The sequence below is a fragment of the Aspergillus campestris genome (assembly GCF_002847485.1).
Source record: "Aspergillus campestris IBT 28561 chromosome Unknown P168scaffold_8, whole genome shotgun sequence".
NCBI lineage: Eukaryota > Fungi > Ascomycota > Eurotiomycetes > Eurotiales > Aspergillaceae > Aspergillus > Aspergillus campestris.
Genome location: NW_020194343.1, coordinates 1 through 1,014,303, shown reverse-complemented (window position 1 = coordinate 1,014,303; position 1,014,303 = coordinate 1). Strand labels below are relative to the sequence as shown.

Below are 1,014,303 nucleotides of genomic sequence, written 5' to 3'. Positions count from 1 at the left end.
ACAGCGCGATATCCGCCCAGCAAATCCATCTCCTCTGCAGCCAACTGACTAACTAACTAACTTTGCTCGGAGTAGCATCGACAATGTGACATGCGACACCGGATTAATTCATTTTGATTTGATCCCATGCACAAAGACAAGACCTTGGATCGAGCTGATTCCTCTCATCTACCATCTCACGTGTGTTCCGAGTTCTCTGCCTCGGGTGGACTGTCCCTTACCATGACCTACACCAGCAAAGAGGGGTTTTAACCGGTCAAAAACGGACAACTCCAAGACCCTTAACAGTACTATCCTCTAATAATGAAGTTGGAACGCAAGGTGAGCTCGGCCTTGCAGATGCTGTGCTCGTCTCGTGGTATGCTTGGTGCTTCCCCACGAAAAGGCCCGGCTGAGATCGGCCTGGTCTGATACCGTTGCTGTCAGTATCATGTGGTATTTAGTGTATTGTGGTGTATGGTATGGTACGGTATTGTCGGAGTTTGCGACAGCTGCGGCAACAGCTTAAATCAAGACAAGAAAAGAAACAAACAATATGCGTTCATGGTGGATAGAAAATATTCCAAAATATTACTACATGTGTCTCCTATATATCTATTTCTGATTCAAAAAAAAAAAAAAAAGAGAGAAAGGAAAAAGAAAAGACAGAGCAAAAAGAAGAGAAAAATCCAAGGTGGGATGCCCCTCCTCCAGCTCTCCGCAGCTCCCGCGTAGCTTGCATGCAACCCTATTTAGTTCTATTGGAGCTCCCGAGCTTCGAGCTTTCACCTTTTCTCTGGCCACTGCCTCCCACTAGGCCTGTTGGGGTTTAGCTAGTGGCGAATTCGTTCCTTATGTCCGTGCCAGAGTCATCCTTCTATGAGACTTTTGAAACAGCTGGTTGTCGCAAACAGAGACGAGGAAATTTTTATTTCCGCTTAAAGGCCATCTTAGCCTGTATTTTACAATATTAGATAAACCTAGGATTAAATAATTTCAAACACAAAGAATCAACCAATATAAGGGGGGGGGAGAGAGAGAGAGAGAGAGAGAGAGAGAGAGAGAGAGAGAGAATATATATGGGTCTGGGTGTGTGCCTCCCAGAGTGAGAGATTTTCTACTCCGTAAACCTATCTTAGGTAGAAGTCAGGAACAGCACACCGAGCCCCATCATCCACGCCACCAAGACCGTATTTCAGATGAAAAAGCCCTCACCGAAGCTTCCATTCTTCGGTGCGGGGGAACAATCACCTTGATCCATGTTAACTGCCGGTTTCGTTCTGGTCACAGGCAGGGGTAGACCGTAGGACCTAGGCAGGTTACTACTCACTACCAGTATCTAAACAAGTATCCAGGTGCCTAGGTACTAGGTCCAGACTATGTACTAGTTATATGCAACCAATGCAACCCCGTGCTCTTCGCTGCATGTCGCTTGAAACCAGGCTCTCTAGCTCAGGGAATCTGTTTCTGTTTCCTGGTAGGGTGGATCATAATCGCTGACCGTACCAGGCTACTACTAGGTACTACTGCACTGGCTACATTAGTAGAGCGTCTTTCAACCACTTGAATGGACAAACGATGAATCTCGAGCCATCCTGATCAGATGGAGACAATGCCGGCGGGCGCGGTGGTTTTGTTTCCTGTTCAGGGCAGATGCAGACGAGTCCAAAGCAGTGTGATTGGAGAGTGATGCCGCTGGGGTGGCTGCTGGTACCCAATTAGAGCTGTGGTTGTTATACTCTGGACTGGTTAGTACCGGTATTGCTGGAGGAGTGGGTAAGTACCTCCGGTGGGCAGCAATACTTCTGGGCATAGAAAGAGAACCAACTGGATAGATAGCATTAATCCGTTTCGCCTGGGTGGCGTCTACAAATACTAGATTCAGGCAGTGTATCAAATTAGCCAAGCTCCCGAATAGATCCTATTAGCCTGCAGTCAAATAGGTAGCAAAGTTCTGATGTATAGCCGAGACCTAGTGCACAACCTCCTTATACGAAAGATAACAAAAACATACACTATCAACCAAAAACAATAGAAGCAAAAAAACCTCCAGCTTACTCTCACCCTAGCAACAGCTATGCGAAGCAGACGAAGCAAAAGCAAAAAAATTCGACAAGGGCCGGATTCGAACCGACGACCCCGAAGGGATAAGATTTCGAGTCTTACGGATTAACCACTCTCCCACCTTGCCGTCTTGTTGAATATTTGTTTTTGCTTTGAAACTGTAAGGGGAGGGTAATTTTAGTGACAGTGTAACCCTAACTTGCTGTGTTCACGGTACTACCTAATATTTCCGACAATCGTGTTGGAATGTGTGGATTGGGATTGATAGTATCATTGTTTGTTTAGATTAGCTGCTAATAGGTTATTATCTGGGTTTAATCATAGATACAGGGTACTCTGTGTGGGTTATATCGAGGTTTTCTCGAAGTTGTGTCAGTTATATATTTATTGACATGATTAAAGAAATTGCTATATATCCAAGGCCAGATTTCTAAACAACACAAACCAAGTTGAATTAGTACCACCCTATAAGAAGAGAAACATAATTCCAACTAGCGTGTAATTTCGTAAACCTTCATAAATTCAGGAGTTTTATCAGAACACCGCTGCAGGTCTAGCAACGTCCAGACGGGACACAAAAAGGCCGAATTGAGGCCTAGCAGGATTCCTCGAGCTGACCACGATCCATAGTTTCCAGAGCAGGACAAGATAGCTGGAAAAGCTAACAGCCTGATTGAACATAGGCGTCGCAGTTGAAAACCAGATAAATCGGGTTGCAGAGCTCGTATAGTGTGGTTAAAGGATGATGCCAGGTTTTTGACAAAACGTCCCTCATCGCGTATTAGAACAGTTCGACGATTACCCGGTTCAATCGACCAGAACGTTTATTAATAGGCTAATTGAGCCCGTTTCCAAACCGGTAGTATCGCACTTTGCACCAGATCGAGAGACATGTCCCGGAACACAACCTCGAGTTGGCATAGGTATAGTCCACCACAGTCACGGCAATATTGCCTCGACGTGGGATCCCGTTGACACAGATTTTGCTGCTGCTGGAAAACTAAGTCTCTACCTAATGCGAAACAGCAAATTAGCGGATTCTGTCAATATATCTTGTCTGGATCTTCTGACTATTCATACCTCCAGGCTTCAATCCCAGGTTTTTTTATCATTCAGGGAAAAAGTGCTTTATTTCAAAGCCTATCATAATGATCCGTCACAAGTCTCTCACCACCCTGGACTCTCATCTCATGGGCAACGCTCTCCACATTGTCGACCTCCCTTACAATTACGAATATGGAGATCGATGCCATAGTGTGTGGCCCGCAGACGGCCCCCTTTTGTAAAATCCTGGTAGTAGGCCTTGCGATCCTTGCGTTTTGCGGTGAAGAGACTGACCAGCTCAGCCTCCTGCAAGACAATCCTTTCGGCACCCTGGGGCACCTGCAGCAAGGACAGGGGGATTTCTCTGGGGTTCAGACGCAAAGGTTCTATTGTATTCAATAGGCCTTGTTAGAATTGGGCTGTCTTCGTGTGTGGGTTGTATAATGCTGAGAGACTTACACTGAGAGCGAGACCCATATAATCAATTAAATTATTACTGATGTAGCTTGGTACTCTCGTATATGGTTTTTTTGTTCAGGAATTGGCGGTAAGTCATTGGAGTGATGAACGTGAATTATCTCGTCAAAGTCTTTTTCAAGGACCAGGGACACGATGTGGAGAAGCCTCGGATATCAAGACTTATAGAGCCTGACGGACTCCTTATTGTTGCAATAAATAAGGGGACTGTCAGGATGGCATGGATATATGACGATTTTGGCCTTCTTGAGTAACCCTATATTCAGGGCTACACCTGTAGATCGAACGGCAGAATAACTTGTCGAGCGATAGATGTATCTGGAGCATCCATGCAAAACGCAAAAAGTGTCGATGCGTGGCACACCGAGGGACAGACAGCATGTCTAGGGAGCTAATCAGTATGGGCTGGCAACCTATTTTGATGGATTGGATTCTATTACCTGTAAGGGACTCGTGCCATGGGATAATAGATACTGAAGTCCAAGGAACTGAGCCTCGGCAGACGGTATGATATTCCGTATCTCGGAAGGAGGGATTTTATCCACAGGTCCCTTTCGACGAGTAATAACGACCACCTCAACCATCCCTGATAGCCGTACCCTGAGCCAGAGCCGCTAGATGGGCTACTAGGTAATGCTGTCCTTTTTTTGAATTGGGACTTGGGCCTTGAAGCTTCTTGGAGACGAGATAACAACAAGTTGGTCATTCTCTGTGGGCTATGCGACACCTGATGCAATACTTTGAAGCACCAATCTATTCTCTTCAGTGATCTCGAATTCGGGTGCCTCTGCCACCGTTTATGCGCAGCTTTAGCGGCTTTTGCTTCCACACGATGTGTGGCTTTAGGTGAGTGAAAGTCGGGGTAGCTATCTGGTCCATATGAGGCTAATATCTGCCACTGGGTGACTTTGAAGATTCAGGATTTCTGTTCTTCGGAGATGGCACGCCTCTCGTGACCGATCAGTAGCCTCATGTTAGGGCATGGGTGGCCAGGCTTGACTGACTGAACATATCTACTTAGCCACCTCGCTCCCAATCAGTTTGGCTGGCACAATAATTAGATTCATTCCGTCGTGATCACTAGCTTGTGTTTTATCAAGCGGTCATCTGTGTAGTAGCACCCTATAGGGAACGACCTAGCCGAGGGGTAGCTGGTAGCATTGGACACTTCTAAAGGTGACGCCCTGTGCCCGTGAGGCTTGCACATTTGCGCGGCTCGGATTGAGAAACAAGGATATATATATATGTATATCTATATATTGATTTGGAGGTTTTAAAGTAGATGTGGGAAAAGAAAGATGGAAAGAGGAGGAGAAGAGGATGAAGAGAGAAAGATGGGCATATTAGGTAGAAGAAAGACTGACACCATGAAAGGCCCATAACCATACATTTGATTCTCTTCTTACTAGAAAAGTCGAAACGATGAATGATAACAGCATCGTCTGAAGGATTTAGTACCTAGTGGATAGGGCAGGCTACTGTTTGACCAGTTACTGCTGCACAAAGCAGCTGATGATTGTACATGGTTATTTGGTATGATAGAGCTTAAAGAACAGAAACCAAGTTACTGAAATAAGTACTAAGATATTGAGCTCAATGAATTGATTGGAAAGAGAGTGATGTGAGTGGTGAAGGGTGGACAAGAGTTGAGGGTATGGATGTGGATATTCCTGTCCAGGTTTGGTCTACGAATAGGTGCTGCTAGTTTACACAACTGTCTTTTCTCTTTATCTTGGTATCCATTGTGGTATCCGCACTTTCTTTATTTTGGGATATATACTTTGACATATAATAGAGTGGTACCATGATGCCCTAGTCGGCAAGTAGGGTACTTGCATATAGCACGTTTTCTACGGTCCTCCATTAAGGTGTAGAGCCACCATTTGAAACACATTGTTCGCCGTCTGCGACATGAGCTTACAGCTACTTCTATTGTGGGATGTTGACAATGCCAGGCCAATTGTAAACCCTACTACGTCAAATGCAAGAACTCATGCATGATCGACAGTGCGGCATTAGCGCCTCAGGCAGCAGACGGCGAAGAATCTGGAAGAAACAACGCGAATTGATCTTTGTTCGCTTGTAATGGAGACTATTCTGCTTGAATTGAGATTTCCGAGCCATTTGGACCCATTGTTGTCCGCAAGGACAGTAGATTGAAGACGGTTGAGAAATGCAGACAGCCAGCTCGACCGTGTTTGTCTACACGGCTGAAGAATGGCCGATAGTAGATACCGGTATGTCCAAATTTTCAGGTGGACCCCGAGACTGAGCTGCGTGTCTGCCGTGTCAATAGAATCGTTGTCTGGATCCAAGTCCACCCCTATCCCGTGCGAGAGGGTAAGAATTCTGTCGCGAGTGGATACTATTTGCAAAACAACAACAGTGGAAAACGCGGTTGTTGAGGGATAAATTGGTATAATTGGTATAACTGCCTTGATCCGCACGTGAGGCGGGCCGCTAGAGACCGAAAGGGGAAACTAAACAGCCCACTTTTTTTTTTTTTTTTCTTCTGTCTTCTTCCCCTCCGCGTCGAAACTTTTTTTTTCTCTTTGCTCTTCATCTCTTTTATTCTTCTTCTCCTCCTCCCCCCTTCTTCCTCTCTCTCTCTTCCTTTCTCTTTCTTCCTCTCAAACTCTCCTTTTTTCTCTTCCTTTTTCTTTCCTTTTCTTTTGTTCCATATTTTTGTGATACCCCTTGAGCTGCCTGTCATTGTGCAGACAGCTCTTTTTTGTCCCTGTACAGGAGCCTGTGCAGAGATTTTCTTCTCTTGAGGACCTGGGACTATCCCCTTAATTCATCAGTACATAAAAATTTGGTTACAAAAGCATTGGGTTTTTCTTTCACAATGGATCAGCAACGCTTTCTCCAGCAGTTGCAGATTGTCCTGAACCGTGAGTTTTCCCAGGTGACGCCGATGTGACAGATCATACTGACATGTCTTTTTTCAGCCTCTCAGGGCAATGTCAAGGAAGCAACTGGGGTGCTCCAACGCGAGTACTATAACAAGCCCCAGTCCCTGGTTCTTCTGATCCAGGTGGCTACCGGCCATGAAGACCCCAACCTGAGACAGCTGGCCGCTGTGGAGGCCCGCTCGTTGGTGAACAAGCACTGGGTTAAGATCCAGCCCAACGAGAAGCCTCAGATCCGCGAGCAGCTGCTCCGCTCCTCCATGGGCGAGAGCGAGCCTCTGGTCCGTCACTCGATTGCGCGCATCATCTCCGCCGTCGCCAAGGTTGACCTGAACGACGGCGAGTGGGCCGAGCTGCCCAACTTCCTGATCCAGGCCGGTGGCAGCGGCAACAAGGATGAGCGTGGCGTGGGTATCTACATCCTCTTCACCATCCTGGAGACGCTGGGTGAGGGCTTCGAGGAGAAGTTCCAGGACCTGTTCAACCTCTTCGGCAAGACCATCTGTGATCCCGAGAGCGAGGAGGTCCGTGTCAACACCCTCCTTGCTCTGAGCAAGCTGGCCATGCACCTGGACTCCGATGAGGACGAGGCCCCCGTCAAGGCCTTCCAGCAGCTCGTGCCCCCTATGGTGGCCGTGCTTAAGGATTCCATCGACCAGCAGAACGAGGACCGCGTCATGCAGGCTTTTGAGGTGTTCCAGACCCTGCTGGGCTGTGACCCCGCCCTGCTGACCGTCCACCTCAAGGACCTGGTGGTCTTCATGAACGAGATTGCCGCCAACACCAACGGGGATGAGGACACCCGCACCCAGGCCATCAGCTTCTTGATGCAGTGTGTCCAATACCGCAAGCTCAAGATCCAGGGCATGCGTATGGGCGAGCAGCTCACTCTCACTGCTCTGCACATCGTGACCGAGCTGGGTGATGATGAAGAAGACGACGACATCACGCCCGCCCGGTCCGCCCTTGGTATGCTGGACATGCTCTCCCAGAGCCTCCCCCCCAGCCAGGTCGTGGTGCCGCTGCTGCAGGCCCTGGGCCAGTACTTCAACAACAGCAACCCCGACTACCGTCGTGCGGGTATCATGGCCCTGGGCATGTGTGTCGAGGGCGCCCCCGACTTCATCAGCACCCAGATGAAGGAGATCTTCCCCATGGTCCTGCAGCTGCTCGCCGACCCGGAGCCCAAGGTCCGCCAGGCTTCTCTGCACACCGTTGCTCGTCTGGCCGACGATCTCGTCGAGGACCTCAGCCAGGAGCACGCCAGACTCATGCCCCTGCTCTTCCAGAACCTGGCGAGTGCCATGCAGGAGTACAAGGGCGAGGAGGATGGCCCCAACGTTGACATCATGAAGGCCGGCATCAGCGCCATCGATGCCGTCGTTGACGGTCTGGACGAGAAGGATGTTGCCCCCTACCAGGGTGAATTGGTTCCGATCCTGCACAAGCTTTTCCAGCACCCCGATTTCAGAATCAAGGGTCTGGCCGCCGGTGCCATTGGCTCTCTGGCCTCGTCTGCCGGCGAGGCGTTCCTGCCGTTCTTTGATGAGACCATGCATCTCCTCCAGGAGTTCGCCACCGTCAAGGACAGCGAGGAGGAGCTGGATCTGCGCGCTAGCGTGACCGATGCTATGGGTGAGATGGCCATGGCCGCCGGCCCTGAGCGCTATCAGCCCTACGTTGAGCCGCTTATGCGTGCCACCGAAGAGGCCCTTCACCTGGGACATTCGCGCCTGAAGGAGAGCACCTATATCTTCTGGGGTGCCATGTCCAAGGTGTACGTTGAGCACTTCTCTCCCTTCCTTGATGGCGTCGTCAACGGTCTGTTTGCCTGTATCGACCAGGACGAGACCGATCTCGACGTCTCCCTGGGTGAGCATGGCAAGGACCTGGTTGGCCAGGAAGTCACCATCGGTGGCCGCAAGGTTCGCGTTGCCAGCGCCGATGACGACGAGCCTGTCGGCGAGGATGGTGAAATCGAGGACGTTGATATTGATGAGGATGAGGACGCCTGGGATGACATCACCGCCACCACTCCGCTGTCTCTTGAGAAGGAGATCGCTGTGGAGGTGATTGGCGACCTGGTTACCCACACCAAGGCTGCCTTCCTGCCGTACTTCGAGAAGACCATCGAGGTTGTGCTGCCGCTGGCGGAGCACCCTTACGAGGGTGTGCGCAAGAGCACCATCAGCACCCTTCACCGCTCGTACGCCATGCTCTTCGGCATCGCCGAGGAGACTGGCCAGATGGAGAAGTGGAAGCCGGGTCTGCCTCTGCAGGTCCAGCCTGCCAAGGAAGTCAAGAAGTTCGGTGAGATCCTCATGACGTGCACCGTCCGTATGTGGACTGAGGAAGATGATCGGTATGTCAACCTTTTTCTTTTCTGTTATTATTACTCTTCCCGCTCGATTGAAATCGAAGAGGATCTTTTCCCACTTCATTTTCACCCTGCCTGGAAGAGTCTCGCGAAGGATCTCTATCCTTCCGAGGCGATTACCATGATGAACACCTTCGTTTACCCAGCTCACTCGGAGTCGCAAAGCGACGTTGACGTGAACGACGATTTATCTACTCCTGACTCAAATCCCCTAAACCGTGCCTGTTTTTGAATTGCTTGGAGAGATTGATATCTAACCTCTTCGATGCTAGTGCTACTGTCGCCGACATCAACCGCAACATGGCTGAGAACCTGCGCTACTGCGGTCCTGCCCTGATCGCCAACGAGACGACCCTTCACAACGTCATCCAGATGATCACCGACATCATCACCAAGCAGCACCCCTGCCAGATCGAGTTCGGTCCGGAGGAGGAGTCCGCCGAGGCTGGCGAGGAGACCTCCGAGTTCGACTGGATTGTCGTTGACACCGGTCTCGACGTTGTGTCTGGTCTCGCCGCTGCCCTGGGTGAGAGCTTCGCCGAGCTGTGGAAGGTCTTTGAGAAGACCATCCTCCGCTATGCCAGCAGCAACGAGTCCCTCGAGCGTGCTACCGCCGTCGGTGTCCTTGCTGAATGCATCAACGGCATGGGCGCTTCGTGCACCCAGTTCACTTCCTCGTTCCTCAAGCTGCTGCTCCACCGTCTTGGCGAGGAGGACTCCCAGACTAAGTCCAACGCTGCCTATGCCATTGGCCGTCTGGTCGAGCACTCCAACGCCGACGCTGAGATCATCAAGGAGTACCCTGCGATCCTCAGCCGTCTGGAGTCCTGCCTGCACCAGGATGTGTCCCGTCTCCAGGACAATGCGACCGGGTGTCTTAGCCGCATGATCCTCCGTCACCGCGAGAACGTGCCCCTCAAGGATGTCCTCCCGGCCCTGATCAAGCTTCTGCCCCTCAAGAACGACTATGAGGAGAATGATCCTTTGTTCCGCATGATCTGCCAACTGTGTATGTCCCACTCACCCGGAACTCTAGTTTTTTGAATGACCGCTAACGTACCAATAGACAAGTGGGAGGACGCCACCATCCGTGAGCTCACCCCCCAGCTGCTGCCCATCTTCCAGTCGGTCCTGACTGGCGATGCGGAGCAGCTGGAGGATGAGCGCCGGGCCGAGCTCGTCGAGCTGGTCAAGTGGCTCAACCAGATGCAGCCTGGAGCGGCTCCCTGGGCGGAGCAGCTTTGAGTGCACAGCCATATTTGAAAGATGATGGCTTGATGATTCCATGAATACGACATGATGGATAGACTGGATCCTTCAAAAGGAGCTGTGACGATTTAGAACACGATACCCTAGCACGCGGAACTTGGCCGTCCGCACAAGTGCAATGACCCATGCCAAATCTATAGAAGATGGACTGGAAGGAATGATTTATGACGCCAAAAGTTGATTAATAGTTGTACATATGGTTAGCCTTTAATGAGGATAGCAATTCTTTCCATCATATTAATCATCGCTCATTGTAAACGACCACAGTAGTATCTATATATAGACAGCAAGGCTGGAATTGGGATCTCCACCTGCAAGAACATCGTGGCCTCTGATTAGCGGCCGCATCACTTAGTCTAGGGCACGACCCGACCCCGGACTGGGCGTTTTCACAGCTGCCTGATCGACTTCTTCATCCACCACCGTCGCATCACCATAAGGTAGGTCGTTAACTGCATACAATTACTTCATAATAACGACCACGAAAAGCTGACCATTAAGCATATTGAAGTGATCCCTCCATCCACCCACTACTACCTCCGCAGTCAGTCAGCCAGTCAATCGCAGACCACCCGCTATCGCAAGCCACCTACCTCACCTCTCAACCTCAAAATCGAACATCAACTCAAATAAACCTAAATCAATAAAATAAAATGGCAACCGGATCCACCCCCTCGCTGGTGAACTTCACCCTCCCGTCGTCAGGGTCCTCCGGATCATCAATCAGCAAACCGATCAAGACGGTGTCGAAGCCTTGCTTTGGGTGTGATTGTGGGGATGAGGAGTGTGATTGTTGTATTTGTACTGTTATGTAGGGGGTTCCCTGCATAGATTTTTACTCATGTGTGTATATTGGGGTAGATTTGGGGGATGGGGTTGGGAGGGATGAGATGGTTTGGGGTTAAGTGGGTGAGTGGGTGATTGATGATGATGATGATGTTGTTGTTGTTTGTGATATCCGTCTGGTGGACTTGATCGGTCAGACTTGTTAGGAATTTTTACGTTTTTATTGATTTATTTGATTTATTGAGGGATTGGATTGGTGTGACTTGATTTTGGATGGTATTTGATTGTTGTTCGCTTTTTACTTGCTGTTATGGTGTCTTTTGATGAGTGGTTACGGATGTACTATGTCCGGGTTGAGCGTGTGTATCCTAGCAAAGCTTGACTTGTCATTCCAGTAATTGGCTTGTTGGTTGGGTTGGGTTGGGCTTAAACAATGACATTATACGTGCTAGTCGTCTATAACCACAGAAAAAGAAAGCCATCCGGTCGTATTCACGGCCATCCCCATTCCTACCCATCGGAGATACCCGAACACGTCTTCAACATACTAGCCTCGTGTGATTTTCGCCCTCGTATGTGATTTAATCAAAGACCGGCATACACACGATAGTATGCACGCTGTTCGTCTGACTCGACAAGCGCGGTAGGGACCTCCTTGGTAGAAAGAGCAGATATCAGCATCGATCTCGCTCACTGCTTGCTGCACAGTTGAGATCTTGCTTGCGTGCGCCAGTAGCAATGCGCCGATCTCGGTAGCCACCGATCTGGCTGCATGGGGTGCTCATGTTGTGTTATGGGTCTCGTGGGGGTGGGATTACAGGTGATGCACCTGGACTGGAGGGGGATGATATCATGTCCGGGTTTGAGGGGTGCTGTCTTCGTATCTTGATGGTCTTGAGGTGGAGGGAGCTTGACTGTGCTTGATGAGTAGATCGTATTGACCCACTCGGGGAGATACTTGAACACGATGAGTGTATACTAGTATGAGTTGATAGTGGTACCCCGACGAGAGATGGGAAATGAGCGGTAGTCAAAACCAGGATCCATCCAAGGAACATCCCGCATACCCCGACCAACCTAGCCTGTAAACCTTAACCGACCAGCTGGAGGCTCGACCCAAGTGAAACAGACCGCAGCTTGTGTGGCGATCCAGTCTTACCTCTGTGGACGTTGGGACACATTACCTAATTATATCGGGTCGGGGAGAAGTTGCCCGACGCCGTCAGTGCTGCGTCGTCTTCACTGGCTCCATGGCTTATGACAAAGGTTGCACAGCTGCAACATCTTCTTTGTCTGAGATTGTGGAATGAGCGGTGTTCGTGTCAGAATCAGGGGGCCATGTGGTCCTGGTATGGATCGACGTGATGCTTATGATATCAGCCTCCGATATCGTCTGGTTCCATTCAGCTTTTCCCACTGCTCTGGAATCTGTCTGCCTAGCATTCCAAAGAACAACACAAAGGGATCTCCAAGAATCCCAGAAAAGCAAAAAAAAAAAAAAAAAAAAAACCATGCGCATGCTGACCGGAGCAGCAGTGAAGCTGCAAGTGAATCCACAGCCTTTATGGATCGAGGATGATCTCCGCTGACTAAGTGGCTGATTTCGCCCCCTCTGTTTGTCAGCGGCCTCGGAGTGGAATTTGATGTAATTAAGCATCCTTCGATCCCCGCCGTCGTCTCCGATTTGGTTCTATACTGTGTAGATGGCCGTTGCGACTTTTCCATACTAATCCTTAGCTCTTACTGAGGAGGGGTTGGCTGATTCCGCACTAAAACGCCAGGTTTCCCGTCTCGGCTTGTCGCAGATCTATCATGTATCCGTCCCCAACTTCCGGGGAGAATCCCGAAGACGACTCGCACTCATCCAGGAAGCGCATCGCGAGAGCATGTGATTCTTGCTACAAGAGAAAGGTACGGACAAATTGGTCTCTTTCGATAGAGAAGCGCACTGGAGTTCTGATTAGATCTAGATCAAATGCGACGCGGCTGTACCACAATGTAATTGGTGTAGCCACCACAATATCCCGTGTACCTTCACGAGAACAACCCATAGAAGACGCAAGGAGAAGATCCATGCCAATCCGTATGACCCACATTCCACGCGTTGATAATTGTGGATCTGCCGAGTATGATTGAACTGAACGGCTCTTTTAGCCAGCAGAAAACTTCGCGTTTGGCGGAGCGCATCGATCGCATAGAAAAGCTCCTGACCGATAATTTGCTGCGAGACTCCGGTATGTCACTAACCCCGAAACCTAATAACCCAGTACTCAATGACTCAATGGATGCAGTGCCTCGCGAGTCTCCAAATAGCTCGAACACCGAAAGCCCAGGCTTCGATCACCCGCCGAGTATCACCCCCATCGGCCCGTCTTCCGTCTCCTCGTCCGTGCCCCTTCACTTCGCCGGTCGAGAGCTGGGAGTCGTCAGTCTGATCACGGGAATTCCGTTCCTACTTCCTGAGGGCCAGCAATGGATCCAATCGAGAACCGGACAGCACATCGCCTTCGACAAGCTCAGTCCCGCCCGGCCACCATGGGAAAAGCAGCGAGCGATGAGCTCTAGTGCTCTGCTCATGGATCTCCACAAGGTGTTCGAGCTCCCAGAGCGGCACATCGTCGAGATCAATTTCGAAGCGTACTGCGGCTCCCTGATGATGCGGATCTTCCCCATCATCGACACGGCGTTGTTCCAGAAAACCATCACTACTGCGTACCGTCATCAGAATACCCCCTCGCCTATTGGCCAGGCCGCGACCAGGGCGTGTATCTTTGCTTTCCTTGCCTTTACCTCTCTCACACGCATTCCGGAATTCGACTCAATCCGCCAGCAGATATCCCCGGTGGACCCGGAAACTTTTGCCTTGAAGGCTCAGTATCTCATACCGCAGGTTCTGCAGGAGTCGGCGACGCTGGAAGGGTTACAGACGGTGGCGATGCTGGTAAGTTTACTCCATTTGCTCCATTTTGGGTGACTTTGATGCCCCGTAGGTGTAACATACTGACGTCTTCAGGCACTGTACGAACTCGTTTCTGGGAATCTGCAATCGGCCAACTATTACGGGTCACTCTCTGCCCGCATGATCTTCATGCTGGGCGCGCATACAACCACTTCCCAACAGAGTGTACTCTACCAAGACTCGGTCACGGATACGGACCCACGCGCACAACATCATCTTCGAAACATCTTCTGGCTGTGCTACACGATCGAGAAAGACGTGTCTCTGCGAACGGGCCAACCGCAGCTGTTCGTCCACGATAACTGCGACCTAACTCTACCACCCGGCTACGTGGAAAAACTCTACACCAGCTTGGAATACCACCACCACTCCCAAGAACTGCCCGAAAACCCCCTTTTCCCCGTCGATCTCCGCCTCAGCATCATCAAGGCGCGAGCGTGCAGTGCGCTATACTCGTTCAAGGCGCTCCAGAAGACGGACGCGGAGCTGCTGAAAGAGATCCGCGAGCTGGACGACGAGCTCGAGAAGTGGAGGGTCTCGGTGCCGTCCGAGTGGAGACCGACCCTGTCATTCTCGCACGAGACGCCGGATCCCAACGTCAGCATGCATTCCGTGATGCTCCGCTTGAACTACCATCTTTGCATGACCATCATCCACCAGGCCAGCAGTCGCTGCAAATCGTGGGCCAATGGACAGGGCGGCATGATGGAGGGGGTGAGCTCGAGCCTGGCCCTGTCGGTCGAAGCGAGTCGCTCCACGCTACTGTACCTCGAAGCGGCCGAACATGTCCTGGTTGATGGAATTTTCTGGTTTGCCGACCTCACCTACGTTTTGTGTGCAAAATGATTGACATAACTCTTCCCAGGACCCTCATTTTCTACCCCATGTCGGCGTTCCTCGCCATCTTCTGCAACATCCTCCAGAACCCGATCGACCCGCAAGCCACCAAAGACCTGGGTCTTTTGAGAACCGCGACCAGCATGATGGAACGGGTGTTCCTACGGCAAACGTGTTCCACGAACGAGGTTGTCCACATCAAGCTCGTGGCCGATTTCGTCACCGAGCTGTACAGACTGGCGAAGTGTGCCATTGAGAAGGCATGGCGCGAGCGTGCAGTTTGAAGCAGAGGTGCAATTGGTTGGGATGGAGACGAGAAGGGGGTTGTGATTTCCGGTGTTATGGGATAGTTTAATGAGATATGACGGGATGGATTCTTAGGCGCACGGCGTTGGAGTTTTTTTCAAAAAGGATGAGGGGTCGTCTGCATGGTCGATTGGGGCGTCAGATGTTTGACCATTGATTCCTTGGAGATACCACCACCTTTAGAAGTGAAGAAAAGCTATATAGAATATTCAATAACACTCATCTTTCTTTTACGTGGTAAGTTATGTTACTCGAAGGTCAGTAGTCTGATTTGGTCCTGCAGTACTATATATAGCAAACCTGCATGCGACCGTCCAAAACAAACAACCTTTACAGCCTTTCAAAAGCTCCCGAGGATCATCTCTAATCACCACCTTGTTCAGGGGAATTATTTGACCAGGCGGATGCAGGTGTCATATTCTGACAGAGACTTGACTCGTACACAGGAACTATCAATCTGACATATCGTCACTCATAGCCCTCCCCATCAAAAGAATGAATTGAATCTCCGATCGAAAAACAACAGACACCCCCTCGCACGCGCACTCCACACAAGCCGACCTTCATATCTGCCCTACTGTCCATGCGGAGACGAACGGCCCTTGCGTGTGTCATTGGAGCAAGGATCTGCGGAGAAGCCAGACTAACCCGGGGGCGGATTGACGCCTATTGGATCGTGAGGTCTCGTATCTGGGCTATCAATTGGGCTTCCCCACGGCGGTCTTTTATCCGCTCTGGCGAGTTGGGGTTGATCATAAAGATAGCAGTTTAGCTCTTCCGGGGGTGTTTTAAAGGGGACGGTTCTTGTCGGGGTGGATTGTCACTACGACCGCTACAGTTCACGAAAAAGGAATACGAAGAAAACAGTGCTAAACGGTGAAGGATGGAGCGCGATAACTCCCCAGACCAGGACGTCATTTCCTGTGCCCCAGGAACTGTGCTACTGGAGGATAGTAAGTGTATACTCGGCGTTTTCAATGTGGAAAAAGGAATGCGATAACTAAGTCTTGTCTAGGGACACGAGGAGACGAAATAGTCCTCTTCCCCACGCCATCCGAAGACCCCAACGACCCACTCAACTGGTCCTCAGGTCGCAAGTCCGTGAACCTAGGCCTCGTGTGCTTTTTCGTCCTCTGGACCTTCGTCGAGCTCGACATCGCCTTCACAGCCTGGGGCCCCTTGCAAAGCGAGCTAGGCTTCACAATCGACCAGCTCAACGCCGGAGCAGCAGTCAACTACGGCGGCCTAGCCATCGGGTGTATCTTCTTCGTGCCGTTGGTGCACAAGTACGGTCGTCGCCCGGTGTACATCGCGAGCACCACGCTGCAGTTCGCGTCTTGTATCTGGCAGGCGCGGACTAAGACGGTGGGGGACTTTATTGGGTGTAATCTTGTCTCGGGCGTGGGGAGCGCTATCAGTGAGATTATTGTGCAGATCACTATCGCTGATTTGTACTTTGTGCATCAGCATGCGACGATGAATGCGTATTTTGTGCTTTTTCAGTGCATTGGGACTTTTCTTGGCCCTGTTGCGGCTGGGTATATTATTATGTCGCAGGGATGGCGGTGGATGTGGTGGTGGTGTGTTATCTTCCTAGGTGTTACTCTGGTCTGCGTGATCCTCTTCTTCGAAGAGTCGAAATACGTCCCTGTTCTGAACAGCCAGGAAGTGACCCCATCTTCATCACGCGCACAAAACCACATCTCCGCAGGAAAAGACGGAGCAGAAATCCCACCAAAACTCACAGAAGACAACAGCACAGCCAACCCCAAAGAACCACCACCCCAAAACCACATCCCACGCCCCAACTCCTACCGCCAGCGCCTCGCCCTCTACACAAAAACCGACGAGTCCCTACTCCCCTACTTCCGACAACCCATCATCGCGCTCTTCGCCTTCCCCGCGGTGACCTACACGGCCATCACATACGGCACGACGCTCGCCTGGTTCGCCATTTTCACCTCCATCCAAGCCACGTATCTCATCGAGCCGCCATACAGCTTCGACGCGACAGGCGTGGGCCTCATGAACGTGGCCCCTTTCATCGGGGCCGTCGTGGGCTTCTTCCTCGGCGGGTATCTCAGCGATAGGATGATTGTGGTCTTGTCGAAGCGGAATGGGGGGATCTATGAGCCGGAGATGCGTCTTTGGTTGGCGCTGCCGGTGGCGGTTACCAATCCGGCGAGTTTGTTGATGTTGGGGCTTGGGCTTGCTTATGTATGTCTTTCCCCCCCCAGCAGCATCTTTGAAAGACGACGTTGCCCCTGTTGTAATGGGTCCGGCTAATACGGAAATAGGAATCACACTGGAGTGTCATAGCCGTAGGATACGGCATCTTCGGCTTCGGCTTCGCTGTGATCGGCGAGACGACGCTCTCCTACCTAATGGATAGCTACCAGGACGTGAGTTTCTCTTTCCTCCCTCATTTACTTCCCCTCCACCATTCAACAAACTAACCCAAAACCTTAAAACGAACAGATAATCGGCGACGCCCTCGTAGGCGTAATCTTCACGCGCAACATCCTCTCCGTAATCGTCCTCTTCGTGCTCACACCCTGGGTAAACGGCATGCACATGCAGAACACGCACATCCTGGTCGCAGTGCTATGCTTCGTGGTCCTGCTGCTGCCCGTGCCGCTGCTGCTGTGGGGGAAGAAGGCGCGTGTGTCGACGGCGAGCCGGTATAGGCGGATGGCGGCGAATCAGCCTACGCATCGGGCTGCTTGAGTGGTATTTTGTGAGTTGAATGTTGTTGTCTTTGGTTTTAGTAGGCGTTGGATGGCTTGTTGATAGTACAGTATATTTTACTTTGGTGGTTACTGCTTGGTAGTTTGGTTGAGTATACTGGTATTTGTATTTGCCCGAGTTGCTACGAAGATTTAAGAGCGTCGTAGATGACTAGGGTATGTATGTGGCAGGTCGGGACTCGGGTGTTTTGTGGGTTTTTTGTGGGTGTGGTGGATATTGGTAGCTCGGAGCCGGGAGTTGGTGGATTTTTGTGGGCTCGGGATGCAAGGATCAACAATATTGTTGACATGCTTCTGTAGTTGAATTTCGCGATTTTTATAGAGGGCAGGGGTTGGAATGTTCTTGTCGAGGTTCTTTGCGGCTTCTGGTTTCTGTTGACTGCTACATAGTGTCCATGTCCCCAGGGATAGTACGATACGAATGGAGGGAAGGTCTTTCGGGACTGCCATGTAGGCATTGATTGGATGGATCAACGAGCTTTGGACAATGTGTTCCATGAGATTATATTGCATCTTGCTAATTGATAATGGTTCATCTTGCAATTCCTGTAACTTTCAAGCCATTATTAGTAGACAATTCATCTTCCGATTAGACAAAACCACAAGAACAAGAATTGACATTGGATCAGATATATAGAGGTAAGAATGCATAAATATCACCACGGAGCACTGGTAGATGCTCTCAGATGGGGTTGAAACAAAGATAAAAGCAAATCATCATTGAATTGCAGGTAGGAAACCATATCAAAACACACGTACCATTTATTAGTAGGGGGGATTGGATTGGAATGTTAGCACCATGACCACTGTGCTCATGGATGACAAGCCATTGGCAGCGCCATCAAGCTGCGAGGGTCGAGAAGACCAGCTTCTCTGTCCTTTGGAGAAACAAGAGGGAAAGATTCCAGGGGAGCAGTTGGTGGGATTTTAAGCGCGGCGGATTAGCGCGTCATGTGACCCAACCGGAGAAACGGAAATTCCATAGTGCCGATTCCATTAACAAATGGAAATTATGCCGGGATTGAGACGGTTGATTGGATGGAAGACCGTCTGTTCTGTGTCCAGGCACTGCGTGGAGTGCAGATTCGAGTCGAATAGTGACCCGCGTGGAGTTGCAATCCAAACCCGGCCATATGGCACGTCTCGATGTAGGGTAAGAGGCTTTGCATGCAGTGTCTCAATTGGCGTCGTCCAACAGATCCCAGATTAGCTTCGAGTTGTCCTGCGGTGGCTTGGCGGCTGCTGTGGCCTTCCTGGTCTCTTCGTCGACAGTAGCATCCACGTCGATTCCTTGGGCCTTGAGTCGGTCCAGCGCACTCGTGACCTCGGCCTTGAGCTTGTCCATCTCTTGAATCTCCTCCCGGGTGCGACTCAGTTGTTCTTCCATCATTGTAATCAGGGACTCCCGGGCTTGGTGCGGCCGGTAAAGGTTCAACAGGTGATGCGCATTGACGAACAAGTTGCGCAGGTCCTCCACTTTGGACTCGTATTGCTCAGGCGTGACCGAGAGTACGCCGACAAACTCGAGGAAGTTGAGAAGGAGGGACTTGCTGATTTTGAGGAGGTAGTGGGCGTGGTTCAACGGTCGCGCTGGTTCGGAAGACGGTTCGCGGTCGGCTTCCCCGCCGGAAGAGGGGTAAAGCTGGGTGATGCCTTGGTCTTTTAACTCGGGGAGGGCGGTTGAAAGCTGCAGCGCTCGGTTGTAAGCAAACGTGGGGAGGAGTGTAGCAGTGCGAGATCTTGAGTACTCACATTTTGGACCTCTCCGAAAACACTGTATTGTCCTGACGTAGGAATGTCGGGAGGCACGAGGAGACGCAGCTCTGGGGGGAGGTCCAGCGAGCGCAATTCCGTAGCGGTCCACTTATTCTTCTGTGGTTTCCCATCCTCGCCCTTAGACGCTTCTTTCTTGATCTGTTCCAGCTTTTTGAGGTTGTCTGGCGTGAAATGTTTCCATAACGGAGGTGGTGGAGCAAAGGCCGTGGTCAGCGCTCGCTGCTGTCCGTCGGCCATGGCGTTGGCCGGTAGATTGGAAAACGAATGGAGTTTTTACCGGACCGGATACCCTCTCTGACGGTATACGACGGAATGACGCGTTGTCAGGAGAAAGATTGCATATGGTCAGGTACGACAGTGCACATCAGAATGAGCAGATCCATGGTGTTGAACTGGACCGTGCGCCAAGGCGGCGAGAGAGTCGGGATTGGTCTGGAATGTTTTCGAGCTTTGCCCGTCTGGGAATTCCGCTTCGTGACCAGTTCGTCTGATCCCAACCTAGTGATTCTTGCGCCTCGTCCAGTCTGTCCTCTTTCTCCTCTTTGCATGATGTCGCGTTGTGTCTGATTTCATTTCGGACTTCTTTTTATTATTTATTTTTGTCCTCGGCTTAATACAGTTACGATATGCGATCCAGCCAGCCCGGAGTTCCTGGGGTGTTGGCCCGCTTCTACCAGCGGGCCTCCCCGGTAATGGACTTTGTGGCCTTAGCGGTCATCTGGGGGAGTTCAGTTCTGGTAAGCAACTTGGTATATGTTAGTGGTCGAGATGAGAATCTGACAACCGCCATATGGGTGTAGGTCCAAAAAACGTTGAAACCTTCTCCTCGCTTGTTCATGCTAGACGACAAGGATATTCAACACCCTTTAACTTCCCATGAAAGGGTGACCGTACGTAAGTGGTTCTTCCTTCTATACTGTTCAGGATCAGAAACTGATATTGAGCGTTTGTAGAACTATCCATGATCTACGCCGGCCTGATTCCTCTCCTCACTATCATCGCCTGGGCCGCCCTGACCCGCCCCAGTCGCTATCAGATCCAAGTGACGCTGCTTGGCCTTTTCACGTCGCTGATGCTGTCCTCGCTCCTCACGGATATCATCAAGAACTCGGTTGGACGCCCTCGTCCGGATTTGATCGCGCGCTGTCTCCCTCAAAAAGGCACCCCGGGGGATGTCTGGGTCTCGTTGTCTGTGTGCACCCAGGAGAATAAGGGCATGTTACTGGATGGTTTCAGAAGTTTCCCCAGTGGCCATAGCAGTTTCTCGTTTAGCGGACTGGGGTACTTTTCGTTGTGAGTTTCATAGTCGCAGCAGTGCTTGTATAGACCAGGTCGCTGACTGCTGCTTTCAGCTTCCTCGCCGGTCAAATGCGCGTTTTCCGGCCGAGATCCGACCTCTGCCGCTGTCTGCTGGCCTTCATGCCACTGTTTGGCGCGTTCTTGATTGGACTTTCCCGCCTGGCTGATTACAGACATGACATATACGACGTGACCACCGGCTCCCTTCTGGGACTGGGCGTCGCCTATTTCACCTACCGGCGGTTCTATCCCTCTCTGGGATCCGTCATGTGCGATGTGACCAAAGACCGCGATGAGGACCTGAGCACATCCGGCTTTTCGAAACTTCCCGATGACGAGGAGCAGCAGATCCGCGACGTGGAGGAGTATCAACTGGACGAGACGTCTTCGTCTCACTCGCCGTAAATGGCCGCTCTTTCCCCCGGCTTTATGATACCCTTTTTGCGGTTCTCATTTGGCATTCATTCGATTCTCTCTTGGCCTAGCTTACCGTTTATCATGTATTGGTGGCTCCGATGCCTGGCTATTTCTTCAACTATAGCTTTTTTTGTCTATTTGTATATATAATGTCGTTTCGCCTTCCGGTCTCTCATTTGACATGGAGTCACGAGCTCAATTCTGACATATACTGTTTCTATAATTATCTATTGAGAATCTTCGCGAAGCCATGGGAAGCCGGTGCACTCATTTCGCTGTGTGGTCTACGCTGTCTTTTCCTGCTCTTTGCCGCGATAATATCATGAATTTTCGCCCCGTAGTTGATTGCATGCCTGAGGCACGAATAATGACAGGCGGCGATTGGCGGGCACGATGGAGACGAGACTTTGGGCGATTCTCCACCGGCCTCCCTTATCGATTGACCCCGTCCGCAAAGACAGTAGGTTCAAGAGCCCAGAGGGTTTGCATAACCGACGCTCTCTGACCTACCTTCTGGGGATTCACTAGTCTTGCTACTTTACCGCAAACATTCACCGGCTCCGCTTTTCTATACCCCAGCCATTGCTGGCAGTCTCGCCCTCGATCCAGACCCGGTTACTGATATTGGCCGCGCCACCAGCAATTCCCACGTCAGAAGAGCAAACAATGTAAGAAAAACCAGCGGAAATGCCGCGCAAAAAACCCACAGAAAACACCAAGCCCATCAAAACCCGCAGCCGCGGCAGCTGCAAGGAATGCCGCGCGAGCCGGGTGCGCTGCGACACTAAGAAACCGGCGTGCACGCGGTGTCGCGAGCGGGGGCTGACATGCTCGACGGATCTTGTCCTCAAGTGGGAGTCGGACTTTGCGAGCCGCGGGTTGGCATTTGGTAGAGCGGGTGTTTGGAGGAAGGATGGCTCGAAGCTCTCCCCACCGGCTTCTTCTTCTACCTTGGGCGGGGACGAGCATGCGTGGTGTGCTTTGCCGCCTATAGAGAAGTGGGGGTTCGTGAATAGTGGAGTGGGGACGTTTGAGAGGCCGGATTGGGTCGATGTTGTTGCTTGTGAGGATGAGGATGAAGAGATCTTGACTGATATCCCAGATGCTATCGGGTTGGACCGACAGCCGCGGGGAGCTGTGCTTACACGGCTTCCTTCGCCGGCGCCTTCGTTGGCCTTGTTCCCCCAAGTTTCGGAGTCTTCTGGCCATCTTTTCGAGTACTATGTCCAGCAGGTGTGTCCGCGGACTACAGCCAGCTCAAAGCAACCGTCCCCGTTTGCGTCTATCATCCTGCCCTTCTCTCTATCTGCATCGTCGACGCTATTCTCGGCGATACAGGCCTTGGGTGCATGTCATCGCTCGCGGTTTGATGGCTCGTACAGAATGGTCGGGCTACGGCACAAGGCAGCCGCGCTGAAGGGTCTACGGCAGCGGCTCGCGACAGCGTCTACAGCAAGCTGGGCTACGGATCCGGAATTACTCGCTGTCATGGTGATGCTATGTCTGTATGAAATCGTGGACGACTGTTCCCAACAGTGGACGGTTCACCTAAAAGGCGCCAAGGATTTCATTCGCCTGCGGCGACGGCAGCAGCAAAAGACCTTGACGAAGACGCCTGATGCCCAAGACTCCGTGTCTACCTTTGCGGAGCTCTTCTTCGCCTTCCAGGACGTCATGGGCCGGACTGCGTGCGGGGAGGAAGTCCTCTTCGGAAGTGACTACTGGGCGGAGAGCGAGCGCACAATCGACCTGTGGATGGGGTGCAGTCCCGAACTAGCATCCATCTTATCCTACATAACAGAGCTCAGTCGTACACGACGACACCTAGACTCTGATTCAGCACGCGCGCAATTTTCCCTCCGAGCCGCCTCCCTGGGAACCAAACTAGAAACCCTAGTCCAGGAGGTCCCGAACGGCGAAGACCATACCCTCCAGTCCGCCGCGGAGATGAAACGCCTCGCAGCAGTCCTGTACCTACACTGCGCGCTCTGCGGTGCATCACCGACTACGCCACTAGTCGCCAGCTACGTTCGCCGCATCCTGAGACTCGTCTTCGACCTTCTCGACTCCGGATCGTTCGTCAGCATTACCTGGCCTGTTTTCGTCGCTGCCGTGGAGCTGGACCCCGCGCAGGACGAACTCTGGCCCGAAACTCCCCATCATGCCGCTGCGTACGGGCGTCCGCTCGTACTGCGTGCTTTGGCGGCTATGGCGGAGTCCAGTGTGTCTAATGTAGCACGCACTCGCGCCGTAGTTGCTAAGGTGTGGCAGGCTCGCGATGGGGATATGACCAAGGGCCCTCCACTGGATGCGTCGGGGGTGAGTGCGAACTGTAATGATTGGGAGTGGTATGTGGCGCCGATTAGCACGGCGATGAGTTTGGCATGATCATTTATGGGAGAGCGTTTGATTCTGGTTCACAGCCATCATATTGGTTTTATTGGTTACTGTTTCGGGAGTTATGGAATTGGGTTCAGCGTGTGTTTTACATGATTTCTAATATAGTGTCTTTGAGAGACCAGACTTTAATGCCCATTGAATTTTATAAGTTCTCACACAAACTGAGTCGAGATATACGTTGAGGACTCGATGGTGTACATGACGTTGTCTGCACACCACGTGATCTGAACAGCCACTAAACCCGAATTAGAAAGAGGTGGTGCATCTGACCAATCAGCAGCGCAGGCGGGGCACGGCGGGCGTGATTTGCCGAATCCGACGTCAGTGACGATCGGCCTCACATCCATTTCTTATCAACTCGATCCTCTTCATTCTTCCTTCATTCTTGTCATTATCTTGATACCTTTGTTTTTTCCCATCTTCAAAGAGATCTCAACCCCTGTTCCGAAACAATAATTCCGTTCTGGTACTATCAATTGTCTGATTCGGTTTCTATCTTGAGCACAAATTGCAACCCTTCTCGGGACTTTCCCATACTACGTCCGGCCTCAGCGCGTATCCACTCCCCATCACGACACGAACATTTTCCATCAACGGCCCTGCAGGATCAGGTGTCATCATGTTGTGAACTTGTCTGTTTCATATATTGACACGTCAGATTGGTCATTAATCTTACAATTATGTCGCCATTTACTACTTCTTCCAGCGTGTCGCACAGCCTCCCCAGCGTGCCACTCGCCAGCAAGTTGAGCGAGCAGCTATCGCAGCGGAGGGACCTAAATGACTCGGGAACCACTTATAATAATGTGACCGGGAAGAACAGTTTACTCGGACCTCCATTGCGCCCGTCACCCAAGTCACGATCTCTATCCGACGCTTCAAAACCCACTTCCCGCTCCACCTCCAAATCCGACGACAGTCGGCCTTCCAGCAAAGATGACATCTCCCTGTCATCCGTCCCCGAGACCCCGCGACGGCCATCCCTAAACCAAGAATTACAACTCCACCTACCCGCGAAGCCCACAACGCCATCCTCGGTGTCCAGCCAAGCCCCCTTATCCCCGAAGCTCGACTCTTCTCAGATCTACGGCTCGCCAGGATCAGTCCTTCCCCGTCGCTCGCGGGGATTGGATTTTTCGCGTGCCTGCACCAACCTCCATCACTCGACTCTTGCAGAGTCCTCTCCAGATTCTTCTCCGATCATCGGCGGGCGCGGTGTGCAGATCCCACAACGCCGCGGCTCCATCGGCTCCACCTCAGTTCATCCGTTCTCTACCTCCGGACCCGCGGATCGGGCCACGGTATCCAGTTCCGTCTCGAGCGTCAATATGATAGAATCCGACACCAGTAGCAGTGAGGACGAAGAGGACGAGGCTATGATGGGAGATAGGGACGACATGATGATCACCAATACCCCGCAGGCAAACAAAATGAGTCACGGAATGAGTCCTTTTGCGCCTGGTGGGGTCTCTAGCCCTGGAAATGACTGGATGGGGGGATACTCCCAAGCGGCGACCAGTCTGATGAGCTTTCAGCGAGCCCGAATTCGCAGCAAAGGGGCCCGTAGTAGGCACAGCTCCAGCAGCGCCAGTGGCAATAGCTCGAAGCCTAGTCCTGGCCCGCTGTCCCCGCCGGTGATGAAGAGCATTGAAAACCCGGGTAATGGGTATTTTGGAAGCCGAACTGGGGCGGCCGCTACGCGGAGGGAAAGTTTGAGCTTCGGTGCGCGGGAACTTCGCTTGTCGGACTTTAGTGACGAGGGTGAGGGCCGCGCTGGGCGTGGTCACAGCCCAACTACCTCCAACTCCGAGGGCGGGTACCTTGGGGTCATTCGCCGCGCTGTGACGCGACGTGGGAGTTTATTGGTATGCTCCATCCTATTTACTTTCGTCTCTTAGTCGTCTTGGCCTGAACCGGTCTCTAACCCTTTATACAGCCAAAGACAAAGACGTTCGCGCGGATACGAGCTGCATTAATGGAGGAAAGCGCTCCCGTTGACAGCGACTCCAAGCGTGAAGCCGAGGTTATTCGACAAGTCCGCGAGAGCGAACCGGGCATTCCGCAGACGTCGCCGGAGATGACAGCCCACGATTATGTATCGCCTGGCGGGAGCGTGGCTCACCCCGTCGATCTGCCCGGAAAGGCTCCTTCCCACGACGAGCCGAATTTCAGCGAGCAAGCGCATCGAAACTCCGCCGGGGCTGATTTCTGGAACAATTTCGACGAACGTTACCGCACGCCACCGCCCTCGTTCCGGCAAGCCGCCGCATCGTCTGTGTCGGAAGACGAGCTGGCGATGGACTTCACGCCGTCTGCCAGAGCCGGATCCTCCGCTGGAGAGTTTGCCAAACCCGGAGAGAGACCGTACTCACGGGGTTCTACGCCCCTGCAGAGCCATTCCGCCGCCGTTGCGGAGATCAAGCGAAAGCGACGACGGGAAGACGACTTCGACCCCAACCTATTTAAACGTCGCGCGGTGTCGCCAAGCATGAGCGCGCAGAGCAGTCCCATCATGCCGAACTCGCCCGCGGTGAAAGATTACAGCTCCAACATTTGGGGACCGCCGCCCAAATCAAACCTGGGATCGCTATTCGCGGATCATCCACAGCCAGACCACGGGTCTCGGAACGCGCCGACCACACCTCACACGGGGACCTTGAAGCGCGTGGGATTGCAGGGGATGACGGAGACCAATGACGGCCTGATGAATATGAGTATTGAGTAGGCATTGCATGGGTGGTAGGATTTCAGTTTGTCACCGCTTTTCGATGTTGTTCTTTTTTTAGCGTGCACATTCATGGATAGGGTATATTGATGGTGTTTGTCACTTGGCGTCTGGGAGATGCTTGAGCGTTGTGGGATATCTGTATTCGAACTAGCTAAGCGTATGATATGAACCTGCTACATCACAGATTTATACAGAAATGTAGTCTACAATGCAATTGGATGTACAATCTACATACAGATGGCCGGACACGTGCCGCGCTTATCGCGCTAGGCGGGCGCTGTTGACACCGGGGAAGCCATCCGTTTCAGGCATCATCCCCCACTTCTCCAAGTTGAACCTATTCATTCTCTAATCTATTCACAAGCGGCACATCCTACTTATTTAAATAATCTATCTAAATCCGTTCCCACCGATCGCATCGCCCCCATGGACCACACCGTTGAGATCGCATCCTCGTTCATCGAGGGTGCCCCGCCCGGCGAGGTACGTATAGCTTGCTCTCAGGGGATCATCCTAGCTCGACCGTACTGACCTTGTCCAGCTCGGCGATGTCGTTGCTGGTATGTTTATTTCTATCTCAACTCTCTCAAAGCTCCAACATTCCTTATAGAATGCTAACATGTAACGATTACGACAGACATCAAAGCCCTGACCGAAAGCGACGACATCATCCCCTCCCTGGCCCCCGCTTTCGAACGATACAACCACAAACAGCTGACGACTGTCCGACTGCCCGGTGCGAGTCAGGAGGTACTTACCTACACAACTACATGATTCTGGAAGACAATGGTGGATGGTGATGCTGACGAGTGGAAGGTCATTGTGAGCGAATTCAACCGGCTGGAAGACGGTCGGTACTTTGACGTTGAGAGTCAGACGTCTTTTGAGGTGGACCATGTTACGCAGGTGAGAGAAACAATCAGGAATGAGTATTGTGGAGTGAAATGGGATGGGATGGGCTGATAAAGGTATTGTTGGATAGGAAGCGACTGGATCGCAGACGTACGGGCTGGAATCGCAGAATGCCGATTTGATGTGAGTTGGCCCAAGCTACGACGATACAGGAGGAACGGAATGTGTGCTGATAGATGGACAGTAAATCCCTCCTCAAAGCGATGGGTAACCATGCGCGCGAGCACTACCGGAGTTGCTCGTACGGGGTGTACCCGATCGAGAACGACTCCGCCATTGCCATTGTCCTTGTCGCGAACCGCTACTCTCCGAACAACTTCTGGTAGGCTCACAGTTGTCAAAACCCTTTTGCAACTACATACTGATGAATGGGGTAGGAACGGACGATTCCGCTCCGTCTACACCGTGCCCGTGTCCGAGCCGACAACCGTGACGGGCCAGATCCAGGTGGACGTGCACTACTACGAGGACGGCAACGTATCGCTCAACACGCACAAGCCGGTGCATGCGTCCGTGCCGTCGTTGTCGGCGGAGGGCATCATGTCGCGGATTGGGGCGGCGGAGCGCGACTACCAGGAGCAGCTGAACCGGGCGTTTGTGCAGATGGCGGAGGGGGCGTTCAAGGGACTGCGACGACAGCTGCCGGTTACGCGACAGAAGGTCGAGTGGGAGAAGGTTGGGGGTACCGACTGGGACAGGATATTGCCGGGGGGCGGTGATTTTAGTTCTCCTTGGGATATTACACTGTCAACGTCTGCGAGGTCAGGCGATAGATATACATACTAGTATGGATACGGGGTACTCCGTAACGAAGCCCTTGCAGGGGAAGCGTGCAGACTGCAGACTGCAGAACCTCGGGAGTGAGGCTGATCCTAATCTAGTACATACACGAAACGGGGGGTCCACACCGCTCCTTAATCAACACCTTTCATCCGTAACTACAGGGTACTCCGGATCCTAGTATTTGCACTCCCATCAGCATATTAACTCCTTCTATCAACCCAACCAAGGAAAAAACGAAGACAGACAAACAGAAAGCAAGTCAATCAATCAACCCCACGAAAATGGCCACAGCCACAGCACCCAAACCCACCAGTCCCAAAGTCCACCAGGGGCGACCGCCCCTGATCCAGAAATTCTCCACCTTCACACGCACAGCCGCAGGGCTCGAAAAGACCCTCCGTCTCATCAACGCCACCTGCCAGATCGCGGGTGCTTTATCGGGTGATGTCGTGACTGCTTCGCGGTGGGGGGCTGCGAGGGGGCAGTTGGCTTTGAGTTAGTATTTTCCTCCGTCTTACGTGTATTGATTATGTATTGGGATAATGTATAGTTATTTATATAAGATTAATATATTAATGTGTGATGTAGCAAGACGATACTTCCGCTTCTTCAACGTCATTGACTGTTTCGCTCGCGTGGCGGGTCTTCTCTCGGGAGACGGTGAGGCTGGGTCAGTGATGGCCTTGTTGGAGCTGGCGCGATGGACTTGTTTGGGGATGTATTTGTTGTTGGAGGATATCACTATTGTATGTGTTTTCCCCATCCTTTTCTTATTAATCTCCTTTTGTATTACTTATATTACTTTTATTATCATGGATAAAAGTATGATGGTAACTAACCTGACACAGCTCCACGCAACCAACATCTACCCGGTCTCATGGAACGCGCGCGTCACAACCGAGGCCTACCGGTTCTGGTTCTGCGGGCTCGCATTGTCTGTGTTAGGGTGTGTATGGGGTGTCTTACTTGGAATGATTACTTCTCCCTCCTCGTCTTCGTCTTCTAATAATAAGGTATCCTCCAATGGAGGGTCCGAGAAGAAGCCCGAAAAGGAAAAAGGGCCTGTGGCGCAGTTGCCAAGATCGGTGCTTGTCAAGAGGATTATCGTCGATGGATGCGATTTGTTGATTCCGGGGGCGTTTCTGGGGTGGATTGGCGTTGGGGAGTTGGGCGTGGGCGTTGCGATGTTGGTGAGTACGCTTGTTGCGGGGGGGGATTTGTGGGTTAGTGTTACTTCTACTTAGTATCTCTATATTTATAGAGATAGATGTTTATACTGTGAGTGGGTATAGACTTGCAAGTGAAATGAGTCTGGTCAGTACACATTGTTCAAGATCAGTGCTGTCTACTCCGTAGCATCCCTCCATATTAGTACAGCCTTGTGCGGGGATGAGGATGACACCCTTGACTGTTGAATCCGAGAGTCTGAGAGCAGCGTCCGAGAGCAGCACAGACTCAACCCTAGCCTTGTCCTGGTCAATGAGTTATATAGTGTAGGAATCATCGTATGACTTCCAGACTCAGAACAGAGATAGATGACATCATGACATCCCCATCCATGGTAACCCCCCAACCCATGGTAACCACCAAACCAAACCACAGCCCCCAACCACCAATCCTAAACAGTAAATTAAATGTGTTAAAAAAAGCCAGAAAATTTGGAAACCGAACCCACGAGCTGACGTCGCTTTGCCCCCCTGCAGGCCCAATCATGGGTCTTCAATCCTTGCCGATCGCTTTAGCGCTGATGTATCCAGCAGGGCGATGATGCCGATCGATTTTCTTCTCTCACGAGACTTTTGGCTGGGACTGCGCCTTGCTTTCTTTCTTTTCTTTCTTGCTGTGATCCTTTTGGACGTTGGATACTATAGAGGAGATTCTTACAATATTCTTTTTGGGGCTCAAGTTGAGTATATACACTGCATTGCATTCCTGCGGATACTCGGCAGGTTTTAGACGACTTACTTTGCATTACCTCCCTACGCTGTTACGATATTACCTCACGACTTAATCTTTATTTACTACCTATTTGCTGAGCCCAGCTCACTCGACTACATATACACCTACATACACATACAGCATACAGACAGACAGATTACATACTGATGCCCCCAAGCTATCTATAAATTGAAACAACAAAATGCGCACCCGAGCCTGGACCGCCAGCGCCGGCGCCGCCCTCTTCGTCACAACCGCCATCTCCTTCTACCTCTACTTCTCGCACCTCCTCGTCCCCCGCCGCTGGCGCAAACAAAACCGACCAGGATCCATCTACCGCCCGGTAGAATGGGCCCCGCCGATCAAAAACAGCTACTCGCGGACGCTGGTCGTCGCGACGACGCACGACGTCGACACGAGCTGGGTGCAGCGGCTCGTCGACGAGGAGGACGATTTCTCCAGCGCGGTTTACACGGTTGATGCTGGTGATGGGCTGTATGCGCGGAGTTTCAAGCGCGCTGTTCCTCCTTCCACATTTTCCTCTTCTTCATCCTCATCCTCTCAATCCTCTTCTTCATCCACCGCAGCTGGAAATGCGACAACGACAACAACACCACCACCCCCGAAACACACCCTCACCATCGAGCGAAGCAAATCTTCCCTCCCACACAACAAAGGCCGCGAAGTCATGGCCTACCTAACCTACATCATCGACCACTACTTCTCCCTCAGCGACGTGAACATCTTCCTGCGCGCAGACCGCACCGACAGCGCCGTCCACGACGACCTCTTCGCCGGCGACGCAGCGCTCATGAGCCGCCGCCTGCAACCGGCCTACGTCCTCGACAGGGGGTACGTCAACCTGCGATGCCAGCACGCGCCAGGCTGTCCCGGGATGTCCGTCTCCAGCAGCGCCGTCAATCTCTCCTCCACGAAGCGAAACGCAGCCGAAGACAGCGCCTCCGACCAACTCGGCAGCAGTCTCAGCGACGCGTGGGACGCGCTCTTCCCGTTCGACTCGATGCCGACGGAGCTGGCGCAGCCCGGCGGCGGGCAGTTTGCCGTCAGCGGGCGGCAGATTCGGCGGGTGCCGCTGCTGGATTATGTGTCGTATCGCGGGTGGTTGGTGGACACGGCGCTGGATGATGAGCTGGCGGGGTCGATGTGGGAGCTGCTGTGGCAGTTTGTGTTTACGGGGCAGGCGGCGCTTTGTCCGGATGAGCGGAGCTGCTACTGTGAGGCTTATGGGGTTTGTCTTGGGGAGGGGCAGTATCGGGTTTTTGCGGATGCGCGGGATCGGTTGGTGAGTTTGCGGGGGGAGGACGGGGGGTTGATGGTGGGGTGGATGGGGAGGAGATGGCGGGGTTGGAGAGGGAGATGGAGCGGGTGAGAGGGAGGGTGCTGAATCGGTATGATTATGATTATGTGACTGATGAACTTTATTGAATATATTTTCATTATTTATTTCTTACATTTACGTGGGTTATGAATGTAATGTAGAGTAATGTCTATCCAATGCGACTCTATCATGCAAGTATATACACATTCGACATGATACTACATCCCCATACTCTAGTAAAGACAGCCCCCATATTCTAAGAAGAAGAAGAAGAAGCCTGAGCACCCCCCCACCGCTCCGCAACCATCTCCTCAATATGCGGATTCAACCAGTATCCCTTAATCGCATCCTGACCCATCTGTCCAGCCCCCGCGATCCAACCCCGACAGACGCCCTCCCCAGCACCACACGAGCACTGGAACGGCTGGTCCATCTCCCACTCGGAGCTGGGGTAGAAGAAAGTCAGAGCATCGCCCTTGTTCAGCGGCCGGTGGTCGACGACGCGGACCTCCATGCGGGACATGTCGAAGACGAGGGACGGGTCGCAGGAGTGGTTGCAGTAGACGAGGTCGGAGTTGAGCTCGATGTGGGAGTCGCGGCCGGTTTGGACGCTCGTGTAGGCCTTTTTGGCCGGGGTGGCCGTGGCGATTTTGGCGAAGAGGGCGCCGGCGGGCAGGGAGACGAGCGAGATGGCGCCGCTGGTGAAGGCGCCGGGTTGGCGGTCGACGTGGAGGATGGTGGGGTGGGTTGGTGGGGTGATTTTGCTGGTGGGGAGGGTGGAGGGGTCTTCTGTTGGGGGAGGGATGGCGATGGGAGACATTTTGGGTGGGTTGGAGAGGAATTGAGTGTATAGAGGAGAGTTTAGAGTAAAGTATAGAGTAGTGTATATAGTAGAGAAGAGAGTAGAGGAAAGAGGATGTGGGGGAGAGGAAGACAGAAGGGAATGGAGGGGTTATATGACGATGTATAATAGAGTAAATAAGATTTACTATTAGTTAGTATACCATGAAAGATCCCTTGCACCGAGGTCACGCTGACGATCCTCAGGCCGAATCATCCGGATGAGTGATTGGCCGACTTTAGACCGAGGTTCATCTTTTCACACGGAGTACGGAGTACTCAATTCCTGTTGACGGATGCAGATTGTCTCAATGGATAATATACCTCAGGGCCTATTATCCCGTAGCGGATAATGTCAATACTACCTAACCGACTACAGTATGGTCGATTGACACGCTCGATGTCACATGCATGTCCTGCATAGATTGATAATGCGATTAGTTATGTCGGCCAGGTCACATGCCCCACATGCCCTAACTCCCTTGGGCACCGGTATACCGTCAGTATAGTAAATCATACTCTGTAAACGTGCTCAGTAAATACTCAGTAAATAGTAGGTATCAATTCAACCGCGTTGTCAACTCCTCCCCATCCCTCCATCGAGCCAAATTTTGCGCAACCTCCTCATACCAAGCGTGGATCTGCTCATCCCCATACCCCATATGCGGCGTCAACACAACCTCACTCCGTCCCTCCGTCCCCCAAGCCGTCGTCCGCCACGGACTATCCGCCGGCAACGGCTCCAAATCAAACACATCGAGCGCTGCCCCACGAATCCCGCCCTTTGACAACGTCTCCAACAATGCTTTCTCATCCACCAACGGTCCCCTCGACGTATTCACCAACAGCGCCCCCTCCTTCATCCTCTCCAACTCCTCCCGTCCGACCACCCCGCGACTCCGTTCCGACAACACATAATGCAAACTCACCACATCAGCCACCTCAAAGAGCTCCGCCTTGCTCTCCGCGCACCGCATCTTCCCCCCCTCCACCCCCACATCCCTCGAAACAACGTCCACCTTCCCAGGTGTCAAATTCTCCGACCACGCCACAACGCGCATATCAAACGCCAACACAGCAACCCTAGCCACCTCCGCCCCCAACTTCCCCAACCCCACCAACCCCAGCGTCTTCCCCGCAAGATTCATCCCCAGCGTCTCCCCCTGCCATGTTTCTCCGCCGGGACGCTTCAGGGCGGCATCATCCCGGACAACATGTCTCGCCAGCGCCAGGATAAGCGCCCACGTGTGCTGCGCCGTGCTGTGTGCAGTTGTGGTTGTGCGAGGGCCACTCGTCCCCGCAACGGGAATGCCGCGCTGGGCGCAATATGCGGTGTCGATTGCGCGGTTGCGCGCGCCGGTCGTGAGGATGAGTTTGAGGTTGGGGAGGGCGGAGAGGATGGATGCGGGGAGGGGGGTGCGTTCGCGTTGGGCGATGATTATGTCGTAGGGGTGGAGGCGGGCGATGAGGGCTGCGTGGGAGGTTGGGTCCGCGGGGTTGAGGGTTTGGGCGTAGTGGTGGATTGTGAAGTGGGGGGTTAGGGGGTGAGATGGGGGGTGGAGATGGATTGGTAGTCGTCTAGGACGGCGATGGTTGGGTTGGGCATGGTTGTAGGTTGTAGTATGTAGTAGGTTGTAGGTTGTAAGGAGGTAGTAGATACTCTGTAGATCAGAATAGTGTAGATGATTGTGATTCATAAGTAATGATAGCGGAAGAGGATATAGCCGTGCCCCGCACGACCCAGTCTAGCGATATAGAGCATATTCCAACCCTCATGTATATATATACAGGGCATGATAACCAACCAGTCCTCCTAATCATACTGGTGATAGTAAGACCACGTACGATTCAGCCTCCCTTCCTCGAAATCCTTCGGCTGTCCACAGTCAGTCAGCGAAAGCCCGCCTTTCCCAAGAAAGAAACCAAGGTACCAACCAAAGCATCCACAAAATAATCCACCAACTCAACCTCATCCCCAACCCACTGCCTCTGTCTTGACGAAAGCGAATCCCCCTCAGCAAACGTTTGCGCAGAATCAAAGTCGATCCACAACACCCGATCGCGTTCCCCTGGAGATAGCGATACCATCATATTACGCGGATAAGCATCACCATGTAAAACACCCGCGTTGTGTATCTCGTCAAGGATGTCACGGAGTGTCTCCAAACGGCGCTCTGTATAATTGGACAGATCGATCTGCTGCAGGTTGGGAATGTATTCGATGACGGTGGCGTTGGGGGGGAGTTCGTCGTCTAGGAACATGGTGAGAGAGGGCCATGAAGCCGGTTGGATCTTTCTGATCGTCCCGTAGAAATCAGGAATAACGCCTCTATGGCACAGGCCTTTTGCTTTTAGTCTGCTATATGTGGTGGATTCTGAGATGAATAGGTTAATTTCGCGGTCGGGGGGGGGTCCCATTCGGATTTGCCTCTGTCGTGATACTTGCATTTATTATACCTCAGCACACAGTAAGAGGCAGTAAACGAAGAGAATGGTTCATTTGTTTACCACTGTCATGACGCATATCTTGTCTCGGAAATGGACTTTGAAGACTACTGAGTTCTTGCTCTCTTTTAGCGTTGCGAGGAATTTGACCTCGGATGGGTTGACATCAAGATCGTCGGACATTGGGCTGGTTAGAGTTTGCAAGCTATGAAGAAGAGGTTGAATGTGGATTGTGTGTCGGCTTTGTAAGTTTAGGTAGGTAGGTGATGGTACAAACAGACATAGGTGCCTGACGAACTGAATGATACCCGGCTTTTATTTCTTTGAAAGAAACGAGATCATGTTCATTGGCTGCGACTTGCTCACTTAAGCTCCCCGTATCTTCTCATTTGACAGAAACCAAGCCTGTGCCCTGAGACCTTCAGTTACTTCATACATATGTGCTACTTGGGATGGCATTTAGGATGTTCATGACGAACGTCAGAACTGGTGACTTTTTCAATGGCTGCGGTGCTTTCCTTCCACCCTCTACCTCAGGTCTCAAGCTAGGTACTTCTTTCCCACCATCTCACCAAATAAGCCAGACGCAGCAGCATCAACCAAGCCACCTACTCAGCATCACGCAAATACGGCTTCAGCCTCACCAACAGCTCCCCCTTCTCATAAACAATGTAAACCCGCTGACGATCCGCCCAATCCATCTGCCCGTCAACCAGCTCGATATCGAAATTCCACAGCAGCCGAGACACCACCATGCGCATCTCCGCATAAGCAAGGTACTTACCGAGACAGTCGCGCGGGCCCGTCGTAAACGGATTCGACGCCTCGCGGTTGTCGTCTGCGTAGCGCGCGTCGTACAAAGGATCATCGGCTGGGAGCCAGCGCTGCGGGGCGAAGAGGTCTGGGTCGGTGAAGTTGTGCGGGGAGTGCGTGGTGGCCCATTGGAAGATGGAGATTGGGGTCTATGTTATTTATCAATTTTCTAGTTCTGTTTGTATGGTAGGTTAAGTTATAGAGAGGTGGATTGGGAAAACTCACTCCCTTTGGAATGTATCGGTCGTTGACGACCCATCCGGGCGAGATGCGAGGCGGAGTCTCTGCCAGAGGCGGGTGGATGCGCAGGGTTTCCACGAGACAGGCGTGCAGGAAGGGCAGCGCGGCGGTGGCCTTGATGGTGATTTCGTCCTGGGAGGTGAAGGCAGAGCGGATCTCGGAGGCCAAACGGGCGTACACGTCGGAGGTCTGCGTCAGGTAGAAGACGAAGGCGGCGAGGGCAGAGGCGGTAGTGTGGCTGCCTGCGCCGATGAGGGTGCGGGCGTTAGCGACCATCTCGTCGTGGGACATACCGCGCGAGCCATCCTTGCTGTTACCGAGCACGTAGGCCATGAAGTCGCGGCGGGGGTGGTCGACGCCTTGCGCGATGCGCTTTTCAGCCTTGGCGCGCGCCATGACGTAGTACTGGCGGCGGGTGTGCATGTCGCGGTTGAACAGAAGCGCGAGAGGTCGAAGGAGGGGGTAGTGCTGGAAGAAGGAGAGGCGAGCGCTGGCGCGCATGCTGTTGAAGATCATTGTGGCGAGTGGGTGGAAGTCGGTGCGGTCGAGGCAGGAGAAGGAGTCTGCGAAGGCGAGCTCGCTGATGATGTCGATCGTGAGGTAGTTGAGCCAGCGCGTGATGTCGACGGGGGAGCCGGACGCGGTCTGCTTGCGCAGTTGCTGGATGAGGAGATCGGTGTAGTGGGCGAGGTGAAATTCCTGCTCGGAGAGGGCGCCGGCGGAGAAGGCGTAGGCCATGAGGCGGCGTTGGCGGCGGTGGTCGTCGTGCTGGGCGGGGAGGATGCCGATTCCGTCGCGGGCTCCGTAGAAGGTCGGGATCTTTTCGAATTCGGGGACGTTGGGGCGGCGGGAGAAGACCTCGGGCCATCCGATGGATCCTTCGATTGCGAGCTGCGTGGGAGAGATGCGGACGATGGGGCCGTATCTTTCGTGCATGTGGAGCATGTCTTTAGCCAGGGTACCGGTGATCTTGTTCTGGTACAGATAGGGGAGGTATGAGGCTGCGTAGAGCTTCGGACCGGGGAAGTGGGCCAGAGGGTGGAAGAAGATGCGATACAGGATCAGGCCGACGCGATGGAGGAGGCACTGTATATACTTAGTAGCGTTTCCCTTCATGAAAGAAAGTATCTACTTACTGCTCCCATCAGCAGCACGATGGCTGACCAGATTGTGATCATGCTGTGTACGAGAATCGAATCTCACAGGGATTGAATCTTATAGGAATCTGGGTGAGTTGCAGAGAGGAGAGAAGAGAGTTTTATAAGATCGATCTTTGAATTTAAGCTGGCAACCACAGACAGCCACTGGCAACCACAGACAGCCACTGGCATTCACTGACACCCACTGATATCTACCTGGGGCTGTTAGTGTGACCTGTAGTATCCTTGTCAAGCCCTGTGTTGCAAGTGAAAGTTACTAGATAGACTGTGCAATTATCCTGAATAATATGAGTGATAGTATATATAAGCTTCATATAGGAAGGAATACATAGAAACTCAACAGTAGGTAACAGTTATGAGTTATAATCAATATCAATCATAAGTAATTAGATTGACATCAACTGCAGCACTCTAGTATACACTGGGCTACAGTGACTGTAGATATTTGCCTGATCATGCTGGCCAACTCAATTCAATGCGTTGTGTGACATAGACTTGGATAGTGTCATACTCCTGGCTAATAACAGCAGAGTAAGATGATCGAACTGTGTATAGTAGACACTGTCTAGAAACAACCTGACATGAATAGAGAAAAAGATATAGATCGACATGACATCATATACCTGCCTCAGGCTGCACACTCACCGCCCCGTGGACCGGCAGAACGTGACCCTCTCATCACGGACGGGATCGGTTCATTGAATCTCTCCATCTCCATCTCCATCTTACTTATTGGTTCTTCTGCTTCTCCTCTTTCTCCCCCTGCAGATTTCCATACTTGGCATCTCTTCTGGACCATTTGCTGCTTGAGACAATCCCAAGCCACTAGTCGCTTTTCTTTTTCCTGCTCTTTTGTCTCTTTTTTCTCTTTTTCTTTCTTTCTTTGATGTGAGAAATTTCTTCTCCAGTCCCACACCTTTCAGCCGCGCCCGTGTCAATCATTGAGGGACCCGTCATTATCTACCCTATCATCGAGCTACTTCGCTGCAGTTCTGGTCTCCACTGCCTTCACTAGCCCGGTCCGGCGCTCGACCTTACTTCCAACCGTTCCTTCTCGTGCCATGCCCACAAAACCTCCAAACTCCAACCCACGCATATATTAAACATGTCCTAGTCCCCCCACGGCCCCCGATTTTCAATCTTTTTGTTTTGTTGTTTTTTCTCTTTCCTTTCTCTCTCGCTTCTCACCCCAATGGTGATGGCGACATCCCCACCTTATAGATCACTGGCCCTCCGGCCTGTTGTTTTCGGTCTGGCAAAACTGCTGGTACTGGCCTTCCTTCAGTTACCTCTCATCTCGGCCGCTCCCACCTCTTATGTCATCTCCGCGGAAGAGGAACCGAAACCACCCAACGACCCCGGGCTATGGCTGTACTTGAGTGTCGCCGCAGCCCTCGTGCTGAGCGGTGGTGCGTTTGCGGGGTTGACAATCGCTCTGATGGGCCAGGTATATTCCCTCATCGATGCGGGTGGGGTTGTGGTTCTGCGGCTAACCCGGTCACAATCTATAGGATGAGGTCTATCTGCAGGTGATCCAATCCTCCGGCGAGGTGCACGAACGGAAAAACGCAGCGAGTGTGTTGAACTTGCTGAAGAAGGGGAAACACTGGGTTTTGGTGACGCTGTTGTTGAGCAATGTCATCACCAACGAGACGCTTCCCATCGTCTTGGACCGGTCGCTCGGAGGCGGATGGCCCGCCGTCCTGGGCAGTACGGTCTTGATTGGTACAGAAACCCCTCACCCTGCTTATCGGTCATGGGGACTAATTGCGGTGACTAGTCATCTTCGGTGAGGTCGTCCCTCAATCGATCTGTGTCCGCTACGGCCTTCCCATCGGGGCCTGGATGGCCCCGTGCGTCTTGACCCTCATGTACATCATGTCCCCGGTCGCTTGGCCCATCGCCAAGCTGCTCGATCGGCTCCTCGGCGAGGATCATGGCACGATCTACAAAAAGGCCGGATTGAAAACGCTAGTGACCCTCCACAAGACCCTAGGAGAAGCCGGGGAACAGCTCAACTCCGACGAGGTCACCATCATCAGCGCCGTCTTGGACCTCAAGGACAAGGCGGTGGGCAGCATCATGACCCCCATGGAGGATGTCTTTACCATGTCCGCCGAGACCGTTCTCGATGAACCCACCATGGACCTGATCCTGTCGCAAGGGTACTCCCGCATCCCGATCCATGCGCCCGACAACGACAGGAACTTTGTCGGCATGCTCCTCGTCAAGATGTTGATCACCTATGACCCGGAAGATGGCAAGCGCGTGCGTGACTTTGCCCTGGCCACTTTGCCCGAGACGCGCCCGGAGACCAGCTGCCTCGACATCGTGAACTTCTTCCAGGAGGGCAAGTCGCACATGGTCCTGGCCTCGGAGTACCCGGGCGAAGACCGCGGCGCTCTCGGTGTGGTGACCCTGGAGGATGTGATCGAGGAGCTGATTGGCGAGGAGATCATCGACGAGTCGGATGTCTTCATCGACGTCCACAAGGCCATCCGACGCATGACGCCGGCCCCCAAGTCCCGCGTGCCCAAGGGGAAGATCGTCGAAGAGCCTCCCATGCTGCCGCCGCCGCCGCCGCAGAACGGCACGGTCGACCAGGAACATGAGATCCACGTCCCGAACGGGCGGTCCAGCGACCGCCGCCGCAGCTCCGTGGAAGCGCCGCTGCAGCGATTCCAACTCCGCCGACAGGGCAACTCAGACACGGCCGACCACATGGTGACCCAGCGCGGGGCCACCGATCAGATCCTCGAACACCTCAAACACTTGGGCCCGTCCAACCTGGCCAGCCGGCCCCGGCAGACGCGGTACCAGAACGTGAAGATCAAGCGTACCAGCGTCTCCCCCAGCCACTCCGGCCGGACGGACCTCGACTCCGGCCCTAGTACCACCGACTTGTCCCGCCGCGAGATGCCCCCGCCCGCATTGGCCGGCGGGATCGGAGCGGGCCTCCTGGCGTCCGCCGGACTGGATGCCCGCGATGGCGCCCACGCCGTCCAGCTGGGCTACGATACCATGGCCCACACCCGATCCTCCGAGAACAGCACCCCGGCCGGGAGGACGGGGAACCACGTGTCTATCCCGGAGCCCGTCAGCGAGGAGCAAGACGACCATGGTCCGGCCGGCGACAGCGCCGCCGTCAGCGACCGGTCCTCGGAGCCGCACTCGCCCGACGCGGACCGCCCCCGCGGCAAAGACTACCTGCACCGGGGCCCGGCCCGCAGCGGGAGCATCACGGAGCAGGTGTTTGACGTCAACGGCATCCGGAAGGTCGTCCTCCACACGACCAGCACCAGCTCCTCCGACGTCGATCGGCCCGACACGCCGCGGAAGACCGGTACTTCCCCTGTGCGGCCGGCCAGCCCGCTGATTGACATCGGCGACGAGAACGCGCACCCCGACAGCGGGTCGAACAAGGCGAAGAAGCGGCGTCGTCGCCGCAAGCGTGGCACCGGCAAGTCCGACGAGCCCGCCGACGAGACGTCGCCTCTTCTGGAGCGATAAGACGGTCGTCCGCCCGGACGAATGATATCCATTGAATTGTTCTGCGGGCTATAGGCCTACTGGATGAGGGTATACATGCCTCATTCTTCATGATTCCTCTCTCATTTTCATGTTTGCGTTACAAGATCGTTGAGCGGCTTCTTTCCTGTATCTATTACATTGACCGCCGCACTTATGTATTTAAATAGCCAATGGGTGTTTATGCTCTACTTTTTGGGGTGTTGATTATGGTGCATCTAGTCATCGCATTGATTACACAACTACTGCCATTATCATACTCTTGTATTATTCAATCTCAACCATTATCAAAGAATCATACCCATTCCAAAGATAAACCGTAAGTGTATATAGACAAAGGAATGGCAACAGTCTTGACCGGTTGGGAGAACAAGTAAGTAGGTAAAGAAGGAATAGTAGGTACAGTACGGTACTCCTTGCAGCAGGCCTTACTTCTGTATACTACCTAGACAGGTAACCTCACTCTTATTCACAAAGCCTGTTTTAGTGAGGTAGGTTATTAGTAGGTAGATAGACATGCAATGTAATGTTACACAGGACTATCACCATCAAGCCTTTTACCCAGTGATTGGAAACCTCTTACCTGCCAGACCAACAGGACTGTTACTATCATTATTTCTGGTCAGAACTTACTGGTTTTTGTTCCATATTTCTGAGCTAAAAACATGCAACCTTTCTTTCTTCCAAGACAAGGAGCACGTCCTCCTTTCGAACTCTTGCGGTGGAGCCCAAGTGGAGCGAGAGTTGAAGATCAAGAGTCTTTATGCTAATATGGCTCTAGTACTACTGGACAGCAAAGCCCTACCAGATCTGCCATTATCATGCAACGAACAAAGCTGCAAGGAGGCCACCATATCAGTATTATCGAGATTCCTTGCGTGAGACCGACATGGCACAGCACGACACGGCACGCCTAGAATAAATATACCAAAACGTGGTTACATTGAAGCCGTTCTACCTTCGTCAGTGTTTCACATACTTGCTACCAAGAGATTATGCTGACTGTCTCCTACACCCGTCTTATCACTTGAGTAGGCAATGGCTAGCATTCTGCCGGACGGGGGTCTTTGGGGCGGTGCTGTTAGCTTAATGCTTGCTCTGCCTATGTATGTTGGACAGGCTGTTTTCTAGGGGTATGTTTATGACTGCATATTCTGTAGATCTTCTAGCGTCCATTATACATATACTACAAGGCTGATAGAGATAACCCATACAAGGGCAAGTCGAAGTAGACCTGACGAACATCATATGGCGCGGACAGAGTATCGATAAGCTGAAAGGCGATCATGGTGCAAGAGAGCCGTCGATCAGACGTCAGAAGTAGACAATGAGCTTGTATTACCTTAGTAGAGGAAACATTTTAACTGAAACGTGTGATGTTTTGCCATTTGTATATGAAGACTGTAGCGAAACCGACAGCGCCGCAGATTCAGCTTACTATACTTCCCATCCCCGATTACCTAGATAAACACATACTTATTTATCAATGAGCCAGGCGATGCACAATTCTAGCAAAGACACAATTGATCCTGGATAAGTACTCAGCCTAATACTAGAGGCTGAAGTTGAACTCGGTGCTATCCCAGCACGCTTACTACACGTCCAGGATCATCCATGTTCGACATGGGAAAGGTTAGGGTTAGCCGCATATGCCTGTGACAGTGGTGTGACTGCGACATCCCAATTAACGTATTGCGAGCGAAATCACACATGTACATGTTGCTTGGGCAATTGACCCAAAGCCACCCCCACGTGTAATAATCAACTTAACCAACCAACCTAGCCGTAAGTTCATAGCCTTCTGGTCCTGGTTCATGGGTTGCGGGGGGATGACGGGAGTGTTCCAGTGTGACCGGTTTCCGGTGCTTCCGGTGAGACCACGGGATGGAAGGGCAGGAACTATATAATAGATGGGGTAGGAGCCGTTTTCCAGGAGAGTGATCTTGCTGTTCATGGTTTATACCTTTCGTGTGATAGATGTATTGACATTAGTTGTGTCACTTGAGTAATATCGCTTGGTTCTTTCAAATATCCTGACCCCTACGCGTTGCACAAGATTCGGGTGCTCCGGTTCGTTCGTCATGGGACTGACGCGGGCTAAGGTGCCCCTGGATGTTATCGTTGTTGGGTAAGTCGCACACTGATAGGTTCTAGGCCTAGATGCTGATTGTTCTTGAACAGTGGGGGTATGCGTGCACTATCCATGGCGCAGATAGCTCGTTGCTAACGGCAGTAGGGCTCGGGGGCGTGGCTGCGGCCCTGACTTTGGGGTTGCGGGGACATAATGTTATAGTGCTAGAGTCAGCCCCAAAAGTATGCGCGTAAACCTATAGAGGTACTGAGTATTAACCAAGACAACAGCTTATGGAAGTTGGAGCCGGTATCCAGGTGTCTCCTAACATGCTAACCCTGCTGGACCGTAAGTATCACACCAACTTCCCACCCAGAGAAACAAACTGATTGACATCCAGGATGGGGCGTGTCTCCCTCAATACACGCTCGAGATGTCTCCCTAGAACGCATCCACATCCGCCGCTGGCAAAACGGACAACTCCTCGGGACTATGCCCGTCAACAAGACACACGGACAGCAAGTCGTCATCCACCGCGCAGACCTGCACAAATCACTAGCCGACAGCGCATTAGCACTACCCAACGTAGAGCTTCGCATCAATTCAACCGTGTCGGGGGTTACGTTCAGCCCGGTATCGGTAAGTCTAACCACCGGCACAGTCATCACAGGAGACGTGGTCATCGCCGCCGACGGCATCAAATCTACCGTCCGGGGTCATCTGCTAGGCGACGGATCCAGCAGCCCCATCCCAACAGGAGACGCCGCTTACCGGATTACCTTGCCTCGAAGCACAATGGAGAGAGACCCCGACCTGAAGCGCTTGATCGACGAACCGGCGGCGACGCGGTGGATTGGCCCTGCGCGGCATATTGTCGCTTACCCACTCCGTAAACACGAGCTGTTTAATGTGGTTTTGGTGCATCCGGATCGGCGCGGGGTGGGGGAGTGTTGGACGACACGGAGCCCGAAGCAGAGTATGGTCGATGACTATTGCGGTTGGGACCCTGTTGTGACCAAGCTTATTGGTTTGGTTTCTGAGGAGGAAGTCCCCGAGTGGAAGCTGTGTTTGCATAGACCGTTGAAGACATGGACTAGGGGGTGTGTTGCTTTGATGGGCGATGCTTGTCATCCTATGCTGTAGGTTTCTCCTTTCTCCTTTGGTTTGATGGATAAGAACGACCGAGCTAAGAATCGCACACAGCCCCTACATCGCCCAAGGCACCGCCCAAGCAGTCGAAGACGCCGCCGCCCTTGGTATCCTCCTATCCAGCATATCCACCCGCTCAGAGATCCCCCTCGCCCTCAAAGTGTACGAAAAATCCCGCAAGCGGCGCGCAGAGACCGTCCAGCAGTCTGGATCCGACAACCGGATCACATTGCACCTCCCGGATGGTCCTCAGCAAGAAGCTCGCGACAAACAGTTCCGAGCTTGCAGGTTGGGCGGAACGAACCCTGATCGGTGGTCTGACCCTGAGATGCAGCAGTATCTGTGGGGGTGGGATGCGGAGAAAGCGGCTTTGCAGGCTTGGGATGGTGAGTTTGATTTTTCTTGCACTTTGGAAAGGGTGTATGCTGATATTGGATGTTGTTATAGAGAGGAGGGGACGTGTGTTAAGGGAGATGCGGCATCGTTTATAACATGTCATCTGTGAGTAGCGATATAGGCATATATGCGTGTGTTTGTAGTTACATAGACAATTCGATGCATTACCGATGCACAAGACTAGGGGAGAAGTATAGCTGCACAAGCCTGTAGAAGATTAGTTAATAGTCACGGATATTTGCATTATAATTGAAGAATACATTACTGCAGGCTCCAGAGTGCGAAGGCTCGTGGCCCCGGAAAGTCATGGAGATCTTATAACAAGGATCAGCTAGATTATCTGTATGCATTCTTTGTTCTGTCCTATTGATATCTATTTATAACCTGGATTGCTGTAGGTCCAGCGGTGACCAAGTAACAAGGTGATTGATCCTTCGGGGCTATGCAACTCGTATGAATCTAAAGCCATGTCTGGCTGATCTTGGATCCTATATAACATTGCCAGAACATAAATCCTTGTGTTGAAGTAAGTAAAACTAGTATGAGCATCTTTTCCACAGCCAAATACATATACTAATCATGACTGTGGATGGTTTAGTTAAGATACGATTCTAGATCTTTAACTTCCTTTGGAGTAAGCCTTATAAGAGCTAACTAAACTGATATAAGTCCGTCCGCTGCCAATAAACAAGTATCACAATAATTGACTCTACAGTGATTAGGTAGATAGATTCCAGTGAATAACAACACGTGCACCAACCAACTGCCTGTTATCATGATTTCTATATTCACTCTTTGTCTCTTTTCACTGTCACTCAGGTCAAGCCAGCAAATATAAATTGAATCAATTCTGACAGAAAAAGCTTGACTCCAACAACGTCTTCCTTCTTCAACTCCTCGTATCCTTGGCCCCCACTAAGCAGCCCCTCCCATCGGATTTGATCTATCAATAATCCTCCAAGATGATCGAGATCCCCCTGTCAGCGGTTTATGTCGCGCTGGCTGCCTATGCGTACTACTTCTCGTCTCTAACCCAGTTCCTCCTGTTGTCCTTCGCAGCGACCATCCTCAAGACCTTCTACGGCACCGTCCTGTACCCCGAGTACTTCACCCCGCTGAAGCAGGTCCCTACTCCGCCGGTAAGCACCTCTAATACTCTTAATCTGTCAGCGACACATGCTGAAATCCACATAGAACCGCTCATGGATCACCGGCAACTCAAGATCGCTGCTCGACAATTTCCCCTTCAATACATGGGGCACATGGGCGAAGGAGTTGCCCAATAATGGACTCCTGCGAATCTATATGCCGGCAGGGATGGAGCGATTGACCGTGACAAACACCAAGGCTTTGAGCGAGATGCTGGTTCAGCGCGTCTACGACTTCCAGAAGCCCGAACTGTCTCGTATGAGTCTTGCGCGCGCCGCGGGGGATACGGGGCTCCTTCTTCTTGAGGGGGATGAACATAAGGTGAATCTTACTCTCTGCTTATTCCACGTCCAATACTAACTGCATAGCGACAACGGCGAAATCTGATGCCGGCATTTTCCTACCGCCACATCAAAGACCTGTACCCGATCTTCTGGTCCAAGAGCATCGAAATGGTGAACCTGATGAAAGAGGACCTCCAGAAGCGCCCCGACCCCTCGAACAACGTCGTTAAAATCGGCGCGTGGGCCACCCGCGCGGCCCTAGACATCATCGGAGTAGCCGGCATGGACCACGATTTCGAGGCCCTACGCGACCCAGACAACGATCTCGCCAAGGCCTACGAAGCCATCGTCAGCTCCGCCCCGCCCTTGACACAGATCTGCTTCATCCTCTTCGTCGTCCTCGGCCTCGGAAAGCTCGCCATCAAAGCGCCCCTCAAACACAACCGCGACATCAGCACCAGCGCCGACCTAGTCCGCACCGTTGTCCGCAACGTGATCACCGAAGGGAAAAAAAAGAGAGACTCAAGCAGCAGCGACAGCATCACCCCCAAAGTCGACATCCTCTCCGTCGCCCTCCAAAGCGGCGCCTTCACCGACGACGAGCTCGTCGACCAGATGATGACCTTCCTCGCCGCGGGCCACGAAACAACCGCCACAGCCCTCCAATGGGCCATGTACGCGCTCTGCAAGCACCCCGACGTGCAGACCCGCCTCCGCGAGGAAGTCCGCGCCCGCCTCTCCCCCTCGGCTCCCATCGCCGCACCCACCCTCGACAGCCTGCACTACCTCCACGCCGTATGCAACGAGGTCCTCCGCTTCTATCCCTCCGTTCCGGCCACCATCCGTGTCGCCACGCGCAACACTACCCTCGTAGGCCAACACATCCCTAAAGACACCATCCTCATCGTCTCCCCCCAGATCATCAACCATCTCCCCGAGCTGTGGGGCGACGACGCCGACGAGTTCAACCCCGAGCGCTGGATGGGGCCTGGCAGGGCTAATACCGGCGGCGCGACCAGTAACTACGCTTTCATGACTTTCTTGCATGGCCCGCGTGGCTGCATCGGTCAGGGTTTTGCTAGGGCTGAGATCGCTTGTATGGTTGCGGCTATTGTGGCTCGCTTCCATATGGAGCTGGTGGATCCTGATGCGGAGGTGAAGGTGCGCACGGGAGCCACGGTGTGTCCGGTGGATGGGGTGATGGCGAAGTTGACTCCGGTGGCGGGGTGGTAGTGATGATCTTACTGGTGGTCTTTACTGATGGGTTTTATTCTTACTGGTGATTCTTACTGGTGATTGTGACTGGGGTTCTTTACTAGCGATCTTTACTGGTCATCATTTACGGATGTATTTCCCAAGGAGCGGATGAGACTGATCATGGAAAGTACCTGCGTGATTTGATTTACAATGGATGATGTGACTAAGTTCAAAGAACACGAACTCTAGTGAAATAATGATACATGCTTGCACTACTGCTTATGAACCATTCGTATTCGGATATAGTCTACTAGTCTCTATAATCTCAGGACAGTCCCAGGACAGTCCCAGGACAGTCCCAGGACAGTTGCAACAATATTAAAGCCCACACTGATGGATAGAAATCTACATCAACAAGACCATTCAACAAGACCACCATGCTCTTCCTAAGGTAGTATATACTATATACAAAAAGTACACACCCCTACTACTACCCCCCACCCCCAACAACAAAAGACAATAGGGCGAATAAAAAAAAAAGGGAAGAAAATCAACAATTCTCCCCACAAGACCAATGGTGCGACCCACAGTCCCCAAACCCCTTCGTCTTCTTACACTTCACCCCATTAGTCGACACCGCGTTGCACGAATGGCCCGCGGACTGCAGGTTCGCGAGGAAGTCATCGCGGGCGTCCTTGGTCGGGTAGGAATCGCACGCGTTGGTGCACTTGTAGGAGCATGATGAAATGCCTTTGCTGGAGACTTTGCAGGTCTGTTTGCAGGCTTGCACGCTGGTGGTTGCTGCTGCGAGGAGGGTGAGGAGGGGGAGGATTTGAACCATTTTGGTTTCTTTTTTGCTGATTGTTCTTTGGTAGGTTAGTGGATGTTTGAGTGGAAGAGATTCGAGAAGGAGGGAATTCACCTTTAGTTGTGGATAGGTTTGGGTTTCTTGAGAGGGGATATGTTTGGAATGAGGATGGCTGAAGGGTGTGTACCGTTTATGTATGTTTGAGATTGGACTCTGTCAGACGGATTGCGCCTCGCAGTCTTGTTCTTGTCGTCTTCAAGGCTGTCGACAGGTAGTTGGACTCCCACCTTTACCTATTATCTCGCTACTATACTACGAACAACTCCATGCCCACCCGTCTGATGAAGAAGCCCGCCAAGAACGCCAATACGAAGCCCCCATTCTTAGGAACGCCTCTCGTATCTGCACGACAAGGGTACCAAAATAGTCTGAACTTGCCTATTCTTGGCAATGCCCCGAGATCTCATTTGGCAAACGATGAGATTGTTCAACGCGGCTGCACAGTCCGTCCAATCAATGCTGCAAGATTCTCGTGTCGAGGCTGGATAATGTTCTTGATGAAGCCACTTGGCGAACCCCGGACTAAACCTCCTAGCCCTGAGCTTGCGATCTACCACCCGCTAAGGGGATGAATCCGAGCCCTAGTTTAGTGGATAATATATGGGGATGCTACCTTGGTGGGTCTGCCTGCTCCGGGTAAATCGTATTCCTGATTTAGGGCTGGAACTGCAGGATCTAGGTTTGGGTTGTGAGTATATAGACATTGTTGATTCTATTTATATGTGCCATTGGTGATTTCTATATGTTTTAAGTATACATAGAGACCCGATGACTAGGTATTAGTGATATTCACCCAAGGCTGGCCAAACAACTATCACCCCCCACCTCCACCTCGGCCATATCACCCAACTCCAGCAATCAGCGAACCATTCCCAGTCAGTAAGCAACAGCCTCTCCCTCGTATCTCTTTGTATCTTCACATGTATGAGAAAACCACGTTTGCCCATCTACACAGCGCCACCGCCCTTGGCAGGGCGAAGCTGGTGCAATGTAACTCCGTATACAATATTCCTCACAATGTACTTCACGGATCCTCCTCGTTTTGCCCCAGATTTCAATTACCTGTTTGGGGTGTCAGTGGGGAGAAGGCTTCGGAATCCTCGATTGGGATGTCCCGTTGTTGACTGAGGTGGGGGCCTGGTGGGCATCGAGGATTCAGACCATGTAATGGCTTCACGGTGTGTCCCGTTGGTAGCTGTAGGTGGTTGGAGGATTGGATAGGGCAGATCCACTGTGTTCGTATACCTGTAAGCGAGGTTGAACACGAGGTTACTTCGCCTAGCATCTATAGTTAACTTGGATGTTGAATGCACTCTTCATTCAAGCCTTCAGGTCCAAATCTCAGGTATATAAACCCTCATCTTTCCCAGATCATAACTGACAATCATCCACTCATCAGTATCCAAATCATCACTTCAAACCAAACCAAACCAAACCAAACCACTTCACCCCAAACCACCAAAGTGCGTCCCATCCCCTTCCCCCCAAACCAACCATCTAACCAGAACCACCAGAACCACCAAAATGGTCAAAGCCACCTTCCTCCTGACCGTCCTGGCCGCTCTCGCCAGCGTCGAAGCCTGCAAGCGCACCTGCACCCCCACCTCCGACAAGGCCGGCGTCTGCACCTACAGCTGCACGAAGATGTGCTCAAGCTTGGGCGCCAAGGAAGCTCGCGACGAGTTCCTCTCCAACCTGCAGTCCGCGGGTCACAGTTGCAAAGCTAGTGGCTCTTCGGGCGTGAAGTGCACTAAGAATTCTTCGTTTGGGAGCTGCTATGATCATCACTGGTCTTGTGGCGGTGGGTGCTAGATTGGGTGAGGTTTTTACCTACCTATCAACCTAGTAGGACGGACTAGCTTGTGGAAGGATTCGTGGATGGGATGTTGTCGGTTGAGTCTGGAGGAGATTAGGGATTAGGTAGAGAGTGAGAGTGTGTGGCTGTTTTTATGGGGAGATATGGTGCTCATGTATATGAATAGTCAATACTTATAGCTAGAACTCGCTTTGTTGTTATTCATGACACTGGATATCTGTAGAAGTACACTTATCAACTCTCAGTCTCGACTCTTGGTTTCTTGGTGGTCTCAGTCAAGACCCACCTGTTGGAGTCCAAGCACTGGCTTCACTGGCTGAGGGTATCTCAATGTGTGTAGTTGGATGCCTTGGTTCGGCTGGGTATGCTGTGTATAGAACATTTGATAGAGTTCCCTGGTTGACTGTTGAAGGTAACCTACTAGCGTCTACAGGTGGGACCTGCAAGGAAGATGAGGGAAGTAGTCCTAGGACGTCTTGCGTCTTGTGGCCGAATGCCCCGTGCCACGTGCCTCAGGCAACATTATACAATATATATTTATGCCTCATTTTGCATGAACCATACTGTTATCTTAGGAACGTATCAATCATTGAATACCCTACGACCAGTAACAGTCAGAATATTGCCCTCAACGATACTCCTCTCTAAACACCATCACCCTCTCAACCTCATAGCCATCATCCCCAGTCTCAATCCAAGCCCTCCACATGCCCCCGCAATTGAAATCAAACACCACTGTACCGCGCAAGGTCTGGCCATCCTCTGCGCTATCTTCCACCCGAGCCTCGATCCCAATGATCCCACCCTCGCCCTCTCCAGTCTTACGCCATCGCGGGCCTGCAGAGCGCTGCAGCTCACCTCCGGGTCCCGCAATAGCGGTGACAGCTGCTGCGGCTGACATTTCATGGGGTGAAAATCGAGTAATGGCGCATGCTGTACGGGCTGCAGCGACGCGGAGGAACGAGTCTCCATTGCCGGTCCCTGAGAGAGCCATTGCTCGTTTTCTGGTAGAGGAGACGCGGGGGGCGCGATCAATAAGAGCGTGCTGCTCTTCGGGAATGTCCGTTGATGAACATGTTATGGTGCATATGTTAGTGGAACACATGAAAGAAGGAGGAGAAGGAACATGCGGGACTGTTTCGCGAGAGGGCGGAGATGTCCGATTCCCGAATATATCGTCCCATATGCTTCGTAGCGAGTATGTTGTCGTTAAATCTGCGCAATCACGTTGGGCTGGAGACGACGGAGCCCGGTACACCATTTCCTTCATGCCCCCCAAGTCTTGCCCATCCCCTCCAACCTCCCCATCCCAGCTCTCTGCCCAAAACCCCGCCCCCAGGGTCGGAGTATCCCCAATACGGCCAGGGAGTTTGTTCGTCATGCCCCCCGTACTCGTCGCCACAGCAAGACCACCCCATCGATCCAGACACACGCAGCCAACAGTCCCCTGGCTCATCGACACCGGCTCCTCCTTCCCCTCCAGTCCCCGACGATGTTCATCCCAGCGCCGCTGCGTAAAAAACCACTCATCAGGTTTAAACTCCAATCCCCATTCGCGAGCTAGCTCCTCCACATACGGCGCCGCAAGCTGCGAATGCATACTACCTCCATCCGAGGTAGGTTTCCCATTCGCGTCATGGCCGGTACGAAGGAGGCTTTCCCGCGCGAGTCGGATGGGGTGCCGGACGTTTTTCAAACCCATTACCCCAGCGGCGCGTTTGAAGGCACCTCCTCCCCCTTCATTCTCCAAGACGCTGGACACCATCACTGAGGCTTCCATCTCGATTGTCCCTGCCTTTGTGAATACGCTGCCGCGGCCGCAGTTGAAGAGTTCGTCGTCTTCCATGAGGGAGACGGCGTGGACGGCTGCGTCGAGGGCGGGGGTACCCTTGTCTAGGAGGTCTTTGGTGGAGCGGAGGTAGGAGAGGAGGGAGGCGTGGTAGCGTGAGTAGAGGTCTGGAGGGAGGGTTGAGCGCTGGATTGCTCCGGCGCCGCCGTGGATGATTAACGTTGGTTGGAACATGGTGTGGGGGATTGGGATCGGATCTTTGGGACTGTGGGAAGATGTCACGGCTTTGGTGGGATATGACTGTTAGCATCACAAACAAATAATATAGGGTAGATAGAAGCAAAGTAACCTGAGATGAGTATTTGATCGTTGGAATTAGAGTTGCGTGGAGATAAGTCTGAAGATGCGAGTTAAGTGCGGAGAAGGCGACATTTGAAAGGGCAACTTAACACCTCAGCTGCAGGTGCCTTGCCTATTCGAGTAAGTGTTTCACCAAGTAATCAAGATTGTTAGAACGTGTACACAATGTCACATTAGAACTGATTCTCTCCTTGTTAATGTACATAGTTTCATCCCCGGTCGACTCTGAAATCCACCTGCCAGGGAACTCCTCTTTTTTTTTTAGCACCCAGGTAATATAACAAAACACACGGATGCAAGGCTGTGCAATCCAACCGCCGACAAAACCCAGTGCTTAAGAACAATTAAGAGCAGGGATAGAATAGAAGCAAGCATTCTAAACGATGGCCCTGGAAAACGACATGACCCAGACCAACACCTGAGAAGAGAGATATAATAATATACGATGCGAACGGGGAATTGGTGAGAAAGGAAGACGATAGCTCCCGTTGAGATTGGTGTGATGGGAGCGAGTTTTTTAGGCAAGGGCCTTTTGCTCGGACGGGGGCGGAGGAGGAAGCTGTGTTCGACACATGTTAGTTTCGAATGATTGCAAGAGACGATGGCTATCGGGAAGATCTCACCTCCAGCTTTGTGTTGTCCGCCATCATCCGCTGGAAACCAATACCGACACCCTCAATGACAGCCAGGAAGACAGCGCACATAATGGCCGAGTTCCGCGCAGCCTTGACACCACCACGAACAGCCAACGAACCACCAGTGAAGAAACCAGCGATGACTATAGGGAGATTTTGTTAGCGAACCCAAAATGTGTCATCAACGGGTGTTTTAAACGGAAGACAGCGAGACGTACTGGCATTGTAGGGGTCCTCCTTCTTTCGGATGCCCTTGATCGCGCAATCGTATGTCGAGAACAGACCACCCCAAACACCAAAGTTACCGCCGAGAACCGGTGCTCGTGCCTTGATGGCAGTGATGGCACCTATCCGTCGCTCTCCGTAGGGGCTGTTTCTGAATCCCTTGACACCGTGCCAGACGGCACCACCGATCGCCTATATTCACGAAATTCATGTCAGTTCTGTTTCGCCAAAAGAATAAACACAACCTGAACCCGGTGATAGACGTACACCCATGCAGAAAGCACCGCCGAAATCGCTCAGGGCGACCCAGGGGCAGGGATCTCTCGAATGATCCATGGCGAATGTATGACGCGAATGTGTAAGAAGTGATTGAGCAAAACTCCTCCACTAATGGAGTCGCAATGTGCACGCAGGAGACGAAAAGATCGATGAACGTAGGTCGAGGAGAATCGGGTCCTGGATAGATCGAACGAGGTTCAAATCGCTGGAAATAGAGAAGGTGTGAGTAAATTGACGATCACAGAATAATAATATACAGAAAATAGATGTAGATTAGATAAACTGACAGTGGAGGCAAGGACGCCGTCTTAAAAAGTGGATGGCGAAGGAGTCTCGAACGGAGCAGAGATGACGACGGAGCCAACTCGGGAACTTTTGGCTTTTTTTCGCCCGGCAAAAACGTGACTTGGATGGGGAGCAGGTCACGTGCCGATAACCGCCCCCCGAACTCCGCCCGCACTGGTTAAACCTCTCCGGGATTTTACCTACGGCTACGGCGTGCTGCGTCCTGGTTCTACTCGTCCGCGCCCTGGTGGCGAACCCCCCTGCACCTACTCGGGCAAACTAGGAACAATGATGGACAAATGATCCATGTCAATGGTGAAAACTTTGCGCAAATCTAATTTTAGGCTAGAATGCAAACTGAAAATTTCTGGGTATATTATTAACTTCAGCGAATCTATAGAATTAGGGCTATATGTTTGAACAAAGAGTACGCTCATGATGGCAGATTCCAGATGAAGTTCAATGCGCCGCCCTCATATGCTGGAAACTGCCCTCCGCTGCTGATACCAAAGGGAGCCATAGACGGATCGAATGGCAGGGAAAGCCAGTCGTCCGCGGAAATATCGTTCAACGATGGGATGAAGCCCATCTCTGGCATGTTTTGCGGGATGGATGTCTCCATGGTCGAGGGATAATGTCCATGGTCTACATATGGGACCGGCCCCGCAGACGGACGGTTCGCGGTTCCATGGTTACTCTTCTTCATGAATTTGGAGGACGCCAACAAGTTGCGCCGGAGACGCGACACGTGCATGTCGAGCAGCGTGGCATACCGAGTGCTCAGGTGTATATCGTCTAATGCATTCGATCGCAGGGCCTGTATGCTCTGTTCGAGAATATCGAGCGATTCGCGGAGCGTCGCTTGGCGAGTTCCGAGACTAAGCGCTTTCATGAGGAATATCGATGAACTGGTAATCCGAAGGAATATCCGCACGGGACAAAATCGCAGTGCTTCCATTTGCGCGAGCTGCACGACTTTCTGGAGGATCTGACAGCACCCGTCGATCACCTCCTGGATGTACTCGTAATCGGTCGGGTCGATGTTCATGGCGCGAACTTCTTCTACGTTGTGATCGTTGTCTTCCAGAACGCGCTCAACGACTGCCTGCATTCCGACCGAATGGGTATAGACGCGGACAAAATGGTATTCAATGAACAAGATGTCAAAGAAGTGTTTGTTCAGTGCTTCGAGCGGTCAGTTTAACTTCACGACGAGAACAATTGGTTGGTTCCTTACATCGCGGCTGGAGGTGTTTCTCCTCCCACTTCGAGAGCAGTGGTCGGAAGTGGTCCAGTAAATCAATATACCGGCCACTGTGCAGATGCTGCCTCGCGAAGGGCACCGACGGGAAGAACATATCCGTCACGGATTTCGCCAGCTTGGTGAGATCCATCCAGGAATCCATAAAGGTCAACCATTCATCTCCCGACTGGCTCAGCTCTTTGGCCGACTGCCGACCCAAGATGGCATGGTTCAGGCTCTGTGGAATAAGCGACACGCACCCAATGCGCCAGGCCAGCTGGTTAATGTACACGTATAGCAGCCGTTGAACTCGCAGTCTCCGAAGCTTCAGCTGTTCGGTGGATATGTAATCTTCGTAACCCGCGGAGTAGTTCCACTTTTTATCGTCGACCTCAAAAATCCCAAGCTCGTGTGCCAGAGACAAGGCAGAACCAAGCAGCATCCACGACATCTGGTCAGATCTCCGCGCCGGCTCGATCATATCCTCCAGCCACCGGTTTGTCGAGGGGTTGTCGCCAGGTTCCCGAGGTTCCGGGGGCACAGTGATCAAATCGAAGTCCCAACCATCACTCTCTGGTGGGAAGTGCAGAGACCGCGGGTGCCACTCTGACATTAAAAGCAAAGCCTCGATCGTTCCAATGCTCCGGATTTTCGGCTGAGACGACTTCTCTTGGCCGAACATGAGTCGCATGACAAGCTGCTGGCAATGCTGCCACAGCCGATGGTGTATAAAAAAGTTCCTCGATTCGCCGCCAGCCCCTGGCAGCAAGTGATAGCGTGACGATATCATCAAGATGGTGCAGCATAACACAGGGTCTCGAGAGACCAACCAGCGGTGGTTGGCGTGATCCGCGTATATGTTGGTCAGAATTGGAGAGAGCGGCGACATGTTTTTGAAGAAGCTGGCCAAGGGAAGTCAGCTCTACAACTACCCGAAGAACAGCAACCAGGGCAAACAGACAGATCAATAAACGTGACCGCTTCCCTCGAAGTAAACCACCCCATTTTAACCAACCGGCACGCTTCCCAGACATCCAGAACCTCTCTGGACGCATGAGAAAGCTCTACCGGCCGCATAGCTTTTGCGAGAACCTCCGGGGCGACGCCAGATTGCACCCGGTTGATTGAGGATCGGTGATTGCCGGAGTCGCCCATCATATCATTGGCATTCTCCGATCGTACCTCTGGTTCATTTGCACCTTGCTCTCGACTATGCGCCGCCGCGGCCTCAAAGAGGATATTAAGTGCGTCGTTACCGCTAGACACCACAGTGCGCATCATGGAATTGGCCAGCGTCGAGGTGGACTGATGTCGGGTTTGGCAACTCCCTGATATATCCGAGGGTGGGCTGTTCCCGTCGCCTTCGTGAGGACTATCATAATGCAGCGACGTGCGAGCGCTACCAAACGGTTGGTATGCATCGTCTGTGTCACGTCGAACGCTGCTCCCTGTCCGTCGACGCATCCGTGGCACCGACGAGGACGCAGCTTCCGGAGCGTCTATCGCAGTCCCGAGTTAGAACAACCCAACGGACCAGCATCGTAGTAACAACAATAGTAAAAACCAACCACCCACATACATACCTCTCTTCCTCCTCCTCTCCCAAGCGCGCTTCTCCGGAAACACACAATCCCTCTGCTCCCTGCGACACTTCGCACAAGGCGGGCCAGCCATCCCATCCGGCCCGGGGTCAATCTCGCATTTCGCCTTGCGCTCCCGGCAGGGGATGCAGGCCTTGTACGTGCGCTGGTAGGTTCGGTTGAGATTGCCTCCAGTGCGCGGGAGGGTTCTAGTTTCCATTATCACCTACCGGGGAAACACCCGCTGACCAATCACGCGTGAGACAGTTTAATGACGTTGGGATACGGGTGTGAGCTGCATGGAGGTCGCATGGTACCTTGCGCGACTGTGGTAGGATTGAGCCGGATGTTTAGTTGTAGTAGGGTTGTTGTGGGAGCTAGGGTAGATGTGGGTTTGCGGAGGGTGAAATAGCCGGTGGTTGCCGCTCGGAGGGGGAAAATATCCGGGGGGTTGATAGCTGCTTTATCGGGGCGCTTGAGCTCTCAGTTTGCATTTTTATTGATATGCTGATGTGGGGGTATCTCTTTTACTTCAATCCTGATGAGTTAGTTCTTAGAGGTTACAAAATAAACTGAAGAATCAATAGAATTAGTCCAGATTACAATAGGACGTCTAATATTAGACGGGACAGGGTTACGGCAACATATCATCACCCGTTCAACTATCAACTAGTTATTCACATGATCCTACGTAAGCATGATTCAACAGCGCCTCCATCAAATCATGGACTTCCAGGGGTCATAGCAATTCTAACTTCAACCCAGGAGTACGACTGAGCTACTACTGGTTACCAATCTGCGGCAAGGAGCGGAAAGCGATGCGCTCAGACTCGGGTATGCGAGTGGCGGAAGTGTTCCGCTCGGATGTGGAGACATCAATGGTGGAAGTATATCGCTTTGTAGAGCTTCTGTATACGGTGATATTGAAGAGGTATATACGAAGATGTACAGTAGATAGCTGTAGTCAGAGGGCAAAGAGAAAATAGATGTAGACTGAATCAAACAGACATGGATGCGTAGGTTGCTGTATATCTACTCCCATCGACTATGTACTCCGTCTCTCCGCCGTCAACCGCGTTCTATACGGGAGTTTCTAGTACATGAAGTATTTAGCAGGCCTGAATACTTAATATCTATAACACACCCCTCTTCTCCCTTTCTCACAAACCAGAACTACATCGCTCCACTACTAGCTCAAACATACCACTCCATCCAAAACCACCAAACAAGATGACCGACTCAACCCCCAAAATAACCCTCTACACCTACTTCCGCTCCTCCTGCTCCGCGCGCCTCCGCATCGCCCTCAACCTCAAAAACATCCCCTACACCCCCATCCCCATCAACCTCCTCAAAGGCGAGCAACGCACCGCAACAAACACCACCCTCAACCCCTCCGCCACAGTCCCCACCCTCATCGCCGAATACCCCACCCCAGCCAAAACAGTAACCATCACCCAGTCCCTCCCAGCCCTGGAGTACCTCGAAGAGATCACCCCCTCAACAACACCCTCTCTCCTCCCACCCGCATCCAGCCCCGAGCTCCGCGCCGTCGCCCGCACCCTCGCGAACATCATCGCCTGCGACGTCCAGCCCGTCACCAACCTGCGGATCCTCAAGCGCGTCGAGGCCTACGGCGTCGACCGCACCGCCTGGGCTAAGGAGCTCACGGAGGACGGGCTTCGCGCTTACGAGGCTGTTGCTGCTTCTGTGGCCGGAGAGTTCAGCGTTGGGGATAGTATCACTATTGCGGATGTGTGCTTGTTGCCGGCTGTGTGGAATGCGCAGCGGGTGGGGGTGGATCTAGAGCCATTTCCTGTTATTCGGCGGGTAGTGGAGAGGTTGGAGGAGGTGGATGCTGTTAAGAGGGGGCATTGGAGGGCGCAGGCTGATACGCCGGAGGAGTTTCGGGTTTAGATGGTTTGGTGGGAGAGGGGGGTTTGTATGTTTGAATGGTGTGATGGGCTGGTAGGTGGGTTATAGTATGTATGGGTAGTGTTTTCGCGAGTGTGCTACTTCAATATTGGATTGGACTTTGAATAAATAAGAATGAATTTGGAAGTAATGTTCATAGCTAGGTCATAACATGTCGAATCCTTTTAATCACACAATACAAACACAAGATACTAATATTTAAAAGTTCAGCTTAACAGCGGGAAGGATGGTCCCCACGCAGTCCCCAAACCCGACATAGCTACCTTCCGAGCCGGCCTTACCGCGCAAGACGACAGTGTCGCCGTCTTCAAGGAACGTCCGTTCCAAGCCATCAGCCAGCTTGATGGGGTTCTTGCCGTTCGTCTGCTCGAGCAGACTACCCTGGGACTGGGGGTCCGTGCCGGAGATAGTGCCGCTACCGAGCAGATCACCGGGGCTCATGTTGCAGCCGGTGATAGTGTGGTGGGCGAGCATCTGCGGGAACGAGAACAAAAGGTTCTTCGCATTGGTGCGCGCGATCGTCGTAGGCTTACCGCCGTCATTGGTAACCTCGACCTCGAGCGCGATGTCATAGATGTTCTTGGCTTGCTTCTCGCGCAGGTACGGCAGCAGCGAGTCGCGGTTCTGGGGCTCCAGGCCCGCGGTGCGGAACGGTTCCAGGGCGTCCATGAGGACGACCCAGGGGGTGATTGTCGTGGCGAAGTTCTTGGCGTTGAAGGGGCCGAGGGGGACGTATTCCCAGGCTTGAATATCGCGCGCGGACCAGTCGTTCATGAGGACCAGGCCGAAGATGTGGTCTTCGGCTTCGTCGATGGAGACGGGCGTGCCGAGGTTGTTGGGTCGGCTGACGAAGGCGGCGAGCTCGAGCTCGATGTCGAGACGCTTGCAGGGGGAGAAGGTCGGGACCTTAGGGTTGGCGGCTGGGTTGGCGAGGATTTGGCCGTTCGGGCGGTGGATGGCGGTGCCGGATGCGACGACTGACGACGCACGGCCGTGGTATCCCACGGGAAGGTGCTTGTAGTTGGGCTGCAGGGCGTTGTCTGGCCCGCGGAAGAGCACGCCGACGTTGTAGGCGTGGTTGAGACCGGCGTAGAAATCCGTGTAGTCGCCGATCTGCATGGGGACGTGGTTGGTGACCTCTGACAGGGGCAGAAGCGCCTCCTTCTGCAGAGTGGCATTTTCTTTGAGAACCTGGGGGAACGAAGTGTCTGCACGGAACACATTCTGGATGAATTCACGGACTTGACGGTGCACAGGGCGACCCAGAGCAGCGAATGCGTTCAGCGTGGGTTGGCTGAACACGTTGAGATGAGGCTGGATGACCGGCAGCTGAGAGAAACCTCCCGCAGCGGCAAAGGCACTCAAATTCAAGGCATAGTCGCCAATCGCAATCGCCGCGACACGCGAGGGGATATTGGCCGAAGAGATGACACCAAAGGGGATGTTTGCCAACGAAAAGGGCGAGTTCTTGGGGATCTGAAGCCACGAAGCCATGATTGCGATAGTTGAGCGACAACACAGGGAACGACACAAGAAATCAACAACAAGGACAGAAACTAGATACTAGTGATAGTGATCAGACTTGGTTTCGAGAGAAGACAGATGTTAAAAGTCAACGACCCCTCCAACTCCTCCTCTTCCACAGCCCGATGATTGATGCGCATATTGCGTGGGGTTCCGTCAGCGGAATGGCCCCGCGTCCGCTTACCACCGGCAATTCCCGCCAGTCAATTCCGCCATTTGTCTCCCCCGCAATCGCCATGTCTCCCCACCGTCACGTCGCGCGATGCGGATTTCCGACTTCACCTCCGTCTTGGGTGCTACTTTAAAGACCCTGTCGATCTCATCCTCCATTGTTCCTCCTATGAGGTCTGGTTTGTCTTGTAGTCGTATCAGATTGATAATCCCCGGTCCACGTTGAGAAGTGATACAATAGGAAACCATAACAGAGAAAAGATGCCGGTCACTAACTTTTCACACCCCGACCCTTATTCTTACAATACTGGGTTTGACTCCTATCATGAGTATGTTATCATCTTCATCTGATATGTGGGCCTTAGGCTAATCTCCTCGCAGGACCGAAGCGGTCAAAGGGGCTCTCCCCGTAGGACACAACTCCCCGCAGAAGGTGCCTCTCGGTCTGTACGCGGAGAAGCTCTCGGGGACGGCGTTTACTGCTCCTCGACACGAAAACAAACAGACATGGGTCTACCGGATCTTGCCCGCGGCGGCCCATGAAAACTTTACGGCCGAAGATGCCGAGTCCTACCACACCAGCATGACGACTGAGACGCACAAGTTACATCATATCCCCAATCAATTGCGGTGGGATCCGTTCGACCTGGATGAGAAGGTGGACTGGGTGCACGGTATGCATCTGGTCGCCGGATCTGGGGATCCAACTCTAAAGCATGGTCTGGGCATCTTGCTATATGCGGCTGGAAAGGACATGGGGAAGGAGGCCTTCTACTCGGCCGACGGCGACTTTCTGATTGTTCCGCAGCACGGTGTTTTGGATATCCAGACCGAGTTGGGGAGACTGATGGTCCGTCCCAATGAGATTTGTGTTATCCCTCGTGGTATCAGGTAAGAAAATCGCACGAAGTAAGACCTCTCAACAACCACCCGCTAACAACATCTTCAACGACAGATACCGTGTTACTCTGCCGGCAGGTCCAGTGAGAGGCTACATCTGCGAGCTCTACCAAGGCCACTACCAGCTTCCCGAGCTGGGCCCCATCGGATCCAACGGCCTCGCCAACCCCCGAGACTTCCAAGCCCCAGTAGCCGACTTCGACGACAGCGAGGAAGAGCACAAGCTGTACAGCAAATTCAACAACACTCTATTCTCCGCGCGCCAGCATCACAGCCCCTTCGACGTTGTCTCCTGGCACGGCAACTACTACCCGTTCAAGTACGATCTCGGACGCTTCAACACCATCGGTTCGGTCTCCTTCGACCACCCCGACCCCTCCATTTACACCGTGCTGACGGGGCCCTCCGACCACGCCGGTACCGCCATTGCCGACTTCGTCATCTTCCCGCCCCGCTGGCTCGTGGCTGAGAACACCTTCCGGCCGCCGTGGTACCACCGCAACACCATGTCCGAGTTCATGGGCCTGATATGCGGTGGCTACGACGCGAAGACCGGCGGTGGCTTCCAGCCGGCGGGTGCGAGTCTGCACAACGTCATGAGTGCCCACGGTCCCGACTCGGATGCTTTCGAGGGAGCTAGTAACGCGGAGTTGAAACCGCAGAAGGTTGGCGACAATAGCATGGCGTTCATGTTTGAAAGGTAAGCCATTCCACGTCATATTAGCTATTCCCAGTCAATGACCAACTAACACTCCTTGTAGCTGCCTCATGGTTGGTGTGTCCGAGTGGGGCTTGAAGACCTGTAACAAAGTCCAGGAGGAGTACAACGAGCATAGCTGGCGTCCTCTGAAGAGACACTTTAAGAACCCCAACAAGGCTTGAGGGCTAATTCGTTGATGTATGGTACATGAGTCATGCGGTATACTATGATTTAAGATATATCAAGATTACAAATGTACTTGATTTTCTAGACAGCTTAATGGTTTTCCCTTCCTGTTAGTGCTTCCTTTGCCACTTTTTGCTCACCGAGTAAATCCGAGCACCCCCTAGGCTTATAATGCGGCATGGTGTGCTTGGGTCACCACGCATGTAGCCCTTATAAATGCATTAGGAATACTAGGTCATTTCTCACGTTTGTTTTCTTTGATTTTCTGTTTACCTAAATTAGGTTTATTTTTACTTATAGTTACTTTTTCCTCCTCATCTGAGTCTATTCAACTACTTATCATGGTGGGGCCGATTTCTCAGTTACATTCAATGCTATAGAGCGTTTTTTGACTTCAGGATGAAAGAATGCTAATTATAAACACTTGAAAACCCCCTCAAGGTAACCCCAGGCGATATGGGAATGCTAGGGGGAATACTTCGATACCACCATCTCATCTCAAAATATTCTAGGCCCCGCGCTATCGTTGCAAAGAACTCAAGCTATCTGTGATTCTATTTATTTACTTCTCGCTTGTTAACTACAACATGCGGCTCCTTGGCAGACACAGCTTTGTGCTTTGGAACGAAGGTATCTTTTTGAGGTAAGCATGCCGTAGCCACTTTGAGGAACCCTTTGTGCGCCAAGATACATGTTGATAGCACTGAAGGTTGATCTTGGGTTTGAATCTTAAATCAAGTCGACATTTTACAAATCACAGAGTCACTCATCACCAAAGGCCAGGATCTAACCCCCCTCCATCCGCTTTTTCATCAGATCGACCAAGAACTCTCAACCCAATTTCTCCTTATCGTATTGTCTTGGTTCCAAAGAGCCATGGACCTATCGATTATAGCGACGAGCAGGTCATGTGAATATTGAGGGAGAGACTCGAGAAGACTGTTTTGCAAAGCGGCAGTAGTTGTTTCAGTCGAATTCCTCAATGTCGTCATGTGTTTCATGGTAGTCCTTATCGCCAAGTCCCGAAGACCTCGGTCATGCGGGGGAGTGGAGAGATATATTTCTGAAATTGCCTTAGGGAAGGAATTCGCATCCAATTGCTGGACTAGTTCGAGTTCAACATACTCCGTGGCGAGAGCTTTTAAACCATCTATGAACAGACGATCTGCAAGCGAATACATCAATATGTGAAACGAAAGAGCGTTATATTTAGCAATTGGGTTTATGGATGGATTCAGCGAACCGAAAGGTTCGGTTATGTTGGCTGGTGATCTTTCTCTTTCCGTTTCGCTAGGCAGGTTCGTGTTTTCCGAGATGATTGGCAGTTCAGAAGTCTCAGTCACCGTATCTTCGTGGCTAATGCAGTTGTCAGATGAAGCAGTAGGCTCGACATCATAATCCAGGGTGTAAAGATATTCAATCATCATTTTCACTAAAGCCGGATCCTCGTTCAACGTAATGACGCCCGTGGAAGCTTCCTGTCATCAATTATTAGCGGAGGATTTCGAGGGGCATTGAACCCTCAGAATCTCACCTTGAAGTCCCCATCACAAGCTCTGGCAAAAAAAGCGGACCGCGTGCAAACAATACACCGATGAACAGGGTAAGTCTCATTGTCGCACGAAATAGTCAAGTCGCTATACTTTGGCTCAGAACGCAAGCTAAAGCGAAGTTAGGTACAACTTGCAGTGGCCGAGTAGCAGCAGAAATACCTAGCTAGAGCACCGAGCAGTTCTTCACCGGGGATAGTATCTTGGCATCCCACAGATGTTGGATTCTCTTGCTGACCCTTAGTCCGCGGAGCGGACGGGAGCTTCTGGCTCTTTTTCTTTGCCATTGGTAAAGACCAGGTTTCCTTGACTGGGCAAGATATTCTCAGTGACACACGAGGAACTGGAAGCAAGTAACATCAAGAAGGTACGGAAAAAGGGGCAACCGCTCGCGTTTTCTTGTGGCACCTGGCTAGCTATGTGTTGGCGGGTCACCTTTCAAGTAATGCCTCCTTACATCAAGTAGGGATTCCAGTTGGGCATTGCGCTGGGGAAGCATGACACCTGCTATTGATTCACATATAATTTCGAACAGCTTTGACACGGATAAGTTCCATCTAGAAAGAATGGGGGCCAAAATAATAAGGGGGCTGGGCGTAACTTTCTAAACATGTTAGATGTATGTAGCATCGGCCACTCGTTCCTTACGCATCATTCGTTACTGTACTTGTCGAACAACTCAAGTCATGAGATCATCTATTCCTTCATTCTGTTTATGCCTCTTTCTTACCATTTTGACCAAGAGTATCGCTCTGTTCAAGGTAGTAGTTGCGATATTCCTTGGATGACTCTCCATGTCTCATTGACAGACTAGGATGCATCTCAACCCTATCCAGGAGCAGTCATATAAAACCCCAGGAAAATCTCACTACCTGTCTGAGCAGGCTTGTCTCGTACAAGTCTTAATAAATTCCTTACGGACTTGATACCGGCTCATGTTGGCATGGCTGCGCCAAGAATCCACATATGAAGCCCCCAGGCCCATAGTTGTGGCCATGGGACGAATTTTACTCTGATAGCACTTTTCATATCGACGATCCAGACTTTTGCTCCAACAAACCGCCAAACGGTCCAAAATAATGCGAATTCAGTAGAGAATACCTGCGAAGCCTTCTGGTTTGAAAGCACTATACTTGGACTCCGAGCAGACATGCTCTCCCTGGGGACCAGCAGTTGACCCTAATTTTGTGCGAGCGTTGGGACTCAGCAGATTGGAGATCAAAGAGTAATTTCCCAAGGCGTGGCCGCAGTACCTGGAAAGAAGAACAAGATCAAGGGTTTGGGAAGAGGAAGGACAAGAGCAGCAATGTTTACAAAGCCTTTTTACGGTATATTGGGACCTAGTGATGGCGCATCTTACTCTTGAGTTCCTTGTTTGGTTTGGTGAGATAAAGGTATTACCACAGGCGGAACCCCGTGTAACTCTCCAGTTAGCCCTGAGATATTTGATGATTGCCAGCGTTCAATTGGACCCCAGAAAGGCATGTAACATCTGTATCTTTGCTCCTAGTTTGTATCAATCAGATCAGCGGTCAGAAGGAAAGTTACATTCAGAACCCTGCCTCCTTGCAGCTCTGCTGTGTAGACGCCCACACCGCAAGAACTCAGTTGGCCAAAAGTGTAAGCTAAAAAGCCAACATAGTATTTATTTTGCTTCAAAGTTCCGCGCAGGGAAATCTAGCAAAAGTTTCTTGTAACAACAACTTTTGGTCGTCAAATCTGCAAGAGGAATCAACAGGTTCTGTGGTCCGCCTCACTCTCTTTACAGTCATTTGCGAACTTTTAGCTGTGAATAAGATTGCTTTTCAGTATTAAGGGACCTACTTTGTGCTGACCTTGTACAACCACGACCACCTGCTTATCATGGCGTTGTCCAATGGAAACCAGAAGAAAAAGAACCATGGTCAGGGTTTTCTCGGTGCACTTCAAAATCTTGAGTCGTCAGTCAAAAACATTGTTCCTTTTATGGAAATGATAACAAACTGCGAGGATTTAGCAAAACAGAAGAAAGACCTTGAAAGCCAGCTTGAAAAGGCAAAAGCTGAAAGCACAGAGTCACACGTGAACTCAAAAAACTGTGAAGAACAGATGAAGAAAACCTTGAGCTTATTCGAAGAACGTATCTCAATCTGGAAGCAGCGAGAGAGTCTACTAGAGTCACAACTTTCGGAAATCAAGAATATCACGGAGCAGAGTCAGCAAAAAAAGATCAACGAGTTGACCCAAAAAATAAAGTTTCAGGGGAAAAAAATTGAATCCCTTGAAAGCAAGCTCGCAGATCAAAAAGACATTTCATCTGGGTTAGAGGCTCGGCTGAAACAGAGCCAGGACGAGCACAGAGCCTTTCATCGAGATATTGGAGTTGAAAAGATGGATTTTGATTAGTATACCTCATATTTCGCAGTGAACCTACAGATGACTGATATTTGATAGTTTTGAAGGCTTTAGGTCTCTGGAAAATGCTCTTAGAAGCTTGGCTGAAAAGTTCTTCATGGAATCTCCGTTGGCCTTGGATGAAGTAAGAGAGACAGTCACCCTCGAATACGCCACATATAGGTCTGCTGACTCAAAGCACCACTTAGGGGAGCTCCGCAATAAGTGACTGGCGTGTAAGGCAAACCGAGGTAATACAAAATTGCGCACATTCATTGCCATCGCTGGCATCTGCAACATACTCCCATAGCCTGTCAGTAGAGTCGACGATCGCAGCTCGACTCTGTCAAGACATATTTACGCCACTTTGTCTAGCATCACCAACAAGCCGCATGAGTATGGGAGCATCAATCGAGAGAGCTGATACTGTTGAACCCGCTCAAAAGGCCATCCTTCGCACGCTCCTTTTGAAGGCTTTTGGTCAGGAAGAAGAAGATGCACGGAGACATATCATCAAGACATTTGTCTCTGATATCACAGAGGAGTTCTTACCAAATTCTCAAGAACAGGACGTAGAAGATTTCCGAAAGGAACTTCGTTCACTGCTCACATCAGCAACATCTCTGTGGAGTGAATTGCAGAGAGGTCCATGTTGGATTACAGCAACTTCCCGGACATCTGTTCATACGGAAAGCTGGAGGCCCAGGCAGTACGCTGGGGGCCCCGCCAAAGCACAAAGCCCAAGCCACCCACTCGTGGCTCTATTCCCCCACATAATCAGTCACGGTGCTGAAGCTCCTTTATATGCTGGATCTGCACTGTGGACCGAAAACTTGCGGCATGCAACGATTGCAGCGCAACAGCCGATTAAGCGTATCAGCCTACCAGAAGACTCGTCTAACAATGTCGAATCTTCAGACGGACGGGTCGTTCCTTGGGCTGAAAAATCGACAAATGGAGGGTTAGGGGATAATAGCTCCCATGGCAACTGCGTGAAGGTAAATCCATTGGATGGGCACCACTACGGGAAAAAGCGTGTCAATGGCAAGTCGCCATCTCGGTAATTTCAGAGGGTCTTAGGGGCGATAAATTCCAAAAGTTTTCTTTCAATCTACTCGTTACAGTTTGCCTGGACGTAGGCTGAGGTCTCTGGAGAAGATGCCCAAGACGGTGACACATGGAGCGGATTGGGGCGGTCCGGGGCCGGGTTTCCGGGGGCAGTCCTGCCACTCTAGAATAGGCTCAGTTGCTAAGACTAGTTAACTGCTGGTTGTAACCTGATAGTTGAAATCTAGGCCTTAACCTACCTGTTGACCAGCGGTCCAGCAGTTAAGTTATAAAGGGGGTCCTTGCTTAACCTGGCCTACCCTGCCTATGCACTACTCTCATTAGAACTAAATCATGATCTATTAAGTATATAGGATACTGTAGTTATATTACAAGCACACAACATACAGAGGGAAAAACTGTCTAGACATATTTTGTAGCCGAGCGGTATTCTTTTCCACATATTGCGTATCCGCCTTCGACCGGATCCAATATGGACCAAATTGCTGAACCTGAACAAACTAGTTCTTCCTGATGGGAGCCTTTCATTCATCCTTCATATGCTTGATGTATTATGCGCTAATAGTCGCCTCGGACACGTATAACTGGTCGCCATCCTGCGAGGAAAGGATGACCTTAATAATCGTCTTAGTACATGGTGTCGTGAAGCAAATAGGGCTCATAGACTTACCGGCCGAGGTGAAGGTGCTTAGGGTTTCCCCTATCACTGAGGGCGACGGTTACCATCTCAGCTGTCTCGTGCCAACTTACTTTCAGCTCGTGCCTCAAGTGCGCTCTAGCTTTGGCTTCGAGAATCGCATACATCCAACCAGTAGTTCTTGACTTGAGCAGTCCGTATGTTGTACAAGACAGGCTATGAACCTTCGAATCAATTCCCTTGGCCTGCTTTTTGTCCTTGCTCTGCTTGAAATCGAAGGCCAAGTGCACCCTGGCGGGACTGCAATTAATCCCTAGGCCAGGGTGACAGACACAGACTGCCTAAAGGAAGTTAACGCGAGACATGTTGACAAGTTCTTCGTTCTAGCCATAGAGTTTCTTCGCCTCGCTCCTCCATATCGACTGTCGGGGTAGCTAGGATGTCTTGGCTCTTAGGGTCCAGCGAATCGGGCTCTTCTTTTGGTATTCGCGTCGCGGTCTGAGTTCCGGCTGTGATGAGAGCATATTGCCAGAAAGGATTATCCTTGTCATATTGCTCGGATCGACGTTTGAGGATAACTTTCTGATACGGCTGCACGAATTCTTTCTTCCAGTTCTAATCTGGCGCGACCTAAAACTGCTGCTTGTACGCAGCCCAGAACATTGATACCAGAGCTAGGCGCATCTCTCCGCTCAAGTGCGCTAAGGTACAGGTTGAACTCCGGAGTATTGTCCAGATCTTGGCTAGTTTTGTTGAGCGAGGCACCTAGCCTAAGGTAGATATGTGTCTGGTCTATGTTCGTGGTCTGTACCTTCAGCCAAACAGCTTTGAAGTGTAGGAAGTCGCCTTCCTTCATCTGGGAGCCATACTTGAGCTTGTACTACTTGTGATAGCTAGCGTTGATGTCAACAGTGAGTGTTCCATTCTTCTGCGCTGCTTCTTCCCAATTCTCGACAGTTGCAGGCACTGTCGTCGCCTTTTCCGGCCGCATCTCGACACGCGTTTTGATAGGCGTATGGCGGTTGTGGATAAAGGCGGATATGTGTTGACCGGAGAAGAATGATAGAAAAAGAGAATCCTGGCAGTGATCATAAGTGTATAGAAGACGGTGAACATGGGGTAAATGAGGCGAGAGTGGGAGTGGGAGAAAGAGAAGAGTTGTGTGTCTTTTTGTTCGCTGTTCACTTTCACTCCATGCATTTCAACGCTACCTTTTCCTTTGATATTCACTACATACCTACCTAGGTACTGGTATATTCTACATGGGCCTGGAAAATCACTGGTAAACATCTATTTACTCATATTTTGATCATCCTGGTGATCGTCAGTTCAATCACAATCGTTCTCATCAATCCGGTTAGAACCATCCACCATATATACAATTTGTTTCCACAATAAAGAAGAACAAGAGTACAGTTTACACATAGCTCCCAAGAGACTCGAATGACAAATTACACGCTATGCATGCTCAAATACAACAAGAAAACACTATAAAACACACACATCACCCCTCCACCTCCTTCCTCAACGCCTCCTTCACAATAGCCCCACACATCTTCGCATAAGGATTCGTCGGCACAGCCATCTGCTGCGCAACCTTATTCCCAAACCGCCCACCCAAAAAAAAGTCCCGACTAGCCATCTCCTCAATCTCCTCCGGCGTGCAACCCTTCAGCTTCTCCGGGCCCCCATCACTCCCGTCCTGTCTAGCCCTCTTCAGCTTCAGCAGCAGGTACGCGCGGTGCGTGTGCGCGTCGGCCAAAACCCGCGCTTGCACGGTCGACACTGCATCTGCAGGCGACGTGGGCGTAGCGTAGGCGATTGTGCGGCCCAGGTCGTCGAAAAGCGCTGATGCCGCGCTGGTGTTGGCTAGGATGAAGATCTGCTCGTCTGAATCTTCGGTGGTGGACTGCGTTGTGGCTGGTGTAGTTGTGGTGATGAGCAGGCGCTGGGCCTGGGCGCGGTTCATGTAGGCTGGTGGGTATGTTGGATGTTCGGCGATGAGTACGTCCAGGTCTTGGAGCGCTGAGCGGACGGTTTCTGGGCTGACATCACTGGGTTGTAATGTATGGATGATGGCGAGTTCGCGCGCTTTGAGGCTCTCGTAGGTTTCGGGGGTGATGTGGAGGTGCGGTGGGAAAGGTGGGAGAGATGGGTCGATTGTGACGCCTGATGATGGGGAGGATTCGGCGTCGAAGAGGGCTTGGAGGACGGCCGAGTCGTTGGTTGTGAGGGAGGGGCGAGAGAGGTGGATGTCTGTCATTTTGTTGATCTTCTTCTTCTTCTCCTTCTATTTACTTATGTTGTAGTATGAGATGGATATGTAATGGTGTTGAAGACAGTAATACTAGCAGTATTTAGAGTGAAGGTGTCGCAATGTCCACGCGACAACAGTTAGGTCAAAAGAACCAGATATAGCCGACCACTACACTGCATCCTGTCTAGATCCATGGGTAGACGTGGATGATTTCATGGTGTCGATGAGGCGCGATTGCCGGATAGATCCAAGATCCAAAACATCCGCCGGGCTATCATTGGGTCTTTCCAAAATACCCGTCGCCATCCGCCACCCATCCCCTGCGATATCCGCTCCAAACCGACGCAATCCCCAATTTGCCTCCAGTTTCTTTCTATCAATCAGGGGGCTGTGAGGCGGATGGATGCCATCATAGCTGTTCAGCTGGGTCGCGGTTTCCGGGGGAGAGCCTGGGATATCCGCCCAGGCGTCCCACTGGGACATAAAACAGTTCGTGTCGCCGGGTTGGATGTTGGAGGGACAAGAGATTTGTAACTATTACACATATCTGTATTCTACATCTTTTATACTACTCCTTCGTTTTACAGGATCATTCTACCCTTAACATATCACAAACATGGCTCCTTCTGCTATGGCGGGTAGCCCGCCGCCCTCGAACCGAGTGGCGTCCTCCGACTTGGCCAGCTACAAAGGCTATGACCATGTGCACTGGTACGTCGGCAACGCAAAGCAAGCCGCGACATACTATATCACTCGCATGGGTTTCAAGAAGGTCGCCTACTGTGGTCTCGAGACCGGCAACCGAGCCATTTGCTCTCACGTCGTGCGCAACGGCGATATTACCTTCGTCCTTACCTCTCCCCTCCGATCCCTTGACCAGATGGATCGTGTGAGTCCCGAGCACCGAGAAGTACTCCAGGAAATCCACCACCACCTGGAAAAGCACGGTGACGGTGTCAAGGATGTCGCTTTCGAGGTGGACTCTGTGGACTCGGTGTTCCAAGCTGCAGTGCGCAACGGAGCCAAGGTCGTCTCGGAGCCGCACACCCTGCGCGATGCCGACGGCGAGATCCGAGTGGCGACCATCCAGACCTATGGCGAGACCACGCACACTCTGGTCGAGAAGCGCTCGTACAGCGGGGCCTTTATGCCGGGGTACCGGACGGAATCGGGAGCTGAGGATCCCATCTCGGCCTTGCTGCCGGGTGTGCATCTCAGCCACATTGACCACTGCGTGGGAAATCAAGACTGGGATGAAATGGATAAGATTTGCGAATAGTATGTCTTTGCCTTATCTTTTACGTTGCACACAGCTAACAGTTCTTAGTTACGAGAAGGCTCTTGGGTTCCATCGCTTCTGGTCTGTCGACGACAAGGATATTTGCACGTAAGTTTCGGACGGTATTTCCAGTCTCTATCAAATACTGACAGGAACAAGTGAATTCTCCGCTCTGAAGAGTATCGTGATGGCTTCCCCGAACGAAGTCGTAAAAATGCCCATCAACGAGCCAGCCAAGGGCAAGAAGCAGAGCCAAATCGAAGAATACGTCGACTTCTACAACGGTGCCGGTGTTCAGCACATCGCTCTCCGCACAGATAACATCATCCGGGATATCACCAACCTCAAGGCTCGCGGCGTGGAATTCATCAAGGTCCCCGACACATACTATGAAAGCTTGAAGGTGCGAATGAAGAAGACGGGATTGGTCCTGCACGAAGACTTCGACACCATTCGTAGCTTGGATATTTTGATCGATTTTGACGAGGGCGGCTACCTCCTGCAGCTGTTCACCAAACACCTGTTGGATCGTCCCACCGTGTTCATCGAGATCATCCAGCGACATAACTTCTCTGGGTTCGGCGCCGGGAACTTCAAGTCTCTGTTTGAGGCGATTGAACGTGAGCAGGAGCTCCGTGGGAACCTGATTTAAGCTGTTTGGGAGCATGAGACGATTTACGACTGTATTGAATATTTCTTACCTTGCTTAGTGTTCAGCTTGTCTCTGTTGTACATAGTTAGCCAGACAGCTCAATTATTTTGACCATCCATGACGTTTCGAATTATCCATTGTAGCAGGCCTCAAAACGAAGGCAGAAGGAGAAGATTTATGCTTGTCCCGTGATCCCATGTGACTTATCTTATATAAAGGACCAACGGGGAAATACCTCGACGACTGCTTCCTTCGCACGTACAACCTCACTGCTCACTTCTCAACTTCTTCTCATTTAGACCATGTTCCACTTCCACTCATGTGGGTACTACGGCTGTTCGTTAACATCTACTAAACGGAGCGACGAATGCATACTTTGTTAATTATGAATATCTATGTCAGGCGTGGTCATCGACTTCAGCCGTCGGATACTTTGCTCCATGGGTATCCACGATCCATTGACAAAAAATCTCCCACTGCGCATTCCAGCTCTGCAAATGACGGGCCTTGATACCTTGTCCGCGCTCTCCAAGCTGAATATCACGTATCCAGTCAGAATGAGGCTGATCCTGGAAATTAGCCCAGCGGATACTATTCTGTGCGAGAGCGCCCTGTTGTGAAGGAACTTCGTCAGTTTTGTCCAAGCAAGTAAAAGGTGTGAAAAGCAGATGGGAAAAGAATCACTGACCAGTCCAGCCAATCCAGTATTGTCAAATCCTTGAATAGTCTGATAGAAATCATAACTCAGACCTGCAATATCTTGGCCAAGAATGGATGGATCATCGTTGCTGATTGCTGTGGGTACACCGTGCGCCACCATCGCGGGCAGAGGATGGTGCAGGATATCCGTCGCCAAACGAAGGACTTCGTTCGATATGGGGCACACTTCCACCAGGACCGTCTTTTGGATTACCTCGTGTGTCAGCTTGGGGTGCTTGTACAGGGAGAATCCGTGTCCGATACGACGTGTTTGGAAGAGCAACGCGTCGAAGAGATTAAGGTCGGTAGAGTTCCCATCACCCAGCGTCTCTCCCGCATGGAAGAAGAATGGAATTGTGACGTTGAGGATCTCCGTCTGCTTTCTGAACCAGACGAGCTCCGGGGCCAGCTCGAAAAGAGAGTGCCCGAGGTCTTCCTGTCCAACTAGGTCGTATCCGCTAACGAGATAGGGGAATTTTTGCTTTTGCCCAAGAGCAAGCTTCATGTCTAGATTGGCAATCAGTAAGACGACGCATTCGGTGGATGGGAACCATATTGCTACAATGAAGGAGTATCACATACTCTCAGCGATCAGCGTTCGATTGGAGCCCCGCAAGTCCGTCCAAATGACCCTCGCGCCCCAGAAGCCCCTCCCTTTTGATGTCTTTTGGAAAGACTCGATCTCCTCATGCAAGACGTGCCACCAAGCATCCGGATTAGGGTCAGTCGCTTCATTGCCGTTGTGAACAATCTCGCCAGGTGCGGTGCGTATCTCCACCCAGTTGATACCATCATCGACCAATCTCTCAAAAAGCTTGCGATAGAATGTGCGCACGATAGGCTCATAGGTTAGGATCTCAGTGAGTGGACCAAAGCATTTCTGGAACTTGCGCCATATCTCATCCACGCCTAGATCATGTCGCACGGAGTCTCCGGGCAGGATAGTTATCTTGGTCTTGACGAACTCCAAGAACGCCGGGCGGCCTCCCGGAAAGGTATCGGCCGCCTGGTTGATAGGGATCTGCGAGTTGGGCACATAGTCTGTGTCATGAATGGACCTATGTATCTCGTTCAATGTGTGGTTGACATGGGCAAACATGATGGTCGCATTCTCGCGCTTGAGCGGGGTCGAGACGTCCTGCGACGCGGATATCACCATACCCTCTGTATGGAGTACCGCATCCAGCAGCACGTCAGCAGGCAGCATGGCCTGCAGATGGGCGTGCAGCAGCGCCCCCTTTGGCATGCGCTTCACAATCGACCATAGAGTGGTGTTCCCGATATGCGGACGCGCTTTGGGGAACATCTCACCTGCGAACCTTTCGCGCTCCTCGTCGCCGACGACGCCGGGCACGCGCCAGAATTGATCAATCTCCTCTTGTCGGATGGCTCTGACGATCGCGTCGGCGCGTCGCGCCACCGGCGAAAGACTCTGACGGAAGGCATGGTCTACGATGGTGATTAGTACGCGTGTATGGATCACCAATTCCCTAGATTGTCCTTTTCGCACCTTGTCGCTGTCCCATCTCCTGCGTGATCATCTCAGATCGGGAGCGGAGATGGTGCTGCACCACTTTGTCATTGATAGACGGTTCGCCCACGAAGTCCAAATCAACTTCAGCCGACGCAACCGACGACACGCACCAAGCGACGACCCCAAGCAAAAACAGGAAGTTCATAGTGGGCGGTAGCAGCTTCCTGTCGGGTCTGTCGAACAAACAAACCACTTCTCCAGGGACCCGTTCCTCGTATATATAATACTGCTTTGCGACAGGAAAACGAAGTCTCCGATCGACTGGACCGAGCTGAGGGTCGCAGCTGCATTTCAAGCCACCGCGGCCCCTGTTATTCACAATTTCACATTGCTTACGGACCCACAGGGGTGAGATAAGTAGAGAGATAGTGTCGAGACTAGCAAGGTTTGCAGTTGCATCGGACTATTGGGTCCACACATTCCAGTGACTAGCGTTTGCTGATCAGGAACAAAATAGGTGATGTGAGCCAGTGATGGAAGGCCTCATTCGTCCAGAGTACATATTTGTGACCCTACAGCTGAGAAAACAACGTCCTGAATGAAGCTAGTCCCTCCTATGCAACCTTCTGATCAGGAAAGTCCAGAATCCTGATACAGAAAAGGCAGTGGTAGGCAAAAACTGTCGGTCTGCTGATTATGTAGGTACGTGTACTCCAAACTCATTCCGGACTCCGACTCCGTACATATGCATAATTCGTTGTCACATCTATCTATTCAGCCCCGCTTGTTTTGGATTCATCTGGGCTCAGCTACGATTTATTTGGTCTTCTTCCACGGCATTGGTGCACGTGTCAGTTATTACGAGAGGGATCATTGTTTGGCGCATTCTATTAACATACCATCATAGGACTGGGTAGTTTTTACGAGGTTGACCTAGAAATGGCTCTAGTATCCAGTCTTGGAATGATCAGCATCCGGTGTCTGCACTGGTATATGTGCATTGTTTTGACAGGCTAATTCTTTGGTAGTGATGTGCCCTTCGGATTGATATGGAATTTGACCCACACTGCCCACATTGACAGTACAACCATCATATTCTCAATCACATTGTCTAAGAATAGCGGTATGTATGTCTTCATGCCTTCGTGCAACATGCCTCAGAATTCCAACCCAACCACCAAAGAAAGACACAGATCACTTCTTCTTCGAAGACCCAGCACCACCAGGCGTAGTCCCACCCCGTCGCTTAAACTTGCGCGGATCTAAAAATCGAGCACAAGAATCAGTATAACCGAACCAGAACCAACAAATACCACGTATAAAATGAGAACATACCCTTCCTGCTCATAAGCGCCCTATTTCTCGTCCCCTTTCCGCCCTCCCAGAAGCCACTCCCGGCTTTGCCTACGAGGACTGCGCGGCAGACGCCGCAGTTTTCGGGTCGGTAGATTTGCTCTCTTGAGCAGAAGCCGCTGGAGATTATGTTAGCGCTGCGCTGGTTTGAGGGGGTTGGGCTGAGGGAGGTGGTGGTTACCAGATCATGCGGTTGGCGTGTTCGTTGGGATGGTCTGTTTCTGCGTCGTGGCATCTGGGGATTGAGGTTAGGTTTTGATTTGTTGATTTTGGGGGTGTGTATGCTGTGTTTGTTGAGGGGAAATGGATGATAATATGGTCATGGGGTTGTTTGTGAACGTACTTGTCGCAGGGGAAGACCTTCGCACAACAGCTGAATCTGGAGAATAGTGAGTAGGCGTCTATCGACGTGATGAGTAGTAGGAGTGTACCTGAACCAGCGGTAGCTTTTCCCGTAGTGCGAGCAGCGGCCCCGACGGGGTAATTCTTGTCCGGCGACGATGCCGAGGACTTCCTTGGGCTGATTGTCATACTGTCAGGACATATCTTGCAATATGTTTATGTTTCGGTGAGACTTACCTTCTTTCGCTGGGGGCCACGATCTCTCGCTGAGACTGTAGATGATCTATGTAAGCGTGGACTGGGCGATGGGAGTTACTTGGATGAGGGTGGACACTTACAGGCTGCTGATCCTACTTTCAAGAATTTGACCTCGGGGATTTTGAAGACTATATGCGTTAGTGTACTATACTCTTTGGGGTCGGTTTGAACGTACCCATTTTCCGATGGCACTGGCGACAGTTCGCCATTGCGCTCTCTCCACGGACGGCGACGACCCCGGGCTCGGGGAAGGATGTCGAGCATTCAGCGCATGTCGGGATAAAGCTACTGTGAGGTTGTCAGTATCTGTCCAGAGTAGCAAAGGTAAACAGTATGTACCTAGGAAGAAGATCGACGATTGTACATCCGTCTAGGTCTAGATAACCAGCGCGACTAGAATTAGCATGGATCAATTGCCGCCGGAAGCCTGCATAGCAATTAGCATAAATATGCATGAAAACCAACCAATATGACTGGAAGCAGGTCTTATCGGTAGTCACATAGACACTAGGGCGATCCTTACCAACGCTCATGGCATTCGAGCACTTTTTGCACGTTTCCACCTTGGGTACCAGTAACCCAGTCTTGTCGTTTGTGTGTGGAACTTTCTTCACATCCATCATTTCCTTGCACCGCTCACATTTGATTGTGATGTTGAGACCAATCAGCTCCATGAGTTCGATCCCATACAGCTCCAGGAACGGGAATGAAAGAGCGACGCCGCTTTCTTTCGTTGGCTCGGGAAGACCGGGAATAGGAGCACCACCGTCTTCATCCCCTTCGTCAGAAAAGTCGTCTTCGTCGTCAGTCTCGTCTGTGGCATCGCTGCCACTACCGCCTCCGCCGACGGTCCACTCAGGTGGACGGGGTACAACATGCAGATGGGGCTTGTCTCCCTGTGGTACCGGCTGAGGTAGCGTAGACTCGGGCAGTTCCTGTTCCAATGCAACGGGTTCCTCGACAACACCGACATCAGGGGCTTTTTCGAGGGGCGTCTTAGCGAGATTGTGCATGTTGCTGGTCAGATAGTTGACCTGCGACACGAGGTTCAGCTGACTGTTTCCTTCGAGCCACTTCAAAAATCCGAGTTCTACTGCCTGCGCCTCGTCACCGGTAACGCCCTGCATATGAACCCTGCTAGGCTCAAGTGGGTACAAGCGCGGTACCATCAATTTCACCGTCTTGATTGACCGCAGTGGAATGGGCAGTCTATCGACCTTAGTCGGGTTGACAGGGATCGTAAAGGAGAGCCCGTCCGACGACTTCTGGAACATAGGAAGTCGGCCAAGGCGCGCCTCGATTTGCTTCGTCTCTAGCGCCCTGCGCTTCTCTGCTTGCGCCTTCTCCGCCGGCGAGTAGACAGGCGCCGGTGCCACTGGAGGAGGAGGTCGTGGCGGCGGGGCGGACACGCGCATTTGCGCAAGCTTTTGCTGAAGAAGCTGTGTATTTCGCTCGGGCTCTCTCGGCTTGTCCTTACCGGTGGTGATGTTAGGGACAAACTTCAAGGTTGGCCCTCGCTCTGTGGTCGTCAGGAACCGTTCCAGATTCCGATCAAGCGTATTCATCCAGGTCAATAGTGATCCTCTGGAGCCAGTCCGAATCGTAGTGTCGACGATATCGTCAAATCCCCTTTCGACATTGGCCTGAAATGAGGGGCCCATGTCCGCATTGGTCACCTTCAGCGTGGGTCTTATTCGTCCCGGGTACGATGCTGGGACATGCAGCACACACTGCAGCTTATCCATTTCGAATGGAAAATCCGGATCTGAAGGGGCCATGCCAAAGGTGAGGGATGTGCCCGCATCGTCTGTCTTCTCCGTTGGGCTGTACCGGCGTCTGAGCTGGTTCAGCTGGAATTCTCGGGGATTGGAGCTCTCCGCTTTGGAGATTGGCCTTTGGCCAGGAATGGAAGTTGGATTTGTCGCCATGGTTCCGGATTGAGTAAGGATTGTGACAATAATGAAGGACTCCTCGAGATGTGGAGAGGGTAAGCAAGAAGTATATCAAGCTCTGGTCACGGGAAGTTGTTGACGTCGGTTGGTCCGTGCGTTGGTAAGGTAACGCTAGTCCGAAAAGGGAGCTGGTGGGGATGACTCGACGTGACTCATTCTATCGCATCCACTTTGCATAACAGATTGACTCGAATGAATCACGGTGGCAAGAGTGCCTCTCCACCTATGGGGAAACCCTGAAGTTGGTCAACAGGGGCAGAAATGATCTACATATCGAAGGGTGGCAACAGTCCAGTATTCAAGCGGTTCGCGCTTAAGATTTCTGCACCAGATTGATTGCTTCGGTAATGTAAAAAAGTTGATGACTAGGGAAAGGGGGAGACAAGTTTATACAGATCACGATTCGACATAGGGCATTTCGAGAGAATCTACGTTGTCGAACATGTCGAGTATCATCAGAATAGCTCGTCCACTGCACCTCCGCAATGCACTCAGTAAAGATATGAGATGAGTGGAAAGTCCGTCTTCGGCCAACTCTCAACAGTGTGGCTTGTATGTCCGATCATGGGTCTTACTTCCAGCATACAGTCCTGTCAAAGAAACTACCATCATTCCAACGACAGGTTGCACGAAGACCATGAAACCCGATGCTTCAACAATTGACAAACGAATCTATGCTTTTATATTTGTCAGTCCCAGCCTAGATAGTCCCGGAAAGGATATATCCTCGTGTTATGGATTTTCATGGAGCACAATAAACGACGTGACACAAACTTGTGTCAGACGTTGGCAAGAGAAACAATAGCTTTTCGCAGAATACCACTTCAAGCAGTCTACATGGGATTTATGATCAGAAACACTACTGGGATTGACTTCTTTTTACGCTCAGCTTATCGAGTGCTACTACAGCGATCCAGGTATCAAATTGGCAGTCTCCTGAGTAATTCAGATATAGAACTTGCAGATATCATATTCCAGTGATTGGGTTCGTCCAGGACGAACTAAAGTTGCAGCTCCGGAGTCTAGTCCTTTGGATGGCTAGATGACATGAGTACAGATGAAAGCGCCCTAGAATATTCAATATCTAGTCAGGGATGGGCCAATGAGATGTTTTAGATCATTCCACGCTTCTGGCTAATATTGGTGATCTTAACGAAGATATGGCACATTCAATGATAGTATTTACACGCAGCACACTAAAGGTCTCATCCGTTGAAATACCTGAGATACAGGCATACATGTCCGGGCTTTGGTCTGTTGGTTCAGCCCCTATCTCCAACCTCGGTACTCCTATATAACCTATGCAGCGACGTTTGACTTAGCAATAAGGAGCTATATTCCCTTTGGGACGGTGGACACTCATCTGAACAGACTAACAAGAGCAGGTCTACAATACTATCCAGCTCTTTGGTCACAGTACTCATATATGTGAGACCTCAAAAACATCTAACCGCCTGAATTTGATACCGAGAATACTCAGCTTCTGGCGTCTTCCCTCAGGTCTATATTACGGCAAGCCTTTGGAACCTCTAATTGTGAATGAGAAATTTAGTCTGAATCAATCACCTTTATTTATTTTCTTATTTTCAATTGCTTATTGCCATTGTCATTTGCTGCAAAAAGCCCGACAAGAACCACACTCCATATTAGACCAAATCGATCGGTTCAATTAGTTCCATAGTTATAAAGAAAACATCCAGCCACAAAAGATAGCTGCCATGGAGATGAAATGTTCACTCACAAAAAAATGACAAATACCTCTCAGTGGAATGGCTGAGACGTCGTTTCGGAATCGTCAAGCATCCAGATGTGGTCCGACTCGGATCACCAGCGGTCCGTCCCAGCAGCGCCTACAATGCGCCCCCGCCAAGATATAGCAAACCAACGGTGGTGTCAGCAAAATTGGCTTGATTCCGATTCCCTGAAGTGGGCCATGTAATGGATCTACACGCTGAACTCGGAACGGTAGGCAAGGACTTGAACCTTCGTACCAAAGTAGCCAGCTAATCATGAGGTACGGGTATACTACAGGAGTTAGGGTTAGGTACCAGCAGAAGGGGATGAATGGGGAGAGCAGGGGTTGTTTCTCTCCTATTCGATTCCCCATATATAATCTTTGTGGGACTTTTCATTCCTCTGTCTGCTTTTCCCTTTTCTATATCGTTCGCATGGCATAGTTGGTGCTTATCGATCATGCCATCTCTCCTCGTCCCGACGTACGCCGCGATTGGTGCGCTGGTGCTTGTTGTCTTGAATGTCGCGCGTCAGCTGCTGTTTCGCAATCCCAAGGAGCCACCCGTGGTCTTCCACTGGGTGCCTTTCCTAGGAAATACGATTGCGTATGGGATCGATCCGTATGCGTTCTTCTTCTCGTGCAGAGAGAAGGTGAGTCTCAACGTGACATGATCCAATCCGCCATCACTAATCAGAATCATGTACAGTACGGAGACATCTTCACCTTCATCCTCCTAGGCCAAAAAACCACCGTCTACCTCGGCATCCAAGGCAACGAATTCATCCTCAACGGCAAGCTCAAAGATGTCAACGCAGAGCAAGTCTACCGACCCCTCACAGCACCCGTCTTCGGCTCCGACGTGATCTACGACTGCCCAAACTCCAAACTCATGGAGCAAAAGAAGTTCGTCAAGTACGGGCTCACCCAAGCAGCGCTCGAATCGCACGTGCCGCTCATCGAAAAAGAAGTCCTCGACTACCTCAACACCTCTCCCAAATTCCACGGCCCCTCCGGCACCGTCGACGTCTGCGCCGCCATGGCCGAGATAACCATCTTCACAGCCGCGCGCGCCCTCCAAGGCGAAGAAGTCCGCAGCAAGCTCACCGCCGAATTCGCCGACCTCTACCACGACCTCGACAACGGCTTCAAGCCCATCAACTTCATGCTACCCTGGGCGCCCCTCCCAGGGAACCGGAAGCGCGACGCCGCGCACGCGCGCATGCGCGAGATCTACATGGACATCATCCGGGAGCGGCGGCGCGCGCAGCGCGCAGGAACCCAACCACCCGAGAGCGAGCAGACAGACATGATCTGGAACCTCATGCGGTGCACGTACAAGGACGGCGGGCCGCGGCCGGTGCCGGACAAGGAGATCGCGCACATGATGATCACGCTGCTGATGGCCGGGCAGCACTCGTCTGCGTCGATCGGCGCGTGGATCATGCTGCGTCTGGCGTCGGAGCCGCACGTCCTCGAGGAGCTGTACCAGGAGCAGGTGGATAACCTGGGTCGTGCCGGCGCAGGCAGAGACGACGACGGTCTGCCGCCGCTGCAGTTTAGGGACCTTGAGAAACTCCCGCTTCATAATAATGTCATTAGGGAGACGCTGCGGCTGCATCTCTCGATTCACTCGCTTATGCGCAAGGTCATGAACCCGCTTCCTGTCCCTGGGACGCCGTACGTCGTCCCGACCAGCCATGTGTTGCTTGCGTCCCCCGGGGCGACGGGCCTCATCGATGAATACTTCCCTGATGCCAAACGGTGGGACCCGCGTCGCTGGAACAGTCGGACGGAGAAGGAAGACGAAGGCGGCGAGGACGAGATGGTCGACTACGGCTACGGGCGCGTCAGTAAGGGCACCAGCAGCCCTTATCTGCCGTTTGGGGCCGGGCGCCACCGCTGCATCGGGGAGAAGTTCGCCTACGTCAACTTGGGTGTCATCGTCGCGACCATCGTGCGGAATATGAAGCTCGTTTCTGCGGATGGTAGCAGGGGAGTGGTCCCTGCGACGGATTACTCGTCTCTGTTCTCGGGGCCGATCAAGCCCGCTGTTGTTGCCTGGGAGCGGCGGTTTCCAGGGGCGGAAATGGAGAAGTTGTAGTTCTGCGTAGCCAGGATTGTTGGCAGATACTGGTTTGGAGGCGATATTGGATGGAAGTGATGCTCTCTCATATGTACTTAATCAATGTAATATCACCATTATATTAATCTATCCAAGTAGTAACTTACTTACTGTAAGCTTCCAAAGCCCTAACCTTGAATCTGACATTTTCATCTGGCCCACGGCAGTCCACAACCGTACTATTCCATCCATGTCAGCTACTCCTTGCCAAACTCCAGTCCAACCTGACTGCGCAGGCATTACATTTCCCAAGCAATTCTCTACCGTAGCAATCATGCTCACCCGATGGCGACTGCACCCCAACTGCTACTACCAGGTAGGTAGGTATCTACAAGTAACCGTACCCCCAACCAACCCTCACCTGTCACAGCCCCATGTAACCAAATCCGAGATCAGATCACATCATGCACAACCACTAAAGAAGCGACAAAGGCTGCGATGGACCCATAGGTCGCGAGCAGCAAGGGCACCAACTGGAAAGTACCTGCATCGGACACGGCAGCCCCGTCACGCACAAAGCCTCGTACAGAAGAAATCATAATCACCATCCATCCGTCACAGACCCGACCAGGGGCGGGCCCGTCAGACGGAAGAAAGCAGCATCATCTCGCGACAAGACGGCGAAAACCGAATGACAGACAGCCTATGCACAGCAGTTGTCACATTCGAGGTGCGAAAGGGGGAACGGACCTACAAAGTTTGACTGGTGCGTGCGCGTTCAGCCCGTCCCCTCCCCTCCCCGCTGACAGCATCCAATGCGGTGTCGAGGTGCCTTTTTGAGGCTGAGACGCTGCCAGATCAGCAGCACCCTCCATGTAACACCCCCTGTCCCTTTGTTAAAAAGGGGCGGCTGTATAGGGTGGCGTGTGACCAGGAATCGAAATAAGGAAATGGCCCGCGGGCCGTCCGTCCCGCCGGGCCACCATCGTCATGGAGGGGGAGAGCAGATAACTATTCTATATAGCAAACGTAGTTAACCACACACCACACATGTATCCACTTACAATACTTTATGGATAGACAGACGTGCATGGCGGCGTCGATCGACAAGGGGCTAGACTGTCGAACACGAAGAGCGGGGCTGTAGGTAGCGACGGAGCAGTTCCCAGTTCCCAAGGAGTATCCTCCGGGGTAGAGAGGCGTGATCTCACGGAGGGCCGTTGCTGGAAATTGTCCGGTCCCTGGGTGACTGATGCGGTCAAGCGTTTCATTTTCATTACATTTTGCTTTCTTTTATTTCCTCGTTCTTTTTTCTGTGATTTTTGTCGATTTGAGGCGCCTTAGGTGGACGCGTCGCCCCTCCCGCGGGGATTAATCCATCATGCATGGGAGAAGAGGAGACCGACAGGGTTCGCTGATGTGATAATCCACGGCATAGATCGGCGCATAGATCGCTAAATCATATAATTATGAAAGGGAAGGGGACACAATGCGAGGAGGGGGGAAGGGGGGGCGCATGGAAGAGGATGACCCTGCGCAGTCGAACTGCCAACGCAGCGATCTGGTGACCCCGAGATATCGATTTATTTATTATTTATTATTGATTTTTATTCATCTTCTTTCTTCGGGTTGAACGAACAACACGCAGTCTTGTATCGATCGTGGTGACCTACCTGCAGCCACTAAGACAAGGACAATGCTGGGAGCTGGGAGGCAGTCTGATTGGGAAGGTCGAATCCCAAAATATCTCTCATGCACGGTACTTTTTGTTTATTCATTTTCAATTTCATTTTCATATTCATGTTCTGTCCAAGATTTGATATCCTCAGATGACGCCGACGTGGGACGGATGAGGTGGATGCTGGAAGTTGAGGGATCCTTCGATGAGGGGCCAGACCACCACGTGATGGCCATGTTGCAGGCGCCATGGCGTTTATTGGACTGGATGGACTCTGTTCGATGCCATTCGACCTGGTCGGTCATGGAGAGTGGATGCTATATGATCTCACGACGGGGAAAGAATCCGGGGAGCTGGCCCATCCCCTTGGCCCAAATATGGAAATGATGAGAGGGTGCGGCGGGCCAACAGTCCGGTCGATAGGTGGCTGGCCAGTGGTCGAGTGATGTTAAACGTCTGGAGCTTGCTTCCCTACCTTCGATCTCGAAGTCCACCCTCCTTCACCGAAATCCAAAGCTCTAGACGGTCCGACAGAAATACCTATGATCTATGTGGGTGATGGGCACTCGCAATCCGACGCCTTGTTATCACATTCAACAGCATGATCATGTTAGACTCCGACGGTCTGAGGGTCTGTCCTGTTGACGACCTGTGGTCTGGACGCCGCCCCAGAGACGCCCGTTGAAGCTTGTTGCGTCTGTCGTGCCCAACCGGCTGGCGGTGAAGGAGTCAGTCATCGAACAAAGAGGCGATCGAGAAAACCCAGAGGAGGACAATGCCATCATAATTACACGGCGGGATAGCAAAGCTCCTGCAGCACGATCCTGATTGCCTGCAGCAGCTACCGAGGCCTCCGAGATACATGTAGAGAGAACGCCCACCTGCATCATTTGCCTTGTACGACACGAGTCTAATCGACGTGAGTTTGAGAGCGAAATTTGTTGTAGGACATTGACACCATGATTTCCGAACTTTTTCACCGTGCGGATTATGATTATGAAGCCGAGACCGAAGTAATCATCTGGTATGTAATCGCCGTGTCGGGTAACGCATCATACATACCTACTATACACCAGCAAAGCTGCATTGATTACCCCGAACAAACTGGCTTTTGATCGCCCAATGAATCGGCGGATCTCAATATCTCTTCCCCCCTTTCCATTAATCTCGATAAGCCTTCACCCCTCCATCAACCACCACCCCTCGAGCCACACAACCAGATAAAGGAAGAAGCTATTAAAAGGGCAACACGAATCATCCACACATCATCAAGGGGCTTGGGGAGGAATTAACTCAGGGACGGTCTTTCCACTTCCCCGCCAAATCATGACGCCGTCTGGGCCTCCCCCCCGCGCGCACAGAGCTCCAACCAAACTTGATGCAACGTCGCTCTCCACTCCACGAAAATAATCAGGAACTGTTCGACCCACTCTTCAATCAGGATTTTCCTACCGTCCGACCTGGACCATTCCTTCTATCGTTCGATTTGTATTATTTGGGATTTTTCAAATCCCTATTGGGTTTGGTTGTTTTTAACAGGCTTATGATCTGCGGGTGCAGCTTAGTTCGACGGACTATACACTATCGAGCTAGATCCGACCGGGTCGGTCAACTTTTTCAAGTCACCGGACGGTCAGAATTTTCAGGCCGCCAGAGTCATGAGCACGGATTGCCGTTGGTTATACTCAGTACTAACTATGGATGAGGAGCGAGATACGTAGACTATCAACCCTTCAAGACCAACCACTACACAGTACAGACAGGTAACCGACCATAGTCAGTTGATCCTCCTCCTATCGCAAAATCCAAGAGCGAGGTCCCCTCTTTTTCAAAACTCCATATAATAGTCTCAACATAACACTCCCGAACTACTCCTGGTAAATTGATAGTGCGTGATACCTAAACCAGCCAGACGCACTAGCCCGCGACCCCGAGGCAAGGGTCAAGAATTCCTTCGACCTTCGATACTTTCCATCGAAACTCTAGCTGCTTGTCTATACAGTTTTAGCACGAACCTAGCCCGTTCCCTTCATCTCCGGGCTATAATCCATGTCACAAGAGCATGCCACCAAAAAGCGGAGATATCTCGGCCATTTAGTACATGAAGTACAGATATAGACTCGCAGAGGCGAGAGACCAAATACGGGATAGCATAGCATACAGAAGAAGTACGGACTAGGGAGTAAGCGTGTAAAACGACCATAAAAAACCGATCAAGATACGCCTGCATGCAAGAATCACTCACTCACTGACCAACTACTACGGGGCCGCTGTCACGAGCCACTAGTTACTATCGTCGCAGTCGGGGCCAAATCCTTATCAAGTAAAAAAAAAGAAAATAGTAAATAACTAGAAAGCCACCATTGGGCACCGATCAAGCTGCAACTCATACTTGCTTTTCTCCTCTCTAGCCTAGCCTGTAAACCTCTTTACATATCTCCAATTCTCCATCAAACCCACTATCCAAGTGGGTCAGAACGAGTTCAAATGCACAAGTGAAGCTGAAGAGGGGTATGAGTAGCGTACGATACAAGCCGAAACCACCACTCCACCGTGTATTATACTAGACTAAGTATTTTATGTAAGAATACTGACTAAGTAGTACCCACCACCAACCACACCGCCATCCAAATCAGGACAGGCGCATTCTCCGCCTTCTAGAACCTTTCTTGAAACCGCACTAGAACCGAGTTTCTATTTTTCTATTATTATATTTTTTGGCTTTAGAGTAGGTTTTTTAGAAATTTTTTAATCTTTTTTATTTTTTTTATTTTAATTTTTCGCCTCTGAATTATCATCCGACCATGGAAATCTTTACACTCAAGGAAGTAATCCCGCACTTGACATATCTGTGGCGTCAAGGCACAATCAATCCATATCCTAGGGTCTGGTAAGTTCAGGAGCATACTTTGATGTGACTTTGGCTAGCTGTGGCGTCGATGACAACCGGTTGATATTTGGCTATTCACGTGGCCTGTCAAAATCCGATCGACCGAATCAGATGAGTGGGATCTGTGCATCTGATCTTGGATAACATCATAGTTGGGATGTCAGTAGGTATCATTACGTACGTGGGACCTCTTGGCTGTCTTTTCAGTGTGGATGCCGTATGTACAGTAGTATGTCTAGCCAAGCCGTTTCTGGTCTCAATGCCGGTTCTCAATTACAATCATTTATCAGTGACTCATTCTGGGGCAAATAATACTACCAGCTAGATATTGCTGCCCAACAGTCCTCCTCCTCATCGGCATAGTCTTTCGGAAGACAAGGATGCGAGGCATATCCCGCAAGCCAAGACGGAGATAAAACCGGCTAGGATTCCATTCGCTTGTATATCCTAGCCTGGAAGCAATCCGGGCGGTCTATGGGTGTTCTAGATTTGGCAGATGCGCTGTTAAGTCGACACGGCTTTGCTAGTGCCGCGCCGTCGGAGGGTATCAGCGCGTGGCAGTGGCGGTAGCGTCGGCATGCCGAGTGCCTTGAAATATACGTTAGTTAGTGCCGGGCCGGTGATCATTCACGAGATCATATCCAATGGTATGGAATATTTGATTGGCATTTATTTGGTCTTTGGATTTTCTATTCCTTTCTCGTGATCTCTATGGTATTTCACGTAGTAGTTAGTAGTTACTAGGGTAGACAACCCTGCCTCGCTACTCATCCTAGACACTACAAGTATAACTCTATACAGAGTACTACAGTAGGAGTACAGCTTATCAACAAAAGCTCACAATCATACTCAAAATACCAACCATCCCCGTCATCCTCATACACTGTATCTGTATAACAAATCCACCCAATACACAGCAAAATTCTAGTCTCACACAGCGGACAAATCACCCTCCTGCCCAGCTTCATCCCAGCTCCACTACAGACCCGCACCGCACCACAAATTCCCTCCTGCCCCAATCATCAGCTGACAGTGTACATTATCGAGTATCCACAGAAAAAAGAAAAGAAAAGCAAAGAAACTGAAAAAGTAAAGAACAGAACAGGAAAAAAGAGTCACATTAATAATACCCCCAACATATCTCCCATCTAATTGGGCTTTCTTTTACAAACCCCACATGCACTTGTCACCAGCCACAAGTCCATCGACCCTTGGCCTTGGCTTTCTCCACGCTTTTTTCCTCGCTCGGAAAACGCCGGACGTTGCAGTCGGATGGGGTGTGGGGCGGACTTGTTCTGAGTTTGGCTGGTGCTCGGGAGTTTTAGGGATGAAAAGGCTGCTGTGGTGGATAGAGAACAGAGAATTATAGAGGCTCAAGTAGGGATTGTGAAGCTAACTGGTTAGTTGTATTGTTGAAGATTTGCGTCGGAGCACATTGGCCCTGCGCTAATAGTAAACTTTTTTTCTTTGAAAGTCAATCAGTTGGGGGAGAGAGAAACAAGAAGAGGAGTCAGTCAGTCATTGTTTGAGTCAGTCAGTCTTGGACAGTACTTTCTTACGTCATATTCATTTACATCCCCCAGGCCATTCCCGGTCCTTGGTAACTTTATACCCATGGGACAATAGTCATGGCCTGGTCATCAGTCATTCGAGACAATGGCCTTGTTCAAGCTCTCAGTGAATAGTCACTCCCTACATCCTAGTAAAACCCGGTAGAATTCCCAACCACGCTGCATCGTGCGTCAGTCAGTCAGTTGTCACGAGGTAGGATCGATCGGCGAACGATCGGGATCCTCAGTCTAGACCAGTCGTTGATGATCTTCGAGACCTACCTTGATGTCTAGTAAAGCACAGAAAGGGTGTTGATGATGATATCTAGCGTTTCAGTATTGGATTCCGATATCGTACTCTAGAAGGCTGCTTGCTTGTTCCGAAGGTTTTACTCGGTAGTGATCCCTCTCCTCTCCATCGGGCCGTTCTACTAGCTGTCTACCGTACCTATAGCGGTGAAAGTCACTAAATACTATCCATCCATCCGCCCGTATACAGCCCTCATAACCTAGGTTATCAATCGGTAAGATCAACCCATCAAAAGTAACCTCCAATTCGTAAAGTAAGGTAAAATAGAATGACGGAAAAGAACTGGAAGTGCAAAAAAAAACATAACCGACCTAACCGTCCGATAAATCAACAGATCCTCCACTCCACACAAGATAAAGACGATGCGTACGTTACACCTGTCAGCCACGAGCTGTTCATCAGCAATAAGTAAATACGAGGGCCGATGATCAAGATGACAATGACAGACAATGGAATTATTGTATGTAGGACAATCAACGAGTTGTGATTAGGTTGGTTAAGACTTTGTTTTTGGTTGGCGAGTCCGGGGGTCCGTTGTCATACCTATCCTATCCTATCTACCTATACCTTCAAGTTTCTTTAGGTACTTGCTAACTACCTATACTATTATATTGCTATCTCCCTACCTATCTACAGAACTTACGTAGGTGATATACATTCTGCATAGTATACAACGACTGCTTGTGATCCAGATCAAATACAGATAAAATAAATCAACCGAATGAACAGAATCAAACCCAACACGTGAACCACATCAACCCACCAATATACTATATACTGTCCATTCAAAACAGGCACATATAACGATAAAACATAATAAAATACCAACACAGACCCATGGCTTGCATCAAGCCAGTCAGTCAGCCAGTCAGCCCAATCTGCAGCCAGTCCGGGGTCAACACTCAGGATTGAAGACCGCATATATCGCCGTTGCCGCCGCTTTTCTCGGCCTCTTATTCTGCTTATTTTATTTACAATATCAATACCTACTTATAGTTTAATTATGATAACGGTAATAATAAGAATAATGATAATAATAATATATCAGTGGTAATACGATGCGATATTATACTTGATGTTTTTGTTTATTGTTTAACCAAATAAATGGTGTATTTAAGAATATGATCTGTGCCGGTCTAGATCTTTGACATGGTGAGCTCTTTCTGCAGGCTTTATCCTTGTTCGATAGGAGGGTCAATTTATACTACCATCTGACTTCCAAAAAAAAAAAAAGCATTAATGAGATTTACTCATAAAGATAATGGTATGTCCAATGTTTCTTTTGTTTATGTAGTATCTTAATATAAAAGACAATGGCGTACATAGCATGTGCAGGCTCCGGTATCGACCTATGGACAAGACAAAAATCACAAGTATTTGGTATCTGGTATCAGAAAAAAAGGAAGAGAGACAGTAGGAAAAAAAGTTGATCAAGACAGGGTTAATAAAGACATGTTTTTTGTTGGCTGTCGTCAATAAACAAGCAGTCCCTAAGCACAGTGGTAATTCCCGTTGACCTTTCCTGTGGCTCCGGCTCCGTCCTGACAAAATGAAATAATTCAAAACCAATAATCAAAAACAAACCCCATGTCCATGCCAGCCAGTAAGCCATGTCCCGTCGCCGTGCAGTACCAAGGAATCGTCTGTACAAGAAGATTAATCGTCCAAGGGAGGTTCCGTGCTCCCCAAGACGACTCGGATAGTTAACAAACAGAACAGAGATAGCCACGCAATGTTATGACCAATGGATGAATGAGAAGACCCGAAAAGGATATTAGGTCGGAAGTAAGATGAAAAAGATAGGAAAAAAAAAAAAAAAAAAAAAAACCATATGATCCCGAAGTGCGCCAAAATGCAATGCAGAGTCGTGATCGGACGTGTCACAAGGTTATTCAATCGGGTGGTCGTATAGACACACGTGCAAATGTGAAAAACGTTTGTTCTTTTTTTGGTTGAGGCTGGGGTTTCGTAGTCAATAGACATTATTACCCTTCGTATAATATTCTGTCGATGTAGAAAGATGCAAATACATGACGACGGTTGTTGTCAATCCGTCTACCACCCCTTCGCATGATATTCCCAGGGCCCAAAGTCGGTGTAGTTGTTGAAGGATCCCATCTTGGTGTCCTTGTCCGCGCTCTGGTTAGAGGCGCCAGGGCCGGCTCCTCTTGGTCCCGGATATTGTTTCAGGTTCGCCACGTCATGTGCAGTGTGTCGACGTTTCATAACCGCATTGGCAGTGGCGCTCTTCTGCTGGCGCTCCCAGAGCAGATGACGGCGGAGAGACTCGGTGAGTTCGGTCGCAAGCATGTTGCGCCTCGTCGTCCGGGGAGAGTGCGCCACGGACTGCGGCGCAGTCTTCATTCCAATCGGATTCGACCGAGGTACATCGGGGCCCCGCATCATCAGGTTCTCACCGTCATGCTCCGGGGGGGAAGCGGGGATAGACGGTCCATTAGGTGATGTCAAACGCGCGCGTTGCAAGGCTGGGCTGGATCGTGTCGGACCCTGCATCATCTTGATGGGCTGGTGCATCATCATGGTGAGGAGAGAGCGGCGGGAAACCAGGTTCGGCCGGGAATCCACCCGCTGGAACATGCCACGCTCTTCGGCGATACTCGAGCGACCGCTCTCGGTCACGGAATCCTCCCAGTCAGAATCCTCATCATCCTCAATGGCGCTCTCAGAGACTTCGTCCTCCGTCTCAATAGCATCCTCGTCCATGTCACCGCGCTCCTTGATCGGCTTGACATTCACTTGGTCTTTGAAGGACGTCTTCTTTTTCTTCCCACTGGCATCGTTGTTGGTCTTGCCCAACGCCGACTTTGCCAACGCTGACTTGCCGAGTTCGTCGGAGAGCGAGCTGCGCTGGGGCGATCTCTGAATAGCCATACGGTCCTCAAACGAGCTTTCGTCATCATCGCCGGAAGACCCGCCCAGAGTAAACATGCCGCCCTTCTTCTTGAACGGCGACGGTTTCAGATGTGTGGGTGGTTTGGCGGGGCTAGGTTCCGCAGCCAGTCGTGCCTGCGACCGATAGGACGAAGAGATGAGCGAAGGGGAAAAGCCACGGATAACACTAGGAGATTTGACTAAATCGGGACGCGACGGTAGAATGCCGGACGACGAAACACTCGTGTCGGAGGCAGCCGGGTTGGCGGCATCGCTATCGCAGCCCTCGGGGGCGGTAGTCGAGCAAGACTCGGTCGACTCATTCTTTTGTTGACTCATGGGGTATGTCGGTGGCGTTCGCCTGACCGTGGACACGGACGGAGGGGTGGGAGTGGGAGTCGACGGGCGGGGAGTGATGTCGACAACGGGGGGAGAGACGGCCGTCATGGCGGTCGAGAGCGGCTCCAGGTTCTTCTTTTCCTTGATGTTCAGTACCATCCGCTCCAAGCCGAGAGAGGTGATATGCTTCTCCTTTCCTCGGCCGAGGTTAACGAGCGAGTCCTCCCGAACAACGGCGGGTTTGTAGTCGCATTTGGGACGCTTGATGTGGCTCTCGATTCTCTCCGCCTGATCGGAGGCGGCAGATTCGACACTGGCCGACAGTTCGGGCAAATCCCCTTCCTCTGAACGGAGAAGCGGCAGAACCGAGGTATCACTGGACGTTTCCGGCTCGACACAAAACGTCTCGCGAGTCCATAGTCGCCAGCTCAAATTTTCCAACCGACGTCCCTCTTCCATATAGTCGGCACATTTGGAAAATACTAGGCAAAGTCAGCCACGTAAAAAACACTAAAATAAAGAAATTAAGAAAATTTCCACTTACCCATCCACATGCCATGAAGACTCTGAGTGTTCGCCGTGTCGACCTTGTGGATCTTGGCCGTGTCCACGGTCAGGACGGGGGTGGATAACCGAGAAGGCATTCTAACGATGCCAGTTTGTAGATTGCTGAAAGGGAGAAAAGACACAGATTCGGGGTCGCCGCCTGCCCCGAGCGTGGTCGTACGGCGCGTGTAAACCTGGGTGAAAAGCTCTAATCCTGCGCTGGTGGCCGAAGACGATATTTCCATATGATCCGCGATTTGCTGCGAGAAACTGATTGAGCAGCAAGTGGCACCCCAGCTGCCGTAGATGCAGCCGGTTTAACGGTAAGACCTTGGTGCTTGGATTGTCGCGTCGAGGGTCGTCCGGGTGGAGATGTCGGGTTCTTGCCGGATCAATGTCGTAACCGTCGGTCGAGGGAAATGACGAGGGGGGTATCAATCGACCGAAAGCGAAGGAGGTCGAATGGAAGCGAGGGTTGATGGAGTTGAGCGAAGGTGGCGAAGTCGAGTGTCGAGATTGATCGGTATAGGAAGTATGTTGGAGGAGTGGAGGAGAGGTGTGAGGTGAAGAGGAGAAGGGAAGTCCAGGGAATAAAAGTGGAATATGGAGGAAGGAAAGGAACTAGTCGTCGGTTCGACGAAGTGGAGCGGACGAGAGGGAGTAAAAAAAAAGAAAAAAGAAAAAAGAGAAAAAGAAAAAGAAAAAGATACTAGTAAGTAAGTAAGAGTGGTGAATTACGAGATAAGTGGAGAACCAGGAGGGGGCAGGATGAAAGATAGTATTGGTCTGGTAAGTAACGGTACCAGGGGAGAGAGTCAGAGAGAGGGAGAGAGGGAGAGAGAGAGTACCGAGGAACAGGATCCAATTCCACGGTGACGATGAATGATGAAGATGAACTGATGGGATTCCTGCCAGGTAATAAGAAATACTTTGAGAACAGGATCATAAATAATTCCAGAATGACCAGAATGATCAGAAAATGATTATTCTTGTAATTATAATATTCAAGAATCAATAAATCAAATCAAATAAAGAAGAAAATGTAGGTTGGATGTATGGGATGGCGGTAAGAGGACAGCCAGGATCCTCGTTGCGCCTCCTCCACGGTCGGGACCTGTATTATTATTTTTGATTTAATCTTTCTTTTCATCTTTTATTTTTATTCTATTTAATGTTCTCCATTATAATGGTTATAATTATAATTATTATTTCTATGATTATTATTATGTTACTCTTAGTGTTACGTTCCGGAGACCTCCCGTGGGTCTGGCAGTATTTCTTACCTTGTCATAACCATCGGTAACTTTACCGGTCTGTTTCCGGAGTCCCACCCAAGAAAAAAGTACGGAAGATGATTCAGGCGTTCAGTGGAAACCATATTCCTGGTCTGTTATTCGGATATTCAATCTCAACTACGGAGTACAGAGTATATCTACACTGCTTTACTTCTTGATAGATGAGAATTAACAATTTGGAATCATGGACTTATCTATCAACCATATACAGGGAGTCAACAGGTTGAAAAAAATGAATGATCACAATCTGTACTATCGAATATGTAGGATGAAAAATTGGAATAAAAAGAACAGAGTCTAGACAACGGGTCAACAAAGATCGGCTTGTCCTGTGACCTCCTGGGGGTTAGTCAGCCACTCCAGGAGGCTGACAGTTCACCTCGGTCGGGTCACTTGACTGGCCCCAGATGGGTCCGCCTGTTGCATTACTTGCACATCGGTTGCGATCACTGCATTAAAGTACCAACAGGCGAGGCGTTCTCTTGGGGCTGGAATGATTGACAGACTCAGATTCATTCTCATTTTACTGGTTTCTCTCCCATCGAAGGAGGCAATGCTACCTAGTAATGTCAGTCTCCTCCGCCACTGCTGCCGCCCTGCCGCCGTCCGTCCTCCTGACTGTTTACCTGTCTTGATGCGGGTCGACTGCATTCGCCACGGACTCGCTTTCGGCGACATTCTGCGGGGAGAACGGAGCAAGATGGGATGGAATCCTTATCAAGTATGTAGGAACCTACCCAGGAACCTGTATATCTTCTACATGTTTGGATTTTGGATTCTTGAAGCCACTGAATCATTTCCACTGTAAATAATTATCCCATGAATATCATCTCAATACCAATCAAGCATACCCCACGATATCCTACCCTCTTTAGCCTTCACCCCATGCTCAGTTGATCAGGTATCGATCGTGTTTATCCGCCTTTTACCCTCCCCCATCCTTTGTCCTCACATTGGACACGTCCATATCCAGTAGTTGACCTATCCCGGCTGAACTGTTATTAACCGGGAGGGCGTCCCCCTCCCCAGACAGAGGCGCATGCCGGGGAAGCGTCCAGTGGTTTCCGATCTGGCTGATCCTCTTAGCTCTGGAATTCGTCTGGAAACTGGATACACTGGGTAGAGGCCTTCTCCGTGTTTTGACCCTGATCGAACTTCCTTGATTAGGGACGGGGGTCACTGCGCTTCCTGTCCCTGAAACCCGAAGCCATAGTGATGCTCAGGCCATCTGCCGGTTCGTTCGTTTCATCTTGGATTGGGTATTTGATATGATTGATTTTTGATTCGATTGATTATTGATCGAGGTGGATTAATCGTAGTGTATTGTCATGATCAGCATTATTTATCTTATTTTCTTATATTTTCTTTTACTTGCTTATTTAGTATAACAAATAAGTAAATCAATCCCTGATATAACCCGTGTTCGTCTCCCGGGATATCTGCCAGTCTTCGGCAGAAGTGTCACAGCCGCACTCATTCTGATCTCAACAGTCGTCAGAAGTCACAAGGTGCCTGTCTTGCCAGCTGTCACCACTAAATCATATCTAATGAGATCATGAGTATCATCTATACATCATCTATATTCATCATTCATCATCCATCATCCATCGTCAGGTTTATGTGCTGTCGCTGTCAACCTTGACCTCCGTACAGAATGGCAAACAAATAACTACTGGAGTAGACAGCTTCTATAATGCAAGAGACATGGTCTGTTGACCAATTCTTCGGATACAATCTCCCAAATCTCTTCCCCGGCGCTAAGCATGTAAAACAACCAAACCAAAATATCATATAAGATCAAATAACAAAATAGGCAAAATAAATAATACGCCACAGCTGATCAACTCCCCAGTTTCCCAGGCAGGCGGTTCGGGGAACCCAGGTTCCTCGACAGACACTTACACTATACATACTGGTATACTTACTTACTTCCAAGTATGATGACCACTCTTCCTCCCCAGCACGTCAAGCATAGCATTGCATACAGACAGCCTCTGCTTTCCTCCCCTGTTCACAGTCCCGTCAGCCTCAAGTCACACAGTCTCGCACGTTTTGTCAATCAGGTGATGTTCCACGTCGAGGGCCAGGACCGGGGAAGGAGACCGGGGGTTTGTACACCTGATGGATGAGTTGTAAGATTTTTCCATGCTACTAGGTGATAATTTTTTCGATCCGCATGATGATGCTCGCCTTGTTTTTTTTTTTTTCTTTCTTTTTGCTTGACCTCTATTTTTTGTTGGTCTTTGCTTTTTACTTTCCGGGTGTTTGTCTAGGCTGAATGAATATCTACTAAATAAAAAGAAAAGAAAGAAAATGAGATCAATAAATAGAAAAGGGGCTAATCTCCGAGAGGGACAGAGATCCCGAAAGTCAACAAGATAAAAATAAATAAAAATAAAAAATATACAAAGAAAAAAGAAAAAAGAAAGAAAAAAGAAAGAAAAAAAAAGAATATAGAATATAATCTTAGTTAAGCTCGGCTTATTGTGAGAGACCCTAATCTCCACGAGTAACGGTGCCTCGATGCGCGGCGATTATCTACCGGCGACTACTACCACTACTGCTACATACTACTCGCCGTGACTGAACTACCTCGCCTAGACATAATCCTAGGGTAGTATTCGTTATACGAGATACTACAAGGGATGGAGTCTTTCTCAGCTCTGTACGAGTCTATTCAGTTGTCAGCCAGTCAGTCAGTCAGGTAAGGATGGATAGGATAGGAACTCCATAATGAGTCAATCATTGTCTAGTACTGAAGTATATGTCTGTCATCAGTAACAATCTTCACGATAGTAACAACAATGTAACTGGCTAGCGTTCCCGCAAGAAAAGAAAAACAAAATAATTCCCCCCCGCATTCTTTCATGCATCCACCGGGTACCCACCACGATGCACACAATTTATCATCTTATATCATATCAGCGGAAGCATACGGACAGGACCAACAACCCACCTAGGCATCTCAACCCCCATCATCAAACAGATCACGAAAACTAATCCAAGCGAGTGACGTCCATCTCCTACTTCGCCCTTCCCGCCCCTCCCCCTCCTCAAGTAAAACAGGAAACGAAAAAGAGAATAATATCGTGCCGCGGCTGTAGACCCATCTCAGCTCACGATCACATTGCTCAGCTGCCCATCATACCTGCAGCCCGTTGTTCCACAGCGACGACAGAGAGAGAACCACGTAGCCGCGGATCGTCGCCCTGGGGGCGCCGTCTTCCCGGCATCGTCAGGCGTACTGCAGCTGTATTTTCCGGTAGATGATCTGCTAGTTAGTACGCAGATGGGAGGGAGGGGGGGGGATGGGAAATGGCCCGCAAGGCGCATTCAGGTGTCTCTCTTTCTCTAACTCCTTCCCCGTCAATCCGCGGAGGTTGTGACTCTTGATTCATTCTTACGTATGTCCCCCGTTGTGGGCCTGGTGGGAGGCGGAGGAGGAGGGGGAGGGGCGGCTTATGGGCTACGGTCATTACCGGCCTTGATTGATTGATGATTGACCCGGCCCCAGACTGACAGTAAGGCCTCCTCCCTCTCCCCCACTGATCGACACCCGTGTTTGGACTTGAACGTGAGTTGTGTTCTTAACATAGTAACTCACTGCCTACATTACACGATCTTGGACTGACAGTCTCCAGATGTGGGATGGATCTCAACCGGTTGGCGCAGCGCACACCTAATCCCATCATCCATCCCATGGTACCTACCCTTCCTTCCTATCCATCCATCTCGTGGTGAACAAGTCAAACGTCCATACCGTCCAGAAACTCGTCGACCAGCTGTCAACCTTCAATTGGCCTTTCCTCCGACGGTGCAAGGGACGGGGCTCCTCATCTGAGGTAATTAATCCCGTGGACCGGATGTAAGGTTCCATGGTGTGCCAGTCCAATTCCTGGTAGAAAGCAGGGCGCTGCGCGTCAGTTACTTCAGTTACATCAATGTAGCATTCCATCTGGCGAGAGTAAAGTAAAAGAAAGTCAAAAAAATCAAGGACTGAAAAGAATGAATGGAAAATCGCCGTTGCCGAAGAAGAATCATCGCGTGGCTGGGATTGCGCCTTTCTAAATGCGTTCCGTTCGTTTCATCTAATCTGGTAATCCCCACGACAGGACCAAATCTGGCCTTCTCCCTTTTAGGAATCCTCGTCCGTGGGCAGTAGCAGCAGCAACAAGCAGTAACTATTGAAGTGGCGAAAGCGGTCACAAGAACAGGCGACTTGCTTGTCACATGATGTGGGGTCGGTCGATCCCGCGGCTGTCGGCCATGTCGTATCAGCGAGTTATAGGCGGGTATTTGCGGAGTACTCCCTCCCGGGGTTCAGTATGCAGTGGTACTTACTGCGACTCTTGTCAACCTACGTGGTACCTAACTAAGTATAGGTGTGTATCTTCCGTAAACGGAGTACCCCGATGATCAGGTGTTCATCTAGAATTCCCCCCCCTGTCACTTTCGTGTTTTCTTTTTTCTGTGCCTGTTCTTTATGGAGTTCTTGCGATGATGGCATTGCAGGGGAGAGCGTTCACTCATTGTTCCCCTTAGATTATCTGTGATCCGCGGCTTATGAGAACTCTTTCCCCCCCAAAGCCACAACTGAAAGCCACCAAGGCGGATGACAACCCGGTAGCAGCATTCATCTCACCGACCATCGTAACGAGTATCGCGCTGTACACCCCGCCATCCCGTGTCCGGAAGTCGTCATGGTATGACCACTGGACAGCACAGTCCATCAACTAGACAAACGATCGAGAACTGATCGCCGGACAGCTCGGATTTAGCTGTATCGGGTGGGATCAGAGTATGTGGCTTGTGGAGCGGACAAAGAGATCACCTTCAATATATCCATCTATGGTGTCTCCGTACTCCGGCAATGATAGAATACTTGACTAACCCGACGGTGTCTTACGAAACCCTTACACCCTCCGTGCGCCCTGAGTTCATTATTATGCATAACCTAAAAAGCTTGAAAGCTTGGACGATGGTTGCGCACAGATCCCAGGACTGACTTTCTCCCTTGTCGGCCGTTCCATGTTAAGGGACCGGTTTGTGTCCAGGGAGACATTTTTTCTTTCACTTCCCAGCCCTAGCCCTCTCAACGGTAGGTACTCAATCTATCCGTCTTCCGATTGAGGCGTGTTCCCCCCTGTTTCGAGAAAATAGGCTTTGGCCTTCTAGCGACACGGAAGTTAATTGATTAGCCGCCGATGTTGACTTCTTTGTTCCTTTTTGATGAGCGTGTGTGTTTATTTGTTCCTTTCACTTCAACCCAAACGCATCCATCAAACGATTGAGGGGTCCTTGCCCATGCCCACGGACATTTTGTTCTTTCTGAGCAGTCATACTCACATCATACACATAAATACATAGGTACAGAAATACAAACATTACAGTACATACTTTTTCACCATCTATCTTTTCATATCTCTGATTTAGATAATGATCTCCAACCCTTCCGGCCCGCCCTCCCCGACCAACCCTGGAAGAATCTGGAAGGAGGGGGGATCTTCGTCACGCAGCTCCATCAAGAATGTCTGTACCTGGATCGGGGGGAGGGGAGGGGAGGGAAGGGGAACTCCATCTCTCTCAGCGCACAAGCATTGTCCTACATACCATACCTTAGTACAGATAGTTCCTCTCCAGAAGGTATCAAGGTACACGATTAGCAAATAGCCCGGTTTGCAATTGCGTGGCGCGCAGACCCTGGTTGGACGGGGATGGATGGGCTTCGCTTTCTGCAATCTTGCTGTTTGGACGGGGGTCCCAGGGCGTTGTGTCCCCTGGGATTAGCAATGGAAAAGAGAGGAGAGGAGAAGGAGAGTGAATGGGTGATGACTTCGGACGCAAGGGTTACGCGGATTCAAGTTCCCCGTTTTCCATCTCCACTTCCACCTACCACTCCCAACCAGCGCGGTCGGTCGAATGGATCTATAGGTAAATAGGTAGGTAGCTGACTACCTAGTTGTATACTGGGGAACCTTCTTCCGAGGAGAGAGGGAAAAAGTCAATTCATCGAAAACGGGATACAATTACGACACCAAAATCTTCAAACAGGGACAGAGCGAACGCCTCTGTTGTTCAGACTGACACAATTAGTACTACCTACACCTGTCCCTCTCCTCCTCTCTCCTTGCTGCAGTATCCAATGTCAACGTCCCTTTGACGCGGTCGTCATCATCGCCCGCCACGTTCGGTCTTCCACGGGGAATTACATTCCCGTCCCCAGATTGGTTTTCCCGTCGAGAAAAAAAAATTAGAAAGAAATAAGAAAAAAAAAAAAAAAGAAAAAGAAAAAGAAAACAGGACACACGGGCCCTCGAAGTAGCGGTGGATAGATGATGAATCACCCGCCGTGATGTTGACGGCACCATGCCACTGATACATATGTAGGGACAAAGACTGGACCTGGTAGGTAGGTAGTACAAATGGGTTGATTGTTTGGGTAATCGTTAAAGCTCTGCTATTCCAGTCAGTCCCAGGCCCCAGCGTCAACGGATGTGAATGAATAAATGATGGATGGATGGATAAATTGAATGCGATAGATTAATGACGCATGTTGGACACTTCCATCCCGGTTTGTACTGCTCCTTGTAGTGGTCCTTGCACAAACCAGGAACAAAAATAATAGCTATATCAAAACAAGCCCACCCGGACCCCATCACTCCATGAGTCCATCCGTCTCCGCGCACAGATCGCAAGGTACATACATACATACATACGTACTCCATACCTACGTAGGCACATACATACCTGAGGGGTGTTCCGCATAGCGCAGCGAGATGAGCATCATGCATACATACATACATAATTGTGATACCGGAACTAGCCATAGCCAGCTAATCCACTCTGTCTTAGGCGATCCTGGATCGACCAGCAGATAGTCAGTTACAAGACAGGGCAGGCTGTTGCAGCCAGCGTGTCCAGGTATCTGGGATCACAGGGCCTAGGCTGGTGTTTGTTGATTCAGTCTTTTGCTGGGAGACCCACTCGGTGATCGGCGCTAGGGGTGGGAAATTACTGGGGTGGATTCTTTCTTTTGGTCTATTCTATTCTCTGTCTGTCTTTCTGAGGAAGAGAGGGTATGTATTTTGTAGATCGGGGTGATCGTAGTATAGATGATATGGTACTTGTGTTGGCTTCTTTATATTAATTAAGTGATTAATTCCATTTGATGTCCAATTTCTTGGTTTCTGGTCAAAAGCAGGGTCTGAGTGTCAACAGGGTATATAATATCATGTATCTATATTATAGCATGATCTATATTCTCCTCGTTTTACAGAACACATCATAATATTTTTGTATGGATGTGCACATAAGCGTGTGTGTACTCCGTACACAACCTAAGATATGTAACTGTATACAACACATGTAGCGCGAGAAGTCACTCACCCACCCCTTACCTCGCCTCCCCTCCCCTAATCAACGGATATCATCGCCACAACGGATATCATCGCCACAAGGCAGCTCCCAAGCTGTCCATATTGCCGCCCAACGTCGTAGAACGTGTCGGCGTAGCAGTGACGGCGGTGGTCATTTGATGATGCGGAATTTTCACCCAATACTTTACCACCATTGACTACGGAGTACTCCGTACCTACTATCACTGTTTCTTCTGGAGTAGGAATGAACATGCCTATCGAGGAACCGGAACAAAGCGCGCGTTCCGGCGCAGGATCCCAGTTTTGGTGGATGTCATGTGGATGGTTGGTTCCTTTGCGGCTTGCCATTCTGTCAGGGTCGGGGGGATGAAATCGGATGTGTCCAAGGTTTATTTTTCTTTGGTGTTTCTGGAAGGTGATGGTTTGGGGGATCCTTGTCTTTTTCTTCGTCTTTTTTTCTTTTTTTTTGACTCCTTTTTTGGGTTGGGGGTTCATTGGTTTTTCTTTATTGGATTTTTATATTGTATTTGTTATTTTGTTGATTTGATTATTGTTCACTCAGATGGTATTTTACACTTCTATATTAACTTCTTTTTTACTATGAATCCTTTACCTTGTTTCATCCTTAACTTGGCCGTTATCGATCACGCCGTTGTTCTGGTTGAGTGGTAGCCGCTGTAAGGCACCAGTCGATCTGCAGTTATCCGCTTTGGAGTGCACATGACCTGATTATAATAATATAATTGACATAGTATTATACTATTAGGTATTGATAATATTATTTTCTTCCTTCTCACTAAAAAATCAGAAGCACCAATAGACAAACCCACCGGAATAACTTAGCTGAGTCCGACCCCAGCAGGAGAGACAGTCAAGATGCCCGACGACATGTCAACCCCAACCCGCCCTGGTGGTTTGTTGTCCCCATGTGACCCTGTGTTGCCAAGAGGGGGCCTTATTTCTGTTCCTGAGATGACTGTGTTTCATATCTAGCTGGGGGGAGAGGATGGGGATTGGAGAGGTGATTGGGTGTGTTGGTGTTGTGGGATGGGCCAATTGTGTTGGAGTATGCGGCCTTCTATACATAGATACTTAGGTAGGCATCTGTCTGTGTCTATCACTTCGTAGGTATTCAAGTACTGCTAGTGATAGGTGATCGTGACTATGGGGTAGTTTACTTCATGGAGGCGAGTATTCCGGAGGGCCATGAATCGTACGTCTTATGCTGCAAAATTATGTACTGCTGGTTGGTTGTGCTGCATAGAGTGATCTATTGGGAGCCTCTTTGTTGGATCACTCGCAGTAGATAATTTTGCAGTCCATAATATTGCGGGTGATAGATTCCAATGATCAACTCAAGATGTAAGGATGATCATCAAGTCTATCCTATGTATAGATCCAGCCTGTCAAGATATATACCAGCGTCATGGTGAAAACACTAGAAATTACCATCAACAATACCATACGAAACACAGCCCCATCCCAGCTCTGAGAAAAGGAAAAGAGAAAAAGAATCAAAACCCCGTCCGCAAATTCCTCTCATCAGATGTTCTTTCTTTCCCCGACATCCCCCATCCTCACCGCAGTCAGTCAGTCGTGTGATGGGATCCATCAAAGTAGCGGTATAGCTCTTGGTAGAGTCATGGCACCTCGGAAAGGAGACAAGACACCCATCTGATAACTATGACTACCCAAGCCGCTTCCCCCGCCCAACAAACAGAAAGAACAGAGCTGTCACGAGTGACGGGGTTAATAAAGAGGCCCCCAGAATTGTCATCACCCGCGGGGATGGGGGGAGTGCATCGCGAACAGACTCGGGCCACGTCAATGATGGGGCCGGGCCATGTGATGAGGGCTCTTATTCATGACCTTCATCTGCGGGCGGATGGATCGTTGACAGAGAGTGAGGGAGGAGTTGCCCAGGCTGACCTGCAGTTGGATATTATCATCTGTACTTCTTTTTGATGTACGGAGTAATTATCCACGATATCGAACACCTTCAAGAGGGTAACGATTATGACGCAGACAAGAAGAATAGTGGTCTAGAATCTATAGATGAGTCGTTTCTATTTCGGTCGCTTTCTCCAGTATAGTGACAGTCATAGTTCTCCTAATTCTTACTTTTGTTCGCGTCATCTGAACATCAAATTCAATCCCCTCTCAGGCTGAAGTCTCCTGCTTCTAGACCCAAGGATCGGAGGCTGTCCACCTGGAAATCGAATCCGTTGAACCTCACTAGCATGCCTTGTGATAAATCACCTTCATCACACACTGACAGCATGTACTTTGAGCATTCATACGGTAGGATTTAGTATCTACCATCCACACGTCGTAACCTACCTAGGAACTATACCCGATCATCAGATCCCCGACACACACGGCTGAGCTGTCAACTTCATCCACCCCCTGAATCCTTCCCTCCATCCGAGGCCGATGACCCCTCTCCTCTCTTCTGCTCTCCACCCGGCGTTCGTCGCAGCATAGTGGATCCATCCATCCTTCTACAGTGCAGATTCAGCTAACTAGTTAGTCGCGATGCGATCAACCCACGATTCACATGTCACTCACGATTCACCCTAGTCCTCCTCCTACATCTGCCGTGGATTGAATCTCATCTCCCCTCTCGGCCACGAGCCCGCGGAACTGGGATGTTGTTTCCACGCGTCGCGAGACCCATCGGCGGGTTGATCCGTCTTAATTTAGTAGAATCGATGGATGGTCGTGATGAGGTGTTTTATCTCCATGTGAATTAACTGCCTATCTGACTACCCCTGATCAAGAAGGATTTGGTCCAACTTCGTACTTTTTCACTTCCTCAACAATAAATGAATAAATAATAAGGGATAACCAGATACGAGAAACCGATAATCTCACAAAAGAAGCCATATTAAACTTTTATCCAACCATCATGGGATCTCGACCCGACCCGGGCCTTCCCCGGTTTGAGACCATTTATATATACCTAAAGTACTCCATATAGACACCCTCATCCCGTGAAGCGATCGACACAACAAATGCCAGCTGGATCAAGACATGAACCTCGGGACCACGGATGTGGATGGTACCTACCTACCTACCTGAATAACTAACCGACCGATTTCATGTCTCGAAATGGGTCATACTGAATCCAACACATTGGTTCCTGCACACCACCACCTTGCTCGCCCCATCGTCATCTGACAGTTAGTTACCAACGACCTAATCCCTGCCTGGCGCCCCCGCCGGAGGATTTCACATTTCACCCTCCTTGATGAGTGAGTATACTTTGATTTATCCACCAACTCCATTTACTTATTCTAATATACTGCTTGAGGGATCTAGGTAGGTAGTACTTCTTACGATGGAGGATGTATCCATAGACAATCAAAGGAGTAGATAGGATAGTTCTACCGTAGTATTTATCAAATTATGACACCTTACTCTCTACAGTCTACACCGTGCCCACAGCAAATACCCACCAGTCTAAACCCCTATGTAATAACTTCGTCTCATCGGATGACACGACACGGCACAATACAATGCCGTCCACACAAATAGAACAAGTGAGGTACATACTGGACACACTGCATTAAATCAGGAGACTTCCCCCTCCCCCCATTACTCCGCCTTCATTCATCGCAGGGACGATCGGCAGTCCGCGTCTTTCGGGTGTTTTATATCCTGTTAGGGTGGGCGCTGGTTAGTGGGCGAGTTATATATATTATATATATCTATATATAGACTATCTTATCTTATTGTGGGGGTGAGAATGCATGGGGGCCATTTTATAATCGATGGACTTGAGTCGGTAAGGTAATCGAGGGTGAATGTCGTAAGATATATACATATATGGGCTGGGATCGGACATTGGCCGGAGGAGATACATGAGTAAGGTCAGTGTGATATGGCTGTGTCTGGAGTTATATTTACCGGTTAGTGGAACCTTATGGATATAGTATGTTTTTGTGAATGGGGATGTTTCCAAATCATATATATTTCTATGATGACCCATCACTGGCTGCTACTACGTTCTCATGAAATAGATATTAAGACGATTGTTGTCATTTCTTTCATTGCACCGGACTTTTCTATGTATCCCGCCATGATTTTGTAGACACCGACCAAATGATTACCTATGGCAAAAGTTTATATGTACCACACAACAGGCCACGCCACAGTCGCCGTTGAAAGGATTAGACTGGATTCAAGAAATCTAGAACTCTTGGTCATCGTCACCCGAGATGATGATGTTGTTGATCTGTTTGTTTGTTAGTAATGTGACTTTGCTGGGGTTGGGGAGATGGCTTGACTTGCCTTCAGGACCATGCGGCACAGCTGGGTCGCGAGCAGAAGCTGCTGGCGCTTGCCGATCAGGGGATCAATGGCGAAGTGCTCTCTCATGTCTGTAGATGTTACATCCGTTAGCGATAGGAGAGAAAAACTACACGATATATAACATACCGTTGGAGCCGGTGAGCATGCAGTCAACACCCAGGCGGGAGTTGTTCTCCTTGACCTGGCGCGACTTGATCGAGGCAAGCGTCTCGATCGGGCTCAGACCGGAGTTCTCGGCCAGAGCCAAGGGCACGGAATCCAGGGCATCCGCAAACGCGCGCATGGCATACTGTTCAATGCCGGGGCTCTGTAATTACGTTAGCCTAGAACTGGAATTGGAGAGGGCATCCCACGTACCTTGACAGCGGCATCTTCCACCGCAATGGAGCAAGCAATCTCCGCAGCGCCACCACCGTACACAACCCGGTTGTCCGTGACCAGGTTACGGACGACGCAGAGCGCGTCGTGCAGCGACCGTTTCGCTTCGTCAATGATCTAAACAAAATTAGTTATCGCATATACCAGTGTGGAAAATAGACGGACCATCTTGTTGCTGCCTCGTACGAATACCGTCACGGCACGGCTGTTGGCACATTCTTCGATAACGAGCATCTTCTCCCGGGTGGTGCCGAAGGTCATCTCGCGCACTTTACCGGCGGAACCCAGCTTGTCCGCGCTCAGGTCCTCGAATCGAGGGACAATGCGACCGTTCGTCGCAATGGCGATCAGCTCGATCTCGGGACCGCCGACCCAACGGACAGCGGGGAGCTTGTTCTGGAGGAGCAGATGGTTGGCTTCGTCGTCAAAGCCCCACTGGCAGATTGCCAGGTTGGCACCGGAGTTCTTCAAGTGCTGGATCATCTCGGTGAACTTTTCGCGCTCGTAGTCCTGCAGTCGCTTGTATTCTTCGACCGACGTGATGTCGAGCTTGTGCTTGGTCTTCGGCTTCGGGGGCTCAAACGGACAGGTGAGGATGGCCAGCTTGGCGTCCGAGATCTCACTGGGCATCTGAGGGTGCGAGAAATCCTTATCCACGATCACACCCTTGACAAGAAGCGAGTCCTCCAGGGCACCGCCGACCTTCCCATCAACCTTGATCAGCTCGAAATCGACATCCTTGCGCTCGAGGTCTGCGACGGAGAGAACGGCATCGACGGCGATCTTGGCGAACTGGTCATGGGACTTGGAAACACTGTACCTATGTTAGTCGCACGGAAAATATAACCCGGCAAATAGATACCAACGCACATCTTGCTACCCAGACTGGTCTTGGCGACCTTCATCAGGTTCGAGGTGTCATCCCTGCTGAAAGGGATGGTGTCGCTGATCTTATCAAGCTGCTCAACGGCAATCTCACAAGCCTGGTCGAAGCCATCGGCAATTCGGATGGGATGGATTCCCTTATCGATAAGATCGGAGGCTTGCTCCAACATGGACGCAGCGAGGACGACGACACCGGTTGTTCCATCACCAATCTCTTCATCTTGGGATTTCGAAAGCTCAACCAGGAGCCTCGCAACGTTGTTCGTGATGTCCATCTGAAACCCGACATATTAGCGGTTGTCCCGGAGGGCGTTGCGGTGTTCTTTGGTGGGGTCGAACCTGGCCCAGGATAGTAGCACCATCGTTGGTGACCGTAATATCTCCATCGGGGGAGATCAGAATCTTGTCGAGACCACGGGGCCCCTATAATACTCCTTAGCATGCTGCCATTGTGCCACCATTCGCATGATTCGCCGTCACATGATCGTACCAGAGAACTCTTCACGATGTTCGCAACAGTCTTAGCGGCGACAATGTGTGATTTGATGGCGTCGTTGCCATGTTGTCTCTTCTTCTTTCCTTGACTGTAGTGAGGGAGAAAAAAAAAATCCGTCAGTGACATGTTGTGCTGAAAGTCATCCCCCACCGTGACCCCTAGTAGGATAGCGCAACGTACTCGCGAACGACAATGAACGGCCGGCCCTGCTCATCTTTCATAACAGAAGCTGTGACGTGGGTTAGAATCGAAATTCGAAGGAGGTCATCGGTATAAAAAATGTCTAACCTTGAGATAGATCAAGCTCTGCGAGAGGTCAAGAATGTTAGCACGGGGGGGGGGTCACGGATGAGGGGCATTGAAAACGTACGCATCGCCATCTTGACGGGCTGCCACGAGGCAGGGGACTTGTATTGACACTTGAAAGAGTTGACAAGTAAAAAGAGAATTTAATCCGAGGAATCAACCCCTGAAACGTAGTAATAGGGTGACGTGGTGGTATGAAAGACGGTAGATGGAGCCGGGCTTGCGGTGGTGAGTTCAACACTTAGAAATTCTGGAGATTTCCCAGTTGGGGCTAGTGAGCTGGTTGCCCAAGGCGGTATGGCGCCCTTTCCCAACTACGCGCCATGCGCGAGGTCGGCATCCAGGAACCTTTGTTTCGTCACTTCGAGCGCATCGTTTATTCCCCAATGCTCGTCCTGGTACTTTCATCTTAACTGTGCTTATAGTGTGCTTTGTGCTTTAATCCGCCAAGTTGTTTTCAAAGCTGTTGAGCCTCGTCTCTCCTTCCCGGACAATGCCTCGTAAGTGATCGCTTGTTTGGTGCGGCTATGCTATGAGTTCATAGCGGTTAACCAAGAACACAGCACCGTTGGAAGACGTTTCGGACAGCGAGTCCACCGGCGACTCGATCCCTTTCAACAGCGCCGCGGAGAGCAAGGATCGCGACGTGGCAATGGAGGACAATGATGAGGACGGCGACGGAGAGGAGGAGGAGGAGGAGGAGGAGGAGGACATGTAGGCTGAGCCGCGAGTCGCTTTGCGATCGAGAGCCGCGCTGATGCGACTAGGTTCATCGTGGACAAGATTGAGGGACATGAGTTTGCGAAAAACGTGCGCTTTCCGGCTTGTTTCCTGCGGATGAAGTACTCGGCTTTGGCTAATCGAGTTGATCGCATTAGGGCGCTCTCTTGCTTCTAGTCAAGTGGAAAGACTACGAAGACCCCGCCGACCGAACATACGAACCGGAGGAAAACCTGTTAGTTTGACGTTCCTCGGAATCGACCTTCATTGACACCCTGGGTCTTAGGGAGGGCGCGAAAGATGCCGTCGACGAGTACTATCGCAAACTGGGGGGCCGACCCCAGAAACCCGAGCCGAAGAAGCGAAAATCTATGGGAGGACGGCCGCCGAAGTCTGCAGCAGTGAAGCAAGAGAAGCCAGAGCCTAAGCGACAAAGAAAGTCGCGGGGCGCCGTCGAGGACGAACCCGCCGAAAACAACGACACACCCAACTGGATGCCCAAGTCCAAGAACTGGGAGAAAGAGGTCAAGAGCGTCGAAACGATTCTTCGCGACGCTGAAACAGACGGCTTAGTCGCGTTCTTACTTTGGGAGAATGGGAAGAAGTCCAAGGTGTCCATCGAGATGTGTTATGATCGGTGCCCGAGGAAGGCAAGTTGCGACCCCCGCGGTATCCCACCTCCATGCTAACCTACAACCAGATGCTCCAATTCTATGAATCACACCTGTAAGTTGATTGTTTTTCGCGGTCTGGAATCGCGAATCTTTCTAACATAGTGGCAGTGTTTTCAAGGACGAGTCTTAGCGACGTGCGCCTGCGGAATCTATGCTGAGTTGGTTTTTATAGCGACCTAGGACCAATTCTTTATTCATTTATTGGCAAGGTAGTCATTGCATTTACAACATAATGTCCGAAGGCCTTAGCGCTTGAAGGGTGTTCTTGACGGAGTTTTAGGCTAATAGGTCGCGTTATATGATCTGTAAGATTATACACCCAGGAATGGGGTTCCAGCCATGGTGGCTGTGTGGCATTGCTCGACGGGAAAGTGCAGAAAAACCACAGAAAACAGGCCTCAGACACAAGGATGGAGGCTTACATCCTTAGTGATCGTGGGGCCATATTCTTATCTTTCATCATTACCAGGTCTTCTCTATCTCCCTATTTCATTTCTGACTGCTGGCAATGTTGATTTTTCCGGGTTTCTACGCTATCTTTATGTATTTTGATTTTGATACTCCTGTTGTTGTACATCCTCAACGTCGTATTTGATATTATTATTATTATGGTCAACTATGTGCATCCTTGCCGCGACTAGTTCCCTTCTAGGCCAGTGGCCCTTGCCATGTTGAGGTATTCCCACCGATTGTCAAATGCCTCGGAGCCATGCTTTTGTATGACGCGATTGACTCTTCGGCCATCCGCCGATTCCATGTCTCTGTCGTCGTCAGGTGTCCACACACCGGGCATATTATCAGGAATGCCTCGCCCGGCAGCCAAGCTCTCCAAGACCCGATCTGCCAGGACAGGATCCATACTAGCCCGGCGGAGCGCCTCAACGATCTGATCTTCGTCTTTCGCTTTGCCCGTCCGCAGGCGCTCATCGATCCAGGTATCGATATCCTGCGGGGGAGCTTCTTCGGGCTCGGGGCTCCCTGGGAAAAAGGGTAACTGTAATAGGGTGGTATCGAAGTCGTTATCAACGACGGGTGGGGGCGGAATTTGCGCATTCTGGGCTTGCGCGGCGGCATTTGCATTGCTTTTGTTTGGAATCGGCGTTGACGGTGCTTCGCTTGTCTGTGGCCTCGTTTCTTGTGTTCGTGTTACACGCTCTTCTGGGGCTTTCGCTGTAGGCTTTGGTCTTCGTTTGTGGCTTGGGCTGGGCGTCGTTTCTGCGTTGCGATGCTCGGGATTAGCTTGAGGCGAGCGCTTCCGCTTCTTATCTTCGGGATTGGCGGGTGCCTCCTGTTGCGAATTGTCTCGAACAGGCGGCCTCTGTTCTTCGGTGTTACTCGAGGCGAGGGCGCCTGGAGCCAGATAGGTTTTACCACCTGGTCGGTCTTTGCCTCGAAGTCGCTTCAAGTACCGATCCCGCCATGACTGGAATGTGTGCTGGGGGTACTGTGACAGAAGAACTTAATGTACGGCTTCTTGGAGTTAAGAACGGACGTGCTTACCCTTGCGGCCAGATCTTGGTAGATCAGGTTGCCTGATATAGGCGCAGTCCCTTGTTCTTCATACGGCTGCATCCAGTCCCAAAGAATCTGGTCGTCCTCGATGGTATAAGCTCGCTTGTGATTCCTACTTGGGATGTTGGTCGCCCCGACAGGTCGCGGTGCAGAAGGGCCAGCTTCATATTTCCGCAAGTCTTGCATTTTTCCCTGCTTGACGGAGTCCTCGACGAACTTGTAAGAGTGCCTGATGATTGATGAGTGTCTATGCGTGCAAAGATGTAGAATAGAATCAGGGTGTAACCCTACGTGTCTGGTGGAAGGTTCTTCCTTAAATGGTCAACCAGCCTGATGTCTGCATCCTTTTCATACAGTCTGAGAATGCCACCGTTGTTCTGCACGTTGGTCAGCGCGATGTCGCAATGTCCAAGGTATGAGAGGTCGTACCTTGATCAAGTCCTTGAACCGCCCTCTTTGAGGAACGTTGTGAGATAACCAGAACTGTTTTCCCTTGAACAGGCCATCATGCCCATCCCCAACCTCTTCTACCATTTCCGGTCCGAAACCGACAGAATTCGGGATATTATTGACGATTTCAGAGCTTCGTGTCCAAAGGCTGCTGACGCGCGATCACGTGCTGAATGCCGAATTTAAATTGCGCGTGGTCCTGGAGAAGATGGTTCGCAATAGAACTATCACTAGAGGAATATATCTCTTTTCTACCGCTTCCTTCTTTCGAGAATAAGGTGAACGAATCTAGACGTTGAGTCGTGTCGATAAAGGATTGCAAGTATGCTGTCAGTTGGTTCAATTGGTCGCGTTCCGCTGTATCGGGAAGGCCGGTCACGTGGCGAGATCGTCGCCCGCAAATCCGGGGAGAATGATAGGTGGACAATGTGTTGATGCAATGCGACAAGTGAAGAAGCTGGAATCCTCCGACCTGTCCTTTGATAAAGCCAAACGATATAATGACTTTATAGAAGCTGGATATCACACAATAACGCTCACCCACTTCGCCTTTATCGATTACTGAAGCGGGGCTGAGCTGACCACGCGTCAGAGCACGACCAGCATGGGTGTGGTGAGAACCATAGCCCTCGTCATTTTGGGGATTTCTGGATTTGTCTTCGTTGCTCTTTTTGGGAGACTGCCTGCATTTCGGTATGGCGAGGCTCCTGATCTCATATAGATACTAAGGATAGGGCCATGACTGACGATGTTGATCTATAGAAAGACTCCCATTGGCTTCTTGCATAGAGTTTTATGCATATCTATTCCCCGCCGACTAGCTTCTATTGACAGTGTTCTCTTTGGTGGCCGACTTGAATACTGCTGCAGTCGATCTGGCAGATACGTATTGCATGAAAACCACCCTCTTGTCCTTGTCAGTCCTGCCACTGAAAGTAACAGGTCATTGGAGTTGCTGACATCCTGTCTAGATCTTCTTTCTCGTTATTCTCATAATAGGCCAATGCATATTCATCCCGGCCGCATGGTCAAGGGTGTCTCTCGTGCATCGAGTCTGCATACTCTTTCTAATATGCTTGCCCTATGGGTTCCTGTACGCCAGCATTGCCACCAAATCCTACATCACCACCAGGAACCACGGAGAGGAACTGGAACGGTACCCCTATGACAGAGTTCTGTTCCATCCTGGGCGTTACTGTAAGACATGCCAGATGCTGAAACCTGCACGAAGTAAGCACTGCAGTATATGCAATGCCTGCGTTTCCCGACATGACCACCACTGCGTTTGGCTGATGAACTGCGTTGGGCTGAACAACTACGGCTACTTCCTGTCCATGATCTTGTCACTCAGCGTCATGTTGCTGTATGGGTCCTGGCTGGGCCACTCGCTCCTCACGCAAACGCTGGACAAGCATCTGCCACCAAGTTCCCACATTCGGACGACCCGGCAGAGTTGGGTCACCTTTTTCAATATCTGGGCCGGCGTCGTGGCCATCGATATCCGCGTCGGGTCGGTGACCATGTTGATGCTCATGACGGCTCCGCTCGCGATGGCCTTTCTCGTGTACCATACGTATCTCATTTGGGCGGGCATGACTACAAATGAGAGCTCGAAATGGTCGGAATGGAAGGAAGATGTAATCGATGGGTTTGTTTTCAAAGCTTCCAAGGCCGAGATCTATGATTCTTCTCCTCTACTGGGAGAATACCAGAGGCCTGAAAATTCCTGGCCCGTGAGCAGTGATAAAGTCCTTGTGGTCACTGATGAGCCACCGAAAGAAGGGTGCCTTCTGTCACCAGAATCAAATGAAATCACTCAGCCAAGCGATCGGAATGCGCCCATTGATCAGAGGTGGACTCCAGTGCGCGGTATGGACGAGATCGATAACATCTATGATCTTGGTTTTTGGAACAACTTGCGCCATGCATTCAAAACCCCGGCCAGAGCGAAGACATCTTGATAGATAGCATTTTATTTACACCGGAATCACTCTCATCAGTACAATGATAAATTTAGTTGGTGAATAAGATGTCAGCCATGAATGTCATTCATTCATCGTTTCTAGCTGTATTACCTAAAGAGGAAATTGGCGGGACTGTCTCGGAACCGGAAAAATTCCCATGATTGTCTGCCTTTCTTTCTTCCCCGCCGAACCCTGCGGACCATGATTAAAGCAACCATCTTGTCAACAGCAGTGTTTGACTTGAAACCCCCGCCAGATCGATCACAATGGCGGACCGGGCTGCAGCAGAGATGAAGCCAAAATGTACACCCGCCGAGCTCATGTTAAAGGTCATCCTGACGGGAACCTTGAGCCACTACGAGACGCGCGGGATGATTGACGACAAGCGTTTAGAGCACATGCTGTCGGCAGGGAAACAAATCCTGTACAAAACTCATCAGGAAAGCGATGTGCGGTATGGAATTATTCGATCTTCTTGCTTTTGTTTTGCGCGCGCGGAATCCTCGAAAGCTGACCCTGTTCTCCGATTCTAGACACAATTTGGGACTGTCTCCCGACATCTGGCAAGGGTTCACGGACGTATTGACGAAAGCGATCCCGGTGCTAGAATCGCAGTCCTTTGCCTGGAAATGCCCCCCGACCGCGAACTACGATCACTCGTCCTCGAACCTCATCGCCTACAACTACTTTTCGCTAGTTAAGGACATCGAGCGTTTAAATGACCTATGTACCATCGCACGCAATCTCCTCGCGACCACGAAAAAAGCGCAAAACATGGCCGCGGAAAAAGGGTTCGATCAGAGGATCTTGGCGCTGGTGGATACATGTGTGAGAGTTACGGCGCGCGGCTTCGACGGGGAAACAAATGCGAGGAACGAGGAACGCTGGCAGAAGGTGGTCAACCTTTACAAGCGCCTTTTGATCACCTGTCTCCAGTTCCTGCATAATTTTATCATGCACAATGAACAGCGGAAGATGGTCCTCTGGCTGGATCTGTTCGGGTATCATTCAACGGGGGATTCGAATATCATCCAGCCCAGGGAGCCGCTCGATCAAGTCAGCAGTCAACCCGAAGGCGTGGCGCCCATTGTGAAAACCGGAGAAAGAATTGTCAACCCCCCGATTCGCGCACTTTACGATCAGACTGCGGAGGATCTACTACTGGAGACGATCTCCAACTTCCCCAGAGAACCCGCGACGATCAAGGAAGAAGCGGCCATGCTCTTACTCGCGAACATCAAAGATCACATGGAGAAGCTTCTTGGACGCGATCTAACTGCCATACAGGAGATGGGAAAAGACCCTGAGCAGGTCAAGGAGATCAGGGCGGCTCTGACCGCGATTCTGGGCGCTAAGGTGGACGGTTGGTCTGATCTTCAAGACCGGGCCAAGGACCTTCCGCCTGCGTTGCCGGAAGATGAACCGCCGCGCAAGAAGTCCATTCTTACAATCGATCGCAGCTCTACGGCGGGGTTCCCGCGCATCTGCTGGGCCGATCTTCCCGACCTCAGCGAATACGGTGCCCTCGCATCGGGCGACGCCCCTATCATAGAGGAAGATACTAGCATGCCCCGGTCCGCGCAATCAGCCGCAGAGACGCTCCAAGAGGCTAAGGACGAGCTCATGGCAAGATTGCAGGAGACTTCGCAGATCGGCGGCGATGGCGATCATGATTACGATACAGGAGATGCCGGGACGGTGGGCGACGAGGATTCTCGCAGTCTGGAGGCCGTTGCAGATGGCAGCATAGAGGAGGAAGAGGAAGAAGATGACGAGGACGATGACGACTATAGAGGCCGCCCGGGCGATCAACAGCGAGGTTTATTAACCGACATCCCTCTCGTGCTGGGACCGGCGGAGATCGAAGCTCTCCCGATGATCATCCAAGCGGGCATAGTCGACAGTTTCGGGCTGAAGGGTGGCGAGCGGACTGGATCTAGGAACATGCAGTCCCTCAGATGTCACGTTCTCCTCACCCAAGAGACAGGACGGAATCTCCTCCGGGAGCTTCTGATCTTCATCGCCGCGTGGGATCTCCCCGACGACGAGCTCTACTTCAAGATGATGGTTCAGATCATGGACGCAGTGCTCAAGAACGGCCTCATGTCCCACGCGTATTCCGACTTCGGCCAACCAAAGGACATCATTTCACCAGCGCAGGCCGTTGTGGTCAAAATCCTCACGCACATCTTCCGCACCAAGTACTCGCCCGCCTCCGTCACAGGCTCAACGCCAGCCAGCGCAGCGAAGAACCCAGCGCCGCTTCTACGCGTCGACGTCCTCACCGTGCGATACATATTCACCATCTTCCGCGGGAACATCATCCCCGAGACGTGCGCGTTAATCTACCTGCAAGGCCAGATCCGCGCGGGGCGCGCCCTACCCGAAGACTTCCCGCTGAACCTGTGGGACATGGAACGCGTCTACGAAGGCGTCTACCAGTTCCTCGAATTCTTCGCCGTCCTGACCGAAAACAACGACTGGAAGAACTTGCTCTTCAAGTGGGAGATCGTCTACGACCTAGTAACCCTCATCAAGGAACTCGAGGCCAGCATTCCCAAGGGCCAGCTCAGCGCGCTGTCCTTCGGCCGCCACAGCCCGCCCAGAGAGCCTCCGCAACAACAACAACAACCAGGCTCCACGCCCGGACCCGTCGCCGTCGAGCGACCCTACGACCCCAGCGATCCGGACCCCATCGACGCAGGCGCCGGATCCCGAGCGGAGTCCCCGCCAATCACAGAAGACCCGTCGGAGTTCGAGTGGCGCAATCTCAAGAAACTAGTCGTGCTAGTCCTGTCCTCGCTGGTGTGGAAGTGCCCTGAAGTGCAAGATCAGATCCGGCGGTACGGCGGCGTCGAGACCATCCTATCGTGCACGAACTTCGACGCGCATAACCCGTACATCAAGGAACACGCCGTCATGTGTCTCAAGTTCTTGCTGGAGGGGAACCGTGAGAATCAGAAGCTCGTTGAGGATTTGGAGGCGAGGGAGGTGGTTAAGGATGATGGAGGATTGCTGGAGAGGAGTGGGTTCAAGGCTGTGATTGAGGATGGGAAATTGGCTATTCGACCAAAGGATGAGGGGAGGTTCAGCTTTTAGAGCATATGCATGGATGGATGGATGGATGGATAGACGGACAGAGGCGTCATATTGTGTAAAACAGAACAAAACTTTCACGAGAGGATATGTCGGAATGAATAAAGAAGAATAAAAAAAAGATATCATCATCATCCAGTCATCACTGTAAACCAACCAACCAACCACATCCTGTAAAGGCGCTCGTGTTTTTCAGTCCCCGCAACGCTCATCAAAACAGTCCAGTATAGCAAGTAGCGTGAAAGATAAGAATCAATCGACCCGGTATCATCATACTTCAACCGTACATTCCATCCCACTCTTCCTCGTCATCCTCAACAGGCTTCTTCTTCCGCGCTTCGGCCTTCTCTCTCTCCTCCTTTGCAAAGTCCCTGCGGTCAAGCGGACACGTTCCGCGGAGGCGGAGCCACGGCCGCACGCACTCTAGATCGAACAGGTGGGTGGGGTGGCAGGGCAGTCGCACGACGAGAGGGTACTGATCTTCCAGGAAGGGGTTATTGCAGATGGGACACGATTGGGAGGGTTTGAGGCTGGTTTTGGGGACACGATCGAGGACTGTACGGATTGATCAGTCAGTATGCAGTGAACCACCCGCATGTAGCAAGCCACCATGTAATTTCCGCAAAGAGAAAAGGAAGAAAGCAAACATACCATCACAAAACTCCTCACTCACCCCCTCAATCTCCTTCGGCGGCGTCTCCGCCTCACTAAGCAGCGTCTGAATCATCTGCGCCAGCAGATCATCCCCATGAACACTAGCGGCGGCACCGCCGCTGTGAAACGCAGCCCCGAGGTCAGGCACGCCGTTACCAGTCGGGATTCCCCCGCCTTCGCCCTCCCTGCGCATGACGTTGAGCGCGTCGGCGAGGGAGTAGAAGGCGGCGCTTATGTCGCCGGGGACGGGCACGGCATGGGGGCGCGAGCGGGCTTCGTCGGAGCTGATTTCGGAGAGCTTGGCGAAGAAGGTGGATAGGTCGGGGCGGCGGCGGCGTTGGCTGGATTGGGAGGGGGTGGAGAGGTCCGGGGTGCTGTGTTCGACTTTTTTATAGAAGTGGTGGGTTAGTGGGGTTGTTCTGCGGGGATGTAGAGACTGAGTCGGAGAGGATGTAGTTTGTACCTTCGTAGGTGGACATTATGATGGTGGGGTGTGAGATTATGGAAGGGTTTGGGTTAGGTCGAGACGCGAGTAGAGCTTGTGCTCTCGCGCTTGATATCAGCTGGGCTTGTGGTCTCCCTTTGGTTTAATAGAGTGGTCGATGGGAGAGTCTGGTGGAATGACGAGACGGCGGGGAGGGGAGGATATAAGCTTGAAGCTGGAGTGGAAGAGGTGGGGAGGCGACCAGCCAGCAGCGGGACGCGTTTTCCTTCTCCGCCTTAGTCAGGCTATCATGCTTTCTCTCTATCAACCACTTGTTAGATCCAGGCACGTTTTACTTTATGATATTCTTTGACAGGTATATACTGCCGTCTCTTCAGCAGAATATCCACTATATGCAATTGTCAGCACACTAAACCACTGAGCTGGTCGCAGCACCACAATGTGATTTCTCACCGTCCACAACTCCACTGTCTCGTGTCTAGTATACAAGGGACAGATTCAAAGCTGAGAGCCCTCTGACAGACAATTTTGTCTTATCTCAAAACCAGCCTTAACCCCAAAGAAGTAATCATGCCGAACTTGCTCCATTGTTCGCATCTTCTCCTCGGCCACATGTCATAACTATAAAGTCACATGACACGGATTTTATATCCGCTTATGTAATACAATCTTTCGGCCGCGGAAAAAATAAATAACAATAAAAGGGACAACGGTCGATCCAGCATCAGCCGGTTGTACTTTGCGCGCTTATTCGCTGTCCCCTACATATATGGAAGAGATGTTGCGCGAGTTGAGAAGGTGATGATCAGGTATGTATATGTATTTGGAGTTGTGGGTGTGATGGGTTGATTTTTCGATCTTCTTGTTGATGAGACTTGTATTGAGATATATAACGGATTGATGAAAGTAAACTGATTCTTGTATAGCTACTGCATATATAATAGCCTATGCATGTAATAGCAGCAGCATTTGACTGATCTTAGCAACTCAGTCGCATCCAATCTCATATTGGAATTTGGAAGTGAAGGTCAAGGGAATGTTTCCAAGCCTAAGGCCCAGACCAACAGCGGCCCGCGTGCTGCTAAACTCCGGCGGGCGCTCCAACCGGCCCCGCTGTTTTCGGCCAACAATCTTTGCCTCGTCTTGGTTTTGCACCGCCAAACAACACCCCGCATCTACATCTGCATCTGCATACACTGTACGTTTGCCATACAACTTGAAGAGACGACTACCGTCTTGATCGCATAAAGCAAAGGACTATACTAATCATCTGTGTGATAGTCCCCATCCATCATGACCCCCCCCACCGACCGCCGCCCCATCATCATCTCCGGCCCCAGCGGGGTCGGAAAGGGCACGCTGTTCAACATGCTCTTCGAGAAACACCCGGATACGTATACGCTATCCATCTCGCACACGACGCGCAGTCCGCGCCCGGGCGAGAAGCATGGCGTGAACTATTACTATGTGACGAAGGATGAGTTCCGGGACTTGATTGCGCAGGATAAGTTTGTGGAGAAGTTAGTCCTTTTCCTTTTTCTTAGTTTGTCTGGCGAGTGGATTCGTGTTTGTTGTGAGGGGTATGCTAATGGTGATTTACTGATAGTGCCCAATTCGGAGACAACTTCTACGGAACGAGCAAAATGACCATCGAAGAGCAGACCGCCAAGGGCAAGGTCGTCGTGCTGGACATCGAGATGGAGGGCGTGAAGCAGGTGCGGAACTCGTCGATTGGGGCGCGCTACGTCTTTATTGCGCCGCCGAGTGAGGAGGAGCTGGAGAGGAGACTGCGCGGGCGGGGCACTGAGACGGAAGATAGTGTGCTGAAGCGGTTGGCGCAGGCGAAGAAGGAGTTGGAATTTGGGCGGCAGGGGGGTTTGATAAGGTTATTGTGAATGAGGATTTGGACAAGGCGTATAAGGAGTTGGAGGAGTGGGTTTATGTTTAGGATTATCCATCATGGGGTTGGGGGTTGTGTGTGTGTGTTTTGGATTGCGTTATACACCGTTGTCGTAATTTTGTTTTAATATAGGGGCTTTGAATAGATCGTGTTTGGTTGTACATTGTGGTCTGGATGATGGGTCTACTGGTATCCCTACACTATTTTATATTAGCGTATTGGTAAGGAGTGCCAAGCAGATAGCCACTGGGTAATACTCAAGCTTTTTGATTATCCCCTAGGCTCAACCGCACGGTTCGACTCGGAAACATTGCCCATTTAGATGCTGTCATACTATAGTCATCATCAAACCTTGCTAACCTCGGCTGCGTATACTGTGCACGCAAGCCACCAATTTCCGGAATATACTCCCAGGCCATTATGACTTGCTTGTCCAAGGCCTAGCCAGCCCGTGGGCGTTGACGCTAGAGCGTGTCGTCCTCGAAGCAGTCTCATTGTAAGACAAGTTTAATTGCCAAGCATCAGGCAACATAGTCCTTCATTTTGGGATCAATGGGACAGAGACCACTTTTCCTTTCTCTCAAGGTTGCAGTGGCTTGAAACTCATTCATGTCTTTGGTTTGAGGGAGCAACTATCCGTAGGACAGTCCATCCTGGGCCGGAAACTAGATCGTTCTACTCCGTACCTGTGCCTGGTTCCTGATCTGACAGGGCCGCTAGATCCGGCTAGGGATCCTCCCGGGTGCGGGGCGTAGACTTCGATGACGATATTCAACCTAGCCATTTTGACTCCTGGTGTTCTGCAGGAATGGCATGCTACTTGATCTAGTCATCATATCGAGTAGGTCTTACCGAGGGAGAATCAAGCGCAAGGTACTGTCGCGTGGGACCACGCTCATCCCCAGATCCGCCGGTGCAACATTGCCGCTTAGCGACTTGGCAGTTTTGGCTTAGTTTCAAGGAGACGGAGCCGCTATTAAGGAGCTGATACCATTGCTGGGTAGTGATTGGAGCTTAAATAGAGGGGTTCCCTGACGAAAACCGTGAGTCTGACGATCAAGTACAGTTTTCTTCGTGCAGACCTTCTAGTCAGTGTTCTTGTTATATGATCATGGCGATGAAGTTTACTAGGAACCTGGCCCTTTCGGTGGCCTTCAGCGCATCTGTGCTGGGCCAGCAGGTTAATGGCCCCGATTACAATAGCCCTACCGGCGGTCCTCCGGCCAAATTCTTTGAAGCTGCTGCCTCGATCCCAGTCGCCGGCCTTCAAACCGCCGCTGCGAAGGCGAGCAAGGTCCCGGATGTGGCAACGTATCCTGTGAGCCTTGAAAAGAACGCAGCCAAGTCCACGATCCACAGTGACTGGCTGTCGTTCAGTGAGGTGGGTTCTTCCCTCTGGTTCTTGCTCGACATCTAATGTGGTCACCAGGGAGCGGCCTTGTCATGGGTGGCAGACATGGATGTTGACTGCGACGGCATTGATTATAAATGCGTGGTAAGGCTGAGAATAAACACAGCGAAGGGATCTCTCCTCTGATGTGAAATCAACAGGGAAACCCTGATGGGCAAGACCAGACCAACTGGGGTGCTCTGGCGGCGTACGAGGTGCCGTTTATCGTCATTCCGCAGAAGTTCCTGTCAGCAAATGGAAACCTCCTATCGGGAAACAACATTGCTGCTGTGATCTGGTAGGATCTTGAGCCTTCGGCGTCGAATGAATCCCTAAATGACTGCTACTGACCGCATTGCACATAGCAACGGCAAGATGTACTACGGTATCCTCGGGGATTCCAATGGCGATAGCCCGCAGGTTACCGGCGAGGCTTCATGGTTGATGGCCCGTACTTGTTTCCCCCAGGACGATCTGAGCGGAAACAAGGGACACACCGCTGCCGATGTCACCTGTAAGTACCGGGCCCGGATGGGAGCTGATGGCTTTGCATGGTTTCTGATGACCCACGATGTAGATATTCTGTTCACCGGCAAGGACTCGGTCCTGCCAAGCAGCGCCCTGAACGAAAACTATATCACCAACTTCAGCACCTTGCGGTCGATGGGTGACAAGCTGGTCAACGCCCTGGCCTCGAATCTGGGGCTCGGCGGTTCCACGCCCCCCACGACTACCTCCGCTACGATGACCACGACAGCCAAGCCGACCACGACAGCCGAGCCGAGCCCGACCGACTGTTCCTGGCCCGGTCATTGCCAAGGTGGGTTGCATCTGAGATATTGCTCTATTTGATAAGCTGACGGGAGCTACTGCAGGCGCTGCATGCTCGAGCTGCGACGATTGCGCGGACGACCTTGTCTGCACTAGCGGCATCTGTTCTGCCGATGAAGCGCAGACATGCTCGTGGGAGGGTCACTGCGAGGGTACGTTGCATGTGCATGGGGATGTGAGATGAACACTAACCCCGGACTAGGTGACTCTTGCTCTTCCGACGATGACTGTTCAGATGAGCTGGCCTGTGTTAGTGGCGTTTGCTCTGCTGATGAGGATACAGAAACGACGTGTTCCTGGGAGGATCACTGCGAGGGTATGTCGACAGTGGCCCCTGATACTGTTTTGAGGTCGATACTGAATTGACATTTTCAACTAGGATCCTCTTGTACGAGTCATGACGACTGTGCGGATGAGCTGTCCTGCAGTGATGGAGAGTGTACCTCCTCGTGAGGGCTATGTGAGTAAGAAGAGTGTGTTGTATGGGTTGACGATGGACGGATGAAATGTCAGTCGAGAGGGATATCTAAGAATGAGCGAAATGAGTAATGTGTAACTATCTCTACAGTCGTGATGAGAATGGAATGGAAGCGTGGTTAGTCAGCAAATAAAAGTCCCAAAGGGGATAACCTAGTGTAGATGCACTGGTTAGTAAGAAACATAGCACAACGCATACACTTAATCAATCCAGGGTTCAACATTCGGAACGAGAAAGTCTAGAACGATTTCAGATAAATGACTTGATCCTTTTTATTTCCATATTCATTCTTCTGATCATGTTATTTCAATAGGAATTTGTCTGCTGAACTCACTCATTCCTCACATTGTTCAGTTTAAGACACTGTTACCAGGCAACTGCAATCCATCTGGTCTTGATCGACAGATAAACACGGCAACAGACCAACACGAGCCTGCGCTAGGCTGGGTTCTTTCTTTAGCAACACCCGTGGTGGAGCCAAGATCAGCCGAAGGAGGCGCGGCATTGCGACAGCATCAGACGTGTTTCCTCTCTCTGTCTCTCTGTCTCTCTTTTTATTTTTCTGTCCTTTCTACCTACTCACATCATATCATCTACTCTCGCTCTTGCTGGCTCAAGGCGAATAAACACAGACCAGCCCCCACGAAGACGTCCCATCTCTCCTCATCCAACCATCCATCTGAGTTCACTCACATCTCTCCACATTGATAGCCCCAGGCTGTCTACACATCTGTCGTCATGCGATCGAAATCCGTCCAACCGTCTCTCTACCGTCCTCTCCCCTTCCATATCATTCGCACTGTCGGGTTCATTTCTTCCCTGGTCGTAGCCATCATCTTGGCGGTGTTCGTCTACCGCCTCCATTCCGACAATTTCAAGCTCCCTTGGGCGTTCCTGGTGGTACGTATTCACTTACCTTAAAACACCACCAATCCAAATGCTAACCACCCAGATACTCATCACCTCCATCTTATCCCTCCTCAACTATGTCCTCACAACCATCGTCCACTGCGGCTACGGCCTCGCCCCCCGCCTCTCCCTAACCTTCAACTCCATCATGCTCTTCCTCTGGCTCCTCTCCTTCGGCCTCCTCTGCTACGGCATGTCGCACACAATCCTCACAACCTGCAACGCAACCTACTGGGGCAACTCCACCGGCATCAACGTCTGCCGCGCCTACAAAGCCCTCTTCGCATTCACCATCCTCTCCATCCTCGCCCACATCGCAGCCGCCGTCCTCGACGTGATCACCCGCAATCGCCAGACCCGTCTCGGCGCCTACGACCCCATGGCCAGCAATCAGGCCCTCTCCACCGCAGACTACAAGATGCACAACCGCGGTAGCAGCGTCATGTCCACCACTGCCGCCGCCGGCCCCTACGAGGACCACTACCCGCTTTACTCCCACTCCCGCGATAACTCCACCCACGATGACCCCTTCCACGACGGCCCTGACCCCCACAACCACCTCCTCCCCGACGAGCGCCACCCGCTGCCCCCTGTTTACGGCGCCCGCTCCACAGAACAGTACCATCAAGGCGACGCCCACGACTACTATGACTCGGCTCCCGCCGCGCTCAGCCAGCGCAGGGCGCCCCGCGCGCGGTATAACGGGTACGAACCGGCTGATGTACACGGCCATCAGGGGGAGTACACTGCCTATGACGCGGGCGCGTATCGGTGAGAGCCAGTCACGTCTACAGTACTGGTAGATGTAGAAGGAGAAATGAGATGTGGAAGCTTGTGTGTGCATTTGTGCGGCGTGATGTGTGTACAGCATTTTTTATATTCTATATCTTTTGGAATGACCACATCACCCGTGCTGTATTTGTCTGATGCGTTACGAATTGCGTTTTGTTTGTTGGTATAGGCGTGGCGTGTCTTTTTGGGATTGATCTCCCTTTTTTATTTTATTTTATTTTATTTTTGTTTTGTTGTGTAGTCTGCCGGTGTCGGAGGTTGTGTCTAGATTCGATCAAAATGATGTTTTACGTGATGTTGAGCGGATTCTTTTGTGTGGCTATAAGTGTGACCCATACATCATATGTCAACCATATACGGGAAAATAGTTATGAATACAAGCACTACGAAAAGAAAACTAGACTCAGCTCGAGAATGGAAGAAAATGAAAGATAATGTGGTCTAGGACGCTCAATATAGATCGACAGGAAAGCTTAGATCGGCAGGATACATCAATCACAACAGTTGGAATTAGAAAAGGCAGGTCATATGCACTCCTAGGGCAGAAATCCCACATCGACGGCTGGGCTCTACATGATAACCTCGTTGGAGACGTCCTGTGGCATTGTCAGTTTTCGAATTCCCTTTCTCTGAAATGGCCCACCGGTTGGGGGGAAGGGAACGTACACGCTTGAGTTCCTTGAACGGCAGACACACGCAGTTTTGTACCCGGACTTCATCACCCACGCCGCACTCCTTGCCGAGGATGGTGATGCTCTGGACCTTGACGCCCTGCTTGACGATGCTGGTCGAGTGGCTGCCCATTGGGATCGGGGTGCCCTCTACGCGCGCCCAGGCGCCGACGCGGCTGCTCCACCCGATGATGGAGTGCATGACGCAGGCGTCGTGCTTGATCTCGGCGTCTTCCAGGACGATGGAGTCCTTGACGCGGGCGCCAGCGCCCACGACCACGCGCGGGCCGATCGACACGTTGGGGCCGAGCTTCGCGGTGGGGTCGACCTCGGCGGAGGGGTGGATGTAGACGGGGGGTACGATGGTGGCGGACGGGGCCATGAGCTCGTCCGATTGCGCCTGGAAGGCCTTTTGCAGGTACAGGGCGTTGGCGGGCACGGCGGACCCGGCGGTCTTGATCTGGCGCCAGAAGTCCTTGGTCTCGTGCACGAAGAAGCGGTTGCTGTCGGCGAGGTCGGAGAGGATGTCTTGTTCCAGACGGAGGACTTCGCTTGGCTCCGACTCGTCGGCGGCGATGAAGGAGGTATCGAGGTTTTCGGAGGAGGGGTAGGAGACGAGGCGGGGGCGGGTGGTGCGGCGCTTGATGGCGCTGCGGATGGAGGGGAAGATGCACTCGGTGGCAAAGAGGTAGACGCCGCAGTTGATCAGGTTGGAGATGTGCGACTCGGGCTTCTCGACGTAGTGCAGCACTCGCTTCGTGTGCGAGTCGGACACGATGCACCCGAAGTTGGTGGCCGTGTCGTTGCTGACGCGGGTTCCTAGGATGACCGCCTCTGCGTCTTTCTCCTCGAACAGTTTCAGCATCTCCACGAGCGGGAACGAGCAGCAGACGTCAGCGTTCAGGACGAAGATGCGCTCCGGCTTGCCCTTGAGGATGGCATCGCGGAAGTGGTAGAGACCGCCGGCGGTCCCCAGAGCGGTGTATTCCCGTAGATACTGGATACGAAATTGGGGGAACTCCTTGGCAGAGTCCTTGATGAAGTCGCGGAAGACGGTCTCGTCGTAGTAGCCGACCAGGGCCACATCGCGGATATCGGGGATTTTCGCAAGAGCTTTCAGACAGTGCTGGATAATGGGGTGACCGGCAACCTCGAAGAGGGGCTAAACGGAAATACGTCAGTCAGCTGATAAGGTACGAAGTTATGGTTGACAGATTGAGCCGTTCAAGGAGGGGCACAATGGGCGACCGAAGGAAAGGAGGGACAACGGACCTTGGGCATGTCCAAGGACAGAGGGCGAAAACGAGTACCCCTAGATGGGCCTCCGACCTGGCAGTGACATTCTTGGTTAGAGATGAATTGATCTATGAGGTTCAGGGGGGCATACCAAGATGATGGCTTTGGTGGAGGCCGCATTGGCGTGATCCCGCATGGGAACTTGAAGCATTGCGGAGACTGTGTGGGGTGGAGACTTCGGAGGGGTAAGATGGAAGTGACCCTAGATATGAGGTCTGTCTTTGTTGGGGAGAGATGAGGTCAGAATCTTGAAGAAACTGAGTTCAACAAGGAGAAATACAGAATTGAGAGGGTCAGGAACAACAAAGAGATCCCAGAGTGGAGTTGGTTCCCAGCTGGGTCATTCATGGACGAGACTAGACTCAATCACGGTTTGGGTCCGACCAGAGATGACCAGAGCTGATCTCACCGCTTTTGCTTGCGGCATCTTCTATACAATGAGTCTCCACGATGCATTCCATGATCAATGAACACGCTCATATGTCTATAATATAAGGCTGAGATGAGGAGATAATGATCTATCATATTAAACAATTTGCTATCATCACACTCAACTATTTGCAGATCTAATCTTCGTCATTTTCTTGCCATCGCACAGTGGATATCCTGGATCAAATCCTTTACATAAACCAGCCACACAACTGTATCAAGCTTATTCAAACTTGTTGTGCTGTTGAATATTCACTGACAATGTCCCTATCTAAAAGTTGTGGGTTTCTACAACCATCCCTGATACTAAGATGGGGTTGTGGTGGAAACAGACCCAAGTCCAAGACTGCGTAGACTCGCCTGCCAAATTGTATGGCCCGAATACAATCACCTGTGAGAGTGATAGACCAGTCCACACGTCGCATTCACTGTTTCCTATATAACCCAGCCATGTCCTCACTTTCACTTCTTTACCATCTATTTCTTATTCACTCTTTTCTTCTTATTTCTGACTATTTCCCTACTTGACTTAATCTCTACTCTGATACCCCCTACTCTCTTCCCCTCTCCATCCACTAACTGCATCTACTTTTACATTATCTCGAATACCCCTGCTATGAAGCTTGACTATAGCCTCACTTGAGCTGTCTAACTATCCTCACTCTGGACATGCTCTCAGTGATGCTAAATTCAAATCATAGCCCTTGTCCCAGTATCAAGCAGGATATCACCGAAGCCTCAAGCCAGACGACGAGTAAGTCCACAGTCTGACATCCTGCTCCCCATCCAAGTCTCACCATGCTAACAGACATAAGACACCATGGAACCCTCACCTCCATCGGAGCTGGATGCTATAAACATCATTGGCCATGGCATGAGGAGCCTGGTCAAGAAAATCCAAGAGTTGAGACACATCGGGATCGAAGATAACAAGATCGCCCTGCCGAAAATCTGTGTCATCGGCGATCAGAGTACCGGCAAGTCTTCTCTAATTGAGGGCATGTCGGAGATCAAAGTGCCAAGAAGCGCCGGTACCTGCACAAGATGTCCCATGGAGATCAACTTGTCTGAAAGTGAACCGGGTCAGCCGTGGACTTGCCGCGTCTACCTGTCCAGGAAGTACATGTTCGATGGTTCCCAGAAAATTACGAAAATCCCAACACGGTCAAACCCTCTGGGACCATGGATAGAGCAAGACCAAGAAGACGAGCTCTTTACCACCATAACGGAGAAAGGTGATGTCCAGGAGGCCATCAAATGGGCGCAGCTGGCGATTTTGAATCCGAGTCATCCACCTAGCGACTATATTCCCGGTCAGAATACAGCCACGGGACTCCATCAGCAAGTGAAGTTCTCACCGAACGTCGTCCGCCTGGATATTTCTTCTTCAAACTTTCCGAACCTGTCGTTTTACGATCTTCCCGGGGTCATCAGCCAAGCGGAGTTTGAAGAAGAACGCTATCTGGTTTCCTTGGTCGAAAACCTTGTCAAGGATTACATCTCGCAGAGTAATTGCATTGTTCTCTTGACCTTGCCCATGACGGATGACGCTACCAATTCCAGCGCTGCCCGCCTCATGCGGGATGTACGCGGGGCCAATTCCCGTACTCTCGGCGTCCTCACCAAGCCGGACAGAATTCAGAACGGAGAGTCTTACGAGCAGTGGACTGAGATCCTGGAGGGTGACAAATTTCGACTTGGCCACGGATACTACGTTGTTCGCAACAACCCTGACCCTAATATTGAACATTCGAAAGCTCGGGAAGAGGAGACCGCTTTCTTCGCTTCTGACCCATGGGCCACTGATCTCACTGCATACCAAGGAAGATTCGGCACTCGCAACCTACAAACCGCTCTTTCCAGCCTGCTTCTCGAACAAATCCAAGACTGCCTGCCCAGTATCATCGAAAAGATCGAGGAGAAGGCAAATCGTATTGATAACGAGCTGAGCACGCTTCCAGTCCCACTTTCGGGAAACATCCCATATATTCTATGCGGACATATGAATCGCCTGAAGGAGGCTATCCGTGCTAATATCGATGGGGGCTCGTCACAGTATCCCCTCCAAAAACGATGGGGCCGCATTGCTGTGGATTTCAAAAGGGCCCTCACCAAGACCCGGCCAATCGTTCAAATCCTGACCGAGCGTGAGAAAAAGATGTACATTGAAGAAGAAGACGACGACTCTGACTGCTACGAACTCAACTCGCAACGACCCGTCAAGCGACTTCGAACCAGCGTAACAGCCCCTCTGCCCTCCACCGAGGTCAAACCTTCGAAATCGCCAGCTCCCAAACAGTCGGGATACAACTTCACTTGCTTCGAAATGTTCGACAAACCCGCCAAAATGTTCACTTGGGATGAGATCCGGGAGTTCAATGAGGATTCGTGTCGCGCAGGTATCCCGGATCAGATTGACCCGAGGACTGTGGAGATCTTGAATCAAAAGAGTGTTGAACATTGGTCGAAGCCGATGGAAGTGTTCCTCCAGGCCACGCACTACCTCGTGAGAGAGATGTTGATGCAGCAGCTGGAGAACGTCTTTGCTCAATATCACCAGACGAGTTTGTACCGCGAACTCAGAAAGATCATGGAAAGCTATCTTCAGAAGCTGAAGACCGAGCACTTCCAGCATGCTGCGGAAACATACGAGATTGAGCACAACAAGCCATTTACAATGGCGACCTCAGCCTTGGAACAGGCCCGCAACGAGTCTTACAAGCTTCTTGCCACGCGCCGTCGTGACGCGAGGGTTGATTGCTATCTGAGGAACAAACGCAAGATCGCACCCGCAGATCCCCGCTGGGAAGCGGAAGGGAAGAAGGTTACGGATGCTGAGCTCAAGGTCGATTCGTATCCCCAGGAGGTCCGCGCCATGGCAGTAAGGTTGATAATCCCACATCGGGCATTCCCCGTAAACTGACCGAAAACTAGACTTCTCGGGGATACTACGAAGTGGCTAGCTCGCGGTTCATCGACGTGGTGTGCCAAAGCGTGCATACAAAGTTGTTCTCCAAGTGCCGCGAGGAGCTCATCCATGTCATTGAGACTGAGTTGCGCATCTTCGACGACAATGGTATGTCTCTATACAACGTGATGTTTGACGACACTGCCACTGACACAATCCCTAGCCCTCGATCGGTGCCTCGAATTGATGGCCGAAGACCCGGAGCGACAACGGCGGCGGACCTATCTCGTCCGCGAGAAGAACAAGATCACCAAGGCTCAGCAGTGGCTTGCTACGGTGCGAAAAGAAGACCAGATGGATACCCCCATCAAGTCTCAACCCCCTGGTGGCTGGGCTGACCTTGATGGAGCAGTCTGTTGATTGTCCTGGGTAGTTTGAATCTTTCTTTAAGGCGCAATGGACGGAGTGGCACTGGAAGCAATGAACTGGTACGAACACCTTCACCATAACGTACGATATCACAGATGAAATACCCGAAATGACAGCGAGAAACATATCTGGATGGCAGTTGAATAATTGATCGATGCTGTACTGAAGCCCTGATAACGGGAGCCTGAGGCTGCGACCATGGATGGCGGGGTAGTCTGGAAACCCCACCAGGGTGCCCTAAGCCCTAAGTCCAGATTGAACCCTCCTCAGACTGTTGTCTGCAAAGGTTTAGTCAAGCAATTCCAATTTCATTTCAAATAATGCCTTAAAACACAGCTACATATGAACCATCCATGTAGAACCACCCTGTAAATACCATGGAGAATAGCAGCCTGAGTCATCCGCCCGAAACGGACCGGACATCTTATCGGCCGTGGGGCCTGAGGCTCACGCCCAATCAGAGCGGCCGAGGAGTGACTCCGCGCCCAAAATTCTCTCTTTGCCCACCATCGTCACTTTGACCTGCTTCCTCACCCCCACCACGATCCAATTCATACCATTCAATCTTAATTTTCACCATGGCTGATCCCAGCGGTGTTAAGGAAGCCGAGGCCTCCATGGCCAACCTTTTGCTCGACGAGGTCACCGGTGAGCGCGTGTCCAAGACCGAATTGAAGAAGCGCCAGAAGCTGCGCGAGAAGGAGGCCAAGAAGAAGGAGAAGGAGGCTGCTGCCCCTCCCAAGGCCGAGAAGAAGACTTCCGCTGAGGATGAGGAGGCTAACCTGACTCCCAACGTGAGTTTGTTTGGGTTCTGGAATGTCCCGGGGACGTCAGAAAGACAGAGCTAACCAGCCGATCCCCATGTCTAGCAATACTTTGAGATCCGCAGCAAGCGCATCAACAAGCTGCGTGAGACCAAGAACCCGGATCCGTACCCGCACAAGTTCCAGGTCACCGACGACCTGCGCAAGTTCCTCAAGGACTACGAGAGCCTGGAGAAGGGCGAGCAGAAGCCCGATGTCCCCATCCGCCTGGCTGGACGTATCTACACCAAGCGTACGTCTGGAGCCAAGCTGTTGTTCTACGACCTCCGCGCGGAGGGCGTCAAGGTGCAAATTGTGTGCCAGGCGCAGAACGCCAAGGGCGAGGTTCCCTTCGAGGCCCAGCACGAGCCCCTCCGCCGCGGTGACATTATCGGTGTGATCGGTTTCCCCGGCCGTAGCAACCCCAAGAACCGCCCCGACGGTGAACTGTCCATCTTCGCCACGGAGGTCGTGCTGCTGGCCCCCTGCCTGCACGCCATCCCCTCCGAGCACTACGGCTTCCAGGACAAGGAGCAGCGCTTCCGTCAGCGGTACCTGGATCTGATCATGAACGACCGCTCCCGTAACGTCTTCGTCACCCGCTCCAAGATCGTCTCCTTCATCCGTCGCTTCTTCGACAGCCGTGACTTCGTCGAGGTCGAGACCCCCATGATGAACGCCATCGCGGGCGGTGCCACCGCCAAGCCCTTCGTCACGCACCACAACGAGCTGGACATGAACCTGTTCATGCGCATTGCCCCCGAGCTGTACCTGAAGATGCTGATCGTCGGTGGTCTGGAGCGTGTGTACGAGATGGGCCGCCAGTTCCGCAACGAGGGCATCGACCTGACCCACAACCCGGAGTTCACCACCTGCGAGTTCTACTGGGCGTACGCCGATTACCAAGACGTCATGAACATGACCGAGGAGCTGGTCTCCAGCCTGGTGAAGCACGTCACCGGCGGCTATGAGACGACCTTCCACACGCAGACCGGCGAGGTCTACAACGTCAACTGGAAGGCGCCGTGGCGCCGCGTGGAGATGATCCCCGCGCTGGAGGAGGCGACGGGCGAGAAGTTCCCGCCGGGCGACCAGCTGCACACGGCCGAGACGGGCGAGTTCCTGAAGAAGGTCCTGGCCAAGACGGGCGTGGAGTGCTCGCCGCCGCTGACCAACGCGCGCATGCTCGACAAGATGGTGGGCGAGTTCATCGAGGAGACCTGCGTCAACCCGACCTTCATCATGGGCCACCCGCAGATGATGTCGCCGCTGGCCAAGTACCACCGCAACAACGTCGGTCTGTGCGAGCGCTTCGAGGCCTTCGTCTGCAAGAAGGAGATCTGCAACGCCTACACGGAGTTGAACGACCCCTTCGACCAGCGTCTCCGCTTCGAGGAGCAGGCCCGCCAGAAGGACCAGGGTGACGACGAGGCCCAGCTCATCGACGAGAACTTCTGCACCAGTCTGGAGTACGGCCTGCCGCCCACCGGTGGCTGGGGTATGGGTATCGACCGTCTGGTCATGTTCCTGACGGACAACTACAGCATCAAGGAGGTGCTGGCCTTCCCCTTCATGAAGGAGGACAAGACGGCGCAGGACACCAAGACTGCTGCTGAGGTGGTTGGCATTGAGCCCAAGCCTGAAGAGGGTATTCGTAAGTGAACCCGCTGTCCGCTGATACGCGATGGAAAGTGGAATCAAGCTCATGGTGTCTATCTCAACAGCCCACAAATAAATGACCATTGCATGGCTCTAGATACATAAGGATGCATGAAGACCAAGATTTAAGATATATGTCTATACCGTTCGCCTTCTGTCTGGGATAATCTCAATAATGAAAACGCAAGTACGGTGGGAGTTTAATCTCTGATTTGTAGACACTGACCATGTTCTTGGGTAGTCTTTCAATGATAACGGTCTGATAAATTTGTAAAAGTCTGTAGTATGCTACCGTGCCGTACCTACTCTTCTGGTCTCATAGTCTATCAGGCCTACTGACAAGACTGATGAAGCTCAAACAGTCTCACCTATAATGAGCATTGACGGCATCTTGCCTCCCAAGCCCAGCAAGACAATGCCTTCTATATCCCCATTCATACACCCCACAAAGACTCATATAATGCCATACACCCCCTCAATAATCCTATTGTCTCACCAAAGAACACCATTCTCCCACCAAAGGATCCCATTCATTTCCTGCACCGGATTTCCAAGCACAGCACAATCCACCACTCAAAGAACCGAAAGAAAACTCAATATATAATCCCCCTTAACGAACAAGTGAAATATCCCACCAGACAAGTGAAAATGACCTCTCTCGAGCGAGGTACAACCACAGGTGTGTCCCTCCCACCATGACATCGTTTGTCGTCGTCGTTGAACACCAGCCGTCAACGAGGGTCGTGGTGAATGAGGCACTTGCTGGTTATTGACGTTATTGTTGTCGTTGTCGTTCATGATCGCGTCGTGCTGGCGCTGACTTTTGCCTTTTGCCCCTTGGAGGAAGAAGTATTTATAGGCTGGTCCTTTTCCTCTGTCTGTCGCTGGCTTTTGGTCTTTCCTGTTCATCTACTGCTTTCTGGATCTTGTTGCATGTTGGGTGATTTGTCTTGTTTTTACTTCGCCTGTCTTTTCTACGGAGTTACGTATCTGAAGACATCTCAACGGTCCTAGTATCTTCATCTAGGAGTCTTATTTCGAAATATTTGTGATATCCCATCAAGAGAAGAGGAAGAAGACACATTATGGCTGGATACCCAGACAGACGTGCATACCCAAGCTCTGGGCCCCGTGGCTGGGAACACAGCTATACCAGCTATCATCCTCTTAACCATCCTCCTTTCAACTATCCTCCTCCATCTTATTATTCCTCTGCTTCATCAGCATCGTCGGGGTTGAATTTCCGCGAGAGCAGGGCTCCCGTGTATCATCGGCGTGTTAGACACGATCATCTCCCTCTGGATTACATGGTATGTTATCATCATTTCTTGTCTATGTCTAGGACGTATCTATACTATCTAGGACTGGACAGTATAAGAGAAAGTAACAAGCTAACAAAACTCCTTCTCCCCCAGCACTCCTACGAAAGACCTCACCATCGCCAACTCCAACTCACCCCTTTCACTCATACCTCAGCAACGCACACCAGACCACCCAACCAGGTAAGTCGTGAACCCCAATCCCAACACCCCAGCTCCATTTAACTAACAAACCCAGTGGACCAACCCATACAACCCCCGACCAACCCATCCCCCCACATACAACACATACAACCCTACCTCTCAACCATACGTCCCCGTACGAGAACCGTACCGTCCTGCAATCTATCCCGGCGAAAGAACCTCATACGGTATATCTCCAAGCCAAAGACACTACTACTCCCAAGAAAGCTATGTTAGAGCGGAAGCCCCGGCGCCAGCGCCATCGATGGCACCGCGCGCCGCTCACCACGACAGCGGATGGCCACCCTGGGACTTCTCCACCGCTTCGCCTCGCGGCTTTGGTGAGGTTGCTGGACCGGCGCGGTCGGGCCATATGAAGTGGTCTAGTAGCCCTACTGTGGTTGACAGGTCTGGGTATGCAGAGCGTGCTGGGAGTCTGGAGCCTCGGGCAACTGGTACTGTACCCCACGGTCTTCCTTCTTTCAAGGACTTCGAGCAGGGTGTTTCTCCTGGGGATGCACTTGGGCCGGGGGGTCTTTTCGAACAACTGTTTCCATCGTCACCTCCAAGACAGACACAGGATCTCGAACCAGCACAGCTAGGTGTCCAATTATTCACAGAAGACAGCCCTCGCTATCATACTAGTGAGATCTCAACACCACCACCACATATCAAACCAATACCCGACCTATCCCCAGAATCGAACCCAGCACATCACACTAGCCCAAGCCCACGCTCAAACCCAAACCCCACACCCCCCACCCTAGCCTTACCCTCAGCAACCACATCAGCCCCATCCACACCCAGCACCGTCACCGAACGCCATCCGAGCCTCCGCGGCCCCGTCAAAGTCCCCGTCACCTTCGAAACCGTCGCCGCCCACACCGCCAAATGCGACCTCTGCAACGGCCGCAACAGCCAGGGTATGACCCGCTGCAGGGACTGCGGATGGCAGTGTTGCCATGCTTGTGCTGGGAAGAATGGACACACCCGCACGCATGTTCTCGCGGGGGGATCGCGCGTCCATGTTGCTTCTTCCCCTTCTTCTTCTGCTGGCCGAGACGGGGATGAGCATGGAGATGACGACGATAGTGATAGTGATAGTGATAGCGAGGGGAGTAGCAGAGTGGGCGGCGTGAGACCACGCCTTAGGGGCGAGGCGGTCGCCAGCGTGACTCGTCGTCAGACGAGGAGTTGGACGAGACGGAATGCAGCGAGGGTGGAGGATGCTGCAGTTGCTGCTGCGGCTGCTGTTGCTGCTGTTGGGGTTGGGGGTTCTGCTGCTTCAGTCTCTAGATCTGAAACCAGATCCGAGTCCGAATCCCCCGCGAGAGAATTCTCAATACAGGAAGGTCCCAGCGAGGAAGTGTCGATGACGCTGTCACTTGGTGGTGGTGAGAGTAGCAATGTTTATGGCGGGGGAACAGTGCCGCGCGTTTCGAGCGATGTGATGGATGGTGCTCGGTCGCTGTATGATCTTAGTATCAGCGCGCTTTGTAGGCAGGGTGGGTAGCTGTGGGGGTGGGATAGGTGGAAGATGGGTGGAAGACGGGTGGGTTGTTTGGGTTTGCTTTAGGGGTTACTCTATGAATGTGGTGTTTTGCGAGTTGGATGCCTAGTTCGGCGGGTGTGTATCTGTTGATTTCTTTGATGTACTTCTTGTTTAACGACTGGCTTTAGCTTTAGCTTTAGATTCCTTATGGTTTAAGTTGGTGAGATTTTATATGATTTGACTCCATAATTCATGGTTTAAAGGCATAATGCAGGGAATAAAAAGGAAGATGCATAGTATACATTCTAGAAGGAGAGATTTATAAATACATAGATGATACAAACATTCGTAAGCATGACATGCGACTGATAGTGTTGCCCCGCTCTAACGCGGACCATTTATCAAGCAAATATCCAATTACGCCTTGTGAGCATGCACGGCAGCCCTCGACACAGCCTGGCTGCGGGCCTTGGCTGCCATCTGAAGCAGCTTAGCCGTGCGAGACGGATGCCAGATGCGGCTCCCCAGCACCAGCGTCCAGGTAAGCAGGAACAAGCTGCCGGCCTGGTGGGCCGACGCGAGAGGCGTAGGAACGAGGTAGAGCAGGGTGGAAATGCCCAGACCGACCTGCATGAATGCGAAGGCCACGACGCCGTGCACGCCCTTCTTGGCGGCCCGGGGCAGGAGGCGCTTCATGGTGGCTGACCCGCGGGTGTAGCCCCACAGGGCCATGATGCTGGAGAAGGTGGTCATGGCGAGGATGCGGTGGTCTAGCTGGACTAGGGACGGGTTCTCGAGCATGTTTCTCCACCAGAGGTCGGAGCGGTCTTCGTGGCGGGAGTATCGTTCGTCGAAGAGTTCGGACTTGGGAGGGGTGAGGCCGTTGCCCATGTAGGGGAATTCGTTGTAGATGAGGCCGGCGTCTAGGCCAGCGACGAGGGCACCGGAGATGACGGTCGTGAAGACCAGAGCGGCCAGTCCGGCGACGGATCGGCGGAAGATCTTCAGTTGGGGGTTGCGCAGCGAGTCCAGGAGTTTGATGCCGGCTTCCGGATCAGCGAGGAGTCGATGGGTCCGCAGAATGGCCAGACCGTTCCAGAGCATAGTCACGTAGCAGACGAATGCCGCCCCGAGATGTGCCGTCAGTCGATACTGGCTCACGCGGGGGTGGCTACCAGGCGCGAAGAGATCGTCCTTGAGACCCGACTTGACCATCCACCAGCCCAGGAAACCTTGGAATCCGATCAAACCGGCAATACCAGCAAGACGCAATGCCATCGGCTTGCTGACTTGTTTTCTCGCGACGAAGTAGATAGCGGGGAGCACGAAGGACATTCCGACGAACCGGCCCCAGAGGCGGTGGATCCATTCCATGTAGTAGATCGACTTGAATTCGGAGAGCGTCATATTCGGGTTAAGCAATTGGAATTCTGGCGAGTCTCGATATTTCGAAAACTCGGACTCCCAGTCCTCGGCGTTCATGGGAGGGAGGGAACCAGTGACGGGGCGCCATTCTGTGATACTCAGACTGGACCAGTGTTAGCAGTTGTCCGTCGTCCTAAACCTGGGGAAGTGCGCGAAAGACGACATACCCAGACTCTGTTAACCGGGTAAGTCCACCAAAGACCACAATACCAAAAACACTAACTGCGCTGCCAAGCAACCAGTACGCGACCTTCTTGTCGGTCACCTGCGGGAAACTCGACTTTGCCTTTGAAGCACCTTCTTCCACCGCATTGGCGACTGCCGATCCGGATGTCCACCGTTTGACACTTGATGAGAAAGCCTGTCTCGCAGACGATTGAATGCTAGTTGCATTGACCCGGCGAGCATTATAGGCCGACGGAACAGTCGAGAAGTTCTTGCGAAACGATTTGGTCGCGAAATTTAAAGGTTGGGTCGCGAGGCACTGTCGACACGTGAAGAAGTCGCGTGCCAACCGGGGTGCTAGACTCCGGAACATGGGCACGGCGGACCCCATATTCGCCATATTGACGAATATCGAGAGAAGCAGGTGAAGGTGTGGTTTGAGGAGAAGATCAGATCAGATCAGTTTCTTTGACATAAGAAAGACAGGGCGGGCATTGGAATGGCCGAGATGCCGACGGCGGAACCAATAAGCGTGGCCTGATTTGCTTGCGGGTCTTGAATTGATATGGGGCCATTTACACTTCTTCTACGACAGCTACAAGTATGGGAATCGGGATATACACTAGAACTTGGAATCGTTTGCTTGAATGATGACTTTTCAGTGGGATCTGTATCTGTTGTTTTGCTATCTCAACACGGGTCTGCGCAAACTACTTGTTTCTACCACGATGCGCCGTTAGACACTTTTATACATTGCCTATTGTTGTCCAAGTCTATAGTCTGTAAATAGTAAATTCTCGTCGGCTGTTCACGAGACCAAGATAAATTAGAAGAGAGAGAGAGAGAGAGAGAGAGGGTTGGATCAAATAATGATCTTCAATTAATTGATGCTGATACCTGAGGCAGAAAGTACAGCTCTGACTAAGCCATCATCCACTCCAGCCCAACACGAAAGCTCCAGTCTGGACAACAGCTGTGAGCTGCCCACACTCACCTTTCAACTCAATCGAAGATGTCGTACGCCGTGGAAACGAAGAAGCGCAAATTCCAACGAGTCCTCGATTCGTTGACCAAACCGTCCAGCGCCGAATCCTCCAAACCACCGACGACGGCGCGCGAACAGCTCCACGGGGAATCATCAGCGGCAAAGAAGATCCGATTAAGTGACCGCGACGATAGCAGTCTCGCGTCCGCCAGGAGGTCGATTCTAAAGGTCGGTCGTCCGAGTTCGCGCGACTCCTCCGCATCCTCGACCCGTCCCAGTTTTGTCCCGTGGGATCGCGAGCGCTTCCTCGAACGGTTGGAGACCTTTCGCCGGGTGGATCGCTGGTCGCCGAAGCCGTCGGCGATTAGTGAGGTCGAGTGGGCGAAACGGGGCTGGATCTGTACGGATAAGTCGCGGGTAACGTGTGTGGGGGGATGTGGCGGTTCCGTTGTCGTCAAACTGCCGGACGAGCTGGATGAGCTGGACGGGTATGATTACGATAAGGTGGAGGAGCGGAGGCAAGTCCGTAAGTGCTTGTTGCGATGACTACGGCGCAACGCGACTGGATGCTAATTGTACTCTAGGTGACAAATTGGTGGATGAATATGCGAATCGTCTAGTTCAAGGGCATGGGGAAAGTTGCCCGTGGAGGAATAAGGGCTGCGATGGTTTGTTCAAGCGACTCGACAATGAGATCATGGCTGACCTTGTTATAGCGACTATACATCGTCTAGCATTATCCAATGCTGATGTCGCGATTTCAGCCCTTCAAACACGATATTCGAACCTGGTCAAGATCGCCGATTCTCTACCGGCCGAGACCATCATCCAAACCCCGGAGTCATTCAATATTGAAGAAATCATATCGACCTTGCCCCCAAAGTTCGACGGGTCCGAAGCACCCGTGGAGACGACCGAACCGCAAACCCCCCAGCCTACGGAAGAAGCACATGAAAATCTCCCGACACCACCGGTCGTCAATCAAACCGCATTTGTATTGGCGTTCTTCGGCTGGGACACCACCGCAGAAAAGGCTTCCGGGCTAGCCTCATGTAGCGCATGTTTCCGACGGCTAGGGCTATGGATGTACAAACCGAAGGAAAACGGGGACCCTGGTATCTACGACTCGTTGGAGGTGGCCACCGAACACATGGAGTATTGCCCGTGGATCAATGGGAAAGCGCAGAGCGGCACTGGCCGGGCATCTGACAAGCAAGCTGAACTACCGAGTGGGTGGGAGGTCTTGGCCCAGGCACTCCGCGTCAAGCATCGTCGGCGGATGCGTGCATCCACCTCCGCGGGCAGTCGTGCGGTGTCGGAGTCACCTTCATTAGACTGTTCGTTCTTCGACGAGTCGAACGATGACATTAAAAAGGCGAGTGACCGCGAATGGTGGTCGAAGATTCTGCGGATGCGACAGATGCTCAACGTGAAGACCCCGAAGAAAAGAAGCGCAGCCAGTCCGTGATTCTTGTTGGCGGGAAGCGGCCCTTTACTACATTATCAAACTGATGGAAGCGTGCTTGGTCTTCAAAGCGTGGCGTTCTGGCACTGGTTTATCTACTTCATTGACTGTACCTTATTTGCGATACCTTGCATTTGCGCCTGGTTTTAATATATGCCGCGCAGCATCGAAACGAAATGACAACGATCTATAGAGAACTGTAATAATTCCACATTTACTCTGCACTATTCTTCTATACATACCCCTAGATAACCCAAAGTCATGCAGTAGTCGAGATCATCGGTATATGCCAGGACAAACTCCGGATGCGGCCAGAAACACAGTTTGCGCTAGACTGGACTGGGGAATCAAGAACGTTGTAGAGTTCAGCAACCTTATTAGGTATCTTTCATCTCACTTTCCCTTCGCCAGAGAATCCCAGACATGGCCATCATTTTACACTATCAACGACATCACCAGCTCCCCTGTCATGGCTGATCAGTGGCAACCCGGACGAAGTGGAGAAGGCCAAGGCGGAGGCGGAGGAGGAAACGGGATGCATTATGATCCTGCACGGGACCGCTGGGAAGCTGCTTGGCCGCAGACTCAGCGTCCATCTCCCCCGGCTCCTGCATCCCAGTCGCTGCCTGCCGTCGTTTCACAATCTCCCTTGGTATGTTCGAAGCCTGTTCGTGTTGTGAAGCGATTTGATCTTTGTTTTTGCTCGTCTTGTGGATTTGTTGGTGGTTTTTGAGAGTTTGGAGAACTTGCCTGCTTCTGCAACGCGATCGCTAGATCGTCCTAGCTTGTTTTTTCTTCGTCTTTTGTTTGTCTAGACCTTTTTACTCTACCTATTACTTGCTTTCATTGACGCGGTCTACTTTAAGGATAACGCTGACGAGTTTGGATGGATTTGCGACAGATCTCCCACGACTCCAATTCGACCCAACACATCGCATCCGGCAGCCAACCTCACCTACACCCTCGCCATTCACCCTCCGTTCCTCGTATTGGATCACCCATTCAGCCGACACGACTCGAACCGTCGTCCCTGAACCCATCCCAGTCAACAGATCCAAACACGTCCATTCCCGCCTCGAAAATGGATCATGCAACCGCCGACGAGGTGGCTCCGAGACATGGCCCCGCGTCGTCACCGACGGCCGGCTCTCCCGACAGCAAAAAGCGCAAGGTAGCCGGAGAAGCTCCGACAGACTCTGCAGATCCTCCGACCGGCAACCCCATCTCCAAGCGGAAACGCATGGAGGAGCGACATCAGAAGATGCGCAAGCGCGGCCCGACGGCCTACTCGCGACGCGATGGGGATGAACGCTCGCGGAGACCGGAGCGAGATGATCGTGACAATCGGTCCCCGTCCCCTCTCGCTCCGCGGCGGTCTCCTACCCCTGAAGAGCAGCCACGCCAGCGGAAGCGCCCCGGCGGTGGATCGCGCATGGGGCTGGTGGATCGGGAGACGCTGCGTCGGCGACAGGAAGAGCGCGAGCGTGCCGAGCAGCAGGACGCCGTGCGCTATTCGCAGCACCGCGGCGTGACGGATATCGTCCGTCAACACTACAACGCGGTGCCTGAGCGAGGCCGTGAGTGGAGGAAGACAGAGAGTAAGATCAAGGGCCTGCGCACCTTCAACAACTGGATCAAGAGCACCCTGATCCAAAAATTCTCTCCGGACGAGGAGTTCGTGTCGCGGTCTATCGGAACCAAGGACTGGGCAGACACTTCGGCCCCGCCTCCCGTGGACGAGAAACGGCTGCTCGTGCTCGACCTGGGCTGCGGCAAGGGAGGCGACCTGGGCAAGTGGCAGCTGGCGCCGCAGACGGTAGACCTCTACGTCGGACTGGATCCGGCCGACATCTCCATCGTGCAAGCCCGCGAACGCTACAACAGCATGCGGTCCGGTCGCGGCCCGCGGGCGCCGCGCGGACGGCGTCCGCCGCTCTTCCACGGCGAGTTCCACGTCAAGGACTGCTTCGGCGATTGGCTGGGCGACATCCCCATCATTCAGCAGGTCGGGATCGACCCGAACGCGGGGCCCGGTGGATCTGTGATGAGCTCGCGGTGGGGTGGCGGTGGTTTCGACGTCGTGGCGTCTATGTTCGCCATCCACTACGCCTTCGAGAGCGAGGAAAAGACGCGCCAGATGCTGCGCAACGTCGCGGGGTGTCTGAAGAAGGGCGGGCGATTTCTGGGTGTCTGTCCCAACTCGGACGTCATCAGCGCCCACGTCGCGGAGATCCACGCCAAGCGGAAGGCTGGCGAGGCGGACGCAGACAAGGAGACGGCTGAGCCTGAGGACGGCGAGGTGAAGGAAGAGTTCAAGACCGAGTGGGGCAATTCGATCTACCGCGTTCGCTTCCCGGGCGAGACGCCCGAGGATGGCATCTTCCGCCCGCCGTTCGGGTGGAAGTACAGCTACTTTATGCAGGAGGCTGTGGAGGAGATTCCGGAATACGTGGTGCCTTGGGAGGCTTTCCGAGCGTACGTACCTATGGATGGGTCATTGATCTGATGGCCATTGATCTAACGGGACATGACTAACATCAATTCACAGACTCACGGAGGACTACAACCTCGAACTCCAATACCGTAAACCTTTCCTCGACGTTTGGAAAGATGAGAAAGACGATGCGGAGCTAGGCCCACTGAGTGAGCGGATGGGTGTCCGCGATCGGAACACGGGCGAATTGCTGATGACGCAGGAAGAGCAAGACGCTGCCAGTACGTTCGACCTGATCTTATTTTGAGGATAAGAGCTAACGAGGACAGGTTTCTATCACGCGTTCTGCTTTTATAAGGTGTGAGCGATGGTTTCGGATGATTTTACAGCAGGATGGTCGTTTTGGCTTTGACATTCGTACGGTGGGGGTGTAAATCATGATAGGATGCATATTACTTATATTGGGCTTGTTTGTTCGTTACTGCGTAAAGCGTAGAATTCTGTCGAGGTACTATTATAGCGCAGTCTTCGAGTCTTGTTCGAATACTCCTGGGCTGACCCCGATCTGCTCTCCGACTAGGGTTGGGGGCGGACGCCGCGGAACCCGCCAGGACGTTGATAAATACTACTACTACTACCACTACTACCAATCTCATTGTCCTGATCTGCTCTGACTGTCTCCCATCATCGCCCCTTCAATCCAGAACATCATCATCTGTCGGTTACTACCTGGTGTCAGATAGGAGGGAGGTATTGTATAGTCTGACACTATAAGGCTAGTACGGAGAAGAAAACATTCTGGTGAGTGACTATATCAACATACCCATACATACATTTCCCATTTTTAGAGAGCTCCAGAATATATTCCAATATCTAAGCTGACGATTTAGCACGGAATGGCCTGGGTTACAGCAGCAACTAACCCTTCCAGTGATTGCTATGAAGTGGGAAGATTCAGTTCCATCCATCCACCAGATGCTCGTATTCGGACTCGTCGGTCCCTATCGTATTCGGGTATAACCCACCCCATGCTAGCTATTAACTAGGTTCAGTCCTAGGCTGTATCTGTTGTTCTGCATGCTAACCATGACCTAAACGGGGTTGACCCCATACCATATGACCCGCTTCAGGCTGGGCGGAGATCGACGGTTAAGAGGCGCTAAAATCGTGTACTGGGTGTGGAGAACGATATGATGAAGCTGTCTGAAATTCTATCCTTCTGTCCATCCATGCTCATCAGAGAAGTTCATCTGCTCGGTATAGGCTTCTTCGACTCATTCGTCGCATGATCTACTCCCATTGCTACTCCTTGTCACGATGGACCCCCCACTAGTGCCTAGACGGAGCCGCCCGACGAGGGCTACCACCAGGAGAGCTACAATGGAAGCTGCAGACGCAATTGATGATCCCATTAATCCTACCGACAAGGAGAAGATTCGCCGGGCCAGGAAGCGGGCTACTGACCGCCAGTCGCAGCGGGATCACCGCGAGCGACAACGGATCTACATCAGACAATTGGAGGAGACCGTTCAGTCCTACAAGGACGCCTTCTCCAGTAATGGTAGCAGTGATCTAGCGGCGTTGCTGAAGGAGCAGGAGAGGTTGCAGGCCAGGTGTAAAAGTCTTGAAGCTGCCTTGGCTCGGATCAAGAAGTTGGCAAGCGATGTGCATGTCGGTGACGATGTTGGCTGCACCGATCAAGATCCCCAGAATTTGTTTGCGAGGAACCCTCAACAAGCCAGTGTCTCGACCTCGCCCTCCGCCGAGCTTGATAGTTCGGGCCCGTCTGATGGTCTGCCCCATGTCGGTCAGCCTGTCTCAGGCACCCGTGCGATGGATATGTCGATTGGACTACCTTCTCATGAGATGGATTACTTCGACCTTTCCTGTGACCGTACGCCAGTATTCAATACCACAATGCCCCTCATCCACCAGGAAGACCGAGTCGAGGAGCTCCGCGCTGGCGATGATCTCGACCGCTGCATTGCCAGCATGGTGGACGGGACAGCTACAGACCCGAGTCTCGTACCGGACTCTATTGCGATGCGAACCCCTCTTCTAACAGAACCTGTCATACCAATCGACTTCAACGGGGCCCTACCCACGCATCCAAGCTTTCCCAAACTAAGCCACAGCATGGGCAAGTGGGACGAGATTCTGTTGAGCATGGTAGATGAAGCACGACTGCAGCATCGCCGTGGCCAATTCGGCATGAATGAACCGTCCCTGCGAAGCCTTCTGTCCGACAAATCCACTGATATCCTGGCTTACCGACTTTTTCACCATATCAGTTACTATCAGTCTATACCACTACACATCCTGCTTTCAATATTCTGGGTCCAGTATCTCTCATTAAGGGTGTGTGATGTCCCCATTCCCTCTTCCTGAGGATGCAAGTAACCTCTCGGCGTCTAGTGGTACGTGCTAGGAACCCAGGCCGCTTTTCTTCAGATTCCTGAATTCATGAGACCAACCGGCTTGGAGAAACGTATTCAGCACCGACCTTGTATCGGGATGCTAGTATGGTAAGACTGCACCCCCTCGGATCATGCATCACAAATACATTGGCAGTAGCTAAAGGAAGTTGCATAGGCCTGACTTACGACGCGCATTGATTCGCGATTCACATACTGTCGACCCCGAGCGCATAGGCATTGAGCTGATAGAACACATGGACACTACGTGGTCACCGACTACACGCGACAGGGGCGATCTGATCGGCAGTACGGACGTGTTTGCCATGATTGAGCATCAGGCGCAGAGAATGGAGACTTGGAAGGTCGACCGGAGGTTTCAGGAGAAATACTCCCAGTTCGCAGATTGCCGGCTAGGGTAGGAGTTAGCTCGATAGAGACTCCCTCCGCTGCGGTCTCTGAGAGCATGCTTTGTGCCGTACAGTTCCGGCATATACCGTGTTGGGATAACGTATATCACAATGTGCGCAAGAGGAAGTGCCGGTTAACGTGCGGGGCTATGGGTGTCTCCTATGCAATACTATACCAGGGTTTCACACGCGGGCGAGTACGACGTATTCGTGTTCGTGCTCGTACATATGCCCCCTTCAATACTGGCACCGATGACAGTCCATACGAATACGATGCTTGAGACGACGATCGACACCCCAGATTATAGATCGGCCGAATCTAACCCGGTGAATCTGGCGCAAACGAGAATCGCTTGATTGGTTCGAACCGAGCATGGCAGTTTTGAGCGAGTCAGCTATACTGACAGAGCTTGAACTGATCCTGGGTGAATAAAAGCAATGGTATTTATTCTCCGCGCAATCATGCCTCGGGTGGAAGACTGTTGGCTGAAGTGTACTTGCTTTTGGTTGTGTTTATATCCTTTTTGACCATGGCTTTTAATGCAGACAATGGGAGTGGCCTGATAACAGCTGTCGGGCAATTCCTGATGCCCGCATCATGGTCGCAGGTGCTGCTGCTTGCTTTTCTAGGTTATATTCTCGTTAACCAAGTGAGACACTACCAAAAAACGGTAAGGCAATTACACTCCAATCACAAGAGGCTCATTCTATGGGAGACTGACATCTGTGAAGCCTGCGAACGTCACAACAATCAACTTCCCCGCGGTGTATCTTCCGCTCATCTCATCATGGATCGCGGCCATTCGCTTCATGAAGAATCCCGTCGAGTCGGTCCGCGAGGGAATGGCCAAGTCGAAAAACGGACTGGTGCGCATTGCAACCTTACAAGGCGAATTCATCCTCGCTACGGATCGGCACAGGGTCGCCGAGTATATGAAAGCCCCCGACACTATCCTGAACGCGCAGGACGGATCCAACGACGTAAGTCAGTCATACAGATGAAGAACCGCGGCTGATGTCAATTATGAAGCAACAACAAATCCCGTTCACCATGGGGTACGGAGTCGGCCACCGGACCTACCACACGGCTGTAGTTCGCGGACCCATCACTCAAAACATCATACCCAAGACTCCAGTGATGCTCGATGAGGCTTTGAGAGCTTTCGATGACTTGATCGGCTCTCCTGTTGGTATTGTTTCCCGCTATTAGCTTTGGGCCATTATACCTGTGCCCATAACCTAACTTAAATCGTGACAGAGGAGACGCCGATTGCGCTGTATAGTGCCATTGCCATGACGGTCGCCCGGGTGGCGAACCGGGTATATGTGGGAACGGAGCTCTGTAGGTTGCCTGGATTTTGCGGATAATGGATCCTCGCCCGTGCCATGCTCGTACTGATCTTTAACACCCCAGGCCGCAACGAGGAGTTTCTGCGAAATGCCACCGACTACGCAGAGGCCGTGGTTATATCGGCTGAGGTTCTGCGCAACTTTCCGGAATGGATGAAAGGGTCAGTGCTCTAGTTCTAATCTTGCGTACGCACGGAAATATAGAACGGATGCTCATCCGTTATGAGCTTTTAGTTTTCTAGTACGGCTCCTTCCAGTGACGTCCTATCGTCGACAGGGTCGTCGGTTTCTGGCGCCTCTCATCCAAGACCGTCTTGACGGCAAGCTGGATGCGAATGGAGAAAAACACAAGGACTTGATCCAGTGGTTGATTGATGCTGCGCCGCCTGTCGAGAAGACTATTCCTCAACTGGCAGAGCGAGTAATGGCACTGAATGTGGCCTCGATTCACACTACTACCATGGTATGCCCTTACCTTCTCCCATCAACTCTGAATATCCATGCTCACTGTTGTAATTCTGGCTACTGGTAGACATTCACTGCCGCCTTATACCACCTAGCCGCTGAACCCACCAAGTACACATTAACCCTCCGAGAAGAGGTGATGGCGAACCTTGAACAGGGCGAAATCACAGCAACAACCCTAAGCAAGCTCCCCAAGATGGAGAGCTTTCTTCGCGAATCGGGCAGATTCGACTCGTCAGGGCTGAGTACGACATTCCCCACTTGCACTTGAAAAAAATACATCCCCATTGAAATCTCTACTAACACGCGCACAGTGTCCATGCAACGCAACGCCCGAAAAGAATTCAAATTCTCAGACGGAACCGTCCTCCCGCCCGGCTCGAAGATCGGATCGCCCAGTCTCTTCCTTCACCGGGATCCGGAAGTCTTCGAGGATCCGGAGGTGTTTGATGGGCTTAGATTCTACCAGCCATACTCGGAGCCTGGTACTAAGCCTAAGACGATGTTGAATACCGATGTTAATTTTCATCTGTTTGGTCATGGTAGACATCCGTGGTATGTCCAATCCCATCCCTCCATCTAATTTCTAATTTCAGGTGTATTCTTTTCGTGGTCTAACCATATCACAGCCCTGGGCGGTTTCTGGCCGTGCATGAAATCAAACTCATGTTTGCTATATTGCTACTGCGGTATGATATCCGGCTCAAACCCGGCACCAAGCCGCAGCCGTTCTATATTGGAACTATGTCTCTGCCAGATACAAAATTGGAGGTTTTATTCAAGGCTAGAAAGTGATGTGCAGCTTTGGTGGGCATGTCTCAATGGGGGTTTGCACTGCGTGGTCTTTTTAAAGCAGATATCAGATACCAAATTGTTTTTTTGGATTAGTAGTATTAGTAGTAGTAGAGGTGGGAGCAGCAGTATGTGCATGCTGAAACATAAGAATCATCACCGAGTTCATAAATTTCGATATCCACTACTTACTTCCCCCACAGTATGCATGCAAGCATGTCTGTATAAAGGATCTACATTGTCAACCCCATGATCCACATCTTTTAAGACGAGGGTCATACTATTGGCAGTCCCACTGAGGGGTCCAAGGTCCCGTGGACCAGCGAGTCAATCCCTCTGACTCGCCTTGAAGATAAGGTACATATCAAGTCATCCGAGGCAGATCACATCTCCCCAAACTTCACAAACTACCACTACACCCAACTTCATTATCTCAATTCCCCTTCCTCAACTCGACCAATCCAGTTCCACCCCAAAATGGCCACCGCCGAACAAATGGCCGCCTACACGGCGCACCTCCGCACGCACACATCAGCCCAAAACAAGCCCGTTACAGAGCTCTGCATCTTCAAACTCCGCGCCCCCTACACGCAAGACCACACCGCAGCGCTCTCCACCTTCGAGTCCCAAATCGCGGCCAATACCGCCCCAGGAAACGGTAAACCCAACGCGCCCGGCATCCGCAGAATCGCATACGGCTTCTCGGTCGACGACCCCGGCACCTTTGTGTGGATGCTCGACTGGGACAAGATCCAGGACCACTGGGAATTTTGGCAGACGGAGGCGTTTCCGCCTGTTATTGGCGCTATTACGGAGCTGTTTGTGGAGGGGAGGCCGCTTGTGAGGCATTATGATTTTGGGGAGGAGGGAATGCTTGATGGGGTCTTTAAGATTGCGAGGGTGGTTGTTTGGGATGATGGGGAGGGGAGGGCGAGGGAGTTGGGGAATCGGGGTCTTGCTAGGGTGAGGCAGGTTAGGGAGGCGTATGCTGTTGATATGGATGAGATGACTTGGTGGTGTTCGTTGCTTGGGTATGAGAGTGAGGAGGATTGTAGGGCGGATGGTGGGGATGTTAGGGCTGGGGAGGGGGCGGAGAATCATATTGTGGGGTTGCAGTATAGATGAGTATATAGGTATATCATTTGCATTGGATTTATGTTCGGACGTGGAACCTGTCCTGTAAAAACTGTATCACCCGCTTCCAGCAGTCCTCGACGTCCTCCTTCCGGTACTGCTTGGAATCTTCCCTGTAGTGGCTGAATCCATGAATCGCATCCTTATACTCGTGTTCAGCTACCGTGACGCCCGCCTGTCTTAACTTCGCCGCGTACTCTTTCGCCTCCAACTTCAGACAGTCCATCCCAGCAGTAATGACAAGGGCTGGTGGCAGATATGCCAAGCTCTTCAACAGCGGGACCGTCGCATCCACAGGCGCGGATAAAATACTGCCCTTCTCGACAGAAGGTGGCAGGTACGACGCCTCCATCAAGCTGGCTGCCCAGACCGGCAGACTTGCAGCCTGTACCCGAGCGTCGCAGGCGTCAAACCGCTCTTGGTACGGTCTGTTGCAAGCCGTACTGGGATAAAGGAGGACTTGAGCGGCCAGATGGAAACCCTCCGGTAGCTCCTCGCGGAAACGGGCACAGGGCCCCGTCGTGAAGGAGATAAGCAGCGAGAGCGCGGTTGCGAGATTCCCGCCAGCGGAGTTGCCCATGGTTGCTACGCGGGATGGATCGATAGCTACGCCCATTGCCTCGGATCCAGCTGGGGAGAGGGCCCATTTCAGGACGGCGTGGAGCTGGAGGAGCGCGTGGGGATAGGGGTATCGGGGGGACTTGGCGTATTCGATTGAGATGATGACTGCGCCGAGCTATTTCCATTATTGGGAATCCTCAAGATGGAAAGATGGAAGCATACCGTATCTGAGAGTGATCGGACAACATGTTCACCATCGCTTGGCTGTCCGAGAACAAACCCCCCACCTTCCGTGACAATCACCAGCGGCTTGGGTCCTTCAGGGGCGGAATCGTTTGGTATGCAGATGGATAGTTTGACGCGTCCCTCGCCTAAGCCGGGCGTGTCAACGTAGAGATTCTTGTCGAATAGTTCCCCCGTGCCTGACATTAGAGCAACGAGGTTCCTCAGTAGCCATGCCGACGAGTGGAGATAGAGGGTGTAGGGTAGGCCGTAGCCTGCGGCGGTGGTGGCCACGGGGGGTTTGATTTCGCTCTGGTCCATGATTCTACTGTGAACCTGTTACTGCAAGCCTGTTGAATGAGATGAAGTATTCACATACATAAATTGACTCATTTGCGGAGAAGATGCGGAGTCGAGTCAGTGTGGAGATGGTCGTGTCAGTCGAACTGACATCGCTTGACCCGAATCACCAGATCTACATCGCATCCCACCCTATCGTATACCACTATGCGTGATCCATGAATAAATACTTAACCCAGTCAATTTCACATTATCAAGAGTACCAATTCTACCATCACCTCATAATCTCCCAACCAGAACACTCCCACTATGACAATCAACCCACCCCCAACACCCCCTTCCACCTCCTCCAACAATGGCACTCGCAACCTCGAAAGCTGCGCATAATCCACATCGGCGCCGGCGCCACCGGCCTCTGCGCCGCCTACAAAATGGAGCGCCAACTGAGCGACTACGAGCTCGTCTGCTACGAAAAGAATGACGAAATCGGCGGGACGTGGCTCCAAAACCGATACCCAGGATGTGCGTGCGACGTGCCCGCGCACATCTACACGTACACCTTCGAGCCCAACCCGAAGTGGAAGTCGTACTACGCTTACTCGCCTGATATCCACGAGTACTTCATGGAGTTTTGCGAGAAGTATGACTTGCGGAAGTATATCCGGTTTAGACATCGGGTTACGGCTGCGGTGTGGTGTGAGGAGAGGGGCCAGTGGGAGGTGACGGTTGAGCGTGATGGAGTGGTTTTTACGGATTGGTGTGATGTTTTGGTTAATGGGTCGGGGTTGTTGAATAAGTGGAGATGTAAGACAGATCTGTCTGTTGGGTCTTTTGAGTTGCTGACATGATGCTATCAGGGCCGGATATTGAAGGACTTCACTCCTTCAAGGGTCCGCTCTTGCATTCGGGGGAATGGGATCGTGAGTTTCACAGACTTCCCGTCGAAGTGTCATACTGATAAGTTATAGCGACGGTCGAATACACCAACAAGCGAGTCGCCGTGCTAGGAACAGGATCATCAGCAATCCAAATAATCCCCCAAGTCCAAAAAGGTGCACCATACTCTTCCAACCCAACTCCATCTGCTAACCAAGATAATCCCAAAACAGCCGCCTCCCAAGTAAAATGCTTCATGAGAGGCAGCACCTGGATCAGCCCCCCAATGCCACGCGTCCCAGTCGATATCCCCGAAACAGACGGCAGCTCAGACACCGTTCACCACGACCAGGACGCCGCGCACCCAGAAGTCGGACAGTACTATTACACAGCAAAGGAGACACAGAAACTTTCCTCTGACCCCGAGTATCTCCTCAACTACCGCAAGAGGATCGAATTTGGCATCAACATGGGATTTGCCATCTTCTACAAGGGGATGGAGCCGTCGCGTATGGCGGAGGAGTATATGCGCGCTGAGATGACGAGGAGGTTGCAGGGTGATCCGGTTTTGACCAAGAAGTTGATTCCTAGTTGGCCTGTGGGGTGTCGGTAAGATATTTCTCTGTCTTTTCTCGGTCTATGGTCGTTGGATCGCCAATCCATGGCGATTGTGCTAATATTGGATAGACGCCTCACCCCCGGCGATGGCTACCTCGAAGCCCTAATCAAACCCAACGTCGACTGCATCTTCGCCCCCATAGCCAACATAACCCCCAAAGGCCTCACAACCACAGACGGCACCCACCACGAAGTCGACTTAATAATCTGCGCAACCGGCTACGACATGGCCTGGACACCGCACTTCACTCTCCTCGGCCGCAACGGGCTCGACATCAAAGACGCCTGGTCCCCCACGCCCAAATGCTACCTCGGCATGGTCGCACCAGGCTTCCCCAACTACTTCGTGATGAACGGCCCGCGCGGGAATCTTGCGAACGGGACCGTGCTGCCCTGCTTTGAGACGGAAATTGAGTATGTCATTCAGGCGGCGAAGAAGATGCAGAGTGATCGGATTAAGGCGCTGGATGTGCGGGAGGGTGTGGTTGATAAGTTGAATGAGTATATCGATGCGTGGCAGGAGACGAGTGTTTTTAGTGGAGGGTGTCGCAGTTGGTATAAGGATAATACTGTTGATGGGAAGGTTTTGTGTTGGGGGGGGTCGGTGAGTCTTCCTCTATCTGGAGTTATATACTCACATGATGCATGGACTATACTAACTATGAAACAGTCAGTCCACTTCTTGAAAACCCTCAAAACGCCTCGTTGGGAACATTTCGACATGCAGTATATGGACGACAACCCGTGGGCATTTTTGGGTAATGGTCGGATCAAGGCGGAGTGCGAGGGTGAGTTTGAAGGGTTGACGCCTTATTTGAGAAATTCAGACACGCCGTGGGAAATTGTATGACCTTACCTATACCACACTCAGTATATAGATGGCTAGTTTGAACTTGTAGAGTGCTACTACAACTACTTTGGCGTTTATTACTCATTCCAAAAGAGATAAAGAGTAAAATCATGATATAACGTCTATATACTAGTACCAGGTCAATCAGTAGGGTCGGTGATAAGGAACTCATCAATCACTCAGCAATACAAAAACCATAGTGAGGACAATATCAATTCTCCAAATATGAGTCCGTGAGCCTACAGATCTATACAAATTGATACAGTTATGCGCTGCTGTATAAATATATGACTAATCAATGATGAACGCCGATCCTCAATGCCCGCATAAAGCAGTATAACCCAAACAAGCCTAGCCCCGTCGCGTCGCGGTAATACTAATGCATCTCTTTGATCTTCAACGACAAAGAACTCCATCAAAGACACTCAAAGACAGACTGACCTCTCTACCTGACTTATGTCGAACATCCTCTCAATAACCACCCTATTTACATCAACCCAAGACACACCATCATCCAAAAGACACACCCACCCAGCTGAAAACCCATCCCTAAACCAATAACGCCCAACATGGCCCCCCGCCCACGCCGCCAACAACAAGAAGAAACAGAAACAGCAACAGAAACATTCACCTACGAACCCCCCCTAACAACCCTCACCAGCACGGGCCACCGCGCCCTCCTCCAACTCCTCAAAACGCAGCCCCTCCGCCACCTAAAAACGCACCTCCAGCACGCTGAGGAAAAACTCACCGACGCAGCGGGCGAAGTCAATGAGCGGTTGACGGACGCGCACGTGCGGTATCAGCGGTTGAAGGATAGGAGGGGGAGTAGTACGCGCGACGAGGAGGGTGATGGGGAGGATGCTGCGGCTGCGGCTGCGGCGGTAGAAGGCGGGGGTAATGAGGATGAGGATAGGGAGAAGGCGCGGATTACAAAGCTGGAGGATGATGTTAGGGGTGTTACGGGGCGGTTGGAGGCGCAGATGAGGGAGACGATTGATGCGGAGGCTTTGGTTGATGGGTTTGGGGGGTGTTGGGGAGGTTTGAGGATGAGGCTGAGAGGGCAAGTGTTGCTGCGCCTGTTTCTGCTTCTACGAGGGGGAGTCGGAGGACGAGGAGGGCTGTTGCTGAGGGGGAGGGAGAAGAAGAGGAGGAGGAGGAGGAGGAGGAAGAAGAAGAGCAGCAAGAAGAGCAGCAGGATTTCGTCCCCACTAGTCAAAAGCTGGCGGATGAGTTAGAGGAGGATCACACCAAGTGGGATAAGCTATCTCTAACAGAGCGGTATTCTTCCCCCCATCTTTATCCCCCTCTCTCTCTCTACTCCAAGAAACCAAAACTAACAATATCAATCCAGATACTCAACAAACAACGCCTACATAGGCTTCTACCGCATCATCCACGAAGCCAAACACCCCGGCAACGACATCCCCCCGCTCCCATCATCCTCAACCTGGTTCACGCACCTCGAATCACCCTCCCAATCCCACCACCAACAACCCTCCTCCTCCTCCTCCTCCACCCAACCCACCCAATCCCAACCCACTCACACCCGCCCCGCCCCCACTCCCCTCCCCCACCCCCTCAGACGACCTAGCAATCTCCAGCGAAATCATCTCCCTCAAATGCCCGCTCACCCTCCTCCCCTTCCAAAACCCCGTATCCAGCACAAAATGCCCGCACAGTTTCGAGCGCGAAGCGATAGAGTCCATGCTTTCCCAGAGCTCGACGACCGTTGCCGTCTCCACGCCAGCTCAATCTGCCGCTAGTGCAGGCTCGAAGGGAAGTCGGAGGGGCAGGCGTGTTCGCGCGGTCAAGTGTCCTGTTTGTGAGGAGTTACTGACGGGGGATGATCTGCGGGCTGATGCGGTGCTTGTGAGACGGGTGAAGAGGGCGGAGGCTGCGAGGCGGAGGGAGGAGGAGGGGGATAGTGAGGGGAGTTTGTTGTTGGTGGGAATGGTGGGGGGTCGAGGAAGAGGTCGAGGAGGAGTGAGATTACTGTTGGGAGTGATGATGAGGATGAGGAGGATGAGGAGGAGCAAGAGGAACGGGAACAGCAGGTGGTTAGGATTAAGCAGGAGAGGTTCATGTCGCAGGGGTAGTCTATCATCTTGTTTAGTTGGTTCTACTATCTATATATGTAAATACGGTCGATTACATGGGTGCCAGTCTACAAAACTAAATTCAATGTAAATATATCATTAGCCAGCAAAACTGGTCGCGCAACAACGGGTATAGTATAAAGAGGACAATCAATCAAACAACAAGCCAGTCCTGGCACTGACAATCCACCAGCGCTCAGTCAGGACGTGCCACTCGGCCCTTCACGTGCTTTTCAGAGCGACCGACAAATGGTAACATTCTCCCTCACACAGCGACACGACAACGAAACAGGATATCTGCCGAAAGAAATCGAACCGATCGTTTTCACCTGGTGGCCCCAGCACCACGTTTTCCGATGATCAATCGATCGATCGATCATCGTAGCGTAACGAGAATAATAAATGAAATAAGACTAGTCAGCGATCGAGACAAGGCGACGTCTATCTAGTCAGAATGTTGAGGTAGTCGGCGACGATAAGCGTGACCATCCTAAAGTGGAGCCGTGGGGTTAGCGATAAGCGTCATAGCGCCCGGGACGGGTGGGGAAAGTAGGAAAAAGAAAAGAGGCAAGGAAAGGGCACTAACGCATGGGGTGCGATCCGCACGTAGTACGTGCCGAACCCGCGGTAAAACCGCAACCAACCCTCCTCCTTGGCGACCTTACGGGCGCAGTCCAGCAAACCCTTGTAAGGCAGCTGGCCCGTCTTGGGGTCCTTCTGCTGCTTCTGCAGACGGGTCTTGATGAAATCGAAGGGCAGCGACAGGAAACTAGCGAAGAAGCCGGCGATGCCGGAGGCGGCAAAGGTCTGGTTCTGCTGGGACAGGCTGGTGTGCTGCTTCAGCTGGCTCTTGGACTCGGCGAAGAAGGCCAGCTGGCCGAGGTTGAGGGCCATGGCGCGCACGACGGTGGGGAAGGCGCCGGCCCAGAGGGCGCCGACGCCCTCGCCTTTGGAGATGCGGAACAGGGCGTCGATGACGGAGCGGTAGTGGGCGCGCTTCTCGGGGGACTTGAGGCCGTCGGATTGCATGCGGATGAGGGCCAGGTCCGCGGGGTTGCCGATCATGGCTGCGACGCCGCCCGCCAGCAGACCGGCGCCGGCGCGCTCGCCGAAGGTCACCTTGCGGCCGGCGTCGTCGGCGCGCTTGGTCAGGGCTTTGCTGAAGGTGTCGAAGAAGCCTAGACGCGCGGTGGTGTAGACGGCCTGGCGCAGGAGGCCTGCGGACAGGCCGGTGTAGAGATCGCGGACCTTCCCGGAGGCGACGATATCGCGGGTGACGCCGAATGCGCTCGGTTTGGGGCCCGTCCGGGCGCCCTCACCGGCCAGCTGCAGTCGGACCTTGATCATGTCGACGGGCTGGATGACGGCGGTAGCCGTCATGCCAGCCAGGCCCCCGTTCGCGAAGGGGAGAGCGGCACGGGTCCATGGGTGATGGAGGAAATCCACCGGCGGGGGAGATTCTTTTGTGATGGGGGTCGAGGAGGCCATGTCGAAGATAGTGACAATCCCAATGAGGATCTACTGATGGGAGGTTAGAATGGGAGATGAAAATTTCCAGAGTGTCCACAGTAACTGAGGGGAAGAAAAAATGGAAAGAAGACGGGAGAGAATTGGGTTCCAGGGAAAGGCAGGAGGACCGAGGATCATTCAGGCTGACACGGTCACGCCGGCGGGGATGACGTCGGACAGAATGAGGGGAAAGACGAACCAGAAGGAGGGAGACGGGAGGAACGAGGGAGAGGAGGAGGAAGGAGACCAGGGGGACGAGAAAAAGCAGGAAGCAGAGGGAAAAAGAGGGGAAGTTAATGATCAATCCGACACATGCGAGAGCGAAACCAATCGTTTGGAATGTCGAGTAAGGAAGAAGAGAGAAAGAGAGGCCAGTGCGGGGAGATGTTGCATTGAAGCAGAGAGGAAGAGGAGGATTATATACGGATCGGTCACTGATGACCTCAACCAGTCCAGGAACCGAGCCTGGACCGACAGGAGAAGAAGAGATAGCCGTGACTCCACTATAGACTCGATGAATGTCGGATAGGATGAGTCTTGAGTATGAAGGGTTGAGATGCTGCGGGGGACGTCATCTACATCTATACTGACTCTCTTACGATATTTCATCTGTTTTGTTTCTCGGTTTACTTCTCAAATAGATTGATAGCATCATTCTGTTCGTTATCCTCTTTATCCTCTGTATTCTACTTCCTTATTCCTTATTTCTACTTGATTCCTACTCCTTCAATCCTACTCTGACAACTGTATATCCGGATACGTCACCAAGCGCCCCACACGGGAAACACCCCGGCTGGTCGATCCGCCATCTATACAGCAACTCACTCCAATTGAACCTATTATACAGTACCTATTACATTCAACACATAATATCAAATAAATCTACCTCCTACATAGTCACAAACATACAAAACACATACAAAACACATACAAAATATAAAACATAAAAATACATATATATAAAATCAAAAAAAGGACCAACGGAATACCCTCGGATAAGCTCGATCTCCTGCTGAATCTTCTTCCCTCTTGCCGATTCGGTCGCCAGCCCGGGAATCCACTCTCTGACCTCTTCTTTCTCCCACTACTCCAGGGTCTCCATTATCCACTATCCACTATCCTTTCCTCCGATCCGAAGACCGGCACTTTTGTTCGATTTGCCTGGTTTGACAGGTGTATATTGTGGGCGGAGAGGTGTAGTCCGTTTCAGTATTGGGGTTATCCATGGTTGATGTATTGGGGAGTTTTGTTCCTATAGTGTCATGTTTACTTTGTTATTATAGTAGATGTATAGATAGATAGATTGTAGTATCTAGGTACTAAGTAGAATCTCTCCTACTACTTACTACGTACTACGTACTACCAATCCGATACTACATACTAGGTAGGTACTATCACAAAGACAAAGAGAAAGAATGACACCCTCGGATCCAACCCGGATGTACAGCGGAAGAGTGGAAGCATCCGCTCCCACTCCTCCCCCTCCCCCTCTCCCTCATCCACCTCATCCCACTCCATCTCAACATAATCCTCCTCATAATTGGTACGCGCAATGACATACTACCTACTACCTCAGCTACCTACCTGAGGTGGATACCCAAGGTGATATAATAACTGGGTCAGACCATCCCAGACACCTATCACAGCCCCCCAATACTAATCCCGTCTTTCGCCTGGTGTGGTTATTGCCGATTTCGCTGTTGGGATATACCTCGACTGATATTGTATATTGTTGGGATGGCCTAGTCTCTATAGGGATGGGTGATTGTCTGGGTGTTTATGAGGGATTTGTGTGTTTGGATTGGGATTTGCTTGAGTTTTATACTGGGTTCGATTTGGTGGTTTGCTCGGTTGTGGCTTCGTTGATTAAAAGATACTAGGTGGTTACTGTTGATGTATTGTGATGATGATGTTTAGGTCCGTTGGGTATACCAGTATCTTAGTGAAGTTTAAGTCTATTGCAATTTATAGGAAAGCATCAGGTTAATGCAGTATACAAAATGTAACTACAAACACTACTAGAACCATCATTCAAGAATCAAGTAATATTACTTTTGTACTATCCAAGCGATCCTTGACCAGGCAGGGCCCGGCTCGCCCACCAGGCTCCTCACCCGTACTGACACTGGAAAGGAAATGACCCAATTATAAAACACACGCCATGCAATACACATATGAAGGATAACACATATGAAGGGAATCAATAGAAATCACAAACAGAAGGAAAAGGAAAAGAGTAATGGTAGAAAAAATCTACTCAGGCTTCGGCCCAGCCGCAATCACGTCCGGCGTCGCCTGGTCAGCGTACTTGGTGAAGTTCTCGTTGAACAGGCCCGCCAGCTTGTTGACCTCGTCGTTGAACGGCGTCGTCGCGGTCCAGCTGTTCTTGGGGTTGAGCAGCTCGTCCGGCACGTTGCTGCAGTTCTTGGGCACGTTGAGGTTGAAGATCGGGTACACCTCGTACTCGGCGTTGGCGAGCTCGCCGTTGTGGATGGCGTCCAGGATGGCACGGGTGTACTTGAGCGGGCAGCGCTTGCCGCCGGTGGTGGCGCCAGCGCCGACCCAGCCGGTGTTGAGCAGCCACGCGTTGGCCTTGTGCTGCGAGATCTTCTCGGCCAGCATCTTCGCGTAGCGCATGGGGTGCAGGGCCAGGAAGGGCTGGGCGAAGCAGGACGAGAAGGTCGCCTGGGGCTCCGTGACGCCGTCCTCCGTGCCGGCCATCTTGGAGGTGTAACCGGAGATGAAGTGGAACATGGTCTGCTCGGTGGTGAGCTTGGAGATGGGCGGGAGCACACCGCGGGCGTCGCAGGTGAGCAGGATGATGTTCTTGGGGTGGCCGTCCGACACGCAGGGGATCTTGGCGTTCTCGATGTACTCGATGGGGTAGGCGCAACGGGTGTTCTCGGTCAGGGTCGAGTCGTCATAGTTGACCAGACGGCTGATGGGGTCGAAGACCACGTTCTCCAGGACGGAGCCGAAGCGGATGGCGTTGAAGATATCGGGCTCCTTCTCGGCGGAGAGGCCAATGCACTTGGCGTAGCAGCCGCCCTCGATGTTGAAGACACCGGTGTCGGTCCAGCAGTGCTCGTCGTCACCGATCAGGGCACGGTTGGGGTCCGCGGACAGGGTGGTCTTGCCCGTGCCGGACAGACCGAAGAAGACGGTGACGTCGCCCTCCTTGCCCTCGTTGGCGGACGAGTGCAGGGTCAGGACGTTGTGCTTGACGGGCATTTCGTAGAAGAGGACGGTGAAGATACCCTTCTTCATCTCACCGGCGTACTCGGTACCGAGGATGACCATCTCCTTCTCGGCGAAGTTGATGGCGACCGAGGTGGCCGAGGTCATACCCTCGGTGAAGCGGTTGGCGGGGAAAGAGCCGGCGTTGTAGATGACATAGTCGGGGTGGAAGTGCTGGAGCTCCTCGGGCGAGGGGCGGATAAGCATGTTGCGCATGAACAGAGCGTGGTAGGCGCGCGCGCAGACAACACGGACGCTGATACGGTAGCGCTCATCCCAGCCGGCGTAACCATCGACGACATAGATGCGGTTGCGGGTGTTGAGGTAGTCGACAGCACGCTCACGGTTGATACGCCAGACCTGTTAGATGCGGGTTAGCTAATCAGCCCTATCAAAATGACGTCATGTGAAATGGGTGGCACGGGTCGGAATCGTGCTATGCAAACAGCAAGGTTTCACGACATGAGCAAATGCCTCATCGATCCGATCCAAAATCCGGCAATAGATACGGGAATGAGGCATTTCCTACCGCTGAGGGGTAGAGGGGTTGTTCAAAGGAATGAGTGATCACTCACGTCAGGAGTCATGGGCTTGTTGACAGGTCCCCACCAGACATCGTTCTCGGAGGACTCCTCCTTGACGACACGCTTATCGGAGGGGGAACGGCCGGTCTTAGCACCGGAGTAGGCAGTCAGAGCACCGCTGGAGGTGATGGCGGTACCAGTCTCGTAGACGAGAGCATCTTCATAGAGGGCAGCAGCAGAGGGGTTGGCAATCTGTTGGAGTCAGCATATGGTCGATGAAGTGGATGGAGGGTCAGCTTACGATAGCGACTCTGTCGTAGTCAATGTGGGCGTGCTCGTGGAGCTCCTCCTCAAGCTCGGTGTGTCCCTTGCCAGGCCTGAGAGATGTTAGCTAGGTTCATGAGGGATACTCTGGACGATGAGGGGAAGGGGGAGGATGAGGATGAAGGTGAGGATGGTAGAGTAAGAAAGTAAGGGAAACATACTGAACACCACCGGGGTGCAGCGAAGTACGATTCACAGAAGTGGCAACCATTGTGTTCAGCGATGTCGAGTGATAATTATTGTTTCTTTGTTTCGCGACTTGCTGTTGGAAGAAATCTGAATACAAAGGACCTGATTCACCGGAGGGGGCGATGGGGGGTATATTAATGTTTTGAGCATAGGCCATGATGTCGACGAGAACTTGGCTTTCTCTTCGCAGACGGAGGTAATACTCTGCAAAGTTCGAGTTTCCGAGATGCTTTCTCCACAGTTTCACGGGAGATGTCGGGGCAAGGGATGAGCTGAAGCGGACTGGGGGGGAAGAATCGTTGGTTGGAGAGGGTTAGTTCGTTGATCCCGTTAGACTAGGCGAAAGAAATGCCTCTTGGGTGGAGGGTCCGAGAACTCCCGAACAACCCCAGATGTGGGCACGAAATGAACCCGGGATGGACGGGCGGGTTGCGAACCAACGAGAGGCTCGCAAATAATTGATCGATCGGGAAAAGGGGAGATTGACGCGCCCCTTGGGTAAGTCAATGGATTGATTGGACTCGATACTAGGCAGGAAATAGCGTGAGGCGTGGAGAGGCAAAAGAAATGGCTCATGCAGGTTGCTGCAAGTCAAGCGCAAGAGATTTCAATCCACTGAGTGGGGTTTATAGGGATTTTTCATAAAATCGAAAATAAAATAAAATAAAAAAAGACGCAGAATATTCAGGAAATGGTCTGTACCGTTTGCTCTTGTCTTTACCAGTTCCGGATGTCAATCCCGCAGAGTCAGTGTCTTTCTAACACTGCACGCAGCTGATTCTCGGTATTTATCTTGATAGAATGTATCTACTCCAATGCATGACACCATGCCTCAGTAATGCTCTTTCCCTCTTCCAAGACCAAGTCTGTTCTTCATTGGTCCCACGTCTGCTCTACGGGCAAATGGAACCGGCTAACCAGGAATGATGACGTTGAATGATCTCAATTAGCTAACCGGGGGATGGCAAAAGTTCTGGGCTCGGTCGACGAGGCTAAGGATGAAATTGCGGGGAGAAGTTTACGGTTGACCACTGACAAGGATAGATGATCAATTAACTTCATTTTTTTCACTACTTCTTCCACATTTGTCGTATGGCCGTTTGAATTGAATTATCGCTTAGGGAGAACTAACTATCAAACCATAGTTCAATTCTTTTTGAACCATCCAAATCAACCACAAGAATGACGAAATGCCGGTTGCGACCAGACAATTCTTCCCTCCGACGCGCTAGTAAAAAGTAGGCTCGGCCGGAAAATCTTCCTTAGTCATCCAGGCTCTCCCGAGGCTGCCCGTCGTCCAATCAGATACTCCCAATGTCAGCGATTTACAATCCGACGTCATGGATCGAGGATAAAAGTGGGGAACAGTCATTGCCGGGTTTTCGTCTGAAACGCCCAATTGTTCCCATCCCTTTTTGACATCACCTTTGCACGCGACCTTTCCGACAGTGCCTGCAGATCCCTCCGTGCTCTTTTTAGTAGGCTGGTAGTTCAGAATGTCGAGAAACTATACGGGAATACCCGCCAACTATCAGCGATAGCATCGTGGCTGTCATTCGTAAATTGTCGCCGTTGATAGCCTTCTCGGCTGCCGATAGAGAATGCAAAGGGGAAAACCGCGCCTCCTGAGAGGTTACCGGGTAGACCTGGTTGAACATGCACATGATATAGACAACAGTCAGCATTAACTCTGTTTCCAAGACTTTCCGAGATCTATTACTATACACTTACTACTTCTCTGTTACTACTACTAGACTACTACAGGTATATGACTACACGATACTGAGGATAGACACTACAGTTGGTCAATGCGAGGTCACGCTGTACCCAAACGAGACGTAGTCAACTGACATGCAGTCTCAGCCAAGCATGCCGGTGCCCTCGTGGCGTAGGATTGTTACCAATATTCGTGGGAGAGGACGTGCGCCATGACTTGAGAGTCAGTCCTCCTCCCTTCTCGTACTCATGATTGATCCAGCACCTTGTACCCCGCATCCGACGAGGCCGGGGGGCCACGCGGGACTTCCCCAGACTCGGTTCTCGGTTTGGCGTGGGATGGCACGGGATGATTGTTCTATTCTTTTATTTCTTTGGTACTTTTATTTAACAGTGAGAAAGGGTAGTGAGATTGAACATTCGAGTATACCAATAATTGTGTACGATGAGTATTGACATTCATGTAGTAAGAGGTAACAGGTCTCACATGCAAAGACCCAACTTATCCTCAGAAAGAAAAAAGAAAAAAAGAAAAAATAGATCCACAACTCGGGGAGGATAGGGAGATCCCATTGAAAGACCCAAGTCTCGTCCTGGCAGTGCAGGATGGGTTGGATGAATGATGAATAGTGGAACTGCCCAATCCGGAAGATTTAGGAAGAAGCCGAAAATTTTCAAGGGATTTTTTAGCTCCCTCTGGAAAGAACTTCCTTTCCCTGACAGCCTCGATCGTGACCGATCAGAAAATAAAATAAAAATCATGGATGGAAAATGCCTCAAACTCCATCCGAACTAGTCTCCCTAGTTTCATTCCATTCTTTCCTTTTTATTTTGTTTACTTTTTCAATAGTTGTCAATTATTGAGATGGTTTCTCCCCTGAATTGGATTCGATCGGTCCCGAGTCTTCTATAGTCTGTCAAAGCCGACTCCGTAAATTTCCTGCCCGACCCGGTTGCTCCGTCGGGCTCCGTGTGGGTAATGACTAATGGGGGCTCCGTCTGTCGTCGATCTATATTCTTCTCCGGGTTTGTCCTTGACGTGCCGGTTGTTTTATACCGGTTTGGCCGGGTGACGCAGGGGAAGTACATTTAATCGGCGATATGATTCCAGTTGCAAGATGAATCCATTATGCTTCTCTATCTGTGCATAGGTAAAAGTTAACCCTGTCAACAATCGGTAGTCGAGTTGAGTGGTCGAACACCAAAAGAAATCCTTAATATTCATTTCAGTCGTCCCCGGCTCTTGAAACTAGAATCGCACAATTTACATTGCGCATCCTCAATTATCGGCAGAATGTGGTGCACTGGTGATATGGACCCAACCGCTCCCCATACCTTCCACACCGAACCAACCCAGACGTATAATCCGGGGTCAAAACGGTGGAGTCCGCCTACCCCATGGACTCTCCACGGTTCCAACCCCAAGAAATGCCTCACCTGAGTCACCTCAATGATTATACCCATACAAGTGACACCGTTTGTCGCTCAAGCAAAAGTAAACCGGTATGGTATTCGGGTGCACCCCGAATCCGATATCCAGACAATCTCTCCCCGGGCCGATTAACTGCCCAGCATGGTATCCTCAGGCATTCAAAGAACGGGCCGATTCAGTCTGACTTACCGTATACATTAAACATTAGATATTAGATACTAGATACTATACGGAATCTCTTATTCGCCGCCATCCGCTCTGGGGAAACGGTCGCTCGATGACGTCGGTACGCCCATCACACACTGGGAGTGGCCCCTACTCCGTACTCTCCCTAGTACGACTAAGACTAGACAGTCCATGTGGAGTATGGTCTAGAATCATAACGGATCGAACTCCGCCACTTCTCCTAGTACTCCGACATATCGTGGCTGTTCCCTAGCCTCCAGAGTCTAGTCCTAACCGGACCGGAACTGGCGAATAGTTAGCGATATATCATCGGGGGTTATCGGGTGCCGAGGTAGTCTTGGCGAATCCTCGCCGCACCCGAGACGCTTGTCCCCGGAATTAATTCAGATCGCGAATGTATCCAGTGTATCCACTCGGGTTGATTCCCCGGGTTAAGCCGTAGGGCAGAAATGTCTTCTTGTTTGACGGAAGGGATGGGAAGGGATGGGATGGATGTTGGGAGATGCCGATGTTGTTCCGATGATGGGGTTTGTATGGGTTGTGCTGCTACGGGTATGATTTGATGGAGAAAATCCGGGTTTACTTGGGGCGGGTAGCGCGTTATAGAAACTAAGACTGGAAACATCCAATGGGTGAGTTATGATTATGATTGTGGTGGTTAGTGCTAGTATGTTGGCATGGTAAAAATAACTCGACTTGCCAACGGCAGTTTTTGAGCTATATGCTGCTGCAATTCCCGTTAATGGAGAGCCGTGCTTCGACAATCCCTTTGAAAGGAAGTAATGTACAACCATCACCTTTTTATCAATCACGGTGTAATTCTATCAGTGACTCCATATTTATTACGTTATCAACTTGTAGGGGTTCCTCTGGCAAAGCCAACCTTTAGTAGGATTTGAAGCTCTTTCCAGTAGTACTCTATATATATATATATTTATTTCCACCGAGTATCATATGGAGGGAAGTCAATACCTATGCCATCTCCGCGTCAGCAGACTAATAATCAAAGAAAAGACTAATAATCCATCAAGAAAAGTAGACATCAGTGGGTTGAAGACATTGGATGTATAAGCATTAGACCAGGGTCTTCATCCATTGTAGTGATCTCATCATGTCATGGAAGAAAGCAAGAATAAAGACAGTGAAAAAACCAGCCTACCTGGCAGGGTCTTATCATGCGACTGTTCCCTCGCAAATGTGTTAGTATTTGGGAGACTATAATTAGTCAACTCATGATATACTCGATTTGGTATTGTTGATGCTGTTATATATATAGTTTGGATCTGGATCTGGATGTGGGTATTGTGGGTAGCCCCTGAGTATTGACACGCTCCGCAGTCCCGCGAAAGGTTAAATAAGGTAATTATAAGAAAAGGTTGAGACTGCATTCAATTCATCCTTAGAAGAAATAAACTGAATGATACTTGATCTAGAAAGATAGTAAGATCAACATCATTCTGGACGGAATATTGTTTGGGTGGTTTGTGCGAGGTGGAGAACAGATCGTGCGATCTTCCCCAGGCCAAAATCGAGCGTCCGGTTATTCTCCCGGTTGAACTAGTCCCAGCCGGGCTCACCCTCACGTGCGCTCCTCATCTTCAGTCTTGGCTTGACTGTAATCTTTGTTAGATTTTCTTGATGATCCACATATTCAGGTGTGATGCCACATATTACATGCCTGTCTGAGCCCTCATTTCGCTGTCCTCAAAGATCGTCAACAAGTGGCATATCTTACTGCAGTGGGCCATTGACAGTTGAAGTCATTGCAAATATACTGGTTATCTCAATGCTCTACCAGCTTATCGTGCAGATACAGGTGCTTGATACATCTTGCAATGCTCACCCCACTTACCAAAGGAGATATCCCGACGATATACACTGACTGATCTCCATATTGCACAAAGCCTGCTCGAATCTGACAGGATCCTGGGGACGTGCACTGTTGCGCCGATCTCTCTCAAGATTGCTCTCAAATTGACCAATCCGAGAGCGTCCTGGCAGCTGTACTGTTAGTCTACTATAGCAGGTAGACTGCTATAAATTCAACCCTCTTCCAAGCCAAATCCATTGACTTCACCTACCTCTTCAACTTCACCGATCTCTCAACTTGACCTACCACAGCTAAATCCCACAGCAAACCCCACAGCTAAAGCCACAGCCAAGCACATACCAACATGTCCTCCACCGAGATCACCCTCCCCCAAATCTTCACCCACACAAGCGACACCCACACCACCACCATCCACTGGACAAGCATCGGCCCCGCCAACGCCCCCCCAGTGATCTTCATCCACGGCACGCCCTGGTCCTCCTACACCTGGGCCGCGCACGCCCTCGCCCTCTCCACCCGCTACAAAGTCTACCTCTTCGACAGACCCGGCTTCGGCGCCTCCCCAGACCGCCAGCCCCTCCACCCAGACAGCCCACCCGAGCTCGACGGCTCCCTCTCCGGCCAAGCAGCCTCCTTCGCCGCCCTCTACACCTCCTGGGCCTTCCACCCGTCGCAGCCCCCGCACGTCATCGCGCACGACAACGCCGGCCTGGTTGCGCTGCGCGCACACCTCACCCACGGCACCGCCTACGCCAGCCTCTGCCTCGTCGACGTCGTCGCCGTGCCCCCCTTCGGCTCGCCCCTCTTCCGCCTCATCGCCCAGAACCACGCCGTCTTCGACGCCGTCCCGGACTCGGTCCACGAGGGCATCCTACGCTCTTACATCCGCGACGCGTCCGCCCGTCCGCTGTCTAAGGACGTAGAGGATAGACTCGTGCAGCCTTGGACGCCGGCGGGAACGCAGGGGCCTCAAGCGTTCATCAGACAGCTGGTGCAGGCCGATCAGCGGTTCGCGGCGGATGTGGAGCCGCGGTATGCGGAGGTGGGCGCGGCCATGCCCGTGAAGGTTGTGTGGGGGACGGAGGATCAGTGGATTCCGGCTGAGCGGGCGAAGACGCTGGCGGAGGGCGTTGCGGCGAGGGATTCGGTGCTTGTTGATGGGGCGGGGCACTTGATTATGTTTGATCAGCCGGAGCGGTTGGCGGTTGAGATTGCGGTTTGGTTGGGGTCGGTGGGGAGGCCTGCATTGGGTGACAGTGCTTGTTGATGTGTGCCTGAAATAGGACACGATGTTACTCTTAAGAGAATATTTAGAGTACCTAATATCTAAGAACGAAACCAAGATGAGATAGACAAACCAAACAACCAATCATTACGATAGTATTTCAACGAAGCGGGGTCAACAAGGCGACTAACAGCGGGGTAGTACAACACCATCATTTTCTCTCTCAGCAATCTTCACCTTTCTTCAATTTCGATTCAATCATACACATCTCTATCTACCTATCCAACAATCTCTCTACCAAACCCTCTCCAAACGTAAGCCATACCCAACCAGCCCTATACCTCCACTCTAAGCAGGAAAACAAACTAACTAACAAACCATGAAAGAACCACCAAAATGGCCGGTCACAACGAATGCCCTTCTTGCAAAGCTACGATCTCCGGAGATGTCAAGACGTGTACTTCGTGTGGGAAGGTATGTTCTTCTTCTTTTTTCTTTCTTATTTCTTGCGTCTGTCTTTGTGGGATGTTTTGTCTAACTGCTGTGGTGATATTAGACTTGCCCTGTTTGAGTGATTGATTGAGTCTCAATTGATCGTGTGGTTTTGAGATGATATGATGATACCTGATGGGAAAGGAAGGGGAGGGAAGGGCAGGGAAGATAAGAGGAGAGAATTATGGTGTGGACTTAGATAGGCTAGGGCTTACTGAGTAATTCCAGTCTTGCTTTTGATGATACTGTAGATCTCGCCATATTTAAGTTGAAGATGATAAGCAAGGTGTATATATATTGAAACCTGAGGTGTCTACGATAATACCCTAGACTAGTACTAATCCTACTGCTGAGTGTCGATAAAATGAAGAATGTCTGACTGTATAATCAAGTGCTCAATCAACAAAGGAGATAATTCTAAGATACATACATACAAAAAATAAAACACAGATACCAACACCAGCGCGAGAATAAGGATATGCGTGTTGACTTTCTTTCTTTCTTTCTTGCTTCCTTGGGTCTTTTTTCCATCGCCTGCTCTAGGTCTAGAATCAACCCTCTCCTCTCTCCACCTTCCCCTATGATCCTTCATTGTGTAGGATGGAACCAGGAGGCTTTGTTGACCACTATATAATTGAGAAATAGAGGCCCGAAGGGGGTCGGATAATCACTTGACTGCTATTTCAATCATGTGGTCCAATCTATTTCAGTGACCGCTTAAGCAGTCTTGCGCCACTGGTTCCAGGCACCGATCAAACTACTAGTGGTACCGGCAATACCGACGACGCCGTCGTCGAAGGAGGTGATGCCCAGGGTGGAGGTGGGGGCGCACAGGTCGCACAGGTCGGAGAAGAGCTGGATGCGAGCAGCAGAGCGCTCCCTATACATAATTTAGGTTAGTCAAGTCGTCACAACAAGTCAAAGTAGAAGGAGAGGAACTGACTTCTCGATCTTCTTGGCCTCCACGGCGCTCTCGCCCTCCTTGCGGTCGAGGGTCTTCTCCTTCTCCTGCAGACGGAACAGGGTGTAGACGCCGGCAATGGCGCTGAAGATCAGACCGGCCATCCAGGAGCGGGCGGCGTTGTCGGACAGACGCTTGACCGAGGCGATCTTGCGGTAGCCGACGATGTCGACGACGGTGATGGCGTCGAGGATCAGGTAGCCGGCGTAGCCGAGCTGGCGACCGATGGCCAGGTAGCGGAGCACGGGGTCGACGGGGCTCTTGTTGTCGAAGGCCAGGGAGGCGGCCTTGAAGTGCTCGAGGAACTTGCCGACCCGCATGATCTTACGGGTGGTGCCGAACTGCTTCTTGACGGCATTGTAGGGGTCGATGGAGGACTGGGGGTGGTTGGTCCGGTACAGGTACCACGCGTAGAAGCGGGAGAAGTACTGCAGGGTACGGAGGATCTTATCGCGACCGACTGTTGGAGTTAGTATTGACAGTGGTTTTGGGCCTGTGCTCCGCGCGAGGTTCTTGGGACGGCCCGTGACGCACGGGAAGCGCGACACATGCCCTTCCAATACCGTATTTCGCAAACCACGTAAAAGGGGCAAATCAAGACCAGGAAACTCGATTACATACCGGTCGTAGCGACAAAGCGCAACCAGTGCGCCAAGGCAGGGTGGTAGACCAAAGCGTCGGCAACCATTTTGAATTGTGTATAGGAAGTAGGAGGTAGATGAAGGAAGGATGGAGTTCTTTAGGGAATGTCGGGAGATAGAATGACTCGGTTCCGGGAGGTTTTCTTGGACCGAAAAAAGCGGGGAAGGACAGACCAGCTGGAGCAGACCTTGAACGGGAGACAGTACTCCACGAGAGAATGGATGGTATTAAGTGGTAAAAAGGTAGGAAACTAAGAGAAAGGGAGAAAAGGAAGAGGAAAAGAGGAGCAGGGAGGGAGAAGGACGGTTAAATTGAATTATGTAGTAGGCGGTTCTTGATATGGGGGAAAGAATGAATGAATGGAGAGGATGATGAAATACGGTCGGTAATTGAGCGGGCGATCTTTACACAATTTCCCAGTTGGACTAGTATTATGTACCTCGGCTGAATTGACTCCCCGGACAGCGGGAGTTCTAACACTGTCACGGTCACTTCCGCCGGGTATTCATTCTTTACACCAATTCCATCAGACACTTGGATTCTTAGTAGGTTAGGATTTTCATGTGAAAGACACACTCATCAACTCATCCATAGATGGATTTGTCCGCTCTCTGTGGATTCCTACAGCCATTCATAACCCTCTTACCGCGCCAAATCGCAGTATCGCAATCTCTCGGTCCACATAGTCATTTCCTCCATCGAATATTGGTGTTCCCGTCCGGCCCTAAATCCCGCCCTGTCTCTATACTAACCGCGGGCGACCGTTGTACCTTGCACATGAAAGTGTAGCATAGGAGGAACTGTGATTAAGTCGTGATGATTATGATTGCTCAATTATCTGCATACATATTAGATTATTCAAAAGTCTCCAGAGTTATCATATCCAAGTGATAACTATCGATCAGTCCGACACAGCATTCCATGGATGCTCTACAATTTATCGCACGGGGCTATTGCTGCGCCGTGCCCAACGTCGCCGTGTCGTATCCATTGCGCTCCAAAAATTCGCGGAATTTGGTGTCCTCGTCGGTGATCGTATCCTATCCATCCTCGTCAGCCAAACATTCCGATCGATCAGGTCAATGATCAGGAAGAGATAATGGGTGCATACCTGTCCAATCTGAGGCAAAAGGAAATACGCTAGCACCGCGCTGAAAATACACAGCGAGCTGGAGATGAAGAACGGGTCCTGGCCCGCGCGCGTCGGATTGGGCGCATTCTTCTGCGCAATGGGGATCACATACGTGCCCACAAAGGCTCCAATCTTCCCCGCGGCCGCTGCAATCGCGTAGTATTGCCCGCGGATCGCAGTCGCGCTGCTCTTTGCCGCGCAGAGGCCGATGTTGTCGCCGGGGCCGAATTCACCCAGGCCGGAGAAGATACTTTCGCTCAGAGGTTAGTGACACTCGGAGTTTATGTTGAGGAACATACACACCCAAACACCACCACGAAGGCGGCTACGTTTTTCGCTGTTGCGAGCCACTCATAGCATCCCGACATGATGAACCCCACCACGCCTTGGAGACCGACTCCAAGGGCTAGGGTGTTGCGCGGGCCGATCCAGTCACTTGCAAAGGCACCTAGAATGGAGCCGGGGATGTAGAATGCGTTGGTCACGGTGGTCCATCCGAAGCTCTTCCACAGGGGATAGTCATCGCCCAGGATGATTGCGATCCACTTGGACGAGTAGATGTTGAATGAATAGGTGGAGAAGTCGTAGATGAACCAGATGAGCGATACGACGGTCTGCTGCGGTCAGTCACGTATCGGGGAGGTGTCTTCACAGGGAGACCAACCAGGCGCTTCCAATAGAATCTTCGGAGAGAGGTCAGCAGTGCTCATCACACTGATATAGAGGGGGTGGTAACTCACTTGACAATCAGCCAGACAGGAAATTTGTGCATGCGTTCTCTCTTGAATTCCTCCGGCTCACTCAGCTTCAATCGCAGATAGAGCAAGCTAAGGGGAGGAATGACACCCAACCCCAGCGCAACACGCCAAACCGCGCGCAGATGATCCTCGGTGAAGATCAGAACCAAGATCATAGGAACCAAAGCGGACACCACGTAGGCGAGGTCGATCTGAAAATTGGTGAACATGATAAACCAGCGGTTGCGATGTCCCTTCTTGAGCTCCCCAGTGTTCTCCGCCGCCGCAACCGATCCTGCGGGATACTCGCCTCCAATGCCAATCCCCAGACAAAAGCGATATGCGGTCAGGGCAGCAAACATGCCATACTGACTCCCGTGGTAGCCGTAGGAGCCTGCCGACAAGGCAGCAAAGATGAACAAGATAATGGTGGAGATCATCAAGGACCATTTCCGCGACCAGTGATCACTCAAGTATCCGAAGACCAGCTGTCCGAGGACCGTCCCCGCGAACGTGATGGCCGAGACGTTCTGGCTGGCTGGGGATCCGTTGTAAGCATCTTTGTATAGCGTGCCGAGGATGGTATTGACGGGTCCGATTACCTAGTCGAGACGAGGTCAGTATGTATCTATGTATTTGCTTTGTTCGTCGCATTCCAGCGGGTATCAATCGCAATTACATACACCGTTCAAATACCCATCGGAGAATAGGCCAGCACCACAGGCGATCGTGGGCCAGCTGCGCTCCCAGCGGCCTTTTTCAAGATTCTCCAACGGCGCAACCTCCACGCGCGCCGGGTCTGTGATACCTGTAGCTTTATCGGACGGCGCATCCAACTGCTCTTCCTTGGAGTTCATCTTGTGAGGTCACTGGTAGCATTCAGCTCCACACGTCTTTGAACTAGAGGATGGTAACAGCTACCAGATCTCACGAGAAGACAATCAAATTCACGTGAAAGCAATAGATACTGGTAAAAAGTGAGAACGAAATGGGGATAGAAAGAACTTAAAGCAAAATCACTTGATGATAAAGGAGAAATAGAAAAGAAGAAGAACAGAAGGAAAAAAAAGATAAGTGATAACCCTTGCAAATAAAACCAGCGTCATCCTGGACTCTGTTCCGTCTTTCCAGGAAAAGTAAAGCGGGAAACACAAACCATACCTCTACTAATCTACGGTGATTCCGATGTTCATGTTATCACCAGGAAGCGCGCTAAGCTTTCACCAACGCATCTAGTGAGATTGTCATTGGACAGTGGATTTTGGTTGCTTCAGGGATCCAAACAGCGTGACTACTTGACTCTGATGATACTTCCGGGCCTTGTTAGATAGGTAGCTCCACTGGAGTGATATGGACCCCTCTCGAAAAGGCCCCAGGGCATGTGTTCCAGCCATCATCCTATTGTGATACTTGATAGTTTGACCCCACTCGTCGTTCTGGCTTCATCTTCCTGGCACACGACTCAAGATTCTCTTTGTTCTCGGGTTTTACGACCAATTGGACAATTGTTGGATCCAAATCGATCTATGATGCCAATCAAGACCATCCAAAACTGCAAATAATCAGTCCATCGATGTCTAAAGCTACCTCGGAAAAATCACTGAAGGACACGCCCAGACGCTCTGGTAATAACAGAACCAGACATCCTCTTTCTTTGGCCCCCTTCCAGTCCGACCACTATCAGGGAAATAGTTTGCAGTTCGATTTAGGGTTGGTGGAGTGTACTCGAGTGGGGGGAGAAGATTGTGGAAACAGTGACCACACTTGGTCTAACCTGTCAGCCGACCCCGAAAGTTTTCTCACTGTATATTTTTTTTAGGTCTTTTGAATACTCATATATAGTATAATAAAAAAAAAAAAAAAAAAAAAAAAAAAAAAAAAAGGGTTAGCATACCAATTCAATCAAGAATGTGACCATTGTTTTGGGTATCTGCAGATACCATAGAGTACAGTCCATATATATTGTACGGAGTAGGATGTACCGAATACGATGATAGATGTGTACTTTTGCTTAGGATTTAGCAAAACAACCACTAATTGCTTATTTATATAGACATCCTTTTGGTGAAATATAGTTATAAAACACAATCTATCGTATAAGCCATCAGAATACATAACAACAGTCTATATCTCCAACTCCGGGATTTTGTTAATCATTTTTTCAGAAGAAGTATAACGTGGTAATGTTGTGCTGACGTAACCAGACTGGGCGTCGGAACGGGAGAATAATCCGCCAGCTGAGCTCGGGTCAGCTACGTCGGTGATGTGATGGATCTGCCTGGTTCACAACTCATCCTACGTCCACTCCCAACTCGAATCCCATCTCTCCTCTACCGCTTATACCCAATTCCCGTCGTATTCAGATTGTTCGGTCCATTCATTGCCCCGTGCATCCTCCATCGCCAGCATGGGGTCCGATCCACAGTACCTCAAGTACCCCAACCTGGGCCTCGCCCAGCATGTCTTCAACATCTCCAACCCATCCTGCCCCAAGGCCCAACAGCAGACGTCATTACAGAAGGTCCAAGATGCCATCTCAGAGAACAAGATGGCCCCGTTCTATCGGCACCTCGCCCACCCCGTCGAGGGTATCCTAAATTACACTGGAGAAGGGGTCCCCCAACAGCAAGGGAAGGTCCTGATCGCGTCGAACATGTTGGCCTCGAGGAAGACCCCTCAACAGGTTGATCTGCCTTGGGATGAGTCTCTATATCAGTCGTTTGTGGAGGAGAACGGGAAAGAGCTGGATGCGTTCCAGAAGGAGGAGGACGAGGCGGAGGAGGCCGCGGGGGAGACGGAAGTGTTGGCCGCCCAGGGGAAGCGGGCTGAGTTCTGGGCCCGTGTAGGGGATAAGGTGAGATTACCCATAAGACGGAGGTTATGTGTTGTGGGGAGGGGCTGAATAAGACTGACACGGCTTGTGCAGGACAAAGCGATCGAGTCCCACGAAACCCTCCTCGAGAAGACGACATTCTTGGGCACTAAGATTGACCTGGTGATGGCGATGATCCGTATCGGGCTCTTCTTTGGGGATCCGCTGTCGGTCAAGAAGAACATCGAGCGGGCCAATACCCTCATCGAGAGCGGTGGTGACTGGGACCGCCGGAACCGTCTCAAGGCCTACAAGGGACTCCACATGCTCACTATCCGCTCCTACAGTCTCGCCGCCCCTCTCCTCCTCGACAGTCTGTCTACGTTCACCAGTTACGAACTGTGCAGCTACTCTTCCCTCGTCATCTACGCCGTGCTCGCGGGCTCCCTGTCCCTGAAGCGCGTCGACTTCAAGGCCAAGGTGGTGGATGCGGCTGAGATCCGGGCGATCCTTGGATCGGCCGAGGACCGGGCGGCCGCCTTGACCGGGGAAGTCTCCTCTGGACAGGGTGCCCAGGATGAAGATATGAGCGATGCGACGGGCTCCCGCCGCACGGCCGTCAATCTGACCGCGTTCTCGGGTCACTCGGGTGTCCAGGCCGAGGAGGAGGTCCCCACGGACTTCTCCCCCCTTGCCAACCTGGTCAACAGCCTGTACACCGGCAACTACCGGAACTTCTTCCGAGCCCTCGCCGGCGTGGAGGACCAGTTCCTGACGCAGGACCGGTATCTGTACGAGCACCGTGCCTGGTTTGTGCGTGAGATGAGGCTCCGTGCCTACCAGCAGCTGCTCCAGAGTTACCGGGTGGTGGGGCTGAACAGCATGGCCAGCGACTTTGGTGTCACTGTTGACTTCTTAGACCGGTAAGTACCCATCCATTGGACAGGATGGGACCATACTGATTAGTTTACTTTGTAGGGATCTGGCCAAGTTCATCGCCAGCGATCGCATTGCCTGCACCATCGACCGGGTCAATGGCATTATCGAGACAAACCGACCGGATGATAAGAACAAGCAGTACGCCGGCGTCGTGAAACATGGCGATGCGCTGATCACGAAGCTGCAGAAATACGGCCAGGCCGTGCGGCTGCGGGGGAGTGAGCGGGGCTAAGGTGGTACAGGAGCACCTCCCTGTATGACCGAATGGAACAGAGGGGGGCAGAGCTTGGACTGTTGATTTGTTCATTTGATCTGGATCTTGATTAGAGCAAAAGCGAGCGAGGCTGCTGTATCATACATTAATGACAAAGAGCACATGACCTCGAATTACGCACACGTGAGCATGTATCGTAGACTCTTGATCAACGCCTAATAGGGTTCTCCGATCGTCGATGGCACTAGTAGATACAGATCATGCCTTTATCGAATCCCCGTCCATCGACAATCTCCATGAGATGCACCCCTCAAGGAGGCAAGACCCTCATGGTTTTCTTGGCAGGGCCCTATAGGGAAATGAGGCAAGAAGAAAAGTGGAGGACCCAGACATTAAGGAGGCGACCAGCGTCGGAGAACCACATTCTTAACCAGAACTCAACCAGAGAACTCTGCCTTCAGTGCTCCTGTCCATTGTCCATGCTATCCAAGTAATTACTGTCTTCAGACGTGGAGGGAGGAACCGACCACGCCACATCCACGTGGCCAGGAATGAGTTCAGGCACCTTGACCTCCCTCGAATATGTCCCTATTGTCTGATATGGCTGAGCATGGCATGACACGGCCTGACACTTCTCGATCCGATCGAATCTTATCAAATCCCTTCGGTCCCTACCTAGTCTCCTTCATCGACCGCAGCTCCGCACGATCATCGCAGCCTTCCCAATCAGGCATCTCGGAGGGTCGCCCTGAGTGGGCACGTGCCGAGTCGGCCCACCGCCTTCCCTTTCGGGCGAACCGTGGATTTTTTCCTGTTTCGCTGCCTGAGTTTTCTCGCCTTCTTTTGGTCAACATCGAATCATCTTTCGCAACCGATTTTAAGTCTCTTGTCAATCTCACCCCCGCTCCCCTCAGTGGAGAAAAATTAAATCGCGCAATTGGCGCGTCTAAGCGGTTTGGGGATTTCATTAGGAAAAAGAACTAGAAGAAGAAGACAAAAATAAAAAATTATGTCGAGGCTGGTTAGGGTTGCCCCTCGTCTGCGGGCATCTCCGCGATCTTCTTCACTCTCCCGGCCGAATTACGCCTGTCACACTTCGATCCTCTCCGCTGGCGCCTCGAGATTTCGTTTAGGTATGGTTGTTCCCTATTGCGCTTCGTTGTCTGTGTGTTCTGGTTGTCCTACCATTGGATAGGATGACGGTGGCGCGTTGGTTTTCATTCGGTGCCGCGTAGCCGTGATATGCCCACATCTCCCCATCCCGTCGCGATTTTTGTGACATTGCATTTTCCACTGGGTTACCCACTCTTGGCGCGCGGACCCGAATATTTCTGGAATACAAATGGGCCCGTCCTGCCGTCCGGAGAGAGAGAAATATTGATTTGTTTTCGCCCAAGTGCACGTCAAAAGGATCAACTGACCGTCCCGGATCAACACAGACCCCCCCACCATGACCGTCACGAAGAGCACCCTGGCCACCGTGCCGCCGCCCCGCTGCCTGAACATCAACAACATCAACCCCCACATCAAGGAGGCCAAGTATGCCGTGCGCGGTGAGCTGGCCGTGAAGGCGGAGGAGTACCGGGTGCGACTGTCCCACGGCGAGAAGTCCCTGCCGTTCGACAGCGTCATCTTCGCCAACATCGGCAACCCGCAGCAATTGGATCAGAAACCCATCACCTTCTTCCGTCAGGTGCTCAGCCTTCTCGAGAACCCGGTGTTGCTGGACAGCCCCGAGGTCCTCTGCTCCGCGCTGGGCTACCAGCAGGATGTCATTGACCGGGCCCGCACGCTGCTCGCCGAGGTCCAGAGCGTCGGAGCCTACAGCCACAGCCAGGGCGCCCCCATCATCCGCAAGAGCGTGGCCAACTTCATCGAGGAGCGTGACGGCTTCCCCGCCAACCCGCACGACCTCTACCTCACCGCGGGTGCCTCCTCCGGCGTGAGCACCCTGCTCAACGTCATCTGCAACGGCCCCGACGCTGGCGTCCTCGTCCCCATCCCCCAGTACCCGCTGTACACCGCCACCCTGTCGCTCCTGAACGCCAACTGCGTCCCCTACCACCTGGAGGAGGACAAGGCGTGGGGCACCGACGCCAACGCGATCCGGAACTCCCTGGCCGCCGCCCGCTCCGCCGGAGTCGACGTCCGCGCCATCGTGGTCATCAACCCGGGCAACCCGACGGGCGCCTCGCTCAGCCCCGAGGACATCAAGAACGTGCTGGACATCGCGGCGGAGGAGAAGCTGGTGGTGATGGCCGACGAGGTCTACCAGACCAATGTCTTCGTGGGCGAGTTCACCTCGTTCAAGAAGCGCCTGCGCCAGCTCCAGCTGGAGAACACCACCAAGTACGACGACGTCGAGCTGGTCTCCTTCCACAGCACCTCCAAGGGCATGGTCGGTGAGTGCGGCCAGCGCGGCGGTTTCTTCGAGCTCGTCGGCTTCGACCCCGAGGTCGTCGCCCAGATCTACAAGTACGTCAGCATCGGCCTGTGCCCGCCTGTCATCGGCCAGTGCCTGATGGAGCTCATGGTCAACCCGCCCAAGGCCGGCGAGCCCAGCTACGAGCTGTACCAGAAGGAGTACCAGGGGATCCGCTCGGGCCTGCAACAGCGCGCTCTGGCTCTGTATGAGGCGTTCCAGCAGATGGAGGGCGTTGAGTGCCAACAACCTGAGGTATTTCCCTTTCCCTTCTTTCTTCCTCCTTTCTCGCTGTGGGTGTAACTAACAAACATATTCAGGGCGCCATGTACCTCTTCCCCGCCATCACCCTCCCCCCCAAGGCCATCGAAGCCGCGCAAGCCGAGAAGCGCGCCGCCGACGAGTTCTACTGCCTGCGCATGCTGGAAGCGACGGGCGTGTGTGTGGTCCCCGGCTCCGGCTTCGGCCAGAAGGAGAACACGCTGCACTTCCGCACGACGTTCCTGGCTCCTGGCACGGACTGGGTGCAGCGCATTGTGAAGTTCCACGGCGAGTTCATGGCGAAGTATAAATAGGGGGATTGATATATGGATATATGTGTAATGCTTGGTTGGTTGGTTGGATTGGTTTGGGTTATGATATAGACTTGGTATACCTCTGAGGGGGATTATAAATATTGGATTGGTTAGGTATGCTGTATATGGAATGATGATTGCATATTCTTTTTTCTTGGTAGTATAGATACTATTTGGTTATCACGAGTAACATTAGACTTGGACTTAAACATATAACATAAAAGTATACCACAAACACAATACACAAACCCAACAAGTATAAAGCAGCAGCAGCAACAGCAGTAAGTAGTACACGTCCCACCCACCCATCCCCCCTCCCTACCAGCAGCAGCAACAGTACTCCGCAATAACAAATAACCATAATAATAGTAAACTAAAAATGGACCTAAAACAATACTGAAGTATAGTAAGTAAACCAAACCAAGTAAGTAATACACCGCCCCACCCACACCACCCATCCACCCAAATTAATACCTCAAAAAACGCAAGCAGATACCTACCATACATATACATACCGAAGAAAAAAGCCAAGTCGACACAAGCCTCTGCCCACGAAGCTTGTCCTCTGCCGCTATCCGTCCCTTTCCTTGCCCTTGCTTGTTTCCGCTTTTCCTTGCTTGCTTGCTTGCATGCTTGCATTGTTGGGATGGGGGGGTGGGTAAATGCCTCATAGTTTTTTCTTGCTTTTTCTTTCCTTTCATGTTATTTTATCATATACTTGAGGTATATGGTATATATATGTGTGTCTTGTATGGTATGTTTGTTTCTTTGTGTGTATCTATGTATATGTATGTATGAACGAGGACGATTAAAGAGATCCCTACTATGTAGTTAATGTCGATACTATAGATCTAACGTCACCGATGCTGTATATAGATAGCTGGTAGTCAGAAGGTACCCTAGAAAAAGCCAAGTAAATGCCGTTGAAGTGTGTCTATCCATCTATCTATCTATCTGCCTGTTCTAGGGTCGACAGACACGCAGACAGACGTTGGGGTTAATTCCCCGAACCCCTTGACTGACTGACTGACTGATACTGATGACGATGATGCATGCTGTCTATCTTTATTATTTATTATTATCATTTTCCCAAGAGTTACGGAGGACTCCGTAGGGATACTTGAATCACTGATTGATTGCGACGCACATTCCTCCCTCCCGTGTCTACATTACCACCACACACCACACACCACCACCACCACATACATACATACATACACATCCCTAGCCTTAAGACGAGCGTAACTAAGTAAAGACAGGGAACGGAAACCATAAACCTGCTACTTACCCAGCAAGTGGGACACACCATGCATGACTAACTATAACGAGGTCTTGAACTTGTGTTTCGCTGTATAATACATACATACATACAATACTGTACAAAGGGGTGAACATACTCCGGAGAATTATAGTTAGTTAGTTACAGGGTACTTACTTACTGGTGACTGAACACACCGCTAGATGGCTGTATGTGGAGTTGAGGTTGAGGTAGAGGATGTGTTGTCTACACCGCTTCACCTTCACTCCACCGGGTACCATGCAGGTATGTATTGTTTGTATGTGTATGTGGAAGATGAAATATATGATGGTATCAGTTTATGATTGTAATTTATGTAAGAAAACGCAGCCAGTGTTGTAGTCAGGTGTGATGATAGTGTATAGTGGAAATCAGGGATATCTATTGGGTAAACAAAGAAGATAGAAAAGGGTGAGGTCAAGATGGATGGGCCAGGAATGGGTGTGTCTATGTGCAAACAGCAAGAAAAAGGGTAGAAAAGAAGGTCAAGGTCGAGAATGGCACAAGTATAACATGTACAACAGTGCAGCAGTACAGCAAAGCAGTACAGAAAATACAACACAATAGAAAACGAAATCTTGATAATTCAATGCTATGGTATACCTGGGGCTAATGAAAACAAAATTCTGGCATTTATCATCATCGCTCATCATGGTCATGACGACGGAGCGTCACGTAGACGGTGTGAGGGTGGTGGTAAGCTGCCGCGCACTGTGAAAGATATCCCCCGAAGGGGTCAGTGCTATTGGCCCCAGGACGAAAAGTACCCGCGGTCGTCGTTGGCATTGTTCTCGTCCAGGGGCGGGGGCCCCGGTTCGAACAGCCCCGCGGCCCAGACGGGGTCCGTGGGCGACGTGGTGATCGGCAGACCCGCCGGGGTCTCCATCGGTTTGAACCCGGGCGCCTCGGCCAGCTCGTAGGGCTCCTGCGAGAGGGCCTTCCCGTCCATGCCCAGGTTGGCCTGGAGCTGGTGTTCCAGCGCCGCGGTGGACTCGTTGGCCGACTTGAGGAAGTCGTCGATGTTGATCGACTCCAGCTGATTCGACGACAGCAACTGCACCTGGGGCAGACCGTTGTACGACGACGCCGAGCTGATGCGGTACTGGTCGATATCCGACGACTCGCTCGCGCTGTGGAGTTCGCTGCCGGCGGTCCCGAGGCCGGGGAGAGGCGCGAAATCCTCCACCTCCGAGATGTCGCCGGACGACGACGGTGCCGCGAAATTGGGACCCATCGAGTTGTAGTCGAAGCTGGCGTACGAGGGCGCCTGGGTGCTGGGCGCCGGAACGTCCGACGAGTACAGCGGGAAGCTGGACCAGTCGACCGGCGGGGCGCTGAACGCGGTCGAGTGCTGCGGCACCTCGGTATCGGGCGACGTGAAGTACGGGTCCTTGTACGGGTCTTGGAACGGCAGGCAGTTCACTGGCGACGGATTCGAGTTCGGGAACGTGGAGTACGGCGACACGTCGAGTGGGGGGACGCTGGTGACGATCGGGTCCACCGAGGACTTCCCCATGGAGACGCGTGGGGGCTCGGACGGGTGACCATCGGACGGGGTGTGGTCCAGAGACGGGGCGGCGGGCGGGAAGAAGGACGAGAGGTCGAGCGGGGGAACGACGGTGGGGTCGTCCGCCGGCATGATGGGCGCGCTCTCGGGGGACCCGTGCTCGGATTTGACGCGGCGCGGGAGGCCATCGGGGGCGTGGTCGAAGATGGGGTGACTGGAGAAGGTGTCCCCCATCAGGGCGGCTTGCGACAGCGGCAGCTGGTCGACGGAACGGCGGGCCACGTCGGAGGTCGCGTGGATGGTATGCGACCGGGGTATCGTGTAGGGGAGCCCGCACTTGTGCGCCATGTCATTGTGTTTGTGGGCGGGCTTGTGATGGCCGTCGCGGAAGATGGTGAGGGTGCTCTCCGACTTGGTCGACGTCAACTGGGGCTTTTTGGGCGGCTCCGAGAGGACGGAATGCGGAGGCGGGGGGAGGCCAGTTTCCGGGACAGGATCCAGGTGGGGTTCCTTCTTCAGCGCACAGGTGCAGCGCTGTCCATGACAGCAGCCACATTTTGCATGGAAATCCTCTGTAAACTCCACATCAGAAACAAGGAACCAGGGTCACCATCACCAACATGCTCACGCTTGAGATCCCGTCTATCAAAGAAGTGGGGATCTGAATCATGCTTGTGGCTCTTTTTCTTGTCACCACACTCGCACTTGGTGTGGGTTGTCCGAGACTTGCGTAGGCCACGACAGTGAGCGCATTGAGAGACTGGGCGGCCCTTTTTATTGATATGGGTCAAGGGGCGGTCTGATCTTGTTAGTTTGATTGGCGACTCGAGAGATGGGAAGATGAAGGGACATACCACTATGGTGACAGCTGCTGACACGGTGACCCCGGACGCAAGCCTCACAAGCCCACTTCTCACCATCGATCAACATCGTGGTTACCGGGTGGAGAACATGCGACGAGTCGCGACAACGATGGAATCAATAGTAAGATAGAGAGGTTCTCTCTGGTCTCTTTTCCTGTGGAATGTATCTTTTTTTTTTGTTCTTTTTGTTTTCTGGAATCGCTTCGAGTCTTTTCAAATATCAACCGAACAGGAAGACCTGCCGGGGAATCGGAAAGGGGCCGTCAAGGCGAGGACTGAAGATCAGGAAGTACAGTCCGTCAAGCAGAACGGACCGACTAGAAAGCAAGGAAAACTCCAACTAAAGCAGGGGTATCTTCAACTAATATCCCAATGCACCAAACTGAGTCATAGAAACGCCGTTTTCACCAGTAAAAAGGCTGAGTCGCAACTGGAGGTCACACGGGTAGACTACCTTGGATGGAGAGGCGCAAGAGGCTTTCCCAAGGAATCAGGTACCAGATGGAGGAATATAAAAGTAATAATTGTAGGCAGTCGATCCGGGACTAGAGACAAGGCCAATCGAAGAACATCGAAAAGGCAGAGAGACAAATGACAAGGAAACAAGACGAAAGAAACGAACTGCGATCGGGGGGCCAAAGCCTACGCACCGTTTGGCGCCGGCCGTGAGACAGGACACCAAAAACCGGCTGTGGCGGCCAAGAAGGCGGGAAAAGGCGATCGATCGGAGGGCAGAGTTGGAGTAAAACCCTGTGAAGAGAAAGGAAGAAGAGAAAGAGAGGAAAAGAAGGGAAAGGAAAGGAAAGAAAAGAGAAAAGGGAGAGCGAGGGAAAAGGGACGAGAGGAAAAGGCGGGAGAGAGAGCGAGAGAGAGCGAGAGGGGGCAGAACGGGCAGTTGGTCTGTGTGCGTATGGTAAGATTACCCAGACGATACGATGACTTGGACGTCACTTGAACAGGATTACATGCTTTATATATGTTTATCTACCTATATATTGAGAATCATGATCTATTCTCTATTACTATATAATTATTATATTTCGTTCCTTATTATCAAATATGATTATTCCTATTGTATACCATGTAAATCTAATACAAGTAGAACCATTCCTGGACAGATAAGACCGGCTGCCACCGCGTATATTACCGGTATATACCCCGTCATAAGGATGGACCCTTTTTCACCTCATGCCTGGGTGGGTTTGGCCGCACGTTGGCATTATCAAACCGACACCACGATGGAGACTTCAAATCGTCAGAACATTTACATTGGGTAATTTAGCCCTTCTCTTGACCAGACATGAATCTCGAATTCATTGCTATGACTAACGACAAGACCAAGTCGCATTCAAATTGGTAATATTCCCAGACCTGTCGAAACACGAAACACATCCAGAAGCATGTACAGATCATCCTAGGGATCTCGTGCCAATGACGGGGTTTTGTCACTGCAAGGGGATTTCCAGCGGTGTCGTCGGGGGATAACCGCGATTTACGCCTGAATCGAGACTACAAAAGAAAAGAAAAAAACAGACAGAAAAGCAGGATTGCAAGAAAGCGGTGGAGCCGAGAGCGAGGCTAAGCTGGAGATATGTCTTAGGGTTGGTTTGTTGGGATAAGTAGGGGATTTGGGGGGAGGATTGGGGGGGAGAAGGACTGAAGGACTGGAGGACTTATGGAGGATGGGTGGGGGAGGGGAACCGACTTGGCCTAAAACTCTGTCGACCGACTGGACTCCACGTATTTCTGGGGCAGAAACCGGACCGGTTGGCCTGGCCATTCCCCACTGGGTATTATTATACTGTCAGATGGTATCGTATTGTTTGGTATGGTATGAGCACCATCCATCAGTATAGAGACTACAACAATGCCACTATGGACGTGCCGCCATCACCGATATCGACCACCACCACGCCTACTAACTATTCCAGATATCTACCTACCTATCTAAATATCAGTCAGATGTCCCATTACACCATGCTGGATATCTACCTAGTAGGTAAGAGTAAACTCCGAGTGCAGGACATAATCCAATCCCGTCCTCTGCCGCCCTCGCCTCGCCTCCCCCGACGAGGAGAAATCCTTCTAGAAAACTCATTCTCGGATCTTCCATGCAGCCCCAACTCTCCAACCATTGGCGGTCCGGGAATCTGGATGGGAACGTGCGGGAGGAGGGCTGTACTAACTGTAGTGGACAGGGCAACTCCCACTGGACCATGGTCGAACTTGTTGTTGTGACCAGCCAACCAGCATCCCGGCCGCTGACTGCCCCGTGGCGCCCGGTGCCTTTTTTGCCCCCTCTAGCTTTTCCAATTTTTGTTACACGTCTTCATGCAGGATATCAGTCAGAATAGGACGGGAGATGGAAGGGGACTTATGTCGAACTACTGTGGGTGCAATGTGGTATGTACTCCTACCGTGGTATACTGCAGGTGCATTTCCAGCTCTTTGTCTGCTGTTGGGTGGTATGGTCAGGTACGACGGTACGGCGGCTTACGGGGTTAGCACCCTAGTGGTGATCCTGTACGGTAAGATACAAGGCTAGCGCACGATCCAAGTCATCCACTCTCACTTCTCACATCTCACTTCTACCTGATTATCGGTCTTTCCGATTGAAGCGGACAAGAAGAAGAAATAAGAAAGGAAAAGATAAACAGTCACAACAAGAACAGACAAAGTCAAAACTCCAGACCCCAACTAAACACCAATCACAACACAATGCAAAACCCATCGGCATCAACGCAAGAAGACAGAAGGTCCGAGTAACAAAAGGCTAGTAAGCATCGTCCATACTAGCCCCGTTACTTCTCCCTTACAACTTACAAGTCATGAGTTCCACTGCGGAATGGCGTCACAGCTGCTCGTTCGGGGCATCTGCAGTCGCCGTCGGTCAGTCAGGTGGGCGGGGCCTGATCTGCACCACGATGGTGGATGGTCTGTTGTTGTCCAATCGTGGCGGTGTCTACTGTTATTTCCGTCCCGGGTTGCTTCGGCCATCTGGTCCTTTCTTTTTCCTGGTTAGTTCGACGAGACCCTTGACTAGGTAGGCAACTAATCTCCTTGATGGAGTTTTAGTTGGAAGTTAACTGACTGGTTTCCCTTGGGATTACTTCTGTCTTGTGTTGTTTCTTTATCATTTATTTCTCTATTTTATTCTTCTTACATTGTCTTCCAGACCTGATCGATCCAGTGATATATTGACAATGATCCAGGGATTCAAGCCCGGAAGATTCTAATCCAAAGACAGAAAAGAAAAACGGATCGGAGGCCGGAGCGTATCTAAGCGCCTCAATTTCAACCCTGCTTTTTCTACTAGTTAACCCCTGGGGACGGACAATTCAGGTTCCCTGTTTTAGCAACCGGCCCCGTCAAGCCTAGCCCTTCCCCCGACGCTATCCCACTTGGTCTTGGTGACTTGACTTGACTTAAGTTGACTTTACCCTGACCGGCCAAGTCTGACGATACTAATCATTACTATTATTGTTAATTACCCGTTAGTAACAGCCTTTCTGGGCGGCGGTGGACCGGGAGGGTCCGCCGGCACCGCCCAACTCCATTTCCCGAACAAGGTCGACTCCACGGGAGACACACACAATCTCATTGATCGTGCGCAGCTCGGGCCCAATTTCTTGCCGAGAATGAAATCTGTCTTGAGTTTTCAGAGATTGAGGAGCGAGGGCCAACCCTCGGATAGAATAAATGCTGTCTAACCGTTGGGTAACCCGTCTCATCTCGATCCAGCTGACGAGTCAGTTTGTGTCGTCTATTGGCTGCTGGACGTTAGAGAATCGATCCGAGATGGAGATATGGGAAACGTAGTGGGCCTGTTTCAGATTCGCTTTTTCTCAGCCCGCTGCTGCGCTGTGCGCGCGCCGCGCTGCGGCTGGTGTACCCCAACCCCAACCCGACCCGACCCCAGCTAACGGACCGTGCCCGTCAGCCAGCCCTGAGGGCGATGGACAGAAATATCATAATTGTCAAATTCATTAAAAAAAAAAAAAAAAAAAAAAAAAAAAAAAAAAAAAACCAAACAAATACAAGTCAAAGTAAAATAACGAATTGAAAAGGAATCAAACCAAATCAAAGAGATCGCGAGAAAAATAGGGGGATCGTCTGTCATGCATACCCCAGAACAGATACAGTAGTCACTAGGTAGACATGAGGAACACTATGCTGGTCTCTCACTTTTCATGATGACCGGCAGTGACAATCAAATCGAATCGAATCCTTCTGGTGGCTTTGCCTTGCCAAGACTGAATCCTGGAGAAGTAACTTCCAGGGCGCTGAATTTTTTCTTCCTATAAGCACTTTGGGGCGATCATATGTGTATCGGGTTGGGATATATTAAAAATAGATATACAACAGTGGAATAGAACAACGATATTCTGGTCTTTTTCTAGAGAGGTTCGTTTATTTGTTAAGGTAGACATTAGACATCATATACCGAAGTCCTCGTAGATGCCTCGGTGACTACGGACGCTACGGCCGCTCCGGCGAACTCTATGCGAATTTGATCATTCGCACAGGCCTGAACTAACTACCGGAAATGCCCTGTCAAACTTGACGTCGTTGGAAAACACTCCGTCAGACCCCGTAAGGCCAGTCGATCAAATCCGGAGAGAAACAACGTAGCATTGCCTGAGATGCGCGAGGATCAGACACCTAGGGCCAATCCGGGAGAACGCATACGGGCTGGCCTCTGATATGTGAATCCTTCCGATAGGGGCTGAAGATGACGAGAGTAAGCCAGCCAGCCAGCCAGCCAGTCTTGACTTGAGATCGGATCCGACTAAGAGGAGGAATGTACTGAGTACTTCATGTGAAAGTAGTGATGACCATGTGTAAAACCGACCGACACTGGGCGGGGTGATGGAGGGTTATGCTGACGCTTGGCGGCTAGGATATATGACGTCTGTAGGTATGTTGTGGGTTAGGTACTTGACTATGTTGGAATTATGTGCGTGCTCATGTAGATTTTGAATAACGCTGCTGCGGCTGAAGATACAGTATCGATCTGATGATTGTCATGGATACCTATTGGGGGAATGGTGATGGGTAAGAAGTTCAACGTCGTCGCCTATACGCCTCGACTTGAGGATATGCTAGAGCGCACACAACACGTCTTGCGGTAGATAAAAGTATTGATTGATTCGTAAAAATGGAAAGTCTGTAGAGATCGGTAGACCGTACTAATAAAATAGATAAGTAGGTATGTTGGGATGTTCCAATAGCTACCTCCAAATGTTCGCGAATCTGGTGGCGTATGAGATCTCCCAACGGCTTCATCCAGATCGGTCACGACCACTAGACGGAGATGGAGAAGAGAATCTTCTAAATACAAGCCAAAATTGACCGTATTCCATTCAGATATCAATGGTGGATGTTATCCTGAGTCGACAAATTGTCAGAAGACTAGAGTCTGGGCCGGTGGGAAATAGTATTAATCCGTCGCTGGACGCAGAAACAAAAAGCCGGAGCTCCGCGTCGGCGCGATCATCCCAGAATGAAACTATATCCTCGATCCCCGAAGCTCGCATGGAAGTCGCTGAGTTCGAATTCCTACAATTCAATCGCGCGATCACCATCATGTTTGTTGTGTCTAGCCCACAGCGCCGAGGGCATTCGGCGCTAACCCCTTCAAAAATAAAAATTCTCTCCCCGCCCAATTTTAGCCTGTAAAATCTTGCCTGCTGGCAACCTCGCGTCTTCTTCTTCCCTTCTAACAACTCTCGTCCCTGCACCTTCGTCCGGAGCATCCGCTCCACCCCACCACCACCCCATCAACCTCCCACCGTTTTGACGCGTTTTTGCCTTCGCCGGTCACGATGAATCCCCGCGAACATTCCGATATGCCGTCCACGGCCTCCTACCCGTCTCCTAACTCGGCGCAGATCGGTCAAGGTGCCATGCAGTACTACGCGAATCGCCAATTGACCGCCGACGAGCTCCTGTCCGCCGAGCTCTCCCGCGAAACCTCCGGCCCCGGCCTCGCTGATGGATCGAGTAATGGTGTTCACCATGGGCAATCGATGGTTCTGGGCTCCTCCAACCCCGGTGGTGCCGACATGGGCCGCCCTTCCTCGCCCGACCAACATCAACAACAGCACATGCTGCAGTTCACCCCAAGCCAGCAAGTCGGCGTCGATCCGAACCACGACCTCAGTTATGGTGACCAGAGTGCGAGGAGGAAGCGATCGAAGATTTCGCGCGCTTGCGACGAATGCAGGCGGAAAAAGGTACTTACAATGTTGATGGACTGGTGGTCGCCGCGTGGGGCGTTATCTGGGTGCGTGCTAACGCGCTTGTCTTACAGGTCCGTTGCGATGCGAGTTCTGAGACTGGGGTTGAGACGTGCTCCAATTGTCGCCGACTCGGAGTGGTCTGTCAATTTAGTCGTGTTCCAATGAAGCGTGGGCCGAGTAAAGGGTAAGAATTGCGCTTGGAATTCCACCCAGTGACCCCGACTGACGGATGTGTATAGCTACATCAAGGAACTCGCTGAGCGTCTGCACACTCTCGAGAACCAGATGCAGCCCGCGATGGTTCATCCCGACATGTCGTACCAGGCGATGAACGAGGTGTCGTCACCGCGAGCCTACCAGGACTTTTCGCCGCCCATCGATACGGGTCCCATCGGTGGTCGCAAGAGAACATACTCTGTGTTTGAAGGATTGCCGAGCTCCTCCTTTACCCAGCCGCCGTTTAACACTCGGTCGCAAAACGCTTTCGGTTGGTCCTTTTTATCGTGTTGTTTGAGTCTGCGTACTGACAGCCCTAGACGCCGCAGAAACCTCGCCAGATCCAGTCAACCCCGCGGTCACGAATGACTCCGCGCCGAAACCTGGGAATCTGTTCTGGTCCACGGGCAACGAGAATGGACTGCCGACGGGAATGGAGATGCCTGACGTGGCGAAGAACACGATGGATGATGACATGACCCCCATGGACGTCGATGAAGGGGCGCTCAATGCGTGAGTGTCGTCCCGTCTGCCCATCTGAATATGTAATATTAACCGTCTGCAGCTATTACGCCAAAATTCATCCCATACTTCCCGTGTTACCGCACTCGAAAGAGCGGTTGATGGAGCTTCTACACCAATGCAGCCGTGAGGTCCAGGAAATATTTTTGTACAGTCTGTACACTACGACTGCGACGAACCTGGACCGGGTCGTGTCTACCTTCGAAAGGGTAACGTCCTTCGACAATGCACAAGACCTCCTTTTGTATTACACGCGACAGCCATCGATTCTCCGCTCCAACGGGGCCAATCTGATATGGCTCCAGTCTACGCTACTCATGATCATGGATTGCGATTCGAGAGGTCCCGACAATTTCGTGCTCAAGGATGGTGTACCCAAACAATCCTTGATTCAGTCTGCTCTCAAGCTGGGCTCCGACATGGCCAAGGGCCTGGGGCAATTGAAGAGCAAACGGTCGTCGGAGCCGGACGTTGACTCGGATGCGAACCTGGTGCGCCGTAACTGGGTGTCTTTGGCTATCCTGACGCGCTGGTACGCCATTAGCGTGGCGGACCCTAGCGTCCTTGGATCGCAGGAGATCGGTGGTCGGGAAGATGAGCGGGTCGTCGGTTCGATCACGACGGGGATTGGCTGTATGTTGACCGATCTAGTTCTCCATCTCCATCTACTCGCAGACCTTGCTAACTGGTGACTTGCAGCATACTCCACATTCCTCATTGAACTAGTAACACTAGCCTCGCTCGACCACAACGTTTGCCAGTCGAATACGGGGACCGGTCGCATGGTCGCGGCTAATTTGATGGCATCGCTTGAACGTCTGAACGAAGTCGAAGACTTCCAGAAGCCCCCTGAGATCCCGGAAGAGACCGCTCCCCCAAGCTTCATGGAGAGTCTCCAGAACCAACTCTACTGGACCGTCCGGCTACTCATCAAGCGACACATCTTCGTCTACAGCCCCTACGAGATCGTCTACAGCGCTGAAGAAGTCATCAACGAACTGCACCGAGCAACGACACAGTACTCCCGGATCGCCACGCCCTTCGACCTCCACAGTCTAGCCCTCGCCTCCATGACCCTCCTCGAAGCCACCGTCCTCCCCGAATACGCGAACGAGTGCTGGGACGCCCTGAAAAAAGTCGAAGAAATCCTCGACCACCGCTCCAAATGGACCGCCGCCGGCGCCGAATTCAGCAACATCTTCGCCACCCCTGGCTGGGACGCCAAGATCCGCCTCTTCCTCGAATGGCGCCGCGCAAAGGCCCAGGAAAGCCAACTCCAGGACCCTACCTCCGTCTCCTCCTCCACCACCTTCGGCAAGAGCGGCTCCGCCGCTCCGCCCGTCATGGGCCCCAACGAGCAGCGCTCCCTCCAACATCTCGCAGATCTTGCCGTCGGCGCGGAAGGCTCCGTCGCGGCTAACAACAACTCGGGCACCCCGCCGCCGGCCCTCCCCTCGACAGAGACTAACATGGGCGGTGGTCCCGCGTCTCCGAATTTGACGGCCGTGGGGCAGCCGCACGGCCGTGTGGTCGTCGACTTTACGCTCTTGACTAAGGAGGGCTACCTTAATGTCTTTTCGGGGTTGATCTATCGACGATCTCGCTGAGATTGGTGGATTGGATTTTTCTGATAGGATTTATCTCAGTATTTTATGTTATTCATACTCTCTCCGATGCAGAAGAGGACGAACGAATTTTCTCTTCCGTGAAAAAGTTGTCTATTGAGATACTGCTTCAATATCTTTGATATGATTCTTTTTCTTTCTTATTTTCTCCCCTTTTCTGGTTTTACCTTTAACTATTTCTTCTCTTCTCTTTTGATTCTTATTTTCTTTTATTTTGTTCACCGCGTTCCCTGATATGTCGTGCGTGGTTTGCGACTGACTAGCGGGATTCTTTTATTTTTATTTTTATTCTTTTTTTATCTTTTCTTAATCAGGCTTGTATTTGTAGGAAAGAAATGGATGGGCGAAAAATCCCCTTTCTTTAATTATTAACTTGGGTCTTGTTTCTTGACTTGATAGCTTTGGTTAGGGTAATTGTAATGCAGTGCAATGCAACGTAAACATCTAGCAAACAAGCCCCCTTCGGTAGATAGAGTATTGAAAAACACTCAAGTACTCAATCGAATATGTGATATGCAATATAAATACTCGACGAATGAATCCCGCCAATTAATATGATATACTCAATGGAAAGGAGAAACAGAAATCCCTAGTATCTAGTGTCTGAAGTTGTACTCACTTCCCGAGCGCAATCCGCACCCATGCGCCCTCGACGTCCTGGCATAGTTGCAGGAATGAATCGTCGTCGATGTGCTCGCAGATCCAGTTCTGTAGGTTGGCGGTTCGTTGCGGGGTGGGTTCGGAGAGGTAGGATGATAGGTCTAGCATGGTGAGTTCGTTTGGGTGCTGCTGCGGCTGCTGGGGAGATTTGTGAATGGTGCTGGGGGAGGGTTTTGGCTTGGTACTGGGGGCGTTGGTATTTTGATCGGATGAGATGACACAGCTAGGGCTGGTTGTTGTTGGTAGTGGCTGTGGCAGTGGTAGGTGGGTTGCTGTGTCGAGGATATTAGGCGTGGAATGGTGATATTTCAAAGTGAGAAGTTTCGAGCTTTGGGGCTCGGGTCTTTGTTGGATTTGTGTGTTCCACGAATCTAGGCTTGATACCGGTCCTGCGAGGTTCCTAGCTGCCTCTGTCGAGTCTAGTCGGTTAGCATACACGTAGTACCACCGGTTGGGTTTTGGATAGGAACAAAGAAGGAGGTCAATGGTCTACTCTCCCTGCTGACCTACCTGCGCGGCAAATCGGTCCTCGAGACGGCCCCGATCCGTGTGCAACCGTAGCGGGTCTCGCCGTTGTCGTACACGCTCGCTTCGCGACCGGGTTCGCAAACGGGAGGTCTCGCTTCGGGGGTAGAAGCTCCTCTAGTGGGCGGATGGCACGGAAGGTTGTTGCCGTGGAGGGTCTAGGGGCTACTGGTGCTTGGGTGCTTGGGTGGGCAAGCGGCGTGCTCTGGAAAAATGGAGACTCTGTCTGCTTGTCTGGCGCTGGGTGTTGTTCGTGTCTCGCGCTGTTATGGTGCGCCGTTGCGTGTTCTGTAGTGGCTGTGATGGTGTAGCCGGTACCCGAAGACGAAGGCAGCGAGGGACCTATCGTAGATGTCAGCAAACGAGGCTCTTTCCCAGATGTTGTATTACTTGGGGATATTGCTTTACCGACTGTGACGCTAGATGTTCTTTCATGTGTCTGGCTTGTGGGCAGGTGAGTTTGAAAGACACTGTCAGCAGTGGTCGAAAGGTTGGACAGGGGTGGAGTAGGGTGAAATGTGCTCATTGATCTTGAGACAGCAGGGAGCAATTCTCGGCGCCATTGGGATGAAGATGGTCTTGTTGGTTGGGGAAGTGTTCCAACGTTGGATTCCGAGAATGGACATTTTATATCACTCAGTATGGAGAGAGCTGTGTAGTAGTCACGGTCCAAAGAGAATTTGATCTGGAAGCGTCGTATCTGCCAATTTATTAGACCTTGGATATTGTGCACTTTCTGTGGTACGCACATAGGTTTTCTCCGAATATCTTACTGCTAGACACGGCAGTTTTACGACAATAGCAGCGTTCGCTTTGGTATGTATCTGCTGACTCGATTGTGATGAACTAGAATTAGAGGATTCTTGTGCGATCTTGGAGAGGTCGACTGTCTCCTGTTATATCGCACCGGGCAGTTTCAGTATCTCTTCCCTTTATCTCATGTTGTCTATATACTCTCAAGACTCTCTCGACATGACGCACCAGTATTTCCCTGTCTCTCGAGACTTTCATGAGCACTCTCTCCCCGGTAGAAAGCGTTCTAGGGCATCTTTCAAACACAACAATGATATCACCGTTACTGAAAAGATGAGACCAAGTGAGAGGCCCTTTGTAGTTGATAGAGGTGGTGGTATGAGAAAATTTGGCCAGAGGCAGACGAGAAAGCTGGGTAGGAGCTTGCGGCCGTTGAGAGAGAGAATGCATTGTCGTCTCACAGCATCACTATAGGTAGAGGGGGAAGTTATCTTTCATCTCTAAAAAGGTAGAATGGAACATCTGGACGGGAAGAATCGTGGATTGTGAGGGTGAATTCTAGAATTCTGGAACAGGTGACCATGCCTCCTAGATGTACCTAGCATAATTCTGGATAAATTGTACATGCTTGGTCGATCTTTTTCATCTCTTTCCCCCACAATATATATCTGTCTAATCTGCTCTTTTGATCTAAATCGAGGAGAAATGAACATAACAAGGCAAGTCTCCAGAAAATAAGCCACGACTAATACACATGGATTAGAAATCTATAGATTGTCAAGATACTGATACGGATTGTAGATGACAAGTGACTACGTTGATAACGACAATATATACGAACAGAGTATGGCAATCGGTCAAAAGCCATCAGGGCAGACACAAGCGTCTGATTATATAAACTGGTCGCCATTGCTGATCGCCGTAATGGGGAGGCGATGCCGATGAGCATCCTGTCAACCTGCGTTGTCAATGTCAAAACGGACAATTGCTCACCGCAACATTTCATATGTCACAGCCAAGGTATGCCTACCACCGAGGGAGAACAATTGTCTTTCAAGATGACTGGACAGCTCCTAGTAGCATGCGCCATCTATGATCTAAGGGGCCGGTTTAAAGTTTGATACTCCGTCAGGTTGGAATCTGTTGAGCATCAGGGCCAGCAGTCGTTGCGAGTGTCTAATCTCATCATCGACCCACAGTCGCATCGCAATGATGACCTCAGAGAGCTCTAGATCAATATCAGCATGCCAATGCCTGGATCTCTCCCCAGACATCATGGGCGGGACCTTTCAATGGGTGGCTCGAGTGACCATCCGGGGACCCACCCGGAACCAAAGTCTCCTCCGGCCTGGACTGTTAGGGCTGCGGAGTACTTGCACAGCGCAGGACACAGATTCAATGTGCATACATGGACTGTGAATATACTGTGGTCAATATTGGCCATGGTTCGATCGACCTCTGACGATTGTGATCTGACATCAGGGTACTCAAAATCTTCACGGTCGAATCATGACTTTGGTATGACGTCCTAGAAAGCCCAAGTGTTATATTTCAACATAAATAGCAGCACATCCATTTCTCGAATGCTAGTTTATGATCCCAGACGAAGAACTTCCCCAATTGCCAATTTAACAAGAGATAAATGGCATCCAACACCAACCCCGGAAACTTCGCCAACCGCCCTCACGAGGAGGTAGAGAACATCGCCAAACAAGGTGGTCGATCCAGCCACGAAGGCGGATTTCATCATATGGATCCGAACAAACAGGTAAGTCATAGTTGCCCAAACATTGACTTCAATTCTAGTAGTGCTAATGGAGTGTTGTATAGAGAGACATTGCCTCCAAGGGCGGCCAAGCTTCAAGTGGCAGCTTTGAGCCCGGAGACCCCAGAGCCCGGGCAGCCGGCCAGAAGGGCGGCTCAGCTCGTGGAATGCCAGAGGAGTAGGGAGTTATCAATAATTAACTGTTGTGCTGTTTGAGATATTTAGTGTTTGTAATTTTAATACATATCAAATCAATGCTATTCCGATGATAATGTCTTGCAAATTGTCGCTGTGGATGGGGAAGACCAAGGGACAGCACGCATTTATTAGTACAATTTTCCATATTAATGAGAAGAGATTGTAACTAGCACATTTGCACGTAGTCTACCTCTTGACTAAAACGAGATCTGTAGTTATGACGATGGTCTTGTCTACAGATCCATCTAACCTTCAACATATCGTCGATAGACAACTATTTATCCACATCCAAGGATCCCCAAGCAACGGTGCCTTTGGCATTTTATTGGAAGGTATACAACCAAATCCCTAGCTCCACAGAGACAAGCGGTATGATCTGACAAGGCCCAGTCAGTATCCATGCGTCTTCTAGGAGTCATCCTAGAAATAAGGACCGATATAGATCGCAATGATTGATAATGATCTCCTTGGTCTGGGGCTGTCAAATGTCCATCTACAGGAGCGAAGTGCCTACAGATTTGGAATTTAGCATGACTGGGTCTACGCGTTTCTTTTCTCGTGAGTGATATATATTGACAACGGTGATAAAGCGGGAATGACCATAGGTATTCCATTGTTCTGGAACCTGGAGCCTATCAAACTCTATCCCATGCAATTCTCAAGTCGATGCTCCCGCCTGGCCCATGTTCTAGTCACATAATGAGATAATTCAAGTCATGTTGGTAGTGTCATTCTCTATACTATCACTCGTCATGGATGCTAAGAATCAAATGAGGGATGACCGAGTTGTCACTAAGACACCTTGCTGAGGTCTATGGCAATATTTTGGGCCTATACAGCATAAAATGCAGTTGCCTCAGCGACTCCTAAGCGGGTCGCCATTCATAGTGATGGGGACCTTTGCTTGTCGGCCCAGGGTCTTCCCCAGGAACGCCTGGTTTATTATATCCATGGGCGCCAAATAAGTCCATCTGACCTTGCATAAATTGGGTCGGAAGCCTAGTACCACCTGTATATTTTAGATACTCCAAAGCCGCCGACAGGGCTGGGATATACTGATCGGTCCGGATGCCCTGGAGGACAATTTCCTTGAGAGCACCCACGTGGCTGTGTAAAGAAACGGCCACACCGTTGACTAGTTTCAGATTGGTCCAATCCGTGGTTCCAGATAGACCATCCTGCAGGAGGTCTAAGATATACTCCGACTGAATGATACAGCCATTGCGCCAGATTTGCAGGCAGGCTGCCGGGTTGATGTCCCAGTGTTCGTCTTGCGATGCCCGCGCAATTAGCTCCAGACCCTCGCAGTAGGAGACCAGGAACCCGCAGTACACGGCCGCCTGCAGCGTTTTCAAGAAGCCTGCGGTATCCTGCACCCCTTGTACGAGCCCTGGGCTGGCCATCCGGAGCTTTTCCGCCACAGCGAGCCGCTCCTTGCGATTGCCGCTGGCGACGCGGAGGTAATGAGCTGTGGCGTTGGTAGGTGTAGCGACGTGCCTTAGGGCCGATTCCATCAGCGCCCAGTGAGGCGTCCCTTCGCTGTTATCATCATCCTGGACCACTTTGTCCAGGACTTCATCAAGCACATATTCGGAGCTATCCCCAGCTCCCTCACCGCTACGGTCACCTTCGGGCGTCTTGCGTGTCCGCAGTAACTGTTCACCGATGTCCAGGAGATAAGTGCGTCGAAGCAAGCCCTCCTTATTCCACTGGCCAAAGATATCAGCCACCTGGTCGTAGCTTAGGCCCAGCCCGAAGTGCATGAAAGACCATGCCTCCGCCAGCGTGGACAGCATGCCTCCTTCGATGAAATTGTGGGCCATCTTAACAAAATGCCCCGCCCCAGCGGGTCCGATGCGTGTTACACACGGCTGGCCGGACTGGGGGTCCTTGGCAGCGTACTGCTGCAGCAGAGGCATCACGAGATCCAACGTCTCGGCATCACCCCCAGGGGACAGGCTAGGCCCTCGGCGCGCCGCCTGGTACCCGCCAGACACACCCATGCCAATCCAGTGGACCCCTCGCTCCGCGCACCGGCGCTGGCGCGCCTCCGTCCGGCGATAGTACTCGTTTCCGCCGTCGAGGACAATGTCGCCTTCGGATAGGTCGTCGCTGATCATATCGAGGACGGAGTCGGCGGGGTCACCATGGGTGATGGAAAACATGAAAAGTTTGCGCTTATTGTCGCCGGTAACCAGGCTTCGTACGAATTCGTGAATGTCCTCGAAGCTCCGAATTTGGTCACCTCGTTTGTCTGCTTGCAGGTCTCGCACGAGCCGGTCGATGTTGCTCGTCTTGCAGTCCCAGATAGAGACTTTCAGGCCTAGGTCAGCGAAGGCAATGGCCATTTGAGAGCCCATGCTACCTGCGCCGACAATGCCTATGCGCTGGAAGGGATGTTGGGAAGGCATTTTCGTTAGGCTGGTGGTGGTTCGAATTGTAGGTAAGGAAGTAGTAATCGGGGTTGGTGGGGTTGATTTGCTGTAGTCGCTCTCTAGAGATCCAAAATCGGCCTCCTGCTCATGTCTGAGGAATCTTGAGGTACAGGCCGTGACTAGTCAATGTGTGGAAGCTAGAGAATCGTTCACAATGGCAGGTCATTCTTCTCGTGCTCGTATACCCCTTAACTGTTTTATTATGAATCTAGCATGCACAAACTATGTCATGATGGGTCTGATGTCGCTATGACATAATTTGGGGAACCCTGTGGGGCATATCAACCAGGTTACGATAGAGTCTAGAATGTGGTTCTCATGCACCAGGGGCCATAAATCTTATCACGAGGCTATGAAGAATTGGGACGTTTTGCTAGAGCTTAGTAGTTTGTTGTATTGGACTTCGCTGCCTGGGTAGGTAAGATTGCATGGCAAAATCTCTCCAAGATTTCTCCCATCGCAAGTTAACCTGAAAAGATGATAGAACACCCTCTTTTGCGATGGTATGGGAATTGCTTATTGCCTTGGGTATATTCGGACTATAATGATGTGGGTTTGTATGTGTTCTTGATATTATATTTTATCCATACTAGACATCAGACAAGTCTGACCGCAAAGGTTATAAAAGCGAACCTCACTCAGAGCATTGATCTAACAATTTCTTCATGGCTCGCATAGCTTGCTGGGCAAAAGACCCCATATCTGAAATATCCCTTCTACCCACGCCATCAGGCCCCTTGTCGAAGATCTCCATCGAAAACCAGCCTCTAAACCCGGTTGCCAGCACCGCTTTCGTGACCGATTCAATAGGTAGATACCCTCCATCGTAGGGCATCGGACGTAGACGACTGCTCCACCGCGCCCGCGGTCTCTGCCCTTCAGTCGTGTCATCTGTAGCCAGTGGTTTCGAAGGCTTGTACGCATCCGAGATTTGGAGCAAGTAAATTTTGCTGGCGGGGACCATGTTCCCCAGCTCGCGCATGCTCTGCTGGAAACTTTTCTCCAGCGTCTCGCGCGGAAGATCCTCAATCAGACCCGACTCCGTTGTAGGATCGGCCCATTCTGACCCCGCAGTCTGGAAAGTGTCCAGACACAGCCCGATATTGGGCCTGTCAACGGCGCGCACCACTTCCCAGGCATTTTTCCAGGTCGGCGCGTGAGTCGACCAGCACCAGTTCTCGTAGGCGAGGCGCTTGTGCCCGTGTTGGTCTAGCATATCGCACAGCTCGCGTAGGTCTTCGATGACGCTGGTTTCTGCGTCTGCGGAGAGCCGCTCGCGCGGGATATCGGTTGATCCGACTTGTAAGAGATCCGTGCCTACTGCGTCCATGATTGATATCCAACATTTGGCCCGTTTAAATGCGTCGTCACGATCGGGGGAGCCCCGTGGCCAGCCTTCGAGATGCGCGAACGGCTGTAGCATCATGACTGTGAGTTTGTTGGATTGGCATAATTGGCGGATTTCTTTGGAGACTTTGACTAGCTCCTCGTAATTGTTTGGGGAGACCTGATGCCCGAGGAGCTCGTTGCCGTAGGCCAGTATGTCGGGGAATGAGAGCTCGATCCCCTTGAAGCCTGCTTGGCTTATAGCCTTGAGCTTCGCGGGGAGGGTGTCATCGGGACCATGGCCGATGGAGCAGGTAGCGTAGGCGAGAGGGAGAGTTTCGGTCATATTGGGTGTATGGAATTGGTTAGGTCTCAAGCGACTGGACGATAATTATCTTATATGAGGGTAAATAGCCATTGCGGCGATGCTTTAGGGGTGCCGTGAGGAGCGATGATGTAACCAGAGTCCACGTTCAGATAAGCAGCAATGACGCTATCCCGATGTAACTCCACATATCTGCAAGTTAAATCCGGGTTAGCAAGCCACTCGAAAACAAGGATGGAGTGTCTGCCGATATGTAGTTAGCGAAGGCTTGTTTTTTTCCTCGAAATTCATTTCTTAACCAATATCACACTGTAGCAAAAGTGATGTTTGGATATAATGACCATAAACCATAGTACTTCGGATACTAACTATGAACAGCGTGAAGGATTCTAATCCTAGAATAGATTACCTTATTATGAATCCCACGCAGCTTCCAAGACATCTGCCAGTCTGTCTAAATTGCAAGCCATATCCACAGAGAACTTGCTAAATTGTCCATCTGGACACTATCCAGAGTACTAGCTATGTGAGCTTTCCCTGGGATATCAAGCCAACAATGGACTATAAAAGAATATAGCGTACACCTGTACGGCTTGGCTTTGATGATCTACCGTTGCAAGGGTAAGGGTTGACCGTGTGGTGGGGTTGCAAACATTGTTTTGTCGTATCATAGTCCAGCGAGCGAAGTTGAATCGCTTCGCTGGTTTATTTGGTGATATCTGAGTTCATGAACCAGTCTGAATAGCCCCACGCAATTTTGGCAAAGGGTCTATATAGACCTGATATGTCAACTAATTTTTGACCCTAAAAACTGTCATATTGGTGGATGGTTGATGATCATAAAGAAGGGATCAAAAATCGCGTAGATGCTGAGAAGTGGTGGGGTCTGTATAAGCAGCCATGGAACTTCCAGGTACTATGTAGCTTGTCGAAGAATGGTATGGCAGCTTCAGATTCATTCATAAGATTGGATCTTCCATCCATCAAAGAGATGGATGATGCAGGAAGTTGAACGCAAGGGTCAACCTGAATAGTGTATGCACGATTTGGTGCCTCACACACAAGGCTGCAACAAAATTACATAAAACATGCAAAACAGACAAACATCCCAAACAGGAATAGCGGAAGCACAGATAATCCGGAGACGCGCCTGAGGCTAGCAGGAGCTCAGCGCGGACTTTTGCCTGGGATCGATTGATTTGCTTGATTGCTGTGCCTTTTTGGATTGCAGGATCAACGTCCTCGTTGTTCACACAGTGCCCCCCAGGGCCACAATTAAGCCATTGATATCTGGTACCAATCATCTCTGTCGCAACTATTCCACTCGTTTTGCGTAGGATTGTCGCATTCTTTCGCCAAATCCTTGCGAACGCGGAAGTTTGTTTTTTGTACCGCAATCGCATCCTCTACTCACGAGCATTCGGCAGCCTTGAATCGCGCTCGAATTTCTCAAGAAGGCCGGAGTTCGACCAACAGCATTTTGTCGGCACAGAACACTCTCGGTCTCGTTGTTCAACGCCCAACTCGCCAGGTGGACAAAATAACCGGGGAGAATACCAGAGCTCGTGTCCTTAGGAGCATCGGGGAACCACTCTGTGTTCAACATTTGCGTCTCAGAGTCTAATATATTCGAGATATCTGCGGTCGCGCCAGGCCACGAAGAGGCAGCATCCTGGAAGGGTGACGTCAAGGGAGCAAATAAGGGTTGATCTGGGCTCTGCGAACTTGATCGGCAAGACGCTGGATCAGGTGGTTGCGATTTCGTTGGGTGAGGCCCAAAATGTCTGGTAGCACCCCACGCACATCACTCAGAGGTAATTTTGCCATTTTATCGTCCGTTGAAATGTGTTGACTAACTAGCTACCTCCAGAGGGCTTGCGACAAGCTCCCAAGGTGAACCAGCCTTTTATCCCAGACACAGCACCAGTACGACGGTCCCATATTCATGCCAATCAGTCCCCACAGCCGATAGCCATGTCTCACGCCAATTCCAACTCGTCGGCCAACCCGATGAGCCCTCATATGACGGGCGATAACTGGGATGACCAGAAGGTCCCGTTGTCGATGCGCGAGGTAGCCACGCCAGGGAACAGACCCGGCTTGTTTATGGATCTTCCCGTGAGAACAAAAACAGCCAAGCTGCCAGATTTCTACGATCCTTATTTCCCGCTCAAGTATCTTGAGGTGCCCAAATGTATGTAGGCCCAACCCTGCCCTTCTTGTAAGTGATTCTACGGATATGGCTGACCTCTTGGTATAGCGGACCATATCTACAAACGAGCCCATTATGGGTTACAATCTGGAATCCCCGATGAGGTCGACTTCGCGTTATATCATCTCGTTCAAATATCCAACCAGCGATGGGATAAATTCAAGTTCGAAGGGTTCCCACTACTCGCCGAAACTTTGATGGAGAAGGCTCTGGACGTCTCCGTCATCTGCACTGGTGTCAAATGGGACCTTCAGTACGACTTTCGGGAACCCACCGACCGTGTCAACGCGTTGAATGCGCTGCATGGTACGCGCGATCTGCTAGACAAGATTAAAAAGATCCCAGTCACCTTGCCCCGAGATACACTTGAGACATACGAGTTCGACCACTGTCTTCGGAACGTGAAGGAGGCCACCCTCGTTTTGCGGAATATGGTCTTGCTGAGAGAGAATGCATTCTATGTGTCCCGATATGCCAAGGGGCTCCTAAGAGACTTCCTCGTTATCCTCATCAACCTCCCAGATCAGCCTCGCCTGAATGAGATTCGAAATGACGCGCTGGACATTGCAGAGGAGGTTACGAAGTACCTTCGAACCGACCCAGAGGACCCGCTCTGGATCTCTCTCATCAAATGCCTCGACTCAGCCGATCGTGCTCATGTTGTCCGTGCACTCTGGGCACTTACTCATTTCTCGACCGGGCTAGACGAACCCGATGCCAACCAGGCGTTGGAGCGTACGCCAAAGGAGACTTTGAAACAACTGTACCTGCACACCCTCCTTGACGATGAAGACATCCTAAGCGGCGCTCTGGATTTCTGGTACCAATACACGTTGTCCCGCGAGAACATTGAGAACATGATGGATATCTTCAACCTTGCTATAGTCTTTGTACCACGAATGATCGCCCTGTTAACCCACAACGGAAGGCCTGGCAAGAAAGAAACCGTTTTGCAGGAGGAGAAAGTTGCGCCACCCCCATCAGACATTCCTCGTGTGCCTCCCGAGCTTCTCAAGGACCTCATGGAGCTGTCGGAGCCCGAACGAAGCTCTCGCTGGCTGCGATGCTGCTTCGTCGAGGACCCGGAGTGCGAGATAACGCAGATCGCCTTGTGGCAGGCTTATCAAAGCCGCTTCGTAGACCCTCGAGTCCAAGGCGGTGGTGTCCTGCCAGCAGCGGAATTCATCAAAAACGTGAGCACGACGTTCACCAACGCCCAGGCCCAGGTGATCAACGGGCCTGGTAACGCAACGCGGTTTATCATCAAGGGAATCCGGCCATTGGAGACAGCCCACTCGTTCCAGGGCTTTCCCTACATCTACTGCAAATGGACGGACAATTCCAAGCCATCCAAGACATGTCAGCGCGCGTTTACTACGCCGTCGGATCTCCGCAATCACGTGTTCGGAGACCACATGAAGCTGGCAACAACCGACACGCCTGGCCACTACAATCTGGACAAAGCAGACTCGGCCGTCCATACCTGCATGTGGGACAACTGTACCAAGTTCAGATCGTCCGGGCCTAGTGACAACACTGCCATGGTCGCCGGCCACGTCTCATCGCACTTGCCAGAGGATCGTCCCGAGGGTGCGGATGCGCCGGTCTCGAAGCGTGCGGTGTTGCAGGAGCGCATCGTCCGCAAATGGTTCTATCTGGACACACCGGTCAGCGAGCACGGGGAGCCGGTTGGGGTGGCTTACAAGGCCTCCTTGGTGCTACGCAATCTTGCCAAAAACCTCCCCAACGGCATTGCTCCCAATGCTGACGGCCTGCCCTGGAAGAAGGCTGTCTTCCTCAGCCACCGTCCGAAGATCGTGGAGGTCTGGGACCGCAACCGGCCGCTTCGCAAAGAACTCACCGAGTTAATCATGACAATCGAGAAGGAGGATTACTACTGATAACAGACATCCTGTTGTCAGACGACGAAAGTTCAGCCAGCTCTTTATCTCTCCCTCTTTCCTATCTCTTTCTCTTCCTCCTCGTCGCCGTCATCCACCGTTCATCACTGTATAAATACCCTGGCTTTCCTCTAGTCTTCTTTTCTATTTCCATTTTTCTCAAACTATTATGGTGTTTCTCTTGTTATCTTGTCTTTTCCTTTCCCTTTCTCTTTCTTTCCTCTTTATAAATCTACAACATCCCCCAGACCCGTGCAAAAACTGCGGTGTGGGATGGAGTGAAGCATACGATAATCGGGGGTTGGACACGGCTATCTGCTTACAGGCGTCTGGATCACGAGGTAGAAATGGAGATCGGTGTCGCTTTTCCTCCCTTTTTATTTTCTTTTTAGTCTTAATTTTCAAGTGCTACAACACGTGCTGCTTTTATATCAAGATGTTTTGTATTTTTCATCCTGTCGTCTGGTGTACTTGTACGGTAGTTTGAGACGTCGAATAATACTATCACCACTTGTTTGATTTACAGAATGAGCTAACCATCCATGACTACCCACGGATTGATTATATTCTACATTGATATACAGAGCTACCTGCCTAGTGGGGTATCTCAGACCAATCCACACTTCCATAGACATCATCAATGAAGTTCTCATAGTTCAGCCACGACAGTTCCTCCCCACCCCCCATATCCGAAAAATCAAGCGTGTCCCACACGCTCGGCCACGCTACAACCCCCGGCTCCTGCATACTCTCCGGCGTGGCCAAATCCGGCGCTGCGACTGCTCCCACGCCGGGATCCGCGCCCTGTTGTACGGGAATGTCCTGCGCGGCAGTCATGGACGGCTGCATCGCTGTTGATACGGGCAAACCAGCAGTCCTGGGTAGGGGATGACGCTGCAGTGTCTCTCTCTTCGCCTGGGCCCGACCCATGAGTTTCTCCATCGGCTTCCAGAGCATGCCCTGGCGGGAATCGGCTACGAGCCCGCCCAGCCGGCCGTACGCGCGTTCGACGGGCGCCCAGAACATGTCCCACAAGAAGGGGTCGTCGCAGATGCACAGCTCCGCGATGGCGACTGCTAGGCCGTGCCACGGGACGAACATGTGGCCCATCCAGCGCCAGGGGTGCGCGCGGGGGTCGTCGACGAGCGCTTGGGATTTGGTGAGGACGTCGACGGCTGCTTGGAGGAGGTGGTCGCTGCGGATGCGCGGCGGGGTGAATGTTGCGATGCGTTGGAGGGGTCGGAGGGCGAGGAGCTGGATCGCGGCGTAGGTGCATTCTGTGGCTTGGCGGGTGAACCAGTGGAAGGGGATTGTGGCTGGTTGGGCGTGGTGGAGGAGTCGCGAAGTGGTCTGCTGGAAGTCGATGACGAGTTGTTGGCGCGTGGGCATGGATTTGACGGCTGGTTCGACAAAGTCGGAGTAGTTGAGAAGTCGGCTGACGCGTTGGGCTTGGAGTGTCATGAGGTTGTAGGTCATGTCTGTCATGTAGGGGGATTCGCGCGGTGGGGCTTCCATGTCGTAGGTGAGGTCGCTGTCGTTGGTGTTTGTGGGCGGGTGCGATAGTAGCCAGCTGGCTTGCATCATGGGCTCGGAGGCCCGGTCGACGGCGGATTGCATGTCGAGGAAGCCAATTGCGAGCCAGAGCCTGCGGCGCATTTCGCGGTCGAAGGGCCGGACGGGGAAGGGTGGCTCGGCGAGGTGCAGATAGAGGGCTTGGGCGACGCGGAGCGCGATGCTTAGCATTGTCCAGACTCGGCGGCTGCGGTCTTGGAAATGGGAGGACAGCTGGGTATGGTGTCAGATACCGGTGGTATTCTTCAACTGGTTTTGAGTGAAAAGGGAGGGCCCACCAAGGAAAGGACAAATGCCTGCAGGACGGTCAGGTCGTTGGTGGTTACGACGTCGGCATTTGCCAGAGCGGACTCGCACTCCTTCTGGTATTTTGCCATCATCGAGCTCTTGCTCTGTTGGAATATTTGCCAGCACTCGTCTTCCTCGACGCGGGAGATCGCTGAGTAGTAGATCGCATGAGCGAGCGCTGTGGGGGCTTCATGTCCAGGCTTGTAGTCGAGGTAGGGCTTTCCATCCAGTAGGAAGGCGCTCACTGATGGACGATGGAGGATCTTGAAGCAGGGATCAACTCTTTGGAGGAATAGTTGACACAGTGTTTTCTGTGTGGAAGTCGTTCGGAGAGCGTCTCTGCTATTCAATGGTGGATTGGGGCTGTTCTGGTGGCCATGGGCCATTGACATAAGCCGCTGATAATCAATGCTGTCAGACACATTATCTCCACTGCCCTTTACCTGTTCGCAACAGTCAACAGATATTCTCGACTGTAGTCACTGTATCCCAAATAGAGCATATCTGGAATTATCTGCTTACTTGCTTGAGGAGCTCGGCCCAGAATGAGACTCCCAGGTAACGATCTGGTTGATCGTCCGTGCTTTCACTCGCCGCGGCACCATATCTACTGGACCCTCCGTCGCCCGCAGCCCTCGGAAAGCTTTGTTCACCTTGGCCCCAGACAGTCCTCGAAAATCGTTCCGTTGAACCGGGTTCAGCATCACTCCCGCTTACCGCTTTGCGAACGAGCTCCTCCAGCCTCGATACACGCTCTCGCAGGGTTTCGTCCTCGTCCGGCGTTTCTCGGGCTGAGTGTCTACTTGACTTTCCCCGTGGTAGACGAGCCCGCTGAACTGGAACACATGCAGCCCCATTCCGCTGGCAATTGGTGCACGGGTCGAGTTTGTCACATTTCACCTTCCGTTGACGGCACAGCTCACAAGTCAGGCGGACACTGGCTTTGGAGCCAGGATTGGATTGAGATGGAGACTTGCCAGCTTTGACCGACCTCAGACGATCTGCCATGGCCCAAGCCGCAGTAAAAAATTCCGGACAGCAGATGGCCCAATTACGCCTATGGATGATGGTTAGATGGGATCCATTTGCAAGTCAGAGAAATTGGTATAAATCCAATAGTCTCACTTAGAAGTGGATCAAATATGGAACATAATCATTTTTGCACAGGCCGTACCATACCACGTGGTGCCCGACTGAGTTGACTAGTCAGGAACAAGACAAGCGTTGAGGAGATGAGGCTATATTGGGTCGAAGTGGATATGCCTGAGGAATAAACTTGATACAGACTAGGCCGTTAACGGCAAGGCGTCATGTGATTCTAAAAGGGGTTTAGCGCGTCTTCGTGCTCATCTTTCAGGCTTTCAGTCCCGAAATTCCCATCGTCCCAATGGTTTCCACCTCATCGGTTATTCGGTCTTTCCTGTTACTATTCTTATCTTGGAGTACAATGGCTTGCCCTGAACCGTCAATGGCAGTTGCCACGGGAATTCAATCGGCAACACCGGGGAATAGCGTCGGAATGTGCCCGTCCTGCTGAACATCAAATATCAGGCCAGAGACCTTTTCTTATCATGATCGTATAGACTAGATTTCCCGCCAAGTCATATCAATGCGGTTTATCATTACTATGGTCGCGCATTATGGGGCCGTCGGAGCACTAACACTGAGACATGGCTCCTCTTCAAGGTTCACCCATCCTCGATCGACCCTGCTAGACCCTCTCACGAGGCCGACTCTGCGGTTCCAATTCCCTGGGTGGAAAAGTCTATCGATCCGACTAACCCAATTCTTTGAAAGGTCGCGACGCTAGCTAGTCAGTCACAACTTGCGTGTCGTAACAAAGTTCTCCACGGATTCCAAAAGGTCGAGTCTCCACTTTGGGCAAATCGTCTAGTGTCCATCCACACGGAACCATCATCGTCACGTTGGGGTGCCGTAGGAAGGTCCTGCCGTCAGTGTTCAGTGCTGGCGGATACACTCCGAAGTTCATCCATACTACGATCGGCAATGATCGTCATTATCGAGTAGTTATGATGTACAGAATCGCAGCCAAACAGTGGCGTCAAGAACTGCCTGGTTGAGAGGACAAAAGGGGCCGGCCAGACGGCTGCAGAAGGCGCGTTTGGATAGTTTGGTAAGGACCCTGATTGTGACAGTGGCGACGCTATTGTCAACAAGTAAGTCTCTTCCGCGGATGACAGACTCGACAACGCCATTGATCCATGGTTTGCCACCTTCCCCTCGCTGCAGATCTCCACTCCATGACATTGTCGAGCCCACTAGAACCAAGGTATCTATCTGTTCATCTAGCTTTCTTCTGTCTCATTGGATCCATGTGTGGTGTTGTTTCCACCCCCTCGAGTAGGTTCATGATGAATCCTATGCTTAGTGATCCCACGCAAGAATTCCTCTCGGTTTGTTGTAAGAAAACCTCAATGATTATGCAAATAAGTATTTTAGAACTAACTAGTACTACAGAGCAATCATGGTATTCGCAGAGGTGATATCGTTTGACATTATCTACATTCATGAGCACGGGTGGAATGTCACATGACCACATGCGGCTAATCAACCGTTTCAACCGGCGGCAATTCAAACGACGTTCGTTCTTGATCCAGGCGGAAAAAAGACCTTTAAGTACATACTGCTTTCGGTGTATCTCCGGTGGGCATCCATTCACATGTCCCCTATAAAAATATAGTCCGTTATTGGTGGATCGTCGTCTCCGAAGCAGTATTCATTGAACTTTGTCATGGATAGTGCACCACTGACTCTTCATGATCTACCAAACGCCCATGCCTTCTGGGCTATTCTTCATTTCGCTAGAGGCCATCCTGGGAACTACGGTCCCGTTTGAAATCCATGCTCGCTACGGAGTACCTCTGAAACAATATCTGCACTAGCTTCCAGCTTCCTATTCAGTGCAGTTGACCAATGTCTGGATGGGGTCACTGGAGTGGCTCCTTCGCGGGGAGTCATGTCTGGTACCCGTGGGTACCGGACTTTCAGGGAACGAACTGTCGTTGATTTTATCCACGCCAAGCTTCTCATAGGTCAGGGCTGTGTCTCCCCCATCTTTCCGGCCTCTCTCCTGGTCCTGGCCCTTGCAGGTTTTAACGTCCTTGTCAATGCCATCCAAACTTTATGGCTGGATGGTCTCCACGTCCGTGGATCAGTCTTGGGCTCGCTACAAATGCGATCCCCCGCCCTCTAACTGCATGTCGCCCGCTAGATTTCTTTCCCCTGGCCAATCTCTTTTGCATTTAACTTGGTCTCCACGCCTAGCTATGTCGCTTTGGCTGGCTTTTTAATTTTATCTCACAACTTTATCCTCGTCACTCTTTTCGGTCGACAATTTTGTCAAGGCCGCTCTCGTTTGAGATCGAATCTAGAAGGGATGCTGTATGTTCGATTGCTGTCCAGATTTTGAAAGCGGTTTCTTTCCTTGGTATTTTCTCGGTTCGCGGAGACATTCGCTATTACATACATTCGACTGGATCCCTATCAGCAGTCTTCAGTCCTGGTCTACCTTGATTTTTTCCTCTCCTGTTGAGTAAACGGGGTGAACCACTTCCCAATCTTACAATGTCAATCGGCGTGGCTCGTGGCCGGGAGGCCCTTGTAGTCAGCGCTATATTCACAACTTTATCTACAATTCTCACAGCGATCCGCATTTACACACGGGCCTTCCTGGTGAGGCAAATGGGATCTGATGACTGGTCTATCATTGTGTCTTTGGTGAGCTTGACGCGCGGTGGCTAAATCGATGAATGCAAACCACTGACCATCACGTCCAGGCCTTTAGCTGGGGGTTCTTCGGTCTTTTTGTTGGAGGTGTGTTTTTATCCACTGCTTGGTCGGCTGAATTGGGTCCCAATGCTAACGTTCTTACCAGAGACCAAATACCTGATGGGTGAACATTTTTTGCTCATTCCCACGGATATCTATACCAAACAGATGATGGTAATAAAAAGCCTCTGACTTCGTCGCGCGCACAATATTTACTAACTTACCATGTTGTCAGTGTTTCTGGGCTTCAGTACCCATCTACCAGGCCAGCCTAATCACCACAAAAGCCTCAATCCTTCTGCAATACAGACGGGTGTTTTCAACAACCCCCCGGATGCGATTCGCCTGCTGGTGTTTGATTGGATTTCTCGTCGTTTACGGAGTATGGGTCTTCATTAGCGCGTGGCTTAACTGTATCCCCGTCGCAAAGTTCTGGGATGACGATATTCCGGGATACTGTCTCAACAAGAAGGCCCTTTGGTTCTCCAACTCGGGAATCCACATCTTTACCGATGTTCTGCTCTTGATCTACCCTATGCCAGTCCTACGAAGCCTTCAACTCCCGAAGCGGCAGAAGTTTGCGATCATGGGAGTCTTTGCCCTAGGGATATTGTAAGTCTTGAGTCTCCGACCACGTCGCCCTCATCATGGGGTGGAATAGAGAACCACTTACCAACAATAATGAAAAAAACAGTGTCCTGATCACAAGTATCCTACGCTTGAAGAGTCTCCTCGTCATCTCCAACTCCGCCGACCCAACCTGTACGCACCTCTCCCACTCAATGCACACCCCTATCCCATCCCATCTCATCCCAAACTAACCCCCAACCCACACAAAAACAGACGACAACCCCTCAGCAGCAACCTGGTCCGCAGTCGAATGCAACGTCGCCATCATCTGCGCCTGCCTCCCCGCCACAAAAGCCTTCATCTCGCGCCTGGTCCCCCGATTCTTCTCCACCGGCGGCAACACCTACAAGTACCAAAGCAGGAGCAAATACATCGACACCCACGGCGGCGGTGGCCGCAGCCACAACCCCCACGTCTCCAACGTGCAGACCTCGATCGCCGCCTACAACAACCGGCCAGAGTACCACATGAGCACGCTCAAGAGCCCGAAAGACCCGCGCACGAACAGCGTCGATAGCAAAGTTTCGTCTTCCTCGGGAGGAGAAGATCAGGCCCAGCGCGGCGAAATCAAGGTGACGACTATGATTTCGACGCAATTTGGTTCGGGGGCGCCCCGGGATGGAGACGATGACTCGAGTGTGCAGAATTTGGTGCTGAAATGAGTGGGGTTTCCCAATTATGAATTCGGCCTCTGCCTATTTTGGTCTTGATTTTGTTTTTGCTTTTTCGCTTTTCGCTACCCTTTTCTATCTATATATACCCTTGTCACGGCGTACCATTTCCCGCTTATAGAATAGCCATTGTTTATGCGCTATTCATTCTCCACTTTTCTTTTTCTCTTCTTCAATGCTTATGGTCATCATGTCTTTCTAATCATATATACCTACCTGTTTTACCGATCGAATCGCTTAGTGGTACCTGAGCGCAAAAATGTGGAGTTTCATTTGTTGAAGGCTCTATTCACCTCTATATCCGCTCTCCACACTAAGTATAGGGTACTGTCTTAAAAGCAGAGGGTTCGAATCTCAGTATATACATGAGTTTATCTGTTGTAATGATAATATTGATAACAAACAGGTCACCGCGGGCCATTTGCTAAAATATTGCTAGTAACGTTGGACGAAACCAAGCTTATTTCATTCCTATAATCATTTTATCTATTACCGTTATCTCTTATTTATTTGCATTTCTCGCGCAAAGCCGAGAAGAAATGATGGTCGTTGTTGACGCGTTGGAATAGTTAGTCTATTTTGTTCATGGAAGACAGACACCGCCCGGTTTACGCCCTTAACCCGGAACACTGAGAGGATGCAGTATCACAAGGGAAAACAATCCGAAAAAGAAGAAAGGCGGCAATAAACAAGAATCAACAGAAGATTGAATGATATTTGCGATTTAGCGCTCAAGTCTAAATATAACACCAACTATGTGCAATTTATGTAAAAAAAGAGATCAAGTCGAAGCGGATAAATCGGGATAGGAAAAAAACTACTCCCAGACATTAGAGAATAAATCATCAGCCCCGCTAAACCCGCCAGCCGGTTTAGGTGGAGGAGCACTCGTCGTAGTGGTGGCCGCGGGGACCGGAGCCGCGCTGGTCCAGCCGCCAAAGTCCTCGTCCGTGGCCACGGTGGGCGCGGGCTTCGAGCTGGCCGCGGGCGAGGAGGCCTGGGCACCCCAGCCGCCGCCGAAGTCGTTCGGCGTCAGCGTGTCCGGTACCTTCATGGTCGAGGATGGCGCTGCAGCAGGCGCCGGGTCCGGCGTGCTCCATGCATTTCCGCCCCACGGGTCGATAGTGGCCGGCATTGCGCTCGCCACACTGGCAGTCACGGGAGACGCGGCGGGTTTCGGAGCTGTCTGGAGAGGTGGAGGGTTGAGGTTGAACGCGGAACTCAGTTCTTGTTGAGGGGAGATGGCCGGTGGGGGCGGTGATCTTGCGGCAGTCGAAACCGGGGGGGAGGAGAGTCCGAATAAGTCATTGGACGCCGCGGGGGGTGGGTTCGGCTTGGAGGGCGGGGGCGATGCAAACCCGCCAAATCCGGAATCAAAGGCGTTGGACGAGACCGAGGCATTGCGGGAGGCCTGGGGTTTCGCAGGCGGGAACGTCGGGGAGGTGAGACTGTCGAATAGACTGCCGCCGCCGCTACTAGCGGAAGCTGCCGGGGAGGTAACCTTGGGAGCCGCCGGGGTCGCCTTTGTATTGTTGAAACTGGTCAGGTTGGCAAACGGCGATGGTTTCTCGGCCTGCTTCGGAGGGGCCGGAGACGTGGTCGACGGGAAGCTCAGTCCACTGAAGGCATCAGTCAGACCGCCCATATTGGACGATGAGGCGGACTGCGGCGGTGGTGGCGACGCCATATCCCCAAAATCGCCGAAAGACGGAGAGCGTTCATGCTGTGCCGGAGCCTGTTGAGGCTGAGGTTTCGAGTAAAGAGAGAGAATCGACTGCTTCAAGTCCGGCCTAGACGATCCCGTGGTGCCACCGGGTGTAGACGAAGTGCTGTTCGGGCGACTGGGGGGGGCCGGCTGAGTGCTGCCAAAGAAATCCAGTCCAAGCAACGAGTCTCCCGGGCGCGCGGCGGCTTTAGAAGCAGCCTGAGGCTGGGCTCTGGGCGCGGGTCGAGTCGCGGGGTCGGTTGTGCTGGGACGAGCGGGGGGGGCAATGTGGTCGTCGCCGAAGAGGTCGATGGCCGGTTGGGGCGCACGACGCGTTGGGGGTTGACTGGCCGTTGCGGTCCGCTGCGATGCCGAACGCTCAATCTTGGCCTTTTCCTGCACAACCGCGAGGGGCTATTGGCACCGGTTAGTGGTCAGATGGCAATCAAAAGGAGGTATTCCACGAAATTACTTACGACGTCGTCATCGCCAACGTCCAAGGTGGAAGGGTCGGGCATTCCACCGTCCATCACCCACCGCTTGGATTCGTATTTGGTCCGAATGAAGTTCTCGATCTTACTATTCCCAGTCGTTCATTAGCGATAGACGAAGCGCCGGCGGTCCAGAGTTCCACTTACGCTTCTGCCGGAACATGCCCAGGAGCCAACTTCGCCTCCCAATATCTGTCATCCAGTCAGTCGCCTGAAACCACCGATAAACACCACACCGCAAGAAAGAACGCACTTATTCGCTCTCGCATTCCCCCATTTCAACACACTCTGGAGCTGTTCGTCGGTCCAGGCATCGAGATCCACGGATTTGACCCGACTGATATGGGTGCCCATGCCGCGATGGATACCCGAGCAGCGGATACAAACGAAGATGCCCAAGTTCCATGACGCCCACCGGGGGTCTAAAAGAGTCCATTGTCAGCGCCTGACACGGGAACTGCATTATATCACAATATTGAATCCTCCAATTTCGACATCGAGCAACGGTGGCGCAATAAGAACCAGATCCCGGACGCGGGGGAAGGGGGAGGGGCCAAGGGTCCACTTACGCTTATTGCGCTTGCAGTCGGCACATATCTTGTTTGAATCGAGTTTCAGCAGATTCTTGATCGTCTGCTGATTCTGGGCAGCCTGGGAGGGAGTTGGACGTCGAGACATTAAAACGGCCGTTGCGAGGAAGGCAATGCAGAGGGTGGAAGTGTAGGGGGGAAGAAGGTGAGGTTGAAACAGAGAAGCGGATGAAGGAGAAAGAGAAATGTGGCGTCCAGCGGGCCCGACGGCCTGAGGCGCGCTTCATGCCCGATCCGGTAACCCGCACGTGCCAGAGCCGCATTTCATTTAGATAGAAGTAGAAGTATCGATACTTTGAAAGGTGGAGAAAGTAGACAAAAGTATAATTGACGACATAACAGGGAATTCCAATGTACGGTCAATTCATACCATATGGAAGTGCCCCATATTCCCATCCCAGGACAGCCACGCAAACCGGTCAACCAAACCCAAATATACAATCCACCAACTACTACCAAACAACACCCCCTCAAGCCTTCGCCTTCGGCTCACCCTCCTGAAACTTCAAACTAACACTATTCACACAATGCCTCTCATCCGTCGGGGTGGGATACCCCTCCCCCTTAAACACATGCCCCAAGTGCCCCCCACAGTTACTACAGGTAATCTCCGTCCGCTCCATCCCAAACGAGCTATCCGTATGCCGGGTGACAGCCCCCGGGATGGAATCAAAGTAAGCTGGCCAGCCGCACCCGGACTTGAACTTCTGATTCGCCGTGTACAGCGGTGTGTGGCAGCCTGCGCAGGCGTAGACGCCTTCGGCAGGGTAGTGCGCGTCGTATTCGCCTGTTCCGGCGCGCTCGGTGCCTTTTTCGCGGAGGATGCGGAATTGTTCTGTTGTTGTTTTCGTTAGTTATCCATGTTTTAGGTGCCTAAAGTAGGTGGGCAACTAGGTTGGTGGTTAGCTGGTAGAGGGGGGAGGGGACAAACCTGGGTTGAGGACAGCGCGCCACTCGTCGTTGCTGCGTTGGTCGGGGTAGGACATGTTGTTCTGCGCGGCACTGGAGCTGAAAGATGAACCCATAAATGGTATGGTGGGGGCTGCTTTGAGAAGGATCGTTCGAGTTATGGGGAATGAAAAAGAGTGGGTGGGGGTGAGTCGAGGGAAGGCGGGTTTGACGATGGCGGACGCGGGGTGCGATTTGAGGGGTTTGGTGACAGTGCGGAGGGCAGCGGAGAAGCCTGGGATGCGCATCGGGGTGGTGGGTCAATGAAGTTAAGGTCTCCCGAAAGTATTGATTGATTCCCGAGCGGTAGCTGAGTCTGGTATTCTTCGTGGAAAGGGTTTGAAGAGTTAAATTGGTGGAAGTTTCAACAATTTAAATTGTTGAGGTCGCGAGAAGATGTCGCTTTTCCAATTTACGTCATCGGGTATCTCTGCTATACTACGACAACCACGTATGCTACAGCCTCCTATAAGACGTTAATTTCTCTGTAGTACTCCACGTAAAACGTATTGTCTAAAATAAAATCGAGTGTTTTTGTTCAATGTGAAATATATGCATTTGTACCCCGTCCACGGTAAAAAAGTACAAAATACCGAGCACAGTAGATAAGTACATAGATGGCGCCGACATCGAGCGCGAAGCAAAAAACGCGCGAGATGGGTATCATAGCATAGTCACAACAGTAAATGCAAAACTCAAATCAACAAGACAAACACAGTTAGCGATGTCGAACCGGTCCCAAAACGGTCAGGACCCCCTGGCCCACAGCGACCCTCCACCCTTCACGCGCCAGCATCTTCCCCACGGCCGGCCCCAGGCGAGAGGTGCCATCGTGGCTATGTCGGCCGAGTCCCGTCACAATGCGATAGCCTCCGCCAGCGCCTCCGCGCATGTATTTCGAATCGCCCAGGGAATCCCACCAGTCGGAGACGCGATCGCTGGCGATGCGAACGGCATCCTGGACCGAGACTCCGTGGAGGTCGAGCATGTCCGAGGTAGACTGGGAGTGTACGAGCGCGTCGGCGGCATCTGAGGCGTCCCGTTTCGCCCGTTCTAGATGATCGCGACCTACGGCGGAATAGTATGCGGCGGCGCCGCCCATCAGTCGGTCAGACCTGCCGCGGCGATAAGCCACGGACGCTTTCGACAGTGCTTCGGCGCTCGCGGTGAAATGGGCCCCCGCGGAGCTCCTTGCGCGATCGAAATCCCTGGCGACTCGTGTGCTCCTGCTCCGTGGCAGGGACGTTTCATCGTCAAGATCTAGTGGTGGCGGGGACGCAGTGAACTTGATCAAGTCTGACACCGAGGAAGTCATTGGGCTGGTGATCATGGCGGCTGCCAGTTCGCTGGCCGCCGACACGGAGCCCCTGGTTACCTTGAGCAACCCAGCCGACATCGTCGGTGCCACAGACGGAAACTCCTGGGTTAGTTCGGCAACCTGTGTGACCAGGACTGAGTCCTGGTTGATCTCTTGCTCATCCTTGGGCGCGTGCTGCTCTGCCAGAGCGCGAATTGTCACAGGCAGCGACGCCCCATTGGTATGGTAGGCCGACTTGACCGTTTCCTTCTTCAGGATGGGCGCAGTCCTGGAATGAATAAAATCCACATCCTTCTGCGCAGCGTCCCACTTATTGACGGCGGGACCTACACCGGGCGAGTCCATCGCAGACCCAGAATCCACCGGAGACGACACGATCGAGCTCTGCTGTTTATTTTTCTTCTGCTTGTTCCTGCGCCCTTTCTTGCGCCCGGTCTCCCCGGTGTTGTTCCCAAAGCCATCCACGCCCTTGGGGATACAGACTTTATCCTCCTCGTCGTCCTTACCAGACTGCTCGTCGAAGAAAGCGAGGTTGAGAAGAACATCCATCGATCGCTCGAGGTCTCCATCGGCCTTTTCCAAAGTATGCCGGATCGTGAAGTCCGCTACTGAGGGGAACATCTCCGTCAGGCAGTAGATCTTGTCCTCCTGCTTTGCGCCCGACAGAGCGAGCGACCCATCAGGCCCAACGATATACGAGACATCTCTTCTACCCCCCTTGGAACCCTTATCGCCAACACTGACGGAGGAGAAATCGGACGTCAGGCTGGTAATGTCGGTTTCGCGCGACCGTGCGTCATTCTGGGACACGCTGCGCTCGGACAGGATACCGTCAAGGTCTTGACCAGTCGTAGAGCTCAGCCCGCTCGTGCCCGACGGGTCAAACGGAAGATCCTCCTGCTCCCACGCGGAGAGCTTAAGCGCATCGAGCGTATCGCGAAGTTGGCGCAACTGGGTAGAATCCGCAACGTCGTAATCGAAGGCGATCGCGGTGAACAACGCTGCGTCAAGAGGTGGGCAATATTCCTTCTCCAGTTCCTGAAAATCCACAAGACAAGTACAACTCGTTAGCCAAGCCCCCTCCACATCTGTCATATCGCCTTCCCCCTCCCAAGGAAACCCCAGTTCAACCGCTCAAGCGGGGCGAGGGAGAGCCAACTGACATTTAGAGGGCTCCCGCCCTTGTCATCCATGTTTGAAGTCGCTACTGGTGCCTGTGTGTCGCAAATGTATTCGGGGTGTCCTGTGCATGCCTCTGTAGATCGCGACCAGGAAGCTGTTGTTTTTTCCAAACAAACCCACAAGCTGGGGATCAGAGCGACTAATATACAGCGTTGGACTGTGAGGGGAGAGCCGAGAATCCACTTGGTGGGGGGGATTTGATTAGGCTGGTCAGTTGTCGATGACATAATCGCTCGTATCGCATCGTATAAACCGCCACTTATTTGCGACTTGTAGTATCGCGTTGTCGCCTGGTTTATTGTTTGGATTTTCTGATAGATGGTTGTTATATGAGAGATAGGATGTTTCGGAAATACAGAAGGTTGCTTAGAATGTGTACAATAAGCCACTGAAATGATTTTACTTTTAGCCAATGAACTATCAGACCAAAACACTTCAACAAATATCATTTCATCAAAGACTAACTGCAACTATCTAGGTATCAATAGAGACATGGTCAGTTGAATGGCAAGCCTTGCTCATGCTACCAGTGTCTAGATAGTGTACCCCCATACAAGTGAACTAGCCTCCGCCAAGTACATTGCAAAACAAAAAGCCAGTGATACACCCAGTACAAGAATCCATTTGGTCCATTCCAAATAGTCTCTCCATACACAGCTCACTACCCAGACTAATTGGCAATTTGATCGAAAATGACAATGGCATCAACACCGGGAAGGTCCACCTCCAGCGGTCCCAGGGCAGCAAGCTTGCTTCCCAGAGTCTTGGGGTCCGAATGGTCGCCGGCGGTGCTGCCGGCGTCGGTTCCTTCGAACTCGCCTAGGCGTTTCTTCAGGAGCTCGAACAAGGCCTTGCGCATGAGGTCGAGAATGTTGGGAACGAGAGAAATCTCGCCGCCCTCCTCGAATGCAGCCCTAGCGACGGGCTGCACGGGAGCAGAGGCCTCCGAGAAGTCGCTGTCACCGAACGGCGGCCATCCGGGAATGATGCCCTGCTCGTTGTAGTAGCTCGCGGGGGGCGCGGCGAGGACGGAGCCGCAGAAGGCGACGACGAGTGCGGCGGTATGGAATTTCATGTTGAAGGTTGGTGTGTAGGTGGATATGTTGAAGGTTGCGAATAACACCTGATAGGAGAAGTGGTAGATAGAACGAGTCTGCTCTTTCAATAGAGTGTATGATTGAGCGATGGGCTTGCAATGGTTGAGAGTCTGAGGGGGCGTTGGCCAACTTATATCTTTCAGACATCTTAAAGATTGTCTGACCTGGTTTTCTAGATTGGCTGTGTAGATGGAAAATTGAGGCACACTGGGCTCAAGCACTAGATACAGCCTAGTGAAGGAGAAAAGGACTGTTTGCTCGACCTGACTATGTCGGGCAACTGATGACTAGCTCTACCTGAGCAACCAGACCAGACGAAAGACAATCTAGTCGAAACATCTATGTTCTTCAAGGGAAGAACAGGTCATACAAGGGTCAATCAAAGCGCGTCAACCAAGCCATGGCAAAAGTAAAGCTTATCACTCCAAAGTCACACACCCTCTGCTGAGGAGGGTGAATTTGTCGCATGGTAACGGGCATCTCAGGATATCAGCCCGTTGTTTCGCATTTCGGCCAATTGTTTCGGCGTTTTGAGGTATTTACTGCTGGGGTAAACACAGCTCCGGGGTGACACTCGAGCGACAGCCAGAGATGAGATGGGTTGCCGCTTAGGCCTCAGTGTCACTATCGCCATGCCTTCTGCTGGTGACTGCCTGTCTGACAGGGCGTATTCAGAGTTTCATTCAAAGAATGGCTCAACATTGTCGAAAAGATCTTTGGATCTAGCGTTACCCTTACATTGATGCTTTTTCCGTAGAACCACAACGGAATGAGCTGTTCTGGGTCCCTCTGCTGTCTCCTGTGCGATGTCTAGTAAAAGAAGATATAAAGAGGAGGGAAACGAAGAAAGTGACAGGGAAAAAGTCAGTTCAATCACCAATTGGTTTCACTTGCAGTGGATTTTGGTTCAGTTGTACACCCAAATCAAACCAGACGGTGTGGTACCGACCATGGTGCTGGTAGGGCAAATATTGTGGAACTATATTTGAGTGACGCCAGTGTCCTAGGGCTATGGGTCTGATACCTACTAGAATCAGTTCCGAAGGGGCAATTTGTATCGACGAGGCATGCAATTCTATGTTTTTTTTTCTTCTCGTCTGCTTCTATTTCAGGACCTAGATAGTCTATGGTTGAGCCCTAATATACATTTTTGAATAAGGCAGCCCTATCACTGTAGCCAGGGTAGATTGGGGTTAGTAGGTCTCCAATAATTAGCGTAGCTTGTTCTATTTCCCCATGAATATGGAGCATATAATCGCGGTGACGTTTGATCGTGAAATATATCAATGGTAATTGAATTCAAGATAGTGGCAGGAGACGTGAAGCCAGGACGACTGATTATCGATGCGCTTCGTTGCGCTGCTCGTCTCACCCACGTGCTCAGATAAGGCCATACCCTTCGGACACATACCTCTAGATACTCCATATACATAGCGGTGAGACTGTAATTTGTAAGTTGGTGATCTGTCTTGGTGCCGGCTTCGTCATCGTCTAGATCTAGAAGACCGTTCTTAGGTTGAAGAGAGGAAGGCGTATAGGCAACTCAGAGATACTGAAGCCGCGACTTGTGATTTTGTCAAATCTGCGATCATGTGCAAGGTCTATGAAGCTCTTCATGCCGGTCCTCGTAAGCAAGACCCGGAGTTCTGGAGAGTCCAACATCCTTGGGGATGCGTCAGTTATTATTAGTTCGGGGAGAGATGCTGAGTACAACTTCAATCAACATGGTGCGACTGGAAACGTGGAAACCTGACTTCTGCGTCAAATAGAGACACCGATGCACATTGTAGATGTCTAGATTGCAGTCTAGACTATGTATGCGTAACTCTGCTTGCATCTACGCTGTTGCGCCGAGCCTCGATGTCTATGCCGATGGCAATCAGCCTGCTAATAATAGAGTCGTCATATTTTCATCCGACGAGTCTTTCTTTCGACAACTCGTATTGGTGTTATCGGCCCACCGGTAAGCCAACGTTTCTGATCGAGGTCGGTTGGGGAGGGAAGAACATCGGTGGCCGAAGTCACTAGTCTGTGGCATCACATATGACGAGTTCGATTACCTGCACCAGATGCACCTGGAGCAGCGGTTCTCTGACATTGGATTATTGGATTTGTCCGAGGTAACTTACGTGCGCGTCTTCTTCCTTACTTTCCATGAACATACTATTCCGTACACGGGAATTGGGTTTGGGACCGACCAGTACCGAGAGTTCGTTATTCTTCCCACTCAACGGTCAAGTCCTGACCAAGTGCTCCACTGGGTCGGTACATATGACCCAAGCGATGGCGTGTTATCCTGCAAAACAAGATTCTCGGACCATGAACGAAATAGTACACCTTCTGTGCCTGGTAAATAGTGCACTCATGATGCTGCAGTAAGTTCCCCTACTCATGCGCCAAGGGATCTTCGACCCATCAGATCATGGTTCCACAGTGGATGTCGTTCTGGGAGCCCAGGTGGTCATCTCACGACCTTCCTGGGCACGATGTTCTACATCCTTGAAGGGGGACAGTGAACGTGACGTCGAAACGGTCCCTGGAGAACATCTCCTTGGAAGGGAGGAAACCTCCTGCAAGAGGGATTACCACCCTGTCATCCATAGACCTCAAGGTAGTGAACTAAAAGAGGAATATTAACCTGCAGATGAATTTAGCTTTAGCCAATCAAATAGATTGTAGGAAACGCCTGTGGGAAACTTTGGACTCTCCCTGGCCAAGCGATGGGATAAAGATGGCTGGGCCTGGGATGAAGGACAGATCATCTGTCGGGCCCCTCGCTTCCCTTTGCTTGCCGCTGCCTGCATCAACGATTATTTTCTCCTATCGGTCAATCCAGGGTAGGAAGTCAGAAAATGAAATTCAATAAAAAGTGAAGGGAAAAATGAAAAAAGGAAGAAGACAGGGAAACGAGGAGTAGAGGATATCAAGGACGTGGGCGGATGAACCTGGTCGAGGCTGAGTCCGGTCAAGTATAAAGCTGCTTCGTTCTCCCCAGTCGATTTCTCGATTATCATCTTCTGTCTAAGCACTTCTTTCAATAATATTTTAATCTAACATATATCGGACGTCTGGTCTTTTTGAACCGTTCACCATTTGCATTCTCTGCCATCTTTGATCTCCCCTGTTCTTTGTGATACCCTAGTATCTCGTCTCTTCATTTTATATCCCTGACCACCATGCGTTTCAACATCTTTGCCCTTGTTGCCTGCGCTGTCTCGACAGTTGGTATGTGCCTTTGCTATGCGTTTGATTCTGTACTGGAAGACGCTCGAGTTGCTAACAAGTTCAAACTATACAGCTCTCACCATCTCTGCGCCTAATCAGGACGACAAGGTGGACCTGAGCAAGCCCTATGAGATCAAGTGGAGGAACGTGGAGTACGCTTGGCCCCATTCAAATCAATCATTTCAGTATCACTGACTGACTTGGTCCAGCTCGGATCCCACCACGTTCAACATCGAACTGGTCAACATGAACGGCGGATCCAACTCCTCCAACGTCCACAAGGAGGTCGCCAAGGACATCAAGGTGTCTGAACGCTCGCACACCATCAAGCCTGTCTGGGGCATCGAGAAAGGGTGTGTTTAATTACTTCCAGTTGCGCTCTGGTCGTAATATAAACCTACGGCTGCTGACCTCCCCAACAGCAAAGAGTACCAGTTCAACTTCATCCGTGAAGACAAGAAGAACACCGGCATCCTCGCCCAGTCGCAGCACTTTGAAGTCACCGATGTGGCAGATCGCCCTCAGTCGGGTAAGAAGAAAAGATCATGCTCTACCACCATCACCACTCCAGCACCTCGCTCTCCCCAACACTGCACCTGCACAAACACCAAAGTCTCCATCAGCACTACTACTACTCCTGCACCTACAACCTTTACCCAACTCTCAACAACTGTCACAACCACATCAGCACCATTGATACACTACCCCCCTCCCAACACTAATACCAAGCACCACATCCCCATCTTCACGCCTTACTCTGCACCTTCACCTTCATATAGCACCGCTCCCTCCAGCTCCACCCCCCTTGGTGAGTACCATATAAGAAGTCACCAAGAACGTCTGTCTAACACTGTATTTTTCCTTGATGTACAGCGTCACCTTCGTCTACAGGTACTTCCGCATCGTCCACGCCCACCGACTCCAGCGCTGCCTCGCCCGCCTTCGCCGTCCCCGTCGCCGGATCCTTCCTCATGACGCTGTTCGCTTTCGCTCTGTAACCGCATTATGTGAGTATCAAAGCGTCAAATAGGTAGGCAAGTCTGTACTAGCCCCTACAATCGAGCGAACAAAGGGAATATCCCGTCCGAGTCCGACACCGAAACAAAAGTTCAACAACCCATCCCGCCTTCTTCCTCCACCCACGTTCGAAACGAAACGACCCTATCCCATTTCCCCTAGCCTCCTTTTTTTTTCTCTATTTCTATCTTTCATCGTTTATGCAGGTACTTTTTCTTCTTATTTCTCTTCTTGGGTAATGATTTTTTATTTATTTTCAATGTTCCTATTCCCTTTTTCTTTCTACTCCCGCGGAAACCCCTTGCACCCATACACCCCCCCGTTAGTTATGACATTGGTTGGCTGTTTTTGATGGATATATGTATGTATGTACCTGGTTGCAGTTAATACGAGTCTTTCCTTTAAGATTTACCCTCTTTCTACCTTTTCAGAACTATGTTTGTTTGTTTGGGTACCTGGGTACCTGTGCAACTCAATAAGTACTACATACATAAACACAATATATATACACCTGCAGCCGGTCTGCAATATCCATGTAAATACATAAACCTACTCACCCACTTAGGTTCACTAGCCCTATTTCTTGAACTCTGATCGCTGCATATACGACACGTCAAATCCCCATATTCCTGCAGTGCATGTGCATGGTTGAACTAGCTGGGCAAGTCTCCTTGCTTCCTATGGACTCTAGCGGGACAGACAGACAGGGCTTTTTTCCAACCTTGGTTTGTTAAATATATTGGTAATAGATATATCGTGGTATGAAGTATGGATAACAGCGCTGGACACAACAGAACGCATACTGGAAGAGAAAGACAACAAAAAAGGTAAAGCAACAACAACAATAATACTCAAAACATAACAAAACAAAACAAAACAAAACATATCACGTTCAATGGGTATATCAGAACACACAAAGCTCATTCATATCTACAGGCGCATCCCTCCCTCCCACTGAAAGAAAGAAGTCAGTGCCGGGCTAACCTAACTTCACAACGACCCCATCGTTGAGCCTCCCCGGCCGGATCCGGAGCCCGCAACGCTGGCACTAATGGCCGATGACGAGGCGTGGGCGTTGTAACTATCGTTGATGCCTTCTCGGGGTCGGTCCCAGGTGCGGATGTGGCCTGGACGGATCGTGTTAGCAATCGCCGCTGAGGATATGGGTGAAGTGGGTAGTACCTTCGAGAGAAGAGGTCATGATTGAGTCTTCTTGGAAGCCTAGCCAGCAGATTGGGTCTTCGCCGACGATTTTGGACTGTTGATGTGGTCAGTTAGGTTCTGTTCTAGTGACCTCGCTCGTTGAGTGGGATGTAGGCATACCATGATCGGGGGCAATAGGGCGGTCCGTGCCCTGGGTTCCACAGGATGCCGGACGGCATGATCGTAGTCTCCGTCGGTGTCCGCCGTTCGTTGGGAATCGGACCGTATCCGGTTGCCGGCGCTGTCGGCCCGGTGGCGGTTGGTGTGCGGTAGGGGTGCGATTAGACTGGTGCGTTGGCGAGCGCTGGCTTGGTGCTGTTTGATGTATGTCAGCAAGTTGGGCCTTTTGGGAATATCCCACAATGTTCTAATTGAGGAGGGCAGAGAGAAACGTACTGCCCTCGGGCGATGAAGCATGCCCACGCTGAAATCCCAGAGGAGAAGACGGCAATCGTCGCCGACACTGCCAAATCGGTACGTTCGCTCGTCGCATCGCCATGGGTCGAACGCTACCGTGGATACCCACGAGTTATGACCTTGGCATCGCGCAACGATCTTGCGTTCTCGGAGCGACCAAATTGTCACGAGATCGTCTTGTCCGCCCGTCACGATGTACTTGCCGTCGGGTGACCAGCAAACGCAGATCAAACCGCCGTAGTAGCTCCGAAAGATATCAGTAACCCTAGAGATGGTTAGCAACATGTTCTTGTCGAGCACGGAGCAACAATCGCTTAGACATGAAACAAAAAGGAAAGACATACTCTTCCTTCAAATAATCCATCACCCGGAGAGACCCATCCTCCAGAACGATGGCCACATGTCGGTGATCGGGGGAAAAGGCAAACTGGGTAATCTTTTGCTTCGCCAGCTTCCACACCGCAACCGGATTCGTCTTCTGGTTTCTGGAGTTGACTGACTTCAACACCTGCAGTGGGAGTTGACCGGTCTCTGCGGAGGGATGGTTGATTTCAGGCGTGAACGGCGCATCCTCCTTTTCTTTATCATACACCACGAGCTGCCCATTGGCGTGCGCCGCGACGAAAAGGTTCTCAGAGCCCGGAATCCATCTGATATGGGTGACCGAGGTCCCGTTGACGATCCCATTCTTGTTGATCCGCGCGTATTTCTGCGAGATGGGCTCGTACCAAATGATATCGCCGGCGGACGATCCCATGACGACATCGATGTGCGACGGGTTTTTGGTCAAATCGTTCACGTCGTGGCTGAGTATATGTGCTTTTGTGAAGAGGATCTTTGCAAGCGGTTCCTCCTTGTTCTTGGAACTGACGTCCAGCCACTGGAATGCGCGATTGATGTTCGCGAAAGCGAATATACCGTCCGGGTTCCGGTCGTTCAATCGTTTGGACACCGCTTCGTGGGTGATCACTCGGGAGACGAACGATGAGCTGCTCTTGACGATGTTGTTTTTCGGTTTCCTTCGCTTGACGCCTTCCTTCACAGGCGGGGACGCCAGAGCGGGATTTCCTTCGCCAAATAGAGGTGTATGCCCGTTTTCTTTCAGCTTGAACACGGGCGTCTTCACCCGCTGGCCAAGGCTCACTAACGACAGCTTAACACCGGATGTGGGTGGAGTCGGGACAGTCTGGAGCGGATTTGGGTTTATGATCGGTGCTTCGGAAGGATGCGGGGGCGGGGTCGCCAGGTGGAGGTCGTCTTTGAGGTGATATGTTCCTATCAACCATCGGAGGTCAGTATGCCCACGCCTCTAATACTCCCGCAACTCTCGCAAGTGTGCGCGACATACCTTCTCCGACCTGCAATGAACACCCGCCTTCCGGGTGGCGGATCACATTGTTGGTCTCCACGACCGGGACGGGCATGCCATTTGATGCCCCAGCTGCATAGGCGATTGGGATAGTATAGCGAGGCGGCGGCGGCGGAAGAACGCTGCAGTGGGGATGTTAGTACAACAGATAGAGTGGTGACTCTCAGATGAACGGAGGCTGGTGGTTTCATGGAAGGCAGCCGACTGCCTGTGGCGCTGCCGCGCGGAGCTTATGGCACTGACACGCAAGCAAGACCGCCACAGGATTAAGGGGGTGGAAGAGATCCTTACAACATGGTTGCAACTGTTAAAAGGACCAAGATTGGTCCAGACAATGGGGAATCACTTCCGCGACCGTAGGAATATGGTGAATGCCACGGAGTATGGGCAGAACAGGTCGGGCGCGTAGCGGCGCAACGGTGCCGCAGTGATTATCCCCCCGAGAGTGGCACCACCGACGGTGCTACTCCAGGCGGGCTTGCGCTGAAGGATACCGCGTTGAGCGTTAATGCCGTAGATTTGATCTAGGCAGCGAGTCTATCGTCGAAATGAGAATGAAATAGCGTAAGCAACTGGCAACTGGCGATGCGGTTGAGGCGACCGAGCGTGCTATGCTAAGCTTCCCTTTCCACTCCTCTCTGATGGGGCGGAACAACTCTTGTGTTTCCGAGGGAAAGGGACGACGTAGGGCGTCGAGGAGCGCGATAAAAGCCCAAAAGTCTGCGCTGAGAAACAGATACGACCGTGGACAGAAGGAGGGATGGAAGTGTCAAGACTAAAAGTCGGGGAAACGATGCTCTCCCGCGTGTGAGGAGAAGGGTTTCTGGGGTTTGTTGGGCTGGAAAGGTTCCGTCCGTCTCGCGTGTCCTGAGGCTGCCACTGGCTTAGTCTGGTCGGCGCAGCGGGGCCGCAGTCAATCTTACGGGTGGGTTAGATCGTGGTCGGTAGTATCTACCGAGTATGCTTGCAAGTCCAGGATGCTTTTTACGAGTGGCTATATATATTTCCCCCTGAATTTGTTGATTATCGATAATCTTGATTCAAATCAGTAGAGTAGTAAGCATGCTCTAGGTAGTATACTGTAGGTAGTAGCAGTCGCACCATCCCTATCATGATCATTGCTTGTATTTAACATCGCCAAATATTACTATAAATACAAGAATATGGGTATCGATTATAACTCGCACACTAAACCCCGCTGCCGCTGACTCGGCGCCAGATCATCACCGCCGCGGCCCCGGCGCAGACCACAGCCCCCAAGGCAATCCCCCAAGACATCCATTTGCCTTCGTCGTCTTCCTCGCTCCGGGGGAACGCCGTGCTGGGTTCCATGGCTGCTTCCGCAATGTGCACAAAGACCTCCTGAATGGAACTCCACGTCGCGCTGACATGGAGAGGTGGGCTGGACATGTTCAGCATGGCCGTGTATTCGTGCGGTTGGTACTCGGCTCGCTGGGTCGTCCGGTCCAAGTCCGCCTTGAGAGCGATGAATACGCTCGGGAGCTCTTCAAGGTGCGGGTATTTCGACCGTAGAGCGGGGATATACGCGAAAGAATCCGGATCCGACGAGTCATAAGTGTACACGATCACGTCGCATTGATCCAGCAATTTCGCTTGGTTCTCCAGGATAGCTGGTTCCAGTTCGCCCAACTCATCCAGGATCAGATAGCACTGTTTACCGCCCGGCAGTTCGACAGTATTGACCGCCGTGCGAGGTTGGATGGTGGGGTGATACGTCGTGCTGAAGCCACGCGAGAGAAAGGCATCGAGGAGGGCCGACTTTCCAGACCCCGGCGCGCCCAGAGCGTGTCCAAGAACGACGTTGCGTCCAACCCTCCCGGGACGCCTCCGCCGCTTGCGTGGCCGAGTCACTTTTAACGCGGCCGTCGTCGACTGATTGCTCCGGTCGGCTGACTCAAATCCCAAGTAGGCAAGATACTCCAATGTCTCCTTCGGCGACTGGAAGGTGGTCATGCTCCATTGTGCGAGCCAGCCTTGCAGGGTGACATGGCCAGCCTCGTTTCGCACAGTAGAGGAAGGGAAAGAACCGTCGGCCCACGAAGCGGGCAGGCCCGGTGTCGGGGCAAACAGCGAGGCTAGCTCGGCATCATTGAGCCCGCCATCATTGTCCTTGTCGGAGAGGAGGAAGAGGTTCACGAAGAAGCGGTATCCCTCCGGCGACAGTTCCGCGGATGCGAAGGGAGGAACTTCGAATCTGGGATGGAGGAAGCTCTCCTGTAAAGAGAGATTGTCCGTGTATTGATACGCGCGCAGGATGATCCAGACGGTCTCGTGGCGTCCCTTCTCCGCGTACAGTCTGTTGAGTTGTATGAATCCAGGGCAATCGATGCCTGACGGCGTCACCGACGTCGGGTGTGTCTTCAGGATAGTATCCTTGATGTGAATCAGATCCTCTTCACTCAACGCCTTTTCGAAGCACCTCATTTGAAAGTCCTTGATCTCTTTATCCGAAAGGTAACCGTCGCGGTCCTTATCGTTCAAGTAGAAGATGCGTTGCAGCGCTGCGATGGCAGCCGGCTTCAAGGACGACTCCTTGGTGTCGAACAACGGCGCGATGGGATGGGTGACAGCTTTCTGGCAGAGGAAGAAGGCCTCGTTCACATTGCGATGTTCACGAGCGCTCGTGCGAATACACGAGTCAATCTCCTTAAACTCCGCCATCAACGGCAGCATTTCCTCCTCAATGACCTGGGCCTCACTGTGACCGACGGCCAGGTCGGATTTGTTGGCGCACAGCACCACGGGCACATTGACCCCCAGGGACCGGAAATACGGCAGCCAGAAGAGAGCAACCCTCTCATAGCTGTAATGGTCCGAGTATACTAGCAGGATCACATTGGCCTTCCGGATCTCCCGGCCCAGATTGCTTCGTTCCTGAGGCAAGGCAGAGGTATCCACCACGGTGGTCGTCGTGACATTCTCCGGGGTTCCGATCGTCGGAGGGATCGTAATCTGGGGTAGGATAGGCTGGATCTTGTGGGTGACGAATACGCCTTTGACGAGCGAGGTAATCAGGCTGGATTTGCCCGTCCCCTCATCTCCGCAGACGCAGATTCGCACTGCAGTAATGTCTAGGTTAGCATCGCCAAATTGTAGTAGGTCGACCGGGGTGACTCAGTCGAGTGTACCTGTAGCCATTTGTCACGCCACCTCTTTCAAATCATTGCCGGGGAATATCTTTATCCAAAAGTAGATCAATTGATCAACAACAGCGCCAGGATTGGGGAGCAACGGACACAGCCCTGCGGTATTGATCGTGGCTTGTGATGGTTGTGACGATGATGTCGCGGAGTCTCGGGCGGTGGCTATGCCGCTCCGGCCATCTAGCAGCCTTAGGTGTCCAAGCATGCGGGAATTGGTAAGTAGATAACATTACGCCGTATTAAGTACTGCTGTTCAGGAACAATATATGCTTGATTGATGCCATGATGGTGTATATGTATGGGAATGGACATGTTGAAGATAATAACGAATTCTTCCAGTCAATACTCTCAGTAAAACTCATAATCAAAATACATCCATATGTCTGTACTTTCCAATAGACCCCAAGAGAGAAGCACTGGACAGATACCGAGAATGTTACCGTCCGTATCCATGCCAGGTACCTCAGGCCATACCTGGCTATACCTACTCCGGACCATCTTACTATTCACGCATAGCACGTGAAGGACCCCGTAGTCATTATAGATTGATTATATTAGTTCGTGCTAAGGCTAGGCAGCTCTATTTTGCTGCAAATCTCATTCTTCTTCTCCATTTCTATCCGCCCTTTCATTGGACATAACTGAAAACGTGGTTGAGCATCGTTGCGCCGCAACTAGGACTGATCTGTACCATACTCGGCGAACTAGAAGTACACTGGCTTAGTCGGGGTTCAATTCAGCCGGACATCCGCCCGCCTGCTCTGAACAACCACCCCGGTCGCTTCCACTAGGACGAACTCCCGTCGCAGAAGCTGAACATACCCCCCTCCCTCTCCCCCTCTTAACTCTATCTCTTCTCTACAAACCAAAACTTCACCTATCCTCTTCTCTTCCCTCTCCTAGATCCCGACGAGCACAGTCAAGATGCCTCTCGGAATCCACAATCCCTTGCCTTCGTCTCTGGGAAGTACGTATAGACCACTGATGTTCTCAATTTCCCCGCAATTCACGAGAGGGGGCGAGTTCCGTGCTGACAACGGTTTTGTACCTCAACAGGCGAATGCAAGAAGGTTGGAAAAATCCTTGCGTCCTTCATCGACCCGCGACAATCGTTTGGCCCCGACAAAGTGATTCCGCCTGAGATCCTGGCAGGCGCCAAGGTGAGTAAATGCAAATCGGAGAACAAGGGCGGAATCTAGGATGTCAACTAACGAGACCGCCTGGTGCTGTAGGGACTGGCTATTCTCACTGTCTTGAAAGCGGGATTCCTCGGCTCTGCTCGATTTGGTTCTGGTGTGGTCGTCGCCCGTCTGGCCGATGGTTCTTGGTCCGCCCCGTCGGCCATTGCAACTGCCGGTGCCGGGTTTGGAGGGCAGATCGGATTCGAGTTGACCGACTTCGTCTTTATCCTCAACGATGCCGCTGCGGTTCGGACCTTTTCGCAAGTGGGAACTCTGACGCTGGGAGGCAACGTTTCGATCGCCGCAGGACCGGTAGGGCGCAATGCGGAAGCGGCTGGCGCCGCGAATACGCGGGGTGTCGCCGCGGTGTTTTCCTATTCGAAGACCAAGGGACTCTTTGCCGGTATCAGTTTGGAAGGCAGCATGCTCGTGGAACGAAAGGATGCCAACGAGAAGATGTACAATAGCCGAGTCTCTGCGCGTCAGCTGCTCAGTGGAACTATCCGACCTCCCCCAAGTACCGACGCCCTGATGCGTGTTCTGAACTCTCGTGCATTCTTCGGCAATGGACGGGGCAATGGGGATGCCATGTACAACGACATCCCGATCTATGATGATCGCCATGACGACGTGGTGTGGGAGGGACGCCGGGGCGATGCGTACGGTGAGGGTGTCCGGCGCGACCGGGGCGGCATCAGTAGCAGCGACGACCAAAGTCTCGACAGACCCCGTCGCGCGAACACCTGGGCCGACGATGTCTACGATCGACCGGCAGGCGGCAGCGGCGGCCTGGGTCGCTCTGCCACGGCCCGTTACAATCGCGACACTTTCGACACGGCTAGCCGCAGTCGAAGCAACACCACCCCATACGAGGACGACTATGTATATTCGGATCGCAAGCCCACTCGACCTACCGCCCCCAAGCCAGTCTTTGGGAATCGAACAGGGGGTGGTGCGGCCTTGCGACAGGACCAGGCGATTGCGCTGTACACCTTTGATGCCGACCAGGATGGGGACTTGGGTTTCAAGAAGGGAGAGGTCATCACCATTCTCAAGCGCACCGAGAAGACCGAGGATTGGTGGACGGGGCGGATCGGTGACCGGGTTGGTATTTTTCCTAGGTAAGCCTCTGGACATGGAACCATCGAGGGTGCTTCTCACTAATACCGAACAGTAACTACGTTGATGCGGCTTGAATCGCTTAGCCGCTATCGGCCGGGGGTCGTTTATGCGGAATGACATTTGATGATCTCAGAAACTCTCACCACCCGCGTCTTTGTTGATTTTCCTTTCTTTTTTCTTCTCTTTCTCCTTTTTTCTTTTTCCTTTTTTCCTTCTTCTTTTTCTGGTTTGGTTTCTTGTTAACTTATTGGAAGATGGTTTGCTTTCATTGTTTGATTCCCCCGGGCGTGACCAGCTATATTACAAGAACCTCTACTGTTTGTTCCGAAGGTCCAGGTCCTCGGTCCTCTCTCGCCATATGATCGCAGGCGGACGCCCAGCCAGCGTTCTCGGATGTCGCTTCTTTGTATCTCTGACCATGGAACGGTTCTCTCCCCCCTTTCTGCGCCTCTGGACTAAGTGTCTTTTTCCTTTTTGTTTGCCTCTTTTGGATTGCATATTTGGATGATAGAATGGAACGCCCTCATTGTCATTACCCACTATGCTATTGGATAACCCCACCAGTTCGACCAGGTCTCCTGTACCCATTCAATCGAATCTGGCCACTCATATAACCTACCACCTACCTTCCTAAACGTTGATTCCCTGGGTTTCCCCCCACCGCAAGGAAGGGATAGGGATAGTCTGCGCCGATATCCCTTGATTCCCGTGATCACCGCCACTTCTCAGGCTACATGGCCCGCCTATCCGTTCGTACTGTGACTTGGAAGCGGTTCCTCATGCGTGTCTCTCCCTACCTAGGCAAGGAAAACAAAAATCGAAATCACTCACAGGTCGCCAATTGGGCTTCCCGGCGCTTGGCGTGGCTGTGTACATCCCTCCCATTCGCGAGGTCCCGAGCCGTCAGGTTTCGACTAATTTTCCGAGTCATCGGACAGACTGCATCTCAGTCTTTTCCCCATGCGGCCGGGGAGATGAACCTAGGCTGGACGTACTCGCACGAGACTTACTTGAATTAGCGGGCTCGAATCACCCAACACATCATCGGGTGGGGATCATGTTATGTTATGTTATGCTAGGTTAGGTCAGGTTAGGTTAGGGTTTTAGGACCAGCATCCCTAGATGTGGCAGGGCCATACATACATTCCAGGGGCCAGTCTTGCGTTAAGCAGGATGGCGGGACGTCTAATGGAAGGCCCGATAGATAACACAGGGCACACCACAGATGACTCGACGTGCTGTGTAACGGGATCAGGCGACTGTGTCCGTCCCCCACTCCTTCATCTGATTTATAGTGGTGGTGGTGACAGAGGAGTTATGTATGTACGTTACATCCCTAGCCTAAGTTATCCACATACAAGGGCGTAGAGGATATCGAACCGGGCGGAGGGGTGGATCTAGGGAGAGTGGGATAAAGTGTAGGAAGACTAAGGCATGCATGATGTGACGTGATGTGATGCCTGGGGGGATGAAAAGGTCCTGTCACGGGGTTGATTGGGGGGTTTAGGTTGAAACGGCAATACCGTATGCGATGAATGATGTACATAGAAGGATGGCGAGCAGATGATACACTACTACTCTCTTTGAATCCGTCTTCTCATGAGGGATGACAATGATTATTACTATTGTTTATGTTTTGATTTATTCAATTATATATACAATCAATCTATTAATCGAGTTCGAAGGCACATGCAACACGACGATGACATGACATGACATGATCCTTTAACGCCATATACAGTTATTCGTAAGCCAGTCCATCAATACTTGATGAGAATTCTTCCTGACTGGATGAGCATACCAAAGATCGACTGAGATGATCAGAGTTTGGTCAACTTTGCTGATCTTTAAGGATCGCTGCAGCGACAGATCGATCCTAACCCCTCCCTCCGTACTGGACTACTGTTTAACTCACAGGCTACGGCGCACCTGATCGGTGGGGAGAGTGGAGTCTCGATGACTAAGCTCTCCATTTGACAGGCCCGAAACGGATCAAATTCAACATCAAAAGGAAGAGGAGGAGGAGAAAGAAGAGAAAGAATGAGGGGATAGAAATGGGTTGAGTGGATGGTAGATATGAGTGGGTTCTTTCTTCTTATCCTAGTAGATTGAGAGATAGAGGATTGTTCATTGTACTCTACCACTCTGTACTGTTCTGGCTATTACCCTTTCTCACTTATCATATTCCAGAATACTCGATCCCGGCGGAGTCTACTCCCATTATTCCCACTGCGGTGCCTGGATACTCCCAGGAACTCTCTCTCTCTCTCTTTCTCTCCGCCCGGTCAGCCCAGACCAACCCGCCTTTTCTCACTCGCATTATTATTCATATAGACTGAAACTTAGTCCGCTTCCTTCCTCCTTCCATTCTCTTCTCTTCCTCCCCCTCTTTCTCTATTACCACTTTTTACAACTACAACTACCGTCACCACCACTACCTTAACCTCACCCTCTTCACGATCGGACGAAGCGGATCATCGAAAATACAATAATAAAAAAGGGAAAACGGAAATAATATCAACAGAAGTCGGGAAGGAAAGGAGCCTGAAATCAATACGCCATAATCCAACAAATCCCCCGTCGTCATCCTCCTCCAGCCTCTCTCGTTTCCTTGATCTCACTCTTCCTTTAATCTTAATTCTCACTGCCTTCCTCTCGTTGGACTCCTCTCCCATTTGATCTGCAACCTCTTCTCCATACGCCGGATGCCTGATCGCCATCGTCGCCCTTGGGTTCCTCCGATCACCGTGGTGGTTGTTCCTCTTCCGCGACCTTTCTCCCCCGCGTCCATGATTCCATGACCGTCCTAATCCTCTCGCCAACGCTTACTGCCCCGGTCATACCTTGACCTCCTTTTCTCGAGGCGGGTTTCTCGTCCCCGACTCGTCCCCAGTCGCTTTCCGGGACTCTCCTCGTTCTGAGTTGCTGCGTGATTTGTTCTCATGCAGGTATGTTGTGTTCTTTCTCCCCCTCTCGGGCCGGCCTTTGTGGGTGTGTTTCTGGAATTACATCCGGGACATCCTTTGTGTGCACACCCAACCGCTCTCCCACCCCCAACCTCTTTTCTTCTTGAGCCTCCTTGACAGCTTCTCAAATACATTTTTCTCTAAACGGTCTTTTTTTTCGGTCACTTCCAGGCTTCCTCGGGTCCCTCGGAGGCTGGCGGAGGGCACGCGTCGCGGAGAGGCCATGGGCCTCATCTGTCGATCAGCGACCCGAGCCACCACGTCACGGAGGCTATCGGCCATTTGTACGAGGACGACTACGACAAGCGGGATTCACGACGCCTCAGTTACCTCTCCACCAACAGCGAATCCATTTCCATCCTTCCCCCGAATCACGCCGGTTCCGAATCCTCGCGGCCATCTGTACCTCCGAAGAATCACACGGGCGAAGCGAGTCGAGGCCAGGTGAATGGACAGTCCCACTCTCCCACCGTGGGGAACCGGCCGTTCGATATGGACAGCAGCAGCCCGACGTCTCCCGGTTCTACCGCCTCCCCTGGTTCAACCGATACAGCTACCACCTCCTTTCCCTTGAATGACATCGACTACGAATCCAACCCCGCCGCTGTCGCCCAGGAACTCAACAACTTGGCCGCGATCCGGCGGATGTCCATGGATGTAGCCGCCACCGGCGACCCCGACCTTCCCAGCTTCAACTCGGGTTCGATGCCCTCCATCGCACCCGCGCCGTCCGCCGATGAAAATGACGCTTCCCGATTGTTCTGGGTTCCCGCCCGCTTGCACCCCGAATTGGCCCCGAAAGAATTCAAGTCCTTCCTGGAGAGCAAGTCGGACCACATCAACCGGAGATCGGGCGATTTTTCATTGCTGAGCCCGGAGCGGAGCGGGTCCAGCGGGAGCTTGAGGCGGAAGAAATCGATGCTGTCCCGGCAGATCGACGACTCGCACGGTTATACGGATGGCGCGGAACGGCTCGAGCGGAAGCGATCGCAGCAGTCGAGCAACGACTCGTTGAGCCCGAACCTGATGCAGTTGGAGACGATGGTGGACAACTCGAACCCCCGGAGCCCCAGCTCGTCCTCGTTGAATGATGACGTCCAGAATCTCTCTCTGGCGACCGAAGAGGACATGCCGATCCTTCCCCCGGCACCGCCCGGCCACAGTCTAAGACGCTCGACGCGAACACAGTACCGGAAAGCTGGCAGTTTGAAGAAAGGTGACAAGCTGCCCTACTCCAAGCGACTCGCCAAGGCGAACGAGACGGGTGAGGAGGCGCCGCCGATCGTGTCCGCGACCGGTGAGCCACCGATCCTCGGTCTCACTCGAGTGTCGACGGACCCCAACCCCAGCGTCACACGAGCCCAGGCCTTATCGAAAGCCGCACAGGCAACCGCTCCCCCGTCTGATATCACAACCTCATCCGCCTCTTCCTCCTCCGTCGACCCGAGCGGTGATCAGACACGTGACTCCACCGCGGCTGAAGCGGTCCACGTGAGTAGTCCCCCCCAGTCACGATCGTGGCATTCTCGCATCAGCTCCAACGGCCGGTCGAGCCTGCAGACTCCGTCCGGGGAGCAGAAGATCCCGGAGATCGTCGAACCACCCCCGTCGGAGCCCAAGGGACCGTCCGCCTCCAACGCCCAGCAAAATATCCCTGCGGCATATAACTCTGGCAAAGACACGCCCCCAGCGCCGCCGCCGAAGAGCCCCTCCCATGAACAATCTTCGACTAAACGATCGCTTCACCGGTCACACGGGAAAGACAATGCCCCGACCCTCAATGAGTTTGCCAGTACCCCACAGGCGCTGCCCGGCAACACGACGCGCACGGATAGCCTGACCTTTATCCCCCATCTCACCGAGGATCGCAAATCGGAGTCGAAGAAGTCCAAGAAGGAGTCCGAAGGCGGGCGCAAGTCGAGCTGGCACTGGTTCTTGCACCCGGATGAGAAGGACAAGGACAAAGAAAAGAAAAAGGAGAAAGATACGGAGGCCAAAACGCTCAAGTCGAAGATCGTCGACAAGGTCCACGAAACGACACTCACTTCTTCGTCGAGTGACAGCAACCAACGCGGGCGGGACAGTGCGTCTAGTGCCTCTATGGACCGGTTGGATCCGAAGCTCGAGGAGGAGCGCCGAAAAGACAGCGCGCGGAGGACGTCCGGCGAGGCCAAGAAGGAGAAGGAGAGTGGTCTGTTTTCCTCGATCTTCGGGGGTGGCCGGAAGAAGAGCAACGAGAGCGGTCATCACAAGAAGAACTCGTTGCGAGCCATCTCCCCGGAGCCGCCCGTGCGGATCCTCCAGCCCGATGTCGACTATCCTTGGACTCGCTTCTCGATCCTCGAGGAGCGAGCGATCTACCGAATGGCTCACCTCAAGCTTGCCAACCCGCGTCGCGGGCTGTACTCGCAGGTCCTGCTCAGTAACTTCATGTATTCCTATCTGGCCAAGGTGCAACAGATGCATCCGCACATGATGCTCGCGACTTCGCCTGCTCAGAGACAGCAGAAGTCGCGAGAACAGTCTGAGGAGTACCAGCAATACCAACGTTACCAAGAGGTGGGTCCATACCTTTGCGGGATTAATTCTCGCTCCCCTTAAAGATAGGCGTGCTAATGATATTCTAGGAGCAGGACCAACGCTACGCGGACAGCTCGTATGACGATCCGCAAATGTATGAATACGGTGATGATTCTCACGACCACTATGGCTCGAATTCGCGAGGGAGCAAACAAGGCTATGAGAATGGGAATGCATATGGACCAGGGCATTACCAGTATGGGCATTATGGGAATGATTCTCATCTCGACGACGACGATGACGATGACGATATGTGGTGACGGAACCGTCTTTGGTACTGATAATTCATCGCAGCACGAGACTGTTTGCCACGAATAGCCAGCCCTCTCTCAGTACTCGGTGTTTCTGACGTCTGCTTCATTCTTGATCGGGGGAATAATGAACAAGGAGATCGTGAATATACCACGTGGCTCTGGGCAGCTCTGTTTTCCACATCCTCTGCATGTGATTATGTCTTATTACTATTACTGTTTCTTATTATATAGCGCTCTTCTCTGGAGACATGACCACCTACTGATCAGGGTAGGTAGGTAGGTCTATGGCTGGCTGGACTTTTGGGATTGCCGATTGGGCTTTCTTTGCTCGCATAGCGTCTGGGGTTTTCTGCTTCTTGACTCGCATTACTGTCTGATTTTATACTCTGACTAATGAACTTACGGTCTTCACCATATGGTAGTAGACATACTATTATCAACGTATACAAAGATCATGGGTACTTTCACAGTACTCGTACATGAACGATTTATAGTATAGATAGAAAGATAGATAGGTAGATAGATAATAGCTAGATGATCACCCTCACCCCACCCGAAAGAAGCAACTCGTCACATGACATCCCGCCTCCACGGTCTCGGCCTTGCCATCGCAGCGTCATGCACTCATTTCTCTACCTGGCTTTATCTTCATATTGAACCCTCCCCTGCTTGACAATATTAGTGTCGACGGAGTTAATCTACACCATCACACCAAACAGAAACCGCTCCCTAATCAATCAACCAACCCAAACTAAGTCAACTCAACGACAGAACCAACCGACAAAATGGGCGAAGCCTACGAGCGCGAACAGTACGTATACCCTTATACTATCCTATCCTATCTACCTTCTCCCATCGCAAGGAGACACAAAACAAAACCAGTAGAAGCGAATGAAAGAACACCGAAAGGCTAACAGGATTGATCAACTGGAACAGACAAAACAACGCCCTCCTGAACTCCCTCTCGGGCAAAGTCTCGGCTCTGAAATCCGTCACCGTTGATATCTACGATAATGCGAGGGATCAGGAGACGTTGGATCATTCGGTTGGTTTTCCCTTCCCTTCTCCTTTTTTTGGGATGGTCTTTCTTCCCCCCCCCACTATCCCTGTGGCTCTCCATATCTTGGACTGGACGGTGGACGGGGCAGATTGTATAATGTACGATGATAGGATCAAGCTGACTATCTCTTTTCCTCGCTATAGGGCCAAGTGTTCTCATCTCTAGGAACGAGCCTGCAAGGAAGCGCGAGCCGGTTAACTCGGATGGCGAAACAGGGTGACACCGTTGCTGTGTTGAAGGTTGCGGGGATTTGTGTGGGTGTTGGGGTGTTGATTTGGTTGTTTTTGAGTTGGATTTTTTAGGCCCTTTTTTTGGGTGTGTTTGTGGTTTTGAACTTGAACATGAAGAGAAAGTATGAAGAGGGGAGATGGAGAAAGGGGAAGGGGAACGAGAAAGAGGAGGAGGAGGAAAGAAGACGACTCGACTGTATTGTCTTGCTGGTCATGACTGATACCCGCATTGCGCGATTATTCCTATTCTTGGTGCTTGATATTGATATTGGTATTTACCTTGTGTATACTGTTGTTGTTTTGTTATTGTCATTCTGGCTGGTACAGCGTTGCGCTTTCTTTTCGTTCATGGGATCCGTTTTATATGAATGGATACCTATCAAGTATTTGATCTGATAAGCTGTGGTTGGATCTTATCTAGATATTCTATACAGTTTAATGGCTTTATATGAGTGTGTTGCACATAGTACCTATGGAACATACTGTCAACATGGATAAACAGATCCTTACTCAGTTATAATGCCGACGATCTCAGGGTGGACCAACATATAGGTAGAACGCACATGTTGACGGTAATTGCGCTCAGTCCCATACTAACTACTCCTCCTACTCCTACTACCTAGATATCCCTAACCATTCATCAACCATCAGACCACCTTCCCAAACCCAAATCCAAGGAGACCAACGCAGATCAGAGAATACTCGCAGACAATCAGCCCACAATCCAAAGACAAAACAGCATGCTAGCAAAAAACCCTATAGTGAAGTGTATTAGGACTAGAACAGTCGATAGACAAGGCTAGACCATGCAAGCACAGCCTACTGATTGGTTTGACATGGTAGCATTATGATATATGATCTTCTATCTATCTACCTATCTATCGTACCCATTGGAGGTGGAGTCAGATAGCACAATACCTACTATAGTGTATACTAGGTCGATAGGGGCAAAAGCGGTAAAAGCGTTAGTCTAACTATTAATGATTATAGTTGAACCAACCGGTGTAAAATAACACGAGCAAAAAACTTAATCGGTCAAATTTATCTTTATAAATTATAAAATAAAGATAAAATAAATAGATGAAATAAACGATGATCAAGTGGAGCTCGCATCCAACTCCGTCTCGTCTCGTCTCGGGAACAGCACCCACCGAGCCAGCCAGCTTTAACTCCCGTCCCAGTGAAAAAAATTTCTTAGTGCTTCCGTGGGGACCACAACGGGTCGGGTGCCGAGTTTTTTCTTGTTGGAAATCGCTATCGATGTCGATGTCGATATCGGAGATTTGGATGGACTCCGATTGTGCGGCGGCTTCGAATTGGAGTTCTGGAATGAGGACGTGGGGTTTGGATGGGTAGGTAGGGAGCTGTCAGGTTGGTGTGTAGGTAGTGTCCTCTTTGGTCATATTTTATCGCTGTCTCCTTTTCTTTTCTTTTCTCATGCATTGTCTGTTGTGTTGTTGTTGTTGTTGTTGCATGTATGTTGATGTTTTTCTTGGTTTATTGTATTCCATTTTCTATATGTTTTACTTCGGTGTATCTCTTCTTATCGGTATCAATCGCCATAAACTAACTAGTCCGCCTCATCCTCGCCATCAACGTCGGCTATCAGTACTCCGTAGTATAAAACCTATGAGTCAATTTCATCCAAGCTATACCCAAACCAAGCCATTCGCCATCCATACCGAACCGATAACAAGCCTGGATATGGGAAGGTTGAGGCGGACCCGTCCCATGCCTAATACAGACACCGGGTGTGGTGGCCCGTTAGTGGCTCGGGATGCCGATGGCGCTGGCGCTGGCGCTTGGATAAGATGCCGGGATTCCGTGGGTCTGGTGTTGTTTTTACCCTGGTTGCGGATAGTTAGTACAGTAGTTCCCGGGATGGGTGTGCGTTAGGGGAATGTTGAGGTGAGGGATTTTCGGATTGGGCTGGTTGGAATTGTGTTGAAATAATAGAGATGGATAGGGAGACGCTTGGTTGACATTAACATCAAGAGGTGTAGGGTACTCCATATAGAATAGGCAGTTTATAGGTGGGACAGTCAAGGTGCTTGACTCATGACAGCTTAGTGCGTGCGCACTTTGTACAGACTATATGTACAGACAGTTTACTTACTACTGACGCCACCCGCACCCGGTCAGGTCCACATTCTACTTCTAGACTTTGTCGGACTCGGATGATGGTCCCCTTCCCGTTAGTGTTGGAAATGGAAGCTTTAGTATGTGGTTGTGTGCTTTGTTCTCCACTGGGTGATGTATGTAGTTCGGATAGAAAAAGGATTGGGATTTGGAACACAGGAAAGAAAAACTAGAGGGTATTGTTTGGCGATGGTTGTGTGGGTCTATCCGGATGCATGTCATTCCATGAGCTAAATGTGATTGTGATTGTGATTGTGATATCATGGCTTGCGTCAAGGTAGTTGTGGTCTTGGTATTCGCAGTGGCCGGTTGAGGATAGGATGTAAGGAGAATTTGTATTTTTACTATTTAGAAATATCGGCATGCCGTCTACAGGCTCGCTGGGGATATGTTTCATCATCCACCTAATGTTTAGTACGCTAGATGCTCAATGCATGCACTAAGAGTAGTACTGTATCAGAAACTGGTGTGTGCCCGTAGAGTATGACCGTCGCGGAAATTCCCGATCACCCACCGAAGCTGTGAAGTGGCCCCGGGAGCACCCGGGATTGACTAGTCCGATAATACATACACCGGTTGCTCGGTTGATATAAGTACCGTATTTTACCTGATATCCGAAGGATCAATTGAATACGATCGTCGCTGTACTATTGTTTATCTCGGTGCTCGACCTGAAGAAATGAAATATCGTCTGACGAAGGTAGGTAAAGTATGGTATGTACTTATATGGTCTTTCCTGAATCCTGCTCCTGACAAATCTGCACCCACCTCCATTGTCACATTGATGATGTGTTGACCGGCATGATCGTCCATAGTGGAGCCTGCCAGGTGGATGGATTCCACCCTGAAATGTCTGATTCTGGTAGATGTTACATAAGCTGTTCTATTTCTTCACATGCATTGAACATATGGCACTATTGTCTTGCCTGGTTCTTCAACCGACGGAAAGAAACAGACAACATTCTGCAGTTGACAATGTACGACTGAATAGGCGGATCATGTGTGACATAGGTGCAGATAGTGGAACTCTCCCTATTGTCCTGTTCGAATCCTGACGAGTAGGGATCGAACACGGCTAATTTCGATACACCATCGTTAGGGATTTGTAGATCGAGGACCGTGGGCGCGGGAATGGCGATCCTTTGTTTAGTAGATTCAGGGGTGTTTTGTTCTAGAATTGATTGATTGATTTTCTGCTTGATAGTGGAAGATATCTTAATAAGACAGAAGAAAGATTGTAGGAGGTACTTGATGAGAATCCTTGAAGATGCCAATTGATACTAATAATCCCTCGCGATAAGAGTATAACGCCGGGTAATGCATCTACCGCCGACATATTAGGCGACCGAGGTATCACATCTATCCCATTATTCTCTAATCAGTCTGATGTACAATGATCATAATGTCAAGAAATATCATTTATCGCTGCAGTGACCAGTAGGACAGCCGATCGGCTCCACGTTGTGACTCGCGGCCAAATTCTCCGGTATGTACGTCAGTCAGCGTAACTCCGGATTCCATACTTACCTAAGTATTCATCTCACATCATTCTTCCGTTCGCTGCACCACCGAGTTTGTTTGATCCTGCTTTTAGATTGTCATTCCATGGGTTGATTTGCCTCTTTGAACTTTCCCCTGATTGAACTTTCCCATAGCGGACGGAATCCTTCCTGTCCAGGGATTACAATCTCCCAGATAGGCGTCCATCGCATCATCGGCAATCCAAACCTAGAAGGCTAGAAGCCTCGGAGTCAGCGGTCCCACCGGCCACACACGTCTTAAGACTTAAAATAGCAAATCACAAAGTCAAAAGGTGCGGATCTCCGGCACCATCCAACAAGTCGAACAACGAGCGCCGACGGAAACGGCAGGCTGAGAGCCCCACCTTCGAATCATTCTCTTGACTCTTCCTTGCCCGGGTGGGGCCTTGCGAATCTGGACACCCACCAGTCGATCCCTTGGCCCAACTGTGGCCCCATTTGCGCCATAGATAGCTGGTTCATCTTTGTATCTTGTGTCATAATTTCAATTTTTCATCATTTTTTCATTCTTTTATTTTTTTTTAATTCTTTGATTTTTTATTCCTTATTTTCTATTATTTTTCAACGCAATCTCTTGTTCCCATTAGATAATTCTTGATTTTTTTCCATTCCCGCTCGGTTTTTAATATCTGTCGCCTTCCCTCCACTCTCTTTCCCCTTCACTCACCTTATCACCACATCTTTTCAACCCCCCCACCTCTGCGTCGGGTTTCCCTTCTCTCCCCGAAAGCTGCCGGTCTGCGCGGCTGCCGGTTGAATCGCTATGGCTCTCAGTTTCTTTGGCGCGGGTTCAAGCCACGCCAAATACTTCGATATCCGGTAAGCTTCCGCCACCCTAATCTCCACCAGTCGCTTGCATGGACTGACATCTGCCGACAATGACAGCCTCGATGAAGATTATATCGTTTTTCGCGGCGGCGAACAGGAGGCCGCGAGTGCCCATCTGAGTGGGAAGCTCATCCTTTGCCTATCGGAGCCGCTCTCCATGAAATACATCCGACTTCACCTGACTGGAATTTCTCGCGTCTGGTCAGTAATTGATGTCATCTCTGCGATCGCGATTCCAAACTAACGGGGCTTTAGTTGGCATGTACCGTCTAGTTCCGCTGGCGGCGGTAGAAAGTCGTGGAGGGAACGCGCGTTCTACGAGAAGACTTGGAAATTCCGCGATCCCGGGAAAAGCAAGACGGAAATCCTTCCAGCCGGGAATTATGAATACCCCTTCGACGTGATCCTCGAAGGTTCCATGCCCGAGAGTGTCGAGGGCCTCCACGATACCTACGTTACCTACCGCTTCAAGGCAGAGATCGGTCGCAAGTACGCCAAGGATATTATCGTCAGACGCCCGCTACGTATCATTCGGACGCTGGAGGCTAGCGCGCTTGAGCTCTCCCATGTGATGGTAATTCCAACCGCTGTCCTGAACTCGTGTATGGGTGATGTGCTAACTGACTGCGATGTAGTCTGTGGAAAACGTCTGGCCCAATAAGATCGAGTATTCCATCAGCACGCCGACAAAGGCCATCATCTTCGGAACTGCCGTTCAGGTGGATTTTAAACTCATCCCGCTGCTCAAGGGCCTCACGATTGGAAGTATCACGACCCAGCTTGTCGAGAGCCACGACCTCACGCTGAACCCCGAGGATCCCCATGCGATCCGCAACACATACAAGAATACCCGAACCATCTTCACCGACGAGCATCAGCTTGACCCTGAGAATGGGCTGGAGATCATCGACGATTCGGCAGAAGGATATCAATTCACACGTTGCCTGGATTTGCCCAAGACTCTCACTCGGTGTCTGCAAGACACTGATACCAGAGGAATCAAAGTGCGGCACAAGTTGAAGTTCCGTGTCCAGCTCCTCAATCCTGATGGTCATATTAGCGAGGTACGTAACGCGGTCGTGTACTGACGCATGTGACCCCCAGCTAACGTTTTGCAGTTGCGGGCCACCCTTCCCGTGTCCATCTTCATCTCGCCAAATCTGCCGATTGACGATGACAACAACCTTGTTGACCAGACGCCCCGATCAGCTCAGCGAGCAATCGAAACTATCGCTCAACAAGCTCCTCCGCTTTATGGGGACCATCAGTTTGACCAACTGTACAGCGAGGTTGATCTGTCGGGCTACCGGACCCCCGGACCCGCCAGCGGCCGCGAAACCCCCTTTGGCTGTTTGAGTCGCAACCTTTCTTCCGAGAACCTCGCCTCCATGAATGCTTTGACGACGTCCGATATCTCGGCATCGGCCCTGCACAGTCGACTGTCCAATCTCCATGCGACGGGACACAACCATCCTTCCCCTCCGGAGCTGGACGACCCTCGCCGCCTTGGCCTCCCCACCGACTACTTTGGCCGCGTCTCAGGTTCCCATAGCCCGGTCACGCCCGGTCTTTCTCGCCGACCTTCCGACGAAGCCGTCGATCACGACCGCACGCCATCCGGGGCTGCCACGCCGTTCTGCCCGCAATTTACCGAAGTGGAGACGCTTAGCCGGGTGCCCAGTTATTCCACGGCCGTTCGCACCACGGTGCGTCCGTGTGATTCCGAATTGCCGGATTACCAGGCCGTGGTTTCGAGTCACAGTGCGATCCCGACGCCGCAGCAAGCACACGTCCGAACTGGCGTTCGTGGGCCTGCCGCGCGCTCTTCTCTTATTGATGTACTACACCGGCCTGGCCTTTCCCACCTTCGCTCCACCAGTCACGCTGACGATTCGGAACGCAGTCTTCGTCTCACCCAAGCCCGCGCCCAGGTCTAGTTTCCTAAGGCAGACTTGTGGACCGAACCCGACTTTCCATATCACGATCACGACCCCCTCTGCTTGGCGCTGGACGCTGAGATAATTTCGCATTCTAGCAATCTCCCATCACCTGTCCCGAATGACAAAGGAAACATGCCACAGCACGTGTGTGTATTCCAGCGTCTGTGCATTTGGAAGCTTCACACCGCGGATGCTTTTTTGCCGACGAACTTATGCTTTCTACACTCATCCATACACTTAGACACGGAACGGCGCGGTTAATTAGAGGTGGCGTTATCTTGTTTGCTTTTTTTTTTTTTTTTTCTTTTCCAGATCGAGGGATTGACGGATTGGACGTCCCGGATGGGGTTGTCCTCTGAATAGGACGATGGTGGGTTTGGAATCTTCAACGGACAGCATGAGTTACGCATTTTTAAGACAAAAGCAGGAACACAGTACATAATCATTATTCTCATAGGATACATCTATTAAATCAACATATGATCCGTCAAGGATCAACCATGATATCATTTCACAGCCAACCCATGTCGTCTACGCCACTGAAGCGGTGGCGCCTGATTTCCTCGATCATAGCAAAGCAATTGACCTTACTTATACACCCAAATCCGTAAAAAGCAAGCTTTATATCACAGTCTTACCGAATAGACATTCCCCTGAGACGGAAGTATAAAAGCGGTGTGTCCGTGTCAGGCCAGGCCCGCAAGCGACCAGCGGAGGATAACATGAATGAGGGGTAAAATACTCCCGGCAGAAAGCGGTGACGCGGTGACTTCATCGGCTGTCTGGGCTTTCCGGCGATCATTTCCCCTTATTCCTCCTTCTCCCTGATGAAAACCGGTGCGTTTGTTGAGGAAAGGTATTAATTATTCCCCTTGGATTTGACACCTCTATTTTTCTCCCTGGATCAGTCTGTGCTTATAGGGGAATGTGTGTTTGATTATTCTACTATTTCGTTGAAACCTCACCGCTCTCTCATTCGTTGGTGGTCTTGCCACAACGTACGATTGATTCTCCGGATTAACTACACCCCCCGCCAACTGAAGTTCTCCGCAACGACTGCACTGAACTGCGTAGTGCAAGTTCTCTACCTACACCTTTCACACCCAGGTAGAATATACACTAGCAGCAACAATGTCTGCCACAAGCAGTCCCGTGGATGCGAAGCTCCCGCATCGTTCCTCGACGATGAGGAGCTCCGTGACCGGTCCGGACCGCCGGGCTTCTATGAGCGACGATGAGGCCATCCCGGATTCCGATAGCAGTGAGGTTAGTATCTGTAATATGGTGGCTGGATATCGGCTTGTGTTGTACTGTCAAGCTAATGCGTGCGACTACCTAGACTACGAATCTCCTTGTTGAGCGCCTCCGCGCTTGGAAGCATATGTGCGGCAACTTGGAGGACTTTGTTAGTGTTACTGCTAAGGTGCAGAAGTCGCAGTCGAAGGACTATGAGAAGGTTCTTAAGGTGGGTTTGTTTGGATGCTGTGTGTTGGTATGTTGGATGGGTGCTGATTGGGGATAGACTGTTAGCGATCCCCTGAAAGAGGGGCACCATTTCTCGCAGAGCGTTGGAGGCGTTTCTTCTATGTTTGAGAATATTCGCGCCAATACTCAGGTATGTAGTCCCTTCGTCCCTGGGATTGCTGTGTGCTAAATGTCCTAGGGAATGGTCAGCATGTACCTCGACGGAGAGAAGAACTTGAGGACCTCCGTCCTTCCGGCCCTGGAGCGTCTCCACAAGGAAATCAAGAACAAGTCGAAGGAGCTGGCGACCGGTGCGTCCAAGAGTGCCAAGGCCGTCGAGAAGGCCCGCCAAACCACCCAGAAACACATCGAGCTCCTGGCCACGCAGACGGCCACGTTTGACGCTGCCGCCGGAAACAAGGTCGAGACGGCTAGTGACCCGTACCTGCTGCGCCGCGGCGTCAACCACCGCCTCAACAAACAGGTGATCGAGGAGAACAACAACCGCTCCGACATCATCGCCGTGCAGAACAACTTCCAGCAGTTCGAGGCCCATGTGCTCCAGACCATCCAGGCCGCCATGGAGCAGTTCACCGTCTTCGTGAACGGCCAACTAGAGCGCCAGCGCACCATGTACTCCGATATCCTGGGCGCCACCCAGCGCATCCCCCCCGAGTTTGAGTGGGTCAACTTCATCACGAGGAACGACCAGGCCCTCGTCGACCCCGACGGGCCCCCGCGTTCGCTGGCCAACATCAACTTCCCGAACCAGGACCACCGCTCCACCCAGCCCCTCGTCGAAGGCAGCCTGGAACGCAAGTCTCGCGCCGTCATCAAGGGCTACAACTCGGGCTTCTACGTCGTCTCGCCCGCGCGCTACCTGCACGAGTTCAAAGACAACGACGACTTCCAGAAGGATCCCGCCCCAGAGCTCTCCCTGTACCTGCCCGACTGCTTGGTCGGCGCCATCGACGGCGCCAAATTCAGCGTCAAGGGCAAGGACGTCTCCAGCGGCAAGGTCGGCAACGCCTTCCACACCAACACCGAGCTGCACTTCAAGGCCCACAGCGCCAGCGAGGCCGAAAAATGGCACAAAGCCATCCAGGACGCCTCCAGCGGGCCCACCCTGCAGACCAACACCGCTGCCACCGCCGCTGCCACCGTCGCCAGCCCCACCGCAACCTCCCAGCCCGCCAGCCCGGCCGTCGCCACCGGCGCCGGCGGTGCCTCCCCTCCGGGTCAACAGCCCCCGGCCTACGGCGATCACCAGAACGACCCCGTCTCTCCCGCCGCAACGGGTCCCAGCGACGCTGCGCAGAGCCCTGTGTCTCCCGCAGGAGTCAGCCGCACCAACACCTCGGCGTCAGGGTTCTCGGCGGCGGGAGTCAGCCGCACTAACACCTCGGCTTCAGGGCTCAGCGGCACGGCGGGCAAAAGCGATAAGGCTTAATTTTTCCCAGAGGGCAAGCGATGTTTTCTTCTCTCCTTACTTTAATCTTTTTATGTCGATAGTATTGCCTTGGTCTCGTATACCTCTGACCCGTTCATATCATATCATATCATATCATATTATTGTGGCCCTCTATGCTTTTCGATATACCACACATACACACACACACACACACACACACACTTTATGCTAGTCTAGCTTAGTTAACTACTCCGCTTAATGAAGTGCTTTCAGTTTCTCAATATTTGCTATTTCCCCCTCAATTTACACTGTAGCTCATATAGTCAATGGAAATGAAAAACAAAAACGAGTTTGATCATCTTGCGCATGATAATGAGCGAGATGTTAACGCATGCATGGGTGGTTGGGTAGGTATCACTGATGATATACTGAAATACACAAGTATCCCTATGCACGAAGCACCATGCTTTTGATTTATGCTCAACTTGGTATAGCCAATTCCTATGAACAAGTTTGTTGGTCTCCATTTTCCGAAGCGGGGTGGTCCGTCATCAGCAGGAGAACAGGTGGAAGAGCACAGATAGCCATACGTACATGTAGGCATGCATACGTACATACTACAAATAAAGATAGAAATATGTGATAAGGACGCTGTGGTATGTATGTATGCCATGTGGAACAGCATCAGGCGAAGAAGGAAGTACATGTAATGGGAGGGATGAGGGACGAGGAGGATGAATCGTATGTCTCGTGACAGGCAACTTAATAGAAACAGAAGAACGATGATAGAGCTAAGCTAGGGAGATAAAGAAGAGGAAGATGCAGTAGGTAAGGTAAGGTAGCTTTTAAGGTTTAAAAGTCCTCTGGGCTCTCCAGATCTTCTAGCTTCTGGCTGAGAAACCTCCCCAGGGCGGCGGATTTGGATTCCAGCGCGAGGAGGATAGCGGGTGAAGCGGAGAGGTTCAAGCTGGAGAGACGGGCGAGGTCGTCTGTGCGGTCGATCTCGTACTGCGATTCGAGCTGCGCGTCTGCGCGGATGGTGGTGTCACTGTGGCTGCGGGAGATGCTGTAGGGGCGTCCGTTTGTGGGGGTGCCGTTGGGGCCACTTGTGTCTGCGCCGTCGGGGGCTTGTTTGGTGGAATGGCCGTTTTGGGTTGTTGCACCCTCGGGCTCGTGTTTGGAGGGTCCGACGGCGGCGAGGAGGACTCGGTCAGCGATTCGGGTCACGACTGCGACTAGGTCGTCGAGCTCGAAGACGATCGAGCCTACGTCGCCGAGGGAGATCGATTGCGCGGTCACGTAGGAGGACGGGTGGCTGGCTGGGTTGACGCCTGTGAGGTTACCGCTTGATGCGGTCTTCGCGTAGCATGTGTAGGCGGCGCCGTAGGTTGCGCTAAGGTTGCGTAGCTGTCGCGTGGGGAGGGGAGAGCCGTAGGCGAAGATCGCTCCGTTGGTACCGAATACTCTATATGTGCAGGACTCGCGATTAGCAGGGACTGGATAGGAGGGTACCGTTGTAGGTGACTGTACAGGATAGAGGTGATCTCCGGCGGGGAAAGATTGTCTTCAAGGAGGCCCCCGAGGGCCTCCGCGTCGAGCATCTTTATGTCCGGAAGGCCGGGAATCATGATGGCGGTGCAGTTGTCGTGTCCGGCTCGTTTGTTTGAGTAGGCCAATGACTGGCGGGAGAACAATCTTCGGGGGAAAGAGATATGCTATCCCAGTATTCGCTATCGTCGTGACCGCACTATATCTGTTCGTTTTGGGTTTTTGGGCGTGTTGGAATTGGACCGGCGCAAGAAGGATGGCGGGGTTCGTATACCTCGGTTCCGCGGAGTCGTTTTGTACTGGGGAATGATCTTCGGCCATTTTGTTAGTTACTAGAAACTGTCCCTTGACAGAGCCGCTTATAAAACAGGAACAACTCAATTAAACACAGATAGAACAGCAATCCGGCGACCAACAGTTATATGGAGACGAGAAACACGGCTTGAACGGACTGGACACCGGGCTGCATCAACACGAGATACAGGTCGCACAGGATATGCATGCAAATGGAACAGAAGACCGGCTTTCTTGTTTTTACACAATGGAAGAGAGGAAAAAGGACCAGTTCATTTCCAGCGTACAATCCCCTTGTATTCCATGGTGGAAAGCAGTCGGGGACACAGGGCGACAATCGCGGGGAAGAGAAGTGATACCCTTGCGGATCGCGGAGAGGAAGAGGAATGATAGACTAACCTTTACAAATTGAATTGAGAACTCTGTAGCGACCGGCGCTCTAGAGAAGAAACCAAGAAGCAAGGGGAGTGGTGATCAGAAGAAGTAGGTTGAGGGGTTGTGGATGAATGGCGAAGAGAGTTGGAGAGCTCGCGGTTTGGTTGAAGTCGGGGAAGAAGTCGATCAGCTCCTGTTTGGGACTAGCAGCCGATCGACGTCATCCTCCTCTGTTTACTGAACTTTCTATCGTACTTCCACCTTTACTCCATTCTCTAGGTATCCTTATAGATACTCCAATATGTTCTTGGAATGGCTTTATGATCGCTGACTAGCCAAAGGATCGATTCAATATTACTACATTTGGCAATGCAACCCACGTGTGGAGCTCCATCGGTTTTGTCCTAGTACCAACAGCAGGTACTGTTGTACTTGGAGGCTTTGGCATTAATACACTAACTGATCACGCTACGAGTGGGCGTGTCTAGCGTATAGGAGGAAGTTCAGGAGTTGTTTCTACTGCTCACTCTCCCTGTCATCCAGTCGATTCGCTTGGAAGACAGCACTTTCTGCCGAATCTCTCAAGACATCCTATTGACTACTCAACATCACCCATCTGAGGTCCCATTCAATCCTCGGTGATATAGAATGCCTTTGGATCAGAAAGAGTTCACCGATGCGGTTCCCCACCCGAAGATTGGCACCCCGATCGATTCGCCCGATGCCAAACCCTGGTATTCAATCGGCCCAGGCATCTGGGAGCTGCTACTGAATGGAGATCAGAGGTCGGAAAATAAGTCTGTTCTGCAATGGTACGATCCTGGCACGAAATCCGTGCAGAACAACCCCATTGTGCACACCTATTACGAGGAAGTCTGCTTTCTCCAGGGAGGGTTGAAAGACATCACCCTTGGACAGGAATGGGGAATGGGAGCCTACGCCTACCGAAGACCCGGCATGAAGCATGGTCCATATGTGGCTTCAGCAGAAGGTTGTCTACAGTTTGTTAAACTCATGGCGGCGGCTGAAGGTTAGGCGAAACTCGACGTGGCAGTACGAATGAAGGGACTATCTTAGCACACCATAAACAGAGGGATCGAGTCGAAATATACTATCTCTTGAAACATGGACCCAAGGAACCACTGGTTCTGATCAAGTAGTAGGTGGAACTGGGAGAATTCAAGATGTTAGCCATGATGAACGTCATCGGGCGAGACCCCACATTTCCCAGGCCAGTATCGGTTTTTTCCCCTCATTCCGCTCACTAATCCCGCCTTAAAACTTGACCCCTCCTTTCGATCCTGAACTTCCTCTCCTCCTATCCCTATGTTCGCCAATCGCGCCTTTTCTTTCCTTCCTACCACTTCCTTCCTCAGGGTCCTCACGCCACGCTTCTCTATCATTCCAGGTGGGTTCAATTTCCTTGGAGATTTCCCCACATGAGCCGATCGCAAATACTCACATCGTTTGCAGCTACCAATCGAACAATCGCAACCATGGCGACGGAGACTTCCAAGTACAAGCTTAACCGTTAGTCGCTATGTATCCCCCGGATGATGATTGCTGTCCTGACAATGGCTCGAATCAGACACCATGCTCCGGGTCAAGGACCCAAAGAAGTCCGGTGGGTAGCTTCCACGCCCTCCCAGTGACATCCGACTTACAGATGGTTTTCTTCGGCCAGTGGAATTCTACAAGTTCCTGGGCCTCAGCCAAATCCAGCAGCTCGACTTCCCCGACAACAAGTTCTCCCTTTACTTCCTCGCGTACAACGGCGCCCAATCGCTGCAGGGCGACCGTCACTGGACAGACCGCAATGGCGTGTTGGAACTGACGCACAACTACGGAACGGAGAATGACCCCAACTACAGCGTGGCCAATGGCAACACCGAGCCCCACCGTGGCTTTGGACACATTGCTGTCTCGGTGGACAACATCGAGGTCGCATGCAAGAGACTCGAGGACGCCGGCTACCCGTTCCAGAAGAAACTGACCGATGGTCGGATGAAGAACATTGCGTTTGCCAAAGACCCCGATGGATACTGGGTCGAGATCATCCGTCGCCACGACCAGGATGTCGGGACGGCGACCGACCCCAGCAGCTACCGGCTCAACCACACGATGCTCCGCGTCAAGTCCGCCGAGACCAGCCTGAAGTTCTACCAGGAGGTCATGGGCATGACGCTCCTGCGCACCAGCGAGAACAAAGATGCCGCTTTCAACCTCTACTTCCTGGGATACCCCAACTCCAACCCCAAGCAGCAGGAGGGTGTCAGGAATCCGGTCGCGGAGTGGGAAGGCCTCCTCGAACTGACTTGGAACTACGGTACGGAGAAGCAGGAGGGGAAGGTGTACCATGACGGAAACAGCGAGCCGCAAGGCTTCGGACATATCTGTACGTTGGCTTGGTCCTATAATCCACCCTGATCGTGTGTTGGCCACTGACAAACTTAGGTGTCTCGGTCGATGATCTCAACGCCGCCTGCGACCGCTTCGAGTCGCAGAATGTCAACTGGAAGAAGCGCCTGACCGACGGGCGCATGAAGAACGTGGCCTTCGTGCTCGATCCCGATGGATACTGGATTGAGGTGATCCAGAACGAGACCCTGAAGCGCAGCAGTAACTGGTAAACGGGCTTCAATAATGCGTGTAGATAGTTAATTTCATAGTAGCCCGACAAATCTGTCAGAATGTTGTCCCCATAATTGAGTAATAATAGTCACTGTCTGTTCTTAACTACACCATTTACAATGTGGTGGATATCGTAAGATCGGACTTAACATTCTAGTTTGTGTCTACAGAGGGAGATCGACAGAAATAAATATCCCGGACGTGCAGCCACACGTGCATCAATCGCATTGTCAACACGGTCGCACGCTGACCGGAGATATGTTCAACAAAAAAACCTAATATCAGCCAAGCTCGCAATCCTTGTTTCCACATACCCCAAGCGTCTCGCCCGGTCCCATAAAAGTAAAGCCCGAGATGTCAGAAACCGATCCACCGATCTTCTTCCACTCGCTTTTCCCCTTTCGCACGCGCAATGACTAATACCTCCACCATCATTGTCGCACGCCTCCCCCGATAACCGACATGCTCTCTTTTGCCGGAGTCGGGTAATACGATGTTCTGACGAGCTGCTTGATCCTCTTTGGCTCCGAAAAGAGAGACAGACAGAAAGAGAGAGCTTCACCCCGCCCCCGCGCCCCACTTCCACCCTGCGGCCATGCAGTCGCAGTCGGAGAAGCCCAAGAAAGCGCCGCGCAAGCACCTTACTACTGCATGTGTGCCGTGCCGCGAGAGTAAGATCAGGGTATACATATTATCTTTTCAGCTCACGTCACGTCGACGGGAGCTGAGCGTCGTCGTAATAGTCTCCTTCAAGATACTGACACTTCTTACTAGTGCGATGGTGCGACTCCGCATTGTAACAACTGTGAACGAAAAGGGAAGGCTTGTAAATACCAGCATGGCGAGGATAAACGGAAGTAGGTCTTCGCCACTCTGTTTCTTGATATAGGCGACTTTGTGTCTTTTAAAAGGAATGCGGGCCTGCGTGCAGAGCGACAGGCGACTGACTTCGCTGGAGTACGAAGAGCCTGGAGACGCTGCGCAGGATTGCTTTCCCTCCCTGGTTCGATTGGCGCTGATTGTGTGTTTGTTACCAGAGTGTCGCTCCGTCCTGCGACAGAGTTGTTTTCCGCGCGGATCGACCAGTTGTGCCAGTTCATCTATGATAATGGCTTGGAGCCGCCTCCCATGAATCCTGAAGATGAGTCGGGGATGAAGAGGGTGTTGGAAACGCTCCAGATTCCTCGGAAAGCCATATACAGAGATTATTCTGAAATGGTGGGCGAGCAAAACGGACAGCACCATGCAGCTATCTCTGGAACCGCGGACCCTAGCCTGCCGGCACCTTTGACCAGGGAGGGGCACATGCGCGTGAACGAGAGTACTACTGGCGTCCCCATGTCATCTTCAAACGTGATATCTGACCAGGGGTTCATTCCGTCATCGAAAAGTCCCGAATCAATCAACGCTCTGGGAATGAATCTGTCCCCAGCGAGAGCCTATCCCTCCTCGCATTGGGCACTTGCCCTCCCAACTGCCGAGAGTTTCGATGCGCTATGTGCGAACATGATAGGCGGACCCGGCGTTACACCGGACGGCAGTGGCAGTGCCAGTCCCGCGAGCTTTCACCCGTTGTGGGACAGCATGCCGCAGCAACCCGGGGAATCTCTCGGACAGCCGCGCGACAACCGAGAGTACTATGACAGCGACAGCGGGGAAGAGGACGAGGCAGAGAAGGACGTGATCGAGCAACTATCGCATCGCATCGGAACGCTGAAGATTGCCGGAGACGGCCACCTGCGATTCTACGGCGCGACCTCTAACCTGAACTTGGTAGATGTCTCGGCGACACAACAGCGCCAGCGCCCTGATGCGCGGTCCATCCGCCACGACGGGCAAGATATCTTGAACCACCTGCGTGTTGGGCAGCCCGTCGATCCAGTTCTCGAAGACCACCTGGTCGAGCTCTACTTCACCTGGCAAAACCCCAGTACCTACGTAGTGGACAAGGAGATGTTCATGATCGCGAGATCGAGATGGCGGAACGGATGCGACGATACTCCATTCTATTCCGAGGTGCTGACCAACGCAATGTACGTTCTGTGGACAGCTTTACTGTCTCTGCTGGTGCTAATGACATACCAGGTGTGCCATTGGAAGTGCATTCGAAGCGCGGTATCATCCGACGTTCATCACCTTTCCCAAATCCCTTTCGGAGTTTTTTGCAGATCGGGCCAAGGCGCTTTTGGAAATTGAGCTGGACTCGCCCTGCGTGGCTACGGTGCAAGCCCTTGTTATACTGAGTTGCCATGAAGGCTCGTCAAACCGGGATGCACGGGGCTGGCTTTATAGTGGTATGTCGTGTGTTGAGGGCTTTTAGACTGCCATGCTGATAAGAGCAGGGATGTCCATGAGACTGGCGTTTGATCTTGGTCTTCATCTTGATACGACCGTCTATGTGGAAAGAGGCGACATCAGCGCCCTTGAAGCTGATGTCCGCCGGGTGGCATTCTGGGGAAGCTATATTGCAGACCAGTACGTTTTTTGCCAGGAGACGGAGTATATATAAGCTAACTGATAATATAGCTTCTGGGGATTCTATCTAGGCCGTCCATTCCGGATGAACGCGGGAGATATCACGGTGATGAAGCCTGCGTCGGATTTGGGACATGGGAAAGAGAGCATATGGTACCCATACGGACACTTGCTGCAGTCGGAGGCCCTCAAGGGAGGAACCAAGAACCCGAACGAGCTGATTAGTAGGCAATTTGCCATTTTGTGGGAGATCATCTCGCCCGTTGGCCATATTCTGTAAGCACCTACCGGGTCTCTCTCTTGCCAACCGCTAACAATTGGTAGATACGGCTGCTCTGATATACCAAAACATGATCTGCAAAGACTGTGTCACCCCGTGACGGATGACCTATTCGCTTGGAGAGAGAATCTCCCCTCGAACTTGGATATCGACTTGGAGAACGACACAGTTCCAATCCTGCCGCACCTCTTGATGCTACAGTTAGTTCATCCCTCTCCCACACTTCCCCCTACCTTCTGTTAACCCACCCAGCCTACAATACCACCAAATAGTCATCTTCACCCACAGACCATGGGTCTCAAAAAGCTACATCCAACCCCGCGCCCCCCGCCAAGGACCCGGCTACCACCACGCCCGCAGAATGTGCATCGAATCCTCAATGGCCATAGCGCGACTCCTCCACATCTACGAAAAACACTACACCTTCCGCCGCATGAACAACCAAGTCGTCGCCATCATCTTCAGCGCAGCCCTCATGCTCCTCTACGTCACTATCTCCAACTCATCCCCGAGCAAGTCCACCACCAACACCACCATCAGCACCGGCCCTGAAAACCCAACCACCAACGCTGAAATGGTAGCCTACCTCAACCTCTGCTTCCGCGCCCTAGACGAACTAGGCCAGTCTTTCGAGAACGCGAAACGCACACGCGACTTCCTCGTCAGTCTCCAGCGCCGCTGGCAAGCGCACATGCGTCGCTCCAGTCCTAGGAAGAGACAGATCACTAACCGTCCCTCTTCACACACCCTCCACGCACCCGACCACATGTACTCATCGAGAAAGAAATCCAGAGTCGCACCCGCCGCTCCTCAAACCATACCACCCCCTCCACAAGCCACCCCGGTCACAAAACCAAACCCCCTACCGCAGGCCCTAGACGCAACGCAGCAGTTTGGCGCCTGTCAGCCCGGAGACCTGGACTGGATCCGCACTTCGGATCTGCAGTTCTTGTCGGAGCAGATTGCGGATGGGGGTGTTCCTGCTGTGGATAGAGTTACGCCTTATGTAGGTGGTGGTGGGGAGGGAGGAGAAGGGTTTCCTGCTGGTTCTGATTTTGGGCTTGGGGGTTGGTGGGATGGGTCTGGTGGGGGTGGGGGTGGGGGCGTTTCTTGATGTTAATATACTATATACTACTTTCTATATAAGTTAATAGTTACTGAGATGTGAATCTTATGGATACGAAGTCAAGTAGTAATTTCGTGAAAGACCAATATTGTCATGATTCTCACACTCAACAACCTAAAACTCTTATATCAAAAAACCATAGTATGTTCCATATATCCAAAAGTCATACTATATAACCAAGTTCCACAAGTGAAAACAAACCCAAGCCCAACATCATCATCCACCATCTACCTACCTACCTACCCTGAAACCCCCACCAAGCACCTACAACATCCCCACACCCCATCCCCTCCAAACACCGCGCAACTCCCCCCGCCACTCCTTCCGAGACTCCCCATCCCCAAACCCGAAATCCATCCCCGCCGAAAGTCGAAACTTCGTCCGCACCCCCTCGCGCGGAACGTACCCCGCAATCTCCCAGTCAATAATACCCAGCGAGCCTGTCGAGGTGTTCACAAGGAGGTTCGTAGGGCCAAGATCGCCATGATAAAAGACGAACGTAGACACATCCATGCAAATCTCGGTGCAGTTTTTCAGGAGCTGGGTTGGGGAGAGGGCGTCTGCGTTTGATATCTTGCTGTCGCCTTTGATGAGATATCGCTCTAGAAGGTGGTGTCCGTCTACGCCGCTGATGTATCGCCTTTCCAGACTGCTAAGTTGTGGCAGATATCAGCTACCTTGCCGATGTAATATCGGCGAAGTGTCTCGTCCATGCTGGGCCATGCCTCCTCGAGGAGCTGGCCCTCGACCCTTGAGACGATTAGGAAGTATCGCGAGTCACACTCGAAATGAGCGTATACGTCTGGGAAGACGAAACCGTGGACATGTTGGTCTTGGAGGAACTGCAGTGTGATGTGCTCTCTGGTTGTGTGGGGGTGGTCTGTGTGGTGTGCTTTTATGAAGGCTTCGCCGGCGCGCCAGACGGCGGATTGGTTGTTTACTGCGTGGACTCTTGAGATAGGGGAGGAGCTTTCTGTGAGGGGCTTGGAATCTGGATAGGGCTTGGGTGCAGTGGTGAGGGTGAAATGGCCGCCGTTGCTGTCGCTCCAGTGTGCTGCTGCGTCTGTGGGGGTTTTGGATGGGGGTGGTGATGGTGGTGGTGGTGGTGGTGGTGACGAGGAATGGGGGAGGAAATGTGTGTGGGAGATTAGCCAGGTGTTGGTGGTGACTTGTTGGATTGAGTTGTTGAGGTGTGGTTGGGGTGAGGTGGGCGCTGTCATGGTGGTTGTTGTTTTGAAGTGTAAGAGTTGAGAGTGAGATGTTAGTAGATTCTTTGTCTGTTTGTTGTACGACCAGTTATTGTATCCCTAACTTAAATCGCTGATATCTATGAATAATGGTTACTATCTTATCTAAGTAGGTAATATAGTATCATATAAATAGATTATCTCTGTCATTCTGGTAATTATAGATATCCACTGCCGAAATTATCCAAACTAAAAATCAACTATACTTGCGTACTTTATCTATTATTTTGCCCGTTTGTTCCTGCAGGAGGATAGTCGCTTGAAAGATGCTAGTATGCTAATAGCAATGAAGCACAAGAAGAGAGAAAAGAAAGAAGAAAAGAAAGCAAACCTAGTCTGAAAGATACGCCACAGACCGCAACATCCGGCCCAGCGCCCCCTTCTCAGAAGTCGCACTCGCAGCAGGGTCATCCATATCCAGGGTAGCCTCGACCTCATCTTCAGGCATGGGCCTAACAACCTGGAGAGACAGCTGCGGGTCCTTGGAGTAGACGCGCAGACCGATCACGCAGACGGCATTCCACGGGTCGGTGATGCACTCGTCGTCCATGTACCGGGTGCTGGTCGACAAGGCGGCGGAGGTTTTCGGTCCTGCGGTGGGGGCGGAAGGTTCCTCGCAGGGCATGTCCAGGTCCGAGTCGAACTCGAACCCCTCGAGGAGCTCCCGCTCGTCTTGGTGGTACTGGAACGAGGACCGGTAGTTGGAGTATGTTGTGTCTATACTGGACCGGAGGGTTTCGATTCTCCGCGGGTGTCGGTGTCCGTGCGTGTCGATGCCGTTGAAGCGGACGGTGGGGATGGAGGGGATGCTGTTGGGGGCCTTTTCGCGCCCGCCTAGGTCGGGGCTGAAATTGCCGTTGAGGTCGGCCGGGGACTGCACGGGGCCGCCGTCGGGGAGGATCTGCTCGCCGGGGTGGCTTTGGGCACTGGGACTGGGCTTGGATGCAGCGAGACGTTCGAGGCGCTCTGCTGTGCGCTTTTTGCGGGCGTGCATCTTGCGCGAGCGGATCCATTCCCGTTCGAGCCGCTTTTTGGTATCCGCGCGCAGCTTTTTTCGCTCGGCGTGTTTGCGCCGCTCTTCTATTTCTTCGCGGGTTTGTCGCTCGTGGTCTGTCTCGACGAGGAGGCCCTTGGCGTGGGCGAGGTCGTACGAAAGCCCGATCTGGACGAGCTTCTCCCGCCGCTTGGGTGCCATCCGGCTGACGACTTCTTCGGTTGACTCTATGTCGTGGTACCGGTAGGCTGTGATTTTCATGAGGATGTGGTAACGGCCGGGTTCGAGGTTGACTTCGGTGTTGACGGATCGGCTCATCAGGTAGCTGCTGTGGCTGCGAACGATGTAGTTGTCTTCGTCCTCTTTCTGGATGCGGAACTTGAGGAGGAAGTCGTATTCGCCTCTGAGGCCTTTGAAGTACCGAGGGTCCAACTTTTCTAGATTAGCCACTGGTAGTGGAATGTGCTATACGCTTCGGCTCGACATACCTGGGACAGAACGATAACCTGGGGACCGCCTTTGGTCACGGTCATCAAGAACTTAGTGGCAAGGTAATCGGCGGACCACGGCACATTCAGCGTAGTCCATTGCTGAACAACAGTCCAGTGACTGTCGAATAGTCGAGTACGATCGAAATGCTGGTACTTCTTCAAGAGATCGTTGTACGAGATCCAGAAGAACTGCACGAGGTTAGTTTCTATCATTTTACTCCATAGAGAGAGAAAGAAGGAAACACATACTCCGTCGTTCCCAAATTTATGGCCCAGCTTTTCCATCCACTGGGGTGTCCACTGCTCCGAGCCATCGCTCCATGCGCCGGTCCACTCTTTTTTGCCCCAGGGGTTCCTGTATCTAGTTAGGATCATGCGTGCTCATGTATAAAGATTCGGGCTCACCTCAATCGAAGCAGACGTTGGCCGTCAATCTCCTTAGCCTCCATGATCGAGTACGAGTGGTTCTCGGATATGCCTTTTCGGTCTCTCGGGGGACCCTTGTATTTGGGGTCGAGCCAATTGGCATACAGACCCGTACCACAGCCAAAAAGAAAATCCTTGTTGACTTTCATAAGATCTTCCCTCCAGAACCGGTCCTTGTCAAGGATGTTACTGGACAATATGTCGGAAGTAACACCACCTGTCAGATCTTCGATAGCTTCCCTGCAACACGTCAATATCTGCCTAGGCCAATCAGGGTGAAGATCTTACCCTACAAACCCCCCTTCAATGGCGGAGTAATCGCCATGGGCTTTGGCATATGCTTTCTCCAGTAAAGGAAGCCATGTTTCATTCTCATCCGCGCAACGAGCGAAGTAGAGCGCACGTGAGCCTGTCTGGAAAACCTTTCGGTACTCTTCCTCGGCGTCGGACCGATTGATGTCATCCCACACATGTCGCTCATCTATCGATTCGTCGTAGTCTGCTGATCGTAGATAGAGCTTATCGTCGATGAGGCACTGCTGCCACTCGCCATCTAGTAAATCAAGTGTTAACCTCGACTCTACCGAGTTGCAAACTTATGAAGACTCACCTCGGTAAAAGACAAACCCATAAACCCCGACCCTTTCGTTCCGGGCGACGCATATCTTCTCAATGAGACCTTCCTTGTTGCCCATTGTGCACAGTGCTGCCATAAACCAACAGTCCCCGTCGCGGCCCTGGCGTACGTCCGACGCCGTCGGCCCATTGACATAAAACTGCGGATTGTCGAAAATTTCCTACATTGGAACTTGGTTAGCAAGAAACTGGGTATATATCTCTGTTTTCCCCAGAACTCACAGTGACTCTCTTGACACCACGGGGTCGCATGACAAAATTCTTCTCATCCAGTCCATACAAGCAATCATTTCGATCATTCTTGAGATCGACCTCGATATCAAAGTGAGGGTCGGTATACTTCTGATTCAACCGTTCGCACTCCCTAGCAATGCGGTCCACAGCGCGCTCGCATTCCCTCCGGACCTGCTCGTAAGATTTCCCAGCTTCCTGCCCTTGCACCACGCCACTGGGGATGGCGGCGGCTTTGGTGCGCGCATACGGGTTATCGGGCAGCACGGTATAGACTTTCCCGGGACTTTTGGTATAGAATTGATCCCAGAAGCTTCTTAGCGTCTCCTGCGGAGACAGTTGTTTCCGCCGGGCTCCGCCCTCAGAGCGTGATGAAAGATCGGGCGTGTAGACCATATCGACATTGTCGTCCTGATCCATGGCTTAGCGTTGGGTCCACGTGGATAGTGGTTGCTTTAGTTGGCCCGCAGCAAAGGATGGGTGCGGGGAACCGTGCGGAGGTGAAGAAGAGCAACAACAAAACCCAAGGGGATATGAAATATTTCTATCTATAGACTGTTTTCCCCTCAAGAGGATGGAGAGATGTTATGTGCAGGTCTGCTATGCGAAAATATTCTCAGCCAAAGAGCGTGGTCGCTGCCTTTTTATCTCATCGTCCTTCGCTTTAGACTTCTCCTGGACGATCCGCTCCTGAGGCTGAAAATTCTTTTGATGCTAGTGCCCCTCTGGGGACAAAGACCCAGTGCAGGACGTGCATGGAACCACTCAGCAAGTTTGCCAATGAGCATACCGTTAGACATTCCAGGTTTGCGTTTGGGGCGCCTTAGTTGCAGTGTCTGATAAGAGAACGAGCCCCTGTTCGGATCAGCGGTCTCCAACCCCATGTAGCAACGTGCCAGCGGAGGGAGGCTTAGGCCTAGTGTGGCCCCCAGAGCCTAACCCCATTTGATCTTAAAAAAACAGGCTTTGGACGGGTAGAGTTCGCGATGCAGCAAAGTTATTTTTACCGGCTGGGTTGAACGGGGGCCAAACCCAAGCTGACGGTCAAGCATAGGTTGGTGCCATTGGGGTGGAATTCCAACCCCAATCCGCCAGAGGCCTCGAGCCACCTGACTGCATGGTCATGGCTTGCACGCGTCCAATGGTTGGTCGTCATTTTTGGCCCCCGCCAGAGATGACGGCGCAGTCGGATACGAACGCTACTGTAGCAGTAGCGACTTGGAAAAACGCCTGCTCCACACCAGCGATTTGACCGTTCTTCGAACGGTCTCCAGCTGAAGAAACTCTAGTGTCGAACTCCTGATAAAACGGGGACGCAGTTCTGGCCTGAGGCTGTGTGCGTCGATATTATTACGCCGTCAACGTAGCGTCGTAGCAGTGTTTTGAGTCGCAAGGCTGAATGATGCCGATCGCTCTCACAATCCAGTCAAGTCAGGTTCTTGTTCATCCTTCCTTCTCCTTAATGGCTGGTCAGTGAGACATTTTCCATTCCCGGAATCCACGTTATGTTCGCTGACTGGTAGAACGGAGAGAGTTGTGGACTTGTCAAAGTAGGCTTTCTGGGGGGTTGGAAGCCAAGATGCGTGAGTGTGGGTTGGCTGAAGTCGTGATTCGACGGACGGCTCGGGGTCTCCGATGACAGGGCACGTGTTTGTTGGTCTCGACTTGGGATTGATTTTACTCCTCCCTCCACTTCCTCCTCAGCTTTCATGCGTTTCCAACGGTCATATCCGGTGATAGGGGTACAACCCTGTTGATGATCCTCCAATTCCAATGACTCATGACGCAGCTTCTGCATCTCGACCCTAGCCGGGGGGGGGACTTGCTCAAAAGACGTTGAGTCAGTGGGATCCGTGCTCAGGAAACGACACTTGACTGGTACTAGGTAGATCATGGACAACATCACCAATACTCAAGTCAGAATGGAACTGGATCCTGTCATCGAATTGGGCAAAAATTAACATGCGCAGTATTGCCCCTTGCAGGGTAGAATCGACCGTAGACCATACTAACAGAGTATGAAATTACTCATTCAGACGGGTATGTACGCATCAGTGGAAAATAAACACCCCTGGTAATATCCTGTAACCTAATTTCTTTCCCGTCCTATCAAATCATTCCGCAAACAACGCCATGAACAAAGGAAACACGAGACATAAACAAGAAGAATCGAAAGTGAGCAGCACGCGGGACGTGATGGGTGAACCGGGGGCAAGAGACGGTAATGAGTAGTGTGGGCTCTGCCATCCTGCCAAATACCACGGTACCCACTGGGTCTGCCGCGGCCATTCACATACATACATTACACATAAGAGACCGATTCGCAGGGCGCGAGCCGATCATGGCAATCCGTTCCTCCGGGTGCGACCGGAGTAATGGGAGCTGCCGTTCTGGAAGTACGGGTGCAAGCAAGCCTGCTTGGCGGAGAGTCGTCGGGCGGGATCGTACTCGAGCAAAGCATCGAGGAGGTCAAGCCCGTCCTCCTCCAACCCGGGCACGAGGGCACGGGTCTCCTCGCGCTTCCATTTGGGGAACGTCGGCTTGTAGTCGGGGAAGGATGTCACACCAGGCCAGGCATGTTCATCCGGGGTGCCGAGGAGCCTGCAGGGGAGGGAGAGTCAGAACACTGCACTTGGGGAAGGGGCAGATCGGTTTGAGCAGAGAACATACCGGAAGATCTTGAAGATCTCGTCGATTTCGGAATCACCAGGGAACAGCGGCTTGCGAGTGCACATCTCCGCGAAGATCGCTCCGACGGACCACATGTCGACACCGGTGGAGTATTGACGGCCGCCCAGAAGGATTTCAGGGGAGCGGTACCACAGGGTCACGACCTAGTGCTCATGTTAATCATCATTCCGCCCATCGAAAGCTGAATGGAATTACCTCATGGGTGTACGTCCGCAGGGGAACACCGAACGCTCGGGCCAGTCCGAAGTCGGCGAGTTTCAGATTGCCTTCACGGTCAATCAGAAGATTCTGAGGCTTCAGATCCCGATGCAGGATACGGTGGCTGTGGCAGTAACGGATCCCTTCCACCAGCTGGGCCATGAACTTCTTGACCATTGCATCTCCCAGACCCAAAGTCTTGCACATCGACGCACCATCGGGAAGGGCCTTGCCACGTCCACCCTCACTGACAGGAAGAGCCTCCATGTATTTCTTCAGATCGAGATCGAGGAATTCGAAGACGAGATAGAGTTTGTGGCCATCGGCATGAACGATGTTGAAGAGCTGCACGATGTTGGGGTCGTTCATCTCCTTCAGCAAGGAGATCTCACGAATGGCGGTGCTGGGGACGCCTTCATCCTCGGCCTCCAGGCGAATCTTCTTCAGGGCGACGATACGGTTGGGATGGGTGAGCTCGCGAGCCTTGTACACAACACCATAGGTACCTAAATTTCGATAACTGCTGTCAGTCCTCGATCCCAATAGCGTATCAAGCTAGGAAGAACATGTTCTTGACCAAAAGCCTATGGTGGGAACCAAACGTACCCTCTCCAATTTTCTCAATCTTCTGGTAGTTCTCCATGGTGACGGAAGAACAGGACACCCTTCAAGATCACAAATTGGTACGAAACAGCGAGGTCGATTGAGCCACCGGCACAAAAAAAAAAAGGCAAATTGAGGCGATGCTCAGAATCCAGAGATAAGCGGGGTACAGGAGAAAGAGAATGTAATGCACGGGCGCTTGGTGGTTGTTTGTTGCCCGGGAAAGAAATGAGAGAAAAACAATGGAGTTGGTGCGGTTGGCGTCAAAGCAACGGAGGAGACAAGCGCAGGGCAATGACGAAGTGCAATTGACCACTTCAAAGGTCAAACACAGCCAACAGGACGTTTGAATTGAAGGAATGACCGATCTTAAAGACAACCAACACACTATCAATGGCCAAATCAACGGATCTATTTTAAAACTCCTTTTCAAGGCCGTGTTGTCCCTGGTGGGGAACAAAGCGAAGGCGGTCAGCCGCAATAAAAACAAACAAAAAAACCCGCGTTCCCGGGCGGTGAGCGCGTTGACACCTGACTTCCTTCTCTTTCTCCGTTTGTTGGTCCGCGTTGACCCAAATACATCACTCGTCTGTCTGACGAAGAAGTGCCTTCACTCGGCAGAAATACTGCTGGACCAATAAATGGGGTTATGCATCTATGCAATACTCCGCAGGAGATTTGGCAGATACCGCAGATACCAATGAATTGACCCTTGAATGCAGATCCTCCTCAATCTACTCGATACCCGCATATACTTCCTCCCCGAACCGGACGGCCAACCTTCTAAATACGAAAGCCTTTGTTATCGGATACTACTTTAATGGTTGAACCTGATCGTGTCTCGATGATCGACAAGATGATATTGGTTTTGCGTGCCCCTTGGATGTTGATCAGCCGTGCTCAGCTAGTATTCCGATAATCATTAGCAACAGCAAGGGCGACTTGAACCTTGGGAAGGAGGATACATTGATTCGGACCTACCCCTACCTTCTATTCTCTTCTCGGAGTTTGTTTGTCTGGGGCTCCTTGGTGTTCTCAGCCACAAGGGCTGAAGAGTGGCGAGTCTTCATGGGTAACGGCTGATGAAACCGTTCCTTCATTGACTGCGACAACATTCAGTCTATAGGAAGGAATTGAACACAACTTGCTGGACTTCATCCTCTCATTGCTTTCTTGCCAAGCTTGGTGGCACTTACAGGTCGTCTGTCATGGCCTTCATCTATCAGTGGAACTATTACGTATACACGCTTTGACTACGATGGATCATCAGCTAGGCAATCGTACGTTTTGTTGCGACCATGGTTATCTCAAGAATCAATGAATGAGCTACTGGCTCACGTCTAATACACATAACAAAGCATTGAGAGCCCATACGATGCAAAGAAACTGCGGGCTTCAAGGCGCACTAATTGCGAACCATGTCCAACATCAAGTGCACTATCAAGCTGTACGACTTGGTCGGTCATCAATCATCAATGTAAAACGAAACCAAAATGCTACCCGATCCAGTGTCGCAATATAAGGTTACTCACAATTGCAAAAGCATCATGATATCATCTTCTATAGCCGAATAGTAATTCTTCCCAACATATAACCACCTCGTATTCATCCACTCCGCCCAGCTATAAGCAGAACCATCAAAAACCCATCCTACATTGAAACACTGACAATTTCATCACTTGACTGTCCTACTTAAACCCTCCCGTATGAGTCATTGCCATTGTCCCATAGATGGCAGTGGGCACACTACCAAGTTACCAACCCCAACACCGCCAGAACCCACTGCCCACATGGCTCTTGGAACTCCAACTCGGGACCGACAACCGCCCCGCAGGGAACCCCCTCATTCGTACTTCCCCCTCCAATAGCCCGGGTATCTCAACGGGCCCCAAATCCCTTGGCCTACCTTTCTTGGTAACTTCCCCTCCTGATAAGCGCAGCGGAATCCACCTTGGTGACTGATGATTAACTAGCTACGGGGTGTAGTTAGTTGAATCATAGGTGGTTGGTTACTAAGGTTGTATGGACGGTGCCGCGGACGCGCACCTAGGCTCTTTTTTAAACGACATATATTTATCTATTCGACTATTGCGGTTCTAATCGAGCTTCTATATATTTGTTGTTTTACCCTTTGACAGGTGACCATGACTGTCCCTCAATGGAAATCACTAGCAGAGACGAAGCGTCAGTCCATCCTGGACGCCATCCCCCCGAAATGGAGGTTCCAAGACCCCGTTCCTGAACCGGCGGAGCTCCGCGACGTGACGGGTTCTTATATCCAGCAGTTCCTGACTCCCCGTGAGGTCGATATCACTGAGACTGACGCCGTTGGGATCGCGGAGAAGACTACGTCCGGGCAGTGGTCTGCGGTGGAGGTGACGGAGGCGTTTTGTCATCGGGCTGCGCTTGCCCATCAACTGGTATGTTCGCGGCGACGATCATGGGGTACGGTTGGGGCAACAGGCAGTGGCTGACTCATTCCTCAGGTGCATTGTTTGCATGAAGTATTCTTTGAAGCGGCCATCGAAGACGCAAAGCGTTTAGATGCCTACTACGCGGAACACAACAAGCCAGTTGGGCCTCTGCATGGTCTGCCCGTGAGCCTGAAAGACCAGTTCCATGTGAAAGGCGTTGAGACGACGATGGGATACGTGGGCTGGATTGGCACGTTCCAGGGCAAGAAGGGCGACGCGCGGAGGGGCGTGTTTGAAAGTGAACTGGTCAGGGAGTTGAGAAGTCTAGGGGCTGTGCTGTTCTGTAAGACGAGTGTGCCTGTCACTTTGATGGCGGGCGAAACGGTCAACAACATTATCGGGTACGCCACCAACCCCCAGAATCGCCTTCTCTCCTGCGGGGGTAGCTCTGGCGGGGAGGGGGCGCTCATCGCTTTGAGGGGGTCCCCGGGTGGATTTGGGACTGATATTGGCGGGAGTATCCGCATTCCGGCGTCTTTCAATGGCTTGTTTGGCGTGCGTCCGTCGTCTGGCAGGATGCCGTACGAGGGAGCTGCCAACTCCATGGACGGCCAGAATAGCATTCTATCAGTGATCGGGCCCCTGGCGGCCACGGCGCGTTCCCTGACGTTTCTTTTCAAAGCCGTGCTCAGTCAACAGCCGTGGTATCATGATCCGCTTGTCTTGGAGGTGCCGTGGCGGGATGACATTGAACGGGAGACCCGTGCCCTGATCCAAGCCTCCGCTGCTGGTGAATCCAAGCTTTCTTTCGCCATTCTACATCACGACGGCATTGTGCATCCTCAGCCACCGGTGGCGAGGGCATTGGGTCAGGTGGAACAGAGACTGAAACAGCTGGGACACAAGGTATGACAAGGCTAATGCGAGCCTGACCCCTTCAACCGACATGCTAAACATTTGAACAGGTTATCGCATGGAACCCCCCTAGTCTCAAAGTTGGATATGGATTGACTGTATGGATTAAGTGGCTACGAAGGGTATCTGATGAAACATGGCTAACGATCACAGGGACGAATCTTTGACCAGGACGGTGGCGCAGACATTCAGCATCACATCCAACTTTCTGGGGAAATCAACCCTCCTCAAACCATTGTGGATGCCGACGCAGCGCATTTGAAAGCGCAGGAGCTCGCAGCATTGAACGTAGAGAAACGGGAGTACCAGAAGCTCTATATGGATTACTGGAACAGTACCGCCGAACTGACTGGTACCGGACGACCGGTCGATGGGGTGATCAGTCCGTGTGCGCCACACGCTGCGGTGCTACCCTTGAAATACCGCCACGTTGGATATACCTCACTTTTCAACCTGTTGGATTACACAAGCGTGGTATTCCCGGTGACTCATGCCGACCAGACGGTCGACGTGCCCCATTCGGATCTGCAGGTCCTGGGCGAGATGGATCAGACGATCCAGGACGAGTGTGAGTGCTCCTGCTTGCTGGTAATTGCCATGATGGTAGGATCGTATCCGCTGACATCAGTCCAGATGATGCTGAAGCATACCACCATGCACCCGTGGGACTCCAGCTCGTCGGGCGACGCCTTCAAGAAGAAAAGATGCTGACGTTGGCGGAGTACATTGGGGAGGCTGTGAGAGGGTAGGGGTTTCAATTTGGTTCTATTGATAGTCCAGAAAGGTGATCTGCCGTGTATCACATTGCGACACAGTGGGTCATGGTCATTGATGGGCCGACATTGTCATTTCAATTAGCTGGTTGTCGCATAAGAAAGCTCTTGATGTAGTGGCTGGTGGGAATCTGGATCAATCTCGCGGATCAACACAATGTAGAAATGGCAACTGCCATTGTATTCCCAGCCCAGGGGCGATAGATTGACCAAGACTAGGGGTAAATAACAACATGTATCGTCCAAGAAGAAAAGAAAGAAGAAGAATGGTAAGATCCAGAGAGCAAAGAGGCTGAACCCCACACAGGCTGAGAAAGCTTGGCAGCGACTCCGATCGATCGTCACGTTTCTGGCTCTTCCCGCCTTGCTTCTTCTTCTCCTTCCATCCTTTTTTCCTCTTCTTCCATTTTTCCCCTCTCATCCTCCTCCTCCTCCACCACAAACATCCCCCACTCCCCTCTTCTCTCGCTCTCTCCTGCAACTCATCCCTTTCGTCTGTTGCTTGCGATCTTCGACTTCGCCTCATCTTTTCCCCTGGCGTCGACATTGACGGCCCGCCTTTTTCTTCTCTCCGTTCGCTATCTTTATTTATATCTTTTTACCCACCTCCCTCGCATATTTGTTTTTCGTCTTGCATCGAGGTGCAGCGCGCCATCGAATGACCTGGTTCTGGTGAAATTGAAACGCATTATCTTACCAGCTCGCCGTGATTCTACTCCTGTCTGCAGCCTATTGATCACGCGTTTCTGTGGAACATGGATGACAGCGCGTCTAACCACCCAGCCAACACCCCTGAGGGCTCCACGGGTGCCGATGACAATGGTCCGGGTGGAAAAGGTTCATCCCTCAAGGATCGGAAATGTCAGTACTGCAACCAGGCCTTTACCTCGTCGTCTTTAGGTCGTCACTTGGATCAATTTCTCTTCAAGAAGAAACCAGATGGCGTTCACGACGTTGAGGAGATTCGGCGCATTCGGAGCGGCATCACGCGGCGACAGGCGCGCACCTCCACGGGCAAACGGGACTCCCCGGAACGGTCGACGGGGAAGGGCCAGTTGGATTCGTACCCGTCCGGGGAGTCTGGGAAGTCGCGGGATGGGGTTCGGATGATGTTCAATACGCCCACATGGCATGCGACCGGTGTGATCAACGACATTCCGAATCCCCAACAGACCCCCGATGCGACCAGCGCCTCGCGACTTGCCGCTTCGCAATCTCGACCCGGTTCGATGAACCTTCCGGATTATGCCAGCCGTGGCGCGAGTTCGAACAACCCCGATACGATGAGAGCGCTGGAGCTGGCGTTGCGCGAGGTTTTGGACAACGTCAAGGCTGCAACGTACGGTTCTTTCCCACTTTGTTTTCACTCCCATGTTGGAGTAGGCGGGCCAAATGCTGACTCTATGCGCAACAGATCTAGATTACGACCTCGACTTTCCCCATTTGACTTCGACATCCAATCGCAGACCTTCCCGTCGCTCTGCCTACAGCTGCTGCCCCCGCCTCCGAGTCTATTTGCGACCCATCCGTTCCCGTCTCCTTCTTCGTTCCCCCTTCAACCTCCCGGCGTGGAACACGTTGAAATCGTGCGGCAGGCTATCCGTGCAAAAATTGAACAATGGCAGTCGGACCAGCTGTCGGCTGAGTCTGCCAGTCGCACCCAGGCGGGACGGGTGAATCTTGGCATGGACTCCAACATGATCGGTCGGAATGCGCAGCAGCACGAGGAAATGAGTTTGCGACACCTGGAGTTGGCATTCAAAAACTGGACAGATCTTCACCAGGACGCGAGACGGGAAGTGTGGCAGCTCGAAATCACTCGAGCCTTCGCCCGGGAAATGGAGAAGCGGAAACTGCTGGATGACCAGCTGGCGCGGGTGCAACAGGAGACGAACCAGCTTCGCGCCCAGGTGGAGCGACTGGGGTCGTGCCAGTGGCCGCGGGAATTCGCTCTCTTCCCTCCGGATACGCTGCCGTTGCCGCGCGATGTCGCCCGAGAGCTGGATACCAAGGAAAGCCAGATCAGTCCCAACTCGCCTCGCTGGGACTACGACAGCGTGGTGTCCAAGTGGAAGCGCGTCGTGATGCATGATCGCGGCATGGGCCGTATCGGGGTCGGCCACGCGACGACGGCAGATGACCTTACCCCCACCGAGAACAAGCCGCGCAGCGGTGGAGATTCGACCTTTCCCCGGCCGAAGCAGCTGCAGCCGCCGCCGGCTTTGAGCCCGGGCACGTCGCCCGCCCACCCCAGCGCGCCCTCGGCCTCTCCGAGCCAACAGACGTCGCCCTATATCCCGCAAGATCCCAGCCGGAGTCCCAATGCCGGACATCAGGCCAAACGTCCGCGTCTCATGAACGGTCATCATTCCGCAAACCCCCCGCAGCCCGCAGAGAGTGCCAGCCACCCCCCTCCGGCTCAACGACCTTCCAGCTCCTCCCACCAGTGGAACACTCCCCAGTCGTCTCTCATGGTTTCTAGTCTCGCCAGTCCCGCCGCTCCAACTCCTCCGCCGTCCAATTCCGGCGGCACTTGAGCCACCAACCTCCGGTCCACACACTGTCTATTTCACTACTATTTCATCCGAAACGCTATATTATTAATTTAATCACATGTTATCCAGGTGTGTCCTTCCGTCATCGACTCAGCCAAGGTACGAATGAACAATGCATTGTGACTATACTTGAACGCCGAATTCCAAAGAAAAAGAAAAAAAAAAAAAAAACACACTCATGTATATAATCGTCGGAAAATCGAATCTTCGCTGTTTGACTTGTATCAATCACTACTTGCGTATGTCAACAATATCCTTAATGAGATGTATGATCACTATATGTACGATCACAAGTAAATTTATATCTGTAATCCAGACCTACGGATACGGAGCTAGTCTAGAACAGACAAGACGTACAGTATACAAATGCATGTAAGTAGTACTAGGAAGCCAAGTCCCCTCTTTCCCTAAGTATTAGCTACAGCCTTCTTCGTTCTCCGGGCACCAAGCCAGCGCTTCAAATCTTTGAACCCGTGGAGATAGAACCACGAGAGGGCGAACACGGCGGCGAAATTGAAGATCACGTAGGCCCAGAAGATTCCCTGGTATTTGTTAGATGGTTTGGGTTTGATGTTTGGGTGGCTTATGTAGGATGGGCGTGGGGATGTATATATATGTGGTGAGGTAGTAGTAGTAGGTGACGATGGGGCGGAAGTGGATGACTTACGTAGTCGCGCCATTTATGCGAGTAGTATACGTGGAAGCTGGCGCCCTATAGAATTGCACATTAGCATGAGTAGTTGTTATTCTGCAAGCATATCGTCTTGGTCTGGAAAGGAAGGAAAGAAAGAGAAAGAGAGGGGACAACATACAAACTCATCCCCAGTCGAATACTGACAAAACGCACACATCCCGTCCCCAGCATCACGCACATACCCACCCATCTTGCGGGTAAACGGCCCCGCATACTCCTTACACGACTGGCCCGGCGGCGGCGAGAACCTGCTCTCTTCCCTGTCGATACACCGGATAGGCACGTTGTGGATCACAACGCTGAGCAAGCCCTCTAGCAGGTACGTGAACGGAGTGAGCCAGTACATCCAGGAGCGCCAGAAGTGGACGAGAGCCACGTAGGGCACGACGATGCCGCAGAAAGAGACGACGAAGGTGAAGAATGTTGGGACGAGCAGGGATGCGAAGAGCTCGTTGGGGGACAGCGCGGCGATGAATTGCCCGAAGCCGATGTAGAAGAGCTCGAAGAGCATGAGGAGCATCCAGATGTAGCCGGCGCTGAAGGAGTCGCGCGGGAGCCAGAGGCCCCAGTACCTATTTTTTTTTTTGTATGTGAGTTGGGGAGGTCTTTATGGGGTGGGGATTGGAGGTGGGATGAGGGGATGGTACCAGCAGTTGAAGTAGATGGAGCCTGCTACTAATGAGTAGGGCAGTTCGGGGAGGATGGCGCTCGTTACGAAGGCCGTCCAGGAGTAGATCTTGGAGTTTGCCTCGCGGGATTCGTAGAGGTTGCGGAAATGGAGGTATCGTGGTTGTAGCTGTTGGATGAGAGGCGGGCAGATGGTCAATGTCATGAAGATGGAGAAGAGTCGAGACTGCATGTCGATGTAGCTATTTCCCACGTGCCAAAAGGTGAACGTGTTGAAGAGGCCCGTGAAGATGTGGAGCATGAATTTGCCCTGTTCGAATGTTAGAGTATACTGCCGTGGATATAAATCTTAGGGGGTTAAACGTACAATGGTATACTGGGGCGTCCGCCAGTAGGCCACAAAGGCTCGCTTTGAACACTCCACAACCTGTACCCACCGAGACATCGCGAATTCTCTGCTGTCGTCCTTGGTGCCCTTGTCCTCTGTTGTTCGGGTTGTCTCGACTATGCGATCAATGTCTTCGGAAATCTGTTGACACTCGCGCGAATTGGCCCAGACATCGCCCCAGTCCTGGCCCTTGTAGTCAGGGTTCCCGGCACCGATAACATCCAGCATGTACTGCGCAAGAGAATAAGTTTAAGGAAATGGAGCGAGCCACGGCGACATCATGCAAGACATACCTCTGCGGGATTCGCATGGGGAGGGCAACTTTTGCCCCCATTCCGTTCGAAATACTCTAGAAGCTTGGTCGAGTCCTGTCCCAGCTCGCCGTGATAGACGACCCTACCGCCGTTCTGCAGCAGCAGTAACTCGTCAAATTGCTCGAACAGGATGGCGGAAGGCTGGTGGATCGTGCACAGAATAGCCTGTCCAGCATCCGCCAATCGTCGAAGAAATCGCACGATATTGTAAGCCGCCAGCGAATCGAGCCCTGAGGTAGGTTCGTCTAGGAAGAGTAGCAGCTCCGGTTTACTCGCTAGCTCTACGGCAATAGTCAAGCGCTTTCGCTGCTCCTGGTTCAGTCCAATGCCTCCTGACCCTACTATCGCGCCAGCTATCGGCCGCATTTCTAGCAGGTCGATGATCTTCTCGCAGTAGTCGTATTTCTCACGGACCGGGACTTCCTTCGGCTGGCGCAGGAGCGCTGAAAATCGAAGTGATTCTTTCACGGTAGCTGTGGGCTCATGGATGTCCATCTGCTCTGCGAACCCGGTTGCTCTTTGGAAGCTTCGAGGTAAGGGCCTGGGGATGTTAGTCGATGTAATAAGGTTGACCGTATGTTGTGACTTACCTTCCATCTACGAGGAATGTACCAGATACGACGCCTAGGGTTATTCGTTGAGCCAGGGTATTGAGTAAAGTAGTCTTCCTGTATTTTCAAAATTGTAAGCAGGACGCCTTAAGCTGCGCGATGCAAATACTAACCCTGCACCGGATGCACCCATTAGGGCAGTCAAACGCCCCGGCTTAACATATCCTTGCACGTTCCGCAGCAGCTGCTTCTGCCCACCGTGATAAGGAATGGTGTAATTCACGTTCTTCCATGTGAAAATCGAGGTGCTCTGGGCGATACCCTTAACGGCATCCCCAGAATCGTCGGAGCTCTGCTTCTCAATGTCAGACTGGGTGCCGTTGGTTTGATTCCCTTTTTCCACATCACTGGGGAGTTCTTTCTTCTTGAACGCCTCCTGGACTGCCTCAGGGGCCTCGCCTCTCTTGAATATAGTAACTGCACTTCCGCCTTTATTCGGCTTGCGCAGCTCCATCCCCAGCATGGTCAGCGCGACGAAAAAGAGGAACCACCCGATGATGATACCAAAGTTCCTCCACAGATGGGCCCGAGTGTACGTGAAGGCGGTTTTGATGTAGTCGGAGCCCAGGACAGTCAGTTTATCTGGGGTGGCTCCCTGTATCGAGCATGTTTGGTGGCCCGGTGAGGCATTAGGGCCGAAAGGCACAGTATTGGCGGGCTCGCATTGGATGTGTAGATTGTAGAATTCGTTCGCCATCACTGCTTCGAAGGCGTATTGGACGGGGTTAATCCAGATCAGCCACTTTAGCCAAGGATGCATTTTCCACGGTGGGATGAGGTAGCCTGAAGAGAAAGTGTCAGCACCGTCACTTGATGATCAAATCAAGTCTAGTATTACCTGTATAAACGACGAGTGCTTGAATTGCGACTCCGGTAATGCGCGTTGCTATATCATAATGTGAGCGGAATGTTTTGATCAGTGGGTAAGGTGATCTATACCAGCATCAAGAGAACCGCTGAGTGCGCCAATGGAACGAAAGAAAGAGTACATAGTCATGGTGAGAATGAAAATGATGAGGAAATTGATGAAGAACTGAGAGGCCGTTCTCTGGAGATTCGACATGCTGTAGTCGCATTATCAGTAGTTTGATCCGGAGATGCAACTAGGGCCTCAACATACAAATATGCAACTACTTCGAACAATGTCACCTGGATAAATACGACAGGGACATCAACAGCAACCTGCGCCAGGGCAAACGCAGACGGACGATAGAACGAGCTTTTCCGTCAGTAAGGTAACAATCCAAATATACCACTAAAGGAGATACACACAAGCTCTTATGCTTCAATATAACGGGCCGACAGTCGAAAAAGGACGTAAGCTCCGCCATAGCAAGCAAAGCATTAAACAGAAGTATGAAGAACAGGACGCCGCCCCGCGTAAAGACGCCAGAGCTAGAATTGACCCCGATTAGCGCGCTTGAAGTCCACCCAATACAGCATATCCACTAACCTGGTGGGAGGCAGATTGTAGAAAAGACTCCCAATAAGGAGCGCCTGGAAGACGAGCATAGCCCACTTCATGACCAAAGTCTGCCTGTCGCCGTACATGATGAGAAACTGGCGGTGGGTTAACGTGAGGACCTGTTGAGTAAACGGAACAGTGTAGTTCTTCTTGGGCATGCTTTCTCGCGCAGCCTCTCGCTCCTTTTCCTGGGATGCGAGCTCCTTCTCGAAGTCGTCGATGTCTGCCATCGTTTCGTCGTGGGTTTCGCTTGAGCGGTAGATCTTCTGGAAGTCGTTCCCAGTGCGCGGGATGCGGTCTTCCCAGCCGCTCTTCACACGCCGCGCGTGAGGATCGCTGACGGACGTCAGAAAGTCCGGCGTTGTCCACCGCGGAGGACATTCAAAACCCAGTCGCTCGAAATAGGCCTTGGCTTCCTGGGTGGGCCCGAAATATGCACATTTTCCCTCTTCGATCAGGATCACTTTGTCGAAGTTGTTGTACAGATTCTCGGAGGCTTGGTAGAGCGCAACGAGGGTAGAGGCATACGCCGTGTCCGTGAGACTCCTCAGGCTTTGCACGTACTCGAGCGCCGTGCTCGCATCGAGGCCCTTGGTCGAGTTATCCCAGCATTGGGTGCTCGCCTTGGTTACCATGGCTTCGCCGATGGAGACCCGCTTCTTCTCGCCGCCAGATATCCCGTGTACCATCTCGTTGCCGACCTTCGTGTCGAGTGCATGTTCGATCCAGAAGAGCTTGGCGATGGCCGATAGGAAGGTGTTCTGGTACTCCTTGCGACTCTCACCAGGGAGCCGTGAATCTTTGTCTGGGGTTCTGGTCTTGAGCGCGAATAGGAGGGTGTCCCTCACCGTCAGGGTGGCGTAGTGGAGATCTTCCTCGGGGTTATACAGAACTACGAATGTAGAATTAGCATCCCGATCTGCCAGAAAGGAAAGGATACAGTTATTCACCCTCTGAGCGATATCTCTTAGCCATGGTTCCCGCGTCTGCGCCGCCGTATCGCACATCGCCTTCAATGCTCTTATAGCCTGAGCGTTGGTTCCCCAGCGTTTTCAAAAACGTCGAGCACCCCGATCCCGGCCTCCCAAGGACCAACAGCATCTCTCCTGGCCGAACGCATCCCTTCAAAGGCATTAGTGGTCTGAAACTCAATTTCGCATCCCGACGGCAACACATACGGTAAAATCATCAATGATCGTCCGCAGAGGAGGCCCCCCAGCATTCCCCTTAAACAACCTCGACACAGAATCCTTCACAAGCCGAGGCAGTGCAAGAAAGATATCCGAATTCGTCGGCTGAATGGCCGCCCCAAGACCAACCCCCTTGACCGTCAAGTTCTTCCAGACGACACCCAAGTGCCGGGTCTTCTCTTCGTCGGAATTGGCCTTGCGTTCGCGACCAAACATGCGCGACATGAGCTTCGTGATCTGCGCATCGTCCGCTGCATCGCTCGTTGAATGGATCGTAGAGGAACTGCTTCGCCGTCGCGAGATCGCCCGCGTAAACGCCTCCCCGGTGAGATTCCGTCCTAGCGGTGGTCTCTCTTGGCTGCCTGATCGGTTGGACTTCTGGGTTCGGATCGGCTCCAGCGCTCCTTCGGCCTCGGGGGTGGATGTTTGGGTTGATGATGTCTCTGGAATCGCTGCTGTGTCGAAGATTGCTTGTCGTTGCTGCTCGGGCTGCATCCCCGAGGTGTAGTTGTCGGGGCTGCGCGCGGCGTCCATAGTCAAATCGCGCAACGCAAGCGGAGCCCCAGCATCTAATTAAATGTAGTAAACTAAGTAATGACCGTGGTCAAATTTTCTAGAGGAATGAATATTATATTTCCTTCATTGCATAGCCAGGACTAAAAGAAGAGTTCGGAGTGACCTGTCACTGGTTACGTCACTCTGCCTGCGATTTATTCATCGTGCACAAATAATCGCATAGACAACATAAACCATAGTTCCTGAGCATTCCTAGTGAAAATCCCCGATAGAAAGACAAATTCCAGCATAAGGTGAATAAAGCTGATTCGGATCGGAGACTCCGGGCATGTTGTGGTCTGGTTGCGCGAGTCATAATGAAGTCATCACTTCTGCAGCTTGATCACCTCGTCACCTCATCAGTATCATAGTAAATATTCAGCGATATGGTTAAGTGGAGAAATATATCCATAGTATTGGTGGGAAACTTGGTGCAAAGTATTTTACGGAGTAGCATGTTCATGAAAAAAAATAGATTAGGGTCTGCTGCCGCACGTGTCGAGCATCTATCAAGGTTTTGCGGGAAAGTTACCAAGGTATTGACTTGCTGCTTTGAGTACATACTATCTGCTTATTTGCGATACAGGATGATCAGGATGGAAATGGACAAAACAAAGAGACAAGAAAACAAAAAGACAAAAAGACAAACCAGCACAACAAGGAAAAACCAGCAAAAAACAAACGGAAACGAGAAGAACAAGCAGCTCAACAGTCCCCCCATCCCTAAGATTCATCACTCTAACGACGTCCGTTGGGGAACGCCCTCTCACGCACAAACCAGCCCCGTAGCGCCCTAGTAGGATTCTGACGGTGCAATCTCACGGCTTCATCAAAGATAAGCTGATTCATGACGCCCGTGCGAAGCTGGAACTGCCACAGGTTATCGCGCAGCGCAGCCGACAGACGACTCCACTCAACCTGCAAGTTCGGCTCGGGGGCCCTGAATCTGATACCGCTCGCAGCGTCGACATACGCGTCTCTCTGGTGACGCTCTAGCAACTCATACGCTCTGTCCACGGCCGCCACCTGAGTTCCATACTCGGTCATGAGATCGACGACGGCGCCGAGGGTGGCGATGGAAACGTTGTTGTAAAGCTTCAGGTAGTAGACGCCGCTGTTCCAGCCGTACTCTCTGGTATTGGCAGTGCCTTGCTCCATCGGTGACTCCCAGAGGTCGATTTCCAGGCCGGCTCCGATGTAGAGTCTTCTGAGGCAGTAGGAGTGGGTGAGTCCGTGCAGGCCCTCGAGGCGGTAGATGCCCAGCCAGACTCTCTTCCAGAGCATCACAATTTCCTGGCGAAGCTGGCGCTTGATGCGCTCTTCCTGGGCGGCGGGGTCTGGGGCTTCTACTCTGATGGTGAAACTGTTTGCGATCACCCATTCTCGGAGGGAGATATGGGTACTGTGGATATGCTTGTTAGGGGGTCTATCTTCATGGAATAAAGGAAGTGATGGGTATACGCACGGCGGGGTGGGAGAGCCCCCGGAAGAAGAGGAAGGGCTGGACGCGTCGGACTGGTCAGGCGACATGGTTGTCTGATTCTTCTTTGATGATATCTTGGGTTTTGATGATATCAACTGGATAGATGAATCTGGCTGGAGGGAAAGAATGGGTAATAAGGAGGTTGACGAGAAGAAGAACTCAGAGGAGGAAGAAGAGTAAAAGACTGTCTTCATGGAAACGCCGTTGCACGAACTGACATCGCTGAGATGGAAGATCGCGGAATCAACATAAACCAGCCTTCACAGAAGTGCACGGAAAGGTGGAGAGCTTGGGGACAAACATGGCGACTAATCGACGGACTCAATCTCATGACTCTTTGAGACGTGTTTAGATCTGGTGAAGAATTGTACCGAAGGACTTCATACCTCCTATATCATTCATCTAGACATAGAGATGGATTGAATCCTTTATACAACACCAGGAATCATCACAAACCTCTTCGGTTTATACCGCCCCCCAAACTCCAAGCGATATCGCCTCTCCCTCTTCTTCGACCAGAGCGCCATCTGCACACTCCCAACGACAATAAAAGCCAAGATACTCCAGCTTCTCATCCCACCAACAAGGTAAATGCCAACCCAAGATACAACCTCAAACAGATAATGCGGACAGGTCACCATACCGAACCCCAGGCCACGCGGGATGCCACGCTCAGAAGAGCCAGGGCGACGCAGATTCCGCAGCACAAAGTGGGCGTTCAAGTTCGCCAGTTCTCCGAATATAAACAGAGCCACGCCGATACATAGCATTGCGGTTTCTGACAGAGTTGTCACCGCTGCGGGACCAGGCCGAAAAGCGTGGTAGGCCATGCTGGATACCATGATCCAGTAGTAGCTGGAGTTCTTGACGATGTTGCGCGCCGGCATTGTGGCGTTGCTGAATCGATGGATGAACATGGACTCATATTCCCGCTTGACGAAGTGGATGGTCAAGAGAGCACAAAGGAGTTGTTGGCGTTTTGTTGGCGCGGGGATCGTGTCGAGATTTGCATTGTATAGGTAAGGACGCAGCGGGAAGAGAAACAACACTGGAATCAGCGCTGGGCCCAGGTATTCGGCGATGTATACGGTGCGCCATGATATTTGGGGGCCTGGTTGATAAGAGGTCAAAGGTCAGTGGCTTCAGAGATGGCTATGTTAGGTACTCACCTAGGTCTTTGACATGAATCATGTCCTGGTCCTCGAGTCCGATCTCAGCGATGGTCGTTTCTGTGGAGTTGGGAACTGCGATCCGGTCACGGCCGTGGGTTATTCTCAGACGATTGATGGACAGACTTAAGGTTGCTGCCACTGAGCGATACAATTCGTTTGTGGAACCATTGGAGGCAATCTGCAGCCGCTTGGGGAGGTCCTTGATCGGCTTTCCTATAGCAACAACTAAGCTTCAATAACTATATGATGACGGAGGGAATGCGACAACCCACCCCTTGATACTACGGCCAAGTCGATTGTTGTCAAAGACATTGGGTATCAGATATTCGACTTCAAAATTGCCCATGAGGAAAAGGAAGGGGGAGAAGGGAAGTACAGCAAACCCATTCCAATGTGACGTGTATGTTTGATGGTGGATTTGGTTCCTGACTTGTCAGTCCGGTTTCCCAAGCCGTCCCATAATCTTATAGCAAACAAGGTAAGAATACTTTCAAACTCTGATCAAATGACTACTACAAATACAAACATGGTTGGTCTTTCGAAGCAGAAGATACAGATTCAAAATTTTGCAGAAACAATGACCCTCACCGGGGCATAATGAACGTTTAATCCTCTATCCTAACCAATACTATACATTATATACCCCATTCAACTGCTGCAACCTAGCCATCCGCCAATACTTCCCCCTCAGCCTCATCAGCTCGTCATGTGTTCCTCTCTCAACAATCCGCCCATGATCCAAAACCAAGATCACATGGGCATTAACAATCGTCTTAAGCCGATGCGCCACGGCGATGGTGGTTCGGCCCTTCATCGTCCGCTGGAGTGCCCGTTGGACCAATTGCTCCGAGGCACTGTCCAGCGCGGAAGTGGCTTCGTCGAGGAGACTAGGAAAAGAAAAATATCAGATTAGTAAATACCGCACTGGGGTGAACAGGAAAACATACAGGATCTTCGGATTCCATAGAAAAGCCTTGGCGATGGCCATGCGCTGGCGTTGGCCCCCAGACAGCGTCGATCCGTTGCCCAACATAGGCGTATCCAGGCCTTGAGGAAGGGATCCCACAAAATCAGCCAATCCGACGTGTTCCAACGCTGCCATGATCGAGCCGTCGGAGACAATCCGTTCGTCGCTCTGCAGGCACTCGCGGAGATCTTCGCCGACCAGACACGGGTTCTGGTCGACGAGCGCTAGGTATCCCCGATAGTTGTCCAGGTCGTAGTCCTCAATGGGTCGATTCCCCAACATGATTCCCCCAGCGTCGGCTGCGTAGAACCGCTCTACTAGGTTGAGCACCGAGCTTTTGCCGCAGCCGGTTGTCCCGACGAGAGCAATGAAGGCCCCGGCGGGGGCGTGTAGAGTGATTCCGTTCAAGGCCGCCTGCGAAGGGCGTGTAGGATATCGAAAGTGAATTTGTCGTAGTGCAAGGGATTCGGTGGTGCTTGGGACTGGGGTGGGAGAGGGTTTGTGTTGTTGTGCGAAACTGGTCTGCGGGTTATCACTCTGCACCAGCTCCGTGAGCTGCGAAGCAGCAGCGTGTGCGCCTGCAATATCCGGGGCATGCGCGAAGAGAGCCGCTGCAGACTGGGACCCCCAAACTGTAGCAGCGAAGCAGATGAAGAACTGCTGGATGGTGTACTCACCTGTGGCAATGAGGTGGGTGCCGCCGTACCAGAATACAAACGCAATGCTCAGTATGCGGAGCGATGTAGTGCATGCGTATATGGCAGCGGACATAGCCCAATACCTACCCTGCGTGTCTTGAGTGCTTGCTATTTCGAAAGATGCGAGGACGGTTCTCTGCAGATTGAGAACGGTCACGGTTTTGATCGCCGAGAAAGCTTCTTGTGCGATGGCTACGGCGGCGGTGTCGCGCTTGACGTGCTTTTGTACTTGCGCCTCAATGTAGTACTGCAGGAAGCTGGACATGGCTATTAATGGGACTGTAGCTGTTGCTGCGATGCCTAGCTTCCATCCGAAGATGCACCCGACTGTGATACCTGTTGCGAGCATCACGATGCTCTCCACGACAAGCCCTAGCGATGTCCCTGAGACGCCGACGATTTTCGGCGTACCCGATGAGAGGAAGCTTACCAACGCCCCTATCGAGTGATCTTTGTGATCCAAAAAGGGGAGACTCTTTAGCAGTAGCGCTTTGAACAGCCCTGAGCGGGCTCGGAGTTGCAGCTGGGACGCGGAAACCGCGAAACAGTAGCCTCGCGCACAGTATATTGTAAACACGATAATGCCGTGGATAAGGTACATTCGGGCCCAGAAGCGAACGCTATGTCCACCTGTGCTGAGACGTGAGTCGACAATTGACATGATTCCGTTGCCAAAGAAGATCGCTTGAACCGGATATGTTATTCCGGCAAGGACACTGAGAATGGTGCCTGCGACGACGTTGGGCAGTTCGGGCTTGTTCAAATGCCAAATATGGTTTATACTGCTACTCTTGGGGAGTTCTTGAAGGGTAGCATGCTTTGATGTCTCCGTAACACCAGTATAAACCGACTTAGGCCCCAACTCGCTTTCGAGGCTTCTCTCTGCGCAAGGAAGATCCTGACATTCGTCATCTGGCCGAAGTTCTTGCTGCTTGACTAGCTCCTGGTACATGACAGATGAGCTGATTAACTCCGCATGAGATCCTTGATCTAGAATGCGTCCACTTTGCATAACAATAATGGTGTCGGCATTCTGGACTGTTGAAAGTCGATGGGCGATCACCACCATAGTTCGTCCAGCCGCGGCCTTGCCGAGAGCCTCCTGGACTTCTTTCTCACTTTCGCTATCTAGCGCGGCAGTAGCCTCATCCAGAAGTAAGATCGATGGCTGGGATATGATTGCCCGGGCTATTGCGAGCCTTTGCCTCTGCCCACCGGAGAGACTTGACCCATCTACCACAGTGCCGTAGTTCTGAGGAAGGCTCATGATGAAGGAGTCAATTTGCGCTGTTTGGGCAGCCTGCACTACTAGCGTTTGGACGGCAGATGCATTGAGTCCCTGTGGTTTTGTAAGTTACTAAATATTCCCAGACATGACCATGGCCAAGGATACCTCAGCAGCAGCGTTTGGAAGCCCAGACGCGATATTCTCAAATAAGGTCGCACGAAACAGGGTAACATCCTGACCAACGTATCCAATCTCGGACCGTAACCATGACAGATTCATCTCGTCTATCGGCTCATCGTCTACTGTGATGGATCCACAAAGCGGGTTGTATAAACGCTCTATAAGAGCAAAGACCGTTGACTTTCCAGACCCTGACGGCCCAATCAAGGCGACAGTGTGTCCGGCCGGTACATGGAAGCTGATCTCCTCCAAGACAGTTTGTTCAGGTCGCGACGGATAAGCAAAACTGACGTCTTCAAACCGAATCTCTCCCCGAACGGGACTGCATATTCGCCCGCTATCCGCCATAGGATCTATTGGCGAGATACGCTCGATGACTGTAAACACCCGCTTGGCTGCTCCGTTGGCTTTGGTGATATCAACAACAAACGGCAACGCTTGGCATAGCAAGCTCCCTGCGACAGTCGTTGCGTACAACACCGTCAAAGCCTGTGGGATCGTACAGTGCCCCTGGCGGAAGAGGTGGTCTGCCTGCCAGAACTAGGAAACATTACCATCAACCCTCAAGGAATAGAGAACGCGGGAAGAAAAGAAACACATACGCCTAATCCATTAGCCCAATGCAGAATTGAGAACGAGCCAGCAACCGTCACTCCGAAAATCAGCCGCTCTCGAAAGTCCAGGGCTGTCCGGCGTAGTAAGCGGTCATGGTACTTCCTAGCGTACTTGTTTTGGCTTCGATAAGCAATTATATTCCTCATGGCGCTGAGAATCTCGTGGGCTAGATTATCTGCTTGAGCACACTGGGCCATGCCCGTCTGCTGTGTCCTGCTTAGCCAGGACCCCATGATTCCTACCAGGACGACTAGGGCTAATGGCTGCGATATCATGATCGATGCGAAACGTGCGTTCTGGACGAATGCGCAGATAATGGCGACTACAAACCCGGATACTCCGGATAACAGATTGCCCACTTTGTGCGAGATGCCCGCCTGGATGAGTTTCATGTCCTGGTCCACCTGGGTCATCAGTTCGCCTGTACCGACCATGTCAAAGTATGCCATGTTCTGTCGCAGCACGGATGAGAGATACCTTGCCTGGAGACGACGGGTAGTGTGCTCTCCGACGACATTGAAACCCCAGGTGCTGATCATGGTAGTGACAAATGATCCGATTGCTGGATGCGTCAGTATGCTTCATCGGCAACGTCCAGTAAATCTGCATGCATACACACCAATATACACCAGCAATAACGTGAGATACCGAGTCCTATCCCGAACATCCCGCGACGCCTGCCCATCTTCACTAATAAACTCACTCGCCAGCTCCCCAAAAACAACCGACACCAGAGGCATCGCCGCACCGGCGACTATCGCACAGCATACCGACAGCAGCAGCACACAGATCTGCGCCGCACTCGCAAATCGGTAGTTAGAGAAAAAGTTGGCCTTGCTGGGCTCGTTCCGAATCTGGGATTCGATGACCTCTGCGGTTGTTGCGCATGATGTCCCAGCTATAGGCTGGAGATTATCTAGTAGGATCTCCTCGTCGGCCATCGTCACCGTTGCTCTCGATGTATTGTTTGAGTTCTGCTCATGGCCCTGTCTTGCTCTGCAGAAATGCGGCGCCGTACAGAAATGGACGTGTCATAGTCGCATGTATCAGATAGGGATGCCGATAAACAGCACTGGGGGATGGAGAATTCCTTGCATTCCAATGGGTGAGTTATCATTTTCGGCCACGTATCGCATTTCTCTTTCTGTTAGAGGTGGTTTTTTGTTCTTGCTTCTTTTTTTGTTTTTGTTTTTTCGCGGCTGGGCAAGTGATAACAGATCACCCGGAGGTATATATATGCAAGTGTGTTTGATGCGTTGAGACACTGAGGTTCCCTGAAGGAGACTGTCTTCTGACCTCCTAGAATTGTGCCATAACAAAGGGAACCATAAGAACCAAAGAGCCGGAATACTACGACACAATATCCACTCGATATAGTGGATCGGATTGATGAAAATGAAAAACCAGATAGAATCTATGCGACGGAGAGATATGTAGATACGAAGATTCCAGTCTCCAGAAAAGCATGATAAAATGAATCACTTTACTTTATGATCAGGCTTTGATCAAGTGATACATCACAATTGGGACAAATGAATGTGACATTTCACGAAAAACACCAAAAACAAAGACGGTCTGCATATACTTGTCATTTAACCGAAATGCGTACCTGAACCTTCTACATGAGAACGCGAGTCACAGCGAAGCTGGACCTCGCCAATACTGAGTTACCTACGCAATGAGATCGTGCCTCAGACATCTCCAAGCGAGGAGGAAGGCGCCATCCAACTGTAGAGCAAGATGGCTACCCCCTAAACAAGCAATTTCCAGAGCAGGTAGAAATCCAGGAGCATCCCGGAGGACTTCTTAGCCGGCACGCTTCCAGGGTAGACGCCCTTGGCCTCAGTCTCACGAACACGAGTCTCCGGTAGCTCATCAACCCCCATCGTCGCCATCAGCTGTTTATGGATAGACGGCCAAGCCTCCGCTCGGGTCTTGAACAGAAGCCACCAGTCACCAGCGGCATCCTTCCCGACCACCCTACAGACATTGCGAGTCGGGTACCAGCGACAGTGCTCGATGTCATTAACGTAAGATGGCCGGCCGATAGCATGGGGCCTCTCACTCAGGGGAGTACCAGTGGCGACGACGGCAGCCGAGAAGTCCGTCTCGAAGTATCTAGCCTTGTGCTGGTTGGTGTGCGTCAGGAAGACCAGGTCCGAGCCGCCGACCAGCGGCGGTATGCCCATGATGGACTTCCGCTGGATAGCAGTCATTGCTTCTACCTGGTCTTTGGTTCGGTGCTGCACGAGCGATTGGCGGTTTTGGGACGCCAGATGCGCTATGTTGTTGTCTGCGAGGATGTGCCGGGCAGGGTGCACCGTGTAGGAATTGAAGAATGCGTTGCCGATGAAGCCCTTTCCGCCCTTGAATGACTCGTTGAAGATACCCCATGCGTTGAACGGGCTCATTACCATGACTGGGCGGCTGGGCGCAGGGTCCAGTGCCGTTACTATAGTCTTCAGCCACCAAGCGGCCACGACGTCGGGCTCGCTTATGAATGGCTCGTCTGCGCCCTGCGACGAGGCGTCGGCTGCCAGTTGCTGGCATGCAGAGTCCCTCATCTGGTCCACACAGTGTCCTGGCAGACGGATGGAATGTTCTTCTTCCTTGCGGAACCAGAGTAGCTCGAAGAGATACCGGAGTCCGAAGAGTAAAAGACCAAGACCTGTAACGAGGCGCTGGAAATTGACATAGCCCGTCGGGGAGGCATCCTTTCCAACTGCACCCAGAGGGTCCTTGTCAAAAGGCACAAAAGGTGGCACCTCGGCTTCTCGGCCTTGCAGGACAGATGTCCAGGCCCGGAAGAAATTGGACCGCGCAACTGCATCAAACAGGGTATGGAGGTAGCTGGTGGTCACCAGAGTTGCATCCTGGAAGACCGCGACGTGGATGTGAAGCTGTGGGCGATCGGTGTAGATCCAATCGGCCAGGGCCCGGGGACTATCAGAATGGCGGACCAGAGGAGCAAACTCGGCAGACTCGGGCGATAGGAAAGACTGGTCTTGTCCGGTTTTGGGCAGCTGTGAGCCCAGCGGGTGCTCCTTGATGCTCATGCCATACCGAGTGCTGGTGAAAATAAACGCCGGACGGGTACTCTTGTTGTACTCCGAGGGGATGTGGTACTCGAGCTTGCCATGGTCCTGGTGGATGATTTGTTAACATCGGTGTTATACATGCATTTCTAGGTGGGGCAGAAAGTCGTACGTTCAGACGCAGACGAGCCCCGAGCTGACCCCAGTCCCCAATCTCCATCAAGTGATCCAGCGCCGCCTCGAGCTTCGCAGCATCCAAAACGTCGTCAAATCGGAAGGTGAAGTCATGAGCAAGGCTGCGTAGGTAGTGCAAGTCATCCCAGTATCGCAAGGGAATGACTCGGTCTGTGGGCACCGTCGCAGGACGTGCGCGACCAAGCATTGACTGAAATCCCATTGTCTGCGTATTCTTTAAGGAAATGAGCCCTTGGTTGTTATGGTGTAGGTTCTCAGGGTCCTAGTTTACCGTCCAAGGAAAGCCGTGGTTCAGCAGTGCGAAACAAAGGAACATTTTGACTGGGGCAATATATAAGTGGAAGAAGAATCCAAGAGCTTTAATGTATCGGACCTCATAGCTCGCGAGGGGTGAAATAGCGGTGTATCTGGTAGCTGAACAAGAGCGTGGGATGTCAATGCAAGGGTCATAGCATGACTGCACAAGAAGAAGCATGGCTTGAGCTGGAGCAAGTGCCTACTTCGCAAGGGGCGGGAGAATATCCTCTGCTTGGAAGACAAGTTCCCTGTTCCGGAAGTTCCGGAATGCATGTCTTTGATATCATCCTGGGTCCAATTTGGAATTTTCTTTTTTTCCTTTTTTGAACGAGATGTGTATGACATGGGGTCACGTTAGGGTAAAACGGAATATAGACAAGCAGGGAATATAGACAAGCACTTTTTGGATTCCTTAACGAGTCGGTGTAGTATAGCATGAACCTGTGTCACTTCTGCCGTGTAAGTCTTAAAATGGGACCAATGGACATATGTCTCATGTTTGACTGTACCTCGTATGTATGCATCCTGCGTGGTGGAGGCTGTTATTGATTCCTTGCATATGCTGAATCATGACCCACACCCTGTCATGCCAAAATCTACCATTTGCTCTGGTCAAAATCCCGCCCCCCAGAGAAGATCTTAATACGCGGGGCGGTACGGAGTAGGCAAGAAGAATAAGAAAAGCAGATTCCCAAGTGGCACATGACACTCTTACCGCGTAGCTGCAATGTGCAGATGACAGGTAGGCAGTTGTGCCTTGAATCGAAACGACAGTACGGCATCCCCGCGTTGGCGGTACCTCACGCAAAATAATGGAATCATGGCTCGAGACTCCACGTCTCAATAAACCTGCCGCGGTCTTTGTTGTGTCGGTTGTTGGGGTTGTTTTCATACAGCTTGCGCGAATACTGCGGCAAGTCTTCAGACGGCGAGAGCTGGGGCGACTTCATGGCTGCGAAAAGCTCCCCAATGAAAACGACCGCTTTCGATATGACTTCTTTGGGATCGCCAAAACAATCGAGTTGGCCTCTCATTTCCAGCGTCGAACCTCGCTAATGTATACGAACGCACTGTTCACCAGGTACGGAGAGACGTACGCTTCCCATCTGATCGGGTATCGCCTCATCTTTACCCATAACCGGGAAAACATACAACACCTACTGTCAACTGCTTTTGTCGACTTCGACAGTTCGCCCTTACGAAAGCCCCTGTTTCAGTCGATCACCCCGCATGGGATCTTTACTCTGGACGGCGCAGATTGGAAGAAAAGACGGGGGCAGTTGAATGGCCGACTTTCCGATCTTCGCAGGATTATCGACCTCGAAGGGTGCGAGCGCCATTTTCAAGCCTTTCTCCAACACGTCCCACCAAACAGCCAAGCTTTTGACATTCAATCCTGTGTCTTTGCACTTTCTCTGGATATACAGACAGGATTGTCCTTGGGAGAGTCCATAGATGCTCTCGACCCTTGTCAGCCCCCTGAGAAGAAGCAATTCGAGGCAGACCTGCTACATGTGAAGGAGAGAATCGTGCAGGATGGTTTTCGTGGTCCTCTGCGTCATTGGCGCTCCAAGCGGACATTTGTCCAGTCATGCAGGCGAGCCCGTGAATATGTGATGGCCCAGGCCACCCGAGAGGTCCGACAACGGAGCCACCAGAAGGAGAAGGCGGGAGTACACCCCGTCAGAGCGGCTCTCGACGCGGAGGCCGAGGAAATCTCCCAGTTTACCGACCAGGCTCTCAGCATTCTTCTCGCAAATGACAGCATAGGGACGACTCTCTCGGGTCTTTTCTACTGTCTGTCCCAGGACGAACGAGTCGTGCGCAAGCTGCGAGCGAGCATCACCGACACTATCGGATTGACACCCCCGACATGGAAGCAGCTGGGTTCTCTGGGCTATGTCCGCTGCGTGGTCCAAGAAGGTGAAGAGCCTCGAAATCATCCTTTCACTATCCAAGGTCGTATGCGCTGACAACCCTGGTCTCAAAGTCATGAGGCTCTTTCCTGCCGTGGTGCTCAACGCACGCGTGGCGAACAAGGATTCCATCATGCCGAGCGGTGGTGGAAGGGACGGTGACGCCCCGGCCCTGGTTCGAGCGGGGGATATCGTGGTCTTTTCCACCTGGGCTCGACATCGGCTAGGGAACGACTTTGGGGAAGATCCCCAGGCATTCTATCCCGAACGGTGGGAACATCTCAGTGGAGATATGCCGGGGTATATCCCGTTTAACAAGGGACCTCGAGCCTGTCCTGGTCGTAGGGCGATTCCTCCCTTGGTGGTTGCCACAGCTGACCCTTGTGCAGGACATTATGCCATGGTTATCCTGACGTACCTTGTGGCGCGTCTGTTCCAGACTTACTCGCGGGTGTCGAACTATAATACCCAGCCGTGGACGGAAAAAATCAGCATGACGTTTGAGAACGACAACGGGGTGTTTGTCGGGCTCAGCTAATCTGAGGTAGGTGTAGGTAACGAGGGGAAAGAATCCGGATCATCTGGATATAGTAGTAAAGGAGACAAACATGACAAACATGACAGACTGCCGGATTGGAATAGCTCAAATAGCTGGAACAAGATTCACCCTCCACATCGGGAACCAAGCTGGGATTAATTCAATTTTGGTCTTGACCTTCTCATAGAGTAGTCAATCCTTGTCTGTCAATTCTGACCATCATGATATGAATTGTTTCTTCGTGGCCTAGAAGCGATCTGATCCAGCGTCTGATATAAATGTAGAATGATGCATGCCTGAGGCAGCATTACCCCTCCGTCATCTCCGACTTCAACCCAGATAGTATCTTGATAGCTCCGTCGTGGAATGACGGAGATTATCTCACCGGATAAAATCAACTAGATTCAATTGAATCCAATCCAAGTGGATCGGTTGAAATCATTGTCTTCGGGGTATTATCAGAGGAAGTACCTAGTTCGACTCACCGGACCGGACTACTCTGCTCCTCCATGACTTCCCACTGAACAAGCCCCGCCCTTCTCTCTAATTTTCGTCCCACACCCAATGACCAGAAGGAAACCGGCTCCGTAAGCGGCAGTGACATCGTCCAACCTCTCTCTTCTCTTCTCTCTTCCCTCTCTAGTCGATCTTCCTTCTCTTCTCTTCTCTTTCTTCCCTTTTAAAACCGTTCCCATCTCCCCCCCCCCCACCTTAATCCCTTTGTCTCCATCTTGAAATTCAACTCTTTGTTGGATTGCTGTTCAAACACTGTTTTAATACCCCTCCCCGAGACCAGAGAGCTTCTTCATCATGGCAACCGCAGTGTAAGTGCATTGAATCTCTATCCTCCTATCTTTCTGTCTTTTTTCTTTATATACATTATTTGCATGTTATTCCCATGTTCTCCCTGCATGCCAGTCATCGTCCAAAAATTTCTCCAATCTGGTGCAGATGCCTTGTTTTTCCGCATGAGGCACCGAGCTTTTCTCGTACCCCTCCTCGTGTCTCTGGTGTTGCTTATCCCTATTGAATCGTTTCAATTCATGTATTGATGATTGACGGTTTTGATTGTTTTTCCCTCTCTTGTCCTCTTCCCTTTATTCCTTTTCTTGTTGAAAGGAGGGGCTTCTTGTCTTCCCGTGGTGATATGCGACAAGCGGCGGCGCGGGGCAACTGCAGCTCTCAACGTCATAGCGTTCGTGCACTGGGATAGGACAACCATCCACCACCCCACTAACGCACACCCCTCAATTCCACCATTTTCGTTTGTCTTCTTTTGCCATTTTTGTTGTGCTGGATTAATTCCTTGTTTACTGCCCTCTGCCCTCTGGATGATGTGAGAATGTACCAACTGACTCAAGCGCCCGCTTGGCCGGCATCAATGTCGGCGCATCGGCGCATCCCTCTCCTAGTGCTGATTTCGGCCTCATCGGTCTGGCCGTCATGGGTCAGAACCTGATCCTCAACGCCGCTGACCATGGTTTCACCGTCTGCGCATACAACCGTACCACCTCCAAGGTCGACCGCTTCCTTGACAATGAAGCCAAGGGTGAGCTACCCTTCCAGATCATGGCGGGTTCGTCGTGGAGTCGCGGATAGTTAACTGATGGCGTCCAGGCAAGTCCATCGTCGGTGCTCACTCCGTCGAGGAGTTCTGCTCCAAGCTGAAGCGTCCCCGCCGTATCATGCTCCTGGTCATGGCCGGCAAGCCCGTCGATCAGTTCATCGAGGCTCTCCTTCCCCACCTCGAGGAGGGTGATATCATCATCGATGGTGGCAACTCCCACTTCCCCGACAGCAACCGCCGCACCCAGGAGCTCGCCGCGAAGGGCATCAACTTCGTCGGCAGTGGTGTCTCCGGTGGTGAGGAGGGCGCCCGCTACGGCCCCTCCCTCATGCCCGGTGGCAACGAGAAGGCCTGGCCCCACATCAAGGACATCTTCCAGAGCATCTCCGCCAAGAGCGACGGCGAGGCCTGCTGCGACTGGGTCGGCGACGAGGGTGCCGGCCACTTTGTCAAGATGGTCCACAACGGTATCGAGTACGGTGACATGCAGCTCATCTGCGAGGTAGGCCTCTCCCTCCAAACTCCGTCCACGTCGGTCGGACCGGCTCTGACATCGCTTGCACGATAGGCCTATGATATCATGAAGCGCGGCCTGGGCATGCCCGTCTCCGAAATTGCCACCGTTTTCGAGAAGTGGAACACGGGCGTCCTGGACTCCTTCCTGATCGAGATCACCCGCGACGTCCTCAAGTACAACGACAACGATGGCGTCCCGCTCGTCGAGAAGATCCTGGACAAGGCCGGCCAGAAGGGTACTGGCAAGTGGACCGCCATCAACGCTCTCGACCTCGGCATGCCCGTCACCCTGATCGGTGAGGCGGTCTTCTCCCGTTGCCTGAGCGCCCTCAAGGACGAGCGTATCCGCGCCAGCAGCCTTCTGGAGGGTCCCTCTCCCGACTTCAAGGGTGACAAGCAGGCTTTCATCGACGACCTGGAGCAGGCTCTGTACGCCTCCAAGATCATCTCCTACGCCCAGGGCTTCATGCTCATCCAGGAGGTAAGTCTGTCCCTGTTCATTTGAAGTTGTATAGTATTCTAACATACGGGAACCCCACAGGCCGCTCGCGAGTACGGCTGGAAGCTGAACAAGCCCTCGATCGCCCTCATGTGGCGTGGCGGTTGCATCATCCGCTCGGTCTTCCTCAAGGACATCACCAACGCCTACCGCAACAACCCCGACCTGGAGAACCTCCTCTTCGACGACTTCTTCAACAAGGCCATCCACACCGCCCAGAAGGGCTGGAGGAACGTCGTCGCCCACGGCGCTCTCTGGGGCATCCCCACCCCGGCCTTCAGCACCGCTCTCGGCTTCTACGACGGCTACCGCACCCGGGACCTCCCTGCCAACCTGCTGCAGGCCCAGCGTGATTACTTCGGTGCCCACACCTTCCGCATCAAGCCCGAGTGTGCCAACGAGAACTACCCCGAGGGCAAGGACATCCACGTCAACTGGACTGGACGTGGTGGTGACGTGTCTGCGTCGACCTATGTGGCTTAGATGATGGATGCAACGCCCTGCGCTGGACGTGGAATCATGCCCCCGATAATGGAAACAGGGGGACCGGATTGGTAGAACTCTGGGGCAACAGACGAGGACCCGGTTGCCAATGGTTAAAAGTAATCACATGATTACGATGTATTTAGATGCCCAGTTATGATGGCAGAAACTTATGAATGAATGTTTTCTGTTCGGTTCATCCAAATCCTGCCGGTGGGGTACTCGTGTATTGGCTGGTATTGAACGAAAAGATCGGGGTGGTAGAACTAGACAACCAGAAATCAGTCGGTAAGGTCCGATATTTCGATAGTAGCATACAAAACTGAAAGCTTCAGCATAAATTTTGCCAGTTGGCACTGCTTAAGGAATGACGAGATGGGCAGAGGTCTCCGCCGGCACTAAACCGCATTAGGCCGGCCGGTCCAGTCACCCCAGTCCGACCTCCCTCCATGAACATTTGCCCTCATTCTGGCTTTCCTGCTATCAGTCGACGGAGCGCAACCTCCTTTGACCCCACCTCCGTGCCAGCAGTCTGAGACTTTTCCCTCTTCTGCTTGGTCATATTGTGCCTGATTTGCACCCCTCCTCCGATTCTTTTTACTATCGCGGGGCGCGATATCGGCCACTCCCTTTCCTACCCAAGTTGCGGCTCCCGCTACGTCCCACTGTACCTGATCTGCGCCGAGTACCGTCGACAGGGCCGCCGCAAGTCATCTTCGCAGCTCTTGCTAGTCTAGGTCGCAAACGGTCTAGTCGTTGCGGCGATCAACGTGTCGGGACAGACGGAAGTTCTTGTGTTTCAGACTTGAGCTGTCACACAACCCGCCTTTTCAGACGAAGCTGGTTCAGCTCGGCCACCGCATGAGCATAGACATAGATATCTTGATTAGCTACGACTGAACGGCTTGAGCGTCACTGGTTCTTTGCTGGCAGTCTTATGCCGGATACTAAGCGTCACAGCGTGGGTGGAAGACCGTCCGGTGCAAGTCCAACCCAAGGAATGGCTGGTGCTATGGTGCCTCTGGAGGCTGCTCTGAGCGGTGCAATTGGTGCACGGTAAGCAGACAATTCATCTTGCCCCCTTTCCCTCGACAACGATGACAATTGGAGTCCGCGGTATTGACGTATTCATCTACCAGCGTTCGCATTAGCACAGCTCCAACCGTATCGACCATCGAAGGCACCCTGTTCACAGCCTGCCCCATTACCAACCTAGTTGCCATCAACACTGCCGACAAGCAATCGCAAGCAGCAGACTACCACATCATCCCAGTGTCGCGTATACAATCCTTCCAGCTCCTCTCCCTGGCCCCCTCATCCAACTCCACCGAAGGCCCGTCATTCTCCGATGCCGCCCCCCCTCTGCACGCGCTGGATATCCGCGCCCTGAAGACTCGCGAGTTCAATGCCGTGAGCAAGCTGCTCGAGACGGAGGCGCGCCGCGGGAAGGGCGTCACGCGCGAGGCCCAGGACATCTTCGACGCTTTCACCCGCACCATGCCGACCCGGTGGGACGGTCCCAACATCATCGTGGCGGATGCCGTCACCATCGCGCCCCCGTACCGTGTTGATGACTGCCGGCCGCTGGTTGCGGGCGACACGGCTGCTCTGGCGCACGTCCGCAAGGTGGTATGTATTGCCTTTTCGTTTCTAGGTTTTATCCGATTTGGTGGCTGGATTCTGACCGTCATAACAGCTTGAAATGGAACGCAAGAAGATCGAGTTGCGTAGCGCCAGTGCGGCGATCGGCACGACCAGCACCTTTTCCCGCGGCGGTTCCGCGAAGGACGCTGCGGGCGGTGCTTCGAGCAACCCCAATCCGACCCCAGGGCCTGGCGCTGCTGGACAACGGAAGGGTGGTTGATTTAGTGGAGTATCAACCAACGATGCGGCTGGAGAGGGAGAGGGTGGGAGTGAGAGAGAGAGAACCATGCATTGACTGAAGAGCGTTCAACCCGGATGGTTTAATCGGGACAAGGGCGCCCGAATATACGATAGCAACGATGGACAGATGGGTGCTAAGACTCGGCAGATCTATTCATGGGGAGTATATGGTGCTGGATATAGGCATCCGTCGCTGTACTTCTATTGCTGAACTACTTCCGGGTTGGAGTGCATAGGTCTGGATCTGATCATTGCGATGGCTATCTATCTACTTCTGTCTGGAGTTGGTAGGATTAAGGACTACTCTAGAAACGGAACAATGATGACTGAACATGATTTATTAGATGGCTTCGTAGCATCACAGTTAGCTTTGGAGTATCTTAGGGCCTACCTCCCTTACCTTACCCAGGTACCCTCGCTTTGACAAATCCGATCAACAGAGTACTATAACACGAGCATAACCTACAATACCTACATCCAAAACACACATAGATGGTCTTAACCAACGCTCCACGCCGGTTACCACAGTACTACGGAGTACTGCATATAGCATCACACCCATATACTGCGCGATGATGTGATGTAATATGACGATAGAATTCAAGCAAGCCAGGTGGTTGGCGTCGTACAAGCCTTTTGTCCTTCCTTACCTTGGAGATGTGAACACTCCACTACACTTGTTTTGTTTACTTCATGTTACATATCTATATTTACATATAGTTGGAGGTAGCTAATTGATATCTCTCATTAATACTGTTGTTACAATTGCTGCTGCCTAGTGGGTTATGAGGTGAGTTGTAATCTGTAACTAAATCCCCAGCGTGGAAGCATATGTATACTCCGAGTATAGGTACCTGCCTATGCATTGAAACCATGCACTGTGACGTGATGTTTGACCTTACACTGTATAGTATAGTATGAGATGGGATGAGATGGGATGAGATGGGATGAGTGAGACTTCTGTAAGTATGGAGTACTCCCATCTACTAATATGATAATATCAGCTGTGGTTCTTTCGTCAGAGAATAGGTATCTGGATCGCTGTACTTGATAGGTATTATATTATATCATGTATATACTATGCAGGGGTAGCTGGGTCTTCATAGGGTTGGTCCACTCTCTCTGGAAGGTCGCCACAGCGTTAGGTGGTGTTCTAAAACATTATTGAATATATGCCTGATGTACGACCTACCACAGGTGAAGAAGTGTACCTTGTATATAGGTCCAGTTCAGCCACTCCCTACTTGGTAAAGGACCGATCTATCAAGCCATGTGCAACCAACCACCCACCAACCAACTATCCAAGCAAAGCAAAACAAATCAAATCAAATCACATCAACTGACGAATAATAAATACTCACCATACCCTCATAATTATTCATCCATTGTCTTACTCAGACCCGACCACGTTGAAGCAGAATGGATCATGCGACTGTGTCATTGTCTGTCTTGTCTCCTGTCTGTCTCCTGTCGGGTGCAGACATGCAAGGGGAGGGGTCTGGTCCATCCACCGTCTTACGTTCCGACCTGCTGTGTCTGTGTCTGTTTCTCTCTTCCTGCGCGATGAGATCATCGGATGGGATGGGATTGGTTTTGTCGTATTGGGCTCTGGTTTGGCTGAGACTGGCCTGGCTCATGGGTCAATAGTAACTAGATAAGGTTTTTGCTTTGCTTTGCTTGCTTATTTCTGGTAATTAGGTATAGTTGGGGTTAGTATTTGCGAGGGAGTTATCGGTGTTTATGCTTGGTTAGTCTGGGTGTGGGTGTGGTTTTGTCTAGTTTCATGGGTTGTATACTGTTTCATTCTACCTTCTCTCTGGGAAGATGAAGGTCTACCATTATTCAAGTCATCTGGTTGTATTTTCTTTTTTCTTTTTCTTTTTCTTTCGTAACCCACCATAAAACATACAATAGATCCTGACCCCCCGTCAAGTGTGCCATTTCGGAAAAAGATCATACCTGTCAGATGCTTGGGCCTGACCGCGGCTCCTGACGACAAATCATGAGGGAGACAATTACGGGGTTATCAGATGGCCAGACCGAGGGAGAGAGCCAAAGAAAAAAAAAAAAAAAGGGAAAAAAAGGGAAAAAAACAAGGGAAGATTCCTACCTAAGGATTCAAACCAACCACGACGATTGATCCCTGTCTCTCAACGCCAAGAGTCAGGTGGAAGAGACGGGGGCTTCAGGTTCAGCAGCTTGCCGGAGATGTCTCCACCTCTTTCACACTCTCTCTTCTGCCCAGTGTTTGGGGCTTGGCTAATTGGTCCGTCGCACTAGACGTGGGATTGGGCTATGCTGGTTTATTTGCACACGGCTCTCTCCCAAACTTGGTATGAAGACCGGGTTCTATGTCCGTGGCTTTGTCCCTATTTTTGGGTGCTTATCACGTTGTACCTGACGGGCATTGTTGTTGGGGCCGGTAGGAGGATCTTGCACTAATGACCCTGGTGAGATATCAATAGTCTATCAATGGTCATTGCATTGGCAAGGCGTTTTAAGGCTGACAGATAAGGAAGGGAGAAAAAAAACAAAAAAAAAAAAAAAAAAAAAAACAAAAGAGGAAAATCCACTGGGACTAAAGGGTAGGAATTAGGGAAGGGAACATATTGTTGACCCCGGATCGACCGGAAGAGTGACAAAGCAAATGAAATTACACCATCCCATCTATGGAATATGCCCTGCTGGACCTCCCCGCTTTACGAGCGCGGCTTATTGACTGGCTGACGCCCATGTAGACGCGAGAACAAGCGAGATCCAGAGGGCAAAAGCCAGAGAAGAAGAAAAAAAAAGCCGGTGACGGTGGCTCGTGAATTTGGGATTTGGGGGACTAGCCAGGTGTCTCGTCGACTGGGGCCAAGCGCACTATGCTCCGTCGTAGATGATTAGTGGATCAGGAGAGGGGCGTCAGTGACGAGCTAGGTCTTCTTCATGGGCTCGGATTCGCCGGTGGATGGAGTGGCTCCAGTGGCTGCACCGCTGCAGGACGCTAGAAGAGGGTGGGATTTGACTAGGCCGGTGGATAGTGGAGACGGGCGAAAAAGATCGTAGTCATTCCCGGGCAGGAGAAGCGGGGGACTTGCCGTAGAATTCGGAAATGATGTTGATATTCAAGATATTCAAGATATTATAGATCATAGTATGGAGTAGGGAGGATAATAAGGTAGAAGGATAAAGGGTAAGGAGGGAGAGAAGAAGAGGAGAAGAGACGAAGAGAAGAAGAGAAGAGAGTAAAGGGAGGAGAGACTGAAGAAGAGATGAGCATAATTGTACAGTCAATAGATGTTATAAATGGTTTCATAACTTCAGGAGATCCTGACTAAGTCATCCACATCCACTCGCTCACATGATCCGCCCGTCTTTCTCACTTCTTCATCTTCATCGCACTTCTTGTTGTTGTTGTTCTTGTGATCTCGATCCTCATCTTTCTCTCGTCCAATTCCTTTGTCCTTTCTTCAATCTCTCCATTCCTGTGTTGGTCTGTTTTCGAACCTCTGTCCGATCTTCCTTTTGTCCTGTCTCTTCCTCCCCCTGTTTTGATCTTATCTTTCCTTACTTTCCTTACTTTACACTGTCTACTGTCCACTGTCCATCCATCCTCCCATTGTCCTCCCATCACTCCTTTGGTATCTGTCCTCTGTGGATCGATTAAACTTCGAGACACCTGGAGCATCGCCTCCTGCTGCTGTCTCCCTTGCGTCGTTCCCCCTCCCGAACCTTTTCTCCTCTCTTCCGACCTGCGCTATCCGCTTGCGACCCTCCCACTCCTTTCATTAGCCCCCTCTGCCTCTTTGTCTCAAATCCGGACTAGACTATCGACTCCTTCACATCGATTCCCAGCTCGCTCGGCTATTCCGACGCTCAGATCTTCCCTCCCGACTCGTCTCGACAAGTCCCATCGATACCGTCGAGCACGCTGGCCGATATCCTCTTTCCTCGATTACTGATGGAGCCCGCTCCATGCTAGCCTAACCTTCCTTTGACCTTTCCCTTATCATCCCTTTCCCCGATTTCGCATCGACTCCCTTCACCATGGGCTTATCGCCGTCAAACAGCCACCACCGACGGCGGAGCTCAGTCCTCACCAGCACGGCTGGTTCTTCCCATGCCGCTGCCCTAGACCAGCGGGACGACCCATCGAGATTGACAGGTGATGGCCTCGGATACAAACGGGACGACCTGAAAGTGGGCGAGGATCCAGACGTGTCGGACCTTTCCTCCATTGCGGAGAGTGTGGAAATGGATCATATCACCTCAGATGACGACGTTCACGATGACGAGGAAACGGGCCTCACGGCGAGACAACGACGCCAGAGACGACGCCGGAGACAACAACGCAGGCAGTTGGATGCTCGGATTGCCGGGGTCAAGGCGTCGAAAACCGATGATCTCGCGGGTCAGAGTGTCACCCAGCGGCTCCTGATCAATGCGACGTTGATCCTGATGTGGTATTTCTTTTCGCTGGCGATCTCGATTGTGAGTAGTGATGCCCTCTTCCCCGGTCTGGGGTTGAGAGCTGTGGTAGGAGAAAAGCTAATGCGCCGGATAGTACAACAAGTGGATGTTCTCCGAAGATGACATCGTATTCCCCTACCCTCTCTTCACCACGAGTTTGCATATGCTGGTTCAGTTCACGCTCGCCTCGACCCTCCTTTGGATCTTCCCCTCCCTACGGCCAAAGGCCCCCCCTCCGCCCGATGGGGCGGAACCCGAACCCCTCCTGACCAAGCTCTTCTACTTCACTCGTCTCGTCCCCTGCGGAACGGCCACGTCGCTCGATATTGGTCTGGGGAACATGTCCCTCAAATTCATCTCGCTCACCTTTTTGACCATGTGTAAATCGTCCGCCCTCGCCTTTGTCCTCATCTTCGCCTTCCTCTTCCGCCTCGAAACTCCTTCGTTCAAGCTCATCCTCATCATCGCCGCCATGACCGTCGGCGTCGTCATGATGGTCGCCGGCGAGACGGCCTTCAATACCATCGGCTTCGTCCTCGTCATCGCGTCGGCCTTCTTCTCCGGCTTCCGGTGGGGCTTGACACAGATCCTCCTTCTCCGCCATCCCGCCACCGGCAATCCCTTCTCCACCCTCTTCTTCCTCACTCCCGTGATGTTCCTGTCCCTCATCGTGATTGCCACCTCGATCGAGGGCCCGTCTCAGATCTTCACCGGCGTGGTGGCCCTCACCGACGAGCACGGGGGTGCCTTCGCGGCGTTCCTCCTCATCTTCCCGGGCGTGCTCGCCTTCTGCATGATCGCGGCCGAGTTCGCCCTTCTGAAACGGTCCTCCGTGGTCACCCTGAGTATCTGCGGCATATTCAAAGAGGTGGTCACCATCAGTGCGGCCGGTGTCATCTTCCACGACCAGCTGACGCTGATCAATTTGACGGGCTTGTTCGTGACGATCTGCAGCATCGGCTGCTACAATTACATGAAAATCGCCAAGATGCGCGCCGATGCCCAAAAGGCCTCGTGGGACCGGAGTCCGGATCTGGACTCGGACTCGGAGGACCTGGGTCCCGTCCGGACCCGGGGTGGATACCACCAGGTCGCGGACCAGGAGACCACGATGGTGGAGTCCCCCACGATCCACGTCGATGACAATGTCAATATCACGCCCCCGAGCGACGCGCCCATCAACGGAGGACGGTCGTACCGGGTTCGCGCCAGCGGAGCGAGCAGTGCTGTCCACGGGCTCAGCATCAACACCACGAACCTGGAGGATCCAGATAAGATCCAAGTGTCTCGGCCGTCTCCCATGAAATCGGCCCCGCCGATCGTCATCTCCGCCGACACGCAGTTCCCACCCCAGGGAACGCGAGGACCCAGCCCGTCCGAGGATACTCGATCATCGCCCGAACGACACCCGGCCAGTGATGGACAATGATTGGACCGTTCTGCTACCTTGTCCTCTCTCGTCTCTTCTACTCCGACAGTCGATGCGTTGTCTCCATGCCGTTCTCATCCAGCTCTCCAACCGCGTCTTGACGCCTACCCGGGCTCTTCATGTGCCCGGAAGATTCTCGAGAGCAATGACTCATGGAAGACGACGCTCACTCCGCGAAGCGATACATACGCGTCCTCGCATCTGTTGATTTATATCCACGACTCGGCCGGCACTTCACCGGTGTGAAAATGCTTGAAGTGCACAGTCCACCGCACATATCGGCGCGGCTTCGTATAGAGTGATTGTTTCGCGTGATATACCATGTCTACCTCCACTACCCAAGAAAATATCTCATCTCATCTCATCTCATATATCTTAGCATTTGGACTTCCAGCTGAAGTCTGGCATATTATACAGAATACCCATTTGCATTGAACTTGTCCAGGTTGTTATAGTAGTTTTGGGTGTATAACTGTAAATATCTTGTAGATGTAGCTCTGAGCGTTTGAACTGGAAACCACATTATAAAGCTCTTGAAGCTCAAGCGATTATTTTACAATGTATCAAATCATCTCATAGTAATATCTCAATATCTCAATCCTCCTCCGCATGACTTTGACACCCCTCATCCTCACTCCCCCCATGTTCATCATCATCACCATCATCAACCTTCTTCCCACCCGCTGTCTTCCCCCGTTTCGGGGCCCCATTCATCATCTCCATCAAGGTCTTCTGCCCACTCTTCCCGCCCTCCTTCTTCAACCTCTTCTTCTCCTCCGCCTCCATCTTCCTCTCATACTGCTCCTGATGTTTCGCTCGCACCTCCTTCCCCTCATCTGCCAGTTGCGCCTCCAGCGCGCGGAATTCCGCCCCCTCGGGATCCATCCCGATGAGCGATTCGAGGAGCTCGATTTCGCGCGCCCATATCGCCGGGTCTGATACCGCGGCCGTGGATTTGGAGGTTGAGTTTGGGGGAGGGGGTCGGTCGATGGGTGTTTCGAGGATCATGGGGAGGTTTTCGAAGCGCGGCTCGTTCATGACGTTGTGGAAGGCGCGGAGGCCGAGGAATCCCGTGCCGATGTTGGCGTGCAGGTCGCGGTTGCTGCCGCGGGGGGCTTTGGAGTCGTTGAGGTGTAGGGCGCGCAGGTGTTGCAGGCCGATTTGGTCTTCGAATTCTTGGAGGAAGGAGGTGAAGCCCGTGGGTGTGGTTAGGTCGTAGCCTGCTGCGAAGCTGTGGCAGGTGTCGATGCAGATTCCGATGCGGGGGTGGTATTCGGCGGGGATTTGGGAGAGGATCGTGCGGAAGTCGCTGAGGTTGCCGCCGATTGTGGAGCCGTGGCCACACATGGTTTCGAGGACGGGGACGACTGTGGTTGTTGCTGCTAGGGCGTTGGTGAGGGCTTTGGCGAGGCGGGTGAGTGCTGAGGGGAAGGGGCTTTGGTTGGCGCTGCCGGGGCTGTTGGGGGGGATTTTGTTAGGGTTGTATGGTTGATAGGGGAGGGGGGGGAGGGATGTACTGGAAATTGTAGAGGGTGATTCCTAGGGCTTCACAGCGGAGGAGGTCCTCGAGGAAGGAATCGTAGGCTTGCTTTGCTTTGGCTTTGTCTTCTTGGGCTAGGTTGACGAGGTAGGATCCGTGGGGAAGAATGTGTCTGTATAATGTGAGTCTATTTGTGTGGCTGGGTGGGGTGTGGTGTATTCGGTGGCAGACTTACTTGGTGCCGTCATATTTCTGGTCGGTGCAGAGACGACGAAACTGGTCTCTATGGTCGTCTTGTAGTGGAGGATTGTCCCATTTTCTCTGGGATTTGAGGAACAGAGCAAATGCATTGCCTCTGCAAGTAATCGGTTAGCGTTGATAATTATGGATAGACAGGTTGCATACCCAATGTGAACACTATTGTTGATGGAATTGAAAACACCCTTTGCTGCACTAACATGAGCTCCCACACACATGCGCAGACCTTGCGTCCGAGCCCTCAACGGCACCATCTCGGCTTCGATCTCCTTCTTCGTCTTCCGTTTCTTGGTGGTTTTCACGGCCGGTGCGGGCTTTTCTTCCGGTTTATCGACCTTTGTCTGTGCTTCTTCGTCCGCCACAGATACAGTGGTATCTTCTTCCGCGATTTTCTCCTCCTTGATGGAGACCTTGACAGCCCGTCCACGGGCGGTTTTCTTCAACGCAGCGTTGGTGGATGTGACCTCGTCTTGCTCAGGCTCTTCTTTGACCTCCAAGCTCGGCAACCCCTCATGCGCTTTGGTGCGTTTCGATCGTCGTAGAGGGGAGCTTGGCTCGGTACTGTCGACCTGTCTCTTGCTGCCTTTGCTAGGGCTGGCTGTCGGCGAGATGGCGCTCGATGCCGCTTTACGGGCGACGCGCGGCATGTCAGCAGTCCGATCACTTATGGCCAATATTTGGAAAGTGTGGGAGCACTGAAATATGCACTGAAGCTGAATGACTTCCAATTGATAGTTGCAGAGAGCAAGGAATAAGGTGCTTGTACTGGTTTGGCTGCGATAAGAAGAGCTCAAAGTTCGCGCGTCGAGCGTGTCGCGGGGATGACTCAGCCGGAGCTCATTAGCTTTCCCGATCGGGTAATCCACCCACGTGACCCGTTACTGGGACAACGGGCAGCAGTTGTTTATCGATAAACGACCCGTTTTGGATCCGAATCCACACCAGAATTTCATCTTCAACGACCATCGACCACCCTGTCATTCGACCGCCACGACCACCGAAACCACCGATAACACCGCCCAGATTATACTCAACGCCACTAACACCTAAGGAGAACCAAATCGTTATCTTCTTCACCCCCTCATTCGCCGTCGCCGCCATGGCGGCCTCCGAGGACTTGGTTGACTTCGATATCATCGAGAACCAGAAAGAAAACATCCAGTCTTTACCCGGTGGACGATCCGCCAGGGAGCTGGCCCGGTTATTCTCACCAAGGGAATCAGAGGGCAAGCTTGCTTCTCCATCGCCGAACGACACGAGGACACTCAACGACGCCATTCGACAGGAATATGAAACCGAACTGCAGGCCATTTCAGAGTCGGACGACCCGCTCGATATATATGATCGCTATGTCAAATGGGCCCTGAACGCGTACCCGTCTTCTCAAGCCACGCCGGAGTCCGGACTGTTACCCTTGCTGGAACGCGCTGTGCGCGAATTTCTGTCATCATCGCATTATAAGAACGACCCTCGCTACCTGCGCCTCTGGCTTCACTACATTAGACTGTTCTCCGACTCGCCGCGCGAGACGTTTGCCTTCCTAGCGCGTCACCACATTGGAGAAGGCCTCGCCCTTTTCTATGAGGAATTTGCTGCGTGGCTGGAGGGTGCAGGCAGGTGGACACAAGCCGATGAAGTGTATCGGCTCGGCATTGACCGCGAAGCACGTCCCGCCGAACGGCTCGTTCGGAAATATAGCGAATTCCAACAGCGCTACGAGCGGCGCACCCAGGATAACGGACCGTCGTCTCCCGCCTTGCCAGCTGTTCGACCGGCGTTGGTCGCCAAGGTGGACCCCTTCGCTTCGGCACCGGCTGAGTCCAGCGACCCGCAGGCCCAGCAACAATCTTCCCCCGCGGCGTCCGCGCCCAAGACAAAATCGAAAAAACCCAAGATGGCCATCTTCTCCGACGCTGACTCCGGAGCAAGCCAGCCAGCGGTGTCTAAACCGTCCAAGGGATGGGAGAGTATCGGATCGGTGCAGGACCGAAAGAAAGAAAACACGATGGAGGCAAAGCCGTGGGTAGGCGAGACCTTGAAAGCCGGGAAGAAACCGGCGCCCACGCAAAAAATGACGATATTTCGGGATGAGGTAAGTGCAATTGGTTTTTTGGCCCTGACTCGACTTCCACATATTTACGATCACAGGACTAATTAGTGGCATGAAACCCTCTTCGGTTTACGATTTATGTATCCAGTCAAATTCCAATGCAGAAAACAATGAGCCAATGCAGTCCAAGCGTGTTCCAGAGCATCGTATAAGGGAGGCAGTTAACCCACGTACCGGAAGACGAGAACGCGTTTTCGTGAATCTAAATGCGGTATATCCGGACATCGCCAATCCTTGCAATGAAGTTAGTTTCGAAGAACTTTGGGCGATGAACCGTGGGTGGATGAACAAGAACTGGCGGGCGCAGAAAGAACCCCTGAGGCAGATTACCGGGAACGAGCAGGTTGACCCCAGCCTTGATAGGGACTTACCGGAACAATTTCAACACAAGTTGAGCGTCAAAGATATTGATCCCCATGCTGCGGAGCACGATGCAGTCATGGAGAAGAAGAGCAAGAAAGCACAGAAACTCAAACTGCGCGAGGTCAAAGGAGAAACACAGACTGGTAAGGCCTATCCTGACATGCATACTCGACTGGGTCCCACGCTTCCGGAGCCACACCACTGACTCTATACACAGTCAAGATGAAATTCGATTCCCCAACGAAGAACAACAAGTCGCGTCGCAAGAGCACCCACGAGCCAACGATGACCATGCACACTCGGGCCGCCACGGATGAGATATACAGCATCTTCAACCAGCCACTAAAGGCAGAGGAGAATGTAGCCGAGAGCAGTGATTTTGAGGACGACGACTACACCAGCGCCGGCGAAAGCACGATGACCGGTCACCTTTCCGCCGCTTCGAGCGACTTCGGCGACGATACCTTTCACAAATCCTTTGGCGAAAGCGAGGGGGACGGCCTGGACGACACTCGCGCAGAAAGCGTGGTGGATGGCGAATGGACTCAGTACTCGACCAACCAAGACACCTGCGATGTGTCCGCTGTGCAGTCGCCATCCGGCACACCCAAGCACTCGTTGTTGGATGGAGCAGATGATGCTTGCAGTGTGGATAGTGACGAATATGATCAGACGGACCGATTCGTCCCTCAGATGCCAGAAGACTATAACCCCCCACTTGGCACGTACCGTGACCCTGCCATTATGGCCCAGAATCGTCTACCTTTCATGACCCCTATCGTGGAGCAGACCGAACACTCCTTCGCTTCAATGACCGCAGCTCGGGCTCATATGTACAGCGCGAAGACCCCTTCGAAGCATTCGTCGGCTAACCTCCTCGCCACTCCGCTCGCTGAGACCCCTCGCCTGGGTCATTTGCCCGAACTCCCGGAAGATGTGACCCTGAGCCCCTCCGCCGCGAGGGCGCTTTCCAGCTTCACCTCCCACTCCCCAGCCAAGCTGATGGGCTCTCCCCGAGTTATTGTCCCGGACGCACAGTGCAATCCGACCCATAGCAGCGTCCGCAATACCATTCTCAGGTCTCTGGAGCCCCCACTAACATCATATCCTGGCTATCACAGTCACCCGGAAATGGGGACACACTACGCTTCCGAGATTCAGAGATTCATGAAGACTGCCGTCAAACGCCCCAGGAGTGGCGACGAGGCTTCCTTCGATGTGCCGATCTTGGAACTCCCAGGCTCTGAACGAAATTACATCATCAGGAGGGAGCTGGGGGCCGGTGCTTATGCCCCTGTTTATCTTGCTGAGAGCATCGACAGTTTGTCTTCTGACTCGGAAGCTGATGATAGTCATCCCGCTTGTCGCAAGGGGAAGTCTAGCATGCCTCGGTATGGCTTTGAAGCGATCAAGTTGGAAGTCGGGCCGCCGAGTGCCTGGGAGTTTTACATGATACGGACGGCCCACGAACGGCTGATACGCAGCCCTGGGTTGGCTCGCAGTGCGGATAGTATCATTAACCTGCATGAACTGCACGTGTACAAGGGCGAAAGCATTCTGGTGGAGGATTACCGAGGGCAGGGGACGCTGTTGGATCTGGTGAACATAGTCCGCAATGAGCCCATCACACCCAACGGCAACGGCGAAGGCCTCGACGAGGCTCTGGCTATGTTTTTCGCCGTAGAACTTTTCCGAACCGTTGAATCTCTTCACGCGTGCAATATCCTGCATGGCGATATCAAAGCGGATAACTGTCTCGTCCGGTTCGACGACAAGCCCGCAGCGCCGCCTTCTCTTCTCGATCTAGACGGGGATTTTCCGGACCCGCGGGAAATCCACTATTCCCCCCGTGGGTCCTACGGTTGGGACAACAAAGGTCTCTCGCTAATCGACTTCGGACGTGCCATCGACATGCAAGCCTTCAATCCCTCCGTCCAGTTCGTCGCAGACTGGGAAGCCAAGGGCCACGAATGCACCGAGATCCGAGAGAATCGCCCCTGGACGCACCAAATCGACCTCTACGGCCTGGCGGGTACCATCCATGTCATGCTCTTCGGGAAATACATCGAGTCGGCCCCGATGCGTCGCAGCGAGGGTGCTCCCGCCCAGTCTAGCGGCGCCACCCGAACCTACCAGATCCGCGAGTCGCTCAAGCGATACTGGGAACGGGACATCTGGCGCGACGTGTTCGACCTCCTTTTGAACCCCTCCGCCGACCGCTGGGTCCAAATGGAACGACAGGGAACCCCGCAGGATGAGAATGAAAATAGCGTTCCCGGTTCGCCTGTCCTCCCTGTCCTACGGTCGATGCGATTCGTGCGCGAACGCATGGAGGCGTGGCTTTTGGCCAATGCGGAGAAGAAGGGTCTTGGTCTGCAGATCCGTAGATTGGAGGCTATCTACGCGGAGAGGAAGAAGCGATTGGAGCGGACGTGATTGTCTGCTTCAGACTTCTTTCTGCTCCTCCTTTTTTTCTATTCTTCTTCGCTGTTCACTTCCCTCTTGACTTTGTTGCTTTGGTGGACAAGCTATGCTTGTTGTTTTCACGATAGACGCGATGCTTCACGACATCTTTCTTTCTTTCTTTCTATTGCGTTTCGCTATACCCCCGCCAATTCCCTTCTGGATCTCATTCGTTTTCTTCTTGCAGCGTTGGCGTTTGAGGTGGAGAGGCTGAACCTCGATCTTGATCTTATCTTCATGTTATGGTTTCTTTTCGTGGTATTTGTTTCTGTCCTAGTTTTATCTACCTAATATTCATTCTATTTGGTTCTCTACAGACTTCTCAGGTTGACCTGATAATCACCGTGCATGATACTTAGAAGCTATCTATATCTCACTAGCTAAACTACCTACTTTCCTACTAACTGTATACAACTACTGCTATCTCTACAATCATTATACTACTATGACAGATTCTCCCTTACACAAGCTCAAAGAGAAAACCATCTCACTGGAGTATCTTCTACGAAAAAGAATTTCGAGTATAAAATAATTCAAATAAATCAATTCAAAAAAACTCAGATCGTTGACTGCGCAATGAATAGCGAATCAGTCATCAAATCAATCAATCAGTCAATCAATAATATCATGTGCATATCATGTCCATATCCGTGGTAAGTCATCGTCATCAGCATAATCATCAGCAGCATCATCAGCATAAGCATAAGCATCATCAGCAGTACTAACTGGACTTTGTTGCGTCCAGGGTGTTTGCTTTGCTGGTTGGTTGGTTGGTTGTCTAGTATGCGCGCTTGGGGGTTGGGGGGAAAGTAAACAAGATGAGGAAAGAAAGGAAGAGATGGATAAAGAAGATGATGGGAGAGGGAGGGAGAGAAGGTAGATAGACCATGTGAAAGGAAGGAGAAGAAGAAGAAGAAGAAGGAGAAGATAAAGTTGGAAAAAATTCGTAGTGAAGAGTGTATGATAGAATAGATTCAGTTCAGCTGCTTATACAAGACAGGAACAAAAAATGAGAGATAAAGAAAGAAAGTAAGTAAGAAAAAAGAGAATATAATCTCCAGAAAGGAAACAAGACTGAGAAAAAAAAAAAATCGCTGCATAACGCTTGTCATTCATTCAACGTCACAGCCATATCATGATCGTTTCAAGTTTTTCTTTTTGCGTCGTCGATCGTTTTCATGCATCTATTGAGTAGTCGTTTCAATCAATACCAACATCAACATCGTCTCCGTACCGGTCATATTGCAATGCATGCATGCTTCTTTCTTGGGTTTAGGATGGGAGGTTTGGTTTGTGGGGGAGAAGAAGGAGAAGCATGCACGCTGCTCATCATCATAAAGTCAAGTCAAATCAATAAAAGAAAAAGACGCCAAGACGATGACGAGGGTAGATGGACTGTGATCAATCAAAGGGAGAGTGGAGAGAGAATAAGGAAAGTTAAAGATAGGTGGTAGTTGAGAGCAGCTGGGGTGCGCTGATTTGGGTTGTACAAGGCTTGCCTCGTTCCTCTCGCTTGCCGGCGTTGGTCCGAACAATGCGTTGCTGATGTCGACCAAGAGAGGGTTCTTCGAGGTGAAATAAAGAAAACAAAGAGGTAAAGAAAGGTTAATGAGTGTGGTGGATAGGAGATCAACAATGGCTTCGGGAGTTGTCCATGGCTATTGTTGTATGCGAGATAATGGCCATTGTGGTGGGAGGCCCAAGCCAATGTCGCTCCGGCCCGTAGATTGAGACACAAGGAAATCAGAAGTAGGAAAACTGGTGAAAGATAGTGTAGGTTGATCAGTTCAACCGAAGAGAATAGGAACAGAAGGAGATCATCGCATGTGGTCAGGAAGTCTTTCCGTAGCCAGGTCGTAAGAGGTACACCGTTCGCTCATGGCTTATTGGGAGTACCTAACCACACGATTATCATCCAACAGACTGTAACTGTGTTGTCCGCGACTTTTGTGTCGGGCTGTATTTGTCGATTGTTTATCGTCCTTGTCTTGGCGAGGTGAGCAGAGTTTTGGGGTTTCGTGTATATCTTTTTTTTTTTTTTTTTTTTTTTTTTTTTTCATTTCTCGTTTTCTTCGTTTGTTGTTTTTATCTCATTCATAATATCGTCAGGGCCATTTCGGTCATTAGATCACTTGATGGGAAGGATCCAAGTCCAAGCGCATCATCTAAATCATTAAAAAAGGATGTCAAAACACGTTGACACCATGGTGCATGGCGAAACCAGATTCCAACGCCGTCCGCCCTCTAAGCAGTTGGGCAATGTGGGTTCTGGCCAGCCTTACTGTTTCGTGTAGGGCAAATTCAAGATCTGCCGGCGAATGCGCTCGGCGTCGGAGATGCCCTGTTCGGTGGGGTCGTACGGAAGCACGCCTGTCCGTGCTCGACTGCGGCCTTGGGAATCCGGGGTCGCCAGTTTGGGTTGCGGGTCCATGGACCGGCCGATAAAAGGGTCGGATAGGGAAGGCGCGTGCCGAATCCGCCGGGCTGGGCCGGGCCGTTTGGGGGTCTCGATCTTGAACGGGGATCCCAGGCGCCGGATGTTCTCGCCCGCATCGCCATCTAGGTGGTTGAGCAGAGAAGGGATGGCGAGTTTGTCCGTGGAACCGCCTTCATCGTTGCGCGATGACGACGACGGAGGGGAGAACAGTTGATTGATGGCCGGAGGATGCACCGCGCTGGTCGTCGCCCCGCGGGTTCGCAGTCGGATACGGCGCTGGCCCAAGTCGTTGAGTTTGCCCTGGCGGAATAATTCCTCCAGGTGGCGTTGGGTTTCGTCTTGCGCCGGCGACTCGTCCGCAGGAAGATCGTTGCGAGGGACCGGACCGTGCTGGTGGTCCGCAGTCGGGAGCGCATCCATGCGCGGTAGCGATCGCAGCCGGGCGCCCGTCACATGGATGGTCTCGCGGCGGGAGCCCGGGCGATGGATTCGATGGCGGGAGGTGTTCGGGCCCCATGTATTGTACGCAAACGGGGACCCGAGACGGGGCGCCTCCATCTCCCGTTCGTCGAAGCTCCACGACTTGGGCGGGAGCGAGCGGGGTTCAGCGGATGGAAGGGGATGCCATTCGGGGTTCGTCATATGAGACGGTCCCTCCGCCGCCAGCTGCGACAGGGGAGTGAAAACCGAGCTTGTGACCAGAGAGACCCCCAGGTCGCGCGTGGCATAGGCGGCGCTGTTGCCCGCGCTTTCGGGCTCGAGGCGGGGCAACAGGTCCAGGGCCGGGCTCGGGCTTTTGGACTGCATCATCCGCTGGTAGTGCGGCGCAATGGAGAACTTGCGTTTGCAGAGCAGTTTGAGTCTGCGACGCGTGGCGGCTTCCGACCGGGGCCAGATGAGCGTGGTGGCCGGTTCCGCTTTGGGCGTGGGGGTCGCATCTCCACTCCGCGACTGATGCGCGGGCGCAGGGGGGTCGGCGCAGGGTTGCCGGGTGAGCCGATAGCGCTTCCGTTCCCAGTTCCTCTTGGCCTCGCGCGCGACCCGGTGGGTGACGCCCAGCGGCGGGATACTCCCGGGGGTCATCTTGAACGGAGTGATGAGGGGGTTCTGGATATAGAGCTGGTAGGTGTTCCAGAGGTGGTTGTCCATGTCCAGGGTCCACTTCTCCTTGGATCGCAGACCGCGGGGCCTCCACGGTTTGCGGGGCAACGGCGGCGACTCGGCGAGCGGCTTGGGGGCAATTTCCAGGTGGAAGAACGGGTCATAGGAATCGCTCTCCATGCTGGTGCAGCTTCCGCCCACGGAGCGCCGGGAGGCGTAGGTTTCAATCGAGGAGATGGAGGAGTCCGAGGCGTGCGAACACGCGGATCCCGGACGCTCAATGGCGTCGCCCCACAGCTGGGGATCGTCGGACCGCCACGAATCGGTGGGTGGGGGGTCGGCGGGGTCGGGACGGATCTGGGCCGGGGGAGTCTTCAAGACCACGCGATGCCGGGGCGGCGCCAAGAGGTGGACATTGTGGGGCGGGGCGATGGAGGACGAGGGGTCCTCGGCCGGCTCACAACTAGGGGGAATTTCAATTGAGGGGAGGGGGACATCGGGGGAGGTGGAGCGGACGGTGCTGCGGTCGTATTCGACTTGCGCAAAAATGTCGGACCCGGAGCGGGCGCGGGATCTCCGCCAGCGACAACTAGCATGGCGGGGCGGGGGAGGCGGGACTTCAAGTTGAATCGACGACCGCTCCGGGGTCCGTGGCTCACCGAAACTCATGGAAGGAAAGGTAAAGTTCTTAGGCAGGGTGCGCGACAGGCCTTGCTGTGGGAAAGCCATGACAGGCGACGTCCCGATGTGGGGACGATCGAACCAGACGGGTGATCGATCTCAAGTACGCTGGTTCGTTTCTTTTTTCGTTTTTTCGTGTCCGATGTAGGCAATCTCTATGGCCCAATCATTTCGGAGGTCGCAACCCAGTCAATGGTTTCAACGATAAGGTGGATGTCACCAGGGAGGGCGCAGGCTATCCGAAACGACGTCGCGGTGAGTCTCGAAGTTCAGCCCAGGGCACGTGAACCTCCCGCTCGGAGTGATGACCCGGGAAAGGATTCCGGACAGTAGACGAGGCAAGGAAATGTGATTTCGACGGTGCAACGCAGGCAATAGGATGCGATGCGACGTTGACGAGTGCGCGTGCTATAAATGTCGTAAAATCGTGAAAGTGGCGTTACTGGGTTAAGAAAAAAAAGGAAACGGAAACAGAGAATGAAAGCAAGAGTCAAAAAAAGGAAAAGAAGCACGTCAAGGTGAGTGAGTGGTTGGATGTGCAGGACGATGTGAAGCTAGACAGTCAACACATCGCATAGGATTCCGGGCTCCGTTCGGGGGATGAAGGAGGGAAGCTCTATGGGATTGGGACACACACGAACGCCAGACCAACACAAAAGAAAGGGTAAGGAAATGGAGTGGAAAGGATGGGGAGTGAACAAGCCACGCGCTTGATTTGAGAAAATCAGCGACAGTAGCTTGTGCGGGGGGGAAGGGGGAAGGGGGGAGAAAGGAGAAGGGTGGAAAGAGAGGTGGAAAGAGAGGTGGAAAGAGAGGTGGAAAGAGAGGTGGAAAGGTGAGGAAGAAGAAGAGAAGAAGAAGAGAGAGAGAAGTGGAGGAGGAGAGAATAGAACGGGCTGGGCGTGGAAGGATCTCGGGGCAGATCAGGGTTACCACTATAGTATAGTATAGTGTACACTAGAGCACTAGAGTATTCCTATCGATCAGATAGATATACTCTTCTACTTCTTCTCGTGTTATACTTCCAATATCAACAGTAAATAAATACAGTCCCTTTTCGACCTCAAGAATGTAGTAGTCGCGTGACGGCCTTCCGGTTCAAAACAATCATATCATTCTTTCAGACCCATCAATGCTCTGACGATATGATTATATTTCCGATCCCTCGTTCTTCTCGAGTTGATTCCCCCTTTTTCATCCATCTTCCCTACTCCGTACGCTGGTCCACTGATCGGACAGATCGTGCGGTCAGGCTATCTTCGACCGCCTCACCTCGGGAAAATTCCAGGTGTTCAAGTCCCACTGTTGGACAAATGATATCCCTTGACTCTCCCAAGCGGACCCCATGATTCGCGCTGCAAGAGCGCAAGGGAGCATGATCATGGTGCTCCAACGCCCTGCATCCACCAATCATCTTCCGTCTCCCTCGTCCTTTTCGTCCGTTGGGCGTTGAATCTTTTTCCTTCCGGCAAATCGGAGACACCCGTTTTGTTACCTTATCGATCGTTCCTCCAAGAGTTTGGCATGAGAAGCGGTCAATCGTTCTCTCCTCTGACCCGATGACGATCAACGGTGGCTGGGACCCTGTCGTTTATGTTTACTCTCTCTTCTCCAACCTCAAGAGGTCCCTCGTGGGCAAATCGTGCCGACATGGTTTGCACCTCGAGTCAAGGACAGAACCGACTGGTAATTAAAATTGCAACTCCATTCTCCTGCAGAAGCGTGATCCACCAACAGGTGAACGAACCGAGAGGGGTTGGGGCGTGCATTAGTCTGGATAGACGCGACTTTTCCCTGGGACTGACTGTATGAATGCTTCCTTACTCGACCTTGACTGTCCGACCCTGATCTGTCTACCATCACTATCAACGATGGGAATTGAAATCAGTTGATACACAAATCGATCGAGATCCATAGCGTGATCCATAAGGATGTGATCGATGAACGTCTGGCCCGTTCATGACGCTCGGATCACGGGACCACAGAGCCCGATCGCCCACGCGTCAAAAAGTGGGGTCGGGCGCGTCTCCAGTCGCGTCGCCAACGCGGATCCGCGCGTCTGGTAAGTTACCGTAATCCGCTAGTCTTGGTGTTCCTGAACTAGTCTACTTTAGGCCTAGTCGCTCTCCAACTCATCAGCATCTTCATCCTCATCTTGATCTGTGATCTTGATCCATGTATGGAGTCGACTCCAACAGATGGTAGCTCAGGGGTTCATATCATACGATCCTAGTCCTAACGCATCCATGCAGGAACAACAGCAACCACGGGAGTCATAGTGCAGAAGAGACCTACCACCTACCTCCTCCTAGGTATGGAGACCCGGTGCTAAGAAAAGAACATCCCCAATCAACGTGGGTCCTCGTTCTCGTCAATATGTCTACGTCCATCACCCGAGGATCAACCCCAACCCAACCCAACCCCCTCAATCCCAAAAATATCTATCTGTCTTGCACCTTCTCCCCATCAGGCATGGATTGTCGGTGCCCCATCCGACCCCCCCATCTGCCCCCGATCCCACTCCATATATCCATCCCGGAATTCGGTCGTCCCGAACGAACTGCGTCGTTCCTTGCTGGTATGCACACGTACCGCTACCGCTCCGCTACCGGTGCTGCTGATACCTGCATGTGAAGTCTTGCATTCTTGCATATGGTAAGGCTTTCTCTTCATCCCGTGTATATCAAGTATAAGTATCGGGTAGGTCTGTCCCGTCTCGCGGTACATGTACTAGGTGCTGATTTCTCCCGGTATGAAATCCATAATATCATTCCGAAGACAAGGCTGTGGGTAGTCGATGAGGGGTTTCTCATCCAGCCTTGCACAAGCTGTGCACAGCTCCTTACGTCGTTGGGCTTTTCGGCGGCGTCCATGTCTTGAATGGCACATTATCCCCCGCTCCTCTCCACTTCCACAGTCGGTGGTGGTCCAGCCATGCTACTTGTTGATGTTATTGACTCAGTCTGGAAGATGATGTTTATTGATTCGGTTTGAAAATGAGGTAAATATTGCTATGGCTATCACGTACTAACTGCATAGAGCGCACACAGCGGAGAAACAACAAAAAACAGGAATAAATACAACGACGAATGACAGAAAGAAAGAAAGAAAGAAAGAAAAGAGATCACTCCGCCAACCCCTCCCCAAACGCAGCCAGATCAATCTCCGGTTGTCGGGACTTGTAAAGTAGTTTCACCATCGGGTTGCAAATCACCTCCGTGCCGTGCATGATGGACGCCGGACGCTCCGGTCCCTCGGCAAACTTCCAGTCATACTTCATCAGCAGGTGGGCCAGCATGATCTTGATCTCGTTCGAGGCGAAGAACCGCCCGGGGCAGGCGTGCATGCCGTGTCCAAAACCGAAGTGCTCGGGGCTCGTCGTCACGAATTGGTGCCGGTGCTCGCTGCCTGCTACCTGGCGCTTCTTGTAGAATCGGAAGCCATCGTAGGTCTGCGCGTTGGGGTACACTTCGTTGTCGTGCATGACGTGGGTCGAGACGGTTACGTTGGCGCCCTTGGGGATGTGGGTTCCGTCTGAGAGGACGACGCTTTTCATGGCCAGACGGTTCAACAGAACTAATGAGGGAGGGAGGCGGGGTCAGCGTCCGCAAGGGGTGGAAAACTGTTCGAGTTCATAAGAGGGAGACTTACCGATACTGGTCGGGTTCACGCGCTGGCTCTCTTTCATCACGCTGTCCATCAGTTTCATCTTGGTCAGACTGGTCTTCTTCAAGACGCCATCCTCCTTGACGATCTGCCGGATCTCGTCCCGCAGCGGCTGGATGAACTCCGGGTAGGCCGTCAGGTCATACATGACGTTGGTCAGCAGGTTGGATGTCGTGTGGATGGCGGCCATGGAGAAGCCGATCTGCGCCCGCGTCGCGTCGATCGGGCGTCCGGCGGCGACTTCTTCGATCCAATCCAGGCAGTCGGCGTGGGTGCGCGAGGGATCCTCGGGCAGTTTGCCCTGTCGGATCAGCTCTCTCGTGTGGACCTCCTTCTGGATGATCTCCTTTGCCCGTCTCACGTCTCCGCGCACTTGCTTGGTCGATGGGAGGAACCACTGGACCACGGGGCGCAGGATGGACGGCCAGAGCCGGAGGTCGCGGGCGGCCATGAATCCGTTGATGGTGTAGTTGACCGAGATATCCAGCCACTCTGTGTCCCGGCAGAGTTTCGGGCCCAGGAACACGAGAGAAGACAGACGGGCCACCATGTGTGGGATCTCCTGGGCGAAGGTGAACGGCTTCCATTCTGGGTAGAGATGCGGTCAGTCAATCCGTTGTCATACCCACGATGGACATGGGACTCCTACCGTCAGATTCAGGGAGGTAATCCTTCATCAGGGTCGCCGTCTCCTGGGACAAATGGATCGTGAGTTGGCCTGTAGGAAAGCGTCAGTCAGCGGGAACACTACCGGAGCATGGCCATGGGTCCCTACCGAGGGTTTGGGTCAGCTTCTTGCTGATCACTTCCAAGAGGATGCCATCCTTGTCAAGGCCCTCAAAGGCCTCGAGACCCGAGATCTTGGCGCCGAAAAACATCTGTGATCGCTGTCAGAATTCCATCCCGGCCCGTTCCCCGGTGCCTTTCCACGGACATACCTTTTTGATGGCCTCGGTGGTGTTCAGATCCGGGTGGTTCTTCACCTCGTCGACGAACTGGGGATGCAAGACCACCGTCGGCATATGATCGAACATCATCTGAAACACGCGCTTGCCCTGTTAAGCGTCAGTTTCCAGTCCCATAGGCTTTTCTTCCGCTCTCGCCCTCCTCAAACAGGGCGCAAGATCTGTGCATACCTGGCCAAACCCCGATGCGATGATCTCCTTGGCTGAAGAGACAAACTGCTGCTTCGCCTTGGTGTTGGATAGCCTCCATCCGCTCGTCCCCACGATGGGGATATTCCGGTACGGCAAGCCATCAGCCAGTTCTCGGTAGAAGCTGGAGACCACGACCAGCAGCAGGGTGACGGCCAACCCCTGCAGCAGGTGCGGGTTCTCCAGCACTTCCGCGATGATCGCCATCGCTGTGCTTGAACTCTACCGGTGGGGCGAAATATTCCGCTGGAGGTCAGGATTCCAGAATGTCCGGAGAAAGAGCGCGTGAAGAAACGGCGTGGGGCAGGAGACGAGATCCCATCGCGACGGGATAGCGCTGCAAGCTCGAATATATAGCGAGTCTGCTTGAGCTCGTCCCTCGTCCGCCCCACCCGGTTGCCATAGAGTCCTTTCCTCTCCCCGTCCAGGCCGGGGCTTATGGGCTCATCATCCTTCGATTGATTGGAGGAGGCCCTTAGGTGTCGAATACGCGGATACGGCAACACGCAATACGAAATACGATCGGGATCTACCCGGCCCTGCTGAAGAGTCTAAGCGAGCGAGCCTGTCTTCATCCTGACTAATTGATTCTTGGCTTCCCCGATTGACCGCTGGGATTTCTCCAATCGGCAAAAGCTACTGTCTGGTGTGGCAGCGGGAGAGGACCATGGAAAATCAACCGAAGACGACGGAGTGTCTCTGATTTGCCCGCTGGGTAGGGATCGGCGGCCGCTAGGGACCCGAAATTGGCATAGTAGGATTCCACTGCTGGTAGGGAGGGTGGACTCCGGCTCGAATGGGTTTAGCGATGATGGTTGGGGAATAGTGGAACAGTCGCCATGCGGGTTGGGCGTTGACGATCGGCGGGATGGATGGTTTGGTGGATGGTTATAGATCAGAATGACCTGTCTGATGGGGATATCCGATACTGAGGATATATACCATGATCCGATAGAATGAGAGGGAAACCACATCTGAGATTGAATAGAATATCAAATCGATCAAGAGAAAGAAAGAAAGAGAAAAAGAGATGATCTCGTGACCACTAACCGGATGCGGATGCGCTGTTACTGCAGGCCTGTTGGGTCTTCATTCTTCACCCTTCACGCTCCCAATCTCCCAATCTCTCCCCAATCTCTACCCAAACGCCTATATCTTCCTCTTGTCTCCCTTCGCAACGTCACCGTGGTAACCTTACTCGACCTCTCCTATTCACTTGAAGTTAACCACAATGGGTGACTACGGCCCAAGTGGCGCTCTACCCCGCGCTCAACCCCCCAGCAATCCTCCCCTCCCATCCACCAGCTCCGATGAGATCTCCGTGCTCGTCACGGGCTTCGGGGTACGCACACCCCTTTCCTTCTTCCCCGCAGACTAGATTAGGACCTGAAACAATCCCATCTAAAGCGGAGAACTAATCAAAGCACATGAAACGGTATCCAACAGCCCTTTAAGACCAATTTCATCAACGCTTCTTGGCTCATCGCCTCCTCCCTGCCGACCTCCTTCGACCTCCCCACCGCGGGAGGAGTAGGAGGAGCAGGAGAGACCGCCTCTACCCCACGCAAAGTCTCCATCACCGTCCACCCGGCACCGATCCCTGTCGCCTACTCGGCCGTTCGCACCGCCATCCCCGCCCTGCTAGCCGAGTACGCCGACACCCACGGTGGCCGCCAACCCGACCTCGTCGTGCACATGGGCATCGCGGCCACCCGGGGCTACTACTCGATCGAGACGCGCGCCCACCGCGACTCGTACCACATGTCGGACAACCGGGGCCAGTGCGGCTACGACGACGGCGAGCGGGAGTGGCGCGAGATGCAGGTGCCCTCCATGCTGCAGGCGGGTGCCGTCGACGAGGACGGCGACGGCGATGGTCATGGTGGGGTGGGTAAGGGGTGCTGCCCCCGTCCGCCGGATGATGGATTTCTGGCGCTGTGGAAGGGGTTCGCCGGGGAGGATGCCGATGTGCGGGTGTCGACGGATGCGGGACGCTACCTGTGTGAGTTTATCTTCTTCACGAGTCTGGCGCTTGCGTGGCGGGAACGACGATCGAGGAATGTGGTCTTCTTGCATGTTCCGTCGAGCTGCACGGAGGAGGATGTGCGGGTGGGGAGGGAGGTGGCGGTCGCGATGATCAAGGCGGTGGTTCTGTCGTGGATTGATTCTCGATGAGTTTTGTTCTTTTTCTTTTCTGTCATGATGATGAGCCTTTCTTTCTTGTTGGTTTGGATTGGCGTTTTATCGGTGTTGGGTCTTGCATACTTCTTGGATCTATCTACAGCATCACCAATGGCTATATACGGAGTTGAGCTGTTCTCACTTCAATTGGATTATTTGAGCACTGTCTCTGCGACTACTCCGTACAACCTCAATCTATCCGTCCGATCAACCCAATATCTGCAATATCTGATCCTGTTGCATTGAGTCCAAGTCCATCGAATACGCGGCATTCCGTCTTGGCGCCTGAAGAACAAGGACCCACCTCGGCATTCGATCGATCATCCAAACCGCCAATAAATTCCCCACACTTCTTACTTCTTACTTCTTACTTCTTCATCTTCTCCTCACCCTCGCCCAGGGAGCAGACACAATGGCGCCCATCCTCGTCGCAATCCTACTCGCCCTCCCGGCGGGCTACTTTCTCTTCCCACGCCTCCGCCAATGGATCAAAAATTACCTCCCTCTGGGTAAACCATCCCTGCCACCCCCCACCGAGATCGTCTCTCTCCGCATCTATCCCGTCAAATCCTGCCGCGGCATCCAAGTCCAGCAGACGCAGCTCCTAGCCCAAGGTCTCGACCTCGACCGTCGCTGGATGCTCGTCGACGCAACCACCCTCGAGTTCCTCACCATCCGCCAAATCCCCGAAATGACCCTCATCAACACGGCCCTCAGCCCCGACTCCTCCACCCTCATCCTCTCCATCGCCGGCCCTTCCACCACCACACCAATTGAAATTCCAACACGCCCCGACCAACCCTGGCTCGACGCGAACACCACCCTCGCAACAGGCGTCAAAATCTGGGGTTCCCTCACAGACGGCTACCTCTACAGCGCAGACCTCACCGCCCCGTTCTCCTCCTTCCTCGGCCGTCCCGTCCGTCTCGTCTACAAGGGCCCCACGCCACGCATCGCCCAAGGGAACGGCGCCCCGCATCTCCTCGGCCGCTCCCAGCCGGTTAACTTCCCCGACGTGCACCCTGTACTCATCGCGTCGGAGTCCTCCCTCGCTGACCTCAACGCCCGACTCGCCGAGCCTATCCCCATCGAGCGCTTCCGGCCTAATATTGTCGTCCGAGGCGGCGTTCCCTGGTCGGAGGACGTGTGGAAGCTTGTCCGCTTGGTTGGGTCGGGCGATTCCACCTCAACACCTACTAATAGTAGTGGAGGCCTTGAAATCGATATCGTAGCCCGCTGCGCCCGCTGCCAGGTTCCCAACGTAGACGCAGACTCAGCGCAGAAACACCCCGCGCAGCCATGGAACACGCTCGTCAGCTATCGTCGCGTCGACGAGGGTATCAAGTGGAAGCCTTGCTTTGGGATGTTAGGCGCTCCGCGCGAGGAGGGCGTCGTTAAGGTGGGGATGCGGTTGGAGGTGTTGGCGCTGGGGGAGCATAAGTATATTAAGGGTTTTTAGTTCCTTGTGTTCTTTTTGTCTACTTGTTTTATATTTGCGGTGCATACTGACTGTGTTGGTGGATGCTATTGTGGGCGAATCGGCATCCTTAGGACTGGACTTGCGGGTTAGTGTTTTTATATTAGCTTGATGCACATATTATCTATATACTATATATTTCCTATCGACAATTCGTGACGCCGACTGTGTAGTGATGTAAATTTGACCGAGGCTATAGTTCAAGGGAGTCTTCGTCTCTTCTTGGTACATGAGTAAGAAGATGTTTGTCGAGATAGTTATATATGGTATTTATATATCCTGCGCTTACCATCACACAGACCGTTCTTGGAACAAAATCAAGAGTACCACAAGTTGGCGCGTATGCAGGATATATCCTGAGATATATCCATAAAATAAGGAGTCGTCTCCGCTTAGTCTGAGCTTTCTCTCAGTGGTATCTGTGGAGGGAATGGATATATTCCTGTTGGAAGTGCGGAATACTTGCTTTGTGGCACTACATACTATCACTTGGTACATATTCATCAAGTATACCTCCTTCAAGAACTCCAATGCTATCCTATACCAAATATATACACCCAGTTAAAAACACGAGATAAATATACTCATATACCTTTACCACAATAACTTATAAAAAAAATAATCTAAACATGATCTATATACAGAATTACTCCTTCTGCTTACTAGCCGACACACACCAATTATTCCAATCCGTAAAGAAAGAAGGCTGCACATGGCTCTTCCGGCTCAGCAGCTGACTCTTCCTCGTCTCTCCATACACATCAACCACGCCGCCCAGCGCCTGCCTATCACTCGCAGCAACAACCTTCACCAGCAGCAAACTCGCCTGGCTCGCAGCAGCCGCATGAGCAGCCGGTCCACTGTGCCCAGCCTCAGCATGCACAGACCGCAGCAGATCCCACACAGGTTCCAGCTCGTCCACGCGCGGCACAGCCGCCGTGCCCTTGCACAGCTTGGCGAACTCGCGCACGACGGCAGCCGCCTTGTCGGAGACTTGCTTGACGGAGGAGCGGCGCGTGAGGCGCAGGAGGGGGAGTAGCAGGTCAAGAGCCAGCACCTTCGTGTGGCACTTTTTGACGTAGATGTCGAGCAGGTCCAGCACGCGGTTCTTGAAGTTCACCATGTTGCCGCGCGCGTCCTTCTTGTCCTTCTTGTGGTTGTTCGCGTCGCGACGCGCTTGGAAGACCTTCACGAGCTGGTTGTCGAGCTGTTCCATGGCGGAGTCCGTCATGTCGGAGTCCGAGCCCGAGTCGTCGGATGCGGCGAGGTCTTCGTCGCCGCGGTGTGTGCCGAGGGCGGCGGCGAGCTTGGCTTCGAAGATGGCGACTTCGGGGTCTTCTTCGCCGGAGGATGTGGATTCGTTGTCGGAGTCGTTGTCGGAGTCTTCGCCGGAGCCGGAGCCTGCTTCGACGACTTCGACGTCGCTGTCTTCGGAGTCCGCGTCTACGTCCATCATGTTCTCGTCGCCCTCCTCGTCTTGCTGGTCGAACATTTCCTGCTGTCCCGCGAGACTTTCCTTGGCTTCGAGGATCTACACTTGTTAGTTTCCCGCTTGTACAGCCGAAAGGCATAAGGGAGGGTAAATACCGAAATCAACGAATCCAACCCATTCTCAGTGACCTTATCCGCAAAAACACCAAACACCTGCTCGCTCATGCGTCGGAAGAGCTGCGACTGCTTGGCTGCGAAACTGAGCAGAATTTCCACGAGCGCATCCGTCGCGTCCGACTTCTCCTCCTTCTTGGACTTCTTGTCGCTGAAGATCTTCGAGAAGCAAAAGTCCAGCTCCTCCAGCATGGACACGGCGTCCGCGTCGCCGTTGTATACCTGAAGGATGGTCATCGAGTAGAGGAGCTTGAAGGCGTCGATGCCGCCGTCTTCTTTCTTATCCTGTATGCAGTTAGATATTGTCCCTTTCTTAGTTTGGATGTATTGGTGAAGACTTACCATGCTGAATAGCTTCTTCAGCGACTTGAACGCGCTCTTCACCGACTCACGCAGCGTCTCGTCCATGTCGATGATGAACTTGCCGTACTCGCCGGACTTGGCCCCGTCGCGGATCTTGCGCACCACGGCGTAGGGCAGATCCGTAGCGTACTTCTGCTGCGCGATCAGGCTGTTCAGACACGAGTTGATCCTGCTGCGGAAGAGCTCCTGCGTCTGCTGCGTCAAGGGCGGCTGGGCACCGGACTTGGCATCATCGGCGGCGCTGAAGTACGCGAAGCGCACGAAGGTGAAGAGGATCTGCTCGAGCACGTCCTGCGCGTCGTCGGTGTCGCTGGCTGATGCCCGCGACCGGACGATACTCAACAGCAGGCCGGCGAGGAACTGGCGGGTGGACGCCGCGGCTTTGATATCGGTTGTGTCGGGGGACGCGATGAGGCGTTCCAGTCGCGGGACGATCTGGCGCAGGGCGTCGGCGTTGGCTTCGACTGCCATCTTCTCGACGGTCTTTGTCTTGGTGATCTGATCGAAGTTGGCCGGGAGCCCGTTGATGGAGGCGGCGGCGAAGGCGGGCTCTTTGGAGACGCGCGTCTGCAGAGCTTTGGTCGCCTTTACGGCCATGCGGTGCAGGAAGCGGTCCTCGACGGCGAGTTGGTTGGTAAGACAGCCGACGAGGTTCTTGGTGAATACCAGAGAAGCCTGCTCTGGGGGACACTCGTTGATGACTTTGACGAAGAGGAGGAAGCCCCAGTATTTGCGCTCGTCCGAAGAGGAGGAAGCGAATAGTCCGTCTGGACGTAGTGTTAGCTCACTCAATCTACCATATCCACCGTGTGAATTGAGCATATAGAGTACTTACTATCGACAACCTCAACCCAGAAGTCTGCAAAACCCAGACGCGACCCCTTAGACTTGGTGGGAACAGCCAACCTAGCCAAAACAGCATCCCAAGCAAAGTGCAGCTTCGAGTTCCACACCCCAGAAGACTTGGGCTTGCCCTGCTTCTCCTCCTCGGGGTCGGCAGCCGACGACTCCTTCATGACCTTGGCCAGCTTGCTCCGCTCCTTGGCGTCAAGCGGGTCGTCATGCTTCCAGACCTTGCTGGGGAAGTTCACCTGCGGGAACAGGTCCTTGGCCGCAAGCCAGACGGACACACCCTCCGGGGTGCGCGCGAGGTCGTTCGAACACAGGCGCTCCAGAGCGCTCTCCACGAACTTGGTGTCGGCCTTTTGCGTCGACAGCTCATAGACACACCGGTAGACGATCCAGCCGCACTCCTCTCTGATCCACGGCTTCTTGTTGGCCAGCCCGAACACCAGATCCAGAAGCTTGGTCCACTCCGTGAACGGCACCTCGGGCTTGAACAGGATCGACGACTTGATGATAGCCTCTGCGCCGAATAGACGGCCGAAGACATGATCCCGTTGTTCCTATCAATCGTGAGCACAGCATCCCCTCATTTCGGAGAAGAAGAAACATACCTGACCAGACTCACTCCCCGAAGAACTAGACTGCGACTCCCAAATCCCCATAACACCCGCCACAGAGACATCCGAGTCCTCGCGCTCCGCGGAAAACACCTGCGTCAGGATCTCCGTCAGCGCGATCGAGAAGCCAATGCGCGCGGCCTTGCGGCTGCTGCAGAGGCCGCGGAAGAGCCGCTGCAGGGCCTTCTTGATCAGCTCGTCCGAGGCATTCTTGTCCGGCGTAAACTGCGACACGAGCGCCTGCGCGGCTTTTAATCGGATCTCGTCTTTCTCGCTGGCGAGGTCTTCGTAGATCTCCACGAGCTGGGTGTTGACGTTGGCGAGCTCGCGGCGCCGCTTTTTGGATGCGCCGAAGGGGGGCATTGTGGATGAACTTTTTTTCGGTCTTTGATTCCCTCAGTGTATGTATGAGCTGTTGGATGGAGGATCAGTCAATGGCTGTACATGGGGAAGCCAATTGAGAGGCAATTGGTGGTTCGGTCGAGTGACATTGAATGATTCTGCCGGAGAAAAAAATTATGATATCGTCCTGATTGGGTTAGCGCCATCTGATAAGAGCGGTTGACCGCTTTGGGGAAATTGTTTTCGCATCATGTCGCATCTTGAATTTTTGGAGAGAAGTTAGAAGTAAAATCAATTGGATCATGGAGAGAGCTGTGTTAGTTCTACTATGTGGTATATTTCTTATTGCCTGGTATATGCTATGGTGGTTATGTAAATTGAGTCCACGTGAAGATAACGATAACGAAGATATATATCTTGATTATCGATAAGGTGAGCATAAGCATAATACATCTGCACTACATTTTATGCTCCAAGAATCACTCTCATTCCTCAAGACAACTTGAAGTTACAGCATTCGTTTCAACTACCACGATAGAAGCATCAAATAGAATACCCTCTCACTCAACCACTAATCTACCAAGACCCCAACCCAGCATGACATGACACGACAGTATCCAACATCATAACCCCATAACCCCCAAACCAACAACTGCCTGAAATCCAATCCCATGTCTTACCTACCATACAAAGAAATCTGCAGCCATCCCTTACTCCAAGCCGATAGTGCCTCCACCAGAATGTCTCAGGAACATACCAGACACATACTCAACAGTGAGCTAAGACAAAGCTTGGACCATTTTTTCTCCCCCTGGAAGCTGCAGAATGACATCGTCTGGGTACGTGGCTCGCAAGTACTGGACATTTAGAACTGCCGAAATTGATGGAGCGGAGCGCGGTGGAATGAACTGGAATGGAATGACGGATCGGGATGGGAACTTGAGAAGCGAGTGTTCTGGTGGCGGGATCGATGGGCATGGTATGGTATGCTGTCACCTGGGGTGTCGGGCGATTCTTGGAGGGAGATATGAAGGGGTTTTCTGTTTGAGTGTTAGATATTGGTTATCATGTAGCGTGGATGGCTAGGTAGTAACTTCTTAGGAGATGGACTGACCATGATGAGAGGTCTTCGATGGTGTTATCATGATCTGATACCAAGGTAGACACCAATACTCTGGTCGAGTTCAGTCAATTCAAGCAGAATCAGGTTGAAACTCTAAGGCCAACCCTAACGTCCATAAACCCTAATGCGAAACCCAAGGAGATCACCCTGGGGAGGGCAAGGAATCTGCAGGCAGTAAGGTGTGTGGGGTGTCATTACATTCTTGGGCTGCAGAGCATAACTTTAACACAAGGCTGTTTTTATTTGGCTTGCAGTGGCTTGAGTTGGCTCTAGTGTTGGTTGTGTGAGGGAGGTGTTTGGATCTTAAGGTTAAGGTTGAGTGTGCAAATAGGGCTGATTGAGGTATTCAACTGTGTGTTGTATATCGAGTATGATATTGGTATGATGTGTATTGACTTAAGTATCATACGATTGAACGTCCATCAAGATATATATTGTCGTAGCTGTAGCTGAGCTGTAGCTGTATCCGAGTAAATGACCATACAAACCTACACCCAAGACAGGGTGTCAATTCAAAATCAATCCATACCACAGCACATACAAGGAGTAAGTACCGTAGCTGCATACAATCCAGATCCAGTCAATGAACCCAGACGACGCACGGAGAAAACAATTGACTCAAGGCGTCTCATGGACTAGTCACTAAAGTCATCAGTCAAGGAAGTCGACCGTTGCAAGTCCAGAAAGGGATGAATACTAGGACCCTCCCTCCCTTAACCCTAGATAGGGAACGCAGGACCATTCATCCCTTCATGCACATCTTCCCCGTGGGATCTACCCACCCCATGCAGAAAATCCAAGATCAAATAAGATAAAGTCTGGGGATATGCATCGATCCCAAACCTTATCGCCGTGGGGAAGGCGAGGGACATAAAGTCAAAATTATCGCCCGATCAATCTATTGATTGATACTCACCGAAGGGGTGGATTATTGCCCCCTAGGTACCTAGTACCTGCCTATCTTGTTGAGGGTGACGCTGGAAATATCTAAAATTGAATGAAATGAAGGGAGTGGTGGGTTGGTTAGTGCTTATCGATTGATAAGTTAATTGTTAGTATGTATTGGATGTTGAAGGGGTGGATTCTGTTTAGTATGGAGATGGACTTGCACATGGGATGTACAGTAGGGTGTTAAGGATTGATTGGGGATTGAGTCTTGAACTCAAACAGATTTGGCGATTGATATGGATAGAAGGGGGTATGAATGGATTGATTGCCACTGGCGAGGATGATACTCTATACTGACTATTAAGTCTGGGATGGATAGAGGGATAGAAGGAGGAAGATGGAGTCACGGGACCACGCACAGCAGTCGTGTCACTCTCCGACCGTCAAATCCAACAGGTTTGTTTACCTTTCTCTCCTTTCAGGTAGCTTCATCTCCTCACCACCAGTCCGCATTGTTATTGTTATTGTTATGGCTATTATTATTATTCCTGCCACTTGCTCACCACACCACCATTACAATGACAACACATACATACATACGGACCAGCAGGATTCAAATCCCCCCCGCTCTCAGTGTGACATCACCTGGACATCCCACATCAAGACTGGATGGACTGGACTGGATTAGAAACAACCGGTTTCACATTTCGCGCTGCCAACAAATATAGTTTCGAAGAGAGCAGGGCAGGGGGTTTCCATTCTCCAATTACGTTGCTAGTTGCTTGGTGTACCCCGCACCGCGTCTCGGTATTACTTGTTCGTGACTGACTGCCAAGCGGATTGGGTAGACACTGATTGAACGAGGATGCTATTTGAGGATCTGGGAGAAATCATGGGTCGCTTGCATCAATTGAGCAGAATTGGAGTGACTCCTATCTACGACGTACACTCCAATCTGTCCGTCGGTCAATCTGTGGTCTCAGTCACGTCACGGGCGGCTCCTGCAAAGGATCACAATCCCTGTCGCATCCTCCTCGTCTCTTCCCCACTCCGCGATCGGGCGCCCCGAGATACGACCGTACTAGTAGAGTCCGGCGCCTACGATGGATTCTGCCCAGCCAGCTTGGACTCCGTCCGCGATCGCAAGCTGTGGGTGATCGCACGGTGATGACCCGCTGTGAGAATCGCACGCGCTGGTGGACACTGTGGACCACCATCGCAACTACCACAGAGCGATCAACAGTGTTGTGCCAGCCAAGATCATCTGCGTAATACCGACGGAAGAATGACGGCATCTGCCCGGGCGCGTAGGGTCAGGCTGCAGATAGGCTGGAAGCTAGTTTGGCGCCAGCGGCACTAGACTAAAGGTCGAGACCCGAGTGGGATCTCGCCAACTCAAGCCCATCCCCATTTGTGGCGGAGCTGAGATGAGTATTGAGTTGTCGGGAAAAAAAAAGAAGAGGGAGTTCCATCTACTCCGTAGTGGGAAGGATAAGATAATGCAACTAACTACTCCGTACTATGGGGCGTGTAAGCCGCGATCGCCTGGAGCTCCGAGCTGAATGAACGCCCAGCCCAGCTCGGTCGTCGTCGCGCGAACTAGCTTCCTAGTTCTGGCCAGTCGTGGCGGTGATTGGACTAAGATGCGGATCCTCTTCTTCATCTTTCTTGGAAATGGAAACCGAGGGCTGGAGCCTGGCGCCGTGCTCGGCCACACACGTGCAGATGTGAGGCTCCGTCATCCTGACTCAAGATGTGCGATCGAGCGAGAGCCGATCGATCAGCCTCAGCGAGACGCGGGCCATTGCTCCATCTAACTAGTACCTACGGACGGAGAGTCGTACGGTCATTGTCCGACCGGACCCAGTTTCCTTTCCCACTTGCTCTGTTGGCTGCCGTGAGGGTGACGTCGCGGGTTTGTCCGGATCAGACGGAAGTTCAAACAAACCTGTCTTTCGTCGAACGAACGGGTTTGTAGAAGGAAGGTGGAGAGACCGATCGGTCTAATGCGGGGCCTAACAATCGTGATCAAGAAGGGATTAACAATCGTATCAAGAAGGGAATAATATTGCAATCCAGGTTATCAGCACAAAGGGCATCGAAAGGGATATCTCCCTAGCTAGGAGTGCAATGGTTCTATCCAAGTAAGGGCAGCGATGCATGCATGCATGTCTGGGGGACAGCGCAGCGGGAGGACAGTGCTCAAAAATGTCGGCAGACGGCCTTAGACTCTAGCAACCATCTAACTCCCAGGTGTACTGGTGTACTCGTGGAAAGAAAGGCTATCACCGTCGATCCGAGAATCATCGGCGAAGATAAACGAGAGCCCTGACCCATACTTACACATAGCCATGTCCATAATTCGGCACCTAGGGCATGTGCGGGCGGGTCTCCCAGCTGTTCAGCAGAGATTACCGGATGGGGTGATACCAGTGCCTATCCAGGATCGAAACCAGTTCCCTTTGGCAACGATGCCTTGATTTCTGAGGATACCTGAAGTAGGTATGTGGTTGTTGGTTATGTGGGATGGGGGTCGTGAATGAAGGGTGTCCTCTATCCCGGTTAGGGCATCGGAGATTTTATATCCCAGGTTTGGAGACAGTAAGGAAAGCAGGCCGGGGTGAAACCGTACCTTACGGATGACACTTTCTTGTCTTTTCTTTTCTTCTTTCGTTTTATTTCGTTCTTGATTCTCGTTCCCTGGGACACCAATACCGGACAAGCTCTTTTTCCCGACTTGGTGGAGTCGGTGGAGATTCTTATTAGATGCGATCTGTATTTTTTCTTTTTTTTCTCTTCGTTTTATGAGAGGATGATAGGTCGTTTGCTGGAACAGGAAAAGAACAATCGGCACACACGGAAGATATTATATTATTGATTTTTAATATATTGTATTTTATGTATTCTGTGATCTTACTATTGTAGTTTATTCCGGTCAAAAGGTTCAACCTCACCCCCGGCCCAAGGGTCAATATCAGTCTATACTGAATTAGAGAAGGGATGTATCAACCTCGCATATGCCAGGAGAGTCACTTGAACCATGACTGACTGAACTGGATTTCAGGATCCACGTCCAGACCGGTGGTGACTTGGTTTCCATAGCAGACGGTGAACCTGTCAGAAATACCAGAATATTATGATCCAAATCCAAATGTCAGTAACCGGAACGACAGGAGTGACGAACGAATCAGGTAAAGAGCCAGAACCAGAAGGAAAAAAAGAAGTCGACAGGCACGATGGAGACTGAACCCCAAGTCTGGTTCGGCCAGCGTGATAGGCGAAGGGTTGCTGAGCAGCCAGGTTAGCGTAGGTGAGGGCGGCAAGGGAGTCCGGGCAACGGAACTGGTACCTGCTTGACTTAGTGGTTTGCTGCATGGAGGAGGTACCTTCTGTCTGTCCGTACTGTACCTGTAGTGTTTGTACCATACCGTATTGCTTCATATGAGATATAGGATATATATCAGTCTAGACACCAGGTGATGCTAGGAATTAATTCATGACTATTAGATATTGATCTTTATTAATTCTCTATAAATAAAGAGACTCGCCAATATATCAAACAAGGGAGATGGTCAATAGTGCTGTTCTCCTCGACCAAGTGTAAGATCGTAAACCACATACCCGGGTACGACCTATACACCATCCATACATATCGCTTAAGCTCTTCTCGCAACCTGGAGATCCCTCCCCACTTTGGCGTTGCCATTGCAACAAGCTCATCCCTTCAGCTTCACCTTTTCTGTCTCGCCTTCCTTTCTTTCTTCTCTTCTCTCTTCCTCTCCTCTCTTGCGATTCCATCCTCCTCATCTTCTTTAAGACCTCGCCTCCCGCTTCTTTCATGCTGGGTGTCTAGATCTTTCTTCCGACTTGCACCCAGCCCGGTTCCTCCGCACTTCTCTCTTCGCATCGGTAATTTCTCCTCCAATGCATTAGCGTCGACAGACCTGCTGCTCACTGCTCTCCCCTACTCATTGCTTGCTGCACCTGATTACGTGCTGCAACGGACGGCGGTCGTACGAGTTGGGACCACTGGCTAATCATACCCGTTGATCTTAGTAGCCCCTCCCTCTCTCCCTTCTACCTTTCCTCCTACCTCCCCCCCGTCCGTGGATAAACCTGATATCGACCGTTTCCCTGAAAGTGCCGGCCATGGTGCCTTAGACGCTGGTTCCCCGCTCCGTCACCTCTCTCCCCCTCACCTTCTCCACTCGAAATCTGCCCCAGACGGAGACCGGCATTTTGGAAGCCCTCTCCGCACCGTGGAAGTCCGGGTCTCAACACTCGGCGCTTGGAATCCCCAGACGGAGAGCGAAAGAGAAAGAGAGAGAGAGAGAGAGAGAGAATCCGAGAGAGGCCGATTCTTCAGCTGCATCCTCCGCGTGAACTCAAAAAAAGTCCCCTGCATATCGGCCACTGTAGCATATGCCAGATAGATAGCTGCAACATCGCAATATTCTACCCGTGCCTTGCATCACTGGTTCATTGCGTTCATCGGCCGGGAAATTAATCCAGGCCACCGATCTTCTAATCCACCATGGAACACTCCTCCCCACTGGCCGCCATGCAGCCGCCCTCCATGCTCTTTGGCCACTGCTTCCGTCCCGACGCCCCGACGTCGTATCCGACTTATAGTCCCATGGGCGGCCTCGGTTCCAGCCACTTCAACTTCAAAGACTTGTCCATGAAGAGACCCTCCGCCGACTACTTCGATGTGAAGCCGGTCCGGGGTTCTTCTCCAACGGCTAGTCTGGCGGCCGACTTGTCTCAGAATTTCCACATCGATCAAAGGTTCGTCATTGTCTCCGTGCCTGGCTGTGTGCGAAGATTTCCTTTGTCCGTTTCATGGACATCATCTTTGAAAGACCCCGCGCTGACCAAAAATAGCCCCCAGCTGGCTACGCCACGACGGTCTTTGTTTTCCTCGAATCTGTTTGGGAATGGCAACAGGCGTGGTAAGATCTCGAGAATGACCTCGATCGACCTCGGCCGGCCGTGGGCTAACCCGCTATATATAGAAGAGCCGATGACCACCCCTCCGCTCCCCTCATCCTCACCAGCCCCAGGAATGGACGTCATGGACATGTCCCCGCTACCCCACAAGCCATCCTTCAACGCCCCCGACGTTGAGATCCACTCCCCGACGTTGGATTGTTCGCCCATGGACACTCCCGTCCGACCGTCCTTCTCCGCCCTGCAGGATTCGCCCTTGGTGGCCCAGAAAGATGGTCTAGAGTAAGAGAACACCTGACTGGACAAAGGAAAGACGTGTGGGCATGGGTCTAATTGCGTGTGCGTGCAGGAGGAAACGTCCGACGTTCTTGCGCCCCTCGTTGGCCAAGACCAAAGCCCAGTCGTTTCAACTGGGCATGTCGAAACCGGCCCCCGAGAGCCAAGCGCCCCCCTTCCGGTTTCAGAGCCGCGGGGCCGCCAAATCCTCCCTCAGCACGTCCGCGTCCCTGGAGGACATGTTCCACGAATCCCCGCAGCGCGAGCGGCCCATGTTGCGGAACCACTCCTCCAGCGGTTTGGTCGCCCACGGACGGCTGCGACCGCCCTTGAGTCGCGAGACCAGCCATCGCGGCAACGCCTCGCCCTCTGCCGCGTCCATCCGCAAAAGCTCCCACCCGCTGATGCGCCCCCGCAAGAACCAGTGCCGCCGGTCCTTGAGTATGTTTGAGAGCCCCGACGAAGTGATGACCCCAAAACAGGCTAGTTATTCTACAAATGCACCCCTACAATCGATCAGCGATATCGATAGTTCCCCTAGCCAACAGCTGCCGCACTCGATCCCGGAGGACCAGTCTGATTCCCTGCCGCGGATCAGCCAGGGTACCCTGGTGGAGGTGATGGACGGCAAGTACAACGACCGGTTCGACAACGTCATGGTGATCGACTGCCGGTTCGAGTACGAGTACGAGGGGGGTCACATCAACGGGGCGGTCAACTACAACGACAAGGAGTACCTGGCCGCACAATTGTTCACCAGTCCCAAACCGCGCACGGCGCTGATCCTGCACTGCGAGTATTCGGCGCACCGCGCGCCCATCATGGCCAAATTCATCCGGCACCAGGACCGCGCCTTCAACGTGGACCACTATCCCTATCTGACGTATCCCGACCTGTACATCCTGGAGGGTGGGTACAGCGCGTTCTTTTCGGAGCATCGATCGCTGTGCTATCCCCAGAACTACGTCGAGATGAACGCCAAGGAGTTCGAACACGCCTGCGAGCGCGGCCTCGGCAAGGTCAAACAGCGATCGAAGTTGATCCGTGCGCAGACCTTTGCCTTTGGCCAACAGTCCCCGGAGATGGAGGACAGTCCAACCGGCCGGTGCCGGAATCCTCCTAGTGACCGTCGTCTGCTGGGATCACCGTTTATTGAAAGCCCGGCGGCGGGTCGCAGCCCAGGACGGCGCATGCTTTCTTATTGAGCCACCGATCTGGTGACGTCGGATGTCCCGGGCGTGACCCCTACCTAGATTCACCGCCGTTCTCACCAGTCGGTGATGAACAGAGCCCCATCTTTCGAAACACTCGTGGGAACTGGAACCAACCCTGCCTACAACAGGCGCAGGCCCGCCCCAGTCCCTTCCACTCGCTTGACACTTTCGGATTTGTGTTTTATTTCCTTTTTGTTTTCGGTTGGCTGGATGAGATTTCCATATTTTGACGACACGACAAAGAACGCGCCTCCCTTGGAGAGGACGCATCGAATTTACGACGGGGAAGAACCCCACCTAACGACCCCCAGCCACTCTCTCAACACCAACTTTTTCCTATGTTCTGAACGAGTTTCCTACGTGATTCTTCTCCGACCTCGATCGGACGATTTACGATACCTGGGCATCTTGCCTTCCCCTTCTTGGAATTTCCCCCTTCCCGTTTTCTATTTTCCCCTACCCGTCTTTTAATCCACGCTCCCCCCATTCTGTACACCTCTGCGAGGGAGAAGAGTCCTGCCGTACGAAGTACATACGTGTACGGCTCGTCGAATCGACGATAATCACCATGTGTGCGTGGCAGCGGGTTTCGAAGCTATTGCTGGACCGTCTGATAGAGACGGTTTAATATGCCTCAGTGTCCGTGCAACCCTGTACATAGAACCGCCATGGTTATCCCGATGTGGGAGACTGGAGCAAGATCTTTCCTTTGTTGGAATGGATATGAATTCAACTTTGGACATTTCACTTTGTTCTAGTAGATCAACTTTGTCCTCCAATGTACGGAGTAGTTAACTAGAGTAGATCGCCGCTTAGTAAACGGGCTTATCGCCGATAAGCTATTGACAGCCTGAGGCATACATCTATCTTCTCCGCTTTCTCCGCCGAATTTCTTTGATTTTCGCGATTCTCCATCTCCACCTCATCATTCAATCCATTCAGTTCATGCAGACATCCCACCATGGACATCGATGACATCCTCGCCTCGGTCGACCAGCCCGATGCTTCCACCCCCCAGTCCACAGCCCTCGACCACCAGCTCCTGACCCGCTTCTGGATCGCCGAGCGCGGCGTCTCGGAGCTACTACCATGGCCGGCTGGTTTAATGGATCGGACGATGGAGCGAGTCCGACGACAGGTTGTCTTCAATTACTACCATAATTACTGCTCTCCAAAATCTGACTATATGTGACACAGATCGAATCAATCGAAGACCTCGCCGCCTCCTCCTCAGACCCTTACTCCACAGCCACAAACAGCAACAGCAATAACAACCCCACCCTCAACCTCAAGCTCTCAATCCTCCAAACAGACCTCTCCAGAACCCAATACCTCGTCCGCTCCCTCCTCCGCCACCGTCTCTCCAAACTCTCAAAACACAGCATGCACTACCTGCTTCTCGTCTCGCCGGGTCCTTCCTCATCCCCCCAAAACAACAACGACAACGACGACGACGAAAACGATCCCCACCCGCAAGACTCCATCCCGCCGCTCCCCCCAACCTCCTCAAACCCAGATACTGCCGCGCCACTCTCCCCGCAAGAACTCGCCTTCCTCCACGCGCACCAGTCCCTCCTCGCTAAACACTACGCTTCGTCGTTCCTGTCTTCCTTCCCGCCTCAGCTCCGCAGGTTGGATGATAATGCAGGCGGGACGAGTATGGTGCAAGCCCCCGAGACGAAGGAGGTTGTGTTCGTGAGGTGTCTTGTTGATGGGGTGAGGGTTGTTGTCCCTGCTGCTGATGCGGGGGAGGATGATATCTATGCGACGGCTATGCGTGTTGGGGATGTGGCTGTTGTGAGGTGGGAGGGGGTGAGGGATGCTTGGGGAGGGGGGAGGTGGAGGTTTTATAATACTTTTGTATGGACTCTTTTTTTCTCTGAATCGTTGTTTGGCATTTTATATATCCTATCTCGTTCTATTTTATTTACTTTGTTTGGGGGTTGCGTCTATATGTATGGGTGGGGTTGGGGTTCGTTAGATGTTTGTCTGCGGTGCTATACTACCTTTATATATATAGTGATACCTGCTGCCTGTATAGACTCATTAGACTTTACTCTACCATAGATTACTACCTATTTTAAGTACCGTAAGTACAGGTTAGTAGAAATGAATACGTGAAGTCTCATAATCATTCATCTGCATCCCTAGATAATAAACCCATATAAAAAAAGAAATCGGCTTAAAAACCGCCATAAATCCAACACCTCATAGTGAATCCCTACCCGACCTGCGCCCTCCTCCGCTAAATTCAATTCAACCGAAACCCCGCGCCCAAAACAAGAATAGATACACCAAAGGGGTAGAAAGTGGTCGGAACCTGAAAGAAACTGTCATGTCGAAAAGTTGGAAAGAAGATGATGATGAAGGAAAGAAAAAGAAGAAGGTAAATCAAGCGATATATCCATACGTCGGGGGATCTTCACCCACTCGCTCGAGATACTCCCGATCGATTAGGCTTTCAATCCGTCGCTTGATCATGTTCACGTCCGGGACGAAGCGGGAGGAGAGTTGGCCGAGGACTTCGCTCATTAGTTTTGAGTGGGGGAGGGTTTTGCGTTGTCTGATCTCCGTTAGTTATAAATTGCTTGAGGGAGGGGGGTGCTTTTTTTGATAAGGGGAATGGGAAGGGAGGGGACATACTTCATGATTCGAACAACAGCAGCTTCAATGCTCGCCCCCCGCTCCTCGTTCATCTTCTTCTCCGTCTCCTTGCGCTGATCGTTGTTCTCGACTTTGTTGGCGCTGCCGCTGACGACGCCAATACGGACCTTCGTGAACTGGCTCTGGAATTCGTGGTTGAAGAAGAACCGGTCGGTGGGCTTCACCTCGCGGCTCATGGGTTCCTTTTTGAGGACTCGTGTTTTGGGCGCCACGGCTAGGGACTGTAGATTGCGGATGAGATCGTGGTCCGGGATGCGCGTGCGGCTCTGGATCTCTGCAAAGGTGAGCGATTCGCCTGGCGCGACGTCGTTGAAGAGCAAGAGGATGATCATCGCGTAGGTGGACACGTTGAGCTCGTGGCGCTGGGTCTTGCCGTTTGGGCGCTGGAAGGTTGCGCGGATGTCGGCTGTGCCCATGCTGGCTTGCCAGGAAAGTTTGCGGCCGCTGTGTTTGCTGAGGTAGAATTGCTCGAAGCTCTGCTTGACGGATTCAACTTCGCGCGGGAATACGCAGGAGAGTTGCACTTCGTCGCGGGTGTTGGACATGATTTCCATGGGCCACATTGTGCTTGTGAGCACGTTGATCTCGAGGTCGACGGGTTTGCTGTCCTGGCTGGCGCTCTTGCGGATGTGGTCTTTGTAGTTGGATGTTAGGTCCTCGGAGATGGTCATGTCTTTGAACATGGATTCGAGACGCTGCGTGAATTGGTTGCCGACTTCCATTTTCATCTTTGAGATCATTTGTCGCTCGGCGTCCATGCTGGCGGAGCGTTTCATTAGCAGACGGCGGGAGAGGTGCTTCTTGTAGTAGGCTTCGAAGAGGTCTTTGTCTTTGATGTAGCGCAGGAGGGTGATGCCGTTGTCGAGGAGGGAGTCGACTTCGCTGTCGGTCTTGCCCTTGATGCCCTTTTTCAGGTTTTCGTCGAAGAATAGGGAGAGGTGCTCGGAGCTGCGCGGGTTCGAGTTGATAAAGTCTGAGAAACTGGTCGTGATGGCGCTCTGCATCACCTGGTCGGACATGAAGGAGTCCACCCAAATGGCGTCGAACTTCTTCTTGAGAGCTAGGATGTCGTCCACCCATTTGATAGCCGACGTGGTCTGCTGGTTCATCGGTTTCTCCTTCTCTTTGACTGCTTTCTTGCCTGTCGGTTCCGGAGCCGGGGCCGGGGCGGTGGCTAAGGTGTTGATTTCCTGGCCCATGTCGACGATGCACTTTTGGACGACCGCGGTCAAGGGCGCCTTCTTGCTGTCCACCCGTGAGCTGAGGACGTACACACTGCGCAGGATATCCAGGCGGTCTTGATCGAGCATATTCCGGACCCCGGTTCCCTCGAGATTGACGACCTCGGCGATGTTCCGCTTGATGAGCTCGTTATCCAGGACCTCCTTGATTTTAGATTCGGACAGCGTCGACAGCGTCGAAGCGCAGCGCTCTTTTTCCTCCGTGATTCGCTCCATCGCTACCTTGCAGAATGTCGCCGCGTCGGCCGATTCCACCAGACGTTGCCCCTCCTTTTGGTAAAATGTCTTGCTGGCCTCGAGGAATGCCGGTTCGAAACTGGTCAGGTAGAGCTTGGATGACTCCTCTTCGGTGATGGTCTCATAGAGACCCTCGAGCATGTAAATACAGTGCCGTATCAGCGGCCTCTCGATGATCTGGCCGGATCTCTCCAATTGGACCAAAAAGAGAACCGTCGACTCTAATACATCGGCCACCGTTGTCTTCGTGTCAGGACGGACCGGCGACCGTAGCACGATATCTCGAAACAAAGCCATGGACGCAACATAGATCGATGGTTTTCGGTGATCCGCCACGACTACGCGATCCTACGGAGAGAAAAGTCAGCGAAGTTCTTGATGCACCGCGGGTAGATACGTACCATGTACATCAAGACATCGGTAATCATGCCCATGGAGAGCTGATGATCTTCCCAAGTCTCCCGCAAGACGGTCAGGAACCTCTCGCCGGCCGCTCGCCGCTCATTTGCCTGGTCTTGAATGTCCAGCGCATCTTGGGCAAACAAGAGACTCGGCGAGATGGCGGCATTCACCCAGCTCCGGACCTCCGTTTCCAGCCACTCCCGCTCCAATTGTTTCACCCGTTCGTAGAGGTCGTGACCCCGCATGGTCACGATGATGTTGTAGGCATTTCGGTAGAGTTGTTCGAAGGAGAGATCGGAGGCATCTTTCGTGTGGATTCTTTTCAACGAGCCCGATAAGGCTTGCCAGTTCGCCTCGAAGTCGTCCCCTTTACTCGATGCTAGACCCTACTCACGTTGTTTAGCTATTAACTCGGTAGGGGACATCGTCAAAGGTTTGGCCCAGTGACAGGTGGCGAACGCGGGGTTGCCTTAGATACGGCAAAAGACCATCAGAACAAAGAAGACTATGCACACATACCTTCCGGGGTGCACGAATCTTTTGTCTTGCTCTCATCGCCATTTTCGAAAGCTCTGGCAAACGGCCATCCACTGATTCACAGCTGGGTAGGGATGCGCGGGGTATAGCGAGTCTGGAGGGATACACAGAACAAAGACCTGAAGTCAAGGAAGGATAAGAGGCAGAAGGAAGAATAGTGAGCACTATCAGAACTCCAGCAACACCAGAAAACAAGCAAGAAGGAGCAGTGAAATGGAGAAGAGAAGTGAATGAGAAAGAGATGAAGATGAATTGATTGTTTGATTTGATCCCGCGGAGAGACACCCGGATCAACGTAAGTCCGGCGCAATCGAGATTCTGCCGTCATTCTTACTCTTCATCTTCATCTTCTTCATCATCTTGACTTTTCCTCCATCTTTTTACTTCTTCCCATCTCTATATATCATCTACATCATGCCTCCCGCAATGCCCCTCTCCCAAGGCCTCCGCCTCATCTCTTCCCTCCCCCGATCCGCCATCTCCCGCAACGCCGCACGACCTCTCTCCCACCTCGCCTTCCGCTCCCTTCGACCCTCCCCAGTGCCATCCCAACGACCAGCCACAAGAATCACCATCCCCTCAATCGGCAGCATCCGCACCAACTCCTCCTCTTCCTCATCATCATCCGAAACCGGCGACCGACCCCTCACAGACCGTACCAACGACCCCGCCACCGACGCCGAACACGAGCAAGCAAACCGCCAGCGTCGAGAACAAGAGCCCGCCTACCAGATCACCTTCACCTGCAAGCCATGCAACGAGCGCTCTTCGCACCGCATGTCCAAGCACGGCTACCACCGCGGCACGGTTCTCATCCGGTGTCCGACGTGCCGCAGCCGCCACGTCATCAGCGACCACCTCAATATCTTCCTCGATCAGAAGAGTACCCTCGATGATATCTTGGCGAAGCAGGGCGATAAGTTGACGAGGGGCTATGTGGAGGGCGATATGGAGTTCTGGGATGATGGGTCGTCTACGCCGAGGTCGCAGTCTGAGACTGAGTCGGAAGGCTCGTCTGGGTCGTCGGATGGTCAGGGCAAGCTGGGTTGATTTGATTACTTGGTGGTTGGGTTTTGTTTGGATCGCACTTGGTTGGTGGTCCTGGCGTTTGGTCGATCTTGCTGTCGTCGTTAGCGCTATAGAAGGGTTTGTCTGCGATGTTGATACTGGGGATGGATGCCTAAGCGCTCGAATCGTGATATGATGATCTTGAGGCGTTATATAAACGGCTGTTAAAATTTTGCTTGGAATCCGGCGATAAACCTTTACACTTCTCCGTGACTTCTGTACTATAGACAACTCTCTATTCATGTGGATATATACTCTGTACAAAAATCAAATCTATCTCCCCCCTCCAACGCCAACTTTTGGATAACCCAGCGCAGCACAATGCATGACATGAGACGAAATGAAATGAAACAAAACAAGAACAAGGAAGGAAAAAGACAAGAAAATATAGTGTTCACCATCCGCGTCTCTTCCCCCGATGTTCCATCCCGCGCTCCCTCCTCTTATCATGCTTGCGATCATTCCTCCGCTTCTTCTCCCGCTCGTACTTCACCGGCTCAGTAACAGCCTCAATCCGCCTCTTGACGCGTCTACCCTCGCGCCTCTCCTTGATAGCGTCCTGCACAAGCGTCATCTGCTCGATGTAAACGGTCGTGCCCAGCTTCTTCTGCAGCAGATCGAGCACTTCGTGGCAGTTGGACACAAGCGCCTTGTAAGAGTCGCGGAAGGTCTCGTCCGACGACCGCGGAGGCGGGATCGACGCGTCAGTCATGTGCTGCAGCGGGAGCAGGATGACAGGCAGCGAGGGGTGGATCTGCTCTGCTTCCAGGTGGCGGATGAGTGCGGCCAGCAGACCGATCGAGGCGGTCTTGGGGACGAGCGACCCTGCCCTCGTGGTGAGGATCTCGCGACGCAGGATCGACGAAACCTGCTCGAAGATGTACTGCAGGCCGGACTTGGTGGGGCTTTCGTCCTTGGCTGCTGGTGTTGGGGCGGTTTCTTCGTCGCCGTCTTTGCGGTCGTCGTTGTCCTCGTCTTCGCTTTCGTCGATCTCGGCGTCCTGCGTATGCCCGCGGGAGAGCTCGAGCCCGTTTTGTGCGCAGCATCGTGCGAGGAAGATGATGTTGCGGACGGACTGCGTGGCGAGTTCCTCGCTGACGGCTGGGGTGCGCAGGCAGCGGAGACTCGCGCGGATGAGTTGCACCATCGCGGCCCGGTCCATGGCCAGCCCCGTGCTACCGGCGAGAGGCAGCGCGCTGTAGCCCTTCTCGGCGTTCGCCTTGGCCAAGTCGGCGAGCCAGATCCCGGCGAGGTTGGCGGCGCATGTCTTGACCCAGGCGTGCGGGTAGAAGAGACACTCGCGGATGGCAGCCCACATTGCGGTTTGGTCCTTGGCCAGCGCGATCGCGGGCAGGCTCTTGGAGAGTTTCAGGTAGAGCTGGAGGGAGAAGTAGAGCGTTTGCCAGTTTTCGGTGTCGTCGGGTTGCTGCAGCACGGGCTGCATGAGATCTGGGAGGACTCCCGTCACGAAACGGCCTTCTTTCTCTTTGCCTGTTATGTCGGCATCGAAGTAGATCCGCATGGCCTGCAGGCCGGTGGTGGTCAGGAGAAGATTGTCCGTTTGTTCCAGCCACGAGCGGAGGGGCGTGAGGATGGTCTTCAGCTGCTCCCTGTCGGCGCGGCTGTACATCTCGCCCAGCAGGGCGCCTGCCATCTCTCTACACTCGGTAGATTCGTCGTTGGACATGACCATGATGATAGGGAGGAAGAACGTTCCGACAATGTCTTGGGCCAGCTCTGGCCCGGTCTTGGCGAGGAGCTGGTTGATTGCCTCCATGACTGACTGGCGGCCGTCCGCGTGCTTGTACTCGAGGTTCTTGGCCAGGAAGCCAAGCTGCTTCGCCCACCGGGTTTTAGCCTGAGGATACTCGATCAGGAAGTGGATGTACACGCCGCGGGCGAGATCACGCGCGGACCGGGTCTGGTTCGTGACCATCATGCTGGCGATGTGGTCGACCAGCTCGTACATCTCCGGCACCACGAACTTCCTGGCCATGACGGCTCGGATGAAGTTGAAGGTGATGCCTTGACGATCCGGCTCTTCGATGTCGGCGGTGAGACGCTGGAGCAAGTATGCAAGGTGTCCATCGCGCAGCTTAGTGTTCTTCCTTTCTCGCAGCAGAGCCGAAATCAGCTTCAACGCCGCCTGGCTGCCTTCGGTGTTTGTGCTCGGCGCCTCCTTGACGATCTTGACGGCCTCGGTGAAATAGACGTGGGAGTTGTCATCGATCTCGGCTAACGGAAGCTTGACGATGGTGGACAACAGTCGAAGCGCAGATAGCTTGACCTCCTCTTGAGACTGAACCAACGAGTCACCAATGATCGGGAGGAACCCGGTCAGATTATTGGGCGTGAGCAGGGAGTCGAACTTGTTCAAGGTCGAGCGCAAAACATCAAGAGCGAAACGGGTTAATTTGTGCACGTAGGACGAGGTGGTTCCACGCTTCTCACCCCGCTTCGGGGCTTTGAGGTTGATGAGGAAGTTCTTCTGCATTGCACTTTCGGGACCCTTCCTCTGCCCGGTTTCTGCCGGCGGCTGATACGACTCCTTGATCACCTCGTAGCAGAAGATCAAGAGATCGCGGCTTTCCGCAGCGGGGTTCCGGAGAAGACCGATGCCAATTCTCCGCAGGAGCTCGTCTACCTTTCTCACGATAAGGGAATTGAGCTTCTCTCTCAGCAGTGACTGGAGAGGGCGAATCAGCTTCGCCAGGTTCGGGATGGAGGAGTTCTTCGCTAGCAATTCCATAGAATCGTAGCTCTTATTACTCTTGACCTCCTTCATCTTGCTGACGTAGTCCTCGGCGTCCTTCTCTTGACCGACGGTGCCGAACGTGTCATCCATGACTACTCCGCACAGGTCCGAGAGGCAGTAATCCAGATCCCCTTGCGCAAACTCATCGGCCGTCACCACGAGGATCGAATGCACAGTGAAGGACAGCACGTGCAGCTGGTAGCCCTTCGTGAGCGTGGTTCGCAGCTCCTTCAGTATATAGCCGAAGTAACCCGGCCCCAGCAGAAGGGAAATATCACTCAGCGTTTTCCGGGCAGTATCGCGGGCATCCTGGGACCGACTCTTGAGGATATTGCACACGTCCAGGAGGACCTGCGGCAGGCGAACGGTCATGTCTTGTTCCGGCAACAGCTTCAGAAGCTTGACAGTGGTAATCGACGCCGGCAAACGCAGACTCATCTGCGCTTCATTCTTGTGATGGATGAAGCTGATCAAGAACGGCGTAAAGTTGGTCGTCAACTCCGTATTCAGCTTGGGACCCGACGGCAATGACCGGGCGAGAGTGCATCGCGGACCTTCGGTCTCGATACCCTCCATGCCTTCTCCGTCCGTCTCCTTGGGCTTCCTCGCTTGTCCCACGGCATTGGTCAGCGCATCTGCCATTCTGCCCAAGAGTCTCAAAATGTTCCTTTCCATCTCAGACCTGCTGGTCATGTAAGCGCGGTATCTCCGGAAGATGGCCCTGAACTGGTTCCAGTCCAACCACTCGGAAAGGGCCCCGATCGTTGCCACCGCCTCCGCGATGAGATTGTGGGCATTCTCATCAACGTCCTCATCGAAGACAAAGTGCTCGTTGAGGGGAATGAAGATTGTGCTGATGTTTGTAGCCTGGAGTTTGCCTTTCGCCGCTTCGGCGGCCAGACGGCGCAATGCGCGAAGCCGGCGATGCTGCTGTACATGAAGGATGTTGGTGAAGAACGAGGCCTCCTCATCATCACCAACAAGAAGCCCATGCATGTCCTGCACAATCGGCATGGTGGGGTTCAACTTGATGAAGAACCCGAGCGCCGACACAAACTCGGTCCGCACCAACTCCGACTTCTGCCTGATGCCGCTCTGCAGAGAGGGGAAGAGCACGTCCTGAACAAGGGGAGAGAATGCTTCCGAGTCCTTGTCCATGGCAGCCCTTTCAATGAATCGCCGCAGGCCGTACGAAGCACTCGTTCGGATGGCAAGCTCCTCGTCATCCTTGGTGTGGAACAACATGTTGTAGAGCAGAGGCTGCCACTGCTTGGCGTTGTATGTCTCCCAGAGACTGTCGTTCACTTGGCGGAAGGCTTGCTGGCGACGCTCATAATCTGCCTCCAGTCTCTTTCTGGACACGGAATTCAGGTCCTCGCAGAGAGCGGCAACTTCAAGGAGCGCAGGATCATGCTTCGCGTAGGCCGAGAACACCCTGGACAACACTTCTCTGTTCGCATCATCTCTGAAGTAATCAAACATCGAGCAAATCGCACCGTACACCTCCTGCGCGAGTTCGGCATCCTCTTTCGGGTCGAACAGGGGCAGGAAGTGCTCGAGAATACGCAGCAACCCGGCTTTCGTTTTAGGAGACACGCGGTCCGCAGGCTGACGGAGAAGGTAATTGGTGATACTGATCAGGCTCGACGTTTCACTCGAGGACTCAACACAGGGGGCAAGGATGGACAGCGTTTGCACGCCCGAAATCAGCACAGGGCGAGAGGGGCCGCGTCTGAGGAGACGGCCCAGGAGAGAAAGGGTGTGCTCCATGTAGGGCGCCAGGACTTCAGAGCGGATCTCATCGGCGGCAATATCGCCCATCTGCTCCTTTTCTTCGAGTTCCTTCCCGGTGGCAAGATTAACCAAAGGAGTCAGAATCTCGTCCATGACGTAGACTTTCACCTCGTCCCGGGCGGAATCCACCCCAAGAAGGTCCATCACCCTCGTTAAAAGAGTGTCGTTATATTTCACGAGGTAGAACGATGACCGAGGAGCCGTGGCCCAGATATGGAACAGCTTGAGAAGCCCCGACACGCCTTGGGCATTCTCCGTCGCGAACTTCTCGAGCCTGGGGTTGATTACGTCGTCGAAGATAACACGAACATGGCTCGTCCAGTCTCGGTCCAGCGAGATGGAGAATACAAGGTCGAGGCATCGGATGCAGGTGTGTCGGATATTGCGCAGCACCGTGGTAATGTGGCCCTCCGATGACTCGCCGTTGGTGGTCGCTTGTTCCTTCTCCAGACTCCGGCATGCCCGGACCAGACAGTAGAGCACCACGTCCATGGACTGTTCCACGTATGGACTCATTCTCGTTTGCAGTGTGTCGAACACGGTCTCGATCATCTTCAACAGACCGGTCTGTCTCCTCGGGCTCGCAAGATCCCGGGTGAACACTTCCTGGTCAACTTGTCCGTCTTGAACCACCCGGACATTGCCCAACGGTCCAAATGATACTTGCATGAAGATGCCAAACTCATTATCAGGCAGCTGGGAGAGTGTCCGCAGGATCGCCTTTCTTCGTCCAGTTTGTCCTGCTTGGCTATTATTCGCGCCAGCTTTGGAGATCATGCGGCCGTACAAGACACGGAGAAGAACAGGGATCAGCTCGTCTCTATGGTTCTCGTCGATCATGCTGTCGTCTCCACCAACACGAACGAACAAAGAAAGCTCGTCCTTGAACCGGGCCTCGTCCAGAATATTCAAAAGATTCTCCTGGTAAGGCGTAATCTTCGGGGATTTCCAGGTGAAGAGAGCCTTGAGAGTAGTCTTCTGAATTTCAGAGTTACCATGGCACAGCAAACCGAGGAGGGCTTCGTGAACTTCGGGCGCCCTGAACAAAACTCGAGGGTTGAGAAATTGCCCCAGAAGCTTCAAGAACGAAATCCGATCGTAGAAGCCCCAGGGAATATATGCATCGGAGTCAGACTTCTGGTCAGCCTCAGCGGGGACCTCGTCCTCATCGCGGAATGCCCACGAGAGAAAGAGGGGGATAACTTGACGAGATCTCTTCTCCGCAATGGCAGGGATAGCATTAAGGACGCGTAGGGCCTGGGTACGTGGAGAAGCCGGAACGACGGGCAAGAAGGTATGATCCTTCTCAAAGTCCCGAATCAAGATCGATATAGGCAGTTCGGAGTCGCCAAAGTTCGTGGAAGAGAGTTCCTCCACCTTCTGGGAGTTGTAACACAGGAAGTCTCCTGCCGGGAAAAACTTTCTTTCGTCCTCCTTTCCGTCCTCGCTAGGAGGCAAGCCCTTCCCATGGAGCCACTCGATAGCCAACTCAGTGACTATCTTCTCGCCCTCGGCGTTTTCACTGATCGTCTTGAGAGCGGCGGCGGAATCATCCCACAATGGGGCCATCTTCTTAGAGAAGAGGCCGAACAGGAAATTGGGGATCAGTCGAGCCATCCACCGTCGAGAAACAACTTGGGTATACGCCATGGCAAGGTTGCGCACATGCATTGACAACACTCGGGCCGACTGCAGCGTCAGGGGGCTTTCCTCCACCTCAATCGCCAAAGAGACGAGGGATGCATCTTCTCCAGAGGCTTCAATCATCATCCGCAGCATCTTCAGCGAAGACAGCCGCAAGCCGTGAGAAGGACTGGCAAGGTTGGTTATCAAGACATCGGCAAACTCTTCTAGTTCAGGTCGTGCAAGGTCCAGCTCTTTGTGGCAGGTGGAGACGAAAGTCAAAGTAGCTTCCAGGAACCCACTCAATCGGGAATATCTGGCTGCGACTTTGCTGATTGGGACCCATAGATTTGCATCCACTTCTCCACTGTCCTTCGCCAACTCGGCGTAGGCCTGGAAACCGTGGCCGAGATAAAATTTGGTCGCAGGTGAGGGGGTGGGCTCGTCGGTCTTCAAAGCGTCAGAAAGGCGGTCATGAAGGATACGAGTCATATCCGGAAGCAGAGACGGCTCAGTGGATAGCGACAACACGCGAGGGAGTCGAGAGTAGGCGTTGAGCAAAGCTACGTCGGCGTCGCCCGGGCTAGCGAGACTGAGCATGTCTTTGATGTGTGTCTTCCAAGGACCCGGGCAGGTGATGTAGCCAGGCTTCGAAACCTCGGAGGTAACACATCCGGATTGATTCAATCGAATTAGAGCCAAGCATAGCCCATGTTCATAATCCTTCCATGACGCGTTGACGAACTTCTGGAAATAAGGGAGGACAACACTGTGGAATCGTTCAGGACCCCACTCGGAAAAAGTAGTACAGAACGACAGAAAGTGGGTCGTCAGCTGGTCACTGGTGACGGCTTCCATCAGGGGGCGCATGTATGGCAGCATCTCATCCATCGGAGACAACTGGAGAGCGAATGCCATTGCAGTGAGAAGCAGGGGTATAGAATCCGCATACGCATCCAAGGCGCCGATCGCCGTTTTGACCAGGAGCAGTGTAATCTGATGGACGGACCGCCAGTTCTTCACGCGTACTCCCTTCCTCGTAGATACACAAACGAAAATCAACCTGCAACATGCCGTTGCGTATTGTTTGTCCGCCTTTTTGCAGTTCGACTCGATATACGACTTGATGGTCTCCAAGATCGGCTCGAACGAGTCGGCGGTCGTCTCGTGGAGGATGTTGACGAGCACTCCGCTTGCGACCTCTAGCCTTAAGCTACTTCGCAGCTCGTCCTCGGAGTGAATATTATCTAGGAGGCAGCGGAAGACATCCGTGGCGTTGGAGTGGAGCCCTTCCTTGATGCCCTTCATGGCGTCCGAGAACATGGCCATGAGACCTTCCTTGTATAGATCGACATTTTTCGAGTCGGCCGCTGTGTCGCACATGTCGTCGAGTAAGAACGATAGGGCATTCTGGAGGGGTGCGCGATTCTTGTAGTAGACGAGGGCCGCCTTGCGAATGAGGAACGACATAGATTCAGCGGCAAACCGGGCCACAAACGCCTTCTGTCGCTCCTTTCCGAGGTAGGGGGTCATGATCCCCAAAAGCTGTCGCAGATCGGGCACCAGAAGGCGCGACAAAAATTTGAAGATCCACGCCAGACAAGTGAAGCTCCATTCCACCACCTCGACCTCCGGGTGGGTAGCGGCGATAGAAGCTACCAGGGTGACCGACGCGGCGAAATATTTCTCGAACCGGGTCCCCAAATCCCTAGCGAACTGCGAGAGCAGGCTCAGCAGCGGCTCCATCGACAGGTGGTCCCGTTTCTCGATATATTCCACCAGCAAAGCCATGATCTTCTCCTCGTGATACAGGATCTGCGGCAAGCTCTCACACAGCGGGTGGACTTTGCGGGAGAATTGCGAATAATTGTCCGACAAGTTCAGCTCCGACCAGTGGTCGAAGGCTGACCGAAAATGAGACGCGGTCTCCCCATCTTCTTCTCCAAAACTCGGCCGGCGCACGCGGTGGACAGGGTCGATCTTCAACTTTGCGACTCGCTGGGAAAACGGCTCGAATCGATGCGACTTGGTCGTTTGTGTCTGCTTTTTTAATCGCTTCACGGACAAGGTCCGCGAGCCAGACGACGCTGCTACCATCTTGAATACAGATGGTGACGATCACACGCAGCGTCGCTAATATAGATAGTATTTGTGGGGTCTCCAGCAGTATTGAGGCCGAAGATGCAGCACCTTGTATCGATAAAAAATTCATCGGAGCGGAAGCAAGATTGATCCGGCGCGGAGATTAGCGTCGGCGTTTGTGATCAACGCTAGCCATATAGGGTTAGCGTAGTATATCCACGTGACAAGTGGCCCAAGCTCCTCGACCCGTTTTTGACGCTTTTGTCCTCATAGATATTTCATCATTCCCGAGTTGACCGGTGGTCGCGATACAGACAGCACATTCTTGGACGATATTTAGGACTGTTGATTACACTATTAACATTTAAGCTGTGCATACACGTCGCCATCTGCAGACTAGGAATGCTAATATAGACCGTGTCATAGTTCTTCACACCGGCCTCACCATGGCCTCTAAGATGTGAGCTAACATGATGCCAAGTCGTGGTGTACCTCAAAACTAACATATAATTTAGAATTGTTATTGGAGACGTGAATTGCGAGCTGCGCGATGTCTTCACCAAACTGGCAAAGCTTCAAGTGAAGCAGAACTTCTCTCTTGCTATTATCACTGGCGATCTCTTTGGCGACTGTTCGACAGAGCAAGAGCTGGACCAGATCTCTGCGCTGCTGCAGGAGAATATCAGTGTACCGCTTCCGACGTATTTTGGCCTTGGTAGTCGGCCTCTGCCCACTCGCATCATTGAGAGAATCGAAGCCAATGATGAAGTCTGCCCGAACCTGTACTTCTTAGGGAGGCGAGGCACGCTCAAAACCGCAGAGGGCATCCGGATCGTCGCCCTAGGGGGCAATCTCGAGACGGAAGCCAAGTCGACCGACAGATACCATCCGGGTTACACCGAAGCAGACGCTCGCGCGCTGTATGGTGCCCACAGCGCCGACCTCCTCATCACGCACCAGTGGCCCAAGAGCATCCGGTTCCGATCCCAAGTCGCGCTCCCAGAGGGTGCAACGACCCCCGACGAGATCCAGTGCATCGCGGATCTCTGTGCGACCCTCAAACCCCGCTACCACCTCTCCTCGTCGGCAGGATTCTTCTTCGAGCGAGAGCCCTTCTTTCACATGCCCACGGAAGACCAGCCCGACGCGAAGCCTCTCACCCGCTTCATCAGCCTCGCGTCCTACAACAACACCTCTAAGCAAAAATGGATGTACGCTTTTACGTTGGACCCCAGCGCCGCGCCCCCGCTGTCCGTTCCCGCCGGTGCCACCGCCTCCCCGCTCTCTACGTCTCAAAACAAGCGCAAACCCCTCACTAGCCAGAAAGACTCGTACAGCCGGTTCGCCGTCGACGATGACAGCCACCGGCCACGGAAGCGCGCCCGTGCACCACCCCCGGGGCCGGACCAGTGCTTCTTCTGTCTGTCGAACCCCAACATCGCCACGCACCTCATCACGTCGATCGGCAACGAGAGCTACCTGACCACGGCCAAGGGCCCGCTCCCCACGTCGAAGACGTTCCCCTCCCTCGGCTTCCCCGGTCACATGCTCATCATCCCGTTCACGCACTCCCCCACGCTCCACAGCATCCCCGACGCAGACTCGCGCAGCAACACCTACAGCGAAATGCAACGATACCGGACCTCCCTCCACACGATGCTCCAGACCCGCTCGGCGGGTACGAGCACACCGCTGGGCGCGGTGACATGGGAGGTCAGCCGCGGCAACGGCATCCACACGCACTGGCAGTTCCTGCCGGTGCCGTCCGACCTAGTCCAGCGAGGACTGGTGGAGGCGGCCTTCAAGGTTGAAGCAGAGAACCTGAAGTACCCAAAATTTGAGACGGTTTCCGCCACCTCGGATCCGGCACATGATACGGGAGATTTCTTCCGGGTGTGGGCGTGGGCTCCGGCTTCGGGGACAGACCAGGCGGACGAGGCTCCGAGGGCGGACGTGGTCGAGAAGTGCCTGCTGCTCCCTCTGGGGCCGGATTTCCGGTTCGACCTGCAGTTTGGGCGGCGGGTGATGGCCAAGCTGATGGGGTTGGAAAAGCGCATCAACTGGCGGGACGATGTGCAGTCGGAGAGGGAGGAGGAGGCGGACGCGATGGCGTTCAAGGAAGCGTTCAAGGAGTTTGATTTTACGTTGGAGGAATGATATACCTTCTGGATGATACATTTTTGGAATCTTCAAATATATTTAGATGGCTGGGTGTATACTGTATAGGCTATGGTGGGCGATCTTAACGGTGCTGACGCGGTAGTACCACATGTGTATGCATGCCATGTAATTTGGTCCACTGAGACAGATCGCTCCTTGAGCAAGCCATGTGGCTTTTTTATTTTTCTTAAATTATTTCAAATTATAGTCATTAATTAATATTAATATTGGGCTTCATATTGATATATATATTCATACTTGTGCTATATATATATATGTTCCATTTATATATATATATTCATTGATGATTGTATTTGTACTATTATTTATATATTTTCTCATCCCCACTTGTCTCTGAGTCAACCACGTATGACCCAGAAGTGACCAGAACAGGTCAAGTACGAGCGAACCAACTGGGAGATTCGACTCACCTCAGAGACTGTAAGACTAAGACTAAGACGTTGCATGAGTCGGGTAGAGTCGTGTTGGTGTGGCTGGTTACATCGGATACCCGATCAGTGGAGACATCCAAACTGTATCTCTAACTTTTTACCTTGTGATTATAGATAGATATCATTTGGTATGTTTACGCAGATGATTAGAAATGACAGGAAGAATGTGCCATCAATCAAATTAAATTGTTTATTAAAATAATAATAAATAATCGAATTGAATCAGATGTCCTCAGGCCAAGACGCCCAGCCACGAGCCCAGCCACAAACCCACCCGCGCTAAACCCAATCGGGCCGGTCATCTTTGGCTGCTGCCTTCAAGCCTGCGACCATCAACCGTCACAACGACTACGACTACGACTTCTCCTTGCATCATTCTCTCTCCGTTGCTCCCTTCTCGGATTTGGAGTCTATCACTCGCTGTATTAAGACATTTCTCTGGATTAGATCGATCCTTCGAATCAAGAGGTGTTGGATTCTCCATCTCTTCCCTCCCTGTCCTTCACGACGAGACCCCGATCCGCTTGATCGACGTCATCTCCGCCCTACGCCTGACAATCCTCATCCACGTCTGGGTGCCACCATGGGTCTCATCTACCCCCGTCGAACATGGTATGTCCATCTTCTCCTGGATCGTGCTCTTGCCGAGATGCGATGGCTGGTCCATCAGATCCTCCTTCCCCCCTATCGAAAAGAGGTTGAACATCAACTGACAAGATCGTCCCCCTAGTTACGTGGACTCCTGGGGATACCCAAATGACTGCCGGAGTTCCTGGAGTCAATGGGGTCGCTGGGTAGCATTTGCCGTGATCGTTGGCTGTGCTTTTATTATCTTCTTCTTATTTGCGTACGTCCCTTTCCCCAGTCTCTCCTCCTTAGTTTCAGATCGAAAGCTAACCGGAATAGATGCTATAACGCTCGTCGACGCCGTCGGGCTGGTCTCCGACCTCGCCCCGGCACGGGCTGGATGGCTGGCCCTCCTCCGCCCTACCCCGGCGGCAACGGCAACAACCAGCAACATCAACAACAACCTTACTATCCCGCCGACCCTTACTACCAGCAACCTCCCCCGCCCCAGTATACGCCCCAACCTCCTGCTTACGGGTACTTTGGAGGCCAGCAGACCGGGGTGGAGATGCAACGACCGCAGAATGCCTACCAGGCGGATGGGGGACCGGTGTATCCTGCGCCTCCGGGGCCGCCTCCCAACGGAGCCAAGGCGTAAGGGCTGACTGGCTGGTTTGGTGGTTACCATGGTCGTATCCTCTCGGAACGACCAACCATGACATACGAACAGAAAGAAACAAAAAACAATCGAAATATTACGATAAAAAAAGAAAAAGAAAAAGAAAAAAAAACATTGATCTGTTTCTGGCGTTATTGAGCAAGTGGTTTGGTTTTTACGGGACTCGTGATATGAGGACTGGGTGGGAGGCATGGCATGCGTTATGGGCCTACGAATGCGTACTGTCTTTTTTCTTATTCATTTTGTTTCCATTCCTTCTTTTTTGATCTCTTTTCGTGATTCGTTCTCTGTCGTACGCGATTATATGTTGTATATCTTAATGACCGGGGAGGTGGTCGGTGAGCCTCCATCCAGATTCCATAATTCTACAGTCCATTATGAAGTCCGTCGTCCACTGTACACGATATAATGCTGGAGAGTGGATAGGGTGTTACCTCCATGATCCTTCTTGGGTCGCATCTCCACTATCTAATTTCGAGAACCCATGGCCCGTGGATGCCTCGGGTGTGCCAGTACCGACCAGTGGACTATGAAATCTCCCTACCGTCTCCAACCCCGGTGGAGAGAAAGACGGTAATTTGACAGTGTCATTCTCCAGTCAAGGGATGGTCGATGTAAAGAGGTACACCGAATCTCGAGGGAAAAAGTGGATGGTTCCGACCGGTGGCTGCGATCGACGAGTGGGGAGGGGGGAGAGGTACGGTATTGTCATTACCGTGCTGGGAGATGGGGATGCTGTAGGGGTGCATGTCCCTGGGAGATTAACTGCAGCCCCTAGAAGAAGCCCCGAATAGCCCAAACAATAGTGACCCTTTAAGTATGATTACCATACCAACAATTGGGATAGGCAGATGAACGCAGATCCCCGCCTCTTTTCTTCCTCTTCGGCGTCTTCTGTCTCTTCTCTTCTCTCCTTCTTCTCTCCACCTTTTCTTCTCTCTTTCTTCCTCCTATTTTCTCCTTCTCTCCTTCGTCTCTGTCTCTCTCTTTCTATCCCTCGGTCCTTATTCAGTCCTTCTTTATCCAGTCACACTCTCTTCTTGCTTGTTCGAATCGTTCGACCAGTCTTTCGATATACTCCATCTCCAAACTGAGACATCCGACGAACCCCTTGGGAGGCGGTGCAAACTGATCGTCCTGCCGGTAACTTTCAGCCAACCACTTTTTCGCTTCCTTTTCGCTTCCTTTTTGGATCCTTTTTCTCCCTCTTCTTTATTTGTTTATTTTATATTCCATACTCGGTTTCGTTTCCCCTCGATTCTTGACCGTTTTTTCTTGATTTCAATCGTTCATATCGATTCTGAAACAAGTCCGTCCCGCGCCAACGGATCTATACATTCCGGCGCTGTATCATAACATATCCCAAGCCACACTTGGACAACGCCCATAAAGGACCGACCGACCGACCCATGCGGACCACAATCGATTCGAATCGCATCATCCTTTCCTGTTTGTGGCGTCCCGACTCGCCGGGATCGTTTGACCCATCGGTCGGGAGTTCAGTTCGACGATACCACGGTCGCTGCGCCTGGACGGTCTGAGTGCGTCGCATCCGGAAAAAGCGGGGAAAGCCAATAAAAAAGGAGAAGAAAGGAAACTATCGCGACCATGAGTCCGTACATGAGCCCCAACCCGTTGTGGTCGCGGGACCTGGGGAGCGAGTTGCAGGCCGCCCCCGAGACCTTATCCAGCTGGGACAACTGCATGGCCAAATCCTACTGCAAATGGCCCGTCGTCGCTGCCATCATCGTCGGCTCCGTCATTGTCATCGCCATCCTGGCCTGCGTCATCAACTGCCTCTGCTGTGGCATCCAGTGCTGCCGCTGCTGTGGCTGCTGTTCCTGTTGCTGCCCCAAACCGCGGAATAAGAAACCCAAATACATGGACGACCCCTACGATCCTTCCTTCAATCAGCCCCCGCCGCCCATGCCCGCCCCGTCCGGCAACGTCTATGCGCCCTCCCCGGCGCCGCCCGTCTACCGCGGCACCGCCGTCGCCCGCTTCGACTCCCCCGCCAGCTCCGCCCCGCCCTCCAAGGCGAACGAGGATTCCCTGCCCGCCATGCCCACCTGGGACAGCGCCGTGTCCCGCCGCGTGGAGAATGACCGCGACGCCGTCGAGATGGAGCCCCTGAACCTCGCCAACCAGGAACCGCGGCGCACGCCCTCCGCGAGCCAGCGCCCCCTAGCACCGGGCTACATGGGTCCCGCCCCGATGCGCACGGGGACGCCGGGGACCCCGTCTAGCTTCTACCCCGAGTCGCGGGCCTACGACGACCAGAGCATGTACCGCACGCGCTCCCCCGCCCCCATGGGCGCAGGCCCCATGGCGACGGGCCCCATCTCCCCCTACGACCAGTCCCACCACGACTACCCCGGCGGACACCCCTTCCAGACGATGTCGCCCGCACCCCCGGCCATGTCCCCCGCGCCGCCATCCATGTCGCCCGCCCCGATGGGCTACGCGCAACCACAGTACATGGCCATGGGCCCATCCGGCTCCCCCGCGCCCGACGGACCCCGTCCCATCCCCTACCGCCAGCCATCCCCAGGCCTCAACGCCCTCGGCGGACCCGTCCCCTACCGCCAACCCTCCCCAGGCTTCAACCAAACGCCGCTCGGCTCCCCCGCCCCCAACGTCAACGAGCAATACCAAGCCATGCCCATGCACATGCCCTACCGACAACCCTCGCCCGGCATCGGCATGGCCATCGGCCACCGCACCGACAGCCCCCGCCCCATCCCCTTCCGCCAACCCTCCCCGGCCATCAACCAGATGCCCTACGCGCGCGAAATGTCCCCCAGCATCCCATCCTCCCCGCCCCCGCCCTTCTCCGCCATGCCGGGCCCCAACGAAACCACCAGCCAGAATAACCCGGGCAGGCCCCCGAGTTTACTCCAGAGCGGGCGCAAACCCGCCCCGAACTCGTACAAAGATCTTTAAACTGGGATGTTTATTAGCTGGGCAGATTTGAACATGAAATATGGCTTTCTTAGGATTTATTTTCTTTCTTACTTTTCTTCCTTTCTTTTATCTATATTTTTTTGTGAAATTTTGATATAATTCCCTTTTTTTTCAACGACGGCAAGACTCGATTTTTCCCCCTCTTTCTCATGTTACATATTTACTTCTCTTTGTTTCTACTTTTATCTTTGAGAAGGGTCATACATATCCCTCGTTACATACCTATCTATCTATCTATCTATCTACCTATCTACCTACCTATCTATCTATCTAGTAAATGATTGATTCCCTCATGGTCGAGCTATTCACCATGTTTTTGTCTGTCTTCTTCCTATCTATCTCTTTCTTTAACCATTCACCTCGTCCATCCATCCATTCATCCATTCATCCATTCCCGGCCAGGGAGGTGGTCATGATTGCCACCTCCCCAGTCGGGCAGTCATAGCCAAGGTCGCGCCAGTACTCGAAGCACCCGCGTCCTCCGCTGCCGAAGGAGAGAAAGCCATGTGACTCGTTGACCAGTAGAAGAAAATTGTAGTACTCCTTGAGCTCGAGAATATTAGGGATTGGTGGAATGGAGCCGTCCGCGCTGGAGGGCCCAGTTTAACCACGGCTGTCCCGCGCGGGTACCGAGGGGAGGGGGGAATCTAGGAGGAAAGACCAACCTATACAGCCCCTCGATGGCGACGCAGACCTGCGCTTTTTTCGGACACCTGCCCAACATGTACCGGAGATGGTCCATATCATTGTGCATAAATTTCATAACCGAGACACCACCCGCGTGATCTCCCTCGGTGGCTCCGACACGAGCAGCCTGGATGGCGCTGGCCTGAAGGGACCCGTGAGCACAGTCGTCGTACAGGATGATACAAGTTCCGTGGGTCTGGAGTGCCCACGATGCGATTTTGGCAAACGCCAGCAGGTCCGCGGTGAAGCCCGAGCCGGTGAACACGCAGCCAGTGTACCCCATGTAGGTCGCACATGCAGCCGTGGCTCTTGACTCCAGACGATCGTTCTCTCCCAAGGTGAGCGGTAGTTGCCGGAGGACATCTTCCATGGGGGCTAGGCTGCCGCCGTTCATATCCGGCAGGGCACTGTAGTTGAACGTTGCGCAGTTGATGGGTTCTTTTATAACCCTTACACGCCACTCTCCCCATAAGGCGATGAACCGTCCGCCACCGGGGATGTTGGTCGCTACGATTCGAGCGCCTGGATGGGACCGCGGGACGGGAAGGTGAAGGGACAACATCGGGATAGTCTGCTGCCGTTAGGGGAGCGACCCATGGGGGCTAGTTGACAGGCTCACCAAGTAGTAGCGGAGGAAGTCGTTCTCCGTTCGCGGGTGTGATAACTCCCGACATTCCCGGCGATCGCGGTGGATCTGCTGTAGGAGAATCCACAAGGACCATACCACATAGTTTATACGGTCCCGAGGCTCAATTATCATGAGGTGGTGAGTATTGGGGGGGGAGATGCTCTGGCCTGACTCTCATGTTATCGACCGAGCTAACTACGAGCCAGGGTAGGTTGACAGTATGATGTGTAAAAAAGTGATGTTATGTGTGGTATCTAAGTAATAATGTTGGGGTCCAAGAGATAGGTTCCCAGCAGAGGGGAGACCCAGAAAACCCAAAGGGCTTGTCGGGTTTGTCCCTCGGGAGGAGGTTGTATAGATATGCTCGGGGTCGTGGCTTCCATATCAGAACGACTGGAGACTAAGTGGTCACCCATCGGGCTTGCCTGGTTTGTATACATCCATTCATTCCAGAGCAGTCCGTCGACACTGGTCTTGCACTGCCCGCGACCACCGGATTGACCCTGCACCAATGGGGAGACTCTGTATAGTATCCATGGTGTATAGCCTGATTGGTACGGTCTGTCTTGTCATGAAGGCATATCCATCACGCTGGGCCATTGTGTCTGGTAGGGATCTATAGCTTTTTTCTGCCTGAGGCAGCATATCACCATAGTAGGTGGGACCATGATGGACCCATCATCCACGGGCCAATGATGGCAGTATGGACAGCAGGGATGGAGGAGACACCCCTGTTTCATCTCCGGCAGCATTCCCCACTGACTGTATCACAGTCATCCCATGGAGGATAGAGGATGGAGTATGGAATCGAGGGAGAAGTGAGAGAAAGAAAGAAAGAAAGAAAGAAAGAGGGATGAGAGATCGAGAGATGAGATGAAGATAGAAAGAAAAGAAACAAACAGCACAAATCAACCGCCCCAGGCAGCCAGGCAATGAGGCAGCCAGGCGGAGGCATGGCGGGACATGATTGGCCGGGACCGATCTGCATTGCCAACGCATCAACATGGTCAGTGTGGGGTTCCCGCCAACTCCTAAGAACGAACTGCTTCCCTCGTCCTTCTTTCTTTCCTCAATTCTCTCCTTCGTTTGTTCGGTGGGTTCTCTTGACTCGGTTGACTACAGATGTCTCTTGGATTTTATATGTGGACTCGTGCATCGACGCTTCGTTGACATATGTGACATGCTGGATTGACACCAAAGTACCCAGAGATATAGGTAGTCATACTCTCCATGATTCGAACCTCATTCGTGACCGAACCAATCATTCAACCAAAAAGAGAAAACAAAAACGAAAATGACAGAAAGAAGAATCATCCGCTAACGCTCCATGAACATGTGCCTGGTTCACATCGTTGTCGTCATTACATCGCTGGCTGTGAGCCACTCGATCGAGAGGGAGGAAGATAGGAAGAGGGAGGGAGAGGTAGAGAGGGAGAGAGAGATATAAGGGAAGAATCTACAAAGGCGGCGAAAGGTCGCGCCAGCGGACCTGCCGGCCGGGCGTTCATCGGCTGGCTCGGGCGATGAGCCAGTGCAACACCGCATCAAGGTTCGTCTCCTCCTTGGCACTGATCCCATAGCAGCTCACCTCGCGGTGCGTGATGGACTTGAGGTCCATCGCGTCAATCAACTGGTCGACCGACATTTTGTTGGGGAGATCGGATTTATTCCCCAGCACCAACAGGGGGATAGCGTCCAGCGTCGGCTTGGTCATCAAATCGTGCAGTTCCTCTGTCGCGACCGGTAACGCCGCGTGATCCGCCGCATCGACGATATATCTCCACGACCCGTCAGCACTCGGGAAACGGGACGAAAAGAAAGGATCCTCTTACACGATGGCATTCACACCGCGACAGTACCGCTCCCACATGGGTCGGAATCGGGGCTGACCCCCAAGATCCCAGCTAGATCGAGTCAACCGAAAATCCCATGCGACCGCCGTTCGAGGGCGAGACACACCATTTCAAGGTCACATGACCTTTTTGAACGCGCTTGGTGTTGAAACCGATGGTGGGGATGGAACTGAAATGCGACCCTTAGCAACACGGACGGGGAGCCAACTGGCGGGTTGGGATCCTACGCGCTGGCCACTTACTCTACGGTGAACTCGCCGCCCTGTCGACGGATGGATGTGGGTCAGCGACAGCGGACAAACGCCCACATTCATACCGACACAGACACAGACACATCGTGGGAAGGGGAGCATACGGCCAATACTCGCAATAACGAGGATTTCCCGGCATTCTGGAGACCGATCATGGTGACATCCATCTCCGTGGCCCTGGCATGGACATAAGATTAGCCTGGAGAGGGAGGGGTGGTTTGCGTGCGGGGACGGGCCGGGAAGGGGAGCCATGCTCGGAATGAACCGCCACACAACGTCAAGAAGAGGAGGGTTGTTGGTTGGAACGGCCCACTCACCAAAACATCCTTAACAGCCAGTCATATATGGTACGAAAGATACCCGCCATGATGATGGGTTGGGGTTGGGGTTGGGGTTGGGGGGGGGGAGTTGATCCAAAGGAACGAAGATAGAGGTCAAAAAAAGAGATAGGGAGAGACAGGAAAAGGGAAAAAAAAAAACAGGAAAAAAGGGAAGGAAAAAAGAAAAAAGGAAAGAAGAAAAAAAAGAATAGTGCGTGGGCTGAAGAACGAACAAGAATGGAGCCAAGGATGAAGTTGGAGTGGAGTTTATGGAGTGGTGGGAGGAGCAAATATAACCCGGGCTGAAGGAAGAAGGGAAAAAAAGAGGTTTGAAGTGGGGATGACGGGAGTGGGAGGAATGACACTACTACTAGATCTGTAGGCGGGAACAGGTAGGTCACGATAGATCTCTCCAGTTATACGGATCCTGGATTAGAAAAAAAAAGGAGTAGGAAAATACAAGAGAAACAAAACAGAGTGAAGAATCAACCAGGTCCACAGCAAGCGGCAATTTGATCCCTCTGGATGAGTCTCGCATGACCTGCACGCTGCGCTCCGAGCGCTTATTCCAGTCACTATCGGGATGGAGATTCGATTCGAACGGGGGAGTCGGGGTCGCACGAGTCCTATCTATACTCCGGGGCTCTTGGGACTCCGAAGCGGTTTATCAGTATCTAGATGGAGAATATAGATCTGAAATCAGGACTGATATCCGGATGGATCAAGATATCAAGATGTGGTGTTGTTGGAGCCTCAGTCACCGCTCTTTGCCGCCTGAGGAATGTGATATCCTCAGGCGGTAGACACCTCAGGCAGTAGACACCTCAGGCAGTAAGAAGGATGCAGACACCTCAGGCACCCTAGACTATCTCCACGTGACGATACCGCCCGGCTCCACCGAAAAATTTCCCCGTAGAGGAAAAGCGACGAAAAAAAGGCTTCAACTACTCATCATCTCTCCCACGGCGATCCTCGCTTCCCACGGACTTGTCGGCCCCATCAGTATGGCCCCCGCCAAGTCGACAGAGACCACTTGGTCCGTTGGCTATGATACCCTCCGCCGGGAGCATCTTTTTCGACACCCTCCCAAAGATCAAACCGCCTATCCCGCCCTCGCCGAGGCCATCCGCCCCCATGTCGACTCCTTCAACGCCCTCTTCGACGGGCCCAAGATCCTTGAAGCCGGTTTGAAGGATATCGGCACCAAGACCTTCGTGGATGGAGACTTCGAGTCCCCCGAGCAGAAACGAGCCCGCCAGGCCGAGGGCCGCAAACCCCCCAGGCGCAACCGCCTGCAAGTCCGCGTCAAGGAGGTCTTGCTCGAGAAGCCCGCCCTCCCTCCCACCAACAAGTTCACCACCCGGAATCGTAACATCTACCCCTCCGAGTGCCGGGAGCGACATGCCACCTACCGCGGGAAACTGCGCGCCCGCATCGAGTACCGCGTCAACAATGGGGACTGGGCCGAGTCCGTCCGGGAGCTGGGCCAGGTCCCCATCATGATGCGCACCAACCGCTGTCACCTCGAGAACGCCACCCCCAACGAGCTTGTTCAGCACAAGGAGGAGTCTGAGGAGCTGGGCGGATACTACATCGTCAACGGTAACGAGAAGCTCATTCGAATGCTGGTCGTCGGCCGCCGGAACTACCCCATGTCCATCATCCGAGGGTCCTTCGTGAAGCGTGGTCAGGCCTACACCAAGTTCGGTGTGCAGATCCGCTCTGTGCGCCCCGATCAGACCTCCCAGACGAACGTGCTGCACTACCTCAGTGACGGCGGCGTCACCTTCCGTTTCTCCTGGCGCAAGAACGAGTTCCTCGTCCCCGTCATGATGATCCTCAAGGCCCTGGTCGAGACCAACGACCGCGAGATCTTCGAGGGCATCGTCGGCGGGCCCAACTCCGAGGGCATGAAGAACACCTTCGTCACCGACCGTGTCGAGCTGCTGCTGCGCACCTACAAGGCCTACTCCACCCACTCCCGCGCCTCGTGCCGCGCCCTCCTGGGTGAGAAGTTCAAGCCCGTGCTCGGCATCCCCATGGACACCCCCAACGAGGAGGCCGGCGCCGAGTTCCTGCGCAAGGTCGTCCTGCCCCACCTCGGCAACCAGGACGTCACCGAGACCCAGGACTACGACAAGTTCAAGCTGACCCTGTTCATGATCCGCAAGCTCTACGCCCTCGTCGCCGGCGACTGCGCCCCCGACAACCCGGACGCCGTCTCGAACCAGGAGATCCTGCTGGGTGGGTTCCTGTACGGGATGATCCTCAAGGAGCGTCTGGAGGAGTGGGTGCGCTCGCTGGCCCCCGTCCTGCGCGACTGGTCCATGCGCAACCACGGCGCCCGCTTCACCGACCCGGCTTTCGAGCGGGATTTCCTTGGCAAGATCGTCAAGCGCACCAACGAGAACCTCGGCGGCGCCCTCGAGTACTTCCTCTCCACCGGTAACCTCGTCAGTCCCAGTGGCCTCGATCTGCAGCAGACGTCCGGTTACACCGTCATGGCCGAGAAGATCAACTTCTACCGGTTCATCAGTCACTTCCGCATGATCCATCGTGGTAGCTTCTTCGCCCAGCTCAAGACCACGACGGTGCGCAAGCTGCTGCCCGAGAGTTGGGGCTTCTTCTGCCCCGTCCACACCCCCGATGGCTCCCCCTGCGGTCTGCTCAACCATTTGGCTCACAAGTGCCTGATCGCCACGAGCAACGTGGACGTCTCCCACCTGCCGCGGCTCCTCGTCCAGCTCGGCGTTCGGTCCGAGTCGTCGGTCTCCCTGGAGGAGAGCGTCACCGTCCAGCTGGACGGCCGCATCGTCGGCTTCTGCTCCCCCGCGCAGGCCCGCGTGGTGGCCGACACCCTGCGGCACTGGAAGGTCGCCGGCACTCACCGCGTCCCGCGCGAGCTGGAGGTCGGCTACGTCCCCAACTCCACCGGCGGCCAGTACCCGGGTCTCTACCTGTTCTCGCAGGCGGCGCGCATGTACCGGCCGGTCAAGTACCTGCCGCTGGACCAGCTCGACTACGTCGGGCCATTCGAGCAGCCCTTCATGGAGATCGCGTGTCTGCCCAACGACCTCATCGCCGGCCTGTCCACCCACATCGAGTACACGCCCACCAACATCCTCTCCATCGTCGCCAACATGACCCCCTTCTCCGACCAGAACCAGTCGCCGCGTAACATGTACCAGTGCCAGATGAGCAAGCAGACCATGGGTACGCCCGGCACGGCCATCGACTACCGCACGGACAACAAGCTGTACCGGCTGCAGACGGGGCAGACGCCCATCGTGCGCCCGCCGCTCTACAACGCCTACGGGCTGGACAACTTCCCCAACGGCACCAACGCCATCGTGGCTATCATCTCGTACACGGGCTACGACATGGACGACGCGATGATCATCAACAAGTCCGCGCACGAGCGCGGCTTCGGTCACGGCACCATCTACAAGACCAAGGTCCACGGCCTGGACGACAAGGACTCGCGGCGCGGCAAGTCCCGCCGCGAGGTCGGCAAGCTGTTCGGCTTTGCCCCGGGCGCCGAGGTCAAGGCCGAGTGGCGTCAAACCCTGGACGAGGACGGGCTGCCGCACATCGGCGCCCGCGTGCGCGAGGGCAGCCTCGTCGCGGCCTGGCACACTGTCCGCTACGACGCCGCCACCGACTCGTACGTCAACGTCGATGGCCACACCCACTTCGTCAAGTACAAGGACGCCGAAGAGGGCTACATCGACAGCATCCGCATCCTCGGTGCCGAGTCGGGTGTCGAGCCTTGCCAGTCCATCAGCGTCAAGTACCGTGTGCCGCGTAAGCCCATCATCGGTGACAAGTTCTCGTCTCGTCACGGTCAAAAGGGTGTGTGTTCGCAGCTGTGGCCGGCAGTCGACATGCCTTTCTCGGAGAGTGGCATCCAGCCTGATCTGATCATCAACCCGCACGCTTTCCCATCTCGTACGTTCTACACCCTTCCCACACTCCCCACATTCCCAACCCAAAACCACCCTCTAACAAACAACCAGGTATGACAATCGCCCAAATGGTCGAATCCATGGCCGGCAAAGCCGGCGCCCTCCATGGCCACGCGCAAGACTCCACACCCTTCCAATTCTCGGAAGAAAACACCGCCACCGACTACTTCGGCCACCAGCTCCGCAAAGCAGGCTACAACTACTTCGGCAACGAGCCGCTCTACAGCGGCATCACAGGCAAGGAGTTCGCCGCCGACATCTTCATCGGCGTCGTCCACTACCAAAGACTGCGTCACATGGTGAACGACAAATTCCAAGTGCGCACCACAGGACCCGTCAACTCTCTGCACGGCCAGCCCGTCAAGGGCCGTGCCAAGGGTGGCGGTATCCGTGTCGGTGAAATGGAGCGCGACTCGCTCATTGCCCACGGAGCCGCCTTCCTCCTCCAAGACCGTCTCATGAACTGCTCTGACGCCCAGCGCGCCTGGCTCTGTCGCTGCTGTGGCTCTTTCCTGTCCACCCAGGCGACCGTCACCGCCACATCAGCCGGCAAGGCTGCTGCCGCCGTGGCTGTGGCCGCGGCCTCCGCCGCCGCCGGCCAGGAGGACCAGCAGAAGCAGCAGAAGCAGCGGACTGGCGCCGGCGGCGCCGGCTCCCTCGTGCGGTGTCGGCGGTGCGCGCGCGAAGCCGTCTTCGAGGACTCCCGGGCTGTGGTCTGGGAGGACGGGAACGGCCGCAGATATGTGGGCGGCGACGACGTCACTGTCGTTGCTGTGCCGGGTGTGCTGAAGTATTTGGATGTGGAGCTTGCTGCGATGGGCATTCGGATGAAGTTTTTGGTTGATAATTAGATTCCTTTCTGTTTTTCACTTTGCATTTTGAGTTCTACTTTTCTTTATTTCTTTATTTCCTTTTTATTTTATATATATTTTTTATATGGGAGTGTATGTGTTTTGCATACGGGGCAAAGAATGACTGACTGCTAAGTTACTGCTGTTGATTGATTGACCGACTGACTGACGACGGCTGTGACTGAGTAACCATGTCATGTTAAAGATACGCCCTTGGCTTTGTTTTTCTAATGACGTTTGGACAAAAGCATTTGTTTGTATCTATTTTATCTATATCTGCTGGGTGAACTGTTTATACGAGCATATATTATTTCTTTCTTCTTCTCCATCATACTTGACATTCCATATATATCATATGATTAAGATAAGACAAATACGATGGAAGGAAAACACATCATAAGATAATAAATAAAGTATCTAGTCCTCGTTATTCCCCAGCAAAAACCACCAAACTAACGACTAAAGGGAAAAGAAAACTACAGCGCCATCGGCACATTCGAGAACTCGCCCTTCTCGAACTTCGTCTTCCAGAAGATCGGGTTCATGTCGTCGAAGCCGTGATGCACCCATCCTTCCTCCTTGACGTGGTAGAGGTTGATGAAACCACCGGAGTAGGCGTCCCGGTGCATGGCAGCCAGGATACTGCGGCGGCCCAGATCCAGCGCCTCCTGCTCCGTCAGGTCGTACTTGTAGTTGGCGTCCAGCACGCCGTATGCGAAGGTCTGACCGGACCCGACGCAGAACAGGTTGCCTGGGAGGCGAGTGCCGTCTGAGTCGATGTAGTACAGGGCGGGGCCTTCTTGGGGGGTCATCTTTGGGTTGTCAGTATACTCTTTTCATTTTGACAATTTATCGAGGAGGGAGGAACGTACTCCTGCTAACATGGTTCCCATGCTCAGCCCGTATCCCTTGTAGGCGTAGGTCAGGTTGGCGAGGATCTTGGAGGCAGCGGCGACGGTGATTCGGCGCTTGTGTCGGATTTCTATCATCCACAATTAGTACTGGCCATCTAGGTTCCCTTCCTAGAATACCGCCTACCATGAAGCGTGCACTGCTGGCTCAAATACCGCAGCCAATATTGGCAATCGGCAGCACCACCAGCCATCGTACCCAGCAGACCCGGAACAGCAACATCGGGCGACACCTTATCCTCACCGCGGCTCAACCGCGACACGGGGATGACCTTCTTGACCGTCTGACTGGCGATCCAGTTACCGGCGGTGGCTCGGGAATCTGTAGCGACGATCTGGAGGACACGGGGATGGGTCAGTGGGAGATGAGAAGCGGATGGGTTGTGGGAGAGAGGCGTACAATTCCACCCTGGAATCGGAAAGCTAGCGTTGTTGTGCCGTGGGCGAGCTTAATCGGGCAGTTGGGGTTGGAGTGGTCATCGGTCATGGCACGGAGGAAGCCTCGGGACTGTTGGGAGAGCTTCGTTAGCGATTTCTGAATTGTACTGTCTTGTTCCGTCCTAGCAGGTAGACCGCATGGAGATAGCTAGGCGGCTGTTCGGCCGGGTGGGGAGTCTATCGGCATGGTGCCTGCGAACAGCCTGCGGTGCCGATCGGAGTACAGATAGAGAGAAAGAGGAAGCTCACGTCGTCAATCGGAGGAAGGTCGAATTTGAGGGAGAGAGGGGGAAGGTTCTCGGTGAGGTCTCGCTGCTCTTGCTCGGAGTAGAAATCATCCTTGTGAGGCGGACGGGAGTAGACGGAGACCAATTTGTCCATGTTGTGAGATTAGATCAAGAGAAAATGCACTAGTTTAAAAAAGAAGACGTAGAAAGAAGAGGAATAAGGGATGGGGGAGAGCTGGGGAGGATGGAGTTGACGATGATGAAGCTGGAGCTGATGATGCTGAGCTGCTCCGCGTCACGCTTGGCCGCCTGCGGTCACGTGGGGTATACTCCACCCGCCCTCTATACCGCACGGTCACGTGGTATACATCACTACATCCACATTATCGTTGGATTGATCGTTGGATTGTATAATATTGCTCCTTTTGAATCATGTATAGGATAAATGTAGTTATGTTGACAATGGGATAGGTCTGTTGCGCATCAAATGCCGTGAATGTGGCCGTGGATCGTGGTGTACGCTACAGTATACCCACCACAGCACAGTCTCCACACCAGTCTATATCAATATAAATCTACAATACCCAATCAATATAAATCAAGAATCAGCAAACTAGAGAAGAACAGTAAGGTAAGAAACAAGTAAATAAGAAAGTAAACAAAGATCAACACCGCATGCGGAATCCAGCCCCGGATGTAACTCCACCCGTACTACATCAGCAGAGAGCATCGTCATGGACCGTTCCTGACTGCGTGTCTACCATTAACTAGAAGCTTAAGGTGCACCAGTCATTGCACCATGCAATGCTCAAACTTTGGAACGGCTCCTGATGGAGTCATCCACTGTCCCTAGGTCTTAATATTACTCTCTTCGTGCCGGCAGTCCTGTCTTTCTCCGTATATCGAACTGTCCTCGGGTATCCAAACAGAAAGACGGACAGACACAGAGTGAAAGATAGAGAGAAAGAACAAAATGGTCCATGAGACTCCCAGGTATGTCTGAGCCCAACCCTATCGAAGCCCAGCACCTAACAGCAGCGCTAGTGCGGTGACCGAGCCCAACACGCCGCCGGCAAACAACCTCTCAGAGAAGCAATGGGGCGATCGCGCCGTGACGGGCCCGTCGACCGGGTTCCGTCGACCCATGAAGAAGGTCAAGAAGAAGACGAAATCAGGGGAGGAGATCGAGGTGGAAGAGGAGGCGGAGTCGACCATCAACATCCGGGTGAATCTCGACTTGCGGGCTGACGTGGAACTGGAGTTGCATGCGGTTGTGCAGGGGGATGTGGTGCTGGGGTTGATGTAATTATTCTTTCCTTCTCTTGGGATCTTTGTGCATTCAATGGGAAAGTACCCCGAAATTCAGAGATAGAATAGCATGGTTTCAATTACCTGTAAAGAGCTGCAGCAGACACACTGTAAAATCCTCGCAGATATACCGCATCACACGGCGGAGGCGTATCGCCAGCATGGACACAGCCCGATGGCTGCCGGCCCGGCCACGCAAATCCGATAGTGGGCCCCAGATGCACACCTGGGGAGTTGATTGATGGGGGGTTGTGTGCTTCCTCCATGCAGTAAACAATATACGACTCCCAGTCACCCCCAATACTGATGCACCCGACCACAGGCGGAAGAGCAGTGGCATGTCGTCGATGCTGCAACATCCACGAGAACAGCCCGCTCATCCAGATCCCCAGCTGAACTTCGGCCTCAATCAAATTCCCGACAGAGGCCTTCACCACACATCCGAAACCGAGAACGCGGGCGCCCGTGTGTGGATGCGCGATATGGCTGAATTGGTGGTCGGGGATATGTGCAGCGAGTTGATCATAGTGCGCACTCCAAGCTTTTTCCGGCAGCCCTACCACAAGGTCGATTGTGCGGTGGTCAGGGTCGAGTCCTGCATACCGGGGCTGGTATTTTGTGTCAATCTCCTCTGTTTGTCTATATACGATTAGTTTTAGTAGATATGTAGAAATCTTCCGGCGGAGGTAAGTCTCGCAGGAGAGGAAGGAGAGATTTACACACTCCAACACTCCAGTGGTAAGCCTTCAACGGCCAATTCTAACAAAGGGTAGGCAGCGTTCATGACCCACGATCCTTCGCTCCGTATCTCACTAGCACATTGACACGAGGAGGCAGATATTTTGGCTACCGCATCCTCTGCCGGAACCCATGAAGGGCTTGCACATTCCTCATCCTCACCTAGTAGAAACGCCAACAAATCTGTCGCTGCCTCATTGCCAGGATCCACACACTCTTGAATGTAGACCACGCTAGGACTAGCCTTCTCCAAGCGTAATTTAGCACGACTGTGACCTAACGATCGCAGCTGCTGTCGGCCGGAAGAAGTAGCTATCGAATCTGCCACCGTGACATCATCATCCCGTTGCCAATCCCCTCGAGCACTGGGCCGCTTGAAAGGATCCGGTCCCGGAAAGAATCATATTTCTCCGTGTGTCCGTTTTCTCGAATCTCGCTCTTCCAAGTAACTGCGAATGAGTTCGGTATGTGCCATGGAGTCCGATTGGGCCATGGGCTCGATATCTTCGATCCACCCTCGAATCGTCTCTCGCCGTGCATTATCCATGATCATGGAAGACCGAGGAACATGCACGAGGCTGTCGTCCTCATGTCTCCAGCGCGAGGGACAGGGAATGGCGATACGATATCTGGTGTTGTCAGGGCGATGTGTGAACCGACTGATCTGGATGGATGACGTAATCTATATCAACAACCCTAATTTGGCAGTTGGCGCAGAACGGATGGAGTGAAAGATGACTCTGGCAGCCTACACGCGCCCTTCAGCGATATCCCTTTTGGACCATTTGGGTAACTCTTCTATTTTGTGTATGAGACATGTATTACCGCTTTACCATTCAAGCAACCAACCCGACTACAACCAAACAATCTACTTCGGCATCATGATGCACTATACGATCTTAAGAGTGCCTGGAAGGCCAACAGCTCATACAAATACAAGAAGAAATAATCATATACTATACAAAAACTATCAACAATCATATTAACTATACATCATTAATGGGTCAAGCTGAATGAAGCAATCCTGAGTTCTGAGGGTAGGGGTGCCGGTACAGGATAATGTCCCATGGATCTGTCCAGGATGCTCTGCGGATCAGAACGCATGCTCGGGGCAGACAGAAGCAATCTTATTAGAGCACCGACTAAAGACAAGCCAGGCCCATACCGCAGATAGACAAGGAAGAGCAATCAACCAGAACCTATTCTAATAAGGCACTGCGACGGTATATGCGGACGGCTCGGCGCGAGAGGGCATTCCCAGTCCTGCTGACAGCTTGGGCACCTTCTCGGGCCGCTCCCGCACCGGTTCCTCCTCAATGACCGACTCGGTCGAGTCTGACAGGGTCACCACGTCTGACTTCTGGTCCTCGGCCTCGTCGGCGTCGGTGACTCGCATCTTTTCGTCGGTGCCGGTGACCCGGTCCTGGTCAACGCCGGTGACTCGGATGCCCTGGTCGGCGGCCATCATGTCGGGGCCCGGACCGGCGACTCCCGTAGTGCCGATCACCTCGGTCTCGCGTTCGCGCATGATCACTCGCGGGGCCTGTGTGGTAGTAGCTTCGGGGACGGCGCCCACACCGGTAACAACGGGCTCAGCGTCCGTCATGTCTTGGTCGACGCCGGCTGAGGTGTCCAAACCCGAATATCCTGCGGCGCCCGCCGCGGCGGTGTTTGCGGTGGGACTCATGCTCTCCGTGCCGCGACCGGCACTCGCTCCAGCGGCGGCCGAATCGCGCTTGCGCCGCGCCGCCGACGACAGGGGCAACTGGGACTCGGATGTGCGATCGGGTACAGCCGTCAGGATCGGCTCGAGGGAGCTCGACCACGACTTGAGGTCTCTCTCGGCGTCCTCGACGATCAACTTGGCCGAGGTGCCGTGGCGATACTCGGGCTTCTCCTCGCCTGGGATGATGGGCGTGTCGTCCAGGCAGTTGAGCAGACGGCGGGCGTGGCGCGCCAGCAGGATCTGCTTCTCCCCGCGTTCAATAACAGCCGCCAAGTGGACGTCGAAGGACTCTTTGAGTTTTTGTCGGGTCTATCGAGTCAGCGGGGACGACCAAGGAATGAACGGACAGGAAGAGGACATACCATGTTGGTCAACTGTGCCTCGGCAACTAAGGCCTGAGCCTCCGCTCGCACCAGCTCCTGTTCCAGCGTCTCAATCTTACTCGAGTTGTTCGGGTCTTTCAGCTTCATCTTCTGGACCTCGTCGGCGGCCTTGTTGCGCTGGTTACGGGCCGGTTGCACCGAGGCCTCGGTGTCGCGGATGTGCTTCAGCATCATGCGGTACTCCTCGAGGTTGCCGGCGAAGTTGTCCTCCTGGTCGCCCATCTCGGCGAGCAGCACGGCCAGCTTGTCGGAGACGTCGGAGATAGCGTCATCCTCGATGCTGTCGCCCCAATCGGAGAGCTGGGAGGCGACGGAGATGCGCTCGCGGCCGGCCTTCTCGTAAGCCGAAATTACGCCATTCTCGTTCTTGATCAGTTTGCTCATCTTCTGGCTTAGCTTGGGCTGCTGTAGGCCGCGCAGCGTGGACAGGTTGAACTGGTGGCTGGAGCCGCTATTGCCGCCGCTGCGGGTGGAGAGACGGCGATTCCTGTTTCAATTAGTACACACCCTGGGAAATTTCAATGGGGAATTGTACATTTTGCAGTGTTATAATATCACCAACGTAGTATCAAAATAAAATGTGTTGAAATGATGAGACGGAGCGGCACGGAATCGTATATGTACGCTCCGTGAGGTTGGTAGCACCTTCCGTGTCAATCCGGTACTCTAACAATAAACGGGTCGACAATAGAGCTAGACAATAGTATTTCTGCAGCTGTCATAGACAATGGGGCAAATTGAATTGTTCAACCCCGGACGAGCATCAATGCTTTATTGAAACGACATGAGCTCCTGACGTCATGGGGGATACGCGGGTGGTGAAATCATCGTCGATTCTCGCATCCGCTTTCGACACCGTCATCCGTCATCTGACGCAAGAATCGAGGGTTCTTTTCTTTTGAGTTTTGCGATTCATTAGCTGGAGGGTTCGCAGACGGTGTGGTAACCTGGTGATTGGGAGAGGAGGGGTTAGGGTTCCATGGAGCGCTCACCGATGGAAGGGCATATAAGCAACAGTATGACATCGAGCAATTCAAATGAGGTAGAATGAAGCGAGTAGTAATAAAGCGAGGCAAAATAAAGTAAAGTGAAACGGAACCCAACCAGAAAAACGAAGGAAAAAAGAAGAGAAGAGGAAGAAGAGCAACCAACCTTAAGCCAGCCACAACCAGAGCATAGATAGTAGTAGCTGCGTATGGACTACCGTCCCGCAATATACTGCACTTCCACCTCATCCCCATCCGAGCACACCCTCCCACGCGGTCTTACACGCGGTGGAATCCACTCCACGGCCGGAACCTCCATATACTCGACATAGCGATGGCCCGGCTCATCGATCTCCAGGACGCGACCCCGTCGCCACGGGAGGATGGATTCCCGTGTGCGGCGCGTGTACGTCCTTCGAATAGTGTAGTCGTAGTCGCGGTCGTTTGACTCAAGGTCACGGGTCTTCTCATGCTCATGGCCATGTCGCGAGTCCCAATCTACTATCACGGGAGGCGCGCTGCAACGGCGATGTCGGTGTCGTGGAGGACAGACTAGGCTGGTGTTCTGGCTGGTGGTGTCTGTAATTGTGGTGTTGGTCTGGCTGGTCTTGCTGGAGCTTGAACTGCTGCTTTTGCTGCTGCTTTTGCTGCCTTTGCTGCTGTCGCTACTGTTGTCGTTGCTGCTGCTGCTGCTACTACTGCTGCTGCCACGCCTATGATGACAGTGATGATGCGCCTTGTGATGACGATGATGACAATGGTGATGATGACCGTGTTTGGCACCTGGGAAAGAGACACGTAGAGGTTGAGGACGAAATTCCGTAACACGGATACAAGGTCCGTCTTCGTCGATTTCGACGAAGCACATGGTTGACAACTGTATGACAGAACGGTGTATATCGTGATTATTTCGAGAAGCAACATAGAACAGCGAAAAAGAGAGCAGAAGGAAGAGAGAGAGAGAGCTGCGAAGAAAAGAAGTGATGTTTATCTAGTATGGACCGGGTTCACCTGATCAGGGCTGTCATGCGTATGACGATCAACCCAGTGACTTGACTCGCTGACCACCGCCCTCTCCGATGACATATATTATGTTATCTATTGTTTGCATATATCTCTCTATCTCTGGAGATATATATAGATTGACATATATATAGACTGGAGAAACGGAGAAAGATGACTGGTGATAGCATCTGACCTGGAGGTAGTACACGAGGGCTTCACGACGGTCCATATGCTGCCCCGACCGCAAACGTCGGCTGGTAGATCGCATCAGCAGCGGGTCCGTATTATCTCCTCCTTCTACAGGAGAGTATCCATCAATCCATATCGTTGTCCTGTAGAGATACCAATTGCAAGAGGACTAAGATTGACGGATGCCTGGATCAGGCAACCTATACCCGATCGGGCTAGTGAGCGCAGTGCAGCCCTAAGTCGATGCTCTCTTGCCAGTTGCTACTTCACCAAGGTTCGAGCGCCTGCTCATCCGGTGCGAGTCAAAGAAGCAAGCATCTGGGTGGAGGGAACGAAAAAAGATAGAAACGGTTGATCATCAAAAGAAAACAAGTACATTCAGCCTATGATACACCAACCCAGCTCCAGAGAGCAAAAACCAAATATAGGAGAAAAGAAACAAAATTAAAGATCATCATCGTGGTGATGCGTATTCTCATTATCCGACGCATGGAACGCATCCCCAAACGCCGAATTGTCCAGGTCCGGCAGATCCAACCCCTCGTTCTGTTCCGTGTACGCCGCCAGCGCATCCCCCGCGCTGTCCATGTTGGTGAAGTCGAAGTTGGCCCCGTCCAGCGCCGTGTCTCCCGTGCTGTCCGTCTGCCCCGGCGTCAGTCCCGGGATCGCTCCGCTGGGCATGCCGGCCGCCGGCTTCTCGTCGGCCATCTCCTTCTGCTCCTCGTTCACCATGACCCATTCACCGGTCTCGCCGGATGCGGTGGCGGTGGGCACGGCGGAGGGAGGCTGGCTGGCTGCGGGGACCGGGCCGGCGCCCAGATCCATATCGATATCGGCGCGGGGCGGGTGGACGCTGGGGGCGGTCGGCGGCGGCGCCTGCGCGGTGACGTCGGGCGCCGCGGCGGGCGGAGCGGACGGGGCGGGCGCGCCGGTGGCCGGGGCTTCGGGCTCGGCGCCCATGCCGCCCATGTCCACATCCGCGGCCGAAGCCGCGGGCGGGGCAACCGGAGGCTCCGGCTCGATCTTCTCCAGCAGACCCCCCTTTTGCACACACGAGATCTTGGGCTCCGCGACAACCGGCCGCTGCCACGCCGTCTCCACCTCCCGCACCACGTCGTCCACCCGGTACTTGGCGGGCGGGTCGACGGCGCGCGGCACCGGCGCGGTGTCCTCCTCGGACTCATCGCCGCCGGGCACCTCCAGTCGCCCCTCGAGCCGCCAGATCTCCGGGCCCGAGGCTGCGGGGTCGGCAGCCGATTCGCGCAGGCGCCGCTCGGCGTCCTTGAGCAGCGTAGTGCGGTTGAACTTGCTCATGCGACGGGCGTGGCGTCGCTTCAGTCGCTCAATCTCGGCGGTCATGTCGGCGACCTTCTGGGCCACCCGGTCGGCGAACTCCTCGGCGCGGGCGGGTTCCAGCTTGGTGGCCGGAGCCGCGTCGGGCCCCTCCTTGGCGTCCGCCGGCGGGGGCGCCCCGGGGGCATCAAAGAATCCGGCGGTCAGGGATTCCAGCTCGCCCTTGCGGCCCAGGCCAAGCGAAACGGGGGTGATCTGGCTGATGGCGTAGGGGGAGGCGAAGATCTCCTCCATCCACTCGTGGTGCTGCTGGTACCGCATCTTGCTGACCTCGCGCGGCGTCAACAGGTCCATCAAGTCGCCCGCCGAGACGTCCTCATCTTCCAGGGCGAAGTCGGCCGTGGCGGCGTTCATGGCGGCTGACGAGGCGCGGTGGCCGCGGGGGCCTTGGCGGGCATCGGGGCCGCCGCGGGCGCGGGCATGCCCGGGGTGGCGGGCGGGTAGAACGGTTGGCGCGCGACCATGGAGCTGGGGTAGGGACCGGGCACGGGGGCGTAACCCTGGGGGGCCATCTGCGGGGGGAAGTTGATGGTGGGCCAGTTCTGGCGGTCCAGCAGCATGAAGTCCTTGCGAGCGAGCTGGCCCTGGCTCTGCAAGAAGCGGCGCTGGGAGAGCATGCCCTGGACCTGCGGGAGGAGGGGGATGCGGTTGGCGGGCACGTGTTCCGGGGGCGGAGCGCGGGAGTAGTGAACGATCCAGAGGGCGGGATCGGGGGCGGGACCGTTGGGGTTGGGGTTCTTGGTGGGTAGGAGACGGTAGCGACGGCGCGAGTGGATGGCCAGGGACTCGTTGGGCGGGTGATAACCACTGCGATGCAGGTACATCTCGACGACGTAGCCCCGAGCTTCAAAAGTGTAGGCCTGTTCCGCATCGGCCCAGACGTAACCATCACTGGCGAAGTTGTTCCCCAGATGTTGCAGGGGTTGCCAGGTCAGCATGACGGTACCATCCTGGGGACCATCCAGGAAGGTCCAGTGCATGGGTTGGGCTTCGCGCACGATCTTGGGGGCGGACAGGAGGTATTCGACGACGGTCTCGGTGGGCATCATGTGGACGACGGGGTAGCGATGACGGGAGACGAGGTGCATATGGGGGAGCTACTCTATCAGTTAGTGTCGTGTAAAGAAGGCGGTTGTAGAGGGAGAAAGATACCAGCTGCGCCGGCAGGCGATTTGCTGGGCTGTCCTCCATGATGAACGACGCCGACGGGAGGGCAATAGCAGTGGACAATGGATTATAGAAGAAAGAGATGAACCATAGATGAATGGCCCAGTGAGATGATCCACAATTAACGATTGATTAAAAAGGGGTGGAGTGGAGAGCGGTGGAGAAATGATGAAGTGAAGATGGAGATGGAGATGGAGATGCGATGAGATGCGATGGACGAGATGGAGAGTCAGTCCGACTGGACGCGACGCGGAAATTTGAGGTGGTGCGCCACGGTGGCTGGAGTATCTGTGGCGCAGATGGATACCTGAGTGCCTGGAAGAGCTGGCAGGGTTCAGGCATATACATAGCTGAGTCATGTCTCACTATCACTGCATTAGCCATGCACAATTATCCTCCTTATTTACTCTCCTCCTCTTCCTTTCTTCATCTCATCTTCACCCTTACTTCCTTACTTCCCAGCCTCACAGTCGCCTCATGGGGGTTTCTTCTTTCCCTCCTGCATTGATTCTCTATGCTATGGCATCGTGCTACTCAATCCCATCCCATCGTGAACACCATGATAGTGACCGACGATCTTCCGCCGATCGATCCCATCGATGAACTATGGGAATGAGAGCTGTAACATGTGAATCAATGCCTCTCGAGGACTCGCATGGACTCGGCAATTATCTTTTTCTCTATCTTTCATTATTATAATTGATGCCCTCATGACCATCAACCTGCATGGTCAAGCATGATAGGTACCATCCTATACCTGTCGACAGGTCAAGCGTTCGCATCGACCCGCCACTTACTTCCCTCGGTCTTCCCCCCCCCGCAGGCTTAATTCATCGGCTGGGGAACATTTCCCCTCCCCCCCGTGCTTCTCCCTTGCTCGGTATCCCTCCGATCACGGTCTGATTCTAGTGGGGGATGACAATTCAATCCATTGAATCGTCCAGCCTCCACGCCCTTCCGGACAGGACCATGTGCGGTCAATTCGCAGTCCTGTCCCCATGACGCTGTCTCGAAAAGTGGCCCGACTAACGATGTCGATCATCAATAGATCCGGGTCCAGAGCCACGTCTAACACAGAAATTCTCCGACCGGACCTCGCCTATAAAAGATCTGCTCGACCTTCTTGCTGTGAGTTCCGTCAATCTCTCCCTCTCTATCTCTCTCTCTCCATTCGGTGTGCGGCGACACATACGACTTGATCGTCATGGGGTTCTTCGGGAAAAATCAGACGGCCCTCACGGTTTTTGACGATGATATCCAGCCTGCGCCGACGGCCGATCCGGAGAAGCAGACCCTGTCCCACAACGAGAGCCAGACCGCACTCCCGAAAATGCCCCCCGCCGCGGTCTTCATCGACCCCGAGATCGAGAAACGCGTGCTGCGCAAGCTGGACTGGCGCGTTCCCACGCTCCTGGGATTTTTATATTTACTCTCCCTGCTCGACCGGAGTAATATTGGGTGGGTTGGCCGATCTCATCCGAATCGGACGCCGCTGACCCCGATAGAAATGCCAAAATCGCCGGCATGAAGGAGGACCTCCAATTAGACAGCCAACGCTACTCCTGGCTGCTCACCATCTTTTACATCGCGTACACCGTCTTCGAGTTTGCCGCGCTCATGTGGAAGGTGATGCCACCGCACCAGTGGGCCGCGATCACTGTGATGGCCTGGTGAGTGCACGCCTCCGTGGAATCCCCCGGTGCTCTTGAATCCATTCTAATCGCAAGACGGGATCAACAGGGGAATTGTCGCAACTTGTCAAGCCGCCGCCTTCAATTGGGAGAGCATGATGGCCCTGCGCTTCCTGCTGGGCATGGCCGAGGCCGCCTTCGGACCCGGGACTCCCTACCTGCTGTCCTTCTTCTACCGCCGCCATGAGCTGGGCCTCCGCTGCGGCATGTTCGTGTCCGCTGCGCCGTTGGCAAACACCTTCGCCGGCGCCCTCGCCTATGGCATCACCTCGGGCCACTCCAAGCTGGCCAACTGGCGCCTGCTTTTCCTTGTCGAGGGCTGCCCGTCCCTGATCGCCGCCGTTATTGCCTGGTACTTCCTGCCCGACCACCCGTCGACCGCGCGGTTCCTGACCGAGGAGGAGAAGGAGGTCGCACGGGCGCGGGGCATGCGGCGCAGCGGCGAGGGCGAGCGGTCAACGGGGATCGACTGGCGGGATGTGGGACGGACGGTGCTGGACGCCAAGGCCTGGTTGACGGCGCTGATGTACTTTAGCTGCAACGTCAGCTTCTCCTCGCTGCCCGTCTTCCTCCCCACCATCCTGGAGGAGATGGGCTTCAGCTCGATCGACGCCCAGGGTCTCACGGCCCCGCCCTATTTCGCCTCCTTCCTCGTGACCCTCGCGACGACGTGGCTCGCTGACCGATTCCAGCAGCGCGGCCTCACGATTGCCGTCTGTTCCGTGGTGGGGGCGGTGGGCTACACGTTGCTGGCGACGAGCCTGTCCGTGGGGGTGCGGTATCTGGGGGTGTTCCTCGCCGCGGCTGGCGTGTTTCCCTGCATCGCGAACATCCTCCCATGGGTGCTGAGTGCGTTCTCCTCTTCTCTACTCCCATCTGCTGTTTCAATCCTAATTTAGTACAGACAACCAAGGCTCTGACACGCGCCGCGGCGTAGGCATTGTCATCCTCAACCTCCTCGGCCAGTGCGGCCCTTTCCTCGGAACCAACATATTCCCGGACAGCGACGCCCCGCGGTACATCCGCGGCCAGGCCATCTGCGCGGCCTTTATGTACTTCACGACCCTCCTCGCGCTCGGGCTGCGGGTGCTCCTGATGTGGGAGAATCGGCGGCTGGATCAACAGCATGGGACCAAGGCCGAGCGCGAGGCCCGGGGGGGACCGGCGCATGACGATACAGTGGGGGAGGAGAACTACGGGGCTGGATTCCGATATGTGTTGTAATAGCATGGATATGATTGATATGATGTATGATTAACGAATATAGAATAATTGAACTGTACGGAGTATGCGGAGAGCCCAATACGATAAGACAATGCGGGGATCCACCCGACCCACCTTTCTCATCTCCCTCATCCTCTTCATATATCTCCCCAGACTCACCACCAACCTCATAACCTCAACGTCCTACTCCGTATTAACCATCTGAATGTCCACCCCAACACCGGGGTCTCCCAACCCCCACCTCCACGCCATCGTGGACATGGGCAGGTATCTCCTCCACCATTTCCCCTCATCAAGTCTTTCTCTAATAAGCAAACAGCAACGGAATCCGCTTCTCCATAACAGACCTCACCCCACCAACAACCCGTCTCCTCCCCACAATCTACCAAGACCGCGCCCCCATATCCCTCTACGACGCCCAATATCCAGACCAGCCCAGCGGTAGCAATACCCGCCGCCCCATCCCCGACCCGACAATAACCAGCGTCATCACCCACCTCAAACACTTCCAACGCACTTGCTCCGATTTCGACGTCCACACCGCAAACATCCACATCCTCGCAACAGAAGCAACCCGCACGGCGCCCAACTCGGCTGACTTCCGCGCGCGCATCAACGCCGCTACCGGCTGGACCGTGCGACTGCTCTCTAAAGAAGAGGAAGGCCGGATCGGCGCGCTGGGCATAGCGAGTAGTGGGGCCCGCATTGCTGGTTTGGCGATGGATTTGGGAGGGGGGAGTACGCAGTTGACGTGGGTGGTTGAGCAGGATGGTGAGGTGCGTACTTGTCCTGCTGGGGCGGTTAGTTTCCCTTATGGTGCGGCTGCGTTGATGAGGAGGTTGGGTGAGGGTGAGGAGAACGTTGTTGATGAGGGCAAGGAAAAGAAGGAGAAAAAGAAAGACAAGAAGAAAGAGGAAGAGAAAAGAAGTGGATCTGGGGCGGCGAGGAAGCAATTGCTGGAGGAAATGCGCTGCGCTTTTCGCGAGGCGTATGTCCAGCTCGGTCTGTCTGAATCGTCGGTAATGGAGATCGCGCGCTCGCGCGGATCCTTCGACTTGTATCTCTGTGGTGGAGGGTTTCGTGGTTGGGGCTACGTGCTCATGAAACAGGCGGCTGTGGATCCGTACCCGATACCCATTATCAATGGGTTTAGGGTCCAGCGGGGAGCGTTCCACGATACTATCTCCGTGTTGGACGAGGTCGGGTATGAGAACGAAGAAGACGATGAAGCTTCCACCTCCCCACTACCCAATAAAACAAAACCCAGCAAAGACAAAAAAAAGAAAAAGCAAGACAAAGAGAACCAAAAAGACACGCCCAAAATCTTCGGCGTCTCCAAACGCCGCGCATCCCAAATTCCCGCCGTCGCCCTCCTCGTCAACGCCATCATGGACGCCCTCCCCTCAATCACCCACATCCAATTCAGCCAAGGCGGCGTCCGCGAGGGTTTCCTCTTCGACAAGATCCCTGCCGACGTGCGCGCTCAAAGCCCCCTCCTCGCAGCTACAGCAGCTCACGCACCTCCAGACGCGGAGGCTATCTCTTCGCTCCTGCGCAGTGCACTACCCACGACTGCGTCTCCCACAGACGAGCACGCCGTGCCGGCGTCTATTTTGGGCCTGCTCCCACGTGCAGTGGCCAACATGATGTTCGCGCATGCGGCTGTTCCGCGCGAGTCGCGATCCGCTGCTGCGGTGCGGTGCACGACGTCGGGTGTGTTAGCTTCTGCGGGGTGTCTTTCGCACGAGGAGCGCGCGCTTCTTGCGCTGGTGCTGTGTGAGCGTTGGGCGGGTGACCTTGCGGCTGCGGATGAGGCGTTTAGGGGTTTGTCGGGGAGGTGTGTGTCGCGTGAGGAGGCCTGGTGGGCGCGGTATTTGGGCCGTGTGGCTGCTATTGTTGGGGATGTGTATCCTGCTGGGCGGGTAAATGGTGAGCGGGTGAGGATCGATACAGAGTGGGAGGTTATTGTTAAGAAGAAGGGTCGGGTTGATGTGTTGGTGGTGAAGGTTACGTGTGAGGATGGGGTCGTGGGTGGTGGTGGGGAGAGACTGGAGAAGTTGGGCAAGAAGAAGAATTGGGAGGGGGGGTATGGGGTGAAGATTGGGGTTGTCTTTGGGTGAGTTGGCTTGGTTGTTTATATTTTGATCTCATGAATTCGTGCAGGAGGTTGATATCAGTGATGGGTATAGAATCATGTCTGGATAGCATCATGTCTATTCTAGATGACCATAACATAGAATATAGATCTCCATGATTCTTCCAGTCAATATCACACATAGGAAGCTCAACGGGTTGAATTAGACTATCAATCAGCCGTATCAAGCAGCGTAGTAATGTGCACGGCACATCCTACTAGCTATCTTGTAATGTCCTCGCGACAGATCGACACAATCATGGTCAATTTACGTGGCCTACCTGATTAGCAACTACATGATAGGCAGATATTGAATCTCGCATGTCCAAACATGTCCACGTTTTCAATGCAGACGTCCAGTCCGTGCAGCGTTAAGCCCTAATCGGCCCCTGGAACCTCCCATTAGGATCATACACCTTCTTCAACTGGCGTAGTCGGTCGAGATTCTCTCCCCATATCTAATCGAATATCGGTCAGCGGAAGAAGTATAAAGCGAAGAGAAGGGGGAAAAAGAACAAACCATAACAGGATCATGAAACTCCTCCCCCCCATTCGCCAACAAGTTCACCGTCCTACTCCCCAGTATCCTCTCCGACGCGTCCTCCGCCAAGTTCCTAGCCATCTCCTCCTGCCCCGCGCTCGCATTCGCCGGACATCCAGCCCCAATGAGGATGACGTGCTTGGCGCCTGGTGGGCGCGGCCATGCGCAGGATCCTTTTGCGTCGCACTGATCGTTGTCCTAATCAGCCACCTATATGGAAGAGACATCGAAAACAGGGGGTTTACGCACCAAGGCGAAAAGCTCGAAGATCAAATACGTGCAATCTGATACAGCCGAATCCTGCTTGGCGAGCTCGTCCACTAATTCGATCGCGCGGGTGATTGTCGCTGCGGATAGGGTTTTGAGAAATAGTGGGGCCCAGTATTGTCTCATGGTGCCTTTGGATTTGTCTACGTTTTCTGTTTACACTGTCAGTTAGCATATTGGTATTTCTCTGATGGCGTCACCTAAGACAAAGTAGGACGGCTTACGCTGCAACTTGGTCACACCCTCCATGTCTGTGACGCCCGTCTGGTCAACCGCCCCCGGTATATCCAGCGCCCACTTGAAGGCTTCCCGGCCGTGCTCCTCGCCGTTAGCGTCGTAGGCGTGCACGACTAGCATGTCCTGGAAGGCGCCGATCGTCTCGAGGAGATTCTTCCTGATGATGTAGAGGAACATGCTCACTCGCGGGTCAGGGTTGCTAGCCAGGAAGGCCTCCAGACGTGTTGCTACTGTGGGGAGCTGCTGGCGGGGGAGGAGGATGGGACCCGCCCAGATGGCCTGGGGGTAGGGTCGGACTCGGAAGAGGAATTTCGTGGCAACTGTCTCATCTCAGTACCGCAATAGGGCAGATCGCAGAAATCCATAAGATCCGTTGAACTGCAAGGAGATGGAAAGAAAGAAAGATACCGCCGAATCCTCCACCCCCACCGCGCATCGTCCACAGAAGATCCGGCTCCGTGCTCGCCCACACAACAGACCCATCGGACTTGACGACCTGCGCATCGAGCATGTTCTCCGGGTCCGATATGCACCCGTATTCGGCCGACAGCCAGGACAGTCCGCCCGTGACGACCGTGCCACCGACGCTGATGGCCGGAGTGCGGGCTCCGACGACTTTTCAGCAGCCATTTGTCAGCGGATACCCCGTACCACAGTCAGAGTGGTGGCGTACTTGCGTAACTTGGTGCGGCTTCCTTCAGCTTCCGGTAGACGGCGCCCCATGTCTGGCCCGCGCCGACCGTTGCCACCTCCGCGTGGGGGTCGAAGTGGAACTCGTCAAAGGCGGTCATGCTGACGAGCACATCCTTGGCGGAGGCCGACAGGAAGCCCTGACCGCGGATCCCGAAGTGCAAGTGGGACTTGTACAAGTGGGCGATGAGCCTTGCCAGAGACTCCGGGGAAGTGGGTACTGCGACGAGGCGAGGGTGGAGGTCCTTCTGGACCGCCCATCCTTGGGCGTTTGGTCCGTAGAGGGGAGAGGTGGGTGGTATGACTTCGGAGGGGTCGAGGAGGGATTGAACGTGAGAGAGATCCTGATCGATAGACATTCTGGCGAGCCTTTAGAACTGCGATTAAGACAGAATGATGTGCTAGATCAGTGAGATAGTGAAAGATGCTATCATATAAACAGCCTGTATTGCAAACGCTTAGGGCCGAAGATGGGGGCCTGAAAAGAGGGGTCGGTGACTAGGCAGTGGGTCGATGAGATTCGTGGAGTAAGCAACGCCCTGGAGGTCGATCGCTCCTATCACCATTGAAATGCAAGATCACGGCGACCACGGTATGTCAAAGTCCGAGGCATGGGTCATGTGGATCGCCGATGTGTTCCATTCCAGCTGTCGATGTGGTAGTACATCGTCATGTCTCCGGAGGTGTAGGTTCCATGGGCAGCACACCTAAGATTCGAATTAGGGTTTGCCGCTAGGTTATACAGGTCAACTATATTGTAGCCAATTGATGCGTTTTGTCTGTTTACCTTGACAGTATGAGATATTTTGGACGAAGAAACAACAGCTGTTCATTCAAACTGTTAGGGGATGGCAGACGGGAAGTGAACAAAATTGATAGATGAGAACCTAGACTGCAGGTCTAGTGCCCAATCCATATGGCATAGATGGTCGTTCCATATAAGATGGTGTGTTCGTCATGAGGCGTGGGAGAGTCGACAAGAACAAGTCTGATAGGCCATGCTTCTCGCATAGAGTTCAGAGGCTATCAGTAGAACTAGTTGACTGCTGTTTCTGATCTATTCACTTGGAAAGACTGCAGCAGATACTCCGATGTGGTTTTGATGTCCGAATCTGTTCGAAAAGTCTCCTCAGATCTAATAGCCGAGCTCGTCCTTAGTCGGGATGTCCCTCATTCCGTATCAAGATCGCTAAGACTGATCACATATATAACACCCAAGCCACAACCGAGAGGTCACAAACAAAGAAAGACAGGTTGGAAAATGCTGCCAATTCCCATTTCTGGTCTTCTTGGCGTGTATATGTATAGATTAGACACATCATTTGGTGAGGATATAATAAGATCTATGAGCCGGTGCTGCTTTTAGATGGGGATTTCGGATCTGTATAAAAGCATGAGGCACTGAATTGACCAGCACCAGTCCGGCTGTTTGTCCAAGTCGAGAGATAAATTGAGATGATTATCCTGGGCTGCAGGCAGTTATTGAATTGTACAATCGTATAGTGACTGCATGGGATCAGGTTCCGCCTTGATAGCATTGTACAGTTGATGGGCTGTGAATCAAGGTATCTCTAAGACCATGAGTTTTTCCATAGCTATATCCAGCCACTGTAGTAGTTATAGTAATATCAGTGTCATTATGGAGATACAATGGAGACGGAGATGAGATGAGATGAAGTGAAGCCCAGAAGAGCGAGATATAGTATAGACCCACCGCCCTCGTCTCCGCCTTCCCATAGACCGGCAGTAAACATCCCTTCCGGTCAATCATTCATCAATTTCTCTCATTGTCGCGTCGCCCATCAGCCATCTCTCCATTTTTCTCCCCCCTCTCCCTCTATTTCTAATATGAGCCCGGTCAAACGACGTCGCGTAAATCCATCTCCGTCACCATCCGTTGACGACCGCTCGATCCAATCCCCCGTTGAATCCTCCTCCGACGAACTGGCCGCCGGCTCCGACCGCGACGAAGCCGAGCGCCGTCGCGCCAGCTGGTCGCTGCAAAAAGTCTACCCTCCGCAACGCCCGTACCCGCGCTCACGCAGCTACAGCGGGTCGGAGAGCCCCGACGAGCTGGCTGTCGATGCAGATGTTTACTGGCGGACGTCGCGACGGGGTCGTGGGCGCCCCGCGCGCAGCCCGACTCCGACGGAAGTGAGTGAGGATTATCAGGACGGTGATGAAGAGGGACAGGACGAGGAGCCGGAGGAAGAGCCAGACGAGGAGCAGGAGACCGAGGCGATTGGCCGCGGGGATGAACCGGACCAGGCGGAACTTGAGGCACTGGGGCGGGGCGACGACGGGGAGGACGACCGCGACGACCACCGAGACAGAGATCGAGATCACCGCGATCAGAATATGGATGGCGGGGTCGACGATACCCCGATGGCCGACGACTACGAAGATCGCTCGCCGACACCCGTGCCACCACCGCCGCCGGTGCCCCCGAAACCCGATAAGCTGGAGTATCGCGCCAAGTTCTTGCTCCGGGGACATTTGCGGGGGGTGTCTGCTGTGAAGTTTTCGCCGGATGCTTCTATGATAGCGTCGGCGGGTGCGTCATACTTTTTCTTTTATACTCTCTTTTCTGCTTGTCAATTGTGCAGCTGCTAATTTGTACGTTTTCAGGTGCCGATGCGGCGGTTAAGGTCTGGGATACTCGCACCGGGAGACTTATAAACACCTTTGAAGGCCATTTAGCCGGCATTTCGACCATCTCGTGGAGCCCGGACGGGGCGACTATCGCATCGGGGTCGGACGATAAGACGATCCGGTTATGGAATGTGCTGACGGTAGGTCGCTTCTCTCCGTACATTACTCTACACATACTGATTATCCCAGGGCAAAGCACACCCCATCCCCTTCGTGGGCCACCACAACTACGTCTACCAGATTGCCTTCTCCCCCAAAGGCAACATCCTGGTCAGCGGATCCTACGACGAAGCCGTCTTCCTCTGGGACGTGCGTTCGGCCAGCGTGATGCGATCGTTGCCGGCGCACTCAGACCCGGTCGGCGGCATCGACGTGGTGTGGGACGGAACGCTGATCGCGTCGTGCGCGACGGACGGACTGATCCGCATTTGGGATACAGCGACGGGTCAGTGCCTGCGGACGCTGGTGCACGAAGACAACCCGCCGGTCACGTCGGTGCGGTTCTCCCCCAACGGAAAGTTCGTCCTGGCGTGGTCGCTGGACGACTGCGTGCGGCTGTGGAACTATGTCGAGGGGCGTTGCATCAAGACGTACCAGGGACACGTCAACCGGAAGTACAGTCTTTCGGGCGGGTTTGGCGTCTACGGGCTGCCGGGGGCGCCGGCGGAGGCGTTCGTGGTCAGCGGAAGTGAGGACGGGGCGGTGCTGTGCTGGGATGTGGTGACCAAGAAGGTTCTCCAGCGGATTGAGGGGCACACCGGGGTGGTGCTCGGGGCGGATACGTGTGCGCTGGAGGGCAAACGCTTGATGGTCAGTTGTGGGATTGATGGGACGGTCCGAGTGTATGAGGAGGCAGACCCGGAGACAGAACCGAAGACAGAATCGCACACGGTTAAGGAAGAGAGTCAGGAAAAAGAAGCGCCCGAACCGCAGGACACGGAAATGGGCGAAGGAGAATAGTTGGGCATATCTGGCGTTGGGGAGGGTTTTCTGCTGTTTTCTATCCCATATTTATATAGAGATGATGATGATGATAATTGATACCAGTTGTGCACGGTATATGCATGTCTGAGTCAGCTATACTCAGACTAACCCGATCTAGTAATCACCTGCCTCGGGCCATCCATGATTTTATCATTTGATCTCATTCTCTCTCCATCTTTCTATTCATCCCACACTGTTCCTTGACCACGATGGTCTGAACTTGACCAGGAGAATCTTACAACGCGATTACTGCGACGACTCATCCAACATGAACAACAACCAATTCCGCCGCTTGGTCTTCGACACGCCGAACCCCTCCAAAGCCCGCGATGCTCGCTCTCCGGGCGCACCCTCCACCTCCCCCGGAGCAGCAACAGGGCCAGCGGGGTCCAACGCTCTAGGCTCACGTCTGCGTCCCAACATCCCCATGACACCGTACGTCTCTCCGCACCTCCCCGCAATCACAACACCCCTCTAGACCCCACTAACCAGAAACAAACAGGCGAAACCTGCAAGGCGTCAACTTCGCGCGCCAACTCGCCGAATCCCGCGCCGGCGGCCACCCCCAGAAACGCTTCAAGTCCTCCTCTGCTCCCAAAGGCGCCAAACTCCCCACCGGGTACCAAGACCGTGCGGCGCTACGGGGGCAGACCGCCGATGACGAGGAGGCCGGGAAGAAGGAGGATGTGGAGGCGCGGGTGCGTGCGCTGGAAGAGCTGGTCCAGAAGGGGGAGCTCGATCGGGGGACGTTTGAGAAGTTGCGCACGGAGCTCGGCGTCGGGGGCGATGTCGGCTCGACGCATCTGGTTAAGGGTCTCGACTGGGAGTTGTTGCGGAGGGTGAAGGCCGGTGAGGATGTCGATGCTCCACCCCAACCGCCTGCGGAGGAGAAGGAGGAGGAAGACGTGGAGGACGTGGACGATGCGCTCGAGCGGGCTTTGGAGGAGATCCCGGAAGGACCCGTGGAGAAGGAGACGGCGAAGAAGAAGAAGGGGAATATGGCGCCGCCGCGGCGGTCACGGGATGAGATCTTACGGGAGTTTCGCGCCAGTCGCGCGGCGGCTGTTGCCCCGCCTCCGGAGCCGGCGCTGGGGGACAAGTTCAAGCGGATTTCGGCGGCTCAACCGGAGAAGCAGAAGCAGCGGTTTGTGGAGGTGGATGAGGCGACGGGGCGACGGCGGGAGGTGCTGGTGATTACGGAGGCCGACGGGAAGTCCAAGCGTAAGACGCGGTGGCTCGATCCGCCTGGGACGAAGAATCCTCCCCCGGCGCTGCTGGAGCCGCGCAAAGACGCCCAGCCGCTGGGGATGGCCGTACCGGCCGAGATTGCAGCGAAACAGGCGGCTGCTGCGGCGGAGGACGAAGACGACGATATCTTCGCGGGGGCGGGGAATGACTACAACGTGGCGGATGAACTCGGGGCGGACGAGTCCGGATCGGAGGACAGTGAGGGTGAGGTGGAGGGAGAGAAACCATCCGCCTCGACGGATCAACCACCCCCGACTACGAACGAGCCCGCGCGGCCACGCAACTACTTTTCGAACACTACGACCGAGACGCCCGACGAGCCCGACCGGTCAAACCCGCTAACACGAGACCCTACGCTTCTGGCGGCCTTGAAACGGGCGGCTGCCCTGCGCCAGGCGGGCGAAGACGGGGAGGATGGAGGGGAGGGAGGGAACGAGGAAGGGGTGGATGCGGCGACGGCACTCCGGCGGAAGAAATTCCTGGAAGAAGCCCGGCGGCGCGAGGCGCAGGATGACGCAGACATGGACCTGGGCTTTGGCAGCAGTCGGATCGAAGACGACGAGGACGAGGAAGGGATCGTGCTGGAGGAGGAGCGAGGGGGAAGAAGCGGAAACGGGGGCCGAAGAAACGCAAGGGCGACAAAGACAGTGCGGCGGATGTGCTGGGGGTGCTGCGAGGACGATAACCCGGGGGACGATCCATTGCAGGGAGGACAACGACTGGACCAACCCTGAATATCATCAAGGAATATCAACGACTATCGGGCATATCACGATCATCCCCGGGAAAACGGTGCACGCGATGATTTGTTCCACTCTGCCAGTTGGCGCAACCCGACGTCATCGTTTCAGGCCGAGTGCCGATCCTCCTGACTATCAGTCGCTGTTCCTTGGTGTACCTGCTGCTGTCTTTCACCCAGGTGGTACTGAATAGGCCTTTGTATCTCGGGACTTTTTTTTTTCTTTGTTTTTCTCGCATTCTTTGAATCTTTTAGGTGATACTTTCCCATCAGCAACGGGGCGCAACAGCCTCAACCACGGACAACAAACGATGACGACGGCCAGACCTCCTTGGCTCTCATTAGCGCCGAGTTAGCGCAGCGGTGGACCCAATTCTTATTTGGGCCCCAGAGGCCAGAGCCCAGAACCCGATGGGGCCCTGGAAGAATACTATCCTAATTAGTGATATCGTTTTGGGGCTGTCATTATTGCCGCCGATGGATCCGCCACTGAAATGGGAAATCGTCGTCTCTCCTGCAGGTCTTGATTTTCCATTGATTTCCGCTTTCTGAGGTGTGTGCCTGTCGATGAGTGATCAGGGGATGGGTCCCCATGCATCTCGTCCTACATATGTGCAGCCTGACCCAGGGTTCTCTCCTGGTTGGAACTCTCCTCTCGGCCGTGTACCATGGAACTTTGACCTGCAGGCACACACACAAACACAGACACACTCTTTCTCTTGCCTAAGCCCGACCGTTGGCCTTTCTTTGCCTATACCCGGTCCTATATAATCTCGCCGCCACCCCTCCTGGCACCGTCTCTTTTCTCTTTTTCCTCTTGTGTCTTTCGATCAAGCTATCCAGTCTATCTTTTGATAACACTCTTTGTCCTGTGCCGTGCACGGTCAATCATACATTCCTTCTTCACAATCCTTTTTGACATTTCTCTTGCTTGACTTGATTGTCGCAAGTATAACTTTCTTTTCGATCAGCTTGACGCGATCCCTCTTTACTCCACACCAAAACAACTTCTTTCTCAAAGAAATCTAAAAAACCAAATAACAAAATGGTCGCCATCACTCGAATCGTTGCGACGGCTCTGGCAGCCACCTCGGCCCTGGCCCTCCCTCACGGCACCAGCCACAGCCACACTCAGACCCGGTCCGTGACCGCAGGCAAGCGCAGCACCGCCAACAAGAAGGGTGCGGCGTACAACGACGCCTCGATGGTCAAGTCCCTCGCCGGCGGCAGCGGCAACGCCAGCAAGATCTCGTGGGCCTACGACTGGAACATGCACTCGATGGGTATCCTCCCGTCGGACGTGGAATTCGTCCCCATGCTCTGGGGCAGCAAGATGTTCGGCGAGTGGTTCAACACGATCCAGACGGTGCTGTTCTCCGGCAGCAACTACATCATGGGGTTCAACGAGCCGGACGTCCCCTCGCAGGCCGCCATGTCGCCGTCCGAGGCCGCCGAGCACTACAAGAAGTACATCAGCCCCTTCAACGGCAAGGCCAAGCTGGTGACCCCCGCCGTCTCCTCCACCGAGGGCGACAACGCCGGTCTGGGCTGGATGCGCCAGTTCCTGGACCAGTGCAACGACTGTGGCATGAGCGTGCTGGCCGTGCACTGGTACGGCGACGACGCCGCCGCCTTCAAGGACTTTGTCTCGCGCGCTGAGGCCCTCGCTTCCTCCTACAACCTCGAGGAGACCTGGGTCACCGAGTTCGCCCTCAACAGCGACCTCAGCGCCGGCGGCGGTAACGAGCAGTCGAAAGAGTTCCTGGGCGAGGTGATCCCCTGGTTGGACTCTGAGCCGGGCGTCGGTCGCTATGCTTACTTCATGTGTGCCGATGGTTACCTGCTGAGTGGTGAGCAGTTGAGCACCAGTGGCCAGGCCTATCTGGGTTAATTCGTCTTTTTGGCTTCTTAACCTTCTATTCTATACTTCCTGTGGGAGATTCGGTTTTTTTTTTTTTTTCTTCTCTATATTTCTTACTTTCTCTTTTTCCTTTTTTTTTTTTTTTTTTTAACTTGATTTGCGTTCTGAGGGTTAGAATAGAAGGGTACATACTACACACAACAATCAAAAGCAGACAGCACTCAATACAACATTCGTTGATCTCCCATTCTCATTATACTTAGTGTGTATCTCAATGACAATTAACCCACGCTAAAGACACTAAACAATTAGCCTATCCTCAAGACACTAACATCTATCGACTTTAATCAAAATTAATATGAGGCATTAACTTCTCTGCAATTATATCAAATATGTAATGAATTCAATCCAGCACCCACCACCTCCACAACGACAAAACACAAGACTAACAAAAAACGCAAGGACCCGCCTCGTCTCCAAAGAAAGAGCTCAAACCTCAAGCTAGAAAATTTAGAAAAAAGCGGAGCCTGCTTCAGCAAAGCGGGGGTGCATAGATAGACTCGAAACAGACCAAAAAAAAAGTAGAAAAAAAACCGACAAACGGAGATAATAAGGAAGAGAGAAAAAAAAACACACCCATGACAATCTTCATCCCACCCCATCTGTAACCATGGACGCTGCCACCCACAAAATAGAGCGATTGGTACTCGGTCCAAAAATGGGTGGAACCCCTGCCGATCGGGGCCCGAGACGAGATGAAAAGGCCTAAATTCTGGGTGCTGTCATTAACATGTCATTGACTGATCCATAGATGGATTGATTAGTTGGGGAAGTTTCTGGGTCGGATGGAGATGGGATTTGGTGATGATTGGGTGGATGTAGGTTTTGTTATTTGGGAATCTATGGTTGGATGTATAGATGGGTCTGGTTGTTCTATTGGGTCGGTGGGTCTCTTCTTGCTGGATGTGAGACTGCATCTGTTAAGTTATTAGATGGACGTTTCACATCTAAGCTTCTGTGGAGAGGGTGGTATCTCTGTTGGCTTTTGTAGAGTAATTGTCGTTACTTGAGGTTTATTTCTGATTGACTGGATTAGCTGTGGATCTGGTCTGGACTATTTAAATTTTATATAGTATTACCTGGCAGTTCGGGTTATAGTTATATATCTCTTAGGTAATGACCTACAGGTCTTTACCATAGGAAAAGAATAGATAAAATCAAATAACTCATGAGTAAATCAAATAGCAAACACTATTACCACATAAGAAAACCACATAAGAAATAAGAAATCTCACCAAGTCTATACCTACACATACATCGGACCCGCATCAATCGGCAGCTGACCTCCCTTGGCCACACCCTGCGCCAGGCCCTCGAGCGCCGTTGTCAAGCGCCGCAAGGCCTCGTCCGGGGTGCTGAAACACGGCGTGGCGAACTCGACCCACACACCGCTGCCGGTGGCTTCGTGGGAGACTTCGAGGGCCTTGATGGGATCCGTGACCTGCGCAGCGCATTCCTGGAGGTGCGCGACCAGCTCCGCGTCAGTGGGCTTGCCCGAGGTCGGGAAGAAGACGTACCAGACCCGACGGTGCTTCGAGTCGGTATTGAACAGGCTGAGGTACCACCGCGTGTCCCCTTCGAAGACGGTCGTCGAGTCGTAGTAGCGGCTGCGCTGCGAGCGCTTCGACTTGGGCTTATCGTACGTGTATACGGGGGTGCGTCTGTGGGTTCGGAAGTGGGGACGGGAGCTGGGTTGGTCGGGGTCAGCTGTGCTCCTGCGGCGGCTGGACTGACGGGAGCTGGAGCTGTGGGAGCTGCTGGGCCTGGAAGACTGACTGCCTCGACGGGAACTAGATTTGGATGAGCTGGAACCTTGATTCAGATACATGGAAACGAGAGTCCAGGTCGAGACCCTCCGGGGGGTATTGGAGGCCCCGTTTGGACAATCGCAGGTGTTCCCGGAGCTTGACGAGTGACTAGATTGCGGCATGGTGCTGGCTTGATTGGTGTGCTAGGATGTAATTGGGACGTAGGCGAGTGTGTTGATGTCGATGTTGAGACGAATGAAGCGGCTGCTGGTCAGTTTATAGTCGCTGCTTGCTATGCAACAAAGGCCTTTGTCGTTCATTGCTTGACAAAGCCATTGCAGGCGATATAAGCTCGAGTATAAAGGGCATTATACATTGACTATAAAGGCATTATGAATCGACCATAAAGTGCATTATACGCTGGCTTTGTGTTTGTCAACAGGTGTGACAATCAACCAAGCGTGACAATCACCTGGAGAGCCTTCATCGGTATCGATGGGCATGCCCATGATAGAGTATACCGGATGATCAGTGATAGAGCCTGGGTGATAGCATACCGTCAGCACGCCATATGTAGATTGGATCAAGCTGATGGTCCTGTAGGATGAAGAAACTGTATATCGGACCGTGTATATTCTGGTCCAGCGGTAGAACCTGTGAGGTCAGTCAGTCTTATAGAGTCAATATTAACGAGTCAGTCAAGTATTCTAGATGAAACAAGCAGGATAATACTGGTACCGATGATGAATGATTATTGATGTCGCTATACCAGGAAGATGTAGAAAGATGTAAAAAAAGATATTAAGACGAAAGCCCAAGGCAAGTATAGTCAGGCGATACCAGCAGACTGTCCTGTATCAAATCACTATGTTCTGTATTCCTCACTATAAATCAATTATATCCTGATCTGACCAGTGGTCTAGTCTGCACAAACTATATCTCTATCAAATATCTGACATCCAACATCTATACTCTGTACTACCAACAAACCCACGCCAATCCAAGAACTCAGTAAACATAGAAAGAAACCTACCGATCACACCCCTCCTGCAACACCATATTCGGAAACCGCTCCGAAAAGTCCCCCACCCCATAGACCGGGCTCTCTGCGAGCGCCAGCTTACCTCCCTCCTGCACCAGCATCTCCTGGAGCGCCTTCAACCCCGCAAACAGACGCAGCACCACGTCGCTACAGTTACAGCCCAGCGGCGTCAGGAGCTCAAGCCACAGACCACCACGGCGGAAGGCATTGCCAGGCAACTGGAGCGTGTCTAGCGGCGTCTGGATGTTCGTCGCGAAGCGGATGAGCTCGGAGAGAATCTCTGCGTCTGTGAATCGCCCAAAGATAGGGACGAAGATGTAGTAGGCGCAGCTCTCGGGGGATTCGATGTTAGGAAGGGTGAGATAGAGCCGGGTTTCGGTGTTGAAGGTGGTGGCGTGCATCGGGGGGCGGGACATATTGGGTCTGTTTGCTTTCTGGATCTGCTTTGTAGGGTTAGCTGGCTGTTACTTGTTGGGTGAAGGGATTGGGAGGTCTGTTATATCAGGCCTGGTTAGATGCTGAATGCGTGGATTGGTGTAGTGGTTGAGAGTGTGTATAGTAGTCGTAGGTGAGGATGATTAGTTGTATATTATGAACGAGGGATAGGGCTACTTTTTATAATGCACAAGAGAGGCGCTTTGTTCGAATCCTTCATTGTTTCATATCTATTTGTTCTCGAACTAATTCCAACAATCACAAAGACCAACGCAGGACATCGCGGCCGGTATATACAGAATATACAGATATAAAAACGAAAGCTCTAGGCCAATAGTCTAGTCAGGGGACACTAGCAGACTGTCCTATATGGAACCTCCATTGTCTACATCTAAGTCAATAGATCGAGAAAATATTGACCTGATCATAAGTAATCTGTACGTCTAAACGTACTCATCTCCAATTGTTCCAAGTAAGGCCCGCTACATCTCTATCATATCTAACCCATCTCAGCATCTATACTCCATGCCAACCCAAGAAACCATCTACCCCAACAATAGAACCAAATAAAGAAAGAAACACCAAAGAAAATCCTACCTACTCCCCCCGCCTCCTCCTTACAACCATATTCGGAAAATCATCCGAAAAATCCTCCACCGCATACATCGGGTTCTGCATCAGGGGCGGCCTACCGGGAAACTGGCCATTCCCCACAAAGTCCTGAAGGGCCTTCAGTCCCGTAAACAGACGCAGTATCACATCACTGCGGTTGCAGCTCAGCGGCGTCACAATCTCGAGCCATAAGCCGCCATAGCGGGACGCGTTCCTGCGGCACTTGAGCTCCTCTTCTGGGACCTCAATGCATGCCGCGTAGTTCACGAGTTCGGTCATGAGCTCTGGGTCGCTGAGTCGTCCTTGCATGGGGATGAAGAGGTACCAGGCGGCGTCTTCAACCGGGAGTTCATCGTTGGGGATGGTCAGGTAGAGTCGGGTTGCGGAGGTGAAGGTGGTGCCTTTGGCGCGGAACATCTTGGTTTCTTGCTGTAGGGTTAGTTGGATGGTGGATATCTTTGGTGGAGACTCGATTAGCGTATTGGGTTAATGGTCAAGAGTGCTAGATGTGATGGTCTGGTATACTGTTGGGCGAGGATGCACTATATATACTATACACATAGGGCTTTGTTCGAATGCTTCATTATCATAACAACAATCACATAAAACTAACAAAGACCAGGACAGGACAATGCAGCTGGTATATACCTGCCATCTCATCACCCTACATAATGAATCCAAAAGAAGAAGAAGAAGAAAACCCACCTACATCCTCTGCCAAAATATAAATCAAGTCAAACCCTCCACTCCAACAACAATCACCGTCTCGGCACAGCAGCCAACAACCTCTCCTCCAACCCCAACCCAGACCTCCCATCCGTAAACTCATCAACCCCATAAACCGGCTCCTTATGAAGCACCAGCGCAAACCCATCCCCTCCATCGAGCACCAAATCCTGCAGCATCCGCAGCCCCGCAAACATCCGCAGCATCACATCGCTAGGCGAGCAGTCCGGTGCTGCCATGACCTCGATCCACACGCCGCCGCGCTTAGACAAGTCGCCGCATAGTTGGAACTCGTACCGCGGTCGCTCGATGGTTGAGTTGAAGCGGATGAGCATGGTGAGGAGGTCGGGGTCGGTGAATTTGCCGTGCAGGGGCACGAAGATGTACCAGGGGTTGGTGTCGTAGGGTTCGGTGTTGGGGAGGGTTAGGTAGAGGGTTGTTTGGGGGGTGAATGTTGTGGTTTGCATTTTGGGTCTGTTTCTTGGGTTAGTTGGATGGTAGGTGAGTATATTGGGGGGGAGAGTTGGGGTTAGTTATATCAAGCCTGGTGGAAATGTTGAATTGGGGGTTTGATGCAGTTGGGCAGAGAGAGAGAGTATATTGATTGGGATGGATGGATAGTCCGTATATGATGATAGTCCGATATACCAGTGGACGAGGATGAGACTACTTATATCCCAAAGCAAAGCATTGTTCAAATCCCTTCATTGTCTCATTAACCATCTCATTGTCTACAAACAATCAAGACAAATGACAACAAAGATCAGTTCCAGGATAGCGTGGTGCGTATATACCATTTCATCTCCACTAAGTACAGTCAGTCCACGATCCATTCAACAACATCTAGATACCGATACCCAGTATCCAGGATATCACACCGCATGCATTCATTCCATACACCATCCAAACCAGTCTATCCATCATGTGCAAACAATACCAGTATAAACAACCATGCTTTTTACCCCCCCCCAAACAAACAACACAACAATAGTGGAATGCCTTATATCGTCTCCCACCCCCCGTTGTTGATGTCCGCCTCCAGCTTCCGGCTGATCGTCGCTGGGATCCCGTGCGATAGCCACACGTCGCGCAGCAGTCGGTCGTACCGCTTCTGGTTCAGGATCAGCTGGCGGTTGCGTCGGAGGCCTGGGTCGACCTCGCCGTGGCGGTCGAGGTACGGTGCGTAGTGCCATGATCCGTTGCGGCGGTGGAGGTAGAGGACTGTGCATTTGCGGATGTTGATGAATAGGCCGACGTTTTTGCCGCATCTGTTTCGGTTAGTATCATATGCACATATATAGGGAGAAGTATGGAAAGAGAGGTTTGAAGGCACATACCGCTGCAAATGCTGGTTACACCCCCCCTGCCGGTTCTGCATGCAGCAAACCGCCTGCGAGCAGAAGATCTCCCCGCAGAACAGGCAGATGCTCGGGTCCGTCAGCTCCTTCTTCGTGTTCGGGCAACGGCGGCGGTTCGCCTCTTCGATCAGGCTGTCGTAGTACTTGGGCAGTCCCACCAGCTCGAACAGTGCCGGGTGGCCCAGGCTAGGCCACAGCTTGTGGTCGCCGATCCGCACTCCAGACCGCGACGCGTTCCAGTGGAAGATCCATCCCGACACCACCCCGTCGAAGGCTCGCTCTGTCGAGCGCGCCGGTCCTACCGACGCGAGGATCTCGTCTAGTGAGGGTAGCTGCAGTGCCTGGCTGAGTCGTTCTAGCTCCGAGGCTTCCAGGTCCGCGAACCCCGTGTGCGGGAACTCCACCCCGTGCTGCACATGCAGCAGGATCACTGTCTTGCGTAGGAAGCTTAGCGCGTAGCGTGATAGCAGCTGCCGCATCGCTACCAGCACCCCCGGCGTTGCGGACTCCACGCCGTCCTTGACGTAGCCGCTCTCTGCCGGGAACGACGACCCCTCGGCCCGGCCCACCGAGTTCGACTTGAGCTCTGCAACAATCGTGCTGAAGAAGCCGCGGGTGTGCTCGTACCGCGGGTCGGTCTGGTCCAGCTCCGCCGCGTGAGCCGCCTCGCCGCCGTGGCGCGCCAGCTCCTCGCGCAGCCCCAGCGGCCACAGCACGTACGTCACGGCTACCTTGACGATCTCCGCAACGTAGCACAAGTGGATCAGATGGCGAATATCCATCGGCAGCACCGGCAACAGCGACAGTGAGCATTCCGCCAAGAACACGAAGATGTCCTTGCCCAGCAGCGGCTCGATATCGCGCACGTCGTCGAGGAGTGCCGACCGGCTCAGGCTCGGATGCCCCACGAACAGCTGGCAGAGCCGCTGCCGGTGCATCTCCTGGAACTCCTGCGCCGGGCGGCTGTGCGGGTCCCGCGTGCCGTGCAGACACCCGACCGCTGCGTACGTCAAAGCCGATTCGGCTAGCACGCGCAGGTGCGTCAGGGTTAGCTGCGGAATCTTGTTGAGCAGCGTGCTTCCCGGCGCTGACTCCACGCCCCGCTGTTGGATTTCCGCCGCCGCGATGCTGCACCCAAAGCTCTGGAATAGCGAGTCTGTGTGCACGAGGTCGTCGCTGTTGATCGTCTCGGGCGGGTGGCTGAACGTTGAGTGGACGTGATTCAGTCGCAGCGTCCGCTTCAGTCGGTTGTAGATCTCGAGGAGTTCCGACATCGGGCTCTCGCTGGGCCCCTGCTGCGGGCTAGTCACGACGGGCACCTCCTCCGGCTGCGCCGCCTGCGGGAAGATCCCTGGCATCGGCATCCGCGCCGTCGGCAGGAAGTGCGACGTCGCCGATGCGGTCGACGACGGAAGGGACGACGTCATCAGCTGGTCGACCTTGGTGGCCAGCGGGGGCACCAGCGCGCGAGACAGGTACTCGGCAAAGAGATCCTGGTACGACGCCGACGCGGCCGGTTTGTTGTGGATCAACAGATGATGGCGCGGCTGGGCCAGTGCACCCGGCACCTGATCGCTCATGAACTCGTCAAACGACACGTTCGTCGCCAGGGCACCCGGGTACGACTCCTCCTTGCCTTTCCAGGTGATGGGCAGGAAGGCATTGCCTAGAGCCTTGCACAGCGGACAGACGAACTCATTCAGCTTCAGATTCTCGGGGTGGTTCCGGGCAATCTGCTGGGTATGGCGTCGATGCGTCGCTGTGTAATAGACCTCAAAGCACGAATAATGCATGATGTGCCCACAGCCCGTCGTGACGGGCCCCCGCTGGGTGTTCTTCGCGTTGAACCCCTTGCTGAGTCCGACCTTGTCGCTGATGACCTCCCCACCGGTCGAGTCGAGCCGTCGAACAGTGGTATGGTTCGCGCCCGCGACGCCAAACGGACGGATGCTCTCGGCCGATCGGTCCAAATTGGCCGGCGTGTGCAGCGCCTCCTGGACCCAGTCGGGGTCGCGGATGTCGGTCTGCCGGAAAATGTTGCTGTCTTGGATCAACGCAAACGTGCCGAACAGCCTCGAGTCGCTAGTCTCCTCTTGGCAGAGGATGCAGGTGCCGCTGGGGTACTTCCAGAGCTTCGTCTCGGGCGTGACCTCGGCTTCCGCGTCCTCGAGATCGCTGAAATCGTCGTCGTCGTCTTCCTCCTCCCCCCAGTCGATGGCGCCCTGGCTGTTCAAGAAGTTCTGCTGCTGCTGCTGGAACTGGGCCATCACGCGCGCCTGCCGCTCCAGGGCCGCCTTCTTCTTCTTCTCCTTCTCGTTGTCGGGGTCGACGGCCGGGGAGTTCGTGTCGACCCGGTCGAAGGGGAACTGCAGGGAGGCCGTGGCCGAGGTGTACGTCCGGGGGCGCTTCTGCCAGAGCTTCTTGAGGATATGCCGGATCTTGGGGCCACAGGCCGCGAATTCGGTCATCACGGAGATCTTCTCCAGCAGGCCGACAATCGTCAGGTTCCCGGCCTGGGTGGCGCGCGCCTTGGTCAGCGCCTGCGAGACGAACGACCCTTGTCCCACGTCCGACACCACATCCTCGTCGGAGTGATCTTCGAGCGACGCGGCCAGGACCAGATGCAATATGACCTGCAGGAAGGTCTCCACCCGGGTCGGCGGGATGCTCGGGGTGCGCTCTTTAGACGACATCACGTAGTCGAGGCACTGGTGGACGATCTGGGCGAACAGGGCCGTCTCGGTAAACCGGGGTAGGTCCGCAAAAGCACCCGTGGTGACCGGGCGGAGCTTAGGCTCAAAGACGATGTCGGACGCTTTCTTGCCCGTCGACTTGGCCACCCACTCCTTGTAGATGTTCTCCGCCTCGTCGCGCTGGTTCTTGGTGTAGTGGGCGCTGTACGGGTCGATCAGGGCGAGATACTCCGGCTTCAGCTCAAAAGTACCCGTGTCGTTGAGCCCCTCAGGCGCGCGGAAGTTGGCGACCTCCTCCAGCACGTCTTGGAACTGGTCGGCGTCTAGCAGCCGGTCGCTGAGCCGCGTCGACAGGTCGGAGAAGGACAGCGGCTTGAAGCACAGGACGTGGGCGACATCCCGGCGGATGTTCTCGCGGGTCATGCCGTCGCTGTCGTCGATGGCCGTGAGCGAGTTGCGGTCCGTCAGCAGAATGACCAGCAAGTGGACAAACTCCTCCGCGACGTCAATGATCTGGCTCTCCTCGCCGCCCGGTCGCGGCGTGTAGTTGCGGGTCATCCAATCCACCATGCCGAAGCGCTCGGCGATGGACGCGAGGACGCGGCTGGGGTCGCACGTCACCAGCGCGGTCTGAAGCAGGAAGATGTCGCGGTAGTAGGCGAAGTCGCGGGAGGACACACCCCGGTACTGCAGCATCTGGTGGCGCAGACTCAGGCCGTTGCGCACCCACATGCCGGCCTTCATCTGGGCGAGCCAGGCGCACACGCGGAGCGGGTAGTCAAACATGGACAGCAGCAGATCCTCGGGGCTGAGCGTGGCGTCGCGGAGGTACCGGTCGTTGGCGATCTGCGCCGCCTCCAGCAAGACATCCCGCATCAGGGCGCTGCTCACATTGCAGCCGCACTCGAGGAGCCACGACAGCGTGTAGTGCAGCGCGTGGTGGAAGCTGATGGATCCCCGCTCAACGACAAAGTCTACGACACGGTGGCGGGGGAGCTGACCGGACTGGTCGACCTCGAAGTCGAAGCAAGGCAGCGACTTGAAGCGCACGTATTCTTTGATCTCCGCCTGCTCGAATCGCTTGCGCTCGATGCCGGACGAGTGGACAACGGCAGCCACCGTGGCCTTCCGGATGGCGCGCAGCAGGTGATCCCCACCGTCCCGCTCCGGGTTGCGGAACGCCTCGCAGAATTGGCGGCACAGCCGGTTGATCTCCCGCATCAGGATCGAGGCGCTGATCCACGCGTCCGCCTCGTATTCGACGTGCTCGCCGACGGCCCGCACATTGGGGCAGATACCCTGCGACAGCTTGACCAGATCCAGGAACTGCGACAGGTACTGGTCCTCGGTGCGCACGCGGGTCTGCACGTACTCGGACTGCAGCAGGTACCGCAGGTCGAGGAAGAAGTGGTAGAGGCGGCGGTTGTTGACCGATCCGGCCTCGAACGCCAGCGTGGCATTCGGGTTCACCTGGGATGGCTCGCCGACCTGCCGCGTCGTCAGGAAGGTGTAGAGGATGGCCATGACGTTGGTCAGGAAGTTGCCGCGCACCACGATCTCCTCGGTGATGGACGGGGTGGTGAGCAGCTGCAGCGACAGGTTGACGATCGAGTGATCGGGCTCCCGGTCGGCGATCAGGTAGAGCTGGGCCAATGCCGTGTAGAGGGCAGACAGCCGCAGGCCCATGACGCGCTTGAACTGCGGCACGTTGACCACGGTCCCGATGTAAAGATCGCGCAGGTCAGTGCGGGTCTTCTTCCACAGCCGCAGATCAAAGAGCACCATCCAGTCGAGGCGCGTACGTTCCCACAGGTTCTCGTAGGCGGGGACATTCTCCCCGGGCTTGGGGGCCGAGGGCAGAACCTCCCAGTACGCCGGCGCCGCGCCGGGGGGCGGGCGGATGGCTCCCGACGGGGTCTCGGGGATGGCGATGTACGAGGTCGGTCGCTGGTTCGCGTCGCGGGTCTCGGGGACGCCCCCCAGCGCGTGCGACGGCGGGGGTGGTGGTGGCTGCTGCGGCTGCTGCTGCTGCTGCTCGGGGTGTTCCTGCGGCGGGGCCGGAGGCGGCGGCGGCAGCGCCTGGCCCTCCGGCTGGCCCTGCGCTGGCGGCGATGCGCGGTCCGCGGCCCGTGCACGGGCATATCCGATGAGCGTCTCGGCGATGCTGACGGCGTCGTGGGTGTTCCCCATGATCATATCCTCGTCTTCGTCCTCCCCCGCCTCCACCTCCTCCCGCAGCCGGTTGAGGTCGATCTCCATATCGTCTTCGTCATCCGCATCATCGTCGTGGGCCCCCATCAGATCTTCGTCGTCCACCTCCTCCTCGTGGATGGTCGGGTCATTAGCATTGTCGATCTCTTCTTCGTCCTCGTCGTCGTCCTCGTCCTCGTCGTCGTTGGTGGCCAGGATGAATTGGCCCTGCGGCGAGACGGTGAGCATGACCGTCCGGATGGGTGGATCCTCCGACCGCTGGTGGTCGTCGATGCCCTTGAGACCGATGTTGGCATTGGAGGCGGGGCTACCGGTATACCACGGGCCCAGCAGCTCCTCACAGATGGTGTGGCGCAGGATCTCGTTGTCCTCCAGCACACTGCAGCCGGCGATGTCGGCCAGCCACTCGACGATGGTGCCGCACATCTGCTCGCGGAAGGTGTCGCGGGCCGAGCGGATGGTCAGGGTGACCTTGATGTGTTCGATGACGCGGGAGATCTCCAGCAAGCGCGGCAGGTCCTTGGAGTAGCGGATCACGCTCCGGCCGATATCGTTGGTCTCGTGGGCGCGGTCGTTGCCGAAGCGGTCCCGCTCCCGACAGGCGCGGGTGACCTGGTTGGCGACATCCCGGATGGTGTGCTTCTCGTCGTTCCACAGTACGAGGGCGAACTCGGGCTCCTCCTCCTCCTGCTCGGCCTCGCCGTACCAGTCGGAACTCAGGCGCGAGGCCTCCTCGTCCAGTCGGATGCCCTCCTCGGTCTTGGGGAGACGCAGCTGCTCCGGGGAGCAGGAGATGACGTCGCAGAAGTAGTCGAGCACGCGGGCAATGGTCATGCGGATGGAGTCGACCCAGTCCCGGGGCAGCGGGGCCTGGGCGCGCTGCTTCCCCTTCTGATCGCCACTGTCGGTATGGATGGCGCAGAAGAGGGGCAGTCGCCAGGCCTCGTCGTCGCCACAGTCGCAGCAGCCACAGTTCCCGGACGAGAGGGAGATCTGATACTGGTGACCCGTGTGGTCGGAGGCGTCGAAGCAGCGACTGCAGAGAACACAGGTATCGTCGGCCGCACAAGTGACGCATCGGTAGGTGGCCTCGCCGGCGCGGAAGATATGGCCACAGCGTTTACCCCGCGCCGCCTCGGTGTACTCGGCCCCTTCCTTGGCGCCCTGAGCCTCGGCCAACTTCCAGGGACCGGTCGGCGGACCTTCGGGAAATAGTAGACGAAGGCGATCGTCGCTGTGGCCGCTGAGGGAGCGGAACAGAAGCTCAAGCAAGTCCTTCTCCGCCTGAGGCCCGTAGCGGAAATCATGCCGGGCCGGAAGCCGACGAAGGCCTTCACCCAAGATCCTCTCACATTCCGTCGGCATTATTTATGATCGGCGATCGAAACCGGCGTCACCCATGCACCGGATCGGGGGGGGGGAAGGAGACTACCGCGGCTGGTAGGATAGGACGTTCGGTGTGGCGGGACGGTGCAGTGATCAGGCGGAAAGAAGCTGTACAGATCGACGGTCGTCTTGAGAACCGATCAACCAAGAAGAATTTCGCTGTATGCAATGAGTTACAGGAGATAAATACACCAAGCCCAGAACAAGAAGGAAAATGGACAGGTGGGGTGATTAAGAAGGAGTGAGAGGAGGGGAAAAAAATCGGGTGGTGGACAGAGCGACGGAGGTGCTGTAGATGTCACTGTGGGGGAATAACACCGCGTTGGGCCTCACCCGCCAATGAGATAGCTGTGTGAGGAGGGAGGGTTGACCACCGATCGGTCGGATGAATTTCACCGAATTTATATGACCACAAGAAGACCACACAGTTGAAGAGGGAGAGAGGAATATCGAGAAAAGAAGAGGGGAAAAGAAGGGGAGAGAAAGAGGGGACTCGAGTTGCCTTGAGATAACGAGTCCCGTGCAAACGTCCCAAACGCCTTGGCAACACCGTCTCTACTGTGCCTATCGCATGATATCTACCATATTTATTACATGTAGAATCACTCAATAATGGGGAATTTCAAAGAGAAGAAGAAGAAGAAGAAAAAGTATAATTCACCCTGACAGGCAATGCGACTCTATTTCATACAGATCCACCTCTCCGAGTACTATCCATGGGTAAAATATAATAAAAGGAGTATAATCACACGCGAACCCTCACCCCATCGATCCGAAAAGGGTGCGAAATCTATTCGTCATCTTCCTCCTCCTTGACCAGGTACTGGTGCTTGATGTCCTTCCATTGGCGCTGTGTACACCCATTGTCAGTTATGTCATGTCCTCAATTGATCGATAGAAGAGGGGGTCGGGATACGTACGCCACGGTTGATGGTGTCCCAGACCTTGTTGGAGCCGGTGTCGAAAGCCCTGCAGTGAAAAATGTATAGTTAGCGGTCATGAACTATTTGTCGCGGACTCCCGAGACGGGAGAAGACGGGAGGAGGGGGCGATTCGGCGTACAGCTCAAAAGCAAAGGCACCGGCGAAGATGCTGGTCAGGTAGACGGCATTTCTGCGGATCAGGCCCCTAAAGATCGGTGAAAACGTTCAATTAGCGAGTGCGAAGGACGCGCGACCCGTCGGGGGTCGTCGGAAGTCGGGGAGAGGGAGACGGACTGGTAGATGGCGGAAGCGATCTGGAGGGGGTTAGCCAGAGATCAATGGACCACAGGAATTGTCAAAAGGGTTTGATTCAAACATACGGTGCCGGCCATTGTGACGGAGTAGAATGAGGTTGAGGGTGGAGGGGGAGGAAGTAGCGCGCTGAACGTCGATATGGAGATTGAAGTGATGAAGTTTGAAGTCGGAGTTGGCTGAGCGAGCTTAAGCCGGGAATTGTCGGGCTGCTGATTGGTCCGTCGGGCAGTCGGGTGGCCTGAGGTATACTATATGGCCTGAGGCATAAAGATTACCTCATCCTCATGTGACTATCACTTCACAAATGCCCGATGATGATGATGATGCGCATCTCCATCTTTCACTCCAGTCGCGGTTCTCGAGTCCTCTGCAGCTCTTCCCTCGTGGGATAGAAGGCTGTTTCCTCATTCTCTTTGACCCGGTCAAACCCACCACTCCGAGTCATCCGCCTTTCTACGTTCAATTTTCTTTTCATTTCTCTATTTTCTTTTTGTTCAAATTCAAGCCGCTCTCAAAAACAATCATGCCTCCCTCCAACGCAGGCATCACCACAGACGCCGTCACAGGAGAACGCTTCATCCCCTCCTCTGTCCGCCCAGACGGCTCCAAACGCCGCGAGATCCGCGTTCGTCCAGGCTACAAGCCCCCCGAGGATGTCGAGCTCTACCGGAACCGCGCGGCGGCGGCGTGGAAAAACCGCGGGAAGACGCCCGGGGGCGGCGTTCCTGGCGCGGAGGGGTTGAAGCCCACTACCACTGCCCCCACCACCACCACCATCACCGACAACAACACCGACAGCGCTGCCAGCAACAAGAATGCCAAGCGGCGGGAGGCGAAGAAGAAGGCCAAGGCTACTACTGGAGGACCTGACGGGGAGACGGAGGGGAAGAGCGTGAGGGATTTGGAGAACTGGCGCACTTCTTCGTCTGCGACGAACGCGGGGTCGAAGGTTGAAGATAAGGTTGAGGAGGATCCCGAGGCGGAGAAAGAGAAAAAGGCCCGCAATCTTAAGAAGAAGATCCGGCAGGCGAGGGAGTTGCGCGATAAGAAGAATCAGGGCGAGGCGCTTCTGCCAGAGCAGCTGGAGAAGGTCATCAAGATCCAGGAGTTGATTCGGCAGCTTGATGGGCTGGGGCTAGATGCGAACGGGGATAAGAAGGGTGAAGAGGGGGCCGCGCCGTCGGATGTATGAGACCGACTGCACCTAAGGCTGCCTCTTCGCTGCTTGACCATCCTGGAGGAAATGGGCACGCTCCTAGACTCCCATGGACTGGACATGCAGTGGCTTTACCTGGCTTATTCACCCTGCACTCGTGCGCCCGCCGCGGCGTGCCATATGCGATACGATCGATCTACGCGGGACGATTCCATGACGGTCGTGCCTAGCGACCACCACCCACATACGTCTTGACATGCACAGTATTCTTATGTCGGTTTCTTTGCGTTCCCGAGTCGGGTCACTCTGGGGCTGCACAGTGTATTACGGCTATTTGGTCGGCGGCGGACGGTCAGAAGAGTGAATGGACATGGGCATACATCGTCTGGCGTTAGGGACTCGTCATTCAGCGTCATATCTGTACTTTTATCTGCATAGCCGGTCTATCCCTAACCAAGCCTGCACCACCTGGTTTCGGGTTCTTACATGTTTACCTACACTTACCAGTTACGTCTAGCATCGTAGTTTGAACCACCAAGTCTAATCCCCGCGGTAACGCATCGCAATAGGAATTATAATAGTACAAAGGTGAACCAGACGACCCAACGCGCACCACATCTAATAGTGCTTCCGCTCTGATTTGAATACCCCGATCGGAGTCACAGGTGCCGTGGCCACGCCACCCTCCAACTGCCAATTCTCGGCGCCGTACCGTCGCCACGGCCGGCTGCCGTCGCCCGGGTCGAGTTTGCGCGCTCCCACGCCGTACGTCCCCGCGATGTACCCCTGGCGAATGCAGTCCGTCACCCCAACGCCCGTGTACCAGCTCCCCGCGAAGGTCAGGCGGTTGTTGAACTCCGCCCGCGCTGCCTCGGACAGCACGCCCATGCGCGTAAGGTGGTGCACCGTGTACTGCGGGATGGCATCAGCCTGCATCTTCGTGCGCGCGACGGCCGGTGCGACCGTGATGCCGAGGTGTCGTCGCAGCAGGTTGCAGGCCATGGTGACCCCGGTGTTGTGGTCCGGGAGATCGCTCTTTTCCCAGCCATCCCACCAGTGGCCGCCCAGCATCACTGTCACCTTGGTGCCCTGCACTGTGTCCTGCCCCTCGCTGGTCTCCGACCCGAAAATCACCCCCAGAGCGCGCTCCGGGTTCTGCTCGGCTGGAACGGACCGCGGGATGAGGTAGCCGAAGCCGCGCACGGGGATCACGTCGGTCTCTCTGTAGTACAGGTTGACGACCATCACGGTCACGGCGTAGTTGTGGTCCTGGAGAGCGCGAATAGTGTCATGTGGAATGACCTGGCCCTGTCGCACGGTTTTGCTGAGGCTCCGTACCATGTTCGGGGCTGAGCCTGTCGCAATGACGCGGTTGTGAGTTCGGAACCGCTGGTTTCCATCGCAAATCTGCGCAAGAAGGGAGGGTCAATTGGATATATGAGTGACATCAAAGTTTCAGGGCCTCTTACAGTAATGTCGGACGTGCCTGGACTCCGGACAATGGCCGATGCTTCGGTGTTGGTCAGAATGTGGACCTTGCCGGACTGGACCAGCGCCTTCGCCAGAGCGTCGGGAAGCTGGCCCAGGCCCCGCTTCAGCGTCAGCACGCTGGCACCCTTGATGAGCGAACTTAGGAACTTCCAGTACTCGGTCGATTTCTGCGGGGCGACCGACTCCAGCGCCAACAAATCGTCCGTGGACATATTAGAGATCCCCATCTGCATGTTCTGGAACATGGCGCTGGCCACGCCCCTGTTGCTCTGCTCCATGATCCGCAACCCCCCCATCAAGGTTTGCGCACTCAGACGACTGATATCGCCCGCGTAGATGCCGTGAAAGACGGCGGACACGATATTGTTTGCCATCTCGGGACCTAGTCGGCGTGTCACGAACGATTCGACGGACTCGTCTGTCTTGAACGGGTTCGCATCGGGAGCCTTGCGCCACCTTTCCCACAAAAGTTCCATCAGGAAGGTTTCGAAGATCGGCTCATTCACCAGTTTCCTTAGAGTATTGAACAAATCACCCCAGAGGTTCTCTCGGCTTATCGTCGGCATGCAAACAAGGCGATCGGGGTAGTATATATAACGGTTGCGGGCGGCCGGGGAGTTTTTACTCGTCAAGAGGACGTCGTCGAGAAGATCCAATTCAAACAGCTGCACGAGGTCGAAGAATTAGAACCAGACCGTAGCAACCATAGCAAAAGTCAAAAAAGAAAGTGTTGCATACCAGATCCATCAGCGGCAGGCCACCGGGCACCGTCGCCCTCAAAGTCCGTGGACCTTGCTCAAAGATAACATTCCCACCATCCACGGCCATTATCTCGGACTTCATGGATCCTCCGACCCCCGGTGACTTCTCATACACGGTGATATGGGAGCAGTTGGGGTCCTTGGACAGACGGTGCGCGGTCGTGAGACCGGTGATGCCAGCACCGATGACCGCCGCAGTGTACGATTGCGTATGCGCATAGTGTCTTTGGCCGACGTGGACGCGCCTCGATGGCGTCCACCCCCTTCTCAGAGTGTGTCTAGCCACACATAACCGTTGCATATCCGCAGAGTGTGGGGGGTGGAGGAGGAGGTTTAAGAGATGGACGGGAGCATGACAGGTGTGAGTTGCGGGGAGAGGAAAGGCGATGGAAGGGGAAGCGCGCCGTCGCGCCGAGATGCCGCCAGCGGGAGCTCATCCTAGCCGTATCATGCAAGCAACCACACCACCTGCTTTACCACTATTTTCTACAATTTAAAGTAATGTTAAGGAACAAATATGTCTAAGGTAGAATAAATGAATAAATAAATAAACGTTCGTCGTGAGTTCGGTTTCTATTTACATGCCAACGTCATACAGTGTTCCATCATTTCCAGCAACTTGATTATAAGAACGAAACGCCTTCCCACTAGCCACATGTCGTCCAAAAGATAACTGATACAGGGTAAGGAACGGGCCCAGAATAATAAGAAATTCAATTAGTAGAGAGGAGTCCGCGGTCATGTCACAATCTCCTGGGTATGCTGGGAGGTGTCATCAGCCATATCAGGCTTGATCAATTCCTCCTCTGTGCCATTATCGTCCGTAACAAATTTCCGGTCGCTGACATGGGATTTCTCGCCTCCAGGGGTCCAGACCTTGTCGTGGAACCCTCCCCGCTGGCCCTCGGCGTGTTTGTAAGGACAGCTGGGATTCATACATGGGTTGAATCTGCATGCCGTCTGGATGTGAGTGAACTTGCATCCTTCCGTGGTGCAGTCAGCGCCGTTGCGACACAGCGGCATGGACGGGTGGCGGAAGGAACACTGAGGGTTTGCACAGTTGGGGAAGAATTTGCACATCTCTTCTGCCTGGTGCGCACTCTTGACGGCGGGTGACGGGTGACGCCCGGTACATTTGCGGTTCTTGCACGCGGCCCCGTACGGACACGGGTCCGACGCGTCGATGGGGGCGCCCTCCGGGGCGGCCGGCGACTGGTGTGCAAAGGGGCAATCCTTCCGCGTACACCGCAAGTTGAAGCGGCAGGCGCTGTTGGTGTTGCTCTCGTCCTGTTCTCCATCCCCGGCCGGCTGGTCGGTTCGCATGTCCATGTCCGTGTCGGCATTCTGGTCCCGGCGAGGGCCGCGTTGAGGGCGGGAGTTCTGTTGACGCTCGACCCGGTCGAACAGTGATCGGCCCTGCTGGGGACCATTCTGTTGGAAAGCGGGGTTGATTGCGGGAGGCATGAAGCCCGGCATGAACTGGGCCATCATTCTCGCCTGCTCCTCCAGCAAAGACATGAGGTGCATCTGATCGTTGGGGTTCATATTGTTCATCATCTGGTTCGATCCCATGCCCATGCCCATACCACCCATCTGCCGTCCGCGGCCGCCGTTCTGGTTGAAACGACCCTTGTGCTCACGACCATGTGTGTTGATCCGCCCGCCGCCCGACTGTTGGTTCCGGATGCGATGTAAAGGAGAGTCGCGGTCCATAGCGCGGTTGATCTGGTTCAGGATCCGGCCCCGCCCAGCGCCCTGGCGGCCATTGCGCATCGCTTTGGGTCCTGTGGGACTGATGTGGTCTGTCAGCGTGAGCCGTCAAAGGGGTTGTCATGGGGAAATTTCTTACATTCCGTCATTACCATGCGCCGGATCGCCCAAATTCATGTCGGCGTCCAAAACGTCCGTTTGGGATGCTGGTTCAAAATTGGCTGTCTCGGGGTCACCGAACGAGGGGATTGTTTGAGTGGGGGCGGACTCGTTCGACGCCGGGGCACCGCCGTTGACCTGTTGATTGAGGATCTCGACCTGTTCGAACAGCCACCGCGAAAAGCCTAGTGCCTGTGTGTCGCCTTCCCCAAGACCGAGAAGATCGTTGGACAGTTCGTTCGCGATTTGCTCCTGCGTCTTGCCGTTGACGAGCATCAGGATCACGTATTCGATCAAGGCCGAGTCATCGCCACTGTCAGACGCCCAGCCCATCTCGATCAACTTGGGCTGGATGACATTGCTGAGAGCCTCCGCGAGCGGAGTTCCAACTGCGACCATGCTAGTCATCGTGGAGAGCGCGAGTGGCGACGAGGAGAGGTGAGGAGGAATGAAGCGGAAAGTCTACCTATCCCGGGAAGGTTTGATCAACCCCTGGTGGGCAGGAAAGGGAGGTAGTTGCTTAAGCCGGTATTGAATAGTAAGCGAGAGGAAGTAGAAAACATATATCACAGGGTTGGTGTAAGAAAATGTCCTGGTTTGGTGAGAATAACTCGGGGCAGTTTCAGTCGTTTGTTGTATGGCTCGAGATGACTTTTGGCGATGATGAAAAGCGCCAAGTGAGAGCCACGCACGTGACTGTGGCTGGTGCGACAAACAGCGCAACAGTGCAAACAATGCAAATGCCACAAACACAACGGGCTTCTTGTATAGAGTGGAATGGCTTCTTCGCGACAGTGCTTCAACTTCACGTCTCCTCAGTTGTTGTTCTCAGTCGAAAGGGTTCTGTCTATATATAGACTGACCATCCGTTTGTCTGCAACCTCCACCAGCCAGCCATTCTTTGTCGACATAATGTGGTCTACCGTGAAACGTCTCTATCTGGATCAGGAGGTAAAGCAAGGCAACTCCTTGTGTTCAATTCTGGGGCTGAAACTTTGGCGACTACTCACGTCAAAAGAAAAAAAAAGAAAGAGCAAGAAGAGCAGCAAAACAAAGGAACATAGACAGCAATGGACTCTCATCCATAATACCGATACAAAGATTACTTCAACACTAGCTTCAAGTTGACGTGCGCCAGAACGATCGCCGAACACGTGTTTATGCACGGTGGAATACATAAATCAATGAATTGCATTACAACTACCAACATGCCAGCTTCTCAACTCTAAACGGTATAACCACAGGCTTGGTATATCCGAAACTACAACTTTGTTGATACCACAGGGGTTCGAATTTCGCTGGCTAACCGATTCCACACATGGTGATCAACGCCCCGCTTCCACCTAGAACCAACACAACCCCACAAGACTGACTGTGCACTCCGGGGTATAACCTACTCCGTAGATCAAACAACACAGAACTGTCTAACAGGTAGGCCTCGGGCTAGGCTATGGAGTAGATTAGCCGGGGTACAAACGGCTTCCCTCACGCGGGGATCGCAAACATTCCTCAAACGGGAATGGATCTGAGCGACCGGGCTGTCTTCGGGGCATGGAGTGCGGGGATATCACAAGGCGATCTTCGTCCGGCCCAATGGCGACCACCGTTAGCGGCAGAAAGCGTTAGGTTCTCCGTCCACATGAGTCATATATGGCCCGGTGAGACTTTAGCGCTCCGAAGTACGCTGTGATGTCGACACTCGCTTTGGTGCCGTAGATTGACTAGGATCTTGAACTTATATATCTCCAAGCCGTCCCCGGGTTTGCAACCCGTCCAGAGGTAAGATTTTGCAGTTCATCATGTTCGCCACGATGATCGAAGAAATCCTTGCCGACATGACGCCCGGGATGGCGTCCCTTTACATACTGGGATTCTTGGTTCTGGTAGGCTTCCTTCGAAAGATCCAAGTGTCCATGCACATCTCACGGCTGGGATACCGCGCGCCTCTGATCCGCTTCCGTCTTCCCTACGGTATGTGTCGCCCTGACGTGTGATGCTCGAGATGCTAACATAATATTCAGCGATGGACTTCATCATCGAATCCGCAAAAGCCAATAATACGCATACGGACCTCCAATTCTGGTCCAAAGCCATGTCAACTGCCAAGAAACCCCCGCAGCTCCAGTCCGTCCAGACTGCGGAACTCGACGGCGGCATCTCCAACCGGGCGATCTTAACAAAGGACCCGGAGAACATCAAGGCGATCCTGACGGGCCAGTTCGCCGACTATGGAAAGGGCGAGCCCTTCCACCGGGACTGGAAAGAATTCCTGGGCGACAGCATTTTTGTGACCGACGGGGAGATGTGGTCTCGCTCGCGCCAGCTGATCCGTCCCATGTTCGTTCGCGAGCGGATCGTCGACACGGAAATCTTTGAGAAACACGTCCAGCATCTGATCCCCCTCCTCGCGGGAAGCGGCTCCCCCGGCGGCAGCAAGGTGGTCGATGTCGGCCCCCTGTTCTTCCGCTACACGCTGGACGCCGCCACGGACTACCTCCTCGGCAATGGCACCGACAGTCTCCAGAACCCGACGACAACGTTCGCAGAGGCGTTTCGATACGTGCAGAGCAAACAAGCTGAGATGTTCCGACTTGGGTGAGTGGTTCACGCTGTCAACAAAACAACCCCCCTACTAACACGCCTACTCAGCGTCTTCAACGCCCTCGTATCCAAAAAAGAATTCCGCCGCAACCTCAAGCTCATGGACGACTTCATCCAACCATACATCGACCACGTGCTATCTCTGTCCAGCGACGAGCTAGACCACAAGCTCTCGAAGCAGGAGACCTTCCTGCACGCCCTAGCGCGATTCACACGTGACCCACGTGTCCTGCGCGACCAACTGGTAGCAATCCTCCTCGCCGGTCGCGACACGACCGCCGGAACGCTATCATTTTGCTTATTCGAGCTCTCGCGCAACCCAGCGGTAGTAGCCAAGCTGCGCGAGGAGATCGGCTCGCGCGTGGGACTCGGGGCGTCGGGACGCAAACCCAGCTACATCGACCTCAAGGAGATGAAGTACCTCAGCGCGGTACTAAACGAGACAATGCGAATGTACCCCGTAGTACCATTCAACGTACGCTTCTCCCTCCACGACACGACGCTCCCGCGCGGCGGCGGACCCGACGGCCGCGGGCCAGTGGGGGTACGCGCCGACACGCGCGTCATCTACTCGACGATGATCATGCAGCGCGACCCTGAGCTGTACGATCCGCCCGGCTCGCCGCACTACTTCGATCCCGGCCGCTGGATTCCCGAGAGGTGGCAGTCGGGATGGCAGCCTAAGCCGTGGCATTTCATTCCGTTTAACGGGGGGCCGCGTATCTGTATTGGGCAGCAGTTTGCGACGATCGAGATGGGTTATACGGTTGTGCGGATTTTGCAGGCGTTTGAGAGTATTCAGGCGTTGCCGGTTACCGGTAAGGATTGCGTTGAGGATCCTGTGTTGCGGTTTGAGGTGACGCTTAGTCCGGGGTCGGAGCTGAATTGTGTGTTTGAGAGGGATGGCAGTACGGCGAAGGCTTAGGGGGGTATGATGGATTATGAATGTGCAGTTGTTTTGAATATGATATCAGTCTACCTACTACTCAAATGAACCCTTTCTACTCAGTATCTTAGTAGAGACTAGCTAAAGGATGCCCTCGTTCCAGCCGTCTCCATCATGCCACCAAAACGTCCACCACCGCCGCTCATCCTCGTCCCGGCATTTCCCACTCCTACATAAGAACCAGCACACCCAAACCCCAAAACTACACTATCTTCAAGACCCCCACAACCGCACTTCCCCACGAAGCAATATAAGAAATCAAGAAGAAGAATCATTGACAACCCAACCCGCACACAACTCCACAGCCCTCTCCCACCTCCCAAACAAAGCCTCACTCTCTTCCCTCCCAACCCGTGGCTCAAACACCGTCTCCCTTACAGCAGTAGTAGTAGTAACCCCCCCACACCAGACCGCAAGCCCTGGTTGCAGCCACAGCAGCGCCCAGGGCAGTCGTCTCGCGCATCTGCGGCCGGCGTACGGGGATGGAGATGAGATCTGCTTGGGTCTATATTTGATTAGGCTTGTATATAATATGTTTCGATCATCTAAAAGACATACCTACATGGCAACATCAGAGTTACTCATCCCCCCGTCGACGGCTAACTCTGTCAGTGTATGGCCACTGTCTTTCTCCATAGCTTGCAGAATGGCTTTAGTCTGGAAGCAGGTGGCTTCTAGGGTTGCGCGCGCGATGTGGCCTTTTTGGGTGTGCTGTGTGAGGCCGACTATTTCGTCTATTAGTTTGTGAACTGCTAGATCCAATCTTATAAAGCATACAATAAGAACCCATCTGGAAACGAAAGGAAAGGAGATGAGATGAGAACAAAACATACAAATACACCCCCTAGCCCCTCCCACCCAATAAGTCGCAAAAAGCCCACTAAACGCCGTAACGAACACCACACCACCACTATCAGGCACACTCTCCGCAAGTCTATCAATGTCGCTAGCGGTATCTCCGAATCCCATATTCTCTCGCAGGAAGGCGACGCCTGAGCCGGCGACGGCAATGCTGCCCTCAAGGGCATACACAGGGTTGCAGCCTTTGAAGTGATACGCGACTGTCGCGAGGAGCCCATGTGTGGAGCGCACAGCTTTCTCGCCGACATTGTATAGCAGGAAGCAACCCGTGCCGTAAGTGTTTTTGGCTTTTCCGGCGGACAGGCCGCGTTGGCCGATGAGAGCGGCAGATTGGTCGCCGAGGCAGGAGGTGATGGGGGTTCCGGCGAGGGTTGTTGTGGTTAGGGTGCCGTAGGCGGTTGGGTGGGAGGAGGAGGATATTTTGGGGAGGTGGATGGTGTGGTTGGTTGTTGTTGTAGTATTGGTGCTTGAGGTGGAGAGACCGAACAAGTCGAGGAGAAATGGGTCGTACTCCAGCGTGTCGAGGTTCATGAACATGGTGCGCGAGGCGTTCGTAGCGTCAGTGACGAAGACGTCGGCGACTGGGCCGCCGTTGAGCTTGTACACGAGCCAGGTATCGACAGTGCCAATGACCAGAGTGCCTCTTTCGGAGGCGTCGCGTACACGCGGCTCGTTGGCGAGTAGCCAGAGGAGCTTGGAGGCTGAGGAGTAGGTGGAGAGGGGCAGACCACATATATGCTGGACGGTGGCAAGTTGCTCGGGGGTGTGTTTCTGCTTGAGTTCGGTGATTAGGGATTGTGATCGGGTGTCGGTCCATACTATGGCGTCGGCAAGGGGTTCGCCGGTGATTCGGTCCCAGACGAGGGTTGTCTCGCGCTGGTTGGCGATACCAATGGCGCGGATGTTGGTGCGCGTGTGTCCGGCTGATTCAAATTTATGGACGGCTTGATCGATACAGGATTCGACGGAGGAGATGATGTCGAGGGGGTTGTGCGAGTGCCAGCTGTAGACTCAGCGGGCGTCTTTTGGTGGATGATGGATGGGGCAATAGTAGATGGAAGGCTCACCCTGGATGTGGATACAGCTGAGGGAACTCGACTTGATGGCATGCCACGGGCTCTCCTTTGCAATTGAAGATGATAAAGCGAGTGCTCGTGGTGCCTTGATCGACTACCCCGACGAAATCCTCCATCGTGTCTGAGAAGACGGACGGTTGGTGGAGAGAGGGCGGAGTCCACCTTGAATATGGTCCAGGGCTAGCAGCTCTTGCAATGTTAACATATATCTACTGTCATAGACGGTACTGAGAGGAATATCATCGTCGACATGTTGGTTGCATATCAGAGACTGAGGCACGTCAGGTGGTTGGCTAGCCCTAACTGGCAATCAGACCCCGACGTCTCTCAACCCAAGAAACTCCATGAGGTCGCACTATGGTCGTCACGACGGTTCCCATGACCAACTGGCAATAGCTATGCCATCTATCCTTGCTCAAGGTCAGTAGCTCGCCCGATAAAATCATCCGTCTACCGTCGTGCGGTTGTACAGACGTCGGGCCTCTGGACGGCACTCAATGGCTTTAGACAGATGTCAGCTAGTAATGATAGCACTAGCCAATATGGTGATGGCTTGCTGGCGCATAGAATATCTTCAAGGCTACTAGAGACTAAGTACAGATATCTCTAGACCCAAGGTTGTAGTACCATGTGGACGGCATATTTTGAAGACCATCTATAAACCACCGGGGTAACACACAGCCCTGTACGATGTCAGACCAAATTTGTCCATGAAGTATAAGAGGAGACTCTACCAGCAGGTCTAATTCACGTCTTCATCATATACTAATCTATCCAGTCAATCTAATACTCAATATTTAATCAAAATGTCTCTCCCCACAACCTCCAAACCAACCCCAGAAGTCTCCCAAACAAGCCCTCATATCCTCTCCGACATGCTTGAACAACCTCCTCATATGCCACCCTCCTCTTCCACCACCGTACCTCCCACCCATAAGAGACCCACCCTCTATCAAGCAGCCGTTTCCGAACTCCTCGGCACAATGATCCTCGTCCTCTTCGGCGACGGTGCCATCGCCCAGGTTACTCTCAGTGGGGGATCGAAAGGGGATTATCAGTCTATATCATGGGCGTGGGGGTATCTCTTCCTCCCTTTCCCCTTTACCCTTCCCTTTCTCAATACACATAATATATATATATATATTTATATATAGGAAAAAAAGAGCCAACAAACCACTCTAAGACTAGGAATCCTCCTCGGAATCTACACCTCCACCCGCTCCGGCTCGCACCTCAACCCAGCCATAACATTCACAAACTGTCTCCTGCGCCCATCCAGACACCCCTGGTCTATCCTCCCAGTCTACACCCTCGCGCAGACCCTCGGAGCCATCATCGCCGCAGGTCTCATCTACGCCAACTACCACTCCGCCATTGACGTCCACGAGGGGCGTCCTCACGCGCGCTCCGTCCCCATCACCTCCTTCTCCTCCCCTTCATCCTCCAAAATGACCGGCCCCGACGCAATGGCCGTGTCGAACGCGACAGCAGGCATATTCAGCACCTACCCGGCGCCATTCATGACTCGCTCGGGGGCGTTCTTCTCGGAGGGTTTGGCGAGTGCGATTCTTATGTTCATGGTGTTTGTTTTGAAGGATGTTGCTTCTCCTCCTCCTCCTCCTCCTCCTCCTCCTCCTCCTCCTCCTTCTTCTTCAACTTCCCCCCACTCTACGACACCTTTTTCTACTACTGCCACTAGTCCTCCTCCCCCTACTACCCCCCAAGAACAAAGAGGAGGAGAATTAATCCTCCCCCTAGGCCTCTTCTTCACCGTCTTCGGCATCGGCGCCAGTTTCGGCTGGGAAACGGGCTATGCGATGAACCTGGCGCGTGATTTCGGGCCCAGACTTGTGTCTTGTGTGGTTGGGTATGGGAGGGAGGTGTGGACTGCTGGGGGGTATTATTTTTGGGTGGGTTTCCCCCTCCCCTCCCCACCTTCTTCCCTTTATATATTTTGTTTGTTTGTTTGTTTAATTATTTTTTGTCTTATTGTATTATTACTAACAGGGGTAGATTCCTATGGTGGCTCCGTTTGTAGGATGTCTTATCGGTGGATCGACCTATGATTTGTTTTTGTATGCTGGGACGGAGAGTCCGCTGTCGTTTGGGAAGATGTGGAGATGGTTGCGTGGTTTCTTTCAGAAGAAGAGACGGAGTGATGTTCTTGCTTAAGCATCTACCCTACTCTACATACTCCAAACTACAAACCTCTGTACCAATGCAATATTCGTGAATCATCATAATTTGTTCCCCATAATCAGAACGCTATCTATTAATGTACAATAATGTCATCTCGTCATGCTCTCGTATCTCATCCGGTCTGTCACCATATCCGACCCGCTCACCACACACCAATGCTCCACAACAGCATGCACAGGGCCAGTGCCATCGGAGGACGTAGCACACCGCCACCATCCACACTCGGGGCGATATGCGAGGAATCCGTAGGAGAAGGAGAATCGTCTGTCGGGTGAGATGCGCTCGTCGCATGCGGACCGTCAGACCGCGTGGAAGTTCCGTCCGGTGTAGTAGTAGCTCTAGTAGTAACAACAGAAGAAGAAGAAGCGGCCGTGGTGCCGGTCGACGGACCGAGGGGAGAATTCGAGGTGGTAGAACTGCAGTGGGAATCCCCCTCAGTACAGGAAAGGAATGCTGAGACCGGCACAGAAGGCGAGGAAAGTAATGTAGATGGGGAGATAGACTGTTCTTGGTTATTAGCACCCATCGCATCATCACTAGTGACTAAGGGATGCTCACTCACAGAGGCCGCTCCGGGCGGCTGGACCAGCCCCGATCCCGAATACGTCCAGCCATTGGGAAGCGGCGGCAACGTGCCCTCGGACGACGGCCGCGTCGCCGTGGCCACCCAGGGCCAGATGTTCGGCGTTACAAAGCTCGTCGTCTCCCGGTGCGTACCACTGAAGGGAAGAGGCGCACTGTCAACCGTTGCTGTCACGGTAGGGGCAGACTCGACACTGGAAAAGGACGCAGCACCACTGTTACCATTGACCCGACCGCCCTCAGCCTTGATGGATTTCCACGATCCACTCTGGTCCCCGTACGCGTAGGTCGAGCCGGTGGAGTAGTCTGTGACTTTGAGGGACTTCAGGTACATGGTGTATGGGCCGGCCCCGTAATCAGTCGAACCTCCAGCCCAGTCTGGATTGGTTAGCCTCTCTTTCTTGATTGATCTATTTTCTCGGGGGGAACTCACCAATGGTGCCCTGCGGGTTGTCAGGATCTCCTCCCGCCCAGACGCCGACCTTGACGGTCATGGGGGTCTGGGGATACTGATTCTCGGCGGCGGTCTCTGGGGTGACGACACGGACGGTCTTGCCGTCGATCTGCCAGACGATCTGGGAATCGGTCCAGTCGATGGTGTAGGTGTGAAAGTCATCATGGTTGCCGGGATTGTCGTGGGTAGCCCCACGGTTGAAGGTGTCGGTGTTGCCCTTGCCGAAATAGTTACTTTGGACGAGGGCATTATTCCCACCGAGCCACTCCCAGTCAATCTCATCGAGGTCGTCGGACTGTAGGACGGCACTGCTGACGATGCCCGTTCCGGGGGCAGCCTTGATGACGAACTCGACGTGACCAAACATGATGTACCAACCAGACTGGATTAGGGGGGCATCGCCTTGATCGGCGACAGAGAAACCGATGCCATCGTCGTCAAAGGAGGGTTTTCCGACCTCTTTGAAGCCGGATTGATGACCCTCGGTGAAGTCAAAGGTCGCGGACTTGGCCAACGCGGGGACGGGGGAACATGCTACAAAAGGTTAATATCAAACGGGAATAATAAAGTCAGGGTAGTGAGGACATACAATCTGATAAAGGGTTGCAGTCGGAGAAGGTCTGGGCGTTGATGGTGGAGAGGAGGGCCAGGGCCGTCCCAGCGAGGGAGAGCTTCATGGCCGGTTTTCGCTTTCTCTTTCTCTTAATCTCTCTCTTTCTTTTGTTTCTTCTTCTTTCCTTTTTTGTTTGACCGTTGAGATATTTGCTGATCTGAACTAATGCAGATCAAGCGTGGAGTTGGATGTGCAGACGTGGCTAAGAAGATATGTCGAAGGAGGTCGGTTCTAAAATCAACCGGGCGTGGAGAGAAAGCTGCAAGGGGGACGATCAGGGTCCACTAGATGGAGAAGAAAGAGAAGGAAAGAATGGGGGAAGATAGAATGATATATGAAGAGAAAGAGCGAAGAGCGAGAGAAAGACCAACCTCCTCATTATATCGACCCCGATCAGGCACTAAGGCCGACCCACGTTACCCGGGAGATCGAAGACCGTTGATTGGCGGAGAGCCTCGTGGAGGGAGTGGGGCCTGCGGGAAGACTAAGAAAGGGTACTTTTGTCTACTTCTTTCCCTCCTCTTTTCTCACGACTTTTTGGTACTCGGATGTATCTTTACTGGTCTATACAAGACTGCTACTAGAGACTCCGATCTCTCCGATTGGAATTGATTTATATATATATATATATAGATAGATATACATATAGATATATACCTTATGTATATGTACATATATGGAATAGCTGGTCAAATGACATCGCCACGGTGGGACGGTGGATCTCACAGCATTGATCCACTCCCAACCTCCTTTTATCATCTCGTATACCTAGCAGGATCTGGCCAGACAGATCGATAGATGGCCAGCTCTTCCATCGGGCATATTTCCATGACACATTCCTGTCATGTGGATGCACATGCACGGTGAGCGTCTGTCAGTTTTCAATCTGACCGTCTTTTCAGACTGGAGGTGTCACTCTTACTATATATCTGTGCGGTCGATCGATGGATCGATCGTCGAGGTAGCCTCAGGCACCAATTCCATATCCTTCGATGTCAGGAGGATCAATTCTCTGATTCTTATTTTCGGCTGAGGACTCCGTATCTAGTGTTTATTTTTTCTCTTTCAACCTTTCGAGCTGACACCTACTACTGTATTGCGAGTTCTTTCAACAGCTCCTGTTTCAGCGTCGGCCTGGTGTTTCAGGCGATCACGGTCCCAAATCCCCGTTGGGTTTGACCATCAAACCAACCAAGATAATTATATATAAGAGAACGAGATAAATCAGAAACAATGAGAGGTAGCCACCATAATATATAACATATAATATATATATATATATATGTGTGTGTAAAGCTATATATATATAAATATGTGTCGATGTCTTCCCCTCATTCCCCCTCACCGCCTGCCCAACCCGGCTAGTCCCCACACCCGCACTCTCTCAATGAGGCTCCCAGCACGGGTTTCATCTCAACCTCTCATTCTCTCATTCTCTCCATCTCTCTTCTCTCCATCTCACTGCATCCATCTGGATTCTCCCCATTTGACCTTTTCCAGGTTGATATCCCTTCAACTCTGGCATCACGGTGGAGTCAACAACCTATCCGGTATGTCCTTTCAATTCTATCCTGTCCATATCCATCATCATATCATCATCAACCTTTCCATCTCCTACACTTCCACACTACGCCCTCTCCGCGTCTACCCCCTCGATCCTCCCCGACATCTCTCACTAACGCGTCAGCTCTCTAGTTCATCTCGGGTAGACCATGAGCCGGTCTTGTCCCTTTCCATCTGCAATGTCCCATCTTCTCCGCGGTCGTTTCGCCCCCAGATCATGAAGCACGCCTCCACCCCGTCGCGCCCGACGCTAAACTCCCTGCCTCATCGGTCGCCTCATTTCTCGCCTGCATCTCCCTGCCGCCAGTGATTCCTACTCGATCGCCATCGCTCCTTCGATCCACCGGTAATCCCGTCGTTTTTCATCCTTTCTGGCTCGCTCCCGTGATCCCATCGCGAACCGTCATCTTCTCTTGAATCCCCTCCTTTGTCAACCGCAGACGACCCGTCACGACACAGACCCTCCCCCTCTCGAGCTCTCTCTCTACCCCCCTGTCCCCGTTGACACGACTTGCTTCTCGGTCTCCAGTCCGATCGCAATTAATGCCGCTGGAAGTCCGCTCTCATCCGTCCTCACCTTAACCCCCCTCCATTGTGCCGCCCGCGGCTGCCACCCGACCCGCGATCCCATCGACACCATGGCTGCCCGCGGCCACGACCAGTCCAATGGACGGAATGGCTCCGAGAGCTCTGATACGTACAGCTGGCTGTCCCAAGACACCATCAGAGATAACCAAAACCAACGCGCCCGTCATCCACATCGCCTGTCGCATGATCGCGGCATCTCCCCCCATTCTCTCGCCGAGAGACAGGACAGGTAAGAACCGTCTTGGCTTCTAGGCCCTCTCCTTCCGTCCCCCACTGACGCCCCCAGACCGGATCCGCCGCCGCCGTCGGTCCCAAACTCCTCCACCGACTTGTACGCGTCAAACTTCTCCTGGGACCCCCCCGACGTCAACCCACACGCCAATGGCCCCCGCAAGGCCCTGGCCGTCTTAGGGACAGATGACCTCCCCCCTCCCGCCAACGCCGGTCTGCCCCCCCGGCCCTATCGCAAACACACCCATCCCGACTACTTTAATTACGACCCGAATACCCCCCCCTATGCACCGTCCCCCAGCGGGGGGCCCTCCGACGGGGCCACCTCCTTCCTCCACGACCTCTCCGAGCCGGAGGCCCCACCGGCCGGCGCCGCGTCCCGCCTGGCCGACGACGAGGAGGACGACAACCGACGGCCGTCCGTTGCTAGCGCCACGACCGTTAGCAGCCAGGGCTCCAAGACCAGCAGCCGCTTCCGCAAACGACTACAGGGCTTCTTCGGCGACGAGTACGGCGATTCGAAGTCCGACTCGAAGCCCGACTCGGAGACCGCCAGTCTGCACGCGAGACCCGCCGCGGCCGACCAGATCAGGGCCCGCTCTCGAGCCAACTCCGACGGGGGCTCTCGGGGCCCCGCCGGCCGCGGACCTGCCCAGCGACCCCCCCAGCAGCCCGGCACCCCGCTGCCGTCGAGTGAGATCACCCCCTGGCTCTATCAGAGCTTCAACGACATCCCCCAGTTCGGCGAGGCCCCCGTGCGGCCCGCCCCGACCGGCCCAGACGGCCATCGCGCCCCGGGCCAGTCCGCCGCCGCGGGCGCACGAGACCCTGGCCGGCGCCACTTTGGCGGCCACCGCCACTCCCGGAGCAAGGAGGAGAAGCCCACCGTGGCGGGGGACCTGGCGGGTTACCCGGCGCGCCCGGCCACCGGCCGGGATGATCTCGCCCTGGGGCTGCGACCCTCGCGCGAGGCCCTGGACTTCCCCACCCCGGCGAGCTCCTCCGCGACCCTGGCCGCCGTCCGCTCGACGAGCCCGACCCCGAGCGTCCAGAGCGCGTACGGCCGGGAGTACGGCTCGGGGCCTCCCCCAGTCCCGTGCCCGGCAAGCGGTCCATTCTCGATAAGATCCGCCGCCCCAAGGCGCACGGGCCCCTCAAGAACCTCGGCGCCAAGGCGTCGACCCAGGAGCCGTCCGCCCGCGCCTCGTCGAAGCTCTCGCGCCGCGACGCGTCCCCTGCCCGCCGGGGCCGCCAAGGGAGCCTGGAGACCGCCAGCGACCCGGTCGACGGCGACCGCAAGAAGGATGGCCGGGGTCTGATCGGCTTCCGGGGCCGTGGTGGTGCCGCCCCCACCGCCGCCAGCGTCGGGGGCAAGGAGCTGCGGCCGGACGAGGCCGGCGTCTGGGCGCTCGACACGGACCTGACCCAGATGGAGGGCATCGTCCGGCGAAACTCCCCCGCCCTCCCCGTCGAGGGCCGCCCCCGGGCGGTGCCGCCGCCGGACGGCCCCGCTCCGCCCCGCGAGGAAGTCACCCCCAAGGCCGACGGGCCCTCGGCCACGGGCAACTGGGACGCGCCGGACAGTTGGCACGTCAAACGGCCGCTGGATGAGAACACCGCGCGCCTGCCCTCCCGCGCCCAGGCCGCGGTGCGGAACAGCCCCGACGCCGACGGCGTCTCCTACTTCATCCGGGTCTTCCGTATCGACTCGACCTTCGCCACCCTGTCCACCGGCGTGTATGCCACTGTGGCCGACATCCTCCTCATCCTGGGCCGCAAGTCCTTCCTCACCGACCACCTGAACAACTACGAGATCGTCATGCAGAAGAACGACCTCTCCCGCCAGCTGGACCCGAGCGAGAAGCCGATCCTCATGCAGAAGCGCATGCTCGAGCAGGTGGGCTACACCCAAAAGGACCGCATCGAGGAGATCGGCCGCGAGGACCACAGCTACATCCTGCGCTTCACCTTCCTCCCCACCAAGCTCAGCGGCTACAGCAGCCTCCAGGGCGAGCCTGGGTTTAACCCCGCCCAGAAGTTCAGCCAGGTCGACCTGCAGGGCCGCAGCCTGGTCACCATCCCCATCGCCCTCTACAAGCGGAACGCCGAGATCATTTCGCTAAACCTGTCGCGGAATTTGGCCCTCGACGTGCCCACCGACTTCATCAACGGCTGCATCAACCTGCGCGAGATCAAGTTCATCGGCTGCGAGGCCACCCGCCTGCCGGCTAGCCTCAGCCTGGCCAGCCGGCTGACCTACCTGGATGTCTCGAACAACCTGCTCGAGTCGCTCGACCACGCCCACCTGGACCGGCTCCACGGCCTCGTGAGCATCAAGATGGCCAACAACAAGCTGTCCAAGCTCCCTAGGTACTTCGGCAACTTCCAGTACCTGCGCACCCTCAACCTCTCGTCCAACAACTTCCACGTGTTCCCCGACTTCTTCTGCAACCTCAAGAGCTTGGTCGATCTGGATATCAGCTTCAACAGTATCGCCGAGCTGCCCAACATCGGCAGCCTGACCGCGCTGGAGCGGCTCTGGATGACCAACAACGTGATCCGGGGCCCGCTCGACGAGTCCTTCCGGGACCTCGTCAATCTGCGCGAGATCGACGCCCGCTTCAACGAGATCACCAATATCGACGTCCTGTCGCACCTCCCCCGCCTCGAGCAGCTGTACGTCGGCCACAACGCCGTGTCGCGGTTCCGCGGCTCGTTCATTAAGATGCGGACCCTGGTGCTCGATCACTGCCCCATGACCCAGTTCGACATCGACGCGCCGATCCCGACGCTGACCTCCCTGAACATCGCGTCGGCGAAGCTGGTCCAGTTCCGGGACTCCCTGTTCGACAATGTGCCCAACCTGGCGCGGCTCGTGCTCGACAAGAACCACTTCGTGTCCATGTCGCCGTATATCGGCAAGCTGCGCAAACTGGAGCACTTCAGCATGATCAAGAACCCCCTATCCTCCCTGCCCCCCACCATCGGATGCCTGGTGGAACTCAGATACCTCAACCTGCGCGAGTGTAATCTGCGGCGGCTACCCCCGGAGATCTGGCACTGTTTCAAGCTGGAGACGCTCAACGTGTCCTCCAATGTGCTGGACAGCTTCCCGGCCCACGGCAGTCCGGCCCCGCAACTGCCTAGCGATCTCGGCGGCGGCGGTCTCCCGGCCCCCACCCCGTCGGGGTCGACCGCGGTCCCCTACGACGACATGACAACCCTGGATGAGCGGGAGGCCCGGCGTCCGAGCCAGGCGTCGACCGGCGCGCTGAGCGTGGGCAGCTCGCCCAATGGCACGGGGCGTCGGAAACCCTCCGTCGCCTCTGTCACCCAGGGAGGGCGGAAGGTGTCGACGGCGTCCCGGTCCCTCATGGATGGGAGCCCGTCGGCCCGGAAGGATTCCAATTTCTCCCAGCACATCGCCACGACGTTTGGAGGCTCGCTGCGGAACCTCTACTTGGCCGACAACAGCCTGGAGGATGACGTTTTCCGCGAACTGTCTCTTATCCCGGACCTGCGGGTCGTCAACCTGTCGTACAACGAGATCACGGAGTTACCGCAGGGCCTGCTGAAGCGCTGGCACGTCCTGACCGAACTGTACCTGTCGGGGAACGTCCTGACCTCGCTCCCCTCGGACGACCTGGATGATCAATATCTACTCAAGGTCCTCCACCTCAACGGGAACCGGTTTCAGGTCCTGCCCGCCGAACTGTGCAAGGTAAGCCGGCTGGTGGTCCTCGACGTCGGCAGCAACGGGCTCAAGTACAATGTCTCCAACTGGCCGTACGACTGGAACTGGAACTGGAACCGCAACCTGAAGTACCTGAACTTCTCGGGGAACAAGCGGCTCGAGATCAAGCCGAACATCACCATGGGGCCGGCCGCAAGCCGGGAGACCGACCTGACCGACTTCAACTCGCTGACCCATCTCCGAATTCTGGGGTTGATGGACGTGACCCTGACCACGTCGACCATCCCGGAGGAAACGGAGGATCGCCGGGTGCGCACGTCGGCCTCGTTGGCCGGGTCCCTCGCCTACGGGATGGCCGACACCCTCGGCCGCACCGAGCACCTCTCCATCATCGACATGATTGTGCCCCGCCTGAAGCCCGACAACGTGGAGACCTTGGTGGGCATGTTCGACGGACAGGTGCCGCCGACGGGCGGATCGCGGATCGCCAAATACCTCCACGAGAACTTCATTCAGGTGTTCTCCTCGGAGCTGAAGCGACTGCGTCCAGACGAGCAGGAGACGCCCTTGGACGCCCTCCGCCGGACGTTCCTGGGCATCAACAAGAACATGGCTTTCGCCTGCTACAAGTCCATCGACCAGGACATCCGACAGTATCGCGAGGACTCGACGGACCAGAAGCGTGTGCGGCTCACCAAGGATGACATCCATTCCGGTGGCGTAGCGACGGTGATGTACCTCAACAACATGGACCTGTACGTGGCCAACGTGGGCGACGCCCAGGCGATCCTGGTGAAGGCGGACGGCTCGCTGCGGCATCTGACGCGGTTGCACGATCCCGCCGAACCGCAAGAACGGGCGCGCATCCGGACGGCGGGCGGCTACGTGTCGCGCAACGGGAAACTCAACGACGAGCTCTACGTGTCTCGGTCGTTTGGCCATTTCCAGCTGATGCCGGCGGTCATTGCCGCGCCGCACACCATGCACGTCAACCTGACCGAGCAGGACGAGATGATCATTCTCGCGTCGCGGGAACTCTGGGACTACGTGACCCCGGACCTGGTGGTCGACGTGACGCGGGCCGAGCGGTCGGATCTGATGACGGCGGCGCAGAAGATCCGGGATCTGGCGCTGGCCTACGGGGCGACTAACAAGCTCATGGTCATGATTCTCGGGGTGAGCGAGCTGAAGAAGCGGGGCCGATACACGCTCAAGAACGCCAGCATGTCCATGGGACCGCCGGACGAACACATCATCCCGAGCGCGAAACGACCCAAGAAGGCGCGTGACATGCCCTCGGACTCCCGGCTCGCACGGTTCGACTACGTGGACGCGCCCATCGGGGAGCTGGCCATCATCTTCACGGATATCAAGAAGTCCACCAGCCTGTGGGAGACGTGTCCCGACGCGATGCGCTCGGCCATTCAGATCCACAATGATATCCTGCGGCGGCAGCTGGGGATCATCGGCGGCTACGAGGTCAAGACCGAGGGCGACGCGTTCATGGTGGCGTTTGCGACCACGACGGCGGCATTGCTGTGGTGCTTCAACTGCCAAACGCAGCTGCTGGACGCCGAGTGGCCGACGGAGGTCCTCGAGCAGCCGCAGTGCCAGGTGCAGTACGACGTCGAGAACAACGTGATCTTCCGGGGACTGTCGGTCCGGATGGGAGTGCACTGGGGAGAACCGGTCTGCGAGAAGGACCCGGTCACCAACCGCATGGACTACTTCGGCCCGATGGTCAACCGGGCGTCGCGTATCTCCGCCGAAGCAGACGGCGGCCAGGTGTTCGTCTCGTCCGACTTCATGAGCGACTTCCAGCGCAACCTCGAAGTGTTCGCGGACACGGAGCGGGCGGCGTCGACGGGATCCATGGAGAGCTACTCCAGCCTGGGATACAACATCCGGCGAGAGCTACAGCAGCTGAACAGCCAAGGGTTTGTCATCAAGGACCAGGGGGAGCGCAAGCTCAAGGGGCTGGAGAACCCGGAGCCGCTGTACCTCATCTACCCGCACTCGCTGTCCGGGCGGTTGACGACGCTGGAGCAGGAGATCGACCCGGACCAGACGCGGACGACCATCAGCAAGCACTCGCAGCTGGAGATCCAGACCGATCTCATCTGGCGACTGTGGGAGATCACGCTTCGGCTGGAACGACTGTGTGGGGCATTGGAGTACTCTGGGGAGGCGCGGTTGCAGGAGCCCAACGTGGCGTTGTTCAATGTGGTCAAGAACCATGGTGGGGAGCTGGCGGATTCCACCGTGCTCAGCCTGGTAGAGCAACAGGTGACGCGCATCGAAGTAAGTCTTCCCCCTTCTCTCTTGTTCAAAATTTCGTGCTAACTATTCAGTTGACAATCAACACACTTGCAATCCGCAACATGATGCACCCCTTCCGACCAGGCGACAACCTCAACGACCACGCAATCCCCATCGGCGAGGTGATGCAGCAGCTCCAGACCCAGCTAGCAGAGTATCGACTCCTCAAGAAGCAGGTAGCAGACAACGCGGCCGACATCCACCGAGGACCCATCAACATGGCGCCCGACCCGTACCTGGAGGACAGCACTATCTCGACGTCGCCGACATCCTCCTATCTCAACCTACGCTCCAATTCCGACGTGAGCTCTATACCGCCATGAAACCTTCTTGGTTTTTTCGGTACTCAATGCCATTCTGTACATTGACGGATTATACAATCTAATTTCTTACTGAGATCCACGTCATGCTGGGCGTTGTGGCGGTTGTTTTTTCTTTTCTTCATGATGTGTCGGGGTGTCCCCTTTCTTTTCTTCCTTTTCTTCCTTTCATTAATCTGGTCTGCTCTTTGTTTTGTGTTCAGAAGCATGGGTCGGAGCCCGGGTGGAACTGATCTCTCTGAATGTTTGGGTTTTTGTCTTGTCTTGATCTTGTTTGCTGTCTATGCTCTTGGTTTACGGGGTTGAATAATGGTACTTGCATAGGAATGTGATTCTCTCGTCTCACCCCCATCAAACTAGGATATCCCTCAACCCTGGTCCCACCATGATGTACACAGACTGTAATGTGTTCGTAAACAGTTGGTCTGTCTGGCGGGGACATCATCAGCTGTGGGTTCATACCTATATTTCGGGCGAGTTGACGGAGTACATACGGCGTACAGAGTACCGAGTACGCCGTAGTAGGAAAGTGAAGGTCGATTCCCGCGGGGGTCAAAACACAACAAGTGGGGTTCTCCACTACTACACCTCCAACTACCGAAGCATTACGTTGCTGGACTTGACTTCATCCATTCCTACACGGTAAACACCACGCACCTCCACTCTATCTCTCTATCCACCTCCATCTATAGAAAGAACACATACCCTGAGAGAGCCAATCAAAATGCCCACTACATACCTCGCCTACCACTACGATGGCAAGCTCCACACCTACGAAACAACCACAACAAGCATAACCCCCTTCTCGGCCCTCCCCGAGCCAACACGCGCCCTCTTCAAAGAGGGCACAGACGAGCACTATGTCGTCACAACCGCAGGCACAATCTTCCACCCTCAAGGGGGTGGCCAACCCTCGGACACAGGGACCATGGAGCTCCTCCCCTCTCGTCCTTCCACCCCACCAACGAAATTCACAGTCCACACAGCCCGCAAATCCAACAACCAAGTCCTTCACCTAGGCACCTTCGATTCCTCTTCCCAACTCTTCACTCCAGGGGAAATAATCCTCCAAAAAATCGACCCAGCAAAGCGCCTCCTCCACTCGCGCCTCCATACGGCAGGGCACGTCCTCGGCGGGGCCGTGCGCCAGCTACTGGAGGATAAGATCGAGGGATTTGACGAGCTCAAGGCGTCGCATTTTCCGGGGTCCGCGGCGTGCGAGTTCCGCGGGTTGATCCCGGGGGAGTGGAAGGGAGGTATTCAGGAGAGGGTGAGGGAGATTGTGGAGGGTAAGGTGGTGGTTAGGGTTGAGTGGTGGAGGGTGGGGGATTTTGAGGAGAGGGGGTTGGGGAGGTTGTTGGGGGGGATTGCCGGGGATGGGGATGGGGATGGGGATGAGAATGGAGGAGAGGAGGAGGAAGGGAAGGAGAAGAAATTGAGGGTGGTGGTGATCGATGGTGTAGAGACGTATCCGTGTGGAGGTACGCATGTCGACACGACGGATTTATGTGGGGAGGTGTTGGTTAAGAAGATTGTGAGGAAGTCGGGGGTGTCGAAGGTGAGTTATTCGGTGGATTAGCTAGATATACTGTAGACTGTTGCAATTATAGAGGTTGTTGTGCTAAATGATGAATGTAAGCTATATTGTTTCTCCCTACTGAATCAATAGTGGCTGTGGTATGCCGGCGAGCAGACAAGGCTGTAGTCGCCACAAAATGCGAAAGGGAAGCCGTATACAATAGCACTCTTGCTTTAATCTGTTGACTCTGCTCTCGTCTCAACGATCGATTCGTAAATTGATCGTTGTCGGGCATGCATCAAAGCCGATGCGTAAATATTTCATGAGGGGCGGTGGGACCTGATAAATTGCGTTTCGACAGGATGTACGCTGTCTGAGTTATACACTTTATTGTCGACCATGACGACGACTTCTGCAGAGCGTCTATCTGTGATTCTGCGCTCCATTGGGAAGGTGTTGCACTTTGTATGCGTGTCGACCGTTGGTTTTGATATAGGTGACTTGCTAGTGTGTGATTATATCGCAGGCAGTGATCTATATCAGATGACATAAGCACTGACTAATATATCACGTGAGCGTGTTGCTGCATCCTGTCGTCATCATTGCTCGTCCACTTCACCTGCCAAGTTCCCCTTCACTTCTCCTATTCTGGCTTCATCTTCACTCCCCTCATCACATCCATCTCATCATCTATCTTGTCAGAGTGGAGGTAATTGCCTTCTACAAGGCACTGGAAGAGAGCCTACAGCCAACTACCTGCAACCCATCCTGTCCAGCCTGCTACATCTCTTGGCTGTAGCCCCACCCCGTTGCCGTGGATACCGTGTTTTCTACACCAAACTGTCATCGTGACGAATCAACCAAACTCTGGCAGCACTCGTGGGGTCGTTGTTCCTCTTTCTCTTCTTTACACTATCTGGATTGACAAACTGTTTTTTTCCTTTTTGCAATTTCCACTAGGTACTCCATTCCTTACTGGAGATCTTGCACTCTCACCACTACCTCCTGCGTACTGCTTCCTGCCCCTGCCTTACCGGTTTGTTACCGGTTAGACTACATCCGGTGGTGATTGTTCTCGGGGACTGCCCACCATGGAAGACGCCTACGATTACCTGGCGGTCGATTTCGATCTCAATTCTCTCACCGTTCCCCGGCTGCGCTCTATCCTCGTCAACCATGACGTCCCCTACCCGGCCTCCGCCAAGAAGGCGCAGTTAATCCGCATCTTGGAAGATGAGGTCTTACCCCAGGCCAAGAAGCTGCTGCGCGAGCGCGAGCGCGTGAAGAGGACAAGCGAGGGCATTACGGATATGCCAAGTCGCGCGACCTCTGTCGCCAGTGAATATGATGCACCCCCCGCGCGAGCGCGTTCCGTCCGTGATTCGCAACCGCCGCCGACTCCCTCAACCGTCGGCCGACGGGGCCGCTCCCGCGTCAGCACGAGGCAATCGACCGTGGAGACAGACGACGGACAGACGCCTGCGGCACCCGCGACACCCGCGACTACATCGAGGAAAACCGCGCCCAAATCGGAATCTAAACGCTACGATCTATCCGACCTGCAGGACTATCATGAGGTCCCGGTCACCCCGCGCGAGCCACGCACGGCCAGCCCCCGCAAGTCAACCGCCAGAAAATTACGGAGAAGTGAGATGGCTCCCTCGACCGAGCCAGAGCCCCCAGTGTCGGCGATCAAGGCCGAGCCGCTCGAGGACGGTCATTTCAGCACGGATAACCCCTTCCAGAGCGGAAGTCCGGCGCGAGATCCGACCCGTGACCAAAAGCGCAGGAGCAGTTCGCGACGTTCAACGCAGAGCCCGGCCCTGAGTCACGGGCTCCGTGCCCGGAAGTCTGAGACCCCGGTTTTCCCCGCCCCCGACGACAGCGGGAGAGCTTCCGCGCGGGCGTCGCTCGCATCACCCGCCTCCAAATGGACGTCTCCGAAACTGTCCCAGCCTATCGAAGAGGAGGACGAAGAGGACGACGAAGTAGAGGAGGAAGAGGAGGAGGAAGAAAGTGGACTGAGCGCGGGAGAAGAGTTCACTCCCGATGAACAACTAGCGCTAGAGCGGGAACAGGCCGACCGACTTTATCCACCGCGTAACCAGACCCGACGACCTCGGAAACAGGGACCAGTCAGCAAAGCGGCCCCGTGGGTAGTGATACTGATGCTGTTTGGAGGCTTCGCGGCCTGGTGGCGGCAGGAGAAGGTCGAGATCGGCTTCTGTGGCATTGGCAAACCGACGTGGTCGTTAGCCGAAACCAAGGTTCCCGAATGGGCCAGCGTCTTGGAACCGCAATGTGAGCCCTGCCCGCCGCATGCTTTCTGCTATCCCGACTTCGAGGCTCGCTGCGAGCACGATTTCATCCTCAAACCTCATCCGCTGTCGCTGGGGGGATTGATCCCGTTGCCTCCCACCTGTGAACCCGACAGCGAGAAGGCACGCCGCGTCAAGGCCGTCGCCGACAAAGCCGTTGAGAAGCTCCGAGACCGCCGGGCCAAGTATGAGTGTGGAGAACTATCAGAGGGCGACAAGGCAGCCAAAGGCCCGGAGATCACCGAACCAGATTTGAAACAGGAAGTTGGCGAAAAGCGCCGCAAGGGCATGAGTGATGCCGAGTTCGATGATCTCTGGAAAGGGGCCCTCGGCGAAATCGTCGGCAAAGACGAGGTTATCACCAAATCGGAGTAAGTCCGCTCCCCTTCGTCTTTTTGAACCCCTCGGGAAAAAACACTCGCGCTATGGCGCACGGTGTCCGCATTAAGAGACCTTTTTTTGTCTGGTTCTGACGTTTCCACCGACACTAACAGAAGCCACAACGCTATCACAGACCCTCTTCTGTCCTCATCCTCACATCAACTTCCGTCAGCCGCCTACCCCTCACATGCGCCTTCCGCCGCTACGTCCGACTCTCTATCCTCGCGTATCGACTCCCTCTTTCAATTTTAGCTCTATGCATAGGTCTCGCCACCTACGCTCGCTCTAGGTACCTTGCTCGTCGATCCGACTTGGGCCGCGTCCCCGACCTGGTCGCTACTACCCTAGACCGCCTCGCAACGCAGGCAGCCTTGCATGCGCGCGGAGAAGCCCGGGAAGCGTATATCCCCATTGGGCAGTTGCGCGATGATGTCCTCCGGTCTGAACTGCAGGGCAGTCGGCGCGAAGGATTATGGCGACGGGTTCGCGGTGTTGTGGAAGGAAATGCCAACGTCCGCGCTGCCGTGCGAGAGGGTCGCGGTGGAGATGTGGCACGCGTGTGGGAATGGATTGGTGGGATCGGCGGTGTCGATGTAGATCGCAGTGCCTCTCGACAGCGCCAGGGCAGCCTGACCCATCTGTCACCCGCGTCAAGCACCCGGGATCACCATCTCCCGCCTGACGACACTGCTCTGCAGCGTTTGGAAATGCCACGCAAGTGGGATGAAGGTCGGCCCATTTACTGATGATCCTTCTCTCGTGTTCCTGGAGCCCCGCTATTTCCTTCATCTTTTGAGGGGATTTTCTTCACTCTAGCCCCTTTGGATTTGTGCTGCCTGCATCCATTTTTTTGTCCCGCCTTCATGTATGAGATTCCCAAGTCGGTTATTAGCTTTCATTGTGCGTAGATAGCTCGGATCCTTCCGATTTCGCTGGTTTTCTTTCCGCAAACCATGTGTTGTATGTAAATATCCACAGCCTGCTGAATTGCCGATCCTTTATTGGAAGAATGTTGATCTCTCTTGTTTTACTACTCATTTCCGTGATTGAGCCCTTCTCCATTCTCCCCTGTGAAGAAGTACGTGATCATGGATGTCCCCTGTTGTTGGGCGGCCTATAACCGTCCTCGGCGAATGTTTTCCTAGCCGGCTATCGGTCGACTCCGTCCGACACCCCAACTTAGTGGCAAGCGAGTATGCTCAGGTGGAACTTACGTCGGTGGCTGCGTTGTAGCACGATGATTTGCCCGATCATTTGATGATTAGGTATCGAATCCTCGGTAAGACAAGTAGCCAAATCGGACGCGGCACCACTGGGCCCCTCACCCAAGCGCATAGTGGCACTCCCACGGTTCGGATCCCTTCAGCAAAACTCCCAGTAGTCTGAATGATTGCCGCATCTGAGTCCGCTCATTGGTCCAAATGCACCTGCTTCTTGATCGTCTGCTTGGGCTCCCACTGTGGCAAATTTTTTCGACCTCGTCTTTGCTCGGCCTTGTGAAGTCCTTCATACCAGTGGGCATTTCCCCACTTGATCCGGGGTGGATTTCGATTTAATTTGTTTTCAATTTTTTTTCCCTTTTTTTCGTTTTTTTTCTTTGTGTGCTTAGTTCTTTTTAGCCCGCAGCATGTGTCGGATGTTGGTTTACCTACCCCCAACCCCCTTCGCGCCTTTGGACCATAGCCCACTCTTTTATTTCCGGTACTTTGCACGACTGATAGGGTCCATGTTGGTCATTGTCTTTAGCGACACCACTAGTGCTCTGCTAACCCTAGAACAGACATACGGAGTATAGTTCTGAGGGTCTTTCGCGCATGTGAAAAGTGAAGACGGCGATTGTCGTCGCGTCACCTGTTGTCGAGACCGTCTCGTCCATGCAGAATGGACCCCGAAAATGGTGTTTAGTCGAAGAACGTGTCCATAGTTCAACGGGGACTGGAACAACGCACGGATCTATACCAGAGCTGGCTAGCTACTTTGAACACTCTCCCGTGTTCTCGTCCATGATAGTTTACCATGGCTTCGTGATTAAACAGCCTGAGCTCTACCAGTAGTCGAAGACCGGCAACACCTGGTTGCGTCGACCCGGTGGTTCATCACTTCTCTCATCCAAGTACCGCCCCCAGAGATATCAGACGCGGGGATGATGGTGATTGGGCACGTACGATAGTGCTGACAACTGTGACTGACGATAGTCATCAAAGCATGGCGTAAGGAGGATGAAACAGATGTGGATTTCCTTGACCAAGCCGGGGTCGAGAGTATGAAGGAGAAAGATGGAGAGCAGGAGAGCGTGAGGTGATGGGGGATGCTGGCCCAAAGGGGTTTAGTCACCACGTGAGGGATATCTCTTGGCGCCTCTCGGCTGTCAGTCAGGCGACCATTTACTCCGTACGGACAACCAAATCTTTTGAAGAAGTTGAAGATATTAAGCTAACCCTGGATAAAGACCCGATCGGGCCTGGTTCGATCTGCAATTGGCTGTCCCTCAGACTGGGCACCTAGATCATGCCTTCCCTTGGTCTAGATCGCGTTTGACGTCGGTTTCCACTGATAGAGACGGGTTGGTACCGCTGTCAACCAAAGCTTATCCTGGAGTCAAACAGGCTAGGTCTCCTCTCGTTCCGGCTCAAAGTCTTTCCTCGAGAGTTTGTTATCATCAAGGGAGATGGTTGCTAACGGAATGTCTGACAGCAGTTGAGGAATGCAAAGGAATCCACCTGCCGGACCCATCGAGCTAAGGGTTACGCGCCATCGGTCATTCCGCAAAGGGGGGCGTTTTCACGACCTATCAAACCCTTCGGAAGCTATATCCGCAATGACCCTGGCTTTATATTCGCGCAGGGCAGCCATTTCGCCAGTGGACACTGAGGGGGATCTTGTGGCCGAATCATCCAACCGCCAGCTCGGTGTTAATTTAGCAAGAGCAAAAAAATGGAAATTATCAAAGCAGAAGCGGACGAGAGAGGACACGCAAGGTGTGGTGGTCTGTCTCTCTTTTCCCTCTGGCGGATAACACGCGGTCAACTTCAAGAGTTGGACTGGCTCAAGAGGCCAACGGAGTTTCACTAAGCGTGTGGGTTAGATGGAACATATACCTTAATTCAATTGAATAACAGAAAAAGCAAACAAGAGACAAGGAAAGAGATAAGAAGGAGAAAAAAAAAAAAAAAAAAAAAAAACAAAAAAAAAAAACAGATGAAAACATCAGATACTCAGGATGATAGACGTGAGGATTTTGGTACAGACCGACAGGATAGGATGGAACGAAAACCATGGAATACCTGCCTCACCTCAGGGCTCAGGATGCACAACAATCGTTCATATTGAAGACGACCAACAACCACGTCAATTCGTCGACACGTGGAAAAAGAAGGTTTATGATCTGACCGCAAGCAGCCTCCATAGCTATAGTTGTCCACGGATTTGGACCATGGTACCTTTAATCCAACACTGGTACGACAGGCGCCAAACCCTCATAACTTCCTTCCTGCATTGGCATGCATACATATCGCCACGGGCTAAAAGCTGTCATGTGGGCATCAGGAAGAATGGTTCGGCATTGCTGGGATGAAGTTTGAGGCAACCAGCACTATTCCGTACAGCGTACAGGGTCGGTCATTTACAGTGATTTACATTGGGCCAGCAAAAGAGGGCAAATCCACTTTGGGCTGCTCTAAATTATTGCGTTCGCCACTCCCACGCTTGCACAGATTTCTCTTCACCAAATAGCGAGGTCGATATTTTTTGACCCGAATCCATTTCCCCAGGACGCTCAAAGCTACTTTCTCTTTACTTTTCTCTCTTTTTTCGTTCGACCTCGCGCTTTTCTGGTCGTCCCTGGAAACCGTCCGATCATTTAGTTTATCTCTGGAACGGACCGTGGGTATCGTTCTTGCACTTTTCTGCTTGTAATCGTCTTTTCTCCTTCCTTGTTTCGTTGGTTTGATTTTATTTTGTCTTATTTTGCTTTTATTTTTACTGTTCACTGCCTATCCCCATTTTTGGCTATAATTTTTCTTTCTATTTTAATTTTGATTTCCTTTTCTCTTTTTTTCCCACTTTTTTTGGCCAAGAAAAAGCATACTTTAACTTTTTTTTTTTTACTGTCATCATCCGTTTGCGACTTTTAGACAACCTTTCTCGCCACAGTTTTCCTTGCTGGCGCCAATCTGCCTACCCACCCACTTCTGACGCTTACTCCTCCCCCCTCCCCCCTTCCTTTGGCTTTCTGGGGTTCGATGGCAAACCCAATACCAGTCGCGCGCCAACCAGCTGTCACCCGAAAGTCTGGCCGGCTTGTGTTAGTGTAAGGGCACGCGGTCTGTCATCGTCCAGATTATTCTCTCCCAGGCATGGTCTGTTCGGATCCTCTATGGTAGATACGACTCCTCCTCAGAAGTATGCTCTTAGAAATACCGACCCGGAATCCCCTTGGAACTGGTTCTCGCGCTTCGCACTGATCTCTGAATTCCTTCCTCGGTTTCTCATCCTGACATGACCCTCCCCCTCGACCCATCACCCTAACATACTCTCCCTAGACCATGGCCCAGCAAGGGTCATCCCGATCATTTCGTCCCATTGCTCCCCGGGCACTAGCAGAGAGCCCGGCCCCAGGACCCCCCATTGAGGAACCTAACAACAAAATAAAGAGGGCGTCGACTGCATGTACCGAATGTAAACGTCGTCGGACGAAGGTACGTCTACTTGTCCCGGGGAAATCTCGCTTCGGGGAAGTGGCCTTAGCGAGACCTGCGGATACTATCAATTCCCGTGCCGGAGTGTGCCCCGCGTAGGCACCTGCCTTCCCCTCCCATCCACCTGTCGTCGAACCAAGATCGCAGATATACCTACCCGCATATAGAGATCCCTTGAGGAAACGCACCATACCCTTTTCTGACATGATTCTGGCAATATAGTGCAGCGCTGACACTACCGGCACTCCATGCACGGAATGTGCCCTACACAACCGGGAGTGTATCATTGACGAATTTGCCGACAAACGGCGCAAGGTTGCGGCCCGGCGGGCCCACGAGGATCTCAAATATTACCGTGGGTTTTTGGAAGAACTACTCACCGCGATTCGGTACTGCAACCAGTCGACGGTGGATACGATCGTCGATGTTATCCGGTCGGGGGCATCTCAAGAGGAGATCCAGGCCACAGTCAGCCAATTCGGCAGTGAACGTCTGAAGGAGCAAGATCAGTTGCCCGCTTCCCATCCGACCAGGGTTGATGGTGATGCGTCCTCATTGACGCCGGATAACATCTGATTGAATGTTTCTTGGCTGCCTTGAGGGAGCGCAGCCTAGCCATTGAATGTAACCGTGGCCCCCTTCTATCATATAAATGAGCGACCGTCGCACACCATGCCGTCACCGAGCCGGGCTTGTGGGGTTGGTAGTAGCAGGTCAGACGGAGTACTTTGGCAGAGGGGCTCCGTTATGAGCGAGGCATAGCTACCTAAACATCACATGGCATGCCTTGGTCACTGGTAGACTGCAAACAATGTGCGAGTGGAAAGAGACAAAAAAAAAACTTATTGAAAAAGGCCCCATTATCCCCAAAAATGAAATGAAGGAGAGAGAGAGAGACACACACACACAGAGAGAGAGAGAGAGAGAGAGAGAGAGAGAGAGAGAGAGAGAGAGAGAGAGAGAGAGAGAGAGAGAGAGCAAGTCACCACGCGTTCAACATCATCATTATCCTTTTGTACCCTGCCGTTTTCTTATTTTTTTCTTCTACAATGCAATGCTCTAGTTGTCATCATCCTTTGCAAGTGATGATGAACAACATCGATACCAGGTCCTGGAGACTGGCAACCGTCCGGTTGATAGAGCAATCTGATTGAAAGCCGGCGATATTGACCAAATTACCTTACTTTACTACGAGACCGTTCCTCTCTGTTTGCGGTAGCCGGTATCCTATCTGCCGGTACAATCACGGATGGTGAAGCGCTTTTGCACCCGATGATTGTTCGGCCAACTCAGGCGGTTGACGGCCAAGTGGAATCCTGTCTTCTCTTGCCCTGTGCTTTTATTCTTAAGTGGCCAGTAGCCATATCCGATCCACCCCGTCCTATGTCTCTTCGTCATGTTTCGTTTGACTCCGTCGAACATTCGATCTGAGAAACCCATCCAACGCCAAGGATACATGCTTGACTCGCAGTCTCCATCGAAGGATAAGACCAGCTGAGTGCCGGAATTTCAGACCACCTGGCGTGACCCGTCCTGCCTTATATCACGGTTTCATCGGCGTACGTTGTGCATTCAGTATCCCGTTAGCGAGAAAGGAGGCGACCCTATGATCACGGTTCGCTAGACATTCTCTTGTCGGTACGTTGGATTGGCTAAGGAGACCGTGGAATATCTGGCCGTGGGATGGCTCCGGGTACCCTGGATGTCCTATAACCCAGAGGAGAAGAATGAATGTGATGCGTCTTGGTGATTATCGTACCTTTATAGGGATTTGATGAAACACTCAAACAATAACGAAGACGAGCAAGGGAAAGAGACATCTTCTCAGAATCTCTTGTCGCCGTCCAAGATCGACGCTGCAAACTGTATACGGGGCCCAGTGTATAAAGCAGTGCATTACGGATCTAGTGACTAATCCCATGCATTGACGTCAATCCTCCATGTAGAAATTCAACTTCGAAAGACTTCAATCCGTCAAACCCCACCGCTCTCGCAGCCTTGTTCCCATTGATCTTCACTTTTCCCCCCTCATTCAGCCTGTCGTGATGACCGTGCCCCTTAGTCCTAATCGTATGACGGTTTTCGACGCTGCAGGATCCCCTCCTGTTCCTTGCGACTGACGGCGGGAAATCTCATATACAGTACTCGCTTCGCCCCAAGGTTCTGCCCCTCTGGGTCAGGGTGGAGTCATCAACCCCGCACCGCGCGACTCATCCATTTCCGCGGAAGGTTCGACAGTTCATCTCCCCTTGCTGTTAATTACGGGCCCTTTGCCAATACGAGGGAAACCAGGGGCACTACCGCTGGCAGCAACCACGCCTCGACAGGGCCCATCTCGGCGCTGATCTCATGGAATCTACAACGCTGGTGGCCAATGTGGAGACACATCGGTCACCAGCATATGGCAATCAATCGCGTGGAAGCCAACGGACAAGAAAGAGGAAGGCATCCGAGTCGTCATCGCCTACTACCACGGACAGCAGCAACAACAACAGGTCCAATGGCCCACGGCAGAAGATCACGCGGGCCTGTGACCAATGTAAGGAGAAAAAGATCCGGTGCACCGGGACACTGCCCTGCGTAAGATGTACCAGGCTGTCGCTCGCCTGCAAGTACAATGCTGCCTATTCACGGGGACTGCCCCCGGTGCCCCTGCCCCTGCCCTCCTCTGAAACGGACGTATCACATCCGAGCAGCAAGCATGCTCCTTTAAGGGGCCAAGCCAGTCGGAACCCTGTTCCCCAGCAATCTCCTCGGAAACCTCGTGGGGACGCCGTGATCTCGCGCCAAGGTCGTCAGAACAAAGATCTTGGCGCTGTCACCCGAAACTCTCCGGATCCCATCGCTACCGATTTCGAGGGCAACTATCTGGGGCCGGCGTCGGGGTTGTCGTTCCTCAACCGGGTATGGCGTCGGTTGCGTCAGGACGAAATGCGCGCGTTTCCCAATCAGTGCGACACTGAGGCTAGCTCGAAGAATACGTCCGTGTTCATGTTTGGTGATAAGCCCTACGATGCTTATCACGAGACGGGGTTTATTCTGCCCTCTTATGAAAAGGCACTGAGTCTTGTGGAGGTCTATTTCGACTATTCTATCGTCACATACCGCTTCCTGCATCGGGGGAGCGTGGAAGACTGGCTGAAACAGGTTTACGAACTCAATATCTCCTCCACGAATTTACCAACGGGTCCGATGCTGGCTCGGACGGCAATCGTTCTCATGGTCTTTGCGGTCAGCACGCTGTACGAGGAGCTAGAACCGGGCGGCCAGAGGGACCCTTGGGACCGGAGGTAAGGGTGCCTTCCACGACTCTACCCTCGCCTTCCACCACAGCAATTGGCTAATTAGTCTAGCGAACGATGGTATGCAGCGTCCAAGCACATGTCTGCCATGGAGTCTGGTCCTCCGAATCTGGAAACGGTTCAGGCACGACTAGGCCAATGCCTCTATCTCCTGGGCTCGTCCCGTGCCAATGAATGCTGGTATGTCTTTGGTACGGCGCTGCAGCTGGTGACAGCATTGGGTCTGCACCGAAAGTGTCTGGCCAGGTCTGTGAAGAGGGGGACTACTTATCTGGAGCAGGAGCTTCGCAAACGTATTTTCTGGAGTGCATACACATTAGATAAGTACCTGAGCGTCATGTTCGGAAGACCTCGATTGCTACATGACGAGGACATCGACCAGAAGCTACCGGATGAGGTGAGCGATGATGACTTGCTCCAAGAGACTTCCGAAAGAAGAACAGGGTCGCCGGATTGTATGATGATTGCCTCTGTGCTTCATTTCCGGTTGGTCTTCACTGAACTCTGCATTTTTTCTCTCCCCTCTGCCCGACGCTAAGCTATGCGAAAACAGACTGGGCCGGATTCTTGGTGATATCTCCCGACAAGTCTACTCGCTCAATCCGCACTGTCGCGACCCGCCTTTAGAAATGGCAGCCCGACTCACCGCAGAACTAGAGAAGTGGAAAGAGACAACACCGCCTCTGTTTAACAGCGTATGCCCAACGAGTCTTATCCCACCTCTTTGCCGACAAAGTCAAGTCCTCCAGATGGCGTACTCTCATGCGATGATCCACGTAACCCGGTCATTCCTGTTGAACGATTTCACCGATCTCACGCGGCGGCCATCCATTCCAGACCCTATGGTAGCGACCCACGTTCACAAATGTATCGATGCGGCTGAAAATGTCCTCACCCTGGTCGACAGCCTGGCGAAACAAGGTGCCTTCATCCAGTCATTCTGGTTCACCCACTACGTCTGTTTCTGCGCCATTATCGTAGTGTATATATACACCATCCAGCAGCATCGTCTTTTTTCTGCCCTGGGCGACTCCTCCCCAAGAAACACCGAAGACACCAGTCGGTCACTGTCCCTATTCGCCGTCGGCGAAACCTGCCAGCAGCACCTTGCAGAAGCCACCAGGGAGAACTGTCCTAGTCGTCGCTACAGCATTATCCTAGAGGAGCTGCGGCTCGAAGTACACAGGCAACTCGGGCCCCGGCTACCACCACCGCACTCTGGAGAGACTTCTGGGCCTTCTGACACCCACCAGAAATCCACCGTCATGCAGGAAACAGTTGATCTACCTCGTACGGACCAGACACTTTTGTTGGACCCAGGCTCTTTGAACTACGCAGACAGCTTGCAGCAGCCGGGCCTCGAGGGGACCTTGTTCGAGCCATCGGAGGATCCAGGGTTTCTTGAGAACCTAGACGGGTCGATCTGGTGGACCCAGCTGGACTCTTGGGTGAGTTTTTTATCCCCATCCTGACGGAATATGCCGGATATATGCTAATTACCTGGTCTTAAGGCTTTCATGAATCTGCAGAATGATCCCTCGATGATGCCGTTTTGATATGTAGTCTCCACCTTTCATTCAAGGCTACATTTTGGATTTCATAATACCCTTTAGAACTTAGAATTACTTTCGAAATAGCTAACAAGCCAACCAAACCTTGCGAGAGTTTGAGCTCTTCTTGGGATGAAGATACCCCAAGTAAGGAATAGCATCCATCTCTTTTCCTTCTTCCTTCTTCCTTCTTCCCTTCTTCCCGCTTTGGCGCTCTCCCTCTTGTTCTTTTTCATATCATAATGGAGGTTGTTCTAATCTTTCTCACGACAGATTCATAGTGCGTCTAAAGTTGAGACTAATTGAGGCACATCCCAACGGTGCTTGCTGAACATGGTCATATCATAACTACGCAATGTTGAGCAGCGAGCAGACATATAATAGAAGAATGCATTCATCAATTTAGTAGCAAGTGCAAATCCAAAGACGAGGCTAAAGTCACTATCGATATTCTCCGGTCTTCATTTGAACAGGGGTAATTGTTGAAATTCCCTGTCCTACTTCTCAATCACAATAGGAAATCACAGTGGATTTCCAAAAAGCTCTTCTCATCTACGGCGGCCAGGGCAATCCATTTGAATGTCGAAAAGCCCAGGGCTCCCGCAGATTGTTCCATCTCCAGCGCCGCTTTGTTTTGTGCACTGAAAGCAAGTCAAGTCAGTACAATCTGCCTTGGATATAGAAATAAGCAAAAGTCATCAATCTTACGCTTCCAGTTCTGCAATGGCTACAGGGTTCAGTATTAGCCGATTGCTCTTGGTTGATTGAGTTGTCACTGAATCTTACCGGTTTGTGCCTGCCACCTTGCAGTCACCTCCATTACACGTCTGCACACGATTGTTAGATGCGTGGAAAATTTTGGGTCATTGAGCTTGATTGATGAAAGAAGTGACTTACGCCGCATACTGCCCATCCTGTTGGGCACTTCCACACCGCGGCGTTGTTCTCGTTAACTTCAGCGGCCGGGGCTGCCATTACAACGACTGCGCTGGCCATGAAAGCGAGGAGGATGTTGGTGAGCTGCATTTTGCAAGATACAGGATGTTATGAAGATGAGGTTGAATTCGAAGTTTTGAGAGTTGGTTGTCTTGATGGAGAAGATTCAATTGCTGCTTGGATCCCAACCTGAATCGGAGGGGGAAAGGGGGGTTTTAATAGGTATCTCGCTAGCGAACATACACTCTTGTCTTCTATATCGAGAAGAACTTCCAGGAGGCCTTGCCTGATAGCATGCTCGCGACGTGCATCGACATTGTGAGATGGGGCTTTCCCGTCGAGACTTTCCGGTTGAGTCATTTTTCGGTTCCTATCCTCGTCCTTCAGCTCGTTCTACAGCATCATGTAGACGAAACCTGAATCATTGGATGTCACGATGAGGCTTGCTAACGCCGCCACCTCACCACCAATGATGGCTTCTCTAGACGGAAAGTCAGGTCTCGTGGTTTTGACAGCCGCCTTTGAACATGGTGATACAGCGTGCATCCGAGTCAGTGTCTCGGGTTGTAGCTGCTGCAGGTGATTCTGAGCCCTGGCTGCATGTAAATCAATGTGACACTTGGTGGTCATCTTATCGAGTAAGGCTGGCATAGATCGGGTATTCTTCTGTGATTGGAGATGGCCCAGGGTTGGGGCCGTTGTCCGTCTGCACCAGGGAAAGTATCATGTCCATAAATATACCGAACTGCTAATGGCTAGGTTCGACACGGCGGAATTGGAATTGTATCTGTGGTGAGATTATAGCGGTTCGATTCGGCTCGTATCTCCTTTGCACGATCAGCCTCTTAGGCTGGTGTTACTTGGTAACCATCATTCCCTCGAATTGGTTGACTTATACTAAGACGTCCGTGTGAATACGGATCGTCAGATCATGTCACCAGTTCCACATGTGGCAACCACTGTAGTGAAGTCCTATATGCCCAGCTATAGACGTAGGGGCGATATGGTATGTACGCATTATGAAGAATTTATTTCAAGAGGCTCAACAGCTCTATCAAGATTGTACAAACATGACCCAATTCGCCCCCCGCTCGGGGAGAAGATGACATGCAATGGCATTTCTAACTGCTCTTTCAGGAACGCAAGTATCACAGCCGCCCCTCCAGGACATCCGATTTGGTCTCTATGTAAGGCCATCTACGAACTGATCTGCCGCAACGTACACACCCGCAGTCTTCGGTATACTGCAGCCACCACCTGTAGATCATCTGTCATCTTTTGGGCCATCTTGGCAAAACCTTCCACTAACCTTAGTAGGGATCAACTCGAACTGGACTTGATACATGATGCCTGCAGTCAGGCAGCGATGCGCAAGGCCCACTTGTTCTTACGTTAGATTAGTGAAGACCCTTTCACACGCGCCAGAGGTTCAAGCAAATGTGGGATATCACACATATGTTGCGTCCATGCGCTGCTCGGTCTCGCGCGTCATTAGTGTATACCCCATTCGGGTGTTTGTCCTTGAGAACTCGACTGCATATCGATGCAAGCTTGGTTGAGTCTGAAATAGTGACCGGAATACCCCTCACGACCGCAGAATAACTGTCGGCAGAGTGTTTACCTCTTCGTGGTGGCCGTATCCCGTCATTAATTCTAATGGCAGCTGCTGTATTTGGATCTCTGGGATCAGTATCTCGCTAGCGTCTTGTTGTTGAGAGCCTCCAGGCAGGCGCGCATCGGTGTCTAGTTGGTATGGAGAGAACGTAGTATAACCCCGTCAGCTCGTGTGCAAGAACCTGGCTGGGTTGTTTACGTCTCAAACGTGACATGCTACATGCTCTGTTCGATACAGTTGGTAACTGCAACTGGGTCAGAATTATGTCATCCTCTTTATGTCTGGGGTCGAGGCTACCCGCAGAACTGTACGCTGCATGCGTTCTACAGTATCAGACTCATATCATAGTGATACCAAAGATCTTAGGAGATTCGGGCTCCGGGTTAACACCTGTTACTCTTGCTACCGTGCAATCGGATTTCTAGGTCTCGAGGTTGGTAGAATTGGTCTCCAGCCTACTAGTGCCAGCACACATATTCGCAAGACTAGTTTTGATCAAGATATACCGATGTGCTGGGAAAAGATTTCACCTCGTAGATGATAGTACCCAGTAAGCTCACTTTCTATATATATATGTTGCAGATCATACAACTGGGGTTGTTATGCTATACCCCAACTTTGCTCAGATTGAACCAACTACAAAACGGACCAGTTCCTTGAGCTCTACTGGGTTGCACCCACTCCGCTCGTATGTAGTTCTGTATAATGCTCTCTGGGGGAAGAACACCGCCGATGCTGTGGCGTTCGTTGACGTGCCATAGTCCGTACAGTTACGGATCGCTATGTTCATAGATTCTATATGATATATGTGATGTGACTGCCCGGACTAAATTCTATGTACATGCTATGCCATAATTATTGTAATATATAAAATGAAAGGTACATCAAGAGAAGTCCACAGGAGGTAACCCCCGTTCTTCCACCCCCCCCATAACACCCCGTTGCAAAGACCGCACCGCCTCATCCCACGAAACACCATTCGGAGATCCACGCTCTCCGCCAACCCCTATCGGACGACTATCCTCAACAAGCCACATAAGCCACTTCGTGAGCGAGACAGCCTTGTCCAGATCTCTCTCGTCCACCACCACGCGCTTCACGTAATGCGCAAGGGCCTCGACATCTTCTTCGAAGGGCCCTTCTTCCGCGAACGCGTCATGCCAGGACCCGACTGCGTCGCGCACATCAGACAGCCTGGATAACTTCTGCGATGTGAACGTCGGCCGTTCCGGCAGGGGAGGGAGTCGGAGTCGTTTTTCTTGAGCGGGTGCGTGCGGTGCGCTAGAAGGGCGGGTTTGTTGTCCTGTGGTGCGTTGCGTAGCGCTGCCTGGGCGTGATCGCGTGCGCGCTCGTCTGTGTTCCTCGAGGACCTCGCGCCGGATGTCTTCTGGGAGGGCGGCGAGGAATTCGGGCGATACTTCGTTGGCAGGGTCGGGGAGGGGAGATGGTTCGCGTCGCTCTTCGCTGAGGGTGGGGGTTGTGGGGCGTGGGAAGAGGAAGTTGGCTTGTCGAAGGGTCGTAGTGCCGGTTGACTTGGTGCTGGGTCGACCGCGTTTCTTCTTCGGTGGGCTAATGGGCTTTTTGAAGCGGAGTGGGTTGGGAGGAGCAGGCATCGTTGCGGGTGCTGTAGGTGCTGTGAGTCCGGGTGCAGCCTGAGGGTCTGAGGGGCCTTGCTGGTTGTAGTAGCCTAGAACTTCGGCCCTCACATCTTCAGGTAGGGCTGCGAGGGTTTCCGGATCGAGCTGAGACTGGGGTGGAAGCTCAGCTGTAGCCGGCGGTTGGCTTCGACGAGGAGGAGGGCAGGGTGAAGTCGACCGGTCTCTCCGAGAAGCCTGCTTTCCTTGTGCGACGAGCTTGGATCGTATATCGTTCGGGAGCTCCGCTACGACCTGCGGATCGGTTTGAGATGGCATGATGAATTGAGTGCCTGATATATTCAAAGGCTTCTGGTTGCTGTCGTTGAGCGACGGCCCGTAGTTGACCGTGTCCGTTTCCTCCTTGCGTGGGCTCTCCAAATCGTCCGGGTCATGGGCTTGCTGTGCCCTTTTACGCGCAGGGGAGGCCTTGAAATTGAGTTGTTTCTGGCTGGCCTCGATGCTTCCCCCCGTTGCAGGTTTCAGAGGCTCGAGCTTGGTCATCTGCACTCCGATGCCTCTCAAGTCGCCCGGTGAGATTGCTAAACTCTTGAGCATGGAGACGGCCTCTTTGCCAAGGACATCGGTGGAATTAGATGGCACTCCCAACAGGACACTCTTGTTGAATGTATCGCATTTTCCGTGTCCTAGATGTTTGACGGGTTCTAATGGCGCATCCGCTGATCGTCGCATCACTTTGAGGGTGAGCTGCTTCCCTTTGACTAGGTTTTCGACGAGTCGTCGGTGTAGCTCTTCACATAAGGAGCGCACAAAATCTTCTGCCTGGGTTTGATTGACGAAACGAATGCCCCAGTTGACTTCCGCCGACACGGATTTCCTCATCACTTCGTTGCCAACTTCAGTTCTGTCGATCCCACGGGCATAATCCCAGATCCTAGCCCCTGTTTTGGGTCCCAGGGCAGAAGTGAGTCTTTCCTTTGACTGATCCCTGACGTCTTTGACGAATTTGATACCAAGTTCTTCCAACTTTGCCCCGAGACTGTAGCCCACGCCTGGCAAATCCTGGACAGTGAGGTTCCCAATAAAGTCAAGCACCATATCCGGCTTGAGTTGAAATTGGCCAGCTGGTTTGGCTTTTCGCAGAGCAACCTTTGCCTGGAGGATGTTGCCTCCAATGCCCACAGAGACGGAGCACCCGGCCTCCAATTTGACGGCGTGTCTGAGACTGTCGGCGATTTCATCCGCCTTGGCTTGCTCTCTGTAGATGGAGCCTTCGGACACGCCTCTCCCATCGGAGCCCCCGGCCTCCAGACACTGGCCGGTGATATCGACCAACGCTTCGTCGATACTGACACTCTGCACGATGCCGTCCACTGAAAGAATGGCGCTGTAGAATTTCCGACTGGCATCCTCATATGCCGGAAAGTCGTAGGGCAAGACGTTCAGATCTGGACACGATTGCAGAGCCCCCTTCATCCACATACCATTCTTGACGCCCTTCGCACGAGCGACGTAATTACAGCTGGCGATCTCCGAGCCGCTGCCCGTACCATGGGCCACGGCGACCGGTTTTCCGTCGAGATCGGGATGTTTGAGAACGGCAACTGCGGCGAAGAAGCAATCGAAATCAACGTGCATAATGTACCGCCGCGCCCCAGGAATCTGCCTTCTTCGGCTTAGGGGCGACTGGGATTTCTCTTTTGCCGCTAACTGGAGCTGGGCCTTCAATTCTGCCTTCCACGTTGACAGGTGGTGAAGACGAGACTCTCTATAGTATTGTTGGATGAACTCTGGATTGACAACGCTGTTGTTCCGCATGCGAGGATCCGAGAGCAGTTGGGCATTGTACTCCTCCGAAGTCACCTCTGGCGCTGGAGCATCCCGCCGAGGTGACGACGCCTGGTTTACAACCGGGGGCGACCTCAAAGGGCTATGAGTCGCTCCCAGCGAGTGAACAAGAGGAGTTGGTGTCCTCGGTCGCTCTTCAACGGGCTCAAGACTGGACCGAGCTGCCTTGTTGCTCATTTCGTTTGGTTGGTCAAGCGAGGTGAAGCTGGGGAAATCCCCGTAATCCGACTGGGTCGGCGGATTCACCGGTTGATCAGCGGTAGGACTCATATCAGACACGCCGGAGCTCGGTTGCCCAGTTTGAACCTGCGCAGATTCCCTTAGTTGTGATGTGTACCAACTAGAGTTCGTCTGATCGCGGTAACTGGACTGTGAAGTGTTTGACTCGTTCAGGACACGCCCGTTGTCAAACTTCAGCACTTTCTGGGATTGCCCTTCGTCTACTACGCGAAAAGCGTCCCATGGGAGTAAGCGCTTGGCTTTGATACTCTCCACCACCCACGCCGGCTTCACGATGCGATACCGACGAAATTCCTCCCGCTTCTTCGGGGTTAGTGAACTGGCAACAATGTGGGTTGCCGAAGTTTTCCCTTCCAGATACTGAAGAAAACCACCCCCATGGCTGACTACCATGCGGTGGAGATCCTGCAAGGACGGCTGCGTATACCCGTTGACGTGCACCACGACGCCACGAAATATCGGCGGACAATCTCCGGATGAGGAACGGATCTCGGCGTCGAGGTTCTGCAATTTGATTTTCTTGCGGCGCATATAGTCGCCGAAGCCACCAAAAGCAGACGCCTCATATTCTTCGCCTACCTCATCTTCAAAAACATCTAAAAGTGAACGTACCGCTGTTAGTCTGTCCATCGCGTGGTACTACGTCATAAGAATGTAGTTGAACATACGGTTTTCGATACGTTTGCGCACCGAGTTAGATTTTTCGTCAAGGAGGGAGCCCATGGTGGGCGATGTACAGGGGCATGGTTTTAACCCCACGTACTAGAGATGAATGGAGATAATGACAGAGGAAGATGAAGGTATTCAAGATGATACGCGGTGGCGGAACGCGTGACCGAGGCATATCACGTGGAGTAATCTTAGGCGGTGTCCGATAGAGCAGGCGGTGAGGTAGCTACGGGCAGAAGAGGGGAGAAAAAAAAAATCAAAGTCGGCGGCGACTAAACCGCTTTGGGTTCTGCCGTTGATTCTCGCCGTCTCAAAACTTTTTCTCTTCTCTCTCTTCTTCTTCTTCTTCTTCTTCTTCTTCTCTTGGGACACTTGCGATTCTTCTCTTCTTTGGAACCTTCGCTTGTCTGATATTATCTCTACATATCCTATTCTCTCAATCCCTTACTCTCTTTGCCCCACTCCCCCCAATCTCTCTTTTCACTCTATTTCTTTTCCCTTTTATAGACCATCGTTAGAGCTATATCCCATCATGTCTGGAACTCAACCCGTGGCTCTCTACGCCCTGCGCGTCCCTCCTGGAGGTGCGCTGATCCCGGCCCTTCCTGAGGTCGCTGCTATGGTAAGTCCTGGATTGCTTTCCGTCCACGTGAACCTCATGTCGCAAGATGAAATTCTCACACCGTTCCGCTAGTTCCGAGTCAACATGGCGGCCATTGACCCCGATGAGACCCCCGAGTTCGAAGATGGCGTCGAGAACCAGCGTCCGCGGGCTACTCTGAAGCTCGTCCGTCCTCCCCCCGGCTTGGACTTTGACGAGTCGGATGAGGATGATGAGTTCGATGAGGATTCCGAGGATGATGATGAGGTTAACGGCGGTCCTAGCGACAAGGAGCGTGCCCGTCAGCTCAAGAAGGCTGCCGCCCAGAAGGCCTTGGAGGAGGCATTGGCGGAGGATGACGAGGACGAGGACGAGGACGAGGATGACGACGACTTTGACCTGAAGGCGGCTATCTCGAAGCTTGTCAAGGGCAAGGGCCCCGCCATGGAGGATGATGAAGATGACGAGTCGGAAGAGGGCTTGGACCTGGACGAGATGGTCATCTGCACTCTGGATCCCGAGAGAGTAAGTCCGCCAGAGTGGTTCGAGCCATGGGTTTCTGCTAACACGGCTTGCAGAACTTCCAACAGCCCCTCGACATCACCGTGTCCGAGGATGAGCGCGTGTTCTTCAAGGTGACCGGTACTCACACCATCTACTTGACCGGCAACTACGTCATGCCCATGGATGAGCCCCAGGACGACTCCGATGAGGAGGATGAGGATGACTACGACCTCTCCCCCGACGAGGATGAGCTCGACATGGACCTCATGGACGAGGATGAGGAGAGCGACGACCTGGATGACCTGGAGAACCCGAGAATCACCGAGGTCGACAGTGAGGAGGATGCCCCGAAGCTGGTTGAGGCCAAGGGCAAGGGCAAGGGCAAGCGCGCCGCCGCCGAGGCCGAGAGCCTCGACGATCTCATGGCCAAGGAGGCCGAGGCCTCGAGCAAGAAGCAGCAGAAGAAGGTGAAGAAGAACAACGGTGACGCCGCCCCCGTCGAGCAGAAGAAGGAGGGCAAGGAGGCCAAGAAGGTCCAGTTCGCCAAGAACCTGGAGCAGGGCCCCACCCCGTCCGCCCAGGACAAGAAGCCTGCCGAGAAGTCCACCGGCACCCTGGGTGTCAAGGAGATCAAGGGTGTCAAGATCGATGACAAGAAGCTGGGAAGCGGTGCCGCCGCCAAGAGCGGTAACACCATTGCCATGCGTTACATCGGCAAGCTCGAGGATGGCAAGGTCTTTGACTGTATGTTCTCAATCCCCTCGCTTCAACCAATTGTTTATGAATAGTTCTCGCTAACGTCGTATTCCCACAGCCAACAAGAAGGGCAAGCCTTTCACCTTCAAGCTGGGCAAGGGTGAGGTCATCAAGGGTTGGGATATCGGTGTCGCCGGCATGGCTGTCGGTGGTGAGCGCCGCATCTCCATCCCCCCCAACCTTGCCTACGGCAAGAAGGCTCTCCCCGGCATCCCCGGCAACTCGAAGTTGATCTTCGATGTCAAGCTGCTGGAGATCAAATAATTGCCTGTTTCTGAGTCTGTACGATGTGTGTCGGCGCATCGCCCCTGACACGCCCCATGGCCGTCAGTGTGGTGGAGCCCGCTCTCTTTCATATCAATGTTTCATGTTTTTCCCAAAAGGAATGGTGTTATAGGGGTTTTGAATATAGTTAGGTTCTGTTCTGTGATATCCGACTTGTTATCTTCTTGCAGAGTCCCCGATGTGCATGCAGTAGGGATGAGGATATCGCAAGCAATCCACGTCCTGTTGTTGAATAATGGAAAAAGTATCATTTAAATATTACCTATTTATTGCCTCAACCATCGTGTACGTCCCAAGTTATGGTTGTTGGGTTATGTAAACGACCGCTCTTGCCCCCCGTGGCCATCCAGGTCACGGTTTCCCTTCGATGAAAAATAACAAACCTCACCTTTACCTGGCCGACCTAGAACTTCCATCTCCTTCATCCTCACCATGCACAGCACTGGCCATTCCATCCGATTGAGGGCTTCATCACCCTGGCTCTCTACTATCATTACGCATGTGTTAAGCCCAGTATAGTGTCTGCATTTTTGTGGCTCCACGGCAACCTGTCACCATTTGCCGTGAAGAACGCTGAGTCTCTTCGGGTCTGTTATGCTTCCCATGACCGACACAGATTACTCAGACTATATCTACTGGTCGGGATAGAACTGCCATGTCGGACACCACGGCCTCGGACTCGTCCAGGGCCCTACGCATCCAGAGGGCCAAGATACGGGCTCGGATTAAGCAAAGAAGCTCCAGGATTCTATCGCTGCTTGGTCTTCGCAGTTCCACTCAGGGTAAGCGGGTTGGGATGATCCATGGGTCAGATGGGCTGATGCAACTTGGTAGCTACCAAAACAACCATTGCGACGCCCGAGAGTCCGAAGCCAGGGCACCTCGCTGGCCCTCCGCATCCACTTCACACCCATCCACACACTGGATCAACCGATGGCGCGGAGAACGCTCCACCAGGGGACAGATCCCGGTGCCGTTCCGGGACACCGCGTGTCTCCTTCGAATTTCCACGGCTCTCAAGGGTGGAAGATCGATCTCGTCTACGGAAGACAGATATTCCAGAGAACGAGAGCTCCGTTGATCCCGGACTTGGGCGAAGCCAGTCCTCCCCAGCGGGTCTGACTGGTATCATTTCACGTACTTTGTCCACCAAGTTCGGAAATCCCACTGTGATCCGTCGATCGCGTCTACGCTCACGCCCCAGCCTTCGCACCGTTCACTTTGGGGAAACACGAGATGACCCACTCCGCCAGGGGGATAGTGCCAATGATAGTTCTGTGCCCTCGACTTGCCTCGAAGATAGCACCTCTCCAGTGAGCTCGAAGTCGACACCACCAACTTCTACCGAGCCTTCGGATAGGTCGAGCAATAAGCAGAGATCATTTCCGTCCAGCCTAGGCGTCGGAACTACACTTGATCCTATTCGGGAGACTTCCCGAGCATCGCCATCCGTTCTCACCGTTGAAGCCGCTGCGAACGCAAAGGTGTTTCTGGAGACATACTTCCAAGCCCTTTGGTCCGATGGGGACCCCCGGTTGCAACGGAGGTATGAGTTGGAACACTATATCTACTCTTTCCCTCTCACGACGGAAGAACGGGGGAGGATATGGAGAAACTGGATTGCACAAGAGCGAGAATATCTTCGGCAATGTCGGGTGCTCAAGGCCCGTTCTCAATCATTGCCCCATAACCAGGCTGCGGCGGTGGCTGAGTTTGAAGTCATCAAAGTCTTGGGAAGAGGAAGTTTCGGGGTCGTCCGTCTAGTGAGGGAAAAGGGTTTATATTCTTATGATAACAATGTCTCTGGCACGAACGAGGTGCGGGTCTCGAGTCCCGAGCCTTCCAGTGAAGGTATCCCCCACAAAGAACGAAGAAAGGTCATGGTGGGAGTGAAAAAGGACGTTTTCGCTATGAAAGCGATTCGAAAGTCGGCCATGATTCGCAACTGTCAAGAAGGGCACCTGAGAGCCGAGAGAGATTTCCTAGTCGCGTCCGCGAAATCTCGCTGGATTGTGCCCTTGATCGCCAGTTTCCAGGACCACAGTTATCTGTACCTCATCATGGACTATATGGTTGGCGGAGACTTCTTCGGCTTGTTGATGCGCCGATGTACACTTCCAGAAACTGTCGCGCGCTGGTACATCGCGGAGATGATTCTCTGCGTGGAAGAAGCCCATCGCCTTCGATGGATCCACCGCGACGTCAAGCCGGATAACTTCCTCATCTCAGCCTCGGGGCACCTGAAGATTTCAGATTTTGGTCTAGCATTTGATGGACATTGGTCGCATGACCAAGCGTATTTCACTGAGCATCGTCACTCATTGGTGAAGAGGCTGGGGATCCAAGTTGAGGGGGACACGCAAGATCGAAAAGAAGCCAAAAAGGCAGCCAAGGCAGCTTCCAAATCACGACAGAGCTACTCCACTGATGAGATAACATGTCCACCACCAGCTGCTGGTCTCTTGGGGTGGCGTGATCGCAATCAGAGACGAAGGCTAGCCAGAAGTGTCGTGGGAACCAGCCAGTACATGGCTCCCGAGGTAGTCCGAGCGGATTTGTACGACGGGCGATGCGACTGGTGGAGTGTGGGTATCATCCTCTACGAGGTAGAACCTCCTCCTCCTTCTGAGTGATCTTAACAATAGGTGTCTGACCAAGTCCATTAGTGTCTGTACGGATTCACGCCTTTTGCGTCGGAAGACCGGCAGAAGACCAAGATAAAGATCCATGTTAGTTGTGAATGTCTACGAGTGAACTGACTAGTGGCTAACGATTGGAAAGAAACACTATGAAACATTGCACTTCCCATTGCAAAAGGAGTCATCAGACAAACAAATCTCTCCGGAGGCAATCGATCTCATCACACGCCTACTCCAGGAAAAGGAGTATCGCCTATCGTCGAGCAAGTACAGAGAGAATGACGTCTTCAAGACGGGTTTCAATCCCAGGCCCTTCTTCTACAACATCGACCCCCGTAACCGCGACCAAAGGGTCTCCTTCGTATACTCAGACGATGCCACGGATATCAAGGCACATCCTTTCTTTCGGGGAACCCGATGGGACGAAATACACCGTTCGATACCCCCGTTTGTGCCCAAGGTGAGGGGATGGGACGATACCCGTTATTTTGACGATTGTAGTCTGTTGGTCGAAGACGATGCTATGTCGGCCGTCTCTGACCTCGATGAACCCGAGGACGAAGCCAATGAAGACGAAGTTCCGTGCGAACAGGGCTCTGAAGGGGGTGTGGAGTTGCCAAAGCCCAAAAAGAAAGAGGAAAAAAAGCGGCCACGAGACAAATTGTTACGGGATAAGGCCGTGGGCCAGACGGTTCTCGAGATGCGCAAGAACGGCGCCTTTATGGGGTACACATACCGCCGTCCCAAGGCCGTCGCCATGGCTTTCACTCCCGATCGAGGCCGGCCGTACTTCTCGCAGGGTCATCTATCTGAGTTGTATGGGTGATGGCCATACCAGTCATATTCCAATTTCGGGCATGGTGCATCTATCCTTCATTCACAATCAGTCAGCTTCCACACATATCGTTGGGTCAAGCACGGCGCAAGCTTAATCTGTGCCAACCAGTCTGTCGTTTAGATCATGGTGTATTCTTAACTATACCGCATACACTATAGCATAGCACTTGTTCAAAAGCGGTAGATGTTTTATACCTCTGCTTGGCAAGGCAATTGGTCCGCACTTGATTGATTCTGCAGTGCATCAGCATCGCTAATATAATACATATTTCATCCTGTCCTTCCATCCATAGCTTTCAAGAACGCTCATCAAGTACCTCAATAGAGAGTAGAGAATCCCACAACCCAATCTCAAAAGTAAGCCACATAAACGTTCAAACCGCTGCAGCACGAGAAAGCACGAGAAAAATCTGAAAGACGGCAGGCAATAGAGACAAGGCAAAGCAAAAAGACAATGTAAAAGCTGCAAAATGGAATGAAATGATAACAAGAATGATGCAAATAATCAACCCATTAGGGGAATAATGATGAAAGAAAAAATAATGTAGAAATTGAAGGTATAAAAGACATCTATGCGCCAACACCAATCGCTTCTTCGTATTGGCCTGTTTTTCCTCCTTTCCTTCCTTTCGGATACCGTCGTCGTGGTTGAACATTTGTTCGGCATGATCATGGCCAGGGTCCAGGGTCCAGGTCCGAGGTTCGGCTCGTTTAACGAGGAGATTGGGGATGAATGGAATGGATCATGATGGGATAGATCGAGGGGGAAAGACTCGAATGATTTGATAGGAGGAGTATAAAGATGAAGATGAAGAAATGCAATGAATTGTGGAAACAAACAACCAACCAGCCCGCCAGCCAATCAACCACCCAACCAACCAACCAAACCGTAACCGTAACCGTAACCGTCCGGGGCCATTGTGGCGAACAATAAAGTGAAGAAGTAAGTATCATGAGAGGATGTAGGAATATGAGAGCAAAGGTGAGAAGAGGAGGACATATAAATGCAAGTAAGTAAAAGATAAACAAATCAATCAATCAATCAATCGCAGGGAGGGTATCATTCATTCGTTAGCGAATATTCTGCAACAACAATGACAACGACAACAACACTATCATCAGGACTGTAGTTCTGGTGTGTGCGTCTTTAGGAAAAGATATAGATTCTTTTCGTTTCGGTCTTTTTCTCAAGGATAGACACGTCTGTAGAGGAAAAGCCTAGCTTATATGGCAGGAGGGGCGCCCATAGCGAAGGCAGAATCGCTGACTCGGTCTTCGGGTTTCATGGTTCCGTTGAGGAGGGGGCAGAGTCTGTAGATTTGCGCGGCGATGCGGCCAAGACGTTAGCATATCTGATCTTGTTTTGTTTTGGTGTGTTTCTCTTTTTTTGTCTTTTTTTTTTTGGCTTTTGGTAAACAATGCCTTAGGTCCAGTGGGTTTGACATGCGACGAGACGATATGGTCGTCGACGTCTTTTCTTTGGCTTCGCATGTGGGTCCATGGGAAGGGGTAGATGGGTGTATGTCAGGGGAATAGGGGAGTGGACAAGAAGTTGGAGGCATGGGCTGGACGGAACTCTGTCCGTCCGCGCAATGCTCAACCTCTTCAATGACATGTCACGGCTGTGGGGACGCCGATTTGGGACCAGGTGTACTACTACTGCGCGAACGCCGAGCTCGGGCAACGCTAGGCTTCGCAGCAGAGGGGACAGGGAACGACGAAGCAAAAAATGGGGGAGGGTCCTGGGGGGAAAGAAGGGGAGGGATGTCTGGGTTGGAACCCAGTTCATCACGGCGAACGCACTTTTTGTTGGTCTTGATGTGGCCGACCTGGCCGCAGTTGGCACACTTGCGCTGTGTACCAGCTCCTCGGCCGCTGCCGACGCCTCCGTCGGCTGGGGAGTCGCCTGCGGAGGCCCTGGTGGCGCCTTTTTGTTTCTCGCGCGCGAAACGGCGCTCCTTGTTGCGGTTCAAGCGGCTGAGTTCTGCTTCGATGCTGGGAGGGAGTTAGGTGGGGAACGGGGGGATACAAGGTCATGGGGGCATACAGTTTCTTGTTGCGGGCATCCACTTCTGGATCGCCGGTGGGTTGCAGAGCATCCAATCTGAAGATAACGTCAGTTTGCGAGGACGGGTGAAACGAAGAAGAAACACATACTTCGTGGTCAACGACTCGACCCGATGGCGGTGCTGGATATAATGGCGGATGACACGAGGGTCCCACACCATTGTTTCCTTCTGATAGATCTCGCCCTTTTCGTCTCGGAAAGACCGCATGATACGAAGGACTTTCCCCTTCTGGTCCGGCATGCTCATCTTACTGAACTGGCTCGTGGTCTCATCATCACGACGGCCGGGCACAGGCGTGGGGGCTTCCGATCGCGGGGTGGGCTTGTTAAAGTCGTCCTCGTCGTCCTGGTCCATGTCGCTCTCGCCGCCGTCCGAATGCTCAACCGTGGAGGACAGGCTCGCCTTTTGCGCATCCCAGATGCGTCGGATCGATGTCTCGTATGACCGCTGCTGCCGTGCCACGTTGTAGCTGTGGCCGCCGAGCTCTTTGAGGCGCTGGGCGTCCAGCTTGTCTTCCACACTCTCGCCAACGGCCTTGAAACCGCCCTTCATGGAGGTCTTGAGGAAGCTGAACCCTTCGCCGCGGCGCGTCGGATCTCCCTCCCCATGAAGTTTGAGCATCGCCTTGCCTTGCGATGCGAGAAGGAAATTGCGGGTTGCCTTCCACGGCGCCATCTGCTGCTCAAAGCTCTCGCTCTCCTCGTCCTCTTCGTTGTTGTTCTCGCCGCCGGTCTCGGCGTCGTTCCCAAAGCCGGTGTCGTGCAGGTGTTGTTGGCCAACCTGCATCGACTCGAGGAGACACACGTCCTCGGGTTGGACCCACGACCGAATGGTGTCTTGCTCCGGGACCGGCTCCAGGGGCACCCAGTACTTCGAGTCCTTGTCGTGCTGCAAGAAATCCTTGACCTTTTGCCGGTTCTGCATATCGCTCGTGCCGGGAATGTGAGCGGTGACATCGCTGATCGAGAGCCGCATGTCGCCGCTCTTCTTCAAAAGACGGTATACCAGCATCTTCATGCGGTTCTTCGCGACGGTGGTCACCTTTCGGGAATGAGGGCCGGGCACATCCACCGACGGGAGCTGTTGTCCCGCCACGTACAGGTTGTCGATGTTGCGTAGGTAGTAATCGCTACCCCCCGAGACCGTGCTGCTCCGAACGACCAAAAAGTCGGTGGATTTCGCGTGGTGTTGGAACACGGGGGCGCGGTACATGGAGTTCGAGATAGCGGGGGCAACCTCGCCGGGGTCGACATGACCGAAGATGGAAAAGGGGCTCTTGTCCTGGGGCAGCAGAACCGCCGTCTCGCCGATCTCGGCCTTGGGGCGCGTGGGGTCGTCCGGGTTCTTTCGGCGATAATAATTGATGAAGCGATTGGACATGCCGAAGTTGGACATCATGAGCGGGACCTCCTCGGAGTATTCGACCAGGAGGACGTTGGAATTGTCGGCCGCCGACAGGGCCCGGGTTGAATCGTAGAGCGCCTTGACTTCCTTGCCCCGCTGGTGCTTGCGCTTGATGTACGCCGTGTTCTTGAACCACGAGGTCTGACCCGGTCGGAAGGACAGCGCCGGACGGTGGAACGAGCGCGCCTCGGCCTTGGTGAGCTCGGTCCGGTAGTAGGGCCACTGCAAGCGCAGGGCCGGCATGCCGTGTTCGAGGGTGATGTTGCCCAGCGTGCTCCGGACCTTGTTCTGGTGGTTTTGCTTGAGCATCTCGTAGGCCGAGTCGTTGGAGATGTTGTAGCGCGACAGCAGACGCCGGGTGACGTTGGCATCCATCTCGTCCCGATTCCGCGCGCCCAAGGCCTTGGGCTTCTGGGCCGTCGAGTCCACACCGCGCTCATCCAGCAGCAGGTAGGGATCGTTCATATCCATAGTGACCTTTTGAGCGATGCGCGACGTGGCCTGCTCGGGGTCATCGACGAAGGGGAAGTCGATATGGGACAGAGCCACCATGTCCATGGGGTCTCGGCCCGTCTTGCGCTTCTTGGCCGGACGTGTGGTCTCGGCCATCCAGTCGTCTTCATCCTCCACATCGCCGTTCGGCTCCCCACTGGGCGGGACGTCAATGTCCATGGCCGACGACTCTTCGACCTCATCCTTCACATCCCAGTCCATACACACGACGCGAAGATCATCCAACGTAACCCCGCCGGGCAACGTCTCCTCTGCGTCCGTGTCGTGGTCGAGCTCCTCCCGAACTTCGTCCCCATGACCCTCCTCCGCTTCTTCTTCATCCTCGGAGATTTCGCCCACCGCCACGACGCCCAGCTGTTCCGTCTCTAGAGAGCGCTTGTGGGCCTGACCCCCGGCTTTGAAGATTCTTTCCTGGTCCTGGGCCAGCTCGAGGTTGACTTTGCTCGGGATGGTGGGTTTCGGCGGCTTCGGCAATTGTTTGCCGAGGAAAAAGGCTTTCTTATGGGGAATCAGTTCGAGGAATCGCGGCAGCGTGTTGCGGTCGAACTTGGGGAACAAGGAGTGCAGGAGCTCTTCAACATTCTCCGGTGGCGCGGGGGGGTTGTCGGGGCCAATCGAGGACATGGCGAACAAGGCTTGCTGGAGTTTCCAGGCGCGCAGTGCAGCGGGGTCCATGTCGTCCCCGGTGGGACTCAAGATACCCTCGTCCTCCTCCTCCTCCTCCTCCTCTTCTTCTTCCTGGGGGGTTTCCGGTGGAACTTCCTGCACCGGGGTGGGCGTGGGCATCTGCATGGGCGTGGGCATCGACATAGGCATAGGCATCGACATCGGCATCGGCATAGACATCGGCATCGACATGGGGATCGGTTGCGTCTCGAGGGGGGGAATCTGCATAGGTTCCGGCACAGCCGGTTGCTGCTCTTCCTCGTCGAAAAACAGATCGCGGGTTGAGTCCATATGTTCCGGCTCGGGGGACGCGGGTCCATCGCCGAAAAGATCGTCGAGTTCATCATCGGGGCGTGTTGGTCCTCCTGCTGTTCCTCCTGACCACCAAACAGATCTTCCTCCTCCGCGCCAAACAGGCCCTTTTCGTCATCATCGTCGGCGGCTTCCTCCGGCGCTAACATCGAAATTCCATTTCCTGCGGGCGCCCGTGCTCTCTCCTCTTCTTCGGGAAGTTCGTCGTCGCTGAAATCCTCGTAGTCGACGGCGTCGTCGGCCTTTTCGCCCGGGTCGAGATCGCGTTGCAGGAAATCGAAGGACGGGCCGCCTGAGCCGAAGGAGGGGCCGTTCATCTGTCGCATGACATTTTCGAACTCGGTATCCTCCGGCTCTGGAGCCGTTGTTTCTGTAGCGTGTGGCATGGTAGTGGTTGAGGGAGTGTGTGGTTGGTAGTGGGGGTTGGGAGAGGTTGATAAATAGAGGCGAAAGTTGATCGCGTTGTAAGGGTTTAATCACCGGTTCACAGAGACTGAAATGAGCAAACCGGGAGGGAGGGGTGAGAGTTAAGAGAGAGGGTGCATGGAGAGCAGGTGGGGAGCATACCCAGACTCCAATAGCCCATGAATAGAGAGAATCAAACAGGTGAAGAGAGAGTGAAGAGTGAAGTGAAGGAAGAGAGAGAGAAGTGGACGAGAAGATGGAGTCGTTGCCAAGACTGCTGTGTCGCTAGTCCCGAACGGGAAATAAGCTCTGCGTCACTGGCAGGTACCTCCGAAGTACCTCGATCTTGCGGGCGACTGCTAGGTTAGCGCGGTATCTCAGAGGTACCTTACTGTAATTCAGATATGGTCTGGTCTCCAGAAACACAATATCTGAGACCAATGTATACTACACAACAATGACATACAATCTACATATTGTCAAGCACGTGATGGAACGCCCAGCCAGGGTATCACTATCATACAAGAGTTAAAGAAAATGGTAAACGAAAATCACTCCAGATTGAATCCCCCATAGTACACACACAGCGCCTTGCTAGCCCCTTCCATACAGTAGTGCATCACCATTGCAGGGCGCCCAGCGGGAACAAACTTAGCCAGCTGCTTCATATCCGACGTGCGCGGGAGAAACAGAACCAGGTGCTCCGAGAAGGCCGAAAACTCCGCATACAGCGTTTCGAGCGAGTAGGGCTCCATGGTCTTCAAATTAAAGACCTGATCCGATCGGTATCCAGGGCCTACACGAAGTAATGGTCAGATCTGCCACTGTCTCAAGACAAATAGAAGACTTAGGCGGGAGGGGGACGGGATTATGGACATACCTCCCCACGGCGGACTCGCAAAGATAATACTATACGGCGCCAGATCTTTAAGCTGATTCTTCAGGATTTGAAAGCAGTCTCCCTCAAACCAGGTGATCTGGTCAGCCACCCCATAGATCTTGGCGTTGTGCTTCGCGCACCGCAAGACAGCCGGGTTCTTCTCGATGGCGTAGACGCGCTTCCACTTCCCGGAGAGCGCAAACGCGATGGAGTTACCCCCAGCGCCGGCAAATGCGTCAACCAGGACGCTGCGCCCGGGGGGGCGGAGCTGGCTATATGATCTGCGATTTTACTAGAAAAGTAAAAAAGGTAATATGTAAGCGCATGGCGTCGTGTAGATAGACGGTCTCCTTACGTTGCCACTGGCTCAGGAGTCACCCCGAACCAGGCATCATCGGTCAGCCAGATCCCCTGGTCATATTTGGAGAAGATGTTATGGCGTTGTCGCCAGTAGCTGGGTGACGGGTTAGCTTCAGTAACCGGTGCGGAAGACGGAAGGAATCGCACTTTTGAATGTCCCAGGGAACTTCACTGATATGGTTGTAATGGTGGACCTCAGAGGGTGCCTCTCCATCAGAATCGCCCATCGCTCATAATATTCTCTATTCTTTTTGTTTGACACCAGAAGAAGAGGACGAAGATGATGAAAGTCAGGATCAATCCCGATAACGCGGTCGATAGCGTGTTTGTCCCGTTTGCACCCGATCTATCCATCCAACAGACCACCGAGTCCAACTGCGCCTCGTGAAGTCTCCCAACACCTGTCCAGACGACACTAGCCCACACTGAATTCGATACAGCATGTTTGGAGCCCTGAATCGTTTCATCGGCCGGCTGGACGCGGAGCCCCTCCAGCACGCGCAGTCCCCCCACGACAACGCCTTTGGGTTCCAGGTCCTCCGCAATAAAGACGCGGAGCTCCCTCTGGAGCCGTGGTTTGATTTCATCGTGGGGATCAACGGGCGGTTGATAGTGAGTTTGATGGAAAGAAACAAAAGTAGAGGAAAGAAAAGGATGGGAAACTGACGGTGTCATCCAGGACGACCCAGACCCCTCCCTATTCGCGACCGAAGTGCGCAACTGCGCAGGAGGAAACGTGAGCTTCGAGATATGGAGCGCAAAGGTACGCCACTACCTTCCCCCGGAGGAAATACAAAGATACAGACAGACAGACAAACCAGCCCCAACAGTACACTAACAACCAACCAACAGGGCCAACGCACCCACACCGTAACCCTCCCCATCCCCCAACCAACCCAACCCTCAACCTCGCCCTCCAACTCGCGCCCCTCTCCTCCACCCAAAACATCTGGCACGTCCTGTCCATCCCATCCCCGCTCAGCCCGGCCTACCGCGCCGGCCTCCTCCCGCACTCAGACTACATAATCGGCACCCCGAGCGGCACCCTCCGGGGGGAATCCGCGCTCGGCGAGCTCGTCGAAGAGCACCTCAACCGCACGCTCGTCCTCTGGGTGTACAACAGCGAATTCGACGTCGTGCGCGAAGTCGAGCTGGTGCCTACGCGCGGCTGGGGCGGAGAGGGCGCGCTGGGCGCTGAACTCGGCTTCGGGGCGCTGCATAGGCTTCCTGTTGGGTTGGGCGAGGAAGTCGAGGGACCCGGTGAGGTTGTCTTTGAGACGCGCGAGGATGGATCCTCGGAGCCTCTTGCGAATCGCCTCTTCCAACAGCAACAGCAACAGCAACAGCAGCAGCAGGCAGACACCGGAAGCGCAAGCGGAAGCGGGAGTCAATTCCTGATGCCAGCGACGATGGCCTCGCCGCCGCCGTTGGCGGGGTCAGTGTCACCGTCAGCGAGCCAGTCGCCGTCTGGGACGCGGCGTGGTGGGGGGAGACGTGCGGGCGCGGGGGGAGTGTCGCCTAGTCGGGCGTTCGATGAGTACTTTGCGGAGGGGGAGCAGAAGAGTAAGGAGCAAGATTATGCACCGTCGTCAAGACGGGGGACGCCGCTGCCACCGCCGCCTAAAGTTGGGGTGCAATCTCCTCCTCCTCCGCCTCCCAAGGCCGGGGTGCAGTCTCCGCCGCCGGCTGAGGCGGAGGCGGAGGGTGGATCCGCGTGATGTGTTGAGCTGGCTCGGTAGACCTATGATATTCCATATTACTATGAATCATCCTACAGGTGGATTATTACTTTTCGTAGAAGAAATACTGGGAAAAGAGGGAGGAAAAATCAAGGAATCCTTCCGATCTAAATGTAGAGTACAGATAATGCCAAAGGAACCAGATAGAAACAACGGGATACAACGACCCGCACATCCGCTAAACAGGGAGAGAGAAATGTCAACCGAGGGGTTGTTTTAACAGAGGAAATCCACAGATCGGGAGCAGAGCGAGGAGAGATAGACAGGTAGACAGAGAGAGGGAGGGAGAGAGAGAGATGGGAGAGGAAGGAGGAAGAAGAAGAAGGTAGACAGTTAATGACCCTTGCTGACAACCTCCTCCAACTTCTTCCGGACGTCCCCGATCTTCTCCTCCATCATGGCACGGGTCATGGCGCTGTGGGCCAGACCAGTGGACCAGATGTGCTGGGCATTGTTCCGCAGGGCGAGATGCTGCTCAGCGACGGCAGGGACCTGCTTCTCGTACTCCCAGACGAGGTCGGAGACGTTGCGCATGGTGACAGGGAGCAAGGACCAAGCGGCGACGGTGCCAAAGGCCAGCGGGGAGGCCGAGCGCAGGATGATGCCGCGGTTGCGGGCGACGATGGAGCCGGCCATGGCGGCGACGACGACGTAGGCGCCGCCGGGGAGGAGACGCTCGCCGGACTCCGGGGAGGGCGCCAGGGCGGCGACGGTGTTGGTGAAGGCGTTCTCGACGTTGAGGGCGCGGGCGAGGATGTCGTTGAAGCAGGTCTCGGCGGCGAGGGAGTTCTTGTAGAGGAAGACACGGGCCTGGCGGACCTGGGCGGTCAGGATGTCGGTGGGGGTGGGAGCGGAGGACGCGGGAGCGGGAGCGGCGGACTTGGTCGGGAGCTCGACGGGGAGGGTGGGCTCCTTGGGGGTGTCGACGGGGGGGCGACGGGGGGAGCGACGGGGGAGACGACGTCGGAGAGATCATCGTAGATGGGTTTCCGCTGGTTGTATGAGCAGGATGCATTGAGGTTGGAGGTGGAGGGAGCTACATACCTGGTCCCGGGGTTCTTCGGCAAACGCGGTGCGCCGGGGATAGAGGGCGACACCACCGGCCAGGAGGGTGGCGGCGAGGGGGGTAGCCTGGCGGTCAGTTGCAATCGTTATAATGAGAGGAATTGATCACATACCTGAGAGAAGACCGGACGGAAGGACATGGTGGTGGAGTGGTGGAAGATGAAGATGAACTGGAGAGGGAGAAGAAGAGAGAGAAAGAAAGCGTGCGAGTTGCGGGTCACGGGAATGACCGGTGCCAAGACATTTCAATATTCTAGCTTATATTATTTCATCTTATATCTTCTATTATCTCTATATGTATGATATTGATATTATTGTTCTAGATATGTAGATAGACTCTATACTCTACATTCCATATTATACATATTATGCTTTATAATAACTACATAGAGTCTGGGGCTGATACATGTATAGATATAAGAAAGATATCCTGATCATACACTTTAGACTCACGTAACCCTACAAATACTCAGTGCAACATATATAAGTTACACCTGCACCCCTAGGAAATAACAAAAAAATAATCAAAAAATAATCAAAAAATAATCAAAAAATAATCAAAGTACATCCCCGTAAGTAGCCAAATTCAATCATCCCATACGTCAAAATCAAGACAGGGTAACGACCTCGACAAGTGCTGGTGGCGTCTGCACCGATCCTGCCATTGGACTGGTTTGAGACTGTCTTATCCATTCTATACAATCTGCTCTCTCTCTATATATATAATAAAATATATACAAGATTATATATACTGAGAATGTCCGGCACATTTTTCTCCTTCTATCCATCCTATCATTTGATTCTTGTTGGATTAAATTCCCGTCATGGTCTATATATCCCACTATATATCCTGGATATATCCCTTCACTTCCCAATATCCAACATCCAACATCTAACATCTAACATCTAACATCTAACATCTAACATCTAATACAATATCTAATACAATATAATATAATATAAAATGCCAACAATCAACATCATCAACGACTCCGACCACCTCTCCTTTGTCTCCTCCGTCCCCTCCTTCACCCCTCACCCTCATTCTCACTCTCATCCTCACTCTCATCCACCCCGTCTCCGTCACTCTCCCTCCATCGCCAACCTCTCCCGCTGGGTCGTCAATCGCATCTCTCGTCGTTCCTTACGAGAGGAATACACTGGGTCAGATAGATCGGATCTCCCCCATTATAATAATCACGATAACAATAACGATATCAATCCCAACAATAACCAACAAGATAATCCTCACCACACCCCTGGATACAATAGCCGACAACAACGACGACAACGACGACGACGACGACACCATCGCACCGCACCTCTCAAAGAAGAAACCAACGAAGACAACGACCCCGACGAACACGATGAAGAATCAGAAGTAGAAGACTCCGACGAAGAACGCCTCAAAGAAGAATACGCCGCCTACTGTCGCGCCTTTACCGGGTCCGGGTGTCCAGATCAACATCATCCTCCTTCTTCACTCTCCCAGTCGCGCTGGACCATGGAGGCTTCTGTTTACCCGGGGACAGTATCACGGTCGTCATCTCCGGGACTATCACCACCATCAGCAGCAGCAGCGGTAGGAAGAGAAGAAGGAGAGTACGGCGTGCCCAGTCCACACTTCGACCCTCTCAATGAATCGCATCCCCAGTTACAACCACCCCCTCGCATACTCACTCCCGCTCTCTACGTTCAAACGCAAGCCCAAGCTCAGCAGCGCAAACATCCCACCCCCGAGGACCGTCCCGTCCGGCCCTGGTGGTCCACGGCGCGGGGGTGGGTGTGCGCCCGTCCGTGACCCACGCAAAGGCCCGGGTCATACGCACATACCCCCTCTCGGGGCGTACAGACAACCCTAAACTCGACGCCACCGACAGCACAGCAGTCATCCGCTTAAGCCCGAAAAAGCATGGGGAAGACCCAAATGAAAAGAAAGAAGAAGGAAAAAGAAAAGAAGACAAAAAAAAAAAAAAAAAAAAGAATAAAAACAGGGGTATCCTGATTATCTGATTATACATACAATTCTTCCTAGCCAATACAACATTATCCGAATACCATCCTGTCCACTCTGAACAAAGGAAAATGAGTGACTCCTCCAGCCCCACCGGTTGCATCACCCCCCTTACTCCGGTCGCGTCTTCACTTCCGCGCTGGAGAGCACCCGCTCGAGCCCTGGCGTCGACGTCTGACTCCGCATGTGGGGAGTCCCGCGTTGGGACAGCTGCGTGAGCTCGCCAATCAACCTGTTTCCATCCGTCAGCCATTGAGTACAACTTACTAGAAACAGACCCAAAGAAAAAAAGAGAAAAGGGAAAGAAAACGTACCGTCGGTGCTCATCATACCAATCATCGTTGGCCGAGCGAATATGCTTAAGCTGCTCCTGAATGCTGGCCATCTGATAAGGAGAGAGGAAAACTCCGGTCAGCCATGGGCTCGCTGGTCAAGAGAACGGTCCCAGATCGAGGAAAAGGAAAAAAAGCCAGGATTGGATTGACGGGGAGTGCCCACCGTTCCCTCGATAGATGAACCAAGATCCTCACCTTCTCCGGCCGGACTGCCCGCCTCTCCGCCCGTCGTCGCCTTCTTCTCGTCCTCGGACGCCCATCGGCTGCCCTCCAACCCCACCGACGGATCTTTACCCTCGCCCTGCACCGCCCGCAGCGCCTCGAGGTCCGCCTCCAGCTCGCGCACGCGCTTGCGGCTGCTCGCGATCGCCGAGTCCACCTCGCCCAGCTGGTTCAGCAGCGACATGTTCTTGTCGATCTGGTCGTTGAGATCCCGCTCGCCTTCCGACAGCTTGTCGCTCAGCGTCTTGTTCTGCGCCTGGAGCTGGTCCAGCGCCCCCGTCGCCTGCTCGTGCTTGCCCTTCACCTGGTCTAGTTGCTCCTGCGACGCGCTGAGCTGCTGCTGGAGCGCCGCCAGGTCCGACGGCCGGTCCGCCGACGCCGCCACCGACTGCTCCAGTTCCGCCACCCGCGCGGCCGCCGCCTCGTGCTTCTGCGCCCATTCGGCCTTCTCGGCCTCCAGCTGGCTCAGGGCCGTGTGGTGCTGGCTGGCCTGCTCTTCCCGCGCCGCGACGGCCGCCTGCTCCGCTGCGGCGAGCTTCTGCTCCAGCTCCGCCACGGTGGCCGTCAGTCCGTCCACGGCCGAGTTATCCGGCACGGCCGCCGTCTGTGCTTCTGCCAGCTGGCTGTGGACCGCCGCCAGGGCCGCCTCGTGCGACTGCCGCAGTTCGTCGAGCTTGGCCGCGTGGGCCTCCTCCAGCTCCGCCCGCAGGCCCGAGAGCTTCGCGTCCTGGGTGCTGAGGATCGCCTCGATCGCCTGGCTGTGTTCGGCGTCGGCCTCGGAGGTGCGGGACGTGCGGGACGTGGTCAGCTCGGCCTCCAGCTGGGCCTTGGTCTCCGCAAACTCCTTCTGGAGATCGGCGACAGCCTGGTCCCGGGACTCGGTGTGGGTGGCGATCTCCGCAGCGTGGCGCTCGCGGGTCGACTGGAGCTCCGCCGCGAGGGCCTGGACCGCCTCCGCGTGGCTCGACTCCAGGCGCTGGTTCGTCGCCAGCAGCTCATCGTACTTGGCCTGGAGTTCCTGCAGGGCGTGCGCGTCGTCGGCGCCCGCGGCCGCCGTCTGTGCCTGCGCCAGCGCCGAGGCATGCTCGGCCTTGAGCGTGTCGAGCGCCTGGGCGTGTCGCTCCGCCGCGGTCGCAGCGTCCGCCCGCTGAGCCTCGAGGGCCTGCTCGGCTGCGGCGACCTGGTCCTCCAGGGCCTTGCGCTGACTGGCCTGCTCGGCATCCCTGGCCTGGGTCTGGGCCTCAAAGGCGACGAGGCTCTGCTGGAGGGCCTCGGCCTCAGCCTGCTTGCTCTGGATTTCCGACTCGAAGGTCTTCATCTCGCTCCGATCGGCCGACAGCTGCGACTCCAAGGCGCCCACCTTCTCCTTGAGCGACTCGATCTCCTGCACAGCCACGGCCTCGGCCTCGTGGGCCCGGTCCTCCCCAACCTGCTGCGCGGACTGCTCGGACGCGTCCAGCTTCTGCTGCAGCGACTCCAGCTCCGCGCGGTGCGTCGCCTGAAGCTCGGCGAGGGCCTCGTCGCGGCCCTCGGCAGCGTGGGCCTCGGCCGCATCCAGCGCGTCCCGGAGCTCCTGCAGCTGTTGCGCGTGCGAGGTTCCGGCCGACTCCGCCGAGGCCGCCGCGTCCTTGGCCGTGGCCAGTTCCTCGGCGTGGGACGCAGCCGCGGCCGCGACCGCCGCCTCCTGCTCCGCCTTCAGCGTGGCGACGGCGGCGTCGTGGGCGGCGTTCAGTTCCTGGATCTTCTGGTCGAGCTCCTTGCCGGCCGCGTCGCGGGCCTCCTGGAGCTCGGCTTGCGCCTTCTCGGCCGCCTGCTTCAGGTCGGCGACTTCCTGCTCCTTGCCGGCCAGGAGCGCGGCCGAGTCTTCAGTGCCGGTGGACGCTGCGTGAGCCGCCGCCAGCTGCGACTCGAGCCCGGCGACCTTCTCCTCGAGGGCGGCCACGGACTGCTGGGCGGCCTGCTGGGCGGCCTCGGATTCCTGCTCCTTGGCGTGGTGGAGCTTATCCATCTCGACGTTGAGATCCTTGATCACCTGGTCCCGACCCTTGAGCTCGCTCTCCAGGTCATCCAGCGCCTGCGCCTTGTCCTCCTCGAATCCCTTGGCGGCGGCCTCGTTGCGCTGCTTCTGGGACTCCAATTCCTCGGCGAGCCCGGCCAGTTGCTGCTGGAGGGAGTCGAGCTGCGTCTGGTGGGTCTGCTTCAGCTCCTCGAGGGCCGCCGCGGCCTGGTCGTCGCCCTGGGCGGCGGCCGCTTTCGCGGCCTCGTCCAAATCCCGGGCGGCCTTCTCCTCGACGTCTTTGCGCGCCGCCTCGGCGGCCTCGAGCTGGGCCTGGATGGCCTGCAGCTGCTCGGTGTGACGGGCCGTCAATTCCTGGAGAGCCGCGGCATGCTGCTCCTGGAGTTCCTGGGTCGCCGCCTCGCCGCCCTTGGCGTCGGCGGCGGACTCGCCGGAGAGCGACAGTTGCGTGAGGCGCTGGTTCACCTCGTCCAACTCGGTCTTGAGACCGGACACAGTGGCCTCGCTTTCGGTGAGTTTCGCTTGGAGCGTCTGCAGTTTCTCCTCGTCCTCGGCACTCCGGGCCGCGGTGGCGGGCCGCCTGGTGGCAGTGGTGGTTGGCCGGGTGGTGGTGCTCGTCCGCGCAGCCGTGGTGGAGGTCGCGGGCGGGCGGTGGTACCGGCAGTGGACGTGCGCGCGGCGGGGCGGGTCGCGGTGGACGGGGCCCGGGCGACGGACGACCGCTTCTCGGCGGTGGAGGAGGCGGCGACACTGGACCGGCGATCGACGGTGCTGGTGCTGGGCCGGGTGGACGGGCGGGTGCTGGCGGTGCCGGCGAGCGACATGCGCTTGGCGGTGCCGGCGATGCCCCGCTTCTCGTCGCCGGAGCTGGCAATGGAGCGGGCCTTCTCATCGGCGGAGCTGCTGACCGAAGCGCGCGACCGGTGGGAGGCGGTGGTCGAGGTGCTGAGCGGGCGGCGAGTCGAGCTCGTGGTGGAGGTGGTGGACGGCCGGGTGGGAGGGCGGCTCAGGGTGCCGCCGGTGGTGGAGGTGCGGGCCGTGGCGGTCTTGGAGGTGCTCGAGATGGAGCTGGGCCGCTTCGTCGCCGTCGTACCGGACACGGGACGCTTGGTGGCCGTGGTGGATTTGGCGGGGGAGGACTTGACATTTTCCTTGTCCTTGGTGGCGTCCGGGCTGGTGACGGGCTCTTCACTGCCGGAGAGGACGGTCGAGTCGACGGGGGTGGCCGGGGGAGCGGTGTCCGAGTCGACCTCGGCGGGCGCCTCGGTGGGAGCCTCGGTCGGGGCGGGCGCCTCCGTGGGGGGAACTTCCACGGCAGGGACCTCCGCAGGGACCTCCGCAGGGGCGGCGGCTGGGATGGGCTCTTCCGTCGAAGCCATCTTGTATTTGTAGAAGAGGGGGGGGGGAGAGAGAGAGAGAGTCAGAAGAGTCAGGGACTGACGAATCGGGGGAGGGGATTCTTCAGCAGGAATCTAGCGAAAAGGAGATTCCCGTTAGTCTGGGGGAACCCAAAGAAGAAAAAGAAACGAGACAGAGAAAAAGAGACAACGTCGCGTTCGGTTCAATACCGCGAGAAGGGTGAGTGTGTCGGCGTGCGGACGGACAATCAGGTCATTGGCAGAGAAGAGGGGACGAGAGAATCGGAGAGAGAGAGAGAAGGGAACCGGCGAAGACGCTGAGCTGGCCTGGAGTCGGAAAGCAGAATGACGATCGGCCGCCAGAGGCAGCTGCGATGGAGACTGTTCTCCTTTTCGGGACGGCCGAGATCCACCGGGGTTGTCAACACACGCTTCCTCTCACGATTGTCTTGTGTCTTGTGTCTGGAAGTATTCTGTCTGCCGTTGAAGATGACCTGTCCGTCTCGCGATACGAACTGACTGCGACGCTGTGTATGGAGAGGGGGTACTAGAGGGGGTGCTAGAGTGGAGGGTGATAGGTACCTGCAGGGGTAGTGTCGTGTGATTCCGGGGGAATGCCGATCAGGAGGGCAATGGAGGGGCAATTAAGATGAAAGAGAAAAGAGGAATGAAATATTAAATACAGTAATAGAGAGAGAAGGGGAGAACCGAAGAAACAGAAGAGAGAAGTAGATGGTTGGAGAGAGAGAAGAAGAGATGAAGTGAGAGAAGAGGAGAAGAGGAGAGAGAAAGAGAGAAAGAGAGAAAGAAAGACAGGAGGAAGAAGAAGAGGAGGAGAGACTAGTGGAAGGGACACCTCAGGCACGCCGGGTGATCTATCGATTACTTCGATATTATACACCCTATACACCTCTAGATTATATATATTGATTTCTTTTCTATACATCTCACCTGAAACCACTGAATCCCCGAATTTCAGTCATTGTTTGTTGTGGTCTCCTGAAACCCTCGTTCCAGGGCTCCACTTGTTCGACCCATGGTTCGTGGAGCTGTAGTAGTACTGCAGTAGTTGGAATACGATAGTAGGAATAATACAAAAATAGAACTGGGTATCTCGATCACCATCAATTCAACCACTCTCACTCCTCACGCACACTCAGGAGCCATCGCCATTTCCGTTGTCCCTCCATGCTGTGGAGCTCATGGTCGTGCTGCGTCAGGATGCGATCCCGTAATTGGCACGCTTGTTCCCGCAGTTCCAACGCGGTGCGACCGAGGAGTCGTCGACCCGACTGGGTGAGGATCCGATAGTATCGATCTGGGCCTGACATCGGTCAGATGGGCGCTATGAGAGAAGAAAGGCGGAGCGGGGACATACCTTGGTATCGCTGCAGACCATCCAGTAAAGCCTGCCCTTCGTCGTTCGTCCACGGCTTGCGACCATAAGGGAAAACCAGATCGCGGAGTGTGCCCCCTCCGACGGGGGCCCCGGGGCCCTCGAGGGCCTCCCGGGCCTCCCGGGCCTCCGGTTCCAACGCCCGCGACTCCAACGCCGCTTGGAGTTTGGCCAGCGACTTTTCCAACCGTCGCAGCTCCTTCTGTCGCGTCTCCATCTGCATCCGACCCGCCAACGAGCCCAGCCGTCGACAGAACCAGGAGAGCAGGGCCAACGCCCGACGGAAATGTCTTCGCGCCGCCGGATACCGTCCCCCCGCAATATAGTAGGCTCGGAAGCATTGCTTCACCACCTTGTAGGCCCAGTCGATCGCTCGGGCTCCAAACCCATCAAGAAGGTCCCGACGCTGTGCGGGTTCCGTCAGCTCGTAGATGACGTCCATGACCTGGTCCCCTTCCTGTTGGATCACGGCGAGGAGATCGTCGAACTGCGCCGCGCTCTCGGACGCGGGCGCATCGCCTTCCCGGAGCGGCGTAATGACAGTGCGCTTGTAACTATTTTGGAAGAAGTCGACGGCACCCTTGACATCTCCCAGGTAGTGCTCCACGGATGGCACCTTGGTTTTCCGCAGCGTCCTCACCGCGGCGGTCAGTGTCCTCCAATTATCCTCTTGGCCCCCCAGATGTTGCGCTTGGTCAAACCAGATCTCCTTGACCGGCTCAGGCGCAACCTCCAGGGCCCGATCGGTCGTTTGGGTCTGGTCATGGGAATCCGGAGATGGCTCGGGTTGCGCAGGCGACGACGCGCGCGGAGGGATCTCTATTCGTACGCGCGAAGGAGACCGAACCCGGCGCCGCTGACGACGGGATGTGGGACTAGACAGATTGTCAGGGTTGCCGCGATGGGGTGAAGGGGCGTTGGCCTGCTGGTCTCTTGCCGGCTGATCCCGATCGTGCGTATTCTGCGGTTCTCCATCCTCTCGCGGGCTTTCCATCGCAGCGGTCTTCCTTTTCTTCGTCGCTGTCTCGTGTGCCACCGCTTGTTGTCCATCTGGTGCCTCATCGCCCTCACTGTATTCCTCCAACGGCTCCTGGCTCACTTCCTCGCTTCCTTCAGAGCCTCCTCCATCTGATACCCATTCCGACTCCGACTCCGACTCCGGCTCCGCCTCTGGCTCCGGCTCTTCCACATCAGGCGTCTGCTCTTGTTGCCGCAACGGATCTCGCAGCGGCGACGAGTTCTCCGGCGTCTCGTGTTGAAGCCGCCTCGATCGCCGCGGTGTGGGTTCTGCTTCGGGTATGTGTAGGGTCTGCGGTGGTGTGTGCCTGGAGGCCGGAGGGGAAGGCGTGCGAACTTCCGGCGACACAGGAATCTGCCAGATATCGTCCCGATTTTTAGGGACGTCTTGACTCTCTCCCCCATGCGTCGCGCGGCGGGAACTTCGGACGGGCTGGTCGCGTTGTTTGCGGCTGGTGCTGGGATTGTTGATGCTGTTGAGGATATCGAGCGCGCGTCCGGAAGCTCTGAAACTGCGGTTTCTGCGAGCCATTTTGATTAGATTGAAAAGTTAATACCCACGTAGATAGTATGAAAGACTCAATAGCCAGACCCGGGCACCAGCCGGTCAATGGGGTGGAATTCACATAAACAAACAGAGAGAAAGAGAAAGAAAGAGCTCAGGCTAAAGCGGAGAAGATCCGCTCCCGTGATCGGGCTTATCGATAGCAGCGTCATCATTCTATACTCGATCCTTTTCATCTTCCCTCTTTCTCTGTTCTACAACTTTTTCACAGATCGGGATTATTCAATCTTTTCTCTACTGAATACTAATTACTCGAATACTATAATACAAAATGGCCACGGACAATCCAGTCCGCGTTCTCCTCCCCCTCGCTCCCGCCGACGCCGAGGGGCACCGATTCATCAAGCCTACCAAGCGAATCCACGAACACCCCGACGTGTCCGACTTTCTCTGCTCGCGCGCCTACGTCGATCTAATGACATTTCTACTGCAATTGAATCGGTCGATGCTCCCTCGCAAGCTCCCAGACGGCAGCGTCCAGGCGTGGCCGCTGAACTCGGACGCCGTGGGGTTCTCCGCTCCCGTCCGACAGCTGCAGCTGCTACTATCCAAGCTGGAGGGGACCCTGTCTGAAGTCCCACCCGACACCGGTCCGCGTCGTTTCGGCAATGTCAGTTTTCGCAAGTGGTATCAGATCGTGGAGAGCCGGGCGACGGACCTGCTGGAGGAATGTCTGTCGGGGGAAATGCTGCATATGCGTTCTGCGTTGGACCCCGAGGGTCCTACCGCGGAGGAGGAGCTGAAGGCGTACTTTCTGGGCAGCTGGGGTAGCCCGCAACGTCTGGACTATGGGACGGGACACGAGTTGAGCTTTCTGGCGTTTCTGGGTTGCATCTGGAAGCTGAATGGGTTTCCGAAGAGTGGTCCTGGGGTCGAGGAGAGGGAGATTGTCCTGGGAGTGATGCAGCCGTTCGTCCCCTCTGATATATCCCCCTTGGTAAAGAAAGTACTGACCATCTAGATACTTTGAACTGGTACGCACCATCATCAAATCCTACACCCTCGAACCAGCAGGCTCCCACGGCGTCTGGGGTCTCGACGACCACTCCTTCATCCCATACATCTTCGGCTCCGCCCAGCTCGCCCCCGCCATCTCCGAATCCGACCGCGTCCCAGAGGAAGGCTCCTTACCAGACGCACCCGATCCCAGCGGTGTAGCCAAAGCGAACATCGTCGCGAGAGAACGCATCACAAACCTATACTTCTCCGCCGTGGGATTCATCTACGACGTCAAAAAGGGCCCCTTCTGGGAACACAGCCCCATGCTCTTCGACATATCAGGCATCCGCACCGGCTGGGCCAAAATCAACAAAGTATGTCTTTTCTACTCCCTCCCTAACCCTTTTTTTTTATTATAGATGGTTAATAAATCCCAGGGCATGATCAAAATGTACAACGCCGAAGTCCTCTCCAAATTCCCCGTCGTGCAACACTTCCCCTTCGGCTCCCTCTTCAGCTGGGACCGCGACCCCAACACAATCCCCCCACCGCAATCAGCACACACCTCGTCTACGTCCCAGCCTCGACCGAGCGCCCCCGCAGCTGCAGGACCAGGCACCAAAGCACCGTGGGCGTCGGCGACAGGGCCAACAACAGCGCCGCCTCCAGGCGGGACCACCGCGCCCTGGGCCGCCGCTCGAGGACCGGCAGTCCCCTCGTCCAGAGCACCAATGCCGACTTCGCTAACAGACACGTCTCGATTACCGCCTGGACCAATGGCGCCCACTCGCGCTCCATGGTCTAGTTCCCCGTCGCCGGGTCCAAGCCCTGATGATAGACCGGATGTGGTGACCAAGGCTCCTTGGTGAGATATACCGAAAGGGGCTCCGAGGCGCATTGCATATACCTACTACCTACCTACTACCTACCTACCACCACCTATAACACGAACAAGAGCCCTAATAATGCAGCCTCCACACGCAAGAGATGCAGCAACTAGATATGTGAATCTAACAGAAACGGGGGTATCATGATGTAAACGCCTAATAGTACACCAAATGCAATCCAAAAGGAGTCCAAGAGGAACATGAAAGGAAAAGAAAGTCACTGCGAATCCGACGCATAATCCACCAACGCCACAGGACCCGCCTGCTTCTCCCCAGACGCATCCTTGTCCGTATTATCGGACCCTGACGCGCGCTGTTCTGCCTCTGCATCTGTTTGCGCACCAGGACTCGTAGCGGTATTCGTCGCAGCTAGTCGACTCGTATGGTTCGGTTTCCGTCGTTTGATCTCCGGCCGCCACTCGCTGTCATCCGTCGCCAGGAACGGATCTACCGCGGCGCGCGTATTCCCCGTCAGCTCGCTCTGCAGCTGTGTCCTGCTCCTGGCGCGTTTATCCTTCGATCTTCCAAGACGCGGCGAATTAGCTCCAGATGACGAAGACGACGACACAGGCCGCTGATCAAACAGCGGTTTCGACCGCACCCCACCAGCGGAGGAGGCAGACGGCGCAAAATCCACCAACCCAGCACGCACCCGATCCCCCTCACTCTCATCAACAACCTCAAACCCCAAACTCATCTTCTCCGCCAACGCACTCCTCTCCCTCGCCCTAACCTCCAAGCTCTTCCTCTCCGCGCGGAAACCCTTCCTCACCCTCCTCGACACAGCATAAGGATCCGCCCAATCCCTCTCCCGCCCCCAATAAAGCTCCTCCACCCTCCCCCTCTCCGCCTCCCCAGCCTTCTTATCATCCACCTTCCCCTGCACCCTCTCAAACGGATCCCGATTATCAGCCCCAGTCCCAGCCCTCAACCTCTCCCCCATCTCCGCCAACCCCCTCACCACCCCTCACTACCCTCCCCCGCATTCTCCCCAGTCTCCCTCTTCCGCCCCCCTCAACAACAACATACGCCGTATTCTGCGGATCCGTGCGGATCTCAATCCACCCGCCGCACTGCGGGTGCCGCATCCGGAAACTGTAAATCGGGGTGCTGTGGTAATTGCCGATCTTCTTCTTCTCCGCGTTGAACCGCACGCCCTGCCCGATGAGCGTCTCATGCGGCTTGCACGTCGTGCACCACACCGCGAAGGGCATCTCGAAGCGCACGGTGAGGGAGCCCGTTTTGTGCAGGTTGCGTGCGCGGGCGCCGAGCGCGTGCTTGTTGTGCAACTTGTTGCCGCTTGTGAGGCCTTCTTGGTCCGGGGGGACGTATCTATATTGATGTTGCATTTGTTAGTCTGATATTTCTCTCTTGCATTTGTTTCGGATATCTCTTTTTCTAATGGGGACTGTTGGAAAGGTAGGAGACTGCATACCGTCCCATATCTAAAGCAATCAATCGCATATTAGTACCCCGTTCGATCGGCGGAAGTTATCGTGGGCGGGACTCACTAAAGCCTTGCATGTTGGGCAACGAGTTGGTCTACACCAACGTACTATCCTGTCTATATCTGGTTGTCTGGCTGGCTCCCTGGACGGCACCGAGCCAGCCGTGCTGGTCGAGAAGCAAGCAAGATGAGATCGGAAGATGGAGATGCGAGGATTATCAATCTAGTCGGGATGCGATGCGATGCGATGCGCTTCGGCGAGTGGAGGGTGGGGATTCTGCCACCGCCTGCCTGATTTACTTTCTGATATCATAGTACGGTCTGGGAAGTATAGGCAGCAAGACTGAGTGAGATCAACGATGTTATTTGGTACAATTATGAAATTATATAACTATGTCCATACTAGGTATCAAAATGGTAATGAAGTTACAAAGTCGAGCACTTATCCCCCACCTTGCACACTACGCGCTCATCGGCAACACTCTCTCCCACGTAGATGTTAACGCCCTCGCCGTTAACAGGCACCTGCCAGTCCTGCACGATAGCGTTCCACACGCTGACGTCCTTGCGGGTGACCTCAAGGGTCACGATCTCGCTCTCTCCAGGAGCCAGCGTCTTAGTCTTCTCGAACTGGCGCAGCTGGCGGGAGGGCGTGTCGACGCCGAGGTCCGTAGGCAGCTCGACGTAGAGCTGGGCCACGGCGCGGCCCGGGCGCTTCCCCGAGTTGGTGACCGTCACCTGCACGGAGTAGGCCACGTCCCACAGGGCGGGGTTGCCGCCGGCGCCGCCGCCCGCGCGGGGACCCGGCTTGGGCTTCGTGGTGTAACCCTCTGGGTAGGGGTATTTCTTGCTGGAGTTGGCGGCGGCGCCTTCGGGGTTGTCGAGGTAGGGGTAGAGGTAGCGCGTGATGCGGGGGAAGTCCTTGGGCCAGGCGACCTCGGAGGGGGCCGGCTTGGTGTCGGGGTAGGTGGGCGTGGAGCCCTTGGGGCCCCGGGCTGGCGGGTAGGCGCTGTCGAGCGGGGTCACGACGGAGAGGCTCGGCTTGGAGTAGTCGAAGGTGGTGTAGGAGAGGCCGTGGCCGAAGGGGTAGCGCGGGGTGACGTCGGCTTTCATGAAGTGGCGGTAGTCGATGTACAGGCGCTCGGTGTAGTCGTCTTGGATCTGGCCGAAGGGCTGCTGGATCAGCGACACGCTCTCCGGGTAGTTGTCCTCGCTGCGCGGGATGGTGTACGGCATGTGGCCGCTGGGGCTGTAGTCGCCGAAGAGGACGTCCGTCAGCGACCATCCGGCTTCCTGGCCGGGCAGGTGGGCGACGAGGACAGCCTTGACGGACGGCAGCTCGATCCACTCCTCCATGAGGATGGGGCCGACGGTGTGGACCACGACGACGACCGTGGAGAACTTCTCCGCGGCATCCTTGACGAGTTCGTCACCTTTGTGCCACGCCTTCAGGTCCGCCTTGGTGCGGTCTCCAGGGTTGCCGTCGACGATGATGAAGTTCTCGCCCGCATCGGCGCTGATGAAAACGACGGCAACGTCATCGGGGCCGGGGGAGACGTCCTTGGGGAAGGAGTCGGTGATGTGGAATTCGGCCTTGGAGGAGATGTTGGCGATGGCCTCCTGGGGGGTGACGAGGTACGGCAGCTTGGCGGTGCCGCTGCCCCAGCCCATGGTCAGGACACCGCGGTTGCAGCCCTTGTCGGCACACGAGTTCAGCCCTTGCGGGTCGGACCCCGCATCGGTGCCAAAGACGTACAGGGAGTCGTCCTTCTTCAGCGGCAGCGTCTCGCCCTCGTTCTTCAGCAGGGTGATGGCATCACGCGCCACGGCCCTCGCCGTCTCGTTGTGGTTGCCCTGCACATCGACATGCTCGTTGACCACGCCGATCGGGGAGAGGACCGCCCCGGGGTAGAGAAGAGCCTTATCGGCAGCGGTGTTGGTGGAGAAGTTGGGCAAGGGGTAGTCCTTGTCCTGGCCCATCTGATACCACGTCGCCACAATGCGAGTAACCTATGCAGCACATTAGCACCATAACGATTTCAAGGTTCCTAGCGGCCGAAACATACCATATCATTCAGACGATCGAGCGGGACCGTTCCATTCAAGACAGAGCGAGACATGTCGGAGCCCCAGTAGCTAGTACCGAACAGCGGGAGCGACCCATCACCGGGCATGCTCATATCCAGACCCGCCAGAGCGGAGGAGACACCGCCGTAGTGACCCAGCCAATCGGTCATGACGAAGCCCTGGAAGCCCAATTCGTCCTTGAGGATATCGTTAAGGAGCTTGCTGTTCTGGCTGCAGGAAGACCGATTCACCTAGTACGTTTAGCATCGACCCTCGTGTCTAAGAGTTAAGAGTTAGGCCAGCCTACATCGTTATAGGCGGTCATGAGAGAGCCAACGCCCGCTCTCACGCTCTCGGCAAACGGCCACAGGTAAAGTTCGTGCAGAGTGCGGTCGTCGATGTTGGACGAGTAGCCCTGGGTGACCACGCTGCTCATGCGGTGCATCTCCTGCTCGTTACCGATATAGTGCTTGATACACGCGATGGCGCCAGTGCTCTGCATGCCCTTGATGGTCTGCGCGGCCGCAATACCCTGAAGGACTGGGTCAGCGCCGAAGCCCTCCCAGTTGCGGCCTCCTCGAGGCTTGCGGCCGATAGGCCCGACCGACGGGCCCAGCAGCACGTTGACGCCCTTCCCGCGCGACTCCTCTCCCATGGCGACACCCCGCTCGTGCATGAGCTCCTTGTCGAAGGTTGCCCCGACGGTGATGCCGGCGGGGAAGGCCGTGGCGAGGTCGGTGTTGCGAACGCCCAGCGGGCCGTCGTTGATGCAGAGTTGAGGCACGCCCAGTCGCGATACGCTCCCGGTCTGTCCGCTGCAGCGGCCCATGAAGATTCCCGTACCCGTCGTCAGGTTCACCTTCTCCGCCAGGGTCATCTGGCTGACCAGCTCGTGCGCCTTCTCGTAGGCATCCTCCCAGTCGGAGAGCCATCCTCCCTTAGGGGCGGGATAGTACGGAGGTGAGTAGGCTTTGTCATCAGCGCGGACCTCCAGGTGTTTCGTGGTGGGCGAGGCTTGCGCCCAAGGGGCCAGCGACGCCGCAAGTGCCAGTGATAGCGAGAGAGCCACCATGGCGATAGTTCGTGCAAGAGTGCAAAGAAATTTTGCAAGAAGAACAATCTTCCCACCCCAGTGTGGGGTGACCCGAGCTAGATATATAGCTAGCCAGGTTCCGGGGATGACAGAAGTTTAGGCTGTAGCCCGCTGCAGGGGCCAGTGGGGCATGGGATTGCGATCCGGACTGGACGATAATTCGTGTGAAGCCCGATCAGGAGGTCTTGCGAAGGGTCAGCCACGCATGTACCCGTCCTGTAGCACTAACCATGCCAAGGATACTATGATAGTAGACGAAATGAATACAGGGAAGTATAGTAGCGGCCAGTCGCGTGCCAAGCGGGCCGGTCTCAGAGCGAAGCCGATCATAGCCAGGCAATCCGGATGCTGCCATGGCATGGACAGAGTTGGCGAGGATCAATTACCCAAATGCTAGGAAGTGTCCGGTATAGTAAGGGGTTGACCTTGGTCTGTTAGTGGAGGAGGCCATGGGGAGTTGGGGAATCTGCAGAGACTAGACGGCCAGGAAGGGAAGACGAACGTGTCGATCATTGGTTAGTGGTTGTTAGTGGATCTGAGCTGAATGCAACGGTCCAACCCCGCAGGTAGGGATAGTATGATGGGCAGTCATGCGCAGATGCCAGAATGCCAATGTCGCTGTCACTATCATGGATAGCCTTGGTCCAATCTGACTGGTGACTATGAGCTGGACTTTGATTCACAACCCCAAAGACAACAACTGCGTTCAGATGCGATTATAATAGAAATCAACCCATCAATTTTAGCGAGTTCGGTTCGAAGAAAGTCCACGACGATCCCTACCTCGAATACGGCGAGGCATCGGACATTAAACACCTCTCCAGCCAAGATCGTCAGGGGATGGAGACCGTCGACCACTACCCCGTGGCGTGGATACCTAGTGACATTCCCCAAATAAATGTGATATTATGGACAGCCCATTTATGATCTGATCATCGTCGGTGTATTCTGGGGATTGGACTGGATTGAGTTTAAGACGGCGAATCAGCAGGAGTGGCCACGGGGAGAGATTAGTTCAACTGAATGACAGGTGAAATTGAGACAAGTCATGGGGACTCGATGCAGCATGAGGTCGAGTAACGTCGATACCAAGGAAGAGGGTTCCACAGAACTCGGGGTTGGATTGTTGATTTGGTTGATTGACGTGAGTTGGTGAGTTGAAGAAGAAGAGCCGAAGGGGAAGAGTGACATGTGATCTACTCTATCCTTCTATACTGCTTCTATACTGGGTTTTGTAGATACTCTTCTACATACACTTTCGAATACTCTTCTTAACCCTCTTAACCCTCTTAACCACTCTTCAAAATAATAAACATCCATTAGTTATAAGTCCTCTGCACCAAAATACACAGATAAAAAAAAGACAAAAAAAAAAGATAGAAAGAATGACAAAAAGAATGACAAAATGCCAGTCAAAAAGAAAATCATACCCAAGGCATAAAAATAAACCCACCCACTCCAAACCATCACTATATCAAGACCAAGCAAATCAATTAACCAAGCAATCAACCAATCAACCAACATGAGGCACCCAAGCAAGATCCACATAATCCTCCAAATCCAAGCCCTTCATCTTCGCCTCAATCTTCTGCAACACTTCCCCCGTCCGAGGCAACAACACGGCACAGCGACCGTGACATCCGTTCAGCTTATGGACGTGGGCACTGCAGCGCGGTGGTTCCAGCGTCGGGAGCGACTTGAGCAGACCGTTCAAGCTGTGCGTGAAGTACGGCGGGTCAGGCTGGGGATAGAGTTTGAGGGACGTGAGCTGGCGGAGTAACAAGCCGAGGATCAACGACGCGCAGTCTGGACAGCAGGTGGTGGAGTCGTCGAGCGAGAGGGCGTCAATGTAGTCGTAGACGGAGGTGAGGATCTCTTCCATGTATTCCTCTCGGGTTTTGGCGATGGTGTCTTCCTTGCGTTAGTTTACTCCTCCCTCTGCTTTAATAAAGGAAACCTATTGGGGGTATATAGGTATGTTGAAAGTGAGACCCACAGAAAACCTCCTCCGGAACAGGACTATTATCACAGCGAAATATAGGCGCCTTGGACTCACGGATAGCCAGACACGTAACAGCAGTAAAGAGGTCGTTATGACGAAGAACCCAAGCGATACAGAGCCAGTGCGGCACGTCGACAGTGTAGCTCATCGGGAGCAGGTCCTCCGCATTACGGATCCAGGTATCAGCAAATATCTCAACGGCTTCACTGCAGCCGAAGTAGTCTGCCAGATATGCGACCTTGTACAGCATCTCGAAGCCCAGGAACCGGGGAACCTTCCTGCTCTGGCCGTGGATGGCGCGCAGGATGAGCAGCAGGGGCTGCGTGATGTCGCCGCGGAATTCTTCCCACATGTCGGGGAGAAGTACCGTTTTGGAATTGGCGAGCAGTCTGCCGAAATAGCTGGACGCGAGGGCCAAGTGTTTCGACGAGACGCGCACTCTGAGCTGTTTGGGGCCGGGGCTCGGCTCGCGGTCGCTTAACTCGCCGTTGCTGTCGTGGGGACTGGAGTATGTAGAGGCCATGGTCAAGGCTGGGGCGTCCAATCTGGAAGACGAAGAGGGGCTCGTCGAGGGAGAACTGGTGTCGCTGTTGATGATGCGGTGCTGGCTTGATCGTCTTCCTTCTGAGATGTCCACCAGCTCGGACCAGAGCTTGCTCTGGGGATCTGGGATTGGGAGCCATCAGTAGGTGCCGGTTTTGCAGGACAGATAGGAGTCGGATGGCGCCCACCGGCTTTGACAAACCATAGGTAGAGTTCGCTTGCGCGAGACTCCACGATCATGAAAGCGTCCCCGGTGGGGTCTATCTCGTGGTCTTGGTACGCCATGTCTGGACAGTGTGCTGTGTGGTCGAGGTTATCTAGTAATTGTTTGGTGGGAGAGTATGCGGGCATCAAAAACGACTTTTCATGCACTAAAGATGAGTGTTTGCAGTGATCGCAATAAATGAATGTGTTGTGTCACAGATATGTGCAATGGATGAGTGTGCAAATGTTGACTTCATGTCTATTGCGATATAACCAGTCGTCCTTGCCAGATTGGTTGGTCAGTCCACGAGGGGCAGACCTATACAGAGACTGCACAGCAAGAGCTATGCAGCTGTCTAAATACACTCAGAAAAGTACAGTCCCAGAAATTCATGTAGGTAGAGTCTTTGTTCTCGTGAGCTCGTCATAAACTATGCATCTCTATCCCGCCATGGAAAAGTAACTCTATACAGTGGAAATTGCTGATCTAATCCCAACAAGACCCTCAACCAAATCATTCAAAGTAACCAGGGAAGAGCCAGTTCATCTTCTCCCGGGCCTCAGGGCTCCAGTACTCCTGGGCAGTGCTGAGCCCGAACTTGACCGAGCCCGCATAGTGCTTGGCCTGGACCAGATCCGAGTTGTGGTCCGCGGCCAGCTCGTCCAGCACGGCCGTGACGAAGCGCCGGGCGTTCTCGGCGTTGGACTTCATGTTGCCCATCACCATCTCCACGGTGACGTCGGCGGTCGACTCGTGCCAGCAGTCGTAGTCGGTGGACATGCAGATCATCTGGTAGGCGATCTCGGCCTCACGAGCCAGCTTGGACTCGGGAAGGCAGGACATGTTGATGACGCTGCCGCCCCAGGAGCGGTAGAGCTTGCTCTCCGCGCGGGTGGAGAATTGAGGGCCCTCTGCAGTAGATTAGTATGCTGCCAGAGGGAACTAGGCAAAGGAAAAAGGGAAAAAGAGAACATACCCATACAGACAAGAGTCCCATTATCATGCAGACGCACACCCTCACCATCAAGACTGTGCCCACAAGCCCTCACAACCTTGGCCATGTCCTCATCGAAAGGATCTCCAAACGGCACATGGGCCACAACACCACCCTCAAAGAAGGTGAACGGGCGAATACCCTTCGTGCGGTCAATAACCTGCGTCGGGACGACGAAATCACGGGGCTTGATCTCCTCCTGCAGACTGCCGACAGCGGAGAAGGCCACGATGGAGCGCACGCCGATGGAGCGCAGAGCGGCGATGTTAGCGCGCGCGGGGACCTCATGCGGCGCAATCTGGTGGTGCATGCCGTGGCGGCTGAGGAAGGCCACCGCGACGGTCTGGTTATTGTGGTGGCATTGGTGGTGGAGGATGGTGATCGGGGAGGACGGCTTGCCCCAGGGGGTGTCGACGTTCAGAGAGGCAACCTGGGTGAAGCCGGGGAGTTCACTCAGGCCTGTTCCGCCGATGACGGCGATGCGGACGGGGTCTGGACAGAATATCCGTCAGTATTTATTGACAAGCGAGTAGAGGCAATGTCCACGGTGTCCTGTTCACTCACCCTTGTAGGTATCGGGAAGGGCAGCCATTCTTTTCGCAAGTTGCTTAGGCGACTCGATACGTCGGAGGGGTTTAGAAGTGGTAGTAGCGAGACGACGGTGAAAAACCGAAGGGAATCTAAGCATGCAAAAAACCGCGAAAGAGATTTCTTAAAAAGAACACCAAGAATCAAGCGAACAGAGAAAGTCGGGGTAAACCAAGACAATTCCTTGATGATGGTTACATCCAACTAACCTAAAAAACTTGAGGCACGGGAGGGGTCGATTGCCCCATTGGGTAATCCCGCTTATCGGCCCCGCTGTGGGTGCCTGGTTCCTGAGGCAGCGCTCTTATCTACTGATTTGGACACTCGTCAATGTGAAGTGGGATTGGCAGGTAATGTACGAAGTAGAGGGATATAGGTATGTAGGAAAGTAAAATATGTATTGAATTGTACTTTTCGTCGCTGCGAACCAGCCGTAGAAATCATGATCCAACGCCAGAGATGCAATGCCCATACACAAACCAGATGCACTGGTGGGGAATAGAGAAGACAAAAAAACAGTAAGAAAAATCAAAGCTAGGCAACATGACACGTCTATGCGTTGCTGGGATATTCAACCTTGGTGGTCGGGACAAACTCCTCCTTGATCGAGCGCAGGCTCACAAAGCGGGAGAGCAGGTTGCCGCTGCCGGCCTTGTCGTTGGTGCCGCTCGCGCGGGCACCGCCGAAGGGCTGCTGACCGACGACGGCGCCGGTGCTCTTGCAGTTGATATAGAAGTTACCGGCGGTGTTGCGGAGCGCGTCGTTGGCGGCCTGGAGGGCCACGCGGTCCTGCGAGAAGACGGCGCCGGTCAGGCCGTAGGTACCCGTCGAGTCGATCTTCTCGCAAATCTTGGAGAAATCGGCCTCGGTGGCGTCGGGGTAGCTGTGGATGACCAGGACGGGCCCGAACAGCTCGCGCGACAGCAGCGGGTGGTCCGGGTTCGAGGTGCGGTAGACCGTGGGGTGGATGTACCAGCCCTGGGAGGCGTCGTAGGAGCCGCCGGCGACGAGCTCCAGCTCGGGATCCTGCTTGGCTTCATCGATCACCTGGGACAGCTTGGTGAAGGAGCCCTCGTGGATGACGGGGCCGCAGAAGTTGGTGAAATCGGTGGGCTCGCCGACCTTGAGCTTCTTAGTCTCGGCCGCGACCTCGGCGACGAACTCGTCGGCGATGGAGTCGGCCACGTAGACGCGCGAGGTGGCGCTGCACTTCTGGCCCTGGAACTCAAAGGCGCCACGGACCGTCTGGACGGCGGCGTTGCGGAGGTGGGCGGACTTGTGGATGAGGTGGAAGTTCTTGCCGCCGGTCTCGCCGACAATGCGCGGGTAGCTGCGGTACTTGCCCTCGGCGACGCCGCCGGCGATCTGGCCGTAGAGGCTGCGGAAGACGCCGGTGCTGCCGGTGAAGTGGAGGGCGGCGAACTCGGGGTGGTCCAGGGCGACCTTGGTGACCTCCTCGGCCTCGCCGGGGACGAACTGGATGACATCCTTGGGCAGGCCAGCCTCGAGCAGGATCTGGTGGACCAGCCAGTTCGAGGCGATGGCGGAGGGCGAGGGCTTCCAGATGACGACGTTGCCCATGAGGGCGGGGGCGCCCGCCAGGTTACCGCCGATAGCGGTGAAGTTGAAGGGGCTGATGGCGTAGACGAAACCTTCGAGGGGGCGGTATTCCACGCGGCTAGACTTTGTTAGTATACTTTTCGTTTTTCACTTCTGAGAGACCGGGAGACGGGAACTCACTTCCAGACACCCGCGGAGTTGTGCACCGGCTGCTGGGCATAGAGGTCCTCAGCATATTTCACGCCGAAGCGGAAGAAATCGCACAGCTCGGCGGCCGAATCAATCTCAGCCTGCCAGGCATTCTTTCCCTGGCCGTGCATGGTCAAGGCCATGATGTCGTAGCGATACTTGGTGGAGATGAGATCCGCGGCCTTGAGGAAGACACTGGCGCGTTCAGCGAACGAGGTCTCCGCCCAGGACTGACGGGCCTTCAGAGCGGCGTCGATGGCCGACTGGACGTCGGCGGCGCTCGCGTTCGAGTAAGTCGCCAAGGGGGCATGGGTCGCGGGGTTCGCCTGAGTGAAGGTTTCAGAGGGTTTAATCTAGGATTGGGTTTATTAGGAATTCGATCTGAGTTGGTTCGGGTTGTGGAATTACTCACCTCCTTGCCGGCAATGACCAGCGGGACGTTGAGGGGAGCGCTGCTTTTGTGGCGGGCGAGGGCATCCTCGAGACCTTTGCGGTCGGGGGTGCCTGGGGCGTAATGTTGCTGTCCATCCAGGTTAGCGCACTCATCATTGTTGTATTTTGACCACTTGTCTCCCTCTTAAAATACTCACATTGGGTTCATTATCGATGCGCGGGACCTTGAAGGTGGCAAAGGAGCCCATGGCGCGAGTGGCCGTACGAGGGACGCTCCATCTAGAGGCCTTGGCCCAGGGAAGGGCTCTGGTGCGGAGGAGCAAAGAGGACTGCATTGTGATTAAAATCGACGACAAATGCGATCTCAACCAACGAATCCAGAGAGTAACTGGGGAGGAAAAGGAGAAAATGAGAGAAGAAAGATGAAGACACAAAATCCAGGGCTGCGGGGAAACTCTGATGATATACTGGCTGTGAGTTGGGCCGGCCTTAGTCACCGGGCATCTCCTCCGCGTACGGGAATACCAAAATGACCATACGCCGAGTCCAGCCGAGGAAAATGGACCGGAGATGAATGAGATTGTAAGGATTGTAGGAGAAATTATCCTTGCATGGTCGGGTGACCTGGTGGCCTGGAAGGCTCTTCCGGCTGCAACGTGTAAGATTCGGTACGGCGGAGTACAGCGGAGACCTTTCCGGTACGGAATTCCGGGTGGGACAAGCCTTGACCGGGCCGGAGTCGGTGGCCGAACATCGATAGAAGATATGATCTCTAGGTATAGGTAAGAATATATAAACAGATAAAAGGTAGATACTTTTTATTTATATTTACTATTGCCAGATGTTTATTAACTACTCATGTGCTTATATCTAAGAGTTCGAGACCAAAGACCCTTGTTGCCAATATTCTTATCTTTGTTTCCCCGCATTGAACGCTGTGGGGATGACCGATCAGCCTCTAACCTTATTCCGTCTAGTGTCCACCTTATTGGGGAGTTCTTTTTACAATACTCCTTACATCTGATTACTTACTGATAGAACGTATAATACAGACAATTGGGTTATAGATAAGAACAAACACATGGGACATCCTACAATTCTACTCGTGTTCGTTGTATTCATACGTAAGGTCTCCATATGGCCCAATACTTCAACCCAAAGATGTGATCAGAACTGGGTCATCACCGGCCCGGTCAAGCAGCAACCGGGTGGGTCTCCTTCTCTTCCAGCTCCACTTGAAAATTCTCCTGCATAATCAATACCAGACTTATTGGTACAGATTAGATCCCGTTAGATCCTGTCTATCCTGACTCCCGCCACACCGGGCCCTTCAGCCGGTATTCACCTTGATCAACATCGGAAAAGAACCTGTACACATTACAAAAACTATGCCCCGTCCTCTCTCTTTCTCTCTCTCCAGATCATCTCATCTCGGGTGTTAGTCTTCCTCCGGTATCTGCTTCCGAGGTCGGATCCGATTCCATCCTGTACGCGCTGGTCCCAGCGCAAACCCTGAACTTTATCAACCCTATCGGGAGTCCATCCACCACCGGTTCAGCTGGTCCAACTGGTCAACTGGTCCAAATTGGTCGGTCGGTGGAATCTGTTAGTCATCTGACACGATCCATAAATTATATAAACTATATCAATAATAATAAATCAAATAGGAATAATAATAATAATATTCGTGTCTCCACTAGAATCTCCCTTTGTTATGTGGCCAAGCACCGTCCCGGGTCACCAGCGGTTTCCACCGGCTATAGACAGCGGGACTCCGTCCTTCTAGAGAACAGCAGACCTGATGCCACCGTGGGACCCCTCTCTTGATTCTTATCCTTAATCTGACCGTAGTGATAGTCGTATCAGATCAAGTACTTAATCCCCCGCCGCCACCCTCATCTTATCCTTTCCCCCCAGAGTGCTGTGAAGACCTGACTTCTATTGATCCTTCCTATCCTGTTGGCTTTCCTCCGTCATCCAGCCACCCAGTCTTCACTCTCCAACCTCCCACTCATAAGATGATCAAGTCTCACCGTCCGCTCAAGGCGCTGTCGGGCATCCCCTCTGCCCGTCATGTCAGCCGCACCAGCAACGCAAAGTCCTCCTTGACTGCGACCGCAACCACTCCCACCACCCATGTCTTCCACCAGAGTTCGCCCTCCACGCAAAAGCACTCCACCTCCCCGCTGGCCAAGATGCCCTTGTCCACCGTCTTGCGATCGTTGTTGATCCTGTCGGTCTCCTCATCCACCCTCCTGTTGAAGCCGTGCATCTACACCCTGTCGATGTTGGCGAACCCCAAGACGCCCCTGCTCGACGTGGCCAAGAACCCCCTGTTGAACATGCTGGTCAAGCACACCATTTACAAGCAGTTCAACGCGGGCGAAAACAAACGCGAGGTCCAGCGCTCCATCCAGGAGATCAAGCAGTTGGGGTACCGCGGAGTCCTGCTGGGATACGCCAAGGAGGTGTTGGTCGGAGAGAGCAACGCTGATCCCGCCGATCCCAAGGCGGCCCGCGAGGAGATCCAGACGTGGTTGGATGGGACCTTGCAGACCGTCGATATGGCACACGAGGGGGACTTTATCGCTCTGAAGTATGTTTTTCTTTTCTTCTCTCCTTAATGTTGAACCCCGCTAATCATCTCAGATTCACCGGCATGGGAACCCAAGCCCTGCAATACCTCCAAAACAAGAGCGCCCCCTCCCCGTTCATGGATCAGTCCATCCGGCAGGTGTGCGACCTGGCCATCTCGCGTAACGTGCGCCTGTTGGTCGATGCCGAGGAGCAGGCCGTCCAGCGCGGCATCGAGGAGTGGGCCACCACCTACCAGAAATACTGCAACTCGCGCACTCCCGGCCGCGCAGTCTTCTACAACACCTACCAGGGCTACCTGCGCTCTACCCCGGCCACCCTAGCCAAGCACCTCGAGATCGCCCGCCAAGAGGGCTACACCCTCGGCGTGAAGCTAGTGCGCGGCGCCTACCTCAAGACCGAGCCCCGCCATCTGATCTGGGCCGAGAAGGAGGACACCGACGCCTGCTACGACGGCGTCGTCGAGGCTCTGCTCACCCGTCGCTACAACGACATGCTCCAGTCCGCCTCGGCCCAGCACCCGACCGATCTCCCCCCGGTCCACGTCATCGTCGCCACTCACAACCGGGACTCGGTCCGCAAGGCCCACGCCCTGCGCCTCGAGCAGGCCCGCCGGGGGGAGACGCCCAATGTGGATCTCTCCTACGCCCAGCTGCAGGGCATGGCCGACGAAGTCAGCTGTGAGCTCCTGCAGGGCTTCGAGGATGCCGAGCATGCCCACACCCACCCCGCCACCATGGAAACCCCCAATGTCTTCAAGCTGCTGACCTGGGGGTCCGTCAAGGAGTGCATGGGCTTCCTGCTCCGACGGGCAGTCGAGAATACCGAAGCCGTCGGTCGCACCAAGCAGTCGCAGGAGGCGATGTTTGCGGAGTTGAAGCGTCGCGCCCGTCAGGCTTTTGCCGCGGAGAAATAATCGTCTTTCTTTTTGACTCCTTTCCCTTTTTATACCTTCTTTTTTTTTTCATTCTTATGTGTCTATTTTTTGTCCCCGTTTTGTGCATGTTTGTCCATGTTTTTGGCGTGACTGTCCGGTTTCCTTCCTGGGTGATAACCCAGATGCATATAGATGGCGTTAGCAGAGCATGCTTCCATAGTGCTAATAAGCTCACGATAATGAATACCATGATATCTCATTCTCCCCAGTATTTTACCATGTCTATCCCTCGTAAACTCAAATCCAATATCCCGAGACTTCGAACGATGAGAACACTAGTGAAACTAAGCCATGGTCTACCATGGTCAACTGCTGTCTTCAGGACTATCATTTGCCCTGCTGGATTAGCGCGTGGGGTCCATTGGGGCGGAATTGGGACCGGGATCCACCCGAACGAGGCCGATACAGGAGGCTGTACCGGTTCTCCTGACGTTGTTTTACCCCACGTTAACATCCCACTTCGCTGTTTTGACAGTTGATATCTTCCCCATTGTTTGGTTCTATATCCTCAGACACGCAGATACAATCCAACTCGAGAGAGAGAACAGGAGAAAAGAACGACCTCTTCAAGAAAAAAAAAAACATTCAAAATGCACCTCCTCTCCGAACCCGACGTGGCCCAACTCCTCCGCCAGCTAACCCCCGCACAATGCTCAACCCTCCTCGACGCCCTCACCAACGCCCTGGTAACCTTCACCACTGACGAGCGCCTCCCCCAAGAAGAGCGCCAGCTACACCAACCGCTGCGCACAACCATCACCACCAAAAATGACAACCTCTCGCTCTTTATGCCCGTGTCCAACACCGACACCACCGGGATCAAAATCGTGACAGCGTCACAATCACACGGCATCATCGGCGTCATCAACATCTTCTCCCCGGAAGGCCGACTCCTGGGCCTGCTCAGCGCCGCAGAGATAACCGCCTTCCGCACCGCGCTGGCCATCATGACGCTCTTCGTGCGCTGCGTCTCGCTACGGAAGGAGAACGTGGTCATCTTCGGCTCGGGACGACAAGCCGAGTGGCACGCACGACTGGCACTGCTCCTCACTCCGGACCAGCAGATCAAACGTCTCTCGTTCGTCAACCGCAGTCGTGCCAGACTCACCGCCATGCAGAGCGTCATCGACGACCTGCAATCCGCCCACCCACACCTCACAATCACCACCCTCGCCAAAGACGGCACCACGCCCGATTCCTACGAAGCCCAACTCCAGCAAGTTGTCGGGTCCAGCGACGTCATCTTCAGCTGCACCCCAGCCACAGAACCCAACTTCCCCTACTCCTACCTATGCGGGGAAGCGGGCAAGCAGCGCTTTATCTCCCTCATCGGCTCGTACAAGCCTCACATGCGGGAAATCGACACGGAGACGCTCCTATCCGGCGGGAGCAAGATCTACGTGGACTCCAAGGAAGCGTGTCTGGAGGAGAGTGGGGAGCTGATCCTGGCGGAGGTGAAGGAGGACCAGCTGGTTGAGATTGGGGAGTTGTATGGACGGGTGGGGAGTGAGACGGTTGAGGTGCCTGAGGGGTGTAATGTTGTTTATAAGTGTGTTGGGATGGGGATTATGGATCTGGTGATTGGGAAGAAGTTGTTGGAGTTGGGGGTGGAGAGGGGGTTGGGGATGGGGGTGGATGGGTTCTGATTTTTTGAGTTACAGTATGTGTATTATTTAGTATAGTATCAGAGAGGGAAATATAGCTGGACTAACTGAATTTGGGCTGGGGACCTACCTACCTACTATCTTTCTCACCTACTATATACTCAAGATGGTGTAGCTACTAAGACTGTAAATGCTATCGGGGAGGGGATACCATACCATAAATACAATACAATACAATACAATACACGTATGCGGGGGTATCATTCCGCCCCGCCAAGGCCAGCAAACGAAGCAAAAAAGCCCAAAGCTCAATCCTTCTTATCAACGCCCCGACCTGAACGGGAAATTTCTTCGACTATCGCTGAACTCTCGTGCGCGCCTGATTGACTGGGATATTGATTCCTCGACTTCTCCTTCTTCTCCTTGGCTTATACCGGACTAGTTCAACTTCCTCAATCACCACTTACTTCATTCTCTCCCCAACTGGCAGTCCAAGTCCAATCATTCGGGTGCATCACAGCCACGCTCCCTCGTCCTCTTTGGCCCCCCCCTAACCATCGTTCTTCATATACGGTCCATATCCTATGCAAATAACATGATTCCCTTGCGTCCTCGTCCTCCTTAACCCCGCTAGTTGTACCTGATATTGATATTGACGTCGACGTTGAAACAAGACCATGGATACCCGGTCCACGCCGTCCCCGGTGCCTGGACATCATAAACGACCGCGAGTTGCGGAGGAGAATCGCAAGCGGGCCGTGCGAGCGTAGGTTCCGTCTGGCCGAGAGAAGAGAATTGAGAACGAGATGCTGATTGTTGGCTCAGATGCGATGGCTGTCGCAGGGTGAAGGAGAAATGCGAAGGCGGTGTCCCGTGTCGGCGCTGCGTGCGCTATCGGAGGCAATGCGTCTTTACCCATCCTGATCAGACGGAGAAGAATCCTCGATCGTCTGCACTGTCGTATGTCGCCCACACGCTCTCTCTTTCTGGATATTGTTCGTTCGGGTCCTCGTATTAACGCATACAGTCTCCTCGAACGAAATGCCGGAATCACCCGTAACGACATGGCCGAAGCGGAGCGCCTCCGCTACATGGAGCGTATCCTGCAGCACTTCGTCCCCAACATCACATTCGACGTCCCCTCGCTGCGGAAGATGGCCGAGAATCTGCACAAACAGCGCGGTTCTGAGTCGGAGACGGATCCGTCGATCCGCATGGAAGGCGACGACTTTGAGGATCTAGCGATTGACGATGAGCACTTTACGATCAAGGCCTTGCCGGATAATACGACCCGTATGCTCTTCTGTTTTCTACCTCGTGCGCATTGCTTGCCCCTCGTTCGCCTGTCTAATGTCGAGTGAATTGTCGCAGAATATTCCGGGGAGTTTTCTTATCTCAACTTTTCGATGAAGATTCGGAAGAAGATCGATGAGTGGATGAATACGACGACGCCGGAGGTGAGTCATCTCGGGTCTGGATTTGAGCTGTTGATGGGTTGATGGCTAATGGCTGGCGCAGGCACCGGCCGACGTGGAGCCCTTCGAGGAACGATGGCGTGCGACGCAGCTTCAGTCCGGGACGTCCCTTGTCTCGGCATCAGTCACCTGTCTCCCGCCGCGCTTCGTCGCCGACTTCCTGGTCCACATCTTCTTCAAATACGCCCAGACGAACAACTTCTACGTCGAAGAGGACTGGATCAAGGAGAAGCTCAACCGATGCTACATGGACCCGGCGAGCCTCAGCTCCAACGACGCCGGTTCGGTATGCTCGATCCTGATGGTCCTGGCGGTCGGGACGCAGTTCGCCCACATGGAGTCTGCCACGCCGGTCAACCGGTTGTCCGGCGGTCCGATGAACCCCGAGGATCACCACTTTTCGGAAGATGAGGTCGGCCTTACTTTCTACCAGTTCGCATCGAAACTCCTCCCCGACATCATCGCGACCGCGTCGATCCGCAGCGTGCAGGCCTGCTTGCTCATCGGGACCTACCTCTTGCCTCTGGATACCTCGGGCCTCTGCTACACGTACTTTGGCTTGGCTCTCAAAATGGCGATCCAGAATGGCATGCACCGAAAGTATCAAGGGGAAGGCCTGTCTCCGCGGACGATCGAGGTGCGGAATCGCGTGTTTTGGACGGCCTATACGATTGAAAAGTGGGTACCCTCTAACATATTAGCATTGACTATCGCTGACAGTCCAATCTAGACGTGTGAGCATCCTCCACGGACGACCAGTGTCCTTGTCGGACTCGGATGTGGACGCCGCATTCCCGGTGGACTTTCCTGGGTTGATGCCGGCTGGCCAAGTGTCCAACCATACCAACATGATCACTCTCATCAAGCTGACCTTGAAACTTGGAGAGGTGGCCAATGAAATGTGCGTCTTTAAATCGCCCCTATATCCCTGAACCTCCTCTCGGGAAACGTGTCTAACATAATGAAGATCCGTCCTGCGGAAATCCCAAAGAAACCAGCAGCACGACTGCATCGAGCGACTGCTGAGCCTGCGGAAAAACCTCATCGACTGGTGGTCGACACTCCCGGAAGAGACCAGCTGTCGGGACCTAAACCCAGGCCCCCTGTTCCGCTCCAACGTACATCTAAAACTCGACTACTGCCTAACGCGCATCTTCCTGGGCCGCCCGTTCCTCTTCAGCAGTATGCGAGCGATCAGCGTATCCTCAAGCCAAGGCCCACCGTTCAAAACACGCTCCGGCCTAGCAAAGAACCGTTCAAACCTAGTCACCGACTGCGTCGAAGCAGCACTGGAAATTATCAACCTGTGCCAACTCCTCCGCGACGAAACGGGTCTCGCCCGCGCATCATTCACAGAATTCAGCTCCTGCCGCGCCGCACTCCTCGTCATCCTAGCACAAAGTCTAACCAAGCGCACCGAGCGACTCCGCGAAGGCCTCCGCAAAGGCATGGCGCTAATCAAAATCATGTCTATGGGCGTCGGATCCGCACGATCAGCAGTCAGCGTCATCGAAGCCCTCGAACGAGCCATCCACCGCCTCGAAGAGTACAGCGAAACGCACTCCTCCTCCGGCAACCCCGGCACCATCGAATCCGCCTACGACCGCTTCAAGAACTGGGAAATGCTCTGGAAGACGGGGCCCATTTCGCCGGAAAGCGTCCAATTTCAAGACCAACAGCAGCCGTATCCCACCGGGCCTGCTACAGCAGGAAGTGCAGGCATACCAGCTGCCATCCCAATCACACCGATAACAGGCGGCGCCGACTCCATGGAGGGCGAGATTGCAAGATCAGACCTGACGGGTACAACGGCTTACTCGGCAGCTCACCACGGCACCAACCTGTCCGAGATGCCGGCGTTTGGCTTCGACCAGTATGTGTCTAACTTACCGCAAGAACTGGGCGAGTTCACGGCTATTCCTTGCTTCGAGACGGATCCGAATCATGGGCCGAATACAGATGCGAGGTGGATACAGTTCATGACTGAGTGATCATCTTTTGTTCTTTTCTTTTCTATATTTTTTTTAATCTTTTTCTCTTTGGTTTGGTTTCGGCTTATATACGGCCCTGGCGTGTCGGCATTGTTATTGGAAGTTTGACTGACTCACTTGATGTAGTTTGGCGATTTGATTTACAGCACGGATGGTTATTTGTTTTTATTATAGTACTTTCTATTCTCGGTCTTCTTTTCAACTGGTGATATGATTTTTGACTCTTCCCTAGTCACCATCCTATATGGGGGTCTCTGATTTTACTACCTACCTACCTATCAGCTACCTCCCAAGCAAAGATTCAATAAAGATATTTTCAAAACTAATACTTAGTATACCTTCTACCAGCCCTCTGCATCTAAAATGGCACACACCACAGCATAGACTCTATTAATCTTTGGCCAGGATACAGATCACTGTAAGCATCAACCGCCCGGGCCCGTTCGAATCTAGTGAAATTGCCACATTTGCAACATTCTTCCCAACAGTCGAAGTCGCTTTATGAACCCCATGAACAACAACGGTGTTGGCGACTCGGAGTGCACCTAACAATCCACTGTTATAGCGCTGCGCTCGAGAGCCTAGCTGACCTGGGAACCAAGATCCTCAAAGTTGGACGTAAGTTGCGCCAGTTGGCTGGCCGTGGCTTCAATCGTAACAGCCCCCCACGGGTGAAGCTACCCCCGCTGCACGGAGAAGGCCGTATCTTTTGAACTGCATCTCGACGGGTCTGTATCAAGCATTGTGTAATGGCTGGGCTGCATCATGTCTGTTCAGATAGAACCAGGATTTCTGGATCTTGTGTATGATATGATGATGTTATGATAGTCCCCTCATTCACCAGTACATCATTTGATCTCCCTCCTAGCATACGAATAAATCCGGCGGATTCAAGCCCACTATACATTTACTACGTTCGTCAAGGATGCTCTATCCTTGCGGTGATTTAGAAAGCCCGTGGTCTCCTCCCTTCTATGTTTACTGGCGGGGGGTGTACGATCACTTGAACCACGCCAATACCATCCTTGCTGGACACAGGGTCGCTGTGCTTAGGGGCGGTAGTAAAAGCAAGGTGCTCCAGTCAGAGACTATCCCCGAGGCTGTAGTCAGGGCGCAATGGGTCGTAAATTTCTTTGCTCTATCCCGTCACACCGATAATAGTATGCGTCGCGTTAAGCAATATCCCGCCTTTCGTAACTCCTTGACTTTCAATGGCACGCACTAGATGTTACTTTCAAAGATAAGTGGCGACACATGTTTAGCGAGCACTAGAAATGTACCCCCCAGCTTGGTCAGTTGATGCAAGGAGCAAACGCTGATCCAGATCTGGGCATAAGACCAGGCAGGGAACAGGAGATAATCTGCCTTGCTACTGCAAGGCTCTCTGCCATCCAGCACTACTTTTATGTTGATTAGGGTAAGTTAGACTGCTGGAATGACGGTACTAGTGTCCTGGTACCGAGGATAACGCTTTATTGAACGGGCTGATTGATATTCTGGATACAGGTACGTGCCAAATTACGCGCCCTGGCTGCAGGTCGTGGTCATCACGATAAGACATTCTACAGCCATGTGTTGTCACTTGGAGGGCTGGAAGGACAATTTGATCTTTGAAAAACCTCCGTATAATCTACCATCGACTCCGCAAGTATCTCATTTGACTGAGCGGTGGTATTGATCTATTCTGGTCGATATATCAGGCATGCTGCACGCATGTCCACAGCAATGATTCAGCGGTGAAGGCTGCAGCATGCTTTGAGGACTGTAACTGACAGAACGAATAAGATCGTGGAGAAAAACTAAGAGAGAAGAAGAATATTATAAATCAGCATTTCTGTTTAACTTTTGGTGTTCTGCTCATCCTTTGTCTATTTGTCCGGGTCTATTACTTGACTCTGTGTTTTCAAGATTTCCATCCCAGGGCTGATCAGGATGACCGGCACTGACAAAATCAGAAACGAAGGTTACTCGAAAGACTACGGATTTTGTAAAGATGGTGATCATAGTCAAGGTATGTTTTTAACTTTCTTTTGGCGTACAACAGACCTGTGGCTTTGCAGGACTACACCTTATCCAGATATCCAGATAACGATGTCAACATCCACCCCGCTACGAGTGTAAACTGCTTCGGTATTGGGGGATCCAATGCGCATGTGAGACTTTCAGTTGACAGGGTCAACGCAGTGTTACTTACTGACCTGTGCAGGTCCTTCTGGACTCAGCAGCCTCTTATGTCAATCCCGCGGCACAAGAAAGCCCACAAAGTTCCCCGAGTGTGAAGCTCCTTGTTACATCGACAAATGACCAGGACGCCCTGAGCAGACGGATCGACTCCCTGACACATTTTGTCACCCAAAACAAGCCGAACGAGGCCGACTTGGCTTATACGCTTGGTAAGCGGCGAGAGCACCTGAGCCACAGAGCATTTGCACTCTTGGATCCGAAGCAGCCACTGTCACCTGCGTCATTTACCAAATCCCAGGATCCAGTGCACGACGTGTGCTTCGTATTCACGGGTCAAGGGGCTGAATGGGCCGGCATGGGCAAGGGGCTCAACCAATCCCCTCTGTTTCACGAGACTATACAGGAACTTGACGGCGTTCTGTCGTCCCTAGAGGAGCCCCCAGCCTGGAGCATCAAAGAAGAGTTAGCCGATGGCAGCCGGGTCAACGAAGCATATCTCAGCCAGCCTCTCTGCACGGCGCTGCAGATTGTACTGGTGAGACTGATGCGAAGCTGGGGTGTTCGCCCAAGCTCGGTGCTCGGCCATTCTAGCGGGGAAATCGTGGCCGCGTATGCAGCCGGAGCGATCACCGCGAAAGCAGCGATTCTCCTCGCCTACTACCGTGGTGTTGTGGCGACACAACTCAACACTTGCGGGGGGATGGCAGCTGTTGGCATGGGCGAGCCCGAGGCCCGTCCGTACCTTCAGGATGGCGTGGAGGTTGCCTGCGTGAACAGTCCTAAGTCGGTCACACTCTCAGGCGATAGAGATGCCCTTGGAGCCGTCCTGGAGTCTATCCGCAGGTGTCGACCAGACGTATTCTGTCGAAGACTACCGGTCAACGTGGCCTATCATTCCTGTAGGTCTCCTCGCGTGAATACCGTTGGTGGTGCGGTTTAGATTAACGGTGTACAGACCACATGCAGGAAATTGGTGCAAGGTACAAACAGTGTATACAGCCTCACGTCATCCCCTCTTCATCGATGGTGCCCATGTACTCCAGTGTCGACTGCCAGGTGATTGACGATCCCCAGCGACTTGATTCCGAATACTGGTGGAGGAACCTGAGACAGCCTGTCCAATTCTGCCGCGCGCTTCAAGATCGCTTCAAGGAAGGTACCGGCAGGAGTGTCCTCGTCGAGATAGGACCTCATTCAGCGCTCTCGGCTTCTATCAAGCAGACTATTCAGGAGGCGCCGGAACGGGGCAAGGACATTGACTACATTCCCACACTCGTCCGGGGAGATGACCTATTCCGATGCATGTTAAGAGCGGCAGGACATCTGTACATTCGGTCCGTTCCAATCAGCTTGGCGGCGATCAATGGTCCAGGTACGGTGCTGAGTAGTTTGCCGTCATATCCATGGCAGCGAGATATCAAGGATGTGGCCCGAAAGCCGGATGACACACACCTGGAGGTTTCGAAAGTATCCCCACTACGAGCTTCTAGGGAGTAAGTGTCGAGCCAGCATGGCGAGGCTTGCTGTGGGTCGACACTGTCTCATCAGTCTGGCGACATACGCTGGACAACAAGATTGTGCATAATGGTCAACGCTTCTAGGGTCTAAAGGCCATCACGACTAGTCCCCTCATGGCTCAAGCTCACGCAGCGATCTTTGATGATAGGTCGCTTCACGAAAGTAACCACACTGTGCATTCAACGGTTATCGACTATGATTCTCTAAGATATTTAGGGCCAGTATAGTATAGTAGAGTGAGCAAAGCACTTTAGATGCGTGTGGCTCATAACTGAGCTGGTGATATAGATTGTTACGATGACTGCAATATATCACACATTTATATACTACCGTAGTATATAGTACTACAAGGTAGCATATAGTACCATGCACGCTTGTTAAATATATGGATATATACACTCTGACCCATCTAATCAAACACCATCTTCTTACCCTGGAACGCAGCCATATTCTTCTGCTCCTTCGCCTTCTTCGCCGCCTCCCAAGACGGATGCAGCGGTTTATTATCTTCAGGAGGAGGGGGCTTCCTCGCCATGTGTCCACTCCCATCTCCGCCATTCCGCGAGGGAAACGAAGAACGACCGTCTCCCCGATCGTACCCTCCCCTCCCACCACCATGTCTCCGATCCCCACCCGTCGCCCCCCTCTTCATATCCCACCCATTATCCCGACTCCGTCGCGCCATCGCCTCTTCCTGCTTAACGTGGTTCGCACCCGTCCCGTACTTCTTTTCCCAGAGCGCGCGGCGCGCCTGCTGGCCCATGCGGTTTTTGCGGGGCGGGGCGACCCCGCTGTCTGCTGCGTCTTCGGGCTCGGACTCGGAGCCGGAGAAGTAGCCGCCCATTGTTAGGGAGGGGAGGAAGGTGGTTGTTGTTGGTTTGAGTCGGGGTTGGGCTTTTTGTTTCTTTTGCGGGGAGGATGTGGGGGACGGGGAGCACGAGGGGGAGATGGACATTGCGTTTCGCGGTGGGTGGGGGGATTCAGAGTCGGATTCAGAGTCGGATGCGAGTTGGTTGGAGTATTGGGCTAGGTCCATGTCGTCGTCGGAGTCGTTGTCGTTTGCTGCTATGGCGCGGGGTTCGCCCTCTTCTTCGTCTTCGTCTCCGTCGGCTGATGTAGGTCGTTCACTTCGTTTCGGCTTCGTCTGGTCCTTCTTCAGCGCACCCTTCGCGGCCTGACTGCCCTTCTTCCCCGCCGCCGACATATCATCCAATCCCATAATCTCCCTGATCCCATCCATGATACCCGGCAAGACATTCTTGACAGGCGCCGACTTGCACAGTAGCGCCATGACATTCGCTTCCGCCTCGGACGGGGGCCCACCCGTAGCGAGCTTCCTTGACTGCTGGAATTCCGCGAATGTGGTCGACTCGGCGATGCGTTTCGTTCTAGATAGTTGTTTGAAAATGTGTTTTTTGGCCGCGGCTGTGAAATCGAGTGCCTGTTTCAAAGACATTCAGTTAGTTCACTTTGCCCTAGTCTATAGAATAGTAAGAAAGAAGAGAAAAAGAGAGAGAAATACCTTCAAAACCTGCACCTCCTCCGCCAATCGCGCCAGCGTCCTCCTACTATCCGGCTGCGCCTTCGCCGTCTTCTCCCGCCGGCCCATCTTCTGGCGCTCGGAGCCCCGCGCAGCCTTGAAGGCGCGCGACAGCACGATCACGCTCTGGTCGAACTTTTGCGATAGTCGGATGGCTTGGAGGGACTGTGGGGCGGGCGGCTCCGCGAGGTCGGCGAGTTTTCGTTTGGGCATTTTGTTTTCTTGATTTCCTTTTCCTGGACTGAACTCTGTGTCAATTGAACTTTTGATCGAATGTTGTCTGTGGTTTATGCGACTCGTGTTGATGTGATTGATGTTGGAGTATAAAGATAGGGAAATTTGTTGTTATCGATCGACGGAAGTTTTTCGGCGCCAAGACCGGCGGACTGCCTAAAGCGGATTTGGCGTCTGGTTTGGGAGATCGGTTGGCGCTTGGTTATGCCGGGCTTGTGATTGGTTTTGGGGTCGATTTACGCTGATGGATAAGATTGATATTTGCTGCTATTCCATGAAGACAGAGAACAATGTAAATAGAAATTAAGATGGGAATGAATAGAAATTTGAATAAAAAAAGGAGACAGAAAATGACAGAGCAAGAGAGATGAACGGAAAATTGAACACTTCCTAGCATTATAGAAGCTGTTTCTCCTACACTTAGATCTACATCTTATCCCGTTAAGTGACGATCCAGTAGGCGCGATATATACATACAGAAAAAGCAACTGAATTACGAATACATTGAGAGCTCTATTTCTTTTCCTCGGGCTTTTCCTCCGGCTTGGGGGTAGGGAGTTTGAACTGCTCACGTTAGTCTCGATCATAATATCATACTGCAGGAGAATAGGGTAAACGAACCGACTCAGGAGTCTTGTCATTACCAGGACCAACAGGCTCCCAGGAAGTGCTGCCACCCTCGAAGTTCCGGAACGCCTGGGTCAGCTCCAGCGGCTCAATGACAATCCGCTTCTTCTCCTCATCGTATCGCAGCTCCGTGTATCCGGTCAGAGGGAAATCCTTGCGCAGCGGGTGGCCGTCGAAGCCGTAGTCGGTCATGATGCGACGCAGATCGGGGTGGCCGGAGAAGAAAACGCCGAACATGTCGTAAACTTCACGCTCGTACCAGAGGGCACCCTCGAACAGGCCCGTCACGCTGGGAACCGGGTTGGCCTCGTCGGCGTAGGTCTTGACGCGGATACGCGAGTTGTGTCGCACGCTGAGCATGTTGTAGACGACCTCGAATCGCTGGTCCTTGGTCGGGTAGTCGACCGCCGTGATATCGGAGATCTGCGTGAACTCGCCCGCCGTGTGGTTCTTCAGGAAGCTCATCACCGGGATGATCCCCGACGGAGGCACGTGGATGGACAACTCGTCCTTCCACACCGAGAACTGCTGCACGTACTTGGGCATACACGACATGACGTACTGGCCGTAGCTGTGCAGGCTTTCGGCCTTGTCCTGGTGCTTGTCCGCCGGGTTGACGACGGGTCGACGGAGAGTTTCGGGGGCTATAGCACTGTATATTAGAGGGACACCCCTACCAATTACCAATGTCAATTGTCTTTCCACGTACCGGGACGCTCAACCGTGCGGTAACTCGGAGGCTCGCTGGTGTACTGCAGAGCCGTCGAGGAGAAGGGTCGGCAGACCCGGGGCGACCGAACAGCGGCCGTCAGCGACCGGCCAGAGCCCAATCGCATCAAAGAGCGAGCAGAGGCCATGATGGACGAACAATTGTGGAGCGAGCGGATGGAGGGGAGGAAGCGCGACGGCGAGAGAGGGAGTGGAGGGACATTGCTTGCAGGGAGCTTTTCGGGTGCGAGTGCAGTCCCGTGATATCACGTGTGCATTACATAAGACGTGACCTAATCCAGGCAAACCAGGCAAACCGGTGCAAACCCAACGCCAGCTTCGATTCCTCTTCTCGTCTCTTCATTTCTCTCTCTTCGCCTCTCATCGCTTCTTCATCTCACCTTTGCCAACCTCCCTCTCGGCAACCTCGTCTCCACACATCTCCCCTCTCTTTCTACCGCTCTTTCTCCCCTTTGCTCGGTTTCTTTTTCCCCCCCTGAGCTTTCGTTTTTGTCTACTTTGGTCCGCGACGAAGTTTTAACGATCCCCTCCTTCCCCCCTGCTGCCGCTTCTCTAGATCGCCTGACGAGCGTGCTGCTTCGTATCGCGACTGCCGTTCCTTGACTGTACATTCTCATAATCTCACGAACATAATGTCAAATCGTCAACAGATCGACTCCGTCATCGACGATGACGATGAGTTCTGGTATGTGTGGCCTCGAGTCGTGACGGTTATAACTGGACTGACGAATTGTCCTCTCTAGCCCCCTCTGTATCGAGGAGTTCGACCTGTCCGACAAGAACTTCAAGCCGTGTCCGTGTGGGTATCAGGTACGTGGTCGCCTCCACCGCCTTCCCAGTCGCCCTCGGGATTCGACACGTACGCGATTGGGCCAATTCTGACGTGGTGAATGTAGATTTGCCAATTTTGCTACAACAATATCAAAACCCACAGCGAAGAAGGCCGGTGTCCCAACTGCCGACGTCCCTATGATGAAAGTACTATCCAGTACAAGGTGCCCGATGCCGATGAGTACGTGGTGTTCCGGATTTTCCCTTGCGGCCCCCCCCCCCCCCCCCCGGTTCTTGGCGCTAACCCCCAATCTCCCAATCTAGATTCAAGGCAGACTTGGCGTTGAAACACCGAAAGGCCGCCGCCGCGAAGAAGAAGGAAGCCGAGAAGCGCGAGATCGAGGCTTCCAGTCGCAAAAACCTGGCCGGCGTGCGGGTCGTCCAGAAGAACCTCGTTTATGTCATCGGCCTCAATCCGACGATACGCGACGAGCACCAACTCCTGCAGACCCTGCGTGGCCCCGAGTACTTTGGGCAGTATGGCGATATCGAGAAGATCGTCGTGAGCAAGGCCAAGCCGGGCGGCAATCCGAACCAGGGCATTGGCGTCTACGTGACGTACACGAGGAAGAGCGATGCGGCCACGTGCATTGCTGCGGTGGATGGGTCGGCCAATGGTGATCGAGTTCTCCGGTAGGTTATGAGGTATCCCTTCTTCCATTCCCCTCCCATATGCTGACGGGATGCTAGGGCACAATACGGCACGACCAAGTACTGCTCATCCTTCCTGCGCAACGAACAATGCCACAACCGGAACTGCACCTTCTTGCATGAGACCGGCGAGGATAGCGAGAGCTACAGTCGACAGGACCTCTCGTCGATGAACACCCTTTCCAGTCAACGGTCCAACGGCGCGCCGAGCGGGCCCACTCAGACGGTCCCTCCCCATGTCGCCCGGTCGTCCGCTCAGCCGATATCGCAACCCATGCGCCGCCAACCGAGTAAAGACGACGGGAACGGTGGCCGCGCTCCGGATGGGCCGGCACTCCCCTCATCGGCGAGTTGGGCGAACAAGGACAGCGCGATCAATCGGACGAGACGCGCGAGTCTGACCGGGAGCCAGGCATCGCAGAGCCCACGGCCCGCGAACGCAGCAGTGGCCACGCCTCCTCCCGAAGAGCCAAAGCGGCCCGAGAAGCAGTCCGCCAGTGCACCGGAGCGTAGTGCAACGCCGTCTCCTCAGGAGGCCGCCCCATCGGCAGCGAATTCGCCGCGCCAATCGCGGACCCCGACCGACCCGATGACGTCCATCCTGGAGAACTTGATCAAGGCGGTCAACTCCCCGGACTTCAAGTTCATCTTTTCCCCGGCCGGTCTCTCGTCCGAAGAAGCGGCCCGCATCGAGAACCACCCGTCGTTCATCGATCCGTATGGTGGTGTCAAGCGCCGGGCGATGCGCGAGAGAGCGGAACACGAGCGTGCGCGGAGCGATCAGGAGATCGTGCAGACGGCTGTCGCCGAGGAAGACAGTCGCGAGAGCGGCAGTCTGCAACTGGGCGGGGAACCCGACGATCTGAACCCTCCGCGCGGCCGGATCAGCCGTGAGTCCCATGGCGCCATTCAGCCGCCGTCGCAGCAAGGCACGACGACGAACTCGGTGGTCGGGTCCCCCGTTTCCGCCGCCAGTCATCAGTTCCAAAATCTAAACCTGGGTGGTCGCAGCCTGACGCCGTTGCAGCAGCAACAGTTGATGCTTCTCAAGTCCGCGAGCAACCAGCAGGCGGCCATCGACCCCTTGCAAGGTGCCATCAGCCCGGCTTCCTTGGAACAGGCGGCCCAGGTCCGCCAGGGCTTGATCCAGTCCCAGATGGCTCAGTTCAATGCCATGCAGGCCCAGAACCGACAGAATTCCCGCTTCTCCTTCAGCAACGAGGCCGGCTCGAAGAATCTGCCCAATGTCCGCATGTTGAACCAGCAGGCGTCGATGCTACAGTCCGGGACGCCGAACCCGCTGGCCGCACCCAGTCCCCAGCACGGGCTGGCCAACAACTTCTACACCAGTGGTGTGCAAGGTCCGCCCCCGGGGTTGAAGACGGCGGGAACCCCTCCGATCAGCGGGGGTGGGATGTTCGCCCAGGGCCACGGGTTCACGACTAACACGGCCCTGGGAGGCAACCTCGGCAAGCAGGAGGCCAATCCAGAGTTGATGCGCGAGCTGCTGCGCGGCCGCAGCGGTACAAACGCCGGTGGTTTACAGGGGCAGGAGGCCGCTAAGCGTGAGTTTATGTTTCCTTTTCTCCAGCAACACCAGACCCCCCCTCCCCTGACTCCCACCGCCAATGGCCTTCTGAGCTCTTTCTATGGCGCCCAACCCGGGAATCTCTCCGAGACGGGTCCACAGAAGCAGAAGAAGAAGGGGAAGAAGCAGAGACACGCTAACACTTCCTCCGGTGGAGGCGGTGTAGTAGATCTTGCGGACCCGAGTATCCTGCAGGCAAGGATGCACCAGGTCGGTGCGAATGCTGCTGCTGGGCAAGCGCTGTATGGGAGTCAGGGTCAAGGTGGGTACAATCCCACCATGATGTATGGAGGCGGCGGGTTCAACCGCTGGTGATTGTTCTTTATCCCCCTTTTCCCCATTCTTCCTTTCCCACTTCCTCCATCTTCACTTCTTGATCTTGTTTTTTATGATCATTGATTTGTATCTTCACCCATTTGGTCTTTTCCTGCATGTTTGCCCGTCTTTTCATTTGGTGTCTTTGATTCTATTTTTCTTCCCCTCTTGCGTTATGACATGATATCATATTTCCTTTAGATGGGTGCAGGATCTGTTTTGTTTCCTTTCTCGGTTTTCGAATTCTCATTCGTGCAACTTTTGCGACTTATTCCTGCAACGAAGCATTGAGCAATCGGCTTTGAAAAGAACAAGATTATCGGGCTCGGCGTGGTTCTGGCGTTCGACTGGATGGGTTTCTACATTGTTCTCCATGCGTTTCCTTCTGTTTTCATTGTTCTGTTTCTATACACCGTGATCTGTTTGTCGACATCCGCTTGGATGTCAGCCATCGTCGTCCTTACTAGACGCATCCTGGCTCCTGAACATCCCCTTTACTGGTGACAGCTGTGTGTCTGGTTTTTCTCTTGCTTTTTATTTTTGCATCCCAGCTGGGTTGATCTTTCAGCACCTTGGTGGCCCATTCGGTCTAATCATGGCCTTATGTACGTTAACCTCCCTGCCCTGGCCTTCATATACCGAAGCGGGGCCTTCTATTCGAAACACAGTTTCTCACGACTACTTTTCATATAGACCTGCCCTCTGTCTGTCTGGTCAACCCGGCCGGGACCTTTCGTGTAATTACTTTAACTGCCCTTTTCGTATTTTCGTCGTGTTATTGTCTTTTGCCTGGCGCGTATCGGCTTTTCTGCTTTCTCTTTCTTCTTTTTGTCTTATCTTGTTCAAGCGTTTGGTTTACTTCGAGCTTCTACTTTCTCCATCGCGCCGCTTCTTTTGCCTCGTCACCCACGTCCTTCCTGGCAGCAGTACTGACTGTGGATGCTTAGTTGACGAAGACTTCCCTCCTCTGGGCGCTCCCGCCAAAGACAAGCGTCCGGTTGACAGCTTCGGGTTTCTCGGGCGATCGCATCTTCATGCGGAACCCCAGGTATCGGCACGTTCGGGGACGCCGACCCTTCCCCCCGGTCTTCCCTTGCCACACTCACATCCTGTGTCAAGCCTAATCCATCACACCACAAACCCTCCTAGCCCGGCATCATCAACCGCTATTCTTCCGCCTGGCTTGAACATTCCGTTCCACCGGCTGGGTACCCCGTCGCAGGGATTGCATGAATCTTCTCGTCACGCATCTCCTGAGCCTTCGGATACGGCAGAGAATGTTCCCCCCTCCAGTTGGACAAAGAATGCCTCCGAGATCTCCCTGGGATCGCCTGTTCCCAAATCCGCGCAAAAGGCTCGTACGCAGTCGAAGGACGAACGCCCAGTCGCTACTGGAAGGAAAGCGGGGAAGTCCAAGGCTGGTGTGACTGCTGACGGGGAGCCATCGGTAGCTTCGCGAGGCAAACCCATGAAACTTGATCTCCCCTTGAACACCGTCCCGGCTGCAGAAGCTCCCAAGGTCGAGCCATCGGTCCAACCTGTATCCGTCCAGGCTGCCGCCCCCCACTCCGCTGTGGGCTCGCGTCCAAATACACCTTTGACCGGCGTTTCGCGTACCTCAGATTCTCCAGCGCCCCGTCAACCTCGAGTGCTTCGTGTTGTTGACACCCCAAAGGCCGAAACCCCACCTCCTATTTCCGCCACCCAGTCAGTCTACTCATTGCCGGGAGTCAACAAAGTGCGGTCCAGGAGACCAAGTGTTTCATCTCTGAGCCGTCCGGATACCCCTGGTGACATCGGGTCAGAAGCGGACCTGTACACGTCTGCCTCGGTCTCTCGTGCCAACTCGCCTCCTGCTTCTTCACGGATTGGCTCGGCTCCCGTACGGAGTGTGACCAAGAGCCAAGCCAAGAAAGAGCGACGACAGAAAGCCAAAGAGGCTGAAATCAAGAAACAGGAGGTGACGACGGTAGAGGAACCAGTGCAGGCGCCTATTATTGGCAGAAAGCGCAAGACCAAGAAGGCGCCTGTCATCAGCCACGAATCGTCTAGCGGCGCGACGGATAATAACGCCGCTCCTGGAAAATCCGATGGCGAGATTCCCGGTAAGACGGAACCCAAGGTGGAAGCAACCAAGAAAATGAAGCCCAAAGACAAATTGGCAGAGACAAAGCCGAGTCCCGTTGAAGAGAAAGAGACTCCGGCCCAGAAGGCTGCCACCGAGGCGTGGCGTGCAAGGAACACCGTGGAACAGATGATCAATGACTCCGAGGCGACCGGTGTCCCTATCCGGGATCTGTTTGGTGAACGGACCTCATCGTTGCAGGCCTTACTCGCTAGACTGCACAAGTCGGGTGATCTGGACCTCAACAACCACCCTCTGTTCAACCCTCCGAATCTCAGCCAGCGCTTCGACATGAAGTGTAACTCCGATGACTACGACCTCCTGAAGCAGCCCATCGAGCTCACCGAGGAGCATCGCAAGACTTTGCTGCGCGGAGAGCCCATTCGCCTCCATTCCGACTCCAAGTCGCTCAAGGATCGCTGCCTGATCAGTCCCCGCGGGTGCGTTCTCCACCACCTTTCTCCCGAAGAGGAAGACCGGTATCTCGCCCTCGAGAACAGCATCGCTTGGGCGATGGATTCCTTCCACGAGTATCCGGCAGTCCCAATCACGCAGCCCGACTTGACCAACCGCGGAGGCGACCTCGACGCCCTCTTCGCGACCCCGGAGAATTTCAACGTCTGCTGGGTCGACGAGACGTCCGGCGGTCTCTCGTCTGCCTCGCCGACCGCAGACCTGGACGTCTCAGAGAGCTCCTTCACCGCGGGCCTTCCTCCCAACGTCCTCTCGGCCATGGAAGCGGACAGCAATCGCACCCACAACTGGGCGATCACCAACACAGCCGAGCTGGTGAACGCAACAACTACCTCGGTGCGGTCCTTCGCCGCAGCCACCGCGAAACACATGCTGGGCGCCGCAGGTGTCGTCATGGGCAACATGCCAGACCTGGACGACGTGGTCGGCATGACCGACGCAGAGCTCCGCTCGTTTGCCGTCAAATCGCAAAAGGAACTCGAGTCGTCGCGGAAGGAGCTAGACGGTATCGACAAGAAGGTGGGCGCCTTGGTCAAGCGGAACAAGAAGCTGGCGCAGCAGGCGCTCACCACTGCCGTGGATGCTTAACTTACGGGCGTGGGTGAAGCTTGGTGACGCACCTATCCATTTGTAAATGACTCCTCCCTGGAGGGATGCATTTTTGTGTACAAAGATTCATGTGTATATGTATGGAGAACTGGAATGACATCCGCATCATGATTGCAATCACTTGTTGTATCAATACTATGTTCGTAGCATGTTTAGTATTGGAGTAAACATCGTCGTCATATTCACATATCCATTGGCCCGACTCCCATGCATACAGGAGCCTATGTCCCATCTATAGAAAATATCTACGTCTCCGAGCCCTGGTCAAAATAAACCCCCTAATCATAATCATATCCCCTTCACCCCATCCTGATACTGCCTCAAATCATACTCATCGGGATACGTCTCCACGATCCTCCTCAACTCCTTCATCTGCGCCTCCGCCTCCTCCGTAACCTCCTCATAAACATCCGTAAACGCCTCCCGAATCGGCGGCTTCTTCTCGCGCTCGGCCTCCCCAAACGCCTTCAGCACATCCTTCCGCATCTTGTCACGGGTATCCCGCTCAAGGTCCTCATTCCACAGCCCCTGATTCTCCAACCACTTCCGCAGCCGGATAATCGGGTTATCGCGCCTCTTCCAGTCCTCGACTTCGACGCGCGCCCGGTACGCAAAGCTGTCGTCGCTGGTACTGTGGTGCGAGACGCGGTAGCTCATCGCTTCGATTAGCACCGGTCGTCCGCCGTCTGAGAGGGCGATGCGTCGCGCTTCTTGCATTGCTTCGTAAACGGCGAAGATGTCGTTGCCGTCGACGCGGATCGTGTCGATCCCGTAGCCGACGCCGCGGCTGGCGATCCCGTCGCCTCGGTATTGCTCTAGGGTGGGTGTTGAGATTGCGTACCCGTTGTTGCGGCAGATGAAGACGACGGGGCTGGATCGTGTAGCGGCGATGTTCAGGCCCGCGTGGAAGTCGCCTTCGCTGGCGGCGCCTTCGCCGAAGTAGCAGGCTACTATCCGTTGGGGGATGTCTGGGTTTTGGAGCGCTTGGAGCTTGAGTGCGTAGGCTGCGCCGGAGGCTTGGGGGATTTGGGTGGCCAGGGGAGAGGAGATGGCGTGCTGTTTTGTGAGTTAGTGGGGGGGTAACTTTGAGTGGTAGGATGGGTAGGGCTTGTGGGAGGGAGGGACGGACGATGCGAGGATATTTGCACCCGTAGTGGACGGGCATGTTGCGGCCCCGGCCGTTGTCGTTGCAGTTGGCGAAGAGCTGGCTCATGAAGTCGTGGAGGGTGAAGCCTCGCTGTTGGAAGACGCCCGTTTCTCGGTATTGGGCGAATACCACGTCGTCTGGGGTTAGGGCTGCTGCGGACCCGACGCTGATGCCTTCTTCTCCGGCGGAGACCTGGACGAATCGTTGTTAGCTATTGGTTATCTGGGGAAGGAGGGAGGGGTGTGACATACCATGTAGAAACTGAGACGGCCTTGTCGCTGGGCCTCGAACATGACCACGTCCATGACGCTTACTGGGGTCGTCAGTCTGGATATCCTTTCTCATATAAGGATACCACTGAAGGATACGCACCCGCTAACATGTTCTTATACCAGGTGAGAATCTCCTCGTTGGACACTCCGAGGGGTTTCCGATTGGGGTCGAGCAGCTCGCCGTCGGAGTTCATCACGCGGAAAGTAGGGATACTCGGGAGGTCGGTAGGATTGATGAAACTCATCTCGGTGGTGAATTTGCTGTTGACCGCACCGGGGAATTGCACCCTGCATGATATTAGCCTCAATCCTCAGCTGCTTTCTGCTGTCCTTCCTGTCTTATCGTTCTTATCATTCTCGTCACTTACCGGTCCGAACCAGGGCGTTGGGAAATGCTACTCCATCGTCGAGGGACACGATTCAGCGCTACTCGCGGACTGCGGGCGAAACGACCCAGGAGATTCAACGACATGGTAAAAATGAATGACCTAGGGGGTTGAAGAAGTGTGATCAAGGCCAGAACTCCTTGGGCGCATCTTTCTGGGGATATCTTTAAACGATGGGGGGGAATGCGGAGGAAGGCGGTTGGCTTCGGCCCCGACGTCATGCCCGCTCGCCGCGGATAACCGATCCGTCGGTGGTCACGTGGGGGATGCACATCTAGATCGTCTTTTCTTCACTTCACTTCATCTTCATCCTCATGTCCATTGATAGTTGATATTCGGTCAGAACTAGAGATATGAGAGCATTTCTTCAATGTATGTGGCAATCCATGTCAAATCAATCCCGCCTATTATAAGCTTTCACCATAAACCCTACATGTACTCCGGTGGATGTGCGGCCTTAAGTTCCTTCCTTAAGCTATATCATTGATATCAATAGTAAACCAACGCAGACACTAACTTCATAGTTTACATCAGATGCCGTACATCTCAATCGGAGCTCATGGAACCTCCACTGTCGATCATCTCTTCCGTCGTCCCCGGTGTACAACAACACCGTCACGGACCTGATTGGGCTGTGAGACATTCGGTCGGTCCCCGCATTCCGTCCATCCCTCGCAACGACAAAAGAAACAAGCATTGAGTTGATCGACGCGCTGGGGCCTCCTTTTCTTTTCCATAACGGACTGACCACCGTTATCTCAACAAGGCATGTCCGGCCGTAGATCTCAGGCGGTCGTTCTAGATACTCGAGTCGGTAATCGGATGATGCCGACAGTATAATCTTACGCAAAGAATAAAGGAAGCGTCAAGTCGCGATCCATCGTCATCTCGCAACTTACTTACAGGCTGGTTTCCGCGATGAGGTTGGGTTCAGGAGCAACGCAGACCATTTTAGCCTCTAGCTTGTCGGCTGGGCTCGGTCAGCATGTCACGGATTTGAGTGATCAAATTTGGACTGTGAGTAGTCCGGCTTTGAATCGAACGGTACCGGGATATCTCCCTTCTCATGTTCATTTGGATTTACTGAAGGCGGGGGTAATTGGTATGTTACTCATCATCACCGCCACTAACTGAGCGAGTCTGACCGAGCAAATGTCACAGATGAACCGTGAGATTCCTTCGGATGGCTGCTTGAATCTTAAAGACGGGTTACTAATGTAATGCAAGATACAATGGTCTCAATGACTTTCATCTCCGTTGGATCGCTGATGCGAACTGGACCTACACCAGTGACCCAATAAAGGGCCTGTACGTTTACTCATATACATCCGTGTGGATCTGAAGGTTGCTGAACTTTTAGCAGAAAGGATGACCATGCCTCCACTTGGTTGGTTTTTGATGGACTTGACACCTTCGCCACTATTTCATTCTGTGGACAACCGATCGCATCTACCGATAATCAATTTCGCCAGTACTCCTTCGATGTATCAACTGTGCTGAAGGGCTGTAAAGATGACCCAGTATTGAGCATCAACTTCGGCAGTGCGCCGAGAATTGTGGACGCGATGGCTGAAGATCCAAGCCTTGAAAGTGTGTACCTCCATCACCCTTTTGCACGCAAGTCTAACCGGTCACTTCCTTGCCGCAGAATGGCCGGATGGCGTGCAGTTGACCCACGAGTACCCGAATCGTTGGTGGATGCGCAAAGAACAGTCTGACTTTGGGTGGGACTGGGGACCAGCCTTTGCCCCCGCAGGTCCCTGGAAACCCGCTCGCATTGTCCAGCTAGATAAGCCTAACAGCATCTATGTTCTGAATACAGACTTGGATATTTACAGGAAAGGCCAGATCAATTATCTACCCCCGGATCAGACTCAGCCGTGGGTCGTCAACGCCAGCATCGATTTCGTCGGCAACCTCCCCAAAAACCCATCCATGGCCATCGAGATACAAGATGGAGAATCCGGGTCCGTTTTTACAACCCAAAATTTGCATAATATTGTCATCTCTGGAAACTCTCTCACCGGTGTGACGGTCCTGGACAAAGTTCAGCCTAAACTTTGGTGGCCGTCTGGTCTTGGTGACCAGAACCTCTACCACATCACCATTACAGTCACTGGGGGTCACGAAGAACCAGTAGCCCGTGTCACCAAACGCACGGGCTTTCGCACCATCTTCCTCAATCAACGGAATATCACCGACGCCCAATTGGCGCAGGGGGTGGCCCCCGGGGCGAACTGGCACTTCGAGGTCAACGGCCGCGAGTTCTACGCCAAAGGCTCCAACATCATTCCTCCGGATGCTTTTTGGCCGCGGGTCACAGAAGAGAAGATGGCCCGGTTGTTTGATGCGGTCATAGTCGGGAATCAGAATATGCTACGGGTCTGGTCCTCCGGCGCTTACCTCCACGATTTCATATACGACCTTGCAGACGAACGGGGCATTCTGCTCTGGAGTGAATTCGAGTTTAGCGACGCTCTATATCCCGTTCATGACGCTTTCCTGGAAAATGTGGCCGCGGAAGTTGTCTACAACGTTCGCCGCGTGAACCACCATCCGTCGCTTGCGTTGTGGGCTGGAGGAAACGAGATCGAGAGTTTGATGCTTCCTATTGTTCACGGGGTAGATCCCAAGGGGTACGCGAAATATGTGGGGGAATACGAAAAGCTTTTTATCAGTCTCATCCTTCCACTGGTCTATCAGAACACACGCTCCATCTCATACACCCCGAGTAGCACCACCGAGGGTTACCTCAATATCGATCTCTCAGCGCCCGTCCCCATGGCGGAAAGATACGACAACAAAACCGCTGGATCATATTATGGCGATACAGACCACTACAATTACGACACTTCCGTATCCTTCAACTATCACACCTATCCAGTCGGCCGCTTCGCCAACGAATTCGGATTCCACAGCATGCCCAGCGTGCAGACGTGGCAGCAAGCGGTCGCACCTGAAGACCTGCACTTCAACAGCAGCGTAGTCGTGCTGCGCAACCACCACTACGTCGTCGGCAGCCTGGACACCGACAACTACGCCAACTCGTCGCGCGGCATGGGTGAGATGACCATGGGCGTAGAACGGTACTACCCCATTCCCAGCAACCCCGACCCGATCGCCAACTTCAGCGCCTGGTGCCACGCCACGCAGATCTTCCAAGCCGACATGTACAAGTCCCAAATCCAGTTCTATCGCCGTGGAAGCGGCATGCCCGAGCGCCAGCTGGGTTCGCTCTACTGGCAGCTCGAGGATATCTGGCAGGCGCCGTCGTGGGCGGGCATCGAGTACGGCGGGCGCTGGAAGGTTCTCCACTACGCGGCGAGGGATATTTATCAACCTGTCATTGTGTCCCCGTTCTGGAACTACACTACAGGCGACCTGTCAGTCTACGTGACATCGGATCTTTGGGAAGCAGCCACGGGTACTGTGGAACTAAAGTGGCTGGACTTATCGGGCCGCAGACTCGCTTCCGATGTCGGCACGCCGTCATCCATCTCCTTCACCGTGGGGGCCCTCAACACGACCAAGATCTATAGTACTAACATCAAGGACCTGTCTCTGCCAGACCAGAAGAATTCCATCCTTCTCTTGTCCCTCAACGGAAAGGGCCAACTTCCCAACTCTGAGGATATCGTGTCCCTCGACCATTCCAACCACTTTACCCCGGTGTTTCCCAAGGACCTCGCTCTCGTGGATCCGAAAGTGAAAGTGTCATTCGATGCTAAGACAAAAACCTTCACCGTTGAAGCCCAGTCAGGCATCTCCCTCTACACGTGGCTTACCCACCCGGAAGGCGTGGTAGGCTATTTTGAAGAGAACTCGTTTGTCCTAATTCCGGGTCAGAAGAAGACTGTTGGGTTTGTCGTCCAGGAGGATAGAACCGATGGAAAATGGGCGCAAGAGGTGACTGTTCAGAGTTTGTGGGATCAGAAGGCGTAAAGGACGTCCTTTGGGGGAAGTATCCGGATAAGTCCCTGCTCTTATTCATTGACCGTTACGTGGACGAGTTTTCTTTAGTATGCTGTCCATTACCAATATACAAATAGTGGTAGTCGAACTAAGCGAGGTTTCATTTTCAAAGATCATCCATTCGTAGCAGATGCGGCCATATCAGGCGTTACGCAGTAGAGCAAACAAACTGTCGGTTCCCATAATTTCTTATAACGTCGTTGTGTCTACGCTGCTATATTCCGAGGCCTAAAATGGCAAGCCGTCCGTACTCTTTCCATCCCTTGCATATCCTTGCGTCCTGGAGCGACAACAACCAACCGGCCATATCTTGCACGGTGTCAACAAAAATCTACCTCTTGAGCCCGTATTCACATTGCCAATACAAGGCTTCCCCGAATTCTCGGAGAAACTACCCCAAACAACAGCACCCAAACCATGGGCTACACCACCCTCTGGAGACATCTCTCCCCCTCCCAACTAAACACAGCCTTCCACACCTTCTCCCTGATCTCCATCTTCTTCGAAGGCTACGACCAAGGCGTCATGGGCGGCGTCAACGCCTCCCCGCGATACGTCACGCAAGTCGGGATCGGCAAGCCGGACGGCACCGTGACAGACACGACGCACCAAGGCGGCCTGGTGAGTATCTACTACCTGGGATGTATCTTTGGGTGTTTCGCTGGGGGTTGGTTAGCGGACCGTGTTGGGCGCATCAATGGTCTGTTCGTTGGGTCTGTGTTTGCGCTTGTAGGGGGCGCGCTGCAGGCTGCTGCTCAGAGCTCGGATTTTATGCTTGTTGCGAGGGTTGTTACTGGGGTGGGGACTGGTGGTGGGTTTTACTTCCCCTTTCTGTCTCTTCTGTGGGTGTTTTTGTTGGACTGGATTGGTTAATGAGTTGGAATTAATTCTGTGTAGCCCTGACTGGTATCACGCCGGTATTGGTAGCGGAGATATCTCCAGCTGATCATCGAGGCGGATCCCTCGGTTACGTCTTCATCGCCAACTGTAAGGTCTAGTATTTACTCTCTCCATTTGCTGGATCATACTAATTGACAGCCTAGACCTCGGTATCTCTATCGCCTACTGGTTATCTTTCGGTCTCGCATTCATAGACCACGGATATGCAGATGTTCGATGGCGCTTCCTCCTCGCCTTCCAATGCATCCCGGCCGTTATCCTCGCAGTGTGTATCAAGATGCTCCCCGATAGTCCTCGGTTTCTGGCATCTGTGGGACGCACCAACGAAGCGTGGGATCTGCTGGTCCGTATTCGCAGCCACAAGGTGCAGGCTAAGGAGATTGAGCGGGAGTATTCTGAAATTGTTACGTCTGCACATGACAGCAAGCCCAGCTCTCCTGTTCAGTTCTTCAAGATCCTTGCTGGGAAGGGGGGAAGGCCAGGGTCGAGCTTGGGGCGTCGAGCTTGGCTCTCTCTGTTTCTCCAGATCATGGCGTCTTGGACGGGGATTACTGTTTGTGCGCCGTTTAAGGATGTTAGTAGACTCAGCTAATGCGGACTCAATAGGCAGTCACGGCGTATTCGCCCGTCCTGCTCAGCCAGGCTGGATACAGCGAGATAAAGCAGAATGGGCTCGCTGGCGGGTTGAACACCATCGGTATTATCGGCACGATCATCAGTGCGCAGATTATAGACCGGATGGGCCGTCGGGCATGTCTAATGCTAGGATCTGCCGTCCTATTCACCGTTCAGCTTATTGTACGTTTTATCGTGTGTCTCAGACACATACAACCAGCTGACCAGACACAGGCCGGATGCATATACGAAGGCTCTCTACACAGTCCCGAAAAAGCCCCCCAGTTCGCCCCAGCAGCAGTAGCAATGCTATTCCTCTTCAACTTAGGGTAAGCAACGAGCCCTCAGCCCAGCTACCATTCATTGCACACCCACAAACCCACAACAGCGCTAACCACTCACACCAGATACGCCGCAACATGGGGCACAGTGGCCTTCCTCATCCCCACAGAGCTATTCCCCTCCGATCTCCGGGCCCAAGGCAACGGGTTCGGAATCACGGGGTGGGCTATCGGCGTGGGGATGACGACGCTTGTGAATCCCATCATGTTCGACGGGATCAAAAGCCGTAGTTATTTTCTGCTCGCTGCGCTGAATTTGCTCTGGATTCCGGTCGTGTTTCTGTTTTACCCGGAGACGGGTAATCGGTCACTGGAGTCGATTGAGGGGCTTTTCACGACTGAGAGTCCGTTTTATTGGGGTATGGAGAGGGCGTATCGGGAGGGTGGGGATGTAGTAGAGAGGCCGTTTGGGGGTGAACCATCTGGGAATGGAGAGGGTAAAGGGGTTTATTCGAAAGAGCTGGAGATTCAGAAATGTAACTGATGAGATAATTTGCAGTTTGTCTCTTTGTTTAACCACGGCTTTTCTCGTCTTGATGAGCCCGTTAGATATATTGATCTGCGCCAATAGAGTGTCATATACCCATGGTTCTATTATTGTAACTGCTATGTGTCAGGGCAATCTATATAAAAACGCTTCACACTTACTATTTCTATAGAAGAATTCCATCATCAAGGTCTATCTCAAACAGCGAGAATGCATCAGAGTCAGCAGTCTCCCACTTGCTATTGCTTATTGGATTCAAAGCGTCAAGTCTTAACAGCCATGCCTTGCCCAATCCATCACCATTTCGCAACAGGGTATACAAGACAAAAGCCGAATCAGGAAACAACGACACACTCAACCACCCAAATAAAAAAGAAAGAAAGAAGTAAAGAAACTCAAATCATGTGCTACATTCACAGTCCCCCAACCCAAGGCAGCAATCAGATAAAACAAGCTCATTCCAGCCCCCCTTCCAGACCCCTTCCAGGCGTCCAGCCTTCTCAAAGAAGGTTCCTGCCGTCGCCATCTCGTCACTGCCTCCAACCCTCACCCAATTACAGCCCTTGCTCGAGCGAGATTGCAACCGATCGCGAAAATCCACTTTGGTTAGGGGGCCAATAGGGGAGGGGTCCGGAGGGCGCGTACCGGAGTATTTTGTGGTTTGACGCGTTGGGGTACATAGTTTGTAGGTACTGTAGGTATGTCACTATCTATGTCATTTACTACTAACCTATGATAACCCCCAGGAGGGTGGAATAACAACTTAAATTTGGAGATACAGTCATCTATCCTGATACAAAAGAAATCCAATTCAGGTTGTGTAAGTCTTGCTTGTGTTGTCTTTAAACAGTTTGATGTCTAATAATATACCACCATATTCTATCCCGTATCGAACATACAATTCAAGCGACACCCCCACAGGCGTAGCCTCAATCCCATCAGCCCTGATTATATCCCATTGTATTCAGTATAGCACCAATCGTTTTCGGTCCAACGTTGCCTTCCTCGGCCACTAGCCCTGTACACATAGAGAGGGTATTCCTGATCTGGCGGCCGCTGAGGTTTTGAAGGGCAATCTCGTCGAGTTCTTTAGGTGGGAGCTTGATTCCGCCAGTCCGACGCGCGAAGTTTGCCCAGATTTCCTTTCGTTCGTTGCCACTGGGGGTGGGCAGATTAACACAGTAGTGGAGCCGTGAATGAAAGGACGTGTCGATGACGTGGGGTCGGCTCGTGGTGAGATACATGACTCCTTGGTGATATTCCAGCAGCCTAAGGAACGCGGCAATGGTGGCGTTGTGGGCAATATTGCCTGATACCCGCTGCTCCATGTATATGTCTGCTTCGTCAAGAAGGAGAATGGCACGGAGGGCCGTGGAGATGTCTAGGGCCCGGCGCAGGTTTCGCTCTATGTCGACGCTGGACACACCGAGTTCGCCGGGAGTGATAGTGTACAAGGGACGTTCGATGTGTTCAGCGATTGCTGCCGCCATGAGCCTCGTGGTGTGGTTTCAACGAGCGGAAAGGACTCGTCACTTACCTTCCACAGTCAGGGTCTTCCCAACTCCTGGCGGTCCGTGAAGGAGGACCACACGCCCTTTTCCTTTGCCTGTCACGAAGCCCTTAGCCGTGTCAATCAACATGACATATGGAACATACCCGCAATGACATCGTTGAGTTTGTATCCTTTGAGATGGTTTGCCGTCATAGAACGCAAGACGCGCTTGATATTCTCGGAGAGAATCAGCTCGTGCCAAAGTTCGCCGTCGAACTGGATTTCCTCGAAATACTCCGGATCCCCCCAGAGAAAGGCTTTCTCGTCCAGTGAGAAATATGGGACCTTGTCGGTGCAGATAATCAGATCGTCTGCCTTCAATTGGCCACTATCCAGTCTAACTGACATGTCGTTGACTTTAATACGCATTCGCGGTTCCAATCCACGGATGGCGAGGGTATTAACAACAACCCGAGTGGGAGTCTCGCTTCGGGGATCCCAGTATGCCTTGAAATGATGTCCCTTCAGCTCCTCGAACTGGAGGCCTCGTCTCATCAAATTTCTTCTGAGGCCTTCAATATTCGGGTGGGATTCGAAGGGAAACAACGCCAGCTCGGTCAGGTAACGAATCCCCTCAAACCGAGCAATGTCCGCATGGCGAGACACGGTTCCAAAAGTCTGGCCATCATGGTCGACATATTCGTACTCGATGACGAAAATATCAGACCCGTCTGGTACTTCCCTTGGTAGTGAACTCTTATAGTAGGAGCTGGTCACTCGATAGGCCCGCGCACCCTCGGAAACCCGATCGACGACCACATCACCGGGGGAAAAGGCGTCCGCTAAGATATCAAAGCTCGCCGTGCCCCTTCCCAGGAAAATTGACGAAGAAGGTTACCATCATCCATCCAATCTAGAGACGTTGACTTACTTGGGAAGCATGGCATTGATGTCCCGAAGCCGAGACTGGTACTCTTCCAGAATGAGGTCCAAGAGCACGGCTACATGCTTGACGCACAATTCGCCCTCGTTGACAGCCGCGTCATGGATTCTCCAACGCTAACGCATATCAATCATCCACCCGCTTAGTGTATCATGTCTACATACTCACATATCTGAATAGACGGTCATATGGCCACTTGAACGAAGGTTTGCTTTCCAGTCTCGCTTTCTCCTCCGGCATTGCCTCCATCAAGGCCCTCAGGATCAAAGGGCTTTGAACATCCAGGAAGGTATCGATCAGCGTCTTGTAGTCTTCTGAGAATACGCGTCGCAGGGCCAGAACGCATTCGTCGGATCTATCCAAGAGGGGAGACGTGTCGCTTCTTCGGGTCCTATACTTGAAGGGTTGCCCCGTGACGCTTTCTTGACCACGTATCTAAACCAGTCAATCTCTGCTCCAATCCATACCAGGAGTTGCGAAATTCCTTACCTCATGCACGTGCTCGACCACAGCCTTCATGTCTTCCGTAGAGGCATCCGACTTTGCGTCTTGGGAGGCTGGGCTGGCATTTTTGCAACTAGGCTGGATGTACTGGAGGCCCACGCCCTCAATCAGTTCTATTGATCTGTCTAGGGCTACTTTTTTCGACCCGTTTTGAGTTGCCTTTTTTAACATGTCCAGGATTGTCTTTGATGGTCTTTGGGGTTTATTTGGTCCTACGACCGTGCCGGCCGAACTGTCACTGCCGTAGCCATCATTGTCGGGGGTATCATTGTCGAAGGGATCATTGTCGGGACCATCATTGTCGGGGGTATTGATATCGGGGCCATCATTGTCGGGGGTATCATTGTCAGGAATATCATTGTCAGGGATATCATTGTCAGGGATATCGTCATCGGGACCATCACTGTCAAGGGTATCATTGTCGATGGTATCACTGTCAGGGCTACCTTTGCGGGGGCTCTCCCAGAAGGGTCGGAAGAAGTCCATGCTAATAGATGCTAAGGAGTATAGATAAAAAGTAGTAGTAAGATGCAGTCCAACTAAGAATTGAGCAACGAGTGTGAGTGTGAGTGGGAGTAAGTATGAAAGAAGTCATCCCCAGAAGACAAAGTAAGATACGACAACAGAAAGCAGTACACAGTAGTACCTTCCCATCAAACAACACCAACTCCTCTCCTTCCCCAACCTCACCACCACCTACTTCTTCACACAAACAATCTCCCCATGCGGCACCGAATTCCACCCCAACTCACTCGCCCCAAGCGCCCTCCAAGCCCTCGCCGCGGCCTCCAACTCCTCCCTCGCCGCAACCCCCTTCTCAACCGCCGTCCTCGCAAACTCCGAATCCTTCGCCTCCGTCCTCTCCGCCCAAGCATCCACCCAATCACTCATTTCCTCCGCCGTACTCAAGCACCAAGAACTAGTACTACACCTCACATCATCCCTCTCAAAGCCCGCCCTCCTCGCCCAAGCATGCAACATGCGTCCCGCATTCGGCTCGCCCCCATTCGCCCTCATCACCCGCATATACAGCCTCCTCCAGTCCTCCATACCCTCAGTCTCAGGATACCACACCCAAGAGCCAAAGTCCGACTCGCGGGCAGCGACGATGCCGCCCCCCGATTTAGCAACGCGCTTCATCTCGCGCAGCAAGCCGACGGGGTCGCCCACGTGCTGGAGGAGCTGATGGCAGAAGACGATGTCGAAGGTGTTGTCTGCGTAGGGGAGGGCGTTGGCGTCGCCGGCGGTGAAGGTGACGTTGGTGGTTCCTTGCGAGGCGGCGAGAGACTGCGCTTGGGTGATGATGGTGGGGTCGCTGTCGAACCCGGTTATGTGTCCGTCGGAGAGGCGTTGGGCTAGGTCGACTGTTATGGTGCCCGCGCCGCAGCCGACGTCGAGGACTGTGCTGGTTGGCTTGATGTGTGGGAGGAAGTAGGCGGCTGAGTTGGCTGCTGTGCGCCAGGCGTGGGCGCGCAGGACGGCCGGGTGCTGGCCGTGGGTGTAGGTTGCGGATTCTTTGGTCATTTTTTTGAGTCTGTTGGGTATTGGAATTGTTGAGTGTGTGTAGAAGGAAGGGAGGGACTGGAGGTGTTGCGATGCGATACGTTGGTTTAAGTATACATCTGATGCATGTCCTCCGGTATCGGAGTGCAACATCAGAGGCGGAGGTGCAGTACTATCTTCTACTTCAATTCACATATACACTACATTCTCCTTTGCCTCCTTCAGCCACGCAGCCGCTCGTCTCTACGTCTCCTCCTTCGAATCAGATCAGTCGAAACAAGCGTGGCCGACCCTCCCGGAGGAGATACTCATACCTGAAAACCTTATCAGAGGGCTTGCAATACCATCAGTAACCAGCAATACTCCTGAGAACCCCCTAGCTACCTGGCTATTCCTCGCCACCTGACGATCCCTAGTGACCTGGCTAGATCTAGATACCTACCTCGGGGTCTCGTGGAGGATTACCCCTTGCCAAATGGGCTTAAATCTGCAAGGAACTCTTGTCCATATGACCTAAAAGATGTATAGCTATAGGCTTGCTTGAATGTGGCTACGAACTCTAAGTAACCTCTAAGTAATTATGATATCATATATCTAGAGTCAGACTTTGGATGTTTTTATAGATCTAAGTCATGGATACTTTAGTTACTATATCCTGATATATACTCTTTTAGAGATATAAAACCTATAGTTATATTATATTATCTTAACTCTGTTAAACTGATAAATATTCTTCATATCTATATATAAAATTCCATCGTCTCAGGCATGTCTGGAAGGCTATATCTCTCCCTCTATAATTGATCCTAGCCCTATAAAGCTAAGATAGACAAAGAACCACAGTTTCAGCGCTATGTGAGGAGGCTTATATAGCTGGCTAGTGTTATTACTCTCTCACCCCTATACCACGTACCCGAGACAGATATGATCTCATGATCACATTGCTGATGCGAGCTGACTGGCTCTATGCGGGCATTTCGGCCGTCAGTCGGAAGAATCCCGGGAATGGAGATAAAATCGAGTATACCTAAGGTCTCTCTCTCTCTCTATCTTCTAGTTCATAGCAGAGATATGCTAATTTCTTACTTGAGGAAAGCGCGGTTCATTTACTTGTGGTTAGGGAAACCCTAATCTTGTTGCATGTACGCGTGTTGAAAATCTATGCCACTACTCCCCGGGGACAACATAGTTTGTATACCAAGGGAGTAGTCGCAACTATACCCCCAACAAACCATAAACTAGTAGACTCTATATATACTTCCTTTCTAATTATCTTCTTCTTTCTACACATCTCTCTCTTACTATATGTTCCCTCCAGAAACCACCCCTCATTTTTACCATCTAACACACCTCCACCATCACATCTCCCAACTTAATCAGTTGGAATCACCCTCTTCACCTGCATCCCGCCCCTCCAACCAACCCACCCCGTCTCCTTCGGCCCCCGAGCAAGCACCACTCCCACAGACACAACCGTAAGCGCAACGCTAACACTCCCCGAAAGAATCCACCCACCCTGAGCATACGCGCGATTCCCAACCGCCGTGCCCGTCAACTGACCGCAAAACACGCCCAGCATGTACCCCGTATTCAGCCGGTTGCGGGCCTTGGGGGCCACGGCGTAGATAGCTACCCTGTTCGCCGTCTGGGACATCGACAGTCCGAAGTCCTGCACGGCGGCTTGGACGATGGGTCCCGCGACGGTGAATGAGCCTGTGTAGGTGCCGATTGTTATGCCTGTCAGGACGATGATAAGGCAGATGAGGAGGGAGAGTTCCGGGACGAGGACGTCGATGACGAAGCGGGAGAAGACGGGCCCTAGGAACATGGGGACTAGGCCGGCGATGGAGAAGAGGCCGATGGTCAGGGTGGAGAAGTGGTAGGGGGCGCCGGAGAGGAGGAAGGTCACGGTTGTCCAGAAGGAGGTGAAGGTTGCGGAGCCGAGGAAGCCGATGAGGGTGCATTGGACGAGGACGGGGGACTTGCGGAAGTAGCCGAGGATGGAGGTGAGGGTGGACCAGTAGGAGATGTTGGCGTTTGTGGAGGGGTAGTCCGGCATGAAGAGCCAGAGGAGGATGAAGATGAGGTATTGCAGGGCGAGGGAGAGCCAGTACACGTTGCGCCAGTGGGAGCGGTCAGCGATGATGCCGGCGAGGAGGCGCGCGGAGAGCAGGCCGAGCATGAGGCCTGAGGAGACGATTGAGAGGGCGGTTGCGCGGCGGGCGGGAGGGGCGAGGTCGCCTACTAGGGGGAGCATTACTTGCTGTGGTGTGTTAGATTGTGTGGATGGGGCCGGGGCAGGGGGGTGTCAAGTTTAGGGAGATAAAAGTACCGGTGTGACTGTGGTGATGGAGGTGATGAAGCTGAGGGCTAGAAACACGTTGAAGGACTCGGTGAAGCAGAGGCCGATCCAGATTGTTGCCGTGGTGAAGGTCAGCAGGAGGACGAACGGTCTTCGACGCACGATGTCTCCCACTGGGCAGAGGAAGATAAGTCCTGCTGCATAGCCTGCCTGCGAGCAGGTGGGAATCAACGATGCCCGTTCTTGCGTCACATTGAAGTGGTGGGCGAGGATGTCTAGTAGTGGCTGTGCGTAGTAGAGATTGGCGACCTACGAGCTGTCAGTGTATGACTCTTGGCTCTTGGGGTTTGGCAGAGGTCCAATGAATGGAGCATACCGTAAAGGTCGCGGCAAAGGCGAACAAGACATTTAGATAGTAATTGAACTTGGGAGGGTTGTCCAGATCCCAGCGACATCGGGGAGGAGCCCAGAGGAAGAGATCCAGCAGTCTCCCGCGTGAGGGTTCTAGGGCTTGTCCTCCATCCTATGACGCGTCAGAAATTTTCTGTCACCATTCATTCTAGGTGGGAAGATACCGGTGAAGGAGCGATGCTTGTTGTTTGATGATCATTTTGCCCAGGATGTTTAGGCTCTTCCATGCTCAATCTCTCGAAGCTTATCCAGACCTCTTAGGATAATATATATATACCTTGTATATATATTATATACCCACCTCTCAGTTAGATTTAGATGTCGGTGCAAATAATGGCATCTCTGCACACACCATCCATCGCGTCTTCCACTGACTAATTCATCAGGATCACAATGCCTGTCAGTCCAATCCGATTCCGCTGCGGGGTTGGTTGGGAGTAGATAAGAGGTGTGCCCTAACAGGCGCTAGGTACTGGCTTGTCTGAATGACGGACGGTGGTTTCCATATCCATCCATTCTCCGTGAGCTGTGATTATGATTGGCGAGTCGGGGTATTGTCGTGGATGTTCAATTAACATCATGGATCCTGGGATCGGGCAATCCGTGTGGGGGATTACGCCATGAGATGGTGGTGGATGTGACAGCCTGAGTGGTGGATATATACAAAAGATCAATCCCTGTATGAAGCCAAGACAGAAAGCAAACTTCAACAAGATGGGCTTGTGGTTTAGTGGTATAATACTCGCTTAGCATGTGAGTGGTCCGGGGTTCGATTCCCCGCGAGTCCATTTTTTTTTCTTTTTCTTTCTTTCTTATCCAGGTTTTCTGTTTCCGTTCAGATGTATCTCTTGTTAAATCATTTAGATCTGAATAATCTATTTTTTTTATAATCTGCACCATTCTGTCATGTACTGAAGATCAACGGAAGATCCATTGGAAAATCTCCGTTCCATGTCCATTCACGTATATCCATCCATAACTATATCCCCGTCTGATATATCTCTCCCACCGGGACAATCTGCAACAATGATCTGATAAGGTATGGATGGACAGAAAACACCCTGGGAGTTCCTGAAGATCGGCATTCCGAATGCATCAGTATCGCCGATGATGGTGTCATCATGCCTAACTTCGTCCCGTCCCATCGCATAGAACAGACCAGAAAAGATCTTGATTCCCTCCTCGTGCCCTAATCTCTGTCTCTCCGAGTTTTATTTCCGATCGGAGGTATCGGTTGATAAAGGCTGGAGATCTCCACTCTTTTCCTCTCTCTCCATCTCCAATTCTCGGAAAATTCTCTCTTCCCCTCCCCCGCCATTGCGGCCTTCCTTTTCTTCTTCCGATACTGCAATCCTTCGCTTCCCCCCTCCACTTCCGTCTGGGATTGCGCTGGGGGTTCCATTTCCTTTCCTTTTCTTTCTTTTTTTCTTTTCGCCTCTTCCCGGAAGACGACTCGCCTCTCCAGTCCTTCATTTCGGCAGACAATGGTGGCTGATCATGGGTCACCACAAGCTGCACTCGCCGGCCATGGTTCCCTCCGTCTCGGCCTTTTCCTTACTGCCCATGACGCCCCCCGATCCCTCTGATTCCGGAATTTCCAGCACTAAAGATGGCCTATCCGTGGCGGCTGCCCTGCAGGTGATCTCCACCGAGCGTGCCGCGCTCTTCCACCTCGAACAGATCTACCAGACCGACGCCCTGGCCCAAGAACACCTCGTGCGCGCCGTGACCCAGATCGCCCGCAGCATTCGCAATGGCGGTAAACTGGTCTGCTGCGGGGTGGGAAAGAGCGGAAAGATCGCCCAGAAACTCGAGGCCACCATGAATAGTTTGGGGATCTACAGTGCCTTTCTACACCCGACGGAGGCTCTCCACGGGGACCTCGGCATGGTTCGACCGGTAAGACCAGACCGATTGATTTTGGGAATAGGACCGAATGGCGTGGAAAATGCTAACGTCGTGTCTACCCATAGAATGACACCCTCCTGGTCATCTCCTTCTCGGGGCGCACCCCGGAGCTCCTACTCCTGCTCCCGCACATCCCCTCCACGGTCCCTGTGATCGCCATTACAGCGCACATGCACCCATCCACCTGTCCACTGCTATCCTTCCAGCCCTCCGACATGGGCATCCTCCTCCCGGCGCCCATTCACGAAGACGAAGAGTCCGCCATCGGCGTGTGCGCTCCAACCTCCTCAACGACAGTGGCCCTGTCTCTAGGCGACGCTCTAGCCATCGCAACCGCGCGCCGCCTGCATACCGCGCCAGGCCGCGGCCCCGCAGAAGTCTTCAAGAGCTTCCACCCCGGCGGAGCCATCGGCGCCGCCTCATCAGCCTCGACCCCCATGAGCATGTCCACCGCGTCCTTCCTCACAGACGATCTATCCGTTCCGTCCCTGCAGCCAACCCCCGAGACCAGCGGCGCGGCCCCGCTGCGCCTATGCGACCTGCTCGTCCCCATCGACCAGATCCCAACAGTCACCTCCTCTTCCCAGCATACCCGCCTCCTGGATGTCCTTCTCACAGCCATCCAGCACCCATCGGCCCGGTCGTGGGTCTTCCTCTCCGAGACGGAAGATGAGATCATCCCGCCTCGCCATCTGCGCACCCTCTCGCAGTCTACAGACGTCGACATGACTGTCTCCAGTTGCGCACAAAAGGGCCTCCCCTGCGCCGTCTCCCGCGCCGAGTGGCTCTGTCTCCCTGCGTCCAGTACCGTTGACTCCGTGCGCCGCCGCGTCGCCGAGTCCACTGGCCCTACCATCGCAGTCATTGCCGCCATGCACGACGCAAAACCGGACGTCTGTTTAGGCGTGGTCGAGGCTTCAAGTCTGTGGGATCCTCATGGCTGAATTTCTACTCTTCACATCCTACACTACACTACACACCGCCCAGACCATATAGAATCTTGGTCCGCATGCACGGCTGGCTTGCCATGACTTTATCTCCTCTCTTCCTCCTCCCCTCTTCTTCTTGTCACGAAATGACCATAATAGAGATCACGCTTTTCATTTCCTGTATTGCCCCTTTGCGAGGTTTCTATTCCATCTTGTTGATTTCTTTTTTATTACCCCGTGTCAGGCACCTTAAACGGTCCGACACATGTTGATTGCAATATCCATTTCACGAATGTACATGTCTGTCTAATCCATCTATTACATGCTAGTATGTATATTCTGATCTATACTCCGGTACCAATCTATCATACCCATTCGCCTATCCCTATCCTTTCATTCCTTATACTTTATGCATTATACTTTGGACTTTATACTTTATATGTTTATACTTTATCCTTGTTATGTTTATACTATATACTCTATGTTTATATATGATTGTGTTCTATTCTGCTAGTATATATTGTTGTGATCGTTACGTTTGACATCATTATATAAGATAGATTTCTGAGTGTGGAAAGAATCCTGGGACTATACTATCCCATTAATTTGTTTTAATTGATTATTCTATCCATGTATTCACGGCATTAGAAAGATATGAAACCGCTATAGCAGAAGGTAATAATATGATGGGATCTTGTGTATTCGTGAGAACTAGATCACCATTTATCCTGGGAAGGCTCTATCTAGAAGAGGAGATACCTAGGTAGGTAGTAGGTAGGTAGGGTACATGAATACATGTAAAATGAGGTAGTAAGGTGGGGGGTATTCTTTAAAACAAAATCAAGGCAAAACCATAGAAAAAACAAGCGCATACATAACAAAACATTCGCATGAGGGATGACAGAAGAAAGAACCAACGGCAGGGTACTGTCTATCCAGACCTTAAAATCTTCAACACAATACATTACTCGTGACATTGACTGGGTGGTCCAATAAAGTGGAATCGGAGGTTGGCAGGCAGGACAGTATCGTAGTAGAAAAGAATTGCCGATTTGAACCGTCCATCACGTGGGAACTGCGGGGAGAGGGGAGCCACGTCCTGCTGTGCCTCTGTTGGTGGGGAACCGGGTATTCTCGGACAGGGCTTTCGCCGCGTGAGGATCCAGTGGATGGAGACTCTATTTTTGCGTAGGTTTGAGGACTGGTAATATGGGTTGCCCTAGAAAACGAATGTAGGGACTGGGTGCGTTCTCTCCTTGGACCACGCGATCTCCCCACGCAACTATCGGCTCGACTTGACTCGATTGGGAATTAGAGGACCGGAATGCCAACGGCGAACGGCATCAGCCAGACTGGTTGGATTCCTGTTTTCCTTTGCCTTTGCCTTTGTCGGTGGTCGAGGCGGCCCCGTCGTCTTCGTACAGGTGGTGCTGCTCGATGTAGTGGATGACTGGCACTGGGATTAGATAGCGAACGCTCATCTCACGCCGGAGGAACAGCCGGATCTTCGTGCTGCTGACGTCGTTCTGGATGAGCTGCTGGATCACGTAGATATTGTCCTTCCACGGCTGCAACGCAGCCAACGCCTCGTCGATGTCGGTTCCGCTCCGTTCAACGATAAAAGACTGATATGAGTCAGAAAAGCGCCGGCAGTCACGGGGAAAAAAGAATAACTCACCCCATATTTGCCCAAAATGTGATCGAGATCCTTCTCGCTCCACACACCCGGCGTCGACATGGTGTGGATCAGATCTGCCCCGGCCAGCAGGGCAATCCGCACCGGTTTCCGAGTGCCATCTCCGACGTCGATACCCTGCCGTACGACGTTGATCTCATGGTCGAAGTGGTCCAGCACGAGCGCCGTGGGCTGGTATTCCTTCTGCATCGGTTCCCACGTATCGACCATCAGCCAATCGGACGTCTGGTCCACTGCAAGCTGGCACATAGCCACCCTATCCCAATCAAGCATCTCAGTCAGCATCCATGTATTCTACCCTCCGCACGAGAAACCCCAAGATCTATCTTACCGGTGCTCCGCACTGGCCAAGCCCGCCTTGCGATAGGCATCCGATACCGGAGAGAGATAACCCCCCACCATCTCAAAGTTGGTGCTAAATTTAACGTAGTCGCCGGCCATCTCGAACATGCGCAAGTGGAGATAGGTGATGGGAGAGAAGGACCCGCAGGCCACGAGGATGAGCGGCTCCTTGCTCGGATCATCCATCTTGCGCTTCAGGCGCAATTCCGGGAGTTTGTACTCGTCCATTGTGGCCGAGGCTTGGTGAACGGCGGACTGGTGGACGTCGTCGCTCTGTCCTCCAACCATGCTGGTCATGATTGCGAACGGGGAGGCTGAATGCGGGGGGGGGGAGCAAGGCCGAGTGGCGGGGGTCTGTAATCGGAGGGCGACCACGGCGGTGCCAAGATGGGGGAACAGTTAGGGTTTCAAGATTAGACGGACACTCAAGTTGAAACCCTCGGATCGGACGACATGTAGAGGAGCCGGATAATTTGAGAGAAAAAGGATATGGAGGTAAGAAGACACCAGAGAAGAGAGAGAAAAAATATGATGGAGAGGAAGAGACGGAATGGATGGAGTGGAATGCGGCGACTGGATGCAGGCAGGCAGGCAGAGATAAATTAATCAGCCGCCATCCGTGGGGAAGGGGGGGGGGTTACCTGGATTACCGTATTGTAATATAAATATTATATATTAACATCTCGAAGGTGGTAATTTGGTGACAGATTGTTACTCGGTGAGTCCCGGAAATGAAAATCACCTCATTCTTGTTTTCTCGCCAGTCGCTTATATTAACTATGGAGGAATCTATATGGTTGGATTCTTGAATATCTAGACAGTTCCTTCTGTTTTCTTTTGAGTTAATCCCAAATTGATCCCAACGAACTCTATAACTATCCCTTCATATTATACAAGTAGGTATTTGCATAGGACATCCACAGGCAGCTTGTTGATATACCAATACCCACCTACTGCCTATCTTGTATCTACACCGAAGACCCATACAACCTCGGGGATTCCCTCGGGAGTGCGATCTCAAAATTACACACGGTCTCCTACCAAAGAGCAACCGATGGATCGCTCCGTTCAGGGTCCCGGCCTACCTCGGCAAAGTCAACAGGGATGATCATTGTAACATTGATCCGATGAATGTCGACCTCCTTAAAACAAGCTCTTCTTTCCACCTGCGCGTATTGTACCCCGGATTGATTTCAAGTGGTCAGTCTGGCATTTCTTGCTAACTCCAAACAACGCACTTGATTCTACCACGATTGTAGTGGCGTCAGCGAGCTTGATCCCTCGACGCAAGGGACCCGCACGGACGGCGATAACGATCAATGCGCCCCGCAGATGCTGAGCAGGTCAGCAGGGTCAGTACTCAGTATGTCAACGGAAGTGTTCTGTCAACAATAAACTGATCTAAAGATGGAGAGAGAAAAAAAGGTCAAATGAAATACAATATATAGATTAAATCAAGTGAATGGACAATAGAAATAAAGCAAAATAAAGTAAAGAAAAGAGTACGATGATTGGATATCACTGTTTGCCTGAGAATTCAGGTTCGTGGAATTGCTGACGTCCTTTCTCCTCGTATATCGGTTGTTAAGGCCGGGATGATACTTAAGCTATTGATTGATATATGTGGCCACGATCGGTCCCGTATACCTAGTCCGGTAGATAGACAACGAATCCCCGAAAACAGTCCGATCTCAAGGTGGATCCGAGGTGGTTCGCACCCTGACCCTTCTGTCTGTCGAATGATCATATATTTTCTGTAGAAATACTCTCGGGTACCAGAGGAGAATGACTATATCCCCTGCGTTATTCGTGAGACAAAATGTCTACCTCATCGCATGAGACCTGGTATCTCTTCATCGTTGATCAGTACCGGCATCGCTGGTCGGAGATCGGAGAGGTAACCGCCGAAGGATTGTTCGGTTTAAAGCCACTGATGCGCATCGGGTCTATGAACAACCTTACGATAGCGTTAATTGAATGAACTGAAATTCCCCTGTAAGCCACACTGGACGAGAAGCATGTGTGTTATGACGATTGCGCTGGGTAGCTCCATGGATAGGCGAAGTCGCCAGGAGCATTCCACCCCACCAGGATATGACAGACAAGCTCGAAATATCTTCACCTAAACAACACTATTCACCATGTCGGAATATTATCAATCATATGAGCAGTGATAAACACCCTATGAGCCAACCAAAGTGGAGAGAAGTGAGGGGGCAGGAGGGTAGCAGTTGGACTGCGCTTGGTATACCTGACGTTCGCCGGAGTAGTAAGCGGTTGCTTCCTGAGGCGTCACCACCGCTTTCCCACGTCAACTACTACTATATCACACCCTCTTTCTTCTCTCCATCTTCCTCTTTCCTCGCCATCACTTATCTCTGCTCATCTACCCCGTCTTCTCAAACCAAAACCACTTCAATCTTTCCATTGATTTTGACCTTGTCTTGTATCTATTATCGATCTTACCCTTCTCTCTCTTGTCGGTTTGATTGTGATTGCCTCTGGTCCACTCGGTTCGGTCTTGCGGCCATCTGCTATCTCCTGACCAACGCTTCCATCACTAAACTCCCCCTCGACAATCCCACCCTTTGCCCGTCTCCTCTACTCTCGGTCTTCATCCCCTAGAGTCAATGGATGGCAGGTTGATCAGTCTTTACTGACGAGCGAGCACTCCCGATCCAGCTCTCGTTAGCGATCAACATATGGCCAGACAACGGCCCAACATTCACCGCCAGGACCCTCTTGAGGACTCATCCGCTGCGCCCTCCTCCGCCACTGCCGCCAGGTATATTCCACATCTCCTTGTCTTCCCTCGTCCTGTTTGAGCAGTTTGACTCGACCTCGCCTCCTTTGATCCCTGGGTGCCCATTCTCGTCATCCGGCTTCCCTCCCAAAAGTCCTCCCACCAGGCCCCTCTTCCCTCATTCAACCTCCACTGTCCTCGTTCCTCAAGTCTCAGCTGCTCATGTCCTCCAGGGTCACTCGCTCCGCTGCGAGACTAGCTGCCGAACCCCCTCCTTCCGGCACCAGTTCCTCTTCCGCAACCCCCGCCGCTGGTTCGGCCTCGACGAGGAAGCGCAAGGCCCCGCCCGAAGCGACCCACCCGTGCCCGCCGCCGGACAGCCAACTTCGTCCTCTCCGCCCCAGAGGAACAAGAGACAGCGGCGTACATCTCCCAAACCAACTCCGGCTCCTGTGGCGTCGAGCCGCAGCACCAGAAATCGCCCAGCTATGTCCCAGCCTGGGTGAGTGCCGCTTTTGACCCCTCACCATTTCCCGTGCTTGTTGGCTAACCGCTTCGTCCTTGACAGTCCGAGTTCCGACCCCGCGGAGGAGACTCCGAAGAATCAACCATCGCCCCCTGCATCGCGGAGGAAGTCCAACAGAAACGGCAAGCTCGCACAAGGTAAGGGAACGCTGAAATCACCACTAGGGCGGTTCTGCGACGGGCAAACTGACACAGCTGCAACAGAGCGTCCTTCCACCGCCCAGTCCCCACCACCCCGCCGACATAAGAAGCGTTCACCCCGAAACAACCCGGACGTGTTTATGAAAGAAGCGGACGAGGACGTGGAGGGGGAAGAGCATGGCGAAGAACATGATTCTTCTCCGCCAAGTGATAGTAACGACGGCACAAACCCATCAGGCATCGATGATGAGGAAGGGGATCTCTTTCATAACAGTTTGTTTGGGTCACGCAGCCCCCTCGGGCTTCAAAGTACGCTCAGAGCCTTGAGTGGTATGATGTCGGGCATGTCTTCCCGCTTACGGGAAATTCTGAGCAATCTGAGAGCCAAAGAAGATCCCTCCCTCCAGCTGATTGCTCTGCAGGAGCTGTCAGATCTCCTGCTCGTATCTAATGAGGACAATCTGTCGGGCCAGTTTTCCCCGGATCCGTATGTAAAAGAATTGGTCGCGTTGATGCAGCCGAATGACTTTGGCGAGGAGAACCCTGAGATCATGCTCCTGGCGTGCCGTTGTTTGGCCAATCTGATGGAGGCTTTGCGTGGTTCGGTGGCCAATGTCGTCTATGGCGGCGCCGTGCCGATTCTTTGCCAGAAGTTGCTGGATATTCAATTTATTGACCTGGCAGAACAGGCTCTGAGCGTGAGTTTCATGAACCATGATCCTTATTTCCCCTACCGCGCTGTGGATTTGGACCATACTGACATCCGTTACAGACTCTTTCCAAGATTTCCGTGGACTTCCCAGCATCTATCGTCCGGGAGGGCGGGTTGACGGCCTGTTTGACATATCTGGACTTCTTCCCGACAAGCACCCAGCGAACGGCAGTCACAACGGCGGCTAACTGCTGTCGCAATCTGCCCCACGATTCATTCCCTGTCGTACGGGATGTCATGCCAACCCTCCTGAACGTCCTTTCAAGCAGCGATCCCAAGGTTGTCGAGCAGGGGTGCCTCTGCGTGTCTCGGATTGTGGAAAGTTTCAGGCATAAGCCCGAGAAGCTCGAGGAGCTCATCGAGCCTGCGATGCTGAAGGCCGTCCTTCGTCTGCTGTTACCGGGCACAACCAACTTGATTGGCCCGCACATCCACACGCAGTTCCTTCGTGTCCTGGCGATCACATCGAAGGCCAGCCCTCGACTGTCAATGGAGTTGCTTAAGATGAATGTGGTTGATACCCTGTACCAAATCTTGACGGGCGTGTCGCCGCCGGAGAATTTGGATGACACCGCTGTCAAAATGGACAGTGTCCTTGTCATGCAGGCACTGATCCACCGCCCCAGGGAACAAGTCTTTGAAACTTTGAACGTCATCTGTGAACTCCTTCCTGGGGTTCCCAGTCGTGCGCCAATTTCGTCGGTAGATCCGTGGCTCGGTAACCCTCTGGACAACGACACAGCCCTGGGGCTGAAGTCCCCCAAGGCCAAGGAATCTGCCGAGAAGCGACGAGCCCTGTTGATGGACTGCAAATCTGAGCTCAAGCGCTTTGCCATGATTTTGCTGCCAACCTTGACCGACGCGTATTCGAGCACAGTCAACCTGGAGGTCCGCCAGAAGGTCCTGATCGCCCAACTCAAGATCCTGCATCATTTGGACTCTAGTGTCATCGAAGAGGCCCTGCGGACTGTGCCTTATGCGTCATTTCTGGCCGCAATCCTGTCGCAAAAGGACCATCCGTGCCTTGTTTCGTTGGCGCTTAGGTGCTCGGAGCTGCTCTTCCAACGATTGGAAAACGTTTATCAACACCAATTCCACCGGGAGGGTGTCGTCGCGGAGATCTTCAAGCTGGCAGAAGAGCCCCTGTCTGCAGAGAAGCAGGCCAAGGATACCGGGGACACAGCGACTGCGGGAACCATGGACACTTCGGAGGATTCTCACCAGCAAGACAAGCCGGAGGCTGCCGAGCCGGATGCCCACACCGAAGCCCACGGCGGCGCCGACGATGATGTCCACGACGACGACTACGATGAGCAGGAGGATCATGACGAGGACAATGATGACATGTCCGAGTCTGACGAGAGTTCTTCCTCCTTCTCTGGGCCGGTGCCGTCAACCCGGATTGATGATGCCATGAATGACCTCGTAGTCCGCGATGCTCGCGCGTTCGTCGAGCTCTACGAAGCTAGTCAGGGCCGGGACATGCGGAGCAAGGCCTTGGAGATTCTAGAGGAGCTGAAGAGTCTCGCGACCGACATCGAAGCTTGTTACCTGAAGGGTGCCGGCGGAGATGGTCTCTCGCTTTTCAAGAAGTTGGCCACATACTTCGATGGAGATGCGTTGGAAAGCATCACCAGCTCCGAGTTGCTCAGCTCTGGAATAATCAAAGTCCTTTTGGACGTTTTTGGCGACTTCCAAGGTAAGTTTGCACATTCTTTCTGGGGTACAAGCCCAGTGCTGACCATCTCACCAGAGCCGTCGATGCGTGAGGCTCGTGCTGCGTTTTTGCAGGCTTTTATGGGGACAAATATCTCAGCAAAGGCCCAGAGTCAGAGTACGGCCACTACCCCATTTAGTGTACTTGTCCAAAAGTTGCAAGACTTGCTCAGCCGGACTGAGCATTTTGAGGTGGCTACGGTTAGCCACAACTCGCTGGAGAACACGCGCAGCAACGCTGCGTACATGCTAGGAAAGCAGCTGAGACTTCGGTTGGTGGCGGAGGACGAGTCTGACATCCCCCGCCCTTATCGAAACATCATGGTCTCTATCCACGCCATCGCGACTTTCAAGGCGCTGGATGATTTCCTTCACCCGCGAATTAGCCTTTCGGAGCGACCCAAACCGTCACGCAACCGCGAGACTATCCTTTCCCAGATTGCTAATGCAGCACGGCTCCGGGATCAGTTGACCGGAAACATGGAACTCTCCGGGGGTGAGACCTCGTCCTCACTTCCTCAGCCGTCCGGAAGTACAGGCCGACCTCCCCGTCCGGACGATCCCAACTCCGGTACCAAGGAGTCGTCGAACGAGAGTCGTGACCGTAGCTCCAAGTCTAGGCGATCTGGCCGGCACCAAGCCACCGAAGGCGACGACGACGAACCTCTCGAGTGCGCCGATGAAAGGCAGTTGAGTGAGGACGAGGATGAGGATGACGAGGGCGATGACGAAGAGTTAAACGCCATTGTGGATGACTTTGACGACGATATCTCAGAGGACCCAACCCATGACCCCACCGCGGTGAACATGGAAGTGGCCTCGACTGGGAAAGTGACAGCGCGCAAGGAGGACGGCACCCGCATTGCGACACCGTCGCAGTCTACGCCCGCTTCCAAGCCATCCTCGGGGCCTAGCTCGGGAATGCATCCAAGGGCAAGCGGCTCACTGGCCACGGCCGGCCGCCCATTCTCTTCTTACGCCGCTGCGATGGCTTCGATTCCTAACGACTGGCACATCGAGTTTACCGTGGACGACCGACCTGTTACGAGCGAGACAACCGTTTACCGCGCTGTCCATCATAACCGTGACCATCGGGACGCCAACCCACGCAATGTGTGGTCTGCCATTCACACCGTTAAGTTCAAGCGTGTCCCTGGTCCCCCACCTCCGGAGTCCTCTATCTCGCCCGATCCCTCGCGATCTGCTGCGGACGAGGAGCGCAACGAGATGCCGCACTCCCTCAGCCAAGAGACAACCACCGCATCTATCCTTCGTCTGCTCCGTGTCCTGCACGAGATGAACACAACGCTGGACGATATTGTCGCCGAGACGAAGGAGTTGGGCGCACTCAAGCCCGAGCCACTGGCCCAGTTCATCAATACGAAACTCACGGCCAAGCTCAACCGGCAATTGGAGGAGCCGCTCATCGTAGCAAGTAATTGTCTTCCCAGCTGGAGCGAGGATCTCGCCCGTCTTTTCCCCTTCCTGTTTCCGTTTGAGACTCGTCACCTCTTCTTGCAATCGACCGCCTTCGGCTACTCGCGGGCGATGATGCGGTGGCACAACTCCCAGGAGGGCGAGGACAGACATGACCACCGGCGGGACGACCGACCATTCTTGGGACGTCTCCAGCGCCAGAAGGTGCGAATCTCGCGTAGTCGCATCCTGGAGTCTGCCATGAAGGTCATGGAGCTGTACGGGTCGTCGCCCAGCGTCCTAGAGGTTGAATATTTCGAAGAAGTCGGGACGGGACTGGGACCTACTCTGGAATTCTATTCCACGGTTTCGAAGGAGTTCTCGAAGAAGAAACTCAAAATCTGGCGGGAGAATGACTGCCGCAACTCGGAAGAGTACGCATTCGGCAAGCGGGGGTTATTCCCATCGCCAATGAGTGAAGAGCAAGCTGAGTCGGACGCCGGGAAGAAGCAGCTGCAACTGTTCAGGATCCTTGGCAAGTTTGTTGCACGCTCGATGCTTGACTCCCGGATCATCGATGTCTCGTTCAATCCCGCCTTCTTCCGCATCGCTAATAGCTCTAACTCCGTGGTCCCGTCTCTCGGCACGGTCAAAGCCGTTGACCAAGATCTGGCCAATTCGCTTCTCCTGCTGAAGCGGTTCGCTAACGCCAAGACTGCCATTGAAAAGGACCACAGTCTCTCGGATACGCAGAAAGAACAGGCGCTCCAGAAGGTCGAGGTGGACGGGGTCAATGTCGAGGATCTCAGCCTCGACTTCACTCTTCCCGGATATCCCTCGGTGGAATTGATCAAGGGTGGATCTGATATCTCCGTCACCATTGACAACGTGGATACGTACGTGGACCGCGTGGTCGATATGACGCTGGGCAGCGGCGTACGACACCAAGTGGAGGCATTCCGCAAAGGATTCTCGCAAGTGTTCCCCTATGCGGCGCTTCGAACCTTTACGCCTAGCGAGCTGATCATGCTATTTGGTCGAGCGGAGGAAGACTGGACGATCGAGAGTAAGTTTGCGTCCATGGTTTGGAGTGATGATTTACTGACGCTAGCAGCTCTCACGGATTCGATCAAAGCGGACCATGGGTTCAATATGGATAGCCGCAGCGTGCGCAATCTCCTGCAGACCATGAGCGAGTTGAGCGCGCAGCAACGACGGGAATTCCTGCAATTCGTTACTGGTAGCCCGAAGCTTCCGATTGGAGGTAAAATTGACAACCGCCCTGGGTTCTACATAAGCTAATACATCTCTCTACAGGATTCAAGAGTCTCACCCCCATCTTCACGGTGGTGTGCCGGCCCAGCGAACCGCCTTATACACCAGACGACTACCTGCCGAGCGTGATGACTTGCGTGAACTACCTCAAGTTGCCGGACTACAGCAGCCTGGACGTGCTCCGCGAGCGGTTGACCGTGGCCATCAAGGAAGGCCAAGGGGCGTTCCACCTTTCTTAAAGCTAAGCTGCATGCGGGGTACGTTAGAACAAAAGAGATTTCAAGTATTACTTCATCTACGCGTGGAATTGTTTTGCTGGTGGATATTGTGCACTCAGGATTTCATCATTACTATCTTTGTGATGTTCATTATTTCAAGGTTAGGCGGGAGTACGCGGATCTGATTTCTGGTAGATAGAAACGAAAGTACATGATGCTTATTAGTCTATGTGTAGTGTATATTCTATGTCTATTTTTGAGCCCCTCCAGATACTACCTCATTAATCAGTTGCGTCAATCAGTTGCGGTACAACGGAACAATCGACTATAAACCAGTTAGCACAAGACCACCAAAAGACGGGAAGAAGAAGAAGAAGGAAGAAGGAACCTACATCCGCAAACTTCGGCTCCACAAACAACGCCCTCCCCTCAGCAACAACAACATCCTCCTCCCCAGCCCCAGCATCCGCCCCCTCCCTCTTCAACATCGTCAAATCCCCGCGCACCCAAGCCTTCCGCCCCTCAACCTTCACCGTCTCCGCCTTCAGCAAAAACAACCGGCCCGGAATGCCCGGCTTCCTGAAATCAACATTCAGATTAGCAGTCATGCCAAGCCCGCTCGTCAACGACGCAGAGACGCAGCGCGCGAAGGCCTCGTCGAACATGACTGTTAGCAGGCCGCCGTGCACGTAGCCCGGGTGGCCGCCGAGGTTGTTGCCGATGTGGAAGATGGTGTGGGTTGTTGATTGGGTGTGGCCTTGGCCTTCTTGGGTGGTGGTGGAGGAGGAGGAGGGGGAAGTGGCCCAGACGTAGGGGGGCACTGTGAGGCGCGTGGGGCCCGAGAGTGTCCCTGCGACGAGGTGGTTCTGGCGGAGCGGGAGCGGGATGGTGCGGTGGGGGCGGGATTCGGTGAAGAGGGGGTTTTGGCGGAGGGATTGGGTGATGGGGTGGGTTGAGATGAGGGATTCGATGTGGGATTCTTCGGTGGTTTGGGTGGTGGTGGTGGTGTTGATTGAGGGGGTGGCGGGGAGATTGGAATGAGGGGGTGGAAGCGTGCGAGGCGGAGGGCGTGGGATCCTGGGCGACTGCTGAGGCGGAGATCTTGACTGTTCGTTTTTGGAGGAGTCCTTGGATTGGAGAGAGGTGTGTGGTGGTGGATGGGAGGGTTGGTCGGGAGCGCAGGGTGCGCGTGAGGGTTCCGGGTAGAGACATTGTGCTTGTCGTTTCTTTCTGTTTTCCCTTTCTTGAGATATTATAGTGTGGTGTTGAGAGGTCTGTGGTGTTGTGAGTTGTATGGTCTATAGTAGGACGTAGATATGTCTATCCTACCTTGTTGTATATCAGCCGGAGATATGTACAAGGAATCAACCACACTGCAAGAAAGCAACCTTTTGAGTCCCGCCAAAGCACAAACGAGCTTAATCTAAAGACATAAAAAAAAACCGGAAACAGAAACGAAAGGAAAAGAAAAAAAAATTAGAGATAAGCCACAGTGGAGCTGACCAGACTCCTCCTGAGTGAACTAGATTGGATAAATTGTCTAGATCTAGGAAAATTCGACCACACCAGGCAGTGGATCGGCATCCCGAGTGGGGCGACTCGGGTTCCCGATTTCCGACTTTCCCGAGTCCCGTGGCACTGTCATCCTTGCCTCGGTACCAGGTTTCGGGTGGCGGCCCTATGTACTTTGACGTTCCCTTGGCGTGTCTTATTTTTGATTATAACTTTAGAACAGCTGGATTGGTGGGACTGGGATAAGGTATCTTAGATTTTGTTCAGTTAATATAATATGAATGTAAACCCCATCGACTAATTTTAATGGTATCTCTTGCATATGCTGGAATATGTGTCACTAAAATCCCAACGGATCCACTTGTCCCAAAAAGCTCTGATTGCCCTCGCCCCGCAGCAGGGCTTCGATATCCACACGCCCAGAAGTCAGATACTTCTCGCTGACGCCGACGTTGACACGCTGCGACAGCAGGTGGTTCAGCTCGGCGCGAATGCCGGCCAGCTCAGCCTTGCTGACGCTGCCGGCCTCGCGTTGCCGCTGCTCACGACCACCTCCCCGTCCACGGGGCCGGCTCTGGGCGTCCTCCAAGTCGTCACTGTCGTAGTCGACTCCGAGATCCTCCGCCGCCTTGCGGAGCCAGTTGTCCTCTGCCGTAATCTTTTCCTTGGCGATATTCGACTCCGTCAACTTCGACGCTAGGACCACCCGCTGCTTGACGCGGCCCACTACTCGGCGGTCTAGCTCCAGCGACTCGAGGGGCATGCTCTTGGCGTCGCCCCTGCGGGCATGCACCTTGGCTGCCAGACGGATAACGCTCGTCATCTCCTCCGGCGAGCAGATGATGACGCTCTTTCCGGATGCGCCTGCACGCGCGGTACGACCGGACCGATGGACGTAGGCGTCAGCGGCGCGGGGCGCGTGGTAGTGGACGACGAATTCGATTCCTTTGATATCGAGACCGCGGGCGGCGACGTCCGTGGCGACGAGGATGGAACCTGGGTCGGCTGTCGGCGAGGAGAACTTCTCCACGGAGCGGAGACGGGCCTTTTGAGCCATGGAGGAGTGCAGCGCGAGGGCGGGAAGCTTGAGCGCTTGCAGGAGTTGGGTGAGTCGGCGCACGGCGGAGATGGAGTTGGTGAACACTAGGGTGCGGTGTTTGGGATGGTAGAGCATTAGGGTGTAGAGGTAGAGGTCCTGGTAGAATGGTCAGTAATGAGTTCATGGTGGATGGTGATGGCTGTATGTTTCCTTACCTTTTCCATTGCAGGGCACTCGACGATGCCTTCCTTGAGACCCTCGGCCATCTGCGAAGCAGGGTTCGCGTCGATGAACTTGGGCTTCTCTTCGCGGAAGTTGAGCTTCTTCAATAGATACTCCATGGACTCCTGGGTGCTCATGACATCGCCTCCCGACCACTGGCCCTTGCCGGCTAGCTTCTGCTGCAAGTCGCGGTGGAATGTCGCCGAGAACACCAATGTCTGCCGCTCGTCGCGAGGGTTTTCTTCCTCGGACGCCGCCTCCTCACCTTCCGGGGTCTCGTCCACCTCCACACGGTCGAGCGCATCGAGAATCTCCGTAGCTTCCTTGAAGTGGCCCTGGCTCAGCAGCCGATCCGCCTCATCAACCACGACATATTTGATCTGCTGCATCTTACGGATCAACCCGGTTCCCGTACGGAGGACCTCCCACAGTCGACCGGGAGTTCCGATGACGATATCAGCTCCAACCAGCAGACGTTGCTGTTTCTGCACGGACAGACCACCGGTCAGGAGCGCGATTCGAGCATTGGCTCCCGGGGCATTGTTGTTCAGCTCTCCAATGTGCTTTGCCAGCTGGTGGGCCAATTCTCTCGTTGGGGAAAGAATCAGAGCCAGAGGTGGCCGTTCCGTCTTGTCCGACTTCTTTCCCTCTCGATCCCGTCTCCGCTCTAGGTAGTGCTGTAAGAGCGGAATGCCAAAGGCCAGGGTTTTTCCGGAACCCGTCGAGGCTTTTCCCACGACGTCGTGGCCCTTCAAGATCTGTGGAATGCAGGACTTTTGAACAGTGGTTGGGGTGCTGAACTTCATCTTTGAGAGACTGGTGAGGATCTCCGGGGCGAGACCGAGCGACTCCCACTCGGAGACGTCCACACCGTCGTCTTCTTCCTCGTCTTGTAGCGCTGCGAAGGATAGCCCCGGTTTGATGCTTTTATCGGCATTATTCGCAAGTTTCGCTTTCGCTTCTCTCTTTGGATTCTTCTTCTCTTTCTTCTCTTTCTTTCCGGTTTCCTGGCTTTCCTCAGGCTTGGCGTCCTTTGCTTTCGGTTTCCGCTTGGTGTCGTCCTGGCCCTTGTCATCTTCGGTCACTGGCACATCCTCCGTCGCGTCCCCGTCGACAGCATCATCATCATCATCACCAAAGCCGCTCCATTCGTCGTCGGAGCCACTCTCCTCGGCTGATTTTTGTTTCAAGATGGAGTTCTTAGGTTTCCCTGGTTTGGCCTGGCTTTTCGTTAGCACCGTGCACTCACCGCCGGTATTGGATCCCATACCTTGAACTTGATCTCTCCGATACCATCCGGTCGCACGATATCGACCCCTTCGATTTCCTCCAAACCAAAGAAGCCTTCCGTATCCTCCATGCGATCAGGGAGATCCACGGACGACCAGTTGAGATCGTTCATTCCCACGATCTCATCCCCGCTCTCATTTCCATTCGAGACATGCGTAGAAGAGCCCTTCGTTTTCTTTTTCGACTGAAGCGCCGACCCCTTGGGGTCTCTACGTCGTTTCTGACCCATGACTGAATGGTATTAGGGCGCGAGAGGTGTTGAGGTCGAGGAATTTCCCAAATGCAATGCGCGCGGTTGAAACAGACAGCGGCAGAAAAAAAAGAAAAAAGTTCTCCGCCCTGCAGAAACTCTGTCGTCAATTACCGCTCTTTCGACCGCCTGCCTATTCCGTCAGAGGAGACGGGAGCCCTGATGTCAGGTGACACTGTCCACAACGGGTCTAGCGCGACCTGAACCCCATATCACTTCACTTCTGATGTATGTCAAGTTCGTTGCACACGAGTTAGCCTTGCACTGGCCCTCCATCACTCCGCAGCTCATTAGGTATCTCTGCTGTGGCGTCTGGGGTGTGTGGCTATCAATCTCATGTCTCATTCGCTAAAATCTGGCGTGAAGCTCCGCAGTTCACTTATGATTCGTGGGAGCTAGGCCACCACAGCGCCAGCTCCCTGGTAATAGCAAATAAATTAAATACTCTTCCTCGATGTGGTTCTATGTCAGTGGCTAGAAGTTTATATGGTCACGACAGTGGAACACGAGAAATGATGGGGTGTCTGAGTAACATGCGGACATGAGCTTATACTTCATGACCTACGTATATATGACATGGCGATCCCATCAAATATCCCGCGTCTCGTTATTGCGAGGGGAAATAGGAAGTATATCCGGGTATCTGATACCAAGAATCAGTTGATACCCAAGGCTGAATCTAAGAGGGCATGGTATAACCTGGTTGCTGCCCAAGACTGGCGTTATTTCGCAGTGATGGCACAGGTAGCTGTGCCGCTCAGGTTGAGTGACTGTTTGTCTTGTACGCACAGCGTGTTTCACGGCCTGAGGCTACAAGTGTAAACGCCTATTTTATCTTTCGCTTTCCCTCCCCAAATTGTCTAACCTCATCTTCCACCTCCACTGCATTCAATCCATCAAATCTAGTCTCAGTTGACGGGTGTTTGGCTTACATTGTCTTTGTAACTGCTTCATTGTACCAGAGTACTTTTCCTGATACCTCAGCATCGGTCTGTGCACCTGCCTTGCAGACCTCTGGATACTGTCTCATCAAAGTCTAGTAATCAAAATCATGACTGACTCCCAGAATCTCGTGGGGTGGTGAGTCCTGGGTCCATAAAGCTGGCTTAGTATCCTGATGCTGATTACATGCACGAATAAGGTACAACGAACTCCCATCGCGGACCCTGGACCTGGTCGGGGACTACGCGGGAAACGAGCTGTTTCTGATCGAAGGCGATTCAATATTATTGCATTGTTTTTCTGAGAAACAGCTGGATTTTTCACCCGGGTTCCAGCTGCTCCATGCCACCTACCTTGTCGAACGGTTTCTCTCCCAGCTGTACCAGAGGAAGTGCAACTTCCACATCGTCTTTCTCTCTACACATTCCCAGGCGTGTATCCCCCGGGATGTCGATGAGACACAGTGGCCGAAATACTTGCTTGCACGCGAAGCTATACTCCAACACCTGGAGCAGACCTTACCTTCTACAGCTCCGTCGATTTGCATCAAGCGGTTCAAAACCTACAACTGCCAGCAATTTGAGGATTACCTCGCCTCGGTAGGGGCGTACTTCATAATGTGCCATGATGGTGCAAGTACAAAAGCAGCCAAGAGCCTTCATCTGACACTGGATGAAGATTTAGATGGCGTTTCGCTCTCCTATCCATCAACCAGGTATTCCACCGTTTGGCCAACAGCTTTGCTTCTGCGATCTATGATTCATTGGTCTATCTGTCATGGATATAATGTCGCCTTGCTGAACAACTTAGAGTGTCATGACACAAAGGTCAGTATTCTTTCTTGTATGTATAGCTCATAGCTTACCACTATAGGTCATTACCGTGGTTGTCGAGGGCTCTGCGACGCATGCACGACAGCTTTTTCAATTGACAACCATTTCCTCCAATTCTACATCTGACAATTCGTCATCTGGGTCCGAATTGGAGGAGTCTTCCGCTTCTGACACGGTCACCACGCTTGACAGTAGGAGATGTCGATCAGTCACGACTGGCTTCAACCAGCGCTTGGACCTCACCAAGTTGGCGGAATTATCCGAAATCATTTACAGCAAATTGTCTATCAGCCTGACGCAGCGTGAATGGATGATGGTTTTGTCGCTGGCTGCAATACTAGAAACCAGACGCCCCCAAGATTACATCCTCGCAGCACGGGCTATGTTGGTGCATGTGCTTATCCTACAGGACTGTAGGTTGTGTGACCGGTCATGCGATCCTACCATCACACAGATAGGCCAAAATTTTTTGAAACACTATACCCAAATAGCTCTGGGAATCATCTCATCGCCGATGTGGCAAGACTTGCTTAAGAAAAAGACACCATGTTGTGATACCGCAGACATGATTGACGGACGACTATTCTTTGAGGTCCTGTCGACGCTGGAGCACATGAATGTTGAGGACATTTTGAGTCCGTCTGCATCTGCAAAGTTTGACATGATCATGAATCTTCTGGGAGACCAGTGCGGAATTAATTTGATCCAAGACGGAAAGCCTCGACAGGCCAATGAAACCCGACAATCTGTGGTACCCAACACCGGTCACCAACCTGTACTCGTTTCTGTTCTCCCTTTCAGCAATCCGGTGTTGGACCCCCATCTGAAGGATATTTCCCTCGCAGCCGACAATCACAATGAGGAAAAAGACCCCGGTGCGGTGTCTCAAGTCTTCCGAGAAATCAGCCACTGGCACAACCACAAAAGACTGCTGAACACAAATGGGATGAAGGATATGACGGATTGGCAACGTACGAGAGCTATTCGCCGGAACCAACGCTTCATGATCGAGATGAGAGATTATGCCAAGAGCCTCACCGGGGGGCACCTTGAACCTCAGGTAATTGCAGGTGTACCCAGCAAACAACAGCATAAACTAAACCATTCGAAACCGACATCTACTGCTAAGGCAGCGGGGAATGAGCGCACACACGAACAAAATCATAAACGGCACGGTCGTTCTAAACCAGGGCCTTCTACTAGAGAGCAAATAGCCGCCGCTCAGAAGGCGGAGGCAGCTCGCAAATCGGTCCACAAGCACATGGCGCAGTGGAAATATAAGAGCTCGGAATTCCAACAGAAGGAAAGTCTCATGGAGCGTTACCTGGAAGCTAGGAAGTTCCTGAATGGGCTAGACAGCTCAAAAAGACAGGTTCTGGAAGCAGAGGTGTTGACATACACCGTGGCCACATTGCTCGAAATATGGGCGCGGCGTTGTAGTTCCCATAGGAGAAATGACTCCACTCACATAGTCGCCTTGATATGGAACGCAATTTTGCGAATTGCAAAGCTGAAGAAAGGAGTCACCGAGGAGATCGCCAAATCCATCAGAAAGACCATCGAATCCTTGAAGCTTCCCGTCATTGATATCGCATCTCAAGGCAACGAAAAACTTTCTTTCCGGTTTCCTTCACTGTCTGACATGGGTGGCAACCTTGCTATTGAGCTATCGCCGGTTGAGTTCCAGCTCATGCATGCAGGGCCTTATTTCGACCGCAGCATGGGCTCACGAGTAGACCCACGTGTTCCCGACTTTGAACCGGATGAGTGGCAGCGCAAGATTCTGGATTTGATTGATGCCCGGAAGAGCCTCTTTGTGGTGGCTCCTACCAGCGCCGGCAAGACATTTATCTCGTTTTACGCAATGAAACAAGTCCTTGAAGACAGCGAAGACGGGATCCTGGTCTACGTTGCCCCGACCAAAGCCCTCGTGAATCAGATTGCTGCAGAGATAATGGCCAGATTCTCCAAGAGCTATAAAACTCCCGGGAAGTCTGTGTGGGCAATCCATACGCGTGACTACCGTATCAATAATCCCGTGGGATGTCAGGTGCTGATCACAGTACCCCATATTCTCCAGATCATGCTGCTGGCACCAGCTCATGCAGACTCATGGTCTTCCCGGATCAAACGGATTATCTTTGACGAGGTCCATTGCATAGGGCAAGCAGATGATGGAGTTGTTTGGGAACAGCTACTTCTTCTCGCCCCGTGTCCTATCATCGCACTTTCAGCGACGGTGGGAAACCCCAAAGAATTCAACAACTGGCTTAGTCTTACACAGGAATCTAACGGCCATGAGCTAGAACTAGTCGAGCACAAGGCGCGTTGGTCGGATTTGAGAAAGTTCGAATTTCACCCACCGCACAGTTTTTCTTTCAATGGCTTTTCTAAATCGAATGGATTGAACGCGCTCGGGCTAGATGCCAGCACACATATGGCTTTTCTACACCCTGTCGCAAGCCTGATTGACAAGTCTAGGGGTATCCCAGATGACTTGACTTTGGAGCCACGGGATGGTTTATCGCTCTGGAAGGCCATGAACAAGTATCAAACTGTCGAATTCCCGCTCGATCTGTCTCTAGACCCCGCGGAGTCTTTGCCAAATGTCGTCTCGAAAGCTGATATCATCAAGTGGGAGACTAAGCTGAAGGCTGTGTTGAAGCAATGGATGGCCAAAAGCGGATCACCATTCGATGCAGTCTTGAATGAATTGTCGTCCCAAGTGCCACTAGCAAGGGCTTCCAATGATAATACCCAAAAACCTGGGCTTTCCCGCGAAGTGAAGCAAGGTAGCATCCTGAGCACTACGCTTCCTTTGATCTGTGCACTCCACGACCAAGGCGCGCTTCCGGCATTGATATTCAACTATGATCGAAGGAAATGCGAGCAAATCTGTGAAACAATAATCGGTGAATTGCAGCAGGCCGAAGATAACTGGAAGTCCACCAGCACGGCGTGGGCAGAAAAAGTCACCAAATGGGAGGCGTGGAAGGAAAGCCAGCAGAAACTAGCCAAGGCCAAATCACCGACGAAGACCAAAAAAAGAAGTTCAGATAATGACGAAAACATGTCAAAAGACGAGCAGGCAAGAGAGGAAGCTTCCACCGAGTCAAGCCCATTTGCATCTTTCGACCCCGAGGCGCCACTGGCTCGCTTTTCCCTAGCTGACGAGAGAAAGCTTTTATATTCTGAGTTTGAGGTTCTCGCAGAAGAATTGAAAGGCCGCCTCGTCCCGTCGTGGCTTATTGATGCCCTAAGACGGGGGGTAGGCGTCCACCACGCCGGTATGAACCGTAAGTATCGACAAGTCTGCGAGATGCTTTTCAGGAAAGGTTACCTGCGAGTTGTGATCGCAACAGGGACGCTGGCCTTGGGAATTAACATGCCCTGCAAAACTGTTGTTTTCGCCGGCGATTCCGTGTTCTTGACAGCTCTCGGGTTTCGCCAGGCGGCCGGCCGAGCTGGGCGCCGAGGCTTTGATGTCCTTGGAAATGTCGTCTTTCAAAACGTTTCCCACGCCAAAGTATGTCGTCTGCTGAGCTCGAAACTGCCGGATCTCAATGGTCATTTTCCGATCACGACCAGCTTAGTCTTGCGGCTGTTCATTCTCCTTCATCAATCGAAGCAAGCCCCGTTCGCTGTCAAGGCAATCAATTCAATTCTTTCGTGCCCCCGCATCTATCTCGGGGGGCCTGAATCGAAGCATACCGTGTTGCACCACTTACGCTTTTCGATTGAATACCTTCGTCGTAACCATCTCTTAGATGAGGCGGGGGCTCCCTTGAATTTTGCTGGAACTATATGCCACCTCTATTATACGGAAAATTCGAGTTTTGCATTCCATGCTTTGCTTAGTGGAGGATATTTCCACCGTCTCTGCAAAGATGTCCACAAAAATCCAGAAAGAGTTCTTCGCATTTTGATGCTGGTCATGGCGAATTTGTTCGGACGGCGCCATATTCGACCATCCATTCTCGAAGCCCAACGGGCGGTGATGGTGGACTCGCCTTCGATAGTGTTTCTCCCTGCATTGCCTACGGACGCGGCAGAGATCTTACAGGCCCACAATAAAAAGACACTGGACATCTATTCGGCATACGTTACTACATTTGTCGACCAACATATCACCGAGCCAGATTGCATTCTACCGCTGTCGCATGTCAAGGTTGGAGGAGACAAGTCTGCCGAAGAATTGAGTCCTTCTCTTGCATTGCTACCCCCTACAAAAGTCAACTCCGCATTCGTTGCTCTCTCGGGACATCGCGATTATTGGAACAGCATTCCAGATCTTTGCAAGAAAGTACGCAGTGGAGTATGGCTCGAGCAAAATGTCGTTCCTCACGTAGGGATAACCGACGATGGAATGGGTCCGTTGAACGCCTACCTGTACGATTTCTTCCGCCACGGTGATGTTCATGCCTTGGAGACGGCCAACATGATTCGCAAAGGCGATATTTGGTTTGTGTTGAATGATTTCTCGCTTGTTCTCGCCACGATCGCTACGGCCTTGGAAAATTTCTTCAAACAGTCGCCCGACACCGACGACTTTCAAAGTGCCACCGGCAGCGGTGAAGCATATGAAAATGAGCTGGAAGATGAACTCATGAAAGATGGGCCTAATCCCGAGATGCCGAAGCAAGGTGATCGATCACGAGTCTCTGGTTGTGACAAGACATCAGCTTCCTTCTCTGTCTCGTCGGTCAAACCTAAGAAGAACAAAGCGAAAGTGGCCGATAGCTGGGAAGACGAGGTCGATGACAGTTCAACGGAAAAAGAAGAATATTCCAAAGATCCCATCAGCTCGATAGAAGAGGATAATACCGGAGAGGATTTCAGACCCCAAGAGGGAGGGTTGAGGGAGGTCCTGGTGGCGTTTCGGATGCTGCAGAGCGAGTTTAACGTGAAGTTTAGAGCCATGTTTGCATAATTGCGTCTGATATGTGCCACCTAGCAGATACATTGTGAGATTGGAACTTTATCTTGGCTATTGCTTTAACTCCTGCCGAATCATGGAGTTGCCCATGTCGGATCCGGCATGATATGCCGCCGTCTTTTGCCTACGTGTTGGCAGTTGATCATGGATTGTATATCAATGCTCAAATAATATGAAAATGTCAAACCTGTACCTTGGAGGAGGCAGCATAAGCTAGTCAGTTATGAATTGGACCAAGCGTTCTATAATGTTGTTTTCGGAAAAGCAAATGAGGAAAACCGGATGCGTTTGCTGGTATACTAGCATAGCATAATTTAGAAAAAGAAAAGGTTTTAGCGGTACAAGCGAGTCCAACCCGTGGATGCGCAAAAGTGAGATAGTTGTCGACTATACTAAGATTTGAAGCTATTCAAGTTACGAAGTATATATATCGACTAGTCCGAAATAGGCTAGCGCGTTATATTGCCGACAATTTTGCAGTCCTACCCGACCGCCCGCCTCTAATCTTATCGCCCGCCATCGTTCACTCAATCTAGAATTTCTCCAATTTCAAACCCTACCGGTCCAGTCACAGCTTGCGACGATGGGAAAGTCATCTAAAGATAAGCGCGACGCCTATTATCGGCTCGCCAAGGAGCAGAATTGGCGGGCCCGCTCCGCGTTCAAATTGATCCAGATCGACGAACAGTTCGACCTCTTCGAGCATGAGGACCCAGACCAGGTAACACGGGTGGTCGACCTGTGCGCCGCTCCCGGCAGCTGGAGCCAAGTCCTCAGTCGAGTCCTGATCAAGGGAGAGAGTTTCGGCCGGAGAGCGTGGGTAGAGAAACAGCGCAGAGAGCAACAAGCGCTAGCAGAGGCCGCCGCCGGAGCGACAGAAAACCAGACCAATGGAGAAGACACGCCCGAGCTGAAGCCGCGCAAGAACGTCAAGATCGTCTCCATCGACCTGCAGCCCATGGCGCCACTCGAAGGCATCACGACGCTTAAGGCGGACATCACCCACCCCTCCACCATCCCGCTTCTCCTCCACGCGCTAGACCCGGAGGCCTACGACTCGGCTTCTCTTTCCTCGACCCAGCGCCAACCCAACCCCGTCGACCTCGTCATCTCGGACGGCGCCCCCGACGTCACGGGTCTCCACGATCTCGACATCTACATCCAGTCGCAACTCCTGTACGCGGCACTAAACCTCACGTTGGGTGTCCTCCGCCCCGGCGGCAAGTTTGTCGCCAAGATCTTCCGCGGCCGCGACGTGGACCTCCTCTACGCGCAGCTGCGCACGGTATTCGAGAAAGTCAGCGTCGCCAAGCCGCGCAGCAGCCGCGCCAGCAGTCTGGAGGCCTTCGTCGTGTGCGAGGGGTTCATCCCGCCGGCGATCCACGACGGCCTGCGGGGCATGGAAGCGCTGAAGAGCCCGCTGTTCGGGGGAGCCGCCATGCCGAGCTCACTGTCCGCGGACGGGAACCTCGCGGTGGAGATGACGGACGAGGATGCGATGGATGCGGCGCCTCCGGCCGCACTGGCCGTTTCGTCGACGGGCGCCGACGGGAAAACGGAGGTCCGCATGCTCCACGCCGACTCACACGCCTCGTCGACTGCCGAGCCGCTCGCTCAGAAGCTCGTTCCCGAGAAGTTCGCGGTCGAGAACCGCTGGATCCCGCGGTTCATCGCCTGCGGGGATCTGTCTTCGTGGGACTCGGATGCGTCGTACACGCTGCCGCCGGACCATGTGAGTTTGGATCCGGTCCAACCGCCCATGGCGCCCCCTTACCGGCGGGCGTTGGAGCTGCGGAAGCATAAGGGCGGGGCGTATGGGAAAACGAAGCTGGGGGCTGTTGGGCGGGCGTGATCCTCCCAAGGTTTACATGATGTTTACGATGATTTTCTTTACAGGTTCGGTTTAGGGTCGGTTAGCCGACTGAAAGACGGGTGCTTGGCATGAGTAACGGCAAGTATATACACTATTATGTATAGAAAGGACGCATATACTTTGATAGACTTGCATTCACATGGAAAGAAAAGCACAAAAGCGATCATTAGTCAAGGCTGAGTCATGATACAGATATAAAACACACTATTCCCAATCAGTGCTAGTGGCGATCGACGTCATTCCATCTCCTGAGCGATGAAACAATTGATAAGTCTGCCAAAGACATCATCTTTATCGCAACATATACCACACCATCCCACCAAAGAGCTTTGAATCTCCCATTCTCACCCACTCTATCCAACAATGGCAAACGTAGCCCTCATCGGCGGCACCGGCATGGTGGTTAGTAGACGACCCATCAACCTCTCCCTCTGTCCCACCCAACAATAAACACCCACCTACCTCATCATCCACGACACCTGCAAAACTCAGAAATAAACCCCACTAACAACCACGCTCCTTCCACCCCAAAAAGGGAAGCCACATCCTCACCACCCTCCTCAGCCACCCCTCCATCAACCGCGTGGACACCATCTCGCGCCGCACACCCGCAGCAGCCAGCCAAGCGCAAACGAAGCTAACAACCTTCGTCGAACCCGACACCTCAAAATGGGCCTCCGAGCTAACCTCGCTCACACCCACGCCCGAGATCTTCATCTCTGCATTCGGCACAACGCGCGCCGCAGCAGGCGGGTTCGAAAGCCAGTACGCCGTGGAGCATGGGCTGAACGTTGAGATGGCGCGGGCCGCGCGCGACGCCGGCACACGGGTTATGGTGCTGATCTCGTCGACGGGGGCGAGCAAGGATGCGAGTATGGCGTATGCGCGGATGAAGGGCGAGATTGAGGAGGATGTCAAGGCGCTGGGGTTCGAGCGGACGGTTATTTTGAGGCCCGGGCTGATTGCTGGGACGAGGGACGAGAGCCGGCCTTTGGAGGCTGCGGCGAGGTTTGTGGCGGGTTGGGCCGGGAAGGTTCATCAGGGCTTGAAGAATGGGTGGGCGCAGGATGCGGATGTTATTGGCAAGGCGGCGGTTAATGCGGGGGTGAAGGCGCTGGAGGGGGATGTTCCTACGGGGAGTGAGAAGGTTTGGTTGTTGATGGGGAGTGATATTATTCGGGAGGGGAAGTAGTTTCTTCTTTATGGTCTTTTATGATGCTTACTTTGCGCGGTTACTTCTGTTCATGATCTTACTGTGATTAGTGCTTGATACTGTATATTTCTAGTCGTACACTCATATATTGATGCTTTATTTGATAACCCTAATAGCAGTCCTAGCAGTATTCATACACGACCAAAACCAAAGTACAAAAGAAAAGAAAATATATATATATATAAGTTAATACTTCCTCCTCCACTCCCCCGAATTATTAACCTCCCTATTCTTCCTCGTCGCCCCCCTCTGACTACTCCCCTCCCTATCCTCATTCCTCGTCGCCCCCTGCTCCGCCTGATTCTGCCAATCGCTTGTCTCACTATTCGCCGGGCTCATATTCAGCGGATTGCTCGTCTTGCCCGCCTGCTTGCTCTCCTCCTCGGTGGCCTTCATCTCGCTCTCGGGCGACGTCTTGCTGGGGTCGAAGGCTGCGGGGTGGCTGGCGACTTCGGCGTCGGTCCCGGACTTGGTGACCTCTGAGCGCTGCGGGTCGAGCTTGGTGCGGTCTTGGTATTTGTCGCTGGTTTGGTCTTTTGTGGCGTATGTTCGGCTTGTGTTGAGGAGGGGTTGGGTTAGGCGGTTGGAGGGGAGGCGGGTTTGGGGGAGGGCTAGGCGGGTGAGCCGGGTTGTTCGGAGGAGGGTGTTGGTTGGCATTGTGGTTGTGGTTGTGATTGTGGTTTTTCGTTGTATGGAGTAGTAGAGGATATATTGTAGAGTAGGTAGGAGTGGTATATGTTGTTCTAGGACAAAACAGAAGCAGAGATAGGTAAAAGTTAAGTATTCGAAGGATTGTCACCAGAGCTGTGTCCAGAACAATCTCAAATCTAAATACAAAATCAAGAATCGTAGAAAGGTGGACTGGTCACTGAGAACAAGACTGTCTGGATATGCAGTCATATTGACGTCATTCTAAAAACGGACAAACCGGGTTTCTTGTCGCCTCACCATTCAGGCATCAACATGATATCTACGACTCTCCCTTGCTCTACAGGCAGTATCGACCTACGGTAGGGAGGCGGTAGAGCCTCATGTGTTGACTTACCTATCGAGACCCAGTCATAACTACTAGCAGACGAGATGCACTCCACGTTGGAGTATCCGATCCCCCGCGGGCCTAACCCGAACACGACTGGTATTCAGTAGCCAGGTTCAACCGGACGCGGACGAACTAGATCGGCCACGTCAATAGACTATCCGTCCAGATTCAAGAATGAGGCACAAGCGTCCTGTGCCGCAATGTGATGACTCGTGCTAGCACGACCCAGGCTACAGATCGTTTTTGATGGCGTCCCTCGTGTCATGCCTCCCAGGGGAAGTGACTGACCAACTTATGCGAGTTGTCAAATCCAGAAGGACAAAAAATAAACAATAAAAATAAAAAAACAACAGCACGAGTGGCGGGCCAAGGCGGGGGGGGGGGAAGAGATTAGGCTGTATGTCTCATGCTGGGGTGCTTATGGAGCCGGATCACGCACCCGGACTGGTCCAAGGCCCAGAGAATCGCGTTGCATCAGGCAATGACAGAATGCGTTGTGTCGATTTCTCGAATGGTGTGGCTTGCGCCAGGGTGCGTCAACAGACATGCACGGCAATGGAGCCCCGAGCATGAAGACCGCAGCAGGAATGTGGGCAGCTGTCAACTTGCAGCTGCGAGGACCCGCCTGATCCTCCCGTCGCGGGACTGTAAGCCCTTGCACATGAGCTCATCAACCCACAAATCCAGCGGACAGGGGTCTGCCCTAGCTGCAGATACATAGTCGTCGATCTAATGACTCCATTGGCTGTGGTTTGCCGATAGCCATTTAGCTTCAATCGACCCACCAGCCAATCCGAATGGGTAGCCCGGGTTGCAGTCGAGGGCCCCTCCTACTTTAATTTTCCCAAGGTCGGACGGGCTCTTACCATTTGTCGTTGGGAAACACAGGGTGCGTAACTGCGCAGAGGGCGCTGGTGACTGCGCGGTCACGGGACCGGAAGAGCCCAGCATGGTGGACCGTGTACCTATGTGGGTCATGTACCTCAATTTCAACGTCGACGGAGAACCTAGCACCACAATGTGCTGGGGGAAGGGCAAAAAATGCCATTGAGACAGGTCAATTGCACTTCTTTCCACCGTTGGGTAGCATCAGCGATCAATATTGTTCGGCCTGATCCTAGTTTGCTCAAAGTATAATCGCCACACCCAAGACAGGCTTAGGAGTCTCCAAGTAAGACAGCTCGCCCATAGATTGGATGGTGGCAAATCCTAACCGGCGATGGACAAGGCTGCACCCCCGTCAGGGTGCACAGATGGGTGTGAACGCCATTGCATCGTTTTGCGGCCGTCAGCCGGGCAGCTGAGTTGGCAAGAGGTACCTCGCCGTGGATCCCCACTCCCAATGGCTTAGACACCCGAGTCGTATAGTCCAGTAGCTTCGTGTCATGGAAAGGAGAAGGCACAGTCACGGAGTGCCAGCCTAGGAGTGTCGGACAGACGGAGTCCCGGAACCGTCGTGCCCTCATTCGCCAATTCCCAGAAGATTAATTTCCCCCCAAGGGTCTCGCGCTCATCATCACTCGAGACGGCGAAGTGAGCATTCTCCGCAGGAAGAAGTCCAGCTTCAGCCCGAGGAGTCAGAATTCCTCGCATCTGGACCAGACGAGAGGCGCCACGTCAGAGTCTCCGAGCTCTAGTGCAGATGCATGGGTTCAACAGGAGGTGTCCGGTACCACGATTTGTATCTGCCACGGCCGGGGCACAGGACGGATACCCTATCATCTCCGTCGAAAAAAGCATGTTAATGAAGACAAACCCTGCACCTGAGCGGGGGTTGATGCGGGATTATTCGTCTGCAGATGTGAGAGATCAGCTGAAAGCACGGCACCCTATGGGACTCCAGGTCCATCATGCCACTGGAAGTAGGGCTCATCTCAGAGGCCCATTTCCAAGGGGCAATGGATACCAATCGAGACCTTCGAGTGACGCGTCTTTCGCCACTAGACACAGAATCACCTAGCTCCCATGGCCAAACGGGAACACGCGGAGCCCGTGAGGCAACCATTGGCAACCGGATAGATATCCCTGCGACGATGGGTCCGATGGATCAGGGGGGGTGGGAGAAAAAGAAAAACATTTTTGACTTTTTCGAAATGGAAAAGAAAGGTGGAGGCGAGGTAGGGTTGCAACTAGACACAGAACCGCGTTTCGTTGGGAGTACTAGTTGCAACCCAAGGAGCAAATGATAAAAAGATACGTTCCATGGGGAATATCTTCCCGGAGGCGGAATTGCCTTGGAGCAAAAGTCCGTATCAAACTTTATGACGCTATATGGCAACCATATCAAGACTAATTGGCTGTAAGTGACCGGCCAAGTAATGATGGAGGGTGAGATATCAAACCAGGATATCTGAGCACAGGCATTGAGCACACCGGCTCCGCACAGGGGCTCGCTCCCTTTCCTGTCCTTTTTCCTTTTTCTCGTTCAGCTGGAACGCTAGCAAAGGTTCCAATGTAAGACGGCATGACAGCTGGCACAAAGTAGGAGTGATTCATGCAGGAGCTTTGATTCAGCTTAGGGGGGGGGGGGGGGTGGGCAAGACACGGCCATCGAATTGTCGTTAGCCGGCTTGATACGGACTCTGGATGCATACGCGAAGCGGGGAGATGGCGATTGAGTGACCCAGGCTGCAATGATAATCCATGTAACAGGGCCAGAATGATCAGGCCGGGGTGAGGGATTTTCGAATGTTCAACCCAAGCTAGAAAAAGTGGTTCCGCCACAACAGCAGGGTGCATGCATTCGTGAAGCATCCGGTGATTACGATGGACCTGGCAAGAAACCGTAGTGCCCATCTCGTGTCTCCACCGCTAGGCAAGGCCATCACAGCCAACCGCAGGGACCCAGTTCCAGGAAGTGGTGTGAATGTGATGACAGAGTGCCGTATACGATAAGCCATCACAGGTTGAGGGGGTTTGATCGACAGTGGACGTTAGGAGTAACAAGAGATGCCTGAACCGTGACATGGGAGCCTCCCACCAAACATAAATAGGCCAGTCAGTCCCTGAGGCTAGATGATTCTGAATCGATAATCGTTTCAGACACAGCTTCCTTGATCAATTTTATCAAAAGAAAAGCTTCGTTCCCAGTCAGAGGTGTTTCAACCCCATAGAACTTCTATCGAAGCCTGACAGGTCCTGTTCACGTTGAACCTATCAAGCCCCTCAAGCGCGGTAGTGCCGAACGAGTGAGCCAATAGAATCCAACGCAGCAGGTGAAACGACAATACTTCTCCGACAGTAAGTGTGTTTGATCCGGACCCAAAGGGGGCCATAATTGACCCATCTGATAGGCATGTGCTTCTACAACCAAAAGCGATTTGCCTGCGGTGACTGGAGCTGGACGAATTTCGCCCACCGGTGCCATTACGAGTATCGCACGGGCGAAACATGCGGAATGAAACTTGTGAACGTGACCGACTATGAGAACACTCAATGTCGCCTCTGCGAGAAGATTGAGACCAAGTTCCGCCGGCGAGACGCCGAGGTCGAACGGTTGAACCGCTGGAGACGCGAAGGGGGCACCCTCGTAGCCTCCATGGACCGATCCCAAAGGCTCATAATGGAGCTGGACAGAGAGATCGGAAAGCTTCAAATTGAGCGCGAGGACAAACGAAGCGCCCTGGGATGATTGGTGGATCTGGAAACAGAAGGATCAAGCCGGGGGTGTGCCTCTGAAATGGGCATCCTCTTTTTCTTTCTCTTGTCATTCTTTGATTTTGCTCATTAGCCCGTTCTTTTTTCTTTTTCCCTGTTTAATTCTTTTCACTTTTCACCCCCTTTTTTGTTTTTTTTTTTTACTACCTTTTTTTCTTGGTTGAGAGTCCGAGTCTTTAATCAGGTGTCTCACAATTCTGTATCCCTGGCCGGTTTGACAGTGGCATCACAACGGACAGGTTTCTTCATGATGGACGGACCCGCCGAACGATTGGATAGGAAGGATTAATAGTTGTACGCCCAGGGGGCATGAGATCAGGAATCCAATGAACTTCGTTAGAATCCGCAAATCTAGGACCCGATGAAGCGAATCCACAAGGGACAGTTCCACTTGCTAAGCGCCGTGTAGTAGTTTGGCGGGAGTAGTTCAGCGCACGGCGACGGATCCTATATGGTTGACTAGTAGCAATGTGACTAGTACTGTGGAGGTGCAACAGAGCTGAGAATCTGCAGAGATATGCGAGGGCATCAACATTTGGATGAAACGCCTCTCTAGGTCGTTGTTGTTCTAGAGGTTGACATATGCTTTCTTCAGGGAGCGGTGAACAAACCAACCGTCAAAGCCCCGCGTTTTCCCCATCGCTTTCTATACCGGCACGTGATGTGTCTGAAACGGGTTAGTCGGGCCCGTGACTCTGCTTCTTCAGGCGGAAATCTAAGGCGTAAGTCGAAGAATAGTTGCATTTTTAGAAGGTATATCTCCCTACCTGATAGATATGGGCTCCACCGCTCCAGCTACTGTCGGGGACCGTTCGCATGGTGTCATGGGTAGCGTATTCCGACCCTCATAGGTGCCTATTACACAGTGTGGAGAATAATTATATGATCGTGGTACCCAACCAACATGGCTGGTGAGTAGGGATACGAGCATCGGTTGGGAGTCTACCTTGTGTAGACGGATGCTGTAGGAGAATGGGCGTCGTTGCGGCGAAGATGCAAGTGGATGTGGATGTTGATGTAGATTCGAGGCTGGAACGGATATATATATGGGAGGTCGAACCCCCCTGGAGTGCTACATACTTGTCTTCAAGTTATAAAAGCATGGGTACGGAACTACGTGGACCATTCATCTTGCACAACCCGTGACAAAATCCATCAGGGGAGGGCGCGTGAAGAATGCAACAGCAAACAATGCCTTCGAGGATGCCCGTCCCCTCAACTCGTCAGCGCGGCTGCCACGTCACCCGTGGACGTCAGTTGCGCTTCAGATGCAGCAGTAGTGGGCGGCATGCCTGTCTGGCGTGGGAGGGCCCGATGTTTCAGCCGTAGCATATATTAACCCATGGGCTTACGACGGGAGGAATACGGGCGAGATCCTGGCGCCGGATTTGATAACAGAACACATGGGATTATCTCGATCAGGTCATCGGACGCAACATTAACTCATTCCTTGTCTAGCACTTATTTTAAGTCACCAGCCTCGGGCTCGTCATCGACCTTGGCCAACCCGTGCTCCTTCAGGAGAGCGTTGATCTCGTCCGCGTTCCACAGATGGTGGTAGATCTTCCCCTCCTTGGTCTTGCCCACGGTAGCGAATTCAACTGCAGAGACGTTTGAGTTAGTACAGTAGATAACATAGAGTTGACGATGAGCCACTACGAGCACATAAAATCAGGGTAGGCAGTCACTCACTCTTCTCGCTGCTGAGCTTGGTCGAATCCATGGTCTTGCTGAGGACCTTCACGGCCATAGCGCAGGCCTCCTTCAGGTCACAATCCTCCTTGTAATCTTGCTTGAGTAGACTCTGCGCGCTTGCGTTGTTCGCTCCCACACTAGTCGCCTTCCAGCCGCCGTAGTTACCACTGGGGTTGCTCTGGTACAACTGGAACTCGCGGAGGGGGTCGTAACCGGCGTAGATGAATGACACACCGAACGGACGGAGACCACCATGCTGCGTATATCCTTGCTTCAGATCACACAACCGGCGCACGAGTTGTTCGCAGGGGATATCTTCGTTGTAGGTGAGAAGATACCGCTGGGCGGCTTGTCGGGCGTAGTTGATCAGGATGTTGGCGTCAGCCGTCATACCAGCAACAGCTGTAATCATGTTGCTTTAGAAAGAGTTAGCTATCAGGTATCATCGTATCCAGTCAATTCGAATGGAAAAGGCGTACTCGTTCAGGATGTAGAGTTTCTCTGCGGATGTGTCCTGCTCGAGCAGCTTGCTCGTCACCTTCTTCTCGGCCGCAAGGACAATACCATCCTTGGCTAAGATGCCCAGCGCGGTGCCGGCATGCGAGATAGCCTCCAACGCATATTCGACTTGATATAGACGGCCCTCCGGAGAGAAGATGGTTGTCTGTGGACGAGCGTTATCGGGTTAGCTGGAGCTGCGAACGGGCGGAGGGACGGGAATCATACCCTGGAATCGTATCTCCGTGACATATTCTCTGTGTAGCGAGTTCGCTTTGAATCAAATAAAAACGAAAGAAATCAAACAGTAGATCGGAGAGAAAATTTGCAAGCGAAGGGACTGAGAGGGGAACGTGGGAGCTGGACAAAGCGATGGGAGTGATGATGGAGACGATGATGATGGTTGGGTGAGCTTCCCAAGGCAACTCGTCCTGGCGCGTCCTCTAGCCTGAACTGGGCAGGTTCCGCTGAGCTCGGGCCACCTCCTCCAATTGTCGATGCGCAGCTTCGCCGCAAATCCGCTCCAGCAACCACTTCAATCAGTCTGTGGACATGCACCTACGCCTTTTGGTATAAATTACTTGCTCTTTGTCTGCTACGACGCTTTTTACAGCGACGATCGACCATGCTCAGATCCACTTATGCGCCTCCCCCTCCACTACCGCCAGGATGGACGGAACACAAAGCACCCTCAGGTCAGTCAGTCTACCAGACCCATGCCGGGCTTCGCATCTAACAGGTCGCAGGACACTCGTACTATTATAATGCACAAACGAAGCAATCCACTTACAAGCGGCCCCAATCCCAACCGGAGCCGGTCCCGGTACAACAACATGCCGCGCCGGCCCCTCCATTTCTGACACCGGACACCCTGCCTCCATTCTCTTCTACACAGTATGCGCCACAGGGATTTGGCTTCGCCCAGCAACCGCAGAATATTCCTCACGGTGGCCCGGCTCGGGGAGGTTTCCGCGGTGGCTTCCGCGGCGGAAAGGGTTATCAGGATCGCAGAAGGGGGCCAGAGGACCGACCGCGATCGAAACATACTATACCCGGGTGTGCGCCGTGGGTTCTCGTGAAGACAAGGCTTGGGAGACGATTTGTCTTCAATACGGAGACCAATGAAAGTTTCTGGAAATTCCCGCAGGATGTGCTGAAAGGAGTTGTGGAGTTCGACCGGATGGAACGAGAGGCGAAGGAAAAGGAAGAACGGGGAGAGAAAGCTGAAGAGGAGGAACCTCCCGCTGAAGAAATGGAAACGGCCCCGGAGGAGGAGGTCCAACGACGCGATTCGAGAGAGCCACCGGTCACCCAGCCAGCAGGGGAAGACAGCGACGAATATGAGGAAGTGGAGGTCACGGACAGCGAGGACGAAGAAGCGGGACAGCCGTCCAAACGGACGAAAACCGACGACGGAGAAGACCAGCAACCGGTTGAATTCACCGAGGAGGATATGGAATACCAACTTGCCGCCATGGGCGAGGAATACGGACTGGATCCCGGCGAATATGGCGACCCTGAGGCTGAAGACTGGGAAGAGGGCGCAGAAGGACTTCCCCTCACGGACGAGGATTCCACGGCTCTTTTCCGCGACTTGCTCGACGACTACCACATCAACCCGTATTCACCGTGGGAGAACATCATCGAAGAGGGCCGTATCGTCGAGGACTCCCGGTACACGGTACTCCCGAACATGAAACGACGCCGGGAGGTCTGGTCCGACTGGAGCCGAGACCGCATCCAACAATACAAGGAACAAAAAGCCAAACAGGAAAAGAAAGATCCACGTATCAAGTACCTGGCGTTTCTGCAAGAGTACGCCACGCCCAAGCTCTACTGGCCCGAATTCAAACGCAAATACCGCAAGGAAGACGAGATGCGGGACTCTCAACTCTCCGACAAGGACCGCGAGAAGCTGTACCGCGACCTGATTTCGCGGGTCAAGCAGCCGGAAAGCAAGCGCAAGTCCGAACTCTCGGCACTGCTGAAATCCGTGCCTCTCCATGAGCTCCACCGCTCGTCGAATCTGGAGGCTCTCCCAACGAGCATCATCACCGATGTGCGGTATATTGCGCTCTCTGCGAAAGTTCGCGACCCTCTCATTGAGGCTTACATCTCTACGCTCCCGCCTGCGCCGGAAGAGCAGCTGACCGCCGAGCAGCGGGAAGAACTTGAGAAGAAGCGGGTGGAGCGCGAGAAACGTGAGAAGGCACTAGCTGAGCGAGAAAAGCAGGTCGGGGAGGAGAAACGGAAACAGCGGGGGGACCTCCTCCGTGGGAAGACGCTTCTCCGAGAAGGCGAGGCGGAGATCGAGGAAGCCATGAGAATCGACAAGGGAGGGCTTCGGAGCTACATCGAAGGGGAGGGAGCAGACCGGGCGTCCCCCGCCGAGTAAACAATGATCAAGATATATACCATCAAGCCAGATAGAAACCATGTAAATCTATTAGTACTATTCGTTGATTTATATTCTATCTAGTCTTCTGAATTCTCCAAATAGTGGATCATCATTCTATAAGTCAAGCCAGAGTTGCTACAAAAGGTACAAATCACAATCAAAAAGCCAGCCAATATGTCGTTCGCGTCCGGGTTCCCCCTTGAATATTAGACGGAGAGTTAAGAAGCGCTGCCCGCGCGGGATTGTTCATGTCCATAGCTCATTTGGGTATCAATCAATAGGAAAGTTCCAGACCTCTGTATGTATGTTATGTTCGAAATGACGCCGTTCCGTGTTCTACTCCAGCCCAGTTGTCGTACAGCCTTTACCGGAACCTCCAGTTATCCCAGTCGTCGTCATCATCATCGTCTTGGTCGTCGTCGTCGTCGTCTTCTTCTTCCTTACTTTCGTTGGCAGAATTGTCTTGTTTCCCTGCCATCGCAGTCGCCGTCGGTTCACCGGGTGCCAGCGTCTCTTCCTCCCCCGTCTTCTTTCGCAGCTCCTCCCGCATATGTTTGAGCCGTCGAACCCGTTCCTCGAGCTGCTCCATCTCGTCAAACTCATCCTCCATGAACCGCGCCGCATCTTCCCGTTCCCCTTCGGCCTCCGCCTCCCGACTGCGCGACTTCGCCGCCTGGGCGTCCCTCTCCTGCTGCGCAGCCAGCTGTTCAGCCGTCATGGGAGCGGCAGAGATCGTTGCCTCCGCCGTGAGCGCAGCCGGAGCGTGCGCTAGACGACTCGGCGCCGCAACCTCCCGCTCAAAGGCAGCCCATTCATCCTCATCGATCGTCCGCTGGTCCTGGGTCGTGGTCGTCGGTTGGCTGCTCGGCGCCGTCGTCGGCGGAACTGTCGATACCTCTGCGCTCGTCTCCATTTCCTCCTGTTCGTCGGTGGGGAGTTCGGGTCCCGCGATCTCTTGCTCGTCGACCTCCTCGGCTTCGGCTGCGTCTTCGAGGGCTTGGGCGCTGGGCGGTTGGACTATGCTGGCTGGTTGCAGGTCTGCATGGGCGACTGCCTGTCGGATCTTCTTCCTCGTCAGGTCTTCTCCGGAATCTACCTTGCGCTTCTTGGTGACACGATTTGCTTGTTTGCCGGACTGGGATGGGCTGCCGCCCTTGCGAGAAGCGAGTTCATTCCGGAGTAACGAACGGACATCTGCCATCGTAGGGAATATAACAATAGTGATAATAATAAGAAGAGCCTTGTAGTAGTGGAGTAGATGATATGTGGAGTAAGAAGAGTCGTCCTAAGGTAGAAAGTAATCGATGTGGGGATGAGAGATCTGATCTGGAGACAAAGAAGGCTGAGCGCGCCAAACGATGAGCTAACGCGAGGGCCTGGATGCCAAGGCCACCGTCACGTGTACCGTCCTGAGTCAGCATGGGAAGGCCTCGAAATGTCTTGGCGAAACTCAGGCACTCCATTCGCTTTTCCTGCTTTAAAAGAACGATCTGCTCTTTCTCTCCTCTTTCTCTCCTCTTTCTCCTCCCGTCTTCTCTCCCCTTGTCAACTCTCTGTCAACTCCTCCTTTCACTCCCCATCTTTCTCACAACTCACCGGAATTTTCGACAGGTGCCTGATCGCGTCATCTACCCGATTGATACGCCGAATTCAGCGACCCCTTCTATTTGACATCATCGACTCCCAGACGCACACCTTTACGCGACCCCACTCGCGCTAAGCTCATCCGCAGTGCGCGCGATACTGCTCGTCCACAGTCCCACCACCCACCCTAGTGGTCGGCATTGCGCATTGTTTCGGTGAAACAATAACAGAAAAGGAACAAAAAAAAAAGAAGAAAAGATCAACAAAACAAGAACGGCGAGGCAGGTTAGGAAGGGGAAGTAATACCATCGTGGATTGCGGCATTGAAGCCAACAAATCCCCGGGCGATTCTCCTGTGTATTGCTTGTTACCTAGTCCTCGGGTGTCGTAGAAACGCGATCTGGGTGGTGTGTTGCGCATATCTCGTGCGGTGCCCCAAAACACCCCCGTAGAAATTTGAGTCTTCTTTTTCCCGGTTATCAACCACCCCCACACTCGACGGTCACATACAAATCGATCATGGCTGGTAAGCAAATAGTGTACCCTAGATTGTTGGAAGCTGGTCGAGCTGCCCCATCCGGACCGCTACGGCTATCGCTGCGGTGGCGACGGAAGGGCGCCAGGTCTCCCATTCCCTCTCTTTACACACACAAACACTCCCCCTTCTCTCCCCAACCAGAATGACTTGAAAAGTGAGCTAACAGCAAGGCGACAGACGAGCCGCGACGGTCCGGTCGGTCAACAAAAGGCCAGCACAAAAACCTCGACATGGTATCCGACACTCCGAAGAAAGGCAAGTCCAAGCTCCACAACAAGGACAAAGCCGCGAAGACATCCGCCGAACCCACACCTGGCCCCAGCGAGGGGGAAGACGAGGAGGAGATCATCCGATGCATATGTGGCGAATACGAGGAGGAGGAAGATGTGGAGCGGGACATGATCTGCTGCGACCAGTGCCTGGCCTGGCAGCACAATGACTGCATGGGCCTCAGATTCGCCAAGGGGCAGGAACCCGACCAGTATTACTGTGAGCGGTGCAGGCCCGAGAACCACAAAGATCTCCTGGAGCGCATGAACCGGGGCGAGAGGCCGTGGGAAGAGGTCGCCGAGCGACGGCGCAAAGAGGCTGAAGAGAAGAAACACTCGCGACGGAAGAAGGGGAAGAAGGGCGGTCGTCGCGGTCGACCCAGTGAGGCCAGAACTGATGCCAGCACGCCGACCCGTGGGGCCACCTCGACCACGCCTGCGCCTGCGCCCAGCGCGACGGCCCAATCGCCGAGGTCGCCGGTGTCTGAGAGGACAACCCGGGTCCAGGATACGCCGGGGAGAGCGTCGGAGAAGCGCAAGTTTGACGAAGACCAGGAAACCCCTCAGCCCGAGTCGGTGCGTACAATCTTTCCCCCCTCGTGGGTTTCATATCGTGTTTGACTAACCCCTTATCGTGTAGCGTCCGAAATTGAAGCAACCCAAGATCTCACCCCCTCAAGATGCGCCCATGCCCGATGCTGGTCCTCAGGCCGGCGACGCTGGTCCCAGTGCCGGTGCTGATGTGGAGGCTGACACTCAAGTTGGGGAGGGCGCGGAGAAACCGACTGAGCGGAAGAAATTCGCCGAAACGAAGAAGCCGAGTGAGACCAAGAGAGTCACTCCCGTGAAGAAAGAACCCAGCGCACAGCCCTCTCAACCAGATACGGTGGCGGAGCCAGTGCCCACCAAGCCGTTGAAGCCCTTGGAGGAGATCACCAACCCGGCGCGGAAAAACGTTGCCAAAGCCCTGGTCAACCTGTTTGTAGATCAGATCACGAGCGCGCAGAAACAAAAGTCATACCGCGTGCCGCAAGGGAAGACGGTCCAGGAGGTTGCGCAGCAGCATGGTCTTGCGGTCGAGGATGCTATGTATGACAATATATGCGCAGGATCGGGCGAGCCCACGGACCCATATAAGCAACAGCTGCGGACGATCTTGTTCAACGTAAAGAAGAACACTTCGCTGCGAGACCGTCTGCTCGTAGGTAGTCTATCGGCGGATGCTCTCTCCAAGATGAGTTCCCAGGACATGGCCAGCGACGAACTGCAGCAGAAGGACGCCGAGATCAAGCGCGAGGCCGAGCGCCAGCACATCATCGTCCAGGAGCAGGGGCCCCGCATCCGACGCACCCACAAGGGCGAAGAGCTTATCGAGGACGACGTGCAGAACGTGGCTAGCGAGCCCGTCTTCTCGACGGCGCCGCGTCGCAACGTCGACAACGAGGCGAGCCCGGACGCCCAAAGCCCGGGGAGTCCCACGGGGAGGCACGCGGGCGAGAAGAACGGCAGTCGAAGATCGTCCAAAGCAGGACGAGCCGAGAGAAAGACTCACGACGAACATTTCCCGTCCCGGGGCCACTCGCCTGGCGGCACCAGCCACGACGCCGTCTTCCCCGAGGTCGCCACCAACATCCGGGAGCCGATGCCCACCAGCAAGGCGCAAGCCGACGCCGAGATCGACCAGCTGCTGCGAGACGACGAGCCCGACTCTCCGCCCTACTCCCCGAAGGATTTCAACGACGAGGGAAGCATCTGGCGGGGCAAGGTGGTCATGAACCCGGTCGCCGACTTCACCTCGTCGGCCAAGCACGTCGGCGGCGCCGACCTGAGCGGACGCATCCCCTGGAGCCAGCTGGTGCCCCCGACGTTATTGGTGGACGGCCGCATCGACATCCAGCTAGCCAGCAACTACCTCTGTGGCCTGCGCTTCAGCAACTCCACCGACGTGACAGTCATCTCCATCAGCAGCCCCGAATCACCTCGGGAACGCGCAAGCTTCGACCGCCTCTTCAACTACTTCCAAGACCGCAAGCGCTACGGCGTCATCGGCAAGCACCCGCTACCAGCAGTCAAAGACACCTACATGATCCCCATCGAAGCAGGCATGACCAAGAAACCCGAATTCGTCGAGCTCCTCGAGAACAACTCGCTCGAAGACCCCACCCCCGCCCGCGTCCTCCTCGTCGTCTTCGCCGTCAAAACCGGCGACTCCAACCCACCCTCCGTGCAACCACCCTCCCACCAAGCAAGCCAGGAACCAGGCGCCGCCGCAGCCAGCCCCCTAACAGCCGTGGCAGACACCCCACAGCAAGCGCAATTCCTGACCCCCGGCCCGCGCGCGGCCTCCCAAATCTCCGCCACCTCGACATCCTCCTTCCCCGGCTCGACCCCCGCCCCCCAATTCTACAACCAAACGCCGCAAGCCCCGCAATACTCGCCCCATCAGCCCCTCCAAGCAGCCCCCATCCCGGCACTCCCCGTCGTCGGCCTCCCAGCCGCCGTGCAAGTCCTGGGCCCGCAGGCTACCAGCCCCTCCATCCAAGAACTCCTCCGCAATGCCCCCAACGCGGACGTCGCCCAGCTCGCTATCGTCAGGGACATTCTTCAGCGTCGACCCGAGACGGCAAATGACTATGACCTGTTGATGCAGGAGATTAGACAGGCGACGGCAGCAGCCAACAGCAATGGGGGACAACACCATGCCTAGGAGGGTTTGGTAGGTTGCTTGGGTGTATATTATCTTAATGTGGTTACTTAAGGCTTGCATGCTACGCGTGGGGAGGGCCTGGATGTCATTGTTTTCTGCATTTATCTGTCTTTTATCATTATTGGTCTTTGATCCCTTCACTTTTTGTTTCGATTGAATGATGTACTTGTTGTGCGTGGTGCGCGAGAACAGGGAAAATGGGTTATTTGATTTCATCCTTTTGGGCTTGTTTGTGTTTATTTACTTTGTCATGGGATATTAACGTCGATCATGCTATTCTTGTTTCCCCTTCTCTTCTCCGCCTCTTTTGCTTTCTTTTAAATAGCTCCTGTATTGATCCCATCCTGTGATGAACGAACCTGTCTGTTACTACCATTGCCGTTCATGCTGCTTTGAGTACCTAAATAGTGTTACACATTGAATTAAGCTTTTCGAGCACCTACATGAATGCAAATAACATGCTTTGTTATAAATTCGCTACTTCGTTCTTTCTAATACAGTATAGTATAGTATAATATATCAATCACATTGTAGAGGTCGTAAGGCTCGACACTCGTGCCGCCAACCACACTTGACAGACTATTTTGGGGGAAGGGCATAGTGAAAAGAAACGCCTGCGCTATGCAAACCAAAAATAATAGAACAGAAAATAGAAAGGAAAAAGCAAGAACCCCAGGTCCTACCAAAACCAGTAACGAATCACCACCGCCCACCACGCTTCTTAAACCCACCACCACCTCCACCATACCGCGGGCCGCGTCCACCGCCAGAGCGCCCACCGCCGCCCCATCCACCACCACCACCACCACCAGGGCCGTCATCATCATCGTGGTGGCGCACCGGCGGCGGCCGACCCTTGAGCTCCTCGCTGAGCTTCTTGAACCCCTTGCGCATATCGGAGTATCCCATGTGCATCTTGCCGAAGAAGTGGTCCGCGAGACGGCGATCGTTATCGAGACGGCTCAGGTACGCGCCGCAGACGTCGCAGACTTGCAGCTTCTGGTGGCCGGACGGGCCGGAGGTATCTTGGAGGTTTTTGAGCTCGCGCTCGCAGGACTCCTTCTGCTGCTTCGCGGTGCGCACTTTGTGCAGCTCGTTGAGGGCCTGTGCGACGGAGCCGGTTTCGCCGAGGACGGAGATCTCCAGGAGTCCGCTGTTGATTGTGTTGGCGAGGTCGGCGATTTGTTTGAGCTGGTTGGGTTTGCGTTAGCTTTATCTTTTCCTCTCTTTCTTTCACTCCATCTCAACATATATGGGGTAGGTATAAACACACCAAATTATTCGTCTGCCGGATCTCATCCGGCGTCTTCTCCAACCGACGCTGCGCGGACTCAATGCGCCGATCACAATCGTCAATGTACTTCTGCATATCGCGCATATAGTCATAGTCGAACCCCCATTTCGCCTTCTCAGCCGCCGACGCAGTCTCATACTCCGTTTTCAAGCCCTCGCTATGTACCTTGGGACACGGGCCGAGATCTTGCTTGGTGTTGGTGAAGAGGTCATGCGGACACGTGCCGACCAGATATGAGCGACAGACTTTGGAGTCTGTGATGGAGAGCTGAGCGTTGCGGGAATTCGCGCCGAGGCCGATGAGCTGGTCCGCTGCGTAAACAGAAGTAAATATGTTAGCTTGCTTGCTTGGGGCTTTTGGTCTGGACGGGATGATAAGGTCCTTAAGGACGCGACGTACCTCCCATCAGCTGCTCGAGCAGCTTCCGTTGTTCCGCCGCCATGGTTATGAGGCTTTGGATGGTGTGGAGGGGGAAGGTGAAGATGGATTGGGGGGAGTGGCGGAGCTGATGCGAAAAGATGGAGATGGTCGAGCCGTTTAGCTTGCTGGCGATGATTCTTTGCGGAGGACGCCAAGCCTGTATGTGCTTATGTAAGTCTATACACTGAGCATAGAATATGTGTGAATGATGCCCGTACAATTTTGAAGATTATGAACAATTATGGTAAAATCTATATAATATGGGGCTATATAGCTGAATTCTGTGTCTCCCTACTAAAATAGTAAATGCAAAGCCTTGTTCATGGGGCCGAACATGCATGTCATGATGAATTCGGTATTAAGGCTGAACAGTGGAAGGCAGTCAAATCACTTTCAGGCGAATAGATAACCATACGGACTCGGTCTTATCAGATAAGGGTCCATTGGCGTAATGGTAACGCGTCGGTCTCCTAAACCGAAGATTGCGGGTTCGATCCCCGTGTGGATCGTTTTTTGTCTTTTTACATATTTTTGCTCTCCTCGGTCACCTCTGCCATCGATTCCTATTATCATACATACCCAGGAAACTCAGATCATATATATCTATTGCATTTTACTTACTCTTCTGGTGTTTCATCTTTTCTTTTGTTGCTCTATCCAAAGATCGGACCCATCGCAATCACATCGTTAGTCCCGCAATAATGGGGCGGTGAATCTCCAATCGTAGACCGCCTTCCCCTTTTTGACAGGAGCTAGGACATCAACATGGCGATTGATAAACTATGGACTACTCTTTAACTCCATCATCAATATCCAAGTACACATCTTCTGACGCCCTTCGTCAAGACTCAAGGCAGACGGTGGCAAATCCCGTTCACCAACCCCTGTCCAATCCCGCGCTCGCGATCGTTGTTCGATTCCCCCGACTCGAGTGATCAATCTGTCCTATTCTGAGCTACTTACCCAGCATCAGCGCACAAGTACTCTTGCGTTAAGGATGACGTGATGCTTGCCCGCGCTCTCTTTTCTTTGCTCGCCTTCGTTGCGCTTGCACCGTTCGTCTTCGCCGCTTCAGACTATTATGAAAACCTCCTTCTACAACCTTTACCGCAATCAGCCCTCCTAGCCTCTTTTACCTTCCGGGGCAATGAGTCGCAACAATCCTTTGACGAGCGACACTTCCGATACTTCCCGAGGGCCTTAGGCCAGATTCTGCGCCATACGAATACCAAAGAACTCCATCTCCGATTTACGACGGGGCGATGGGACGCTGAAAGCTGGGGTTCGCGCCCCTGGAACGGGAGCAAGGAAGGCGGCACGGGGGTGGAGCTATGGGCGTGGATTGATGCCCCGAGTGACCAAGAGTACGTGCGACAGCAATGCGACGATTGACGCGTTGATGATTCAGATCCATATTATCTTCGGGAGAAGTACTGATTGTTCCAGGGCTTTCGCGAAATGGATCACCTTGACGCAGTCGCTGTCGGGTCTGTTTTGCGCCTCGTTGAATTTCGTCGACTCCACGCGGACTACTCGCCCTGCGGCTTTGTTTGACTCCACAGGCGATCATCCCGCATCTAGTAATCTGCATCTGTTACACGGAACGCTTCCTGGCGAAGTGGTGTGCACCGAGAACCTGACGCCCTTTGTGAAACTCCTCCCGTGTAAAGGGAAGGCGGGAATCTCTAGCCTGATGGATGGGCACAAGCTGTTTGATGCGTCGTGGCAGAGCATGTCCGTCGATGTGCGTCCTATTTGCACCGGCCCCGACGAGTGTGTCGTGCAAATTGATCAGACTGTTGACATCGTGTTGGACATTGACCGGTCTAAACGACCTCGAGGTTGGTACCTGTCCGTACGCAGGAATTGAGCCTTCTTCTGACTGCTTTTAGACAACCCGATCCCGAGACCTGTTCCTACTGAAGAGCTCGTGTGTGACACATCCAAGCCCTATCACTCCGAAGACGCGTGCTACCCGTTGGAGAGCGCGGCCGAGAAAGGATGGAGTCTGCACGAGATCTTCGGCCGTACCGTCAGCGGGGTGTGCCCTCTGGCCGAAAATTCCGACGACAACGAGCCGATATGTCTGCGCGTGCCACATGACCGTGGCGTGTACGTATCTCCTGGCGCTACAGAGAGAAAAGACGAGACGGGCTTCTCGCGCTGCTTTAGCCTCGACCCTTCCCAGCCCTTCGATCTCCTCGTCCAGGAGCAGGACGCCACGGTGCAAGTCCCTCTGGATGAGCCTGTCCTCCGCGCCGAACGGACAATTGTCGGCCACGGCCAAGAACGAGGTGGCATGCGGATCATCTTCGACAACCCGAGCGACGCGCACGGCGTCGACTTTGTCTACTTCGAGACCCTCCCGTGGTTCCTACGTCCATACGTGCACACCCTCCAGGCAACGATCACCGGCCGCGACGGCATCCGGCACCAGGTCCTCGCGTCGCAAATCATCCGCGAGACCTTCTACCGGCCGGCTATCGACCGCGAGCGCGGGACGCAGCTCGAACTTGCCATCTCAGTACCGGCCGCCTCCACCGTGACGCTAACCTACGACTTCGAAAAAGCCATCCTGCGCTACACCGAGTACCCCCCCGACGCCAACCGTGGCTTCAACGTCGCGCCCGCGGTGATTAAGCTCAGCCAGGACCCACCGGTCTATATCCGCACCACGAGCCTGCTCCTCCCGCTGCCGACCCCAGATTTCAGCATGCCCTACAACGTGATCATCCTCACCAGCACGGTCATCGCGCTCGCCTTCGGGAGTGTCTTCAACCTGCTAGTCCGGCGGTTTGTCTCCGCTGACGAAGCGGCGGCGCTGACGTCCCAGACGCTTAAGGGCCGATTACTGGGCAAGGTCGTCGCGCTGAAAGATCGTCTAGGGGGGAAGCAGTCGAAGACGGAATAAGCTGGTTTTAATTTGTGGATAGAGATATCGTAATCAGTCATTCAGTATATATATTGTTCGTATTAGTTTTCAACAACGGGTTCAATTTCCCATCATTGATAAGGCGTAAGGAAATATCGTATCACAGTGCATCGCCTTGCAGCAGTTTTCATATAGACATAGGCAGTACCTCAAACGAATACACTTTTGCCTCCACCGCAATCACACCTTGCAACGATCAACACGCAACATAGTCACATTACTCATACGTCGAGAACCTAGACAAGAACACAAACAATCAGCCCACACCCTCATATACCCAACCAACCAACCCACACCAAAGCCACGAAGGGAAACTCACAAATTATTCACCGGATCCTTAGTAGTATCGCTCGCCCTCCTCCACCACCGCTCCTGGCCTCTACCCTGGTCTATGCTGCTCTCAGAACCCTGCCTCTGTTTCTGCTTGTTCTAGCCCCGCCACACCGTTAGCATGATTCTTCTTATCGCCACCAGGCAAACCAACTAGTTCAACTAGACCAAAAGCATAGAGAGAAAGCGAAAGAAAGACACAAACCTCAGAAGCAGCCGTCCCTCCCTTGGTCCAACCTCCATCGCCCAGACCCCGTCCGCCACCGACGTTGTTGGCGGGCGTCGGTTGCAGGCTGGCGCCGCCGCGGATGGAGGTGGAGGGGTGGTTCATGGAGGAGTTTGCGCCGGATTGGACCATTGTGGTGGTGTTGTTGGGGATATTATGGGTTATGTATATGGATGATTTTGGGGGCTGTTGGTGGTTGGAGGCTGATAAGGGTTGATGATGGGATCATCAATATTGGTTAGAGATATTAGTTAGTGTGATATCAGCGAGAATGCTTGGAATTAGAGGAGTATTTATTATGAAGAGCGAGCTCGTGGATAGTTGTTTGGATGGTGACCTCATTATGAACAATATGTGGAGGATGTTATTGGTCGCCACTTTATATCCAGGGTTCATCGCAGCAGCTGTCATAATACTTTACTAGGTAGACTATCTTATCAAACACACTCCCACGCATCCTCATCAGTAAACTCCCCCGGACCCCTATACACATTCCTGCGCGGATAGCGACAATGCCTCCGGGTATACTCAGCCCTCGAGCCTACCCCATCCTCGAACCTCGCCCCGCGCACAGTCTCAGGCGCAACGCCCTCTTCCACCCACCTAACAACAGCCATAAGAACATTATCATCAGGATCATCCCCAGCATGCGTACCCGCCCCATTCCCAATCGCATACGCCCCATCGCCATCCCCACAATGCGCCATCCCACTGATGGGAAACAAGCGGTAGAACTCGTCCAGCCGGGCAGGCGGGAGCCCCATCGTCTCCGCAACGCGCGCATAGTAAAGCTTGGATATCTCCGAGCTGATTAGATGGTCCTGCAGGCCGTGGTAAGTGAGCAGCTTGCCGCCGGCGGCGCGGAACGCAGACAGGTCAGTGGGCCCCGTGTGGACGTCGAAGGGGTTTTGTTTCAGCGCTGCGGCGGCGTCTTGCACGCTCCACTGCGATGCGTCCCAGTTGGGATCGCTGTATACGACGTATTGCCACCATTCGCGGCTGAAGATGAATGGTTTGCCGGTGTACATGATTGTTGAGGCGCGGGTTTCGGAGCCGGGCTGCATGCGCGGGTAGATGAGTGTGCCGTTTGCGCCGTGGAGCGGGGAGAGGATCTCGCGGACGGTTCCGGCTTGTGTGCCTGTGAGGCATGAGGAGGATGGAGAGGTGGAGGAGTCGGGGTCGCAGATGATGGCTTCCATTGTTGGATGGCAGAGGTCCGGGTCCTCGATGATACCGTCCTTAGCGCCGTCCATGTCGTCGCATTGGCGGAGGATCTCATCGTGTGCGAGCTTCCACTCCGCGGGCGTCAGGTAGGTCTCTGAGCCTGGGGCGCCGGTGATCGAGTAGAAGTGTGCGCTCCAGGAGAGAAGGCCGAGCATGTTGAAGGCCGGGGCGCCGGCGACGACGCCGTCGAAGTCGTCGGGGAACTTCTGCGCTGACTTGAACCCTTGCCGGCCGCCGGTCGAGCAGCCGATGTAGTACGATTTGTCGAAGCCTTCGTCGTAGAAGAGCTTGGTTAATTGCTTGCCGACCACGACGCCCGTGTGAATCGACCGGTATGCGTAGTCTTCGACTGCTTCGGGGTGCTTGTAGAAGGGCTTTCCGGAGGTGCCGTTGTGGCCGTTGTTAGCGCCGACTGTTGCGAATCCCATGCCTGTTGTGTATGTGAGGTCGTAGTATTGGATGCCTGGGTGGGGATGGGTTAGTTTACTGATATGATGAGGTTCATATCACGGCTTGGGGGACGTACAGCCACCGAGCCCCCCATTCCCGGTGCTCAGGAACCGGCCAGAGTAGTCGCGTGGGAACCACGCTTCAAGGGTGATTTCGCTGTTGTCGGAGGTAGATACTGCCATGGCGACTCGACACATGTCTGCGGACACCGACTGCGACGGCGCACCGCAGCTGGGGTCATTGTCGGGTAGCGAGAGATTGGTGCCACTCGCGACATAGTCAACAAGATTCACACGCACATTAGGTAGGTCAATCTTGCTTGCAAAGTCTTCACAGCGAGATTGGAAAGTGTCTCGGCGTGCTAGGGCTATAATGCCTGATGTGAGCAGAGACGAGATAAGATAGAATAACATCGTTTCGGCCGTCCACATCCGTGTAAAAGATGCTACTCCTTTTTCTGTAAAGAGGCGAGGAGGAAAACAAGCTCAAGGGGCGAGCCCAAGTCTATTTGTAACTTGTGTTGGATCTCTTGCGTGTAGTTCATTCATCATCTCTCTGTACAGCCAACAACCAGTGCGAACAAAGATAGACTGCGGCAGAACCCCGCTCAAGTTGGATGAAGGCAATATTCAGTGACAAAAAAGTCTATGGCCTCGGTAATTAGCCGAATATATTGTAACAAACCGAGTGTGGGGTAAATACTAGATGGTGCTCTTACCCAAAAGGACATTCGAATGCAGCGAGGTGGGTTGTTTCAGCGGACTAAGTTCAAGGCTGTTGGAGATTGGACTGTGAATACTCACTGGAATTATCATGATAGAATCTACCCTACGTTTGTTTATGCTTTACATGGCTATATAATAGTAGTGCGACTCTGAACATTTCGACATGCAGTTGATATATTATGTTGTTAGGACATGAATCCGGAAATAGTTACCGTTAGACAGTGAAGATATATTGTTCAGGATTTCAATCTACGACACCTAACTGAAGATATCCCTGTAAATTCTCACTTTAAGACCTTGACTCTACATGGGTGATATGGCCGGGGTATAATTTCCACAAACCAGGTCCAGTTCTCCTATCATAGACCCCGCATATATCAGAAAGAACCTAGCCTGGTATAATGTAGTCAACCACAGTAGTGAACTCGGCAATCGCAACAATCACCCCCAGTCAATTAACTCAGTGGCATTTTCTAGGGTTATCCAGATGTCTAAGTCCACGAGGAATGTGACGACTACTGCAACCATGCATGTAAACCCTGTCAAAACCTAGACTAGCGGCTGCAGAAGAGAAAAGAGGAAATCCATCCCGAAGTTGCTCCACCGGAGCCCGAGTCCTGCTTGTAGTATACTAGTAAATACTAAGTAGTGTTTAGAGTCCCACAATTAGACAAGTTATTAGCCGACGTGGGTATGAACAACTGTCACATCTAGAGCCTCCTTGCGGAGAAGCAAGACACGGAAACCATTTTCAATATCATTCAGACACTTGATATGATTAAATGTTTACCTAGGCAATTACTGCGACTAATTCTCAAGTGCGTCGACGGAGTGATGATCTACGTGGCGCCGGACGAGGCTGCAGTGTGATCATGCAACCAGGACAACATATGTGTCGACTATGCATAACTCCGATGACGAACGTCTAACGGTGGTGTCGTAATTCCGTAGAGCCTCATGTTTAGTTCCTGGACGCGCCACTTAGTCATTGTTTGTAGTCCGTCTAGGTCTGTTTGGTGAACTGTACGTGAAGATCAGTAAGACTTTCTATTATCATTCGTGTTCTTGCCCATAAGTACAGAGGCAAATGAAAAGTCCAGGCTTGTTGGGCAAATGCGCATGTTAGGCTTGGGTGTCGATCTCCTATGACTAGCGCCGTGGACACTAGTATCTCTCGCATGAGTAACTGAAAAAAGCATGGAAAAGAAAAGCAAAAAGAATGATGAATCATAAATCATAAATCATAAATCGTTAGATCAATAAGTCAATAAATCAAATCCGGCTTCGAAGCGGAACTGTAAGAATATTTTGAGTAATGATAGATCTCGCCGCGAGTTGGTCGTGAGATCATATTATTTTCCAAATAATGAACAGGGCTGCGACAAGATCAGCTATAGTCTAGTTGGAAGGCGCGTGTGGTCTCACCGATCCCCAAAGCAAGCAACGCGACAGTGAAAGCTGGGCATTGCATCATTACAAAGATAAAAAGCATGCCGCATGCCATCCATGTGGAGTATTGCCAGGGAAGTCCCACTAAGCCAGGAAATCCCTTATATTGAGCTGCTGCTTCATCGATCATGGCCTGTAAATTCGCAGCAGCGGCAGCTGTTTGGCCGAGCAAAGCGTGCGATACCTGCAGCTGCATGTGTAGACTATCCTGCAGTTTTAATTGCGCCTTTGTGGTGTTGAACTGTCGGACCTGCGCTTTTTGAAGGTCTTCTGCTTTCAAACGAGATTGCTCGAGAGATGTTTCAAAACTCCGTAGCCGCTTCCAGAATCAGATGTATACCACGAAGCTTTGTGGATTCGCATACCTCAGATATACTCAGCTCTTGCTGCAATACATTCTCTAGCCTCGCAGCCAGCCATTGCTGACAATTAGCTATAAGACTTCAAGGTATGATCCAGGAGCTCACCAGAGAAGCATCGAATGTTCCGAGGCCGTGAGAGATTTTGACCACTTCGTTTTGTAATATTGTCTCTAGCTCGCCGTGGATAGTTGTAGCAAGATCGTTGTGTGCTTGGGCCTCCCGTCGACGAGCCATTGTCATTTCCTCATGTCGAGCGAGAACTTCATCATGAATTGCTCGTATGATATATTGTAACCCATCAGCTTCGCGTGATATATTTTGGATACCCTACACGGCGTCAGATCAGCTCATAGATATAAACGTCAAGGTACAAACCTTCTCAACCGTCAAAGCACCCGTTTGGAAGTTTTCGATGGCTGAAGTAAGCGCAATAACTGCGGAATGAGTACTGGCTTCGATTCCCTGGAAGATGCTTGCTAAGAAGCTTTTGAAGTGCGACTCTGTTTCTCTCATTTCATGGCGCAGCCTCACCTGCATGGCTTCCGTCGTGTCCATAAATGCTCTATACTGAGAAGACTGCGCTGTAGCTGCCCGCAGAGCGTCTTGCAGACCATCGTTCAGTTTTGAGGAGCTTTCGACTATAGATCTATAAAGCTCCAAAAGCTCTTCTTTCTCACCCTCGATTCTGGCCGCTTGGCATATAACTACTGCATTTTGCCTGTTGTTGCTATATGACGTCCACCATTGGGGACGTGATTCCAGAGTCTTCAGACAGCCTTCCAGGAGGGCTGCTGACTCCTGGTCCACGGGACTAAGGGGCGGTTTGCTTCTGGCGGAAATACCGAATATGCGTTTCTTAGGCGGCGCCGACACAGTGATTGGAATGCATGGACGGGGGACAGATGCCCCAGCCCCGTCCAGTTCACAGATAGCCAGTCTTGCTGCATACAAGGAGCGCACACGCTCTAAGGTAACATATGTCTCGGAGTCTGGGGTATCACCAGACTTGTCTCCTAGAGATTGGCATGACATGACCAACTTGGACGCTGCCATTCGATTGCAGGAAGGAGACGTCTTCATTGACTCGAGGATTTGAATTGCTCCTGTATAGATTGCATCATGTTGTTGTGGCTTTCCTTCTAGGAATGTGACTAGGTTGATGCCTTCGCTCGAGCTATCCTTTGAGACTAAGAGAACCTTGATTAGTATAGTGAAGTATGTATATCGGGAGACAGAGATCACCAGTCGTCGCCATGCCAGTAGTGCAATAGCATGACAATAGTATCAAAGTTCTCATAGAGCAAATGGATGAATGGGGAATGCGGAATGCACTGGAAAGCTTCATTGTAGCAAGGCTCAGTCGTAATCTCGAGATCGGTACAGCAGTAAGATGGTTGATAATGATAGAAGGTATTGAAGAACAGGTAGAAGAATGCAACGATTATAACAAACCACAGTTCGTAGCTTGAAGAAGTGCCTGAGATCAAGTTCCAGCACGATCAGCAGTCGTATAGTAGTAGGTGGTTGTCACGAGAGTGGGACTGGCGAGGATGACCATTGGAGAAAAGGAACATACGGGACGGGAAAGAACATATCGTGATATTGATTAACAAACCTTGAGGTGAAGGGAATGATGCCAGCCCACACCGTCATGCTATACCATCTATCCCAAGAGAGAGAGAGAGAGAGTCGACTCCCTCACTGTAGAAAAGATATAGATCGATATCACGTGGGATCTAACCTAATTAGGAGGAATTGGCCCATATTGACATTCCCCGCGCTAAACCCAAACGGGACGATCCGCGAGGGGCAGTCACGGGACCGCCTATCAACAACGAAGCGCAATGACGTTGGAGGCTTCATTCTTTCTTCTCCAACTCCCCCTCTCGACTGTCTCTCCCCCGTTGATCTGCTCGCGAGACGGGCTTCCTCAGTGGTTGTCCTGTGGGTTTCACTTGCAAGCTTCTTGTTAGGAAGGTCTCTTATCTACCTCGGGCACGCGTATCATCGGACCACTGGTTGTAACACGTCACCGGACAACTGAAATCCCCGACCGATTCGCACCACAGTCGCATTTGGTCTCGATATTTTATTTATCAGCAATACTGTTCTCAAATTGGGCAAGGATTGTGATCGCTGATCCAATTCTCGGTGTTGACGGTTGATCGCACACTGATACGAATGTGAGGACACGGGCTGTCCTTACTTTGGTTATCCGCCCCCGCATTGCGCTAAAAATCCGTTGAACTTGACCGCACCTTGCTCTATACCACAGATCAAGATGTTTCACTCATCGGTATGTTGATATCTACGCCGTGCGTGTGGCATAATCTGCGCAATGTCTTGTCTTTCCTCGCGACAAGTTCATGGACGCAAGCCCAAGCTTTGTTTTCCAGTACTCAAATGGCGCTAGGTACTGATCTGACATTTGTTAGAAACCGTATTCGGCCGTGTCCGTACAAATTGAAGTCCTCACCGGCGAGCAGTATGAGGTCGAAGACTCTAGCGGAATTGTCGATCTGATTGAAGCCATCCGTATTCAAGCCAGCGGACCGTCAGAAGCGAGCCGTGCACTGCGCAAGAAGCTGTCAGTCTCACCTCACTTCACCTTCACCTTCCACCCACGTTGCTAACTTCGTCTCAGAAAGTACGGGAACATCCACCGCCAGCTACGGTCGCTTACCATCCTTGACTTCTTGATCCAAAACACCGGCGACCGCTTCCTCCGGGAATTTGCCGATGAGCCATTACTCGAGCGATTGCGGATCGCTGCCACCGACCCGGTCTCCGACCCCCTGGTCAAGCAGAAGTGCAAGCAACTCTTTGGACAATGGGCCGCCTCGTATAAAAACACCCCAGGCATGGAGCGCGTGACGGCGCTCTACCGCCAGCTGCCGAAACGCAAGCAACCGGCCTCTCAGGCCAAGGCCAAGGTTCTACGGGAGTCTGGCACTTCCAAAGACCCGCCCCTGGGCCACAGCGTCTCCATCTCCGCAGGCAACGGGCCGTCGACGGTCGTCGGCAACTCCAAGCACAAGCACTCGAGCAGCAAGTCCCTCAAGAAAGAGAAGAAGGACAAGAAGGAAAAGAAAGAGAAGAAAATATACACGCGCCCATTCAATCTCGAAAGAGAGAAGTCCGAGATGCTGCAGACGCTCGCATCCTCCTCCCTCGCCAGCACCAACCTCCTGAACGCGCTCAAGCTCGTCAACCGAGAGACGCACCGCGTCAGCGAAGATGTCGAGTGCCTGCAGCGATTCGAGACCTGCAAAGAGCTCCGCCGCCAGATCCTGCGGTACATCCAGCACGTAGAGAGCGAAGAGTACCTCGGCAGTCTGATCCACGCCAACGAGGAGCTGGTCACGGCGCTGATGGCCTTCGAAGTGCTCGACAAGAGCGTCGACTACGACAGCGACAGCGACCAGGACGTCCTCGAAACGGGCTGGACCCCGGACCGCGACGACGTCCCGGAGGCCTTTGCCGGCCTGTCCATCAACCCCCCCAAGCCGCCCCGACCCGCCCGCCCACTAAGCATGCCCGTAGTCCCATCCCCGTCGCAGTCGCGGCCCCGAATCTACGACAGCGCAAGCAGCGACTCGGACTCTGATGAAGAGGACGACGACGAGGACAACCCCTTCGGCGATCGGAATGCCATCCGCACTCCCCGCCTGGAGCAACCCCAACCCACCTGGTGCGATTTCTCCTACCTTCTTCTAAACAACCCCTCACTAACCCTAGTCTAGGAGAGAAGTATGACAGACACACTGCTAGAAGCAGACTTTTCGCGGCCAACTATCTCATGTCATTACGTCCCCACTGACCACCCCGGAAGGCTGAAGGTCATGTGGACATCCAACGAAGCTTTATTACTGATGAGATACGTGCACGGAAATGAAGAACAATATCAGTATCTGAATATGGGCACGAGCGTAGTTAGACTGGACTGGACGGACGTCCGCCAATCCGCGGACATGTACCACCCAGTATGAATCCAAATCAGAACTGTTATTATTGTTATCCTATAGTACAGTTTGTCACACACTTACTCAACCACGAAACCGCTACACTACCTAGTAAAGTGCACTAAATTATTAACTTACTAATCAAACCCCTACGCAATCTACCATCACCAGCAAGAAGCAGCAATAATAGTACCTATGTACCAAAAACAACCATTACAGATTTAATTCCAACACAACGGCGGATCTATTCACAACTTCATCCAACAAAAAGTCAATCATCAGACATGATCATCAACATAGGCATAGCATAACATAAACATAAACATGATTCATTTTCCCCAGGAAAGATCGCACCGTACACCTGCATGCAAAGACGAGGGTTGAAACTCCTGTACCCCGTGCGCATTTCCTTCCCTGTGCAATTTGTTTATCCATGCCGAACGTATAAAGAAGAAAAAGAAGAAGAGAGGAAGGCAGAAAAGAAGACGAGAACTAAATGGAGAGAAGTAGAAGTAGAAGAAGGTCATAGACAGGGGTATTATGAATATAGTGGAGTGGACAATGGCCCATGCATGTCACCGAAAGGAGGAAGTAGCCCGAAAGTGAAACCAAAGAATATGCAGAGAAAGAGAGAAAAGGAAAAAATGTAGGGGGAAATTATTATAAAACCTTCGTTTTCATCCACTCGCTCGTCCCCACGCCCAGATTAAGGCCGTTACGCGCCCACCACCGGCGCACACGTTCCTCGGCGCCCGAAACCGGGTCCGCGTCCTCGAGGGCCTCCTCGATGTCACAGGTCTTGAACTCCACGCGGAGACCACTCCGTCGCCACCATTCGAGGACGTTGTCGTGGCCGTTCTTGGTGGGGCCCACCAGCACCTGGCAGTCGAAGATCATCTTGGCGCCTTTCAGCTGGTGCCAGAACTCGAGGACGTGGACGTGGCCGTGTGTGCTGGCGATGCGCGCGACGGACTCGGCGTGGCTGTATGGGATGCCCGATGCGTCCCACCAGGCGAGCGAGGAAGCGCGGCCGGACTGCGCTGCGAGGAGGACGGATTTGCCCACCTTGAGCGGGATGGGATTGTTTGCTGGAGCGTTGGCGGAGGCCTTTTTCCACCAGTCTAGAACGGCAATGCGGCCTTCCGCGCTGGCGGCTTCTAGGGCACGCTCCGTATACCGGAGCTCGAGGCCGGAGGTGCGCCACCACTCGAGGACGTTGACAAAGCCGGCACGCGACGCGCCGTCCATGGCATCGGCAATGTAGTCTTTCGTAGGGAGGGCGGGAGCGTCGCGCCACCAGGTCAGGATATTGGGGTTGCCGTATATGGCGGAGGCACGGTAGGGGATGTTTGTGAGGCGAGAGGTGGTCCAGAGGAGGTCGAGGTGGTGTTCCGTGAGATAAGACAGGATGTCGGTTCGCGAAAATTTGAAGATGAGGTGGCATGAGAGGTCGGAGAGTGGTTTCCACCGGGGCAAACTATCGATGCGCTTCTTGATTGCGGCGAACGAGCCCCGTAAGATGGTATACTCCAAGGACGCAGGGGTCGACATCTTCAACAAGTGGCTCTGCCACTCCTTTGGCACCGGTAGATTGGCCGGGATCCCAACCGCTTTCGCGATTTCCCAATCGTGTAACTGTTCCTCAAAAATGTTCAACCAAAGTTCCATCGGCAACGCCCGGGACCCGCCTCGCATCATGTCCGACAGATACATCCGATTCCGCGCGATCGTCGCGACATTGTTCAAAGACTGCTTCTCAGCCGGGACCGCCTCCTTGGCGGAGGCGTCCGGGAGCGAGGGGGGTTGCGCGAAGGACAGCCCCAAGGTACGTTCAAGAGTGTGGTGGAGCTCCTCCAATCCATTCCAGGGCAACTGGACGAGCTCCTCCATATTTTGAAATTTCCACAAGACAGGCGCGACGACGCTAATCCACGGCCAATACTGGCGGACCTCCCCGAGCTGCCTCTCACTCAGCGGATGATGCCACTCCGAGACCGTCATGCCAGGGATCAGCACCACCGGTTTGGGCGGCATCCACCCACGAAGCAGCGCCAGCGTCAGGGTGTTGGTCAGACCCGACAGCATCGACCCCAAAGTGCCTGCATCGACGGGGGCGACCAGCAACATGTCAGCCCATTCGCACAGCTCCGCCGCCTTGGCCTTCAGCCATTTCCGCGCCCCGGTCTTCTTCTCAAACTTCCGACTATCCACGGTATCCGAGTAATGTGGGACTTTGTTGATGCCCGAGAGGAGGGCGGACGGTTCGTCTGTGATCAACCGGAGCTCGACGTCGGGGTTCGCAACGAGTGACGGGAGGACATGGTCGACAAAGGCGCTTTCCGTGGACAAGAGCAAGCGTTTACGACGAGGAGGAGTAGGCGAGACGGTTTGATCTAGTGTGTTTTCCTTCGTGGGTAATCTGGTGTTCGATTTGCCGCCGGACTTCTCATCGACCTCCATTTCCGGGGGCCAGGCACCTTTGAGGACGACGCTTGCGGTGTTTCCAGAATCCGTTAAAATGCCCGAGTGGAACGCTATTGCCATCGCAAGTCAGAATGTGAATGTCAGAGGTGAGACAATCGGTTTTCACTGTCGATTACCCAACTCGCGGAGTAGCTTGCGGGAATCTCAGAGGCTCGGGAATGCGGAGGTCAACAGATGAGTGGCGTTCAAAGAACGAAGAACTCAAACAGTGTATGATTATGATGCTCTGCAGAAGACAACAAGAAGATAAATCTATAACGAAAGCAAGAAATCGAGAGAGTTCCGAGAAAGTAAAAGAAGAGAATGCGACAGGATAAAGTGAGGAACTAGCCAGGTGGGACGAGCGCCTCGGACCAGTCGAAGTCAATTGCAGCCCAAGCAACTCTGCGTCAGGCCACACTCTGCGACACACGTATTCCACAGCCTACTAGCTGAATATAGCCAAGAAAGAAAGAGACAACCACCCAACACACGTTGGCAAGAGATAGGACGACTGAGAGAGGAGGAAGCGGTGTAATGGAAAGAAGGCCGAATCTCCAGCGCCACTGTGCATCCGCTGCTTATATAATACGATTATGCACCACTCATAACGTGCAGATCACTACAGTGGATACGGTCATGTCATACTCCATAAACAGGACTTGGCATATTGGTCAATCTATAAGCATCATGTCTGTAGGACTCTATAGAGCAAACCAAGGTACTTCGAACATAGACGAACGATGCACGGAATCATGTCGCGTGGATATCTCTATGTTGCTCGTTTATTCGTCATCTGGATCCTGGCGCGCCATGTTCGAGTGCAGTTTGTGCTCTCGCATGGCCGAACTTCCAATGGCCCCGAGAACACTCAGCCCCAGCAATGCGATGAACACCGCCCGGAGGGAGTCCATGTACGCGTCCATCACCCCTGGCTTCCAATCGCCGGGAAGCTTCTGGATCTCGTCCAGGCTGTCGCGGATCCGAGAGATCATCTCGCTGGCATCCTTGCGGTCGCCGAAGCGAGACCAAAGTCCGGATATGAGGATATTCTGGAAGACCGCGGACGCGATGGAAATGCCGATGGTGCTCCCCGTGCTGCGGAACGCGTAGGAAGCCGACGTGATCACCGCGTGGTAGTCATGGTCCACGGCCGAGATCAGCGCAACCAGGGTGATCGTCAGCATGCTGCCGTAGCCCCCACCCAAGAAGAAAAAGTAAATAAAGGGAATCCAGGCGGGTGTGGTCAGGTTCAGCGTGCAGATCATAATACCGGACAGAACGAATGTGAACATGCACACGTAGTTCATCGTCTTGTAGCGTCCCGTGGACCGCATGATGATGCCGCATCCCAAAGATCCTATCGAAGTTCCCAAGGCCTGCGGGATCAGCCGGACCCCAGCCGAGGTCGCCGATAAACCTTGGACCTGGAAAAACAGCGGAAGGTAGAAGAGAAGCCCAAAGATGGCCATGGTCGAAAACCAGTTCGTCAAGCACGCCGACAAGACGGTCCGATCGAGCAAGAGTCGAACAGGAATCACAGGTTCAGACGCAACGTACGCTTCGATGTAGACGAAGATCCCCAAGAACACGGCGGAGAGCGGGAGCGATGTAAGAACCAGAGGGTGTGTCCATGGCACCTGGTTCCCGCCCATGTTGAGTCCCAGGAGAAACAACACGAGCGTAATGACCAGGGTGATCGCCCCCAGAAAATCCACCCGCTTCAGTCTTCCCTTGTCGGTGTATTTCACAGGGATGTCGATGGTGACGGCGACCAGAACACAGGACACAACGATGAAGGGAACTTGGATGAGAAATGCCCATCGCCACCCCAGTGTATCATTGATCCATCCCCCGAAGACGCCGCCCAATCCACTTCCGGCTCCATAGCAGATGTTCCCAACACCCTGCCAAACACCACGTTGACGCAGCGGGACCAGATCGGACGTGACAAACGTCGAAATTGCCAAGAGACCACCACCGCCAACTCCGGCAACAACACGGCCCACCACGATGGTCCCTTGACTCTTCGCAGTACCGCAGATGATGTTTCCGGCTGCGAAGAACACATTGGAGAACACGAGGCCCGTTCGTCGGGAGAAGATATCCGTCAAGCGCCCGCTCAGCGGTTGAAAAGCGGCATTAGAGATCAGGTAAGATGTAGCCAGCCATGAAAGCAAGGACAACGAGTGGAAGCTCGACGAAATGGGTGCCGTGAGCGTGGCCACGATGGTAGTATCTGTCAACCGTTAGGAGTTTGACCACTTTTGCATGGCGAATTAACTGGAGAATTCATCAATTACCCAGAGCAGCCAGAAACACGCCCACCCAGATACTTCCTAAGATAAGGATCAATTCCTTGGTGCTGCGCTCCTGGGCCAAGGGAACCCCGGATCCATCGCCCGTCCCCGCATGCTGGCTCGAATCTCCAAGAAGCGGAGTTTGCTCCGAGATCGGACCAGCATGGGCCGGATCGGCTGGAGCAGCGTCGACAGTGCGATCTGAGGGCATCTCAATCTACCGTAGAGACGGTTGGTCCTTGAATCTTAAGAGGCCGTGATGGAGCGATGGACGCGGGGAGACGAGCACGGTGCAAAATAGTGGAGGTGAGGGGTTGTTGGAGAATCCGAGGTTAGTCATCTCGTCGGCACAAACACCATATCCGACCCGATCATTTATCGACACCACGGCATGACGCGATCATGGATGGGAAAGGGGGAGTAACATTTGGAACCTGTCGAGGTGTGGTGTTCAAATTGGTCCAGTGGTCCATGGAAGCCATTTAGATTTGCTTTCGGTGCGGATAGATCCCTCTTCTATCCATGGTTCCTTGATGGAACTTACTTCGTCGTGACCTCGATTAGCCAGTAGATCATGTCGAAATTCTATTCCTGGAGCAACAATCCCGTTTGTCACTTTCTTCATGCAACTATCGGAGGATTTGAGCAAGAATATGAATCGACCAGGTCATACTCAATCCACAACTGGAGTCAACAGTGCGACGAGTAACAATATGGCACGAGCGACAACATGAAACAGGGGTGCATATCATTCCATAGATAGATGAGGACGGACTCAATCCTGCCCTACTTGCCTGCTCATTGGAGGTCGTAGCGCTGGGAAGAATAGAAGTTCCTGTTGGATTAATAGCTACAAAGTTCGGCGGGGTTTCAATCCATGCCTCCTGAGTTCTCCAGTTGCCCGGCCTCCTTTTTTGAGTTCAACGGAAAGCGCCTGTCCCAATGATGTGATAAACTTTTGCATCGTGGTAGCAGTAAACGAATTAAACCCCATGGTGTATCCGAAAGTGGCACCATTTCCTAATTTCCATGGGAGACTCCGCAATGGCAAGGGTCCTAGTGTAGTGATCTGGAGATAAGCGCCAAATAGATAGCGAACCAATTCTCCTATGAGGAGAAGATCGTCCCAGAGCTGGTCGAGCCCGTCCGAACCGACAATAATCCGATCATCCATCCAGAGCCCCAACAAGTATTCCATCCATGGCGCCCTGTGGAAAAATGACAAGGGTACATCTCCCGCCTCGGCATGCCATCGAGAAAGTCAAAGAACCCCCGGGGAATGTGTTGTGCGCCCGTCAGTCCTCACGTTGAGGTTGAGGTAACCAATATCTAGCAGCGGCCCGTTAGTCTGCAGCACAGCCACGCCACGGCGGCCCTTACAGGAAGAGCTAAGGCAGGATCAACTGGCTATCTAGCGGTATGGGGTAAAGTACCGCGTAAGTTGAGGGACCAATGTGGGGGGGGAATGATGCCATTGCGTCTGGCTAAGGTATACTTGTTTACACCTTACTACCAGTAGCAGCGCGCAGCAGCCAATCGTGGACCTGGTGTGGACCCCGTTATCATCCTCTTCTTAACGCGGAGGTGCCGGCGGCAAATGAAGCAAGAGACCCAAAAGTGCGCAATACTGAGGGGGAAAAATAAGAAGGATTGAAGGAAATAAAAAGGAGACAAATGGGCAAATTAAGGGCCAGGACCGTGCCCATCACGTGGGGGGGGCCCGGTGCCCCAGGCGCATCATGATTCCCTCCAGTCGTGGATCATCGTCCGTTCATCACTTCCTTTTCATCAGTTCTTCTTCTTTCCCACACCCCATTGTTCTCTTTATTCAACCGGTGAATCTCACTGCATTGCAGGTTCTTCACTGAATATACTCTATTCTCTTCTGTGACACCTGGTTTTTCTATACCAATCACTACCTCATATATTACAGTTCAAGCTTGAATTTCAAAATGCCCGGTGTTCGTGAGTATACCCTTATGACTGGCTCATGGAGAGTGTCATTCTCTGACCTGGTTGCAAAAAGCCCCCGATGCGCTTGATCAGTTGAAGAAGGGCCTCAAGGCCATCTTCCGCAGGAAGAAGCCCGCCCAGGACGCAACTGCAGCCCCCGCAGCGGAGAATAAGCCGGAGAGCAAGCCGACTGAAGCAGCTCCCGCGGCAGCCCCCGCTGACGACAAGCCCCAAGAGGCCGCTCCTGCAGCGGAGCCAGAGCCTGGTATGTCGAAAATCGTACTTCAATTCGATAATTCTGCGAGCAAAATATTAACGGAAGATGAAGAACAACCAGCTCCGGTCGAGATGCCCGCAGACGTCGAACCCAGCAAACCGAAGCCTGAAGATGCCAATGCTGCGCCAGCTCCCGCTCCCACCCCAGCCGCAGCTCCCGAGCCAAAGACAGAGACTCCTGCGGCTGAACCCAAGCCTGATGCTCCCGCACCCGAGTCGAAGACGGAAGCTCCTGCCCCGGCTCCTGCTGCTGCTCCCGCTCCTGCTCCCGCTGCTGCTCCTGCCGCTGCCCCTGCCGCTGCTCCCGCTCCTGCTCCCGCTGCTACCCCCGCTCCTGCCGAATCTCCTGCTCCCGCCGATGCTCCTGCTCCTGCTCCGGCTGCTCCTGCTCCTGTTCCGGCTGCTACCCCTGCTCCTGCCGTTGCCCCTGCTCCGGCCGCTGCTCCTGCTCCGGCTGCTACCCCTGCTCCGGCCGCTGCTCCTGCTCCAGAGGCGAAGACCGAAGCGCCAGCTCCAGAAGCAAAGACAGAAGCGGCAGCGCCTGCACCGGAGGCCACACCGGAGGCCGCACCCGAGGCCGCACCCGCAGCAGCACCCGCAGAACCAGCAGCTGAGAAGCCCGCTGAGAAAACGGAGCCCGCACCAGGTAAGTCTCAGTTAACGCCGAACATTGTCTAGAAGATTGAACTGACGGAGTGTGGTTGAAAAGCTAAATAAATGCCCTACGAGTCCAGATGGATCTAGAGTGGTTATGACACCAGACCTAGTCTTACCCTGACCATCCCCGGTACTCTTTGCTTTGTCTTGTGCCTTTGCCCGCATTTCATACCCCAGCCTTGATTCTTCGTTCAGTTCAAGTGTGCTTTGGCAATTCAAGCTGTTTCACCAGGACCCTGCACTGTCATAGGCCTAGTATTACAGGCCAGATAATGATCAGTTGCTCCGCTGTCGTCCGTATGCGTAGAAACCCCTGTGATAGGCGGGAACCCCCATAGATTGTGCCGAAATCAATCCAATAGACGTAGATCATTCGCTTCCATCCTGTGAAAGCATGTCTTCATCCACAGGCGAAGCAGGCACATCTTCACCCGCAGCCGCAGCAGCAGCAGCCTTCTCCTCGCGCGCTTTCTGCCGGCGCTTGATCTTCTTCTCGCGATTTTTCCGGGTCCGCTTCTCAGCATCTTGCTTCTTCGCGTCTTCCGCAGCAGTGACACGCTTGCGCAGCTGAAGCCGCCGTTTCTTCCCCGGCTTCTTCACAGACTTCGGGGTCTTCTCTTGCGGACCCATCACATACGTGACAGCAGCATTCATCGGATCGGCAGACCCGCGCGGCAACTTGGTCTGATCGCGCCTTAAACGAATTACCTTCCACGGAAGGTGACACCCGGGCTGCAGAACATAAAGTCAGCCACACCATCACACAGACACAAAGAACACGCTCATCCTCCAAGCACAACAAAACACCTGACTCACCCAATCCACCTTAGCCCAAGCCCGCATATCCTCCCCACTAACAGCAACATCCTCAAACTGGCTCCTCTTCATCTGGAACTCCACATCCTCACCGGCCCCCGTAGACCCAGATAGTAAGCCCGGCGCGGTGAAGTAATACTCCCACCCGCGGAACGGGTTCACGATGCGTCCTTCTCCAGACCCAGCCGCACCAGGCGACGGGGACCTCAACCGGATACGGAGCTTTTGCGTGCCTCCTCCTCCTTCTCCCCCACCACTTGCGTCCTGTGTTCCGGGCGTAGTGGTGTCTGCCGTGGGTTGTGCCGCGCCAGAGGGCGCGCTGAACAGACGGAACTCGAACTCCTGTTCTTCATCTTCGTCTTCGTGGGGCTGTTCGTCTTGTTGGTTTGCGGGAGGTTCCTCTTTCTGTTGCTCGGAGGTTGTCGGGGCGAGAAGCGAGTCGAGGTTTAGGAGCTCGCCGAGACGCTGGTATCCATCTGTTACGGTGTTTTCGGGCGCTGGTGAAGGTGATCGCGAGGACGAGGCTCGCGAGAGGAGTTCGTCGCGACGGACGCTGAAGAATGGGCGTTAGTTGGATTCCGGTCTGGTCGTTGGTGAAAAAGGTAGTAGTAGTAGTAGTAGTAGTAGTAGTAGTACATACCGTTTAGCATTGGGCACGTCAAACATGGTGTCCACTAGACCAAAGGGTCAAATATACAACACGAACCGGAGATAAGAAAGAAGTTCCTATCGGACCAGATTCTGCACGCGGGTGAATTCCACCAGCGGAACAAAAAACCCGAATGCGGAGAGATCAGATCGGAGGGGGCAGAAAGTGGCAGGCGGTGAAGCACAACGTGGCCTCTTGTTTGGATTAGCTGTCAACATAGTTAGTACTTGCTCGAGGGGAAGGAGACATGATACCACTTGTTTAATTCCAATCTACTCGAACACGCTGTCTGTTTCGTCTTGTGAGTCAGTCAACTGACAGAGCTACTTATAATACACTACTTCACTGCTGTCCTTCGTTGAACTATTCTGTCTATCTTCATTGATTGTATACGCGGACGATCTCTCATACCAGATTACAACACTCCGCAACTATGGTAGGCCTCTCTCTCCCTTTTGCTACTCCGATCAATCAGTCAATCACCAACCGAAAACATACATTCTACTCCCATCCGTGATGACTCAAGTAGACACATGAGCAATGTATTAACAAATCAGGCCCAAACCCCCCAACAGCGCCGCGCAAACGAGAAGTTCGCAAAGCACGAAGCCGCAAAGCGCGGCAAAGCCCCCGGCAACGTCGCGAAGCCCACCAAGCAGGTCTCCAAGCCCTCCCTCTCGAAAGGATGGGTTGGTATGTCTTTCCTAATCTTACCCACCTAAATAGTTCATCCCTGACCAGTTCAATTCTAGTCCTCCTCGCCTTCGTCGTCTGCGGCGGTCTCCTCTTCGAACTGCTGAGAGTCGTCCCCGAGATCTGGGCTATGCTCACCCGCGTCCTGGGTTGAGTGTGCAGCGTTATTCTCGTTGAGTTGAGTTTTAGGGAGAAGGAAGGAGTGATGGGTTTACAAACTTGCTGGGTTCTTATTTTTGCATGCATGCGCTGTATTCTATTCTAGTGGTGTTTTTTTTTTTTTATTATTTTCTTCGTCTTCTTTGTTGATAGGCAGGTATATCTTACTACGCGCATGGTGCTTTTTTTTTATTTTCTTTCGTGGTCCTGGGGCTGTGTAATTGGTGTGGGTGTACTGCTACGGAGGTGTGTTCACGAGCTTAGTATTCGAGTATACATCGATGATATTCATTCTGGAGTATGTAGGATATTTGACGGTTCCACGAATGGTTGGGCTCGCCAGTAGTCTTATATGAATGCTAGACGCAACGTCCACCGTCCACCTAGAAAACGCATTAGACAACACGCAGGAAAATGGGGTGGATTCGTCTTACCTCGAAATTCACACCCGTAATGAAGTCGGCCTCGTCGCTGGCCAAAAAGCTGCAGGCATTGGCCACGTCGGCCGGAGTGCTGGGACGGCCCAACGGCACGGTTGACACGAACGCCGCTCGGTTTTCCTCCGTGTCCGGCTTGCCTAGGAACAAGTGCGTCCTGTGTAGGGTTTACCTCGTAAGAATGGAATCGCCCCGAGGCTTGTAGACATGAATAAGGCACTTACATTCCAGTACTCCCTACAACAGGGCAAACGCAGTTGAACCGGATCTTCTTGGGTCCATACTCAACGGCCATAGACTTGTTGGCGGTGCACACCGCCGCCTTGGAGGCATTGTACCATGTCAAGCCGGGACGAGGACGCAGAGCAGCCGTAGAAGAGATCTGGACGAAGGAACCAGGCCGGTTGTTCTGAATGAAATAAGGGACGATAACATCGGAGGACAAGTAGATCGACTTGACATTGACAGACATGACCTTATCAAAGTCCGCATCGGTGACATCCGCCGTGGGTTTATTGCTGTACGTGGCGCCCGCATTATTGACGATGATGTCTAGTTTGCCGTAGGCGTCGAGCGTGGCTTGCAGCAACGCCTCCCAAGATTCCCGTTTCGTCACGTCCGTGGAAACGAACGTCCCGTTTAGTTGCGCGGCGGCTTTTTCACCGGCCTCTTTGGACAGTTCGGCGATGACCACCTTGGCGCCCTCCTCCACGAACTTGGAGGCAATGCCATATCCGAACCCTGACCCGGCACCCGTGACAATAGCCACCTTGCCCTCCAAGCGTCCAGCTGCCGCGCGGATCGTCATTTTTGTTTATTAGTGTAAATTGAAAATAGTACTGAAATGGAGGTTCCGCGTCTTCTCTCAAGGATAATCCAAAGCCAGAACAGTCTCACAGTAGGTGGGTGGACGCAGGATGGTGTGAACTACTTATTAGCGCTGGAACGGCCATCATGCGGGGTTGACCGAGGAGGGGTCCAGACATATCCCGGATCCAAACTCTGTCTCTTGCTCTGCAGCGCGGAATCAGCGCAAGAAGGAAGAGGGGGGGTATCACGGCGTTCTCCGCATATTCGACACTGGTGGAGCCGACCCTGTCTGTCTCATCACCGATCTTCGGTCGTGAACCCCACTGTCTTGCCTCGTGGGGGCGGCATGGAATATTTCCGACCGTTGTCCTGGCCACTCATTCACCATGGAATCGATGGAATAGAATCACGGTGTCCAGTCAAGTCGGACTTGACCCGATTTCTTGAGCCAGGCAGTGCTGGGGCGCTAATCCATCCCCATTGAGGAAGTGTACCAGTGCATTAGGCCATCCTATCCTATGATGGAGTCGTAAATCCCACCATGCAAACCCACCAAGTAATAGATGTTAATTCCATGTTAGTCTGCTGGGTCGAGAACGGCTGCCAGTCAAGCCAAACCGTGGAACAAGAACGCAAGGGTGGAAACACAGCAGAGAGAAGGAAACAGATGAGGATGTCATCGGATGCGCACGGACCAGATCACGCATCCACCGCCAGCCACTTCGGTCTGCAGGAATCAAGTCCTTCCCTAATTCTAATCCTAATTCTAATTCCTGTACCAAAGTAACTCCCAGCATCACCGGTTGATGCACCCGACAATCGAGTCTACAGGTGTCTCCGTCAGTCGCATCGCCTGTCCTTCTTTCTTTTCTGTTTGATTGCCCTCATACTCCACCGTCAACCGAACCACCCGTCGGGCACCGTTATCGCTAGTCTAGGGGGGCCGAAAAAGATTCATAATCAAGATCAAAAAATTTCACGCCCAAGGGGTGTCTTTCCATCTTGGATGTCTTGCGCTGCTTTGAACCTACAATAGGCCTGGCCTTTATTCGGTACAAATGGGTAACTGCTCCTCGTGCCTGGGCCTCGGCCGCCGGGATAGTCACGATGTAGGTTCCCTCATACATAAGCGCCCGTGCGATAGCATGCGATCGCGACGTCATTCATTCCCTGGTATAGTACCTGAGAATCACATCGCTAACAAACACTTCCTCCCTGTCTACAGTCCGAATCCTCGCGCCTCCTCGACGATGACCCCTACCAAGCGGGCTACGGCTACGGCGCCCTAAACCACACCAGCCAAGTCAACCAGCCGGATCCGGGCTACATCAAGCGGGAAAGGGAAGCACTGGAAGCGATCTGCCAACGAGCCTCGGAGTAAGCGCACCCCCCTCCAACCAGTCTTCAAATCGCGAATGCAGAAAACTAACCCACGTCCGTCCCCAGCTCCGTCATCGACATCTGGTCTCTCCAGCCGCAACCGCATCTCCAACCCCAAGCCACCCTACGTGGCTCCGCATCGCCCTCTTCGACAAGAGGCGCCTCCTCCAACGAGGTCCCCATCCACATAGCGACAGAGACAGAGGCAGAAACAGCGCCGTCGACAAACGGGAAGACCCACGGCCGCGAGGCCCCGAAGCACTGGGGAGAGGTGGTGATCAACCCGCGCAAGCATAAGCAGGCGCAAGCCGATGAAGTCGCCGGACAGGATGTCTTTGGCGTACTCAAGGTGACATGAACGTGCCATTCATCCATGGCCTCGTTACGATAGACTGTGGAGAAACGACCCCCCGATTGATAAAGTTCCATACAAAAATGAAAAGAAAAAAAAAGCAAAAAAAAAGAGAGGGACGATGAAACAGTCACGCTACAGATTCGATCGACTATTTTCTGCGTCTTCAAATCCACCATTACTATCTCCTTGCTGCAGAAGATCGCCGGTCGATAGTCCCGTCCTATCACATCTCCACCAGATACTTATTACTCTTCCCTGCCGTGGTCCACCACCATTCATCTCACTTTCTACATATGTCCTATGCTATCTGTCTTGTCTTGCTGTCTTTTGTTTTGTCTCCGCCCATCCTGTTCCATAATACCCTTCTACTTTCTTTTTCCTATTTCATTTTACACCGTTCATGACAATTGACTTCTGTGAAGCCTTGTACCAAGCTTATCCTCTCCAACTCCACATTTCCATTTGTGTACGTGACTTTGTTGCGGTTTCCCTTTTTGTCATAGCTGGGGTAGCATTATTAAAATAGAATTGTCAAGATATGGGTTTGCTCTTTGCTCGTCGATTCTTTTCCCTGCCCTTGTCGAATTCTTGTCCAAAGAGTCTGTAAACAGTCAATACGTCATAATGAAAATAATCGAACAAACAAAGTAAGTTATATCCCTAAGCCGCGCTGGGCCAGTAAGTTGTATTCACAATCTCAATGCTAAAAAAGATCCATGGACAGAAAATGAACAAGCCCCGCCAGGATAGCCAGGCGTAAATAGGTACAATGCCAGAAGTTGGGCCCACTCTGGAAGTAGATAGACTCTGTGGTCGCTCAGAAGCCTGTCCGAATCCTTGACTCCGTCTTCGCGACCGGTAAAGTGGTCGGTTGCACCATGAACGTCAAAACGCCACTCACAGAACGCCCACCCGAGTAACATGGTAAAGAGGGGAGAAATAAAAGACAAATGTAGTAAGTGTCGGTGTAAGAAAAAAAAGCATGCAGTATTCACACGTCCCGATCCCAAATGCCATAACCATCATAAATGAAAGATGCAAGCAGCATCAGTGTCTAGACATCGTCCATCGTGCCCGCGGGTTCCTCCCCGCCGGACTCGTAGCTCCCGGCGGAACTTAATTCGTCTTCCGACTCGGTATCTTCCCCGACATCGTCGACGGCCTCTTTGCTAGCGTATTTGGCCACGTACTCTACGGCTTGTGAGCAAAGTTGTTCAAACCAGGGTGACCTGCGGCGTACCTTTCACTTTGGCCTCGTAGCTTTTGGGCTCCCTCATCAACATTGCAGCCGCCTCGCCGTTCAATGGGTCTGAAGGATTCGGGTAACGAAGGAGCTGGGGGAGGAAGACTTCGAAAATGTTGATCATGTCGTACATCGGCGACCAAGTTTGGTTGATGACATCGAGACAAACCGATCCGGAGCTAGGAAAGACGGACAGACGGGTCAGCGATAGGGATGGCAACACCACGGCAGTAAGCGGGGTCATACAGTTCATCGATGTTAGGATGGAAGATCCGGTTGACAAAACCAATGCTCGGGCTCTTGTAGGGATATTGATCTGGTAACTCGACGTGGATTTTCCAGTGTCCGCCAGTAAACGGTGCTGTGTCCGGTCAGCGACATCGGAGACGGACCTAGGCGATGCTCTACACTTACTCTCTTCTGGACCCTTGAACCGAACGTAGAACTCCTGCCTATCAAATGATACCGCTGTAAATATACGTCCATAGCTAGAACTTATGAGGGATGAAGTATTCGTGCACATACACTAGCATAGGTTAGTACCTGCAGGGCGGGTGGCAAACAATGGAACCCACTATTGTCATTGACCAGTGTCACTTCATAGTCACTCATCAACCTGGGTGTAATGTCAGTATAACTCCTACATCCATGATTCATCGTCTATCTGATTGCTTTGAGCCCATTCAATAGGAGATGGGGATATCCGGGGTGTCATCGCTGTCGAGAACGTAACGTACATCCTGCCACAGGTTAGTCACAACCCATCGCAAGGTCAACGGGTGGTATCGAGCATACTTCATAACCTATATACCAAGAAAGAAAGTAATACGTTAGACCGCATGTTGCTGTTATCACCAGGACTAGGGGCCATGTTGCGACTCACATCTGTCTCGATTCTTCGTTTCGGACTACTCATTTTGGCGGATGTGAGGAATAACCGGATCCGAAAAGAGGTATTGACAGTCCAAAGAACCTTTGGTGGTACGAAGGAGAATGACTGAAGCCGAACTGGCGAAGAAGGTGGCGTCTTTGACCGTGCTCAAGATAGGAGCGGGGAAGTAACGGAGGAGCGGGGGAGGGATTCCTAGTAAGCAAGTGGATAGGAAAGACGAACAGTCCGGAGTAGACGGGGAAGGGAAGATAGGGACACTGTTGAAGATAGAAGTTGAACCAAAGGCGGGAGACAATCCAAAAGGGGGAGTTGAATGAGGGTGTGAAGAGAAGAAATAACGGAGAGAGAGAGAAAGAGAGAGAGAGAGCGGGGACTGAAGCAGCAGCAGGTACGGTATACTACCCGATGAACGTACCTCATTAGGTCACGGTATCGTATGGTCCCGCCGTCAGTCCCGAAACGGGCGGGATTCATTACATCCATGACCCCATACTTGTACCAAGTGGATCCACGCCACATCATTAAATGGGATTATCATTTCAAGTCAGGTCAACAGCTTTTCAATCAATAGCATTTCCATTCTCTAGGTACTGATTCCTCCGGACTCATTGATACCTTAATCGGGGGAGTTTCTCCTGCTCTGTGGGCATTATCAGTGGCAACGGTCCACCTTATCATACTTCCCGCGGAATACCAATAATACAGATTCTGATACCGAGTCAGAGACGATCGTCATTGATCCCTAGTGGGGTGAGATGGCACTGGCTGGCTTATCATATCATCCATCAGGTAGTAGTGCGAACTACTGGGCATCAGGGAATATGACGATACAATAGTGTGCAAGGATAGTCCTGCAGCCAAACAGCGTCTTTCCCGACTAGATCTCTCTTGTTGGGCGGAGGAACTTGCAGTCGTCAGGTGTCGGCGTCGTGTCTCACCAGGTAACATGACCTGGTGGCTTATACGCGGATGTATAGTCGGGTAGCTCGAGAATTGATGCATAAGTGCCTCGCGGGGGCAGAGTATTTCGGCCAAATGGTGGCACATTTTCTCATGGTTGTTGAGTCTGACATCATTGTCAAGGTTGATGATGTGGATGGGCCTCAATAGGAACTGGTGGGGTGTTAAGACCTCACGGTCATGAAGATAAACATACTCAAAAGTAGAAAAGTGACAGGTCAAGATGGAAACAGAGGAAGAACTGGTGGTTGGAGAGATGGGACAGTGGTGCCTGAGGTGTCTGTCCAAGAACAAATCAACCATCGGGATCAGAAGGAGCTTAACCTCACCTTCAATTCTTCCTTGATGCTTATCCATCACCTTCCACGCGGGACTCTGTTATAAACATTACATGTAGTCGTCTATTACTCGTCAATAACATATAATCCATATATCTAAGCGTTGTTTAATTTCCTAAACCCCTCGTGAGGTGAAGATGGAATCATCTTCCTCTCGAGACCCCTCCGCCCAAAACTCCCCTACTCCAGACCAAAATGCCCCCAGCGCATCAAGACCCAGTCGGAGCGATCGATCGTCGAGTCGGACGACCGCCCAAGATCTGCCATTGCACAACAGAAATGCCCCCATTCCAGACGAGAAGCAAGGCGCTGATCTACCGTTGACCATGTCAGCTTCGGTAGTATTAACCAGCCTGCCACGCGATGCGCATCAAGCCATGGCAGACGCTGAAGCCGTGGACACAGGTAAAGGTAGGTCGAACGGGAATTCCCAAGCTCTGCTATTTCATCTAGCAATCCCTTTGCTCGTTTACGAGGGAGCTGATCGTGATTGCGATGTTCAACCTACTACTAGTACTAACCCCCTACAGTGACTGTTCGCTTTCAGCCTCTGCCGTCGGCGCCCATTCTCAAAAATCGGGTCTTCAAAGTTAGTGCGTCGCAAAAGTTTGAAACGGTGGTCAAATTTCTCCGGAAGAAGCTTGACTGCAAGAATACCGATTCTGTCTTTTGCTACGTGAACAGCGTCTTCGCTCCGGGGCTGGACGAGGGTATTGGGGGGTTGTGGCGAGTAAGTTTTTGTCCATTATGATGAAGGTCGAGTCAACGAGTCTGATTGAAAACAGTGCTTCAAAACGGACGATCAACTAATTGTCGCTTACTCCATGACACCCGCGTTTGGCTAGGTGATATCCCCATCCTACCGTCAGTTAGATGGTGAGATGCACAAGTACTTTGCAATGATACCCGAAGAAACGCAATCAATTATTAGACAATACTCAAAATGTGCAACGATTGTAGCGGCCATTAGATCTATCTCAACTATCACGAAAAACAAGCAACAAATAAGGTATCACAAGTCATGATGGTGGGCATGGCCAATGCAAGTCATAATATGTCCAGGTTAGCTGTCCAGATGGACAATGGTATGCAAAATGAACACAATGGGCAAAAGGGTCCAAATCTATTTACTGGGAATTTTCTCGACGGCCTTTTCGAACTCCGACAGCTCCTCCTTCGGGATGGGGTATGTGTATTCCTCCGAAGGATACGCGCGGCTCTTCACCTCCTCGCGATACTGCTCAATTCCCCTGATGGCCTCGCCCCAAACGTCGGCATACTTCTTGACGAACTTGGGAAGGAATCTGCCCGGAGGAAAGTTCCCCGTCATGTCGATCTGCACAAGAACCTGTCCCGAGCAGCCATTGCCCGCGCCAATGCCGATAGTTGGAACGTGGAGTTTCTTGGTGATGATTGCGGCGACCTCAGCCGGCACGGCCTCGAGCACGATCATAAATGCTCCAGCTTCCTGCACGGCCAGTGCATCATGCAACACCTTGAGCGCGCTCGCAGTGGATTTCCCCTGAACCCTGAACCCGCCCAAGGCGTTCTGACGCTGTGGTGTGAGCCCCACGTGGCCGACAACCGGGATTCCCGCCTGCGTGATGCGCTTTATGGTGGGAGCCATGGCCTCACCACCCTCGAGCTTCACAGAGTGCACTCTCCCCTCCTTGATGATGCGAATTGCGGACTGCAGTCCCTGCTCCGGCGACACCTCGTACGACCCCATAGGCAGATCAGCAACCTAGATCGAAGAATCAGCCACTGTACCAACCACACACAATGCCTCAACCATAGAAACACACCGTAAACGAAGACTTCGCAGCGCGCGCCACACTCCGACAATGCAACAGCATCTCATCCATGAGCAGCTCGCTCGTATCTTCCATCCCCAGCGCCACCATCGCCAAGCTATCCCCCACAAGAACCATCTCCACGCCGGCAGCATCAGCCACATGTCCGCTAGGGAAGTCATGCGCCGTGAGCATCGCGATAGGCTCCCCCTTCTTGTAAAGTTTTTGAATCGTCGGCAACGTCACTTTCTTCCTCGGATTTACCGGCGTGCTCCCCAACGGCGAATGCGAACTGTATCGGACGGAGGCAACCGGTGTTAAGCGACGGTCGCCATTGCGGGAAGTCTGAGCTAGCGGAAGGATCGGACGAGCTGTGGAGAGGAGAGGACGGACGGGTGCATTGCTCGATAAAGCGCGCAGCGGCAAAACCATCCGCGAAGCCGTCCTCGAAGCCATGCCTTTGTATGTGATGTGACAAGAACGAAAGCTCAACGGTGACGAAAAGGATCAATATAGTCAATCAGACGCTTAGTTTTTGCTCCGCAATGATAACAACCCTTGAAAAGGAGAATGACGAAAGACGAGGTCTGAGTGTGGGGGAGGAGAAGAAGAAGTAAAGATAGTTGTGTGTGGGGTGCAGTGACGTTTTTACTCCGTATCGGAACCCGTGAAGAATATCAATGGAACGAGCTTAAACTTTCTCCGCAGAGGCAACCGAGGTAACCTTAAATTGTCCGAAGGATCGGATCGGTAGCGGGAGGAACTGAGATGATTAATATAAGGTTCCCCGATTGTATTGAGACTTTAGTCGAGTAGCACGGAGTAGTGTAGTTGTAGTAGTGTAGCAGTCGTAGTGTAGCAGGAATAGATGAGGTCGTAGTATAGTAGTATAAGCAAACAAAGACAACCAGGTAGATCGGACAAGGAAAGAAGTCAATAAAGAAAGTAATCAAAATCTTAAACCAACAGTAGTACACGTAGTACAGAGTAGAAAATCAACCAAATAAACACAAAATATAAATGAGAAAAAGAAAAGTCAAAAAGAAACACAAACGCCCCTTATAAACCCAACTGTGCTGGTATATGCAGCGTAGTCCCGAGCATCCCCAGACTTGGCCTTAGTGAACATAACTTTTAAGGTTACGTTATGCTATACTATCACTAATTATACTGCCTAGGTAAGTATGGAGGGGCCCGGCAGAATGGTCTTAGCTGCACCTTTCGGTCAAATGGATTGCTTGGTGCCTTAGTTAGCTGGCAGGTAGTAGTAGTTAAGGCTCACCGCCGGAGTGGGATTTACTCTATTCCGAACCGAGGGGTAATCAATGTACATAGTTGTGTACTGCGAACTACTGCATCCGGTATAGCTTCGCTGTCGCTTGGCATCGTGATACATGATCTATATAGATAGCCTCCTCGCCTGTCTGCCTCTCTTTGTTACTTTCCTATCTTTTGATGCCGTCTTGACTCTAATTAATTTGAGCTATTATTGCCATTGGGCCGGTCTCGCCGTGTTCCGCGCTTCGCCACCCCTTTTACTAGGTCCAGTGAGCCAGGATGATCTTGTATTGTTTCTAATATTACGTGCATTGTTAATAAAAACTTCTTGCCTAGAGATCATCTCCTGATTTCAAGGATCCCCATATGATCGTTCAAATCCTCTGCATTAGCTCGCCTGTCATTGAGGTAGTCATGAGCACGGTCACACGCATCACATTCGCGATCCCAGACTGCTCGATAGCAAGATCTGGGAATGCCGTGGAGGTATAGGCACGTGGCCCCTCGGCATTCGTAACCCTCGATGTACTATTCGCGTGGTTAGCACCATCTCCAAGACTAGATGTCCATCGCAGACTCTGGGGAGCTTACCTCACAGACCCACAGCCGATCACAATTCACACCTGAGAAGTCTTCGTGCTCGCAAGAGGCGCCCATGAGATGAGCCGGGCATATCCGGCGCAGGAGATTACCATCGTAGAGAGAGGGCATAACAGAAGCCGAGCTATGCATGGCAGGCTCGGTGGCCGATGAGGTGGAGGATGGCTGTGCGCTGGAAGCTTCGGCAGTGTCGGCCAGGGCAAGCTGCAAGGGCCGTGGAGGAATACGGGTACGACCCGGGTGCACGATGTCGGCAGCAGATGGACTTTTGTTCGGAGCCTGTACACAGACTTTGGCATAGTCCTCTGGTGGTTGGAGCGACAAGTCTGTAAACTTGACTTTATCGTCAAACTTTGGAACCAGTAGACCCTCATGGATCCATTTCCGCTGCCTGTCTATGAGAGGGGTCACGGCTGCAGATAAATCTGCGCCACGGATATTGCACTGCACCTGCAAGGTCGAACCTCCGGACAGAGATACAAGAAACACCTTGATGCCGTCCATGATTGCCGATGCAAGGCGTGTCAGGCAACCCTGGAGTTGAGTCTTGCTGAACTGTGACACAAAAAGTTAGCATAACCAGCTGCGAGAGAGAATATAAGTGAGATACTTACAGCAATTTCAATCTGCACGGATCCGGAACCACTGGCTCCATCCACAGCCCCGAGTTGCACGTAGGCAGTCAGGGTAAGCTCTGGCGCGCCATAACCCATCAGTGCAGTGGCCGCCTCGAAGAACTGCTGGCACGCTTTTGCTTCCCAGTCTTCATCCGCCAGCGAGTACTTGAGCGAATTAGCCAGGCAACTAAGCAGATTTCTGATGACTGAACGTACCTTGAATTGAATCGACACTCTACCAGGAAAAGCATACGTGAAAAGGGCAGGGCATGAGATGTTTTCGAGGGCTCGATCATCGTGTGTTGAGCCTCAGATCTCTGGGCGAGAGGAACAGGCGTGGGAAACGACATGATGATGGTCTGAAGTAGCTGAAGATTGAACAGAAGAGGAGGGAGCGGGTGAGATGAAGAGGTTGAATAACAGGAAGTCCCAATTGAAGCCAGCTGAAACACTTCACTGACTTCCAGTTATTTGGCTCTTCACAGTTATCTTCCTTTCTGGAAGTTGGAAGAATAGATTCACATACATTTATTAGTTACTTGATCAAAAGACTCCACCAATCACTAAGATAGATCTCAGTGAAAACATAGGTATCAGGGCCAGGATTAACAGGAAGTGCTTCCAGTCACCGAAACAAAAGGAGGAACTTACTCTCTCACCTTCTCTCAACTTCTCTCTCACCTTCTCTTCTCACTTTCAAGGTTTGCTCATTCCAACCACGACACTCAACCAGTCAATTGATCAGCCATGGATGCGTCAGTCTCACTCCCTCATGTCTTATAGAACCTAGCTAACGTTCCCCGTGGACAGCTCAAGACAAACCAGCATCGTTCTCAAAGGATCACCAAAACTGCCCTTACAGTTGGCTCCTCAAATCGAGCGTTTGCTTCATGGGAAGATTGAACTTTGCGAAGTGCAAAGCCTCATAATCCCCCTGATCGCGACGCAACGCGATATCCTGGCAATTAGCACTCCAGGGCTAGGTGTCACCACCGCCTGTGTGTACGGGATCATGAACGCCCTCTGCTTGGATGCAACTACTGAGCCGGGTCCAAAAGCCATCATCCTCCTCCCGACCAGAGAGCTGGCCATCCAGGTGTATGAAACCTTTGAGCGCCTGCGGCCTGCCCACAAGCTTCAGATCCAGATGAAGATATCACACAGTGACCATCCCACCAGCGATGGGACCTCCGCACACTTTGATGTCGTCGTTGGGACGCCTGGAAAAGTCCTCGGAGCGGTCCAGTCTGGGGCGTTGTCTCTGGACTCGGTGAGATACTACATGTTTGACGAGGTGTGGAGCTTGCTCGGGGACACTGGTGTAGGTTTTCATTGTCGAACTCTCTGCCAAAGAATACCGTCTGGAACCGGTGCGCGGATTGTGACCTCGTCGTCGAGGATACTGCCTGCAATGGGGCGCTTTTGCCTCCGTGACAGTAACACACGCATTGATATCACTGCCATGGAAAGGCCTCGGCATGTCATTCTGACCTCGTTCGATATGCAGGAGGGGGAACAGCGCCTTGATACCCTCGCCCGCCTGATCGCTCCGATACTATCCCAGAAGAAGACCATAATTTTCACGAACAGGCTCGACGAAGCCGAAGCTGTGCAAGAGTCCCTCTCCGCGCGGTTCCCTGGTCGTGCAATCGGGCTGTTGGCGAAAAGTATCGGCACATATAACAGAGAAGTCCATCTCGACGCCTTCCAGCGTGGGCAGTACTACGCACTCGTTACGTGCCGTCTGTTCTACGCAGGAGTCGACCTCAGCAGCGAGATTTCATGCGTGGTCTTCTACACCCCTCCTCCCACCATAACCCACACCATCACGGGTCGCCTCCGACTAACCGCGGCGGGCGGCGAGATGATCACCATCCTGGACCCAGAGGCAAAGGATGAAGTGGAGCGAATGGAATACATCAGGGGAGAGTTACGCGATCTTCAACACTCCCGCGCGTCTGTCTTCGACAATACCACGGATCTCCAGCCTTCTCTCAACAGCTCGACAGCGGCCAGCTCCAAACTCATTATCCGCGGGCTCGCAAACGATGTGAATGTCCGAATCTTGATGGGTGCGCTGCAGCATTTCCGGCCAGTGCGCGTCCAAGTTGAACCGGCTAAGCTTAACAACCCAAAGAGTGTCACGTAAGTCCCCGTCTTTCCTAACAAGAAAGACCACCTACTAACCATGCGTGTATACGTAGAACGGCCTTCGTCTGGTTCCCCACGGAGCCCCTCGCCACGCTTTGCCTGAGGGAGATAGACGGGGCCCGCCTTTGCGGGACCATGGTGATGGCTGGGTACGCGCTGGAGAAGCAAGGAAAGAGATAAATTGGGGTTGGGTTGTGGTGGGCGGACACACCTAGGCAGAGGGCCCATCACGCGTTAATAGGGCCTACTGCTTAGTGTGTAGATCATCTATTGTTTGTTTGTCTTTCGTTCTTTCCGTCTTTCTTTATTTGTTTTCGGTATGCACAAGTTAGGTATCTGGGATCGTCTGTTACAGCACTGCAGCCTCTTGTCTAGGTTGGTCAGGACTCGGCAGTTGGACGCAGTGCGGAGAATAGATCCCTTCTAGAAGTAAACACTTGATTACGCATCATAGCAGTCACAGGGTGTACAGTCAGAGGCGGCTTAGTTTGCGCTTTCAGTCAAATCGATTAGTTAGAACAAGTATAAATCCCTTGGCGTCTTAGTTAAATGGCAGGTAGTAAGTTAAGGCTCTCCGCCAGAGTGGGGATTCATTCCATTCCAGACCGAGGGGACATGTAACTTACAGATGTACTTGCAGAAGCCGAGGTTGCACTGCTTTTTCATACATGTTTCTAGAAGTAGAAGTATATTGACTCCGTACTAGTGTACTATTTATATATGATTGATTAAAGTATACTAAATGTGGACAATGTATTGAGTACTACATAGTTATACCGAAGAATGACAAGAACGACCCCAGACGATTAGCGTCCACAGGGGGGTTAAGTCAGCCTGAAGAAATAGTAGACCTCCCATGGGAATATGTCAAGAATCAAACATAGTCAGGAGAATCGAATATGAAAGAAAAGTAGAGTATGAAGAAAAGAAAAGTAAAGTAAAGTAAAACAAAACACCGCCGATACCGCAGGCACTACACTGCGCCTGTCATGCAAACCCCCGTGGTCACGTCACGTACCCCATAAACAAACATCACCCCGCGACGGAGTGAGAAAGAGAAGAAGATAACAAAGAAATGTGAAGAAGGTAATGTGAGTAGGTAGGTATTAATTGGCCCCGTCATACAAGAGCCAATATAAGATGTTGTTACGAGATTCAACCCGAGTAATCTCGATGCGATGGATGCGATGGAATTGATCCGATGCAATAGACGCAACCCCTATGCCCTTCAGGGTTCTCCCTTGCTGTTTCTTTTTTGGATCATTTTTTACCTTTTTTTTTTGGTTTTTTGTGTTTTGTGCCTTGTGTTCCTGTAGACTGTCCAAGATAAAGATGTTGGTAAGGCCGTTAGGTGGTCCCGGTTCCGTCCGCAGGTAACTGTGATCACCGTAGTGAAATCCAAGAACGCCAGTCTGATGATGCGAAGAAAAACATGGCAATATGCAATGCGGGCGAAATGATACGAAAAGCTGTAAATCCAAAGCACTTGTAGCAAGCGAGAGGCAGGAGCTGCTGGGCAGCTGCACACGGCCGATAAGGCTACACTCGCGGCAGAACATAAACGATACTGTCCGGTTTCGCTGATGCTGAAGCGATGAGACAAAATGCTGCAAAGAATACCGACGGTGTGTATTAAGTTAATAACAGATGCATCTAGGGTATATCAAGCCGTCTTCCCGGTTACTCTCATGACCATCAGTGCAATACCATGAGGATCCTGCGAGGTCATTCTTCACCGGCGCTTGAGTTCGAACAGCAAAGCGTCCAGTTCATGCCAATTCCCCGGGTTCGCTGCGAACTTGCGGTGTTTTCTGGTCCCAACGTGCTGAGGCATGGTTAGCTCCGTTCCCCGCAATTTCTGATATGTAAATTCTTACCTCGTCAAAGTCATCAAACTTATCCCTGCAATTCTCGCAATATCCGGGCTTGGGATCCCTTCTTCGCTCCTTTTGACTGCTCGTCCGCTTGATGGATGGCCGACGGCTTAGACTATCATTTCCTGCAGGGTACCGGTTCTTGTCGTCCGCAATATGTCCGGGCCTCTCAGGCGGGTTGAATTTGCCCGGCCAAGGGTTGCTCCGATTCAGCTTAAGCATTCCCGACGCGTCTGCGCCCCGGCTGATCGGGTTCCCAGTGCCCGTGGACAATCCACCAGTGCCCTTTTCTAGTACCTTTCGCTTGAGCTCATGAACCTCCTTGCTGACACCAGCCTTTGCCCCGGGGGCTGCAGCAGTCGAGGACACCATTTGGGAACGGATCGCGGAGGTGATGTTGGAGGGCTGCACACCAGAGGCGGCGGGTTCACGGCCGTGGTAAAAGGGTCCCGTGCGGTTCAGCGGCGGGGGGGCAAAGCTCTCGGAGCTCTTCCTAGGCGACACCATCCTTGGTGGTGGTATTTCCTGGATCTCTGGTTGGTTCGCCTGAGTGACGGGTTCCTCAACATCGCCATGGTCCGTCTCTTTACAAAGACCTCGTTCTTCTGCGGGAGGGGGGGCGCTTGGTGCCTTGAGTTTGGGTTTCTGTGTTGCCGGGGCCGGAATAGCTTTGGGAATAGGTTTCTTTTCCCGGTCTTGTTGGCGCGGCCTTTGTCGCTCAGTGTCCTTCCTGGCAGGGGGCTCCTCGATAAACGGGCACTTCCCTAACGGTGCACTCCTGAACTGGGGCCAAATGCCGTCTTGACGCTTGGCGACTTTAGGATAATCCCGAACCATGACAGGACGCGTCTTTTCATCCATATCGTGGACATAAACAAACGGGCCTTTGAACATGACCAGGTCCTTCAAGACACTGTGCGGGTTGCGCTCCGACGAGCCGTGAAGCTCGTTCTGGAGCACTTGTGAAAGGTCGTTGTCGCCCCTGTTCCTCACATACCCGCCCCCTGCAACATTGTTTCGCACGGTCTGCCCGGTGCCCCCGATATCTCCATCGTTGATCGTAGTAATCATCCGCTGCAATTTCTCAAAGGCCCATATCTTCATCTTCATCCGGCGAGCCCGGTGCAAAACATCCATGGATGTCTGCTCGCGTCGTGCATCATTTTTGAGGGACATGTGGAGGTGCGTATCGGCATTTTTCTCGAGTAGGGACGGGTTGACCGTCTGTAGAGTGCCATCGACCGTGACCTGTTCTGTCGGCTCGGTATTCGCTTCCGCTGGGCTGTTCGATTCATTTTCTGGAGGGATCTGGCGGGAGGTGACGACGTGGGTGACTAGACGGGAGAAGAATTTCTCCTCTCGCTGGAGGACTGTGAGTATTCTGAAAGAAGGGGCGAGGATCACAACACGGGAACGATGGAAGATCAAACAGGGAAGCGGGTGTGTACAAGAAAAATCAAAATGGAAGTAAGATAGAAATTGAACATGGAACAGCTAGGATGACACTTACCGCTCCCAACGCAGTGACCTGTCTCGAGCATTTGCTCCGAACATCTTCCGAGACACTGTCAAAATAAAAGACGAACTGGGGAAAGGCCTTCCGGTAGTGCCTCTGCCATTGCCTGATCGAATCAATCGTCTCGGCAGACGGCTTGTCGTGTCTCGCCCCCCGAGTCTGAGCCTGACGCTCCTTGTCTCTGACCGCTACCAGCTTCCTTTCGAATGCACTGGGTTGGCCATTGTTTGGTCGTCGCGAGAATAACCTGGAGTCCGCGCTCACGCGGGACCGGTCATCCTCTGCCGCGTCAGCAATCTGCTTTTTCGGAGGAGGCTGGCCGTAAGGGATATCGATCTGTGTGTTAGTCCGGGGTCGTTTGGCAGGCACGAGGCCCAGCCTGTGAGGGGAATTGGTGGCATTAGGCACGTTGGCGAGTGGTCGGCGAGTCGACATATTAAGGGACGTCTGCGGCGAAGGGTGGACAGATACAGCTGCCATAGAGTAACAATATACAACAAATGCTCCCGAGCGATCGGCAGTGAGAGGAAAACGCCCGCCGCAGAGGAGTCGTCCAAGCGGTGCACGCGATGGACTACACGTCTGTCTCCAAGGACAATGGCTGGATCAAAAAAAAGCCATTGTTCACGCGACGTGAAAAAGGAACACAAGAGAATGACTTGAGAGGAATACAGACAGGCCTCCGACCTGATCTTCCCACCAACAGGAATCCGATCAAGTCTCTGAGAAAGAAAAGAGAGCCGTATAGAAGAGCAAGACAGGTCGAAGTCACCACCGTCAACAAGAGGAGCAGTGAGAGAGAGATGCGGGAGTGAGAGAGAGAGAGGGTGGAAGTACACCCACTAAACCCGATTGGGACGGGGAACGGGTAAGGTTTGTTTTGGCGGACGAAATCCGACGGTAACAAAACCACCCGCGTTGAAATATCCTCAACTACTCTTAGAATGCTGCTGGGCATTCCTATGTTTCCGCGCCCGCGAAGCCCTCAATTCATTTCAAGTATCGTTTCTTTGTTATCTTGATTTTTCTCTTTTTTCTTTTGATCTTTTCTCCCATAAATCGCGAGGTTTCCCTCTGTTTCGCTTGTCAGTTTCTTGTATTTCTTGGTATCTCCTAGCGCACCCACTGAACCTATCAAGAGGTGGAAAGATCCAACCGCGTCTTTGATCCAAGTATTGGTATGTCGCAGTTCTTCATGACTGTACGGAGTACATGAAAGTGGGGTAAGGTTCTAATGGGCTCGATCGGGAATGGATCCATACCGCTCTTGGGTGATTTACTTGTCCATGACCTGCCAAGCGCAAGATATCCAGATCGGGGAGACGACATAGTATTCAACAAAGCGAATCTGAGACGTAGAACAAGTCTGGGTTTGTCCTTACTGACTCGGTATCTATCTTCAAGCCTCTTGCAGTGCTCACGACCTGGGCTCTTCTTGTTAACTGAAATAATACTGGGAGAATCTCAACCATGACCGAGGATACAATCAGTACAGTGGGATGAAACCTGTTCGACGTCAAGCTATTCTTGCGTCTTGCATCAATACCAAGGATTGGCTGAATGGTTTGAAGTCCTTCGTGTTGATCTGATGGACCAATGTTCACCAACAAAAAAGTGTTTGGCTCTTCTGCAATCAGTAACGACGCGCTGGACGCTGTCAAGGTCCGGAAGCTTCCCATGGATGATTGGAACCTTGCAATCCACCTGATATCGATTATATCAGAATTTGAGCTTCGTCCTTCATAGTTAAACATGGCGATGATGACATCAAAACTCCTCCATATGACAAGACTATCATGCATTCTGGAAATCAGAGTCATTTGCAACAACTGACACCCCATCAGAGACTTTATAACTTTCGAACGTCCGAGCCTGTGCTTATTCGCCAGGTGTCTCATATACCAAGGCCTCTATTGATGATTCCGAAAGTGCAGGTTTGCCGGCATCTATACCAAGAGCGCCCCTATATAACGTTGCTCTATACTATGAAGTATATATTAAAGATCGTCGCATTGAATATATCAGACAGGTTCTCCAGGGAGGGTCAATCGCATATGTCCTCGAACACTTCAAAGTAGCACAATCGCTGGTGGATGGAACATGAATAAAAGGAAAGAAGAATGGTTGAATGATTTAAAAAGAATATTCAAGGACTTGCTCAACTGCTTCGCCATAGAATGCTTAGACTACCATAAGCTATGTCCATGTTCTAGACCCTGTTGCTACAGCTCTGGACCACGCTCCGCTTGACACCCCCAATTCGACCCGCGTCATTCCTTCAATGCCTGTTCATGGCACAGAATACACTCTTCGACGGGACATATGCTTGGTTTATGGTGCTATTGTCAAAACACATTTGGAGAAATTGCAGTCATTCGAGCAGGGCCATAAGATCGTCGGAGTATACCTCGTAGGTAGTTTGACTTTCTCAATTCGACGGCGAGAAAATCGTAGATCACAGACCGTGCAACTGTATCTGCTGCATCTCCATAGACTTGATGGGGCGGTACTTCGCTTAATTAGCCCCGAGCTATTATTATCACCATAACAGCCCCCATATTTGCCAAGAGGTTGAAGGATGCTTAGTGCAGCTGTAGAGTTATCTGCACAATCAACCCATGCAAAAGAAGTACTCTAATGACACGACCCCAAAGTCACTCTTATGGGGTCTACACTTGAACTGATTGTCATCTAATTGCGAAATATTTGAGCGACGAAGGACTAATATTAGTATATACACTACAGGTTGAGATATTACCGGCACTAAGTTATGCGGATCGATGATTGAATTCAAGTTGATACCCGGACCATACCGACTAAGCACTAAGCGTCCCCCCGAGTAGCTAAAAATCCGCCTTAACAGGGAAAACCTTGTCCTAACACTGTTCTATCATCACTAAAACCACTAGCACAGGGCTAAGTCCGTGCTTCCTTGCGCAAGGCAGCTCGACAAGCACGCAGGAAGAGTCTGACAGCGTACCTTACATGCCCAAGCGACGCCATTGCACGACTAAGTCCCAACGCTCCCTGACAGGATTCGGCGCGGTCAAGATATTCTTGAGCACAGCCTTGATCGTAGCGTATGCCGCACATTGGGGGCATGATGGAGTCATCGATGATTGGATGCAGACACTGGCCCGTCCACACTTGAGAAAACGGGTGCAGGATATTATTGTGAGCTCTACCAGTCTCCGATCTAGCTATATAAACCCCCGCCCCAGTTTCTCAGAGATCTGACTCAACTCATCAGCTCATTACGCCATCTCTTCAATCACCCACTACTTTACAAGCCAAATCCACTTCAATCAGCCACCACGATGAAGCTCTTCGCTGTGGCATTTGCTATCGCTACCAGCGCCGTCATGGTCATGGCTGCGCCGGCCCCTGGAAACCAGCTCGAGCCTCGAGTAGAATCCTTGCCTGGAGTACGACCAGCCCAAACCTTCCCTCTGCACAAGACTAATCTAGCTTTAGACTTGCAACGGCACGCGCTGCAATTTGGGGGGATCACACTAGTACGTTGTCGAGAAATCCGCATCTCTGATAATTGTATGCTGACAAAGGCCATCTAGTGACTGCTACCGGGGCACTTCTGTAAGAGAAAGACTGTTTTTTCCAATTCCTACCTTTCTTTCTCTTCTTACTCTTGTTCTCTGTGACTGTCTCAAATACCCTCTAACCCTCTAAACCTCTTTGATAGTGCACCGAACAAGCTGGAGCGGGAGACGGATGGAGATGTGATGTCTCGACCATGACTACCCTCGCCACGTGCCCTGGTAAGGGTAACTACGATGGGCCTACCTCCTAAGTGTGCATGGGTTGAGATTGGATGGTGAGTGCGCCGTATTCCATAAGCACCTGCGATGAATGTCTTGCTGATCGGGCTCGCTTGGACTTGTAGGTTGACGATGTGCTGGAATTGCGGAGTAGAAGATACTCCAGCTCAACAGTACACCACCTATCTCGCAAGATGGGGCTCGCATGAGCAATGGGTTAGATCATATAGTGTACTTTCGAAGAATCAATTATACAGCTGGACACGACAAGTGTTCAACCCACTCTCTCGAGCTGGCTTGGCGTTTGGGGATAGATACATCTTGCGTCTAGCTGTACAGCACAACGCAGTATGTATATCGCGTTGAAAGATTAACCTAGGCCCAAATATTACCTGTAACTTAACATCATATCAAACAAATCATCCAGATAGAAGTTATATAGGAGATACCTTATCCTGTCGTCGCTACATGGTGAAGTACATTCTTGTGGACGATCAGCTCCCGGAGCCTATCAATTGACACATGTCAAGCCTTAAGCTTGTTTATTTTATACAAATCACTGTTCTCAAAACCACGATTCTATTGATCATAAAATAACAGTGGCAGTTCAATAACCTACTGATACAGGAAATTCGCTATTCCGCTGACGAATTGCCATGTCTGTTGCCTGTTTCTACTAAACGCACCGCGGAATACTATCGCACCCCACGTCATATATAGTTCTCTCCGCCTTGGCGCGTCTTGGAGTCACCTCCAACTGTCAGACCGGCCAGACCAACACCGACAGCGTATATATCAACGACAGGCTATACCATGCCCAAGCAGTCGCGACAAACATAAATATAGACAATAACCCAACGACCCCTAAAGACAACACCAACAAGCCATCTCAATCCCAACCCGACATCAACAATAAACCCCAGCGAAGCCCACCCCTCTACCACCATGGCGTCCAGCATCCCCGCCGCTGATCTCCGCTCATTCACAGACCACCTAAAGCGCAGCAAGCGGGTTCTCGCGCTGCTAGGCGCCGGAATCTCCGCCTCCTCCGGACTGCCCACCTTCCGCGGCGCAGGCGGTCTCTGGAGATCTCATGATGCGACCGACCTAGCGACGCCCGAAGCCTTCGACGCCTACCCGGACCTGGTCTGGCAGTTCTACAGCTACCGACGGCACATGGCGCTGAAAGCGCAGCCGAATCGCGCGCACTATGCCCTGGCGGAGCTCGCGCGGCGCATGCCGGACTTTCATACGCTATCGCAGAATGTAGATGGTGCGTTTTGTGTCTTTCTTTTCCTCAGGCTGCGATAGGTGCTGGCGGTGGAAGTGTGTGTGTTGCTCACTGACTGACCCCTGATGCAGGTCTCTCGCAACGCGCAAAACACCCCTCGGGACAGCTACACCTCTTACATGGGTCACTATTCACCGTCAAATGCACGTCCTTCTACTGCAGCTACTCTCGGGAGAACGACTTCTCGGACCCTATCACACCCGCACTAGCCATCCCAACAGGCGGGGCGGAGCCGACGCCATCATCAGACGACAAGACCGGCGAAGCAGCGGGGCGGTCCCTGTCCGCCGCAATGTCAGGATCAGGAGCAGAAGGCCAAGAAGTCGACATCTCCGACGAGCGGGTTCCGCTAGCCCCGCTTCGGCGGGAGGGCCTGCCCCACTGCCCAGAGTGCAAAGACGGGCTGCTCCGGCCGGGGGTGGTGTGGTTTGGGGAGAGTCTGCCGCTGGCGACGCTGGATTTCGTGGACGGGTGGATGAGGGCCGGGCCTGTCGATCTGATTCTCGTGGTAGGGACTAGCTCGCAGGTTTATCCGGCTGCTGGGTATGTGGACAAGGCGCGTGCGAGGGGCGCGCGGGTGGCGGTTGTTAATATGGATCGGGGGGATGTTGGGGCGGGGGGTTGGGGGCTGGGGATTGGTTCTTTCAGGGAGATGCGGGTGTTGTTGTTCCGGAAATATTGAGGTGTGTGGTGGGGGAGGTTTGATCGACGGTGTTTTATATATACTAACTATACTATACTATGGTTTGGTTTGGATCTAATATATGGATTTACGAGGTACATGGCTATGATACGAATCAATGGCCATGCAACGGGAAAATTGGAATGAACCCAGTCCATCCACTACATCATCAACTACCTATCATCTGTATCTGCCATATCTCCCGGTTAAATCCTAGTCACATCCCAATACCGTGGTAAGCTGACATCCGAGGAATCCAAGAGGATAAACTTCGGTCCATCTTCGGGTAATTAACATCTTTAACCATCCATTCAGCCATCTATCCCACCCATGAAACGTCTTATCTCGAACGCCTACTAGCCAGCCAACAAGCAACATGAAACAAGCTCACGTGCGACTATACGACTCATGCAATCTCAGTCTGACGTTAGTCTCAACTCTATCGGCACTGCATAGCCTCGAATCATCACCTCATGATAGCGCCGGCAAGCCACCAGTAAGTTAGTCCCTTGCAAACAATTCGCCTAATCCATCATCTGATCCGTTTGCCGCAAGGGGAAATTGGATGCCCCTGAGGTTGGTGATCAATGATCACCTATGGTGTGATTACATGGTAGGCTATATTCAGTGTATACTGCCCAGGTAGGTACCTAACCTAGGTACCTGACCTGCCTAGAGGTCAAGCACCTGGTAATATCACAGTTGATGATCTGGGGTGGTGATTGGTGACCTGGGGAAGAGGATCATATTCCTGGTCTGAAGGAGAGGATCATGTCTAGATGGAGTAATACTCTTAGATTAGAATGATCGTCTTCTGGATATTGATGCGTGACACTCACTATCGGTTTGGGGAGAGACGAGAATATATGGAGCCCTAGGAAACAGAGCCCTAGGTAAGGTACCTTAATATTGTACATAGAATGCAAGGGCTGTTTATTGCGCGTATACTCCACGTCTGGGGAAACTATTTCTTCGGGATAGACAAGAAGCTGGGGAATGAGAACTATTGAAGACATCAGGGCAGGTATCTACCTTTACTAAGTAGGATAGACTACGCTAGCTTGATCAATATACTAAACCACTCAATTAGGTATGACGCCCTCTCCTCCTCCTGACAGATTCCTTTATCTCCTCCACCGGCCAAGAAATACGGGGTTAGACTCCGGGTTTTACCGATACAGCCCCTTTCCGCTGCATCTATCCGTCTTCCGTACTTCCTGTCGACTTCTAGAATATCCAAAGAAAGCACCTCCGAGACAAGCAAAAGAAAAGAAAAGCAAAGAAAAAAGCGGTGACTAGCCATTCTTTGTCTTTATTTAGCTTTTGTTAATCCTGGAAGGATGAGACATCGATTTTCTCGGAGATTGCCACCACGAACTGTGCATAAGACGCCCCTAGTCTCCTACCTAGTCTCCCTTAGGCAAAGGTAGGGGAGTGTCCCCACTACCCACTTGCGTCTGACAACTGGAAAAGAGTCTTGGGACGCCCCCAGGGGCCGCCCAAACGCCAAACGAACCCATAGAATCATGGATAGACCCTGGCCGGGGCGCGCCTCGCGTCGGCGTTGCAGCCTTATTCCTGGCTAGCTTCTGGGCTTGTGTCGCAGGCTAAGGGGGGCCGGCTGGTCGTGAGATGAATAGGATCTGCGGTGTGGGCGACGAATAGGGAAGTTGGACTTTCTCCCTGTCCTTTCTCTCTGGTCTTGACTTTTGATTCTCTGAAGGGGGACTGACAGTTGAAGGTTGAATTCGTTAAGAGCACGGAGTTAAGGTGCTTAGGTGGATCATGGATGGGGGACCCGCTTATGCTAAGGTGTTGTGGCGATCTTGGTGAGGTGGTGATTCTCCTTATTCTAATTTCTGTTGGACCCTTTTTCTCTCCTTCTTTTATTTTTATTTATATCTTTATTTTATGATTATTCTTATTAGTTCTTTTGGGTACTCCTGGTGGAGTAACTAGAGTATGTCGTACGGAGAAATATATATAGAAAAACATGATGGGGTTGGATAGGAGCCTGTGGGGTTGACCCTTTTTTTCGTCTTTTTCCATCGAACTCTGACGTGTGAAGGAACAACAAGGAGGTCTGTGAGAAAATAATACCCCATCTGACTCTATCCTCTCACATAATATACTACCACCAGTACGGGGTACTCCGTACTCCGTACAACCCCCAAACACCCCCCATTCAATCTCACAGGCAGAGCTGGTGAAGCCAGCCAGAACGAATATGAAACTTAGGGCCAGCAGGGATCTTGCAGCCAAACCAACCAGGGTGGTGGTGGACTGATCGACAGCTGTACTAGTGTCTGACTCTGCATCCAATCTCGGGATATTCAATGGTTGAACTAACCACTACCGGTAGTAGCATCGTCCCCCAGGGCAAAGTTGTCTCGTCCGGTCTAGGGTCTAGATGGATGACGGATGTTCCAGGATACCGGCAAAACAACAGATGTTGTTCGTGTTGTCTGTGATACACACCACGCCCTCATCCACAGCGTGCGTACTGCGTACACAGTACACACCGCAACATGCACCCCGTGCGAAACGTGGCGGCCACGAGACGGGGGTTGGTCATGCAGAGAAACAAAGAAGCAAGGAGTGACTTCCCTGTTCCAGATCCTCCGGATCCTTCAACTGAACGAGATGAGCGGCTCTCGGTTACCGATGAGATGACAGGTCAACTCTGGTCAAAATGATCGTTTGAGCGGCGAGTTTGCGGGGAGACAGGAGGGAATGTCCGCTTCTTGATCAGCATGAATTCCAATCTCAATTATTTTTTATCATCATTTCAATCTTGCGCATATCGTCCCTGAAGCGGAAACGATACTGTTCTGTCAATCCTTCGACGCCTGTCATCGAGAATCCACTCTCTCGTCATGATTAAACGACCGATGGTTCGTCGCCCCTGATCGCTCCCCGTAGACTTGATGGAGTCTTCCTTTCGTCGTTTCCTTCCTACTTAGACTAGGTAACTGTCTAGAGTCAGGATCGAGGGAGGGATTAAATCCTTTCGATAATTACACAGGACATGCTCTATGCATGGTTCCCGGCGCTGACCGCTGGATCGCTGACGTGACTGGACGTGGACTCTTCGGACGATGGAATGGTTGTTTGACAACATGGGCGGTTGTTCGTATTAGAATAGGGTTCTATACTGTGTATACGAAGTCAGGTGTGATGTCTGCGATTCTCTATATTTCCGTTCCAGTAAAGTATGGTATTGGGGTGAGGGTTTCTTCCCTACGTCTACTCCCCCTTAGGAATATCTCCTGAAATTTGTCCTCAAAACCACGATCCGATCGAAGTGTTTGATTGCTTCTTATTTTATTTTTATTTTTTGAATTGTTCTATTTTTCTATATTATCTCACCCAGGTTAAACATGCTACCCTGTATCATTTCCTGTACATGTATCCGTATTGTATTATCAGCACTTGGCTATCATCTATAAAGTATAATCCATATCGTTAGAATCTTATACTATATGGTAGGCTATAATTTAATTCTATTAATTCTATCTCCCTTAACTCCCATAAACTGAACCAAAGTTAACTCCCTATTTGATTTATCACTCGCGTGGTCAGTCAACTCTCCTTCTTCGAACAGACCCGCCTTTTTCCTCTGGACCAAACAAAGCGCTTCTCCACTCTGACTATTCCAACTTTCTCCCGCTTTAGGGGCTGCGAGGTTCCCTCCACCAGCTACCACCATCGAACTACCTTACTACTCTTACCCTACCTACTACCTTCTTTGATCTCTTCCCATCTGTCGACTTTCCTCTTCTATCTTTCCCTCCGAAGAAGACTGCTCATTCAAGACAATCGGTTTCGGTCTCAGCTGCATGATTGATCCCGTTCGTTGTATTATTCCATTGGGGTACGTTTCACCTGCAGAACGCTTTCTCCTTACACTGGTCGGGAAAATGAACCCCTCCGCCCACGTTCCTCTCTCCCGTCTTTGCCTTGTTTCCTGGGACTCAGCTAACGCCGGTTTCACAAGGTCCGTAGGTTCTGGATGGATCATTTCCAGCGTCGCTTTATATACTGTCTCGTCGCCGCGTGAATACCATTCCTCCGCCGTGCTTTTCACTGCCCGCCTGCTGGTCTTTTTTTACTTTTTTACTTTTATTTCCATACCGACGTTTGCGACCCTCGCAGACCGCGGAACCAGCCGTGTTACGTGATTATACCCGGCCGATACCGTCGTGGGATGTTGGGAGCTTCTCGGAACAACCGTTGTCAGGATATCTTGCTACAACATCCGCCTAAATGGGAAATTCGCAGGGGAAACAGATAGCTGCCGGCGATGAGAGTGCGTACCAATGCCTGGCTCGCCAGTTCCCGCTGCAGTGAAATTGGCGGGCTCCGTTTTGTTGAACCGCGCGCTGATGATGTAGGAATAGCGAACCTCAATCATTTCCGCCTCCTCCGGGTGGTCGGAAAGGGTGCCTTTGGAAAGGTGCGCATCGTCGAGAAAAAGGATACGGGGTTGACGTTTGCCCTCAAATACATTCGGAAAGAAGAAGGTATGGTCCTACACGCGGTTGGTGGGGGTGTCGTTACAATGTTGGCTAATTGCTTGTCTGTCGGTAGTCGTCCGGTCGGAGAGTGTCCGGAACATCATTCGGGAGCGGAGAATGCTCGAACATCTGAATCACCCATTCCTGTGCAACTTGAGATACAGCTTTCAAGATATTGAGTACATGTACGCACCTGCCAATGCTCCTACTATACCCTCTCCCCATACCGGCCAGACGACTAACCTCCGAGAAGATACCTCGTGGTGGATTTGATGAACGGGGGTGATTTGCGCTTCCACATCTCCCGAAAATGTTTCACGGAAGATGCGATTCGCTTCTGGTTGGCAGAGTTGGGCTGTGCCCTGCGGTATATCCACTCGCAAGGGATTATCCATCGGGATGTCAAGCCAGATAATATTCTATTAGACTCCGAAGGACATGTCCATTTGGCCGATTTTGTGAGTTGCCCCCGTTTGGTCTACTGTTCGGACAGACGCTGACTGGTTTGTTTCCAACAGAATGTTGCCTCGGATTTTCGCCCAGGAAAACCGCTCACGAGCAAGTCTGGTACCCTAGCTTACCTTGCCCCCGAAGTGTACGAGGGAGGTGGATACGCGTCCGAGGTGGATTGGTGGTCGCTCGGTGTCACGTTCTACGAGTGTGTTTACAATAAGGTATGCCTCGCCGCCTCCCTGGCAGCCCGCTTGGCCGGTTGTCGACAGTCCACTAACATGCCGGACAGCGACCCTTTGAAGGACGGAGTCAGGAAGTGTTGAGCGACGCGATCAAGAAGGCCCAGCCCAGATACTTTGTCACCAACCCAGCGGTCACAGTCCCCTGCCTGCGGGCCATGGGTGCGCTCATGGAAAAGGACCGAAGCAGGCGGATTGGTGCAGTCAGCTTTGAGAGTTTTACCTCGCATCCTTTCTTTGCCGAGCTTGATTTTGAGGCTTTGGAACGGAAAGAGATCCCCTCGGTCTTCACACCATCTAGCGACAAGACGAACTTTGATGCTACGTATGATCTGGAAGAGCTGCTGCTGGAAGAAGCACCGTTGGAGGCTCGGGCCCGCAGACAGAAACCGAGAGCGGAGCTCAGAGAAGACGCTACGGCGAAGGAAATCCGAGAAGACGAGCTTCACCGCTTGATCGAGACTATGTTTGAGCCATTCGACTACACGCTGGCTTCGTATAAGACGTATGTTCATGTTACCATATTGGAACGTATCCCCTTCGGATCGCTGACCATCCACAGAAATGCGGCGGAAGCAATCGCATCGGCAACGTGGGTTTTCCGAAGGGAAGGACAGGAACATAATGGGGACCCCCTTGCTAACATTATCTCCAGGAACCCGGAAGACTGCCTTCCTAACGCCTCCTCTACCCCCGCCCCTGCCCCCGGCCCCGGCCCCAACCCCGGTCCAGGGCACTCCCGTCGATGCTCGCAACCCGATATCTCCAGGAACTCGCCCTCACCTCAGAATGATGGGTCTACTGGTCGGTTCAATACCACCAATAGGGCTCCGTCTCCTTTGTGTGAGGGTGGAGACATCCCCCCGGCCCCCCTGCCAAAGGACAACTTCCCTGCTCATCCCACGTCGCAGCCACCTCCCCCGCCGCCATCGGCTCCCTCGTTCCATCGTCCGTTTAATCCACCACCCCCTGCTCAACGTCCCCGGGGACCGGCGCGTAAACCGAGTAAGGCTGGAGGAGTGCAGATGGTCTTGGAAGAAACGGGTAGCTGGAGCGAGCTTGCGGATCACAGTTCTACTCTTCCCGCGGAAGGCTATGACGCCAACGACGCCAAAGGAAAAGGCTCCAACAGTGGCATGCTGTCGTTTTTGAGCCGCAAAAAGGGACGTGACAGGAGCCCGAAGCCTCAAGAACCCGGTGTTCTGGGTAAAGAGGGTGCCCGACAGATTATCAGCTGAACAAACATCCCCGCACACCACGAAAATGAAGGAAACGAATGCCACCAGAGGTGTATCATAGGAGCCGTTTTTCCAGACAGTACTCGAACCCTGTCGGAGCTTGCGGCACACGCTGGGAATTCCCTCTCCGAGATATTTCGGCCGTTCTCGACCTGCTGTACGACTGGCTGGACCATCCGTGTTCGATTGAATCCCCGCATTTCGGGGTACCATGCAGAAAATCCAAGTGATCCGGGTATAATGCCGTTAGTCGAATCGGTTGCCCATCAACCCCAGAGACGGAAATGACCATTCCTAGGCTCGAGATGGGAAGTTTCGCGATGCCAAGGGAATCTTGGCGTCTCCTGGTGTACCACACTCGAATCGATGGGATGTTTGCCTCCACGATGCTGCCGACTCCCAATTATTTTCCCCGGATGTGCCGAAGGTCACGCAGGTTTGTGAGACTTCGGCCTCTTGATTCTCCATAGTATTTTCTGGCGTCACCCACCAGGTAGTGACCGAACTCTTCCATTCCGTCTCCTGTGCTCTGATCTTTTATTCGTTTGATTTCAGCGTGGCAAGATCGCCCTTTCTATTTTCCCTTCCTATCGGACCTATGCTCGCTGGAGTTGTACATATTAGCGGCACAACACCGATCTGTCTGATTTGTTTTATATTTTCTTATCATTTTATTCGCTGCGATTGGCGTGTATTTTAGATTCTGTTTTTTTTTTTTTTTTTCTCTTGTCTTCTCTTCTGTGGCGTTGGCATACATGCATACTTTATTCCATATCGGAGCTTGGGAATGGCTCCGTCGCAGCCATGATATGGACATGCCTTGGACTATGCAATGGTTGGACATACTACCTATTTTTGTCTATCGTTTTATTCGTGATGATGACTTCATCTGTGTGGAGTCTGCCTGTACTTAATGAGATTTATTCGATAGAGATACTGAATGAACGCATCCAGTCAAAACCTACTGTAACAACAACTACCTATACGTATGATAATCTCACCGCTTTACATATATAGGATCTCATAACCGCGCCAAAGCGAGCGGATCCACCACGCTGCTCTGCTTATATTAGGCACATACCTAGGCCTGATCATCCCGCCCATCGCACCGCATCGAATCACCTATCTTTTATTTATTCATATAAAAGACTTTCTATTAATGTATGTATGTTTCATTAAACGTAGGGCGCACGCAGGACATCTGAGAAATGATAGGAGCACTCACTGTCTCAGCCTCTGACGCGCCTTGCGTCTGTCTTGTTTACTTTTTGCCCAGAGAGGCTGAGTGAGCCTAAGAAACACTAGCTTAGCTGGTCTTGTTGGTGGGGATGGATGGGCGCCAGCTGTGCCTACTGACTACTACCAGCTTACTACGATCTAACGACCTGGCTAGACTTTGCGTCTACTGTTGATTGTTTTTTTCTTTTCTTCTTTCTCGACTGATTGAGTGATCTCGTTTTCATAATTCTATAATCGATACCTATTCTCTCTCCTCCACATTTAGCTATCCATATCCCGAACCACAACGCAGAAACACCAGCTCCAACTCCAACAATCTTGAACAACAACAGATCTACGAGCGGGGCCGCACCGCATTACATCCGATCGATCCCATCCATCCATCCATCCATCCACCTCATAGGCATTCGACTCAATTCAATCCCATCCATTCCCCCGCACCATCACACCCTCCACACAAAACCCGAATTAACCCCCGCACATTCCAACCGCGATAAGACTGCGCTTAATCAAATCAATCAATTGCATGCCCAGACACCCCCGCACCCGCGACGGTCGCGACGGCGAGCGAGACCGCGCCTACGACTCCGACTACGACTACGATTACCACCACCCCGCGCGCGGACACCGATACCGGCGAGATGAGGATTACGACGATGATGAATTGGAGGATAGTCCGCGGCGGGAGAGGCGGTATCGTCGAGACGATAGTGGGAGGCGGGCGTCGCGTGCCCGGGGGTATGAGTCGCGCGGGTATGAGTCGCGCGACGAGTACGATTTAGCGGATGTGGATCCTGCGGTTCCGTTGAGGGGGGCGGAGGATGATGGGGGTAGGCGGAGGGAGAGGGAGAGGGAGAGGGGGAAGGCGAGGAGAGGGCCGGCTGCGCATGATATGTCGTCGAGGGAGAGAGATCGACGAGACCGAACGCGTGAGCGGGAGAGACGCGCACGCCGCAAGACGGACGATGAGGAGAGTCCCGTGCGGAGGAAGGATCGTGGGAGTCGGACGAGAGAGGCGGGGCGCGAGGGTCGTCGGGAGCGGGAGCGAGAGCGGGATGGGGAGGCGGCGGCGCGGCGGGCGAGACGGAAGGAGAGGGATCGCGATCGCGATCGCGGGGCCGTGGCATCGAAGCATCAGAGTGGAGACTCGAGTAATAGCGCGTCGCATTTGCTGAGTGCTGATGCGCTTGCGAGGCTGGGGGCGCGGTACGATGATGAGGAACGAGTGCGCACTGCCGATGAAGCCCGCGCTGAACGGAAACGACGCCGGAAGCGCCCTGTTGTTGGTGATGAGCGGCCGCGCAAGCTGGCGCCGTTCCCTGGGGAGATGCCGAGAGGGCAGTCGAAGGGTCGGATTGTGTCTGGGGCTTACTTGGAGGAGGGAAGGAGTCCTGAGATGGAGGTTCGACATCGGGGGGGTGGGGGCCCGGCGGTGGAGGATCGGTGGCGGAAAGAAGGTGATTGGGATAGCAGTGGGGATGGCGATGAGGGACAGCCTCCTTTCTGGAAGAGGAAGAAGTGGCTTATTGCTGTTGGGGTGCTGATTCTGCTGCTGGCTATCATCGTTCCGGTTGCTGTTGTTGTGTCGAAGAAGAAGGGTGACGAGCCCGGTTCAGGGCAGTCCGGCGAGGACCAACCAGCAAACTCGAATCTGGACAAGATAAGTCGAGACAGCATTCCGGTAGGTTTTGCTTGAGGTCTACGCTTTACTACAGATGGGCTAACGACGATCTGTTTCAGGAATCTGCCAAAGGAACTGAGCTGGATCCATTCACGTGGTACGACTCGACTGGTTTCAACGTCACGTATACGAGCGAGACCGTCGGAGGCCTTTCCGTCATGGGAATCGATTCAAAGTGGGACGATTCAGCCCGTCCAAACGACAACGTGCCGCCGCTCAATAAACCATTCCCGTACGGAGACCAGCCCATCCGTGGCGTTAATCTCGGGGGATGGTTGTCGATCGAGCCGTTTATAGTCCCTTCTCTCTTCGAGCATTACTCGGCTCACGACGACGTGATCGATGAGTACACGCTTTGCAAGAAGCTGGGAGAGTCCGCTGCGTCGCGGATTGAAAGACACTATTCGACTTTTATCAAGGAGCAAGACTTTGCCGAGATCAGGGACGCAGGACTCGACCACGTCCGAATCCAGTTCTCATACTGGGCGGTCACAACATACGACGGCGATCCGTACGTCGCGAAGATCTCTTGGCGATATCTCTTACGTGCCATTGAATGGGCTCGAAAGTACGGACTGCGCGTCAAGCTAGACCCGCATGCACTCCCTGGAAGCCAGAACGGGTGGAACCATAGTGGCCGCGAGGGGTCTATCAATTGGCTGCAGGGACCGGACGGCGCTGAGAACCGGAAGCGTTCGCTGGAGATCCACGACAAAGTATCAAAGTTCTTTGCGCAACCGCGGTACAAAAATGTTGTGACCATATATGGCCTCGTCAACGAGCCGTTTATGCTGACATTGCCAGTCGGAGACGTCCTAGACTGGAGCAAGGAGGCCGCTGAACTGGTGCAGAAAAATGGCATCAAGGCCTGGATTGTTGTCCACGACGGCTTCCTGAACCTCAGCAAGTGGAAGAAGATGCTGAAGGACCGTCCGGACCACATGCTCCTTGATACCCATCAGTACAGCATTTTCAACACGGGGCAGATCGTCCTCAAACACAAGGAACGGGTCAAGCTAATCTGCAAGGACTGGTTCAACATGATCAAAGAGATCAACAGCACGAGCGAAGGGTGAGTAGCCATTCCAGCCCTACCTAAGCCCTGACCCCCAGTGCAAGCTCCCCAAACTAACATCTCGCAGCTGGGGCCCAACAATGTGCGGCGAGTGGTCCCAAGCAGACACCGACTGCGCACAGTATCTCAACAACGTCGGCCGCGGCACCCGCTGGGAAGGCACATTCTCCAAGACCGATTCAACGCAGTACTGCCCGACAGCCGACTCGGGCCCACGCTGCAGCTGCGAACAAGCCAACGCCGACCCGTCCGACTACTCAGACGACTACAAGAAACTGCTCCAGACCTATGCGGAGGCCCAGATGTCTGCCTTTGAGACCGGGCAGGGCTGGTTCTACTGGACCTGGCATACTGAGTCGGCTGCTCAGTGGAGTTACAAGACCGCTTGGAAGAACGGGTTCATGCCTAAGAAGGCTTATGAGCCGTCGTTTAAGTGTGGGGATGATATGCCGGATTTTGGTGATTTGCCGGATTATTATTGAGTTTTTTGGTGTATATTATCCTTTTGTTTTGGATATGGTTAATGTGGTGACGTTTTGTTCTTTTTTTGTCTACCCCCACTGCATTGTGTCCATTGTTGCATATTTTAATATCCTTTCTACCTACCTGCCCATCTGTATCTATACTCTATGCGGCTTCGCCAGCTGTTGTACATTGTTGAGATGATGAAACGCCGATTATACTTTGGGCCACCCTTTGGAAGTTCAATACAAGCAAGTCTTGTTTCATTGAGAAGAAGCCATTTTTTGATATAGACATATAGAATGAGTTGCGAATACAAGCCCGGAAGCACAAACATGAATCATAATAGCAAACTCCAAACATGCTATACTCGAACATAAATATCACTCGACCCAGTGTAGACGGTGTGAAAAAGTAGACATATGAGAAGCGTTGACCAGCAACACAACATCACAGCAGCACAGCAACCAAACTCAAGGAAAAGTAAGGTATGTATAACAACGAAATACCCAACCACAGCATAGTCCAGCCGTGGGAGAACACCCTACCCCCGATTAAACGAGAAACGCGATCCCCACCCCCTAGACTCCCTACGGTCATCGCCCTTCTTCTTAACATCCTCGTCACTCACAGACCCCTTCTCAACATCCTTAGTCTGCTGCTTCGCGATACCTCTCATTCCACCCCCCCTAGCACCACCACCATCATCCCGCCCCTGGGGCTTCATTCGCGGAAACCGAGGGGTCAACGGCGTCTTGATAGCCTGCGTGACCTGGCGTGCAGAGCGAGTGATCGTCTCGCGCATGGCCCATTGGCGTCTTTTTGCGACGACGAAGAGCGCCGCGGAGGATACTGCATTGCGTTTAGTGGTGAATAGTGACAAGGATGGGTACTTGCGGTGAGTACAGCTGGGGTGGGAGAGAGACATAGCATACCTCCTATGAGAACAACGACGCCGACTATCGTGCAGAGAATGATCATGCCCTCTGAGGAGACGCCCACGGATGACTCGGAGGAGGGCCCTTCTGCGCCGGCATCGTTTTGGGCTTCGATTTCTTCGGCGATGGTTTGGGCTGTTGTTGATTGGGAGAGGAGAGCGGCGAGGAAGATGGGGAGTATTGAGAAATGCATTTTGTTCTGACAGCAGAGTAAAGCGACTATCGGTGGTTCCTTTTGAGTAGGTAAGATGTAGATATGATAATAGGAAGTAGGCGATAAAATCCCCAACAAAAGAAACAGAACAAAACAAACCCCCGCTGAAGAAACCCTCAATGATAATTATACCACCACTCCCCCAAGCACTGCCCCGACACCTTCACTTTCCCCTGACAAAAGCGCTAAACAGGACTTCTTGGCCCCTGTACTGATAGGCCCAACGGGCGAGATCCAAGCTCTGCACGTATTTCTGCAGCTTGATCACCGCAGATTGACACTGCAAGGGGAGCAAAGATATATCACCGCAGCGAATCAGGACCCCGTATGTGTGCCTCTGCGTGATGTTGGCGCCGGGGGTCTGTGATTGCCGGCTTGGCTGCTGCACAAGCGCCCAATGGCGGAGGGGCCTTGGCCGCCGGGATTTCTGGACGGGTTTGACAGACGGTGTGGGGGTCAGCGGTTTGTTTGTTTTTTGTTGTCTTTGCGGTGTTTGTAGGGCTGATTGTTTGCTGGGGGGATTGGTTTGGAGGTGGTGGTTGTCTTATATTGTGGTTGCGATGGCTTCAATTTAGGGGCCTTATTGCATGGCATGTATATTAAGCTTTGCTTGGCTGATCTTGTTGCTTGTAGCGATTAATCAAGCACGAATGTTCATCCACAGATCAAATGAGAGTAATAAGCGGTGTTCTGTAGAAGAGGAAGAGTCGTCTTTACCTAGTCGAGAGGTAGAAGCAGAAGAACAGACGAAAGACCGGAGACATCACGGGACCACCAGTAATTCTGTCTGCTCAGCTCGCCAGTTCTCATCTATTTCCGACATGTAAATCGTGAGCTTCACCATACCCCCTTTGACAATCCTTCGCTATCTGAAAAGCCTCTTCATCCATCAAATCATTCCTTTGCCTTCCTTTCTGAAATACAATATCGTGTAGTCCTCCACTCGTTTACTGAGCTCGAGCTCTCATGGCACAGCTTGACAGAAACTGAACGCCATGGATCTCACACACAATCCTTCTTTGTCTGCTATAGAATCTCCCATCACCTCTGTCCTTGGACAGCCTGAGGACTGTGATGAAGTCGACGAGCTTCTACTCCTCCAAATAGCACAGGCTGATGAACCTGTCTCCCCTAGGCTCAACGCAGCGATGGATGTCCCTCAAGGACGAGTCCCATCAGTGGAACAGCAGATGCCTCCCTCGTCACTTGTACAACGCCCAAAAATTTCCGGGATCGACGTAACAGCGTTTTCGTTTGCAAAGCCACTTCAGCATGGGAAAGTGTTTTCTCTGAAACCGGCTGTCAGGTCGCAAGCTAGATCGACGTCAAATAGGGGTGGAGGTCAAGGGAAGACTGAGCGTGATGATATAAATGATACTAGACAGGAAGAGAGTAATCCAAGGTAATTTCCCACTTGTGACGGACAGATGTCACTATGCTTTGAATACTTGTCTCATGGCGGACTCAGAGTCGCCACAAACAACCAGAGTCCTCCGACCTCACATTCAACATCAGAAACACTCACTCAAAGCGCTGGACCCATGGAATATGTGGAGAGTAATTTTGAGCATGCCGGAGATTATGAAGACAGACGTAAAAGTGGTGTCTCTCTGCCGGTAGCGAATGGAAAATCCTCGGACTCGGCGGATGGTTCTCAAAGTATGTCTCTACTCACAATTAATGATAAGCCAGACTAACACATATCTAGGGAGACGGTCTCGTGAAATCTATGCTGGATACAATCAAATTAGACCGAGCAAAGCTCGCCCCGATGAACGCTCAGCGGTGGCAGATGGGACTACAGCAGAAGTGCCTGATGTCCTGCACTCAACAACACGGGCGAATGATGAGTTTAGAGTCGCAAAGCCCCATCGGACAAAAAGGACAAATGCAAAAGGGTTACCGATTGCCATGAACAAGAGCTCCCAGTTATCCGAGGAAGACATTTTCCAGCTTCTGATCAATAGACTCAAGGTGCGTGAAGAGAATGAAGCCGCTGCAACCAACATCCAACGGCAAATGGAAACACACATCGCGAAACTGCAGGAAGAAAACAATGGCCTGAAAGCTGAGCTTGAAACGCTTGGTACTCAACTTGAGGAGCAGTCAGCGGAAGCAAAAACGTACCGATCCAGACAGGAACTATGGAAGAAAAAACTGGCTAGGTTCAAATATTTCCTGAATGAGCTTGGCTCCGATTACAAAAATATTCGCGGCGATGCTATCCAGCTTAGGGCAGCTAGGGCCGCCTGTGACAAGGAGAGAAAAATCATTGCAGAAGACATTTTCGATCTCAAGTCACGACTAGCTCAGACGACTAGCTTTGTCAACACGAATAAGAGTCGCTCTACGGAGCTGGAGAATATGATTGTCCTGTTGCAGAAAGAACTCAAAAATTCCGACGAGAAAGCGGCCTATACCCAGCAGCAATTGTCCAAAGAGTTCAAGAGGAACGCGTCTTTGGAGTCATACATTCGATCCCATTCAATTCATCAAGCAAAAGGATTGGAACTTGTTAGGTCCGGTCAGCTTGAGACATCGCAGAAGGTTGAATCCGCGTTTGAACGTATACAAATTGAATGGGCAAGTTCTCAGAGAAATGTCCAGTCAGCACTTGGTCGTACACTGGAAGAGTGCCTCGATCTGTTGAGAGGCATGAAAGACGAACGCGTTCTCGAGCGGGCAGATTTTCAAAGGTGTCACAAAATTGCGAATGAATTCACATCCCAGTAAGTGTCTAGTATAAACTTGCCATTGTGGTATGCTGACATGGTTCAGAATGAATTCGATAACTGCACGGCTGACAGAAGAAATCGACCGAAGCACTAATGTGAATGATGACACTGCTAATACCTTGAAAGAACAACTTCAAATCGCTTATCATACTGTGGGAACGGGGTCAACGCTGCTGGAGAAGCTCAGAGAGAATGACGAATCTTTCCGCTCAATGCAACAAAGATTAGGAGATTTTATGCTGAATGTCGAAGAAGTGAAACAGTCCCTTTCAGGGTTTGAGTTACAAGAGACCTGCCTGGTCAAAGAAATGGGACGTCTCGGGGAAAGAATTTCTGAAGTCAAGATCCCTGACAAGATTGAAACCTTTCCAGCAGCAGGATACGTCAGCATTGAGGAAAAGCAAGATCTCGAGGGGATCATTGAAACTCTACGTTCGGACTTATTGCTGACTGGGGAGAGTGTGGAGGCCAAAGACACAGAGATTGAAACTTTGAAATTGTCAATGTCGACAATTACGGAGAAACTTCTACAAGAAGAGCAACGGACCATTCAAGTCATAGCAGAATCCGATGACTTGAAGCATAAGCTCGAAGACATGGATACCAAAGTTCGGGAGCAGCTGAGTAGAGCTAGCGTCATTGCTAGAGATCAAACAAAAGCAAAGTTCGAACAGCAAATGCACCAACTCTCTCGAGGGAAAGCCGACCTTGAGATACATGTGGAGAAATTGCAGGAGCAGCTGCGTGACGCCCAAAAGAACTTGGTATTATCCTAAAATGCGCCACATGTGACATACTAACAGATCGCAGGAGGAAAGCAAAGTTTCAGCGAAAAAGGAGCGCGAGGATCTCGAATGCCTGGTCCGTGTGACTGCCCGTTTTGATGGACAAATACTAATAGACATAGATGTTAAAAAAAGAGAAACAGATTCACAGCTTGGAAAACTCTCGTACAGATGATGCCACCAAGCTGGCAGAGAAAGAGGTGGAGATAGAAAAGCTTCAGGAGTTAGAGACGACGAACGCATTAGAGCAAGCGGACCTGCAGTTGAGGCTTGAGGTTGCCAACAAAAAGAACTCTGATCTTGAGGCTGAACTGGCCGAAATATCCGACAAAAACCTCGCGTCATCAAATGACCAACAAGACAGGATTGAGTCTCTTCAGAAAGAAACATTGAAGCAGAGTGAAATGATTGAAGGCGTTCAGAAGGAGCTTGATGATGCAAACGCTACCAAATCAACCCTTGAATCGGGTAAGGCCAAAGCTAAAGGTGAAATACATGCTTTGCTTCGAAGGGTCCAAAATGCCGACGAATGGATGAGAAAGATTAAGGATATGATTAAGAGCACCGGTACTGCTGTACCAGATGAGCCATTTGAAGAAACTTTGACTCGTTTGGAGAAGCTCCTGCCATCAATTAGGGCCACCAAATCTCGCGACACCCCATCAACGCACCAACCCAATGGAACTACTGTTGGCATGACCCCCAATGCTGCAAAGAACATCGTTTTGGCTTCATCGCCGATGTTGGGAGGAACCGCCGGACAGGACTTGGTTCAGACAACGGAGGTGATATATCGGACGCAGAGTGTCCAAAGAAATGTGGCCTCGATGTCAATGGAGATGAACAAAGTTGGTCCTGACTGGATCAATGGCAGGACTGCGTGCGTCCCTGATTCGCAGCCGAGTAGCATCGTGCCATTTTCAAGCATTCGTCAGCAGCTGTCACCGGCCCCTTGTTCGACGCCAGACAGCTGCGACAAAGGTATGGCGGCTCTATTTGGTACTATGCCAGATAAGGCGACACCAGGGTCGGCATCAGCTGGAAGAAACGGTGAAACTGGTGAGGGCTTTCCGACGCGTGAAGATCATGATGCTTCTGAGTCAAATACCAAACCAGTCGCCAATAAGAGCAACGGACAAGAGGCAACCTTGAAGCCAAAGGCAGTGACCTTCACAGCAAGCCAACCATCTCCAGGCGGAGAACGCCACCGCTCCCAAAATGGAGCATCATCTCAGAGTGGAGAGACCGAAAAACCCCGTCCTCGCGCCAATCGACGAACGTACAGCAAGATACGACAGTCTGGCGCGAGTGCTTCTGCCAGATCTCAGCCGCATAATGCATCGCCGGCAGTCTCTCGCAACTCTTCCCACCTTGATAACCTGGGCCCCATCCGGATCAAGAAGACGAAGCATTCGCACGAAAGCACGCCGAAGGGAGCGCAAGCGGTACCGGAATATTTGGAACGCAAGGCGAGCCCCGCCAAGCTCGCCTCGGGGAGCAGCAGGCCAGGTTCTATAAATGAGAACCAGAGCAGCCAGAAACCCCCGGGTCGAATGGCAAGGGGGCGGAGAACACGCGGTAAGGCATGTTTATCTTCTATCAGAAATCGTGCTGATCCAGCAGGTGCCCGATACAACGCGCGGTTCAACAAGGAAAACTAGTGCTGGAACGAGAGGTGATCAAATGAGCAGCGACAAACGTACCCTATACATTACCATATATATCCTATCCACCCCTTGAAGTATATTGTACCGTTTTATTGACATTTATTTGCCCCCGATTTCCCAGACAAGATCAGATTGTATGTCAACGGAACAGATGGATGATTGCGTTTTTCTCATGATATAACGAACACGTTGATTGACCCAGATTGTACTGCTCTAAACGCCCAAATGCAAACCAAATAACATACAGCGCGATCTAGATCACGGTAAAGTCGTGGAAAGAGACCTCCGCAGTCTGACGCCGCAGCACCGCTAATGTACAATATTGACCGACCCCTCCCCATCACCCATCAACCATCCATCTCACGACGTGGCGCGCACCGAATTCCATAAACCAGCGTAGTCGATTATCGAAGTACCGTATTCACAGCGTATCAGGCGGGCGAAAGCGATTCGATAGGTAGATAGATAGATAGATAGATAGACAGGTTGATCGATCGAGAAAAGGCGCAAAAAAGATGATCACAAGCGCCCTCCCCTCCCTCCAATTGCTAAACCAAGCAGGAGAGAAGTGGCAGGCGATAGATGAATCATTTATTTATTGCGCCCACCCTTGGTAGCCTCCAAAAAGAGTACCTGCTTCTTGACAACCGGATCATACTTGAGCATGCTGAGCGGGCGGTGCGTCCGGGGGCGGATCATTGTGCGGAAGTAGCCAGTCATGGCCATGGAGATGAGGCGGACGGCGACGGTGCGGGATTTAGCTGGTTGATGTGTGTATTAGTTTTTATCCTTGGGTCGAATTGAGATAGGGGAGGGGGGGGGAAGAGGGGGTACATTTTTTGGCCATGGTGGTCGTTGTCGGAGGTTGACTGCGATGGAGAAAGTCGGAGTTTGCGACGGAGGTTGGAATAATTTGGGTTCGAGAGAAGGGTAGGTCACGTGGTCTATTACTGCCTGATTGGGAATTACTGGATTGGGGATAGCGTCGATGGGGTTATACCCACTTTTACTACTTTGGTACCCCACGTATTATTCTTTATATTGATGGTCTAAGTTTATGGCATTTTTGTAGAAGTTATCGTTTTATATAAGTTTTATTTATCGTGATCTATACTGGTTTTACCAAGACATTTACCAGTAGAATTACAATGAACAGACATGTTCCATTTAGTACTACATCTTATAGTGCATAATGGTAACACCAACCTAACCCTGGAACTGCAAGCAAGGTCAATAAATCAGTAATGGCACAACAGCATCGGACTAGACCTGCAGATCTCAATCCATGCTTTTGGCCAGTGCGATTATTAGGGAGGGTGTGGCTGATGGATGCTTGAACCTTGTTTTCAAGGTGGGTAGATATACTTTGCCTGGGTTTGGGCAGATGACTTGCTAAATTTTCTTTGAAATGATAAAATACAAGATAATGAGATAATAAATTATTGAATCGAATAAATGATTAATAGAACACAACATAATAAAACAAATATGACTTCTACTATGATATTGATATTGCGGGGTTGTTGATAGGAATATCCATATCCGGCATTCAGCTGGGATATGAATCGCGATATAGACTGCTAGAGATTTGATAACTACATGTACTCATATCTTAATATGTCCCTCTACTACCTAACTGTCTACGTATACTACCAGAGTATGTCTTCAAACACCCATATTACACTACTGTAATATCAAGTCAAAGCTGAAGCGTACCACCACCCATACAAAAACAAGAACAAGGAAACACGAAACTCTATTATATACACAGAAAGAAGTAAAAGTCTATAGAAGAGCTCCTCCATACACCGAGCTATCAAAGGATGCCTGAACACAGTCCCCATGATCCCCCCTTCTCCTTACCTCTCCCATGCAGCTGCCTGGAACGGTCGAACGGTGTTCAGATACTCGTTTCGACGTAGACTAGAATGGCCGCTATTATTGTCGTCCTTCCCATCCTTTACTTAAATGTAGTAAGTAAATACCCATATGCCAAGTTCGGGTAAGAAAAAACCAAGTAAAAGTAATATAAGATCAGCATACAGATCCAACGGCACTGCTCAGACCACCCACAGTGACGCACATGCAAGCGCCCGCGTGAGTATGCATCTTGCCGAAGGGATGGATAATATAAAACTAAAAAGCTGGGGGGTATAGCTGGATGGTCATATTATCATGAAGGGTAAGGGTGACGGCATCTAATAGGTGATACCGGGGTAGTTAGCGGGTGTCTAGCGGGATAGACGGAGACATAGTGTGGATGATTTACTGGGGGATAACCGGACGGTTTGTCTGGTGATGAGCCGATTTGTTAGTTCAATGGACTAATCTGGGAGTAGTATACCTATCTTGGAGTATCCTAGGTAGTACTAGTGGTAGATTAAAAGTTGAAGTAAGGAGGAGGATGTCATGGGATCAACGTGCCGTGATCGACGGGATCGTCGCGGGGAATGTTCATCCTGATGTATATAATGGTATTATTTAAGTCAATATTATAGAAGAGAGAGATTTGATAGAGGATTATAATAATAAATTTATATCGCTAGTCTTGTACATCTACAAAGCTATCCAGTACTGCACATATAAGTCAGTAGCTTATAGTACAGGACTATTCCTATACAAGGTAGTCAGTCTAGCCAGTGGCAACAGAACCGGAACTGCATTAGCCCAGTTTCCCATCCTATGACGGGATCGTGAGACAATCCGTGCATGATGTGCAACCTACCTACATTCACACTAGTAAAAGTACACTCGCACCAGCCACAGCGGGGATACCATCTCCATCCATCCATCTCACCCCGCTATCTGCCAGATGACATACATACGTACATGCGTGCATGGATGCATGCACGGATGCATGCACACCACCACCATCTAAAGTCTTGATTAAGCACGGAAGAGAAGACACCGAAGTATGAAAAATGCATCTGTTATTTGGATTGGCTAGCTAGCTAGATGGTGGTACAAGAGTCAGAATCCTGTCCTATGTACATACATGCCTGCCTGCCTGCCTGCTCTGAAGAAATCAACAGATGTGAACGGACTTGCTTGTTGCAGTCGTGGTTCCACAGTAGAATGTTAATATCAAGACAATACAATGAGAAGGTCTGCCCAGTTAGTGGTCCAAATGGATCTGTACATGGTTGGACTTGGTAGATAGTCTGACCAATATGAGATCCAAATAGTCCGCACAGGGTTTGACTCGAGTATGGAAACAAGCAATGAAATGGTACTGTGTGTCCTGGTAACTCCTGTCCCATCCAGAGGGGTATCAATCTGCGGTGTTCTTCCAGGAACAAATCGTAAAACAAGAAAGTGAGAAATGGGGTCGTAATGCGTGACATGAATGGCCGTCTTGATATCGTTTCCGTGTTCGTAAAATTGTTGCACATAGACTTTCACTGCCTCCTAGTTAGCGTAGACTTTGCAGCAGTAAAACAGCCAATACGACTTACTATCATCTCCCAGCATCACTACTGCATCAGCCTAAACATCCACCATAGTAACGTCCTGGTCCGCAGCACCCTGCGCAGAAACAACCACACATCTCGCAGCCCTCGCCGCCCTCGCAGCCTTCTCTACCCTCCTCGCCTCCGCCAACCTAGCCGCAAAAATCATGCCCCGCAACGAGCGCACGCTCAGCTTCCTCCCCCCATACGCCATATCCGCCGTCGGCGCACGACAATAGCGAATGCGCTCACCAAGCGGACTAGCGTTCAACACACGCCGCTTCTGCAGCGGGGTAACCTCGTCCGGGAACGCCTGCATCAGGAAGCGCTCGATGCCCATTTGGGGTTCGAAATTGTTTTTGTCGTCGTTATTGCTGTTGTTGTCGGTGGGGGGAGCGACGGCGGTGGGGTGGATGGCGGCGGCGCGTCTCTTGCGGGCGGCTCGCGCGACGCAGGGGGATTCTTGGGCTGGGACTTTGGGGGTGGAGGCGCTGAGGAGGGGGGATGGGAGAGCGCCTGGGGCGTTCGGGGTGGTTATGATTGTTTGGGCGCGTGGCGCGGGGGAGGAGTAGATTGTGGGAGTTGGGGTTGAGGGCTGCTGCTGAGCTGGGGGGAGTTGCGCGGGACAGGTTGGCGGGCCCATGGGTGCCGACTGTGGCTGTGGCTGCGCGGGGCGGGTTGGAAGGTCCATGGATGCTTCCTTCGAGGGCTGGGCCGCGGCGCGAAAGGTGTACGGAGCTCTCAGCTTGGTAGGGTCGAGGAGTATGTCCATGGGCGCCAGTGTACCCTGGGGGGGATGATAGGTGCTGATATCAGGAAGTGGCCGCTGGGTGGGGACGGTGGGCTGATAGTTGGCGAGTAGCATGGATCTGATGCTCTGCGCAAGAGACGAGGTGCTGAGAGCAGGGGCCGGCAGCTGGTTGGAATTATTGATCAAGTTCGCGGGTCCCGTAGCTCTGGCACTCTGCGCTGGGGAAGAGTTGACGCTCATATCAGGCGCTGGCAGCTCGCTGGAGTCGCTGGGAGTGCTCGTGGCACTGGGGCTCTGCGCAGGGGAAGAGTCGGCGCTGATAGTAGACTCTGGCAGCTCGCTGGAGTCGGAGGGCCGCGAGACCGTGGATACCATGCTGCTGACGCTTGATGGAGACGAAGAGATGCTGCTAGCGGACTCTGACAGCAGGCTGGACTCGGAGGGCCAGTCTGTGGATATCATGGTGCTGGCCCTTGTAAAAGAAGAGACGTTGGTACCAGTGTCCGACAGCATGCTGTAGTCGGTGGGCGTGCTCATGGATGAAATAGTGCTGGCGCCTGCAGGAGAAGAAGAGATGATGGTGGCAGTCTCTGGCAGCTGGCCGGAGTCGGTGGACGAGTTTGTGGGTATCATATCGTTGGGGCTCTCCACAGAGCTGGCGATGCTGATGACGTCCACCTCCTTTTCCACCACCACTATCTCCTCCTCATTATGATTATGACCATCAGAGTCGGGGTTCTCGAAGTATTGGAACTTGACGGGGCCGCTAGAATCACATATATTTGTTAGTTACTATACGTGCTTGTGGAGTATTGAAAAGCTTGGAAGGTTCTACATACCCCTTGTATCCACGCTCGACATCCTCCTGTGTCCAGTTGTAGCGGGAAATCAGTTCTTCGGTTGAAGGGATTTTGATGCCATCGTTGGCCTCGTCCGCAGACTGACCAGACGTGGACGACTGGGCTTGGTATTCTTTCCAAATTCCCTCATTTTCCACCTCGAGCTCTTCGAGGGGTTTGCTGTTCGCGAACGCGTCGAGGGCTGGCTGGTAGCGGGAGAGCTCCTGGTTGGTGACACGTTAGGGCTAGGTTGCTTTGAGATATTGGAAGCAAATACTAGATGAGATAGGAGATGAACTTACCTCTTGATTGTTGGGGTCAGCGTCGAGAGTGCTCAGAAGCACACTGGTCAACTGATCTTCGCTCCACGCGAGCTCAGACATGGTGGATGGTTCTTGACTGATGATAAAGATGTTTTAGACTGAGATACAAACAGGAGCATGACACGATGATGAAGGGATTCAAAGAACACTGGATGGCAGGGAGTAAGAGATGATGATGATGATTAGTATCAAGAAGACAGAAACAATAGCAAACAGGTTTATATACTCTCTCATAGTATCTACGATCACCGTTGCTACCAACGGTCACTGTCAACAGACAGACGCTAAGCCTATTCGAGGCATCGTCTGCTCTGCAGTGATGAACATAATAAACACAGTGATGGATTGTCATTTTCTATTGTCTGATGGACTCCAGTAGAATTATATTACAAGAAGCATTGTTATCTAAAGTGGTTTATCAAAAATGAAGCCGAAGCGGGTAGGGCTAGCTTTCTATACAGAAGCTCGGCGGCGGAATAGACCTATACAAGGATGATCGCACTAACCAGTTTGAATCCATGTGTGGCACGGGGAATTCCGGGGGAGGTAGGTATTATTATTGCTTATTTTATTGCAAGTTCTGTTCTATCATCTTCCTTTCATTATGTTTACTTCTTTTGTTTCCTATCTCTTTTTGTCTCGTTTTTTTGGGTATGATTCCCCATGTTGGCACTCATCTATGACGCAGTAGAAATCGGATTATAGGTCTGTATACGTCTATCTTCAACCAGTTCCAAAAGACTATTAAGTAGGTTCCACGCTATTCTTGAATGTCTATCCTTTCCCATGTCCATACCAGTTGCAACTTAAATCCCCACCCCACAACCAAAACAAACCACATCCAACCCCACCAACAGAGCGAATTCTTACTATTGATCACCTTACTCATCCGCCTCAAAGTCCAGCCAGACCTCAATCTCCGAGTCGGCAATAAGTCGCCGACTTCCTCCTACCCCCTCTTCACCAAGCAGCTCAGAGAGTAACTAAGTAAGAGAACATTCGCCTCCCCAGCTGCAAAGCAGTGACCTCGTAGGTAAGATCGCCCCCACCAAGAAGCGCACGAGCATCGACGAAAAGTACACCCCCACTTTGATGAGAAGAGATTTTCACATCCTTGCTGGTTTAGAATGGGGTGAAACCGGGCTAACTGGGAGGGTATGCATTGGATATATGACTATGATTCTAGGTATATAGAATGTGGTTTCTGGTTGGGGAATTATGTATGATATTATGGGAGAATATAGTCTAGATAAAGGATGTACATATTATAGGAACAGTTGGGTATGATGACAGATATTATTAGAATATCACACTGGTACACTCATCACAATACATGAAAAAGAAAAATCATAATAAACAAATGAAAAAAACATAGAGATCATCCTATGAACAAACCAATCACTCCAACTTCCCCCCGTGATGGAGGGTGGGGTCAGCCCCCCTAACGCATGCACCAGTCCTTGGGTCACCTCCAGTCATGAGTCACTTCAGGGCAACTGGTGGAGATTCCTGCATATCGTCCGACGTAATTCTCTTCTCGTCTCTCCGTGTAATTTCGTTTCTACTTCTTTTTCTTTTTTTTTTTGCCCTTTTTGTGCGTCTTTTTTTTCTGGCATATTTGTCTTTTCAAATTTTTTCATGTTGTTTTTTTTCTGGTGGACTTGATAGTACTATAACAACAATGACAGTGGTGCACACCTCTAAATCGAGGAAGATGGTCAGGGCAACATGCGGTGGAGACTCTGGAGAACCGCCAAGCTCGGCCCCATAAACGGGTCGAACGGGGTAGGGCTCGTGCCGGCGGGAGTCGCGGCGGGCACTAAATCGCGGGATTTAGTTGGGTCTCCATGCGCGGGTCGAGTCGCATGTGAAGCGATGGTGAAAGACGTTTGTGCGAATGATGACAAGACGTGTATTATAAGAAAGCGATCCGATCAACGGTGGTATTCGGCGGGTCGGTAGATGCGCGAGGACTCCTTCTGTCGCTCGACGCGGTCGGCCGCGTCGGCTTCGTAGAGAGAGCCCCGGCTGGGAGAGTCACGGGGCGATTCACGAGAAGGGTAGACAATGATCCGGCGACGCTTGAGCGTGCGAGGTTCCCGCTCAATCACCTCGTGGTGGACCACCGGCGCAGGCTGGGTCGCCGTGCGACGGGGTGGGATGGGGTACGTCGCGTCGTAGCTGATGACGGGTGGCTGGACCCGGGCGGCGGGCAACTCCTGCTCCTGGCGGTGCAGGCGCAGGCCGTCTTCCATGGCCAGCAGCAGACCGCGAACGGCCAGGCAGTTGCGAGGGATCTTGACGAGGGTGGGCTGGTTGACCTCGCGGTCGACGACCGAGTAGGCCTTGCCGTTCTTGCTGTACAGGTACTCGGCGACGTTCAGCGCATACTGGTGGCCGCGATCGCAGAGGGAACCGTTCTCCTCGTGGACCCGCAGCGGGTCCACGCACTGGGCGCAATGGTCGGCGTGGCGCTCAAAGGCAAGCATCACGTACTCCTCGTCGGCCTCCAGATCGCGCACGGCCACGACGGGCTCGGCGACGTTTTCGATGATAGGGGCAGGCATGGTGTTAGTGCGGCGTAACTGGGGTCGTCCGCGGGGGTCTCGTCGACGACGGAGGATGTCCCGAATGGTCGGGGGGAGGGGAGGCCAAAAAAAACGAGAAAAAGGCTCGAGAGGAGACACGGTGACTGAGTGTGTCGAAATTGGAGGGCGGGCTCTAAGGCCGTCTCACACTGTAAGGGTTTAGGGGAAGACGAGAGATGGTTTTGTTTGTTGAAGTAGGCAGTAACTATTCGTTGTAGTAGTTACTGTGGTGTTGAATTGCTGAGGCTTGGAAAGTAGGAAGTATGAGAATGCGTTTGAAGATGAGGAATGAAGAAATGCAAGAGAGAGGGGGGGGGGGGGGTGAGGAGGAACTATATAGTCTCGACGAAGCCAAAGGCATCCATATTATGGTACCGGGGGGGGTGAGGAACCTAGGCGCGGGAGGAATCAACTACAATGACGGCATTGGTCACAGGAAGCGAGGAAATAAAAAATAGATTTATTATTATAATAATAAATATTATTTCATCATAATTATAAAATAAATCAAAAACACCGAAAAGTGTGGGAAAGTGTGAAAAAGCGCGCAGATGATCCAAGGTCAATCTGACAGGAGAAAAGCCAGTTCCTTACAGTAGTCAACCAGGTCGAGTAATTGTGGCTGGTGCATCCTGGCTGTGTTTTCCTCCTCCTCCTTTCCCCGTCAGTTTTCCTCTCTCTGACCGTCGTTGATGCTCTTCAACAATCCCTGATTCGTTCTCCTCCTCGAGATGGTCGGTCAACCGCCCCTCTCTCCTGCATGATCCATCCCTCCATGTGGTCATTTCTCCCCATGACTGGCTGTGACCCTGGTTTTCTGATCCGATCTAACCCGTTCAAGGTGGTCGGGGTCGCGTCGAGTCATACTTCGCTTTTCGTCTTTGTCCATAGGGAACCTCCACAATCGTCAACCGTGATGAAGTCACCGAACTGTGGCTTGAGCTTTCTCGTGTTGCTGAGGCGCAGTCATCTTTCAGCTCCTTTGTTACCTGCCAAGCTGCCCATGAACTGCACCTCCACCGCTCACCACTCGACCCGGAAACCGGTTCCTCACACACTGCCCGGCTCATTACATGCAGCGACTGATGAGAAATCGTTGGCTATGACTGAATCTCCCATTCTCCCTCCATATTGGAGCCGCACGCGCCCAACACCATCGTCCTGAGACGCGACACCCCCTGGTGCCGTCCAGACGGTAACCCATCAAAACCGGACGATCATTCCCTCGTCTCTATTTTTGGGACGACGGATTTGCAGGGAGAAACAAAATTAAAAATAAAAACTAAAAATACACGGTGCGGACACGAGGACGCCCGTGTAGTCGTCAGCACCAGAAAGATAAAAGGTTAAGCGCGCGCCGGTTACGGCCTAAGGATCAAGCTGTCTCAGCCTCATCGACCACTGCCTCAGCCACAGCACGACTGGTTACGAGCGCGTCTTTGCTTTTTCCCTCCTTTTCCGACCAGCGTCATGTAGGCGCCGCCGTCATCATCGATCCTGCCACAGTGGCTCATCGGAGATGCATCGCCATGCCTTTCGATTGTCAATTCCAAGCTTCTGATCCCGGCCCGCCGATCGGCCCGCCGTTGACGCGCGCAATGCTGTCTGTCTTGCATGGGCCTTTCTCTTCCTATCGAGGTACGATGGGCGCCTGGAACCGTTTCGTGTACCAGCTTTGTCGACGCTCTCGTCCAGTGCTTTGCACTTTCTACTGGAACTCGCTACCGATACTTTGGTTCTGCCGTGTCTCCAATACGCGCAGGTGTGTAGTACAATACCAACACCACTCCCCCCCACATTTACCTTTTTGAACTCTATCAGGCGCTATAGGAGGGGGGAGGAGGTGGGCAAAGAGGGGGCAAAAGAGAAATATTCGGTACCCCACGGGACACTCGCCGTCACAGGGTCACAAGAGGCTCCGCCAGAAAGTCGCCACCCGTACAATGGGTCACCACCGGGGATTCGCACGATCTGTGCACGGGCCAAGGCGAGTATGCCTTGAGATTCAGCCTAGCGGAGGTTAAGTCTAGATCGTGTTCCCCTCTTCTTGATATGGTGGTTTGCAAACCTAGCCGCGATACGCCGCTGCCTGATTCTGGCTGGAATTCCCGGGGTTCTCTAAGTAGGGACGGCGATGAATGGCATTGGACGAACCGTAGGTAACATTCTTTAGACCGTAGACTTCTGTCCGGGGTATGTTGGCTGAGGAGGAGGATGGGGGGAAGAGAAGAGGGGGAGGTATTCGTCCAGCTGTGAGTCGTAGGTCAACGATCCACTCGAATGTCTGTATTTCTGGCATCGGACGGCGGGTTTCTGTATTTCCGAGGGGTTGCAACTCTAATCTGCACATGTCTTCCTGCCTGGCTGACACTACACACTACAGTGTTTATGGCGACGAGGCTGAATGTAATTGGGGAATCAACCAACGTCCCTGGGCTGTTGCCTGAGGACTGTTCAGGCAACAGCTCGGTTCTCAGGCAACAGTACTCTTACCCCCAGTTGTTGCCTTCCTTTTATTGAAATAGAACGAGGGAAATTACTATCTGGAATCGAAATGGCGCACCTGCTATAGATAAATATAAACCAGGCATTAATAAGAACCGGAGAATGTAAGTTCCATAGAGGGACCTTGTTCCATGGCTATCTATCTATCACTGATATAGCTGGATATGATCGCAGAATTCTGCACGAAGAGGATATAGAGGATATAAGAGAGGTTTAAGATCAGTGACAGGGGGATACTTATTGCAGAGAGTTCTCAGATTAGTACTGCGGAGAGTTCTGGACATTATTTTCCCTGGCAAGATGTTTATAAGACCATGCGCTGTCTGGGATCACCGTTTACAAACAGAGACGGGTACTGCTGGTGGAACCCTGCGGGAAAGAAGCATTATAATCTCAGGATGCATTGTTTAAGATACCTTGTACATCTTGTTCAGCGCGAGGGCATTGACTTATATACCTGTGAAAAAAAGTAACGGTGGCTATAAAAATAAGAAAGATATCTGAACATTGACCTATCTAATCTATCCTGTTAGTTAATGAATACCAAGTTACTATCAATAATATACTTCTCGACTTCTTTAATATTTTTTATGATTGCTCCAGCTAGCTCTTTACTCTTGATACCATATCTAGGTTTGGATTCATTGATGCTATTATTATCCTAGATATCCCCGCGCATAGCGCAGTAACGAAGTATACAGAACGGCCGCTATTGCGAGTGAGATACCCAATTATGCAAAGACAGCATTATGAAAGCTGGTGATGTAGTGTAATTAGCAATCTGGCCCTCAACAGATCTCTCATGATTAGAATCCAAGAATCCAGGGTTCTTCGTGGGGCAGGGCGTTATATTAGCATAGCCTCACCCTATCGACGAAATTGGCGAGTAGTCATATAATCATGACCCTCCTCACTGAACGGATACTATATGAGTTCAGAGCTTGAAGACACTTGATAAGAGATAAAGTATCATCATCTTCTGGTCTTTCTTCGTATGGTTTATTCAATGTGAAGACGATGTGGTACATGTAGCAAAGCTTCTATTAACAGCACTTCTTTCCTCCACAGACCAGTTAGATGGAGATATTAGAGAGGTGGGGCAAGACTTGGTCAAGACCAGCTAGGTGCTCGCTCAGTAGACTTCCCTTAATGGATAAGAAAAATATATATCACTGTCAGGTCCTGGTTCTTGACGACCTGCGGCACTAGGCAAGCCATATTCATGGGACGGGGGATGTTCATATAAATTGACCTAATTTACGGCAGACGCTTGTCAATACCATGCAAATTATGTAAATCCCAGGCTTTAATTCTGAGACTCAGAACCCCTACTGATAGGTATCCTGTTGAACCCCACTTCCCCTCATACCATTATATTAGGTACTCAAATTCCTTCAAATCAGCGGATCCTCCAGCATACACGCCTCTCGTCTCTACTTATCTTCACGCCGCTTCCTGATAACGCCATCGTCTCACTAAATCCGCCTCCATCAGTTCATCGTCCGTCGAATTTTTTTTTCCCGATGGAAACTATGAAAACGTTCCCTGAAGCGGACGTTATCTGGTGGAACGCAGACTCCTACTACGTTCGATGTCCATTCTGCGAAGCAATTCATCGCCACGCGGTAAACTGGAAAACAAACAAGTTGAGGATTTCACATTGCGAGAAGATGAAGGCTTACCGTTGCTGCTTTCCCATAAATGATAAGCGTGAGGTCGCGTATGAAATAGATAAGAGACGGGGACGCTATACCAATATTTGCGTATTGCATGATAGTGATACGGAGGACGACGATGATGTTGATCACCTGGCGATGGAATTTGCGCGAAAGGCTATGGTCGCAGTACAGAGAGAAGAAACATATGCAGATATATATGAACAATCAAGGGAGGTCGTCACCGTTGATCTAGGACTCGAGCTAGAGCCAGTTGAACAAAAGAAAATACTTGAAGTGATCAGTGCTTGTGTTCAAGGGAAGACGAGAGCGGTGCAGAGATACTTGGAGACTTCTAGCGAGGCTCCGCTGTTTGTTCGAGGACGAGTTTCCGCGGGTCAAACAACCCTTATCCTGGCAGCAGCTGAGCAGAGTACCGAGATGGTGTCGCTCCTAATTGAGCACAATGCCGATGTGAATGCTGTTGACAATTATGGACGAAGCCCCCTTATGGAAGCAGCACTCTTTGGTCGGGTCGACAATGTCAAGGTTCTCCTAGACCACGGTGCAGACAAGGGTGCACGGGATGATGAAAACCGACTTGCTATCGATTTCGCTCGAGACCATTACAAAAGCCGACGGGAGAGATACAGCCGTGCCGGAGGCGACTTTACACCTTACTCCAGCCGACGACTAGCCTATTCGGAGGATACATTCAAAAGGGACATTGACCGTCAGGAAATCGTACGCCTCCTCGGCGGGGAGAACAGAAAGTCAAAGATTGTCTTTGGGCGCCCTCCGACCTTATCGCTATCTAAGTCCTACTCTTTTAAACGCTCTCCAATGCACGACTCGCTGGTTCTAAACGGGCCAATCGAAGAGTATCGAATCCCCAGTAGGTGGAAGACGGTGGCGAGATTGGAACGAGGCGGAAAATTCCCGTCCGTCGGCGCGATGAGCGGATGGTCACATCAATCGGCGGAGTCCCTCAGGGTCGATGGGCGGCAGTGGACCGACGACGTCTTTCACATTTCGGAAGTAGTGGGTCATCGCCTGTCTTCTCACGACTACGATCAGGGTACAGATGGCCAGTACAATGCATCCCATGCAGAAAAGCAGTTGATAGCATACTTTATTGATCGTCATGCTTTTCTTCCACGCGACAGTCTCCCAAATTTGGAGCTAGAGGAAAGGATCAGGTCTGTGAAGGATGAACTTTGGGATTTCCTTTCGAGCTCCGATATAGGGGCCAATGTGGCATCCCTCAGAAAGGAGAAGGATGATATAGAGCTCGAGCTTTTCGACGGGGACGAAAAGCTCGTCGGAAAACATGATGAGGTCAAAGCGCTCCAGCTACGGCTCAAGACCATTGAAACAACCCTAAACCGGCTATTAGCCACCCAGGCCCGACCTTTACTGAAGCTAGAAAGCCAACTGGTAATTCTCAATCGGCAGCTAAACACACATGCCAACCTAGTTGATATGACAAATTCGCCCCCGCCAGCTTCATTAGCTGAGGCGGTCATATTGATCAGCTCGCCTCCTTGTCAGGACTGTAGGGAGTTTCAGGACAAAGTTAACAGGTTCTTTGGATTGTCTATTCAGTTATTCGCGGCAATCTGATGCGTGTTACCTCCATTGGTCTTCCGGGGCTCGGCGACGACGAATTTTCACACCTGTCATGAGGGACGCAAGTTATCAGTCATGTGCTGAATGGAGGGTATATGCGGTCGTTCTGGTCGTGATAGAATTCTGACAGTGTTTGAAACATTGTTTCCTTAAGCAATGAGATGTACCTTCAGCTCTGACAGTTGATGAACGTCTGGGACTGACTATGAAAACTGCCAACGCATATAATTTTGCTTCGATTTTCCGGGGTCGCAACGGCCTCGCGGAAAATGTGGTATGTCTCTCTCTGGCTTCGTCGCTAGCAAGGAAATCTGCAACCTTCTCGATCAAAGCAACGTACTCCCCGTACTATGGATTCATTTTCAAATATAAGGGCAAATCATGCGGTGGATATCCGCTCCGAGACTCTCACTTCAGATAATAATCATCTCAAAAAACTTCATCTTTCTAGTCAACCATGCTTTAGATCCAGTGACTGAACCGGTTATGCTCTCTCAGCCAGTTGCGGATTGCAACATACATACACATAACTCTTTCCTCATGTCGCGAAATAAACAGTGTTCAGTTCCTACACCCAAGACTTGGCCTTATCGCAGGACTTCACGCCGGGCTCGACTTTGTTAGACAAGAATCACAATATGTTTCAAGAATGCAGGGGGTCATTCGGCAAACAATAGACATTTAGCAGACGAAAGATTTGGATAATAACATTAGAATAAGTACTACTCATTGATAGGAACCTTTTTAGAACTTGCAGTTGGACATGTCAGGCTCGGAGTCATCGAAAAACTTGAAACGAAAACCCGGGCCTTCAACAACTAGATCCCACGACACCCACAATTTGTTGTTCCAAGTCCGACGGTAATTGCCAACTTTTTCGCTGCACACAAATCCTGTCAAGATACTAAAGCAAATGGCAAGTATTATGAATTAGGAGTCCGTCTGTTTGATCTTGGTGGACATTAGGTACTTACGCGCTCTGGGTCATAGGGTCGTAGAATATGTTCTCAAGTATTCCAGGGTTGATTGCAATCCCCGCCGCAACCGCCTTTCTGTTGGGTCGAGATCAGCACTTATTGATCACGTAGTGTATTCAGGATTGAATTCCAGAAAGGCATAAGCGTACTCCCATGCGGTTTTTACTGCTTCGCGAACTCTGTCGCGTTCCTGTCGCTTGAAGGCCCAAAAGATTGACTCGGTCAACTGTATGCCCTGGGCATGCTCAATAAGAAGGTATACGGCAAAACCACCGGGAACAAGCGGGGAATCCTGGCTCTGTTGTTCAATCTTCTGGGAAAGAAGAGTCGGGGTCGAGACGCAGTGATTGGCGGTCAAGATACGCAGTGCATCCAGTTGCTCTTGGCCAGCCATAGGCAACGTTTGAGTTGCTTGACGGGCTCTTTCAGCATGAATGGCATGTTCAGACCCTTGATAGGGGACCCTTTGGGTACATTAGCTTCAGTTCCCCGTTGGCGAGACTCCCAATGATGAGCCGGGAGGGTATAAAATACACGCACTGTAGGAAGATTTTGATGATCGCGACATTGTTCCTGTTATCACTTTGGGAGCAGATGAACGTGCCATAGGCTCCAGAAGCCTTCTGAAACTCTACGTACTTAAGCGCGGTCAGTTGGTCGTTCATCTCACCTAACTTGCGTTCGAGAATCCAGGTCGAGACATAACCCTCATCAAAATGAATTTCTTTGCCGATGAAGTCGCTGTGGAAGAAGTAGGTTTCCGTCATTTTGATGGAGACAAGAGCGATGGCGCAGATACGAGACAGATGTGTGCTAGGGGACAAGTGGATTGTGGGTAGGTATCTTAGGTAGGTAGTAACTAGTAGGTAGATACAGAATCCAAAGAGGATGATTAAGAAGAAGGTGAGGAAAAAGCGATGTGAGAATGAAGAGGTGGGTAAGGTACTTGGGACAGTGAAGTGAGGTAATACTACGGTAAGCCCCAAGGACCTTACCAAGGTTTGGATAATCATTCACAACAAAGTAATCAGTAACCAAGCATTAGTAAATCTTAACTCCAGTTTTTCTGACCAGGACCCAAGAGCTGCAAGAGCCCTCTCATACTTTTCGATCTGTTTATTCATGATGTTCAACGGCTGGTATCTTCCAAATTTCGTGACTATAGCTGAGTATAATGTTTTGCTTATAAGGGTGTTCAGGGCCTTCTGTAATAAGGATGAACAAGAAATCTACCTTCCAAGGTAGCATCAGCAGCTTATATATAGGGCTTATCTTCTATATAAATTTGCACTTGATTAGCAAGAATGCTTTTCACGCCTGTCAGCATGCTTTAGCCAAGTAGGATGTCAACTAAAGGCGACTTACTAGGTATATCTAAGGCACGGACAAGCTCCCCAAAACAGGAGGGAGAAACTGACAGTGATATGGGGCCAGCGCATAGAAGACAACAGTAAGAGAAAGAGGTGTGTGCGAGAAGGAGTAGTGATAAGTAATGAAGGAAGCAGATAGGCAGTTTCAAGAAAGGCACAGAATGCTTCAAGAACTCGGGTATCATAGCTGTCTGCTTAATTCATAGTATATTGGTGCTTATGCTGTCTATAGAGTGCAATAGATCCATGGTGACCAAATCTGCCTTGGTTATATATATCCCGGCGTACTGCATGTGTAGGGCAATATGGCCGAGTATTTCTACTATGTAACTATTACACTCTCAAATGTGGTGAACAACATCATCACTGGGCGGACATAGAGATTACCATGTTGATCTCACCTGTTATCACATGTATGATATCCTTTCTGTGTATAAAACCACACACTCCAAAACCCAGCGGTAGCGCGCACTATACCTGAAACGGTGATTGACAGTCACTACCCACTGAATGTAGTATGAGTAGCATTCGAAAGCTTCCCCTTTCAACAAGTTAGCCTGGCTAGCTCAATCGGCAGAGCGTGAGACTCTTAATCTCAAGGTTGCGGGTTCGACCCCCGCGTTGGGCTTTTCTTTTTGCAGTTTTTCATTCTTGCTGGACTCGGGGGTTTTTTTTCTTTGGTTCCAGGTGTGTGGACGATGTGGGTCGAGATGGTTTTGGTATGGATCCACCCATTGACCAATTAACTAATGGGTTTCGGGTAGGGTTGTTTCTGTACAACTACTACTCCGTACCAGATGTCTGTATACTTACCTGCTTGACTTCCTGGGTTCCTATGTCAGATGGAGAGAAATATAATATTAATGTCACTGGCATGTTGCAAGGCATGATCCTTGCCCACAGCGCCTTTCAACACCCATAAGGTATTCAAGGAACCGATTGCTGATACCGTCTCGATAATATGATACATGAAAATCCGCAGGGTTGAACCATCAGAAGGAGACTAGACTCAGACAATGATCTGATCAATCCGCCAAAGCCTGGGCGACTGCCTCTCTCCACTCGTCATCTCCGTCGCCGCCCATCATCCACTCCGCCCACGCAATGAACCGCACGAATAGTATTAGACAGAGTAGGAGCGTTGATTCCAGAGCCGTCTACCACTATCAATCAGTATAAGTACATTACGGCTACCCGCCTCGGTCCAACCAGACTGCGGCAGACATGAGGTTGATGTATCTATGGATTGATGGATGAGAATATCCAGGTACCATACCATCGGTTGAATCCGATCACCGTGTGCGCCCTGTTTGGGTAGGCTGAACGCTACTCAGCGATCTGAACACTGGCTGTTAGCCTTGATATTATCGTCGCCAGTGTCTGGGGTAACCTCGATGGGACGCAAAACAGTGTGGGAGACCTTACGACGGCAGGTAAAGTTGATGCACTTGTTGCACTTCCCCTTGCAGGGAAATTGGCCGTCACAGATCTGACCGCAGGTGTCGGCGTTGAGTTCGCGGAACGCTTTGTCGAGGAGACTGGTGTCTTGTAGGGGAGCTGCTACTGCCGCTGCTGTGGTAGAGAGAGCGAGCACAAGGGAGATGGAGACGGAGAGGATGGTGGAGGCCTTCATCGTGTCTGTTGTCTTTCGCTTTCTCTTTCTCCCTTTTTCTTCTTTTTCTTTTCTATTTTTTTTAGCTGGGAAGAGGGAGAGTGGAAGAGGTTGATGGTGAATGAGGAGAAAGTGATGCTACACGGGTGTTCAGAAGAAAATCGGTGATGGTTACACGGCTCGGTGAATTGGGCTTCTTTGTTTTGCTTCTCCTCCCCGGTTACTTGCATCTCGGAAATTGAATCTGCGCCCAGCTTAGTTTGTTTTCGTCCAACAAAGCCTTCCAAGTACAGGGGGGAGATTGTTGAATACGCGCCTCTTTGTCGCAAGGGTTCATACTAGGCCTATTTACCATCGTCTTTGCTTTCGAGCATTATCATAAATTAAGCTCGTGGATACCTAAATAGACAAAGTAATTATAACAGAAGCACATTATACAGGGATCCGATGTCAAGGCTTCTCTGACACATGGACGACAATCTTTCCCCTCGCTCTCTTCGAACGCAGCTTCTCGAACGCCTGGACCGCATCCTCGAAGTCATACACACTATCGAGAATCACCTTCACCTTCCCCTGCTGGATCCATTCTCCCACCTGAACCAGATCCTCCTTCTTGTTCTTAAACAGCAGGATAACGTACTTTCGCTTCCCCCCACCCAAGAAACTAGGCCAAGCCATCCGATTCACGAACGTCAGCATCGACTCCGCACCCACCTGAGCAAACGCCTTCCCTGGCAGTAAGAATGCGTCGCACTCGTGGTACAGCTCGCCGGGCAGCCCGATATGATCGACCACGTGGGCAAACACCTGGCCCTTCTCCCGGAGCACTTGCAACACATTCTCCGTCGTATAGTCGATCACTTCGTCCGCGCCTAGTTCCTTGCACAGCTCCACATTGCGCGTCGAGCACGTCGTCGTCACATGGCAGCCCAGCTGTTTTGCAATTTGGATCGCGAACATGCCGCAGCCGCCTGAACCCCCGTTGATGAACACCTTGTCCCCGGACTGCACGTAAGGCGCCACCGCCTGGTACGCCGTCTGGCCCGCGACGCCCACCGTCGCCGCCAGATCCGGATCCAGTCCCTCCGGCAACGCCGCCGTAACGCTCGCGTCGCACACGAGGTAGTCGCCAAGAGACCCAAACTGCACTGGCCGGCCCATCGTCCCGTACACGAGTTGGCCATCCTCGAGGCCCTTCACGGACGGGCCGGTGATCTCCACGCGGCCGCAAAAGTCCATTCCGGGGGTGGCCGGCGTCCCCGTCAGGACCTTGGTTAGGGCGCCCATCTCGGGCACTTTGTAGTCGGCTGGATTGATTGACGCGGAGATTACCCGCACGAGCACGTCGTTGGCGCGGAGGCTGGTGGGTTTGCGCGCTGCTTGGTCTAGGACGAGATTCTTCTCTAGGCCACCGGCTGTGCTGCTGTACAGCCAAGCTTTCATGGTGGGGGGAGTTGAGTCGGGTGGCATGATGGTGGGTTCTGCTTGGCTTCTCTTCGCGCAATTGAATGTTGGTTTCTTTTCTATCCGTTTCTTCTTATTCTGATTTCCGTGTATTGCCTGGACGAGGGGCGATAAGTATAGCTGTGGGAGGTACCCGCGGGAACGGAGGCGGGAAAATGCGGGTTTCGTCCAGTATAACTATGTCCGCTTGAGCTTAATCGCCGTTTGCTGTCGTTGCACTAACTGTCTGAACACTGATGATGATGCGCCAACTAGCGGGTCTGAGGTGGAGCAGGAGATTGGGAACAGCTGTTGTGCTCTGCTTATAGTTAGTGTCGTCGGGCGAAGTGCGACCGATGACATCATCACACCCCTGGCGCTGTTTTGACTGTTTGTCCCCACGGCGTACATCGAGATATCTTGGCCTCGTCAACTCTTCGTCCTCAACTCTCCCTGCCTCCCTGACCGTCTTTCTTCCACGGGTTCACCATGAATTCAGTTGCTTGTTAGCCTTATCTTTATTCTACATTGGCATACTGTCCCTCGTTTCCTATCCCTTACGCCTGTTATCCCCAGCCTTCGATTTTTGGCTCTGTTTCTCTTCGTCCATAGTATATACCCCAACTTCTCCCTTCCCCGTCAAGGTGATGCCCATCGTTGAGCTGCCATTGTCAGCTGCAGCCTATTCACAATGCCATTAAATATGGTCGCACTGAGTGTGGCCCTCACACCAACTGTCGTCTCGACCTTCTTCTCTCATGTGGGTTGCCATTTGCTCGGCTCAAACAGCCTCGGCTGGCGGTGACGCACCCGATCCCCGCTGACAACACATGTCCCCAGTACCTACATCGCAAGTCGCACCACCACACCCCCTCCGTCCATATCTCCTACGACGAAGGCATTCGGATTATCCGCGAGTTCCTGGTCTATTCCTCCAAACACACCATCGAGGACCTCCAGCGCTTCTGCTCCCAGCGCGTCCCCTCACCCTACTGGGTCAAGACCGAACGGCTCTCCATTCCGGAGAATTACCTGTCGCTGGCTGCGACCGCAATTATCAATGAGCTTGGTCCCAGGGGCATCGCGCGCGTTGGGGGGAAGGAATGGTGGCAGTGGCGTGGGCCCTCGGAAGACCTGATGTCGGAATGGATCGAGATGCGCAATGACTACAACGGCAGGACGGAGGGAAATGGTCCCCATCCCAGCGAAAAGCGCATCATGTTGTATCTACACGGTGGCGCGTATTTTTTCGGGAGTCCGGACTCCCATCGGTACCAGATACAGCGCCACGCTAGAAAGCTGCAGGGCCGGATCTTCACACGGTAAGAAACCCCGCCTTGCTTACGTTGGCGATTGTACTGATTGGATGTGCGCAGTGAGTTGGCGATTGCCCATTTCTATCGTTTTGACGAATAGTGCAAGCGGACGGAACTGACCTTGCATGTAGCGCAATATCGCCTGGCCCCGCAATTTCCCTTCCCGTGCGCTCTGCAGGATTGCTTGGCTGCTTACCTGTACCTCTTGGATTCGTATAAAGCAGAAGAGATTATCTTTGCTGGAGATTCTGCTGGGGGTGGTCTTGCGTTATCGTAAGTTAGCCCTTTGGTACGGTTGATACGTTGACTAACCGGTTGAAGGCTGCTCGTCATCATTCGGGACCAGGGATTGCCTTTGCCCGCAGGGGCAATCTTGTTATCGCCATGGGTTGACCTCACCCATTCCTTTCCTAGTATTGTGAAGGAAAATCCCGGCGACTATATCCCCCGCTATGGCTTTAGGCACAAACCATCCGTTGCTTGGCCCCCACCTAATTCCGACGAGATACTGGCTATCCGGAAAGGAGTTAGCAAGTTGCCTGTCTCAGGGCAGGGTGAGAGGCAGGGTCAGAGCGACGCAACCGATGACCAATCTTCGGAGGTGCCCGGGGGGGAAAAGTGCATGTTCGATGAACCGGAGAGTATCAAGGTCCCCATTGACGGCAAGGTCTACGAGGTCAAAGATCAGGTCCACACATACGCGCCAAATGAACTCTTAGGCCACCCGCTTGTGTCGCCCGCTATGCAGGCCTCCCTCGGCGGTCTTCCCCCACTCCAGATCTTGGTTGGAGGGGGCGAGAAGCTACGCGACGAGCAGATCTACCTCGCTCATAAAGCCGCGGATCCAGCAGCTTACCCCCCGAGTGATGCCTGCCTGGATGAGCACGACCCCAACCGGGAAACGCTCCATAAGTATTCGGGCACCTATGTGCAGCTTCAAGTCTGGGATGACCTCTGCCATGTGGCGACGACGTTGAGTTTCACGCGTCCCGCCAAGTATATGTTTCGGTCGATCGCCCAGTTCGGAGCGTGGGCGCTGGCTTGCGCTCAGGAGTCCGAGATTGACATCCTCGATGACAATGAGGTTTCTCCCGTGTCATCTACCAACTCTGTCGACCAGCCGACCTCTTCACGCCACGGAACCGGTTCGAAGAGGACCAACACGCTGCCAGTGTCCTCGATCGGCAAGGCTGGGGACCCACTGCCAGCTTTCAGAGACCATATGATACGCCAGCGGGTGGACAAGAGAGGCAACGTATACCCCCTCGACCCTCCGTCTTCGTTTGAAGCCCTTCAGATGCCCAGGTCGCAGATCGGGGCGTTCAGCCCTGAACTCGTCAAGCACTGGCTCGCGGAAAAGCTGGAGTGGGACAAGAAATATGGCAAAGAAAAGCGCCAGGCCCAAGAACAACAAGCCAAAGAGATCGCCTCGTCTCTCGGCGGATTCAAGGGAGAGCGACCTCCAGCTTGCTCCCTTGCAGCAAGGAAGGAAGCCCCGGAGATCTTACCGACCCTCAACCCTCGCAAGAGCTACCCGATGATGATGTGGAGTAACTGGGCCAGTAAGCACGACGAAAGAACCATAGAACGGGGCCACCAGAAGGACGGTCGCTCGAGACGAACCAGCGTTGACGCCGGACGAGCGGGAGCGTCCATCAAAGGCTCCCGTCCCACATCATCCGCCACAAACCCCGAAAAGGCCGTCCAGAGCAACACACAGCCCCAGAACATTCCACAGCGCTCCAACGGCGAAGCCAGCTCCTCGCATCGCCGAGATTTCAGTAACGACAAGCCACCGAACAGCCCGCTGATCGTGCTGCCAGCATACGAAGACGACAAAACGTTCTCGGAAGAAAACTCCAGCACGAGAGCCCTCTTCCACGCCCCCGGAGTCCTCCCCTGCAAGCACCGACCCACATCCTACGGCGGCTCAGCCACAATCCGCAGCGGCATCACCGCCGCCGACGTGGCGGACGATGCCAGCACCATCGACGACCGGTCCCTAGCCGTGACCGGTAAGGGGGTGGACGGGGCGAGCACGCGCGCCGTAGTTAACGCCAAGGGTGTCATCGGCGTCTTGGCCGACGGTGATGGCGATTCCGCGCGCCATTCGGTCGATGCCTTCTCCGTGCCGCGCAGCTCAGCCGATCTCGACACCCTGTCTACATCCGCTGCGCGAACCGCGACTGATGGAGTGACGCCTCCTGCACGGCCGGATATGCCTGAGCGGGAGGTGTTCAAGACCGCCGATGAATACGTAACCCAATGATTTATATAAACAACAGTCTTTCTTTACTCATCTACTGATGATGGCTTGATACTCGTTCTATCTAATACCATGTACTTACGCCTTTCTTTTTGTTCCTTTTTGTTGTCTTCCCTTGCCATTTTTGAGATTATTACCATATTTAGGGCAGCCAAGCACAGCATTGACACAGCCCCCCTTTTCCTTGTTTATAATTTTTACCTGTTTTGAATACCCTTTTGTCAGCCTCAGCCCTCGGCCATCGGGCGTGTGAATACCATTCATTTATAACATCCATCCATTCGATGGCATCCAGAAATGAATTTGGCCAAAGATACCCTACACATACCCACATGTACACACACATATACCCAATCTACCACGAAAGCTACTTACACTTGGTTACTGTCTATGAAATCGAACATACTACATGTCTTAGCAGCATGCACTATCTCATTATCCACCTAATGTTAACACACCTTTGTAGAAACCAAATAAACAAAACCACAAATCAATTAACCAACTAAACAAACAATTAACCAAGCAACTAACTAATTAATATCAACTGCTAATCCACCCTCGCGATAAAACACAAACCATCCGTCCTCCCTTAGTGCCCCAAACGGTTCCTCCCCGTCCAACAGCCTGCCTGAATTCGTTTGTCTTCTGCTCGTAAATGCTATGCAGAGGACAAGTGGTGAGTTCCACCCCCTTACATGCCCATACTCTGAGCATGTCGTTGGATACTCGGCATAGCGCTGGACTGGGGTCCCGGGGCGATGGCGCTAGATTGGGGTTTCGGGGGGAAGAATGGGGGTGGAGGAGGTGGTGGTGGAGGAGGTAGCGGAGGTAGTGGAGGCAGTGGGGGAAGCGGCGGCGGCGGAGGAGGGGCGGAGGGGCGGCGGGAACAGAGGAGGAGGAGGAGGCGGAGGAGGGGGCGGCGGGGGCGGCGGGAACAGAGGAGGAGGAGGCGGAGGCGGAGGCGGCGGCGGAGGGGGTGGAGGCGGCGGCGGGAAAGAAGGAGGAGGAGGGGGTGGAGGTGGAGGCGGAGGCGGCGGGAAGAGGGGCGGCGGCGGCGGAAGCGGATGTGGGAATAGCGGCGGAGGCGGCGGGAATAGCGGAGGCGGAGGAGGGGGCGGGATGGGGAAGGGTAGCGGGGGGAATTGTCTCTTTGGTTGGATGGGGTGCTCGAGGTGGTTGCGATTGTGGTTGATACGGGGTTTTTGTGCGAGATTGTTGTTGTTGTTATTGTTGTTATTGTTGTTATTGTTATTGTTCTTGTTGGGGTCGATGATGGGGTGGGCGAAGGCGAGACACAGGATTGTGCTCAGGAAGAGGAGGATGATAGGGAGTTGCATGTTGGCGGTTTTCTGCTTTCTTTTTTCTTCTCCTTATTGTTGGGTTTGCCCAAAGGCCTTGGTTTTGTGGTGGGCGGCCTTGTGTGTTGGGCGATGAGGCTTGGTCTGACCCCAATTCAGTGAGTCGAGTCAATGTTGTGCTTTTATAGCGAACCTGGTGAGTGTCAAGTCTTCATATTTCCATGTGAAGCTCTATGGTGACTCAATATTGGGCCTAGATGCGAAGAAACTGGTCATAGACCGTATGCAGTGCGCCGATTCTCCTACTTCCGGCGTGTCATCTGTATCGAGTCGGGATAGGGGATAGGGGATAAGGGAACGGAGAGAACAGAGGAGAATCACGGAAGTATGGGGCCACAATGGTTGATATCGAGGCTTTGTATCACTGTTAGCATAGACATGTAGAACAGTAGTTCAATAGGCACGTTCCACACGGCTTGATGCTTCCCGTGAACATCATGATAGGGTCAAGTACCCGACGCACTAGGTCTTCAGGTGTTTAACACCTATGCGGGCTTAACATGCAGAGATGGGAGAAGCTGTCATTATGCGTAAGAGAAGAGGGAGGAGGGAAGGAGTTTAGATTCCTCTACCCGCTGGTTTCTGGCTTGAATGTAGTGCCATAAGGGCCATAAAGGTAGGCGCCATAGGAAAGTCGTGATATCAGGCGACTAGGGTAGTCTAACTAACGGATGTCCTCGCTCGAGCGGACATTATGACAGCCTGTGATGCCTCAAGACCCGTATGTTGCAATTCCATTGCTTCACTATAGACCAAAAAGACCCGAAGCAAAAGAACCGACGGCGCAACACCCGGCTAGACAGTTACAGGACCACAGTATGCTGTAACCAGAGACGCGCCCATCAAGCAAGTAAGAGATAACGGCAAGGGCTTGCATGGCCCATCCTCCTCTCGTTGGCCCATCCTCCTCTCGTTGGTCCATCCTCCTCTCGTTGGCCCATCCCACGGAGACAGATTCCATGAAAGAGATCCACAGCGCGAGTACCCGAGGCGCTTGCACCTTCATGCCAGATGAAACAGACATCATGATATTCAAGTTTGCGGCCTACCAGGATCGCAGATCTCGACGTCTTGACCCGACACTCGACGGTGGTGAGGCCGATGTAGAGGGTCAGAAAGACGAAAGTGCTTTAGGGAACGAGCCCCGTAGTGCATCTGTTGTCACAGAAGCAGCGATGATATTGACCTCTTTGATCATTGCGAATGTGTTGCTTTTAGGGATCCATATCGGGTTGTTGTTAACCTCACGCTGTTCCGCTCCGGCCAAGTGGAATTTAGATATGGAGAGGCTGTCGAATTGGTGTAAGCCCGACAGCTGGATAGAAGATACGGCATTGTTTGATTGATTGTATGGCTGCCAGCGCCCGTCTCTAATGAAATCGACATCCCTATACGCCCGAAGATACGCAGCAGAGATTTGTTTCCAAGCCCGGATGTGTTGAATATACGGGAGAGAACTAAATCAGAAGACAACGCGGCATGGGATGACTTTGACAACGTCAGGACGCATATCGCGACTCGTGCGGATATCCTCAAACTGGGCAAGGATCCAGATAAGATAGCCCGTCTTGAAGACTCGTACTGGGGGTTGGGGGACGACGCCTACATGTTTCAGCTAGACGTCATGCATGTAAGTCAACCACCACAATTCACGAATAGGAGTCAAGATTCCAACACTCCTAGCAGATCCACTGCCTGAATCTGCTCCGTCAAACCGCATTTGGCAACAAGGAAAACGAAACCCGCAACAGCATGTGGTGGTCTCGTCTCAGTAACTGCGTCGCTAGTTTGTTGCAAAATCTCCAATGTCACGCAACCACCGAGGCCTTGACCATGGTGTGGAGGGAAGGGGACGATACGCCATCGCCTGATCTCGACGTTAATGGGAAATGTCGCGACTTCGAGGCCATCCGTGAATGGGACGAGCTGCATGCGGTTGATAGTGATATGTTTGGGAAGATGGCTATTCCGAAAGATGCTTTTTTGTGGCCAAACTCAGTGCGTCGAGCGACATTTGATGGGAGGAGACGGTAGAGACAATGAAGAAGAAACTGTAGGTTGAGGACGAAGACTTGGACATAAATCAGTCTGTATACTGGGTACTATCTTGGGACTGTGGAAGGAGACGTGTAGGTTAGGTAATGTCGCACTAGAAATAAGGTTACTGACGAAGCACAATAGTGTCCTGATATCTTTTGTAGCTAAGTGGGGATTTTTGCAACTAGTAATGAGAAGATCGGGCTTTGTTCCTTGCCCTCAGAACTATTGAGCCTTCACCTTCATCATCGCCCCCGAAACCAAGGCATAGAAACACCCCCCCATCAAAAAGGGCAGCCCAAACCAGCTCTCTCCCCAATGCAGCCCCACACGAAACGCATAAGCTAGCAACGGGCCCGCGATGACCATCCCCACGGAGCTAACTGCCGCCGCCGAGCTGTATAGTGTCCCCACATGGTCCGGTCTCACGAGTGTGGTCACGAAACTGCGACAGGTCACTGCGAAGGCGGCGCCGAGGGACAACAGCACAATGCCGAGGACGAGTACTGCGCGAGAAGACGCTGTTGCGATAGTGACGAGACCAAGGGCGGAGACTGCGCTGGTGGCTTGGGAGAGGCGGAGGTCTATAAGGTTATTAGGGAGGTGGAGGTTTTTACTGAGGAGGGAACAGATGGCCGGCATAAGGAGGAGGAAGCTTGCTAGGGTGATTAGACCACGGAGGGAGATGAGAAGGCTGGACTGGTATTTTATTCACGTTAGCGTTTTCAGCTTTTGGAGAACATAAGGTGGGGATGTGCATACGTTGCCAATACTCCAATGGAACCGCTTCGACGTATACTGTAGTAGCAGACTCGTTGACTGTTTGCTGAAGCTCGTAATGAACAGCGCAAAGAGACAGATGGTCACGCCTGGGTTTTCTGTGATGAACCGGGTTGAGTTGTGGAGGTCTCGCATTTTGTCTTTGATATATTGCGTCCGATATTTCTTTCCAGCTGTTGTCGTCTGCGTCTGCGTCGTGTCTTCGTTGGAATCTGTCGTTGAGACACTCTTTGATCTGGCGTCGGTCAAGGTCTCCGGCATGAGGAATGCACTGAGTGACCCTAGAATGGCAACCCCTAGGCCTAGCATGAACGGTGGCCATGGATTACGGGCCATGAGGTATGCGCTGACGGGGGTGGCTAGCACTTCGGATAGAATGACCGCGCTTGAGAGGCGGAAAAGGGCAGTGGCTCTAGAACTGAGTGAGCAAGAGATCAAACCTACTAACATGCTGGGCATACATTTCTTCTTTGGGAAACACGTCCGCTACCATAACGAGAGAAACAGATGAGAGCGCCATGTCACCGCCGCCAATAAGCCTCCACATCCCCGACAGCCAAACCAGTCGCAGGGGGAGGAGGGTAGAGTATAAGCCTTTATCTGTGTAAGTTATGGCGTTGAAAGCGCACCGGGGGGTACTACTTACACACAACACGCACCCAGATCTCCCCAAGCAGAATGCCCAATATCCCCAAGAGGAGAATCGGTTTGCGTCCCCAACGATCCGCCGCCACGCCGTACGGGATGGCCAAGATAATTCCTTAATCAATGTTACTCTCAGCGCGTAGTAGCAGCGTTGAAACAATGAAATAGCCATACCAGGTAACACATCACTCGTCTCTTTCCATCCATTCACCAGCGCCAGCTCACTCTGCACCGGCTCTGATTTACAGATGGCCTCCGTGGGAATTGTGCCGGGGGGGTTTCCCAGAGTGGCCATGTAATTCCGGCAGATTATATCCTGAAAGATCTCTGTCTGGGGTGCGGTGGTCAGATAGAAGCCAAAGTCACAAGCGAGGACGAGCGTGGACGCTGCGATCATGACCGTCCGTTTCCGGGATCGTGCTGTGGGCGGATCTGGGACCTGATCGGTCCCGAGTAAAGGGGCGTGCTCATCGTGAGTACTGGAGGTACTCATTGTGTCGTTATTCCGTTTGGAGAGTGAGACAAGATGATGTGGAGGGACCGCGAACTGTTTGTTATACCCGAACTGTCTCCTAGGCTCCGGTAGCGTGGTATTTAGGTTGAGGGCACGTGCCTAACAAAGAACAGGGACAAGCTAAGGCTCAAAGAGGGGGTGGCGGTCCTCACCCTTGCCCTGGAACTCGCTGACAAGCTTATCTCGAAGCCAAATAACGGTGAAGTGGTTGGTGTTATGGAACTAGCGGTACCAATCTAACCCTTACAGATGCGGCGCAGCCAAGCGGGACAGAGAGCCAATGAATCTTGGAAAACTTGATCAACAACACGCAAGGGGCAAAAGAAGATAAATCAATAAATCATGATGTGACTCAGTTAGTAATATACTCAACTGGTGACTTCGTGTTGTGAAGAGTATTTAATTGAGGAAATAAGAGAAACAATGTTGGTGGCCTAGCTGATGATAGAGATGCGCCTGTCTATGAATTAGGGTATCCATGATATCCTTCCCTCCTGATCTGCATGATCAACAAACAAGAATTACTGAATATACTTATGTGGTACATCTACAAAAGAGATCATCGATCTAGTGGAGTTCTCGTGTGGATTCAAATGGACGATCACTACAACCCTGATTCCGCCACCCCGCAGACCATACTATGATCTAGAATGCTCAGCCCTAATTTTTGATAAACCAGAAAATCCAGTCATCTTTGAGTACCTTCGTATGTTTTAGTTATTTCCACGAGGATGATGGCATCACAAACTTGATTTCAAAAACGTAGCTACTACACATATCTATCCAACAAGCGATGAAACAAAGCTGCATGTCTTCCAAGCCCAGATTACTAGATATGGCAATAATCTTGTCCCTCTCTTCTCCTTCTCTACTCAAAATATTCTCAAACCCATCCCAGCACGACCCAAGACGGGAGAGTACGAAGAATGGTGGAGAGTTATGCATACGGTAACTAAGTGGTCAGCATATAAACAAGATACAGTTATAGTCTACTGCGAATAATAATGCGATAGAAAAGTAATAATTCTATAACCAATGAATACGGATATTAGATGATAAGGTAATAGGTATGTAACTATACAGACTATACTAAATTTGTGAATAGTTACAAGAAGTGTAAGATTATTCTTATATCATCATAAATTGTTTATCATCATCTGTGAGTAGCGACCAGCTGCAACCAGTGGTAACTATCAGACAACTGTTAGCAACTCCCTTGAGCTTTTGACATCAGTCTACTATAATTAATATAGCTTTCGGAAAATCCAAGATTAATTGGGGATCAGATGATGATACTATGAGCCACCTTTTTTTGCGTGCCATCTAATATGTTTGGATTCCCTCCCTAGCTCAGGGTGGCCGCGGGGAAATGATACAGCTGACTAGCACTTTAGCAGTTAGAGCTGTGAGATATGAACACCACACGGTCATCTGGTTTGATATAACATCTCCAGGTAGAGCGGAACCGTGTCTGTATGAATCTTACGCTCTTTATAGCACAGGGGATTTCTTATCTGAAATGACTGAATTTGGACTGGTGTCAGAAATTTCCGAACAAGGCAACGTTATATAGACCACCAACATATTTACTTGAACCTTTAGCAACTAATAATAGGAAAGTAAGGCAATATTCATAATTTACGAAAGAGAGATTAGGCAGATATATCCGATAAGCATTTTGATAGCCGCACTCAACTGACATCTTCCAAGGCGATCTACGTCACCTAGCTTGGGATCGCAGCACCAAGGATAGGACTTGACAGGGGCCTACCCAAACAAGCACTAGAACGGAAAATATCTCTGTCGTGCCGGTGTCTAAGCCCCCGAGCTCAACCAATCATCACCACCTCAGAGTCTCTAATGAGGTAAAGTACCGCCTTGGGAGGAAGACAAACCTTGTACAAATGGGCCATAGCACTCCACGCACCAAGAATCCCCTGGATTTGTGTAATCCGTTTTGTTTATCGTGTGTTGCCATTGATAAGAGCTTCAGCCCCAACTGCAACTAATGACCCCGCTGTTACATCGCCTGAAAGCCATTCCGTGATTACTCGGTGGGAACTCCAAGCGTTGCTTGAACAGCCTGAACACTTGATAGCTGTAAAGATGCCACAGGACTTGTGCTAGAATAGGGTGGATTGGACCCTAGTAATCTAGAATGTTGGAAGAGCTCTCAGGAGAGTGCATAGGTTAAAAACGATATCTTTAGGGCATGACTGTCACGTTTTCCGTAGTCAGGCGCAGCCTAATAAGTAATATCATCTCCATTCTTCTCCCATTCTTCTTACTTATTTGTTCGTTGGACCAAAAAGACTATTCTTTTCTTCATATTTTATCTAGACTTCTGCGAAGAAAAATATATTTCTCAAATTGTGTGAGCAAACATGGCGGCAACCTGCTATGCGGGCAGCGACCGTCAGTTTGGCCCTCGTGTTGCCATCAACTGTCGAAATTTTGATTTCACTCTTCTTTTCGAAGATGCCGTGCTCACTGTCTTACCCGCTGGCTTGTTCGTAATTTTCTTCCTGGTCCGGCTGGAGATCCTACGAAGAAATCCGGTGAAAGTGATGTCTTACAAATTGGCAGCGTATAAAGTGGTAAGAACAACATTCTTCGTAGAGCTACGAGTACTAATCGCAGGCCATGACAAGGAAAAAAGGCACTTTTAACGACTCTCTTTGTGTTGCTTGTGGTCTATACGGTCCTACGGATTCGAACGTCAGTCTTGCATACTCCGTTGTCACTGACATCCGACATCCTCAATATCGTTGTCGCCGCTGGCGCAGTGGCCCTCTCTTTCCTAGAAGATCAACGTTCGACCCGACCATCGGACCTCCTCGTCATCTATTTTTCATTGCTATCACTGCTGTGGATCCCGCGACTACGCTCCCTGTGGTTGATCTCGGCGTCAGGCCCCTGCAGGGTCTTGTGGACAACGATATACGTCGTCGCTGTCCTAATTGCCTTCCTCGAATCGACCAGAAAGGTCGAGACCTTACGTCCTTCGTACAAACATGTCACAGTAGAGCAGGCCAGTGGGTTCTGGTCTCGAAGCGTCTTTAGATGGGTTGTGCCCTCTATCCGGCTGGGATACTCCACGATACTGTCCGTCGGAGACATGCCGAAGGTCGACGAGAGCTTACAAGGCGACGTGGCGCGCGAAAAGCTGGAAAGAGCTTGGGAGCAATCAGAGGGGAAATATCGGCTCATCAAAGCAGTCTTCCGCGCGTACCGTTGGACTGCTATTTCGGGGATTATTCCTCGGCTCATCCTCGCTGGATTCACCTTCTGCCAGCCGTTCCTTATCACATCGACTGTGGATTACTTCGCGGGAGAAGCGAAGAATAAGCCTAAGGAATACGGACAGGCACTGGTGGGGGCATTTTTGCTCGTTTATCTGGGGATTGCAGTATGTCTATACACGTACTATGGGCCCCGTGGATTGAACCAGAATGCTCTCGGGGTGCTGGGTCTGAGTATACTGACGATGTCTAGATATCGACGTCCATTTACTGGCGCCAAACATACCGACTGGGCACAATGGTGCGAGGAGGTCTCATCTCGCGCCTATACTGCAAAACTACCGTCCTGGCACAGGAGGACGTGAAAGGAAATGCAGCCCTCACACTAATGGGAACAGACGTGGAGCGCATCGTGAACAGTCTCAGATCGTTGCATGAAATTTGGGCCTCAATTTTAGAGGTCATCGTGGCCGTCTATCTTTTGCAACGTCAGGTTTTTCTGGCTTGTCTTGTCCCTGCAATCATTTGTTTGGGTGAGATTAGTCTTCCACAGCACTCCTGTTTACTTGTAAGTCAAAGATACTGACATGCTTTAGCATGCGTGTTTGGTGCAGGCCCGATATCCGCGCGGAGCGCACCAGCGCAGAGAGCTTGGGTCGAGAGAGTCGAGAAGCGGGTTGCTGTTACGTCCACATTACTGAGAGACATGAAGTCTGTGAAAATGCTGGGGCTGACCGACGTGTTTTTTGGGCTGGTGACCAAGTTGCGAGTGGCAGAACTGGAGACATCTTCGCGGTTCCGCAAGCTGCTAATCTGGACCGTGCTACTATGTATGCAGGCTTTAGGACGGCTGGTTCATTGGAGATGTGCTGACTCTCGATAGCAAATGTACCAAGGGACGTGGCCCCGTACATGACATTCGCCGTTTATGCAATCATCTCTGTGGTCCGGCAGAATCAGTCCCTCATGGCGTCTCAGGCTTTCACTTCACTCTCTTTAATCACGTTGTTGACTACGCCTCTGTTGGATTTTGTGCAAGCGGTTCCAGCATTGATTCAGTGCGTCGGTTGTTTCGAAAGAATCGAGGAGTATCTGGAGAGATCGCCGATTACATACCCTCCTTCGACGTCTGCACTGACAGACGTAAAAGTCCAGCAGACTGAGGATGCAGAGAAACTCTCTGGTATTTCTGCTGTAGTATCATTTAAAGATGCAGAAATTACCTGGCCATCTGGCTCAGAAGGCGTGTTCCAGAACCTTACCCTGGAGATTAGCAAAGGGATCACGATGATTACCGGGCCGGTGGGCTCTGGAAAATCGGCCTTGATCAAAAGCATACTTGGTGAGATGACTGTGAGCAAAGGTTCTGTTCACACAACGTCCGAAAATATTGCGTACTGCCCTCAGGTACCATGGATTGTGGACGACACTATCCAGCAAAACATCACCGGGGGCGCACAGTTCGACTCAGAATGGTATGACTTTGCAGTTTCTGCTTGTGGGCTGAAGGATGATTTCAGGTATATTACTGCTGGAGACATGCATGTCGCAGGGAGTAACGGCGCCTCCTTGAGTGGAGGTCAGAAACAAAGGGTGGTAGGTCGTGTCCAGGTGGATGCCATTGAGGACGCTGTCGACGTAGCTAACATGGAAGTAACAGGCGCTTGCACGGGCCATTTACTCTAGACTCCCTGTCATTCTAATTGACGATATCTTCAACGGCTTGGATTCCAAGCGTGTAAGTAGCCTAGCTGCAGCTCTATTCGCTGAGGATGGACACTTCCACAAAGCCGGCATAACAGTCATCCTGGCCACTCACACCGGTATAGCCTTATCTGTACTCTACGACAGCTGGGAAACAGGAGTAACGTCGTACAGATAGTCTTCTTCCATACGCAGATAAGATTATTGTCGTGGACCATGGAGCAGCTGCTTATGCAAGCTCACATGGAGACCTTATAGACCGGACGCCAGATGCTATATCGGAGGATTCGATCGTGTCCCACCGGGAAACGCCCAACCCTCATACTAACAAAGCTCCTACAGAAGAAAGCCAACGTCTTGCAGTCGAGGACGATGCAAGTGATACCCGGTCCAGAGTAGACGAAGTCGACTTCTCACGGCGCGATGGCACTTGGGAGGTGTATACATACTACACTAGGAGTGCAGGCCCCTGGATTGCCGTGGCGTTCGTTGCCTCGATATTTGTTTGGACTTTTTTCAATACCTTCTCTAGTGAGTTTGCGCTAAATTAATTCCCTATGTCAGTGCCCAATGGACCACTCACGACCCCATGCAGCTCTGTGGATCCAGTGGTGGTCTGAGTCGAATGCGACAGATCCCAACGGCAGGGTTGGCTGGTACCTGGGGTTCTACACCGGATTCACAGTTGTCGGTATTGTAGGCTGCTTCGTGGGCTGCGTGTGAGTCTCGATCCTAGAAAGATGAGAGAGTGAGGTAACGAGTTCTAATATCTCCAGCCTCTTATTTATCAACATCATCAACGACACGGCATTAACACTACACACGGACCTACTGAAAGCCACCTTAAAAGCGCCGTGGAGCTTCTTCCTAACAACCGACGTCGGGATCATGACCAACCGGTTCAGCCAAGATATGGATCTCATCGACATGAAGCTTCCAGTCTGGGTGGTTAACACCGTAGCCTGTGAGTGGACTCGACTTCCCATCCCATTCTTGAACCGGTTACTCACCCCGCGCCAACAGATGTCGCACTCTCCTTGATGAATTTGATTCTACTATGTGTTGTTGGCAAGTACATGGCCATCACTTTTCCTTTCCTGATGATCGCTTTCGTCATCATCCAGCGCATTTACCTCCGGACCTCCCGACAGGTGCGGCTGCTCGACATCGAAGCCAAAGCGCCACTCTACGCCCATTTCGCAGAGACAATCGACGGGATCAGCTCGCTGCGAGCCTTTGGCTGGGGCGACGCCTTCCAAACAGAATGCAACAAGCGAATCAATCAATCCCAGCGGCCGTTCTACACGCTGCTCTGTCTGCAGCAATGGCTGACCCTGGTTCTGAACCTGGTCATTGCAGCCATGGCAGTTATACTAGTCGCGATTGCCACGCACCTGAGAGATCAATTCAGTGCTGGTGGTATAGGTGTCGCGCTGAATGTGGTGCTAAGTCTAAATCAGATTCTAGTGCAAGCGATTCAGGCGTGGACACAGCTGGAAACGTCCATTGGTGCCGTTTCTCGCGTGCACAGCTTCCAGAAGGACACACCTTGCGAGGACAGAGCTCTCGAGGTTCAGGCACTACCGCTCATGTCTCAAAAGTGGCCATCGGAGGGCGCTATTGCCTTTGAGAATCTTACGGTTGCGTACCAGTAGGTGACAACTCACCTCTGCTTACGGTCTAGAAATGGCTGACTCCGGATAGAAGTACCGATCGTCAACCTGTCATCAGAGATCTAACGTTGAAGATCAAGCCTAGGGAAAAGATTGCCCTCTGCGGCCCGTCGGGGAGTGGTAAAAGCTCGCTGATCATGACCCTCTTGCAGATGACGGAAGTCAGAGGCGGCCATGTCTCCATCGATAACCGGGACCTGGCACTCATCCAGCCATCTGAGATACGGCAGCAGCTCAACGTCATCCCCCAGGACCCATACTTTGTGCCTGACACGATCCGGTTCAACCTAAACCCCCATGCCGTCGCCTCCGACGACGAGATCATCGGCGCAGTCAAGAAAGTGGGCCTGGGCCTATGGGAGAAGGTCCAGTTGAACGGCGGCCTTGATGGAGATCTCGACGCTTCTCAGTGGTCTATGGGGGAGAAGCAATTGCTGGCATTGGCGAGAGCGTTGACTTCACGAAGCCCTATTTTGATCCTTGATGAGGCGACAAGCAAGTGAGTATTGATTGCTGCCTATCGCATCTACACCCCTTTCTGTCCCTCCCTCATAGTACAACGGCAACAGATCATGAGTATTCACGAGCAAGAGCTAACGAATGGAACCTTCCTCCCTACCTAGCGTCGACTCCGAAACGGAAGCAATCATGCAAAAAGTGATCGAGACGGAATTCGCCAGCCAGACGGTTATCATGGTCATGCATCGACTTCGCTACGTCACCCGCTTCGATCGCGTGGTTCTTGTGAAGGAGGGAGAGCTCGTTGAATGTGATAGTCCGACCGCATTGCTTGCACGAGACTCGGAGTTTGCGCAGTTCTTCGCTGCGTTTATGAAAGAGCACTGATCAAATATTGTTCTATTTCTCTAACAGAGATTAAGAGTAGAAAGGATCTCAAGATAGGCAAGGTTAGCAGATCTAAGAATGAGGTATTTTGATGAGAAACCATGTGCAAACTTATTTCAGGATACTCAGGGCATTTTCAGTTCTTCTTAGTAGTCAAAAAGTAGCAAGACGACCTGTGTAAAGAAATAGTTACGCCTGTAGTGTTGAAGGCGCTGATGGTGTAGTTGAACAACTCGATATAGAACGACGATATTGCCGGCTATACTTCACCGCCGGAATAACCCACCGTATTAAAGAAACACTCCGCCTCCCAAAGAAAGTAGATTATCCGACACCGCCTTCGGAGTTTCCGCGGCAGAAAAGAATAAAAAAAAAAAAAAAAGAAAAGACAAATGAAGAAAAAAAGCTCCCGCAATACAAGACTTTTCTCGAATTCCATACAGAGAAACAATGGCTCCTAAATCTTTGGCAGAACAGATCGCGGAGCTCGACGACCCGACACCGAAGGGTGAGTTTGATCTTCACGCGATCATCAATTATTCGCATACCGAATATCGTGAACTGACTTGAATTTTCGCGACTAGATTTCGATCCCGAGGATCTTGAACAGGGGGCCCAAGATAGCTCCGACGAGGAGGGCGGACAGGATGCCGATGCTAGTGCTGGGAGAGAACATTACCAGGCTGTAGGGTTCGTGTCTCGCTTTTTCGATCCTGTTGGATGCGACTCAGTTTGCTGACACACTGCAGAAAAGGGAAACTTCGCAAGCAGGACCCTATCAACTTGGGCAAGCAATACGCCGGATCGAAGGTCAGCAGAGACGCTCTTGAGGCGGAGAGTGACGATGATCCGTTCGCGGCACGTTCCAGCGACGACGACGATGACGCCAGTGACGATGATGAGGATGAGGAGGGGTCAGGCAGTGACGAGGAGGACGTCTCCGACGAGGAAGAAGTGATGGAAAAGAAGCGCTCTAAGGGTGTGCAGAAGAAGGGGAAATCGAATGCGCGTGAAGATATGGAGACCGATGGGTCGGATGATGAGAGCGAGGGGTTCTCTGGCGAGGATGACGAAGACATGGAAATCCCGTCTGACGAGGACGACGATGAGGACGACGACGAAGAGGATGAAGATGAGGAGGACGAGGATGAAGATGAAGACGAAGACGAACCCCCCAAACGCAAATCCTCATCCGACGACCGCGAGGAACTCCGCAAACTGATGGCCTCGGACCAAAAATCCATCGCAGCCACCATCTCGCAAGCCACCAAAGCCGATGCCGTCAAAGGCAAAGCCGTCAAGCAGCAGCGTGCGACCTTCGACGCCCTTCTCAACTCGCGCATCAAACTCCAAAAGGGTCTAGCGGCCATCAACCAGCTCTCCGGCACGACCAAGAACGCGGACGAAGTCGACGGTGAGGCCGTCAAGTCCGCCGAGTCCGCCGCTCTCACCCTCTGGTCGACGCTCGAAGACCTCCGCGTTGCCCTCGCAGATGCGCACACGCCCGGCGAGAAGCGCAAGCGCGCGAGCCCCGCCACGCCCTCCACCTCGTCCGCCTCGCTGTGGAAGCGCATGACCGACCTCGAGGCCTCCTCCCTCTCGCACCGGCGCACCGTCCTCGACAAGTGGTCGCACAAGGTGCGCGGCTCCAACGCCACGATCCCCAACACCCGCGGCAAACTCCTCGGCGCCAGCGCAGCCGGCCAGCAGAACGTCAGCGCCGTCCTGGACGCCTACGTCGCCACCGAAACGGGCGACCGCGCCGCCAAGCGAGCGCGCAAATCGGCAGCCAGCGACTCCGCCAATGCCGACGACGAGCCCATCTACGATGACACCATCTTCTACCAGTCTCTGCTCCGGGAGCTCGTCGAGCAGCGCCTGTCGTCGTCGGACGCTATCACCAACGGCATCGACACCCTGCACATCCAGCTGCCGTCGCGGGCGGTGCACCACGTCACGGGCATGCGCAAGGACAAGATCAAGCGGGACATCGATACGCGGGCGTCCAAGGGCCGCAAGATGCGGTTCGACGTCCATGAGAAGTTGCAGAATTTCATGGCGCCTGAAGATCGGACTTCGTGGACTGGCCACTCCCGGAATGAGTTCTTTGCGTCGTTGCTGGGCCGGACGGCTAGTGGGCTGCTGGGTGAAGGCGATGACGAGGAGGCGAGCAGCGGTGGTGAGGAGAGCGAGGAAGATATGGAGGAGGGTGGACTGCGTCTGTTCCGCAGTTAAATTGGTTGGATATGTAGATTGTTGATAGCATAGTTGTATAAATTGTTTTAGAGCGATCAACTTGTTCATCTCGCATTGCGCACGCTGTTCAAGTACAACTATCTGTAGCGATGACACTTTTGGTTCCTCAATGTGGTTATGTCCACACATTGATCGAAGAAGCGCGATTTGACCATATACGACATGAAAGCTGCCTACATGAATGCCCGTCTATAATCAACCAACCTACAAGAAAACCAGTCCATAACCCTATGTATTACCAATGAGCTAGGTATCAATAAAAGGAGACTAGTAAATCCTGGATTGGATTATTCCGGTATCGAATATTCTGGTCTCATGCAGGTCATCAAGCATAGTCTCAGTTCGTCTCTTCCGTTTTCGTTGTCATCATCATCGTAATCATCATGATGGTCGTCGTCATGGTCGTCGTCAACCTCGTTCGTAAATGAATCGTCCGTTCGAATATCACCCACCATCTCAAAACGCTAAATCAAACGCGCCAGCCGTCCATCAGATCCGTCAAATTGGTCTCTATCCAAGCACCTGGCCGAACCATGCCCCGAGTCCAATTCAAGTAGTCAATCAATTCACAAAGGAAATATCAAAGGAGGGAATGTGGAAGCATGCGAGTGATATGTACAGTTTCTCCTACTTTAGCATCCAGAAAGTAAAAAAAAAGAAACACGAAAGAAAAGGAAGAGAAAAAGAGAGAAGGAAAAGTCATCAAGTCATGGCCACAGAACATCATCATCGCCTATATCGGACATCAACCCGTCAAGAGTTTAATCCCACGAGCCCCGCTTGGCTCTTCTTCTCCGTTCTTGGGTCGGCGAGTATTGCGGTAGGCCGGTGCCCTGGTAGGGCCGTTCCCAGGTGAAATCCGTGCGGGTGGGATGGCCCAGCATGCGGTCACGGACAGCACGTTCAAGCTGGACCTTTCGGTCTTCCTCTTCCTGCGGCGATAGGAAATGGGGGAGGCCGTTCCAGTCGACGATGACGGCGCCGCTGACGTCGTTGTAGCCGGGGAGGGTACTGGCCATGTTGGTGCTGGTGCTTATCGAGGCGGGGGAGGAGGAGAGCATTTCGGTATGGTCTTGGAGGAGGGGGGTGGGTTCGTCTAGAGACGGGAGATACTCGTACTCGTCCGGGGGGTCGATGTCTTCGTAGATAAATGCTGTTTCTTGGGTAGGAAGAAGTTGTTCTTGTTCTTGTTCTTGTTCCTGCTGTTGGTGCTGTTGGGCATCGGCTGATGGATCGAGAAAGTCTCGTGTGGATTGGTTTCGATCGGATGAGAAGAAGGGGATCGGGTCTTCGGTCGCATTGGGACCTCTCTCGCGCGGGGATGGCGGTGCAGAAGTACTGCGGTCTTCAGAGGACGGCGAAGAACGTGCTTTCCACAGACGCCAGAGCGACATCGGGACGGTGGCTGGCTCGTGGTTGAGGCGCGTCGACAGTAGAAAAGTGATAGGTATGGTGTACCACGATAAGAGACCCTCCCACAGTCTGTTGAACCGGTCGAGTTGATAATGGGATAAAAATAGGTATGCCCAAACTGGCTCTAGAATTGCTCTTTAATGAGGAACGGCTTGTGTGCCACACTGAGTGGAGTGATGTGGCAGCGATGCTTCATCGGGTTGACTTTGGATCGTGCATCGAGCTGCTCACTCTGGCATCGCAGATTGGCTTGGCTGGAAGATCACAAGACGATTGGCCGCGAATGCTTGACATATCAGGCCGCTACACGTAGAGAAGCACAGTAAGTTGCGAATGCAACAAATATTCACAGGTTAGGCAAAATAGCAGTAAGGCCGTTGCTGCCCAGATCCTCCACAGAAAGGAGATCTCCGAGGGGTCGACGCGGCCTCATACACCGGCAGTTCCAGTGATAAGGGTTGTGGAATGGTTGTCATGTCGTCTCTGGAGTCAAGTGATCCAGATCGTCTATCGGCTTGCATCGTGCAGGGTCTTTGGGCTGATATGATAGGTCATCTAACTGGTAGGGTTTTGAGGCTATGCACGATTGTTTGTAGGATCTGCTTCTACACCGGTTACACCGCTCTAATTGGTGCCTGTGGGACACCTGAACGTGGTAGACATGGAATATCTAGAAGGTAGTAGCCATGAAGTGTAACGTGAGCGTGAAGCAAGAATACTGATGTCGTTGTTGTCTGGACCATAACCCTAATTCGCGGATATGATAGAAAAACATCACCTAGGGACGAATGGGAGTGTCTACAAATATGGACTATAATTTTACAAAGTAAGAATGAAATGAAAACAAATAAGATACCGCAAAAAGCAGTCTTTCATTACTAGTTTATTCATTCTCTTTTTATTTCTCTTTCTGGTGTACTACTTCTAAGTTTGCGAGGGCATCCGAGGATCTACTAATCCATCAAGGCAAGGAGGACGACCCATGTCGTGTTCACTTCTTACTGTGGTTATATTTCTTCAGCAAACTCTAATGGTCGGATTGAATGTGCCAACACTGTAAACCTAAAGCATGGAGCTCTGGAGTGTCAATCAACGGACTATGCAGCATTTGTTGGGCTGACTATATGAGCCATTCGGCTTGAATTTGACTTTAAGTACCCCAGCCAGCGGCTTGTGATAGCGCTTTAGTTTTGGTATAATTGTTTATCAAACGATAAGAGTAAAGGCCAGAAAGAAGTCAGGAATAAGAATCAAGCCATGGAAAGACATCCTAGAAGGATCCATATCACTCCAACTACGCCCCGACAGGATCCAAGGCCGGATGATAATCACGCTCGAAATCATCGAAAGCTATGGGATGTACCACTCTCGAGTTTAACAGGCAAGACGGTATGTGTAGAGTGAGCGTCACTGATTGTGTACTCATATTGAACCAAGATTCACCCGCTTTCTAGCAGTTTGAATCCATGGATGCGTCCTATCTCGATAGACTACCTCATGCACAAGAATACACGGCCTTCTACCTGGTCCCACAATCATAATGCATCTTTAATGCCAAACTTCCGTTTCTTAAAAGCCTCGTCGATTTCCCTCTCGCTATCATACCCATAACACCACATCTGCGTCGCCGGATCACTCCACTGGTTCGGGCTATGCGAAAACGAGACGCCCTGAGTCTCGGGAAACATAGCCGTATCGCGCGCCTGCTGTAGCGGGCCGTCTGGGAAATGCCAAAGCTGTCCGTTCAGAAGACTAGCCTCCTGCATCTGGCTCGTGCGCTCGATGCGAACCGTCTCGAACATCGAGAGTACTTCAGGAAGATCTGCACGCGACGCTAGATGCGTCAGTGCCTGGGCCAGTGCGACGCCGTCTTCCACGGCCATCGCGGCGCCTGAGATTGTCAGCTACCTATATATCTGCCGATGTTGAGGTGAGGCCCGTACCTTGCGACATGTATGGCAGCATTGCGTGGGCGGCGTCTCCGAGAATGACGGTCTTCCCACTGGCCCAGCGCGGCATAGGGGCACCGGTGAGGAGCGGCCATTTGATGGTTTTGTCGATGAAACCAATTATCTTCGTCAGTCTGGTCACTCTACTATCAGTATTCTGATATGGTACGTGAGATTTGCTACTGCAAACCTTGGATCCCAATCCCCAAACTCGGCCCTCATATCGCGCAGCGCCGTTGACTGGTCCCATGTGGATGGGTCGCTTTCATCCGGGTGCGACAATACCATGTTGAAGGCCTTCCCAGCGCCGATTGTATACGTCATGACGTGGCGTTTGTCTCCGATCCTAGGAAAAGACCGTCAGTGTGATACTTACTTTTAGGTGTATGTGATGGCGCTCACCAGATATTTAGGGCTGGTTTCTCCAGAAGCCACGCGGTGTCAGGATCGTCTTTCATGAGATTCACATCTACTGTGGCTCTGTAGGCGGCAAATCCTGGTCTCTCTAGTGGTTTCTCGATGGATCCATGCAAGATCCCTCTTGCGATGGACTTGATCCCTGGTTATGGTTAGTTAGAGTACATCCAATGATAGAATCTAGATAACTCACCATCTGCCGCAACGATCAGATCTGCTTTGAGCAATGATCCATTCTCTAGGGTTATCGATGGACTTTGCGCGTCATAATCCACTACTTTAGATCCTAGAACTACGTCGATCCCCAGATCGAGCGCCCTTCGGTACAAGGCGGAGTGGAAGTCTGCCCGATGGATGACATGATACGGAGCACTGAACAGCTCGCAAAAATTTGGAGCCAGCTTTGTGTACCCAATAACCTTTCCGTTGCTCCAGCGGCGAAATGAGATTGAATCTGGCTCTGTCACGTAGGGTTTCAAGTAGGGCCCGAGCCCTAGCTTGAGGAGAAGCCTGGTCGAGTTGGGTGGAATCTGGATTCCTGCACCGACCTAGAGAAGTCAGTGGATTGATTCTTGAGATTGCAGGTCAGATGCTCGTCTTACCTCGCCAAGCTCAGGCGTTTGCTCGTGGATTGTGACTCTGTGGCCATGGGTTACGAGCGCAACTGCAGTTGCTAAGCCTCCGAGTCCTGCGCCGACAACGATGATGTCTAATTTGGGTCTGTCTGTGGGGCATGGCGTGTCCTGCTCTTTAAACTGCTTTATGAATTCCAAGCAGTTGCTTGGATATGTCGGGTCCTATCTTCATCCTGTGAGAAGTGATCTCTGTCTTTCTTGGTGTCAGACCGTACTGACCTTCAGAGAGGCAGTCGCGTGCTGGTTAGCGTGGGATCCCATGACGGTATTAGATGCTGAATATCAAGTTTGCTTTGCGATTACCTTGACCATGGAGGAAGCCATCTATATAACCGATCTAGGCTCATACATATATAGTCTCGCCCCCAGTTACTGCCCCCATCCTACATCCGATCTTTCCCCGCCTCCCCCGCTACTCTGGGGTATCCTGGGGTATCCCGAGATATATCTTGGAAAGAATCTCCCTACTCGTATTCTCTAGCTCAAGACAAGTACCCCTCACAGGAATTATCTTACCCACTGCAAAATGACCAGGGACGTGGAAGTAGTCGCGGCCAGCGACACCCAAGAAAAACTGCTCCAAGATCTTGAGGACAGTAAAACCCTCCCACTATGGAAGCAAATGACGCGGTTAAACCCGCCAGCACCAAACCCCACCTGTGTCCCTTTCTTGTGGAAGTACAGCTCGATAAAGCCTAACCTGCTGCGCGCTGGCCAGCTCGTCACTGAGAAGGAGGCTGAGAGGAGGGTGCTCATGTTGATCAACCCTGCACGAGGTCTGACTTTACCCCCCTGACCCAAAGACAATTATTCTACACACTCGAAGAGAGCCAAGCTGAACCACCCAGACGCGCCCTACACAACAGACACTCTCTACGCCGGGCTCCAGCTCGTCATGCCCAACGAAGTAGCCCCAGCCCACAGACACACCGCATTTGCCATGCGCTTCATCATCGAAGGCAACGGTGGCTTTACGGCCGTGCATGGCAAGCGGATCAAAATGGAGCAGGGCGACGTCATCCTAACCCCAACCTGGAACTACCATGACCACGGCAAAGACGGATCGGGCCCGATGATCTGGCTCGACGGATTAGATCTACCCAATTTCCAGCACTTCCCCGTGCATTTTGTGCAGCATTTCGCGCAGTCGCGGTATCCGGCTGAGGATGTCGACAGCGGGTCCTCCCCGATTGTGTTTCCGTGGGCGCGCATGAAGGCTCTGCTGGATGGGGATGCTGTCGAACACTGGGTGTCTCGGCGGTATTTGAGAGCGGATGGCCGTGAAGGTGGGTATTCCTATGGAATTCTATAGTAGGGCATCTGCTGATTTCAACAGTGAGTCGCATCCTCGGTGGTTGCGCGGAGAGGTTGGAAGGAGGTCATTTGTCGCCGTGGCGTCGCGAGACGACCTCTGCCGTGTATCATGTTATTGCTGGTAGTGGGTATTCCATTATTGGAGAGCAGGAATTCACATGGGAGAAGGGGGATACGTTCTGTGTGCCGTCGTGGTACCGATATCAGCACTATGCGAGCGAGGGACAGACGGTTTACCTTTATCGGTTTGATGATAAGCCGATGATAGAGGCTTTGGGATTTTATCGTACGGAAGATACAGATGTGGAGTCTCTTGTGAAAGACTAGGTGTGTTGCTGTGGGCTTTGCTATGTGGTTTACTTGGGAAATTGCTCCCTAACTCTAACTTCTAAGTAGGGCAATCATATATTCATAGTGAATTGATTATGATGGCATCGTATATATTCCAGTAGCTGTGAACATATCCATCACAAAAATACTTAAGTCAAGCTTAATCCTGCTGTCTCAGCAAATGCAAGTCTACTATCCTCAGACAATGTACTAATCCAGCAGTATATCCATTTATGCCTAAAAAGCAAGGCACAAACATATCCCGACCACTCCCCGATCCTCCCGATGGTTCCCCGCTTCCCCATCACTTCCATCCTTTCCCCGGAACATACACACTAACCTGCCCTCTCACCTCATCAGATCACTCTGCAATGGATCATACAAGCGGCAGTCGCTCTCCAGAGCCACATCCAGTAAAACGGCGCCGGGTGGCTTTGGCTTGCGACCCCTGCAGGACTCGGAAGTCTCGTGTTCGTATCTACTCCTTCTCTCTCCACTCTAGCGACGTACAAGCACACCAAGCCAGAGTCACTAATGTCGTTCTAGTGTGATGGAAATCGTCCAAAATGCTCCTTGTGCAGTGATTTGGGTTTTGATTGCGGTTATACGCCTTCCTCCACGGCAACTAATGTCATCGTTCAGAAAGAGTATGTATGCCACTATTCCAGCGGTACAAGTGGTTGATAGTCATTGCTTAGCTATTTGAGTGGTCTCGAAGGACGTGTAAAGACGTTGGAGGACTCGCTGTTAGCAGTCCGGAATGATCTCAGTGGGCTGTCACATCGTGTGGACCAGGGACACGATCCTAAAGTCGGACACGATGAAGATGTTCCGTCAGGCTCTGCGATGCCAGACCTTGCAGGGACGGAAGATTCCGTCGATGGAATGGGCACTGTGAAGCTAGCTGAAGAGGAGGACTCGGGGTTCTTCGGTGTGTCTATTCTAAAATCTGGTTGACCATGCCAATTCGCCGTGTTAACTGGGTCAGGCCCATCGTCGAATGTCGCCTTTCTGCGACACCTGACGCGAGGAATCGTCAACTCCGGGACTCTCAGCGGGGGCCTGGAAAACCCTGTGCTCAGAACAGGCGTCTATGAAGGCGGATTCGTCAGCGCTTCTCGTCCGCCTAGCCCTAGAGTACGCCGAAGTGATCGGCCATCCGAACGTAGCGGAGAACATAGTATCTTCGCGGTACCCCCTCGGTCGGAAACGCTGGAGCTCATCCATCGGTTTTTCTCGGACACAGGGCTGCTATTCCCGTACATATACCCGCCCGCCTTTCTCGAAACATATCACCAGGTGGCAAGGGAGAATTTCAGCAAAGTAAGGCGGACGTGGTTGGGGCTGTTAAATATGGTGCTCGCCATGTCTACGATTACGACCAGTCCCGGGGTAGCTGATGCCGACGCGCGGATTGCAGAGTCGGATGTGTTTTACCAACGGGGTCTCGGGCTCTGCGGTAGTGAGATCCTTAGGGGTACCACTGTGGAAGTTGGTAAGATTGTCTTGTGTAGAGATGCCGTTCGCGGTTTACTAAGTTGACGTTCAGTTCAGTTTCTTCTCCTGATGGGTCAGTACCTTCAAGGGACGCAAAAGTCTGTGCAGGCATGGACCATCCATGGTCTGGCTGTCAAAGCTGCCCTTCAACTTGGGTTGCATTCCCGGGATGCCTCTAGGGCTTTCTCTCCGGTTGAACAAGAAACGAGGAAGAGGACGTGGTATGGTTGTGTTGTACTAGACCGGTGCGTTAAACCCCGACATTTCTCTGTTACCTTCCCAACTGAGTGGATATCAGGACGTTAAGTATGACTTTCGGACGCCCGGCAGCCATCCCGGATAGCTATGTCAAGCTTGAACTACCAGCAGCACATCCTGACCTGAACACCTCCGCGGTGATAGAGACTGAAACGAGCTGTCTTTCTCTATCATTCTTCAATTCATCCATGTACGTTTCATTCCCGCTGCCCGGCCCATATCGCTCACAGTCCAACCAGAGAGCTATACAAGCACATGTGGACCATCCTCGACCTTCTCTACGGTCAGAACCTAGGCTGCGACATGCCCCTCAGCGTCAGCCAAACCGTCTCTCAGGTATTCGCCATAGAGCAGCACCTGTTCACCTGGGAGAAGTCCCTCCCGGACGCACTACGCTTGATCAACATCGCAGGCTTGAGAAACGCAGCCCACGAGCCCTCTTCAAACACAGCGCACTTTTCCTGGAAATTCCGCACCATTCTCACCCTCCGACACCTGAACCTCCGAGTTCTCCTACACCGTCCGATCCTCGTCAAATTCATCGACGCCTGCGGTGGCCTGCAGCCTGATCCGCAGGAGCTGAAACTTCTTCAGCAGATGGGGCCGAATAGTCTGTGCGTATGTGCAGACTGTGCCATGGAGATTATTGATCTCATCTACGATATTGTCTACGACCCTGGATGGCGACGCAGCCTTTTGGGAGCGTGGTGGTTCTCGCTCTACTACAGTATGTTTCGTCTATAATCGCTCACTTCAGGGGAAACGGTTGCTCATCCTTTCTGTTAACTCTAGCGTTCAACGCGGCTTTCGTCATCCTGGGTCTGCTTTGGGTGTGTCGGAACGAGACTGTCACAGGTCAATCGATGGCTGAGTTGGTCGACCGCGCGCAGTTATACCCTTCTCGGGCGATTGCCGCCCTTCTTAAACTCGACGGCGGGAACCGGATGGTTGACCGCTGTCGTGTATATCTAGAGCATTTTAGTAGTGCTTTGGATGCGCGAGGTAAATCCTTTGTTTCTTTTTTCCTCTCCCTCGCTTGTTGCTCCTCGTAGACGTCCGTTCTAGGTCTAAGTTAGGCATATACTAACGTAGTCATCTTCACAGAAAAAGCAAGCTCAGACCCAACTCTCGGTCCCAGCTTCGGTCTCTATAATACGGCGTCGCTGGCTCCCTCGAGTGATTTTAATTTTTCACCGTTGGGAATGGAGTTTGGCGAGTTCATGGTGGACGGGGACCTCCTAGCTTTGCTCAATCGGGAGTAAATGCTATCCTAGGTAGGTCGGGCGTTGCACCGGCCCCATTGAGTTTGCATTATCCTTCATGGAAGAAACTATGAGTACAAGGGTTGTAGATCATGTGAAGGTCTTCCGATGCAGAAAAGAATCAGGGCGAGGAGATTAGACTGGTAGTTGTTTAGCATGCCATGACGTTAGGATAAGATTCTCGGGGAATTTTGAACAACCTATACCCTGTCATCCATCATAGTCAAATAATTAGGATCTTTCGGACCGGTTTCAAGGGCAGAACGGTTGCCCACTGAGCCCTAATATGAGCCCGTTCATTCCTGGAGTGGTCTACGTGGGGACAACCATACTGATCAGCCATACAATTGATAGATGTAGATAGTCATGTAATTATTTCTCCCAAGGAGTATATAAAGACCAAACAAGCCTATTTTTACCATTTGTATGATATCCCGACTACCCTTATCCGCAATTGCAGACTATCGCGTAAGGTTACTCTTCACTCCGGTCCACACCCGATCTTTCCCCGCCCCTCATTCATATACCTATTACTACCGAGTGTCCCCCACACTCTCCTCACCCTCTCCAACACCCTCAATAGAAATATGGAGCTCCCTTGGAAACGCTTAATCCGCTTCGAAGCCACTGACGGCCGGATCCTCCGCGGTGAACCCCTCGTGGAGGACAGCGTCGACCTCGGCTTCGTGACAGCAGCCGACCAGGTCCAGGCGCGCGTCATCTCCGGCGACGATATCTACGACACAACCGGCAAGACGACCGTCACGGATGAAGTGGTGACTGTGAAGACGATTCTGGGCCCGCTGGCGCAGCATGAGGTGCCGATTGTTCGCTGTGTGGGGCTGAATTATATGAACCATAGTTAGTTGGTTTCTGTCCCATGGAAGGACCTGGACGCATTGAAGAGATGTACTGACAAGCTCATCACACGCACGACAGTCAAAGAAGCAGGACGCACGCCTCCCCCGTTCCCGTCTATCTTTTTCAAGCCCAACACTACGGTTCATGATCATGGCGCTCCTGTTGAGATCCCTTCCATCGCGCAGGACGAGCAGGCGGACTATGAAGGAGAACTGGTACGTCCCCTGTTCTTCTTCTTGTCCCTCGTGGTCTTCAAAATACAGACTCAAATATCCTCCTCCCTCCACCGTGCCTATGTCCTAACGCCAAATAGTGCATCGTAATCGGCAAAGACGCCAAAAACGTCCCCCGCGATCAAGCCCTCTCCTACATCGGCGCCTACACCGTCGGCAACGACATCTCGTCGCGCAAACTGCAGCGCGACCCCGCGCTGGCAGGCCGCGTGCCGCAGTGGTGTTTCTCCAAGGGCTTCGACACGTATGGGCCGCTGGGCCCCTGTCTAGTTGCTGGGTCGCAGGTTGCCGATCCGGCGGCGCTGCATCTGCGCACGGTGGTCGATGGCGAGGTGCGCCAGGATGAACATGTCGCGGATATGCTGTTTGATTGTGCGTATATTGTGTCGTATTTGTCGCAGGGGACGACGTTGCAGAAGGGGAGTGTTATTATGACGGGGACGCCGTCTGGTATGTGTCTCTCTATCCTTCTCTGTGTATTTTGTCACTGACGCTGTGTTCTGAACAGGGGTTGGGTTTGGATTGAAACCTCCGAAATATCTGACGCCTGGGACGCAGATGGATGTGAGTGTGACGGGGATTGGGACGCTGAGGAATAGTGTGGTTTTTGCTTGATCTGTAGAATGTTTAGAATTAGTGGTGGCTGGTTGAACCGTGGTTGAGTTTGACCAGCTGTTATAGTAGGAGGAACAGCCTTTCTTTCGAATGCTGCCATTCCACCGTCTTTGACATCCATTGAAGCAATTCGAGATATAGAAATCATACTTCTGTTTCACTGTTCACCCCACATTCTATCAACTCTTGGCACTGGCGAGTCTGGACTCTGGACGCGCGGATGACGCAACGATCGACGGTTGATACTCTGCTAATAATAAACCACCTCCGCCTTCTCCTCTTTCTCCATTCCTCTACTTCGCAGTCCCTGTTTCACATCCAATACCTCCTCCCCATCTCTCTACATGGCCACTCAAACATGTATCTCGACTTCCACAACCGCCTGGGCCTGGGTTCCCTCCTCACGATGGCCCTCTCGCTCGTCTCCCCGCGTGAGCGCACCCTCGTGAAGCATGAGCCCGCCCTTCCTCCTTCATACCCACTAGCCGTGCGCAACCCCTATCTCTCGGCCTGGATGCCCAGCGATCAGGTCCAGACGCTGCCCTACGCGGAGCCCCAGTTCTGGGCCGGCCAGAGCTTGACTTGGTCGGTCATGGCCCGCGTCGACGGCCAGACGTATAGCTTGATGAGCGTTAAGAACCCGGGCGACAGGATTCGTCCCGCCGTCGTGCGCTCCGCGGAGTATACCGCGTCGCACTCGGTTTTTACACTGTCGGCTGGTTCGGTTGTGTTTATGCTGGACTTCTTTTCGCCGGTTTCGCCGGCGAATTATCTGAGGCAGTCGCTGCCTTTTAGTGCGCTTGGACGCCCTTCTTTCTGATCCTGGATTGGTGCTAATTTGCTGTATAGGCTATTTGACTGTTACCGTTTCGGAGTCTTTGGGCAATGATGTTCAGATATTCTCTGGTATAGATGGCAGGTGGGCGGGGAGACCACAACGGACAGCCCGTCATTTTCAGCACGCCAATTCAACCGCCATATACTCACTGGGCGTCAAGAACGCGGTCCCATACTCAGAGCACAACGATATGGCGACCTGGGGCGATGCTGTCTTTGCTGCGCGCCCGAGCCGCACATCCAAACTCTCCTTCTCGTCCGGAGACCGCGGCGACGTGCGCTCTGATTTCGTGCGGTCCGGGAAACTGTCCGCCAACAACGAGCCTTGGGTCCCTGGAGGCATCGTGGCGCTGTCGCATGATCTCGGCACCGTCACGGGGAGTAAGTCGGTGAATTTCGCCGTTGGTTATGTGAGAGAAGCCGCCATCAATTATCTTGGGAAACCCTATACCGGATACTATCGAGCTGCGTATCCCTCCACGGCGGAGGCCCTCAATCACTTCCTGGACGACTACACGGATGCGCTCCTGGAATCGCGCGTGCTCGACACGGAGATGGCCACCCGAGCGGCGGCCGCGGCCGGTCCCAAGTATGCGGACATTGTCACGCTCTCGGCGCGCCAGGCCTATGGCGGCATTGATGTCACGATTCCCGATGACACGAAAGACCCTAGTGATGTCCTGGCGTTTATCAAGGAATTGTCAAGTAACGGCAACCTCAACACGGTGGACGTGATCATGCCCGCCTTCCCCATCTACTACGTGATGGACCCCGACTACATCCGACTGCTCCTCGAGCCCATGATGCGGTATCTGGCGGCGGGCCGCTGGCGGCAGCCGTACGTGATCCACGACATGGGCTCACACTATCCCAACGCTATCGGCCACGACAACCAAGTTGCTGAACCGATGCCCATCGAAGAGTGCGGCAACCTGATGGTCTTAGCATTGGCCTACGTGCGCGCCACGGGCGACACAGCGTGGGTCGAGCAGTACGTCGACCTCCTGCGCCCCTACGCCGACTACCTGATCGACAACGGCGTCGACATTGCCCTGCAGCTGTCATCCAATGACGCGGCAGGTCCCCTAGCCAACGAGACAAACCTGGCCATCAAGGCAACCGTCGGTCTGAAGGCCTACGGTGCCCTAACCGGAGAGACAGAGTACTCTCGCATTGCCGACGAACGGGCCAACCTCTTCTTCCACCAAGGACTAGGCACGGACGACACCCAGACACATTTCGTCCTGCAGTACCCCGACAGCCAGGAATCCTGGAAGACGCCGTACAACATCTTCCCCGACGTCCTGTTCGACCTGCGCACCTTCCCCGACGCAGCCCACCAGATGAGCAGCGCCTTCTTCCGCACGGTGCGCGCCGAGTACGGCGTGGCGCTCGACCACCGCCAGGACTGGGCCAAGTCCGACTGGAACATGTGGCTGGCGGCGACCCTGGATGCGACGACGCGCGATGAGTTTGTCGATGACCTGTGGGCGTACATGACCAACGGCAAGCACACCTGGCCCTTTTCGGACCGCTATGTGTCCACCTCGGCCAAGGGGGCTACCCCTGGCGTGCCGGTTCTGTGTCGCGCACGACCCACGGTCGGGGGGCATTTCGCTCTGATGGCACTCCAGGGGCCCAAGTCTCTCCAGTTGGCTGTCGCGAAGGCGCTGGATGAGACGCCCGCAGCGACGGAGGTGTTGGTGGGGATGGACGGTGCCGAACTATGACGGATGATGTATATACCTGGACCACACGACTGGCGTATTAACGTAGCCCTTGATATGGTCAGATAGATCGACATGATTCAAACAATAAACAGATCAATATAGAACTCCTTGCGCCGTCGCCAGTTGGCGATGGGCAGTTGCCCCTGGAGCGGCTGACATAAGCGGGCGCTCCCCTCCCAGGGCGCTAAACCCAAACGGGACGAATCCAAACTTCCCCAACTGCGTCTCTCTCTCTCTCTCTCTCTCTCGACCTCACCTTCTTCTTCCTCTTCCTCTTCCTCTTCCGCTTCCACTTCTTCCCCTTCATCCAGTTTCAACTTCCTTCTCTTTTCTCACTTCTCATTCCCCTCCTTCTCTTCTTCTTCTTTCTTCCCTTCCCTTGATTCTTTTTCTCCCCCTCTTTCCTCTTTTCACACCGCCTCCTCAGGTCGACCACTCTCCATATCAAATCCGCCTCCTGATCTTTGATCGCCCAGTTCCCATCACGGTCATTCTATTTCGTCGATCTCTCCCTCACTCATGGCTTCTGTAAGTTCGTCGGTGCCTTGGCTACCACCCTCTCAATCCCTTCCCCCAGTGATACGCATCCCCAGATGCGCGCCCCGATCTAACGTGTTGCCATCAACAGCCCCGTCCGCCTCACAACTTCGGTGCGCAAGGCTACTCGTCCCTCCCCAACGGCGCCACCAACCCTGTCCCCGGAGCGGTCCCTCTTCTTCCCAACAATGGCCGGATTATTCAGAACGGCCCGACTAGAGTTCTGTGTATTGCCGATGTTCGAGGTGAGTCCCCCCGTCCTTCGCGCGGTGGGTAGGATCCTAGCGTTTCCATGTGGCTAACGGATGTTGATGTGTCCTTCTGTGTGACGTAGGGAATTTGAAATCTTTGAATGAGTTGGCCAAGCAGGCCCGTGCTGATCATATTATCCACACTGGTGACTTTGGTTTCTATGATGATACCTCGCTGGATCGGATTGCAGACAAGTGAGTCCCCCTCCCCTCCCCCTCGGGTTGACCCGAACGCGGTCATCCCCCAAATCAGCAAACCGACCACTCCACCCCCACTGTCCATCCCCGCGTACCTGCCTGTCGGCCTCGTGTCAAGGATGACTCCCGGATCATCCAGCTAACACGTCATCTTCCCAGGACGCTCAAACATGTGGCCCAGTACTCTCCGCTGCTTCCTGAAAATGTGAAGCGCGCGATTGCTCAAACCCCGCCCCAGCAGTCCATCAAGCAACGGTTCACGCCGGACCAGCTGCCCCTCTCGGAGCTTTCCATGCTGCTCGACAAGCGGCTGACCCTCGACGTGCCCGTATACACCGTGTGGGGTGCTTGTGAGGATGTCCGGGTGTTGGAGAAGTTCCGCTCCGGGGAATACAAGGTGGACAAGCTGCACATCATCGACGAGGCGAACTCGCGGTTGCTGGACATCGGGGGCGTCAAGTTGCGCCTGCTCGGGTTGGGAGGTGCCGTCGTGATGCACAAGCTGTTCGACAACGGTGAGGGGAAGACGACGATTGCCGGTGGCCAGGGTACCATGTGGACGACGTTGCTGCAGATGGGCGAGTTGATCGATACGGCGAACCGCGTCTACGACCCGTCCGAGACCCGCATCTTCGTGACCCATGCCTCGCCCGCGCGGGAGGGCATGCTGAACCAGCTGTCGGTGACGCTCAAGGCCGATTTCTCCGTCTCGGCCGGTCTGCATTTCCGATACGGCTCCTCCTACAACGAGTTCTCCGTCAACCCCTCGCTCGACCATTACCGGGGCAAGCTCGCCGCGTCCAAGGCCTCCTTCCACGACGTGTGGGAGACGGTCCGGGGCGAGGTCGAGGCGGCCATCTCTTCCAACGAAGCCCAGAAGACGCTCCTGGACAACGCCCTCGACGTGGTCCACAAGATGCCCACCGTCGCCAATGGCGGGAACCCCTTCGGCGGTCCGTCGGCCGCTGGCAACGGCGCCGGCCAGGTCGACGAGAGCGCCTTCAAGAACATGTGGAACTTCAACCTGGCGGATGCCGCGTTTGGCTTCCTGGTGCTGGAGATCGAGGGCGGTCGCATCGCTACGGAGATGCGCGCCCAGGGGTTCAACTTCTCCCACCGCAGCGGCAAGCCCTTGGCCCCGGCGTCCCGGCCCCCGTGACGGGCGGTCCCCCGGCCGGCGTCTCGTCCCCCGCCAGCACCACGCGTGGGCCCCCGCAATTTGGCCAGGCCCAGCCAGCCCGGGTCGCCCCGCCGGCCCAGCAGCCGCCCAAGGGCCAGGCCGGTGCCTCTCCCGCCCCCGTGATCCCGAAGCCCGCCACGCCGCAACCCGCGGCATCATCCGCCGCTCCCGGCTCCCCCGCCAAGTCCGCCGACGCCAACGGCACCGCCCAACCGGACAAGTCCGCCGAGTCGCCCGCGTCCCGCGGGGAGAAGAAGCTGACGAACGGTCTGTTTGTGTCCAACGTCGACAACGAGCAAGCCGTCCGGGATATCTTCCCCGAGGAGGATCGGTCGAAGGTGGTGAAGGTGGAGAAATGGGGCAAGTACAACCACGTCGTCACGTTCAATACGGTCGAGGAGGCCAAGGCTGCGCTCGACCGCCAACCCACCGAGCATAAGAAGCCCACCCCGCAGGGTCAGCCCCGCAAGCCCAACGTCAAGTTCTTCGAGGACCGGGGCGGCCACCGCGGCAACGCCGGCACCTGGCAAGGCAGCACCCGCGGCTCCAACCCGCAGCGCGGATATCAGAGCGGTGGTGCCAGTGACAGCGAGGGTGGCCGTGGGCGCGGTGGATTTAGCGGACGCGGTCGGGGTCGCGGAGACCGGGGTGGTCGCGGCGGCGGGCGCGGGGGTCGCGGGGGATTCACCAAGGGGTCCTCCGACTCCCCGGCGCCGACGTCGACACCCTCCGGCGGCGACAAGCCGGGTCCGTCGGGCGGCGACGCAGCCTAAGCCGTGACTATGACCAATGGCATGTTTGCTTCTTGTTGATCTTTTCTCCCCCCCGTTTCTCCTTTCTTAAAACGCCCTATTCTCTTTTCGTTTTCCTTTCTATTTTTTGTATCGAAATCTCTTTTTCTCTTTTCTTACAGGGCTTCGTTAAATTCCCAGCACGTGTTTCAATTACCACGAATATTCTAATTTTTATTTGTTGTGCTATTTACAACACCGTATCTTCTGTATCTCTTTTCCTCCGACCCTCTGTCTAACTACTACTCCGTTGTTCTTGTTTTTACCTTGCAGCGAGATTCATGCTTTTGTTCTCCGCAGTAGTCAGTGAGTCAGTCAGTCTTCTTGGGACTGTCTATCGGACGGTCGACGGACGGGTACGCCTTACACTTCTTTGTATGGTATGATATGGGATGAGATGAATGAGCATCAGATGGCTCGAAGGGGGAAGAAGAAGATGAGACGAACTAAGAAAAGACAAAAGGAAATAATAAAACAAACTCAAAAATAAGCTTGCAAGAACTCAAAATCAATAGATTTATAGATTTCCCCCCTTGTCGATTCATTCAATCTATCATCCTATCCTTCCATTTTATATAAACCTCTTCCTCTCTGTTGTGTAAATTCTGGCGTTTACTTTTATACCTCGTTCCTTCTTTCATTCTTTCATTCTTTCCTTCCTGACTTCCTGACTTCCTTCCTTCTTTCCTAAAAAAGCAGGATCAAATCAATATCGATACACCTCTGTAGCTTCCTCTCTTTTTCTTATTTTAATTTATGTTTTCGCTGTCTAGTCCTTCCTTCCTTTCCCCTTTCCCTCTTTCCCTCTTTCCCTCTTTCCCTCTTTCCCTCTTTCCCATCCCTAATCTTAATCCACGGCAAATGAATAGGTTATCTCCTCCATGCAAACACAAGCTACATACTAGGGTAAGAAAATGTCATATCCTATCTCCAAAGAGTAAGGAGTAAAGAAAAACACCTATATAAGAAAGAGACAGGAATTAACAAGGAAGAGGGGAGCTACTACATCATGTCGTCACCTCGTGGGTATGTATGTATCTACTGGCCACTTTTTAGACGTTTTCTTCACTGGATACAGTTGCCGTTGTCTGTCATTATGGCATGTATTACGTATTAGATGCGGTAGAGATTGTCCACGGAGGAAACTATAAGATTGAAGAAAACTTTCATCATATCATCATAAGTACACTCAATAAGTACCTAGTAATCATGTTGTGCATGGCCAACCAAAGTAGAGATAAAGGCAATCACTCCGGGAAGCAGACACAAGAAATGGTCATGAAAACACCATCCAAAAAGTCCAACGACTACGCCAACCGGGAGAGTATTCCTTGCAAAACGCGAGCCGTAAAGGGCGATACGCTTGCACTAGGTCACGTCAAACCAGGTTCATCCGTCCGCCACCCTCCCATCAAAGCGCCGAGCAAGTCATAGCGTGGTGTACATTCTTCCTTTCCCATTCTTTTCATTCATTCCGATAGCTCGCCATGTATTAGTTGATCACTCCCTTCGCAAGACAAAAACCAACCCAGACGAAGGGAAACCCAACGAGTGTGCAAAGGTGCCAAGTAAGACAGGAGAAAAGAAATAAAGTAATTCAAAAATAAGGTTAAATGTCAAATATAATGCAGTGTGGTCGAACGTAGTCGGGTTTGCGGTCCAGAAGATGAAATTTGGTGAGAGCATATGCTCCATCCTCGTATTAATTTGTGTTGATATCTTTTCTTGTTGTGAAGGTGCACCGTCCTTCTCAGATTCGTCATTTCGTATCGAACGATGGGGGTGTGATCGGCAAGAGTAGTGGCGCGACAGCCGTGATATTAAGATCATGCGGGTAATCCCTCCCGGAACTACTTGGCACGGCCCATGATGTCCTCCACATCCTGCTGGTTGACGACCACGCCTCCTTCGGAACACCGTGCCTTGTTCCGCAGCTCCGAACAGAGGTTGTCCACGTCGATCTCGCCGTTGCGGAACCTCTCCATCGATTGCAAACGATCCCTGCGATCACCGTCAGTAGGGTGCCCGATGCGTCGGACGGATGGCTGAAATGGGGAGACCACATACCAGATCTTAGTGCAGGACAGCATCTGGGCCTTGTCCTCGCCGGGAACGACCTCATCCTCCTCCAACTTGCTGTCAATCTGGGCCAGCAGGCCCTTCTTGGGTGCCGGCTGCGCCGGTGGCGCCGGTTGGGTGCCCGTGCCCAGCTCGGAGAAATTGTGCGAGGGACTGCCCAGGTCCGGCAACGGGAAGGCGTCGTCAAAGAAGGTGCCAAAGTCCTGGGACAGGATGCTATCCTGCGGTTCCCGCCAGTCCCCGAACAGCACGGGGTCGAACTGGCCGCCGTTCTGCTGGGCCATCCAATCAAGCCCGGGCGTCTGGTCGGCGGAGGAATCGGCCGGTTCGGTCCAGTGGTGGGCACTGGGCGGTTCGCTGGTGCCCTGGGCCGGGGTGTTGGTGGCACTCTCGCTGTTGGACCGCACCGCGGGGATGGGGTTTCGGATGTTGCCGCACGCCAGCCCCAACTGGGCGCAGAAGGACTCCTCCCCGTTGATGGAGTGGTAGGTGCAGGCCTCGTGGTGGCCCGGGGCCTTCGCGGCTGGGGAGTGCGTGTTGGGCTCGGGGGACGTACCACTCGACGAAAGCAAGTGGCTCTGATGGGAGTCGGATGAGGAGGATGGCGAATCGGAGTTGGAGAGGTCGATCACATGCGGCGGTTTGGAGTCACGAGCCGACCGGGCGGGGGGCTTCGCGGGCGCCGAGGCGGATGCCGGGGTGGTGCCGGCGGACGACGGGGCGGTGGGGCTGCGACCGGTGGGGGACTGGCGGCTCACGACGCCGGGCACGTTGGCGTTGCGGCGCGAGGCCTCCTGGTCCTTGGGGGGTTGGGGTGCAGCCTTGCCCCACGGGCCGTTGTTGAAAAGGTGCGAGCTGGGCAGGTCGCCAAACTTGGGAAAGTCGAACAGGAACTCGCTGTTATTCAGGCCCTGCAGGCCGCGGGACGGCGCGTTGGGGGCGGAGCTCATGGCCAAGAGGCCGTTTCCGCTGCTCGCCGCGACGCTCAGACGCTTGCGATACTCGCGGAGTTCGACATTCAGACGCTCGACCTGAGCGCGCAGCAGGCCATTTTCCTGGTTGGCGTTCTCCGAGGCCTTCTGAAGCTCATCGACCTTGGTCTCCAGGTCCTTCAGGTGCTTCTCCTTGCGCTCCCGGAACGCGCGCTGGGCGGCCCGATTCTGGGCCTTGCGCTTCTACAAGTGGGGTCAGCCAACGACAAGGTCCCAGTCACCGAACCGATGGGAAAGGGTTGCATACCGAGGTCGGCTCCGAGGTCAGGGGCTTTCTGCCGGGCTTTCTGGCCCCCTCGCTTTCCCTCCGCTTCTTCCCCGATTCCTCTGCCTCGTCGTCGGACAGGTCCTTCCGCTTTTCCCCGGACTCCACCTCATCGGAGGGGAGGCTCCCGGGAAGATCACCGATCAGGTCGTCGCCATGGAAGTCAAACTCAGGGTCGTTGGGAAAGTCGAGGAACGGGCTCTCGTCCAAGCCGCCGGACAGGGCGGAACGATCGAAGCCGGGCGACATGGTGAAGCTATCCAAAGAGTGTCGAGCGGGGGTGGCGTCGGGGTCGGGTTTGAATTGAGGATGATGGGCCGGAGGACTTTCCTTCGATGGGGACTTGTTCTCTGGCCTCTGGCCGGGAGCTTTGTTGGAGGATAGGGCGGCCAGGAGGAGGTCTTGCTGGTTCGGGGTGAGGTAAAGGCCTTGCTGGTAGAGGGCGTTAAAATCGGTCATGGTGGGGCTGGCGACAGTGACGTGTAGGCCAGTGATGAACCGTGATGGTGCAGGGTCGGGCTTCCCGCCCGCTGTTCGAACGATGGAGACCGTCGCGCGATCACCGGATCAAGGTTGTTGCACACGAGGGCGCAGGCCGAGTCAGCAAGGCTTTGTCTGTTGGGCAGTGGCGTATTTCCGCGGGTAAGGTTTCCTCGGTTCCCCACTTGAGATGTCGCCGCAGGATACCCTGTTCTCCGATCGATATCCACGAGGATATAGGGGAGGCAAAGGAGGATAATCAGAATTTGCGAAAGGGGCAGAAACGACCAAGATGGTGACCGGAGATGACCGGGGGGAGGGGGGTGGATGAAGGCGTAATCTGGACCACGCCGTTCCGATCGATCAATGGAAGTGGGGAGAAGCCAATCGAAGGAAGTCGGCAGTTGAGAGTGGGGTCAGAGGGGGATCCACGAGCCAAGATGAACGATCGAGTAGAAAGGGTTAGTAGAGGAGGGGATTGAGGGTTCGATGGATGAAGAACGGAGAGATGAAGATGGAGATGGAAAGAGAAAGAGGGGAAAGTGAGACAGAAAGAATGAGAGAGAGTTGGAGCCTGAGTCAAGAACGAGAAACGTGACGGGAGATTCCCCAGGCAGCAGCTGCGCGTTCTGATTGGTCGGTGGACGGGCCGAGACCACATCCGAGACTTATGCTGCTTATAAATCATCTTCTGGCCTGAGGATCGATCCTGTCTTACTCCTGATTTATTGGTGGATGACAGGGATGTTACAGGGTGCCTTTTCTTCGTATTCTGTCATTTGACTTGATGTCTCCTTTTGCCTGGTTGATCTGAAATGACTGTATAATAACCATGAAGACGTCTTGATCTCTTATCGATCAGGATCTCTCCAGATCTGACGTAATTGGAAAAGTCTCCGAGTCGGTCTTTTCTCCCCGACTGCCTGGTTGGATGTCTGATCGTCACCATCCACAGAGTAATACTTGGATTTCTATTTCCTCCATTACTGCGTATATAGTATATATCCAAGGTAGTATACCGTCCACTACGCTATACCATCAGTAAAGTCCATTCTATGACGTGGGGATCGACCGTTGATCTCCGCTCACGTGATATACCGCATAAGGTGACATAAAAGATGAGTCACTATGAAAGTACGTCACACGTGACCTGTCCTTCCGCCGCGGCGATCGAAATCCGTCGCAACAACATCATTCCTGGGCAGATCACTTCTCGCCTCCCAACCATCCCATTTCACTTGAATTAGGTTAATTAGGTCCTGTCATCCTATCCTATCATACATTTCACAATGTCCGATGTCACCGCCCTCGAGGCCGAGGTCAAAGAATTCAAAATCCAGGTATGTCACCGCATCCTTCGGCGGTCCCATCCATCGCTAACCTCCATCAGCTGGAAACCGTCCAGTCCAGCTTGCAGGTAGACCCAGACAATACGGAACTACAGAGTCTCAAAGCTGAGCTGGAAGAACTGATCTCCTTGACCGAAACCTCCATCGCCGAACTACGACCCGCCAAACCCTCTGCCCCACCCAAGACGTCCACCTCGTCCTCCTCCGCCTCCCACCACAACCACAGCGCCAGCCACCATCACCATCCTCCCCAATCCGACTCCCGGACCCCGACGGTGGAACCCCGCTCCGAGGAGCAAGCCCCCGTCTCCTTCTCCGTCAATGACCACGTGCTGGCGCGATGGGTCTCCGGCGACGGCGCCTTCTACCCGGCCCGCATCACCTCCATCACGGGCTCCTCCAGTAACCCCGTCTACCTAGTGTCGTTCAAGTCGTACGCGACGGTCGAATCCCTGACCGCCCGCGACATCCGGCCCGTGACGGGTCCGGACTCGCGCAAGCGCAAGGCCGACGGGAGCGCCAGCAGTGCGACGTCGTCGCAGTCGTCCACGCCGCAACCGTCCCACGCCGGTGTCATCTCGGCAGCCGCCGACATCAACCCGGCGCTGGCGACCCAGGCGCGCAATGAGCCCAGTAAGGTGAGCGATGGGCCCGCGCGGCCGGCCAAGGTGCCGCGCAAGGTCAAGGCCACGCGCGAGCTAGAGGAGGGCAAGAATAAGTGGAAGGATTTTGCCAGTAAGGGGAAGATAGGTCGGAAGCAGAGCATGTTCCGGACGGGCGAGGGGGTCAACGCACGAGGTATTTTTTTCCTCTCTTCTCTTTTCACAACTATTCTTTTCTTTTCCTTTTTTTTTTTTTTTTTTTTTTTTTGTACAACTACTAACATATGACAGTCGGCTTCACCGGCTCCGGCCAACAGATGCGCAAAGATCCCACCCGAACCCGCCATGTATATCAACAAGGCGAAGAAGAAGGCTACTAGAGACGGAGGCATAAGCATGACCGATAACGAAACGACCCTGGCTTGGTGACGAACTTGCTTATTTACATATTTTTCTATTTCTTTACCTTTTCTTTTTTCGTTTTCATAATCCTATCTCGGACGGTCTGTTCTCGTTGCTAACTGGACCCGATGGCAGATCTACTTTCATTTCTTCCCTGGCTTGGTACATAGACTTGGTGGTATGATATTCTTCATTCAACTGGGGGGGTTTCGTCTATCGTGTTTCCGGTCTGTTAGGGAAGGCGGTAGTGAACTGATTGTAGTTGTAGATAGAATACCGTTTCGGGAAATGAAGACACGGAATGACGATATTTTGAACGAGCAGATGATCACAATGACGGATATCTTCAATCATGAAGTCTATCCGGTATGTCAGTATTGCTCATGCAGTAATCTTAATTTGTCTACCTTATTCTCGACAGCGTCCATCTTCTTGAAATCATCCATCTGCTACACGGCATCCCTCCATCTCATCCCAAAAATCAACCATCTCATCCCAAACTCATCAATCTCATCAAGAAAAGAGAAGAAAGAACCACATCAAAAACAACATCCCTATATATCACACTCTAAAAAGAAAAGAAAGAAAGCAAGAAAGAAACAAAAATGCCATCCATCCTAAAGAAATCATGCCGTCCCTACACCTCGCCTCCCCAACCAGCCAAAAAAGTCCGATTCTCAGACATAGTGGAACATCTGCCCGAGATTTACTGGGAGGCGGCTGATCTGGATGGGTGAGTCCTCTTTCTCTCTTATCGTCATATATGTATCTCTAGCTGGATGGATGGATATATAGGTATATGGATAGACAAGGCTAACGCCATTTCTCAACAGCGAAACCGAACTATCTGCTAATCCCGAATCCATCTTCATGGAGATTTTGCAGACGGTTTTATCTAACGAGATAACTCAGCAGGATGAAGATGTTATTATGACTGATGCTTTTTGAGACTTGCGTTGGCAGGGCTGGTTTGTGGGTGATGTCTTTCGTCCTGTTTGATTTTGAGCTATGGTGTTTACTGGTGGTCCCTGGTGGTCAATTGTCTAGGAATCATTGTTTGGAGTTGCTGGGGTTAAAGGTGTGGGCGATGACATTTATGTTATTGTGACTGCAGTGGTTAGTTTAGTATGGGTTTGGAATCTCAATGTGTCTTGATTCTATATGACTGTGGGCTACTTAGGTACTATAGGATGTAGACTAGTATATGATATACTAGTATATACTACCTAGTATCTCCACAAATCTACTACCTATATAACCAAACACCCCAGAAATAATATACATAAGTTATTGGCATAGACCTTGTTCACTTCTTGCCTCCAGAAATCATGTATCTAGCCTGTTATTGTGCTTCCAGAATAATAATCGACATATTTGCACTGCTGCTCTGTTCCCCACTTCCCTAGCATCGGTTCATTCTCTAACTAGCATACAGTAAGTTAGGTAGGAAGATTATATATAGTATGTACCTAGGTATAATATACCATTTTTACCCCGGGCTATACAAAAAACGGTTGGATGGCTTCATTAGGGCTTAACCATGGAGGACATACTCAACCTCTAAAACATACCCTTAAGAATGGAACGGGATAATGGGTTCGGGCTGACAGGGGTATGGTTCAAAAGGGTGTCGGATTCTGTTAGGAGCTGTGATAGTATTCTCTTCAAATATCAATTATTTAGATACCTCTTCGGTTGAATATATATATATATTGAGTCACATAGAGTATTATTTGATAGTGACAGTCTGGTCTTGGTACTAGGAAATATATAGTACGTCTGAACTCGATAAGACATGATCTGTATGCTACTGACAGATACCACGGAGAATAGACTAATATATAGTATACTACCTGGTAGTATACCCACAAGCCCACTAATATGCAACGAAACCTAGGAAGAAATCAAGACTCCCCCTCCTGCCCCGCCGTCTTACTCTCCGTCTCCGTTATTCCTGTCTTCAGTTTTGTCTGCGATGGCTCTGGATCGGTCCCAACTTGGGGATTCGATTGCGCCGCCCTACGTCTATCACGTTAATAGACCCAAGGATTGACAGCCAGGAGACATACGCGGTAATCCAGTGATCTTCATAATCGCCATACCATTCCATCTCCTCCTCGTCTTCGATGAGGAGGTCTTGGAGGGATTTGGGGAGGGGACTGGTTTGTCGGGAGGGCATTATGTTGGTTGTGTGTGGTTGATGGAGAAGTATGGTATCGTATAGAGGATATAGAGGTTATAGATGGATTTATGACCTCATCACTTTGCATTTTGAGAGTCTGTTACTGTATCTGTAAAAGATTCAGCAAATCAACCAACAGGTCCTATAACTCAGTTGGTTAGAGTGTAGAGCTAATAACTCTAAAGTCGTGAGTTCGAGCCTCACTGGGACCACTTCTTTTTTCTTTCCCCAGTGTTCACTCTGTTGGAAGGATCTTTTTTTTTTGATCTGTATTTCTATATTTATTTATATTGTTATATTTGTACATTTGTATAATATGAATAAGTGTATACCTCTATCTATTAGATGGCAAGTTAAGCAAAACACACCCCCGTATAGCAAGCATCATCCTGCCACAACTTCTCCTTCTTCCCATCCTTCACCCGATACACACATCCTCCCAGATCCACCACATACACCGCATCCCCGGACGCATCGCGCTTCAAGCCAATGGGCTCATGGAACTGTCGCGCCAGAATCTCCTTCTTCCCCCGTCGGCCCTCCACGCCACCATCCCCCGCAACAACCACCCGGTTCAGCGAACACCCCACAGGATGCTCCCCCCGATCCGTCCAATACAGCGTCTCCCCAGCAGCATCCAACTCCAAATCAATCGGCTCAGGCAGCCCATCCAGCACAAGCTCGATATCATCACGATCCTCAGCCGTCCGCCCAGCGGGCACATCCACCGGCGCACGGAAGATCCGGCCCTGACCACCCTTGCTGGGCCCCTTCTGCGTCCAGTAGACCAGCCCGCGCTCCGCGTCCAGCGCAATCCCCACACACCACCGCGTCATCTCGCCCTTATTCTGCGTCGCGCACCCGGTCTTCACGATCGTCTCGTGCTCCGTCCCGTCGAACCGCACCCGGTGCACCCCCATCCCTTCCCGGTCGCAGAAGTACACCCGCGACGTCGTCTCGTCCACCACCAGCTGCTTCGGCGTGTGCACCGCCGCGGGCGGGATGATCGTCTGCACGTCGCTGCCGTCTAGGCGCGCCGAGTGCACGCTGCCGTCGCATGTGGACGTCGATCGCCCCATGTTCGTCCAGAACATCCGTCCGGCTCCCCGCGCAACGTCGATCCCGTCGGGGAGGGACTGGCCTGTCACGACGGGCGTCATCGTGCGCGATGCGGTGTCGAAGCGCAGGATGCGGCCTGCTGTCGGGATGGCGCTGAGGTCGGCGTTGTTGGAGCCCAGGCCGACGTCCAGGACAAGCAATTCTTTCTTTCCGTCGTTCTCCGGCGCGGATGACGCAGTCGAGGGGCGAGTCGAAGCCCCAGCCGACTCGGAAGAGGAGGAAGAAGCAGGAGAAGAAGCAGGATACAACCCTCCCAATTCACTCTTCTTGCCTAGCTTTCCCGGCTTGATATACTTCTCGCGCAGCCAATCCACTGTCAACGTGGTATCCAACCCCCTCTCACCAACATAGTTATCCTCAATGAACGCCACCGTATCCAGCCCGATCTGATCCATCAGCTTACACGGCGGCAAGCTCGTCGGGAGCTGGAACATATTCTCCCACAGGAGATCGATCTCCGCCGCCGAGCTGACATCCTCAGCGAGGATCATCATAATCTCGCGCTTAATCGCCGCCCACAGGCGGTTGAAAATGAAGCCCGTGGACTCACGGCGCGCCGTCACAGGAAGCACGCCACAGCTGGCCAACACATCCGTCAACAACGGGAACAGCGCCTCGTCCGTCTCGCCAGACGTCATCAGCTCAACGGTGCGAATCGCCGGCGGCATCGTGAAATGCATGTTGAGCACACGCTGAGCGCGCTCACGCGGCAACTCCGCGATCATCAACCGCGACTTGAACGAGCTGCTGTTGCTCGCGATGATGCAGTCCGCCGGCGCGGCGGCGTGGACTTCCGCAAACGTGGCGATCTTCAGCGGGAGCTGCTCGGGGACGGCTTCGACGACGAGCCACGCATCTTGCACGGCGGATGCGATGTCTGTGTACACGCGGTGGGTGCCCGGTTGCGGCTTCGGCTGGGCGGGTGTGAGCGCCGTGAAGGAGCCGATGTTCTCGGCGGCGTACTCCTTCGCTGCTGTTAGGGCTGCTTCGCTGGGATCTCTCGTGTGCACGTCGTAGCCGCCTGCTAGGAAGACGGAGGCGATGCGTCGGCCGAGGACGCCCGCGCCGAGGACGACGACTGGACGGGTCATTATAGTATAGTAGACGTAGACGTATATAAGGGTAGGTATAATAAGTATATGTAAGTAGTAGGTAAACGATGCGTAGTCAGATTATACAGGCATCACATATATAATACAATACTAATAGAAGGTACATATATTATATATAGATAAACCAGAATACCGCCTCCCTCTCCAAGTCACCAAAAAAGCAATGCCGATACCCGAATCCATCCACCCATCCCTCCAGGAGAAACCGACCCATCCGTGGAGCACTGGAGCCACTGGAGAAAGAAAGCAAGGAAAGGAAAGGAAAGGAATCGGGACGGACTCGGAGCGGAGAGCTTCGGATGTATTTCGGAGTGAACCACGTTGGGAACTTGGAACTCGGCACGTCTTTGATGGTCTCCACTGTGGGTCTGACAGGTTGGTAGAGGAAAAGCTAGGAGGATAAGGATGGTTAGTGTTGGGTAGTTTGGAGAGCTTGTTTGGATGCCAATTCCGAGGGGGGTTCCGTATATTGGTGGATATGGATATTCAATAGTGTATACTACCTCCCTACTTTTATACTTGGTTGTTACTACTAGATGATTATCTATTTCCATGGTATATTCTAGATATGGAACTGTCTATACAATCATACATCTATATCAGTATCTACATGTCTTGTATATCTGATCGTCCCTTCTCGAATGGTTTTTCTCCACTGTGTATTTTGCATGGGGTGATGCTGCCCTGGGGACAACTAAATATGTCGGAAATCAGACAGTGTATCAAAGTGATCCACAAGTGCTCAAAAGTGTCTAGATATCTTTTGTAACCGAGTGGTGATTTTTCCCACAAGAAATTATATCCTAGTGATGATACGGTATCATCAAGAAGCTCTTTTGTAGAACTATTGTATTTTATATCATAGTATCCACCACTGAGTCTAGCTAAGGTCTTAGCTACTTCGACATTTTACTAACTGTTCCAGTGTTTAGTTACCGTGATAAGGTGCTGCTTATGGATTATGCTCATGTTGAGATTTCCAAGATTATAGATTATACTATCAGAAGAAACTTAATACTAGAAATAGCTACTGGTAATAGACTAAATGAAAGCACATGTGTTTTCTATGAGAAGAACAGTTCGATATTTACATATAGCCTTATTTAACATAGACTATATCAACATGATATAGATCTTTCCAGTCCGAATAAGTCTAGACTTGGTCTAAATAGATACAGACCGCGTCTTCCTCACGGAGGATAACTAACTGAACGCCAGGAACAAGCCTGTCGATCATGGCCTCATTCCCCTCTCGCGGTCAAATTACTTCCGTGAGTTGTTCCGGCTGGGCTATATCAGTGATATCATATCGCCCAACCCTAGACGCAACCCCGCATCGGAGCAGGGTCCGGATCGACTCCACTGGAGAAAATCATTCCGTGTTCAATCAGTCGTAGAGCTGTTAATCGGGCTATACCAACGCGACATGGATATAACGAACCCTCACCCCACACGGGGGAAGCCGTCCAGCCCGTGACTATATAAAGCACGCGCGATGACCCCCAATATGCATCACATATCGCCAGATAGCACAACAAGGCATCCTACACAATGCCTCGACTCACGACAATCGCCTCACTCCTCACCGCAGGACAGACACTAGCCTTCTCAACAGTGACCGTCCCCTCCAATATCTCTCGCGCTGTGCTCCGACCAGACGCATACGGATACTCAATCGAACCGTCCTCGCTGAGCCCATACCTACAAAGCACCATCGCCAGCACAGTCCTAAAAACAATCGCAGACATCATCGGCGTGGCGCCGCCCATCCGCGTCGGGGCAACGTCGCCGACCAGACACTATTCGTCCCGGACCTGGACGCGCCCTCGGTCGCCGAACCGAACGACACCACCGTCGAGGTGCTGAAGATCCGCGACGACTGGTTCCGCGGTTGGACGGAGTATTTCCCGCCTGGGACGGATTTCATCTATACACTCAACCTGCGCAATGAGTCCCATGCGTGGGTGAACGCGATGCAGGAGGCTGCTGCCGCGATGGAGGCGCTGGGCGAGTCGCTTGCGTTGTTTGAGTTGGGGAATGAGATCGATCACTATATTAATAAAGGGTGGAGGGATGATAGTTGGGGAACGAGCGAGTATACGCGCCAGTGGAAGCGTCTGACGGGGCAGATCCTCGCGTCGGAGTTCTATAAACAAGCGAGTCATCAGCCGTTATTCCAGGCGGCGGTGTTCGCGGATCCCCCCTGGGTGCCGGACCAACACGACGAGATCGACGACTTTGACATTATAAACGCCACCAAGGCGGGTCTCGTCGATCCGGAGATCATCAAGGGGTACGCGGTGCATCTGTATCCCCAGTCCACCTGCGATGAAGTCCGTCGGGCGAGACTGTCCCTGGACCTCCTGTCGAACCATCAAGTAGTCTGGACGAACGTGTCGCAATTCATCCCCCAGCAGGAGGCAGCTGAAAAGGCCCGTGCTCCGCTCATCCTGGGAGAGACAAATTCCGCGTCGTGCAGCGGGCAAAGCGGCATCAGCGACACCTTTGGCGCGGCGCTCTGGACGACGGATTATGTCTTGACTGCGGCTAGCATGGGTATCGAGCAGGTGTACTTCCACCTGGGCCACCAGAGCGAATACTCGGCGTTCACTCCGCTGGCGTATGAGTATGAGGGTGAGAGCTTGACAGCTGGTGTTCGGGCCAACGTTTACTCGCATCTTTTCCTGGCGCATGTCCTGGCTACCAAGGACAACAAACCCCAACAGATCAGCGCGCTGCCCTCGGCCAACGCCTCCGACTTTAGCGGATACGCTATCTTCGGCGAGGGCAAGCACAAGCACAAGCACTTGGGGCTCGAGAAGCTGGTCTTCATAGACATGGGCGTGTGGAACGCCAGCGTCGGTCTCTCTAACCCGTCCACATTGTCCGCCACCGACAGCACGTCTGTGTCTCCGGGACATCGTCCGACCAGAGACGTCCGCGTTCAAACGTCCTGGCCGTCAGGTACAAAGTTGCAGTTCATCAGACTCCAGGGCCCGGGGACAAATGCAAAGAGCGAGGTCGATGTGTCGGGGGTGAGTCTGGATCTGGAATCTGGTGAGCCGGTGGGCAAGATACGAAAGGAGAAAGCGGTTGTTCGACATGGAGGGGCTGTGGAGGTGTCGTTGCGTCAGGCGGAAGCTATTCTGATTCAGCTTGCATAGCGGCAAGCTGGTATATTGTGGATATAGTACTTGGTTTGATGGCTGCCGAGAGAGGCTTTGCTTGTGTGGTAGTAGCTCTCTATACCAGACCAATACCCCCGAATAACAACCTCGTCTACAGTCTATTCAAGATATAAAAATATACTATAATAATGTAATATTCCATCGCTCACTCTATAAACCCGAAAAAAGAAAGTAATCTAGAAAAGGAAAACCTGATCTCCTGCTTTCGCAACAGCCCCCGGCATAGTCCACCCCAACCCCCCCAATGCTTTCTTCAAAGCCCCCACCATCGGCGGCGGCCCACAAAGCAACACCTTATTCTCAGCAGCAACAGGCGCCAAAAACCTCTCAATCATCTCGGCAGACACGAAACCCCTCTCACCAGTCCAGCTCTCGTCGGCGCGCGAGAGCACATACCTCACCCGGAACTTGCCCGGATTCTCCGCCGCAAACGCATCCAGCTCCTTCCGCAGCAAGATATCTGCCTCCGTGTTATTCGCGTACAGCAGCGACACCTGCGTCGTGTCGGATGGATCTTCGCAGATCGCGCGAATGAGCTGGTACATGGGTGTGATGCCCGTTCCGCCGGCGATCATGCCGATGTGAGGCGCGTACTGGCTGGAGTACTGCATTGCGCCCTTGGGCCCGCGCATGTCGATCGTCTGGCCGACTTGCATTTGGGCGAGGTGCTGCGTCATGGCGCCGTTGGGGTAGGTCTTGATGAGCAGCTCGATGCGTCCTGCGTCGCGGTTGTTGGAGACGGGTGTGTAGGATCTCGTGACGGTCTGGCCGGAGGCGGTGGTGGCGCGCAGAGCGACGTGCTGGCCGGTGGGCAGGCCGAGGATGTCGTCTGACTGCGGGAGCGAGAAGACGAGGAGATACACGTTGGGAGCGACTTCTGTCTTTTGCGCGAGCGGGAAAGAGCGCCATTGGCGGGCGTCGAGGACTTTCGCGCGCTGGAGGGGGACGGATGAGCGGGGCAGGCGGTGGAGGCGTGCGGTTTGGGTGCGTCGGCGCGGTGCGTAGTGCGTGAACTCTTCTTGCACGTCGAGCTTGGTGGAGGCCCACATGCCGAGGGCGACTGTGAGGCTGAATTGCAGCGTGCTGGCGATGCCTGCGCCGGCCCAGAACTGGCGCGAGGTGGACCGGTCGGAGGGCGCGCTGAGGGACCCTGCGAGGGAGGGGAGGGCTTGCGCTAGACGAGAGAATGTGTAGCCTTGTTGGTAGGCGGCGAAGGCGGCGGTGCTGGCTGCGCCGGCGAGGCCGAGTTTGAGGAGGGTGGGGAGGAGGCTTGGAGAGGAGGCGGGCTTGACGTTGATGACGGCTGTCTGCGAGACTTGTTCGTAGTTGGGACGGTAGACCTCGATGGACTCGGCGTGTTCCTATCATCTGTTAGCCATTGATATCGCTGTATGAAGATCGGGTGAAGTACCTCTGCCGGTAGGTCGCCCACGTAGAACGGCTCGAGCTGCTCGCGCGCTTCGTCCGAGTGGCCGATCTCCTCAAAGGCCTCAGTGGCATCCGTGCCAGCCACCTCGATGAGCACGGCGCTTCCACCAGGATGGTCCTCCAGATACTTGGTCACATCGTAGACTATCGGGATTAGCTGTCAGCCACTATGGCACATCCAGGAAAGAGACTAACCCTTATTGTGAAGCACAATCCAGACATCGTCCGGCTTGCAGTGCTGCTGGACCTGTTCCAAAGTAAACGACGACATACCGACGGTGAGTGTTGCTGAATTCCAAACCCTTCCGAATACACACCAACGACCGGACAGCGTATTATTTATAATCTGGACGTTCCTTGTCGTTTTATCCAGACCCATCCCGACCCGCATCCCGATCCACCCGTCGATCCGGGATGCCGAGTCGGGCGAACTTCGCCCGAGCCTCGGAGGCCGAAATCGAATCATGTTCGGGATGATCAATGGACGGATGGACATCCGAGATGTAATATAAAAGTGCCGGTACGTCGTTGTCACATCCTAAACACTGCCAGACAATAATCACAGAACTCATCATGTCGTGTCAGTTCTACCTCGTCGGCGACGATATCGCCACGGCGCAATCGGTGGACGTCGATGCGCGCTGGAAGTTTGAAGATCTGCAGCGCGCGGTGGGCATCGTCTTCCACGTCGCGCAGCCAACTGGTATGATATCAATCTTCTCCTCAATTGAGCCTATACTAACCCATCAGGCATCTCCTTCCACACCGAAACCGACACCCTCACCTCCCCCTCCGACATCATCACCGCATCCACTACCCACCCCATCGGCCTCCGCATCGATGGCAACGCCGTGCAATCCCCCCAAGGGCCCCCGGCCTCCCCCTCGTAGGCAGCTACTACGAGATCTTCCCCGACCACCTGGGCAACCACTACCGGCTCTTCCGGAAATACGGCCCCGTCATCAAAACAACCAACATGGGCAAAACAACCTACCTAACCGACAGCCCGCAAGTCGCAGCCATCGCGCTCGCCGAATCCGCCTACATGACCAAGAACATCAACCCCAGCCACCCCCTCTTCGGCGTCAAAGACAACACCGCCATCTTCATCGGCGACACCGAGACCGAGAACTGGCGCCTCGCCCACAAGTACCTGCCCCCCGCCATGGGCCCCCGCGCAGTCCGCCACTACACCTCCGTCATGCAGGACTGCGCGCGCAAGGCCCTCCCCGTCTTCGACGAGCTCGACGCCCGCGACGAATCCTTCAACGTCTACCAGTTCATGGTGAAGCTCGCGTCGCAGACAATCGGCCACTTCTCGTTCGGCAAGGACTTCGGCCACTTCGACGCCGTCGACGCCCCGCTCCACCCGCTCGTCACCAACACCGCCACCCTCCTCTCGCTCAACAAGAAGATCACCGCCCGCGGCGAATGGTACCGCCATCTCCCCTGGGGCGACCCCGCCAAGCTGCGCCAGGTCCAGCACACCATCTACTCCCAGCTGCAGGAGGCCATCGACGACGTGGAGGCTTCCCGCGAGGCCGCCGGCACAACCGGCGATCTCCCCATGGCGGAAGCCGCCCTCGAGGCCTCCTGCGTCGTGGACTACCTGCTGCGGGCTGTCGACGACAAGGGCGAGCACTTCCCGCGCGGCCTCATCCTCGCCAACATGCTGATCGTCAACGGCGCGGGCTTCACCACCACCTCCGCGCTGCTCTCCTGGCTGATCTACTGCCTCGTCACGTACGAAGGCACGCAAGACAGACTGTACCAGGAGCTGCAAGAGTACGGCATCGTGGATCCCACCAACAACAAGCGCAACGAGACGACGTGGGACCCCGACCTCGCCCACAGCATGCCCTACCTCGACAAATTCGTCAAAGAGACGCAACGCCTGCACAACGCGTCCTTCCAGCCCGGCCGCACCACCAAGACAGACGTCGTCCTCCCCGGCGGCTACCGCCTCCCGCCAGACAGCGTGATCATCCCCGCGCTGTACGCCATCCACACCAACCCATCCGTCTGGCGCGATCCGTTCCGCTTCGACCCCGACCGCTGGGACTCCGAGGAGGTGAAGGGGCGGCATCGGTGCGCTTATATCCCGTTTGCGACGGGGCCGAGAGGCTGTATCGGGTTTAATTTTGCGCTGCTGGAGGTGAAGATCTTGTTGAGTGAGTTGGTCAGTCGGTATGAGTTTGTGAGGGAGGGCTTGGAGGCTATTGATTATGATCCTGAGTTTCAGCTTATTCGGCCGTTGAACTTTTATGTGCGTGCTAAGAGACGGGTTTGATCGGTTGGTTTTGATGGATGGAGCTTTTGGATGCTTGGGTTGTTTGATAGTTTGGGATCCCTGATGGATTAGTTGACAGATAGAGTCTTGATAGATACTCGATAGACAGATAATCTGTATATATATTTTTTTTCTTTCTTCTTCGCTTCAAACCCGAAACATCAAACGGCATCACAGCTGTTATAATCGTACACGTCCACCGGTTCAAGTAAAATCACCGATAAACCTCCCTCAGCGCCTTCAACGCCCTCGAATACGGCCCAAAATACCTAACATTCGTATCAGCGTCACACCACTCGGACTCCTTCTCCTCCTTCTCGAGCACAGCCACGAGCCGCCTCACAAGCATGTCAGGGTCTTGCCCCTGCAGCCCGGCCACAGGCACACGCACCCGCGCGGTCAACCCGCGCAGGGAGATCGCGCAGCTGACAGCGTTATGCACGAACGCCCACGACCGACACACGCTCGCTGAGAAGCGGTGCAGGTCGAGGAAGTTCTCGATGACCTGCATTGCTTGGTGGATGGCGTCTGCTGCGACGGCGGGGGGGATGGTCTCTGAGTCGGACTCTGGGTCGTTGGAGAGTGAGGAGCCCATGTAGACGCGGGTGAGGCGGGAGATGGCGTAGCCGAGGTGGATGTTGAGGGCGAGGCGCTCGAGGTGGTCTTGGAGGGATTGGCAGTGGGATTTGGAGCGGAGGGAGGGGGCGACGGAGTCGCGGAGGGATTCGAGTTGGCGTTTGGCGTCGAGGGCGCTTTGCGTGGGGTCTGTGGTGGTCGTGGAGGTGGAGAGGTCTTGGCGGGTGCGGTCGCGGAGGATGGAGCAGATTGTGAAGATGGATTCGGAGAAGGTGAGCCCGTTTGTGTGGGGGGTGTAGGGGATGGGGCAGTTCATTGTTATGGAGCTGGAGGGGCGGTCGTAGGTGAATGAGAGGAAGGTGTCTTGCCAGATGAGGGTCCACCTGGATTATTAGTACTTGATTGGGGGAGCAGGGGGAGATAGAGGAAGAGATAGAGGGTGGGAAGGGATACCATAATCGATTCCGCTGATACTGCTCAGCAGGTGGTGAAGACAGAGACGGCTCATGCAGCCCAATACTCTGCGCCAGTCGCATAGTGGCCCCTACACAGTCAGCTCCATCCATCCATTGTCCATCCATCCTGGGGAAGAAACACACCCATCAATATCCAAGCACTGTTAGTATCCAAATTATTCCTCTGACAATGCCCAATTAGCGCCATCGCCTGAATCTGATCCAAATCCGTCTGGTTGAAGAAGTTCGACATGCGCAGACACTGGAAGGCGGAGCAGACTGTCTTGATTAATGACAAGAACAAGAGAGAGAGGGGGAGAGAAGAGACATACTCAACACCTTTGACCGTAAATCCCTCTCCTTGATCGGATCATCCGAGAACTGCACACCGCACGCCAACACAGCGAACAGCAGCGCCAGCCACGACGGGTGCGGCTCCTCCGTCTGCCATAGCCCGCTTTGTGGTGCGGCGCGCCGGTCCAGGAATGAGAAGAGGGCCGGGCCGAATTGGTCGATTGTGACGAGGGCGGGGTAGAAGGGGTAGGATGTTGTTTGGTAGGCTTGCCAGTATCTACTCTGTCGTCAGCTGGCTGGTCATATAGGTTGATCCCCGCGACTCCAACCACTGTATCCATCCATCAGGGACTGGAAAGAAAGACGTACCGAATAACATCCCCATCCTCCGGCAACGTCTCACAAACCTCCCTAGCACTGGCATCCGGCCCCCAAAGATTCGTAAACGGATAAGCACGCGGCACAAACTGATCCATCATGGCGTCGTGGATCATCGCATCCCCCGTCGCACTCGCCCGTCGACATCCCAGCGTGAGCGGCGTGTCGGAGTGGCTTCCTAGGAAGATGGTTGCGCCTGTGGCGTCTTCGACGAAGTAGCGGCCGGGGGATTTGCCTGTTGCGTGCGGTCGTTGGGAGTGGCCTTGGCTTGGGGGGTCCGGGAGGGATTGGGGGCTGGTGTTTGTTGTGCCGGCTGTGGAGGGGGGTGGGGGTGCGGAGCGGAGGTCGGCTTTTAGGGAGGAGATTTGGTCTTCTATTTTCTCGAGGCGGGATATGAGCGTGTTGGTGTGGGGGTCTGGTTGTGGTAGTGGTAGTGGTAGTGGTAGTGGTTGGTCGTTTCTATCCATTCGTTAGTTCACACACTCATATACATGACATGTAGGGGTATTGACATACAAAACCTCAAGACTCGGCTCCCCCCGGACAGACCCAGCAGTCCCCGTACTCCCCGGCGAAACCTGCTCTGGACCCCCACCACTACCACTCCCAGCGCTACCCCCAGAACCCAACCCCGTCGGAACCTGACACAGCTCCGGATGACTCCGCCTCACACAGCTCCCACACGGAACCTGCCCATCACAGCGCACCTTGCGATGGCGACACGGAAAGCAGGACCGGATACCCCGGGCTTTGCGCTTGTGTTTGAGCAGTTCGCGCACGAGGCCTGTGTCGTAGGGGTAGGTGGTTTCGGACATTGTTGTTTGTAATACTATTTCATTGTGGTTTCATTGTTGAGGTGTGTTGGATTGGATTGAGCGGTTAGGAAGGGGTGAATCGTTGAGAAGTGAGAGAAGTTGGTAGTAGGTAGATGGTGGGATGAGATGATGACGATGGAGGCCGAGGTGAGTCCGAATGCGATGCGTTGTGATTGGTGGGTGGGCACGTGACTGTTATCGCTATTATGTCATTTACGTTATACTGCATAGCATAGCATAGCATAGCATACCAGATCTAGATACAGAGTACAATAGAATAGAGTAAGCTAGCTCATAATCTCATATATCAACCACTCATGGTAGCTAGAGTAAAGCAAAGTAATAAGAAGAGTAAATATAACGCCCGCTCAGAATCGCAAGACAAGCCCTGGGAATCCCTCCACACAGCATGCGCCCAGAACGTGCAGCAAGCAAATACACAACCCAGAACAAAGAACCCGAGCAGATAGATCCTCCGTGGCCTTTTTTTTTTTTTGTTTTCTTTTTCTGTTTTGATTTTGATTGGCCCTGGGAGACAAGTGTCCACCCGGACAGATCCAATATCCTATACCCATGTCCATATCCATACCCATATCAGATCGTAATGCTGATAGGCTGACTGACAGTCGATACTCGTACAGACGCCGCAGGCCTCTCAACGAAGACCGAACGCGGGCGAAAGAACACCAACGAAAGAAGGAGTAGAAAACTACCGCGCAAATTCAGTCCACACGGTACTCAACCACCCCGTCGGCAGCCCGAGTTCCGACGCCGTCGGACTGGGCAGCTGGTCATAATCACACCCTTCCAGGAAGGCCAACACATCTTCCCCACCGAGACTAGTCGACCACAGTCCCGGCGGCGGCGCGAGACTGTCCCACCCGTCGGTCCCCGGCGAGGACCCACCCGGCCCTCCCACCGCGCCAGGCGGCGGCAGCAGCGGAAGCCCGTGGGCGGTGGTGGCGCTGATCGGCGGCAGCGACTGGGCGTACGGTGGCGGCGGTCCCCGCGGGGGCAACCATGAGTTGAGCGGTTGCAGGCGGGGCGCTTGAGAGCTGGCGGTCCCGATGGACGGCAGCGTGGGCGACGGATGTCCGTAGAGCGGCGTGTCAGCCGGGACCGGCGGGGGCGGGGGTGGGGGCAGGGCGGGGAGGGAGAAGGGGGACTGGGACTGCAGTGACCGGCTGGTGGTGGGCAGCGGCAGGCTGGGCCGTCGGTCCCCGTCGGGCCCTCGTGGCGGCAGGCCGGGGCTGTTGACGGGCACCCATGACTCGCGTCGCCCGCTGGGGGGGATACCACCGTCCGCGGACGGCTCCTCGCCGGCGTCTCCGGTCTCGCTGCGGGCGACGGAGCTGCCGGCATCGCTGGGGTTGGTGGCGCGGTCGCTCCCTAAGGGGCCAGGAGGGACCGCGGGCAGGGCAGTGGTGGCGGCAACGACGGGACCCCCATCCCCGCTGGCATCGGACCCCGTCTCCGGCAGCTGATCCTCGATGGTACCAAAGTCGAGGAACAGCTTCTCGATCAGGCGGAACTCGTCGAGGCCTCCACCGGCACCGCCCTCGCGCACGGGCCGGCCGTCGGGACCGGCGTCGTCGGCGGCAAGGCCCCCATCCGGGCGACGGGTGTGGCGGCGGACGTCGCGACGGACCTTGGCGAAGTAGCTGTGGAGACGGTTCACGGTGCGGAACCAGCCGCGAGCCATGCGAAGGCGGGGGCGCATCCGGCGCAGGAGGTCGAGCATCTGGCGGGCCGGGGAGGGGGCGACCGCGGCGCGGGGGCGTCCGGGGGCGTCGGGGAGCGGGGTGGCGGGCGCAGGGCCCCGTCGGGGTCCATGTGCGGGAAGTGCGCGGCGTAGACACTGACGAAGGCGGCATGGTAGACGGCGAAGCCGACGAGCGGGTTCTCCACCAGGACGCCGCGCTCCTGGCAGGTGAGGACCAGGTCCATCATGCGACGGGCGGCGCCGAAGAGCTCGCGGGCACTGTCGCGCCAGAACCCGTCGGGCCCGCCGGCGGTGGTCGGGTCGGTCGCGACGGCGCCCGGCTCGTCGAGGGGCCCGACGGGACCGGGGCAGTGGACGGGCAGGAAGGGGATGTAGGCGCGGTGCAGGACGATGACGGACAGGAAGTAGACGACGTGCATGACGGTGTAGGGGGCCAGGCTGTGGCGGTACATGATGTGGGTCTCGGTGTTGCGGGACGAGTACTGCAGGTTCCGGGCCAGGCCGTCCTGGAACTCGGCGAGGCGGGTGCGCAGGTGGGCGAAGCGCGACTCCGGGTGCCAGGGGGCGACCGGCTCGGTGCGACGGCCGCCGGCGCACGACCACTGGGCGATGCTGCCCCAGAGACGGACGATGCGGATGACGCGGCCGAGCACGGACTCCTCGGCACCGACCTCCCAGCGGTCGATGCCCTCGTCGTCGGTGGCGGCGGCCGTGGCGGCGGCGGCGGCGGCGTCGGCGCGGCGGGCGACGGGCGACCAGGCGGACGGGGGGTGGTGCGCATCCGACGCGGGACCGGGCCGCGGGTCGTCCGCGAAGCCGCCGAGGCTCTGCCGGAGGCTGGGGATGACGGGGGCGCCGGGGGCGCCGAAGCTGGGGGGCCGACGGGCGGGGGCTCCCCCAGGCGGGCGGTGCGGACGCGCTCCCCGAAGGCGAAGGCGTTGTCGCTGGGCAGCTGGATGCCCAGCTCGCGGACGCGGATCATGCGGGGGCGATACCGGCCGGAGCTGAGGCAGCGGTCGAGGAGGAAGCAGGCCCAGAAGGTGCGACGCTTGGTCTCCTGGGCGATGATGTCGTCGGCGGTGGGCTCACGCGCCGGGGGCGCCCGACGGGGCAGGCCGAACAGCTCCGCCTCCATCTGGAGCGGGGCGGGCGCGGCGGGGGCGACGCCGTCCTGCTCGAGCTCCCAGGGGAGGCCCAGGGCCTGGGCGAGGCGGATGGCCATGCCGACATAGAGCCAGGCGCTCTTGCCGCGACACATGCCCCACTCGTGCAGGGCGAGCATGAGCAGGGCCTGGACGCGGGTGAGGTCGGGGACGGCGAGACTGGAGCCGTCGACGCCCGCCAGACGGGCGCGCAGGGCGGTCGCGTAAACCTCGGAGGCGACGAGGGGGTCGGGGGCCCGGCGCCGGCGCCAGCGCCGGCGGGGGCATGGTAGGCGACGAGGGTCGGGTGAAAGCGGGCGGTCAGCGCGAGGACGCCGAGGGGGATCAGCGGGTTCGGGGGCGGCGCGGGGGCGTGGGCGCCCGGGGGCTCGCGGGGCGGGGCCAGCGCCGTGGGCGAGGGGCCGGATCTGGGCCAGGAAGGAGGCGGGGTGCAGGAAGGGCAGGAGGGTCGCGGCGTGGGACTGGAAGAGGTCGAAGACGGCCTCCCAGACCTTGACGGTCAGGACGGGCGCGTCGAGGGCGTCGAGGGAAGCCTTGGCGGCGGCCTCCTTGGCGGCGGCGGCGGCGAGGCCGACGGACTTGCGCGAGCGCTGGCGCTTGGGGCTCTCCCAGTCGGGGTGGCCATTGCGCTCGTCCCCATCGGCGAGGGCCGCGAGATCCCGTTTGGCGGCGGCGGCGCCGCCTCCGATGGCGGGGGTAGGGTAAGCACACTCGCGACCAGAGGACTCACAGGCGCGACAGGTGGTGTCGATGCCGGCATTGACGCATTTGATCTTGCTGCGACGGCAGCGGGCGCACGCGATGCTGGAGCGCATGGTGGTGATGTGGGTAAGCGCGTAGCCGTAGCGGAGAAAAGGATGGGGACGCAGCAGCCCCGGGGGCTTGCGATGAGGGGAGTGGTCTGTTTATTCTTTCCTTTTCCTTTCCCAGATGGTTTCTTCTTTTCCCGTTTTAAAAAAAAAATTAAAATTTGGGGTGCAATATTTGTCCGACCAATTGCGCCGGGAATCCGGACAACGCAGCGCCGGGACACACACAGGTCCGTCCTACAGGAAAAGGGGGGAAAGTGGCCGGGAGTCGTATGACCTGTCTTTTTTGACTGTTTGTTTATTTTTGTCGAAAAACAAACCAAACCAAGAGGGTAAGAGGAGAAAATGGGAAGAGGAAAAGAAAAAAAGAAGAGGAACAGAAGAGAAAACGCGATGATAGTCGGTGGAGACTGGGGAAGGGTCAAATCGGAGTCGGGAGTGGGACTGGGTCGGTCGGGTCGGTGGACGACCGAGGGAGTAGACGGTAGACCAGAGGAGGTAGAGGTAAAAAGAGATCAAGAGGAGAGTAAACAGAAAGTGACAAAAGGAAGAAGGAAGCAGGAAGAAGAAGGAAGAGGGACGAAGTGAGAAAGTGGAAGAGAAAAAGTAAGAGAAGAAAGTGAAGAGAAAAGCGAAAGAAGATCAATGCGGGAAGAAGCGGAGTTGTGGGGGAATTTAGTGGAGGATCGGGGCACCGGTCCGGGGGGAGAGGCCGACCGGATTGTTCGGGCGGATTGGGTAAGAGGAGAATCGATGAATGGAGAGACCCCCAGAGAGACCAGATGGAATGGAGGATCAATGAAGAATCAAATCAACCATCCACCGTATAGAGACTGGAGAAAGGACAAGATGGGAATCGGAAGAAGTTGCGGAGGCCCGACCAGAGTTAGTCCGGTCCGGGTTTAGCGGGGGTGCCTGAGTCCGAGTGCCGAGAATGTGATCCGATGGAATATCGAGTATCGATGGGATAGAGTAGAGATAAATGGAGAGAGAAGAGAAATATAAAGAGTAGAAGTATTAGGGGAGAGAATCAAGGGATTCTTGTAGACCTGATAGAAGTGTAGTTCGTCCTGTATACATGGACGGGAAATCGGTTAGATCGAGATGTATTGATTTACATCTCTATCTATCTATCTATCTATCTATATATGAATATATAAATGAATATATCAATAGAGATAGATAGATAGATATAACTAGATAGAGAACTCGATTTATGTCAATAATAGATGGAGACACATGACCGGATGCCTCAATCATACGGTACAATACGTCAATACCGTACAACCACTCCAGAATCAATAGAATAAATAGACAGGATATAGCCAATCGATAGATAATATATGGTTGATATATTTCGACTGTCCTCCATCACTCAGAGCGCGAGAGAGAAGACATACATACCAAGTAAAACTATATCCATGATAAAAACTGGGGTAATCCGGGGTTAACGCTCTCCACCATCCTTGTCTTACTTATCCTTCCAACTAACTAACTCTATCCTACTAAATTAGACGAAACATCATCCTCCTCTCCACTCACACTCATCTGAGTAAGAATAATAAACCAATAATTCATAAATAATATAACAGGGTAGCCTCGGTACTCGGCTACCCACTCCATACACACTCTACCTTCACCCCCCCCCGAATCGGTCGGATTCCGTCGGTTCCTCTTCTCTCTTCTCTCCTCTCTCAACTAACTTACGACTTACCTCCCACTAGGCCAATCCTACTAGGTAAATACTGAGACGCATATTCTCGGCCGCGGTCGGAGTGGTCCGCGCTGACACCCTACGACTTAGTCCTTACCCGCTCTACACCCCTACCAGGGACGGCCCAAGGTACTATTACCCGCCGATGGTCTGACCTTTTCGTCCCCCGCCATTGGCCTGTTTCTCCGTTGGGCCGATCTATCTGTCCATTTTTCTCCGGACTCGCCTAGTGTCTAGTACGTAGTGGGCTTAGTTCCTACCGGTGGGTAATGGTTTACTACTGGGTAAGGAAAGGGAAGGTCAGATGAACACGTGAATCGGTCGGCCCAGATTGAGGGAGGGAGGGATTCGGCTACGGTCGGTCCCGACTTGTCACGGGGAGTCGGCCGTGGGACTTTTTTTTCGGTTATTTATTTTTGGTTGGATATTGAGAATTAGGATATTTGGTATGATATTATTTGATTTATTGTGACAGTAGTATCTAGTAGAATGACAATTTAATATATATGGGTATATATATATATTATCAACCACCCCCCTGCATCGCTTCCGTCTTGTTGGGGTAGAACCTGTCTTCGGTTAGTTCTTCCTGTTCTGCCTTTCGGGATGAGGAGACGGAGACATACCACGCGGCCAGGGCGATGATCACATACATCATGATCAGCAGCACTCCTTCCAGCCAATGTGACTTGCCGTCTCCGATGAGATAGTTGACCTATTTCATTAGTATATAATATCGAACCCGAATTTTGGACGTACTCACCAGTAAAACAGACACAAACAGCAGGATAATCTGGAACCCGTCGAAATACAGATTCATGTCTTCTTTGCCTGTACCATCGTTAGCATCATGTAATCCCACCCAATGGAAAAGAGGGAATACCCATAATCCATCCGATAACCACAATCAACGGCAGCACCAGCATCGCTATCTGCATGCTCGATCCCACCGCCACGCCAATTGCCAAATCCATCTTGTCCTTGCAGGCCACCGTCACCGCCGTCGCGTGCTCGGCCGCATTGCCCACAATCGGCAGCAGGATCAGTCCCACAAACGTCTTCGAGATCCCGCTACCCTCTTCCGTGATGGCGTCGATGGAATCCACCTGATCGGTTAGTATCGTAGACATAACATAGAAGCGGAGGAAGAAGAAGATGGAAAATACCATGTATTCCGCACACAGCGCGATCAGCGCCGTCGAAACCGCCAGCGTCAGCACCGCCACCCAGATATGCAGCTGCGGCTCCTCCGGCTCATCGCCCGGGTCCTTCAGCGCCAGGTCCTGCGCGTTCTGGCCCCCCATCGTCGCCGTCATCTTGCCGATCGTCGCAATCCCCCGGCTCGCGTCGCCCTCTTCCACCCGTCGGCGGCGCTTCTCCACCTTGGGGCTCGGCGCGTTGTAGATCTCCGTGTGCGACTTGAGCTGGAATAACAGATAACATCCGTACACCACTAGCAGAATCACGCTCGTCCCTGGAATCCGTCAGCAGGAGTGCCGCAAGAGGCCAGTAGGAAAGGGGGATCGCACCTCGCGACAACGGCGTAATGCCGTGATCTGGCCTGTCGTTGGTGCTGTCGCCATCCATGCGGTTGCCCGCCCACGAGTGAAACGCTGTCGGGATGATCAAGCTGCCCACCGCCAACGACAGCAGACTGGCTGCCGTCTGCGCCACGATCGGGTTGAAATGCTGTTCCAGCCGGTTGAGGCCTCCGAAGAAGAAGCACATTCCCATCACCAGCAGCAGGTTGGAGAGCATACTCCCGATCAGCGATGTCTGCACGATCAGGATCTCGTCGTCCACCAGCGCGATGATTGCCACGATCAGCTCCACCGCGTTTCTATTCAAGTCAGACCAACTGACTTCACGAATTGGGGCACAGTGACTTACCCGAACGAGGCATTCAGCAGACCTCCGATGGTTTCACCGGTCCTACAAACATTAGCCTGGGCCCAAGCCCTTGAAGGGATGGACTCACCGCAGCGCAATCTCTTCCGTCGCAAAACCTAGCATGGCCGCGAGGGGACTAACTTGTCAGCTTCTCTCTCCATTCTGAGAAAGTGATTTGAATAAGAACATACACAATAGCGATAAAGTTGACCACGAAGATGGCCACCGGATTGGCATGCACATAGTTCAAGGCAACTAAAAATCATCAACACCCGCCCGCTCCACAGATCCTAGGTGATAACTTACTTCCGGCCGGCGCGGCGAGCATCAAGACATTGATCCAGGAATTCAGCACGGTGGCCTTGAACTGTCCCACCGCGGTGAACTTTTGCTTGTCCGGGTAGTCCTCCAGCTGGTCTCTCTGACTGGCCCCGTCATCCTCGGCCGGACTGGATCGGCCAAAGAGCGTTCGCTTGCGGGCTTTGGTGTGGCTTCCGGAGTCGCGATTGGTCACATTGATGGGCGCGGCGCTGTGCATCGACGGATCGTCGCCCGTCTTCTCGAGGCTGCGCACGCGGTTGACCTGATCGGTCCCGGACGACTGGGGCGGGAGTCCGCGGGAATTCTCGGCATCCGTCAGGTCATCAGATATGCCGCGCGGCGCTGCCTCTTCATCATCGGACAGGCGCAATTCGCGCGACGCGCTGGGGACGGGAGCCAGTCGATTTTCGAGGTGGATGGAGCTGCCTCGTCGCGGACGGGAACGGAATTTCTTGAACGGATTATGGGAGGCAGGCTCCCCTTCCTGGTCATACCAGGCCAGGTTCCTGGCATGGCGTCGGTAGATATCTGCGTGTCACCCGATTAGCGACTTGGCACGGCCATAAGCCAGGGGTTGAGAAGCATACGCATATTCAAACCGATTTTCAACCAGTGCGCGTCAAACTATTGTCACGTTAGAATCACAACTGGCCGGGGCATGATTTATGTAGAACCGGGCCATGGCCACGTTGACAGGGCCCCCCACCAGCCGACTGACGGCGGTGCGCTAGGCGCCCAACAAAATATTGGAAGATATAGAGTTTTCTTTCTCCCCGCCCGAAACAGGCACACGGGCTTCACCGACACGTCGGCTCGTAAAAGCAACAGTGAAGACTTACGGTGACGTGGTGGCTATGGTCAGCCTCAAAATCTAGGACGAAAGATGGTGTGGCTGAAGTGATGGGTCTGAATGCTAAGCCTCAGATGCGGTCCAAGAAATACCAAGACTCTTGATCACGACAAGCTTCGGAGAAACAAACAATCAATCCCACTGGCTCGTTACACAAAGGACAGAAAACGATCGGAGTTGAAAGATCGCGACGAGAGGGATCGAATTCCAGTCTCCAGTCCACGATCAAAAGAATGTCTACACACGGAGTGGGAGTGAAAAGGAGGGACTAAAAATCAACAAAAAAGGGAGTGACTGAATAACAAAAGGAAAACGTCCCGAGGATATCTATTAGATTGGCCTGGGAAATAGGGAGGGACAAGAAGGATAATAAAAAAAAAAAAAATCAAATAAGACAACAAAAACAAAGAACAGATCAAATTAAGATCGTGAAGGCACGAAAAAGAGTGAGATTCGGTCTTGCAAGGAGGGAAAAAGGCATATTGCAGGGGAAGAAAGGGACATCCTCCTTCACCCAACTCAGCCACAAGAGGTGTAGATCAGTGGATGTCCGCTAATTACCTCGGAGGATGACTGTATATGCATTCTCCCCAACGCCGCTCCAGGGGCCAGCGATGCGAGCCAGATTCAACCCAGCCAGTCAACAGGACGATAGCCGTGACCTTTGACCAGAGGACACTCAAATTGTTCTTTTTCATTACAGTGGTGTGGCGCCGGTGGACGGATCTGATTGACCGACGATGATATTAAGGAGACGAGTTGTGTTTAGCGCCAAGAGACCGGATCTCACTAGTCCTGATGAAGTGGATTGACCGATTCCACTCCCGGAGTCATTCGTAGTGCTAGAGACACCAGCAGATTGGACTGTACGACCCAGAGAAAGTCGAGAGGTAATGGGTGTCGACGAAGATCTCCCACCTCACCGTCGGATGATCAAGAAGCCATCAGGAAACCTTTTCCTTGTCCGGAAGAAAGTGACGGACTGAACGGACCCTGCCGATGAGTACGGTATCATCCGACGCCAGACCCACTCTGGCTCCGATGGTGAAACGTGGAGGCTGCCCAATATGAAGGAGAAGCCTAGAATACGGTGTGGTAGTAGTAGTAGTTGTTGTAGTAGTAGTAGTGGTGGTAGTAGTAGTAGTAGTAGTAGTAGTAGTAGTTTGGAAAGTTGTTGTTGTTGTTGGTTGAGATGGAGGAAACGAACTATTCCTAATTGGGGGATAGTGGCTGGTGCTATTGTGGCGGTGATATATAGACTGCGCCACAGATATCTATATAGAGAGACAGTGAGGTGAAATCTTCTATGCTTACTCCTGAAAATTCCCACGCAGTCATCATCCGTGGCAGTGGAAATGGTTGGTCTACAATCCCATTCAACGGAGAAGCACCTTACCGGGAGAGGAGTCAAACGTTCGATCATCCATCCCCTTGCATGCCCCAATCGAGTTGGTCGAGGTAGTCGTGGTGGAGGGAAAGAAGGGATGATATCCCCCATGGCAACTCCTTACTTCTTCATCTGCACTGGTCAAGTCTGATCGTTGGACTGTTGTCTGTTCATGGATAGTAGGGTTAGCTTGATTTACCCCCCTCTGGTGATCATTGTTTATTTAGCATGATCCTGATGGGGAACCGTTTCTTTTAGAAACCCGAACTGTACGATGTTTACTGACTATTGAGAAACTAGGATTATGGTGAAACTAACTACATCTGGCCTGTCTCGAATGCATGAGTTTGAACGAAGAGAATAGAACGTGCAGTTCGAGGGCTGCAGGTCGGCACTATTTATGACAACTGGCGGATGATGGGAACGATGGCCCTGCACGTGGCTGAGCACGGCGTCGTTCAATATCAGAATATCCCCACCACGAGTTATCAATGGGTAAGCATACGCGGTGGTTTGGTCGCGTTGGTCGCGTTGGTGGCTGCTGGGTGGATTTATCCGGCTGATATGAACGATAGGGCGGTGGCTGGAGCATATCCAGTATCCACCTTGGGATGATAGCATGATGCCATTGTCTATGAGGAGACCATACTAACCGATTGAGAAGTCTATATCCATATTTAGATCCCAGATGCCTCGAGAAAGCAAAGGCAACGGTATCATGGCCGAACCGGCACCAGTTGCCGCCCGAGACTCCAATTGGTGTATGGGATAAACGCCCATGGATCTAAGAATGTGCCTTGATGCATCCTCATCCTCATTGGTGATCCAATTTCTAGACCAACGGTTCGATCTATATTCAACCCAGCGCCACTCTATCTCGTGCCGCGGTACTAGCCCATCGTCCATTGGCCAACCAGTTGTGATCTCGTCCTCCAGGAGCTGAACCCAGAGATTTCTGATTCATATTAACTAAGATTAGATCAAACGGTGGATGTCAATCTGGAACACCCGGTATCGATTGGTTCCTGGATTGCGCCCGGTGGGTCCACTACTCTAGACGATGGTCTGCTTACTCCCATTGTAAGAGGAACCGTGGTCTCCCTGCGTGGAAATCAACAACTGTATTCATGCGTTGGTGGAATCGGGGATTTATTTGACCATTTGGACTGTGTGATGGACGAGGGAACACAACGCGGTCCTCGTCCAACAGATGACGAGCCTTGGATTCCAGAGATCAAATACATAAACAGAAGAGAATCAATAACTAAAATAAGATAAATATAGAAAAGAGTCAGCCTAAACTAACCGGCGTATCCTGCGGACGAATTATGCAGCGCCTTACCCAAAAGAGGGATGGCAGCCCCCTTCCTCAGGCTCCCCATCCCCCTCTCTTTTCTTCTTCTTCTTCTCCTTTTCTCTTCTTCTTCTTCTCTCTCTCTTTCTTTCTCTCTCTCTTCCTTCTTCATCTCTCTTCCATCCTTTCTTTCCCTCGTTTTTCCGGCTCTTTTTTTTTGCCCTTTTCAATATATTGTCATTCGTTCTTCCCCTCTCCTGTCACTTCCTCATCATCTCATTACTCTTTTCGTCATCTCTGCCGTCTCGAGATAAACTGGGTCCGCAGATCCTCAAAAGTTGATCAACCACCCGTGGTTGTAGATCACCAACAATCATTTCCTTGCTGGAGTTCTCACAATGAAACTCTCTCTCGCCTTGTCTGGCGCCTCGTTGCTGGTGGCTCGCGCCCTGGCGGCCAACTTGCCTCCCATCGTCACCAAGGTACGCGCGGTTTCCCCCTATATAACACGGTCGCAAGTCCACAAGAACATGCTGACTCGCGCAGGGAAACAAATTCTTCTACTCCAATAATGGCACCGAATTGTAAGTCGGACAATCAACCCCACAAAAAGTCCCTCTGATCGTCCCGCTGACAGGGATCGTGTAGCTTCATTCGTGGCGTTGCCTATCAGCGTATGTGACCCATCCCTCTTCTCCCGTGCTCCGAGCACCAAACGGGACGACAACTGACGTGATGGGTTCCAGAGGAGTACTCGGCCAATGGATCGGCCTCCTCCAACAACGATTATGTCGATCCTCTCTCGGATGATTCCGACTGCGAACGCGACATCCCCTATCTGCAACAGCTGAACACCAACGTCATTCGCACCTACGCCGTGGACCCCAAGGCCAACCATGACAAGTGTATGAAGGCCCTGTCAGATGCCGGCATCTACCTCATCACCGATCTGTCCTCCCCCTCCGAGTCCATCATCCGCAGCGACCCCCGGTGGGACGTCGATCTCTACAGGCGCTACACCGACGTCATCGACGCCTTCGCCAAGTACGACAATGTCATCGGCTTCTTCGCCGGTAACGAGGTCGCCAACGACAAGAACAACACCGGCTCCATTGCCTTCGTCAAGGCCGCCGTGCGCGACATGAAGGCCTACGTCAAGGCCAAGGGCCACCGCGAGTCGCTCGCCATCGGATATGCCACCGACGACGACGCCAGCATTCGCGAGGGCCTGCGCGACTACCTCGTCTGCGGTGACGAGGAAGCCCACATTGACATGTTCGGCTACAACATCTACGAGTGGTGCGGCGACTCCTCCTTCGATACCTCGGGCTACAAGGAGCGTACCAAGGAGTTCAAGGACTTCCCCGTCCCCGCCTTCTTCTCCGAGTACGGCTGCATCGACCCCCGTCCCCGCAAGTTCACCGACGTCCCCGTCCTCTTCGGCCCCAAGATGAATGACGTCTGGAGCGGCGGCATCGTCTACATGTACTTCCAGGAAGCCAACGACTACGGCCTCGTCTCCGTCGACGGCGACAAGGTCAAGACCCAGGCCGACTTCTCCTACCTCTCCAAGCAGATGGCCAAGGCCACCCCCTCGGGCGTCAAGAGCGAAGACTACACTCTCAAGGCCGCCGCCACTGCCAAGTGCCCGGCCGTCAACAAGGACTGGGAGGCCGCCGAGGAGCTGCCCCCGCCGCCCAACCCGGACCTGTGCGACTGCATGGTCCAGTCGCTCTCCTGCCAGATCAAGGACTCGGTCAAGGAGAAGGAGTTCGGCAGCGTCTTCGGCTACATCTGCAGCGACGGCGACGTCTGCGCCGGCATCAACGCCAACCCCAGCAAGGGCAAGTACGGCGCCTACAGCGTCTGCAGCCCGCGCCAGCAGCTCTCCTTCGTCATGGACCAGTACTACAAGGCCCAGGGCAAGAGTGACGAGGCCTGCGGCTTCAAGGGTAAGGGCGAGACCAAGGACAAGAAGGAAGGCGGCTCCTGCAGCAGCCTGCTCAAGGAGGCCGGCCCCAAGGGCACCGGCACCGTCAAGTCCTCGCCCACCGACGGCGGCAACGGCAGCGGCGCCACCGCCAGCGGCTCCGAGGGTGCCGCCGGCATCGCCGCCAGCCCCATCGCCGTTCGCGTTGGTAGCTGGCAGCTGGGTGCCTACGCCGTGACGGCTCTGGTGGCCGGTCTCGGCATGATCTTGCTGTAGTGGTTTCTCACTATGGATTCGTTGTGAGGTTGAATTGGACATTGTCTTGTATTTTCTTCGTTTTTGAATGGGGACGTTACTCAAAGTTGGGAAGTACATATTTGTATAGGTGTGGTTTAGTTTGAATGTGACGTACGTTTTATTTTCTATCTTTCTACCTTTTATTGTTCTTGTTGTAGTGCCTGTAGCTGTCTACTTTTCTCACTTTGTATTGCACTTTCCACCCCACAACATCGTACCTAGTCCAGACGGCAAACAAGCAAACAAACAAACACAAAAAGGCGGGGGAGACAATAAAAAGCAAGACCTAATTTATAGCTTCGCCATATTACTCACATCACCCACCCCAGACGTGGAAGGCTTCTTCTCGGTTTCCGCCTCCACAGCAATAGCGCTGTAAAGAGCCCGCTCCAGCTCAATCAACAAGTCCGTAACGCTCGCGTCTGTCGGCGGCATGAATTGAGTGAAGAGCGCTGCGGCGATGCCTGATTTGGGGTCGATCCACTGTTGAGTTTGAGTATGTGTTAATTAGTATTGTAGTATTGCATTAGGGTAAGGTTTGTGGGGGTATTAGGACGAATGTATGTAATGTACAAGAAGGAGAGACAAACCCAATGCATATTCGGCAATCCACTCCAGTTCATACTCCCCGCTCGTCGTCGACCGGGGATATCCGTCAGTGTGATGGTTCCTCCAAGGGCATGGTCAGCTTGCGCGGCGTCGTTGATGTCCTTGATGTTGAGGACGCGACGCATCTGCGAGCCGAGTGGTCGGGGCATTGCTTGTCGGCATTGGGCGTCTAGTTGGGGGCCGAAGAGGAAGTCGAATCCGGATTTGGTGAGGAGTTGGGGGGTTGGTATCGGGCCCTGTTGGCTGACTGCGTCGTTGGGGGCGGAGCTGGTGCTGGATTGGAGGATGGCGACGAGGAGTTTAGAGAAGTCGGTTGGAGTGCTGAAGAGGCCGATGCCGCCGAGGGCGTGTTGCGCTGGTTGGGCGAGGGTGAGTGATCTCTTTGCGTTGGGTGCTGAGGTTATGCCGTTGCGGTACTTCATTGGGACGAGTGCGGGGAGATGAGTCTTCCGTTCCGGGTGGAAGGTCGTGGATTGGGCGCCTAGTTTGCTCCAGATGTGGGATTGCGTGTAGTCTTCGAGGGTGGAGTTGGTGGTTCGCTCGATCTGTGTGTTTTTTGTTAGGGGGGTTTTGGTGATCGTGGAAAGGAGAGGGGGGGGTGGGAGGGCTCACGAGTTGGCCTGCCCAATCGAGGCCGCCGCCGTAGCCCCAGGAGGTGCCGGGCTCGAAAAGGAGCGGGTGGTGGTAGCCGGCCTGGAGACGAGGTCGTTGTAGTCAGGATCCTCCGTCGTTGCGAGTGGGGGTGGCTGGTAGCTCACCATGCTGCCGCTGAGGGTGTACGCGGTCCGGCCTTGGGATTGGGACCAGTGTCGAAGGAGCTTCGACGTCGAGTCGTAGACGAGCCCGGAGGTGTGGCATAGAAGTTGACTAGGTGGTTGGATGTCAGTCTCGCTGATGGGGTAGTAGTAAACCACCGACAGAGTCGATATACAAGCGAGTGGGCTGGTGCAGTTACCGCAGTGTCAACTTCCCCTGAACGGGATCAAGCTTTGGCCGTGCTGGTCCTCGAGATGCGTCTATATTGGCCAGTTAGAAGAGTATATTTGTTTAATTATCCTAGACGGGAGCTACCGTGTTCCATGCCACGGAGGATCTGGATGTCCTTGAGCTCCGGCAGGCGCTCACGCACGTCGTCATCCAGCGACAGAATGCCTTTCTCGACTAGTTGCACTACAGCAACAGCCGTGACCAGCTTCGTCATGGACGCAATCCAATAGAGGGAGTCCATTGGCACTTCATCTTTATCGTCCGGATGTGCCCGGCCAGCGGCCTTGCTGTAGATAGTGTTTCCTTGCGTAGTGAGCCACGATCAATATCAACTTGAGGGGTATTGAAATACCAGACTGGTCCACAGCAATGAACGCTGCTGCGTGCAAGGACCCCGTTGTGGGGTGGGTGTAATCATTGACGATCCGATCGAGGTTTTCCATGCTTGAGAAAGTTATTGTCAGATATTCACCAATACTAAGTCAATTATATCGGTCAATTGATTCGTATCCTCCGGTGATGTGCCCTGTGGAAGTGACTGCAAACGGTTGGCATGCCAGCTGACCTGCAGCGTTTGCGAAGTCCTTTCGCCACTGGTTTTCATTTTGTTTTCTCAATCATCAAGCAAGCTTTTCCGTGGGTCCGAATCTCCTCGTTTAGGACGCGTTTCCATCCGCTCTTTCCGCAGGTTCTTGGCATTGTTTGGACGTCGCTGCGTGATGAAGCATCCCTAGCCGAGGTTCATGATGTCGCCCCCACCCAGGTTGCAGGCTAAAGATAGGACGCCTAATACCACATTCAATCGAAGATGATACCGACACGGCAAGAAGGACACGGGTGGTCTCTTCGTAGCCAAGAGTTGACCTCGTGTTCGATGTTCATCACCATAGACTCCAGGTATAGAGCTGCAACCGGTAATCGACAATAGCCACATCACAGCACCATATATACATACACATATATGGCTGGTGGGAGGGAATGTCATCCGCCTGGAGAGCTGGGCCAGTAGACTATGGTGGAGATAAGTGATAGCCACCGGCTGAGGGAACTGGAAGGCTCTCGGTTCCCCTTTCCCATTCCTGTCCTTAACTATAGAGGATTATGAGACTCTGTACGGTTCTATGTACGTTCTATGTACGTTCCATGTGAAAACAATACCACGTATCGGTGTTCGTTCGTATATATGCAGTCTAGTATTTGGTGTTGATGTTATTTGGAGTGCCTTAGTCGACATTGTATGTAAGGAATTCCTAAAGATTGCTCGTTGAATAATATAAATAAAATCGAGGTCATGATAGAATTTACGTAGCCACTGATATACCACTTATCTGAGTTTGTTTGTGCTGCTCTTCAATTGGCGAGTGTGCCGGGTTGACCAGCCCGGAGATATACTCCGAAGATCCTCGCGGCCCGCGGCCCGTACACCACCATTGATGATCTAAGATCCCGATATGCGGGGAGTTGAACTCAGCTGGGCTTCCTCGTTCGCCTCGAGGGTAATGCTACCGATCCGATCCGGCGACTGTGACTAGATCAGCCACGCGGATCATATCCGCGGAGAAGATGCAACCGACATATGCCAATGTGGGCCCACATACGCTTCCGCCGGTAACCACTGCCCGGGCATGTTAGATGGTTCCTCCCGTCTTCAACCTAACGTACCCTGAAAAGCCGAATCTACCGGGAAGGGAACGCAAATTCGAGCCACTTGCAGGAAAGTCCCGCTAATCCACAGCTCAGGGGCATGCCAACGCTAAGTCCACCTCCCATGCTGAATGATCAGCGAAGAACTGCAACATTTGCCTCCAACCACTAGTCCCGTTTCCCACCATCCTGGTACCAGCTCACTTCCCGGGGAACATGTTCAGTGAGGGTCAGAGGGCGAGATGTAGAGCCACCGTCGTTTTTTCCCTACCACTTCTCTTCCACTGTTTTGTTTCCCTTTTTTTTATCTTTGTCGTTGCTGCTTCTCTCCTTTTCCTTCATCTGCCATGTTTAGTGCCTGTTGAGCCAACCTTATTGTAACTCATTAGTTATACCTATGCAAGTTAAAACCGGTGAGAAGATCACACTACTGAACCCTGTGACATGCAGGGAACCACTCAGGGGGGTTTTCTAGGAAACCTTGACCCCCACAGCGGTCCAGCAGATTATGAGACCAAGACATCCGTTTTCAAACCGCACGATCTGCACTCGCCGGTGGAAACGGCGCACCGGCACCGGCCGAGAAATGTCCACTAGTTTGACCACTCGGATCCGAACGAAGAGGCCGGCCCTAGGAGCCTTGGGGACTGAAGATCACCCTGCACCGTCAACTGCCTTCAGCCAATCCATCCCATTTGTTTTGTTGGACCAGGAAATTGCCACGGGGTGAAGCCAATCGTGGATTCGACCTGATCGAACCCACCCACCTCCGCCCAACAGGAAGATAGACCGACGCAGGCCCATCCAACCTGATCAGGGATAGGAAACCACGGTCTCTGTGGGCTTTCACAGCAGACAAACGATGGCGATAACAGGCCGAGGAAAAATAGTTGGTCCGCAGGACAGAAGTGGAGATTGACTGGCGGGAAGAGGAAAGAAAAGGAGGGATTCTCCCCCGGAAGGAAGTTTGGGCCACGGAACCAATTTCCCTACCAATTACAGTAACCTCAGGCTCCGACTTCCAACCATGGGACAGGAACAGAACAAAACAACCCTTGCTCCTTTTCCTTCTCTCACTTCTTCTTCTTCTTCTTTTCTTTCTCAACTTTCCTCCAGTTTCTTCCTTCTTTTGCGTCGGCCAATTTAGTTGGACTCGGTCCTCAATTCGAATTGCATTCTCCAGTGTCGTATTGACACGTTATTGAGATGTATCGGTCGGATTTTCCATCGTGAGGTTGTCCCTGGTGAGCCCTGCCTGGCGCACGGCCTCGGGGCCATTGATGCCTCTGAGTCTAGCTGAAAATGAACCCGAACTACCTCAACGCATTCGAGTGATGAACCCATTGGACGATACTCGACTCCCGGTGTCTTTGATACACCGCTGTCTGCCGATATGGGCCCTCGTGGTATAAGAAACCGTGGGTCGGCGGGATGCACCCCACACGGCTCCTTTCGCCCTCCCAAGGAATTGCAAAGTCGATGCGCTGGTCTGCAATTGCACAAAGGCAGCGGACTATCGCTTAGGTGTTTCGAATCTCCTGAGAATGAGTGGTAGTATGAACCGTCATTTGCGTGCATCTATATCTCACAACTGTCGGTGACAGTCGAGGCAGTGGAGGGCATGCTTAGGCACCCCGTACGGCAGAACAAATTCAAATGGACCTTCCATCAAGAAGTCTTGTGCGTGCAAGAAAGTCTATGCGTGAGGTAGCCTTGATTGGCCCTCTGGTTTTGTCTGACGCGAAAAGGAATCTTCTGTATTTTTGCGTTGCTTCTCCGGACCCGATCAACGGGATTGACCCTATCGTTGTGATAAGACAGGGGGCCTTACGGCGACGAAGACTCACAGACCGAAAACGGGACCATAGACACGAGTCAATCCTCCGATTGAATGTTACATGCAGGTCCACTCGAGTTGACATCATGTCCTGTCGATCGGCCGACCTGAGGTTTGTGCCCAAGTCCTTGCCCAAGTCCTGGCTACTGGCTTCTCTCATGCATCCGGCGTTGGTGGCCCAAACAGTCGGTGGATGGCAGCCAGCGCGCGAAACAGACAGGGGTCTCAATTGTCTCCGCGTTACCAAGGAAACGTGGCAGCCTCCACCGTCATATTAACGGGCACACACACGTCATTTCATTGACTATCTCAACCTGTAAATGCAAGGTGGTCCTGCTCCCCAACACCACGCGGGGATGCCATTGGGTTCATTGATACCTGAGGAAGTGGTTTGCACTGCTGCGAGAGACTTTCCGCCTACCGAAATCGGGGTGTCTATGATCCCCGTGAACACCTGGCGTCGGCCTCACCTAAGTTACTGTCTTACTGCCGGGTATCATGCAGGTCGACCGAGAGTCTCATCCGAGAGAGAAACGCTGATCAAGACAAGGAAGATGGTGTGGTGCGTTGGGGATATTCTCTGACAGGATAGATCCAAAAACCCGGACCTCTCGAGTAAACCCGAGCTCGCCTAGCCCTCTGGCGGTACCCTTCTGGGCGTTTGGTCAAATTATTGGTGCCACCAACGATGGTGTGGGGACCAAGGTCGCCGAAAATACACAGCAACTCATGAAACCTGGATGGTAAAGGGGTCAAGGGAAGACGTGCAGAAAACATGGCTTACGAGCCAAGTAGTACTACCAAGGTACCGCTACGGTTATGTACAGGCTTCTTATTTTGATTTTTCTATCATTATACTTTATTCCCTACCGTTTCTCTTGTGCAGAATGTTGTTCTAGAGTCCCTCATTGAAACCGGGGCATTCGGGTCGTCAAGTTACTTGGACTTACGCATAATTACTTGGCAGCCACAGCAAGCATACCGACCACATACGCATACAACTTGGAAGTCGGAACGGGGTCTGACTCTTAGGCTGCCGCGGCAGTCACCTCCAGCCTACCACCGTCCGCCATTTCCACAGTCTCGGCTCTCATTCTAACCCCATTGAAGAAGCATCTTCCACTGTCTACCCGTCTATTCTACCGTCCGAGACCCATTGGACCTGACCCCGAGACGGAAATGGTAATAAAAATAAATAGAGAAAATGAGAAGAAAAGGCTCAGCTATCGACCAACGACAGCTGCCACCGTCTTTGATCATAATCCTCCATTTTTATTATTTGTCGATGCTGTTGCTGTTTCTATTGTTATTACTGTTATTGTTGTTATTCTTGTAATCGTTATTGTCATCATTGTGGTTATTATTAGGATCGATTTGTCTCTAAATTAACGATTGTTTTTTGATGTTTTTGATGTTGTTTTATTTTAATTTTTATTTTGGTTTTATTTTCCCTTGTCCCTTTTTGGCTCTGGTGCCCCTACGAACTTCACTCCCCCCCACCCCATTTTTCATCCTTTTATTGTCTATTGTTTATCAGTGGATGTCTTTAAAACGGATGACCACTAATTCGAGGCGCCTCGTACTACCGAGACAAGGACCTGGACTATCCGTCGGGACAAAGGGCACCAACGACATCCCACCCTCCCAGAAATCATGAGTGATCCCAGCCGTCCTCCCCATTTCCTTTATGACCCTTACAATACAGCGTCGGTCCCCGAATCCTCTGAGCATGAGGCCGGCTTCAGTGACTGGTCCCCTTCCAACCTCCCCTTCGGGTCCAACTATGAAGGGATCCCCGGCTTTCCCGCAGAATCCTCGACGGCAGCCTCGCGCAACATCCCAGGCGACCGGTCGTTGAAAACAAAAGTCGCCATCCCAAGGTCGACACACGCGAGCAATTGGACCAGTAGTGGCCGCGTCAGCCGGGCCTGCGAGAATTGTCGAGAGCAGAAAGCCAAGTGTAGCGGACATCGCCCAACGTGCCAGCGATGCCAGGAAGCAGAAATCCGTTGTTCCTACGGGGATCGCAAGCGAGAGAAGACGGCCAAGTGCGTTGTGTGACATCATCTTCCATGTAAAAAATGGCATGGCCAAGCAAAGAATTTTTTTTTTTTTGTTTTTTTATAAACGAGACGACACGAAATATTCTGACAGGAAGTCGATAGGCAGCTGAGCGACTTGACGCACCAGGTGCAGACATGTACACACCGGATCCAAACTTATCAGGCGCTCCTCCGAGAGATCGTCCCCAAGTTAGATTCCCAGACGGCGCAGCACGTGGAGGGTATAGTCAACGAAGTAAGGCCCTCCACAAAATCATTCCTCGCATTCTCTGATGACACCGAGATTGAGAAACACGTGGTCGATCGCGATCAGTCCTTCGCTGGGGTTAACGATTCCACCCTTCCGACCGCTGTTAGTTCAACCAATGTGGCTCGGGCTTCAAGCCCGGGGCCGGCCTCCGGAACGCTGGATTATACCAACGAAGATTTCAACCGTGACGAGAAGGTGCAGGCGATGGGGTTTGTCGGGGAACACTCGGAGGTTGCATGGATGTACCGGTTGAAGCAGATGCTGGAGCGGACGATCCCGGTGTCACCGGAGGCTTTGGATCGCCATTCGCTTGCTTCGGTGAATTACTTTGTTGATGAGACTGACATCCCCGTGTTAGACGACGTGGACATCACGGATCGACCTCCGCAGGCCCTGGCCGATTACCTGGCGGACATCTACTTTGAAGTTGTGCACCCCTCTTTTCCGATTATTGGCAAAGTGATCTTCCTGAAACAACTCAACTCATTTTATACGGCCCCTTTCATGCGGCCCGGAAAAAGGTGGTTGGCAATACTTCACTTGATCTTCGCCATCGCCGCCAAGTACTCCCATTACTTGCAAGACGAAACGGATGACACCCCCGATGGCAGCCTCTCTTACTTTTCTCGTGCGTGGAAGTTGAGCAATAACGAGATATCCCTGTTGGATCACCCCAATCTTCAACAAGTTCAGGTGGAAGGTTTGACTTCTTTCTATCTACTGCTGACGGGACAGGTCAACCGGTGCGTGTGCTTGGCTCTTCTCGACATCCCCGCCCCCAGCTACTAATTTCCGTCACTAGATCATGGAGATTATGCGGCCTCTCTATGCGGTCGGCAGTCACGATGGGGTTAAATTTGCGCAGTGAGAGCAGTAGTATTGCACCCGTATCCAAAGAGACGCGGTATCGGGTGTGGTGGTCCCTATACATGCTCGACTCTCTCCTCTGTGTGATGACCGGTCGGCCCCCCAGCAGCAGCGATGATTTTCGCACCACGCCACTTCCACTGCCGTTTAGGGAAGAGGTCTTTCTGGAGGAGAGAGTAGCCCTGCTCATTGAAGACCATGACGCCCGAAATTTGTTCATGGAGTCTCTTCTCTGCAGGGGGTCGGGGAAGTCGGCGATGGAAGGTGCCACAACACCGGACACAATGGGACCCCCGCTGACACACATAGGGAGACAATGTGAGCAACTTGTGTCCATTGCCATGGAGTCCCTCACACCGAACTTTTCGCTCTATTTTCTGTACCTCGTCGATCTGGTGCTGACCGTGCGTGAGACTGTTGACACGATCTACGCTCCAGGAGCCGCCCGAAAATCATGGCGTGACATTGAGGCGGCGATCGCCGTCCTGAACGGCAAGGTGGATGCTTGGCACTCTCGACTTTCACCCGCGTATCACTTCACGCAAGGGACGCCTGGCCTGGAGCAGCAACGGACCAGCTTGGCATTCCACTTCTACAGCACCAAAATCCTCATCTCACAACCCTGCCTGAGCCGCCTGACGCGACACGGCCCAGGCACGGAGACGTCGGGAAGCTTCTGCGACACCATGGCCGACGTATGTGTCAATGCCGCCGGCCAGATGATCGAGCTCTTCCCAGAGTTGCCAGATCCCACGTGGGTGTACCATGTCTCGCCTTGGTGGTGTATCCTTCACTTCCTCACTCAGCCGCTGACGGTACTCCTGATCGAACTGCTGCTCCGGTCCAAGGCCGGGACAATCCGACACCGGACCGTGCTCGAGCAGGTCTGTAAGGTCACCCGGTGGCTGTCTCAGCTGTCGACGAAGGATTCATACTACCAGCGAGCGTGGCTCGTGTGTAAGGGTCTCTACACCCAGGACGCAGGGGACCCGGACACTAGATCTTTCGCAGATAAGGAGCGAAACTGACTTCTAGCAGAGATTGCAAATCATCTCGGCAAGGCTTGCTATCGCCTGGTTGGTTGGGTCCTTTGTGCCTAGCTCCAATTTTTGATCTTACATGATCATGAGATCACTCAGCCCTCCCTCCGGCTCCCCACAGTCGGATTCCTCCCTGTTCCTTTCTGTCCTTGTTTCGGTCGAACAACTTCCCGACAAGGCAGGACAGGTTGTCAATTCGCCCTGTTTGTCCATTGGGAAAAGTTTCTGGAATGCAGGACATCGCTTTCGGGACCGTGCAGACCTTCTCTGTTTCCTACCTGTTTTCCTTTCCCTTTCCATTCCCTTTGACTATTTTCTCCTCCCCGGTATATCTCTCTCTCTCTATCATCGACCTGTTGTTCGGCAGAAACTTTATAGATCGGGTATTGGTATACGACCCTAGATTATGCGGACTGTTTTCTTCTTATAAACTCCCTCGCCCCCGTGGTTCATCCACCTGTCTTATGTCTCGGATGCTCACAGCTACTGACCTGGCTCCTTTCTACGTGGTCATTGTCATTGTTTGTTTCGGAATCTTTCTTTATTCCTCTCCTCTTCCCCTTCTCAGTTTGATCTTGATATGATACCCACCTCGGTAATCAGTGCATCTTTCCACCCAAGTAGACGTGGATGACGAAACTTGAGGTTCATTTGTCAGACCGATTAAAATCCTTCAACATATTTCGAAGGATAAGCCAACCAGATGATAGTCCGTCCAACCACCTCGATGAGGCAGGTTAGCCCTGTGCGTCGAATAATAGTGGAATACAGGGATGCTCTGATTTCACACACCCTTGCATGTGTCCATGTGGGGGGGTGGGCTGTGGGGTCCCTGCACTCCACCATTCTCCCCTTGTCTGATTTTGATTCTCATTCTCATTTTCTATCTTGTTTACTTCTATTGTTCCAGAACCCTTCTATTCTTGTATTCTCTATTTTCCCCCATTCTTCTGCTTCTTCATTTTTTCCTTCTATGTCTTTTTGCTTTTTCGGTCCCTTTCTCTACCAGACCGCTCGCATACCCATGGATCGATGGTCCGTGTCTGATACCGGGCTAGAGATTCCACTAGAGATCAGCCTAGTGTCGGTTTGGGTCGATCGATGACGACGGACATACTCCATTTCCCTTGAGATGAGTCACACTCATACTGACTAGGCAGGGAGCGGCATCGTGGGTGTCCTCTACAGTGCCACCGATTTCAGCCTGCGAGGGATGATGCAGTCCTTACTCGGGCAGACAGGAGGACCACGGACATGACCGCTGTCCTTTATTACATCACGGCCCGCACACCATGGAAGCACCCAATTCCCAACATTTGCGCGGTGGGTCCCTTTTGCTTGTGCCGTGGTCCCTTATTCGCTGGTAAGCAGACCCGTGGCAGTGGAGAGCTCGTTCTAGCTCGATACCTTATTGTTCTATTCCACTATTATTCAAGGGTTCTCCCCCGCTAGCTGATTGTTTTACCATCGACTGAGAAACCTGAGTCCACTGCCGTGCATCTGTCTGGCTGCTGCGGGAGCGTTCTCCCTTCCCTAGGTTTTACAGGGGCTTGAGCTGGAATATGGTCTGGACTTTGGACGTCCTCCGGGGACTCTGGCACACGGTAGGTTGGTATTGAGTGATATAGTTGTAACCTTGCCGTTCACGATTGTTGGAGTTTTGGAGTGGTTTGAAACAAACACCGAACCACCAGAATGGAAACCACAGAAGTGGAGGGGTAAAAAACAAAAATATAAAGGGAAGTGAACAAGAAAGAAAAGACATAAGAGAATGATGCGAATTTCGCATGCAACGCGTAGACTTCCAGGATCTAGGTGCACCACTGCACAATTTTATTGACCACTCCACACCATATCCACTTTGACATTGAGGGCCCGGAATTCCCCCTCCCAGTCTTGAAATGCCGAAACGGAAAAAAGAAGAGAAACCAAGAAAACCTACAAAGCGGTAAAGATGAAACAAATCAGAGAGAAAAAGAAACATGAGATCGACCGTGAGCAAAACTTTCCAGTGGGTTGAGGTCTTTCCTAATCAAGAGAACAGCGCCGAACTTGCGGACGGAGCTCTATCTCTACTCGGGAGGAAGGAGGGTCACGAATTTCAGTCCCATCAGACACTAGACGGCCTAGTCGACCGGTGATAGCTGCTCCAAAGAGACCTGTCACGGCCTCGCTTATGCGCCTGCCAGCCAACTAGTTAGTCCACAAATATGCGGTCCCCAACCACCATGACAGGATAATCCATGCTGGACCATGCTGGATAGAGATGTCCCAAGCAATTTGAGGATGCTATCTGTACGCCACGAAGGGGGACACAGCAGATACTCCGGCGTAGGTGATAAGAGTATTGGGCACACCATGAAATCCCTGACTGAATCGATACCCACCACCCGGGGTTCCTCTTTCAAACCCCGACCCGTCCGTCCGTGGAACGGACCAAATCCCGATCGTGCATGATCGGTCCCTTCGTTCTCCTGTGCCACGCGTGTGTCATCCATCCAAAGATGCAATTGCCTGGGAACTTGGGGTGCGATTGGCTCCTTCTCGGGGTCTATTGTAGATGAACGACTGCCGAGAGTCCGGTACCGGTTAGGTAGTGTGGGTCTCAAGTTCTCAACCTCAAGTCTTCCTCTAGAATGGTCTCTTCTGGATGGACAGCATAGCCAATCAACCCGACTGTCCTGTCACCTGGATTGTTCAATAGTCATTGTGGTGATCCAATCGATTCAAAGCCACCAGCGCCATGACAAATCTTATATTATGCACGATCATGATGTCTGGACCCGGGCAAGATCTTTGGGACAGACTGAGTCGGATTAAAGTTCAGCTAGAGCATCCTTCCTGAGAACAACAGCTATTATCGTTCGTAGACTACCAGGATCAATCGCAGATTCTCACTGATTGTGAATGCCAGAAAGTGCCTCAGGCACCAGACCCACCTCCGCAATACAGTCTCTCACCGCCTGCCTCATTGGGAGCCACTCCATCCCGTGCATCAACGGACAGGAACATCTTCAAATGACTTCATCATCAGGTCCTTTCCACACTCCATTGCGACTTTTGGCAAATCGATCCCCCCCAAGATGCACCCTCACCGATAGAGAATGTCTGTGCGTGGCCCGATTAAGCGCTCGCACCTCAGGCAGGTCAGTGCCGCCAGCCTCGACACGCTCTCCACCTCCCGCTCCGCCGATACTCTTCCTCCCCACGATGCTGGCAGCGACTGCCCACTCACCCCCGACGAGAAGAACCCACGTTTGTCCTCTACTGGTCTGAACCGCCGCCAATGCTCCCTCTGGGTTCACGATGAGACCTTCTCGCGCGAGGAGATCCTCTTCAACCAGACCGCGTTCAGCGACACGGGCGTCCAGGTTGGCGATGTGATCGAGATCCTCCCCGCACGGCCTGCCGGGGATGCGGCGCATCACGCTGGGAAAGCAGACCCGGGGTCCCGGTCGCTGCGGGAGAGCCACTTCGACTCCAGCTCGACGCTCCACGCGGACGCGATCTCCAAGTTCAAGACCCCACTGCAGAGCCGGTGCCTCTGTGTCGTCAAGCCCCTCCCGCAGGACATCAAGTCCCGGAACCCGCGACTCGAGTTGTCCGTCACGACGAGCATTGCCAATACCTTTGGGTTCAAGAACCGCGACACTGTGAACATTTCGATCGTCGATCGCGCGCAGTGCGCCGCGTCGCATGTGGATATCGCCTTCCGCGACCAGTACATGGTGCGCTCGGATATGTGGCGGCTTGTCATGTCGGAGCTGGCCGACAAAATCATCTACAAGGGACAGAAGATCGTCTTCATGGGTACTATCAAGGCGACGGTCAAGAATATCTTCGTCCGCGGCAAGAAGGTTCTCTCGGGCTTCTTCGCCCCGGAGACGATCCCCGTCTTCCGCAGCGAATCTGCCAAGTACGTGCTGTTCATCCAGATGTCGCGGGAAATGTGGGACTTTGATTCGGAGGGCACGGGCGATATCCTCTTCAGTCGCGTGATCAACGGGTTTCTGCCGGAGCTGTTCAAGCGGTGGGCGAACGCAGATGCGCGACACTTGGTCACCATCGTGCTGTTCACGCGGGTTGAATATGACGTGTTGGCCCTGGGTTCGGCGACGCTCAGCGCCGAGAATCTGGAGAGCATGCTGGCGCCGAATCATGCCCCGACGCGGGACTTCTACCGCGTGGTGGTCAATGACATGGCCAGCGGTCATTGGACGACCATCCTGGACGAGCTGAAGAAGGACTTCCGGACCTTTCTCCGGGACGTCAGCATCCTCAAGACGAGTGAGGTCGATACGCCCACGGCTGATGGGAAGAACGGGGGCTGGGAACCCAAGGCGACAATTGCCGGGCGGCCGAGCACCGCCATTCGTGGCAACATCCTCGAGGCCATCCACCTAGCGTCGGCTCACTTGGCGTACGACCACATCGATCGGGATATGATCCACACGGGGACCTCGATCATTGTGATCACCCCCGGCAGCGGGGTCTTTGAGGCCTCGTACGAGTCCCTAGCGGCCACGACCGAAGCGCTCATGAACCGCGGCATCGCCATCGACCTCGTCTGCCTTAGCCCCATGCCGCTTCACTCGGTGCCCTTGTTTAAGTACCATGAACCGGTCCGGAGACCCTCCACCTCGTCGGCGGGCGATCTCCGGGTAGGCGGCAATTCCCCCGAGGAGACGCGTTACTCGTTTGCGGGGCTGGCCAATCGCACTCCCCACCTATCGCCCCGGTCGACCTTCCACGGTTCGTCTTACTCGGGCACGTCGCCTCGGGAGCAGTGGGCCTCGCGGTCCCAGGAGTGGCATTACGGGATTCCTCACTGGCTAGATATCTCGTATTGGAACCCTGAGACGTATCGGGAATCGCGGCGCATCCTCAAGAAGGACCCGAATGCCCCCATTCCATACACCGTCACCAAACAGTCCAAGGTCTTTGTGCCGCGGGTGCGCATGTACGAGATCCAGATGATGGGGGTCATGGAGAGCGAACAGTCGAATATCTCCATCCCATATCTTTACGAAGGCTCGAGTGTCTCGCGGGGGGCAGCGTCACGATTCGGCCTGGGCTCGTCCAGTCTCGCCCCGCCCCGGGCTTCTTTTCGCCGCAGTTCGCCTTTTCGGCACCCATTGAGCGATAGTCTCCGGCCCGAGCCGTTCCTCCAGAATATGTCGAACCCTAAGGACGCCATGTCCGCTCGGTCAAAGAAGCCGAGCTCGGTCCTGTCGTGGATGGACAGCTACGATGAGGCGGTGTTCTCCCCCTTCCCCAAGCGCCGGCAACGCCGCCAGCCCGTAAGACAGAAGCGGCCCAGCGAGCCAGAAGTGCATGGATCGGGTGCGCATGAGCGACTGTCGGCGAGATCCGTCCTCCGCCTCCGAGAGCAAGAGACCCTGTCGAACGAGCGCAATCGTACCACCGGTGACCCGGCTCCTCGGAACATTGAGGGTCCCAAGGGTCCTGCTCCGTCGCAAAGTACTGCCCCCAAAAAGCCCGCGTTAAAACCCCCGACGGCCAAGAGGCCCCCGCGGATATCACGGACAATCAGCTTTGCTCTGCGCGGGCTCAGTGCGACTCCGCCCCGAGCGCAGGCCAGCACCGAGGTCAATGTGGAGCATGTCCGCGGTCTTCCATCATCCAACAAGAACTCCTCCGGCGCCTCAACGACGGACGCGGCCAGCGCAGACTCGCAAAGCTTCTCGGATTCGGCGTCGGCGTCCACCGTCATCGACTGGTCCACCACGCCGGTCACGCCCCAGCGGTCTCGAGAGAACTCGGCAATCACACCGTCGCGGCCGATATCCATTAAATTACCGTCGAAGCAGCCCGCCGACGACGCGGAGCAGGCGGGGCGTCCGGCCATCGCAGAATCATACTCCACCACCAACACCGAAATCCCCATCGGCGAGGACGCGCCCCACGGCGGCAAATCGAGGAGGGCCCCGAAAGTCGAAATTACGGCAAATGCCGGCTCACGGGATGGACAGCCCAGGAGCCCGCAGAGTAAAGCTCTGGCTCCGTGGGTGCGTCCCATTAACCCGTGCAACACCCCGCGAGAGCTGCTGCGCGACACGAGTTGGTTTGGACGTTGGCAGCATGCCTACCCCAGGCCGCCCCACGTCGCCGTGGTCAAGTGGAAGAGTCTGAAGTCACCTGCGATCCTACCGCTCACCACGGAGGAGTTCCCCACGGCGAGCGAGCTGGCCTCGGAATACCTGCAGACTCCTTACCGTGTCTTCCCGAATGATGACGCCGAAGGCATTGAGGCGCCTCGATCCCGAGGGATCCTCCTCCGAGAATTGCTCTCCCTCCGCCTGGCCCACGGGTTCCAGATCGTGGTCGGCAAGACGGTGGCGGAGGTCGCGGGGCAGCCGTCGCTTGCGTCGTCGAATGTGTTCGATCCGCGCAGCTTGGAGAAGGACGGCGCCACGGTGTATCTATCCAAAGGAAAATCAATCCATCGCCTGGTCTGCATCAGCAGCACGGAGATTGAAGTCACGCGGTTTACGCATCAGACGTCGGCCGTGACCGCACGGGAGAAGGCGAGTGGCTACACGACGTACACGGCGGCCATGCGGACGATTCTAAGCCCGGAATACAAGCTAAGGAACATCCGGATGGATCTATGCTTCGAGGAGTATAATTGGAATTACGCGGACAACTACGTTGCGGGCCACCGGGACTACCTTTTCCACCCGGCCCAGCAGCTTCACTTCTGGCGGATGCGCTACGTGCTGATCCCCATCCAGTTACCCGCCCACTCGCGACGCCAGCTGCAGTCGTTCAACGAGGATACCGAGGAGGAGATTCATCTCCTGGGGATCAGCCAGCTGACGCAGATTTGGCAACGACACAAATACGTGGGTCCGGAGGAGAAGCGGTTTGAAACCGGCCTCAAAAAGCGGGAGCAGAACCCCCTGAACATCATGTATCAAACGCGCAACCCGTCCGATGTGGTGGCGGCGGAGCTCGACCGGATCATACTGACGGACCCGGGTCTGGACAACTCGCCGGCCCAGCTGCTGCCGGAATCCGAGCTGCTGGAGCGACCCAGCGTCACCGTGTCGTCGTTGGCGCAGATCATCCAAGGCGACAAGGGGGTGCGGATGATGGATCGTCGGTGGCACTGGCGGCTGCACTACAACTGCTTCATTGGGTTCGAGCTCACGACGTGGCTGCAGCAGAACTTCCGCGACATCGACACGCGCGAGGACGCGGTCGAGTTCGGCAACGAGCTGATGAAGCACGGCCTCTTCCAGCACGTGGAGAAACGGCACAACTTCCGAGACGGTAACTACTTCTACCAGATCTCCAGCGAGTATCGGATCGCGCGGCCGGAGTCCCGGGGCGGCTGGTTCCCCCACATCCGGCCCGACAAACCCGCCCCGAGCACACCGGCCGGCGACAGCGCGAAGGAGTCACCGGCGAGTCGCCCCCGGACTGACAGCGTGGATCACGGCTCCCAGACGCCGGCCACGCCCTCGCGGACCAAGAATAAGGCGACTATTCTGCTATCAAAAACGATGAAGTACGACGTGGATCCGCGCAAACGGTCCAACCGGCCCGAGGTCATTGACCTGCACTACGACCGGCTGCACAACCCAGATAACTGTTTCCACATCGAGCTGAGCTGGATGAACACCACGCCAAAGCTAATCGAGGACGCGGTGCTGGGGTGGGCGTCTACGGCCGAGCGGTTCGGGCTCAAGCTGGTGCAGGTGCCCGTCGCTGAGGGGAGCTCGATCGACCAGACGCAGCCCTTCCGCAAGCCTTACCGGGTGCCCCTCAAGTTGAAGCCGCCCTCGGGGCCAGTGCCGCCGACATGCTTCAACCCGACGGCGTTCTCGCAGCAGCAGGGCGCGTCCGACCAGCACTACTTCCAAAAGGCCATCCTACGGAAGTTCGACTTTGTCCTCGACTTCGAGGCGCGCTCGGCCTTTCCCCCCGACGTCGAGGTATCATACTCGTGGGGGATCCCAGATTATCGATACTCGCAGTACATCCACCGGTCAGGGAGCCTCCTGATCCAGATCAACGAAGACGGAGACTTCCTAGTGCTAGCCAACCGACTGGTAAGCACGCGCAGCGCCGCCAGCCGGGACATGGCGCGCCACGAGCGGATGGACCACCGCCCGGAGCCGTACCGAGCGCGCGCAAGCACCTACGACCCCATCGAACGCATCTCTCCTCGACTCTCCCCCGTCGTGCGACCCATCCACGAGATCCACAGCCCCCTCAGCCCCTCGGAGCATATCCACCACCCCGATTCCTCCAACGTCTACCGAGCCCCCGAGCAGGTCCTAACAGCGCTCGTCGAATTCTGCAACGACGCCACCCGCCTCGAGCAGTTCTACCGCGAGTCCCACGTACGGCCCACATCGACCAAGGTCGAGCCGACGCTGGGATCCGTCATGGACGCTTCCATCCCGTCTCTAGAACTCCCCGCCAGCGTAGTCAGCCATCAGATCTCGCCCCCGTCTGGTCTTGCTTCGCGAGGACTGCATAATTCCTCCCCTGCGCTGTCATCGCTGGATGCCCGGGTGCGCGGCCGAGCTGAAAGCATTGGGCCGGGGAGTCCGCGGATCGGCCCGCAGGCTAGCCCGCTGACTCTACCGGCGAGCCCGCGGAGCGGGGGACTGCGGCCGTTGCGGTTGGGCTAGTAGAGGTTCCGCTACGATATTTCCTCTATACAATATTCCCTCTATAGCTACTTTATATAATCAATTCTCATCCAGATCAGCCCTGGCCTCTGTATATACGAATTCGAAAGGATCATCATCACTTCCTTATCACCCATATTTTCATATCCCCTCTCCAGCATTTCTACGGAGTACTTCCCCTCAATACTTCCCCTCAGCACCCCACACATTGACGATAACATACTCGCAACGATTGGCCACGCCCCCTGTCAACTCACTTAGCCCAAACGCGGCTATTCAGGCTGAATTGCCAACCCTGTATCTTGGCAGGAGGATTGGCTATGCGATTGGTGGATCGATGCATGGTGAATCTCCGTCAATGGCGAGATGGGATCTACACTTGGATTCTACCGCTATCGTGCTTGTTGTCTGGTGTAAGTATGCACGGCCTAATCTGTCAAGGATGGGGTTCCGAGGAGGGTTATTTGGAGGGGTTCGAGTGAGGTTGGTTTTTCTCTTTCGTACACACGCTCTCTATACACACTTGAGTCAATTGAACCAGGAACGGTAGTGTGCATTCAGATAAACCAGCAAGATGAAGTTCACGGAAGGAATGTGGAGATTGCGGGTGAGAATATCCTGTATGGAGATTGTTAACTAGAAGCTAATGTGAATCAACCATACAGGAAGGCGTCCGCATCGACTGGATGAGCAATGTCGAGCGATTGCATATCGACAAGGACAAGGAGGCTGTGGATATACTGATGAACAAGTTCCAGCGGCATCGTGGTGATACCTTGAACTCGGGTATGTTTCCTGGTCTGGTCGATACGAGCGATTGATTGATGTGACTAGCGACGATTACCGCGCGGGTGACGTCTCCCCAGGAGGGCATCATTGGGGTCAACTTCGTGCATTGGTATGGTCCTTTCTTCCCCCCAGTGACATCATTGCTAAGCTGTCGACAGGGCCGGCCAAGTCGACCGCGGACCGCACTACAGTATCGCCAGCTCCAACGGCCACACGCGCATCACCCACGCCGACAACCGCCTCTCATACACAAGCGGGGATCTCTCCCTCACGATGAACACAGCGCCCAACGAGCTCGACCTCACCTTCTCATCCCCGACAAAGACACTGACAGGCCACTCATTCCGCTCCATCGGCTACGTCGGGGACCAAACGACCCCCAAAACAGACTACCGCGACGGGATCTTCCTCGAGCGCCAGGGCCACATGCTGCTAGGCCTCGACCTCAACATCAGCGAGAAGCTGTACGGACTCGGCGAGCGGTTCGGCCCGTTCGTCAAGAACGGCCAGACGGTCGATATCTGGAATGAAGATGGCGGGACCTCGTCTGACCTTGCTTATAAGAATATCCCGTTCTATATTAGTTCGCGTGGATATGGTGTGTTTGTGAATCATCCGGGGAAGGTCAGCCTCGAGATGCAGACTGAGAGGTCGTCACGCGTGAATATCTCTATCGAGGGCGAGGAGCTGCAGTATTTTGTTGTGTATGGGCCTTCGCCGAAGGAGATCCTGCGCAGGTATGCCACTTTGACAGGGGAGCCTGCCCTTGTGCCGGCTTGGAGTTATAATCTTTGGTTGACGACTAGTATGGCCCCCTACCCCATTTACTCTATAAAGCCACCACCCCTATCTACTATATCAAGATATGGCAGATACTAATGACAGTAAGGCTTCACAACAAACTACGACGAACAAACCGTCACCTCCTTCCTAGACGGCTTCCGAGACCGCGACATCCCGCTCGGCGTCTTCCACTTCGACTGCTTCTGGATGAAGTCCTACCAATGGTGTGACTTCCAGTTCGACGCGGAGATGTTCCCCGACGCGGGGGCTTACCTGCGCCGGCTGAAGGAGAGGGGTCTCAAAATCAGCGTGTGGCTGAATCCTTATGTTGGGCAAGCGTCGCCTTTGTTCGAGGAGGGGAAACGCGAGGGTTACTTTATCAAGGTATTTCTCCTCTCTTCCCTTCTATATACTTCTTTATAAAGGAAAAGAAAAAAAAACTAAGAATCAGCGCACCGACTCCTCCATGTGGCAATGGGACTACTGGCAAGCCGGCATGGCCGTCATCGACTTCACGAACCCGCGCGCCCGCACCTGGTACAGCACGCACCTGCACCGGCTAATCGACACGGGCGTCGACAGCTTCAAAACGGACTTCGCAGAGCGCATCCCGGTCAAAAACGTCGTCTACCACGACAACTCCGACCCCGCCCGCATGCACAACTACTACGCCCTGCTGTACAACGAAGTCGTGTACGACGTCCTCACCTCCCGCCTGGGCGCTTCCAACTCAATCCTCTTCGCGCGCAGCACGGCCCCAGGCGGCCAGCGCTACCCGGTCCACTGGGGCGGCGACTGCGAGAGCACCTACGTCGCGATGGCGGAGTCGCTGCGCGGGGGTCTCAGCCTGCTGCTCTCCGGATACGTCTTCTGGGCGTCTGACATCGGCGGGTTCGAAGGCACGCCGTCCCCCGCGCTGTACAAGCGGTGGGTCCAATTCGGGCTGCTGTCTAGCCATTCCCGGCTTCACGGGTCCGGCTCGTTCCGCGTGCCGTGGCTGTATGGCGAGGATTGCTCGGTTGTGCTGAAAGAATGCACGAAGAGGAAGATCATGCTGACGCCTTATTTGCTGAGTGCGGCGTATTGGGCTGCGAAGGATGGGAGTCGGAGGCTTATGGCGCCGCTGTTTGTGGAGTTCCCGGACGACTTGAACACTTATGCTGTTGATACGCAGTTTATGTTGGGCCCGAATCTGTTGGTTGCGCCTGTGTTTTGTGATGAGGGGGTTGTGAGCTTTTATGTTCCTGATGAGGAGGCTGGTCAGCCCAGCTGCCCTGACAAGGAAGAAGGAGAAGGGAAGAGAAAGAAAGCGAAGTGGGTCTCTTTCTTCGACAGCAGCAAGACCTACGAAGGCGGCAAATGGTATACTGAGACGCACGACTTCGACACTTTGCCACTGCTGGTGCGACCAGGGACAGTGACGCCTATCAATCGGCGGCTGGAGAGGCCAGACGGGGACGCGCTGGATGGGCTGGAGCTTGTTGTTAACGGGCCGTTGAAGGAGGGGGAGGAGGTGATGGTTGAGGTTGTGGATCCGGGGTGTACGCATCGGTTGTTGAAGACTTTGACTGTTAGGGAGATGGACGGGGGGATACGGTTGTTTCTGATGATGGGGGGGTGGTTGTTTCTACTAGTTTTGTTTGATCTTTTTGATATACTTCGTATACATAGTGGTATAGATAGGTGTTGGGTACTTCTTCTACTCGATTGTCTACTACAGTAGTTCTTCTTGTTACTTCAATATGGTCATTCTGATATACTATTAGCTTCACTCACGTCGTATACGGTGAATAGAATATAAAGCAAGAACAATTAGATAAAGCAAGACTAAGAAAAGAAAAGCAAGACAAGCAGACATGCAAACAGGCAGAAAATGAGAAACAAAGCAGCATAGACTCAAGAAAGAAAAAAGAAAAGGGTATCATGTCTAACTGCTAATGCAATACAAATGCAAATGCAAATGCAATCAAATCACAGCAAATAAAAAATCAATCTCACCACGCTTCCTCCACATCCAGAAGCCATCGTCGTATCCCCTCCCGTAGCGTATTATCTACCCCCGCCATCGATCGCCTGCGCTCGCGATCCCCTACCCCCAGCTCGCCCTCCACGTCCTCCCGGCAGTGCTCCGCCGTCACGCTGCGCACTACCTCTTCTAGCGCGCCCAGAACGAGCCGGCGGCACTCAGTCCGCGGAACTTCCAGCGACGGCAGCTCGTCGCGGTTGAGCACCTCGGGCTTGTCGTCGGCGCCGCCCCGGCGCGCTCGCGACGGTGACGGTGCCCGCGTGGGTGCCATTGACGGCGGCACGCTCTGCGCCAGCACCCTTTCCAAGGCGTCCACGAGCGTCCCGTCCAGATCCATGACCGGCTCCTCGACGAACTGCTCCTCTATCGCGGCTGGATCGGCGAGAATTGGCCCTGGGGCCGGGGTGATGGTGGTGGTGGTAGTAGTGGTGGTTGTCGTCGTCGTGGGTGGCGCCCCAAAGAGGCTCGCAAAAGGCGTCGCCAACCCCGACCCGCTGCCCACGTGGCGCGGCGTGCCCGGCGCGGAGGCGCCTGAGATCCCCGGCCCGCGCCGTCGCAGGCGCAACCGCTTCACGGTCGACTGGCGCACGTCGGCCACCAGCGTCGTCGCCACGTCGACCCACCGGTCCGGCCCCTCCGCCTCCGCCGGTACCGGGTTGGGCGTGGGCTCGGCCTGCATGGCCCGTCGAATGTCCGCGTCCAGCCCCGGGTAGGGCCGCACAGCCTGGAGCAAAAAGTCTTCATGGAACCGGCGGAGCCACCCGGCGACGTTGGTATTCATCCCGTCGGGCTCCCGGCCTGGACACTGAAACCCGGAGACACTGCTGTGGGTTGATGCCCCGGCATCCACGCTGGTGACCGATGTCCGCGGCTTCTGTGGGGACGCCGTGGTCGACTCGCCCGACGACGACAGCGAGACGAACCCCGGCAGTGGCAGGTCGACGTCGACGACCCCATCGCTCCCGTGGACGGACATCTTCAGCGACGAGGCCTTGGGCTCCGTGGTCGACAGCAGCTCGGGCGGCAGCTCCCCATCGTCGGCGCGAGGGTGCGGCGCGTGGGCCGCGTGTGGGATGGAGATGTGCCCGCTGGGGGCCGGGCCGGGGCCGGACCCGGAGCCGGGGGCGCCGCCGCCGCCGCCGCCGCCACTTGGGCCTCGCGCACCATCTGACGGAGCGTGGGGGGCGGTCCGCGCTTCGGGCCCGCGCTGCCAACTTGCACCGAGGCCGCCCGCCGGCGCGGCGGGATGGCGGCCGGATCTTCGTCCCGCCGGTCCGTCGACGACGCCGGGCGCGCCCCCCACAGGCCGGAAAACAACGTGCCCCAGCGCCCCGCGGCCGACGGGACGCTGCTGTTGGTGCCGAGGACTGAACTGTCGCTCCGCTGGAGGGTCTTGAGCAGGTTCTCCGACGCCAGGCTGTCGTGACCTGCCGCCGCGTCTTCCTCCTCTTCCGCCGTCACCGCCGGGTCCATCCCACCGCGCTCCCCGCGGCCCTGCGAAGCGAAGTGCGGCACGGGAACCGTGCTGGCCGGGGTGGCCGTGGACGTCGTGGCGGGGCCGGCGTTCGTCCGCCGCCCGTCGCGGGCGGGCATGGCGACACCGCGGGTCCGCATGGACCGGGCGTCCGAGGCGCGTCGGGGTCGGTCGTCCAATTCCGCGGGCGCCGCGTCGGTCTCGCCGGATGAGGCGCTGGCGGATCGCCGACGGGGCGGCTCCTGGGTCAGGCGCTGGGCACGCGACCGTCGTTCGATGGCGCGGCGGAGCGACTCCTGGCGCAGGAGGGGCACGTGGGGCGGGCTCTGTGAGGGGGCCCGCGCCGAGACGGCGGTGCCGGGCCGCAGCGGGGACGGGAGGAAGGACTCGAAGCGCTGCTTCTGGGGGAGGAAGGCGGCAAGCAGGAAGATTAGACGGCGGGCGGTCATCTTGTCGCCCGAGACGATGACGGTCCGGTAGGCCAGGGGCGGGTCGGTCTCGGGCGGCTGAGCGCGCTGCTGCAGGTAGTGCCGCCGGCGGTACCACTCGGGGCCCAGGGAGTTCAGCCACTCGGTGTGGTTGCCAAGGAAGGCGGTGACGAGCACCATGAAGAAGAAACTGTGCTCCTTGTCGCCCAGGGTCCGGGCGATGGAGCGGCCCTCCTCGCGCCAGACGCCCCAGCGGCTCTGGCCCGTGACGACCGGCGGCGTCTGCAGGGACGAGGCGATGCGGCGCATGCTCCGGACGGCCTCGTCTCGCAGGCGGGCGTTGACGGCGAGGCTGTTGACGGGCAGGTGGACGACGGTCTGGTTGGTGCGCTGCATGTTGGGGGCCTTGGCGGGCTTAGGATGCAGGGCGGCGGCGGCGTCGGCCTGCTGCAGCACGACGCGAATCTCGGCGCGGGCGAGCCGCTCGAGGTGGGAGAGGGTACGGTTGATGACGTCCCAGTGGTCCACCAGCAGATCGATGCGCTCGTCCAGGCTGGCGGGTGGGGTGGCCCCGGACAGGCTGTCGTCGAGGAGGAAGCCGCCGCCGCCGCGGTCCTCCGAGTCGAGGGAGCCGGCCACGCCCGGTCGGGGGGAGACGTCGGGCCCCAGGCCACTCACCCGCGAGGTCGGGCGAGCGCCGCCGCCACGCACCGACAGGAGAGGGATCTGGACGGTGATGGCGACGGCGTACATCGGGGTCTTCTTCTCCTTGATCTTCTTTCGCTTGGTCACGTCGGGGAAGGGGAAGCCGGCCTCGGGCAGGGAGTCAGGGTAGAAGGAGTGGGCCCCTCCGTCGTGCGGGTGACGGTCGGGGGAGGCGGTCGGGTCCCGGACCTCGGGCAGATTCACGCTGAACATGCGGGTCAGCAGCACGGTGACCTTGGCGGGCGGTTTGGGCCCTTCTCCGCCGGCCGCCGGCCACGCGGCGGGGCTGCCGGGCGCCCGCGTGGGTTCCCCGTCGGCAGAGATGATGTGCATCTTGGTGGAGGATCCCCGATAGCTGAAGGCACTGCTGCCGAAGATGCAGTTGAGCAGGCCGGAGTCGGTGGAATCGGCGGGGAGGCGCGGATGCCCCGTATCGTGGTGACCGCCGGCGGCGGCGAGGGTCGAACTCCGCCGCCGGGCCCTCATGAAGGCGCCAGACATGATGGGTGGGGACCGGCGGGTCTCTGCAGCGACCGACAGGGGGCTCGGGTCGGCGGTAGTCGACTGGGACAACAGACCGCGGCGGGGTGCACGGGCCGACAGGGTCGAGACGGTGCGGGCATGGCGGGGACCGGCGCCCTCGAAGAGCTGCGGCTCCAGGCCCAACCCTTGGGGGGCGACCTCGGACGCGTGGGGGGCCTGAGTGTCGAGGAGCACGCAGGCGTCTCGATCACCCAGGGCATTCTGGGCGATGATGACGCGGAAATCCCGCATGTAGTCCAGATCGACGCCACCCCGGTCATCGTAGGCTCCGGCGGTGGATGCATTCGGGGAGTTGAAGGTAGAGTGTAGCGGATAGGCATGGGTATTGGAACGTCGGAGGAGGCTAGCATCGGGGAATAGCAGGCCGGAAGTATGTTCTTCTTCGGTGACGGACTCGAGGTGGTGGCCCGGTTTGGCGGAGTAAGTGGCCGGGTTTAAGGTCGACGCTGCCGTATTCAACAACCGACCCAGCATGGCGTCAGGATCGACTGGGAGGATGATAGAGATGAAGATTCAGAAAGCACGGAGCAGGAAGCAGTCCTAGAGGGAGAGATTGACGAGAGAGAAGCCCACGGAGGGGAGGGGAGAGTGGGGGAGGGGCGCGTGGAGGCAGCGAAGTGGAGATTGGTCCAACGATGATGCAGGACAACGGCCGTGGAGTCGTTTGATTTGTTGATTTTTCCTTTAAGAACGAAAGAAGAAAAAACACGAAAACCGAACTGAGAGGATAAAAGAACCGAACCACCGACGAGACTGCAACAATTAGAATACACTGAGCTTCCCCATGGTTCAATGGTAGCCAGGGAGCAACATGATCGAGCCAGGGTCGGCGTGGAGGGGGGGGGGGGGGGGGGGAACAAATCAATCCGAATCAAGGGACGCGAGACAATCCCGGGAGTCAGAACCCAACCAGACGGAGGGGGGAGAAGAGATAATGGGAGGGGAGAGATGAGAAGGAGAGAGGATGGAGATGAAGCTGAAGTGAGGTTACGATGGAGAGCGAGATGAGGACGAGCTGGAGATGCCAAGAGATGCCAAGACTCTCGCCGGAACAGGCGGTGAGCTGGAGCCGCATGGAGATCCCTGACTAATCCATCTCTACCATCTGTATGCATCAAGAGATAGAGATATAAAGAGATACAATAGTAGAAAAGAAATGTATTTTGGTATCAATCCACGTCTATATACAACCCCCCTTTATCCCTTCGTCCGCTGCTTCACCCGACTCACCAGCTTCTGCAGATCCTCGGATCCACCACCAGCCGACGAGCTCTTCTTCTGCTTCTTCGTCCGGGTTGAAGGCTCCGGTCGTGTGTCCTCCTCGTCGGTCCTGTTCCGTCGTCGCTTGCGTCCCTCCTCCAGCAGGGCCTGCATGCCCGAGGTCCCCTTGAACCGCGGGTTGGTCGGGTCGATGGCGAACTCGTGGCTCTCGAACAGACGCGAGAACCGGGGGTCCTGCACGTCCACCTGGAAGTCGTCCTGTTCGGCAGAGGCACTCGCCTCGGCCGCCGCCTTCTTCTGCTTCTTCTTGGCCTTGCCCTTCTTGCGCGCCTGCTTCTCCGCCTTCTCGATCTCCGTCATGTTGAAGTGCTTGATCCCCGCCTTGCTGTCGTCGTCCATCATCAGCAGCTCCAGCTCCGCGCGTTTGGCCGCCTCGGCCGCCTCGACGGCTGCCCGCTCCTCCCGCTTCTTGCGCTTCTCCTCCTTGCGTTGGTGTGCGGTCTCCTTGCCCGACGGGTTGTCGAAGAACGGGTCGTTGAAGCCGAGATCGTCTGCCTCCTCCGCCGCCGAGGCCTCATCCGCCGCCGCGTTGTCCGCCTCCGCCTCGTCCGCATCGTCATCTCCCTCCTTAGGGCCCTTGACCTTCTCCTTGCGGCGCTTCTTCCTCTCGCGCTCCTTGCGCAGATACTTCTCGATCGTCGTCTCGTCCTTCTCGGGCTCGTTCTCGAACACGCTCTCCCGAGTGGGCTCGCCCGCCAGTCCTGACGTGAAGGTTACTTCCATCTCGCCGACCGGTCCGTCTGACTTGGTCCGCTTGGGCGCCTCTCCCAGACCGAGCAGGGCGCGCATACGCTGCCGTTCCTCCTCCTTCTTCGAGCGCTTCGTCCGCGTTGGGTCGCCCTCGCCCGCCGCATCCACCACTTCCACCCCGCCATCCTCGTCGTCGTCCTCGTCCTCGTCGTCGGAGCTGTCGCTGGCCAGGTACGCCTTCAGGTCGTTCTCGTCGATGTCCTTTCGGCTGCCGCGGAAGGCCCGCGCCTGGGCCTCCTTGCGGGACTTGTCCTCCATGTCCCACGTCAGCTTGACCTTACTGTGCTGCAGGGCGTCCGTCACGAAGTCGTTGGGCTGGTAGCCGTCGGGGATGCGCTCGCATTCGTCGCGCGGCTTATCATCGTCGAAATCGGTCTCGTCCGGCACGAACCGCAGGTCGAAGAAGTTCGCACTCGACAGGTACTCGGCGCCGTCCACCAGGTCGTAGACGTGCTTCGCCACGTCCTTGGACGAGAATGTCAGGATCGCGTAGTAGTAGCGTAGCCGCTCCAGCTGGTACTTGCGCAGCTGAGTCGAGTTGAAATCCTCGCCCTGATCCTCCTTCAGCATGGACTGCCGAATCTTCTCTTCCTCCTCATCCGAGTCCTCTTCCTCCTCATCTTCCTCCTCCTCATCCTTAGACGCGAAGATCTCCTTCGGCGGCCCCTCCGTCTCCTCGCGCTCCATGCGCTCCTTTCCAAACTCACTCGGATAGACCGAAACGCGCAACACGCGGCCCCCAGTCGGGGAGAAACTCGAAAACACAGCCATCAGATCCTCCGCGCGGATATTATCCCAGTCGAGATTCACAACCGCCACTCGGTTCGTGACATCCCCCGTCGGGACCCCATCGCGCTGCTTATCCGGGAAATCGAGCTCCTCCCCACCGGCAACCCTCTCCTCCTCCTCGTCCTCGTCTTCATCCTCACTATCGCTCTCCTCCGACGAAGAGGACTCGAACCCGCCGTCGCGCGCAGGATCATACGAAGACTGCGCATCGGCCTTCTTCAGCTCGCGGAGAACCTCGTCGTCGTCAGCGACGGCGGCGCCGGCCTTTGTGTCTTTGTCTTCGTCCTCGTCTTCGTCTTCGTCGTCCTCATTATCTTCTTCTAACCGGTAAAACCGCTCGAGCTGCTTCTTGGTGTCATCGCGGGCCAGCTTGCGACCGTAGCGATCGACGGCGGCGTTCCGGGAGAAGTCCTGGTCGCTGAGCATGTGGGCGAACCGCTTGTCGAGTTTGACATGGGTGTGGCGTTTACTGGGGAGGCGGTAGCGGGGGTCGGACTGGATGTTGGCGAATCTGGGGTCGGCTGGAATACATGTTAGTGACTGTACTATGCTATACCACTTGATAGTGCTAGGATTTCCAAAAAAAACGAGAACAGGAGAGGACGTACTGATGACCGTGCCGGCATGGTCTTTAGACCCGCCGGTCTTCTTGGATTTCTTCTTGTCTGGCATGGTGGTGATTAATGAACCACTGAATGAAAAGTTCAATAATTGAGGATCAATAGCAGCAGCATGAACAAGCCACTGGCGAAATAGACCACGTTGCAGAGTGGTTGATGGAGGAGAGTAAGTGAAGTCTGAATCTTGTTGCGGAATTCGGGAAAAAAAGTTTCGGTCTCACGTGGTCCGTGCGTATCGCTAGTTCTATCGGTTTATCTTGGGCGGTATATTTCTCTGGTATAGATCAACCAACCCTGTCTTCTTCATCTACGATTGAATTACAAATAAGCTAGAGCTCAAATGAAGATAGCAGATATTTACTACAAATACCCTACTGGGTCAATCTACACACTACCGGTCTAATAGACTACAAAGGAAGAGTAGGGTCAATAATCATCGTGACTTTTCACACTACCGGGTACATGATCCATCTCGATCAGCTGGGTGAAACTGGTATTACCCGGTGTCACCACCACTGGTCGACTTCTCCTGCTGATGGACTGTCCGGTGGTTTCGGGGTCGCTTGTTGAGCCGAAGACGTTGGGGAACATGCGGCCGAGCAGGGATCGCGTGGCGGGCATGCATAGGCACAAGACGCCTACGTCGACTTCTACGACGGACCAGTAGCAGCTGGCGGCGTTGTCCCCTGAGTATTTTATGAGTATATCGTTCGTATAGTATGTGAGAGGGAAAGAGAGTGAGACATACAGGTTGGGTTGATACTGAGGGCGAAGAGTTTGAGCCTTACCATGCGGTAGATGCTGACTCCGGTGATTCTAACGGCCAAAGTTAGATCATTGTTCTTGAAGAATGGACAGAGAGGGACAGAGAGAAGCGTACACAAATCCCACCGAAAACATAGCAATAACCTGCACCTTGGTGCTAGTCGTCGCCTGCAGACTAGCGACCTTGGGAATCGGCAGGGCGATGATCAACAAATCCAAAGCGATATTGATAGCGCTCGCTGAGATCATCATCGTGTTCGATTGCATACATTTGCCATGACCCTCTTGGTCCCAGTTCAGCCAGCCGGAGCTGACCGGCCAGCACTGGAAGGTCACGACGAAGAGGAAGATGATACCATACGCGACGGTCAGGGCGAACAGGATCTTGATGAGCAAGCGCAGGCGATTGGAGGGGAAGATGCGAAGGTAGAAGAAGAGGAAGCAGAGCTTGGTGAGCGAGATGCAGATGATGTAGAAGATCGACAGGACCCAGGAATACTGATAACCGTCAGTCTGTCCGTCCGTATACTGGCAGGGTGAAAAGGGCGTACATAGATGACTCGGGTGATTTGGTCGAGTTCAAGGGTCCACATATCTCTTCCTAGCCCTGCCTTTCCCACTGTCGCGTTTATCAGTATCGGTTTTCGGATATTGTCCACCGGGGCAGGGGTTCAATCTCACTCACGCACGATCGAGATGGCGTTGAGGGGTATCATGCAACCCTGCGACACCATTAGCTGACTGATTGGAGTCGTAGGCAAGTTGACGAGAACCTCCTCCCCCCTCCACATACCGCAAGCAGAAGGACGGCCCAGTCATCCAAGCCGGTTTCCGACGCGGTGACCGCAAAGCGCGTGTATGTGCGCAAAGCCACCAACAGAAGGACGTTCAGGCCGACCGCGGGGATGACGATACTCGGGGCCGTATTGTCTCGGACCGGCACGCCGCAGTCGGTATTCGTGATGTTGATGCTGACTATATGCGTATGGATACGACCCGTCAGCCAATCGCGCAGGGAAACCATCCTCTTCTCCAATGGAACGCACCGAGAGTCTCCCGTATCGTGCATGTCGTCGTCACACAGACACTCAAGTCTTCGATCAATTGTTTATCGGTACAGATACACCCCTGGTCGTCAAGCGCGCAGGAGGATCCAGGGACCAAGTCATTCATGCATTTCACCTATCGCCAACCGTCAGCCACCACATATCACCAGGATGAAATACCACCAGGGATATCGATCGGCGCGCACCGTGCATTGTGGAAAGGTCTGCGCGTTCGCGCGGACCAGCGCCGCCCAGTGAATGACCGTCAAGAAGAAGACCGCAACCCAGGACCCAGGAAATCGCATTCTCAGGGAACGGGGGGGAGAGACGGCGAGGGAAGGCCGCGTGGGAGTTTGAGCAGGGCGAGATCGCGCTCCTGCTTATATTGCCAGGGACCTTTTACCTTAGTCTCGCACATCGGCATTCTGGGGAAAGGTGGACACGGTCGGTACCGAGCAGCTTCTGGACCCTCGAGCCACGATCGTCCTCTCAAATCTTCCCGGCTGAGTGGTGATTCAGCCGCGTTGCTGGGGAGGGTAAGAAGTTCCCGAGGCCACTAGGTGGGATGCAGTTAGGGTTGATTCCGTCGATTCTTAGAGCTGCATCTACGTGGACGCGAAGGATGACCGGCGGGTTTAGTCTCGTCGGCGGCAGTTTCTTCAAGATCCTGGGTACCTTTGGACATCTTGGGAGCGAAGATTACGATGGTGTGGACCTTGGTGTGTTCGCGATCATAAATATAGATCAATGAATGACATGAAGTAAAAATAAAGTGTAATAAGGTAAAGTAAAATAAAGTACCTAAAAGCTGTCAGAAAGTTTAAAAAAAAGAAGCTCGTCCCAGGTATCTCCCACGAGGCGCCCTGACCGGGGTCCGAGGGCGCAATCAAAGCCACAAGCGGCCCCCAATCCGACAGAGGGGTCTGGCTTGGGGCCCTGTCGGATAATAGAAGACGCTAATGTTAGGGGTGGGGCCCCGCTAAGACCTAGGGGGTTTGGGGCGGCATCTGGAGTAGGATCAGAACCCGATCCTGACTTCCACCCGGAATAAAAAGGGGGGGCCAATTCCCGAGTCATGCACGACACTGGATAGCACGCCTTGATCTAGTCATCCCAGTTCCCACCGGTGGGATATTTAGATAGATAGATGGGGTCCTCGGTTTCGTCCGTCTTCTTCTAGTGGGCCATATGGTCAGGCCATTGTCTCTGTCTCACTACGTATCGCTATGGTGAATGGGGAGTTAATCTCCGCTTTGTACGGCGTAAACTAATTGGTAATGACCAACGAGGGCAGGCCTAGAATCGATGTGAGCTGGACTGCTCTCGTATATCACTCGGACCATCACATGTGATCGTATGCTCCGGTACAGTGCACAGCTAGATGGGAAAATGGACCCGTTCTGAGCTGAGCTATGTGCGCAATTCCACCTACGGTCGCGCTACCGGCTACTTAGTGTCAGAGCTGCTTGATTGGGGCCCTACATTGCCAATAGGGGGCGGAGATGTGGAGGCCCTGAACCCATTGGTGCCGGGGAGAAGACGGTGATGACGTTGTATGGGGAATTGCGACACCGTTGCTGGTTTATGCGGTTTGGAGTGCTTGGTTCTTCATTGTTATAGAGGGAAGACTAATTCTTTGGGTCAATTATGTACTTTGAGGGATGGAGTCTGCTAAGTTCAGTGAATTGGAAGTGGGTTGTCCTGTCAAATTGTATTCTGCTATTCAATAGGGATGGGATACCTATGATTGATGGCATGGAAGTCTCTTTGCACTTAACGAAATAGATGGATGTCGACTCTATCCCAGCTATCCTGTCCCCGTGACTAGCAAGTGCGAAATTGCAACACAAAGTAGGAAATGGGGAGTAGGCTTCCTTGATTATGCTGGATCTTACTCCGGACGTGGACGGTGGAGACGGCCATCAAGACAGACCGAGGGTTCCCCTCCGGCATTGACGGACTAGAGTAATGATGGAAACATGCTATGCTACGCACTCAAACGGCATATACACTCTCAACCCCAGTCTGGTTTTATTCCCCCGTCTGGATTCTGTCGATCGGACGCAGGGACGGAGAGAGCTCTATTTATCATCGGAATCTGAATCCAAGGCCGAAGCGAGTAACTCCTGGTACTCCTCAGATGACAACGATAGCAAAGATCGATGCTCCTCGTTCGTCAGCATTCTCACACTCCACTCATTACCTTGCTGCTGCTCCTCAACCGCGGTTACCGCAAGTCGTCGCGCAGTTTCCGAGATGCCCGCACTGCGTCGAGTTCCCAGGATCGTTTGGGTGTAGTTGGCCTCGATGAGCGAGGGATCCTGCAGGGAATCGGTCCGAACGATGAGAAACAGCACGCCCGGCTCCTGTATGAAGGCTGGTCTGTCCAGAACAACGAAGAATTTCTTATAGTGTTTCTCTCTTGACGACGGGCTGACGTCGCTGCGGCTCAGCGGGAGCACTCGCTCGCGCCGAGAACTGTCACCGAAGGTGTGGAGAGCGCCGGGTTGGAGTCCGCTCTCGTGGGACAAAGCAATTGACCACAATGAAGAGGTAGGAGGAACCCGGAACTCGAAGCGGACGGTTTTGTCGCCGGTGAGACGAGATATTACGGCCGCTGTGAAGATGCGAGCGGTGGTCTCCACCAGGTCGGAGAGGTCAAGATCCGGCAGGTGCACCAGGAACGGGACGTAGATTGTATATTGAAGGTCGCTCTCTCGCTCCGCGGTGTTGGTGATCGTGAGTACCCTGCCGTCCGACCCCCGGTCAAGTCGCAGGGTGCGGGGATCCACGGTTTGGATTTCCGCTGCTTGTTGCTGCTGCTCCAGGAGCTCCTGGACCTGCCGCGCGCCAAGGCTGGCTGGCTCCGGCCCCTCCGGCAGAGGTTCATCGAGCTCGCCCGAGTTCTCGTAAATTGCTTGAAACTGAATCGTCTGCGTGTGAAAATCCATCATTTCTTGGTCCTTCTCAATCGACACCGCGACATCGCAAGTCTCGGGGAAGACTTCGATACCCCAGTGAGCGAAATCGACCACGCCTTTAGGCTCGGCTTGAAGGCGACTCCTTAGGTCCATATGTCGGATTGCCAACGGAGGCCTGCGATCAAAATAGATCAAAAAGGGTCCCGAGCCGCATTCATTACGATATCGAGCGCGAAACCTCGCCCGGTAACTCTCCGAAGTCAGGAGGATACAATATCCCGCGTGGGGGCCTCTGGAATTTTTTCGGACGGCGGGGATCAATGGAGGCAGCTCATCATGCGATCGGTCTGAATTCGCATGCAGATGCTTCCGGTGGGCGATCTCACGACGCTGATGCTCAGCACAGGCCAGCGGATCGGGTGGGTTGTAAGTGTAAATTTCCAAAAATGGGCCTAGGTCGTTGTTGCCAACTATATATTCGTGGAGTGACTCGTATTCCTGTGCTTGTATGGGGGTCTGGCTGTAGACTTGAAGGGGGTAGTTCTCTCGATCGAGTGGCTCAGGGGGCTCCTCATCGCTGTATTCCCCATTATCGACTTTGCCCAGCACGACGGGGTTCCCTTGATGGTCAGTATACTCGCGCTGAACCCACTGCGCGGGCCGACTAGGAGGCTTCGTTTGGTATGATCTCGCCATGACAGGATTCGGGAATAAAATCAGTCCAGGTCCGCGGATCCAAATGATTCAACAAGTTCAGCAATTAAAGAGATTCGAGAAGCTCAGGAGATCAAGGAGACCCAAAAGATCAAAACGAGGGGCTGGAACTTAACCGCTCAGCCTTGCCACTAGTATAGTTGGTTGGTTTTAGATCGCCACTCACAGCGAAACAGTGGGGCCTCTACTTGCCAGACGGAGATGGGACGGAAGCTCTGCGTTGTAGGGATGGTAAACTGTCGACAATTTTGCAAGGCGTCAATTTCAGGGCATTTTGTGAAATGAAAGGTGTGTCAATGTTGGAAATCTCCGCTCCTCATTTTGTGATTTTAGCCAATCACACACGTTAACTCGACATTTTACGACCGAGATGGCTCTGAATAGCTTCACTTTTTGCGAATTTCGAGCTGCCCATTTAAAGTCCGGTGGCATTTGCTGGAATGCTATATGCGGGTTTAACGTTACCTCTGGCGTGTCAGAGATCATATTTTCATGTCAGAAATTGTCAAAAAATGGTACGAAATGTCAAATGTCGACACGATGATGTTCGACGCATCATACGTAAAAAGATGGGAAAGAGATATAGCAAGGGCAACAACAGAAGAGAAAGTTCCTGACAGACCCACGTGAGCGTTGCGAACCCTAAGAGCAAGCCACGACGTGATAAGACCACTAATTTGAAGGATCAAGAAGGCACCTTGGTGACTCTTTCCTATTCTGTGGTAACGAGCTGAGGTTGGTCGGTGAGTAAACTGGCTGTCTGGTGTATAAGTAAAAGAAACCACCCTACTAGGAGAATGTGATATCTCTCCGGCCATTTCCTTCAATGCAAGAGGGAGCCCAAGTCGGTACAGAACTCTGGACTCTTTGGTATAGATCATGCGCAAGGGACATACGCTTCTGCGTCAATACAGTTCAGGGGACTCTGGTGGTTCGTCATCATCATCATCATAATGCCACAAGAAGGGTAGTAAGCTCTAGGATGCGACACAAGAACAGACATGGATTATCAGAGTTGGTGGACACAGACGCCTGGGTATACGCCTGGGTATAGAGCCGAGTACTAAACTAACCGTACATTGACCTAGTGTTTATATGCGTATGCCATTCGCAGTGGGGCTGTGGTACAGGTTCGTTTATCTCTATCTATCAAAGCTGCAGCTCGAGATTATAAACCACACGATTTATGGGGTCCAGAGAAGGATAGAGGCAGGATCTAGGTTTCTTCCGAGAGGGTAGTAGGAGTGTTCGCTAATCAGGTAGCTATGCTACCTTTGGCTCAGTTATGTCTGACCAAAACGTTACAATTTTGAAGATGTTGGAAGCATTTCAGTCGTCGTTTGATGCTATTTACCCACCCTTGTTGGAGGTATCATCGTGTTACCAGCATCTGACATCTAGAATGACAAGCCCGCAGACGTCGTCCCCACCAGGAAGCTTATTTTGGCCAAGAAAGCTTAACTTGTTCAATGCATATTTCAGTACACGCCAATCATGGTGCAGATCAATGGCTAGCATAAACCTTAGGTAAGTAAAAAATATGCGATATCTTATCCTTCCATATACACTCCTTAACATCCAAAGTACTTCTGCTCCATCCATCGAGGCTCCCGCTCTTCTTCGATGCGCCCCACGATCACATTCATGTTCGGATACACCGAAGCCAACCGCTTCAGCCCCGCTTTGCCGGCAGCGCAGGTCACAAAGACAATTTTGTGCTCTTCGACGCCGTGGTCGATCAGGACGCGGACTGCCATCAGGGCGGCTCCGCCGCTGGCCATCTGCGGGTCGAGGAGCATGACCGTGCCGTGCTCTTCGATGCCCACGGGGAGCTTGAGGTAGTGGAGTTCGGGCTCCTCGTTCTTTGCGTTCGTCTGGATGAGGACGCGGCCCGTGATACAGTCGGGAATGGTTCGCTTCAGGGCGGTCTCCAGGCAGGACCCGCCGCGGAGAATGGCCACGGCGGATACGACGCCGGCGGGGTGTAACCCGGTGTAGGCGTTCTTCTGTGGGGTTTTCACTTCGGCGTGGACGTACGAGGTGCAGTCCAATGCTCTGGTGGTATTGCGTTAGCTATCTATTTGCTTTATCGGGTTTGTTATGTCTCAAGGGCTAACGTACTTTTCGATCAGCAGGCATGCCAGTCGGTCAAAGTAGAACACGAAATCGACCTGCTCCGTTTCCGGGCTCTGGAGGATGGTGTTCATGCCGATGAACTGGGGCGTGGCCGCCATGACCTGGACCTTGGGAGAGAGTTGCTCCCCGGACGCGATTTCGACCAGTTTGTACAGATCTGCGCTGTGCTTCTCTGACTTTTCGTCCAGCTTACGCTGGATGTGTTTGACGACCATGTCTGACATGATAATCTTAGTAGGAGAATACGTCAAGAAGTGGAGATAACCTACCGATGGCCGTCTTGTTCTCAATGCCGCGAGGAATGATGATATCTACATCGATTTAGTGGGAGGTGTCACGGGGGGCTCTGCGGGCCTACCGGATACGAGACGCTGCGGTTCCACATATCGCCTGTAGGACGGCTTCACATAGTTGAACCACTGTTTGATAATGCCGTCTATATCCCGTCCTCGTTCCCGAACATCACGCATGACTGATTCCTGCGTCAGAGCGTTTAGGATCAAGGTTATAGGATGGATACCTACTTCTGCGTCCCAGGCAAACGTCCATATCGGCTTCTACGAAGATCTACCCGTCCAGATAAGCACGCTTTCTCTAAATTACACGATGAAGGATCTTACCTTCACATCCAGCAGATCCAATATTCTTGGGTCGTGGAGGGCCAAGATACCCTCGAGAATGAGAACCCGTGGCGAGTACAGCGGGGTCGTCTGCGGTTGACGCTGATGATGGGCAAAAGAGTAGATAGGGATATCAACCTTCTTCCTTTTGGCCCGAATATCCAATCAGTTAGCTCCACTCGCCGAACCTCTCCCTGCGTGCCATCTGAAACATGATAAGAAAATCGGACGGGCGGGGCGATACCCTTTCTTCAAATCCTGCAAAGTCTGCACCAAGACATCGAAATCCAGCGCGTCCGGGCAATCAAAATCATATTCATTCGAATGCGCCTTGGTATGTTGCTCATGATCCAAGCTCTTGTAGAAGGAGTCCTGTCACGCGACCACGTTAGACGCCGCGATTGACTGGTAGTGGGATGTCGGGCATTCCCATGGGTGATCCGATAGATTCACGGTACCATTACAAGGATCACCACCCATGGCAGATTCAACGACTTCACAATTTCCATAGCAACAGAGGTCTTACCCGAGCCAGAGCTGCCCGCAATTCCAATGATACTCAGATCGGCCCATGGTGGGGAGTATTGTTTCTGGAGGGGAGACGAGAAAACGGGTGAAATGGATTCCATGATGGATGAATTCAGACTCTGGCTCCTACCCGTGCAGCTCAACCAGACATACACATGTACAAGCAGGCCTCCAGTCAATGTGGGGAGGGGGAAGTGGGATGCATGAAATGAGAAGATCGCGAACTGAGACAAAGATGGGGTTCACGATCCAGTCCCGATGTGGTCTAGCGTCAGGCCATCGCGCTAGTCCTGGTGTGGTTAGTGTGCTCCATCCCGTGACGTTCGCTTGTTGGCGCCAATTCTGCACGTGACGGGAGCTATTTCTTCACTCATTTTCTCTTCTTCTTCTTCTTCTTCTTTCTCTTCATCACTTCATCTGCACTTCCCTTTTCCCATGGCGTCCGTCGGTGAGGTTTCCCATCTTCACAGACTGCCTCTTCAGCTCCAGGGTACTTGAGACCAAGAGTCACTGTCATTCCAGCTTTCACCACCATGTCTTCGGCGAATTACGTATGCTTCCTGAGGTACTGTGCGTGCGTGGTAGCTTGGTTTTAACGAGACACAGATGTCTCCCTCTTCCTCCACCACCACGCCAACATGGCATCACTTTGAGCGGAAGGTCGATGAGGTCAAGCCATCCAAAACGTGAGTCCCCAATTTCCTTACCCCTCCATCGCCTTTTGGCACCAGGAAAAGGATGCTTTCATACTCAAGTTGGGAATCTCTCTGAAAAACCTTGAGGAGAAACACAATTGACTTGTCTTTCTGAATCTTCCTGTCAATGCAAAATTGATTGTCGATTGCTTGTGGGGTCAGACGATGCTAACATCGTTGCTAGTGATATCAATTACTTGGTCATGGACTACCTCATCACCAATGGCTACCCCGCGGCGGCGAAGAAATTCGCTGTCGAGGCCAATATTCAACCCAAGACGGACGTCGATTCGGTCCAAGAAAGAGTGGACATTCGAACGGCTATCCATTCGGGGAATATCCAGGCCGCCATTGAAAAAATCAACGAGCTCAACCCACAGGTAAGAATTTTCTCCCTCGCTTCCCCTTTGCCCATGCCGCATCCACCCGCGCGCACCCCACCTTTGCTAGGATTAGACCAAGTTTCATGCACCACTCATAAACCCTCTTCGGGGGTTTGATGAAAAACAAACATCTTCAGTCCTCAGTATGATCAGCAAACCACTACTATGCCGTCGTGTCACACTCATTGCTTGTTATGACCATCGCGCTAACATGTCTACTGGCACAGATCCTGGATGAGAATCCGTCGCTACATTTCGCCCTCCTGCGTCTGCAGCTGGTGGAGTTGATCCGCTCGTGCAGTGCCTCGCCGGACGGGGACATCAGTCCCGCCCTCGAGTTTGCAACCTCGCAACTGGCGCCCCGGGCCCCGACCAACCCGCAGTTCTTGGATGACCTCGAGCGGACGTTGGCACTGCTCATCTTCCCCACCGAAACCCTCACTCCCTCCCTTGCCCCTCTCCTACACCCCAACCTTCGTAAAGAAATCGCCACTAGTGTAAACGAGGCCATCCTGCAGAGCCAGGGCGCCCGTAAAGAGGCGCGCCTGCGCAATCTGGTCAAGCTGCGCGCCTGGGCCGAGCAGAAAGCCCGCGAAGCCAAAAAGGATGTACCGGAGAAGCTAGACCTCGGCCTGACGGAGAAAGAAGCAGACGACGCAGGGCGCAACGGAGCGTCGAACAATGATACCGTAATGACCAACAACGGAGACATCGACCCGATGATCTCGTGACGGCCTCGTCTCGTCCAGGACTTGATCCCACGACGACACGTATGGCTGTGGCTATTTTTTCCATTTTTTTTCCTCGGTCTAGCGAGGTGTTTTGGCGCACTTGGCTAGCAAGCGAGCTTGCCTAGTCTTGACTTGTAATTTTCATCTTTAACAAGCCTCTATCACTTGTTCTGGAAATGATACCAACTGTCGTGTGACCCTGTGTCGCTAACGTACATCACGGATATTACTATCCTTACTATCTACACTCCAGCCATCAGCCGTGTCAATGATCGGATATCAAGACCCTACCACTCACCAATTGGCGTTTTGGACGATGGTCGAGCTAGAATATGCCAACACCATCTACACAACAGCTAGTACCGTGTTGAAGCATAATCTGAAATGCATATTGATCCCATGTCATGTATGTAAACAACAGGAGACCAAGCCACGCGAAAAAGTAGGACACTATTTAACCAATAATTGAAATAACTATAGCATGAATGAATATATCTATTCCGCTCGTAATTAACAAGCCTCGATGAAGAAAGGAAGGAAAGAAAACCAAGTAGAAACTGTAGAACTAGAAAGAAACAAAAGGTCGAATGTAAAGACACAAATGAAATAGATGAGATGGTATGTATGTGTAAGACAGACAGTAAGATAGAAAGATAAGAAAAGGAAAGGAAATAATAAAGAAAGTATTCAGAATGAAAGGAATGAAGGAAGATGATAGATAAATGGGTAGACAGATAGATAGATAGGTTAAGGTGCGGAAGGGATTGATTGCCAAGTTATCTTGAAGATATATAACTGATTGACTAGTCCACTGATCAGTGTATTAGTCTTCCACCTTTCTTCTATCTATCACTTATCACTTAGAAGCTCATGAGATCTGCGAGTGAATAATATGTCAGCAAGTATTCCTCTATTTATCTCATAGGAAGAAGGGAAGAGAAAGAAAAACATACCCCTCCCAAACAGCGTCCTCTTCGCCCAATCCATAGCCAGCATACACCTCGTCCGGAAGCTAACACTCTGCGCAAAATACACACTCCGCCAGAGATACATAGCCAGCACGCCACCCGCGAAGTTCGTGCCGCCGAAGTCAAACACCGCCGCATTGCTGATATACGCCAGACTGCCGAGGTGGCGGTACTTGAAGGCCCTGTAGACAGCCTCGTCGAGGTCACCGTAGTCGATCTCGTTGGTGCGCATGCCGGGCGTCGCGGCCGCGATCTTACGCAGCTTGCGGCCGAGGTATTCGCCTTGCTGGTTTGCGCGCTGGGCGGTGGCAGGGAGGGAGGTGAGCTTTGTGTCGATTTGGTGGAGGAGTTCGGAGAGTTCGCCGAAGTCGAGGGTGCCGGAGTGGTCTTTGTCGTATTGCTCGAAGAGGCGGTCGAGGCGGCGGAGGTGGTTGGATGCTTGGGGGAAGCGCTTCTTGACGCGTGATGCGACGTCGCGCCATTCGCGGAAGGTGAGGTGTAGCTTTTGCGGGTCGCGGCCTTTTTCCCAGGCGATGGTGCGCAGGAAGGAGACGATGTGGTCGGCGACGTTGTTTTGGACGGTGGCGCAGTCGCCGATGGCGTAGACGTCGCCTAGGGGGGCGCCGATTAGGCGCAGGTGGGTGTCGGTTTCGAGGGCGTGCTTGTTGTTTTGCGCGTCGAGTTTGTCGGAGAGCTTGCTGCAGAACTCTGCTCGGGCTGCGGTGATGGTGATTAGTGGCGAGGCCAGTCAGCTCGCTGGGATGGGGTCCTTACCAACACCGGTCGACCATAGGCAGAAGCCTGTCGGGATTTCTTTGACCACTGGCTTGCCGTCCTCCAATTGCGAGAAGACCACCCGGTCCGCGCAGACTTCCTTCACGCGGGAGTTGGTGAGGACGTCGACATGATCACGGGCAAAACGAGCCTGCATACGTTAGCTACATGACCCAACAGACACGCAGTTCTCGACATACTTCAGCATATTTAGACAGCGCCTCGTCATACGTGTTGAGAATATGCGTGCGACTCTGAATAATGTGGATGGAGATCTCATTCCTCAAGACTTTGGGAAACGAGTAAAGCAGATCCTCATTAAGCATGTCAAACAGCTCCGCCGCGAATTCCACCCCCGTCGGGCCTCCACCGCAGACGACAAAGGATAGCAGACGCCGGCGCTCCTCGTCCGTCGTGGTCGGCATGCAGGCCCGCTCCATGTTCTCCAGGACCTGGTTCTTGATCTGGCGCGCATCGTCGATCGTCTTGAGGAAGTGGCAGTTTTCGAGGCCCTTGACTCCGTGAGGGTTTGTGACGCAGCCTAGGCGAAATCACGTTAGCATATAGCACCCTGGGGGTAGCTGATAGAAAACCAAACAAACATAGAAGAAGAGAAGAACATACCAACACCAATCACCAACTTATCATACGGGACATAAAAGTTCCGCGGCTTGCCATCCGTATCAGTCCGAGAGACCTCCACCAGCTTCTCCGAAAAATCGACATCAACAGCCTCACCCTTCAAAAAGTGCCCCCGAACACGCTGCACGATCCGACGAACCGGCTCCACAAGCGACCTCAGCCCGAGCGTCCCCACCGTCGCGGACGGCAGCATCGGCGTAAAAAGGAAGTAATTCGCCGGAGAAACAACCGTAACATGATAATCGCCTGGATTCAGCTGCTTCAGCAAAGCGACACTACCCCACCCGGTACCCAGGATAACCAGACGAGGCTTATCCTTCTGCTCCATCATCTCCTCAGAGTCATGGTCGCCGATCAGAAACTCCGCAATGGGTAGATTCTTAGGTCCCCCACGCCGCGGGTTCAGCGCTAGCTCCGACACGGGGATATCCTCGACAACACCATCCTCGCGGTAGGTGGTCGCGTCGTAGATGAAGAAAGCGACGACGACGGCACCGCTCATCACGATGAAGAAACCGCAGTATGCGAATGCTTTGACTACCGCGCCCATGACGGGTGATTTGGGGCGGGGGTCCTCTTTAGCGGTGGTTGATTTGTGTCGCACGGATAGGCGGTTACCGTTCAAGACGGCGCTGGATGGCAGGCATTGAGGGATCGGCCTGCGCTGGAGAGGTAATCCCCGCGCGGCGATAGCGCCCCTTGGTATTGTCCGTCCTGAGGTGTGGAATCGGCATGATTGCAGCGCAATCCTTGTCAGCGCCGATGGGTCCGGACGTCTCCGGAGCAGCACGGCGCTCATGGCGGTGGAGGGACACGGGTTAGGAGAACCGGGACGGAGAGGAGTCTGTAACTATTATTGCGAGCGACAAACAGGCATTAAGAATGGTAAGATATCAATCAATTGATGGGTGAGAGTCAGTTGAGAAAGGGGAAAGGAGATGGGAGGGAGAAAAGAAGCGCAGGAATGAGACGGACGATGTTATTGCTACGTCACTGGGAGCCAACAAGCCTTCCCGCTAACGCGTTAGTGATCTCGACCCGCTGGGGGTCTGCCGGCTTGGCATCCAATCTCCACACCGCTATACAGATCTAGATATAAATTAAGAGGAATAATAAGAGTGAAGAGTGGTAATAATAGTAAATTGGTCTAGCTCAGCGTAAGCGCAGATCATAAATAATATCTTGTTAAGCTAGATAAACCCTCAATATCACCTCGTCCTTCAGATCGTGCACCGCAACGACGCCCCCGTCCAGCATAGATAGCTCAATGAATAAGATACAACAAATATGAAAAGGGCAAAGTAAATATGGCATATCAGATAGAAAGAGAAAATCAAAGGGGGAAGAAAATAGAAGAAGAGCATAACGCCATTCCGGTCCCACATGCGAGCTCTATAAAATAGATGGATTGATTGATTGTTGCTTCAATATAGAAAAAACTAGGTTAGGGACTCACTCGCCCTCAACCCCAGTGCGCGTCCTCGCTGGGCTCAGCGCTGGGCTTCCTCTTCCCAGAACCCGGTTTTCTCCCGCGACGCTTCGGGGGGTTCTGTCCGGGGAAGGAATTCTTGCGTTTGCCTGGCTTGTTGTTGTTATGGTTATTGACACCGCCCGCAGCGCCTGCATCCTCCATGTCGGCATCGAGGCTGTCGCCATCTGCGTCCTCGTCTTCGCCAACCTTGAACTCGTCGTCGATTGAGAGCAGCGTGGCAAATTCCCGGCATTTGGCGATCATGCTCTCCTCGGTGTCTAGGGAGGCCATGTTGCGGGATATAGCGTCCCAGAACTTATCCCCCGTCACCCCGTGTACCTTCGTGGCGGACTTGCTGAGTTCCTTTGCCGCCTTGCCGTCTTTGTTGCGCACGTGCGCTGTTACGCCGTATAGACGCCGAAGGTACGTTCGAGCTTCCCAGAGCATCGAAAGCGAGGCCGCTGCCGTGGACAGTAAGCGGAGCGTCTGTGGATTCGCCGGCGGCTGTACGCTGGGCATCGGTGCCGGGACGATAGGCAGTGGTGCCTCGGATGCTGGAGGAAGAGGCGCCCCGTCGGGGGCCGGGGGTGCTTCCACCGTTGGGGGGAACAGCTCGGTCTCAATAGCATGGGCCACCACGGTTCCAGTCGCCGCAACAATGCGCTCCATGCACCCAATAGTCGGCACCAGCTCCGCCAGCTGGGCGTAGTCAAAGAATGCCAGATTCTGGGCGACAAAACGAGACAATAACAGGTGTTCCGGAGTATCACCCGTAGCGTCCAAGGTTTTCAGCTCCAGATCGACCTTCGCGCAGAGGTTGGCAAGAAACTTTCGCTGATACCGACTATTGCTGACTTTGACGATCTCGAATAGGGGCGCGAGTTTGGCAACGTACGGGCGGCTGAACGCACCGGTTGAATCGCCCACAATGTCACGCTGGTAGTAAAAGGCTTCCTGCACCGCGCGCATGTACTCCCTTTCAAACATGGACTCGTATTGCTGGTGGAGCATCTTGTGTGTTTCGAAGGCCACCTTGGCAATCGCAGGGACGGTCGACGTCTCAAGCGAGACCAGAACGCCGGCGCATTCCTTGGGATGGACTAGGCCTTGACGGTTGATACTGGCAACCAACTCGATGGCGGTCAAAGCGTAGGCATCCTGTCGAGATTGAGCGATCCGCAGCATGCTCTGCAGGAAATGCTGGGCGATCAACGCAGCGGCCCCATCGTTATCACTGGCCCTCAGCGACCCTCCTAACCTCGTCGAATTTTCCTGGTCAGCGATCTCGGCCGACGGCAGCACTGCCTTCTCGGCGCGTCCTTCGTGCATGGCGAAGAAGTCGGCAAATGACCGGAGCACGATATTCTGGAGGCTGGGGTTGTCTTCCTGGAACACCATGGATAGGATTTTCCGTGTTCCTTCGCGGCCGAATTGGCCAGGCCAGGACTGGCACACGGAACCCAAGCTCTCGAGGGCCATCACTCGTAGATCCAATGGTTGTTTAGCAAGCGTGAAGGGGATAATGGCATCGACCATCAAGCCGGCGACGGAGCCACCACCCCAGGTCGGGAAGGAACTCTTGAAGTGTGGCTCGTATTTCTCGAGGTCACAGTGTCGCCCGACGCAGCCAGCGATCCGAATGTAGCTTTTGGCTCGGGCTAGGAAATCCTTGTTGGAACCATCCGACAGATCCATGTTCTTGTACTGCAGGATTGGCTTCAAGACTGATAATGTGAGCTTCACGAGCCGGTCCGTATTGTGCAGAACGCTGTTGATCGTCCACAGACAAGCCATTACTTCATTTAGCTCCGAACGAGCAAGTTTAGCCACACTCTTGAACAGATCGTTCTGGACTTCCTTCAAAAGGCTGTGGTGCGCAGAGGACAAGAAAGGTAAGACGCATCGATAGATCACCACCACAGACCGGAATAGGAAGAGGTCCTCGGCGGTAGCAAGGTGCCCAATGTAGGGGTGGAGTATCTCCAGCTGATCGGGCCGGAAAAGCTTCGCATTTGCTTTGGCAAAGACAGTGATGGTCTGGAGGAGGGCTTGGCGAAATTGGTTGTCCGAAGAGTCAGCAGTATCTTCGACCAATTTCTCAAACATTGTCGCCACCATCGCCTTGCAAACTTTGAAGTTGAGTTTGGAAGACTTGGAACTGTCAGAGAGGACTTTCTTGAGACATCCACCAAGAGTGTCGAGAGCCGTATCGCTGCGCTGTACCAGACTAGCGATCAATGATACCTGCTCTTCGAGGCCGACCTTCAGTCTCGGGCCATCCTGCGCGGAGTCGATTTGTTCGTGGAAGGGAGCCAGCCATATCTCTTCGAATGTCTGGCGCGCCATTGCCGCCACGCTCTCTTCGAGATCCCCGGTCCGCTGGAGAAAACTGTCCAAGATCCGTAGCTTTAATTCGTTACGCGACGTCTTGTGATAGATCTCTTTGAGGAGTCCGATGCAACGCTTTCGAACGCCAGCGGTCGGATCAGCGGCGCAAATGAGTATACTCTGGCATCCATCTTCTTCGAATTTGGGCTTCAAGGCGATGCACTTTGCGATCAGGGACAGCGCAGAATCACGGACCATCGGGGATGCATCCGTGGCACATCGGAGGATCACGCGCATGACTGACGCATCTCGATCCAGAAGACTCGGGTCTTTCTCAAGCATATAGATCACACTTTTCAGACTGCGGCTGCGAACCTTGGCCTGATCGCTGGTGATGGAGTTCAAAAGCACCTTCAGAATCGTGTCGAAGGCCTTGCAGAAGCCGGAATTCAGCGCCGTCAAGATGTACGCGAACCTCCCATGGGCGGTGGAGATCTTCCCGAAATGTCTGATAGCACGTCCAGGTCAGCATCTTCAACGGTTAGATATCGGGGCAGGTACACTCACTTGTTGGTCTCCAGCCACGTCGGGTGAGAGAAGAGATTCGACAAGAGATCCACCAGATCTTCGACCACATCATCCTGGACGCCATCATCCTTATCGTCCGAACTATAGTAAACAGAACAAAACGTCTTTGCCCAATGCGCCAGATAGTAACCCCGGGCGCTGGCAATCTGCCAATTGTCCTGGTCACGATCTTGGGAAAAGTATTCCAAGGTCATGCGATAGGGGCCTTCGGGCACGACGAGATCCTGCGGGTGTAAGGCGCGATTTGAATAATCGTCGAACATCTGCCTCAGATAGTCTGTTGAGTCGCTGTCTGACTCCTCCATGGCCGGGAGCAGATGCTGGGCAGTCACAATGAGATCGGATATGGCGGAACCCATCCAGCCTAGCAGCTCAAGGGCCATGCTCTTTGCAGTAGCCGGGCTCTTGTCATGGTCAGCAATCCCGACCATGTGGGAAGCCATGATGCGCAGGAGTAGTTCCGCGGCCGGCCAATCTGTCGAACCAAGCACGCTTATCAGGTCTTCGGTAAAGAGGTCAAGGATATTTCGGTATGGCTGGTCACCGGTCTTGGTCGACGTCATTGCTCGTTGGACAATGAACTTGACGATAGACTGGGCGCTGCGTACGGCGTTGTCGTATAAGCGATCAACCTTCGACGCAAGGTGCTCCAGGGTCTCCGGTTCGTCATCGTCCTCGTCTTCCTCTTCCTCCTCGGGGGTTCCTCTTCGTCATCTGCGGAAGGCGGCTTCCCACGACCAGCTTTTTTTGATCGAGAGCCAGGCACGTCTAAGGCAGTGGTTTGTACAAGTTGCATGACCAAGGCAGTCAGAAACTGAATGCTTTTCCCATCAGCGAGCTTGAACTGCCTGGAGCTTTGCCGCCCCGACGGGAGCTTCTCTAACGAGCTCAGGATCTCATTCAGGATGTATGGTCGCTGGTCGGGATACTTGGCGAAGATCTTTGCTAGGACATCCATGGCCCCCCGTCGGACAGACTCATACTTCTGATAGCCCACGGCGGAGTTATTTTCCGTGTGCGCGTTGTCGACAGTGATCAGCTTGGCTGCGAAAAACAGCGTTGCCGTTATCGTAGTCTCCGAGACCTCGACCCGCGCTAGGAAGTCTGCGAAGAGGGCAAGGTCCCTTTTGCTCTGTTGGATCACACTTCCAATGGTACGTCTTTCCCCGGAAACGAATGCAAAGAATTTGGCATCCCTGCTTCCGGGGTCTTTGTTTGCCGGTCGTGCCTCCACGGCAGGGATGATGCAATTATCGAATGTCTGGTTGAGGACGTCGGGAATAGCTTCTATAAGATCTTCCGGACAAAGATCCCGTTCTGTCCGCGAGCCCGACATGGTTTGCAGCAGTGTGCCGACTGCCAGGAGAGCATTGTGCAGGTCTTCCAAACGCTTCAGCCAGTCTTGGGTCTCAGACTCATTCGACGGGTCGTCCAGCTTCAAATACGCGGTCCTTGCATCCATTATGGGCTTTTCACAGAGCTTCTGGACCCGTTTGAGGTCATCTGACGGAATATCACGAAGCCGGTTGAAGCCAATGACCTTCCTGATCGCTTTCTGAAGACGACTATGGACATCGGACGACAACACCCCTGCCTCCTCCTGGTCCTCAGTCGCAAAGACCTCCTCATGAAGCATAGTCTGCAGCTTCACCAACGCCGCATCGGCCTCTTCCTTCTGGTCCTTCAGACGCACGGCGGCAATACTATCCTCCCCATCCGCGTTGAGCTTCCTTCTCTTGGGGTCACCGCGGCCCTCTCCATAGGACGGGATCGGCTTGACGGGTATCACGACGGAGAGGTTGCTTGTCTGTTGGTTCGGGAGACTAGCGGACGGAGTGACCGATTTGTTCATCGCATGCGCTTTCTGATTCCAAGCAGCGGGTTTCTGAGGGATGCCTGCATCGTAAGAATTAGGCGCGGTGGGGTCTGGCGCATGTCAGCTATCAGCCGGGACAACCCAAACAAGAGGTTCCTCTTACACCTGAACGCTATATCGGTGGAGTTCAACATCATCTTCGCAAAGTGGCCCAAGTGATCGCGGGAGGGGGCATGGTCAAGGGGCACCGCGGGCGGCGGAGGAGGCTGATTATTGCCCGCCCTTATCGGAAGCTTGAATTTACTATGCGGCATCAGCATCAGCATCATTCTCTCGTCATCGGTACACGATCCCGGGTCGGCTTACAATTCCGTCAACTGGTCTCCATCCAGCAACTGTTGTAGATATTCCCGAGACGTCTCCAAGCGATTCGACTCATCCGCTCCTCCAGCTTGCACCTCCGCATTCAGATCACTCAACGCAGTCCGACCCGATTGTAAGATATGATTGATGGAAGTCGTATTCGGAGGGCGACCCACGTCCGGGCGTAGGATACAATCTAGTACACGCGCATCAAAGCATCAGCTCCAGGTTCATTTGCTTCCCCGGGGAAGGATCATCACATGGGTCTTCTCACCTAAACCGAATATCGGGGAGCTGGACATGGGCGAATACTGCAACGCTTCTTCCACATACAACGGGCGATCGCGGCGCTGCGGTGGGCCACTGCCATGGTGAGCCTGCGACAGCGCCTGCGCCTGAGGGTGGCCATTGATCACGACCTGCACGGCCGGATGCTGCCAGGTTTGGTCCATGGTCTATCTAGCAACGGAGACTATGAAGCGTAATGACGAACAGGGGCGGGAATCACGGGAGAATTAAGATGAGAGCGGGTACATGCTCTGCCCAGAGACATGGCTACCGTGCTGAAAACAGGCCCCCGTCAGGAAAGAAGAACTTGAGAGTAGGAGGCATGAATGTCTCGCATGATCAAAGAAGGCTCTCTATGGCGATGCAATAAATGATGCCAGGCACGGGTCTCTTGCCGCTGCCGCTGCTGACCGCCCGGGCACTACTGAGTTATTCCTGGCTTAGTAATAATGTTGGAGTAATGCATGGTCTGTGCTGGATCTGGATAATTTTATTCGCATTAAAAAAAAGGGAAGAAAAAAGTAGATCGATTTCTCCCCGACAATCTATACTTCGATACCCTCATCTTCATAATTTCTATAAAATAATCTGCTCTAATTCATTTACATACCCAACGAACAATCCATATCTCTCATTGAACCCTCCATACCATCACACCATGAGCGCAATCGGCTCCCTCCTCTTCTGCACCGACTGCGGCAACCTCCTCCAGAACTCCTCCGCCGATCCGACAAATTTCTTATTCTGCGACGTCTGCGGCGCGCGCAACAAAGGTGAGCTTGAGCCAGTCTTGGACGGATATGAAAGCCCTTCCTCTCAGTAGCGCTGACCCATCTCCCACTCTCCCCTCAGATGCCGCTCCGGGGACCGTTATCTCCGAGTCCAAGCCCAGCGCATTCCCCTCCTCTCTTCGCGCCAAACGATCCGCTGTGCAGACCTTGACCGCGGAGGATAGGAAGACGGAGGCGATCGCCCAACATACGTGCGCCAAGTGTGGGAGGAAGGAAATGTACTTCTCTGCGGTGCAGTTGCGCAGTGCAGACGAAGGGAGTACGATTTTCTACCGATGTGTTTGTGGTTACAAGTGAGTCGCGGCGTGGTCCCGTCTTGGTGAAGCTGCTGTGGGTGCTAATCGTGGACTATAGGGAAACGACCAACAATTAAACGGCCGAAAAGAATACAAAAGAAGGGAGAACGAAAGCCAAAAGAAAGAAAGAAAAAGAAAAAGGAAACTCTATTCTGGGTTCCGCAATTGTATATCTATGAAGTGACGAGGGCAATTAAATAGGCGACATTGTAATGATTCATTTCTCTTCCGGTTCATCCTTCCATCCTTCCATCATCATGCAGCAGTGGCCGGAATCAGCGCATACTCAATATCTCCGTTCTTCTCATACTCGGCCATATCCAGAGCCACGATGATGCTGTCTCGAACCACCTGCTCGGGGTCATTCACGAACTTCTTTAACGTGTCCTCGACGCCGTCCACCTCACCCAGGCTGCCCAGCGCTTCCGCCGCTTCGTGACGCACCATACCCATCTCTCCCTGGTTACTGAGACACTCCGTGAGACAGGGGACAGAGGCCGGGTGGCACAGCTGGCCAAACACAAACGCGATCTCGTGGCGGAACAGAGCGGACGGGTCCTTGAGGCCCTTGGACAGCGCGTCGATGGCGGGAGCGGCAGTAGGAAGGTCAGGCGGGGAGGCAAGGTCGCGCAGGGCGAACATAGCCCGGTATCGCTTGAACAGAGGGATGGATGTGTCGAGGAGGGTCTTCTCGAGGTCCGGAATGGACGGCTCCTCGGTAGCTAGCGGCGCCGGGGGCGCAGGGTCAATGGAGGTGAAGTCACTAGAGAGCGGGAAAATGCGAAGAAAGGCAATCAACACGATCAGCAAAATCCCTGTCTTAATTCCAAATACGTTTTTTTCTCCTGTTACTGTTAGTTATCGTAGCAACACCCACCTAGGCTTCAACTGCTCGGCTTTCTTCTCCTCCGAGTTCTCCCACATAATCCGGTCCACGGCGATATCGCACGTCTCCCTGACGACCTCAAGCTCCTTCGCATCGTCCCTCAACGCCTTGAGGATCTCCAAGCTGCTCTCGTAGCCCAGGGCGCCCAGCGCCTCGGCCGCCTCGTGGCGACACATCGCGTCCTCCTGGGGATCCTTCACGACATCGTGGAGGAAGGACAGCGAGTCCGGGTTGCGGGTCTGGCCGAGGCAGTAGGCGAGCTCGTGCTTGAGGAGCGCTGACGAAGACGAAAAGGCGGCGGCGATGGCCTTGATCGCGGGGAGGGTCTTGTCGGTGGGCGGCTGCAGACAGGCGACATGCTTCAGGGAGAAGAGGGCCCGGAAGCGGCGAGCGAGCGACTCGTTCTCGTCGTTGAGGACCCTCGTGAGGGTTTGGAGAGTCTCGTCTGTGACTGTGTACATTTTTCTTTTCTCTTTTCGCTTTCGATCAAGAGATCAACTTCCGAAACGCTTCTGGGATGGGGGGGAGGGAGAATGAGGGACTGTTGAGTTGCTGGGGTGTATGTAGATTTTTCGATCTTATCGTGATGACTGACTAGTAGATAATAAATTTTAGGTGGGGTGGCGGGGTCACTCGGCGCGGCCTGTCTTTTTCTTTTCCAGGAATATACTTTTCTTCCCCTTAACTCTTTGAACACTGACTACTCTGATAACTTTCTTTTTTTCTTGGTTGGTATAGATCTGAAGATGTTCAGAATTGGGGGTCTTGTGATGCTACAATGTATACAGATCAAGGTATATGTATGTCGCATTACAACGGCATCATGATGCGGTTCGATATATCCGATATCAAGCATGTCGCATAGCATGATATGCCAAATAGGACGGACAGCAGATATTCCTTTTGTGTATATCCCAGTTTAGAAAGTGAAGTTCATACACAAAGCCGTATTATGCGTACTCTTGCTCTACCTTGTTTCAAACCCGGTGAAGATCAACTCGGGAATACTGCCATGGAGATTTCACCGTTGGCAAGATCTCGCTGGTAATGTACGGAGTACATATAGTACATTAGGTTCTGCTTGACTTTCTTATCAGATCCAACCACTCAATCAGTTCATGCATGTGCTATGGGCCCTGCTTCTGGCTGCCAATGCATAGAGCCTAGCGCTGTTGCAGTTCAGAGATCGACATGTTGATTCAATTGACCAATGGGTGTGAAAATCTAGAGTGTAGCAGCCGCAACTAGTTTAGATAAATGGTATTGATTGGACTATGTAGGCAATGGATTTGTATTGTGGAAGTGCTTGGATATTGATTGTGCCAGTGCGTCCTGTCTAGCTCGCAGCGTTGTTCAGCCTGGATCTTCAACTTGACCACTGCTGGTGGTACTGGAGGCAAGCACTAGAAATAAGCACAGGCCAGAGCTCAGAGCTAATAGCTGTGTTATGGACATTTGAGTCCTGCAGAATCGTCAATGGCATATATCCCAAGACCGGCTTTGTCTAAACACAACCAATACGTCGGTTGAGATCCTACCACGCCTCTATCAAGGGTTTCAACCCAAAAACGCAGAAAATCATTGGGACTCTGAGAAGATCCGAATAGAAGCAAAAGCTTGCAATTATGTACACATAATACACCAGAAAGAATCGATTATTTGGTCTTGATGTGCTTAAGCTTCTTCGACTCGTGGACGAAGTTGTTGGCATAAGACTTGGGCACAAAGCGGCGCTCATTCGGCTCCTGCACGAAGTACTCATACCCCTGCTTCTGCGCGAACATGATGGCGTCCTCCTTGGACTTGAAGTTCAGGGCGGTTCCCTGCATGAAATCGGCGGACGATTGCCAGCCCATCAGCGGGTTCTCCCACCGGTGACCCCGCTGCAAGATGTCCCAGTCCATTTTCCAGTGGTGGCCGTGCCAGGTGCCGGACTGCGTCGCGGGCTTCGAGGGGCGGTAGATTCTATGGGCTGCAGTTAGTGACTGGAGTGGGCCAATCTATTCTTTCCAAGTTCACTGCCTTACCTGACCGTACGAGCCTGCAGGTCGGTGGGTGCGCCGGAGAGGACTGCGGCGGGAACGGTCTCGCCGGGCTCGCTGCCGTCCATGACACGCTTGGGGACAGGAGAGAATTGCCTAAGCACGGTTAGTCTTCAGTCATGCCCATTCATTGTCGCGATCCAGGAAGCTCGTACGAGGTAGCGGCATCAATGGTGGCATCGTAATCCGGCTGATGACGGGCCATAGCCTCCGAGGGGCTCTCTTGACGGATCAAGGTGCTACTCTTGTGGGTGGTGGTCGGGGCATCCGAAGGGGAGGTTTTCACCGACGGGCCACCAGGACCGGCATTGGCGGAAACGAAGCGGGCATTGAGAGGTGCGACCAGACGGCCGGCACGGAAACAGGCAGTTCCTGCTCTAATGAGCGACATGGTGGGGATATGTCGGGTCGTGGATGGGGGAAAGACGAGGAGCAAGAAGTGAGCAAGGTTGGTGGTGAGGTATGCGGCGAGTGGTCGGTCGTTTTAGGAACCGCCCGATGGGGTTTAGCGCGGCCTGAGGCTCCCTTTGCGAACCCGCCGCCCATCCGACCACCCGCTTCTCGTTGGCACTTCCTTCTCCTCCGTCATTGTCAACCACCCCAGTTCACTTGACAGTACTACAGTGAGACCTCCCGACCCTATTGGAGCATATTCCGCATCCTGTAGTTGTCATTGATTGGAGTTGACTAACCCCAGTCTAGTTTGCCCAAGATGAGCTTCATCGTTCGCCGAGGTCTCTCGACCTTGATCCCTCCCAAGGTAAGGACCACCACAAACCGACCACGGGGGTGGAAAAATCCCCTTGATTGATAGACCATGGCTAATTCGTGCTTAGATCGCCTCCCCCAACGTAAGTCCTATTCAATCAGACCCCCAAACTTCGATCCTCACCGACGACACCCTTCCCCGGCAATCTCTTCAAGGCGTTGCCGACATCGACCGACACCCGTGATCGTGGACAAAATGATCGGAAGGCTAATATCTGGCTAGGCCATCGGTGCTGCTAAGGATGCTGCTCGTATGGACCGTGTGGTGAACTTCTACGCCAGACTTCCCCGTGGCACCGCCCCTGAGATCAAGGCCACTGGTCTCATCGGCCGCTACCAGGCGCGTTACTGGGGCAAGAACCCTTCTGCCGCTCGTAAGTTCTCTCTCTCCATTTTACCGGTCGTTATGATTGGTTTCCAGCGTGTCGGTGCTAATCAGTGTGCTCTGCAACAGCCCTCGCCCACGCCATCGGTGCCATCCTGATCCTGGGTTACAGCATGGAGTACTACTTCCACCTGCGTATGTTTCTCTAACCTGGAAGTACTGGAGGGGAAGACTAACAAAGATTAGGCCACCACAAGAACCACCCCCATTAAGGGTTTGATCATTGATTGGGCGCGGGGGATTTGTGTATATACCGCAGAGCCTAGAATGATGCGAATGTAGAACAGATCAATCGAACATTCACATTATCTTCCTGATCTTTTCCTTGTTTATTGTAATTGTCTGTAGTGATCTATCTATATACTATCATCATATTACATTTGACCGTAGAGTGTTCTGTTAGATCATGTCGTGTGTATTGGTTTGCCGGGTGCCGAAATATCATCGTGGGAGGGTTCCTGCCAGAAAATTCAACCCTCCCTAACAATACTGTCCTGGAAAACACTGATGTCTCTAATTATCTATGAGTAATACATATCTGTTCTTCTAAACACTTCAACTACAAGAAATTAGAATTCAATCAGACAATATCATAATATAGAAAGAATCAACCACAGAGACAGACTAACCCAAAACAGACACCCAGCCTTGGCACCCTGGAACCTCAGGCCAAGTGACTACCTATTCGATTAGTTCCGCTTGCTGCTGTTCGCCATCATCCGATCATCACCTGCAAAAGTCCCCCCCTCTCCACTCACCCCCTCTCCCCTTTGGGATCTCCTGGGCTGTACCTGATATCACTGAATCGCTTCTTCTTTGCTAAACCTCTCCTCTCCCTACTTTTCATCCCCGTGCCCTTCGACCTGGGCCCTATAACGCCATCCGCGGGCTCGACGGGAGCTTCTGACGGTCCCAGCCACTGGATCTTGCCTTGCAGTTCGACCGTGACGATTCTCGATACCTCACAATAGGTACTTCTCAGATCGTTCCTTCATGTCTATCTCTCAGTCCTCGCTTCACGTCGCCACTCTCTACCCTGCCTTCCGTTTGAGATCGCTTGTCTAACAGATGTCGCACCCTGTCGACCTCACAGACTCGGGAATTGTTATGGCAGAGCAGACTAGCCACGATGTGGTAAAACAAACCCTGTCGGGCGGCGACTCTTCGCCTTCCGACGTTCCTGCGAGCACCAACGACAAGCACACTGCTGGAGGGGACGTGGGGGAGTTCAATCATACCGCTTCAACATCGCAACCCGAGATCACGGTCAACACGCCACACGACGAGCAGAGGACGGACGCCGAATCTTCGACGGAACGGAATGAATCGGGAAGGACCGCTGGGAAGTCGTCAACTGTGAGTCCCTGCCGACCTTTCGACCTTTCGACTCTGGGAGGTCTTTACTGAGTTTTGGTGTAGGATATCTCGAAGCAGAGTCCGGGGGCGGTAGCCACGCGAGCACTGGAAATGAACGGAGTAGCGTCGGGGTCGGACGCTGGGGAGGATACGGCTTCGCTGGGCGGCTCGGAATCCGATGCCAGTCGGACAGACGGCAAACTGGGCTCACGTCCGAAGAAGCCCGCATCCTTCAAGCCGGTCAGCTTCGCCAAGTTTTCGGTTCCCAAGGCCCCGGGTGCTTCTCCAACGATCAAACCAGCGGAAAAAGGTATTCATAACCCCCAAGCAAGTATCGTTTTGACGGCATTCTGACCTGTCACAGCCCCTCTGTCTAGTTCGAGCACACCCCTGGGGACGCCGCCGGCGAGCTCAAGGCCGCGTCTGGTCGCGAAAACTACGAGCAGCCTACGAGACGCTTTGTCAAAGACCGGACCCGGCGCAGCTAAACCAGGAGCACACGGCCCGGACCCCAATCAAGTGTGGAATAAGAATCGACGTAACCCTTCCCCTGCTTCCCCTAAAAGGGAGAAATAGCAAGCTAACATACGATACGCAGCGGTACAACAAACACCCCCGAAGAATCTGACGGATGAAGAACTGAAGCAACACTATGGAATCCACTTGACATCGCGCATTCAAGAAGACGGTGGCGGAACGGAATCGAAATGGGCCGATATCGACGATGACGAAGACGACTGGGCCCCGGAGACAATCGAATGGACGGATGGGACAAAGAGCAACCTGAACCAGCCGCCAGAGCCGGAGCCGGAACCAGTGCCAGAGACTGCGCCGCCGGTCATCCCTGATGACAGGGCGCCTGCAGAACCTGCGCAGCAAGAGCTCTTGCCTCGTGAAGTGGAGATTGGGCAAGAGGTCTTGCCCCGTGGAGTGGAGACTGCGCAAGAGGTCCCTCCGGTTGAACACGTTGCGATCACCAAGGAGACACCCAAGTTTGTTCCGAAACCTACAACTTCTGTCGGCCCGAATCCGACAATTCTGCGACTCGGGGCGAACTCAGAACGCCAGATCAGGAGTGGAAGCTTCATGAAGGGACCCGGCGACAAATCTCTGTCGTCGTCCACCAGCCCCGCCCCTCCCCCTCCTGTCAAATCGCCATGGGCACCACTGCCTCCGGTGGAGAAGATGTCCCCCGTTATGCCGCCCGTTCAGGTTCAACCGTTGCAGCGCCCTCCTGTGAAAGAGCCCGTCCGCCATGATGGTTTCCAGGGACCCCCACCGCCGAAGGAGATCGCTGCAGATGATTTCAACCGTGTATGGAGGGAACAGTCCGGTACCCGCGAGCTCTATAACTCGCGATCTGGTCGTTATGAACCCGTCGCCGAACCTCGAAAGGGCACTTGGCGCGCCGAGCAGAACGCGCGGACTCCTTCTGTGCTGCAAAGGCCCGCGCCTAGTGAGCAATCCGGCCCTGCCGAGCCCTCCGCGGCTTTCCAAACCCATCGGTCCAGCGGTCAAGATGGCATGCATTGGCCGCGCCGCCGGACGTCATCTAACGTAAGTGGAGGGAGTGGCAGCTTTGGTCGTCGGATGTCGATCGGTCGACCTGATGCTGCGCAACGTTCATTTGACAATAGGAGAGGATCCCTGGTCAATGGAATGGTAGACCCGTCGCTACAGGCCAGAGAGGTAGCACCGAGAGATATCCACAACCGCGAACTTTCACCGTCGCGGCGTGGTCCAGGGGCTCCTTGGCCTCAACGCAACGCTGGGCCCGTATATGACCAAGGCCCAGCCGCGCCTGGTGTAGCTGAAGCCCCAGCGGGTCCCCATCCCGCCGAAGACAATCATGTTGCGGTACCACAGGCACCGCAAGCACCCCAGGCACCCCAGGCACCCCAGGCACCCCAAGAAGATCCGGTTGCAATACAACAACGGATCATGAAGGAGAAGCGGATGGAAGCCCGGCAGCGAAGAATCGAGCAGGAAGAGAAGGAAGAAGCGGCCAAGCGCGAAAGAATTCGGCAAAAGCTCGAAGCGCTGGGCCCGGCACCGGCAAAGCCGGCGGAAAAGCGCAAGGAATCAGTCGATGGCGGCCGACCCGAAGCGCATTCACCGGCAGCCCCCGCGCATGTCATACAGTCGCCGCCCAAACCGCCGGTGCCGGAACCCACTGGGGAACCGAAACAATATGGAATGATGAAAGTCCATCACCCGGATACCGTCAAAAAGCTCGTTGGGAAGGAAAGGCCGACGGAGAGCGCTCCGAACGCTCGCCGCGCCCCGTCGCCGCACCGCGAACCCAGGCCCGAACCTACCGTGGCCAATGGATTACAGCAGTCCGATGACACCCAAGCGCAGGCCCATGATAACATTCCTGAAGCCAAGGTCGACGAGCAGAGTCCTCAATGGAGAGGTGGCCTCAATGTCCCTCCCAATGCCCCTACCAATGCTCCTACCAATGCCCCTACCAATGCTCCTACCAATGCCCCTACCAATGTCCCTACCAATGTCCCGACGACATATTCGCCGTGGTCTGCAAACGCCAAGCTCGTCGGAACTTCCCCTTCCCTGTCAAATCCTTGGAAGCCACTCAGCAATGACAAGACCCTCGGCAATGGCATATTTGAACAAGGCCTTGGAGGGTTCCCATCTCGGGACATCTCCCTACGAAGCCACTTTGGGTTAGAGCAGCCGGCTCTTCCCCCGGGGTCTCAGCCCTTCTCTGCTCCATCCCGTTCTCCGCAGGACAGTGCGTCGATATCCCCCTTGCCCTCCCCAGAGGTCCGGTTCATACCCCCTCCTTCTATTGTGCGGCCGGGTCCGATTGGACCCCCCAGCTCCCAGCAGCATCACCGGCAACACGAGAACCGTGTTGCTGGCACAACGGCTTGGAACAACTTCCCCGCCGTCGCCGCAAAGCGCGAGGCTGAAGAAAGCGAGAAACTTCGGAATGAGATGAGTTCGATTCGGGAGGGCGCGACGTCACTCCCAGTCGCGTTTAATGAGACCTGGCGGCAGGTCCGCACAGGGGACCAAGTCGGTCAGAGACAGGTTGTCGGAATCTCCAGGTCCACTGACAGCAGTGCGCCGCTCCCGAATCCCCTTGCCGCTATTGAACCCGCTGTCAGCACGCTCCCATTCACCGAGACTCATGCACGCCCAAGTGGCAGCGTCCCTGTCCGCAGTTCGAGGTTCTTCCCGCAGGTCACGGAACAGAAGAAGTCGGCTTTCGAGGAATCGGATTACATGCGTAGTCCTTCGCCACCTCCCCCAGAAGAAATGGCGAGCCATCCCGTCTTCACCGGCGATTCGCACAAGCCTTTGGTGCATCTTCCTGGGCCGAAGCCTATCGTCAAACTTCCCCCGAAGGTGGTCGCTCAACCTCAAGCACCTCCGACTTTCGCCTCTATGGTTGCCGCACCCCCGCGGACAGCTCCTGTATCTACCGCGACTTCGTGGCAAGAGAAGATCGACTGCCTTTTCGGGAAGAAAACGGCACACGAGAAGAAGAGCGCGTTAGCGGTCACGTCGTCGTCTAAAGAGCCGCTTGATGTACCATTGCACATCGCCGCCGTCTCGGTGTCCCTCCCCAATAATGGAGAGCTTCCCGTTGGAGACGGTGAGGTCATTGCCAGGCAAGTTGAGGAGGTAGAGGAGATGTTCGAGGACCGTGAAGCAGGCTCTCTGCCTGTCGTCCGAGTCCCTACCATGGCCCCCGCCGCGGCTTGGACGGCAGCACCACCCCCTTCCCAATCTCGCCTACGTTCGAAGCATCTCAAGGCGATGCAGGTCCACAGCGTTGAGCCATTCTCATTTGGACCTTACGACAAGGATCAGTCTGGGAATGTCCGAATCAACGTTCGTCTTTCCGGTGTAAGTGCCCCGAAGACGGTTGTCCTTCCCAAGAAAGCCGGAGGCCAACATTCTCGACCACGGGGACCTTCAACCTTCAAATCACGAAGGAGTGGAAAGCCCCGCGAGACAGCTGGAGGCTCGAATCCCAAGAAATCGACGTCTCAACAAACAAGCGGAACTGGATCTCCGCGCCACCAGTCCAAAGGCAACTCAGGCAACAATAACAACAACAACAACAACTCCTCCTGGGGTCCACGCAGCTTCAGCGGCTCCCGTTAAATCGGCCCGATCGAGCAAGATCCTCTTTATTAGGCAGGTGAGGAAGTCGCATTTTTTCAACTTCACCACTGCCCACAACCCCCCCTCTCGGATTTGAATTGGTTTTTGCCGGGTTTCGAGTAATTCCTTGAGCGTTTTTATTTCGGTATTGATGAGCTACGCCTGTGTGGGAAATTCATTGGGTCTGGACTGGTTTCTTCTTTCTCTTTCTCTCTTCACTGTTTTCCTTCTTCCTCGCTGTTTACTTTCTTCTTCCTGTTCTTGCATTCGTCGTCTATTTATTCCATTCTCCATTAATGTGTCCTTTTTTCTCTTCTTCTTCTTATCTTATTCTTTCCCCCCTGGACCAGCCAGCCGTACATCATTCTCACTGCCTCTTATCAGGCTGGCGCTCGTTTCTATTTTTGAAAGTAACAAAGGGATGTCACCTCACATTACATCACCTCACATCACATTGAATTGATTGAAACGGACATACATAATGGGGCGTGGGGGAAGCAAGACAAAGCGAGCGAGAGCAAGCAAGCGAGTACATACAGATAACTATGCTTTTTTGCAGAAAGCGCAGCAGTTGAATTATTTACTCTTGTGACTGGACCTTTGCATGCGTATACCTGTATACTGGGGATGTGGAGGAAATATAAGTACTTCTTCTCTGGTCCGATTCCCTCCTCTTCGTTGTTCATTCATCAAACTACTATACTACTTATATGTTGTCCCTGTTTTGTGGATGATGGATGGCTCAACCCGGCTTGCAATTCTTACTCCAACATAACTCAACAAATAATACTGCCCATGAAGCAACATCTATATCGCACTCCCGTCTTCTACTCCTTTGGTCCTGTCCCAATCCAAAAGAGCAAACGTGTAGAGACGGGCGTCTGCGTGGTTCGGAACTAGTATACTTAGAGAAGTAACTCGTTGACTTAATGATACACCGAAATTGAAACCAAGGCCATCCTCTCAACATATTTTGGAAACTTCGAAACGCAATACTGAATGTTGTTTCCTTCCTCTCTATGAGAAAACAACTTCAACCTTTGTGTCGCAATCCCACGCGATCCTTCCTTCGGGTAAAGAGTCATGTCTCATGATCAGCAACAATATTTGCCACACTCAGAGAAGAACAAGCCATGAATAAATGATTATCTGCGGCGCTGACATTGTTCACTTGGAACCAAAAAGATTGATAGAAGTCGGGTTTCAAGAGTTGGAACTACCGTTATTCCGCGGTGGCATCCATCTTCGTCTGCTCAGAGGACGGCTTGCGTTCCAGTCGTCCCATTCTTTCAGTTGCCGTGTGAGACACTCTATCTCCCTATCCTTATCTGCAGACTCCGCTTGGAGGGACTCATATGCAGTTGAAAGTTCATCTAACTTTTCCTCTAACGGGTTGCTCATCAGTCTTCTCGCAAGCTTCCAGGACAAGTCAATTGTAAACTGGCCCCCTTCAGCCAAAAGTTCCTCAAGGCGGCTCCCGTACATAGCGGTATAGTTCAGCGCAACGAACTGGGACAGTAAGTTTCTCGCAGGGTCTCCTTGAGCACTATAGGCGGATGTTGCGCCGTAGATGAGGGAAATGGATTCCGCAAGCTGCGGACAAAATCCCAGCTGCTTCTTTTGGATAGTAATAAGAGTTTTCTTCAGCCGTTGCAAAACATATTGTACTAAGTTGTCCACGAGATACCGATGGGCGAATGAATAGACTTTCGCGTGAAGCAAGAGCTCGCTTGGTTCGCCCTCATACGTCGTTTGGGAGGAATTTCCACCTGTTGTAGGGTTGTGCTTGACTGGCAGGGACGTTTCGAAGTAGTGTCTTAGCGGGGTTAGGGGACGATTAATTAGGTTTCCAAGCTCGTTGTATTCAAGCTCATCGGCTTCTGGTGCTTGCTGCTCCTGTGTTTCACGCTTTGCAACGGTATGCTCTGCTCGAACTGTGGCAAGGATATCTGATGGTCCTCCATCTGCTTGGCTTCCAGGATGTCCCTGTCCCTTCCCAGCATCGCTTTGGGGGCTTTTCTCTAAAAGCTGGACAGGTTTTCTGACATTGTACTCTTGGGTATATAGAAATTGGAGGACGCAGCTGATCGTCTGCTCGTCAAAGTCAGTCCAGTCGATTTCCTCTTCTCCACATTCTTGCCAGGGCCCGGTGACTCTGGCATGCAAAGCTGATGAGGTGTATGCTGATAAGGCCTGCCGATGAGCATAGTAGGTCTTTTTGTCGCTGCCAACTCGGATGCGGATGGGAGGCTCGGCGAAAAAGGAACTGCTGGTACAAGGATCCATTGATAGGCACAATATCTGGTCAAGAGGGAGGATTCAAGTGAAACAAGGCGGGTTTAGTGTTTGAAGGAGAGGGCTCAAAGAGAACAGGAGTGTTCTTATAGAACGCGGGGTAAGGTGCCAGCACAGCATGGACTTTGGGCGGTTGATAGCTGGATATACATCAATAGAAATAGCTTTCAGTATTTAGATGTCTGTACTGACAAAGATAATAAGAATGATACATACACTGTGCTACATAGACTGAATGCAGTGCAATGCCAAACAAGAACCACCAACAAAAGAATTAAATATAAGAGACAAAGCCTAAACGAAAAGACACAAAAAAGAAAGAAAGAGAAAACCAAAGCAAACCCAAACTCCATACATATATCGGGTATCGAAACTCCATCAATCCATCCATAACCTTTTCTTCTTTTCCTCCCCCCTTCCTTTGATGGAATTCATTATGATTTTTCTACTTGCATGCTGTGATGTGCTGTACTTTACCAATTCCATGTTCTGGCCGACGCAGCGAAAACAGGCGGTTTCCACTGCAATCGTGCAGGATCAATGCTGCGCTTGCCTTTGATTTTCTCTTTTTCGAGGCGTTTCTTGTGCTCTTCGACGACTTGGTCTGTGAGGACTATGACCCAGTTTCCTTTCTGTGGGGTGTTAGTTTGGATTCTTGTTGATTGACAACAGAAAAAAAGGGAAAGAAAGGGTTGGGGGAGGAAATACGTGATATCTCAGCATATTAAAAACGACAAGTGTCTCGTGGACATCCTTCTCCGTCATGGAAGTCATCGTAGCGAGTTCATTCTCGCTGAACGCTTCCCGGTGGGGTTCAATAAGCAGTTCCACGAGCGTCTCCCGCCAATACTGTCGGTAACCCAGCAAGCCCAAATCACTGAGCGGTTTCTCGGGCGAGCCGAGTCTGCCCTCCCGCTTGCTGAGCTCGTAGCTGAAGGAGATGAGCAGGCGGCCGAATCCACGGCGCTGGTACTGTGGCAACGTGAGGATACAAGCGAGGTTATACCCCTCCGCGGAGTCCTTCTCCTTGGAGAAGTATCCGACGAGATGGCAGCCTGTTTCGTCACGGGTGCACATGCAGTAGAAGAGGAAGGGGTCGACGTCGTAGTAAAGGGTCTTGTGGTCTAGGAAGAGCTTGCTGAGAAGACAGAGGTTGCGACACCAGGTGCGCTGGCGACGGCCGTCGACCTCAAAGAAGGAGATGTTGTCGTCGCGGTAGATCTCGTTGCCGGGCGGGTGGACGAGCGTGCATTTTGCGCGGTGGCGCTCGAAGGCACGGCGGCTGTCGAAGTAGCTGAGGCAGAACTCGTCGATGTAGACCATGTCGACGTCGGAGTAGGAGGCTGGGTAAGGAGAGAAGTACCACGGCTCGATGTCGAACTTGCCCATTTGGAGACGGTTCAGGTTGCGGACGCGGTGGATTTCTGTGGGGTTCTGTGTCATGCTACCGCTTGTTCGGAGCCGCTCGAGCTCCTGCTCGCGGGACATCTTGCTCTGTTCCTTTTCGGCTTTGGTCTCGGAGAAGCCAATGTCGATCATGTCGACGTCGTCGGACTCTGGTTTGGGGGTCCCGTCTGAGGAGACGGCTTCCGAGCCACCGATGGAGAGGCGCGGAGTCTCATCGCCGCGGTTCTCCTTTCCGCCCGCTTTGGACGGACGCTGGACTTTCCCGATGTTGACGTTCTTGCCGGTGAGACGATCAGGAGTGGCGGACACTTCACGGCTCCCGGCTCGGGGACGCTTCTGTGTGTTCTTGCTGGGGCCTTGCCGGGGCCTGTTTTCTTCTTCTCTGGCTTCTCGGGCTGAGGCCACTCTACCTCTTGAGACAGATCAAGCCTCCCAGAGTCAACCCATTCTGTGATGATATAAGCATGGGCAATCTATAGACATACTCGAGCAACAGAACTCACCATCAAGACGCTTATTGAAGTCCACATAGTGAACACTGCAGTAATTAGCATCATCCCTCGTCTTCGACGCAAGCAAGCAGGAAAACATACTAAAAACTAGGACCATCCTTCCGCTGTCGAATCGACAAGATCTCCGCCTTTCTCAATTCGCCATCCTACACCATATAGATCAGCAATCGTCCAACCCATCCATCATCATCCCAAAACGGCAAGTAGATATCACGTGACACAATATCAAACGAAATCCGCCACCGCAGGGAGCGCCAGCGAACTCACCTTCTGCACCATAGCTTTAACACCGATCCTATTCACGAAATCAGCACACGCGACCGATAAAACCGGCTTTAACAATGCCATATAAATTTTTTACGCTCGAAAAAAAAGGATCTAAAAACTTACCGGACGGTATTGAGGGTGGCGAAACCCTTGTCGACAGGGTCGGGCGTGCCCGTGGGCTCCCCGCTGACGCCCATTTTGCTGAGAGATGGATGCTCGATGGGAATAAGGGGATTATAGAGAATTATCGATGGAAAGGGGGATGGAAATGGGAAAGAAAATGAGGTTGGCGATGATGGTGGATGAAGGAGGTGGACGGGAGGCGGAGACGGTATTGGTGGCGGAGAGACCGCCTTCTTGGTTCCTGGTTCGTCCGCTTTCGGTAGGGAAGTCAGCTTTATGGATAGGATTGTATAGACCCGACGTATATACCATGCGCTTAGTAGGAATTTAGTGGATTGGATTATATGCTGAGATCAAGTACACTATTAATTGATGATTGCCAATTCTAATACTTGTCATACAAGTAGGGAAATCAAGACACTCTGTAGTCAACCTGATATACACGTGGATATAGCCCTACACAAAGAAAGGAACAACTGAACACGAAACTCAGTAGATTAGAGTCAAACGCAGTCCTTAATGCCATCCATTGACCATCCCCCCTGTCCCAGCAACCAGATCATCCAGCTCATCCTTGCGCGTCCGGTAACCCTCTTGCGCCTCGCGTTCTCTCCGCATCACAAATGCAACATCATCCCGCAGCTTCTCCAGACGCCGGGACACGGCGGACTCCTCTGAGATCTGCAACGTGCGGAACGCATCCAGGTCGCTCCTCGACTGTTCCAGGGCGGTATGGGCCTCGACGATCTTGTTCCGAAGCACTTTCGCCCGGTTCTGGTATCCGCCGTAATGGAGAGCCAGCTTCTTTTCGAGCTTGTTCCCCCGCTCGGCTGTCGCTATTAATGAGTTTTGCACGTTATCGAAGGCGTCTACCATTCGTTGCTCTTGCTTGTAATCGTCCTCTTCCTCGTCGGCATAGTTGGAGAGACCCGGAAGGCTGCCGGTGTGGGCCGACGACCACTGATCATCGAAGTTGTTTTTCCATTCTTGCTGCTGCTCAGACGAAGCGGCCTCGGCGGCAATCGCGGCGCGGGCCGCGTCGAGTAAGCCATCGTCGAGCTGGGCCAATTTCCGCGGCTTGCCCTCCACCTTGGAGCCGGGGAGCGGGAACTTGCGCGCATCGTTGGCGATGAGAAGGGCGGCCTCCTTGGCGATCAGGCCGGCGACGGGGTCGGACACACGCGCGGCACGCTCCATCAAGGCGTCGGTGTCGAGTATGCTGGGTCGGGGTAGCGATCGCTGATATACTTGAGACTGACGCAAGAGCTCGGCCCGAGCGGCCGCCTCTCGCGCCTCGCGCTCTCTCTGGTCCCGTTCGGCGGCGTCTTCCTCTGTCAGCTCGATTCCCTGGGCTGGCTCGGCGGACTCCGACGGGAGTTCTTCTAGCTCCCATTCTGTTTCTTTGGGTTTCGGCAGTGCGGACAACCGGCTCCGGATGCTCTGGCGATTGATTTTCATATCTTTCGGGGTAGCTGCGACGAGTTGCCCGGCCTCCATCTCGTTCAGGGCGAAATGATCACGGGGTGTGCGCAGGGGAGTAGCCCCAGGGCCAACTCCACCCGCCACGGGGGTGGCGCCGACCCCGTTGGCCTGTCGGAAGGGTGTTGCCATGGGGTTGGGAGTGACGATCTGCTGACGGCGAGGGGTGATTCCGTCGAACCCGGTCGAGGACCCGCCCTCGTGCAAAGGCGTGTTTTCCCCACCCAGCAAGGACGACTGTGTTTCCGTCAAGGCTCGGATGTTCTTGATTTCATTGGCAATGTGATCCTCCTGCGGCGGCGCACGAGGGGTCCGGATCGGAGTCTGGCCGACCATGGGCGTGTAGTTGCCGATCAAGCCCCGTGTGGTCTCTTCGTCCGCCGACATCTTGCTGGCACGGTCTCCCGCCATCCCCATCTTGATGATGTCCTCCATCTCTCCCTCGCTGACCTGAGGAGTCGGGAGAACCAAGGCTCTTCTCTTGCTGCTCTGTTCGGCCTCACGGATCTTCTGCATCTGGCCGGCCCGGACAGCAGCAGCGGACGAGCTGTTACCCTTGTCATTCTTACGCTTTTTGCGCTCCGGGTCTTCATCCTGGTCGCCCTTCCGCTTGATCGCCAGCTGCTGTTTCCGAGGATCGAACATTTCTCGCTGCTTCTCATTTCGACCTTCCTCATCCATCGTGTCGTAGAACCCAGGGGCTGCCGGCTTTTCGAACGGAATATCCGCGTTGTAGTCCATTTCGCCCTTCTTGCGGGTCGTAACTTTGATGTTGATGCCGGCATTTTTGAGCTCGCGACGCTTCTGTAGCACGGCTAGTCGTCGAGATTCTTCTAGCTGTCGTTCACGAGCCTTGCGTTTCGCCTTCTTTCCCTGCGTGTTGGCCAGACGCGCTCGAGCTTCACTCAGCATCTCTTTCTCATCTTCATCGAGATCGATCGTATCGGGACGCGCGGGTTTGGACTCTGGGTCGGGATCTAATTCACCGGGTCTGGGCTTGTTAGTCTATGCGCTTCACCCAGAACACGCCAGAAAACCATCTGAATAAAGGATATTCCATACCGTAGTCTCCTAACATCATCCGCACTGGGAGCCGCCGCCTCCGCACCAGACGGACCACCCAAGCCCAACTCATCGTTCTCGCGCGCCTCCGCCTCATCCAGCAACTTCTGATAACGCTCGAGACACTGGGTAGCCGTGCGCCCGACAATCGGTGCGATCGTGCGCCACTGGGTGGGCATCAATTTGGCCAGATGCAACAGCTTCTCATCCTCCTCCCTCGACCATTCGACCTTGCGGATACCGGGGTCCAGCCATTCGATCCATCGCGCTTTGCACTGTTTGGGGGTTTTTCTGTTCAGGAGCGAGGAGACACGCGCCCACTGGTTGAGGCCGTACTTGGACACCTGGTTGACAAGAGTGTTAGTGATTTGGATCGCATATTTGAAAGACATTTCGTTATATGGGTGGTGTTATCGTTGACATACCGCTGCCCGAAGCACTTCATCCTCGATGTTAGTCCTAGACACTCAATTAGCACGTTGTGTCGTTAACCACGATTTCCGAAGATAGGTCCGTACCAGACACCTCCTTTGACGACCGGCATGGCTGTAAAGCTCAGCTAGCTGTGCTCGTACTTAACACGGTCCAATGAATCCGGGGATAGACGGAAAGACAAAGATATGTCCGATAGCACTATAACGACAAAAGAGGAAGAAATATACCCCCGGAACTGAATCCACGGTGGTCGCTGTCGATAAGGAAGTGACGCGGGTGCAAAAGCGTCTCTTGATCTGATGCGAAGTCCGTGACCACTAGCCGCTCCAGGCGCCGGAGCCGCGAGTTTGTCGCCCCGCGCGGGCTTAGATAAGCAGATCCAGATTTTTGGTCGAAATCGGTGATAGCGTTATCGGGCTTTTTTTTTTCTTCTAAAAAAAAGAAGCAGAAAGCACATCAATTCCGCTGAACTCTACGGTGGATATCTACCACGATGTCTGCTCAAATTACTGCTCCGAAGCAATATAGCCAGCCTTCTCGAAAGGGCAAGAAGGCTTGGAGGAAAAATGTGGATATTGACGAGGTTCAGGATGGTTTACGGCTGTTGAAGGATGAAGAAATCAAAGGGTATGAAGATTGATCTTTACTGCGATACGGACAGAAACTGATGCGCTATGTGATACTTAGTGGTGTCCTGGCAGAGAAGCCCTCCGATGAACTGTTCACAATCGACAAGTCCGGCGCAGCGGAGATCCGCAAGGCCTACGAGAAGCAGCACAAGCCGCTGAAGATGGACGAGATTCTATCCAAGCGATCAGCCATTCCCGCCGTCGACTCTCGCAAGCGGGTGAACTCCAAGGTGACGGACGGAGTGATCGAGCCCAAGACCAAGAGACAGAAGAGCGACTGGGTGACCCGCAAGGACTGGCTGCGCCTGAAGCAGGTGGCCAAGGAGAACAAGCCTGTGAACCTCACCACGAACAAGCTGTACGATCCCTGGGCGGAGATCGAAGATGAAACGCCAGCAGTGGAGGACCCTCAGTTTGATTACCTGCCGAAGCCCAAGGCCAAGGTGGCTCCTGTTACGATAAAGCGCGCGCCCACCTCCCTCGCCGCTAATGGCAAGCCGGTTCCTGCTGTGCGCACGCCGGGCGCTGGTGTCAGTTACAACCCGTCCTTTGAGGACTGGGACCGACTTCTCCAGGAGAAGGGTCAGCAGGCTGTGGACGATGAGAAGAAGCGCCTGGAGGAGGAGCGCAAGGAGGAAGAAAAGCAGCGCATGATCGAAGAGGCCCAGGACGATAACGGCGAGGCCAAGTCCGACGACGAGAGTGCCTGGGAAGGGTTCGAGAGCGAATACGAGAAGCCGGAATGGCTGAACAAGAAGCGGCCCGAGCGCAAGACCAAGACCCAGAGGAATAAGATCAAGAAGCGGAAGGAGGAGGAGCGCAAGGCCCGATGGGAGGCCCAGATGAAGAAGAAGGAAGACCAGCTTGCCCAGGCGGCGATCGGCGAGGTGACGGCCGAGCAGAGAGAGCTGTACCATGCCCAACACTCCAGCGACGAATCAGAAGGCGATGATACCGTCCTGCGACGACGACCTTTGGGAGGAAAGATCCCGTACGTGTCTCTTATCAATCCCTCACGCTTGTTTCCCACTAACGTTGTGCCAGGGTCCCCGAGAAGCATCTTGAGGTGGTGCTGCCGGACGAGCTGCAAGATTCCTTGCGCATGCTGAAGCCGGAAGGCAACCTTATGGACGATCGATTCCGGACATTGATGGTGCAGGGCAAGCTCGAGTCTCGCAAGCCGATAACCCAACCGCGCAAGCCCAGGAGAGAGGTTACCGAAAAATGGGGTTACAAGGATTTCAAGGTTCCGGGGTTGTAGATGCGTCTGGTTTCTTTTCTTTTATATGCTCGTTGCAGTAAATCGTTCGTACATAATATTGGCGATGAATTGATATTGACATTGAATTGGTCTACTAGTAGGAGTAACTTAGTAGTTTGTATCTTGAGGTAGATTGTATTCTCTTGATTTGCGGACTTTCATTTGAGCAGCAGTAATTTGACTTTAAGCTACTAACCTGCATCAAACTGGAGACTTGAATATCCATTGAAACATTGCATCAATTCATATTGTATTCGATTTCCCAGTTGATACAATACATACCAGTCAATAGACACGACCATGAAAATATTACCCAAAACGGAATGGCGCCGGCACTTAACGCGGCCTTCGTCGCGTCTGCCCCAGATTCAACTCTGCGATCTTCATCGACAAACACCAGACCACAGCACAACCATCATGTTCGCCATTCAGCCGAAAACACAATCCTCGGAGTCAGGAGCTGACTCCGCTACCACATGCTGCACACCCAATGTCCTCCCCTGCCGCATCCACCACAATGGCGCCGTGAAGTCGATAGGCCGGTATTGGAGTCCTGTGGCTGATGAAAAAGGTACATAAACCTTCTATACGTGTCAATCGTTCTTTTAATACTTACAATACACAGATCAAAACAGTCAAACCGCATACTTCCGTGGCCGTAAACTCCGAGGTCGACGCGTTGCCGTCCCCGAGGGCTACGAAGGCGTCGTCGCGACCCCAACGGAACGGACAATTCGCCCGGCGCAGAACAATACAGTGATGGAGACGGATGAAGCCGAACCAGAAGAACCTGTCAAGGTTCTAGAGAAACAGGCGACGTTTCAGGATGTCATGGTTTGGGGGCATGAGTTTATGCCTGCAGCCGATGACCCTTTTGTTAGGGGGGTTGAGGAGTGGGTGAGATTTGCTGAGGCGGTTAGTCTTCTTGCTTTTTTTCCCCCGAGTATTGTACAGGGCCTAGCTAATATCGATGTGTTTAGATGCATGGTTCGAGTGGTGGTAACGATAAGAGTTCGACTTGAATCTCGACCACTGCGTTTACAGCTTGATGCTTCACGGCGGTCCGACACTGCTTTACTACGGTTGTGGTTGAAATTGCGGAATTATACTCTATGTCGATAACTAGCTCGCTGGATCGAGCGTGACTACTTTGCATATTTCGCATGGCATGCATTGCCAGTATTGAACCGAAATCAAAAGGGAAGGATTGCTGTCATTGCGAAGGAATCCCCTGCCCGCGTACTGCTAGGACTGGCTTCAGAGAATGGAAGCCAGGATAACAGCAACCAGGGCATCAGTCTGCCAAATATATCTATGTGCAAGAGACTATCGACGAGGGCAATGGGATATCCATATGAGATTACTGACCCTATGCGAGTTGCCCCAATAGGAGAGGAAACTATCTATATGCCAGAGAAATACAATTCAACCTATTCAATATAGGCTCTTCCATATAAATACTCATTGCACAGCAATATTTGATGTTGTTAGAGTATATGAATATACCTCACTAGTGAGCTACTGTAGACAACTACGTAATGCCAAACTCCCCGCACCGCCTCCAGCCCGCAACCCCTCACTCTTCACCACTACAATAAACTAACCATCAACCACATCTCATCTCATCTCATCACAGTCCACACCACAATAACCACCCAAAATGAGCGACCCAGACGTCCCCAACACCAGCAAGGCCTTCGTGCCCCTCGGTAATCCATCCCCATCCACCCCTCCCAAAACCAAAACCAAAACCGAACTAACACCCCCAGAAAACAACCCCGAAGTAATGTCCCACCTCGTGCACCAACTCGGCCTCCCCCCAACCCTCGGCTTCACAGACGTCTTCTCCATCGACGAGCCCGACCTCCTCGCGCTCGTCCCGCGCCCCTCCCACGCCCTCCTCCTCGTCTTCCCCGTCTCCCCCACCTACGAAGCCGGCCGACGCACCGAAGACGCCCCCCTCGCAGAATACACCGGCAGCGGGCCCTCCGAACCCGTAACCTGGTTCAAGCAAACCATCCGCAACGCCTGCGGTCTCATCGGCCTCCTCCACTCCGTCTCCAACGGCGAACCCCGCCGCCACATTCTCCCCGGGTCCGCACTGGACTCGCTCCTCCGCGAGGCGGAGCCTCTCCCGCCTGTAGCCCGCGCAGACCTGCTTTACGAGAGCAAGGCGCTGGAAAGCGCGCACGCGGACGCCGCGCGTCTGGGCGACACCGCTGCGCCTGGGGCGGAGGATAACGTGGACTTGCACTTTGTGGCGTTTGTGAAGGGCGAGGATGGGCGGTTGTGGGAGTTGGATGGGCGAAGGAAGGGTCCGTTGGAGAGGGGGCAGTTGGAGGATGGGGAGGACGCGTTGAGTGAGAGGGCTTTGGGGTTGGGGGTGAGACGCTTTTTGAAGACGGAGGCGGATGGTGGGAATCCGGATTTGAGGTTTAGTTTGGTTAGTTTGGGGGCTGTTTTTGATTGATCTCTTTCTTTTTTTCTTGTTCCTTTTTTCTTTCTAAAAAGGAGGAGAGGGAAGGAAAGGAAATGAATGTTGCTATGCATGAGAAGGAGAGCATCTATCTCTCCTACCCACCAATCTTGTAATTCCATCATTGTCATCCATCCATACAATACACACCCAGATACGATAGGCTATAGCTATAAATCATCCAAACCAGCTGCAGCAGCACACCACCAAACATCCTCATTGAACCTCACCACCTCATCCCCACAAGCCCACCACCCAGCCGTCAAATGGCGCGCAAACACCTCCATCGCAGCATACTCATGGTCTTTGAAGAAAACCCTCTCAAATAACTCCCGAAGATTGGGTTTTCGCGAGTGCACATCTGGGACGGCTGCTATCACGCGGCGTTTGATGCCATCGTTACCACCATTCAAAGCAGGATCATCAGCTCGAGCAGAGTGAGCAGAACCATAATCATCCCTAGAGACATCACCTGTTGGAAAACCAGGACAGCAGCCAATAACAAGCACCTCATATGGCTTCCGCCACAGCGCATCGACCGGCGAGACGGGCTCACCAGCCGTAGTAATCTTCACCCAGATCCACTCCTCGACGACGACAAGGCCCGCGCCTGCTAGGGCTGCGTGTGCTGCGGTGCGCGCTTTGGACGAGTTTGTTGTCCAGATTGCGGCGAGGGATGGCGTTTTCTGGTTCTTGTTGTGCTTCTGATTCTGATTCTGGGCATAGTCCTTCGGAGAAGAGGGTTGTAATAGGTGTGTTTGAAGAACAGACTGTATATACCCCGTTAAGCTGTTACCGTCGGCGTAAGCCTGGGTATGATAGTGTCCGCTGCGGTGGACGGAGCGGTTTGTCCAGGGCGGGTCGAGGAGGATGAAGTTGAATTTTTGGGTGGGATGGAGGCCGGGGATGGGGGGTTGTTGTGGTGGTGGTGGTGGTTTGAGAGAGGGAGGTGCGTGAGGAGGAAGGTGGATGAGGGTGGGATTGTGTATGTGTGGGTGTGCTTTTTGGTACCATCATCACCGTCAATAGTAGTATTACTACGAGTTGTAGTAGTAGGAGGAGGAGGAGGAGGAGGAGAAGGAGCTGTAGTAGCAGTAGAAGGAGCACCACCCACACACCCAACCCTCAAAGCAGCCTCCACAGCGGAAGTATTCCTCACCAACACACCCCTAACGTCCCCACCAGACCCGAACGCATTCACTCCAGGGGAAAGAATTAACGGCGGGTCTTCAGCCCCAATCTCGACTCCCTGCCCCAGAGACCCGCACTGGCAGTCATCATGCGCAGCAGCAGCAGCAGCAGCAGCGCGTCTCCTCTTCCGGGAATGCGCCACGGCTTGCTCATCTTCATCCGCCTGGACAGTATTCGTTACAGTTGGAATCCGCCGCTCCAAACACCACTCAGCACCCCCACCCTCACCCTCACCCAAACGCCCCCCCAACTCACGCATCGCGCGCTGCACAACCGGCGCAATAACCTCCCCATGATAGATTCTCTCCGCGGGAGGAATGCGCGATAGGACTCTGTTTCTGGCGGCGGGGGTTTTGGGTTCTGGTGTTGTGTATGGTTTGGTTAGGGGGTTGGTGGAGAGGAGGGTTTTGGGGGGTGGTCTTCTTGATAATTGTGGTTGTGGTTGTGTTTGTGGAGAGGGCTGTTGGGGATATTGTTGATGTTGATGTTGTAGTTGTTGAAATGAAAGCTCCTGCGCAAGCGCTATAGAAGTAGGAATATCGATTAGGAAAATCGTGTCTTGTTCGTTGTGGTAGAGGATGGCGGGGGAGGTGGATATTTCTTTAATCATCATCATCGTCATCATTCATTCATTGTTGTGTTGATTGTGTTTTTATATCGATATGTGTATCATATGTATAGATGTCGATTTGATATCAGATAAGAAGATGATTGAAGATGAAGATAGACCGGATGCGGACTTACTTTCCTCCTGTCTGTTTGTATAAATAGGTTGTTGATTGAGATTAGCATGATATTGTCTATAGGACTTGTCTTTATTTACAGGTAGAGTACTATTCTGGAGTTCCTTTCGCTCGCCATTTGGGTCATTTGAATACTACACTATATCTATGGTATACTACGGAGTACCGTTCGACATGGACCATTGACTCTAATACTGCTAACCATACATACATGCAATCCATACTCATACTCATACTCATTTATACTCATCAGAACCTTCAATAAAAGACTCTCATACCCATCCATCTACTCATCCAAAAAATAATGATAATGAATAAATGAATAAATAAGGAACCCCTTTTGACGACACCCCCATGCATTTCAAGAATAAAACATATAAAAAACCGGATCACTTTTCTTTTCGCTTCCTATCGCTTTCCGCGCTCTCTCTCACCCCCATTTTCTTTCCAAGACGATCCAGCGTCGTTCTAGGCGTTAATAAGGCTCGTTTCGTGCATATAAACTTTGAAAAAACCATCCTACTTTCTCCCTGTACCCTCCCGGACAAGTTGAATGGGGCACATATCGAAATCGAATGACAGACAGAAAACTTTATACAGAAAATGGAAGTCAAATTCGAATTAAAGAAAAAAATTGGTTTCGTGCGTCACTTCATCGCTGGGCAGATATTAGCGGGATATTCCGATTGTCATGCAGTCGAAAAGGGAGAACTTACTCGTCCGCGACGTCCCCCAGCGGACTGTCCTTGGGTCGGCTGGGTTTGCGAATAGAACGGAGGGTACTGATACATCTGGGATGCGCCCATCACAGGACTGAACTGCTGCGGTGCGTAGGGCGGTTGGTTGAGCACGGGGCCCGGGTTCATCGGGGCCGGAGGAGCCTGGCTCGGGATTGACCGGAGGTTCTCGGGCGATCCGCCGGGATAGCCGTAGCCGGGATTGGTCAGAGGTGGGTAGAGACCGGAAGGCGAGACGCCGCGGCCTTGCGCAGCGACGTAGGCCTGATACTGCTGGGCCTGCTGGGGATTGAAAGACATCAAGGGATCTTGGCTGAAGCCAGCCCCGCCGATGCCGTTCAGCGAGTTTAGAGTGCCCGAGGCACCAAGTCCGTTCAAGCCGTTGACAGCGTACGGATCATACGGCGAGGCGGCGGGTGGCTCGGACCCCACGCCGCGAACGCCGTCCAGATTCGGAGGGAGCATGCCCGGGACGAATTGCCCGTTGTATTGCCGCTCCACGGCCGGCTGGGTGGGGAACCCGGAGTTTCCCTGCCGGGCGTTGGCGCGGTGGGAGTGCTTCTCCGAGTTGGACGCGTGGGCTCCGTGATCCCGTCCGTGATGGTTATCCCGACCACTACTCCGGGAAGACAGCCCCACTTCGTCCATCAGGCGCTTGTAGCCCTGGCTGGGGGTGGCCTTCAACTTGGTGAGGACCTTGGACACGTTCTTGACCACCTCGGCACGCATGGATTCGTCGAAGAAGGGCGTGGTCAGAACCTTGAAGATGAGGGTGGCCCCCGACGTCTGGTCGCTGAGGATCTTCTCCAGGACTTCATCGCCGGGGCTGAAGAACAGCGCCTTCAGGACGATCTCCCGAGCCTCGGGCTCGTTCCGCTGGTTGATGACCTTGAGCACGGTCAAGTAGGCGACCTTGTGGGTGCACAGCGGAACCAGGTGAGGGACCAGTCGCGGCGCAAGAACGGTCCGACGGCGGGGGAAGATGCACGTGTCCAGGAACCAAGTCAGCAGCAGAGCGCCGTTGGCGTTAGTGGCGAGCTGCACGCTGTGGAGAGCGATCGCGGCGGCGAGCATGCGCTGCTGGTCCTTGGTCGCGTAGTGGCTTTCCAAACAGGCTCGCATGGCCCGGGCGCCGAATCGTCCCTGGGCCACCTCCCACATGCGGCTGAGCATGGTCTCAAAGATGAAATCGTTGAACCCAGCGCCGAAGCGAAGGCAGCATTGCAGCACGTAATTTCCGTACTGGTCGAGGAAGAGGGGAACGGTGTACGGGCGAAGAGCATCGACCACCAGCTGCTTTTGGGCCGGCGTCTGGGCGACATCGATGATTTTCTGAGCGGCCCAGGTGCCGTTCTTGTGGACGCCGATTTCCGCCATGTGCGGGGCGATCTGCATTAGCATCTGCTCCTTGGTCGACTCCGAGCAATACTCGAAGAGCTTCTGGACGACCGTGTTGCCGAGGTAATCTGAGGCAAGCTCCGCGATCTCCGGGAGCATGTCGATGGCAATCTCCTCGATCTCCTGCGGCGGGCACGTTCCGTTGTCGATCCGCTTGCGAATGTCACGGAGGCGGGGGGCATCGAAGATCCGCGTCTGGCTGGGCTCCGGGACGGGGGGGATCTCGTCCTCAAAGGCCCGGAAGGCAATGGCCCCTTGGATGCTGGCGGTGATGTTCAGCGCATCCTCCTCGGTCGCTCCGAACTCCTTGACGATCTGCACCATCTCCGGCTGGAGGTCGGGGAGGGCAGGAATCTCCGGCACACCGGCCCCGCCCTCGGAACGTTCGACACTGTCGCCCTTGACGTGGGAATCGGGGGTCGGAGAAGACTGGAGACCATTGGCCCCGGGCGTGCCAGACGCAGAGGTACCGGGGACCTTGGCATATCCGATGCGGACGGGGCCCGCACCGGGGAAGATCTCCTTGCCGTTCAGCAGTGATTTGGCCTGGACGGCACTCTCCAAGCGCTCGAAGTTGACAAAGCCGCAGTTTTTGTGCGTCAGCACACGGGTGGATTCGATCTTGCCATACATGCTGAAGATCGCCTCCAAGGAGGTCACGGTCGTGGAGACAGGAATGCTGCCGATCCACAAAGCGCGGGTTGGGCCGTCCTGGTTGCTGTCGTCGATCATCTCGCCGGCCGACCGCATGCCCATGTTGGGCGCACCGCCTCCCAGCTGCAGCAACTGCACCGCCTCGGACAGTTCATCGTACTCGCCGTGCTCGGCGATGTTCAGATCGGCCGCGCTGAAGCTATTTTCGAGGCGCGAAGGGGTGGCGAGATAGTTCCGGATCGACGAGCGCTGAGGAGGAGCCTCCAGAATCCCCGCCGTCCGGGCACGAGGGCGATTGATCGACGGATGGTTGGTGAACGCTTGGACGGCGAGATTGTGCTGGTGGATCTGGGCCTGGGTCGCAGCCAACTGGGCCGCAGTAGCCGCCGCGGACGGCGTGACGGAGCCGGAGGGGATCTGCGAGTAGCGGTTCTCATACTCCAAATCCTCGTCATCCGCGTATTTCTCTTTGGCATTGACGGAGTAGGACCGGATCCGGTTGTTATTCTTCATCATGGCCAGCTCAGCCAACAATGGTGGCAGGGAAGAAGACGGCTGCTGCTGCTGCTGCTGCTGCTGCTGCTGTTGAAGAAGGACGTCCATCGGGGGTCGCACGAGGCCCTGTCCGTGCTGAGGGGGCTCCGCAAGACCCAAGTAATCCAGCGTTTTCACATCGGTATCGGTCAGACCGTCTCGCGAGAAGGACGACTGGCTCGGGGAGGCGGGACCCTCGGAAGACCGGATACTCGTGAGGGTGGTCGCTCGCTCGCGGCCGGTGGACCAGTTGGTCGAAAACAGGGAGTGACCAAAGGGGCTGGAAGATCCCAGGAAGTTGGACCTCTGGGGCATCGAACCGGCACGCAGACGCGACAGAGAGCCGGACCCGTTGCCGCCCGCCGCGGGTCCGGGCTTGACACCGGCATCGAGCACACCGGAAGGGCGGAAGGGGCTCGTCGACGGCGTGGGTCGGGAGGATTGAGAGAGGAAGGGCTGCTGCAGATTCGCCTCACTGAGGGAATTCACGGGCGAAAATCTCGAGGGGACCGTACCGGCCCTCGCCCTCCGACCAGAGCTACCCACCGGCCCGCTCGATGTCGGGACCAGATCTGGGAATCCTTCCTGACTCGGGGATTCGGGGATATTTTCACGCAGGGGGGTGGAGTGGCCACTAGTCGGGGGACCCCAGATGCTCGGAGCGACACCTTCCTCTGCTTGGATCTCTCGAGCTCTGCCAGTGAAAAGTCGGTCAGTCGACTATCGAGGATCATAATGAAAATAGAAAAGTGGAGGGAAGACCTACCGTTTCGAAAACAAGCGAGCTCCGATATCACCGTGCGAAGGGGATCCAGCCCCGATTCTCGCGCTTCCAATTGAACCGGCGGCGCCATTCAGGCTGTTGGCGGATCCGAACGGCGACTTGACGGCGGAGGCCGACAGATCACTGGGCGAGCTGCGCCCCGTGGAGGTCCCGGACATGGGCTGGGTCGTGGGAATATAGTTGAGGCTCATATGGCCCTCGGGTCGAGACACAGGTAACATTACAGATTATATCCTTCCACCTCAGGTGGGTGGGCACGTATTTTCTAGAGAAACTGGTTCGGAACGCGGAAGTCTAGCTTCGGGGTTGTGGTGGGTCAAAAACAGGCAGATGTCGGCTTAATCGGCAATTTGCCCCGAGACAACCATGTGTTGACAAAACAAAATTCTCTCGAATTTGGAGGTCGGGTGTGAGGAAGCGCCCACAGAAGGCCCCCAGATGACAGGCAAATGAGTGACCGATGGCGATGGAGGACCGACAGGAATCGTTTTGTGCGTCGAGGCCAGGAGATGAAACGCTCGTTGGCGGGGTCAAGCGGTGGGTGTCAGGTAAAACCAATACGTAAGCTGGGACAGCGATCGAGAATTGTCGGGGGTATGACGATCGTAGGGACTGCCGTCCGTTGAGGCATAAACGGTACTCAATACCGAGGAGGATGGATTCGGGCTCGTGTGCAAATCCAACCAGGTCCGCGACAGGATTAAGCAATCAAAAACTAAGATTAATCACTCGACCACCCGAGTCGGCTCGCAAGTAGACAGTCCTTGTCAAATCCAGCCAGAAAAAAAAAACGACGTGACGATAAAACGATCGAATATCGTGGGACTAAGGTGGCTGGAAAGAACCGAATTTGCGCGAGCTCCGGGGGGAGATAGAAGGCAAAAAGAGTATCTCTAATTGGATCAAAGCGAATTATTCGAACAGATGAAAAGAAGAAGATGCGATAAGTAAAAGAAGAGGGGAAGAAGGGGGGAATGCAAAGTAGAAAAATCAGGGAAAGAAAAGGATAAGGAAAAAAAGGAAAAAGAATATAAATAGTATAAGGGAGGATGAAAGAAGAACAAGGAGGATGGGGGAGAGAAGAGAGAGAGAGAGAGAGAGAGAGAGAGAGACAGACAGAGGAAGAGAGAGGAAGAGAGAGGAAGAGGAAGAGAGGAAGAGAGGAAGAGGACTTAGTCAGTATGAGAGCCTGAGGACCTGTTTATTCCCGGACCCGACAAAGGTTGCACGTCATATCTGGTTGGTGGGTGGGTTTACTAGTGGTTCTCTGTACTGGGATTACACCGACTATATTCTATGTTCATGCAGATACTCGCACTGCCATGGACAGAAGCAGATGATGATAGTGAGAATGATGGTTATGGTATGCTTATGTTGATATGACTGCCTTAGTTTCTCCCTCCACCATCATTCTGACTTGCAGACAGGTCATCCTATGTCGCTGATACCGCCCATGGTATATCTGACGAGTCGGTAATAAACTGTACGGAAGTGGATAGCCAGGGACATCGGCATACACTTACTGTCCAGCTGAATATATAGGTACCTATTACTGTTAGATCCATCCATATTATTCAGACATGATGATCGGACAATTTCATAAACTAACTAATCGGTGGGTATAGTGGTTTTTCTCCGACACGATCCATCCGAATCAGACCCTGTTCGGGATCAGGAGATCAACGACCATAGTAAGCTGCATCATGGAAATGTACAGTTCTGCCTGAGGTTGCAAACACACAATCAAAGGACCTTTCTCTCCAGCCAGGTGGAGCTAGAGTTTCAATCCTATCAACCCAATTCCTAAACACGCTATCTACCCTACCATATAGGATCAAATGGATACTACTCCGTACCTAGTTTCCAAAACGAATGCCGAGTTGGCCAAATCAGGGTCCTACCCGCTTCATATGCGGGTGAGCAAGAGTATAACTAATGGATGATCTGGCCTGAGGAGCACCTAGCCTGTACAGCTGAGATGAAACACGGAGGGATCGAGGATCCACGGGGACCCGTTCAGCCCAAGGACCGTCGGAGGCCTCTAGTTCTAGTTCGCAGAACCGGGAATGATTGGCACCTTTGAAACGTCTCGAACACTAACTAGACCCCGCATTCCAGCGGACCGTCCGGTGCTTGACACGGCCTTGGACTGTGGACGATGGGGCGCATGCTCTCTGGCTTATACAACGGGGACGCAGAATGTAACTATCCAGGTTTCGTTGGAATAAGCTGATGGATATTGGATAGTATTGCTCACCGCATGCGTCTGTCTCCAAGCATGGCACAGCATGGCTTGGGATATCGACGCGGCCTCGTTGGAAAGACATCGGAATTCCCATTGGATGATGGTGTGAGATCGTCCGGTAAGAACCATGTTGGACCCCTTTTCGGATATATTATCGCGATGGCCACAGACGCGAGGGATTGGGCGCTCTTTGTCGCCATCCTGGCAAGGGTTCATCTCCCCGTCTGCAGTGCCGACCCCTGCCACTCTATGGCGGTTTCATGCATCCCACCATCTTGTCTACTGTTCAAAGAGAGTTTACTAAATTGTCGAACATGTCGGAGGGAAAGGCACTGGGCTGCTATGGGTAGTAGCAGTATCCGTAGTCCAGCGTCATTTCAGGTACCGCGATAATGTGTATGCTTGTACCTGACCCAATATTTACTGGGACCTGGACCTGGACTTGGAGGTCGCGAAGTCGATGCCCCACGACTACATAGATTCTTTGTCCTCGAAGTTAAAAATGCATATATACAAGCAACCAAGTGGAATAAAGAATAATTGCCCCGTAGCAAACCGAAAGTACACATGATTGATGCCTCAGGCCAGTAACTGAGCAGACCGCCTAGCCATTTGCCGTCAATCTCCACACCGCCTTGGTGGCTTTCACTTTTGGCCACAGCGTTCTGTCCCTCGGTTTGCTCCGAAGCCTGTCATCATTCCCCGTCTTGAATGCCTCACTCGATGTGTATATAATGCCATCTTCATCGACCGTCTTCTTCAAAGTTTGATTTTGAACACAACAAGCAGCCACGGGATTGAGTTGTGTACCACCTTTCTACTACTTAACCCCCCAGGTCGAACGGGTGTCACTCCCCCGGTACCCCCTCGAACATCGATTGGTTCTTCGCGTTCTACGAGTTTATACCGCGTCACAATCATAAACCATGGCAGATGATCCGACAGATCAGTCGTCCTCGGCGGAGGATGCGGAGCCGGTGGAATCGCTCATCAAGGGCCGCTCGAGGCGCAGCACGGCCGGTCGTCACATGTCCGCCCTTCTCAACGCCGAAGCAGACGACGACCTGGCCCTTCTGTTCGAAGAAGTGGACGATGATCAAGAGTTCGACGAGATAGAGGCGGGAGGCGGCGAGGAGGACGATATGGCCCTCGATTCCTCTTCCGACGATGACGATCAGGGACCGAATGCCCGGCCGGACGACGACGAGGGCGAGCGACAAATTGAAAAGGAGGAGAAAGCTGAGAAGAAGAAGCGACGCGCCCAGGAGGACCTCCGTTTCAAAATTGCCCGGAAGAAGGTCAAGATCGATCCCACCGCCGTACCCACAGCAGCGCCGCCCCCCAGGCCCAAGAAGAAGTCGGAACGAATCTCGTGGATCCCGACGCCTGACGAAGGGCCTACCCGATCGTCTTCCCGCCGGCAGACAATGCACAATAAGGAACTGACGCACGCGCGACTCAAGGACAGCGAGGAGAAGCGGGTTCGACTGATAGCCACCATGGAGGAAGCCGCCAAGCGGAAGGCCCATCTCAAGCCCAAGGAGATGACCCAAGCTGAGCGTCTCGCCGAGGCGGAACGCGTCGAGAGGCTTAACAGCAAGAGTCTCAACCTATGGGAGGAGATGGAGAAGCGAAAGGCGGAGGAGCGAAAGGCCAAAATCGAGGCGCTACAAAATCGGCGCCTCCAAGGTCCGGTCATGTCCTACTGGAGTGGCCTTGCTACTTGGTCTGATGGTCGCTTGACGCGTCTTGGCAAAGTCGATATTACACCGAAGCCTGAAAAGGAAGAGCCTGCGCGGAAGAAGAGCAAGAAGTCGGAAAAGGAGGACAAGAGTGTGCCAGGGCAACCGGGTATTGAGGGGACTGGACCAGGCCCGTCGCAGACTGCCCCTTCGGCTTCTGAGAATCCTACTGTCTCAACGCCGGCGGAGGGAGACTCGACAAAGCAGGGCCAAGAGGCTTCCCAGACCCAACAGCCAAGTGAGGCGCAAGATGCTCCAAAAGAATCGGGGGTTTCAGCAGGGGCAAACACCGGTCCCACTGTTGACGGCTCTGCAGGATCTGAAAAGCTTGTAGAGGTTGGTACCACCACGGGATCTCCACAGGCTTCTAAAAGCACCCCTAATGATGCACCCAACGGAGATGTGCAAAATCCTAAGTCGCCAAAACCCGAGGATGCTATCATGACGGAAGCCCCGCAGCCTGAGGCTGTCCCTACCGATGCGTCAAAAACGGACGGTGTCCAAGAGGCACACTCACCCAAGCCCTCGGATACCCCTGCAGAACCTGCCCATGAATCAACGCCGAAACCCAAGGATGCTTCAACGGAACCAGCCCAACCTGCCGGGTCTGATGCTACTGCTCTAAAGGAAGGCTCAGTACAGAATCTAGATTCACACAAGTCCGAGAAAGAGGGAGAAAATATTACAGACAGAATGGACATTGATGAAGAGCATAAGAACGAACCAGCGGTCACAGTCGACAACGAGAAACCGGACACGCAAGAGACGCCAAAAGAACCCGCATCGGAGAAAGAGCCTGTTGCGAATGCGGAATCACAGCCAAAACCTACTCCTGAGGGAGACAAGACTGACGACGCGACGAAAGACGCAGTTCCTGCACCTGCAGCCCCTACTACTGAAGCCCCTGCTCCTACAGCTCCCGCTGCACCTCGCAACGCAGAAACTCCTACAGAGCCCGAAAAGCTTTCTCCTGGAGCTGCCCCAGACGGCACTCCAGCGCAGTCCGTTCCTCCAGGAACCACGCCAGCACCAACTGAAGGCGACAAATCTCCAGGAACAGTTACAGATCCGCCAACTGCGGCAGCCGAAGAGGCACCACCACAACCTCAAATCCCCGCTCCCCCCGCAGTCGTTGAACAAGCCGGCCGGTGCCTAACCGTGCTGGAAGACTTCGACGAGAAGACCGCGCAGAGCCGCGAATTCAGCATCTACTTCAACGCGAAGAAACCTCCCCGGCTTACAAGTATGCCTCCTCCTTCCAAATCCCATATTGAAAAGAAACAAATTAACACAACGAAACAGAAATCTCATCCTCCCTCTGCGTGATCACATCACTCCCCTCACGCTATCGACACAAGGAGACCTCCCTCCCGTTCTCCAACTCCTACGCGTATCGCGAGATCCACAACACCGTCGACCAGAAGTACCAATGGAGTCCTATGCTCGGATGCTACGTAGGCCCTGTCGGGGTGGCTGCAAAGGGAGTGCCCGCGCGGTTTCTAGGTGGTCCTAAGGAAGAGCCTAAGGAGGGCGAGACGGAGACGGGGGAGGGCGAGTCTGCAGGGAAGGAGTCTACAGGAAAGGAGGGTGACAAGAAGGAGGGTGACACGAAGAGCGCTGGCGGTGCGCCTGCGTCGACACCCGTGGTTGCTGGTGCTGCCGGGGCTTCTAATGGTGATCCAATGGTGGTGGACAAATAGGAAAAGCCTGTGCAGGGCTGTTGAAGTCCACGGTGTTAAGTGTACTATAGTTTATGTTTATGATACCCAATGCATTCTACCTCGCCTAATATACCTCAATATTACCTCAACATTAACCATCTACACTATACGCAATATCACCCCTCCTCATCAGCAATTAGCATTTCCTACTAACTACCCACCGACCTAGGTACCTATGTACTTAAGCTTTCCGTCTTCCACCCCCTCCCTCCCTACTAACCTGACCTATAAGTACCTGGATTTACCTGCCTATCAAACGACATATCTTACCTCGTCTCACCATAACAACAAATACTAATAAAAATGGATAAATCCACGAGAGTCAAAAGTTGAGACTGTTTCATGTCCGTCCGATCCGATCCGATCCCTGTTATAATATATACACACATATGTATATATTTTCGGGAATCCAGGGGTGAAGGACACCCGTCGGGTTCCGTTTGGTTTGATGGGGAATAAGCTTTTATTATTATCAACATTACCATCTTTTACTTGTTTATTCACTTAACCCCCCCGCCAGCCTTGTTGGTTCTTATATTCTTTCTTCTTTTATCCTTCGGCTGTTTTGGGAGATAATCGCTTACTATACTTGATAGCGACCAGCCTAGGTAATAGATATGGATCAGGAGAGTTATAATATAGTATAGTACGGAGTAGATATCTTGTTTAACAGGTATACCTATAATAGTCCACCATCGAATTGATCTATGTCTCGAGGTAGTAGATAGCCCTAACTCACACAACCACAGAGAATATAACTATCATATTGAGCTATAATATACCGCTACGCAAGGATTGCAAAAGTAAAAGCTTAACCCTAGCAAATACGGCACTCCGTTTCTCCGGATCTCGGCCGAGGTTAAAGCAAGGATGTATGTAGTATGTATGTATAGAGTAAGAGGGGCGTGAAGAAAAAAAGTGACGCAAAGACCACCACTCAGCTACAAAAGATGCCTAGCCACTTCCAACCCCTGTGGGTACCCTTTCATGCACTATTCTAAATTGCGACAGAATGCTGTCATGTTGCGGTGTGGCGCGGGGATCGTGGGCAGGTTCCGGGAGTTACGTAGGCAGTTAATTTGTTTAGAGGGGCGTCGAGTGGGGCTTGCTTGGGCTTTCTACTGTTCGAGCCTGGAAGGCTTCAATGTACTAATTTGTATGGGGTTCTGGTTGGGGACACGGCTCAGCTAGTACGACTGAAGCTCTGGGAAGGTATAGGAGTGCATTTCAGATAAGAGATTGGTTAGCTTAGGTACACGTCCTGCGTGGGCTTTTGTTCTTTATTGTAGAGGGATTGACTGTATTTGTGTTTGCTTGTTCATAAATGTACCATTGCTTGGTCTAGAGGATTCTGCGAGCAGAATGGAACTCAAAGATGGGAGTGCAGAAGACGAAGACTGGGACGTGTTTGAGATAGGTTGGAAGTCTATGGTGGGTTGGATGGCGGCGTGGGAAGTGAGAAATGGGGCCGGGGAGAGTGAGAGAGATGCAATCGGGAAACATGTCAGCTGACTTGCGGTGTTTTCGCACATTGATTGGTATTTTGATTCTTCACCATTCATATAATCTTGTAACTATTCGCAACATTTCCACAATCAAGACACTCATCAATATCATCAGTATTCTGACCTTTCATCAGTCCCCCTGCAGTACCTACACCCAAGCCCACGCAGCCACAAAATATATATTAAATTGAGCCATAACATGTCGCAATATAAATGGCATAAGAAGATACCCACAGAGCCCAGAAGTGTCTAAAAATCTCTCGTGGCCGAGTGGTATTCCTTGCCACATAATATAGCGCCATCTATGACCCGAAGCAGCTCAACCCTAGAAGTGAGTGTACTCCGCTTCTCCGGATCTTCAGCCGAGGTTACTAACCTTGTAAGTAAGTAGTATGCATGTATGTTTACAGTAGGAGGGGCGTGAAGAATGAATCATTGTTGTCATGTTGCGGTGTGGCGCGGGATTGTGGCCAGGTTCCGTGAGGGGGGTTTAAGAGGGGCGTTGAGGTGGGGCTTTCTTGGCTTGGTTCTAGGGTTTTGGAGAGTATGGAGATTTGGTTCTAGTTGGTTTCTAGTTTCTAGACTGAGATGATGGACCGAGATGATGATGGGGGCGGATTACTGTATGTGGTAGTTGGTGTATATAGTTGTATAGAGTAGTTGGTTGTTGATGATTCATTTGTTAGTAATTTCATTCACTATCAATGGGATGGTACAACCACATCATAATCTATCTCCAGTCAATCACAATCCGCACAGATCGACGCTGAAAGGGTCACTCAGGACGAGATTAATGACATCCGCGGTTGCCCACTTTTCCCCACCATCGACTCGTCGAGATGAAGCAGAGGAAGACCAACATCAGAAGACCCACAGTGGCCTTCTTGGTTTTGTCTGCACACGACCCTCTCTGAGTCTATGCACATGCACATGCACTGCACTCGTGCACTAGGCATTCTGCAAGGCTGGTATGGGATAGATTGCTTTTCAGGAGATAGGCGCCGTTGGCGCGACAGGGTTTTGGACATGGATTGTATCAAGATATGAATCTTCAGCTGTGTGCAGATAATGCAGTGAAAAACAAGGCAAATCTTGTTTTCCATCATTGTCAATTTCTTTTGTTCTGAAAATGCCGATCCTTGGGACGGGAAGTGGGAATCCAGAGTGGAATCTAGAGTGGAATCTGGTTGTCATAGTTGAATCCCGAACCATGATTTGTCCAGAGACTTTCCACACCTGTCGTTCAATGGATTCCATTATGTACTTACATACGTCTATCCTCATCATTGACTCCCCACAACGTTGTCCATCGACCCCTCTCGGGCTGTACCTAGCGCCCTTATTGGAGACCAACCCTGCGGACGATTGGATGTGTGGTTCAGGATTTCTGGGCAGGGTGGGGAGGCACACAATGATCGCTATTCCTGCGTTCCGTTCCTTTCTCTTGCCTTTATTCGTGAAAACGATGACCTCGGTCTGGGGACGGGATTCGGTCGGGTTGTCTCATGGTCTGGCCACCATTCGAGGGATTTATGGTGTCACGTATGGAGGTGTTGTGGGTGGTGGGTAGGGTGGCATCGTGATTGGATCTGGAGGGTTGATCAGACCGCACAGATCTCTTTTTTTTGTAGATATTAGGTACGATTTCCGCTGTAGCCACATGGATAATACAGCATTGATATATATTGGATATATTAGATATTCGATAGAAGATGATGGAAGATAGAGGTTCCAGACCAGTCAGGAAGAAATGTCACCCGAATGATTGTCTAGAGGGAGGCGAATCCGGAAGAAAATCATAGGGCAGCCCCGCATTCAACTCACCAGAGCGATCTAGATAAGCGTGGTTCGGTCGGTTAATATTATTTATTTTAATTTATTCTTTGTGAGGGATCAGAATGAAGAAAGATAGATAGATTATAGACTACTATCAATTCACATTGGTTGGCTTTGTCTGCCACAAAGCAGGAAAGCCAGTTCTATAAAAGAGACCATTTCACCCGATTGACTCCACATGAACCAGACAGAAACAGAGACAGACAGAGACAGACAGAGACAGACAGAGACAGACTCTAAATATAGAGGTGGTGAAGTAAGCAGATTGCGCGTTATCTGGATGCACCCTGCCTCAGGCCCAACCCGGGTCTAGACCGTCCTCAGGCCTGAAACGATGGCGTGACTCCATCTTTCTTTCCTCAACGCCAATCACGTCTTCATTCACCTTTCTCTTCCTAGGCACAGTCGACTTTCTCCATTGACGTGCTTGGTTCCGGTCAATCGGTGGATATCTCCTCGTTCTAGAATCCATCCCCTTCCTCAACCAGCAGTGGAAGTACATAACCACCCGTCCCTCCATCCCCTGGGGTTTGGTTCTATCCTTATACCGTTCATTTAATATACGCTGCCCCTCGTTCATATGAACTGATCTTCCCGGCACATCCTTCGTCATCGGTTCTCATCACTACCACACCCGTCCCTTGACATACCAGTTCACCAGAAGAGAAGGAGAGTAAAGAAGGAAAGAGGAAAAGAACAAAGAAAGAAAACGACCGAAAGGTACGTACTCAATTGAGTCAGGATTTCTGCTTATCTCCTTATCCTTCCGGATAACACCAGAAGATACCGGCTATTGCCTATCTCCCCCCCCCCCCCCCCCCCCGACTAGTCACCCTAATTCCTGGCGGAAATCTTGGACTAACGTACCACTGCAGATAATCCCACAAAGCTTATCGCCGCGGGTCCTCTCACCACTCCCCTCATATTGTCCTTTGCCTCTCCCGTCCAGCTGTTAAATCTCTCATTTCTGTACCCCACGGACATTCTTTCCTCGCTGCTCCACCACATACCGTTGGCTTTTAATTCTCCGACGGGGAAACTACCAAGCAATAGTTGGATCCATCACAAGGCATTTTCGACCGGTCTGAGACAATTCGATTCACACCCGGCCGCAAATCCCTCATATCGTGGGCTGCATCAGGGGAAGCGTCTGGGCTCCACCGCTCCCATCCACCGTGCCGCAAGGTACCCTCTTCAGATAGCTGCATCGATACATAAACCCTCACCGCCATCCATGGCCCAGGGACATCATTCCTCTCACCACCGTCGCTCGCCCTCGGGCTCGAATGCTGCCAAGGTGAAACCCGCTCGCCCCGCTCTCCATCGGAAAGGCACATCCTTTGTGAACCACTCCATTTCCAAGTTGGGCGCCGCTCCCGTCAAGCAAACAACCGTCGACCACTCCGACGACGACGAGTTCGAGATGGCCGCCAGTTTTTTGAACTTTTGGTATGTTTCTTGTTTTCTCCTGGTGATTCTTATCAGGATTCCTGTGAACATCCTTGCATGGATCCTTATCGAACGTCGCTGACCAATTATCTGCAGCGCCATGTGTGAGAGGCAGATAACCGTTCCGGATAATTCTCTACTATATTGCAGTGAAAGGTATGACTCTTTCTTCTTATCTTATCTTGTTCTTTGGTCAGCCTATTTAATCGGGGCTGCCTCATCTATCTTGATTGTATACTCATATCTGTATAGTTGCCGCCGCAAAGATTCCCACAAACCTCTCTCCGCCTCCATCTCCTCCAGTTCCTCCATGTCTGCTCCGTCCTCCCCTCCTGCTTCTCCCCCAATGTCACCCCGGACTATCGTCCCCCCAATGGTTCCCACCAAGGCTCCCGTTCACACGCCAGCGCGGTTATCGAGCGAGATGTACGAGGTCAAGGTAGATCAGGACCCGTCCGAGTGGAAGCCGGTAATACCGATGCCGGGCTCGTCAGCCAGCTCCGAGGCCTGGACCTATCTGTCCCAGTTCCACGGCACGCAGGCCCCGATCCCCATGCGCCGCAAGGCCGACCACCGCAGTTCCGGCAGTCTGTCGACCCTCAGTGCCACCGGCGCTCCTCCCTCCCTGATCCACACGCCGTCCTCCGTGGCGTCCTCCCTCAGCAGCAGTGCATCGGACTACATGAGCCACCGCCCGTTGCCCCCGCGGCACAAGTTCTCCAGCAGCACGAGTGGCACGAAGGGCGTGGAGCTCGTCGTACCTCTCGTGGATGAACCTCGGGGTCTCTCCACAGATGTAAACGGAGGATCGATCTTCCCGGCCAACAGTGCCGTCTGGAAAGAAACGTCCAGCGCTTCTGTTACGATCGTGGGCAAGGCAAGCCTTCCGCAGTAGGCGTCTAGCAGACGACCTGTACTTGACTTTCTTTTTATTTATGTTGTTATCACTGCGTCAGATATCGAGCGATATCTGCAGGCGAAAGGAACGGAAAATGATATGACCTTACGGATGATGGACTAGCTGGCGATGTTTTATTTTTGAATTGATAGATTATGGGACTTGGCGAGGCGAATGGTAGATAATGAATGATGGATTATTTATTTTATCATGCGTCTACTGTAGATCTTACCTTGGTATGTATCTACCGTACTATGTAGATCATCTCAGTCGGGATCAAAGTTATCACCGACTGATAATATAGTATGCCAACACTACACTACACAACTACACCAATCGTGAAACATGAAAGAGTAAACAGCTAGACAACGAATAGAATAGAACTCATGAATGAACTGGTCTATCCTATCAAATATGAATAAACTCGTGAATAGATCTTCACTCCCGTGATCCTTCCTCTTTCAATCTCCCTGTACCCAATACCACTACCGATATATCAATAACAACCAAGATCAACATCAACAACCTCCCTCCCCGCCCAAATCAAACAATACCAATACCAATATCATCCAATATCAATATCAACCAGCTCCCCACCCCAAGATCCAACATCTTAATAAAGATCTACTCATGTCCAGCCCTTCTAGGGAGAACATCATCCATATGATCCGCAAAATCATCCAAATGGTCGTCGTTTAAGCAGCACAGCCAGCATTGTTTTTTCTCCCGGAACTGTATTTCACATTAGCATTAGCATTGTCATCATTATCTTCAGTGTGTTGATCCTTTCAATATGCAGTGATGAAAGAAGAAGAAGAAGAAGAAGAAGAAGAAGAAGAAGAAGAAGAAGAAGAAGAAGAAGAGAGGAAAACAAACAGTAGCAACAGCCGCACCCTGACAACCCGCCTCCTCCGGCGTATCCGCACAGCTCCCCAAACAGAGCGTGTTGCCCGTGTCGCTGCCGGAGGGGCCGGCTTGGGCGTAGATGCCTGTCACGAGGAGGCAGAGGGCGGAGATGTATTTGCCTGAGAGGTGCATTTTTGTCTTTGTCTTTGTTTTTCGGGTTTTGTTTTTGCGGGTGGGTTTGGTGGTTGTGGTTGTGGTGGTTGTGTGGAGGATGGAGTAGATGTTCATGTGTTTTTTTTTCTTTTGGTGGGAACTTGACCTGTGGGTGTGTTGTGTAGGTTTGGATTAGTTTGGATTGGGTTGGTTGAGTTGAGCTGGATGAAGGCTGGATTGGATTGAGTTGGGTTGGATTGTCTTGAATTGAATTGGATTGGGAGGTTGGGGCCTGGGATGAAGGAGATGGAGATGGAGGAGGAAGGAGAGGAAGGAAGTGGGTAGGTAGTAGGAGATATTTACACCAGAATGAAAAGAGTAAGTCAGTAGTAAAATAAGTAAACCCCCTTGAATCCCTTCCTTCAGCTGCAATCAAGGGGTTAGTTGGATCGTGGCGTGTCATGGGGATGATGGGATGGATGGGATAGAGAAGAGGCAACCAGACACTACATTCTGTTTAAGTAACCCTGTTCATCTATTGATATTGTTTATTTTGCGTCCATGTTCATGTTCATGTTCATGTCCAGTTCATGTCCAGTCCATGTCCAGTCCATCTCAACCTCTTAAAACGATAGAGGATAGATATAGAATTAGGTACGTATGGTGTATATCCATCATACAAGCAATGCACTAGTGACGGTCCAGATTGTTTCATGAGCGGTTTATGGAGAATGTAGGGTTTGGGTGAACTCACTTGGTATGTATCACTTCCTGCATAGTTGTTTATTTATTTATCTTCTCCCTAGATGCCTCCTATCTACTATCTATGTACTGTCTTGCACGGGGAGTATATACGTGTAGTATAAAATGATAGTAGATACTAGACATATATAGCATTATCAAACAGGCTCTCATCAAATTAGTATACTTTCCCTCGTGCTAATACTACAGTATATCACCATTCCATCAAGCATAGATATGTGTTGGTAAAGCAAGTAAAGCAAGGGATCACGGTCAATTCCTAGGTCTGTGCCTACTATGTACGTGGCAAGGGATGATCCTCCTGTTGCTGCTACTCCTGCTGCGCTGCACGAGACGGGGTGTTTCCTAAAGTAAATGTCCGAGACCTATATATTATCGTATTCGGTTTATTTACTCTATTTCTGCTATTTCTGCTATTTCTGGAGATATATTCGAGAGAGATTGTTGGGTTATTGTGCTGGTTTATGTTAGGGTAGCTATGTAGGGAGTAAGAGGCAGGAGGGCTCCATACCGTGTATAGCTAATTCAAATAAACATCCCTGCGGAGGGATGGGTTGGAATTTGCTTAATTAGGTTGTAATGTTTACCTATGGTGTGTTGTATATATTATGATGGGTGGGAGTATGCTCCGTAGAAAAGGTAGATATAATTATATAATATTAGGGAAGCAAGAATATATATTTATACATTCCTCCTCGGGATGAAAAGGGACTAGACCAAGACCGACTAGGGATCAGGTTCTAACGTTTGACAGCTGAGAATTTACAGTTGACAGGACCAGCTGGCACTGATAGTAATATAATTGTATGTGTGGGTCAGTACCATGTCTCCCTGTTTAAATGCCTACCCATAGGTGTCGAACGACCACCTTGACAGCTCAGTAGTATTCCTGTGTACTCGTATTTTGTCAGACACCGGGTGTTCCCGAGTGTACCGCTGTTTTGTGCAAACCATAGACGTCAGATGCACATTCATGACTCCTCTACCATGATATCCGTCATGTTGCTGATATCTGGACGCATTAGCTGCAGGATTTTTACCACAATAGATGAGCATCACCTGCAGACGCGCGCTACTCCAGTGTTCAGGTAATTAGCAGGATGGGGCGCCTGTATGGATACGCCACGACGCGCTAGCTCCTGTACAGGACACGGTAATGTGGTCCCATACCAAGCACAAGCCCAGCCATTGACAGCCATTGACAGCCAGTTAGAGAGACAGCTAGACAGACAGCTAGACAGACAGACGTCTCGGAGACAAGCCGAATTACGCAAAAAGAGAGGACATGCGAAGCATCCCGCACATTGAACTCCACAGCGGCCGGAAACCATTTCCAAGCGAGCGAACCAAAAAAACAGAGAAAACGAAAACGCATCCCTGCGGCCGACGGCAACCGCTAATTGGAAGTTGACTGCTGCAGTAGTAGTCCTAGTATCCGGCCCCAGGGCAGGCACGGTATGGGAATAGCCCATGTAGGATTTTATCCGTTGCCGTTAGTATGTTTTGTTAGGGTACTGCTTGGAGTAGACTTCCCTGTTTGGATCATGCCGATCTATCACGGAGTGGGACAGACCTTTTGTTGACGATCGTAGCTACGTCTTACCAATGACCACGACCGTCACGTCTGAGGCTGACTATAGGGTATTATCATGTCTGTTCTCAGATCTTAAGATCCGGATCGCCCTAAGATGTATGCAATAGGTGAACGTATGGGGTTGGGCCATCTGTCCATTTGTTACGCCCATAGGATGCGAGGAGTTGACCCTTGGAACGGGAACAGGGTATTTGGAGAGGTCTTACTCAACTGTGGGGACTGTCATCAGACAGTCAGGCTGAACATGAGTGTTGGACCAGGATAGACCGGGCTTAGGCGTTGTGACCTGGTTCCGAGCCACCCCGTATTAGGCACTCGTCAAACCACGGTCCTTCATGACCTCAGTGGCTCACCGACCCATCCTTGCATAAATTGAGGACCAGGGGTCTTCATGCCGACGCGCTGCAGACCTGCAAATTAGGCTTTGGCTGAAGCTGATACCGGTGGTTCTGCCTCGTGGTACTTCGGAAAGCGTTGAGTGGAGCCCCATCAAATCGTTAGGATCTGTTTTCTTTTCCTAAAAGGGGGTTCCGATTGGCGCCAAATGATCTGGCGTCACACTGTGCTCGTCAGCTGTCTTGCCCCTCTTCATCTATTTTTTTCGCTTCGTCTTTCAACTCCTGAAGTATGACTTCCCCGGATCACCTCTTTGCCTATAACCAAGCTCCTGTTCATGTCTCTTGTCCGCGTGTTGAGATTTTGCTCGATCGGCAAAACCACCCCATGAACGAGTGACGCCATGATTTTACCCCAGGGCTTGGGAGTCTGGTTAATCCCTTGAAGATGAGGGTGGTCAATATGCTCTTTATTATTGATCGTCCACACTCATAACGCCCTGTATGTGATCCCCAAGACAAGCCTGCTTCCGGCTAGGGCAATGCTAGTTAGCTGACTGCGATAGGTGCCTGAAGGCAAAAGCGGAGAGCGTCGAAACCACTTCCCAGAGAAGCGCGGCGAATTCACAACACGGTCCAATAACCGACGATAACGATATCAAAATATATTCGCCCCGTGATTAATGTGTAACCCACTTCCAAACATCACTTTATTGCAAGATCACTGTTGTCCGAAGCGATTCGTGGTGGACATTGCGCAGATAAGACTGGACAACGGAAGCACAAGCCATGTCTTTAACGCCAGTCATTTCGTGAGCCTGCATATTGCCTAGACCTGGTCTGTCTGGTTGCTCGAAGACGGGCTAGAGGCCCATGTTCAGCCGTTGCAAACTAAACGAGGCACCTGTACAACATATGGTCGATTGACTGCCCCACGTACCTTCCTGTTTGGTACGTAGACAGACCGAGCACCATGACGGATAACGGTAATGGCTACTGGAATAGACCGAAGTACCATGTCGCATCGACCCGATATCCGATCAACATTGAGCGGATTTTGCCTGCAGCCAAACAGAGCATCTTCAGTCAATTGAAGAAGCGATTATCAAGACCGTGGCCAGTCCCGTGAATTTGTGGTATGCAGGCACGGTGGAAGATTGCCTATACCTCCATAACGGCAGTGCTCCACACTGATCCGGATTCTTGGATCGATCCAGAATGCCACTCCCTGGACTTAATTTCGCCCCGCCCAGTATTCCGTGCACGAAATATTGGCTTTCGGGTTTCTCTCGATTTCATCTTTATAACCAAATCAAGATATCATCCATGATGGTCTGGTCAGAAGCCAATTTTCGTGTCATGGGCGACGACTTCTCATCCAAATGCCATGCCCACTGATCGCTTATCGCCGAAACAGGTCGGGAAACGGTATTCTTACCTCTGCAGTCGTTAAGATCCGCACGAACAGTCAATCGAAGAGGTGACGTCGAGAAGTCGCGCTGGGATTATTCGATCGTGATAGGTTATTCGACCATGATAGGTAAGGCCTTCTCGAGAAGGTAGGGAAGGCTTTATCTGCGAGAACGGTGGTGTTACTTGAGATCTTTGCATGGGACGTGGGCAGACTGATAACCAACACGTACGGATTCTGCTCTGCCAGTGTTTGACAATCCAACAAGCAAATCCACGTCGTCGAAGGTTCACCAAACTCAACGGCAATGTACCTTTTGGGTACTTACCTGTCTGCTATGAGTGATACTCAAGCTTTGATGATCTGCGTTCATGGACTCTACCGAGAAGGCAAGAGGGCATTCCTCAGCGTATCCTTGCAAAATTCGCCTTCATTGGCGGATTCTGTTTCCGCAGGGATCTGCGTCGGCAGGATTGTTGGAGATGCAACATCCTGGTTGACAGTGCTGTGTTCTAACACCAACAACCCACGTCATCCCTGAGTGATTAGGTATGGGACGCCCGGATCTCGTGACCGGAATCGCGATAAGTGTTGGTATCGATGGACGTACGCAATTTATGAGACGATAATAGCAAGTGTTCAGGAACGTAGGTTGGTCAATCGGTCCCTTGCTGGCCAAGGGTGTGGCTTCCGGGTTTCAATAGCGACGAATGGGACGTCTTCTCCGTAAATGTCCGCTTAAATTGGGCCTGTTTGCCTCCCATTGATGATCGATGGGGAGACGTGGCGACGCTACTACCGCAGGGTCCAGACTCCCTTTGGTGGACTGCAGGGAGACAGTCAGCGTCCCCATTCTCCGCGTGCATCCTCTCCAACGAGAGAAGGTAAAGCAGAAGCCAAAACCGAAAAAAATCAGAAAGGAAGAAAGAGGAATAAGTCTAGAAGAAATTTGAAACTTGAGTGCGCCCAAGCACAGGAAGCATTACCGAGTTGATCTTCCTCCGCTGGGTGGCGGACACGCAATGGGACGCGTCCATTGGCTGGCAAAGTTTTCCGGATCCGTATAGTACCAATAACCACTTGGGTTGAACAACAAACGATCCAGTTTGAAGGTATCCGCATGGGGTGAAGAGGGTTGTTGGTGAGATCATTTCTCTCTCACGCACGATCTTCCTAAATCTTTAGTCTGGTCCAGTGACCAACGAGCGGCTGACTGACTCTACCGTTACTACTACGAACTACCGACCTACTTACCATCCTACTACCAATCTACTGACCTGAACTACCTACTAGGTACTAGCCATTCACACAGCAACCCGCGCCCAGTCAGAAAGCTCCCTTCCTGTTCGTCCTGTCCAACGGAGATGGTTTGCCTCCTCCCATCGTTGTCTGACTGGCTGTCCGAGTCTCGATCATCTGGTGGAGAGTCCCTCCCCTAGGCCGCACGGCCACGCCTACCTGCCCGACATCGTTCCAACTTCTTCGCGTGACCCAAGGTTTCTTTTGGTCCAGCGATGCATGTGAGGTTCGTCTTTCACTAGAATCCAGCATCCCCCCCGTCCTCGATTCGTTATCGTTGTGCCCTCGATTCCCCTATCTTCGGACTGTAGTGGAAAAGGACATCTGTTAGACACACTCGCCCCCCTTCCCCTCTTCCCCCCTCTGCCCCTCTCAGGTGCGTGGTTGAAACATCGACCATTCGGGTTACGCTTTGACCCAATGCCAACGCGATGCGTCAGGTAGGGACTAACACCATCGTAGACACGGATCCTCACCCAAGACTCCTCGACTCGACCAGCGAACTCTTCTTCCAGAATCGATTAAAAAATCTTTACTTCATCCCGTTTTTAGTCTTGAGACACTTAAGAGGGCAACTCGACACCTTTTAGAAACTCCGATCCCGGTATTATGACGAGAAGGAGAGACAGAACAGTCCCACAAAGCGACGAAGTGTACAAGACTACCATGGAACAAACGAACCCAAACTCAAATAACCATCCGGAACCAGGGTAAGCCTCTCTCTCATCCATTTCATCTGTGTTGCGAAGTCCTTCTGTCCCAGTCCGGGATCTTGTAGTTGACAACGCAACAACAACAGCAGCATTTGCCATGACTCTAACCGCAACCGGGACACCAGTCACGACTCCTCCACCGACCAGTCCCAGCCGTCTGAAAGAAGCCTCGAGGACCTCGAATACTACCGGGTCTTCCTCGAACAACTGCTGAGTCTCGTCTGCCACGGCGATCAGGCCACTGTAGCTCGGATGGTGTCCATCATCCGCTCTGGTGCCTCGCAGCAGGAGATCTTTGCTGCGTTGTCACAGGAATCTGGGGGAGCGGGACCTCACGATCAGAACAAGACCAAACAATGAAAGAAGAAGAAAGAGAAGAAAGAGAAGAAAGAAAGAAAGAAGCATGCTTCGCCGCCCCGTTGGATCTGGTTTCTGTTGCAGTGATGTCCCCCGATGTGTAGACCAAGAGAGGGAGAAAGAGAGATCGGTGGTGGGGTCCCGTTGACGTTGGAGTCGTGAAGACAGACACCCCTAACGATATATGCACGCTCCCATTTGACGGCAATCATATGGCTGGTCTACACTGTTGTTTCTGCCTCTCCCATCTTCCATAAAGTATCGACTTGCACACTGCGGGTATCACCTTGATCTCTCTCATCCTTGGTTAGAATGAACTCTAGAATACTCTAGGTAGGGCAGCCTTAGATACGCATCGTCTAGTGCCCAACTGCCTACGCCCCGTTACAAGAGAGCACCTCCTTCATCTCTCCTCGGGATCCCCAAGTGAAGAAAAAGCTAAATAGAAATTATTAAAAAAAATCAACACAATGAACTACCAAGAACCAACCACAACCTCCCCAACAAACCCCATATTCTACACAGAAACATCCACGATCGACAGATCCTGCACGGGTAGTACTAGGCAGGTAAAAACACTACGTACTTACTATCTCCGACTCAGTAGTCCGGTTGAATGAGTTTCAAACCAGGTGGATAAGTCAGTCAGTCAGTTGGTTCTTGGGACGGTTGTGGCTTGATTTGGGTTGAGTTTAAACTTAGTTTTGCTTGGAATGTGTTTACTTAGGTACCTACCAAACTTACCTAACCTAGGTACCTACACTTTGGTGGGGTTTGTGTGGTTACTGTATAGGATAGGATAGAATAGGATAGGTAGGGTTTGTGTTTGGTGAGTTGTAGATTTATTGAGTGAATGTGATGGGAGTATCTTCTTCCTCAAGGTACTAACTATACTATACTGTGCTTACTTTGACGAGAAGTTCTTACTGACTTTTTTTTTTGTTTTGTTTGTTAGGGAATATGTATACGTTCTTCGTGTTCTGCATTCCAGTATCGATGTAGAGAAAGTGGTCACATAATGAATGGTAAGGGTTGATGGACACTGTGTGATATGATATGATGATGGATAGCTACAACTTCGCAAGATAGATAGATACCTGCGTACTTCCCACTGCGCAATCATATCCTCACTTCCTTGGGTGGATACGCCATAGACAACGTATGCTACCTAGGTATACATCACTCACTTACACTATCTGACCTCTACAATCAACCCAGTACCTACTACTCCACTCCACTAGTATAATTGACCACATCTGAAAACAAGCACAATTGTTATAAACGACGTAAATTTAAACATGCATCTATGTTTATAGAGTCTCAAATCTCATCACATCACATCAATCAAGGCGTGCAACGGCCCGTGTAACGAGGATACAAGCTGCAATCTCTCACGGTGTATCTGTTGCACAGCCAAGCCAGGAAACGCTCCAGGCCCAGCCCATATCCACCGTGGGGGGAGGTACCATACCTGAAAAAAAAAAAAAAGTGTTTGGTTAGCTGGTGTGCATGAGGGGAACCAAGGGAAAGGAGGGGGGAACGTACTTGCGCTGGTCAGTGTACCAGTAGTAAGGGGAAGGATCCATGCCCTCGTGCTTGTAAGCGGCCATCAGCTCGTCCCAGTCGTCCATTCTCATGCTGCCGCCGACGATCTCGCCGACGCCGGGCATGAGGACGTCGACGCTTTCGGTGACGCGGCGGTCCTCGACGTCCTTCTTCATGTAGAAGGCCTTGATCTCGGCGGGGAAGTGGGTCAGGAAGATGGGCTGGTTGATGATGTCGGTCATCTTGCGCTCGGCGGCCTCGGCGATGTCGTCGCCGAACTCGTGGGGCTTGCCCTCTTCGTTGGGGATGTCGTGCTCGCGCAGCCACTGGATGGCGTCGGAGTACTTCATGCGGCGGAAGGGGCGGCTGGGGGCCTGGAAGTCCGGGTTGAGCTGCTTGATGTGGGTGGCCGTGGCCGGGTCCTCGAGGGTGAGTTCGATGACGCGGCAGATGACGGCCTCGAGGTGGTCGAGCAGGTCGGTGAAGGTGATGAAGTCGAGCTCGGCCTCGATGTGCGTGTACTCGGACAGGTGGCGGCGGGTGAGCGACTTCTCGGCGCGGAACGAGGGGCACACGCAGAACACATCGCCCAGCGATGGCAGGCACGTCTCCAGGTAGAGCTGGGACGACTGCGTCAGGTAGGCCTTCTCGCCGTAGTAGTCGAAGCCGAACAGCGTGCTGCCGCCCTCGACCTGCGTCTGCACCATGGCCGGCGGGGTCACCTCCAGCATGCGCGTCTCCTCGAAGGTCTTGCGGAAGGCGCGGAGGACGCCCGCGCGCACCTTCATGACGGCCGAGACGGTCTCGCCGCGGAGGACGAGGTGGCGGTTGTCGTAGAGGGTCTGCGGGTCGGCTTCCGCCGAGACGCGGTTGGTGATGGCGTCCTTGTCGCCGGCAGCGCGGCCGATGACGGTGTAGAAGTCGGCGTGGAGCTCGCGGTCGTTGGGGGCGTGCTGCTTGGGGGGCACGGCGCGCATCTCGCCGTTAATGGCCATGGAGGTCTCGAGCGTGAGGGTCATGGCGTCGTAGGTCTTGGTCAGATCGCCGCTCAGGATGCACTGCAGGTAGCCGTAGCCGTCGGTGAGGGTCAGGAAGGTGACGCCCTTCTGGGACCGCAGACGGTGCACGCGACCCACGGCGCGCACGCGGGTGCCCTGGCCGGCCTCGGGCGATCCCAGCTTGACAACGGCCGGGTCGGTCTCGTCCAGACGGATCTTGACGGGCTTGGGGAGGGAGGTGTCCTCCTTGATGATGACCTTCTTCGCCTCCTCGAGCACCTGTTGGCGCTTGTCGGCCTCCTGCTTCTCACGGATCGCCAGCTCCTGTTCCTTGGCCGCCTTCTTCTTGCGCTGCTCGTAGGCGTTGGTGGTCCGCTTCATGGCCGACTTAGTCGCGGGCTTCCACTCCAACTTGTCGGCGCCCTCCTCGGCGGGTTCCGTTTGCGACTTGCGCGTCAGGTATTGAGTGCCGTCGGCGGGGGGGTGCTGCAGGAAAGCGTGGAGGAGGGTCTTGTAGGGAGCGGACTCGGATCCGGTCGCGGGCGACTCGTCTCTGCCGACATCCTCGTCGATGTAGATGGATGCCATTGTTGCGGTTATTCTAGAAGGTCCAGGTTCCATAGGTTAGCCAGGCCAAAGATTGGCAGAAATTATCTATCTAGTATTGTGGAAGATGGGGACTGCAATGGGCTGGGGCGTGGCGGGATATATCATATCTCGGCCGGGTGAGTCACATCCATTCGCCTTATCAAAGAATGTTGGGGGGATGACACTGGTGACAAAATAGACCAAACAGGAAAGATGAAATACATACGGAATAGATCACGCAGACCGACAATTGTGACAACGACCAAGGCACAGCGAGGGTGTCCGAATCGAGGATGAATCCGCTGGAGGGGTAAATTTCTGGATCCCACCGATGTATGGAGGAAAAAGTGTGGGTGGGGTCGTGTATGCCCCAGGCATGGATTTGCCTGATTATTGCCTGAGGGATCAGGCAATCACATCACTAGGTAGGAGATGATGATGATACCGATAAAGGCTACATGGATGCTACCTCTATGCTACTCGCTCACTCTTCCTGAATCAGAATCAGAATCTCCAGGGCATTCTCCTGTCAGTGCCCCTACCATACCCCAATTCTATGTTTACTCCGCTGTTCTCCGTCGGCAGAACTCTCCAGCGTACACAGTATCACCTATGACTCAACCCCAAGGTGTGTTGTACAAGTGGTAGTCATAAGAGCATGTGTCATTGCCTTTTCGCATCCAGACCCTGACGGTCTCACTAGCATGTTTGTTATCCATGGCAACTAGCCAATAGTACGGATCAACGCACAAGCGACATAGACCTGGTCCAAGCTGTCGTCGACCGGATCTCAACTAGTCTATATCCAGCAATCGTTTGTAAAAGTCGATACAACATCTGACAGATGATCTAGTGACCGATCCCATGAAGTGGGGGTTGTTGAATATCGGATCGCCGGAATCCATGTGGTTATACCAGGAAGGTCCTAATAGAGACTCCTAGTGTTATGACGATGGGAGTATGAAGGGTCCCCAAGACGGAGTAGTCGGGACCTATTGATGAACCACAGGACATAGAGCATGCAAGGAATTGATTTTGTTTATTTGAATTAGTTTGATTTCCCCCAAGATATGCAGGAAAAGAAGATAAAAATAAAAATAAAAATAACCTGCATGAAATTATGGAGATCAATCGGACGAGTCACGGGGAATCTCGAGTCCCAAACAAATGGTTTCTGCAGCCCCGGATTATCCTTTCTCCCGCCCCCCTCCCAGGAAGTCGACCTCACTTCATTCTCCACTCTTCACCTCATATCTCTCCTCTCCTCTTCCTCTCAATCTCCCCCCACCGTCAAATGGATACCTATTGCTTTCCCATCGTTACGATGCCAATGGTCTAGTCCATTCTTCCTCATCCATCCCCTGTCCAGAAATGATTCTCATCGGCTGTCATGGATGGAATTCCCGGTTGAATTCTCTCCCTCTGGGAGGGAAGGTCGATTAATATAATCTTCCCTACAATCCCCCCCCCCCCCCCCCCCTCCCCCCCATAAGACCCAAATCGGAAGTGGCGTCAGAGGAGAAACTATTGGCAGAGAGATCTGCCCTCCATTCTCCATTCCATCCAAACTTACATACTATGGGGAGGCTCCGAAGGAAAATGAGGAGGGGGGGGAGATATTTCCCCCTTCAGGTACACACCAATTATAGACACGCCCTGAGGAACTCCTAATCCCATCGGCCAGTCAATCATCATCGGAAAGCTCCACCGGAGAACCTGGTAAGCTATTATGCTGGTGTTGAGTTGAACTCATTTCCTCATTTCCCCTTTTCCAACCCTCCTTTCATATACCGTACAGTCCATCGATCACATCTTTTTGTTTGCGGTCTTTTTAATATTGTTGTTTTGATTATTATTAACTAATTCCCCTCATTCCTTGCTTACATGATCTCTCCCAAGTGGTTGCTGTGATCATCATTCATTCTCCCATTCGTGTGACTATTGATTGTTATTATTACGCTTCCTTTTTTGACTTCTCCCAAGGTTTGGTGTCGACAGTTCGTATTATTGAGTCTTCTGATTACGGTTATTTATTATTCAATCTTATTTTCTTCATCCTCATCATTTGGATCCATTTTTTTGTTCTGTTTTCTATCCTGTTCGTGAATACTTCTTACATTTGATTAAGTTGATTTACTTTCCTTCTTTAAAAGGAAAGGGAAAAAACAAGGGAAAACATTAGGGAAACGAGTTACTTCCCCAGTATTATCTGTTATCAACTGGTCCCTTTCTTGGTTCCCCCCTCAGTTGAAAACCCCCTTTTTTTCTCCTATCTGGGGGATCCTCTTTGCGCTCTTCGTCATTTTTCATTATTATTGTTGTTATTATTATTTTACTACTACTGCGGTTATTACTATTTACCTTCATTCTCATAGCTTCAGTTTCCTCTTTTCTTTCCTCTTTTCCCCCTCGGCCGACGCTCATTCCCACTATTCCCACTTATCCCTTGGCAGCTTTCCAGCGCTCCGTGGATTCCTTACCTGCTGTCCATCGTATCGTTCATTTCCTGCACGCCGTTCTTGCACCTTTCTGGCAGGTTTCGCCGTGGGATGCGCTGATCGTGGCTAATGCTGCCGTCTCTGTTTTGATCTTCCTTCCACCCTGTATGCAATTTGTTCCTTGATCGGCTCTTTGTACCTTTTTCCTTGCGATCGTCTCGACGACAGTATTTCGGGGGACCAATGGTTGCGGCATTCTCAGTCTCCCCCTAACTGAACCAACGACCGGACTAAACTCAACGGCGCTTTAGTTCCAGCAAACTAAGACCAAACCACCTACCAAAAGAGGTTTGTCACCAGCCTTTACCCTTTCATTCCAATAGACCTTCTCTGGGTCAACTCTCTAGACACGTCTCCAATTGGCCTGTTCCTTCTGTTCTTTCTTGACCTTGCAGTTCATCTTCCCGTTCTCTTCATCCTTTTTCTTCTTTCCGCTCCATTTGGCCTTCTTTTGACCTTTGTTTTTCTTTTTCCCTTTCTCTATCCCTTCTCCTTCTTTTCGTCTTTTCTTTTTTACGGGGTCGATTCACAGAGCCTGTTGCTTTCACCCTAATCCCCTAGGGGTTTCGTTTTATTTTTCATTTTTTATTTTTATCTTGGTTTATTTCTTCCTTTCTTTTCGATTTGATTTGATTGTATTTTTTGGGTCGTCTCTTTCTTCCGAACCCCATAATTCTCTCCTGTTCTACTCCGTACCTTTTCTTTCATCCCTTGGTCGGTGAGGTGATTTCGCTCGGTCCATCCCGTACCTTGACCGTCATTCGGGGTCAACTGTATCGACAGTTTGCTCATCCGCCTCGCCATGCAAACCTCCGATGCCCCAAACTTCCCGAATGATTTGATGCCTTCCAAATTCTCCCATCTCAACGCGGACAACACTGGTTTCTCCCACGGTGCTTACAACAACATCCTCCTGCAGGGCCTGCCAGACCGAAACCTTCGTCGACCCAACGCCCCGTCACTCAACACCGCCATTGCCGGTCACAGCGACAACATGGCTACCTCCGGCGCCGCGTTCGATATGAACTTCACCCCCCTCCTCCCCTCCCAATTACTGCTGGGTAGCCCCTTCCAGCCCGGAACCCCGTCCGCGTTCACCTCCCCCCAGTTCGCCAACTTCGGTGGCTTTCCCCAAGGCAACCCGTCCGCACACGCGCAGAACCACCAGAACCAGTTGGGAAGCCCCACGCAGGCTCCGCAGAATGCCGGGTTGTATGCGGGAATGATGCCAGCGGACAACATGGGCAACTCCCAGATGATGGGAGGTCCCCAGTCCCCTGTCGGTGGGATGAGTGGCTTAGGAAACGCGGCATACGGAAGTCCCGCCGCGTCGGTTGCTCCGGGCCTCTTGTCGGGCACGAGTCGAACGGTCTATCTGGGTAACATCCCTGCGGAAACCTCGGCCGAGGAGATCCTGAATCATGTTCGCAGCGGTCAGATCGAATCCGTGCGTTTGCTCCCCGATAAGAACTGCGCGTTCATTTCGTTCTTGGATAGCAACTCGGCCACCCATTTCCACTCGGATGCCATCTTGAAGAAGTTGGCGATCAAGGGGAATGACATCAAGGTGGGTTGGGGGAAACCCTCTCAAGTCCCCACCTCGGTTGCGCTGGCAGTGCAGCAGTCGGGCGCATCGCGGAATGTGTACCTGGGGAACCTGCCCGAGGAGATGGCGGAGGAGGAGCTGCGCGAGGAGCTGGGCAAATTCGGGCCCATCGACACGGTCAAGATCGTGAAGGAGAAGGCGATTGGCTTCGTCCATTTCCTCTCGATCAGCAACGCGATGAAGGCGGTGTCGCAGCTACCCCAGGAGGCCAAGTGGCAGGCGCCCAAGCGCGTATTCTACGGCAAGGACCGCTGCGCCTATGTGTCCAAGACGCAGCAGCAGAATGCTGCTCAATTCCTGGGCATCGCGCCGGGATACGCGCACATCCTCAACTCCGCGGATCGGGATCTGATCACCAACGCGCTCGCGCAGCAGTCCGTTGCCGCCGCCGCCGTTGCCACCACGGCGGGTGGGGTCAACAACCTGGGCAACCGCACCATCTACCTGGGCAACATCCACCCGGAGACCACCATCGAAGAGATCTGCAACGTCGTGCGTGGCGGTCTCTTGCACCACATCCGCTACATTCCCGACAAGCACATCTGCTTCGTGACGTTCATCGATCCCACCTCCGCCGCCTCCTTCTACGCGCTGAGCAACCTCCAGGGACTGATGATCCACAACCGTCGGCTGAAGATTGGCTGGGGGAAGCATTCGGGTCCGCTACCGCCCGCCATCGCCCTGGCCGTGAGTGGCGGGGCCTCCCGTAACGTGTACGTGGGCAACCTGGACGACTCGTGGGCCGAGGAGCGCCTGCGCCAGGACTTTGCCGAATACGGAGAGATCGAGCTCGTCAACACGTTGCGCGAAAAGAGCTGCGCATTTGTGAACTTCACCAACATCGCCAACGCGATCAAAGCGATCGAAGGCATGCGGAATCGGGAGGAGTACCGGCGGTTCAAGATCAACTTCGGGAAGGACCGATGCGGCAACCCGCCGCGGCAGACGGGCAACGGCGGCCAGCAGGGCCGCAATGGAGCCGGGCTGGAAGGCCCGCAGTCGCCCTCGCCGGCGCTCAATGGCTTCCAACAGAACTTGAGTCAGTCGGGCTCGCAATCGAGTCCCAGTCGGCCCGCGTTGTCGCCGGCCCCGGCTCCACGGGGTCTCAGAGCGGCCAGCACGGCCGTCACCCGCTCCAGACGGTATCGTCGCCGTCTGGGGTTTTGAATGTCGGGGCCAGCAACCCGCTGACCATGTACCTCAACCAGATGTCGGCCCAGCAGGCCCAGGAGCAGGAGAACCAGTTGAACGATCCGCTGAGCCTCGCGGCTCTGCAGTCCCAGTCGCAGGCTCCCTCTCAGCATCTATACAACGGTGCGAGCAGCAGTGAGCTTACCAACGGGGGCATCGAAGCACCGCTCCATCACCACAAGCCCTCCAACAGTGGATTTTTGCACGTCAGCAGCGGCTCTTCCGGGCCGGGCCACCATGCCACGGCCAGCACCAGCAGCCTCAGCGTTCCTCGATCGCAGCACTCGCGGGCTGTAAGCTTGCCCTCATTCTCGCAGGAGCCGTTCGGGCCTGTTTCCCACCCAGGACACACCCGCGGAGGTGTCGCCCATCAACCGCAGAGCAGCTTTTCCAGCTTCACATCTGCGCTGGGAGGGTTGAACCACTCGGGGTTCGGGCTGGCCATCCAGAATGAAAATTCGCTGCCAGGCTGGGCCGAAGAAGAGATCGGAGCCAAATAATCTTCATCCCAAGCGACGTGGGGCTGGCTATCAATCAATTCAAATCATTCCTTCCCGAGCCTGTTGTATTGATTTCTTCCTTGTTGCCTTTCAACCATATTGTTTTGTATTTCGACCATTCCTTTCCCCATGTCATCATCTTGGTTCCTTTCTTTGTATTGGTTTATGTACCGTGTGGTTTATTATTCTATTCTTCAACATTTGTCTTGTCTAAATTCCGTTCTTGGTCGACCCATCTTACACTATTTTAATCCCCTTTCTTATACCATCACATGTATTGCTAGCTTGGTATGACCTTTCTTTTTGTTATGTTGTCGTGGATTGGCCGCATCAACGGATTGTCTCCAGCTTGGTTGCAGGTGAGAGCAGGATGAGACCTGCTACACCCACTGGATTGGATCGTCTTTCTTGTTTTCTACATCAGTTGCATTTGTGATGCCATTCATGGAATTAATCCCGAGCATACAGCTCTCTTGCATTTGGACGGGGTATATAGCTGCGGAGGTCAGGGAGTCGCCGCGGAGTGCGGTAATTGAAATATGATATAATCAGTGACCAGCTTTGTGTAGAGTTGTGTAAATACCGATCAACATGGTTGTAGTTTAGCCATGACTTTGAGCCATGGTAATCCAGCGCTCGTACGAGCATTCAAACAAGCCACTATCTTTATGCTCTTCTCCCAAGTCTCGGACATACTAGTCTCTATCATGGAATTGTGAGATGCAATCATCCAGCATGTCAGCTACTTGCGTTGTTTTCCCACACAAATTATATTGGACTCGTGGTTTTTGCAACTAATCACACCTTTCTTAGTTATCAGTATCATCAAAGTCATCCAGAGAGCTTTGCCCGTTCCAACGGCCCTCCCACACTCTCACGTCCTATACATACTAGCTCATGAACATCTTACAGTATAATACATACAATCAACTACACTAGTCTACACAAAAAAACAATCTGACGAGAAACACGTGGAATCCACCAAAACAAGCCACCGTGCACTGCTTGCATATACTGTACATACGATCTCAATCTGCAGACAGACAGGGAGACAAAAAAGAGCTTGCTTTCCATCCACGTCCAAACAAAGCAAGGAGGGGAAAAGCATGAAGAACGAAACAAAGAAAGAAAGAAGAAAAAACCCAACAAACCCTGCATATATTTATGCACGTATGCATGTATGCATCCATACATACATACATACACATACATGCTAGGAGAAAGCAAGAAAGAAAGAAAGAAAAAATGATCAGCCAGCAGCAGACTGATCAATAGGGTGGTTTTGCGCGTTTACTGTTTCCGACTGTTGGAATGAGAGACTTACCTAGCAGGGACTGTCAGCCAGCCACTGTCATGGCCTACATTAGGTAGGGACCTACCTACCTACCTGTCTTTGTCTGTCTGTCTGTCTGTCGGTTGCGAGGAGGTAAGGGAGTTCGTGTAGCTCACGTGTTTTGTCAAGGGTGTTTATTTGTGCTATGCCGCGGAGATACTATCTATACTATGTATGAGATATGTTGGAGGAGGAGGTGGTGAGGTTATTGTTCTTCTTCTTAGCTACACTTATCAAATCAACCAGCTATAGACTTTTCACCGGTACTCAAACCCAAACTCAATCATAGATTAAATAAAATAAACCTCCCCAAACCCAAACCCTAAAAGCATACTGTATACACCGCAACTACCATAAGCCATCAACACAACGTCTATCCTCCAATCATTTATTCATTCTTCTCAATCCCACCCTGTCATGCTACATAAGTACCCACAGAGTATATACGAAGAAAGAATCAAATTAGTAAATAGAAAAGAAATGTGCATTCCCAGAGTCCTTCAGAATCAAAGTTTTCGTCTGTATGTGGGTGGCCTTATCCCTTGCGTGGGACCTGGCTGGCTGGATGATTTTGTCTTCTGTCGGTTGTCTGTTGGATGTCTGCTGTCTGCTGTCTGCTGTCCACTGTTAACTGTCTATTTCATGTATGTTAAATGAGAAGTAGCAGTAGCAGTAGCAGTAGCAGTAGCATCGAAAGTTCAGCTACGCCCGTTCTGTTAACTTTAAGTTCATATGTAAGCAGGCAGGTAGGGGCAGGAATTAGTAAATATATACAATATAGACTTTAGCAGACAGACAAAGCTCACCGCTAGAAGAATGCGAGAAGTAATAGCTTATCTCGGTGTGGCTGTGATATATCTCAACGCAGATCTACCTTCTAGACATGTATGCATATACTTGACTAACAGTAACGGTAACCGTATAATGATATGTACGCTGGTGTATATGTATATTGTAGATCATTATTTCAACTCGCACCGGTGGGATGGATGACAACGGACAGGTGGTAAGTATGCTGGTGGAGATGACAATAATGTGGCTTGTGGAGTTTTTCTACTTCCATATACCAGACTACACTATAGTATCTATAATCTATCTACTTATCTTGATATTGATATATCCAGACAACACACACACACACACACACACACAACACATTTAGTAGATAGACATTGGAAAATAAAACCCTGCATCTCGATTAGAATAACCGGTGAAGCCACTCCCAGCTGAAGACAACAATAAACCACCAAGGGGCGCATGCAGTATGTGTGGCTGCGGAGAAGAATCCACTGGTTGCCTACCACCTACCTACCTACCTACTACCTACTACCTACTACCTACTGGTACGGTGGTACCTCCTAGATAGCTACTGAGGTACCTACCTGTACTGTAACCTACCTGCCTATCTAGGAGGTGCCAGTAGGTAGGTAGGTAGGTTGGTAGGTAGTACAGTAATTAATACGGAGTAGAGAATGCTGCTATCTGTCAGGACCAGATGAGACACAGGTTAGACATAGACATAGACAGGCTAAGTAGCTATTTCGTTGACGCGGTGACTCGGCGAAGGTCCGAGGGGAGGAATTGGGCCTGGGGATTGAGTTTGGTGAGGAATTCCGAATGAATGTGTTTCTGGCTGTTGTGTACCTCATTGTCTTGAGGGAATTTCCAATTGTACGCATTCTCTACCCAAGGTGATTGGTACTGTTGTATTTTGTCTGTTTGGTTATAGTTCTGTCGAGAACTAGATATCTTGGGAGTATGTGATACTTCTAGATATTGATGACTATATCATAACTGAACGATTGTTGATAGACTAGATAGTAACGGTAAATACAGTAATTACCATACACCCGACAACCGTACGATACAGTATGATACGATATGCATATCCAGGCATAGCCATTGATTAAATACGAGAACATCGTACTCAGTATATACCAACGGTACATTATCCAAGCAATTGCAACCATCTCACAAGAGCAGCCCAGGAAATGTAGCTGAGCAGTCAAGCAAAAACAATCCAAGAAACTAAACAAATAAAGCAATCAAGTCAAAAATCCTCCAGTAGACAGAAAAATACGCATGCTAAGCTCAGAAATCCTCCCAGGTAATCGTAAGTATCAGAAGGTGAAAGTAAAAGTAAAAGTAGTCCAGCTAGACCACCACAGAAGGAAAAGAAAGAAAATAAAAAACAAGGTCAGACTGAAAAATAGGTCCAACCATGCGATTATAGCTCAACGGCCGTAATGGTAGGAAAAGTCGACTAATTCCCCAATCGTCGCTCGACAGACACCCGATGTCGAGTCATCACCTCGGGCTTGGTCTCGCGCATCCAAGGGTACCAGGCTCCGACCCAGTCGACGACGCCGTATTGCGGTTTGCTCCCGCCGCCGCCGCCGCCGCCGGCAATGACGTCTGAGAGACCCGAGCCCTCGCGGAGATACTCGCCGTCGCGCATGCGGCGCTGGGTCCGCAGCGTCGGACAGCCCTTCTCCTTGATGTAGCGGTAGAATTTGCACTGGATGCCCTGGAAGCCGCGGCGCTGGCGGCTGGGGAACTGGCGGTTGAAGCTCTCGCGCACCTCCTTCCATTCCTGCGAGAGGTCCACGCGGTGGTACCAGATGAAGCACATCTCCTCTTCCTCGTACTTGGGGCGGGGCGGGCGTCGTCGCTCCGGGGCGTTGCTTGAGCTGCTGGAGACGGAGTCGTAGCGTTCCCGGGCGTACGCGCCGGGGGAGGACTCGGCGGAGCGCGGCCGGTAGGGGAGGAATGCTTGGTCGTGGGGGGTCCCCACGGAGCTCTCCCAGTAGGAGCGGTGGCCGTCGGAGTAGGGGGCGTAGAAGTACTGGCTGCTGGGACTTGGGGGGTAGAGAGGAGAGAATTGTTGCGGGCTGGCTCGGATGTAGTGCAGTCGGGGCGTGGGCCTCTCGGCTTCCACTGAGGGGGGATTTAACAGTGAGTCGATCGCCATGCGACTCTGGCGAGATGATGGCATGTAGCCCGATCTGGGCGATTCGTGAAGAGAAGCCATTTCTTTTTCTTTGTGGGGATGAAGAATTGGGTTTCTCCAGAAGGTGCAAAGGAGGTCGTAAGGATGATTTAAGTCAACCAGGATGACCGACAAAGCACAGACAACAGTTCTTGCTGTGTCTAATTTTAGTTGATTTTTGATGTTCTTTTCCGTTGGTTGACAGGTCAATAGGCTGACAGGTCGGGGTTTGAAGAAGATCAGTTGCAGGTGACTCAAAAAATTAAAAAGAGACCAAGTTAGAAGGACGAGGCGGAGCTGGCAACGGAGGAACTATATGGAAGGAATGAACCAAAGGATGGAGCAGTGTTCTCTCAGCCACTGGACAAAGTGGACACAGGACACCAGTAGAGTAAGAGTCGGCCGCTGAAAAAAGACGGGACGATCTTCCGTTGAAAAAGAGGACCGACTCCGTAATCGTTCTGGAACGAAATTGCTCAGATCGCCAACAGCAGAGGAGACGTTCCGTTGGTCTCTTAAATGGAAGAATTGGACTGCCAAGGGTGTCGCTAGCTGTACAGGCCCCATGTAGCGTACCGAATCTTTGGATCCAACCGGCCTGTAATCGAGTCCGCTGGAGACTGCGCCCCCTGTTAAGAGTCGCTCCCACGGCGGGTGCACGATGTGTTCCGACGTGATGCGTAGCGCCAGAAGCAGCAGGGGGGGTGGTTGGGTAGGGTGTGTGGGGGGAGGAGAGGAGGATAAGGAAGGGGAGGGAATGAAGTTCAATCAGACGTGATTGTTGCTGTTGGGTTTTTTCCCCTGTCGTTTTTAATATGATGAAAATGAAAATAAAATAATAAAATCGAAATAAAAAAAAATAAAAATAAGAAATGATAATATAAAATAATAAAACAGGATAATAAGATAATGAAATAATAGAATAATATATGGATTTCTTCCGACCAAGCAGGGAATGCAGCAGCCTTGATCGACCCTGTAAGTGTCCGCAGGAGAAGGCTCAGTCAGGCCCAGTTGGTGGTTTGAGCTCAGCAATAATCACTAGGAGGGTAGCGGTGACCTTGTACTCAGACTCGACCGTGATGTTGTACGACCAGATCGAGTAGGAAGGATGCGTGGAAGAGGTGGATATATAGAAGAAATCAACGAGGCAAGAAATGCAAAGGGAGAAATGGATGGCAAAGGTACTTTGTGATGCAAGGATATCGGAGACGTAACCACGAGAATAGAAAGAGCCAGAAGAGAAAGAGGGGAGGGAGAGAAAAGGAAAGAGAAGCAGATCGGACACCGTCTTTTTTAGAAGCAGTCTTCAGACGTTGAACAGCATGAAGGGAGTGGAGATCTCACGACGCAGAGGATGCAGGCGGAGGATGGTCACGTTGGTGGATGGATTTATCTTAATTTGAAATCTACACTCTTGGACCAATTGGTTCGTGCGTTCTTTCTTCTACTGATGGGATAGTATAATATAGTATAATATAGTACGATTATTCTGATAATAATCGTCTCGAATGGATCCACTTGGAATGACGGACGACAGCCAACCTAAAAAATCAATAAATAAAATCATAAGAGAACTACGGGCCGAGTCTCCCAGGTATGCCAAGGTGACATACCTGAGAACCGGCCGAAGTCTCCACAGAGAACCAAAGAGAATAGAAAGAGAGCCAGAAAAGGAGAGAGAGAGGATGCGGAGTCGGGAGCCAAGCTCCAGTCAAGTCTATAGAGAAGACATCCGGGGAACTGCGTCATGGCCCGTGAGGTATAGACAAAGGGGTATCAAAACCATCCATGATACCAATTTACCGCAAAATACATCAAACAGTTAGACCACCATCTCCTGATTTAGGGGTAAAGAAAGTCCCAGCGGACTGGGACAATGACAAATACTCTCCCGTCCTCAAAGAAGAGACAGAAAAGACAGAAAAGACACCCACAGTAAACCCATGGATGTCCTGTCTGAATCAGATCCACCGGTGCCAGTTTCGAGAGTCGACTGGAACGCGATCTCTCCCTCACGATTGGCAAGGCTATTGATTGTTCATCTTTAGACCAGGTCGGTTTCTCCGGAAGGGGGACTTCCGTGTTTTTTATTATTGATGTTTATATTATGTTCTGACTCGAATGGACCATTCTTCATATGCACGGATTCTTCATTCCTGTCATTTATTTTTCTTAACTTAATTATTACTTCCATTCAATCAATCAATTCGATTCAATTTTTTGATTTCTTTTCTCTCTTTTTTTTTTTTTTTTTTTTTTTTTTTTTTCACATATTTGAATAGTTAACATTATTATAATTATTTAATCCCGTCATCTATGTGATGTATAAACCGGAAATCTCCCCCTCTGTCAACCCTTCTGGCCGCCGGGGGCTGACGGGTTGACCGACGTAAACCTGCAGGGTTCTTTTTGCTTTTTTTTATGATCATTTATTTTTTTTTCAACCATCGTCATCACCGAGTGGTTAGCGGACATAAGTGTACAAGAGGGGGTGGGACGTGTTGTCCTATACGTGAATATTAATATTAATCTAATCGTCCGTTCCCACCTCGGGGTCTCGACCCAGACGCTTCCCAACGAATGAAGGAATCGTGAGCACATCACCTGTATCTGTATCCGTAATCTGTCAACAGTATGGAGGAGGACGGGCTCCTCCGAAGGGCACGGGTCACATCCGCAGGTGTTAAGATTAGGTAGTCCGTATTTATTATTTCTTTTCTTTCTTTCTTTCTTTCTTTCTTTTTTGTATTTATTTATTTGTTTATTCTAGTTTATTTAGTTTGGTTGAAGAATCGAATCAGACCACCTCCTTTTTCGCCATCACTTACCTACTCTAGTCCTGTCTATCCGTAGTAAAATGAAGGCACGGTGCAGCTGTTTGGTACCACCCACATGCCATTCCAGGAGGTTACAGTTGGAGTTGTCAGGTAACAGACATCAGACCTCCCGGGAATGTGCCAACTGCATCATGCGACACTCGGACTGGGTGAACGGGGCAGAAGTGGATAGAGAGAGTAAAGAGGGGGGGCAAGAGGAAGGGAGAAAAGCACAAAATCCAGAGAGGGGGAAAAACCAACAGCAAGAAGCGGCGTTTATTGGGCGCGGAATGAGAGGTCAGCAAGCCAACCTGCAGCGATTCTGATTGGTGACCCGAGCTGTCGGGACGCTGTGGCCAATCAAGGGGAGGCTCTAACGCGGGTTTAGCTCTTATGGTCTCAGATTATTACGCAGGGCCTTTTTTCTTTTTTCTTCTGAGGAGGCGGACTCGGGTCTGCAGTGACAGGGAAGATTCAGATAAAAGAATATTGAAATAATAACAACAATAATAATAAACTAATCAAATATTACACGACGTGGGTAACTCTCTTCCGACCTGTTCAGTTGATTGAAGATTCAACCTAGGTTCTACTTCTCCCTACGTAGGTACTACCTACTTAGGTATGATAGAACAGACTAAACGATTAGCCTCTTTAGGTTCTCTTTTTATCCCCGTTATCCTCAGTGCCTCACTCAGCGACTTCGACCGTCGTTGGTACCTATGTAGTTACCCAGCTGATTCGTCGGACTCACTGACGGTCGTACTGTGGCTCCGCAGTCTAGATAACAATCTGCAGAAAATGCCAACGCATCTTTGCATCCGCGGTTTGTCTCTGATTATTATTATTATTTTAGCCTTTCTTCTGATTTCATCCGTGCTCCCCGTATTTCTTATGCAGCGTCGAGTCAGGACTGAAACTGTCGACTAGATTCCAAGAATAGTATCTTAGTTAGCTATTATTCATCAATAAATGATAAATAATAAATAATTATTTTAAATGAATCAAGCTGTCAATGTGACAGTCAGTCATACGCAAGCATCGCAAGCCTTAATATCAGTCCTATAGCTATAGACTCCCAATCTTCCGTAGCACAAAATCATAAAACAACACTCTTCCTCCGTAGTAAGTACCGACCTACCGAGGCAGTAGTCCTCCCCACAGGATCAAACCAAACCAAATAATAATAAACCCCAGCGTCAGTCCAAATCCAACCCAAATCCTCCCTCCCGAAGGAATGCCTGAAGAATACTGGAGCAGCACTAGCGCCGTGGGCCTCAACTCCCACTTACTCCTAACTAGCCAAGAAGTAAGAAGTAGGTAAGAACCGTCAGAAAATGGGGGCCGGGCGGACGGACGGACGGGTGGAATAGCCCGTCACCAACACAACCAACCAAGGTAGTTAACTAGAACCCACGACCTACCGATGGCAGCAGCAAAAAAAAAAAAAAAAAGAGGGCATTTCGATCAGGTCTTGGCGGGCGACGATCCGGCACGGCCGACTTGAGCTGAAGAGTCCCCTCTTTTTTTCCCACTCCTTCTCTCACACTATCAGTGTATACGTGGATGGATGTATGTAATTGTGGATAGCATAGCATAACATAACATATCATATGCAATCCACGTTGGCATAGCTTACCGGTACGGGTGTGGAGTACCTAGATCTGGTGTGCTCGTATATGTCACCTGTAAGGGGATCTCGACGGAACAACTTAACGAATGGAACTGGAAGGCTCAGTCAGGCTGAGGGCGTGACGACGGTGTTTGAGAAAAATGGCACAATATCCAGTCGAATCAGAGGCCTCGTCAGGATTTTGACGAGCAGGCCAATCATCTGGGCTGCTTTATTTGTCACACCGGTTGATCCGAGCAGAGAGTACCTAGTAGGTTCATGGATACTACTAACAGTAACCCGTTTGAGTTATTCGTTTGATGTTCAGGCTTAGCACTGGGCAAGTATCTGACTGACTGACTGACGAAGTTATTGCATGATATTTTATTATTCTAATGATATTATTCAATTTTTCAAACATAATAGAAAATGAACAAATCATGTTTCACTTCACCCGAGGCTAACGTCCTTCGACTCATGGAGGAATCAAAAGGCGTGATGATTGGGGGGCCTTAATAAATGGAATATTATTTTTAACCAGATAAATAAATGAATAACTGGAGCAGTAATTAGTACCGTCTTAACCAGTTGAGAACTGAGGGTACAAGCACCTGACAGTCCTGACAGTGATAACGGCCTTGTCATCTGCATTGGCATCCTGGTTAGGAAAATGATAATTTTCCACCTATGATTTCCCCTCCCTCTTTCAATATTGGATTGATTTACTTTGTAATTACTCGAGGATGATTTCATATCCATTTGACTACAATTTGATTTGTTCAGCGATGGTTAAATCAAACCCGATGATGTACATAACTCGTCATGGGAAAGAAATTCAAGAGCCAAATGTCAATCATTGCTGGTTTCAACTGTCTCAAACCAGTCAACACCCCTGACCACTCGGCGACCAAATCTAACTGCTTTGGTTAGTTGCAAGAGATGGAAGGTCGATCATTCATGCATTAGAGATATGGGGTGCCTCGGGAGGCAATGCCCTTCCCTTGCGAGGGGCTTGGACATGGTAAGATAGATGAAGTGGCATTGTGGCAGCGTCGCAGTCGGTTAGGGACATGGGGGGGGAGGGGATGATTGTCGATAGCTCTGAAATTGCGGCGCAGGAGGACCTGTGCCAGAATCATATAGGGGGGGGTGTTTCCTCCTCGCTAGTGAGTGAGTTCAGATGAGGATTGGTAATCCATGGTCGAGGTCACCGAGGAGATGCAAGTTGGTTGGTTGGTAGTGGTAGTGGTTGGTGGTTGTGTTCCTCCCCCCCCCCCGCGGCCCCCCATGCGTCACGATGTGCATGGCAGACACGATCTCGAGAAGAATCCAATCCAATCCCTCCGAGGAAATAACACCCGCCTGGCTCCTTAGTAGTCAGTCCGCGCATAACCTACCATGATAGACAGGTTAAAAGTGGGCGGGCGGCTGCTGATCGTCCGTTTGCAGATCTCGACATCAACCACCTCGGTCTGGAGTCCTCCCATTCGCACCACATATATTGATGAAATCATCCGTACGACACACACTAGTCGCTCCAGCGACCACCGTCCGTTAGTTGTCGAACGTTATCGAAGGGCCAGGCCAACCCCTGGTCCTGATGGTGCTCGTCACACGCCGGACCCGCAGCCACTATCGGTCACGTGACGTCGTCGTTGAGCCGGAGTCCTTTGTTCTCCGTGGTGGAGCCTGGATATAGTGTGATCCGACGTCTCCATAAGTCGAGCTACCATTGACGCCTGGGGGCTTGACTCTGACTCGCAGGTGTGTGTCGGGTTTGAACTTCCATTCGTTTGATCTGGACTTGATCGGAGTAACTCGGGGTAAACAGTGAGACCGAATAACCGTCCAAGCGAGAAACTTTTTTTTTTTTTTTTCTTTCTTTGTCTTCTTTCTTGTTCCTGTTCTTTTCTTTTTGTTTCTGTTTTTGCTGTGGCGCATCGGCAAAGAAAGAACAAAGAAGTAATAGGCGCCGAGGGGCGAATGGGACGGGAAGTGGGCAATTTTCAGGAGCCCGTCGAATAGTGAGCTCCTAGTCTCCTAGCCTCCTAGCCTATCCTAGGGCTATCCACGGTTGCATTCAGCGAACATGATCCAGACAATCGTCATCATCAGGCAAAAGAGGAAGAAATAGGGCGGGGAGGGGGAGAGAGAGGGGCGCTTGTTGACCAGTCGTTAAGTGGTCTCCAGTCTTTGAGGCTCAAGATTATACTCCATTTTTGCCGTTCAAGGACCAACCGCTCAGCCAGCCATGTTCTGCGGAACAGCTAAGAGTTTGCCGCGGTGCTGATGAAAGTCTGTCTGTTTCCCCCTCCTCCCCCCGACGTGGAGACAGTGGGGGGGGGGGGGGATTATCCACAGGCCGGTCCTTCATCCGACATCCCGAGTGAGGTGAGGCAATGAATGAAAGCAAGTGCGGTGCACAAGGCTAGGTAACAAGCAGCCAGCCCACGCATGTACATCCTCCGGTTAAGACGGAGTACTTTTACCTAGTCTACTGCTGCCCTTAACGTAGTTAACCCCGTTGATCTGGTCGCCGGGTGGTCTTCCCCAGTCCCCCGGACTCCACTCCACCGAGGATGGCAGAACGAGGGAGACCCACAGGCCCTACAACACTTGTTTCTTCCTGCCCCTTCGGTCGTACAAAAAACCCATTTCTGATTCAACGGTGGTGTGAGGGATTGAATCCATTTCTCGGTTTGGAGTTACACGTATGGAGCACGGAGACCGTTGTCAAAGAGGTTGGTTGTATTTCTCTGTATTCTTGTGAAACATGACGTATTATCCCTGTAATTTTGGGATGGTGTCGTTTTTGATGATGTACAGAGTACAGACAAAGCATGGGTTTGAACTCTACGGCGTGCTACATAGGTCTATAAACTCATTACCCTACTGGGCCTACTCGAAGGGTCCCGTCCTGAGAAAGACCGATAAATGAACGACGGATGGGTGGATTTCCCCCCTGATCTGCTGCGTGGTGGCTGAAGCCACCAACCGGCAGGAAGCAAAGGTCCAACTCATGCCATAGCTTTATTTGATTTATTTGAGTTTGGCAGATGAGACGATAGTAATTTGCGTTTGAAATGAGGAGTCGAGGAGACTGGAGGACTCGCAGGATCTGCCCGTCCGTTGTCTAGCGATGGACATTACTAGCAGTTCCAGCCGACTAGTTATCCAAATACTACTTGGTGCCTGCGGTTCGAAATAACTACTACCTATCTAGGCACTACCTAGACAATACTATCTTCAACCACAATACTATAGTGATTATCACTGACAATCCTTACGAACCATTCAAAAAAACACGGAGAACTCGAAGAAAGCCCACCAATGCCCCAATCCTTTCTTCATTTCCCCGTCATCAACGATTACCCTGTTTAGGAGGTCAATCCCAAAGCCACAACGGTGCTGTGCTCTGCCTCCCATGTAGCACGGGCGATCGTCATACCCGCCGCCCCTGCGCCCTCTGTACGAGTTCAGTTCCCACCCCGATCCCGAAAGCCTCGCGGGTCAGCTCAGCTGTCATGAATCGGTAAGGGCGGGGAGGCGAGGCTGCTGCTGGTCCCTCGCAGGATGACCTTGTGTCTGTCGGTGAGACTGTGAAACCATCTGTATATCGCTTATGGAGCTGAATATATGATATCGAGGCTGCCTGTCCTTGCGTCAGTGCGGCCGTGGATCCATTGGATATGAGGACAATACGTGTATGGTAACTTATCTCTACTTTAGGTACACCTCCCTACAGCCTGTTGTAGGGGGGATGGAATTAAATAGCTATAAAAGAATATGTAAGACCAATAGGGTTACTTCCACCCCTGTCGGAGGTAATTCTAAATTATTGCCCGTTTGACAAAGTGACACATCCAAGTGTCAGTCAATCTGTCAGGTCACTAGTAGATTGACGCGACAAAGCATCAGCCGTTCGCTGTCCGATTCCATCTCGTAGTTCATCTCATCCATCTCTATCTATATTTTATTTTATTTGTATCCTGACCTCTTTCAGCTTATTCTGTCTCCGTGCAGAGTACGAATACATCAAGCTCTCATCAGCTTTGACAATCCCCTCACTAGTGATTACATGTTGCAGATAGCTAACTCACTAGCCTCCAGACACAGCTACACGATCTTCCTTTCGACACGAGCCAGACGAACCAGACGATCTCCCAACCACTGAAGAAGCAGTCATCCCATAGCCTCGCGACGCGGTCCAAACTTCAGCGTCGGCTGACATTACCCTCAGACCGAGCTCCCATCCGAACGGACCCCACGTCGTGGCCAAAGCGCCAGCCTTCTCAATCCTGCAGAAGGCTGAGGAATGCACTCCTCTGCCAGCTGGTTGGCTCTGAGCTGATCCCTCTGATCCTGCAGTGTGGGGAGGGTGACATTCGTCATGGACGGCTGGCCTAGCTGGCAATAATGATGATGGTGATTATGACCGTGATTATGGGTTGTGGTTGTGGATGTGGGCTGATTGATGGTTGGCCTGGGGCTCTGGTCGTTTCGTTGCCGACTAGGTGATTACCTCGTTTTTCCCCTTTGGGGAAATGCCATGGATGACTGGGGTGGGTTATGCCTAGTTTGTATATTCGTGTTATCTATTTGTCTCTCGCTTTGAGAGCCTGACGACTTGCTGCATCCTTCGAGGATGGTATCAGGCTGATTCGAACTCGATTCTGCATTATTGTAGATGGAGGATAGACGGTTGGTCCAGGGGTAGCACGGCAGATAGAGGAGGACCTTGATTGTGCTCCGTATACTCGGTAGAACGGCTGAAGGGTCTTGGTGAGTATTTTGGCACGAGAGATACTGTGGTCTAGGCCATTCATTAATTATCCACTTCATTATCCATCAGTGTTTCGATCTCGAGGTCTTTCTATTCTTTTTCCATTCAATTTATTTTAATTTTTCTAGTTTTCGCCCCCAAATTATATCGGTCCTTTTGCCTCTTCATGGCGAAGTAATTAATTTCATCTTCTTTGTATTATTCCACCATTTTATTCATTCATTTTATTCCCTTTTATTAGTTCTACCATGTTATTATATTATTTTTTCCCTCCTTCCTCTCCTGATCACCCATTAATTTACACTATCCATCAAATCGACCACCAAGCCACACGTGGAACAAAGCCAGTCAGGCTCATTTGCCCCCTCGGCAGGGAATACCAGGGTATCTATTTCGGAGATCAATCCATTCCGAGCATCTTCGCTCAACTGCGCCGCATGGTGCATTTGCATCCATCCCTCTCACCAAATCACCGCAGGTCCAACTAAGCGCCCGCCCCTGGAGAGCGAGCGAGCGAGCACTATCTACTTAGGGTGAGGGATTAGTGAGGGATTATCCCGTCACGCATAAAAAACCAGCGATCAATCTCCTTCCGGATGAAGTCATCAACCCTGACTTTCATGGGTATCATTGCCACGGATATAAAATAGTCTAGTCTAGTCTAGTCAGTCAGTCAGTCACGGCGGGGAGAAGTAAGGACGAGAGGAGAAATACCAAAAAAAAAGAACAAACACACTAAAGCAACGAGCCCGGCCCCTCCTCCTCCACTTCTCTGTCGGCCCTCATGGTGGCCGGACCCGCGTTGCGTCCAATCATGGCGTGCGGCGATCCCTCAGGATTGGCATTTTGTCTACCGGGTTTGGGTGCGGCACAGTCGTGAGTTGCTGTGCTCCTGACAAGGCTCGGGGATGTTGCATTCTAGTTTGGAATCAGCCAGATAGGATAAATGATATTATTATTGTCATCATTATTATTGAATGGATTTATTGGTATATTCGGGCGTTGCAATGTTGACGTCCTAGTTTGTGACGGGTTGGGAGGCTCGGGATTTGGTACGTGCCATGCACGACATGATGGGGTTGATATGTGATTATTGGTTGCATCGTATGGAAAGCTGACGGGTAAAAATAGATAGATTTGGGAAGGATAGATGAAGCGAGAGGGGGGAAGGAATAAAATAAAATCAAATAAATAAAAAAATAAGAATACACGCGTCTCTTCAGGCCGTTCGATCGACAAAATCATCGGCAAGCGACGAAAGTCAGTCCGTGAGATTCGATTCTGCTGCCTCAACCTAGTTGGGCCAGGACTAGACGGGAAAGAGGTTAGTCGGTCTGACCCCGGTCTAGTTTGCTTTAGCGGGGGTTGGGTTTTGCTTTTGCTCTCGTTCGCGGCTCCGCTTGTCTTTCTCTGTCTCTGTCTAGTCTTCCTATGTGGTAGCCTGGTAGGGACATTGTCCTAGATGACAACAATCCATTGATGTACGTTATCTACTCAGTAATATACTGGCTTGTCAAAGCCCCAACTTCTGGTGTCCTTTCTGTCCCCGTCTACTCCGTACTCCGTACTCCGGACTCGCAAGCCCACCCACCCGTGAGGGGTTTCGTCCTGCCGCTGCACACCTCAGCTGGACCAACTAATGCCCAACTATCACACCCTACCCAGACTGTCGGGTCCATGGTGGTATTTATCACGGGTGACAGCGCCGAACGGCACCGACTCGGTTGAGGCAACCGTGTTCTTTCTTTTTTTTCCATTTCATTCCTTTTCTTTTTCCTTGTAATATAGTCAACATAACCAATAAATTAATAATGTTGTCGTATTTAGTCTCCATGGAGTGAAAGGATCACGACACAACATGCCAATCCAAAGTAAGCAATATCCAGACCGTGACACGCCAAGCCCTAACCTTCCTTTTCCCCACCTCCCTCTTCCTCCCCCCCCCCCCACCCAACCCAAAGGTTTCCACCTGCACCTCGACCTCGCCGGTCAGTCGTTCAGGTGAAGGCCTTCAGCTTGTTGTTTTAGCTTGGTTAGCCCCTCTTCGGATAGAGGGGACGGCGATCTCCAGGTTTGGCAGGAGATCTTGTGTTGTTACTGTTAGTCATGAGTACTTTGTTACTAGGAGAGGAGGAGGATGAGAAAGCGTAATCAGTGACTACTGACTGTTAAGGAAGGATAGACTAGTTTGGTGTGAAGAGTTCCTCGGCAGTGTATCTTACTTTGTAGTTAGTTTCTGTCAGGTTTCAGTCCAGAAAGGATTGAGGAATGGTCAGTTTGTCAAGTCGTGGACTTCACGTATCTAGGTTGGCTCCCTCATTACCTCTTTTTTTCTTCCATCTTATATACAATATTCCATTCAATAATCCATCTGTAAACCAGTTCACAAGTTCGACAAAACCAAACCAAGCTTATCGCAAAGAATAAACCAGCCCTTGTAACTAGCGCACATGCTTCCTGACTCCCTGTCCAAAGATCCTTTGTTTCATCCCACTAGCTAGTACCAACTTATGATCGTTCCATTCTGCCTCCGCTAGGAAGGTGGTGGTGACCCACCGACCCAGACTTATTCCTCCTCGGAGTAGCCGATGCTGTTTATCCTTACTATTGATATGTATTACATGGTGTATAGGGTCTTGGGAAGCTAGGAGTAGTGCTTTTAGGTGTGGTACATAATCTAGGAGACTTTGGTTGATGGATTAAGTGGGTGTGAGTGTGAAAGACATGAAGTCCTCATCAAGACTGCTAGATAGATAGGTAGATAGATAGATAGAAATAGACACGGAGCAAAGCACGGAGATAAGAACTCACCCGATTTCCATTCTTCAATGTCTTTAATTATTTACCCTAGTTTATTAATGAATCAATTCATTTACCGTCCTACTTCCCTCCCTCCCTAGTACACAACCTAGGTATTCCTTCTTCCCCGCTTGTAAGTCGTGCGGTTGGCTGGCCTGGGCCTGGGCTGAGCCTGGGGGCCGTGCTCGCTGTTTGTCTGTTGGTTGTTTGCTGCTTGTTGTTGGTAGGCACTTCCGTCGTAAAGCATGGGATTGATTGTCTATGAATGGATTGTCTGTGATTTTATTATACTAGATTGTATTATTGTTTGATTGAGTCGGCATACCTGGAAAATAACTCGGAGTAGTGCCAACTTACTCTTACAAGGAAACTGGGAACAGGTGGGAGGACGATGATGCTAGGTAGATTGTCGGTTGACTGCGGAACGACGGCATCCTCTCTTTTCTTTTATCTTGTTTTATTTATTTATTTTAATTTTGGTTTTTGATAATCTCCCCCTTCTTGAGACTCAAATGGATTTTCTTTGTTCTCGGTGAACTTACCTACCTACCTACATACAGCCTACTAAGTAATAAAGGGTAGGTAGCCGCGAGGACTACATAAATCCATCAATCAATGGATGTGCGGTATTAATCAGCGCGCAGGCAGTATTGTTGTATTTTATTTGTTTGGTACTGTATATTACAAGACTTGCATACATGTATGTATGTATTGATGGATATTTCGCCATATCTTACAGATTAGACACTTGGGTATACTACAGTAGGGTATCAAGTAGGTAGGTAGGTAGGAAGGTAGCAAGCACAGAGAGGATAACCATGGTACCGCATATAAAACACGAACTTATTTAGTAACAGTCAACGACACCAAGCTAATGAAGGAAGTAGAGTAGATACTACTACTACCCGATCGAGAAAGACAGGCCATGGGTAGGTAGTAGGCGATAAGAGTAGGCAAGTCTCTAGAGCCATCCTCACCTTAGCCTATATACGACGCCAACTACGAATGTACCCCCGTGTCACTGGAGTATCGACTCCTCATCTGATCCACGGTTGGGTATATCGGATAGAGTATAGCAGGTGTACATCGTGGCTTGGTTGTACCTGTGTATCCCGAGTACCTACTTCACCATGATTTCCCTGATTTCCCTGATTTTGTCCCGAGGAAGAACGTAATTAGCCTTGTGTAGGCAGGGGTGTAACTGTCTGGCCTTGTTATGGGACCGGTAGTTGAGTCTGCCGTGTTTGCCGTTGGATGACGACGGTGTGTCCCCGGCATGTATGGTGATTGGGGAGGGCTGGATGGAGGTGTAGGTATGGGTTGGATTTAGGTTGGGGGCGTTGTGCGGGGAGAATGGGTGGTGGTTGCGGTTTTGGTGTAGCTTTTTGATGGGTTGGTTGGTTTCTTGGTTTGGTTGATTGTGGTTGCTTCTATGTTTAGGCTGAGTATCTAGGTTGGTAGGTTGGTAGGTTGGTAGGTAGGATGGGAGGGGGATACAGGATACAATCGGGAGATGCTCTGTGCTTATTGACTTCCTAACTATCTAGCTATGGGAGTGGTCTGTGTACAATTTCTTCCTTCCTTCTTCTTCTTCTTCCTACTATCCCGATTATTTCCCGATTTTCCGATTATTTCCCTGACAAATGTACTTCAGTGTTGATCAACTACCCCAGATACAATGCTCGTAAGTTCTCGATCGTCGTTCATCCAACGTGTTTCTCGTGGTGAGATACCGGTGATCAGTCGACGTGGTAGCCGGTAGCAAGCTCGCAGCTTCAACCATCACGTATTAGCCATGCTCGGAATTTGTAGAAGGGGAGAGATACTCACGGATCAGTCCCATACTGGATGTTGCAGTGCTCCCAGTCAGCGTCGCGGACAAGCATCTTGTGGAAATGAACCGCGTTCTCGATACTGCAGAAGCGGAAGACCACGGTGCGAGGCTGGGTCGTCGTTAATTGCGTGCACTATAAAGAGAGGAGTTGGAGTAGGCTTACAGTATCCGGCACATAGGTGTCAAGGATCTTCTCCACCTTGCGATTTCCCGTCTTTGCGAGATTGTAGAGCTGCTCCATAGTCACATCCATGTTGGCTCCCACGACGCGGACCACGCGAGAGGAACCCACGGAGAGATTGTACGCCAGCGCGGAGCTGACGACATCGACTTCGTGGCCGGTTTCCACAAACGCAGTGAATTTGCTCTCCAGGTCGATCCCGTTGGGGTATTTTTTGTAGAAGGCGTCGCAGGCTTCGTGGTCGCAGAACAAAATGTGAGCCTTGCCGGTGGGAGTCACGTACACGCTCTCGACGACGCCTCCGTGGATCAAGGAGAGGACCTTGTTGGGGCTGCGCCAGGCGGTGGGAAGGCCGGTAAGGATCACACGTCGGACGCGAGACGCTATTCAGGAGAGAATCCATGTTAGTAGCTTTCATTCAAGTGAAGGAAAGAGACGATGACGTACCAGGCTTCGAACGCTCTTCAGGCTGACCCCAGGTCTTGAAGGTTATCTGGTGCTCGCGATCCTCCACGCGGTCCTCCTTGTGGTCTTTTGGGGTGTCCACGGGAGCTTTAAAGGCGGGCGGTTTGGTCGCGGGAGAACCAAAGGAGATTGCATCGCGAGCCGCAGCCGCAGGATCAGCGTTGTTGACAGCCAGTTTGTCCTCGACCTTCGAGTCTGCGCCGTTTCCCCACTCATCAAAAGGGGTGGTGACTTCTGGATTAGCTGTATCAGTCGGTATTTCCTTCGCTTGATGGATCAAGCATGGGGGGGTGACTTACCGGTAGTAACATGATTGAATCCAGCAGGGTCATCAAAAGTGGTAGTTTCGGCCACGGCTGTATCAGTCAGTTCTTGGTTCGCTTGATCGATAAGTCTAGGAGGGTGGCTCACCGGTGGCATGATTGTCTCCAGCAAGGTCGGACACGGATTCGGATTCGGTCTTGGTGTCCTGTCTGGTAGACGCGGCTGAGGTGTACGCAGGGAAGGTTTCCTGGAGCTTACGTGCGGCAGCCATGAAGCCAGCGGCATCGTCTACATCGGCCACGGGGTATTCTTTTTCGGGCTCAGGAGAGGTGGAAGCCATCTTGGTAGTCTAGTTGAGTTAGACGATGACAAGGAGATGGAAGAGGGAGAGTTTGAAAGAGGGAGAGAGGTGTGAGTGTGTGAGAAGAATGGTTTCAAAGACAGGTGAGTTGTTGTGTCTTTGTTGTCTGGGGGAGGGAATGACGCCGAGAACATGACACACAGGGAAACATGGAGAAATTGTGGAAGAGATCAGGAAGAGAGAAATGAGAAGATTAAACTCACCTGAGATGGCCTGGGAGTGAATTCACGGTTGGATATCTTTGGGGCATGAACACTATCCTCCAGACCAGCAAAGATGACCCTGTCCAGGACATCCTCGATGGAGTTGATGATGATACCGGATATTCTCTTGAGAGAGTCCATATTTTGGTTGGTGATGTTAATCCAGTCAACTATTTACATGTTGGAAAAGACAATGATCCTCTTTATACCATAGAATCATGTGAGAATAGGCAGGAGTAAGAAGATACAGTCACTTAAAAGCAACAAAGTCAGTAGTGATATATAGATATCCTGATCACATTTCCAGTCATTGTGAAATGTTCAGAAATCATAATGTTGATATATTCACTGTCAGTAGTTTGATACCTCATTATCCTCGCTATAATCTTGATCCAGTATATTATTACCAAGACTGATTGACATATATTAACCATTTATAAAATTTATAAAGCTCAATACAGAAAAGAATCATATAACCTCTATACCTGGCCTCCTATATAGATCAATATGTACATCGTTTATAGATCACGCTGCAACTAAGGCGCCCAGCCATGACTCACATAATACTCTAAAATGATCCTCAAACCCCTCACTAAACACCACCTCCTTTACAACTCTTCCCTCCACAATCTCACCAACCCATCTATCTAACAATCATGCCCAAATTCCACTACGCCAACTCATCCGACCCCGTCCCCAGCGACGGCAACGACAACCTCCCCCCCAAATTCACCATAAAAGTCCCCTCCCAAACCGACATCTGGACCAAAGCCCCAACCACAACCCGCTTCAACGCCCCCATCCTCTACCGACCCATTCCCATCTCCTCCTTCCAGCGCATGCGCGTCACCTTCACCGCCAACTGGGAACACCAGTACGACCAAGGCGGCCTCATCTTCGTGCTAAACGGCACAGACGGCCCCCGCAAGTGGATCAAGACCGGCATCGAGCTGCTCGACGGCCAGCCCCGTCTCAGTACCGTTGCTTGTGACCGCGCCGCGGATTGGAGTCTCGTGTCTGTCCCTGAGGGCGCCCGCGGCGCTACCGTTGAGGCTGTCCGTGCGAAGGATGATTCGCTGTGGATTTATCTTGTGGAGGATGGGGGGCAAAGGACGCCGCTCCGGGAGGTGACGTGGGCGCTGGAGGAGACGGGCGTTAGAGATCTGTGGGTTGGGGTGTATGGGGCGAAGCCGTCTGATGAGGGGGGTGATTTGGTGGTTAGCTTTGGGGATTTTGTGCTTGATTTGGTTTAGAGCTTAGCTGTTCTTTGATTGGGGGGATGATCTTTCAGTGAGTGTGGAACAGTCTGATCTTCATGAACTTCTTGATCTTCCTCTTATCCATATTGTAAGTTTATATTTTTACTAGAGTAGGCATTGGCACTTTTATCCTGAAGTATAGAAAGTAGAGAGAACTTTAAGAAAAATGTCTCGAAGCTAGTAGCATGATATAATATCCCAATCAATGAGGCCCCGCAAGAAATACACTCAATGAGTCATATATTCTCTAACAGTGTAGCTAGTTTCTAGATAACATATTGAATCCCAACATTCTCAGTCTATGTTGAAAGCAGAAACCAACTATCGCTCCAAAAGCCGCATAGTACGTGGTCTTTATGGGCGTCGACACTAAGACTTTGTGCAATGATAACCACTGATATTGTTGACACACCAATCAGGAAGCCGCTTGAAACCAGGATATTCCTTTCCAGAGCAAGTCGCGGCATTCCTAGCAATTGTCAGTTCATTTCATCCCTTCTTGACTTATATCGGGTCTGGATATACTCACGGAGTGCCGACAGTGCAAAGGTAACCCTTCGTGTCTACGGCGAACGAGCCCGCATTGTCTCTAAATCCGTCCCGGATCTTATGCGTGACCGACGGCTTCTGGCATTCGTTGTAGCAGGGTCCTTTGAAATCGTAGTTTAGGCACACTCTGATCTTGACGCAGACTTCAGGTACGATATGTGGGAGTTGGGTTTCTGATGTCAGTTTCTGTGTCAGTCATTGCGGGGGGGGAGGAAGGTTTAGCAGCGTACCTTCGGCCGTGGCAATGGCTGAGCTGGGGAGAATGGCCATTGCGGTAGCGAGGACGCTGATAAGCTTCATGTTGGGAGTCACTGGAAAGGTAGATTGATCTTGTGTTGATGATTTTGAAAGGTGTTGATTGACTCGAGCTTGAAGTATGAGCGTGGGACTGGTATTCATAGGCTTTCCTTCGTCTGTGAATACTCTGCATCAGGCCTCTTGAGAGCCTGCCAGGAGACAATGAAGCCAATAGATTTGTACTTTCTGGATCTGAATTGCAATGTAGCGCAAGGCTTTAATTTGCAAGTCCTTGGACCGGCAGTTTCCTATAGCTAGGGAGGCCTGATATGGCGGCGGAGGCCTAAGAAGAGGGCTGAACAATTTTTGCTCAAAAGCTCTGTGCCGTCAATGATAGAGTGAAGTGTACCTGAATGTGTAGTTTTATCCAGAAATGGCAGTTTCCTATCGTGAGGGAGGCCGAGTATGGAGGTGGGAGGCCTAAGAAAAAAAACCGAGCCTTTCTGCTCAGAATCGCACTGTGCCATGCATAATAGACGAACGTGTACCAGAATGTGTAGTTTTACTTTAAGACAGTACTCAATGTGTAGTTTCATCGAGAGATGGTAGTGTCTCCTGTAGATAAGAAGACCCAATCTGTAGGTGGGAGGCCTAAAGAGAATAACTGAGCCTTCCCTGCTGAGAGTAACACTACACCGTGAGTATAAGAGGAAAGTGCACTCCGAATGTGAATTTTTGTCCAAAGACAGCAAGACGTGGGTAAAGGGCTACTGTATCTCCATAAACCTGCGTGTCGTTGGACGCCTACCCTGTATATATTGTGGTCTGCTACGGAGTAACCCAAGATTAGAGATATACGTATCTCCTCTCTTGTTCAAAAGCTCACGGGCGTATAAGGGTCAAAACTTCGTTAATTCCAGTTTATTTATAGTCACTTACTATAAAAGGAAGTATCTCTGTTTGCATACTATCTTCTTCACTCTGTAATGGTATGCGTTCGGACAACTTCCTACTGGACCAGCAGGTCGCTTTGACCAGTTCTCTTGGTCCATGATGTCCAGGAGCTCACTCAAAGCTGTGACTTGCTCCTCGAGTAGCTTGCTGTGAGTCTTAAAGATGCGTAATAACCAAGAAGCTTGCTTGGCATGTTCTCGGGAGTTGGGCGATATTGCTGTATATATCTCATAGCTCTAGCGGAGCAGGGCCACGATCTCTCTTTGTATGATATACGTTTGGATCTGGAATCCGTTGACTTGTCCTCCGGAAGCAGGTTCTGGTGGCAGTATCTGGCGTTTGTCAAGAATCCAAGGATTGAAGGGCTGCATTGTGATGTATGTATCTCTTAATGGGTGAAAAGCTGTTAGAGAGCAGGATATCTCGTAATATCCTTCATATGCTAAATTATGAAAGCAGTGTCTTTTAGCTGGCCTGGCGTATTTAAATTGAAACTGACGGCGATGTCCTCGGTAGACCTGTAAGCTTATAAACTTTCATATTAACAGACAACAAGCATAAAAGAAGGACAAGTTCGATTATAAATAATGGGTTGATCCTGGAGCAAAGAACGTGGTTACCGGCTCAGATGCATATATGACGCACGGCCGGTAGTACAGCGCAGGTCCCGACAAGAGATGCTGTCCTACTCTCTCAAACAGACGAGATGACGCCGCACTGCTGTGGCATGGATGCAGCTTGTGGCACGTCTTGACTGTCGGGGACCGTAATAAGAAAAAAGAGACGAAAGGAAAAGAAAATACAGTGATCGACACTCCTTCGAGTCCCGAGACATCCATCCTGAAACGCCACGAGAGAACAGAAAGTGACCTCCCCCTCCCCCCCACATGAAATTGAACGGTCTGACCCCGATAGCCCCGGCGTTGCAGCGCTAGTGTCGATGGAACACGGGATATCATCGGTTCATCTATATCTCCCGGATGGAGTGGGGAAGACAACTGTCGTCGCACTGACGGATTCAAATCACATGGCTTTCGGGGGGAACGTGGATGTATCTTGTGAGTCTTGTCTGTGGTACATGTCCTACTATCTGATTTTTAATCGTTGTAGAAGATTACATTCAGTGTCGAAGTTAGTATACTTCAAGTGGAGAAGGCTAGTCCTCGATTGGTCATGGCTGATCGGCCTGATGGAACCCCTTTCACGCGGTATTCGCGGTAGAATCATTTAAATATGGTCGTGTATAGTAGTATAGTATCTCGTATTCTATAACACTCATCTCTTCCTCTTATGATATTTATATTACTATCGTTTCGATATAATCGATGCATTGATCTGATAAAGAATCGTCCGTAGAGGAGGATGATAAGCTGATCTTATCATATCTGATGGAGCCGAAACCGCAACTAAACCATTCCCGGCTTTGCCACTTCTGGCTAAACTTCTCCTCCCCACCTTTTCTCTTCCTCTCACTTTCACTCTCACTTCCTCTTCACGTCACTTCTTCTTCCCCTCTTTGCATATTACCCTTCCTCTGTCTACTCCATTGGTAAAATATTGACGAGCACTCAGAGGAATACTGGCTACTTCCTACCTTCGTCTCCCCTTCATTCACCCCACCTATTCTCCGACAGGTCGCTCATGACCTCACATGCACCATACCAGTCTTGATTACGTGGATCTCCTCAACTGATCAACTCCAAACGCAAGGATAACACTCCATGAGTCACTTCTTTACCCTAGATGAGGGCTCCCCAATATCTCAATCCCACTATCGACTCGCTCAGCAAATAGTTTCCGCTTCAGCCTCCCATTCTGGTGGTGCCATACCCTGCCTGGGCCTCGGGCCTCAAGCCCATAGGCTGATCCCGCTTTCCCTCCCACGTCGACGTGCATAAGTCTCGCCTGTCGATCGTGTCGGCGGGCCCCCTCCCCCCGATTGTGATTCATACCACCCCATTCTTCTGCAGTTTGGAGTTCTTGAATGATTGCTCCCGCGCTTTCTCCCCCTGTACAATAGATATTCTCGATCGCTGGATCCACCCCTCTCCGAAGGTTACCTAACTCATATGTCTCTGGTACCCGACGCCTGACGTCTCATCTACGCTTGCGCTTCTTCGCCTTGGCCGCCGGCCCCTCCCTTTTATTTGAACAATACTCCACTTCCACCAATCTCCGATTTTCGTTCTTGGTTTCCTTCGACACTGGTTGATTTGGCGCCGATCCCCGCGTGGTTGCTTTTCGTCGTTTCGTTACGGTGGGCCCGTCTATCTGGCTAGCTCTCACGTAACCAGCGGCTTTATAAAACAATACTTTTCCCTCCGTCCGCGCTTTAAATTCGGCTGGCCCTATCGTGACGCTTGATGCGCGGTGTTTGGACTGGGTTTCTCGGACGGCTACTACCATATCCCTCGTGTGTCTCCCTACGATTTGACTACGATCTCTCGAACCTCGCCCTTGATAGATGGACCGTGCTCGCCCTACTTTCGCCCGTCGAAAACCGCCCTTGACGTACTTGGCCCTGTCGCAATGCCCCAAATTGATGTCCGATCGGGACCCTCGTATGGAACAATCGACCCGGACCCAATGGAACACCCGGCGGACGAAGGAGAACATCTCCTGCACCCGGGGTACGAGACCGATGGCCACGCCAGCGACTCGACCTCGGAGGATTCGATCCAGGAGGGCGTCCGGAAGATCGAAGCCATCAATCTGACGTGGACCACGAAGTCCTTGATCATAGCATACTTCAGGTGTGTTCCCCGGCCCACCGTATGCCGAGGTCGCAACTGACCCGATTCCCAGCATCTTTCTCATGGCGTTCTGTACCTCGTTGGAGAGTCAAACGACCATTTCCCTTTCGGCTTATGCCACCAGCGCGTTCAGCAAGCATTCTTTGATCTCCACCGTCATGGTCATTCAGAATGTGGTCTTGGGTAGGTGAACCTCGATCGTGGTTGTCCGGTGGTTTTGTGCTCTCCATCCGCTAATCCCTTTCAGCGGTGGTCAAACCCCCCATGGCCAAGATAGCCGACGTCTTCGGTCGCTTCGAAGCATTCTGCGTGAGCATCTTGATATATGTCCTTGGCTATATCCAGATGGCTGCCTCGAACAACGTTCAGACCTATGCGTCCGCCCAGATCTTCTATTCGGCCGGCTCCACCGGTCTGCAGATCCTCCAACAGGTGTTCATCGCCGACAGCAGCAGTCTCCTGAACCGCGCGCTCTTTGCCCTGTTGCCCGAACTACCCTTCCTCGTCACCGTCTGGATCGGCCCGTCGATTGCGGACTCGGTGCTCCACAATCTCTCGTGGCGGTGGGGCTACGGCATGTGGTCGGTGATCCTGCCGGCGTCGTTTCTGCCCCTGGCCCTCTCGTTGCTGCTAAACCAACGCAAAGCCCGTCGTCTGAACCTCATCAAGACGAAGGTGCACCGTCGGACCGGGTTCGTGGCCCGCGCCCGCCGCACCTGGTATGACCTCGACATGGGTGGACTGATCATCCTGTCGGCGGCGGTCATCCTGATCCTAGTCCCCTTGACGCTGGCTGCCAACGCCAAAGATGGTTGGACGAACAACAGCATCGTCACCATGATCGCGGTGGGCGTGCTGTGCCTGATCGCATTGCCCGCCTGGGAGACCTCGAAGAGATTGGCGCCGCGGCCGCTCCTCTCCTTGCACCTGCTCAAACAACGCACCGTCCTTGCGGGCTGTACCCTCATCTTTTGGTATTTCAGTGCGTATCTCCCCCGATCGCGCGTGCTCGTCGAAGACGCGCTAACAAGATCTAGTGGCCTACTTTTTCGCCATCCAACCCTACCTCTACTCGTACCTTCAGGTGGTCCAGGACTTTGAAGTCTCCACGGCGGGCCGTGTGACCCAGACCTTTGCATTCATGTCGACGATTTCCGCGTTCGCGGTGTCCCTGTTGATCAAGTACACGCGGCGCTACCGCATCTACGCGACCGGCGGGTCCGCGGTGTACATGCTGGGCTTCCTGCTGATGTATCTCTTCCGGCAGGAAGGGAGTTCGTACGCGCAGATCCTGATCCCGCAGATTCTGGTGGGACTGGGCGGCGGGCTCGTCAACGTGCCCGTCCAGCTGGGCATTCAGGCCGCCGCCAGCCACCAGGAAGTGGCCGCGGCGACGGCGATGTTCCTCACGTGCATGGAGATGGGCGGGGCGGTCGGGGCGGCCATCTCGGGCGCCATCTGGACGCATAACATCCCGCGCAAGCTGGAGCGGTATCTGCCCGAGGCGGAGCGGCCGTTCGCGAAGGAGATCTTTGGGAAACTGACCAAGGCGCTCGAATACCCGATGGGATCTCCCGCTCGGATTGCCATCAACCGATCGTATCAGGAGACGATGAACAAGCTGCTGATTCTGGCGCTGGTTGTGACGCTTCCGCTGATCCCGCTGAGCTTGTTGATGGACAACTACAAGCTGGACAAGGTAGGTTTCTCGTGTCCTTCCACTCGTCGCATCCCACTCACAAGGCGATAGATGAGCCAGGGCCCTCAAGATCACGAGCCGATCCTTCCACGCGAGGCCGCGGAAGGCGACACGGACCGTCACTCGAAGCGAACGTGATAGGAGGCGATGCTGTACATGTGCAATTGGCACCCGAGGCGTTGCGGGGCAGGACTCCGCAGCTTTGTTGTTCCGGGGGGTGGTCGAGCCCCGGAACCAGGTTGAAATGGGAGAGAATCCTCTGGTTCGACATGTATCTGGGTTTGACTCGGGAGTGGGCCCATTGTTCCCGTGTCTCTTGCTTTCTCCCTTTTTTTTTTTTTTTTACTCTCTTCCTTTTCTTCCTCCCATCTTTTTATCACTTCCTTTTTTTCCATTTCATTTTTTTTTTTTTTTTTCTTTCTCTTTTTTATAGCATCTCAACTTTATTGCATCGGCGAGAGCATTGGTCTACGTGCTAGCCACGCACGTGGAGTTTTGGGATGATTGTTTTTTTTGTATATTTCTTTTTCCGACGATCCTTGGGATTATGACCGGGATGGGGCGGGACTCTATAGATAGACCTGGGATGTTTGATGGCATGTTTGAAGGCATGCTTGATGGCATGTTTGATGAGCATGAATGAAATAGACGAGTGATGATCTATAATACTAGGTAGTACTGTAGGCTGTAGGCTGTAGGTTGTAGGGCTTAGGGGAGTGGAAACCGAGGGATAAAAAACAAACAATCAAGAGAAAAATAACAAATAAAAAAAGGGAAAAAAAAAGGGTTGATGGTTCCCCGAGTGGATCATCACATCATGAAACTGCTTTTGCTTTAAATTTTTTTTTTTTTTTTTTTTTTTTTTTTTTTTTTTTTTTTTTTTTATTTAAAGGAGGAAAGAGTGGATCCCCCGTCCAACGCTCTGACAGAGTTGACAGAGTGACAGGTCCGATCGGGGATGAAGTTTGGATGGGAACATGATAGACAGATGGATGGACTGATGGATACCTGAGAGATGAGGATGCAACTGCCGTTGATTGATTGCCTGGGATTCCAGGGGTTCATCAACAACAGGAGTATTCATTACCTGATACCTAGGTACTGGATACCTGGGATACCAGGTATCCAAGGGAACCCTTGGATTGGTATTCCGTATTGACTCTTTCTTTGTAATATCCTAATATCTTTGTAGATAGAAGATATCTAATATTATTGATCTAGTGACTATCTCAATCATCAGACAGGATCGTGAGTACCTAGATAGGACAGGATCATGGCAATGGATTGAAACGTGCCATCTGTATTCTCCCGTACCCGTATTGAGCGACGCTCTCTGATTTGTCCCGGATGATTTCCACAGTTGGCTGGACTTTTTCGACTCAATACCTCAGGCTCTTACCTATGCTAACCACTACTAACTACTACCACTACTCACCGCACACCAACCACCATCGACGCTGCTATCCCTACCCCGGCGCTTCTTCTCTCCCCCTCTCCCTCTTCTCTCTCTCTCTCTCCTCCTTCTTTCTTCTTCCTCTCTCTTCCGTACACGTTTGTCCTCGACTTCTTTTCTCTCTCCACCACGCGTCTCGTTGATTTTCGGGTTCTCTCTCTATTCTTCACTTTTCCATCTTCTTTCCTCCCCTCCTCTCTCTCTCTCTCTCTCTCTCTCTCTCTCCACCCTTCTTCCTCCCCCCCACTCATCCATCCGTCTTCACCCATACAACTCACCGCATATCACTCCTATCCCGTCCCATCTAGACAGCTCCTCCTCCCTCTCTTATTATCATATCATCCCCTCCTCCACCGGATTCATCCCCTCCCCTCTCTTCCCCTCCGCTCTCCCCTCATCCTCCTCTTTCTTTACCCCTGCACCTCCCCCGTTCGCAGAGCCTCCGAGAGCTCTAGATTTCCACCATGGTTGTGGCTACGATTAAGTGCGTCCCCCCCCTCTCTCCATGCATCCCTCGATCCTCCTCCCCTCATCCCCCTCATTTTGTTGATCGCCAATCTCATATCGCGATCCCCCTTCCCTTTTTGATTTTCTCACCTGATTCCTCGGTATTATCCGCGCCTGCTAACTCGGTCCCCCTTCGATAGGTGTGTGGTGGTTGGTGACGGTGCGGTCGGAAAGACATGTCTCTTGATTTCTTACACGACGAACAAATTCCCTTCGGAATACGTGCCTACGGTCTTTGATAATTATGCTGTTACTGTTATGTAAGTCGACTTGCAACCCACCAGTCCGTCTCCATCGCGCCCAACCCCGATGTCGCGACGATGCCTCGAGTTCGTGTCGGATCGTTCTCTACTCGGACTCGGCAGCTTTTCTCCTAGCGAGTCCTGACTGACCGTTTCTTCTTTCGCTAGGATCGGTGATGAACCGTATACGCTGGGTCTCTTTGATACCGCCGGTCAGGAGGATTACGATCGTCTCCGCCCGCTGTCCTACCCTCAGACCGACGTCTTCCTCGTCTGCTTTTCCGTCACCTCCCCCGCCTCCTTCGAAAACGTCCGCGAGAAGTGGCTCCCCGAGGTCCGACACCACTGCCCCGGCGTCCCCTGCCTCATCGTCGGCACCCAGACCGATTTGCGCGATGACCCCGGCGTGAGGGAGAAGTTGGCTCGCCAAAAGATGCAGCCCATCCGAAAGGAGGACGGCGATCGCATGGCCAAGGAGTTGGGCGCCGTCAAATACGTCGAATGTTCCGCCCTGACTCAGTACAAGCTCAAGGATGTCTTTGACGAGGTGAGTCGATGCCTCTATATATGGTTGTCTATGAAATCTCGATACTAACGCGATCTTTTCTTCAGGCCATCGTCGCGGCGTTGGAGCCTCCCGTCAAGAAGAAGAGGCCCACCTGTTTGCTGTTGTAATGGAGTCAAATCATGCGTTACCATGTTAGTCGCTTCCTCCTTGCCCCCTTCCAGACCTCCGACTGACCCGGTTCAGATATGTTGCAATGCGTTTGGAAGGTTGGGAGCGTTGACGTGCTTGATCGAGAACTGAAGCCAGAATCTTTTCCTTTTCTTTTGCTTTCTTTGTTGTTTTCTCCCATTTTCTTCGACTGCATGTAAGAGGGAGGCGGATCATCACCTTCACCAGAGGATTTTCTCATGGCTGTCCCCGAATTTCGAGCAATCCTACCACCGATCGATGGCCTGCGAACCAGGATACTCGCCAGTCCTCCCCTCGACACCTTCTCCGTCGGACCATCTATCCTGCACGTCCGATTCATGCCCGCCTCATTCCGTTGATTCACCCGGATCCTTGCTCGTGCCTACCCCCGGCTGTTCCCCGGCTGTTTTCCGCCTTTCTTCCCTTCCACTGTCCATGTTCCCTTCTTTGATTCACCGTCTCTGTCGGCGTTGGAAGTCGAGGCGTCTTATTTTTGGCTGGCTGATGATATTGATCTGTTGCTTCATCTCCGCGATTTTGTTTCCTGCGACATGCTTGTCCGTGACCAAGACAAGACAAGACCAATTTGTTGTGCCATTCCACCCCTTTCCTCATCCCTCGGGACCTGGCTTGCGATGCGATGCGATCTGATCAAGCCGTGATACCCCGGGTTTACCTTTCCCTTTCCTTACCCTCTGGCTCGATCTGTTGCCTTGCTCGATCTGTTTGCCTGGCTTGATGCATATGGTCATCCCGGGACCGGGTTATATATCGTGGTGGGTCCGGGGGTTGTCTTATTGTCTCGGTCTTATATAGCTCGTATGGGGCTTGTATGAGTCAGTAGAGCCTGAATGGAATATATGTGTTGATTGTCTGTGTAGCCTTTTATAGGACGGTACTTGTATTGTCGAATAGACTGTTGTTGTTGGTGAGCAGTCGTCTCTGGGGTTGATAGTATTATCGCATGGGTACGCATCTACTGAAACTGACTGAGAGTGAGTGGTCCTGGAAGATGTCACAATGGAGCCATAATACTCTCATCAATTGTCCTCACTTGATACTCCATATCCATGATAGCCAATAAGCTCTCTCTGAGATACCTAGCTAATATGATACTCCCACTTACAAAGTCCGCACTCTATACCCCACATACATAGTGGCGTTTAAAATAGCTGATACATTCACTACTTAATTGAGTCTTGTTTCTCACCTGCTTTATATATGTATCTTAGTCAAGATAAGCCAAGCTGGAATCAATACGGTACTCGGTTGCTGGTAATCGTAGTTGTCCTGGTTTTAGACTTGATTCGATGCCAAGTGTGATAGTTGGTGAGGTATATCTGGGGTAGTTGGGCTCTCACTAATCTAACTAAGTTCTTACTTTATTTTATACTTTGTATGTATGTTTAACTGCGGGGTGGCTGACGGGGTGTACTAATATATCTGGGGTTGTTGGTTATCGTACATACTCGTGATTGGGTTTTACTTTGGTTATAGGTTATAGTTTATAGTTTATGCTTTGGATATGTAGGTAGGTAATAATTGGTGAGGTATATCTGGGATGGGATGGGATGATTGTGGTGCTCTTGATGTCATGTCTGCGCTTTGGACTCCGTACTCTATGTATGTGATTATGGCTGCGGTAGGTATGAGGCTTGGTGATTGAGGCCTGGCTTTATACTTTATACTTCATGCTTCATACTTCCTGTGGGTGATAAGCTAGGTTTGCGATGGCTAATATCCTCACTTCGTATTTCATACTCATACTCATACTTATACCCATACTTCATACACATGATGGCTGACAAGCTACATCAACCTCGTTGATCCCCATCTACAGCTCATCCTTCGTACCCTGTCCCCTCGAGCCGTCCTTCTTCACCTGCCCCCCGACGATCCCCCCTTCACCCCATACCACCCCCCACCTCCTCCCTCGACCCCCGCTTCACCATACTCGTAATTATCTCAAACGCCGCCTGCGCAGCCGCCAAAGCAGTCGTCTCCCCCTTATTATCATAACTAGGCGACACCTCCACGATATCCGCCCCGACAAGATTCAACCGCTCAATTCCGCGCAGGATCCGGATAAACTCCCGCGTCGTCCACCCGCCCGGCTCGGGCGTGCCCGTGCCCGGCGCAGTAGCTGGATCCAGCACGTCGATGTCCACGGATAGATACACAGGCTGGTCGGGGTCGAGACCCGTTCGCGCGAGAATCCGCTCGACGACGCCCATAGGCCCCACATCGTCGATGTCGTCGGCGTGGATTCGGATGAAGCCCTCTTGCTCGGGGCTTCCCTCGGCCGTGTAATCGCTGTCGTCGGTGCCCGTTAGACGGGTCCGTAGGCCGGCGTGTACGCTCGTCGCGTGGCAGATTAGACCCTCTTTGCTCGCCTTGTAGAAGAAGCTTCCGTGGTTGAACTGCGTTTGCTCGGACTGCCAGTAGGCGGAGTACCGCACGGGATTCCATGTATCCAGGTGCGCGTCGAAGTGAACCACCGTGATCGGCTTCCCGTAGATCTTATGGAGCGCGCGCAGCGCAGGGAGTGCAACGCTGTGGTCGCCTCCTAACGTAACCAGCTTGGGCTTTCCGGCCGAGATACCTTGCGCCCCGCCCTCACTGCTCGACGGCGTCTTGCGCGACCCCAGCTCCAGAAACGCCTCGTACATCTGCCGCTCGGCTAGCCCGTTGTCGAACGGCGTGATCGGGATATCCCCGCAGTCTTTGATCGTCGCCCACGACATGTAGGGATTGATCCCTGCGCGCGTGTTGTAGCTGGTTGCGCGCAGCTGGCGCGCGCTGGCGGCGCGGATGGCGCGCGGTCCGAATCTTGCGCCGGGGCGGTAGCTTACTGCTGTGTCGAAGGGGGCGCCGATGACGGCGATGTCGTAGTGCTCGTTTGGGGTGGTTAGGCATTTGACGGGGTTGAGGTGCGCGAAGGTGGATATTCCCGTGAAGGACCACTTTTGTTTATCAGTATTGATTTATATATGTATACGGTGTGTATGTGTATGTATGTATGTGTATATGGAGACTCACCTCTTGATCCCATTTCTTGAGTAGTTCTTCGCGCTCGGCGTCGGGGATGGCTTCGTCATCGTGGTGGGCGCAGGAGAGGGCGGTTCCGGCTAGGGCGAGGAGCCCTAGGAAGAATTTCATGTTGATTATTGGTGTGGTGTATACTGTAGAGAGTGAATATGGAAGAAAGAAAAAAGAAAAGAAAAAAGAAAAGACGAAGAAAAGAAGGAGGAGATGCTGGTTATATCCATGATCCAGACAATTGATAGATCGATAAGGATACAGTACAATACACATGTTAAATGGTATTGCGCACCCGTAAAATAGCACCAATACAACGTAATACGACATCCACTCTATCGTGAAGACTTTCCCTTTCGGGCCACTTTTTTCATCATCAACTTCAACTCTCGATCTTCTTCTCTTCCGATTCGTCTTGTCTCATTCTTATTTCTATGCCCCCGCGGATTTGCTCTCCTGCATCGTTATCTTACAGAGTATCATCTGGCTTGGCCAATTCATCTTTCTATCTATTCGCCGGACCACGATGCCATGCGTCGGGTTGTCGTCACTGGTCTAGGAGCGGTCTCTCCCTTGGGTGTTGGTATGTCTTTCTTGCTTTCTTTCCTTGATTTAATCCTGCCATACCTACCTATTACCGCTCTGTATCACTATGGATCAATTGATCATCCCCACTTCAACCACTTAATCGAGAAGAGAGGAGAGGGATATCAAGATTCATCCTCGGTCCAATCAACCAACCAACCATCCGTCCCCACTCCTCCGCATCGGGAAGGTCAAGCCTTTGGAGAACCCCTCATTCTATAGTCCATACATATATGTATTTATGACAATGCTAAACATTCCGAACAGGCATCCGTCGCACCTGGTCCCGTCTATTAGATGGTCACTGTGGCATTGTCAATGTCCGTGAGCGTGGCCCCAGGTTCGCGGAGGTACCGTGTCAGATTGCCGCCGTTGTGCCCCAGGGTACGCGGCAGGATGGCGGGTGGAATGCTTCCGAGTGGTTGAGTAGGGATGTATGTTTATCTATATTTATATTGTGCTTGGTGTTGAGCGCCTCCGCTCAGAGACTGACCCGCGCAGGAAGAGCGCAAAATGGCTCGCTTCGCCCAGTATGCGCTGGCCGCTTCTGAGGAAGCTCTTGATGATGCGGGGTGGATGCGGACGACGGCGGAGCAGAAGGAAGCTACGGTGTGTATCACATTTGACGGTGTCTATGGACGGTATCCGCTGACCGTCTGCAGGGAATTTGTTTGGGATCGGGGATTGGGAACTTTGACGAGATCTATGATACTGTCGTCGCCTATGAGAAGGGGGTGAGTCGGTATCCTTGTCGCGTATATGGTTCTAGCGTGCTGACTAGTCTAGGGCTATAAAAAAGTCTCCCCCCTGTTTGTACCCAAGTTGTTGATCAATCTGGGCGCAGGCCATATCTCCATGAAGCATGGATTCATGGTAAGAGGTGATCCTGTGCGATGGCGGGACGTGGCTAAATTTGCAGGGCCCCAACCATACGGCAACGACGGCGTGCACCACTGGCGCCCATTCCATCGGTGATGCCGCTCGCTTCATTGCCTGTGGCGACGCCGATGTCATGCTGGCTGGCGGAGCCGAGTCGTGCATCCATCCCCTGGCCATCGGGGGATTTGCACGAGCGCGCAGCTTGGCCACTAGCTATAACGATGACCCCGAGAAGGCATCGCGGCCGTTCGACGCGGATCGCGAAGGCTTCGTCGTTGGGGAAGGGGCCGCGATGGTGGTCCTCGAGGTAGTCTTCCATACTTATTGAAAGAGAACAGGACAAACAATACTGACTTTCTATAGGAACTGGATCACGCAAAGGCGCGAGGCGCCAGCATCTACGCCGAGCTGAAGGGCTACGGCTGTTCCGGCGATGCTTACCATATGACGGCTCCCAAGGAGAACGGCGAGGGCGCCTTCCTGGCGATGAAAAAGGCGCTGAAGAATGCGCATCTCCCCCCCTCTGCGGTCGACTACGTCAACGCACATGCCACATCGACGGTCGTGGGAGACGCCGCCGAGAACGCCGCTATCAAGACCCTCCTGCTCGGTCCGGGGGGGAAGCAGCGCGCGAATGAAGTGAACATCAGCAGTACTAAAGGCGCAGTGGGCCATCTCCTGGGCGGAGCGGGCGCTATAGAAGCGGTCTTTAGTGTTCTGGCTATCCACGAGGTGGGTTCTTTTTTCGTCTTCTCTTCCCCTTACTGTTTTTCTAATAGAGTTGTGCTAACGGTGATAGAATACCATGCCGCCGACGATCAACCTGCAGCGTCTCGCTGACGGGTTCGACTGTAATTACGCGCCGAACGAGGCCCAGGAGCGCTCGATCGAAGTGGCATTGACCAATAGCTTTGGATTTGGAGGGACGAATAGCTCTTTGTGCTTTTCGAGACTGAGGTGATGCTGGGTTGGCTGTATTTGTATCTTGTATATACCTACCTGCGTTGTAAATGTAAACACGGCTTTGGATTGCATCACCCAATATCCTATCAAAGACGGCAGTAAAGATATATCCTCTTCAGTCAGCTACACTAATCCAGCCATAGTCATCAATAACGAACAAAGAATCAAAAGAATAAAGACCGTAAGAAAGCATGAAGAACAATAGGCCACCACGTGACCACCCGATGCGGAGAGACAGGCGGAACCTCACCTCGACACTACGATAATACTAACTCACTAACCCAGTTCCGACCGACCGATCGATTCAAACCCACACTTCCCCCACACATACCTACACATACACATACACATATACAACCACGGCCGACGACCCGTGATTCCACTCGTTTTACTGCATTTTCCGATTGATTTACCCGTTTGGCGCCCGCCCGCTATATTACTTCTACTCTCGGAGAACAACGGCGAACCGGACGGACGTCGAAAAGGAAAGGAAAGATAGGAGAGGGGGGATAACAGAATAAAGAAAAGAAAGGAGAGTGAGAGGAGAGCATCGATCATGGCGACTAATACTGGTGTTGGTATGTTTTACTGGCCGATACTGGATTGGCTACGGAGTAGCAGGGCTGATAACAATGATAGGTAATCTGGTCGATGCCTCTGGGTATAAGTACTCGGAGAAAGATACGAAGCCGGGGAAGATCAAGTTGAAGAAGACTGGTGCTGGGGCTGGTAGGGGGCGGAAGAAGAATGATGGTATTTTCTCTCTTTCCCGTTGTCTATCTTGTTGGGTATCAGGGGTGTGTATGAGTGTGGATGTGGTTGGCTGACTCCTCCAGATAAAGAACCCCCTCCCTCCCCCGGATCCTCGCCCATTCTTCCTGAAATCGATGAGAAGACAATCGCTGCCTTTCCGACGGGTAAGCCGCGCGAGGAAGACCGCTTGGAAACTGTTATCTGCAAGACGTGCAAGAGGCCGGTCCTCAAGCAGAACGCCGTCGAGCATATCCGCGGCTGCGTGAAAGCGAAGCAGGAGAAGGCGAGGCGGAAGAAGGAGGCGCGCGATGCGGCCAACCGCGCGAAGGAGAAGGTCGATGGGGACGACGAGGGCGCCGGCGCCGGCAGCGTCGGCGGGGATAAGGGCGACGGCGAGGAGTCGTCGATGAAGGGGCAGAAGAGCGCGAAGAAGAGCGCTGTTAAGGGGATGGCGGAGGATGGGACGAAGAAGGGGAAGAAGCGGAAGGCGGAGGCTGAGGACGATAAGGATAGCAAGGAGCCGACGAAGAAGAAGAAGAAAAAGGAGGAGCCCAAGCCGAAGGCCGCGAAGCCGAAGGGCCCGGTTGATGTTGAGAAGCAGTGCGGTGTTACGCTGCCTAATGGGGCTCAGTGCGCGCGCTCTTTGACTTGTAAGAGTCATTCTATGGGTGCGAAGCGTGGGGTGCCGGGTCGGTCGTTGCCGTATGATATGCTGTTGCAGGCTTATCAGAAGAAGAATCAGGCGAGGCAGCAGAGTGAGTCTTTTCTCTTTCTTCTTCTCCTTCTTCTTCTTCTGTTCTCCTTTCGAGTGCTGTTGGCTGACCACGGATCTATCTGCAGAGGCTGCCATCGACGCCAACGCGCCCCTTCAGGACGACCTGGAAAACAATGGCCCCGTCGACTCCGACGAAGAGAAAGACGCCGTCATGGCTGCCATCTCCCGCTCGCATCCGCAGCCCATCGCCACCCACACCCTCATCTCTACCAAGAAGAAGTACCAGTTCGTGCGCATCAAGGAGATGCTCTCCCATGCGCTTGGCGGCGCTCGTGGCGGCGGTCTCTTCTCCACTGGCGATAGTAATCCTCCCGCTACTGATGTTCATCTCTTCACTCCTGTAGAGGAGATACCTATGTCTTTCCCGGAGCCGGCTACTGTCGCAACTGACAATGTAGGCGATGCTGCCGCTCAGTCTTCGGTGCAGGCCTCGAAGAACACGCCCGTTGTGACTAACGCTTGAAGCTCGCTCGGGCTTTGCGTTGGACCTGGGCTATGATTGATGATCTGTTCTTTTCTTTCTTTTTATTTTCCCTTCTTTGTTCCTTCTTTCTTTCCATCTTTCTCTTTCTACACACCTTCACATCAGTCGCGCAATTGGAGCGGGCTCGCAGAGATGGCGTTGGTTGCATGGTTGTTCTACAGCAATGATATGATACCCCGGTGGATTCGGTAGCCATCTTCTTAAATGCAAATCGTGTCTATAATCGTTGTACATGAATATAAGTCGTAGTTGTAGGGAGTGGTCCGTATAGTTACAGACAAGGCACATGATGACTAAGAACCGACGGGCGAACCTGGCCGATCCCCGGCGTCGCTTGGCCTCATCCCGCCATATCTTTACTCTCCATTTTGTCTTGACTTGATCTCTCCACTACGCTTACAATTTTACTGTTCGACTCGGTTAGACTGTTGACAGTCTCTCGTTACACTGTTTTCACCCCACCTGTCGCGCAGTTCCCCGACAGCCACCCGCTCACAGCTCCTGCGCCTGCGGGCCAGAGAGCTCTGTCAAAACTCTCTTCCATCGAACGAACTCTTGATCGATCTATCTATTCACTCGAACCGACCGAACTACCCCACCGAACGCCCTACCTCCCCATATCAAGATCGCAATGAGCAATTCAGTCCCAGACCTCGATGCCGTCGGCATGAAAGCGGAGCCAGGACTGGCGGAACAGTTCCGGCACGAAGTGGCGCATCTTCTCGGACGCTCCAACCCCAACTTCCCCGGCGCGCAACCCGTCAGCTTTTCGTCCAAGCACCTGATGGAGCTTCAGCGCGAAGACTACTACGTGTGCGAAAAGACCGACGGCATCCGCTGTCTCATGTACTTCGCGCGAGGCGAATCCCCCGAAGCCCCCGAGATCCACTACCTCATCGATCGCAAGAACGACTACCGCTACGTCCCGGGCCTGCACTTCCCCCTCCCCAACGACGACACCTTCCAGTCCTTCCACGTCGATACCCTCGTCGACGGCGAGCTCGTCAACGACACCTACGAGGACGGCACGCAGCAGCTCAAATTCCTCGTCTTCGACTGCCTCGTGCTCGACGGGCAAAGCCTCATGCACCGCACGCTGGACAAGCGCCTCGCATACTTCAAAGAAAAGGTCCTCAAACCCTACAACGCGCTCTACGAGCGTTTTCCCGAGGAAAAGGCACACCGCGCCTTCACAGTCGAAGACAAGTCCACGCAGTTCAGCTACGGCATCGAGATGATGTTCCGCGAGATCATCCCCAAGGTCAAGAAAATCCACGGCAACGACGGCCTCATCTTCACCTGCCGCAGCACCCCCTACCGCATCGGCACAGACGAGCACATCCTCAAGTGGAAGCCTCCCTCCGAGAACACCATCGACTTCCGCCTGCGCCTCGAGTTCCCGCTCCTCGAGCCCGACTCCGACGACGAGGCCGACGGCGTCTCTGCCCCTTACCCGGACTACGACGCCATCCCCATCTTCCACCTCTTCGTCATGCTGAACGGAAACGAGTACCGCCACTGGGCGGAGATGTACGTCACCCCTGCCGAGTGGGAAGAGATCAAAGCCCTCGGCCAGCCCCTCGATGACTCCATCGTCGAGTGCTCCAAGGACTCCCAGGGTCGCTGGCGCTTCCACCGTATCCGTGACGATAAGGCCGACGCGAACCATATCTCGACCGTGGAGAAAGTCCTCGAGAGTATCGAGGACCGCGTTACCGAGGACGACCTCATCCGTCTCGCACCGACTATTAAGAACGCCTGGAAAAAGCGCCAGGCTGGTGGTGGTGGTGAGGGACGATCACGATCGCACGTCAACGGAACGATTTGATATATTATGAAAAATGGGGCGAAACAGACAAAAAAAAGGACGGTGCTGGTGGGTAGACTTGGTTTCGTTGATTTTTCTTTTTCTTTCTTTCTTTCTGCGTATCTATAATATTATACTATACTAGACTTTTGCAAGGCGTCGGGCGTTTTCATATGGGTGGTGGGTCCGTGAGTTTTGGACATCTATTATGGACTGGAGAGTTAACCATTACTAGCTACTTACATCTTTGAATTTGTACGATTTGCTGTGTTTCTTCCTTTTTTTAATTCGAGCCACTAGCTAGACGAAGTAGTTGTATGATGACCAACCGGAAGACCACGCCTCTTGTACAGCGTGACGGTGGTTCATATCATATCTACGAAGAGCAATTCAAATATGGGGGCATAGTTTTGCTGGTATAACGAAAGATAAAATTGACATACATAACACAACACACAAGCAGAGACAAATCATACAACTGCTTCAATACATTGCGATTGATGGATGATTTATCGCTTCTTGATACTCACGTCGATTTGGCCCACTGCCCAGGCGGCTATGAAGGTCGCTAGGAGTCCTGCTGTGATGGTTGCGGGCTTGCGTAGGCTGTCCCAGAGGGTGTATTCGTATGTTATCTATTGAATGTTTGCGTTAGTATTATATCGTGATTATGTATTGTGATGGGGTGTGTGGGAAGGGGAGAATTGGGGGAGGGAACCCACCACAAGCTGCGAGTCCCGCGCTTCGTCGGTCAGATCTTCGGCCGTCAGGGTCAGGACCGTGCGGCCCAGAGTGTCCATGTAGGTCTTGAGAGGGGACACCTCGGCGCTGATCTGGTGCGGGCCCGGGAGACCGTTGCTGGTCGACTGGTCGAGGGTCTCGTAGCGGACGTTGTGGGCGCCCTCGGGGAGGATGACGCGCACGACGACCTGGTCGTACTGCACGCCTTCGGGCACTTTCGGACCCTCGAGGAAGGGCACCTTGAGCACGTAGGTATCGGCGGCGGGGCCCTGGCGGAGGAAGCTGGCGAGGTTGTTGTTCCAGCCGATGCGGAAGCTGTAGTTCCAGCCGCCGAAGATGGGGAAGCGCGGGCGCAGCTCCAGCGAGGCGTCGCGGCGGGCCTTCCCTGGGCGGTAGCGGCTGGTCGAGACGTTGCCGATGTCGTCCGTGAAGTAGGGGTCGACGGAGCCGGGCTTCAGCGGGAAGGTGAGCTCGCGGATTGCGGACGAGGGCTGCTGCTGGAAGCTGCTGACGGTCCATTCGACGCGGGAGAACTGGTTCACGAGATGCGAGCCGTTGTTGCGCAGCCAGTAGCGCTCCTCAGTTGCCAGGTTGCCGCCCCAGTGCGACACCTCGAGGTCACGCTCCAGTAGCGACGCGGTGATGACGGGTTTGGTGAACTCGTAGCGCACGCTGACCGGGTACGCGGTGCCCGGGGCCACCTTGGCCGTGTCGTAGGGTCCGTAGGTATAGGTGGTGCCTTGGCGCTCGGGGTCGGCGCCGGACTTGAGGCCCTCCGTGGTGGTGTAGTCGGGCACATTAGTGGTGGGAAGCTTCAGCTTGGTCTTCTGGGTCACCGTCTGGTAGGCCGAGGGGGCGTAGGCGGAGAAATCATAGTTGAGGAACTGCTTGTCGGACTGCTGGATGGCTGCGGGACGGGGAGTGAGCGCGGAGAGGATGGAGTAGGAGATGCCGAGGGTGATCTCCGCCTTGGGAGCTAGCGGTTGAGGAAAGTTGACGGCATAGTAATGGACATCGCTGGAAAGGAGCCAGAGTCAGCTTCGTTTTGCTTTAGTTTTCCCAATCGGACGGCGGCATCCATCGCGCCAGTTCGACAACCGGGATGCGCATTCGCACGGCCATTCTTACCTCGAGGAGCTGCCGACCTTGACGGCCTCTACATCAAACCGACCAGCATCAGGGAACTTCTTGTCGCGCACCTCCAGCGCTCCGACGTGGTTGAATACGGCGGCCGGGAAGGGGAGGTAGTACTCGGATTGCGGCTGTTTATCGACGTTCTGGACGACCACGTTGACGGTCTCGCGGACATACCCCTTGTCCAAATTGGTTGTTCGAACTAGATTGAGGTTCTTAAAGACGGCAGGAGGCTGGAATTCAGGAGACAGCACCGTTTGCACCGTGGGGACGGCGGCGACGGTGGGAGCGGACAGGATAAAGCTGCCGACAGCAGCAGCCACGGCGGTCCACGGCCTCATGGTGGGAATAATCGACCGCACCAGAGATAGATTAAATCCCAAATAGATCACTCTCACCAGGAGAGGATAAATCCACTAGAGAGGAGAGAAGAAAAGGGAAAATGAAGCAATTGGAATGCGACGGGAGGATGATGAGGAGAGGGCGAGTTGAACACTTGATATGCTGAGGTGTCCCGATATGCGGCCTCTATAATGCACCAAACACTATGCCGAATCGGGTAAGTCTGCTATTTGCCAGTTGGCGGCTTATCGATAAGCCCTCGCAATTCTTCTCCGCTTTCTCCGCTTTCTCTCCTCTTCTTCGTTCTCTCCTCCATCTCCTCATCTCCCATTCTCACCTCGCATTCATCATCTCCCATTCATATTTCCCATCCCCCGGTATCACTGCTACGTCCTACACCATCATCACTCTCCTAGACATCCTCATGTTCTCTCTCCGGGCCGCTCGGCGGTTCCCCAAAAGGATCCCTCTTGGTGCCCCTCGACGTCTTCATGGCTTGGCCCAGAGCAAGTTCTTCAACGTCTCAGAGGAAGTTCGCGATGCGGTGGCGGTAGGGAAACCGGTTGTAGCTCTAGAATCGACCATATACACCCACGGTATGCCTTCACCCCATCCCTAGTTCTCGTGCATCTTGTTGACAGCCTCAGGCTTCCCCTACCCCGAGAGTGTCGCTTTGGCAACTTTACTGGAGTCGGTGGTTCGAGCCAATGGCGGCGTCCCGGCTACGATCGGTATTCTGGACGGAGTAGCGCGCGTGGGGTTAAGTGCGGAGGAGCTCATCCGGCTGGCATCCACGGCGGAGCACAAGTCCGCCCTAAAAGTCTCCCGCCGGGACCTAGGCTATATCTGTGGCCTGGTCAGTGCTACCCGGTACAACAACAACATGTGCAATGTCAATGCTAACATCCTGAGTTTAGGGCTTGACGGGCAAACGTCTCCAGGGCGGAACGACCGTCTCGGGGACCATGATTCTGGCGCATTTGGCTGGAATTAAGATCTTTGGTACCGGTGGCCTTGGTACATGACTCTTCCTTTCGCGTCGTCTTCCCAGCTAACCGAGCTTCTAGGGGGTGTCCACCGTGGTGGAGAGAGTTCGATGGATATTTCCGGTAAGTGTGCCTTCTGGGTACTTTCTAAAACCACACTGACTCCCAGCAGCCGACCTCACAGAGTTGGGACGGACCCCCGTCGCGGTGGTTAGCTCCGGCTGCAAGAGCTTCCTCGACATCCCGCGCACCCTCGAGTACCTCGAGACCGAGGGCGTCTGTGTAGGAACGTTTGCCGATGGCCGTGAAGGCGCCGTCGAGTTTCCCGCATTCTTTACCCGAGACAGTGGGTTGAAGAGCCCCAAGACTATCCAGAATGAAGCAGAGGCAGCTGCTATCGTTTGTCAGTGACACTCATTCCATTGGGTTGTCTACATGAAAGCTAATGTGACGCAGACGCCCAATCGCAACTCCCAGTGGCATCGGGTATCCTCTTGGCCAATCCGGTGCCCGTAGAGCATTCGGTTCCCAAAGACGAGATGGATGCCATCATTGTAGAAGCTCTCCGTCTGGCCGATGTGGAAGGCTACCAGGGAAGCGACAACACTCCCTTCGTGCTAGGCAAGATCAAGGAACTCAGTGGAGCCAAAAGCGTGGCGGCCAACCGCGCTCTAGTCGAGGCCAACGTGGAACGCGCGACTCGTGTGGCCGTGGAGCTGTCGAAGCTGGAACAGGCCGACGGAACGCGGAACGAACGGTGAGTGACTTCACTCTCTGATCTGGACCCAGCCTATCCCTAATGTCGAGAGCCACCGTGCAGGCATATGCCAGTGCTCCCAGAATCCCCCCAAGCTGACCAGGCACCTCCAGAGGCAGAGTCGCGGTCTAATACGACCGCCCAAGTCTCCCCAGCACAATCGCCCCAGACCGACGTGCTTGTAGCGGGGTCCCTCGCCATCGACCTGTCCTGTGACTACGCGCCTCTAGCCGGAGAAACCAGCACGACGCCCTCATCGCACACATCGAACCCTGCAGTGATCACGCAAAGCCTAGGCGGCGTGGGCTACAACGTCGCAATCGCATCGCACTACCTAGGCCGCTCCGTACTCTTCTGCAGTGTCATCGGTGACGACCTGAGCGGCCGGGCTGCCCTGTCCGCGTTGCAAAAGGAACAGCTGCCCACGACTGGCATCCGCACGCTATCACCGTCATCAGGTGCCCGCACAGCGCAATACATCGCAGTCAACGACGCCAAGAAGGACCTCGTGGTCGCCATGGCCGACATGGGCATCATGGAGCAGCCCGAGCAGGCCCTCGACTTCGACACGTTCTGGGAGCCCATGGTAGCACAGGCCAAGCCGCAATGGGTCGTCGTCGACGCCAACTGGAGCCCCGCAGTGCTTGCCAAATGGGTGCAGGTCGCCAAAGCACACGGCGCGCGCGTGGCCTTCGAGCCCGTCTCCAATGCCAAATCGCGCCGTCTCTTCGGTGCCGCCGCCGCCATAAAGCCCACGGACACCGTCCCAAACCACGCCGTCGGTCTCGCCGCACCCAACCAGTTCGAGCTGACGACCATGTACGCCGCCGCGCGCGAGAACGGGCTCTTTGAGTCAGACAACTGGTGGCACGTTATCGACGCCATGGGCATGTCGGCAGCGGGATCGCGCGACCGGCTCGTGGCCATGACCTCGGCGGCGCTAGTCGACCAGGGCATCCCGCAGCAGAGCATCCAACTGCTGCCGTTCATCCCGTGTCTGATCACCAAGCTGGGTGCACAGGGCGTGCTGGTCACGCAGCTTCTCCGGCCGGGAGATCGGCGACTGACCGCGCCGGAGTCCGCGCCGTACATCGTGTGCCGCTCACTGTCGGAAACGTCGCCTATCGGGGGTGTGTATCTGCGTCTGTTCCCGCCCGCGGCGCTGCTGTCGGACGAAGACATCGTCAGTGTTAATGGTGCGGGTGATACGCTGCTGGGCGCGGTGGTGGCCGGACTGTCGGGGGATGTCGCGCGGACGGTAGAGGAGGTGATCCCGCAGGCGCAGGAAGCGAGTGTGCGGACGCTGCGAAGTGCTGGGGGGGTGAGCCGGGAGATTAAAGATCTACAACTGTAGCATTTTACTTTGAATTTGAATTATACCCAGTTTACTATATTCATCAAGATCTATGGTGCCGCAACAGACATGCTCTAGATATCTAGCTACTACTAACATCAGAATCAGCTCACGCTCACATGTATCACCATCCATCCACCCCCTACTCATTAATCTCTATCTCACACCCAATCCTCCAACTCCAACTCCAACTACCACATCCAACTACTCCTCCAACATCCTCTCCACCCCCTCCACCCCAACAACAGGCAACCTCTCCACCCCTTCCGAGCCGCGCCTATTCCTCCCGATCGCCCTAAAACCCCCGGGAACAAGCATCGGATCCAAAAGTCCCACCTGCACAAGCACGCCTGCCTGATCCCAATAAACCCCCAACCTCGCCATCCGCCCGCCCACAAAGCTACCCGTCATAACCAGCAGCACGCGCACGTCCTTCCCCGTCGGCGGCACACCAGGCAGCATCCAGGGGATCTCCTCCGTGTGTGTAAATGTGAGTAGCAGCTCGTCGACGACGCGGTCGACGCCTACTGTGCGGGAGAGGAGGCGCATTTTCTGGCTGGGGGCCCTGCGGGGAAGAATTCGGAGGCGTAGAAGGAGGCGATTGTGGTGGTGTTGGACCCGCCGAGCATTGTGGGCGAGCAGTCTATGTGTGGGTTGAGGTCGAGGAGGTTGGGTTCCGTGTTGTTGGTTGTTGTGAGGGGGGGTGGGCCGGAGCTTGTTGAGCTGAGTCGGGGTTTGGGGACGGGTGTGTCCGTGTCGGTGTCGAAGTCCTCTTCGTTGGTGAGGGTTAGGTTTATGGGGCCGTCTGTGTTTGTGGTCGGGTCCTGGCCCCGGGGCGTTTCTTGCAGCTTGCGCCAGTATTGTTCCCAGAGGTCTTCGATGTCGGGGGTTGTCCAGGTGCTGCCGGGCCAGCCGAAGCCACGTTTGAGGCACTCGAGGGAGCGGGTCCATGCGAGACGGGCGCTGATGGCGTCGTAGGATGAGGGGGAACCACTGGAGGATGTGGACTCGGCGAACCCTGCTTCCGACTCCGGGTAGAAGAATAGATGGCAGCGGTGGCGCTTCTTGAGCGGGTGCGTGCTGTAGTCGTCCCAGAGGGAGGGCTTCTGCTGGCCTGGGAGGTGGATCTGGATCGGGAGGAGCGAGAGCATGTCGTAGGAGGAGGCCGTCGCTGTGGAGGTTGTCGACGCTGGGAAGACGGTGGGCGGCGGCGACGACGCATTCGTTTGGTAGGGACATAGCCAGTCTTGTTGGCCGGCGGGGATGTCCGGGTAGTAGGTTGCTAGGGCGCAGAGGCGTGGGAAGGGGTTTGTGGATGTTGTGGATTGGTGGTGCGAGCAGAGGAGGTGGTAGGCGGGGCGGTTGTATGCTATCATATCGAGATTAGCCCTATCTCTCTATAATCTATATGTATGTATGCGGGGGGATACACACCAACAACAGCGAACTTCTCCCCCGGCTCTAGATCATCCTCCCGTTCATTCAGCAACTTCTCTAGTTCCTTGCGATTCTTCTCCGGGCTCTCGTTGGTATCGACGAAAGGCAGATACTCGACTTTGAAGCCCTCCGCCTGGAAGCGGTGTAGGATGCGCGTGTCGAAGTCCTGCGAGCTGGAAGTGACATATAGACGGCGCACGGGGGGCTGATGCACGGAGGTCTGGGTACTCCTTCTGCGCTTGTCGGCGGGGTTTAGTGTGGGTGATTTGGATAGTGGCTGGGTAGAGTTGGTGCTGTTGGAGCTGCTGCGGCGCCGAAAGTGCTCGCGGAGACGATTCATTGCGAGGGCATTGATTGGGGGTCAATGTGGGGGGAAGATGAAGAAGTGTAGGACGGTGAGGGAAAGTATAAAAAGGAGGATGAAAGACAGTTGGGAAGAGGAACAATAAAGATATAAAACCAGAGTCTGATGGGTGCCCTACGGTAAGGCTGGGTAAGGCTGGGCTGACGTCGACGAGTGCTCCGCCCAGCGGCCTTGTCCCGCCGCCTTCCGGGACGGTCTTACGGATACAATCAAGCCAAGTGCCAAGGACTCCGCCAAGGACTCCGCCAAGGGAGCGGAAATCCAGTTGTCTTGGGTTATGCGCTGATGCATATGCATGGTCCCCATTATGATGTATCCTATGCTGTATATCCCCTCCTGCCAAGTGCCAAAGGCTCCGCCAAGGGAGCGGAAATCCAGTTGCCTTAAATTGATGCGCTGATCTATATGCATGGACCCCATTATGATGTATCTTCTGCCGTATATCCCCTCCCGCCAAGTCTTAAAACTCCGTCAACCACCGGCGCCAACGCTGCACCTTCTCCCCTACCCCCTCATCGGCATCTGCATCCGCGTTCAGATAACACACGTAGCCCGGCCGCCGTAAGCTCTGTCGCGCCACCTCGCAGTCCACCCGGATGTCCTCCACCAGCGCCTCCACCGACACGTAATCGTATTCCGGCCGGATGTATCCCAGGATCAGCAGACGCAGCGGCGTACCGTAGAAATCGGGCAACTTATGGAAATGCGTGGGGCCGGAATCGACCTGCGCCGTGGGTGAGGGCTCCGTCAAGCGTGGCATGATGTGGATTTCCTAATTGTATTAGTCTCTCTTTCTCTTACCCTTTTTTCCGAGAAAAATAAAAGAAAGGAAAGGAAGAAACATACAATCGACTTCGTCTTATTCTTATAAAAAGGATTATACCCAATACTCAACACAGCCGGCAAAACCGTCGCCGACGCATTCTTCCCCTCGTAGGAAAACTGGCGCGGATCGAGCGCTACCACGCCGTAGTATACTCCGACGTCGAGATCGGGGTGCTCGGATAACCCGTCTGCTGGAATATTCGCTGTCGGAATGCCAAGCTGATGATCGCATAGCCATGGCCCGTTAGCTCTCAGCTGGTTATGGGGATCTGGGCTGGTCAATGGATGACCTGTTCTTTTTTTCTTTTCTTTTCTTTTCTTTTCTTTTCTTTTTCTTTCTTTCTTCCTTGATTGCTATTTTGTTTTTGCGAAGGAGGGGGGAGAGTAGGGGGTATGTAGGTATGTAGTATGTAGACCAACCTCTTTACTGCCCCGCCCGAACCCTTTAATGACGGGTCCGGAGAGTTGAATAGGATACGGTGGCTCCGGCCCACTGTCAGGGCCGGCAACAGGGTCGCGAGGACGGTCTGGTCGCATTTTAATGGAGTAGGGAGTGTATCGAGGGGAATGGAAGGAGAGGGGTGGATATAGAATGATAATGAGGGGATGGAAAGGAAAGTCGGGGATCGAACGCGGCAGAAAACGGCACTATCGATAAGCGTGGGGCCCTGATTGGATGGGGCTCCACCGGCCGTGAGGTACATCGTTTCTCATAGTAAATCGTAGGGACGGTGAGGTACCTTGAGCAATCTCAGGATGTACAATATTTTGATATTTCTATTAATCTACAAGATGTACATAGATCTAATATGGGTGATAGCCAACAATACCGAGTACAAGTGCGCCTCTCAACAGCACACGAACAGTCCAGTGCTACGTCACTGATATCGACACTGGGTGTATCCCTATCAACAAGCCAGCTGGTAGATTTCTACCGATGGGCGAACCGGCTATGCTTGCGAATTCGGCTGCCGTAGCGGAAAAACAAGTATCTGCAATCGCATCGTGAGCCAATCTCATCGCAACTCAGAAACAAGAATTCATAGAATAGGGACTTACGGAAATGGTACCATGACAAGCGTCAGAAAAGCCAATAGCGAGGTCGCCCAATGATATCCAAGATTGTTGTACACTGCAGACGTCATTAGCACATATGCTTCTCGGTTGGGTCAGACGTATCCTACTTTGAATTCCAAACAGCGGAAACACTCCAGCAAAGCTCGACCGCGCGAAACTGTTCGCTGCCAGAGCACTTGCTGCATAGAGCGGATACGCATCGACCAAAAATGTGAAAATCCCGGAGTATACAAGAATTGTCCTAGGGTTCCATAGGTCAGCATCTGTCGTTCGTTTTCCTCGTTCATGTGTCTTACCCAGCTCCGAAGAACACGCTGCCGATGATCGGCACAATCCAGTGGACGTGTGAATAGATTGTCCAGGCGAACATGAACAGACCGATGGTGACTAGAGGCCCACCGAGGATAGCTGGGGAAGAGCGTGCGTCAGTATAATTATACTCCAGACATCTGACGAAATGAATGAACGCACCAGGAGGAAGCCGCCACTCTGGCTGATATTTTTCCGTCCTGCCTTCATCTTTCTCGTGTTCAGCCTCCAGACGGGCATAAACACGACGCCAGAACGGATCCGACGAGATGGCGAAGACCATGCCCACGAAGAGTCCGAGGAAACAGAGTCCGCGCTGCCACAGCTCGAAATGGTATACGTTGCCAAAGACCAGTTGGAAGGCGCCGAAGAATAGATAGAGGATTCCCAGCAGAATAGCCGAGAACAGACAGAGGTTCAAGCACATGGGTTCCAGGATCAGAAGCAGCATGGGTCGGTAGGTAGATCGTAGCACTGTCCGTGCTACGGATCGATGGAGCCTCTCGATCGGTGCTTGCCACCGTTCATCACCTGTCTCCTTGCGACGTCTCTGTGCCTTGCGTCTTAGGAGTCTAGATGGTGGTGTTAGAATTCTACGTACAATCGTCATCAGGGTCTATCACTCACACAGGATGGTACGTCTCCGGGACGAAGACAATGATCGAGACGAATAGAGCGCCTGTCCAAATGAGAAGCACGTAGAAGGTCCAGCGCCTAAACCACGTAGTAATTAGTACTGCTAGCCATGTTAACTCGCTAATAATCCAAAAAACCCACTTACCATCCCGTAAACTGGTTGATAAAGCCACCAACCCTATAACATGTATCAGTCACTGCAACGCCACGGTAATTCAACGTAGAGAAGATAAGTAGAACATACAGCGGTCCCACCTCAGGCCCAACAAACGGAGAAGCCGTGTAAATCATCATGGGCGCACTGAGTTCATGGCGAGCAAAGAGATCACCAACAGTACCACCCGCAACACTAAGAAAGGCACTCCCAGAAATCCCATTGAAGAAACGGGCTATGATCATTGTTTGAGTATTTTGAGCCACAGCGCACGGAATCAACCAAATCAAGAAAAAGGCGAAGGAGATGATGTAAATATTCCGTCGGCCATAGAACTGAGACACATTAGGGATGTTCTCCTTCCCGCCTTTTCGAAGAAGATGTGCTTACCTCTGAGAGGGGCGCCAAAAACAGCGGACCAAGACCTGCAGGTGTTTATATTAGTTCGAGCAGTGAGTAAAGTAGATCAATAAGCAAGCTCACCAAGTCCCCAGATAAAGAACGACAGTCCCAACGTCGCGACCAACCGGGAACAGTGGAACTCCTCCGTAAGCTGGTCGTAAGTCATAGTATACATCGAAGACGTACACGTCCTGCACACCATCAGACACCAATCCAAAAAGTCCTAGATAAATCACCATCAACTTACACACAGAGAGACCCCAACGAGCAAATGATCACAATCAACCACCGTCTCGGCTTACTGAAATTCCGCGGACAGCTCGGGTCATTCTCGTCCCAGTCGACGGTAAAATCAGCCGCCATAGCATCCACATCCTCTTCCTCATCCGGTGACTTCTCGCTGACCCGCTCGTCGCCCGTGTTGCAGCTATACCCATCATTCAACGACCAGCTGCGCTCCAGGGGCCGCGACGACGCGGAGTGGAGCCTCTGCATGCGGTCTTCATGGGTGGCGTGCGGAGTACTGATGGGCTCGAAGGCTGCGTCACCCTCTCCTCGCTCCGGGGAATTGATTCGCGTGCTGTCTTCGGAGTCGCTCTTTGAGTCGCTTGTGGATTGGCTGTCTGCTGGAACGGGCATGTCCGCTGGAGTGGGTAATGCTTGTCCCGGCGGGGACGAGGCGTGCGGAGCTGCGGACATGGTGGACTAGACTTGACGGACTCAAACGGCGTTCAGTTCCAGGCGGGACTTCCTTTCCCTCCCCTATTTCCGTGAAAATTTCCTGATGTTTTTTAGACCGAATTGAGTTTATGGGACGTTGATTTAGGATCATGAACGATCGTCCCGCACCCCGTAGCACCTCGGAGTTGGCGGGGATTCCGGAATCCAGCAAAGCTTAACCAGTCCAGTCAAGCGCAGAGCTATAAGACAAGAAATCAGTGACCACTTGAGGATTAAGTGATCAGCATGAGAGAGGAGAAAGAAATAATTCTGGGAGGGGTAGTACTAATGACAGCTCGGACCCATTATTCATACATAGTACAAGCACGACTCGGCATCTGAGAGGACCGACAGCCGATAGTCCAGACGTTGGAGTCGTACCTTTAGTCATAGTGACCCCGAATCCTTTGACTTAGTGGATGGATCCGAATAAACCGGTTCAGCTAGCTTTAACTTAACCAGACATCATTCCTGCTGGAGATATGGAGAGATGGACTAGCTGATTGCCGTTCATTCATGCATGATCCATGTGGGAAAGAAAATTCCCGGAATGGCGTCACCCACGTGGGAACCTTAATTGCATTAATTCTGACAATGATATACTTCTACTTCTATACTTCTATACTTCAGTATGATATGTCAGTCCACTCATCGATTCCATTATTCACGTCTATAGTACTGACTACCAAGGTAGTGCCTACCCAAGTAATAAAGCTAACTAAGTCCATCCCCATATCCCTCCTATCACAATCCACCGAAAGAAAAACATCGAAGGAAATCAATCCCAACAACCAATGTAGCAGCTGAGCCGCCAGGTTTTCGTTGCAAAGCCCTAAACAAGTCACCCAAACACCGGGAATTTGAAACAAAAGTAAAAATAAATGACCCGCATCCCAGATACAACGAAAGCAGAGACATACAATCCAGGGGAAAAAAAGAAAAGAAAAGAAGACACAACAGAGGGGGGAAACATCAAATCAAACATCTGTACAGGAAGAAAAAACCGTCACCATCTACACAACCTGGGTCGACTCGTTCTCGCCGCTGCCAGTCTCCTCGGCCCAGGCGCCCCAGAGAGCACGCTTGCCGCGGATCTTGAGCGGGCCGCCGACCTTGTCCGGACGCTGATCGACCTGGACGGCATCCTTGGTCGCCAACACCAGAACCTCGAAGAACATCTTGGTGGCATCTGCCTTGGACGCCTTTTGCTCGGGGAGGATGTCCTGGAACTTGACGCTCTTCTTCTGGTCCGCCGCGGATTCGCCCAGGCGGTCGCGGAGCACGTGCACGGCATGCTTGGTGCCCAGGGAGACCGGGCCGCTGTCTGCCGGTTGGATGGTGTCGTCGAAGGATTCCCCGGCGTGGTCCATGGCGTCGTCGTCGCTCAGGTGCAGTTCCCGGTCCTCCTCGTTTCCGGGGAACTCGATCTCCGACCGCGGGTGCAGCGTCGAGTCCATGCCGACACCCTCGTCCACCGGGACGAGAGCCTCTTCATCGCCCAGGTCCAGGGCGGGAGCGTTGGCCGCCTGGATGTCCATGTCCGCGATCCCGCTGTCCCGCTTCCGCTTCAGCTCACCGGCCTGCTTGACGGCGTCGAAAGATAGCAGATCGCGCAGCTCGGGGGCCCAGCCACGGCCACGGCCACCACCGAGCACGTTCGACACGAAGTCGCCGTTCTTCTGCATGTTCATCAGGGTAAGCAGGACGGGGTCCCGGGGCAAGAAGGATGCTGGTTTCAGGATGCTGGTGCGATCGGCCTGCAGCTCCTTCATCTCGCTGCGGTTGTAGTCGGTGTGCTCGTCCAGACCCATGAGGACCACCTTCCGTCGTTTGGCGCGTTGCGCTTCCTGGGCGACAACCTCCTCGTCGTCCTCCTCTTCCATTTCGTCTTCGCGCACGTCCTCGTCGTCCTGGCCCTGGCGCGCAACCTCCCGCTCCATGTTCGTCATCTCCTCCTCGGGCATTTCGGTCATAACACTCTCGTCGTCGCCGTCGGAGTGGTGGTCCAGCCCGTCAAGCATCGGCTCCGCATCCATTCCGAGATCCATCGCATCGTCCAGCAAGGGGTTGTCTTGCAGGCCATCGGTGCCGAGGTCCATCTTGAGGGGGGCATCGTCCTCGCCCAGGTCCAGCGGCAGGTCGACGTCGTTGAACTTGCCCGCGTCACTGAACAGATCCTCTTCGACGGGGCGGGGGGCCGGCGCATCTCGACCCATTTCCATGCTGTAGTCCACGGCCAGGGGGGTATCATCCTCTCCGATATCGATGTCGACCAGAGTGTGATCTTCGAGGCGTGCGGGTTCCTGGGAGGCCGAACGGCGGAGGCCAGAGTCGGGGAGCAGCTGGCTGCCGAAATCCATCGACGAGCCAGGTCGCTTTCCCTCGGGTTCCAGGTTGAGAGACTGCGGCAACAGCAGGGACGAATCCAGGTTCATGAACAGGTCAGACTCGGTCAGCACGTCGGGGAGCGTGATGCCACCCGGGGCCACCACGGTGGTGGCCAGATCGTTGTTATTCGTCAATCGGAACGCCTAGCCCAGAGTTAGCAAACGATTCTATTCCACAGCTCCGCGATGGTGATCCTCACCATTTTGATCTTCATCAGCGCTTCATTGCAGTCGTCCAGGAGGTAGCGCGCCTTGCGGCTGTAAATCCGCACGACACCCAGGAGCAGCTGGCCACTCAGTCGCAGGGCCATCGGGGCCTGTCCTTGGTCGACGATGGCGCTGACACTCCCTTCGATATCGGACTGCAGGATATGCGACTTGGACAGTTTGCGCTCCAGGTTGGCAGACAACCAGACGCGGGCCAAGGGGCCCGTCTTGGACAGCAAGGTCTCGGAATAGAACATGGTGATGAGTTGGGTCTCGGTCGACCAAGAACACTCGCATCCAACGAAATCAATCCAAAAGAACCCGCCCAACGCGGGGTGTTCTGGGGGTCGGTGGAGGAGTCCCTAGCAACGCCGGTGTGATGACGCGCCGGATGCTGACAACAGAAAAAGGGATCGCCGACAGGACCCTCTTTGATGATGACGGCTAATGCGTCAAACGATCACGATCCCAAAAAAATAAAACACCCACAAGTCGCGTAGTCGAAGGTGAAGAAATCGAATTCGATAAGGACCCACCAAAAATCGCGAGGGTTTGGGTGGACACGGAGGGACAGGAGAAGCCAAGCGAGAGGGGTTGTTGTTGGTGGTAAATGGGGTGGTTGGCTGGGAGAGAGTTTGGGAAGTGGGAGAAGGAGAAGCGGCCGTTTGTGGTGGTGAGAACCTCAGGTTTCAGACAGAATGCAGCGCGTCTGACCGTACGGTACGGTATGGTAAAGAATGGTTGCCAGGTTGCCCAGGCGGACCAGCCTCCCGCGTGACTGTCTGGCTGTGATTGGTCGGTTATGTGGTGGTTGGGGTCACGTGTAGTATACACGCTAGACCCGATGCGGACAGCTCGGGTTAACATATATCCCGGTGCTAGTCTCCATCTGGACTAGTGTTCCCCGGCCAGGCAGCGAGGCATCAAGGCTGCTTGAGGTCAGGCTGTCAAGATTGGAACTTCGATGTATAGAACTTCCAACATCCAACGTCCATCTCCTGTTTAGCTCTCTCCATCTTTCTGTCTTGAGATTGATCACCCTGCCACTGCATTGCTGCTTCTTTTCCGCATTATAGTCGACTCCCTCCTTGCATCGTCCGCCTCAGAAGCTCCGCTTGTTTACAGCGGCTAATTACGGACAGTCTTGCCGCCTTCCAGACCCTGGACCAGAGTCCACGTCTTCTTAGTCTCCCTCTTCCCTGCACTCTTATTTGATGCATCTGCAGCCTGGTCGCATCTGAGAACGTGGCGTCTCGCAATCTCACTTGCCCGGATCTTTGATTTTTCCTGTAGACTTGATTTTGATTCGATTGTGTTGCCTGGTCTTTTTTCCTTTCCCTATCTCCCTCCCTCCCCCTCCTACCTGGATTGCGCTTTTTCGAGCTCAACAAAAGCTTCTTCGCATTCGAGTCCCACTCCAGCTTGACGGGATGATACCGGGTGGTGTCTGAATTGGCAGACTGATTCCCTTTCGGCAAAGCATGAGAGATGTCAAGATCCGCAACGCCTGCGCTCCCTTTGCATAATGCTCAGGCTTCCCCAAGACCGCGTTCGACCACTCCCGCCGGACTGGCGAGCTCGTCGTCTCCGTCTGTAAGTGCGGTCCGGCCTAGTACCTCTCCGTGGCCTCTGTTACGTGTACTAACCAGGCGGTTACTCCCCGACTAGACTTCCACCTCGACATACTCGCTGCTAGACCCTGAGGAAACCGCCGAGCGCCTTCAAACCTCCCTCCTTCATGGCCTCACCCCGGTCGAGGCCGAGATCCGATATTTACGAGATGGACCGAACGAACTCCCCCACGAAGAACCGGAACCCCTATGGCTTCGCTTTCTCAAACAGTTCCGCGAGTCCCTGATCCTCCTGCTCCTGTCGTCCGCCGCCATCTCCTTCTTGATGGGCAATTACGATGATGCCGTCAGCATTACGCTTGCCGTGACGATCGTTGTCACCGTGGGGTTCATCCAGGAGTATCGGTCGGAGAAGTCTTTAGAAGCATTGAGCCGTCTCGTCCCACACCACGCGCATCTAATCCGCGACATTCCTACCCCGGACACGCCCGTGGTGGCCCACCCAACCGCGCCCACCGGCGCCGTTGAGGAGCTGGAAATGCAGGAAGTGGGAAGCCGGAGCCCTGGGGCGGCCTCGGCGGCGCTCAAGGCGGCCTCCACCGTCCCCGCCAATGAACTCGTGGCCGGGGACCTGGTCCTGTTTGCGGTGGGGGACCGAATCCCGGCCGACATCCGGATCACGACGGCCACCGACCTGACGGTCGACGAGTCGAATCTGACGGGTGAGAACGAGCCCGTCGTCAAGTACCCCCATGCGGTCCGGAGCCCGAAGAACCTCGCAGTGCATGAGCCCAAGATCGTCAGCCCGCCTCGATCACCGTTCTACGACGCCCCCGCCACCGGCGCCGTGGGCGCGGATATCCGGTTGAACGAACAACACAACATCGCGTTCATGGGCACCCTGGTCCGGTCCGGATACGGACAGGGCATCGTCATCGGAACCGGCGCCAAGACCGAGTTCGGCAGCATTTCGGCCTCGCTGCAAGAGATTGAAAGCCCCCGCACGCCCCTGCAGGTGTCCATGGACCGTCTGGGTCAGGAACTGAGCTACGTCTCCTTTGGCGTCATCGCCCTGATCATGGTCATCGGGTTGATCCAGGGCCGACAGATCCTGGACATGTTCACCATCGGGGTGTCCCTCGCCGTCGCTGCGATCCCGGAGGGCCTCCCGATCATCGTGACGGTGACGCTCGCCCTGGGCGTGCTGCGCATGGCCAAGCGGGGGGCGATCATGCGGCGTCTCCCCAGCGTCGAGACGCTGGGCTCGGTCAACGTCGTCTGCAGCGACAAGACGGGGACCCTCACCATGAATCACATGACGGTCACCAAGATGTGGCATTTCGACTGCGCGGATCCGTTCGAAGTCCACCACGACATCAGCTCCTTGACGCCGGGGCCCGCCGCTCGCACGATCCTTCGGGTCGGCAACATCGCCAACAACGCCCGGCTCTCGCGGGTCCACGCGAACTCCCCCGCCAGCGCCTCGTCCGCCGCCGTGCTGTCCTCCACGGACGACCGGGCGTCGGGGTCCATCCGCAGCCGATGGGTCGGCCAACCCACCGACGTGGCGATTCTGGACCTTCTCGACACTTTCGGGGAGGATGACGTGCGCGATCGGATCTGCGCCCGCGTGGCGGAGACGCCATTCAGCTCGGAACGGAAGTGGATGGGTGTGATCATCGGCAGCGGCACGCCGGGTGACTCGATGTCGCTGGCCTCGCCCGGCGGCACCAACATTGCATACATCAAGGGCGCTCTGGAGCAGGTCTTGAAGCGGTGCGACACGTACCTGACCAAGGACGGGCGCGAAGTCATCCTGGACGAGCCCCGGCGTCAAGCCGTGCGACACGCCGCCGAGCAGATGGCCTCTGAAGGACTTCGCGTGCTAGCCTTCGCCAGCGGAGCGGTGCGCGACCTATCACGCGGACGCCCTCTTGGCAGCCGATCGGCCACGCCCCATTCGGGGACCAGCCGCAGTGGCAGCGGCAGTGACAACGACGACCAGTACAACGGGTTGGTCTTTTCTGGATTGGTGGGGATGAACGACCCGCCACGAAAGGACGTCCACAAGTCCATCCGGCGCCTCATGGCAGGCGGAGTGCGGATCATCATGATCACGGGCGATGCGGAGACGACGGCCGTGGCCATCGCCAAGCAACTGGGGATGCCGGTCAACGACACGCCGGGGTCGCGGCAGGTGATGAACGGGGAGGATATCGACCGGATGAACACGGAGGAGCTGGCGCAGGCGATCGCGTCGACGGCGATCTTCGCGCGCACGAGTCCAGACCACAAGATGAAGATCGTGCGCGCGCTGCAGGCGCGCGGAGACGTGGTGGCCATGACTGGTGACGGGGTGAACGACGCGCCGGCGCTGAAGAAGGCGGATATCGGCATCTCGATGGGCAAGCTGGGCACGGATGTCGCCAAGGAAGCGGCGGACATGATCCTGACGGACGACGACTTCTCGACGATCCTGCGGGCGATCGAGCAGGGCAAGGGCATCTTTTACAACATCCAGAACTTCATCACCTTCCAGCTGAGCACCAGCGTGGCGGCGTTGAGTCTGGTGTTGCTCAGCACGACACTAGGCTTCAAGAACCCGCTAAATGCGATGCAAATCCTATGGATCAGTACGTGACCATCCCCCCCCCCTGCATTCTAACATCACAGCTAACCCCAACAGACATCCTCATGGACGGTCCCCCCGCCCAATCCCTCGGCGTCGAGCCCGTCGACCCATCAATCATGCACCGACCGCCCCGACCGCGCACGGCACGAGTGCTCACAAAGCCCCTCATCCGGCGCGTCCTCACCTCCGCATTCATGATCATGCTGGGAACCCTCGCAATCTACGTCTACGAGATGGGCGACGTCGACGACGGCGTCACCCCCGGAAAAATGTCCCGGGTAGTCACAGCCCACGACACAACCATGACCTTCACGTGCTTCGTGCTCTTCGACATGTTCAACGCGCTGACATGCCGCAGCGAAGGCAAGTCCGTGCTGCGCGGCGAGCTGCCGCTCTTCGGAAACAAGATGTTCAACTACGCGGTGCTGGGATCCCTCGCGGGCCAGGCGTGCGTGATTTACCTGCCGTTCTTGCAGAGAGTGTTCCAGACGGAGGCGCTGAATGTAGCGCATCTGTTCAAGTTGGTGTGTATCTCGAGTTCAGTGTTTTGGGTCGACGAGGCGAGGAAGTATTATCGCGTTGTGCAGCGGAGGAGGACTGTGGGAGCTGGGTATAGTATGAATGTTTAGCTTAGTTTCTGGTGTATATTCCTGTATAGATGGGGGAGAAGAAGAAGAAGAAGAATCGGTGCATAGCGGTTGTATATGAATGATAATAAATAATGGAGATACGTTATGTTAGCCTTGCACCTTACTTCTTCGGAATGGTCGAGACAATGGATCGTCAATCAATCGATGGATCCTCCCTCCCCGCACACTAAGTAGTCTCCATCCTTGCTGCAGGATTAGTCCCATCCGAACATGGCATCATATCAGACCTAGATTGTGTCTGTACCGGTCTCTCGGGGACGCGCCCCACTTACGAGAGGGGGTCTTAGTAGGTAGGTACTGGGTAGTGCATTAGGTATGTACTAGGTGGCTGATAAGATGGATAGACCGGTGGGTATGGAATCGAGACTAGCTGGGGTGTTGGTATGTGGGGTTGATGTGTAGACGTGGTGGTGGTGGTGATGGTGGTGTATATTAGGGCGACGGAGTATACTAAGTATATATATTTCATTGTAGGTCTACCTTGGTATTGTTGGGGATATCCCTGTAGTACCCCATTAATGAGAACCAGATGAGAGGAATAATTATTAAGTATGTATGACAAGTGACATCATTTAATCAGTCACTGTATGCTTTCCCTCATGTCATACTAGGTATGCACGTGGTATATCATATCCATACTGCGTGGGACTGATTCCACAAGGACACGAGAGAATCCATGAGAAGGACCGTGACCCACTGGTTAAGTAGGTTGTATGAGCTAATTACCTAGTTGGGAGGTCGTACCTAGGTACTAACTACAGTGGTAGCTGAAGTGTTGAGTAGGAGGTATGAAACCTATCATGATTTAATAGTGGCATGGATGTCAAGGGATTGGTAGTGTGGAGAGGAGGAATGTGATTGGCTGGTGGGGGATGATAAGGGTCCAGGGGTGGTGGATTTACGTATATATTATGGGTATGTAATTTTATTATGTTTATTACTATGTTCATTACTATATTTAATTAATTATTATGATAATTGGGAATTAACTGATGTAATCCTACTAGTAGATATTGTAGTAGTAGCTGAGGTAGGTAGTAGTGGTAGAGAGGTAGAGTCATAGTCAGTAGGTCCTAGGTAGGTAGAGATAAGCTCCTAGAAATCCCGAACCGGTCGGAACAGACAGGAAACAAGTGGAGGGTGATTGGTTCCCGAGCGGCGTCGTTATCAGAGCCTCCCATTGCCGATCGACCATCATGTTCCGATCCACTGGCCGGTGGAGTTCCAGACCCACTTGGCTGGCAGTGGCGTTGGGACCTTATCGGGGGTTCTCATCCAATCATCTCTTCCTTTTCAACGTAGGTATCTATTCCTCTCTATCGTGGCTCTACCTATACCTCTGGTAGTGGTAGGTAGGTATGTAGGTAGGTCTACCTACCAGGCTATCTACCTATCTACTACAGTTACTAGGAGGTAGTAGATAGGATGGACACTTATCTATCTATCAGATAGAGCACCCACATACCATTAGAAACGAGAATATAAATACAGGTCAGTTGTCTCCAGTTTAGCTCGATGTCAGAATAGTCAGAAAATAGTACAGTGTCAACCAAACTAATCAATAGTTTCGGTTTCATACTGTTTCATCGCTCAAACTATACTCAATGGTCCCGACACTATGGACTGATATGGATCCAACTCTCCTGAGTGGACTTTCCTCATACTTTTATGATATTCGATCGATATGATCAGGATCATTATATTGATGATTATAATGATGATCCTGATTGACTATAGAAAATGGATCCTACCGAGAGAATCGCCACGAGCGGTATCGGCAGTAAGAGACTTCCATCCAGTCTTGACCCGGATGGGAAAAGTCGGATCCATTTGCCACGATGGAGTCGGAGTCTTTTACGACCTCGTATCTCGAGTACTTCTGTAAGGAAAGAATAGAGTGAGTGCTATGAATGCCAGAAGGATGAAAAAGAAAGTATAATCTCATCCAGCTCATCAAATCATCCAACTCATCAACTCATCCAACTCAATTAAAAGAAACCCAAAGGGAATGAAACGAGAAGAAAAAGAAAAAAAGAAAAAAGAATCCAAGATAAGCAGTGGGGCTGGACCATGATTGGCCGCTGCCCAGGCCGAGTTTATTTTATTCTATTTGATTTTCCAATTGCTTGTTATCTTGTCTATCTTTCTCTCTATCTGATTATCAGTCTCATTATTTTCTTGGATTTTTCCGATTCAGTTCATTCCTTTGCCGCGCCTCCCTCACTTTCGCTTCTCTTCCGTCTGTCTTCTCCTCTTTCTGTCTTCTCTTCTCTTTCTCCTCTTCTTCTTACTCCCTCTCAAGTACTTTCTTAAGTACTCACTCCCCGTTTCCTCTCTCAATTGCAATTGACTCCGGGAATCAAGAGAGAAAAAGAGTCAAGAAGAAAAGACAAGAAGAAAAAGACAAGAAGACAAGAGAGAAAAAATAGTCATCTCCACATCTCCCCGCTGATCGATGCTCTAACACCCTTCTACTCCTCCCATTCGTCCTATCCCTCTGCCCACCTGAGGCCCACTCCAGAAAAGCCAACCGCTTGGCTCCTTTCTCGTCTTTTATATACCTCGACCTCCCCGTCTGCCTTTTCTTCTCCACATCGTTGCGGAGCTCATCTATCTTGCATCCTTCTCCTGCCACCTCCTCGATCATTCACCTGAACATCAACCGAAGACTCATCCAAGACTCTCAAAGCTCAATCAAGACTCAATCGAACCAATCCCTTCCCGTCCAACCTCGATATCAATTTCACATCGACATCGACTCCTGCCTCGACACCGACCCGTACTCTGGGCGGTGGTGATTCATTCACAAAACCAAACGACCAAATCCAAGAAGAACCGTCATGGCCGACGTCAAGGCCCCCTACATCCCTCAATATGCCTCGTACAACTGGACCGGTGCTCCCTCCGACTATGCCAACCTGGCCACCAACGAACTCGGCGGTGACTCCCGTAAGTTCTGACGCGTGACTCACGATACGCTCATCAAGGAGGCTAACCATCCAGGCGTCGAAAACCTAAACAAATGGTATCAATCCGGTGATCAGGCCTACATCATCATCTCCGCCGCCATGGTCATGTGTATGGTCCCCGGCCTCGGTTTCCTCTACTCCGGTCTCGCCCGTCGAAAGTCCGCCCTCAGCATGATCTGGGCCTGTATGGCCTCCCTCTCCGTCGTCACCTTCCAGTGGTACTTCTGGGGCTACTCCCTCGCCTTCTCCCCCTCCGCCACCAACGGCTACATCGGCGATCTGCAGCACTTTGGTCTCATGAAGACTTTGGGCGCTCCCAGTCCGGGTTCCGCCCTGGTTCCCACCTTGCTCTACGCTTTTTATCAGGTATGACAAGATATATCTCTCTTTCTCTCCACGACCAATACTCACCATGGTAGATGCAATTCTGCGCCGTCACCGCTGCCCTCGTCATGGGCTCCGTCGCCGAACGCGGCCGTCTCCTCCCCGCCATGGTCTTCATCTTCGTCTGGGCCACCATCGTCTACTGTCCCATGGCCTGTTGGGTGTGGAACGTCAACGGCTGGGCCTACAACTACGGGGTGCTGGATTACGCCGGCGGTGGCCCCGTTGAGATCTGCTCCGGTATGACCGCCCTGGCCTATTCGATGGTCTTGGGTCGTCGCCAGGAACGCATGATGCTCAACTTCCGCCCCCACAACGTCTCCCTCATCGTGCTGGGTACCGTCTTCCTCTGGTTCGGCTGGCTCGGGTTCAACGGCGGCTCCGCCTTTGGCGCCAACCTGCGCGCTGCCATGGCCTGCTGGAACACCAACCTGACCGCCGCCTTCGCCGCCATGGCCTGGGTGATTCTCGACTGGCGTCTGGCTCGCAAGTGGTCCATGGTCGGCTGGTGTTCCGGCACCATCTCGGGGTTGGTTGCTGCCACCCCGGCTTCGGGTTTCATCACTCCGTGGGCGAGTGTTATCCTGGGTGTTGTTACTGGCATTGTTTGTAACTATGCCACCAAGGGTATGTTCCTCTTCATCATAGTAGCGGTCATATGGAGACTGACAGCAATAGTGAAATTCTGGATCCGCATCGATGATTCCATGGATGTGTTCGCCGAACACGGCGTCGCCGGCATCGTCGGTCTGATCTTCAACGCCCTCTTCGCCGACGACGCCATCGTCGGTCTGGACGGCGTCAACACCGGGTCCGGCACCGGAGGCTGGGTGATCCACAACTACAAGCAACTGTACATCCAGATCGCCTTCATCGTGGCCTCGTGCGCCTACGCCTTTGTCGTCTCCGCCATCATCGCCTACGCCATCAACGCCATTCCTGGGTTGAAGCTGCGCGCGTCCGAGGAGGCTGAATTGCTGGGCATGGACGACGACCAGCTGGGCGAGTTCGCCTACGATTACGTCGAGGTCCGTCGTGACTACCTGGCCTGGACGCCGCAGAAGCAGGAGCAGCTCGAGGACGGCCACCACATCCCGGCTGCCGCCCGCTACGGCATCGGCGAGCACAGCTCGATGATGCTCGACGGACACCCGCCGGTCGGCTTCCACAGCCGGGCGTGCAGCTCCGGTGATTCCCAGATCCAGGAGGTGAAGATCATGCCGCCTCAACCGCAGCCTCCTGTCCAGCCTGTTCAGCCGCCGCCTGTCCAGCCTGCTATGCCGGAGAAGACGGAGTGATTCTTTCTCCTTTTTTTTTTTTATGTTTCTTTCGAATATCCAGCGTGTCATTGGCTGTGCCAATATTGCATGTATGATCTATTATGGATTGGCGTTTGGTTTGTACATAGGTTGGGTTGATACCACTGTAGACATGATAATATACTATACTATACTAAATTTCAGTATTTGAAGTAATCCGACATTCACATACATCAAAATAGTATAATAATAGATAGTAATCACAATAGAAAAAGAAAAGAAAAAAAGTAAAACCACCGAACCCCTAACTAAATCCATAAAAGAAGAAAAAAAAAAGAAGACTAATCCCCCGTCCCAACCTCCAAATCCAACTGACAATTACTCGAAATCGAATAATCCTCCAACGTCAAAAAATCCTTAAACGGCCGCTCCCCCTGCCTCTTCAACAGCAGCGCATTCGGCTCCCGCCCAATATGAGCCGCCACCATCGCCTTGAAATCCCCGATCGTATCAGACGGTAGACACGGAATGGACGTCTTCGTGCCGAGTCTGTCGTTGACGTGCACGATTATCATCGCTTGCGGGGGTCCCGCGGCGGCGGCGGCCGCCGCCGCGCGCTTTTCCTTTTTGCGCTGTTTGCGCGCTTCGCGCTCGGCGGGGGTTTCGTTTTCGTGTTTGGATTTGGATTTGGCGTCCTCCTCTGGGTTGGGTTTGGATGAGGTGGGTTTGTTGTTGTATCCTGCGGGCGAGCGAGATCTCGACCGTCGACGAGACCGTACCGGAGAGCGAGATCGATCGCGCCGATGATACCCCCTATCTAGCCCGCGACTTGCACCATCGTCTCTGCTGTTGCTGTTGGTATTGCTGCTACCGCGCTTATCTTTCCAGCGGAATCCGCCGCTGCTTTGGGCTTTTGGGCGGCGGGGGGGTGAGCGTGAGCGTGAGCGTGAGCGGCGCTCGGAGCGGTCTGCCATCACGCTTGCTTCTTATTGTTGCTCTTTCTTGGGTTGATGGGTGGGTGGTGGGTGATTAGGTTAGGTTGGCCATGTTTGGTTGTTTGGTTTTGTTGGAGTGGGTAGCTAGCTGGGTAGCTGGTAGCTGGTAGCTGTAGGTGGGTGAGGGTCCGGTAGGTTATGGTGGTGGTGTTAGCTTATCGGGTGGTGTTGGTTAGTAATATATTACTCATCATCTACACTTAACTAACTAACCAGTGACAGTAAGTTAACCAACTTCGGGTTCCAGGATTGGATCCAGTATAGATGCAAGATTGTAGTATAAACGTAATCAAATCTATTGAATATTATAATATAGAGTATACTACCTCCGCACCATCCCCCTCACCCGTACCCTCTCCTCCGCACTCAACTTATCAACCACCTCAGCTGTCTCCCCCCCTCGTAGCACATCATCCCACTCGTCCTCGTCCATCCCCACCACCAGCGCCATCTGCGTGCACCGCGCAAACGCCTCCCGGTGTCTGTACCGGCCTGGCGTGCCGTGCGTGCCGCCTACGTCTACAGCTGCGCTGACGACGCCCGATACGTCGCGCTCGAGTCGTGTCGCGCCTAGCGCGTTCACCCGGCCGTGGTAGGACCAGAGGCGCTTTTCGAGCAGTCGTGCGAGGTACGCGACTGTTACTGTTAGGAGGCGGTCGAAGGCGGATGCGGTGAGGATTCGAGACACCGGGAGGAGGAGCTCGGTCCAGCTGTTGGCGAAGCGTGGGCGCACTAGTTCTGCCCGGCTGTTGGTGTCTCCGCTGCTGTGACCGGTGTCGTGGTGGTCGTGGTCATGGTCTTGGTCGTACTCGTGGTAGGCGGTGCTTGTTGGGTCGCGGTCGTTGCCCGGTTGGTATTCGATGTCGCGGAAGGCGTCGGCGAGGATTGGCCGGAGTCGGTTCTTGACCACGTTGTTGAAGACTACTTGGATGCCGTCGGAGAGGAGCTCGGTGGCCTTGGATTCGAAGGAGGACGACATGGTTTGGAGGGTCCGTAGGGCGAGGGCCGCGTCGGCTGGTACCGGGAAGAGAGCGCGCAGGGGCTCTGACTCCTCTGTTTGCCCGTCTGGCCCGGTGATTCGCTTCTTGGCTTCGGTGTGGTTCTGGACGATTCGCCGGACGTAGTCGACTGCTATGTCGAGGTTGTTGATGAGGACGAGGAACGGGATGAGAAGGTGTTCGGGGGGCTGTGCGCCTTGCACCGGTGCCCGCGGGTAGCACTCGTCGCGCATCTTGCGCTGCGTCATGCCGATGAAGTCGGAGCCGAGCACCCGCGACAGGGTGGGCACCACGTTCGTGACGACCCCGATCTGCGACGTCGCCAGCGACTGCTGGAGGACTTTGTTGACAATGTACATGATGTCGTCGACGGCCGAGGTGATGTGCGGCGGATCGGCCTTTAGTGGCCGCTGGGGCTGGAGGGTCAAGCCGGATGGCTGTTCGTCCAGCTGGAAGGCCTTCTCGACGGACCGCCGGAAGAAGAATGTTGTCATCGTGTTGAATGGAGACACCAACCGGTCGTTGACCTTCCTGGCAAGACTCGATTCTTGCAGGAATTGCGGAGCGGTGAACCTCTGGTCATCCTCTTCCGTACCCTATTACCTGTCAGATTTCTCCCAAAGTAGAAGCGGAGGGGAAGGCGGTTACTTACATTGCACGTCTCTGCCAAGAAACGACAGTAAAGGGACCACCGGCCCAGCATGACCGCCATCTCGTTGAGAACCCCATCAACCTCTTTCATATCCACTCCCTCGTCCTCCGCCGCCACACCGCCGTCCTTGCTAGCAGGAGAGCTAGACCGTGGGGTGGTGCTGCGCTGGGGCAGAAAGCTCTGCACGAGGAAGGTGAACGCATAAGACTTGGTCTCAGTCAACTTGCGGTCCATGTGGCGCTCGTCGCTCCAGGTGTCAAGGATGATGCCACCTTGGACATCGGCTTCGACCTGCAGCCGCTCAATCACCCGGTTCATCTTCCTCGGTCCGTAATGGCGCTCCACCAGGCCACCATGTCCGTCTATAATCTGAGCGATGTGCTCAAACAACTTGATAAGGGCATTGGCGTAGAAGAAACCGTCCCTGCTCTGGGCGGTGGACCCCGCGTTGAGGTTAGAGCGCGCGCGCGACGCAACTCCCTGGCACACGTAGCGGCCGTAAACGTCCAGGCCGACCTCGGAGCGGCCGATCAGGGGGAAGAGCTTGAAGAAGCGGGTGATCTTGGCGTCGTTGCTCTCCTTGACGGCCTTGTCAAACTCGCGCAGGAAGAGCCCACACAGCGATTCAGCCGCGTTCTCCAGCGTGACGTGCGGCGCATCCGGCACCTCGGCGGTAGGCACCATCTGCGCGGCGAAGGTCCCGTGGACGACCTCATCGGGGATCTTGGAGGCGCGGTTCAGGTAGGTAGCCGCGGTCTCCCAGTCCTGCGGGGCACCCATGGACCCGGACACGCCCAGCACGCAGGCCTTGAGCTCCGAGACCTGTTCGACGACCTGCAGTGTGGCCTTGACGTGCGACTGTTCCAGGTCCAGACGGCGGACGGCGCTCGAGATGCGATCGGCCGTGGCAGCGGCGTCGGAGAGCATGCCATGGCTTACGGTCCGGGTGGTGGTCGTCTGGGAGCTCAGATGGGCTCGAAGGAGATCCAATCGACCGAACTCGCGCGAGAAGTCTTTCTGGGAGGTCACGAGGGCGTCCAGTCGAGCGGTTACTGAAGCTTCCTGGTCGTGTAGATGCGACAAGGTGGCTCTGATCTCCGCGACGGAGCTGGCGTTGAAGATGTCGGGTGCGCCATGTCCGTTGACTGATGGAGAGACGCCGGACACGGACATTCTCCTTATTAGCGAGCGGGAGTGTGTAGAATGGAATGATCTATAGAGAGTGTGAGAAAGAGGAAGATGAAATGAAGATAAAGGAGCAAGCTGGCGTTGAGATCAATGAGGAAGGCGGTGAGGCTGATAATTTATGCAGGGATATGACAGAAATATGAATGATTCACGTTCTGAAAGAGTATGCAGCTATAACTCTACAATCGACCTTGATATTAATACAAAATAGACAGATATATGTAAATATAAATGTGAATACTATCTCTGTTTGCAAGATCAAATCAAGGTATAGGATATCCCGGGAAATAATATACTCCAGATTGAAGCCACATGTGAACAGTGAGATGACGTTATAGTATGACAGATGCCCAAGGCAGCAACCGCGCCTCGCATCTCCATCATTTTGTTATCATCGAATCAACTTCTCTCTTTTGACAACTTCCTTGCTTCATCTGTACATATTCGATTCCATTTATTGCTGCGGCTGCTTGTTGCCATTCTGCTTATTAGATCGGCTTCTTATATCCTTGACCATCCTTAGTTTCTCTTCTGTTCTTTTCCTTTTTTTTTTCTTTCTTCCGCCACCATCGGTCGCCGTCGCAGACCTCGACACCAGCAGTCCAGGTTCTCCAAACCTGGTCGGCCACGTCGCATCATGGGGAACGAATCTTCGACCATGGTCGATGCGAAGACCCCACCGACCGTGTTGGAGGCGCGGACGGTGGAGGCGCTGGCCAAGTACGTCAAAGAGAAAGGTGTGCGCCGTGTGGTAGTCATGGTCAGTTTCAGAGCCGTTTCCCGTATGATCATCCGCTGATGGAGCTATAATCCAGGTGGGCGCTGGTATCAGCACCTCGGCAGGCATTCCGGATTTCCGATCCCCAGATACCGGTATCTACGCCAACTTAGCTCATCTGGATCTGCCCGATCCCGAAGCCGTCTTCGATATCAGCTTTTTCCGCCAAAACCCCCGGCCCTTCTACGCCCTGGCCCGGGAGCTGGCCCCCGGCAAATACCGCCCCACCGTAGCCCATGCGTTCATCCGGCTCCTCTACGACAAGGGCATTCTGCTGAAGCACTTTTCGCAAAACATTGATTGTCTAGAGCGCTTGGCGGGGGTACCCGGGGAGGTGATCGTGGAGGCGCACGGGAGCTTCGCCGCCCAGCACTGCATCGACTGCAAGGCCGAATACCCGGAGGATCGCATGCAGGAAGCCATCGCCCAGGGAAGCGTGCCCACCTGCTTGCGCTGCAACGGCCTGGTGAAACCGGACATTGTCTTCTTCGGCGAGGCACTGCCGGGGGACTTTTTCGACAACCGCTCTCTCCCTGAAGAGGCCGATCTGTGCATCGTCATGGGTACCAGCCTTCAGGTCCAGCCTTTTGCCAGTCTGCCGTCCTTCGTGTCTGACGGGGTTCCGCGCGTGCTCATCAACATGGAACGAGTAGGGGGACTGGGGTCCCGGCCGGATGATGTGCTGATCTTGGGAGACTGCGACGCCGGAGTACGGCGCCTGGCCAGTGCCCTCGGCTGGGAGTCTGAACTGGAACAGGTGTGGGAATCGACCAACCCCAACCAGAAATCGCGCGAGGCGGAGATGGCGCCCCCCGCGACCCGCGACGAACGGCTGCGCGACGAAGTCGACCACCTAACGGAGGAGGTGGACCGGACTCTGGGGATCTCCGATGCGTATGAGCAACGGGTGCGGCAGCATCTCGACCGTCAACAGTTGAACGAGGACCGACGGGAGAAGCGGGCAGCGGAGGACGAGGAGGATACCGGAGTGGGGGGACTGGCGCATGTGTTTCCCCACCTGGCGCGGGGACGGAATAAAAAGCCATCAGTGATATGAGCCAACGATCCAACCATCATCGGACACGGGCTGCAGGGAGGCGTTTGGCGGTATGAAGATGTTGCTAGCATTATTGATTTTGACGACACGACTTGGCTAGATATAATTTTTGTATTTCATTTGGATTTCTTCTTCGTTTTCTTGATTCTGTTTATTCTGTTTATTCTGTTGTTTGTTGCTACTGTAGAAATGGTTGGTCATGCTATGGATATACCTAGAAGATATGAAAGGATGGAGTTCTCAAGGATGAATTAGGGCTGCAGTCAGGCATCCACACAGCGAGCTATATTAATCGATTCCCGACCTCACGATCAGATCAATGCAGCTATCTTGGAACGATGATTATAACCCAATAGCCTGGTTTATAGAAGACAGTATTACCAATACGGCATACTCAAACTGCAGTTCGGTGAGTGAAATCATGGCGGGGCACGTTGGTTACCATGACGGGTTTAGCGCGGCGAGTGATATCATTTATGTTTATGTAGTATTCTTGTTCTTCTCTCTTCGTATCTTGCTTTGCTTCTCCTCCCACATCTCTTCAATTTCACTTTCAGATCTCTCTCTCTCTATCCTCATTCCTCATATTTTTGTTCGGAGTGACATCCTCCCTCTCCCACTCCCCGGTTCCCCGTCAATCCCTCGAGAACCTACACGATCAACCCCACCTCCGTCAACGAGGCACCTTCGCATTCCACAGTATAGTGCAATTCCTGCATCATGGTCGGAATCGGTCCCAAGGTTCCTCCTGCCCGCAAGGGTAGGTTATGTCAGTCTCAATTGTCTGCTTCCTCGCTGACTTCGGGCAGGTTCCATCCAAGATGTGCCCCAGAACCTCCTGGCCCACATTCAGGAGTTTGAGGACATCTTCACCGTCGATACAGCCAAGCTGAAGGAGGTTGTCAATCACTTTGAAAAGGAGCTGGAGAAGGGTATGTGCAAATTTCCACAGGATGATTTCTCATCCGTTTGGCTAATTTGGTTGTTTAGGTCTCACCGTCGAGGGTGGTAACATTGTGAGTGGACGACTGGAACAACATCCCCTCTTATCTAGAGAGAATCCCCGCTGACAGATCAGCCCATGAACATTACCTGGGTTTTGGGCTTCCCCGACGGTAATGAGGAAGGCACCTTTCTCGCCCTCGACATGGGCGGCACCAACCTGCGGGTTTGTGAAATCACTTTGACCAAAGAGAAGGGCAAGTTCGACATCACCCAGTCCAAATATCGCATGCCCGATGAGTTACGGACCGGTACGGCCGAGCAACTGTGGGAGTACATTGGCGACTGCCTCCAGGAGTTTATCGAGCACCACCATGCAGACAAGAAGCTCGACAAGCTGCCGCTGGGTTTCACCTTCTCCTACCCGGCGACCCAGGAATACATCGACCACGGCATTCTCCAGCGCTGGACCAAGGGGTTTGATATCGACGGCGTGGAGGGCCAAGATGTGGTTCCTCCGCTAGAGGCAGTCTTGCGGAAGCGGGTACGACCGATCTCGCCTTCTCTTGCTTCATGAATCAAACTAAACATCACCACAGGGCCTTCCGATTAAAGTGGCTGCCTTGATCAACGATACCACCGGAACACTCATCGCCTCGGCCTACACGGATCCCGAGATGAAGATCGGCTGCATCTTTGGCACCGGCGTCAACGCGGCCTACATGGAGGATGCCGGCTCGGTGCCCAAGCTCGCCCACATGAACCTCCCCCCCGACATGCCCGTCGCCATCAACTGCGAGTACGGGGCCTTCGACAACGAACACATCGTCCTTCCGCTCACCAAGTTCGACCACATCATTGACCGGGAATCCCCGCGTCCCGGCCAGCAGGCGTTCGAGAAGATGACCGCGGGTCTGTACCTGGGCGAGATCCTCCGATTGGCCCTCCTAGACCTTGTCGACAACCAGCCCGGCCTCATCTTCAAGGGCCAGAGCACCGACAAGCTGAGGCAGCCATACCTGCTCGACTCGTCATTCCCCGCCGCCATCGAGGAGGACCCCTACGAGAACCTGCAGGAGACGTCAGACCTGATGGAGAGCAAGCTGGGCATCAAGCCCACCGCGGTCGAACTGGAGATGATCCGCCGCCTGGCCGAGCTGATCGGGACCCGCGCGGCCCGGCTGTCCTGCTGCGGTGTGGCCGCGATCTGCAAGAAGAAGAACATCCAGTCGTGCCACGTGGGCGCCGACGGCTCGGTGTTCACCAAGTACCCGCACTTCCAGGCCCGTGGCGCGCAGGCCCTGCGTGAGATCTTGGACTGGGCGCCCTCGGAGCAGGACAAGGTGGTCATCATGGCGGCCGAGGACGGGTCGGGTGTTGGCGCGGCGCTGATTGCGTCGCTGACGCTGAAGCGCATCAAGGCCGGTAATGTGGCTGGTATCCGGAACACGGAAGAGATCAAGACGCTTATTTAATCCGTCTTTGGAGTTCGACGAGACCACTTGAGTAGGCGCATATAAAAGGATATACATGTTATGAATACAATGATTTGATACTTTCTTACTTAGCAAACTTTCCTTGGTACATCATTGGCGTCTACTAACATGGAATAGATGGTCAGTTTGTCTGGTTGAACTCTGAGCCTGGCAGCTGCCTGCGAACTGCAGCATCCAAGGACGATCACTTCCTCTTGTTTACACCTCATGATTGATTGCCCCTCCAGCTGATTTGAAAACAGCCGGCTGAACTCGTCATGATGTCACCGCGCAGGGACTATCAGCTATGTAGTTACATATTGCACTAGATTCATTCCATACAGGGTTTCAGGGTCCTCTGACAGGCTACTATTATATTATGCGAGTACGTGGTCCGGTGTTAGGCATCGGAGTTTCTTCCATTCATTCATTGTTTGTGAGCTGACTATTGTTACAGTAGGTTGATCCAAGGACAGGGGGATATCCCTGACGAGTCGTCATGCTATCTTTCAGCCTGGATAGACTGGTTCACCATGTAACAAACAGTTATACAACTCGAGATGAGAACCTAGATGCAATAGCTGAATAGCTCCGAATTATTCATTAATCACCAAACATTCAACCTTTCCAACGGATTCACGCCCCATTCCTGCGGAACAAGAATGCACCACCACTTTGCTTCAATTTACAGACAAACAGTCCTTGACTTCAGAGACCATATCCAAAGTTAACCACCTACCACTCCCATTGCACTCTTATGGTCTACATCAACCAGACCATCCCAGCAAGAACAATCCCAGACATGTTTCATCTCCCAGAGACAGGGAGAGACAAGGCAGGGAGAGTACTGACATCGTCAGCCAGATTCAAAATCCCAACTCAATAATCCGAAGCAAGGGGCCTCACATCCCTACCTTCCTAGCTTATCTAGGTAGACATATGATCAGGGTTCACTCCGTGAACTTTCTCCGATAACGCATGCTGAGCTAGGAGCATATGTATGTGTCTTCCACGAGGGTACTTCATCTGACACTTTTCCTCTGCTTACTTGTATCCAACTCTATTCTACTTTGTTCGACATTCGCAAAGCATAACTAAGATACTACCTACTACAACCTATAACGACAAAATGAAACTATCCATCTCACTCCTGGCTTCGTGCGCAGCCATAGCAATGGCCCTCCCCCAACTAGGCGGCGACGAAGGGGGCGCGGGCGGAAGTGCGCCTGCTATGCCTGGAGCGCAATCAAGAGGGAAATCAGGAGGACAGTCGAGCTCAGGTGGAGAGCAGGGAAATATGGTATGTACTGTCTGATTTTTTGCAAAATGAGCAAGGAAGAAAGACGCTGATTGTGGTAGAAACCGGGGTATAATTCGGTGAGTTGTTGTTTGGATATTCTCGCCGTCTGTGAAATATTGCAGTTGGCTTCGTGGGATGATACAGGTGTGGTTTGGATTAAGTTGACTGACTGTTTGTTTTCTGCTATGGTGAATAGCTTCTGGACGCAGTAAGTTTCACACACCTTCCTCTCCCTACATATCACTTCAGAGAAGTAAATATGCTAATACCTAAACCAACAGCTCGGCATCGACGTAAGTCCCCATCCCATCCCATCCATCCATCCTATCCATCCATCCTATCCATCCATCCTATCCATCCATCTCAACCCACAAACCAGACAAACCTAAAAGAAAGAAAGAATCAATCTAACCACCAACGAAACAGAAACTCATCCTCAGCCCCGTCGCCGACGCTATAGGCAGCCTTGTTCCCACCCCCTCGTCATCCTCGTCGCCATCCTCGTCTGCGTCTCCATCTGCCTCGGCTTCGGCCTCGGCCGAACCGGATTCGTCGCCGTCGGGGGCTGTGTAGCTGTCACGGAGACTTATTTTCTCCATGGAGCTTGGTGGTGATGCTTGTTTGTTTGCTAGAGGGTGGGGGGTTAGACGATATGTCTATCTATATATTGTGTGGAGTCGAGATATGGTTTATGGTGGGTGGGTGGGTGGATTGGATTGGATACTATTGTTAGTCTTGATCATTCTTTATCATTCTATTTGTTTATTTATTATTTGGGAGGAGACTCTACGTGGTAGGTAGGTACCTAGTATAGGATGTATGTCGGTCTTGGAATTCAACTCCCATTGGGTTTACTGGCTGCTGAATTGATTGATTGATTGATTTTATATTGAATATTATCTATCTGTATTGGGATTGATATACCCTGTACATGATCAGTGGATGACCAGTATTGTATATAGTTAACTAGTATGTCTTTTTCTGAGGAATGGGTCTGTGTATATAGGCATGTATGTCCATAAACTAACTGAGTATAGACTAGGTACAAACTATCCATTCACCCATCTATATGCGTAGTAGATAATACAATCATTCATTACTTTTGTTGTTCTTCTTTTCCCGGTCTTATCACATACCCTATCACATCCCATATCCATCTGATCCCATATATCAATATCAATATACAACAACCACCCACCATCTATCACTTCACCCAGTGTCTAAAATCTACCCCCTAATCTCCCACAACCGGATCCTCCCCTGCTCATTGCCCACAGCCACCAGCTCTGAATTCGGCGACACGGCCACTGACGAAATGCGGCCCAGCGGCGTATTGGACGTCGGCCAGTTGCGGTAGACCGTGCAGCTTGGGAGGTGGACTTCATTATTTTGTTAGCTTCTAGCCTTCTCGGGGGGGATATTATATACAGAAAGTGAGGAAGGGAGGGGTTAAAGAACATACCAATTCTCAATGCGTCGCGCTTCCATCGACTCGCCATCACGAAGAATTGTCCGTCTGGCGCGAATACCACGTGGCTGATGGGCGTTGTGAGTTGGTCTAGGGCGCGGATGGGTTCCGGGTTCCGCGGGATGGTGGGTTCGTTTGAGGAGGAGGAAGAAGAGGAGGATTTGGCAAGAGATGCCGCCCACGGTCGTCGGTCGTAGACGTTCACTACACCGCTGGAACTGCCGATCGCGACGTAGCGGTCTCCGCCTAGCTCGGAGCGGCCGGAGCGGCCGCCCAGTGTGAGGACCGTTGTGCCGACGGCGCCGGCGTCAGTCCAGCGCGCGACGACGCGGTTGAGCGATCCGTCCCATTCGGAGACTTCGCCGTTCTTGCTGACGACTGTCATGCCTTCGCCGTCGCTCCACCAGGCGAAGTCGGCGACGCCGCCGCGGCCGTCGACGCGGACTTGCGCGATCCATTGCGCCGTGCCGGAGTTCAGCACGTTGATGAGGCCGCCGCCCTTGCGCGAGGAGCCCACCAGGCCGATGTAGCGGCCGCAGGGCGAGAGCTTGAATCGCTCCATGGTCTTTTGCTCTTCTTTGCGGTCCGCCGTCCCGTTGACTTTGTCGACTTTGCCCGTGTCCAGGTCCCAGATGTGGAAGTATCGTCGGCGGCCGGAGGCGAGGATCTTGTTTCCTGTGGGGGGCGCGAACGCCGACGTGTGGATTGGCGTCTGGCGGATGTGGAAGGACGTGAGGAGGGGGTTCGGGGCTGGCGCGGACGGCGCAATGTGGTGCAGGAAGAGCGTCGCTGCTGGTCCGGAGGACAGCAGGATGGGGTAGTGGGGGTGGAACGCGAGCGAGTCGATAGAGGACTTGAGTATACCTGTTAGCTTCATATCCAATTTCGAACCGCGTGTAAAGCGCAAAATATACCGGTTGATCTTTTCCGACATCCTTCAAACGCTGGATATCCAGCGTCTCCTGACGCAGCTTTCTCTTCCCGCCAGGGTGCGTCTGCTCCTCCAACTTGGTCAAATCCGTCACGCCCTGCAGCAGCTTCGCCAACGGCTGCGTGGAGTGCGCCTCCTCGTCGTCCGAATCCATCTCGCGATCCGAGTCTGAATCGTGCTGGTTCAGCTCCGGGTTCGCCCACTCGGGCGTCGGGTGCAGCTGCAGGAACTGTCTGCGCAGACGTCGGACGTATTCCTTCCCGCTGATCACATCCTCCGACTCGGCGACGCGCAACTTCCGCAGGCGGTTCTGGCTCGCAAGAGACACTGTCAGACGCTCGTCGTCGCTATCGTGCCACAGGGCAGGCTCGGTCAATGCGCCGTCTTCTCCGTCGGATAGGGCTGTAGCTGGGTTTGCGAGATCCGTAGACACAGGCGCAGCGCCGGAATCGAGGAAGAAAAGCTAAAAAAAACACGTCAGCCTGATCCCATCCAGCAAGACTTGCCCCCCTCTCAGGTAAAGGTATACAAACATCAGCATCATCAACCCCCTCCAAATCGCCCTCCCCATCCTCCCCACTCCCAACACTCTCATCATCACTCCCCACGGCAAGCGTCGCCAAACTGCGATTCTTCAACGCCTCATGGAACCCCTCGTCGTCGCCAAACAGCATCCGCTCCAGCTTCTCCTCCACCTCGTCCTTCTCAGGGACCTCATCCGAGTCGTCGCCATCGGCGGCGTCCATCTCGACATCGCTGTCGTCGTGGACGGGCCGGCCGGGCTCGAAGGGCGAGCGCGTGGTGGTTTTGGCCTTTTGGCGCGTTTTTTGCTTGAGGGCTGTTTTGGGCATTGTGAGGGCGTCCTGTTACTGGTACGCTTTAGTGAGATAGAGATTTTGACAAGGGCCGCGAGAATAGGTCTGGTAGATGAGAGATCTGGGATTGTATGTGGGCGACAATAATTTTCTTCGCCCGCCCGGCAGAAAAGGGCGGTGAGTTCCGCGGTGGGTACAATGCAAGGTACTATCAATACCGTAAAATAACGGACTCGATTGTATACAATTGCAGAAACTATGTAACAGACTATGTATATTGCGTCTAATGGATGATTTTTGACACTTCACACACCGCACCTATACATCCAGTGTGAAGTGACTTGCATGAGCAATAAGCGAAATGAATGAATCCAAGCCAACGCCCGTACTCGCAAAACCAGTGCGTGGACATCAGTCGATTGATGTCTTCTTTTTAGGGGCCTACTGCTGGGTGGCAGGTTTTGTCGATAGCGACGGTCGGCCGTGATTGTGCTCGGCACCAGAGTTGGCGGAGGAGGATGACGTTGAGAAGTAGTCGCCCTCGTGCTCATACCGTGGCAACTGCTCCTTGGCCTGTGCGGAGTTTTCCATATCCCGCCTGGTATCTTTGCCCGACTCGTCGTCCGATTCGAGCGTGTTATCCTCCAGCCCCGCCAAGAGGCCATCGTGCGGACCCCGCTCGTCACCGGACGCCTCGTGTTCCCGACTCTCTTCCTCTTCCAACTGGTGAGCGGGCTTCTTGATGAAGGTATCGATGATGTAGTACTGGACGGCGTTCATGATGAGCGGGAACAGGAGCATCACGAAGAAGATCTGGACGCCCGGGTTGCCCTCGGTCCAGCGCAGCGCCCAATCGCCCACCTTGACGATGAACGGGATCAGCTGGATGAGGAAGAAGACACAGATCTTCATGCCCAGCAACCCGACAAAGTAGATCATCGACTGCTTAAACCACCAGGTCGCGCGGGGCGGGCGACCATAGTTTCCGGACTGGATGGATTCGGGGGGGTTGGCGAGAGGGGTGTACGAGGCGAGCCGATTGAGGATGTACAGGATAAAGATGAGAATGGGAATCCCCAGAGTCGTCTAGCATCTCATCGTTAGCGGGTGATCCACGGGAGCATGGGCCGCGGGACGGCCGCAGAAGCCACAACTTACATCGATGCCCAGGTTCAAGATGTAGAAGGAACACGGGTTGGGTCTGTAGTCGCTGGTAATCTCCAACTGGCCGGCCGAGAACATGGACATGAGCAGATTGGCCAGGTGCAACATGGCCGAGCCGAAGACTTGCTTCGAGACATCAAAGGCCCAGACTTTCAAGGGCCGTTGCGGGCGTTCCCTCCACCGCTTGTAAACGAGTGATAGAAGCGCCAGCGCCCCCAGCGCGGCCTGCACGAAAAGGGAAAACGGCCCCAGGAGCCTGCATTCGCCCGAGTCCTCCCCATCGCCCTTGGGGTCGGGTCCTGCCAACGGATAGTGGATTTTTTGGGGAGACGATGACGTCGTGGTGGTTTTAGTGGGAGAAGCGTCATCGGCCAATGCGGCGACGTTATGGATAAGGAGGGCGAGGGCGATGGCTGACACGGCCCTCGCCGAGAATGAGGGAGACATAGTCATCGTCCTGGTCAATCTCGTCGATATAGACGGTGGGACGGTGGGAGGGGGGTCTGGTTTCCCTTCGCGGGGGAAGCCAGATAGCGTAGGTCACTCGACGGCCACGGTTCACCCGCGATAATCCCAACGAGGAAGAAGGAAGGAAGGAGTAAGAAAGATGACGACAAGGGAGTGGGACGAGTCAATAAGAACCTCCCTATATGAGCAGGGTGGTTCGTGAGGCAGACATGCGGGCCACGGTCCAAAAAGCGATAGAAAGATCGGAGTAGTAATAGTCGGAGTGGATCAGGTCCCACCAAAGCTAGAAAAGGAAGAGAAGGAGGGGGAAAATATATACAGTTGGGCGTACTCCTCTACCAGCAAGGAGGCTGAGCCAAGTGGGAATTTATTGAAAATGTGGTGGAGAAGTGGGAAGATGAAGATGACAGATGGAGAGAGAGAGAGAGAGAGAGAGAGAGAAAGAAAGAGGAGTAACGCGACGTAAGAACGGGGGGCGACTTAGTGCTCCGTTGGGGCTCCGGCAGTGTTAGTAGTGAAGAATGTGACCAACAGGCACTAAGGCATCCTACGCCGTCCTTATGCCTACTCCGCCCCACGCCAAGTCGGATTATCTTCTACTTACTATTTTCTTACGGTGTCAATCTGGTATACGAATAATTATATTTATAGGTGTAAAAAGGAATGAAAAAAAAATAAAAATAAAAATAAAAAAAATAAGAGAAGAAATGATAGAAAAAAAGAGAGATCGAGGTATTTGGTTGACATTACTGTCTAATACTATCTCATATACGGACATCAACGTAACTCCATCATAGTCTCCGAACTTGAAGTCTCCAACGTCGTCCAAAAGTATTCCGGAATCCAACTTCTGTCATCGTGAAGAAAACCGATCAAAGAAAAGTATAAAAAAAAAAAAAAAAAGTTTCATTATCCGTCTATATCACCCCCAATCAATATCTCAATATCTTAGATCATCATGCGCTCAACCTTATCCTTCAGGGTACGGATCTGTCCCATCAGGTCAGAAGCCTCGTTGGTGGTGATGCTAGCAGCGATCACAGGGCGAGAGACACCAGTGGCGCGACCCAGGGCGAGCTTGCTGGGGACGAAGATGTAGCTGGTGTTCTTGTCCTCACACAGGAGAGGGATGTGGAGCAGAATGGCCAGAGGGGTGGTGTCGGCCGCGAGGATGACCAGCTCGGCAGTACCGCGGTTGAGGGTCTTGGTGGCTGTTCAACTGTTAGTACAGGTACAATATAAAATATGTGAAATGCACAAATGCAAAATGCGGCTTCATCCGGATGGGATCATCTTACCCTCGTTGGCACCCTTCTTCAGCTGGCGGTAGTGCGAAGCCTGCTGCACAAGGTCCAGCAGCTGCTGGGTGAGGGCCTCATCGGCCAGGGGCCAGGCTATCAAACAGATACAGATTAGTTGACTGATCGCATCGGAAGATCCTCCAGTTGGGGAAATAAAAACTTACCGGCATTGGGTTCGGCAGACATGATTCTTTAAAGATAAAAAAGAAGAAGTTGAATGAGAGAGATGGCTCACGGCTATGGATCACTGCCGACGGTGCAGGAAAAAAGATGGAGGGAAAGTGAGAGGAAGCGAGGCGTAGTGGTTGAAAATCAAGAGAGAAAGTCGAGATGAAGGAAAATCTTGAAAAGTGAAAGTTCGCCCGGTGGAGACTCGACTTAGCCGGATTGGGTAGGCGGTGGACTACTGCATATGGATGCCTGAATATTGAGGCAATGATGTGCTCATCATTATCGCTCCATCCGATCGTTATCATGATCACCCCTCCTCCCCTCCACTGCGAATGCGACAGGGTTGGATGTCCCGAGAGCTCTAATTATGCCCCTCCATACCGTTGTATTCTCATGACTAGTGTCTCAAGTGAGGACTGTCGATTAGTTTGTAGTCAATACTGGGCGACAGGCGACATCATAATTCCATGTCCTATCTGATCAAGATTGATACCATACCTAATGTAGAAGATACTCAAACTACTCGGTACTAGTTCGCGCGACTTCAGATACGCTACAGGGCTTGGGTGCATGATGCATATCAGCCAGATTAGGCATCCGTACAGGAGCCTTGTCCCCAACTATGGAGGGTAAGTGCCTGGTGCCTGTCGGAGTCGGCCGTTGGGCGATCAGTGCATACTCCACCAGACCCTTACATATAAAACACCCATGTAGACAAGTCTACGTTGATTCACACACCGCTCAGGAAGACAGATTGAGGTCAGATCGCCGACCGTGGTCGACCATTGGAAGGATTATATTGATAGTAGAGATTCAACTGGTATAATTGGACCTGATCCCAGGATGAAACAAAACCCATTCTGTATCCGTTCCCCGGGGGATCGGTGACCCGCGCGAGCGATCCGTCCACCGGCCGGCCACCATCCAGACGGAGAAGAGCCATGAAACCCATCGGAGTGAAAACGCCAGAAACCCCACAACCAGCCCATGATAACGTGCGGCGATGTGCCTGCAAAGGGTACGCAAAGAAACCGACAAAAGAAAATCCGTAACGTCATTCTATACCGTGTTGTTGTTTGAGACGCTCCAGATTTTCCTGCCTTTCCGCCAAATCCTCTTTCGATTTAAGCATTTTCTCTGGCTGGTGATATAGTACTGTTCCCCATTCAAGTTAGCCTTCCTATCCAATCCTGGATATACCGTCACATCGATTTCTAGGACCACCTACCGACGAGATATCTGTTCTGAAAGTTGAACCCATTGAGCTTATCGCATGCCTGTTTGGCGTCGTGTACGTCCTCGTAGACCACAAATGCAGTGCCCTTGGAGTTGTTTGCGATTCCCTGTCGTATTTGTCTGGAGGTTGTCAGATACTCATCCATCATTTCTTCTCTTCTCTTTCTCCCTCTCTTTCTCCCTCTCTTTCTTTCATCCATTCTTTTTCTTTCTTTTTTTCGTTCTTGTTCCGTGGCAGGGTGGCGCTTACCTGATGGGACCAAACTTGCCGAAAAGATCAAAGAGCTGTTCTGCGGTCACGTTGTAGCTGTACAGTCCATGTGGTCAGTAACGGACACCAGCATGTCGACTCGACTCGTGGGGTCCTCGGGTTCAGCGTACTTGAGGTTCTTGACAAAGAGAATCCTAGCATCCCGTTAGTCCCGATCCCGATGACATTTTTTTAGAAAAAAAAAAAAGCAAGAAAAAAAAAAAGCCCCCGAGATGCAATCCAGTCCAACGGTAAATGCGCAACAATCCAGGCGCATCCATATCGACCAGAACTGGCGGCGTCGTTGGAGGGGCAAACTCAATCCAGGCGAGAGGCACCACAGACTTACCGATTGGCTTCGGGGGCGAGCTTCCGGCTCATTCTCGGGTGGGAAAAAGAACAGTCTAGACAGAAGGGCTCAAAGGGAGAGATGAAGTCGAGAGGATAATGAACAGAAGTGGGACAGAAGAAAAGGCAAGAAGGGAGGGAAAGCGAGGAAGACAGAGGGAGAGCAGAGGCAAGTTCTCCGTTGCAGATGAAGCAACGAGGTTCGGGAACGGGAGTCGCCTTCTGTATTGGGTTTAGCGGGAGTGGGAGCCTCAGTATGATCGATGGCCAACTGGTGAGTGTTCTATGGAATTCATGGGACAATCAATGTAGGATGGACTGAGGTAGAAGATGTTTGAATAGAACACAGATGGAGATCAGAAGTGAGGATTGAATCAGAATCAAGGAATAAAACTGTCTACTCTGCACTCCGTACTGCAAACGATATCCTGAGTGGCTGCCTCAGGCACACGCATTCTGCCTGCCTCAGCCCGCCTTCTCCTCCCCTCCTCTGTCTCTCTCTCTCTTCCATCTCCTCCTCCTCCTCTCTCTCATCTTCAGTCTCTTCTCTCCTCCCCTCCTCTCCTCTCCCTCTTCAACCTCTCTCTCTTCCCTCTCATCTATCAATCGCCTTCCTTGACTTCTCTATCTTCAATCGTTTGATCTCTTCTCTTCATCTCTTTGTCTTTCCATCCTGTCTTCGCAGTACCACACCTGCGATTGCCCGCGTCCGCCTCCCTCGGTGCTGTGCCCACCCGCCGCTACCACCACCACCACGTCCACCACGTCCACCATCACGACCGATCAAACTACACCACCGTCCTTCTCCTGTCAATCGACCCACCAATCCGTCATCGGTTTGGCCGCAATACTCCTCTTTCGTCTCGGGGAAAAAATCTCCCCCCCCCCCCCTTTCGAGTCTTCGGCGGGATTGCCGACCTGCGATCTCCGACGGCGCCAAACCTCTTGCCTCCTTGCTGCTCTCGACTTCGATACCATCTCTTTGTCCCCATACGGCGCCCTCCATCCCGCCAGGAATGACTGCCTTTTTGCCTGCGGTGGCCTCTCTTTAGCCCGCGTGGTCGAAGATTTCACCCCCCCCACTCAACCTCTGGTTTTTATCTACCGCAGGCATTTTTCCTCTGCGCGTCCTTCCCGCCCTCCTTTTCTTCTGACCTTCTCCTCTCCGACTCCCATCTTCTTCCGTCGACATGATCAGTGCTACCTCGTTCTTGAACCATCCCGGTACCCGACCGCCCCGGTACCGCACGCCATCCCCCCCGCGACGCGCCGTCGAGCCGATCTCTCCCTGCACCACCGCCGACTTCCGTGCGTCCTGGGCCGACCGCGGGGTCCCCCGGGCTGCCACGGTAGATCGTTCTCGCTTCTCCCCGAATGATGGTCGACCCAGGATCGCGGAGGGGGGCGCTTCCCGGCGGTCCGGTCATGGCCGATCAAATTCCACCATCGATACCCTTGCGACCATTGCGTTGGCCACGAGCCCGACCTTCGCACCCCTCTCCTATCGCCCGCCCTCCCAGAACTCCGCGTCCGCCATGTCGCTGTTCCCCTCCGAACCCGCCGACTCCGCCGAACGGCCCGCAAAGCGCCCGCGGTCGGAGAAAGACCTGTCACCCTTCCACCAGCCCGCTCCGGCGGCCGTGCCGGACGCCGCCTCCTCCGTCTTGGACAGCATGAAGACCGATGCAGAACTTCTCTTGAACTTTGCGCGACCCTCGAACTTCCCGCCCATCTCACATCCACCCAAACGCGTCAGTATCGATCAGTCATACCCCTATCAACATGGCCATGATATGAACGGCCCCGCCAGGACGGGTTTGGGAGCGGCGCCCACGGGGCCGCAGGGCTACAGTGGCCCCGGCGGCGGAGGCGTACCGCCCTCCCGCATGCGATCGCAGTCGGATGGCTCCACCGCCGTCTCGAGGCCCATCATCCACGGGATGAGGCCCAGCACGAGCGCGTCCACGCTGCCACCGATCCCGTGGCAGGAGGAAGACGGGGATGCCGGAGACCGGTGGGGTAACACCGCCATCGACGATGCGCCTGTGGTCCACCCGGGTCCGACGGCGATGACGGGTCCCGACGCGACGCCGATGCATCCGCCGATCAAGAAGGGCGACGAGACCGAGTCGCAGGCCTCCGGTCAGGCCAGCTGCGCCGCCTGCAACCTCGACCGGATCCCGGTGGACACGGAGGACCTGGACGGCGTGACGTGGATCAGTTGCGACGGCTGCAAGCGGTGGTTCCACATCGTCTGCGCCGGGTTCAAGAACGATCGCGAGATCCGGACCGTCGACAAGTTCATCTGCCGGGGGTGTCGCCCCGTCCACGGACAGACGACCTTCGTCCGCAAGTCGTCCCGCGCCCGGACGTCCATCGACTATGCGGGACTGAACCAGGGCCTGGTCAAGGCCGCCTCCGACGCGCTCGAGCACCATTACATCGAGCCGATCCGCGAGGGCAAGATCCACTTCCTCCCAGAGTCCTTCCCGCGGATGCGCCCGGAGCTGGTCACCGCCGAGTACTTCGAGCGGGGCAACGGCATGTCCGAACCCATTGTCATCCCCGCCTGCTGGAACACCTGCGACTCGGTCCCCGCCGCCGATCCCGACTTTGACGCGCTCGCCGGCGACGCCTCAACCCGGGAGATGTTCGACGAGCTGCTCGAACACTTGCCCGCGGACGACGAGGACCGGACTCTGGAGCCGGTGGTCGATTGCGGCCAAGACCAGTTGGACATGGTGCTCCCCCGCGGCTTGACCGTCCGGGCGGTGGCCGAGCTGTACGGGCCCGAAGAGCGCGTGGAGGTCATCGACGTCAAATCCCAGCAGGGGGAGGACCGGCGCTGGACCATGCAGAAGTGGGCGGATTACTACGAGAGCACCGGGGCCAAGGTCGTCCGGAATGTCATCAGCCTGGAGATCTCCCAGAGCAAACTGGGCAAGCTGATCCGGCGGCCCAAGGTCGTCCGCGACCTGGATCTGCAGGATGCCGTCTGGCCCACCGAACTCCAGGCCGTCGGCGAATACCCCAAGGTCCAGTTCTACTGCCTGATGTCGGTCGCGGACTGCTACACCGACTTCCACATCGATTTCGGCGGATCCTCAGTCTACTATCATATCCTCAAGGGCAAGAAGACCTTCTTCTTCATCCCGCCCAAGGACAAGCACCTGAAGAAGTACGAGGAATGGTGCAATTCGCCCGCCCAAGACGACACCTTCCTCGGCGACCAGACCAAGGAATGCTACCGGGTGGATCTCTCCGAGGGCGATACCATGCTGATCCCGTCGGGGTGGATCCACGCCGTCTGGACGCCGGAAAACAGTCTGGTGATCGGTGGGAACTTTCTGACTCGGCTGAACTACGGCATGCAGATCAAGATCGCCAAGATCGAGAAGGACACCAAGGTGCCCCGGAAGTTCCGATACCCGTACTTCCAGAAGATCCAGTGGTACACGGCGCTGCGATACCTGGAAGACGACCCGATCCCCCAGAGTGTCTCTGACGCCTTCGCCCACGACGAGAATCACCGCTTCTACCGCGAATATCCGATTTACTACGAATTCGGCGAGCGCGCCACCGATCACCCGCTCGGGTCCCCCGCTCACAACTCCCGCTTCTACTCTCAAGCGGAGTTGGAGGGTTTGCCGGACCTCGCCAAGTATCTCCTCCGGACCGCCTTGATCGCCAACGGTTATGCCATTGAGGGCGTGACGGTGGACACCCGAAACGCTATCCGTCGCTCGATCCCCAAGGGCGTTGGAGACCCGGTGGAGACGGTCCGGGCCTTCGGGATCTGGGTGGCCTGGAAGCGGGGGAACGAAAAGGCGGCCAGCTGGACGCGCCCCGGCGTGATCGAGAGCAACGCCAAACTGACCCTGGTTGAGAAGAAGCCCGCTGGGAGGCCGAGCCGCCGCTCGGAACGCAATCAGGACAGCCAGCGCATGTACACCGAGCGACAGGCTGTGCAGCGGTTTCCCGAACCCTCCGAACCCCGCGAAATCCCCAATGGCCATGCCAGCAGCGGCGGCCCCCCTCTCCCGTCCAGCAGCAGCAGCAGCAGTGTTCCCACGACATCGCACTCTTCGGGAAATCCTCCGGCCGAAGAAGCCCCCCTCCCCGTTCCTCCTCTCAAACCTCGCAATACTCCGCGTGGCTCTGGTCTGGGCCCGAAACGGGTTGCTTGCGATGCTTGCCGCAAGCGCCGCATCCGATGCCACCACAAAGATGGAAACAGCGACGCGATCTCGAGTAAGCAGATGGCTGTTGGCGCCTTCGCGCCGGGGAGTCAAACGTCTCTGGCGCACGATGCCGCAACGGCTCTAAACTCCTTGGCCGCCATTGCATCTGAGGCAGGCCTCCCGGACGGCGGCAGCGGGGGGACTTTGGATCCTCTCGAGGCTGCCGCCAAATACGGTTCGACTGTCATGGTGACTCCGCATACGGCCAGCAGGTTTACGGATATTGGCCCGGATGGTACCAGTACCGGGAAGAAAGGACGCAGTAAAGCCTGTGACGACTGCCGCAAGAGCAAGGTTCGTACATGTGCACTCCCCCGCCCTTCGGATGCGAATCAATAACTAATGTGGCTCAGCGTCGGTGCATCCACGACGAATACGGTAGAATCGATCCGATCAAGGCACAGGAGCGCGCGAAACCTCGAGCAGCGGCGTCGGCGAAACGGCCTCGCCCAAGCGAAGAAGGACCTCTGTCGACCATGAATAAGAAACCGAAGCAGGAGAGCACGTCTCCCTTGATGCAGTCCGCACATCTCCACGGCAGAGGCGATCCGATTTCGGATACTCTGGACATCCAGTCGTCTCGGCACTTCGAGGGGGCCGTGCCTTCCGACAACTCTCTTGCAGACATTTCTTATCCCAATCCGGTCGCCGACTTGCAGCAGACGGACGAGATGGACATAGACAAAGACGTTATCCTAGGACAGACGTCGTACGCATCGCCGCCCGCGTTCCAGACGGATCCCGTTGTCACGAAGGATGTCAATTCGACCTCGGTGTCCTCCAAGCCGACCAATTCGCTCGTGTCGCCACCCACATCACAGGCCGATGAAACGGACATCCCCCACGAACATGGCGATGGTGAGGGGGAGCACGGGACGATCATCCATACGCCGACATCCAGTTCCCGCCATTCCTCCCGCCAACCCCGCCATCTTGATCGGTATCTTTCGGAGACACACTCCAGCACCAAGGCGAACAAACCAGCAGCCCACCCCGCACTCCAGCGCCGTGCATCATTCAGCGCATCTGGCACACCCAAACGCACGACCACGCCAGGTCCTTCCTCAGGGTTCAAGAAGTCCTCATCGCGGCCGTCGTCCTCCCACGCCAAGAAGAGCTTCTTCCCCTCGGCCGAGAAAAGAGCCGATCGGTCGACGGCCTCGGCCGCGTCTCCGGGACCCTCAGCTAAGAATCAGCGACATGACAAGGCTGGCTCCGTTGACGGGGAGCCAGACGCCGAGAGTCTGCGTCTGATCCGGGAGCTGCAGGAGCAAGAGTTCGGGCTGCGGAAACGGTCGACGCGAGTGTAAGCGAAGCCGGCTGGCTCGCTGGGAGACATTTGCTCTTCGCCACGACGTGATATGATTTCTTTTGTGCCATCTGTTGTTTTGCTCGCTTTGGTTGAGGATAAGGCGTTTCTGGGATGGGGGTGATCTGGTGGACATGGGGCCTGGTGTCTTGTTCCCTGGTTGTTCCCTGGGTTGTTTATGTGGGTGGTTGGTTTCTTTTAGTTGGCGTTTTTTCTCTGGCTGGCCTTGTCTTTCTCTTCTTCCTCTCTTTCTCTCTCTCTCTATCCTTCGCGTCATGCTCTCTCTCCCTCCCTCCCTCTCCCTCTCTCTCTGCGCGTGCGTATGTGGTGTTCAGCCTCCTTCCGAACCCACCGCGTGCGCTTTTCTAGCCTGTTGGATTCGGCGTTCATTGTGTCTATCTGGGAGTTTCTAATCCTGACCGGTTGATTGCTGCTTTGTTTTTTATTCTCCCATTGTCTCGGTTTCCTGCGCTTCGATATCACCTTATTATTCCCATGGAAGTCTTGTTTATGTGTTTATCTGCCTGCTTGTTTACTTGATATTTATTAACTACGGGGAGTCTATCTTGAGTCTGTTGAGGCAGTTCAATTTGCAGTTCGACCTGCTTTTTTCCTTCTCTTATTTCTCTTCTTCCTCTTTTTTATCATCTTCTGCCTGTCTGATCCAAACTCCAGACCCCCAACATATTTTATTCTATCTTCATCTCCTTCCACTCTCAATAATCTTCTTATCTCTCTTCTAATGTTTACCATATTCCCCCCGCTCAGCTGTCTATCGATATGCCCAACGTTCTTTCTTTCTTCTTTCTTGTTTCTTTCTGACTTCCCTTCCTTATCTTATTCATGTTCATCCTGCCCCGGCCCCTTCCATCACCCCTTCCGTCAAGTTAGTTAGTTACTGGTGTGAAACGAATGTAATCAATCAATCAATTCAATTCAATTCAACTGGTAGTTCAATTCTCATTCATTCATTCTTTCTTTCTTTCTTTAGTCTCTGGTTTAGTTAGATCTTCGAATTCGACTTTGTAATTCTTGAGGTGGTTCTCATTTCCAACTAGTCTGTCTACCTATCTATCTACCTGGGTACCTACCTACCCACCTACCTACTATGCTCTTCGACTCTTGGTAGATAGTCAATAGTAGCTACAGTACCTATGTAGGAAAATGCGTATATACTAATCCAATAGTGTATAATATATAACCCTTTCTAGAGATCCTTCAGCTAACTCGAGAGATTCCCAGGTGGCGTGGAAGGGAGTGAGTGGATGTTCACTAATGTGTTTGCTCACTTCGTAACTAATTATGGCTGGTAGAAGCGCCGGTCTCTGGAAAGATGGGGTTGAGGGAGTTTTGGCTTGAGCCTCCTGGTGGGAAACGAATGTGGTTGGGGCGGATTTGCATAGGTGGGTCGCCATCGCCATGTACAATGCTATCTAAACTCCACGTTTAGCTGCGATGTCACTCTAATCCATCCAGGCTTGTTATACTACGAGAATTGGATCTGCTACAGGATTGGACATCTAAAGGTACCGTAGACCGAGAACCTCACGCACTAACGTATTTACCCAAAATCATTATTCAAGTCTTCACATTTAGCACCGTAGCTCCACAACGCCATCATTGCCTTCCTACCAGGTGGGGCGAGAGAAGCGCGAACTCCCCCGACATTCCCAAGAGCACTCATCTAGTGGAGAAAGCTCTTTCCATCACCCTGCACTCAGTATTGATCATGTAACACGTTTCCGTCATAGCCGTTCGTTCTCAACAACCTCCCAACCAACTAGCCATCTAGGCGATAAGAATGGAAGAAAGGATAGAGCAGTAAGAAAGAAAAAAGAAAAACAAAAGCTCATGGGGTATACCCGACATAAAAATAGCACCAGGAAGCAAGCCAAAACAGAAGATCCAGTCCCATGAAAGTAGGCCAGCCAAAGGGAATAATACCAGACGGGGCCCGACAAATTTAGGAAGGGTATGACGGCGGCGTACTGGAATTAGAACTGCAGCATGCGGTCTAAGAATATCGTAAGACACGTTACCCTCTCTATGAGAGGTATTCTGCGGGGTCAGGGTTGACCCAACGCTTGGCCCGTTTATGCTCCCCAACATAATCCTTGATCACGCATGGACTCGTATCCGGTCCCTGGCAGACCCTGCGACGATTGAGGTGCTTGAACCGGGGCCCCACGGGCCCATTCACGTAATGGTACTGTCCTGCGAACCGATATTGTCGCTCGTCACCAAGCGGGTAGAACTTATCACCCCAGTGGCCTTGGAAGTAGAACCATCCCGTCGGGGAAGACGGGGTGGCCGTGGAAGCGCGCAAGTCATCTTCGCCAAAGTCATACGTGTACGAGTGGGAATTCAGAAGGGGATCCCACAGCGGCCCACGATCGGTCCGGTCGTGGAGTAGCCCCCAGGGCAAGATGTAGGAGTGGATGCCTGGGGTGGCATACATGGCATGGGTCCCCGCGGCGGAGTAGATGACCGGCTGCAATCGATCACGGTTAGCACTTCCCGAACGTGGTCCGGGTGAGTGGGGAGGGGGGGTGGGCTTACCCGTTCGCCGATCTTCTCAACGGCTTCGTAGCTGTACGCCTCCCCTGCCGAGTGTGCGCTGAAGAAGAGTGCCTTGGGCTTTCCGTGGTGGAATCGGACCAGACAGTGCTCCCAGTCCCCAATGTGGTTTCCAAACCGTACGTTCAGGACCACATTCCCGAGATTGAAGCTGTAGAAAAAGAACCAGAAGGCATCGATGATGCCGCTTCCCTTGTCCATCACCAGCAGGATGGCCGGTGCATCACTGCGGCCCTTGGACGTCTCGGCGTGAATTGGTTCCCCGCCATACCGCTTTCGAAGCTCATCACGCACAATCTCGTCATCTTTGAAATTGAGGATGTCTTCTGGCTGGGGGTAGCCAAGCGCATCCGGGGACATGCCGTCGAGGTCCTCGTCCGCTAGTTGTGCCGCGTCATACCATTTCGCCCGCTCCTCAGGGGTATCGTCCGGGATTCCCCCGTCAACGCGGCCATCCCAATCCGCCCAAGATTGTTCGACATCACCGCTGGGGCTTCTTGGGATATTCTTCTCGCCTTCCATCCAGGGAGGACGGTCCTCCACGTTGTCATTGCTGGTCAGGAACACAGGATGCCCATCCTGCCACTGGTTCAACTCATCCAGGTCCTCCAGAGAGGGGTGCTGCTCTTGGGACTGAATGGGAGTATAGTTCAGCGTCGGGGTGACGTGGTAGAGATGCTCCGCGATATCGCCCGGCCAGAATTGCTCGTCCGAGAACAGGTGGACGAGAGGCGCATACCGGAAGACATAGTCGGGGATGAGGCGACGGGAGCGTTCCGCCTCGTCCCACGTCTCGTCGACAGCGTCTGTCCCATTCCACCAATACGATCGCCACGGCTCAGCGTCTTCTTCCTCATCCGCTGAGGGGGGACCCCGCTGGCCGAAACGGGGACCAGCGGGGTGGAAATGAGCGGTCCCACAAAGGCCGAGCCAGCGACAAGCTTTCCGGTCCAGCCAGGAGGGGGAGGACGCGATCCAGTGCTTCTCGTCGTTGTCTTCGGCCGACCAGACAAACGCGCGCGGGTTGACGGCGCGGACCGCACTGTTGACGGTGACATACGCAATCAGCGACGAGAGAATGACGATGGCGGCGGTGGCCTTTTGCACCATCTGCTGTCCAAGACTGGGATGAGCCGCGAGGGCGGAGTCGGACGGTGACTGGGGATGACCGGGCCGTTCGACCTCCTTGGTCGCCGCGGGAAGCGTGGCGGAGTCGGCGGTAGCGATGACAATCTTCCCGGTCGGGGTACCACCGTCAGGCCGAGAGACAATGGGGATTGTCAAGGAGGACTCCGCGGAAGGGATGAAGAGCAAAGGACCCGGAGCATGGGATCGAGGAACGGGATTACAGAATACAAGGTATAAAAACAAGGGAAAGAGATAGCAAGAAAAGCGAGACCATCGGGCAGCCAGGCCCGGAAGCAGAGGAGGAGGCCACACTATAATAAGGGAAGCACGCACGAAGGCATTGTCCCGTCAGCAGTGGTCGAGAACAGCTGTGGGAACAGCACGGTTACCGAGTCCAGCAACGAACTCTATGAGTGGGGGAAGGAGGGGGCGACACGAGCCATTGACACTGGACTAGACTGAAAGAAAAAAAGAAAACCATAAAAAAAGGGAGAAAAAGACTAATTACAATGAAGGATACAGGGGGTTATGTGACAGATGACTGGGCAGGAAAGAAGGTGAGACCGGGAAAGACGGATGTGGTTTAGGAAGTGTCGAGATAGTGGATAATTGGGAAGGAAGAGTCCAAATCAGAACAAGCATTAAATAGTAAAAAATAAAAAATAATAAGGAATGATTTCTCAAGAGACCACAAGGAGGCAAGATAGTCTGCCAAGGTCCAGTTTTGATGAGTTGGAATGAAATGCAAGAAGGGAGGTGTAGAAAACGGAATGGAAGTCGACGGATGCATCTTGACAGAGCATCCAGAACGAGCGGCGATCAGCCGTGGCCCATTCTTCTGACTTGGCTTCCGCCCACTGCCGGGTGGCCAATTATGTATGTACCAAAGACACGGGGTCACCGACGTAGTGGAGAGATAAGAATGAAGCATGGGGCCAAGGATTAGAAAGCGGAGGTAATTTCAATCATTCATGCCCCATGACAGTTCTAGCAGGGCACGCAAAAGGCAGAGAACAGAATTGTCAAATGAACGGCGACCACAACTCTTTCATGGCCCAAGATGAAGGATTCCAAATCACCAGGAAAAGAAAAGAGAGAACTCACTCAGGCTGGCTGATGGGGGGTATGGATGATAAGTCGAACAATGACCTTCTCAAGTATGGAGTAGACCATAAAAATGGGTCCGACGATAGATGAGATCGAAAGAGGGACGAGCTGGTGGTCTTGATAGAGGATTGATATGCGGAAGGTTGAGGTGGTATTGATTTAGTTATGGTATCACCACCATCACCGCCGTCAGTTCCCACTAAAAAGGCGGGGAGAGAGGGAGAAACAGAGAGAGAGAAAGAGAGAAAATGCCGGAAGAGAGAGGCGGTGGTAAGGCTGATGTGATGTCGGTCAGTAAGCCCACAGTTGTCGTACCTGAGACAGAACAATGGACTGTGGTCGGTACCTATTGGATGCGGAGTCAGTCAGAAGTGGATCAGGTCGGATGAGGGGGCGTCTGTTAAGTCGTTTCGACCGTGGAACCATCACCGTACCAAGAGAGCGGGGGACTCGGTCATCATTCCAGTTGAGAGACCGGATGCCAAGGGGGGTCTGTGAGGTCTCTCTTTCCCTCTCCTTTGTTCCCTCTTCAGATGTAATGACGGAATGAGGAGGAATGGAGAAGTGGGGAAGATGACGACGGATGGAGTGAGGTTGATCAGATCGAATCCTATAGTTAGTATGGATTATGTCAGCAGACGCGAATCATCCCGATACGCTCGGGCCAATCAGAACCCACTGATCTGCAGCCCGTCACCGCCTCAATATGGAAGGTTTGCCTGAGGCGGGATTCAGGTGTCCATCGGTCTTGGCGCGTGTGGATCAAGCTTGTCGCATTGCCGCATCCCAGTATATGACTTTTCACAGCTTACTTTACTCACCTTATCCTTCTACATTATCTTCAGGATATATCACTCACTACGACCGATCAATTGCATGTATTCTGCCAGAAATTTCATGGAATTATAAACAGCTAGCAACCTGCTCTGACCATGCAGGCGCATCCAGAGCCAGCGTCGGTGCTGGATCCGGCCTTGCTAGCGGACACTCACCTGCAGTATGACCAGGATCTGGATTCGGACTACGAGTATGAATATGAATACGACGAACAAGAGACTGAGGTAAAGCTCGCCAAAAGAATTACATGATAGACCAAAAATTCTACGACAGTCCAGCTGACCCGTGAATTTCCCCCAACAGACCTTCTACCTCAACCTAGACCTCACCTCTCACAACGGGCCCATTCGGCCACCGCGCAAAAGGCACGACCCGACCTCCTCAACCTCCACCCCCGCGCAATCCTCCTCCGCATCAGCTCTACCCCCGCAAGCCGACGAGAACGAGTCCACCCTAGCAAGCACCGAAGTGGACCAGACCCCCGCAGAACGAGTACAGATCCTCGGTCTACACACGCGCAACCCCATCGTTTCCTACCAGAACCAAATCTTCAGCTGCTCCTGGGCCGACCAGATAGGCACAGAGCTACTCTTCACCCAACCCGAGCCTGCGCCCGCACCGGAGCCCGAGCCAGAACCAGATTCAGAGCCCCGAGCAGCCCAGATCACCCCGCTCAAACACACCAAAGACTTCGACCTCCTCGCCGCCAACAGCGTCAAGATCCTCGGCCGCAAAGCGAACCTCATCTCCAGCGCCGGCCCAGCAGGATCCATCCCCGCCGATCCATCCACCACCTCATCCGCAGACGGCGTCACCGGCGGCGCATCAACACCCGGGCTGCCTCCCACGCGCCGAACAGGTCCCGCAAGCACCAATACCAACCAAGCGCGATTCCTAGATCGCCTGATCAGCCTCAAGCAAGCCAAGGGCGAGACGGACCCCGTGCGCAAAGTCTTCAGCCTCAAGCGCACGCAGAACCTGGAAGACCGCTTCCGAGGCTGGGTGCAGACAGACGAGCAGCTAGCGGAGATCTCTCGGCTCAACGATGCCGCCACACAAGGGAACACCGACGCTATCGCGCAACTAGAACATCTCTACGCGCAGATGGGAAGCCGAGAGGCTGATGAAGACGCGCCTCCAGAGCGTTGAATCTAGCCTAGCCCTTCACCCGTGGCCCGTATTCGCCGTTACTCGGACATATGGCAATTCTAGATTTTCCTTGAACTCACTGGAAATGCCTCCGCTCCGGTTCTCCGTCCGTCGGCTTTACTCCCAGCATCAGGGCCAATCGCCGATTATCGCCACCCGGTCGTATTTATCACGTGACAATATCCGCCGAACCGAGGATGTTCAGAACAGCCCGCCTGATTAGCTGCTGCTAGCTAGGTATTAGCATATCGCCGCGTATCGTCCGCCCGCGCGCCCGCGCGCCTAACAAACACCTCGGGCCTCGTTTCGCATGCGAGATTCATTTCCACGGGAGTGTAGTGGTCTAGTCTAGGCTTCCGTTGTTTTGTTTTCTCAGCCTGATAGCTGACCCCACCGAACTTGACGGAACCGGTTTCGTTCGTTCGTCCGTTCGTTCTTTTGCCTGCCCATGGGATGGCGTCATGGTTTGGTGGTTTTTAGGTGACTCACTTTGCTGAGCCTCATGTCTCCTGGCGTGAATGAAGCTTGGCTTGAGGCTGTGGGAGAGATATTAGCTTAGCTTAGCTTGGCTTGCTTCTTTTCTTTTACTCCCAATAGGTGGCAAACGCTCCTCTAAACCTGTCATATCGATAGTTATCCAATGATGATCTCTCGCGGTGCGCGAAGCAGACATGTCATGTCATGTCATGATAGTTCGAAATAGAAAGAAAAAGTCAAGTTAGCAGATATTGATTAGCTTGTTATTGGTGTTATTGGTGTGAGTGTCAGTGTAAGTGTAGGTGTGAAAGCGTATAATCTAATACCGTATCCCATTAAGAGTAAAAAACAAACCCATTCCATGACATTTGCTTTTCCTTCTTCCGATTTTCCTTCCCTTGCCTGTCCTTTCCTTTCCTTCCATTTCCCATACTGTATCAAGACAAACAAACAAACCCATGAAACAAACGCGCAGACCGACTGGAATGGACACATCGCTAAAGAGAGAGAAAAACAACTAGAAAGAAACAAGAACCCCATATCCATCTGTAGTAAAAAACGAGAACCCAAGTGGCCAAACGAAGATCAAGCAAAGGAGGGCGCTATCAGACTTGTCTGTCTTGTCGGACCAAGTCACTGAAAACAAGACGTATTCCAAATTCAAGCCCGTTTGGCGTCTATCGTCGGTCCCCAGAATGATGTTGCGCCTTGCGATTCAACAGGAGACGGAGGCGGGGGTGGTGGTGGGAACTCCAGGTTTGCTTGGGGGTTGAGTTCGAGGTTGATGGACTTGGGGACTTGACTGGAGGCCATGATGGCGCGGGAGATGTCTTGTGTGAAGGTGGAGGGTGTCATGATCGTCGGAGGACTGCGACGAGGGGCGGCGACTGGGGTGGCCATTGTGCTTGTTTGGAGGTTGATTATGGATTAGGAGTATAGTTGATGGTTGAGAGTAGGTAAGGGTGGCGAGACCAAAAGTCCTAAGACAATTTGGGAAGGCGATAGAGTCTGCCAAAGGAGGAGAGGAGATCTTTTGAAAATATCGAGAGTCTGAAAGCTTGGTTGGTTAGTTCATTCTTATACACTCCCGTCATGGTTGCCGCATAGTATGATGTAGGTACTAGGTAGGGCTCCGATATACAAGGCTCCGGAAGCCCCCGAACAAGAGCCTTCCGCAGCAAACGCAGGGAACGGCATGGGGATGATGTAATTCCGGCATATTATTTTGATCGCAAATCTAGAACGACTCACTTTTCAGTTTGAAATCAATTTTCTGTCAATGCTGTGATGTAATGGGAGACGGCTGTCATCCACGGTAACCGGCTGGCAAGGAGACACGGCACGATGATATCTTCGGTACGGGCGTGAAAAAAAAAAAACAAGAAAGATAAGAACCGGTCGACAGAGGACAAACGAGGGATTTATGAGGCCGCCCAAGTAATGCGCTGGGGTCGGTTTCAAAATACGGTGTAGGGGAAGGGGGTGGGTGTACGGGGGCCAGAGTGTCCTGGCTTAAAATAAGTATGGAAGAAGTGAGTAGTGGCGGTCGTCAGTGGTAACTCCGATAGGCAGAAATGGATGATTTGTTGTCAATCAAAGAAAAAAAATAGGATCAAATAAAATAATCAAAGAGAAATCAGGTGTGACGGAGAAGGAAGTGATCTCGGGCAGAGACAGTTGGCTATATAGCAGGATCGAGGGCCACGACTCTTTTTATCCGGCGGTCGACGGTGCTGATAAACAAATAATAAAATCGAGACCGAAAAATCAATCAAGGATCCAAATCAAGCAATGGCCGAATGAGAAGATCAATTCCACTGCCAGCGATGCTTTCCATCCCTTTTGTGCCAGACGGACGATGAACCAATAGTTCCCAGGAGGAGCGATCGTCTCCTTGACTAAAATCCCTAACTCCAACGCCTCGCTCCGTCTCCTCACTTCAGCACTTTGTCGGGTATCCAGGACGAGGCGGAGTGTGCACCGACTAGTGTGGGTTTGTGTTGCATGCTTGCCACGACGACGGAACGGAAGTGCGGGAACTGGGGAAGTAAGTCCCGGTGGGGGGGGAGAGGCGAAGAACCGGCGAAGAACCGAAGGGATCCATCAATTCGGGGATAGGGAGGGGGCTAAAGGAACGGGGCGTTGTGGAATGATCAATGAATCATGGATATTATGGGGAAACGTACGTGTTTATGGGGTTCGGATTGTGGGGGGAGGCGGAAAGGGCAGGGAATCCGTCAAGGGGAGAGGAGAGAAGGGGTTGTACGTATCATTCAGGTCCCTAGGTTGGATAGGTTGATAGGGAGATATTCAGAATATTTTGGATTCCCAGGAACTGAAATCATCTGGTTCTTGGTATCTGGATGGATCAAGAATCAAGAACTCAACCTGTCGGAGTATTCAAGGACCTTTGATCATCTGTTGGATCGGACAAAAGTACCCCAGGAGGGTATTAAATAATGCCTTACTTATTTACCTCTCAATACCGGCCTCAACAATCTAATCAATATCCAGGAGGGAGGATGGCTGGTGTGGCTGTTTTCAGTTCTACAGGGGTGCCACCCGCAATTCCGGGGTCTTGTTTATCTATTTATTCTCTTGACTGATATTTTATTCTTCTTGACTTACTTGAACTGACTCCATTTTAACCTTCCTTTGAGTTTCAATTTTGTCTGATTTATTTATTTATGTTGTTGTATTTTTTTATCTATTTGTTTATTCTCCCCTTTGATCCTCGGCATTGCTGTATGGGGCGATCCTCCGGGGCTAACCAGACTGTCGGGGATCAGTGGCTACAGTGGCTAGACTCAGTAGACTCCCCGGATGTCCGTCATTAATATCCGGTCATTCTTTTCTTTTCTTTTCTTGATTTATTTTATTATTTTCCTCGTTTTATGTTTGATTTGTGATCCCCCTATATATCTCTTTCTTTCTTATTCTTTGTTTGTTTGTTTATGATATAAATTAATCAGTATCACATGGTCCCGTTTACCCCTTCGGCAGGAAGCAGCCAGCTTTAGGTCCTGTGAAATCTGATCTCTAAATTACGGCTGAAACCGTCCTTGGCCCTCTGCTCCATGGCTAAAAAGGAGCTACACTAGGTAGTACAGTACAGTTCTACGGGTAAATGTCAATGACAATCTCCCTCCGGAGGATGGAGATTCCCTGACATATACTTCAGCTCAGCAGTAAATCATAGAGACCCCTTGTAGCATTCGTCTCTTGATTTCTGCATAATATTGTGCTATGTATTTCCAACCCTGCGCTTCCATACTTATTGGATCTCACGCTCTGCAATCGTCCTTTGTGCAGTACTAGCTCAGAAATACTAGGATCATCTGCCCGGTATACCACGGAGGCTACTATTCTCAAAGCTGCACTTATCTGTGATATTACTATACTCGCGCTCCGAAGAGTACGTATACCGCGAGTCCAACACCGAACTTCCATAAAATATACTAGTCAGAGCCAAAGTACGCATCCCCACTAGGATATCACATCTCTACAAATGACCGTTATAAGATACATCACAAACTAGATCAGAGTGGTTTTTATACTGTTGGTTGCCAATGTCAGAGAGGCACCTACCAATCAGATCAGATGGATCAGTTCTAGGATATACTAGACGAAATCAATAGGTCTTTTTGAGAAATATGGCCGCAGATCCATTAGAGCTGTAGAAGATAAGAGCTTCTAGAGGTGTTTTATTTGCCCGCTATGTGGGGGCAGTGTATTTACCACTTACCAGATATTAGTATATGGAATATCATATCTACTTGCACTTATAGAGCAAGCTATGGATATACTTGGATTCTTAGGGATCGAGCCATGAACCTGTCGTTATGGCATGCCCTTAGTTGAGAACTACTGACCTAGCTGATCAAGGCAACAGACTGGGTCAAGTAGATAGATAAGGATAGCAAATAATCTAGTTACTTGATATCACAAAATGGTTTACTCGTTCAGGGAGAGGATGCGCAAAGCTAGCTCAGCCAGGCTAATTCTGACCAAAGATGATGAAATGTCGGACTTTGAATGCGGGTTCTCAGAAACCGTTCATGATCCAAGTCTCAAGCTTCTCTTCGAGTGACTCAAGGGTTGATGCGGTTTTACCATGTAGTTGTATTACTACAGACGAGGTATGGGTTTGCTTGCGACACTGCGAATAATAGGAGAATACGAGAAAGATCAATCTCCCTCCACTGTGAAACACGACAAAAGTGACTAGTTTGAGGCAAGTAAACCGCAGAGACTTACCAACGCCAACGCCAACGCTGCTATCTTTCTATAACACCTGTCGCTTTCTTCCCGTTTTCAACCAGTCATGACTTTTCCTATGAAACCTTAGATTGATACATCCAAGTATGACCGTTATATATGTACTCAGAGCTTGACAAACGGTCCGTCACCCGCTTGTTGAAATGCAGGCGGTTCATTTCCTGGGACTAATAGGGAGATCTAGAGCTTTTGCAGTACATCACATACATGGAATGCTGCAAGACAGCTACGCCACTAGGTAGTGGGTAGGCAGTACGTATATGTCTCTAGGTACGGAGTAGTATGCACTGAGCCCTGAGTACCTAGGCTCAGTCACTTATGTTTAGAGTAACCTGATACGGATTAGGTTGTTTCGGTAAAAGCCGAGAAACAAGCCGTACCCTGCGCGTCCGATGAGGTCTTCACTGGATAATCCCTCCCAAGGATCTTGGGGCCATTCCAGTATTTCCTAGATCCTCCATCACGCCATCAAGAGGATGCGGAAAAGGAGAAGAAGAATATATTCACTCGGGAGGATACCGGATTTGTTCCATCCTCTGTCTTGACCATCTGCCATGTCTCAATCAGGAGGCTTTTCGTCAACTCCTACGCCACTATTTGCCCCATTGATCCAGTCGGACGTTGACGACTCTACATCATTTCTTCAGGTGGGGACGCCATCTTTCCGGACGGTTGGGATCTAGACTATCTTGCATAGTTTGTGGGTCAGACAGCAGAATCGGATTCTTGCTGGGCTGTGCTTCCCCCTGATCCTTCGCATTCTGACTGATCGCTTATCGCTTTATCGAGCTGTTATCAGACCCATCGGGATGCAGGGATATGCGATGCTTGGCCCTATCAGGACATATCTAAAGTACCGGGGCAGTGGGGTGGGGTAGATCGTATTGAAGAGCAGTGGGTGGATCGATCACCCGGATGTGTTATCCTTGCTCGTACTTTATCATGCTGTTGCCTTTGATTCTATCTAGCTTTTGGAATCTATCATTTCAGAAATACACAGAACGACTACTTGACCGCCAGTTGGCGCAGGTCACGAGGGAGCAATCACCGCCCAGTGAAAGTCAGGCGATGGTTGACTTGATAGCTGGTGTCCAAGGGTATCCTCATTGCGCTAGATTTAAGACTGACAATTTCACTTGTTGCATTTCGCTTGTTGGGACGTGCTCGGACTTATTCGAATCACGGTGCGTTGATTGAGGTCTGGGTCTAAGTCGGTGGCACCAATTGGTGGGTGTTCTAGTTCTAGACTGCCGTCCTAGTACCTATACCAGGTACCTAGAGATATGTATATCCCCTGTGAAGCTAACAGATCGTCGTTCGTCAGTATAGAATGTAATATATGCGGCAATTGATGAGTTTCACTATATCTTGGTAAGTGATCTAGGACTGGGTGACAATGCTCTCTGCATATCAAACCCCGTGCCCGGTTTTAGTTGCTTCCTTGTCTTTTCTTGCTTTGTTCCCCCATCTATTATCTTTTGAAACGGTTGGACATTTTCTTTCCCTCCCTGGGTATATCAGAACATCATCTCATAAGAAAGCTTATCATCACAGTAATAATGCTAGGTAGAATTGATAATCCCTTCGCTTAGCACTCTCCTGTGTAGCATAAGAATGCTAACATCATATAAAGAGCAAGTCCAATCAACAACAATATTTGTAGACCGCTGTTCTCAAAACATCTGGCACGATATGCGGTGAGACAAGTAACCTAACAGGGATGCAGCAAAACGGCTCAGGTCAACTTACTACTTAGTACTCCGTACCGGGGTAGATATATATATATCGAGATAAACACCTCAACACGTGGTTTTGTCCGCTGAGGGATTTTGACATCCTTGATCTTCTATCGAGCTATATCTTGACAAGTACCAAGTGAGATTATCTTCTATCCAGTTTATTCAATTATTCAACGTATGCTATTCATGCTATCAATTAATTTATCATCTACCGCATAGAGCGCAGCAATGTGTTGATTCGCTCAGGGCGTTCGTTATCAAGTCTGCATGATATGACCTGTCGTTTATTCTTGCTTTTGTGTATAATCATGCGTTCGTGGGCATCTAGGGTGCTACCCACTTACGTATAACTATAGCTATCTACATTACATCTGTGTGTGGCAGTCTGGTTTGTGCAGTCCTGATACTCACATGGTCTGGCATCTTTGACCTGTTTGAGTAATTCAGCCTCAAAGCTGATTGGTAGGGAGTAGATAGTTATCTGAATTATAGTGCATGCAACTTTTTCCTCATAAAGGAAAAATAAAGCAAAATATAAACAAGGCATACGACGTGGTCAATGACTACGAATGTAAACCACCATACTCAAATCACGCAAGCTGATACCACCTATCCATCCAACCATGGTAATAAATCATGAGGCCATCCAGGCAGCAAATGGCGTTGTCAATCTCACCCAGTAATATAGACCCTCAATGCTGTGATCTCCAGGTCTATCCTACCCGTGCCTGCAGGAATGTGCACCCGCCCCTACTCTACCTACCCTACCCCAGACAAATTGAAAGGCGTTCCGACCAACTGAAAGAACCCGATCGATTACCGACCCATTACCGAATCAGAGACAAGACACCGAAGCCCACCGACCGCCTCGGACGCTTTGACGAACGACGTTGGAGAAATGGCTAAGCCGTCGGCGAGCGGGCCGGGTTTCGATTACCTCATACGGGGGGGCGGACCCTTGACTAGACTATTGACTGTTTGATTTGGACTTGTTTGGACGTACAGTACAGTAACTTATTGTAGGGTACCTTGAGGTGGATATGTGGACCCCCATCGGCGGTGCTGGTTGGGTTGTTGGGGGAAAAGGCCCTGGGGCAGGGGGGGGCATATTAACACCGCGCGATTGGAAGCCCTGCGTTGCGTTGAAAAATTTCATGCGGGGCTAGACCCCCCCCGCCTTCGATGGTCTTCGATGCGTTGCGGATGAGGGTTTCCATGGGGTAATGGGAAATTATCCCCGGGTTACAGAATGAGTTATTTTAATAATGGGAACTTGGAATATGGTAATATCCCTTACTTGTTACTGGGTAAGTTGGCTTTGCCAAGTTGCTAATACTTTCCATGTAACGGGCTGTCGATGTGAGACTGGGGGCGGGATCACCCCGCAAAGTACGGAGTAGTAGTACAGTAGGATAGACTGGAGTATAGTATAGAGGACGGATAGGATAGACTCTGATCCAGGTACGGATCGCCGACCCCGCAGTCTGAAATTTCTGCTTGATTTGATTATTTGGTTTATTGTATTTCCTTGAGATATGTTCGTATGCATGTAGGTACCTAGGTACCTGCCTACCTAGGTAGTTGACTGGTTGATTTTGATCCAACCCGTAACAGATAGGAGAGTGAGATGAAGAAGAACCTGCATCAAGCACGACAGCCGAACTGACCACCCCAGGTGAGGCATTTTCTGGAGGTCATTACGCAGGAGAAATATGCAGAAACAATGGCATGCCACTGTTGGGGGGCATGATTTGCAGAGCACCAGCCACCATGACACATTAAAATGGTCTCCAGCCCTACTAAGTGGAGAGATCCATGGCCGGATATCAGCTGACTTGAATTATATTCGAATTATATAGGGAACTATTTGTGTCTTGAGACATAGTATGGTAGATAGACCTGTAGATATCCGTGGTAGATATCTGACTGTATTCTGCCATAATGTCTCGGTATCTATTGATAGAAAGTAGCATCACGTTCGGTGAAAATTCTGATCGGATTGAGGCAATTTCTTTTATTTTTGATTATATTTTCTAATATTAGTTTGGTATCATAAGAATGAATCCAAAGGTAGCCCAGTTCAAGACCAATAACGTTTAACTGATGAGGTATTTTTCCCACTCTTTGCCTCTCCGCCCGCCAAGCCATTCCTCTTTAGGCCACTCGCGGGGCCGCTTTCTGACTAAGGCTGGAATCGGTCGATGGGCCTTTCTGGCCATGATATCAGATCTCCACTTCTCTATCAATACCTTCAAAGGGAATAGAACAGAGGGGGGAAAAAAATAAGAAAAAAAAGGGGAAAAGAAGCAAAATGGTAGAGATAGAGAATGGAAGAAAAAACAAAGATCAATCCAATAGATAAGGAAAAAGAAAGGAAAAAAGAAAAGAGAGAAGAGAACGTGGGAATGGATCAACCATGGAATCCGATCCACCTTGTCCATGACCGGGTTAGTGTAGAGGATACTCAAGGTGGATCGAGTGTCATTCTCTGCCCAGTGCCGACTAACAACTACCCTGGCCCCCGGACCGGTCACTCACCCCGTGCCTGGCCGATCCGCATAGCACCGGATATGATGTCGTAACTTCATCCATCACATCGTCAACTTATATAAGAGCTGCTCTCCCCTTAGATAAACTTCCCTGGTTGAGCCATGGATATCCACGATATCTACCCATTTTCTAATCCATTCTCTTGAGTTCAATCTCCTCACATTGAAGCTTCCTTGCCTGGTAGCACAGCACTCTATTGATCGATCCCTTTGGTTCATGACGTGTCGCCGTCTGCATGGATCCTCGTTAACTCTTATCTTTCTACCTTGATCTCTCACCTGAATTCTTTCTCACAATTCCCTTCAACTCTCATCTCTGGTAAGTAGCTTTAGAGACACTCTTATCATTATCATCATTGTGGACTTCAACGACAGATGTCTGGAAACTGTCGTTGCCTGATCCCCCAGGAACAGACCAATGAATTCCCCAGGCATCTCCGCCACTCCCCCTGGTTCCCTCTTGCCACGACCCGGAAAACTTGGGAAACACAAACTTTCTTCCCTTCAAATTTCCTCGACTGACCTCATCCTAGATCCTGATAGCCACTTTCCTGCTCGTTTCCTTTCTCTCTCTTCGTTACCTAGCGAGATTTCTGCTTCGTTCCCATCATGGTCAACCCCACATATTCCTCCCCGCTCGCCGATGGGCATCTGAATGGGAATAATACCCTCCCCGTTCGCCCCGGCCCCAAGCTGTATGGTAGCAATGATGGCGCTCAATCTGGCTCCGGCACGCCCATCGGCTTTCAGCGTCATCCTCACAACAAGATCCTCGATAATGTAGCGGGTCCGTGTGCGCGTCAACCCTCTCCGCAACCCACGCACCTGGGCATCGGCGGCGGCCAGCACCGCCTCCTCTCCCAAGAGGATCCGGGCTATATCGCCGCCAAGTTCGAGGGCAAAGAGAAGCAGATGGACCAGGGTAAGCCTCTTTTCGATTATCATATTCATTGATTTCCGCTAAGTTATCTTTTTTTTTTTTTTACAGTCATGGACCAGCTGGAAAGCAAAGGCTTCCTGCCCAGTGAATTCGTCCTCAGTGAAACCGAGTGGTTCTACAACCAACTCGGCATCGACGATACCTATTTCCAGACCGAGTCCGTCGACGCCATCGTCACCCAGATCCTGTCCTTGTACGCCGCCAAGGTGGCCGCCTATGCTCGGGATGATAAAAAGCTCGAGATCCGTCTCGACAAGGAGGCCGAGGATCATGCCGTCTACATCGATACCAGCAAGCCCGGTGTCACCACCGTCGATGGTCCCCGCTACGAGCAGCGCATCGACAAGAAATACATCAACAACTCCACCCCGAGCAATAGCTACCGTGTCGAGACCTTCCGCTCGCCGACTTCCATCCCCGGTGATGATGGTCAGCAGCTCCGTTGCTATTTCGTCTACAAGTGCCAGTTCGTGAAGCCCGACGCCGGGCCCAACGAGACGGACATCAACCTCGTCGGCGAGAAGAGGTTCTTGCAGAAGGCCACCGAGAACACCAAGGCCGTCTACCAGGAGATCATCAGCGCCGCCGTCTCCCGGTCGGGCCCCGTGATCGAGATGTTCGAGATCGAGAAGAGCCGCGAGAAGCGCCTGGTGATCGCCTACCGTCAAGGCTCCGCCATGGGCCTGTTCAGCGCGCTGTCCGACCTGTACCATTATTACCGCCTGACCAGCTCGCGGAAATACCTGGAGAACTTCTCCAACGGCATCACCGTCATCTCGCTCTATCTCCGCCCCTCCACGGATGCGGGAGTGACCGCCAAATTCCCGCCGATCGAGGCCGCCATCCACCAGATCATCAAGGAGGTCTCTCTGCTCTACTGTATCCCCCAGAACCGCTTCCAGCACCACTTTGCCGTGGGCCGCCTCAGTCTGCAGGAGACCATCTACGCCCACTGCACCTGGGTGTTCGTCCAGCAGTTCTTGAACCGCCTGGGTTCCGAGTACATCTCCCTGACCGACCTGCTGGACTCAAACAACAGCGCCCACGCCGAACTGCTGTCCAAGATCAAGAAGCGTCTGCGCACCGAGACCTTCACCTCCGACTACATCTGGGAGATCGTCAACAAGTACCCCGAGCTCATCCACAAGCTCTACCTGGATTTCGCCAACACCCACTACGTGCAGACGCGCGGCCCAGCCGAGGATGACTTCCTCCCGACCCTCAGCTATCTGCGGCTGCAGGTCGACGAGGTCCTGGACGACGCCAAGCTCAAGCATCTCATCTCGAGCACCACCGCCAACGAGCACGACGAGATGGTCATGAGCGCCTTCCGCGTGTTCAACGCCTCCATCCGCAAGACCAACTTCTTCACCCCGACCAAGGTGGCCCTGAGCTTCCGCCTCAACCCCGACTTCCTCCCCGAGCACGAGTACCCCCAGCCGCTCTACGGCATGTTCCTGGTCATCAGCTCCGAGTTCCGTGGCTTCCACCTGCGCTTCCGCGATATCGCGCGCGGTGGCATCCGCATCGTCAAGAGCCGCAACAAGGAGGCCTACAGCATCAACGCCCGCTCGCTGTTCGACGAGAACTACAACCTGGCCAACACCCAGCAGCGCAAGAACAAGGACATCCCCGAGGGTGGCGCCAAGGGTGTCATCCTGCTGGACGTGAACCACCAGGATAAGGCCGCGGTGGCGTTTGAGAAGTACATTGACAGCATCATGGATCTGCTGCTGCCCCCGGTCAGCCCGGGCATCAAGGATCCCATCGTTGATCTGCACGGCCAGGACGAGATCCTCTTCATGGGCCCCGACGAGAACACTGCCGAGCTGGTCGACTGGGCCACGGAGCATGCCCGGAACCGCGGCGCGCCCTGGTGGAAGTCCTTCTTCACCGGCAAGAGCCCCAAGCTGGGCGGCATCCCCCACGACACCTACGGCATGACGACCCTGTCCGTCCGCCAGTACGTGCTGGGGATCTACCGCAAGCTGAATATCGACCCCTCGACGGTCCGGAAGCTCCAGACGGGCGGTCCGGACGGCGACTTGGGGTCGAACGAGATCCTGCTGTCCAACGAGAAATACACCGCCATCGTCGATGGGTCCGGCGTCCTGGTCGACCCGCAGGGACTCGATCACCCGGAGCTGGTGCGCCTCGCCAAGAAGCGCGTCACCATCTCCGAATACGACGTGTCGAAGCTGTCCCCCGAGGGCTATCGGGTGCTGGTGGACGAGAGCAACATCAAGCTGCCCAGCGGCGAGCTGGTCCACAACGGCATGATCTTCCGCAACACGTTCCACCTGCGCAGCGACCAGCCGTACGACGTGTTTGTGCCCTGCGGTGGCCGTCCGGAGTCCATCGATCTGTCGACCGTGAACCGACTGATCAAGGACGGCAAGTGCGTCATCCCGCACATGGTCGAAGGCGCCAACCTGTTCATCACGCAGGACGCCAAGCTCCGGCTCGAGCAGGCCGGCTGTGTTCTGTTCAAGGACGCCTCGGCCAACAAGGGCGGTGTGACGTCGTCTTCTCTGGAGGTCCTGGCGTCTCTGTCCTTTGACGACGAGGAGTTCGTCGAGAACATGTGTGTCCGCGACGATGGCACTGTGCCGACCTTCTACCGCCAGTACGTCCAGCAAGTGCAGGAGACCATCAAGCAGAATGCCACGCTGGAGTTCGAAGCCATCTGGCGGGAACAGCAGGAGACCGGTCTGATGCGCAGCGTGCTGAGCGACAAGCTCAGCGTGGCCATCACCAAGCTGGACGAGGAGCTGCAGAACACGGAGCTGTGGGACAATGTGGAGCTGCGCCGCTCGACGCTCGGCAGCGCCCTTCCCAAGCTGCTCTTGGACAAGATCGGCCTCGATGTTATTTTGGAACGGGTGAGTCTATACTATACTGGTTTCTGTGCGAATCCAATACTAACGTGCATTAGGTTCCGGAGAACTACCTGCGTGCCATCTTCGGCAGCTACCTTGCCAGCCGCTTCGTGTATGAATACGGCAGCAGCCCCAGCCAATTCTCCTTCTTTGATTTGTAAGTTTACACTACCAGTCACCTCAAGTGCAGCCTTCTAACCGGTATCACAGCATGACCAAGCGACTTGCCCAGGCCCAGGCATAGTGGGATAGACTGCCTCGGTTTATGATACCTCATCCTCCATGTTTCTGCTAGTTTTCTTTTTGGCCTGTTCCAGATCTTGCATTTCCTGGGTTTCTTTATACATCACTGCACATATGGTCGGCTGACCGGTGTTTTACGGATATTGATGATGATTGATGTCCATTGCATAGGATACAATAAAAGTGTCGCATAATGATTCATCTAATATACATTTTCTGTCTTACCTATATCATACTGCTAACTATATCATGTTGGGTTGTAAATTCGGACGGAGACGATGTCAAGGAAGTCTTGCTTGGAAATTATGTGGTGGATTGATCAGCCACCCTCGGCTGCAGTATAAAACCAAGTAATCATGTAGATCTACCGAAATGAGACCGGCATCGGCAGATAGATGAATGAATTGATCCATCCATCCAATCAACCTGCCTAAATTATCCTTGACGGCTGAATGACCAGGTATATTGATGTTAAGCCGAGGTTGTCTGTATACAGCCATGAAGACTTGGCACGTCAACTTCGGCTTCAGTTTCTTCTTGTCATCAATCAATCTTCCGCCAATACTTCCTTACTTTATTCAATTTGAATATATTACCCCGTGGGGTAGGTCTAATCCGGGGATGAATAACACATAGTCACCTACAACCCACCTATCTCACTATATTGCCGTGCGGGGGATGTGGCTTGCCTTTCTTTCCTCTCCCTGATCTAATTATCCCTCGAATACCATGGCCATTTCGGAATCACACTGCAAGCCATGTCTTGGTTAGAAAGCTAGATACCACGCTGGATGTCACCGGGGCGGGTCTGGATGAGGAACTTGGCGTTGGAAGAGCCATTTTGTTGCTGTTGAATGACGGTTTGAGCCGAGGATGGTGAGAGATGGATGTGGGATAGATGCTGTGGGTGGGGATGGGGATGGGGATGGGGATGGAGTGTATATATAGGTAGAGATATGGAGATATGGATATAGATATATGAAGAACGTCCAGATAGACAGATCCATCTGCACCTGCACTTCGGCTAGCTACTCTTCTATAACCGCCAGTGAAGACGTCTGGATATCAACCTAGCTGTTCAAGATGCGTTTGACTGCTGTGCTGCTTGGTTGCTCGCTGTGGGTGTCGACTGTGTTTGGCGCGCCCGCTGCGCTGGAGGAGAGGGCTGATCTTGGTTTGTTTACCTTTGTCGTACTTGGATGGAGCTGACAGAATTATATACCCAAAATGGTATCGCTGACTGACTGTATAGAACCCGCTGCGTTTGATGACCTCCACCGCGCGGCCCAGCTCTCGTCGGCTGCGTACTCTGGATGTATTGGGAAGGCGTTTGATGTCAAGATCACGAAGAAGATTGATCATCTTTTGACTGGTACTCAGGTATATCCACCTTCTACTTGCCGACCACCATGGAAGAGTGAGTGACATTGGGCTAATGATAATATAGGGCTATGTGGGATACTCGACGGAGCGGAAGACGATTGCGGTTGTTATGAAGGGGTCGACTACGAGTGAGGCCCATTTACTTCTATACCTCCATTGTGATATCCGGGTTGGAATGACTGACAGTGGTTGAATAATGGTAGTCGTCGACATCCTCAACGACATCGACACCACACCACTCACCCCCCGCCTCTCAGGAATCTCCTTCCCATCCGGCGTCAAAATCATGGCCGGCGTCTACAGACCCTGGTCCGCCGTGCACGACGAGATCATCGCCGAAGTCAGGGCCCTGATCGCGCAGCACCCGGACTACACCCTCGAGTCGACGGGCCACTCGCTCGGCGGGGCGCTGACCTACATGTCGTATATCGCCCTGGCGCAGAACTTTCCGGAGAAAGATATCCACAGTAATGCGCTCGCTGCGTTTCCCATTGGAAACCAGGAGTTTGCGGATTTCGGGGACGCGCAGCATGGGACGCTGTTCAGGGGGAATAATATCAATGATGGGGTGCCGGTATGTTTTTTTCTTCTTATTCCTTGCCTTTGTACCTGTGCCCACCACTGGGTAGAACGGTCTGCTGATGAGAATAGAATATGTATATCACTATTCCATGGCATTTCAAGCACTATGGAGTTGTAAGTTCTGCTTTCTTGAGGAAGGGACTGCTTGGTTCTAACACGGCAAAGGAATACTACAGCGCCGGGCTCAGGGTCACTACCCGTCGGTGCAATGGTCAACGCGACTTGCAGTGCTCTGCTGGGAATGGTGTCATTGCTGTGACTCCAGGACATTTCCAGAATTTTGGAGTTGGGCTTGGGTTGGCTGGGTGTGGATTGCTTAGTTGATTGTGGATTTGGATGGGTTTGTTGAGAATACTGGAGGATGCCGGGTCGAAGGTCATTGTGGTCGATTGAGGGATTGGAGATGCAATCATTGATTCAGATATTCAGTATTGAACAAGCCATGCATTAGGATACTTGATACTGTCCATGTACAAAGGAGGGAGTAGATGGAGAGCCAGACAGTGAAGGCGGAGATGCGGTCTTGGCGCCGAATCGGCACGAAAAGAAATCCGCCTCAACTCCGTCCTGCTTTCGCCTTTAACCTACCGATACAACCAACCCACTTCCTCCACCCTCACCCTTTCCTTTCTTTCTTTGTCGCCAAGAAGAAATTCCTGGTACTCGGAAAGTACTCCTTTCACAATGGCCCTCCACCTCTCGTCGTGGTCGCCCTTACAAGCCGTCGGAGCGGCCATGAGATCCGTCTCAGCCTCCGCCTGTCGGTACAACTCCACCGCGGCGTTCAACGGAGCTGCGCCCGAGCAAGCTGGCAATGTATACCAGAGTCAGAGTATGTGGACATTGAATAACATTTGCGGCTTCTCATAATTTCTTGGATTATACTGACCAGTGGATCGATTAGAGCCGCGGACCTACCGAGAGCCCCGAACCTACCGCAAACGAATGCCCAACCGCGAGAAATTCATCATGGACCAGAAGGCGCAGGGAGAGAGTCGGGCGTTGGAGAAATACCAGACGCGCGAGTGGAAAACCGGCGATGTCTATGCGCCCCGAGACCTTAGTACGACTGAGATGAGGAAGTGGAGAGAGCGCAAGTTTCCGTCTAAGGATGCGTTTGATGCGCTGGATATCAATCCTTTGGATCTTTACAAGGTATGGATTGCTGTGTGCTTCTTCAGCCTTGTCTTGTCCTTCTTTGTTTTCTCTTCGTTCTTTACTTTTTACTCGAAATACCGTGGTCGATGATAGTCGCTAATCCGCCTCCAGAATTTCGCCATCATGTCCGAATACGTGACCAACATGGGCCGCATCAAGCACAGCAACACCACTGGACTGCGTCCGGTCAACCAGCGCAGGCTGTCCAAGGCCATCCGACGGGCAGTCGGTCTGGGACTCATGCCTAGCGTTCACCGACACCCGGAGATTCTGGCCATGGAACTCCGGAGCCGCCTGGAAGCCGGCGGTGGGTTTTAAGTAGTTGTCAATATCTATCATAAAAGGGGCCGGAATTCAGCGAGATTTCTTCTTGTCTCGCCTTGAGCTTTGTTTCTTTCCGGAGAATGATGTCGGACCGTGTACTTTTTTGTTTATTGCGATTTCGACCATAGTGTTAAGATATACCGCGGAAATGTTGACTGTATATTATCTATCCTGACGAACTACCCACTACTCCTAAATAACTACAAACTAGGCAGTAAAGGTCATGTAGTCGGCCAAGTCAAGTATTGTTGAAACACTAGACAGGCACTGATCGCCGGGTCTTCCCCCGTCCCCACCACTCTTAATAAAAGGTACGTCAACCTTCCCCCTCAATTGTCCGCCTGGATAATCAACACTCTTCCCTGTCTGTCCGATCTGTCTTCAACCTCCCTCCTCTTTAATTCGTGTCAACTTCCCGGCTGGTACCGTCATGTCGATCACAAACGGTTAGCCTTCACTCTCCTTCTCTCCCCACTAGATGTCCGTTAACGCTTTCCAGAGTCCATCTGGGCTGCCAGCCCCTCCACCACCCGCGGCCAGCCCACCCAGCTCTCCTCCGATTCTAAAGGCGAACGTCTCGCCTACGCGGTATGTTTCTCAATTCAACAGAGACACCAACCATTGAAAAAGCTCGCTAACACACAAGAATACCCCAGGCCAACAAATCCATCTTCCTCCGCTCGATCGACGACCCCGCCGTCGCCCGCCAATACACCGAACACAAAGCCCCCACAACCGTCGCCCGCTTCGCCCCCTCAGGCTTCTATGTCGCCAGCGCCGACGCCACGGGGATAGTCCGCGTGTGGGACTGCGTCGGCGACGGCATCACCAAGGGTGAATACAGCATCGTCAACGGCCGCATCAACGACCTCGCATGGGACGGCGACTCCCAGCGCATCATCGCTGTCGGCGACGGCAAGCAGCGCTACGGTCACTGTATCTCGTGGGATAGCGGCAACACCGTCGGCGAGATCTACGGCCATACCCAGCAGATTAACTCCGTCTCGATCCGTCAGCAGCGCCCGCTGCGCGCTGCGGCTGCTGGGGATGATAAGAATCTTGTGTTCTACCATGGCGCACCGTTTAAGTTTAACTCGGGTATTCGTGATAAGCATACCAACTATATCTATGGGGTTGGGTTTGGCCCTGATGGGTCGACGCTTGTTAGTGTTGGTGCGGACCGGAAGATCTGGCTTTATGATGGCAAGACGGGCGAGACGAAGGGCCAGATTGGGGAGAATGAGCACAAGGGCAGTATTCTGGGCGTGTCGTGGTGTCGCGACTCGCGCAAGTTCGTCACTGCCAGTGCGGACCGGACTGTCAAGATCTGGGACGTGGAGGCCGGCAAGGCCTCGCAGACCTGGCATATCGGCGGAGAAGGCAGCACGAATGTGCGCGACCAGCAGGTCGGCGTGGTGTGGCCGCCCGGCCGCAGCGACAACCTGCTGATTAGTCTGTCGCTGAGCGGCGACCTGAACTACCTGGTGGAGGGGACGCCCGAGCCGCGACAGGTCGTGCAGGGCCATCAGAAGAACATCACCTCGATGACCCGGTCCAAGCCCGACGGCGGCGACGAAACCCTGTGGACTGGCAGCTTTGACGGCCGCGTCTGCAGCTGGGACGTGTCCAAGGGGTCGGCCGACGAGGTCGACGGCGATAGCCATCCGTCGTACATTGCCGGCCTGACCCCTACCCCGGAGGGGACTGGCCGAATCTACAGTGTCGCCTGGGACGACACCCTCCGGTCGGTGGACGTCGGGGCCAAGACATACACCGGCAGCGCTTCCAAGCTGTCGGGGCAACCCAAGGGCATCGCCGCCGGCAACACGACGGTGGTAGTCGGCTCCGCCGAGAACGTCGAGATCTACCAGGACGGGCAGAAGACGGGCGAATACAAACCGCAGACCACGGTCACGACCGTCGCGGCGCATGGAGACACCGCCGCCGTGGGAGGCGAGGACGCGACGGTCCAGATCTGCAGCATCTCGGCTTCCAGCCTGACCCCCAAGACCGACATCAAGTGTTCGCGCAACCCCATCTCGGCGTTGGCGTTCTCGCCCGATGGCTCCCTGCTGGCAGTGGGCGACTCCCGCGGACGCGTCCTCGTGTACAAGGTGGCCGATGGCAGTCTGGTCACGGACCGCTGGACGGCGCACACCTCCCGGATTACCTCCATCGCGTGGAACGACGATGGCACTCACGTTGTGAGCGGTGCCCTCGACACGAACATTTTTGTGTGGAGCCTGGCTAGCCCGGGTGACTGGCTGCAGGTATCCAACGCCCACAAGGAGGGCGTCAACGGCGTGGCGTGGATTCAGGGAGGGTCGAAGATCGCTTCTGCTGGTGCGGATGCGGCGGTCAAGGTGTGGAAGGTGGAAGGGTTGAAATGATTGCTATATACTTAGCCTGTTAGTTTCGAGTATCTTCTCTCTTTCTTATAGACAATACGACTCGTCAGACCAATAAACCACATACAGGTTTCTATCCACTAACTAGTGACACTTATAGCATATGCAACCCCTGTCAACCGGTGCGTGCGGAGAATGTCGTGGCAATAACAGCCAAGTTCCTCACCCTCCCAGTCTTCCCCACTCCACAACTCCAACTCAACTCCACAAGTGATCGACAAAGAAAGTCTAGCTGGTTTCCTGCTACCTACTATGTCACCGCAGATTCTGATTTCCTCCACCATGACTTTTGCAACTCGTTTGGGAGATCTCGCTTGATTTAGGAGATGAGAAAGCAGTGATGTCTGCGTCTGGGGACTCGTCGAGCAGTTCCCGTCGCTATGTGCGCCCGAAGAAGGTATGTTGTTGGCAATCGCTGAGCTGAGCTGTTTGGGAGCTTGCGTTCCCCGATGGATGGGGGCGCGCTCCCCCTCATTCTCGTGACCTCTTTTGAAGCCAAATCCTTCGACTCTTTCACAAAAGAGGATGGAGATAGATGATGGATCTCATCTATATTAGAGTAATATACTGACGGTTGTCGCAGTTGCGCCAAGCGACCTTCGTCTTACCCAGAACCGGACAGCGCCTAAAAGGCCTCATAAACCTACGCAGCTCGACCGCTGCCTCAAGCCAGAGCGGCAGCAATGAAGAGCGCCGTGGGTTACTATCGGGGGTGGTCCGGGGCCGCCACGAAAGGTGGAAGTCGCGTATACGGGGGAAGATTCTATACTGGGGTTACTCGGTGCGGGATTTCGTCGCGTCGGAGCAGGGCATCGGGGTGCTGAAATGCAGTCTGGCCTATCTCCTCGGGTCCCTGGCGACCTTTGTGCCGCTGCTGTCAGCGGCACTGGGAAACCAGGATGGGAAACATGTTGTCGCGACCGTTACGGTGTATTTCCACCCCGCGAGGTCGCAGGGCAGTATGTATAAGGCTTTGATTTGTGCCTTTCTGGCCTTTCTCTACGCGGCGTTTGTTTCCCTTACGAGTATGTGTGTCTCTATGTTCTTTCAGGATACGCTGAATCTGCTTCCGGTCGGCCATGCTGTTGTTTTGATTGTGTTCTGCGGCGGCGGCCTGGGGTTTATCGGATGGACGAAGCAGAGACTGGGAGACCCGCTCGTCAACGTCGCGTGCTCGCTCGCGTCGCTGTCGACCATCACGGTGCTGACCAAGGAAGGCGCCGTGCAGAGCGGGGACCTGTCCCTGGCAAAGATATTACAAGTCCTGAAGATGGTCAGCATGGGCGTCACCGCCACCATGGCCGTGTCGTTTCTGATCTTCCCTATTTCGGCGCGCAAACAGCTGCGCTCGAATCTCACTACTACTACCGAAACGCTGGCGACTATGCTCGCGCTGATCACGCAGAGCTTCCTCAGCGGCTCCGAGGAGGAGCTTCAGACGGAAGAGTTCACCAGCCTCGCCGCGCGCCATAAGAAAGCGTATAATCAGCTGGACAAGCTCATCAAGGAAGCTAAATTGGAACACTATGTCGCTGGCACGGAGAGGGAGTATCGGTTGGAGAAGAAACTTGTCCGCTGGGTTCAGGATATCACGCACAACATGGGTGGCCTGCGCAGTGCTGCCCTCTTGCAGTTTCAACTGCTGAATCAGACGAAGCTTACCGAGGCGTCTCGGACAAGCGGTCAACTGATCCCGGTGGATGGGAATAGCGTGAGTGTGCTGCCGAGTCCGTTTTCATTAGATGATGACCGGCCGCTGCTGGAGCCGATTGATGAAAGGCCTGAAGAGGAGGAGGTCGAGGGGAGGTCGGGCTCCAGCAGAGGCAGTCCCGGTTTCACTACGATGCATAGTTATGTCGAGCCGGAGACCGACCAGGGCCTTCTTCCGGCTGATATATTTGCCCTGTTCATTGACCATTTGGGGCCTTCTATGGTAAGCATAGATCACCCCTTACCCACAAGAAATGAGAACATTGGTCTCTAGTGATAGATATTAACTGTAATCAGCGCTCACTGGCTTTTACCTTGAAAGAGATCTTCAGGGAAATCCCGTTTCAACATGCACCTGACCGCGGCGTCTCTATTAATACTCGATTTCGCACTAGTCTGGACCGCGCGCTTGAACTCTACCAGAATGCCCGAGAAGAGGCACTGGAGACTATCTATCGGCAGAAGGATGTTTTGAAGATCAAGACACTCGAGGTAGAAGCTGATCTCGAGGAGGTCTCCGCCAGTTGCGGGCACTTCAGTTTCTCTCTGCTGGAGTTTGGAAAGCAGCTGAAGGAGTTGCTGGCTATCCTAGACGAATTACAACTTGAGGGAGAGGAGAGGCCTAACGGGCGGTCTTGGAACTGGCTGAAATTCTGGCGTCGGGGAGAGAGTGAACCCAGGAGTGACACTATGGATGCGGGTAGGTTGAAACCTTTTAGTATTTCTCTGATCGAGAGGCTTGTGATGCTAACTGCTCCTAGAACAGCCAGCCGTTGAAGCTGACATTGCCAGAGGCGGCTCTCGTCCCCGATTAGACGTCCTCAGCCCCCGAGAGACGCAGAACAGACTTTCCGATCTTGCTGCATCTGCCGGGAAGTCCGGCAAAGGAAGAATCGGCTATCGCATCTGGAAGTCTCTTGAGTTCTTCCGGCGTGACGACACGAAATTTGCGATCAAAGTCGGCACGGGAGCCGCCCTTTTTGCGGTCCCTTCGTTTATCAACTCTACCCGGCCGTTTTATTCACACTGGCGAGGCGAGTGGGGCCTATTGTCCTACATGCTGGTCTGTTCGATGACAATCGGAGCATCGAATACGACGGGGTACTCCCGTTTCCTCGGTACCTGCCTGGGGGCGCTCTGCGCCATCCTGGCATGGCTCGTGACGGACGGCAACGTCTTTGGACTCGCCTTCTTGGGTCTGCTCATGGCTACTTGGACGTCATACCTCATCCTCATAAAGGGACAAGGCCCGATGGGCCGATTCATCATGCTCACTTACAATCTGTCCGTCTTGTATGCCTACTTGCTTACCCAGAAGAACGGCAACAACGACCAGGACGAGGGCGGCGAATCCCCGGTCATCACCGAGATCGCTCTCCATCGCGTGGCCGCCGTTCTCTCCGGCTGCATCTGGGGCATTATCATCACGCGGGTGATCTGGCCCATCAGCGCGCGAGATAGGCTCAAGGATGGGCTGAGCCTGCTGTGGTTGCGCATGAGTCTGATCTGGAAACGCGGCCCGCTCTCGACGATGGAAGACACGTCTGAGCCGGCGGGCTTCATGAACGCCCGCGAGAAGCTGGAGATCGAGCGGTTTCTGTCGCGGCTGGAGGCTCTTCAGGCGTCTGCGTCGTCGGAGTTCGAGCTGCGCAGTGCGTTCCCTGATGATGCGTATGGTAATATCCTCCGTCGTACGAGGAGCATGGTCGACTTGTTTCTCGCTATTAACCTCGAGCTGGTTAAGAATATTACGGCGTCGGAAGGGGAGCTTGCTATTCTTCAGTACACGGTGAAGGAACGACGGCAGTTGTCGTCGCGCATTAGTCACTTGTTGTCTGGTGAGTGGCCTTTTTTCTCTCTACATCCCTTCTAGCTGACTGACTTATTTTATTACAGTCATGGCTTCGTCGATGAAGCTTGAATACCCTCTGAGCGACGTTCTCCCCAGTGTGGAGCATGCCAGGGATCGTCTTCTGGCACGGTTGTTTCGTTATCGCAAGGATCGGACAGCGTCTCGTCTGTCTACGGATGAGGACTACGCCTTGCTGTATGCGTATAGTACGTCTTCCCTCTTTCTTTCGTTTTTCTTTGTTTCTATAATTTTAGATCCAAAGTCGAGACGAAGTCCCACACACTAACTCTGCATAGTTCTTGTTACTGGCCAACTGTCGATAGAGATTGAGGAAATTATGGGCGAAATTGGTCGACTGTTTGGAGTGCTGAATGAGGACGTGGTGCAGTTGTATTACTAGTATAAGAGAGATAGTACCAATTATAAAATGAGATAAATAAATACAAATAAAATAAGACATCCGCAGTATCTCGTACGTCCTATAGATCATTCCTTTATATAATTTCGCCGGTGGTTGTCAACAATATCAACAGAGAAGGGTTTCATGGGGCAGTTGGATCATCTCACGCTCCTCCGACTTCCTCTCTCTCTTTCCCGCACTTCACAACCTCACCTCCTCCGCCCATCCTTCCCCATCAATTCTCCCCTCCTTTCCCATCAGGAACCTCATCCTGACCCCCTTCGGTCCATTCTTCTTTGTTTCCAGTCCCTCTTTCATCCATCATTCTTTGTCCATGAGGGTCTGAATCCCCCTCGTTTCCCCCATCCCCCTCCCGCCCTCCCCCCTCCTCTCTCCCTCCTCGGCTTTGCGCAGCCTTGTCGCGCTCCTGCTGTGACCTCTCGCAACCATGCAGATTGATCCGGCTGCCCTGAGTCGGAATGACTCCGGGTCCGCCACGATCGCTTCCTCCAAACCGACGGCCCCCAATGCCTCCGCGACCCAGAAGTCTACCAAGGCTCTCATCTCCGTCCCGCGACTGGACCTCGAACCCATTTACACGGAGCTCAAGGCCGCAATCGGCGACAGCTGGGCCGAGTACAAGGAAGCCACCACCCTCTTTCTCCTCGGTACGTCTTGTCTGTATAGTTTTACTGCTATGTTCGCGACTGTATCTTGATGCTCTATTTTTATTTGCTATTGTTCCGGCAAAAATAAAAGCTGATGGTTTCACTCCTGATAGGGCAATTAAATCAAAACGAGCTGGCCTCGCGCGTCGACCATATCATTTGCGCCGACCAGAAGACCGAACACCTTCATAATAACTTCATCTGCGCGATCATCGGTAACCTTACGAGAGACCTTCCGGATCATGGAGTCGCCAGCTGGGTGTCCGCCAACGATAAACCGTCGGTCGTGTCCAAGCCGACGTCGGGAGATGCCGCGGAGCAGAGGCTGAAGACGGAGGTGATGCAGCTGCCTCCGCGGGACCGTCGACGGATTAAATCAATTCCTGAGGTATGGTGCACCGGATGGGAGAGGAGAAATGTTGAGATGCTGACGGTGTGGTTTCAATTAGCGCGACCCGAGCGACACGGCCTTGAATGAACTGGAGGAATACCAACGGGCGAAGCAGATCAAGCTGCCGAGCCAAGTCCCAGCGAGTGCAGGCGGCCTGAACAAGACGAGTAGGTTTCCCACCGACCCGACCCATCAACGCACATCACTGATCGCCGTTGCTGGCAGACTGGGAATTGGAGATTCGAAAACGCTATGCGCAACCCTTGGCTTCGGAAACCGGCGAGTTTCCAGACGCCGAATCCATCTACGCGCGCATGACACCCATCTGCTACGAGGAGTCGGTAGTAAGCGGGGCCGGCTTTCCCTGCGCCGAAGTCATGGCGATTGCCACGGAGACCTTCGTGAAGGAAGTGCTATCGGTTGTCTTCTCTCGAACAAGGTCCAACGGCCCCTCGGGCACCATCAACGGCATGATGATGCGGAAATACCGACAACAACTCGAGCAAGAAGAGCTATCGTTTACGCGCGGGGAGATCGTCAAAGACGGCGCTACCGGCTTGCTTCCCGTAGAAGCCAAGGAGGCCAGCGTCCGAAAACCCCTGGGGGTTCGCGATCTCCGACTGGCGCTGGAGATTGGAAGCGGTGTCCTCAGCCATATGCCCCTGATCGTGGACCAGATCATGGGCGGATACCTCGAGGACGAACTGGAGACGGATCGACAGGACCGGGGGGATGAGCCCACGGTGGATATCAACAACAACAACCGCGCCGATTCGAGACCGAACAACCACCATTCGGATGAGATGGACGTGGATGATTCGGAAGAGGACTGGGAGGGGGGCACGATGGCTGATCGCGATCAGTTAGGGTCGTTACTTGACGAGTGCCTTTCTATTGCTTCGTGACCTTTCTTCCTCCTTTTTCTTTCTCTCTCTTTCTTTCTTTTTTGTTTCTCTCTTCAACACCATTATTCCCCTCGGTTTGTTTTTATTTTGTGCGCCTCTTCCTCCCTCTCTCCCTCCCTCTCTCCCTCCCTCCCTCCCTTTTTCCTTTACCTTACATCTATCCTGTTCAGGGACCAAACGAAAGACTGCCAGCATTTCCAGTCTGGTGTGCGCGGGGATATAGCCATCTATGGCTTGGGTTTCTTTCTTCCCTCCTTTCATTTTTTCCTGCAAAAAGGCGTCTCGGGAGTAATAGCGGACAGACAGAATTGGGTTGGTTGGATTGCCGTCATTGAAGATGGCATATTGACTTGACTGGGCTTGGCTTGGCTTGTATATTGCATATGGCAGGGTGTTAACTTATTATTGAAAGTGTGATACTTCCTTTCTCATCTTTGTCTTTATTTTACGGTCTTTGGATTGGATCAATTTATATATATACATATATACATCACCCTTGTGCTTGTATGGGGTGAAACTGGTAGACACGTTTTGAGTGGAAGGATCAATTGTGGATGGTTAACTGATTACTGATGTGATTGATCACTGAAAACTCTATTCGTCAAGAAGAATTATTTTGAATCGACATACTCTATAAACCCAACAGTGAACAAAACTATCCATTCAAGTTATTGACATTGATTGATTGATTGATGAATCCTTGTTGTTTTCTCTAATATCTCCATCTCCCATCAGCTCCGCAACGCCTAGTTGGTTAATTAAACCCGTACAAGTTCAAGACACAGATAGATACGCGTGAAATCCAAGCTAAAATACAAGTAGTACCGTGAAAGTAAATCAGTTCAGTTGGTCTGCTACCATCTTGAGAATCTCCTCGGTCGACTTCCGTGCGTTGGCTGGCTCCTTGGCGATGGATTGCCAGATCTCGCCGTGTTTCGGTTCCGTCGAGATGCATTTGGATACTACGTCTGCGCGTTTTTCCTGGTTGGTGTTAGTCACGATAAATGTGCGGTTGTGAAGGGCATATATAGAAAGAGGGAGGAGGAGGAGGAGGAGGAGGAGGAGACAAAAGGGGACTAACCTCGGTTCCGTGCTGTAGCAAAAATTTATAATACCAAGCCCATCCATCTCCAAGATCGCTGTTGGAAACAATCGCCTTCTCGAACCACGTCATGGCTTTCTCCAGACGTCGTTCGCCCCAGAAGATCCGCGCCACGGTGATGAACAAGTTCGGGTCGTTATCGGCCTTCTTGATCGCTTCCAAGCTGCGAGCTTTCCGCTGTGCGCGTGGCTCAAGGTGCCAGATGCTTTCGCTCCATAGTAATCCTGATCCTGATGCAGGGACTTCCTGTAGCGCCTTGGCCATCAGGACCTTGGCTTGGGCGATGTTGTTCGCGCGTCGTTCGACTCTTACGCTCTCTGTCCACAGCTCGGCGTTCTTGGGGACGGCTAGACGCGCCCGATCGAGTACCGAACGGGCCTTGACCACCGCGCCGGCTTTCTCTTCGAGTCTCGAGGCGAGCAGCCACAGAGGGACGGACTTGGGACAGGCTCGGGTCCCGGTGCCGTACGCCTCTCGCGCTTGCGGGTACTTGTTCTGCGCTTCGTAGATCTGGCCTTTCATCATCCAGAGCTTGTCGGCCTTGGGGTAGAGCTGGAGCCCTTGGTTCACTAAATCAAGCGCCTCGTCGATGTTGCCCAGCTGCCGCTCGAAGGCGGCACTCTTGATCCATACACGATCAGTACCCGCTTCGCGACGAGCGGTGGAAAGCAGCTCTCTGGCCTGCTCCGTTTGCTCCGCATCTGCTTCCAGTTTGACGGCAGCCAGCCAGATGTCTTCGTTGTTGGGGTTCTGGTTGAACGCCCGGCCCAGGACTCGACGGGCATCGTCGATTTCGCCGGACTGCCACTTCTCTTTCGCGAGTAGCAGCCACAGCTCCTCGCTTTGCGGGCAGGCTTCCACGGCCTTCTCCAGGACTTGCCACAGCGCTTCCTTGCTGCCGTGGTTGCGTTCCAGGTCGGCGGCGGCAAGCCAGATAGATCGGCGGTTGACAAACACGCGGAGCGCATAGGCGTAGATAGCCCTTGCGGTTTCGTACTTGCCTCTCGCGATACTCGCCTTCGCATCGTCCATCCAGATGTCTTTTCGGTCGTCGTCCTCGTCCAGACCCCAGCCGAGCGTCTCGCGGATGATTGCACCGCAGGTGAGAATTGCGCCCTCTTCTTCGCACCGCTCGGCTTCGGAGATCCACTCCTCCCGCTTGAGCATGGCGTTTTCCCTTGCAAGGGATTGGACGGCCCTCTTCATCACGTTCACCTTCTCAAAAGTACCCATTTGTTCTTGAAGGCGTGCGGCGGCAATCCAGACTTCGTGGCTGGTGGGGACGGCCTTACGCGCGGTGTTCAGCACCTTTTGAGCCTTTTCAGGACTCTCCAGGCGGGCAAGCGCAAGCCACAATTCAACGGATAGGGGGATCATCTCGACGGCCTTGGCCAGAAGAAGACGAGCACTTTCGGGGTCATCCTCCAGGTTAACGGCTTCCTTCCAGATTGCCACGGATTGAGGGATGTGGAGGATGGCCTGTCGGAGAACGTTCTTCTTCGCACGAACATCTGACTCCAAACGCATGGCCTCGATCCACAGCCGAGTTGAGTGGTCATTGTTCTTGATTGCATTGGCAGCGATAACCTTGGCGTTATGTCCTTCGTTGAGGCGAATGTTCTCAAGCCATGCGTCTTCGCTCTTCGGGCACAACTCACAGCCCTTGGCGATAACCGTCCTGGCAGCCACGATCCTGCCCGCGAGCTCTTCCAAACGTGACAAGGCGATCCAACCAGGCGCGTGCTTCGGGTTGGTCCTCGTCACCGACTCCAGTAGAACCCGGACACGCTTGATGTCGCCAATCTCCACTTCTCCGGCTTTCATTTCCGACTGCGTAAGACTGGTAAGGTAACCCTTCGGATCGATGTTGGTCGCACTTCCAGAGGCGGAGTCCCCAGAAGACCCCATCGCCGCTTGGTCGAGCCTGACCTTGAGCACCTTGTCGCGAGCCGCGCTGATGTCGGCAAAATTGGTCATCGTCCCATCCTCGCCGCGAGCTTCTTCATCTTCCACGGTGGTATTGAACTGCGCCGAGTCTCTCGCCCCGGCAATAACACTATCCGGCACCGCGTAGAATCGTTGCCGGAGGTTCTGCTTCGCTCGTCGGTTCTTCCCCGTCAGATCTCCGACCTCGGGGAGATTGGCCCAGTCGTCTTCGGAAACGGAGGCTAACGATCGTTTTAAATCGGCGAACTGCTGCTGGATCTTCGGGTTCTGTCGTTCGTGTTCTTCTTGCTCTTGGCGCTCTCGAGCTTCCCTGTATGTGGCGAAGGAATCAAGTCGGTCTTCTGTCCAAAATACCGGGGGTGTGATCCCGATGAACAAATGGTTTGTGAAAGGGAACAACAGGCAAGGAACAAAACTAACCTTCTTATCCTCCGTCGCCTATCCATCTTATCGTCGACCTCTCTATAGATCCGGTCCGCTTCATCGTCCTCCTGGTCGAACTGCCCGTAGGCAAAGAGTCCAACCTCGTTATCGGGGTCCTGGAACCGCTCGTCGTCGTCGTCGTTTTCTTCGGGCTTCTCCTCCTTCCCGCCCTTTTCGCGCCCGGCGCCATAGGCTGTCGGAGGCGCCGCGCCCAGTAACTGCGCTCGTTTCGCAAGTGCAGCCTGGATCTGTTCTGGCGTCGGTCCCTCCCGCGCCGGTCCCAGATCTGACCGTGTAGTGAAGCCGGTAGCACCTCTACCCAGACCCGCCACATAATTCTCGGGGGCGGGCTGGCTGAGGAAATCTTGTCGTCCGGACGCCATCTTGGCCGGCTGTTAATAAAGACAGTGAGAATCCAGACAACCTTTGCGACAGAAACGGCGATGGTGATTGCTGCTCGGGGAAGCACTGGGGTCTTTCTCATCTCCAACAAGCATTGCGGTGGTCGCAAAAACCTAACTCCGTCCCGCTAATCTTATCGCCCGTGATCCCCTCCGCATTATTTTTTTTTTTTTCCCCTCTAGAAAAGCTTCACCTCCGACTCGAATTCGAAGACGCGGAATAAGTCTATAACTGGTAGACTCCGTGGAGACACTTATATTTCAGTTTATCTTTTCAATTCCCTAATCGCCGGCAAACCCAGTTCTCAGCACCATGCCGAAGGTGACGCAGAAGAAGCGTGGCGGCTCTGCGCAGAGCCCTTACGGGGACGCTACAGCAAAAGCCCGAGCTGCCAATGCTGTATTCAAAATGAACACGGACGTCGGCCAGCACGTCCTAAAGTAATGATACTTCACCGACTCTGATATACATATGTGCTCTAGCTAACTACGTTTGTCAAGAAATCCAGGTAAGAGCATGCGACGAATCGCAGCGCTGTATATGGCATATCGGCTCTAACTGATCGCACTTCAAGGCATTGCGGAGGCCATCGTCAAAAAAGCGGATTTGAAGCAAAGCGATGTAGGTTGGCATTGAGGAGTGCGCCTCTGGAGTACGCCACGGGAGCGCACCCTTATTATTTTATTTCGTTTGCCGCTGCTAACACCGACTGTTCGCGTCCCTCTAGGTCGTTTTGGAAATCGGTCCCGGTACGGGTAATCTTACTGTCAAGATCCTCGAAAAGGCGAAGAAGGTGATCGCGGTGGAATTGGACCCTCGAATGGCGGCCGAGGTCACGAAACGTGTGCAAGGAACGCCGTCGCAGAAGCGCTTAGAAGTGATTCTGGGAGATGTGATGAAAACGGAGCTTCCGTTCTTCGATGTCTGCATCAGCAACACCCCGTACCAAGTGAGCTCTACAGGTCTAGTCCTCGTGTGTCCTCATGCCTAATTTAGTTGTTCAGATTTCGTCTCCCCTTACGTTCAAACTCCTCGCCACTTTGCCCGCGCCCAGGGTCTGCATTCTCATGTTTCAGCGTGAATTCGCCCTGCGACTGTTTGCCAAACCAGGCGACAAGCTCTACAGTCGACTGTCGGTCAATGCCCAGATGTGGGCTAAGATTGATCATATCATGAAGGTCGGAAAGAACAACTTCAAGCCCCCGCCGCAGGTTGAATCCAGTGTTGTCCGCCTGGTCCCCAAGAATCCGAGACCGCAGATCGATTACAACGAGTGGGATGGACTGTTGCGGATCGTTTTCGTCAGAAAGAACAAGACCATCCGGTCCAGTTTCCTCGGAACGACCTCCGTCATGGACATGCTGGAAGCCAACTACCGGACGTGGTGTGCACAGAACGATATTCCTGTCGAGGATGGGCCGGCGGAGAATGCGGGACCGGATGCAATGGAGGAAGACGACCTGCACAATGATGATGCGGATGAGCCTGAGGAAGAAGCCATGGAGGTGGATGACGACGACGACGTGCCCGATTTCTTCAAGGAACAAGCCAACGCCCGCATCCAGGAAGCTCTCAGGAGTCGGCCGGCCCGCAAGAAGAAGGGCAAGGTGGCAGAGCTCGTACGGGAGAAGATCCGCCAGGTATTGGAGGAGGAGACAAAGCTTGGTGAAAAGCGTGCACGAATGTGCGATGAGAATGATTTTCTAAAGTTGCTGTGGGCCTGCAACCAAAAGGGGTTCCATTTTAGTTGAGGCGGGATCCTGAGAGAAAGATTGGAATTGCTTGGCCTCCCCATATTGTCAAATCTTTGAAAGTCATGAATTAACGATTATCTTCACTGAAAGCCATTCTCGGGAGACCGGTCTCCGGCCGGGCGCAAATGAGCGCGGGAGTCTTGAAAGAGACTCTGCCAAATGAAAGCTTCGCTTAATAGGAGTTCAATATCCTTCTCGGTCCAATCCTTGGTCGGGAGTGCCTGCAAAAACATCATGATTTCCTGCAATTGATTTAGCATGATATCCCACCCCCCGCGGAAACTCTCTCCTCGATGCTCACCTGAAAATCCATCTTCACCAACTGTTCCGACCACTTGACGAGGAATGCGGCGCACACATATAGATGAAATCGCGAGAATCCCTGCTCCTCGGCCTGGGGACTAGTTAGTACATTTCTGTTAGGAGCCTGAAATGAATGGAACGGACCATATATGTATCCCACATCCGGATCGTGTTCTGCACGCTCATTTCCCGCATGAGCAAACAATTCATCCATCGGAAACTAAATTGCATGAATTCAACCCCCTCGTTCTCTAGATGCTTCGCAAGTGTAGAATCAATGCGCATGGTCAGGTCGCGCAGGGCCCCGACCTGCCGGTGGATCCCTGGTTGGGCGTATATATAGTTGTCCTGGATTCCATCCAAGAGCTTGGTCAGGCACCAGAACGAGTCCGCCTCGACGGCATCCAAGACGCTTCTCGGGAGTTGCCCTGGGTCCATGTCCGCCTCAACGTTCAGGTCGGTGACGTAGACGCCGAGGAAGACTTGCCAAAAGGGCGTTACAAGATCGTTGATCCCTTGCACGTAGCCACTGGCGGGATGTCGGATGGCCCATACATAGAGGATCCTCTCCAAGGAGCGCTGCGTTGCCTCGTAACCGTAGAGCTGGATATGAGGGCTCGTTCGAGGGACATCTATGCTGATCTGATGCCATATTGCCTCGTCGAGGCCTCTACCACGCCCTGTGGACGGGGCGGGTGGGGTGGGAGCATTTGGGGCACTGTTTCGTTCAAAGGCCTGGCGGACCCCGTCCAGATATTCCTTGCGTTTCCTTTCGAGTGTCGAGATCCGTCGCTCACTATTCGCAGGCAAATAGCCCAGGAGAAGCTGCCAGGTCATGGCTCGTACCTCGTCCGGGACCCCGGACCACGCCAGATTCCGCAGCTCGGCCAACGGAACCGTGCTTGTTTGTAGGAGACGTTTGAACTTGTTGATCCTTGATATGCGACTCGAATACTGATCCATCTCCTTGGGGGGCGCGTTCTTGGGGGGTGGGCCGTGGTTGATGAGATGTAACGCATTTGCAGGGTCTTGGGAGAGATCAGCTTTTTCCTGCGCGGTGTCCGTGAACGGGGAGGGGTACCTCTCAAGATGTCCTTGTACTGCGGGCGGAGGATTTTCCCCTCGCCCTTCCGAGCAGTTGGGTACATAGGAAGGCCACGTTCCTCAGCAATATCCGAACTGTCGGCACGCTGCCTATTGCTCCCCGAGTTCACCCCAAGACTGGTGGTATCAAGCTTCCCGAGGCCTCCCCCGCCCGGACCGACGGTCTTGGGCTGTTTCGTAGCAACGCTTTGAGCCTGCTTTCGCCGCATGCTGGCAATAGTTGGCAGGCCGAATTCATCTTCGTCATCATCATACACGATATCCTCTTCCTCTTCCTCGTCGTCCACGTCAGCGTCATCCCTTGTCTTGGGGCGGTCCCACGAGTCCATTCCTTGGTCCATAATATCAGTGTATGAAGTGCGAGGGGAGGCGACCCAGATCGCCGGTCGATGAGAGGACGGGGACGAGACCGGCTGCGGGTGATGAGATGACGAGCGGGGTGGCGTCCGTGGGGGAGCATGCTGCTGTGCTATACCTCTGCTCGGCGCACTGATTCGTTAGCCCGCCATGGACAACCCGGGGAGGCTATGGGGACGAAGGGGACGAAAGGAACGAAAACCTACTTTAAGATATCTGCATGCGAATAAGATGCGCCGACCACGGGGCTTTGCTCATGCGAGTTGGGCATACCCTGATTCTGGGAGACTGATCTGCCTTTCCAGAACGGTGAACCTGCCCGTCTGCATTGATCGATCAGCCACGGCAACGGAGAATGAGTTTCGGGAACGAATCAAGACGAGGGTCTCCAAAGAAGACAACGAATGCAAAGGAGCGGGAGGTGTATATGGGAGTGTGCCAGACGTACTCGGAACGGTCTTTCATTTGGCAAATAGCTATCTGTCAGCTACGGGGGTCTTCAGGGCGACAGAAACGGGGATTGCGATGTACGAACCAACCTGGACCATTTCCTGTAACAATTCGGGGGATAGTGTCAGTTTCTTTGGTAAAATTATAAAAATAATCCGAGCCTTTCCTAGCAGCGCACTTACCTGTTGGTGGCCCTTTCTCGTAGCCATGGTGAAGCCGAAATCAGGGTTGGAGTTGATACTGCGGCGACGGGGGAGCGATCAGGTCATCGGAGACAGCGAGCGCCCTCGGGGCAAGGAGTGCGGGGCGCTCAGCGGGCTGTGTTTTCTCCCCTCTTGACTGTTTCAATATGGGAGAACCTTTTGAATTGGTACTGGAACATTCAATGCAGTGATTATTTGAATAATTGGGAACTCAACCACAGGAACTGGTCCTAATGGTCTTTAGAGAGGAGAGAGTGTTGTGTTATTGCAGTGTTATTGCGGTGATTGAGTCGGCCACCTGGGATATAAATTACCGTACTGTATCAGTTCTGCCATGTGTTCAGTGGATATGTGTATTTACGGTAACTGCATAACTCCCTTCACAGCGGATATGAAGGTACTTCAGTCTATTACTGTATCGTATCATACCATACCATACACTCTCCTCATCTCTGGTCCCAACAGTCAAACCTTCTTCGTCACTCTCGCCTCTTCATTCTTCCCTCAATCCTCATCCATCCATCACCTTTCTTTCCTTCTCTCCCCCTTTTCATTCACTACCTTTCCTCATCCTTTCTTTCCCATTCTCATTGTTCCCTTCTCAAGTCTTCTTTTATCTTTGCTTCTCTACGGACTTTGATCAAACGTCTTGACCCCATCCTATCCATCCTTTCGTCGCCGTCACCATGGCTGAACCAGACGACGTTGAAGAAGATCTTTTCGCAGACTTGTTAGACTCCCTTTTCAAACTGTCACTCGATATTGAATCGTGGTCAATCTAACCTATTTATCTGTAGGTACGACGCCGATGAGTCGACAAACCGGCCGCCACCGGCTGCCCCGGCCCCGGAGGTCATCGATACTTCGCACTCAGCGCCTTCAGCCCAACCAACTGGTATCCCCGTAGCACAGACGATCGAGGGTGGTCATGACGAGTTTGATCAAACTCAAAGTGCCTATCAACCGTTTCACAGTGAAGGACATAACCAGAACGGCTTCGCCAACGTGGATTCCGGGCACACCGGGAATGGATCGCATTTCCATGGCGGGCCAGAGCCTCAAGGCACTGGTATCAAAGAAGACGGGTAAGTCATTGTTCAACCTGTTTTGTACTGCATTTCTCGGAGAGAAGAGACAACCCCCTCCTATGTTCCATCCAAAACCACATCCATTTCGTTGGGTAGTGCTCCCATGAGCGCCCTTCGCAGGCATTCGCAGAGCAAAAGAGATATGGGGAATCAAGATTGGGGTGGGATACCTTGTGCCGTCTACATCCTTCTCGAGAGACCATTTCCCTGTCCTTCACAGCCTCGGACTCGTGCCACTTGATAGTGGACTGTATCACACCTGGGAAGGCTCGATATGATTGATGGGATGAGTGGCATTGTGGAAAACATTATAGGATGGTTTTTTCTAGGTGGATGCTTCCGCCGCCACACAAATCATTCACGATGGCTCGAGGAAACGAGGTTGCCATCAGCTGTGGATAAAGATCTCATACACTCTACAATGGTTCAGCTATAAGAAAAGAAAAGAAAGAAAGAACATAAAAGGAAACAAGCACAAGAAAGATCATATCGGCGGAATTATACAGCTTCCCAAGGCCCCGGCTCAAGTGAGATGATGCGTCAGCGATCCGGAATCGATAAGGCAGTTGCGAAGCGAGAGCAGTCAAGTTCCTGACTCCACGAAACCCTGGTCGCGAGCAACTATAGTACAGCAGTTACTATATAGCTTCCTTGTCGATACTTCTTGATAGAGCAGAGCAGAGCAAGGAATATAGTCCTTGACTGTGTGGTGCGCACTCTTGTCGAACAGTTTACCTAGCTTCGGACTCTATTAGAAAGGCACAGGAGCCCTTGGTCAGAGACAGAACAGAAAAGCAATTGACTTATTCCGCCCTGACTTTGTTTCATCAACTTGCGTGACTTGTTTGGTCGCGACGCACATACCTTTCGCCGGGAGTACCTGAGTTGGCCTCGAGTCCACTGAGTCGCCCTGTAAACCAGTGGGAATCTGCCTAGAGCATGGTTGTGATTCTAGTGGGCGCGCTCTTCGTCAGTGTATACATAACAGCAACTGCCTGATGCAACCGTCAAGTCTGTGAAGCGGCGCTTTAGGAGCCACCAACTGCCCGGAAGCCGACATGGGATTGCTCTCAGCTTTGCCCTGAATATCCTCAGACGTCAAAACCCTCAAATCTTGACCCAGTCTGAACTGCCATAGCCGCCCATCTGCATCAGTCGTCTCAGCAATCACTTCCCGTTCTCACTTTCTTGCTTTTTTTCTCTTCTTTTTTTTCCTTTCTCGCCTCTGTTGGACTCTTGATTCGATGCCATGTGATTTATTAATTCCCCAGTACTCTTGACTAACAAATTGGTGGAACAGAAAAATGTTCATTGGTGGTTTAAACTGGGAAACGACAGACCGTACGTTTCAAGTCAACTTGAACTTGCAGTCCATCCATCAGATAGCTAACGCATAGATCAGAATCACTGAAGGACTATTTCTCCCAGTTTGGCGAAGTCCAGGAATGCACAGTCATGCGCGACAGCGCTACAGGCCGCTCCCGAGGCTTTGGGTTCTTGACCTTCAGAGACCCGCGGACCGTCAACACGGTGATGGTGAAGGAGCACTACCTGGACGGCAAAATCGTAAGTCCTCCCCAATATACATAACCAATGTCGCGAGTCTCACACCCGCCAGATCGACCCCAAACGCGCCATCCCGCGCGACGAGCAAGAGAAAACGAGCAAGATCTTCGTCGGCGGCGTCAGCCAAGAAGCAAACGAGCAAGACTTCAAGCAATTCTTCATGAAATTCGGCCGCGTGGTCGACGCCACCCTGATGATCGACAAGGACACCGGCCGGCCCCGCGGGTTCGGCTTCGTGACATTCGACAGCGAAGCAGCCGTCGAAGCGGCCCTCTCGCGCCCGCTGGAGATCCTCGGCAAGCCGATCGAGGTGAAGAAGGCCCAGCCGCGGGGTAACCTGCGCGACGAAGAAGACCGCCGAAACCGCCGCGGCAGGGACGGGTTCCGCGAGGGAAGCCAGGCCGGCGAGGGCGCCCAGCAGCAGCAGGGCGCACAGGGCCAGGGCGGCATGCCTGGCGGCTTGACGCCCCAGATGATGGCACAGTACTGGCAGCGCATGCAGCAATACTTCGCCATGATGCAGCAGCAGATGGCAGCCGCCAACGCCGGGGGTCAAGGCATGGGCGGCGCGGTCGGCATGGGCGGCATGAGCCCCGCCATGATGCAACAGCTGCAAATGAAGCAGATGCAGCAGATGCAGATGGGCAATCCCCAGCAGCAGCAGCAGCAGCAGCAGCAGCCGCCGCCGCAACAGCAACAGCCGCCTCAGCCACAAGGCAGCATGAGCCCCCCTTCGCAGAGCGCGACCCCACAAATGCAGAACATGATGAACCCAGCCATGATGCAGCAGATGCAACAGATGCAACAGATGCAGCAGAACCAAGGCCAAGCCGTGGACCCCCGCATGAACAGCCCCATGGGAGGAGGAGGCAGCGGCGATCCCAACAGCCCCGGGAACTTCTCTGCCGCGCGAGGCGCCGGACCCGGCTACAACGCCCACGAGCAGATCGCCTTCGAGCAGCAGAAGTACGAGCAGCAGCAGGCCCGCCGCGTCATTGAGAATCGGGCCTTCTCGCCTTATCAGCAGGGCGGGCCGACTTCTTGGGAGGGCATGTACGATGAGGTTCCGCAGCCGAATATCCCTACGGGGCCGCAGGCTATGAACCGTGCGGGCAGTATTGGTCGTGGTATGTCTCCTCTCCTCTCTCTTATATCCTCGTTCCCCAATCCTAATCTGACTGATTGATATCAGGCCCAACCCCCCAACCCCAAAGCTCAGCCCCTGCAAACGCCCCCACGGGCCCCAAGAACGCCGGCAAGCCGGGAGCGAACTACCGCGGCGGTGGCCGTGGAGGCCACAGGGGTTTCCACCCTTACGCTAGAGGTTGAACATGCATACATACATACGTCCGATCATTAGGGTTATTGTCTAGTCTTGTCTGTCTTGTCTATTGTCTACAGGGGAGAACCAAAAAATATGTCTCTCCTTCCCTTTCGTCTTGCTAAAACCGTGTTATCAATTCCAACTCCAATTCCAATTCCATTCTTCTTGTTGTTTTCTTCTTTTTCTTAATTTGTTGTTCGCTATGCTGTGCTATGCTATGCTACGTCCATGGTGCGCCCCTGGTTTCCAACCTTCGTTTTTTCCCTTGTCGCATTATCATATCGTATCCGTCCTGTCTGTCTGTCTAGATTATAACATAGTATTCGATAATGGAACTTGTTTTCTATTGTATCTCCTCATCTCATCTCTTCATTATCGTATTTATCGTTATAGTGTTTAGGATTGATTATGGATGGGATTCTGTTTAGTTCTAGTATAGTCTTTTATCTTCCTTATATCTTCCATCCATTCATTGAATGCCATTGTTCCTCACCTACTTATTGAATAAAGTAACTTGGTCTTCGTATTTGAATGTCCATGATAAGTGTAGGAGGTACACGCGATCCGCTGGTAGATTGGTTGTGCAAACATAATGAATGAATGACTGACTGACTGGCTAAACTTCTATTACCGTTGGTCTGGGAGACTGACAGCGTGCTTGTAATTCGGTAGATGGTGGTTTTTGCATGCCTTGGTAGAAACCTACCTAGGTACATGCATATTACGGATCATGACCCTAAAGCAAAACGAATGCTGTAGATGGGCTACTCTATCCATAGAGGATTAGATGATATCGCTAAGGCTAGAGCTAAGGATGAATGCAGATATATGCTGGACGAAAGGCACGGCCCCTCGGGATACTGTCAGAAAGGAAGACACCGCTCATTACTGTCAAAAGGAGAAAAAGAGTGAAAACATGCTAATGCTATTTAAAATGCTTGACAAATGTCTGGACGCCTCCAACAGATCAAAGAAACAGATCAAGAAACAGGGCAGACATGCCAATAGGGTATTTTTACATTCCTCGTGACCGTCCGTCGACCTGGTGGTCTAATACGCAAACCCGTAGCCGGGTTTCGTGGCCGGGCGGCCATCGGGAGAGCTCTCCCGCGATTGTCGACTGTCCCGACTCATGTTTCGAGCGTGGCGGGTCTCCATGGCGTAGTCCGGTCCGACCAGTCGATCGGTGCTCCGCGTGCGATCATGCCCCGACTTCGAATCGTGCTGGTCCCGGTAGGGCGCGTACGGCCCCGTAAAGTTGAAATGGCTCATCTCGGCGTACTCCTTCCGGGGTGGGTTCTCCATCAGCAGCGACTCCCGCGCGTCGAGAGGGGTCAGATCGTCAATGTCCCGACCATTTTTCTCTGTAAATCCTCGTACGTTAGCATCGACGGCGTGACGGCACCAGGGAGGGTTCCACTTACCGGCTTCCTTTCTGCGCCTCGCGTGGGGGTTCTCGCGGCAGCAGAGAATGATGGCGTTGGTGGCGATGAGGATGGCCAGAATACCGGTCAACGCCGATTGGACGGCGATCAAGACGATCCCCGTGACGGTTTTGGTGGTCTGGGACAGTCCCAGCTCCTCGACAAACACCAAGACACAAACGACCGACAAGACACGCACGACCTGGATGCTGATGTTGATCCACTGCGTGGACTTGGCGACGTACGGCCGGTGCCACAGCAGGAGGGTCAGCATGAGCGCCTCCACGATCAGCTGCCCGACCGACTGAACCAGTCCGTGGCCGTTGCCCCCCGCGATAATGCAGCCCTTGGCAAACATGTACACGATGGCGGGGACGAACAGCCACCAGTAGTCTTTCTTGTAGTTGTCGTAGAAGAGGCTGTACTTCTTCCAGGTCTCCCGATCTTCGTATAGGCTCGACGCATCGCCTTCCGACTTCTTGTACTTGCGGGCCAGGTAGGTGATCTTCCAGGCAAAGAAGCACAGCACGGCGGTGAAGATGGCGAGGGTGACCGCGGCCAGCACTTTGGCCGCCCAGGAGTCCCCGCTACTCAGCTGGTAGACACAGTAGAGGACCCAGATCCCGTAGAGGACGAGAATCAGATTGGTGACGGTACGACCCAACAGTCCCCAGTAGTCTTTGCGGAACCCGGTGAGTTTCTGCGGGAAGGAGCCGTAGAGCGCCCACGCCTCCAGGATGACCTTGAAGAGTAGAATCCCCACGGTGATCACGGCAATGACAATGGCAAAGATCACCAAGACGGTCATGAAGGTGTTGGCCTCGGGGATCGTCAGCTGCTCCGCGTAGGCCTCCATGCCCGAGACGAAGTGTTTCAGACCCCCCGTGTCGCCGTCGCCGCCCCCCTCTCCGGCCGACGGGTCCGAATCCGCCGAGGTGGACAGTTCGCGCGTGGCCAAGTCCAGGGCGCCGACGACCAGGGTCCACCCCCGCTTGGCCTTGGTGCCCGAGTCCGAGTCGGATGAGTTCGAGTAGACGAGTTTGGCGTCGCGGAGGAACTCGTAGCTGTTGCCGGTCAGGTTGCCGCCGGTGGTCTGGCGAAAGTTGTCGATGGACTGTTGCATCTGGCCCCACGGGATCAGGCCGGTGCTGAAGGCGAAGTTCTTGGAAAAACTGCGGTAGACGGCGGGGTAGCTGACGCTGAGCATGCCGTTGGTGGCCATGGTATGGAACCACCCCATGACCTCGCCAAAGCCGGGACTGGTGGAGTGCGCGCCCGGGTGACCGGCGGTGCCCAGAGCGGAGAGCCCGCTCAACGCCAGAGCCGCGCCGGCCACGCCGGCGGCCGCGTAGGAGACGCCGGGGATCTTCATGGATTTACCGTTGGTCAGTTCGGAGGTGATGCAGGCGATCTCCTTGCCACCGTCTTTGGATTTCAGTTGGAGTTTCGCTTGGCCGTCCAGGTCGGGGATGGCGAACGCGATGGACGGGATCTGTTTGGCGAAGTCCTCGGGAATCTCTTGGGTCCCTCTGGCGGAAAAGGTGCCCGACGGAACTGTGCTGGGGTTAGGATATATACGCTTCTTTCAATGCGTGACTATAGGGGCTCTGGGACGTACCTGGGCAAAGTTGATCGATGTGGTTGTCGGCGCTGCAGGGATCGAATTCCTTGTTGTAGACTTCCTTGCCGTACGCGGTGACGGATAAGGCGGCGGTGACATTCTGTTCCTTTGCATTGGTGCCGCTCACGTCGAAGACGACTTCTCTGGTGGAGCGGGAGTAGGTGATGTGCAACTTTTGGACCTGGATCTGGGCGCCCGTCAGGCAGGTGGAGGCGCCATCGGTACTCAGGGTATCGGCGGCCAAGGTGGTGGGCAGCAGGCCCAGGGCGATCAGGCCGAGTTGGGAAAGATAGGCAAGCCGCATGTCGGCGGTTAGACTGGGCGGATATCGATGTCAATTGACAAGAATGCGGGAAAAAAAGTGAGGTTTTTGGTTTGCCGTTTGGCTCGCGAGTCTCGACGAGGATTCAATCGTCGAGGAGATTAGAAAAGTGTAGTGGAGATAAAACCGACAGGTCGAATACCAAACGGCCTGGATCGGAAGGAACAGGATCAACCTGTATAGAACGGAAAATGCCAGTAAAAAGTTTGCAAGAGGGAAAACCGAGAGTGCAATGAAAGGAATAATCAAGCGAATGGTACAGAAGAAAGAAGGAAAGACGAGTCAAGTTGGCAGGTTGGAAGAGATGTGACTAGGAGAGAGGATAGAGGCCAATGACAGACAGCAACGCGAGCATTCTCTCGCCCAATGCAAAGACCCAGTCGCTGTTATCCGTCTTCCTCGTTCGTCACAGTGGCTGTGATGAAGAGAAAGGATGGGCAGCAGACTTGCAGGAAGACGAATGGGGTGTATGACCGGCGCGTACAGACCCAAATGGGCGCAAGTCAGGCGGGGAGAGAATGGACGTGTTGGCTTCGTGGGAAGCTGATCGACTAGAGATCGAGAGGATCGGATAGGAGAAGAGAGAGTGGGTAGGGAAGGCGTGCAGATGCAGGATAAAAACCAACAGAGGCAAAGTAAAGACCGACAGAGGAGAAGGGAGAGGTGAGAGAAGTGAGTGAAGTGGTTGGGAGAGAGAAAGAGAGAGAAAGAAAGAAAGAGGAAAGACAGCTCAGGCAACAAAGTGGCGTTGTGGACTAGACAAAGAGGGACTGATGGAGTCAGTAGTAGAGAGTCTGGACGTCTGGACGTCTGGATGTCAACATGGGCATTCTGGAATCCTATTGATAGAGCGATGAACCAGTGAAATCGGCAGGATATCCTCCACCATGAGAGACACTGGATCCATGGATGGATAGTCCCGGTGGATTCGTTTGATAGCAGGATCCGTTTGAAAATCCGGAATCTGTAGGTACGTGGAGGTACCAGGTAGGTACCGGTACTAGGTAGGTCCCTAGTGTATGGTCGATGTGACAGAATTCCCCTGAATGTCTCGAATTGGGTCCTGATTGGCGAATGGCACGGCCTGGACACGGCCCAATCCCAGCTGTGGCGCAGTGGACCATCTAGACCTTCTGTATCGGTCGTATGAACTGTACTGATACCTATCATACTGTCTCGATCGGTATAGATGCTGTATCGACACCTAGGTACCATCCAGTCAGGATTTCCTTTCTCTAGGATGCTATCTTCTTATTGAAGTGAACACGGAGTATTGACTATGGTTGTGTAGAGTTTGTTGTACGGAGACCTTCCATCTCCAGCCATCTCCGTATGCCCCACCAGCCCATGTTTCATTGGCAATCTCCATCCAATTTCCAACCTATTGAATTTGTTTCTATTTTCATTTTATTTGTTTGTTTTCCCCTCTCCATCCACCAGAAAATTACCAACCAACCCTATGGATGGGTCGAACCCAAGTGGATCAGCGTGTAGCATGTAGATGATGCTCACCTAGGAGGATGTCTGGTTCAATTCCTTCCTCTCAAGCCCTCTCAAGTCCACTGCATGAAGATCAACCTGGTTAATAATATCAATATTTGCTGTCGATGACTCTTCCTCCTCCTCCTCCTCCTGTCCAACGTGGTATGTACCTTATCAGGTTATTGTACCACGCTAAGACAATTCAGCTCAGAACGTTCAACTAGTGTGAAATGGTCGATTTGACAGGCGCTACCTATTAGTGACCTACAGTAGGTAGTCGATTTAGCGCCGGTGTTACTGGTTGATGAACCAATGATCCATTTCTCTGCCCGTGCCTAATTATATAGCTCTATATAGGGAAAAAATCATCTCAAAAGTTTAATCTAAATGAAAACGAGGGAGGAAAAATGGGAAAGAAAGAGAGAGAAAATCGGTACTCACCTGAATTATACTCCGTATATACTCCGGTACAGATGGAGTACTGCGGCAGCTGAATCATAGATCCAAATGCCGTGGGAGATGTCACTACCTATATAACGACATTCCTCCTCCTTTTCCCCCATGTATGACAGGTTTGAATCAATAAATATCCCTGTGCTACCTGCATGATGAGTTCATCAGCTGTGCAAGTATAGGGTTTTTTTTCTATTTGACATTCCATATACTGCATCCCCAGATTGATCCTTTCATCCGTACCTTGCAGCTTTCACCACGTTATTGTAAATATCCGTAGATACTGGATACTCCGGAATGCCTGTGCGCTGGAATCTGCATCTATTGTATACACCTATCATAATCAGGTCATGTAGTATTGGTAACCCCTGACCACCTATCCTGTAGAGGACTGCTCATGCTTGTTGAACTGACAAGGAGACAACGTGACTCCCTGCCAATCATTCTATTTCTCAATTTGACATCCCCCTAATAGCACGACACAAGATCAATATGTCCCCTCCCGTACTCGTGTTACAACTCAATCAAAGTCTAGCGGAGAGTGCGCAGAACACCCCATACACTTATCAGTCATTCCCACTGTGGACGATACTGCATGATAAACCCCCGCAACATCACATTGGCCAGCAAAGTGAAGACCCGGTCTGTACGGAGTACTCCTAAGTACTGTTGCAGACAAGCACCCAGGCTATTTCCGCGCCGTCTTCTCTTGCATCTCCCGCATCGCAGCGCGAGCACTCCGGCTGCCACCCAATTTCGGTCCCTTGGGCGGTTCCGGTTTGGCCGCCGCCGTCGTCGTCGTCGGTTTCTTCTTTTTCGCCCGCCGACGGGACTGGATCGCGTCGAGGAAGTCTCGCCGGAATTGCTCGGCCACCTTATCGTCGGCCGCTTGGTCTTCGCCCTCTTCCTTTTCCTCTTCGGGCTCGTCATACACGTCCACTATTGCCGTTAGCAACAATAACAAGAAGTAGGCGCTGAGATGGAACTCACGTTTACTCTCCCGTAGAATCTCTTCCACAAGCCGGTCTCTCTCGATATCTTCGCTGGTCCGTCGTTTCCGATTCCGCCATGGTTGCTCGCTCTTCCCGGCAGCGTCTCTGGAAGGACCTGCCACTTCTGTATACTGCGGTTGACCTTCGTCCGTCGCGAAATGCCTCGTAGCCGCTTCTGTCCGGGCAATATTCTGAAGTTTCGTCTCCTGGCCCAAATCGATCTCGTGTAACTTGCCCAAAGACGCGGGCTGCCGTTGCGGAAGGTTCAACGAAGGCGCCGGTGCGTGTCTGTCGTTTGGAGCTCGGGTGTCGCTGTCAAGCTTATCGGCCGGTAAATTGTGTTGGAATCTCTTAGCCATTTCGGATTCTATATAGGCCATCCTTATCTTGTTAGTCGCCATCACAGAAGCCAAGCCGCGCTGGGGAGTAGACATAAGCGTGCGTACGTACATGTGCTTGTCGACATCCACTGTCTGCCCGGTATGCGCCGTAAATCGATCACCCATGTGGCGTATGCGCTCGTCTTCGAGCTCTTCTCCCGTCGTCATCTGTCCCTGGCCGCCATTGTTGGCTGTTTTCCGCGACGTCGTAGAGAACTCGATGCCACCCTTTCGTGCCCGATGCTGTCGCCGGAGGCGAACGACGTCGCTGGTCTGCACGCCATCGTCTGCTTCTCCGGCGGATTCAACGGGCGGAGTATTTGTGCTATGCTCGCGATCTTCGCTGGGCGATCGGGTCTCTTGTGTTTGTTCGGGGCGACGTCGTAGAAACTTTCTCTTCTTGATTGGGCGGAAGAATGGCTCTTGCGTTTCCATCGTTTGTCGATAGCGTGTGGGACTGCTGGGAATGGATGAGCGGTAGTGCAAGCGAACAGATGTAAAAAGCTGGAGTGCTCCAATACAGTAACCAATAATTACAAGTGATGGAAAGAAAATACAAGAAAGCTTAAAAGGCGTCTGTCCGATGAGGCAAAGTGAGCTTGGGATCGGCTGAATAATAACAATGAAGCTTCCACTCCCGCCACCGTCACGTCGCGCCGCTCCCGCAAAATCACGTTCGAACCAAGATATCGTTCCTCTCCACCATCCCTGCGTCTCTCTCTCCTTCCTTCCCCGCCAAGTACCATTATCCTTCTGCTCCCACAGCACCCGTTGAGCTTGGGGTTACGTCGATTCTACTCATTTCTTTGAATCCCTGTCAGAGTCGAATTGGACGAACCAACCTCCTCTTGGCCTTTCCTCCCTCTGCTCACCGTGAGCGATCAATCCCCGCGGTACTCCTTGCGAAAAAGACAATCGCAATATGAACTCTTCCATTCCACCGTCTGCTGCCGAATACGGCGGAGGTTAGTGAACTCTCCCCAGTAACTGCGCTGCGATTTGGACCACCATCTTTCTTGATTGCGTTCCTCGGACACTGCGCAGATGCGCAAGCGCTCTGCCTAAATTCGATAGCGCTTCTTGTATTCTAATCTAGGTATATACAGATGAGGTCTCCGCCATTGTACTCGATCCCGGATACTCCACAACGCGCGCTGGCTTTGCCGGCGAAGATACGCCCAAATCCTTGATCCCAACCTCCTACGGGAAATATTCTCTCGACGGGCACGAGAAGCTGATATTCGGCGACGATGTCTTCGTCACCCCTCGGCCCGGCTTGTCGGTTCACAACCCAATGGGTAAAGATGGTATCGTGGAGGATTGGGACATGGCGGAGAAATTGTGGGAGTACTCGTTCACCTCGCGATTGACGGGCGCGAAGCCCGGAAACCCCCTGCAAAACGGACTCAATGATATCTCCGAGGGGGATATGGCGGCGGAGATGGAGGGTGTGGAGAGCTCCGAAGACCGACCTCTTGCGGATAGTCCGTTCCTGATGTCTGAGCCTGGCTGGAATCCCGCGAAGGCTCGCGAAAAGACCATCGAAATTGCGATGGAGAAGTGGGGGACGCCAGCTTTCTATCTTGCGAGGAATGGTGTTCTTGCAGCGTACGTTGCCTAGCTTGATTGTGTTCAATACGTTGATAAGATTTGCTGACGGTCGGCTTCAGATTCGCTGCTGGTAAGGCCTCTGCGCTCGTCGTTGACGTCGGCGCCTCCAATATCTCGGTTACCCCGGTGCACGATGGCATGATCTTGAAGCGCGGCGTACAACACTCCCCTCTGGGCGGAGACTACATCTCATCGCAAATCCGCGCCCTTTTCAAGTCCAACTCCCCGCAACCTATCACCATCACCCCCCACTACCTGATCTCCTCGAAAACCGCCGTCGACGCCGGCCAGCCCCCGCAGGCTAAATACAAGACCTTCCCCCCCGAAAAGGCGCCCGACGCGTCCTACCGCAACCTCCTCGAAGAGCGAACACTCTCCGAGTTCAAGGAGTGCGTCGTCCAGGTGTGGCCCGGCCCCAACAAGCTCTCCGCCCTCGGCCCCAACGGCGTCTCCAACGAAGAAGTCGCCCGAGGCACCCCCGGCCGGCCCTTCGAGTTCCCAGACGGCTACAACCAAGTCTTCGGCGCCGACCGCTACCGCGTCGTGGAGTCCCTCTTCGACGCCAAAGCGGCGATCCCAGACCCCGACTCCGCATTCCCCGCCCCAACGCAGGCCCAGACCGTCCCGGAGCTCATCAAGAACGCCCTCAACGGCGTCGACGTCGACATCCGTCCCCACCTCCTCGCCAACGTCGTCGTCACGGGCGCCTCAAGCTTGCTCTACGGCTTCACAGACCGCTTAAACCAGGAACTCATGCAGACCTACCCCGGCCCGCGGGTCCGAATCTCCGCGCCTGGAAACACCGCCGAGCGGAGGTTCGGCTCGTGGATTGGTGGCAGTATCCTGGCTAGTTTGGGCACTTTCCACCAGATGTGGATCTCCAAGAAGGAGTATGATGAGCATGGGCCGAATATTGTTGAGAAGCGATGCAAATAGATTATTCTTTCCCCCGGGGGTTAGATATGTAGCCCCCGCCTTTTTCATTTTATATTTTGGTTTCGTATAGTTATATTATTCCCCTGTTGACTCAACCTTCTCTTGGTGATTTCGTAGTTGTCGGTTACCTTAACACTTTACTTTCCGCGTATGACCCATTCAAGCAGAGTTCTCGTCAAGGAAACGGGGGAAGCAACACTCGGAATAGAACAGGCAAGAATATAAGAAAGCGCATCGAAGAAGGCGAGCATCGCTGTTGATTGTTTCCTTCGGGTCATGCTCAGATATAGTGACTGATCTTGTATAATCCTATTGATGTTCGTAGTACTCCGTATGTTGCGGGACTTATGTCCATGCCATATGGTTGTATCTGTTTATGTCCATGCATCGTTTAGATACATATAACTGTTGACCAGAGTCCTGCGTTGGGGCAAGGGACAGACATCAGTTGATTGATTGATACATTGGGGGATTGTTCGGTCCACCTTTTGTATCTAGATTTACGTATTGGGGAATCATGTTAACATCTCGCTACCATATATGGATAATCGGAGTATAGATGGTGTTTGTTTGTCGATTGACTATCTATCCAAAGCTATCCAGCTGCAAGAACACCTAACTGACTCCTATCCCGCACCATTGGTATATTCATCTCGAGGTCGTCACACGGCCAAGACACCTAGACATGCAATTCTGTTAATGCCTCCAGCCGGAGAGTGTACGACTCTTTGGAGGTCCCTCGGGTATCTACATCTCTGGTCAGCCTGCGTCTCAAAGAGTGTAGTGTAGTATAGCATTCTACTTACAGTAGGCGGCACGGAAGGAAGCGCAGTTATAACAGACTGTGCATCCCACGTGATTTCAGTATTATTACTATTGTTGCGCCGGTGGCCGTTCTCCTTCCGCTCAGACTCCTGAGCCAGCGTCATCTGCAGCGAAAGAACGTGTATTCGCGGAGCGGAGTCATCGCGCTTTGGCTTCAGCGGGTAGGTAGTAGTATCGAAAGCTTCGAGCCCGTTCTGAAGGCTCGATGTGTGTATCTTCGACCCGTCTGCCAGATACGTTGTCTGTGGCTTTCCGGGGCTCCCGAGGGCTGTTGATGGCCTCGTGCGAAATGCGCTGAGTGGGCCGTTGAGCTTTATCTGTGAGACACGCCGGGTGATGCCTTTCTTCTCTTTTCGGACTGTGTGCTCCCAGGCGTCTGCTACCCGGTCTGATTTCAGGTAGTGGAGGAGCTGGTCTTTCATCGTCTCTTGTCGAGTGTGTGTTTGGGACGCGGTGGGTTGTCGTTCGTGTTGCGTTGGCATTGGTGGTGTCATTGGATTTGAGTGTGGTTCTTTTCTGGGGTACCGGAATGACTTCAGCTGTTCCATGGAGATAGTCCGCGCCTTTAATCGCCTGGGTGAGGGCGCAGTCGTTGGTCTTTTCGGCGGGTGGTCGACTTCGTCATCTGCGCATGTCATTGGGCTTAGTTTGGCCTTTGAGAGTCGCTTGACGATGCTCCGCTGCATGCCTGGGATGAATGAATGGGATTTGACGTGGTGCGTGGCTTTGTCTGTATGTTTTGTTGGTTGGGAAGCACTCATGCTGGAGCGTCTCGCTGGTTCTTTGTCTGCTCTGGACCCCGAACCATGCCTTTGCCTATCACGACTCTCGATAGGCTGCGGCGTGCCGTTGGCAGACCTTGAAGGAATCGGATCGCATGGTAAAGGCTTTTCAATAGCCGTTTTGGGTCTCTCGAAAAACCTCCCACTGAAAGACCGCCGCGAAGTCAGACGCGGCATCGGCATGGATCCCCGTTCGGTCTGTTGATGGACCAGTTTCTTGCGACTCGCTACCCCTATGCGCCGCTGCATTTCGGTGATGGCCAGGGAGAGTTTAGCAAGCGCGGCTTGGAGCTTGAGTCCTTTGCGTCGCAGGTCTGAAAAGGCCACATTCCATCCCTCTGCGTTGGATAGCATGGCGCTGACAAGGGCGGCCATGTATCCTGAGAGTTCATACTCCTTTTCTGCTTGGTAGAGGTACTTCCAGAGAGCCCTGATAGCCGCTTTTCCTTTCTGGATGTCTTTTAGGCTGTCGTCGATAGAGGCTGTGAAACGTTGGATTGCATGCTCAATCTTGTCGTTGTAGTCGAGCATGGAAAGGCGAAATAGGCGGTCTTCTAGCATCTCATCGAAAGTATTTAGATTCTGGAGAGGTAGGCTCAGGTATTGCATGCGCGTGTATACGTCGACCTCGACGATCAGGAAGTCTTCCGTCGTCCTGCCCAGGAAGCCATCCACTTCATCCACGTGGATCTGAAGAATCCTCAACACCTCGGTGTCTGATTTCGCAAGCCCTCTTACGAGGAGGTGAACGCCAAATAACATCTGCGAGGTGAGTTTCCAAATCGGATGATACCTAGACACCTATTAGTCTAGACAAACAAAAGGATAATTGAGTGTTAGTAAACTGCTTCTCTAACGTACCTCCCACCAGCCCGTTGAGGCCATTTTCGGCCGCATAGCCGCTCATACTCGGCGCTTTCGAGAAGATTCCTGCGTCGTGTCTGCGCATCGATATTGACCACCCGTTTACTCCCAGTACCTCCAACAGCCTCTGATATCGACTCGTCAAACGGTCCTTGCAACTCGGGTATCGGGTGGACAGATAATTGAGCAGTATGCTGGCTCCCCGCCGACGAAATCTCATCTCCTCCCGTGGCGCCGGCAGGAAGGACCCGTTGCTCCTCGTGTTGGATTAGGGGCGCCATTGATTAGAGATTAGTAGCGGAGAATGCCCGTATAGCTGGTACTCCTTATTCTTTTGCTATCTCCTTTCTTTCTCTCTGAGTCTCCTTTTTTTTTTTGTGGCGGTGTTTTGTTGTTGCACCTCTTCCGCAGAAATGTTGCGAAAAGGTCTACCTGCGCATCAAATCTGCGCTGCAGCTGTCCAGGTTCCCTTTTATGGCGATACGCCGCTTGAACTGCATGAAATCAAGCTCCATTAGGCTCAAGCCTCATCGGACACGGGGGCGGGCTCGTGGCAGAGACTCTTGTATGTTCTCTTGAGCTGCTTTTTGTGAGGGGAAAAGTCGCAGTGGTAAGAGATTCCGGGGCTGTATGTAAGGAACGCTCGCTCCTGTAAGGATAATAGAGCAAGAGACGTTCCGAGTATCCAATAGGGGATGCGATGTACTGCGAGTGACTCTGCCAAGTGAAAATTGCCGTCTCGAGTCGCAGTTTATGTTAGAAAAAAGAGGGGGAGTTATTGTCGTTATAAAATCTCCAATTGATGCAGTGATTATCCCATAAACCCAGTGGGGTGTAGGAAGCGAGAACAGTACGACAGTCGCAGTGGATAGATAGTGGGTGTAAATGCGGGCAAGGTAGTGAGTACTAGTAGTAATTAACCTGTCGCAGCTATACAAGCTGCGAGGTCGGAGTAGTAGGGATGAGTAGAGCGGACGCTTTATAGTTGAATCAGGGGTGTTTTATTGCTAGCGCCAGCCGAACTTGCGAGTAAAAATCAAACGAAATATAGAGAAGAGATAAATGAATGAATGAAGCCGGTGACAATAGCAACTACGGCAGCAATGAAAGGCAAGAGTAAATCGACGAGACTTCGAAAGTAAGGTCTCGGGAAAGGGTTAAGGCCAACTTAAAACAACCCAGCAGGGCCTAAAATAGATCTAGATTGGATCGAGGGACGCGAGATAGTTTCGCTGTCCTATCCATATTTGGGATCCTCCGTCTTAGTTTCCGGGATTTTATTTCTTTTGTTTCATTAGCCCTCTACTCAGCCGTCCCCATAGCTGCCGAAGGTCTACAGAGGATAAGCAGTATAATAGACTAGGGAGGGGTGAATAATTGGGCTAGTCGTGATCAGGAGAATGATGGAGCGAGTACCGTCATGTAGCTCGAGACTCCCATGGTTAGGCTGATCCTATGGATGCCAGTCAGGATATTCGCAACAGGATTCGAAACCAGGCCGGAAACAACTCCACCACCGTGACACGAAACAAACCTCGTCCACGTTGCGATAGGTGGTGGGGACTGCGACAACATGTTGTCAATTCCTCTGGTTACAACAATGCAGTCGGGCCACTGAATTTCCAAGTGGTTTTGGGACGATCGTATCGGTTCGCCTGGCACCAGCCCTTCTAACCAATCGGAGCAATGGATTCTGGGTTGTTGGAACCAGAGTTGTTCGAGAACTGGACTGAGGGGCCACTGCTCCATGTCAAGGAGCTGCGAAGAGCCCGACCTCTGCCCAGTGCGTACCGTGGCCGGACCCAGTTGGCAGTAACTGAGCCTTGCGAGTGGGGGGCGTTGGAAGGGAGCTCCAACCATTTTAAGTCTACCCCCCGGGACAGTGAGGCTTTGCCTCGAGATAGGCGACGGACATAGATGACGATCGGCAGTCGGGACCACCCAGACTGTATTGATTCAGCAAATGGGAGACCATCGGAGAACCGGGGTTCCGAATTACATAATACAGACTCGACCGGCTTTCCATATATATCGCAATACTCCGGACCGCCTTGGATTGCCTCCCACAAGTTAGTTTCATTATCGTCTAGCCGACTTGTAGTTCGGGCCGACTATGAGAGAAAGACCGGATCCCAGAAGTTTGTCGGTAGGGATAGATCTAGAAAATCGCCAAAGAACATGTCAATATCTGCGAATCCATTAGGTTCGGGGTTCTCCTGCGGGTCTCCCTGCCAATCCGAGGGTTCTCTTGGGGAGACCGCCTGTACTGTCGTGGATAGTGAAGGTCCTTCTTCTATGTGGTGATAGCTGTTCTTGTACGGCGGAGACGGCAGGGCCATTGCAGGCTCCTCTGGGTCTCCGGGATGCGTGGGCGATGTGTCTGGTAACGAGTGTCTGGACTCCAGACACTGATGCCGATTCTGCGGCTGTAGCTTCATCCAGCCAATTTGATGTAGCGCCTTCCTTCCCAGTCTCGCCATTGCCTCTGCAGAATACCAGCAAATGCCGAGTGTTTCAAGAAGGGAACAACAAACGTCCAAACTAGCCTTAGCGCGATCCGAATGGGTGATGAGTCTACTCGAGCGAAACTGCTGGTATGCAACGGCCATCGACAGAGCCAAGGCATACGGTACAACAGGAAGAGGGCTAAGGTTCTGACAGCATTCGGTGGCGACAATCGACTGTATCCTTATAGCAGCGAGACCTTGGCGAATATATGAAGGGTTAGAGCTGTCGGGGTGGTCGGACAGGTGGTATCTGCACGAAAGGATGACAGCTGCATTGTAGTACAGCTCCAAAAACCCTGAGACGCTAGTTCAGCTACGGTCAAAAGAGACTACCTTCTTTCGTGAAGGAGGGCAGAATCAGATTACAAGAACATACCGAGAGTAGCAAAGTCCAAGTCCGCACGGATGTCGTCACCCATCATTTCTTCGAAGGCCGGGAAGTCCCCTAGCCAACCAATAGTGTCATCCGCGTTGGGTCTATAGAGCGATATAATGCTCGCAAGTAAGTCTGAAATCGCGAACCAAACCTCAAAGGCGGATCTGGAATGAGAGTTTGTCACATGTGGCTTTTCGAGTCCAATGTCACGGTCCGCAAGCAGAACAGGACGGCCACCTATGCAGGCGTGTAATTTGTCCAGGGTCCATAGACACCAAAAGAGATTGAACTTTGATTCGCCCAGGACCGTGCCTGGCTGGCTGTGGAGGTGGAGACCCGCCGTTTGGGCTTGGTGAATAGCGTGGCATATGTGCATAGAAGCCGCCTCTGCGCCCTCGTATCCTTCGCTGTGTAAGGACATCAGCGCGAGGATACGGATTCGTGTGATCCGATCTGGCTCAAGTCCGGCGTCTATGGCGGCGACGAGGCCGTTGTAAACGTCTGAACAGAATTGTCGGGGCGTCAAAAGCGGACCATCTGTGACCAAGCGGAGGGAAGACGTAGCGGCAGCGTCCTTCGCTGCAACAAGGCATATCGCCCTTTCTAGAAAAACAGAGGCCATTTCCCCAGAGTAGGCCCGGAGAAAAGTGTCTTCATCGACCAGAGGGAGAAGGTGATTTACTCTTGAGAAATAAACACGGAGAAGATGATCACGGGTCGAACGCGGAAGACGCTCACAGGCTCTAACGGCCGACGCATACCGCTGCTGCAACACGGATGCTACAGATTGTGTCGCAGGAGGTGTTGTTCCATCCAAATGATCTGACAAGGCCGCACTTGGTCTAGGTGATCCACCGTTGTCACCGACATTGTCAGGTGGCATTGGAGAGCTTACCCAAAGACCAATTCGACCGCGGAGTTGACCCACAGATGTGGCGTCAAGCTCCTCACGGATCAAAGCTTCTGGGTTGAGGTTTCCCACGAAACGTTCGGCTCGGCAGACATCTGGAGCATCTGGGGCGGGCGTCTTGGGGGTGGATTGCTGATCAGATACTGAGGATACGCCTCCACTGGGACGGGGTGGATTGTGACTCTGATTTTGGCTCGAACCATTGATGCCCATGCCCAAGTGACGGCAGCGTTTCTTTTAACCAAAAAACAGCTTGGGTCAGCACAAGATATTCTCATTACTTAGGGGAAAGAAGCAACCTGTGCAGACACACCTTTCGTCGTTGACATGCGGCGCAAGCCCGTACAGCTCTTGTACGGCGCCGTGCTTGAGGCACATCGGCAAGCCAAGTAAGCTCCATATCAATTGATAATTATGCGGCGATGGTTTTCTTAGGCTATTAATTGGCTAGACGGAGAGGCGCTGAGTAGCATAGCTTGTAACTCTTTGGCTGAAGGATGGTGAGAGAAGAGATCCTGTGTCGTCAAACCGATAAGATAAAAGATACAAATCTTCGGAGCTGGTAATATATTTAGGTATAGGTGCCCCGTCCAGAGCAGTTGGGGCGGACCAGGGCCAATCCTGCCACTCTCCTTGACTGGGTTATCAATTCTTACACTTGCACTTCTCATCCCATTTAGACTCTGGAGGTAGCCTGCTTGTGATCCTAATTTAGTACGGATCGGGGCGGGCAAGGGGCGGATCTCTGGGGGCAATCCTTGCCACTCTACTGTAGTTTATATACCACGTCAGCTTTCCGTCATGGCTCATAACGTAGTTTCCTGTATTGTATATGAAATGTCCATTTTATACTTAGATCTCAACAACTAGTTATTTATAGAAGTGAAGATAAAAAAGTATAGCTTCAGAAAGTAATATGCTCATTTATTTTATAAGTATAACCTTTAAAATCATTATTTCTCCAAGTTTTGTAAGTTACATCAAAATCATAATGTTTTGTATTGTTTACTTATCGAAAAAGAATATAACCAATACTTTTTGGAAAGACTAAGATTCAGAATATTGATTATCTATGTATAGCTTATTCATGCTACTACAAAAGTATTTGTTGTTTATATCTCTTTTGTACCATATATTTGGATAGTCATATTGTGTACTATCAAGCGGCGAGTGAGACTGTATAGTAAACAGTGTTCAAAAGTAGTGTGGTATATACAGAGTACCTAATATAAATAATTGGACACTTGTAGGATGTAATTATAATAATAAATATAATCACTTTCTACTGCACTAGGAATAATTCAAACTAGTGGTAAGACCCAAGTGAAAGATCCAACAATACTATAATGACTGCTATCTTTTTACTGGAGAAGGAGACCATGTGCTAGAAGATAACAGGGAACTTGTCCTCTTATTCTCTAGCTGGTCTCTCTTGAATATATCAATTTCCAGGCCATATCTCATTGAATTGCCATTCCCTAACCCCAAACCCTCTCCAAAAGAAAGAAGGAAAGAAACTCAACACAATGCTGAGCACTGTTGAGAATGAATGGATGCAAAAACTCGGGAGCACCAAGATGGAACTACTGAAAGATTGGACCGAAGCCCTCCCTCCACAAGGATGGGAAACTCCCGAATCTCCATGGTACCGCGCGCACGCTCGTGTCATGTTCCCACTTCCGCCTTGACAAACAAGGAGAATTCAACGCTCAGAACCTAATCTGGCTCAACCTGCAACTCCAATGCGGCCGGCAAACGGTGTTCACGATCTACCTCCAGAAGTCTGCCGTGGAGAGTCGTATTACGCAGAATACTGTCCTATATTATGTGAAACTTGCTGCGCATAGAGGATACCCGGAGCAAACAGTGTTTGATGGGAGGAATCCCTATGATCCAGGTTGTTATAATACAGAACATCCTTTTCCATATGACAGGAGGCAGGTTGAGAGGTGTGACCGATATATGTTGGCTCCGAACAGTGCTTCGGTGAGGGTTTTACGGGGTGCGCCGGGGAGTATTCCAGGCGAGGTTTTTCGGGTTTGTGTGAGTATGTACTAGAGTGGAGGAAGTGTGACTGGGGGGGAAGAAAAGTGGCAGAAATATCAAGATGCTGTCTATAGTCATTAAATATCGTGCTTATACATTCAGAAAATGGAGATAAGATACATCATGCTTATAGATACTTGACTCCAATAATCACCAATCGAGAATTTCATGCGTACTTTTCAGTACAGACCCAAGTCATCATGATCTGAAACCTTGCCCAGTCGATAGAAAGACTACTCCATACATCTATAAATGCATTGCACTCTGATTTCGATTGATCGGCCATCTCAAGACGCTTGGCCTTCCAGGATTATCTAAGACTGGGGTATACTGACAGTTATGCTCCAATTAGTGCCGTTGTGCGGAAGAGGTCCCAACGCGTCTCACGTGGCGACGCGTCTGGCGCGTGCGGGCAGAATGATGGCTCAAGGTCCGTTCTGGATTTGACCTGTTCGTTTGCATTTGGTGATGATATTTCCTTTATCGACTATTATCATCCCTTGTCTGCACACTTACGTTCCTGTGGTTTTTGACTCTGGTCTTTTTTGTGTCTATTCTGACGCTTTTACCTGGGTGCTGTGCCGCGTTATCATCGAGGTCCACTATCGTCATTATCAATTTCCTAGTGTTAATCAATCATTATCCTGAAGAACGCTTGGTTTATCAATTTCTGCCAATTGGTTACTGTCCGGCCAAAAAGACCATTGGACACCCCCAGCTGAATCTTGCCAACATGACCAACCCTGCGGGCCAGAAACGGGGCGCTAATCATTTAACGAGCTCAGCGGCCGATGCAAAGAAACCCAAGTCCAACGGCAGCATCACCTCCTTCTTCGGCGCCCCGAAATCCAAACCCGCCGAATCAAAACCACCGAGTCCGGCTCTATCAAGTGCCAAGCAGAAATGGATAGCGTCTCTGACACCGGAGCAAAAAGAGCTCCTGCAGCTGGAGATCGACACATTGCATGATAGCTGGCTGGTCCAGCTCAAAGAGGAGCTGGTATCTCCGGAATTCCTGAACCTGAAACGCTTTCTCCTGAAGGAAAAGAAGTCCGGGGCCCAGATCTTCCCTCCCGAGAACGAAATCTATTCCTGGTACGGTGTTCCTGGCCCCTCATGAATCCCTAGAGTCAACAACAGGCACTGACCACGCTCTACACAGGTCCCGTCACACGCCCCTACACAACGTCAAGGTGGTCGTCGTCGGCCAGGACCCCTACCACAACCACAACCAGGCCCACGGACTAGCCTTCTCCGTCCGCCCCCCGACGCCCGCCCCGCCATCGCTAGTCAACATCTACCGCGGCATCAAGGTTGACTACCCGTCCTTCCAGCCCCCGCCCAACAAAGGCGGTCTTCTCACGCCCTGGGCAGACCGCGGCGTCCTGATGCTCAACACCTGCCTGACCGTTCGCGCACACCAGGCGAACAGCCACGCCAACAAAGGCTGGGAACGCTTCACCCAGAAGGCCATCGACGCCGTGGCCCGCGTGCGAACCCGCGGCGTCGTCTTCCTCGCCTGGGGCAAACCAGCCGGCAATCGCGTGGCGGGCGTCAACCGTCAGAAACACTGCGTGTTGCAGTCGGTTCATCCCAGCCCGCTCAGCGCTCATCGCGGCTTTGTAAGTACAACCCTTCCCTATACTACCGGAATGAACGGCATTACTCTGCGTTGGGCGTTGGTCACTAATAGAGACTTCGTGGTTGGTTGGTGTAGTTCGACAACGGACATTTCAAGAAAACCAACGAGTGGCTTGCAGAACGCTACGGCGCGGATGGCGTCATTGATTGGAGTCTGACGTCTAAAGAAAAGACGGACATGCCCTCTCCCGACATCGAAAGCCCCTCGGTCCTCGTCGAGGAAACAAAACGTCCCGCGGAGAAGACGGAACCACAACCGCAGAAAACATCTACTGTGTCGAAAGCGGCGGAGTTGGTCAAGGTTGCCGATGAGTTTGAAGACGATGATGACGTTTTTCAAGAGGATCCCGACGTCCTTGAAGCTCTGATGAGGGAGCCAGCGTTGAGCTAGGTAGGATCCATGGTCACCTTGTTTTATGTCGATCATACCATACCTTCCTCGGCATGGAGTGTATGTCCCAGTCGTTTTTGTAACATAATGAAGCTCGGAGTTTATTGGTGCATTTTACATTCTACCTTCGAAGTCATGTGCGCGCCCGTAGGATAACTCGATCTACTACCCTCTTTAAGTATACTACCCGTTAGGCTTCTGTATGGGTCTTGACCCTGTGTATTCAATTGGTCATGTCGGGGACAATATGTTCACTCGGCGAGCCACAATCTACACAGTATACAACTGACTGCTTCCGGTGTGGATTATAGTAGGCAGAATTTAGATTGGCTACGACTGACTTGACTCAAGACAGATACATGTGTGGGACAAACAAGGACAATGCGGTAAATCGATAGTTTACAGTATCATTCAGGAACTAGATTTCATCATCGTGATCAAGCGTTTAAAGCTCGTCATGGTCGCCGGTAGCGGCGGGAGCTTCGCTGCTCGAGGCAGACGAACTCTCGGCCGCATCCTCACCACCCTCCTCTGCCTTCTTCTCGGCAGCGGCCTGGGCATCAACCTGGTGCTTGCCGTTCTCCTTGATGAAGTCGGCAAGGGCCTCGGGGGTACGAGCGCCGGAGTACTCAACCGGCGAGTCCTTGCTGCCGGCGGGGTAGAGCTTGATGGTGGGGAACCCGGTGATGGAGTCCGGGACGTCGTTGGCGGTCGCATCGATCTTGGCGATGGTGACCTCGGGGAAGTCAGCGTAGAGGGTGGCAAGCTCGTCGTACTTGGGAGCGAGACTGTTCGGGAATCGATTAGACAGCTGTATGGTAACGTGTAGATTGGAAGAAATGGACAACTTACGCCTTGCAGTGGCCGCACCACGGGGCATAGAACTCGAGCAGGACGTCCTTGTCATTGTTGATGACGAGGTCCTGGTACGAGTGCGCCACGACGACGGTCGTAGGGCCCTCCTGGGTCTCAGGGATGGGCTCCGACTTGATGCTGGGCTCCACCTTGCCCTCGAGAACATTCTGGATGAACTTGCCAACGTCCTTGGCCTTGATCTCCTTGGACTGGTCGTAGGGGTACTTGGCGTTTTTCTCGGGGTCCTGGATGGCAAAGGCAGGGAACCTTTCGGGGTCGAGGTTGAGGTTGCCGGCGTGAGCACCGAACATCTTGGCGTCAATGGTGGCGATGTTGATGGCACCCTTGTGCTTCTCGGCGATGGCCTTGAAGTCCTCGGCGTACTTCTCACGCTCCTCCTGGGTCTCGGCGAAGATGTAGGCCAAAGGAATGCCGGCCTGGATAGGATATGATGTTAGATCCCCGATTTGCAGATTTAGTCTCCGTCGCGACAACCGCGTGTTCGAGAGACCAGCAGAGACGCGACGAGAGGGATAGCGGGTATACACTTACAGTGATGTAGTCGGAGTAGGTTTCGGGGCCGAGCTCACCAACAAGAGGAGTGCTGGCGGTCTTCACCCAGTTGAAGATAGCGTCCTGTTCCATCTCACCCTTGTAGACGGCCTTCTTCTCATCGAAATCCTTGTACAGAACCAGAGAGGGCTGCTTGACACCCTCAGCCTTGGCGAGGGCGGCATCATCGGTCGACGCAAAGAGGTACTTATCCCTCTGGGACTCGGCAAAGGATGTGAACGCCTCGGTGTTGCTCTTATCTTCGGAGTCGATGTAGCCGATGACCACGATCTTATCCAGGGTCTTGACCTCCTCCAGGTTGTCTTCGGTAACGGTCGAAACTGCGGGGAGGGACTGCTTGACCATGTACGACACGAGCCTACAGCAATCACGACATTAGCAACGGGGGTTCACTCCACAGCAGAGAACACGGCAAACTTACGCATCCGCCTGGCGGGCACCCTGGTAAGGCTTCACATCATCAAGACCACGGAAGATCTTCAGGGTGGGATAACCCTCGACACCCAGGCCACGGCACACTTCCTCCTCCTCGGTACAGTCAACCTTGACCAGCGCGATGTCCTTCTCCTTCAGCTGAGTGGCAGCTTCCTCGTACTTGGGGGCCAGAGCCTTGCAGTGACCACACCAGGGAGCGTAGAACTCGGCCAGGACCAAGTCATGCTCCTTGATGAACTCGTCGAAGTTGTCCTTGGTGAGAGAGACCACATCCGACTTGACCTCGGGCTGGTCGTCGGCCGCCGAGACCACCGCAGTGGCACTCAGCAGGCTGAGGAGAAAGGGCGCGACAGACCGCATTGTGTTCTGTCCGGCTTAGAAAAACCTCGGACGGTGTACAGAAAGAAGGAAGGAAGCTAAACAAAGTGGATAAAATACAAATGAATTCACCCGTCCTCACCAAGGTTCTAGAGATGTGTTAGGATGGAGTGGAGCAGAAAAGTAAAAAAGAGGAGCAGGAGAAGAAGAGGAAGCAGCTCCGTTAATTAAGTAGGTGATGAGCCAGCCATGCAGCGGAGTTGAGGACAGTTTGTTCTTTCTACAGTCAGCTGCTCTAGCGCCTCCTCACTGGCTCTTTGGCTCCGGGGCAGCAAGGGATCCCCCCATCCCCCCCCCACTCAGTGATTCACTGTTGATATTGATTAGTACTAGTGGTACCTGTCCATAATCACGAACCAAGATCGACCGACCCATCAGCCCCCTCCAAACAAACATCATGAACTCAGCCTCCCTGTGGTCAGCCTACGAAGGGGCCAATTATTATGGTTATTTATAGTGATTGATTGGATCGTCTGGGGCTGACGGGCCGGATGGGCACAAATCAAAAACAAAGTCGATACTATTTATATATCAGCCTCTCCGGCCAGGTGTACACAACTTTCATTATTGCTGATTAGTCAGACCCAGAGCCAACCCTGGTTTGTCTCTTCATTCCGGAGACTCCTCGGGCATACCAAGGATGATTACTTCCTTAGCGTGTCGTGTGTGGGGGACCTGTATGTACCTACAAATGCATCCAAGAGCCTCACCTTTTGTCTAAGGAAAATGACACGTTACCTCAACAGAGGAACATAGCCACACACTGTAAGACTGTCTGGTGAGCTGGTGGGACACAAGTGCTTGGTTCTTCAAACAATGAATATGATTAGAGGTGAAGAGTGCAAGAAAATGGGAAGAATGCAAAGTGATGGTGTTAGAGCAACCCAGAAACACCTATGCATGCAAGATAACTAGTATTCATAACCGGTCGCATGGACATTTACTACCCGGTACCTTACAGCGCTACATGCAGTACAATAACAATCATAGAAGAACATAATTCATCGTGGAGGGTCCTCTTTCACCATTTTCAGTCCTCCATTACCGCAGCGTCGACACGGTCGGAGTCAGGTGGGACGTGGGAAATCGTTCCGTAGCCAGGAGCCCCCGTCTCCTGTCTGCCATCTAGGTCGGCGGATAATCCAAGCGCGTCACGCTTGCCCCGTTCTACATCCACCAGGAACATGAGCGGCAGGGGCAATCCGATCAAGACCGCCAGAAATAGAAACGCTGGTCGAATATCGCCGTAGCGATCCGTGATAATGCCCACGATAGCGGGACCGAAGATGCTTGAGCCCTTATCGGTGATGGCGTAGAGCGCGTAGAAAGCCGCTTCATAGCCCGGGGGGATCAGCTCACCAAAGAAACTTCGACAGTATGATGACAGCCCGCCCATGACAAGACCATACACGACCCCCAGCGGGAACATTTCCCAGGGCTGTTGAAGTCCAAGATACCCCAAGTCCTTCACGGCTGGGATAAACCCCAAGAGGCCATAGAGCGGGATAAGCTCAAACAACATGATACATGCAATGATAGTCTGTGATGCACGGAGACCGAAGACTCGCGATACATAGCTCCAGGAAAATGCGCCCAGAACTCCTGCAACCATTGTAATCACATTGATCAACCCTAAGGTGGCAGGCTGCATCTGAAGCTGTGTCTTTGCAAAGAGAACCGCGGTTCCACTCACGGTAGCTATTCCGTCACTGAGGAGGAACCAAGCCGCGAGGAATAACAAGATGTCCTTTAGGCGTCGGGCCCGTAAGGCCGTTCGACCTAATGACTTCCAGGCATATATTATATACTTGAGCCATGAATAGCTTTGCTTCCCGTCCCCGGAGAGTGGTATCGGTGGCCCAGGCCGAGGGCGCAGCCAAAGGGCAGCTGGGATGGTGAAACTGAACCACCAAAGTCCGATGAGGAACAAGGCGAGGCGCAGTGAAAATGTGGTTTGATTGGTTTTTATGACGACAAGGATGCAAATTACCTGGAGTATCACCGAACCGATGTACCCAATACCGATTCCGTATGATGATATCCGGGTGGAAAGCGATAGTTCTCGTGAAGTACGCATGGAAGTTGGTTGGGCTGTTGCTCCCACAGAAGCCCCGTGATCAACACGATCAGGCTGCAGCAATAGTGCCGTTTCGTCGCTTCCAATATGGCGAGAGTTATTTGCTCCATGAGTATCGGATCCAGCCGAGCTTGACGGGGCCACTTCGTTATCATTTTCTTCGGACAGAGAGGGGTGGTGTCGGACTAAAAGAGGCAAGAATGAGTTTAAGAGGACAAAAGACGCCCCAAAGCAGGTATTCGCCACAATTGCGAATAAACTGGCGAGAAGATAAACGCTAGGTGTTACTGAGAGAAAGAGCATTGTAGCAATAGAGCCAATGAGTGCAAACGTAACCAGGAGCATCTTGCGATGGTTTCCATGGTCCGCAGCGCCCGACATTGATACTATCAGAATCGCCTGCACGAAGACACTGAGCGAGAAAGTGTACATGGCGAAACTAGCTGTGTTGATTTCGAATCCAAGGACATCCACCACACATTGGCTTGTACGGGACACGGAGGTCAGAGTATCACGGTCCATGGCTGATGTTCCTGAACCGTGCCAAGTAGTGCTACATGGAGTCCTTTTATCTGACAGGAGGACGCCACGGTCTCGAGCCATCTGCTCTAGGGTGATGGGGAGGAAAGACCCTGAAGAATAACGATCAACAACTGGAGTAAATTTGGAGCTATTGAAAGATCAACTTACCCATCGCGCACACGGTGAAGACCTCGGCTGCCCATCCATAGCTATACCACCCAGCAAGCTCCTTCTTGCTCGTTGGCCGAGTGTCATCGCCCGGGTGCTGGGAAGCTCGAGAGCTTATCCCAGGCATCTGGCTTGTCGGCATACTGGTACCAGATGAGCGACGAACAATTTACATCCTCGACCCTCAAGGAAAGTCGATAGACTGGAAATCGTGGTGGAAGAGAGAGAATGGCGGAGAGAGGACGCCGCGTCAATATGATTACTAGGGGTAACTTTTGTATGCTACTCGGTACAGCCTGGAAACAGATAAGCAGATACGTCACCGGATCAACAACAGAATCCATTTTCATCCGGATATACTACCTGGTAACCTGGGAAGAGAAACCACGTTGGTGGGCAGGTGAGTACCTAGGATAATGATCAACACTCAGTGGTACATAGTTACGCCCAACTAACTATTCTAATAGAGTATACATATCAATATGTAGACATCAGAATTTGTGCTTCGGAGTACTAACCTAGGTACCCTAGTATCCAAAAGATAATAGGATGAACTAGTTCTGAGCGTATAGTCACTTGATATCTATCAAATGCATATGATAAATTTCAATTGTCCTCTCTTTACTCCGTAGATCTGGATGAGCTTCTGAGCTTCACTATGGCGTGGGTATACATAGTGTAGCGGTATAGTACATATATTGCTGGTAATTACAAGTATTTATTACGAGCTTAATTGACTATGTAAGGCACCAAGGCTGAAACTCCACCCACCAATCAGCGGCCAGGCGGACAATCTGCCTGGTCAACCTGAGGCTGCTCTCGGGCTCTTCCGCTCTCACGCATTTGCATGGCTTTGCGCAAGCTTCATTCATCACCCACTCTATCATTGCCATATTGCCAAACACACCGGACATTTTGTTAGCTGCCATATTAGGGTCCTCTCTATAACCTCTCTGGCACTTCCATCCCGGTATAATCATCGCAAAACCTTGACACCATCCCCTTCTCCGCCGTCGCTCTCCGTTGCCCTCCGTCGCCCTCTCCGTTTTGCGACTTCGTTTTTTCCGACCAGCAACACACATCGCCGGAGTGGTTGGAGATCGAAATCGGGGGCGAATGGTTGAATGCTTATTACTCTTTTGAGGTAGCTCGCAATACGGTCAATTCGATGACTTGCTGAAAAGAGAAATACTGTCGCGGTTTAATGCGCCTGCCGTTGGGTTATTCGCGTTACCTGATATTGCGCGGGCTGGAACAACCACAGAAAGATTTCGTCTGAGGCTAATATTGTACGCCTTCTTGATTACACATGGCCTAACAACAAGGCTCCCAGTCGGACAGGGAATATTGCCAGCTCTCCTTTTTCACCTCGGCGCCCGTTGGTCTGCCTCTGCCCGGGTGCTGGTCAGAGGGGGTGAAGGAGGAGAACTTTGACAGTCACTCGCCGAATCACATTCAGACATGCCGGGGGTCGTCATGGATAATGTCAATGCCGGTGGAGTCAAGCCGAGGGCAGATGTACAGGACTCCAGGAATGGCATTGCACATTCGCCTGGCAGTACAGGAAACATTCAGAACGGCTCATTTCACGTCAACGGAGGAATGGACGACCAGGACCACAAAGCGGCAGTCGTCCCGGCTGTGTCAGCTCAAACCCCGCCAGAGTTATTGCATATAACCCAGGGGTTCTTCCCATTTTCCACATTGATAAATCGTTCGGTGCAACAATGCTGGAACGACCTATCCGAGTTAATAACAGAGCTGGCTGAAGTTCAGGTACCATCACAAGGGTCAGGCTCACCAACATCAATTCTCAATGGCAAGACACCGGGAAACCAGAGCCCGGAGAATCTCCAAAAGAAACTTCGGGTACTGAATTTTGCTCATGCGAAGCGGGCGGAATTCATCAAACTTCTTGTCCTATCGCGATGGAGTCGACAAGCGGCCGATGTCAGTAAATTGATTGACCTTCAAAATTTCATCCGCATACGCCACCAAGCCTACGTTGGCGCTCTACAGTCGATTGGGGATATGAAACGGGATTTAGTTCAAGCTCAAGTGGCCAATCCGGATCTTCAAACAGCATTGGAAGTATTGTCGAAGGGCCAAGTAGTTTCAATGTCGGATGTAAATCACCCCGTCCTGCTTGCTTCGCAAATTCGATCTGTGACTGATCTTTTTACAGCTAGGGTATAAACCTCCTAGGCCACTGACAGCGAAAGGTGCTTTGAAACGGCTCAAGAAGATCAATCGGATTATAAGCGTGAGGCTAGCGTTACATGACGCTGTCCCTTCGTTTCTCAGGACTTACCATGTTCACGACGGCAGGGTCACGTTTTCCGTGCCCGGGGAATTTGAACTTGATCTGTCAATCGGAGAGGAAAGTGAACTATCCCAGTTCTATTTCGTCGATGTGCGCTTTTTATTCACTCCGTCGTCGCCAATTCCCAGCGGTCGAGTGTTCAACGAGCTTGATATCAGAATCAATGATATCTTGCGAAACGATGGTCTGGCAGGATGCTTCCATTTCTTGCATAGCTTGGTGTTGACAAATAAAGTCAATATACTCTTCAAGCAAGCTGTTCAACTAGCAAGAGGCCTCTGGACAGATATCTTGCACGTTGAGCTATTGCATCGAACGCTGGTCGTGCAATACTGGGCTCTCAAGCCTGGCCCTAAAAGTTGGCTGGAAATCGGCGTCAAGCGTGGTCGACGCAAGACAGAAGGTCATGGCCCTGGCCTACCCTATCTTGGTCTGCGTTGGCTGAGGGATGGCCAAGAAGCCGATAGTGAAGAGATCCAGTTTGATGCGGCGAACCTTTCTATGGAGCACATCCTGCGAAGCGCTATTGCATTGCACATATCTCATATATTGTCTTCAGCCTATGACAGGATCATTAAAGCGTCGCTTTTTGCTGCCGGCACCTTGTCTTTGCGGGCGCAGGTAGATGGAACGGAGCCTGGAGATTGCCAACTTGATGTTCAACTCACAACGTCGAGGCATGCCCGGGTCTCCATTGAACCAATGTCAGGAGCGATCATACTGTCGACGACCCCAAATGCATCTGAGCGTCCCGATGGCGACCGCGGCTCAGACAGAACGCCTGTCGACGATATCGTCTCTCGGGTTTCTCGGCTCCGTTGCGTTTCCGCAATTGAACAAGTCGAATCGAGTGTTAAGATGTTTGGATTTCATCCAGTCAGTCCTAGGGGACTGATGATCGATTTCCGGAAAATATTCCCACCCAATGTCCTGAAGTTTTCTTTCTTTTCACACCATCTCTGGAACCGGGATTGGATGATCGCGGCCACGAGTAGCGTGGATGGCGACAGCTGGTGGATCGTGCATGTTCAGTCAGCACCCTCCCCTCGACATCACTCAGTTCTGAACCCAGACATCTACAGTCCATCGACCCTGCATTCAGCCCAGCCAGTCAGCAGTACACTATTCCCTGTGGATTATGGGAATAGCTATGCATCGCTTGCAGATCTGGGACATTGCCTATCTGGGATTTTGGCAGTATATGCTAACGCGGTTTGTCTGGCGGGATTCCAGAGCATCAATTTTTATCCCAATCTACACAGGCTGAGGATCGGCTCGGACCTGAAAGTGCCAGACATCTATGTGAAGTACGATACATCCAATGTTCCACATGGCTTGCAGGTATCGTTGCCTTCTTGGTTCAAGAAGAGGGATTTTATTAAGGATACTGTCCGCATTGCCTTCCACGGGATCGATCCTCGGAAGAAGGTCGCCATCATGGTTGCTTATGGGACCTTATCAAATCCGGTCAAGATGTCTGGCACACTTCCTTCGAAGTGGGATCACTCGGTGACCTTTCAAAAGAAAGGCAGTGGATTTGCAATCCGTTTGCTTGCTCCTGTGGGCAGTCCCATCATACTGGAGCTCTTTGAAAGTCTACAAAGACTCGAGTGCGTTTTGTCAATGGTAGACACCCTCCAGGCGAAGAAAATGGAACTTCGAAAGTTGTCGCTCTCCGGTATCTCATTTGCTTATGGCCCTGGGAGGAATCTTGCTGCGAACATCGAGATGGGAATATCGAGGGCCCGAGCAGAAGCTCCGTCTCAGCTTCGTCTCAACATTCAACTACCTTTCCCAAATCCCCACCGTCGTATCCAAGCCTCTCTTGCCGATATGCTGAACCGAGCCTCTACTGCCGATGCAGGCCTGGACAGCGTCTCGGATTTGCTGTCGCTCACTCTCCCTTTGATGCTGGCTTTGGACCAAATCACAGCAAACCCGTCTCGCAAAGATATGATGAAAGTACAGGTGATTGTGCGCAATGCGAGAAACTTCCGCATCCATTACCCTGGTCACCAATGCCGCTTCCAACTACTGGCAGGCCAATATCTCGGCCGCATGGCGTGGATACTCAAGGACGCAAGCGGGCGTCAAGGCGGAGATCACCAAGAACAGCTGAGAACCAGATTAAAGTCGGAGCTGTACGATTCCAAAGGAGAGGGCTGGAAAGGGCTTGGGAACGGCGCCGTCGCAGATTTCGATAAAGTCGGAAACCTCATCGCGCAAGTTGACAAGATCTTCCACGGCAACCAGGGTGTCCTAGGTACCGCCACGTCTTCGGGCCCGGGCGGAGAACTCAAGTATCCAAAGGACCCAAGTCTGCCACTGGCAGCAGCGCAGCCTAATGGGAACAACAGCCTCATAAGTCCGGCTCGTCCTGGCGGTAATGCCATCACCGCCACAGGGCCCAGCGCCAAAGCTGGCGGCGCAGCACAAAACGCTGATTTTATCATGATTGACTGATTTTCTCTATCGGGTCTTTCTTTTTGTTTTTTTCCAACCCGGTGGCGATTGATCTAAAGAAGCTTTCTATTGCATATATTAGCGGCTGTTTCTTTTTTGGGTGGTGAGGTGTTGATTTTTTCCCCATCAGTTTCACTATAAAGCCGATGTATGTACTTAATCTTGTACTTCCAGTTGCATGATAACTACGATTTTTATCATGGCCTTGGTGTTTGGTTACCTTCTTGGGGCTTGACTGAGTTCAACTGCCCTTTTAGCAGCAACCAGTGCTTGAGACTCATAAGCTATATTTGTTAGCTCCCAATCCTTAACTCATGTGAATATGTCAATCCAAAAGCAGATGCCCCATGAACTACTGCGTGATGTCCCTTATATAATGTCGATTACTACGAAATGAAGTTTATGGGACTACACCACTGATGGTACTTGAAGCACACATCTTAGGATACATTTAGCGGAGGAAACCTCATTTATATAGAAGCCATGTAGGTATCATGTCAAAACTCATTCCGAAGTTGGTATGTTACCACCAAGGAACCTCCTGTAATTGAACGCTAGAGTACCTTGAAAGGAGCCAAGATAAGCTAAGGTTTCAAAAAAGATATCTATGTATCTATGAAAATAATCATCATCATCATTATCGTAATCCCGTTGGCTCTATATGTGCTTTAATAACGCTCTTCTTTCACCCTTCCTCGGTTTTTCACGGCATCATACTCTATCCAGCGGACAGCAGACACGCCACCGTCAGGAACTAGTTTTCCAGGATTCATAACGTGACAACCTTCGTAGCTCATGCAGAAAGGAGCTGCCTCCGCGTCCGCTAAGACGAGGGCAGTCGGCAATGGATATAGTTGTAGCGAGGACGCATAATTCCACAAGACAGGCCGCAAAGAAAGCGGGAAAGGCGCCATTGATCCTTGGTCCAGTATCGTTTTGACAAGTTTCCTGCTCATCGAGACTCTGGACGAGGTGGAATTCGGGTTAGCACCCGAGTTTACTCCGGGAAAGTCAGCGTCGGCCCCGTTAGTGGATTCGTTCTGGTCTTCGTCCATGGCTGTACTGGAGCTATCAGCGCGTTGCTGCGTGCTCACAGCGGTACGCCTGAGCCTTCCTGAGATATCATCACGAAATACGGCGATCTCATGGACCGGCCCAAACAATGAGATGCGAGACGGGTTGGATGTCCATAATGCTTCGCCGGGTGGCTCCGACCGTTGAGATCGATCTAGCTCGGCATTGGCCGTAGCGAACGCACGTTTGATCCGCGACGTAAACAGATCAGGAATCGGCGGGCGCGGGATTGTAGATGTGGAGCCAGCTGAGAAGGCCGACGACCAGGGATCGTTATCACCGGGGACAAAGATGAATGTAGAGCACTGCAGCAATGCTGGGAAATCGGACATGACCACGGCAAGTGCATCAAAGTACTCCTTATATTCGATACTCCCAGCCTGACCGCCGCCATTTACTATGGCTGTCTGAGCGAAGTTACCGATCAGGACAAAGAGTACTGGGCGACCACCCGGTGCCTGATCATTGTAGATGCTGAATACCTTGCGCAGAGCATCCAGGGTTTTCATGTTGTCCAAGTTCACCTCGCTCATTATTGCCATCTTGACGGAAGATGCTGTCTCTTGGCTATCGTCTTGTTTCTTTTGTAGACACCGAGTCTGGATCTGCCTCATTCGGGGACCACGAGCGCGTTCACTGCCAACTCCCAGGAAGTCAATCCACCCAAGGCCCCCGCTAGAGCTGATCTCTTTACTGTTCTGTCGATTATTCGTCCCCAGTGAAGTGTCCCGTCGTTCGCACGGGGGCCCACAGATAGAGACACCAACAAACCTACCCCCTATAGACCCACCGATTCCACTATTTCCACCAAGTGTTGATCCTCGAACATTCTCCTCTTCTTCGTAGATTCCGTCGACGAGAACAATCATGCCTGGTGCGAACCAAGCCCCGTCTTCAGGTATCGTCCGCGCATGACTCAGATCCAAAGCAATGCTCCCCGTGAGATCGGCTAGGGAGAGGTCGCCTGTAGGGGAGGTGGAAAGCAGTCCAAGCAGAAGGTGTGATGTACCGCTTCTTCCAAGAAGATTTGCAATCGGAGTGAGTTTGTAACACTGATTCGGAGCAAAAGATGACCGTTGCTGCAGAGACGAACCAGTGGATATCCCTGGAGACGACTGGAAGGATTCGTTTCGTAGTAACCGCTGGTACACAACATTATAGCGATCGCGGAACAGAGCCGTCCTATGACTAGGAGGCGGGAATAAAGTTGGCTTGAATGTGGTGGACTCGAAGTACTTCTTGTCGATGTTGTAAGTCAGGCGTGGCATGTCGTATGCATGTATAATTTTGAGCCAGTGTCTTGGGCACAATGGAAGTTCATTGTCATCGATATCACCACCGGCTGCTGTAGGCGTTTGCAATTCGAAGTGGCGATTATCCCGAGCGTGACCAATGGAGCTCTCAGATCCTTCGTCGGTAGAAGCTGCTATTTTCCCAGGGAGAACTCTCCCACCACTCATGTTCGACTGCAATGCCTGTAGAATGGCTTTCAAGGACGCGCCTTTACCTTCTTCAATAATGACGCCGCCTCCAGCTTTCTTCCAGCTCTTAGCCACCTCGTCCAAGACCCGTTCTGCGAGGCCTTCTTCGCGCCATCCTGACCCACAATTCTTTCCTACAAAGCTTGCCAAAGTTTGGAGCGCAGATGAGGATATCGTCAGGTTGTGCTTCCGAGTAATTGTTCGGAAGGCCACAGGCCTCAAAGTGGAAGGAGGGAGAAGAATCGGAAGGATGGACGTCTTTGTTGAAAGTATATTGGGCTTATTATGTCGAAGTGGATGCGCCGGGGTGCCAAACCCAGGCGAGGATGAAGGCACTGTATCCATACCCATCATTGCATAGGTCGCTGTTCAAACTAATCAGCATATGCTGTCACTCATTCCACTGTGATCAAGTCTGGGAAAGGAAGCCTCAAGATGAGCCCCAGTGGAATAATTGTGCCCGTTGATTCTCTCTTACCAGAAGTAGGGTGTCAGTTGCCATTAGTGAAGTCTATACATAGATGGGCTCGGAGTAATGAATTCTATAATGAGTTGAGTGATAAGGCGCGTGGCAACGCGTGAAGACGCGTGAGTATTGGGCCAGACTACTCCATAGTGGGTCTCATGTAGGAACGGGGTTCAAACAGTCCAAACTCGCCTGGTCTTTCGCATTGTCCGTCCGAACTTACAACTTAGCTTTTGTCAGTCTTCATAGAAGCTTTCTCTATTGTTTTACATCTTTCTCTCGCCCCAAATATTGTGATTATCCTCTGCATCGAATCTTGGTCATTCCCCAAAAACCTGTCAGACACCAAACCAAGAACCCATTTTCATTCGATCGCCCAAAACTACAACCATGGCCGAGAATATAGCGGACGCCGCAAACGTTGATATCTCGAAAAACCCAGTCGCAGATGAGTCGAAACAACTGGCAGAGTTAGTCGAGCGAGCTAGAGCCAAGGACGCTATCAAGGACTTCAATGGAGCTGCCGAGCTTTACTCTGAAGCTACCGAGCTCCAAGCCAAGCTCAATGGTGAGCTGTCGCTTGACAACGCCGATCTGCTGTACTCTTATGGGAAGGCCCTTTACAACGTGGCTGTGAGCAATAGTGACGTCCTTGGGTCCAAAGTTGCCGGGGAGCCCCAGCCACAATCAACAGCTGCGCCTACAGACCATGGATCCTCGTCCAACTCAGCATCACGGAGCAAAAAGGCTGCCACCACCGCCACAGCAAGTGCTCAGCCCGGGAAGCCAGCTCCCGGTGGGACGGATACGCAGTCAGGGAATTCTGAGAATAAACCATTTTTTCAGTTCACCGGCGACGAGAACTTTGACGATGATTCGGATTCTGATGTCGACGAGGAAGGAGAAGAAGGTGCTGGCGCTGAGGAGGAAGAGGAAGAAGACGATTTCGCCAACGCTTTTGAAGTCCTCGATGTGGCCCGTATACTCTTTCAGAAAAAGTTAGATTCAGAAGAAGAGCAGCACGGAAAAGGAAAGACATCAGACATTTCGCCAGATCAACGGCACATCAAGGAACGCCTCGCCGACACTTATGACTTACAGGCCGAAATCTCACTCGAAGCTGAGAGATTCCAAGACGCGGTGCAAGATTTACGGACTACCCTTAGCTTACGAGAGTCTTTGTTTCCTATGGAGGATCCATGCGTTGCTGAGTGCCACTACAAACTTTCGCTCGCTTTAGAATTTGCATCCATGAATAAAGGCGATGGGTCAGAAGGAGAGGGTGATGACCACAGCAAGGTTGATCATGAGATGCGAAAGGAGGCGGCCACTCAAATGGAGAGGGCAATTGAGAGCTGTAAGATCAGGATAGATCAGGAGCAGCGCGTCTTGAGCAGCAGTGAATCTATGGATGAAGACAAGGTTATTGCCATGAAGAGGAAAATAGACAACGTCAAAGAAATCACCGCCGACATGGAACAAAGGGTAAGTAATCTCCGGACTCTAGCCTCATGCAGTGCCTTCAGATAACTCACACTTTGCAGCTTGTCGACCTTCGACGCCCCCCAGTGTCAATCAAGGAGTCGGATGATCAGGAAGAGGCGATGCTCAAAGGACTTCTTGGTCAGATCATGGGTCAATCTCCCTCCGAGCAGAAGAACAAGCTAGATGCAGCCACCAAGGGTGCCAACGATCTATCTGCGTTCGTCAAGCGGAAACCTGCCGCTGGCCAGGGATCTTCCCAGAAACGCTCCGTCCCTGAAGAAGGATCTGAGGGGGCGACAAAAAAAGCACGGGCTGATAGTAAATAGTGAATCAAACATTCAATTGACGACTTATGTATTCGCCGGGTTCAATTCCATTCTTGTCCTTCTCGTGGGAATCTACTCATTCTCCATCCAATGAAGATTACAGGCATAATGTATAAAAAATACAGCGGCTCTAGCGCGAATGATTCATTGAAAGGACAAATCCATGGGGTATCTGTATTTGACTAATTGGCATTACTATTACTACTGCCATGTAGGCAAACGTAGGGCTATTGAATCTGAGATGACAAGCTGTACCAAAACCCCAAAACCAAACAAAACTCGTCTATCCAAAGATTATCTCGATACTAAAATCAGCCTGCACCATACTGGCATTCTCAAGAGGACAATCCAAACATTGAGGGTTGGCAATCCAACTTCCGACTTCTCCGGCGTATTGCCAGACCAGGGTTCCATATCCCAGCAAACAGGTCCTCGCATTCATCCTCGTCCTGGCTATCAAACTCGACGCCCTCATCTGGTGTCTCCAGCTTTGTCTCCTGGGGGCCCGGGGTGGGGGAAATGGCAGACGAGTCCGAGTAAGAGGGCGATTCCCAAGACGAAGACGTTGTGATCCTCCTCGTCTCCAATATAAACTTTCCAACTTTGTACCGTTGGGACTTCTCTTCGGCAGCAACGTATTTCCAACCGAGGACACTCCCGCAGAAAGCGCAGGTGATATCGCTGACCGTGTGTGCCCCGGTGACTAACTGACGAGGGACGGGTTTTTGAATGAACGTGTTTGGAAGCGACTCCGTGGGTGAGGAGGACACATGGACAGAGACGGCCGAGGCAACGGGATCTGCTGAAACAAGGTACGCCCTGCCATGGCGACCGGTGAAGCCTTTGCTGATTATCTGGGACGTCAAGCAAAGATCCGCAGCACAGCGAGAGCAGCGGATGCAAGATACATGGCCACTCAGATATTTGTCTGTTGGGTCCTCCTCATCTAGCGAGGCGCTCGTGGTACTAGAAGAGACGGATGGCCGCTCCCCCGCATTTGACGGTCTAGGGCGGAAGACGGCCGTTGGGAGGAGGAACTTGGGAAACATGCGAATATATTTTAATTTGGTATTGTTGTATTAAATGTTTTAGACAATTACCTAGCCGTGGGCTTGAAGTCTAAACGTAAAGATAATTGTCTAGTCGGGCTTGGTGGTATGAGCATCGGGAGGTTGCCAGCTCGACGGGTGGAGGTTGTGTTGAGGTCATCGGTCGGTAAGCTAGTTGCCTCCCTCAGTAAGTACCTGGGTACCTTTACCTCCACCAACGGGTATATGTAGTGATGTCTCCTCTTGGCATTATTCAGTCAATCAGCCACCTAAACCCAAATTCCCTTTTCTTCATTGGGCCTCCTCTCTTGATCTATCCGATTGACAAGGTGTTAAATGGGATTTGGATACGCATTCAAGATACAAAATCCCAGTGCAGGGAAGCCGTTCGCAAGAAGTCACCTGGCAGTCATGTTTCATATTACTCCGTACACCGTACATTTGACTAAACTATAAAAAGGGCTCTGCCCCGGTCATTGTCACCCAGGGATAGTAAATAAATATATTAAGGTGTCATATTAATCATACAGGTCCGTTGCAATGCGCTTAATTTGCTGACATGCGGGGGTAGATCATATTAGTACTCCGCCTTTAAACTTCGGCACTCAAGAAAAGCCACTTCGCGCTGATCACAGGTTCTCTGTGGTTCTTACTGCACCAAGGCTGTAGAGTAGTCAAGCTAAACCCACACCAGCCTAAGTTTCTGATCACTTCATGCTCTGTCGAATCTTGGGATCGCGAAATGCATGCAACAATTCGTGTACACCCAAAATCAGACAGGTTGGCAAGTTCAAATAGGGCCATCAATCTGCCGGACAGGAAGAGACGTCAATATGTGGCGGCAACACCCCAATACGATAAAACATAACGTGGTATACATACCCAGTCTTAAGATTGTATCCTGGAATACCCTCTTCAAAGAAGACAAATAGCGTTTGTTCTTCACCAACACTCCCCACAAACCCACGATAGACAGCGTCGCTTGTGTAATCCAGGACTTCGACCCATCTTTGAATACACGTGCGCTCCTTCTTTGCTTCGTCGGGTCGGACATCAAGCGCATCCATCCCAAATGACTCAGGCCGGACAAAACTCCCCTCACCAAGGAAAATTGTAGCCATATTGTCACAGAAGAGCCTCTCACACTCTCCCGGGATGGTATACGCCGCCTCCTCTTTGAGTTCCGATGGACTGTCGGCCCACCGGCTGCTCCTCATGTCTGGAGCATTACACAGCTCAAAGGGAGGACTTAATGCGAATGGTTTTGGCCCCGAGGGGACCTCAGGGATACCACTGTTCCCCTGTAGGTCATGGTTGTTGTATTAGTATCGCTCCAGCAAGCAAATGCGAATATAGATATGGAGTCTTACCAAACCCCGACGTAGCGCAATAGTGGAACCCAGTAACACCCGAAGTGCGGGCGTTGACGCTATAGCAGCTTGCAAGGAAAGAAGTCTGGGGGTTCTTATCGAACAATCTTTGTAACTGATTGCCACTACTACTGCTGTTATTCATAAACTTCGCCATGATGATGATTGTCCAACGGGAATGATAGGATCTGTTTTGGAAAAAGGTAACGAAATGTATACACCACAATGGTAGAAGCGATAGAGTATCGAATGGATGGTAAGTTATCGAAGGAGTTATGGTAATTTGGCTTATGAGTATGTGAAGCTGATAGATACTTGACTGGACTGAGAGGGGGTGCGGTGAGCTCCCCAGATTCTCGAACCGCCACAAGTCTGGAATTAGTCATGATTGACTCACGTTGCCAAGAGATAACGATATCCTCTTGGCATTCTTTAGGTAAAAAGGAATGGCATGGCGGATTTGATCTGTATACACAGGGCACAATCTCCATAAAACCAATTAATTAAGTTGACCGATTGTTTGCATTTCTATAGTCATACTGAAGGGAGTGGCCACGTAGTTCCAAGGAGCAACCGACACCCAATGCACCTACGAGAGTCAGATGCTTGGTGAAGAAGCTCTTCGCGCATTAACATTGCCCAAGCAAGGGTGAGTGGCAGCTTTGATATACAGAATGAGGGTATGTATTGGTATTGATATTTCTACTATTTCCATTGAACTAAAATCAACTCAATTCCATTTCAATCGTCTGGTTTATTTATTTATTTCCTTTTTATTGATATTGGTAGTCTTATTGTGTGATTTATGTATGAAGTATGAACATGTCCAGAAACTCCTCGGCTGTGCAGCATGAAATGAGACATGAAAAGTAAAACAAAACCAAAGCCGTAACACAAAATATCTTACAGCACCCTCAAAGCTCCCGATAATCGCTTGGTCTTATCCGCCTATGTCTTGACTGATGTCGCTGGGGATTAACAGGTTGACGGAAGTATGCTGTGTCTTCCTCCCTGGCGTAGGGAGTACTGAAACTTGTTCGTTGTTGATTTGAGAAATGACCCATCCCTGCGCCCTGTGGAAAGCCCGCATTGTGCTGGGGAAGGCCTGGCATTTGCATAGGGAACATGCCCATCGGTGGTTCCCCTGAACCATTGTACATATTCGGTGCACCGAAGTTGTTAGAAATTGGGCCATTTGCATGGTCAGGGTACACTCCGTTCTGAGCTGGATTGAAATTCATGGCGTTCATGGGACCCCAGGCCTGACCCATGCTACTTGGAAATCCATTCGTGGGGGGCATCGACATAGGATTCATGAACCCCATTCCCTCCGCGGAAAAGCCAGCATCAGGGAATGGGACTGGAGGCATACCCTGGAAGCCCATACCGCCAAAGGGCATTTGTTGACCAAACGGAAGTGGGGGGAATTGCGAGGACGGGTCTTGGGTTTGTGTATCTGGAAAAGTAACAGACGACGGGCGATCCTCGCCCTTTAATTTCTTCGGTGGCATGGCATCATTTGATTCCTCCTTGTCGCCGCTGGCTGGCTCGACTTCCTCTATTGGCCTCTTCCCCGAGGATGCGGTCGTCGGCTTTTCACCGGCAGAGACTGGGGTTGATGAAGCCTCCGGTGTATTCGAAGTCTCACCCGCAGCAGGTTGTCGATTTGCCGGTTGTTCCTCCTGAATTGCTTGCTGCTTTTCCTTCTCTTTCTTCGAATCCGCCTTTTCGGCTTCATAGGCCTTTATCTTCGCAGCGGACTCGTCATCCACGGTAAGGTTATCAAGCAGAACACCCTCAGTTGAGCATCCGGGACAGACAAAATCACTTTCAATCAATGCATTGGTAATACAATCATTGCAGTAAGTACGTTGGCAACATGGCGTCTTTGTGGGTTCCAGGAATATCCGCTTGTCAATTGGACACTCTATACCACGCGACTGCAATTCTTTACTGTATTCTGCAGCTGCCGCTTCTGCTGCAGCTGCAGCACTTGCTTTTGCCTTTTCCTGATACAATTCCCAAGCTGCCTTGTCTGGTTTAGCGATGACAAAATCACCATCGGCATTTACCATAATGCCTGTATTTCTCAAGTCCTCGTTTGAGCCATCCATTGAGATAGACTCTGGCTTTTCAACCTTCGTTTGGAGAGAACGAGGGATCCCTGTCGACCGTTTCACTCGGTACTTGCCATCAAACTTTGGGTCATTATTTGTTGGACACGCCTGGATCCAGTGGCCTTTATTTCGATTGTTAGTCAGCAACTGATGAGCAATGTGCGGGGTACAACATAACTTACCTTTTTCACGGCAGCGATAACAAAGATACCCCGGTGGAGGTGGGTGATCAGGAACATTTACAGGCTTTCCCCTCCCACGGCCGAAAGGGACGGGTGTGGCGCTACAAGCATTTGTTAATAGGAATCTTTGGCAGTATCTAAAGGACACTTACTTCGCCATCTCTTGCTGTTGTTCTTTCCATTGGTTGGCCTGCAGATTGAAAAGAGCATTGATCTTGTCTTCTTCGGTCTGGGCATTATTCAGTTCGATAACGCCGCTGCTAACCGTGCCGCTGGAGTTGGGCATTGTTCGATTCGAGGGAAAGTCGCTGCGGCCGGTAGGGCGCGCGTTGACAGGCATTTTACCGGACACATAACGAGCCGCACCGCCCTTCCCAGGACGCGACGCTGGAAGCCTGCGAGCTATAACCGATGTAGACCGAGGTATGATAGTAGTATCATCGTCGTATTCTAGGAGGGTAGAGGATTCCGTTAGCGCTACCACGTCTTGACTCTCTCTCCGCGCTGACAGCGACAAGATACCTGGGTGGCGGGCAGTGATGATTGAGTGCGCAAGCAAGAGGAAACTCACCTTCTCCAGTATCTTCGTTGTATATCGACAGCTCAAAGTCGGTTCCGTCACCCAGTCTACTCTGATTGATGATTTCTCGTTTCAGTTCGAAGACAGAGATACCGGTGCCATCAAATGTCACCCGGGAGGGTTCCTTTTGAGACTTGAACTTGAAGTGAACAGAGGATGACATTGTATTCAATTGCACGTCCAATGAAAGTGATTGCGAATGTAATTAGATCAAGATTAAAGGAGGGAAGACCACTTTCACAACGAAGGATACAGTGACGATAGGAATATTCGGAGACAGGAAGTAAAGATAGGAGAGTAGTAAAAGGTCGATGATATTATAGCTTGAGATTCCTTTTCTCTTATAATATCTCAGACATAAAAGCCAATGTCTTGACAATACTGCTCAACCTCATGAAATCAAACAAACGACTTTGCTGAATGCCGGAAGGGACCTCTGGGAATCCCTACGCATAAACAAAAAGAAGGATGGGTATAGAAAACAGGTCAAGTTTATGTGCTGCAATGAATGAATGGAAGGTGATTTGACGAAGGCTTCACGGCCCTTGTCTGTCCACTAATTAATAAAGAGGATTCCGAGATCCTGTCCTGTCCTCGTAGACTGAAGTGGTAGGTATCAGGTTGGTCAAGACTCTTGCAGCGATTGAGGCTGAGGGGAAACAGTATGCTTGATATTGGGTCAAAGGAGGGGGGCCTTCAAAGACGTGACAGGGGGAGCATGAAAGGGGAAAGGATCAAGAATACTGCTTGCACATATGACCTATGCAAAGTATGACCAGAAAGTAGTCGTCTAACGGTCGGGTCTGTTTGATGGCGGAGTAAATAAGTAATCGTCAACTCCAAGCACTGGGTTGACTTGATCAAAGGCGTCTCGCTGTGAAGTTCCTGACCAGGCAGGTCCTCGGATGGTGGCAATTCTCCCTTGTCACGTGGATGCTCAGGTTTCGGCCGGGGCTGCTAACACGCTAGCTAATAGCGCTCGGTACCACAAATGTGTCCACTCCGTATCTGCGTTTCCTCAATACCTGACAATAAAAGACGGTTATGTCAATTTGAGAATATTGTACGGAGGACGGAGTAGCGTACTTCATATTGTGTAAACAGACTATGCATCAGTTATACTGGTTTTGTAGGTATTTTTGATGGTTTGTTGCTGGGTATTTCGACATGTCAGAGTTTCATAGCTAACTACTCCGTAACATCATCTAAAGATAACTTACTTGCTAACAAGAGACAAGGATATACGGCATTCTACACATGCACTTGTTACTGTCTTGTCATAAAATTTTATTCATTGCTTACACACAATTTTCGATTAACTATTAAAGAACAATGACTCTCCGCTTGTATTATAACATAGCAGGGCTTTGTACCGGAAGTTTTTATTTACGGAGTAGAGTAGATACACTATCTTCTATGGTGTAATGCGAGAATGGCCCGGCATTTGCGACAAAAAGGGTGGTTTTGTTATCACAGACCCACGCTTTGTCGAGATATTATGGCTACTACACTGTCATACAAACAGATATGAAAACATCCTGTAAAGAACTCTCTTCGTCCTGTGGCCCTATGATATGTCGGTCTTGGAAATAAGAGGCTATAGGTACATAACCACTCAATCACAATCCTAGGCTAAATTGTTCTCTTGATTTACATGAGTGATTCTATTATTTTTGTCTCGTCCAGTCTAATATATCTATACCACGTAGCCCATCCGCCGGGCTTGATGATTGGAACAACACCTTAATCCCCCCTGGGGTGGTGGCCGTGTCTTCCATTTGACAAGAATGCAACGGCGATATAGGTGTCTAATAACAAGGCCCCCATGAAAATTCCGGCACCATTTGCAAAACAAGAACGTCGTTCTATAAGCGAGAGAATGATAGTAGTTTGGTAGGAGTGTTTCGTGCCCAGAGACTCTATACACCAGTGTCAGGTCTCCGAACCAAAAACCCATTTTCACCCAGGTAATCTTTCACTTGGGCGACAGTGTATTCGCCGCGGTGGAACTATATCCTATTAGCACATTTCAGTGGCCAACTGGGGGGTGCCCATTTGGGAAGACTCACCATGCCGGCACCCAGAGCCGCATCGGTTGTTGTGGATGCAAACACCTCTGCGAAATGCTCAGGCTTACCTGCCCCGCTCGAGGCAATAACTGGGATTTTGATGGCAGCCTTGACATCGTTGATCAGTTCAAGATCAAACCCACTGTTGCTCCCGTCTTTGTCAATACAATTCAGGAGAATTTCTCCGGCGCCCATCTTTTCGACGGCCCTGGCTAATTGCCAGACATCGATATCCCTGGTCTCTCGACCACCCTTAATGGTGCACTGATACCAGCAGAACTTCTGGCCGGCCTCGTTTGGATACTGCGTTTGAATAGTGTGGTGGTGGGTGTCTTCGGGTGAATCGACATAGACGCGTTTTGGGTCGACGCTCACAACCACAGCTTGGTTTCCATAGGCCTTTGATATCGTCTCTATGGCTGTGGTTCCGGACAAGACTTCACCGGCCTCATAGAACTCCTCGGCTGCAATGACAGAATCTGACCCAACGCTAACTTTGTCAGCCCCCGACTTGAAGTACATGGTGGCTACATCAAGGGCCGGTATGTGGGTGCCATCTGTATCCACGGTATCCTTGATGCCACCGCCAATGGTCAGGGGCACAAAAACAGTTTCTGAAGCTCGTCTCAAAATTTCAAGCATGGGAGTGTCGGCCAGCGGACAATTCCGGAACGAAGTGATGTTCAGGAAAGTGACTTCATCCGCTCCTTGGTTGTAATACTTTTGGGCCATTTCGACGGGCTTGCCCAAGTTCCTTACATTGCCTCCAGCCTCCTCTGCGCCACTCTTTTCGCGAACATCGTATTGGTCACCTTTGGTGACCACCAAGTCACCGTCATCGTTGGTGCGAACATCCAGACAAGCTATGATTCTGCGGGTCAACCCATCGTTCTCTCTCCTCGGCGCCGGTGCTCCCGTGGATTTCAAAAGCCCACCACCGTCGAGGAAAGCACGGATGGTGCGCAATCCAGCCTGTCCACTTTTTTCCGGGTGAAATTGTGTCGCGAAAACATTCCCTCGCGCAATGGCACCGATGAATTCTTCTTCGCCATAGGTTGCCGTGGCTACCGACCAGCCGTCTCGCTCGAGGACACCGGGTTCGTAAATGGCCGCATAAGAATGAACATAGTAATACTTGCTGTTGGCACTCAGCCCGTTGAAGCTTTCATCCTGCGAAGGTTCAACATTGGTTTTGATGGCAGAGTTCCAGCCTATGTGAGGCACACTTTTTGTGTCGGCACTGAACCTTTTCATGTGCATTGGAATCATCCCCAACCCCGGAACAGCGGGGTTTTCCTCGGATCCCTCGAAAAGCGCCTGCAACCCGACGCAGATTCCCATGAAAGGTTTCCCTGACTTTATGTGCTCCCTCACTGGATCCAGGTAACCCCCCTCCGATAGCTGAGACAGGCAATGGCCAAAATGACCTACTCCCGGCAAGATTAATTTCTAAACGTCAAACCCAAATTAGCCCAAGTGAATCGCGTGAGTTTGAACAAGGCCCAACAAAGTGCAAATTCTCACCTCTGCATTTTTGAGATCTTGAGGTGACCTAACCCATTCGACCTCGTACCCGACTTGATTAATGGCATTGACCAAGGACCGAACGTTGCCAGCGACATAGTCAAGCAAATGAACTGTAGGCATAGTGGTGGTTATTACTCAATAAGAGTAAGTTGACAAAGAGCTATAGTTAGCAAACTTTGTATCCATTAATTCAAGGTGGGAGAGTAGGTATCGGGGAAATAATATTTGGTGGTAAATCATTTGTTACCCCACTATTGATTATGAGTCAACTTGTAACTAAGGGTTCGTTTTTGGTCCGTATTTCAGTTCCTTACCAGTGTAGCATTACGTATGGAAGATCCCGGCTACAGTGTAATTCAGTCTGATACAATGTGGTAACATTACCCTCCTAGGCTGTTTTACAGATGAATTTGCTGCAAATGCACAAAATGACGTACCTAACCTGACTTGAAAGTGCATAGGAGTATTATTCAAGCGCTGGTCTTTAAATTCAAGGTAATTATTACTGAGGAACATTAGAAGCTTTACCATATTGACTCCTCTCAAATAATACTCAGAAAGCTTGAACTGTCAATATCCTGATGCTAATAGAGAACAGCTGATGGAGAATATTATGTCTTGTTTGGATTTTGTATGTAAATACATAACATTCGAGGAAATAGAGACCTGGCTTTCAAGCTTACGATGGCCATAGCAATGCCGACAGATGTATATACAGGGCAATGTCCAAGTACGCTGTTCAAGGGCCAGAATTAGCTCCCTAGATGAATCAATCCATTCCGAGGCTGTCTTTGGTTAGTGCTTGGATTCAAGGTTCAAGGTAAACGGCTTGATAGCTCACAGGAGAAAATTGCCTCAGGCGTACACCGGCAGCTTCCAAGATTGCAGCACTCTGGATATTGGTTAGCCCAATTCAACATGTAGGAGACTGTAAAGGAACACACATCCTGGTCCATGTTGTAGCCCTGTGAATAAACCACTTCACTAATGCCAACTTGCGCGATTTTGACGGTGCATGTTAGACAAGGACATCTTGAGATAACAGGGGTGGGTTAGCTTCTCAGAGAGCAAGACAGTTGACTGGTTCTTAGCCCAGGATATGGGATCTTACGTATCACAGTAGAGAGTTGCACCTTCTCGTATGCGCTCTCTTCCAGCCTCCAGCAATGCATTTTCTTCGGCATGAAGACAAAGGCAGGTTGATAGGCCAACACCCCCACCTTCGCCCCGATTGCACCTTGGACCTGCCTATTGGTAAGCCTATGTTCTGCAGAAAGACAGCAGGGGCCTCGAGGGTTCTTGGTGCTTGGAGCTATATCTTACATCCACCTTCGTTGCAATTTTTGAGATTGCGTGGAGTGCCATTGTACCCGGTACTAATGACGCGGCGTTCTCGGACAAGGACACATCCCACCCTGCGTTTCATGCAATTACTTCGTTGTGCAGCAAGGGAAGCCAGCTGCATAAAATATTGATCCCAGTTTGGGCGAACACGCTCCTCGTCACCCAAATTGAGTGTCCTGATTGCCTCGTGTAATGCTTCCAGTGAAGACGAAGAATTGAACAACCGGACTTGTGCCCGGTCTGTTAAGTAGGCACTCCCAACGTCCTTCTCATATAAATGTTGGTCGTTCCAAAGAACGAACTTTTCAAGAGGCGGGGGATCAAGCTGTCTCTTTTGACATCTGTGAATGCGTTAACTATCCGTTATCAATTGGAAGACACGTATTCCAGGAATGTTAGAGGCTCTTAGAGGCTGACCTTTCTGCAAATCGCTTCCATCGGAGACTAACTGGGGCATCAACACTGACAAGAAGGAAAAAAGGACGTAGAAGAAAACGGTCTAGCGTGGCGCCATCCCAGATATCCGTTGTGACCAAATTTTCTTGCCATCTTTCGGTTGCAAAGCTGATGAGGCTATCGACACTATCAAATACCAGTTGTGACGAGTCGTCATTTATCCCAAGTGTAGAAGCTCGGAGCCGAAGGTCATCTTCGGGCTCATCGGTTATCCGGGGAGAACTTGTAGTTCTCAGTTTAATTAGTCGAAACCCTTGATGTTGGATAAGGTATTCTGCGATAGCATGCTTTCCGGAGCATATGCCTAGGCGAACAACACAGGGTTAGTTGAGACAGTAGGTAGCTTTGGGCTGTCGCTTGAAGAGATGAATCCAACCTCCGCATAACCCAATTAACATTATTTCTCCGAGCCAAGGGACTGTAGCATATAGAAAGTTGCCCAGATCAAAGGAGAACCGAGCCTATAATCTAATTTTCCAGCCTATTGTGTAAGACACCTATCACCGTGAAGGCAGGGAACAAAGAACAAGTCTAGACTGTTGAAAGAGAGAAAAGTGACTGCGCGGCGGTTTGCGGGGCGGCAGAGTTAGCCTCAGGGAATCACAGCCCGAGAATCAAAGAATTGGAGACCCCTCTCATCAGAAGAACCTCTCAGTTCGATATCACCTTGTGATCAATGAACTCACTGGTGTATGCAAGATCGCTAGTTTAAAACATTCTTTTATAAAAACCACCAACGATTCCTACCACGATCAATTGTCTTCTTGGCTCTTCCTAAAAATACTCTATATAAGTCAAATAAAGCGTGGCTAATATTGCTTATTTTGATATCAGTTAAAAAACAGCCATGTGTACTCACGGTGATGAGATCGAGAATAAGAAACTATCAAGACACATGATTACCATGTCTGGATTTCATGGCAGGAAGCTATGAAGAAAGCGGGGAATGGACTCCTAGAAAACCATCCATGATCTACAGTCCCTTAACAAAACCACCCATGTTTAACTAGTTCAAGTGTGTAAGGGTCAGCAGGTACCAGTGTCATCATTGTCATGGCTTGCTCCCAGGCTCAGCAGTATTACTATTGGTTACATATGTTACCACCTGGTAAGGTCAGGTAGAAAGGTCATGTACCTGGTATAAGTTACATGGTCTAAGGGTAGTCACAAGGCGCTAGTTGTACCTATACCGTACCAAAAATAATAATTTACCCCCAGCGGCTTGTATTTAATACCTGCTCCAGCCCCAAGTAAGCTATGTTTAGTGGTATTTTTACCAGAATTAGAATCAAAACGTCACCTTATCATGCCTTGAGTTCTGACCCCAATTTTACCCCGCTTGACTTACATACCTCTCTATACCTACCTATATACTCTACTCCGTACTACCATTAGCAACAAGTATACGACGACTACTTTGATTTAGACTTGCAACTTCAGCTCAGTAATGCCTACGTGACTCGAGTCATCCAAACAAACCCTGTCCAGAATAATCCAACTCATCGTGCACATCTGTCAAAGGGGTCCAAAAGAATATCTCTCAAGGACTTGTATGCTAGAGACCCGCGGCCATCATTAACTGTTTCTGTGAGCTCTCGGTCTCCGCACCCGGCAGAGTGAATCATGCAATACGCACCGTTTGCCTCAGATATAGAACTGCCATTTTTCACTGCTTTGGCTTCACTGAAGATCAACCATGATAAGCTGGATGATTCTGCTCGCAAAGTTTTAGGACTTTATGAGATCCGTCCAACAGACACCCCCGAAACATCATGCCGGATGCAAATCCACGGAGATGCGCTCACAAGCAATGAGTAAGTCTATTCACTAGGCCCTCAACCCGGGGCAATCGGTTTTGGAGACCATTGCACCATGCTACATGTAACCATCAAGCTTAGCAATTAATCATTTTGCTTAGTGCCCTAGGGGGTTATTATCGTGCTGAAGGATTAATTAAAAATGTCAATACTATTGAGGAATACCGAAACATCGATAAAGCACATATGCTCCGGCAATCTGGAGAAACGGTCAGTCGCAATAAACAGAGAATGGTTGACTATGGTATCGCTAACGTCCCTTAGGTATGGGATGCGATAAATGATGGCAGTATCTTCTCTTGTCCATCACTACTGTCTTCATTCGTCATCTTATCGTACGCAGATTTGAAGAAGTACAAGTTTTACTACTGGTTTGCTTCACCTGCTCTTCATTCGGATCCTTCTTGGACTGCCTCAGAAAGTCCAAGTAAAGCTCCCAAACCCTGTTCTGGTGGGAGTGAAAGCAGTAATACTGGGTCTTTGACTGCTTCCGAGAATTCTGCACTCGTCGAAGCGGTTCAAACATGGAGCTATGGTGTCGACGCACGCCAACGTGGCTTTTTTTTAGCTCGAAGAATTTCCAGCTTAGATGGCCGTGAAGACTCTTCTGCTACCACTGGTGAAAAGACGACAAGCCAACAAGAACTGACGCCCAACCAGTGGAGAATTGACGCCCTCTCGAGCTATGAGAGCGGTTTCTTCGATGGAGCAAAACCAGAAGATTGCTTCATATGCTTCGTGGATCCTTCGAATTATGCGAATGCACCCGGTTGGATGCTGAGGAATTTACTAGTCCTCGTGAAACAGCGCTGGGGGCTTAATCGAGTTCAAATTCTCCGATATCGCGATATACATTCGATGCGTGATCAATGTCGTGGCACTATCATCACATTGGAATCGAAAACTTCGCCCGATTCGAGGTCTACGGAAGCTTCACCAAAACCCATGCCCAAAGTAACTGGGTGGGAACGCAACCCGGAAGGAAAGTTAACAGGGCGAATGATTGACTTGACGGAATATCTTGACCCTAAAAGGTAAGATCTCACTTACAGATACAACGAACCGTTCACTGACCACACCTGATTGGTTACTGAAAAGGCTGGCGGACCAGTCTGTAGACCTCAATCTCAAGCTCATGAAGTGGCGCATCAGCCCCAATTTGGAACTAGAGAAGATCAAAAAGACCAGATGCCTTCTACTAGGCGCAGGGACCCTAGGGTCTTACGTTGCTCGAAACTTAATGGTAAGGTTTCTTGTGAATTACCTTCACTATCACACTAAATAACTCTTACTCTCAGGGCTGGGGTGTAACTCGAATAACCTTCGTTGATAACGGGTCTGTATCGTTCTCTAACCCTGTAAGGCAACCGTTGTTCAACTTCGCCGACTGCATAGATGGCGGTGCCAAGAAGGCACACCGTGCTGCGCAGGCTTTATCGGAGATTTTCCCTGGGGTTGAATCTACAGGACATGCGCTCTCCGTACCGATGGCAGGCCACCCGGTGATAGACGCCGAAAAGACCCGAGCAGACTTTGAAGTCCTCAAAGATTTGATTGACAAACACGATGCTATCTTCGTTCTGATGGATACCAGAGAGTCGCGGTGGTTACCGACAGTCATGGGAAAGGCCGCCGGCAAGATCGTAATGAATGCCGCACTCGGATTTGACTCTTACGTGGTTATGCGTCATGGCGTCAAGAATAGCGCCGACCCAACATCAGAACTTGGCTGCTATTTTTGCAACGATGTTGTGGCACCTATGAATGTAAGTCATGGCCAGTCCTGGAATGTATTTTTCTAATGGTTAACTCGATACTTGAAGTCTGTGAAAGACCAAACACTCGACCAGCAGTGCACTGTTACTCGGCCCGGGGTAGCCCCCATAGCTTCAGCGTTACTGGTCGAGTTGTTTATTTCAATCCTCCAACACCCTCAAGGAGCAGCAGCGCCAGCTCCGGCTTCACGAAGTGAGGAGTATGGAAACCATCCTCTAGGACTTCTGCCGCACCAGATTCGAGGGTTTCTGTCGACATTTGAGAATATCACGGTAGCGGGTCGAAGTTACAAGTGCTGTAGCGCCTGCTCAGACAATATCATTGATGCGTACAAAAAGGAGGGTTGGGAGTTTATACAGAGGGCATTAAACGAGACCGGATATGTCGAAGAGTTGAGTGGCCTCAAAGAAGTAAGCAGCCCCTCCCTATTTAATTTTCAAAGTTTGCACTCTTTCGTTATCATATCGCATTCCTCAGTACTAAGCTAACGTTTAAAAGGTTCAAGCGACAGCAGAAGCGACGATCGACGATATCGAATGGGATGAAGCTTCTGAAACAGATGACTTCGCCGAGGCGATGTAGGTAGTATGAATGGGGTTCTGGTGTCAGGCATAGCTCAGATGTAGCTGTGTTTGATGACGATGAGAAGGACGCACCCACGTGTTACCTCGACTAATATTTTGCCTTACTATCTCTTTTCTTCTTCCAGTTCCTTGTCCTTTCCATTATATATTCTTCCTCTGTTTCATGGTGGTGCGAACACTTGATCTTTTGTTGCACATTGCTTGCGTCTAAGGCCAATGAAAAACGTCTCCTTCGATTCCTATTAGTCAAGTCAGTACGCGGTCATTTTTTGGAGAGAATATAGATAATGGCACGAACGCTACGTGAAGACTCTGGTTTCAGTCGATGTACCTTCTCGAACAGGTACTTCAACTGTTTCTCCAAAGCCCTGTCTTCGGCACCTTGGTAGAATTTGCAGATAAAATGGCCGCCAGCCTTCAGGACCACAAAGCTGAATTCTAGCGCAGCTCGGCAGAGATCCTTTCAAAGAATTAAGCAATTATGACTTTCAAAAATGATCGATGAAAGACCTACCATACTCCCCGCGTGATCCTTGAATTTCACGCCGCTTGTGTTCATCATCCTGTTTGATAAACTACTTAGACATCTCTCCCATTATGCAGCGGTTTGACTTGGGTGGTGCTAACATGTCACTCAATACCACATCGACAGTGAACTGAGACTTCGGATTGTCCTGGGTTTCAGGATGCGTCTGGTTTATAGCTGCATCGCCGTCGGAAGTGTCCGATTCTAGACCGGTTTGAAGGCCACTGTGGTTATGCCCCACCGTGCCATTCGATGAGACAGTTGGTTGAATTTGCCCTATTCTTGAATCGCGCACAAACCCCAGAACATATTCCTGGATCTTGGGGTCAAGGAAATCCCCTTGGATTGCGGACACGCCTTTCGGGGGTTGCGCTGGGATGATATCTACACCAAGAACTCGGCCGCCAGGTTGGGTCCGAGATACAGCAACCTTGGACAAGGTCAGCGGGAAGATAAGCACCACGAGCAGTAAGCATACCTGAGACCAAGAACCGGGAGCATACCCCTGCGCGAGGTCAATGTAAGTAACGTGACGGATTGTCATCTACAATAAATGATCAAGAGTTTGATGGCCATACCAGATCGACGACGGTTTGGCCTCTCTTGAAGATATGGAATTTCTCGTCAATCTGTCCATGATGTTAGAGGTGTAAGGCTCAGGGGGAAACAGGCCATGGTAATCATATGCCATACTTGAAGGAGCTTGAACGCGGCTCGGCTTTTTAGCCCTTGTGCCGATGCTTCCCTGGTGAAGCGATCATTGAGCTGGCGAGCTTGCCATCTTTTGGAAGATGCGAAGCGTCTTGGAGTAAATGTATGGATCAAGAGATTTTGCTGGCTCCGGGTGACACAGGTGCCATGTAACTGTGTAAACATCTTATGAAGGTCTACCAAGACTTTGCGGTCGAAATTGTATGACGGCACAATTGTACTTTACATATCTTATCAGCTCCACTTAAAAGTGGATTCCCTTAAACTCAGTGTATAATACAATTCGATTGGTCCTGTTACGTAGCGTAACTTCAACATCTCGCGGTCAGCCTGGAGGTTGAAGATGTAGCTAGCTTATAATATTGACATTGCTTGCGATGATCCATCATCATCTATAATGTAGGTTTTAAGGCCAGAAATTATTGATTAACGTAATTTCTATGTTCTGTTGGACATGTATTATACTGTAAATTCAAACCTAGCCCATACTTCAATGTCTCGGAGGAGGTACCGAACAGACGGGCAGCTTACTGCCAATGCTGTTTAGAGGCAACCAGATCACCGTGGCTTGGCCACAGGTAGGTAACTCATCCATAAACACCAAAGTTACGGACAGATTTACCGTACGAGTTACCGTACCTCGGTGTCCAGGCGGTGAGCGGGCTACTTACCGATCTCGGTATGGTGTGGGGTCGGAAGGGAACAATATTCCACCAGACCTTTTCATAGTAGTGGACACCTAAACAAGCTACTGTTAAGAGAGGCAGTAGGTACGTATCTACAGAATGCGCCGTACGTATGTTAGATAAGAAAACCACCATTGTACCCACACCAATTGCAACACCGATGTTGGATACACCTTGCGAGTGATACTTCCTCTACGCAGCAGAGTGCTCCAGAACTGCACCGTCACAATGAATATCCTCGCCTTCTTCCTTCCGTTCGTTTCTATAATTCCGGCTGTGCTGGGCGCGGTCCCGAAGTCGGATACATTCGCGAAATATGAGGCTCTCTCACGTTCAGGTCCAATCGACTTGGATGATTCTTCTTACGACGAATTGACATCAAAGCCCCGGGACTACCATGTCGCGGTCATTCTCACGGCCGTAGACCCTCGATTTGGCTGCGTCCTGTGTCGCGAATTCCAGCCAGAGTGGGAGCTCATTGCAAAGAGCTGGAACAAGGGCTCGAAGTCAGATGACATGAAATTGCTATTTGGCACTCTCGATTTCACCGATGGAAGGAATACGTTCCAGAAGGTATGGTGATGGGTTGACTTCAGAGAGTCTGTCACTCAGCTAATATGTCCGGGAAAAGTTGATGCTTCAAACGGCGCCTGTCCTCCTTCTGTTTCCTCCCACCGTGGGACCATCTGCTAGGGTCGACGGTGGCCCCTTGAGATATGATTTCAGCGGGTAAGTCTCATACAATTGTTCTGCAAAATGGGCCCTTGGACTGACGATACTTGTACAAGCCCTATCTCCGCCGATCAACTTTATACATGGATAAACCGCCATCTCCCGGAAGGTCCGAAGCCACCTCTTGTTCGCCCTCTGAACTACATGCGGATTGTTTCTTTCGTAACTATCCTGATGGCCGTGGTAACGCTCTTTACGGTTTTATCGCCTTATGTCCTGCCGATCATTCAGAACAGGAACATTTGGGCTGCAGTCAGCTTGATCGCTATCCTCCTCTTCACAAGTGGACACATGTTCAATCATATCCGCAAAGTACCATACGTGGTTGGGGATGGTAAAGGCGGTATTAGTTATTTTGCGGGCGGATTCCAAAACCAATTTGGGATGGAAACGCAGGTCGTCGCAGCTATTTGTAAGTTGACGGTTTCTACTTGATGATATTTGTATCATCATTGCATGTGCAACCGTGTACTAACATAAGGCTCAACCAGACGCCGTCCTTTCATTCGCGACGATTGCTCTAGCAATGAAGGTTCCTCGTACCGCGGATAAAAAGGCACAGCAAGTTGCCGTGGTAATTTGGGGCACTGTGCTTCTCGGCGTGTACAGCTTCCTACTCAGCGTATTCAAGGCGAAAAATGCCGGGTATCCTTTCTTTCTGCCCCCGTTTTGATCGGACCTATATTCTGGCTGAGAGAATGTATGGCTTTACGGATCATGGAAGGGTGAAGCCTGCATTGGCCAGCTATACGTGGCTTGCAACATACCTCTGTTCAGATGGCTCGACCAAAGCCGAGCCATTTGAATGTGCATATGGTCCATCCCCAACACTCTTCGTGTATTTTAGCAGCTCTAAATTTCTAGTCAACAAGCACGGCTCTTTTCTTTTCTCTTTACTTTTTCCTTATTCTAGATGCTGCTCTCGGGTAACTATTGCGGAGACCACGTAGGTATAACCATGGTATAAACAACATCTCCACATCAGTCAGTACTCAACAGGCTTCCACAAGGATACGAGAAACGAAATCGATTGATACGATTTAGCAAACCACCCGATCTTTCCTTGATCGAACTTAGACCCACGCAGCGGACTAGCTGACTTTCAGGTGCCTATCTGGTACCTTACTACTCTATATCAAGGTACCAGGGTTAAGCTTTGATCTACTTTTATATGTTGATTTGATTTGACTACTTCAGGTCCGCCCCGCCCGACTGTTCCACCCTCCCAGATATGCAGCCGCCTTCTCGACCAGCCTTCTCTTAGTTACATGTTATTCCTTCCACAGCCAGTGAACACTCAAGTTGATCACGTTCTACATTACTGTGCTTAAATGACTATCGCAGCTTACTGTCAGCAGATACTATATATGCAGTATATGTCCATCAATTCATCAGTATCTGATATTTACAGTTTACTGGGTCTGAATCCCGATCAATCAAAATTTATAAGTTTGCATATAATTTGTTATCAGGGTATTGAATAAAACTACTCTATAATCAGTCTTCTTGGATTTTCGTTTGGTTGATCAAAATAATGACAGAGAAAACATACTTGACCCATCCCATGAAAGTTTGATCTTGGATCTTAACATCTTTTGTGAGGTATTAAGAGAATAAAAGTGCTCTTCATAGATCTTCATAGGTATTCCGTATGCTCTTTGTACTAAGGATATACTACGTAGAGCGTTGATTTTGGGTCTAGGTCAAATTGGGCATAGTCCAGTTAGTACATGCTGTGTGGAAAGAACACGCTCTGGAAATAAAGGCCACGCACCACCATGGCCTTTCTGCGGAGTTACTCCGGAAAGCTACCCACCTCACCAGTTCACATTCTCTCTGACTGGCATCCTGCTGCGTTTGCTCTTTTTGGGTCAGAAAAGTCTCGTGAGGCTTTGGGAAGCAGTCATAAACAAACATTTCTCCTTAGGAGCTCGCATTGAGCGGCAATGGTCAAATCCAGCAAACACGAAACAATACCAACAGAGACTCCCCGCGGCCTAGCTAGAGCCGATTCATGTCAACATGGCACCGCCTGAGGAAAACAATCTGAGTAAACTACTAACATCTTCAGTGTCCGGGACCTCCTTTTTGATTGCTATTCAAGTATTCTCCAGGCTTTTCACTTTCGTTGCAAACCAGCTTGTTTTGCATACCCTATCACCGGCCATCTTGGGAGTTGCGACACAACTTGAACTCTATCTTATCTCCATACTATACTTCTCCAGGGAGAGTATCCGGGTCGCAATCCAGAAACAACCACTGGAACTTCACTTCGATGCCCACACCGCCAAGAAAAAGCAGAATGATGCAACAAAAGCGCCATCAAGTGGTGACGCTGCGCGTCAATCGGCTTTATCATCTCAGACTGTGGTGAACATGTCTTATCTCAGCCTGGGGCTAGGGATCCCTTTGGCTTTGACGTTTGCTGGTTTCTACGTGCGCTTCGCCGCAGAAGAGGTGTCCCAGACTCCTTTCTACCGCATAAGTGTTGCTATTACTGCTGTCTCATCGCTACTGGAACTCAGCGTCGAGCCCATTTTCGCTGCGGTACAGCAACACATGCTCTACAAGAAGCGCGCAGCTGTTGAAATGTCCGCAGCCCTTGTGAAAAGCTTGGTAGTGTGCGGCTGTTTTACTTGGGCCTCCTGGACCGGCTATACTATCGGCATTCTTCCATTTGCTTTAGGTCACTTATGTTATTCCTGCACGCTTGTCTTCGGGTACATCCAAGTCACGCGAGACGTAAGAAAACAATGGCGCTTCTCGTTACTTCTTTCTCGACTCAAATCTAGGTATGTCACATTGACAACATGGGCAGTCTCTGTTTAATAACAATGATCAGAGATCAGTCGCGCTACGTCGCGGACACGTTCTCTTGTCGATTGCTTTCATTGTCTGCAAATTCCTTCTTCCAGTCTATCATCAAGCACATCCTCACGCAAGGTGATGCAATTATCCTAGCAGCAATGACAAGCTTGGAAGACCAGGGAATATATTCTTTAGCCTGCAACTATGGCGGGCTTGTCGCTCGCTTATTATTCCAGCCGATTGAGGAGAGCAGCCGCATTCTGTTCTCGTCATTGCTCAATTCAAGTGAGAGTACTACAAGCACCAAGGCTATCAATGCAGCAAAGGCACACCTAGTCGACATCTTGCGTGGGTATGGAATGATGTCCGCCCTTGTCTTGCCATTGGGACCACACTTGGTACCACAAATGCTGAATGCATTGGGCGGGCATCGATGGGGCTCTCCTGTGGTCACTAGCTTGGTTTCACTGTACTGCTACTACATACCATTCTTGGCATTCAATGGCATAATCGAGGCATTTGTCTCTGGCGCAGCAACCCCTTCAGAACTTCGAACCCAGACAGGGTGGATGGGGGTGTTCTCTGCGTGTTTCGCCTTCGCGGCTTACTTCTTTTTGAGAGTAGCTCATCTCGGTGCCCATGGTTTGGTTTACGCCAACATTGTCAATATGGCCGTTCGCATCCTCTGGGGGATACACTTCATTCGGTCGTACATGCTTCGAAATAGCATTAAAATGCCTTGGGCGGAATTTGGTCTCCGGCCTTATACATACGTTGCGGGAGTTGGAATGTCCCTAGGGCTAACATGGCATGGTGCCTTCGGCTTTGGCATACGCGAAATCCTAAAATCCGGTGCAGTTGCAACTGGGTACGCTCTTTTGGTGTAAGTCAATTCTCATAGGCGGTGAACGATCTCTAATGATTTATTTCTAGAATGTATCTTGAGAGAGAATTCCTTATAACAAAGTGCGAAAAACTTTATCCGATGTTCAAAACCAAGCTCATGAAGCAAAAATCGATATAATAAACAACTGCTCAATCATCAAACGTGATCTTCGTCGCTGTTTTGTCGGTATCGACGTTCTTGAAGAATGCACCATATGAGTCGTGTTGCTTCTTCTTCACAGTCGTGCCGAATTTGAGGAGCTCTTCTGGAACCTCCTGTTTTGCTTGCTTGAGGACGTTGATCAACCTGGAATGTGTCAGCCAAGTGCTCCGTTTCAACTAGACGCAGCAGAATGAGAGATATGACTTACGATCCAGACTGGGCTTTGTCAAGTTCTGTGAAAAGGGTGATGGCATAACCTTCAGCTCCAGCACGACCAGTTCTAAAACGGAGGGGCGCAACATGTCAGCTGGAGTGAGTTATATGGGTGGAATGGCTACTCACCGTCCAATCCGATGTACATAATCTTCGACTGTAAGGGGAAACGTGACGTTGATGACCTGTTTGACTGCAGGTATGTCTAGACCGCGAGCTGCCACATCTGTCGCGACAAGCACTGTAGCAGCACCTGACTTGAAAGCGTCCAGGCTCTTGAATCTCTCTTGCTGGCTCAAGTCGCCGTGGATCCCGGCCACACGAAACCCTTTAGCCCGTAGAAGCCTTTCAACACGCATGGCTTCCTTTTTGTATAAACAGAAAGCCAGGACTTTATCGGGGGTTGAGCCCGTCCGCTGAGACTTATTGAGCAGCTGCACAAGTCTGGATTCTTTATCGTGTTGCTGGACCACTTCCACAACTTGTTTGATTCTCGTGTTAGCCCGAGGATCGGCAGACGGGTCTCCGCCGATAGTCACAGTAACAGGTGAGGTCATAAAATTCGCAGCAAGAGCTGTCACAGCCGGAGGCCAGGTAGCAGTGAACATCACGGTTTGACGCTTGGACGCAGGCATGGACTCAATGATCTCTTTTATGTCCTTTTCAAACCCTTTGTCGAGCATACGATCTGCTTCATCTAGAACAAGGTATTTGACCTTCCCAAGGTCCAATGAGCCGTCGCTCTGAAGATCCTTCAATCTGCCGGGCGTGGCAACGACAACAGATGCGGTCTTGAGAGCTGCCCGTTGCTCGTCTTTCCTCACCCCACCAAAGATGCACGCCATGTCAATGGATCCAGAGCCTGCATACTTCAGAAGTTGGTCGTGGATCTGCATCGCAAGCTCCCGTGTCGGCGAGATCACGACTGCCGCTGGTCGATAAGGCTTCTGCTTTTTCTTCTCCGCCGAGTCCAAAATCATCTTCATGCATGGCAAACCAAAAGCAAGCGTCTTACCACTTCCAGTTTCGGCAATCCCAATGATATCACGGCCAGAGAATAGAAATGGCCAAGTTGCCGACTGGATAGGCGTTGGTGCCTTGAAGGATTCCAAAGGCTGATACAAATCGCCGGTGCATGATGGCAGGTGGGAGAATGAGAGAATTGGGCGAAGATCCGGGGTTTGCGACAATGGATCAACCGTCTTGATCGTGTTTTCCGAGAGAAATTTGTCGATTTCCGCCTGAGGTAAACCGCTAAGAGCGACAGATTGGCTATAAGATTTTGAGGCCTTCGGCTCTTTCACATTTTCCTCCTTGTCACGCTTCTCACTCTTCGACTTCGACTTTTTCTTTGGTCTGGTCTCGGAGACACCTTCGTCTCTATAATCACGTTTCGCCATGACGAGCCTTAACGTTCCGTTGTCAAAGTAATGAAAGAATCAAGATTGGAAAAATATAATTTAGTCTGCCGGTGTAATAGTTCTATATGTTGTTCCTTTTTTTTTTTTTTTTTTTTTTGGGCAACCGCGCTAAGTCCCGTAGACTGCCACCGCTTGCCTATATAGTCGATGGCTCCACTTATCCCCAGCCAGAATGGTCTTTCAGCCGACCAATGCCATTGCTTGGCACTAAAACGCGAATGCTGGATGGCGAAAACTTCTGGGGAGTAACAAAGACTGAAAACTTGAAGACCGTGTGTGGGCCGAGTACAAGTGTAAGATAACTCCTACCTCAATTAAGATACGACACCGCTAGTTCAACGGATATCTGAATTGGCTTCCATAATCTATATAGCTGGTCTCTAGCTAGGCTTAAGCTAATTGTCAAATATGCGATGAGATTTATATTGACAATCCCGTGAATGGACCTGACCCACTTCTTACAGGAGACTTGTCATCACCTAAATGCCAATCGACTCATCTGCCCCGTGCGCGTGTTCTATCCAACAGTGCAGATAATCTTTCCCTTTGTGGTGTTGCTCTCAAGCAATTTATGGGCTTCAGTGATCTGCTCGAAGGGGTAAATCTTCTCAATCAAAACCTTGAAAGCTCTAGTTTTGAATTTTGGCAGCGCATGATCAACCAACAGATCACGTAAGGCTTTTTGATAGTCTTCTTCGCGGCTTCGAAGTGTACTGCCTTCAAGTCGCAGTCTCTTTCTCAGAATTCCACTTATATCAATACCTTCAGGGAGTTTTGAACCACTCATCTGGCCCAACTGAACAATGCGCCCGTCCTTTGCAGCTACGTCCAAATTGCCTTGGAAATGCGCTGCACCCACAAAGTCAATAACGACATCAACACCTCGACCATTCGTTTGTGCCAGGATGGCAGATGCCCAATCCTCGCTCTTATAATTGAACCCGGCAGTGGCACCTAATTGGTGCACGCAGAAATCGATTTTCTCTTGTGAGCCCGCTGTCACGTATATGGCAGACGCATTGTCAATCTTAGAAAGTTGGATGCCAGCTATAGAGACCGAGGAAGCCCCTGCATGCCAGAGCACCGACTTCCCGGGCCCAAAGTTCCCAATCAGGTCTAAGGCCTGAGTAGCGGTTATCCAAGCCTAGATACAACGAAAGACCACCGTCAAAATTAGGATTCAAACAGCACCCTATGAGGATAACTTACCTCAGGTATCCCCGCTGCCTCCTCCCAAGTCAACTCACGTGGTTTATGTATCAACATGTGGGTCGACACAGCAATGTACTCAGCATAGGCCCCTATATGAGTACCATTAATCGCCTAGAACCTTTTACTTTGGTTCCGATTCTAACATACCACCATATGCCAAACCAAAAACTTCATCCCCGACCCCAAAGCTTTCTTCTGGGCGTTGACCCAGCTTCTCGATTACTCCAGAAAACTCGACCCCCATGGTGGTTGGGGCTTGGGGTGGCACTGGGTATTTACCCTCCCGTTGTAACAAATCCATTCGGTTCAGTCCGAAGGCTTTCACTTTCACCAAGGCCTGCCCATCTCCTACCACTGGAATGGGGATGCTGTCGACAAACAGAGCATCAGCGTTTCCGGTGTTACCCCTCACGCCTAGAGAAAGTCAACGCTGCTGAGGATAATGTCAAGGAAGTAAACTTACTTATAGCTTTCATCATCTTTGCGGATGTTCAATTGGAGAAAAGATACTCTAGATTAACTCGTGAATTCAAGACTATGTGGTAATGAGAGGTGTTTGTGCATTCTATTGAAGATAATTTATAGTATTCTACTAAAGATGATTTATAATATCCATATGGCTCCCCGGTGACCCCGCATCCATCAGTCAAGCGTCATCGGTCCTGGTCATGTGACACGGAGACCGGCCGCTGCTATATAACTTGCCGAAAAAGTGATCAAACATAACTATATAAAAGGTTGTTGATTTCCTTAATCAACCCTCGTTTCATTAAAAAAACTATCATCGAGGACACTTATGGCTAGTTGGCCTAGAAGAATTGTCATTTAGATCCATAATCTACAATCCGACATGAGCTGCACAACGCCTATTGAATTTTCTACAGCAGGTTATCTTACCTGACGTCAAAGCAATGAAGATGACATCAATGACATGTAGCAAGCAGGTACACAAGGCCTGAATGACAGTTTAAACCCCGGATTGTTTCATTAAGAACAAGGCATTTGAACCCATCCAGTAAACCACCGCAAAAGGCCCATCCCTATAGCAATGGGGGGAGAAAGAACACATATAAGCAAAGCGAAGAGTAGGCAGCAACACATATAGACACCAGGCACAAGGTCTCCATGTTCAAGAGATATTGTATGAATCAATCAGATCAGAGATTCGTCCTGCCTCTTCAGAGTAGTCGATAGGGTTGGCTGAGGAAATTTGATAACGGATACTAAAACCATCAGCAAAACATAATTCTTTCAGAAAAAGTGTTTGAGCTCACCGTTGCTGGTCACCAAAATTGTCTATCCTAGCCCTGCATCTGAAATTCCAAGTCCGGCAATTCGCATCTTGGACAATAGCACCTTCGGCTTTATCATCGTTTTCATGCAACTCCATTAGTTGGTCTGCCGAGATGCCCATCATCAACCTGCCAACTTCATCAAAACAACTTAGCCAAAGTTGACCGGTATGATCGCTAGCATTGATGAGCATCATGTAACGATACTGGGGCCTTGGGTGAGTCTTGTCACAGCGTTCACATCGCCAATGACCAGGGTCTAATTCTGTAACCTTTTTGTTGCATCCATCTGTAAGACAAGCAGGGTAGCTTATGGTTTCCCGCTTTATGTAGATGACAGTTGCCTTCAATGAGAAGTACACGGCGTCATCTGACATCCCGAGCTGCTCTTCCCTAACCTGGGCAACGGTTTTGAACTGATCAAGTCTCGACTTGGATGTGGTTGCTCCCGAGACAGATGCGTGCGAAATGAAGTTTTCATCTCTTCCCTGGGCATCATACCAGCCCTTGAGTTTATGGGCTTCCTCAATGTCGGGATCCACAGTCATGGACCCAGAGCTCAATAAGCTCAGGCTCCTACCTCCAAAATCCGAAACTTTGACTCCCTTGAAAGCCACGATGGACTCTGGCACCACGGTAAAGTCCACCGCGGTGGCGCCCCATATTGTCAGGCGAACCGAATAACCTGTGTTGTCAACCAGCGTAAGTTCACGCTTGTTGTAAGGCTTGCTCGTCGTTTTCGAGACGATCTGGGAAGACTCCCCAGCCTCTTTCAAGATCCCTATGACATCAATGGTGGTGTCCTTTTCAACAGACTGAAGATCACCTATGGAGGTAAAGTTGAATCTGACTTGCGGTACATCGCTTTGGTCTTCTGCCTATTATTTGTCAAAATTGTGCATTAATTAGTGGAAGGCTGGGGGTGTTCATGCCAACCTTTTCAACAATCGTATCTCTCTCGAACGTAAGTTCGTAGTCATTATTCAAATTTGTAAACTGCTTTTTCGCAATTTGGACTCGGCACGGACTGGATATGTAGTAGACACCGCCTTCTTGGAAAACGTCATAAAGCATCTCGCACTGGTCGTTAAACCCTGTCGCACGTATCTCGCCACTATCGTCCAGCAAATTGACGCTGAAAAGCTTTCCTTCGCCATTTCTGTTATGCCACGTTTTGATGTTCGATTTGCTCGTACATCGTGCTTTGATCGTCCATTTGTGGCAGTATGGAGAGATGGCTTCGATGGGATACATAGTAGCGTGCATTGAAGCTGCACCAGGCCGTGCTTGTACTCGACTGCTCGGGTTCGTCTGTGGCATTTTCGAGCCATAAAACCCATTGCTGGATATGGTTGTAGGTTGTACTTTCTCGTCCTCTTCCACTCTGTTTTCTAACGGCTTGGGCTCGCCAATCTTTTCTGCCTCGCCCAGTTCCTGCAGCACTTCAAGATCCAGGACGATGAGAATTCTATATAAACGTTAATGAGGCTCCAAACGTGATATCAAGGAACAGACTTTTTGCCTTTCACTGAATTCGCCTGGAAGGACTTCAGTTTTACAAAACACCCTCTCCTAAGTTGACCGCTTGTAACGAAGGCATTCGCTTCTGATATTGTACTTAACACGACATCTTAACTGGTTCAAGTATATATAACTTACGGGTTGCAAGCATGGTTTGGACATAGTTTGAAATGTCACTGAAGACAGCTCGATAACGCTCTTGGTTGTTTTGTTGAGGAGGCAGTGGCTTGACCTGGACACACTGTACAATTGGCTCGCGAACTTGGGATTTCGATTCATCAAAGATAGCGCTTTGATACTGTGAGCTAAGTTCGTTGATATCGGGTAGAGTTTGCTCACCTGAGTGCGCCAACGCTGATATGAGAACCGGCTTCGGACGTCATGCTTCCATAGAACAACTCAAGAGAACGTTAAATTCTTCCTATAATATAGTCTGGGGCGACAAGAGATACACAAAACCTATCAGACGAACAGTGCTACTGGATAAGTAGACAGTTGAGTGGTGAATAATGATAAGTATTTTCGTGCACGGTGATCGTGGGTGACCCGGGGACGCGTTGCTACACTGACAGTTCCACCTACTAATTTCCATGCAAAACGCGTCCCGCCTGATCACGTGCTTTTCACTTACTTCATTAATCTTACTACTCATGGCTTCACGAACTTCTTTACAGTCTTAAGATACTAATAAGTTTGACCCCCTATATATTAACACTACTACTATAATACTACTACAGGAATCACAGGATAATGAAGAATCTATTACTACAACCTTCTCAGCAGCAAGTTTTCTAGCTGTCTATCTAGATAGCTAAATAGACCATTTGGTAGGCAATACAGGGCTGGGGTGGCGTTGTCTGGTTGGCTGATCTGTCATTGTTACTCAAAAAGCTAAAAGTAGAGTGAAGTAATTGATCATATGATCATTGATCAATAATCACTAGATTGATTACTACGGCGAGCAAGTATTGGCTGGATGAATTCGCAAAGCCTATATAAGCCGGGCTTTTAGCTTTTCGACCTTCATGACAGGCTAGCACTTTCCCTAAACATTCATGTTCAATTTTCTCACTTTTCGCTTCAATAACAAGGGAGTTATCATGACAGACTATCGCCATCCTGACCCTCGCTCCAAGCATGCACACCATTTCAGAAAGTTGAAAAACACATCCTATCCACGCATCATGGCTTCTGGACGGTGTCAATTTGAAACCGAACAAAATGGCTCTTGTGACTGCAGTCGGGGCCTTTACATTTTGGCAGCTGAAAATCGTTTGAGTGACGACTGCCTGAATTGTCATCATCCCCTATCAAAGCACGCGGATGGAGAAACTGATAAAATTATGCCACGTCCTCTCAAGTCACGCAAAGGTTTGATCTTATTTTGACTATTATCCTTTCTTAGCTAACAATGTCGGGGTAAATAGTCACAGATGATCTCTCAATATGTCCTCGCGAGGGGACAGTTCAGCAACTCGCTGATCTTATCCTGTCTAGAAAGGTTGTTCATGTCCGTGGCACACCGGCGAGTGGCAAGACAACCCTAGCACAGTTACTCAAAGATCACCTTTCGGGTCAAGGACGGAATGTGTATTTCATGGGGACATGGCGCGATCTTGATACACTCTACGAAAGCCCTCCGGATCCATGGGACAAACTGGAGACCATGCTTCGAAGTAAATTCCCTTGTCCGGTGGACAAAGATATCCTTTCCCAGGCTGTCCTCATCATTGATGAGGGTCAGACATCCTACAATGATTCCATTTTGTGGAATGAAATCCTCAAACCTCGATGCTATGGTAAAGGGGAGGAAATCATGTTCTGTCTTTTCTGCTCTTATGGGAGTCCTTCCACCGGGGTGGAGACCACCACTTGTGAATTTACACCTGCTATCCTCAACCCCGCGCAACGGGTAACATTGACCCCCCAGACGAACGCCGCAGCGCCTGATTTTGGTCTGTTTTTCTCGAAGACGGAATTCTACGATGCCACATCTAGAATTGGCTCCAAAAAAGAACCGCCAATCAAACTTCAAACAGATGCCATCGAGTATCTTTTCTCTTTCACGAATGGGCACCCCGGTGCATTAGAGTCTATGATGGAATATTTCTTTCACGTAAGTTATTCAGGTCCTGGATTTTAAAGCAAATCCATTCTTTCTAGACCAGCTGGTTCAACTAACTTTTACTTAGATTTACCGCTCTAATGTCAAGCATCGACAAATAAATGCAATAACCAAGTCGCATCTTATCGATGGCTTGAAATCAGAGGACAATGTTTTCAGACATCTTGCGTACACCCCTGTTTACCGCTCATTCCCCCAGGGCGTCGAGTTAACACGGGAATGTGCCGACGTTCTTCTGACCATCTTGGAAAATGGCGACTTGCCGTGGAATTCGAACTCAGCAACACTGCAATGTTACACAAAGGGTTGGATCCATAAGGTAGCTACCGGTAATCTGAGGGTTCCAGAAATTTACGTTTTGCCATCCAGGTTACATGAGAAGCAAGTCATCTTTTGATTTCCCCGTCCATCTCCCATCTTTGACTCATTCTAATCAAAGTTAGATGGGTGGAATTTTTGATCGGCTTTGATCCGCAACCCTTGCCTGAGCGGTTCGATACGGTATATGGGTTGTGTCTCGATGTCTTACGTCGATTTTCGACAATCGCTCTCAGGTGTTCTTCAGAGGGCAGAAAATTATCAACTGGGGCAACATACAGACCAATAGAATCCCAGTACCAGGATGAATTTTACCGGGTTTTCACTGAACTAGTTGGTCGACGTGTGCCAATGTCCTCTGAATGGTCTAGAAATCGCGACGGCAGGGTAGATTTCTTGATACAAGAGAAGAAATGGGCGATCGAACTTTTAAGAGAACACAGCAAGATTAATGAACACATCACACGGTTCAGGCAGGGAGGAAATTACTATTCCTGGATACAAGAAGGTATGATTTGTGACTGGATCATCATTAATTGCGCGACAACTCTACCTACTCAAGGTAAGGCATTGCTCTTTGTATATGACGTTTTCTGTCGCTGACAAGGTAGTAGTTAGCACGGAAACCAAGCTTGTCCATGCTATATTCCAGAATGATTTTACTGAGTTGCACCTTTACGATAACCTCTTAGGGCTAGTGGGGACTTGGTTCTTAGTGAATTAAGTGGATCATTGTGTATTATGGCAGGTCTGGAATATGTATTAATACTGTGGCGGCAGATCGGGAGGGTGGTGAAGAGGGACGGTCAATTGGCCCCACGGGTGGCAGACCCTTGCTCCCCTTACCACTAACTATCTCTACCATTTGTTTTTAGTTAAGTCAGAATTATCACTATCCCTACTTTCGGGCGGTTTTATCATCAGAGTTATCAATTTTATTATTTCTATTATTTCTACTAGCCTATCTTATTCCTTGCATCCACTTTACCCCTTCTAGAAAGCTTCACAATACTCACCAAGATTTACAATGCCTTCCCGTAGACTAGAAGACTGAGAAGAACTACATAGGCCGACCAAGACATGAAATTCGATGCCTAAGGCACATCGACAGAGCTTGTAAATCAAAGCCGAATCCCCCAACTTGAAAAATTAAGCATAAAGGAAGTTGAAGTACAACGTATCGAAAAGGTATTCCATAGAGTTCTCTTCAATAATCACTACAGTGTAGATATTTCTCTATGTTCATGAATCAACAGCGATACTTTTCTCCAAGTATAAATACTATTGTTGAAATATGCACAAGATTGACGAGACGACTGTTAAGCATTTTCGAGTATGGACTATGCCTGACAATAGATAGATAAACTCCTTGAATACCTGAGGTCCCTTATGGTACTTACTGCCTAGGTAGTACTGCCTCTTAGTGGCTGACACTCGAAGACTTCCATAATCGTACTACTTTGCCGTTCTTGGCGTATAACTACCTGATTGCGGCAACTGCCTGCCTAGTAGGCAGTTGTGTCAAGTCTGATGAGTAATCGATGTGCCAAAGAGGGTCTTATCAGCGGCAAACCTTTCACTCGGTCGAACTAGGTGGATGGTGCTGGGCCCTGCCCCGCGACAGTATCTTGGTACAATGTAGGTAAGCACCGTACTACCTTACGTAGTATATGTTCCTTAGGTTTCACCCCACCCGACATGCTTCTTCAATTATTGTCTAATCACGAAGTTAAATCTTGCTTTAATTAGAGCATTGCCATTCCCAGCATTGCCGACATTACAAAGCTGCCAGCCGTAACCAAAAGTATCATCGGACAGATATACCCAGTTCGCGCGACTGTTGTCTATGTTATATGAGCTAAATACTACTACTACTTTGGCAAAATTCTTCAGCAAATACAGAACGTGCTGCCTCATTGAAGATGGCTTGCTTGCATGTTAATTCTGATGGTAGGGTAGTCCATTCTCTCGAGTAGTACGACGTCGATCTGATCATCTCTGTGCAGATTTAAAGCAGCCATCTGCATCCCAAGCAGTCTACAGGGAAGATTGCACCCAGTGCTTCGATTCTATTGTATGGGCACCCCGGCTGAACAGAAGCTGTCATACCTAACTAAATCTAGGACGATGATTCCGGGCTCAACGTTTGTTTAACTTGCTTCAATGGTGGCTGTACGGGAGACAGGGACCATGCCCTTCTTCATTTTCAACGCTTTGGCCATCCTTTGGCTCTCAACATCAAGAGGTCTCGGAAACCAGTCCGAGTACGTCTGAAAAGTCAATACCATCTCATGTTCCCAGTGACTGACCAGCTCTTATTCTAGAGGGATGAACCCCCACAAAAAATATCAAAACTTGCAATAGTTGCAGAAACAGAAGATGATCACTATGACACAAACACGCGCGTTGTGTGTTACAAATGTTGTCAGGATAATGTTGATGTTTCTAGTGGCAAACTTCCGGCTGTGGTTGACGGTGTCCTGAATGCAATCACATACTCGAGGAAAGAGGAGGTCAAGGCTTGGGAGCAAGAATTTGTCCCGTGTGAGCACACACTGTGCTTAGGTCAGGAAGAAGCTCGCGAAATTAGGTCAAAAGGTACGACCCCAGGTTCTTTTAATATTTAACCAGTGTCTCACAGAAATATCTAGACCTCAATGGTTGCTCGTTATGTGATCTCAAGGAGAACCTGTGGCTTTGTTTAGAGTGTGGCAATCTTGGCTGCGGGCGCAGTCAGTTTGGTGGTGTGGGAGGAAATTCTCACGCACTTACCCATTCCGAATTAACTTCGCACGCAGTTGCTGTCAAGCTTGGCTCCATAACCGCAGATGGCACCGCTGATGTCTTCTGCTATAAATGCAATGAAGAGAGAGTCGACCCTAACCTCGCCGACCATCTTGCTCATTGGGGCATAAATCTGGCAGGCCGCGAGAAAACAGAAAAAAGCCTGACGGAAATGCAAATTGAACAAAATATGAAATGGCAGTTTACAATGACGTCTGAAGATGGGCAAGAGCTCACCCCGATTTTTGGCCCTGGTTTGACAGGTCTCAGGAACCTGGGAAACAGCTGTTACCTTTCAAGCGTGATTCAATGTCTATTTGATCTTCCCCAATTCCAGAACAGGTATTACCATCCCACCCAGGAGCCGCCTTTTTCTGAACATCCGGCGGAAGATCTGGAGAGTCAGTTGCGAAAACTCGCAGATGGCATCCTTTCCGGTCGTTATTCCCGACCCGATCCAGACGCCATCGTTGCTGCGGACTCTCCAGAGACTCCCAATCAAAAAGGCTTGGTTCCATCGATGTTCAAGCACCTCGTTGGTCGTGGGCATGAAGAGTTTTCCACAATGAGGCAGCAAGACGCATTTGAATTTCTCCTGCACCTCTTTAAGCTGGTAAACCATGGCAGGTTTCTTGAAGGACTGGATAACCCTGTTGAATCCTTCAGTTTCGCCGTCGAACAACGACTCCAGTGCTTGAATTGCAGCAAAGTTCGATATAGAGTTGATGAACAGGACAACCTTTCCATCCCTGTTCCTGTGCGCCGCTTCTCTACAGAAAGTGATCACGAAACAAGCGATCAGTTCCAGACTGTGACATTCAATGAATGTTTAGATGCCTCCACTGCCGATGAAGTGGTTGAACTCAGCTGTCCCTCATGCTCTAGCAAGTCGGGATTCTCCAAGCGTTCGTCATTCAAAACACTGCCTCAGAATTTGGTTGTCAATGCGAGGCGCTTTGAATTGATCAACTGGGTGCCTACGAAGTTAGATATTCCTGTGGAAGTTGGAGACGATCCGTTAGATCTAGGTGGTTATCTTTCCTCCGGCCAGAAGGAAGACGAAGAGTTACTCCCAGATGTGGAGAACACTGAATCGATTTTTGCTCCTGATGAGGAAGTCCTATGTCAGCTTCTCACCATGGGATTTCCGCAACCAAGATGTGTGAAGGCACTTCAAGCAACTGGAAATTCGGATGTCGAAGCTGCAATGAATTGGATTTTTGCTCATATGGACGACGCTGACATTGATGATCCACCTGCGACCCAAGGTGAAGAGCCGCAGCAAGACTCAGCAAAGGTCTTGCAACTGGGTGAAATGGGCATCAATGAGCAACATGCTAAGAAAGCGTTAGCTGCTACAAGCGGTGATATCAATAGAGCTATTGACTGGGTGTTCAGCCATCCGGAAGAAATGACTGAGGTCGGTTCTGCGAATCATGAATCCGATACGCATCAGCCCAGCAGTCACAGGCCCCTCAAAGGCTTTTCTACTACTCCGGCAAGATATCAACTCCGGTCAATTATTTGTCACAAAGGCTCTTCGGTGCACGCCGGGTATGCGTTCCTCATATGTGTCTTTAACCCGTAAACGTTCGGCTAACGTAAAGCAGGCATTACGTTGCTTTTGTGCGCAAACCCCTCCCAGGGCAGGATCAGCCTACTTGGGTTATGTTCAATGACGAGAAAGTCGTGGCGGTCGAGGACATACAGGAGATGAAGAAATTCGCTTATTTATACTTCCTTGTAAGGGTGGAATAAGGGAATACAAATTATCCTCGGGATGCATACGTCCCTGATACACGACACCCAATTATTTTCGTGGAGTCCTCATAGTTTCAATATGTAAACGTGACCACTTGCAGGTCAATAGGTATTAGTAGTGGTAATTCTTATTATCCTGTCCTAGCTTGCCTATTCTAGTAAAAACAAGAATATCCACCAAACATTATATTTTATTATCGTAGAGAATGAATTTATAACTGGTAGTATAATAGTAGTGCTAGCAGTTCTCTTTGTTATCCTGTCTAGACCTTAAAAGGATCTGTTGGAATAATCCCTCATTATCCATGGAAAAGGATTAAAACTGTTTATTTATGATGTTATTTTGTTTGTCTCAGAATATTCTATATATTTCTACTTACTTTTATATAGTAGAGAAGTGAAGATTCTAGAATAATAAATTATATATAAATATAATAATGCAGTTTATTTTTTATTTCTTATTTTTGATTATTATTCTTTTATTTATCTAATTTGATGATTTATATACATATTTTAATATATCTTATTCTTCTTTATTACTTAATCTTTTAATTTAATATTGTTACCAGTAGTAATACTAGGATATATAATAAAAGTTTATATAATTTATTTAAGAATTTATTATATAAATAAGATAATAAAAGTAATAATTATTATATTATTACAGAAACCTAACAGGGTTAATATCTCATGAAGGTGGCATAGCCAGGCAGAAGCCCAACACTAATTAGTTAATAAAGAATCAGGATTCTTGTATAAAAAGAAATAGAAAAATTATATAATTTAATTATTTACTTCTTATATAAATTATAAAATAATTATATAACCTAGTTACTTACTTCTAATCTATTTTAAGAAATAGTTATAAAATAATTATACTAAGATCTTATATTACTAGTTCTTATTCTTATAATTAATTAAATTATAAATATAGATAAATAAATATTCTTATATATTCTTTATATATATACTTTATATATACTCTAGAAGTATTTATATTTAATATATAATTCAAGTTTGAGTATATATTTAGTCTAGTTTTTATTTATTTATACTTAACTTAAGTATTAAGTATATATACTTAGTATATCTTATTTTTTTTCTTGCTTATTAATTATCTTCAGATTATTAGCTTACTTTATTAATTAATATTAATAATATAGCTATTATATAAGATTTTAAGTTAGTCTAATTTATTATTAAATTATTAATAAAAAGATTACAGGGTACTTTTTATTTTAAATAATTTAAATTATTAATATTAATATAATAGAAGCTTAAAGAGATCTTAAGATCTTAATATATTAAATACTAGTTAATATAAGTAAAGTCTTAAGTTAACTTAAAAATATATTATTATATTAAATAATAATAATATAACTATATTAATTTTTAGGATTAATAATAAAAGTAGTTAAGAAGATACTAGTATCAGGCTAATTCTAGTAAATATTATTAATATAATTAAATAATTATAAATATATATTATAATTCTAGAGGAGTAACTTGTAATCTATATTATTAAAATTAAATTATTAAAGATATTTAATAATATTTATTCTAAGCTATATATATTCCTAATATAAATAAATATATATATAAAGATAAATAAAAAAAGACCTATTATTAAATCTAATAAAATTATATTTATTATTATATATTTAAAAGACTTAATATTTAATTAGTTTAAATCTTATATCAAGAACTTCTAGAATAATATTATAAATAATTAAGATAATAAAACTAAAGAAATATTTAAGAGTTATAATAATTTTAAAAAATAACTTTATATAATATTTAAAAATATTAATTTAGATTAAAATATAGAATAAAAATTATAAAAATTATAATAAATTAAATTAATTAACTAGTATAGTTTAGAATTTAGTAAATTATATCTTAATTAGATTAAAATAATAATATTTATATTATATAATTTAAAAAAGAGCTTAAACTAGAAGTTTAAGAAAAACTAATTAAAATAAAATAATTAGAAATTCTTAGTAAGATAATTAAATAAGTAATTAATATTAATAATAAATTATTTAACTTTAATATTAAATATAAGAATTAATTAGATAACAGGTATTAAGATAACTAGAGAATAAGTTAATATAATATTAATAATAAATAATAAGTATAATTAAAAAGCTAAGAATATAGTAATTCTTATAAATTATGATTAATAAAACTAGATATAACTTAATATTAAGAAATCTTTAAGAAAAAAAAAAGAATAATATTAAAATAATAAAGTATATTATAATTATAATAAATAAGATTATATAATAAGAAAATATTAATTAGATTAATAAAAAAATAATAATAAGAAATTATAGAAGTAGTTGAAAACTACTTATAATAATAAAGATAAAAGATTTAAAATAAACTTAGAATTTATATATAATCTATAAAATTAATTAATTAAATAAATTTATAAATTAAAGTAATTATTAGTAAAGTAATAATAATAATTATAATATAAAGAATTAAAGCTATTTTAATAAAGTCTAATAATAAAAATAATAAATTTTATATAAGAATAAATAAAACTAATAAAATTATTAATATAAACAGGCTAGTTAAAAAGAATAAATTTCTTAGTATAATCTAAAATAATATTAATTTACTTAATAAAGAATTTAATAATAAGATTAAGAATTATATTTATCAAAATCTAGAATACTAAATAAAAATTAATAAGTTATAAAAGATATATTAATAAAAGTATAAATATTATATAAAAATATAATATATATTATATTAGAAGAATAATATCTAATATTATAATAAACTTATAAAACTTAAGTATAAATAATATTCTAATTTATATAAATATTATAATTATAAATAATATTTATATATTTATTTTAAAATATATTTATAACATAAGAAACTATTCTAAATAATATACTATAATAAATATTATTAATTATATAATATAAAGAAAGTAATATTAAAATATTTATTAAAAATACTAAAAAATATAAATAAATAAAAAATAATATATTTATATTAGAATTTATAATATTTTTATAAAAGTTATCTATAATATCTATATTATAAATATATAATATAAATATAATACTACAAGAATAAGTACAAGGTATATTATAATAATAAGTTTATTAGTACTTATTTATTATAATTATTATTATATAAGTAAGCACTAAATTAGTAAAACTAGAAATAAATTATAATAATAAAATAGGAAACTTATATTAAGTTTATTATATAAATATATAAATAAGTAACTAAAGTAATACTTAATTCTAGAGTAATAAGTAATTTTATAAATTCTTAATTTTAATAAAAACTAGGTATTAAAAATATTTAAAAGATTAATCTAAAATTTATTATAAAACTAAATAATAAAAATCTAGAGAATTATTTTATAATTAAATTAAGACTAATTCTTATAATTATATTTAATTATTTTAAATAAATAAACTTTAATATAATATAATTAAAATAATATAATATAATATTATATTAGGAATCTTATAGCTTAGGGATTATAATCTAAAAATTATTTAAAATATAAATAATTTTTAGTATATAAATTATAATTTTTTAAAATAAGAATAAATAATAAAAGTATTTAAATCTTAATAATATACTTAAAAGTAAGAGACTTAAATATTAACTAAAAGATTTAGAAATAAATCTATTAATAATTATATAATATAAATATTAGTAGTAATAAAGCTAAGTTACTAAGATTAATTAATAATTTTATTAAAATAAGTATTAAATATAATAATAAATTATTATAAAATTATAATATTAAAAGAAATTATTAAAAGGCTTATAAATAAAAAACTTAATATTAATAATATTAAAATATAAATATTAATAATAATAAGATAAATTATTATATTATAAAATTATAAGAGATTCAAGAAATTATTTAAGTAATCTAAAAATTTTAAATTACTAGAGTATAAGTTATATAATTATATTATTTTAATTAAAGAAGAAAAACAAGTAATATATAAAAAAATCTATTTAATATTATATTAAAAATTAGAAAAAAAATTATAAATATTATAAATATATATAAAGAAATAACTAATAAAAAAAATAATTCTATTATTAAAATTACTAGTAGATTATAATATTTTATTTATATTAAAGAAAAATAAAAGTTTATAATTATATATAAATTATAAACTATTTAATTAAGTTATAATTAAAAATTAAGTATATATTATTATTAATTATAAAAATATAAGACAAACCTAAGAAAGTTAAGATTTTTATAAAACTTAATATTATAAATATATATAATAAATTATATATTACTAATAAAAATAAATAAAAAATAATATTTAGATTAAAATATATTTATTATAAATATTTAGTTATATTATTTAATCTTATTAATATACTAGCTTTATTTTAGAAATTTATTAATAAAGTACTAAAAAAATTACTAGATATATTTATTATTATATATTTTAATAATATTTTAATCTTCTTGAAGAATCTTAAAGAATATAAAATATATATTAAATAAATATTATAAAAGCTATAAATTATTAAATTATAAAATAAATTAAAGAAATATAAGTTTTATATTATAAAAATAAATTTTTTAGAATATTAAATATTTATAAAAAGAATTTATACTAATAAAAACAAGATTTAAATAATTTAAAACTAGTTATAATTAAAAAATCTTAAAAAATTATAATAATTTATAAGATTAATAAATTATTATTTTAAATTTATTTATTATTATATATATAAACTAAATTCTTTTTTTAACTTAATAAAGAAGATAGAGAACTTTAATTAAATAAGTAATTATTAAAAAATATTTAAAAAAAATTAAATATTAACTTATTATTATACTAATCTTAATATAATATAATCTAGAAAAAGAAATAATAATTAAGACTAATATTTTAGATTATATTATTAAAATAAGAATAACTTAATTAAGAGATAATAATAAGTTAAAACTAGTTATATTTTATTTAAGAAAATTAATTAAAGTAAAACTAAATTATAATATTTATAATAAAAAATTATTAATAATTATTATTATATTTAAAATATAAGAAGTTTATTTTCAGAAAATAAAATAATAAATTATTATTAAAATAAATTATAAGAATCTTATCTTTTTTATAATAATTAAAAAGTTAATATAAAAATAAGTAAGATAATTAAAAATATTATTATAATATAATTTTAGAATCTAGTATAATAAAAATAATAAAAATAACTAGATTAATATATTAAGTTAATAACTAGATTATAAGCTTAAGAATAAAATTATTAAATTTATAATTCTTAAATAATATAAAAATAAATTATTTATATATAATTATTAATAAATAGCAGGAATTATAAAGATTAAGAATAATTTATTAAAAAAATTTATTTATAAAATAAAAAAAGATAAACTAATTTAAAAGATATTAAATAACTTAATAAATAATAATAAATTAATTATAAATAAAGATAAATTAGTTTATATATATAAACTTATTTATATATCTTATTATATAAGATAAGAGATTATTAGAATATATTATAATAAATTATTTTAAGAATATTTTAGAACTAAGAAAATATATAAATAAATTACTTAAAATTATTATTAATTTAATATATAAAAAATTATATAAGATTATATTTAAAATTATAATACTTATATACAAGAAAAAGTAAAGAAAATATAACTTAAATATAAGAATTAAAAGAAATATATTAAAAAACAACTAGCAGGTAAAAGTAATTAATTAATAATTAATTAATTATCTTCTGAGTAAAAATATTATAAAAATATTTAATTATAAGTCTTTAAGCTCTAAAAACCTAAATATAATAAGTATAAAGTTATTTATAACTTTTATCTTACTAAGAAAAGTATATAAGATTTTTAGAACTAGAGATAAGACTATACTTATTTTTAATAATTATAAAAAAAACAATCATATAAGAAAGAAAGAAAAAAGATTTATAAAAAAAAGATTTTATAAAAATCTCTTGTAAGAGCTTACTATCTACCTAATATAATCTAAAATAAGTAACTAAATATTTGTTAAGACCCTAGGATCCCTTCTTGCTTCTACTATGCTAGTATTAGTAACTTAGATTATTTAAGATAAAGAGCATCCTGTAATCTTCTTATTAACTATTAATAATAATTTAGACTAACCTAAGGCCTTATATAATAGTTATATTATTTATATTAATTAATAAGATAATCTAATAGTCTAAAGATAATGTCAAGACCCTAGGATCGCTTTGAGCTTCTGTTATACTAGTATTAGTGGCTTAGGTTATTTAAGATAAAGAGCACCCTGTGATCTTTTTATTAACTATTAATAATAAATTAGACTAACCTGAGATCTTATATAATAATTATACTAATTATTTTAATTAATAAAATAATCTAATAGTTTAAAAATAATTAATAAGTAAGAAAAGAAGTAAGATATATTAAGTATATATACTTAATACTTAATAAAGTATAGATAAGTAGAAACTAAACTAAATATATACTCAGACTTAAACTATATATTAAATATAATTAATTAAATTATAAATATAAGTAAATAAGTATTCTTATATATTTTTTTCTAGTTATTCTTATAATAACTTCTTTATAATTACTTCTAAAGTTACTTTAATTATATATTTTTCTTGATATCTATTTCTCTAGCTACTTTCTAGAAATAAGTATAAAGTAAGTAATTATATTATATAACTTGTAGTTATCTTTATACAAGAGTTCTAATTCTTATATTAATTAATTAGTATCAGGCTTCTGCCTAGCTATACTATTTTTATAAGATATTAATCTTATTAAATTTTTATAATATTACTTTCTTTTTTTCTAGTATTTTATTTTTAAAACTTATAAAGATATATTCTCTCTTAATTATAGTTTTTTTAAAATTTATTAATTCTTTTCTTATACTAATATTATTATACTAGTAAATAATAATATCTAAAAATATAATTATCTTTATTAATATAATTTTATTCTTACTACTAGCTATATTATTAATATTTTTTATAAATCTTATTCTTCTTATAATATTAATTATATTATAAACTTAAAGAGTAAGAATTATATTAAATATATATATTATAATTAAAAATATATAAAATAATTATATAATAAATAAGAGTAGGAATTCTTTAAGAGGAATAAAAAGTATTTAACTAATAATTTAATTAAAGCTAAAAAATAATAGCTTAAATATTCTTAAAAAATATTATAAGTTATATCTAAGATTCTTTATTTAAAGAAATAAGAATAATTTCTAAAAAATTATAATAACTAAATACTTGATTATAACTTTTTTATTATAAAATAACTTAATAATAAGAATTCTTTAAGTCCTGAGAATCTCTAAGAACTAGATTATCTAGTTAATATTTAAGATAATACTTAACTTATTATAATATTAAATATTTCTAGTTTTTCTTAAGTAATAAATAATCCTTTTTTTAAATAAATATTAATTTATTTACTAGTAATATTACTAAACTAGTTAATAATAATTTATTAAATTTTTAATAAGCTCTTATATATTTTTTAAGATATTATAATTTTTTTATTTAATTAAGTAAAGTAATTTCTTGCTAACTTATTTATTTCTTAAAATTTTTTTAATTTTATACTTTTATTTAATATTTTTATTAATTTTTATATTTATTATAATTTAGTTTTCTTTTAGTACTAGTTCTAATAATAAGATATAAAAAACTAAATATATATAATATATTAATTCTAGTAACTTTAGCTAATAATTAATTATTCTTAATTTCTTTTTAATAATAAATAATCTTAATTTTTAGTAATCAAGTTTCTGACTTAATTATTTAGTTTTAATATTTTTTTTTTTTCTTTTAAAATAAGTTTCTTCTTATAATATTTATTATAGTAAATTATTATTTTTATATTTATAAAGTTAATATCTCTTACTAATTATTAATATAATATTTTAAGTATTTTTATTACTTTTTTTACTTATTTTAATATATAATTTTTTTATTTCTTAATTTATTATATATCT

General features: G+C 52.5%; 349 protein-coding genes, 5 non-coding genes and 1 pseudogene across 355 annotated transcripts; 178 read left to right on the top strand and 177 right to left on the bottom strand.

Annotated features, from left to right (window-relative positions):
• Positions 1 to 2,089: 2,089 nt before the first annotated feature.
• P168DRAFT_t114 lies at positions 2,090 to 2,170 on the bottom strand. The gene has a single exon. It is a non-coding gene; the product is annotated as a tRNA-Ser (tRNA).
• A 3,959-nt stretch (positions 2,171 to 6,129) lies between these two features.
• P168DRAFT_271271 (putative importin beta-4 subunit) lies at positions 6,130 to 10,352 on the top strand. The gene is made up of 4 exons (XM_024835252.1): positions 6,130 to 6,458; positions 6,516 to 8,838; positions 9,126 to 9,862; positions 9,920 to 10,352. Exons 1-4 carry the CDS (start codon positions 6,413 to 6,415, stop codon positions 10,096 to 10,098), a joined length of 3,285 nt encoding a protein of 1,094 aa, XP_024691834.1. The 5' UTR covers positions 6,130 to 6,412; the 3' UTR covers positions 10,099 to 10,352.
• A 184-nt stretch (positions 10,353 to 10,536) lies between these two features.
• Positions 10,537 to 11,366, bottom strand: P168DRAFT_291375 (uncharacterized protein). The gene is made up of 2 exons (XM_024837402.1): positions 10,624 to 11,366; positions 10,537 to 10,562 (listed from the first exon to the last, which is right to left on the bottom strand). Exon 1 carries the CDS (start codon positions 10,949 to 10,951, stop codon positions 10,763 to 10,765), a length of 189 nt encoding a protein of 62 aa, XP_024691833.1. The 5' UTR covers positions 10,952 to 11,366; the 3' UTR covers positions 10,537 to 10,562; positions 10,624 to 10,762.
• Positions 11,367 to 12,614: 1,248 nt separating this feature from the next.
• Positions 12,615 to 15,245, top strand: P168DRAFT_291373 (putative C6 transcription factor). The gene is made up of 6 exons (XM_024837401.1): positions 12,615 to 12,819; positions 12,879 to 12,991; positions 13,063 to 13,142; positions 13,200 to 13,849; positions 13,922 to 14,676; positions 14,733 to 15,245. Exons 1-6 carry the CDS (start codon positions 12,721 to 12,723, stop codon positions 14,986 to 14,988), a joined length of 1,953 nt encoding a protein of 650 aa, XP_024691832.1. The 5' UTR covers positions 12,615 to 12,720; the 3' UTR covers positions 14,989 to 15,245.
• A 437-nt stretch (positions 15,246 to 15,682) lies between these two features.
• On the top strand, positions 15,683 to 17,813 carry P168DRAFT_179934 (MFS general substrate transporter). The gene is made up of 4 exons (XM_024832944.1): positions 15,683 to 15,963; positions 16,026 to 17,227; positions 17,308 to 17,412; positions 17,489 to 17,813. Exons 1-4 carry the CDS (start codon positions 15,894 to 15,896, stop codon positions 17,735 to 17,737), a joined length of 1,626 nt encoding a protein of 541 aa, XP_024691831.1. The 5' UTR covers positions 15,683 to 15,893; the 3' UTR covers positions 17,738 to 17,813.
• A 1,121-nt stretch (positions 17,814 to 18,934) lies between these two features.
• Positions 18,935 to 19,770, bottom strand: med7 (mediator complex subunit MED7; the record flags this gene model as incomplete). Its single annotated transcript, XM_024840310.1, has 2 exons — positions 18,935 to 19,444; positions 19,510 to 19,770. 2 exons carry the CDS (start codon positions 19,768 to 19,770, stop codon positions 18,935 to 18,937), a joined length of 771 nt encoding a protein of 256 aa, XP_024691830.1.
• A 262-nt stretch (positions 19,771 to 20,032) lies between these two features.
• P168DRAFT_291369 (phosphatase PAP2 family protein) lies at positions 20,033 to 21,538 on the top strand. The gene is made up of 4 exons (XM_024837400.1): positions 20,033 to 20,270; positions 20,334 to 20,427; positions 20,487 to 20,826; positions 20,886 to 21,538. The coding sequence occupies exons 1-4, from the start codon at positions 20,160 to 20,162 to the stop codon at positions 21,235 to 21,237; spliced, it is 897 nt and encodes a 298-aa protein (XP_024691829.1). The 5' UTR covers positions 20,033 to 20,159; the 3' UTR covers positions 21,238 to 21,538.
• On the top strand, positions 21,369 to 21,845 carry P168DRAFT_179926 (uncharacterized protein). Its single transcript, XM_024832943.1, has one exon. It carries the CDS (start codon positions 21,500 to 21,502, stop codon positions 21,752 to 21,754), a length of 255 nt encoding a protein of 84 aa, XP_024691828.1. The 5' UTR covers positions 21,369 to 21,499; the 3' UTR covers positions 21,755 to 21,845.
• Positions 21,846 to 22,624: 779 nt separating this feature from the next.
• P168DRAFT_291367 (fungal specific transcription factor domain-containing protein) lies at positions 22,625 to 23,784 on the top strand. Its single transcript, XM_024837399.1, has one exon. It carries the CDS (start codon positions 22,633 to 22,635, stop codon positions 23,635 to 23,637), a length of 1,005 nt encoding a protein of 334 aa, XP_024691827.1. The 5' UTR covers positions 22,625 to 22,632; the 3' UTR covers positions 23,638 to 23,784.
• A 239-nt stretch (positions 23,785 to 24,023) lies between these two features.
• P168DRAFT_291366 (uncharacterized protein) lies at positions 24,024 to 26,561 on the top strand (the record flags this gene model as incomplete). The annotated part of the gene is made up of 2 exons (XM_024837398.1): positions 24,024 to 25,514; positions 25,586 to 26,561. Coding segments are annotated over exons 1-2 (1,970 nt in total), but the record flags the coding sequence as incomplete, so codon positions are not given.
• A 164-nt stretch (positions 26,562 to 26,725) lies between these two features.
• P168DRAFT_179838 (F-actin-capping protein subunit alpha) lies at positions 26,726 to 28,214 on the top strand. The gene is made up of 7 exons (XM_024832942.1): positions 26,726 to 26,860; positions 26,919 to 26,937; positions 27,015 to 27,127; positions 27,194 to 27,283; positions 27,360 to 27,412; positions 27,474 to 27,611; positions 27,667 to 28,214. The coding sequence occupies exons 1-7, from the start codon at positions 26,804 to 26,806 to the stop codon at positions 28,073 to 28,075; spliced, it is 879 nt and encodes a 292-aa protein (XP_024691825.1). The 5' UTR covers positions 26,726 to 26,803; the 3' UTR covers positions 28,076 to 28,214.
• Positions 28,215 to 28,227: 13 nt separating this feature from the next.
• On the top strand, positions 28,228 to 29,208 carry P168DRAFT_291363 (PEX11 domain protein; the record flags this gene model as incomplete). Its single annotated transcript, XM_024837397.1, has 3 exons — positions 28,228 to 28,567; positions 28,661 to 28,852; positions 28,911 to 29,208. The coding sequence occupies exons 1-3, from the start codon at positions 28,354 to 28,356 to the stop codon at positions 28,913 to 28,915; spliced, it is 411 nt and encodes a 136-aa protein (XP_024691824.1). The 5' UTR covers positions 28,228 to 28,353.
• Positions 29,209 to 30,212: 1,004 nt separating this feature from the next.
• On the top strand, positions 30,213 to 31,400 carry P168DRAFT_319762 (DUF3431 domain-containing protein; the record flags this gene model as incomplete). Its single annotated transcript, XM_024840309.1, has 1 exon — positions 30,213 to 31,400. The coding sequence occupies one exon, from the start codon at positions 30,213 to 30,215 to the stop codon at positions 31,398 to 31,400; it is 1,188 nt and encodes a 395-aa protein (XP_024691823.1).
• A 109-nt stretch (positions 31,401 to 31,509) lies between these two features.
• P168DRAFT_291360 (uncharacterized protein) lies at positions 31,510 to 32,185 on the bottom strand. The gene has a single exon (XM_024837396.1). The coding sequence runs from the start codon at positions 32,167 to 32,169 to the stop codon at positions 31,606 to 31,608; it is 564 nt and encodes a 187-aa protein (XP_024691822.1). The 5' UTR covers positions 32,170 to 32,185; the 3' UTR covers positions 31,510 to 31,605.
• A 1,712-nt stretch (positions 32,186 to 33,897) lies between these two features.
• On the bottom strand, positions 33,898 to 34,904 carry P168DRAFT_291359 (uncharacterized protein). The gene is made up of 2 exons (XM_024837395.1): positions 34,125 to 34,904; positions 33,898 to 34,065 (listed from the first exon to the last, which is right to left on the bottom strand). The coding sequence occupies exons 1-2, from the start codon at positions 34,635 to 34,637 to the stop codon at positions 34,003 to 34,005; spliced, it is 576 nt and encodes a 191-aa protein (XP_024691821.1). The 5' UTR covers positions 34,638 to 34,904; the 3' UTR covers positions 33,898 to 34,002.
• Positions 34,905 to 35,242: 338 nt separating this feature from the next.
• Positions 35,243 to 36,865, bottom strand: P168DRAFT_298043 (cytochrome P450; the record flags this gene model as incomplete). The annotated part of the gene is made up of 3 exons (XM_024838232.1): positions 35,243 to 35,596; positions 35,673 to 36,773; positions 36,824 to 36,865. 3 exons carry the CDS (start codon positions 36,863 to 36,865, stop codon positions 35,243 to 35,245), a joined length of 1,497 nt encoding a protein of 498 aa, XP_024691820.1.
• A 710-nt stretch (positions 36,866 to 37,575) lies between these two features.
• On the top strand, positions 37,576 to 40,657 carry P168DRAFT_291357 (putative DUF21 and CBS domain protein (Mam3)). Its single transcript, XM_024837394.1, has 3 exons — positions 37,576 to 38,294; positions 38,359 to 38,572; positions 38,628 to 40,657. The coding sequence occupies exons 1-3, from the start codon at positions 38,040 to 38,042 to the stop codon at positions 40,355 to 40,357; spliced, it is 2,199 nt and encodes a 732-aa protein (XP_024691819.1). The 5' UTR covers positions 37,576 to 38,039; the 3' UTR covers positions 40,358 to 40,657.
• A 1,699-nt stretch (positions 40,658 to 42,356) lies between these two features.
• On the top strand, positions 42,357 to 44,164 carry P168DRAFT_255412 (putative salicylate hydroxylase). The gene is made up of 6 exons (XM_024834462.1): positions 42,357 to 42,503; positions 42,607 to 42,688; positions 42,737 to 42,794; positions 42,847 to 43,585; positions 43,650 to 43,981; positions 44,043 to 44,164. Exons 1-6 carry the CDS (start codon positions 42,457 to 42,459, stop codon positions 44,084 to 44,086), a joined length of 1,302 nt encoding a protein of 433 aa, XP_024691818.1. The 5' UTR covers positions 42,357 to 42,456; the 3' UTR covers positions 44,087 to 44,164.
• Positions 44,165 to 44,953: 789 nt separating this feature from the next.
• P168DRAFT_238229 (cytochrome P450) lies at positions 44,954 to 46,657 on the top strand (the record flags this gene model as incomplete). Its single annotated transcript, XM_024833603.1, has 3 exons — positions 44,954 to 45,130; positions 45,186 to 45,461; positions 45,509 to 46,657. The coding sequence occupies 3 exons, from the start codon at positions 44,954 to 44,956 to the stop codon at positions 46,655 to 46,657; spliced, it is 1,602 nt and encodes a 533-aa protein (XP_024691817.1).
• Positions 46,658 to 47,125: 468 nt separating this feature from the next.
• On the bottom strand, positions 47,126 to 47,651 carry P168DRAFT_291355 (uncharacterized protein). The gene is made up of 2 exons (XM_024837393.1): positions 47,544 to 47,651; positions 47,126 to 47,487 (listed from the first exon to the last, which is right to left on the bottom strand). Exon 2 carries the CDS (start codon positions 47,460 to 47,462, stop codon positions 47,172 to 47,174), a length of 291 nt encoding a protein of 96 aa, XP_024691816.1. The 5' UTR covers positions 47,463 to 47,487; positions 47,544 to 47,651; the 3' UTR covers positions 47,126 to 47,171.
• A 1,239-nt stretch (positions 47,652 to 48,890) lies between these two features.
• On the top strand, positions 48,891 to 49,495 carry P168DRAFT_328280 (uncharacterized protein). Its single transcript, XM_024841340.1, has 2 exons — positions 48,891 to 48,952; positions 49,004 to 49,495. The coding sequence occupies exon 2, from the start codon at positions 49,014 to 49,016 to the stop codon at positions 49,299 to 49,301; it is 288 nt and encodes a 95-aa protein (XP_024691815.1). The 5' UTR covers positions 48,891 to 48,952; positions 49,004 to 49,013; the 3' UTR covers positions 49,302 to 49,495.
• A 353-nt stretch (positions 49,496 to 49,848) lies between these two features.
• Positions 49,849 to 51,490, bottom strand: P168DRAFT_255410 (isoaspartyl peptidase/L-asparaginase). Its single transcript, XM_024834461.1, has 2 exons — positions 51,444 to 51,490; positions 49,849 to 51,378 (listed from the first exon to the last, which is right to left on the bottom strand). The coding sequence occupies exon 2, from the start codon at positions 51,326 to 51,328 to the stop codon at positions 49,934 to 49,936; it is 1,395 nt and encodes a 464-aa protein (XP_024691814.1). The 5' UTR covers positions 51,329 to 51,378; positions 51,444 to 51,490; the 3' UTR covers positions 49,849 to 49,933.
• A 119-nt stretch (positions 51,491 to 51,609) lies between these two features.
• On the bottom strand, positions 51,610 to 52,931 carry P168DRAFT_255406 (protein transporter TIM17). The gene is made up of 4 exons (XM_024834460.1): positions 52,582 to 52,931; positions 52,308 to 52,506; positions 52,078 to 52,232; positions 51,610 to 52,013 (listed from the first exon to the last, which is right to left on the bottom strand). Exons 1-4 carry the CDS (start codon positions 52,648 to 52,650, stop codon positions 51,972 to 51,974), a joined length of 465 nt encoding a protein of 154 aa, XP_024691813.1. The 5' UTR covers positions 52,651 to 52,931; the 3' UTR covers positions 51,610 to 51,971.
• A 328-nt stretch (positions 52,932 to 53,259) lies between these two features.
• On the bottom strand, positions 53,260 to 56,243 carry P168DRAFT_255403 (putative C6 transcription factor). The gene is made up of 4 exons (XM_024834459.1): positions 55,705 to 56,243; positions 55,083 to 55,620; positions 54,116 to 55,023; positions 53,260 to 54,063 (listed from the first exon to the last, which is right to left on the bottom strand). Exons 1-4 carry the CDS (start codon positions 55,919 to 55,921, stop codon positions 53,312 to 53,314), a joined length of 2,415 nt encoding a protein of 804 aa, XP_024691812.1. The 5' UTR covers positions 55,922 to 56,243; the 3' UTR covers positions 53,260 to 53,311.
• Positions 56,244 to 56,931: 688 nt separating this feature from the next.
• Positions 56,932 to 57,618, top strand: maiA (maleylacetoacetate isomerase MaiA; the record flags this gene model as incomplete). Its single annotated transcript, XM_024835251.1, has 1 exon — positions 56,932 to 57,618. One exon carries the CDS (start codon positions 56,932 to 56,934, stop codon positions 57,616 to 57,618), a length of 687 nt encoding a protein of 228 aa, XP_024691811.1.
• Positions 57,619 to 57,755: 137 nt separating this feature from the next.
• Positions 57,756 to 59,265, bottom strand: fahA (fumarylacetoacetate hydrolase FahA). Its single transcript, XM_024837392.1, has one exon. The coding sequence runs from the start codon at positions 59,128 to 59,130 to the stop codon at positions 57,835 to 57,837; it is 1,296 nt and encodes a 431-aa protein (XP_024691810.1). The 5' UTR covers positions 59,131 to 59,265; the 3' UTR covers positions 57,756 to 57,834.
• Positions 59,266 to 59,413: 148 nt separating this feature from the next.
• Positions 59,414 to 61,113, top strand: hmgA (putative homogentisate 1,2-dioxygenase (HmgA); the record flags this gene model as incomplete). The annotated part of the gene is made up of 4 exons (XM_024834458.1): positions 59,414 to 59,660; positions 59,713 to 60,222; positions 60,287 to 60,931; positions 60,993 to 61,113. The coding sequence occupies exons 1-4, from the start codon at positions 59,593 to 59,595 to the stop codon at positions 61,111 to 61,113; spliced, it is 1,344 nt and encodes a 447-aa protein (XP_024691809.1). The 5' UTR covers positions 59,414 to 59,592.
• Positions 61,114 to 61,929: 816 nt separating this feature from the next.
• P168DRAFT_282969 (BTB/POZ domain-containing protein) lies at positions 61,930 to 63,488 on the bottom strand (the record flags this gene model as incomplete). Its single annotated transcript, XM_024836019.1, has 5 exons — positions 61,930 to 62,595; positions 62,652 to 62,778; positions 62,830 to 62,972; positions 63,125 to 63,174; positions 63,398 to 63,488. 5 exons carry the CDS (start codon positions 63,486 to 63,488, stop codon positions 61,930 to 61,932), a joined length of 1,077 nt encoding a protein of 358 aa, XP_024691808.1.
• Positions 63,489 to 64,662: 1,174 nt separating this feature from the next.
• Positions 64,663 to 66,120, top strand: P168DRAFT_291348 (uncharacterized protein). Its single transcript, XM_024837391.1, has 3 exons — positions 64,663 to 65,051; positions 65,101 to 65,185; positions 65,250 to 66,120. The coding sequence occupies exons 1-3, from the start codon at positions 64,756 to 64,758 to the stop codon at positions 66,102 to 66,104; spliced, it is 1,236 nt and encodes a 411-aa protein (XP_024691807.1). The 5' UTR covers positions 64,663 to 64,755; the 3' UTR covers positions 66,105 to 66,120.
• Positions 66,121 to 66,439: 319 nt separating this feature from the next.
• P168DRAFT_282967 (uncharacterized protein) lies at positions 66,440 to 67,736 on the bottom strand (the record flags this gene model as incomplete). The annotated part of the gene is made up of 6 exons (XM_024836018.1): positions 66,440 to 66,446; positions 66,496 to 66,599; positions 66,859 to 67,082; positions 67,117 to 67,336; positions 67,395 to 67,515; positions 67,630 to 67,736. The coding sequence occupies 6 exons, from the start codon at positions 67,734 to 67,736 to the stop codon at positions 66,440 to 66,442; spliced, it is 783 nt and encodes a 260-aa protein (XP_024691806.1).
• A 513-nt stretch (positions 67,737 to 68,249) lies between these two features.
• On the bottom strand, positions 68,250 to 69,005 carry hmgX (the record flags this gene model as incomplete). The annotated part of the gene is made up of 1 exon (XM_024834457.1): positions 68,250 to 69,005. Exon 1 carries the CDS (start codon positions 68,712 to 68,714, stop codon positions 68,250 to 68,252), a length of 465 nt encoding a protein of 154 aa, XP_024691805.1. The 5' UTR covers positions 68,715 to 69,005.
• P168DRAFT_311668 (4-hydroxyphenylpyruvate dioxygenase family protein) lies at positions 68,821 to 71,037 on the top strand (the record flags this gene model as incomplete). Its single annotated transcript, XM_024839521.1, has 4 exons — positions 68,821 to 68,849; positions 69,645 to 70,280; positions 70,330 to 70,389; positions 70,441 to 71,037. The coding sequence occupies 4 exons, from the start codon at positions 68,821 to 68,823 to the stop codon at positions 70,931 to 70,933; spliced, it is 1,218 nt and encodes a 405-aa protein (XP_024691804.1). The 3' UTR covers positions 70,934 to 71,037.
• Positions 71,038 to 71,331: 294 nt separating this feature from the next.
• Positions 71,332 to 73,311, bottom strand: P168DRAFT_238121 (adenosine deaminase family protein; the record flags this gene model as incomplete). The annotated part of the gene is made up of 4 exons (XM_024833596.1): positions 71,332 to 71,544; positions 71,622 to 72,139; positions 72,215 to 73,081; positions 73,143 to 73,311. The coding sequence occupies 4 exons, from the start codon at positions 73,309 to 73,311 to the stop codon at positions 71,332 to 71,334; spliced, it is 1,767 nt and encodes a 588-aa protein (XP_024691803.1).
• Positions 73,312 to 74,095: 784 nt separating this feature from the next.
• On the bottom strand, positions 74,096 to 77,030 carry P168DRAFT_291345 (uncharacterized protein). Its single transcript, XM_024837390.1, has 10 exons — positions 75,583 to 77,030; positions 75,399 to 75,486; positions 75,235 to 75,347; positions 75,140 to 75,187; positions 75,039 to 75,073; positions 74,891 to 74,979; positions 74,803 to 74,838; positions 74,641 to 74,694; positions 74,442 to 74,578; positions 74,096 to 74,368 (listed from the first exon to the last, which is right to left on the bottom strand). The coding sequence occupies exons 1-10, from the start codon at positions 76,985 to 76,987 to the stop codon at positions 74,301 to 74,303; spliced, it is 2,073 nt and encodes a 690-aa protein (XP_024691802.1). The 5' UTR covers positions 76,988 to 77,030; the 3' UTR covers positions 74,096 to 74,300.
• Positions 77,031 to 78,952: 1,922 nt separating this feature from the next.
• On the top strand, positions 78,953 to 80,966 carry P168DRAFT_291344 (cytochrome P450). Its single transcript, XM_024837389.1, has 3 exons — positions 78,953 to 78,976; positions 79,043 to 79,396; positions 79,453 to 80,966. The coding sequence occupies exons 2-3, from the start codon at positions 79,205 to 79,207 to the stop codon at positions 80,845 to 80,847; spliced, it is 1,587 nt and encodes a 528-aa protein (XP_024691801.1). The 5' UTR covers positions 78,953 to 78,976; positions 79,043 to 79,204; the 3' UTR covers positions 80,848 to 80,966.
• A 1,328-nt stretch (positions 80,967 to 82,294) lies between these two features.
• Positions 82,295 to 82,982, top strand: P168DRAFT_179562 (uncharacterized protein). The gene has a single exon (XM_024832941.1). It carries the CDS (start codon positions 82,505 to 82,507, stop codon positions 82,871 to 82,873), a length of 369 nt encoding a protein of 122 aa, XP_024691800.1. The 5' UTR covers positions 82,295 to 82,504; the 3' UTR covers positions 82,874 to 82,982.
• Positions 82,983 to 89,291: 6,309 nt separating this feature from the next.
• On the bottom strand, positions 89,292 to 91,111 carry P168DRAFT_298029 (uncharacterized protein; the record flags this gene model as incomplete). Its single annotated transcript, XM_024838231.1, has 2 exons — positions 89,292 to 90,949; positions 91,012 to 91,111. The coding sequence occupies 2 exons, from the start codon at positions 91,109 to 91,111 to the stop codon at positions 89,292 to 89,294; spliced, it is 1,758 nt and encodes a 585-aa protein (XP_024691799.1).
• Positions 91,112 to 99,478: 8,367 nt separating this feature from the next.
• On the bottom strand, positions 99,479 to 100,256 carry P168DRAFT_179402 (uncharacterized protein). Its single transcript, XM_024832940.1, has one exon. The coding sequence runs from the start codon at positions 100,177 to 100,179 to the stop codon at positions 99,721 to 99,723; it is 459 nt and encodes a 152-aa protein (XP_024691798.1). The 5' UTR covers positions 100,180 to 100,256; the 3' UTR covers positions 99,479 to 99,720.
• A 3,458-nt stretch (positions 100,257 to 103,714) lies between these two features.
• P168DRAFT_291339 (chaperonin-containing T-complex subunit CCT5) lies at positions 103,715 to 106,282 on the bottom strand. Its single transcript, XM_024837388.1, has 11 exons — positions 106,128 to 106,282; positions 106,046 to 106,063; positions 105,938 to 105,986; positions 105,752 to 105,845; positions 105,601 to 105,684; positions 105,247 to 105,536; positions 104,542 to 105,190; positions 104,356 to 104,493; positions 104,125 to 104,305; positions 103,978 to 104,066; positions 103,715 to 103,921 (listed from the first exon to the last, which is right to left on the bottom strand). Exons 1-11 carry the CDS (start codon positions 106,135 to 106,137, stop codon positions 103,877 to 103,879), a joined length of 1,647 nt encoding a protein of 548 aa, XP_024691797.1. The 5' UTR covers positions 106,138 to 106,282; the 3' UTR covers positions 103,715 to 103,876.
• Positions 106,283 to 106,437: 155 nt separating this feature from the next.
• Positions 106,438 to 108,065, top strand: P168DRAFT_305522 (chromo domain-containing protein). Its single transcript, XM_024838937.1, has 7 exons — positions 106,438 to 106,563; positions 106,627 to 106,777; positions 106,831 to 106,873; positions 106,942 to 107,018; positions 107,070 to 107,433; positions 107,484 to 107,509; positions 107,566 to 108,065. The coding sequence occupies exons 1-7, from the start codon at positions 106,557 to 106,559 to the stop codon at positions 107,585 to 107,587; spliced, it is 690 nt and encodes a 229-aa protein (XP_024691796.1). The 5' UTR covers positions 106,438 to 106,556; the 3' UTR covers positions 107,588 to 108,065.
• On the bottom strand, positions 108,026 to 109,724 carry P168DRAFT_305521 (putative transcription factor Rap1). The gene is made up of 4 exons (XM_024838936.1): positions 109,399 to 109,724; positions 109,261 to 109,346; positions 108,958 to 109,198; positions 108,026 to 108,901 (listed from the first exon to the last, which is right to left on the bottom strand). Exons 1-4 carry the CDS (start codon positions 109,501 to 109,503, stop codon positions 108,095 to 108,097), a joined length of 1,239 nt encoding a protein of 412 aa, XP_024691795.1. The 5' UTR covers positions 109,504 to 109,724; the 3' UTR covers positions 108,026 to 108,094.
• A 299-nt stretch (positions 109,725 to 110,023) lies between these two features.
• P168DRAFT_298025 (essential cytoplasmic protein Ctr86) lies at positions 110,024 to 114,482 on the top strand (the record flags this gene model as incomplete). Its single annotated transcript, XM_024838230.1, has 7 exons — positions 110,024 to 110,112; positions 110,182 to 110,335; positions 110,391 to 111,321; positions 111,449 to 111,450; positions 111,486 to 111,487; positions 111,640 to 111,837; positions 111,917 to 114,482. 7 exons carry the CDS (start codon positions 110,024 to 110,026, stop codon positions 114,480 to 114,482), a joined length of 3,942 nt encoding a protein of 1,313 aa, XP_024691794.1.
• A 28-nt stretch (positions 114,483 to 114,510) lies between these two features.
• Positions 114,511 to 116,018, bottom strand: P168DRAFT_305518 (uncharacterized protein). Its single transcript, XM_024838935.1, has 3 exons — positions 115,597 to 116,018; positions 115,131 to 115,517; positions 114,511 to 115,034 (listed from the first exon to the last, which is right to left on the bottom strand). Exons 1-3 carry the CDS (start codon positions 115,610 to 115,612, stop codon positions 114,757 to 114,759), a joined length of 681 nt encoding a protein of 226 aa, XP_024691793.1. The 5' UTR covers positions 115,613 to 116,018; the 3' UTR covers positions 114,511 to 114,756.
• A 503-nt stretch (positions 116,019 to 116,521) lies between these two features.
• On the top strand, positions 116,522 to 117,604 carry P168DRAFT_179251 (guanylate kinase). The gene is made up of 3 exons (XM_024832939.1): positions 116,522 to 116,776; positions 116,860 to 117,098; positions 117,185 to 117,604. Exons 1-3 carry the CDS (start codon positions 116,615 to 116,617, stop codon positions 117,471 to 117,473), a joined length of 690 nt encoding a protein of 229 aa, XP_024691792.1. The 5' UTR covers positions 116,522 to 116,614; the 3' UTR covers positions 117,474 to 117,604.
• Positions 117,605 to 118,292: 688 nt separating this feature from the next.
• P168DRAFT_291331 (glycoside hydrolase family 75 protein) lies at positions 118,293 to 120,305 on the top strand. Its single transcript, XM_024837387.1, has 8 exons — positions 118,293 to 118,859; positions 118,908 to 118,973; positions 119,030 to 119,166; positions 119,234 to 119,382; positions 119,446 to 119,688; positions 119,744 to 119,851; positions 119,902 to 120,015; positions 120,079 to 120,305. Exons 1-8 carry the CDS (start codon positions 118,590 to 118,592, stop codon positions 120,150 to 120,152), a joined length of 1,161 nt encoding a protein of 386 aa, XP_024691791.1. The 5' UTR covers positions 118,293 to 118,589; the 3' UTR covers positions 120,153 to 120,305.
• Positions 120,306 to 120,526: 221 nt separating this feature from the next.
• On the top strand, positions 120,527 to 122,269 carry P168DRAFT_328260 (uncharacterized protein). Its single transcript, XM_024841339.1, has 2 exons — positions 120,527 to 121,077; positions 121,130 to 122,269. The coding sequence occupies exons 1-2, from the start codon at positions 120,916 to 120,918 to the stop codon at positions 121,859 to 121,861; spliced, it is 894 nt and encodes a 297-aa protein (XP_024691790.1). The 5' UTR covers positions 120,527 to 120,915; the 3' UTR covers positions 121,862 to 122,269.
• Positions 122,270 to 122,294: 25 nt separating this feature from the next.
• P168DRAFT_271213 (mannose-1-phosphate guanylyltransferase) lies at positions 122,295 to 124,153 on the bottom strand. The gene is made up of 4 exons (XM_024835250.1): positions 123,937 to 124,153; positions 123,822 to 123,878; positions 122,545 to 123,711; positions 122,295 to 122,474 (listed from the first exon to the last, which is right to left on the bottom strand). Exons 1-4 carry the CDS (start codon positions 123,994 to 123,996, stop codon positions 122,448 to 122,450), a joined length of 1,311 nt encoding a protein of 436 aa, XP_024691789.1. The 5' UTR covers positions 123,997 to 124,153; the 3' UTR covers positions 122,295 to 122,447.
• A 941-nt stretch (positions 124,154 to 125,094) lies between these two features.
• P168DRAFT_271212 (putative dynamin GTPase) lies at positions 125,095 to 127,908 on the top strand (the record flags this gene model as incomplete). The annotated part of the gene is made up of 3 exons (XM_024835249.1): positions 125,095 to 127,155; positions 127,209 to 127,350; positions 127,406 to 127,908. 3 exons carry the CDS (start codon positions 125,095 to 125,097, stop codon positions 127,600 to 127,602), a joined length of 2,400 nt encoding a protein of 799 aa, XP_024691788.1. The 3' UTR covers positions 127,603 to 127,908.
• A 214-nt stretch (positions 127,909 to 128,122) lies between these two features.
• On the top strand, positions 128,123 to 130,326 carry P168DRAFT_255370 (lysine--tRNA ligase KRS1). Its single transcript, XM_024834456.1, has 3 exons — positions 128,123 to 128,405; positions 128,481 to 130,068; positions 130,139 to 130,326. Exons 1-3 carry the CDS (start codon positions 128,190 to 128,192, stop codon positions 130,147 to 130,149), a joined length of 1,815 nt encoding a protein of 604 aa, XP_024691787.1. The 5' UTR covers positions 128,123 to 128,189; the 3' UTR covers positions 130,150 to 130,326.
• An 832-nt stretch (positions 130,327 to 131,158) lies between these two features.
• On the top strand, positions 131,159 to 133,123 carry P168DRAFT_305511 (uncharacterized protein; the record flags this gene model as incomplete). Its single annotated transcript, XM_024838934.1, has 3 exons — positions 131,159 to 131,383; positions 131,489 to 131,575; positions 131,631 to 133,123. 3 exons carry the CDS (start codon positions 131,159 to 131,161, stop codon positions 133,086 to 133,088), a joined length of 1,770 nt encoding a protein of 589 aa, XP_024691786.1. The 3' UTR covers positions 133,089 to 133,123.
• Positions 133,124 to 133,358: 235 nt separating this feature from the next.
• Positions 133,359 to 135,105, bottom strand: cox15 (cytochrome c oxidase assembly protein cox15). Its single transcript, XM_024835248.1, has 2 exons — positions 134,660 to 135,105; positions 133,359 to 134,595 (listed from the first exon to the last, which is right to left on the bottom strand). Exons 1-2 carry the CDS (start codon positions 135,055 to 135,057, stop codon positions 133,485 to 133,487), a joined length of 1,509 nt encoding a protein of 502 aa, XP_024691785.1. The 5' UTR covers positions 135,058 to 135,105; the 3' UTR covers positions 133,359 to 133,484.
• Positions 135,106 to 135,571: 466 nt separating this feature from the next.
• On the top strand, positions 135,572 to 137,291 carry P168DRAFT_255364 (uncharacterized protein). Its single transcript, XM_024834455.1, has 3 exons — positions 135,572 to 136,168; positions 136,227 to 136,310; positions 136,359 to 137,291. Exons 1-3 carry the CDS (start codon positions 135,670 to 135,672, stop codon positions 137,108 to 137,110), a joined length of 1,335 nt encoding a protein of 444 aa, XP_024691784.1. The 5' UTR covers positions 135,572 to 135,669; the 3' UTR covers positions 137,111 to 137,291.
• An 897-nt stretch (positions 137,292 to 138,188) lies between these two features.
• On the top strand, positions 138,189 to 139,905 carry abd1 (mRNA (guanine-N7)-methyltransferase; the record flags this gene model as incomplete). Its single annotated transcript, XM_024840308.1, has 3 exons — positions 138,189 to 139,582; positions 139,656 to 139,822; positions 139,871 to 139,905. The coding sequence occupies 3 exons, from the start codon at positions 138,189 to 138,191 to the stop codon at positions 139,903 to 139,905; spliced, it is 1,596 nt and encodes a 531-aa protein (XP_024691783.1).
• A 1,016-nt stretch (positions 139,906 to 140,921) lies between these two features.
• On the top strand, positions 140,922 to 142,377 carry P168DRAFT_328252 (bZIP transcription factor; the record flags this gene model as incomplete). The annotated part of the gene is made up of 2 exons (XM_024841338.1): positions 140,922 to 141,781; positions 142,248 to 142,377. The coding sequence occupies 2 exons, from the start codon at positions 140,922 to 140,924 to the stop codon at positions 142,375 to 142,377; spliced, it is 990 nt and encodes a 329-aa protein (XP_024691782.1).
• An 826-nt stretch (positions 142,378 to 143,203) lies between these two features.
• On the top strand, positions 143,204 to 145,043 carry P168DRAFT_179163 (cytochrome P450). Its single transcript, XM_024832938.1, has 7 exons — positions 143,204 to 143,555; positions 143,624 to 143,707; positions 143,780 to 143,876; positions 143,950 to 144,178; positions 144,248 to 144,425; positions 144,495 to 144,735; positions 144,810 to 145,043. The coding sequence occupies exons 1-7, from the start codon at positions 143,381 to 143,383 to the stop codon at positions 144,973 to 144,975; spliced, it is 1,170 nt and encodes a 389-aa protein (XP_024691781.1). The 5' UTR covers positions 143,204 to 143,380; the 3' UTR covers positions 144,976 to 145,043.
• Positions 145,044 to 145,449: 406 nt separating this feature from the next.
• On the top strand, positions 145,450 to 146,097 carry P168DRAFT_319722 (uncharacterized protein; the record flags this gene model as incomplete). Its single annotated transcript, XM_024840307.1, has 1 exon — positions 145,450 to 146,097. The coding sequence occupies one exon, from the start codon at positions 145,450 to 145,452 to the stop codon at positions 146,095 to 146,097; it is 648 nt and encodes a 215-aa protein (XP_024691780.1).
• A 28-nt stretch (positions 146,098 to 146,125) lies between these two features.
• Positions 146,126 to 147,210, bottom strand: P168DRAFT_328250 (alpha/beta-hydrolase; the record flags this gene model as incomplete). Its single annotated transcript, XM_024841337.1, has 2 exons — positions 146,126 to 146,842; positions 146,890 to 147,210. The coding sequence occupies 2 exons, from the start codon at positions 147,208 to 147,210 to the stop codon at positions 146,126 to 146,128; spliced, it is 1,038 nt and encodes a 345-aa protein (XP_024691779.1).
• A 197-nt stretch (positions 147,211 to 147,407) lies between these two features.
• On the top strand, positions 147,408 to 149,533 carry P168DRAFT_328249 (flavin-containing monooxygenase; the record flags this gene model as incomplete). Its single annotated transcript, XM_024841336.1, has 6 exons — positions 147,408 to 147,993; positions 148,047 to 148,109; positions 148,158 to 148,241; positions 148,299 to 148,674; positions 148,753 to 149,287; positions 149,354 to 149,533. 6 exons carry the CDS (start codon positions 147,408 to 147,410, stop codon positions 149,531 to 149,533), a joined length of 1,824 nt encoding a protein of 607 aa, XP_024691778.1.
• Positions 149,534 to 150,102: 569 nt separating this feature from the next.
• Positions 150,103 to 151,992, top strand: P168DRAFT_328248 (SUMO ligase MMS21; the record flags this gene model as incomplete). The annotated part of the gene is made up of 5 exons (XM_024841335.1): positions 150,103 to 150,554; positions 150,602 to 150,814; positions 150,888 to 150,986; positions 151,138 to 151,460; positions 151,826 to 151,992. The coding sequence occupies 5 exons, from the start codon at positions 150,103 to 150,105 to the stop codon at positions 151,990 to 151,992; spliced, it is 1,254 nt and encodes a 417-aa protein (XP_024691777.1).
• Positions 151,993 to 152,073: 81 nt separating this feature from the next.
• Positions 152,074 to 153,120, bottom strand: P168DRAFT_319718 (putative mitochondrial dicarboxylate carrier protein; the record flags this gene model as incomplete). Its single annotated transcript, XM_024840306.1, has 2 exons — positions 152,074 to 152,122; positions 152,219 to 153,120. The coding sequence occupies 2 exons, from the start codon at positions 153,118 to 153,120 to the stop codon at positions 152,074 to 152,076; spliced, it is 951 nt and encodes a 316-aa protein (XP_024691776.1).
• A 2,274-nt stretch (positions 153,121 to 155,394) lies between these two features.
• acuF (phosphoenolpyruvate carboxykinase PCK1) lies at positions 155,395 to 157,572 on the bottom strand (the record flags this gene model as incomplete). Its single annotated transcript, XM_024833634.1, has 4 exons — positions 155,395 to 156,738; positions 156,954 to 157,154; positions 157,204 to 157,279; positions 157,388 to 157,572. The coding sequence occupies 4 exons, from the start codon at positions 157,570 to 157,572 to the stop codon at positions 155,395 to 155,397; spliced, it is 1,806 nt and encodes a 601-aa protein (XP_024691775.1).
• Positions 157,573 to 161,576: 4,004 nt separating this feature from the next.
• On the bottom strand, positions 161,577 to 162,274 carry P168DRAFT_179090 (uncharacterized protein). Its single transcript, XM_024832937.1, has 2 exons — positions 161,909 to 162,274; positions 161,577 to 161,721 (listed from the first exon to the last, which is right to left on the bottom strand). The coding sequence occupies exons 1-2, from the start codon at positions 162,135 to 162,137 to the stop codon at positions 161,684 to 161,686; spliced, it is 267 nt and encodes an 88-aa protein (XP_024691774.1). The 5' UTR covers positions 162,138 to 162,274; the 3' UTR covers positions 161,577 to 161,683.
• Positions 162,275 to 162,745: 471 nt separating this feature from the next.
• P168DRAFT_291320 (alpha/beta fold hydrolase) lies at positions 162,746 to 163,919 on the top strand. Its single transcript, XM_024837386.1, has one exon. It carries the CDS (start codon positions 162,924 to 162,926, stop codon positions 163,845 to 163,847), a length of 924 nt encoding a protein of 307 aa, XP_024691773.1. The 5' UTR covers positions 162,746 to 162,923; the 3' UTR covers positions 163,848 to 163,919.
• Positions 163,920 to 164,678: 759 nt separating this feature from the next.
• P168DRAFT_291319 (PEX11 family protein) lies at positions 164,679 to 166,244 on the bottom strand. Its single transcript, XM_024837385.1, has 3 exons — positions 165,880 to 166,244; positions 165,241 to 165,718; positions 164,679 to 165,177 (listed from the first exon to the last, which is right to left on the bottom strand). The coding sequence occupies exons 1-3, from the start codon at positions 165,944 to 165,946 to the stop codon at positions 165,015 to 165,017; spliced, it is 708 nt and encodes a 235-aa protein (XP_024691772.1). The 5' UTR covers positions 165,947 to 166,244; the 3' UTR covers positions 164,679 to 165,014.
• Positions 166,245 to 166,715: 471 nt separating this feature from the next.
• On the bottom strand, positions 166,716 to 168,812 carry P168DRAFT_305500 (putative MFS phospholipid transporter (Git1)). Its single transcript, XM_024838933.1, has 6 exons — positions 168,453 to 168,812; positions 167,773 to 168,371; positions 167,697 to 167,715; positions 167,336 to 167,646; positions 167,012 to 167,282; positions 166,716 to 166,940 (listed from the first exon to the last, which is right to left on the bottom strand). Exons 1-6 carry the CDS (start codon positions 168,624 to 168,626, stop codon positions 166,851 to 166,853), a joined length of 1,464 nt encoding a protein of 487 aa, XP_024691771.1. The 5' UTR covers positions 168,627 to 168,812; the 3' UTR covers positions 166,716 to 166,850.
• Positions 168,813 to 170,065: 1,253 nt separating this feature from the next.
• On the top strand, positions 170,066 to 171,912 carry P168DRAFT_291317 (proteasome regulatory particle lid subunit RPN7). The gene is made up of 3 exons (XM_024837384.1): positions 170,066 to 170,623; positions 170,696 to 171,504; positions 171,560 to 171,912. The coding sequence occupies exons 1-3, from the start codon at positions 170,177 to 170,179 to the stop codon at positions 171,750 to 171,752; spliced, it is 1,449 nt and encodes a 482-aa protein (XP_024691770.1). The 5' UTR covers positions 170,066 to 170,176; the 3' UTR covers positions 171,753 to 171,912.
• A 1,039-nt stretch (positions 171,913 to 172,951) lies between these two features.
• Positions 172,952 to 174,786, top strand: P168DRAFT_179001 (putative alanine aminotransferase). Its single transcript, XM_024832936.1, has 2 exons — positions 172,952 to 174,411; positions 174,477 to 174,786. The coding sequence occupies exons 1-2, from the start codon at positions 173,185 to 173,187 to the stop codon at positions 174,729 to 174,731; spliced, it is 1,482 nt and encodes a 493-aa protein (XP_024691769.1). The 5' UTR covers positions 172,952 to 173,184; the 3' UTR covers positions 174,732 to 174,786.
• A 1,984-nt stretch (positions 174,787 to 176,770) lies between these two features.
• On the bottom strand, positions 176,771 to 178,465 carry P168DRAFT_238439 (copper fist DNA binding domain protein; the record flags this gene model as incomplete). The annotated part of the gene is made up of 3 exons (XM_024833615.1): positions 176,771 to 178,107; positions 178,164 to 178,334; positions 178,390 to 178,465. 3 exons carry the CDS (start codon positions 178,463 to 178,465, stop codon positions 176,771 to 176,773), a joined length of 1,584 nt encoding a protein of 527 aa, XP_024691768.1.
• Positions 178,466 to 180,300: 1,835 nt separating this feature from the next.
• On the top strand, positions 180,301 to 181,104 carry P168DRAFT_178978 (uncharacterized protein). The gene is made up of 2 exons (XM_024832935.1): positions 180,301 to 180,397; positions 180,597 to 181,104. The coding sequence occupies exons 1-2, from the start codon at positions 180,361 to 180,363 to the stop codon at positions 180,941 to 180,943; spliced, it is 384 nt and encodes a 127-aa protein (XP_024691767.1). The 5' UTR covers positions 180,301 to 180,360; the 3' UTR covers positions 180,944 to 181,104.
• Positions 181,086 to 181,829, top strand: P168DRAFT_178971 (uncharacterized protein). The gene is made up of 2 exons (XM_024832934.1): positions 181,086 to 181,441; positions 181,611 to 181,829. Exons 1-2 carry the CDS (start codon positions 181,227 to 181,229, stop codon positions 181,774 to 181,776), a joined length of 381 nt encoding a protein of 126 aa, XP_024691766.1. The 5' UTR covers positions 181,086 to 181,226; the 3' UTR covers positions 181,777 to 181,829.
• Positions 181,830 to 184,022: 2,193 nt separating this feature from the next.
• Positions 184,023 to 187,326, top strand: P168DRAFT_305496 (putative C6 finger domain protein). The gene is made up of 6 exons (XM_024838932.1): positions 184,023 to 184,634; positions 184,712 to 184,824; positions 184,880 to 185,127; positions 185,177 to 185,369; positions 185,422 to 186,011; positions 186,078 to 187,326. Exons 1-6 carry the CDS (start codon positions 184,224 to 184,226, stop codon positions 186,983 to 186,985), a joined length of 2,463 nt encoding a protein of 820 aa, XP_024691765.1. The 5' UTR covers positions 184,023 to 184,223; the 3' UTR covers positions 186,986 to 187,326.
• A 52-nt stretch (positions 187,327 to 187,378) lies between these two features.
• On the bottom strand, positions 187,379 to 190,385 carry P168DRAFT_328238 (uncharacterized protein; the record flags this gene model as incomplete). The annotated part of the gene is made up of 3 exons (XM_024841334.1): positions 187,379 to 188,073; positions 188,174 to 188,530; positions 190,274 to 190,385. 3 exons carry the CDS (start codon positions 190,383 to 190,385, stop codon positions 187,619 to 187,621), a joined length of 924 nt encoding a protein of 307 aa, XP_024691764.1. The 3' UTR covers positions 187,379 to 187,618.
• Positions 190,386 to 190,583: 198 nt separating this feature from the next.
• On the top strand, positions 190,584 to 190,888 carry P168DRAFT_328237 (uncharacterized protein; the record flags this gene model as incomplete). The annotated part of the gene is made up of 2 exons (XM_024841333.1): positions 190,584 to 190,709; positions 190,772 to 190,888. 2 exons carry the CDS (start codon positions 190,584 to 190,586, stop codon positions 190,886 to 190,888), a joined length of 243 nt encoding a protein of 80 aa, XP_024691763.1.
• Positions 190,889 to 191,518: 630 nt separating this feature from the next.
• On the bottom strand, positions 191,519 to 193,498 carry P168DRAFT_291313 (6-phosphogluconate dehydrogenase, decarboxylating). The gene has a single exon (XM_024837383.1). The coding sequence runs from the start codon at positions 193,313 to 193,315 to the stop codon at positions 191,771 to 191,773; it is 1,545 nt and encodes a 514-aa protein (XP_024691762.1). The 5' UTR covers positions 193,316 to 193,498; the 3' UTR covers positions 191,519 to 191,770.
• Positions 193,499 to 193,959: 461 nt separating this feature from the next.
• On the bottom strand, positions 193,960 to 195,414 carry P168DRAFT_178928 (sugar phosphate isomerase/epimerase family protein). Its single transcript, XM_024832933.1, has one exon. It carries the CDS (start codon positions 195,009 to 195,011, stop codon positions 193,974 to 193,976), a length of 1,038 nt encoding a protein of 345 aa, XP_024691761.1. The 5' UTR covers positions 195,012 to 195,414; the 3' UTR covers positions 193,960 to 193,973.
• A 1,356-nt stretch (positions 195,415 to 196,770) lies between these two features.
• Positions 196,771 to 199,103, top strand: P168DRAFT_298005 (putative chromatin remodeling complex subunit (Rsc9); the record flags this gene model as incomplete). The annotated part of the gene is made up of 3 exons (XM_024838229.1): positions 196,771 to 196,804; positions 196,861 to 197,184; positions 197,251 to 199,103. The coding sequence occupies 3 exons, from the start codon at positions 196,771 to 196,773 to the stop codon at positions 199,101 to 199,103; spliced, it is 2,211 nt and encodes a 736-aa protein (XP_024691760.1).
• Positions 199,104 to 199,697: 594 nt separating this feature from the next.
• P168DRAFT_311642 (Zn(II)2Cys6 transcription factor) lies at positions 199,698 to 202,174 on the bottom strand (the record flags this gene model as incomplete). The annotated part of the gene is made up of 4 exons (XM_024839520.1): positions 202,143 to 202,174; positions 201,486 to 202,020; positions 200,954 to 201,406; positions 199,698 to 200,888 (listed from the first exon to the last, which is right to left on the bottom strand). Exons 2-4 carry the CDS (start codon positions 201,969 to 201,971, stop codon positions 199,698 to 199,700), a joined length of 2,130 nt encoding a protein of 709 aa, XP_024691759.1. The 5' UTR covers positions 201,972 to 202,020; positions 202,143 to 202,174.
• A 2,374-nt stretch (positions 202,175 to 204,548) lies between these two features.
• On the top strand, positions 204,549 to 206,044 carry P168DRAFT_319703 (putative integral membrane protein; the record flags this gene model as incomplete). The annotated part of the gene is made up of 6 exons (XM_024840305.1): positions 204,549 to 204,701; positions 204,761 to 204,797; positions 204,859 to 204,926; positions 204,988 to 205,364; positions 205,447 to 205,514; positions 205,596 to 206,044. 6 exons carry the CDS (start codon positions 204,549 to 204,551, stop codon positions 206,042 to 206,044), a joined length of 1,152 nt encoding a protein of 383 aa, XP_024691758.1.
• Positions 206,045 to 206,642: 598 nt separating this feature from the next.
• P168DRAFT_271162 (stromal membrane-associated protein) lies at positions 206,643 to 208,990 on the bottom strand. The gene is made up of 5 exons (XM_024835247.1): positions 208,819 to 208,990; positions 208,503 to 208,671; positions 208,397 to 208,441; positions 208,235 to 208,337; positions 206,643 to 208,172 (listed from the first exon to the last, which is right to left on the bottom strand). Exons 1-5 carry the CDS (start codon positions 208,925 to 208,927, stop codon positions 206,871 to 206,873), a joined length of 1,728 nt encoding a protein of 575 aa, XP_024691757.1. The 5' UTR covers positions 208,928 to 208,990; the 3' UTR covers positions 206,643 to 206,870.
• A 138-nt stretch (positions 208,991 to 209,128) lies between these two features.
• Positions 209,129 to 210,156, bottom strand: P168DRAFT_291307 (peptide-methionine (R)-S-oxide reductase). The gene is made up of 2 exons (XM_024837382.1): positions 209,771 to 210,156; positions 209,129 to 209,674 (listed from the first exon to the last, which is right to left on the bottom strand). The coding sequence occupies exons 1-2, from the start codon at positions 210,033 to 210,035 to the stop codon at positions 209,310 to 209,312; spliced, it is 630 nt and encodes a 209-aa protein (XP_024691756.1). The 5' UTR covers positions 210,036 to 210,156; the 3' UTR covers positions 209,129 to 209,309.
• Positions 210,157 to 210,505: 349 nt separating this feature from the next.
• On the bottom strand, positions 210,506 to 212,298 carry P168DRAFT_319700 (Smr domain protein; the record flags this gene model as incomplete). Its single annotated transcript, XM_024840304.1, has 2 exons — positions 210,506 to 212,143; positions 212,269 to 212,298. The coding sequence occupies 2 exons, from the start codon at positions 212,296 to 212,298 to the stop codon at positions 210,506 to 210,508; spliced, it is 1,668 nt and encodes a 555-aa protein (XP_024691755.1).
• A 456-nt stretch (positions 212,299 to 212,754) lies between these two features.
• Positions 212,755 to 213,538, bottom strand: P168DRAFT_178820 (annotated as a pseudogene; the record flags this gene model as incomplete). The annotated part of the gene is made up of 1 exon: positions 212,755 to 213,538. A coding segment is annotated over one exon (581 nt), but the record flags the coding sequence as incomplete, so codon positions are not given.
• Positions 213,539 to 216,560: 3,022 nt separating this feature from the next.
• P168DRAFT_328227 (GPI anchored serine-threonine rich family protein) lies at positions 216,561 to 217,945 on the top strand (the record flags this gene model as incomplete). Its single annotated transcript, XM_024841332.1, has 5 exons — positions 216,561 to 216,609; positions 216,683 to 216,761; positions 216,819 to 216,962; positions 217,032 to 217,417; positions 217,483 to 217,945. 5 exons carry the CDS (start codon positions 216,561 to 216,563, stop codon positions 217,605 to 217,607), a joined length of 783 nt encoding a protein of 260 aa, XP_024691754.1. The 3' UTR covers positions 217,608 to 217,945.
• A 390-nt stretch (positions 217,946 to 218,335) lies between these two features.
• On the bottom strand, positions 218,336 to 223,930 carry gem1 (ERMES complex Ca(2+)-binding regulatory GTPase GEM1). The gene is made up of 9 exons (XM_024841331.1): positions 223,765 to 223,930; positions 221,825 to 223,695; positions 220,962 to 221,152; positions 220,595 to 220,737; positions 219,591 to 220,521; positions 219,226 to 219,511; positions 218,950 to 219,144; positions 218,809 to 218,884; positions 218,336 to 218,753 (listed from the first exon to the last, which is right to left on the bottom strand). Exons 1-9 carry the CDS (start codon positions 223,772 to 223,774, stop codon positions 218,617 to 218,619), a joined length of 3,840 nt encoding a protein of 1,279 aa, XP_024691753.1. The 5' UTR covers positions 223,775 to 223,930; the 3' UTR covers positions 218,336 to 218,616.
• A 773-nt stretch (positions 223,931 to 224,703) lies between these two features.
• Positions 224,704 to 226,156, top strand: P168DRAFT_282917 (SYLF and SH3 domain-containing protein; the record flags this gene model as incomplete). The annotated part of the gene is made up of 4 exons (XM_024836017.1): positions 224,704 to 224,746; positions 224,836 to 224,939; positions 225,012 to 226,081; positions 226,135 to 226,156. The coding sequence occupies 4 exons, from the start codon at positions 224,704 to 224,706 to the stop codon at positions 226,154 to 226,156; spliced, it is 1,239 nt and encodes a 412-aa protein (XP_024691752.1).
• A 2,868-nt stretch (positions 226,157 to 229,024) lies between these two features.
• Positions 229,025 to 231,888, top strand: P168DRAFT_282916 (putative telomere silencing protein Zds1; the record flags this gene model as incomplete). The annotated part of the gene is made up of 3 exons (XM_024836016.1): positions 229,025 to 229,030; positions 229,220 to 231,607; positions 231,676 to 231,888. The coding sequence occupies 3 exons, from the start codon at positions 229,025 to 229,027 to the stop codon at positions 231,886 to 231,888; spliced, it is 2,607 nt and encodes an 868-aa protein (XP_024691751.1).
• Positions 231,889 to 232,529: 641 nt separating this feature from the next.
• Positions 232,530 to 233,632, top strand: P168DRAFT_291298 (SNARE domain- containing protein). Its single transcript, XM_024837381.1, has 3 exons — positions 232,530 to 232,693; positions 232,819 to 232,927; positions 233,086 to 233,632. The coding sequence occupies exons 1-3, from the start codon at positions 232,668 to 232,670 to the stop codon at positions 233,242 to 233,244; spliced, it is 294 nt and encodes a 97-aa protein (XP_024691750.1). The 5' UTR covers positions 232,530 to 232,667; the 3' UTR covers positions 233,245 to 233,632.
• Positions 233,633 to 237,615: 3,983 nt separating this feature from the next.
• On the top strand, positions 237,616 to 239,617 carry P168DRAFT_297996 (arrestin family protein; the record flags this gene model as incomplete). Its single annotated transcript, XM_024838228.1, has 5 exons — positions 237,616 to 237,671; positions 237,738 to 237,881; positions 237,936 to 238,254; positions 238,316 to 238,744; positions 238,799 to 239,617. The coding sequence occupies 5 exons, from the start codon at positions 237,616 to 237,618 to the stop codon at positions 239,615 to 239,617; spliced, it is 1,767 nt and encodes a 588-aa protein (XP_024691749.1).
• A 1,134-nt stretch (positions 239,618 to 240,751) lies between these two features.
• On the top strand, positions 240,752 to 242,534 carry P168DRAFT_238472 (PH domain protein; the record flags this gene model as incomplete). Its single annotated transcript, XM_024833616.1, has 4 exons — positions 240,752 to 240,886; positions 240,960 to 241,112; positions 241,143 to 241,235; positions 241,284 to 242,534. The coding sequence occupies 4 exons, from the start codon at positions 240,752 to 240,754 to the stop codon at positions 242,532 to 242,534; spliced, it is 1,632 nt and encodes a 543-aa protein (XP_024691748.1).
• A 472-nt stretch (positions 242,535 to 243,006) lies between these two features.
• P168DRAFT_305480 (uncharacterized protein) lies at positions 243,007 to 244,123 on the bottom strand (the record flags this gene model as incomplete). Its single annotated transcript, XM_024838931.1, has 2 exons — positions 243,007 to 243,960; positions 244,008 to 244,123. The coding sequence occupies 2 exons, from the start codon at positions 244,121 to 244,123 to the stop codon at positions 243,348 to 243,350; spliced, it is 729 nt and encodes a 242-aa protein (XP_024691747.1). The 3' UTR covers positions 243,007 to 243,347.
• Positions 244,124 to 245,360: 1,237 nt separating this feature from the next.
• P168DRAFT_319691 (uncharacterized protein) lies at positions 245,361 to 245,747 on the top strand (the record flags this gene model as incomplete). Its single annotated transcript, XM_024840303.1, has 1 exon — positions 245,361 to 245,747. The coding sequence occupies one exon, from the start codon at positions 245,361 to 245,363 to the stop codon at positions 245,745 to 245,747; it is 387 nt and encodes a 128-aa protein (XP_024691746.1).
• Positions 245,748 to 246,208: 461 nt separating this feature from the next.
• P168DRAFT_297994 (lactoylglutathione lyase GLO1) lies at positions 246,209 to 247,342 on the top strand (the record flags this gene model as incomplete). Its single annotated transcript, XM_024838227.1, has 4 exons — positions 246,209 to 246,242; positions 246,301 to 246,336; positions 246,397 to 247,107; positions 247,167 to 247,342. 4 exons carry the CDS (start codon positions 246,209 to 246,211, stop codon positions 247,340 to 247,342), a joined length of 957 nt encoding a protein of 318 aa, XP_024691745.1.
• A 596-nt stretch (positions 247,343 to 247,938) lies between these two features.
• Positions 247,939 to 251,266, top strand: P168DRAFT_297993 (transcription factor domain-containing protein; the record flags this gene model as incomplete). The annotated part of the gene is made up of 9 exons (XM_024838226.1): positions 247,939 to 248,025; positions 248,118 to 248,200; positions 248,381 to 249,376; positions 249,429 to 249,637; positions 249,686 to 249,818; positions 249,870 to 250,094; positions 250,143 to 250,298; positions 250,351 to 251,104; positions 251,246 to 251,266. 9 exons carry the CDS (start codon positions 247,939 to 247,941, stop codon positions 251,264 to 251,266), a joined length of 2,664 nt encoding a protein of 887 aa, XP_024691744.1.
• A 282-nt stretch (positions 251,267 to 251,548) lies between these two features.
• On the bottom strand, positions 251,549 to 252,467 carry P168DRAFT_291291 (uncharacterized protein). The gene has a single exon (XM_024837380.1). The coding sequence runs from the start codon at positions 252,442 to 252,444 to the stop codon at positions 251,845 to 251,847; it is 600 nt and encodes a 199-aa protein (XP_024691743.1). The 5' UTR covers positions 252,445 to 252,467; the 3' UTR covers positions 251,549 to 251,844.
• Positions 252,468 to 252,631: 164 nt separating this feature from the next.
• Positions 252,632 to 255,660, bottom strand: P168DRAFT_255292 (calpain-like protein). Its single transcript, XM_024834454.1, has 7 exons — positions 255,241 to 255,660; positions 254,993 to 255,179; positions 254,671 to 254,935; positions 254,362 to 254,622; positions 254,206 to 254,311; positions 253,954 to 254,145; positions 252,632 to 253,897 (listed from the first exon to the last, which is right to left on the bottom strand). The coding sequence occupies exons 1-7, from the start codon at positions 255,643 to 255,645 to the stop codon at positions 252,803 to 252,805; spliced, it is 2,511 nt and encodes an 836-aa protein (XP_024691742.1). The 5' UTR covers positions 255,646 to 255,660; the 3' UTR covers positions 252,632 to 252,802.
• Positions 255,661 to 257,218: 1,558 nt separating this feature from the next.
• On the bottom strand, positions 257,219 to 259,143 carry nimX (cyclin-dependent serine/threonine-protein kinase CDC28). Its single transcript, XM_024835246.1, has 4 exons — positions 258,745 to 259,143; positions 258,136 to 258,644; positions 257,920 to 258,083; positions 257,219 to 257,850 (listed from the first exon to the last, which is right to left on the bottom strand). Exons 1-4 carry the CDS (start codon positions 258,779 to 258,781, stop codon positions 257,589 to 257,591), a joined length of 972 nt encoding a protein of 323 aa, XP_024691741.1. The 5' UTR covers positions 258,782 to 259,143; the 3' UTR covers positions 257,219 to 257,588.
• A 1,742-nt stretch (positions 259,144 to 260,885) lies between these two features.
• gmdA (putative general amidase GmdA) lies at positions 260,886 to 262,819 on the top strand (the record flags this gene model as incomplete). The annotated part of the gene is made up of 5 exons (XM_024838225.1): positions 260,886 to 261,161; positions 261,228 to 262,061; positions 262,121 to 262,168; positions 262,224 to 262,638; positions 262,704 to 262,819. 5 exons carry the CDS (start codon positions 260,886 to 260,888, stop codon positions 262,817 to 262,819), a joined length of 1,689 nt encoding a protein of 562 aa, XP_024691740.1.
• A 61-nt stretch (positions 262,820 to 262,880) lies between these two features.
• Positions 262,881 to 263,494, bottom strand: P168DRAFT_177929 (uncharacterized protein). Its single transcript, XM_024832930.1, has one exon. It carries the CDS (start codon positions 263,388 to 263,390, stop codon positions 262,980 to 262,982), a length of 411 nt encoding a protein of 136 aa, XP_024691739.1. The 5' UTR covers positions 263,391 to 263,494; the 3' UTR covers positions 262,881 to 262,979.
• A 104-nt stretch (positions 263,495 to 263,598) lies between these two features.
• Positions 263,599 to 265,380, top strand: P168DRAFT_238786 (uncharacterized protein; the record flags this gene model as incomplete). Its single annotated transcript, XM_024833632.1, has 2 exons — positions 263,599 to 264,182; positions 264,258 to 265,380. The coding sequence occupies 2 exons, from the start codon at positions 263,599 to 263,601 to the stop codon at positions 265,378 to 265,380; spliced, it is 1,707 nt and encodes a 568-aa protein (XP_024691738.1).
• Positions 265,381 to 265,668: 288 nt separating this feature from the next.
• On the bottom strand, positions 265,669 to 271,298 carry P168DRAFT_291284 (putative ABC transporter). Its single transcript, XM_024837379.1, has 15 exons — positions 270,676 to 271,298; positions 270,448 to 270,619; positions 269,486 to 270,389; positions 269,305 to 269,427; positions 269,153 to 269,251; positions 268,972 to 269,096; positions 268,871 to 268,918; positions 268,146 to 268,815; positions 268,012 to 268,089; positions 267,401 to 267,962; positions 267,087 to 267,338; positions 266,740 to 267,029; positions 266,211 to 266,664; positions 266,066 to 266,110; positions 265,669 to 265,940 (listed from the first exon to the last, which is right to left on the bottom strand). The coding sequence occupies exons 1-15, from the start codon at positions 271,219 to 271,221 to the stop codon at positions 265,806 to 265,808; spliced, it is 4,503 nt and encodes a 1,500-aa protein (XP_024691737.1). The 5' UTR covers positions 271,222 to 271,298; the 3' UTR covers positions 265,669 to 265,805.
• A 531-nt stretch (positions 271,299 to 271,829) lies between these two features.
• P168DRAFT_305472 (uncharacterized protein) lies at positions 271,830 to 272,772 on the bottom strand (the record flags this gene model as incomplete). Its single annotated transcript, XM_024838930.1, has 2 exons — positions 271,830 to 272,644; positions 272,708 to 272,772. The coding sequence occupies 2 exons, from the start codon at positions 272,770 to 272,772 to the stop codon at positions 271,981 to 271,983; spliced, it is 729 nt and encodes a 242-aa protein (XP_024691736.1). The 3' UTR covers positions 271,830 to 271,980.
• Positions 272,773 to 273,153: 381 nt separating this feature from the next.
• Positions 273,154 to 274,209, bottom strand: P168DRAFT_297986 (steroid reductase; the record flags this gene model as incomplete). Its single annotated transcript, XM_024838224.1, has 3 exons — positions 273,154 to 273,836; positions 273,895 to 274,110; positions 274,170 to 274,209. 3 exons carry the CDS (start codon positions 274,207 to 274,209, stop codon positions 273,154 to 273,156), a joined length of 939 nt encoding a protein of 312 aa, XP_024691735.1.
• A 316-nt stretch (positions 274,210 to 274,525) lies between these two features.
• Positions 274,526 to 278,526, bottom strand: P168DRAFT_297985 (ABC transporter ATP-binding protein; the record flags this gene model as incomplete). Its single annotated transcript, XM_024838223.1, has 6 exons — positions 274,526 to 274,784; positions 274,845 to 276,363; positions 276,400 to 276,901; positions 276,941 to 277,510; positions 277,573 to 278,147; positions 278,205 to 278,526. 6 exons carry the CDS (start codon positions 278,524 to 278,526, stop codon positions 274,526 to 274,528), a joined length of 3,747 nt encoding a protein of 1,248 aa, XP_024691734.1.
• An 810-nt stretch (positions 278,527 to 279,336) lies between these two features.
• Positions 279,337 to 281,017, bottom strand: P168DRAFT_319680 (uncharacterized protein; the record flags this gene model as incomplete). Its single annotated transcript, XM_024840302.1, has 2 exons — positions 279,337 to 280,728; positions 280,793 to 281,017. 2 exons carry the CDS (start codon positions 281,015 to 281,017, stop codon positions 279,337 to 279,339), a joined length of 1,617 nt encoding a protein of 538 aa, XP_024691733.1.
• Positions 281,018 to 281,139: 122 nt separating this feature from the next.
• P168DRAFT_177902 (uncharacterized protein) lies at positions 281,140 to 281,765 on the bottom strand. The gene is made up of 2 exons (XM_024832929.1): positions 281,622 to 281,765; positions 281,140 to 281,564 (listed from the first exon to the last, which is right to left on the bottom strand). Exon 2 carries the CDS (start codon positions 281,547 to 281,549, stop codon positions 281,262 to 281,264), a length of 288 nt encoding a protein of 95 aa, XP_024691732.1. The 5' UTR covers positions 281,550 to 281,564; positions 281,622 to 281,765; the 3' UTR covers positions 281,140 to 281,261.
• A 159-nt stretch (positions 281,766 to 281,924) lies between these two features.
• P168DRAFT_297983 (cytochrome P450 monooxygenase afumB) lies at positions 281,925 to 283,566 on the top strand (the record flags this gene model as incomplete). The annotated part of the gene is made up of 3 exons (XM_024838222.1): positions 281,925 to 283,035; positions 283,103 to 283,369; positions 283,418 to 283,566. 3 exons carry the CDS (start codon positions 281,925 to 281,927, stop codon positions 283,564 to 283,566), a joined length of 1,527 nt encoding a protein of 508 aa, XP_024691731.1.
• Positions 283,567 to 284,376: 810 nt separating this feature from the next.
• P168DRAFT_328210 (NADP(+)-dependent, decarboxylating phosphogluconate dehydrogenase) lies at positions 284,377 to 286,724 on the top strand (the record flags this gene model as incomplete). The annotated part of the gene is made up of 5 exons (XM_024841330.1): positions 284,377 to 284,390; positions 284,928 to 285,115; positions 285,184 to 285,635; positions 285,702 to 286,130; positions 286,191 to 286,724. The coding sequence occupies 5 exons, from the start codon at positions 284,377 to 284,379 to the stop codon at positions 286,629 to 286,631; spliced, it is 1,524 nt and encodes a 507-aa protein (XP_024691730.1). The 3' UTR covers positions 286,632 to 286,724.
• Positions 286,725 to 287,631: 907 nt separating this feature from the next.
• On the top strand, positions 287,632 to 288,495 carry P168DRAFT_319677 (anticodon-binding domain-containing protein; the record flags this gene model as incomplete). The annotated part of the gene is made up of 3 exons (XM_024840301.1): positions 287,632 to 287,687; positions 287,771 to 288,260; positions 288,328 to 288,495. The coding sequence occupies 3 exons, from the start codon at positions 287,632 to 287,634 to the stop codon at positions 288,493 to 288,495; spliced, it is 714 nt and encodes a 237-aa protein (XP_024691729.1).
• Positions 288,496 to 292,547: 4,052 nt separating this feature from the next.
• P168DRAFT_238732 (putative nucleotide-sugar transporter) lies at positions 292,548 to 294,399 on the top strand (the record flags this gene model as incomplete). The annotated part of the gene is made up of 2 exons (XM_024833625.1): positions 292,548 to 292,991; positions 293,065 to 294,399. 2 exons carry the CDS (start codon positions 292,548 to 292,550, stop codon positions 294,397 to 294,399), a joined length of 1,779 nt encoding a protein of 592 aa, XP_024691728.1.
• A 532-nt stretch (positions 294,400 to 294,931) lies between these two features.
• P168DRAFT_255269 (DNA-(apurinic or apyrimidinic site) lyase APN1) lies at positions 294,932 to 296,878 on the bottom strand. The gene is made up of 4 exons (XM_024834453.1): positions 296,285 to 296,878; positions 296,115 to 296,234; positions 295,917 to 296,051; positions 294,932 to 295,855 (listed from the first exon to the last, which is right to left on the bottom strand). The coding sequence occupies exons 1-4, from the start codon at positions 296,782 to 296,784 to the stop codon at positions 294,994 to 294,996; spliced, it is 1,617 nt and encodes a 538-aa protein (XP_024691727.1). The 5' UTR covers positions 296,785 to 296,878; the 3' UTR covers positions 294,932 to 294,993.
• Positions 296,879 to 297,103: 225 nt separating this feature from the next.
• Positions 297,104 to 301,354, top strand: P168DRAFT_255267 (putative checkpoint protein kinase (SldA)). The gene is made up of 3 exons (XM_024834452.1): positions 297,104 to 298,229; positions 298,336 to 298,753; positions 298,828 to 301,354. The coding sequence occupies exons 1-3, from the start codon at positions 297,237 to 297,239 to the stop codon at positions 301,044 to 301,046; spliced, it is 3,630 nt and encodes a 1,209-aa protein (XP_024691726.1). The 5' UTR covers positions 297,104 to 297,236; the 3' UTR covers positions 301,047 to 301,354.
• Positions 301,355 to 303,351: 1,997 nt separating this feature from the next.
• P168DRAFT_282896 (uncharacterized protein) lies at positions 303,352 to 305,340 on the bottom strand (the record flags this gene model as incomplete). Its single annotated transcript, XM_024836015.1, has 1 exon — positions 303,352 to 305,340. One exon carries the CDS (start codon positions 305,338 to 305,340, stop codon positions 303,352 to 303,354), a length of 1,989 nt encoding a protein of 662 aa, XP_024691725.1.
• Positions 305,341 to 308,299: 2,959 nt separating this feature from the next.
• Positions 308,300 to 310,319, bottom strand: P168DRAFT_271100 (cytochrome P450; the record flags this gene model as incomplete). The annotated part of the gene is made up of 6 exons (XM_024835245.1): positions 308,300 to 308,868; positions 308,944 to 309,546; positions 309,608 to 309,676; positions 309,734 to 309,836; positions 309,897 to 310,013; positions 310,095 to 310,319. The coding sequence occupies 6 exons, from the start codon at positions 310,317 to 310,319 to the stop codon at positions 308,417 to 308,419; spliced, it is 1,569 nt and encodes a 522-aa protein (XP_024691724.1). The 3' UTR covers positions 308,300 to 308,416.
• Positions 310,320 to 310,491: 172 nt separating this feature from the next.
• On the bottom strand, positions 310,492 to 311,195 carry P168DRAFT_177565 (uncharacterized protein). Its single transcript, XM_024832927.1, has one exon. The coding sequence runs from the start codon at positions 311,084 to 311,086 to the stop codon at positions 310,664 to 310,666; it is 423 nt and encodes a 140-aa protein (XP_024691723.1). The 5' UTR covers positions 311,087 to 311,195; the 3' UTR covers positions 310,492 to 310,663.
• A 148-nt stretch (positions 311,196 to 311,343) lies between these two features.
• Positions 311,344 to 312,287, top strand: P168DRAFT_282894 (putative pyroglutamyl peptidase type I; the record flags this gene model as incomplete). The annotated part of the gene is made up of 2 exons (XM_024836014.1): positions 311,344 to 311,454; positions 311,559 to 312,287. 2 exons carry the CDS (start codon positions 311,344 to 311,346, stop codon positions 312,285 to 312,287), a joined length of 840 nt encoding a protein of 279 aa, XP_024691722.1.
• Positions 312,288 to 312,446: 159 nt separating this feature from the next.
• Positions 312,447 to 313,896, top strand: P168DRAFT_177725 (MOSC domain-containing protein). The gene has a single exon (XM_024832928.1). The coding sequence runs from the start codon at positions 312,706 to 312,708 to the stop codon at positions 313,750 to 313,752; it is 1,047 nt and encodes a 348-aa protein (XP_024691721.1). The 5' UTR covers positions 312,447 to 312,705; the 3' UTR covers positions 313,753 to 313,896.
• Positions 313,897 to 314,381: 485 nt separating this feature from the next.
• Positions 314,382 to 317,646, bottom strand: P168DRAFT_271095 (DNA-directed DNA polymerase POL5). Its single transcript, XM_024835244.1, has 5 exons — positions 317,196 to 317,646; positions 316,574 to 317,144; positions 315,718 to 316,505; positions 315,358 to 315,660; positions 314,382 to 315,301 (listed from the first exon to the last, which is right to left on the bottom strand). Exons 1-5 carry the CDS (start codon positions 317,562 to 317,564, stop codon positions 314,417 to 314,419), a joined length of 2,916 nt encoding a protein of 971 aa, XP_024691720.1. The 5' UTR covers positions 317,565 to 317,646; the 3' UTR covers positions 314,382 to 314,416.
• A 6,169-nt stretch (positions 317,647 to 323,815) lies between these two features.
• nimT (putative tyrosine protein phosphatase MIH1) lies at positions 323,816 to 326,304 on the top strand. Its single transcript, XM_024832926.1, has 4 exons — positions 323,816 to 324,342; positions 324,439 to 324,506; positions 324,573 to 324,786; positions 324,854 to 326,304. Exons 1-4 carry the CDS (start codon positions 324,089 to 324,091, stop codon positions 325,983 to 325,985), a joined length of 1,668 nt encoding a protein of 555 aa, XP_024691719.1. The 5' UTR covers positions 323,816 to 324,088; the 3' UTR covers positions 325,986 to 326,304.
• Positions 326,305 to 326,955: 651 nt separating this feature from the next.
• sld5 (putative GINS DNA replication complex subunit Sld5) lies at positions 326,956 to 328,017 on the top strand (the record flags this gene model as incomplete). The annotated part of the gene is made up of 3 exons (XM_024836013.1): positions 326,956 to 327,132; positions 327,192 to 327,854; positions 328,015 to 328,017. The coding sequence occupies 3 exons, from the start codon at positions 326,956 to 326,958 to the stop codon at positions 328,015 to 328,017; spliced, it is 843 nt and encodes a 280-aa protein (XP_024691718.1).
• A 101-nt stretch (positions 328,018 to 328,118) lies between these two features.
• P168DRAFT_271087 (cullin family protein) lies at positions 328,119 to 331,283 on the bottom strand. The gene is made up of 4 exons (XM_024835243.1): positions 331,058 to 331,283; positions 330,538 to 330,924; positions 328,638 to 330,484; positions 328,119 to 328,557 (listed from the first exon to the last, which is right to left on the bottom strand). Exons 1-4 carry the CDS (start codon positions 331,097 to 331,099, stop codon positions 328,386 to 328,388), a joined length of 2,448 nt encoding a protein of 815 aa, XP_024691717.1. The 5' UTR covers positions 331,100 to 331,283; the 3' UTR covers positions 328,119 to 328,385.
• Positions 331,284 to 331,437: 154 nt separating this feature from the next.
• P168DRAFT_291264 (DNL-type zinc finger protein) lies at positions 331,438 to 332,405 on the top strand. The gene has a single exon (XM_024837378.1). The coding sequence runs from the start codon at positions 331,490 to 331,492 to the stop codon at positions 332,123 to 332,125; it is 636 nt and encodes a 211-aa protein (XP_024691716.1). The 5' UTR covers positions 331,438 to 331,489; the 3' UTR covers positions 332,126 to 332,405.
• A 132-nt stretch (positions 332,406 to 332,537) lies between these two features.
• On the bottom strand, positions 332,538 to 340,412 carry P168DRAFT_311614 (putative HEAT repeat protein (DRIM); the record flags this gene model as incomplete). Its single annotated transcript, XM_024839519.1, has 9 exons — positions 332,538 to 339,311; positions 339,345 to 339,502; positions 339,533 to 339,545; positions 339,582 to 339,725; positions 339,756 to 340,055; positions 340,095 to 340,130; positions 340,161 to 340,219; positions 340,265 to 340,340; positions 340,377 to 340,412. The coding sequence occupies 9 exons, from the start codon at positions 340,410 to 340,412 to the stop codon at positions 332,538 to 332,540; spliced, it is 7,596 nt and encodes a 2,531-aa protein (XP_024691715.1).
• Positions 340,413 to 340,693: 281 nt separating this feature from the next.
• P168DRAFT_305456 (CwfJ domain protein) lies at positions 340,694 to 342,596 on the top strand. The gene is made up of 2 exons (XM_024838929.1): positions 340,694 to 340,857; positions 340,913 to 342,596. Exons 1-2 carry the CDS (start codon positions 340,844 to 340,846, stop codon positions 342,552 to 342,554), a joined length of 1,656 nt encoding a protein of 551 aa, XP_024691714.1. The 5' UTR covers positions 340,694 to 340,843; the 3' UTR covers positions 342,555 to 342,596.
• Positions 342,597 to 343,241: 645 nt separating this feature from the next.
• P168DRAFT_328194 (resistance to Congo red protein) lies at positions 343,242 to 344,346 on the top strand. Its single transcript, XM_024841329.1, has 3 exons — positions 343,242 to 343,621; positions 343,740 to 343,856; positions 343,916 to 344,346. The coding sequence occupies exons 1-3, from the start codon at positions 343,593 to 343,595 to the stop codon at positions 344,232 to 344,234; spliced, it is 465 nt and encodes a 154-aa protein (XP_024691713.1). The 5' UTR covers positions 343,242 to 343,592; the 3' UTR covers positions 344,235 to 344,346.
• Positions 344,347 to 345,863: 1,517 nt separating this feature from the next.
• Positions 345,864 to 347,198, top strand: P168DRAFT_282885 (uncharacterized protein; the record flags this gene model as incomplete). Its single annotated transcript, XM_024836012.1, has 1 exon — positions 345,864 to 347,198. The coding sequence occupies one exon, from the start codon at positions 345,864 to 345,866 to the stop codon at positions 347,196 to 347,198; it is 1,335 nt and encodes a 444-aa protein (XP_024691712.1).
• Positions 347,199 to 347,400: 202 nt separating this feature from the next.
• Positions 347,401 to 348,550, bottom strand: P168DRAFT_177493 (uncharacterized protein). Its single transcript, XM_024832925.1, has 3 exons — positions 348,526 to 348,550; positions 347,885 to 348,477; positions 347,401 to 347,808 (listed from the first exon to the last, which is right to left on the bottom strand). Exons 2-3 carry the CDS (start codon positions 348,466 to 348,468, stop codon positions 347,604 to 347,606), a joined length of 789 nt encoding a protein of 262 aa, XP_024691711.1. The 5' UTR covers positions 348,469 to 348,477; positions 348,526 to 348,550; the 3' UTR covers positions 347,401 to 347,603.
• A 1,128-nt stretch (positions 348,551 to 349,678) lies between these two features.
• P168DRAFT_311612 (ADP-ribosylation factor-like protein) lies at positions 349,679 to 351,005 on the bottom strand (the record flags this gene model as incomplete). The annotated part of the gene is made up of 6 exons (XM_024839518.1): positions 349,679 to 350,312; positions 350,367 to 350,438; positions 350,494 to 350,556; positions 350,630 to 350,649; positions 350,743 to 350,815; positions 350,956 to 351,005. 6 exons carry the CDS (start codon positions 351,003 to 351,005, stop codon positions 350,039 to 350,041), a joined length of 552 nt encoding a protein of 183 aa, XP_024691710.1. The 3' UTR covers positions 349,679 to 350,038.
• Positions 351,006 to 351,923: 918 nt separating this feature from the next.
• On the top strand, positions 351,924 to 356,099 carry P168DRAFT_255236 (DNA-directed RNA polymerase I core subunit RPA135). Its single transcript, XM_024834451.1, has 2 exons — positions 351,924 to 354,906; positions 354,975 to 356,099. The coding sequence occupies exons 1-2, from the start codon at positions 351,963 to 351,965 to the stop codon at positions 355,772 to 355,774; spliced, it is 3,744 nt and encodes a 1,247-aa protein (XP_024691709.1). The 5' UTR covers positions 351,924 to 351,962; the 3' UTR covers positions 355,775 to 356,099.
• A 59-nt stretch (positions 356,100 to 356,158) lies between these two features.
• On the bottom strand, positions 356,159 to 357,580 carry pre2 (proteasome core particle subunit beta 5). The gene is made up of 5 exons (XM_024837377.1): positions 357,373 to 357,580; positions 357,086 to 357,193; positions 356,813 to 357,020; positions 356,647 to 356,756; positions 356,159 to 356,586 (listed from the first exon to the last, which is right to left on the bottom strand). The coding sequence occupies exons 1-5, from the start codon at positions 357,502 to 357,504 to the stop codon at positions 356,251 to 356,253; spliced, it is 894 nt and encodes a 297-aa protein (XP_024691708.1). The 5' UTR covers positions 357,505 to 357,580; the 3' UTR covers positions 356,159 to 356,250.
• Positions 357,581 to 358,065: 485 nt separating this feature from the next.
• Positions 358,066 to 358,736, top strand: P168DRAFT_328188 (uncharacterized protein). The gene is made up of 2 exons (XM_024841328.1): positions 358,066 to 358,343; positions 358,395 to 358,736. Exons 1-2 carry the CDS (start codon positions 358,324 to 358,326, stop codon positions 358,654 to 358,656), a joined length of 282 nt encoding a protein of 93 aa, XP_024691707.1. The 5' UTR covers positions 358,066 to 358,323; the 3' UTR covers positions 358,657 to 358,736.
• A 1,602-nt stretch (positions 358,737 to 360,338) lies between these two features.
• Positions 360,339 to 362,325, bottom strand: P168DRAFT_177327 (uncharacterized protein). Its single transcript, XM_024832923.1, has 3 exons — positions 362,041 to 362,325; positions 361,485 to 361,992; positions 360,339 to 361,431 (listed from the first exon to the last, which is right to left on the bottom strand). Coding segments are annotated over exons 1-3 (1,341 nt in total). The 5' UTR covers positions 362,043 to 362,325; the 3' UTR covers positions 360,339 to 360,600.
• Positions 362,246 to 363,542, bottom strand: P168DRAFT_177333 (uncharacterized protein). The gene is made up of 2 exons (XM_024832924.1): positions 362,658 to 363,542; positions 362,246 to 362,400 (listed from the first exon to the last, which is right to left on the bottom strand). The coding sequence occupies exon 1, from the start codon at positions 363,357 to 363,359 to the stop codon at positions 362,706 to 362,708; it is 654 nt and encodes a 217-aa protein (XP_024691705.1). The 5' UTR covers positions 363,360 to 363,542; the 3' UTR covers positions 362,246 to 362,400; positions 362,658 to 362,705.
• Positions 363,543 to 363,930: 388 nt separating this feature from the next.
• On the bottom strand, positions 363,931 to 366,397 carry P168DRAFT_291255 (uncharacterized protein). Its single transcript, XM_024837376.1, has 3 exons — positions 366,191 to 366,397; positions 365,665 to 366,135; positions 363,931 to 365,626 (listed from the first exon to the last, which is right to left on the bottom strand). Exons 1-3 carry the CDS (start codon positions 366,227 to 366,229, stop codon positions 364,130 to 364,132), a joined length of 2,007 nt encoding a protein of 668 aa, XP_024691704.1. The 5' UTR covers positions 366,230 to 366,397; the 3' UTR covers positions 363,931 to 364,129.
• A 731-nt stretch (positions 366,398 to 367,128) lies between these two features.
• On the top strand, positions 367,129 to 371,240 carry P168DRAFT_305450 (putative MFS transporter; the record flags this gene model as incomplete). Its single annotated transcript, XM_024838928.1, has 6 exons — positions 367,129 to 367,663; positions 367,711 to 367,875; positions 367,946 to 368,745; positions 368,801 to 369,116; positions 369,164 to 369,175; positions 369,440 to 371,240. The coding sequence occupies exons 1-6, from the start codon at positions 367,410 to 367,412 to the stop codon at positions 371,238 to 371,240; spliced, it is 3,348 nt and encodes a 1,115-aa protein (XP_024691703.1). The 5' UTR covers positions 367,129 to 367,409.
• A 192-nt stretch (positions 371,241 to 371,432) lies between these two features.
• Positions 371,433 to 373,476, bottom strand: P168DRAFT_177211 (FAD-binding oxidoreductase). The gene is made up of 6 exons (XM_024832922.1): positions 372,973 to 373,476; positions 372,708 to 372,914; positions 372,287 to 372,619; positions 372,045 to 372,214; positions 371,775 to 371,981; positions 371,433 to 371,712 (listed from the first exon to the last, which is right to left on the bottom strand). The coding sequence occupies exons 1-6, from the start codon at positions 373,346 to 373,348 to the stop codon at positions 371,626 to 371,628; spliced, it is 1,380 nt and encodes a 459-aa protein (XP_024691702.1). The 5' UTR covers positions 373,349 to 373,476; the 3' UTR covers positions 371,433 to 371,625.
• A 400-nt stretch (positions 373,477 to 373,876) lies between these two features.
• P168DRAFT_291252 (uncharacterized protein) lies at positions 373,877 to 374,426 on the top strand. Its single transcript, XM_024837375.1, has one exon. The coding sequence runs from the start codon at positions 374,092 to 374,094 to the stop codon at positions 374,353 to 374,355; it is 264 nt and encodes an 87-aa protein (XP_024691701.1). The 5' UTR covers positions 373,877 to 374,091; the 3' UTR covers positions 374,356 to 374,426.
• A 411-nt stretch (positions 374,427 to 374,837) lies between these two features.
• On the top strand, positions 374,838 to 376,689 carry P168DRAFT_271065 (WD40 repeat domain-containing protein; the record flags this gene model as incomplete). Its single annotated transcript, XM_024835242.1, has 4 exons — positions 374,838 to 375,165; positions 375,331 to 375,543; positions 375,618 to 375,781; positions 375,831 to 376,689. 4 exons carry the CDS (start codon positions 374,838 to 374,840, stop codon positions 376,599 to 376,601), a joined length of 1,476 nt encoding a protein of 491 aa, XP_024691700.1. The 3' UTR covers positions 376,602 to 376,689.
• A 204-nt stretch (positions 376,690 to 376,893) lies between these two features.
• P168DRAFT_282877 (uncharacterized protein) lies at positions 376,894 to 378,607 on the top strand (the record flags this gene model as incomplete). The annotated part of the gene is made up of 2 exons (XM_024836011.1): positions 376,894 to 377,060; positions 377,128 to 378,607. The coding sequence occupies 2 exons, from the start codon at positions 376,894 to 376,896 to the stop codon at positions 378,605 to 378,607; spliced, it is 1,647 nt and encodes a 548-aa protein (XP_024691699.1).
• Positions 378,608 to 379,657: 1,050 nt separating this feature from the next.
• On the top strand, positions 379,658 to 380,503 carry P168DRAFT_319648 (glycoside hydrolase family 128 protein; the record flags this gene model as incomplete). The annotated part of the gene is made up of 1 exon (XM_024840300.1): positions 379,658 to 380,503. One exon carries the CDS (start codon positions 379,658 to 379,660, stop codon positions 380,501 to 380,503), a length of 846 nt encoding a protein of 281 aa, XP_024691698.1.
• Positions 380,504 to 381,565: 1,062 nt separating this feature from the next.
• On the bottom strand, positions 381,566 to 382,463 carry P168DRAFT_282875 (uncharacterized protein; the record flags this gene model as incomplete). The annotated part of the gene is made up of 2 exons (XM_024836010.1): positions 381,566 to 381,587; positions 381,790 to 382,463. The coding sequence occupies 2 exons, from the start codon at positions 382,461 to 382,463 to the stop codon at positions 381,566 to 381,568; spliced, it is 696 nt and encodes a 231-aa protein (XP_024691697.1).
• An 847-nt stretch (positions 382,464 to 383,310) lies between these two features.
• Positions 383,311 to 384,787, bottom strand: P168DRAFT_319646 (uncharacterized protein; the record flags this gene model as incomplete). Its single annotated transcript, XM_024840299.1, has 2 exons — positions 383,311 to 383,763; positions 384,380 to 384,787. 2 exons carry the CDS (start codon positions 384,785 to 384,787, stop codon positions 383,311 to 383,313), a joined length of 861 nt encoding a protein of 286 aa, XP_024691696.1.
• A 341-nt stretch (positions 384,788 to 385,128) lies between these two features.
• On the bottom strand, positions 385,129 to 385,563 carry P168DRAFT_282872 (uncharacterized protein; the record flags this gene model as incomplete). The annotated part of the gene is made up of 1 exon (XM_024836009.1): positions 385,129 to 385,563. The coding sequence occupies one exon, from the start codon at positions 385,561 to 385,563 to the stop codon at positions 385,129 to 385,131; it is 435 nt and encodes a 144-aa protein (XP_024691695.1).
• Positions 385,564 to 385,832: 269 nt separating this feature from the next.
• Positions 385,833 to 393,168, bottom strand: P168DRAFT_255222 (putative ubiquitin-protein ligase E3 component (UBR1)). Its single transcript, XM_024834450.1, has 2 exons — positions 386,434 to 393,168; positions 385,833 to 386,364 (listed from the first exon to the last, which is right to left on the bottom strand). Exons 1-2 carry the CDS (start codon positions 392,721 to 392,723, stop codon positions 386,097 to 386,099), a joined length of 6,558 nt encoding a protein of 2,185 aa, XP_024691694.1. The 5' UTR covers positions 392,724 to 393,168; the 3' UTR covers positions 385,833 to 386,096.
• A 214-nt stretch (positions 393,169 to 393,382) lies between these two features.
• Positions 393,383 to 394,133, bottom strand: P168DRAFT_291250 (cytochrome b-c1 complex subunit 9). The gene is made up of 5 exons (XM_024837374.1): positions 394,048 to 394,133; positions 393,962 to 393,981; positions 393,807 to 393,872; positions 393,665 to 393,713; positions 393,383 to 393,594 (listed from the first exon to the last, which is right to left on the bottom strand). Exons 1-5 carry the CDS (start codon positions 394,057 to 394,059, stop codon positions 393,535 to 393,537), a joined length of 207 nt encoding a protein of 68 aa, XP_024691693.1. The 5' UTR covers positions 394,060 to 394,133; the 3' UTR covers positions 393,383 to 393,534.
• A 199-nt stretch (positions 394,134 to 394,332) lies between these two features.
• On the top strand, positions 394,333 to 395,632 carry P168DRAFT_291249 (putative RNA binding protein Pym). Its single transcript, XM_024837373.1, has one exon. The coding sequence runs from the start codon at positions 394,506 to 394,508 to the stop codon at positions 395,172 to 395,174; it is 669 nt and encodes a 222-aa protein (XP_024691692.1). The 5' UTR covers positions 394,333 to 394,505; the 3' UTR covers positions 395,175 to 395,632.
• A 40-nt stretch (positions 395,633 to 395,672) lies between these two features.
• Positions 395,673 to 397,742, bottom strand: hem14 (oxygen-dependent protoporphyrinogen oxidase). The gene is made up of 3 exons (XM_024837372.1): positions 397,368 to 397,742; positions 396,608 to 397,294; positions 395,673 to 396,545 (listed from the first exon to the last, which is right to left on the bottom strand). Exons 1-3 carry the CDS (start codon positions 397,689 to 397,691, stop codon positions 395,757 to 395,759), a joined length of 1,800 nt encoding a protein of 599 aa, XP_024691691.1. The 5' UTR covers positions 397,692 to 397,742; the 3' UTR covers positions 395,673 to 395,756.
• A 201-nt stretch (positions 397,743 to 397,943) lies between these two features.
• Positions 397,944 to 399,885, bottom strand: P168DRAFT_271054 (mRNA-binding protein NAB2). The gene is made up of 2 exons (XM_024835241.1): positions 399,240 to 399,885; positions 397,944 to 399,182 (listed from the first exon to the last, which is right to left on the bottom strand). Exons 1-2 carry the CDS (start codon positions 399,665 to 399,667, stop codon positions 398,129 to 398,131), a joined length of 1,482 nt encoding a protein of 493 aa, XP_024691690.1. The 5' UTR covers positions 399,668 to 399,885; the 3' UTR covers positions 397,944 to 398,128.
• A 1,065-nt stretch (positions 399,886 to 400,950) lies between these two features.
• Positions 400,951 to 402,856, top strand: P168DRAFT_255213 (cytochrome P450). The gene is made up of 3 exons (XM_024834449.1): positions 400,951 to 401,230; positions 401,281 to 401,854; positions 401,909 to 402,856. The coding sequence occupies exons 1-3, from the start codon at positions 401,059 to 401,061 to the stop codon at positions 402,783 to 402,785; spliced, it is 1,623 nt and encodes a 540-aa protein (XP_024691689.1). The 5' UTR covers positions 400,951 to 401,058; the 3' UTR covers positions 402,786 to 402,856.
• Positions 402,857 to 403,064: 208 nt separating this feature from the next.
• P168DRAFT_297975 (glycerol kinase) lies at positions 403,065 to 404,859 on the bottom strand (the record flags this gene model as incomplete). Its single annotated transcript, XM_024838221.1, has 5 exons — positions 403,065 to 403,179; positions 403,211 to 403,311; positions 403,377 to 403,531; positions 403,640 to 404,670; positions 404,735 to 404,859. 5 exons carry the CDS (start codon positions 404,857 to 404,859, stop codon positions 403,065 to 403,067), a joined length of 1,527 nt encoding a protein of 508 aa, XP_024691688.1.
• Positions 404,860 to 405,708: 849 nt separating this feature from the next.
• P168DRAFT_213535 (aquaporin-like protein) lies at positions 405,709 to 406,846 on the top strand (the record flags this gene model as incomplete). The annotated part of the gene is made up of 4 exons (XM_024833069.1): positions 405,709 to 405,821; positions 405,927 to 406,325; positions 406,443 to 406,653; positions 406,757 to 406,846. Coding segments are annotated over 4 exons (813 nt in total), but the record flags the coding sequence as incomplete, so codon positions are not given.
• Positions 406,847 to 406,971: 125 nt separating this feature from the next.
• On the bottom strand, positions 406,972 to 408,902 carry P168DRAFT_305440 (glycoside hydrolase family 16 protein). The gene is made up of 4 exons (XM_024838927.1): positions 408,568 to 408,902; positions 407,958 to 408,512; positions 407,501 to 407,902; positions 406,972 to 407,444 (listed from the first exon to the last, which is right to left on the bottom strand). The coding sequence occupies exons 1-4, from the start codon at positions 408,653 to 408,655 to the stop codon at positions 407,377 to 407,379; spliced, it is 1,113 nt and encodes a 370-aa protein (XP_024691686.1). The 5' UTR covers positions 408,656 to 408,902; the 3' UTR covers positions 406,972 to 407,376.
• A 1,890-nt stretch (positions 408,903 to 410,792) lies between these two features.
• acyA (adenylate cyclase acyA) lies at positions 410,793 to 417,309 on the top strand (the record flags this gene model as incomplete). Its single annotated transcript, XM_024840298.1, has 4 exons — positions 410,793 to 410,971; positions 411,029 to 412,042; positions 412,066 to 416,968; positions 417,019 to 417,309. 4 exons carry the CDS (start codon positions 410,793 to 410,795, stop codon positions 417,307 to 417,309), a joined length of 6,387 nt encoding a protein of 2,128 aa, XP_024691685.1.
• A 605-nt stretch (positions 417,310 to 417,914) lies between these two features.
• On the top strand, positions 417,915 to 419,011 carry P168DRAFT_305438 (putative alanine--tRNA ligase; the record flags this gene model as incomplete). Its single annotated transcript, XM_024838926.1, has 2 exons — positions 417,915 to 418,864; positions 418,976 to 419,011. Exons 1-2 carry the CDS (start codon positions 418,031 to 418,033, stop codon positions 419,009 to 419,011), a joined length of 870 nt encoding a protein of 289 aa, XP_024691684.1. The 5' UTR covers positions 417,915 to 418,030.
• Positions 419,012 to 419,916: 905 nt separating this feature from the next.
• Positions 419,917 to 426,797, top strand: P168DRAFT_297953 (putative sister chromatid separation protein (Src1); the record flags this gene model as incomplete). The annotated part of the gene is made up of 3 exons (XM_024838220.1): positions 419,917 to 421,514; positions 421,658 to 422,111; positions 426,444 to 426,797. 3 exons carry the CDS (start codon positions 419,917 to 419,919, stop codon positions 426,795 to 426,797), a joined length of 2,406 nt encoding a protein of 801 aa, XP_024691683.1.
• Positions 426,798 to 426,915: 118 nt separating this feature from the next.
• Positions 426,916 to 427,389, top strand: P168DRAFT_176624 (uncharacterized protein). The gene has a single exon (XM_024832921.1). It carries the CDS (start codon positions 427,033 to 427,035, stop codon positions 427,282 to 427,284), a length of 252 nt encoding a protein of 83 aa, XP_024691682.1. The 5' UTR covers positions 426,916 to 427,032; the 3' UTR covers positions 427,285 to 427,389.
• A 1,181-nt stretch (positions 427,390 to 428,570) lies between these two features.
• P168DRAFT_238894 (Zn(II)2Cys6 transcription factor) lies at positions 428,571 to 431,079 on the top strand (the record flags this gene model as incomplete). Its single annotated transcript, XM_024833637.1, has 4 exons — positions 428,571 to 429,511; positions 429,575 to 430,009; positions 430,077 to 430,971; positions 431,035 to 431,079. The coding sequence occupies 4 exons, from the start codon at positions 428,571 to 428,573 to the stop codon at positions 431,077 to 431,079; spliced, it is 2,316 nt and encodes a 771-aa protein (XP_024691681.1).
• Positions 431,080 to 431,581: 502 nt separating this feature from the next.
• Positions 431,582 to 432,099, bottom strand: P168DRAFT_282858 (uncharacterized protein; the record flags this gene model as incomplete). Its single annotated transcript, XM_024836008.1, has 3 exons — positions 431,582 to 431,714; positions 431,860 to 431,900; positions 431,971 to 432,099. 3 exons carry the CDS (start codon positions 432,097 to 432,099, stop codon positions 431,582 to 431,584), a joined length of 303 nt encoding a protein of 100 aa, XP_024691680.1.
• A 2,346-nt stretch (positions 432,100 to 434,445) lies between these two features.
• P168DRAFT_255202 (putative DNA damage repair protein Mus42) lies at positions 434,446 to 438,090 on the bottom strand. Its single transcript, XM_024834448.1, has 2 exons — positions 437,976 to 438,090; positions 434,446 to 437,903 (listed from the first exon to the last, which is right to left on the bottom strand). Exons 1-2 carry the CDS (start codon positions 438,028 to 438,030, stop codon positions 434,509 to 434,511), a joined length of 3,450 nt encoding a protein of 1,149 aa, XP_024691679.1. The 5' UTR covers positions 438,031 to 438,090; the 3' UTR covers positions 434,446 to 434,508.
• Positions 438,091 to 438,508: 418 nt separating this feature from the next.
• P168DRAFT_319628 (FKBP-type peptidyl-prolyl cis-trans isomerase) lies at positions 438,509 to 440,101 on the top strand (the record flags this gene model as incomplete). Its single annotated transcript, XM_024840297.1, has 4 exons — positions 438,509 to 438,598; positions 438,671 to 439,102; positions 439,156 to 439,825; positions 439,896 to 440,101. The coding sequence occupies 4 exons, from the start codon at positions 438,509 to 438,511 to the stop codon at positions 440,099 to 440,101; spliced, it is 1,398 nt and encodes a 465-aa protein (XP_024691678.1).
• A 676-nt stretch (positions 440,102 to 440,777) lies between these two features.
• P168DRAFT_319627 (kinase-like protein) lies at positions 440,778 to 443,587 on the top strand (the record flags this gene model as incomplete). Its single annotated transcript, XM_024840296.1, has 4 exons — positions 440,778 to 440,904; positions 440,957 to 442,728; positions 442,789 to 442,851; positions 442,904 to 443,587. The coding sequence occupies 4 exons, from the start codon at positions 440,778 to 440,780 to the stop codon at positions 443,585 to 443,587; spliced, it is 2,646 nt and encodes an 881-aa protein (XP_024691677.1).
• Positions 443,588 to 444,948: 1,361 nt separating this feature from the next.
• Positions 444,949 to 448,948, bottom strand: P168DRAFT_345642 (DUF3591 domain-containing protein; the record flags this gene model as incomplete). The annotated part of the gene is made up of 4 exons (XM_024841869.1): positions 444,949 to 445,593; positions 445,646 to 445,702; positions 445,756 to 448,644; positions 448,710 to 448,948. 4 exons carry the CDS (start codon positions 448,946 to 448,948, stop codon positions 445,215 to 445,217), a joined length of 3,564 nt encoding a protein of 1,187 aa, XP_024691676.1. The 3' UTR covers positions 444,949 to 445,214.
• A 520-nt stretch (positions 448,949 to 449,468) lies between these two features.
• Positions 449,469 to 450,695, bottom strand: P168DRAFT_291232 (RNA methyltransferase). The gene is made up of 4 exons (XM_024837371.1): positions 450,355 to 450,695; positions 450,203 to 450,301; positions 449,848 to 450,119; positions 449,469 to 449,763 (listed from the first exon to the last, which is right to left on the bottom strand). Exons 1-4 carry the CDS (start codon positions 450,432 to 450,434, stop codon positions 449,519 to 449,521), a joined length of 696 nt encoding a protein of 231 aa, XP_024691675.1. The 5' UTR covers positions 450,435 to 450,695; the 3' UTR covers positions 449,469 to 449,518.
• P168DRAFT_291231 (putative Golgi reassembly stacking protein) lies at positions 450,426 to 451,960 on the top strand. The gene is made up of 3 exons (XM_024837370.1): positions 450,426 to 450,819; positions 450,887 to 450,970; positions 451,038 to 451,960. The coding sequence occupies exons 1-3, from the start codon at positions 450,649 to 450,651 to the stop codon at positions 451,923 to 451,925; spliced, it is 1,143 nt and encodes a 380-aa protein (XP_024691674.1). The 5' UTR covers positions 450,426 to 450,648; the 3' UTR covers positions 451,926 to 451,960.
• Positions 451,961 to 452,029: 69 nt separating this feature from the next.
• On the bottom strand, positions 452,030 to 453,158 carry P168DRAFT_291230 (MICOS complex subunit MIC26/MIC27). Its single transcript, XM_024837369.1, has 4 exons — positions 453,125 to 453,158; positions 452,991 to 453,077; positions 452,885 to 452,938; positions 452,030 to 452,855 (listed from the first exon to the last, which is right to left on the bottom strand). Exons 1-4 carry the CDS (start codon positions 453,149 to 453,151, stop codon positions 452,280 to 452,282), a joined length of 744 nt encoding a protein of 247 aa, XP_024691673.1. The 5' UTR covers positions 453,152 to 453,158; the 3' UTR covers positions 452,030 to 452,279.
• An 817-nt stretch (positions 453,159 to 453,975) lies between these two features.
• Positions 453,976 to 454,840, top strand: P168DRAFT_328161 (uncharacterized protein; the record flags this gene model as incomplete). Its single annotated transcript, XM_024841327.1, has 1 exon — positions 453,976 to 454,840. One exon carries the CDS (start codon positions 453,976 to 453,978, stop codon positions 454,810 to 454,812), a length of 837 nt encoding a protein of 278 aa, XP_024691672.1. The 3' UTR covers positions 454,813 to 454,840.
• A 296-nt stretch (positions 454,841 to 455,136) lies between these two features.
• On the bottom strand, positions 455,137 to 458,978 carry P168DRAFT_319621 (M protein repeat protein; the record flags this gene model as incomplete). Its single annotated transcript, XM_024840295.1, has 4 exons — positions 455,137 to 455,257; positions 455,340 to 455,410; positions 455,524 to 458,179; positions 458,269 to 458,978. The coding sequence occupies 4 exons, from the start codon at positions 458,976 to 458,978 to the stop codon at positions 455,137 to 455,139; spliced, it is 3,558 nt and encodes a 1,185-aa protein (XP_024691671.1).
• A 917-nt stretch (positions 458,979 to 459,895) lies between these two features.
• On the bottom strand, positions 459,896 to 461,902 carry P168DRAFT_328159 (uncharacterized protein; the record flags this gene model as incomplete). Its single annotated transcript, XM_024841326.1, has 2 exons — positions 459,896 to 460,281; positions 460,336 to 461,902. 2 exons carry the CDS (start codon positions 461,900 to 461,902, stop codon positions 460,097 to 460,099), a joined length of 1,752 nt encoding a protein of 583 aa, XP_024691670.1. The 3' UTR covers positions 459,896 to 460,096.
• Positions 461,903 to 462,206: 304 nt separating this feature from the next.
• P168DRAFT_238757 (phosphotyrosyl phosphatase activator) lies at positions 462,207 to 463,743 on the top strand (the record flags this gene model as incomplete). The annotated part of the gene is made up of 3 exons (XM_024833629.1): positions 462,207 to 462,844; positions 462,897 to 463,248; positions 463,312 to 463,743. The coding sequence occupies 3 exons, from the start codon at positions 462,207 to 462,209 to the stop codon at positions 463,741 to 463,743; spliced, it is 1,422 nt and encodes a 473-aa protein (XP_024691669.1).
• Positions 463,744 to 463,978: 235 nt separating this feature from the next.
• Positions 463,979 to 465,110, bottom strand: P168DRAFT_238641 (Saf4/Yju2 family protein; the record flags this gene model as incomplete). The annotated part of the gene is made up of 2 exons (XM_024833622.1): positions 463,979 to 464,704; positions 464,736 to 465,110. The coding sequence occupies 2 exons, from the start codon at positions 465,108 to 465,110 to the stop codon at positions 463,979 to 463,981; spliced, it is 1,101 nt and encodes a 366-aa protein (XP_024691668.1).
• A 524-nt stretch (positions 465,111 to 465,634) lies between these two features.
• P168DRAFT_238677 (beta-glucosidase) lies at positions 465,635 to 468,347 on the bottom strand (the record flags this gene model as incomplete). The annotated part of the gene is made up of 3 exons (XM_024833624.1): positions 465,635 to 467,218; positions 467,275 to 467,526; positions 467,583 to 468,347. 3 exons carry the CDS (start codon positions 468,345 to 468,347, stop codon positions 465,635 to 465,637), a joined length of 2,601 nt encoding a protein of 866 aa, XP_024691667.1.
• Positions 468,348 to 469,623: 1,276 nt separating this feature from the next.
• Positions 469,624 to 470,893, bottom strand: P168DRAFT_345612 (uncharacterized protein; the record flags this gene model as incomplete). Its single annotated transcript, XM_024841868.1, has 2 exons — positions 469,624 to 470,279; positions 470,425 to 470,893. 2 exons carry the CDS (start codon positions 470,891 to 470,893, stop codon positions 469,882 to 469,884), a joined length of 867 nt encoding a protein of 288 aa, XP_024691666.1. The 3' UTR covers positions 469,624 to 469,881.
• A 607-nt stretch (positions 470,894 to 471,500) lies between these two features.
• P168DRAFT_255189 (S-methyl-5-thioadenosine phosphorylase) lies at positions 471,501 to 472,810 on the bottom strand. The gene is made up of 3 exons (XM_024834447.1): positions 472,677 to 472,810; positions 472,095 to 472,604; positions 471,501 to 472,029 (listed from the first exon to the last, which is right to left on the bottom strand). The coding sequence occupies exons 1-3, from the start codon at positions 472,798 to 472,800 to the stop codon at positions 471,632 to 471,634; spliced, it is 1,032 nt and encodes a 343-aa protein (XP_024691665.1). The 5' UTR covers positions 472,801 to 472,810; the 3' UTR covers positions 471,501 to 471,631.
• Positions 472,811 to 473,082: 272 nt separating this feature from the next.
• Positions 473,083 to 475,382, bottom strand: prnC (delta-1-pyrroline-5-carboxylate dehydrogenase prnC). The gene is made up of 4 exons (XM_024841325.1): positions 475,040 to 475,382; positions 474,862 to 474,969; positions 474,441 to 474,802; positions 473,083 to 474,378 (listed from the first exon to the last, which is right to left on the bottom strand). Exons 1-4 carry the CDS (start codon positions 475,175 to 475,177, stop codon positions 473,253 to 473,255), a joined length of 1,734 nt encoding a protein of 577 aa, XP_024691664.1. The 5' UTR covers positions 475,178 to 475,382; the 3' UTR covers positions 473,083 to 473,252.
• Positions 475,383 to 476,652: 1,270 nt separating this feature from the next.
• On the top strand, positions 476,653 to 478,579 carry P168DRAFT_271024 (proline dehydrogenase family protein). Its single transcript, XM_024835240.1, has 2 exons — positions 476,653 to 477,438; positions 477,492 to 478,579. Exons 1-2 carry the CDS (start codon positions 476,861 to 476,863, stop codon positions 478,351 to 478,353), a joined length of 1,440 nt encoding a protein of 479 aa, XP_024691663.1. The 5' UTR covers positions 476,653 to 476,860; the 3' UTR covers positions 478,354 to 478,579.
• A 106-nt stretch (positions 478,580 to 478,685) lies between these two features.
• On the top strand, positions 478,686 to 480,020 carry P168DRAFT_271022 (putative proline utilization protein PrnX; the record flags this gene model as incomplete). Its single annotated transcript, XM_024835239.1, has 1 exon — positions 478,686 to 480,020. The coding sequence occupies exon 1, from the start codon at positions 478,965 to 478,967 to the stop codon at positions 480,018 to 480,020; it is 1,056 nt and encodes a 351-aa protein (XP_024691662.1). The 5' UTR covers positions 478,686 to 478,964.
• A 340-nt stretch (positions 480,021 to 480,360) lies between these two features.
• P168DRAFT_271018 (Zn(II)2Cys6 transcription factor) lies at positions 480,361 to 483,743 on the top strand. Its single transcript, XM_024835238.1, has 7 exons — positions 480,361 to 480,744; positions 480,804 to 480,938; positions 481,006 to 481,271; positions 481,350 to 481,435; positions 481,497 to 482,131; positions 482,184 to 482,354; positions 482,421 to 483,743. Exons 1-7 carry the CDS (start codon positions 480,656 to 480,658, stop codon positions 483,442 to 483,444), a joined length of 2,406 nt encoding a protein of 801 aa, XP_024691661.1. The 5' UTR covers positions 480,361 to 480,655; the 3' UTR covers positions 483,445 to 483,743.
• Positions 483,744 to 485,437: 1,694 nt separating this feature from the next.
• P168DRAFT_282840 (uncharacterized protein) lies at positions 485,438 to 487,125 on the top strand (the record flags this gene model as incomplete). The annotated part of the gene is made up of 4 exons (XM_024836007.1): positions 485,438 to 485,455; positions 485,505 to 485,597; positions 485,651 to 486,527; positions 486,584 to 487,125. The coding sequence occupies 4 exons, from the start codon at positions 485,438 to 485,440 to the stop codon at positions 487,123 to 487,125; spliced, it is 1,530 nt and encodes a 509-aa protein (XP_024691660.1).
• Positions 487,126 to 487,555: 430 nt separating this feature from the next.
• On the bottom strand, positions 487,556 to 488,985 carry P168DRAFT_328151 (BUD22 family protein; the record flags this gene model as incomplete). The annotated part of the gene is made up of 2 exons (XM_024841324.1): positions 488,669 to 488,985; positions 487,556 to 488,587 (listed from the first exon to the last, which is right to left on the bottom strand). Exons 1-2 carry the CDS (start codon positions 488,897 to 488,899, stop codon positions 487,556 to 487,558), a joined length of 1,263 nt encoding a protein of 420 aa, XP_024691659.1. The 5' UTR covers positions 488,900 to 488,985.
• Positions 488,986 to 489,233: 248 nt separating this feature from the next.
• P168DRAFT_255177 (complex I 30 kDa subunit family protein) lies at positions 489,234 to 490,452 on the bottom strand. Its single transcript, XM_024834446.1, has 3 exons — positions 490,257 to 490,452; positions 489,542 to 490,191; positions 489,234 to 489,484 (listed from the first exon to the last, which is right to left on the bottom strand). The coding sequence occupies exons 1-3, from the start codon at positions 490,402 to 490,404 to the stop codon at positions 489,434 to 489,436; spliced, it is 849 nt and encodes a 282-aa protein (XP_024691658.1). The 5' UTR covers positions 490,405 to 490,452; the 3' UTR covers positions 489,234 to 489,433.
• Positions 490,453 to 490,908: 456 nt separating this feature from the next.
• Positions 490,909 to 496,848, top strand: P168DRAFT_238613 (CCR4-NOT core ubiquitin-protein ligase subunit MOT2; the record flags this gene model as incomplete). The annotated part of the gene is made up of 6 exons (XM_024833620.1): positions 490,909 to 490,961; positions 491,020 to 491,086; positions 491,173 to 491,288; positions 491,372 to 491,740; positions 491,798 to 493,608; positions 494,609 to 496,848. The coding sequence occupies 6 exons, from the start codon at positions 490,909 to 490,911 to the stop codon at positions 496,846 to 496,848; spliced, it is 4,656 nt and encodes a 1,551-aa protein (XP_024691657.1).
• Positions 496,849 to 497,131: 283 nt separating this feature from the next.
• On the bottom strand, positions 497,132 to 498,813 carry P168DRAFT_255171 (thiamine pyrophosphate-dependent dehydrogenase E1 component subunit alpha). The gene is made up of 5 exons (XM_024834445.1): positions 498,657 to 498,813; positions 498,389 to 498,576; positions 498,268 to 498,329; positions 497,999 to 498,208; positions 497,132 to 497,925 (listed from the first exon to the last, which is right to left on the bottom strand). The coding sequence occupies exons 1-5, from the start codon at positions 498,758 to 498,760 to the stop codon at positions 497,158 to 497,160; spliced, it is 1,332 nt and encodes a 443-aa protein (XP_024691656.1). The 5' UTR covers positions 498,761 to 498,813; the 3' UTR covers positions 497,132 to 497,157.
• Positions 498,814 to 499,592: 779 nt separating this feature from the next.
• On the top strand, positions 499,593 to 502,616 carry P168DRAFT_238591 (beta-mannosidase mndA; the record flags this gene model as incomplete). The annotated part of the gene is made up of 4 exons (XM_024833619.1): positions 499,593 to 499,780; positions 499,902 to 499,986; positions 500,042 to 500,264; positions 500,323 to 502,616. The coding sequence occupies 4 exons, from the start codon at positions 499,593 to 499,595 to the stop codon at positions 502,614 to 502,616; spliced, it is 2,790 nt and encodes a 929-aa protein (XP_024691655.1).
• A 447-nt stretch (positions 502,617 to 503,063) lies between these two features.
• Positions 503,064 to 504,986, top strand: P168DRAFT_238837 (putative MFS sugar transporter; the record flags this gene model as incomplete). Its single annotated transcript, XM_024833633.1, has 6 exons — positions 503,064 to 503,457; positions 503,544 to 503,633; positions 503,690 to 504,099; positions 504,153 to 504,344; positions 504,396 to 504,490; positions 504,569 to 504,986. 6 exons carry the CDS (start codon positions 503,064 to 503,066, stop codon positions 504,984 to 504,986), a joined length of 1,599 nt encoding a protein of 532 aa, XP_024691654.1.
• An 886-nt stretch (positions 504,987 to 505,872) lies between these two features.
• P168DRAFT_328145 (ATP-binding protein) lies at positions 505,873 to 508,479 on the bottom strand. The gene is made up of 6 exons (XM_024841323.1): positions 507,914 to 508,479; positions 507,593 to 507,859; positions 507,413 to 507,540; positions 506,646 to 507,349; positions 506,527 to 506,595; positions 505,873 to 506,469 (listed from the first exon to the last, which is right to left on the bottom strand). The coding sequence occupies exons 1-6, from the start codon at positions 508,412 to 508,414 to the stop codon at positions 505,928 to 505,930; spliced, it is 2,211 nt and encodes a 736-aa protein (XP_024691653.1). The 5' UTR covers positions 508,415 to 508,479; the 3' UTR covers positions 505,873 to 505,927.
• On the bottom strand, positions 508,469 to 509,467 carry P168DRAFT_291213 (class I SAM-dependent methyltransferase). Its single transcript, XM_024837368.1, has one exon. The coding sequence runs from the start codon at positions 509,450 to 509,452 to the stop codon at positions 508,625 to 508,627; it is 828 nt and encodes a 275-aa protein (XP_024691652.1). The 5' UTR covers positions 509,453 to 509,467; the 3' UTR covers positions 508,469 to 508,624.
• A 1,336-nt stretch (positions 509,468 to 510,803) lies between these two features.
• P168DRAFT_305413 (MFS transporter) lies at positions 510,804 to 512,503 on the bottom strand (the record flags this gene model as incomplete). The annotated part of the gene is made up of 4 exons (XM_024838925.1): positions 510,804 to 511,694; positions 511,764 to 512,042; positions 512,110 to 512,256; positions 512,495 to 512,503. The coding sequence occupies 4 exons, from the start codon at positions 512,501 to 512,503 to the stop codon at positions 510,804 to 510,806; spliced, it is 1,326 nt and encodes a 441-aa protein (XP_024691651.1).
• Positions 512,504 to 512,860: 357 nt separating this feature from the next.
• P168DRAFT_t118 lies at positions 512,861 to 512,932 on the top strand. The gene has a single exon. It is a non-coding gene; the product is annotated as a tRNA-Ala (tRNA).
• Positions 512,933 to 513,671: 739 nt separating this feature from the next.
• P168DRAFT_238909 (sugar isomerase) lies at positions 513,672 to 514,996 on the top strand (the record flags this gene model as incomplete). The annotated part of the gene is made up of 2 exons (XM_024833638.1): positions 513,672 to 514,043; positions 514,118 to 514,996. 2 exons carry the CDS (start codon positions 513,672 to 513,674, stop codon positions 514,994 to 514,996), a joined length of 1,251 nt encoding a protein of 416 aa, XP_024691650.1.
• A 1,328-nt stretch (positions 514,997 to 516,324) lies between these two features.
• On the bottom strand, positions 516,325 to 517,316 carry P168DRAFT_282830 (nicotinamide/nicotinic acid mononucleotide adenylyltransferase; the record flags this gene model as incomplete). Its single annotated transcript, XM_024836006.1, has 3 exons — positions 516,325 to 516,606; positions 516,660 to 516,933; positions 517,009 to 517,316. The coding sequence occupies 3 exons, from the start codon at positions 517,314 to 517,316 to the stop codon at positions 516,325 to 516,327; spliced, it is 864 nt and encodes a 287-aa protein (XP_024691649.1).
• Positions 517,317 to 518,940: 1,624 nt separating this feature from the next.
• On the top strand, positions 518,941 to 519,947 carry P168DRAFT_176170 (uncharacterized protein). Its single transcript, XM_024832920.1, has one exon. The coding sequence runs from the start codon at positions 519,114 to 519,116 to the stop codon at positions 519,642 to 519,644; it is 531 nt and encodes a 176-aa protein (XP_024691648.1). The 5' UTR covers positions 518,941 to 519,113; the 3' UTR covers positions 519,645 to 519,947.
• P168DRAFT_282829 (HECT-type E3 ubiquitin transferase UFD4) lies at positions 519,722 to 525,786 on the top strand (the record flags this gene model as incomplete). Its single annotated transcript, XM_024836005.1, has 7 exons — positions 519,722 to 519,804; positions 519,929 to 520,264; positions 520,331 to 521,126; positions 521,201 to 522,839; positions 522,894 to 525,338; positions 525,387 to 525,536; positions 525,590 to 525,786. The coding sequence occupies 7 exons, from the start codon at positions 519,722 to 519,724 to the stop codon at positions 525,784 to 525,786; spliced, it is 5,646 nt and encodes a 1,881-aa protein (XP_024691647.1).
• Positions 525,787 to 526,063: 277 nt separating this feature from the next.
• P168DRAFT_282828 (PaaI family thioesterase) lies at positions 526,064 to 527,349 on the bottom strand (the record flags this gene model as incomplete). Its single annotated transcript, XM_024836004.1, has 3 exons — positions 526,064 to 526,090; positions 526,158 to 527,063; positions 527,332 to 527,349. 3 exons carry the CDS (start codon positions 527,347 to 527,349, stop codon positions 526,064 to 526,066), a joined length of 951 nt encoding a protein of 316 aa, XP_024691646.1.
• A 194-nt stretch (positions 527,350 to 527,543) lies between these two features.
• mak5 (ATP-dependent RNA helicase MAK5) lies at positions 527,544 to 530,101 on the bottom strand. Its single transcript, XM_024839517.1, has 3 exons — positions 529,809 to 530,101; positions 528,532 to 529,758; positions 527,544 to 528,472 (listed from the first exon to the last, which is right to left on the bottom strand). Exons 1-3 carry the CDS (start codon positions 530,055 to 530,057, stop codon positions 527,618 to 527,620), a joined length of 2,331 nt encoding a protein of 776 aa, XP_024691645.1. The 5' UTR covers positions 530,058 to 530,101; the 3' UTR covers positions 527,544 to 527,617.
• Positions 530,102 to 532,411: 2,310 nt separating this feature from the next.
• On the top strand, positions 532,412 to 536,980 carry P168DRAFT_291206 (putative DEAD/DEAH box helicase). Its single transcript, XM_024837367.1, has one exon. It carries the CDS (start codon positions 532,419 to 532,421, stop codon positions 536,781 to 536,783), a length of 4,365 nt encoding a protein of 1,454 aa, XP_024691644.1. The 5' UTR covers positions 532,412 to 532,418; the 3' UTR covers positions 536,784 to 536,980.
• Positions 536,981 to 537,372: 392 nt separating this feature from the next.
• P168DRAFT_255150 (tRNA methyltransferase TRM7) lies at positions 537,373 to 538,787 on the top strand (the record flags this gene model as incomplete). The annotated part of the gene is made up of 1 exon (XM_024834444.1): positions 537,373 to 538,787. The coding sequence occupies one exon, from the start codon at positions 537,373 to 537,375 to the stop codon at positions 538,639 to 538,641; it is 1,269 nt and encodes a 422-aa protein (XP_024691643.1). The 3' UTR covers positions 538,642 to 538,787.
• A 238-nt stretch (positions 538,788 to 539,025) lies between these two features.
• P168DRAFT_255149 (uncharacterized protein) lies at positions 539,026 to 540,031 on the top strand (the record flags this gene model as incomplete). Its single annotated transcript, XM_024834443.1, has 2 exons — positions 539,026 to 539,064; positions 539,198 to 540,031. The coding sequence occupies 2 exons, from the start codon at positions 539,026 to 539,028 to the stop codon at positions 539,852 to 539,854; spliced, it is 696 nt and encodes a 231-aa protein (XP_024691642.1). The 3' UTR covers positions 539,855 to 540,031.
• A 30-nt stretch (positions 540,032 to 540,061) lies between these two features.
• On the bottom strand, positions 540,062 to 540,532 carry P168DRAFT_328136 (uncharacterized protein; the record flags this gene model as incomplete). The annotated part of the gene is made up of 1 exon (XM_024841322.1): positions 540,062 to 540,532. One exon carries the CDS (start codon positions 540,530 to 540,532, stop codon positions 540,062 to 540,064), a length of 471 nt encoding a protein of 156 aa, XP_024691641.1.
• Positions 540,533 to 544,209: 3,677 nt separating this feature from the next.
• Positions 544,210 to 544,545, top strand: P168DRAFT_319593 (uncharacterized protein; the record flags this gene model as incomplete). The annotated part of the gene is made up of 1 exon (XM_024840294.1): positions 544,210 to 544,545. The coding sequence occupies one exon, from the start codon at positions 544,210 to 544,212 to the stop codon at positions 544,543 to 544,545; it is 336 nt and encodes a 111-aa protein (XP_024691640.1).
• Positions 544,546 to 545,599: 1,054 nt separating this feature from the next.
• Positions 545,600 to 547,159, bottom strand: pre9 (proteasome core particle subunit alpha 3). The gene is made up of 4 exons (XM_024835237.1): positions 546,993 to 547,159; positions 546,746 to 546,930; positions 546,264 to 546,682; positions 545,600 to 546,172 (listed from the first exon to the last, which is right to left on the bottom strand). Exons 1-4 carry the CDS (start codon positions 547,014 to 547,016, stop codon positions 546,033 to 546,035), a joined length of 768 nt encoding a protein of 255 aa, XP_024691639.1. The 5' UTR covers positions 547,017 to 547,159; the 3' UTR covers positions 545,600 to 546,032.
• A 230-nt stretch (positions 547,160 to 547,389) lies between these two features.
• Positions 547,390 to 549,203, top strand: P168DRAFT_255144 (FF domain protein; the record flags this gene model as incomplete). The annotated part of the gene is made up of 2 exons (XM_024834442.1): positions 547,390 to 547,459; positions 547,511 to 549,203. 2 exons carry the CDS (start codon positions 547,390 to 547,392, stop codon positions 549,157 to 549,159), a joined length of 1,719 nt encoding a protein of 572 aa, XP_024691638.1. The 3' UTR covers positions 549,160 to 549,203.
• Positions 549,204 to 549,222: 19 nt separating this feature from the next.
• Positions 549,223 to 550,479, bottom strand: P168DRAFT_291200 (uncharacterized protein). The gene has a single exon (XM_024837366.1). It carries the CDS (start codon positions 550,361 to 550,363, stop codon positions 549,527 to 549,529), a length of 837 nt encoding a protein of 278 aa, XP_024691637.1. The 5' UTR covers positions 550,364 to 550,479; the 3' UTR covers positions 549,223 to 549,526.
• A 595-nt stretch (positions 550,480 to 551,074) lies between these two features.
• P168DRAFT_176017 (putative PHD finger domain protein) lies at positions 551,075 to 554,697 on the top strand. Its single transcript, XM_024832919.1, has 3 exons — positions 551,075 to 551,272; positions 551,462 to 552,129; positions 552,194 to 554,697. Exons 1-3 carry the CDS (start codon positions 551,266 to 551,268, stop codon positions 554,258 to 554,260), a joined length of 2,742 nt encoding a protein of 913 aa, XP_024691636.1. The 5' UTR covers positions 551,075 to 551,265; the 3' UTR covers positions 554,261 to 554,697.
• Positions 554,698 to 554,764: 67 nt separating this feature from the next.
• Positions 554,765 to 556,076, bottom strand: P168DRAFT_255141 (LUC7 domain-containing protein). The gene is made up of 3 exons (XM_024834441.1): positions 555,954 to 556,076; positions 555,534 to 555,865; positions 554,765 to 555,451 (listed from the first exon to the last, which is right to left on the bottom strand). The coding sequence occupies exons 1-3, from the start codon at positions 555,994 to 555,996 to the stop codon at positions 554,960 to 554,962; spliced, it is 867 nt and encodes a 288-aa protein (XP_024691635.1). The 5' UTR covers positions 555,997 to 556,076; the 3' UTR covers positions 554,765 to 554,959.
• A 335-nt stretch (positions 556,077 to 556,411) lies between these two features.
• Positions 556,412 to 556,483, top strand: P168DRAFT_t119. Its single transcript has one exon. It is a non-coding gene; the product is annotated as a tRNA-Arg (tRNA).
• A 309-nt stretch (positions 556,484 to 556,792) lies between these two features.
• On the top strand, positions 556,793 to 558,955 carry gpi16 (GPI-anchor transamidase subunit GPI16). The gene is made up of 3 exons (XM_024835236.1): positions 556,793 to 557,338; positions 557,421 to 557,815; positions 557,867 to 558,955. The coding sequence occupies exons 1-3, from the start codon at positions 556,980 to 556,982 to the stop codon at positions 558,883 to 558,885; spliced, it is 1,773 nt and encodes a 590-aa protein (XP_024691634.1). The 5' UTR covers positions 556,793 to 556,979; the 3' UTR covers positions 558,886 to 558,955.
• Positions 558,956 to 559,229: 274 nt separating this feature from the next.
• P168DRAFT_291196 (uncharacterized protein) lies at positions 559,230 to 559,572 on the bottom strand. Its single transcript, XM_024837365.1, has one exon. It carries the CDS (start codon positions 559,565 to 559,567, stop codon positions 559,307 to 559,309), a length of 261 nt encoding a protein of 86 aa, XP_024691633.1. The 5' UTR covers positions 559,568 to 559,572; the 3' UTR covers positions 559,230 to 559,306.
• A 327-nt stretch (positions 559,573 to 559,899) lies between these two features.
• On the bottom strand, positions 559,900 to 561,549 carry faeB-2 (putative feruloyl esterase; the record flags this gene model as incomplete). Its single annotated transcript, XM_024839516.1, has 2 exons — positions 559,900 to 561,149; positions 561,213 to 561,549. 2 exons carry the CDS (start codon positions 561,547 to 561,549, stop codon positions 559,900 to 559,902), a joined length of 1,587 nt encoding a protein of 528 aa, XP_024691632.1.
• Positions 561,550 to 563,006: 1,457 nt separating this feature from the next.
• Positions 563,007 to 565,108, bottom strand: P168DRAFT_175971 (putative nuclear membrane fusion protein Kar5). The gene is made up of 6 exons (XM_024832918.1): positions 564,915 to 565,108; positions 564,048 to 564,859; positions 563,778 to 563,999; positions 563,676 to 563,732; positions 563,287 to 563,629; positions 563,007 to 563,237 (listed from the first exon to the last, which is right to left on the bottom strand). Exons 1-6 carry the CDS (start codon positions 565,015 to 565,017, stop codon positions 563,209 to 563,211), a joined length of 1,566 nt encoding a protein of 521 aa, XP_024691631.1. The 5' UTR covers positions 565,018 to 565,108; the 3' UTR covers positions 563,007 to 563,208.
• A 449-nt stretch (positions 565,109 to 565,557) lies between these two features.
• P168DRAFT_291195 (LSB5 family protein) lies at positions 565,558 to 567,796 on the top strand. The gene is made up of 4 exons (XM_024837364.1): positions 565,558 to 565,968; positions 566,108 to 566,259; positions 566,317 to 567,363; positions 567,416 to 567,796. The coding sequence occupies exons 1-4, from the start codon at positions 565,954 to 565,956 to the stop codon at positions 567,426 to 567,428; spliced, it is 1,227 nt and encodes a 408-aa protein (XP_024691630.1). The 5' UTR covers positions 565,558 to 565,953; the 3' UTR covers positions 567,429 to 567,796.
• A 52-nt stretch (positions 567,797 to 567,848) lies between these two features.
• On the bottom strand, positions 567,849 to 570,596 carry P168DRAFT_291194 (uncharacterized protein). The gene has a single exon (XM_024837363.1). The coding sequence runs from the start codon at positions 570,176 to 570,178 to the stop codon at positions 568,295 to 568,297; it is 1,884 nt and encodes a 627-aa protein (XP_024691629.1). The 5' UTR covers positions 570,179 to 570,596; the 3' UTR covers positions 567,849 to 568,294.
• Positions 570,597 to 570,882: 286 nt separating this feature from the next.
• P168DRAFT_238265 (MFS multidrug transporter) lies at positions 570,883 to 572,608 on the bottom strand (the record flags this gene model as incomplete). The annotated part of the gene is made up of 2 exons (XM_024833606.1): positions 570,883 to 572,336; positions 572,401 to 572,608. 2 exons carry the CDS (start codon positions 572,606 to 572,608, stop codon positions 570,883 to 570,885), a joined length of 1,662 nt encoding a protein of 553 aa, XP_024691628.1.
• Positions 572,609 to 574,697: 2,089 nt separating this feature from the next.
• On the top strand, positions 574,698 to 575,523 carry P168DRAFT_291191 (uncharacterized protein; the record flags this gene model as incomplete). The annotated part of the gene is made up of 2 exons (XM_024837362.1): positions 574,698 to 575,272; positions 575,336 to 575,523. Coding segments are annotated over 2 exons (579 nt in total), but the record flags the coding sequence as incomplete, so codon positions are not given.
• Positions 575,479 to 576,765, bottom strand: P168DRAFT_345536 (DUF2011 domain-containing protein; the record flags this gene model as incomplete). Its single annotated transcript, XM_024841867.1, has 3 exons — positions 575,479 to 576,015; positions 576,100 to 576,652; positions 576,740 to 576,765. 3 exons carry the CDS (start codon positions 576,763 to 576,765, stop codon positions 575,653 to 575,655), a joined length of 942 nt encoding a protein of 313 aa, XP_024691626.1. The 3' UTR covers positions 575,479 to 575,652.
• Positions 576,766 to 576,985: 220 nt separating this feature from the next.
• On the top strand, positions 576,986 to 577,791 carry P168DRAFT_328122 (RAMP4 family protein). Its single transcript, XM_024841321.1, has 3 exons — positions 576,986 to 577,184; positions 577,306 to 577,441; positions 577,501 to 577,791. Exons 1-3 carry the CDS (start codon positions 577,182 to 577,184, stop codon positions 577,593 to 577,595), a joined length of 234 nt encoding a protein of 77 aa, XP_024691625.1. The 5' UTR covers positions 576,986 to 577,181; the 3' UTR covers positions 577,596 to 577,791.
• A 168-nt stretch (positions 577,792 to 577,959) lies between these two features.
• Positions 577,960 to 578,845, bottom strand: P168DRAFT_238257 (oxidoreductase, short-chain dehydrogenase/reductase family; the record flags this gene model as incomplete). Its single annotated transcript, XM_024833604.1, has 3 exons — positions 577,960 to 577,983; positions 578,035 to 578,194; positions 578,262 to 578,845. 3 exons carry the CDS (start codon positions 578,843 to 578,845, stop codon positions 577,960 to 577,962), a joined length of 768 nt encoding a protein of 255 aa, XP_024691624.1.
• Positions 578,846 to 579,905: 1,060 nt separating this feature from the next.
• On the top strand, positions 579,906 to 580,585 carry P168DRAFT_282809 (LAMTOR1/MEH1 family protein; the record flags this gene model as incomplete). The annotated part of the gene is made up of 3 exons (XM_024836003.1): positions 579,906 to 579,956; positions 580,073 to 580,224; positions 580,294 to 580,585. 3 exons carry the CDS (start codon positions 579,906 to 579,908, stop codon positions 580,583 to 580,585), a joined length of 495 nt encoding a protein of 164 aa, XP_024691623.1.
• Positions 580,586 to 581,636: 1,051 nt separating this feature from the next.
• P168DRAFT_238283 (E2 ubiquitin-conjugating protein UBC8) lies at positions 581,637 to 582,348 on the bottom strand (the record flags this gene model as incomplete). Its single annotated transcript, XM_024833607.1, has 4 exons — positions 581,637 to 581,773; positions 581,823 to 582,004; positions 582,072 to 582,186; positions 582,240 to 582,348. 4 exons carry the CDS (start codon positions 582,346 to 582,348, stop codon positions 581,637 to 581,639), a joined length of 543 nt encoding a protein of 180 aa, XP_024691622.1.
• A 1,804-nt stretch (positions 582,349 to 584,152) lies between these two features.
• On the top strand, positions 584,153 to 584,860 carry P168DRAFT_319575 (ubiquitin-like protein ATG12; the record flags this gene model as incomplete). Its single annotated transcript, XM_024840293.1, has 3 exons — positions 584,153 to 584,426; positions 584,546 to 584,745; positions 584,801 to 584,860. The coding sequence occupies 3 exons, from the start codon at positions 584,153 to 584,155 to the stop codon at positions 584,858 to 584,860; spliced, it is 534 nt and encodes a 177-aa protein (XP_024691621.1).
• A 101-nt stretch (positions 584,861 to 584,961) lies between these two features.
• P168DRAFT_291186 (3-methyl-2-oxobutanoate hydroxymethyltransferase ECM31) lies at positions 584,962 to 585,751 on the bottom strand. Its single transcript, XM_024837361.1, has one exon. It carries the CDS (start codon positions 585,742 to 585,744, stop codon positions 585,139 to 585,141), a length of 606 nt encoding a protein of 201 aa, XP_024691620.1. The 5' UTR covers positions 585,745 to 585,751; the 3' UTR covers positions 584,962 to 585,138.
• A 1,709-nt stretch (positions 585,752 to 587,460) lies between these two features.
• Positions 587,461 to 588,902, bottom strand: P168DRAFT_328117 (uncharacterized protein; the record flags this gene model as incomplete). Its single annotated transcript, XM_024841320.1, has 4 exons — positions 588,543 to 588,902; positions 588,301 to 588,468; positions 587,691 to 588,241; positions 587,461 to 587,614 (listed from the first exon to the last, which is right to left on the bottom strand). Exons 1-4 carry the CDS (start codon positions 588,651 to 588,653, stop codon positions 587,461 to 587,463), a joined length of 984 nt encoding a protein of 327 aa, XP_024691619.1. The 5' UTR covers positions 588,654 to 588,902.
• Positions 588,903 to 589,050: 148 nt separating this feature from the next.
• On the top strand, positions 589,051 to 590,634 carry P168DRAFT_328116 (P-loop containing nucleoside triphosphate hydrolase protein; the record flags this gene model as incomplete). Its single annotated transcript, XM_024841319.1, has 4 exons — positions 589,051 to 589,058; positions 589,114 to 589,624; positions 589,811 to 590,448; positions 590,508 to 590,634. The coding sequence occupies 4 exons, from the start codon at positions 589,051 to 589,053 to the stop codon at positions 590,632 to 590,634; spliced, it is 1,284 nt and encodes a 427-aa protein (XP_024691618.1).
• A 1,552-nt stretch (positions 590,635 to 592,186) lies between these two features.
• P168DRAFT_319571 (protein serine/threonine kinase activating protein nimO) lies at positions 592,187 to 594,279 on the bottom strand (the record flags this gene model as incomplete). The annotated part of the gene is made up of 3 exons (XM_024840292.1): positions 592,187 to 592,279; positions 592,332 to 593,690; positions 593,839 to 594,279. The coding sequence occupies 3 exons, from the start codon at positions 594,277 to 594,279 to the stop codon at positions 592,187 to 592,189; spliced, it is 1,893 nt and encodes a 630-aa protein (XP_024691617.1).
• A 2,882-nt stretch (positions 594,280 to 597,161) lies between these two features.
• P168DRAFT_319570 (uncharacterized protein) lies at positions 597,162 to 597,652 on the top strand (the record flags this gene model as incomplete). The annotated part of the gene is made up of 4 exons (XM_024840291.1): positions 597,162 to 597,269; positions 597,319 to 597,359; positions 597,417 to 597,438; positions 597,545 to 597,652. The coding sequence occupies 4 exons, from the start codon at positions 597,162 to 597,164 to the stop codon at positions 597,650 to 597,652; spliced, it is 279 nt and encodes a 92-aa protein (XP_024691616.1).
• A 734-nt stretch (positions 597,653 to 598,386) lies between these two features.
• P168DRAFT_311561 (SIR2 family NAD-dependent protein deacylase) lies at positions 598,387 to 599,616 on the top strand (the record flags this gene model as incomplete). Its single annotated transcript, XM_024839515.1, has 3 exons — positions 598,387 to 598,893; positions 598,983 to 599,518; positions 599,560 to 599,616. Exons 1-3 carry the CDS (start codon positions 598,566 to 598,568, stop codon positions 599,614 to 599,616), a joined length of 921 nt encoding a protein of 306 aa, XP_024691615.1. The 5' UTR covers positions 598,387 to 598,565.
• Positions 599,617 to 603,715: 4,099 nt separating this feature from the next.
• On the top strand, positions 603,716 to 606,068 carry P168DRAFT_175533 (serine/threonine-protein kinase). The gene is made up of 8 exons (XM_024832917.1): positions 603,716 to 603,902; positions 603,994 to 604,116; positions 604,184 to 604,295; positions 604,364 to 604,568; positions 604,629 to 604,784; positions 604,853 to 605,307; positions 605,365 to 605,394; positions 605,458 to 606,068. The coding sequence occupies exons 1-8, from the start codon at positions 603,860 to 603,862 to the stop codon at positions 606,038 to 606,040; spliced, it is 1,707 nt and encodes a 568-aa protein (XP_024691614.1). The 5' UTR covers positions 603,716 to 603,859; the 3' UTR covers positions 606,041 to 606,068.
• Positions 606,069 to 607,606: 1,538 nt separating this feature from the next.
• On the top strand, positions 607,607 to 610,713 carry exg2 (putative exo-beta-1,3-glucanase). The gene is made up of 4 exons (XM_024835235.1): positions 607,607 to 608,066; positions 608,124 to 608,960; positions 609,020 to 610,032; positions 610,103 to 610,713. Exons 1-4 carry the CDS (start codon positions 607,806 to 607,808, stop codon positions 610,515 to 610,517), a joined length of 2,526 nt encoding a protein of 841 aa, XP_024691613.1. The 5' UTR covers positions 607,607 to 607,805; the 3' UTR covers positions 610,518 to 610,713.
• A 328-nt stretch (positions 610,714 to 611,041) lies between these two features.
• Positions 611,042 to 611,632, bottom strand: P168DRAFT_345512 (uncharacterized protein; the record flags this gene model as incomplete). The annotated part of the gene is made up of 2 exons (XM_024841866.1): positions 611,433 to 611,632; positions 611,042 to 611,349 (listed from the first exon to the last, which is right to left on the bottom strand). The coding sequence occupies exons 1-2, from the start codon at positions 611,626 to 611,628 to the stop codon at positions 611,042 to 611,044; spliced, it is 504 nt and encodes a 167-aa protein (XP_024691612.1). The 5' UTR covers positions 611,629 to 611,632.
• Positions 611,633 to 613,190: 1,558 nt separating this feature from the next.
• On the top strand, positions 613,191 to 616,830 carry P168DRAFT_319565 (uncharacterized protein; the record flags this gene model as incomplete). The annotated part of the gene is made up of 6 exons (XM_024840290.1): positions 613,191 to 613,308; positions 613,358 to 614,378; positions 614,428 to 615,148; positions 615,195 to 615,245; positions 615,292 to 616,747; positions 616,793 to 616,830. The coding sequence occupies 6 exons, from the start codon at positions 613,191 to 613,193 to the stop codon at positions 616,828 to 616,830; spliced, it is 3,405 nt and encodes a 1,134-aa protein (XP_024691611.1).
• Positions 616,831 to 617,427: 597 nt separating this feature from the next.
• P168DRAFT_319564 (mitochondrial 54S ribosomal protein bL33m) lies at positions 617,428 to 617,683 on the bottom strand (the record flags this gene model as incomplete). The annotated part of the gene is made up of 2 exons (XM_024840289.1): positions 617,428 to 617,597; positions 617,671 to 617,683. 2 exons carry the CDS (start codon positions 617,681 to 617,683, stop codon positions 617,428 to 617,430), a joined length of 183 nt encoding a protein of 60 aa, XP_024691610.1.
• Positions 617,684 to 620,322: 2,639 nt separating this feature from the next.
• Positions 620,323 to 622,258, bottom strand: P168DRAFT_328110 (uncharacterized protein; the record flags this gene model as incomplete). The annotated part of the gene is made up of 3 exons (XM_024841318.1): positions 620,323 to 621,802; positions 621,876 to 622,099; positions 622,178 to 622,258. 3 exons carry the CDS (start codon positions 622,256 to 622,258, stop codon positions 620,323 to 620,325), a joined length of 1,785 nt encoding a protein of 594 aa, XP_024691609.1.
• A 1,874-nt stretch (positions 622,259 to 624,132) lies between these two features.
• Positions 624,133 to 624,765, bottom strand: P168DRAFT_282797 (uncharacterized protein; the record flags this gene model as incomplete). Its single annotated transcript, XM_024836002.1, has 1 exon — positions 624,133 to 624,765. The coding sequence occupies one exon, from the start codon at positions 624,763 to 624,765 to the stop codon at positions 624,133 to 624,135; it is 633 nt and encodes a 210-aa protein (XP_024691608.1).
• Positions 624,766 to 628,823: 4,058 nt separating this feature from the next.
• Positions 628,824 to 630,569, top strand: P168DRAFT_311558 (ankyrin repeat domain-containing protein; the record flags this gene model as incomplete). The annotated part of the gene is made up of 1 exon (XM_024839514.1): positions 628,824 to 630,569. The coding sequence occupies one exon, from the start codon at positions 628,824 to 628,826 to the stop codon at positions 630,567 to 630,569; it is 1,746 nt and encodes a 581-aa protein (XP_024691607.1).
• A 750-nt stretch (positions 630,570 to 631,319) lies between these two features.
• Positions 631,320 to 632,319, bottom strand: P168DRAFT_328108 (uncharacterized protein; the record flags this gene model as incomplete). Its single annotated transcript, XM_024841317.1, has 4 exons — positions 631,320 to 631,479; positions 631,550 to 631,627; positions 631,702 to 632,016; positions 632,093 to 632,319. 4 exons carry the CDS (start codon positions 632,317 to 632,319, stop codon positions 631,320 to 631,322), a joined length of 780 nt encoding a protein of 259 aa, XP_024691606.1.
• Positions 632,320 to 633,477: 1,158 nt separating this feature from the next.
• P168DRAFT_t120 lies at positions 633,478 to 633,550 on the top strand. Its single transcript has one exon. It is a non-coding gene; the product is annotated as a tRNA-Lys (tRNA).
• A 237-nt stretch (positions 633,551 to 633,787) lies between these two features.
• Positions 633,788 to 634,645, bottom strand: P168DRAFT_291178 (uncharacterized protein). The gene is made up of 3 exons (XM_024837360.1): positions 634,348 to 634,645; positions 634,199 to 634,260; positions 633,788 to 634,079 (listed from the first exon to the last, which is right to left on the bottom strand). The coding sequence occupies exons 1-2, from the start codon at positions 634,553 to 634,555 to the stop codon at positions 634,253 to 634,255; spliced, it is 216 nt and encodes a 71-aa protein (XP_024691605.1). The 5' UTR covers positions 634,556 to 634,645; the 3' UTR covers positions 633,788 to 634,079; positions 634,199 to 634,252.
• Positions 634,646 to 634,846: 201 nt separating this feature from the next.
• P168DRAFT_291177 (NAD(P)-dependent alcohol dehydrogenase) lies at positions 634,847 to 636,255 on the bottom strand. The gene has a single exon (XM_024837359.1). It carries the CDS (start codon positions 636,002 to 636,004, stop codon positions 634,985 to 634,987), a length of 1,020 nt encoding a protein of 339 aa, XP_024691604.1. The 5' UTR covers positions 636,005 to 636,255; the 3' UTR covers positions 634,847 to 634,984.
• Positions 636,256 to 636,420: 165 nt separating this feature from the next.
• P168DRAFT_328105 (lipase/esterase family protein) lies at positions 636,421 to 639,988 on the top strand. Its single transcript, XM_024841316.1, has 5 exons — positions 636,421 to 636,737; positions 636,818 to 637,299; positions 637,354 to 637,379; positions 637,425 to 637,566; positions 637,615 to 639,988. Exons 1-5 carry the CDS (start codon positions 636,669 to 636,671, stop codon positions 639,560 to 639,562), a joined length of 2,667 nt encoding a protein of 888 aa, XP_024691603.1. The 5' UTR covers positions 636,421 to 636,668; the 3' UTR covers positions 639,563 to 639,988.
• A 335-nt stretch (positions 639,989 to 640,323) lies between these two features.
• P168DRAFT_282792 (uncharacterized protein) lies at positions 640,324 to 640,896 on the bottom strand (the record flags this gene model as incomplete). The annotated part of the gene is made up of 1 exon (XM_024836001.1): positions 640,324 to 640,896. One exon carries the CDS (start codon positions 640,894 to 640,896, stop codon positions 640,324 to 640,326), a length of 573 nt encoding a protein of 190 aa, XP_024691602.1.
• Positions 640,897 to 641,942: 1,046 nt separating this feature from the next.
• On the top strand, positions 641,943 to 642,951 carry P168DRAFT_319555 (oxidase ustYa family protein; the record flags this gene model as incomplete). Its single annotated transcript, XM_024840288.1, has 3 exons — positions 641,943 to 642,219; positions 642,279 to 642,547; positions 642,601 to 642,951. 3 exons carry the CDS (start codon positions 641,943 to 641,945, stop codon positions 642,949 to 642,951), a joined length of 897 nt encoding a protein of 298 aa, XP_024691601.1.
• Positions 642,952 to 643,083: 132 nt separating this feature from the next.
• P168DRAFT_328104 (putative MFS multidrug transporter) lies at positions 643,084 to 644,928 on the bottom strand. The gene is made up of 5 exons (XM_024841315.1): positions 644,554 to 644,928; positions 644,381 to 644,494; positions 644,196 to 644,328; positions 643,717 to 644,146; positions 643,084 to 643,653 (listed from the first exon to the last, which is right to left on the bottom strand). The coding sequence occupies exons 1-5, from the start codon at positions 644,870 to 644,872 to the stop codon at positions 643,180 to 643,182; spliced, it is 1,470 nt and encodes a 489-aa protein (XP_024691600.1). The 5' UTR covers positions 644,873 to 644,928; the 3' UTR covers positions 643,084 to 643,179.
• A 2,349-nt stretch (positions 644,929 to 647,277) lies between these two features.
• On the top strand, positions 647,278 to 652,405 carry P168DRAFT_270935 (putative multidrug resistance-associated protein; the record flags this gene model as incomplete). Its single annotated transcript, XM_024835234.1, has 12 exons — positions 647,278 to 647,490; positions 647,553 to 648,302; positions 648,389 to 648,668; positions 648,732 to 648,965; positions 649,019 to 649,731; positions 649,796 to 649,958; positions 650,014 to 650,370; positions 650,435 to 650,558; positions 650,616 to 650,803; positions 650,863 to 651,490; positions 651,547 to 652,011; positions 652,136 to 652,405. 12 exons carry the CDS (start codon positions 647,278 to 647,280, stop codon positions 652,356 to 652,358), a joined length of 4,338 nt encoding a protein of 1,445 aa, XP_024691599.1. The 3' UTR covers positions 652,359 to 652,405.
• A 380-nt stretch (positions 652,406 to 652,785) lies between these two features.
• P168DRAFT_255094 (AATF family protein) lies at positions 652,786 to 654,641 on the top strand. Its single transcript, XM_024834439.1, has 3 exons — positions 652,786 to 652,866; positions 652,943 to 653,048; positions 653,108 to 654,641. Exons 1-3 carry the CDS (start codon positions 652,809 to 652,811, stop codon positions 654,591 to 654,593), a joined length of 1,650 nt encoding a protein of 549 aa, XP_024691598.1. The 5' UTR covers positions 652,786 to 652,808; the 3' UTR covers positions 654,594 to 654,641.
• Positions 654,642 to 655,375: 734 nt separating this feature from the next.
• P168DRAFT_319551 (uncharacterized protein) lies at positions 655,376 to 656,008 on the bottom strand (the record flags this gene model as incomplete). Its single annotated transcript, XM_024840287.1, has 1 exon — positions 655,376 to 656,008. One exon carries the CDS (start codon positions 656,006 to 656,008, stop codon positions 655,376 to 655,378), a length of 633 nt encoding a protein of 210 aa, XP_024691597.1.
• Positions 656,009 to 657,562: 1,554 nt separating this feature from the next.
• Positions 657,563 to 659,289, bottom strand: P168DRAFT_345478 (putative salicylate hydroxylase; the record flags this gene model as incomplete). The annotated part of the gene is made up of 7 exons (XM_024841865.1): positions 657,563 to 657,918; positions 657,971 to 658,110; positions 658,167 to 658,322; positions 658,379 to 658,535; positions 658,587 to 658,941; positions 658,996 to 659,190; positions 659,248 to 659,289. The coding sequence occupies 7 exons, from the start codon at positions 659,287 to 659,289 to the stop codon at positions 657,563 to 657,565; spliced, it is 1,401 nt and encodes a 466-aa protein (XP_024691596.1).
• A 265-nt stretch (positions 659,290 to 659,554) lies between these two features.
• Positions 659,555 to 660,669, top strand: P168DRAFT_297904 (cupin domain-containing protein; the record flags this gene model as incomplete). The annotated part of the gene is made up of 3 exons (XM_024838219.1): positions 659,555 to 659,804; positions 659,877 to 660,314; positions 660,365 to 660,669. 3 exons carry the CDS (start codon positions 659,555 to 659,557, stop codon positions 660,667 to 660,669), a joined length of 993 nt encoding a protein of 330 aa, XP_024691595.1.
• A 374-nt stretch (positions 660,670 to 661,043) lies between these two features.
• Positions 661,044 to 663,689, top strand: P168DRAFT_311552 (putative C6 transcription factor; the record flags this gene model as incomplete). The annotated part of the gene is made up of 10 exons (XM_024839513.1): positions 661,044 to 661,142; positions 661,219 to 661,319; positions 661,371 to 661,603; positions 661,661 to 662,167; positions 662,222 to 662,414; positions 662,468 to 662,617; positions 662,667 to 663,154; positions 663,220 to 663,374; positions 663,430 to 663,481; positions 663,532 to 663,689. 10 exons carry the CDS (start codon positions 661,044 to 661,046, stop codon positions 663,687 to 663,689), a joined length of 2,136 nt encoding a protein of 711 aa, XP_024691594.1.
• Positions 663,690 to 664,276: 587 nt separating this feature from the next.
• Positions 664,277 to 665,398, top strand: P168DRAFT_297902 (fumarylacetoacetate hydrolase family protein; the record flags this gene model as incomplete). The annotated part of the gene is made up of 4 exons (XM_024838218.1): positions 664,277 to 664,550; positions 664,629 to 664,765; positions 664,864 to 665,233; positions 665,292 to 665,398. The coding sequence occupies 4 exons, from the start codon at positions 664,277 to 664,279 to the stop codon at positions 665,396 to 665,398; spliced, it is 888 nt and encodes a 295-aa protein (XP_024691593.1).
• A 283-nt stretch (positions 665,399 to 665,681) lies between these two features.
• On the top strand, positions 665,682 to 670,904 carry P168DRAFT_311551 (uncharacterized protein; the record flags this gene model as incomplete). The annotated part of the gene is made up of 9 exons (XM_024839512.1): positions 665,682 to 666,192; positions 666,248 to 666,525; positions 666,559 to 666,616; positions 666,653 to 667,836; positions 667,870 to 667,932; positions 668,594 to 668,747; positions 668,837 to 668,948; positions 669,111 to 670,106; positions 670,148 to 670,904. The coding sequence occupies exons 1-9, from the start codon at positions 665,757 to 665,759 to the stop codon at positions 670,902 to 670,904; spliced, it is 4,038 nt and encodes a 1,345-aa protein (XP_024691592.1). The 5' UTR covers positions 665,682 to 665,756.
• A 1,868-nt stretch (positions 670,905 to 672,772) lies between these two features.
• yap1 (putative bZIP transcription factor AP-1/Yap1) lies at positions 672,773 to 674,717 on the bottom strand (the record flags this gene model as incomplete). The annotated part of the gene is made up of 3 exons (XM_024840286.1): positions 672,773 to 672,923; positions 672,990 to 674,176; positions 674,241 to 674,717. 3 exons carry the CDS (start codon positions 674,715 to 674,717, stop codon positions 672,773 to 672,775), a joined length of 1,815 nt encoding a protein of 604 aa, XP_024691591.1.
• Positions 674,718 to 675,778: 1,061 nt separating this feature from the next.
• Positions 675,779 to 677,412, top strand: P168DRAFT_255084 (tudor domain-containing protein). Its single transcript, XM_024834438.1, has 3 exons — positions 675,779 to 676,078; positions 676,129 to 676,885; positions 676,981 to 677,412. The coding sequence occupies exons 1-3, from the start codon at positions 676,028 to 676,030 to the stop codon at positions 677,067 to 677,069; spliced, it is 897 nt and encodes a 298-aa protein (XP_024691590.1). The 5' UTR covers positions 675,779 to 676,027; the 3' UTR covers positions 677,070 to 677,412.
• A 1,458-nt stretch (positions 677,413 to 678,870) lies between these two features.
• On the bottom strand, positions 678,871 to 679,270 carry P168DRAFT_328096 (uncharacterized protein; the record flags this gene model as incomplete). Its single annotated transcript, XM_024841314.1, has 2 exons — positions 678,871 to 679,110; positions 679,161 to 679,270. The coding sequence occupies 2 exons, from the start codon at positions 679,268 to 679,270 to the stop codon at positions 678,996 to 678,998; spliced, it is 225 nt and encodes a 74-aa protein (XP_024691589.1). The 3' UTR covers positions 678,871 to 678,995.
• Positions 679,271 to 679,411: 141 nt separating this feature from the next.
• On the top strand, positions 679,412 to 679,485 carry P168DRAFT_t121. The gene has a single exon. It is a non-coding gene; the product is annotated as a tRNA-Ile (tRNA).
• Positions 679,486 to 679,607: 122 nt separating this feature from the next.
• Positions 679,608 to 681,649, bottom strand: P168DRAFT_305369 (3-hydroxyacyl-CoA dehyrogenase; the record flags this gene model as incomplete). Its single annotated transcript, XM_024838924.1, has 2 exons — positions 679,730 to 681,649; positions 679,608 to 679,611 (listed from the first exon to the last, which is right to left on the bottom strand). Exons 1-2 carry the CDS (start codon positions 681,481 to 681,483, stop codon positions 679,608 to 679,610), a joined length of 1,758 nt encoding a protein of 585 aa, XP_024691588.1. The 5' UTR covers positions 681,484 to 681,649.
• A 1,406-nt stretch (positions 681,650 to 683,055) lies between these two features.
• On the top strand, positions 683,056 to 684,668 carry P168DRAFT_311547 (glycosyl hydrolase family 79 C-terminal domain-containing protein; the record flags this gene model as incomplete). Its single annotated transcript, XM_024839511.1, has 2 exons — positions 683,056 to 683,259; positions 683,301 to 684,668. The coding sequence occupies 2 exons, from the start codon at positions 683,056 to 683,058 to the stop codon at positions 684,666 to 684,668; spliced, it is 1,572 nt and encodes a 523-aa protein (XP_024691587.1).
• A 200-nt stretch (positions 684,669 to 684,868) lies between these two features.
• On the bottom strand, positions 684,869 to 686,391 carry P168DRAFT_282778 (putative cytochrome B5; the record flags this gene model as incomplete). Its single annotated transcript, XM_024836000.1, has 3 exons — positions 684,869 to 686,053; positions 686,104 to 686,264; positions 686,316 to 686,391. The coding sequence occupies 3 exons, from the start codon at positions 686,389 to 686,391 to the stop codon at positions 684,869 to 684,871; spliced, it is 1,422 nt and encodes a 473-aa protein (XP_024691586.1).
• Positions 686,392 to 686,693: 302 nt separating this feature from the next.
• Positions 686,694 to 688,410, top strand: P168DRAFT_282777 (cytochrome P450; the record flags this gene model as incomplete). The annotated part of the gene is made up of 2 exons (XM_024835999.1): positions 686,694 to 686,823; positions 687,011 to 688,410. The coding sequence occupies 2 exons, from the start codon at positions 686,694 to 686,696 to the stop codon at positions 688,408 to 688,410; spliced, it is 1,530 nt and encodes a 509-aa protein (XP_024691585.1).
• Positions 688,411 to 688,441: 31 nt separating this feature from the next.
• Positions 688,442 to 691,044, bottom strand: P168DRAFT_175217 (Zn(II)2Cys6 transcription factor). Its single transcript, XM_024832916.1, has 6 exons — positions 690,630 to 691,044; positions 690,105 to 690,572; positions 689,774 to 690,012; positions 689,586 to 689,720; positions 689,440 to 689,530; positions 688,442 to 689,369 (listed from the first exon to the last, which is right to left on the bottom strand). The coding sequence occupies exons 1-6, from the start codon at positions 690,926 to 690,928 to the stop codon at positions 688,625 to 688,627; spliced, it is 1,977 nt and encodes a 658-aa protein (XP_024691584.1). The 5' UTR covers positions 690,929 to 691,044; the 3' UTR covers positions 688,442 to 688,624.
• A 593-nt stretch (positions 691,045 to 691,637) lies between these two features.
• Positions 691,638 to 694,629, bottom strand: P168DRAFT_297892 (putative C6 transcription factor; the record flags this gene model as incomplete). Its single annotated transcript, XM_024838217.1, has 3 exons — positions 691,638 to 692,669; positions 692,792 to 693,478; positions 693,535 to 694,629. 3 exons carry the CDS (start codon positions 694,627 to 694,629, stop codon positions 691,638 to 691,640), a joined length of 2,814 nt encoding a protein of 937 aa, XP_024691583.1.
• A 2,234-nt stretch (positions 694,630 to 696,863) lies between these two features.
• On the bottom strand, positions 696,864 to 699,208 carry P168DRAFT_297891 (sodium/calcium transporter; the record flags this gene model as incomplete). The annotated part of the gene is made up of 11 exons (XM_024838216.1): positions 696,864 to 696,906; positions 696,964 to 697,052; positions 697,101 to 697,168; positions 697,221 to 697,443; positions 697,504 to 697,811; positions 697,867 to 698,177; positions 698,228 to 698,269; positions 698,316 to 698,363; positions 698,419 to 698,482; positions 698,534 to 699,054; positions 699,183 to 699,208. The coding sequence occupies 11 exons, from the start codon at positions 699,206 to 699,208 to the stop codon at positions 696,864 to 696,866; spliced, it is 1,743 nt and encodes a 580-aa protein (XP_024691582.1).
• Positions 699,209 to 701,079: 1,871 nt separating this feature from the next.
• On the top strand, positions 701,080 to 701,449 carry P168DRAFT_291167 (uncharacterized protein). Its single transcript, XM_024837358.1, has one exon. The coding sequence runs from the start codon at positions 701,212 to 701,214 to the stop codon at positions 701,398 to 701,400; it is 189 nt and encodes a 62-aa protein (XP_024691581.1). The 5' UTR covers positions 701,080 to 701,211; the 3' UTR covers positions 701,401 to 701,449.
• Positions 701,450 to 702,477: 1,028 nt separating this feature from the next.
• P168DRAFT_305363 (glycoside hydrolase family 72 protein) lies at positions 702,478 to 704,587 on the top strand (the record flags this gene model as incomplete). The annotated part of the gene is made up of 4 exons (XM_024838923.1): positions 702,478 to 702,561; positions 702,626 to 702,663; positions 702,728 to 702,753; positions 702,826 to 704,587. 4 exons carry the CDS (start codon positions 702,478 to 702,480, stop codon positions 704,283 to 704,285), a joined length of 1,608 nt encoding a protein of 535 aa, XP_024691580.1. The 3' UTR covers positions 704,286 to 704,587.
• Positions 704,588 to 704,597: 10 nt separating this feature from the next.
• Positions 704,598 to 706,345, bottom strand: P168DRAFT_328088 (serine hydrolase domain-containing protein; the record flags this gene model as incomplete). Its single annotated transcript, XM_024841313.1, has 7 exons — positions 704,598 to 704,789; positions 704,897 to 705,460; positions 705,528 to 705,608; positions 705,674 to 705,782; positions 705,871 to 705,931; positions 705,987 to 706,205; positions 706,255 to 706,345. 7 exons carry the CDS (start codon positions 706,343 to 706,345, stop codon positions 704,598 to 704,600), a joined length of 1,317 nt encoding a protein of 438 aa, XP_024691579.1.
• A 4,691-nt stretch (positions 706,346 to 711,036) lies between these two features.
• Positions 711,037 to 713,591, top strand: P168DRAFT_238951 (putative C6 transcription factor; the record flags this gene model as incomplete). Its single annotated transcript, XM_024833640.1, has 4 exons — positions 711,037 to 711,435; positions 711,574 to 711,681; positions 711,736 to 712,439; positions 712,499 to 713,591. 4 exons carry the CDS (start codon positions 711,037 to 711,039, stop codon positions 713,589 to 713,591), a joined length of 2,304 nt encoding a protein of 767 aa, XP_024691578.1.
• A 1,335-nt stretch (positions 713,592 to 714,926) lies between these two features.
• On the bottom strand, positions 714,927 to 715,722 carry P168DRAFT_175045 (uncharacterized protein). The gene has a single exon (XM_024832915.1). The coding sequence runs from the start codon at positions 715,585 to 715,587 to the stop codon at positions 715,144 to 715,146; it is 444 nt and encodes a 147-aa protein (XP_024691577.1). The 5' UTR covers positions 715,588 to 715,722; the 3' UTR covers positions 714,927 to 715,143.
• A 957-nt stretch (positions 715,723 to 716,679) lies between these two features.
• Positions 716,680 to 722,349, top strand: iml1 (GTPase-activating protein IML1). Its single transcript, XM_024837357.1, has one exon. The coding sequence runs from the start codon at positions 716,708 to 716,710 to the stop codon at positions 722,267 to 722,269; it is 5,562 nt and encodes a 1,853-aa protein (XP_024691576.1). The 5' UTR covers positions 716,680 to 716,707; the 3' UTR covers positions 722,270 to 722,349.
• Positions 722,350 to 722,843: 494 nt separating this feature from the next.
• On the top strand, positions 722,844 to 725,485 carry P168DRAFT_328085 (putative sugar hydrolase; the record flags this gene model as incomplete). The annotated part of the gene is made up of 7 exons (XM_024841312.1): positions 722,844 to 722,876; positions 722,935 to 723,055; positions 723,104 to 723,167; positions 723,217 to 723,863; positions 723,948 to 724,225; positions 724,293 to 725,354; positions 725,417 to 725,485. 7 exons carry the CDS (start codon positions 722,844 to 722,846, stop codon positions 725,483 to 725,485), a joined length of 2,274 nt encoding a protein of 757 aa, XP_024691575.1.
• Positions 725,486 to 725,589: 104 nt separating this feature from the next.
• Positions 725,590 to 729,849, bottom strand: P168DRAFT_311538 (uncharacterized protein). The gene is made up of 2 exons (XM_024839510.1): positions 727,017 to 729,849; positions 725,590 to 726,864 (listed from the first exon to the last, which is right to left on the bottom strand). Exons 1-2 carry the CDS (start codon positions 729,489 to 729,491, stop codon positions 725,836 to 725,838), a joined length of 3,504 nt encoding a protein of 1,167 aa, XP_024691574.1. The 5' UTR covers positions 729,492 to 729,849; the 3' UTR covers positions 725,590 to 725,835.
• Positions 729,850 to 730,183: 334 nt separating this feature from the next.
• On the bottom strand, positions 730,184 to 741,288 carry P168DRAFT_311537 (pre-rRNA-processing protein ESF1; the record flags this gene model as incomplete). The annotated part of the gene is made up of 10 exons (XM_024839509.1): positions 730,184 to 732,358; positions 738,905 to 738,971; positions 739,613 to 739,958; positions 740,025 to 740,256; positions 740,309 to 740,350; positions 740,398 to 740,511; positions 740,564 to 740,606; positions 740,660 to 740,804; positions 740,904 to 741,031; positions 741,118 to 741,288. 10 exons carry the CDS (start codon positions 741,286 to 741,288, stop codon positions 730,215 to 730,217), a joined length of 3,432 nt encoding a protein of 1,143 aa, XP_024691573.1. The 3' UTR covers positions 730,184 to 730,214.
• A 505-nt stretch (positions 741,289 to 741,793) lies between these two features.
• Positions 741,794 to 742,996, top strand: P168DRAFT_297884 (uncharacterized protein; the record flags this gene model as incomplete). Its single annotated transcript, XM_024838215.1, has 3 exons — positions 741,794 to 741,873; positions 742,067 to 742,262; positions 742,493 to 742,996. The coding sequence occupies 3 exons, from the start codon at positions 741,794 to 741,796 to the stop codon at positions 742,994 to 742,996; spliced, it is 780 nt and encodes a 259-aa protein (XP_024691572.1).
• A 408-nt stretch (positions 742,997 to 743,404) lies between these two features.
• P168DRAFT_291157 (putative NADH-ubiquinone oxidoreductase 64 kDa subunit) lies at positions 743,405 to 746,355 on the bottom strand. Its single transcript, XM_024837356.1, has 5 exons — positions 745,363 to 746,355; positions 744,939 to 745,279; positions 744,739 to 744,889; positions 743,950 to 744,681; positions 743,405 to 743,873 (listed from the first exon to the last, which is right to left on the bottom strand). Exons 1-5 carry the CDS (start codon positions 746,177 to 746,179, stop codon positions 743,857 to 743,859), a joined length of 2,058 nt encoding a protein of 685 aa, XP_024691571.1. The 5' UTR covers positions 746,180 to 746,355; the 3' UTR covers positions 743,405 to 743,856.
• A 213-nt stretch (positions 746,356 to 746,568) lies between these two features.
• P168DRAFT_311534 (putative sister chromatid cohesion protein Mis4) lies at positions 746,569 to 752,436 on the bottom strand. Its single transcript, XM_024839508.1, has 6 exons — positions 752,221 to 752,436; positions 751,950 to 752,142; positions 751,747 to 751,886; positions 750,503 to 751,693; positions 749,747 to 750,470; positions 746,569 to 749,687 (listed from the first exon to the last, which is right to left on the bottom strand). The coding sequence occupies exons 1-6, from the start codon at positions 752,396 to 752,398 to the stop codon at positions 746,843 to 746,845; spliced, it is 5,271 nt and encodes a 1,756-aa protein (XP_024691570.1). The 5' UTR covers positions 752,399 to 752,436; the 3' UTR covers positions 746,569 to 746,842.
• Positions 752,437 to 752,772: 336 nt separating this feature from the next.
• P168DRAFT_174909 (DNA-directed RNA polymerase I core subunit RPA12) lies at positions 752,773 to 753,487 on the top strand. Its single transcript, XM_024832914.1, has 3 exons — positions 752,773 to 753,007; positions 753,087 to 753,318; positions 753,380 to 753,487. The coding sequence occupies exons 1-3, from the start codon at positions 752,893 to 752,895 to the stop codon at positions 753,396 to 753,398; spliced, it is 366 nt and encodes a 121-aa protein (XP_024691569.1). The 5' UTR covers positions 752,773 to 752,892; the 3' UTR covers positions 753,399 to 753,487.
• A 15-nt stretch (positions 753,488 to 753,502) lies between these two features.
• On the bottom strand, positions 753,503 to 754,756 carry P168DRAFT_291155 (deoxyhypusine monooxygenase). Its single transcript, XM_024837355.1, has 2 exons — positions 754,199 to 754,756; positions 753,503 to 754,084 (listed from the first exon to the last, which is right to left on the bottom strand). The coding sequence occupies exons 1-2, from the start codon at positions 754,666 to 754,668 to the stop codon at positions 753,577 to 753,579; spliced, it is 978 nt and encodes a 325-aa protein (XP_024691568.1). The 5' UTR covers positions 754,669 to 754,756; the 3' UTR covers positions 753,503 to 753,576.
• A 713-nt stretch (positions 754,757 to 755,469) lies between these two features.
• Positions 755,470 to 756,691, bottom strand: P168DRAFT_255043 (putative NADH-ubiquinone oxidoreductase 18 kDa subunit). Its single transcript, XM_024834437.1, has 3 exons — positions 756,405 to 756,691; positions 756,235 to 756,345; positions 755,470 to 756,172 (listed from the first exon to the last, which is right to left on the bottom strand). The coding sequence occupies exons 1-3, from the start codon at positions 756,638 to 756,640 to the stop codon at positions 755,863 to 755,865; spliced, it is 657 nt and encodes a 218-aa protein (XP_024691567.1). The 5' UTR covers positions 756,641 to 756,691; the 3' UTR covers positions 755,470 to 755,862.
• A 260-nt stretch (positions 756,692 to 756,951) lies between these two features.
• P168DRAFT_291153 (F1F0 ATP synthase subunit f) lies at positions 756,952 to 757,709 on the top strand. Its single transcript, XM_024837354.1, has 5 exons — positions 756,952 to 757,009; positions 757,086 to 757,100; positions 757,241 to 757,391; positions 757,472 to 757,537; positions 757,589 to 757,709. Exons 1-5 carry the CDS (start codon positions 756,962 to 756,964, stop codon positions 757,612 to 757,614), a joined length of 306 nt encoding a protein of 101 aa, XP_024691566.1. The 5' UTR covers positions 756,952 to 756,961; the 3' UTR covers positions 757,615 to 757,709.
• Positions 757,710 to 758,470: 761 nt separating this feature from the next.
• P168DRAFT_319516 (uncharacterized protein) lies at positions 758,471 to 762,895 on the top strand (the record flags this gene model as incomplete). Its single annotated transcript, XM_024840285.1, has 4 exons — positions 758,471 to 758,758; positions 758,822 to 759,068; positions 759,123 to 759,296; positions 759,357 to 762,895. The coding sequence occupies 4 exons, from the start codon at positions 758,471 to 758,473 to the stop codon at positions 762,893 to 762,895; spliced, it is 4,248 nt and encodes a 1,415-aa protein (XP_024691565.1).
• Positions 762,896 to 763,946: 1,051 nt separating this feature from the next.
• On the bottom strand, positions 763,947 to 765,336 carry P168DRAFT_174800 (BTB/POZ domain-containing protein). Its single transcript, XM_024832913.1, has one exon. It carries the CDS (start codon positions 765,179 to 765,181, stop codon positions 764,099 to 764,101), a length of 1,083 nt encoding a protein of 360 aa, XP_024691564.1. The 5' UTR covers positions 765,182 to 765,336; the 3' UTR covers positions 763,947 to 764,098.
• A 365-nt stretch (positions 765,337 to 765,701) lies between these two features.
• On the bottom strand, positions 765,702 to 767,673 carry P168DRAFT_291150 (NuA4 histone acetyltransferase complex catalytic subunit ESA1). The gene is made up of 5 exons (XM_024837353.1): positions 767,500 to 767,673; positions 767,377 to 767,404; positions 767,191 to 767,255; positions 767,101 to 767,135; positions 765,702 to 766,953 (listed from the first exon to the last, which is right to left on the bottom strand). The coding sequence occupies exons 1-5, from the start codon at positions 767,571 to 767,573 to the stop codon at positions 765,833 to 765,835; spliced, it is 1,323 nt and encodes a 440-aa protein (XP_024691563.1). The 5' UTR covers positions 767,574 to 767,673; the 3' UTR covers positions 765,702 to 765,832.
• Positions 767,674 to 767,877: 204 nt separating this feature from the next.
• Positions 767,878 to 770,725, bottom strand: cef1 (putative cell division control protein (Cdc5)). Its single transcript, XM_024834436.1, has 4 exons — positions 770,559 to 770,725; positions 770,466 to 770,499; positions 770,041 to 770,384; positions 767,878 to 769,969 (listed from the first exon to the last, which is right to left on the bottom strand). Exons 1-4 carry the CDS (start codon positions 770,582 to 770,584, stop codon positions 768,016 to 768,018), a joined length of 2,358 nt encoding a protein of 785 aa, XP_024691562.1. The 5' UTR covers positions 770,585 to 770,725; the 3' UTR covers positions 767,878 to 768,015.
• A 199-nt stretch (positions 770,726 to 770,924) lies between these two features.
• Positions 770,925 to 772,445, top strand: P168DRAFT_255035 (ribosome biogenesis protein NOP53). The gene is made up of 3 exons (XM_024834435.1): positions 770,925 to 771,102; positions 771,163 to 772,095; positions 772,149 to 772,445. The coding sequence occupies exons 1-3, from the start codon at positions 770,969 to 770,971 to the stop codon at positions 772,363 to 772,365; spliced, it is 1,284 nt and encodes a 427-aa protein (XP_024691561.1). The 5' UTR covers positions 770,925 to 770,968; the 3' UTR covers positions 772,366 to 772,445.
• A 314-nt stretch (positions 772,446 to 772,759) lies between these two features.
• P168DRAFT_328067 (ribonuclease H2 subunit C) lies at positions 772,760 to 773,795 on the top strand. The gene is made up of 3 exons (XM_024841311.1): positions 772,760 to 772,936; positions 772,991 to 773,280; positions 773,346 to 773,795. The coding sequence occupies exons 1-3, from the start codon at positions 772,783 to 772,785 to the stop codon at positions 773,385 to 773,387; spliced, it is 486 nt and encodes a 161-aa protein (XP_024691560.1). The 5' UTR covers positions 772,760 to 772,782; the 3' UTR covers positions 773,388 to 773,795.
• A 154-nt stretch (positions 773,796 to 773,949) lies between these two features.
• Positions 773,950 to 775,007, top strand: P168DRAFT_270871 (ubiquitin carboxyl-terminal hydrolase). The gene is made up of 2 exons (XM_024835233.1): positions 773,950 to 774,074; positions 774,135 to 775,007. The coding sequence occupies exons 1-2, from the start codon at positions 774,026 to 774,028 to the stop codon at positions 774,833 to 774,835; spliced, it is 750 nt and encodes a 249-aa protein (XP_024691559.1). The 5' UTR covers positions 773,950 to 774,025; the 3' UTR covers positions 774,836 to 775,007.
• A 2,381-nt stretch (positions 775,008 to 777,388) lies between these two features.
• P168DRAFT_174773 (putative RNA binding protein Jsn1) lies at positions 777,389 to 781,217 on the bottom strand. The gene is made up of 3 exons (XM_024832912.1): positions 780,865 to 781,217; positions 777,492 to 780,792; positions 777,389 to 777,425 (listed from the first exon to the last, which is right to left on the bottom strand). The coding sequence occupies exons 1-3, from the start codon at positions 781,101 to 781,103 to the stop codon at positions 777,423 to 777,425; spliced, it is 3,543 nt and encodes a 1,180-aa protein (XP_024691558.1). The 5' UTR covers positions 781,104 to 781,217; the 3' UTR covers positions 777,389 to 777,422.
• Positions 781,218 to 783,841: 2,624 nt separating this feature from the next.
• Positions 783,842 to 786,654, top strand: P168DRAFT_291143 (putative signal transducer). Its single transcript, XM_024837352.1, has 2 exons — positions 783,842 to 786,112; positions 786,172 to 786,654. The coding sequence occupies exons 1-2, from the start codon at positions 784,054 to 784,056 to the stop codon at positions 786,567 to 786,569; spliced, it is 2,457 nt and encodes an 818-aa protein (XP_024691557.1). The 5' UTR covers positions 783,842 to 784,053; the 3' UTR covers positions 786,570 to 786,654.
• Positions 786,655 to 791,165: 4,511 nt separating this feature from the next.
• P168DRAFT_319507 (uncharacterized protein) lies at positions 791,166 to 792,275 on the top strand (the record flags this gene model as incomplete). Its single annotated transcript, XM_024840284.1, has 3 exons — positions 791,166 to 791,380; positions 791,477 to 791,536; positions 791,633 to 792,275. 3 exons carry the CDS (start codon positions 791,166 to 791,168, stop codon positions 792,273 to 792,275), a joined length of 918 nt encoding a protein of 305 aa, XP_024691556.1.
• A 627-nt stretch (positions 792,276 to 792,902) lies between these two features.
• P168DRAFT_319506 (uncharacterized protein) lies at positions 792,903 to 793,316 on the bottom strand (the record flags this gene model as incomplete). The annotated part of the gene is made up of 2 exons (XM_024840283.1): positions 792,903 to 793,010; positions 793,155 to 793,316. The coding sequence occupies 2 exons, from the start codon at positions 793,314 to 793,316 to the stop codon at positions 792,903 to 792,905; spliced, it is 270 nt and encodes an 89-aa protein (XP_024691555.1).
• A 6,028-nt stretch (positions 793,317 to 799,344) lies between these two features.
• P168DRAFT_319505 (uncharacterized protein) lies at positions 799,345 to 799,751 on the top strand (the record flags this gene model as incomplete). Its single annotated transcript, XM_024840282.1, has 2 exons — positions 799,345 to 799,388; positions 799,478 to 799,751. 2 exons carry the CDS (start codon positions 799,345 to 799,347, stop codon positions 799,749 to 799,751), a joined length of 318 nt encoding a protein of 105 aa, XP_024691554.1.
• Positions 799,752 to 801,092: 1,341 nt separating this feature from the next.
• Positions 801,093 to 802,879, bottom strand: P168DRAFT_238495 (asparagine--tRNA ligase DED81; the record flags this gene model as incomplete). The annotated part of the gene is made up of 2 exons (XM_024833618.1): positions 801,093 to 801,219; positions 801,294 to 802,879. 2 exons carry the CDS (start codon positions 802,877 to 802,879, stop codon positions 801,093 to 801,095), a joined length of 1,713 nt encoding a protein of 570 aa, XP_024691553.1.
• A 3,300-nt stretch (positions 802,880 to 806,179) lies between these two features.
• P168DRAFT_297872 (putative differentiation regulator (Nrd1)) lies at positions 806,180 to 808,674 on the top strand (the record flags this gene model as incomplete). Its single annotated transcript, XM_024838214.1, has 2 exons — positions 806,180 to 808,062; positions 808,095 to 808,674. 2 exons carry the CDS (start codon positions 806,180 to 806,182, stop codon positions 808,672 to 808,674), a joined length of 2,463 nt encoding a protein of 820 aa, XP_024691552.1.
• A 3,449-nt stretch (positions 808,675 to 812,123) lies between these two features.
• On the bottom strand, positions 812,124 to 813,173 carry P168DRAFT_174438 (uncharacterized protein). The gene has a single exon (XM_024832909.1). It carries the CDS (start codon positions 813,036 to 813,038, stop codon positions 812,271 to 812,273), a length of 768 nt encoding a protein of 255 aa, XP_024691551.1. The 5' UTR covers positions 813,039 to 813,173; the 3' UTR covers positions 812,124 to 812,270.
• Positions 813,174 to 826,510: 13,337 nt separating this feature from the next.
• On the bottom strand, positions 826,511 to 828,236 carry P168DRAFT_291131 (uncharacterized protein). Its single transcript, XM_024837351.1, has 6 exons — positions 827,901 to 828,236; positions 827,789 to 827,845; positions 827,472 to 827,732; positions 827,007 to 827,407; positions 826,840 to 826,952; positions 826,511 to 826,782 (listed from the first exon to the last, which is right to left on the bottom strand). The coding sequence occupies exons 1-6, from the start codon at positions 828,091 to 828,093 to the stop codon at positions 826,749 to 826,751; spliced, it is 1,059 nt and encodes a 352-aa protein (XP_024691550.1). The 5' UTR covers positions 828,094 to 828,236; the 3' UTR covers positions 826,511 to 826,748.
• A 695-nt stretch (positions 828,237 to 828,931) lies between these two features.
• On the top strand, positions 828,932 to 829,697 carry P168DRAFT_291130 (uncharacterized protein). Its single transcript, XM_024837350.1, has one exon. The coding sequence runs from the start codon at positions 828,974 to 828,976 to the stop codon at positions 829,568 to 829,570; it is 597 nt and encodes a 198-aa protein (XP_024691549.1). The 5' UTR covers positions 828,932 to 828,973; the 3' UTR covers positions 829,571 to 829,697.
• A 137-nt stretch (positions 829,698 to 829,834) lies between these two features.
• Positions 829,835 to 830,425, bottom strand: P168DRAFT_345379 (uncharacterized protein; the record flags this gene model as incomplete). Its single annotated transcript, XM_024841864.1, has 3 exons — positions 829,835 to 830,045; positions 830,106 to 830,298; positions 830,356 to 830,425. 3 exons carry the CDS (start codon positions 830,423 to 830,425, stop codon positions 829,946 to 829,948), a joined length of 363 nt encoding a protein of 120 aa, XP_024691548.1. The 3' UTR covers positions 829,835 to 829,945.
• Positions 830,426 to 833,845: 3,420 nt separating this feature from the next.
• On the top strand, positions 833,846 to 836,502 carry mirC (siderochrome-iron transporter MirC; the record flags this gene model as incomplete). The annotated part of the gene is made up of 5 exons (XM_024838213.1): positions 833,846 to 834,069; positions 834,122 to 834,252; positions 834,317 to 835,051; positions 835,107 to 835,768; positions 836,467 to 836,502. The coding sequence occupies 5 exons, from the start codon at positions 833,846 to 833,848 to the stop codon at positions 836,500 to 836,502; spliced, it is 1,788 nt and encodes a 595-aa protein (XP_024691547.1).
• Positions 836,503 to 837,685: 1,183 nt separating this feature from the next.
• cdc42 (Rho family GTPase CDC42) lies at positions 837,686 to 838,645 on the top strand (the record flags this gene model as incomplete). Its single annotated transcript, XM_024838212.1, has 4 exons — positions 837,686 to 837,705; positions 837,869 to 837,988; positions 838,139 to 838,517; positions 838,583 to 838,645. 4 exons carry the CDS (start codon positions 837,686 to 837,688, stop codon positions 838,643 to 838,645), a joined length of 582 nt encoding a protein of 193 aa, XP_024691546.1.
• Positions 838,646 to 838,797: 152 nt separating this feature from the next.
• P168DRAFT_173939 (uncharacterized protein) lies at positions 838,798 to 839,397 on the top strand. The gene has a single exon (XM_024832908.1). It carries the CDS (start codon positions 838,926 to 838,928, stop codon positions 839,316 to 839,318), a length of 393 nt encoding a protein of 130 aa, XP_024691545.1. The 5' UTR covers positions 838,798 to 838,925; the 3' UTR covers positions 839,319 to 839,397.
• A 1,104-nt stretch (positions 839,398 to 840,501) lies between these two features.
• P168DRAFT_328052 (agmatinase) lies at positions 840,502 to 841,850 on the bottom strand (the record flags this gene model as incomplete). Its single annotated transcript, XM_024841310.1, has 3 exons — positions 841,707 to 841,850; positions 840,593 to 841,630; positions 840,502 to 840,522 (listed from the first exon to the last, which is right to left on the bottom strand). The coding sequence occupies exons 1-3, from the start codon at positions 841,824 to 841,826 to the stop codon at positions 840,502 to 840,504; spliced, it is 1,179 nt and encodes a 392-aa protein (XP_024691544.1). The 5' UTR covers positions 841,827 to 841,850.
• Positions 841,851 to 842,206: 356 nt separating this feature from the next.
• P168DRAFT_255016 (putative beta-ketoacyl synthase (Cem1)) lies at positions 842,207 to 844,205 on the top strand. Its single transcript, XM_024834434.1, has 8 exons — positions 842,207 to 842,289; positions 842,559 to 842,725; positions 842,793 to 842,900; positions 842,954 to 843,025; positions 843,078 to 843,164; positions 843,211 to 843,477; positions 843,534 to 843,902; positions 843,970 to 844,205. Exons 1-8 carry the CDS (start codon positions 842,238 to 842,240, stop codon positions 844,129 to 844,131), a joined length of 1,284 nt encoding a protein of 427 aa, XP_024691543.1. The 5' UTR covers positions 842,207 to 842,237; the 3' UTR covers positions 844,132 to 844,205.
• Positions 844,206 to 844,428: 223 nt separating this feature from the next.
• Positions 844,429 to 846,323, top strand: P168DRAFT_291122 (deubiquitination module subunit SGF73). The gene is made up of 4 exons (XM_024837349.1): positions 844,429 to 844,711; positions 844,773 to 844,886; positions 844,970 to 845,641; positions 845,727 to 846,323. The coding sequence occupies exons 1-4, from the start codon at positions 844,690 to 844,692 to the stop codon at positions 846,122 to 846,124; spliced, it is 1,206 nt and encodes a 401-aa protein (XP_024691542.1). The 5' UTR covers positions 844,429 to 844,689; the 3' UTR covers positions 846,125 to 846,323.
• Positions 846,324 to 846,517: 194 nt separating this feature from the next.
• Positions 846,518 to 848,139, top strand: P168DRAFT_291121 (mRNA guanylyltransferase). The gene has a single exon (XM_024837348.1). It carries the CDS (start codon positions 846,777 to 846,779, stop codon positions 847,971 to 847,973), a length of 1,197 nt encoding a protein of 398 aa, XP_024691541.1. The 5' UTR covers positions 846,518 to 846,776; the 3' UTR covers positions 847,974 to 848,139.
• A 215-nt stretch (positions 848,140 to 848,354) lies between these two features.
• P168DRAFT_305327 (dolichyl-diphosphooligosaccharide--protein glycotransferase subunit OST1) lies at positions 848,355 to 850,307 on the bottom strand. Its single transcript, XM_024838922.1, has 3 exons — positions 849,822 to 850,307; positions 848,675 to 849,710; positions 848,355 to 848,587 (listed from the first exon to the last, which is right to left on the bottom strand). The coding sequence occupies exons 1-3, from the start codon at positions 850,166 to 850,168 to the stop codon at positions 848,462 to 848,464; spliced, it is 1,509 nt and encodes a 502-aa protein (XP_024691540.1). The 5' UTR covers positions 850,169 to 850,307; the 3' UTR covers positions 848,355 to 848,461.
• A 188-nt stretch (positions 850,308 to 850,495) lies between these two features.
• P168DRAFT_270843 (pseudouridine-5'-phosphate glycosidase/carbohydrate kinase family protein) lies at positions 850,496 to 853,266 on the top strand (the record flags this gene model as incomplete). The annotated part of the gene is made up of 7 exons (XM_024835232.1): positions 850,496 to 850,765; positions 850,817 to 851,025; positions 851,087 to 851,186; positions 851,237 to 851,278; positions 851,328 to 851,558; positions 851,612 to 851,912; positions 851,976 to 853,266. The coding sequence occupies exons 1-7, from the start codon at positions 850,594 to 850,596 to the stop codon at positions 853,264 to 853,266; spliced, it is 2,346 nt and encodes a 781-aa protein (XP_024691539.1). The 5' UTR covers positions 850,496 to 850,593.
• Positions 853,267 to 853,470: 204 nt separating this feature from the next.
• On the bottom strand, positions 853,471 to 855,043 carry P168DRAFT_328046 (dienelactone hydrolase; the record flags this gene model as incomplete). Its single annotated transcript, XM_024841309.1, has 3 exons — positions 853,471 to 853,831; positions 853,885 to 854,635; positions 854,701 to 855,043. 3 exons carry the CDS (start codon positions 855,041 to 855,043, stop codon positions 853,471 to 853,473), a joined length of 1,455 nt encoding a protein of 484 aa, XP_024691538.1.
• A 324-nt stretch (positions 855,044 to 855,367) lies between these two features.
• fmn1 (riboflavin kinase) lies at positions 855,368 to 856,429 on the bottom strand (the record flags this gene model as incomplete). Its single annotated transcript, XM_024835231.1, has 3 exons — positions 855,368 to 855,839; positions 855,914 to 856,111; positions 856,313 to 856,429. The coding sequence occupies 3 exons, from the start codon at positions 856,427 to 856,429 to the stop codon at positions 855,528 to 855,530; spliced, it is 627 nt and encodes a 208-aa protein (XP_024691537.1). The 3' UTR covers positions 855,368 to 855,527.
• Positions 856,430 to 856,823: 394 nt separating this feature from the next.
• Positions 856,824 to 859,109, bottom strand: P168DRAFT_297861 (MFS transporter; the record flags this gene model as incomplete). The annotated part of the gene is made up of 11 exons (XM_024838211.1): positions 856,824 to 856,884; positions 856,952 to 857,024; positions 857,077 to 857,210; positions 857,266 to 857,377; positions 857,441 to 857,850; positions 857,906 to 857,992; positions 858,060 to 858,092; positions 858,159 to 858,403; positions 858,459 to 858,493; positions 858,552 to 858,661; positions 858,718 to 859,109. 11 exons carry the CDS (start codon positions 859,107 to 859,109, stop codon positions 856,824 to 856,826), a joined length of 1,692 nt encoding a protein of 563 aa, XP_024691536.1.
• A 991-nt stretch (positions 859,110 to 860,100) lies between these two features.
• On the bottom strand, positions 860,101 to 862,134 carry P168DRAFT_173824 (kleisin alpha). The gene is made up of 2 exons (XM_024832907.1): positions 861,778 to 862,134; positions 860,101 to 861,721 (listed from the first exon to the last, which is right to left on the bottom strand). The coding sequence occupies exons 1-2, from the start codon at positions 862,039 to 862,041 to the stop codon at positions 860,204 to 860,206; spliced, it is 1,782 nt and encodes a 593-aa protein (XP_024691535.1). The 5' UTR covers positions 862,042 to 862,134; the 3' UTR covers positions 860,101 to 860,203.
• Positions 862,135 to 862,775: 641 nt separating this feature from the next.
• pmr1 (Ca(2+)/Mn(2+)-transporting P-type ATPase PMR1) lies at positions 862,776 to 867,080 on the top strand. The gene is made up of 3 exons (XM_024841308.1): positions 862,776 to 863,377; positions 863,453 to 865,988; positions 866,042 to 867,080. The coding sequence occupies exons 1-3, from the start codon at positions 863,273 to 863,275 to the stop codon at positions 866,614 to 866,616; spliced, it is 3,216 nt and encodes a 1,071-aa protein (XP_024691534.1). The 5' UTR covers positions 862,776 to 863,272; the 3' UTR covers positions 866,617 to 867,080.
• A 2,397-nt stretch (positions 867,081 to 869,477) lies between these two features.
• P168DRAFT_238625 (ammonium transporter) lies at positions 869,478 to 871,288 on the top strand (the record flags this gene model as incomplete). The annotated part of the gene is made up of 4 exons (XM_024833621.1): positions 869,478 to 869,586; positions 869,641 to 869,972; positions 870,026 to 870,617; positions 870,669 to 871,288. 4 exons carry the CDS (start codon positions 869,478 to 869,480, stop codon positions 871,286 to 871,288), a joined length of 1,653 nt encoding a protein of 550 aa, XP_024691533.1.
• A 287-nt stretch (positions 871,289 to 871,575) lies between these two features.
• Positions 871,576 to 872,354, bottom strand: P168DRAFT_328040 (ubiquitin-like protein HUB1). Its single transcript, XM_024841307.1, has one exon. It carries the CDS (start codon positions 872,221 to 872,223, stop codon positions 871,591 to 871,593), a length of 633 nt encoding a protein of 210 aa, XP_024691532.1. The 5' UTR covers positions 872,224 to 872,354; the 3' UTR covers positions 871,576 to 871,590.
• A 212-nt stretch (positions 872,355 to 872,566) lies between these two features.
• Positions 872,567 to 875,207, bottom strand: P168DRAFT_254988 (Golgi transport complex subunit COG4; the record flags this gene model as incomplete). The annotated part of the gene is made up of 2 exons (XM_024834433.1): positions 873,895 to 875,207; positions 872,567 to 873,838 (listed from the first exon to the last, which is right to left on the bottom strand). Exons 1-2 carry the CDS (start codon positions 875,065 to 875,067, stop codon positions 872,567 to 872,569), a joined length of 2,445 nt encoding a protein of 814 aa, XP_024691531.1. The 5' UTR covers positions 875,068 to 875,207.
• Positions 875,208 to 875,513: 306 nt separating this feature from the next.
• Positions 875,514 to 877,251, top strand: P168DRAFT_254987 (SIR2 family NAD-dependent protein deacylase). The gene is made up of 2 exons (XM_024834432.1): positions 875,514 to 875,842; positions 875,898 to 877,251. Exons 1-2 carry the CDS (start codon positions 875,720 to 875,722, stop codon positions 876,915 to 876,917), a joined length of 1,143 nt encoding a protein of 380 aa, XP_024691530.1. The 5' UTR covers positions 875,514 to 875,719; the 3' UTR covers positions 876,918 to 877,251.
• A 191-nt stretch (positions 877,252 to 877,442) lies between these two features.
• P168DRAFT_291113 (putative hexokinase Kxk) lies at positions 877,443 to 879,701 on the top strand. Its single transcript, XM_024837347.1, has 5 exons — positions 877,443 to 877,677; positions 877,727 to 877,849; positions 877,908 to 877,933; positions 877,996 to 878,403; positions 878,459 to 879,701. Exons 1-5 carry the CDS (start codon positions 877,638 to 877,640, stop codon positions 879,332 to 879,334), a joined length of 1,473 nt encoding a protein of 490 aa, XP_024691529.1. The 5' UTR covers positions 877,443 to 877,637; the 3' UTR covers positions 879,335 to 879,701.
• A 550-nt stretch (positions 879,702 to 880,251) lies between these two features.
• P168DRAFT_291112 (uncharacterized protein) lies at positions 880,252 to 881,462 on the bottom strand. Its single transcript, XM_024837346.1, has 5 exons — positions 881,061 to 881,462; positions 880,916 to 880,927; positions 880,831 to 880,842; positions 880,694 to 880,711; positions 880,252 to 880,634 (listed from the first exon to the last, which is right to left on the bottom strand). Exons 1-5 carry the CDS (start codon positions 881,231 to 881,233, stop codon positions 880,451 to 880,453), a joined length of 399 nt encoding a protein of 132 aa, XP_024691528.1. The 5' UTR covers positions 881,234 to 881,462; the 3' UTR covers positions 880,252 to 880,450.
• Positions 881,463 to 881,733: 271 nt separating this feature from the next.
• P168DRAFT_270818 (putative small nucleolar ribonucleoprotein complex subunit) lies at positions 881,734 to 883,945 on the bottom strand. Its single transcript, XM_024835230.1, has 4 exons — positions 883,567 to 883,945; positions 883,017 to 883,496; positions 882,097 to 882,955; positions 881,734 to 882,013 (listed from the first exon to the last, which is right to left on the bottom strand). The coding sequence occupies exons 1-4, from the start codon at positions 883,882 to 883,884 to the stop codon at positions 881,862 to 881,864; spliced, it is 1,809 nt and encodes a 602-aa protein (XP_024691527.1). The 5' UTR covers positions 883,885 to 883,945; the 3' UTR covers positions 881,734 to 881,861.
• A 132-nt stretch (positions 883,946 to 884,077) lies between these two features.
• On the bottom strand, positions 884,078 to 885,893 carry P168DRAFT_270816 (STIMATE family protein). Its single transcript, XM_024835229.1, has 2 exons — positions 885,007 to 885,893; positions 884,078 to 884,934 (listed from the first exon to the last, which is right to left on the bottom strand). Exons 1-2 carry the CDS (start codon positions 885,463 to 885,465, stop codon positions 884,290 to 884,292), a joined length of 1,104 nt encoding a protein of 367 aa, XP_024691526.1. The 5' UTR covers positions 885,466 to 885,893; the 3' UTR covers positions 884,078 to 884,289.
• A 375-nt stretch (positions 885,894 to 886,268) lies between these two features.
• P168DRAFT_270812 (ribonucleoprotein-associated protein) lies at positions 886,269 to 887,084 on the bottom strand. Its single transcript, XM_024835228.1, has 3 exons — positions 886,946 to 887,084; positions 886,779 to 886,874; positions 886,269 to 886,691 (listed from the first exon to the last, which is right to left on the bottom strand). Exons 1-3 carry the CDS (start codon positions 886,965 to 886,967, stop codon positions 886,429 to 886,431), a joined length of 381 nt encoding a protein of 126 aa, XP_024691525.1. The 5' UTR covers positions 886,968 to 887,084; the 3' UTR covers positions 886,269 to 886,428.
• A 627-nt stretch (positions 887,085 to 887,711) lies between these two features.
• On the bottom strand, positions 887,712 to 888,887 carry P168DRAFT_291107 (putative pre-mRNA branch site protein p14). Its single transcript, XM_024837345.1, has 5 exons — positions 888,788 to 888,887; positions 888,570 to 888,593; positions 888,439 to 888,495; positions 888,181 to 888,308; positions 887,712 to 888,107 (listed from the first exon to the last, which is right to left on the bottom strand). Exons 1-5 carry the CDS (start codon positions 888,817 to 888,819, stop codon positions 888,007 to 888,009), a joined length of 342 nt encoding a protein of 113 aa, XP_024691524.1. The 5' UTR covers positions 888,820 to 888,887; the 3' UTR covers positions 887,712 to 888,006.
• A 1,089-nt stretch (positions 888,888 to 889,976) lies between these two features.
• On the top strand, positions 889,977 to 894,337 carry jhd1 ([Histone H3]-lysine-36 demethylase; the record flags this gene model as incomplete). Its single annotated transcript, XM_024838210.1, has 2 exons — positions 889,977 to 893,321; positions 893,381 to 894,337. The coding sequence occupies 2 exons, from the start codon at positions 889,977 to 889,979 to the stop codon at positions 894,335 to 894,337; spliced, it is 4,302 nt and encodes a 1,433-aa protein (XP_024691523.1).
• Positions 894,338 to 896,380: 2,043 nt separating this feature from the next.
• On the bottom strand, positions 896,381 to 898,023 carry P168DRAFT_297850 (uncharacterized protein; the record flags this gene model as incomplete). Its single annotated transcript, XM_024838209.1, has 2 exons — positions 896,381 to 896,827; positions 896,896 to 898,023. 2 exons carry the CDS (start codon positions 898,021 to 898,023, stop codon positions 896,381 to 896,383), a joined length of 1,575 nt encoding a protein of 524 aa, XP_024691522.1.
• Positions 898,024 to 900,080: 2,057 nt separating this feature from the next.
• Positions 900,081 to 901,134, top strand: P168DRAFT_319471 (TFIIIC subunit 6 family protein; the record flags this gene model as incomplete). Its single annotated transcript, XM_024840281.1, has 2 exons — positions 900,081 to 900,209; positions 900,289 to 901,134. The coding sequence occupies 2 exons, from the start codon at positions 900,081 to 900,083 to the stop codon at positions 901,132 to 901,134; spliced, it is 975 nt and encodes a 324-aa protein (XP_024691521.1).
• Positions 901,135 to 901,303: 169 nt separating this feature from the next.
• Positions 901,304 to 902,511, bottom strand: P168DRAFT_319470 (uncharacterized protein; the record flags this gene model as incomplete). Its single annotated transcript, XM_024840280.1, has 2 exons — positions 901,304 to 901,363; positions 902,332 to 902,511. The coding sequence occupies 2 exons, from the start codon at positions 902,509 to 902,511 to the stop codon at positions 901,304 to 901,306; spliced, it is 240 nt and encodes a 79-aa protein (XP_024691520.1).
• Positions 902,512 to 910,505: 7,994 nt separating this feature from the next.
• On the top strand, positions 910,506 to 914,457 carry P168DRAFT_270803 (glutamate dehydrogenase (NAD(+))). The gene is made up of 4 exons (XM_024835227.1): positions 910,506 to 911,099; positions 911,166 to 913,999; positions 914,053 to 914,153; positions 914,207 to 914,457. Exons 1-4 carry the CDS (start codon positions 910,787 to 910,789, stop codon positions 914,238 to 914,240), a joined length of 3,282 nt encoding a protein of 1,093 aa, XP_024691519.1. The 5' UTR covers positions 910,506 to 910,786; the 3' UTR covers positions 914,241 to 914,457.
• An 865-nt stretch (positions 914,458 to 915,322) lies between these two features.
• Positions 915,323 to 916,619, top strand: P168DRAFT_311501 (putative alkaline lipase; the record flags this gene model as incomplete). The annotated part of the gene is made up of 6 exons (XM_024839507.1): positions 915,323 to 915,413; positions 915,492 to 915,619; positions 915,687 to 915,750; positions 915,826 to 916,196; positions 916,274 to 916,318; positions 916,370 to 916,619. The coding sequence occupies 6 exons, from the start codon at positions 915,323 to 915,325 to the stop codon at positions 916,526 to 916,528; spliced, it is 858 nt and encodes a 285-aa protein (XP_024691518.1). The 3' UTR covers positions 916,529 to 916,619.
• A 179-nt stretch (positions 916,620 to 916,798) lies between these two features.
• Positions 916,799 to 917,862, top strand: P168DRAFT_305307 (mitochondrial 37S ribosomal protein bS18m). Its single transcript, XM_024838921.1, has 3 exons — positions 916,799 to 917,036; positions 917,109 to 917,359; positions 917,474 to 917,862. The coding sequence occupies exons 1-3, from the start codon at positions 916,889 to 916,891 to the stop codon at positions 917,678 to 917,680; spliced, it is 606 nt and encodes a 201-aa protein (XP_024691517.1). The 5' UTR covers positions 916,799 to 916,888; the 3' UTR covers positions 917,681 to 917,862.
• Positions 917,863 to 918,164: 302 nt separating this feature from the next.
• On the top strand, positions 918,165 to 926,469 carry P168DRAFT_311499 (WD40 repeat-like protein; the record flags this gene model as incomplete). The annotated part of the gene is made up of 11 exons (XM_024839506.1): positions 918,165 to 918,278; positions 918,343 to 920,049; positions 920,678 to 922,027; positions 922,102 to 922,504; positions 922,566 to 923,642; positions 923,701 to 923,862; positions 923,953 to 923,957; positions 924,511 to 924,724; positions 924,838 to 925,112; positions 925,174 to 925,282; positions 925,341 to 926,469. The coding sequence occupies 11 exons, from the start codon at positions 918,165 to 918,167 to the stop codon at positions 926,018 to 926,020; spliced, it is 6,096 nt and encodes a 2,031-aa protein (XP_024691516.1). The 3' UTR covers positions 926,021 to 926,469.
• Positions 926,470 to 926,703: 234 nt separating this feature from the next.
• P168DRAFT_254953 (U4/U6-U5 snRNP complex subunit PRP6) lies at positions 926,704 to 929,875 on the bottom strand (the record flags this gene model as incomplete). Its single annotated transcript, XM_024834431.1, has 3 exons — positions 926,704 to 927,001; positions 927,102 to 929,379; positions 929,490 to 929,875. 3 exons carry the CDS (start codon positions 929,873 to 929,875, stop codon positions 926,858 to 926,860), a joined length of 2,808 nt encoding a protein of 935 aa, XP_024691515.1. The 3' UTR covers positions 926,704 to 926,857.
• Positions 929,876 to 930,416: 541 nt separating this feature from the next.
• On the top strand, positions 930,417 to 931,849 carry P168DRAFT_173518 (dimethyladenosine transferase). The gene is made up of 2 exons (XM_024832906.1): positions 930,417 to 930,843; positions 930,899 to 931,849. The coding sequence occupies exons 1-2, from the start codon at positions 930,715 to 930,717 to the stop codon at positions 931,643 to 931,645; spliced, it is 876 nt and encodes a 291-aa protein (XP_024691514.1). The 5' UTR covers positions 930,417 to 930,714; the 3' UTR covers positions 931,646 to 931,849.
• P168DRAFT_297844 (GTPase-activating protein GYP1) lies at positions 931,729 to 933,877 on the bottom strand (the record flags this gene model as incomplete). The annotated part of the gene is made up of 6 exons (XM_024838208.1): positions 931,729 to 931,890; positions 931,950 to 932,042; positions 932,096 to 932,979; positions 933,033 to 933,532; positions 933,619 to 933,735; positions 933,861 to 933,877. The coding sequence occupies 6 exons, from the start codon at positions 933,875 to 933,877 to the stop codon at positions 931,729 to 931,731; spliced, it is 1,773 nt and encodes a 590-aa protein (XP_024691513.1).
• Positions 933,878 to 934,751: 874 nt separating this feature from the next.
• Positions 934,752 to 935,154, top strand: P168DRAFT_319461 (uncharacterized protein; the record flags this gene model as incomplete). The annotated part of the gene is made up of 2 exons (XM_024840279.1): positions 934,752 to 934,795; positions 934,863 to 935,154. The coding sequence occupies 2 exons, from the start codon at positions 934,752 to 934,754 to the stop codon at positions 935,152 to 935,154; spliced, it is 336 nt and encodes a 111-aa protein (XP_024691512.1).
• A 1,303-nt stretch (positions 935,155 to 936,457) lies between these two features.
• P168DRAFT_282707 (heterogeneous nuclear ribonucleoprotein HRP1) lies at positions 936,458 to 938,048 on the top strand (the record flags this gene model as incomplete). Its single annotated transcript, XM_024835998.1, has 4 exons — positions 936,458 to 936,494; positions 936,556 to 936,719; positions 936,772 to 937,846; positions 937,912 to 938,048. The coding sequence occupies 4 exons, from the start codon at positions 936,458 to 936,460 to the stop codon at positions 938,046 to 938,048; spliced, it is 1,413 nt and encodes a 470-aa protein (XP_024691511.1).
• Positions 938,049 to 938,696: 648 nt separating this feature from the next.
• On the bottom strand, positions 938,697 to 941,450 carry P168DRAFT_291091 (transient receptor potential ion channel family protein). Its single transcript, XM_024837344.1, has 3 exons — positions 941,086 to 941,450; positions 939,468 to 941,021; positions 938,697 to 939,407 (listed from the first exon to the last, which is right to left on the bottom strand). The coding sequence occupies exons 1-3, from the start codon at positions 941,390 to 941,392 to the stop codon at positions 939,094 to 939,096; spliced, it is 2,175 nt and encodes a 724-aa protein (XP_024691510.1). The 5' UTR covers positions 941,393 to 941,450; the 3' UTR covers positions 938,697 to 939,093.
• A 2,583-nt stretch (positions 941,451 to 944,033) lies between these two features.
• P168DRAFT_319458 (telomere length and silencing 1 family protein) lies at positions 944,034 to 945,152 on the bottom strand (the record flags this gene model as incomplete). Its single annotated transcript, XM_024840278.1, has 3 exons — positions 944,034 to 944,284; positions 944,336 to 944,718; positions 944,788 to 945,152. The coding sequence occupies 3 exons, from the start codon at positions 945,150 to 945,152 to the stop codon at positions 944,034 to 944,036; spliced, it is 999 nt and encodes a 332-aa protein (XP_024691509.1).
• A 274-nt stretch (positions 945,153 to 945,426) lies between these two features.
• P168DRAFT_291089 (actin family protein) lies at positions 945,427 to 947,359 on the top strand. The gene is made up of 3 exons (XM_024837343.1): positions 945,427 to 945,682; positions 945,824 to 946,325; positions 946,388 to 947,359. Exons 1-3 carry the CDS (start codon positions 945,640 to 945,642, stop codon positions 947,262 to 947,264), a joined length of 1,422 nt encoding a protein of 473 aa, XP_024691508.1. The 5' UTR covers positions 945,427 to 945,639; the 3' UTR covers positions 947,265 to 947,359.
• Positions 947,360 to 947,960: 601 nt separating this feature from the next.
• On the bottom strand, positions 947,961 to 950,016 carry P168DRAFT_319456 (uncharacterized protein; the record flags this gene model as incomplete). The annotated part of the gene is made up of 3 exons (XM_024840277.1): positions 947,961 to 948,011; positions 948,071 to 949,664; positions 949,733 to 950,016. The coding sequence occupies 3 exons, from the start codon at positions 950,014 to 950,016 to the stop codon at positions 947,961 to 947,963; spliced, it is 1,929 nt and encodes a 642-aa protein (XP_024691507.1).
• Positions 950,017 to 951,846: 1,830 nt separating this feature from the next.
• Positions 951,847 to 953,741, bottom strand: P168DRAFT_238759 (transcription factor domain-containing protein; the record flags this gene model as incomplete). The annotated part of the gene is made up of 2 exons (XM_024833631.1): positions 951,847 to 952,538; positions 952,619 to 953,741. The coding sequence occupies 2 exons, from the start codon at positions 953,739 to 953,741 to the stop codon at positions 951,847 to 951,849; spliced, it is 1,815 nt and encodes a 604-aa protein (XP_024691506.1).
• Positions 953,742 to 955,910: 2,169 nt separating this feature from the next.
• P168DRAFT_328012 (uracil-DNA glycosylase) lies at positions 955,911 to 957,713 on the top strand. The gene is made up of 3 exons (XM_024841306.1): positions 955,911 to 956,669; positions 956,737 to 957,196; positions 957,292 to 957,713. The coding sequence occupies exons 1-3, from the start codon at positions 956,308 to 956,310 to the stop codon at positions 957,604 to 957,606; spliced, it is 1,137 nt and encodes a 378-aa protein (XP_024691505.1). The 5' UTR covers positions 955,911 to 956,307; the 3' UTR covers positions 957,607 to 957,713.
• A 320-nt stretch (positions 957,714 to 958,033) lies between these two features.
• pdiA (protein disulfide isomerase PDI1) lies at positions 958,034 to 960,255 on the bottom strand. The gene is made up of 4 exons (XM_024834430.1): positions 959,456 to 960,255; positions 959,014 to 959,392; positions 958,459 to 958,898; positions 958,034 to 958,394 (listed from the first exon to the last, which is right to left on the bottom strand). The coding sequence occupies exons 1-4, from the start codon at positions 959,827 to 959,829 to the stop codon at positions 958,052 to 958,054; spliced, it is 1,536 nt and encodes a 511-aa protein (XP_024691504.1). The 5' UTR covers positions 959,830 to 960,255; the 3' UTR covers positions 958,034 to 958,051.
• A 490-nt stretch (positions 960,256 to 960,745) lies between these two features.
• P168DRAFT_254926 (MFS transporter) lies at positions 960,746 to 962,856 on the bottom strand. The gene is made up of 2 exons (XM_024834429.1): positions 962,615 to 962,856; positions 960,746 to 962,556 (listed from the first exon to the last, which is right to left on the bottom strand). The coding sequence occupies exons 1-2, from the start codon at positions 962,754 to 962,756 to the stop codon at positions 960,878 to 960,880; spliced, it is 1,821 nt and encodes a 606-aa protein (XP_024691503.1). The 5' UTR covers positions 962,757 to 962,856; the 3' UTR covers positions 960,746 to 960,877.
• A 1,104-nt stretch (positions 962,857 to 963,960) lies between these two features.
• Positions 963,961 to 967,583, top strand: P168DRAFT_270760 (mediator of RNA polymerase II transcription subunit 14). Its single transcript, XM_024835226.1, has 2 exons — positions 963,961 to 964,741; positions 964,800 to 967,583. The coding sequence occupies exons 1-2, from the start codon at positions 964,076 to 964,078 to the stop codon at positions 967,398 to 967,400; spliced, it is 3,267 nt and encodes a 1,088-aa protein (XP_024691502.1). The 5' UTR covers positions 963,961 to 964,075; the 3' UTR covers positions 967,401 to 967,583.
• A 449-nt stretch (positions 967,584 to 968,032) lies between these two features.
• P168DRAFT_254918 (DNA polymerase epsilon noncatalytic subunit) lies at positions 968,033 to 970,481 on the bottom strand. Its single transcript, XM_024834428.1, has 2 exons — positions 970,434 to 970,481; positions 968,033 to 970,320 (listed from the first exon to the last, which is right to left on the bottom strand). Exon 2 carries the CDS (start codon positions 970,307 to 970,309, stop codon positions 968,069 to 968,071), a length of 2,241 nt encoding a protein of 746 aa, XP_024691501.1. The 5' UTR covers positions 970,310 to 970,320; positions 970,434 to 970,481; the 3' UTR covers positions 968,033 to 968,068.
• A 166-nt stretch (positions 970,482 to 970,647) lies between these two features.
• On the top strand, positions 970,648 to 972,353 carry P168DRAFT_305288 (SHNi-TPR domain-containing protein). Its single transcript, XM_024838920.1, has 2 exons — positions 970,648 to 971,906; positions 971,966 to 972,353. Exons 1-2 carry the CDS (start codon positions 970,812 to 970,814, stop codon positions 972,230 to 972,232), a joined length of 1,362 nt encoding a protein of 453 aa, XP_024691500.1. The 5' UTR covers positions 970,648 to 970,811; the 3' UTR covers positions 972,233 to 972,353.
• A 44-nt stretch (positions 972,354 to 972,397) lies between these two features.
• P168DRAFT_328006 (yippee/mis18 family protein) lies at positions 972,398 to 973,436 on the bottom strand. The gene has a single exon (XM_024841305.1). The coding sequence runs from the start codon at positions 973,279 to 973,281 to the stop codon at positions 972,568 to 972,570; it is 714 nt and encodes a 237-aa protein (XP_024691499.1). The 5' UTR covers positions 973,282 to 973,436; the 3' UTR covers positions 972,398 to 972,567.
• Positions 973,437 to 973,745: 309 nt separating this feature from the next.
• Positions 973,746 to 974,976, bottom strand: P168DRAFT_305286 (ornithine decarboxylase antizyme). Its single transcript, XM_024838919.1, has 3 exons — positions 974,652 to 974,976; positions 974,164 to 974,582; positions 973,746 to 974,089 (listed from the first exon to the last, which is right to left on the bottom strand). Exons 2-3 carry the CDS (start codon positions 974,496 to 974,498, stop codon positions 973,873 to 973,875), a joined length of 552 nt encoding a protein of 183 aa, XP_024691498.1. The 5' UTR covers positions 974,499 to 974,582; positions 974,652 to 974,976; the 3' UTR covers positions 973,746 to 973,872.
• Positions 974,977 to 975,565: 589 nt separating this feature from the next.
• On the bottom strand, positions 975,566 to 977,693 carry P168DRAFT_282693 (cleavage polyadenylation factor subunit MPE1; the record flags this gene model as incomplete). The annotated part of the gene is made up of 4 exons (XM_024835997.1): positions 975,566 to 976,890; positions 976,951 to 977,051; positions 977,103 to 977,472; positions 977,522 to 977,693. The coding sequence occupies 4 exons, from the start codon at positions 977,691 to 977,693 to the stop codon at positions 975,566 to 975,568; spliced, it is 1,968 nt and encodes a 655-aa protein (XP_024691497.1).
• Positions 977,694 to 979,164: 1,471 nt separating this feature from the next.
• Positions 979,165 to 981,311, bottom strand: P168DRAFT_254908 (imidazoleglycerol-phosphate synthase). Its single transcript, XM_024834427.1, has 3 exons — positions 981,124 to 981,311; positions 979,600 to 981,048; positions 979,165 to 979,539 (listed from the first exon to the last, which is right to left on the bottom strand). Exons 1-3 carry the CDS (start codon positions 981,244 to 981,246, stop codon positions 979,450 to 979,452), a joined length of 1,662 nt encoding a protein of 553 aa, XP_024691496.1. The 5' UTR covers positions 981,247 to 981,311; the 3' UTR covers positions 979,165 to 979,449.
• A 623-nt stretch (positions 981,312 to 981,934) lies between these two features.
• Positions 981,935 to 983,324, bottom strand: P168DRAFT_238738 (deoxycytidine monophosphate deaminase; the record flags this gene model as incomplete). Its single annotated transcript, XM_024833626.1, has 6 exons — positions 981,935 to 982,018; positions 982,071 to 982,158; positions 982,238 to 982,370; positions 982,450 to 982,811; positions 982,888 to 983,230; positions 983,303 to 983,324. 6 exons carry the CDS (start codon positions 983,322 to 983,324, stop codon positions 981,935 to 981,937), a joined length of 1,032 nt encoding a protein of 343 aa, XP_024691495.1.
• A 954-nt stretch (positions 983,325 to 984,278) lies between these two features.
• P168DRAFT_270743 (putative autophagy ubiquitin-activating enzyme ApgG) lies at positions 984,279 to 987,506 on the top strand. Its single transcript, XM_024835225.1, has 7 exons — positions 984,279 to 984,740; positions 984,845 to 984,953; positions 985,008 to 985,777; positions 985,842 to 985,986; positions 986,042 to 986,509; positions 986,567 to 986,929; positions 987,018 to 987,506. Exons 1-7 carry the CDS (start codon positions 984,550 to 984,552, stop codon positions 987,099 to 987,101), a joined length of 2,130 nt encoding a protein of 709 aa, XP_024691494.1. The 5' UTR covers positions 984,279 to 984,549; the 3' UTR covers positions 987,102 to 987,506.
• On the bottom strand, positions 987,041 to 988,633 carry P168DRAFT_173165 (RlmE family RNA methyltransferase). The gene is made up of 6 exons (XM_024832905.1): positions 988,323 to 988,633; positions 988,208 to 988,258; positions 988,108 to 988,134; positions 987,731 to 988,059; positions 987,618 to 987,666; positions 987,041 to 987,563 (listed from the first exon to the last, which is right to left on the bottom strand). The coding sequence occupies exons 1-6, from the start codon at positions 988,503 to 988,505 to the stop codon at positions 987,366 to 987,368; spliced, it is 837 nt and encodes a 278-aa protein (XP_024691493.1). The 5' UTR covers positions 988,506 to 988,633; the 3' UTR covers positions 987,041 to 987,365.
• A 470-nt stretch (positions 988,634 to 989,103) lies between these two features.
• Positions 989,104 to 990,636, top strand: P168DRAFT_270739 (OST3/OST6 family protein). The gene is made up of 4 exons (XM_024835224.1): positions 989,104 to 989,599; positions 989,658 to 989,755; positions 989,815 to 990,170; positions 990,250 to 990,636. Exons 1-4 carry the CDS (start codon positions 989,255 to 989,257, stop codon positions 990,429 to 990,431), a joined length of 981 nt encoding a protein of 326 aa, XP_024691492.1. The 5' UTR covers positions 989,104 to 989,254; the 3' UTR covers positions 990,432 to 990,636.
• A 956-nt stretch (positions 990,637 to 991,592) lies between these two features.
• P168DRAFT_270736 (Rft-1-domain-containing protein) lies at positions 991,593 to 993,453 on the top strand (the record flags this gene model as incomplete). The annotated part of the gene is made up of 2 exons (XM_024835223.1): positions 991,593 to 992,550; positions 992,601 to 993,453. The coding sequence occupies exons 1-2, from the start codon at positions 991,781 to 991,783 to the stop codon at positions 993,451 to 993,453; spliced, it is 1,623 nt and encodes a 540-aa protein (XP_024691491.1). The 5' UTR covers positions 991,593 to 991,780.
• A 15-nt stretch (positions 993,454 to 993,468) lies between these two features.
• On the bottom strand, positions 993,469 to 995,291 carry dbp3 (RNA-dependent ATPase DBP3). The gene is made up of 3 exons (XM_024837342.1): positions 993,957 to 995,291; positions 993,823 to 993,894; positions 993,469 to 993,758 (listed from the first exon to the last, which is right to left on the bottom strand). Exons 1-3 carry the CDS (start codon positions 995,225 to 995,227, stop codon positions 993,602 to 993,604), a joined length of 1,500 nt encoding a protein of 499 aa, XP_024691490.1. The 5' UTR covers positions 995,228 to 995,291; the 3' UTR covers positions 993,469 to 993,601.
• A 290-nt stretch (positions 995,292 to 995,581) lies between these two features.
• Positions 995,582 to 997,031, bottom strand: P168DRAFT_270730 (NAD(P)H-quinone oxidoreductase). Its single transcript, XM_024835222.1, has 4 exons — positions 996,924 to 997,031; positions 996,608 to 996,874; positions 996,458 to 996,549; positions 995,582 to 996,392 (listed from the first exon to the last, which is right to left on the bottom strand). Exons 1-4 carry the CDS (start codon positions 996,937 to 996,939, stop codon positions 995,766 to 995,768), a joined length of 1,002 nt encoding a protein of 333 aa, XP_024691489.1. The 5' UTR covers positions 996,940 to 997,031; the 3' UTR covers positions 995,582 to 995,765.
• A 218-nt stretch (positions 997,032 to 997,249) lies between these two features.
• On the bottom strand, positions 997,250 to 999,823 carry P168DRAFT_270726 (replication factor A subunit protein RFA1). The gene is made up of 6 exons (XM_024835221.1): positions 999,613 to 999,823; positions 999,412 to 999,563; positions 999,268 to 999,358; positions 998,689 to 999,220; positions 997,735 to 998,630; positions 997,250 to 997,683 (listed from the first exon to the last, which is right to left on the bottom strand). The coding sequence occupies exons 1-6, from the start codon at positions 999,654 to 999,656 to the stop codon at positions 997,590 to 997,592; spliced, it is 1,809 nt and encodes a 602-aa protein (XP_024691488.1). The 5' UTR covers positions 999,657 to 999,823; the 3' UTR covers positions 997,250 to 997,589.
• Positions 999,824 to 1,000,344: 521 nt separating this feature from the next.
• P168DRAFT_305277 (uncharacterized protein) lies at positions 1,000,345 to 1,002,459 on the top strand. Its single transcript, XM_024838918.1, has 5 exons — positions 1,000,345 to 1,000,644; positions 1,000,701 to 1,001,389; positions 1,001,466 to 1,001,779; positions 1,001,842 to 1,002,278; positions 1,002,331 to 1,002,459. Exons 1-5 carry the CDS (start codon positions 1,000,374 to 1,000,376, stop codon positions 1,002,438 to 1,002,440), a joined length of 1,821 nt encoding a protein of 606 aa, XP_024691487.1. The 5' UTR covers positions 1,000,345 to 1,000,373; the 3' UTR covers positions 1,002,441 to 1,002,459.
• Positions 1,002,460 to 1,003,438: 979 nt separating this feature from the next.
• On the top strand, positions 1,003,439 to 1,006,353 carry P168DRAFT_270724 (ubiquitin-specific protease UBP14). Its single transcript, XM_024835220.1, has 6 exons — positions 1,003,439 to 1,003,666; positions 1,003,723 to 1,003,790; positions 1,003,840 to 1,003,980; positions 1,004,041 to 1,004,314; positions 1,004,368 to 1,006,054; positions 1,006,111 to 1,006,353. The coding sequence occupies exons 1-6, from the start codon at positions 1,003,639 to 1,003,641 to the stop codon at positions 1,006,256 to 1,006,258; spliced, it is 2,346 nt and encodes a 781-aa protein (XP_024691486.1). The 5' UTR covers positions 1,003,439 to 1,003,638; the 3' UTR covers positions 1,006,259 to 1,006,353.
• The last annotated feature ends 7,950 nt before the right edge of the window (positions 1,006,354 to 1,014,303 follow it).

Excerpts from the sequence above, each read along its gene's own strand:
- P168DRAFT_255189 (XM_024834447.1), bottom strand. The coding sequence starts at position 472,800 with ATGCTTAGATTCCCTTCGGTTTTTCACCGTCGTCTCGCTACTACCACT. Across the intron at positions 472,605-472,676 it reads CCTTCCCGATACCTACAAGG|ACCCCGTCCGCATCGCCGTC; the intron begins GTGAGTGAACAG and ends TATTCTGTCCAG. Across the intron at positions 472,030-472,094 it reads TGGGACTCTTGTCTGTATGG|AGGGCCCTCAATTCTCCACC; the intron begins GTATGTTCTCTT and ends AATCTACTGCAG.
- cox15 (XM_024835248.1), bottom strand. The coding sequence starts at position 135,057 with ATGGCGAATATGGGGTCCGCCGTGCCCATGTTCCGGAGTCTAGCACCC. Across the intron at positions 134,596-134,659 it reads ACCCGGTTAACAGAGTCTGG|TCTGAGTATCACAGAATGGC; the intron begins GTATGTCGTCTT and ends ACACTGGTCCAG.
- P168DRAFT_311538 (XM_024839510.1), bottom strand. The coding sequence starts at position 729,491 with ATGCTGGGTCGGTTGTTGAATACGGCAGCGTCGACCTTAAACCCGGCC. Across the intron at positions 726,865-727,016 it reads AGATGGTGCGCGAGGCCCAA|CCCAAGGCCTCGTCGCTGAA; the intron begins GTGGCGGCGGCG and ends TCGACCACGGAG.
- P168DRAFT_179926 (XM_024832943.1), top strand. The coding sequence starts at position 21,500 with ATGGGAAGCCGGTGCACTCATTTCGCTGTGTGGTCTACGCTGTCTTTT.
- P168DRAFT_291355 (XM_024837393.1), bottom strand. The coding sequence starts at position 47,462 with ATGGTTCAAATCCTCCCCCTCCTCACCCTCCTCGCAGCAGCAACCACC.
- P168DRAFT_291319 (XM_024837385.1), bottom strand. The coding sequence starts at position 165,946 with ATGGTTGCCGACGCTTTGGTCTACCACCCTGCCTTGGCGCACTGGTTG. Across the intron at positions 165,719-165,879 it reads GCGCTTTGTCGCTACGACCG|TCGGTCGCGATAAGATCCTC; the intron begins GTATGTAATCGA and ends TAACTCCAACAG. Across the intron at positions 165,178-165,240 it reads GAGGCCAAGAAGATCGAGAA|GGAGCGCTCTGCTGCTCGCA; the intron begins GTCAGTTCCTCT and ends AATTATGTATAG.
- P168DRAFT_291150 (XM_024837353.1), bottom strand. The coding sequence starts at position 767,573 with ATGGGCGTCAGCGGGGAGCCCACGGGCACGCCCGACCCTGTCGACAAG. Across the intron at positions 767,136-767,190 it reads AAGGATGGTCCTAGTTTTTA|TGTTCACTATGTGGACTTCA; the intron begins GTATGTTTTCCT and ends TAATTACTGCAG. Across the intron at positions 766,954-767,100 it reads CTTCAATAAGCGTCTTGATG|GCCCCAGCAAGAACACACAG; the intron begins GTGAGTTCTGTT and ends GGCCCCGGCAAG.
- P168DRAFT_291113 (XM_024837347.1), top strand. The coding sequence starts at position 877,638 with ATGGTCGGAATCGGTCCCAAGGTTCCTCCTGCCCGCAAGG. Across the intron at positions 877,678-877,726 it reads GGTTCCTCCTGCCCGCAAGG|GTTCCATCCAAGATGTGCCC; the intron begins GTAGGTTATGTC and ends GACTTCGGGCAG. Across the intron at positions 878,404-878,458 it reads AGGCAGTCTTGCGGAAGCGG|GGCCTTCCGATTAAAGTGGC; the intron begins GTACGACCGATC and ends ACATCACCACAG.
- P168DRAFT_179934 (XM_024832944.1), top strand. The coding sequence starts at position 15,894 with ATGGAGCGCGATAACTCCCCAGACCAGGACGTCATTTCCTGTGCCCCA. Across the intron at positions 15,964-16,025 it reads AACTGTGCTACTGGAGGATA|GGACACGAGGAGACGAAATA; the intron begins GTAAGTGTATAC and ends AGTCTTGTCTAG. Across the intron at positions 17,228-17,307 it reads TGGGGCTTGGGCTTGCTTAT|GAATCACACTGGAGTGTCAT; the intron begins GTATGTCTTTCC and ends ATACGGAAATAG.
- P168DRAFT_270739 (XM_024835224.1), top strand. The coding sequence starts at position 989,255 with ATGAATATCCTCGCCTTCTTCCTTCCGTTCGTTTCTATAATTCCGGCT. Across the intron at positions 989,600-989,657 it reads GAAGGAATACGTTCCAGAAG|TTGATGCTTCAAACGGCGCC; the intron begins GTATGGTGATGG and ends GTCCGGGAAAAG. Across the intron at positions 990,171-990,249 it reads GCAGGTCGTCGCAGCTATTT|ACGCCGTCCTTTCATTCGCG; the intron begins GTAAGTTGACGG and ends AGGCTCAACCAG.
- P168DRAFT_271095 (XM_024835244.1), bottom strand. The coding sequence starts at position 317,564 with ATGCCCCCCTTCGGCGCATCCAAAAAGCGGCGCCGCGAGCTCGCCAAC. Across the intron at positions 315,661-315,717 it reads TGAAGAAGCTATTCAGCATG|GATAAGAAAGAAGACGGCGG; the intron begins GTAAGTCTTCAC and ends AACTGCATACAG. Across the intron at positions 315,302-315,357 it reads GGTTGGATTCGTTGATTTCG|ATCCTCGAAGCCAAGGAAAG; the intron begins GTATTTACCCTC and ends TAACAAGTGTAG.
- P168DRAFT_177493 (XM_024832925.1), bottom strand. The coding sequence starts at position 348,468 with ATGTTGTCCCTTCACCTTCCCGTCCCGCGGTCCCATCCAGGCGCTCGA. Across the intron at positions 347,809-347,884 it reads GCCATCGAGGGGCTGTATAG|CGCGGACGGCTCCATTCCAC; the intron begins GTTGGTCTTTCC and ends TGGGCCCTCCAG.
- P168DRAFT_291360 (XM_024837396.1), bottom strand. The coding sequence starts at position 32,169 with ATGTCTCCCATCGCCATCCCTCCCCCAACAGAAGACCCCTCCACCCTC.
- P168DRAFT_291196 (XM_024837365.1), bottom strand. The coding sequence starts at position 559,567 with ATGAACCACCCCTCCACCTCCATCCGCGGCGGCGCCAGCCTGCAACCG.
- P168DRAFT_291307 (XM_024837382.1), bottom strand. The coding sequence starts at position 210,035 with ATGCGCATCCCAGGCTTCTCCGCTGCCCTCCGCACTGTCACCAAACCC. Across the intron at positions 209,675-209,770 it reads GCGCGCTGTCCTCAACCCAG|AACAATTCCGCATCCTCCGC; the intron begins GTTTGTCCCCTC and ends AAACAACAACAG.
- P168DRAFT_271024 (XM_024835240.1), top strand. The coding sequence starts at position 476,861 with ATGATCAAGTCTCACCGTCCGCTCAAGGCGCTGTCGGGCATCCCCTCT. Across the intron at positions 477,439-477,491 it reads GGGGACTTTATCGCTCTGAA|ATTCACCGGCATGGGAACCC; the intron begins GTATGTTTTTCT and ends TAATCATCTCAG.
- P168DRAFT_328188 (XM_024841328.1), top strand. The coding sequence starts at position 358,324 with ATGGTCCATGAGACTCCCAG. Across the intron at positions 358,344-358,394 it reads ATGGTCCATGAGACTCCCAG|TGCGGTGACCGAGCCCAACA; the intron begins GTATGTCTGAGC and ends CAGCAGCGCTAG.
- P168DRAFT_270724 (XM_024835220.1), top strand. The coding sequence starts at position 1,003,639 with ATGGCTTGCTTGCATGTTAATTCTGATG. Across the intron at positions 1,003,791-1,003,839 it reads CCCAGTGCTTCGATTCTATT|GACGATGATTCCGGGCTCAA; the intron begins GTATGGGCACCC and ends AACTAAATCTAG. Across the intron at positions 1,003,981-1,004,040 it reads GGTCTCGGAAACCAGTCCGA|AGGGATGAACCCCCACAAAA; the intron begins GTACGTCTGAAA and ends CTCTTATTCTAG.
- P168DRAFT_255035 (XM_024834435.1), top strand. The coding sequence starts at position 770,969 with ATGTCTGCTCAAATTACTGCTCCGAAGCAATATAGCCAGCCTTCTCGA. Across the intron at positions 771,103-771,162 it reads AAGGATGAAGAAATCAAAGG|TGGTGTCCTGGCAGAGAAGC; the intron begins GTATGAAGATTG and ends TGTGATACTTAG. Across the intron at positions 772,096-772,148 it reads CCTTTGGGAGGAAAGATCCC|GGTCCCCGAGAAGCATCTTG; the intron begins GTACGTGTCTCT and ends ACGTTGTGCCAG.
- P168DRAFT_328122 (XM_024841321.1), top strand. Across the intron at positions 577,442-577,500 it reads CCTCTCGAAAGGATGGGTTG|TCCTCCTCGCCTTCGTCGTC; the intron begins GTATGTCTTTCC and ends GTTCAATTCTAG.
- P168DRAFT_291178 (XM_024837360.1), bottom strand. The coding sequence starts at position 634,555 with ATGAAGGCCTCCACCATCCTCTCCGTCTCCATCTCCCTTGTGCTCGCT.
- P168DRAFT_291232 (XM_024837371.1), bottom strand. The coding sequence starts at position 450,434 with ATGGGCGATTCTGATGGAGAGGCACCCTCTGAGGTCCACCATTACAAC. Across the intron at positions 450,302-450,354 it reads GTTCCCTGGGACATTCAAAA|CTACTGGCGACAACGCCATA; the intron begins GTGCGATTCCTT and ends CCCGTCACCCAG. Across the intron at positions 449,764-449,847 it reads TGCGAGTCCGCCGTGGGGAG|GCCCTGGATACCGATCGGAT; the intron begins GTATGTCCATAA and ends TACTTCGTGTAG.
- P168DRAFT_179838 (XM_024832942.1), top strand. The coding sequence starts at position 26,804 with ATGGACCACACCGTTGAGATCGCATCCTCGTTCATCGAGGGTGCCCCG. Across the intron at positions 27,128-27,193 it reads TGCCCGGTGCGAGTCAGGAG|GTCATTGTGAGCGAATTCAA; the intron begins GTACTTACCTAC and ends GACGAGTGGAAG. Across the intron at positions 27,284-27,359 it reads AGGTGGACCATGTTACGCAG|GAAGCGACTGGATCGCAGAC; the intron begins GTGAGAGAAACA and ends ATTGTTGGATAG.
- P168DRAFT_271054 (XM_024835241.1), bottom strand. The coding sequence starts at position 399,667 with ATGACTAGCATGGTCGCAGTTGGAACTCCGCTCGCGGAGGCTCTCAGC. Across the intron at positions 399,183-399,239 it reads GCGCATGGTAATGACGGAAT|TCCCACAGGACCCAAAGCGA; the intron begins GTAAGAAATTTC and ends AGACCACATCAG.
- pdiA (XM_024834430.1), bottom strand. The coding sequence starts at position 959,829 with ATGCGGTCTGTCGCGCCCTTTCTCCTCAGCCTGCTGAGTGCCACTGCG. Across the intron at positions 959,393-959,455 it reads GGTGCCCGCCAGGCGGATGC|GCTCGTGTCGTACATGGTCA; the intron begins GTAAGTTTGCCG and ends TGATTGCTGTAG. Across the intron at positions 958,899-959,013 it reads CCTACTCCGACTACATCACT|GCCGGCATTCCTTTGGCCTA; the intron begins GTAAGTGTATAC and ends TATCCTATCCAG.
- P168DRAFT_177211 (XM_024832922.1), bottom strand. The coding sequence starts at position 373,348 with ATGTCTATCGATCAGGATCTCTCTCACGTTCAATCCCTCCTCGACCCC. Across the intron at positions 372,215-372,286 it reads GGGTGTGACCAAGTTGCAGC|AAAACGTAGACAAATCCAAA; the intron begins GTAAGCCGTCCT and ends CAGTGTAAACAG. Across the intron at positions 371,713-371,774 it reads AGTTTCATGATCCTGTTATG|ATATGGGGAGAGAATCTCGA; the intron begins GTTTGTTCTTTT and ends ATATTCGATTAG.
- gem1 (XM_024841331.1), bottom strand. Across the intron at positions 220,738-220,961 it reads ATATTCCTACGGTCGCGGAA|CGTTCTTCCGCCGCCGCCGC; the intron begins GTGATTCCCCAT and ends TCCCCACTGCAG. Across the intron at positions 220,522-220,594 it reads TTCATTGCAGGTCGGAGAAG|GAACATATCACCTCAAAGAC; the intron begins GTATGTCGCGCA and ends GATGGTTGATAG.
- P168DRAFT_179090 (XM_024832937.1), bottom strand. The coding sequence starts at position 162,137 with ATGCAGTCTCAACCTTTTCTTATAATTACCTTATTTAACCTTTCGCGG. Across the intron at positions 161,722-161,908 it reads GCATGATAAGACCCTGCCAG|GTATTGACTTCCCTCCATAT; the intron begins GTAGGCTGGTTT and ends GAGATGGCATAG.
- P168DRAFT_291195 (XM_024837364.1), top strand. Across the intron at positions 566,260-566,316 it reads CGTGCACTGCGCAAGAAGCT|AAAGTACGGGAACATCCACC; the intron begins GTCAGTCTCACC and ends ACTTCGTCTCAG.
- P168DRAFT_291264 (XM_024837378.1), top strand. The coding sequence starts at position 331,490 with ATGCCTCCCGCAATGCCCCTCTCCCAAGGCCTCCGCCTCATCTCTTCC.
- P168DRAFT_291213 (XM_024837368.1), bottom strand. The coding sequence starts at position 509,452 with ATGACCAAAGAATCCGCAACCTACACCCACGGCCAGCACCCGGCCGTC.
- P168DRAFT_291249 (XM_024837373.1), top strand. The coding sequence starts at position 394,506 with ATGCCTCCCTCCAACGCAGGCATCACCACAGACGCCGTCACAGGAGAA.
- P168DRAFT_174773 (XM_024832912.1), bottom strand. The coding sequence starts at position 781,103 with ATGTTACCTGTGTCTCGACCCGAGGGCCATATGAGCCTCAACTATATT. Across the intron at positions 780,793-780,864 it reads GCTCGCTTGTTTTCGAAACG|AGCTCGAGAGATCCAAGCAG; the intron begins GTAGGTCTTCCC and ends TTTCACTGGCAG.
- P168DRAFT_291291 (XM_024837380.1), bottom strand. The coding sequence starts at position 252,444 with ATGACAGCGCCCACCTCACCCCAACCACACCTCAACAACTCAATCCAA.
- P168DRAFT_255141 (XM_024834441.1), bottom strand. The coding sequence starts at position 555,996 with ATGGCGGCGGAACAACGGAAGCTGCTCGAGCAGCTGATGGGAG. Across the intron at positions 555,866-555,953 it reads GCTCGAGCAGCTGATGGGAG|CGGACCAGCTCATCGGCCTC; the intron begins GTACGTCGCGTC and ends CTGTTTACGCAG. Across the intron at positions 555,452-555,533 it reads TCCGGCAGACGAATAATTTG|CTCAAACAAATCGCCGACCT; the intron begins GTGTGTTTATAC and ends AAACCCAACCAG.
- P168DRAFT_255094 (XM_024834439.1), top strand. The coding sequence starts at position 652,809 with ATGGCTCCTAAATCTTTGGCAGAACAGATCGCGGAGCTCGACGACCCG. Across the intron at positions 652,867-652,942 it reads CGACGACCCGACACCGAAGG|ATTTCGATCCCGAGGATCTT; the intron begins GTGAGTTTGATC and ends TTTCGCGACTAG. Across the intron at positions 653,049-653,107 it reads GAACATTACCAGGCTGTAGG|AAAAGGGAAACTTCGCAAGC; the intron begins GTTCGTGTCTCG and ends GACACACTGCAG.
- P168DRAFT_305518 (XM_024838935.1), bottom strand. Across the intron at positions 115,035-115,130 it reads GAGTGAGGAGTTTTGTGATG|TCCTCGATCGTGTCCCCAAA; the intron begins GTATGTTTGCTT and ends CAATCCGTACAG.
- P168DRAFT_291373 (XM_024837401.1), top strand. The coding sequence starts at position 12,721 with ATGTATCCGTCCCCAACTTCCGGGGAGAATCCCGAAGACGACTCGCAC. Across the intron at positions 12,820-12,878 it reads ATTCTTGCTACAAGAGAAAG|ATCAAATGCGACGCGGCTGT; the intron begins GTACGGACAAAT and ends GATTAGATCTAG. Across the intron at positions 12,992-13,062 it reads GAGAAGATCCATGCCAATCC|CCAGCAGAAAACTTCGCGTT; the intron begins GTATGACCCACA and ends CGGCTCTTTTAG.
- P168DRAFT_174909 (XM_024832914.1), top strand. The coding sequence starts at position 752,893 with ATGAGCGCAATCGGCTCCCTCCTCTTCTGCACCGACTGCGGCAACCTC. Across the intron at positions 753,008-753,086 it reads CTGCGGCGCGCGCAACAAAG|ATGCCGCTCCGGGGACCGTT; the intron begins GTGAGCTTGAGC and ends CTCTCCCCTCAG.
- P168DRAFT_177725 (XM_024832928.1), top strand. The coding sequence starts at position 312,706 with ATGGCGCCCATCCTCGTCGCAATCCTACTCGCCCTCCCGGCGGGCTAC.
- pmr1 (XM_024841308.1), top strand. The coding sequence starts at position 863,273 with ATGTCAAGATCCGCAACGCCTGCGCTCCCTTTGCATAATGCTCAGGCT. Across the intron at positions 863,378-863,452 it reads CGAGCTCGTCGTCTCCGTCT|ACTTCCACCTCGACATACTC; the intron begins GTAAGTGCGGTC and ends CTCCCCGACTAG. Across the intron at positions 865,989-866,041 it reads GATGCAAATCCTATGGATCA|ACATCCTCATGGACGGTCCC; the intron begins GTACGTGACCAT and ends TAACCCCAACAG.
- P168DRAFT_291320 (XM_024837386.1), top strand. The coding sequence starts at position 162,924 with ATGTCCTCCACCGAGATCACCCTCCCCCAAATCTTCACCCACACAAGC.
- P168DRAFT_305522 (XM_024838937.1), top strand. Across the intron at positions 106,778-106,830 it reads GAGGAGGAGGAGGAGGACAT|GTTCATCGTGGACAAGATTG; the intron begins GTAGGCTGAGCC and ends TGATGCGACTAG. Across the intron at positions 107,510-107,565 it reads CAATTCTATGAATCACACCT|TGTTTTCAAGGACGAGTCTT; the intron begins GTAAGTTGATTG and ends ACATAGTGGCAG.
- P168DRAFT_305277 (XM_024838918.1), top strand. The coding sequence starts at position 1,000,374 with ATGACAGACTATCGCCATCCTGACCCTCGCTCCAAGCATGCACACCAT. Across the intron at positions 1,000,645-1,000,700 it reads TCCTCTCAAGTCACGCAAAG|TCACAGATGATCTCTCAATA; the intron begins GTTTGATCTTAT and ends CGGGGTAAATAG. Across the intron at positions 1,001,390-1,001,465 it reads TGATGGAATATTTCTTTCAC|ATTTACCGCTCTAATGTCAA; the intron begins GTAAGTTATTCA and ends ACTTTTACTTAG.
- P168DRAFT_255403 (XM_024834459.1), bottom strand. The coding sequence starts at position 55,921 with ATGGAAACTAGAACCCTCCCGCGCACTGGAGGCAATCTCAACCGAACC. Across the intron at positions 55,621-55,704 it reads GGAGAGGAGGAGGAAGAGAG|ACGCTCCGGAAGCTGCGTCC; the intron begins GTATGTATGTGG and ends GGACTGCGATAG. Across the intron at positions 54,064-54,115 it reads GAAACACCTCCAGCCGCGAT|CACTGAACAAACACTTCTTT; the intron begins GTAAGGAACCAA and ends GACCGCTCGAAG.
- P168DRAFT_328104 (XM_024841315.1), bottom strand. The coding sequence starts at position 644,872 with ATGAGTACCTCCAGTACTCACGATGAGCACGCCCCTTTACTCGGGACC. Across the intron at positions 644,495-644,553 it reads GACGAGTGATGTGTTACCTG|GAATTATCTTGGCCATCCCG; the intron begins GTATGGCTATTT and ends ACATTGATTAAG. Across the intron at positions 644,329-644,380 it reads GATCTGGGTGCGTGTTGTGT|GCTTATACTCTACCCTCCTC; the intron begins GTAAGTAGTACC and ends ACACAGATAAAG.
- P168DRAFT_176624 (XM_024832921.1), top strand. The coding sequence starts at position 427,033 with ATGTGCGAGTGGAAAGAGACAAAAAAAAAACTTATTGAAAAAGGCCCC.
- P168DRAFT_291339 (XM_024837388.1), bottom strand. Across the intron at positions 105,537-105,600 it reads GTGCTACTATCCTGGGCCAG|ATGGACATCACGAACAACGT; the intron begins GTTCGACCCCAC and ends GTCGGGTTTCAG. Across the intron at positions 104,067-104,124 it reads CATGCTCACCGGCTCCAACG|ACATGAGAGAGCACTTCGCC; the intron begins GTATGTTATATA and ends TAACATCTACAG.
- P168DRAFT_291155 (XM_024837355.1), bottom strand. The coding sequence starts at position 754,668 with ATGTACACAGTCACAGACGAGACTCTCCAAACCCTCACGAGGGTCCTC. Across the intron at positions 754,085-754,198 it reads GCCGAGCAGTTGAAGCCTAG|TGACTTCACCTCCATTGACC; the intron begins GTGGGTGTTGCT and ends CCCGCTCTCTAG.
- P168DRAFT_291194 (XM_024837363.1), bottom strand. The coding sequence starts at position 570,178 with ATGGCAATAGCGTTCCACTCGGGCATTTTAACGGATTCTGGAAACACC.
- dbp3 (XM_024837342.1), bottom strand. The coding sequence starts at position 995,227 with ATGGCGAAACGTGATTATAGAGACGAAGGTGTCTCCGAGACCAGACCA. Across the intron at positions 993,895-993,956 it reads TATGTACATCGGATTGGACG|AACTGGTCGTGCTGGAGCTG; the intron begins GTGAGTAGCCAT and ends CCTCCGTTTTAG. Across the intron at positions 993,759-993,822 it reads GACAAAGCCCAGTCTGGATC|GTTGATCAACGTCCTCAAGC; the intron begins GTAAGTCATATC and ends GACACATTCCAG.
- P168DRAFT_254926 (XM_024834429.1), bottom strand. The coding sequence starts at position 962,756 with ATGCCGACAAGCCAGATGCCTGGGATAAGCTCTCGAGCTTCCCAGCAC. Across the intron at positions 962,557-962,614 it reads CTTCACCGTGTGCGCGATGG|GGTCTTTCCTCCCCATCACC; the intron begins GTAAGTTGATCT and ends GTTATTCTTCAG.
- P168DRAFT_305288 (XM_024838920.1), top strand. The coding sequence starts at position 970,812 with ATGGCCGAGAATATAGCGGACGCCGCAAACGTTGATATCTCGAAAAAC. Across the intron at positions 971,907-971,965 it reads CCGCCGACATGGAACAAAGG|CTTGTCGACCTTCGACGCCC; the intron begins GTAAGTAATCTC and ends CACACTTTGCAG.
- P168DRAFT_175217 (XM_024832916.1), bottom strand. The coding sequence starts at position 690,928 with ATGTCCGAAACCACCTACCCCTACGACACAGGCCTCGTGCGCGAACTG. Across the intron at positions 690,573-690,629 it reads GAGCCGAGTCTTGAGGTTTT|AAACGACCAACCACTACCAC; the intron begins GTATGTCAATAC and ends ACGAATGGATAG. Across the intron at positions 689,370-689,439 it reads TATCAGCGGAATCGATTATG|GTGGACCCTCATCTGGCAAG; the intron begins GTATCCCTTCCC and ends CTAATAATCCAG.
- P168DRAFT_255406 (XM_024834460.1), bottom strand. The coding sequence starts at position 52,650 with ATGGATCATTCGAGAGATCCCTGCCCCTGGGTCGCCCTGAGCGATTTC. Across the intron at positions 52,507-52,581 it reads GCGGTGCTTTCTGCATGGGT|GCGATCGGTGGTGCCGTCTG; the intron begins GTACGTCTATCA and ends TCGTGAATATAG. Across the intron at positions 52,014-52,077 it reads CGGACAACACAAAGCTGGAG|CTTCCTCCTCCGCCCCCGTC; the intron begins GTGAGATCTTCC and ends TGTCGAACACAG.
- P168DRAFT_177929 (XM_024832930.1), bottom strand. The coding sequence starts at position 263,390 with ATGTCGACGCCAGGGGAAAAGATGAGGCGAAGTCGAAGATCGCAAGCA.
- P168DRAFT_291359 (XM_024837395.1), bottom strand. The coding sequence starts at position 34,637 with ATGCAAGTATCACGACAGAGGCAAATCCGAATGGGACCCCCCCCCGAC. Across the intron at positions 34,066-34,124 it reads ATTATTTTGTGGATGCTTTG|CCGAAGGATTTCGAGGAAGG; the intron begins GTTGGTACCTTG and ends GACTGTGGACAG.
- P168DRAFT_291375 (XM_024837402.1), bottom strand. The coding sequence starts at position 10,951 with ATGCAGGGAACCCCCTACATAACAGTACAAATACAACAATCACACTCC.
- P168DRAFT_291298 (XM_024837381.1), top strand. The coding sequence starts at position 232,668 with ATGGGCGAAGCCTACGAGCGCGAACA. Across the intron at positions 232,694-232,818 it reads GAAGCCTACGAGCGCGAACA|ACAAAACAACGCCCTCCTGA; the intron begins GTACGTATACCC and ends CAACTGGAACAG. Across the intron at positions 232,928-233,085 it reads AGGAGACGTTGGATCATTCG|GGCCAAGTGTTCTCATCTCT; the intron begins GTTGGTTTTCCC and ends TCCTCGCTATAG.
- P168DRAFT_291200 (XM_024837366.1), bottom strand. The coding sequence starts at position 550,363 with ATGGCAGATGTCCGTTCGTTACTCCGGAATGAACTCGCTTCTCGCAAG.
- P168DRAFT_175971 (XM_024832918.1), bottom strand. The coding sequence starts at position 565,017 with ATGAAGCTTTCCAGTGCATTCCGCATTCCCCATTCATCCATTTGCTCT. Across the intron at positions 563,733-563,777 it reads GAACATTCGATGCTTCTCTG|CAATGGCTGGCTGCGAGGCT; the intron begins GTGAGCTCCTGG and ends GCTAATTGTCAG. Across the intron at positions 563,238-563,286 it reads GTTGCTTGCTTTGGGGATCG|CCCTGTTCATTATTTGGAAA; the intron begins GTGAGACCACAC and ends ATCTTGTCGCAG.
- P168DRAFT_291344 (XM_024837389.1), top strand. The coding sequence starts at position 79,205 with ATGCCATCTCTCCTCGTCCCGACGTACGCCGCGATTGGTGCGCTGGTG. Across the intron at positions 79,397-79,452 it reads TCTTCTCGTGCAGAGAGAAG|TACGGAGACATCTTCACCTT; the intron begins GTGAGTCTCAAC and ends AATCATGTACAG.
- P168DRAFT_271018 (XM_024835238.1), top strand. The coding sequence starts at position 480,656 with ATGGATACCCGGTCCACGCCGTCCCCGGTGCCTGGACATCATAAACGA. Across the intron at positions 480,745-480,803 it reads CGCAAGCGGGCCGTGCGAGC|ATGCGATGGCTGTCGCAGGG; the intron begins GTAGGTTCCGTC and ends TTGTTGGCTCAG. Across the intron at positions 482,355-482,420 it reads GGAGAGGTGGCCAATGAAAT|ATCCGTCCTGCGGAAATCCC; the intron begins GTGCGTCTTTAA and ends AACATAATGAAG.
- P168DRAFT_254908 (XM_024834427.1), bottom strand. The coding sequence starts at position 981,246 with ATGCCTACAGTTCATTTGCTTGACTATGTCGCTGGCAACGTTCGGTCC. Across the intron at positions 981,049-981,123 it reads AAGATCTCAAAAATGCAGAG|AAATTAATCTTGCCGGGAGT; the intron begins GTGAGAATTTGC and ends TTTGACGTTTAG. Across the intron at positions 979,540-979,599 it reads CGGCTCTGGGTGCCGGCATG|TTCCACCGCGGCGAATACAC; the intron begins GTGAGTCTTCCC and ends AATAGGATATAG.
- pre2 (XM_024837377.1), bottom strand. The coding sequence starts at position 357,504 with ATGGACAAATTGGTCTCCGTCTACTCCCGTCCGCCTCACAAGGATGAT. Across the intron at positions 357,021-357,085 it reads TCCGATTCCAGGGTGGAATT|ATCGTCGCTACAGATTCCCG; the intron begins GTACGCCTCTCT and ends CGTGTCCTCCAG. Across the intron at positions 356,587-356,646 it reads TGGGAACCATGTTAGCAGGA|ATGACCCCCCAAGAAGGCCC; the intron begins GTACGTTCCTCC and ends GACAACCCAAAG.
- P168DRAFT_179163 (XM_024832938.1), top strand. The coding sequence starts at position 143,381 with ATGTCAATTATGAAGCAACAACAAATCCCGTTCACCATGGGGTACGGA. Across the intron at positions 143,556-143,623 it reads CTTGATCGGCTCTCCTGTTG|AGGAGACGCCGATTGCGCTG; the intron begins GTATTGTTTCCC and ends AAATCGTGACAG. Across the intron at positions 143,708-143,779 it reads ATATGTGGGAACGGAGCTCT|GCCGCAACGAGGAGTTTCTG; the intron begins GTAGGTTGCCTG and ends TTAACACCCCAG.
- P168DRAFT_177333 (XM_024832924.1), bottom strand. The coding sequence starts at position 363,359 with ATGTGCTTCGTCGAAATCGACGAAGACGGACCTTGTATCCGTGTTACG.
- P168DRAFT_270816 (XM_024835229.1), bottom strand. The coding sequence starts at position 885,465 with ATGACTATGTCTCCCTCATTCTCGGCGAGGGCCGTGTCAGCCATCGCC. Across the intron at positions 884,935-885,006 it reads TCTTGAACCTGGGCATCGAT|ACGACTCTGGGGATTCCCAT; the intron begins GTAAGTTGTGGC and ends ATGAGATGCTAG.
- P168DRAFT_270743 (XM_024835225.1), top strand. The coding sequence starts at position 984,550 with ATGCAATACGCACCGTTTGCCTCAGATATAGAACTGCCATTTTTCACT. Across the intron at positions 985,778-985,841 it reads GAATATCTTGACCCTAAAAG|GCTGGCGGACCAGTCTGTAG; the intron begins GTAAGATCTCAC and ends GTTACTGAAAAG. Across the intron at positions 986,930-987,017 it reads AGTTGAGTGGCCTCAAAGAA|GTTCAAGCGACAGCAGAAGC; the intron begins GTAAGCAGCCCC and ends AACGTTTAAAAG.
- P168DRAFT_271271 (XM_024835252.1), top strand. The coding sequence starts at position 6,413 with ATGGATCAGCAACGCTTTCTCCAGCAGTTGCAGATTGTCCTGAACC. Across the intron at positions 8,839-9,125 it reads TGGACTGAGGAAGATGATCG|TGCTACTGTCGCCGACATCA; the intron begins GTATGTCAACCT and ends CTTCGATGCTAG. Across the intron at positions 9,863-9,919 it reads CCGCATGATCTGCCAACTGT|ACAAGTGGGAGGACGCCACC; the intron begins GTATGTCCCACT and ends ACGTACCAATAG.
- P168DRAFT_328012 (XM_024841306.1), top strand. The coding sequence starts at position 956,308 with ATGACCAACCCTGCGGGCCAGAAACGGGGCGCTAATCATTTAACGAGC. Across the intron at positions 956,670-956,736 it reads GAGAACGAAATCTATTCCTG|GTCCCGTCACACGCCCCTAC; the intron begins GTACGGTGTTCC and ends CGCTCTACACAG. Across the intron at positions 957,197-957,291 it reads TCAGCGCTCATCGCGGCTTT|TTCGACAACGGACATTTCAA; the intron begins GTAAGTACAACC and ends TGGTTGGTGTAG.
- P168DRAFT_291167 (XM_024837358.1), top strand. The coding sequence starts at position 701,212 with ATGGCCCTGCACGTGGCTGAGCACGGCGTCGTTCAATATCAGAATATC.
- P168DRAFT_271213 (XM_024835250.1), bottom strand. The coding sequence starts at position 123,996 with ATGCTTCAAGTTCCCATGCGGGATCACGCCAATGCGGCCTCCACCAAA. Across the intron at positions 123,712-123,821 it reads TGTCCTTGGACATGCCCAAG|CCCCTCTTCGAGGTTGCCGG; the intron begins GTCCGTTGTCCC and ends ATTTCCGTTTAG. Across the intron at positions 122,475-122,544 it reads CGTTCAAGGAACTCAAGCGT|GACGTCTCCAACGAGGTTAT; the intron begins GTACGTTCCCTT and ends ACAATGCCACAG.
- P168DRAFT_255267 (XM_024834452.1), top strand. The coding sequence starts at position 297,237 with ATGGCGGCCTCCGAGGACTTGGTTGACTTCGATATCATCGAGAACCAG. Across the intron at positions 298,230-298,335 it reads TGACGATATTTCGGGATGAG|TCAAATTCCAATGCAGAAAA; the intron begins GTAAGTGCAATT and ends TTATGTATCCAG. Across the intron at positions 298,754-298,827 it reads CAAAGGAGAAACACAGACTG|TCAAGATGAAATTCGATTCC; the intron begins GTAAGGCCTATC and ends CTCTATACACAG.
- gpi16 (XM_024835236.1), top strand. The coding sequence starts at position 556,980 with ATGCTTGCCCGCGCTCTCTTTTCTTTGCTCGCCTTCGTTGCGCTTGCA. Across the intron at positions 557,339-557,420 it reads GATGCCCCGAGTGACCAAGA|GGCTTTCGCGAAATGGATCA; the intron begins GTACGTGCGACA and ends TGATTGTTCCAG. Across the intron at positions 557,816-557,866 it reads CCGGTCTAAACGACCTCGAG|ACAACCCGATCCCGAGACCT; the intron begins GTTGGTACCTGT and ends GACTGCTTTTAG.
- nimT (XM_024832926.1), top strand. The coding sequence starts at position 324,089 with ATGGAACACTCCTCCCCACTGGCCGCCATGCAGCCGCCCTCCATGCTC. Across the intron at positions 324,507-324,572 it reads TGGGAATGGCAACAGGCGTG|AGCCGATGACCACCCCTCCG; the intron begins GTAAGATCTCGA and ends TATATATAGAAG. Across the intron at positions 324,787-324,853 it reads GCCCAGAAAGATGGTCTAGA|GAGGAAACGTCCGACGTTCT; the intron begins GTAAGAGAACAC and ends GTGTGCGTGCAG.
- P168DRAFT_178928 (XM_024832933.1), bottom strand. The coding sequence starts at position 195,011 with ATGACCGAAACTCTCCCTCTCGCCTACGCTACCTGCTCCATCGGCCAT.
- P168DRAFT_328067 (XM_024841311.1), top strand. The coding sequence starts at position 772,783 with ATGTTCGCCATTCAGCCGAAAACACAATCCTCGGAGTCAGGAGCTGAC. Across the intron at positions 772,937-772,990 it reads TCCTGTGGCTGATGAAAAAG|ATCAAAACAGTCAAACCGCA; the intron begins GTACATAAACCT and ends TACAATACACAG. Across the intron at positions 773,281-773,345 it reads GGGTGAGATTTGCTGAGGCG|ATGCATGGTTCGAGTGGTGG; the intron begins GTTAGTCTTCTT and ends CGATGTGTTTAG.
- P168DRAFT_291331 (XM_024837387.1), top strand. The coding sequence starts at position 118,590 with ATGGCGATGAAGTTTACTAGGAACCTGGCCCTTTCGGTGGCCTTCAGC. Across the intron at positions 118,974-119,029 it reads GCATTGATTATAAATGCGTG|GGAAACCCTGATGGGCAAGA; the intron begins GTAAGGCTGAGA and ends TGAAATCAACAG. Across the intron at positions 119,689-119,743 it reads CTGGCCCGGTCATTGCCAAG|GCGCTGCATGCTCGAGCTGC; the intron begins GTGGGTTGCATC and ends GAGCTACTGCAG.
- P168DRAFT_254987 (XM_024834432.1), top strand. The coding sequence starts at position 875,720 with ATGGGGAACGAATCTTCGACCATGGTCGATGCGAAGACCCCACCGACC. Across the intron at positions 875,843-875,897 it reads TGCGCCGTGTGGTAGTCATG|GTGGGCGCTGGTATCAGCAC; the intron begins GTCAGTTTCAGA and ends GCTATAATCCAG.
- prnC (XM_024841325.1), bottom strand. The coding sequence starts at position 475,177 with ATGCAGTCCTCTTTGCTCCTCCGCACCAGAGCCCTTCCCTGGGCCAAG. Across the intron at positions 474,970-475,039 it reads GCATCGATAATGAACCCAAT|CAACATTACGCCCCAGGCAC; the intron begins GTGAGTATTTTA and ends CTGGATGGACAG. Across the intron at positions 474,803-474,861 it reads TGGTCATTGCCGGCAAGGAG|ATTAAACCCTCTGAAACCTT; the intron begins GTGAGTAATTCC and ends ACCCAATCCTAG.
- P168DRAFT_291284 (XM_024837379.1), bottom strand. The coding sequence starts at position 271,221 with ATGGACGCCGCGCGCAGCCCCGACAACTACACCTCGGGGATGCAGCCC. Across the intron at positions 270,390-270,447 it reads TAAGAGATATCGCTCAGAGG|TTCTGTATAACCCCGAGGAA; the intron begins GTGAATAACTGT and ends CTACATTCGTAG. Across the intron at positions 267,030-267,086 it reads GGACGCCCCAGTATACCATT|GGCAAATTCATGCTCCACAT; the intron begins GTACGTTTAACC and ends ACATTCGAACAG.
- P168DRAFT_270812 (XM_024835228.1), bottom strand. The coding sequence starts at position 886,967 with ATGTCTGCCGAACCCAATGCCG. Across the intron at positions 886,875-886,945 it reads GTCTGCCGAACCCAATGCCG|CCTGGCCCCTGGCCGATGAG; the intron begins GTAAGTTTTTAT and ends TCTGTTTGATAG. Across the intron at positions 886,692-886,778 it reads GAAGAAGGGTGCCAACGAGG|CCACCAAGACCCTCAACCGC; the intron begins GTAAGATGATCC and ends ACAGTTGAACAG.
- P168DRAFT_271162 (XM_024835247.1), bottom strand. The coding sequence starts at position 208,927 with ATGTCTCGACGTCCAACTCCCTCCCAGGCTGCCCAGAATCAGCAGACG. Across the intron at positions 208,672-208,818 it reads CGACTGCAAGCGCAATAAGC|ACCCCCGGTGGGCGTCATGG; the intron begins GTAAGTGGACCC and ends GGACTCTTTTAG. Across the intron at positions 208,338-208,396 it reads GGGCATGTTCCGGCAGAAGC|TAAGATCGAGAACTTCATTC; the intron begins GTAAGTGGAACT and ends GACTGGGAATAG.
- P168DRAFT_291112 (XM_024837346.1), bottom strand. The coding sequence starts at position 881,233 with ATGGAGAAAATAAGTCTCCGTGACAGCTACACAGCCCCCGACGGCGAC.
- P168DRAFT_179402 (XM_024832940.1), bottom strand. The coding sequence starts at position 100,179 with ATGAACCCCCAACCCAAAAAAGGAGTCAAAAAAAAAGAAAAAAAGACG.
- P168DRAFT_291089 (XM_024837343.1), top strand. The coding sequence starts at position 945,640 with ATGAACTCTTCCATTCCACCGTCTGCTGCCGAATACGGCGGAG. Across the intron at positions 945,683-945,823 it reads TGCTGCCGAATACGGCGGAG|ATGAGGTCTCCGCCATTGTA; the intron begins GTTAGTGAACTC and ends AGGTATATACAG. Across the intron at positions 946,326-946,387 it reads AGGAATGGTGTTCTTGCAGC|ATTCGCTGCTGGTAAGGCCT; the intron begins GTACGTTGCCTA and ends GGTCGGCTTCAG.
- P168DRAFT_255043 (XM_024834437.1), bottom strand. The coding sequence starts at position 756,640 with ATGTCGCTCATTAGAGCAGGAACTGCCTGTTTCCGTGCCGGCCGTCTG. Across the intron at positions 756,346-756,404 it reads ACCATTGATGCCGCTACCTC|GCAATTCTCTCCTGTCCCCA; the intron begins GTACGAGCTTCC and ends AACCGTGCTTAG. Across the intron at positions 756,173-756,234 it reads CTGCAGGCTCGTACGGTCAG|AATCTACCGCCCCTCGAAGC; the intron begins GTAAGGCAGTGA and ends TGCAGCCCATAG.
- P168DRAFT_291367 (XM_024837399.1), top strand. The coding sequence starts at position 22,633 with ATGGTCGGGCTACGGCACAAGGCAGCCGCGCTGAAGGGTCTACGGCAG.
- P168DRAFT_291231 (XM_024837370.1), top strand. The coding sequence starts at position 450,649 with ATGTTTGGAGCCCTGAATCGTTTCATCGGCCGGCTGGACGCGGAGCCC. Across the intron at positions 450,820-450,886 it reads GGATCAACGGGCGGTTGATA|GACGACCCAGACCCCTCCCT; the intron begins GTGAGTTTGATG and ends GGTGTCATCCAG. Across the intron at positions 450,971-451,037 it reads TCGAGATATGGAGCGCAAAG|TACACTAACAACCAACCAAC; the intron begins GTACGCCACTAC and ends CAGCCCCAACAG.
- P168DRAFT_311534 (XM_024839508.1), bottom strand. The coding sequence starts at position 752,398 with ATGGACCAAACCTGGCAGCATCCGGCCGTGCAGGTCGTGATCAATGGC. Across the intron at positions 751,887-751,949 it reads GGAGACCAGTTGACGGAATT|TAAATTCAAGCTTCCGATAA; the intron begins GTAAGCCGACCC and ends GATGCCGCATAG. Across the intron at positions 750,471-750,502 it reads TCGATCAAAAAAAGCTGGTC|GAACCCCCGAGGAGGAAGAG; the intron begins GTGGGAAGCCGC and ends GATGACGAAGAG.
- P168DRAFT_176170 (XM_024832920.1), top strand. The coding sequence starts at position 519,114 with ATGACAGACAAGCTCGAAATATCTTCACCTAAACAACACTATTCACCA.
- P168DRAFT_291348 (XM_024837391.1), top strand. The coding sequence starts at position 64,756 with ATGAAGAAAACCTTGAGCTTATTCGAAGAACGTATCTCAATCTGGAAG. Across the intron at positions 65,052-65,100 it reads GAAAAGATGGATTTTGATTA|TTTTGAAGGCTTTAGGTCTC; the intron begins GTATACCTCATA and ends GATATTTGATAG. Across the intron at positions 65,186-65,249 it reads CTCCGTTGGCCTTGGATGAA|GGGAGCTCCGCAATAAGTGA; the intron begins GTAAGAGAGACA and ends AGCACCACTTAG.
- P168DRAFT_305496 (XM_024838932.1), top strand. The coding sequence starts at position 184,224 with ATGAATCCCCGCGAACATTCCGATATGCCGTCCACGGCCTCCTACCCG. Across the intron at positions 184,825-184,879 it reads AAGCGTGGGCCGAGTAAAGG|CTACATCAAGGAACTCGCTG; the intron begins GTAAGAATTGCG and ends GGATGTGTATAG. Across the intron at positions 186,012-186,077 it reads GATCACGACGGGGATTGGCT|CATACTCCACATTCCTCATT; the intron begins GTATGTTGACCG and ends GGTGACTTGCAG.
- P168DRAFT_328194 (XM_024841329.1), top strand. The coding sequence starts at position 343,593 with ATGGGTCTCATCTACCCCCGTCGAACATG. Across the intron at positions 343,622-343,739 it reads ATCTACCCCCGTCGAACATG|TTACGTGGACTCCTGGGGAT; the intron begins GTATGTCCATCT and ends TCGTCCCCCTAG. Across the intron at positions 343,857-343,915 it reads ATTATCTTCTTCTTATTTGC|ATGCTATAACGCTCGTCGAC; the intron begins GTACGTCCCTTT and ends TAACCGGAATAG.
- P168DRAFT_305307 (XM_024838921.1), top strand. The coding sequence starts at position 916,889 with ATGGCCCTCCACCTCTCGTCGTGGTCGCCCTTACAAGCCGTCGGAGCG. Across the intron at positions 917,037-917,108 it reads CAATGTATACCAGAGTCAGA|AGCCGCGGACCTACCGAGAG; the intron begins GTATGTGGACAT and ends TGGATCGATTAG. Across the intron at positions 917,360-917,473 it reads ATCCTTTGGATCTTTACAAG|AATTTCGCCATCATGTCCGA; the intron begins GTATGGATTGCT and ends ATCCGCCTCCAG.
- hem14 (XM_024837372.1), bottom strand. The coding sequence starts at position 397,691 with ATGCAACGGTTATGTGTGGCTAGACACACTCTGAGAAGGGGGTGGACG. Across the intron at positions 397,295-397,367 it reads GCCTGCCGCTGATGGATCTG|CTGTTTGAATTGGATCTTCT; the intron begins GTATGCAACACT and ends GACCTCGTGCAG. Across the intron at positions 396,546-396,607 it reads CAGGCACGTCCGACATTACT|ATTTGCGATGGAAACCAGCG; the intron begins GTAAGAGGCCCT and ends CTTCTTGCGCAG.
- P168DRAFT_255364 (XM_024834455.1), top strand. The coding sequence starts at position 135,670 with ATGTCGTACGCCGTGGAAACGAAGAAGCGCAAATTCCAACGAGTCCTC. Across the intron at positions 136,169-136,226 it reads GGAGGAGCGGAGGCAAGTCC|GTGACAAATTGGTGGATGAA; the intron begins GTAAGTGCTTGT and ends ATTGTACTCTAG. Across the intron at positions 136,311-136,358 it reads GAGGAATAAGGGCTGCGATG|CGACTATACATCGTCTAGCA; the intron begins GTTTGTTCAAGC and ends ACCTTGTTATAG.
- P168DRAFT_305327 (XM_024838922.1), bottom strand. The coding sequence starts at position 850,168 with ATGAGGCCGTGGACCGCCGTGGCTGCTGCTGTCGGCAGCTTTATCCTG. Across the intron at positions 849,711-849,821 it reads AAGGTCGGCAGCTCCTCGAG|CGATGTCCATTACTATGCCG; the intron begins GTAAGAATGGCC and ends GCTCCTTTCCAG. Across the intron at positions 848,588-848,674 it reads CGCGGGACTCGCAGCTTGTG|ATAACATACGAATACACCCT; the intron begins GTGGGTTCCCTC and ends AACATTCAATAG.
- pre9 (XM_024835237.1), bottom strand. The coding sequence starts at position 547,016 with ATGTCACGGAGATACGATTCCAGG. Across the intron at positions 546,931-546,992 it reads CACGGAGATACGATTCCAGG|ACAACCATCTTCTCTCCGGA; the intron begins GTATGATTCCCG and ends GCTCGTCCACAG. Across the intron at positions 546,683-546,745 it reads AAACTCTACATCCTGAACGA|CAACATGATTACAGCTGTTG; the intron begins GTACGCCTTTTC and ends CTCTTTCTAAAG.
- P168DRAFT_177327 (XM_024832923.1), bottom strand. Across the intron at positions 361,432-361,484 it reads AGGCACAGTTGACCAACATG|ACCCGACAAAAACTCAAAGA; the intron begins GTATGTCCTCTT and ends CTGACTCGATAG.
- P168DRAFT_176017 (XM_024832919.1), top strand. Across the intron at positions 552,130-552,193 it reads AAACCCCTCAGCCCGAGTCG|CGTCCGAAATTGAAGCAACC; the intron begins GTGCGTACAATC and ends CTTATCGTGTAG.
- P168DRAFT_255370 (XM_024834456.1), top strand. The coding sequence starts at position 128,190 with ATGGCTGATCCCAGCGGTGTTAAGGAAGCCGAGGCCTCCATGGCCAAC. Across the intron at positions 128,406-128,480 it reads AGGCTAACCTGACTCCCAAC|CAATACTTTGAGATCCGCAG; the intron begins GTGAGTTTGTTT and ends CCCCATGTCTAG.
- P168DRAFT_255177 (XM_024834446.1), bottom strand. The coding sequence starts at position 490,404 with ATGGCCTCTGCTCGCTCTTTGATGCGATTGGGCTCTGGCCGGTCGCTG. Across the intron at positions 490,192-490,256 it reads CCGCACGGTTGAGCGTCCCG|CCCCCGAAACTCTCCGTCGA; the intron begins GTACGTGGAAAG and ends ACAGTGCTATAG. Across the intron at positions 489,485-489,541 it reads ATGACAAGACTCCTGAGTCG|TTCAAACTCCCTACCCCCAA; the intron begins GTTCGTTTACCC and ends TAACGTGAGCAG.
- P168DRAFT_305521 (XM_024838936.1), bottom strand. The coding sequence starts at position 109,503 with ATGGTAGAAGAGGTTGGGGATGGGCATGATGGCCTGTTCAAGGGAAAA. Across the intron at positions 109,199-109,260 it reads AAGAACCTTCCACCAGACAC|GCACTCTTACAAGTTCGTCG; the intron begins GTAGGGTTACAC and ends ATCAATCATCAG. Across the intron at positions 108,902-108,957 it reads ACCAAGATCTGGCCGCAAGG|TACCCCCAGCACACATTCCA; the intron begins GTAAGCACGTCC and ends CTTCTGTCACAG.
- P168DRAFT_271087 (XM_024835243.1), bottom strand. The coding sequence starts at position 331,099 with ATGGCGATGAGAGCAAGACAAAAGATTCGTGCACCCCGGAAG. Across the intron at positions 330,925-331,057 it reads AGATTCGTGCACCCCGGAAG|GGTCTAGCATCGAGTAAAGG; the intron begins GTATGTGTGCAT and ends CAACGTGAGTAG. Across the intron at positions 330,485-330,537 it reads CCGATGTCTTGATGTACATG|GATCGCGTAGTCGTGGCGGA; the intron begins GTACGTATCTAC and ends TTCTCTCCGTAG.
- P168DRAFT_255222 (XM_024834450.1), bottom strand. The coding sequence starts at position 392,723 with ATGCCGACGGAATGTGAGAGGATCTTGGGTGAAGGCCTTCGTCGGCTT. Across the intron at positions 386,365-386,433 it reads TGTAACCAGCATTTGCAGCG|ATGCGGCAAAAACGTCGGCC; the intron begins GTATGTGCCTTC and ends TAACCGAAACAG.
- P168DRAFT_291230 (XM_024837369.1), bottom strand. The coding sequence starts at position 453,151 with ATGTCCTTCCGTCCGGTCTTCTCTCAG. Across the intron at positions 453,078-453,124 it reads TCCGTCCGGTCTTCTCTCAG|GCTACCCCCCTCGCCGCCAC; the intron begins GTATGTGATCAA and ends ACTGACCGCCAG. Across the intron at positions 452,939-452,990 it reads CCGAAGAACCCCGGGACCAG|CGGAAACCCATCTACGATGA; the intron begins GTATGTAGCTCC and ends TCATACAACCAG.
- P168DRAFT_255236 (XM_024834451.1), top strand. The coding sequence starts at position 351,963 with ATGGCCCCCGCCAAGTCGACAGAGACCACTTGGTCCGTTGGCTATGAT. Across the intron at positions 354,907-354,974 it reads CCCGCACGCTTTCCCATCTC|GTATGACAATCGCCCAAATG; the intron begins GTACGTTCTACA and ends ACAAACAACCAG.
- P168DRAFT_291345 (XM_024837390.1), bottom strand. The coding sequence starts at position 76,987 with ATGGCGACAAATCCAACTTCCATTCCTGGCCAAAGGCCAATCTCCAAA. Across the intron at positions 75,074-75,139 it reads GAAAGTAGGATCAGCAGCCT|TCTCAGCGAGAGATCGTGGC; the intron begins GTAAGTGTCCAC and ends GATCATCTACAG. Across the intron at positions 74,839-74,890 it reads AAAAGCTACCGCTGGTTCAG|ATTCAGCTGTTGTGCGAAGG; the intron begins GTACACTCCTAC and ends ACTATTCTCCAG.
- P168DRAFT_173165 (XM_024832905.1), bottom strand. The coding sequence starts at position 988,505 with ATGTTTACACAGTTACATGGCACCTGTGTCACCCGGAGCCAGCAAAAT. Across the intron at positions 988,135-988,207 it reads GCCAAACCGTCGTCGATCTG|GGGTATGCTCCCGGTTCTTG; the intron begins GTATGGCCATCA and ends GACCTCGCGCAG. Across the intron at positions 987,667-987,730 it reads GATGTGGTATTGAGTGACAT|GATGATGAACACAAGCGGCG; the intron begins GTTAGCACCACC and ends TTTATCAAACAG.
- P168DRAFT_173824 (XM_024832907.1), bottom strand. The coding sequence starts at position 862,041 with ATGTTCTATTCCGAGACCTTGCTGTCCAAGACGGGCCCCTTGGCCCGC. Across the intron at positions 861,722-861,777 it reads CGCTGATGAAGATCAAAATG|GCGTTCCGATTGACGAATAA; the intron begins GTGAGGATCACC and ends ACTCTGGGCTAG.
- P168DRAFT_291091 (XM_024837344.1), bottom strand. The coding sequence starts at position 941,392 with ATGCGGCTTGCCTATCTTTCCCAACTCGGCCTGATCGCCCTGGGCCTG. Across the intron at positions 941,022-941,085 it reads CATCGATCAACTTTGCCCAG|TTCCGTCGGGCACCTTTTCC; the intron begins GTACGTCCCAGA and ends ACCCCAGCACAG. Across the intron at positions 939,408-939,467 it reads GAGGCGCAGAAAGGAAGCCG|AGAAAAATGGTCGGGACATT; the intron begins GTAAGTGGAACC and ends GAGGATTTACAG.
- P168DRAFT_255171 (XM_024834445.1), bottom strand. The coding sequence starts at position 498,760 with ATGTCGTTGAATCTCCTGGGTCGTTTCGCCCGCAGTCCGCGAGTAGCG. Across the intron at positions 498,209-498,267 it reads GCCGTCTCAGTTTCTACATG|GTCTCCGCCGGAGAAGAAGG; the intron begins GTATGTCACACC and ends CGATTCGTCCAG. Across the intron at positions 497,926-497,998 it reads GGTGCAAATATCCTCGCATC|CACGCCATCTCCTCTCCCCT; the intron begins GTCCGTCCCTCC and ends CTCACAAAACAG.
- mak5 (XM_024839517.1), bottom strand. The coding sequence starts at position 530,057 with ATGGGTCAGAAACGACGTAGAGACCCCAAGGGGTCGGCGCTTCAGTCG. Across the intron at positions 529,759-529,808 it reads TCGGAGAGATCAAGTTCAAG|GCCAAACCAGGGAAACCTAA; the intron begins GTATGGGATCCA and ends ACGAAAAGCCAG. Across the intron at positions 528,473-528,531 it reads AGTGCCCTGCAATGGAAAAG|GACCTCTACCTCTACACCCT; the intron begins GTAAGGAAACAT and ends CCATTCTACCAG.
- P168DRAFT_270726 (XM_024835221.1), bottom strand. The coding sequence starts at position 999,656 with ATGACGTCCGAAGCCGGTTCTCATATCAGCGTTGGCGCACTCAG. Across the intron at positions 999,564-999,612 it reads ATCAGCGTTGGCGCACTCAG|CGCTATCTTTGATGAATCGA; the intron begins GTGAGCAAACTC and ends ACAGTATCAAAG. Across the intron at positions 999,221-999,267 it reads AATTCAGTGAAAGGCAAAAA|AATTCTCATCGTCCTGGATC; the intron begins GTCTGTTCCTTG and ends ACGTTTATATAG.
- iml1 (XM_024837357.1), top strand. The coding sequence starts at position 716,708 with ATGTCTGTGCGTGGCCCGATTAAGCGCTCGCACCTCAGGCAGGTCAGT.
- nimX (XM_024835246.1), bottom strand. The coding sequence starts at position 258,781 with ATGGAGAACTACCAGAAGATTGAGAAAATTGGAGAGG. Across the intron at positions 258,084-258,135 it reads TGCGGACGTACACCCATGAG|GTCGTGACCCTGTGGTACCG; the intron begins GTAATTCCATTC and ends CATGAGCACTAG. Across the intron at positions 257,851-257,919 it reads GAGATCTTCAAGATCTTCCG|GCTCCTCGGCACCCCGGATG; the intron begins GTATGTTCTCTG and ends CCTCCCCTGCAG.
- P168DRAFT_179562 (XM_024832941.1), top strand. The coding sequence starts at position 82,505 with ATGCTGGGAGCTGGGAGGCAGTCTGATTGGGAAGGTCGAATCCCAAAA.
- P168DRAFT_291206 (XM_024837367.1), top strand. The coding sequence starts at position 532,419 with ATGATTGACGGACGACTATTCTTTGAGGTCCTGTCGACGCTGGAGCAC.
- P168DRAFT_255084 (XM_024834438.1), top strand. The coding sequence starts at position 676,028 with ATGTCCGATGTCACCGCCCTCGAGGCCGAGGTCAAAGAATTCAAAATC. Across the intron at positions 676,079-676,128 it reads TCAAAGAATTCAAAATCCAG|CTGGAAACCGTCCAGTCCAG; the intron begins GTATGTCACCGC and ends AACCTCCATCAG. Across the intron at positions 676,886-676,980 it reads CGAGGGGGTCAACGCACGAG|TCGGCTTCACCGGCTCCGGC; the intron begins GTATTTTTTTCC and ends AACATATGACAG.
- fahA (XM_024837392.1), bottom strand. The coding sequence starts at position 59,130 with ATGGCTTCGTGGCTTCAGATCCCCAAGAACTCGCCCTTTTCGTTGGCA.
- P168DRAFT_291157 (XM_024837356.1), bottom strand. The coding sequence starts at position 746,179 with ATGAGCGCCGTGCTGCTCCGGAGACGTCCGGACCCATCGGCGCTGACA. Across the intron at positions 744,890-744,938 it reads CGCTGTCTAAATATGCTGAA|GCTCGTTTTGCCCGTGATCA; the intron begins GTATGTCGAGAA and ends TAACGTATGCAG. Across the intron at positions 744,682-744,738 it reads CCTATGGTCGACCGGTGTTG|CCCGAGCAGAGTTCTGCAGC; the intron begins GTAAGGACCCCA and ends CCATCACCGCAG.
- P168DRAFT_328040 (XM_024841307.1), bottom strand. The coding sequence starts at position 872,223 with ATGGCAGACCGCTCCGAGCGCCGCTCACGCTCACGCTCACGCTCACCC.
- P168DRAFT_291313 (XM_024837383.1), bottom strand. The coding sequence starts at position 193,315 with ATGCCTTCCCAACATCCCTTCCAGCGCATAGGCATTGTCGGCGCAGGT.
- P168DRAFT_270871 (XM_024835233.1), top strand. The coding sequence starts at position 774,026 with ATGAGCGACCCAGACGTCCCCAACACCAGCAAGGCCTTCGTGCCCCTC. Across the intron at positions 774,075-774,134 it reads CAAGGCCTTCGTGCCCCTCG|AAAACAACCCCGAAGTAATG; the intron begins GTAATCCATCCC and ends TAACACCCCCAG.
- P168DRAFT_174800 (XM_024832913.1), bottom strand. The coding sequence starts at position 765,181 with ATGGATCCTTGTACCAGCAGTTCCTTTTTCGCCGAGCCTCCCATCCGC.
- P168DRAFT_173939 (XM_024832908.1), top strand. The coding sequence starts at position 838,926 with ATGGCCTGCGAACCAGGATACTCGCCAGTCCTCCCCTCGACACCTTCT.
- P168DRAFT_255292 (XM_024834454.1), bottom strand. The coding sequence starts at position 255,645 with ATGGTCTACACGCCCGATCTTTCATCACGCTCTGAGGGCGGAGCCCGG. Across the intron at positions 254,146-254,205 it reads ATAAATTTGGGAACGACGGA|TTCTTCTGGATCTCGTACAA; the intron begins GTATGTGTTTCC and ends AACCTCGTGCAG. Across the intron at positions 253,898-253,953 it reads AGGTTATCGTTCTGTCCCAG|TTGGACCCTCGGTACTTCAA; the intron begins GTATGTCGAGCC and ends AATCTAGAAAAG.
- P168DRAFT_255269 (XM_024834453.1), bottom strand. The coding sequence starts at position 296,784 with ATGCCGCGCGTCGCCCGTAAAGCGGCATCGAGCGCCATCTCGCCGACA. Across the intron at positions 296,052-296,114 it reads CAGAAATATGACGGCACCAA|ACACATTCTTCCCCACGGAT; the intron begins GTAAGTCTGCCA and ends CACATTATACAG. Across the intron at positions 295,856-295,916 it reads ATCACCCTCTACAATTTCCA|CCCCGGCAGCGCCAACCAAA; the intron begins GTACATCCCTCC and ends CCCCCCCAACAG.
- P168DRAFT_305440 (XM_024838927.1), bottom strand. The coding sequence starts at position 408,655 with ATGAAGCTCTCCCTCGCTGGGACGGCCCTGGCCCTCCTCTCCACCATC. Across the intron at positions 408,513-408,567 it reads CTGCAACCCTTTATCAGATT|CATGTTCCCCCGTCCCCGCG; the intron begins GTATGTCCTCAC and ends AACCTTTTGTAG. Across the intron at positions 407,445-407,500 it reads GCCCGGAGCGGCCTCTGTGA|TCTATCTCCCCATCTACATT; the intron begins GTGAGCATCCCT and ends AACCAAGAACAG.
- P168DRAFT_291153 (XM_024837354.1), top strand. The coding sequence starts at position 756,962 with ATGAGCTTCATCGTTCGCCGAGGTCTCTCGACCTTGATCCCTCCCAAG. Across the intron at positions 757,392-757,471 it reads CAAGAACCCTTCTGCCGCTC|CCCTCGCCCACGCCATCGGT; the intron begins GTAAGTTCTCTC and ends GCTCTGCAACAG. Across the intron at positions 757,538-757,588 it reads GGAGTACTACTTCCACCTGC|GCCACCACAAGAACCACCCC; the intron begins GTATGTTTCTCT and ends AACAAAGATTAG.
- P168DRAFT_270760 (XM_024835226.1), top strand. The coding sequence starts at position 964,076 with ATGCCGGGGGTCGTCATGGATAATGTCAATGCCGGTGGAGTCAAGCCG. Across the intron at positions 964,742-964,799 it reads AAGTAGTTTCAATGTCGGAT|CTAGGGTATAAACCTCCTAG; the intron begins GTAAATCACCCC and ends ATCTTTTTACAG.
- P168DRAFT_175045 (XM_024832915.1), bottom strand. The coding sequence starts at position 715,587 with ATGTTTCTTTTTCTCTCTGATTTGTTTCATCTTTACCGCTTTGTAGGT.
- P168DRAFT_291122 (XM_024837349.1), top strand. The coding sequence starts at position 844,690 with ATGGCGACTAATACTGGTGTTG. Across the intron at positions 844,712-844,772 it reads GGCGACTAATACTGGTGTTG|GTAATCTGGTCGATGCCTCT; the intron begins GTATGTTTTACT and ends TAACAATGATAG. Across the intron at positions 844,887-844,969 it reads GGGGCGGAAGAAGAATGATG|ATAAAGAACCCCCTCCCTCC; the intron begins GTATTTTCTCTC and ends TGACTCCTCCAG.
- P168DRAFT_291317 (XM_024837384.1), top strand. The coding sequence starts at position 170,177 with ATGGGGTCCGATCCACAGTACCTCAAGTACCCCAACCTGGGCCTCGCC. Across the intron at positions 170,624-170,695 it reads GGGCCCGTGTAGGGGATAAG|GACAAAGCGATCGAGTCCCA; the intron begins GTGAGATTACCC and ends CGGCTTGTGCAG. Across the intron at positions 171,505-171,559 it reads ACTGTTGACTTCTTAGACCG|GGATCTGGCCAAGTTCATCG; the intron begins GTAAGTACCCAT and ends TTTACTTTGTAG.
- cef1 (XM_024834436.1), bottom strand. The coding sequence starts at position 770,584 with ATGCCGGTCGTCAAAGGAGGTGTCTG. Across the intron at positions 770,385-770,465 it reads ATGAAGTGCTTCGGGCAGCG|GTGTCCAAGTACGGCCTCAA; the intron begins GTATGTCAACGA and ends CTTGTCAACCAG. Across the intron at positions 769,970-770,040 it reads GATGATGTTAGGAGACTACG|ACCCGGTGAATTAGATCCCG; the intron begins GTATGGAATATC and ends TAACAAGCCCAG.
- P168DRAFT_177565 (XM_024832927.1), bottom strand. The coding sequence starts at position 311,086 with ATGTGGTTTCCCTCTCATTCTATCGGATCATGGTATATATCCTCAGTA.
- P168DRAFT_291131 (XM_024837351.1), bottom strand. The coding sequence starts at position 828,093 with ATGGCTTCCACCTCTCCTGAGCCCGAAAAAGAATACCCCGTGGCCGAT. Across the intron at positions 827,408-827,471 it reads TGAAGAGCGTTCGAAGCCTG|CGTCTCGCGTCCGACGTGTG; the intron begins GTACGTCATCGT and ends TCTCCTGAATAG. Across the intron at positions 826,953-827,006 it reads ACACCTATGTGCCGGATACT|CCTCGCACCGTGGTCTTCCG; the intron begins GTAAGCCTACTC and ends ACGACGACCCAG.
- P168DRAFT_291121 (XM_024837348.1), top strand. The coding sequence starts at position 846,777 with ATGAGCAATTCAGTCCCAGACCTCGATGCCGTCGGCATGAAAGCGGAG.
- P168DRAFT_178971 (XM_024832934.1), top strand. The coding sequence starts at position 181,227 with ATGAGTTCCACTGCGGAATGGCGTCACAGCTGCTCGTTCGGGGCATCT. Across the intron at positions 181,442-181,610 it reads TCGACGAGACCCTTGACTAG|GGATTCAAGCCCGGAAGATT; the intron begins GTAGGCAACTAA and ends ACAATGATCCAG.
- P168DRAFT_254918 (XM_024834428.1), bottom strand. The coding sequence starts at position 970,309 with ATGATGGGTATGGATACAGTGCCTTCATCCTCGCCTGGGTTTGGCACC.
- P168DRAFT_255412 (XM_024834462.1), top strand. The coding sequence starts at position 42,457 with ATGGGACTGACGCGGGCTAAGGTGCCCCTGGATGTTATCGTTGTTGG. Across the intron at positions 42,795-42,846 it reads CATGCTAACCCTGCTGGACC|GATGGGGCGTGTCTCCCTCA; the intron begins GTAAGTATCACA and ends ATTGACATCCAG. Across the intron at positions 43,586-43,649 it reads GATGCTTGTCATCCTATGCT|CCCCTACATCGCCCAAGGCA; the intron begins GTAGGTTTCTCC and ends AATCGCACACAG.
- P168DRAFT_291177 (XM_024837359.1), bottom strand. The coding sequence starts at position 636,004 with ATGCCACCCGACTCAACTCCCCCCACCATGAAAGCTTGGCTGTACAGC.
- P168DRAFT_291252 (XM_024837375.1), top strand. The coding sequence starts at position 374,092 with ATGTCCGAATCTGTTCGAAAAGTCTCCTCAGATCTAATAGCCGAGCTC.
- P168DRAFT_328105 (XM_024841316.1), top strand. The coding sequence starts at position 636,669 with ATGCCATTAAATATGGTCGCACTGAGTGTGGCCCTCACACCAACTGTC. Across the intron at positions 637,300-637,353 it reads CAGGGCCGGATCTTCACACG|TGAGTTGGCGATTGCCCATT; the intron begins GTAAGAAACCCC and ends GGATGTGCGCAG. Across the intron at positions 637,567-637,614 it reads GGGGGTGGTCTTGCGTTATC|GCTGCTCGTCATCATTCGGG; the intron begins GTAAGTTAGCCC and ends AACCGGTTGAAG.
- exg2 (XM_024835235.1), top strand. The coding sequence starts at position 607,806 with ATGCCCAGACACCCCCGCACCCGCGACGGTCGCGACGGCGAGCGAGAC. Across the intron at positions 608,067-608,123 it reads ACGAGTACGATTTAGCGGAT|AGGGAGAGGGAGAGGGGGAA; the intron begins GTGGATCCTGCG and ends AGGCGGAGGGAG. Across the intron at positions 608,961-609,019 it reads TAAGTCGAGACAGCATTCCG|GAATCTGCCAAAGGAACTGA; the intron begins GTAGGTTTTGCT and ends GATCTGTTTCAG.
- P168DRAFT_255213 (XM_024834449.1), top strand. The coding sequence starts at position 401,059 with ATGTTCGCCACGATGATCGAAGAAATCCTTGCCGACATGACGCCCGGG. Across the intron at positions 401,231-401,280 it reads CCGCTTCCGTCTTCCCTACG|CGATGGACTTCATCATCGAA; the intron begins GTATGTGTCGCC and ends CATAATATTCAG. Across the intron at positions 401,855-401,908 it reads GCTGAGATGTTCCGACTTGG|CGTCTTCAACGCCCTCGTAT; the intron begins GTGAGTGGTTCA and ends ACGCCTACTCAG.
- P168DRAFT_270818 (XM_024835230.1), bottom strand. The coding sequence starts at position 883,884 with ATGCCCAAAACAGCCCTCAAGCAAAAAACGCGCCAAAAGGCCAAAACC. Across the intron at positions 883,497-883,566 it reads AGGGGGTTGATGATGCTGAT|CTTTTCTTCCTCGATTCCGG; the intron begins GTTTGTATACCT and ends TGTTTTTTTTAG. Across the intron at positions 882,014-882,096 it reads GCGCGACGCATTGAGAATTG|TCCACCTCCCAAGCTGCACG; the intron begins GTATGTTCTTTA and ends AAAATAATGAAG.
- P168DRAFT_291255 (XM_024837376.1), bottom strand. The coding sequence starts at position 366,229 with ATGGAGGACAGCCCAGCAAATCGCCTGCCGGCGCAGCTG. Across the intron at positions 366,136-366,190 it reads ATCGCCTGCCGGCGCAGCTG|CTCCCCCATATGCACCTCGT; the intron begins GTATCTTTCTCC and ends CTGATAGAGTAG. Across the intron at positions 365,627-365,664 it reads GCATCCCCCTCCTCCCGCAG|CCAGGGCCAGCTCGCTCGCA; the intron begins GTCCAGGGCATG and ends CTTCTTGCAGAG.
- P168DRAFT_174438 (XM_024832909.1), bottom strand. The coding sequence starts at position 813,038 with ATGGCTTCTCTTCACGAATCGCCCAGATCGGGCTACATGCCATCATCT.
- P168DRAFT_255202 (XM_024834448.1), bottom strand. The coding sequence starts at position 438,030 with ATGGGCTCCCTCCTTGACGAAAAATCTAACTCGGTGCGCAAACGTATC. Across the intron at positions 437,904-437,975 it reads GCGCAAACGTATCGAAAACC|ATGTTTTTGAAGATGAGGTA; the intron begins GTATGTTCAACT and ends GTTCACTTTTAG.
- P168DRAFT_291369 (XM_024837400.1), top strand. The coding sequence starts at position 20,160 with ATGCGATCCAGCCAGCCCGGAGTTCCTGGGGTGTTGGCCCGCTTCTAC. Across the intron at positions 20,271-20,333 it reads TCTGGGGGAGTTCAGTTCTG|GTCCAAAAAACGTTGAAACC; the intron begins GTAAGCAACTTG and ends ATATGGGTGTAG. Across the intron at positions 20,827-20,885 it reads GGACTGGGGTACTTTTCGTT|CTTCCTCGCCGGTCAAATGC; the intron begins GTGAGTTTCATA and ends TGCTGCTTTCAG.
- P168DRAFT_305286 (XM_024838919.1), bottom strand. The coding sequence starts at position 974,498 with ATGAGGAGCAGCCGGTGGGCCGACAGTCCATCGGAACTCAAAGAGGAG. Across the intron at positions 974,090-974,163 it reads GGATACAATCTTAAGACTGG|ATTGATGGCCCTATTTGAAC; the intron begins GTATGTATACCA and ends CCTGTCCGGCAG.
- P168DRAFT_291107 (XM_024837345.1), bottom strand. The coding sequence starts at position 888,819 with ATGAGCCGGAAGCTCGCCCCCGAAGCCAATCG. Across the intron at positions 888,594-888,787 it reads CTCGCCCCCGAAGCCAATCG|GATTCTCTTTGTCAAGAACC; the intron begins GTAAGTCTGTGG and ends ACGGGATGCTAG. Across the intron at positions 888,108-888,180 it reads TCAGAACAGATATCTCGTCG|TACTATATCACCAGCCAGAG; the intron begins GTAGGTGGTCCT and ends AATGGGGAACAG.
- P168DRAFT_178978 (XM_024832935.1), top strand. The coding sequence starts at position 180,361 with ATGTCCCATTACACCATGCTGGATATCTACCTAGTAG. Across the intron at positions 180,398-180,596 it reads GCTGGATATCTACCTAGTAG|GGCAACTCCCACTGGACCAT; the intron begins GTAAGAGTAAAC and ends TGTAGTGGACAG.
- P168DRAFT_291130 (XM_024837350.1), top strand. The coding sequence starts at position 828,974 with ATGCCCAAATTCCACTACGCCAACTCATCCGACCCCGTCCCCAGCGAC.
- P168DRAFT_328006 (XM_024841305.1), bottom strand. The coding sequence starts at position 973,281 with ATGTTTCCCAAGTTCCTCCTCCCAACGGCCGTCTTCCGCCCTAGACCG.
- P168DRAFT_291186 (XM_024837361.1), bottom strand. The coding sequence starts at position 585,744 with ATGGGGTCGTACGAGGTGTCGCCGGAGCAGGGACTGCAGTCCGCAATT.
- P168DRAFT_177902 (XM_024832929.1), bottom strand. The coding sequence starts at position 281,549 with ATGCTATACTACACCGACTCGTTAAGGAATCCAAAAAGTGCTTGTCTA.
- P168DRAFT_270803 (XM_024835227.1), top strand. The coding sequence starts at position 910,787 with ATGGTCAACCCCACATATTCCTCCCCGCTCGCCGATGGGCATCTGAAT. Across the intron at positions 914,000-914,052 it reads TCGATGTTATTTTGGAACGG|GTTCCGGAGAACTACCTGCG; the intron begins GTGAGTCTATAC and ends AACGTGCATTAG. Across the intron at positions 914,154-914,206 it reads CAATTCTCCTTCTTTGATTT|CATGACCAAGCGACTTGCCC; the intron begins GTAAGTTTACAC and ends CCGGTATCACAG.
- P168DRAFT_179001 (XM_024832936.1), top strand. The coding sequence starts at position 173,185 with ATGACCGTCACGAAGAGCACCCTGGCCACCGTGCCGCCGCCCCGCTGC. Across the intron at positions 174,412-174,476 it reads TTGAGTGCCAACAACCTGAG|GGCGCCATGTACCTCTTCCC; the intron begins GTATTTCCCTTT and ends AAACATATTCAG.
- P168DRAFT_291143 (XM_024837352.1), top strand. The coding sequence starts at position 784,054 with ATGGCAGATGATCCGACAGATCAGTCGTCCTCGGCGGAGGATGCGGAG. Across the intron at positions 786,113-786,171 it reads GAAACCTCCCCGGCTTACAA|AAATCTCATCCTCCCTCTGC; the intron begins GTATGCCTCCTC and ends ACAACGAAACAG.
- P168DRAFT_179251 (XM_024832939.1), top strand. The coding sequence starts at position 116,615 with ATGTTTCCAAGCCTAAGGCCCAGACCAACAGCGGCCCGCGTGCTGCTA. Across the intron at positions 116,777-116,859 it reads CATCTGCATCTGCATACACT|TCCCCATCCATCATGACCCC; the intron begins GTACGTTTGCCA and ends TCTGTGTGATAG. Across the intron at positions 117,099-117,184 it reads CAGGATAAGTTTGTGGAGAA|TGCCCAATTCGGAGACAACT; the intron begins GTTAGTCCTTTT and ends ATTTACTGATAG.
- P168DRAFT_255016 (XM_024834434.1), top strand. The coding sequence starts at position 842,238 with ATGCGTCGGGTTGTCGTCACTGGTCTAGGAGCGGTCTCTCCCTTGGGT. Across the intron at positions 842,901-842,953 it reads CGGAGCAGAAGGAAGCTACG|GGAATTTGTTTGGGATCGGG; the intron begins GTGTGTATCACA and ends GACCGTCTGCAG. Across the intron at positions 843,903-843,969 it reads GTGTTCTGGCTATCCACGAG|AATACCATGCCGCCGACGAT; the intron begins GTGGGTTCTTTT and ends TAACGGTGATAG.
- P168DRAFT_328280 (XM_024841340.1), top strand. The coding sequence starts at position 49,014 with ATGGTCAAAGCCACCTTCCTCCTGACCGTCCTGGCCGCTCTCGCCAGC.
- P168DRAFT_255410 (XM_024834461.1), bottom strand. The coding sequence starts at position 51,328 with ATGTTCCAACCAACGTTAATCATCCACGGCGGCGCCGGAGCAATCCAG.
- P168DRAFT_173518 (XM_024832906.1), top strand. The coding sequence starts at position 930,715 with ATGGCGGCCGAGGTCACGAAACGTGTGCAAGGAACGCCGTCGCAGAAG. Across the intron at positions 930,844-930,898 it reads TCAGCAACACCCCGTACCAA|ATTTCGTCTCCCCTTACGTT; the intron begins GTGAGCTCTACA and ends TTAGTTGTTCAG.
- P168DRAFT_305500 (XM_024838933.1), bottom strand. The coding sequence starts at position 168,626 with ATGAACTCCAAGGAAGAGCAGTTGGATGCGCCGTCCGATAAAGCTACA. Across the intron at positions 168,372-168,452 it reads CCGATGGGTATTTGAACGGT|GTAATCGGACCCGTCAATAC; the intron begins GTATGTAATTGC and ends CGTCTCGACTAG. Across the intron at positions 166,941-167,011 it reads TTTTGCCTCAGATTGGACAG|GATACGATCACCGACGAGGA; the intron begins GTATGCACCCAT and ends GAGGATGGATAG.
- P168DRAFT_328260 (XM_024841339.1), top strand. The coding sequence starts at position 120,916 with ATGCGATCGAAATCCGTCCAACCGTCTCTCTACCGTCCTCTCCCCTTC. Across the intron at positions 121,078-121,129 it reads TCCCTTGGGCGTTCCTGGTG|ATACTCATCACCTCCATCTT; the intron begins GTACGTATTCAC and ends CTAACCACCCAG.
- P168DRAFT_291357 (XM_024837394.1), top strand. The coding sequence starts at position 38,040 with ATGGTGATGGCGACATCCCCACCTTATAGATCACTGGCCCTCCGGCCT. Across the intron at positions 38,295-38,358 it reads CAATCGCTCTGATGGGCCAG|GATGAGGTCTATCTGCAGGT; the intron begins GTATATTCCCTC and ends CACAATCTATAG. Across the intron at positions 38,573-38,627 it reads GGGCAGTACGGTCTTGATTG|TCATCTTCGGTGAGGTCGTC; the intron begins GTACAGAAACCC and ends TGCGGTGACTAG.
- P168DRAFT_328145 (XM_024841323.1), bottom strand. The coding sequence starts at position 508,414 with ATGGACTTCTTCCGACCCTTCTGGGAGAGCCCCCGCAAAGGTAGCCCT. Across the intron at positions 507,541-507,592 it reads ATGACCGTCTATTCAGATAT|CGTTGGAGAATCCATGACGC; the intron begins GTGAGTATGTAG and ends GATATGCGTTAG. Across the intron at positions 507,350-507,412 it reads ATCAATGCCATGCTTCCCAA|GGGCACGGCGAGCTTTGATA; the intron begins GTAAGTCAACGT and ends TTTCCTGGGAAG.
- P168DRAFT_291250 (XM_024837374.1), bottom strand. Across the intron at positions 393,714-393,806 it reads GGTGCCTTTGCTTTTGAGCT|GGCTTTCGACACCGGCTCCA; the intron begins GTACGCCGAATC and ends TTTTCACTGCAG. Across the intron at positions 393,595-393,664 it reads GGGACACCATCAACCGTGGC|CGCCAATGGAAGGACATCAA; the intron begins GTACGTATCCCG and ends GGGTGTACACAG.
- P168DRAFT_270730 (XM_024835222.1), bottom strand. Across the intron at positions 996,550-996,607 it reads TTTTGGTTTGGCATATGGTG|GGGCCTATGCTGAGTACATT; the intron begins GTATGTTAGAAT and ends GTACTCATATAG. Across the intron at positions 996,393-996,457 it reads AGGCAGCGGGGATACCTGAG|GCTTGGATAACCGCTACTCA; the intron begins GTAAGTTATCCT and ends CGTTGTATCTAG.
- P168DRAFT_175533 (XM_024832917.1), top strand. The coding sequence starts at position 603,860 with ATGGGAAATTCGCAGGGGAAACAGATAGCTGCCGGCGATGAGA. Across the intron at positions 603,903-603,993 it reads GATAGCTGCCGGCGATGAGA|CGAACCTCAATCATTTCCGC; the intron begins GTGCGTACCAAT and ends ATGTAGGAATAG. Across the intron at positions 605,395-605,457 it reads GAAGCAATCGCATCGGCAAC|GAACCCGGAAGACTGCCTTC; the intron begins GTGGGTTTTCCG and ends CATTATCTCCAG.